Source organism: Galleria mellonella, unplaced genomic scaffold (genome assembly GCF_026898425.1).
Source record: "Galleria mellonella isolate WM207_F2 unplaced genomic scaffold, CSIRO_AGI_GalMel_v1 utg312, whole genome shotgun sequence".
Lineage (NCBI taxonomy): Eukaryota > Metazoa > Arthropoda > Insecta > Lepidoptera > Pyralidae > Galleria > Galleria mellonella.
The window spans coordinates 4520571-5598297 of NW_026442074.1; the positions used below are offsets into that span (position 1 = coordinate 4520571).

Below are 1077727 nucleotides of genomic sequence, written 5' to 3' on the forward strand. Positions count from 1 at the left end.
ATAAATGGGGTCATCGAAGCCTATAGTCGTCTGGAATGGATATAACGCGCGCATTGTCGACTCTTAAGATACCGTAAAACGCAATATACCCAATTAAATCGAGATCCACGCAGTCCTCCCTGGAAACCATTGTGCTAAATTCCAAGTTTATTCATCATGATGAGCTAATTGACCTGCTTTTTCATTGTCACATATCGTCTCTCACTAGTGTCCCATCAGCGTTTACTGTTAACGCAGGCAGGGTTACCATTCCATTATCAGCCGTTAAAAAAGAACAATGGGTCGATTCTGTGCCTCCATTTTCTAAACTTATACTATATTATCTCTATAGTTAAATTTTAAATTTGACATTACAATGAAATTTTTAGATTCCAGATAAATTATCATATTGAAGACTAGGCAGCATGGTCTCCGACCTTAGCCTGTTCCACAACGGAACATACTAAAAAAAAAGATTTTTTTTAAAACAATATGTGTAGTAGATACAAATCTTGTTCTTAGTTTTATAAAATCCGTAAATAATCAAGCGACTGGTACGTATCCATTGCTATTTGTAAGACAAAGACAGAGCTTTTTTTTTATACCACTGAGGTGGCAAACAAGCATACGGCCCACCTAATGGTAAGTGGTTACCGTAGCCTATGAATACCTGCAATATCAGAGGTATTACGCGTACGTTGCCGACCCCGAAGAAACTTCTTTAACCCGCTTTTAAAGAATCCCATGCTGTAGGCTCTTGGGAAAATCTCGGCATGGAACTTATTTCATAACCTGAGTGTTCGTGGGAGGAAACATTTCTAAAACCGCGCTGTATACGACTATTGAGGCTGTAGGACGTGAGGATGAACTCCCTGTCGATGGCGAGCCGTACGATGGTAGAAAGTGGCTGTGGGCATCATATTGAACAATTTCTCTGAGCACAATCTGTTGTACAAGCGGTACAACACGCAGAGTGAGGCAAAATCTCTCCTAAGACTTAAAGGTTTGATAACGCTTGTGAGCCTGAGATCATCGAAAATTCTCATAGCTCATCGTTGCAACTAGTCGAAGGGTTCAAAATGGTATTTAGGTGCTACCGTCCATAAGTAACAGCAATACTCCATGTGGGGTCGAGAGCTAATCTGTTTTCTCTATTTTACAAACTGTAATAATTGCGTGCCTGTATAACATAATTAAGTTCATCTAAAATAAAATAGAAACCCAAATTACCTCTCAATGTCACAAATTATTATTGTGGAGTCTTTTTGATCTACTACCAACGAAATCTTAGAACGAAACTAAGAACAAGGAATTACATGTTCTTAGGAACGAAATAGGTAGTTCTTGTTCTGACTTTAAAAAACTTAATCAGTCAAAGTCAAATAAATGTCAGTCAATGTTTGAATGACATTTTGATATATTTTTGTAAGCCAAGTTCTATTTCAAATCGTATAGACTATGTTTAAAGCGTGTTCTTTTTGGTTATGTTTAATATCATACATGTGGATTATTACATATTTTTCTATATAGATAACTACAATGGTAGGAGAAATGGAATTACAAAAACCACAAAAGGATCTTAAAGTTACCGCTTCTGTTTTAGATTCTTTTGACTTACTTAAAGCAACAAAAGATGAAGAAAAGCTGAATGGTGGTGTAAAAATTATATCACAGCTTCAAAATAGTGAGGTTAGATCTTGCTATATCATATAATAATTATCTAGAAGAAAAAAAGAAGTGTACATAGTGTAAAAGCGCCTCTAAGGCTACTCACTAATTTTTCGCATTTGGGACTAATCCCAGTTTCATTAGAAAAAGCTTAATATTTTAAGTTATTTTTTTTTCTGAACTATATTGTTTAATGTAACTGTGTACTAGTTGTACACAGTTACATCAAACAATATAGATGTTGACTTTCTTTTAATAATTAATAATGATTAAATAACTCTTTGAATGCTAGCTTGTACTTACAATTATTTACATGTATAGTTATAAATTTTTTAACGGTAACTAATAAAAAAAATATGAACATATTTTATTATTTCAGAATGAAAAAGATATTCAGTATGTAATGAAGCGTTTGGTAAGAAGTTTGGGAGCAAATGTAGCCGAAATGAGGATTGGTCATTTTGCAACTTTAGCAGTAATCCTTAACCAATTCAATAATATAACAATATCACAGCTACTTGATCTTGTAAAGAAGGAACTTCATGCTAATAGTTCATCTAAAAGTGTAAGTAACTGGATAAGTGTTGTTACATAAATAAATTAAGTTTATTAAATATTATTATGTATAGTATAACCTACTTCCAAAGATAGGACTTTGTATGCTTATTTTTTAAATACAAACATTAAGTCTGTAGTAAAAACCTATATAAGGCATACTCATAAATACCAATACTGTGGGGGGGGGGGGGGGTGATTATTATTATTGTACCTGTAACTATTTATAATAATAAAAGTTTAATTAACCAGATTAATGCAGCAATATATAGAGATCTTTAATTAACTTGAAGGCTTCAGTTTGACTGTTTTTGTACATATTTTATGCAACAAATGAGCAAAATTTTAGTTCCATATCAAAAAGATATAAAGGAATCCTTTTGGTTTGACTTTGTTCATCTGTACATCTGTCACAGTGCTAAATCTCGGCAACTACCAATGCTATTATTTGAAATTAAAAATGGTTTTGGTCCAGATATTTTATAAAAGACCTAAGTCACATAATATTTTCCTGTGCTAGAATCAATTTTAAAATTTTAAGTGCCCCTATTCTGTAATGGCACTTAAAATATGGACCTACTAGTCCTAATGGGGTATCATATGACAGGGCTTCATTTGTACATCTAGAACCTATTTATTTTTATGCAGTATAGTTTAGTTCAAATAGTTAACTATATGTTAGTATGTAAAATGAGACAAAACCATTCTCTCCTTTATTTTTGAAGTTTGTTAAGTGAAAAATCAGAATTTATCTTTTATTATTATTTGCTTTTATCTGAAATACAATTTATAAAGGTATATGTGATTATTACAGGAAATGTAAAGTAATGTTTCTAACTAGCATTGTTTTTAAGATAATATTAAATTACATCTAAAACCAAAGTTAGTTATGCTGTCAAATTTTTAATCACAATTATGGCCTGACTACAAATGTCAATCCGCCTGCCAAGTGTAGCAACTACTGGCAAAACCCCCACGAGGTGGAGGCTTATGTTCAGCAATGGACAGTTGAACGCTGATATGATGATGGTGATAGCTTAAAATAAGACATTCAAATTGTAGTAGGAATAATAAATAGGCCTGTTTTGTATGAAAAATGCAATAAAGGTCATTTTACCTTATATTTATGTACAACAATTCCATGTATGAGCTTTAGTTGAGCACTTGGTTTTATTATTATTTGAAAATGTTAGCTTAGTCTCTTTTTAACCTATGGTACTATATCTAGGTACAGCACTTATATGGGAGCCACAGAAAATTAGCTTTTCAATTTTTTAAATATATTAAGCTTAAGACTTAAAGTAGTTCCTATGTGTTGATATTATCATTCTTGATATATTTACAGGAAGTTGGCAATGTAGCTCTTGGACAAATCCTATTATGTGGAACAGTATTCCGCTCTGGTCTGATGCTCAAATCTTCTGATGAAGAACAGAAAGAAGTGTTACAGTTACTCTTGGGTGCCAGCAAGAAGAAATCCTATCTTAGCACTGTAGCTTATTTTATCCTCCTTGATTTTGTGAATGGGGTAAGAACAATATTTTAAATTTACAAAACTATTATATATTTCTTTTTCTATTGATTTATGATAACAAACAATCATTAATCAAACTTATTATTGGTTTAATCTACATAGATTAAACCAGCCCTTAACTGTTTATTGCTGAACATAGTCCTCCCTGTAAGGGGGGTTTTTGCAGTAGTTACTTCACTTGGCAGGTAGTTTAGAGACCACAGTTAGGTTTTATTGACGTTTAAAAAAAGATGCTGCTGCCCATTCCTTTACCATTAAGTTATATTTGTCGCATTTTACAACTCCTACAGGAAAGGAAGGGGTGGTCTATTCTATGCTAGGACCACATGGTGTACTTTGACAATAATAATGATAAACGTAAAGAAATATTTCTCTGTTATAATTTGATGCCAGGGCTCTTTTGTGTCAAATCCTTATGTGATATAATAGTCATGAGTTTATCTAATTTATTGGTACATACTATAATGGAATAAACAATGTTGCAACATAATCTAATAACCTTCAAGAGAAGAGTGCATTCCTTAAAAGGCTGACAGGGCGGTGGTAGTCACTTACTATTAGGTGAGCCGCATGCGGGTTTGCCCCATGTTGTAAAAAATCTATGTGTTTTTATCGTACTGCTTAGTACTACAAATATTATTATTATAAGTATTTTAATAGGTTCAACCAATAACTATTTTCATAGTAGAGATAACTGTTTTTAAAGAGAAAGAGGGTTTATTAATATAATAATTTTATTTGTTTAAGTTAAATGAAGAGCAGTTCTCATTAATTACTTGGACTAACATCAAGCAAGAATTTAAAAAAGGTCTGCAGGAACATAGCCTTGACTCACTGTATTTCTTAATGGTAGTAAATAATAGGTTTCCAAATAAAGTAAAAATGAAGAAACTGCTTGGAGTGTCAGAACTTCTCTGTGAAGAGAACATTCATGTTATATGTGAGAAGCTCATGGTAAGTTCCTGTATTTTTTCTTATTTGATTTTTGTAATTTTAGTTAGCAAACATTTTCTAAAGAAAATCCCTTGCTTTATTTCTAAATAATAAAACTGTAAATTGATTACATACTGTAGACCTCTCACACTGCCTCCAATTATGATTATTATTGTACTTCAAATTAAGAAATAAATTTAAATTATCTACTTTTTAATAATATTCTTTATATATATATACAGTTAAAAATATATATTTTTTACAGTCTGGACTTGACTTCAACTCAGTAAGTCATCCGATTTATAAGGAAATCGGTTTGCACATTGCAAAGTCGCCACATCTTCAAGTTTTCTGGTCCTCAGGCATAGACAGTCAGTTGGTGAAGCATAATCGGAACAGGGAATTAGCTGCACTCAATATACTAGTTACCATTCTTGACAATATAGATGACAATGTCGATGCAATACCAGAACTAATCAGTAAAAACTTTTTCAAATTATTTATGGATTGGTTCAAAGGTCTGCAAACAGCAAGTAAAATAAGAAGCAAGAGAGATGATGAAGATGATCACAAAATTATGATAAAAAAGCAGAAAGAACTACTGAACACTCTAGCCAAATCATTAAAATCTGATAAAGTTACAAATAATATAAGGCTTGAAACTTTAAAGAAATTGCTATTCAGTCCTGGAGAGATTAATTTCACAGAAATAACTGGAACAACTGTGGTAAAATCAATAATAGCAGATTTAGACAAGGACAGTGTAAAGAAAATGGCAAAAATGTTAAAAGGAGTGTTATTAAATACATCAAAGAAATTTGTGAAAGAAGATATTGAGAGAAACTGGTATAACTATGAGAGAGTAAAAGCAGCAGAATTGTTATCCTTCTTGGTTACTCAGGAAGCGGTAAAAGAAGACACAGAATTTAAATTGACATACATGAAACTTCTAATGTGTTTCGGATTTTTCAGAATTGGAGGTGATGAAAATGTGGCAGTTGGAACTGAATTATCAGGTAAGGATAACAGATATTTAGAATATATTTCTGAAATTTAATAATAAATTTATCTGATTAATATTTTTGTAATTTTGACCTTAAAATAAATCATTATAAAACAGGAATGGTAAAATTGATATAGTGTATTGTTATATTATTAGCATTGAGTGGTATTGAATTTAATATTGTATTATTTTTTACAGGATCCATTAAAACATGCTTTTACCGATGTTTCACATCGCGCTTTTCAAATGTTGATACTTTGGTCGTCGTTTTATCAGCTCTCTCAAATTTCGTATGCAGTATTTTGAAGAAAGAGCAAATCCGTACTAAACTTGAGAAACAGTTTCCATCAGAGAGTATGGAGTGCTGGGAAATGCTTATAGGGGTATGTCAAAGTATTGAACAAAATGGTTCCAGCTTAAAAGTTGATAAAGTGTTTCTTATTTTGTTTTACCAACTTGGTTTATTCCTATTTTCTGAACCAACCCATGTTAAAGTGGCCAGAAGTTCCATAAAAGAACTGAAAAGCTGTTATGAGCATTACAGAAAAGGTAAAAAAAAGAAACCTAAAACTTTAAAAGAAGGAGATCTGTCAGATGAACCAGAATGGATAGAAGTCTTGGTAGAAGTATTGCTTTCTATCTTGTCAGTTGATTCTAGTGTCTTAAGGTCTGTAGTACAATGTGTATTTAGACTTCTATGGGAGTTTTTAACTCCTTCAGCAATTGGCCAAATAGTTTCTGTATTAGACCCAGAAAGTGAGACTGATCTATTAACACAAGATAGTGATTCTGAAGATAATGAATCAGATAATGATTCAAATGAAGATCAAAATGATAACAGTGATGATAACCCTAAAGAGAACGGCAAAGAAAGTGATGAGAGTGATTTAGAAGAAGAAGAAGAAGAAGAGGAAATGAAAACTCCTGAGCAATTGAGATTGGCTGTACAAAAAGCATTAGGCACTGTTGCAGCAGAAAGTGATGCAGAAAGTATAGATGCCGATATGATTAATGAGGAAGATGGCAGGAAACTTGATGAAGCACTCGCAGAAGCTTTTAGACAATTTCAACATGGTAAAGGTAGAAAAACTAAAAAAGATCGAAAAGATAAGAAGGCACTTTCTGACTTCCGGATTAGAGTTCTTGATCTTATAGATATTTACTTGGAAAAAGATCCAGCAATGGATATCTGTCTAGGTATGATCGGTCCATTAATGCGATGTCTAGAATTTTGTATACAAGATAATCAATTTAGTGAACTTGAAAACAGGGTAAGAAAAACTATAAGAATACTAACAAAAATTAAAAAATTCGCATCAACAGATGATGTTACACTTGATGTTCTATGTGATTATCTTAAAAGTACAATTGACAAAGGTGATAGATCTCATTTTCTATTCCAAGCTGTTGGTGATGTTATTACCTATTTCTCAACATTCATAATTCATTGCTCCCAGAAGATTAACTTTGAAAAATCAAAATTAATGAAAAAAACAAAGGGTTCTACTTCACCTCTTATAGAAATACTTACAGAAGCTCTTCAAAATTATTTCCAGAATAGAAACTGTTTATTACCTATAATTTTCTTTCACAATATTCTTCAGTCAGAGTGGGATGGTAATTATGAACTTGTCAGCACAATAATAGACAATGTCTTTAACTGTAATGTGAGGCAATTTCGTCGGAACGAAGGATTAGAGCTAATTGCAGGCTTTTATCGCACTTTAAAAAGAAATAAACCAGCATCAGATAATACGTTAAGTATGCTGACTATCTTGGAGACAAAATTTGAGAACAGATTAAAAACCACTCTGCAGGAAGAAACAGAATTCCAAGTTAAGGGTAATTTCTTTGTAATATTAAGAAAGTTAATAAATACAATGAAAATGTTCCATGAAAGTTGTCATATTAAATCCACTATAGATTTAAAATCATTGTTAGATATTGTAACGTTATGTAAAGCATCTATTAAAAATGTAGACAAAATGCAAGTACAAGAATCACAAGTTGAACAAAAGAAAGATGTTCATAAGACAAAGAAAAATAAGAAGAAACGCAAACCTGGACAAATTAATGGTTACAATGAACCTCAGATTAAAAAAATAAGAAAAAGTTAGCTAGACTGTATTTTGCCTAAACATAAACTTTATTCATATAAATAGTATCATTGTTTTGATTTTTAATTCCTTTGTTAATTAAATTTATGCTAAGAAAAAGTAAAAAATATATACTTCTTACCTAAAATCTTTGTCTAAGCATCATTTTATTTGTTGTCTTTGTCATAATTAAGCTTTGGTCGATTTTAAAATCGAAACGAAAAGTTGATTACCACTTTTCTACAACCGGTTTCAAAAAGGAGGTTCTCAATTTGGTTTGGTTATATATTTTTTTTAAGTGTGTGTTACCTAAACTGATTTGAAAAATTCTTTATTTGAAAGGATGTGCTTACATAGAAATTTTATCAAAATCGATTTAATAGTTTTTAAATGAAAAAAAATTTTTTTGGAACAATTTATGGGTGGACACGAAATGACAAATTTGCTTGCGCTGTCGTTACTCACTAGCGAAATATCAGTGAGATCACAATAATTTTCAGGTGGAAGCGTGTGGCGCTCCACCTGATAGGGTCAGTTTTTTTTATTGTTTGCATGTTTGTTACTCTTTAACGACTGAACGGATTTGAATGAGATTTAGTACACAAATGGAGCAAATGCTGAATTAAAACGGTATTTTTAATAGAAAATACGCGAACACCGGTGTGTGAATAGGTAGTAAGAATATTAATTGAGAGCTACGCAAAAATAGAGATTGGATAAATAACTTTTCTCAACTTATAAACTATAGAACTGGGGTTGGGATTCGGGGGAGTATGCGATAATGAACAGATGATTGCTGTTTACTAAAAAAAAATTATGAGGTAGCGCAATTGCTTTCTAATCGTTAAATAAATGTTCATTTCTACGACAAATAGGACCATTTGCTCTTCAGTAACTAAAGTAATAGAAATTTATTTTAGTTTTTAATTGCTTCACAGAGGCAGCACTATAGTTCCTTCAATAATCTTTTATTTTTAATTATTTAAGTATTAAAAAAAATCAAATATACTCAAAAATTCAATTCGATAGTAATCGTTTGTATCGTGTTGAGTGTATTATTGTTGTTTTTTTTTTAATGGCAACTCGTCGATCGTTGATTCCTTTTAATTAAAAAAAATGCCACTGTTGAGTTTAGTTCTTACTTTAAATATACTTATTAATTAATATTACTCAATACAAAACATCCAAAGCTCTTTTAAAAAATTACAAAGCTTTCAGCTTTGCTTAAAATTTATTGTTAAATAAAAAAAAAAATATTAATAAACGAAAATCGATGTGTTTTCATCTTTATTAGTAAGTATTGGCAACACTACTCGCCGGAAATAAGAAGCAGTAACTCATATGTTTCACAACCTTCTCAAAACTCATCCAGCCATCTTTTGTGAAAAATTATTTTCTTCGTGTCGTCAGGGTAAATTTCACAATTGTAATTAATGTCAGAGCCACAGTCTTCGCTTTTATTAAAAAAGCAACTAGCAGGTAAGTGTACCTTTGCTATAAAAATCATTTGTGCGAGTCACTCTTAGCGTCAAATGACTTGTCGTGGTATCATTGACCTCAGCAGGTCGAAATAAAGGAATCTTTGTGATTTTTAATTAAATTTTATATTACAAAGTCATAATTTCTATGGCTTGTACATATATTTAGATAGATACCGCGTTAAACGCTCCCTAAAAAATAAAATCGATAGTTGTCGCAGTGACAGATATATTCTGAGCCAAAGTCAAAGAGTAAATTATTCGATGTATATTTACGGTTCTTAGTTGGCAATGATTCACGATACTTTTTTTATATGTGTAAAAGTGGCTAGGAAGCAGGTGTTTTGTTGTCGTTCCGGTTTTCAGCTTCAGCTTATTACCAAGTTATGATGTATTGTTTACAGAATTAAACAAGAATCCAGTGGAAGGATTTTCTGCTGGATTAATTGACGACAATGATATTTACAGATGGGAAGTTCTCATTATCGGACCTCCAGACACATTATAGTGAGTAACAAGTATTGTTCACAATGGATTCTAAATTATGAAATAAATAATACATGATTACAATCTCTATCCTCTTGACACTTGATCTTTTGTAGCACTACAAATCTGCAAGTCAAAGTTGATTATCCATCTGATAAATATGTGGTTAATTTCATTATAATACCTGCATTGGATTGGTCTATTGTGTCTATATTTAGTGTTTTTATTTTCAAACTTATACTATGATTTTCTTTTAACTCCTAGTTTGTTTAATAAAAAAGCTTAATTTATGAATGCAACTATCTTACACTAACTTGTGTTAATTTACTTTGTAATAACTTTCTTATATTGTGGTAATATATGTTAAAATTCTGTTATAATGTTTATCTTAAATTAAATGCTTATTACTTTACAGTGAAGGTGGATTTTTCAAAGCTCACTTACATTTTCCAAAAGAGTACCCTTTGAGGCCACCACGGATGAAATTTGTCACTGAAATATGGCACCCAAACAGTAAGTAAAGTGTAAATTTAGTACTCAGTTGTTAATATAAATATGATAAATATGATTAGATTTTACTTGGAATAGTGTTTGCATTGTGCATATTACAATTACCCATGTCCATATTTATATTTTTTTATTCATCACATATTAAGTAAACAATTTTGCCATATATTGTTCTTACAAGTCCTTTAAAAATAAGACAAAATAATATTAGTCCATAATACACAAACAATACATTTTTTTTTATCTGGAACATTGTTTTTACTTTGTGTGAACAAATGTAAAAACAGCAGTATTTAATTACATTTAAATGGTTTTTAAATATAAAGTGTTCATGTTTGTTTATTAGCAGATCTCTTTTTAAATAATTATAAACATTAAGAAATGTTCAGTTGTTTTCAAAATTGACAGATATTTAGATGCCATCATTTATTATAAATGCTGTTAATATTTCATGTTTACTACACATTCAATGTATACTACATTGAATAACAAATTTATAATTATTACTGAACTATTTTATCTATTCTAAATATAACAAAAATTTGTAAAACAAAACAATTGGATAAGAATAGGAGGCACTAATATAAAGGGCATAAACAAAACTAATTGCCCTGATGAATTATTATATCACTTACCTCAAGGTCCTCTTGAATTTTCTATTTTAACATTAAAACTATTACTTTTACAAGTATATGTATTGTTTATATCAGTTATTTATGACAGCTTTCACCTGATAGTTCATGTGTGGATTTTAGAGGTAGAAATACAGACCAGAAAAATATATACCAGATTTTAATATGAAACCTTCAGGGACACAACTGACAACTGCAATTTGACACCTCATATCAAGTTTTCTTAAATATCTCCCATGTAAATAAATTTAAATAAAAAATAAATTTAAATATGTATATAATTAAAAAAACAAAAATATTGATGATTAAAATTTACAATGGGGTAGGTAGAGACATTTGTCTGTCATTTTGCCAAGGACTTAAGAATACCTACCAATAAACAACCTACCACCGTTACTCAAATTTGCTTTGTTATTGGTGTTTTCCATCGCTAGAATGTTAATTGGAAATATAAATAGAAGTACAGGACAAATGCAGACAGCACTGGTCAAATGAGTGAACACAAAATCTTTATTGTCTTTAAGTTGAGACACTTGTACTTATAGTTAGGAGAAACTGGAATTAAAGCGATCATTTATGTAAACTATGATAATTTGACTGCATTGTCGTGACGTTTTGACTAGATTACACTGGTTGCGGACACGGCTAGACTGATATATATAAATATATAGTGTCTAGTCCATAAATGCATTGAACAAAGACAATATCAGTGTTGTGTGCAGAAACCCTAAGTATAGTGGTACAATTTCTGTGATGTGGGACAATGAGTGGGTATAAAGAAAAAGCTTCTGTCTCAGAAGTGGAGACAGTGTTACATCAGTTTGCTCGTGACCACAGCCAATGTAACCTGGTCAAATAAAACGTCAAGACAATTCAAATAAGTTATCATAGTTTACCTAAATGGTCGCGTTAATTACCATCTCTTATAAACCATAAAACATGCAGTGCGAAAGTAAGAGTTAATAGTGTTGTATTTTTTTTAATTTAGTGTATAATTAACTTTTTAATTAAATATGATTGCAGTTGAGAAGAATGGTGATGTTTGCATATCTATCCTTCATGAACCTGGAGATGACAAATGGGGTTATGAAAAGGCTTGTGAACGGTGGTTACCAGTGCACACAGTGGAGACAATTCTTATCAGTGTTATCTCCATGCTTGCAGACCCCAATGACGAGAGCCCCGCAAATGTAGATGCAGCGGTGAGTCATATCGATGTATTTTATACTTTTTCTCTTACATTCCATTTTCTTAAGACATTTGAGGGTGTAAAAAATTGTATTTACAACCAATTATTAAAAATTACAAGATTTAAGCAATGGGCCCATCCTCACATTCATTTTATCTACTGTTGCCATTATCTATATTATACACTAAGTCTCTTGCCTGGTAGGCAGAAAAAACATTACATTCCTACAATGTAATAAATTCAATGATACTATAATTATCATAGTGTGTAACTCAACACTTGAATGGATTTGAATGAAATCTACCATAACATAATTAAATATGTAGGGCACTTTACATATTATTATATAGCCAGGTTAAGCTCTAAGATGCAGGTAATATAAACTGTCATTATTTCTCAGTAACTTATTATAATGTAGTAATTAGCTATTGCTATACTAGTAATCTTTAAAAAGCAATATCACTAGAACAAAATTGAATACTCAACCAGATCATTTATCAATTAAAAAATATTTAGAACGTCAAAATATTTGATTACAAGTTGAACCCTAACATAGATCAAATATTTAAAGATCGATAAATTTCAGTAAAAGTGAAAATATTTACATTTTCTTAAAATTAATATAATAAATTGTAAGCGCGTCTTATTTTATAAGCTTCCCTTTGTAGATTGTATATCTGTATAATTTTAGACAATATTCATGTAATTATCTCAGCTTAAATAATTTTTGACCATTAGATAAATATGCAATATATACTCTATTTTATTAGAAAATAAAAGTATCTGTGACCAATTGGGCCTATGTATTTGTAGTAAAAAGAAAACAATAATAATTCGTCGTTAATTTTAAATGTATTTATGTAGTTTACTTATTACTTTTACTATGTATAACGTACTATTTAAGTTTAAATCATTGCATTCATAAAATATTGTCTCATATATATATATATTTTTTGTTGTTTGCATCCACAGAAAGAATGGAGAGAGCGATATTCGGATTTCAAAAAGAAAGTTGCCAGATGTGTTAGGAAAAGTCAAGAGGATTGCTTTTAGGAGTGAAAGGGGTTTAAAAATCACAGAAAAGGGCCGCGTGATACAACATTAACAAACACTATGCCACAGAGTTGAACCGCGCCCGCCTGGCGCTATACGACACTTGTAGTTGTGTGCTCATTATATTTCTTTTTACAGAAAGAATGGAGGGAATCATATTCGGAGTTTAAAAGGAAAGTAGCACAGTGTGTGAGAAAGAGCCAAGAGGATTGTTCCTAAGTAATAGTGCCCTTTTTCATTGATTTAATTGGATAGTGAGTGTTTTTGTGATTCAGTTAAAACGTTGTTGAGAGCAGGCCCCAGCGTGATTCCTAGTGCGGGCTACACCACCTGGCCCAGAGACAATATTGAAATTGATTTAAAATAAATACTTATTGTAATTAAATGGTATCGCTGCCGTATTTTATAAATAATAAAAATAGAATTCAAGGTCTTTTTCATCTTTTTTAAGACACGTTAGCTAGCTATTGTTATAATAATAAAATGTGTATGGTAATTTTTTATAGAAAAACAAATCTGCATTTTTTTTTTCTCTTTACTTTCTCTTATTATTATTAATATTTGATCTCTGTATGATATAAAACCAAACCTGAAATAATTTAAAAGCAATTATTATAATATTTATTATTGTCTCATTTATATTAAAAATGTATTATTACATGCAATTCACAATCACTTTAACTATATAAAAATTGTAAAAGGCATTTGAAATGTACTTGCATGTAAATTGTTAGTTACCGAAACGAGCGATGAATACACATTGGTTGCTTCTTCATGCCACAGTTTTAATTCTAGTGCTAATTTTAGTAGTAAATTTATTACATAATTATAATTTTTACTGAATAAAACCAATTTTGTAAAGGTAAGATTGTATTGACTCCACCTATCCTGCAAATTTAGTATGAATCTGGTAATTTGTTTAAATAAATATAACTAAAAAAATACCAGTTTTATTAGAAAAATGTTACCACATCTAGACCGGACCGCCATACGTTACGCAAAGTGAAATTAACAAGATGGGTAATATAATTATGCCCATATAGTATTTGTATTAAAAATGTATCATAATTGTTTATAGAATCGAACAAGAAATGAATAACAATTTATTATGTTATTTTTGCTCATTTAAATATTTTGAATTTAATTGTAATTGAATATTTTTGATTATAGCATAAAATATGAATACTACTGTTTTGATTGCAATTCTGTTTTATTTTGAAGTATTATTTTACTATCAACGCGACCTAAATTATTGTTACAAGTCCAGCGTAATTTAGTAATGAATGTTAAACCCCACACTCATACATACATCATCGAACACTGATATTGTGACGTGTATAATATTTTTTAACAATGTATGTATATTTTTTGCTATAAAATTATAATGCAGTGATGATTTGCTATTTCATTTGGTTTCCTTAAATTCCTTATAAAGCCTTCTATGAACTTGTGTTATAGTAACAATGTACTGGTCAGTAATTAAACATTCAATACAATTTAATATAGTCTTTGTATTATTAATATTATAATGGATCTTGTGTACAAGTGCTATTTAGCTAGAGCATTACTATAGATAACTATACCTTAGCTTATTAGGACACATTGTAAGCCCAGTATCAACAAATTTCACTTCTGAAATACTAAGCTTCGTTTATAGAAATAGTAAGTGAAACACAGATGGCTATTCTCTCAATGCATTTTCACCAAACATACATACAACATGAATGCATTTATATTTTGCAAAATAGATTTCATATAAATGATAGGATTTATTATACGTATTTTAAAATAGTAAACAATATTTTTTATTGCAATAACTATATTAGTAAATATATATCTAAAAACATTATGCTTTTGCTATTGATTATGCATTGATGTTTAACAATTTTGTCTGTCTATATATTTGAAAGATTTGCCGACTCAACCAATATTGTGCTACTTGTGGATCTGTTCTCACTACTTGTATAAGTAATTCGTTAATTTATACCTGACTTTATAGTCTCTGCTGGTTGTCACTACTCATATTTATCCTAACATTAAAATGGACGTATAAAATTCTATAACGGACCTGCATGAATAATTTCGGTATATTAGTGCCAAGATTGTTTACTAAATGTAAAAATAAATATATAATGACCCGTTGTCTAGTTTTCTGTAATTGATAGAGGATTAAAGATTGTCCCATACACTTAACCAATATGCAGTCCAAATATAAGTAAATACCTTATAAGAAATATTTAATTGTTCATATGTCTTGGATTGGATCCTGTATCCAAGAATACTATACCTGTTTTTTATACCCGATTTATTTAAAAAACAAACTATTATGTTGTAGTTAGGTATTGCATTTTTTGCATTGATATTTTAGTAAAAAAGGTATTTAATTTAAAAATAACGAGTTCATGACAAGTATCAATATCATTTATAGATAAATTATTTATCTACTTTATGAACTAAAATCATGGAAAATTCATGACATTTATTTTGAACACATCAACAATAATTATATTAGAATTAAATAAATATAGTTACAAAATTTAATTATTCACTATCAGAGTCCTCTGCTAAAATCACACCTCTTATGGCCCTTGGATCAAAAGTGCTTTCAAAGCATCTTCTAAATACTGATTTTATCATTGCTTTTGCAGTAGGTGATGCAGGAATGTGATCAGAGTCAATATCATTATTTATCTTGCTACTATTTACATTATTTGTTTCTTCGTTTACTCCATTTATTGCACCATCACCATTGAATAAGGCACTTGGAGGGGGTATTTCATCTGGTATATCAATAAAGTTGAATAAATGAGAATCTTCATCTAAACATTTTGATATATCATTGTCTATGTGAACTTTTTTCCTAGCTGAATCTTGAAAACTGGATTCTTTTCTTTTCCTATCTATAGTAGTGTTTTGCGTGGCAGTTGCTTGTGTCGCATTATCAGCTTTTGACGTCGCCAAGACAAAATGTGCTTCAAATGTCGACCCATTGTGTACAATAAATACTGCTGGCCGGCCCGTTGTCTCAAAATGTAATTGTATAGGCAAGCTCAAAGCTTCAGCAAAGGATAAAAGTGCTCTAAATTCTTTTAATGTGAAAGTTATAGTGGTTTCAGTTCCTATTGTGTAACTGGTAAATTCTAGGGGCTTCAAATTAATTTGAGTCCTGATGACTTTCAGTGAATCTGCACTACATTCAGTGTAGTTTCGAAGTATAAATGATTGTGTTGATGCCTCTAATGTAACTTGATCATCTGAACTTTGAAAATTAGTCAGTGCTTCTGACAGTAACCTTTGTGATGATGTTATCCTAGATAAATAAAATTATAAAAGGCATTAAAAAATATAAAACTGAAATATTCATGCAGAATAAGAATGTATTCAATTCAAAAGTAGCTAATAATTTTATTACACAAAAACTTGTAAAATTTATTATGACATACATAACAAGAGATATACAATTTTTTAAGCACCATAATCCAAATATTCTAAATTAAAAATAAATAAATACTTAAATTGAAAATTCTTTTGCAAAATTACATTTACTTCATTATTGACTGTAAACTTTACAAATGAACAAATATACTATCTTTACAATTATTATCTTAGCATGTTGGTCCTACAAGTTGATATACAAGGATATTTTTATTCAAAATCTACAGAGGACAAAATTTATCATATTTAGGGTATTGCTACAGCTACAGATAAATACATATTTTGCAATGCAATTTGGGTATTTTAGTTTAAACAAACATTATAATGTGAATTTGTTCATCTGCACTGATTCCAAAATTTACTATAATAATGTAACAGACAGTACACTGACCTGTTAGGAACTGAATCTTTAGTGTAAACTGCCTGCATAGCCTTACAGTCCAGTATAGAGACATAGTGGGTTTTTACTATTCCATGTTTACATTTCAATTGAAAGATCAACTTGCATGCTTCTGGGTCAAGTTTTATTTCCAAATTTTCCACTTGTTTATCCATATGAGTTGGTGATTTAAATGTGTTAAGTGCAGACTTCATAGAGATTTTGCATTTTAACCCTTCATTATCCTCGGTTGAGTAGTAATTATAATTGAAATATGAAAAGAAGTTCTTATTGAATTTAACCATTGCATAGGCTGATTCAGCAGCATTCAGAGTTCTTAAAAGCATACATTCCGGTAAAGACTCTAGATACAATTCATCTCCAAATCGCGCCAAAGCATGTACAGTCCTCCCTAAAACTGTAAAATATTATTAAGCAGGTTGTAAATTTTTGTAAGATGAACCGCCATCGCTATTGGTAAATCCTAGTAATACTTTGTTAGTATCAATGAAAAATGACAGATCAGGATAAAATCAAGTCATTGATCTAAAATAATGAATTATTTTAACTACAACAATAAGAGGGTCGTAAAGTTGATCGGATCAACGGTGCATAAAATTACCAAAACAAAAATAATTACCTTTTACATTGGATCCTGGAACATAGCATTTCATTATGAATTAATAACAATATTCTTTTAATAATATTAAGTTTCCATAATGTTTCTCACACATTAAAATGTTAATAATTTCACACACGCGAGTTAAGTATAACCGTGAATAAAAAAATATATTTTGTTATTGTTATTTTTTTTCATTACAATGAATGACAGTGTAGACTGCTGATATTGACGTCTGACATATCAAATCTAACAATAGGGTAGTGACTAACTAGGATGATTAACTGATTTTCTATTAATCGTACTCACCTTAATAAAGCATAGTCGATTAGAACCCCATATGGTTAGTTTGTAACAAATTTCTTACTATAGTTAAACGGGCCTAATTTCATCATTGTAGTTTCATCTTCTATTGGTGCTTTATCATTTTATACCATTAGCATAAGCAGGTGCACCATTTCATATTCATTCACAAAGAAGTGGTTTGTTTCTATCAATTAAAGCCGATTAACTAAGTGTATCTTTTTCAAATAAAATCGTTACATACCTATCATTAATAGTATCTTTGTCATCGATTAATTAATTATAATGAGTATTATCGATTACATAATGAAGAAGTATATCATATAAAACAGAAACAACTATAATTACAACATTACCAACCTGTTAGTGCCTTACATAAAATATTATAATTTTGATCTGTTGTTTTTTATTTTATTACACAACTATTAATTACTTATTTCATAATTTGATTACTAAATTAGTAATATACAAATTTTTGGTATTCGAATGATTTTTACTAATTATTAACAATTAGTTCTATTTTATATACCATACTACCATAGTTCATTCCCTGTATCCATTACTACAACAATAGGTCAACAATAGGCGATAATAACCTGAGTAACAATAAAAAAAATGAAATAAAAATAAACAGCGGTCAACTATATTCCTTTGTTATTAACTACTACATGAATATACATTATTATAAAATTATATAAAATAAATAACTATCGAAAGTGTTCGTACTAACTCGTACATCAACAACTACTAAGAAATTAAATTAGTAATCGAACAACATTAGTAGTCGAATTATTTAAAAAATATTCGATTAATACAAATAATGTGCTCAATCGAATAATTAGTAGTCGAATTAATAAAGTCTCACATCGCTACAATCTGTCTTCGTTGTATACTTTTTGTACTCTGTGAAGTCACAGTTATTCAATAGGACGTCTTTACTTTCTATAAATTTTTAACAATAATCAAGAGAAATTTCGTAAAAATGTTCTATAAAAATATCTGCTAATAATTTGAAAATATTATAAAATCTCTCTTTAAATATATAATTGTACATAATATTGTTATTTGCCTAAGATATTAATTTTTTGTCGTCTATCAGTGGAATAACTGAATAAAATGGACTTGAGCGGTAAGTTTTTAGTATTGTAATGTACTGCAAACTTTCCCTTGTTGTCACGTATGTGTTGATATTGGGTAATTATTCTGGCAATATTAGGATAAATAGTATTAAATCTAAATAAAATAATTACTGTGATACTATATTTACCAAAGATTTCGGTGTTCTTAGATATTTATCACTATAATAAATCAAATATTTTCAGTTTTTTAGTTTCATGCGAGCATTTGATGAAGCAAACGTCTATAGTAACTTCTGTGTGTATTTTTGTGTATGCTTGTGGGTTTTAAATATTTATCTATTTACAAGTACAAAGTAGCTGTGTAGGGGTCTCGGCATAGAAAGGCCACCCTTGCTTTCTCGTGGGTGTCGTAAAAGGCGACTAAGGGAGCTTATGGTGGACGGATGGACAGCTCCTTAAAATATCACCAAAAGCCAAACTGTGGTTGTCAACTTGTCTGCCAAGCGTGGCAATTACTGGCAAAACCGCCGAGGGTTATGGGGGCGGCCATGTTCAGCAGTGGATAGTTAACGCCTGAGACAACAAGTAGAAAATGTTGAAATTTCATGTTTGTATGTTTCTTATATGTGATAAAGCAGCGGCGGCTTTACCCATTGTAAGACTCCGGGCGGTAGGTCTTTGCGAGACCCTTTGTTCTTCGTGAAAACTGTGATGTAAAACTAGGTCTGGTTGATCGATTTAGGTATCTATCATATTTGATAAGAAATGTTAAAGTTATACAAATGAATAAAATTTTAGTTTCAATTTAATGGAAAATTTCCACATATTCAACTATGTCCTATTTTACATTCTTTTTTATTTTAATTTTTTTATATCTATACATTAGTGTTTAAATTTGTTCATTCGCGATTAAAATGTCTAAATCGGAAAGTTTGTACAAAATGCCATTCACTGATTGTTTAAAATTTTGCTTGGGTTGTTACGCGAGGCCCCTGCAAGAGCGAGGCCCCGGGCGATTGCCCTGTAGTGCTATTCTCTAAGCAAACAGCCTAGACATCAGCCTTGACGCAGCGATGAAATATTGAAATGGTATTCACTAATTCTTAAGACGCGACACTAGCGCCCAAAGACGAGCTCAAAGACGAGCGGCATAAACGGGAACTACTCAAGGCTGTGCGATTTGACATTTTGCCATAGTATTTGGTATTCACTAACAAAAATCAGCCTCGCCTTCGCCGACAGCCTAGCCTACAGCCTCGATTTCTTATGTCAAACTCAAAAGCTTTGTTTTCTACGCTGTTTGCATAGTATTCATCTAATATATTTATTTGTTTCTTGAATTCTGTGATTATTAATTGTATTGAAATTATCAATTTGTGTTTAAAAACGATTGCTGCCCGTTTATGTGTAATGACCCATTTGTTGAAAGAAGCTAAAATAGAAAATGATTGTAAGAAATGCCGACAATCAACAACTTTATGTGATGTGGATTATATTCATCATTACCGACTTTCTGAAGAATTAATCAATATGTTAGAAAAAGAATTGTCACCATGTATGCCTGTTCCAGAGAGTTGTTAAAGCTAAAGGTTTGTAACTTAAATTTTATTAATTGATGGTATTAGGTACATAAATAAATTTAAAGCAGGAAAAAGAATACTTTGCAGTGATTGTGTGCGCTTGTTTATTTTATTGAGACAAGCTTAATTGTGTCAGCAGATGTTTGTGTAGGGAACAACTAGCTAGTTAATAATGGTGTGTAACAAGTAATCTAGTATGCATAATAATACTTCTGGTGTTACAAATATTCATGGATCATGGTAACCGTTTCCCATTAGGTGATCCATAAGCTTAGTGGCCTCTGGTTTTGTATAAAAATAACTATGTCTAATATGTTAGAAAGAAACCAACTTAGTTAAACATGTAGTAAATTATTAATTCATGTCAATTAATTTTTGTTAAATTAGACCACTAAATTTAGCATTCAGGTTGAAACTATTATAAAAAATTGTTTCAAAATCATAGTTTTAAAAAACATGACACACATAAATTCAGGATTGCCTATGTGGCTAATTAAAAATAATTAACATTACTTGTTTTTTTTCAGGTGATTTTGAAACTCATTTAGTAGCATGACACAAACCCTTGGACAGCCACAATAATAGTAGTGTATTGCTGTATTGTTTGTGATATGCTGATAATATGATGCAGTTACATCATCTATACAAAATGAAGAAGCACAAAAGAAAATTTTGTAGTCTGAAAATAAGCTAGCTATACTTTTTGTACTTATATCTTAAAACTATTTTCAAATACTGTTTTATTGTTACATTTTTGTCTACCTGTGAATTAAAATTAATATTATATTATGTTGTAAATGTATATTTTAATTTAAAATTATTATAATTAATTCATATTATAACTAGTATGGAGTAAGAAATTAAAAAAAATATTCATTAAAAATTATTTATTTGAAATTGAAACAAGTTTATAATTATAAAATTTTATTGTAATTGTGTTTTTATTTGAAAATTATATAAGATGAAACTTATATTTCAAAATTACTAATGACTATTAAATGACATAATTTAATCTTATATTTTCAATAATGAACTTGATTTAACTAATAATTCCAATAACTCTTGTTATGTTTGGCAGTGTATATTTTTAGAAATGTATTATTGTAAAATCTATTAGTATTTTAAAAACCAAAATTGAGGTTTCTCCCCTTCTTCACAATGGATGGTAGAATCATAAAGAATTACCATTTATAATATTTTAAATTTAATTTAGTCATATCTCATTCATTAGCTATAAGATATGAACTAATGTTGTCTGATTCTCTATCAAAATTTGTTCTGTCTCTACTCGGTGCTCTTCAGTGGCAACAAATCTTTGTGAGACTACTCTCTTTCTAGTTGAGGCTGCTATTGTGAAGGAGATAAGTGTCATCGGGATACTGTCAGTCAAATGACGGCGTGGACCTAAAAATAACAATAAGACCAATTAGACACATAATTCTAAAATTATAAATTAGTTATTTATTTAAGATACTCCACAAAAATATAATTAATCCTTTTTTCTGTTCGTGTATGTCCTGTCACAAGCCATGTCTGATTCTTTATATAATCCATCAGCATCTCCGACTACTTTGCGAAGGGACCTCATTTCATGGCATGTTACGAGATATGCATTTATTTTAGTTACTAAAAATATAACCTTAAAAACAATACAAGTAAATAAAAAGCACATTTTACTTACGTATTTGATAGATACATCCAAACTTATAAAACGTTGGTAAAGTTACGTTAATTTTATTAATTATTTTTAAAAGAGAATAAACAAATACAAAAAGTGCGCCTCTGGAATGTTAAGTACAAGGAATATAATACTCTCTACGTACCTACGTATAAGTGTTATTTGTTTATTTTACGGCAATGGAAGCAAGGGTATTCAAACAAATCTTAACTTTAAAAAACAAAATCAAATGTTTGATGTATAAATTTATGTTTATTTTATATAATATTTATTTAAATAACATTCTAAACTGAATAAAACATTCCATTTGTCAATAAAATATTATATTTCTACAGTTATCGGTTTCATTTTACGGTTTTTGTTGCAAGCCCTATCTCGTCCGTGCGCACAGCCTCGAGTTATCACAGCCTACAGTTCGTCGATGAGGTTTGACACGTTAGTGAATACCAATTACCGCAGCGCTGTAGCCACGGTCGTTCGCAAGGCTGATCAGCCTAGAGCTCGTCGGCGGGCGCAGCGTTGCGGTAGATTTTTAGTGAATAGCATTGCTGTTCGCCATCCCCTAAGGCCGCCGCTGTGATAAAGGAGTGGTGATCTTGCCTGCGTTATCGATGTTTGCTAACGGAACACTAGTAAATGATGATAGATGAGGATGAAAGGTAGTATTGTTGGCCCATTTTGGGACAAATTCATCAAAAATTAACCACGATAGTATCGAAACGCGTAGAAGTCGATCTGACAGTATATATTGCTAGTAATAGGGCTATTAAATTCCATTACTAACATTAACTCCCCTCACCCTGGGGATGTTTGTAGTTATCCTCAAATAGGGTTGTCATATTTTTTATTTTATCAAAAATGATCCGTTATCATATTGAAAAAGCAGAAAGAGTTTCATAAGTGGCGACCTCGTATAGACAATTATATTGTAAGATACCTACTACCAGTAGAAATGATGACTACACATGTCCATCGAAAGACTATATAATCATCATTATGTATGTAGGTATATATGATAATCACCAACCTGGGACCTTCATCTTATAATAGAGACCGCATAGGGGTTGACCTGGCAGGACTTTTTTTCAATGGGTAAAAAGGAATGGTATTCCACCGTTGTACGAGGGGGACGGAATTTTTCAGGTAGACTTTTAGACGGACCTCCCTGGAAACCATTGTGTTTAATTCCAGTTAAAATAAGTCACGAGGGGCTAATTGATCTATTTTCATCTTTACTATAGGACTCACCACGCTAATATATACCGATAGCGCAGGCGGGATTATCCATTCCATTTTCATGGATAAAAAATCCCGCCTGCTCTCTCAGTATACGCTGGCATAGCATTAGTGAAAGACTATATGGTAAGGATGCACGGTGAGGATGAAAACAGTACAGTTGGCATACCGTGACGAATTCGACAAAAATGGAAACCACTATAGCTTTCAGAAGGAACGCGCGGAGTTCGTTTTAATAGGATTTTTTTATGCAACTTAGAATGGCAAGCAAGCTGACGGCCCACATGATGGAAAGTAGTAACCTCCCTATGCGTTGCTATTCCTGAGGACTAGGGTATTATACCTCTGTACCCTGTAAATTCACTATCATATCCTGCCCCTCAAACACAGCCATGCAAATACAACTGCTTCAGCCATTTATTTTTTATATAATATATACCAACAATATGTAGGGAAACCTGTTGTACCTACGACAGTTTGATTGAAGATCTTGCTGTAAAAGAACAGAGTCCTTTGGTACTGATAGGGATCTATATAATTTAAGATCATCATTGCTAATAATGTGTTCTTAGACTCCATTACGTTAGTAATGGAGTCTAAGAACACATTATTTTAATACATTACTAATGTATTAAAATAAATAAATGGGATTTAACAATCCCTTTTCTCGGACATTAGGGGACGGCTCAATTAGACAGCGTAAACAAATTGTTTTAAGCTACAAACTAAAAATTTTATCTAAGCCTTAATTTTGATAAAGAATAAAAAAATAATCGACGTAGTTTTATTATAATTTTTATTTTTAGTAAATGTAACAGCTGTGAGCTCATATTGAGTATGCTCCTTTCTTATATAACTTGATCTATGTAACTTCCAGATTTTATGAAATACCTTTTAAAGTTTTGGTCATTTTTTAAGAATTCGAAATTCTCTATCGTCGAATTAGAGACGTGCCATGCTGTTATCAATACACAGGATAGATTTTTCTCAGTACAATATTCCAATGGTAGTAGAGATTCCGTATAGTAACTTCTCTGGGGGTAATAAGTGTACTCCGCCATAACACGTAAACCGCATTCTTTTGTGTTGTCTGCAAGCGATCTTATAATTCCTGGTAAAAATAAATATATTATATAGAGGTATGGCGTATTTTGAATACTTATACATATTCCTATGCTAATATTATAAAGCGGAAGTCAATATGTTTGTTGTCTTGTGGTGCCTTAATGTCTAAATAACTAATTATTATGAAAGTTATCCTGAATAATTTATTTTGGGATGGAAAAGGACATAAGTTATTTTTTATCGCAGTTACGAGAGTGAAATAACGGGCACGTTGTTTTGCATAAATGAGATCCAATTTAGATCCAAAATTGGCTCAAACCCGAGTGTTCCGAGTGGAAGGTACTCCCAAACGTTCGTTACTCTATCATTATCATCATGTCAGCTGTTATTTGTTCTTTGTTGAACATAGGCCTCCCCCATAGACCGTCATAAGGATGGGGGCGGTTTATCATTGGGAAGATTTTGCCAGTAGTTGCCATACTTGGCAGGTGGGTTGGTAAGCGCTGTTTAGTTTTTGACAATGTTTTAAGAAGAACGCTGCTGTTCATCCTTCGACCATTAAGTTCTCTTAGTCGCCACTTCCGATATTCCAGAGAAAAGAAGCGGTGGCCCATTCTATGTCGGTACTACACGGTAATTTGTTCGTTTTTTGGTTCCTCATAATATAAGCATCGAGCAACAATCTATTGATATGCCTAAAGATGCCTCGTTTAGAGGTGAAACATCCATTGCAACATGTGCGTGGACGGAATAACGGTCGGAGATTGATGACTAGTATGGGAGATCGTAGAACTTCTGCTAATAATAATATTAGTCAATCTTTAAATGTTGGCAATCGCATGCTACTAATTGTAGCGAAATTAATCTACTAACCAGTGTTATGAACTTTTGCAAAATAATATCTAGTTGAGTAAAGTAGCATCAATGTTATATAAATAATCCCATCTTTAAAAAGCGGTATAATTTAAATAAATTTCAATTTATTAGGAAATTCATCGTCATCAATGTACTTATTAAAATTAAAAAAATATTAATAAATAAAAATATATTTAATAGCGATATTGGCGTGCGTTGCATAAACCGTCAGAGTTACACGAAAATAATGTTTGGTGGAATCGTTTGTCTTACACAAAGTTCTAAAAAAGTCTGTGATTGCATATATCTTCTATTTTTTATGGAAGCCAATAAATATAATTAAAATTGTGACATTAAAATTTGAATACTGTATTTACGAGACATATTAATGGTAGGTATTATAAATTAATCTTTATCCAAATAAGTACTTTTATCGCTTTTGTTATGTAAAGTAAATAATCTTTGTCTTTTATATTAAGTAATTTGAGTAAATTTTAATGACTGTTTGTACCAAAATAAAATAAATAGTTTAAAAGTTATGACGATGAGAATATCTTTGCTTTTTGTCAAAATTTATGCGAACGAAATTACGTATATGAACATAAAGTAGTAGATAAATAAAATAAATATTTATTTATTTTTTCGTTATCTATTTAGTTAAAATAAAAAAAAAAAAAAAAACTAAATAGGTTTTTTTAAATAAAATTTGTTTAAATAACGTTTTTATCAACAAGGCGAAGAGCAATTACATTACACATTAAATATTTCGCAATCATTAGCAGACAGATCGAGTTTACTCAGTACATATCTCAGTAAAACTCTGTTGTACATTAAGATAATGATATTCATTTAATGATGGTATTCGAATGGTAACCCCGCCTGCGCTAGCGCGTATACATTAGCGGGACACCAGTGAAGGATGATAAGTGAGATTGAAAAGGCAAAGTCAGTAGTTAGCCCATTGTGATGAATATACCTGGATTTCAACACGATTGTTTACGTGGAGGTCAATCTGACAGTGTATATTGCTAAGAATGGAACTGGTAGTCCGCATTACTAACAATTGTTCATAAACGTGGATTCTCATACATATTTTGGTATGCATTCGTATCACTTTCTTTATGCAACTAAAAATGGCAAATAAGGCCACCTGATGAAAAGTAGTAACCGCCGCCTATAGACATAACAGAGTACATACTGTGTCGCCCATAATACCCTAATACGTTGCCCTTCCTGAGGATTAAGGTGTTATTCCTCTGCACCCTGTAACTTGTCATTTTGATCTTCGCCTTGAGGTTAGAAAGAATGGAACCGTTTTTAATACAATAAAAATACAATACTTGTTGTGACACGTGTTTCGTTATATGCGTAGACTAAATAACGGTTAGTGATTGATGATTAATATGAAAGGTAGTAGAACTTCTATAAATAATAATAATAATCAATCCTCAAATGTTCGCATACTAATGATAACGTAATTAAACAAAATAATGCAAATTTACTAACTTTTTTCTAAATAATTATGTTTATATCAGATATATTACGTAATATTTGCAATAATATTGTAAAAGTGAAGTAACATGCTGCAATTTATTATAATATGTAAAAAAAAAAACATTACCTAAATACAGTGATGCAATGTAAAAAGTAGTTGTAAATGAAAAAGTGAGTGTTCGTTGGTTTGTTACTTCTTGGCGTCATAACCAAGTATTATGAAATTTTGTATTCACGTAATATTCTGGATGAAAAGTGACATAAGTTACTATTTATACTGATTAAGCAACATATCTCGATCGCGAGGCTAAAACCACGGGTAAAAGCTTGTTACTTATAATTTTGATTTTAAAAAATATAATTAACGTTTGTCGGAACGACATGTTATGTATTTAGAACGTACATTAGGACTGATTAGATAGTCTACTTTTCAAAATGGCGCCCTTTTAAAATGATATAAACTTTGTTTAATTTTTTTATTAAAATCCTTAATTTGTAATCAATGAGCATCTAAATTGCCGTGTGGTTCCTTTCCCGTGGGTATCGTTAGAGGCGACTAAGGGAACTTAATTACCGAGAAATGGGCAGTAGCGTCCTTCATAAAACATCACCAAAGCTTAACTGCCATTGCCAACTCCAGGTGAGTTGGCAACGTGTATAAGCATAGACAAATCAAGTAAATAAAATCAATAATATTAGTAATTCTGAAACAGCTGATAATGTCAAACGTTATAAATTATTCACTCACAATATCTTAAGCTACGTATTTTACTTTTGTTTTTTCAAACAGATACGAAAATTTCACGGAACACAGAATAAATATACATATTTTTTACTAGCTGTATTTTGCAACTTTGTAAATATAAATCGGTATATATGTACAGTGTCTTGTGTTCTAATTTAGGAATATAATATATACATAACTGAATATCTGATATAAACATGTTTAATGCAAATAAAAGAATCTGGTGGTCTACCATGAAATGAAATTCCGGATTTTCGGGCTCAATTTCGTGTTTTTGTTCGTACCGAAATCGAGCCAGTAAATGGAGCTTAACATTTCATTCATCATAAATCCTATCCTAATAGTCGAGAGGAACGATATTTTAACATTTTTAATAATTTAAAACGGCATGTTATTATGTAATTTTAACATCAAATTTCTATTTCGTTCGTCCCCGAAATTTCGGAAATCATTTCATGGTAGGCCTACTGAATATGAATAAATCTATTCGTGAACCAGATGTAAATCGAATCTATTTAGTATTTTTCAATGAAAGAGTAACATATATCCATCCATCCTCATGAACTTGCGCATTTATGATTTTAGTGAGATTTTATATTCGGGGATCATTATACCTACATATACCAGAGGGAGAGTTTGTACAAAAGTCGTTTGCTTGGGTACCTCTGTCCCATTCCTGTTTCTACCGTGAAGCACTTGTGTTTGCATGGCTGTGTTTCGGTTTGAAGAGTGGGATATGGCAGTGAATTTACAGGGTACAGAGAAATAACACTTGAGTCCTCAGGAATGAGGGGTATCATGGCTGAAACAGTATACTCCGTTATGCCCATGGTACTGCTCATGTCTATAGGCGACGGTTACCACTTTCCATTAGGTGGATCGTCAGTTTGTTTGCCACTCTAAGTTGCATAAAAAAAAGACACATGGCATAAAATAGCAATATCTAACTTGTAAAATAAATTTTTATTTATTAATAGGGTCTGTAGATATCGTTTATTGTTATGACGTGAATAAATAATATGCTATGTGTTTTCAGAGGAAACGGGTAATTTGTCTTTGTGATAAAACATAGATATATCTATTTCCATACGTTGATCATCAAGTGAATCATATTAAATGTTTATTCATTCATTTATCAACACACAGAAATTAAAAATGTATTAAATATTAAAAAAAAATGATATTTTATCGCGAGATTTCATTGTCTCTAGATAATTTATTTTATTCATTTTATGGATCCTATATTTTTTCGTATAAATGTTGGTATCATGGCGAAATTTGTGTCTGTAAAGTTATGAAAATAAATAGGTCCTATATCCTCGTAATATGTGATACCTATTGTAATATAAATTATAAACATATATGTAGATATCAAAATTATAAGATTCCGTTTTGGTTATGTGGCTACAAAAGTAGTAAACATTTTTTTTTTTATATGAAAAAGAATAATATAAAAACATAAATAAGTATATAAAAAAGGCTGACTGGCCAAGCTGCCAGCAATAGGGACATAGGTTACATCCTAACTTAACACATAGGATACTTTGTATATATATATATATTGAAGAACGCGGACAAAGCCGCCCGAAACAGCAAGTAAGATATAAAAAATATATAAGTGGCCTTACCGTTTCTACAAGTGGCGTTTACAATCTGTTTCGGTACACTAAGGTATCGCTCCATAGTGTTATTAAAACTTGGCTTAAGACATAAATAGTCTTCTTCATAATATTCCAGTCTTCGGCGTTGGGGAACAGTTTCGTATTTAATGATAGAATGGAACACGCACGGATCTGGCCTCGTTGGTACCTAGGTAACAGTTTATATGCGGAAGTGTAACAAATAGGTCCCCGCGTGAATCAGGTCGCCTGAGTTACTGAGTCTCGGAGGTCACGGTCGGCAACTGTACCTACGTTTGTACTAATGAAAGAAAACTGGTATACAAAATAATTAATAACTTAAATTATTTTATTATGTCAAATTATTCGTTTTTACTCATATTGCGAATTGCGAGGTATTTCTAGGGATTGAAATGCTAAGAGAGATGTCTGCTCTGTGGAAATTTACCAGAAAACTTTGTGATATAAAAATATATCTTATAAATCGAGTGCATCATTCCGTTTAATGTAATGATTTCTAAGTCCATCAGGCGACAAATTGTCCAATCTTGCATCGGTCATTGCACCCTAAAACGGGTATACTTAATTGAATTTAAGATGTGTGCTACCACAATACTGATAACATTTTACACTGCATATCTAAGTATATAGTAAAATGTGACTCACTTCTTGTCCAATGCATCTCGGGGCAGAATAAATCTCATTGAAAGTATTTGTATTTGTAGATTCTGGATTGACAGGGGGTTGAATAATACCATTACAAAGTGCCCAATAACCATCTCTAATGATGTATGTACGAAATACTCGGCCTAATGTGGACACTGTTACTGATGTGACTCCTGACCTGAAATATTATTATTATAGATAATATACTTGTTTATCAAAAGTTGTCAAATAAAGTATTAGATAAAAGAAAACAAATGTAAATGAACATTTTAAAATGCCTTGAACAGCGAAACCGGTCACGTACTAATAGTAATAACAATTTGTGGATGAATATAAATTGTTTTATAATAATGTCAATATGTTTAAAATACCTGCTTAATATTTATGGAACTCTAAAAGACAATAAAATCTCATACCTACTCATATCGCACTGTATATGCATTGCATTTACTTAATTCCTTTCAAATTTACTCATTAGGTTTGTTCTATGGCATGGTACTGTCGATTCCCGTTACCACCATAAATATTGGTGAAATCGGTTTTCAAACGAAAAAGTCAACCGCTCTCAAAATTTATAACATGTATACACATATATATACGATAGTTTAATGAGAACGCGGTGTGAGACCGGCACCGTTACATACTTGTATTTATTCTGTCGCTGTCATGAACAAATGACTTTTGACTACAAGCTATAAGTTAGAAGGTCTTTTGATGTTACTTAGAATGGCAAATAAGCAGACATTTCATTTGAAAGAATATGGCAACCGTCGTCTATACACAAATAGTATCATAGACTTTACAGAAAACGCTGTGATGTGCATGGTATCCCTCATACGTTACCATTCCTGAGCATAATCCTCATGTTATGTCATCCATTTCTTGTAATTTCACTGCTATATACCACTGTTTGAACCGAAACATAACTATGTAAGTTTCATGGCAGATTGACGAGCTGACTTATTACGTATGCACTCACTACGTATACTATACTTACGCACAAGCAGACTACTTTTATATATAGCCTCCTACTGGTTTTTCTAATTTGCAGTTTGGGCATCGATCGGTTAATACTAGGCTTCGAGCAGCGATCTAATAATTTGCCTGAAGATGTCTTGTTTAGAGGTGAAACCACATGTCGCAAAACTTGCAAGAACAAAATGGCAGTCGGAAAATGATGGCTAATATGGAAGGTTGTGGAACTTGTAGTAGTAATAACGGTGGTCATTCTTCGAGTGTTGGCTTGACAGTCACACAAATACTAATGATAACGGAATTAAACAAAATAATTCTAATCAAATAACAATCAATAATGTGGACTTCCGCAAGACAACACCTGGTTCAGTAAAATGTGTTCTAGTCTTTGCGAAGATTGTATATAATAAAGCTTTTAACCTACCTGCCGTTAACGATAGCCTCCTTGAGCACTTTTTCTCTAGCCGTTAATGCATTAATTTGTAATTTTAATGTATCAGCTAAAATTTTAGCGTTTTGTAATGTGTCTTCTAATTTCATTTTTAAATAGGTCGTGCTAATTTGGCTTTTTGATCTGTACAGAATGTCGTTTTTCATAATTTGGTTTAAATATTGCTCTGTGAAATCTTGAACCGGTATCATTCGTAAATTCTCATTGTTCAGAACTTCTAGATCAAATTCATTATTTTTTCCTGCCGGGTTGTCATTGCTAAAGTAAAAAAAAAATATGAATAAAAATTACTACACCATGTACCTTTGCCTGCGAACATAATAGTTAAAATTGTTAATTTAAAATACATTTGTTGTAACAAATGAAGTGACACTTTCACTTCATCTTATTCTTATTATAGAAATACAGTTGATTCAGTATTATTAAAAGATTTTTATGACTTCTGGACGTCTTCTGGACGATGTTTCGAAGCTTGTAAAATCAGAAACATAAATACGTAAACACGAACTTTAGTCTTAGAAAACAAACAGCCCGCCGCTGATTTTTAAGACTTTTTAATAAAAATTGGTTAAAATGAAAGATTAGCGAAAATATAATATAATGCACTCGGATTGCTTACTCTCAGTTAGCCGCAACCTAGGGTTGCCAGATATTTTCAGAAACTTTTAGTGTCAGTGCTATAGATCTAAAATTTAAAAAACCATTTCATAAGATACTTACAATTGTTCTTGAACATGAGACATCCATTCGGAGACCTTAAAAATTAGATTATGTATTAAATAGATTAATAACCTCTTATAAAATCGTTATATACTATAATCAGTAACAACTTTAACAAACAAATAATACCATCTTTTAATCTCATTCATACAAAAAAAAGCGAGAAAAACATCATCTCACCTAGTCGCAAATGACGCTGTGAGTTGATAACAAAATTATATAAATGTTTGTAGAAAACATTTTTTAAATATATTGACGTCGTATCGCAGTTTGTCACTTTCTCAGTATAGTACTACCTACTTAGAACAGAAATTACCAGCAAGGCTTCCAAAATGTTTACAAATATAGTAAGATTAATGAAGTCAGACATAGCGTAGCCTTTTATTTCGGTATTGTTCCATGATTGAAAAAAATCTAATTCTTTTATTTTTTTATATTTCTATAGGAATGGCAAATAGGTTACGTTGGGCTTAATAGGAAGTGGTAACCACGAACAATACCATGGATTCTATGATATCCATGACACGCTTCATACATGACCACTTCTAAGGTTTCTATAATTATTATTATATTTAATAAAGTGAACGATTTAGTTTATTTTATAGCACTATTCTGGAACTGTTAGTCGGATTTTAAACATTCTTTTTTCATTCAATAACTCATGACCATCGATGAAGACGCGGGTTACAGCTAGTTAGCTAGGTATAAACATACTTTTGAGAGCTTTACTTTATAGAAACGAAGACAGCGATAGGGGAAAATATATAATGTATCAAAAATACACATACAAATGATTAATAAAATAAATAGTAATAAATTCACTACATTACTTGTGAGGATTAGGAACGTAATTAGTAAGACAGTGATCTATCGATATATATAATATTAATATGTATTTTTACCTGACTTCATAAAGAAGGTTCTTGATTCGGTTGATTTTTTTTTTGTTTGTTATCTCATAATTCCGTCAGTTATAAACCGAGTTGGAAAATTATATTTTTATCTAAAATAATATAATATACATCCTTATAGATTGGCCCCATCAAAATTTTACTAAATCGGTTCAGTAGAAATTGAAGTCGATTTTATTTGTGGAACAAAATCTTATTGTGTTAGCCGCAAGGCATTGCTTGCGCCCGTTATATTTCGATCTCGTAAAAATTTAAGGAAGTCCTTTCTTAATGCTCAGCTACGTTAGAGTAGTAGTAGAGTACTAGTTGTAGAGAACTATTGTGCAAAAATTCGTAATAAAACGTTTAAGCCTGTGTGTTGTCTATTAGTTAATCAGTAGTTTTATCCCAGGTTTTATTAAATAATTAGGTATTAGTACTGAAGGAAAAGAGATTGTTAGTAATGGGGTTCTAAGGCCCCTATTGCTACCAATATAACTAACAAATCGACCGCCACACAGCCCTGGAAACAATAATTATTAAATTCGTCACGATGTGTAATTGCTATTATTAGAAATATCTATTTAATTTTCTTAAAAACTATATATATTTAACACGAGCGTTTTTATTAGACAATGCGCCAAATAGCTACTGTCTTTTTCTTTTATACCCTATATAGATTACTTTAGGGATAAGATCGCATTTTGTACTTCATGTGTTTATTATTCTCTAAATGCTGTAACAAAAAGTAAATAAAAATAAATATACACAAGAAATACTCCTATGATAAGTAAAACAACAACAGTATTTCCACGACAAAAAAGAACCAGTAGGTACTATTTTTATACAGCTTGACTAGTTTTTATCGTTTGTTTTACATCACAAATGTTGAGTGGAGTAGACAATCAATATTATTTTGTAAAGATCAAATTATGATAATTATTGGGGATTAAGAGTACATCGTGAATATTAAATGACATGTTTTTATAGTTAGTAACTCGTTGTTGATATTCTCTTATATATTATTATTACTACTTATATACATATATTGATGGATGATTATGCTACTTTTTCAGTGGACGATGTGATATCGGGCTTATTCCAAAAAGAATCCATGGAGCAGCCTTCAGACAGGAGGAAGCTTGAAGAACAAGATATGGAGCTACCTAAATGGTTCGACGAGAAGAAATTCAATAAGTGAGTACTTATATATAGTGTTTCATGAAACCTGGAGTCTTATATTTTTATCCTAGTTTAAAGCCGCGAATTTGCCCGCGTGTCCAGGTTATGAATGAATGAATGAGTATACTTTATTTGCATTATATATATGGAGGAAATAGGGGGAGAAGTGATTGTTAGTAACGCGGATTATCAGTTCCATTGCTAATAATATACCCTAACAGGTCGACCTCCCCGTGGTCTCCCCTGGAAACCATCATGCTGAATTCCAAGTGTATTCATCACGATGGGCTAACTGACCTGCCTTTTCATCCTCACCTATCGTCTATTACTGGTGCCCCACCAGCGTATACCGTTAGCACAGGCGGGCTTACCATTCCATTATCATCCATTAAAAAAAAAAAAAAAAAAATATATATATAAAAAATATATATATATATATATATATATATATATATATCAAACTCGACAACGTTATGTTCACTGACCGGAATAAAAAATATCAAAATATCAAATTTCATAACGGTAGAAACAACTTTAACGAACAAACAAACAGACTCACTTTCACTAGTAGATATTTAAATAAAATGCAATTTCACATGACCATATATATTTGTGTATATAAGTGTAAGACATGAGAGTGTCAGAGGTTAATATGTTTTTAAAACAAGTACGCGATGAGGTTGTAACAGATATAAATTATAATTAGCATTTTAATAACTACTTAGCAATAAAATTACACAATTATTTAGGTATTCACGGTTATTTATCAATTGTTTTTCTATAGGTCAGGATATTTTCTTTTAATGGATGATAATAGAATGATAACCTCGTCAGCACTTATCGGTATATTGACGAGGACTGACGAGGCACAGTGAGAGATGATTTATGAGGATGAAACAAGCCACTTGGCCTAAAGTGACTGTTAGACTTTAAATGAGTATATTTGGTAGTTTTTTTTTATATTCATATATACCTTTGGTGAGAGATATGCAGCAGCGTCCCTCTTAAAACACCTCTAAAGCCGGACTGCGGTTGCCAATCCGCCTGCCAAGCGTGGCAACTCCTGGCAAAAGTCCCTAATGGAGAAGGGAGGCTTATGTTCAGCAGTGGACAGTTAAAGGCTGATATGATGATGTACGACCTTTTTTAAAATCGAATAATATTTACCTTTTGTTTTTACTTTCACTTGTGTCACTGCTGTGATCTGAAATACTCGTCCACTGAAACCTCTCTTTTTATTACTGTGACGAATTCATAAAAACTCCTTGGAAACTATAGTGGTTATTTCTTGATGAATTCGTCACGATGATGGGCAAACTGACCTACTTTGATACTCACCGAACATTCTTCACTGGTGCTCCGCTAGCGATTACCGATAGAAAAACCTAAAATTATAAACCTATCCTGGTCGCGGAAACGAAATCGCGGTATTATTTGTTATAATATGTAGTTTAATAAATAATATGTATTTGACGTTTTTGTGCATTATAGGTATTTGTATTTATTTTATGCACGTAAAATTATTAATTCTCTCTTGCGCCACCTATCCACTTCTATCTTTTCTCTTTTAACCAAGATAGTCTGTAAGAGATTACCCTAGCGATAAGACCATCTTTACCTTTATATATATAACCTTCTGTACCTTTATATATATAAAGGTTACAAAAGTGTATATTTTAATCTGTACTTAATACTACTGTATTTCATTTAATTTGTTTATATGTCATTGTTTATTTTTATGTTTCTGGTGCAATAAAGAGTTAAATAAATAAATAAACGCTAGTATGTAAATAAAGGTGTAGATGACTACATTTTTTATTTTCTGATTAGGGGACGCCGTTTCTTTTGGGACTTCAGCTTCAGTCTGGCTACTTCGATGATGTTTGGTCTGATCGCTGTGATCTCGGTGCCGTCTATACTGAAAATTCTGGTCAGCACACGCCGTTCCAATTCTGTGTTTACCGCATACCGGCGGTATTTATCCACACTACTGCACGTTACAAGTTGGTTTGAAAATGAGCTAAAACCTGGCAGTATGTAAGTTAAGTCACATATTTTTTTTAATCAGGGTTGCCAGATATGGTTTTTGATTTCTACGCAAATGTCAAACCTTTTTTCATTCAATTGTATAAAATTTTTTTCACATTTACTTAATCGCAAACTTGTATCGATTTTAAGTATTATAAATTTTTCCAAAGCGAACGAAACGAAAAAAACCCTTTCGTACATTCCTACGTGTTTCACTTCTCTTTTTCTTTTATCCAATCCTCTGTTTTGTTACCTTCAATGATATATGTTATTGTATTTATATACAAATGAATGGTTTACAAATACCAAAACTGTCAAAAAAAATCTTAGATTTCAACGAATATTAAAAAAAAAATCGAATTGGCCTACTAGTTATAAGTAAAGAGTAAACACTGTTCACGCTACAAAAAGCGACTAATTATGTTTCCTGTTTCTAGTTCATGGAAGTCTCTACATGCGGTTAGAAAGCGTCATTTTAACGCAGGTCTTGCATCCAAAACGAAAGGCCTCGGCGTAGTGTCCCAAAGAGATATGGCCTTAACGTTGTTCGGATTTATAGGCTACTCTATATTGATGCCAGAAAAATTTGGCGTGATGCAGTTACGGCCTGATGATTGGGAATCGTATAATCATCTGTGGAGCGTTATAGGTCATATGATTGGCCTAGAAGATAGGCAAGTATGTTGTGCTTTAATACCAAAATCAACAGATTTTTTCACTTTACTTTTTTTTGTTGAAATACCTGTTTATTAAAAATAGGTTTAGGTGCGGAAGGAGGGTATTTTTTAATGGATGACAATGGAGTGGTAACCTTGCCTGCGCTAACTGTATACGCTGGCGAAGCACCAGTGAGGGATGATAGGTGAGAATGAAAACGCAGTTCAGTTAGCCCCTCGTGATGAATACACTAGGAATTTAGCGCAATGGTTCCTAAGGGGGACCACGTGGAAGTCGATCTGGCAGAAGCAGGGTTAGGCGTCATATGTAAGTTAAAAATTTGGAGATTTGATAACAGATTAGTCAATTTGAAGATCAGTAAATACGATTATTATAATTTTGTGGCGATGTAGTAGCTATACGTAAATGGGCGTTCTGATTCTGGTGATATAGAGTATTCTATAGTAATATAGTATAGATTGAATATAATTAGTGTAACAATTATAATGAAAAAAGAAAAATTCGCAAATGACAATATTATATAATATCATTTGCAGTACATAGGTATCAAATATAAATCAACCTGAAATTTAGTTGAATTCATTTATGGTGGTGGATTTAAAATAGAATCGATGGTTATATCGCGTTAGGATACAAAAACATCATTTATTCGGTATTTCAGATACAATATATGCCGTAAAACACCAGAAGAAACTCGCCAAATATGCCAAATATTATTGGATAGAGTATACACTCCATCCATGGAGAACGTGCCGGAGCACTTCGAACACGCAGCCCGGGTACTTCTGGACGGGCTGTCGAGCGTCAACCCGACCGTGGAAATAGACGCCACCCTGTTCTGGTGTCGACGTTTGTCCAATGTACCTGGCTATGTATACACTGAGGAGGAACGTGTCAAGATACAAGAGAAATTACGGAAACATTTAAAGGGCAAGAATCCTGATACAGGTATTTATTTTTATTCTTTTTATAAACACTTTGTGTTGTGTATATTTTTAATGAATTTATATTACAACGAATTGACATGAGTAGATACAAAAAGTGACAAAATTTTATTGCAAATGTATATGTTATTATGATGAAATTATTTTAATGTTTTGTTTAATAAGTTTCAATATTTGCACGCCTACAGTATGACAGAATAAGATTGAACTATTTTTCTTGCAAAGTAACACCTATAAAAATGTACCTTATCCAGCAAATAAATGATTTCAATTTCACTAATAAGGAAATTCCACAATATATCGGTAAAATAAAAGCTTTCTTCACATTTCACATATTTGCACGAAGCGGTGAGCGTTACTACCTATTCTTGGTGTGAACTGCTACAGAGTGTTTTTCATGTATTGTAATGTAATGGTAACTCCGCCTGCGCTATCGTTATACGCTAGCGAGGTTGCAGTGAGGGACGACAGGTTTTTTTTTTGGAATAGATAGTAATAAAATGATAACCCCACTTGCGTTTTCGATGTACGCTGGCGAGGCACCAGTGAAGGATGATAGGTGAGAATGAACGCAGGTCAATTGGCCTATCGTGACGAATTCCATATGAATTAACCACGACGTTTTCCAGGGGGAACCGCGTGGTAGTAGAATTGAAATATATTCAAGTTTCATCTTAGGTCTTTACGTCATTTTCTACCACGTTAGTTAAGTCCAAGCGCAAATCAATCTGTGTGATAAACAAAGTTAGATCTGCACCCATCGTTGTATTCCATCGACGCTATTTTACTCATTTTAAAATATGTAGGTATATTGAAATGAGTAAAATAGCGCCGAATAAACTATAAAATACCTTTTAGGTGTCGATTCGAGACTTCTAATTGAAAAGCCACTTCTGGACGACCTCCCAGATCGACCACCGCGTCTGCTGTATCTTCACGATTATGACACATTAGACCAGGTCCCCGCCTACAGAACACTGAGCCTTAAAGGCAAGTTCAAGCTAGCTCTCGGCTACATCGGTAATAATTTCTACAGTACGTTCATAGGCCGAGCTTATTTCAACTGGAATCATTGGTTCAGTTTGTATCTCATGAAATATTTTCCTTACATTGCATTCTTTCGGTTTGGCATCAAAAAGTCGATAGTTAATATTTTTGAAGAGGATCCCATTGATGATACTGAGCCGAAGCCTAATGCGGAATATAATAAACCACGGGACCCTCTACCGTGGTATAGAGATTGGTTATCTTTATTGTGGTAACGTTAATTTTTTTAAATGTTGTTATTTTATTAGTATTAAGTTGACAGTTCAATTAATGTACATAAAATTTACATTAATTATTGACATATCATAATTATATTTGTAACGGATAAATTCAGCTTTCCTTGGAAGAACTGAATTTATATTCAAAGAAATGTTAAAAAATATATGTATTTTCATATATTGATTGATCCACGTGCCTTACACAGTTAAGTGTACAGTTTCATAAATACTAAGAATTGTTATAAAATTTAAATAATCCGTTATACTTTTGGCGCAAAGAAAAGAAATAAATAAAAAAAGAATATGTAATCTCTACTCTTTTTAAGTACTTGTTTATGATCTTTCGACAAATTTAGATAATAAAAATATGTAGCTGTTAGCTAATATAACTATAATTTAAACATGAAACGATAATAATTTTGAATTAATTATTTATATAATGAATAATAAGTTAATTATCCATAACATGTCGTTAAATAAACTAATAACACTAGAACTAAATAACATGTCGAGCTCAAAAATAATATAATGTTAACGAAATCTCTATTAGGTATTTAGTCTGTGGTTATTACAACTTTGTATAACACTTTTGATTTAGGAAGGTTTATAATTGCAAATTTATTTGTATTTAAGTTTTGTAGCAATTTGACAACCTTTGATACTGCAATGTATGGGGTGATAAAATTTTATTTAGTTACTAAGTGTAGATTAAATATAAAATCAATGTAACATTGATGGACGTATTTGAGTAAAGCCACTTTGGTGGCGTAAGTATATATATAATGTTTGTTTCAATAGAACAATAAAATTGTAACATAAATTTTATTGAGGTTGAAATCATAATTTTTTTTATTTGTACAACTATTGGACAAACGGCTGTTTTATGGCCAGATCAATTATGGCTTTGTTTACATTTTAATTAAGTTTTGTCGTAACAGTCTATTTTTTATTTATTTTAATAAATTTATATTGTATATTATAATTATGATGAATGAGGACAATAAATTTTACTTTTTATAATAGATCTATAGTTTTTATACACTATGTTAATTAATGAAATCCATTCGTTAATACTATTTCTTCTAGAAAAAAAAGAAAAATCTGAGACCCTATTTAATGAATACCTCTTTTTATACAACATAAAAGGTAAGCATCAATATAATACAATTTTATGTTAAAAACGAGAAAGTAGTTGTAACAGCACGTGTTGCAATATGATTCCAAAATTAAATTAACATTGTCCATATATTGAATATCTCCATGTGGTTTTGAATTTTTTTTTATGCAACTTAGAATGTCAAACAAGCTAACGGCCCACCTGATGGAAAGTGGTAACCGTCGCCTATAGACATGAGCAGTACCATGGACATAACAGAATATACTGTTTCGCCCATGACCCCTATGCGTTACCATTCCTGAGGACTCAGGTGTTATTCCTCTGTACCCAGTAAATTCACGCCATATCCCACCCTTCAAACCGAAACACAGTCATGCAAACACAACTGCTTCACGGTTGAAACACGAATGGGGCAGAGGTACCCAAGCAATCGACTTTTGTACAAAGTCTCCCTCTGGTAAATATGATTTAAAAATAAGTTGATATAAACAGACTAAGGTTAGCGTCACATCACATTACCCGTATCTTCGGTCGCCGAAAATACGCAGCGGCACGCTAGTACACTAAGTTGCATACAATATATCATAATAATGTATTATGCGGGATGCTAGCACCCGATGTTTTTTTTTACAACACAGGGGGCAAACGAGCATGCTACTCTTCTAATGGCAAGTGACTCGCCGCCCATGATCACCCACAACACCAACGGCATTGCAGGTGTGCTGCCGGCCTTTGTTTGTTTAGTGGTTAAATATCTCTACATGGTAACAAAATACCAAACGTATGTTTTAAACACCTTGCCTTACCTTTTTGCAAACATGTATTAAATCGATTTTGAAATTATTTAAAAGTAAGTCGACATAGTGTTAAATATTTATTATGTTAATAAGTCTTGGTTTTCCTTCCCTTACAAATACATAAATATCTCCATATAACCATGCAAATACAATGTGTGTCAACTCAGTATGCTGCGACTAGAGGAATAAAGAACTCAGAATAAATTCCGAAACGAAAACCCTTGACCAGGATAGCCTAATATTTCTTACAGAGAAGTGACATATCCTTCGGTTACTAATTGAATCAATAAATTATTAATACTATAAATGTGAAAGTTTGTAAAGATTTTGGATGTTTGTTACTTAATCACACTTAAATGATGGTATGGTACACGGATAGGTTATAAAGCCTAACTTTACACTTAGGACTTTATATACTGGCTCACGTGTGCATAGTCGCAGAAAACAGCTAGTGGGTTTTAAAAATAGAAAAGTACACATTTTATATTAATTAAATTTATTTCAAATAATTTTATTGAAAAAAATCTTGAGCTTTTAATCTGGTTCGCTTCGCAACATTTATTTGTAATAGGTTATCTGTCAAGTTGTTCTCTATGGTATTCGTGTTCTCTTGGCCCTCGGAAACGGGTGGTCGCTGTGGAGTCTTCTTATTTTTCGGGGTTGCCACTAGGAGGCTGCGAGGTGTCCGTGCGAGTTTAGGTGTCGCGTGGGAGATGCCCATGTCGTGTGGTGTCAACTTTAGTCGAGGGGACAAAAGATGTTTTGCTGCTAGTTTTCTGGCAGCCGGCGACATACTAGCAAAACGTTCAGTATTTGTTCTGAAACTGTAAAAAAATATTCTAAGTTAAATGTTATATACATACATGCCCACTTCATAATATTTATTAATACAACCAAGGTACTTTAACAAAATTAGTAAGGAACTAGTACTCAACAACAGACGTAACATATACTTGAATCAAAAGATACAGAAGCACTGCTTGATTAAAAATGTCTCCAATAATAGTTCATCAGTTTTGAAGATATCATGTAATTTACACACAAACAACTACAGTTGAACCACCTCCATCTATTTCAGATTGATTGCATTTTGTATACTTAATAAATTGTTTAGGAGAAGAATATGAATATTCTAGAATGGTTACAGTTTTACGCGAAACATTACTATCATAATGAATAATAACCAGGAAGTGTGTAACTTTTTAATATGAGTACTAACACTATGATAATATATGATGAGAACCAGGCTCATGTTATCTCACTTTGAACAAAAACCATTTGTTTCATACAAATTAATTTTCATTCATTGTATTTGAAGATTTTTACTCAGGCTTTTTATTTATCGATATTTTAGACAGACATTTATTAATATATGAATATTTTATATACTCTAAACGGTTGCATAAATTTATTTCCCAGTTTCTTCAATATAAGAGCAGTGTTGTCTCTTTAAATAATGTACTGATTAGATAACAATGAGAATCTAATGTGGATGGCAATGACATTTATTCTATCGTTTCCTATAACATAATCGCGTACTGATAGATTGGAAATGTAATTATAAAAATGAGACCAGAAAATAGTATCACTAGGGCGTGTGCACACTTAACTCTAACCTTTACTTAAATGTAAAAATAATCCAGAATTTGTTTAGTTCATATTCCGCCAAATTCTTTTCGAGTTTATATTGTGTAAATGAATGAGCTTCTTATCCATGTGGGTGTAACATATTTGTGAGTAAATGGAGCACGGCCGCGGTACGTACCTGGGCGTGTGCGGCGCGGGCGTGCGCACGCGCGGCGTGGCGGGGCGGCGGCGGCGCGCCGCCTGCTCGGCCAGCTGCAGCGCCAGCCGCTCGCGCGACCCGCCCTCCAGCATGCGGTACGCTGCGCCTGCGCCCACGCTGCAAACAACCATTACGCAATTAAACCTAGGAACGGAACTATGTTAGCTCACTCGACAGACGTCGTTCTGTTAAAATTGACAGCTAAAAATAGTTTATATGGGAAAAAGAAATATATTTCTATTTATATATATTATCACTTGGGATATGGCAGTGAATTTACAGGGTACAAAGGAATAACACCCGAGTTCTCAGGAATGGCAACGCGTGGGGGGTATCATGGATAAAACAGTACACTCTGTTCTGTCCATGGTACTTGTTCATGTCTATAAGCGACGGTTACCACTTTTCATCATGTGGACCGTCAGCTTGTTTGTCGTTCTAAATTGCATAAAAAAAAAATCCAGAGCGATTGTCCTGCCTGTAAATGAAATCTATTTTATCGCGAAAATGGGAATAATTTTTTTCAAATAAAAACTACCCAAAATACGAGCTAAATACATAACACCTTCTCATTACCTGGTGGGAGAATGTAAGTTTTAATTTCTTTTTCAGCTCGCTTACTTATTTTCTATTCTTAAATATGTTGAAATGTCGAGAGAGAGTGGATCCAGCGTCAAGACAAGTTCATTATGACGAATAATGGTTAGCCAAAAAGATGTGCTTTAGGGTAGCATGCTTTAATACATTTTCATAAGTTTTGATACATGATTGAGATTTCTGGACTTTTTTCTTATATATACATTCAGAATTGAAATCTTATTTTTTTATTTATATAATAAACAGCTTGAAATAATGTAAATGATGGCAAACTAAGGAAATAAATGACTTACGCAGGTAACGGCGTGTCTCCGCCGTCAAGTCTGAAGGGCGTACCCTCTATCTCTCCCCAGGTCATGAGTGGCGACTGGTCAGGCCCCTCGCCCGGCCGCGGAGATGGCGTCGCCACGTACGAGTACTCCCCACTTGACTTTTCCGATGATATACTCACTCCGTCTACGCCTATCTTGCCCGTCACTATTGTACCCTGTGATAAAAAAAAAATATATATATAATGTAACATATTGTACATATAACGTTTTGGGTTATTTTTTTTGCTTCGTGCTTTGGCTGTGGAAATGTAACTGAAAAATTTCCCATTTACAATATGTGTACCAATTACCTTTGGGTGGGCCACATACTTCTTTCATCATCATATCAGCGTTCAACTATCCACTGCCGAACATAAGCTAACCCCTAGAGGGGTTTTGCCAGTAGTTGCCATGTTTGACAGGCAGATTGGCAATCGCAGTTAGGCTTTGGACATATTTTAAGAGAGATGCTGCTGCTCATCCCTCGCCCTCCCTTATACTTCTTTTTTTCCTTCGCATACTTCTTAACCACCATGTAAAAAAAATATCAAAAAAATACGAAATTTTGCTTAAAGAGAATTTTGATTCAAAGAATGTTATTATGTATTGGTGTAACATAGATATGTATGCCTAGTATCATAATAAAATACATATTAAAATTGTTTCCAAAATATAATAAGAATTCCAAAATATTTCATTAAGTGTATTTTGGCACACTGTGATAATATGTATGTTAGTGTACCACATCCATACCTGGCTCTTGGCAATAGCAGTGATAGCCTCCTTGTTCTTGGCGTGGTCGAAGGGTTCAGCGCGGAGCCTCGTGTTCTGATGTATCAGCTCAGGTTTGGCGGGAGGCTGCTGCCCTTCAGCACCGTCTGGCACATACATTATGTAATTCTTCGCCTTGTAACGCCATGTGTCCAACTATCGAATATCATTAATATTTACTATATGTGTTTGTAATGTTCTTCAAAAAAAGACCTCAAGATGTATTAAGCAATATGAGTAGGTATGTATTTCCCAAGAACAATCCCATGTAATGCAACAACTCGAAAATAAGCATTATACCAACAAGTAATACTCATCATATATATTTTTAAATATATTAATGAAAACATGAATTAATAAAATAGTTTAAAACGTGTACAGCCCTCAGTTGTGCATTGACTGAGGCTACACAAAACTTAGTGTTTCAGTTTGAAGGGTTGAATACATTACAGAGTATGGAGGCATATTATAATAGTCTTCAGGAATGGCAAAACCTGAGAGGTACCATATGGTTGCCTTCTACTTGTTTTGTATTCTAATTTGCAAGAAAAATATTTCTCCATATATGACAGAAGTATTGACAGTAATCTATGCATAAAATTATGCCATAAGATAATTCGGATTTCTGGTAAAAAATAAAATAAACTAAAATAAAATGTATGTACCAACCTCTTTAGGTCTGTTTGTCTGATCCGCCTGTTGTTCTATTGAGGGTAGCGCTAGTGCGGCGTCTGCAAGTGCAGCTGATGTCTCTTCAGATTCAAACTGAGATGCTAATTTCTTAGCTTTCTTTTTATTTTCTAATGCTATCACACGCTCATAGCTCACATTGTCTTCACTTGTGTATGATGATAAAAAGGAATCTGTAAGTTAGATTTTTAATTAAGTAAAGCATACCTCCTTACACGCACCAGACTATTTTGAAATTATTATTTTAAAGTTTGACTATATTGAAATATAACTAAATGAATAAAATGAACATAAGTTTTAAAAATAACAAAGTAAATTGTTATACAGTATAATTTAACATAATTTAAGATGAATATTAAGCAAAAGCAATTGTCACATCTATTTTAATTTATATTAAATTACAATTACAATTACATACCTAATGTATGGTTGTCCGTAATATCCTTTACTTTTTCTTTATTATTAGATTCCTGCTCAGATGCTGTGCTATTTTCTCGTACTGTTGCTGTTGATGGTGAGTATGGTCGATCCAAGCCAGGTGTATCAAATGTAGCTGGAGAATTATCTACAAAAATAAAATTTATTGATATTTAATTAATCTTTCAATCATTTGAGTTAATACTTATCTTAATACAGCTAATATGTTATATCAATTCATGAAGATTCGTGGGTAAAGGGAGTGGAATACCAGTGCAATTCAGTGCAATGCAATGCAATGTCACAACAAAACCAATATATATATATATATATATATTTAGGTTTGTTGTATATCAATAATTCTGTGCCAATGTGTTTCTAGAACCACCCTCACTTATACAACTTTTTATGGAAAAGCTATTATTATGTACAGTACTAATATATAGTCCATTGTCTCTTGCAATACTTGGTTCACATTTAAAAAAGTCATAATTAATTTGTGCTGCTTCTCATATGATCTATATTGTTATAAGAATATTTTCTTTCTTACCATGAAATGTTTATTTATTTGTTAGAATAATAATCAAAATTTTATTTAATTAAAAAAGGTTAGCCTATGATACATTATAGGTATGACCCTATTTTATACTAAACCTGTTTCTAAGAACAACAAACAAACAGGATCAATTTGGGATTTATAACATATTTAAAAATTCATAGAATAAATTACAGAAACATACAAACTAAATACACTAGTGTTTGATTCAAATACTGTGTAAAGAGTAATAAGAAGCATTTACTATAAAATGTGCAAAATTTCACTAAAAAAATTTGTTGAAAAATTATTAATTACATTGAAACAAATATAGTGTGACTAAAATTTAGTTTTTATACTCACAAGGTTCTGTAGGAAGTCTATTACCACTATATTTTCTAGTTATTTCTCGTAATCTTGCATAATCTTTATTTTCTGTAGCTTCTAAAAATTCATTTTGTGCTTTTAACTTTTCTAAGTCAGGGAAGAAATCTCTTTGTATAATCTTTGACATTCTCTGAAATAAAATAATTTTATTAAATTATTCTTATCCTATAGCATATATAAATATTGCATTTGAATAATTTCTGTGATTGTTAGTTTGAGTGTTAGAACGGCCAGAGACAGAAATTAATGCGATCTAGGTGGGTAAAAATGATTGTTAGTAATGGGCTCTAATAGCCCCATTACTAGCAATATACCTTCTCAGGTCGTCCTCCACGCGGTTCCCCCTACAAACCATCATGTTTAATTCTTGTCGAATTCATCTTGGTGGGCCAACTGATCTGCATTCATTCTCACCTATCATCTTCCATTGGTGCCTCGTCAGTGTATACAAATAGCGCGAGCGGGGTTACCATTTCATTTTCACCCATTAAAAAAAAACACGATCTAGGCAAACTATAATAATGTACCTGAATTACCATCGTTTACTTAAATGATCGCGTTAATTTCCATCTCTTATAAAACATTACGCGAGTTAAGTAATTATTATCTTCAAGACAACATTAAAATTAACTCGACAATTATGTGATATGTAGAAAAAGAAGATATATTACCTCCACGTAAAGATCTTCATCCAAAACATGAGTCTTTTTCGTGTTTTTCTTTTTGGGAACTTTTGGAATTTTGAACACTGTGCTTTCTGCCTTCAGTAATTTCATATTTTGCAATGCAGCTTCTCCAGGTCTTTGAGGTTCATTTTGCTCTGCCATTATTTACATTAAATTAATTTGACTAAGAAACAATAACAAATAAAATATTTTCTAATGAAGTATCTATAACTTATAGAAGAAATAACGACTGATGACAAAACAAATACGTCAATCAAGACAGTAATTATGAATGACAGTTTATCATAACAATTTAATTTATTCTTGGCATAGATTAAGAACAGTTCTAGTATTGCCCACTTTAAATAGTCTGTGTCGTTTATTATTCTATGTTTGTACCGCTGTCATCTTAAATGTCCGTGGTATTTTCATGATATTTTCATTGCGGTATCGCTTGTTTTTCCATTATTTATACTATTTTTAACTTTCACATTTAATAACTTTTACGTCTATTTTATTAATCTTTTTGTCAGATTATGTAATCAAAAACTCTTTTATTCAGTTACAATGGTAATGATATGTTTTTTCTCGTTATAAAATTTCGTTGTCTGTCAAAATGGGTTTAGACTTCGATGTTTTAGAATTTTGTAAAAAACTTCGTCAACATAGACCCCCACCGTACAAATGTCCATTGGAGAAGTGCGATAAAGTATACAAGAGTTTGTGCGGGCTTCAATATCATTTAGTAAACTATGATCATGACAATCCATCACCGGCGACGCCTGCCGTTGCTAGTAGCCGGAAGAAGGGCGGGAGGACCAGAGCACCGGTGTCAACTGGCGACATAGCCCTACAGAGCCCTCCTAAAGAGGCTTTAACTTTTGCGGAAGCGCAGAAAGTAGTGCAGTTTGAAATAGATGGCAAAATCAGTAGGATACCCATAGATCAGCCTTTACCGATTATGTCTCTAGAAGAGTGGGAGAAAAAAAATGCTGAATTAGAGAAACCAATTCCATTTGTTGAACCACCAGCAGAGCCTCATGTGAAATTACCTGAAGCCAGTTTTAAGGTAGTTTATTATTTTTTCATTAAGTATTTATTTGTCATTATATTTATTTATAAATAAATAAGTAAAAAATACTCTGTTGACAATCATTTTATAGTAATATGTAATATTACTAATTTTCTTCAACGAAATCAAAGTAGAAAAAGTAGATATTAATAAATGGGCATATTGCTCTATTTGATTACTACATTATTTTCAAATTTGTTCAACTTAGTTCCGATCCTGAGGTAGAGTGAGAGAAGTGGTGGAGAAAAGTGGCTCTAAGTGGATCATGAGGGGTACAAAAAAGCCAATTGTGAAAAACAGTTTCCAACACAATATAAAATTTTATGATGCCTTTTGAGAGGTGTAAGAGCTGTTTAATATTTGCAATAAATGTTATTTTTTTAATTTAGGAATTATTATTTATTTAACGTAAAACTGAAATAGAATTAATGTGAAGTGAAAGTGTTGACCAAAAGTGTATGAAAGACAATCTTACTCTACTATGATCAAAAGTTAATGCTGGTGATGATTCAGCTGTTTTGCCTGCTGCGTTGCCTTTCTAAGTTGCATAAAAAAAGCATATATAATATAATGAGCATAAAACTTTATTTTTAATAGTATATAAAATCTTTATCAGCTGATACCAGACTACAATGAGAGAGTATGTGATGCACCACCTCGTCCTAATGCTTACATTCGCTTCATTGAGAAATCAGCTGAAGAGCTTGATGGTGAGGTGGAATATGATGTGGACGAAGAGGACACAGCATGGCTGGCAATCATCAACAAGACTCGGGTCAAGCAGGGTTTGCCACCTGTTTCTGTGGACACATTGGAGTTACTTATGGATAGATTGGAGAAGGAATCTTATTTTCAAGTATGTAAACTGCTTTTTTAGAATCTGTAAATGAATAGAAATTAAAATATTTTTAAACATTTGTTAATATTAAATTGATTGATGCTATAATTATTCATACTCAAATAAAGAAAAATCCAAAAGGTGGATTTTTCTATACAGCAAGAAAGAAGTTTAGCCAACTTATATGTAGACAATTTTTTTTTTCTAATATGTGTGACAGAGTAGTCACATTTAAAATTTTGTAATTGAAATTGCAAAAGATACTATTTGAAGTTCAATGTTATAATTTCTTGAAAAAAAAAAACTTCAGTATCTAAAATGGATTACATTATTTGTGTTCTACTGTAATTTATTTTGTAATTTTTTATGTTTGATAACTTAAAAATAATCTTTATTCAAAATTGTTTGCAAATAGTGTAATCTTTGTAAATTGAAAGTGAACATGTGAATTGCAGTGAGTGAAATTTAAATTTCTTTTAAATTATTTTTTAAAATTGGGTACATTATTTTTTGTTCCTTTTTTATTTTGCAGGCAACACAGAGTGGACAACAAACAGCCGCCACTGTAGATGAAGATGCTGTATGCTGTATATGTATGGATGGGGAGTGCCAAAACACCAATGTTATATTGTTCTGTGACATGTGCAACCTTGCTGTGCATCAGGATTGCTATGGAGTTAGTAACAACTCATTAATATTATGAGACTTAGTACAAAAGTCGTTTGCTTGGGTACCTCTGTCCCATTCGTGTTTCTACCATGAAGTAGTTATGGCTTTGTTTCGGTTTGAAGGGTGGAATATGGCAGTGAATTTACAGGGTACAGAGGATTAACACCTGAGTTCCCAGGAATGGCAATGCATGGGGAGTATCATGGGCGAAACAGTATACTGTTATGTCCATAGTACTGCTCATGTTTATAGGCGACGGTTACCACTTTCCATCAGGTAGGTTGTCAGCTTGTTTGCCATAGAATGGCAAACAACTTGCATAAAAAAACATTATTATACAGTTCACAATTTAAAGATAATTATTAATTAATTAATCTCTAATTTCACGGATGTTTATCTGATTAAATATTGGTTACTCTATAATAATAATATTCTATTTGTCCAATTTTGTATTCATCCAGTAGGCAGATACCTGTTGTATTTTTGTATATAATGCACAAAAATTTTTGTGTATATAATAATTCTTATCTTTTAGGTGCCCTATATCCCAGAAGGCCAGTGGTTGTGCCGGCGTTGTCTTCAATCACCATCACGTCCTGTCAACTGTGTGCTTTGTCCGAATACAGGAGGTAACCCAACTTATATCATTAAGGATATTATTCATAAATGTATAATTATCAACAGTATTGAATTTTATCAAATTAATCTATTATGATACATTTAAATTGTAACCTAAAAAGCTGTAAATTTTATTATGTTGTTACTTTTGTGAGAGAAATAAATATATATTTTACTTTATCTTTTATCCTACTTACTAATCTCATTTTTTTAGGTGCATTTAAGCAGACAGATCAAGGAACATGGGCTCACGTGGTGTGTGCGCTTTGGATTCCAGAAGTGCGATTTGCTAACACTGTATTTTTGGAACCAATAGGTAAATAAGTTTCTACATTATTTCACGGCCACATTTCACTCATATATTGTTATAACGACACATATGTATGTATAATTATATTTTATATGTAAGTGTGTCGAATGAGCAGTGTACAAATTTCTATCATGTTTTATTAACACTGTGTATATTATTCAAAATACAGTATAGTGTTCCCCCATTTGATGGAATGTGCACAGCAATTAATGAGTGTAAGGATAATTATTAATTGATGATTATTCCTATTTGGAAAAAGATAACCTAAATTTCGCATACAAAAGTATTTTTTACATTTAGGCTAGTGCTTGAGCATGAACAATGGTTTGTTCACATAGTCATATGATTTCTATTTCATATGTCGATGTGAGTTCAATGTGATACGATGAGATGTCTATCCTTTATAAATGTTTGCAATCACTAGAAAATATTAGAATTATTTTACATATTTTGATATTTGACATTTGATATTTATTTATTTATTTAACAAAGTATGTTTGTATTAGCACAGAATTTATCATTTAATATTTCAATGTCCTCAGATTCGATAGAAATGATTCCGCCGGCGAGATGGAAGCTGCAGTGTATGGTGTGCAAGCAGCGCGGCGCCGGTGCCTGCATTCAGTGCCATAAAAGCAATTGCTACTCCGCCTTCCACGTTACGTGCGCGCAGCAGGCTGGGTGAGATCTTTGATCTACATACTCCTGCAATATATTTTTTAAGTACATTGCAATTTATAAGACCTTTAAGTAAAGATTGTCCTAACTCATTTAACAACTGGCAACACAATGTTTAGAATGAAATTTTGTAAATAGGTTATTTTATGATATAGGTATTTAACAAGAAATTATTTCTTACAATAACTAAGGAAGTGGAAGAAAACAGGCACACTTGTGACTAGTAACTCACTAAAAGAAAATTATTTTAAATTGTAATTTGCTAACAGAAGTATTTAAGCATATTGATTTCCAATGGAAAATAATTATGAAGAACAATATTTCATATATTTCTTAAGAATCTAAGAGTAGGTTACTCAATTAATTTTATTTTTTTTATAATATGTGCAGGCTCTATATGAAAATGGAAGCAGCAGGCGCAGGCCGCGATCCCAGCCAGCCGGTGCAGGTTGCTAAGATGGCATACTGTGATTCCCACACGCCGGCCCATGTTTTACAAGTATGTAGAATTATTACAATATAATTCTGTAATTATATCATTTGTATGCTTTGTGATTTCTTTCCGAATAAAGGAAATTACTACAAAGATTGGTTAGTCGATTAGGATTATTTTGTTTAATTTCGCTACCATTATATGTGCAACTGCGAACATTTGAAGATTATATGGATTATCACAAAATAACATTCAGTTCAGTAAAATGAATTTAAAATTATTTAAACAAAAGATTATTACCTTTTTGTTTATTTATTTCTACCTATTTTTGTTCTTTAAACAGACATGTGAAGATTATTTATCAAATAAAAAAAAATAATATATTGGACTATCCTAATACATATATTGTTACATTTTTAATGTAATGTTTTAAAATAACATATTGTTTTAAGGAAAGGAGAGCCCAGGAATCAGAAGGGGATACAAAATCACCAAATTTGCAAGCCATACGGCAAAAGGGAAGAGAGAAGATCATACAGGTAACAGTATTGGAATGAGTTTAATTCTTTTAAAGGGTTATTGAATCTAGATTTAATAATTACCGCCAAATTAGAGTATTATCATGTAGGTGTGTGAGTTGTTTATCTATCTCACTCTAACATACATATTATGTTTTTTTCTTTTACTTCATTTAAATATGATATAAATTTATTTAAGATTTTAAGAGTCAATGAATTTGTGTTCTTATTTAAAATTGTGTATTATTATAATAGGAAGCTTAGCACTACGTTAGGGCGATTTTCGGTTGTGTATCTGTGGTAATGAAAAGCCAATATATCAAATTGTATACAGTTGGCTAATTTCAGTCATACTGCGCCTGAAGATCAGTAATTTAGTAGACAGAAAATCTGCAACATTAAATTGCATATATTTTTATGTGGTGCGCCATACTCGACCTAAAGTTTAACTTGACAGCTATTCATGCGACCAAAGATGTCGTTGAACAAGACTGTGTTTGGTCCTCAAATCTCTGATCACTGAAGATGCAAAGGTATTAACACTATGCTGACGGGAACTTCGGTCATGGTTAAAATCTTTGGAATAAAACTAAAATTGTGATAAAAACTTAAATACAAAGATAAGTAATTTTTTGGTCATTAACGCTTTATAATCCAAACGGTCTTGCCTGTCGTGGTAGGAGGACATACCTACACGCTAGTGCAACCGGTCAGCAGTATTAATAATGTGGTGGTAGCTTAAATGTGTAATACCTGTACCTGAGAGCAGGCGCGGCGCGTGCTGGCGCGCGCGCGGTCGTGGGCGCCGGTGGTGCTGGTGCCGACGCTGGCGGCCGAGCGCGTGGGCGACGTGGCGGCGCTGGCGCCCGGCCCGGCCGCCGCGCGCGCGCACCTCGTCAAGCGCCTGCTGCCCTACTGGACGCTCAAGCGGCACGCGCGCAACGGCGTGCCGCTGCTGCGCCGCCTGCAGAGCCTCACCACGCACCACGGTACGCCCGCACCACCGCACCAGCACTAGCGCCGCCCGCCGCCCGCCGCCCGCCGCCCGCCGCCCGCTGCCTACTGGACGCTGCTACCTGACACTTGACCTGACACTGGTGAAGTGATGAGTTCTGCATCACAGGACAATTTGTATGAAATACCGCTATAAGCACCGTGAAACTCTTCTTCATTTATGAGAACTTGATGTCCTTTCCTCTTGTTTTGATTTATTGATTTTTCTTTTGATATTCTATTTCACATACTTATCACCGTTTCATTATATACTCTTTCAGGTAGCAGAGGTATACAAGATGGTACAGTGAATGTTCGAGAACTATGCAATCAGCTTAAGTATTGGCAGAGAATTCGTCAAGATTTAGAAAGGGCCAGGTCAGTGCTAGGCATTTTATTAAGTGTTTTTTTTTTATTTTATTTTATTAAAGTTTTCTAAAATTTTCTAAAATAAATATATATTACTTGTTGATCATTTTCGAAAGATTTTTAAAATTACTTGAGTAATTTTTGAGGTTATTCATTGTAAAGAAACAATCTTATTTTGTTTTTTTATAATATTTATATAGATAATATATTTCCTTTTTTAAATAATTTAAAATGGCCGCAATTTTAATTTATATATGTATATTAATATATATTACTGCCAAGCGTTACAATTATTGGTAAAACCCCAAGGGAAAGCTTATGTTTAACAGTAGACAGTTAAATGCTGGTATAATGATTATGATGATGACTTAAAAAATAACGCATTTTGTTTTAATTTAAACAAATGTGTCAAAATTGAGTTAGCTAAATGTTGATCTGTTTTTGACACTGGAAGCTTTGAGTACTCGTATTATAAGGTGCGACGGGCGTATGGTTTGCGAGCAGACTGCTGTGCGAGCTGGTGCGGAAGCGCGAGCGGCTGAAAGCGGAGTACACGCGCGTGTGGGAGCGCTGCGTGCTGCAGTCGCTGCGGCCCGAGCGCGCCGCGCTGCACAAGCTGCTGCGCCTGCTGCGTCAGCGCGACGCCAGCGACATCTTCACCGAGCCCGTCGACCTGCACGAGGTATGCGCGCGTTAACAAGAACCATGCACTTTGCAACAGTGAACTACTGATGCCTGAAGAAAGAAGACACCACGCCGGCATACACAGACCAACAGTGTATGCCGGCTGCTAATCCAGCGACCCCGAGGTTGTCGCCTCCGGAGTAGAAGCCGGGGTAATGGGGTACGCCCCGAGGCCCCTACCTCGCCCGCCCACACATCATCTGGCGGGCAAAGAGAAGCCCCTGTTGTTGTTTGCCGCGCGCGCCTTCTTAACTGATCTCGATTTTTTTCATGTGGAAGGGTGACAATCGAGTTTACGACTCACCTGATGATAAGTGATAACCACAGCTCATAGACACTAATGACACCGTGGGAAGTCGTCTATGCGTTTTGTTTTCTGTGATAATGGAGTGGTAACCTCGTCTGTGCTTTAGGTAAACGCTGATAGGGCACCAGTGGTGGATGATAAATGAGGATGGAAGCAGATCAGTAAGTCCATTGTAATAAATTCCAAAAAAATATAAGCAAAATGTTATCCAGGGGAACTGCGGGGTGGTGCCTTGATAAGGTATATTACTAGCAATGGAGCTATAAAATCCCTATAACTAACAATCCCTTTTCCTCCGCTGAAGGCAGATTTGAGGCCGTTGCTGGTTCCATTCATCTAAATTAATTTAATAATTTCTTTTAATTTTTTTAGCTATCAAAAATAATCTCGTCTGAGGAGATACCAGCATTTATCTATTTCAACTATAGAAAAACAGTATACTCTGTTATGCTATAGGCGACGGTTACCACTTTCCATCAAGTGGACCGTCAGCCTGTTTAAAGTTACATTCTAAGTTGTATAAAAAAAAAACCATTAGGTATCTTCTTAATTCTCAGTGTAGCAATTATGAAATTCATAATAGTTTGCTTTTAAAAATCTGGTAAGTCATTAATTTACTTGCTATTCTGTGAATTAATTTACTTGCTATTTTGTGAAAAAATTACAATAAAAATTTACAAATTTTTATTATAATTTTTTCAGGTACCAGACTATAGCACAATAGTGAAACACCCCATGGATCTAAGCACGATGAGTAAGAAGTTAGACCGAGGGTTGTACAAAACTATTGATGACGTAGAAGCCGACTTCCAGCTGATGATCGACAACTGTCTTACATATAATAATAAGGATACTGTGTTTTACAAGTGAGTATACTTATAATATTTTACTTGAAACAATTTATGTTAAATAGTTAAAACAGTTTATGTTTCTCTATGTTCGGTTGTAAATAATGAGTGATGCTCTAATATTAGTTTGTGTTTAACATTATTATTTTGTATATATATAATTTTGCATTTTTATACAATAATATAACATTTCTCGTTGCTTTAAATAGTCCTGTGTATATTACAGGTTGTAATATTAATTAAATTATGAGAATTTAAATGTAAAGTTCATAGCAAAAGCAAAAAGTATTTAACTCTTTGGTTTTGCTCCCAAAAGAGAGTACACTAGAAAATTTAGCAAAAATAAAAATGTATTGTATAATACTTGTATTTTTTTATGCAACTTAGAATGGCGAACAAGCAGACGGCCCACTTAATGGTAACCTTTGCCTATATACATGTACAGTATAAAATACTATATAAATTTCTAACAGAGCTGGAGTAAAAATGCGGGAGCAATGTCTGCCTATATTCCGACAAGCACGGCGCGACGTCCGCGAGGCGGGCATGGACGCGTTAGCGGGCCTCGGCGACGCGGACTGCAGCCCCGAGCGTAGCCCCAGCCGCAGCCGCAGTCGCAGCCGTAGCCGCAGTCACAGCCGCAGCCGCAGCTGGAGTCGTAATCGCAGCCGCAGTCGCAAGCGGAGCCCCAGCAGAAAACGGAGCTATAGTCGCAAACGCAGTCCCAGTCGCAAACGGAGCCCTAGCCGTAAACGGAGCCCTAGCCGCAACCGTAGCCGAAGTCGTAACCATAGTGGGCGTACCAGTCGCGCTGCCAGTCGTGTCAGCCGCGTCAGCCGCCGCACCAGCACCGACAGCGAAGGAACTGCAGGTCAGTGGACTGATTTATCTTTGAAAAATTATTAATGCTAAATCCTGTAATTTATTAGATGTGGATATCAACTTTGTTTTATTATAATTAGTGACTGTATACTATAACTATCTATCTAATATATCTATATAGGAGGGAAAGGGATTGTTAGCAATAAAGTTTAACAGCCCCATTGCTAGCAATATGCTCTATCAGGTCAACCTCCACGTGGTTCCCCCTGGAAACCATCGTGGTTAATTCTTGTTGAATTCGTCACGATGGACTAACTGACCTGCTTCATCCTCACCTATCATCCTTCACTGGTGCCCCGCCGGTGTATACCGATAGCGCGGGTGGGGTTACCATTCCATTATCACCATTATATATATATATATATATATATATATATATATATATATATATATATATATATATATATATATATATATATATATATATATATATATATATATATATATATATATATATATATATATATATATATATATATATATAGATATTGATTACAGTTGTTTTTCGTTACTGGAATGTAGAAAACTAAGGAAACAAATTACTTTACATGAGCACAAACATTAGTTGATGTATATAAGATTATTTTCTTATTTTTGTTAAGAATTTAATATTTATTTAATTTTTGGAATTGCATGGCACCTTTTTATATAATTCAATAATTAAATTACACATTTGATATAAAAGTAATGTAAAAATATTTGTTTATTTTTACTTTATTATACAAATAAATGTCGTAAGCTTGGGGGGTGGGATGCTTATGTTCAGCAGTGGACATTTAAAGGCTGATATGATGATGACGATACACAAAAATAACATTGTAATAATTTATTTAAAATATAAATTTTACCAGAGGAAGACTTTGTACAAAAGTCGATTGCTTGGGTACCTCTGTCCCATTCGTGTTTCAACCGTGAAGCAGTTGTGTTTGCATGGCTGTGTTTCGGTTTGAAGGGTGGGATATGGTGTGAATTTACTGGATACAGAGGAATAACACCTGAGTCCTCAGGAATGGCAACGTTCGGGGGGTATCATGGGTGAAACAGTATACTCTGTTATGTCCATGGTCCTGCTCATGTCTATAGGCGACGATTACCCCTTTCCATCAGGTGGACCGTCAGCTTGTTTGCCATTCTAAGTTGTATAAAAAAAAATGTACAACAGACGAGCTTAACTCTGTAATAAAATTATGAAGAAAAAAATTGCGACGTGCGAGCGGAGAAGTAAATGTGTTTATTTCTTGTTGCGTGTGCAGACACTCGTGATGATTCAACGGCGCGCAGCGAACGCAGGCGTTCGAGCGTGGGCAGCCCTTCCGATGCTGATAACGATACGGTACTTTCTCATACTGCCTTCTAAGTTAAGATTCCTTTAAAATGATGTATAATACTGCATTCTTACTACGTTATAAAATATATATAAATTAATAGCCTCATTTACGTTACCATTATAGACGTTGTTTATATATATATATATGTATATAAAACAATTTTTTAATGTTTCTCTACAATTTACCCGATTTAAAATTATGTTTTATACTCGATGTGGAAAATCATTATATTATTGTAACAATAACAATTTGTTAATAATATAGAGTATATTATATTTTAATAATATTTGGAGGAGTTTCCGTCTGTTTGTTCTGCTGATTTAGTTAAAAGTTCGCCAATTATACACATTTTTTATAGCACAGAAAAACAAATAGCAATGAATTGACTGTCATGAATTCAAAATTTTTAAATGAAAAGTTAAAAAAATAATATGTGGCACTAAGCGGCTCGATCGAGCAGTTTTAATGTAACAGTATTTATATGTATATGTATGTATAAGTAGTGTTTTAAATTAACAGTAATGTTTACATACTCGATTCGAAGTGGAATCACTACTTTTTTGTGTTGATGTTGTAGCGCGACAATTCCCCTGTCGTGAAGAAGACTACGAAGGGCAACGTGAACTGTAATTGGTGGCGTGGGCGGGGCCGGGGGCGGCGCGGGCGCGGGCGGCGCGGCGCGCGCGGCGGCGCACGTGGCGCACGCGCACCGCACGCCGCCGCGCGCACGCCGCCCCGCGGCAATGGTGACAAACTTTGTGTTTACACACTCACACTCACACTCGCACACTTACACTCACACACACTCACACACACACACACTCACACACTCACACACACACACACACACTCACACTCACACACACACACACACACTCACACACACACACTCTCACTCTCACACACTCACACACACACACACACTCACACTCACTCACTCACACACACTCACTCACACACACACACTCACACTCACACACTTACACTCACACTTTAGCTTACTAAGGGGTGATAATGTCGCAATTATTTGTAATTTTTCAAAAACAATTAGTATTACTAAATTATTTATTATATTTTCATGTCAGGGGTGTTCTTCTCTAGAAATCTGTCCGATTCTAGAATAAGAGCGTACAGGTATGCAACCCCGGCCTCCCGAGCCGCTGCAGTGTCCCCCAAGAAAGGGGGGCTTTCGTTTCCCACATAGTCCCTCATTTACCAATTTCCTTTACACATTTCCAATGTTCCCTTCCTGTTTTCCTCAATCCTTTCCTCCATACCGCAGGTGGCGGAAACCACCAACAAATGCATCTTTTTGTAATATGGATAAAACCATATTACGCCGATCCCAAATAATAATTGGGATAAGATAGGACGATGATGATTTTCATGTCACTAAAAATTTCGGTTTTAATGGCACAAAAGTATTTGGAAATTCTGAAGCAAAATATAAATTTAGTGTAAAGCGATAAATATATATATAACACACTTTATAGATAACTTTTAAGTTTGCTAATCTTGCAGTTTTTAAGTAACCAATCAAAAATATTGAGAGATGTTTAATTATTTTTGAAAATTGACATATAATTGTAACCGAAGTGTTAGAACATTTCGGTTAGCTAAAGGTATGATCGCTTTTAAGGAACATAAAGCATCATTAATATTTTAGTTCGCTATTTGATCATTTCCAAATGTTCAAACAAATATTGAAGATTCTTTGATTGTTTTTGAAAACCAATTTAATTCCAATACTGCCACACCTCGGCGGCTTTGCGTCGGCCTAGTGCCGGATCTTCCATCTAATATAACCGAGAGTAGCAATTAGTATGTTATTACAAGTATTAACATTTCGTCGCCGAATATTGGCTTCATGTAACGCTAGCCTTACGTTATTATGTTCTTGTGTTCTTTTCATCGAAATGTTAATAAAAATCTCTTGAAATAAAATAAGGCACAGATATATTCAAAATATGTCTAAAACTTTGTTAACAGAAAGTGCGACATCAGGCTCCGAAACAACGGGCACAGAAGCTGTGGTGGACCGTCAGCGTAGTACAGACATAAAGCGGAAGAGTATAGAGCGAACACACAGACTGGCCACGCCGGAACATTCTCCCACGAAGCTCACAGACACGGCCGCTGGTGAGTTACGTTCATTTTCTTTATTTGGACTTCAAAAAGGAGGATTTTTATCTATTTATCTTTGTTATTTCATATTCAGTTTTTTTTTTTTTTTACAATTGGTATAGTTTATTTTCAATTTGATCATATCAGCTTTAAACTGTCCACTACAAGACATAAGCTTCCATCATAGATTTCCTTTGTAATTGAGATATTATTTGGTTTATTTTCACATTGGTTCAATATTAATTTTGTCAAAAAAAAAAAACTACTTATATTGTAAGTAGTTGTTTTTTTTTTTGCAAGCCATCAAAGATATTAAATTACACATTTAGATTTTTTTTTTATTGAAATTGCGATCTTTTCTACAGTTCATCTATTTTATGTATCACTGGTTGCATCTCACTGTTTCACCCAAAATCGCTTAAAATATGATAAAAACTATCTTAGATATGATTTATCTCTTTGTTCACGAAATTTTAATGTAGATATGTTTAGTTTTTTAAAAGTGATTGCTTAACAAACATCTAAATATCTTTTCAAAGTTTCACACTCATAATATTTGTATTATGTTATCAAAATAACAAAATAATAGTTCCAGGTCTAGGTCTGATGGGTGGACTAAGAAAACCAACGCTACTAGTGTCTCCTCCGACAATCACAACGCCGCCCAAGAGTTTCGGCTCTGATGGTAATTTATTAAATATTCATTATATTTCTTAACAAAAATGTTATAAAATCAGATCAGATCAGAGAATCTTGAATTAGTATTTTAATGAACAGAAAATAAAAGTACGTGTACTACTGACTTAAAACTTTTAATTTGCAACTCGAAATTTATTATATTATTAAAGTGATTCATTAAAGGAATCTTGAGCCCATTGTATGAACCACAGTTTTGTTTTTACTAGCTTTTTACCTGTGACCGGGATAAAAAGCAACCTATAGCCTTCTCTATTCCATATATGTGTGTATACCAAATTTCATAGTAACTGCTTAATAATAATGATAAATATTTTTTTATTAAACTTAATTTAAAGGTTAAGCCGTACAGGTGCTATAATGTATAATAAATATAACAAATAAACTCACTTGCACGTTTATAATATTAGTAAAGATTTTTCATATAGACGCACTTGTAATAAAAATTAGAAACTGAAAGAGGATAAATATGTACATAAAGTTGTTGCTATTTCCAACAATTAACAACTTGTATAATTTTCCAAAGCGTCATTACCTACGCTATCAGCAAGCCTGTCTCGCCCCGGGCTGGAACCGTCGCCGAAGAAAAAAGGCCGGGGCCGACCCAGGAAACCTAAAGAGAAGTCCGCCTCCTCACCCGACCTTTTTAGGTTTGTATATATATTAAGTGTCAACAAATGCTCAACTTTTTAACTGTTTTACTCAGGTTTATCCAATAAAGATATAAAAATAATAATATTTAAAGATTAATTTAATATTCATAATATTTAAAGATTTGAATAACAATTTATTTAGAAATAGATTATATATTTGGCTCAAGAAACACAATTTTTATGATATAAAAGATTTCCTTGGCAAAAGTTTTTTTATGCAGCTCAGAATGGCAAACAAGCTGACGGCTTATTATTAAAGGTTTGTCATATTTAATAACATCCGTGTCGGATTTATTCGAAAGAGTTTTTAATGTTTGTATATTTGTTTTTTCTTTTGCTTAAATTGCAAAAATTCTAATATTATATTGTATCAAGTTATTATAATGTAGTTAGGTAAAGAATTGAACAATTAAATATTGTTAAACAATTTTATAATGTTCTAAATGATTTGCCGTTTTACAGCTCATTTTCAGTACCGGATTTAGGAGGGATGGCGGAGTACACTGAGCCTCCGTGATTTAATATTAAAAAAAAAAACACTTAAGAGGTTGCCAATGATTTTGATTTCACCTAGTATAAAATTCGATGAGCTATTTACGTTTTTAAGAGTGGTGGTGACAGTATGGTATGTTGCAGGGGAGCGGGCGCGGCGCCGGTGGCGGCGTCGTTCCTGCAGTACCGCGGGCCGCCCGGCGAGGTGGGCTCCGACAGCGACCTAGCGCTCTCCAGGTAACATTAATTTATCACAGCGTAACAATAACCAGCGGTCTAACGCCTTAGGGGAATTTATTATTATTGAAAGACGGGCTTTTTCAAGCAGAAAAACCTGTGACACTGCAACCTTTCCAGTGTTACTGAGAGTAGCAAACTGTATGCAATATAATATTATGCATTTTTATATATAATATGTATATATTTATGAGGAAAAGTATTTTAGTATCTGTATCAGTTTTCTAGTACCCATAGTAGAAGTTCTCTTTAGTTAGGTATGATTAGCTAGATATTATTTGCTTTCGACCACTTTCTCAGATCGTCGTCCAGTAGCTCGACGTGGTCGCAGTCGTGCTCGTCGTGCACGCACTACGACGATAATGGCTCCGACCATTCCTGCTCGCTCACCACTACCGACGGGTCAGTGTACATACGTATTAAATATTTATATGTAACTTATAAAACTTAAGAATTAAAAAAAAGCTATAGCTAGTTTTTTTGTCCATTTTTGTAAGCTGAAATTGTATTGAGAATTGCCCGATAGGATCAATAAAATAGGGGTAGAATGTTTATGAGACTTGAATAAATTTATTTTATTGTTAGCTATTATTTAGAATGGATAGGTGTGAGGGTAGGGGGGGGGGGTAGCCTACTTCTTCAAAGATATTTCATGGAAATCAAGTCAAAGTTGATTCGACTGTGCAATTTACACAATGGAAGTAGCGGGTGAATATTGACGTGTTTCGAGTTCGAAGACAGGGGTCTTTTTTTTAGTGGGTGGTAATGTAATGATGACCCCACTCGCACTATCGGTATACGCTGGCGGAGCACCAGTGAAGGGTGATAGATGAGAATGAAAACAGGCCAGTTAGCCCATCATGATGAATTCATCAGGAATTAACCATGATAGTTTCCACAGGGAACAGCGAGGAGGTCGACCTGGTTGGGTATATTGTTAGCAATGGGATTCTCAGTCTCCATTACTAACGATCCCCTTCCCCCCGGAGACAGGGGTCAGGCTGTAATAATTGACATTAACTGATCCAATAAAACCTGCACAGCTATATATATATAATCAATATGGCGTTGTTCACAACAGGTCAAGTTACAACGAAACATTAGATTCGAACGTGGAGGGCAGCGGGCCGGAGCGGCGGCGGCGGTCACGGCGCGGCGTACACACCGACCATTCGGACACCGAACCCACCACTCCTGTCAAGGTATGCCATAGATAACCGAATAACTATTATATTCAAACTAGACAGACATTGTTTTACTCTCTGCTTGGCCCATTTTTTTTCTTACCGGATTAATATGCTACCTTTCAAGTTTATTTTTCATGGATGACAATGAAATGATAACGGTATACGCTGGTAGGGCACCAGGGAGGGATAATAGGTGAGATGAAAAGGTCAGTTAGCTCATCGTGGTGAATACACCAGGAATTCAGCACTATAGATTCCAGGGGGGACCACGTGGAGGTCGATCTGACACAGTATATTGCTAGCAATGAGAGTGGTAGTCCGCATTACTAGTATATTATTAGTGTAGTCCGTAGTACTAATTTTTCACGTAGTGGTTCGATTTATGAATGTACTCGAAGGCCCCCGATGAAAATAAGTGCTGTAACCTATTAACTGCCGCACAATGCTGAACGGGGACCTTTTTAAACAATAGGTTGCATTTGTCGAATATCTGTATGATGTATAGAGATAACTATTTGCCTACTATTTTGTTCAATAAACGTTATTATAATTATTTACTATTTAGCAAAAAAATCACATATAGAAAATTTCATCTAAATCTGTTGATTGGTTTCACAGATTAATGTAAACGAACATAGTGACACGGGCTTCTTATACCTTAAGATATACTTTAATAGTTCGCAATATAACTCTATTTTTTTGTTTATATATTGTGAACTGCGTTTAGCATAGACTTTTTAATAATATTTACTACATAAATGGAGTTTTACTAGCAGCTAACTTTTTTAAAAGTTTAAAATACCCACCATGCCCAATATATATTCGAAAATATATCCTCCTCCTTTGGTAATTTAGTAAAATAACTTTATATATAGTATATTACAAATTCTCTATACTTTATATTATATACACGACAGGGGCGTGGCACTAGGTCTTCCACTTCCAAAACTCCGGTAAAGAGCTCTCAGCCAGATATGCAGCTCGAGCCACTACAGTTAGTCTGGGCAAAATGCAGGTTAGTATTAATGGCATCTAGTCGATACGAGTAAATTCAGTATAAATAACATTATTTATAAATAACAGTAACTAAAACCGTCTTTCAAAAAAAGCGTTCACGCTCACTTTTTATCTTTATCCGAGCAATAAGTGCTTTATTATATTCCCAAATTCGTGTATAATATAGTATATATCATATATGTGTAAGTATATTTGTTATTTATATATATTTATTCGTTTATATATGTAATTTTAGTATGTATGTATATCAATAATTAGTAGTACCGCATTCGAGTATTCTGACACTTCCCTATGGTTGACTGGGAGAGAATGCTTTTAGCATTAAGACCGCCATGTACACATATTTGTACTAATGAATAAATAAATAAATATGTATAATTTGTATTTTTACCTTGGCCATCTTTTTGTCAGAATAGTAGTGTATAAAACTAAATAATGCTTAAGAGTAAGATTTTCTATAATAATGTATTATTGTAAATTTGTTTAATTCTTTATTATACAGAGGTTATCCTTGGTACCCGGCGCTCATAATCGACCCGAAGATTCCAAGAGGATTCATTTACAACGGCGTTCCACTACCCGTGCCACCACAAGATGTGCTCAACCTAAAGAAAAATCACTCGCACGAGCCAGTGCTTTACCTGGTACTGTTTTTCGACGTAAAACGAACGTGGCAATGGCTTCCGCCCGCTAAATTAGAGCCATTAGGAATAGATAAAAGCGTGGATCAGGCGAAATTGGTGGAATCTCGCAAACCTACCGATAGAAAGGCAGTGAAGAAAGCGTACGGTGACGCGATGCAGTTCAGAAAACAAGTTGACGGAGATGACAAATGACAAAGGTTCAGATATAGATCTCGGAGGCCGCCCAGGAACAGAACGTTCACGTTTGGTAGCTTCTCTCTGATGCACATAAGGACACCTGAGGATACAACTGATTCTAGTGATTAAATATACATAAGGCCTCGCATTCATAGGCGTAGAATGGGGAAGGGAAAGGGCCTTCGCATCCCATAATCGTCTGGTGATTAGAACGAATCCACGAATCAAGCCAAGCTTCACAAAGACAAGTCTGAGTTTCATGAATTATTATTATTAGAATTACATGTGCGCCTTTTTTTTAAGTCCAAACTGGAAAATAATCTTAACTTGCATTTATATTAATTTATGTTAACAGATCATAAAATATATGCCATTATGGTTAACCTTTACCACTGTTGAAAGTGAATTTGATTTGTAAATCCTACACTGCAAAATTATTACGTATGTTTATCTTACCATGTTCGAAATCAGTCTTTCTTTAAACTTAAAGAGTTCTAAAAAGAGATTTTGGAATCTCGTATTGATCTGCATCGGAATTTTTCATTAAGTGTAAATAAGGTTTGCAATAATGCTTACCTATACCCTGTTTTTATACATGAGTAGTAGTAGTGAACATACAAAAATAATAATTATTAGTACCAAAACATAGTTGTTCTTTTTCACTCCTTTCTAATTAGATAAAGACGACATTAGTTTCAACAGAATTAATGTTATAGAATTGTTTAGAATATATAAGTAATATTGTAATAAAAAATTTATGAAATAATATTGGATATTCTTCAAAATTAATAAAACTGGGGTGTCCTAGCATAGGAGTTGTAACATGGTCATTATATATGATTACTAACTTTTACCCGCGACTTCGTTCGCATGACCTGGATAAAAAGTAGCATATATCCTTCTCCATCCCATACAGTATGTGTATACCAGATTTTATAGCCGTTAAAGCATTATTAGGTAACAAACAAATAAACTCTTTTTCATATTAATATAATACTAGTAGAATTCATTCAATGTATTAGGTATAGTGATAAAAAGAATGCATAAAGAAATCTCTATAATTACATCACTGGTATTTTATATTTAACATAGTAATAATTGTTTTTGTTATAACTATGTTTTAATATAAAAATATAAATTCCAAATTTGGATTTTTGATGTTCTTTTTTTGTATGTTTAGTTATTTTTATAATGTGCATCTATTATATGTTTTATATGATTAATGTAACATCAAAAGTCATATTAAAATTATCGGCCAGTGTATATAAAAAATTTGTACATGGCATTCTCACATACCATGCCTTGTAGTCGATATTTTTAGAATCTGTTAGTAAAATCTAATCTCAAATTCCATAAATATTTAACAATAAAATTTAGCAATAAAGTTTTATATCATGTTTTAACTATTTTTGTTATTGATGCAGCAATGCGTGCGTTTTTGTTTAAATCTCACGAACTGCAGTGCATGGAATGTCATATGCAACACAGTCTGTGGTTTGATTACCACCACTTTCCATAAGCTGCCGTGTCAAATTGCTAGCATTTCATAGACGCTGACAGAAATGGTCGTAAAAAGAACAACCGATTGCTATTGAAAATAGAGAAAATAAAAGTACCATATGTTCACAGCTTTAGGTTCATACTAAGGTACATACATCCAATTTCCGCCAGATCTAATCCAGACTTATTTCTTGGTTTCCAGTGTATTACAAATTGAGCTATGGAAAATCTTAATGTTAATACTTACAAAATTGTTAATAATCTTTTATAGATGATAAAAATACACAATATGTGGAAAAGTAATATGGATTCCAGCTAGTTTTATTACAGTATTCTATCACATAGATGTGTAAAATACATATATTAAGAATTCTATACTCAATTGAAAATGATATGTGGTAATTTAGGGAAATGGTTATAAGAGGAAATGTTTAAAAGGAGATCGCATAAGCTATGTTTTGTGAAAACCAATTTGTGTCCCATCAAAGATATGTAGATACCATAGATGTCTTTCATGATCTTTGACATTATTAGTAGATTTACATTAAACAAATAAGAATAATCGTGTGAATTAGCTTTATATAGATTGTCATTCAACATCATTTAATTATGGGACAAGTTATAATAATATATCTGAATTACTTTAAATATTAAGGGTATCTCTATAATCATATGATAATGTAACCATACTTAGTTATTTCAGTCCTAAATTGTTGTTGTTTTACATTTATGTTAGTGTTTGCTACATGCTTTTTTTTTTTTAAATATACAAATGAAATTACTTGTTTTCTTTTATTTATATTACTCTTTACTAGGCAAATAAAAACATTATTTATGATTAAACAAGCAAATATAAGCATATAATTGCAATGTAATCATAATTTTCAACTTACTAGAACTTAAATCTAAACAGTGTTTTGCAAAAGGGAATTACATTTATTTGATTGCATCATTTTTTCATCAATAATGTTTATCCCAAGGGTAGACATTGCCAGGTGTTGGTCTTATATTTGCGGCAGCTTTGGGTGCACTGAAAAATTAAAATATGTTTTAATAAAGCAAATATGCACATGACTATAATCTTCAGATTACAGATTTTAATCGTAAATAGAGAAAGCAAAAAAGTAGAAGAGTATTTACAGTATACACCTATAAGAAACTGGGTGCTGTAGGCATCACACTAAGCCATACATTTTTATTTTGTTTACATCTATTTTCTATAAATTTATTTTAAAATCCTAATGGATTATAAATATTGGAGGAATTTTATATATTTGTGCAAATTGTGTGTGAATTGTATAACTGAGCATTAAGAGGGTCCCTCATTTCCTTACAAAAATGTCAATGAATGCATGCTAAATGTTTAATGCTCCTAAAATGTTAGGGTTGCCATACCACAGGGTCTGTAGACTATCAGATACAGCACTGAAGATTGAGATTAGTAGAGAATTTACAGTGTATGAGAGCATAACAACATGGTTCTTAAAATTGGCAGCACCTAAAGGGTGTTGTGGGCATCACAATGTATTCTAAGTTGTTCATGTTTATATGCTATGGTTACCACTTCCCAACAGACGGGCCTCAAAGTACATAAAATTATATTTGTTCTATAAGAAATAGATTTACTCCGGGAATGCAAACAAACAAGGACAAGTATAACTGAAGCTGTTATGTGATGATACTGTATAATGTAAATCTGCAATATCAAAAAGCATTTAATTTTACATGAGAAATATTCAAAGACTACATACCCTTTGTCAGAGCTAGCCTCCAGGAACTGTTTAGTAACATCAATTGGTGGCGCTACTTCTCTGCGAGCATCCCTTGTGTAGTAGTAATTATGAGCATGTCTAAACAATAAATAATTAATAAATTACAAATCAATACATTCAATGTTTTGTATGGGTTGTGATTTAGCCAAATTTTCATCAGATAATTAATATCCTAAGGTGTTTATAAGTTGGTTTAGTAATAGTAATAAATTAATGTTTCAACATTATAATGATAAAATTATTATAATATTGGCTAATGTAAATAATCTCCTTACTTATGTGTAGGGCCATCGGGAATTTGTGGTGGTGGTTGTGTCCGCGCCGCGACAAATTGTTCAAAACGTATCGCCAGAGTATGTTTTCTCTAATAAAAAAATAAAAATATTTTAAATAAATTTACAATAAGCGTATAAATAATAATAATTTAGGTTACATAATGATCTAAATAAACATTCAACTTACTCCCAATAGGAAATCTCTAAATATTTGCAGGACCGGTGAAATATCACGAATGGGTACGTTTTTACCCATTTTATTTAATTTGTTGTTTAATCAAAAGTTTAAAAATAATGAACAAATTTTATGAATAAATATTGTAATGGATCATCTGGTTTTGACTTTTATTTTAATGTTATTGTCAATGTCATAATGACAAATATGTGGCTTGATCCATTTTGGCCATAGATAAAAGTAAACTACTCAAAAAATATAATAAAGAAAATAAAGAAATGCATGTGAATGTATAGAATGTAGATATTGCATGTTGATCTAATGAAAGGTCAGATATTCAACTGGTATATATAACTTTATATATTGCAATTTACTTTTATGTTGGTCCATTTTAATTATTGTTAAATTGAGACAATTTTTTTTGTGAGACATTAAATTTTGGACACTTGTGGTTAAAGTAGTCGTATCAGATAAATCATATTATTTACAATTATCCCATAAGAAACTAACTATCTAGGTCTTTACTGGAATCAGAATCATAGTACCTATAATAAATTTTCTATCTAACCCGTACTATACGGGGGGAAATGGATTGTTAGTAATGGAGTTTGACAGCCCCATTGCTAGCAATATGCCTTATTAGGTCGACCTCCACGTGGTTCCCCCTGGAAACCATCGTGAACAATTCTTGTTGAATTCGTCACGATGGGCTAACTGACCTACTTCATCTCCTCACCTATCATCCTTCACTGGTACCTACCATTCCATTATCATACATTAAAAAAAAACCCGTACTATACAAAAATTTGAATCAAATTTTTGTAAAGTAGTTATGTATTCAAACACTTTTTTTATTTTTTATTCTCTGATTAGAGGAATGCTGTAAGTTTTTTTTCAAACCATAATTTTTTGACAATAATATATTTTGGCAATCATTTAAACTTTCAAATTGATGTGACTCTTATTATTAAATAATAATATTAAATTAATTGTAAAACAAAATTATGTCGAAAATATTGTTTAGTACTGGTAGACGTTCTTACGAATATTTTATGAAACTAGCTGTACGTATTTTTTAATGTAATAAGGAAAAGCAAGCTGACAGTCTGCCTGATTGAGTGATGAAAAGTGTTAATCGTCGTTTATTGACATAAGTAGCACCTTGAGTATCACTGAATATACTATGACACCCGTGTTACCTTTCATTCGCTATTCTTGAGGAATAAGATGTTATGCCTCCGTGCGTTATAATTTTACTGTCATAACTGGGTGGGTTAGTTTCAAACCATAAAAACTATGCAAGCATATTTTTTTTTAATGGAATAGTGACTGTCGCGTACCGTTGGCACCTTTGAATTTACTATTCCACCCATTACAAAAAATCAATGTCTACAACATTAACATGTGTTTGTCCAAGTACAAAAATAAGACCCGTCCGTAGTACTAATTATTATTGGCTTGTTAAGTGATTATGTAAATTAGTAGGTATAATTTTGCTTTATCTATTTATTATATTTTCTATACATTTTATAAGTTTTTATTATTTTCAGTATAAGCCAATGCGGAAATTTAGACCACCGAGACTTCAGTACTCTGATAAAAAGTAATCTTAATTAATTTCTTAATATTTAATTATATTTAAATTTATACCCAATTAGTACTAAAATTAAATTCATTAATCAAATATACAAGCTGAAAACGAAATCATTAGCCTTCTTAGAATTGAAATTGAGTGTCCACCACACGATGCGTGTGGAGTTATTACCCATGCTCATAGACATGTCTGAGACTACATAGGTGATCAATCCTGATGAGGATCTTGAGGAACTACTCGATTTATTTAATTGATTTTGTGATAAATAAAAAACCTTGTCCTGGTAGAAGAATATTTTTAATGAGAATAAACTTTTTCTGTTATCTTTGGTCATCATGGCAATGCATGCGTTTCTCAGTTGCCAGTATTATTATCTACTTTTATATTATATTGGGATATTTAACAATAGGTAATGTGTTGTAATAAAGAGTCAGTCCCCATCCTATCCCTGAAAAATAACTTTGCATATGTTAATGAATTAATCAATGTGGTTCCGGCATTGATTAGGCTATCTTTCCCTTCCCGTGGGTGTCGTAAGAGGCGACTAAGAGAACTTAATGGTAGAGGGATGGTCAATGTCCCTTTTAAAACATCACTAAAAGTCTAACTCCAGTTGCTAACCTGCCTACTAAGCGTGACAACTACTTGCAAAACTTCCCTTATTGGAAAGACTTATGTTCAGCAGTGGACAGTTAATGGCTGGTACGATGATGATGCTAATGAAATTTAAAAACGACGAGAATATTGAACCGACTGAACGAACTAACAGATGGACACGTCGCGTTACTATGGAAGGCTCAGAGTGTAAGGGACTGGTTGGCAAAAACTGAAACTGAATTCAGACTATAATTCTAAACTGAAAACCAGTGGAAATTCTTTCCGGAAAATTTCAAATTTTTATAATTTTTTTTTATTTAAAATCACCTCATTTATGATATTATGTCATAATATAAAGAAATAATAATATTTTATAGTGAAAAACTAAGAAATACCAAAAAACAGCAATGTAATATTCGTATTTAAAATATTAGAAATTTCAAATACATTGTGTGGCGTCAAAACTAAGAATCGTGAATTATATTTTTTATTAATTATATTACTTTATCAGAGAGATTTTGTACAAAAGTCGATTGCTTGGGTACCTCTGTCCCATTCGTGTTTCAACCGTGAAGCAGTTGTGTTTGCATGGCTGTGTTTCAATTTGAAGGGTGGGATATGGCGTGAATTTACAGGGTACAGAGGAATAACACCTGAGTCCTCACGAATGGCAACGCATGGGGGGTATCATGGGCAAAACAGTATACTCTGTTATGTCCATGGTACTGCTCATGTCTATAGGCGACGGTTACCACTTTCCATTAGGTGGGCCGTCAGCTTATATGCCATTCTAAGTTGTATAACAAAAAATATATAACTGTGGTGCATTTCTGGTGGGAAAACAATCTGCTATCAGATTAAGACCATTCATCTGTATCAGATGTTTTCATTTTAGCCAACGTATTCTTTCCGGGGGGAAGGAATTGTTAGTAATGGGGAGGTTAGTCCCCATTGCTAAACATCAGGTCGACCTCCACGCGATTTGTCCTGGAAACCATCGTGACTAATTTATCGTTGAATTGGTCACGATGGGCTAACTGGCCTGCTTTTTCATCTTCACCATTTATCTCTAACTGGTGCCCCGTCAGTGTATACTGATAGCGCAGGCAGTGTTGCTATTTCATTATCAGCCATTAAAAAAAATCTGTTCCACTCTGTATAAATTCTGTTGATATATTACAACCTACTTACAACTATGAACACCATGCCACATAACTGATTTGCAAGTTACGTAACTGTAATATCAATGTGTTTATTATTAATCCAGTTATCCTGACCGGGACGTTTTATATACATTTCGACGACTTTCCAAACCTGCGGATAGAATCGTATCTGAAACGCCAACACTTGCAGGCGATCCAACGACTACTTCGACGCCTGGCCAAGGAATCCGGTAAAGAATACTGATAGTTTTATTATTCGTGGTAGAAAATAATCTTTAATTTAAAAATTTTAAGGTCACACGCTTACAAGGAGTACTCTAGAGGAATGAGGGGTGGGGGAGCGGGGGTGGGGGTTTGTGAAGGAAGTATCCAGAGACCGATTTGTTAAAATTAAATCTGGCACAGACAAGTCAATGAAAAAATTCTATTTTATTACTAATATAAAAAATATTATTTTAAATGATAGAAATCAGTATTATGTTTATGATTTTTAAGACACAGATCCTATCTAGATCATAATATTAAATAATTGTAACTCTTGGTAGAACTTTTATTTTTACAGAGAGGACGTCATTGAAAAGTGGAACTAAAGGTCCAAACAAGATGTTTACAAGGATTGGTTAAGAAATTCTGTTACCTATTAATTTATTGTTAAAAATTAATAAAAAGAATAAGTCACACATAGTTATTTTGTATAATTGAAATAAAAAACATGTTTTTAAAAACAGTGTATAGGTTTGTCCGGAAAGTACGTATAAAAGTTTTTTAAAAATTTTATTTTACAATTATTCAGGTAAATCAATTTTATCCCCTTCAGACTCCCCCTGTGACATAATGCACGTGTGCCAACGCCGTTTCCACTGTGAGAAGGCTCCTTGAAAGTCCTCTGGTTGTAAGTTTCTCAGCTGCCCCGTCGTAGCTTTTTTTATCTCATTTATGTCCCCCAAATGCCGCCCCCGAAGTACCAATTTGGTTTTTGGGAACAAGAAGAAGTCACACGGGGCCAAATCCGGCGAATAGGGGGGTGTTCGGTCACCGTAATGGATTTTTTACTCAAAAACTCACGGACAACAAGAGAGGTGTGGGCAGGGGCATTGTCGTGGTGAAGAATCCAACGCCCCTCTCGCGCCAATTCTGGACGAACTCGTGCCACACGAGCTTTGATTGAGCACATCGACGTAGAATTTTCCATCAACTTGGAGGGAATTCTTGATGGACAATCCCCCGAACATCGAACTCTTTCTCGGCCCTCTCTGAAAACTTGTGGACGGTTGGTTCCTTCACAGCATCATCCCCATAAACTGTTCTGAGATCGGCAAAAATTTCACGGCCATTCTTGCAGAGTTTAGAGAAACTTTTACGACGCGCTGCTCTTCAACGGAAGCGGGCTCCATGCCGACGGGGTTTCGTTAAGAGGTAACTTCACAGATGGCGTGACAAGCCAGTTCGCACCGCACGGCGGTCAGACCAGAACTGAAGCATTGTTAGAGACATAAGGAAGGGGTCCTGCGCTTACCTGGCCTCACCACTCCTCTTTCTCGCATTCCAGAACACTTTTATACGAACTTTCCGGACAGACCTCGTATTATAAATAGTAAAACTTAAAAATATTCACACTATTATCGACATTGCTTATATATTAACTAGATTCAATATAATTATTTACAATTATTACCACATTAAAAGTCAACAAATACTAATTAAGTGTACTTTCAGTACATAATAAAAAAAAAAGTATGACAATTGCACCATTTTTTCATTCAATACCATCACTTTTAATATATATATCACAAAAATATGTAGAATTAATAATAGATATTTAAGTATATAAAATTCATTAATATTCTATTGTAACACATTTGGTTTTGAGGTATTCATTGAGCGCTTCTTGACCTGAAAAAAAAAACCAGTTTATATTATATGTTGAATTTCCATAGCAAGAGACTTGATTTTTTTGTTTGTAATGTATATACTTCTATTCTCTTTTATTTTAATTAAATAAAATAATAGAGAATAGAAGAGGCAAAATGCTGGACCACCTTATACGATGATGATTTTTTTAAGACCATAGTAGAAGGAAAAATAGAGGGCAAAAGAGGAAGTGGAAGACCGAGGAATAACTATATGGGACAGATAAAGGAAACACTGAGTGTCATGTCGTATAGGGAGATCAAGAGGTTAGTTGCACCGATAAGAGGAAACTCTTAAATGAAAAGAAGAATGTATATACTTTATATATGTAATTGTAGTATGTATATCAATAATTACTAGTACTATATTCGAGTATTCTGACACTTTCCTAAAGTTGACTGGGAAATAATACTTTTAGCATTAAGATGTACACATGTAAATACTTAAAAGATACTTGACCAATTTTAAAAGTTCTTTTACTTGTGGAAAACTATATTATCTGTGAGTAACATGGGCTATATTTTATTTTCAAGGAAACATATAAAGCCGGGGCTGGCCATTGGTAGGTTGTAAAGGTAAGGTTGTAAATGTGTGTTTACCTAAGTCTTTCCCAAAGCCAGATTGCTTGAAGCCGCCGAAAGGTGCAGCGACGTCTGTCTTATTATATGTATTAATGAACACGGTGCCGGCGTCGATTCGCTCTGACAGTTGTAATGCTCGCGAGATATCTCGTGTGAATACGCCGCTCGCAAGTCCGTACTCTGTATTGTTAGCGCGTCTCACCACATCGTCCAGGTTTCTATGGAATAAACATATAGAATGTAACTAAGCACATAGTAATGGCACATAATCACATCAGTCTATTGGTCCTTACATGCTAGAATACTTTATGTTAGGAGAAAGCAGGCAATAAAACCCAGACCCGAGTCAATTTAGAGAAGTTTCCTAAATTGGTTCAACCGAGAATTAAACCCGAGTCCTCGTTGTGTAAAGTAGTATGCTTAGCGCTGCACCACAGAGATCGACAAATTTAATTTGTTTAAGTGTATAAAACACATATTCCCTTAGTAAAAATCAGACCTCTCATAAACCACTTCAGCTATTCTGTCTCTTTCTTTTGTGCTAAATTCTCAATTTGAAAGAAAGCTACAAAACAGGTTATAGTTTTCATAAGTAATTCCATTAAAAGACAGAAAAGAATAGATAAAACACTATGTATGCTTTAACAGGTTTATAATGTAATAATGTGATTAAAATGATAAACAAGCTGAAAGTTTATTTGTTATTGATAAGAAAGTGGTAACTGTCGCCTATAGATTAGGATTGTGGATATTACAGAAATCCTGTGGTATCCATGTTATTTTATGAAATATACAAAATATAAAAGAATCCCTTCGAGAAGGTTTATACTAACTTGCTACTGAATTTGCTGATGATCATAATGGGGCCGAATGATTCTTCTTTGGCGATGTACATGTCATCGGTGACGTCAGTGAAGATAGTTGGCATGAAGAAATAGCCCTTCCTATCGACACGTTTGCCGCCGTACACCAGCTTAGCGCCTTCCTTCACACCACACTCGCAATACTGTACAGAATTGTTATAATATTAAAATTATAACGTGTAGTGTTGTCAAGGCTGTGAAAACATTTATTATTATAAGTGTGAAAGTGAGTTTGTTTGTTATTTCTTAGCGCTTTAACAGCTTAACTAATTTGGTATAGAGTACCGTTATTATTTATTTATTTCTTATTGCATTCCATAATATAATTAGTAGGTAACATTTCAATTATGGACTCTGTTGGGCACAGCAAGTAGGAGAGAGGAGGACAACACTTTTTTTACTTTAGAAATAGTCTAAGGATCTGTTACAATATTATCCAGTCATTGAAATTGTATCACGATAGGTACGTATTTTCTTATTATTTTATTTATTATTGTTATTATTTAAGTATTGGTGTGTATCTATTCATATCGTAATTGTTATTAGAATTATATAGTTATTTAATATATTCTGTAGTTTATAATTATTTATATTCATATTGTAAAATTAATTAATAAATAGTTTAATAATAAAATATTATTACGAACAATAGAATTTTTAGGTGAAAATGTGGCCCTGTTTGTATGTGGCTTTTACTGCAATGGCAACAGTTGACGTCATTAGACATTATGTACGTTAGCACTCTTATAGATGCCTTTGATTATATTACTAGATATAGTAAAGACGTCCAGTCTAACATTGGTAACCATCATCTATATATATAATGATTTATTTTTTACAAAGGTACCAAAATATGTGCCTTAATGAATGTAAAATATAACGTACCTCAATCAACTTATCCATGTGCGCCTTATGATTCTGCGGTCCGTGCGAGGTGCCGCGGTGCAGCGGGTCGCCGATGCTGATCTTCTTCGTCTCCTCAACCACACGGCGGAGGAATTCATCGTGGATGCGTTCTTCGACGAATAACCGGCCCGCCGCTATGCAGTTTTCACCTTTATTGAAGAACACTGAGCCCATACCCTGGAGATCGAAAAAATTTCGTATGTTAACTATTATTTTACCGCGGCTTTGCTACAGACATTATTATTAGTATAAACAAAAAGTGATTAAATTGTTTATACTTTAGTCTATTCGGCAACCATTGTGGTCTCCCTACTACCACGTACCGGGTTCATTTTATTGGGATAAAGACTTTCCTATATCTAAAGTTAGAACATATTAAACACATTTAAAAAAATCATTAAAATCAGTTGAGTGGTTTCAAAGATTGTGAACGAATACTGTGACAAGAAATTTTTAAATATGAATACGGCAGCTTCGCTTGTGCGGATTTCGTTATCGATAAGTTCCTGGGAGTATCGGGAAATCCTTTCTGTTAATTTATAAAAAAATCTTATAGTATGTACGACACCGGGGGTGTCCTGTAAACTTAAATCGTGTCTACACTACGGATCAATAGATAATGTAATAAAAAAATATATCCACAAAACTAGTTTCAATTAATAGTCTAGATATACTTATTCATTATATATATATATATATATATATATATATATATATATATATATATATATATATATATATATATATATATATATATATATATATTTTAAAGTTATTATTATTAAAATTTTTAGGTTTAAAGGGATTTCTTTATTTCTAGTACATTCTCTACCAGTCAAACTGAAACTAAAAAAATGAATGTTAAATTTTGAAACAAAAAAAAGTTGATTAATTGAATAAGTAGGTCTTACATTTCTGACAGCTTTGTCGAGATCACAGTCTTCAAATATGATGAGAGGCGACTTCCCGCCGAGCTCCAATGATACCTTCTTCATGTTCGACGCAGCGCATGACTTCATTATCGTTTGACCTGTGAATGTACCCTGTGAGTTATTGTTTAACAAATTCCATGCAGTGGCAGTCACTTGGCACACACAGACATAAATGAGGTCAAACATTCGAAATACCTCCTTCTACTGTGTATTAAGTATTTTTTGAGTTTGCTACTGTCACTAACAAAACTACAAATAATTCATCTTTATAATATTAATTTAGATAATAATTAAAAAATACTACTATAGTGCAAACTTTGCTTAACATAGGTCTAGATGGCGCTGTGTAATGTTGAAAAAGTATTTATTTATCTAATAACCAAAATATTTACTTGACGTTACCTATGGGCGTGCTGCCGGTGAAGCCGAGCTTCCTGATGGCGGGGTGGTCTGCGAGCGCCTGCCCGGCGCCGGGTCCGCTGCCCGGCAGGATGTTCACCACGCCCGCCGGGATGCCCGCCCGCGCTGCCAGCTCCGCGAACTTCAACGCCGTCAGTGGACATACCTGCCCATTGGGTAAATATATATTAATTCCAGAAGCAGTCTATGTTATTTGAAAAAGAAGGAAGCATTTATTCATAGAATCATACGATCGACACGGTTCGTATGGCTATCTTTGTCTTATTTGTGCATCTACCGTCAAGTAATTGTGCTTCGTTATGAAGCGTGGTACGTTATGTTGGTGCTGGCGGTAGTTTGTCGTTGAAAAAAATTTGAGTAGCTAGTAGGGACTAAAGTTTTCATTAGGGAGGAAGGGATTGTTAGTAATGGGGAAGTTAGTCCCCATTGCTATCAATATATTCTATCAGGTCGTCCTCCACGCGGTTCCCCTTGAAAACTATCGTGACTAATTTGTCGTTGAATTCATCACGATGGGTAAACTGACCTGCCTTTTCATGCTCATCAATCATCCCTCACTGGTGTCCAGGCCAGTGTATACCGATAGCGCAGGCGGGTTACCATTTCATTACATAAAAAAACGTTTCCATTATTAGCAATATAACCCTGTCAAGTTAATCGACACGAGATCACATCTAGAAACGATTGTAATCCAGTATTTTATTAATAAATAAAGTCGATAACGTCGATTGGTGACACAGATCACACCGCGGTTCAAAAGGGATGTAAGAGAACTAGTGGCGACTAAGGCCGGACAAAGCTGAACGAGGTGCCCAGTTTAAGAAGTTGATGTAATTCTACAAGTTTTTTTTTATTTAGTTTATATTTATGTATGTTTTATGTTTATTTAGTTAAAATCTACTGAATATGGATATGGATGTGGAAAATGGTGGCGGTGGAGAGCTCCAGGGCCAGAGACCTGGGACGGGACATCCCTAGTAGGGATGTCCCGTCCCTCTGGTCCCTACCACCCCTCCCATCAGTCCTCATTAAAAAAAGTTCCATAGATCAGAGTAGTTGCTGGACGCCATCACCAACGGTAAATTTGCTCTTATTTGAGCCTTCAGTGAGGGTGCCAGATTTGCTAAGTGCGGTCCGGATTAAAATACAGGCGGGGTTACCATTATGTTTGCTTCATCGAAAAAAGTATTATTTACTGCACGGAGATGAGTACGGATTATTAACTTATTTGGAACCTATGAATATTAAGATAAATATTCAAGAATTACGAATACTTACAGCAGCTGGTTTCATGACGACCGTGTTGCCGGCCGCCAGGCATGCCGCCATTTTCCATGACAGCATCATCAGGGGGTAATTCCAAGGAGTTATCAGCGCACAAACACCGATTGGCTCTCTTTTTGTCAATGTCAAGTTTCTGTTGGGTCTAGCATGGTTCACGGGTATTGTACTGCCTTGGATCTTGTCGCACCAGCCCGCAAAGTACCTCCATGTTTCTATAGACATTCCTATGTGGGTTTTGAGGGCTAATGTGTAGACTGCGCCAGAGTCTATTGATTCTATGGTCGCTAGTTCTTCTTTGTGTTGTTCCATTAGGTCTGCTAATCTGCGGAAAGAATTTAAGTCATATTATATACGATATATATTCATTATATAACTATCAAATAGAATTTATTACACTTGATAATTCAGAATGAATTAAATATATTATAAGTATTTAAAACTAACAATGCTTTAATGCTTTGTTAGGATTAATGTAATAGGCAATGGTCTGTCCACCGCTTGGTCAAAGCTCATTTTAGTAAATTTATTTTGAAAAGAAATCTTTATCGAGAATAACAACATCTAATTATTTTACATAAACCTAGCAACAAAAATAAAATAACACTAAATTAGGAAAAAATATTTGTTTTCTTTTGTACTCACTTGAATAATAACTGGCCTCTTTCCCGGGCACTGATCTTAGACCACTCTCCTTCTTCAAACGCTTTCTTAGCGGCCAGCACCGCTCTATCAACATCAGCCGCAGACGCACACTGCACTTTACAGATTTCACTTTCGTCACTAGGATTCACGATGGTCAGTGTTTTCCCACTATCAGCATTAACAAACTCCCCATTTATAAACAACTGCGTTGGAAATTTAACTTTCATTTTGTTAACCTCTAATTCTACACCTTCGTATACTATTTCTTTTTTATTTGAACCGCCTCTAGCTTTTGTGATGGCCACTGTGTAAAAATCACCAAATGTTGTGTTCATGTATATATCCTCATTTTGGAGTTCTATGTTTGCTAAATCTTTGATTTCTTCAACTAATCTGACTACGTCCATGGAGCCGGCGCCAGATTCGAAGAAATCCGTGTCCTCGTCAATGTCTATCCGTAAGATCGCCTTCCAGATATCTCGGGCGCTCTCGACGAATTGTTTCTCATCCACTGTCAATTCTAATGTTACTTTGTTATCGTTCGCCTTAAAGAAGTTTTGGGCGTTTATCATTTTACCATTCACTTTTAGTCTTTGAACGTTTAGCTGAAACAAGAGTTAGGTCTTTTATGTTATGATGTACATGATATATTTTTTTAGATATATGGATTTTGGTTTTGGTTCTTAAAAACTGCAAGATAGATTGAAATGTTCGTAATTTAACAGCTTTTTTACACCATATTAATTAATATTATTATACCTATATACTTAATATTACTTTATATAGTTTCGTTTTATATGCGACTCCGTTACCTCCCATTCCCATAATAATTTTCACTGGACATTATAATCTATTCAATGATGAAACTAGTATGAACATATTGTTGCACGTGTGATGTCGTGTTTTTTCCTTTTAGCTAAATTTTAAAATAATCTTTTTTAGCAGTTGCTTATATTGCAAATAAAACTATGTTCAAATTTTAGCTACTAAGACAGTATGACTGTAGACAGTAAAACTGCGTTTATAAGTCAATCAGCTGCGTATGCGCGTCGAGAACAAACAATTTTACAGTATAGATTTTTCAGAAATAGTGCAGCTTCTTATTAGAGAACTAGTCGAACTGGTTTAGATTCTTTATAGAGCTTATTTCTTACATAAAAACATTTTGTTATTCTTTATAACATTCTTATATATCTGTACCTTTACACCATCATTGGCAGTGATCAACAAGCCCGCTTCGTGTATGACCGCCGGCTTGTTTAAATTTGGAATCAACAGTTTATCCCCCTCTGCTTCGTATTCTCCTTCCCAGAGACTGGAGCCGAAGAATTTAATTTCCACAGTTGGCTCGCTGCCTTCAACCAAGCCGTCTCTAGTCTGCGGGTGAATGAAGGTGGTGGCGCCAGGTGATGAATCGAGACCTCGGATGAAGTTGTGTAGTGCGAGGCCACCTTTCGACCAGTCGATCTGTTTCGATGTATGATAAAATTTTCACAGATTAATTTTGAATAATCTACGAAAAAAAAATCTTTTATCTGGATATTGTTTACAAAGCGAAATTTAGTCAAAAACTAAGCAGACAAATTCGACATTTTCAAAACATGATGATTTTTTTGGTATTGTTAATATATATGCCTTATGGTAATCACATAGGTGACACGTAAGAACGTGTCTTCCTTATTATAAAAAAAAAAAATAAGGAATATTTATTACCTGATGTGTCTCTGGTTTGAACAGCGCGGCGTCGTATGTAGCTCCTTCTTCGGTCTGTTGGATTCTGGGGGCTGTACCGTTTGCTACCATATTGACAGATTCTGCCAACGCCTTTATACCTGAATACGAGAAACAATTGAAAACTACCGGATCACTTTCGTTAAAAATTGATAGAAGACAGAAGTTCAAGGATGGAGTTATGGCACTTTTAACTGTCTATAGAGGGCAGCAGTGTCGAAAGAAAAAGTTTCTGATCTAAGCTGGTCTAAGTTACCACTCAATCTTCAAAATTTAAGAATTGTCATAAATTTACTATATTAGTAATTAATCTTCGAGTGTTGGCAATCACATACATATTAATGGTAGCGGAATTAAACAAAATAGTTCTAATCAAATAACCAATGATATGGACTTCTGCAAGATAACATATAGTTTAGTAAAATATTTGAAATATATAGGTAATGAAAGGCCTTTATATAGTGTTTTTTTTGAAGGAGTGTTTTACCAGTGATACAAAATGTTTTTGCTCGAGAAAAGTCGAGTCGAAAACTGACAAAAAAATCTGAGCCTTTTAAAGTAAATCTCCGGTGACTAGCTGATAAAAAACAACGTAAGCTTTGTGTAAATTTGGAACGAGTTTATGACCTGCACAGGCGAGATATTTTCTTAGCTTTTAAAATTTTACTTTAGTTTTGCCCAGTCTTCCCAGACTTTAAAATTTTTCCAAGTCAATTATTTGGATAAACTTACTGTATTAGCCGTTAACCGTCCACTGCTGAACATAGGCCTCCCCCTAATGAGAGGTTTTGCCAGTAGTTGCCACACTTGGCAGGCGGGTTGGCAACCGCAGTTAGGCTTTATTGGTGTTTTAAGAGGGACGCTGCTGCCCATGCCCCAACCATAAAATTCCCTTAGTCACCTGTTAGGGTATCCACGAGAAAGGCAGGAGTGGCTCATTATATGCCGGGATCACAAGGCAGGGTTAACTTCAGCTCAGCGAGTTGTCTGCGTAATTCTAAATAAAAATGAATATTCCTCACCTTCGGGATATAAATATTTGTTGTATATGGTGTCGACGGTGTCATCAATAGTCACAGGGAATGTTTTCTGCAACAAAATAGGGCCTGTGTCGAGCCCATCGTCCGCCCAGAATATGGAGAGGCCGCAAGTCGTGTCGCCTTCAATTAGTGTCCTGGGTATAAAAAAAAATTAAATTAATTATTTTTCTTTAGGTGAACCAGTTGTTAATGGCTATTCCATTCATAACGGGTTAACGATTTATCGTTCGTAATCATCATTATTTCAGTTGTTGTTCACTCCTGAACAGAGGGTTTTTATTTTTTTTTGTATGTACTTATTTTTTGTCAGACTCTCATCTACATATCAGTAATAAAAAGCCATTTGGCCTTTTTGATATCGAATTTGGAGATATGACATGACGATTAATTTATTAAAGTTGAGAGGCGGAGGGAGCATAATGCCAACTTTGAAAGTTAAAACTAAAATGAACAAAAAAAAAACAATAGTAGCTCCTGTTGTTGTTTGGACTTAAAGAGTATTTTTCATTTCCAGTAAATACTAGAGCTTGTATATATTTGTATGTATTTTGAAAAGTTTAAAAAGCAATAATTAATTTGTGTTTGGAAATTATTATTATGATAAGTAATGTTATAAACCGAGCTTTTCATTTCATCATTGCTTAGTCATTACTAATGATGGTGTGGCGTATTCCTGACTATCATAAAACGCCTTTTATATTTTTCTATCATCTTTTATTTTACAATTCTGTCAGTAGTGTTTATGTTTTTTCTACCCATGAAGATGAGATGTGATAAAAAAGAACTACATTATCCAGCATTTTAAATATTATTTACCCGTTTCTCTTAAAAGTAATTATCTTATAGGGAAAATTGTTGTTTCAGAAATACTACTCGTATTATTGCTAATTGGCGTATTATCTTGGCCACACATTTTTTGTGACAACTAAAATTAGTATTGGCTTATTCAATAAATTATGTCACTAAGTATTACTAAAGCTGAGGAGTTCCCATTTCATATTGCTTAGCTATCATTAAAATTGTGAAAATGTATGTATGATAATTTGTTCAGAATTAAAGCTCCGTAATTTCGACACACTAATTAAGATATGTGCATACACGTAATGATATCGTATTGTTATGAAATATTTATATTTACATATTTTTTCTAAGACAAAACATTGTCTCTTACGATACACATTATTTGATATCATGTTTTAGGTGTGATTATAATTTATTATGTTAAAAAAAAATAAGTTCAAGGCTTATTTCTGGGACAAATTTGTTAATATAAATGTATATATAATTTAATATTTAAATATAAAACCAAAAGTAAACAAACTAGTGCAATTAAAAAAAAATATAGCAAATTTAGTCTTCCCTTAACAACAACATAGGTATTTAAAATTGCGTAGCAACATTGGCTAAAAAAAGTTAATATTTTGTTTAAATTCTATAAGTACCTATAATATAACAAAGTAATTTAAGTATTTTGATTGTTAATCTCAGTTTAGCCCAGTTTCATAAGTCCTGATTTAGCTCTGTGCATGAGATATAGGCATGATGTAGACAACCCCATGCCCCATGATAACTCGAATACTATTGATAAAACAAAAATACGTAATTAGTATATCCAAACTGGAAAAAATAAGTATATCTTAAGAACTGGGTACTCGGGGCACAGAACGATAACTCCTAAACCATTGATAAAGCAAAAACCCATTATTACACGACCTCTCTATAGAAAACATATGATATGTAAGCACCCCATGATAACTTGCACTGATAAAGCGCGACGACATTATCTATGCCCGATGACCATAATATCACATAGAAACATCATGACCACAATGGTAATGATGTTATGAAATTGATATGAGTGAATTTATCAGTCAAGTTATATAATATTTTGAGCTTTTGAAATAGGTAGTTGTCAATTGTAATTGTTTATTTTCATTTGATCTAATCATTGATCAAAAACAGGATTCAGAGTACTACGACATAGCGCGAGTTCTATTGGGGAAAGGAAATAGGTGTAAGACTAGTTTTATATAATATATATATATATATATATATATATATATATATATATATATATATATATATATATATATATATATATATATATATATAAATAATAATAGTTTTTTACATTATACAAATAATTGTCATATTTTCACTATGTTTCTTAAGGAACGTCATTTTGTACATTTACGAAAGCAATTATCTTAAGTTATATACTTGTTGTTTGGTTCATTATAACATATTTATTATAGCGAGAACCAGATAATTGGTTTGTTTATTATTATTAATTAATTATACACCTATTAAAATGGATAGAGAGTGGCACGTATTAGAAAATGTACATAAGGGAAATTTTAATGTCACGTTTAGTGAACTTTACTAACGTGATGGCTTCATGTGTTTTTGTTATCATTAATTAAACATAAATCTTTAATCATTAAATATATATACAGTCATCCCGGGTGACTGTAAATATAATTAATGATTTGGCTCATTATTATGTCTACCTGACCAAGATGCTATAAGCATAAACATTTTGATATAGCAGTGTTAAACAAGATACTCAATAAGAAAACATTAATAAATAAGAAATTTGATGATGTTTCAGATATTTATATATAATATGTGAAAGTTTGCTGTTTTTTGTCATTTCATTACGCTAAACGGTTGAATGGATTTGAATGAAATTTGGTTCATAGACACTATCACATATAACACACATAATATTTTTGTTTCAACTTATGTGAGTTAAGCGACTTACAGATAGTTTAAATCAGTACTAGTTACGTGCAATTATCTATTTATACAAAAGTTTAGGATGTATTGTATATATACATGTACTGTACTTATATACAAATTTTATGGATAAATATTTTTAAATGACATTTACACCTGTATGAATGCTTTAACTGTTATAAATGTTACTTACACGGCAAAGACATTGTCTTTCGTATAATCGTGAGTTGAAACAAGCATCGCAATACGAGTAGCTTCATTAGTCAATTGTTACGTGGTTTTGAAGAAGTAAACAGAGAAATAAATAGACGTGTATAGATTATTTTATACTATTAATATACGCACAACGGCTCAAATGAGAGGCTAAGCGCGGAAAATAGAGTCCTATTTACATTACATTTACATTACTATTAATATAAAAAATGCAAGAGTTTGTAACGATGGATAGACGGATATTTATTACTCTTTCACGCATAAACTATTGAACGTATTTGAATTAAATTTCGTACTCGGGTAGGGTTAATTACAACTTAGCATATAGGATGCTTTATGTACTAATTCATGAAGGTGAAGCCGCGAGATACAGCTAGCACTATCAAAAGATAATAATATGGACCAATAAGTTGTACTTACCAGTTAATTGAAGATGCTCCTCTGTGCCTTGGTAGTATACTGGGGTGATAACATATACTCTCGTACTTGGGGTGTGTGATGACTTCCATTGGAATGAATTGTGTACAGAATGGTAGAACATTGATGTCGGCATTTACCTGTTGAGGGAATAATACATTTCTTTCTATCATATACATATATTTTGATTTGTTTAATGCTTTGATATGGACTTGTATTATCTTGAAACATGACTGCTTAATCGAATTTGTGTAACAATGGAATGTTTCGATTGAAAACTCTTTAACATCCGTAAATTTTCTAATAATCTATTTTAGTATGTAATGTTTTAGTAGTGTGTTACGTATTTTTTTCGGCAATTGGCGTATTTAAAATTAAATTTTTTTGTTTTATGAAAATGATTTATTCGTAGATGACCCTATTTGATTTTTGTAAATATTGATGTCAGTTTTTATTTAAATGTAAAAAAAAAAAATTGAATAATATATCGGACACTGTTTCAATCGTAAAACTTAAAAATTCAGTAGTTTGTAATTCGTAATTTTGAATTAACTCTTGAAATTTCCATTATATCTTATCTTTACTGAATCACCCGGTAATTATCATTGCATTTATTTTAAGCTACAGTTAAAATTAACACGTGCAGTATTAACGTGTGTATTTATCAAGCGACATATAAAGGGGGCGATATAAAAACAAATAATATAATAATATTAATTTAGTATATATCTGTCACGCCTATCTGCCATTAGAGCAGGTGTATTATTTATTTCATTTGCCTGTAAAATATTATACAGTTTGATTACTTTGCACAAAATAAGCTAAGACTTTGATGTTTAGAAAAAACACACTTTTATATTTGTAATTCTTTTTTTTTCCAGTCTTATGTCCATTATTACGATGTTATTTATTTATCAATAGAAAATCATTTTAATAATTTATAAGAAGGTGGAAACCGGATAATTAGAGTAAATTACCAATAAAGATAAAACATTCGATATAGAAGGTCATGAGAGCATTAGGAGCTTGCACTCGAAATGACAGATTGCACACGCTTCATATTCGTGCCTCACTATAGTGGATATTAATCCAATAATAAATTATTGATGTATGTATGAAGTGTATAAACAGTTCTTGTTTATAATGAAAGTAGATTTTGCTTATTAAAAAAGCGCCTTTGATGATGGCAAAATTAATATTTACTAGTGACCTAACTAAATTTTAATATTTTTAATTAAACTTAATAAGATTTACTGTTGAATGACAATATAATATGACGAGAAATAATTATTTAATATTTGAATTTAGAACGCGGGATGGTAGACATAATCGTACAAGATTTTGCTGTGTAAAGAAAAGAGACAACTTGAATCATCAAAAAATAAAAAGGTACTATCACGGGAGAAAACTCCAGCGATTACAAAATAAATTATCGAAATCGATTTAGATTTCATTGGATTGGGCTAGCAATCATGGGATTGGGACAGTATGTTGAACCGTTAATTAAATCAAATTTATTTATTTCTGCAATTCATTCTGTGGAAATAGTTTTCAGTAGATGCGATCGAATTTGTTCTTAAAGGTTAAACTGTGTCTACTTGACCAATGTTATATATTGTATACATTTTACGAACAAAAAGAGTAAAAAATAATTGGGTTAATAACTTTGATGTATTATTTATATTTAGGGACTAAAACTATATGAAATAGAAATTCTCAATCACTGTCTTGTGTCATGCATAAATACTTTAAATGGAATAAGCAATGTCATAATTGTTTGATCATCATAAATATATAGTCATTGAGGCAAACTATAGTGAAGTAACCGGATGTAGATTGACTTTATTATTACATTTATGATAATCAAAGTGAAGTAAATGGTAGGTTTACTAAATTAGGATGACATAATAAATTTTGTCTGTCTTTTATATTCTTGTTTACATGTTTCCAAATTTTTTACCAGACTGCTTGATGTTGTTTGGAAGCTTAGGTGCTTATATTATGTATATAATAATTGATAGGAAAATAAAATTAGACACAAACAAATTAATAATTAAAGAAAAATATGTAAGTAGTATTATTATTATTAGATGATGTAAGAAATAATGGATACTCCATACATACAAGTCAGTTGAAGTATTTAGAAGTTATGGCAGAATAAAATAACACTGTATGTGACATGAACTTTGAAAGCATTATACACTATTTTGAGCAATTTTATAAAAAAAAAATTGTGTAGCTTGTTACATACAGAAATTAGATTTAAAAATCACATAAACATATCTTAAACAGAATTTTATCAAATAGTATTATGATAGCATTTGTCAGAAATAATATTTCTTTATTTATTATTCCTGCAAATTTTCATTTTTTTCAAATTTAGAAAATTATGCCCAGATCTTTCAGATTTAAAGTGTAACATGTAGCTCAAATATTTATGTATTTGTATCAATTGTATGACAGATTGGATGATGTTAGATAATAATAGGTACTTGCTTATTTCTTCTAATTTTATGCAAATCTGTGTAGTGACTTCTCACATTTTGAATTAAATATTTTTTTTTTATATCCAATTACAATTAATTTATTGCAAATATTAGCAATAAAGATATGCCTAAAATGAATGGATGATTTATAAATGGACAGCCTGAACAATTGGAGGTGACTTAAATATTTGAATTTGAAAATTAAACTACTAAACTGCTTTTAAGTAAATTTCTTTTGGTCCAAACTGAAAGTATCCCTTCAGAAAAAAGAACCTACCCAATCAGTTTATAAGTGATGGAGTTGTGACATAATAAACATAAAAAATACAATAGAAAAAGTATAACAGAAATGTAAGATAAGGTTTTATGAGGATGAACCCGCAATAGTTGAATATATAATTATCAATATGTAATAAATTTACTCACAGATTTGTATTGTTCTAAAACTTCTGGTATAACTTTCCCCTTGATGCGCCAGGTTTTGTATTTGTAAACTGGTTTTCCATTCTGTGCCGCAATAGTAGCTGTTGATAAACATTTCACTTACAAAATTGTTAAAAACTAATATGAATTTAAGTTTTTTTTTATTGAGCTAGTAGGGATTTTTTTATTTTTTATGGTTTTGTTACCATAATAATAAAAATAACAGTTGAATATGTAATATACACTTGAAATTGTTTTTTTTTTATTTTCAACAGGCTTTTTAGCTACATTATAAAGCAGCATAAGTTTATATTAAATATAAAATATTATGTATTAATATTTTTATGCATTTTTAGAATTAAGGGTACCTACCGACCAATACCACAAATGGCTTCTTTGGGCAAATCTTTTGCCCAAAGTATCAAAAATTACAATGTTGACAGATTATAAAAAAATAAATATATTTATAATAGATTTATTTAAAATTACAAAGTATCTTACCAAGGGGATCCTCCCTATTGCCTTTGTCTAAAACAGTAAATACACCAACGACTTCATGTCCATCTCTTTGTAAAAGCTTGAACACTTCAGCTGCAAATGTACTTTGGCCAATAATAGCCACACGAAGAGATTTCTTTGGAGCCTGCAATGTTGTTAAATTGGTTTTGTCAATTTAAAATAATATTTATAAAATATAAAGAAATTAAATGTACAAATATTTTCTTTAATAATGTATAAATATAATAAACAAAACCAATATTATTGGTAAAATATTGAAATATCTTAATAGAAATAGAATAATGAGTGTGTTTTAAATAGGTAATATTTAAAACAGCTGTTTAATATCGGATTACAGAATTTTAGAGAAAAACTTTTAAAAGAAAGATTACCTCGTCCGTTAATGATACCGGAGGCATTTTATAAGTGAGTAAATATTATTTATATGTAATAAATATCAGCAGTGTTGGAGTAACCCCGCTGATTATTAGAACACGATTCGACTAACTCGGGATACCTCGATACAGTGCTATATATTGAAGATTCCGTCACCATCACCCTTGACATCGCTTATCTGCATTTAGTACTGTTTATTATAACAAAAGCATTGTTTTTATAAGGTAAGGAATCCCGCTAAAACTTTACATGTTAATTTGTACAATTTGATTTCAAAACATACAAGTCAACAGACCAGCTGACAACTGACATTGACAGGAGGATTAAAAGGTAAAACGAAAATATAACCTAATCAACACCTTTAAAAAATTCGACAATTTTGAAAAAAATGTTACTAGATTCTTTGTAAATCATTTTTTTCAATAAACAAGACTAAAATAACTAAATAAATATTATTCAAATATTTATATCCATCAGTTACTACTTGTATAACCATTAAATGATTTCGAAAAGTGAATTATCGAAAGCGAATACGAATTATGACTTAATAAGGGACTCTAAATAGATTTCTAATATTTTATCCAATGAAAAATTTGCGCGGGATTTTGCACGATACGTAAAAAATTTATTCGACGTTGTGATTGGTTGATCAATATATTTTTTTTTTAAAGATACACAAATTAGTACATATTATTTCTACAAGTATGTTTTATTATTTGTGTTCTTTATCTATATATAATTCTTACTACTATAGGTATACATATAATTTAAGTCGTTTAAATTGTTTGTATCTAATAAAACAAAATTATTTTGTATAATGTACGGGAAAGGGAGATTCTATTGAGTGATATTACGAGCTTATTTTGTATTCATACCGTATGAAGTGCAGTTACGCCTTTACTTAGGTAAATGTACAATAATATAAAAATAATAATGTAAAAAGCATAGAGCAATTTTATATGAAAGTTAATTATTAACTTAATTTTTATCAAGCTCATAATTCACCTTATGAAAAGTGGTAATTATCGCTGATAGACATAAATAGCTTCATGAATATTTCTTGATGGTATCCATTATTGTATTGTTTTGCCTGAGGAGGGAGGTGGTGATATATGGTGGTGTAATTTCACTGCCATAAATCACCTTTTTGAAACATAACTATGCAAACATAACTCTTTAACGGCAGAAACACGAGTTTGATAGTAGTAGAAAAGAGAGTTTCGTGTATCCCTCTGGTAAATCTACAGTTTCAGATTGAGGTTGTGTTGCAGTTTACAGAGTTTATATTATTCTGTTATACGTAACTTTATTTAATGTTTGTATCGCCGAGAAGACACGTAATAAAATTTTGGCGAATATTTTTACATTAAATGCCTAGATAAATGATATTAGTAGAGATGGGCAATCCACCTGGGTGGGTTTAAAGTCTAGTGGGTAAAAACCGGGTGTTTTGGGTTTATTGGGTTTAAACCCCATAAACACCCAAATTTTTGGGTGTTTATGATTTTGTACTTCATCATCGTCATCTCAGCCGCAAGACGTCCACTATACTGGACATAGACAATATTATTATGCAGCCTACAGAATAAAAAACTTTTAATTTGATTTTGAGTTTATTAAGAAAGAGATGAAAGTAAAATGTAAAACTACAGTCAATCACTGTCAGATTCAGAGTTATTACAAGCGATGAATTGTATAGGTTCGATAGGCTCTATTTCGTCTAAACTGTTATGTTCATTTACTTGCTCAATGAAAGCTTCTAAGGTATTTTCTTCATTAAACTGAATGTCCTCGCATTCAGCTTTATGTTTAAGATTCCAGTTATAACAAATGAATGAAATTTTTTCAGTTCTTTCAGTTGTAAGTCGATTTCTTTTGTTATTATGTATGTAGCCTTGGATACTAAAGGAACGCTCAGTGGCTGCCGAAGTACAGGGAGCTGATAGAATACGAATCGCTACTTTGCTTAACTCAGTGGAACCACAAATACCTTTCCACCATATTAGGAGCTCAATGCTATCTAATGAGCTCCATACAAATCCTCTGGCCCAAAAGTTTTCTTTAGCTTTATAACACGCCAAATCTGCCATTACATTTGACAAACTTAAGTGTTGGCTTAAATTGTAGATAAACTCCATACCCTTAAGTTCTTCCTCTTGAGTAAGTTCGACTCCTAGAGTCCTGGGGTCTAGAATATATGCTGCAAAATGTATTGGCCTCATTGCCATATTGCATCTTGAAGATACTGATGTTAGAATCTGCTGTTTGCTTTCTTCGCTCAATGTCGAAATCTCATTTAATGCAAAACGTATCTTAGCTTGTACATCTCTAAATGTAATGTATGTGCGATGCAAACGATTCTGGTCGCTCTCTAAGTAAAATATGCTTTCAGTGACTGGTTCCAAAATACTTATACATTCCCCTGTCTTCGTCCAGAAATCATCACTTAGAATTAAATCTTTAATATCTCTTGAAATTACCACATCTTCTCTAACTGTTAATATTTGCAAAGCTATCTTATTTGCTTTCAAACTTTTTAACGAAGTAACATGACTTCCCCATCTTGTAGCACAAGGCAATTTTAGTGTTTGTGTAGAATCTTCACCCTGCCTTGATTTTATCAACAAGGAACTTAATCGTTGACTCCTTTTAACAGTTTTTATTATATTTATGGCTTGCATAATAAACACAGTTACTTCTTGTATCTTTACAATATCTTGGCACAACAAGTTAAGGATATGTGCACAGCAACCGAGAGGAACAACATGTGGATATTTGAGTTTTGTTAATTCGAATGCCTTTTGTATATTTCTAGCGTTATCGCCAATAAGTACAAGAAACTTATTTGCTCCATACACTTTCATTACTTTTTCAACTTCTTGGCTAAGGTATTCACTAGTGTGAGGATTACTTTCTGTATTCAAACTTTTAACGTATGCAGGTTGAGGTTTTGATATAAGAAAGTTTATTATTCCTTCATTTCTTAAATTAGACCAGCCATCGCACTGAAGGTGTAAGTAACTACAAGCATTTAGTTCCTCATTTAACTCAAAACGCATTTCTCTATATATTTTATCTAAGTATTTTGTCGCTAAAGCTTTACGTGAAGGTATTTTAAATTTTGGTTGCAATTTTTCGAAAAATTGTATCCATAAAGGATGTTGCACCATCGATAATGGCGTCCCTGTTACAAATATAGCTCTCGCTAATTCTGTTTTTATATGATCATCGGTGTCTTGAAACTCAGCATTTATTGTAGTGTTAGCAGACGACGAGGGGCTTATAAAAGAATCATTTGTCTCTATCTCTGACAGTCCAGACATTTTGGTTTTGGACGAGCTATCTTTTATAAGTTTCATAGAGTCTTTTAATGTTTCTGGAGATTTTGGACAAGTGATAAGATGTTGAAGCATTTTGGCAGCATTACTGAATTTGTAGACCTTATTACAAAGCTTGCAAGAAACAGACTTGTTTGGTAAAGTACGGTAGTGCTCCCATATGCGTAAATCTTTAGGTCTCCCCATTGAACCTAAAAAAATGAACGATGATTAGTTGGTCTGACGAAAATTCAACAATAGAGTGCCTATTTTTTTACAATGATTATTTCTTGTTATTTACAATAAATTTATTAAAAAAATAATAAAATAAATACAAAAAACCTTTGTAAAATTACATCTCCTCGGAGGATTAAACGCAGACGCTAGTTTATTATCGTATTGTTCTGTATTTTTCTCAGCAACTTCTTTAATTCGATTAGGTACTTACGCATATTATGTTAAAAATAAATATCTAGTACACATCTTAGGCTATCCACCATTATTATCCAATGACGACTCTCAGCTAACTATGCACTATCATCCAAAATAAACGTGTATGGAAAATTTTATCCCAGTCGGTTGAGGATTGAGGATAATTGCATCAACATACGAACATACCTACATACTTTTATTTACATAACGCAAGCTAAATAAAAGCTTGTAATAATACATCTAATTTTAAGTTAAAATTGTTAAGTGATCATGATATAATTGTATCATTCAAAAATCCACTTACCTTTAATTATTTCTTGTTAAGTATAAATATTATTTCAAATCTGCTCCCTTAATATGCACTTTTTTACTGCTTTTCCTACCTAACACGTTACCAGGAAGTCACGTTACCAGAGTCAGAGTAATAGTGAACACGTTTGACAGTGATTGTCGTCGCCTCATATTCAGCGTCGACGAATAGGGGAATCCCCAGTCATAATGTATTGCATGCGTGGCGGTCTTACTTCAAATCCATAAACAAAGAGATAATTACAGAACTCGATACTAGATGGCGCTGTTTTTGTTTGAAGAAAGTTTGCGGGCTAAAATACATAGAATTTCATCAATGACTTCCACAAAGAACAACATTTCTGTTTTTTCTAAGTCCGTATCTCTTCCGTATATTTCATAAGATATAAGCTTGGGCTACATTGTTATGCAACGTGATTTTGTCGCTGTCTTGCTAGCAGGGTTGACAGATATACGATTTAAATCGTACTCATACTATTATTTGTCTATTTTTTAATGTACGATCGTAAAGATTATGATCGTAATTCGCACAAAAACATACGACTTTTTGGTTACCTGGCAACATTTTTATTATGAAACGAACATGCTCACATCATCAGTCACATGCAACAATTTATTGGGGATTTCCCCTTCACATCTGGCAGTCCTGCTTGCTAGAATATAGGTAAGTCAGCCACAGTTACTGACGATCGATATTTAAAGGGTATTGTTTTTGTGCTAAATATTTCATAAAAACGTTATTTAATACTTTGTGGATTATTAATTTAGTTGATAATCACTGGAAGTAAAATGGATGCTAATTTGAGAGATCAAGATCTTCGTATAAAACAGTTAATAAAAGAAAATCTACGTAAGTACTCTTTTTATACCTAGGTAGGTAAGGTATAATAAACACAAAAGGTACTTAGATCGCGTGTGTTCGAAGCATTTATTCTAATAAATTTAATTTAAAATTGTAGAAAGAAAAAAATGTCTGCCAAGCCGTAGCCGAAGCCGATCTCCAAATATATTTGGCGATAGTGAGACCCAGTGTCCAGATGATTTACCCAGCGTCGTCGCAACAAAGAAAAAAACGAGGATAAAGTAAAAGAAAATTTACTGAAAGAAGAAACAAACTGTTCTAAATGCTTAATTTATGGAGAAGAGGATAAAAGAAATGAGTATTTCGGACTGTTAGTGGCTCAAGAATTTAAATATATACGGCCATGTGTGCGAACGAGGTGTTATGAAGAAATTTTAAAGTATCTACGGGAAGCAAAAGGCCAACATGTTGATCAACTGCAACATGAAAACACTGAAAATTAATTACTTTCATTTTATTATATATAGATTTTTAAAATTTCCTGAAATATTATTAGTTAACGTTTTATTTAATATTGTAGAATTGATCAATACAATTTATAAAAATAATTTATTGGTATTACTTACATATTTTCAAAAAAATACGTAAAAACCTATTTTTTTGGGTGATTATGGGAGTTTATGGGTGTTTATTGGGTTTTTACCAAAGCACCGGGTTTAAACCCGGTGCTTTGCCCATCTGTAGATATTAGTAGCGAAAGTAGCTGACCTGGAAAATGTTTTATCCTTCGCTGTTACAAAGCGGATTTATTTTTCATTGTTGTGATAAAAGCTACTTCATTAAAATCTGAGACAAAAGTGAACGAATACTGTGACATGGGATATTTGCTTAAGTACGTTATAATAAGTCTATGGATATTTGTATGTTATATTGTATATTACCTATCTACTTAGATAGTACTCGATATGATGTATAAAAAATATTTGTTACATCTTTAATATAAAAACCTATTTACCGATATAATGAATTAAGTGTAATATGTATACAGTGACGTAAGTTGTGTTTATAATTTTCTTTTTTGTGTGGTATAAAACATTATATTTCAATCGAAAAACAAAATAAAAAAACATATCCTAAACTCATGTGGTTTGAAAATTGGCCATTAAACGATAATATTAAACGACGATGATATCTTTTATGTTTTGTCATTACTGAAGATTAAGGTGTTATTCCCGTGTACCCTCATCCTTCAAACTGAAAGACAACTGTTTTTGACAGAATTACCCAAGCAGATGAGTTTTAAACAAATTCCCCCTTGTTCATCTTCTTTATACTTGTTCCCGTTTTTCACCTGCTCTCTATGCTTTTCCACCGTTTCCACCTTAAGTTCTAATAGAAATACCTACTTAATTATTTTCTATGAATGTTTATTAATAGTAGAGGAAATAATCAATTTAATCATATTATTCAACGTAATCTGCCTTGTACGAATGTCTAATCATAAGAGGTCAGGTCAACAAGAACTGGTTCGAGTCAGTTCATAAGATAGTGTAACATCAATACTGTATATTAGATTGTTTGTGTTTTTGAAGTCCTACGTTATGAAAATACGAATGGATATTTAATACTACGATTGTGGTATATTAGAGTCATTAATATTCATAAATTATGTCTGTTATAGATATACCTATATTATTTATATATTTACATACATATATGTCATTGACCTAAAATTATTTATTTATTTACACTTTATTGCACCAAGTAAAAAGAGAAATAACGAATACAGTAAATATTAATGAGAAGTAATAAAATTAAACATTCTTTAGCGCTAAAATTAGGGTTTTTTAGGATAATTTTTTTGGTAATTTATGGAGGAGACATCTTCAGCAGTGGACTAATAACAACTGAAACAAAGAATAATATGAAGAACTCTCGTGCCTGTTAGAGATTATATATATTTGTTTTTTTACTATTTAAGTCAAAATATAATGATCTCTCAGCACTTCTTAAAGTTTAACTGGTAGAGAACACCTAAAGCATATTAATTTGGTCGTTTGTACAATATTTTATAATAAATCAGTAAGTAAAAAATGGAGGTATTAGATTAAAATTATTTAACAGAGGAGCCTGGTCCCTTAAAGAAGCACATATTATGTACAAGTGTACACATGTATTTGTGCAGAAAACTGCGCTCGTACACTGAGCGGAGCACGACCCTTCTTTAAATACATCCATGTAGCTATTCAGGTGGTCATAATAAGCTTCTACCACCAAGATGGTCTGTGGAGTACAGACCAAATATGTTATTTCTAGTTTTTATATCATTATTTAGTTAAATTCAAAATTGACACAACTTACTTTTGTTTCCTTTTGGCTCTTCTTCACGGTCGACTAGGACCAAAAAAAACTATTTTTAAGCTTTCTTGAGTTTTATATATATAATTTCCATTCCTGGTTTCCTTTATCGCTCACAGGATCTATAATTATCATTAATGTAGCTGAGTACCTGTTTGTAATTATCGACAAAATGAAATATTGTGTAGGTATCCTTATTTATAAAAAAAAAAAACTTTCTTTTTATAATATAAATATGCGGCGTTAACGTCAATAATTAATACTGAAGAATGAAACCGGATAAATCTGGTTTTAAGGGGGGAGACTCATGTAAAATTTTCAAAAAATCGATTTTTTTTTTTTCGATATTCTGAAAGTATACTATGTTGAGCGTGTACTGACGAGCCGGAAAAAAAAAATCTCGAATATTTACAAAGTTATAGCTAATACAGTGGAGCGGGCCGAAGTACGTATTGTCAAGTAACGAGCCAGGTAGTCGGGGCGCTTGAAAAGGACCCTTCTATTATAATATGGAAATATTTCTTTTGTTCAACTATCGAGAATCCTTTTTAGTAAATATATATATATATACTTTTACATTTCTGCACACGTGTAACATTAGTACACGAATAATCGTTAGTCGAGAAATATATTTAGTTTAGCTGGAGATTTCTTCGTGTTCAGTCGATTTTGAAAAGCAAAAATGCCGAATTATAAAAAAGGTACACGTGGGAATATTGCAAGAAATAACACCCGGAAACGAAAGTTTCAGGGCAATCAATTCACTAATAATGAAGGTGAAAAATTTAAGCCAGTGTAAGCCATGATCACAGTGCCAGTGGCAAAAAACTCCATGCCCGTGATAGTGAAGATATAATAACAAATCCTTTACACGGGTACAGGATAATTGAATTTTTTACAGTGTTTACAGCTTTGTCTGAAATTGTGAAGTGCTCGGTGTGTAATCAGAAGATAAAATTCAATGAGTGTAGTTCCAGAGGTCTTGGTTTTAAAATTGTTGTCACATGTCCATGTGGTAATAAAACAATAAATTCAGGTCCTTTCATTAACAACGGATTTGAAATAAACCGGAGAATAGTGTTTATCATGAGACTTTTGGGTGTTGGAAGAGAAGGGATAAATTTATTTTGTAACCTGATGGACCTATGCACTGGTTTGAGTAAAAGTTGTTACGCTAACATTGTGGAACACATTTATAATACAGTGAAATTATCATTTGAATTTCTATCGCAGAAGGCAGTGAAAGAAGAGATGGAAAAAAATGTCGAGCAAGGAAGAGAAAAAAATATTTTAAAAGTATCTGGAGATGGTACTTGGAAAAAACGTGGTTTCAAATCAAATTACGGTGTTGCAACGCTCATAGGATATTATTCAGGGAAAGTTATTGATTTGAAAACAAAAAGTAGTTACTGTCAAGGCTGTATTTACTGGAAGAACAAGACTCATACAGAAGAATTCCGTAAGTGGATTGAATATCACGAGGATGAGTGTCAAAAAAATCACGAAGGTTCGTCAGGAAAGATGGAAGTCGATGCCATGAAAGAAATGTTCTCGACTTCAGAAGAAAAATTCGGAGTAAAATATGGTAACTACATTGGTGACGGAGATTCTAAGACATTCAAGGCTATTCTAGATTTAGAACCTTACGGTAATGAGTTACCAGTAGTGAAGAGTGAATGTATTGGTCATGTAGAAAAAAGAATGGGTTCTCGACTTAGAAATGTAAGAAAAGAAAAGAAACTTTCGGGGAGAGGAAAACTAACTGATAAAGTGGTAAAAAAATTAACAAAATATTATGGTTTAAGTATTCAGAGAAATGTTAACAGTGTTGAAAATATGAAAAAAGCCATAATGGCTACTTATGATCATATTTTTTCCACTACAGAAAATCCCCAACATGATAACTGCCCTGTAGGCGTTGATAGCTGGTGCAAATGGCAGAAGGCTATTGCTCAAAATCGAGATCCTCGAAAGGAAAATTTAGCTCCATTACTTGGTGAAGATTTAAAACAGCATCTTTTACCAATATATCAAGATTTGTCCAAAGATGATTTACTTGAGCGATGCCTTGGTGGTCATACGCAGAACGCGAACGAAAGTTTTAACGCTACAGTTTGGCGATTATCCCCAAAACACCTGCATTCCGGACTAAAAGTAGTCGAAATTTCAGCTTACATTGCTGCAGGGATATTTAATGAAGGTTATACTTCCGTATTAAGAATAATGAACCTTTTGAATCTGAATATTGGCACTTATGCTAAGATATATAACCCGACAGAATCGTAAAAGCCTTTCAGAGACCAAAGATGCTCGTTCAGCTCGCAGACAACATCAAATAGATGAAAATCAACTTTTTGAGGAGGAAGAAGGACTGTTATATGGACCTGGAATTGCAAATTAGTCGGTAAGTAATTAATAATTCAGTAAAACTACTCATTTTCCTGTACTGAAACTTTAAACGCGATTATCTCGAAACTACTTTTTGAAAAACTGTTCGTGTTGTAGCTCAAAAAATTATTGACCGATTTGTTTGAAATTTGGTGAGGCTTTTCTCTACATTACTATCGGAAGGATAAACCTAAAACTTCAGGTATTTCTGATTGATTACTTATTTTTTTTGGGGTCAAAAGGGTCAAAAAAATAGCCCAAAAAACTTTTTTTTAAGGCTGATTTTATATTGGATTTTATCCTTTTCTTTTTAATTTTATAGGTTTATCCTTTCCGTTTATATGTCCTGAAAAAAAATAATTTTTTTTTTTGTGTTTCAGATCAATGGTTGATGAGTGACAAATGAAGCAGTTTACCTCGCGTCAGAGGCAGCCTACAAGACATCATGCTGAGCCGCCATTTTGAATTAAAAAAAAAAAAAAATTCTTTTTTTGTAGTCTTAAAATGTTTAATAAAGTTGTGTTAAAAGTTCTAAACAATTAAATTATTTTTTCACTGTAAAAAAAAATATTAAAAAATGACCGATTTCGAGGCATTTACATGAGTCTCCCCCCTTAAATGACACACGAGTTCATACGACTGAATTATCGTGCCACTCTTGGCCCGCGATATCTGTTAATATTTGTTTGTGTCGATTTTGAACTAGTTACGAACATATAAATAACTGAATATGTAGTCGATTTCGTAAGCGTATAAGTAATTTAGTGTTTAAAATTTGATTTTTTAGGTTTTTCTTAAATAGCAACGTATATTATGAATAATACGTGACAATGATAACTTTTGATGGTAGTTCCTTGATGATAAATAAATAGAAATAATAATAATATATAACTACTTTCTTCACTAGCTGATAAATATCTTTGTAATTTTCTGCATTCTGAGTTTCTAATATAGAAAGTCAGTTCATTCAGTTGCTTGAATGTATTCTAAACATATCTATAGTGAGTGTATTGTTAATTCGTGTAAAAAGACACTGCCGAATGTTTCAGTGTTCGAATAGCAAATAGTAAAGAGCATACTGTATAAACTTTATACGAAGCGAGTGATTGTCGCATTCGCGGATCATCAACAATAGCAATATGTGATGTCATAATGTCTGAATGTACATACATCATTGTTGTCTTCAACAATGTGTAATATAGAATGACAGTCGGTATTTTGGTCGATTCCAGTTCGTTTAATATAACGTGAATAAAACGAAATTCAGTGTGCCGGTATTTTCTGGTGGTTTTCTGTGATGGCTGGTTTTTGGTCAATTTTCGTGATAATATCAGTAATGTTTGAGGTAGTTCTGTCGTATAATTTGACTTTATCTTTACCTTTTTAGTGCACATGCGGTCAAAATATTTGCACCTTCAATTTCAATGCGAACCTTCTCCGATAGTTGTGGTGTATTCTATTATGGCAATTTAATATAGTAAAATAATTTGTATATATTTAACAGTTTAATTAATATGCTTAAAAAAAAGAGCTAGCTGATCTGATCAAGTGCACAACTATGTGTAACTAAATCATTAAAAAATGGTAAGTATAACTACCTTATGCATAGAGCTTTATTACTATCTGTGTATACAGTTTTAATAATTTAGTAATTTAGATTATATAAATCTAGATAGAGCAACTGAATGGGGTCAATGGTCAATTAAGTGTTGGCTGATGAGTCGTCTTTTTCATATTGAATGTATATAGATCTTCAATTTCCAAAGTTTCCACAGGTAAGTGATATAACTCAAATGACTTTTATTATGATAAATTCACTAATTATAAAATTCATAATCCAATTATAAATTTAATACATTTTAGTGCCATTTTAAAAGCAGGCTATTTTGTATTAAGCATTTTTTGAGAGGCACTGTATCTAGATGTTATGGGTCTATTTATAATAATCAAACAATTAATATGTTTAATTCTATGGAAAATAAATATTTAATAATAAATCTGACAATAATGCACTTATGTTTCTAAAAAAGAAAAGTATATAATATTTAATAATGTAACAATTTACAGAGTCGAGATTTTAATGTAGGTACGAGTGTGTCACAATATCGCATTTTAAATGAGTTGTAATTAAGTTATCTAGTTTTTTAACCTCCGATTAATTTGAAGTCCTGTCCTGATAAGTTGTTCGCTTTAAATTTATAATTAACATCAATGTCCCGTTAAAGTTTTGTTATCTATAATTTTTTGCCATATACTAACAAATACAGCAGATCCATCTATCAAGTTAGTATTGTGTTGTATAATCTTTATTGTACATAATTTACATTGGACACATTAAAAGATTTATTTTACAATGCTTATCTCATAAAGGCATTTCTTACAGTCAATCTTTGAGAATCAAAAAAAAAGAATTAAGTTAGTGTGGGCAATGAAGCTTTTAAATTTGATTTGCCATTTTCGATATATGTTTTTTGGAAATAAAGGGGATTTTCAATTTTACAGTACTAGTTTCATTAGAAGAGTATTCCGATTCTATCCCCTTATTTACTTTATTTTTAAAGAAAATATTGGCGTCCATTTGACCAACCACATGCCGACATTGGTCGTTCTGTAGTAATTTTAAAGTTGTGATCATCGAGTCGAGTCGAGGACATCACTGTTACCTAGCATAATCTAAAGAACCCCTTATAATATTTATTAAGTATAAAACCTTCAATTCTACGTTTTTTAGTTTTAAGAATGTGCTTATTTTTAGGTTATTAATATTTATGCAAACGTGGAAGTAGCTCATACAGACGAATTACCACTTACAAAATCTCTAGGTTACGTTATGAGAGGAAACTTGCAGAAGACATTACAAGATGCTCGTCTTAATCAGGAATTAACAGATCTATATCAGGAGATGATAAGAGTCAGTGAGGAGTCGCACAAGCCTTCGGAGATTGAAGATAACAGATTGAGAAGAGTAATAGAGGATGAACAATTAGATTCATTGAAAGATGGTTAGTGCATTCCAATGTTGGATTCAACTACGCGAAGAAATGTATTACTGTATCTCTACATACTTATAATATTAAAATATTTGTAATTCTTTTTATGATTTAAATTGTACATAATTTTTTTCTTATGTTTGTGATTGCTCTAACACAACATTGGCTATTGTTTACTATAAAGTTTTTAAGTATCCAATTTAGGTTTAAAGCCGTGAGTTTATTAATAATGTAGATAAGTAACAAAACAAATATTATTTTTATATTGTAATAAATAATAAATGGGCTAAATTTGAGAGTCATAGAAATCGTCTAATTCTAAAACTAGGGTACAATCCAGAACACAAGGTAATTTAGAAGTCGTTTTCTGACCTGATCAGGAATACAAACCAGAATATCTCATATTGAGTATATAATGAGGTATTCATTTATACAAAGCAATATGACTAAATAAAAAAAACATTTCTTTATGAAATCAAAGAGTAAATAACAGTATTTACCGTTAACATAATTAACAACCATGTACTATATAACCTTATAATTATCACCCTAATGATCCTATTGACGATTTCGAAATGTGCCTACTCGAAATTAAGTAGCAAATTACATTTTGAAATTATTTATTTTATAGCGATGACCAGGCGCCGTAGAAGTCGGTCTTCGTTGGGAACGGTTGCACTTCAAAGGCGAGTACGATCACAGGCTACTCGGCGCGACAAATTGAATAGCCAAAGCTTAAGAAGTCATGTCGAACATACGAGATTATCAGTCAGCGATCAATCTGAGTCTATCGGTGAATAATGAATTCAGATTTTTGTAATGTACTTTAATATCTAGTCTTTTTATACTTTACTTTTGAAAGATGTATTTACACTTAATAAATCATGTTCTATGAAATTTCTGGTGCTTGAGATCAATATACCCCCTGTATTGTCGGTCGAGTTTCGGCAAAAAACGAGTTTTGATTTCGGCGACCTATATATATATATATATATATATATATATATATATATATTTAATATAGGGTATTTGAAAATTCCAATACTAATGGTATTGTACATAGCAGGGTTTACTTTAGGGAAAATTTTAGGGATTATTTTTAGGGAAAATTATAATGTAAAAATATAAGGTTTGTGCGCATTTTTTTAAAGGCAGTATGAGATGCGTGATAATGATATATATAGATATATAAATATAAAAAATCCTCACTTATCGTAACAATCTATTAAAAAGCAAAGATTCATGTCACAAGAAATCTAATGATCCAAGCTAATAAAAAATCTCTTTCTCCTGACGAAGGGATTACACCAACATCTACAAATCCAATTCATGTGAAATTGGGTGTATTGTTACTTCGATGGTATTTCTATGACATGGTAACTTGATTCAGAATCAAATAATTTACAGGAACTTTTAGCAAATACAGTGTATTTGAACACACTGTATTTGTATGTGTACAGACAGATAATGATTGGGGCTTTTAGGTACTTTTTATAGGTTTTTTGTGTTGGAATTTTTTTAATTTTTAATTAATTTAACTTATTTACAATTTATTGTTGAATTTCATGTACGTAGGGAAGTTACTATATTGTTTCTATTAACATTGTGATCTTTCAGAATAGTGATAGCAGATTTTTGTTTCACCATCGTGAATTGCAAACATTTTAATGACATCTTGTTAAAATAAAAATAGAATGGTTTGAACAACAATAATATTATGTCTAGTAACGTATCAAATGTTTATAACATACTTATCTTTATATCATTATTGCTTTTATTACGTTACGTATAAGGTATTTATTTAGTCAATGATATAATAGTATGTCCACGTGCATTAGTATATAAAGTATCTTATACATTAAGTCAGGATATTTCCAAATTTTATTTAATTTACTAAATTTTAAATTCGTTCAGCAGTTTAAGCGTAATTGAGTAACAAACATACAAATATTTTTACAAATTTTCACATTTATAATACATATTAGTAAGATTCAATATCAAATTTGATATTAAAAATAGACTTTATTTAAAAAGAGTCAATAGATATTCTCATTATTTTATGAGCACTTTAAAAACTTAGTATGGCTTCGCAGGCCCCCTCTGAAATGAAATTAATAATTTATATTCCAAAAACACTTTTAGATGATTAACTCTACGAATTACACAATAGTCATGCAAGCCTGTATCTTGTAATTCAGAAATGTGATTCAGCCATGGTGGTATTTTTTTTTTTTTTTACAACACAGGGGGCAAACGAGCATGCGGCTCACCTGATGGTAAGTGACTACCGTCGCCCATGGTCACCCACAACACCTACGGCATCGCAGGTGTGCTGCCGGCCTTTTAAAAAGGAATATGCTCTTTTCTTGAAGGTTATGTTGTCGTATCGGTTCGGAAATACTGCTGCTGGAAGTTGATTCCAAAGAGTTGTTGTGCGTGGGAGAAAGTGCCTTGAAAAACGCACGGTGGAGGACCGCCACTCGTCCAGTATATTAAGTAGGCATACTAAAAGTAATTATCATAAAAATAAATAAATCTGGTTTTAATTTTTTGTTCTTATGGTAATACTTAGATAATGATGAAATAAAATTTTGCCGAAGATGGAACTAATATTATTTTGTAATGTGCAATAGAAGTACAGTTGGTATTAACAGTAGGATATTAAGTAAATGTTTTGGAGAAGAATCAGGTATAGGTGGTGAGGCATCTTGTTTGTCAGTAGCGAATACTCTTCCCCAAACAGCGAATGCATACAATTGGGCATTAGTTCTTTTTAATGTTAAACTATATACAGTAACGTCGCCTTGGGTATCTTCATTGAATGTGAAATCTTTGACCTCTAGAGGCATTATAGATACATCCAAAGATATGGGGAAGAATGCAGAATCACGTGCTTGTAGATTTTGATCGAGTACTGGTGTGGGCACCGTCGCAATAATGGTCAGTTCCTCAAAGATAGCTGTGGAGTTCTCGGTATATTCAGGAAATCTGAAATGATGTTAATAGCATTTAGTTTCATATATGCAATAGAGATAGACGATACAAACACTTACTATAATATATATGGTAATTAATATACCATACGCTTTTGTTCTATAAAAAGCACCGACTTTAAACAAAATCAATTATTTTGATTTAAAAACTAAACTATTAAACTGATTTTGGTAACATATCTGTGGGACCAATCCTTTTAGAGAAAAAATAATTTCCTAATAATTATATTTGTTTTTATCAATGACGAAGTTATGAAGTAACAAACATAATATAATAATACAACTAAACTGAGAACCTCTTCTATTAAAGTTGGTTAAAAATTAATTACTACCACCAAACTAGCCTTTATGATACAAAAGTCAATTATTGGTAACGAACTGCTTTTGTACTAAATTATTTATAAAATAATTATAAGCCAATAATTAAAGGCATTTTTATCAACCTTTTAAATTTTTCTGATCATTTTCTATGCTATGGCATATTTGAGTATCGTAAGCTCAAGTTACTCTTTCTTCCTGCCATTCTTTTTTACACAGATTATAGCATGGGGTTTCCAAAAAGGGCATACGCTTAGTTGGCATCATTGTAGTGTAAAAAAGTAGGGATTCCAAATCAATATTTAATGTAGGCAATTAGGTTCTTTTTAGTATTATTTTAGAATAAAAATTTACATGCTAAGTAAGTACTTTTCACACAGTTCTGACATTTAATTATGCATGTCTCTATTATATTTGTATTTACATTTAATACTGTATAAAATACGATGATGTGAATAGAAAAGTTTGATTGTTAAGGAGTAGACATAAATAGACAAATCAACAACACCACAACAACAACAGGAAACATCAAACTACGTGAGATTACAGTCAAGGGTATGTATAATTGTTTTTAAATATTATAAGTTAGAAAAAAAATTGTTTATATTACTTGACCACGTTTATGTCAATTAAATTTATAAAATAAATAAAATGTTTATTTTATCCGTTATTTTTTTCTATTTAGATATAAATTTTTTTTAGATTCCGAAGCTAATATGAAATATAAGAGTGTATAATATATAAAATAAAATAGTTTTAAAGGATTGTTCTACCAGTGTACTGAATATTTTTCTCGTAGAAGTGTCTTCCATACTAACGCTAAAACTCGGCGTGGCAGCACAGACGTTCCATATTTATGAGACGTTCAAAAGTTTTCTTTGTTTTTCAATCCACGTGTTTTTAGAAAGAAAAAAATATAGTTTCATTGACAGAATACTTCTTTAGGTGTATTCAAATTTAATTTTATGTATTACTAGCTTTGGACTTGATCGGAATATAAAATTAACTTTCTCCATCTGATATAGTACGAGAATACCAAATTTCATGACGTTAAATCGCTATGAGCAATATTAGTAAGAATTTATATCTTTTTAACCTACCTAATTCCACAAGTATCTTTGGTATCCCCAGTGCAAGCTATCACAGAGCATATCCTGGTGCCGCCAGTCGTTATCCCGGAGAAGGTGCGGACTCCATCGAATGCTGTGGCTCTGTACTTGTAGTGCTGAAATTTTTTTATATGTATTCGATATACTGGGTGAAATCGAAATTATTAGTATTCATTGAAGGAGGTGTTTTACCACTGAAATTCAACATATTTCCAAAAGAAAAATAGGTTGAAAAACGGCAAGAAATGTAGCCTTCCAAATTTATTAAGTTGATAACGGCACGGGTTAAGTTTTTTTTAATGTCGGCTCACCTGATGAAAAGTGGTAACTCTCGCTTATAGACATAAACAGTACCATGGGCATAACTGTTTCAAGATAGAAACGCGAATGGGGCAGAGGTACTCAAGCAGACGATTTTTGTACAAAGTCCTCCTCTGGTAAGTTAGCGAGGAGGATTCAAAATTATTTGCTACTTTTTGATCATGTTTGGGTTATTTTCATTGACGAAATATACTCTATTATAAGGATGCTTGGTAATGATTTCAGTTTTACCTTGTGTAATGATTAATAGAACGCCAAAATTCAGTGATACTCGTACGAGAATATTCATGAAACTAAAAAAATTAAATATGATAATAATTTTTGTGATTTAGGCATTATGTCTATAATTCAACAGGTGCATAATTCATGGTATATATCTATATATATCTTTGATAATATTACTAGGAAATAATATGGTAACATTTATGTATTTACATATACGACTATTTGGCAAACAAACCTTATCTCCCTCTCTCTGATTGAGAGTGACGATGAATTTGCAACTGACTTCTTTGTTCACAAGTGTAAATTCGTGGCTGCCTGGAGTCAGCTCTCTGGTGTTGTGTGCAGGTAAAGAGGGGTCGGTGAGAAGGAATAGCGAATCGTGATCAGCAGGGTTGTCATAGATGGGACCTGGCGGTGTTGTCGTTACCTGTTCAAACAATGAATATTTCTCAAGCTGGTGTGTATTCATATAACTAAAACGTGTGGAATTATAGGCAGTTATTACTATGTAGTAGTTATTATGTATCGATAGCGCAGATGGGATTACCATATCATTATAATTTATTAAACAATATAAATATTTTTTCATAAACATAGATAAAAGCAATTACAAATTGTTATAGAATGGTATGAATGACAGTTATCATTTTGATAGTTTTTACGACTAAAAAATGTGCTGAGTGTAATAATATGTTTCAATCCAATAATCATAACTGATATTTGCTTATATTTTGTTCTTTTGTTGTAGTTATTTTGTCCTAGTACTAATTCGTAAGATCTCGAAACGTAAAATTTAGGCAACTAAAACAAGAAACTAAGCGTAGCATTCAAGAGATATTTACATGTCCAGGTATTTTGGGGACCCTTGCTATCAGCAGTCGAGAGGTTGGCTTTCCGGGCATGGTGCTCACTAGAGCTCCAGCCTTCCCGGAGAAGATTCCAGATCCTGTGGAATCGTAAATGTTAATAAAAATATTAATTGATTTTTAAAAAAGTTTCATACTATAAAAATCATAATTTTACAATTGTAACTTCCGATGAAGTTATTGATAATCTTCGAAATGTCTAGTCGGCATATTAATGTTGTGGCAGCACGAATATTCAGGTAAAACAAGAAGTGCAACGAAAGATACTGAAAATAAAAAGTATATAATAATTATACGCGTATTAAAATAATGTAAATAAGTTTTTAAGTGTTTAAAAAATACAATACATTTATGTATTGTATTTATACAATAAATGAAAATACAAAAATAATAAAGATGTTACTATTACTAACCCGCGCTTCCTACTCGAACGTTATTAGCACCACTGGCAAGGAAGTTGACGTTCATACTATACGCGTACGCCTCTTGAATTTGCACAGCTGTAAAATGGAAAATATAAATGACAAACGAAATAAATATAAAATGATGAGTGATAAATAAATGCTGCATTAAGAATCTTTTCAGGAGAAAATTTGTATGGCGACATTAATTTTATAATTAAACAAAGGTAAAAAAGAAAAGCAAGTTTGAAATAGTGATGTTACCATTCTATTTGGAAGTTTGTTTTCATGTTTTTATTTTAAATTTAGTAAAATATAATTTGTATTTTTTTAATATTTTCAAGAGTAGAATTTAGATTTAAGATTAGATAATATAATAACTTGCCTGTTAAATACGGCAACTCAGAATACCACATAGTGGTAAATATGACGTCGGTAAGATTATATTTTTCGACAACTTGTATGGCAGGTATTTGAAACTGGATATCGAAGCATATATAATGTCCGAACCTCACGCCAAAATCTGTGTCAAATATTCCCAAATCTGGTGCTAAGGCTGGAGTACGGCTATTTTCACCGAATAAATTAATTTTACGATATCTGTAAACAAGTAACAGAGATTTTTATACAAATCGCACTAAATGGCCGACTATCCCATGAAGAATAAGTCACTTAATTACTAAGTTCTTTTTTTTTTTATTTGAGCTTTCTTCCAAATAAATGAAATTTGGTCATAATATTTTAAGTTTATAGGATAAAAAATGCTTGAAGGATGTGGTAGGGACATATTAACCACGGGAATCAAGTATATTTTATAATGTAGATAATTTTGGAGTCTACGAGTGTAGGCGGTACGGTTATCACTATCCATCAGATAGACTGTCAACTTGTTTACCGTTTCAAATTGCATAAAAAAAACAAATCTAAAAATGATTCCGTACCTGTCAATCACAGTTCCATTTCTATCAAACACGACGTTTGTGTTGAATAGGTAGACTTTCTTCTCTGGACATAGTTCTTCTGTTGTCGCGGTGCAGTTCAAAATCTCTTGCACATTGATTACCACATATATACTGTTCACTCTTGACGCATTTGAAATTGACACTAGAATCTGTAAAAATAGGGAGGAAAGGGATTGTTAGTAATGGAGACTGAGAATCCTATTGCTAGCAATATATCCAACCAGGTCGACCTCCTTGCGGTTCTCCCTGGAAACTATCATGGTTAATTATTAGACATGATAAAATAAATAATTTGGCAATAGCTGGAAAGGTATCAGCTACAATATTTGCAATGGTAATCATTTTAGATATTTCAAAGATAATGTCGTTTCATAAATCAGAATTCCTCGTGATTGTTATTATCAATTTTATCAATATACTAACTTTCTGTCCGCTACTTCGTACACGTGGATTTCAGAAATAAAAAAAAAACAAATTAAATAAACACTTCTAGATGGGGTATCGAGATAAAACGTTCACCAGATTTGCAATGAGACCTTATCGAATAACAATGTGGGAACCCCATTCAAATTGGTGTAGTACATTTTGTGTGATACCGGAATAAACATACAGACAGACAAACCTTCTGAAAATTATTGTTTTAAAATCTATTGGTTCTATTAAGATCCCTCATTTTATTTTTCATTAAATATCTTCCATAAGGGTGGGGTTTCGAAGGGTGGGATATGGCGTGAATTTACTGGGTACAGAGGAATAACACCCGAGTCCTTAGGAATAGCAACGCATGGGGGGTATCATGGGCGAAACAGTATACTCTGTTATGTCCATGGTACTGCTCATGTCTATAGGCGACGGTTACCACTTTCCATTAGGTGGGCCGTCAGCTTGTTTGCCATTCTAAGTTGTATAAAAAAAATATATTTCTTTAGTTTATTTGTGTAGTACTTACATTATCGTATAATTCTGGATTCAGAGCTGGTATTGGATACTGTTTCAGGAGGTCGTATGTCGGAATAGTGACAGCTTCGTTGTTTCTGGTGAGCGTCAGTTCCGGGAACACTATGATATCTGCATTCTGTTGGTGTTACGTTTATATATATTGGAAAATTAAATATGTAAAAATATAAATAAAAGATTAAATACGATATATGCAAAGAAAGTGAACAAGTAACTGCAATAAAAGATCGAATGATGTGTTCGGAGATTTTTTCATTAACAATATTCTTTCGTTATTGATACATACAAACTGAGTTTAAACAATACATATGAGATAAGTTGTTTTTGTAAAATTTGACATTCATTTTGTAATAAGATAAAAAAAAATATTTGACTTACTTGATCTGCCGCTTCCTCGATGTATCTTATGTAGTCTGCCAAAGAGTTGCCCGAGCTATTCGGCCCTTGATATTCCAACACCGCAGCTACGTAGCTGTCACTCTCAGATTCTGGTGCCTGGAATACATATGTTTAAAATTATTTATGCACTTATTAACGACTCCATACTAGCACAAGATTAAGATAAAAGCGCAAATTATAGGGATATAAACTATTTTATCCCTGAAGTTGGAACAAATAATACACATTTACAAAATATATTTCAAGTTGGTTGAGTGGTTTCGGGAATTAGTGGCTAGGGGGTAAGACAGACATATGTAGTGCTTTTTTAAATAGTAAAATTTAAAAGAATGTAAATACCAGTAGGATTACAGTGTGATACATAATATTGTAAATTAAATATTTATATATTTTGTATTGTACCGCCACAAAGAAAAAAGGAGTGTAACTAAAAAAAAGAAAAACGCTCATGTAAACTATATAGGGTAAAAAGTTCAAACAAGATTTTCAAATTTCTAATAAAGATTTTTGTTTGTATTCAGAGATTGAAAATGGTTGTAAAAAAGTTTTAAATAAAATGCTAGTGTAATTTCCTGTTTTAGTCTATTTATAAAAGAATAATTATGATCTATTAAAAGGAAATGTTTCCTAAAGTAAAAATATAGAATATATACATATATATATGTATAATAGAATTATCTTAATTATTCTGGCATATCAAAATAAAACATATATCAGATTTTAAGTTAAGCCTTCGGGAACACAACTGTGAAAACTGCAAGCAATTTTAGTGCTGAATTTTTTGCGTGACACCAGAACAAACATACAGATAGACAGACGGATAACTTTTCTAAATACTATTGTTTGAACATCTATTTGTCTTTTTAAGACTTCTTATATAAATTTTTCTTAAATATTTCCTATGTATAGATGTCGTTTAGTTACAATTTTAATATACTAATGAGATAAAATGAGGTAGTTGGTGATATCTCGAAATATACAATTTAGTCAAGTAAAAGAAGGAATAAAGCATAATATCTAGGAGATATATGAAATATCTCTCACGTACAGACATTGTCTAGTAACAATTTTATTATATTAGTAAGATTACTAATAAATGTGTTAACCTATAATAACAATTGATGTATTAATCTATTGTAGAAATGTTAGAAATATTGTGGTGGAAAATGGCAATAGTGACAGAGGAGGTAGTGACGAGATTAAGTCAATCACAGGCTATTCTTTTAATGTTTAAGTTTTTAATTAACTTTTTAAAAAGGCGTTTGTCAATTCGGTTGCATTTTTTTATTACCTAACTTTATCAGTTATAAACCGAATTCGAAAATTCTTTCTTTATATGAAATGATATACTTACAGATTTGTTTCATAGACATTTTATCAAAATCTGTTCAGTACTTTAGATTTTAAATCAAAATAAGTCATTTTGCCACAACTGAAGTCGATTTTTTCTAAATACAAGCAGTCGGTGGTTTTAAGCTCAACAGAAGCTGAATATTTTATATTGTTTTAAGTCATGAAACAACAAAGCTTAAATGAACACTAAGTAATTTTGGATTAAATTTGGGGCCTATAGAGATATCAAGAGTAAATTAGTCCTATATTAAAATGGTTCATATGGTTACTGGAAGTACTAGGGTAAACTCCTTAGATTTATAATGAGCATAAAGATTGCTAATAAATATTTTTTTTGTTAATAAAATATGTTCCAGTAACCAAGTAGTTGCCAAATCATTGAATGGAATTAATTTTTAATCGCTCAGAAATAATATCTTTATATGTCTATGTTCTCATTTTGTTTTCGTAATTATGCTATATGCGGCAGGTATAATAAAGCAATGTTAATATGCAATTTAATGAGGTATTATGTCATATGGGCAGTATGTTAGTAAGGATGGCAATAAAACATCTGGGTTTATATAAAATATTTTTATTGAGGAAGGATGGAGTGGGTGTTAAGTACAATAATTTCCATATTTATTTTTTAATTTCCTTGTTTTTGAATGCAGTGTAATCGTAGACATGTCGTGTACTGTCTACGACCTTTGTATAATTAGTCACATTATTTAAGCCCTATTTGTATAAAAACATAACGAAACAAAAAGTAGAGTCAATTTATCCTTCTTTGTAAAGTTAGTTATAAATAGTCTACATATTCCCTATCCCTAGTACACCATAATATAAACATAATTTAAAAATATGGTTATAAATACCCGGCCTATCCATATAAAATATTACCTAGTCCCCATTTTTTTAATACTTTAAAAAATGACAAAGATAACCCTGAATTGTGTGAACAGTTTTATTATGTCATTAATACTTATGTGGGATATTGATGCATAATGGAATGAGTAATGGTTAAATGAATTATGCATAGATTGGAACGCAAGCTATTAGAATACTACAAGTGAACGGTTTCCTTAGCGGTAACGGTGATTTATTAATTTTTATTAGTAAAATAAATAAATAGTTTGTTAGTAGAAATTATTTACTTCTTATTTTTCGGAACTATATTACACTAACCTGATCTGGCTCTAATGGTGGTGTTTGTACCTCACCATCTGTGGCAAATACTCTTCCCCAAACAGCAAAACTGTACAATTGAGCATTACTATTTTTCAAAGTGAGCGTGTAAACTGTTATATTTTCGTATACATCTTCGTTGTATGAAAATTCATTGGCTTTTAATGGCATGATAGATACATCCAACGATAAAGGGAAGAAAGCCGAGTCATGGGTTTGTAATTGTTGGTCGATGACGGGAGTAGGCACTGTTGCAATTATGGTGAGTTCTTCGAAGACAGCAGTTGTGTTCTCATTGTATACACGGAATCTGTGAAGTCATACAGTAAACTATTTTAATAGCTGTAATAAAACAATTGAACAAATTGAAATTGTCAGATACAATTGCATATATTGAGATGGTGTAGCGCTTTTTCAGCCTAGAATGTACTTATATCTATAGAAAAAAAGAAACTATAATTTTATCTATAATTACAGTGTAAGTAATAGTGCTACCATGTAGTCCCAAAGTATCATTTAACAGTTTAGATATCATCATCTTCCTTATTATTATTTCACAGCAGAACACTATCCATGCTTTCCTAAAAGACTGACATAAGGTTCTGAGTGATATGTATCAATTGTTTCTGTAATGTATTTGACGAATTAACATATAGGTAGGTAGATATAAATTATAGTCGGTCCCCTCAAATCAGTACCAAATGAATCAATGTTTTCTTTTCGTTACCGTACAAGAAAGATGACGCTGAACGTCAAGAGATAGAATGAAAAAATTTATCGATAGATTCGTTTATGCTTGATTAAGAGACTGTATATTCGTATCACATTTGAATTAAAAGCAAAGAGGAAATCCAACTTTCTGTTAATCTCGGCAATGACTTCAAAGAACTTTTGTGAAGCATTCACAAAAGTTCTTTGAAGACATTGCCGAGATAGGGTACCTAGAAGGTTTGCCACATTGCCACCCTGGATGGCTATAAGAGATACGTTGATCAAAATATAAACCAACCTTCTGATCGCCAGAGGTTTCAGCTGGATCGCTATTAGCTGATGCGATACCTCTTTTATTTTATTACATTATTTTGAAATTATCCAAAATAAACAGACATAAATTAGTAATTACCTAGTTCCGCAAGTATCAATGGTGTCCCCAGTGCAAGCGATTACAGAGCACACCCTATTGCCGCCTGTTGCTACACCATCGAAAGTGCGAACACCATCAAATGCAGATGCCCTGTACTTGTATTGCTAAAAAATAAAGTACAATAAATTATTATAGTAAATGTAATTGAGTATTTGTTGAAGAAAAATAATGTATCTCTGGGGCATAGATTAAGAATACTGTCCTTCTCTGGCAGAAGTCAATGTCTAGTATTCAAGCCGCTATTGATAAGTTTCGTGGTGAAGCGGTAAGTACACTGCTTTGGGCAATGAGCCAACCTGTTTACCATCAAACGGCTCGTTTGATGGTAAACAGGGTTACCGTACCCTATGGATACCTGTAACACCACAGATGTCACGAGCGCGTTGTCGTCCCTTAAGAAAAATTTATACGCTTTTTTTTTAAAAAAAAAACCCATGACTACAGTCTCTAGGGAAAGCCTTGGCAAGATTATTCTATAATCTGAGTATTCGCGGGAGGAAGATCCTCTGAAACGTGTGAGAATGGATTCCCTGTTGATGGCAAGTGTGTGTGATGGCAAATGTGACGATGGAGTCAGTGTTTTAAAACGTTATATAGATGGTAAAATGCAGTGCGAACCTGCGTTCCATATCTCTGATTGAGCCTGACGGAGAATGTGCAGCTGACTTCATTGTTTGTTAGTGTAAATTGTTGGAAACCTTCTGTCAGTTCCCTGGTGACGTGCGAGCGGATTGAACGATCGGTTTTCAGATATAGCGAGTCTTGCTCTGTAGGGTTGTTGTAGATCGGACCCGGATACTGTTCTGTAACTTGAACCTGCCACAACCATTTATTGTGACTTATATAAAGTGAATTCGACAATCTTTAGTATCATTTTAAATAGGATATTCTCAATTAAACAATTTTTTAATTCTGTACCAATTTTAATAATTCGTTTAAATAATTTTACTATCGTGTTGGCTCGATATTATATTGTTGTGATTAAAGGTAGTTTTTTTACTATTTTAAACGGAAATAAAATTAGCATGGAACGTAAAGTCTTATTGATTTCAGAATTTATCACAGAAAAATTCGGAAGCAGTTTTATTAGTTAATTAAATTTTCATAACTTCTCACTATTACCTCGTCTTATAATCTATTATTTATTAATTTACCTGTCCTGGTATCTTTGGGACTCTTGCGACCAGTACCCTCCTTGTAGACACTCCGGGCATGGTACTGACTAGAGCACCCGCCTTACCGGAGTAAATACCCGATCCTTAAAAGTAATAAATAATGTTTCAATGATTTTATAAATATAATATCTGAATTAGTATTCCCATACAAATCTTACGCATAAAAGTATCCCAAATTTAAATTTAAAATCAAATATCCATTCAGAATTTATCTTGAAAAAAGTTTAAAGTTTTTGTTCTTTTGGGCGCTGTACAATACATTTTTCTCTGTGTATTATTATACTATTGTGTATTACTCTCATCGTAGTCCACGGTTTCGTAATATAATATGTAAAAGTCTTTGAAGGTAATGATTAAAGAGTAGAGTACGGGAAGAGAATAATTGGCAATAAACAGATTTTGTGACCTCACAGTTAGTTTAGTACACGCAAAGTTTTCGCATAAATTGAGTTTAGTGTCTGACCGAACTTTAGGTTTCGACCAGTGATGGTCAAATTTATGAAATTTCGAATTCGTTAAAAAAATTTAAAAACTTTTACTTAGGCGAAATTAAGACTATATTTAAAAAGGTTTTTTCTGTCCCAATGTAATTTTTTTTGGGATTCCTCCTGTTTAAGATTATTTAAAACATTTATTATTATTTTATCTATTATCTTTATAGAAACTCATAATTTAAGATTCTTCTTTATTTTGTGAATATTAATAAATAGTTCCATTAATAAAAAAAAACGTATTAACAAATTAAAATTAGCAGAAAATTTTAAATTGTCCAAAAAAATAAAGTTTCAAAATAAATTTAAGATTTCAGTGGAAATCTAGTTTCTTTCAAACACTAATTGAGTCACTTGTGTTGTCTATTTCTATTTAAACCTGAACTTGATATTCACAACGACAGTCACTCTGTGCTCATGGCTAAATTAAAATGTTGATGTACCTCGACATTGCATTATATTTATTTATACTTTAAATTAATTTAATTACAATTTCCATTATTTATAATGTGTTATTATTCATATTGTTAATATCTTTACTTATTTAATGACATTTAATAATTTAATTCTATTTTAATGTTTATCAAATTCAAGGCATGCTCTGGTTGCCTATAAATGTAAGAACAGTTAGATATAATCTACCAGTGTATTGTATTGAAATGATTTGCTGTGTCTTAGTTGGTAATACTATAAATAAATAAATAAATATGTTTATGGTAGTGAAAATACGTACCAGCGCTTCCAACGCGCGGATTATTTGCTCCACTGGCCAAGAAGTTGATGTTCATGCTGTATGCGTATGCCGATTGGATCTCCACAGCTAAATATATAAAAAATAAAAATAGTTTAATTCAAGTTAAAAAAAATATATTTATAAAGAAAGGTCCGTCCTACTATTTACAAACGCCAAAGTTTGTGTTTAAATGTTTGTTACCCAATCACGTTTAAATGGCTACGCAGATTTTAATGAAATTTAAAAAATGAAACAGTTCGTCTTTATACCAAACATTCAAATCCTTCCCTAAATTAATCCAGGATATGGTATGCATATCCTGGATTAATTAATACGACATTTCTTACTAATGTGAACAAAACTGCTAATTAATTATGAAACCCGAAAAATAATATGATTACCAGTTAAGTAAGGCATCTCAGAAAACCACATGGTAGTGAAAATGACGTCAGTAATATTATTTTTCTCGATGACCTGGATGGCGGGCACTTGGAACATCAGATCGAAGCATATATGATGGCCGAATGTCACACCGAAATCTGTTTTAAACACGCCCAAGTCTGGATTCAGTGCTGGTGTTCGGGACGCTTCACCAAATAAATTGATTTTGCGGTATCTGAAATGGCATAGGTAGAAATGTATAATTGAAGGACATTAGATTGTTAGTTTTTTTATACTACTATAGTGACAAACAAGGATACGGCCTGTCAGATGGTCAACGGAGGTTCTGTAGCTTATGGACGCTTGTAACACTAGAAGTGTCACGGACGCATTGCTGACCATTGTTATTAATTGTTAGTATGATACAAAAATTCTCATCTCCCCTCTTAAGGAGAGGAGATGGCAACTAACCCCCGGCAGAAGCACAGTCGGCCGGGGTTCAGGGCCCCAGGGAGAGAAACCGGCGTACAATGCGGGCAGTATCTAAGAGCACCGCTTTCTGCATCTTTCTCAGGAGTGAGCCGCTTTGGAATCCCAACCGTCTGAGATGTTGTTCCAGACTGGTTGGGATAAGATTTATTAATATGATTATTATTATATTCAAAATAAAATGGCAAATAAGCTAATGGCCCAACTGATGGAAACTGGTAAGCATCGTCTATAAATATGAATAGCATTGTAGATTTTGCATGCTATTATTTCACCCTTTCATTATTTCCTTTTATTTATTTGCCAACAATAGTCAAATCTATATTGGATTTCTAATTCAATTAATTCATCGTGAATTCGTCACGATGAACCAGCTGATCTGACTTCGTCTTCAGTGGTATCCCGCCAGCGAGAATCAATAGCGCAAGCAGGGTTGTCATTTTATTTACATACCATACCATATTAGCCTTTAATTATCCACTATTGAACATAGGCTTCTCTATATTGGAGGGTTTTGTTAGTAGTTGCTACGCTTGGCAATAGAAATTTTTATTTTTAATATAGTTTTAGATATTTGTGCCACAGAATCAAACCAAGTCTTTAATAACGTGTATAATGCTGACCTGTCGATTACAGCGCCATCTCGATTGAAAACGACGTTAGTATTGAAGAAGTATACTTTTGCCTCTGGACACAACTCTTCTGTAACTGTTCTGCAGTCCATGCGTTCTTGGACATTAATTACTACATATACACTGTTCACTCTTGACGCATTTGAGATTTGTACTAGAAACTAAAACATTTAATCATTATGCAGTGGACGTTCTGTATTCGTATATAGATATATATATATTTTTAGGGACAATAAATTGTTTATATTCTTAATTTTTACATGTTTAAGTAAATATAAGCATTGTGGAAAAGTATAATAATAATTATACATACATACAAAAATATGTTTATCCCTAAAAAAATATATCCAAATTTCACCATGTAAGTAAGTACTTACATGGTGAAATTTGGATATATTTTTTTAGGGATAAACATATTTTTTTACCAATTTATTTCTATATGATGTGGTTAGATTGAAACATAAAATTAATTTCATGATATTAGTATCATGAAAAATTTCTATAGGTACTCGTATATGTATCTGGCTCATTTGTTAACATTGATTGAATTGTATATATTTTTTTTAATGTAATGGTAACCCCGCCTGCGCTAACGGTATACGCTGGTGGGCACCAGTGATAGATGACAGGTAAGGATGAAAAGGCAGGTCTTTATTTGTAATGCATGACCAAAGTGACACTTCGTACTAATAGTGATTTATTGTATATGTAATTGAAAATTAAATATATGATGTACCTGTATAAAATAGAAAATGGATAAATTCAATAATTAATATTTGCATGCCATTTGATGTGGCGAAACATAATGGACATCTTATAAACTTCACAAATGCAACACCTTTTCTACAATGTTTCTAGCAAATAAATTTCATTTCATTTCATTTCATTTCATTTCATTTCATTTCATTTCAGGTCAGTTAGCCCATCGTGATGAATACACTTGGAATTCAGCACGATGGTTTCCAGAGGAGACTACGGGGAGGTTGACCTGTTAGGGTATATTATTAGCAATGGAACTGATAATCTGCATTACTAACAATCCCTTCTCCCCCTGAATTGTATATTAATTTTGAGTATTATAGAAATATTACATTTCTGTCAAAATAAATGAAAAAAAAAGCGTTAAGAAAAAGAAGTGTTAATTTCGAATACGGTAGTTTTATATGAAATAGTTTCTGTTGATTAATGAAACCGAAGCAATGAAACTAATTTTATACGGGTAATTTTATAAAACCAATATCATGAAAGCTTAGACACAAGTCATAATTTCACCGATACTGTATATTTTGTGACATTACTTGCATATATCCTAGTTTATTGATCTTGGTTTCTATAAAGTAACATATTTATTTCATCACATTCGAAACTAAACCCGCAAAATTAGCTTTTTATTTTAATTTGTTACTCACCTCATCATAAAGTTCTGGATTCAGAGCCGGTATAGGATATTCAAGCAGAGTGTCTTTTATCGGAACAGTACTATATGATCCTCTTGTTAATGTCATTTCAGGAAATACTACTATATCAGCATTCTGGAATAATTGTAAATTACAATGAAAAAAATAATCTACGAAAAATAGTTGATAAAAAAATGCCGAGATATTACATTTTTTTTTTAAGTATTAAATTATCACTAATATTACAGATGTGAAGTGAAAATGAGTTTTATGTTTGCTATCTCCTGTTACTTAAGGCTCATCATCATCATCATCATCTTCTTCTTACCATTATCCTAATTATATAAATTTTGAGGCTGGCGTCATATGATTTTATACGTATTGCCCAAGGTTTTCGTTTTTAGTTTTATAAGGGAGGGTTTAGGCCAGTAGTCTGGTGGTAATATCTGATGGTTATATAATCTTATGTTAAATTAACGTATTATTTAATATATATATATATATATATATATATATATATATATATATATATATATATATATATATATATATATATATATATATATATTGTCGTATCACGGTATTTATATCAAACTCCTCCGAAACGGCTTTACCGATTTTTATAAAATTTTGTGTGCATATTGGGTAGGTCTAAGAATCGGCCAACATCTATTTTTTATACCCCTCAATGATACGGGTGACCCTCCCCAAAAAATTTTTTTTTTTTTTTTGACAAATTTTTCCATTTTTATTTTATTATGATTTAGCATTGAAAAATACATACAAATTCCAATTTTCACGCTTTTACGATCAACCCCTGTTTTTTAATCGCGATTTTATATATCGCAATAGGGTTGTATGATGGTAATCGAATATAATAATTATAGTACGATAAATTTTCATGTATAGTTCTAGAAATAATGTATATGGTAAAACAACGTTTGCCGAGTCAGCTAGTATATATATATATATATATATATATATATATATATATATATATATATATATATATATATATATTATATACCTTTGATTATTTTGGTTCTATATTTATCTTCTTTTGAAAAAGTAGCCTTTGAGGTTAAATATATAAGTACCTGTTCCGCAGCTTGCTCGATAAAGTCCACATAATCACGGAGGGCTGAGCTTGAGGTCAAAGATGGCTGATATTCCACCACAGCTGCCACATAGCTGTCGTCTTCTGGGAAGGATCTCTATAACAAAATATGTATAATCATATACTCCAAATTAATATCTATCTATCCATTTATATACAAAGATGAAATATTTGACTTTTTTGTATGTTAGTTTGTAATGGATAAACCCAAAAAGTACTTAACTGATTTTAATAAAAATTTCATCTATAAAAAGCTACATTATTAGCGAGCAGGCGGATTATGTATAACTTTTAACGTAGGCTATACTCGTATATTATTTTCGGTCTATTCATGCGAAATGGAGTAGGCCAGAAGTATAAAGAGCAAAGATTTTATTTTTTATTTATAACGCAATAATTTAAAAATGCTTAATTGATTTTAAAAATTCTTACATTTGTAAAAAGTTGCATTAACAGTTAATAATATACGTTGTATTTTATTAAAAAAATAGAGATCTTTTACCTATTTACCAAAACTATTTGCCTCCTTTCGCTGCTAAACTAATAATACGATAATACTATTTTTTAAACTTTTAAATTAGGTGAATATCCAATATTTTTATGTAGGAAAATTTAATTGAAATTAAATAGAAGTTAATTAAGCTCTACACCATCTAATTTTTAAAATTAAGGTCAAAATTTAATTCACAATAATATGCACTACATCTATAATATTTAACTCTACATCTATGGACAGAATCCTATAATAAATAATAGCAATAATAAATAAATAGAAAAAAAAGAAAGTAATTTTATTTCATTTACCCGTGCAATATACTCGATTCATTAGTATATTTTATTCATTATAATTTAAACATTAGACAAATGTAAACAGATAAAATACGAATCAAAATAATTTTAATTATAAATTATAATATTGTCTTAACAATAAGATTACTTATTTTCATTAATATTTCATGAATTATTGCTTTAAATGTGCTAATAATAATTGCCATCCAGTTTCTAATTAAGTAGAGCTATTATGACTATGGCAGACAACAATATATTTAGTTATATTTTTTACTGACATCTAATATTTGTTATTGAGTGAACATTACTAGAAACTCAGTATTGCCAGATTACGTATTTTTTCGCAGTTTAGGGTAAAAATTTGTGTCTTGGAGAAATTTTGTTTTATTTTTTTGCCCGTGTAGTGGTTACTTGATAAAACGTAGTGAAAATAAACAGAACTTTATGTTCGCGTAAAATCGAAAGAAATAGTATCAATTTGGAGAATAAATATAAAAAAAATTGGGAAAAATAAAAAATAGCAACACTGTGGCTAATTGTATAATTATTACGTACCTGTAATGATAGTTTTAATATACAAGTCAATAATATAAATATAACTCGCGACATTGTTTGACAATTTGCACCTGTCTGCCGCACTATCGTAAGTGGATCTCTGTACATTGCCTTCGGTATTTATATAGCAGTATAACAGAGATAACAAACACTTACCTATGTATATATACATAGCTAAAGTCATATTATGAAAATAAAAGATTTGTTTGTTTGTAATTAATAAATAAAAAAAAAAATACTTAATCGATTATAAAAATTCTTTCACCTTTATAAAGTTACATTATCAGTTGCTATATTTAATTAAAAAAATATATTTTCTAAATTATATTTCTACCTATTTTCTCTTGCGAAGCCGTGGCGGGTCGTTGATTAATAGATATCTTAGATGGGGCACAAAGTTGTACGCGCGGATTATTTTAAGAACAAAAAAAATCCACATATGCTTGCTGCAGACACATTTTGTTCGACTAAAATTCGATTAAATTTGTGAAACGATCTTTCGTATAAAAGTTGGTTATGATAAAACACCTAAAATTGCATACTATTGACGAAATTTTTTTAAACAAGATAATAAAACATTATAAATATAAATAATTATTAAAAGTATTTCATTATATAAAGGCATTGTTACAGTTTTATATGAAACAAAATGTAACTATGACTTAAAAACAAATACTGGATATTAAATATACATTCTGTATCAAAAAAGTACAAAGGAACCCTTATGGTGTGACTTCGTCTGTTCGTCCATCCGTCCGTCCGTTCATCTGTCACAACGTTATATCTCAGTGACAAATAACGATGTAGTCGATATGAAATTTGGAATAGTTTTACTCATTATTAGCTCACATATATTGCAATAGAAATAATTTAAAAAATATTTTTATTTTGCTTGCTATGGGGTTCAAAAATAGGTACTCAAAATTTTAAAATAGACCTACTAGTTCTAGTGGGTTATCATATAAAATGGCTTCAATTGTTTATTTAAAAATTGATTTTTATTTATTTTACGATACGTAGTTTTTGACTTATGATTGAAAATATGAGAAAAGAACCATTTTCCAACTTAAAATCTGAGATAATTGCAATTTATAAAGGAAAATATTACAGGAAAAATAAAACGATGTTTTTAACTAATATTGTTTTTGAGAAATTATTAAAAAAAACTCCAAAAACAAAGTTATGCGGTCCAGTTTTTAAACAAAATTATGCTCAAAATATGAAATTACGATTTTTAATATCAATAATAATAATTTTTGGAAGTAATTTCAGGTATGAATTGCAACAAAGGTATTTTATCTTATACCTATATATGTATAGAGCCTAAAAAAGGGTGAGCACAAAAGGTCATGGACAGGTCGCAGTGTCACAGGTTTTTCTGTCTGAAAAAGCCTGTCTTTCAATAATAATAATGTACAGAACCCTCAGTGAGTTCAACTTGTACCTGACAGGTTTTTTTTATTATGAACCATAAGTTAAATAATACCTACATATCTTTTTAATGTTTCCGGCGTCCTATATTTGTTATACAACATATTTTTTTTGTAAACAAGCTGACGATCCTCCTGATCCACTACTTTCCATTAAGAAAGCTATCATGCATGGATATACTCCGTGACCGAGGTGTGACAGAATGGTGCTGTTGATGAACGCCTTCTTAGGCGTTGCTATTCTTGTGAACTATGGTGTCTCTATACTCTGTAATTTCCCTGCCATTTCAATCCCATCAAACTGTACCAGATATGCATGAATAGCCGTTTTACGACAGAAACACGAGTGGGACAGAGGTACCAAAGCAGACGAAATTTGTATAAAATCTCCCCCTAACAATACTTGCCAGTAAAGTTCCTGTAAAGCAACAATACCAATACAGCAATATTTATAGCATTAAACATGTTCAATGCGATATTATTTGTGATACGCGATATTTTTCGTTTTAGGTATACCTTAATTTTTTTTCTTAATATCTTTATCCGTTATCTCTTTTCCATATTGAGATTGACAGCGATTTATTCTTTATTTCTCATTTAGTTTAATCGCTTTAAGAAAAATAAAAGATTTCATTTCGATCGATTTCAAAATGCAGATGATTGTAATTTCGATTGCAGTTTTTGTTTGTTAAAAATATTATATTATAATAAATAATATATATCGAAAAAAAGATATAGAATAATTAGATAAACATACAGTGCCAGAAAGTCCTTTTTTGTGTGTGATTTTAATAGATAAATTTAAATAGATCTTTATTTATATACTAGAAAGAGTTTACATCCGTTGGTACTAAAATATATAATTCTTTTCTACGTGTGTATGTTACTGAAATCTACCTAAATCGCTGTATCGAATTAGATATTTTTTGTGTGTATTTGAGTGGATGGTTTAATTAATTGGATTAATGGATTGAATAATTGGATACGGTAGGTGGCGCTGTATTAGTATTTACGATAATGGCTGTCGGGTCCATTAGTTTATTAATATAAGAAATATTAGCTCAACGTCTTTTTCCTGCGCTTAGCATACTTTGAATGAATGAATGAATGAATATTTATTTGCAAGAAACATGGTAAGTATACAGGTGTTAAAATAAAAATAACTCCACACATTTCGCCACAATTAGGCATGCAAAATTTAAAATACTTATATATTAAATGAACAGTGTCAACAATTCTTATAAAAACAAAATGTCAAATACAATTTCATGTCAATTAATATACTTAATTTCATTTAATATTAATACGTATTAGAGATTAGTATCAACAATATTATTATAATATAAATACTCATTCCACTTTTAATTTCATAAATTCATTAGAAACAATGGTCAATAATAAGCCATTTTTGTAATTGGGATTTAAAGTTGGCGGGTGACAAGCTCTGATACGTAATTTAAGTGGCTGTTCTCTATTTTGTATATCTACAGATAAGATATCTAATGTTACATCTCGCCATATGACTATATCATTATATTTAAAAGTCATATCAATTTGTACACACTGATAATGGTTATTGTATAGAGATTATCACTTAATCCCTATTTTTGTTCCTGTACTTTTTCTCAATTATCTCCAAATGTATTGAAAAAAATTTGCTACAATTTTTACAGATGACATTTGAAAAAACCGTCTTTGCAGTAGGGAAGCAAATCTTAATGAAATGCATGATCTGAAGCCCGATAACCCTAATGCCAAAGGCATAAGGTTTGTATTTGACTGATTTTTATATTTAATCAGTAAACCAGATAATGACGACCACAGACTTTGAGCATACACGTAGCGTAAGCAAAATAATTGAATTTTAATAAATATTGTAACAAAAAATATTACTTTTATAAGAATTGTATTTGTCATGTAATGCCCATGCAATGTTCATGCCTATATAAAAAGGATGTCCTGGGAGGGCAGATTGTTAATAGTAGGGATTAACGGCTTCATTGTTAACAATATCAGGACTTCTAGACAAGTGGCAAGCGACTATTACTTAAGTCTTTATTGCACCAGAAATATAAAAATATACAATGACAATTGAACAATTCAAGTGAAATACAGTAACATAAAATACAATTTAAATATACACATAAAGGTACAAAAGGCGGTCTTACCGCTATGGCAATCTCTTACAGACAACCTTTGGTTAAAGGAGAACAGATAGTAGATTCATCGATGGAATCGACATCGCTAGCGAGTCCATGAGCTGGAATAAGACATCCGACATTTCTATTTCATTCTATCTTACGGACTCGCTAGCGATGTCTATTTCATCGATGAATTCGCTTGCCACTTCTCTAGAGGGCCTGATGAATATCTGAGTGGTTAACTCTTGGATATCATCGTCGTGAATTTGTCACAATGAGCTAACTATTGATTTAGCAGAGACAAGAAAACACGTAGGGATGATTCAGCCATTTTATTTTGAGAGAAAGTGATCATAGAGAATAGGATACAGGTGAATAGACAACATAGACAATGTAGTTCGGAAACCATGCATATTTTTTTAACACTAACTGATCTAACTTTATCTCCATTTGTCATCACCTGCTGGTGCACCGTCAACATATACTGATAGCAGAGGTGAGATTATCATTCTAGGAATTGCTAAATCATATAAAAATAAAAATACTCATACATATTAGATTATTGTATGCGAACTATACAATCACGTGTAACTATGTGTAGTCACAACAAATGTGTATGATAGGTATGTCAGTTATATATATCTAATCTTGCTTCAATTATTATAACTTTAATCATTTCATCAAAGAAGGTAATTGCATAAATATCCAATAATACATTCATATCTCTACTAATCCCCTTGTTCCCAGAGATTTTCTTCAAAATCTTAAATTCTATACATTTATGTCTCTCGATCTTAACACCGATAAGCATTTGGGAAATTTGTCTATTCAGACATATAAATATTTTTTTTCTACTGTAATGTTTCTTTTTATCGTGACGTAAATAATTTATTTATTATTGACCTATGAATTTATTTTGATTTCCTACAAATTTATCGCAGTCGCCTCTTCGTTATATACAATGATTATATATTTAATAGGGGCATTGAGAATATCAATATGGATTAAGTATAAAAAAAAAATAAAGTAAATATGCCGAGCATATTTGAATCCGGAAGGTGTAGGCTTACTACCGTTTCTCGGACTTATTTGTTGTTTCCAATCATTGGAGAGTTAGTTGGTAAAAAACATCACAAAGAATACTTATTAAAAAAACAAATTTTAGGCATTCCACAGAAATTTCTTGGCTAGCGGTTGCACACTCATGTAATGATTTTTAATATTTTTTTTTCCATGTTTCTCTTATTAATATTTTCTTTTTTTTTTCGCTTTATCCTTACCACTCAGTTAAAATTATATCAAATTATACTCTGAACTATTTACATTATTTTTATTATACACACACTGCACAGACAATCACCAAAAATATTGCTCTTTTTATTTTATATTTATTTTAATTATTATTTTCACGTACCCTCAAATGGGTTAAAGCTGAAAATCAGTGTTTTGTTCCTTGAACAATGTAACACGCTGAGCTTCGACCTTTTTGTATTGCTGCAGATCACACATAATAACACAATTTTATAAATCTTATGTTGTTTTATGTATTACCTATTCTTATGTACATGTTGTGTGTGATTAGTAACAAACAAATAAACGATATATCTATCTATCTATCTAATTTGAAATGACTCTCAAAGTTTTTATTTTTCACGATGATGCGATCTGTTGCATCGGAATTAGCAACTTTGTCCTCGATTTCGATGTAAATTGGACTTTGATTCAGATCGATCTATCGAGATTATTCTAAATTAAATCGTCACAAACGTTACATTATTGAGAAAGATGTTGGAGAATATCATAGGAAAATATAATCGAATTAACATCTTATTATTTTTGCATTTAATTTACATTGTTTGTTATTACAAATTTTAACCCGCCTTATATATTTATTAATTATATCAAGATAAAAATAAACATATTTTTTTTATTTATGCAAACTTAATTATAAGTATTTTTGAATAGTTATTGTATGATTCCACCGCTCATGTAATTTCAGCTGAGAAAGACGGCTAAAAAACTCAACTGTTGCTTTATTCAAATAAAAAATTAGATTTCATAATTTTGAATATATATAAATGTAGATTGTTATTATTTTTGAAAGATCGTTTTTTCAGACAGAAAAGCCTGCCACACTGCGACCTTTGTTCTTTTCTTTTCTAATTCCTATCTGTGGTAGGAATTTTAAGATGTTTTTTGTAGCGTTATTTTTTATCTCCTCAGGATATAAAGTATGTTTTCTAAAGGAGTTATATCGTTTATGTATGAGTGGGCTACGATCACAAATTAAGTGTTGCGGCGTTTCTTTATCATTGTGAAAAAATCTGCGAACGTTTTTTGGGCATAAGCCTAGTTGGGACATATGCTTATTTAGTTTGCAGTGTCCAGTGAGAGCCCTTGTTTTTTACTCAAAAGAAAATATAGACTATTAAACAGCACAAAAGATATTGAAGTTATTAGTCAAGTTCATTATTGTAAAAAGGAATGTATGAAGTGGCAATGTCCTCCTCCATTCCTTACTCCATTTCAAATAGTACGTGTATTCCAAATTTCGTGACGCATAATTAAGCGCCAAGAGGTAACAAAGAGACAAACAAACTTTTCCCGTTTATAATATTAATAAGTATAATAATTTGTGTCTGAACATCCCATTCCTAAGATACAAGGCGTCCCGCGCAGTCGGGCGGTTCATCCTGCTAAGCGCCTCTCCGCAGATCGCAGTGATGCGCGGTTATTCTAAGCGCCTATCAATTTATTAAATATAATATCGAAGTTGTAGAATATTGTTAATTAAGTGATGTAGGCGCTAGTATTGTACATTGACACTTGGTAACAGCCGTGACCGCGAGACATATGTATATACACATAAAGTACAAATGCGACTTTGTCCATAAGTTTTTTTCGTCCGCGATTTTGCAAGGTCCAAAAGAGATATAAAAAGATTCAAAATGGACCCACTACATTGCAAGTGGAATATTTTTTTTTTATACAACTTAGAATGGCAAACAAGCTGACGGCCCACCTGATGGAAAGTTGTAACCGTCGCCTATAGACATGAGCAGTACCATGGACATAATAGAGTATACTGTTTCGTCCATGATACCCCCCATGCGTAGTCATTCCTGAGGACTCAGATGTTATTCCTCTGTAGCCTGTAAATTCACGCCATATCCCACCCTTCAAACCGAAACACAGCCATGCAAACACAACTGCTTCATAGTAGAAACACGAATGGGACAGAGGTACCCAAGCAATCGACTTTTGTACAAAGTCTCTTTCTGGTGAACTGACCGACTGATTGACCCATATACATGACGTACAACCGAAATTGCTGTATCTAAAATCTTGATATTTTACAGATCGCTTCTTTACATACAAGGTAGTTAAATGACAAGAAAGGAATTTAAAAAAATTAAATTTTAAATATTTTTAATATTAAGGGTTGACTCTTAAGAGGGCAAAACGGGGGTTGAAAGATTGTATGGAACTTACATACGTGAAAGTTTAGATTTAGGTTCATGGTTCAAAACAAAATTTCTGAAAAATCGCATACCACACGCAATCGAAGTCACGGGCAAAAACTAGCAGTTTATAACAAAGTGGCAACGAAGTTCGTACTCTCGTTTTATAAAAAATATCAATAGAGTACGTGTGTACCAAACTTTATAGCGATTAGATAAAACAACAAAAACAATAAATAAATAAATAAATATACTTTATATATTATATGTATTATACTAATAGGGATAAATAACGATGCAGAAAAAAATTTAATAGATATATTACATATACAGTTATTCCTTCCACTACGGGATCTCCCCGCTCCCATATGTAACATAATAAGATATGTATAAGGATAGTCTTTCTACATTTCCATTGTCTTCTGTATTTATTAATTTTAATTTAAGATTTTGTGCCACAAAAAAGAAAACAGCTTTTATCATAACAACCCGATCGTGATAAGTATCTACATAACCTCTGAACGATATCTGTACACTTTTAGAAAGATGTATAGGCACAGACTTGACATTGGAGTTACGGAGTTATAAATACGTAGCTAAAAATACGAACTTTTATTTTGTAAGTCAATAAATGCCTTTACGGGAAAGAAATCTCGTATCGTATTAAAATATGGAGACGAGCAAACGTATTTGTGTCTCATAAATATGTAGAACTGGTTGAAGTTGCTTTAGTGTGTGGCTGCGTGCAACTCAGGAATTATCAGTTGGAAATTCTGTGAAAACAAATATGACGCGCTCGTTATTTATATTGGTATTTGTTTGTATAGTGAACATATCATTACAGGTATGAAGGTTTTAACTTTATTTTTTGTAAGCATGCTTTTACCTGATAGTTACCTGATACCTGATACTGCAGACATTAACACCACAGGAAAGTCGCTAATGCGTTGTTAAAATTAAAAAAAAAATATAATTTATTTTTTAGAATATATTATAGTAAATATAACATATTATATTATTATTATAACATGTTTATTCCTATATACATATTTAGTATACTATACAGTAAATATAAATAAATGTAGGTCAGTTAGCTCATCGTGATGGATACACCTAGAATTCAGCGTGAATGGATTTATCAGGAATTAACCATGATAGTTTCCAGAGGGAACCGCGAGGAGGTCGATCTGGTTGGGTATATTGCTAGCATTGGGATTCTCAGTCTCCATTACTAACAATCGTATGTACATATTAGTATCTATGTCGTAGTACGTCTCCTGCCCTTTTTTTTTCTCAATGTCCTTTACTCAAAGGTTGTCTGGAAGAGATTGCTTAGTGATAATGGACGTCTTTTGTATAACTATTCATTAAAATTTACTGTATTTATTATTTTTATAAGTGGTGCAAAAAAGTGTAAAATAAATAAATAAAATAGTCATTACCCGCGACTTCGCCTCCGTAAATATGTTTATCTACTAAGAAATCCTATTTATTTACAATAAATGCCTAAATTGTATACCAAAATTTATTCTATTAAATTTACTTAGTTAAGGCTGTGTCTTGTTTGTTAATCAGCTAGTGTTAAAGAATTTAATGTGAACGGAAGTGCCAAAAACCTCGATCGTTATATCAAGGTTCGCTTTGAAATATTTCCTTATTAATTTGCAATATTCAGTAAATAATACAATCACGACGATAGTCAAGATAAGGTAGCCAGAGACATTTTATCAACTATGCTGTTATTCTTATGTTTCTACTATTAATTATGAGTTAATTTTTCTGAGATATTAGACCTTTCTACTCTGTAATTTTACAGTCATATTCTACCCTTCAAACTAAATGAAACAGTCATGCAAGCACAGTTGTTTGGCGGCAAAAATACCAGTGGGAGAAAAACGATTTTTGTACAGTCTAGTAAATCTGTCTGAAATAAACAAACTATGAATTACTTTGAACTAACTATCCTGTGATAAGGATTACTGACACGTGACAACGTAACATCTAAACACAGTATAAAAAACCAGTGGTTTAACGCCTTTGAAATGTGCCTGTATGTGAACAGTAACATGACAATTCGGGACGCATTGTACTGTCTAGAAAAAATAAATGAATTGAAGTGTCCACAAGATGTTTAACAGGAAATAAATCTTTAAACAGTGGTAGTAGTAGTATTATTAGGTATTCTGTGATCTGTGTGGCAGATAATTATATTACAAAGGATGTCAGCTGTTACCAAAGCCAAACAAACGATTCACAACAAGCGCGCATTACGCCGTGAGCGGTCGCGTTCTCTGGTTCATACATACGATTTATTTAGCTATTTCGTTATCTTAATACAATAAACACTACTTCAAACAATACCGTGATGTTTGTGCACTGAAATATTTATTCTAGATTCAACTGTGATTATAAATTACATAATAATGAGAAATTCATTGTTGTTAACGATTTTTTGTTGGTTCGTCGTACAAGAATCGATACAAGTATGTATTTATTTGCATTATTCAATTTGTTATTGTTTGTTTTGTATCAATTCATTGTTAAAAAATAAATCTCAACAGATGTCTCTAGTTTGTTGATTGTATTATCTTTATAGAAATGCAATAATGCATTGTTAAAAAAAAATACTTACTCAAATACTATTTTAAGCATTCATAGGTAATGTAATGTTTTTGACGTTTTATAAGATCAGGGAACGGTTAGTCATGTATTTAAGTGAGAAAAGATGCAGTTTACACATTCAGCATGCAGATACCTTTTTGGATGGGTGACTGTTTAGTCACGTGTTAATTATAGTAATAGGAATGAGCAGTCCCATTGCTAACAACATATTTTCTCAGATCGACGTCCTCATGATCCCCTTTGGAAACCATTGTGATTAATTCCTGGTGAATTCGTCACGATGGGCGAATTGGTTTGACTACATCCTTATCTGTCATCATTTACTGATATCACGCGAGGATATACTACCAGCACAAGCGGGATTATCATTCTATTTTCACTCATAAACAAATAGTGCTGAAACGATTTTGATAAATCAACATAATTTTGTCTTGTGTTGTTATCTATATTATTTGCGTGGCTTTGTTTCCGTTTAAAGAGTGGGATACGAGAATATCTTTACAGGGTACGGGGGTGCAAGGGTAAGAATGGGGGAATTGTATTATCATTTCCATCCTTGTCTATGGAAACAGTGGTTCTATTGCCAGCAATATATATTCAGGTCGATCTTCAAATGGTTATTAATCACTCGCGAATCCATCGTAACGTGCTAATTGACTTTATTTTCACTCATACTGACATTATCATCTACCTGGTTACTTTTCCATCCCTTTAAAAAGAGTATATAAGGGTTACTATGGGTAAATGTTAATGGGGTATTACAGTGTGTTCTGTGAAAATCTTGATTCTATTGCTCCATAGATGATGGCTACTACTGTTGATAAGATGGGGAGTCGGTTTGTTTGCTATTCATTTTAAGGATAAAAGAATAAAAAATCGTCATTTTTTTTAACTTATTTACAGAAATCGAGTCCAGAAGACGACAGCTATGTGGCGGCGGTGGTAGAGTTCAAGCTCACCAGTGATTCTTCTGTGGCCTTGAAAGAATACGTTCAGTATATAAAGAATGCAGCTGAACAAGTATGTATAGTCTACTGCTCTCTTATTAAAAAAATATACGAAATTTAGGAATCGATTTTTCTGAATTGGCTCATGTTTGTGAGAACTGGATTGTGCCCGCAAATATTTGTTGCCACGTTCATTAAAACACAAGCTATTCAAAGGTAGAGTTTGATGATTGAAGAAACGTACTCGAGCGTATCGCTCAACCTCATCGTTCAAATACAACTGACCCGCCGTACCTTGACTAGGCTCGAAATACAGTGGCTTAAGTTAAAATGGAGGAATTACTCTTTGGTTCGAGCCGCTTAGGCATCCATGAGCACACGCCGTAATTCTTCAGCACGAATGGACCTTCTATCTCTCTTCTCTGCGAACTTGAAATGTATGGACTGGATTGTAACTTATGGACTCGTCTCTGCACTCTTTCGGTGAAGCTGTAAAGACCAACTTGAAAAAAAATTGTTGCCATTATTGTACTCTAAAAAAGTAGGTTATAATTAGAAACCAAATTCCTATAATTAGAAATATATATTTCAAATTCGTGAAGAAGTATAACAAAAATAACAAAATACAAGTACTATATACAGTCTATAGAATTATAGACAACTTGTTTCTGTTACTATAGAGGTATATGGTATATTGGTTTTCAGAATGCAGATATCATAGTGTTTCCTGAAATGACGCTAGTTAGAAAGTTGGAAGTCGTGAAAGTACCATTCCATGGACTATTGCGAGAGTATCCCATACCAGCTCTACATCCCGAGTTGTATGATGAGGCAAGTAGATACATAAAACATATTTATAATAAATGCATACTCATTTTTTTATTGATTTTAATTTTAATATAACGAAACCGTTCAATAGAATTTTGGATTTCGTATACGTATATTTATTTCAAATTTAAAAATAAAATAGTATAAATCCAGATAAGAAAAGAACCCAGTGGATAGTGTACAGATAGAGGACAAAAGAACATTTGCCGCGTAACTTAGTACTAAGGGACTAGTACCATGCCATATTTGAATTGCGGCTAAAATTTATATAATAGAGACACGACAAATGTTAGACACGTCTCTCATATTTACTGTATGGATCCTATAATTTTCATTAATTTTTTGTCAACTTAAGTTTATTTAAATAAAATTTATGTCAATGCCATTCACTTCACTTCAATACTCCTATAACTTTACTATAATTCTACCGTTGGGTTCAAAATGTACTTAAAATAGTAATATTTGTTTGTTTATTTGTTGCATTTTAAAACAATATTTATGGAAGAAAGTAATGTCTCTAAATATTTTTAATATGGATTTCAGCCTATTGTAGCTATATCGAAAGCAGCCAGGGACAATAAGATATACGTAGTGATCAACGTACAAGAAGAAATGGATTGCAATAATGCGCCTGGAGAGTTTTGTCCCAAGAAAAAACTTTACATATTCAATACTAACGTGGTATTCGATCGCAATGGTGCTGTTATTGACAGGTGAGATGCTTATCCACTACGAAAGTTGGAAGAAAGGATTTTTTAATGGACGGTAATGAAACGGTAACCCTGCCTACGCTATCGGTACATTTTAGCGGGGTACCAGTATATGATGACAGCTGAGAATGAATATTTAAAAAAAAAATTAATAATATATCTTTTTACATTTTCTTTGACGAAATCCGCAAAGTCTCTAATATTTTCTATACGTTAGTGTAAAATCTAAACCAGTGTCATTTATTGTAACTTGTCGAGTTGTAACCTGTCAATAACAGACATGGTAATAAGGAAATATTTTTTTTTATAGATACCGCAAAATCAATTTATTTGGCGAGTGGACGCGTTACCCGGCCTTGAAGCCTGAACTGGGCCTATTTGATACAGACTTTGGAGTACGCTTCGGTCACTTCATTTGTTTTGACCTCATGTTCCAAGTTCCGGCTGTTCAAATTGTAGAAAAGAATAATATTACAAATGTAATTTTATCCACTATGTGGTTCTCCGAGATGCCTTATTTAACAGGTTAGTGATTACAATAAGGCATTCTATCATTCGCGTATTAAGGATTCCTTCCAGGATAGCCCCTTAAAAGAAGCGTATATGTACTCTCAGACCTGTCTATAATAAACGATCTCTATGTACTTATGAACTTGATTCAACGTTTGGACTTTGGACTTCAAACCCACATTTGTACTTTAGACATTGACATGCGGGCAATGTACGATGACAAGAGACCAGAGTCTAGTCAATATTCTTAATCAAAATGTTTATTTAAAAATGCTTATAAGTCTATTTTTTTTAAGAGTATAATTAATTACCTATTCTCAAATTATGGTGCAATTAGTGCACCATCGTTTTACCGTGTATCAAGTATAACGCAATAATTCATTGTATAATATTTAAAATAAAAGATGACATGTATAGTATATTTTATTACTCATTAATGCAAAAAGAACTTTCTGCGAATAATTTATATGGGAGAAAATACTTTACATATATTATACATATGTAACACAGTAAGTCAACATGTCACATGGTGTTTGTAATACAATTTCAATAATTGAAACTTGTTTTGTAGAATACAGCAATCCCTTAAGGAAAATCCAGGTAATATTTTGTACACATGGCTCCAATTTAGATTTGTAACTTAGTTTAATAACATACCTGTTACATTGTATACTATATACTTAGTTTATTTTTAGCTCTGTTTAGGCAAGTTTATTAACCTTTACTGGTGAATATTCTAATTACCTAGAATGTAGTAAGGAAGTAGGTGTAATGTTGGCGCGTGTTAGCGTTGCGCTGGTGAGACGCGGGTTTTGGCACTGCATTTGTGTAAATAAAAAGTAGTACATTTTGTATACAATGCATAGCAATTCAAAATACGTACATTGTTACATTATATTATTATATTTTTATGCGTCGTCATTTATATGTCTCTAATAATTTATATGTCAATATATAGTAGAAGGCAAGTCAGAAAAAAAATGCCAAAGTACCTGTACGTATTTATGGCTTGGCTTTACAAATATTGGACGATAATTTGTAATTTTGATTTAAATTATATTAATAAAAAAAATTAATAAACGTAAATATGATTTGTCTTGACAAAAACCATGTGTAATGCTCAAAGATAATAATGAAGCTTAAAGGCTATAAAAGTTTGTCTCTAAAAATGTTTTTAATCATACTTTCTTTTTTTTATCTTTTTTTTGGTACCTATAAAAGAGTATTGACATTGCTAATCCATAACTACCAATATATTTGTTATTTTTATATAGCATGTACGTAAATTTTAAATTGCAGATAAGCTTATCAGTATTATTTGTTATTGTATCACTTATTTATTGGTCACCTTTGTAAGTTTATTGAACTGTCTGTGCTGTTAATAATATCATTATTTCACAAATACGAAAAATATAAATTTCCAGCATAAACAAAATATAACATTCTTTATAAGAATCTTCCTAAGACTTCAATGTATACTTAAAAAATCCGAAATAGTCAAGCTATTTTGAAATTTTGCGCCCAGCAACACATTTAGTTATTAATTTTTAGGTATGTTCGTCACATAATGGTTCAGTTGAAATTATCCTAACTGTCCTAAATAGGCATCATTCTTTTGAGTTTTATTATTATTTTTAATTTTATAAACATGCAAGAAATTCCAAGAAAAGGAATTACGCCTTCTAAAACTAAACTTTAAAATTACAGCTGTGCAGATTCAAGAGTCGTACGCTTACAGTATGAATGTGAACTTCCTCGCAAGTGGAGCCAATAATATAGCCGTTGGTACTGCTGGTAAGTTATCTTTAAGAAGTACAAAGTTTTTGCCTACTATTTGGTACACGTGAATTTCTAAAGTAGAAAAAATAATGGAATGAACCACTCCCAGGTGACGTATCAAGATAAAACATATACTAAATTTTAAGTTAGACTTTCATAATTATGAAAACAACATCTAATTTGGTATTTGTGTGACGCCGGAGTAAATAGTCATAATTTTTAAAAAATGTTATTTTAATAAGTGCAATATATATTTTTTATTGCACTTGTAAGTTACATATAAAATAATCGATTACATATAAAGAAATCTATTGGTCTTATTAAGAGCATTCATATAAACTTTTCTCAAATATCTCCCGTGTCTAATTACAATTTTATTATACTTGTAAGATAGAACCTACATCTTCGTCCATCACTAATTTTTCCACAACACATCCTGTTCATTATAATATAATTATTTATTTTATATTATTATTCGATATTATTGTCTATTGTATTTTTGTTTAATTCTGCATAACGTATAATTTAAGACTGAGGCTCGTATAAAAAAAAAAAAAACTGATTTCAATTGTTACCACAATTATTATGATTTCAAAACTGAATTACGTAACCAATTTTGATAAAATGTGTATGGGACCAATTTATTGGTATATATAACTCTTCACATAAAAAAAGAATTTTTCAAGTCGATTTATAACTGATGGAGTTAAGAGGTACACCAGAGGGAGACTTTGTACAAAAGTCGATTCCTTGGGTACTTCTGTCCTACTCGTGTTTCTACAGTAAAGCAGTTGTGTTTGCATGGCTGTGTTTCAGTTTGAAGGGTGGGATATAGCGTGAATTTACAGGGTACAGAGGAATAACACCTGAGTCCTCAGAAATAGCAACGCATGGGGGTATCATGGGCGAAACAGTATACTCTATTATGTCCATGGTACTGCTCATGTCTATAGGCGACGGTTACCACTTTCCATCAGGTGGGCCGTCAGCTTGTTTGCCATTCTAAGTTGTATAAAACGTGAAAAATATAAAAATATTCTTTTTGAAATCGATTAAAAATGGCAAAGCATTTGGAGTAATAGTACAATTATTTAGTAATAATACAATTAGTGTAATTTGGGTGATCTCATGAGCTGAGACAAACGTTTCTTTGTTCTATTTAGACATTAGTTTTTCTCGACTTGTTATAGTGTCAAATCAATATTATAATATAGGTATCGAGATCTATAATATAAGTAATTAACTAATTTTCCTCACCTGTATATTCCAGGATCGGGTATATACTCCGGGAGAGCAGGTGCGTTAATCAGTGTAATGCCAGGAGTGCCGACTACACGGCTACTCGTTGCCAGAGTACCCAAAGTGCCAGGAAAGGTAATTAATTATCCTTTATTGTAATTGATTAAAATATATAGGGGTAATGCTATTCTGTAAAATCAAACTTGATTTTAATTATTTATTTGCGAGTGATTTAAATTTGGTATTCTGTTAACAATTAAGTTTTCAAAACTAATTTCACTTCACTCATCTTTCTAAAGGTTACAAATATAAAGAATTAGGCAAAAAGAAGTGCGAATCTTTACATCTTAGTATAGACAATGTAGAAAGAAGACTGAATTCTGAAAATAGAAATGGCATTGTGGGGATATAGATAGTAATATATAATTGTTCATGATTATTCTTTATACAGAACATTCGTTTATACTTAATATATTTTTGATAAAGATAGCGGATATTTCTCTCTATTTTTTATTAAACACAAGCGGCAAACGAGCATGCGGCTGACATGATGGCAAGTGACTATCGCCGTCCATGATCACCCACAACACTAAAGGCATTGCAGGGGGAGACTTTGTACAAAAGTCGATTGCTTGGGTACCTCTGTCCCATTCGTGTTTCAACCGTGAAACAGTTGTGTTTGCATGGCTGTGTTTCAGGTTGAAGGGTGGGATGTGGCGTGAATTTACTGGGTACAGAGGAATAACACCTGAGTCTTTAGGAATGGCAACGCATGGAGGGTATCATGGGCGAAACAATATACTCTGTTATGTCCATGGTACTGCTCATGTGTATAGGCGACGGTTACCACTTTCCATCAGGTGGGCCGTCAGCTTGTTTGCCATTGTAAATTGTATAAAAAAAGGTGTGCTGCCGATATTTTAAAAAGAAATATGCTAAGTTTGGGATTCTATATTCTTAACATGAACATAATATATAGTATCACAGTGTAAATAACTGTAATATGCCGCTATACAATAACGGAAACTATTTTCTTCCTTCTCAACAGATATCAGGTAAATATCCTGGTCCGATCTTCGACAACCCCGCCGAAACCGATTCTTTGTTACTGATCAAGGACCCGTCATTACTTAAACGTGTATCGAAGATTATGACTCCAGGTTTCCAAGAGATCAATCTCGTAGATAAAGAAGTGAGCTGCAAAATTACAGCAAGAATCAGTCAAAGAAAAGGAGAAACTGTAAGTTAAAGCTAATTTCGTCTTAATTTAAAAATATAGTTATGAAGTAAAGTTCTTTCTCTAAATCTGTTTTTCTAGACGTGCGAGTGGGTATATAATAGGTAGACCTTTTTAAGACAAAGTTGGAGCACTTGTAAATTTCTATAAAAAGTTCACGTTACTGGAGTTGATGTTAAAACAAAATTTTCTATTACTAAAATTTTAAATTAGTATTACATCAAAATAATTATTCTAAGAACTAGTATAAACTATTTTTTTTAATGGAATAACATCATGTTGCAGTTATTGCGTGACTTTTTAGATGACACTAAATAATTAAATATTAATTTAACTATGTATACCAAGTTTCTACATGATTCGACTATCAATTTGACCTGTATATTAGTAAATTTAAATATAGAATGACAATTTAGTCACTCGAGGCTGCTTTATTAATGGAAATAGTAATTAATAGCATTCAATTGTATTTTTTAATCTAATTATATCTAATATATAAAATTCTCGTGTCGCGGTGTTTGTTACCAAACTCCTCCGAAACGGCTTTACCGATTTTTATGAAATTTTGTGTGCATATTGGGTAGGTCTGAGAATCGGCCCACATCTATTTTTCATACCCCTCAATGATAGGGGTGGGTCACCCCTAAATTTTTTTTATTTTTTTGGCAATTTTTTTTTTATTTTTATTTTATTATGATTTAGCATTGAAAAATACATACAACTTTAAATTTTCACTCTTTTACGATCAACCCCTGTTGTTTCATCGCAATTTTTCTATGCCACAATAGGTTTGCAAGATGACAATCGAATATAATAATTGTAGTAATGTATTTTCATGTATAGTTCTAGAAATAATGTATATGGTAAAACAACGTTTACCAAGTCAGCTAGTGTTACTATAAAAATTTAATTTAAAAGAAGTTTTAAGTGAACCTGTTTAGTAATATTAATTTGATAACACAAAAATATATATTTACCATATTGTATTATCGAATGAAAATAATAAATAACATTACAATTTCTCTTATAGGCACATTATTACCGTGCGTTTATACAAGACAGAAGTAACACCTACGCGAAACGAAAGATCGGCGTAGCGGCCTGTGCGGTCGTCGCCTGCAAGGACAACGATATAAATAGCTGCCCATATAGGTTAGTGAGGCTAATATTAAAGTTATTATTATACTATATAACAGATCTAATTACGGCTAAAAAGGGCTGATTGCAGATAGAAAAAAAAAATATACTATTACTTATTAAGGCTTACACAGAAGTGGAACAAAATGTAACTTCGTGTAAGATATTTTTGTTATTATGACGGAAAAAAAAACATATGCTGAGGTTTGACCATTTTTTTTTGCAAAACTCAAAAATACAGGAAGAATTTAAATATGTGGCCGTGTGGTCCTGGCATAGAATAGGCCACCCTTTCCTTTTCCGTGGATGTCGTAAAGCAAACTAAGACTAAGGAAGGGCGAGGGATGGGCAGCAGCGTCCCTCTTAAAACATCTCTATAGCCTGACTGCTGTTGCCAATCCGTTTGTCAAGCGTAGTAACTACTGGAAAAACCCCTCAAGGGCTTATATTCAGCAGTGGACAGTTAAAGGCTGATATAATGATGATGATATAAAAAAGTCTCCATACTGAAATTATGTCGTTGATTGTTCCTCGTCTATGCAAACATTTAAAGTACAAAAAAGCCTCATCACCTTCTATATTTTATTTTCTTGTTTAATGTTACTTCAAATGGTAAACAAGCTGACGGTCTTCTTGATGGAAAATAGAAATCATCGTTATAAATACGAGTATGAACAGCCTGCACGGCAAAGTTACTAAGGTCATCATTTATAACCTTAAAGGTGAGTCATTATCATAAAGCATTAGTTACCACCAAAGCTATTGCTTTTATAGATAAATAAAGGCAGCGAAACAAATGGAAAAATTAACAATAAGGTCTAAGTCTTCGGGCTACTTTAAGTGCGATTTTTCTTTTCTCTTTACATTTCATTTATCAAATGTGACATATCCATAGGGAGTATTTATATAGTTTATGTAGAGAGGAACAGCAGGTTCTATTTGTTCCTCACATGCGTTATGCGATGGTAATTTATACTTTGTTTTGATGGAAATAAGTGCCCTTTTAAACTGTCCTGCACTTCTGTCGGCTCCATTACTCTGTACTAATATTATTATATTTTTTTATTTTTTTTTCAGGTTTACGAAAGACGAAATGAATGTTGAATTTGAAGAGTTACGCATAGAGATGACCACGTACCGGCATCATTACAACAAATCTTTGAACTGCGACGACGTAGTTTACTTTCCAATTTCTCTACGCAACAACAAATTTCCACTCAGCCCTGTAAACTTTACGTTTGTCGATTCGTCTCAAAAGGGATGGGAACAAAATAATTTCGGAAGAGGACGTATCACCTATGAATTGAAATCGAGACAAAATGAACTGATTTCCTTCGGTATATGGGGAAGAATTTATAATAAAGACGTAAATGCGATAAGAGATATTAGTGATGAAGATCGGAAAAAATATATCGAAATTGAGAATACCATATACAATGCACCAAATATAATTTAAAAAATGTTTACAGAGCACGTTACATACGGTGAAGATGCTGATTACAGCATATTTAATATCTTGAGATGAACTATTAAGTTCATCTCAAGATATTAAATATCGTTCGTTACACATATAATTAAATGAGCCAATATATATGGCAAAAGAAAATATTATATTTTCATTGTATTGTATCTAAAATATTAAGTAATAGATAATATCGTGACATACAAAAGATGCGCATAAAGGCAGGCGCAATACTAGCATTTCATGTACAGTGAACGCTCTATATAAGCAACATCTCTATAAGCAACATTCTTTATATTTTTTTTATTCTGTTCAGCTTAGTTAGTAAAAGAAATAAGTAAAAATATTTTTCAGACGGTAAAGTATTTATTCCTTTTTCTTCTATAAGCAACTTTTTCCAATACGAAGTTTTTTTTTATTGAAATTGGTTACTTAAAAAAATTTGTTGTTTATATATAGAGCGTTCACTGTATTAACGTATCTTACTCATGTTGAAATGATAGTATTTTTTTAATTAAAAATATTATAACGAAATATAGAATCTTCACCGTATATGACGTCGTTAAGGGAGTAGCTTAGAACTTACTTTTTAGTAAATGGCTATTTTGGCTGTACATTATGGTAATCGATTGTACGATTTAGTAATGATTCGTAATTAATTAATGAGAATTTAAATTATAACGGTACTTAGTGAACAGTAGCTAATTTATAGGCGTTTTTAGGCATCGCACAACCACTCTTTGGAATCAACTTCCAGCAGCAGTATTTCCGAACCGATACGACAACATAACCTTCAAGAAAAGAGCATATTCCTTTTTAAAAGGCCGGCAGCACACCTGCAATGCCGTAGGTGTTGTGGGTGACCAGTAGTCACTTACCATCAGGTTATAAAAAAAAAAAAAAAAAGGCATTAGTTTTTTTTTTAATGGGTGATAATGGTATGGTAACCACGTCTGCGCTATCGGTATACGCTGGTGGAGTATTAGTGAGGGATGACAGATGAAGATGAAAGTAGGTCAGTTAGCCCATCCTGACGAATTAAACTAGAATTAGTCACTATGGTTTCCAGGGGGAACCACGTGGAGGTCGACCTGACAGGGTATATTGCTAGTAAAGGGCTATTTGACCCCATTACTAACAATCCCTTTCCCCCCAATATAGGCATTAGTTATAACTTAATTTTTTTATGATACTACCTACTGTGATGTTAACACATAATACTCAGTCTTTTTGCCATTTGCCAGGTTGTTTATATAATTGGCTTTTACATAGACGCTATAATAAAGCAAATTATTAGCATTTAGTTATATGTATATATTATTATTTTCTATACATTTATAGATTCATACGTACTGATTTAAATTGAAGACTGATGTTGATTATAAATGTGTACCTAAGTATGCAAGCTAAATACCTAATTTGAATACTAAAGACATACTTATATAATAAGAATTTTTAATTATACATACAATGGCAAACAAACTGATGGTTTGATGGTAAGTGATAAGCGTCGCCTATAGATATGAACAGCAATATGGATATCACAGTACATACATTATAATTATATGAAATTGAAATGTGTTACAACTCCATTTCTACGTCAAACGGATCAGCCAATTGCGGCTCTTGTAAATCGCGTGATATTACTTCAGTGCAAGCCATTGACCCTTATTGTCCTATTCACCTCAGTTCATAAAATTTTGTAACGCATTATTATTCGAATAAACGCATTAAGAGGAAACGCATCATTTTTCTACCTACTCGTATGACTAAATTACCCCAAAAACTAGTCAAAACGCAACAATATAGGCTAGTACTAAATGTATATAAAATTTTAAATTGTCTGTAACCTACATGTTGTGTATTTGTATTATAGTATATATAAATTTGTTTATAAATACATATTTTTTTATATATTTTATAATATAAGCTAAATATGTCGATATATATATTAACATTTGCATTTATTATGTTTTTATTTTTGAATCTTGTAATATCCATGGTATCCCTAATGCGTTGCCATTTCTGAGGATTTTGATGTTATGCCCTTGTACCCTAACATATAGTAGGAACTATTAGGTAAAAAATAGAAATGGTATCAGTTTATTTTTATATATTGTTTTAAAAATGTTTTTGTTAATAAACTAAGAATGTAGGTAGGTGCATATGTGTACTATAAAAAAGTGAAGAACAAATATTTAGGATTGCAACTCAGACCACGATACAAATTGTTCAAATTTCGATTTTAGCGGTTTGTGTTGACGAGTGATCTCTACAATTTATAATGATCACTTTAATGTGATAATAGCTATCTTGTACAGAATCGAACAAATATTAAATAAAAACTATTTTTTATTGTATATGTATTTTATTTATATTAAAAAAAATCCTTAAAATAGGTTAACTACTTATTTGGCGAGATTAGGCGAGTTCATAGCAAATTTTTAATCATAACTTTATTTTAACCTTTTCATTGTAAATACAACCAATATTTATTATACTGATCTAAGGTGCTGTTGATCTCCGGTTTATAATTTACAAATTTTTCTCTTCAATGCTCCAAAGCACATTCATATTTATATTTCAAAAAGAATTTAGTTCAATCAGAACAGGTATAAATATATATCGAATTCCAAAGATGGCATGCCAATACCAAAAACTCCACTTTAAAGCTGAAAAAAAAAGATATCTACATTGTATTATTATTATAATTAAGTATTAGTGATATATATATTTTATTCTATTTATTGTTCATTATCAGTACAACTTTTCAATACGAAGCGGCGTTTCATTTCTTACTAACAGTTCATAATAGATAATACTACAATTAATCTATCACATTATGTAATATTGACGAGGTCACATCTAAAGCAGTCAACACACGGAGAATTTTTTTTAACAATTGTTACACTAAATAGGCAATTTTGTGAGTCTTATAATGTAATATCTAAATTATGAATTTACAATTACATTTTTACTTTTTAAAAAGTGGCCATTAAATATAACACGCGACGGACAAAAATGGAAAAACTACTTCCGTTTTCCCAACATTTCCCTTCACTGCTCTGCTCCTATTGATCGTAGCGTGATGAAAAGTATACTATAACCTGCCCAGGAGTATAAAAAATGAAGAAGTACCAAGTTTCGTTAAAATCCGTCGAGTAGTTTTTGTTTCTATAACGAACATACAGACAGACAAAAATTTTACTGATTACATTTTTGGCATTAGTATCAATTACTAATCACCCCCTGATAGTTATTTTGGAAATATATTTCATGTACAGAATTGACCTCTCTACAGATTTATTATATAGTATAGATTTACACCACAAAATTTTGCTAGTTTTAGTTCAAGATAAAAAGTTACTTATGCCTTCATCTCGTATAGTAAGTACTAGTATATTAAATTTATAGTGATTGGTTAAGCCATTAAAATGCCAAGGGTAAAACAATCAAACAAACAAACTCACTTTCGCATTTATAATATTACTAGTTTTTACTCACGACTTCATCCGCTTGATTAGGGCATGTTTACTGACTAAGGAAAAAGGATAAAAACCTTAGCCTATATCCTTCTCTATCCTATATAGTACATGTATACGAAATTTCATAGTGATCGGTTAAGCATTTACGGCACTATTTATAAGGTAACAAAACAACATAAACACATACGATAATAAAGATATACGCAGATTTTACATACGATAAAATAAGCCATAAAGAAGCATTTTTAGTTACTTTGTCTATATTGTATCCCAAATTACGTGATATAATTTTCATAAATATAAGCTATATACAAAAACGTAAATACAACAGTCTCAAATTAATCTGTAGTAAACTAAGTAATGAATACAATGACTTGTTTATAATATATTTACTTATATTCTTCCCTTATATATATATATATATATATATATATATATATATATATATATATATATATATATAATATCTTGCCCCTCAGATAACACAAACAAGTTGAACATACAGCTTTGACCCAGTAACATATGTATTATGACAGTATATTGTGACTTGAATTATTAAGCAACAGCACATCTTATCGGATGTTGAACAATTGAAGGAACGTCATCTAGTGTATTATCAATTAAATTAAACTAATATTGTAATTAGGTCGTTAATATAATAAAAAAGTAATTTTATATATAAAATGGTGCAAATAAAAAGGGTGCTGGTTATTTACACAGGAGGAACTTTTGGAATGTTGAAGAATGAAAAAGGAGGTAATTAATTATACACTTTATATTTTATATAACCATAAGATCTAATGTTGATTAGTTAATGTACATATGATTTGGTATCTTTAGCTGGTTAAGAGAGAACATTTTTATCCTATTTTTACTCTATAGCTAAGAGTTATCTTTAGAGTAGTTTGAAGTGAATTTGAAAATATTTCACGTTTTATATTGAAACAAATACAGCTATGAACAAAAATAATTGAAATAGTTTCTTCAGATTAGCAGAAATAAGTGAACTGAGGTATTTAAAAATCCAATAATTACATTAAGTTATGTTTTTATATATAAGAATAATCTAAATCAGATAAAATAATTGTTTATGACAGTACTGGTACCCCAGAAGAATATAGAACAAGTGATTAGGAAGTTGCCTCAGTTGCACGACGCGGATTATTGGTCGGATTACCTGTCCTCTACAGACAAGAAGGATTACCTTGTTTTACCTGGTAAGTTTATTAATGAGAATAAATTATAATTATATTTATATATATTTAATAATTTTTTTTTCCAAAATGAAATAGACAATAGAGTATAGAGTGTCAAATACAAATAGAGAATAGAGTGAGTATATTCTATTCAAACTGTGATTAGTATATGTATAATTTTTAATAATTTAGTTATTATCATAAAAACTGAGCTGATTTTATCTTCATCGTTTCGTCTTTCACTGGTGTCCTTCCTTTGAATATCGTTAGCATAGGTGAGTGTTCCTTTTTTTTTATAACACGGGGCAAACGAGCTTGCGGCTCACCTGATGGTAAGTGACTACCGCCGCCCATGATCACTTATAACACCAACAGCATTGCAGGTGTGCTGCCGGCCTTTTAAAAAGGAATATGCTCTTTTCTTGAAGGTTATGATGTCGTATCGGTCCGGAAATACTGCTGCTGGAAGTTGATTTCAAAGAGTGGATGACTTTATTTTTAACCATTAAAAAACCGTTCACTACAGTGTTTCATAATAATTGTATAAAAAGGAGGAAGTGCTCTTTTTTCAGTCAGCCTTTTAAATTCAACTTGAATGATAAGCTAAAGGTCCGCCTGATGGAAAGTGATAACCATCATCTATAGATATGAACAGCACCAAGTTCATTACAGAATACTAATGCGTTGCTATTTCTGAGGACTATGGTGTTATACCTTTATAACCTGTAATTTCATAGCCATATTCCTTTACAATCTATTACTACGAAACAGCTATTCAAGCTCTTGATTCATGGTAAAAACGAGTGATATAGAGGGACCCAATATAATGATAAAATATTGATATTAAGAATAATATGAGTCGTTGTTAACTTTAAGTTTTAAGTTTATAGTTCAAATAATATTTACATTGTAGATGGCAAGGATACCGAATTGAAGGTATTATACAAAATATATGAATATGAGGAACTCAAAGACTCTTCGGACTTCGTTATCGATGATTGGCTCAAAATGGCTCGGGACATAAAGGTAAAAAAGAATACTATACATGTTTATATTCTTAGGAAAAACCTATTTGCCTATAAGTCGATCTAATTTTATTATAATAAGCGGGTGTATTATTTATGAGAGTTATAGAGTCATGTTAATATTCTTACTACACTGTATCCGATGGTTTTGGGGACACTGTGCCACAAATAATGATGATGATAAAAATGATTTATACCTACATAATATTTGTCGATTGTCGTAAATATCGTAAATTTAACTTAAAGAATGCAGTCGATGTATGTCAGTGTTTGGTAATTTAAGTGATGCCTAGACATTAATAATTTAAGATTTTGTTTAATTATTTTTCTAATTGTGTACCACAAAAAAAAAACAACTAACTTCAATATAAACTATTGACTACTTATTGAATGGATTTTGATAAATTTTCAATGGAATCAAAGTATATTATTTAAGATAAAAAGGAATTTTTCAAATCTGTGTATAAATGACGAAGTTATGAGTTGACAAACAATAAAAATACAATCTAATTAAGTATATCTTTCTTTATTGAAGTCGGTTGAAAAGATGAGTCTTTACATAAGAAATTAATTTTATTAACGATTGACTAAATGTTTCAAATTGTCATTAATTTCATTTAGTGAGCTTTTTTGTATAAATTTCTATAAAACTTGGCTATAATTTCATTTAGATCTATTGGTACAGACTGTACCTTTTTTAGGTCAGCAACGCGTACGTCCCTCTGGTATTACAGGCGTTTATAGACTACGGTAACCGCTTATCATCAGGTGGGCCGTAAGTTTGTTTACCACCTTGTTTACCAGTGGTATAAAGAAACCTATCTATCGGTTACAGAAGTACTATCATGACTACGATGGATTTGTAGTCCTCCACGGTACTGACACCACGGCGTACGGTGCTTCGTTACTCTCGTTCATACTGGAGTCTGTTGGAAAGACAGTTGTACTCACAGGTGCTCAGGTATGTTTATTTTATATGTACTCGAATGATAATATATGATATTACTACTTTTAAATACAATATTATGACTTGGGACTGTACCTATGCTTAAGGTTACCTTATGGTAAGCTGCCATCGCTTTAAACGTTTTGAACACCAGAGGTATCACTTTCAGTTCATTTATTTTTATTTTTTATTATACAAATTATACAATGTTCATTAATAACTTATTTAATTAATAGATACCAATCTTCCAACCTCGTAGCGATGGGAACAACAACTTCCTGTGTGCTGTATTGATTGCGGCCACCCAATACATACCTGAGGTTACGGTCTTCTTTGGTTCCAAGTTGTTTAGAGGTAACAGGTCAGTAAATATAATTTATTATATCATACATACATACATATCTGTCACGACTGTCTCCCATTAGGGTAGGCAGAAACAATGGAACGCCAAATGCTTCGATTCAAACAAACCTCTTTCGCTTCTTTAATATTCATCAATCTTTTCATACACGCTCGCCGGTTACGGGTACTTTTAACTTGGCTTTTTTTCAGCATGTCGCCTATTTGGTCAACATACGTCCGTCTAGGGCGGCCCCTACCGACATATTATATGAACTATTTTAAATATTTTACTTAACCAGGTGTTATCTTGTGGAATTCTATATCACTAGGTATTTGATTTGAATTGTGTTTAATTCCGCTACCATTAGTATATAATAGTACGGTTCGATCCGAGCAACTATCTAATAATTTGCCTAAAGATACCTCGTTTAGAGATAAAACACGTGTAGCAAAATATGCGCAAACAAAATGGCAGTCGGATATGTTTGTGGAACTTAGTAATAGTGGCGGTCAATCTTCGAATGACAGACAATCTTCGTTGACAGTCACACACATACTAATGGTAGCGGAATTAAACAAAATAGTTTAAATCAAATAACCATTGCTTATAGACATGAACAGTACTATGGATATCAGTTCATATCTCGTGACGTCCATGGTATCAGCATCAGGCGTGGCCATTTCTGAGGACTAAGAAAGAGAAATGCTAAACCATATTATTTTCTAGATATATGCCTTGGAAAATACCTATCCAGTAAATGTGCCCAAACTCGTGAGTTAAATTGAAAATGCAAAGTTACTCGTATTTAGAATGCAAAATTTATTTTCTTTTATATTAATAATTTTAAAAGGTTTAAAAACTAGTGGTAAACTGTTCCATAATAGATACTTACGGTATATAAAATTGATTTTTAATTACATTTTTTTCAGGGTAAAAAAAGTATCAAATACTCGTATTTACGCGTTCGACTCTCCGAACTTCCCTCCTCTATTGGAAGCCAAAACCACTTTGGATGTGGATCTCAAGATGCTAATTCACTCTCAAGGTTCGGTCCCCAATGAGTGCAGACTACATGACCGGCTGTCAACGAAGGTGTACTTGCTTAAAGTGGTACCAACGATTACTCCTGAACTTATTAGGGCGGTTTTCTCTGAAATGGACGGTAAGTCTGGTGTTTTAAGGGCAAGGGTTAGGCTTGAAGATATCCTATAAGATTTAGATACTTACAAGAAGGAAGAAAATAATTAAATTGGTTTCCACAAAAAAAAAAACCGAAGGAATGATTTTGATAAAATTTCTACGAGACTCATTTATAAATATATCCGTTCCTACAAAAAAAAAAAAAAGTTTTTATAAATTGATTAAGTGACAGAGTTGTGAGGTAACAAACATTAAAAAAAAAATTAATCACTTCTTCTTTAAATCGTTCCTCATACATTCTCTGACATAACGATTCTTTAGCTCGCAATATTTAGCTAATAATATTCTAATTTTATTTTCTTTTATTTAGATTTATTTTTGTAATTTCAGGTGTAGTATTAGAAACCTATGGCAATGGTAACATGCCAATCAAACGTAAGGACGTATACAAGGAAATAGAGCGCGCGGTGAAGAATGGAGTGTTGGTGGTCAACGTGACTCAATGCATCAACGGCACTGTATTAGGGAAGGCTATTTATGAGACTGGACTGGTAAGGATTTTAATATATTTTTATATATTCACCAGAGGGAGACTTTGTACAAAAGTCGTTTGCTTGGGTACATTTGTCCCATTCGTGTTTCAACCGTGAAGCAGTTGTGTTTGCATGGCTGTGTTTCGGTTTGAAGGGTGGGATATGGCGTGAATTTACAGGGTACAGAGGTATAACACCCGAGTCCTCAGGAATGGCAACGCATGGGGGTATCATGGGCGAAACAGTACACTCTGTTATGTCCATGGTACTGCTCATGTCTATAGGCGACGGTTACCACTTTCCATCAGGTGGGCCGTCAGGTTGTTTGCCATTCTAAGTTGTATAAAAAAAAATTGACTTTACCTTGGATTTATTAAGGGATGGGTAAACATATAAGTAAACTAAGTTATCTATCTCCAGGTTTGTAAACGAATAGGTGGAGATATAGGTAAATATATAGATAGATACTCTTTATTGTTTCCTCCATAAGATTACAATAGGTATTAGTTATATTTATTATGATTTTTTATACAAACTTTAAATATTAACCTTAATTCGTTTTAGATAATTGTTACAGATGAAGTGGTAGGGATGGGAAATACCGGTACCGCTCCGAATTTTATATATTATTTATTGAGCTAATATACATATATGTGTATTGTAACTATGATATATAGATATTGCTGTATATTACTTAACCCTGTAAAGTGGTTTTCAAATTATATTACCCACTTATACGTTAATGTTATTATGTTTTACCTGTCACGAAAATTGTAAAAGACATAGACGGTCTTCACATTATCTTTTTATATATCAGTCTTATAGCATCAAAAAAAATATATTTCAATGTAACAACTACTGGTTTCACTTACGTGTAATTTGGTAGAGAAACCTTGCGTCTTAGCCGCTTAAGACTAAGGGTCCTTAATGACCCCGAAACTAGTCAAGCTTTCTCGACCAAATTACACGTAAGTTAAACAGGCAGTGATTAAATTAAAATATAATGTGTACTTTCGAATTTTTTAACAATAAACAAGTCATTGATTGTAAAAAAAAACCCAAAAGTTATTGTCTTATCTTTCTTTATTATATTAGAAATATTATAAAAGTAATTCATTACTTTTAAACACCACGTTCGTTCGTCTTCTACGTTAAAATATATTAATCTTATTTTTATTGAATTAAATAAATTTGTCAGTTGCTGGTCGAGTGCGGGGTAGTTCCAGCATTCGATATGACCTCAGAGGCGGCTTTCGCGAAGCTTTCATATGTATTGACTAAAACAGAGCTTAGCTATCAACAAAAGGTTGAGGTGAGTCATTTCTAAGAAAATTATTAATAATCTTGCATTTATATCCAGAAAGTCTTAATTAATTTAATTTAATGATAAAAATATTTATTAATAATTAATTTTTCAACATTTTAATGACAACATTTCATTAAAAAGTTTCGAAAATTTACGAGATATCACATAGTAGACAGATATCAGTATCATACCATTTCGGTTATTGTGTGGTCCAGGCATAGAATTCCGCCATCCCTTCCTTTCCCGTGAGTGTCGTAAGATGTAAGGGAACCATGTAAAGGGTCGAGGGATGAGTAGCAGCGTCCTTCTTAAAACATCTCTAAGGTCTAACTGCGGGTACCCGCAGTTAGTCCTTAGATTTTTGACTTTTTTGCCAGCGTGGCAACTACTGGCAAAACCCCCAATAAAGGAAGGCCTATGTTTAGTAGCAGACAGTTAACTGTTGATATGGTATGGTATAGGGCAGTGATTCTCAACCACTGTGCCGCGACACTTTTGTGTGCCGCCAAATTTTAAAAGTATGCCGCCAAATTTTGCAAATATTTAAAATTTTTGTCATAAACTATTTATGCAGTGTGTTGTAGTAAGTAAATAATTTTTATCTTTTTCTTTGTATGCCGCCAAATTTTGAAATCGTTAAATATGTGAGCGTGTGTTATTATATGTAAAAAAAAAGGTTGAGAATCACTGGTATAGGGTATTGATTGTTTGCCCACAAAGATAATTTGGTGCTCCTAATAAAATTAAATAACTAAAACCCTCTATCACTGTTTGATTGTGTGTAACTTATCGAATGATAAAAATTAAGTTATAATGAGTGAGATAGATGGATATTTATCAACAATTTTTTTTACTTTATTTCAGTTAATGAAGACAAATATACGAGGAGAATTGTACAACCCGTTGCATTAACTATGAGCTTTTTTAATAATTAACAATTATTAAAAAAGCTTGTGATTATAATTTAATTAATAAATAAATAGACATCAATAGAAAATATTTTTTTTTATTTCAATACACACACTATATCAATGTTGACAGTAAGAAAAATTATAACAAAACATATTCTAAAAGAAAATATATTACTTTCTGTTGCTTAATTACATTTTATTACAAATAAGAAACGAAAAGAAAAATCCAACAAAATCATATTCATTATTGAATAGTAACAAATGGTTTAATAATTTTTGGCAAATTCTCCAATTATAAATAAACACACATCACACAAAGTTCAATCGAATCCACAAATGTAATATACCTAATTCAGTTACCAATACAAAAAACGCAATGTCAACACTTGACTAATGTCTCTGACTACCTCTCTTGTGATTATAGCCGTGAGCATATATTTTTTATTATAAATAAACGATTTTTCTAAAGGAGACACTTGCAGTGACGATTGAACTACACATCAATAAGACCAATCCACAAATAAATATATTCCAAAAAAGGCAGTGCCTTGAAAGATCACGTTGTCATACTAACATGACAATTCTAAAATAGTATAAAATCTATCTTACACAATCTAATATATGAATTGTGTCATTGTATATTATTACAATGAAAAATAGATATAATATTTATTTCATAATTTTAAGTGATTGTTTAAATAAATATCAAAATTCTAGTTACTTTGAGACTTTTTACTAAGAATTTTGTTCAAAAAAAAACATAACTTGAATTATCAGATATTGAGATCTGGGTAAGCCAATTACACGCCTCCCTTTTCGGTTTAATTAAATTCTAAGCTCAATTAAATTTAGTCTACATGCTCAATAATACCACAGGGTGTTTTCTTTGGAAATCTTTAGTCTAATTTTTTTTTTTTTTATAAATGGTAATACAATACACTGATAATACAATTTTTGTTAGTGTCTGTTTTGAGGCGCAACTTTATCGAATTTTTTCTCAAAGTATTTGGGTGTTATTACCGAGATTATTTTCAAAAATATTCATGCAAAGTATACGAAGAGTATAAGCAATACGTCTGAACTCCTAACTCGCAGTATCATAATGGTAACTTAAATCGGTGCTCCATTGCTCTTTTATAAGAAAAAAAACAAGGAAACATAAATACTAGGTATGTGAATTTTCGACTGTTCTGTTTGATCGAAAAAATATGGCAACATTGGTTTGACCCATCATAGAATGTAAATATACTATTAAGAACAATTCAAGTTGATGGGGTTTTTCCTAATGAGTTTAGCATGCTGCTACCTTCTTGCTTGTGGCTGCTGCGAGGTTGGATTCTTCTGGAACAATGGAGTATGTTAATTATCTTGCAAATAATTAAGAAAGTGGAATGACAGTTTGATGATATGGGAAAATATGAGAGGTACGATGGGCGCCATATTATATTTTGTGATGTCCATGGTGTTATTTATGTCTATAAAGTAACAGCTAGGTATCTTGCTTGTTCTTCCTGGCTGAAATTGCATTCCGAATGGTAATAAAAAAATAAATGCTTACATTTAAGTTTATTCGAATAAAAATATTGTACAAAAGTTGTTTGCTTGAGTACCTCTGTCTTATTCGTGTTTCTACCGTGAAGTTGTTGTATTTGCATGGCTGTGTTTCGGTTTGAAGGCAGTGAATTTTTAGGGTATACAGGCATAATACCTTAGTCCTTAGGAATGGCAACGCATGGGGAGTATCATGGGCGAAACAGTATACTGTGTTATGTCCATAGTACTGCTCATGTCTATAGGCGACGATTACCACTTTCCATCAGGTGGGCCGTCAGCTTGTTTGTGGTTATACTGTCAGAAGTTGTTACCGGAGTACTTGGATAGTCTGGTTCGATCTGTATATTCTTATGTTTATTGGTCATGTGAGTAGTAAGTACGCCGTGTGTGCCCCGGCATAGAACGGGCCACCCTTCCTTTACCGTGGGAGTCGTAAGAGGATTTAACTAAGGGAGGGCGAGGGATGGGCAGCAGCGTTTCTCTTAAAACGCCTCTGGAAGCCTGACTGTCGTTGTCAATCCGCCTACCAAGCGTGGCAACTACTGGCAAAACTCCCCTTATGTTCAGCAGTGAACAGTTAATGGTTGAAATAATAACAAGTAGTAAGTTTACCTGCAGTACCGTTAGGATGTAGCCGCTTCAGGACCTGGTTGATATCAAGCCCGGTGAGCGTCTTGATGGCGGGCGGCAGGCCGCCGGCGAGCCGCGCCACCTCCCCGGTGGCGCCACTGTCGCCAACTAGGACGATCTCGTCGGTGCGAGCCAACGGCGCCGACACTTCTGCTGCGATCTGTGGACAATTGATAATTTAATAGAAATGTTAGTATTCATGGCTATGTCGGTTTGATCGTTTGGGTGTTTTCTAAATGAAATTGTTACAAAAAACCCATAACCACGAGCTTTGCTTAATTTAGGACTAGATGCTACTGTGTTATGTCTAATGGCATTTATTATTTTATACTTATTATTAATTGTGAGTATACTTCGACGATGGAAATGACATAGTGATATTAAATGATAAGTAATATTAATGTTATTATACACTAATAAAAAAATTAAGAGATAAAAAAAACTCGATTTTTTTGAGTTTAGAACCAAAAACTAGACACTTAGAGCTACAATTTTCTTTTTTTTTTATATGTCTACGATGATTTTCTCCAAATTTCCAGCCTATTGGAAATGACCTAAAATTTGAATTTTCTTTGACCCCTTAATTTTTTCCATTAGTGTAGTTATAAAGATTGTTAAATAAAATTAAAAAGTAAATATGCTCACATCTATAATTCCAATAATAAAATGTCTCTGACTTTTTGGTTTAGTCAGATCAGAGGCACTTGAATAGAGATTAATTATAGCCTGTTTTAATGTAATGGAAATGTAAACGAATGAGTAATGGATTTAACCAAATTGCAGTCTGCTTACGTTTAATAATAGTATAAATTTAAAAACGATTAATTGCTTAAATGTTTTCATACATAAATCTCTCTCGTTAGAGTATGCAGAAACAATGAAACGAATGCTTGAATATTTCCATTACTTAAGAATTTCATTTACTGAGTGTTTCTATGGGAATTTCGATAAAACTGAAACATACCATATGATGTATGCTAATGTAGGTTAATTTATTGATGATACTGAATAGGTTAATACCCTTTTTTTTTTGGAGGGGGGGGGGGAGGGATTGTTAGCAATGGAGACTGAGAATCCCATTACTAGCAATATACCCAACCAAGTCGACCTCCTCGCGGTTCCCCCTGGAAACTATCATGATTAATTCCTGATGAATTCATCATGGTGTGCTAACTGGCCTGTTTTCATTCTCATCTATCATCCTTTACTGGTGCTCCGCCGGTGTATCCCGTTAGCGCAGGCGGGGTTACCATACCATTTTCAGCCATCAAAATAAAAAATACCCTTTTTTTATAGGAAGCGATTTAAGTTTGGAGTCTAGCAGTGAAATATTGGGTTGCAGTAATACATTACCTTAGGCAGAGCTTCCAGCACTAGCGCCATGATAGCGGCGTCGCCGTACTGTTTGTAAACCTTCGCTTTGGCGAGCATTCTCTCAGCATCAGCTTTGCCAACGTCGCCGATAGCGGTTGCCTCCGCTAAGCCGACTACCTTGATGCGCTCCGCGTCGGCTTTCGCAGCTTCTACTGTTTGGGTGCTGTAATGTTAATACAGATTAGATTAGTCATTTTAATAGACGAATTTATACTACAAAAAAGCCATAAGAGTCGAAATATCTACTTCTTTTAGTGTTTATTTTCTTTTCGTGAAACTAGGGCGTGGGACGTAAAAGTAAGGTTGTTATTTAAGCAGGAGAGGCAAATTTACCGTTTTCCCTCAGCAATGGTCTGCAGTCGATAAGCTTCGGCCTCAGCTGGCAGTCGTACTGTTGATATCAACTCCTCCTCACGGCGTAAGATCTCTTGCTGTTCCACCTGATGATAAAAGTACTTTTATGGTGACGACGAAATGGAGTAATTTATTCTATATTCATAATAAGTCCGTTACGACCCCATAACGTCTACCTATATACCCAGACAGAGAATATTGAGTAAAATAAAGCAATTATTATTGTAATTGCGATTAGGACTTCCTTATCAAAAGTATTTTTATTTATTTTAATACACAATTAAAGCCAACAACTATTAATACACTATGACTCACAAAACTTTCATAACTTCACCATTTCTTCAGTATTTCATATGATATTTTTTAATATTTTTAAACTGTTGAAAACTGTTAAATAATGTTCATAAACACTGAATAATACAATATTTCTGCGAATAAAGTGGAGAGATACATTATGGAGGTGTTTCTATATTACTTATATCTTTTTAAGTACCTCAATTTGTTTACGACGTTCCACAACCTCTATTTGTATTTCTTCGTTTCTTATTTTCTGTTTTATCTTGGCTGCTTGTAGTTCGTACGCTAGAGCGGCTTCTGCTTTCTGCAAATAAAAAATATAAACAATTGAACATCACAATTAAAAAAAAAATAGTATGTCGCTATAAAAAAACCAGAAATATTAGATAAATATGAGTATAGTAAGTCAACTCAGATAAAAATATGTCTGCTAATTTTTTAAATCCATAATAGGTATTTAAAATTACTATTATGAGATAGGTACATAAATTTTTGATCTGGGACCTTAATTCTTGCCCATCAGGGGGCTTATATTTATTTATTATTGTTATCATTTCAAGCGTTAATAGTCAATTACTCTAGGCCTTCGCCATTATCACAATAATAATGATTCATTTCGTATACCCAGCCTACGGTATCTCGCGGTGAGGGCGTAATGTTATAGCATTAATACGGTTTCACGGGACAAATCGTATTATTATATCCGTAAAGTGCACTGGTAAAGAATAATGATCTATTTAATCCTGTTAACATTAACACTAGAGCTTGAAGGTCTTTACAAAATCATTCTGAGGGAGCTGTCAGTGGACTGCTCTTCAAAATACAAATTTTCACACAAGATACTTTTTTATTTTATACAACTTAGAATGGCAAACAAGCTGACGGCCCACCTGATGGAAAGTGGTAACCGTCGCCTATAGACATGAGCAGTACCATGGACATAACAGAGTACACTGTTTCGCCCATGATACCCCCATGCTTTGCCACTCCTGAGGACTCAGATGTTATTCCTCTGTACCCTGTAAATTCACGCCATATCCCACTCTTCAAATCGAAACACAGCCATGCAAACACAACTGTTTCACGGTAGAAACACGAATGGGACAGAGGTACCCAAGCAATCGACTTTTGTACAAAGTCTCCCTCTGGTTATGGCTGCTTTGGAAGAGCCGATTGCAGATAACAAGAGACAAAAAAATCTTGTTAAGTCTTTTTTAATAATTTTATTATATTTTATTTTATACCAATTTATATTAATGATAGTTCTCTCAGAAGATATTTTTCACTTTTTGGTATCGTGATCCAAAAATAAAAAAATCATTTTTTAAGATGGCGAACCAAAAATTAATATCAGCATTTGTACTCACAGCAGTGTTGACTTCTTGATCGAACTGAGCCTTTTGTAGTTTGAACAGTCTCGTATTGTCCTCAATCTTAGTGTCCATCGCGTATTTAACATCCATTGCACTTTTCTCACACTCCGCTTCCTGAAAATAAATAAACCAGTATTTTATGAGTAGGTGAGTAGACATTTTGCTCCTACAGCGTGCTAGTGCTTGTATTTAAAAATTGTACTCTTAGATTGTTTAAAATTATACTCAGCGCTGTTGTTTTATAATTATTGATTGACATTGAAAACTCTTCACATTACGTGATGATCATAAAATGAGTTTCTTATTAAGTTAGATTTTGTTTATTATAGTTAGAACCACAAACATGATAATGTCCCACCTTATGAAAAGTGATTATCCTTGCCTATAGACATTAATTAATAGCACCATGGACCTAACTGTGATGCCTTGGCACCTCTCATATATTGCCTTTCCTATGAACGTGGATGTAATACTTTCGTATCCTGTAATTTCACTACTATATGCCACTGCCCATCCCAATAGCCAAAGTACAGCTATGCAAGTATATACTATAATACAGGACGAGGTGATAGATTCAATTATTTTTAATAATTATTATTATTGCATTTAAAATGTAATATGATATATATTCGCAGATAAATCTGTGATCATGTATGATATGAGTATAATATGTCGTCCAGAATAAAGGTAGTTTTCCATAATAGTATAACTAGGAAAGGTCATCAGTGCCCGATATCTTTTAATATCGTCATTAATAACTTTATCTAAGTTCTATAATTGCGAAATTTAATTACATACAATTATAGGAAGAACTATTTCGTAATTTTTTTTTCATAGGATAAGCAGATTAAATATTTAACGAACTATAAAGCCTTAGTATAAAGTTTTACTATTTTTCACCTTTTTACTAATTGTACATGGACAATATCGTGGTCATCAAAAATTTAATCATTAAATTAGATACTATCTCAACTCCTATATACTGAAACTATGAGAGCAACGATGAAAAGACTAATGATATATATATACACTCTACTAGCCATAGTATTCTTCGAACTGAAGCGAAATAACACGTGTTTGTTTTTTAACAGAAGAGAAATAGGTAAGAGGGTCGTATCTATTCCAGCGGTGCAAAAAGTTTGTCACCTATATATACTTAGAGATGTTTTATATGTATTTGTAAAGTACGTGAAAGCTGCAGCTTTTGGATGTCGATAAGAGATTTTCTACCATTGATCCTACTTTGACAAACTAGTACAAGTATTTTCCTTATTTATATGAGTAAATATATAAATATTTGGTTATGATTTAAAAAAACGCAAAACTATTTTGAACAACTGAAAATCTCATCTACATTATTGTTACTGCCATCGGATGGTAATTTTTCATGTAAACATTCTATCTAAACATATGAATTCAGATGGTGTAGTTCGTTTCAAATCGAAGTCTTATATAGTAGAGGCACATATATTGAGTCTTTCCGTAATAGAATTCCAAAGGGAATTTGGAAAATTGGAAGCGAATATAATATTCTAGTTGATACGAGAACTCCGGTAAAGGTAGAGAAATAAGGTGAGTGAGATAGGTTTTATAATAAAAAGGCACCTTCTAAGGTCTTTAAAGGCTTGCTGCCCATAAGTAAATCTTGACAATTCTAACAATTCGAAAAATGTTATACTTTTGAGTCCGTTTATTCATTCGATATAATTCCTGGTTGTTTTTATCTTACACATTTAGATAGCAAAACATGTAATTGTTGAACTCTGGTATGAATTCTAGGTGACATTTATGTCGAATAGTTTAAATAATCGATAATAATAGCATCCTAAGAAATATTTTCGAAAGGGTGGTAATAAAAAGGCTTGCTGCATTCGATAATAATTTTATAAGAGAGTAAACATGATAAAGCTTAGTAGTAATACAGTCTGCTACTAGTATTATCAATCTTTATCTATTTTTTTAGTATTACTAGCATTAAGTCTCAGAGCTTTCCGAAGCTCATCGCCATCTGGGGCATGTAAAGCCGTTATCCGTTAGGTCACGCCAAAGGTGACTACGACGGGTCTCCTTGCTCTCCGAAAAGGGCTCAGGTAGGCCGACATCAGAGACTTTCATGGCCTATAAAATCTTAATGCCACCGGACGCTACCCTTATATAATTAGTTAAAGAATAGTGTCAAGTACATGCTCTGTGAGGAGGGAGATTTTTATTAATGAAATCCTAATTACTAGCAATACATCTTATCAAATGTTCTCCACGCAATTTCCCTGGAAACCATTGTGGTTAATTCCTGGTTAATTCGTTATAGAGGGTCCACAGACCTGACTTCATCCTCACCTATCATCTTTAACTGGTGTCCCGTTAGTATATACTAATAACGCAGGTGGAGTTAAAATTCAACCAACATCCATTAAAAAGAAAATACTCACTCTGATTCCTGCGTCCCTGTTAGCTTGCGCGACTCCGATGTCTGCGTCCCGTTTTACCACCGCCGTCTGCGCCTTCCCCAAGCTAGCTAAATACTGGACGTCATCGTACACGTCTTTGATCGTGAACGACAGGATCTCGATGCCCATTCGGCCGACGTCCGGTGCCGCCACCTCGCGGACTAGTCCAGCGAATTGATCTCTGTCCTTGTACACCTCTTCTACTGTAAGAGTTCCTGTTGACAATGAAATATATACATTAAATAGAGTCTTGTCTGTAATTAATTAATTGGGGCCTGACATCGCAGTTTATCCTCGGTGTGCATATTCTATTATCGTAGATGGACATTTAAAACAATAGGCAACATTTTTTTATTTGCGCAAGCTCTAAAGAGCATTTAGAATAAAGTTTGACAAAATTTAAACAAATGTTGAAAATTTGAATATTATAGAGTAGTTTCAAAACTTTTGAGGAAAATTTATATAATTTTTTTTATTAACGTTCTATTTCGTTATGAAAGTGCTTTTTAAATAATCAATAATATTTAAATAAATACGTATTTTCGAAAATGCACAGGTGACTTCGATAAGTGCTCTTAATATGACAGCACATGCCGCTTGTTATAGGCATGGAGATTTTTAAGAACAAATAAAATATATGAGTACCTAATCGGTTGAAAGAACAAAAAATACATAAATGCAGTGCAATATTGCATATACTTAGAGTTTTCGGAAATGACATAAAATATTACAGTCTCCGATAACTATAGTGATTCCCAGAATGATTGTTCGAGAAAACGATGTGATCAGAAGGCTATGATAACTTTTTATAATGAAAGATATTTAAGTATTTTGATATACAAAACTTAATATTTTTTTCCGAATGGGCATATAAATCGCATTATTGTATTCATATTAAATCGTATAACTATATTCTATATAATACCATATATTTTTTAACACCATCATCATATTATCTTGCAAACTGGAAAAATGACGACCGGAAATAAATTTGTTCAATGTCGGATATAGTAGATTTGACGGAAATTTCCAATGTTGTAAAGGCAAATAAATTAGTTCCCTTCAATGTCACAACACAACTTTCCCGTAACGCTTTGTTGAATTTGTAATCTAAGTAAGCATTTAAAACGTCCGAGTTTATAGGTACAAGGAAGGATAAAATATCTATACAAATAAACGAGGTTTCTGATCACTGATTCATTGTTGACAATATCTACATGTATTCTCATTGTTGTAAAAGATAAAATATACTCATTCATTCATTTATGATTATATTGTTTTAGTACCGTTAAAAATTTAAGAATAAAAAAGTTGATAAATTATTATACAAACAGAGGGAGACCTTATACAAAAATTGTTTACATCGATAAGGGCGAGATATGGCAGTAACGACTGAGTATAATGGTAAGAAATGAAGGGTATCATGGGCGTTATAGTGTATTTCTGTACTGGATATATCCTTGATACTGTTCATGTTTACCAACTTCCATAGAAACATTTAAATTGCATAAAAATAATAATAAGCAATTGGACTTACTTTTTTACGTTCAGGTACGTCAAACTGATGGTCAGCCCAATTGGTAGCAGTATTAAACGTAACATCTCCATATTGTCAGTTTTCAATAACGGCTTTTACTATATAATACTACACTATCACTACATTATATAAACACTTTATTATTATGTAGTAATATATGGAAGACTCGTTTAAAAAATTAATATTGCTGATTTAAAACAACTGAAAGTGTTATTTGTGAGTTATTAAACTAGTTTTTACTTGCGACTTCATATGTGTGACCGGGATATATTGATTTACAATAATAAAAAGTAGCCTATGTTCTTCTCCATCTCATAGTCTGTGTTAACCAAATTTCATGAAGATGAGTCGAGGCATTATAACGCCAAGAGGAATGAAACTAACAACTTGCTACCAAATTTATAATACTGGTAAGGATTCCAAATATATTATTAACGTAAAACTTTTGTATACTTTATTCTATGTTTGAGATCAGTAATTTAATTAAAGGCGGAAAAATTAGGCTAAAAAGAGTAGGAAAATAAGGTCTTCATTTTGATTTAGATAAGATAGAATTTTCATGTACATTTTTTAAATTCAATAGTTTATTATAATTTATAATATAACATATATATATATATATATATATATATATATATATATATATATATATATATATACGATAAGTCAATATACAATATATTGCAATAACGCTCTGCATGGTATATGTATGTATGCCATTCGCTCGATAATCAACTTCGTATTGCAGATTAATACGATGCAAGCACGTGTTCAGTATGCGGCACGAATAAAAATTACTGAGATACATTAAAAAATATTATATGATAATTTACACAACAAACATTAGAAAAAAAAACAATTCACCATTTAATTTAATTTAATTTGTATTATAAAATCATCTGTTAGCTTTTCCTTTGGAGTTCCGCTGGTGTTTGAATTATTTTGTTGGATATAATTTAGTTTAGCTCAATTTCTATAAATAAATCTACGAGGAATAGTTTGCTAACACAGTAATAGGCATATTTAGTTAACAATTCAAAATAATTGCTTTAACTAAGTAAATGAAACATTTCGAAACATTTCTTCAAATTTTAAAATGTAATACAATTTAAGACACATTATTTATTAAATTAATTTCAAACTATATAATTTGAGCTTCAATTAATCAAATTAAATTTAATATTTTCGATAATTAATATAAATTCCATCACAGTCTGTCACGCGTCACGTCGCAATTGCCGCGACTCCGGCACTATACTGCAGATATTATTTGCAGCACCTATTTATTAAAAAAATCATATCGCAACGCTTTAAGAACGATAATCGAGTGTGCAAAGAATTTATTTACATAGCAAATGATAATAATATAAATATGATAACGATACTGCACGGTTGGTGAACTTGATCAAACGTTGGTTGTCAAATGCAAGATTTTATACGAAAATGGTTTTATCAGATACTTCGTTATTTTCAAAATAGCGTCGACGACCGTTAAATGCTTTAAAGTTATTTTGAGCTGTCTTTTCATAAGCAAAAGTGGTTGTTTAGATTAACTAACTAGATTAACTTATAAAATTCGATATATATATGTAGACTTTACTCAATTCCCGGGAAGAATGTTAAAAACGAGGTTTAGTGGTTTCAGTTCTAACAAGTAATAATATATCCTGCCAAATTAACCTCCATATAGTCTCTCCCTTCATCATGTTTAATTCTTTGTGAAGTCGTTACTATAACAGACTTTATTTCATCATCACAAATCATCTTCCACTTTTACTCAGCTAGTGTCGTCCAATAAACCACGTCAGAGACTTTCGTGTACAACGGAGACGATTTACAAACTCTCGACACCCGAGGGCACCACTCTCACATTGAGTATAAGGAGAAGTGATTGTTAGTATTGAGAACTAGTAATTCTATTGTTATCAATACACCCTACCAGGTAGATCTCCACGCGGTTCCCCCTTGAAACCATCGTGCTTGATTATTATTGAATTCGTTACGATGGGCTGACCTGCTTCTATCCTTATCTACTACCCTACTCTATTGTCTCGCCAGCGTATATTGATAGCGCAGGTGGGTTTACCATTCCATTACCGTAAAAAAATCCTTACACGAGTAGTAAGAGTGGTAGTGTAAACCAATAGCGTAGGCAGGTTGGCTGTTTTATTTCATTTACTAAGAAAACACCACTTTCTATGGGTACACAAATTCAAAGCAGGAGAGTCAAAGAGAGTTGGAGCAGTCAAAACTGCCCTTGACATCTAATTGGTTAATTTCAATCGTTCACTTTGTTGTTCCTTTATTGTCTATGCCTTGACACACTTTCATAATTGATCGTATATTGCAACATGCTCTCTTAAAACTATTATATGTATTAGACAATATATGTCCTACCATAGGCAGAGACTAAAGTCGCCGCTTGCCCGATTTATATATTATATATCGATGTATGCTTATTGTGAAACATTTTTTTTTTTAATTCAATAAAACTTTTCGTTGTAATTTACATTTAAGCATTTATTTATAGATTAAAGAAAGTCTTGTTTTTCGAAACTGTTGCTTTTCGTTCTTATGAAGATTTTTAAAAACCCAGTCTTAAATAGATTGCTTGTTCATGGAATCCGTGCAAAATTTAAAATAATACATAAGCATAATATTCGTTGCAGCTCATAGTACACTGATGAAAAACGTTGACTTCTTTTAACATTATTTCAAACTTAGTTCTGTAAGAAGTGTAACTTTAGTGTAACTGCGACTTTTAAATGTAAGTAATAGTGATTGCACAGCTCCCAGGCAAACCACATCGGTTTATTGACGTTAAGTTGAGCTTTAAAACGATTGTAGTATAAGGTTAAAGGTAACTTCGTCTGCGCTGCTGGACACCAGTGAGGGATAGTAGGTGAGAATGAAAAGACAGATCAGTTAGTCACAAGGAATTCAGTACGATGGTTTGAAAAGAGGATCATGGGGAGGTCGACTTGATATGGTATATTGCTAGTAATGGGACCTCTCTTTATTGGGGGGTTCTGCTAGTAGTTGCCACGTTTGGCAGGCGGGTTGGTAACCGCAGTTAGGCCCTAGATATTTTAAGAGAAGCACTGCTGCTCATCTCTATTAGGTTCCCTAAGTCGCTTCTTACGACACCCACGAGAAAGAAGGGGGGCAGTTATTCTATGCCTAGTCCACAAGGCACGTGATCGATATGTGGAATTTGAACAATCTAAAACATTTTTTGTAATATATCCAATGTCTGTGTTTTTGCTTAGATTTTCATGGCCACGACAAATATTGATAACACGAGTAGTTTTTTTTATTCCGTAAAAAAGTTATTTGATCGCTCCGTTATCGGTATCGTAGACAATTTTTATTTCTGCAATATTCTGCTGCTTCCGGTGTTTATGAATAATAAAATATGATAAAATCGCAAATTGGCAATAAGTCATTAATTTTAGAATATACGCTAATTACTTTCAATATAAAATTTGTAATTACTTATAGTAATTTTAAAATAAATTTGCCTTCATAGGTAAATTTGAATACGTATTTTATTTTGCGTTTAAGATATTTAGGGAGTAAAGCTCGATGTTTTTATCAATTTCTATTTTTGAAAATGCTTAGAGGAGTAGAAGTCATGTAATTACAATGTTATATATACTATCAATATTAATAAAGTACCAATGTAAACATGTACCAGCTAGTCGCACGTGTGTACTTTTTTCTGTGATGCCACAGCATAGTGATTATATTTTTACTTATTGATGATCTTTATGAACGTTATAATTATAAAATGATAACCACACAGCTCATTAATTTGGCTTCGTGATGTACTTGTAGTTATAGTTAAGGTGGTTCGTGAACTTTACAAGGGTCAAACGAAAATTCGGGAAGTCATTTATCTTAGAGTTTACTCTGACATTTCGTGTATAGGTGAATATTACAGGTATCTATCTTTAGATACGCAACCCATTCTTGGCTTTATTACGCTATAACACGATTTCTTAGGTAATAACAATTTTAGTGTTCAGAGCTTGCGTTGTCCTCACTAATATAATTTATCAGTGAAAGGATATTTGATTATAAGGTAATAATCTTATGGTGCCTTGACAGTGCCATTAATCGTCATAAAAGTTGGTATATCACAGATAAATCGCCCTCCAAAGAAGAAGCAAACACAGGCAGTAATATAGTACTTAAATACAAGTATTTAAGTATTTATAATTACTACAAGAAGACTAAGAATACTATATGTGGAGTACCTACTAGGGGTGAGTAATATATAGCAATATACATATATTTCAGTTACAATTTCTGTATACTGGTCTAATAAAGTTTTTTTTTATACAACTTAGAATGTAAATAAGCTGACGGCCCACCTGATGGAAAGTAGTAACCGTCGCCTATAGACTTGAGCAGTACCATGGACATAACAGAGTAAACTGTTTCGCCTATGATACCCCCCCATGCATTGCCATTCCTGAGGACTCAGGTGTTATGTACCCAGTAAATTCACGTCATATCCCACCCTTCAAACCGAAACACAGCCATGCAAACACAACTGCTTCACGGTTGAAACACGAATGGGACAGAGGTACCCAAGCAATCGACTTTTGTACAAAGTCTTCCTCTGGTTTAAAAAGTATATTATGATAAAAGTCTATTACTCAAAAAATAATACTGGATAAGAAACTTTTAACATATTCGAAAATAAATATTCGATCGAAATGGGTGATGACCTATTTTCCGTCATCGATGTCCAGAGGAATCCAATATATAGATATCGGATCGGTATCCATATTAATCATACCTAGCACCTATACAGGTTATGAATATGATCTGTGGGGTACATATTTACCGTCTTATAATTTAAATGGCTAGTAGTTATGTTTGAATTGCGATCCAAGACGACTCGCCTACGAACAGATGTCAAGTTTAATGGGATGAAATGACTGACCTAATGACGACACATTCGTATGCGGAAACTGATTGGAACTCGTTAACTCGAGCGTTATGTCACTTTACTTCGCATCAATGTTTTTGATACGCCTACATGCAAAGTCAAGTTCACAGATGTAAATTATATAATGGTAATAATAATGTAAGTCCATGACTGAATTTTTCCCTTTGTATAACTTTTTAACGTTACGGCAAAGAACATATTTTTTATCTGTTAATTTTCTTCCTGACTTAAATTTTTTTACTATTCTTCTCATTTCAACTATTATTTTTGTAAAGGTTATAAAGATAATAAAAACATATTGTATCTTAAATTCAGAATATGATATCTTTTTGTACATATTTTGGATTAAAACATAATTAAAATCTGTTTGTTTAATTCATCAATCTAAACATGATTAACAAACGACATATTTAAATATATTTTCAAACTTCCATATTTACAACATTTATAAAGTTTATTAGTAAGGCAAATTATAAAAAAAAGTCACGTAATTAATAAACGTCCGCTTGTTTATTAATTTATTACAACGACATTAATCTTAGTCGCATGAAATATTTGATTATTGAAATATAGAGGAAAACATTTTTTTCAGAGACAACGCAGGTGTTTTTCATTTTTCTTCCATTAAACATGATCCTCTAATTAATAATGGTATATATAAATTTGAATTTATATATACCATTTTATATATGACAAGAATTTTTATTATATAAAAAGATACCTACTTAATTTTTATTCGCGAAGGCTTGTCTCGTGAAAATGTAGTATATGTTATTTTCAATCCCAATTACTACATGTGCACCAAATTTTGTTACGATTAATTAAGTTTGGTACGATTAATTATTTATAATATTAATTTTAGTAATGATAGAATGTAAATTTTTAAGTAATGTTAAATATAAATGAAACTAAAATACTGTGTGCCTGAAATCCTAGAAAATATTGAGTTAAATAATTAATTGAGAAAATTTATACCGTCGCTCTAATCTTTTTGTAGTAGGTATGTAATATATTTGGGAATTACATGAACCTATCAGATGCCTCGCTATAATATCCCGAAGGATTAGATTTCCACACAAGTTTCAAAAAAGAATCTCATTTTTTTCTTAATATTCCTACGAACAACGAAATTTTATAGTCGGTATTTTACGAGTACTATCATATAGTATCATAAGATTAATTATTTTTTTACATTCCTTATATTTATTTATTTATTCATAGTAAAACCAGGACTACACTAGAGCAAAATGTGATTGTTTATGTGATGCGAATAACTATTAACAAATAATCTTAAATAAAACAATTAAGTAAAAAGTAAAAGATCCCACTAATATACGAAACCTCACACTTTGCCAACAATAACGTAAACAGTACGATGTAATACGTGGAACAATCTCATTCATAAAATAAGATGTGAATATATGTATAAAGCGGCAACTTTGAGTCCGCGGTATTACCAGCGAGACCCGCCGCCCGCGACGGTCGCGACGGGACTGAGTTCTGCGAGATATCATTCCGGTAATTTTATTACATTCATTAACTACTGAAAGAACGTTCTTTCTGTAAAGTTAATGATGAGAGAGAGACTTTATACAAAAGTCGTTTGCTTGGGTACTTTAGTCCCACTAGTGTTTCTATCGTTGAGCAGCTGCGCTCGAATGACGGTTTCAGTTTTAGGGGTGGGAGATAGATCGCAGTGTAATTACAGCGTACGGAGACATAATACCCTAATAATCGGGAATGAGGACACTTGAGGGGTATCATAAGTTTGTCATAACAAATCGTTATTATTTTTTTTATGACAAACTAGTTAAAGGGGCCTGAGGGGAGAAGGGATTGTTAGTAATAGAGATTAGCAATCCCATTGCTAGCAATATACCCTACTAGGTCGATCTCCACGCGGTTTCCCTTGAAAACTATCGTGTTTGTGTGACCTGTTTCATAATCATCTATCATTGCTCACTGGTATTCGCGTCAGTGTATACCGATAGAGCAGGCTAACCATTCCATTATTATCTTAAAAAAAATTATCATCCTAAAAAAAAAGTTAAACGTGCTACAACGGCTTAATCAATCTCTATGATATTTAATATATACGTACTGTATTGGATAGGAAAGGAAACTACTATTTATCTAAATCAGCGGACATATCCCAGTGACATGGATGACGTCAGAGATATAATTAAATATAAGTTAATATATTTGTGCCCGTCATAATATAATTTGGTTTAGGTTTATTGGGAGAGAATGCTCGTAAATAGCAGTAAGAAATCTACCAGTTTAGAAAAAGGAGAAGGTTATCAATTAGGTAATATTTATTATTTTTGTATATATCTCCGTTAGTCATAAACAGATTGAGAAAAATATTTTTTTTTTATTCGAAAGGAATATCAGTAATTAAGTTTTTACATGAAAAGGTTTTGTCACGATTGAAGTCGGTTTATTTTAAAATAAAATTTTAAATTATTGTAAATGTAATCAATAAAATATTAAAAATACATTTCTTTAGGTACTCAAAACTTATATATTTATTATGTACTTACCTACAAGAAAATGTATCAACGACTGTATACAGTTTTTCTTTTTACACGAAGTTCTATTTAATTAAAAGTGTTTTCTTTTGGGAAGCTAAACGTGTTTTTAAAGAGAAGACATTTAAAAACTACTTTCAGGGAAATAAAATTGTTGAAACACTGAATGTAAGAGCAGGTGCCCAGTTTATAGAACACAGTCTTGCATGCAACGTTGTATGGTATTAGAGATGCAACACTGTTGAAAAATTTGCGAGACGATATTTTATTGACATTGATAGGATAGGATTGAAGGCTATGTTTTATTGGTAATAAAATATAGCCTTGTAAATTACCGTTGGCTAAGGCTAAGGCAAAATCTTAATGGTCTCCCTAATAGAAAATAGTAAGTATATTCATTTACAGACGTGAACAATAAATAGGACGTTACCGTAAAAAAATAGCAACTTCATCTTGACAAAATTTTTTTTAAAAATAACCATCAAAATCGAAAAATTTTTAATTCAAAATTTTATTTTATTGTTTATAGATTTGTGATAAAAAAGTGTGAAGTTTAAATTAAAAAAAAACACACACACACACACACACACACAGTATATATAGTAGGTTTCCATCTTACTTATTACTATACTTATATAATGAATTTGTTGTCAATTTTAGACATAGTACATTTATACACTCTGTAATTGGATAAAAAAATATAATATATAGTGATAAACTGTAATGAACTAAAACAAGTATATTAAAACTGTCAATAAACGCATCGTAAAAATATACTACATGTATTATTTTATATGTAATAAATATACGATAACATAAGAAATGGATATTGATTTTATTATGAAACCAATACGCCACCCTTGTGATTTTCCACGCATTTTACGGGACTATGATTTTATGGGTTCATATCGTAAGCCGATTAAAACTGAAATATATCTGATTGATAAGATTTAAATGTAGAAATTGAATACTATACTAAAAAATAGTTTACTATTACTTAAAACAGTATTAGTAAACAATTAACAAAGTAAAAGTTAAAATGTTATATGTACTTTTTTATTTGACCGAGTTTTGATGGACATGTTACATTTTATGACAATTAGTTGAGCCGTTAAGAGGTAACAAATGAACGTATTAATTTTATTCTCTTAGATTTGACAAACTCATGAGAAATCTGATAGTTAAATTTACAGTTGCCATATTTTCGAGTCTCACCATACGTGTATTATAAAGCATTCCTACAATTGTCACAAATATAATAACATTATCAAAAAATAGTTAATAATAAAATAAGTAATCTAATATTCCTAAGAACATATTATAATTGTACTAGTACATATTATAATACGCGTTTTATTGAATTGTATTTGTTCAATACGTGTACTTCTATTATCAATTAATTTAACATTCATTAGACAGATACGTACAAAGTTTGAGTAGACTTCGTTAAGCAAATAAATTAGAAAAGCTTTATAGTTGAGAACAACGGAATGAATGAAATATCGGAAAGTTACTCAATGTGTTACATGGTAGATACTTAATTTACAAGGAAAGGTATCATATAGTAGTAGGTGTATTATGTTAGTCGACCTACTTATTGGAAAACTGTGATTCCGCCATACCCTTCGAAGCTAGCGAGGAAAATAGCCCACTATTATAAAAGAACAGTGTAAACCACCGTTCCACTTTCATTCGGCCCGTTTCACTCATTCTAAAAGACTTTGTGACATTAGATTGTGTGGAATGGAACGTCTCTTTTTGTGTCACTGCATGGCACTATTATGATTCCAAAATGGTGGACAAATTAAAAAAAAAATTGTGACTATTACTCCAAATATTATAGGTTTGCTGTTATTTGTCATTGTGCAGAGCCAAAAAAAAAAAAAAAAACGAAAATATGTAAAAAAAAGTCACACTAATCTCCGGAACCGTTCAACGGATTGGAATGGCTTTTTGAAATTGCGCACCGTATGGGCGGTATTGAAAAAAGAAAAAAAGACTATTAAAAAATGTTGTAATTTAAATTTACTTGAATAAAAATATTTCTTTTTCTTTGAAAAAAACTTTATAAATATGAATTGTTTTTTATAACTATACCTCTCAAGGTAGGATAATATTTATCCCGTAAAGAAAATAAATAAAATTATGCGTTACAGCATTTGTAATAAAACAAAATGAATAGATAAATAATATTATTAAGTTATATGCAAGACATTATGCCGGGCTCATCAAGAGTATTTGCACATCTGATGGGAAAATCTTGTTCGCCCAAATGTCAAGTCGGAGACACCCTAAAAGATATGCATCGATTGCATTGTTAGAGTGTATAGTAAACTCAGAGATAATTTAAGCGCCATTTTTAATTATCCACAATACATATTGTTATTGATGAAAAATGTCCCAATCACACAAGTATTTAAAGAATTTAATATACATACATACACACTCAAACATATATATATATATATATATATATATATATATATATATATCCACAAAAAAAGAAACTTCAATTGTGAACCAACCAACATAGATAATGGAATCGCATATATTATATATATCAATATAAATTTTGTTTCACAATAAGTAGTTTTTAGCTTCGCAAAGAAAATTAGCAGCTTTAATAGTCACAAAATTAAAATAGGACCAACACGGGGACACAGTGTTGGTATTATTTTAATTTTGTGAACCTATTATTCGATTGCGTTATATGGTAGCAAAATAGTCAGTCGAATTAAGAACCTTATCGATTTTGAAGTCGCTTAAAAAAGTTAATACGCTATGTCACGTCTCTCACGAACCGGGAACGTATTTCGTGTATGTTAAACGATCCGTCGAGAATTGAAGAGCCTAATTGATATCCTAGGTTTAGATTTGTTAACATGTTATAACTTCGTAGGTAATATTTCGTAGACATTGAAAATATTTTTATTTAAATACGAAATCCCGTGTCTAACTTTTTTTATCTATATATATACATAATATATGTATATTATATTTATTTATTTCTCTCACAAAATGACAACATAACTAAATGTATGTTATGTTTCACAACAAGTAAATTTTTGCTGCATACAATAAAAGGAACTTAACGAGTCTAACTTGGAAATAAGCATCATTTATTGCAAAATCGGTTCAGAATTGGTGACGTAATGGCTAATATATAAAAATAATTCAGAAAAGCCCTCAGAGAAGTCGAAAGGATTAACCAAATGAAGCTTGTGGATTTCACTGCGGATCCTTAAACAAGGACTGAGGGTATTGGCAAGGATAAAACTATATCAGAGCCTACAGAGTCATTTAAGAAGATTTGTTAAATACTCGTAATATGCTTACTACGTTTATCTCGAACAGTATATTTTATAAATTGTTTTAGTACATGTCTATTTCAACTTACAGACATGAAAATAAAGTTACATTTTAAATGTCACCAACATTTTATATAGGTATCCCTAGAGGTTCATTCAATAATTAAAAGTGACAATACAGAATTTGCTGAATTACAGAATTTAATTAACACTTTTAAATTCCCAATGAACTCAAAGTATTTACCAGAGGGAGACTTTGTATAAAAGTCGTTGCTTGGGTACCTCTGTCCCATTCGTGTTTCTATCGTGAAACAGTCGTGTTTGCATTGCTATGTCTCGGTTTGAAGGGTATATAATATGGTACAGAGTACAGAGGTATAACACCTTAGTCCTAAGGAATGGTAACGCGTGGGGAATGTCATGAGCAAAACAATATATTCTGTTATGTCCATGGTACTGTACATGTCTATAGGCGACCGTTATCACTTTCCATCAGGTGAACCGTCTTGTTTGCCATTCATAGTTACATAAAAAAAAAAAACATTTTTCTAATCTAAGTTGGGAATAAAGGAAAGTACATGTCTGCGCTCTAGCAAAACATGAATCGATACCAAAACTAAAGTAAAGGATTTAATCACCATCTGGATTCGGCAGCTGTTCTAACACTGTTACGGCAAGTTTGTATCCACACTGGAATTTCAAATTGTTTTAAAATATTCGGAATTCCAGAATATAGAAAGTGCTCTATCAGTGAAACTGAATATTTTTCACAAATAAATATGGTATCGAAAAAGGACAAAAAAATTATAGATTCCCATAATAATTCGGCAGCAAGGACCGTTGTCTTTGAACGGGAGGGTAAATTCATTTTAATTATTTTTGATAATTAATGCCAATGACTCCGATTTCATATTACACGTAGTACACAACTGTCAGGAATAATCGTAAAAAACAATATTCCATTACTACTGTATATAGTACTAATAAAAGATTATATCATAAAAAATAACAGTGTTCGTGTTAAAATAATGCGCAATTTCTGTACTTGTCTAACTACGTACATATCTATAAATGGTGCAGAAGCTATCAAAGGATCTACCATCAAACGGCCTTCACAAATTCGCCCAACGTGTTCGTGACCGGTTTTTTATGTACAAACAAGACTCAATACTAGTTCTAAAACGATTGTAATATCTGAAAATACAAAGATGATATTGTAAGTCAATTATAACTGTTTAAATGCGTAAATAACAACAGTATGTGACGTAAATATCTATTAGCATAGGAATATATAACATGGTCTTGTCTTCGTTTATGTTATTAACATACAGTAGTAAGCACGAGTCACACTCAAAGCTAAACTAAGCGAATTTGACTTTGTTAAGCTTAATTCACAACGCGTACATCTAAAAATGCTGGCTAAGCAAATTTATGCAAACAAATTCTATTTTCAATAACTTATCCATATTAACTATATCCTACATGTGTACATTCATTCTAGAGTCCATTTTCCATATTTTGAGTTGACCCGCCCGTATCTAATAGCAAGAACGAATCGATTTGTCATTTACGCGACCCAGAATTACCAAAAAAAAAAAAATTATCCGGATAAAAAGGAAACCTAAAAACTAAGGATAAACGATATATGTAGTACTGAATACTAGAGAGAACCTTGACAACGGTCATCTACCTTCACCTATATGCAAAGTGACTGGTTAGCTTAGCTGGTATTATCGGGTTACTTAGCTAATATAATTATTTCACTTAGTTCTTTAGTTTATAGTTTAAATTGAGGTAGGAAAAGATGCCACAACTACAATTGTTGAATAATTTTTAATTCTATATTAATTAAATTATGTCACTATCTTTGATGCGACACTTCTTGCTTGTATTTTTCGCGTGCTATAAATGTATACGGTGTATTTTGTTTTGCTATTTTTTATTATTATTAAATTTTTAGAATATATTGTATAAAGTTTATCGTGTGTTTAATTAAATTGAGATTTGATTAGTATAGCTCTCAGTGTGACTGGTGCTTAAAGGTCGCGGACGCGGCCCTCAGTCAAGTTCAGGGCTTGTTTGATAAATTACACACCCACTCGGCGTCTGGCTTTAAGTTTTTGCTCGCGCAGCCATGTTGAATAATGTACGGTCTTTTGGTTAATCAAAATATTCTTACGAGTAGATCTATAACGAAATGGCGTATCTCCAATTTTTTAGATAATCAAAATCTAAATCAACATGGAATTTAAAATGCTTTCATGCACTTTTTATGTAAATGTCGCTTCTTTTTTTTTAAATATGTCGTTTATTTGTATTTGTCATTAATAGTATTATATTTTCTAACTTTCGTACATCCTTATAAGAGATTGAACATTTGAACACACAAATAAATACTAGAATGCATATTTAGAACACAATAACTAATTAATTCAGCGGTGCAAAGGTTTTAAAAAGAGGATACTCTTACTGAACGCCAACTAAACTGTAGTCGCACAAAACTACCACCACATTCAAGGCCTGTCAAAACATAACTTGAATTGTTAATTAACTAGATTCCCGACCAAAATTCTAGAAACAGCTGAGCGAATAACACCTCACTTACAGAACGAGTTATTATTATTTTTAAGTTTAAAATTGGGTTTATGATTTATTATTTAGATGGAAATCATTACTTTTTTACATGGAAACTTATAAGGCCATTAAGTATGTAATATTTAAACGAAGTCACAATATTTTTTTTTTTGATGGATGAAAATGGTATGGAACCCCGCCTGCGCTAACGGGATATGCTGGCGGAGCACCAGTGAAGGATGATAGATGAGAATGAAAACAGGCCAGTTAGCCCATCATGATGAATTCATTAGGAATTAACCATAATAGTTTCCAGGGGGAACCGCGAGGAGGTCGACCTGGTGGGGTATATTACTAGCAATGGGATTCTCAGTATCCATTACTAACAATTCCTTTCCCCCCTAACAATATTTGGAGTTAGTGAAGTATTATTTAGTGATATCACATTTTATAGTTAATGAAGCTTTATGCACATAGTAGTTGGCCGAAGCGGCACAATAATAAAACATAACTATTTCTTAAACAAACGAACGGACAGCGCGTGTTTACGTTTACATGGAGTACCTTGACGAGTTCTGAATAAATAAAAGGTAAGCTGAAATGGTGGTATTGTTTAAATAATAGTCGGTAGGTATACGAGCTAAGATCGATTATACCGTAGGAAATAAAAACTTTACAGTTTCGCTAATATTGAACCGATTTTAAGAATTCTTTTTGCGATTGATAAGGCTTACTTTTATGATGATTTGATATTAATTTTGTCACACCGTAATTTATTGTCCCTTTTTTATTATTTACCGTTACAACAATATGTATGTCAATATCACTTATATTCATACATATATATATACATACATACATACATACTTACAGTGAGTGTAGAAAGTATTCGTACACCTAGGGTTGTAATAAAAAAAATACGAATTTGATAGACTTTCTTTTATTTATCTAATTTAAATCAATACTATTAAATATTTTAACATTCCCGCACTTTATTTATGAAAATTTTTGTTTTTTAATAAAAAAAATTATACAACATAAAAATATTTTTACGTTAACTAAGCAAATAATGACAAACAAAAAGTATTCGTACACTTATAAAATTTGTAAGTAAATGAATATTAAAAAAATATTAATACTTTGTTGGACCACCGTTAGCATTGATGATAGCTTGGAGTCTCTGCGGCATCGAATCAACTAGTTTGAAAATATAAGAAGACGGTATCAATGCCCATTCTTCGCGAAGCGCAATTTTTAGTGTTTCTTTACTCGAAATTGGTCGATTTCGAATTTTATTATCGAGATAATCCCACACATGCTCTATAATATTAATATCAGGTTATTGAGGAGGAATCTCTAGGTATTTTGGAGTGTTAAACAGGATCCATGCTTTAATATTCCATGCTTTATGTTTAGGGTCATTATCTTGTAAAAATATCCAATTATTGTTAAAACCCATTTGAGCTGCACTAAAGAGAAGATTCTCTTTTAAAATATTAATATACGTTTTGTGATCCCTAATTCCATCAATAAATGCAAGTTTTCCCACCCCAAAAGCACTCATGCAACCCCATACAAATACTGACCCACCACCGTGTTTTACCGTTGGACATAAATTTTCTTTCTTATATTCCATATTAGGTTTTCTCCATACCATATGATGTCCATTCGATTTGAAAATATTATATTTCGATTCATCTGAGTAAATAACAGTTTGCCAAAAATGATTTTTTTCATTAATATATTTTTTTGCGAATTCTAATCTTTTTTTTTCTATTAATATCATTTACCCAATACTTTTTACGCGCAGTTCTTCCATGATAATCGTTACTACGTAATACGTTCCGAACGGTACTGACAGAAATATGGCAATCATTGATATTATTAATTTCTTGTAACACTCGAGGGGCACTAATTTTTGGATTTTTTTTTACACAATTTAAAATTTTCCGATCCAATCGAGGCGTGATTTTTGATGGACGCCCCACCTCTGGGTTTGTTTTTTAGTGTTTTAGTAATAGAAAACCGATCAATTACAGTCTGTACGGTTGAACGTGGTCTATTGACAAATTTTGCAATTTCACATAATGATTTGCATTGATTATGCAAATTAATAATTATTTTTCTCTCCTTTTCACTCGTTTCTTTTGCTTTACGACCCATTTTTGTAACTAAACACGTCTATACTTGTCACGAGTGCAACTAAAACGTCTAATATCTATACCTACGTATTAAAAATGACCTTGGCATTGTAGGCATATGAAAAATTCGATTGAATAAATGATTTATACAGAATTTCATTTAAAAAAGAATGAATGTACGAATACTTTTTGTTTGTCATTATTTGCTTAGTTAACGTAAAAATATTTTTAAGTTGTATAATTTTTTTTTTTAAAAAACAAAAATTATCATAAACAAAGTGCGGGAATGTTAAACTATTTAACAGTATTGATTTAAATTAAATAAATAGAGGAAAGTCTATTAAATTCGTATTTTTTTTATTATAACCTTAGGTGTACGAATACTTTTTACACTCACTGTATATATATACATTTTACAATTCATTAATGTTAGATTACTGGATATTGGTCTCTTCTCTTAAGAAAATTATAGTATATCATTACCACGCTAACAAAGTGGTTTGGCATAGCATTTAACTTCGGGTTATCCATCTCTTACACTGGCGTTTATGCAATATTCCATTAGTGGCCTGTTACGTCATTCTGGGAATGACAAGGAGTGGTGCTATTTGTATTCTCACGTCACAAAATTGTATATCCAAATTTATCTAATTACAAAGCATACTCAAGGGTATCAGAGTCCCCTTAGCGTGAGTTCTCGATATGTTTAACATTGACCTTTGTTTGTATAGCAATAAAACTGTAATTAGGTTTAATGGTTGGTGATTTAGATAGAGCAAATATTTCAAACGAAAGAAACTATTACGAATTGCAAACATTCGAAACTATTATAATAATTATAATGGTATCAACTACAATATGTAGACTTTGTTCACAAAAAATAGTGACTCTAACTCGACAACATTTCGATTAATAATTATTATTAATTATTATTATGTTACATAGATTTTTTTATTTATTTATTAAGACTGGCTGGTAAGCAATCAACTTAAAAAGTTACAAATAACAAAAGACAATATAATACAAACAATAGGTACAATATTTACATACGTAGAATGTTTCATAGATAGTTAATTTAAAAGATAATTAAATTTAGAACACGGATCAGTGTGTTTATAAGTAGATAATGCTTTCTAATACTGGGTTATTTTTTAAATGAATTCCAATACATTATGTAGATATTGGAATTGTGTTTCGCACTCACAATTGCAATACTAACGATATGTTGGGAACATATTGCATTACCATTAAAGGAATTACGACGTCACTGGTTTAATATTGTAATTGGTTTATTCGATACGCTTGTCGCGATATTGTCAAATGCATATTAGTGCAACTTGGCAGTGTAAACGCGATCCCAATTTTAACTTAATTCATAATATTTCAAGTAGTTCAAGACTTTACACTGAAGTCGGTATTAAGTTTAGATTCAAGAGTATACATGCCGGAATTTGCTCTGGAAATGTAAACTAGCGTCATGAAATGTAAAAACATTCAATATAGGCTCACACGAGAGCAAACTCTGTTGATGATAAAAGGATATACATACTGAATTTTAAACCTTTGGAAAAATTGGAAAAAAAGACAATGACAAATGACTTTACAATGACACGACATACACGAGGCATAGTTTGTTGAAACAACCAGAATTTAATGAAAAAGTAATCAAGTTTTATTGACGTCATAACAATAATACTTATTATGTGAAAATTGCAATAAATGCAAATATTCAATTAATTTATAGATTCAATATTTGTTCTATAATACTATTGAGCATTAGCAGTCTTATGATTGAGTCAATTATTCGTTTCTTTACATTTTCGGTAAATTCTATTGAAATTGTCCATATAATGCTACAACAATATCAGAAATTCCAAAGAGAATGGTTCACTTTCCAAAAGCAATTTGAAAATAATAACATCACATTCTTCCGTACCCTTTTAAGAGTAATAATAGAACCTACAATGGGTTCCATATAAATAACGGGACCCGAGGGAAGTAAACACCATGTTCTCATTTCGAATTACAATAGAGTTTACAGATGTATTATACAACATCTAGCTGTTTCATGCGGCTTTGTCCATGTGGATAGATATTTAAAATATCATGTATTATGATTTTAATTAAAGAACAATATCTATTGTAGCAATTGATTTATTTTATAAGGATTACATTATAAGGAAACAACATTGGAAGAGAATGAGCCGACTGCAGCTATTACATACGCGGTACAAATAGTTTTTGGTGGGAACACGCTTTTTTTAAACCATAGACTAATAATTTATATGGCTATATGTGTTAAGTAAGGATATAACCTACTCTTGTGTCAAACATTCAAATCCGTTCAGTCGTTTAAGGGTTATCAAGAAACAGACGTAGAAACATATTTATAAACTTGCACATTTATAATATGCAATAATAAAACGATTAAATTAAGTAAAGAATGTGTATAAATAATATATGTTATAATATTAACTGAATACAACTCTATAAAAATTCATAATTCACGTTTTGTTTCATAAAAAGTTCTTTAATTAACTGGTTGTAACAAATAAGTGTAAAAAGTTAATTTCACGTTTAAAAATATCAACACAAGCGTTTGTTACGCTTTATACATAAAAATATAAAGCGTAACAAATATCAACTTACCTTTTAACAACGACATATGTAGCACCAACTGTTAAGCCCAGATTAAATGCGCTCATCCAAAACAAAGACATGGCTACAGCCTTTAAACTTCGCGGTTGAGACACGGGAAAGAACGGGCACTGAACTGCATGCACTAAGAAAGCAACGCATTCACCCCGTTAAACCGCACTAAAAATATTACAGACCTCTTTAAAAGCTTAATTTTCAAAAATAGAACACTGATTAATTTTCAAAAAATGAGCGCACGAATTCAGAATAAAAATAAAAGTCACTTTTTTTAACAATTAAAAAAAACACTGGCTGTATCACTTAATCGAATTAAGAATAATAATCGTAAAAAATAACTAATCAACGTAGTCAGCTGACTATTCGAATCGGTGCAACACAACGAGTACGGATGATCGTAAACGAATGACGAGGTCTTGCGGTCCTTTACAATATAGAGGTCCCCCTCCCCGCCCCACTAGAATGTTAAACGTTTAAAGTATTTACCGCGTATAATGATGTAATTATATTGCAATAAATATTTAAATTTTCCCTAAATTTTTATCTAAATACCTAATTAAATTTAATACTTTGCCTATTAGTCAATGGAAAATGTACATTCATTTTCTAGTCTAGACAATAATACTACGAAAGCAATTTTAAAATTAATCATTAATATATACATTTATGTTTATAGCTATGTATAACAGACGAGTCACGTGAAATTCTAATCGTTCAAAAATTGAGATTTTAATTTACACAGAAAGTTATTCTAATATGACAAAATTGATATGGGGCAAATATGGTATGGATGTAAGTTTTTGTATGTAATTGCGAAAGAAATATCAAATGCGATTATGTCTGTATACCATGAAAGTTTATATTCAATACATTGAAGCCAACGTAACAGAAATTTGATATTTTTTTTATACCACTGAGGTGGCAAACAAACATACGACCCAGCTGATGGTAAGCGGTTACCGTAACCTATGAGCGCCTGCAATACGACGCGCACATTGTCGACCCTGAAGAAACCTCTTTACTCCCCTTTTGAAGAACCCCATGCTGTACTCTTTTGGAAAAGCCTCTATAGGGAGCTCATTCTATAACCTGAGCGTTCGTGGAAGAAGACATCTCTAAATCCGCATTGTATGCGACTATTTAGGATCTAGGATATGAGGTTGAACTTCCTGTCGACGGCGAGCTGTACGATGGTAGAATGTGGACGTGGGCATCATATTGAATAGTTCCTCTGAGCACAATCTGTTGTACAAGTGGTAGTACATGCAGAGTAAAGCAAAATCTCTTATAAAATTTAAAGGTTCGATACCGTTTGTAAGTCTGGGATCATCGACAATTCTCATAGCTCGTTGTTGCACTGAGTCGAACGGTTCAAGCTGGTATCTAGGTGCTTCGTCCATAAATGGCAACAATACCCGATGTGGAGCCGGATTTGCGAGCATTATTCGTTGATCCGGCGTAATGTGTTGCTTCGCTCTATTAAACACACCGAGTTTTTTGGACGCCAGCTTTACTTTATCTTCAAGATGGCGGAACTGTACGTCACTAGAGATGTCGACACTAAGGATCCCAATGCTTGCAATTTTTTTTTGCAATTTAGAATGGCTAATAATTTAATAGCTTTATAATAGCGTGAGTAGAAAATACTTGTAAATATACTTCATTTTTGTTATATGTTAATTTTTATTCACATTTTTTACGTAGGGATGGGTTTAATATAGCAATGTCTATATATTTTAGTTACAACATATATTGGTCCAAATTATATACTAGTCCAAAAACGAATAAGTTAAAAATCTGTTATCCAAAAAATAATATTGGATAACAAACTTTTAACACATTCCAAAATAAATATCCGACTGATATGGGCGATATCAAAATGTGTGATGACCTTTTTCAATCAATGTTCAGAGAAACCCAATATATATAATAGATATCGAAATCCATATTACATCATGCCTAATCAGCAGATTGTCTGTTCGTTAGTCGTTTGTTTACATTTTCATTATTTATCAATTCTAATGAAATAAACTGTAGATACAAACAATAAACATGCAAAAAAACAATTACCTTTCTGCAGTTTGTTGAAAATACATGTCGCACCCACGTCAAATACCAATTAATGTAATAGGTAATTTTATTGACAGCCATGTTCCAAATATTCCCATTTAATTATCGCAACATTTCAAAATAAATTGGATTACGCCCACTGTGTTTTGACGAAATGTGTATAAAAATGTATTTATATTCTACATATTCTTTTTGCCATAATTAGAACGCGCTGGCACCTATTTTACCAGTATAATTTTATATTTGTAATATAACATTTATATAGAATATTAACCGTGTCATGTGGTTTCGATATAGGCCCTTTTTTACCCCGTAGTCGTAAAAAGCGACTAAGAGAACTTAATGGTCGAGGAATGGGCAGTAGCGTCCCTCTTAAAACATCACAAAAGCCTAACTGCGGTTGCCAACCTTCCCGCTAAATGTGGTCACTACTGGCGTAACCTCCTAATATCCAAGCTTATGCAATGCAATGGGCAGTTAACTAGCTAATATGGCAAATATAATATTTACATAGAAGCTATTTAGTAATAAGGTTGTCCATTGTTGCCTCTTTATCTTGCTTTTATATAATTAAGTATTTATTTTGTTTGTGTGCATATTGTTAATCTCTATAATCTGTATTATTCTTTGAAGAGAACAATAAAAAGTTTTCATTCATTCTTTCATTATCATGCATCGTGCGAAATCCTGTGTGACTTCGATTATAATAACTATTAACGTACTACTCGTACTATTATAAATGCGAAATTTTGGTTGAATGTTTGTATGGTTTGTATGGTATGTTTTTCATGTAAACACTATTGAACCTCTTTGAATGAAATTTGGTACATGGACAGATTATATCCTAACTTAGAAGATATTATACTTTACATACTGATTCACGCGGTTGAAGCCGCGTGATACAGGTAGTAATGTAAAATCAAAGCTCTGTGATATATATTTTTTTTAATTGAATATCAATACAATTCTTATCAAATAAGATTGTAATGCCGTTTGCTATATTTTTTTTTTAAATGATTGGTATCTATTATCATCCATTTAAAAAAAGAAACTATTGGTATATAAATAATTAACTACAATAGAGTAATAATATTTCTTTTAACCAATAAACATTTAGTACTTATATCAAACTTAAAGAATATCAAGGAAAAAAAAACTATACCATCAATGCGTGTTACCGAATTTTACAAATTTTAACGTCACACATTTTAATACAATAAACAGAATTATAATTAATATAAATAAACGATTACGCACATTTTGTTATCGCCATATTATGAAATTCGAATACGTGGGGTATAAAAGATTTATATTTACATCTTACTAGACGACCCCGTGAACTTGGTATCATTATTTCATAAAAGTAATCCAAAGTGACGATTCCCATATAAAATTACCTACTTTAAATTTTCGATTTCTCAGCTAAACTTCAGGGTTTTTTAATTTTTTTTTTCTTTTAAACTACCAATAGATCAGGCCATTTTTTTACTTCTAGTGAGACCATCAGGTGGGCTGTCCAGCTTGTTTGCCATTCTAAGTTGTATAAAAAAAAATAACGAACAGCAATTGGAAGTAGTTATGCAGAACAGCCACATTTCCTAGAATGTCCATAAGAGATGGCTGTTTTCCGTATAACCAGCTCCAATTATTTTTATATATGTATAAGTATATATGTAGATAAAATATAGGTTTTCACGCTAGGTTTCCTTTGAGGTAGGAAGGAAAAATCGAAAGTATACTTATATACCACATTGGTTTCATGCATTTTCACAATGTATGATTTATTTTTATACCAGTTAACCTATATTTTCATAATATAAATTAAATGGTAAAATCATGTCCACTTTTGATATGGCCTGTTTTCAACTTAGATCAAATTACCCTATTAATTTTATGGTCTGACCGGTTTCTTTGCTCTATGCCATTTTCAAATCATTTATTCTTCTTTTGATTGTTAAAGGCATACAAATAAAATGTCTAAAATTGTATCTGACATTCGAACAAAGTCATGATCAATTGCAAGGTCATTTTGATCTCTGAAGCTCTTATTATTATCATTATTATTTCTGATCTGCTTAAACTTTGAAAAGAGAATCTTATCTAGACAATAAAAGTGAGTCAACAGACCCATTATGAGATTGACAGAGCAGCTAGTGTCATACCAATGATTTGTCTTTACATTTCTAGTTTCTATGTTATTACAACTTTTTTAATTACATAAATTACTAATTCTACCAACATAAATTAAAACTTCTACAAACGTAATAATAGTCTATGAAACGTAAGCTCATTCGTAATTAATCATAATAAATATAATAGTAATATGTAACTACTCAATTGTCTATGTATTCGTATGTGAATATACTGTATGTCGTCAACACAGGAAGGATAAGATGTGCCTGGAAAACAATAATCGTTTACCTCATTCCTATTAAACAAATAAGTTGGAATTAAAGCCTTCAAAGTTCTTCGTATCCGTTACGGATCTCTTAAATTTACTGATACATATACTCGTATGTGTGACGGGGGGGGGGGGGGGGGGAGATTGATAGTAATGCGGATTATCAGTCTCTCTACTAGCAATATACCCTGCCAGGTTAACCTTCATGTGGTCCCTCTGGATAACACGTGCTGAAGTTTGGGTTTGTTCATCACGATGAGCTAAATGACCTATTTTTTCATTCTCTATCATCCCTTACTGGTGCCAGCGTATAGTATAGCTTTAGTGTAGATGGGGTTACCATTACATTATCATACATTAAAAAAAATATACTTGTATATAAATGTCAAAGTTAGTAAGTGATGGTTTTTGTTTGTTTTATATAATTATAAATATATATAATATATATGTATTATAATTATAAATAGACAAAGACGTGGGAAACAGCTAGTATTATATTAAAATCGCGTGTCACGATTTGCGTTTACGCTACCCGCTCAACTGATTTTAATGAAGTTTTGTAAACGAGTATTGTTTATTTCAATTTGAGAAATACATAGAACAGATTTTATCCAGATAAAAAATATAGTTCCAGTAGATGGCGGTAGGGGTAGAACATCGTTAGCCGGTTTAATTAGTAATGTAAAAAGTGAGTAAGTCTGGTCTGTATATATTTTTTTTATGCAACTTAGAATAGCAAACAAGCTGACGGTGCACCTGATGGAAAGTGATAACCGTCCCCTATAGACATGAGCAGTACCATGGACATAACAGAGTATACTGTTTCGCCTATGATACCCCCATGCGTTTCCATTCCTGAGGACTCAGGTTTTATTCCTTTGTACCCAGTAAATTCACGCCATATCCCACCCCTCAAACCGAAACACAGCCATGCAAACACAACTGCTTCACGGTTGAAACAGGAATGAGACAGAGGTACCCAAGCAATCGACTTTTGTACAAAGTCTCCCTCTGGTAAAATTTTCTCATGTCTAAAATATTACTCCACGAAATTAATTAGTAATCAACATTATTAGAAATGAAGGTAGAACGGTCGTTGCTGTTTCCATGAAGGAAAAAAACAGTGTTTACTTGCTTGGATATAGGTCGCCGATTGCATATCTAACAAGGCATGTTTTAATGTAAGACATCGCGTCATAGCCGCGAACTATAGTGCGTAAATGTAGCATGTGACTATGACGGATACGGATTGATATTTTAGTTTTGCCTTTTACAATATTGTACACAAGGAGAGAGACTTGTAAGTCATCTACGTGGGTGGGTACCTGTGTCCCATTTGTATTTTTTGTTGTTAATCATCTGTACTTGTACGATAATGTTTTGTCTTAAAAATTGGGCTATGGCGGAATTATAAGGTACGTAAGGTAGGTAACGTTTAGTCCTTAGGATTGGCAATGCAAGAGAAGTGTCATGGGCATATCAGTATATTTTATAATGCCCATTCTGCATTGTTGTTATTCCTGTTTGTTTCGGGTACCACTTTTCATCAGATCTTCAGTTTATTTGCTACTAAAAAAAATTAAGAAGGCTCTAAGAATAACCAATAAAAGTCGGTCGTTTCTTTTGTTTTACGCGCGGTAATTGTATGACAGAAGACAAACGGCAACTCACATTTAAAGCAGATTAAGATATTAACCACAGACGGCGCGAATTGGCAACAATTTAATAAAGACAAATTGTGGATAATTGCAAATGGAAATAATAACTTAATTTTTTCTTTTTGTTTTACGAAGACTTTAAGCGCTCTATAAAGTATAAAACGATTTTTAAATGATTAAATTGAACATGAATTTAAAAATTCAGATGTTTAGGCTGAGATTCAAAATTGGGATTTCCAGATCTTAGTCAAGTTTTATCCGACTGAACTGTCACTTGTATTTATATTTAGATCGTGTCTCACAAAAAAGCCGACTTCAATTGTAGAAAACTAGTTATTTTAAAACTAAAATGCTGAATCGGATCTGGTAAAATTTCTATGAGACCAATCTGGGAGTATATCCTTTCAGATAAAAAAAATTAAAATCTGTTTATAACTGACGGAGTTATGAGGTAGCAAACATAAAAAACATACAACCGAATTGAGAACCTCCTTATTTTTAAAATCGGTTGAAAAATTATAGATAATTAATCATTACAATAGTCAATTTAATTGCAAACATTAGTGCAACCTTTTCAATCAAATAAATAAACCTTCGCTGACACAGATTAGCTCCAATGTTTGACTAGATTTTGATCTTGTCTTAAAATATTTTCTTAAAAACCTTAACCTCTTTTCTTAAAATGTTTGTTATTTGTTGTTTTTGTTTTGCGAAGCAGAATTGCGTACATTCTATTTGCATTGAAATATTATAAGGAATCTAAAGTTTTTTTTTGTTATATAATACTACTTAATTTTTTATAAAATTAGTGTAGTGCCCTAACACGGGAATAGAGGGGGAAAGGGATTGTTAGTCATGGGGTCTAATAGCCCCATTACTACCAATATACTCTCACAGGTTGACCTCCACGCAGTTCCCCCTGGAAACCATCATGTTTAATTCTTGTCCAAACCATCATGGTGGGCCAACTAACCTGCATTCATTCTCACCCATCATCTTCCATTGGTGCCTCGTTGGTGTATATCAATAGCGCGGGCGGGGTTACTAATCCATTTTCACCCATTAAAAAAAATACACGGGAATAGATCCTGGCGAACTGCAGATTATTATTTATATTTTGCTTTGAAGAAAAGAGGTCATAACAATAAGACTCTATAACAATCTATAATGTTCATGGAGCTATTTACGTCTAATAGTGACGATCACCAATTTACAATAATTATTACAATTTTTTGCATGTAATGTAATACAAAAATCATAGACTATTTTAATAATTTCATCATTTTTAAACCTTTTTTAAAATTTTTAACCGACTTCAAAAAAGAAGGACGTTATATGTCTTTCATTGTATATTTTATTCTAATTCTCTTGCCTATTGTTAATTTTGTTCTCAGCCAAAGAGAGCTTAACAGTAAACTTGACAAAATATCTATCAAAATAAATTAAGTAAATACATTTGGTTAATTAATAGATAAAAATATATTAATATAATTGTCTAACTTTTTAAAAATAGGAGCACAGTTTAATTTTGTTATTAACAGATTAACTCATATCAGTTACACGAACACAAACGAACGAAGGCGACTGTCACTGTTCTTCTAAATGTTAATGACCTACAACTCTCATTTAAAAATATAGGTGCATTATGCTAACCGTACGTGTAAATGTTTTGTATTAAAAGTTCCAATTGTGTAAATATACCGAATCAAGTAGTCAACGTAGTTTAGTTTTATTTATGTATAATGCGTTATTTTCTTAACAATTACGTTTTTGCTCCGGGACAGGCTGTGTGGTGGCCCGTGCCTACGTGCGAGTCTGCACGTCGTCGGTGACTGGTGATAGGTAGCGTCAACAAAAATTATTATATACCTAAATATAAAAAAATAAATGATAATTATACACTTATATCACTATTTATATAATCTAATGACAATTATATAAAAGTAGGTATCTACTTTATAATGATATAAGTCTATATTTATTCTACTTTATATTGATAAATTGAGAAAGTGTTTGCAGATTTTGTCACAATGAGGAAGAAACGCTGCAGCACTTAATTTGTGGCTGTAGTCTACTATTTTATATCCTGAGGAGCTAAAAAACATCGCTACAAAAACATCTTATAATTCCAATCGTTGATAGGAATTAACAGCGAATTTTAAAAAAGGGGCGAGCACAATATATAATGAAAAGATCGCAGTGTCACAAGTTTTTCTGCCTGAAAAAGCCCGTTTCTCAATAATAATAATACTATTTCGTTCCACTAAAATTTCGATTAAATGTTATAGACATAAACGGGTTAAAATTAGATATGGACTAAATTATTGAGTAAATTTCAAATTACAGCCTTACATTTTTGAATAACCACAAGAAATATAACAATTTTGTTTTCTATATAATTTCCGACAGCGTTTACCGAAAATATTTCTAGAAAACTGTATAATATTTTGTGCGTAAACAATCACAGCCAATTAATGGATTTTTTTTTACATCTTACATAGCTTCTAATATACCATTGAGTTCATAAGTAAGCACAGTTTGTTTTATGGGAAATTAGTAAGTCATAATTATTGAATGATAAATGCAGATCGTAAATAATTTAATTAAAGATCATAATCATGACTTTAGGATAGTTTTTTTTTTTAGATGATACGCAAAGAAAGCTAAGGATTTTTTTTTAAATATTTTTTATTACGAAAAACGGATGATTATGAATTTTTATGCTAGCCATACTGTGAAAGCGAACTGCACAATGTGCCTGAATGTCAATACGTTGAATTCGAACCACTTTGGGGTTTAGTAGCATCCGTCTGACTCATACAACCCGAAGAGATGTTTGGTAAAAACCATGCGATTGTTATCTGAAATGAGTTATTCAAATAATTTTTTTTATATGATTGTATCTTTTATCGGACATTTGGCTGGATATTTCGCCAATTGTAAACTTTTTTTATTCTTTATTCTGTTATATTTTTTTATATTTTATTATATTAGTTTATTATATATATTCTTCGGATTTCTATATATATATATATATATATATATATATATATATATATATATATATATATATATATATATATGTAAATTGATATATCCCTATATAATAGGTATATATATATATATATATATATATATATATATATATATATATATATATATAATATAGGTATAACCTAATATCTATGTTATAAGTGAAGTGAGTGTACAAAAACATATAAATAAGTAAATTTGTCTAACACCCAATGGTAATAGTATAATATTATATTATCTGTGTAAGTAAATTTGAACAGTGCTATGAAATGTAGTATATATTATTTATAGTGTTAATTCTACTAATTTGGCTTACTAATTAATTACTAATAAATGTACTAATTTCATTACTGAAGTCGGTTCATCAGTTTCAAAAAAAAAAATTCAAAAAAAAAAATTCTAAATACGAAACGAATATGGACCTTATTAATGATTACTATTACAATACCTACTTAGTGGTTACAACCTTGTTTGAACTATATTGAAGGCCTAATAATATCTAGTTCTCATTGAAATGCCTCACTCACTTCCTGTTGCAATTATTGGCATTATAATCACTTTTGTACGTAACTATCCGGGAGAGAATATATTTTTATTCAACTTTTATAAAAGCACTTTAGTTTACATGGTCGTCCTTCAACCGCAGCGAAACTCAATAGGTAAGCACACAAGGACTACATGATTAGAACTATCACCACTCTCATTATGCGGCTTCGCATAGACTTTCAAGCATTTATTTACATAAGCATTTGACCGTATTTGGTGCCATGTGGTCTCGGCATAGAATGGGCCACCCCTTCCTTTCCCGTAGGTGTCGTAAGATACGACTAAGGGAAATTATTAGTTGAGGGATGGGCAGCAGCGTCACTCTTAAAACATCACCAAACCTTAACTGTGATTGCCAAACTGCCTGCCAAGCATAGCAAATATTGGCAAAATTTGGGGGTACAAAATACACACATCAAAAAAGTCTAAACAACACATACAAATTTCAATTTTACAATGTGTTTTTGCATTAAATCCTTAGTATGTTCTATTTTTAAATCATAAAATTGATACAGAATACTAAATTTTAATAAGCAAAGAAAACGCTATAAAATTCGAACAAATGCATTCGCTTTTGAATTTGTGAAAAAAAAACAAATGATACTCGATTTTTTTTACAACCAGCCAGTATGTCCTCTAGATCAAAAAAGTTTACATAAGTATTACCTACTTGGTAAGAAATGATATAATAATTTGAAATAATATGTTTTGCTTAGACTTTTTTGATGGGTTTTATAATGCCATTTATATGCCTTCACCAGTCATCCTGAGTTTTCTTTCTTTTGCTTTCTTTTTAAGTAAAATCAAGCAAAGTACTGGTTACTTTGCTTGATTTTAATTTGAGTAATGGAACCGCAGTGTAATGTTTTCATAGTTCATATATGTTTATGTATGAGAGTTTGTTATTTTAGCATAACATTTCAATTTTATAACAGAGTTCAATGTACAGGGTATCGTCGAGATATAATATGTCTTCACACATTTTACTTCAATGTACTGTTGTAGTAAATAAGTCAAAATATTTCAGTTTTACTTATTTTATATCCTTTAGCATTTCAAATAGCAGATGATTGTATTATAGAAGGAAAAAATATAGAGAGTTTGAAGGAAATGAATTTCCTGCTAGTGGTCATGTTAATTTTAAAAATAACATATATTAACACAGTAGTACAGCATATTTTTAATAAAAAAAATAGATATCGGAATTTTAACAGTACACAGTGTGTAATATATATATATTTATAAGTAATTTGTTTTGCAGTTTTCATATTACATACATACATACATATCTGTCACGCCTGTCTCCCATTAGGGTAGGCAGAAACAATGGAACGCCAAATGCTTCGGTTCAAACAAACCTCTTTCGCTTCTTCCACATTCATCAATCTTGTCATACACGCTCGCCGGTTACGGGTACTTTTAATTTGGCCCTTCTTCAGCACGTCGCCTATTATATATGTTTTCATATTATCATTGTTAAGAGCGTCAACTGAACTAATTAGAAATCTGGAATTTTAACAGTTATCCTACATTGAACCAAATGTAAAAAGGACCAAATGTTGGAGTGGACTATAATAATTACGGGTAGTTGATGGTACAAGTCAAACTCTTCATTAACACACTTATTATTTTTATTATAGTTTGAACGAAACAGTATACGACATGTTCATTCATTGAATCAATGAATCAATACAATTGGCAACTATTGGCAAAAATCCCATTGCGGGAGTTTTGCCAATAGTTGCCAGATTTGGCAGGCGAGTTGGCAACCACAGTTAGGCTTTTAGAGACGTTTTAAGAGGGATGTTGCTGCCCATCTCTCGGTCTCCCTTAGTCGCCTCTCACGACACTTAAGGAAAGGAAGGGGTCGCCTATTCTATGCCGGGACCTCACACGTTGAACTTATAATAATATTTCTAATATTACTACATTACAATTTTCTGTAGCAAAGTCTATTCAAATCAGTAGCACAGGTGTGTGAAAGAATAACATGTTACGAAAGGTCCTCAAGGCTGTAGGAAGTGGGTCAGTAATACAAAAGGCTAGAGGGCGGAATGGCCTACTTCCAAGATCTTGGCCACTTGACCAATACACAAAAGAGGGCCTCTCCATAGCAGTAATATAATGAAAAGGCCTATATACACAATTAGATACTGAAAATGACACTGCACAATTTCGCACTCATTTCTAAACATCTAGACTAGCCGTGTACAGTCTTACCAGAAAAAAGTCAAGCTTGAGATGGACTGAGTAAATACATACTTAAATACATTTTACTTCAAAAAGGCGTGTAACATCTGTTTATATTTAAAAGAAAAAGTCTCTTATTAAAAATAACAGATGTTTAAAGTAATATTTTCTATTATAATAATCAATAGTATTGGGCAATAAACATTATTACATAGGCTATACAATATTTAATCAATTAAACAATGTTTTGTGAAACTATGTTTAGATAGTGATTAAATTTTTTTCTATCGACTTTAAAAAAGGGGTCGATTCTCAATTCGGTGATATTTTTTTTATATTTCTTACCTCATAACACCGTCAGTTATAAATCGATTGGGAAATTGATTTTATAACTGAAAGGATATACTTTCATATTGGTTCCATAGAAATTTTATCAAAATCGGTATAGTAGTCTAGTTTTAAAACAGAAAAAAAACTGGATTTTTAAATCAAGATAATTGATTTTGCCACGATCAAAGTCGGTTTTTTTATGAAACACAAATTTTTGTACTGCCGTATCACAACAAACACAATACGTCATCATCATATCAGCCGTTATTTATTTATTACCGCACATAGGCCTTCCAGCAAGGAACGTAAATAAACACAATATATATCTAATAGAAAATAGGTGTAAAGAAGTATAAAATATAAATACTTTTTAAATGACTTCTATAAACGCGAGGTTCTGCTGCTTTTTTATATCTTATGCAATATCTTTATCAATTTTAAATTGAGTTTGCTAATTATTCTTGTAATCAACGATCGAATAACTCTTATTTTAGTTTTAAACTAATTTTGTGATCATGGAATGAATAAGTAAAATGAAATAAGTATAATTTAGTAAGGAGTAAAAGGACGCAAGATATAAGCTATAAGTCGGATTGTTGTACTTAAACCAGTGTATGTCACTACAAGTAGACTTATTGCTAATTCATTTTAATTAGCCATTATTGCAGTTTAGTTGCAATCTCATTTTGGTCTTACATTATTTTGATTTTATTTTATTTTATTTTATACTATTTTCTTTTTTAAAACTTTTAATGTGTCATATATAAAATAAAAAAAAGCATTTAAATCAATTTCACAATTCCAAAACACTTTGGAATGTTGAAATATTTCTAGTTATTTCATTTGTGAAATTAGATAAATGACTTTGAGTTATCTAAATTTTAAATTTGTGAGCAGATTTCTTAGTTTGCTCTTTTACTAATTCAGCAAAGTCTCTTATCAGAAATGTCGCATAACTTGTAAAATAATTTCTTAGTTTTCTTCTTTATATGCGTTCAGAACAATCAGAACTATTTTTTCTGTTATATAAAATGTTATTTTCAAGATAATCTTGGATTAATCGTTGAAAGATACGTCTACCACTAAAGCGGTCTCTATAAAATTTTCCTTGAACGTACAATCAGTCTGTATTTCTACATCTACTAATATTGTTTAATTACGGTAATTGAAGAAATATATATCATCATAATTTCGGCTATTATCCGTTCATTGCTAGACATAGGATTCCCCCATAGACTGTCATAAGGAACGGTCCTGAGCCACCTGTAACCACTGACTGTCTGCAATGCATTTGGGGTCGTCACTTCATCTAGTGGAGGGGGTCGTCCTACACTGCGTTTGCCCGTACGGGGACGCCACTCAAAAATCTTTCTTTCTCATTGGTTGTCGGTTGTTTGAGCTATGTGACCAGCCTACTTGCCACTTCAGCTTGCTTATCCTTCAAGCTATGTCGTTTACTTCGTTCTTTTGCGGATATCCTCGTTTCGGAATCTATCAGGCAAAGAGACTCCGAGCATAACCCTCTCTATGGCCTGCTGAGTAATTTAAAGCTTTTGCATACGGACAATAGTGTAGGACCATGTTTCGGTTCCATAAGTCATCATTGGCAACATATCAATGCGAAAGAAAAACCAAGGACCTTTTTCTTCAAACTCCGAGGTATTTTGGATGAAAAGATATGGCGTAGTTTTCCGAACACTGCCTAGCCGATTTTTCTGTGTAGTTACCGGCAAAATATTCCGATCGCTGAAATGTTCTTCATAAACGATGTAGACTGAAGGCGATTTTTTAACTAAATTCTTCACAATTTATCAATTCATTTCCGTTTCAATTGTCTTTTTCATAATTAAATTTATATTACTACGTTAAATGGAATCAAGATTATGAGCAGACAAAGATTATACAGCATATTCTTTCTTAAATTCATAATATTTACCTTTCAGCGTCATTGGGTAGTTAAAAAATATATTCTCGATTTTGTTACATTTTTACACATCCGTAAACGGAACAATATGAGACATTTTGTGACATTTGATTATAATAATAATAAACTAAATGGAAATGTATGTGTAAGCTAAAACTAAAGATCGCAGTATGATACTCGGGATTGTTTTCCATCGAACTACGCTTTGCGGTTAACGTTTGTTAACGACATACTTTGCGGATTGCTTTCGTGATATGTATTTACAAATACTTTTTCGTGTCAACAATCAATTTGTGTGGTATTGTGCCGAAGAAACAATTTATTGAAGCAATAAATTTAAGCGAGGGAAACTATGTATAAAAGCCGTCTTTTCCATTCATGTTTCTGAAGAGAACAGCGAAGAGCTTCGATTCAGATTGGAAGGAAGGCTGAGTCCTCAGAAATGGTATGAGTTTCGCGAGGATAGCATCATACTTCGTGATGTATTTTGCACTGTTCATGTTTATAGGGGAAAGTTACTACTTTTGGTGGAAAAAAACACGAATGAGTCACAAATAATCGATATCACTGCTATTACATTAACATGAAAAAGGATAATATCATACAAGATAATCATATGAGAATACGCGGCTATGACGCGTAACACTCTAGCAGTATCACCAAATAAAGTACAATTAACTAATAGTGTTATTATGTTTTAGTGTAGATTATTTTACCTGGTTTGTACGGTTGCATGTTTTTTGCATATCCAGGACCTTTTTAGGCGAGTTTTCTAATGTGGTCGCACTTTCTTCGTCTTTATCAGTGTCTATTAGCAGTTTTGTTCTCGCTCACTCATATCTCCCTTTTAGTTTTTTGTTTGTTTCATTTATACAAACCATTGATTCTTAATTTCCTCAGTCAATTTGATATTAAATTTGTTAAAGTTAAAATAGCGATTTTTATTTATTTATTACTACGCGAAATCTTCAGTTATTATACTTAAGACTAAGTACTTATACCTACTACTAGATGGAACTTTTTTATTTACGTATCTACTTTTAAAATCTTCATCATTGTATACGTATAACGTAATGCGTATAAAAAATAACTGAAATCGCAATAAGCGGGTGAGATATAGAAGAGGTTGTTCTTTCATTATTCTTGCCTGCTTGGAGCAGAAAATATTGTCATTTTTTGTAACGGGTATATATTGTAGAGGATCGAGAGCTAAACAATTTTTTTCACTTCATTGGCTTTTTGTTGTTAAACTGCAAGACGTTAGAAAACATAAAGTAAAAATAAATATGTATTAATTTGTATCATTTGTGTTAATTTCATTTTAAGCCGTACGTCAAGCTTTATCGAGTTTTCCAAATTTTTCATAATATTTTGGGGGCGTTCATTAATTACGTAATCTTAAAATAGCGAGGCAGGATAACGGAGGTGAAGGTGACAGGCAAAATATATTTTTAAGGTAAAGAAAATATTCGGCGACTTTTTGTTCTTTTTTTTTATATCACTGAAATGGGGAAATGAAGCAACATTACCATAAATAAATTAATTATAAAGTAGATTTCTCACCGAAAATTTTCATATAAATTGCAGCGAAATGGGACAAGTTAAAAGTACTTACTCGTAACCGGCGAGTTTGAATGAATGCTCAATGTGGAAGCGAAAGAGGCCCATTTAAATCGGAGCATTTGGTGTTCCATTGTTTTTCTCCATCCCAGAAGTAAACTTGCGTAACGTAGGTATATGTACCTCTATACGTCATCTATCTCTATACGTGTCTGGGGTTTCCGCGGTAGGTGTATATAGGAATATTTAAGTGCCTAATCTAAGATTCGAGCAAAGGTTCGTTTGAGAGTACATATGACCCCTTTTTAAGGGTCATATGTACTCACACACACAGTCCCTCCCTGGAATATAATTTTAAATATGCTAATGGTGCGCGTAAATGGTACCAAGTAAAGATACCATAGATAAAACAAGATTACAGTTGTGTACTATTTGGATATGTTAATAGAGTAAGCTGCGTCGCGATCACAGCCGGAAGAGAATCGTGCCGATGCCGATACCATGGCACACTTCCGATTCCGAGTTAAGCAATTCGGAACTATGTATTGATTGATAATAATTATAGATGCCTATAAAAGAAAGGTGGTAACCGCGACAGACATTAATTAAATTTCCGTATCGTATGTAGGTTGTAGGTAGTAATCAAAGATTACTTCGCCCATGGTACTTACACCTATCTAACTATGAAAGTAATTGATTTATGGAGATGGTCTAAAAAGCATAAGAAAGCTTTGTTAGAGAAAATCTTTTAGGTCAATTTTATAGCACACATACAGTACGGTACTGTAAGTTCAGTATATTTTATTTATTTATAGGTATCTAATATATATATTATTATATATAGGTACTACGTTCACTATTGCGTATCTACATCCTTGCAAAAGAATTTAGGAACATGATGTATCATTTGGCTGACCGTTTTTTGGTACTTTTTGACACTAAGTGCTCCATTTAAACGTATATGATTTAAAACACCACATAAAAATATTATTTATTACAATGATGTGTTACAGTTAATATTTAATCATCAATCATTCATGCTTGCTTGAACCACCAGCATCCATCAACTCCCTTCAATATTTTAATGTCATTGCTCCATCTAATATAATCTAGCATTAAAATTGATACTTTCACATTTATTTTCTATTGAATTTTGCCGTTAAACAAATAAACAAGGAAATATTATCACAGTATAAAAACTTATAATAATTATAAATTACGTACCTCGCCATCTATATATAAAAAAGAGAAAATAATAAAGGTTAGCATAACGACGAAAAAATATAACTATTACTCACTAGATGTCTCTGATGACATTGGTTGTTTAACTACTTAACGACAGAAGGCGTATAATACTTGAAAGGTAATCATCGAGTCAAATTGAGATGTAACGTGGCAAAAAAGTAAGGTCATTCAAGGACATCGCTCTTTTATAATTTTAAATAATAAATTTAAAAGTTAATTAAGAAACAAGTAATAAATCTTGTGTTTTGATATATCTTAAAATTCTATAATTCAATATGTCTATCTATAATGTTGTTTTTTGGTTGGATTAACAATGAACCTTAATAATAAAACAATTTCGTGAAATTTTTGAGTAGCTATCAGACAATATAGTTTAGACTTACCAAGTATAGCTCTCAAGTGTCCCTCTAGAGTTTGCAGTATCGTCATCTTGACTTCTTTAACAGTTTTACCGAGAAATTGTTCGCAGGCGGTGGTCAGCAGCTCGTCTTCATTCATGATCTTACACTGGGCCACTCCGGTGACGGTCAGAGGCACACCTTGGGCAGTTTCGACGTTTTCGCACATTGGGTTCAATGTCATAACCTGTAATAAGATGTTACAAATAAAATAAACAATCTGCTTGCGCATACATATGATACAGAGCCATCAAGTCCCAAATTAAGCAGAACTTATATTACGATTTATAGAAATGCCCTGTATTTTTTTTAAATGACAACGGCTAAGGAAAATATTTTTATGGAGTAAAAATGCAATAGTAATTCCGTCAGTGCTATCGGTATACTACGGCGGCCTACCAATGAATGATGATAGGCGAGGATGAAGTCGGGTCAGTTCAGGGCTATCATGACAAATTAATCAGGAATTAACCACGATGCTTTCTAAAGTGGACTGCGTGGTGATCGATTGGATAGATTATTAAGAGTCCAACATTCCACTGTTGGAAATGAGGTTTCATCAAGCCCACTATTAGAACACTGCTTAGGCAGTTTCGTAAAAGATTTCATTAAGAGAGTAGGTACTCTTGTTGTGGTAAGGGGTACATTTTCATTTAGTCGCCAAAAAAGTCTTAAGAACGACACCTCGCGGATAAAATAGAATGATAATACATTATACACTTTTACTCCATCACCACACGCACCTGGAAACATTCATAATTACATATAACAATTTAAGTGAAATACTTGGAACACGTTTCTAATTCTGAACCTGTTTTTTCTTTCTGTTTTAGGTGAGCTGTTAGTTTACCAATCTATCTTAAATAACAAACTATATCCAATAAAAATCTAAGAAATTGGCAGTTGTTACCTCGAGGGAAATCTTTTGAACGTCAGTGACAAGCCACCAGGCCCATGCCCAGCCACCAACAATTGTTCGCTTCTGCATTGAGCCGCAGCATCCACCTGCAAGAAAATAAATTATTAATTATGTACATTATATTTATTTGGAAAGTAGTCTCATGCCACTTCTACCCTATTTGTGAATATATCATAAAAAAAACTGGTCTTTAGCTGCGGGGGGCAGGGGGGTGTTATGGATGATAATGTAACCCTACCTGCGCTATCGGTATACGTTGGCAGGGCACCAGTGAGAGGTGATAGATGAGAAAGGAAGCAGCTCAGTTAGCCCATCGTGACGAATTCTATTAGAATTAACCACGATGGTTTCCAAAGGGAATCGCGTGGAGGTCGACCTGATAGGGTGGGTCAGTTATACCTCATTACTAACAATCCCTTTCCCTCCAGTATTTACTATTTATTTTATGGGTGATAATGGAATGGTAACTTCGCCTACGCTTTCGGGATACGTTGGAGGGATGACGGGATGACAGGTGAGGATGAAAAGGCAGGTCAGTATGCCCATCGTGACGAATTCCACAAGAATTAACCACGACGGTTTCCAGGAGGAACCGCGTGAAGGTCGACCTGATAGGGTGTATTGCTAGCAATGGGTAAATTAGACCCTATTACTAAGAATCCCTTTTCCCCCAGTATTTACACGTTGTGACGTCTATTGTAAGAGGTCAGTACTTAGTAACAGAAACAAGTAGGTAACAAGTACTTAACACACGAAGCAATGACCTCAGGGAGAACCAGTTTAAGCTCCACCAACTTGTTTACTAACCACAGAGACTTAGTTTAGAGGTGACAAATGCACTATAACAGAATTTAATTATAATCATACCACTTATCTAAATGTTATTTTGCTAATGAAATGTCCTGGCTTTACTGTTTAACATCACATTTTAACTAATTTTTCAACTCATGCAGTGGATGAGCATAAGTGGATGCCACTTACCTACCTATTTAAGAAAAAAAAAATGCACTCCGGGAGTGTCGATAAAAGAGAAAACTTGAACAAGTATCGGTTGCGGTAATGGTATTAGTGTCGCGAGTTCAATGGGTTTTTCTCATCTCAAAAAAAAATGCCCAACGCACCTAAAGAAGTTTTCAGTTCAAAAATTATTTTCAATTTATTTCAACTTTTTTTTATAAATGTGTTTCGATAACTTTGTATAAAAAACGCTCTATAAACTCATCTATGTGGTACTGAATAATGTACGGAGTAACTTTTACTTTCAGTTAGAATTAGAATCTAGTCAACGGAAAGGTACTGATGTATTAGGAGTACAAATAAGTTTCCGCCGTTTTATTGTGGATGGCGCGGCACGGAGTTTCGGTTAGCTTTCGCAGATGATAACCGGCTAAAAAAATAGTTTCGACATTCAAGACCAACATAACCTATTAATATTATTGATTTGATATTGGTAAAATATAATTTTTATAACTTGAAAATGTCAAAATTTGAGCCAAATAAGCGTCATTTGCGGGAAATATTAATTTACTTCTTTAATTTAAAGAAATCTGCTGCTAAGGCGCATCAATTGCTCGTAGAAGCATATGGTGAGGGTGCTTTGAGTGAGAGAACGTGTCGAGAGTGGTTTCAAAAGTTTAAAAACGGTGATTTCGACGTAGAAGACAAAGATCGCAGTGGAAGGCCAAAAATTTACGAGGATGCAGAATTGGAGGAATTATTGGAGGAGGATTCATCTCAAACACAAAAAGAACTTGCTCTAACATTAGAAGTCACTCAGCAAGCAGTCTCACATCGTTTAAAATCATTAGGAATGATTCATAAACAAGGAAATTGGGTTCCGTACGAATTAAAGCCGAGAGATATTGAACGCCGATTATGCTTAAGTGAAATGCTGCTAGCTAGACATAAAAAAAAGGGTTTTTTACATCGTATCGTAACTGGTGATGAGAAGTGGATACATTATGACAATCCAAAAAGAAAAAAATCATGGGGATTACCTGGCCACGCGTCAACATCAACAGCAAAACCGAATATTCACGGAAAAAAACTTATGCTGTGTATTTGGTGGGATCAGCTAGGTGTAGTGTATTATGAGTTGCTTAATCCGAGCGAAACAATTACTGGAGCCCTCTATCGAACACAATTGATGAGATTGAGCCGAGCTCTGAAAGAAAAACGCCCTCAATACTATTCTAGACACGAAAAAATTATTCTTCTGCATGACAATGCTCGTCCACATGTTGCGGCTCCCGTAAAAAAGTACTTGGAAACACTTGATTGGGAAGTGTTACCCCACCCGCCGTATTCACCAGACATTGCACCGTCCGATTATCACCTGTTTCGGTCCATGGCACATGCTCTGACGACGCAGCGGTTTACATCTTATGAGGATACCAAAAATTGGGTTGATTCGTGGATAGCCTCAAAAGACAAAGTTCTTCAGACGTGGAATTCGAATGCTGCCTGAGAGATGGGAAAAAGTGGTTGCAAGTGATGGGCAATATTTTATATAAATCTATATTACCGTTCTTCTATAATAAATATTTAATTTGTGTTAAAAAACGGCGGAAACTTATTTGTACTCCTAATATTAAAAAGGTTTACTCTACATAACATTGCGTAAAGACGAAGAAATAAAAACTCTAACGATAAATGGTAAAAAATTCTATTGTCTATTGTTTTTACAAAAAAAACATTTACAAAATTATAATTTATTTTGTTCACTCTCATAATCACCATCTTCCTGCCATTTATCCTTATTATTTGGAGTCGGCGTAATATGATTTTATAAATTACAAATTATTTAATGTCTAAATTTTATATCTTAGTTTGATAATATATCAATACATCATATAAGACTGACATATTTTAAAGTGGGGAACGAATAAGGTAAAATATTATATACATACAAAGTGACGTCAATGCTCATACATTTCTTTTGAACATCGTTTTTTCGTTTCTTTCTTTCTCGTACAGTACACGACAGTAAAAAAAAAAAAAAAAATTAAACACGTACATACCACAAATAATTAAGACGATATCTACAACTATTGAACCGAATTTGTTAAGATTTCTATGGCCATTATTCAGATTGGTCATCCGTAAGTATAATATTTCAGAAAAACAAAATAATTTTCCAAATTGGTATATAAGTGATGGAGTTCGAGGAAACATAAAAAACAAGCAAATTGAAAATCTGTTTTTTAAGTTAGTTGAAAACCAGTTCAGAATTGACGATGTAATAGCGTAACATAGACAAAAAAAAATACCTGCGGATTCAGATCTTCTTTTGGAAATAAAAAGATAATTTCTTTATTTATAAATATAAGTAAATAAATTAGAAGTGCAATCGACGATAATCGTCTTAATGCGATTCCGTCTACTGTCACGATCACACTTTCGCCAAAACAAATATAAGACATTTTTGTAGAATCTAGCATTTGATTACCGAAAAAGCCGTTCGGGGTGGATTAACTTGTTAGACAGCTTGATAACACTAATTGTTGTTAAAAAGATAAATAATATTGACAATTACTTTAGGATTCCGCACTTTAAGGATTCTCATTTAGTATAGGTATTGATATTAGGAATGTATTAAATTCTGGTATTAAAAAATATTTAAATAATTTTAAAATAAAAACGCTATTAAGGATTAGATTGTCTATTAATGTAACTTTTTGTGTACGTATGTTTAGAGATATATACCTAATTGTGAACAGATTTCGGAAATTAAAGATTACCATTTTATCACTAAAGAGGTTGTTTATTTTGCTGAGCAAAATATAAAATTCTTAATAAAATACATATAATACAAAATTTCAGCTATCCGTTTTGATATGAAGAGAATGACGTCTGTAACAGACAGTGTATGTGGTGGTTGGGGACGGATTGTTAGTAATGGGGACTAGCGGCCCCATTACTAAAAATATTCCCTTTCGATTCTCCGGGTAATCATCAACTAATCTAGTAACAAAAACGGACAGTGTACATAATAAAGTTATTAAAGCTGTGTAGTATATATGTATTAAGTACAACTTCTAAGCTAATCTATATTATAAATACTATCGAGAATAGAATATATGACTTCATTTATATATGGCTTTGGGCTTAAGCTTAAGATCGTATGTTCCTGACATAGAATAGGTCATCCGTTCCTTACCTGTGGGTGTTGTCAGAGGCGACTAAAGGAGGACGAGGGATGGGAAGTAGCGTCTCTCTTAAAACATCTCTAAAGCCTAACTGCGGTTGCCAATCCCTGTCAATCGTGGCGACTACCGGCAAAATCTTAAAAGGGAGAGGCCTATGTTCAGCAGTAAGCAGTTAAAGGCTGACATGGTGATATATGCTTTACCACTTACTAATATGGTATTATATTATTTGACTACTACGGTACTACGGAACCCATTACTTATGCTATACCATTAGATCAACGAGCCGTAAAAATAGCAACTTAAGTGACATAACCAAATGTAATAGAACACTTTCACTGAAAAAAAAGTGTTACGCCATTAAAACAGGATCAGTAGGAAAGAATTGTGCTTTCTTAAATGTCGTTTTCATGCTTTACTAATAATGACAATTATTTGTGTTCATCTATTTTTTTATACAGCTATGATGGCAAACAAGCATACGGCCCGTCTGATGGTAAACGGGGTTACTGCAGCCTATGGACCGCTGTAACATCAGGGATGTCACGCACGCGTTGCCGACCCTAAGAAACCTTAATACGTCCTTTTTTAAAGTACCCCATGCTGTAGTCTCTAGGGAATACCTGGCTAAGATGATCATTCCACAACGTGAGTGTTCGTAGGGGAAGTTCCTATGAAACCGCACTGCGCGGAACCATTCTGGTTCAACTGTGTGAAGATGGATTCCCTGCCGATAGTGGGTGGGACGATGGTGAAAGGTGGCTGTACGCATCATATTGAAGAGTTTTTTAGAACACAATCCGCTATACAATCGGTAGAAGAAGCAAAGTGAAGCAAAGCCAAGCAAAGTCTCGCCTTAAATTAATCTCATCTAATCATCAACACTATTATAAATATTCCAGTTTTTTTCTATGGGAATCGTAATGGCAAGCAAGTTGAAGATGCACCTTGAAGAAAGTCAGTAGTTGTCATCAAAAGATATGTATAGTTCCATGGATATCCCAAAATATATTATGATGTCTATGGTATTTCCTATTCGTTTCCATTCCTCATGACTAACATCTCACGCCTGCGTATAATTGTAATTTTATTGCTATAATCCACCTTTTAACCCGAAATATACACATACAAGCACAACTACTTAGCAACAGACACCAGAGTGGGACAGAGAATCACAAGCAAACGACTTTTTAGATATTAAAACGTTCGTCCAATATTAAGAATTGAAAACTAAATTATGTTTACGACTAATAAATGTATTCGTTAAAGTCATAAGGAAAGTATAAGCAGTTAATGACTCACAAGGAACAAGAAAGTGGAACAGATGCATTATAATGTCTATCCACCTATAAGAATATTAATAATCATAAACCAAGCATACTCGTATATAGAGCTTCGGTATAAGAATCCTGTGATTGTTATAATCTTCTATACAGGCATTTGTTCATGTTTTTATAATTAATAAATAAATAAAATAATTCTTAATCATTATCCTTATCATTAAGTAACATTGTAATCTTGGATTTTGTCCGTAAAAATTATATTAAATGTATGAAATATCCAAACCTTTATCACTACATATGTCTGACGTCAATATTTGATTAAAATGATAGAATTGATCGTTAAAAACAGTTTTTTTTTTAGAAAACGAAAAATGTAAAAATGTTTTGTTTTCTCAAGCATTTTTTTTTATATTTCTCTCCATAATAACCATATTCAGACTTCAACGAATATTTAAAAAGAATAATTACCCAAATTAGCCCAACCGTTCTCGAGTCTTGGACGTAGCAACACATTTAATGATTCCCTTTTATTTCTATTAATAATTCCAAAATATTGAAAAGTATGTATTTACAAATGAAGAGATAATATCAATTTTGTAATAAACAACGAATTTTCAAAAACAAATTATCGGATGACCGTTAAGCGTAGACTAAAAAGATGACAACTCATCACGAATATAAAAACGTCATATGCAAATCATCACAATGTCGACAGGGAATCGGAGAAACGAACAATAGTGAGATCTCGTGAAATAGCTGGTGAAAGTTAGTATTTTTTGGTAGTAGGGCAGCATGTAGGATCAAGGAATCACATGTAACACTATCTTAAATGTAAGGGATCAATGTCAAGGTTTACAGTGGATAGAAAAGTACAAATGTACACAGTATGTTTATATACAATATCAATAAAAAGGTTTGAATACTGAATTTTATTAGACATTGAAGTATAATGTTCTGTAGAGTTTATCATCTTTAGAACAAAATATTGTACTAACTCTATATATATATATATATATATATATATTTAATACTATATATAAAATATATATATATATATATATATATATATATATATATATATATATATATACTTTTGTCCTGCCGTAGATATTTTGTCGCAATATATCCCCATTATCTTATCCCATATATCCAAATTTACTAAAAACTAAGCAGTAATTTCTAGTAAAATAAAAAGTTAAAGAATAACTTTTAGATGACGAATTCAGTGTACTCAGTAAAATAAAGTTATGAAACAAACATGAATTAGATGATTTCATGATTGCATTTTAGGATTTTTGAATCGCAAATTAAGTATTTCATTAATTGACTTCATCTCTTGCTTTTGATTGGCTGTAAAATTAGAGTATTAGTAACAAGGGTACTTTCGTATCAATATAGGAATACCGTATCGTAATTTAAGCAAAAATAAGTTCGTAGATTATATAAATATAATTTTTTTTAACGTCTTTCAGAACCTTAACAAAAAAATTATATGGAACCAACACAGCAGCAAATCTTGTCATTAACAAAAGGAATTATCTAAATAAAAAATACAGATGAATTGAGAAACTCTTCCTTTTCGGCTATGCTTAAAAGTTAATACCTAAACAGCGATGAACGTGATGCAAGTCATGAAAATTATAATTACACAATTTTTTATATAAGTAATTCAAAATATTATGTGACAGGATTTTCTAATTGTGATATCCTCACTAGTCATGTGCAAAATCAGGCTGACTCGATTACCGGGTACTCGGGTACTCTATGTATGGATTTCTGATATACTATACAGAAATCGAATACTTGCGATATTCGAATACTAGGTACATGTTTATCATAATTTTTTTTTTGTTTTATAGTTTTATTAATTTTTCCCTTAATTATATTAAGGCAAAATTATTAAATAGCTGAACATTTATTATTTTTATTATGAAAGTATTTAAAAAAATATTCGAGTCTGGTACAGTACTGAAATACCCAAAAGCACTAAAGTACTTGTTCGAGTTCTCAAACTCGAGTGATTATTCGATTAGAGTACCAAGAGACTCGAATATCAAAAAAAGGCCAACTCGACACATCACTAATCCTCACCAAGTTGGAACTAATATTGGTACTCCCACCATTTCACCAGACAGTCTACGTGACGAGTTTGGGTTCGTTACTCGATGAAAGTGGCCGTCGCGAGCTAGTATTCACTTGTGATACAACTATACTGTATCGAAACTTTAAGTGAGATAAACAAGCGAAGGGTGTAAATACTTTAGAACGAACAGCGAAAGTGATTCAGATGGTATTCTATATAAGTGAAATCGAAAACATTCCAATTATATTATGTGTCTGCTTTTGTACGGTTTTGGCGAAAATATAAATTAGAAAAGGTGAGTGTAGTACTAACCGGTATTTCTACACAATATACGAATATTTCATGAACATGTGTGTTTTGTTAGAAAATATGTTTTCTAATATTATCACTTAATTATTAGTTATTGCGAAGAAATACAGAAAAACAGTTATTTATAACATATCAATATGTACATACACCATCATATATTTAAACAATATTTGGTCCCCTGTTTTAAATTAAATTTTTTCTATTGTAATAGTAATTTAATGATAAAAAAATTACATGAAAGACTTTCTTATTTAATTTGTAAGCATAATATTTCTCCCGATTCAGATAGATTATAAGTATTAGTAGTACCTTGAGATTGGGATCAATTTTGCGTAAGAGTGAAGCGAAGTCGCGATTTACTCACTTGTATACTAATTAATTGATGGAAACGGTTGTTTATATTAGGAGTAGATAATTCGGAATTTAGATTAGAAAAGATTAAGACAGAAACGAAAATTGTGGAAATACATTCCACGTATCAAAGGTATCATGGGATATTGCTCTGTATTTTGTAAATTTTAATGATGCTGTTTTGTTTATAGACAAAGTTTTTTATTAATTGTATTCTTCATCAGATGGGTCACCAGCTTGTTGGACCTTCCAAGACGCAAAAATAACGATAAATATCTTCTGCTATACAGAAGTCAATTACAGGAGTCTTAAAAGAATACAACACATGTCCTTAATATGTGTCTTATAATAGCTGTAAGCAGGAACATAGTAGAGTTATGTATGCCTTGCTTGGAAGTAGCAAAGGCATAGTTAAAGAACATGTCTTTCGATATATTGGTAAACAACCATAATATTTATTCTGTCTATTGGCAAACGGTAAACTTTATGCTCGATTGCAAATTGTAAAATATGCAGCTATTACGTAGCAGGATTGCTTTCCGATCGCTAGATGGGCTAGATGCCCTTCTAGCAAATAGTAGTAGCGATCAAATCGCAATAGACAAAACTTCATTTCCTTAATCGTTCTGAAGAAGCAACACCAACGTAATTGCTGTTCGCTCGCAAATCGCTTATAGGTAATTCAAGACATGTCATAAATAAAAATCAATAGCAATTATCGAACCATTTTTGCAAAATTATTGCAGGATATACAATCAGGAAACCGTTATCATAATTTATCGATGCCTGCAACACCAAGAGTGTCAATGATTCACAATTTTGAAAACGAAAAGCTTTTATTATAACACAATAAATTTAAACTTTCATAGTAATGTTTACTTGTCATCATTAACTTAATCAGAATTCCATTAGTACACCATTTTAATTACGTTATGACTGTATTACGCAATATGTTGTTTTCACCGGAACTTTGTTGGAAGCTGGTACAGTTGCGTAGATCTATCTACAATACGTATGAATGCCAGTGACGGATTACTTAGATGCATGTGCTCATTTAAAGTGAATCTGCTTAAAAAGTACTAAGTACTTATCAATCTTTCAGAACACTTTTAGCAAGCCTACAATTCAAAATCTATAAAAGTATAGTTTAAGATAACAATTAGTTTCTTTAAAAAAATAATTTACAGAAGTTACACTTAAATAGTACTACTACTGCTCAGTTTCACTTTCTGGTATCAAAAGTTTCCAGATCCTATCGACTTTCTGACTTGAACTTGAAAGACTTTCTACAAGTGATATTTGAAGTGCTGTCTAAAGCACGAAGAAGGTGATAATCATAGAAAAATTCTATGCTGCTTTTCTATTCTAATAATAATTCTATGCTGTTTTTCTGCTATTTCAGTGAAGACATTAATGATATATTAAAAACTATTATCTCGTTGAAAACTTTCGCATTTATAATATTAATAAGATTATAGAAAACAATTAGAGTGTTTCTGAATACAGAATTATGACATTATAACATTTCATCTCATTGTCAAATAATTTAAAGGGATAAAGTAATTGAAACACGAAGACGAATAATGTTTGAGATTTAACAACTAAAATGCGTTAAAATGTATATAAATGTCATAGTTACGCTAATTGAGCGTCACACGCGTTTCATTTTCGGCGCGCTTCTAATCCATATATCTACCTTTTTCTTTAATTATAATAATATTGGATTATATTATTATTATGCTCTTAAGAGTCTCTCCTGTATGCCCTATATTTATGGACTGTAATTTAGTTACAAAAACCACAAATAACGTATAGCCAATAGTCTGTTAGTAATCCGTCCCTGTACGCATTTGGTCATGGATGAACGCACCACGTAAATAGACTTTCTACAAAATCTAAATAACTGTGAAAACATTAAAATATCGAAGCTATTTATAAATATATTAAATGTGGAATTCGTGTTTATAGTTACGTATTAGGTATAACAGTATTTCTGACTCATTGTTATCTGTATTATAGATAAAATAAAAAAAACTATGATCATATTAAAAAAAGAATTAATAAATAAAGAGTTAATAATAAAAAAGCTTTTTGTTTTTATTAAAAAACAAAAAGCTTGGAAATATGAAAAATAAAATGCTCGAACAATTTATTCTACAAATTGTTCGGATTTTGTTTTACATACCACTTAGCTTCTTCAAGCTAAGTATAATATGAACATAAAATAAGATTAAAAATAAATCACTGACTGACTCAAATGTACACGTATAATCGATTGTTGATTAGTTATTAAAATATATAAAAGAGCGTTAAGGTGATAATGGCGATAAAAAAACGTACGTAACTATAATATCAACGTAAAGAAAAAAAAAAAAAAAAACATAAAAGATATGTATTATTGAAACCCGTAAGGAAAAGTTTAACAAGACAGTCGTGTCTCCAAAAGTGTGCCACAAAAACAGGCGACCGTTAATACATACAAAGCGACAGTGCGCGTGCGACGGTACGCGTACAACCGTACGTCATGTTATACAGGCGAGCAATCCGCACGCAAACACCGACATTTTAACGGTACATTACACCAGGTACATTCCTATTCCTGGTGATAACTAGATCAATGGATTACTGTTTTTATTAATATTAATTTTATAAAATAAGTCGGGACTGATTTTTCTGATTGCCAAACAATTCTTTGCAAGTCTGCTATGACAGTGGAATTATTCGAAACGGAAGCATGAGAAGGAGTCAAAATGTTATATTCTTATTCCTTAGAAATAATAATGCATGTATAGGTGTCATATTGTAATGAACATACATACATATATCTAATGTATACTATAGATGTAAAAACCATGTTGTCACGTGTGATCCCGGCATAGAAATAGGTCATCTTTTTTACCGTGGTTGTTATAAGAGGCTATTAGTCGTAAGTGAACTTAATGGTCGAGGAGAAACCAGCAGTGTCCTTTTTAAAACATCACTAAAAGCCTAGCTGCTGTTGCCAACCTGCTTGCCAAGCGTGGCCATTACTGGTAAAACCCCACTTTATGGGGGGCCTATCTTCAGCAGTTAACGTCTGATACAATAAGATAAGACGATAGTAAAAACAGACTATCCTTTCCTAATAGAAAGATAATCGTACCCTGTAGTGGGACATTAAGGGGTTAGTATTGTTGGATGGAATTTAGAAAGACAAATAAAACTATGGTTCCTCTGATGAAAAGTAGTAACGGTCACATATAAACATAAATAGCATTAAAAGTATCACAGAATTCAATGTGAGGGCTGTGATGTTTTTGACTAGTGCGTTGTTTTGTTATTAATATATTGGTTACACAAAGCTTCCAATCCATCCAAAATAGATGAATTACAGAAGATTGAAGGAAACAAAAAAATAAAAACGTTGTGATGATCTATTGGTTACAGGTGGCAATATGAGCTCGATTGTGAACGTGGCGGCTGATGTGATATCTGGTTCAGCGATCGCAGCCGCAGGTACGCAGGTAATTACACGGTCAATGGCGATTGTTATAACAATTGACATTTTCTTTATGTTTAAAATAAACCAGCTTGAATGAAAACTCTTAGTTTGAGACTGTGTTTCACAAAAAAACCTTTAACTGTGGCAAAATCAGTTACTTTAATTCAAAAAAGAAATTCCTCAACCTATTAAAAGATGCTAGATTTTAATAAAGAAGGAAATACTTAATTTTTGTATACATCAAAATCTGTACTTAATTTTAAAAGTTTTCTAAAATTGAAGAGTTTTTTTATGGGTAAAGATTTTTGATTTTTATTAATGGAAAAGGGAGAGGTCGATAATTTCGTGTGTATTATTGTGGATATATTACGCGATTGTGTCGCTAATTTTGAATCGAATTTCAAAATATTTCTGGAATCGATAGGCTTCGTCCTCTACCAATTCTCATATTAATTTTGTAATGATTGTAGATTTATTATTTTATTTTTTAATCTTTTAATGAGAAAGCATCACAACGACCAGTTTTGAGATAAATTGAAATAGTTTGTTTGCTGAAGAATTGAATAAAAGATGATGCTTTCATGCTTGCTTAAACAGATATTTATTACAAAAGACAAATATTGCATAGTGTCCGAAAAGAAAAATCCTGCATCCGGGAGTCAGGAACTCTTTGACTTATTCTTAGCTCTCGAAGCTCTCTAGCTTCGAAGATCTTAGCAAGTCAGTATATAATTTAGTACTTTTATAACTATCATTTATACCTATAATAAATACATAAATATTTCATATTTTATTTCAGGTAGCATGGTTCATCCCTATGTTGTTGGCTGCTATAGCGTACTACCAATACGACCAGACTGATCCAGAAGGTCGACCAGCAGATGTGTCCGATACAGAGATGTTGCCAGAGTATGACTTCGTCATAGTGGGAGCAGGTTCTGCTGGTCAGTGAGTACATGGTCTCGTTGAAGTTATATACTATTTAGCGGCCCGCCACATCTTCGCACGTTTTCTTTTAACAAGAAATACACTATATGTTACTCGCTGATAATGTATCTATCTACTAGTTAAAGATATTTTAAGACCGATTAAATAGTTTTGATTTATCCATTACAAAAAAAAAAATCAAATTTATCTCTTTGTAATATTATTTCTGATATACATAATACGAGTATAATCCTAACTAAAATCCTTATGGTAGAATCATAAAAAATGAGTATTCAAAAATGCTTGTAATTAAATTTACTTAAATAAAATCTTTATATTATTATTGTATTACTAATATTTTTTTATGAAATATTGAATGGGAAACAAGTTGATGGTACACTTGATAAAATCTGATATCCGTCGTTTATAAACATGAATAATACTCCTCATGCGGTGCTATTCCTGAGGGGGAACTGTAAAAATGTAAAAAAAAAACGCACGTATGTAGCTAGATATATCTGCGAAATTTCATCCGCATTCTAGGGTGGGCACCAGACAAAGTAGCAATTGCATACTGTATTCTAGTGATACATAGAAGATATTTTGATTTTATATATTTTATTATTCCAGGTGCCGTGGTGGCGAATCGTTTGTCAGAAATCGGGAATTGGAGAGTGTTATTGCTGGAAGCGGGTGGAGATGAGACGGAAATATCTGACGTACCTCTCTTAGCTGGATATCTGCAGCTCAGTAAGCTGGACTGGAAATATAAAACTGAGCCGTCGGGAACAACTTGTTTAGGTAAATTTACATAATATTTTTAGTAGAATTAGACGTAATGAAAACCACATAATGTTAAATATTAAAAATATATACAATACTAGCTGAAAATTCGAACGCTGTTTTGCTTCCTACTGCCATCTACTGGGTTAATTTTTCTTATAGGCATGAAATCTCTCTTTTTTTTTTTAATTGAAGCAATCAATACCTATTTACAAAATTTCACCAAATTTTATAATAATGTGATTTAATATAAAAAGAAACATAGAAGTGATCATTGTGAACTTATAAATTGAACGAGCTTTAAAATCACGCACTGCGTGGCACGCAGACACTTATGAATTGTTAAAATTAAGCAGGAATCTGTTTCTTAAATTGCATTATATTTAAAAGTTTAAAAGTCATGCGTAAATATTAGAATATCGAATACAATCATTCATTCATGAATACATATTCAATCAAATTACTTTTCTGCTACCGCTTGATAGATGGCGTACGCAACACCTTACAGTGATTATACTTTGATTGACTGTGATTAATAAATTTTATAAATAGTCGATTAATTTTTTTCGCGAAAGTTATTCATGATAAAATAATATACTAATTCAAACTCTTTTTCTTAATTCCAGCAATGGAAGGAGGTCGTTGCAATTGGCCTCGTGGGAAAGTCCTCGGTGGCAGTTCAGTTTTGAACTACATGTTATACTTGAGAGGAAATAGAAAAGATTATGATATTTGGGAGTCCATGGGCAACAAGGGTTGGGGTTATCAAGATGTATTATATTATTTTAAAAAATCTGAAGATAACAAAAACCCATACTTAGCACAAACCCCGTATCACAGTACTGGAGGCTATTTAACAGTCGCTGAAGCTCCTTATCATACTCCATTGGTGTCTAGTTTTATCGAAGCAGGTTTAGAAATGGGATATATGAATAGAGATATTAATGGAGAAAACCATACTGGATTTATGGTTGCTCAAGGCACTCTTCGTCGCGGAGGCAGATGTTCTACGTCAAAAGCATTTCTTAGACCAGCCAAGGACCGTAAAAACCTTCACATTGCTATGCACAGTCACGTAACAAAAGTACTAATAGATCCCAGAACGAAAATTGCTTTTGGAGTAGAATTTGTACGTAATAAAATGATCTATCGAATCAGGACGCGGAAAGAAGTTATATTATCGGCCGGAACCATTAATTCAGCTCAATTACTTATGCTGTCAGGTATTGGTCCAGCAGAAGAATTAACAAAACATCATATACCAATAATACAAAATTTGAGAGTTGGCAAGAACTTACAAGATCATATTGGATTAGGAGGATTAGCTTTCATGGTTAACAAAAAAATTTCAATTGTAGAACACAGACTTCACACAGTGAGCACTTTGATGGAATATGCGGTATTAGGCGAAGGTCCTTTAACCATTATGGGAGGAGTTGAAGGTTTAGCGTTTGTTAATACTAAATACGTTAATGCATCTGATGATTTCCCAGACATAGAATTCCACTTTATCTCTGGCTCTACAAATTCTGATGGAGGTGAACAGTTACGAAAAGTGCATGGATTGTCCGATCAGTTTTACGACGCCGTATTTCGACCAATAAATAACATGGATGTCTGGAGCATCATACCAATGTTGTTGCGCCCAAGAAGTAAAGGCTACATACAGTTACGTAGCGCAAATCCCTATGACTATCCCTATATATATCCGAATTATTTAACAGATGAAATGGATGTTAAAACATTGATTGAAGGCGTCAAAATTGCTGTAGCCGTATCCCGAACCAAAGCATTCCAGAGGTATGGTTCTGTACTGAACAAGCATGTGTTTCCAGCATGTGCGACAATACAAAAGTATACTGATGCGTTTTGGGAGTGTATGATCCGGCAGTATACTTGTACGATATACCATCCAGTGGGGACAGCTAAAATGGGACCGTATTGGGACCCAGAGGCTGTCGTAGATCCCGAATTGAGGGTTTACGGTGTGAAAGGCTTAAGAGTCATTGATGGCAGCATTATGCCTACATTAGTAAGTGGTAACACGAATGCTCCGATAATCATGATTGGAGAAAAGGGGAGTGATATGATCAAGGAGTTCTGGTTGAAAAGAAGAAGATCTAGATATTACCTGTGACGTTAATGTACAAAGTATTCCGTTGAATGTTCATATCAGTATTATATTGTAAATAGTTAATTTATTCATGTTAGTTGGTATATTTATTTATTTAATAGTGATAGTGTAAATAAAGACGACATTTGTTAATGCCGGACTCGCAATATTACTAACATTTGAAATTCAATACTGAAGAGGAGTAATTTTTTGTGGAAGAAAATGAAAAAAATGCTGTGATTATATTCGTGATTAGGCTCAATTTTGTACAAATTGATTGTTTTTTTTTTTTTTTATTTCACGCCATATATGTTGGATTAGTAAGGTAGCAAATGCATATGTGGCCCTCCTTAAAAAAATCTATTACTAACTTTGTGGCCGGCAACACTTGGTTAATTAGTAATCGGCTATAAATTTTCTATATATACTCCGTACTAATTCTGAGCTACTCCACTTTGACTAATTTCTATCATATATTTATTTAGCCGAAGTCTATAATTGGGAAGCTTACAAATGAAAAATATCGCTAACGCCCCACCTCACTTAACAATTGATAGCAATTCATTGTAATTGTATTAAAGAAATAAATAGTTTAATTAAAACCTTTTTTTATTCATAGCCGCTACAGATAAAATTCTAAAAATTACATTTTAAAGAATTTATCATAAAGAAACTCTAGGTTTAGTTGTCTCGTCACAAATCTTATATCTCTGTTGTTTCCACGGGAATTGGTAGAAAATTTATCGTAAGTATTATAGAAAAAAAACAAAGATTATCTATTAGTGAAATTATTTATATATTTTATGAATAATTCAGTAGTACGCAGTACTCAAACATACGAACATATATTACTATTACTACTAATTTGCCTGAAATATGTATGTAATATGTAATTAAGTATATAACAATTAAAATATTTTATACTGGGCAAAGAGGCAGCCAGTTCATTGAATAGTTTCGATCGTTCTTCGTAGGTACATAATAGAAAATATAGCGCAGCCAATACTACTTTTCTTGAGATTTCTTGAATAATGTATTCAAGAGTAACCGAAAAACAAAAACATTGTTTCGATTATTATTATACTTCTTTATTAAAGAATGTAATAGTTTTCGTCATACAATGGCAAGTCAATATTTACATTACAGTTTTTAATTTTTAGTTTCTTCATAATACAAATAGATACAGATAATAGAAAATAGTATAATTTATCTTGGCTGTGTTTCGGTTTGAAGGATTGGATATGGCGTGAATTTACAAGGTACAGAGGAATAACACCTGAGTCCTCAGGAATGGCAACGCATAAAGGCCCTAGGTGGTGCTTGCAACCCCACAACAGTTGTATAAAAAAAATACTGGGATTATATTTACTATATGTAATAAGTATCTTGGTCCTTTGGAATGGTTCTGCATGATGAGTACCATGGGTGTCACAGTGTAAACAGTGATGGCCATACTTTTATTCTGTGCTATCTATAAGTGATAATTACCGCCTAATTAGTTCATAATCTAAGGCAGCAACACAATACACTTCTAAATTGTTTTATTTAAAAAAAAATTCATCGCAAATTTGATATTAAGGTCATCGACACAATGATATTACATGCATAGGTACCTGTGGTAAATTGTCGACTCAGTATTTATATTACATAGAGTAATGTAGGTATAGAGGAGTATTGAATAATACATAATATATTATTAATAACAATCTTGTGATTTTTATTATAAAAATTCAGTAATGATTATAATTCTAAATTATCTTCTGATATTATTGTGGTAAAATGTAACACATTTTGATACATATTGTTACATAGCAGACTACGAGCTTGTCTAATTAACGCTATCAAAAATTCGACCTGAAAAATATGGAAGCAAAGTGAGAGTAAATCTAAAGATTACAAAAGAAATTATCAAAATCAGCTCGAGTGATTAAAAATTACAGATCAATTAAAAGTGAAATTTCCTTGTCTTTAAAGACTTAAAAATGTTGTCGGATCATTTTTCTGTTAAATATTTTGGAGTTATTATGTTAGTAGAGAATATGAGTGTTATTAATTAATTTCTTTGCATTACACAGCACATTAATGTGTAATTATATTAAAATTGTAATATAGTTAGGAACATTTTTGTTTCTTGGACGTAACACAATTTGGATATCAACTTTTCGATACTCGTATTGATTGGGCGATACGATTGGGCGACTATCAATTTAAAAGTTTTTTATTCTTATACACCTGTTTCAAATATTTCCACACTCGTCTCACTTCTTAATTTTTCCCACAGGCCAGTTTATGTAAGATTGTGTCATATTAATATGTTGAGATACATCACAATGGAAGTACTCTGTGTACTGCATAATACAATACGACATAACTCGATTGGGTGCACAATAACTTGCTCAACCAATTTGCTGATTTAGACGTCATTCAATTAATTTATATATCAATCTTAACATTCATCGTCCGGTTTTATACTGAAAACATGTCGACATACGGGCAAATGTCAATTAGGCCGATTTTATCTAATACCAGAATTATGTTCGGGTTGTTACCAGGTCTCGGAGCTATGATTGTACTCCGAATGGCCATACATATATACAGACCGGACATAGAAGATGCAGAGCATCGTGTGAGAGATCATCCATTCGAACATCTTTACGACTGTTACGATTTCATTATAGTTGGAGGTGGTTCAGCGGGTGCAGTGTTGGCTAACAGACTTACAGAAAATCCCGAATGGACCGTCCTATTATTAGAAGCCGGACAAGATGAGAACGTGCTCTCCGAGTTGCCCGTTTTATTTCCCGTGTTACAAACATCCTCGATAGACTGGCAGTTTGTTACTGAACCTGGTGATGAATATTGTTTAAGCATGGTGGATAAGAGATGCAAGTGGCCCCGCGGAAAAGTGTTAGGTGGTTCTAGTGTATTAAACGCTATGTTGTATATTAGAGGTAATAGACGTGACTACGACAATTGGGCCAGCATGGGTAATACTGGTTGGTCTTTCAGTGATGTGTTACCTTATTTTTTAAAGTCTGAAGATATGCGTATACCAGAGTACCAGGACAGCCCATTCCATTCTACTGGAGGTCCCTTAACGATCGAATATTTCAAATACGAGCAACCAATTACTCGAAAGATTTTAGAAGCTGGTCAGCAGCTTGGATATAATATTTTGGATGTAAATGGAGCATATCAGACCGGATTCACCCGCTCACATGCAACTGTTCGCGATGGTCTTCGATGTAGTACAGCGAAAGCATTTTTAAGACCTGCAGGAAAGAGGCTTAATTTACACGTTAGCATGCACTCATTGGTGGAAAAAGTTTTAATAGACGAACATAAAAAGGCGTATGGAGTGCAATTTACCAAACATGGTCAGCATCGTATTGTGAAAGCTAGCAAAGAAGTTATATTGTCTGCTGGAGCTATACAGTCACCACAACTTCTAATGCTCTCAGGAATAGGAGACGCCAGACATTTGAAAGAAAATGGTATTTATCCAATTGTCGACCTACCTGGAGTAGGTAAAAATCTCCAAGATCATGTTGCAATGGGTGGGCACTCTTTTCTTTTTGATAATCCTTATGATAACGGAACGGACTACTGCTTTAATTTAATTAATGCCTACATGTTAAATACTTTGATAGATTTCGCAGTCCATAAGAAAGGCTATTTATACAGCATGATGGAAGCTGAAGCTATGGCATTTGTAAACACAAAGTTCCAAGATGCCACTGAAGATTATCCAGATATTCAACTTTTCATTGCTCCAACAGCAGATAATATGGATGGGGGATGGTTTGGAAAAAGAGCTAATGGTCTAACAGATGAGACTTATGCTGAATTGTATGAAGACATTTTGTACGACTCGTCGTTTTCTATAGTTCCTTTGCTTTTGAGGCCTAGAAGTCGTGGTTTCTTAAAACTTAGAGATGCAAATCCATATTCGCCGCCTCTAATATATCCGAACTATTATTCAGATCCACAAGACATGAAAGTAATGGTGAGTTTTTCTGTTCATTTTATTTTAACCTAAATAAATTTCTTTCATTGAAATTAATTCCCAAAGAGGGTTGACGTCAGGCAGGCGGCCGGTCGTAAAACTAAAAGTCAAATCTTTTTGTAATATGGATAAAAACATATTACGCCGACCCCAAATAATAATTGTGATAAGGGTAGGAAGATGATGATTTTATCGAAATTAATACGAATTCATTCTATAATAAGTAAGGGCCGAAAAATATGTACATCGAGATTTTTTAAGTAAATTAGAATAAGAAGAGGTTTTTTCAAGAGACTACAGCATGGGGTTTTTCAAAAGGGGGATAAAGAGGTTTTTTCATAGTCGGCAACGCGTGCGTAATACTCCTATTATTGCAGGCGTTCATAGGCTACGGTAACCGCTTACCATCAGGTGGGCCGTATGCTTGTTTGCCACCTCAGTGGTATAAAAAAAGAGAGCCCAAAGTAAGCATCGAAACCGAAATAAGTTGTTTTTAGATTTAGGTTTGTCCGTTAGTCATGACAATAACGTTTAACGAATTTCAACGAAATTTTAAAATCGAGTAAGTATTATAAAAACATACCTATATTTATTATCATAAGTAGAGCAAATTATGATATCACATGAGTCACATATAACGTAACAGTGTATATTCATCTACACTAATATGATAAAGTTAAAGGGCTTGTTTGAACACGCCTATCTCTGAAACTACAAGTTAGATTTGAAATTCTCTTCACATTTGATAGCTCATTTTTTACACTATTCAACATCACGATACAACCACAGACGAAGCAGCGTGACATAGCTATTTAGTTAAAATTAAAATAAATTAATATTATAATATAGTATATTTAGTTAATACAAGACAATGTATTTAATTTCACCTACCATGTTAATAAAGTTATTTATTTATTTATTTGTAAAAAGACAGACTTATTATTATTTATTTATTATGGGGAATTTTAAATTGCATTATTATAGGTAGAAGGTGCACGTATAGTCCAAGCAATAGTTGAACAACCAGCTCTTCGGAAACTTAACGCGCGACCAAATCCAAACAGAAACCCAGGATGTGCAGACTTCGATCTAATGTCCCAGGAGCATTTGGAATGTCAGGCGAGGCATCACACGCTCACTATATATCATCCAGTCGGTACTTGTGCTATGGGACCAGTGAACATACCAGAGAGTGTCGTCGACCCACGACTGAGGGTAAGAAACTATTTATATATATTAGTTTAGGTAATAAAGTTGAAAAAGCAAAAATTGGCTAAAAACGTATACGTGTCGTGCATTTTTGATTGATTATATTATTTTTTCTATTCGTGTTTTACGATAATTTTGATATTTGTAAATTAATTTTGATGATTATAGTTTAAAACTTTCATGACCGTTTCATCTTAATTTGCTAAAATTAAATATATGCACATCTACAATTATGTTTAGGTATTTTCACATAAATATATAAGCAAGTGTTAGTTTTGTTTTTCAAAATAATATTAACTATAGGCTTTTTAAATAATATAAATACAAGAATTGGTGGAAAAACATATTTAATTTAACCTAAAGTTCTGAACATATATGTTCTATCCATCCTATAAGTATCCTAAATCCTAAATCCTATAAAGACCTAATCCTTATCCTTTTCAAATTCGCTTGAGATAGGTATTTTTAATATTATTGCCGGTTCCCCGTTTTGTTTGTTTTGGCAAAATACCCTAATACTTAATTGACATTCACCTTAAACCTAAAAAAAAAGCCCACTGATTGAAATAAAAATTATAATAAATATGATTTTAATTCCATATAAATTCAGACTGTCACATATATACATTTACATAACACGCACACTAATGTAACAACTTTCTTGTGTTTTCTGTCTGTCTGTCAGTACTTTAGGTTCAAGTTATACTACGTCTATGCTTTATATACCGTTTTATACTAGTAAAACCTCAGGATTCAGCTATTCTGGGAAATCAGGCAATTAATTATAATATTTTTTTTTTATCTTACAGGTTTATGGAATAAGTAATCTGAGAGTGGTAGATGGGAGCATCATGCCAACGATTGTAAGTGGTAATACGAATGCTCCTATCATTATGATAGCCGAAAAAGCTTCAGACATGATCAAAGAAGATTGGAGTGATGTTGCAGATTATGGAAATAGTTGTCCACCCATTTATAACGGCAGACAGCACCAGGAAAACAAGGAGAGCGATGAACCAAGCAAAATAAATCTAAATCATATAGATTTAGACGTATTCAGTGAGACATCAAACATTTTTCCGCATTTACCAACAGATAAATTTGAAGTTAAAGCAACAAAATTAAAAAAAGGCAACATTGATAGCAAACCACATTTAATATCTCGCGAATATGAAGCTAAATATAAAGAAATTATCCCGATACACAAATCGAAAGATCTAAAACCACCTTATGGTCCTGAATTTCAACAAAATCATATCAATCCCAACTTCCTCCCTGGAAATATACCGTATTATCTTACACCATACCCTTATTGGAATATCCCTCAATATTCGGACAGATACAATTGGTTGCCTCAAGGAAATTATGGGCAATATCCTAAGCAAAACCCATATCAATTTAATGTTATGAATCGCTCAAGACCCAACTTGAAACAGAAGAAAAGACCCTACACACTTCCTGCAAATCATAAATTAACACCAGTTCAAAATTATCCTTACAGAGTAGATCAAACTCCACTGTTTTATGAAACTGAAAATATTTCAACGCCAAAAGGCCAGAAATGTAAAGCTTGGTTATACTACAATGGAATAAAATATGAAATTGTATTATGAATTGTATAATTAATGTAAATTATTGCTAAATTGTTATTATTTATGTAACTGTTAATTAAATACTTGTAAATCGGATATTATATTTCCTTTCCTGCATAAAAAAAAATATATGAATCCATGATATACATCCCAAATAGAGTGTGTAAGTAATATTTTAATCTCACTAATGTATAAGTACAGAATACTTAATACATAAAGTACTTATGTAGTTAAACCATTCTTTAGAAACGAGGTAGGAGATTAATGCATCAACAGTATATGAGTAGATATTTACGAGAATTTGTTCAGAAAAAAAAAATATTGATTATGTTGATTTTGGAAAAATATTTAGCCTCACTGGTAGAATTTACCTTAAAAGGATAATAATGGTATGGGTTACTCTCTGTATAACATATATAATCTGGGTCAGAAGTTATTTATAAAAGTGGAGTACAAAAATCTGAAGTTCAATGTACGTAGGATGACTTGGACGCATTCGATCGGTACAGTGAATAATTCTGAGTTCTCGAGGTTACGGAAGAGCGTTAACAATATAGGCAGCTAGTATTTAATACTCCCTATGATTTGCATATTGCATCACAGGGTCGACCTTGTTGTCAATACAGAGATAGGCATGGCATTACGAAATATTTGTCAGTGTTTGTCATTGTACTAAAAGAGATGTCAAAAAAGTTTAACAAAGTGTGACATAATGTGGAAATTAGTAAATTATGCTAAATGTACGAACTAGCGATCGAATCCGACTCTGGCCGAGTACATATATATAAAACTTTTTTTACTTGATGTAATATATAATAATTATAATATAACGCCAAATATCGTACTCTTCGTATTTCTAAAAATTTTAAATTTGATTGGTAGATAATATCATATAATGTTTTTTTTTTACAACACATGGGGCAAACGAGCATGCGGCTCACCTGATGGTAAGTGACTACCGCTGCCCATGGTCACCCGCAACACCAACGGCATTGCAGGTGTGGTGCCGGCCTTTTTTTAAAAAGGAATATGCTCTTTTCTTGAAGGTTATGTTGTCGTATTTCGGAAATACTGCTTTTGCTGGAAGTTGATTCCAAAGAGTGGTTGTGCTGGGAGAAAGTGCCTTGAAATTATAAAAAACGCACGGTGGAGGACCACCACTCGTCCAGATGTTTCATCTCTTACGTGATAATTATCTAGTTGTATTAAAAAATTTAATGAATGAATTACAATATCTATTATAATAATTTAATAGTGGGCCATAAAAACCGACTTTAATTGTGACAAAACTAAACCTTTAGATAAAAAAGGAATTTCCCAATTTGTTTACAACTGACGTATTTATGAGGTAACAAACATAAAAAAAAAACAACCGAGTTTGAGAATCTTCTTTTATTTGAAATCGGTTGAAAAAAAAGTTTTTCATTGCTTCTAATTAATATAAGCTCGGTTATGTGATAAATCAACTGTTTTCAATTCATATAATTCACATACAAAGCATAATATTTTAATATTCCTTTTGTTTATGAATAAGCGAAAGGCTATTAATTTGTTTTTATAGCTGTCTACAAGAAACGTAATACCTAGTAAAAAATAAAAAGTTTGTAAATACAACTGTAAACAATTTGAAACATTAATTTACATAAATAAAATGGAAATTATAAAAGACACTAGCAATCGTGTGTTGACTAGAGTTTGTGTTTAGAGATTAAGGATCACGGAAGGTATGTAGGTGCCAGTGTAATAATATTATACTAGTTAGATTATATTATTATAATATTGTTTTAATAAGATAATTACTATAATTATATTCTATTATAGTTATTGTAATTATACAACTTTCTTTCTTTTACAATCGATTGATTATTAAAGATCGAGTCCCATAGAAAAGAAAAAGATTTCAATTGTGACAAAACCAGTAATTTTGATCTATAAACTAAACACATTTTGATATTTTTTTTATCTACTGTAAGTACATCCTTTCAGATAAAAAAGAATATTCGAAATCGGTTTAGAACTGAAGGAGTTTTCTTTCTCTCTTCGTCCTCTTCATTACTGAAGGTCGTGTCCTTGAAAGGTGTCTGTTGCTTCTCTTATGATGTTATTCCATTTTGCACGGCCTTCAGCTTCTCGCAGAGCAGCTGCAATTGACAGTCCCGTAACGGTGGTTACTTGGTCCGACCATCGATTAGGCGATCGATGGAGGATCTGAAGGAGTTATGAAATAACAAACAAAAAGAATTGCACTGAATTAAGAATCTCCTTTTCGAAGTCGGTTGAAAATGATGTTAAACTTTTTCACGTATAAGTGCAATAGTAATGTAGGTATCCATTACCGTAAAACTACTAGTGCAATAAATGATACAGTGCACCTTAGCTCTCAGGATTGATGCTCCCATGCGTAAACGCTTCCGTGGGTATTGCTCGTATAGTGTGATATGTGATGTGCATGGCGTTATACTTGTTATAGGTGAAAGTAAGCATTTTCTATCAACTGTAGGGCCCAGACGTAATGTAGCAATAATAACCTCTTGCCATTAAGAGGTTCCAACCGGGCCTTATACACGGGAATTGAGTTTTCAAAAATCTTTAGAAGTAACTTTAATTGACTTACTTAAAAAAATCTTCTAACAAACATGTTTTAATTGTTTGCGCATTTTGTCATTTGCACTGTGTTAATTAACAAAATACATTCCTTAAAACTAATGTTAGTATTCATTAATATGACAGTAGAAAAATTTTATTCTTCTAAAAAAAATTTTATTGCTAATTTACACTACAAAAATAATTATTATTGTAATTATACAACTTTCTTTCTTTTACAATCGATTGATTATTAAAGATCGAGTCCCATAGAAAAGAAAAAGATTTCAATTGTGACAAAACCAGTAATTTTGATCTATAAACTATTTGAATTTACTGGGTACAGAGGAATAACACCTGAGTCCTCAGGAATGGCAACGCATGGGGGGTATCATGGGCGAAACAGTATACTCTATTATGTCCATGGTACTGCTCATGTCAGAATATAGGCGACGGTTACTACTTTCCATCAGGTGGGCCGTCAGCTTGTTTGCCATTCAAAGTTCTATAAAAAAAAAAAAAAAAAAAAAAAAAAAAAATATTTTCGAAAAAAAAAAGAACACTGTGTGTGTACTAAAATATTATCTTTATTCTTTATCATCTTTATTAGAGCAAGTATTAAAATCCATATTCGTAATTTCCACTTAAAAAATAGAAAAGGCAAAGTGGGGTCGATTCGGAGGCACCATTTCTTTCAACCTATCTCTTAACGTAATATTTTATTTGATAATTTCGAGAAATTTCTGTTTCGTGGACCTATGGGATAAATTAAATTTATAATAATTTTGAACCTTAAATCTATTAGAAATTATGATTCATATTGGTCCTTAGAATAAAGATTTCGTTGTAATATTAAATCGAAATTTTAAACATAGGTTTTACTCTCTCTTATTACTCTAATGGCAACTTAGATTTGACCCTGGTGTCTTATTTCTGTGTAAGCGTGTATTAAATACAAATATAAATGTCTCTATTGTGGGACATAGGTCAGGTTAAGGCATTACATCAATGAAATAGTATCTCCATGTCCTGTTACATCAGCATACAATATGTTATATGAAACAATTATAAATCAACTACATGCATTATTTAACAATAGACCGAACATAACATTACAAAATTATATAGTAAAACAAAACAAATTAAAATGAGACAATATTTTCGACTAATGGTTAATTTATTTATGTTTATCATTAATATATTAATTTGAATTATAGTAATATTTATTAATTATCATATTATGAAGGATCTTTTTTAATTTAAAAAACACTTGTTTTAGTTAAATCTCGTATATGTTTAGGCAATTTATTATAAATTAATGAAGCTTTCGAAATATACTATCTTTCATAAGTTTTGTTTTATATGGCACTACATATAATTGGTCAGTACGCCGCGCCCTAATACGAAATTAAAATTTTTCAATGTTAGTTTTTACAAAATTGGCACACTTATAAATATACGAACAAGGAACTGTTAATAATTTTAATTGTTTAAAATATGGCATGCATGTGTCTCGCATTCGCAAATTACAAATGATTCTTATGCAATGTTTTTGATATTAAAAAAAATATATATTTATCAGTAGAGTTTCCCCAAAACATACCTCAATAAAGAGCCTACACGTGTATGAGACTTTATTAAAAATGAAATAAATAAGGCAACACTTATTTCAGACATAGAAACGTTACAGAGTACAATTTGAGTATTGCATTACTCGTATTGTCAGATGACTTACTAGTGACCCCTGCTTACACTTGTCGCGTATGCCAGAAGTTGACTGTTGCACAAATATTGTAGAGATACAGGCTTTCAAAATAACCCTAAAATGTTTATTACCTCAAGTAATATACATATATCTATATGTGTGATAATACCTAAGAATACAAATGGCGAATTTAACACAATTTTCTACTATTCTACTAATGGAAAACAGACTAACAGCTGACAATGAAAGTTACTTATTGTGTGTTACCATAGAACTGCTATGAGGGGGTATGCATTATGAAATAGCAACAGAATGACGTCATTGAGTAAACGAATAAATAAAAATATATTTCCTTATTGGCGACGTATAACAGAATAATGGTAAACATAGCTATTTATCTATTCTGAACGGGCAATGTGAACATAATGCTTAATTATTATTTATTTTTTGCATTAAAAAAAATTAAAATGATGCTAAATACAGAAAACTCGATTTGTATCAATCTATAGTTAAAATTTATAGAGAAACTATGAGTTTTAAAATTAAACAATTGATTAGACATCATCAATCAAACATCAACTCAATAATTGTAATATTAATTCATACTTTCTTGTGAAATGTTATTGCAGATTATTTTAATTGTGATAAACAAATAAAAAACAATGTAGTTTGTTTTTAATATATAAATTACATATCTACTCGTATATTGAAAAATTCACTATATATTTCATGCTTTATCTTAAAATACAAATTTCAATCGAATATCCAATTTTATTCGAATAATAGCGTATAATATCGTTTGACTTTCGATTGTCAAATTATTGGCGTCATCCAAAAATAAAAGCACACGCAAAGCAAGGCAAAAAATATTCCCAATCTTCCTCACACTTTCGTGTTTTGCTCATTGTAACTATTACTGTCATTGCGTCTCATTGTATCACTGCAGATACTATCCTTCACCTATGTAAGTTACTTAATACAATACACAGAAAACAAGGATAAAAGATATGCAGATCAAGAATCTTGAATCAATCGTCTGATTACATTAGATCATGATTACTGATCAGAGATAAAATACTTTATATACAATGTAAGTAAAAGGATGGCCTTTTGCCTTTCATTTTAGTTACTTCAGCCTGACTAAAATTCTATCTATGTTTTCAGTACCTACCAATAACTAAAGAATAATATAGTATAGGTACTAGTATAGCACTATATTATCTGTGGTATGCATGAATTGTTTCGCCACGTCGTTTCGCAAACGCCGAACATCGGAAAACGGCGCGGTCCATGCTCGTTTGCACGTAGATCCGTCTGAGCAAATTTTGCTTATCGGTATTTTAATAAATTTCACATCCTATGATTCATATTTCCTTTTCTACAACTGGTAAATAATACAAATGTTACAACTGTTTATTTAAATTATTTTTGTAGGTACATTAGTTCTATACAGGATGAATCGAAATTATTTACTTCCTTTAAAAAAAAGCATCTTACTAGTTGAAGTAAAAATTTTGAACATAAAAAAATTACAAAACATTTTAGCTTCAAATACACAATAGTACAGCATCTTTTTGTCGTTTTTCGGCCAAATATTTTTATGGAAGAACATATTATCTAGGCTAGTTACAAAACTAATACCTGTTTAGTGAGATTTATACAAGAATTTATAAAAGTCATGTACATTACTATAATATAATACTGTTTGTCACTGATCATTACCTCATCGCCGCTTACCACACCCTAGACACTTCATACAAAAACGGCGGGATACTACTACATGAACAGATGATGTGCGTACACTTACAACAAACACATATGTATTATGCACATACACATTTTGCAAGTTTACTTTTGATCTATGACTTGAGTTCGTTGCATTCTTTTTTCAAACCGAACCGTTGAATCATGTGAAGAAAGTAAGATCAGCTTTAGAGAGGGACAGGAAATGCCCATACTATACAGATTTGTAGCAATTTACGAGGGAAAATCACACATAATTTTTTTACTTATTATGATTCTTAAATAGTATATTTAATTTAATTATTCAATTTTCATATATTAATACATTTGAATAGTTATATTGTTTATTTTAATAGTCTATTATTATTTATCAATTTGTCTATAAATGTTGATAAATTTTCTTAAAACTTTTTTATTTCAATTTCTGGTGACTCTCTGATCTACCATGTCCTACCTACGACTATTCTAGTTGTAGGGATGTAACTACTTTGAAATAAACAAAAATACAATTATTATGTTGTTAAAGAGTTGAAATACAAAAGAGTACAATAGACCTCTATGTTCACAGCAAAGCATTTCTTACCATAGTCTTCTTTTATGTAGTTATTTGTTGCGTATAGTAAATTTAAAATTGTTATCTATAATCGGAAACTCTTTATTTACTGCAATCAAAACATTTGAATAGTAAACTTTATGTCCCTGTAACATAATGGTATAGTTGAGCAATGAGGTCGGAGATAAGAATTAGACATTTGGGAACTGCAAATTGTTATAGAAATATTACTAAAGCATAACAATGATATTATAATAATTTTGCTATTAATGTTAGCTCTTTTTTTACACTGTATTGGAGTATAATTTTATATTTTAATAATATTACCACAGTATAATGAACTATCCTTACACCATGATATTACTATAATAACGAAAGTTTGTGTCCCACAACAAAAAACCGACTTCTATTGACTAAACCAGTTATTTTGATTTAAAAACTGAAATATTGATCCGACTTTGGTAAAATTCCCATGACACCAATTTGTAAATATATCCTTTCAGATAACAAAAGAATTTCCCAAATCGAAATCGAGAACTTTATTCTTTTTGGAGTCGGTTGATAAATAATATATTTCGTTCAAATAATTCATTCCTAACAATTTTTATTACAAAAAAAAGTTAAATTTATCGGTGATATAGCTATAAACTAACCTTCGCATTTAAAATTTGTATAATAATTACCGTAAACAAGTTTTTTTTTTTAATTATTTATATAATAAAATTTATTATGTAAACTTTTTAAATTATTATTTAAAAATTATTTATTTTAAAGATTGATTTTATCAATAAAGCCTTTTATTAATTCTATATATGTGATATTGTTATTTTTAACTAAAGGTAATATACATATATAGTGCAAATGAAGTAGATTTCTGTTTATCTATCATGTTTTCTCTTTCATAACATAACAACTACTATCTCATTTTATCGTTTTAAAACTTTAAAGTAAATTATCCTTAAAGAATAAATAGTACATTGCGAATTAACATTGACCGCTCTCTAAACTCCGATCGTGGAAACTCTGTACAACTCCTGCGCAGTCTTAAACTCGCCGTGAGCGCGCGCGCAAGTTTTGAATTTCCACGTGGTGTGCCGGTGGATACAGTGATTTATGGGTGTGCATCAGGTGGGTTGATCGATATTTTCGATAAGTAATATGTGAGAGTGGATGTATAATTAAAATAGTTAATTTAATTGTCTATATAAGTAACCCAGTGCAGAATTGACGCCATTATCATCTTTAATGTTGCAATTACAAATTATAGAGACCTAAATGTAAGTACTAAATTAAAATGCTAATTGTATTACAAATATTTTACTAATCGTAAATAGTTTTTGGCTTCTATCATGGTAAAATAATATCAAGAGAAAAAAAAGAGAGAATAAACAATTGATAGACATGAAATAGATACAAAAAATAAATTAGATGAATTGATAATCTCCTCCCTTTGGATGTCGCTTATAAATGTTATCATGTGAATAACTCGATTTGTCGTAAGAATTTCCCAGCCTCAATACCATAGATTGTACCATTGTACTAGGTACAATAGATAATATTATCAATTTAAGATTTAGTTTAAAAAATACCTTGATCTTAATAAAATTAGAATAATTAGACCACAATCTGGATAAGGCTGACAAGCATGAGAGAAACTCTGTCAACTGCAAAAAAAAATATGGAATAATTTCCATAATACTTTTTGCAGTGATGTGCATATACAGAAAAAATAAAACAGTACAAAAAAACTTTACCACGATGTTTTTTTTTAAGCAGCAAGTTAACGGCCCACTTAATGAAAAGTGGTAACAAACGCTTATAGACATGAACAGTAGTGGTAATTCTGTTTTCCTACATGAAATGAAAAGAGAAAACATTGGAGTGTCTACAAGTTATACAAAAAAGCGAAAATATTTTGAATATTTATTATTATCATCATTATTATACATTATTAATAGGCAAGTTAATCATAAGATTGATTTGTAATTAGCAATAATGAGCATATTTTGCTAAGTATATTTTGTAATAGTACAAAGCAATTTAACAGCATAATATGGAATTTATGTTTGTGGCATTACTCGTAGGTAATCCATTATTTCTTGTTCCTGTGGGAATCCTGAATAACCTTTTTCTCGTTCATATACACTAATATAGGAACTGTCGCTAAGGAATCTTATCTCTCTTGCTGCTTTATCATGATCATCTAAATAATAAAGACCATTCTAAATCACTTTATGCAAAGGGTTAAACCGTATCTCATATTTCGCATAGTCGATTCTGGTAAACTATATTTAAATTTGTACTAGTGTCTATCTGACACGGAGACGGAACAAGGAGATTTAGATCAGTACCAAAATAAAAATTTATTTATTTGTATTCAATCAGTTGAGCTCCTGTGACAAATTCAGGAAGAATTGACTACGATATTTTCCAGGGGGAACCATGTGGACGTTGACCTAATATTGATATTGCAAGAAGTGGATCTGTTAGATCCCATTACTAATCTCTTTCCCCCTAATGTCTTCTTAATCAGGCATATATAATTTGCAGAAGGAACTTCCAGAACCATTTATGACGTTTTTGTGTGCCAAGTTCTAGGTAATTTAAGTCAAGACCGGTTGTCAAGCCTATTTCTCAACCGATTGCTTTTCCATGCGATTTTAGCGCGGTCGGATCTATTTATTATTATGTATATAGCTGTGTAAATATATGTTGTTAGAATCTAGTCTATGTAGATTTCAAGGCGAATCTAACTACAGCCTTAATAAAAATCCAACGAATCGTTGAGACTACAACTTCTGTCCAAGATTCGGACATACATACAAGTACATTCGCTATAACCACATACTTATTTTAACAAATAGATGAACAAAAAAAAATGTATGTAAATAAAATGTAATTATGTATTATCAAAACCCTTTTATTATTTATTTTTCTTATACCTTTTGAGGTACGCAACCCTGAAATGTTGGATGCTTCGTGATTACCATAACGAGTTTTGTCAGTATTGCAACACCATTTTCCCCTTACGAAGGAAACTTGAAGCCGTTCCTTATTAACACTTTACTTTTAAATTGCCCTATGAAGATTTATCAGCAGAATTATTTAATTTCGGTATTTTTAATCCTGTAGTTTGTAATCGATAAATAAGAATTAGGAGATTCCTAATCGAATTATGTATTTTATAAGTTACAAGATTTATAAAATAGAAAGGACTTACTCCCTCGTGTATTATACTATATACTTAGTTTATCAAGATGAGTGTTTTTTCTTGCGATCACTATTTCATATATAGAATAAACTAGAAAGGAATGGTGTTCATACAGTTTAGTTAATATTTTCAGCTTTTTATTATAACATAAAAATGAAAATGATTTGATGCTTATTAGATTGTTGTCCTTTGGCAAGAAATATCGAGAAAGGAATTTTATGCCATTTAACTGTTAAATCAAGGTTCGTATAACATAATATAGTTATTTTTTATGTATTACTTTTTTTAAATATTAATTGGCAGCTAGGAATAGTTTGTACAGGAAAAAGAGAAACGGGATTTTTACATTTTCTCAAGCAATCTTTCTCTTCTTAAGAACCTTTTTCGCACTTCACGAAATATTTAAAAATTATTTGAATTGGTGTAGTTGTTCTCGAATTAAAGCAAGTTTTGCAATTACCATTGGAAAATTATTTAAGTATATAGATTGATTTTGTCGTAAATAATATTGAATCTGTGCACAATCGTATTTATATGATTATAAACTGAAATATCTCAGCTCAAATACGATTTAGCTACATGCTCACATTAAGATTGTTAATTTTTCAAAATATACTAATACCAGAACGCTAAAATCAAATATTCTCGAAAACGACGCCTACTTTACCCATATTCCTGTGAATACTTATATAATCTATTTCAATAAAATAAAACGAAAATAAAAACAATATTTTATCGAAATTATCACATAAATACTTTCTAAATGAAATAAGTAACAAGTAGAAATATACAATCAATATTTTTTTTTATTTATACTATGTACTACTTATTAGACATTAGTAGACTGACAGTCTACTAATAATAAAATAGTCAACAACAATCTATGACATCTATACGGACGGACCAATTATTTATTTATATACATTTTAAGTTCTAATACCGAAAGAGTTATATCTTATATTCTTCACATATTAATTTTGTTACAATTTTGACGTTTTTATTGTTTATTTAAATAGTATTTAAATGCACATCAATGGCATAATTACATAGTTAAAGAGTTTACACGTTTATAGATACGAAATGAGTACCTATTTTCCGCGTTGTGATTTTTGTCAAGTGCGATTGCAACACAAGTTCAGGAGTTCCATACGTCGCAACCGACGGTCAGCATTTTGCACAATATTTACATTGATACTAGTACATCGCAATAAAATCGACTGTGTGCTAATTAAAAAATAAATATTTGTTTAAACATATTTCTCTGATGACATCATGACTGATGAGTAGTATTGTAAAACTTTTTTTTTATGATGATGCTGTCGATTGTTTGCATGATATTTTAAGCGACAATCCATGGCCCCTGATGGATTGTCGCTTATATATCATATATCATGGACGAAATAGTTACTACTGTACTATACTCTGTTATGTCCATGGTACTGCTCATGTCTATAGGCGACGATTACCACTTTCCATCTGGTGGGCTGTCAGCTTGTTTGCCATTCTAAGTTGCATAAAAAATAAAGAAATGACTTCAAAGGTTCACAAATTTGGATTTATTTTTATGGACCACAATCCCAATTTTTAATATAGTTAATTACAAACTACCTTTTGTCCGCTATTTTGTAGGCGTGGAATTTGAAGGTGGAAATAGACCAATTCTAGATGACGTATTAAGACAAAATGCAACGGATTTTAAGTTTTGACCTCCAACAATACAACTGTTAAAAAAACATTCAGTTTGATGCTGTATTTTTTTTACTGATGCCGTAACAAACAGGCAAAAATTCTAAAATTACTGATGTCGTTTCTATTGCATTTATAATAAACTTTTATATAAATTTTCTTCATAAATGCTGTAGTATAGTCCTACAGAGATCTTAGTTAATTATATATATATATATATATATAAATATAAAATCTTGTGAGGATGTTTGATGACTATGAAACAACCATAAAAAAGAATCTAATGTTATTCTCTACAAATCCTTCTTCGCTTTAAACGACTTGCTATGCGCTTAAATGCATCCATGATGCAGTGAAAGTCAGTCGGTAGGTAGATACTTTATGACGAAATACCATATACAATATTATGAATGAAGTCAGTAACGTACTATATGCGTGCACCTACATATATCTTCTAATATACGAGTATACTATATGTATATATATCCTATCTTTAAACGACGTTAAATAAAAACTACTTTTCGTAGTAATATTTATGTCTATACATTTATACATAAAATAAAACTGGTCGAATGTTTGCACATAGAAAAAAAAAACGCTAAACACCTAGTCAGAGGGATGTTAGAAGTCAAATTGAACGCATTCAGATTTTTCCAAATTTTTTGTTCCTTGTTTGTCTGTTTGTACGGGCTAATCTCCGAAATTGTTGGACCGATTTAAATGGTTATTTTTTCTAATTCCATTTATTCGGGATCGTAGTAATATATTGAGACGTGGTTTATTGATTACATAGTATATAACCCGCAATGGCTACTAGTGCCCTTTACTAACAATCCCTTCTCCCCATCTGGAGGGGATATTAGCGCCAGACTTCGTATTACCTAGATGCATTATGTAATTGCATTGTAATAACATTCAATAGTGTTTTAGAGTTCATTCGACTAAGGACATTTATGGCATCTTCATACTAATTGAGTATTCAGGTACTTGGGCAGTCGTTCTTTATATATGTATATATTTAAGAAAAATATATTTTTTCTCGTCTATATAAAAGTAAAAAAAAAATTGAAAAATTGCAAGTTGGAATCGATATTGCCAAAATATAGGTATTCTATATGACCTATCTTCGTCAACTTCATTGATATCCTAGTACTGGATTCTCTCACCTTAAAAGAAGTATAATATAAATTGCTAACTAACATTGGTCAGGCTGATTGGTATACCAAACCTACAGGATTTTATATCGATTTGTACTTCTCATAGACTGGCATGTTATTTTTTTAGTCGTTTCTTATGACCTTGTGTGGATATTTAAGATTGTATTCCATAATAAAAAAAGCTAGTTCAATTGTGACAAAACTAGTTATTTTCATTTAAAATCTAACCAAATGAACCGATTTTGATAACATTTCTATGGGAGCAATATGTAAGCATATCCTTTCAAATAAAAAAAAACCGAATCGGTTTATAACTGACGGAGTTAAGAGGTAGCAAACGAAACAAAATACAACCGAATAGAGCACTCCTTTCTTTTTAAAGTCGTTTGGTAAGAATAATGAAATAATATATGTTATACAGAAATTATATCTCTTCAAAGTTATCATATCCTAAGTTGTTTTAGACTCATTGCATGTATATTCCTCTCCTTGAATTGGAAATAGCCAAAATTCATACTTACCATAATGTTTTATATTACAGAATCGTAAATAATTTTCTACAAAGACAATTCTGTTGTATAAAACAGTTTGTAGTAGCTACGGAACCATGCCATAAACGTGACTAATTACTTGCTCGAAACTGGTTTTTAATTGCATTTACTTTACTAATGTTGCTTTTAGTTACACTCAATGCAAGTTGGTTCGCATAGATTCTTCGACCTTTGTAGCGGTCGTCCATCCTTCACAATCCCACGCCTTATTGCTGGTCACGAGTCTCTTATAAGCATTTGGTGACCATACCTCTTGATATGGGGTTTAATTTCGAGTTTTCTTCTTATGTACTTATATTTAAAGTTGTATTCTTCGAATTGAATTTTATGATAATTCATATAGATAAAAAAGTGGTGATGTATTATTGTATTCTTACTTTGTCACCATACAGACATATCGTAGTAAATGGGAGAAAAGGAAATGTTAGTAATGGGGTCTAATTGACCCATTGCTAGCAATATACCCTATCAGGTTGTCTTCCACAAGGTTCCCTCTGGAAACCATCGTGGTTATTTGTTGTTAAATTCGTCATGTTGGGCCAACTGACCTGGTTTTATCCTCACCTATAATCTCTCGCTGGTGCCAGTGTGGGAGCTAGTGGTAATACTATTCCATTATCATCCATTTAATAAAAAAAAAACATAGTTAATGTATACTGCTATCTCAGATTATATAGACAGAGCGTCTCCATACAAGTGCTTCGCCAAAAACATACCAACTATTTTCCATGTGTAAATCGGATTACCATAATGTATCATTTATTGCTCAGTACATGGGAAAAATTATATTGTAAGGTTAAATTGAAAAATAAAAATGATACAAAATTCATACTAATATATATTTTTTAATGGATGATAATGCAATTGTAATCCCGTCTGCGCTAACGGTATGCGCTGGCGAGGCACCAGTGAGGAATGACAGGTGAGAATGAAAAGGCAGGTCAGTTAGCAAATCGTGACGAATATACCTAGAATTCAATACGATAGTTTCCAGGGAAGACCACGTGGAGGTCGACCTACCAGAAGACATTTGCAGTAATAAAACTAGTAGTACGTATTACTAACAATCCATATGAAAGAACAAGATAAACAATGAAAAGCCAGAGTAGATCGCTGGTAACTGTAGCAAAATCGAATAACTCCATGTCATATGATCGCGTTCTTTATAACAATGACACAGTAAGTCATGAGAACTTATGAAGTGTTAATAGAGTAAATAGACTGAACGGAATGTGCAATGATCTTATTCACACAATACATACAAGAATCAATAGAATTATACTGTGGAACAATTTTTTTTATATTATGGAAACAGATTGCATTGAAGTAACAACAATGTAATGTTAATAATTAGAGAAATATTCTCAAAATATCTTCATTGTGTTATACATAGTATATTATATCCTTACTTATATTACAAATAAGAAAGTGAGTTTGTTTGTTTGTATATACTTACTATATGGAGGGGGGAAAAATCGCTACTAAAAATATCTTAAAATTCCTATCACAAACAAACGGCAATTAGCAGCGAACTTTAAAAAAGGATGACCACAATAGATCACAGAGGTCGTAGTGTGACAGGTTTTTCTGCCTGAAAAACTCTATTTCTCAATAGTAATAATAAATAGCTATTATCACACCAAGATATGCATAAATGAACCATGTACCAACTTTGACAATACATTTCCCCTCTGCCTTTCGTAATAGCACATCCATAACCACCACAGTCACACCACGTCAGTTATGTGGCCTCAATTTATGTTTATGTGCTCATTGACCTTATTAAGTGAGGCATCACGTAACATCCCACGACCTTGCACCCGTGTAATGTCACATTTCTCATTGTTATCGTAACCGGATTTTAATAAACAGGTTGAAAACAAAATCAACATTTTTTGTCAGTGGTAATATTACCAATATTACCAATTTTCAATAATGGCTATATAGCCATTATTGAAAATAAAACATGAATCGAAAAAGATTAAAAAAGTTTAGAGCCTCTCATACTACTTATACTGCAATAAATTGTGTTGTGACTATTTTGTGTTACTGTAGCATACTCATAAAAAAATTATGTTATTTCATTTATATATTTTCTTTTCGTTTATATGTAATGTTTTATTTTTTGTTTGCATATGTATCTATATCTGTTATTATTTGTGTGCTGTAAGTAATGCATATAAATTATATACATATCTATCGACTTGAGAGCAAGACACACCGTGAATAAAAAAAAATCAATTATTTCAATCATTAACAGCAAAACTAATTATAGATCAACACGGGACTTAATTTCGTTGATTTCAAAAAGAATTTGTACAGAATTTGCGAAGTCATAGCGATAATATGTACAAAATAATGTATATTGTAACTATATATAAAAAATATACAAAACACATCTAATAATTGCTTTTATATTTTTAATAATGTATATTTTTTGCGAATTAAAAGTGTAATTACTGAAAAAGAAAGACGTTCTCAATTCTATTGTTTGTACTTGTTACCTCATAACTCTGTTATTTCTAAATCGATTTGGAAAATCGCTTACAGTTTGATCAAAAAGAAATTTTATCAAAATTGGTTCAATACTTTAATTTTTAAATTTTTAAACTGGTTTTGTCACAACTAAAGACGTTACTTTTGTGGGACACAATCTTTAATTATTAAGTTAATACATTATTTGTATTAATCCTTACTAATATAGATAAATAGATAGATAATTAATGGGAAAGCGAGTTTGCTCATTTTTTATCTCTTAGCGTCTTAACGGCTTAACTAATAACTATGAAATTTGGTATACACGTGCTAAATGGGATTTTTATCTCGGTCAATAATCCTATCTCAATCACGCGAACGTAGTCGAGGGTTTTTCCCCGCTAGTGATATCTTAAAGAATCATTCGATCCTCCTACAGACTTTTTTGAGCGTAAAATCAATAGGCACGTAACTAGGTAAAGTTTTTCGCAATGTCTCTAAACCTCTTCGGCTCTAAGGTCGAAATTCACAAGTGAACAATGTGCGTTACCATGTGACAAGGAGTGTTACATAATCGTTACGTGACTGTCATTATGGTACATATAGGTACTCAATATTGCACAGAGTGTGAAAGGTGTCGTCTTTCATACTCTATATACTCATTCATTGCAACTTTATATACTCATATGTCCTTCAAATTGTACAGGCAGTTATATAAAATGTATTGCTGTATATATAGAATAACATTTTATGTACAAAAATCATTACATAGATAAAGATTACACCCCACAAAAAAGAATTACTTCAACTACGACAAAACCTAAAAATTAAACTACTAAATTGATTTTGATAAAATTTCTACGGGATTCTGTAAGTAAATCCTTTCAGATAAAAAAGAATTTTCCAAATCGGTTTAGAACTGGCAGAGTTATGAGGCATAAACAAAAAAAAAAGAAAAAATTACAACCGCATTAAGAACCTCCTTTTTTTGAAGTCGGTTGATCAATAAAAAAAAACTTCATTATTGAGAGTTGTTTTTCTTCTTTTTCTCATATTAAGTGAAAATAATTTATGATATTAAGTATGAATAGTTACTGCTCCTTAGAACTATACTTAAAAGTCGCTACACAATACATTTTTAAAAATGTTTTACTATTTAAGAGAAACATACAGAACATATAAGATATATTATAAATAATTATGATAAATAAATATAAGTTTATACTTTAAAATATCCTCTTCTTCTTTAAAGGGATTAAAGATGTAAAAAGATATTATTTTTGTAATCCAGAAAACTGTAGAAGTATCTGGATTCTATGAAGAAATATTGACATTACATATTTATGCAAATGTGATTCGACTTGTCAGGAAATGTTTTAGTCTAATCCTGGAAAAGAAAAAAAAATCCTAAAGTATTTTCCTTTACGATTTGAAATAAACGTTCCCAGAAATTCTATATAAATAAATTTTACATTAGTTGTACTATTAGCACACTTACCAAAAAATACAAATAGATAAAAGATGTACTTACTTACGACATAAGAAACTATTGCTAACAAAAGTCCATAGTTTTTATTTTTTATTTTTTGATGGATATAAGTTCGTCTTTTTTTTATGTCAAATGATAAGTGCTCTTAGGCAACGCTGCTTTTTTTTATTCTTCTGATATCAATATTAACACTAGGTATTGAAATTCAATATTTAAGAGACGGCAATATGATTTCGTAAATTTTTGTATATACATTACATAATTTTTTTTTTTAAATTAGATATTACAAGATAAAAAAAAAAAAATAGATAAAACACTTTCAGTTATTTAGTCAGAGTGCATTTTTAGTTATTACCAAGTTCTTATTTTTCAACTTGGTGTGTTTTAAGATGTACAAATAAAGTTTTAGTAATAAAAATATATTCATAAAATTTCTATTTAACCACTTCAGAAAGATAATCAAACCGTTCACAGTTTAATCATAATATTTGTAATCAAACTAAAGAATTTATTTATATACATAATTAGATATTAATTACTGTCTGCACGAATGAATATTAAAAAAAAAAATAAAGTATTAATAGATCACGAATATATTCGAAGTTTATATGTAATGAACTATAATAATAGTGAAATTACGAGGTTTGTTCGGAAAGTACGTATAAAAGTTTTTTAAAAATTTTATTTTACAATTATTCAGGTAAATCAATTTTATCCCCTTCAAAGTACTCCCCCTGTGACATAATGCACTTGTGCCAACGCCGTTTCCACTGTGAGAGGCTCTGAAAGTCCTCTGGTTGTCATAGGACATGTAATGAACTATAATAACACAAAGTGCAACCTTACAAATCAGCGGTAAGATCTGGTTTCATACGCATGAATGCGCTAGACCGATGTAGGTTATCTACACTCTCAATATACATATATGTTAGGGCAAAATCAAAGAATTCTTTTAAGAAAAAAAAAAAGCATTCTTTTAAGAGTATTTTACCAGTAAAACAACACTTTTTCTAAAGAAACATACGAAAAAACTAATAGTTTCGAGTCTTATCTATACTACCTTAACAGTTAGAGGGAGAAGGGATTGTTAGTAATGGGGATTAGTAGCCCCATTGCTAGCAATATACAACATTAGGTCGACCTCGTTGTGGTTCCCGCTGGAAACCATCATGATTGATTTATTGTTAGATTCGTCACGGTGGGCTAACTGACCTACTTCATCCTCACCTATCATCCCTCGCTGGTGCCCCGCCAGTGTAAACCGATAGCGCAGGCGGAGTTACAATTTCATTCTCATACATTAAAAAACAATTGGACGAGCTTTGTTAGTATAGATGTAATGTCAAGTGTTCATTACTATCAATACATATATAAGGTGTAATCAAAGGCATTAGCACCCTTTTAAGAGAATATTCTAAAAAGTATATAGTATAACTAAAGAATTTTCTTAAAGAAACATGTGGGTAGACGAATAATTTAGATGTAGATTTTGAGTCTCATCTGTGAGTATACGAGTACTAACTAAATAACCTAATAGTTAGCGCGCTGAATTAGTATAGATGTAATGTCAGAATATTCATTCATGCTTTTTTTTAAACTCATTTCTGCATCAACTGATTTTAATGAAATTTTGTATATTATTTGCATCAATTTGAGATATAGTATAGTTTTCTCCTAATAGATGAACTGTACCCGGTAGGCGGCGAAGCAATGTTCGCCAGGTCAGTTAGTATAAAATAAATTATATAAATGTTAATGACCTATTAATGAACGATTAATTTAATAAACATTACATTTTGTAAATAATTACCCAATAAAATTATTTGAAGAACCGGCCAACGTGTTAGGAATGCACTTAATGGGGTTCCATGACCGATTCATACAAGAATGCCTTGAACTCTCTATTACGTTTTTAGTTTGTTTTTGCAATTTCTGTAATTTTATACTTTTTATTTTCATTACGATATTCTTTATTGCACTCAGAAATAGAGTAGCAATCATAAATATTAGAAATGTTGTTATCATATTTTAAAGTGCAGACAGAATATGTATTTCATGAAGAATTCAGAGATGTGATCGTATTTGCACAAACTAAAGTTTAATCGCAAAATTTTGTAAGGTTACTGAGTAGCTCCTTGATCATATCTAAAAAACAGACGTCGGCGTAATTCAAAATAGAAAGCCGAATTGTATTTTTTTTTTTTTAATTTATTATATTTTTTCTTCACCATAAATGCTAGAAGTATTTAATTTTGCATTTTCATAACAGTAATTTTAAATTAATTTTAGAATACATTTTATTTATTTATTTATGTAAACTTTAATGACGAATAAGGTGTGTTATAAAAGGTGGACTTAATACAATAGGCATTTGCTACCACCTTACTTTTAGGATGTAAAGATACTCGATTTTATCTTTTTATTTATAGTACTTACGTTTCACGGTAAATAGATTAGTATCACATCATCAAATTCAGGACACTTTGATGATATAATGTCGTAAAATAAAAGAACAATTTTTTTTTTACTATACTTAATATAGATATATAGAATAGTGTACATTATGCAAAAATGTAGAAAAGTTCTTAAATATTATAATCCATAACAATTATTTTATATAGGAAATTGTATTTAATTTTCTAAGGGCTATAACAATCTCGCTTTAATCGGCCTTGCCGCGCTATCGTGTTGGCTTACCCGGAAGATCTTCCGGACTACGGTATTTGCTCATAAGTTTCCAGCGGTTGTATTAACATTATACTTAGACACGATTAGAATTGTATAGAAGGGGCGACCTTCATTATTAAACTAATAAATTTAAGTATACACGTCAATATATCAATTAATATAGTAAGTACTTCGTCTAACGAACCTGTTTTATAGACAAATATATTTATATTATAATGACCTTACATGCACTACCTAAATTAGCTTGGTAATTGCTGGTTTGGATAGAAAAAACACAGTTGATCTTAGTGTACATTTGTCTTATATTAAATACTATCGACCCGTCCCGGCTTCGCATCGGGTCGGGTGGTCATTTTTACATTTCAAAAAGTGGCCATTAAGGCTGCACACGCGACGGAAGCTTAAAAATGGAGTAACTTCTCCCGTTTTCCTAACATTTCCCTTCACTGCTGTGCTCCTATTGATCGTAGCGTGATGAAAAGTATACTATAACCTGTCCAAGAGTATGAAAAATAATTGTACCAAATTTCGTTAAAATCCGTCGAGTAGTTTTTATTTGTATAACGAACATACAGACAGACAAAAATTTTACTAATTGCACTTTTGGCATCAGTATGGATCACTAATCACCCTTGATAGTTATTTTGGAAATATATTTCATGTACAGAATTGACCTCTCCACAGATTTATTATAAGTATAGATTTCGTCCAAAAAAATAATATTAACGGTCAAATTAATTTTATTAAAACTATTCTTCATTATAATTTTAATAGTACTTCTATTAATCCGATAGAAATCGTTAGATTCGTCTTCTTTCACTTTATAGTATAGTATTAAATATACTAGGTGAAATGTGGGCAATAATAGTCGACAAATCATCACCATATCAGCTTTTAAATATCTACTGCTGAACAGAAACCTCTCCTTCGGGGTTTTGCCAGTAGTTGCCACACTTGGCAGGTGGATTGGCAATCGCAGTTAGGCTTTAGAGATGTTTTAAGAGTGACGCTGCTGCTTATCTCTCGCCCTCCCTTAGTCGCCTTTTACGACATCCACGGGAAAGGAAGGGGTGGCTATTCTATACTGGGACCAAACGATTATTAATAAACCATACTACATTAATAAATGTAAATTTTGCCCAACATACTAAGAAATATTTAATTATTTTAATTTCTAATAACAGTATTTACATTATCTATTTTCAGGTACAAATGAGGCGGAACTAATACAAACATGGGTGTGGGCACAGTGGCTTCAGTGGCCGCGAAGTCAGCTCTGGCGTTTGCCGGCGTCAGTACCCTGAGTTTCATACCCATTATGTTGGCAACCCTCGCTTACTTCAACTACAATCTCATAGACCCCGAGAACAGGCCTTTCAATCAACAGAATCTTCGAGAAACGTACGATTTTGTAATTGTAGGCGGAGGGTCTGCAGGGTCAGTGGTGGCCAATCGACTGTCCGAAGTTCAAGGCTGGAACGTGCTTTTGTTAGAAGCTGGTGGACATGAGAATGAAATAAGTGACGTTCCTCTACTGTCATTGTATTTACACAAGAGTAAGATGGATTGGAAATACAGGTATGATATTGTTTTGTGCTTCATTATTTTCGTTTCTATTCTGGCAAAATAACATTTTAGTCTACTGTTACCATAATATTCAGACGGTTAGTATGAAATTTTCTTTCGGACTTTTTTCTTTTGCTCCGATATATTATGTTTTGTTTTTAGTCACATTTAGATCTTAATATACGAATAAAAAGAAGTTATGACATAGGTATATTCATCTTTTTGATCCTATAAGACTGACATTGAAATCTATTAGTTTTTCTGATACAATAAATTTGCAAATAAAATTTAGACATTGAATATATGACTAATACGAACGATATCAAGAACATTCTGAATAAGGAAATTGAGTGAGGATTTAGAAATATGAAACTAGTTATTATACTACGTATTATTCATATTGCCTTGACTTTTTCTACTTTTTTGAGGTTAGTGCAGTGTTTTCTTCTTCGATCACACACACACAAATCCCTGTCAACTGTCATTTATTCCTTACCTTACGTCAATCCACTTCTATACTTAATACTTTCCATGGTTTTCATTTCTGCATATTACAGTAGATATTATTATAGAAAATATATTAAAATTTCAGGACAGAACCACAGGACACGGCATGCCAAGCTATGATAGACAAACGTTGCGCCTGGACCAAAGGCAAGGTTCTTGGAGGATCGTCAGTTCTTAATACTATGTTGTATATACGAGGAAATAAACGTGACTTTGACCAATGGGAGTCCTTCGGAAATCCAGGATGGGGATACGAAGATGTACTACCATATTTCAAGAAATCAATGGATCAACGTAATCCATATTTAGCAAGAGATACAAGGCATCATTCTACAGGTAATGAAAATAATATTAATTTACTACTTAAGAGGTGGATTATGATATGTTATATGGAGTATGAGGTGGATAATGGCGACAAACATTTTTAAAACATGCTTAGAAATATTAGAACTTTCTGTTTAACTATCTGTACGAATATGTATGTCACAGACTTGTAGTTAACTATTGTAACATTTATTTCGATGATCATTAAGTAAAAATGACACCTATAACGATTACTCTAAATACGGAATACAAATAAAACAAAGACTTAATACAAAAGGTTGCAATAATAATAAAACTATAAATTGGTGAATTATTACTTTCAGGTGGTTATCTGACTGTACAAGATTCTCCTTACAACACACCGATTGGCGCAGCTTTTCTTCAAGCCGGTGAAGAGATGGGTTACGACATCGTGGATGTTAATGGAGCACAACAGACGGGCTATGCTTGGTACCAGTTAACTGTACGTCGAGGAACACGTTGCTCCACAGCAAAAGCTTTCCTTCGTCCAGTACGACTTCGTCAGAATCTTCATATTGCCCTTTTTTCACATGTTACAAAAGTACTGATAGATAAGGAAACCAAAAGGGCATATGGCGTGGAATTCTTTAGAGATGGTAAAATGCAAGTCGTTTATGCCAAAAAAGAAGTAATTCTTTCTGCTGGATCTATTGCGTCACCTCAGCTTCTCTTACTTTCGGGAATTGGACCTGAAAGTCATCTTCGAGAAGTTGGTATCGACGTTATACATGACTCTCCCGGTGTTGGAAAAAACTTACAGGATCATATAGCGGTTGGCGGTCTAGCTTTTAAGATTGACTACCCAATTAGTTTAGTTATGAACAGACTGGTAAATATAAATTCTGCGCTTCGCTATGCGGTTACAGAAGATGGCCCTTTGACTTCAAGTATTGGTTTAGAAGTAGTTGCCTTTATAAATACCAAATACGCAAATGCATCAGACGATTGGCCAGACATTGAATTTATGATGACTTCATGTTCAACATCTTCAGATGGTGGTACGCAAGTAAAAAAAGCCCATAGCCTCACTGATGAATTTTACAATGAAGTATTTGCTGAAATTAATAATAAAGATGTTTTCGGTATATTTCCTATGATGCTTCGTCCAAAGAGTCGAGGTTTCATTAAGTTGCGATCTAAAAATCCTTTTGATTATCCACTAATGTACCACAATTATTTAACGCATCCGGATGATGTTGGTGTTCTGAGAGAAGGTGTCAAAGCTGCAGTAGCTGTCGGAGAGACGCAAGCAATGAAGCGTCTTGGAGCTAGATTTCATTACAAACCTGTTCCAAATTGTAAGCATCTTCCTCTCTATACTGACGAGTATTGGGACTGTCTCATTCGACAATATACTATGACGATTTATCATGTTTCTTGTACAGCTAAAATGGGACCATCTACTGATCCTATGGCAGTAGTGGATCCTCAGTTACGAGTCTATGGCGTTGAAGGACTTCGAGTAATAGATGCTAGTATTATGCCAACTATTACTAATGGGAATATTAATGCTCCAACTATTATGATTGGTGAAAAGGGTTCTGATCTAATTAAAGAAACATGGTTACAAAAAAGAAGTCGTAGGTCAAAAAGATGCTCAAGGTTCGAACGAATAGGTGTTCAAAGTAAACGAAAATACCCTCTTTGCAACACAGAAAGATGACGTAGAAGGGTCTAGAAAACTAGACAATATGAAAGGAATTTAAGCCATATACTTTAGTAAATGCACTAGAGGGTGTTAGTATACATGTGATATTATGTATCTTCATTAGATATTACATGACGACTTATGTTATCAGTTCTAGTCTTGGATACACGATTAAGTAGGAATGAAAAATTGCTAATAATACAGTAATAGTTAAGTAGTCAATAAAATTATTGTATAAAAAAATAACACGTATAATGGTGTAAGAAATCTTTATAGGGTTGAATAATATTGTCCTTCAAAAATTGTACTTGAATTTAGGCAATAATTCAATTCAAAGTTGAAATTTATGTCAAAAAGTCTTACTTCATTTTCAGAAATATTAATAATTTTAGAGATTGACAAAACCTAATATAATGTACATTAGGTTTACGAGTATTTGTAATATCACTGTGAAATTTAAGAATGACATGGTAGTTATATACCAAATGAGTTACTTGCAGTGTCTTATGTCAACGATTCCATATAAATATATATAAGGTATAAGAACTTTTACACTAGGTTTAGACTATTGCTGTAAGTTTTTTTTTTATAATATCTAAGAAATTTCTTGTAGAAGAAACTGCTAATTGTCTTTCAGTATAAAATATTTTTATTTCATTATGATTTTATTATATTGCTACTATACTATATGGGGTAATGTCCAAGAACTTTATGAAGTGGAGTTGTGTACCAAAGTATTTCTTTTCCAAATATTGTTAAGATAAACATTCCTGGGCATGTTACTAACGCCGCCATTTTTAAGGATAAGGGTTTTATGTAATAGTATTTAAATTTTTATCATAAACTGAAATATTTCTTTAATTTCGCTTTGATACCTAGTTAAATCATACTTAAATCAAGTGTAACTTGCTGACTGAATTGGTCTCTTAATCCTAATAAAATTAAAAAAATTAATACGTAACGTGTATTTAAATATTATATATTTAAATGTAAATAATACATAATAGGATACAATATATAATTTATTAATTATTACGTGGTTATTTGAAATGGGTAATTATATTTTTTATAATAATACTACAGATTGTTTCTGTTATATTTTTTAATAAAACATTTTTCAAAATTCTGGAATATTGTGAATTGAACTTTAAATTTTTACAGTTAAACTATGTTTAACTGATTAGGTGTCGGAGGTCTACCTTTGAAACACAGATAATCCATGATTTAGTGATAAACTTCGTTTTGTACTTATTGTTTTTGTTCCATGGTTTATTTCCAGTGCTAATTCTGATATCATCTTTGGTCCGCATTTTGTAATAAAATAGGTTATGTCAAATAATGTCTCAATATACCAATAAATACATGAACGTCTAAAAGTTTATGTGTTTACAACATATGAAGGTTTCTTATCATTGATGGTCAAAGTACATTTTTAGTAATAGAGGTCTAAGACCAGTGACTATAATGTCATGGCCGTTTTAATCAAATCCCTACTAACTAAACTTGTCATCATAGATAGAGATTTAAACAGATTTCATTAATTATTATAATTTACGTAATTGCATGTAATTTACATATATACATTTTATCCTTAATTAGTATAAATCAAGCATTATATACCGAAATGTTGGAAAAACATTTAGAGAAATACCATAAACAACGTTACAAAATGTGTTTATGAAAGGGTTTAGTACGGGAGGAGGTATTGTATCAATAACTAGTAACATAAAAGAAAAATGAGCTTTAAATTAGAATAAGGTCAAAAATATCTTATTATAATTTTTATTATTAAATTCAGCCAGTTCTGCGTTGTGTCCTTACATGTTCGTTGGGTGATTGTTCCGTAACACAGGATTCTTGTGAATTAGACGATTGGTGTGATGATAGCGTTGCGCTTATAAAATGAATAAAATAATTAAATTTGATAAAAGCACGTGCTAAAACTGTTTAATAAGAATTGTAGTAATAAGAAAAAAAGTATATAACTAAAACTTTTTTTTAATAAATAAATACCACTAATGACGGCTATGGCTATAACATAGCGCCATCTAGTTAAACAAAATTTAAACTATACATAAAGAAACTTTTATTAATAGATACATACATATTATACATAGATAATATCCGAAATAATAAAAAAACAGATATATATACTCATGAATACAAAATGTTAGTATTGTGTGGAGAACCCGCGACCGTCGAGATATAAAACGGCGAGTTAAACCGCTACACAATCAAGGTCGACCAAGTTTAGTGGTAATATGCTTAGTTGAATTATAATGTATTTACATATATCTGTGTCTATAATATTTGTAACAGTTGCAGAATGTAGACATTAATGTCATATGAATAGATTAAATAACATCAATCAATTCTATTACTCAGCTTTTTTGATATCTTTTTTTAAAGTCAAACTGGTGGTTTTAAAACGTAGAAAAAAAAATACCAATCCTAAACTATGTTTTACACGTAATTCTGCACAAGGGTTCTTTGTGACGTAGACTATGTAAAAGGTAACGAATTTCAAAAAGTTTCCCGAAATTTTCATAGGAACGAGAATTTATTTTTAAATTTGGGTGTGTACGTGTGTAAAGTCGCGGGCAACAATTAGCTGAAAAGTTTATTCATTTTTTCCTTGATATATTTATTACAGACTGACTAAATAATTACGGCCTCATTTTTTTCTAATTAAAAATTATCATTTAAAAATAACAGGAAACTAATTCAATAACGCAATTAAATTAATATTAAATTTAGAGGAGTATACTCCCGCGAACAGGGGGGAGAGGGATTGTTAACAATGGAGTTTGACTGCCCCATTGCTAGCAATATGTCCTATAAGGTCGACCTCCACGTGGCTCCTCCTGGAAACCATTGTGAACAATTCGTCACGACGGGCTAACTGACCTGCTTCATTCTCACTTATCATCCTTCACTGGTACCCCGCCGGTGTATACCGTTAGCACGGGTGGGGTTACCATTCCATTATCACCCATTAAAAAAAAACTCTCGCGAACATCAGACTGTTGAATGAACTCTATGCTGAAGTTTTACCTAGAAACTACAGTACGGGGTTCATTAAAATGGGCCTATTAAGGTTTCTTCAAGGTCGGCAACGCCCACGTGATACCCCTGATGTTGTAAGTGTTCATAGACTAAAGTAACCGTTTACCATGAGATGGGCTGTATGTATAATCTAAGGCCGTTTGCTAGTTTGCCATCTTTATGGTATTAAAAATAAGTATATATTTATTATAAACAACGTTAATTCAATAAAAGAAATATCAAGATTGATTAGTCAATTATAAAATATATTAAAATATTATACTTACTTTTATAGTGCTTTCAGATCAACAGTATAAACCAAGAATTAACACACATCCACAATTATCCATAGTTTTCTTTACTGCAGAAAGACCGCAAAATTTTGGCATGAATTACATACAAGTTCAAATATGTTTTTCAATAATTTTACGTTTTATTTACAAGTAACGTCATCTACTGGGATCAATGATATACTTAAAGTAACTTAAGTGTTTACCTGTTAAATTTTTTTGCTTAAATATTTATAATACAAACAGATAGATGGCGCTAATAAGCATTTTTTAAGGAAATCGTTTATAACTTTGTAATTTTATTCAAATAACAACACTTTAAAATTAATCATAGAATCATAATGTCATTATTATGGTGATTTAGATAAAACATATACCAGATTTTAAGTTAGAACTACATGAACACAATTGTGAAAAGTGCAACTAATTTGATGCAGTTGTTTTGCGTAATACTAGTAAACAAACAAACAGACGGACAAAAATTAAAAAAAAAAACATTATTTTGACCCTTTATATACATTTTTCGGTACATTTGCTACAATACATTGTATTGTTATATTGCTATTCTCCCATTAGTTGGTGATGTTTCTGTTGATTAAGTTAGTCTATGTACTTAAGACTTATAGAAGTACTTACCACAGAAGTAACCGACTTATAATTATTATAGTTTTTATAAATACGCCTGAGGATGAATATTACGAAACAGATCACGTATATAAATAACAAGAACATTTTCAATAACGATAGTGGAACAAATAATTTAAATATTACATAATTGACATGATATTCATTTTGTCACGCACAATTAAAGTAGTTATTTTATGCAGTAAAATATTGCATTAGTATTTGTCACATATTAACAATACTAATTGATACTAACTGACATAATACTAATTGACAGAATTGAGTTCAGTTTAAATATTAGCTGTATTACTATGGCATTGCTTGCTTGAAAAGCTTAGGATATAATCTACCCGTATACCAAATTTTATACAAACCTGTTCAATCGTATAAGCGTGATTGAGTAACATCCAAACATATTAACGAATTTTCACATTTATAATATTAGAATTATTATGCTAAACGCATAAACGTATTACTACGCTTATTCATATAAATGATATATTTAATAGAAACAAGTTATTACCTTCATGATTTTATTTTTATGTTTACTAATATTATATTATAAATGTGAAAATGAGTTTGTTATCTCTTAATGGTGGGAGGAAATTACTGTAATGGTATCTACCAACCCCATTCCTTGCCAGGAATATCTTCTTGTTGAATTCATAATTTTGACTAACCTTTGAATATCTTTACCTGTCATAGTTTACTAATGCCCGCGAGAGTATACCGATAGTGTAGACAGAGTTTGATAATGAAATGGTAACCCTACCCGCACTAACGGTATACGCTGGCGAGGCATCAATGAGGGATGATAGGCGAGTGTGAAAAGGAAGGTCAGTTAGCCCTTCGTGATGAATACAACTGGAATTCAGCACGATGATTTTCAGGGGGACCACTTGGAGGTCGACCTGACAGGGTATATTCTTAGCAACAGTAGTTCGCATTACTAACAATCCCTTCTCCCCCCGCGCAGGCAGGGTTACCACTTAATTAAAAAAAAACAGAGGGAGACTTTGTACAAAAGTCGTTTGCTTGGGCACCTCTGTCCCATTCGGGTTTCAACCGTGAAGCAGTTGTGTTTGCATGGCTGTGTTTCGGTTTGAAGGGTGGAATATGGCGTGAATTTACAGGGTACAGAGGAATAACACCTGAGTCCTCAGGAATGGCAACGCATTGGGGGTATCAAAGGGCGAAACAGTATACTCTGTTATGTCCATGGTACTGCTCATGTCTATAGGCGACGGTTACCATTTTCCATCAGTTGGGCCGTCAGCTTGTTTGCCATTCTAAATTGTATAAAAAAAAACCTCTCGACGTTTTAAATTCATGAAATTGGAGGGAATAGATAGTAATGGGAATCAGCAGCCCCACTGCTAGCAAAATATCTTGTCAGGCCGATCTGCATGCTCTGGAAAGCATTGTGGTCAATTATTGCTGATTTCGTCACTATGGGCTAATGAGCCTGACTCCATTCTCACCTATCGTCTCTCACTGGTATTCTACCAGTGTATACTGGTAATTACCATACTATTATAATCCTTTAAGTCTTTTTTATTTGGTACTATTTGAGATGAACAAAGATATAGGTAATGTGTTATCCACGTGTAAAGTGTAGTAGTACCATATTTATAGACTACGTACGCATGAGTTGTGCTTACATGATGCTATTACCTAACTGTCGACGATGCGTCGCGATCGCACTGCCAAGAACAATGAGTGGACGCTTTCTGCTTACTCCACAGTTTATCAGTACGCAGGCTCGCGTTGTAAACCGGTTATGCAATATGTATGTGCACTTCTTCAGGTGAATGCGAAAACTGCGAACTTGGGACAATGGGCCCGATTCTGATGCACCAATTCTCTTAATATTATATTTTAAGTTGATAGTTTCGCTAAATTACAGTTTTATTACTCATTATAAATCATAGTCATAATTTTAACTAAATCTACTAAAAATTTAGTTCACAATGATCTTTAGAATAAAAATTTCAATGTGACAACAAAATAAAATTTTAATTTTAGAGATATATTTAGAGAAATGATGCCTAAGAATCTACTCCAATATTAAGTTTAGTCAATAGTATAAAGAGGAATAGAGAAAAAAGAAAAAATAGAGAAGATAGATTAAGTGTGTATACACAAATGTGCAAATGATTTGCGCGGTTATGTGGTTAGAGTACAGTTATCGATCTCAAATCTTTCATTATGCGTAATTCCTGTACTACTCAAACAAGGAGTCTTTGGGTTTATGTACGTGAGTTTCTTTATTCCACCATAACTTCAAAATGCCTAAAAATATTTGGAAATATTGGAGTGTCGTTCAAATTCTTATATCATCTCGATTGTCTAGCTGTAATTTTTGGAAACTATTTTGTTCTTTGGCAGAACAATAATGTTTTATGTTTTAACAATAAGAAAGAAGTTTAGTATTCTTTTCCATAACATATCCACATGCCTGGGTTGAAATTAATACATCGAAAAAATACACGATACTTCCTGTTCTCTAATGTTAAATAAATAGACACTTATCTATTATATTTATTTAAACATATAATTCTATGATTTTATGAAAAGGCAATACTTGATAATAATTTAATGAAAGAGAGAAAAAGAGATTAAATTAAATATCCATATTTCTATAATTTTTAATCTCAAACGGTTTAAACTGTTAAATTTTGTTGATCATTTTTCTATTACAACATATATATAAAAAACACTAATAAAGTATTTAATACCAACAAACAATAAAATATTAAAAATGTTTTTTGTTCATTTCCGGTTAATAATTACACAAAAAGGGAAATAATTACAAAATAAAGATTTTTAGTAAGAAATACTGTTTTTAATGCGTTGATCGTTAAATAGTCATTATGTTAATAAGTACCTAATAATAACGGATTCAAAGTTATTTAAAGTATTTAAACACAAGTTATGGTTAGAATGATACAATTTATGAAACCCACCCCGGATTAGCATGAGCCCGAATAATTATTTGTACAAAAAATTATTTATGATTTATCGTACAAACAAACGCCAAAAAGAATCCAGTATGTCTTTTAGAAGTAAGCAGAAAAACAGACAGGGATTTTGATTGGTAGCATTTAAAGATAACATAAATATACATACATTTATTTACACAAATATTATTTACCTTCAGAAAAAATAAGAATATATGACAATAAATAAAATAAAGTACAAAAAATAAACAAATATATTAAACACTACATCGGTATATATTTACAATTTTGTCCAACGTTTCCAGTTACAGTGGTCTTACATTAATTGGGATCGGAAGCAACGATGCGGAAATATAAACTTTACTAACAATGCAATTGTCAGCTTTCAACAAAAGTGATCTCGACCTAAGGTCAATCTCGGAAGTAACCGTTCAAATAGTTAAATAGACAAGTAGGTTGCACCCAGTAATGAGATACTTAATTCCGCTGTACCACATTGTTATGCAACAAAATATGTTTTATTAGGAGTCCAGTGCCGTTATGTAAAGACAAGCTTTTTGTCGAAAGCTCAATTAACTTCTACTTATGCATGTAATACAGATAAAAACAGTTTATTATAAAAATAGTAAGTGTCATATAACTACATCAATCGTCTGGTCTTCACACTAGAATACCCTGTACTATGAGAAACCAGGTAACGAACACAACTGGGAACATAACCCACAACAGCCCGACCCGAGCCAATCCAGAATAGTTTGTTCTCTAAATTTGTTTGCATGGCTGTGTTTCGGTTTGAAGGGTGGGATATGGCGTAAACACCTGAGTCTTTAAGAATGGCACCGCATGGGGGTATCATGGGCGAAACAGTATACTCTGTTATGCCCATGGTACTTCTCATGTCTATAGGCGACGGTTACCACTTTCTATTAGGTGGGCCGTCAGCTTGTTTGCCATTCTAAGTTGTATAAAAAAAAATCACGGACGTCGTCAAGTTATTATTTTTCATTGTTGTCAAATTTTCATCGTGGTTAATTTCAGGAGAATTTAATTTCGTCACGATTAATTCAGTTTTATCCTTATCTATTATCTCTCACTGGTACACCGCCAGCATAAACGAATACGACGAATACGGAATAATGTATAAGTATTATTCTGTATTCGTCATATCCGTATAATACAATTACATTTTCATTTACTAAAAATTTTGATACAAGACTAAAAGAAATAAATAACATATATTCTAAGAATATATAGATTTCAGTATGCGCCCATTACTCACAAAAAGTTAGCAAGTAACTCGATTGCCAAGTCTCATTTGAATATATTTGAAACGAATGTTTTCAAATTGTGTATGCAATGATTGATAGATTTTTCGAATTATAACTGACATTGTCAAATGGTACTTAATCGCAAAACGGTTTGTTTCAATTTATTTTAAAAGAAAATTACATTTTATTATTATTATTATTTCAGCCGTTGAATGTAGGCTTTCCCCATGAGGGGGGTTGTACCAGAAGTTGTCAAGCTAAATGTAGTTAGCAACCCGCTTGGCAAGCGGGTTGCTAACTACATTTAGGCTTTGATATAGTTTTAAGAGGAACGCTACTGCCCATCCCTCGCCGTCCTTTAATCGCCTCTTACGACACAAAGGAATGGGTGGCTCATTTTATACCAGGATCACACGTATATTTAACATCAAAGCTAAGAGCCAGGTAAATTGTTAAACAGTTCCATCTCTGTCTACCTCGTAAGGAACTTGATATCCAAATGATATGAGCGATTCAGGAAGTAACATTATATAAGAAGAGAGCGATTCTTCTAGTTTACTACCAAGTAGAACTTGGTATGCAACTGGAGTGCATTGCGGATGTAGATGCAAGCTTTGTATTCCAAGTTGGACTATGAGTATTACAAAATAAGTAGGTACACAGTAAGCAGAAACTACGATATTATATTATCATGACATAGGTAGGTGATGCAAGTATAATTATTTAAATTAAAACTTATGTTATGCAACTTAAAATAGCAAAAAACAATTTAATCAATTGAAAAAGCATCATCAAAATGGTATTACGGTTTTTTTAAGCAAAAAAAAAAAAATAAACAATTAAGGAATTTGATTGAAATTGTCGCTTTTAGAGATAAATATCATATTTGTAAAACAGAATATGTACACCAGAGAAAAAATTATAATGCGCATAAATAAATCCTTTGTGTGTGTGTGCCATTCCTGAGGACTATAGTGATATAACTCTGTACCTTGTAACTTCACTGCCAGTAAATCATAGTATGTCGGTATCCAAGTATAATACAAAGTCTATTAAACTCCATGATGATATAAGTCTTTAAGCACTAAACCTTCCGAAGATATTTCCTGTAATGTTACCTTCTTGATTAGAGAGAAGAGTGGACCGAAAAACGATGTAGTGACAAAAATCGAAAAGGTAGTGTGGTATTGGTTTAGCCATTTGGAAAGAACGGATGAAAGAAGAATTACGAAAGAGATTTATCGAGCAAGAATTAATGAAGATGTCGATATGAAAAGATTGATGAATTGCTTGCTTGGGAATTTTTTAAAATCCTTTTTTAGCGGTAACTACATTAATTTAATATTTTAGCTTTCGCGTTGCATGATATATAGTTTATAAAGACGTTTATCGCTTTAACTCCATTGTCTTATAAACCATATTATATTATTTCAACTTTGACCGCACGAAAGCATTTGACAGTTTATGGCCGTCATATTTATTGTATATTATTGATTTCATTTTGGACATACATACATAGGTACGTCAACATTTCTTCTCTCATTCTTTCATTTCTGTTAAAAGTGTTTATTTAATTACAATGGGAAGTTGTTAAAACGTAAAAATCACACTTCAATGTTCAACAACATTATAAAAATTACGTTTCGCTAATATGTTCCGATTTTTAGAATACGACGCGTTATGGCGCGGATATGTGCGCTAGCCGTTGCTTTAAAAACCGTAGAATAAATAAAACAAAGTGTGCGAACAATGAGCTAGTCATAATAAACTTGCATGTAATAAGCACAAACATAACACGGTATAACAGTTGTTTAACTTCTTGTTATTCGGTACAGTTAGCAAAACATAATGTTCGTAAAAAATAAGCACATACCAGTACATTCATAAATAAATAAGTGCTATATAATCAAACCATTCGCCTAGTATTTAAGCTTAACTCTGTGATATAAGATACCAGATAAAAAATCTTAATAGCACAACGACAAATCAAAACGAAAATTTATACTATAATTGTAGCGAACAAGTGAACAGCCCGTTTGATGGTAAACGGTCACCGAAACCAGAGACTATATTATTATATTTATAGTCTCTGATTATATTTATTATAATATTTGCCATAACTAGCTGTTATGGATGATGACAACATCAGGGACGTAACGTTGCAGACGTTGAATTTTTTTAAGAACCCCATATTACAGATTCGCCATACTGTAAATTACGGAATACTCGTATACGCACATAACGGTCTAAAGACTTGTCTAATAGGAAGTCAATTTAAAAAGTCCTTATTGAGGTATTAGTAGATAATAGAGAATCTGTCTCTACAGATTTTTCAATACAACTTAAAATTGCAAACAAGCTGACGGCCCACCTGATGGAAAGTGGTAACAATCGCCTATAGACATGAGCAGTACCATGGACATAATAGAGTATACTGTTTCGCCCATGAAACCCCCCATGCGTTGCTATTCCTGAGGACTCAGGTGTTAATCCTCTGTACCCTGTCAATTCACAGCCATATCCCACCCTTCCAACCGAAACACAGCCATGCAAACACAACTACTTCACGGTTAACGTTTTCGCTTTATTTATAAAAAAATCAAACGTCCAATAAAAACTAGCTATTGAAATTTTAGCTATTGAAGTTCTTTTTTCATTTTCAACCGACTTCATAAAGGACGTTCTTTATTCGGTTATATTTTTTATGTTTTTACCTCATAACTCCATCAGTTGTAAACCGACATTAAATACTTTTTTTTATTAGAAAGGTTATATTTCTGGATTGGTTCCCTAGAAATTTTATTAAAATCGGTTCAGTAATTTAGTTTTTAAAGCAAAATAACTAGTTTCACCACAATTGAAGACTTTTTTGTGGAAAGCAATTGTTAAATTCTCTGTTCGTAAAAAGGTGACAAAATACACCAATAGGTAGTTATAATAAAATAGGTTTGGTAAAAGATTTTAGTTTTTATGAAGTATTAGGTTTCACTTCAACAAGCTCTTCATTCTACGAATCATCATCATTATATACCATCGTCGGATAACATGAAATTTATAATATGTTCAGGAAGTAATGGACCTCGTCCGTATATAAAATAAATTTTCCCCATCCGTCAGTTACTGTAATCACCTTAGATACACTTATAATAGGCAATAATATAGTAGACAGTTACGTTGCTTGGATAATAGCGATTTTTCCTCTCTTGGCATATGGCTGCGGACAAATATAAATATATAGCCAAAGTATTCGTTGCTGTTTGTATGAGAAAAACAAGACGCAACGCGTTGCCTTCTCGTTCTATCTTTAGCATGTGGTATCCAAAATATATATATATCGATATATTAATTTGCCACTTGCTGACTTTGTAGAATTTTTGATATATTATTTGGTTTGATATTATTTATGTTTATCAACGTATTTGTAATAAAGTATAGGGATAAAATAAAGTCAATATAATAGTTTTGCGATGCGGTATTGATTACTTTAGCAGCGTAGCGGTTTCCTAACTCCGATGATTGCGAATTCGCATAATACAAACATTTGTATTCAACAGTATATCTGTTTATGTTTGGACGTTTTCTAAGTGTTATAAATATGTAATTACAAAAAAAAAATAGAGTAAATGTATAAGTTAGGCAGTAACTATAGTACGTACGTATGATATAGTTACATACAAACTCTACTTAGTTTGGGACTAGATGGCGCAGTTCCGATACGTCCACAGTTGTTTAATAAAAAAAATCAAGTTTTTCAACAGGATCGCTGAAACGCTTTTCCGCTGTACCCAAAACTAAGGCCTAAGGTCGCATCGCCGGTCTCGGTGAATTTGTATGGAACTAGTAAACGGCCATACTTTTACTTTCACTTGGCGTTAGATCTGCGTAGACGCCTAGGCTAATGTGTTCTACATAAATGTAATATGTATTGTGTGTTATTATACATATGAAATTAAGAATCTACTGTAACTATTTATCGCAGGAGAGAAAGGATAGGTAATGAAGCCTAACTGTCTCATTGCTAACAATATACCCACCCTGTCAGGTTAACGTCCACACAGTTCCCCCTGGAAACCATCATGGTTAATTCTTGTACAGTTCGTGACGACGCTCGCTGACCTATCTTCATTATTCAATTAAAAAATACCACTAGACGTCTTGAAATCATGAAATTGGGACAAAGGGATTGTAAGTAATGGGGACTAGCAGCCCCACTGCTAGCAATATACCCTGTGAAGTCGACCTACTCGTGGTTCTCTCTGGAAAACATCGTAGCCAATTTCTTGTGACTTCGTCATTATATAAGGCCAACGAGTCTGACTTCATTCTCACCTATCATCCCTCACTGGTGCCTCGTACAACGTATACAGATAGCGCAAGCGGGATTATCATCCCATTCTCACCTATTAAAAAATATGTATTGTGTGTTTATACATATGAAATTAACAATGTAGCCTAATTTTTTAACATATGGCTTCACCTTCCCATTGGTGCCGGTTTTATTCCCGAACAATAGAAACTTTTATATGGTTCAATATGAATATAACTAACCGTTATCTTTACACTATTAAGTTGACTAATAGTGTCACTGGATGTACAGTACCTGAAAAAAAAAAACAAAATTCAATAAGACTTATTTGACATAATTGTACTGTGTAAAACCGTTTTATATTACTATAAATATTGTTACTCAATCACACCTCCCTCCAACTTATGTATCCACAGTTTGCTGTCGTTTTTTTCGTTTTAAAGGGTGAAATATGAGAATTTCAGGTGAAATTTTCAGGAATGAATTTTCAGGGATATTGTATCTCTGAAAATTCATTCCTGAAAATGTGGGCACCACATTGTATTCTGTAGCGTTCATATTTGAAATGAAATGAATATTTATTTGCCAAAAACACTTTTATATAGATGATTAACTCTACAAATTACACACTAGGCATGCAAGCCTGTATTGTGTAATTCAGAAATGTGATTTAGCCATGGCGGTATATTAAGTGCTCGGCTGATGAGTGATTCATGACTGATGATTACCACTTTCCACCAGGTAGATCATCAGGTTTTCATGCTAAAAAATTTTCAGTTCATCATATGTTATAATTATAGCAGCCGTTAATCAATGCTGAATATTTGCCACCCATTTCAGAGTTTTGGCAGTAGTTGCCACGCTCGGTAGGCGGGTTGGCAACCACAGTCGGGCTTTGATGATGCTTTAAGAGAAATGCTGCTGCCCATCTCTAGACCATTAAATTACCTTAGTCGTCTCTTACGACACCCACGTGACAGGAAGGGGTAGCCCATTCTGTCGGTTTTCTAATAATCATTTCTATTACGGGAATTGTAGAAAGTTGGAAATGATTTTGATCAGTGCCTACAGCTCGTATATAAAACAGATTTGTATCTCCGATGCAGTTGCGTGTGTATGCATGAGCCCATGTCGTCACGCCTGTAAAATTTATTGTATATCGAAACAAATACTTATTTGCCGTGATAGAATATAATTTAAACTCTTATATTGTCGAGTTAAAACGCAAATTGCGTTGACACTGTGTCGCCATTTTGTATCGAAATTTGGTCTTCATGTTACATTCAAAATGATGGCTGCAATTTTGTGGATTCCACAATAGAAAATTGTACTTATAAAAAAACATCGTATACTCGATAAGATCCGCGACTTGAAGTATTTTTACACGACTGTGCAAAGAAGGAATATGATGGTTTCAGGGTCCAAACTTGTGACATTTCGTTTCACAATCCTTACTAACAAGGAAGAAAGGGGATTCTTAGTAATAAGGTCTAATGGCCTTGTTGTTAGCAATCCAACCTATCAGGTCTATCTCCACGCAGTGTTCCCTGGTAACCATTATGGTTAAATCTAATTTTGTCACGTTGGGCTTACTGACCGGCTTTCATCATCACCTATCATCTCCCACTAGTGTCTCGCCAGTGTATACCGATAGCTCAGGCAATGTTAGTGTGTGATGGTGTTGAAAAGATATCCATTAGTTGCAAAAGTCAAAACACAATATTACATACAGCTACAAACTACATATTATATATATATACGAATGCACGTTATAGCCTTTCTTCACATAAGACATTTTGTCATCGATAATAAATAATATGTTTTGCAACGGAATAAGTTACATTTCGTTTGCTCAATTGTAAATATGAATAATAGCTGAAAAGTATCTTCTATTTTTTTTTTAATAATTAAATTTTACTCGAATTGTAACAGATCCAAAAAATAAAGGTTACAATAAATAATTTTAATAAAATAGTATAAAAGACGAATAGTAATAGAAAAAAAATCTCTAATTTTTAATTAATTAAAAGGTTTGGTACTTCTTTAAAGCAAAAATTTCTTGTCTTAGAAGAAATTGCCAGTAGTATCTTAGCACTTATGCAGTAGAGATGAGTAATATACCACCATAACCACTTTTTGGAATCAACTTCCAGTAGCAGTATTTCCGAACCGATACGACAACATAACCTTCAAGAAAAGAGCATATTCCTTTTTAAAATTCCGGCTGCACACTTGCAATGCCTTTGATGTTGTGGGTGATCATGGACGGCGGTAGTCACTTACCATCAGGTAAGCCGAATGCTCGTTTGCCCCGTGTTGTAAAAAAGTATACAGTAATATCTATACATTGTACTTACTATATTATTGTATATTGGCCCAATAAATGTTAAATATCGGTTGTTCAGTACATAATATTAAAATGAAGCACCTTGATTAGCTCGAAATGGGTCATCCGATTGATATAGACGATACTGAAAAGGACGATGACCTTTTTATCGTTTTCAATTTTCAGAGGATCTCAATATATAGGTATCGGAGCGGTGTTGATATTTCCATGTCTGCTACGCAGACGATGCATATTGTACGCGACATTTGAATGAGATTCAATAATAATACGTTCTATTTCAAATAGTACGTACTCGTATATGCCAAATTTTGTAAAGATCTCAAAAAGAAACAAAGTTAAATAAATGTCCGCAATTCTTACGACATATTATAAACGAGAACGCGTGTTTGTTACATCTTGTGGTTCATCTCTCCGGTACGGAGAAGGATATAAGTTACAACTTATTTCGGACAGTGAACACAGTGGCGTAACTATACCATTTGGGGCCAATGGCAAATTCTTTTTATGGGGCCCTATTTTCAAGTAAAATAAAATACTCAGGTTCAAGGTAAAAAAAATTCTGAGATTGCGGCCTCTTGAGCCGGGGCCCTTTTGGGTCGAGGGCCCGTGGCATTTTGCCAGCCCTGCCATCCTATTGTTACGCTACTGAGTGAACATATAAAGAAGTCGCGGATAAAAGCTAGTCTGGTGTAATTGCTTAAACTAAATAAGCACTTGAGAACACTCAAATTCTTAGTCTTATGAGAAGTCGTACAACAAAAATGGCTATAAAGACAAACCCGAAACAATTTAAAATATTTTATTTTCTAAATTGGCACCAATCGAAAACAGAATTGGAATATCATTTACGCAAAGCAGTCTGCAAATCAATGCCAATCTGCTTTCAATTTTATGCAGGGATTTGTCACTATTACCGTTAAACGGTTCAATTTCTAATGCAGGATGAATTGCTTCCTTGACAATAATCAATGATCGAGTAAGTTGTATATAAACGGATCATTCAATAAGGTTTCTAAAGTAAAAAGATCACTTCTCGGGTCAGGAAATGGCTGGTGACATAATACAGGAGTATTAATGAATGAATACATTTTTTTTAATAGGTGATAATGAATTAGTAACTCCGCCTGCGCTATCGGTGTACGCTGGCGAAGCACCAAGAAGGGATGATAGATGATGATGAAAGCAGGTCAATTAGCTCATCGTGACGAATTCCAAAAAAAATAACCATGATGGTTTCCAGGGGAACCGCGTGTAGGTCGACCTGACAGGGTGTATTGCCAGCAATGTGTCAGTTAAATTCACAATCTCTTTCTGCCTCAAATGAATGCATTTAGGTGTATATGGTATCGTTATAATCCTCATATCCTGAATGTCACGGACCATATTTTTGTAGAAATTTTTATTTGTGGAGCAAAAAGTATCTGTTTATTTATATTTTTATTGTTTCCATTCTGTCATGCACTATCCAAAGAGAAGGAGACTATTATGTGAGAGTTACACATGCACGCAGTGCTCGTGGCGCACGCGCAGCCGTCACACGTCGGGCGTAGATTTTCGCTGTGAAACAATCGATCATGTGGATTTATTAGTTTAAAAACAGGGATAAATATTTGGATATACGGATATATATCATATATTTAGGTAAGTAAAGTCAAATAATTATTTTATATACATATAAGAAAATATTAATATTAAGTAAACAAACAGATTTTGCTCCGCAATAAACAGCAAGATCAATTTTGACATTTGAAAATTTATAGGAAACTAATACGAAATCATGTCGATCTTAAATAGATTTATTCAAATTGATTAAGAATTGACGAAAATATCACATAAATAACAAAAAAATACAGGCGAATTGAGGAGTCGTTTAATTAAATTACATTTATATAAAATTAAATAATTATATATTGAAAATAATACAATTTTACATATGCCAATATAAAAAATATATAATTTATATGAAAACTGATTACATAAATAAGTTTTCGACTGCGCTGTAAGAACTTTTTTAACCAACTTCAAAAAAGAAGGTTCTCAATTCGGTTGTATTTTTATGTTTGTTACCTCATAACTTCGTCAGTTCTAAACCGATTTGAGAAATTCTTTTTTTATCTGAGAGTATAAACACAGATTGATCCCACAGAAATTCTATAAAAATTGGTTCAGTAGTTGAATTTTTAGATCAAAGCAACTGGTTTTGTAACAATTGAAGTCGGTTTTATTTTGTAGGGCGCAATCTTTATTTATTCTGGTCATGTAGGTCATCCTCCAGAATTTTGTTTATTTAATGTTTCAAAGAAACATTTCTATATTTAGTTAGATTAAATAAATGAATTAATTTGGTTATATAAATTGGTATAACCCAGGTCGACAATACGTCTAGAAACCAACCTGCAATCAACATTAGGATGCTATTTTCATAGCGCTAAATAAAGATTAACGATTATTGCTTTTGTAATGTAGAATTTATTTAATAGATGAAAATAGAATGGACTACTAGATTCATTACTCCTCATTTATATCTTCTCCTCCTGGTAAAGCTTATCTTATATTTGCTAATAAGGTCAGATTACAATCTGAATTTTTTTGGGGGAAGAACTAATGGCGTATTTCTAGCAATGAAATATAGAGAATAGGATCAGAACGACCTGCATGTTCCCCTTGACAACCATTGTCGTGAATTCATTACGATGAGTTATTACTGATTTACTTTCATCCTCACCCTGACTTGTGCCTCGCCAGCGTATGCCGATAGCGCGGACGGAATTGTTTTACTATTTTCATCTATTTCAAGTATATTTCTTATTAGCATGTGTCCTGTACTGAGGTTTATCCTTTTTCTGTTTTGTTGTAAATGAATTTATCTTATCCTTCAGCTTGGTGATTCTCATGTTTAAAAAACAAAACCTATCGCCACTTCGCGTTACAGCAGTTACGTAAAGCTGTTTTACTGAATGGGACGTCCTGGCTTGATCAAGGTATTGGTTTATAAAGAAGACGACCTTAATTGCTATATTTAGGTCGTCTTAATAACTTTAAAAAATAATAAAGCACCACTTGGTGCTTTAAAACTTTAAAAAAGGGCGAGCATAAAAGATCATGGAAAGAAAGCAGAGTCACAGGTTTTTCTGTTTATAAAAAAAAGACCGTTTTTCAATAATAATAAGGTGGCGCTCACCACCTTAATATGTATAGTAGTAATAGTAAAAAATATGTATATTTAAATATTTCTATCAGTGTATTTCATAGGTACATATAGTATACAAGCTTTACTTAGTTCGAAACAAAATGCAATCTATTTTTTATGAAACATGTAATAGGAAACAAGTTGAGAGCCCACATGGTGGATATGGTAATCGTCACCTTTAAACATGAACAGCACCATGGATATCAAAACATACACTGTTATGAACATGACACTCTTCATGTGTTGCTATGGCTAAGGACAAAAGTATTATATAGTTACAGTATTTGTACAACAGTTACCTAATAAAAAGTTTATATAAATAAAAATTAATTGTTTGTTAACAAGGTTAAATTAATTAGTCTATGTAATATTTAAAATTACACAATTTATTATGTGCTGACAGTAATTTTATTTATAATTAAGTTAGATCTAATGATCTAACTTAATTCCGGGCATAAAAGTGATTAATTAATTTATTGAGTACAAATACTATAATTGTTGTACGATATTTCGAAATTATGTATGTTTTTGTTTAATATTGTTGCAACTCAATTTATCTAAAAAGTTCCAAAAAGAACAGGGAACTTATTAGAAACTTTTATAAATTTGTCAATTTTATCACATGAGTACAAAATGACCTGTCTATGATTTTAGTTTTGTATGGCAGCTAAATTTAATCTGTAAAACCGTCTGCTTTTAGGCGCTTATTAAGTCCATAGGAATGCAAAATTAAAAAAAATATCCCAACATTTAATATTTTGTTTCTAAAATGCTTTTAAATTTGAAAAAGGACGCGAGATAAAATTGTAATTCTAATTAAACGAAACCCCAATGTTAAAAATTTTGTATTTGGACAATGTAACAATATTATTTCTACAGTGAATTAAATGAGTACCTTTTAATACTTCCACTAATAGGTACCTTTTAGTACCATTTCCGTAATCAAAAGTAAAAAAACTGGAATTCTGATAACTCGTCTTTCTTTCTGTCACAAGCATTTATCTTAGAAAGCATTCGACGGATTTAAAAATTTGAATTCGTTACGTAATATGTTGACCCACATATACCTTAATGTTATGTTTCAAATTTACTCGTTGACATACAATAACTAGTATAATCATACAAAGACTAAAATACATATCATTATCAGACAGTTTTTTTTCTTTTAATAAGTGAAAATGGAATTTACCATTCCATTATGCGTTATTGGTAAACGTTGGCGAGGCATCAGTGAGGGATGCTAGGTAAGGATGGAAACAGACTAGTACAGGAGTCTTATAGAGATTCTAATAATTTAGATATCATGTGTATTATCTCCATGTAATGTTTTTTTACAGTATAATAAAAAAATAATTGTAATCTATTTCAATACAAAATAATGAAAATATAAACAAACGAATAACTGACTTGACCATAAACAAGTAGAAATCATTTGAGACTGATCCTGTGATAATTTCAACGAAATTTAGTTAGATACATTTTTAGTAACTTTTGAATTAAATTTTTACAAATTCCAAATTTCGCTTAAACATACTGGGAGCTTTGATGCTGGCTGGCCCGAAACTTAAATGACTTGGTTGATTATCTTATTTTAGTAGTGATAAAAGCATTAAAAATATTTCAGTGGTTGCATATTAATTATATATTTACGTATATATTAGGTTGAATTCTTATTTCAGATTAACTTAGATCCTAATTTTGAGAGTTAGTCAACGCGGTATCTGAAGGGAATCTCTAAATTTTTACACATATAACCTACATAGGTCACATAATTACGGAACATACTTGCAATATTTTACATTTTTATTTCTGTTAAGTGTTGATCAGATCAAGTCATTTTGATTTTTAAATTATATCAATTATATTATGTTTTATAAAGAAGGACTGAATTTCATTAATAATTTAATTTAGGATGTAGTACACAACGAAAACTTATGGCTTAGACAGCGTAGAATCTTTATCTATATAAGAGTATGAGTGATTTTAGTTGTACGGTCTTAGACTATTAAACATCTTTAGAAGAAACTTTAAAAAAAATAATTAATAACAATTACATAGAATTTGAAATTCGAAATGAAAAGGCCTTCTTTTTAATTACGTATTTGGAAAATACAATACAGTTTGCAATTTGCGTTCGCAAATTAGATGAAGTACTATTCTAATATCTCTGACCGAAAATTACTCAATATTTTCGGACAATCTTAATTTTTATCATGTTTTGTATTACCTAAATCAATTAGCGATTGTACAATAACATATAATCAGATAACATAATTGGCGTCTAAATAAAAATTAATAATCTGCATAACAATTGAATTTGTAACTAAACTATTTTGGTATATTTATTTAAATTAATATGTAATTGGAACAGTTTCCTTTGAGATTCAATCTAGATAATGTACGCATGCGTAACAACCGTGTTATTCGAACCACGTATAAAAATATATACAACCAAACAACAGTAAAGATTAAATAACACCATGTAATTTACGTATGAACAAAAGGGCGTAAATCCGAAACGAAGCAAAACGTTGTAATTCGAAGTTCATGCGCCTTACATAATACAAGTGTGAACACACAGACGCGCGACGTGCTTCACTCGATGGGTACTGAAATTTCACTTTCTATGGAAACTAAAATCGAATATTGGACGACCGAGCCAAGGTGTATGGAGTTTTAGAGTTCTTAAGGGACAAGACGAATTACGTAATTGATAATCTCTTTGAAGAAACAAATCATTACTTCACATGATTGAGTTACATCGACACGATTTTTTTTTCTAAATACTGGTCGAAAATAATCAGATTTGTAATATTTTGTTTCCCATACAAATAGGCCTTATTTTTGAATCCGTTATATATTTAAATTATAATGTACATATGCGACACAGATATGGGATGTCAATAGATTTTGAAAGTACTCCACTATTTATCTATACCCTATAATATACCATCTGGAATTTTTGTTACTTTTCTAAACTATTTCTCTCAATTTTATTCCTTTTTGTATTTGATAGATATTGTTAATTTCATATTAATTTTGTAATGAAAGATTAGTCTTTTTTAAAGAATAAAATCTTAATTATAAATAAAAAAAAAACCGTAGAATGTAAACTATAACTCACTTTTGGATTTAACTTCCTTCTCTGTCTGCGCACAATGGAACAACCCCTGTGTACTTGTATATTCAAATATAGAACAGAATTGCTTTGCACGAGCCACGATCCCTTTAAATCTCTATCGTCATTTCGGCTCTTATTGTGTAGCATTGTCGTAGGCAATAAGACCTTGCGTAAATTAAGTCTGATGTTCGATTCTTGGTCAGAGCAATCCAGGAAACAAATTTGGATTGGAGTTAAATTTTTTTTCAGAGAAGTGGCAAACAAACGTATGGTAAATGGTTACTGTACGCCTACAGATTGGTTCGAACTGGGCTATTGAGATATGCTCCCAAATATTCGTTGTTTGATTTATTTTAGGCTATACTAGCTTGAGGACTAGATTAGTGCATATGGCATTTTATCATCATCATCTTATCAGCCGTTAACTGTCTACTGCTAAACATAAGTCTCCCCTATGGGATGGGTTTTGTTAGTAGTTACCACGCTTAGCAGACAGATTGGTAACCGCAGTTAGGCTTTGGAGATGTTTTAATATGGCATTTATTATTCTATAATATTATAACTGTGAAAGTTCGTACGTTAGTTATTTAATCACGCTTATATGACTGAACGGATTTGAATAAAATTAAGTACACAGATTATAAGCGTGATTAACAGAATGGGTACTTTATATATGTACTAAATCACGCGGGAAAAGTCACGGGATATGGCTAGTTTATTTTATGCAACTTAGAATGGCAAACAAGCTGACGGCCCACCTGATGGAAAGTGGTAACCATCGCATATAGACATGAGCAGTACCATAGACATAACAGAGTTTACTGTTTCCCACATGATACCCCACATGCGTTGCCATTCCTGAGGACTCAGGTGTTACTCCTCTGTACCCTGTAAATTATTATATAATTTGTATCAGAAATTTAATAATTAACCGTGACCTGAATTAAGTTATGTATATGCATCAGATATTTTATGTGACAAGACGATATAAAATTTGATGACGGAGCGTGACAATCTACTTCCTGGTAAAAACGTTGCGATGTCAATTCGATACATCCGTTTTACCTTAATAATTAATTTGTCACATCGTATAAGGATAACGTTAAATGATAATATTTGACTAGGACTATACAGGGTAAAATCCAAATTGCTAAAATCCCTTTTAATTAATAGATTTATATTTTGACACACGAAATTTCTGTCCTAATATATTCAACAGCAAAGTTTGTATTTTTTTTACCAAAATCTATTTATTTAAATTTCATATACCAAGAAACAAATCGCGAAAATTAAAAACTTTCTTACCAATCTCTTTTAGTCAATAATAGGGTAAGCAAAGGAGTGTGCTGGCTATTATTTATACTATTATTTATTTAAAAATAGTAAAAAATAAATTATGTATAATTTACCCTTTTGAAGGCAAACCAATAAATTAAGTTGTGACCACTTTGTGTCATGCGGCACATACACGATTTCAGTTTGCGTTGTTCTTTTGTATTTTTTTTTATGTGTTTACTTTTTATTTACTAGCTGTATCCTGCAGTTTCACCCGGATATGCAAGTACATAAAGTATCCTAGTTTCTAAGTCAGAATTCGATTCCAAATTTAAATCAAATCTCTTCAATAGTTTTTTCATCAAAAAGTAACGAACATTCATCCATTCTTACAAACTCTGGCATTTAATAAATTAATAGGAATAATTTATCTAAAAAAAAGTGAAGCTACAAGACATACATAAACATATTATTGTGGTAGGTTACGTAGTACAGCGTAAAACTTGTCATATCACCTCAGTATTTGGTTTGAACAAACAAGTGATTGTACTGTCTCGTACTGACTCAATCTGTCTCTGTCTCGTCTGTACGTGGGTAGGCTGTGGTCTGTATTTGGCTTAAAAAAGACTTCATACGAGTACATACGTGGGAACCCTATAAACACGAAAGAAAATACGCTGGCGGGGCACCAATGAGAGATGATAGGTGAGAATTAAAAGGCCAGTTAGTTAGCCTATCGTGATGAATACACCAGGAATTGAGCACGATAGTATCCAGGGGGAACCACGTGGAGGTCGACCTGATAGGGTATATTGCTAGCAATGGACTGGTAGTCCGTATTACTAACAATCCCTCCTCCCCAGTTCGTTCAGGTTAGCGTGACACAGGATGTTTGAAATCTTAATAGATAATTACCAGGGAATACTTATGGGAACGGAGAGGCAATGGGTTCATGGGAACTGCTGATCGTGTTGTGTGTTAAAACGTAAGTCGGCAACTATTTGTCAATATTCGGTTAATTATTTAATATATACTTATGGTAACACTGTATTTTGCATAACTGCTGTCATTTTTCGCATAATCTTGTTATTTATTATGCAAGGTTATTTTAAAGAGATGGCATGTAGGTTATTTTGATTGTAAAAACAGATTCCATTGTTTCTGATTACCTCAATGGGAAAAGAGCGTGACGTATGTGTTTATGTATATAAAAGAGTGCTTTATGGTGTTTTTAAATCTGAGAATAATAAATAAAGTGATGGTTCATTTGACAATAAATGTATATTATCATCTATAGGGATAATAGATACACGAGAATGGGAAGAGATTGTCAGTAATGAAGGTCTAACAGCCCTATTGCTAGCAATATAACCTGTTAGGTCGACCCCACGCCTGGAAACTACCTTGGTTAATTCTTGTGAAATTTACTACGATGAGTTTACTGACCTGTTTTCATACTCATCTATTATTCTTCACCGATACCCACTCATATGGTATATCGATATTACTAACTAAAAACTTAAGTTTCCGAAAAAGGCGAGAATAAAACTTGATGTAAGGTTTTAACTGACCCTTCCAACCTTCACAGTAAATGAGACGTTGCCCGACCCTCTGCCCTAGTTTTAATTTTAAGCTTAATTATATTAACTGACTAAAAACTTTTCTATCACTCATATTGGAGCAAACAATAGGTACAAATTTACAAAATTTGTTTATGATCGGTTGAGCGATTTCAGGAATTAACGAGAATGAAAACCGTGACACAGGATTATTATATATTAAGCTTATATATTAAGGTATTTGCTTTTTGCCTGCTGCTTTATACCCGTCGATTTAAAATTACATATACCAATTCACATATACCTATTTTTATTTGCGAATATAACTGTGAAAATCGCATACAATTTTGTGCAGTAGTCTTTGCGTGATACCGGAACAAACATACACGCGGACAGACAGGCAAAATTTCTAAAAATTATTGTTTTGGCATTGTTATGTTGTGGCTGTATTAAGTTCTATGTCATGTCAATTTTTCTCAATTACTTCTTTATGTCCGAACATCGTCTAATTACATTTTTATTGTATTAGTAAAATTATTTAATACCTTATATAGAGATTGAAGATATTTGAGTAGAGACTGCAGATCAAAGAGGGCAATATTGGAAACACACGTTAATTAGAACAGGTCAACATATTTACCTACTTTATCGAGAATATAAGACATATATTAAATAATAGTACTACGAAATATGCAATACAAGATTTTGTATATAAGTAGTAATATATAAAAACTTAAGACAGATTAATTATTAAATAATACGATATAAATCTGTTTATGAATATGTTTTAAAATTTAAATTAACTTGAATTATACTAAATTAGCTTGCTGTCCATAAATAATGCATATTTCATAATAAACAGACGAATTAATATTCATACTGTCATTAAATAAGAGACGAAATGTGACAAATAGATGTGCAATTCGATCAATATTCATTGTTATTTTGTTTCTTTTTTTACTAACTTTACTACAGAAGGTAAGTAGGCATTTTTTATTTCTATATTATGAACAAAATAATAGATCTTTCTATGCCTATCTAATGTTAGATTAAAAAGAAAGAGGACTTCATTTATTGTTACCTCATATAATATTTATATATTACAAAATATGTTTTTAGCAACTTGGTCAGTCCATCCTTTATATATATATTTTGACATAAGTAGATATGTTTTCTCGATTCTTATCGGTCAGTTCAAATGTACAGTTTAAACGATATGGGTACATTTTTTATTGTTCTCCAGTCACAAAACAATCATCATCATCATATTTAACCTTTAACTGTCCCCTGTTGAACAAAAGCCTCCCCCTTGGGGGGTATTGCCAGTAGTTGCCAAGCTTGGCAGGTGGATTGGCAACCGCAGTTAGGTAATAAAGATGTTTTAATATGGATGCTGTTGCCCATCTTTCGCCCTCCCTTAGATTTATAATACATGATTCACGAACATTGAGACAACATGATCCATGAATACGATGAACCGAAAATAGAATGCATTATGCCAGCTCACTAAGTGCTTTTTGCAGCTACGTTTGAAATGAAATGAAATGAAATGAAATTTATTTGCTAGAAACATTGAAGGAATCGAAGTTACAGGAATAGGACAAAAACACGTTATGGAAAACACCATCCCGTGGGATACGTGGGGTACGTGGGGTACCATGGTACAGTACGGTTCACGGGGGTGAAAGGGATTGATAGTAATGAGGTCTAATAATCCTATTGCTAGAAATATACCTTTTCAGGTCGACCTCCACGCGGTTCCCCTGGAAACCATCATGATTAATTTTTGTCGAATTCATCATGGTGGGCCAACTGACCTGCATTCATTCTCACCTATCATCATCCACTGGTGCCCCGTCGGTGTATACCAATAGCGCGGGTGGGGTTACACTCCATTTTTATCCATAAAAAAGTACGTTTCATGTTTTATACTATTTTTCAAACAAAAAAGCTATTTGTATTTGTAACTCGAAACTAATGGCGTGTTTATCATACATTTATTTGGTTTTGTTTCATCAATTAATTATTAGAACAATTATAAGGAACAATGGGTTCTTAAAGTAAAAGAGGATAAACTTTATAAAAAGAACAATCTCGTACACATTATTTATTGTAATACTAAAAAAATCTAAAGTCACTTTCAATTGTTTGCCTTTCACTAGAACGTTAATATCATAACGAAATTAATTAGTCTGCTGTTTTATCTCGGGTCTAATAAAATAAACGTAATTTACAGCGATGACCATAGCATCTGTATTTATCCACCAACTTCGAAATATGTAAAATATGTGTCCCGCAAAAAAAAAATAGCGACTTCGTTTGTGACAAAACCAGTCATCTTGATCTATTCGTAAGAAATAAACCACTAAATCGATTTTGATAAAATTTCTATGGGACCAATCTGTAAGTATGTTCTTTCTATTTTAATGTTTCTTAAACACAAAGCATGCTGTGGTTGTCTCTAAATGTAAGGACAGTTAGACCTAATCTACTAGTAATGACTAGTGGTATTGTATTGAAATGCTTCGCTGTATATTATGTTGGTGATTTGTAGGATAAATAAATAATAAAAAGAAATTACCAAATTTGTTTATAACTGACAAAATTTAGTAGTTTTATAATCAAAATTTATATTGTCACGATTGAAGTCGGTTTTTTTTTGGAACACGATCTTAAATTATAATTGATGAGATGCTAAGTTGCAACAACTACATGCAACTTTCCTAGGCAGCTATATGCTACAGATTTATACGAAATCTGCACATATTACGGACTTTAGATAAATATAAATTACCCGTATGCCAATGAAAGGAGTCTGGTGGTCTACCATGAAATGAAATTCCGAATTTTCGGGCTCAATTTCGTGTTTTTGTTCGTACCGAAATCGACTCAATAAGTAAATGTAAGTCAAATAAGTGGAACGTAATAAATCCTATTCTAATAGTCCAGAGGAATGATGATGATGATATTGTAACATTTTTAATCATTTTAAATGACATGTATAATGTAATTTTAACACCAAATTTCTGTTTCGTTCGTCCCCGAAATTTTGGTAAATATTTCATTGTAGGCCCTCTGATTTGTTAGGATAGGTTATGTTTCTATTACAGGAATTTAGAATTATAAAAAAATACATGAAATTTCATACTTAAATACATAGCGCATTTTTAATCCTATTAATGTTATAAATTCGAAAGTTTATGACGAAGGATTTTTACTACTCTTTTACGCAAAAAGTATTCAACGGATATGAATGAAATTTGGTACAAGTATAGATTATAGTTATCCTAACTTAGCACATAATACTTTATATTCATGTGTGTGAAGCCGCAAAATACGGTCTCTTAAATATAAAACAAATAAAGCATAATTCACAGAAATGGATAATATATATATCAATATTAATATATTTTACTTACAATATTGGTCCAATAACGAATATGTTATGTTATCCAAAAAATTATATTAGAGAGATTAATTATATTACAGATTTTTAATATCTTTGGAAACAGATATCCGACCGATACGAGCGATACTGAAATGAGTGATGACCTTTTTTGCCATCAATAGATCCCAATGTACAGATATCGGATCGGTATCCATATTATCCGTACCTAATACTTCATGCTGGGGAGAAAGGGATTGTTAGTAGTGGAGACTGAGAATCCCATTGCTAGCAATATACCCAACCAGGTCGACCTCCTCGCGGTTCCCCCTGGAAACTATCATGGTTAATTCCTGATGAATTTATCATGATGGACTAACCGGCCTGTTTTCATTCTCATCTATCACCCTTCACTGGTGCTCCGTCAGCGTATCCCTTTAGCGCAGGCAGGGTTACCATACTATTTTCACCCAACAGAAAAATACTTCATGCTCCATTTGGGGTGGATGGGGTTATATTATTATATGTAATATAAAACATGTTGTACATAGTTAAAGGGCCGGGTAAACGCCACCACAACACAGAGAAGCATAACAATAACATTATCTAAACACAGATTAAATAGCACAATTGTAATTGCGAATACGCAAGCAGATTTTGAAATACGCATTCATTATTGTTTACGAGTATTTCGTAATAATATAATTATATTTTCTATTTATAATGAACGGTATATATGTAGGTGTGTATTACGAAAATTGACGTATCATTCTCGGTAAGCAGGTCACACTTTATTGTGAAGACCGATAAGGTCGAATACTTTGACAATTATGTCACAGACATAGATAGAATAACAATTAAAAAAAAAAATAAAAAATATATAAAACCTTTTGCCACGAACCTTTTATACTACCGTGTTAAAATGAGCCTGCATAAGTGTGGCATTAGTAAGCACAGAAAAGATTTAGGATAGTATCTGCTAGCTACTCCTTTGCTAGCAACATACCCTGTTAGGTCGACCTCCACACGGTTGCCTCTAAAAATCATCGTGGTTAATTCCACATGAATTCATTACGATGGGCTGACTGACCTTTCTTTATTCTCACCTATCATCTTTTACATGTGCCAACGTGTACTGATAGTTCAGAAGGTGTTACCATTCTGTTTAAGCTATTAGAAAAATAACACAATTTCAATGTTAATAAACTAAATGAAACATAATGATAGTTTAAAGGCCTAGGTGCAATGGACAATCCTCAACATACAACAAAAATTTAATTAATAGATTTTGTCCCACTAAACAAAAAAACATCAACTTCAATCATAAGACCACATATTTTGATTTAAAACCCGATTTTAATGAAATTTCTATGGGACTAATGAGAGATTATATCGTTTCAAAATTCAAAGAATTTTCAAAATTGGTTTATAAACGACGTAAAATGAGGTAACACACAACAAACAATATAATTGAACTTAGAACCTCTTTTTTGAAGTCATTTAAAAATAAAAGGAACTTTTGCAAATGAAAAAGACATTCAAAAGTAGCAATATAGTGCTTACCTAAATTTATTTTTGAATTTAATATTTTTCATTACATTCTACTTCTATTTTATTCTATTTTATATTAATAGACATTATAAACTCCATTGGATACAGAAAGCAAGAAAAAAAAGAGCAGGTATAATATAATATACCGTGTATGATTGATAATGATGATCAGTAATGACATACGGCACCCAATATGGTTATTATACAAAATTTCATAATTAATTACATTATGTATATTTAAGAATCACATAATATATTCGACCTGTAGATTAAGCATGCAACCACATTCATTAATAGGTACATAAATTTAAATTAAAATGCATGAATTCTTTGACTGAAAAACTATGAATGTGAACATATTTTTTTATCCAGAACTAGATTTAATGTAATTGTAATATTAACACGATTAGAAACTACCACTAAATCTCATTCGTGTATAAAAAAAGATATTAAATATTTTATCTATGCTTTGACTTTAGAATTATAATTGTTGCTTAAATATTCGTATTAGAAAACTGAATTTTCCATTCTGAATATACGAGGATATACATCTTTGGCGCAATCTATAGCCTTAATAGTTTGATGGATATTATAAGTGAGGTGTCAATAGATTCGTCTTAATTGTGGAAGTACATGTATGGCAAGCACCACCGGACAGAAACTTAATTTACAGTAGAATTTTGTGTGTGTATACGTGACACTTGTTAATAAACATTGACAGATTCCGTGAATATTATATAAAACAGTAACTATAATTATGTCATATGTTAATCCAGTGTATTAAATATGTTAAATATTCAAATCCCTTTAAGAGTGATTGAGTAACAAACGAACACAAGTTATGTATGTAGTGATAGAACAGGAATATTATACAAAGTCATCACATTTCATCCCCGGAATGTAGTAAGAATTTAATAGAAAACCTCATATCTGTGAAAGATAAGGAAAACTCGAAATAAGATCCTTCCGACAGTCTTGCTAGTTTAGCCATTTAACACGCCGCTTTACCTTCCGATAGATGCGACTTTTTTATGCAACCTGGAATAGCAAATAAACTGACGGTCAATCTGATCAAAATTGGTAACCATCGTTTATAAACATAAACAGTACCATGGACATAACATACTTCGATCACCGAACAAAACAAATATTTGTGTTTGTGATTATATATCTGTTTGTATTGGTTTGGATATTTTTTTTTTGCTTGTTAATATACAATAGTTATATAGTAACCATTATACAAGCTGTTAAATGTGTTCAGTAACATTTATTTATTTATCCAAGCTATATAACTAACGTGGCCATTGTAAAATAATATTCTCCTGTAATGGGGAGAAGCCTATGTTTTGTATTGAGACGTTTTTGGATTATTATGGTTTGTCCATAATAAACATCTAAACAACTTCAAAAACTTTCACGTTTACAATATAAGAAGGATCTAAACTAACTACGCATAAATCTAACTTTCCTGGAACAAAGTTTATTGTAGTCCACATTATCGGTTCGTGATCTAGATAACCAAGTCGTTCCACTGCAAATGAGATCCAGTTAAAAATGAAAGTTACCATCTAGCGATGGTAGTTACCGGTGTCGATATAATTAAACAATAATTTTGAATATTGCGCAATACCATTTTTTTAAATTCCGAACCAGTTTTAATAAATCTATAGCTCAATGATTAATATTTACGGCTATGAAGAATGTGGGTTAAAATCTGCCTCGTCGTACGACGTTCCGGTTACATACGTGTATATAATTATATTTTATGTTATGGGCAATTTAATGAACACAAAATATTCATGGGTAATATCGGTTCCGCTCCGATATCTATATATCGGTTTCCTCTGAAGTAGGGTGTGTAATATATAGTGATATATTTGAATGTATATCGGTTACCATATCTATGTATTGATCTAATAACGTATAAATATACTAAATATCGTATATTTAATATTAATTAACAAAATAAAGAACTCGATGGAAATTAATATAAATATCCCATCGGTATAAGGTATGGGCTAATTGAAAAAAAATATCAGGTACACTGACGGACTTATCCATTAAAGGTACTGTCTTCCAGACAGCTTTGAAAATCCAAAAGGAGAAATAACCTTGCTTTTTCTTTGCTTCTGCTTGGTATCCATACCGTAGATAGATACCGTATAATACTTATATATTAATACCATAGACAAAGTAATAATATTTATTCTGAAGCAGGTTTAATAAATCTTATATTATTAATTTCAATTAAAAAAAAAATTTAATGAAATGTAATATTATTGTAGTAAATGGTAAATTAAGATTTTTAATTAGTAGCTAAGTTATATATTTAAAATAATTTTATTTACCGAATTCACATGTGGTAACTCTTACACTTTTGTTGACGATGATATAAGCAATAAAATATTACCATAGATTGATTTAACAATTTAAAAAATGCAATAAAATCACGTCAATGTGCCATTAATGGTACTTTATGTAACATATCGATATGTGTTAGAAGAGATCATCGATCCCCTACCGATTTCTCGATTACGCGTTCACGTATTCGATGAACGAGACTAATTCAATAGGAGCTCCACTAGTGCAACAATTTCATTATGAATTTAATTACATACTATTATAAGTCAATTTCAATAGAACTCAATGAAAATGTAAACCAACGAGTAACTAATTCGACCATAAGAATGTCTGCTTCTTCTTTAATCTTTCGTTTTCTTTATTTGATGTCCAATATTGATTTATTTTATCACTATTTTATTTTATTAACATATTTATTAATTATTTAATTATATAATCGATTTTTTTATTTATGTAGTATAAATAAATAAAGTGTTGTAGCATTGTAGCTTTTTTCTTTCTTTTATCAATGCAAAGCTTATGACAGTCGTTTTATCTAATCATTTTCTTTTTGTTGTACATTTAACTCTTATTTCAAAAAAAAGCAACAGATGTGCGAACTGAGTGGTAGTTTCATAAAAAAAATATTATTAAAAAATGCTTATTATTTAATAACTTTACTTGAATAAAAATTATTTTAAATAATTTATTGATTAATTCTTTCCACTTGTTATCGATTTTGTTTAAACAACACTTTTGTAATAACTTTAACAAAACATTAACTTTTTCTTTCTTAAACAGACAGAATATTAAAACACTATGGTGACGACGATAAAGCCCTTAACTGTCCACTGCTTAACAACCCCTTTGGGGGGAATTTGCCAATAGTTGCTACGCTCAACAAGCGGGTTGGCAACAGCAGTTTGGGCTTTGGTGACGTCAAGAGGTACGCTGTCACTCATCCCTCGACCATTCCCTTAGCAGCTTCTTACAACACGCACAAGAACGGAAGAGATGGCCTATTCTATGCCGGAATCACACAGTCAGACTATACTTACGAGTATTAGCCTTGTTATCTTGTAAGATTTTATCTTTTTATATACAAATATTTTTTTTTTTTTTTTTTTTTTTTTTTTTTTTTTTTTTTTTATAGAACATTAGAATGGCAAACAAGCTGACGGCCCACCTGATGGAAAGTGGTAACCGCCGCCCATAGACACGAGCAGTACCATGGACATAACAGAGTATACTGTTTCGCCCATGATACCCCCCATGCGTTGCCATTCCTGAGGACTCAGATGTTATTCCTCTGTACCCAGTAAATTCACGCCATATCCCACCCTTCAAACCGAAACACAGCCATGCAAACACAACTGCTTCACGGTTGAAACACGAATGGGACAGAGGTACCCAAGCAATCGACTTTTGTACAAAGTCTCCCTCTGGTAAAGATTACAGATTTTATCTTACTTTATATACAAATATTTGTACAAACTGTGAACATGAAATAAAAATAAATATGCTTCCGATTCTAATCCCTAATGCGGAAGTCAAAGGTGTTAGTCCACTGGTATCGTTGTGATGAACGTAACACTCAATATAACCACAGTTTGTAGAGCATACTACAATTTAAAATAGCATATGCAAGCCATTTGGATTAAAACATGAAGCTGAAAAACAAGTAGTCTGATTACCTGATAAGTTAGCAATTAGCAGTTACTGTCCGATCATTGTGATCGATTATTAACATTAAAAATAATAATATTACGTAACACAATTGCTTTTAAATCACTAGATAGGTTAAATGCACTTTTATTATGAGAAAAACGCCACTAGCGATCATGGAGACCATGTAAATCATGTAGAACAGATGTAAATGGTTTATTATAGTAATTTTAGTTCCTGCATCGCTCTGCAGAGACGACACCAACATTTATAGTTGTCGGCTCACTAATCGCATTTACGTAATACAAAACAAGTCAAAAATAAAGACTGACATCAATTATCGAGCAATTATTAATTAAGTATCGTCAACTGATTACAAAATACAGAATTCATCATCATATCAGGCATTTCCTGTCCTTTGCTGAACATAGGCCTCCTTCATAACCAAGCTATAAGGAACGGTCTTGAGCCACCTGCATCCATTGCCTTCCTGTAATGCATTTGAGGTCGTTACTCCATCTAGTGAAGGGTTGTCCTACACTGTATTTGCTCGTACGGAGTCGCCATTCAAGAACCTTTCTTCTCTATCAGTTGGCTGTTCTTTTAGCTCATTACCATTTCAGGTTGTTTATTCTTCGGGTTATGTCAGTAATTTTGGTTCTTTTGGGAATATGCTATTTTTTTGTTTCTGTCAAGTGAAGGCACTCCGAACATGGCTCTCTATATAGCTCGCTAAATAATTTGTAGCTATTACATATTGCCCATATGTATCGTGTTTCATTTCCTTAGTTCATCAACACTCACAACACGCACTGGTTAAAGACCTTCGTCTTCAAATTTTGAGGTACTTTGGATGAGATGTTTCATGCATAATTTTCCGAACGTTGCCCAGTCGAGTTACTGCCCAAAGATACAAAATTAGGGGGCCCAAATGAAGAAAGATAAATAACACTTTTATTCTATTTACTCCTGCTGATAAGTCAAGGCAGGTGGAGATAATTTCTTTTATATAGATAGATAGATAGATACTCTCTATTGTTTCCTCCAAAAGATTACAATAGTAAACTTATTATAAATATAAATAATTACAAGAAATAATCACTAAAATATACACTAGAGACCCGCACCGACTTCCAAAAATAATATTAGTTAAGATTAGATTGAATGGCAAAGTTGACGCTCCACCTGATGGAAAGTATCATCTGTAGAGTTGAACAGCATCATGGGTATTAAAGTAAATAAATTTTTTTGATGTTCAGAAGATTATCATGCTTTTTTTTTCTATACTGGCACGACACATTGACCATAGCCACCTGATGGTAAGTGATTGTAAAATTTTTCTATGTGGTCCACAGGCCTAACGTAAGATTGCATCTAACTCGAGGCCCACACTACGCCGGCTTATATAAACACTTTTTCACGCCTCTTTTGAAAGAACCCAAGTTATACTTAGCAGGAAACACTGCTCCCGGAAGGGAATTATATAACTAGCCGTAATAAAGTAGATAATTCGACAAGTTAACAAAAAATGCTGCCAAACTTTTTTCTTTAGTAAGGACTAAGTAAAGAAAGAAAATACATAAGGAAAAATACACTACTTGGGGAAACGTTGGTAAAGGACAAGTGGTAATATTGATGCTGGAAATTTCAGGCATTTGGTAGTATCGTGAGTGATGCGCATTAAAATTAATTTGTTTATTAAAACTCCATTTACTAAAACAACAAATAAGGTAATTTAAATTACACAGAGACATGGCGGCCATGGCGCACGAGAAAAAATGTCTTGGTATAATGGTGTTGTCATAATTACATCGACACAATGAAATTTGAAATTTCAAGATTTTTAACATTTGTTACTTTAATGATTTATCAATATATTATAGTGACAGATAGATATATAATTACAGGCATTACCTACATTTGAGAAATATGGTAAATATTTTAATTCAATCCTTCATATGTAATTCGAGCTCAAAAGGATTTATATCCAAAACTAAAAAAAAAATAATTAATTAAAATATTATCTCTGACAAGTGGAATCTGAAATAGTACTTTATCAGTGATAATATTCATACTATGATACTTCCACAGGTTTTATTTTATTATACAGAACTAGTGTCGTCGTATTAAGGAATTTCAAATGTATCTATTTGAGTTTCAAACATGGTACCTATTAGGTACCATGTTTGAAACTCATCGTGTATTTATAGATATAAATTATTATGCAACGAAGAGAATTTTGCATCTCAGCAGCAGTATTTCCGAATCGATATAACATCGTAACCTTTAAGAAAAGAGCATCATTCCTTTTTAAAAAGCCGGCAGCACACCTGAAATGCTTCTGGTGTCGCGAGTGCACATGGACGGCGGTAGTTACTTACCATCAGGTGAACCGCATGCTCACTTGCTCCCTTTGTTATAAAAATAAAAAAAAAAATGGCAGGTTCAGTCGTCATAAAATGAATATGTGATTATCGACAGTAAACTATCGATTGTGAAAATAATGTTCTATGTTAGTGCAGAAATGACGAGCATAGGTAAATATCGCGTAACATACAACATAGGTTGAATTCAAGAGAATAGAGTACCTCTTTTGAATTTTTTTAAATATATACTTATTATTTTGGACGTTGTTTATAATACTCCACTTTCCATCTCGTGTAGACGTGACCTAATGCCTAAGATCAAGTAACTGAGATCGTCAGCTTGACACTCTTAGCAGGCAGTGAAAAATGAATGTTTCTTAATTAGTTCTTCTGTGGCATATTAATTCAGTAATATCAATAAGAAAATTGTGTGCTTATATAACTCAATATGCATTTAAATACGGGCCTACAAAATACTTTTTTGGTTTAATTACTGGGTTTCTTTACATTTTTACGCAACGAATGTTGATTTACAACAATCTGTTGAAGCCTCTTTTTATACTTTGTACGAATAACCACAAAGATTACATAGGTTATATGAAGGGGTGGTAATGTTAGCCATATCTCTATAAGTTTGTTAAAATATCTATATATTGATCCAGTAAAGAATATTTTAAATGCCTGTTATCCAATATGAAATCGAAATTAATACAGATATCAGCGGGTCTACCATGAAATGAAATTCCGAAATTTTGGACTCAATTTCGTGTTTTTGTTTATACCAAAATCGGACCAATAAATGATGTTTAACATTTCGTTCGTCATACATCCTATCATAAAAGTCCAAAGGAACAATATTTTAACATTTTTAATATTTCCAAACGGCATGTGTTATGTAATTTTAACATCAAATTTCTGTTTCGTTTGGCTCCGAAATTTCGGAAAACAATCATGGTAGGCCCTCAGATATCTACCGGTACGGGCGGAGAGAAAGGAATTGTTTTTTAATGGATGATAATGGAATGGTAACCCCGCCTGCACTATTGGGGCACCAGTGAGGGATGATAGGTGAGGATGAAGTAGGTCAGTTAGCCCACCGTGACGAATCTAACAATAAATCAATCATGATGGTTTCCAGCGGGAACCACGAGGAGGTCGACCTGATATAGTATATTGCTAGCAATTGGGATACTAATCCCCATTACTAACAATCCCTTCTTCCCCCGAGAGGAATTGTTAATAAAGGGAACGTTAATTCCCATTGCTAGCAATATATCCTGTCAACTTCCACGCGTTTCTTTCTGGAAACCATTGTAATTAATTGTTGTTGAATACGTTACAATGGGCTAACAGACCTCACCTATTACCACATATCATCGCAGATGGCGTTATCACTCCATTATAATCCTCTAAGACTGATACTTTAATGATTTCCGCTATTCATGTTCTATCCAACATATAGATATGTATTATTAATTTTTACATAAAATCAGAGAATTAGGTAATAAATATCAATTTCGTTAACCACCTTCAAAAAAGTAGACTCCTCTGTCCCGCTGTATATTTTTCACGAATTAGGTTGGGGTAAAACAAGCGGGTCAAAGTTTCCCATGCGGAAGTCTTATACAATTTCTCTGACAATTTCGTATCTTCAGAGTTTATTTATTTATTTTATTTATTTAACACTTTATTGCACCAACATATCATGATTTGTTAAAACAATTTTCAATACGTATAGTGTAGTACAAAAGGCGGTCTTATTGCTAAGCAATCTCTTCCAGACAACCTTTGGGTAGAAAGGATTAAAGCATAAGTAGGTAGGTGGCGCGTTAAAAAAGATAGATTTGTAAAAAATAATATTTGTGACAGCATAGTCATATACATATACATACATAAATAAACACATACAACCAAACATATACATATATATACATACACATAAATATATATACATACATATACATATATACGCATAAATACATACAAATATACCATATTAATACACATATATATAACACACATAAAACTGGAAATACGTAGGACTAAGTGATTATAAGGATAGGTAGTGGGCTTTAACTAAGTTTTTAAAAATGGGCAACGATTGAGCGCACCGTATAGAGGTAGGGAGTGAGTTCCACAAACGAACTGCTTGCACGGAAAAGGATTTGGAGTAGAAAGAGGAAGAATGGGTAGGAATTATGAGTTGGAGGTTGTCAGTACTACGTAAAGAATAAGAATTAGAATTGCTATCTCCAAGAAACATAAAACGTTCTTTTAAATAATGAGGTGTAACTGGATTAAAGAGAATTGAGTAAAGAAGGGAAAGGATGTGCCAGTTACGACGAAGACGGATAGAGAGCCACTTGAGCCGTGTACGATATTGGGATACATGGTCATATTTGCGAAGTCCAAATATGAACCGTATACATAAATTTTGAAGACGCTCAAGTTTATTTAACTGCTCTTCAGTGACATTTGAATAACAGGAATCGGCGTAGTCAAGGATGGGGAGGAGCAATGTATGAGCAAGCGCAATTTTGGTATCCATAGGAAGAACCTTACGCAACCTGTAAAGGGATCCAGTTGCCGCAAACATCCTCCTGCTAATCTCAGCAATCTGAGGTGACCAGGATAAAGTACGTAAAGTAAGTAAAGTAATGTGATATCGAATGCAAATCATTGATAATTTACAGTTGATCAGACACTTATAATTATTCAATAATAATATCTTGTAATTAAATACAAAACTAATTATAATGTGTTAATTCCAACAATAATACAAATGTTTATTTTTTTAATTCTGTAGATGATACATACAGCGCCATCTAGTGAGACATGTTAATAATATTCATCTTACGACTTAATTATAATGCTTCTACTCGCCGATAGATGGACAAAACGGTACGGACGTAATGAATTAAAGTTCGATTAACATTATTAAAGCTTAGATTATAATTATATGCAAATAATAAACAATTTCTTTTTTCTTTAGTTTTTTATCATTTCCTTATGGCAGTTACAAATACATTTTTTTCATAATATAGAAAACTCTACCAGATTATATTGTTTTTTTTTTCAGAGTGACCGGTGCTAATGTTTTAAGATTTATATTACGAGTAGGTACCTAGTTACGATTGCGTTCTCTTTTACGTATATAACTATATTTTCCAATTAAAATGTAAGTTCGTTTTATAAATGTATATATATTTTTTTTTACGGAGAAAGACAGAATATGCTAAAATATAGAACGGCGAAGCATAAGTGAAGAATGAAATGATGCGGACATAATCAAGTCAGTTGGCTCATACTGGCAAATTCAAAATGAATTAATCTCAAAGGTTTCCAGAGTCAAGCGAATATAGGCCGTTTTATAGAGAATATTGCTAGCAATGTAGGTGTTAACGTCCAGAATACGTAATTAGAAAATTCCATTATACAATTGGCCAGGTGTGTCAATTACGGCCATTAGATATTTACATGCCAACTGATCCGAGCTCTTGCATAAAACTAAGGTCTAATGAAGTGTCAATAAATATATACTTTGCTTGTGAGAAAAAATGTTTTAAATGATTACACTGGTATAACTAATTTCCGTTTGTCTGCTAATGATGAATACGAGATGAGAAGCAAAAATCATTTATTAAAGTTTAAGTTTTTGTAATACTTGACACTCTCTAAATTTAATAATTCTAATATCATTGAACTTCATAATGTTACAAATATTATATTTTAGTAGTCTATTCTTCATTACTAATTGATAAATGTGAAAAAATATTTATACTTTATAGCAAAATCCCTTAAAAATGTGTGAACCTATCAATATTTGTTACATTTATAGTGAAGTGATATTTGTTATTTATTGCTTTGTCAAAAAATCTTTTTGGCAATGACAAAAAATTTATATTTATTTTTTCTTAATGATACTTTGAATGACAAAGAAGCTGACAGTCCACCTGATGGTAAGTAATAACCGTCGCTTATAGACTGAGCCATTGACATCATATGCAGTGTAATTGAGTAACAAACATTCAGACATCTAAATAACCACATTACATCAAAGCATTAAAAACTTTCACATTTAAAATATTAAGTACAATATCGTCACAGATTATACTGTGACGCCCACGGTGTAATGATGTGGGTTATGCCCCTTATCTCAAAGAGTGCATTCAGACCGAAATAATTACACGCGCGTTGTTGCTATACAACGGCCTAGCCATTCTACTCATTACTTATTCTACCATTTATTAACTAGTTTTTACCCGCGCCTTCGTCCGTGTAACCGGGATATGTTTATTTTAAACGACTTAAAAAAATGAGAATGTTCTCAATTGGGTTGACTTCTTTTATGGATTAAAAAAAAATTATAGGGGACCAATCTGTAAGTATATCTTTTTAGATAAAAAAAAAAATTAAATTGGTTTAGAATACACAGAATTATGAGGCAACAAACATAACAAAATACTACCGAATTTAGAATCTCCTTTTTGAAGTTGATTGAAATGTACATTTATCATTCAGTAGTATGTGGAAGAAATTGTAAGGTAAAACTAAAAAGTAAAACAATACAAAATTTTCACGAATATATTTAAAAGAACTAGATAAATAATGCATAATGACTCATAATGTTGCTTATCTTTACCAATTATTTTGATTAATATCTAAATATAGGTTTAAAATATATTTTTGTTTATTACTAAAAATAGCCAATATTTTAATTAATACATGTACTATTAAAATTTTAGTTAAGAAAACGAATAAATAACTGTAAACAAAACAAACATCTGTAGGTACTTTATACCTTATATTTAAATTAAAACTAATTTTACTCCAAATACTTGCAACACTGAAAAAAAAACGGCGCGTTTTCTGTTGATTTAAAAAATATTTAGTCAGCCAAACATCAATTTACCTGACTAATTAGTTGGCCCGTTTTTTGTTACTGGATGCCCTATCTAATAATCTAAGGTTACATGCATGAACCTTATCTCTTCACACAATACGTCTTTACGAAGTTAAACTTTCAATCTCTTATCTTCTATAACTGCTATTTTACGAGTAAAACATTAATTTTATTATTTCTTAAGGATACAACAAATTTTGAATACTCCAGCTGCTCCTTTCACTTTCGCGCCAAAACTTTAAAACAGATTACCACTTAACACTGCAGGGTCAATTTCAGAAAAAATATACAGATCGCGATGCAAAATGTTGCACTCGAATTTCTCTACCACCTTTCTCTTTCAAGCTTGCAGCTAGACGATATGTAGTAAAAGAGACGGATGAGCACGGATTTAGTAGATGGTTCGAGAAAGGCTATATTAGTGGCCAGTGACTATTGAGCCGAAGAGAGTTAGGTATTGTAGTGCAGTAATCATGATTAAATCATTGAACGTACAATACGTTACATAAATAAATATTATACTAACCTGTATTTCCTGCATACATTGGCATAAATATAAAATAATAATAAATAAGTATAAATATATTTTTAATTATTCTAACCATTTGTTAATATTGACTGAACTTATAAATGTTCTTTAATAAAATATCTTTGTTATAAACACCTGTTAGTTGCCCTTTATAAAGAAAATTTTTCTATAAGTCTATTATCAACTTCTCGTCAGATGGCGCACCTTTTATTCTAAACCTTTATTATCTATATTCCCTAAAACAGGTGAATAAAATTTAAGTGCATATAAAAGCAATTATTATGAATGAGCACATGCCGGTATCAATGTCTGCCGCGCCTCACTCGCTCAGCGCCGAAGCGCGTCGTCGGACGCATTCGATGAAAGTCCATCACCGGAGCATTCATAGCTTTCTATCACAATTTCAATACCTACTAGACACAATTATAAGTAATAAACTGAATTCCCGCCGAAAAAACTGTCAAATCATAGAAATTGTGGCAGTCATCGAAATTTAAAAATCGAATTCGAAAAAATTAAGTTCGAAGTGAAAGATTTTTAGTGCAACGAAAGTGAATAATTTGATAGTGTTGGAATTGGCAATATCCGATAGTTGGTGAAAGAAATACGTGTATTGTTCCTGTTTGTCCTGAGAAATTTAATTTTAATCAAAATGGATTTAAGGTATGGTTTAGTAGTAAATTATATATACTTATTATACTAAACATTCTTATGAACTAACGAAATGTACTAATGTATGCAATTTAATATATCTATAAAAATCTTAATTACTTTTCTCTAAATAATTGTTACTATTAATAACCACTTAATATTGGGCATACTCAATAGGTTTACTTATGATTTGCAGAATTGCTTTTCTGCTGTCATTTTGTAATACTAAACAATAATGACTGTTAGAAGAACTTTAAATAATTACAATATTATTTTATCAATGTTATAAATACAATATTGGTTTTAATTTTCTTCATACACATGTAAAGGCGTTATGATGCTATTGAATGTAAACAGTAAAGAATTTTTAAGATTAGAAGATCTTAAAAATTCGTGATGGTTTTATTTAAATTTTAGAACGTGCGAAACAGGAGAGAAAAGAACAATGAGAAAATACTTTTATCGGAAGCAGGAATTAACTCGTTCTAGTAACTCCGACAAAATGAAGAAAGGATCATTAATGTAATTTAGAAACTAACAAAAACTGCAGACTACAAATGAAATATGTCTACAAATTAAAAAAACAATATACAATAATAATATACATCTTACAATAGGAATAGATTATATAGTTGGAAGAGATTTTGTATTCACCACATTACCTAATGTTTTGTTCATAACATGTATTCATAACAAACTATAAACAAACCTATTACATCCGTATAACAGTAAGGCCCAAAATAATAACAGTACAAGTAACTAGGGGTTACATGAGTAGATCATCTACAGAATAGAAAGCTGATTTCTCGATCCTGGATAACGAGCGTGTAACCTTCCTATATACACCACTTACCGGTCAAGCTGGATTCCACTTTCGTCTCTCACAACTACTATATACCTTTCTGTCTTCCAAAAAGAAGCTTGATTCCTTTGCTTGTTTTACTTTTTTTTTACAGTATTTGAATCACGTACATCATTATTTGAATTTGCTACAGAGTTACAGCAATTTACTGAAGAAAACAGTCGGATTACCGTTAATTTTATTTATACATATTTTGGTAGAATCTATATCTTTACAACGAAAATATTACTGTATTTATATATAGATATTTATTTTCTACTATTTGCTCATTATATTTTTTAAACTTTTGCTTACGGTTGACTAGTAGATAAAGCTTGACTGGTGATGAAGTTCAATAAATAAATATTAATATTCGATACCACAAATGTTATTATATAACATATCCTGGTTGCATATAATATAGATTCGAATTGTAATAGAAGGTAGCAAGGTACTTGCCGGTTACATTTCTTTCATCCTTTCACATGATTATTCAAAAACTTTCCCACGCATAAGCTAGTTTTGAACTTGATATTTAAGCATGCAAGTTTTAAGACAAATAAAACTCTGAGAACACTTCAGAGATTCAGGCCTTATATTTGGGGCCTAAATCTCTAAGAGTAGTGAATCGTTTCTAAATATATCACACACTATATTTACAATATACACTATCCTTCTTATTCATGAAACGTTAAACCTCTCATAAACTTATTTTAGCTATTAAACTGTTTTGTCTATTTATTTTACACTAAATTCCCGATTTAAGAGAAAGTGGCAAAACAGTGTAATAGTTAAAATAGACTTGTTTTAGGTTTTTTTACTTGTTTTAGGAAAAATGGAAATACCTATGTAATCACGAATTATATGACATCACGGTCACATAGGTGGTTACTAGTTACTTAGGTAGATTAATATTATACATGTTACAAATTTATTTTAACATATATGAGTTTCTTTATATTAATATGTTGCGATTTAAATATATGTAGTTTAGCAATGACTGACAGTCTGCGAAGTCGTTCAATAATTTACGCGGTTAAAGTTGCGGATATCGTATGGTAATTGTATAATTTAGCTATCAATTAAACGTGTTAGATAATTAGAAGAGATATTTATAACAATGCCGGTGACCTAAAATACTGAAATTATCCACACGAGTGTTAAGAAAAACTTATGGATCCTATCTATCTAGAGATTTGCGCACGCAATCTTACGAGTACATTTAATTGTTACAATGTATGACGTCACGGTATATACTATCGGACATTACTCCTTTTGATTACTCATCAAGGTCACACAGGGTAGAAGACGCCATCATGCAATGAATGATCTTTATTTGGCATGGGAGATGATAGAAAGAGAATCCATAAGTAATATTATACATATTAGTCAAATGAAATGAACTAAATTTGAGGTTATAATGAAGCATTTAAGAGAAATTCTTAATTATATTGAATTTGATTCAACCATAGTGTATTATCAATTATATATTCCAGGTGAAATTTAAATTATTGACACCTTACTAAGGAAGTGTACTATTAGTAAAACTAATCTTTTCCCAAAGATATTTGCCAACTGAACGTGTGATAGATAATACCGTCATAGTCGTAGAATACTGACGGATCTATATATGTAATATTTGTCAGATCCGTCAGTATTCTACGACTATGACGATATGAGTGGCTCAATTTTTTACTTTTTATCGATTTCTCTATGAAAAATAATATCATTGGTAGAACACTATATTACAAGTATAATAATGATTCCGATTTCACCCTGTATACATAATGTAGTAAACGATGGTTGCATCAAATTAAATATCTCTCCGGATTTCTCTTTACTACTTTATTTCAACATCCTGGGCAGTTTTTTTAATTTGGTTATTATGTATAAGATTGTATATATACCGCGGGCTATCTTACTCTTCAGACCGAAACACAACAATCCACGCTTTGGTGATTTACGACATAAATAACTAAGGCCATGGTATCTAACCAGGAGGAACGCATAAAACTTTAACATCGGATTAGTACGAGTTTAAAAAAAATACAGTTTTATGCATATTGTAATACGATATATATCATATAACCTTCCAAGTTTAATAGAACATCTCGTGCTAAGGATGAAATAGTAATGGACAAGAATGACTTGTGTAAAAAAAGTTTTTTTAACTCTCCCGATGACCAGTAAATCGTCTTCATTATTATTTCTACCTCCCTAAATCTGGTTATTTAATTAGAATTATTCGTTCGACATCCAAACTGCCAAGGACTAATTTGGGTGCTGAACGGTTAACACTAAGCTCCTAACAGCGATCTAATAATTTACCTGAAGATGTCTTGTTTAGAGGTGAAGCACATGTCGCAAAACGTGCGTGAACAAAATAGCAGTCGTGGATAGATGGCTAATATGGATGGTTGTGGAACTTCTGGTAGTAAAAGTGGTGATTAGTCTTCAGGTGTTGGTCACACATATCAATGGTAGCGGGATCAAACAAAATAATTCTATTCAAATAACCGGTGATATGGACTTCCGCAAGACAACATTTAGTTCAGTTAAATATTCACTTAATTCTGTCACCAAATAATTAAACTATGAATATATATATATATATAATATAATATAATAGATATGGTAGTGAAATTATTATTTAAACAATTTACTTCTCAAATGGCGATGCATAGAAAGTAAAATAGATTCAGGTTTTTACAATAACCATTGTGATGTTTATGTTCTAATATTTACATCAGGTTGACTATCAGGTCATTATCAGCTTGTTTGGTATTTCAAGTAGTAAAAGAATCCGAAGCTTTAAATGTTCAATATATCTTTAATGCGTTAGGCATGTTAAAACAATTGAAAACACCTAACATTGTGACACACTGGCCGTTTGGCGCCGATTTCTAATGGCTCTATTACAGAAATTGCTGTCCCATTTGGCCAGGATAAAGAATTTCTTAGACTATTTACTTACAATTGAAAGTATTTGACACCAATAAGAGGAAACATTCAAGTTATAGTTATATCTATAAATTATATATACTATATTTTAGCAATAAGTTTAATTCATTGCAATGCAATTAACTGCGATATAAATCTTTCATAGCATATGGGTTGGCAAATCGCAAACGACATTTCTAGTGTTTGATTTTCTCTTTTGGAGGTAAAACTTTTAAGTAAAATGCAAATAGCAAAGTAGTTGCTAAGTTCAATAAATAATATATCAGTAGTATGCAAATGTTCTTTTATTTCTAATAAAGAAATAATAGAAATTGATTTATAATTTAAGTTATGTAATCTATTAAATATTCATTTAAAAACCATATACAATTAAGATATTTTTTTATTTTTTAATTATAAACTAAAACTTTGCGTAGTTGGGGATTGTTTCCATTAATTATATATAAATTCAATTATTATTAAAATTGTTATTACCTTTTATACCTTTATCAATATATATTACTATTTTCTGTTCACATGAAGTAACGTAATATATATTTCTACAAATGACAGTTTCCTTCAGATTCCACTAATGTTTTTGACCTCTGATGTACTTTACTGCTCCGCTGGGCATGACAAATGATAAAGGAAATGGTAAATAAAATATACAATTGCGGATACCTTTCGCCAAGAAGCTTAGTCAATATCTGAAAATGATTCTGGAACCTTTCATATTAAATCAATTTCGGGACCGCGCAGTATGTACGAAATATTAAAAAATACATACATATATAGGCTTTATTGTGTTGTAAAAACTTTCGATATCGACAATTTACAGAATTTAATTTGTATATTGTATGTGCCGTGTGGTTCCGGCACAGAATAGGCCATGTTTCTTCTCGTGCATGTCGTAATAGTCACTGAGGGAGGGCGAGGAATGGACAGCAGCATCTCTTTTAAAACACTTCTGAAGCCTAACTGCAATTGCCAATTCGCCTGCCAAGCATGGTAACTACTGGCAAAACCCTCCAAGGGGGAAGCTTATGTTCAGCAGTGGACAGTTATGGCTGATATGATGACGATGACGCATTTGTGTACCAATCAAATATAACAATATAATCAAAATGTAATTGTCTCGATCAAGCGCCACCAAAGCGAGCCAGTATAAACGTCTTTTGCTCTAATTTAACTACATAAAAATAAAACATGTATACTTTCCCCTATTTCACATTTCTAATATGCATTTGATACTACATAATGCAATAAGACTTCTTTAATAATGGATATCTCTTAATTTTTATTTCTTTAAGTATAGGAAGCATAAAAAACAAATTTCACAATTAAACATTACCTACATTACCTACATCATCGAATGGCAAAGCACCGAGAACTATTTCGCCCTTACATGTCGGTCTTTCAATGCTTCACTATAGTGAATGGCCATTATTTGAGTTTGACTTTGATTATAGACATTTTCGTCTCTTAAAATCAAGTGAGATTGTAGTTTAAAATGCTCAAATATATATATATATATATACTTAAATATGTTCGATTTACACATAGCATTCGGAGATAAGGTCATCAGCACCATTGATTTCATTAATAACCAGATCTGAATGAACCAATGCTCTTAATTTCTTAATTTAACCCATTACAGAAAATAAAATAAAAAAAATGTTAAGTTACTATTCTGACTTTCTTAAGTATAGAATAACATTTGTTAAGTTGATAAAGTAATATATTTTGCACACAATGCGACTTGCGACGACAAAAAAGCCCATTGTAATGTCAAACGGAATATCATCATTAGATGCACCAATCACTTGTGAGGAAGAGTTCAAGATGTTACAACTTTATATATATTCAAGACTAATTGCAAAAGACTGAGTACAATAGAGTTCAATATTTCGCATAATTATGTCACTGATGCCAAATTAGGACGTTGTCGCTGCAACCCTTGTGCAATGTCAATAAATATAATATAGAAATGGAGAGTGCCCATAATTTGACTGTTACGCCACGGCCACGCGTTCAGCAAACGTCTAACCATTGAACAAACAAACCAGCCAGCAATATAGCTTTCTCTAGAGCTGTAGACAACTTCTTGTTCTGAGGGACAACTGCGAATCTATCACTTACGTCAATCTGCGACGTACTGTTTTCTGCACATTATGTCATTCTATTATCAACTCTATCGTGTTAATGATAAAGTATTAAATGTTGTTAGTGAATTCTCCGGTGGTCAGTACGATCACCGGTGCACGTAGGCTATGGGTAACGATGTCGGTGTCCCACTTATGGACGCCCCAAATAAATATTGTAATGAAATCGATGTGGAATTAATGAGTGTATTATTAGTCCGAGCATGGGATATGACGTGACTGGGCGCACGTAAAACGCATTATTGCAAATGAATTCATTGGAGAATTTTATATAATTGTAAATGTGCAGTCTTGCTTCGTTGGTGTGGAAATAATATTTATTTAGTAGGTACTTCTAACGTACAATAGTTTCTCTTTTTTTTTTGTAATTTTATAAAATTTTAGCAAAGTAATGAAGAAAGTTCAGTCGTCGTCAAGTATAGCAGCTTCTGCGATACTTATATAAGAACAGGTCACCCAAACCCGTTACCATGAATAATTCGTGGCACCATCGTGGCCGTGAATAGAAATAATTCAACAACAAATTACGGTATAGTGACACAGATATATTAAGTAGAATTCATATTGTTCATATTTTATTTCCAGATTATTTTAATTTTGAGCAAATAAATTTGATATGTGTGCACAACGCAACTTGTTGATTTCTTCTTTAATCATATTAAAGTTTTTTTTTTCGTAGATGTTATTTTTTGTTTGTTCACCTTTTTGCTTTATATATGTTTATTTGTAATTAATTTACCTTCCTAAAGACATTGTGTTTCCATACCAACTTACTGTACTTTCGCCCACAATATGGATGAACGAATTTGTAAAAAGACGAAAAAATATGAGTGGTGGGATAAAACAAAAAAAAAAAATTAATAAGTATGTTCACTTCTATAACCGGTGATGGAATAATCAAAACTATCATAAGCAGTTGCCGACTGTCCTTACGTGACTTTACTAAAAAAAAAAAAAAGTTCAAAAAAGTTTTAAGTAAATTTCATATTAATTTTGCCAGGATTGATGATGTCGTATTTTTTTGCGGAGTAAAATCTTTAAAATATTTGTCTCGAGTCAATCTTATTGTATCATTCTATGATCATTGTATTTTCATGCCCGACACGCTTTATTCTGCTACCGGTTGTTGCAAAATTTGCGTTACGTCTGTACAAAGTTAAATAATAATCAAGTCATTAGTTATTCTTCATGCGTTTGCTTCTGTATTATGTTGAAAATCTTTATAGATTTTTGTCTTATATTTAATTTTGCGAGTTACCTTTATGAGCCTTATAATAAAAATCATAAATATATATATAAACCATATTTAGAAAAGCTTTCATATAACAATTCAAAGATATGAATATTATGATTTTTATTCATAATGTTTTTAAAATGTATTTACAGACCAGTAGGTAACCTGATTTTTAGATCCCTCTCTTTTTCTTCTTAGTCCTAGCTTTAATCTCGTCTATAGCCAATACTGGCTTTTCAGCTGTTTATACTTCACTTTACTTAGGTATATCAAGAAAAGTAACTCAAAGATATCATCAAATTGACGAGAATTGAAGAATTACTTTCATGAGTAATACAGAAAATAGAAAAACTATTTTTCAAAACATCTTTTGTATACAGTTTTCTATTATTCCTAGTCTTAATGATAAATTGATGGTAAAATGAAGTAACGACAACATATTATGAGGAAACCGTCAGTGTCTTCACAATAAGTACGTTGAGCAAGTCTGTGTTAAGTGTTTGTTTAGTAAAGATTTTAGGTAACTCTTAGTCTGGATAATATAAAATTTTGCAATACAAGAAAACATAATAATACAGAGTTTCGTATTTATCCTAAGTTAAACATCAATCGATTATTCTAAAATTGAAACTCCTATAATTAGAAAGCCATCAAATAGATTAATGTTCTATCAGTAAAATTGAAAATATTAAAATAAATTGTAAAAAAAATTCCATAGCAACAACACCACGCATCCAGCTGTCAAGTTAAAAATTTTCAGCCAGCGATAATCGCAAAAAAATTTTAATCGATTTTCTGCCTAAATCATCATCATTTTCCTACCCTTATCCCGATTAATATTTGCGGGCGGCGTAATATGTTTTTATCCTCATTACAAAAAGCTTTGGCTTTTAGTTTTACGACCGGCCGCCTGATTTTCTGTCTAAATATTATACTTTTATTTCACTGATAGTATGCTCCCTTAAAACAAAGATAAAGATATAGATTTCACCCTATATGTAATTACAACATATCGTAGCGGTAATACGGCTTCGTGCTAGTAATGGTACCTAAATGCATCGTTAACCAAGGTTTCCAGATATGTAATATTATTTAGTTGACATATTTGGAGGTGGGCAACGAAAAGTTGCTTTTATGAAGGTTAACCCATTCACTTTGTATTTCCAATGAAAATCAATAGTTATTATATTGTTTTCAATGCAATCCAGATCAATATAAAATTCATTATTTTGTATTTTTTGTTAACTATACTGATCTTTTATTACAATTAAAGGATGGTTATTTAGGACGCGTGATTTAAATACTGTACTCCATGCGCTATTGTATTTATGTTTATAGCACATAAATATAACAAAGAATATAAATAAGTAAAATTTTTTGTTGTATTCAACTCGAGTCAGATGATGCTATTAAGCGTTTAAGGTGCACCCATTAGCCAATCTTAGGAGTATCTATGCATTGACAAAGACTTTTAACCGATAACAGTAAACAAGAGTTACCTAATGGAACTGTTATAATTTACTGCCAATTTTACTGTCATACTCACAACATTAACACTTATTTCAAAAATATTTAGACACTGGCTTTTTTAAGTTGAGAGAAAAACAACTGTGACTTCGGTAGTTACCAAACACTTCTGCTTCTAACGTAAAAGCATCAGCAAATGTCTAAATATTTAATATGTGTGCAAACACTGCTCAATTGCGTGTTTTAAGTCGTTGGATAGCTCGTCAAATATTGCTTAATTTAACCTTCGTATTTTCTATACCAAGTTTTATAAATGTCAGATGTCATAGGTGTCATCACAGTGAGGAATGCTTTAAGAGAATTGACCTCTTGAAATCTCATTGGAAATTAATCAAAGAATTTCAATTGCTTTCTCAAATTAATTACTAGTAGATTATTTAAACTTCAAATAAGGTTGTTCTACTCTATGGTTATTGATAGTTTGATCTTATTTACTCTGGTAGTACTATTAAGATAGTTTTTGGTCAATTTATCAGATACCTTATTCTATGAGTGTTTTGGCAATGAACAATTTGAAAACAATCTCTTATATATTCGTACCTATATTTTTTATAATCCTCGTATGCGGCTCACATTCCCTTTAGACGATCGTTAATGCGTCTTTGACTCAATATTGAGTAATCTAAATATTGAAACATTCAAATACTTTTACATTAATAATATTGTTGAGGTTAATACTGGAAAACTAAATTCCCTCTTTTAAAATATTAAATAATAAAAACTATATTTTATACTATACTGTAATGTACAATGTGCATACATTTAATAAATGCCGTTATTTGCCAAGACGGCATAAATATTTATGTATCATACATATGTAGAACCACGATTATTTCACAGTTAATTACGTTTACGGAACTTTAGAAAAATCCAACCAGAAAAAATATATTAAAGCAGAATAGTACTATAAGTATTAAGATTAAGACCCAGGTTATTTATTTTTATAATAGTCCATACATTTTTTTTTCAAATTTGACTAATAATTAATTTTGACTTAGAGAAACAGTACGTATACAGAAATGAGGATATTTTCCTCATTTCTGTATACGTACTGTTTATTATATTAAAAAGTAAGAACCTAAAACACATACAGTTTATCTGAAAATTCATAAACGAAAGTGTAGTTAATTAAGAGAAATTAATTCAAACATTAGGCAGTGAATAGATGAAATCATATAAACAATTGAAAGAAGCTTCTATAAACATGTGCATAGGGTTGTCTTTACTATTTGATACAAAGAATAATGAACAGGTAAAATTAAATTTTAATATCATACAAGATAAAGGCGTCATGCTCTGATAAATTTGGAACAATTTTCTAACTGTGGTCACAATTATTATGTATTGTGTCACATATTACTTACTAATACTACAGTCTAAACAATTCTCTTGTTCTTGCACTGTGTTAATACTATGTCATTATATTATGAATAATAATGAAAACATGTTGTTGTCTTGCAGTTGAACCTCTCCATAATATTTTATGAGAAATTATTCCAATCAGTTTAAATACTTTTAATTTTTAATAGTAATTGTCTTAATTTTTTTTCATGTTACATGAAAAAAAAATTTAAAATTCTGAACATTGTTGTATCATATCATTATAGTATATTTATGTTAGCAGAATAATAACTCTAATGAATTGTCTCGAACAAAATCTATAAGCGTAGATATAACATATCTGTCTCTTTTATACTATATTATTTTAGTTTTATATTTTTCAACAATCTAAATTGAATATCATGGACTAAATGAAAATCGTAAGTTTCGAAAACCGATATGGCTTTAGTGATGAATACTTATATAAATATTTATATTTACCAAATACACTGCTGTAAAAAGGCATAAAGAAAAGTGTTTTAAAAGCAATCACGGCGTTGGAGCGAATTAAAAACAAATATTAGCTTTAAAAATTTCATGTCTTAAAGTTTTGCGAATTGGATTTTAAATCTTAGATAACAGTTTTGAAAACTTAATTCAATTTCCGCAAATTTAAAGCATAAAAATATAGAGTACGAGTATCGCTTACAAAAATAAGTGAAGTAGCAAATGTCTGCGCATTGTTTAATGCACAATAGAACATAGCTTCTTATCCACGCTTATTTGTGAGGGTATTTGTAGAACGAATTTTACTGCAAACTATTTTACGGTTGGTTCCATACTAATAGTTAATGAGTAAATTACATGGCGCTTTGTTATTGTAAACACAGATAATAAGCTGAACAGTTACATATTGTAACGGGTTTGTTTAAAGTAGATGAAAGAAACGTAATCTTTAAATAAATTGACTTAAACTGTTTAGTGAATACGATACTGTTAAAGAAAATGCATCAATAACTGATACAAGATATACAAGTTTTTTTTTTTATATTTTTTTATTTATGTTGTCATTATTTTTCTACAGAAATACAGGATTTAAGGGTAAATAGTAACTCATGTTTGAAAATAAATATAGAAATTTTAACATTTAATATAATAATACTTAATAAGTATTTCAATATTTCATAAAATTATATTTGTATTACATTTTTTGGTTAAGATTTGAGGTTTACTTTTTGAATAAATTGAAGACAGTGTGGTAATTATTTTCTTGCTAAAAATAGAAACTATTGTTTTTATCATCATATCATCTGTGATTTTTATTGTTATTTTAATTGTCAATTTTAATGTTTTATAATATTTTAAGTTAGTGTATACGCGGACACAGTCATTAGTTGTTTGTGATGAACCTAAAGCGAAACAATTAACTTTCTACTATACAATAAAGATTACCTTTGCATTTATAGATACCTGATGTTATTTTTTTTTTTCAATTAAAAAGTGATAAGTATCAAAGAACCCAATATGGTATGTTTTCGATTCCATACTAGATTTGCTAGGTACATTGTTTTCTCTTATTGAATTGTAACTATTGATAGTCACGAACTTGCTTTCATTTTATGTAACAAAATGTGAAATACTTTAGCAGTTTTTTTTTTTTATTTTATCCTGGTATACAATTTATTTCTTAATTGAACGTTACTACATAGATTTAAAACTATAGTATAAAAGGCGGACTTAACACCACTATGACCTTATTTACCAGTCAACTGTAGACAAAAATATCAGAAAATATAATTAAGTAACTGCAAATAGCTTTTAGTTAACTAATGGTTAACTTTAAATAATAAATCATATCTGCGAATATCAGATAATATAATAAAAAATGAAAAAGATGATGGAATAATAGTCGTGAATATTAGCTTATAAGTCTTTACAGAGTTCTTGTTTAAAGTGGTTTAAATAAAAAAAGAACGTTGATAGATAGATACCCTTTATCGTACTTCTTATCATGTTTGAATAGAGATCTAATGCAAATAGGTAATAAAATATTCCAGTGCAGAATTTTTAATGAAACATTTTTTTCAATTTATCAGCAATTATGTTATTAAAGCTCCAACAAAAGATTTTACAATACAATTAACAATTGAGTTACTTATATGAATAGTAGTTATTGTATGTTTATATATATATATATATATATATATATATATATATATATATATATATATATATATATATATATATATATATATATATATATATATATTATTATTTACAGTATTATTTATGCACCTTATATGTTATGATTTATATAGAAATCTATAAGGACTTCCTCCTTTCGGGTTCTCAAAGTTTACTAGAAGAAATTTCTTTGAAGGATAAGTCCACCTGTGTACATTTTGGTATAACCTAATATCTATTTTATAAGTGAATGTACAAAAGCACATAAATAAATAAATATGTTCCTCACAATAAAAAGTAAGAATTATAGATTGTTGTAAATAATGGTTTTCTTTCATTTGTATCCATTGACTCTTTACAATGTTTCTTAAGTTGTAGGCATTAAATATGTATAAGTTAAAATATTACTTTTGAAGAAAGTTCATCAACTTTATGCCATTTTATATATTATAAAAGTGACAGTGTCTAACCGCTTGAATAATCTGTTGTTGTCATGGTGATTAACACGACTAGTACATGACCCTGCATCTGAGAGTGAAACTTACCGGCTTTGTAAACAATTGTTTATCACGATATTCATTGGATTGTCACAACCGCAAACTTATTTTCAATTCGAAACATAAAGCGTCGTGTAAATTGAAACAGGTGTATACAAAGTAAATTGCTCGTATCGAATTAGAGAGCCATTCAATTAGGGTACCTAGTAAGTTTAAATTACAAGTGAAAGTTTATGGTTTGCCGGAAACATGTATGTTGTGTTGGATAGCAAAAATGGGAACTATATTTAATAGACATATATTTTATTAACAAGATTTTAAAGTTGCTTATTATCCACAACTGATTGTATGTAGAAATATATAATCAAATATAGATATTTTTAAATTTCAATCAGATTGCATTTCCAAATATTCAAGATTGAGATAGGAAATTCAACTGGGTCAAACAGTATATTTATAATCAGTTGCTTCTAACAGCTGTTATTATCTTTAACGGTATCAAGGACAAGGTTAACGACCACGCAGGTGTTTACTTTCGTTATCAATAGATGTCGCTCTGTAGTTTTAAAACGCGCTATATTTTTCTTCTAGCTATAATGTATAACGAATACTGAATTTATGTCTCGATGCCATCAGGAGGGTCTTAACTGACTCGACTGAACAGCGAGTGATGATTCTGGATATGAATCTCTGTGATTCCATTCCGCTCGCTCGTAAGTCAACTATCGCAGACTTGCGAGTCGAATAACTGACGCTGTTTTGGCCGTATAAAACAAAATACAACTTTAAACATTGAAATAAAAATTAACAGAACATACATAGATAATAATTTTAAGCTTTATATGAAAAAAAAAATAGCTTTTATTGCCCATTCTAACTTTTTAATTATCGATTCTTTAATAATTCCAAATACAGTATTCCCAGTTAAACAAAAGTACTGAATCTGATATAAATATTTATATATTATATATTTGGGGCCCTTTCATTACTAATTGACTTAGACCTACTAGAAATCCACTACCGTTTTAATAATTAATTTAATTATTTACTGTCTGAATACTAAGTAGTACACAATAAATATCATACTGTTGTTTTACTACTGCACGAAAAAAATTATGTACAGAATGGTATAAATGTTAATAACGTAATTCACATACATTTCTATGTTGCTGCCTCTTTTGCAGTTATTTATTCGTATGTCAGTCATTCCAAAATTACTAATATATTACATCTGTCTCGAGTGAATTGTGTTGTGTTAAGGATGAACAATACAACCCTTGGGTCTCCGTATGTACTTATATTTTGAGCATACCAAATTAAAACAAATCGTTGACTCGATCTTACCTGTAAAAAAAAAAAGAACTGTTAATACAATACATTAATATACAAATTTATGTGTCATTACAGGAAACAAATCCCGATAGATCGTTGCCGCTCGCTGCACCATGGGTCAAGAACAGTCATACGCTGGACATAGCATCGCGCAAGTGAGGAGATACAAGGACAAATACGACCCACAATATAGAAACCCCGTCGATTACAGATCAAGCGATTTCGACGATACAGAATATAAACGACACAAAATCAGAAGGAGTGCCGATAGCTACAAAAGCGACAACTCGTCAATTGAAAGCAGCGGTTACAGGAGTGGATCCAGTGCCTACGAATGCCACTCCGAAAGATCCTCAAAAAGCGATTACTACTGCATGTCATTATACAAAAACGATCATTACAAGGAGGCGAGTAAAGAATTATATAAACCCGTTAAGATAACCAAGGAGAAACGTTACAAACTGCAGCTTTTCGATGTTGAGAAAGAGGAATTGAAAACTGCACGACTCAAAAATTACTTGAGTGAGGCTGAAACACACTCGAACACGTCGACACAAAAGAAAGGCGGAATAAGGAATTACACGCCTAAAATTCTGTCTGAAGAAGAGCAAAGGAAAAAGGTTGATAAGTGGATATAAGAGAGTTAAGACTCGTAGTTTAAGTTGTAAATATTAGGATAGTAGTAGTAGATGAGTTGTGAGGGCAAAAATGGAGGCGGCAGGAGCGCTGGCGAGTTTGGCACCGTCCCCCATCACTGTACTGGGTCTGATACCACTCCTAGCACTAGGAATCACGTATTTCAGATACCAGCAATTCGACCCGGAATCTTATATATCAGACGTCAACTCCGTAAGTACTGAGTATTATTACTATTAGTATTACGAGTATGTTAATACTTCAACGAAATTATTGACAGGAGTAAGCCTAATATAAGATCTATATCATTAACATCTATTTAAAATAGTGTTCCACATAGAAAACCCAACTGAATAAAAAAACCCAACATTTTCTCCATGAAGATGTTTGTTTGTATGTAGATCGAAATACGACAAAATATTTCAAGATTTCATTACTAACTTGACGGCTAAACACACCCCGTAAATAGATGAGATAGAGATTTTTTTTTGTTGTTTTTCAATCCATGCTTCAGAGGCAAAAATGTTTAACTTCATTGATAGAACACTCAAATAATCCATTTGAATCGAAATCAGTTATTTCACTTTCACATTTCGTGATTTTTTTTCAAAGTATTTTCATATTAATACTATTTTAATATTGCGGCTATATATTTTTATTGTTTTAGTACTTTTCATGTTTTTCTTTTTCAGCGGTTCTAAGTTGAATAGAAAAAAAAATTAGACACATTTCTGTAGGATAGATTAATGAAAATTCCTAACTTATGAACTTGATTGCAACTGGTCTTATTTTATTTATGTCAGTATTTTAAAAAGTTCCAAATTTCATAGTATAGTATGTGATATCACCAACTCTGTATCAATTTTGATGATTCTTATAAGTTTTGCTTCCATATATTAATTTGGATACTAATATACAGTGATTGTAAAAAGTATTCGTACATCTAGGTTGTTATAAAAAAATAGAAAATTAATACTTTTTTTATTTATTCAATTTAAATTATTTGTTGTTTTATATTAACTTTGCAAAGAAAAAAAAAACAACGAGCAAAAATTACTCGTACATTCATTTTAATTGCAGTTAAATTGTATGTATGGTTTTTTTATTCATAAGTATCGAATTTTTAAAATCGCAAGGTACTTCTTATTGCATTGTAAACCATTGTAGTTGCCCTACAGATATGTTTAGACACGTTTAGTAACGAAAATGGGCTGTAAAAGAAAAGAAAATTAATTATAGTTTACATAGTCAATGTATATCATTAAGTGAAATTGCAAAACCTGTCGATAGAACGTGTTCAACTGTTCATAATGTAATTGACCGGTTCGATGTTAATACTGTAAAAAATTCAGAAGTGAGCGTCCGACAAAAATGACTCCTCAGTTGGAACGAACAATTTTAATTAATGTGGTGTGGACCCGGCATAGAATAGGCCACCCCTTTCTTTCTTGTGGATGTCGTAAGAGGCGACTAAGAGAGGGCGAGGAATAGGCAACAACGTCCCTAAAATATCACTAAAGCCTAACTGCGATTGTCATTCTGCCTGCCAAGTATGGCAACTACTGGCACAACCCTCCATGTCTTATATTCAGCAGTGGCCAATCAGTGTCTGATATGTATATTTAAATTAACACTGCTTGAAACCTTTTTTTTATACAACTTAGAATGGCAAACAAGCTGACGGCCTACCTGATGGAAAGTGATAACCGTCGCCTATAGACATGAGCAGTACCATGGATGTAACAGAGTATACTGTTTCACTCACGATACCTTCCATGCGTTGCCATTCCTGAGGACTCAGGTGCTATTCCTCTGTACTCTGTTAATTCCCTGCCATATCCCACTTCAAACTGAAACGCAGTCATGCAAATAACTGCTTCACGGTTGAAACAGGAATGGGACAGAGGTACCCAAGAAAATGACTTTTGTACTAAGTCTCCATCTCCCTCTCCTTATAACCCGTTGCGTTATAACAATTATCCTGGTAGATCTGCGCGTAAAAAGTGCTAGATGAATGATATAAATAACTAATAAATAGGAAAAAAAAGATTACAGTTATTAGAGTCAAACATATATTAATGAAAATAATATTTTTCACAGATGAATCAATATATAATATTATATGATAATATTTTTAAATCGTATGAACATTATATGGTGTAGAGTAATAAGTAATAATAACCTTTAACTATTTAATAGTATATATTTAAAATAAATAAATAAAACAAGAAAATCAATTTTCTAAATTTTTTATAACAACCTTAGGCAGGATTAGGAATTATTTATACACCTATTTAAATACTTTTCACACTCACTGAAATATTTTTCTTTTTTTTTCAGGTGATGCCGATTTACGATTTTATAGTAGTCGGAGGCGGCTCGGCAGGTGCAGTGGTCGCGTCACGCCTGTCCGAGATCAGTAACTGGACAGTCCTGCTCCTGGAGGCCGGCCAGGATGAAACTGAAATCTCCGACATACCGGCACTAGCCGGCTACACGCAGCTTTCAGACATAGATTGGAAATTTCAAACGACTCCTTCTAACAACCGCTCTTACTGCCTAGCAATGAACGGGGATCGTTGCAACTGGCCTCGAGGGAAGGTACTTGGTGGCAGCAGCGTCCTCAACGCAATGGTCTACGTTAGAGGAAACCGTAACGATTATGATCTGTGGGAGGCCCTCGGAAATCCCGGCTGGTCTTATGACCAAGTACTGCCCTATTTTTTGAAGTCTGAAGACAACAGAAATCCGTATTTAGTAAACACGCCGTATCATTCTGCCGGTGGACTTCTCACAGTCCAAGAAGCGCCATGGAGAACACCTCTATCTGTTACGTTTATAAAAGCTGGCATGGAACTTGGCTACGAGAATCGAGATATAAACGGGGCAAAGCAAACCGGTTTCATGTTGACCCAAGCGACAATGCGCCGTGGTAGCCGATGCAGTACAGCCAAAGCTTTCCTGCGTCCCGTAAGACAACGGGATAACTTACATATCGCTCTCGGTGCTCAAGTGACGCGCATACTGATCAATCCGGTTAAAAAACAGGCTTACGGGGTCGAATTTGTGCGTAACGGTCAAAAACATAAAGTAAGAATAAAAAGGGAAGTGATTATGTCGGCTGGAGCCTTGGCCACACCTAAACTAATGATGCTAAGCGGCGTCGGTCCTGCCGACCATTTAAAGGAACACGGCATTCCGGTTATAGCGAATCTAAAAGTGGGTCACAATTTACAAGATCATGTTGGACTCGGCGGTTTAACTTTCGTAGTAAACAAACCGGTGACATTTAAAAAGGACCGCTTCCAAACGTTCTCTGTAGCTATGAACTACATTCTATACGAGAAAGGACCGATGACGACGCAAGGTGTTGAAGGCTTAGCATTTGTAAACACGAAATACGCGCCGTCATCAGGCAATTGGCCCGACATACAATTTCATTTCGCTCCGAGTTCTGTAAATTCAGACGGCGGAGAGCAGATTCGACGAATTCTGAATTTGCGTGATAGAGTATATAATACGGTGTATAAACCTATTGAAAACGCTGAGACATGGACGATACTCCCGTTGTTGCTGCGCCCTAAAAGTTCGGGTTGGGTTAAACTGAAAAGTCGAAATCCATTCCATCCTGCGTCTATAGAGCCCAACTATTTCGCTTATAAAGAGGATATCAAGGTATTGATAGAAGGTATCAGAATAGCTATGGCTATATCTAACACGACAGCCTTTCAGCGGTACGGGTCGAGGCCTCATAACATTCCTCTTCCGGGCTGTCAACATCATGTGATGTTTAGTGATGAATACTGGGAGTGCAGTTTGAAACACTTCACGTTTACTATTTACCATCCGACGGGGACATGTAAGATGGGCCCCAAGCATGACCAAGAAGCCGTTGTGGACCCGAGGTTGCGCGTCCACGGGGTAGCAAACCTCAGGGTAGTGGACGCTAGTATTATGCCCACAATTATAAGCGGGAATCCAAATGCGCCAGTTATTATGATCGCTGAAAAGGCTTCGGATATGATCAAGGAGGACTGGCTCGTGTTATGACAGTGTTGTGTTATATTATTTATTGTATGTGAACTTGAAATATTAAACAAGCTGTTGACATTACAAAATAATCGTAGTGTAATGTTGTACTAGTTTTATTAAGTCTGTATATAGAATATGAACAAATGATCATTGTAAGTAACGAGTCTTAGGTACATGTAATAATTACTACCTATTATTAAGATAAGTACTTAATAAAAGCGATTAATTAATTAAACTGCTTGTGTTTCATTAACTTTCAATTGTTAATTGCATTATTAGATATTATGATAATACGAGTAAATCAGTACTGGATAATTAATAAGATAATATTTAGAAGTTAAAGTTTTTAAAAAAGAGGTTTTCATATTTCCTATATATTTACTGAACCAATTTTACAAATTCCTATTGCAAATGTTTATTACTTATTACTCCGATACTAGCGCCGTATTTATTTTATACGCTTCTGTCATGATTTTAATTTTACGAATACTAATAATAAATGTCTTAATAAAAAGAATTATATTTATTTTGCCTACATACATTGAGTAGTCTTAAGTAAATAGTTTGTTCATACAGCATTGTAGAGATTGAATAAATATTTTAAATAAAAAAAAAAACACATTAAACCTGCGTAATTTGGATAGTTTTTGATATATGTAATTTTACTTCTACTCTTACACTTGCCAAAAAACATCTGATTATACATTTGAAGAAAATTTGTTTATACTTAAACATGAATAATTTTAAATTAAATCTTACTAAACCGTAGACACAGTATAAGGTAGATAGGTGCTCGAGTTTAGATTTAGACATCACGTAGCGCCATCTAGTCCTGCAATAACCATAGCTCGTATTACGAATACTAGACAACTGGTAGAGATACTTGTGAATACAAATGTTTGTATTGTGTTGGAATCAAACACGGAACTTACAGAAAGTGAGGCAGTATGTTAAATCACCACATCAAGGGCATTATATAGAGAAATTATGTTCTACTAGCTTTTACCCGCGTCTACGTCCGCGTAGTCGGGATATGTTTACTTATCGGAATAAAAAGCAGTCTATATATCTATATCTATATATATCCTTTCTATCCCATATAGTACGTGTATACTGAATTTTATAGTGATTGGTTAAAACAAAGGTGCTATATGGCAATAAACCTGCAAATAAACTGACATATTTATTATATATCATCATCATCTTTCTACCCTTATCCTAACTGTTATTTGGGGTCGGCGTAATGTTTTTATCCATATTACAAAAATATTTGGCTTTTTGTAATATACAGCCCTCTTTGGGAATGCATTTGTTGGTGGTTTCCTCCATCTATGGAATGGAGGAAAGGATTAAGGAAAAAAGGAAGGGAACGTTAAAAATGCGTAAAGGAAATTAATTATTATATAGAGGCCGCTCCAATGAGGGATGACAAGTGAGACTAAGCAGGTCAGTTATATGAATACATCTGGAATTCAGCACGATAGTTTCCAGGGGGAACCGCGTTAAGGTCGACCTGACAGGGACGACATGCTACTCGTAGCATGGGACCGGTAGTCCACAATTTCTAATTTATTTTTTTATGGATGATAATAAAGCGGTAACCTCACCCGCGCTATCGGTATACACCGGCGGGGCACCAGTGAAGGATGATAGATGAGGATGAAGCAGGTCAGTTAGTCGATCGTGACGAATTTAACAAGAATTGTTCACAATGATTTCCAGAGGGTACCACGTAGAGGTCGACCTGATAGGGCATATTGCTAGCAATGAGGCTGTCAAACTCCATTGCTAACAACCCCTTTCCCTCCAATATATTTATTGTATTTCATTCATCCAAATATATATATTGTATTCACCAGACATCACAACACTTTGCTTACTTTTAAAATCAGCGCCATCTATTATCTAGCAGATGAAATACAAATATGCACACAGATAGTCGCAAAAGTACAAGTCCCTAGCAGATAGCAAAGTTTAAGTTACATTATTACTACAATTATTCACAAGATGGCGTATTATCTATTTATAACAACTGAAGAATATAATATTTTTCTGATTATTTTAATATATATTTAACATGGTAACCCCACTTTCCTCCACCTACGTTATTTATAAAAGCTGATAGACAAGAATGAATCAGATCCATTCACTGGTATCTAATCATTGAGTGTACCAAACTTTATCCATAGAAGGGAAGGAATTATTAGTACTGCAGACTACCAATGCCCATTGTTAACAATATACCCTATATATATAATATATAAATAATTTAGGAGGTTAGTTCCCATTACTACCAACATACCTTATCAGGTCGACTTCCACGCAGTTCCCCCTGGAAATCATCGTGACTAATTAATCGTTGAATTCGTCACGATGGGCTAATCGACCTGCCTTTTTATTCTCACTATTCATCCCTCAGTGGTACCTCGCCAGTGTATATCGATAGCGCAGAGGAGGGTTACCATTCCATTATCATCCAATAAAAATATATATATACCCGGGTTGACCTCACCGTGGTCCCTCTGGGTACTAAATTCCGGGTGTATTCATGACGAGCTAAATGGTCAAGATGGTTCTTAGCTACAATTTATGAAATTCTGTTCTATGTATATTAATAGGATTTTAGAAAACTAGGGCTATGAAAGGGAGCCAAACAAAAGGGAACAATAGAAAGAAGTGTCAATTTTGAATTTGATAGATAATAATATAAAAACTATAAATAAAAACTAAAAAAAGCCACATATATATGTGACCTGTACTCCACAGGAACGTATTCGTATCAACGAAATGAACCCACTTTATCGGGCATCTCAGAAAAGTTTCGTGAAACAAAAATTCAAGAATGATAAAGTACTTGAGCCTCTCATAACAGCGTTAATTTAGTTAAGGTTCTTTACTCTGGTTTGAATATACTTAAAATTTATTGTCGTTTTTTAATTTTCAAGCGACTTTAAGAAAAAGACGGAGACTTAATTCGGTGGTATTTTTTATATTTAAAGAAAGGGACTTCAAATTGGTCCCACAGAAATTTAATAAAACAATTGATTTTTCCACGATTGAAGTAAATTTTTTGTGGAACACAATCTTATTGATATATGAAACTGCCCTAAAATGTCCTATCGCATGAATAGAATCTTAGTATCACGTACTCCTACAGATTTTGATTACACCCAGCATAAAATATATTTTCAGTACACTTCAGGAAGCAACCAAATGTTGTAATCGCTCCAGTAACCACAGTTACGTAATAAACACTATAATTATGGCATAATAAATCTAAATAACATATAATATAAAAAGTGTTTAAAATTAAGTTATTTTTATTACAAAAAAAAAAAATTAATGTAACCAGTGATAGGTATCCAAAATGGCCGGAAGCAAGACATTCAGAGATCTCCTTATCTAAATACCTACTTAGGAGAGTAGAGTCCAATTTATAATGGATGTATGATACGCACTAGTAATTAAAGAGAGAGGCCTGTTTAGAATTTAGGTATGAAGTTTTTTAAATACTAGTCATATTTTTACTTTCATTTTGAAATTATAATAAACAACATTTTAAATTAAACATAAACTTCATGTAAAATTTACCATCCGTCCATGTATTCACTTTCATTGAATTGTTTTAATTTGTGTATTAATAAAGAATATTTAAAATACAAGAATTTTATTCTTATAATTTTTTTCACGTTTGGTTTGCAACATTTCCGGATATAGAAAAACGAATTTTTGAACAATTTATTTAAAAATATCATTAATACGTTCCCTTCTGTGCACGAGTGTTGATTTAGTTTAATCCTACATACATGTGTATAAAAAGACGGAGGTTTACTCGTACAAATCTCTGGTAGTGTTTGTATGAATGTTGACCGATATTATAATAATAATGTTTGAGCTTTAAACTTGAATGAATGAATAACTATACTTTATTTGCATTATACAACATATGGAAGCAAGACAATAAATGTAACAATACAGTTATATTAGTGCAGTAAAGAGATCTTATTGTTGAATTTGGTATATTTTGTCTTGATTTACAAAATCCACGCGTACCAATTGCGGATAGAAACTGTAGTAACTAAAGATTCTTTAAGTTTTTTTCAGGGTCGGCAACGCGTGCGTAATACCTCTAGTGTTACAGGCGTTCATAGGCTACTGTAACCGCCTACCATCAGGTGGGCCGTGCTTATTTGCCATATCAGTGGTATAAAAAAAACGTTTTAGTCAACAAACTACAATCTTCGTTTGAACTGGTATGAGTTAATTTTTCAAGTAGTTGTAAAGTTACATCTAATATCGTTGTTATGCAGCGGACATGCAACAGACCGGTTTGAGATGCAACTACTGTTACACAACACTGTAATTTTCAAACATTGTATAATTAGATTGTTCAATATGCATAATACATGTGTATCTAAAAACATATATATATATATATATATATATATATATATATATATATATATATATATATATATATATATATGCTCAAGACTATAATCCCTAACAACTACAAAAGGTGAACTTAATGCTATAGGCATTCTCTACTTGTCAACATTTAGGATGTGCAGAGATACTCAATGGTTGTTTTTAATAATATAATAATTGACTTGTTTATTTTACTGTAATATGGTATTTTTATTTTATTTATATTCATTTACACTTTATTGCACCAAGTAAAAAAAATTACAAATATAGAAAATATTAATGAGCAGTGATACAAAAGGCGGTAAATTATATACATACAAACATACGAGGTTTGTCCGGAAAGTACGTATAAAAGTTTTTTAAAAATTTTATTTTACAATTATTCAGGTAAATCAATTTTATCCCCTTCAAAGTACTCCCCCTGTGACATAATGCACTTGTGCCAACGCCGTTTCCACTGTGAGAAGGCTCCTTGAAAGTCCTCTGGTTGTAGGTTTCTCAGCTGCCCCGTCGTAGCTTTTTTTATCTCATTTATGTCCCCCAAATGCCGCCCCCGAAGTACCAATTTGGTTTTTGGGAACAAGAAGAAGTCACACGGGGCCAAATCCGGCGAATAGGGGGTGTTCGGTCACCGTAATGGAATTTTTACTCAAAAACTCACGGACAACAAGAGAGGTGTGGGCAGGGGCATTGTCGTGGTGAAGAATCCAACGCCCCTCTCGCGCCAATTCTGGACGAACTCGTGCCACACGAGCTTTGAGGCGTCTGAGCACATCGACGTAGAATTTTCCATCAACTGTCTGGCCTGGAGGGACGAATTCTTGATGGACAATCCCCCGAACATCGAAAAAAACAATCAACATTGTCTTGACATTTGAGTGGGATTTTCTTGATTTTTTTGTTCGTGGTTCCCCGGATGTCTTCCACTCTTTGCTTTGGGATTTTACTGTTCTGAGATCGGCAAAAATTTCACGGCCATTCTTGCCGAGTTTCGAGAGAAACTTGATTACGACGCGCTGCTCTTCAACGGAAGCGGGCTCCATGCCGACGGGGTTTCGTTAAGAGGTAACTTCACAGATGGCGTGACAAGCCAGTTCGCACCGCACGGCGGTCAGACCAGAACTGAAGCATTGTTAGGGACATAAGGAAGGGGTCCTGCGCTTACCTGGCCTCCCCACTCCTCTTTCTCGCATTCCAGAACACTTTTATACGAACTTTCCGGACAGACCTCGTATATTCATAAATATATTTATAAATATATTATATTATATTCATAAATATACATGTATATGATGAACTATTATCTACCTACCCGATATTCGATTATATACGATCTTTAAGACAGAATAGTATAGCATTAGGCCATGACACTCTCTAAATAAATTTCTGTAATTACATAAACAGGCGTAGTAATCAAAATAACTACCTACGCACATATAATTCATTAAAATTCAATCACGCAATGATAATTGAAGACAATCAAATGAGAGAGGAAATATCATATATCAAAATTTATTGTTAGCATTGTAGACTAATGACTTCACACGGTTTTTTTTAATGGATGAAAATTAAATAGTGACTCCGCCTTCGCTATCGCTTTACGTTGGCCGGGCATCAGTGAGGGATGATAGGTGAGGATGAAAACAGATCATTTGACCCAACAAAATGAGTTCAACAATAATAGCATATAGTTTCCAGGGGTTATCACTTGGAAATCGAACTATGAGGGTAGTAAAGGGGGCTATAAATCCCCATGTTTTTAATGGGTGGAAATGAAATGGTATCTCCGCCTGTACTATCGATATACGCTAACGGGGCAACAGTGAGAGGGAATAGGTGAACATGAAAGCAAGTCATTTAGTCCATCGTGAAGAATTCCACGAGAATTAACCACGATGGTTACCAGGAGGAATTCTGTGGAGGTCAACCTGATAGGACACATTGCTAGCAATGGAGCTGTTAGACCTCATTACTAATAATCCTTACCACACTATTAATCCCATTACTATTGCCCTGTTGACCTCTTCGCGATTCCCCCTGGAAAACATCGTGCTAAATTCCAAGTGTATTTATGATGGTAAGCTAACTGAACTGCCTTTTCATCCTTATCTATCATCTTTCACTCGTGAGCGTTCATCATTAACGCAGGTGGGATTACCAATCCATTAATATCCATTAAAAAAAAATGTAACAACACGAATACAATATTTCTGTCAATAAAATTACCCGATTGCAATATTTTTTTCATAAATTGATCTGTTTGATTATATTTTAGTTATACAAATATTCTTATTTGCTGAATGCGACACATGACAGAGCAATAAAGAAAATTGTTCAAAATCACAAAACACAGTCGCAACGAGAACCTCTTTTGGATTCAATTAAAAAGTAAAGTGGACAACGTATAGTCAAGTGAGTGTAATTTGGTAATGCGTAATTAAAATTCAGTGCGTTTTCGGTCCGTGCCGCGGCCGCGAGGCGAGAGCACAAGAGTGCGTCAACCCAGTATAGACTGTGGTACAGTGCCAACCATCACGTAGGCACTGGTTATGCAACGAATTATTCGCAGATTTCCGCAAATACTCTGTGGTACCATTACCGTAAGCCTGTTAAGTTATTAACTATGTCTGTAGTTGAAACGGTCTGACGGTAAAATTAATTTACCCGATGACCTCTGTAATACAGTGGATAATCATTGTTTTGCATGATTTTAAAATAAATCCGGTCACGAAAGTATTGGATTCGTACTAATTGGGTCCCGTATTTTCTAGGGTTCAGTTTGATTCCTTATATTTTTGAGATGACAAAATTTATTCATTCATTTAATTAACTTTATTGACCAAAAGAAACTATGGTACAAAACGCGGACTTAAACCTAGTAGCAGTCTCTACCAGTCAATTAAAAACCAAACTAATCAATTATTTATATCTTTGCAAAGAGATACGAAAAACACTAATAACATAGCAAAATACTTTATAATAACTAATAAACACAAACTAAAACAAATTAAATATGCATAATTGGAGCTAGTTACACATAACAGCCACATTACCTGGAAAATTCATAAAAGATAGAAGTTTTCCATTCTAAAGTATGATTTTTATATAATTTTATATTTTTTGTGATGTTTCCACTAATATTGCAGAAAACATTATTATAAATTTGTCATGTGATCTTGGCATAGAATAGGCCATCCCTACCTTTTCCGTACCTTTTTTGTTCTTTGTCGTAAGAGGCCACTAAAGGAACTTAAAGGAATAGGGATGGGCAGCAGCGTAAAACATCTCCAAAAACCTAACTGCAGTCGCCAACTCGCCTACATCTATTGGCAAAACCCTTATGGGGAAGGCCTATGTTCAGTAGTGGACAGTTAATGGCTGATATGCTGATGACATATGACATTTCTCATGCGCCGCCATTTTGGTGAAAACTTAAATCACTAGTATAGTATTATATTATACTATAAATGCTTATAATAAAACAAATTGCGGCATTCAAAAGAAACAATACATAATTTTAAAGTATGATTCCTATAAAATTACAATCCAATATACAAACAGTATGTTAGCAAATTTCCGGGAACGTGATTTCTCGTGTTGCGGGCGGGCATACACTAAAGGATTTCTCACTGTATTGTGTTACCGCATTGCATAATGTTGAATTCGCTTCACGGAACCCCATTTCCCATGGGTCGCTTACACTTTCCATTTTACTTGAATAGAGGATGGGTAGTGACTAACTGACTCCATAAAGGAGACTCTCAGTTTTACTGATTCTTTGTGTGTATGTTATGTTAATGGCGAGATCTCCAGGTCACATTTCTAAAGGAATTCTAATTATAAATACGACCAGGACATCATGCCATTTCCATTATATATTGTAATTTTATTATTCGTAACTTAATAATAATGACATAGCGTTTACTGAGTTTATCAATTACAAATTATAACATTTCCCAGCATAGAAAGGAAGGGGTGGCCTACCCCTTCCTTTCCCGTGAGTGTCGTAAGAGGCGACTAAGGGAGGGCGAGGGATGGGCAGCAGCGTCCCTCTTAAAACATCTCCAAAGCCTAACTGCGGTTACAACCCGCATGCCAAGCGCGGCAATACTACTGTGAAAAGTCACCTAAGGGGAGGCTTGTGTTCAGCAGTAGACAGTTAAAAGCTGATATCATGACGATAAAGTTGTAAGTGTCGAATAGCAGGTACTCACTATTGGATAGAAAGAAGATATTTGTTACTTTTACCCAAAAGCGAGACAACATGGGGTAATATCTAAATTAATATTATAATGAGGAAGATTTATCTCTTTTTTTTTGTATCGGACAAACTCAAAAAATACCTAATTTAATTTAAAGTCTTTTACCTACGAGCAACATTACAAGCGAGTAACATACATTGTTTTAAATAGGAAAATCCAGTCTCTAATAATAGTTGCTATGGGTAATTTTCGACTTTATGATCAGCAGATTTGTTTACAAAATTCAATAAATCTAATCTATATCAATAAAAATCATGCGGAATGTACGTAAGCACATCGCTTCAAAACAGTTGCACCTATTTGGCATTTTTTTGGTTGTTAGTTATTGCTAGGACAAGGTTTGTATAAGTGAAAAATTGAAATAGAAAATTTCTATATAAAAAATTGAGTATGAGATATATAGTGCTTTATATAATTTTTTATATCCTTACTAATATTGTAAAGTGAAAGTGAGTTTATTTGTTTGTTACCTTATAGCACCTTTGCGGCTTAACCAATCATTGTCTTTTTTTTCTTTTCTCAATGTCCTCTACCCAAAAGTTGTGTGGAAGAGATTGCTTAGCAATAAGGCCGCCTTTTGTACCATTAAAATTGTCTCACTAAAATTAACTGTATTTACTATTTTATAAATGGTGCAATAAAGTGTAAAATAAACAAATCAATAATATGAAATTTTATATACTCGTATATATAGTGTTTGGGAGTGAGCATAAGTTACTTTTATCCCGGTTACGCAGTACTATATGGAATGGAAAAAAATATAGGCTACTTTTTACCTCGGCCAGTAAACATATCTTCATCACGTGGAAAAAGTCGCGGATAAAAACTAGTACATAATAAATCAAATTAATTAGGATTTATATTTCCTATAGTAATCCATAAAATTATATATAAAACGGTCTTGTCTGAGTGAATTTAAGATCTTTGTCCACAAAAAAGAAATAATAACACAATAATTGTGACAAAACTAGTAGTAGTAGAAGACTAAAGTGAAAGAAAACATTCTTAAGTGAAAAAAAAAAAGAATTTTATTATCGAAATTTGCCGACAATTTTGTTGAGATATCTTATAATACACACAAACAATATCATATCAAAAATGAGCATCGAAAGATGCAAAAATGAGCATCTTTCGAAGTCGTATATAAGAATTGCTTTTTCTTCTTCTAACAATGGAGTTATATTTTTTTTTGGTAACTTTAATTGACATTTAATTTTAACAAACCTAAAATGACTGATTAAATTGAACATAGTAATTAAATTAATCTATTCTTCTGAGTTTTGCTATATCATTCGAATCAATTTGTTTTTAATTGTCGATAAGCGCTCAAGTGTCAAACTATGTCAAACTGCATTATTATTTATTCTTCAACAATGAGATCTTGAATGACATGATGCAACCTTTAACCCAAACTACTGTCAACAAGTTCACTTACTGTTCAAAATAAATTATCGTATGACGCAATATTCAATTAATTACAATTTCACAGTTCCTATTCAATATTTACACAAATAAGTACTAAACAATCTGACGAACCGCCTGATGGAAAGTGGTAACAGTACCCTATTATAGACGTGAATAACGCAATAGACGATAATAACAGTAAACGTGGTAATATTTTGTGTTATACTGGAAAAATACAAGCCAATACAAATGAGTACACTTATACTCTTCCACATATTTCAACAAACGACAATGGTACTGCACGTTTACAAAAGACATAAAGACAAATTCATCTTTGTATCTTCTATTTGTTTGAATTTTTACACAATTATTATTTATTTCGTACTTTTTCTATGTAATCCAAAAATTTTTTTATGATGCCATTTTCTAACTTATAAATAATATTCAACATGATTGTTATGAATAAGAATTTGGAATATCAAATTCACAAATTCTTACAGGTATCAGCAGTTTTTTTTTTATTTTTAACGGATGAAAATGGGATGGTGTACCCACCTATGATAACGGTATACAATATCAGGGCACCAGTGAAGGTTGAAACAATGATTGTAGTGAGTACTCCAGGAATTAACTATAAGAGTTTTTAGATCGCAGGCGCAGGGACCGCAGGGAGTTAAATCTGGCAGGATATATTTTTAGAAATAGAGACTAGCTGCCTCTTAATAACAATCCTTTCCCCAGTCACCAGCATTAGTATACTATATATACTTAGTCATAGTTTTTGCTACCTAAGTAAGGTTCTATTACACATATATACTACGTTTCTTCAATGAAATGGTTTGGAAAAAAAAATTGTTAACAGTCTTCAAAAGTTCACGTAGAACATTGTTTGTAAACAGACCTAAAAAAATTAGCACGTTTTATTTTGACAGTATTTTTGGGTCTCTTTCACGATATCTTCTTCAATTGTGAAAAAATTTTGATAGTACTTTTCAAATCGAGTTTTCAGTCCATAATTCATATCGTTTGATAGTTACAATTATTTTTAATTCTTTTTTCTTTAATCGTTTTGATAGTATAAAATTACTGATGACAAATCTGGTTGAGCGCACAGCTATTGCTAGCACTAAAGAAATACCTCATGACAATAATTTTAACAAACTGTGAAGGGGTCCCTCTTTGTGAACGCAGACTGACGTAAGCAGACCTATTAACGCAAGTCGACGCACGATTCACGACCACTTTCGATTTCTGGATAAAAACCAGTTGCATTCCTTTCGAGTTAACCTTGACATCCAAATGACTTCCTTAATTTCTTTTTGTATTTATCTTATCGTCCTTAATTTTTGTTCCAAACTAGACGTTTCTTGTGATAACTATGTATTTAGTATACCAACAAAATATTCTAGGAATCTTCACAAATAGAGGTGGCTAGTCACAGACTACGGTAACCACTTACCATCAGGTTGGCCGTACGCTTGTTTGCCACTTCATTAGTATAAAAAAAAAATATTAAAAAAAGAAAAATTCAGTCTTTTTTATAATCAAGAAATTTATAAGAGGCGCTTGGAAATACAAAGTACAAGATATCAGGCCTTCATACGCTTTCTGTTTTTACACAATGGTTAGCTGGTAGAGAATGCCATATAGCATTAAGTTCTCCACTTGTACAATAAAGAATAAATAAATAATTATACCAGTGCAAGGAAAGAAAAACTCGAAACAAAATTCTGACCATCGCCAGCTAAACGGCGTGGTAATAGTAGATTAATATTCTTATGAGGAACAAGCCGAGACCAGAGTGGGACATTAATGGGTTGTAAATGTGATGACGCAAGACTTCTAGAAACGTTTAGAAAAAACTTTATGGAAGCTTACGTAAAAAGTTTTCATTGCATTACAGGCTGTTTATAATAATTATATTGATACACAGAATGCGTGATAGGACTCATGTGCGTGCCTGACGTGCTCTAAAAATTTTAGTTCGTTCATAACGCGTTAGAGTGCTGGACACGTACTAGGAAGAGCGTCAGGTCCGTCATAGTAGCCGGTTGTTTCTAAATCTTTCACAATCGGAGGATTTAGGACGATTCGATGTTTCGATTTAGTAATCGATATTATTACGTATATTTTCGTCATCGTGTGACTCATTCCCACATTAAATATACTATAGAGCTGTTATATAAAAATGGGGTGGGTATTTACTATCAGGACCATTACAGAATAGGTGCCAATTTTTTTTTTAATTGAATTATATGAATATAGTATGAAAAAAAAACAAAGCAGGACGTTTGATTGTGATCATTTTAGCCGTTAACTATCCACTGCTGAACATTAGCCTTCCCTATAAGAGGAGTTTTGTCAGTAGTTGCCACGCTTGGCAGACGGGTTGGCAACCGTAATTAGGCTTTTAGAGTCGTTTTTAAGAAGGGCACTGCTGTCCACCTCTCTACCATTAAATTCCTTTAATTACCTCTTAAGACACCTACGGAAAAGGCAAGGGTGGCCTATTGTATGCTGGGACCATACGGCATGGTTTGATTGTGATGTCGTCATACATTTAACGAATGTAAGTGAAAATACAACTAAAACCATTACCAAATACATTCATCTAAGTCATTAAAATATCATGTGTTCATTATGTTAATGAACATGATATATTTGACTTGAATATTAGTAAACATTATCATTATTGTTCAATACTATAATAGATACCTATATAATTATTTAAGTCAAAGACATCAAAGCAAATATTATATTTACCACATAACGAGAAATTTATAAGATGTTTAAATAGGTAACGGAAATAAGAAGAAGTGAATTAGCCACATTGTCAAAACACATTACAACAAAGATCAGTAGCAAAAATTACATCGTTCAGTTCGTTACATATAACAAATATTATTTGAGTAAAATCTCTTAACAGAGATTGTACAAGATACTAAAATATAAGAGTACACAAAACAGCAGAAATTCGTGAAGAAGGTGATCTATATAAAATTAAGTATTCAGAAGGATCTCATAGAAATCTATCGCATTTTTTAAATGTAATCATATACAAAATAACTCAACTTTTTCCCGAGCTAATTTCTTGAAACTGTAACGACTTAAAAATCGTAGTAGCAACCCAAAACTTTCATTGCGAACCAAGTAAATCACGTATCGACGAAGGCCGTTGAAACCGACCCACAGATCTACATAACGTAGGTACCTCGTAACACACATAATTTGTGTAATCCCGCGCAACAGTGCAGCGTGGAGGAAACGGCGCGCGCGCAGTTCACGGCGCGAAGTCGCGACGCGCAGGCCGCGAGCCGAACGGAACGAACTACATTTTTCGCGTGTTTTATTACGTCACGAGGATTCATCGTTAGACGAAAGTAATTAACAAGTCGTGATACATTAAAGAAAATATCAAAAATTAAATTATAAATCAGTGATATTAAAATATTCAGTGTTTTCATCTCAGCCTTTGTTATTGTTTTCTTATAAAAAATCGGTTTTCGTAAATGTAACGTAGTAACGTTTTAAAATAGTACATTTTCAGTATAATTTAGTTACATATTTACATACACAACATAAGTGGTTTGTTTATCGTCGATACTCGCATTAAAATAAGTTATTTAAATTGTGAAAAAGCTATTAAATTCAGTGTTTAACGCTGCTTATAATATCAATTAGTTAGATACTAATATAATTATTAAATCTGTTATAATTTACTCAAATATACAAAAACTTTCAAGTCTGTGATCCCACATGAGGTAGATAAACGTACTTTTGTAATGCTATCAATTACATGATGCAGGCATTGACTTTATTGCCATAGGAGAATTATGAAACACACATGTATGAATATTTATTGTAGAATAGAATCTCTCTATATTAGATTATGTATGGGTACCACATAAAGGATCAGCTTCCTTATTTTCTAAACAAAGGAACTTAACGTTTTTTTTATGTACTCGTCTGTAGTACATAAATATCTTTGGCGCACCGTGAAATCTAAACTGCTTCTTGAGCTGTAAAACAAAAGAAGGGTGTCAGTTTAAAAATGATAAACCGTCAACAACTTAAAAAAATTAACAGCAGGATTTCAATGTGCTTGTCTGTTCGAAAATGTCTGTCCTCTGCTACTTTTCCCTTACATTGTCACTCTACCATATCCTTTAGTACTAAGTCCTTCCCTATGTTCGGTCAGCTTATGAATTTTTGACCAAGGAAGGACAGCTGTAGTGCACTTGACCCTATAATACGTTGCTCTGGGCTGATTGTCTAGGTAGTAAAGGCTTTCTTTTGGTGTTATTATACCATCTCAGCCTAACTCTCTTGTATTATTTCAACTATGTCGAGAATTGATTGATGATTCTCCATCATCATGTCAGCCTTTAACTGTCTACTGCTGAACATAAGCCTCCCCCTTAAGGGTTTTTGCCAGTAGTTGCCACGCTTGGCAGGATAATTGGCAACCGCAGTCAGGCTTTAGAGATGTTTTAAGATAGACGCTGCTGCCCATTCCTCACCCTGATTGATCGATTCATAATTACTTCAACAAAATCTTTGATTCTTAGAGTACTATTTATAGCAGACTTTATAGCACGTAATTCTTCTACAATATAGAAATATTATTGAAATGTGAAAATTATATTCCAACAATTATTAACTGAAAAATTTAGAAGCTTCTATATTATTCTATAATTCTGCTCAGATTTATGTCAGCAATCTTGAATGTCATCGACATTACCTCGAGTTACAACTAATGATGCAACGAATACTACTTTTATGAATTTAATTATTGCACTATGAGTTGTATATGAAATTTGCTCCTACTATAGCTGTATTACCTATACTATACGTGCATTTGATATTAGTCATATGGTGAAACCTAATTATATATATTTAAATATTAATTCTGTCATCTTCATTGTACACACATGTACGCTTTACTGTTTCGCTGTACTGCTGGCACGTACTAGATATCACGGGATAACATTTTATTTAGTTTTCTTTTTATTGTTTTGTTCTCTCAGTTGCCTTTTGTTTACGAATACTATCAAATGATTCCAATAACATGACTGAAAGTAAATGTCCATATTTCAAGAAGTTAAAAATCCCGGATGTTTTTACTTACTTGAAAGTCAGATATTTTATTTTTATTTTTTCTATATTATAAAAGTGGCTAACAATAATATAGAATTGATGGTAAAACATAATTCTAATTATAAACCATGTTGTATTCATAAAAATTAGACAAAATCCTGGACATAAGACACAACTTCAAAAATTTTATTTGAATATTTCAAAAATAAAATTGAATATAATCTCACCGCAGTGTTGATAGAAAATAAAAGAAGAACATATTTTACGTTCTTATTTTTTCTTTATGTACGGTTTTGTTTATATACATTTAAATATAGAAAGAAAAACTGGCAACAAACTCTATACTTAAAATCTATACCTTTTTATTTTAGTGTTTTTTTTTTAGACATTCTAAACTAATACACTAAATAAATTTAAAATCCTATGCAATAGTAAGTAGGTAGGTTATAAAACCTTGCTTAACTTAGCATAACTGAAGTAGAATATCCAGTCGTTATGCAATACATAGGCACAACTCACACCTTACTCTCTTGTGTATATAACGGAATGCGATGATTGTTTAGTTTGTTGGTACATGTAAATATTGAGTATATTTACATGAATTAAATCTGAGATGGGATATTCAGAGTTAAGTCAGAGTTTCTGGTTAAATATAACACAAAATTGTTTAATTCTAAGAAAAAAAAATATCAACTGTTGTCATAATTTGAGTACAACAATTTTGAAAATATCTTTACAATTATCACTACCGAAATTTTTAATAAAATTAAAAAATTAAACACGAAATGTAATAGGTTAATAGTAATATACGTTATAGGTGTAATAGGTTAAATGACATTTGATATTGCTTTACAAAAACTTAAGTGCAATATAATTATTACTATCTTCAGCTAACTTCAAAATGTCAAAAATTTTAGGGTTGTGTCTAATTCGAAATTATACTAATGAATACAAATCAGAACTATTCGACAATAATAAATAAAATATTTCAATTCAATCAAATTCCTGGGATAATTATTAATTTAAACCATCACTGTTCAAGTAATGTATATGGATGACATTTTTGAACGTTTCTTTTATGTTTTTCTTTTTTGTAGTTATACGTAAGGAGATATGTTTCGACAATTATAATTAATAATTATTAATAGTTGATTATATAATATTAATTAAAACCTTTCGTTTTGCAGACGTAAAATTTAAATTATACTATTAACAACATACGTATACATACACCCTCAATGTCAGTCTCTCTCAGTCTTACAATTGTTTAATGAACAAATATTTTAATATCTACTATTACATACAATAAAATGTAGGGTAGTATTTTCAAAAAGCGACAACCCTACTAATACTGTTTAATCATCGCCTTCAATTAGTCTTAGTTAGATAACGACTTAACGTTTAGTGCTTAACTGACGCAAGTTAAACATTGCTATAGAAAGCAATGATTGCATTGAACTTGTGTCAAATAAACAACTATTGATCTTTCACAATATAATTTAAGAATGTAATAATCATCATCTTGACAAAAAAATATTTACGTTTCATGAAAGGTGATGATATCTATGTGCCCAAACCAGAGTGATCTGATGCCCATTCCAAAATACAAGCGGAGCTTTCAGCTACAGGCAAAAACACGTATAAGAGTATATTTCCTTCTTTCTTCAGGGGCCAGTTTTTCGAGCAGGTGAATAATAGTAGCGACAGAACACGCCACATCTCATGTACTTTTGTTTTTACGTCAATTTATAAGATACTAGTCTCCATATCCAATTCCTAATAGGAAAACCACACAAATTGAATTAGAACAAAAATTTCAAACCTTACATAGTAGTAACTTCACACCAAGACGCGCTAGATATTATGAGAATCCTAAGAGATTGTAGTTTGTGTCATTGTTCGACCCCTTTGGGTCAAATGTTTAGTTTCGTGGTTAAAACACTCTTAAGGTTATTAACTATTTAAATTTCAACGTATAACCTCATAAGTTATTTACAGTAGGCACATTTTTACCTTGTGTATAATCTTCTTACCACGTCATGTGTAACAAAACAAACCATATTATGTCATTTTGTTTCAATATTTTTTTTTTTATTTGGGACGATCTCTATTTGTAAGCACGGTATGAACCTCAAGATGCAATCATGTATTTTCCAATAATGTGTGCTTATTATTATCATCGTATTGCGTTCTAATATTCTAATGTTTAATGAAGTTGCGTGAATTTTAGTAAAAGTACGTAGCAGGATAATCTGCGGTAATTCTACAGATTGCACCTCTGTCCCATTTGTGTTTCTACCGCGAAGTAATTGTGTTTGTATGGTTGTGTTTCGGTTTGAAAGGTGCGTTATGGCAATGAATTTACAGGGTATAGAGGAATAACACCCGAGTCCTTAGGAATAGCAATGCATGGGGGGTGTCATGGGCGAAATAGTATACTCTGTTATGTCCATAGTACTGCTCATATCTATAGGCGACAGTTACCACTTTCCATCAGGTGTGCCTTGTCAGCTTGTTTGCCATTCAAGGTTGCATAAAAACAAATTCAAATCTCAGGTACTTCGAAGCAAAATTTAGCCATAAGCCTGGGTGTACTTTTGTCCACAAACAAACAAATTGCATGGGGCTGATCCATCTATCATATCACAAATCATGTGGGATCAGACTGAGACAAATCCTTCTAGTTTTAGTGTTTTAGGTATCTTCAACACAAAATTTTATAAAAACTACAATAAAAAAAGTAAAATGTACAAAATTTTATACTGAAAAACCGTAATATATATTTGTTACAATACACAAACAGATCTGTACACATGCATTAATAGATATGTTCAACTATATTTAATGAGTACGGTGCATTTCTTTTTAGAACTGTCGACATATAAATATAATGTTTCCTATATTTTAGCATTGTCATTAACCTCTGAAGCAGATTAAAAAACCAGTATCATAAATTGAAATTAGGTAATTTATATGCTAACGTTCACTAATGTTACAATTTATTTCAATAACTTGTTTCTTTTACATAAAGACGAGTAATATATTATTATTATTATTCTGATTAAAATACTTGTATATTATTTTTAAACTAAAAAAATAGTTCAACTATTAGTTAATATCTAACATAAAAATTTTAATAAAGAAAATAATGATTGGTTAGTATCAACCAAGTACAAAAATAGAAAATAGCCTTTAAATATCAAGATCTTCAAAAACAGCTCTAATTAAAAATTAATAAGTATTATTATGTCGTTAAACCCAGGTCAAAGATCCAAAGGGTCAAAGTTATTGTTGTTATTTATTATAATAAAACTAATAGATGATAAATTAATTAAAAATTTGTCAATTACGGTGGTTATAGCCTTGATTTTAAAGAAGTAGATACTCGTATTATAGCGCTCGGTTAAAAAGTTTCCGATGGGAAAAAAATAAAATCCATTACAAACAATAAAATAGCATAATAAAATTATGCTTACATTTTATTAGTAGATGTTTACTCTTCACAGATAGAAGGAATTATTAATATAAATAAAACAAAAAAAAAAATTAAAAATGTGTATATAATTTTGGATTACGTATCCGTGTCTATGGATGGATGCAAAATTAATTTTTTCTTAACACAATATAATTAAAATTTTTACACTGTCTTCTCGCCTATTGTCTTAATTAAAAAAAAAGATCTAATAAATCTATTTTGTTTTTATTAGACGTCAAACGCCTCAAGGTTAGAGGGCATCGACAGCGAGACTCGTGAGAACACATAACAATGATAATAATCAGAACACTTTAACAGTGCAAGACTTTCGAACTTTGGCTACAATTCTAGTGACAATTGTGTATTTTTTAAAAAGTGATCAAGTGATTCACCCAGGCGACTTGACTGTTGTATTACGCAGTAAGTGTTGTAAGCGAAGGCCGTAAAGCCTTCAGGAAGTTTGTGTTTGGAAGTGAAAACACCTATAATCGTCAGCAATGAACGTAAGTATGTTTATTATATTAGTTAATCATAAATTGTCGTTATTTATTTATGTTATAATAAATAAACACAAAATATGCAAACACCTCTAACATAAAAAATATACTAAGGAAAAAATAATACAGTTGTTACGGTCATTGTAAAAATGCAGCGTGGTTATAAAATAACAATAAAGAAAACTACAAATATAGCATTACAGAAAGATACCTTTGCCATTTAGATTTAAAATTAATATTAAAAACCAATAAGATGAGCCTATCTGTATATAATCGCCTTATTTATGTAAACCTGCATCACTTCCAACAAAAATCGTTTGAATGGAAAATATGAAATCTATGCAACCAGTTCATTTGGAAATTTTACACTACACGAATAAAGTAGCTAAGTATTTTTCGTACCTACAGAAATCGATATTTTGAAATATAGTTGTACAAGACTATGAATATTCATTTATTTTATTGTTATTATTTCAGGTTGTAACATAGATTCATTTTTGTCAATAAAGTGCAATGCCGATTCTTAAATAACGTCAGTTACTCTGTGATACTATTTTAGTACTATTATACCTACTTATAGTGTGGTGATACAATCATTGATTAATTATTCGGAACTCTAATTAGACACTTCTATTTTGGATAGACACTTGCTCAAACGTGTTTGAAACAATTGCCGTTCAATGATATACGAGCAGATCACTAACCCTCCTTAATAAAGACACATTACGCCATTAATTATAGCTATTATTAGTAATAACTGCCCACGGTGTCATAATGTTTGTTGGCAAATGGGTGCCAAGGCCGTGAACATAATTCGATTTGTTGAAATCAAAATAATTCTATAGCCATCATTATGAAATGTATCTGTCAATAGTTATTTAACCTATGGTGCCTATTATCCTTTGGCTTACTATAAGTACTGTCAAAATATCATCAAAATTATCTAAGTACCCTATTATCCATGCATCAGTTTTTTTTTAACTTATTTTTTATAATAATGGTACAAAAAAATTACTTTCCGTATACACATTTACATGGCCATTACAGAACAGATTATAATGTCCATTACTTATATTTGATTACAGTTTTATCCTAATATGTAATATTATACTATAAATGTTTATAAAATATTCATAATTCAGAGATAGACTTTGCCCAGTGATATATCTATAACTTAGATTACGAATATATTGAATGTAAAAAAAACGGGTAATTTTTGCTGACACGTTTTTTTTTCACAATATTGCACTTTTTTTCAGTGTTGCAAGTAATTACATTAATAATTTTCATATTAGGGTTTTTATAAATTAGAATTGGGACAAATATATGTATTGTTTACAATTTTTTTTTATTTAAAAATCAAAGCATATTTTGTGTCAATACTCAAATATAAATCAAAATATCAATTAAGATAAACATCATTACAAATCATTATGAACTACTTAACTGCTTCTTCTTTTAAATATAACAATTTTGTATCGATTTTATTTTTCAATTTAACTTTACAATATAATTTCTCCCATATACTTAGTAATAAATATGCATTATGGTAACCCTATTTACAGACACATGAATAAAAATTTTATCTGTTTTTAGCGAAACATTTGTATGCAGACAGACACTCTATCTATAGAATCTAAGACAGATTTACCACTATTACCGCAAAATTTATGAGTTTGAAACACGCTAACATAAAAAGTTTTATGTGTTAATTGTAAACTTCAAACTAAGTCATCGATGATAACGTTGTCGCGTTGAAATCTAATATACTTGGTGAAATTGAGCCGTTACGTTCACCACAACAGCATCATTCGACAAATGTCTGTGACTACTCAATTAGAGATAACATTTGATTATATTGTTTTATTTATATATTATATATAAGTAATTAACCGACTTAAAAAAGAGAGGTTTTAAGTTGGTTGTATTTTTTATTTGTTACCTCAAAACTTCGTCACTTATATAGATTTGTTTTTTTTTTATTAGAAGAAATATACTTTGAGATTAATTCCATAGAAACTCTTATCAAAATTCAGTAGTTTGATATTCAAGTTAAAATAACTGGTTTTGACAGGATTAAAATCGTCTTTTTTTTTGTAGAGCAAAAGCTACTGGTTTCTTAATCATAATGCAATACAAGAACATTTACTTTATTACAAAGTATTATGGAAAAAACCGTGGACTTAACACAAGTGATTAAATACAATAACATGTTGATAATCAACTTTTATGACTTCATTTAGAAAGTGCTCCGATCACAGTACCGATACTATGATAGATAAACAAAATACGCAAACAAGTTACTCTAATTGCTGTACGAAAAGGCCTAAGTCCGTTGGCGCCAAAGTCGATTATGCAAAGTCTAGAGTCGCGATACGATCGATTGCATCAGAGTATGTAAAATTTTTGTTGCGTTTTTGGAGCGATCCAATCGATGTACAGAACTAGATGAGGCAGTGAAAATAGTTTATAATTTATTAAAGTAATTTTTTTTAAAAAACTACAATTTAAAATACGTATTAATTTTTTTATATGTGCGACTTCATCTGCTTCGACAAATTATAAATAATTCCATGGGAACGTATTATCAATACATATTATTCTATGACTAAATGTAACTGAGTGAAAAATAATGACTTGCATGTATAAATTTACAATAATAACTTGAACTTTAATGTGGCTTTAGTAATATAACTTGTAATTAATAGTTGATTATTAATAATATATGTAAAAATGTTGCATGTTAAGCTGGCTGAATGTTAAGGTAACACAAAATGTATAATATTACCTAAACTTACCACATTCATCGCAATAAATTTCATTTCATTTCATAAATTAGTGTGCCAAATTTTCTGCAAATACTTTCAGCTCTGGATTAACAAACATCCATAAATATGATCATCAATATAATTACTGAGATTGTAAGCAAATGAAAAATTGCTTACAATCTTTTTATTGAACATACTTCAAAAAAATAAATAAGTGAGTGTATTAATGTACTTCTAACGCACCGCACAATATTACGTACATAATTATAAAGGCTAATTCCTGAAAATATTACCGACTGATGTCATTCTAAATAACAATAGATAATAACATAATGAAACATAGGATTCCCGCGAGATTTAGTAATCACAATGTAAAATCTAAAATTACAGTACTTTACGTATTAGGAGCATGGTCGAAACAGCAATTTGACTGTCCTATCATATTTTGTATAAAACATTCAATGCCAAATAACATAATCTCATCTAATTTAAAAGGTACCTTCTATTTATACTTCTATACCATTTCTCGTGTGAGTTTCTGAAAATTTCGTCCTGCCATGCGTTACTATAAGAGAACTACATTTTTTTTTGTCCAGACGCTGCAGTATCGGCTATACTTTAATCAGTCAGTCAGTTTCTGCATTTGTATGGATTATTATTAATAAAATGTGCTGCTTTTATACTTTGACTAACAAAAAAAGACACTATTGTGACAAAAAAAAAAGACAGCCAGTTTTACAACATCGTGTTGTTTCCTCAGCCTTTTACCACAACTGTTCTGAGTATGTTGACAGAGGACGTCTGCTAATGAAGTATCTTATTGTAAAAAAAAAAAAACCTCTAAAAAAGCGATTTCCTTATTGGACATTTTCGTCAGCATTCCAAAGTACAAAGGTTTCTAAAACTCATTTCTATTCAAAAGAAAATATACATTAATACAGAAATTTGACCGTTTGACCTAGAAGCGAGACGTGTTGAAATGAACCGAAACTTTAGACGCTTCTAGTAAATCATTTGTCGCAATATTTGGCTGTATGCAAAACCGGCACGGCACAGCTGTTATACGCAGTGAGAAAATCGGCCAATGCCCGAGGCCATGGGCTGTGGCCTCACGTATGCATCTCAAAAACACTGTTGGTAAACATGGTGGTGCAACTTGGCAGTTTGCAACTTTTTAATATCATCTAACGAAGCGTCCTCCATTTAAAGAAATGATGTTATTGGGCACATTATTAAATTTATTGTTCATCATAATATTTAGGATACATTGTAATAAACGGAAAAAGAAGGATAACATGAAATAAAAGCAAGTAGTTCGAGCAATGCAATTGTAATAGATACCTACTTACAAGTACCTTATTATTTGTTTGTCTGTATAAGCTTTACTGTACTTTCATATAAAATTATTACTTATTCATTTTTATACTAGTAATAAATTAAATTCTGTTCTACAAGCTCTTTACTGTGGAATAGCTGGACTGATTAAATAACTTTTTTTAATATTCAATTAAAGATTTAATAAAAAACATAAAATTTATGTTCCGATTTAAATAATCTCAATCGAGTCAGATAGTAATAAAATAATGCTATCACGTAATCTGTTTGATTTTCAAATGTAGTGTAATTTATTTTTTATAGCCAGTGTTTTACATTGTTACAGTAGAGATTAACAATATTTCGCTATTATCGATATATTTTGATATCGGTACGAATATCTTTAAAATATCGCAATATAGAGGAAAAATCGAAATATAGAAAATATCCCAAATATGGGGCATAGCGAAATAATAGGTGAAAAAACCTTAGTAGTACCAGTGAATAGGTAATTAATTAATTCGTTAATGGCGATTGGAATATACGACGTTTTGACAGCAAATTATAGTCTATTGACTATAAATATCGACATACTTTATGATAATATCAGATTATTAACATTAAGGCAACGATTTCAATACCAATATCGATATTTTGGTAAAATAGCTCATCTTTATTTTACAGTAGGGTAAGATATAATAACAATGAATAACTTTATAAAATACAATTTGAGAATAATTAGTGTGTAGTATGAGAATTTATAAATTGACATTCGTTTCTCTCAGCGTACTCCATAAAGAGATTGTATAGATATTACGTTTTTTAAGAAAACCAAATTTTATATACAAGTAAGCGTGGATTTTGGAAGTAGGTAACCATAACCACTTCTACATAAACCATACAGTGAGGTAATTTTAGATATTGTTTATACTTGGAATATATATATATCTGATATCTCTAATATATAGTATCTGATTTTTGTAATATTGTAATAGCGATAACGCCTACCGTTGCATATTTATCTTACATTTGTGTAATTAAGTTTTGTTAATATTCTTTTTGTTTGTGCACATATTGTTAATCTTTATAACTAGTATAATATGTAATTGTTAAACTCAATAAACGCTATTATTAAACGCTATTTTTTATATTTTTATAGTTACTTTTTATATTATGGTTTATTTACCTGTTCTTTGTTTAGCCAGGGGCTGAGTGTGGGGGCTAGAATACCGTAATACAGGGTAAACTAGTACGAATTCTGTCCACTCTCAATGGCAAACTATGTATTTTCTATTTTGTAAAATGTAAAAATGAAGTGTCATTGTGATAGAATTAAAGATTTATTATTTTATTTATTATTAAAAATATACAAAAAGTAAGTAATATACAATTTATACTCTAACATAATAATTATACGTTGCACTTTACATTGCAATAAAATGAAACTAAAACATTTCATTATGTAAGTAAATTAAATCACAGTGAAATTAAAATATCCGAAATTCAGGTTTTATAATTGACTTGATAGGTACTAAAATATAATGTAATATTAATTTAATTTTCACTTACATAACTTTTTGTTTTTAGTGTTTTACAGAATTAAATTACATAAGTAAAATACTCTTATATTCTTTGACGTTTGTGTATGTTTGTCTCCGGAATTATCTACTGACGTAGATGATTTAAATTTATATATAAGTAATCGAACAACGGGTATTTAGTGAACTTACTATGTTTTGAACGCAGATAATATAATACTATGTTTGAGTAACCAACAAGCGCTTCTTTATAACTTAGGAATCAAACAAGCATGCGGCTCATCTAATGATAAGTGATTATCGCCCTCCATAGGCATCCGCAACATCAGAGAAATAGCAGGTGTATTGTCGGCCTTTTAAGAAGGAATATGCTTTTTTCTTGAATATTTTAATATTCTATCTGTTCAGAGATACTGCTGTTGCGAGTTAATTCCATACTGTCATTATGCGTAGAAAAAAAATTCTACAAAAACGCACGGCGGACAGGACAGCTATTAATTCAGATGGTGATGAAACTTTAGCTTGTAACGGATTGTACGGTGAAAAACGTCAACAGCGAGTGTTAATCTGAACAATTTCTCTGAACACTTTCTATGATATATGCGATAAAAGAAACAAAGAAATGTAACGTCTCTACGCAATGTCTGGGAATCGGATTGATCGAAAAATTGTTGTGTTTAAACAAGTATAAAAATAAATTTCATAAATAATATAATTGAAATTTTAAGTTGTAATCAATTGCTAAAACATCATCTCATCATCATTTCTTATACAGAGATATGGTTTTCTAGGGTTGGTTCCATACCGACATTGTCGCGATTTATGATGCTATTTTTTATTCTGATATTTTTTGCTTCTAATCTAAATATCTAGGATACTCAAATTCATAGTTCACTGATAAACTCGAAATTTAACATCTAAATCTGAGCACCAATGTTCAGATTTCCGGGTCGTACAATATGTTGACAATAACAACCAAGTAAATCATATGTTAAAATACGAAAAAACAAGCTATATTCTACTGTACGAATTAGAGTAACAGTATCCTATATTTTAATGTAAAATATTATCTATTTCTGTAAAAAAAATCATTTAATCCCGTCAAACTATTATAGAGTGTATAACAAATAAACAAACATCTTTATAATAATAGTACAAATATAAAAATATCAATTATAAAATCATTCATTACTTTATATTACAATAATTAAATTATTTACGGTTAGTAAAAGTAAATATTTTTTTTAATTAAAATGTTATTGCATTTTTAATATAGGTAACAACTATATTATTTAATACTTATAATTAATTAACTCATAATTATAATGTGGTAACGTTTTATTTCAGTTACTTGCGCACATTATGTCTTTAAATTAAGAACAAAAATGTACCACATTACAATCTTTTACTGCCTTCCGTTTTATAATGTTGTCCTCTTAATTTTTTTATATTCACCGAGAGAGACAAGTAAAGTGACAACCCATTTGATGGGTAGTGGTAATAGTTTCTTGTAGTTGTTTACATCATGAATATTACATATAACTATTACATGCATACACCGCTCAACACACCTCTCACGTATTCCTCTGACCAAATCAATTTCTAGAGAACTACAAGTAAAAATCATGTTTTATACATACTAATTACTACAAAAGTTGGTAGATATAAACATTCTATAAGGGAGAAAAGGGAGTAATGGGAATGTAAGAGTCTTATTGTTAACAATATATCCTATTAGCTCAACTTCCACGTGGTTCACTCTCAAAACCATCGTGGTTATTTTTTGTGGAATTCGTCATAATGAGCTAATGGAAGTGCTTTTGTATTTCTCACAGGAGTCCCGACAGCGTATACCGATAGCGCAAGCGGGGTTACCATTCCATTATAACTCATAAAAAATCGCTCTTCACGAAGTATGTTTAAGTTCGTTGTTGTTTTTCTGGCTGAAACCTTACAACTCACACAATAAAGAAAAACATTCGATAATCTTTATAAATTTTTGAATTAAATCGAGCATAAACAACCCCATACACGACGAGTTATCTGCCATATTCAGATGGTTGAGCATAGACAATATCAGTGGTAGTTTATGAAACTTTTACTTTTTAATTTTCGCCTCGGAAGTAGATCATTTTGTAATATAATATTTATATTAGTTTTATCAAAAGTATGATTTATGTAAGATGTCAAACAGGTTATATCCATAATTCTCAAAAAGAATAAGAAAACGATTTTTTTTTTTAAAATAAGCCCGTCTACTGTCGTGCTGTGTGCACGATAAAATATAAATATCTGTTTATTTTATTTGAATAACCAATTAGTTCCGTCTTTTTACACGTTTGTCGGCTTCAGATGAAAAATAAATACATCCATTATTACAATCGGTACATGCTACATTGAACTCAATACTTTTGTTCTTTGTTAAGTCTGTTTTCGTTTGATACTTGCATAACTTGTTATAAATCATTATAATGAAAATGTACTCGAGAAATTTGCTTATCGTATTACTAGTTTATGCCCGCGATTTCATCTACGTGATCAGGATATATGGGTTTATGGGGATAAAAATAACTCATGTTCTTCTTCATCCTTCGCAGTATTTCCGAATCGATACGACATCATAACCTTCAAGAAGAGCATATTCCTTTTTAAAAATCCGGCAGCACACCTTCAATGCCTTTGATGTTGTGGGTGATGATCACCGGTCACCGGTAATCACTTACCATCTGATCAGCAGCATGCACATTTGCCCCCTAGGTTATAAAAAAAAATCCTAAAAACTACTTGTATACCAAATTACATAGCGATTAGATTAAGCCATTAAAGTATTAAAATGAGGTACAAATATATTGGTAGAAAGGGTTTATTTATCTTTTTTTTTAATATTACACATTCATTTTTTTTTTATCAGAAGGGTCCCGCGATTGATCGCAACCTTACCTGGTCGAAAGCAATGATGTCTAAGATAAAGCTCGTGGGCCCACGAACAGCCTATTCACATAAATATTATACCATTTTAGATGAGTAATACGTGATGAATATGTATTTTACATTATATTTGTCGGCTAATAAACATTAAATTTAATTTTAAAACTGTTTTGGCAGTAATTTAAAAAGAGATTATAATGGTAATATATTACCTTATTACTGCTGGAATATTTAATAGAGATACACTTGTGTTAAATAACTAATCTAATAAAATTTCGTAATGCAGTATTATTTTAAATACGAGTATTCTTTATTATTGCGCTTGTAAGAAAAAAAAAAGATATACATGGGATAGGTTTATGGAGAGCGGTATTGTTGTCAAGGGTAGACCTATATCTTTGATCTTTTAGTTTTATATTAAAAAATTATGTTGTTTATTATAAATATTGACCCATTTTTTAAATTTAATTATTAACTGTATTGTGGTGCATAAAACGGAATCAGCAAGTAAAGGATTATGTAATAAATAAAAACGAGTCTAATTACGTAAAAATTAACAAGGAATGAGATTAAATAAACTAAGCATATTTGCGATTGAGGCAAGCTCTATTTATTTATCGGTTCAAATATCGATGTAAAACATCCCAGATGAATCTAATTTTTAAAGAAGAGTTATTTATCTAAGATGAGAACTTATTAGACATCAAGCGTAGATCAACTATAGTAGCTGTCATTCTTTATCTACGGTATCACGCATTCATAGATTAAAAATAGTACTTACCTGTTTACGGACGAAGTAAATTGTTATCAGATGCTATATCTATCGATTGTAATACCATATCAGAGTGATGGAAGTACATGTCATACCACCACACCACCATAGTAATATCACATACTACACACATACATACTTAATAATTCTACGTAATTGATATTGGCCGTTATTAATATGAACTCTCAATCAAGAGTTATTTATCTAAATTTGCTACTTCGATGTTGATAATATAACTTAGTACTTGATAATCTAAACTTTTTTCTATAGTTTAGTATAATGTATTACGTAATCGAAGGTTGCCTGTAAGAGATTGCTTAAGAGCGTTTTTCAGACTTTATATACGATATGATATGATATAATATTATAGTTATATGTTAATCTTTAACCAGTGCAATAATGAGTTAAATAATAATGGAAGTAAGATCTGTGATGCATGTCTACTGAGATGTATTTCCGAGTCACATTCCCACGACGGGACGATATATAATTTCTTCCGGGTTTTGATGCAATAATACATTATAAGGAAATATATAATATGTAATTTATTAAAATCATAGTTAAGAAACAGAATGCAAAGTGCACTTAGGTCGTGCAGCTAGAGTAAAAAAAAGAAGAACTTGCACCGCAGAAATAGAAATGTCTTCATTTCATGTCTTACATGGACGGCACGGCAACTTGAATTAGAATTTGTCGGAATAATTCATTTTGTTTTGCTTTTTGACGCGAGGTTATAACGTCGACCAGTACGTGCAGAGTAGTGAAAAACTTTTTGTTTTTATGTTGTGTAGATTAAAGGTTGAAGTATTTAGAGATTATACTTAAATAGGAAATTTCAGAGGGGCAGTTCGCAATCCATATCACTTACTATTCTTATTTTATTTCTTATTTTAAAACGAATAATTTTTACCGATGGACGATGACATCTTTTATAAATATGTTACATTTAAAATATTACAATTTAGAACATGGAATCATGTCTGTAAGTAAATGCCATTCCATAACAAGCAGAATCTTGCTTGGAAAGAAAAACGTACTTAGGATATAATCAATATGTGGTACCATTTTACATGAGAGTAAACCGTCAATTGTTCAGAAAGTATCAAAATTGGTTCATTCTTTTTTTTAACATAAGGGGCAAAAAATTACCATCATCCATGAGCATCCGCAACATCAGAGAAATTGCAGGTGTTTTACCAGCCTTCTATAAAGTACTCTTTTCTGGAATGTCGTATTTGTTTCAAAATACTGCTACTGGGAGTTGGTTTCATAGTTTGGTTGCACGTGAAAGAAAGTGTATACTTAAAGGCACGGCGGAGGACCGCCACTCATATGGTCGGGATTTTTAGCTTGTACCGGATTGTGCTTACGAAGATATCGCGTAACATATACACAAAAAAAAGGAAAAGGAGAAGTCCCTTAAAAGTTGTCCAAATTAAAATCAATTTATTTTAGCAAATAAGAAGTCATTTAAGAACAATAACATTTTATTCAGCGTTACAGATTGATAGATTTAAAACTAATCGTCAAATTGATTCCGTTAATAGAAATCCAACGATATTGAATGCTAAATCATTTATAAGTAATGAATTAGTGTTTAGCCACGAAATCTTGGAACGGGCCAAGTAAACGTCCTTTAACTATGGGAAAGCGAAACCGACGTTGGATGACATAATACCCTCGTAATATCTAAAAGAGGAAATGTAGGGAACTTATATTATTTGCGGTTTCCATTAACACTGTCTATAGGACATTTATAGACTTAAAAAATGAATAGGTAGAGTCTCAATTTGACTGAATTCTTTTTTGTGTTTATGACACATGATATCTTTGTCAATTATAAATTTATTCAGATGCTTTTTTAAACGTATAGGCGTCACCCCGTGTTGATTCCGTAGTAATAATACTGATTTTATCAAAATGGAAGTCGAATTTTTTAAACAATATTTTAATATAAAATACGAGTCTTTATGTCAACATGTTATTTTTTTAAATACATAATTATTTCTACCGTTATTTTATCAGACGAGTACGTAAGCTTTGTTTGATAATTGGTGAGTGAGCTATGTAATAGTACGTTTAATATTTAACTGGTATTATGCATATTACACGTATTACGTAGTTTACACGGTCCAAAGACCATTAACAACACTGTCCATCAGCTGATGCGCGTACGTTGGTGTTTGAATGATTAAAAAATTGCTTATATTAAAAATGTAAACAATTAGTTTTTAATTGAACACCTCTTAAGTTTTATTTGAATCGTTTAGAAAACTTGCTAATAGGTGATGTAATAAATAACTTGTGTGAATGTTTTTTCAGAATGAGGTAAGTAGGTAAGTTACTACAAGTCTAGACGCCATGACTTGTCTTTACTTTGAAAGCTTAAGCTAATATAAAAAAAAACATTTGGATAAATATTCTACAGAATATTTACAAATGAGTTCTTAATATTATCCTTTACGGCAGTTTGATGGTTAAAAAATTATTAGGTATCATCATTAATATTTTAAATAGTTAGATATATAATTGGAAAGTAATAAAAGATATTAAAAATGACCGCATTTAACCAAATTTTGCAGCTATTTCTAATCATTCAGTAACTCAGTTTGAAATATTTCTGAATGAATTGTATGGAGAAGTATTCAAATGTACACCCGGGACGCTCAAACTTGAACTTTTGGCGATCTACCTCAATATTTTTATTATAGACTACGATCGATCGACTCTAGAGGTTGCAAGTATGTGTGATGCAGGATTGTCACCTAGGTAGGGTGTATCTTGGCACAGATATTAGTTTTCAGCACTTTGCATTACATAATGCATATTTTAAGTCAAGTTGAATCAAAGGTGCTTAAACGGTCGATCGCGATCGACATATGAGCACTTCTGATATACATCATTTGTATCACACAGCAATCATCAAGTAATTTCAAAATTATTATTAATTTTATTATAATTTTCTTTGATTTCTGACACAAAATTAATTTCGAATTTAATATTTACACCAAAAATATATAAGTATACCTATAATATTGGGATATCAATTTTATTTGACATTCTAGAAATGATATTTAAAGATTTCAAAATAATATATAATGTCAAACATATGAATATTACTTTATTGTGACGTTTTGTTTATAAATTCATATTTGTACATTAGAAGATTTAATGAAACGAAACATTTTAACAATATATCTGGAATGTTCACACTCTCCTTTTCTTTTTCATTTTTTTTGTGGATTTTAGATTTACATTTAATTTAATTTAGCAGTTTCATGACACTAAAATTATGTATTATCTATGTAACTGTTTACTTGAAATAAATAAAAAACATGTATATAAATCTAGGTGTATTGAATATGTCATTTTCTTATATCTAGAGCGTCATTAGCCTCTTCGATCTAAATATTCACTACAAACTACTGTAATCGCATATAGACGAGAGCACAAGCTTTTATAAGTCCTTATGGGTTGCATATCTTGTTTTTAGTTGCAACATTGCACGGCCGGCGCCGTCGCACCGGTAGCAGTGTCTCGGCCGAGGCTGGGGTTTCTAGGTCACTGATGTCATCCACTGTCGATTTCGTTCATTTTACGTTCCATTGCGCTTGCGCAGCTACAGCTTTAACAGTTATTGTTGTTTGGTCAAATCTTATGTAGTAATCTGTTCAATCTACTTTTATAAATTAACTTAACTGATTGATAAATTATCGCATAGCTCATGTCAAGGTACCGGATGTAAAATCGGTATTTCGCGTCATTAAGTGACCACTGTTATGTGAGTTAGTATTATTATGAGATATCAGAGTAAATAGTGACAGAGATGTATTTACGATTACTTTAACTGTAAACAGTTAAGTGTCAAAAATTTTATTTTTTTGTTTTACATTCATATTTTAATGGCTGCTTCTGCACAGATGTATTCCCGGATATATAACCGATATTGAATATAAACAGTCGACAGTATCAACCGTTTATATTCAATAATAATAATAATTTTTATTTCGGCCCTTTTCGGTCCATTAAATATTATTATGTATTCAATACATTGTAAAAAAATATTAATCAATAATGTTGTTATTTAAACAGGTCAGTTATCTGTGAGTATTAAAAAACCATTTAAAACACAAAAAGAGCGACGAGATTAAAGCCATGATGCTAAATACATGAAGTGTGCCGCGGACAGCGACCACACGAGTCCTTTTAAGCAGGCAAGATTGCAAAAGCATGATTATATAACACGTTGCATCACTGAATGCACTACCGGCTGCATTCTCGTTGCGGTTACCTTTAAGAGGCTAATGTCGCATGCGGTGATGATACTTCGACACAATGCCATATTTTTTCGTTCTAATTTTAAATTTAACATTGTGTTGGAAACCTATATAACAAGAATAATTTGCGTGAAATCTATACAACCAGAGAACAAAATTTGTAAATTTTAGACTCTTTAAAGTAGCTAAGTCTTTTATAATGGATATTCATGTCGATATTTTGGACAGAAGCATATTATAAATAGTTGTATAAAACTATAATTATTCATTCTATTTATTGTGTTCACTCTCTTAAGTGGTTGCATAGATTTATTTTCCCGTTTCTTCAATATAATAGTAGTGCAGATTCTTAAATAATGTTATAATTAGTTACTCTGTGGTATTGTGGTATAGGTGTTGTCTGAGAAAAAAATAGTATTCGGAACTTTCAAATATGAGATGGAATTATGGATGTGAATTAAAATATTATATATATCAAAAGATGGATAGAAATTGAAATGTCAGTAAATCATTATCTCTTCATTCCAGACAGGTTCAAAATATGGATTGTTAATCGATCAAACTAGTTATTTAAATAATTAATAAAAGCAAAATAAATAGAAATAATAAAAATAAAAGTAATTTCGTAACATTTGGTTTAAACTTCACGTGCTTTCTGTACTCATGCGGTTTAAATAAACTAATAAAAGTTGCAAAACAATGTCGTAATGTTAAGTTACCATAATAAATAACGTAGTATGGCGTTTTAATAAATTAAAGTATGGTGTTAGTGGTTAGCAGACAAGAACTATAATAGTGACGGTACGTCACAAAACACCGACGTAATTTTTGCTTTAAATATACAAAGCATTTAGATCTTTTACATAACACAGTAATATAGGGACAGAGGTACCAATATTGTAATATTATAATACATTGGATACTAATGTTATATGAAAACGGCACATCATAAAAATCTTTGAATTACATCAAATATTCATATAAAGGTTGACTGAAAGAGATCGCAATTTGTAATTTTTGTTTCTGTTACTACATTATTTTGAAGGAATTAATAAAGAATATTTATCTACTATACATAAAAAAATACAGGTACGTAAATATAATCACAGAACGATATAGCACGTAATACCGTAGGGCTCGGTGCATGCGCACGCGCACCGCATTGACGTAACGTACATTATGCACGTTACGTCACTAGAACAAGTGTTTACATGACCAATTGACCGCTATTTTGTAGTCATATGGATTTTTTGCTGTAAAAATCTTTTTACAATAAAATAAGGTTTGATTAAAAAACAATCCTTATTGTTCGCGACATTATTTGTATATATCGTAATTTATAGTTGTTAAGTCCTAGTTAATCGTTTTGTATTCTGTTATTTTATATAGATTTGCATAGATTTAAGATAGTGTAAGTTAAATAAAGTATTTCTTTGTGTGTTGTCATTATTACCTACGAATAGAAATAGAAATTGTAACAATAAATAGAATTAAGAAATTGTAAATTGCAATAAATAAACGCTATAGAGTACCGATCTGAAGAGACACGCGTCTCGTTCTTTCTCGCCCCGTCCCGCTCGCGCAGATTCGCTAACGCGAGTTGGAAACGCTATCATGCGAGCGGGCGGGTATAAAGATAGGCCGCCTCTCGTCGAGCGGCATTCGCTTCCGGGCAGCGACGCACTACACTCGAGAAGAAATAGGACAAGAAGAAAAAATACTCTCTTCAGACGGTACCGGAGGCTTCAGAATAGTAATCCCTGTGTTTCACTCCAGCCTGAACCAACGCCCCTACAGTCCACGCTCACCGAACGGCAGTCCACACCGTTCATCGTGGTCCTTCGAGAAGCCGGATTGCTGGAGGAACACCGTTGGTACATCGAGAAGCCGGATCGCTGGAGGAAGACCATTCTGAAGCCGGATCGCTGAAATGCCGACTACGAGAAACATGAAGTCGTCGCAGCAGAAAATCGCCGTCACCGAAGCCACAACGTCCGCCGCCACGTCGACTACGGCCGCCGGAACGCTGTCCGTCGCTGCCACGCCGTCCGTTGCTGCCACCACGTCGTCTGCGGCTGTCAGAATGCCTTCTGTCGCTGCCACGTCGTCTACCGCCGCCACCACATCGACTACGAACACGTCCGGCGATACGACGACCACAGGAGCCACGGAGACTACCGAAGCCACAGGAACGACAGAGGAGACAGCAAGGAAGAAGGAACCGAAGCACGGCACGGCACGCACGGTTCGCACCACGGCCTCGCAGAAGAAGAAGGCTCTGGCCAAGGCACGGGAGGAGCTACTTCGAAAGGAGGTGGAATTGGCTGCTGCACGTGTCGCCGCCCTGGAAGCCGAATCAGAGGACGACGAGGAAATAGAAGACGACGACGCTACCGTCAGAAGAGAACGAACGTCGGATTGGGTTCATCGAAGCACGCTAGCACTCACGATGGAGCCGCATGTACCAGAGATAGAAGAAGTCACCGGCAAGCGTCAGGGGTTCGTCCCATCGAGACCCGTTGAAGAGGATTCGAGAGCGCCGCCGCCACAGCCGAGCAGCGACGCACTTCACCGGGACCACGCACGCCACGTTGACCCACATGCCGCCATGCCTACGATAGCAGCAGCGATGCAGTCGATGAAGAAGGAAGAACCGGTGCTGAAAGTGGGCATCGATTGTAATGAGTTTGCGATCGCCATGCAGATGGCCGCTCGCAACATACTGCCCTCCACAGCGTCAAGAGTCACCGAGTTGCCAGTCTTCAATGGATCGTCGAGCGAGTGGTTACCATGGAAGATGGCCTATGAAGAGAGCGCAAGTCAACTCACAGAACAAGAGAACCTAGCAAGACTGCGCAGAAGTTTGAAGGGGGCCGCAAAGGACGCGGCACGCTCCCTATTCGTCGGGTCTACGACCGCAGAAGAAGTAATGAAGATGTTAGCCGCGAGGTTCGGCCGCCCTGGAGCACTCGTCACAGCCGAACTGAACAAACTCCGCGCGCTACCACGACTCTCGGACAACGCGAGAGACGTCTGCCTCTTCGCAAGCAAGGTGCAGAACGTCGTCGCCACGATACGAGCGCTGAACAAGAGTCACTACCTCTACAATGAAGAAATAGTGAGAAACGTCACAGAGAAGATGCCGTCGGTACTACGCTTCAAGTACTACGATTTCGCCAACGACCAACCGGAGGGACAACCGGACCTCATAACACTCTCTCAGTTCCTGCAAAGGACCGCCGCACGATGTGGAAACTTCGCCCCCGCCGAGGAGATACCGTCCGAAGACCGGCGGGAGTCCGCTCCTAGGAAGACGGCGAAGACATGCACGACGCAGGAGAAACCCGCTACACCACCGTGCCCGATGTGTCGACGAGAGGGACACGCTCCATCGGACTGCAAGACGATGAAGGAAGCAGACACATCGGCGAGATGGGAGCTAGCGAAGACTCATAGGCTGTGTTTCCGTTGCCTCAAAGTGAGAAGATTTCGCCACGCCTGCAAGAGCAAGAGATGTGGAGTAGATGAGTGCACGCAGACTCATCACCCTCTGCTGCACACCACGCGACAACAGCCGGAGAATGAAGTAACGACACACGTCGTCGAGGACAAGTCCGCCGCAGTCACCGCATCGGCAAGGGAAAACGACAAGATCGCGTTCCTGAAGATCCTGCCGATACGAGTCACCGGTCCCACGGGAACGTGCGACACCTACGCGCTACTGGACGACGGGTCGACTTGCACCATCATCGAGACGGCGGTGGCGGAGCGAATCGGTGCTACGGGTCCCCCCGCACCATTCTACATGGAAGGTGTGGCCGGGGCACGGATCAACGCAGCTCAATCGACGCGTGTTCACTTCAAGATCCGCGGGCGGAATTCACAAGAATACACAGTGGGGGCACGGACGATGGACAGACTGCAGTTATCACCGCAGTCGGTACCGCGCAGCGTCATCAAGGGCTGTCCACATCTGCGGGACATAGAGAGGGAATTGGTCTACGAAGAGGGCAAACCGACGGTACTGCTGGGGCAAGACAACTGGCACCTACTGCTGGCCCACGAAGTCAGAAGAGGATCCGACACGCAGCCGGTCGCATCACTCACCGACCTGGGATGGGTACTGCACGGTACGAGTCGCGGCAGGACAAGACAGCAGGTGCACAGAATCAGCCACATAGTGACGACACATGAAGAGGAACAATCGATGGAAGAAATGATGAAGAAACATTTCGCGCTCGAATCGCTGGGAATCGCACCGAAGAGGTCTTACAATGAAGAGGAACGTCGCGCCCTACGCATTTTAGAGGAGAAAACTCGTCCGTTACCGGCGGGAGGATACGAGACGGGGTTATTATGGAAGAAGGACGACCCTGTGCCGCCGGACAACTACGAATCGGCAATGCGACGTCTCCAACTGGTCGAAAGGAAACTCGACAAGAATGAAGAAATCAAGAAGAGATATGAACAGCAAATGGACACACTACTCAAGAACGGGTATGCTGAAGTCGCCCCGCCACGGAGTTCCCAACGGGTGTGGTACCTGCCACACTTCGCCGTCATCAACCCGCAGAAACCGGGGAAACTGCGGATCGTGCACGACGCAGCAGCCAAGACGAAGGGCATCAGTTTGAACGACATGCTGCTGCCGGGCCCCGACTTACTTCAATCGCTACCGGGGGTCCTCATGCGGTTCCGGCAACGACGGGTGGCAGTCACGGCGGACATAAAGGACATGTTCATGCGGGTCACCATACGGGAAGAAGATAGGGACATGCAACGGTTCCTGTGGCGAGGAGATCGACGAGAGGGTCCACCTGTGGAATATAGGATGAAGAGTGTCATATTCGGCGCAACATCGTCACCGTGTACAGCGATCTACGTCAAGAACAAGAACGCAGAACAGTACAAGGAAGAGTTCCCGGAGGCAGCAACGGCGGTGGTCATGAACCACTACGTCGACGACTACCTCGCCAGCTTCGACACGGAAGAGCAAGCCGTACGCGTCTCAAGACAGGTCGCACAGATCCACGGTCGAGCCAACTACTATCTCCAACGGTGGGCGTCGAACTCGCATCAAGTGCGCGCCGCGTTCTCCGACACCGGCGGGGACAGCGTGGTACAATTCGACGCGGAGAAGATACTGGGGATGGTATGGCGACCTTCTGAAGACACCTTAGGCTTCAACTTCAACGGACACAAGCTTCCGCCACAGATAGCCAGCGGGGAACAGACGCCGACGAAGAGGGAAGCGCTACGAGCGATCATGTCACTGTTCGATCCACTGGGCCTCGCCACTCCCATCACCATACAGGCGAAGAAGATATTGCAGGAGACGTGGCGTACCGGTATCGACTGGGACACCGAGCTGCAACCACGGGAAGCGGACGCCTGGCGGAGCTGGATGGACCACGTGCGACGGCTGTCCGCGCTGGAGGTGCCGCGGTGCTACCCGGAGGTAGCCACGGCCGATACAGCGGAGCTGCATACATTCGTCGACGCCAGCTCGGACGCGTACGCCTGTGCCGTGTACTGGCGGGCCGTAAGCGCGACCGGCGAGGTCCACGTGTCGCTGATCGCGGCAAAGGGACGAGTGGCCCCACTCAGCAAGGTGACCACGATACCGCGACTGGAGCTGCAAGCGGCCGTCCTCGGGTGTCGCCTATCGCGCACGGCAGTCGAAGAACACGACCTGAAGCCCGCTCGCCGAGTATACTGGTCGGACTCACGCACCGTGCTCGCATGGCTACGCACCGGTCCTCGCGCATACAAGCCGTTCGTCGCGCATAGAGTCGCCGAGATTGTCGAAGAAACGAAGGCGAACGAGTGGAGATGGATACCGACGCGGCACAACGTAGCAGACGACGCCACACGCGACCCACCGACGGACTTCGGCTCGCAGCATAGATGGTTCCGTGGGCCGGACTTCCTGTACCTCCCCGAAGAGCAGTGGCCGCGTGAAGATAGTACGAGCGACGATAGTCAAGCGGAAACGGGAGAAGAACGCGTACACAAGCTACAGAACGCGACGCAGTTGTCTATAGCATTACCCGATCCGTCACGTTTTTCTAATTGGTTGAAACTTGTTCGCAGTTCAGCACGGGTGTTGCAGTTCATCGACCTCCTGCGACCGACCAGTCAACGCTGCACCGCCATCCGAAAGAGAAACAAGAAGAAAGAGAGCGCCGACCCCACTTGGACCCGCACGAAGAAAGTCGATAGAGAGAAGACGAAGATGAAAATCAAGAACAGCAATAGTCCATCTGTGTGTTTCATCCCCATAGACACACACTACCTAGATCGCGCGCGACGGCTATGGATTCGCGCGATACAACAAGAGGCGTTCGGCGACGAAATCGCAGTATTGAAACAAGGGAAACAGCTGCCGTCATCCAGTCGACTCATACAGCTGTCAGTCGTCATAGACAACGACGACATTCTGCGACTTCGATCGAGAATAGCAGCCGCCGCCGATCTGTCAGCCGAGCAACGAGAACCCTCCATCGTCGACGGAAACCACGCCTGGGTGCGCCTATACATCGCATGGGTGCATCGGAAACTTCACCACGGCGGCTTCGAGATCACCACGAACGAGGTGCGACAACACTTGTGGGTGTTGCGCCTACGACACGCCGTCCGCAGTGAACTGAAGAGGTGTCAGCTGTGCCGCCTACGAAGAGCAAGACCGGCGCAGCCATCAACGGGCAACCATCCACAGAGCAGGCTGGCGCATCATCAGCGACCGTTCACGTTCACCGGCCTAGACTACTTCGGGCCTATGACCGTGACAGTGGGCCGCACTCACCAGAAACGATACGGAGTGCTCTTCACCTGCCTAACGACGCGCGCAGTCCACCTAGAAATCGCCGGCAGCCTCAGCACGGACTCCGCCATAATGGCCCTGCGGCGCTTCATAAGCCGCAGAGGGTGTCCCACTGAGCTATGGTCCGACCAAGGCACCAACCTCAGAGGTGCTGACGTCGAACTGAAGAAAGCAGCCGAGGAAACCATCCAAGAAGAGTCATCAGTCCATTTCATCCGGTGGCGCTACATTCCCCCGAGCGCACCCTTCATGGGAGGTGCGTGGGAACGGTTGGTGCGTAGCGTGAAGACCGCACTAGCCGCTACGTTGAACGAGCGGGCCCCCAAGGAAGAGGTTCTCCACACTCTGCTGGTCGAGGTCGAGCACACCCTCAATAGTCGACCGCTAACCCACGTGTCAACATCGGCAGACGACGACAGCGCCCTAACCCCCAATCACTTCATATTGGGCGGTCCATCGCGCGTCCCACTGCCAGGCAGCTTCACCGAGAGCGACGCGGCGGGACACAAGGAGTGGCGTGCCAGCCAGAGGCTAGCTGATTGCTTCTGGAACCGGTGGGTGAAGGAGTACCTACCCGAGTTGCAACACCGGCGGGAGCCCCGAGCTACACACGGAGCCATCAAAATGGACGACCTGGTCCTGATAGCTGATGGGACCTTGCCTCGCAACACGTGGCCGCGAGGCGTGGTGGTGGCGACCTACCCTGGACCAGACGGCGAGGTTCGAGCAGTCGACGTGCGGACGAACAAGGGCATCCTACGGCGACCCACTAAGAAGCTGATCATACTGCCCACATCGACATCGAGCGACGCGAACACGAGTTAACTCCAGCTACGAGAGCTGCGGCGGGAGATTATGTTCGCGACATTATTTGTATATATCGTAATTTATAGTTGTTAAGTCCTAGTTAATCGTTTTGTATTCTGTTATTTTATATAGATTTGCATAGATTTAAGATAGTGTAAGTTAAATAAAGTATTTCTTTGTGTGTTGTCATTATTACCTACGAATAGAAATAGAAATTGTAACAATAAATAGAATTAAGAAATTGTAAATTGCAATAAATAAACGCTATAGAGTACCGATCTGAAGAGACACGCGTCTCGTTCTTTCTCGCCCCGTCCCGCTCGCGCAGATTCGCTAACGCGAGTTGGAAACGCTATCATGCGAGCGGGCGGGTATAAAGATAGGCCGCCTCTCGTCGAGCGGCATTCGCTTCCGGGCAGCGACGCACTACACTCGAGAAGAAATAGGACAAGAAGAAAAAATACTCTCTTCAGACGGTACCGGAGGCTTCAGAATAGTAATCCCTGTGTTTCACTCCAGCCTGAACCAACGCCCCTACAGTCCACGCTCACCGAACGGCAGTCCACACCGTTCACTTATCATTTTAATAACACTATATATTTTTTTTAAGTTTCCTTTAAAGTATGATAATTATTGTGATATAATGGATAATTATATAGAACAAATAATCGGAGTGAGTATTTTGTCGAAAATGCTCGACTAGTATCAGGACCATCTGGGAGGTCTGAAGCGAACGCGATCTAATTCGAATATTCTCGAAAGGAAACCATATAACTCGATTCGGTTATTTTTAAAATTAATGTGTACTTACGAAATTTTAACAATACTAGATATTACAATAATCCCCATAATTGTAAGCAACAAATCCAGTTAATATGGGAATACACTCATCCATCACAAAAAGTTAGTAACGAAGAGTCCTATACTGCAACTAGTCGTGTAATAGCGCACAAAAACAAACAGATTTTTTATTTAAATTGCAACAACACACACACACACTCCTTCAGAACAAGAATTCTAATCACACTTAATAAATATTTTTCATTTAAAATTATTGAATAAATACAAATTTTTATTATATTTTTACATAACAATGTGACAATCAAACGTACAGTCCAGCTGATGATAACTAGCTATCGCATTCCAAATAGAAACAGAATGTGCCTATTAATTCCCGCCACATCTCATCTTTTAAAGCAAAACAGCAAAAAAGCAAGCTGTGTTCCGTTAAAATATAGATTTCCATATAGAAGTTCAATCTGGTAAACATATAGTACATAACATGACTGTGGAAATACGAATTATTATAGAGGATTCCTTGTTATTAACTGATGATAGATCTACATCGTATGGCAATATCAATATAATATTGTAGTTATAAAACCTATATATTATCCCTATAAGGAATACATTACATATTGGTTATCCAAAACGTAATATCGAAACAAAGCATTCCATTGAAATAAATATAGATATTCGACTGGTATGGATGACATCAAAATAGATAATGACCTTTTTTCCACTATCAATGGCCAGAGTAGGGGTGCTCAAACTTGAACTGGTAGCGATCTAACTCAATATTGTTAAATTACGATCGGTCGATTTTGAGAAGTTGCAAGTGTGTGTGATGCAGAATTGTCGTCTAGGTATCATTATACACTCCTCGCAAAAATTAAGGGAACATAAAAATTTTTGAAATTTTTGGGTGATTTTCAACAGGCTGTATTTCAGTGAAAAATAATCGTACAGGAAATTTAAAAAAAGGGTTTTGAAGCTTGAAAACTCTAGTTTTCAGATTTGATTGAAATTTTGGAAAAAATAAGGGAACAAGGTTTTTGTCCCTTAAACTCACCCTAATCCATTCAAAAATCAATAATTTCATTTGTTTTTCACTTTTAACTAAATTTTTTGTTTTTTTAAAAATTCATTATCAAAAAAAAAATCGAAAAAAATCAAGAAAATTTTATGCAGATAAAGAAACTCGGCGCCCGCTTGCTGTGCGACCAGTAGTTCCAGAGATATTAGCATTTGAATGGAAAAGGATGCTTTTGCATTCAAAGTTCGATATCTCGGAGACAAATGGTCGTAATTGAGCCATCCAAAGCGCTTTTTGAAGCTGAATAAACACGCTAAGAGACCTACACAATGGAGTAGCTCGAAAAAATTTTTCCATGCCCATAGAGTGAAAAACGAAACCTAGAAAATTTAGAAAAAAAATATTTTCAGCTTTGTTTAAGAATTGCATGGAAACCGGAGCTCAAAAAATTTTTTCACCAAAAAATCTGAAAACTAGAGTTTTCAAGCTTCAAAACCCTTTTTTTAAATTTCCTGTACGATTATTTTTCACTGGAATACAGCCTGTTGAAAATCACCCAAAAATTTCAAAAATTTTTATGTTCCCTTAATTTTTGCGAGGAGTGTATTATATTACATAGGTATTAATTTTTCGCACAATATGCATTTTTTATTTAAAGTCGACAAGTTGATCGCGATCGACCGTTTGAGCATCCCTGATCCAGAGAAATGACTGGGTTTCTTTATACAGTGAACGCTCTATATAAGCAACCTCTCTATAAGCAAAATTTTTTATATTTTATTTATTCTACACAGCTTAGTAAAAGAAATAAGTAAAAATATTTTCCAGGCGATAAGTATTTTTATACTCCTTTTTTCCCTATAAGAAACTTTTTTATTGAATTTGGTTCAAATTAGTTGCTTATGTAGAGCGTTCACTGTATATTAATATCTTCCACATCGCAGTACATCATTATACCACTAAATAATTTAAATTGCACGTGGGTTTATAATATTATTAAGCTTACAACTGCATCTGTTTTACATATAACAAAGAATGCGTTGCGCAACGACGCGAAACAAAGTAAGAGGTGTTAACATAATTTATTTAATGTGACAGCAAAACAAAATGAGGTAATTTGTTATGTCAAATTATATAGCAATGAGAGTACTGTCGCATTTGTACTATTGACGCTGGGTGTAATGCCTCATTTAGATTAGCAGTGAATAATTCGTCAAAATAACTAAACGAAAATACTTCGTCGCGCACGAATGGCTCACGTAACTCTGGTTGCATTGTAAAATAAATGAACAAATGAATTTTGCTCCTAGAAAAAAACTACTTTGATCCCGACAAAACACAGCGGTGAACACAACGATGAGATGTTTCATCGACACAATAGATTGGAAATATTTTAATTAAAATGCGTAATCATGTATATGAGTATACAAGTAGATTTTTACTTTGCAGCAAACAGGATTTGAAAAATTTTGAAAATCGGATCTGGTTTTTCGACGTAATCGAGTAACATAGATATACAAATAATTTTTAAGAATTAAGAATCTTGCTTTTTTTTTAAGCACTTAACATATTAAACAAATAAATATCTAAGTTTCATGTTTCATATATCACATACGTATAAAATTTCAGGTATATTTTTACTTAAGTTCACTTGATGAACGAGTGAGAGTTGTAAACATTTAAATTTATGTCAAACACCGGGTGAAGGCCGAACCGAAAATGCTTTCACTGTTACGCAAAATGCCGGCGCAGGCGCAATGCATCAGTGACATATTTAATGACGTCACAGCTTGACCTTGAGCTGATAGTAATTTGTTGTGGGTCAATATCAATATATTATAATAAATCGATTTCATTACATTCTTGTTTTTATATAATACTCCCATGATTGCTGATGGTACTCGTGTCGACATTCAGTGAGACGACACGATTGCACATAAGAATAAAAATAACGTGACTCACTGTGAATAATTCTAAAATAATTTGTAAATTGTTATATAATTAAACATTAGAGTATTTGAAAAAAATATTTAAAGGTTAAAAACCATGTACCTATATGGAATTAAGAATGGTTGACTATGCAGACGATCCAGTACCATTAGTTCCCTCTAAAACGAATCTGCAAGCAAATCCTAGTCACCATAATAAAAAATGTATAAGCAAAGGCTTACATTTCAATGTGAAGATAAGGAAAAGATGATGTTGATGAAGATGAAGTTCGAGATTTGGCCTTCACCCGATACGATGGCCTAAAGAAGTTACAACTACTGTTACATAAGATTTGTTTATTAAATAAACATTTCTATTACTAGGTGGCTATGGTTAGATTTGAATGCGCAATCCTACGAGTATAATATAACGCAATTCAGTTTTAAATTTAGCAACAAATTAAAAATGAAATGATACACAAAATATTGTAACAAACTAAAATACTAGAGTTACATTAGTAAATCAGCTTATCTACATGTACGAAATATCTGAATTATTATAAAGTATTACTAATACTTACTTATTTTTCGTTTTAATTAGTATCTATCCATGTACAATATTTTTAAACCACATTATAATAATAAATTCTATGAAGTTTTTAAATTACATAATTAGTAACAACACGAAAAGGAAAATAAAAAACCTTACAAACATTATCCACGACATGGATCTCTTTTATATTTCTTTTTCTTTTTTTAAAATATCACTTTATTTCTATGGCTCATTGTTTGTCATGCCTTTCCATAATACATTGCTACTGTCCACTGTTTATTTTCCTATCTTCACATCGACCCTCACAAACAATACACACTCTCTTAGTTAATGTATTTTACTAGCAACTACAATAATGTTAGCATCATTTGTCAATTGTCTATCTATAGAAAGGTCAAGGCGAGGTGCAACAATTTTGTTGTGTAGGTCAAGCAAATTTTCTTTATTTCATGTTCATTGCCCATGATAATCATGGCTGTGAAAATATTGTGAAATAATTGACATTCAAGAGTAAATTATGGAACTTTATTTTGTTAAACTAGTAGTAGCTGATATGCTTTATTTAGTTGTTATTCATTTATATGAATAGATTTTTGTCTTTATTTTTGTTGATGCGCTAGAATTAAGCATTGGGCAATTCGCATCTTTTTATTTATCTATAATTTCAATCATTTTACATTTCTTTTATTTTTTGGTGCTATCATCTTTCACATAGTCTATTCGTCTTTTTTTAGGTCTTCCTCGACCCTTTTCAGAACCTATATTCATAACTAATATTTCCTTTACAATATTCTATTTATCTTTGTACCTTACTTTTTCATACAAAGACGAAACGTAACGTTAAATTAAAACCATCTTCTTTTTTGTTAAAAGTTAAAACACAATATTATGAGCACTTTATACATAACATTATTGTGGGTTACTTAAAACAGGTCACTGATCGACTAATGTTGTTTAAAGTAACTTAAGGAACATTAATGGGATAGTAACCCTTATTAAAGAGAACTGCCTATCTTTAGTACGGAGTGAATAACGACTGTGAGTGGTTTTAAAAAATAGTTATTGATCGAACTAATACCAACGATGGGAGAATTAAAGAAAATACTAAGAATTTTTTACAACAAATCGACTTGTCAAACGGACTGCATTCATCGACATATTAATTTTAAAAGTTTATCTAAATTGCTTGTATTACATGGAAATGACTTCCACTAATATTCGTAAAAATTATATATTCACTTACTTGAAATATGTACCCGGATATCCGGGTATAGAATTAGAAACAATATGCATGATATATTACTTGCACTAAATTTAAAATCATTGTTTGTGAGAGTACTACGACAACTATCAAGAACGTAATAGAAAATGTAATTGAGATACAACCACTAAATAATGACATCACTGCATTCCGTTCCTAGAGAGGCGTTTCATGAAGTAATTATAATGAGTTATATAAAATTATAATAAATATATTAGGTATTTTTTTGTTTTTTTTAAGAAACATTTTGTAAAAGTAACGAAGCATGTAACAAACTTAAATTATAATCGACTTCTAAGAACGATTTTATTTGAAATAACCACATCTCTACTAATATCATAAATTTGAAAGTGTGATTGTTACCTCTCTCTCTCTCTGTCTTAGCTCATCTATTTGTCACGAAATTTGGCATTTATGTACTACTTGGGATGGATTAATTCTAGTAAAGCAATGTATCACACCATGGGCATTGCAGGGTATTCTGCGATGTCCACGGTGCTATTCATGGCTATATGCCACGGTTATCATTTTTCATCAAATATTTATATATAAAATATAAATGGATTGTTCTATAAAAAATCAACTTCAATTGTGACAGCACCAGTTAATTTTGTTTTAAAAAGTAAACTGATAAAACCGATTTTGATAAAAATTCTATTCTTTTTATATTCATTTTACAGTAATTTGTAAGTATATCGCAAGACAGACAAAAAATATTTTTTCAAATCGGTTTACAATTGACTAAATTATGAAGCAACAAACATAAAAAAAATACAACGGAATTGAGAACCTTTCGAAGTCGGCTGAAAAAATACTATTTTTATTTATTAAAGGTGTTTTTGCTATTTTCACTTTCTAATTTGTTTTCTCATAACACAAACAAATCCTTCGATTCTAGTTGAATCTATCGCATGCAGTTATCAAACAATGGTTCAGCGCAAACTAATAATTTGCATTCGTATTTGAACATCCATACTTAGAAATTAAATTTCACAAATTACTATTAGAACAAAGCGATAAAAAATCTGGTGCAATATTTATTTAAACTCCCGTGTGAGCAAGATCATACAGTTCGAACTGTCTATATAATGATGTCAAGAACTAAACAAGAACAGCTATTAAAATATCAACAAATATTTATTTGAATATAATTATTATATAAGTCACAATAAATCGATTTAGAATAGATTTCATGCCTATGGTATGAGCCGATGCAACAACGACGGCTATATCTAATTTGAAACGAATTGAATTGTCAAAACGATTGAACTATTGAAATAAATCGTCATGTTTTATTATAATATATTGTTCAATAACTCTGTCATTTTTATATATCTACAGCACTCAATGGAAGATACAAACAGGAATTATTTATCATAAATATCAAAAGTTTAAATGGTTGTGATCGTTATCATATTCCAACGCATTTTCCACTTTAAAAATTAAGTATTTATTTATGTTACAGTTATTTTTCAAAGGTCATAGTTAATTTCATGCTTTATGAAATATGAATTGCCCTTATATAATGTAACTGACACACAAATAGAATACATTGCTATGATGAGTTATTCTATGAGTATATCTCAAAGAGATGACGAGTATTTCTATTTGCACACTTACTACTTTTACTTACTATACTTATAGAACAACAATATTATTAAATAAAAATAAATCATTCGCAGTTTGAACACCGAGCGGTTAAGACTAGGCTCATAGCAACGTTATATAGGCTGAAGCAGAATTTGCTAAAGTTCAGTAAAATAATATTATTTGCAAAGTACCAATACAGACTTCATTATAACAAGTCAACAAACAAGTTATAATATCAAATCGTTTAGATTTCTTGAATGCTATGCGACGATGCTACGAAATATACAAAAAATCACGTTCACAAACACTGTCAATTATTATCGACATCAAACTGTTACTACATCTGGTAATTTCATAATGGAACAATGGAGGCTGGTTCCATTAGCAAAAGTTAACAGATGATATCGTGTTGTAACTTCTAACACTGGTACTTGTTAGCACAAAATGACTCTGACGATAATATGACAGTGAAACTATTTTGAAAGGCTTTAATGTAATATTACCTATCTCAAAATTGTAAAGTGGTAATTTAAAAAATCTGTATAATATTTATTTTAAAGGGGTAGAATATTTTCCATTTTTAAAGACCTTTACTACTACGATATCTAACATAATATAAGGGCAATAATTGTTAGCTCCACTAAAGAGCTAAGGTTTGGAATTCGAATCTCCATCGATCTTTTATGAAATAGATTTTTCTAAATTAATTCTGATTTTATTATATCAAATTATTGCTTAGAAGAACTAATTACCACAAATATATCAAGCAATTCGACTGGAATGTCTACAACATTATCAGTATCATGTGTATGTCAACTGAAATTAATCTGTTTACAAACATTTACAAAAACAAGTTTTAGTAGCTTTTATGCTTCATCAGACTTTTGGCTTTACACAGCGTTTTTATGAATATTAGTCAAACAAGCCCAAACCCCAACATATTTATTATGGATAGTTGATTAGAATTATTTTGTTTAATTCCATTACCATTAGTATGTATAGTATGTATGCGACTGCCAACACTAAAATAATAATAAACTAATATGGACTTCCGCAAAATAACACCTAGTTCAGTAAAATATCATGTTTAGTTCACGAGTTCCTAAAGTCAGCTTCCGTTATCATCATCAGACCAGCTCGATGGTACCGTAATATTGTATTGTCATAACTTACACAAGTATGCTGAAGCATACTTGGGATGCTAACAAGCGGTAAAAATTTCATCATATCAGTCTTTAACTGTCCACTGCTGAACATAAGCCTCCCCTTTGGGAGATTTTGCCAGTAGTTGACAGTGCTTGACAGGCGGATTGACAACCGCAGTTAGGCTTTGGAGATGTTTTAAGAAGGACGTTGCTGCCCATCCCTCCTCTTCCCTTAGTCGACTCTCACGACATATACGGGTAAGGAATGGCCTATTCTATGCCGAGATCACTCGGTTAAAAATATACCTATTGCAAATTTTATACGGAAAGACATACTAAAGCAAGTCAAATAAAGGCTTCTTCTAGGAGCTCTGATAACTTTATCGACAGTTAGAACACAACGTATTACAAAGTAACATTATTTGGTTTTGGTACTTCTATTCATACCACTGTTGTTATGGTGAACGTAACATTCAACTTGTCCACAATATGTCGACCAATCTATTGTGCTAAAAGAAAAACACGTCGATATATCTCGAATTAATTGGATTTGTACATACGCCATAATTGAACGGTGTAATAGTAAATTTAAAAATGTGGTCAACCACCCGAATTGACCAGAAACTTAAATTCGACATAGTTTTTTAATGACAACACAAAATACTTAATGGAACGATCAACACCATAAGTCGATTAACACATCTAAATTTCTAAAAGCCCTATTGCATGCATAAGCAGTTGCATAAATTCAGATAATTCTGGCCTTTTACGATGCCCATCCAATTCTGAGCAACTTATGCAATGGCGTTTTAACGATTGAAACTAACTAATCAGGAGAGTTTGTACAAAGTCATCTATGCGTATATGGTTACCTCTTTACTACTCGTGTGTCAAGCAGCACTTATGTTTGCAAAGTCGTATTTGTGGTTAAATAGTTGAGATATGGCAATAAAATTACAGAGTATAGAGTTGTTAATTTTTAGGAAAGAACGGTAACATATGTGTCACAATATAATCTGTGAAATCCGCAGTACTGATTTTGTCTACAGATGATAGTAGCTACTTCTAACCAAAGGAGTTGGCTAATTCAAATAACATAACAAATATATAAGTATATCTTAATATTATCTCTCTTGGTCCAGATACGTATTTATTTTTTTCAAGCCTACAAAGTTTCCGATGAGTGTTGATTTCTCCTTCACAACAATGTTTTGATATAGAAGGGTTTGTTATTCATTTTTTTCCATACTGACGTATTATCTGATTAAATCCGATCCGATAAGAAAAAATCATTATTTTTCGGATGTAAATGAATTTCGGTTGCAAATAATTACGTTAGGTAATACAGTTTCGTTTTGAACGAAATATAGTCAAAACATACGACATGGTCTGATTCGTGCATCATAATAAACGTATTGTTACGGTAACTTAATAGGCTTCGAAGAGGCACATGAACAATAGGAGATGGTGTTTATTTGTGTTCAGGTGGAATTTAAAGATAAATCTTGATCTTTCTTTTGTTTTTAGGATTTTATAGCGAAAATCAATTTGTGTCTACTTTATTGACTGCGAAAAAGTAAAATACTTTTACATGCTTCGTGCGATTCCAGAATTAGTATTTTGTAAGCAGTATTGAAAATACAACAAACGAATCAAGTTTCCATTACCGTATTATCTACAAGAGATGACATGGTAAATTAAAATAATCCAATCATCATATTTTACAATCTATGTAACCGTACGTAAGTCAAACAGATTAAGTCAACGTTTTTTGTTTCTATACTTAAAGAGTAAAAACTAAAATATTCGTCTAAAACTATCAAATGTAGTTGTTTTTTGCTTTTTAGAAAATACCTATTTTATGTATATGTTCCAAATGAAGTGGTTAAGCAGATTCCCTAAAGTATTTGTTTAGGTCCAAAACAAAAATGCACAATTTTATATATTAAATATAGAAAAATGATTAAAAACTGCTTACGATTTCTGCAATTAAGAATCAAGAAAAAAAAATATAGCAGACATTATAAGACCAACGTTGTTAGAATCCCAGTATCTTGTACGGAACACTTTTAATCCAAATACGACTTACATTTGTCTATTTTACATTTTTTTATATTGTCATAACTCCAATATAAACGTTGGTCATGATGACAGAGAAGTAAGAAATCATATTGAGCGGGTAATAGCAATCATCCTGACATTATTTATTATATGGTAGTATTTGGAGTGATTTAGATAAATACAAGCAATAGGTACCTAGTTATTTTTCTTTATAAGTTTCACTCTTATATAGCTATAGTTACATAGTCACGGCCCGATTCTCTATCTACGATACGATACTCCAATAACAATATATACACTCATGACTATAATCCCTAATGGGGTAGTTAGAGGAATTTGTCGACAGTTGCTATTGTAGTAAAAATATTGACATGTTGATGTTCACATTTTGCCGAGCATATTGGATTACAAGCCTTTTTACTAGAGGGAAACTTTGTACAAATGTCGTTAGCTTGGGCACTTCTGTCCTATTCGAGTTTCTACCGTGGAGCAATTGTGTTTGCATGGCTGTGTTTCGGTTTGAAGAGTGGGATATGTCAATGAATTTACAGGGTATAGAGGAATAACATCTTAGTCCTCAGAAATGGCAACGCATGGGGGTATCATGGGCGAAACTGTATACTCAATTATGCCCATGGTACTGCTCATGTCTATAGGCGACGATTACCACTTTCCATCCAGGTTTGTTGTTTTCCATCATTGGAGTCAGAAATTTAAATTGACAAAATGTTTTTGAGCGTCAGCCAATAATTAATATTTCATCAAATATTTATATAACGAGAATCTATACTCCCGTATGGTCCCGGCTTAGAGTAGGCCACCCCTTCCTTTCCCGTGAGTGTCGTAAGAGGCGACTAATATAGGACGAGGGGATGGGTAGCAACGTCCCACTTAAAACATCTCGAAAGCCTAACTGTTATTGCAAATCCGCCTGCCATGCGTGGCATTACGTTCAGCAGTAGACAGTTAAAGGCTGATAAGATGAGGATGAAAGAGACTAATATTCGCAACAAAAGTATAAAAAAAAATTCTATCTTAGGGTTTTTTCCTATTATCAATAGCAATAATGATTACAGTTGCATGGGAGTCATTCTATGTCGTATACATCTTGTGTCATCATCATCATCATCATCAGGTATTGACTGTCCATTGCCGAAAATAAGCTTCCCATATTAGGGGGTTTTGTCAGTAGTAACCATGCTTGGTAGGCGGGTTGGCAACCGTCGTTATGTTTCAATGATATTTTAAGAGAGACCTACTGCCCGTCCGATGTCAATCAGTCCCTTAGTCGCTTCTTACATTGAGAGAGGGCATTGTGTGTACTAAAAATTAAATAAAAATAAATCGATTCAATTAAAGTAACTATTACTAGTATTTTATAGAATACCGTGTGGACAAATAATACACGATTTAATCAGAATAAAAGCAGCCTGTTACCGAACTTTAATACTAACTCATTATTGATTACTTTCACGAGATCGCTTTAGGAACCGCAGCGTACTCTAGAAATTAGATCATATCTTCCGCACAACTAGGAAATTGTTATAGCGGTCTCATTCTAGCTTGTAATAAATTACATGAACCTGTCTCATTCCCTCTGTATTTGTTACATCGACTGGTGTTACATAAAACCATTGATCCTTTCTCTAAAAATTTCAAAATATAACTTTAGCTCAATAGGGCTGGTTTAATTCAATCTAATTGTACACTTGTAAACTATATCCTGAAAATTTGACCTATAAATCTCCAAGAACTGTAATAAAATAATAAACTCTTTGTGTGCGATAATAAAAATAATAAATAAAACATCCGGATTGGCTGAATAGGATATTGCAAACACAGCAAATAAAGTGTACCCAAAATACAACGATAATATTATTAACATTATCGTTGGATTTTGAGTAACATTGGATACGAAAACTAATAATTATCTCTTTACTATGAAGATTCAATAAATGGTCATGAACCATCGCTTTTCTAGGAAAAAGCAGTATATGATTTAATTTTATCTATTTATTTATTTATTTTGTAATATACAGATGTCCTCTTCACATAATGTCATTTAAAAATATATATAAAGTATAGCTTCAGGTAGTGTTCATATTTTTCACTACATTTTTCTCTGAGAAAATCGTCAATAGAATTATATATAGATGACCTACCATTTGTAAAGATAAAATTTTTAATACTATGGTTCTAGACTCTTCTTTTGACAATTTATGAAGAAGACCCACATTCAGCAGATTTATGATAATAACATAATGATAAAGACGGTATATACATATGCACATATTACTATATAATTACTTATTCACAGTCAATACTAATAATACGATACATAACTCACAATTTTCTCAAACATTTAATGCGGCCAATTACTATAAATTGAAAAATGTTATGATTGATCTAATGTCTATATTATTAATATCTAATATTTATTAACTAGCGATCCCGGTTTCACGCGGGTACACATTACATCACGTCACATTAGAAACCTCTAAATTTATCAGTGTTTCTCTATAATATAACCTTCCTCTTGAAACACTCTATCTATTAAACAAAACCGCTTCAAAATCCGTTGCGTAGTTTTAAAGATGTGAGCACACATAGGTACGGACAGACAGCGACAGCGACTTTGTTTTATACTATGTAGTGATTAACTGCATTGTGATTGTTAATAATGTGTACTAGAAGAGATCAATAACCTATATCAAGAGAAATAATTACCACTAATAGAGACCTATTATTTTTATTTAAAAATGCACTTACTGTTTACGAATTATTATTGCCTTATTTTTCATTTTACTCATACAGCATTTACCTGAAACAGAAAAAATAATAGTAAAGATAAGCTCATAAATATACCCTTATAAGAAGTGCAACTATTTTACCATAGCACACCTCATGAACTGTTGTTTCTGAATACATTAAACGCAGCCCCTCTATTATTTTTATTAAATTATATGAATTAAAGTAAATGACAAATGTACATATGTAAATGTATTTTTAAACATAATTATATATTATTTTTTTAATTATGAACCAGTATTTTTTTATTGTTATTGTATAAATTTAAAACAGCTGAAAGAAAATGACGATGAATGTAGATACAACATCAATTTGTATCTGATCTTCGACATGCTAATTACTACTCAGCATTGCTAGAAACTTTTGATATCATAATAATATTTATGTGTCAAACAAACAATTCAATATGAAACTTAGGGGGAAAAGGGATTGTTAGTAATGGAGACTGAGAATCCCGTTGCTAGCAATATACCCAACCAGGTCGACCTCCTCGCGGTTCTCCCTGGAAACTATCATGGTTAATTCCTGATGAATTCATCATGATGGGCTAACTGGCCTGTTTTCATTCTCATCTATCACCCCGCACTGGTGCTCCGCCAGCGTATCCCGTTAGCGCAGGCGGGGTTACCATACCATTTTCACCCATCAAAAAAAAAAAATATGAAACTTATGTATTTCTTTTTTCTTAATTCCAGATTCGAGAAACGCGAAACCACTTCTTGACTAGCGAGTGCCATGTTGCTTAACATGTCGCCGCTGCGGCAAATACCACCAAACACAAATAAACCAAAACGAAGAAGCAAACCCCCAGACAAATACAAAAATATAAACGGATAATCATAAATATCCTAGTCTTTATTATAATATAAAAAAAACCAAAGCTTATTTTACACTGTGATACTGACGACACATCGTACCTTAAAAGTTATCTATGATAGATTCGAAATTTAAAAATGGGAGTCCATGTGCTTCTAGCTTCTACAGCGCTGAAAACAATCAGTGTGACTGGGCTGTGGTTAATACCGCTACTTCTAGGAGCACTTACTTACCACAACTACAATTCTTATGACCCAGAAGCGAAGGTTTTAGACAAAGAGCCCAAAAGAGAATATGATTTTATAGTTGTTGGCGGAGGTTCAGCTGGCGCTGTTGTAGCCAACCGGCTAACTGAAGTGATGAATTGGAACGTTCTGTTATTGGAAAGTGGTAAGTAATTTAAAAAAAAAATATATTATCCTATAATGTTTATAATTATCTCATCATAATATTTGAACAACCTTATTACTCTTCATTCTGTTTAATCACGAAACAACTAAATTGGTTAAATCGAATTTTCTTTTAAATGTTGTCTATTATATACACATATATTTAGATCAACTTTTTATTAACAAATATTTACAGTCTTCAATACCTTTAAAATGAAATGTTACTTATATTTAAGATCCAAAGTAAACTACTATAAAATATCGTGTAAATTAATAGATTAAATTAAATTCTCGATAATTTTCAATATGTATCATCAAAAGAATTGATTGTGTATTTTTTAATTACGAGTATATAAATTTTAGACCAGAGGGAGACTTTGTACAAAAGTCGATTGCTTGGGTACCTCTGTCCCATTCGTGTTTCAACCGTGAAGCAGTTGTGTTTGTATGGCTGTGTTTCGGTTTGAAGAGTGGGATATGGCGTGAACTTACTGGGTACAGAGGAATAACACTTGAGTCCTCAGGAATGGCAACGCATGGGCGAAACAGTATACTCTGTTATGTCCATGGTACTGCTCATGTCTATAGGGGACGGTTATCACTTTCCATCAGGTGGGCCGTGAGCTTGTTTGCCATTCTAAGTTGTATAAAAAAAAAATTGTCCGAAATTTGACTGCAGAAAGAAAAAGGTCATTGTAAAAGTCCAAGAACAACTAATCTCGAACTGTTTTGACAAACTGCGTGGCACAGCACTTTGCTTTGTGTAATGAAATCCCGGATTCGGTTTCCAGCCGAGTCAATTTCGATAACAAATTTGTTGAAATTGGTTGCCTGTCTTTCTAACTTGGCTTGAATACCTAGCGATTGTTCTGATTGTATAGACACTTATAAACTATTCCATCATCATCATTTCAGCCATTATTCGTCCACTGCTAGATATAAGCCTCCCCCATAGACTGCCATAAAGAACGGTTCTGAGCCACCTGTATCCACTGACTCCCTGCAATGCATTGCAGATCGTCACTCCATTTAGTGAGGGGTCGTCCTACACCGCCTTTACCTGTACTGGGTCGCAAATCAAGAACCTTTCTTCTCTATCGGTTATCGGTTCACTGAGCTATGTGACCAGCCCATTGGCACTTCAGCTTGCTTATCCTAAACTATTTAAATTTTATTTATATAAACTGTTTGTTTGTGGATATTCCAGGTCCAGATGAGAACGAAATCACCGACGTCCCTTCATTAGCTGGTTATCTCCAGCTAACGAAGTTAGACTGGCAATACAAGACGGAGCCTACATCGTATGCTTGCTTGGGGTTCAAAAAGCGCAGATGCAGTTGGCCACGTGGCAAGGTAAAAATTAATGTAATTACTAGCCGATGTATAAGTTTTTAAATATAATGAAATAATTGCTACAATAAGTCTGGTTTAATGATTCTATGTACCTGCTACATTTACAATCACGAATTAATTTTAGTCGATGCTAAAATTTGTGTGCCAATATATAATATTAATAAAATATATTTTCATCCAACAAGAAAATATAAAATTATATCTTTAAAACAGTTTTACTATTCCATCATTTTTCAATTCTATACTATAATATAATTTTTAAACTAAGAAGTATTGACATTACATAATGTTATAAATTATTAATGCATAAAAAATAAATAGAAAAATTTCTGCATTTCAGGTCCTTGGCGGGTCCAGTGTCTTGAATTACATGATTTATGTTCGTGGAAACAAATATGATTTCGATCAGTGGGAGTCCTTTGGAAACCCAGGATGGAGTTACCGAGATGTTTTAAAATATTTCATTAAATCCGAAGACAACAGAAATCCATACTTAGCTAAAAGTAAATACCACGGTAGAGGAGGATACTTAACTGTCCAAGAGGCACCTTGGAGAACTCCTCTGGTGGCTGCTTTCGTTGAAGCGGGTGTAGAAATTGGTTATGAAAATAGAGATATAAACGGAGCTGTTCAAACAGGATTTATGATAGCCCAGGGTACTATAAGACGCGGTTCAAGATGTAGCACAGCAAAAGCTTTTCTAAGACCTATTCGTACGAGAAGAAACCTCGATGTATCGCTAAATACACAAGTGACAAGAATCTTAATAAACCCTGTAACAATGAAGGCCTACGGAGTGGAATATATAAAAAGAGGAATGAAGAGAGTCGTTTATGCGAAGAAAGAAGTAATTTTGTCGGCTGGAGCTATTAATAGTCCGCAATTATTAATGTTGTCAGGAATAGGGCCTAAAGACCATTTGAGAAATGTCGGAATAAGAGTGCTAAAAGATTTACCTGTTGGTGAAAATCTGCAAGACCACGTTGGTGTTGGTGGGTTAACGTTTCTAGTCGATAAACCTGTGGCCATTGTTCAAAATCGCTTCCAAGCATTCCCCGTAACCATGAATTATGTGATAAATGAACGAGGACCTATGACTGTTCTTGGAGGTTTAGAGGGAGTAGCTTTTGTAAATACTAAATACGCAAATAGCACTGGTTTGTGGCCTGATGTTCAATTTCATATGGCACCTGCGTCATTTTCTTCTGACAACGGACAAATCGTTAGAAAGATTCTTGGCCTTACTGATGAAGTTTACGATACTGTTTACAAGCCCATCGCAAATAAAGATGCCTGGACTATAATGCCGCTTTTACTGCGTCCAAATACTCGAGGTTACGTCAGATTGAAAAGTTCAAACCCATTTCATTATCCGATTATGAATCCACGTTACCATGAAAATGCTTTAGATGTAGCTAGATTAGTAGAAGGAATAAAAATAGCATTAAAAGTAGCCAATGCTTCTCCATTTAAGCAATTCGGTTCTAGGTTATATATGAAACCACTGCCGAACTGCAAGCAATTTAAGTTCATGTCTGATGAGTATATAGAGTGTCAAGTGAGAACTATATCAATGACGATATATCATCAATGTGGAACAGCAAAGATGGGACCTGAATGGGATAAAGAGGCTGTTGTTGATCCTAGGTTAAGGGTATATGGTGTAGAAGGATTAAGAGTAATCGATGCTAGTATTATGCCTACCATAGTTAGTGGAAATACTAATGCAGCTGTTATCATGATCGGAGAAAAAGGAGCCGATTTGATAAAAGAGGACTGGTTGAGTGGGAAACATCGGTGACGAAAATTTAAAACACATTTTATGTTACCAGTAATGATAATATTTTAAGTACTCCTATTTTGCCAAATGTATTACTGCTTGTAATCATAAACATTAAAATATTTTATAATTTATTGCTGTATATTGCTATGACGTAGCCCTTAAAGAAGTATATTTACTTTGTAGTTTCGATAATCGTTATTCACAAATTATTCTTTGAACTTTATAAGTGTTCATTTCTGATATTATGAATAATAATTTAGTAGTGTAGAACGTATAATACATCAATATTTATCAAGATATCAAGAAATTATAAATAATAAAATAAACTCTATAGTAGCAGCTCAAACTATAACTATTTTATGACATATAGTCAAATATGTACAAAATTGAAACAAATATCATTTAAAAAATGTCAATTCATTCTATATCAAATGAATAATCTTTAATTGCAAAATTATGAACCTGTAATGCAAACCGAAACATTAAGTACATGTTTTGAAAATTTGTCTTCTAAAAATGTTAGTTATATCTACTTATACTTCTGAGCCATGTTTCAACACTGGCATTATACTTGTAACGGTAAAACATGGACGACATATATTTGTAGAATATGTATAAAATATTCAAAATAAATGTATGTAGATCACATAGTAATAAAATACCAATGTAAATTGTGTAAATATGTAAATTACATTTAGAAGTGAATTAAAAATTATGTTGTCAAATCAACAAGTAACAGGTTAAATGATAATGTAAGATTACGATACCAAGTAAGTCTTAAAAGCCTTCATAACGTTAGCTTACCAAAGCGTGGTAACATCGTATTTTTTAAAAACAATTTAAATAATTTCAATGTATCTGATCAATCATTTACGTGCTTTGCTAGCGAACTAAAACATTAATCATACTATAATATACTTATTAAGCGGTTACTTATTAATTGAACATTGATGGCAAAAAATTATGTGAAAAATTTCCATGCAAAATTTAAAATGGATACGATGTTTATGGTGGTAAATTTAAATTCGACGTATTCTATGAGAAATAAGTATACTAGATGTAGACATGTAAAATAGTTCTTTTAAATTGTACTTTTGTGTAGGGACATTTTTTTTTAGAATTACTGAAACAGAACGCGATTTAAAGTGCAATCAAATTTAAAGCGTATCTTTATTACAAAGTGTTCTAGTTATACCATTTTTTCACAAAATTAATTCTAAAGTAGCAGTGATAGATAATTATGTGATAGTGAAATTGTAGTAGAAGTAAACACAAATACTAATATTGTGTTTGTTTGTTTAACCGACAGTTTTTAATGGCATGATAATGGAAATGTCGGTCCGCTAACGCTACCAGTATTGGCTAGCAGGGTACCAGTGGAATAATGGAAGCTAATAAATTAATTCTCCAAGAATTAACCACTATGGTATCCACAAACCACGTATATAATAAGATATATTGTTAGCTATATATAGATTGTTAGCAATTGCCTTTTAGATCCCATTCCCTCCCCCCCCCCTAATCGACAGTTGAATTGTCGCCTGCGTCACGAGAACGATAGTTTAAAAGGAAATAACTTAATTTAGCAATACGAATATTTTATATAAGACAGTTGGCTCATTAAGTATTTACAATTAATTATTAATATAATTACTTTTAAATTAAGTTCCTAATCGTGGTAATAATGTTCAACACCTACATTGAAATAGACGTTATATTCAATTACTGATAATACCTGTAGTTTCATGTTTTAGGTAAAAGCCAATAATCTTTAAGATTTTTTTACATTTAATATACTGGTGAATTTGTATGCATATCTTGGTGATGTTACAATGAAGTACTTGTATGAGCTCGATTTCCACAGTTAGCAACTTATGTAACTCGAGTTCCATCTGTGCGTCGTATCTTACAGATGTGCAATCTACATTTTTGTATATTTTGACTGCATAATATTCGGATTTTTGTACTTAATAATTATTAAATTACGTTGTATTGGGCAACTGATATTATCGTACGTTTGTCTTAATATTTCGGTCATTGGCGTAGTATGTTTTTTTACTCCATCATCTTCCAGTCCTAATTCTTCCATTATTCAGCCATTTAAAATACAGATATATACGTTAAGCGATTGTTAAAATTTTTCTATCACTATTGCTACTTAAAATTTATTTGTATAATATACAGTCCTTATTATGTCACCTTGTCATCTTACATTGGGGTTTCGGATGCTTGTAGTCGTCGCTCATTCCATGTCTTTATCATTCCATATTCAAATCGTAATTTATTGTATAGTTCTAAAGGCATTCAAGGCTCAAAGCATATCTCCAAGACCCATAATTGCCAAACAAGAGTGGAAAATATCCTGTTCTCAAAATTTAAAGAGTTTAACGGTTGAGATTCATAATGCAATGTAGATATTTTAAATTTACTAAACAAATAAACTTTACAATGATATATTAGTTTAGTTAATTTATAAATTTGAGATAATACCACAAGAGTGAACTCAAATAAAAATATATCGAATGAATTATTTAAAATTTGAAATGGTATCAGACTAAGAAATCCTAAGACCAATAAGAGTTGCTGATAATCAGCAGCATAATTATTAGTTGAGGGATTTGAATTAGAACGGAATGTAAAATGAAAACAAGGGTAGTATGGCTTTCTCGTGAAATGTTTCTTTATTAGGGTCATTAGGTGATTCTCTAAATGTATCAAAAAGCTTTTAGTGAGCAAGCAAGTTACTAGACACCAATCTATCACTAAGTAAGTCTAACAAATTTCGTTGGACCTTAAACTGTTACTTTTTATTAACTTTTGTGAAGATAAAATGAATAGTTGATTTATTATCACACTGCACTGTTTCTTCATAAACTATACTGTCACTAACTTGTTCAGGGATGCATGAGAGTATACTTACCAGTCAATGATTGTAAACTTTAAATCCAAAACGTTAAAGAAAAAAGTTACATTTGCATATAGATTCCATTATGTATCGTTAGTTGCTACTTAACTAGTACCTTGGCTATTGTCATAGTGCCATATTATACTTTAATATATTGTTCATTATTTATATTTCTTTTTACTTTGTTACTATTGCAATTGTATATTATGTTATATATCATGTAATAATTAGTTATAAATATAATAAACTGTTGTTTGTGTATATTTAGCTGTGCAGTTTGAGTAAGCAATTTGTTTTATCGTATATTTACAGGATAACCAGACAGAATTGTCATTTATTCTCACAATAAATTTATACATTCAGAAAAAAATAGAAAATAGCATTAAAAACACAAATGTAAAGACATTCGAGAAATCGTGTGAATAGCAATCAAAAGTTTGTATTTTTACCTTATAAAAGAAATCACAAAATAATAATAAATAAACATGTTTATACCAAAAATATTTACATTACATACAATTCTTTATAAGAAATGTAATATTATTAATAATTATATTCTTATGGGTTACGTTCCAAATTGTTTGTTGGTAATGAAAGAATATCCGATCTCCCGTAGGACCATTTAGAAGGATTCAGAACCGTATCTTAGGAAAAATAAGCTCCTAACTGTACCTAACTCGACCAGCAAGCAATTATTGTGATTGTATAGTACTTAAGATGTAAAGTCTTGTATAAACAAATTAATAAAGTTAAACTGTTACACGAGTATTTTTTATTCTGATTATTTTTAAAAGAATCAGATATAATAAAGAACTCTGTGAGAGGAACTCCATCAATTTCGAAACGATTAAGAATAATTTCGAAATTAAAGAAGCTAGAAATAAGAAGCTATGTTAGCTAATAACAGCAATAGAAAACAAAAAGTTTGAAGCAAAATTGTAGTCCATTAAATATTACTTTTTATTATTTACAATAAAATACAAACAAAATTTCACAAGTAAAACATCACGAAATTATGAAAGAGACAGCCACATTACAATTCTTAATGACTACAGTCTCTCAAACTTAACAAAACAAATTGTAACTTCTGAAATCAGACTAATTTTCGTCGAGTATGAATTACTAGAACTAAATAATATGTAAAAGAAAAAAAAATATATCTATTCATTTTTTTTAATGCAACTTAGAATGACAAACAATGGTAAACGGTCCACCTGACGGAAAGTGGTAACCGCCGCCTATAGATATGAGCAGTACCATAGACATAACAGAGTATATTGTTTCGCCCATGATACTTCCTATGCGTTGCTATTCCTGACGACTCAGGTGTTATTCCTCTGTACCCTGTAAATTCACTGCCATACCCAACTCTTCAAACCAAAACACAGCTATGCAAATACAACTGCTTTACAGCAGAAATACGAATGGGACAGAGGTACCCAAGCAAAAGAATTTTGTACAACATTTCCCTCTGACATATATTGAGAAATCAACTGTATTATATAACAGGATATTGTATGACAGGATAGTTACAAACTCTATGGTTTGCGGCGACACAGAAATTAAAATATATAAGAGGCGACTAAGGGAACTTATAGTCGAGGGATGGGCAGCAGCGTCCCTCTTGAAACATCCTCAAAGGCCTAACTGCAGTTGCCAACCCGCCTGCCAAGCGTGGCAACTACTGACAAAACCCCTCCAATTGTAAACACCACAAGAAATGTATAATAATAGTAACAAAAATAAACAAAACAGCAATATATTAATTTTATTAGTAATCAACCATTATTTGAAAAACTATATTGATCTTTTTTTATAATACTTGTAATGGAAAATCTGATGTTCACTATCAGTGATAATGATCTCCTATAGACATTACTAATACCATGAACACCCCAAAACATATTGGGATATCTACGATGAAAAGCCGTTCCTGAGTATTAGATATATCTTGTATTTCAAAGCAAAATTCCAGAACGCAAACAGAAACACGAAAGGGGTAGATGTATCCATGCAGGTAGGTAACATTGAGGACATTATTATATATATATATGGAACAACAATCAGTCTGATTGATGAACATGGTAACTTTATCTATAAGATATTCTAAATGACACTAAAAACTCTATTCTTGATATTTTTCCTAAATCACATTTTACCTTCCAAACCGCAATAAAACAAAAAGTGGTAAACGTACTTTCTAATACCTATAAAATACTCAACACAAACATAACTAACAATAACAAAAATCCCTTCCCACTCTTGTTGTATTAATTACATCTATTTTTCTTAAGTAAACTTATGTCTATAGATATAAAAACAGTAGTAGCAAAAAAAACTAAAATTTAAAATTGTACTTATTGCTTTACTTTTGTAAAGCCAAGTCGATGAACGACGAAATAATTCGTAGATATCTATATTACACTGAATATATTAATCTAAACCTCGGATTCGTATCACATTTAGTTTTCGCTTCACAAGATTTTTGTTCCACAAAAAATGACTTAATACGGAACTAACACAGGAGTAAACGATATTAATAGCAAAAAGAATTACCGAAAATTGGTTCAAATATGGCAACGTTATTTTGTATAACGAAATGAAAAAGCAAATTGGGAACTCTTTGAAACCTTTTTTAAAACTTGCTTAAAATGGGTACGCCAATGTGCACACAGATTTAAGCATCTCAGTCATACTGCATCTCCAGTGAAGGTTATACATGACGGAAAATACCAACAAACAGCTCTGGCGTGATATATTTATCATGAACTAGCTTTTTGCTCGCTATTTTGTACGCGTGGTAATCAAAAGTAGGAAGACCAATGAAATAGACCACTCTTAGATAGCGTATGAAAGTAAAATAAACACCAGTTTTAAGTTAGATCTTCAGGAACACAGTTATGAAAACCGCATCCAATTTGTGTAGTAATTTTTGCGTTATGATGGAACAAACTTAAACAAACAGATACATAGACGTATAAAACTTCTAAAAATTATAATTTTGGTTCCTAATGCTCTTAAGTCCCCTCATATTAATTTTTCTTAAACATCTCCCATGTACAAACATCGTCTAGTTACAATTTTATTACATTACTAAGATAATATCTGCAATATATACAACCCGTTTTGCATCCAACGATCTCCCACTACCGTGGCCGTGAACGTGTTGTGCCGATGGAATGAATAATGCAGACGTTGTTAAACATGTATTGAGTATGTGAGTTTGATAGCAATTCGTCTCTATTACACCGATTTTATGGGACCCGCCTTATGCATCACTTTGTATACGTCAAGGCCCCAATATACAATGATACATAAGGGGCCTTGCCCTGTCATTTATGCCACGTTAGGCCACGAAAACATTATGCATAAAATGGATATTGCTTCATTTTTTGTATGCCTAGATTGATTGTCGACTGTTAACTGTTATTCAAAAAAATTTCATTTGAAAACTGTCATGAACTTGCGCACATGTATGCATCTATGCTGTAAGCCAGAGGGAGACTTTGTACAAAAGTCGATTGCATGGGTACCTCTGTCCCATTCGTGTTTCAACTGTGAAGCAGTTGTGTTTGCATGGCTGTGTTTCGGTTTGAAGGGTGGGATATGGCGTGAATTTGCTGGGTACAGAGGAATAACACCTGAGTCCTCAGGAATGGCAACGCATAGGGGGCATCATGGGGGAAACGGTATACTCTGTTATGTCCATGGTACTGCTCATGTCTATAGGCGACGGTTACCACTTTCCATCAGGTGGGCCGTCAGCTTGTTTGCCATTCTAAGATGTATAAAAAAAAAAAAAGTTGAATTGGGTCAGAATCTGACTATGGTAACAAGTCATTATATATACCTTTATGCCCAGCATCGAATCTAATTATCACACAAACACAACAAAAATTATATCTTATGAATCGACAGTCAACTTTTTATCATCCATCACTCGCTTTTAACAGGGTTCTCATCCTCAAATCCTAAAAACTAATTAGTTTTTAGGATGCAAGGGGACCAAATATTCGTTTAAAACACAGTTTCAGAGGAGTTTTCTCTCACAAATGCTGGAATTGTGACATGAACTCCTGTAATGTAAATAGGACTCTATTTGCCATGCTCTCATTTAGGCCGTTATGCGTATGAGTCGTGGCTAGTACAGCCAACCTAGCTCCGCCCAGACACACAGAAACTTCCTGGGATCTTAACAGGCCTCACCGAGCAACCTCAACGTTCCGAGGATTTCTAAACGTTGATGGGCCAGAGCTTCACATCCCAGGATCACGTGAGTAGCCGTTTCTTCGGCGTCGAAACAGTCTCGACATAGAGGGCTGTCTGTGGCTCTTATTGTGTATAAATGTTTGTTTAATGGACAATGGGCCATTATTGTCCCTATTATTATTTTGAGGTTTTTCCTATCTAGATATAATAAACGTTTTGATAGTTAGTTAGTTAGTTTTATAGTATAGAACCAAAGATGGATACAGGCTACTGATTGCAGACATGAACTCCTTGGTGAGGTTTTTTTTTTTTTTATTTTGTTTGCAGTTCTTCAAAAATGGCATATTAACATATCTTCAGGTTAAGCAGTATGTATGTAACACCTTAAGTGTTTGTAATTATTTACCATGAGACTAGCTGTATACTTGTTTGCCACTTTTGTGGTATAAAATAAAAATCTATAGAAAGTTGTAATACAAACGATGTATGTAAAGTGTATAAAGACACTTTACCTACATTATTACTTGCACATTTGACAAAATACTTACGTAACATATAATATCTATGACCCATAACTATAAATTGTTTCTGAATTCCGCGAAAGAATCCGGAAAATGTTTTATTTATTACGTCATAATTAAAATCGTAAAATACGTCAATAGTTACATCTATTATTGTTTATTTATTTACAAACATGAATACTTATGTATGTATCTTGTAACCGCAAAGAATATTCCTGGACTTTTTCCATTCATAGTTTGAAATTAATAATACGAATACGCGTCATAACGATTTTACGTCACTAATCCATGATCAACAACTATGGCCTGAATATCAAATTAAAGAGGCAAGACTAGAATATTAACGGTTGCGTTCTTGTAATATAACGATGCAATTTGTTAATTACTTATGGAAATTAACAGTATAGAGAAAGACTTTGTACAAAAGTCATTTGCTTGGGAACCTCTGTCACATTCGTGTTTCTACCGTGAAGCAGTTGTGTTTGCATGACTGTGTTTCAGTTTGAATTTGTTCATATGGCTGTGAATATACAGGGTACCGAAGAATAACATCCGAGTCCTCAGGAATGGCAACGTATGGGGGTATCATGGGCGAAACAGTATACTCTGTTATATCCATGGTACCGCTCATGTCTATAGGCGACGGTTACCACTTTCCATCAGGTGGGCCGTCAACTTGTTTGCCATTCTAAATTGCATAAAAAAATAGTATGAATAATGTCGTTTTCCTGCTAATAATACAAAGAGAAAGTTTGTCACGATAGGCTGAACGAATTTGAATAAATTTTAATATAAACCATATACAACACAAAAGATAATTTAATCATAATATACACGGACGAAGCCGCGGGATATAACTAGTTTTAAATAATGTTGTAGATCTAAAGTTTTAGCGTAATAAAAGGCAATAAATTTTATATTATGTTGATTAATGGAAAATGACGAAAAGTAACATATTAATACCTTTTTATATTATACATAAATAAAATATATAAATAACTTTTCAGAATATCCGTGTTTATTACAAAGTTAATTAGAAAAAGAAATCACTTTATAATAAATACGGATATTCTAAAAAGTAAGTTCATTAGAAGAAACAAATCATTTAACAATTGACGCACTTCTCTGGAATTTTTTATTATTACTTTTGGCCGAAATGTTTTTTTCCTTCAATAGTCGGTTTTATTAAGAAGATAAAATTTTAAAAGTGACGTTGCTATACAATGAAAAACATTTTAAAATTTAATAAATTTATGTTAAACCTTGTTTACTAATTTTAAAAAATAATACAGCTTGGTTATTAGTCATTTTTATATGGGATTTACTGCGCTGCGTCAGATTTACCACAAAAAGACTGACGTAAAGATTCCAATGTTAACCTTCATAATACCGGACCTTCGAATTAAATGTTAACTTATTATCGCCAAAACCCTTTAACCTTTTTTAGTGTAAAAGGTTATATGTTTTCATTTCTTAATTCAATGTTCCTTTATCACAGCCTCTGCAATCAGTAACAGTAAGTAGATATCTTCATTATAACAACTCATTAACGCCCTCTGCTGGGGAAAGATTAGAATCCTCATACGGCATTTTTTCAATTTGTAAAAATGAAATAAGGACCACGTATGTGCTATTGGTATTTCGATGTACACTGGCGGGGCACCAGTGAGGGACGATAGGTGAGAATGAATCAGGTAAACTCAACAAATATTAACCACGATTGTTTCAAAGGACCACATGGAGGTAGACTTGAGGATATATTGGTAACAACGGAGCAGTCGGATCTTATTTTTAATTCTTTTCCACAAACTCAAACAGGATATTAGCCTACTACCTATTATTACGCTAACTAGCGTTTATTTAGAGTTATTGTTCCCATGCACTAGTATATTGTGTTTGAGGGAAGAATTTGTTAATGGAAGTTGGAAGTTACATCTACCTCCACGAGATCTCCTCCTGGAAACCATTATGTTAATTCTTGATAAATTAATTACGATGAGTCGACAGATCTGCTTTTGTCCTCACTGATCATCCTTCACTTGTGACCCAGAACCAAATATCGTTCCATTATCATCCGGGTAATTTGCAAGTACGATTTCTGTTTTCGATAAACCTTTTTAGTTTCAAGTTTTAAAAAAAATCATGTTGCCCGAATGCATTTTATAAAGTGCTTCCTTCTATATTTTGGAGACATCGGGTTTTCTGGAATGTCGAAATTGAAAGCACCGTTGAACTGGATCACTAAAGTTTAGCAGGAGAAACATTTGTTGAAAATCACTTATCCATAAATAAATGTTGTGTTTTGATCTCTTATACTACTTTTCATCTTTATGGTGGTAAAGTAATGACAGATACATTACATTATTTCATCATCACATGTAAACCTAATTCATTTACCCACACGGGGTCGCCACTAATAAAACTTTCCTCAATGTCGGTTTTTTGAGCTATGTGACCAGCCCATTGCCAGTTCAGCTTGCTTATACTTCGGGCTATGTCGGTCACTTTGGTTTTACAACATATCAGGCGACGCGGATAAAGTTGTGGGTAATAAATAAATAACCAAAGTCAGTTAAATTTAACAAAACCATGTAATGTCATATTTTCACGATCTAAGTTAATGCCAAATTGAAATATCCGAACCAAACTATTTATACATACCGTTTAATAACTTGCCTATTAATTTTAATCTTTTTTATATTATACATTACCGTTTTCTGTTTTTAATGACCCGATGACATTTTGACATGCACTGCCCATCAAAATGGTATTTATGAATGTAGTTAAGAATCAGGTTCAGTGCAAGCCGAGTAGTTTCATAATTCGACTCGCGTCAATTGTGATCCAAACTTTGTATCGTCAAGGAAGATTTTTACTTTTGTGTGGAGACATGCGGTGCAATTTTTATATATTAATAAGGTGAATAATTGATAATAAGTGCTATACTTATGGTTTTTTAAATTACGGAATAATAAAAATCATCTATCAACTAAAAAATAAATTAAAAAAAATATAATTACGATAATCTTATGCAACGTGACAGTAATAGTGATTGGAACGTATAAAAGTTCATGATATTATATTTTATCTATTACTAAAATGAATATTGATAATCAGTGCTATACTTAAATCTTTTTTAATTATGAAATGATCACAATTATGTATATTATCATAAAAATTAATTAATAAAAAATAACTGTTAGTACAAAAATTATATAACATGAGAGTAAGTAATAATAATTGAAATGTACGATAAAAGTTCGCAGTACTGATTTTATATTTTTGTAAAGTGAATATTGATATTAAGTGCTATGTTTACGGTTTTTAAATTATAAATAGATGAATTTTATGAATAACATAAAAATCAATTGATAAAGTTAGTGTGGTTACGATAATCATTCATTATAACAATAAGTAATAGTGATTTGAACGTATGAGGGTTCTTAGTACAATACTATATAATAAAATATTTATAATAATTGTTATGTTCGGTTCTAAAAATAGAATAATCAAATTATCTATCACTTAAAAATCTACTCCTTAAAATGCACTTTTCATAAAATTTTTACGGTGAGTATCCTCAATCAACGTGACAGTATGTACTCATAGGATGCACGTCATAGAACGTATAAAAATTTGCAGTACTAATTTTATATATTAGTAAGGTGAATAGTGATAATAAGTGCTGCACTTACAGTTTTTTAATTACAAAATAATTATAATTATCTAAATAAAAAAAAATACTGTTTAAAAAATCTAATTTGTAGTTACTTTTCTTACAACGTGACAGTAAGTTATGGGCTAAGTTAAGCAAACGATTTTAAAATGATTATCTATCTTTTAAAAAACACTTAATTAAAAAGAAAAGTAATTTTAATAATTAAAATATTTGTAGATGGTACTATAAACATACAACGTGACAGTAATCACGTTGTATGATTATACTAGTCAGTAATTAAAACGTTTATTGATTTGTTTTATTATATAGCAATAATAAAAGATATAACAGTTATATTATCTGGATCACCGAATACCTGTATTTTTATACTATGGGGAAATAGTGTTATCACTGAAATATTAAAAATATGCAACGATGCATTTGATAATACTGTGTGGTATTTGAATGGCAAAAGTATATAAAAATAATAATTACATAACATCATTGAATAAATATAAATAACTGTACTAAATGTGTGACAGTCTAAGATGCGTGACAAATAATACTATCAACTACTACAGGAATATACAAAAGAAAAGAAAATTTGGCTTTTGATGGCAAAAAAAAAGGATTTGCAAAACTACAAAGCAAAATATGAAGTAAGTGCAAGTTTTTAGTCATAGATTTTTATGCAACGTATTCTATGGTTATGCGTGGTATACGTACAGTTCGTGGGCAGAATACATTTTAAATAATGAATCAAAAAATCCTTCTATTGTTTTAGAAAATTGACAGACAATTGCGACGCTGCCATACTTCGTTATGAGCGCTCTTAAAATGTCGTTTATTGACTCATATATATTTGGGAAAAATATTCAGTTCCTTTGACAGAATAAAAGGATGCTAAATACTTCGACTTCACCCTGTACGATGAATCTGAGGATATAAGTAGAGCTCTATTAATTTCTTTGCTTAGAGCCTCAAAAATTGGTCAACTTTTTGTCAGCTAATTGTCAAATTGGCTGATTAGTTTTTTTTAATTAGTGTTCTATATACTTACACATTAAAAGTATCTTGATGTATTAATTAATGAATAAAATGAGTGTCTACGCATTAAATAGATGCATGCAATTATAAAACAAAATAAATATAGAAATCATAAAGGAATCCACTCATAAATATTCAACATGCAAAATTGTATGAAAAAGTTGACCCGCTTTTCTCGAAGCATTTGTATGGAGACACTCTATACAATCTAAGCTTCTTTGATATCAGTAGATATTAATCGTGCATAGACTAAAGATAATACCTGTAATGTATTGTTTACTTCATTTATATAACTTTATTGACCATAAGAAAATGTGGCAAAAGGCGGACTTAATGCTAGTAGCATCGGTCAGTCAATCAAAGTAAATCAATCAACCAATGTAAATGCAAATGAAATCATTTGCAATGATTTTTATGTTATTTTAGAATAAAAGTTACTTAATTTAGATAAAAAAAAAATATAGCCGGACCATACAGGTTTGTTTGTGGTTTGGTTGACGTCTTTAGGCATTTCCATCGCAGAGATTCTTAAAAAAAAACTTGAATTTATATTTAATATGATAATGCTTTTTATCTATACAATACTTTTTATATATACAAATTTATTTTGAGTACAGTTTACGCTCAAAAGCTCACTGTTATCTTGTTATTAAATAGGTTTTTGACGTTGATTGCAAAACCAAGTAAACGGTATAGAAATCCCCTAGCCCCTACCAGTAATTTTCCATTATTTTTTTATTATTACACGACTACGTAAACACGAATAATTTATTGCTTTAATCACTTCTAAATATTTTAAAAAGTAAAGAATCTAAAATAAAATTTCTCATTTAAAAATAAGTGCACACGATATTAAATACTACTGAAAAATTGCTGGCAAATATTCTATTACTCGTAAAGGTGTTAGGTGTTGTGGTTAAGGTGTCTCTTATCACGCAAATCTTATGCTTGTTTCAAACTGAAATATGATCATGCAAACATAACTATTTAGTGATACGTGTGATGCAAAGGTACCAATGCAGAGAGGTATTTTGTCTAACAACTGCCTCTGGTAAATTAGACACCATTATCGACTGTAACTTTCATAGTAGGATAACACATATCGATCGATTATTTTTATATTGTATTGACATATCTCACCTCGACATATACAAAAATCTGAGAATAGGCCTCTTTTGACACGTTACATGTTACAGTCCAATGCCAATCTCATTAACTAGTTCACAAGTATCGGAACTGTATCATCCGAGCTTTACGAGTCTATTGATTATTCTTTGCCCCTCTCTTAGTAACCACTCTGATTCTGCCTTAATCCACCATCTATCGTCTCTCCTAGACAGTTAAATTAATTTATATAATATATAAACTAATTAATACATTGTTATCTTCCTCAGCATGACATACGTGATCTTAAGTTCACACGTCATGGCTCAACGCGGTTCCATCTTCGAAGCTGTGTCTGGATTCATTAGAGATAGCCAGAGAGTCTTGAATGGGGAATTGCCCGATTCTGAGGAAATACTACCAGACTATGACTTCATAATCATCGGAGCTGGCACAGCTGGATGCGTACTGGCTAACAGACTCACAGAGGTGGAAGATTTTAAGGTAAAAATATAGTTTATGTGATCACATAGTAAACATATAGTATGTTACTCCAGAGTATCTTATAACATAATTAAAAAGATAAAACAATACATCAAATCTAATGCAATAAAAGGAACACTTGAAATAAAAACCGACCGAAAAATAAATTGTATATAACTAACGCAGCAGGCCAATGTGGTAATAGGAAGCTTTATTCGCCTGTACTCTTCTCACACGATATTTATAGGACATAACACCTAAGATTTTCCTAAAAGACTACAAAATGGAGATTGTTAAAAATTTCCTTGAGAGTCATACTTGGCACTTCTAGTCGTCAAACCACTGTGGTAACAACTTACCATATACAAGTATACCAATTTACCCCTTAATTATCCTAAATCTTCCCCCTACCAGTCTATTCTTGTCTGAACAGATCACATTTACAGATACATCTCGGAATTTTCGGCAAAGCAACCAGTTTTTTCTGAATACCAAACTCTGACGTAATACGCAATTCATATGGAGAGACAAAACCGGTGCCAAGTCGGTCGTAATTATTGCTGAAATCTACACGATTATTTGCAATGAAACATTATAGCTATAATCATTATACTATCCTATACATCAGGGGTTCCTAAATTATTAGATAACGGAACGTCCACCAAATACCTTTTATTTTATGGAACTCCATATCAAATCAAAAACACTGTAATCTAAATGAAAACAAAAACTTTATATAAAGCATTGTTACACTTCATAGTTTCCTTTAATTGTGAATGTGAAAAATTTAATTGTTTTACTGTATAAATAATTTAGCGGAACCCTGGCGACTTTTTTACGCAACCCCTATAGTCACGTAGTATTTCTATTTAAAGCCTACATTTCTGACTCAAGAATTATAAAGCCGTAACGTATTATATATATTGAAATATTCGAAAGTTTGAAGACAAAGGTCTTTCACAAGTGCGTGTTGCCAGTGATGACCTACGGAACCGTAACGTGGTCGTACATGGTTGCCATTATGCAAAAGCTTTAAGTTAGATAGAATCCAAAATAAGAATATCCACAGAAGAACCAAAGTGATCGACAGAGCCCGAAGTTTAAGCAAACTAAAATGGCAATGGGGTACTTACAATTACATATGTAGCTCGAAGAACCGACAACTGATAGGGAAGATGGGGTCTTGAGTGGCAAACTTGTACAAGCAAATGCAGTGTAGGACAACCTCAAGTGCTTCGCAGGGGATTCAGAACCATTTCTTGTGGCAGTCTATGGGGGAGGCCTATATTCAGAAGTGAACAGATAATGGTTGATACATGATTACAATACTATATTAGAAAAAGATGAGAGTACAGAATTTTTTAGCATAAAATTATAACTAACATTTTTAACTTGTTTGATATTATATGTATAAAAGGGCTTTTATTGCAGGTGCTTCTTATAGAAGCAGGCGGTAGTGAACAGATGTTCATGGACATCCCAGTTCTCACCACCATGCTGCAATTCACGGATGCCAATTGGAACTACCGTACAGAGCCACAAGTGAGTAACAAACAAAGATGTGTATTACGTAGACATCACAAATGCTTTATTTTATATGCTAATTATTACAAGTTCAAAAAAAGCTATTTTATTTCTATGCTAGAATTTATTTTATTTTAATACAAAATGCCACAAAATGGCAAATTATCTTTTTCTTTCCTCTTTACAAACTTTTCGTACGGGCTACAGCTTGGTATTCTAGTCAATACTAGGTATGGAGGATTAACCCTCAAGAATGGGGTAGGAGAAGTAGAGTGGGTAGTTTAAGCAGTGATTAACGCAGGAGACGACAATTAATGCGATCATTTAGGTAAATTTTGGTAGATTACCTGGACTACCTCCACATTTTGACCAGTAGTAATAGTCACCATATAAAGTAAAAGTCCTAAAGTTATCACCCATGGTGATGATATACACTTAGTAATTTTTCTTTAGATTATTCGTCTTTAACAGTGTATTTTTTTATTTACACTACACTTTTTATATAAGAATTATAGAATTAAAATACATGGAAATTTACTCCTTAACACTTGATCAACCGCAACTGACGACACATAGGTAATTGCAATGCAAATAAGCGATAAGTCACCTAACAAACGATTAACCCATCATTAGTATTATTATCTTAACCTTAGATCTAGTTTTGCAATATCATCAACTAACTGCAACACTAACGTAGGTAGTTTCTTGTTGCGTACATCACTAGGTATCATCGTGTAATCAGTACAATGGGCACGTTAATAATTGATAAGGAAAATTACGTGATACGCAGTCAAGGTAGCTGCTGCTAGAATTATTGACGCTGAGCGTAGAGATGTCATATCATTTTCCGGTGTATTCATTGGTTAATTAATCTAGGTATAAAGTGTTAGAAAGGTCGTGTTGTGTCATAAAATGTCGTATCCGCGTTTATTTAATATCATTACAAGTGGAAAACTGTGTACAAAATTAGTCTGCACCACTTTACAATTCATGGTTCTGCCATCAAGCAGCTGTGTTTGGCCACGCAATGCTATGTTCCAGTTTCAAGGGTGGGACATGGCAGTAAAGATATAAGGTACGGAAACAATCCTTAAGAATGGCAATTGACTGCTCAACGGTGTCATTAACCAGTATCCGGACTTGGATATATTGACATGTAATCTTGTCGTGTTTTGCAGAATGTCGATAAATTATTTAGAAAGTTTCTAATACTTCAATTTTATTATATTTCATATACTCGTATTGTAATTGCTAAGGGAGCAAGTTGGGAAACTGTCAAGCTCCCTTAGTTGGTAAATATAATAAATAAATATTCTATTAAATACGAAGTGATTATTGACGTAATCAAATTGAGATTATATTAAAATGAATGAATGAATGAACAGTTTATTTTCTCTTCACAAAAGATAGTACAAATTAACAACTTGAGGTTCAATTAAATATGGAAGACCAATTTTGTAAGGCCTGCAGTAGGTTTTGAAGAACCTGTATTATAGGTTACCAGTGCCCCATCTCCATGGACTACACAAATACAAGACAACCAATTAGTGTTATAATACACAGATAACAATAAAGAGATATAGAGAGAGCATAGGGAGTGAGTGGGAGAGTGAATGTATGTATGTATAAAGGTACTTGTGTGACAACTGTTCTGTAGGCCCGAATGAGTGGGTAGTATGTAGGTAGCGTATGTAATTTATATTTAATTGACGTGAAAAATTAGACAAAGTAACATTCATTTCAAGCCTACTCGTGCAATTCCAATTTGATCATTTACATCGAAACTAACCCCAGTATTATTAAAATTTAAAAATAGTTTAAATCAGTTATTAGATCAGACATATCAGCTATATTCCACATTTATTATTCACACCGTAGCACACACCGTAGAAGGTAACACTAACTAGGGTCATCGACAAAACTATTTTGTATTCGATCAGCATTTATAAACAAGTCATTATTTATCACAGCCATCCTCAATCAAACAAGAGGTTTGGATGGGAATGTTTATTGTAAGATAACAATATTGTATTGTCTATCTGTAATCATAAGTACCAAAACTATTTATAGAAATGTTAAAAACAGTTGAAAATAAAAATTATTCAAGACAACCATACTCGTATTTATAGCGGTGAGAGACATATGAATACATGATTTTGTTCTCGTGTAAAAACCATTCTTTTTGCACTGTATTTAAAAAAAAATAGCGACCTTTCCTACGATGCATTGTACATACAAAAAGTAAAAACCGTATCAATATGTATCGGGTGGTTTAGGAGTAGTGGAGAGAAAAACAAACAGATGCGGTCAATGATTTTGTTTTCTAAGATTACCATTATATTTATTCAATTTTCAATCGAAAAATCTGCCTAAAAATATATGAAATTAAATGAAAAAATAAAATAAAATTATTGAAAAGGAATGGACAACTATATGTATAAATTGTATCGTTAAAACTCGGGCGCTACGTGATAAGATACATGATTCACTTGAATGAATAGCAAAGCGACATGCTCCTCACGGAGTCGCCTTGGTGGGTACAGCGACAATGTAAATGTAGCTCAATGTAATGTTTAAATGCCAAATTTAAAATCTTAAAACCAAATCTTTACCTAACCGTGACTTTAGGAGTCAGTAGTTTTTTTTTTTTTTTTTTATTATAAATATAGATATACAAAATTATTCTTGATTTCTCCCGGTTTCTGCTACGCGAATTCATTATTTCCCATGCCAGTATAAATGTTAGACTTTTTCTGAATAGACAATACAATCTAAATTTCCATTTTTCCATTAATTTCATTATAAATAATAAGCAACAAAACATTAATTCTCTACCAATAGCCGTACAGGAATAATTTTAAAATTGATTATAAAACATAAAATAAGATTCTTAAACATATAAATGAAAGAATGTAAAATCAAGTTCACGACTAACACTATATCATGTAGCACTATATAAGTAATAAACGCATTGTAAAGTTGGAATAAAACGATAAATACATCTAAAATAATCCTCCTACTTAATATATATAGATACAGTTGACGATGACGTTACTTGAAAAGAATTGAGTCAATATAAAATGTATTCACCTATATACGTGAAAAGTATTTACATAGAACCTGACCAAGTCAATATAAAATGTACTCATCTATGCCCGTAAAAAGTATTTACGCTAAATGTCAAAAAATCTGACCAAATTAGCGTTCAACTATAAATATATGAGAAGAATAGCGACATAAACATATAAATTTACACTTCAATATGTAGGCTGAATTTTTAATTACCTATAAAATATAAATGAATTGAACACACGCAGTTTGATATATGATAATGATAATGTAAACCAGTGACAATAATAAAATTAAAACAACACACCTCTGTGTGTGTGTGTACATATTTGTCAAAGTTTACTAGTGGGTAGTGGTTGTAATGCTTTAAAGAATAACAAAAAGGCACACTAGAATGTTATGAATAAAGTTATTCTTGTAGAGGATGTAAGATTGATTCAGATATTTACGTTTCTAGGAGTCCGGTTGCATTGGTATGCGAGCTGGACGCTGCGCATGGCCTCGAGGAAGAGTTGTTGGTGGTTCCTCTGTCCTGCATTCGATGATGCACACAAGAGGAAACTGGCGCGATTACGATCGGTGGGCCGGTAATGGTAATCCAGGTAAATGATACTTAATCATAATGGAGTTATTGTAAAGGTCAGAAGCTTTTCAGTGAGTGTGACCTCAAAACTACATTCCAGTAACTTTTGTTGGATGTGATTTTTCCTTGTATGTATGGGAGGCTAATTGTGCCAGTAAACTGTCGGTGTTAAAACCATACGTGATGGGACAAAGAAAGTATAACAATTAATAATTCATTGAGATATGGTTAAAATATATAAGAAAAAATCGGAATCAATTGACGAAACTAAAAATCGCGTCACTCGATAAACAACACGATATGCTATTATCAAAATTCGAACCGTATTATTAATAATTTAAAAAGTATGTCAATTAAATAAGCCTTATAATAAAAAATAACTACATTGAAATTGGTTCATCTGTTTAGACACTACGACAGTGTGTCGCAGTGCATATGCACAAAAAAAAATTAAAATTTCTCGTTTAAATAATTAAGCGGCTGTTTATGCGGTTAACAAAATGTATATAAGTTGACTAAAATCTTTTTACTGTGCCATTCAATTTTTCTTTCTTAAAGTGCCTTTTATTACAATTTTTCCCAGGTTGGGACTACAAATCAGTGCTGCGATACTTCAAAAAATCAGAAAATATGCAAATACCAAAACTGGCCAAGAACAAAAAATTCCACTCTACTAGTGGCGAAATGACACTACAGTATCCAAGTTGGCGTACTCCACTTTCAAAAGCATTCTTACAAGCTGGAATTGAGACAGGGGGGAAGGTCATCGACTACAACGCAGAAAACCAAATAGGATACTCAATTATACAGTTCACGATGAATAATGGTACGAGAATGAGCGCTAACCGAGCCTTCTTATATCCCATAAGAGACCGTAAAAACCTTCATATTGCTAAGAACGCATTAGTTACCCGCATTTTAATAGATCCTTGGACAAAAAGGGCATACGGTGTTAAATTTAATAAAGATGGTAAAAAGTATGTCATTTCGGCACGGCGTGAAGTAATATTATCAGCAGGTGCAATTAATTCACCTCAAATATTAATGATTAGTGGTATTGGGCCAAAAGAACATTTAACAGAAAACAATATAACAACCATTGTTGATCTTCCTGTTGGCTACAACTTACAAGATCATTGGGCTCTTGGTGGACTCACATTTACAATTAATAGTACTGACTCCATTAGATCTGAAAGAGTTGCTACACTAGAAAATATAATTGAATACTTCAGTTATCATACCGGACCGTTATCGGCTCCAAGTGGTACAGAAGCAATAGCCTTCTTCGATACAAAAAACCCACATAGTGACGATGGCTACCCTGATTTAGAATTGCTTTTTGTCGCAGGATCTTTAGTTTCACAGCCTACTTATAAAGAAGCGTTTTCTATTGACAATAATGTATATGACAAAGTTTATGGGCCAATAAAAAATAAAGATACGTGGATGGTTTTTCCAATGCTCTTATTACCGGAATCTAAAGGCCGCATTAAATTAAAAAATAAAAACCCTCACCACAAACCACTGATATACGCAAATTATTTTTCTGACGAAGGGCACGATCAGAAGGTGATATTAAAAGGAATTAGAAAAGCAATTGAATTGTCAAAGACGAAAGCTTTTCAAAAATACAATAGTAAATTACATGATATTCCATTACCGAATTGTGCGCGTCATGGGTTTAATTCAGATAAATATTGGTACTGTGCTATGAAAACCATTACGAATACTATTTATCATCATTGTTGTACAAATAAAATGGGACCAAACAAAGATCCAGAAGCAGTGGTAGATCCTCGACTAAGAGTATATGGCATTCAAGGACTCCGAGTAGTCGATGCCAGTATCATGCCTCATGTTCCTGCAGCTCATACGAATGCACCAACAATGATGATTAGTGAAAAAGCTGCTGATATGATTAAAGAAGACTGGGGGATTCCAATATATTAATAATATTATATTTGACAATATTTGATATTCCCAGTATGACTAAGAGAAAATTATTTTAAATTATAACATAACATTGAAATTGTATATAACTTTATTCTCATTTATATATATGTTTAAGGGGTATGGTACACTGTCAAGTACATAAGATCGTTAAATCGGATCATATATATTATATAATTATGGAATAGAAAAATGATCTCAATAGAATATTATAGAACTACAGAAAGAGAGATGTTTTATTTATTTTTACTAATATTAAAAGTTCTTCAATAATTTCATATATTGATATAATATTGTTCTATATAATGATTCTATGTATGTATTTGATAATGTATCATGCCCTGTAAAATCAACAATAACTAGTATTAGTATAAGTAGTAAAAATCAAAAAAACAATATATAGTATGTATTGAAAAATTGGTAAATTAGAAGTATCAACAAAGCATTTGAACTGAAATTTTTGTACAGCAATTGTTTGTATTGTTGTGTTTATTCATAGTCATAGTATAAGTAATATAGTACTCGATAATACTCAGATAATTCACCTATTTACCCTACAATGCAAATCGCTGACGTTATTGGTTCGTTCACAATACGTAATTATATTTTTCTGTGTAATTTATTCCACTTTATCACGATAAGTCAGAAGGTAAAATATAATTAAGTTTGAAATAATAACTGTGTTTTGATTTAATATAAATCTAAAGTTATATACGGATAAAATCTCAAGCATCAAAGTTGCATTTCTCTGCTGTTTGTTCTTATTTTACTGGCTAGGTTAAGGATACTTTTTTCCTTTTTCATTACTCAAACAATGTCTACATTTCTTTCTACTGTACTATCCTCTCAATATTAATTATATCTAAACATAGATAATTTCAAACAACGTTTAAACAATTTTTAAAGTTATATCACCTACAGAAAGCTACTTCAGTAAGTAATATGGACTGTACTTTATTGAAAAAAAAAAATGCGAAACCGAAGTGGGTTTCTAGTAGATATTTCATAGCTTGTGTTTAGTTGATTACTTATGATTATCATGTGCATTTAGTATTTTGAGGGATAAACAAATAGGTATATACTAAAACAAAATAATAACGGGAAAGCAACAATAAAAGTTATGGTAGGCACTTCAACACGGAATTCGTTCTCTAGAAATTATGAGTTGTTGCAATAACCATATATTTTGTTACACAAACTAATTCATTTACTTCTTTACTGATTATTGCACCAAAAAAAAAATATAAGGATTATTAGATGTGGCAACATAATTTTTTTAATAACTTACAATGGTAAACAAGCCCATATGTTGGTAAATAGTAACCATAGACTAGCCTACACTTAATAGTATTTACCATTGAAATCACAGAATGCACTGTGATACCCATGGTATCTCTCATGCGTTGTCATTTCTAAGGACTATGGTCTTATGCCTCCGTAAATTGTAAATTTACTGCCATAATCCATCCTTTAAACCAAACCACAGCCATGCTATCGCAGCTGTTTTACAGGAGAAATCAAATTGGGACAGAAGTACCCAAGTAAATAATACATTCACCATCTGGTAAACTACAAACATTGTTAGTAATGGGGTCTAGCTGGCATATTGCTAGTAATACTCTCTATCAGGTCGACCTCCACGCGGTTCCCCTTGGATACCATTGTGATTAATTCGATATGATGAGCTAACAGACCTGCTTTCATCGTCACCTATGATCCCGCACTGGTACCCCGCCAGCGTATACCGATAGCGCTGGCGGGGGTAACCATTTCATTATCACTCATTAAAAAAAACTACAAACATAATAGTTCAGTATTTATTTAGATCAATTTCAAATAAATGTATTCGAATTACGCCATATTTTAGGATTGCAAAACACCTGTATATTCCTTTATGACTAACCATATGCGTTTCTCTTTTGAATGTTCAGCATACATATAATAACGTACTATTTTATAGAATTGATATCTTGAGTGAAAACTATTCACAAAATATCAGGCGTTTTAGCGTGATTTTAATACATGAATTTTAATGGCTTTTAAATTAAATTTATTAACTATATATTATATAAATTCTACAATACATCGAATGGATAAGAAGAAACAATAAAGACGTAGGTACAAGTGTTAAAAATCCTGTCCTGTCCTGTTTCATCATCATATCAGCTTTTAATTGTCCACTGCTGAACATAAGCCGGGGAGGCTAATGTTTTGCCAGTAGTTGCCATGCTTGCCAGGCGGATTAGCAACCGCATTTAGGCTTTGAAGATGTTTTAATAGGGACGCTGCTTTGCCCATCCCTCGCCTTCCCTTAGTCGCCTATTACGACGCCCACGGGAAAGAAAGGGATGGCCTATTCTACGCCGGGACCACACGGAGAGCTGTCCTGTCCTGTTTTTTTCTTTCAAAATGAACCTCTTTCACAATAATATATAAAAAAAATCAAGATCAGGTGGGAGTTGGTCTTACACGCCAGAGGTTCCATGCATAGGAAATAAGATAAAATAGCCTTTATTGCATTTCTTACACGAAATAGACACCTAATTATTATTATTATTTTTACTGCACTTTGTAATTTCCTATTTTGAGCCATAATTTTGGTTAAAAACCGAACCGTTTTGGTTTTTTTTTATATTGTCTTATAAACTGTGCCTGTTTCTTTAAATAGTATACATAATGGTTAGCTGGTAGAGAATGTCATATGGCATCAAGCTCGACATTTGTACAAAGTTTTATTGTACAATAAAGAATAAATAAATAAATAATTCCACCAATCACCTGGTCCTCACACTAAGACACCGTGTAATGAGAATCCAGGCAATGAATTTCTGGGATCACAACCCAGAACACACAGGCTCGAGTCAATTCAGAAAAACAGAAGAACGTCGTTTTTTTCCACTTTAGCCCATCTAATGCATCTTCCTCAGACAAAACATTGGCATCTTCGTCCACTTTACTCAATCACTCAATTGCCAAAATATTCGAATACAAACATAGGTCAATAGAGCAACATCACTATGCATCTTACTAATAAAGTGTGAAAGTTTGTTTGTATGTTTGTTATTGCATCACGAATACGCTTAAACGACTGAACAGATTTTAATGCAATTTGGTAAATGAGTGTTATTTCCTGTTTTAATATCGAATCCTAAATGACTAACACGAGTAAAGCTGTCGGATACATTTGGTAAAATATGTTAAAATTTTCGAATTTCAGGTGCACGAACTACTTAAGTAGACACAAATTATTATCAATTACAGTGAAAAATTCGCATGATGTTTAACTAGAAACGGATGAAGACTATGAAAAGTTATTAAAATTAACCTTGGAGACGGTTCAAGAGTTGAATAAAAACCGGCCAAGTCCGATCCTGATAGAACTATGGTTCCGAATAGAAATAATAATGCACCATAACAATTATAGATTATAGTCATGAAGAATGTGCATGTCTTACAAAAAACGATAACGCTATCATTGCATGTATGAGCAATTTTTCATTTACTGAGTATATTTAATAAATGTAATTAAATGTAGGTAAGAGTAATGACTTAACAATAGGTTTTAATTAAAAATGTAATAAAATAAGGCTTAATTTCCAAAAATAATGAGTATAATTTTCATAGATAATTCCTAAATTCATATCTAAAATGAGAATTATTAAAAAATATTTCCTTTTTCATAAGATATTTTCATAGTCAAATGTTATACATGGATAGTTGATTAATTTCACACACGATATATTGTTTATACTTATTAAATTGCTTATTTCTATTACGTTTGTAAATGAGAATTATAATTTGATAATTTAGCGTAACCATTTTTTTATGATAGAAACAATGGGATAGATACTGAAGTGACACTTCTCTAAACCTATCTGTGAAAATGAAATTTCAATTTGATTTCACAGCGAAATCTTTTTTGTAAAGACCAATATGAACTACCTTTTCTAATAGATTTAAGTAAAAAAAATATTATAATTTTAGTTCATGGTGGTACATAAAATAGTTATCATCATCATTAACACCATATTATCACCAAAGTCGATTGCTTGGGTACCTCTGTCCCATTCGTGTTTCAACCGTGAAGCAGTTGTGTTTGCATGGCTGTGTTTCGGTTTGAAGGGTGGGATATGGCGTGAATTTACGGGGTACAGAGGAATAACACCTGAGTCCTTAGGAATGGCAACGCATAGGGGGTATCATGGGCGAAACAGTACACTCTGTTATGTCCATGGTACTGCTCATGTCTATAGGCGACGGTTACCACTTTCCATCAGGTGGGCCGTCAGCTTGTTTGCCATTCTAAGTTGCATAAAAAAAAATATCAGCTGTTATTTGTCTACTGCTGAACATAGGCCTCGCCCCTTAGTCTGTCATAAGGAACGGGGCCGTTCCTTATGGCAGTTTACCATAAAACAGTAATTTCGCAAAATTATCAAAATAAAATCTCATAACCTAATATTTTAATTGCATGGGGTGCCATTTCGAGAATTATGGTGTTATGTCTCTGTACCCTTTCATTACCATATTCCATTCTTCATACCGAATCATAGTCATGCAAGCACAACTGCTTCGCGTAGAACAGAGATACCTACTCATGCTGACGACTTTTATATAAGATCTCCCTTTGGTACCTATTACTAAAATATTAATAAAATATGAAAATCCACTAAAACATCCTCATAACACTAGCTTTTACCTCCGACTTCGTCCGCGTAACCGTAACATGTTTACTGACCGAGATAAAAATAGCCTTAATAATCCTTTTTTCACACCATATAGCACGTGTATACTAAATTTTATAGTTATTATACAAGCCATTACATCTCTATAAGGTAACAAATAATTTTAATTTCACATTTATAATATTTTAAGGGTTTTGGGATAAATCAATCCCGTTAAGTATTATGAATACAACATTTATACAAGGTCTAAGTCAATTTTATTATAAATGTTGATAAAATTATATATTTTTTTTTAATTTACTGAATCAAAATTTTAATTATAAAGATGAAAAATGCTATAAAGAATCAAATCCAATATAATCTCGTTGTATGTATATTTATGTATTTGTCTGTATATGTAAGAACAACTAACCCTCATATCGTATGGAAATGGAAGTAATGCTCGAACATTAGTCACTCTAGTCACAGCTCTAGTTCATACACTTAGTAAAGGTCACGGTGAATGCCGTTCAGAAAATTTCCTACAGTAAATAAAACTGTGTGCGTGAACCCAAGTTTATACAGTGATGATAAAGGAGCGCGCAGTCCTGCGCGCGTTACACTAACCCAAGTGATGTGCCTTATAACGATTATCTATCGATAATCATTACGATATATCGAATAACCATATCGATTGTGAATGTGAAATATTTTTTACCTTTTCTTTTTTAATTTCATTTCATTAAATGTGTTTAAATTGTGATCTACTTATCTGTTAATAAAGTCGTAAGTATCTCATAATTAAATAATGATTATATACAGTATTATTTTATTATACAGTTAAAAATACAAAATTGTTTTTACTAATACTGAATCGAATATTATAATAGGTTTTATTTATTATACCATATTGAGTATAATATGATATAGTAACTTATTTAAAAGGAATCTATATCAGTTGCGTATTTCAAGATGTAATATAGATTCATATTATTTGTAACATCAAATCCCTTTTGAATTATTCTAATTCAGTATTACTCGAACAATAAATAAAAAATTATAAGTAATTTTCCTTTAACATTTTAAGACTTTTTCTATAACCTGAACAAAAAGGCTGAAATTTAAAAACTAACTAATTTATACGGACAACTCTTAAGCAAAAAATAAATAAATAAATAAAAAGCTAAATTATTAATTAATATGCGCGTCTTTTCTACAACAATATATGTATATTTTTTAAATGCTTTGCTTAACACATAAGATCTATGAAATGATGGTATAAGGCAGGGGGAAGCACAAAAGATCCGTATGGGACGACGTGCAACAGCTTAGCAGACCCCATATGCGAAAATAAGATAAGATACATCGTGTTTAAAAATAACCAGATAAATCGAATAAAACAAACATTTTTTTAAAACAGTGAGTAATATTTTACTTTGACCTATTTAATTTAATGATCATCAAAAATAAGACTATAATCATATCCATTAACATTAACTTATCCTTATGTATTAATTCATTTTTAAGTGCAGTATCGATTAGAACAAATCACCAGCACGCGAGTTCTAAATAAATGCAGTTTCGATCTTCAAAGAATTATTAAAAAAAAAAAACTTAAAAAGGTAGACAGTGAAAACAAAGACGACGACGAAGCGTTGACCTTAACATGTTACATCATCATATCAGCTTTTAACTATTTACTGCTGAACATAAGCCTTCCCTATAAGGGAAGTATTGCCAGTAGTTGCCACGCTTGGCAAGCAGGTTAGTTAGGCTTTTAATAATGTTTTAAAAGAGACGCTGCTGCCCATGCCTCGACTATTAAGTTCCCTTAGTCACCTCTTACGATACCCACGGGAAAGGAATAAGTGGCCCATTCTATGCCGGGACCACAAGGCAAAAAATAATATCATATAATTTATTAAAAAAAAAACAGTTATTTTACTAGTTACAGTTATTTAAACTAAATTACTGAACCTATTTTGATAAAAATTCTAATGAACCGATCTGTAAGTATATCCTTTCAAATAACTAACGGAGGTATGACGTATAAAACATTAAAAATACAACCGAAATCAAAACCCCCTTTGTGATGTTGGTTGATAATATATACTCGTAATAATGCTTAGCTAATACTTTGGCGTTTACTGTAGTAAATTTTGTATTCAAATTTATACTGTAACATTATACGGTTATGTCAAGGCTCTCTCAGGTCAAAGTGAAAATCAAATACATACTTTTGTGCAAATTTAATACTCAAGTGCATTTTTCTCTACAAACAATAATAATAATTACTTCGTAGACACTTATTAAATTGAATATATCTGAGTTTAGAATACTGTATCGCAATCTTTTTGCTTCTATGTGAAGCATAAAAGTCATAAACATAAAACGTCAACTTCAATAAAATGTTCCCATGTAATCATAACAATTCGTGGACTGAAAAAGGATAATATTCAAAATTTACATCCATACGACAAAATAGCTTTTCTTTATAATTACTAATCTTTGTAATTGTAACAATAATTGTAATAATAATTGTAACAGAATCTACAATTTTATTTATTCACTAGTTTTCTACCCGCTACTTCGTAGGTGTGGAATTCAAATGTAAGAAACCCAATGAAATAGAATAATTCTTTTTTAGGCTCTTTCAATAATAATAATAATAAATAGGCAAATTTCTCTTTTTCTTAAAGTGTAAGAAACTTGAAGACCTTTGATAAGTAAGAAACGTACAGAACATGTCAAAAGATACGATTATCTAAATATTTTCATTACAAAAGACTGAATTCGAACTAAATATGTTTTTTTATAAAAAAAGCACTAAAAATAATAAGACACTTAGCCTAAGTCATTCAATATGTTTTCTCTCTTATTTTCTTTTTTTATATATTTTCAATTCGACTTATGACCTTATACACTATTAGATAACGAGTACTTTATTATGTCAGAAACTATAATTAATTAAAGGATAAAAATTGTAAGACATTTTTACATCAAATGGTTTCTCTTCAATACTACATCAAATAGTCGAAAGCCAATTCGGCTATTTTCACATGATAAACGCAATAAACGTTGAACTGTTTAATTAGATACAATTCAGTTATTTCTAAAACTATAGAATATCCACAACTGAAAATTCCATATGAGGAAAGAGGGAGACTTTGTACAAAAGTCGATTGCTTGGGTACCTTTGTTCTATTCGTGTTTCTACCGTGAAGCAGTTGTGTTTGCATGGCTGTGTTTCGGTTTGAAGGGTGGGATATGGCGTGAATTTACTGGGTACAGAGGAATAACACCTGAGTCTTCAGAAATGGCAACGCATGGAGGGTATCATGGGTGAAACAGTATACTCTGTAATGTCCATGGTAATGCTCATGTCTATAGGCGACGGTTACCACTTTCCATCAGGTGGGCCGTCAGCTTGTTTGCCATTCTAAGTTGTATAAAAAAATTTTATGAAACCAGATATTAACTTTTTCAATTAGAACATAATAATAGGTCCAGATTTGAAAAAAATAAAATACTGTTTTTGGCTCCTCTGAAAAGCAGTAGTAAAATTATTACTGCTTTTTTGAAATTGTGTTAAAAAAAAACAACCGACTTCAATTGTAGCAAAATTAATTTTTAAATCAAAACCATTTATAAACTAAAGTATTGAACCGATTTTGAGAAAATTTCTATGGAACCAATTTGTAAGCACATCCTTTTAGATTTTTTCAAATCGGTTTATAACTGACAGTTAAGAGGTAACAAACAAAAAAATATATACAACCGAATTGAAAAGCCTCTTTCTTTCTGAAGTAGGTTGCAAAAAATAAATCTTTCATCATTTCCCTATCCTTATCTGAATAATTATTTGGGATCTGTGTAATATGTTTCCTCTTCCATTCTTCAAAATTGGAATACGTCATTTTATCCATCACAAATAATGATTGTTTGAGCATTTAAAATTAATAATAATCAAAAATATGATTAATGGATTAAATGTTTCTTTTTTTTTTTGTTTAAATTACGTTTTACTGACTTGCATTTAAAATTCGAATATTACTTTTATGACATCCAGGTTCGACCACTTCAAACAAAAAAAGCAGTTATATGAAATCTTAGATTAGGGGAGATGGGGGCATGACGGGGTACTTAAGGTTTAAAATCCAATAAAATTAAGTGTGTTAATCTTTTCTATGTTTCTTTTATTTTAATAATATTAAATGCTAATTAGTCTTTAATAATTTGTACTTATTGGTAAAACTTGTTTAATAATTAAATGAAAAAATGCAAAAAGTTATACGTTGATTTGATAAGTTTTTTTTTTCTTTTTGATCACTTTATTTTTCTTAAATACGTCTTTTCTTTGCGTTTTCTTTAATTGGTTTATTGTTTTTCTTTTTTCTTTAGTATCATCCACCAGCTTCTTATTTTTAATGTTCTCTTCTAATTCTAGTTTGTAGGGTCGATAAGGTAATAATAGCGGTTTGCCCCCCACTTTCTCGGTACTCTTATATTTCTTCTGGTTGGCGGAAAAAGCATAATTTGTTGAGGACTAGGGACAGTAAAATTTGATTCCTGTGGCGTACATGGTATATAAGTCGAGTATCTCTATTCTGGCGATATGTCAGCTGTATTAAGAATTGGTGTTGTCATAGAGTAGCGCGAGTGGTTTCGGTCAGATGGGGTATGGGGTACCCCATACCTCGTCTTGCCCTTTCGCGCCTAACGAATTTTAACAAATTATTAAAAAAAAAATAATGCCGTAATATGAAAACAAACAAGTCCTTATCTGTTGGCGTGATTGTTAACGCATATGAATAACTATACATGCGTATATTAAGCTGGTGACATTTAGCAACAAACACGTATCAGACAAAAAACAAAAATTACAAGGAAAATGATAAAAACCAGTTTTTTTTTTTTAATGATATAATAGCAGCGTCACTAGCTGGTCACTGCGCAAACTGATTGGCATCATGGCGGTGCATCATCACATGCTAGCGAGATTCTAATTGATCAGTTGTAACGACGTATAAAGCCGCTACCCCGTCTTCCAGCCACTCCGACTTGCCCCCCTTTCCCCTATATAAATAGAGCATCATGTGTCAAATACTCATTTAATTAGACAATTCGCTGAGTAAATTTGACACATTTTTTTAAATCGTAACAAATCCACTTTTTTAGTGTTACATTAGATTAAAATTTCCCAGATATGGTCGCTTTTTTTTTTATTTAAAGTGATAACTTTTTTCTGTGATTGAACCGTATTCATTAAAATATCAGCCATTTTCAATTACTTAAAAACATGTCTATACTAAGATAAATGAAAGTAATTAACAAACAGCTTATTATGCACTGTTTATCTTGTTTTTTCAAATATATTCGTAAGAATTTTGTATCGTTTATATATTTCAATTTAATCTTAAAATTTCTCCCATGTACTGAGTAATATAAATACACATTATAGTAACCTCACATATGCACTAATGGATAGAATAGTAGACATGTTTTTGGCAAAGCATTTATATGGAAAACTATCCAATATATATACAACCACTACATTGTGTTTGAAATTTTTACGCTATAAAGTAACTAAACTAAGAGACACATTATGAGTTGTACAACACTTGAATATTCATTTATTTTCTTGTGTGATACTTCTAGGAGTTTGAATAGTTTTATTTTACACTTTTGTCAATATAAGAACAGTGACAACTCTTAAATAATGTAAAATTTTTTTAATTTGTAATGATATCCTAAATAGGCATAGATAATATAGTATCCAACTGTGGTTTCAACATAAATAAGTAAATAATAATATATGTGAGTTGCAGTATCCAGAAAATTCCCTATGTTTATTACAAAAACTTATATGATAAAGCAATATTTACATAATATTATTTCACTATCATAGTAATAGATTATATACATATAATAGATTCTTTACATTTTTGCGTAATGATGTAGGTAATAAAAAGCGTAATCGCCGACATGTCAGTCACATTATTATATCTTCAATTGTCGTCGCATGTAAGTAATTGTTTGTTATTAAATACGTATATTTTTAATTTTGAGACTCGGATTTTTATCTAGCCACATGTGGTGATGTAGTTCCATCTCATTCACGCCTTATAAATACAATATGTGTACAGACAAAACTTACTACTGTAATATGGAAACGACTATACAGTTAAGTAAGTATAACAATTAAGTATTAAAATCATAATTTTAGATTTTTAAAATTTCATTTTAAATAAATGTCATTTTCACCAACATACAAGTAAACTATTTATTAATTAAGATTGTGTCCCACAAAAATAAACTTTATTTAAAAACTAAAACTACTGAAACTCTTTTGATAAAATTTCGGTGGAACTAATTTATATTATATCCTTTCAAATAAAAAAAAAATCAAATCGGTTTATAACTGCCGGGAGTTATGAGGTAACATACATAAAAAATAAAACCGAATTGAGAACCTTCGTCTTTTTTTTTAATTGAAAATTAAAATATTTTTTACAATTAGTAAGTTTCTTTTAGAGATCTCGATAAACTTATTGGCCTAACTTTATTTTCAATTAATTTGTTAATATTGGTAATTATTTTTTATTTGAAAAAAGTATACTCCTATGTTGATCCTATACTCATATTGTCAAGATTAAAATCGTTTATAATTAGCATTTTTACAGGTACCATATTTCAAAATTCCGAAGTTAACGTACTAGTCATGAATGAACAATACAAAAACTTTAAGTCCAAATAAACACGGGACAATTATAGTCCATTAAACCTCTAAAAGCCTTACAAAAACTGTATATTAGATTTCTTTAGTGCTGCTACAGCTAATGACTAATGAAGCAAAGAACTGCAATTGTGCATTAGCACAGTATACATTTCATGTAGATAATTAATTTACAGATGACACTAAGAGTAATATAAACAAAAAAAAGAACTTGTGACCTTAAAAAGTATCGCGAAAACGGTTACAAGGTTCAATTTAATATGAATTAAGTGACAGTAAACACAAGTAAATATGTCAAAACGATTTTAGATTTAATATTCCTATTATTTTCTTGTTCAGAAAGTGTACACTTTCTCTCACCAAATTTGGCAAGAAAGTCATTACTTAATTTTAAAACAGCGAGAAGCAAAATTATTTGGATATCAATTACAACAGAAATCTATGTTTTTTTAAAAAACATTATTAACATTTTATTTTCTTAATTTCTAAATTCCCGTAAAAGGAACGCAACCTGTAGCTATAGTCGTCAGTCAACAGGTCAAAACGTATTTTGAATTAAAAAAGTATCATTAAAAATTAGAATTTTCCTAATAAAAAAAAAACAGTAAGTACGTGTTCGATATTTGTAAATAATTTGTTGTGTGTTATAATTGAATTTAAATAAATATGTGCGCTCATATCCTTTGAGCCATAACCTTAATCGATTAATTTCTTCTTTTAATTAATAATGTTATATCCTTCTGTTATCACGCTAAGACTTTTAGGTAGAGAAAACCGAATGCCTTCTATTATAATAGGACTATCCTCTATTCTTACGTATATTTTATACACCAAATATATTATAAATAATGTATATGAATATTTATGATAGGAGAGAAAACTATTAAAACGGAGGCCCCGTACAGGAAAACGTGCTGTAGGTCGACGTCCCTCTAAATGTACGGACAATCTCCGCAAGTCAGCGGAAAGACAATACATGGATAAAAAGCAAAGGACCGCATTGGTTAGAAGGCATTGAGGGAAGCTTATATTAGCAGTGGATTAGAATAAGCCAATTATGAATATGATTATGATTATGCTCAAAATCTTCAATATGAATATAATACTCAGTAACAAAATATAAATTATAAAATAATGCCCATACATTATAATTTGTAACGAAATTATACATAGCTCTGTACATACTGTATGTAATGTGTTTTTAACCAAAACTGGAAATATTATATGGTAGTAAATTTTTTTAATGGATGACAATGGAACTGTTATTCCTGTCCGCGTTATCGATATACGCCAGTGAGGTTGCCAGTGAGGGATGATAGGTAAAACAGGTCAATTAGCCTATCGTGATGAATACGCCTGGAATTCAGCACAATGGTTTCCAGGGGGGACCACGTGGAAGTTGATCTGACAGGGCATATTGCTAGCAATGAGACTAGTAACTACTAACAGTCCTTTTCCCCCATATGGTAGTGTATTATTCCTTTGATAATATTCGTATTAAAAATAAACGTAGGTCTGATTTACGAACATCCTATTATTATTTAATCTGTAGACTACGAAATAAAAGGAAAATCCCAACGACTTGTAAGAACCACAAACGAAGGCTTTATGATTAATTAAAATGCACGCAATTTCGTTGAATAAACTATATGATCTGTTCTGTTTTAACCAGCAACAATAATCTTGTATTTATTTTTGGTCCTTTTATCCAAAGCATCCCTCACGCTTCATTTTATTATTTGTTTCAGATGAGGCCTCAGTTTCGGGCATTGAACTTAGTGGCTTTATGGGTGTTGATCACCATCTTACCACAAACAAGCACACAAACCTTCGACCCTGTATCGTCTTTCCTAAACTTTCTGAATGAAGGTAGCCGGAATTTCGACAATGAACCGCCTGATCAAGCCAATCTTTTCTCAGAGTACGACTTTATAGTCGTTGGAGCAGGAACAGCAGGATGTGTCATTGCGAATAGACTAACGGAAATATCCAAATGGAAAGTATTACTTATTGAAGCTGGAGTTAATGAAAATTTTGTCATGGATATTCCTCTTGTAGCTAACTATCTACAATTCACACCCGCAAATTGGAGATATAAAACTAAACCTTCAAATAAGTACTGTGCTGGTTTTGAGAACCAACAATGTAACTGGCCACGTGGAAAAGTTGTTGGTGGCTCTAGCGTGTTAAATTACATGATTTACACAAGAGGAATGCAAGCTGATTACGACAGGTGGAAGAAGATGGGCAATGAAGGTTGGGGATGGGATGACGTATTGCCTTACTTCAAAAAAATTGAAAATTTTGGTATAAAAAAATTTGATAATGAAGCATATCACGGATACGACGGATATCTCAGTATAGAACATGCACCTTATCGTACAACAAAAGCCAAGGCATGGGTAAAAGCAGCCCAGCAGTTTGGATTTAAATACGGCGATCATAATGGGCCAAATCCTTCAGGCGTATCTTATTTGCAACTATCAATGAAAAATGGAACTAGGCATAGCTCAAGCAGAGCTTATTTACATCCAATTCGCAAAAGAAATAATCTTTATCTCAGCAAAGGTAGTATGGTCACTAAACTTCTCTTTGATGACACTAAAACAAAAATAATAGGTGTAGAATTAGAAAAACACAACATAAAACATAAAATATTGGCAAATAAAGAAGTAATCGTAACAGCTGGAGCAATTAATTCGCCACAGCTTTTAATGTTATCTGGAATTGGACCTAAAGATCATTTAGAATCATTAAATATACCAATCGTCCAAGATTTGCCCGTTGGATACAATTTAATGGATCATATTGCCGCAGGAGGATTACAATTTACAGTGAATCCGCAAAATACATCAGTGAGTACTGAATTCATACTTAATCATTTAGAATTAGTATTTAAATGGATGCGAACCCATAAAGGACCGATGTCAATACCTGGGGGATGTGAGGCGTTAGTTTTTATGGATTTAAATGATAAATTTAATCCTTTAGGTTGGCCAGATCTAGAATTGCTATTTATTGCTGGAGGTTTGAACTCTGATCCAATGCTGCCACGTAATTTTGGATTCGACGAACAAATTTTTACAGATACATATGGTCCATTACAGAATGCAGAAACATTTATGGTGTTCCCAATGTTAATGCGTCCAAAATCTAAAGGAAGGATCTTATTGGAAAGTAGGAATCCTAAAGTACACCCGACAATAATTCCGAATTATTTCGAATATAAAGAAGATCTACAAAAAATTGTGGAAGGAATCAAAGTGGCCATAAATATAACAAGACAACCTGCATTAAGAAAACTCGGTACAAAGTTGTATGACGTGCCTATTGAAGAGTGTCTTAAATATGGACCGTTCGGAAGTGATGAATATTTTGAATGCCAGGCTCAGATGTTTACTTTTACTATTTACCACCAGAGTGGTACGTGTAAAATGGGAGATAAGAACGATCCATCAGCTGTTGTAAACGAAAGATTAAAAGTTCATGGTATAAAGAATCTAAGAGTAATCGATGCTAGTATCATGCCAGAAATAGTATCGAGCCATACAAACGCCCCAGTATTCATGATTGCTGAAAAAGGTTCAGATATGATAAAACAGGATTGGGGAATCTTACAATAGACTTATTTAGGAACTAATGCCATTGAATCTGTGATGTTAAATAGGTAATTAAAACAATCTTATTATTTATTTAGTAAATATAGGAATTTACAAATGTTAAATAGATGTACATAAAATGAGGTAAAGATACTTGTATTAGCTAAACATGAAAATAAAAGAGCACAGATGTTATATTATCGTAAAGCAAAATGAATAAGATTCCGACGGAACTAGTTATTTCTAGAGAATACGAAAACTGTAACAAATTTCGAAATCGAAGTTCTTTAATATGATTATTACACTCACTTTTACAGCTGTATACTGCGACTAGGCTCGCTGAAGTAGGATATACAATATTCTGTTTGTTAACCTAGACCACGGTTTTATTTTTTGTAATTGGTTCACCTTTTTAACGTTATTCATGAATAATAAACATACAAACTTTTTTACGAACATTCAAAATAATAAAAGTAAATATAACATAGTAGAACAATAATCAAATTATTACAATTTATTAATTTATGTCTATATGTATAACGGGAACATACAAACATACTATGTTTATCAAACAAGCTGACGGCCCACCTGATGGAAAGTGGTAACCGTCGCCTATAGACATGAGCATAACCATGGACATAACAGAGTATACTGTTTCGCCCATGATACCCCATGCGTTGCCATTCCTGAGGACTCAGGTGTTATTCCTCTGTACCTTGTAAATTCACACCATACCCCACCCTTTAAACTGAAACACAGGCACGTAAACACAACTGCTTCACGGTAGAAACACGAATAGAACAGAGGTACCCAAGCAATCGACTTTTGTACAAAGTCTCGCTCTGGATCTCATTTCCGACGATTGTTTCAACATCCAGAAATCTTCTTCAGAGTAAGCACAGTGCTTTACGTCGCAGCGTCTTGATTCAGTTTAGAAACAAACGAATACATTGATCACTTACCTTTTGCATGGCATTTATGACAAACAGTTTGATTCCACATTATATTGAATTTGTATGTTTGTTACTTAATCACCCAGCTACTGGTATTGATCATTTTAAATAATCCAAATATAGAAACAAGGTAATAACCCTTAAATTTATTATTTGTTTTCTGAAAACGATGAAATTAATATTTCTAAATTTAAAATTCCGAAAATCGATGTTAAGATGATATCACGGACAATGCTGTCCAACTGGACTGTCACCACTGACATAATTTAAATAATTAGACCTTAATGCAAATAGGCTACTTCCTAAAATAACATAAAGTTTCGCCGTGTGGTCCTGGCATAGAATAGGCCACCACATCCTTTCTTGCGGGTGTCGTAAAAGCCGATTAAGAGAGGGTGAAAGATGGACATCAGTGACCCTCTTAAAACATCTCTATCTGCGGTTGCTAATTCGCCTGCCAAAGCGGAGGAAGGGTTATGTTCTGCAGTGAACAGTTAAAAGCTAATATGATGATGGTAATACGATGAACACAAAAATATAATCTGATCAATTTATGTATGGTTCAGATAAGGGCATAATTTCGACGCTACGAGCAGGCTCTTAATCTACGGACTGATATTCGTATTACGCAATTTTTTATTGTATAATCAGAATAAAATATCATGACGTCTATAAGAATTACATAGATGAGAATAGTGATAATAATTTTGACTGATAATTATTTATACATCTCAGTAGGTATCAGGTATTATATTTATATAGCGTAAAATTTAAACAAAAGAACATTTCTTCAAATTATTTTGTAATTTTTTAACCCATCTTGGGTGTAAAATGGAAAAAAAATTGGAGCAAATATTTTATTGAAAATTTCCTATTATATTGGTTTGGGCTATAGCTACCGAAAGGAAATATTTATGATTTGTATAAAGTTATCATTTTTATTATTACTTTGGAATCTATAAATGCAAGAAAATATGAAAACATTAAATTATCCCTCTCGTTTTTTTTTTTTTATATAAATCACGACTCTTAACGAAATAAAAAAAAATAACATGCGAGTAAAAAATAATTTTCACTAAATATTTTTCTCCTTTCGTCCTTAGATGGACGAAAAATCAAGAAAAATATTTATATTTTACACATATTTCTCTTGATTTTTCTTTATTCACTTGTCCTTCAGTTCTATTTGGCATATTAGAACCAAGTATTTTGGTTTAACTCATACGAAACTCACGAGGCAATGTAACCTTCGCTTTATATAATCTAATACCAGTTTTTTTAAGCAATTTAGTTCAAACAAAAAACTAACGTGATGCAGCGTTGCAATTTAAAACGGCATAACTTAACAAAATCAAATTCCCTAGCACTACTATCACCCCTAACGACATCGGCGCAACTAAATTCGCATGTATTAAGGATTTCTTACATAGAGACGAGGTAAATCTAACAACTAATCAATCTGCTACGTACTCTTAAGCCCCACGTTAATACTTAAAGGTTAATCTTTTTAGACCTGAGACAGGCCTCGTCATAAATTTCAGGTACACATGATGTGCAAAATTGCGCCTTACACAAAAGGATGTACTAGAGGCTCAAATTTTTCGTCGTCATCATGTTTATTTAGGAAAACATTCAAACACCCAGTGTGTAATCTAATAAGGAATTTGCCTTGTATAATTTGATAGACATTGAGACTGCTATTACCATCGAGCTCATACTAAATAAAATAATAATTAATAATTTAATATTGTAATATCCTACTTTTGTCCTACTGTATTTCAATCAAATGAATTTTCTGTCGTTGTACATTTTTATATGTTGAGTGTAATAAAGAGTTAATAAATAAATAATACTAGAGAGGAGAGCATTAATAATACATGTCCATGTAAAACTCAAAATTTTGGTTTAGTATCATACCATTTATTGTTATGATATTACTACTAACATGTTTTGTTATAAACGTCATTAGATATTAAGAAATAAGTGCATAATTTGGTTAACTGCACTTTATTTTCTGTGCTTTTTTAGTCTCCGCTTGTGTATCATGGTTTTTTAGAATTCCGTAACAAAATGATACAAAGGATCTTTTACAATATTTTGTATAACAATAATATATAAGCTATACATTAGCTAAATTAAATATTACAAATATTTTTTTCTATCTCAATGTGGTTTCATTTCCATCCATATATATCAACTATAACTATTTATTATCCATGATGTCTTTTCTTCGTCCTACAACCTCCCAGGTTGTAAACCTTGAAACGTAACGTGAAAAAGCACTTACTAAACCGACATAGTGCAGCAAACCGTTGAGAGTAAGAATATTCTTTTTTCGGTTAATCGCAGTCTTTATGTTTACTCAGGATCGTGTTATATATCGTGCTATAATAAATAACAAAGAATAAACTAATTTTACCCTCGACTTCGTCAGCGTGATTTGGATAATCATATCGATTAACCGCGATAAAAAATAACATACTCATAACTATATTTTTCCCTATTCCAAATATATGTATGTGTATAACAAATTTCGTGAGCATTAGTAAAATGGTTAATGCACCAAGAGGTATCAAACTCATTCTAACATTAATAAGAAAAGTTTTACCTACTGCAAGTATGACTTCGTCCATGATAGTACAAAACTTATGAAAACAACTTGTCATTTTAGAATGACTACCTGTCATTTTACAACGACAGTACAAAGAGTGCCTCTTGTATAAAACTTGTCTGCATGCTATTTCGTTGTTGTCTGCTCTATGCTATTTCTGCCGCTAAGAATTTGTGTTTGCATATTGGTGTTTTAGATTGCATAATGAGATATAACTGAAATCATGTTTAGAAATGGCAACACATGAAAGATAGCATGGGCCGGTAGTTTTTTCGCCATTCTAAATTGTATAAAAAAATGCTTACTATTATTTGTAATTACTTGTAATAAAATGACAATTCATAGATTAAGGCTGCGACAGTTTTTATGATGCAAGATCGTCGTCGCAATTTTCAAGAAAGAAATTGAAAAATTCCTAAACTCCTAAAACTTACGTGGCACAAATATAAAATAACCTCATACCGTTTATCTATTTATTTCAGCACATAGACGATATAAACATGAACACAATAATAAATACACTTTTAAAATTATTTTTTTAGGACCAAAATAACGCGAATTGAAATAAAACTTGTTCTAAAAGGTCCTATATGAAGTTAGTGGTAAAGGGTTATACCTAGCCGAAACTGAATGATGGCATTCATCAAATTAAACCTCCAAAGTACGAATTTAAAATCACGAAATAATATAAAAATTTCCATCGCGTGGTCATGATCAATCGATAAGCGATTTAGAAGAAGGTTGAAAAATGTTTTCATATTTTGACTACTCTTTTTTGGACAAATGATTAATTTCAATAACACAGTCATTGAGTTTCGACTTCGAGTATATATATTTTACGACTAACCTTGTAAAAGAAAGAAAATTAAAAGCTCAAGTGCCTACTGGAATTTGAAGAGCAATAAACAGATATAAAATACGTTGCTAGTATTACATATTGTATACATTACACGATATATTCCCCAACAGAAAACAATCAGTATGATTAGAGAGAAGTGTGGACTGAAAGAGGATATAGGAGGGAATTTAGAGAGGAGGGATGAAAGCATTGCATAAAATAAACAACCGGCTAGAATAAAAATGTTTCAACTATTGGTAGATCAGGGCAATTACACCTGTAACTTTACGACTTTTTGAGATCTATTGTGTTAGACATAATTACATCTAATTAAATAGACATATATTGTTTATAGAAAACACCCATACAGTCATACTCATAAATAAAAATGTTTATATTGTGCGCCTGCAATAATTGTGAGTCCATATGTTATAAAACATCAGGTGAGCATTTAGCGCATTTGCTAATAAAGAAAAATATATTATGAATTTTTTTCAGCCTTAAACGTCGTGAAGCACTTTCGAACAAACATTTGAAAATCAAATGTGATGTTTTTTTTTTTTCTGCAATTTGGAGTAAAATTTTATCCCTTGGTGAAATTTTGAAGAAATGGAATAGAGAAATTTTTATTGAAAAATGAAATCGCTGTGGAGAATAATGGATAATTTGAGTTTTATAATTTGTAAATGATATAAAATAATCACAATATAATATAAAATCAGTCAATGAACCACGAAATAATAAAAACGCGACCTTCAACAGGCTCTAAACAAGACAAAACTTTCTCAGATTTGTGAAGTTCAACTAGAACCCAAAGTTCGTTACACCACCATGTCTTTTTATACTTTTATATGAATGTAATGCATACCAATATTATAAACGTGAAAGTATTTGTTTGTTACTTGCATCTTGGCGTATTAAAGGGCTTGACAAATTAACCTTAACTAATTAAATCCGTTTTATGTTGTTTCCTTTTTTTCTTTGAGCAATAATGTATTTTTAACAGACTTCAAAAAGAATGAGATTCTCAATTCAGTTGTATTTGGTTTGTCCTTTACATAACTCCGTCAAAATTAATTTACCAATAATATATACTAGTCAATAAACCAATTTGGAAAGTTCATTTCTATCTGAAAGGATATCCTTACAGATTAGCCCCATAGAATTTTTATTCAAAATAAATTAAGTAGTTTAGTTTTTAAATAAAAAAAAAAAGAACTGGTTTTGCCACAATTGAAGTCAGTTTTTTTTTTTTTTTGTGGAACACAATTTAATTATATTACTTTCACATTTCTTATCGTACATCTAATTCTTCTTTATCACAATATTTTTTTTATAATATACTTGGTATACGAGTATACTAATTATCTATGTTTAGTTCTATGTTAACAATATTGTAGTTGTATTATTTTATGTTATTTTTCTTTGAGTAATAATAATAATAATAATAAACTTTTTTAACAAATACAAGGTTGCACAGTTACATGTTTTTTGCCCTAGTTTACAAATTAGGATAACCTGTGCCTTGTAAGCTAGTTCCTTCCAACACACAAGAACTAATACTTTGTATTTGTAGATGCAGAATTAACAATATTAAAATAAGTAATAGTTTGTGTCTTCAATCGACTTTAAAAAGAAGGAGGTTCTAATTTCTGTTGTATTTTTTATGTTCATTATCTCATAATCAATCAAAAAGGGTCAATCAACATATCCCATTCACGTGAACAAAGTCGCGAGTAAAAGATGGCAGGTACAAAATAATATTGATCAAGATATGTCTACACTGGTCTGGTCCTTGCGTATTATTCTCCACAGCCTCATTTCTGGTTGTACAGGCTACTTAAAAAATTACGAGATCAGTCTTACAAAATTTGTTAAATATGTTATTTGGGAGAATGGTTTCGTACAAGGCCTTTGGGGTACCTTTCACTAGGGCCCAGTGTAAATACTAGGAAATAATTACAAAAACTCTTTTTTAATTAAAATATTAGCAAAATTTTATGAATATCATATTTTTATAGTCACATTCTTCTCATTAGAGATTAAAGTTAGATAAGAGTAAGTGTCCACATGTCATCTATTGTTAAGTAAAGTTATTAACATAACATTAAAAAAAAACATTGTTTTCGGTTCATTATCATGTGTATTTTTATTACCACAAATATGGTACCGTAAGCTACAGTGACTACCATCAGACGGGCTGTTTGTTCGTTTGCCACCTTTGTAATATAAAAAAAATTCATAACTTAAGTATCTAGGAAAAATCTTTTTTTACCATAGCTTGAGCGTTCACAAGAGAAAACTTTGAAACCGTTTTACATATAAGCGATCTTATAAACTGTAGCATGAATTTAGCGATAATCCAAAAGTACATACATTTATAATAAACATTTAATGTACAGTTTCGAAATTATATTACATGTTATAAGTATGCTCTCTCTTTCTCTGTCTACCCCGTAACAAATTTAGTGTAAAGATTAATAGGTAATGAATCACTGAAATTATTTAGGGGTTTTTAATGAGTTGACTCATGGCTATCATTAGTCATTAAAACTCTAGTTCACCTCCATCGTTGATTTCGTGGTACTACCACCATGGCCAAGGCCTACGACGTTGTACTCGTATTTAGTCATCGATGAAATTATTTTAATGAAAAATATATATAGCGTCTAAATATTAAAACAAGTAGTTTATTTTATATTTAAATCAGTGTATGTTTCGGACTTTTACAACTTAGAATGACAGACATGTCTACAGCCTACCGAATGAAAAGTAGTAACCGACGCCTTCAAACTTAAACAGAACCATAGACATCATATTTTAGAATACACAGAGACACTCAAGATATCCAACAAGTTGTGTCATACCTAAGGACTAATATCCGGATCATATCTGCTCGAAGAAAAGCAGTAGGCGTTTGCGAGCAACAAATAATAACTGGACATTACATTAGTAAGTCCAACGAAATACAGATTTCAATATATAAATTAGTAATGTATAATTTAAGATTATGTTCCACAAAAAAATCGAATTCAATTGTAGTAAACCTAATTTGATTTAAAATTTAATTTGATTTAAAAAATAAACTACCCAGGTGCAACAATACCTGGAAAGATTATGTTCCACAAAAAAATCGAATTCAATTGTAGTAAATCCAATTTGATTTAAAATTTAATTTGATTTAAAAAATAAACTACCCAGGTGCAACAATACCTGGATATAACATAAATTAGAAAAAGAAACCTCAAAATTGTTGTTACATGTTTCATGTAAATACGCTTTAAACTTTCAGCTCTGTAATTGCAATATTATACGTATACAACCATCAAAATATACATAAATTGGTAGAAAAAATATCTAAATAAAGTTTTGAATATCCATGAACAGAAATTAAAATTATAATAAATACAGGATTTTTTTTATTTTCACGAATTCAATTTTCGCTAATACATATTATAAACAAGCTTTGGCTCGCAACTTCGTAAGCTTGGATTTTGGAAATAGATAATTCCTTAATTAGGTTTTAAACGTGAGCTTTAAAAAAACAACTAAAAAACTGCATTTAATTTGGCGCTGGTATGATGCAAAAAAAAAAACAGACAAACAATAACTGTAAAAATATTGTTTTGGCTTCTATCACTGTTATTAAGGCCCCTCTAATCAATTTATCTTAAATATCTTCCATAGAATGTCTAATTACTTTTTAATTATATTAGTAAAATAAGATGTGAAATTGAGTTTGTTAATTTGTTTATTACCTCAGCACATTACCAGCTCACCCAGTCGGCTTCAAATTTGGTATACATGTAATATGTGGGAGAATAAAGGGCATAGACTATGGTAAGCTAGTCCTTACACATTTTGTAAATTAACAGCCAAAAAACTAGCAAATACATATAAGTACCTGAGGGAGACTTTGTACAAAAGTCGATTGCTTGGGTACCTCTGTCCCATTCGTGTTTCAACCGTAAAGCAGTTGTATTTGCATGGCTGTGTTTCGGTTTGAAGGGTGGGATATGGCGTGAATTTACTGGGTACGGAGGAATAACATCCGAGTCCTCAGGAATGGCAACGCATGGGGGGTATCATGGGCGAAACAGTATACTTTGTTATGTCCATGATACTGCTCATGTCTATAGGTGATGGTTACCACTTTCCATCAGGTGGGCCGTCAGCTTGTTTGCCATTCTAAGTTATATAAAAAAATAAAAAATAAAAAAAAAACTCTAACACTACACTAAAACAAACTGGTATACTAGTTAGTAATATTTGATACTAGCTATCCGTAAATAGAGTTTTCAAAAGTAATATATATTCTATGTTACTCGCTGATGATTTAATTTTCCAAAGGTGAAATACTTTTTAAAATCAATTTAGTAGTTTTAAAGTTTATCCATTACAAACAAAAAAATCTAATCTTTTCTCTTTATAATATTAGTATAAATAGAGTTTGATGCTTTATTACAGTTCTATTAGTCATTTTATTTACTTCACTATAATAATTACTCTCGCGGCATTGCTCGCGTGAATTATTCAAAGTATCTTGTGTGAATTTGGTATATAGCCTATACGTGTACCAAATTTCATTCAAATCTGTTGAGTAGTTTTTACATGAAAGTGTAACAAAAATCCATCAATCCCTACAAACTTTAGCATTTATAGTAATAGTAGAATTCTTATAGTGAAGTCTCGTGGGCTGTTAAAACTCGTAGTTGTGTCACATTCGTTTATTAGTTACGTTACCTTGTTATTGGTTAAACATAGAATAAGATTATTTACGACCCCAGTATGTAATATAAACAAATTATGAATAACTACTACAACAATTATTATATTGACTGCTTATCATAAAATAATTTTCTGTAAATATAAAATTACTGGCTATTATGATACTGTCATATTGACCACAATCTTCGCGTAGCACCGTTATACGATAGTTGGCATCGGACATGTGATTTTTTATCTTATATTCATAACAGTACAGTTTCTAATCGATTGACACATATGATTGACCATTTCAACACCGTGTATCGCGGAATTATAAGCGTAGGGCCAAGTCGCGTGCGATTTCCAGTTCAAACGCGACCAGCTCAAGCTGCAGATATCGTAAAATAATTAAATATCCTCTAATAATAATAAATATAAATTGTAATAGTGCGTAGTTTGTTTAAATTATACTATTGAAGTGTATCACTTTTAACATGAAATTAAGATGAAGCACGCGAGTTCGATTTAAATCTTAGGATAATTTAAATTTAGTGGTCGTAGAAAATGCAGAAAATTTAAAATAGAAATACATGAAATTGTCACAGAGTGCATACCTATAACCGTACATAAAAATAACTGTGGTACCTGATTGAAAAAAAAATAGCAAAAATGTTAAAGGGTGCATCAGTATTATACACCTTACTACTTATAACAATTATTTTTGGCCAAAAAGTTAATAAAAATGGAAAAATCAAACGACCCAACCAATCATTTCCTCAGACACCATTGATGACTATGTTAGCTCAAACAATAGCACCTAATTTTGTTCAACAAGATCCAACAGACCTTTTCGATATTTTAAGGGACAAATATCCACTGCCTAATGGTAAGTTAATATTTATTTCCAATAATTATGTTTATGATTATCTATAATAATCATATAAATGTGAGATTTGTGGACTAGATAAATAAGTGCAAATAAAATAAAAAACCTAAACCTAACACTATTTATTGATAGCAAACTTCTTCCGCTACTATTTTAAAAATACTATCTGTAAAACCGTCTTTGTTAACGTTCTAAACATTTTACGATTTTTATTATTTATATTTTATATAGGAACTCCCAAACCAAATTTTACCTAAGTCCAAATATAATTTTTTTTTCCACTAATGTGGCAAACATGTATACAACTCGTCTGATAGTAATTTCTCGTCGGTTATTGTAGCCTATGGACACCTGCAAAACTAAGGGTGTCTCGTGCGCGTTGCTGACCCAGAGGAAATCTTAATATACAATTTACGGGTATATTAAGGTTCAAGATAACCTAGAAAGGTTATCTTGAAACTTCTCAATCGGTAATAATCATCTCTTAAGCAGTTCGTACTACTCTAACATGTACTCTTGTAATGTACTTTGTAACACGTCGCCATTACTCTCTTGCCATTGCTGCATAGATCTCTCTGAGTGCTCTCATAAAGTGATGGAATGTCTAATTTGTTTATTTCATGGGTGTTTTGCCATGGTGTCTACTGGTGTCGATTTTTTTTCTACGCTATGAGATAATACAATCATTTCCACATAAGGATACACAACCGAAAACGTACTATTTAAGTACTATATAATTTAATAGCTCCTTGTTGCTAAAAACTAATTGGAACTACTTTGAATAAAAATTACTTACAAAGTATAATATAGATACTACTATGGAGATAGTTAATTTTAAGCTTTCGCGTTGTTTACACATATTTTAAATACACAATCGGAACTTAACGCGAAGTTTAAAGAAGCAGGTATGTAAGTACTATTTTCGTGTAAAGGCTTTTACATCGCGTTAAATCCCAATTGTATTTAAAATATGCTATGGAGATATTTAGAAATCTTTTCACAAATGAATTTAAATGAAGAGCAAAATGTATGTAAATATTGTAACTGACGCAGACAAATGAAAAAGGAAAAAAATATCCAAAAAACACGTAACCAAAAAATACATACATAAATACAAAACTTAAGATTCGGCACATACCTACTCGTAAAAGACAATTAGTCAAAGGCACGTAGTAGATATCTCATAGATTAAAAATAATACCTGCTAATAACTACCTATATATTTGAAATACGTTAATAGGACAATCAAGGACACCAGGTACCGTCCTCATAGACTTAATATAAAGTATTTTCATAATCTAAATCTATCCTCAAATTTTGAGTCTATGTATAGTCAAGATAAATATCTTGATTATGCATAGAGTGCATGCTACGCTCCAGTAAAAAAACACAAGAGGTATGTTCATCGACTTAGGACAGTACCTGTTTACGGGTATGATAAAAAGAAAAATCATAGATCAAAATATAGCCGTGATTAAAATTAGTACCTGAGGCATTAATCAATGCTTGATCACGTAAAAAGAAAGACAATTGTCATGATAGCATGTGAGCGAGAGAGTGAGAGAGCGAATTCTGTAAACTAATTATGTAAGAGGTTAAAGCCCTTTATTTGTTTCAAATATATGAAGTATAAATAAATTCATAAGTGTTCTTAAATTATTACATTAAATAAAGATTAAATTAAGGTTAAAAACTAATTTCGTATGAAATCATTTTTGTGTAATATTCTCTAATCACTATACTCGTAAATAATCAATTGTTCTTAAAATGTTCGAGGTCTTCTGAATTAATTGTATACCTACCTCAATGTTAAACATAATATTACTTAATAAGCTAAACGAAATATGTGAATATGAAATTAAACATTTAAAAAACAAAATACCTTAAAACAAATAATTGTTAGTTCATAGATATTATGCAATTTTATTAAAAAAAAAAATTCAATGGGCATGACTGTATAACTCATTTACCTCTTCCGATACGCAAAACAAATAAAAAAATAATAAAATATGTATTTCCCACCAAAAATCAGACCCGCCTCACTTCGAACAAAATCACGTTTATATGAAATCTATGCAACCAGTACAATGAATTTGATATGTTTTTAGTACTATAAAGTAGGATTTTTTTTTTATTAAATTGTGATATCTATAGACATCGCTATTTTAGAGATATATATAAATAGTTGTACAATACTATGAAGAATCATTTATTTTATTGTGTTGATATTTCTAGATGGTTGCAGTTTAATTTTTTAGTGAAGTCAATATAAGGGCAGCGGCAACTCTTTTTTATAACAGTAAACATTTATTACTTATTCTATACGTGCTGTAGATTTTATTTTTACACTCTAAGAATTCCGTTATCAGTTCAGAATTCTAAAATAAAATAGGCAAGTAAAGTAAGCATCTATCACTAGTTATTTTATCTTAATGATACAATTTTGCAAATATATGTGCAATTTTAACTGTACATTGCATAATTATAACAAGTGTTACCATTCCTTATTAATCTAAGATATTAATATAAAATTGCAGTGCAATTGCATATTGCATCTTAGTAAGCATAAAACAAAAAATACCTTACGAAATTCCTGCACTCATAAAACCAGATGTGTGCTATGTCATGACCGGATTTCGATATGACCGTAGTAGTGGCACCGGTAGGGTAACAGCTCTATCTTGAATTTTGTGATAGATAATTTAAATTACTTACTATGAACCAAATATGCGGCAAGTATATTTGGTTCATAGTATATGTATCAATTCATACTCGTCTTTTATGTAACTCTACTTGATGTTCATGTAAATTTACATAAAATACAATTTCAAGATTAAACGAATACCATACCTTACCGTTGTTTCAACATTTGATATAGTAAAAAAATAATAAGCACTAATAATATTTCAAGATCCAAGACATGTATCCATACAACTGTATTTGCGCGCCTGATCGTACGAGAGATACTAATCACTAATCTCAGGCACGTAAGGGTTGAATTGTGTCCATTTGAGCAGTATACATAACTACAGGTACGTAAATAAATATAGGACCAACCCGAGTGTAAACCCTATTGACTGCAAAAACGTCTAGGACGTTAATTAACAACATAGTTGTGCAACATAGCCATAAAACATTCATACAGATGAATTGAAATCTTTACGAAATCGTTTAAAAATTTTTATCAATCATTCCAGGTCTTCAGTCACCATTCTCCGAGTACGACTATGTAATTGTTGGAGCCGGTTCAGCAGGCTCAGTGCTTGCCGCTCGCCTTACAGAAGATCCCAATGTGACTGTACTATTATTAGAAGCTGGCAGACCGGAGTCCTTAATCACTGATGTGCCGAGCATAGCGCCATACTTCCAAAGGACAGAATACACTTGGCCGTATTATATGGAAAAACAACCTGATGTTTGTTTAGGTATGTACATACTTTTACTTGCGTCTTCGTCTGCGTATATATATATATAATATATTCATTAAGGACAAAAAAATAGTAATCATGATAAGTAATATATTGATATAGGTAATATACATGAGTAATATTAATGTAGTGTACCTTTTTATCTAAAAAACCAAATCCTTACTATTGTTATAAATGTGAAAGTGAGTTTGTTTGTTTAGATTAAGCGAATGAATCCTCCTTCATCTCTCCTCTTCTCCTCTGATTATTATCATCTTAAATTTTTTTACAATCATAATAAAAAAAAACATAAAGCGCAATACTCCCGCGCAAAAGGACAAGTAGATGCAATCTTTAATGTGGACAACATAATAAACTATAATAAATATCGAAGATAACAATAGTAGACCTATAGCTTTCTAGATTAATATTTAAAATTATAAATAAATATCCATTAACTCGAAACATCATAATGAACTTATTAATATATTTTTGAAGGTAACCAATGAATAAACTGAAACGGCGAAAATATTGCGTAACGTAACGTTATTATACAGGAACATCATACAGGTTATTGAGAAATTTATTTTGAAAGTAGTTTAAAATCTCGAAATTAAAGTCTACGCTTGAAATAAACCGACTGGTAACAATAATTAGAGCAATATTAATATCCTTCTTTTATATATTGTTATTATGATTATTTACAGGTATGATTAACAACAGATGTTACTGGCCACGCGGAAGAGCCGTTGGCGGAACTAGTGTTATCAATTATATGATTTATACTAGAGGACGACCGGAGGAATGGGACCGCATTGCAGCCGATGGCAACTATGGATGGTACGTTACTTGATAATCATTATCATAGTAGAATAATTGTCCAACTCTGAGTTGGCAAAATACATCATTTAAATTAATTCATGAAATGGTTACGTTAGTAACGGTACGATAATTTTGTTGTTTGCCCCTTCATTTTAATTCAATATTAATTACTAGCAATACTAGCATTTCCAAACCTTTGTCCACGTGAGGCCACACACAGGATATATCGTTTGATTCAGATAAAAAATAGAAAGACAAAGTCTTTCTTCATGCCAAATACTAGAATATACTCGTAGAAACAAGTACATGGAACTTGACAGTTACTCGAAGATGATTCCTAGATTGTTTTTTTTTGTCATGTACTTCCTACATAGTATAGGCAACCTCTTCTATGATTATATGATATTATGACTAGGAGAAGTTAATGGACAACAGTAACCTCTTTAAAAGATGACAGAGAGCCTAATTGCGGTTGCTAATCACATCCCACGCGTAGCAATTACTGGAAAAACTTACCCAATGGCGGACATCAGGAAAAAATGCTTTCTAGTCCCCGGCAGCTCGGTAATACCTAACCAGGAGCTATCCTTGTTAGGCATTACCATAACTGCTAAGTCATGGTAATGATGTAGCAGAGGACACGAAGAATTTCCGAAACAGATTTGTCTACCAACAAAAGTAAATAAACCTGGCAAAGTATAACGCACAAACTTTGAGAACCAATATGATAGATAAGCAGTTTAATAGGCAGATCTCCAATTGCATACAGCGTGTCATACTCCAATTAAATATGCATGCATTTCATATTTATTTCATATTCATACATTGAATAGGCAAATGAGATGTGAAGTGAGGATGAAAAGGCAGGTCAGTTAGCCCATCGTTACGTATTTCACTAGAATTAACCACGACGGTTTCTAGGGGAAACCGCGTGGAGATCGACCTGATAGAGTGTCTTGCTAGCAATGAGTCAATTAGATTCATTACTAACAATCCCTTCCCCCCTCCTCCAGCATTTGCCAGTTGGCTATTGAACGAAGTTAATTGACAAAGTTAAAGACCGACAACGGTGATATAATTTCCGCCATATCTGAAATTTAAAGTAAGACTGAGAAGGTTTATAGACAGCTGTACACATCATTGATATCGCATACCAATGCGAATAATGACCAAAGCGCTAAAGTCATCCGACACTATACCGACGATTTCCTAGATGTCTGTTTGAACGAAATTGAAATGGCTTTTAAACAACTTAAAAATGACAAAGCGCCGGTAGAAAACTAATACTTGTGTCATTCAGAAGCTTTTAATTTTGCTATCCAAAATAGTATTATGCCCGAGATGTGGAGTAAAGGTGCGGTGTTCCTGTCAATACCCTATTGAACAACTAAAGACCGATGTTCCTTATGAACTGCATCTGTGTATTGTTTTCAAGAATCCTGACCAATCTGAACGATGGTAATGATCTTATAAAAAGAAACAGCGCAATGGACATCACAGAACTCACACCCGTGTGTAGCTCATAAAAGAGTTCTTCCTTAGATTATTTATTTATTGTGTTTATATATTTGTGTATGAAGATTAATAAAAACTTCTATATAGTCCGCGGTCATCGTCATACTAATTTTAGAGGGACTTGTTTTAGTGACGTTTATTGATACTTTGCTTTGTTTTACTGACGTTTATTGATCTTCCGCAACTAATAGTTTCTTAAATACTTATAATATGATTATCTGTGGCATATTAGTTACGAGTCTATAAATACATTGATATTGGTCGGATTAGAGTTAACGTTCTTTATGTTCATGTAAAATCAGCTTTTATTTCTCGAAACTCTTAAACCTATACCAGTTTGTTAAGGCTTTCTTAGTGTTTAGATTAATCGTCTATACTCCAGAGGGTGAGTGGAGCTTTCAGCTCTACTAAAGAACATGTATAATTATGCCTTAAATATATTTTTAAGGGGCTAGGAAAATAATCTTAAATACAAACGGGTAGACAAAAAGAACGGAGTGCCAAACAAAAGCCTTTATAAACCTTACATATTAATAGAGGTATTTGGCATAATGAAGACCTTTGTTTCAACATACGGCTTTATTTTCCGATGATTGAGGGTTCGATGCCCGCATAATAAAAACATTAGAATTCATTAATATGACTGTTTAATTTAGCCTGGGCATTGTCTAAGTATTCTACCTACAAGTATCTATATATATTCCCAAAATGTAAAAACGTAAATACATTGTAAAAAAATAAAGCAAAATGTATTAATTAATGAAGTATGACTTATTACCATTACTTATTTATCTTAGCTTCTTTGTTTATCTACGTTTTAACACAAACTCTATTTAAATCCAGGTCATATGCAGATGTACTTAACTACTACATGAAGAGTGAAAAAAACAACATGCGAGGCTACGAAAATTCTCCATATAGAGGCAAATCAGGAGAATTAAATGTGGAATTCGTATCGTTCAGGTAAACTTTCTAGACTCTATGATGATTAAACAACGGAAATAATTTATGCTAATAATCCTATAATCAGTGTAATAAAATAATAAAATATACAACATAATGTTTGTTTACGCATGACAATTTTTTTGTTGTTTCTCATACCGTCAAGTTGTTATAGTCAAATTAAAAGTTAATAGAGAAACGTTGTCATTATAATAGAACAAATTATTTCTTTATCACGAAAGATTTCAAAACTGCATAATTTTAATTTTGATACGAATCGAACACTTTACACTGAAAAATATTTGAATTTAGAACGCATAATCATGTATTTACAAGTACAGCTAGTTCCGCAACAAGCAATTTTTTGCTCTGCAAAGAACAACAATTATTATAATAAATTTTTTAATTTAAATAAATTATTATTTATCAGGACGCCGCTTATTGATGCCTTTTTGGAAGCTGGAAGGATTTTGGGTCATCCAACCATAGACTACAATAGTCCAGAGCAGCTCGGATTTGGTTATTTACAAGCAACGGTTACAGCAGGCAAACGCATGAGTGCGGCCAAAGCCTTCCTACACCCGAACAAAAGACGATTAAACCTACATATACTACCTATGAGCACAGCAACTAAAGTACTTATCGATCCTCAAACTAAAATTGCTAACGGGGTGGAATATGTTAGAAACAGATTAAGGTTCGAGGTGAAAGCAAGAAGAGAAGTGATATTGTCAGCGGGGCCAATAGCTTCTCCTCAATTACTCATGTTATCAGGTGTTGGTCCGAAGAAGCATCTACAGCGTCATGGAATCCCAGTTATAGAAAATTTGCCTGTTGGTTTTACATTGTATGATCATATAACTTTCCCCGGTTTAGTATTTACGCTTAATGAAACAAATTTAAGCATAATCGAAAGTAAAGAAGCAACTTTGGATAATATTATCCAATGGCTTCAGTTTGGGGATGGTCCTGTGGCAACTACCGGGGCAGCAGAAGGCATTGGATATATCAAAACTCCTGTTTCCAATGATCCAGATAACGTTCCAGATATGGAGCTGATAAGTATAGGCGGTTCACTAGTATCTGACGGGGGACCACTAGGTAGTAAAGCAACAAGACGGGGTATGATGATTAACGAACAAGTCTTCGATGGGGCGTATGGATCAGTAGATAATACAAACACTTGGACCGCATTTCCGATGTTACTGCATCCAAAATCTGTGGGACGTTTGGAGTTGAAGAACAATAATCCGTTTAGTCATCCGCGAATGTATGGTAATTATTTATCGGAATCAAGTGACGTAGCAACATTTATAGCAGCGATACGTCACATTCAGGCTTTGGCGGCGACGGAACCGTTTCAAAAATATGGGGCCCGTATACATAGAGCACAATATCCAGCATGCCGTAATACCACGTTTGATTCTGACGAGTATTGGGAATGCGCAGTACGCACGTTTACTGCTACATTGCACCATCAAATCGCGACGTGTCGGATGGGTCCCGATAATGACCCATTGGCAGTAGTTGATCCAGAATTGCGCGTCTACGGTATTGGCCGATTACGAGTGGTCGACTCGAGCATAATACCCCGTACGGTCTCGGCACATACGAATGCTCCAGCAATTATGATTGGGGAAAAAGCAGCTGACATGATAAAACGGACTTGGAGTTAGAACAGACTTATATATTTTAATTGTAATTAGTTAATACCAATAAATTATAAAAGTACTAGTAATATACATACAAAAGTAAATATGAAAAATAAAACTTTTATATCAATGAAATACCAAAACGCCTTTACATTATATGACGTTTTAACGACGACCTATTTGCGGTGAGGTAACTTTTAAAAAAAGCTGGCATTCTAAAATCTAAGCTCCAAGATTACACTAGGATGTGAAAACATTGATTAACGTAATTCAATCAAGTTGGGATTTTGAAGAATGCCACAAGTCGGATGAGGAAAAATAACATCAGCTCGAAGCTATGGAAATAAAAAATTAAAAATCATTTTGATTACTATTACATATAACGCAACTTTACGATCAATCTTTAACTGTTTTTCTAACAATTATTATCGATTCAAAGATGAGTTTCGGCCCCAGTTATACTAACAACCTATTTCCTTCTCAGCGCCAAGTTAGAAGCATGCAACATCAATAATATAAAGTAGACGTGGCTAGTATTTATAATTTGGTTTGTCGGAAAAATTCAATAGCACAACACCATACAAGTATTGTTATGAAGGATTTGAAATTACGTGCTAACGCAACACTACTATTCCGCTTTGAGCCTAGGGTACAAATTGGTTTGAACTGTATGAATTTTAGTTATATAGGTATCTATACATAGCAATGCATACATTGTTGTCTTTTAAATTAAAATTTAAAGATAGATTAAACCTGAAAATATAAACCTGTTGTGGATAAAATGTTACCGTTATAGTAGTAACAAGCATAGTAAATAGCAAGTAATAGCAGCTTACTACAAGCTTGCATTTTGTTATGCAAAGTTGTATAAAAAATATTTGACCACAAGGAAACGGTGTATCTCACAGGAAGTGGTAGCCATTGCTTCCAGGCAAATATCATGGAAACCAGTAGTTATTTCAATAAAATATAATGTGTACTTATGTAACTTTTAACAATAAAAATTCCATGGACTTTACGGAATATCTATTAAGTGGATATGCCACCTTATTTTGTACAATTTCAGGGGCATTGGTGAATTGAAATCCAGTGACATAATTAACATACAGTATATTCTGTTATGTTCAACAAGGAGTTATTCATCTTTATTAGCTTAATTATATTATAAATTATTAAGCATCATAGAGAAATTGTCACTTTATTAATCTCTTCAAAAGATTACAATCAAAAATAAAATAAATTAACAAGATAAGGTCACATCAGAATAAAAAAAACTATTGGGGGGCAACAAACTTGTCTTCATATCAATCTTAATCTTATTATTCATTTTGTATACAACTGCAAGCAATTTAAATTTTATCAAGGATCAAAGACATGCATTTTATGAAACCAGAAAGGTTAACAACCGCATATATTTTAAGATGAGAATATATAGTCGAGAATAAAAAAGTGATTTAGAGATTCCATAATTAAAAATATGTATTATATATATGTATATGTTTCAGACAGAAACAACATATAGTAAACAGAAATGTGACATTTCATTTTCTTTCTTTCTTTTTTTTTTTGTTATATATTTAAATGACGCGTCACTGTTTAACTCCTTAATATAAAAATATTTCAAAATATACAAGATGAAATCGAAATAATAACTAACATTAAGAGAGTGTTGACCATTTCAACATTTTTACAAAAAAAGAAATCAGTCATTAAATAGATGAAAAAATATAATCCTCAGGAACAAACTTGACACATGTTACATAGCACCTATTTCAAATACATTATAATGTTTCTTGTTGCTTCAGGCTTTAGAAATAATTAATTACTCCGGACGAGTGCACCGCCACTGCATCGCCGCCCTATAGTGAATACAATACAGTGTTGGAAATAATTTATAGTTCCGTTTTCATATAGTTCGGAGTGTATAAAAAATGTTTCGTAACAGTTACAGTTTTATCGAATAGTGATATGAATCGTTTCGTACATAAACCTTACATAGTACTTACTAGGTCTAGCGTTATGTTTTTAATTCTGTTTTAATGTTCGAAATTGTATATTATTGTTTATAGTATATAATTGAATTATGTTAATATATCATGTTATTGATGTTATATGTATTGAATAATAAGTAATAATCGTGTTAAATAGTTTTAAGTTTAATAAATAATTTTATTATTCCTTCTTTTACTATAGGAAATAGTATGGAAAAATATGTAAGTGAAAAAATAGAATAGTATAAAGTAACTTATAATAGTTTGAAATAGATTTAAATTGCATTTCACCTACCTCTCCCCTCAAACTCAACCGACCCTCCATCGAGAGACGTCGAAATGCGACGGACTAAGCCGAGTTCCAAGCCGTTGCATGAACATGCATGACAAAGTATGGACAGCAAATACTTTATTAGTTTGTTTGTTACATATGTTATGTTAGGCCCTAGAGAACTTAAATATTGTGGCGAACTGTAGTTTTAGATGATTATAATTTTCCGATACTAATTATAATACGAGATAATAACAGAAGGTATAGAAATCGTGTAAATATAATTATGTAGCAATTTATAGCAAGCCGACGTCGGTGCCGATCTGATGAGAAATGGCCGCCGCTTGCAACGTTACATGCATGTGGCAGCCAGTTCACACAAATTTTATTATTAATGCTATATGCAATTTAATTTTTTAAGTGTTACCATTTTTTTACACCTCATATCATATATAATCATTTACCTTAACTATACAACAAACCATAATATTCCACAAAATTTTCTCAATCGATGAAAATTCCCATGTGGTGAACAAAGAAAAAGGAAATAAATTAATTGCTCGCGAATAAAAATTTGTTAACTCAGGAAAAAAAATTGTATGCATATAGACATTATATGACAAATGCTGCATAACCCAAGAGAACATATAATTTGGTTGCGTCATTTACAAGTATAACCTGTCCTGTTTATAACATCTGTCACATGTAAATGAAGCTTCGGGCAAGTCAATCAATACGAAATTATGATGTATTTTCTTTTATAATACCGATTTTTTTTAGTATTGGCAAAGGGCTGTTATTGCCTATTATGCCACTAACACAAAACGAAATGGGGTATTAAATAGCGAAAAAGAGTGTTGGTATTAGTAATAGTTATAAATTGGGGTTATTATGAAAAATAAAGGAAGCTAAGAAGTTATGGAACAAAGAGTAAAGGTGAGCTTTTTTTATTTTATTGGGTGAAAATGGAATGCTAACCCCGCCTGCGCTATAGGTATACGCTGGCGGAGCACCAGTGATGGATGATAAGTGAGAATGAAATGCCTTTTCATTCAGTTAGCCCATTGTGATGGATACACCTGGCATTCAGCACGATGGTTTCCAGGAGGGACCACGGGGAGGTCGACCTGAGAGGGTATATTGCTAGCAATGGGACTGGTAGTCCCCATTACTAACAACCCCTCCCCCCCCCCCCGTCAAGGTGTGCTAACAGGGATAAAATGTAAGTAGAAAATAATTAATGAAAGAAGAGATTTATTGAGAAATGATCATATAAGAAACAGAAAAAGAAAATATAATTAAAATCGCCCACATCTCTACCACATTTACAGTTATCTTTATATGAGTGCGTCCCTTTACAATAAAGGCGCCTACAGACATACTTTTAAAATTTTGACTAGGGCTATTGTTGCACATTATGTCACAAACAAATAGAAATCGAGGTAGGAAATTAAAAAGGAACTGGAAGAATTTTAATATTAATGAACACGGAGTTATAGTTTGATGTTATTATGAAAAATAATGGAAGCTAAAAAATTATACATCAAAGGTTCACGATTAACAGTCATAAAACAAATATGTATTAATTCATTAATAGGATCGACTCGTTAGACAATATATACAATGTATTAAGACGATAGGTATAACATGCTATAGCTGTACAGCAAGTAAAGTTTATATAAAATTTTAATTATTATTTATAAAAATTATTCAATTTTTATTTATTATATATCAAAATAAAATCGACATGCATGTGTATATTAATTCGAATAATTAAAAAAATATTTTACAAAAACCCATACTAATTATGAATCAAAAGATATAATTCCGATAAAAAAGAATTGTAAAAATAGATTTAGAATTTATTAAGATATTACAAAATATATTAAAACAAACAAAATTTAAGAACCTCTTCTTTTTTAAATTGTTTATCAATTAGTTTATTTAAAGTTTGTTTAAAAATAAAAAATTGATAACAATTGTTTAAATAAAAAGTATGTGTGATGGACAAGTCTTTTTAAATAACTTCCGTTAGTGTTTAGGCGCCTTAATTTAACTGTAGTTCAAGATACGGACGGGTATCCTCAACTGAGACCATTGCATACCTGACATATCGTTCATATAGAGATCACGCGTTATTTTAAAAAAATTTCAGTAGTTACATTTTCCAGTGGTTATAAGAATACAGATAGTGACAATGTTTTTCAAAGTGATATCAATTATTTTCTTGTTAACGATGTCAAGTTACGCTAAAAACAAATATGAAACAACAAACAATAATCTGTTTTCGGATCCAAAAATGAATCGTTTTAGAAACGGGCGACTGTTTTTCCCATATCAACATTCTATCGCAGATTCTATATTAGAAGCATTTGGCAGAAAAGGCATAAATACGGCTGACTACTTCGAATTTTTGAGGGATTCATATGATTTGCCTGACGGTAAGATTTTTATCTCTAATAAATTTATCTGTGTATTCTACCTATACTATTTTTTTATGCAACTTGAGATGACAATCAAGCTGATGACTCACCTGATATACTTGAAGAATCATGGACATTACAGAATATATTGTAACGTAGCTGGTTCACTTATGATCATGTATCCACTAATTTCAATACTATACTCGATTCTTCAAAGTATGTGAAACATATTGTAATATCGAGCATCCATTAAAAATAACAATATAAGAAAATAACAACCATAAACAAATTGTCATAATTAATTACAAATCATAATATACCTACTAAAAGCAGTTAGTATTAAAAGCGTTCATGCTTTTTTTTTTATTTATTAAGACTGGCTGGAAAACAATCAGCCTAAAAATTACAAAGAACAAAAGACAATTGAATATGAAAAATAAATACAATATTTAGGTGCATACATAGTTCTTACTTATAATGCTAAAGACAGTTATCAATATACACGGTGCCAACTAAAACAATGACTTAAAGAGAGAAACTATGAGTCTATATCAGATGGAGAGAGATATAAAGATACAATATACTTAAAGAGATATTTAAAAAAAAAATTAGATGGGATATCTTGAAAAGAGATAAAGCTAAATTAATATTTATTTTTATTTGTCTGCCTTTTGCCCCGCTGATTCGTACGCGTGGATTGCGGAAGTAGGAAAATTAATAAAATAGACCGTGTCTATCAAGACAAAATATATACCTACCTGACTCAAAGGCTAATTAAGTTCGACTTTTAAGAATCTATGCCGCATCCGCAACTGCATCCAATTTGGTGCGTGATACCGGAAGAAACATAAGATAATAGACATAATTATAAAAAAAAAATTTTGGCTTTTATTGATCTTTTTAACTTTAAAAACTGCCTAGCTTATGAGAAATAGCATTAACGTGATCTTATTAAGACTTTCAATATCGAGTTTCCTCAAATATATCTCGTATGTGCAGACATTATTTAGTTATAAATTATTATAATAGTAATATAAGATAAATTTTTACATTCCACTCCATTCGTGTAACCGGAATAATTTGATTAGCCGGAATAAAATTAGTCTATATTTTTCTCAATCCCGAATAGTAAATGTATATCAAATTTCATGGTAATTGGTTAAGCCATTAAGGAGTTAAGGGATAACAAACGAATATACTCACTTTCATATTTCTAATATTACGGTATGAACATGCTAGTATTAAATTTTCCTCAAGTTGTTATAAATGTTATATACAATTACTTTACTACTTAAAAAAATTATATATATATATATATATATATATATATATATATATATATATATATATATATAATATACATACCTTTTTGATCATTACCAATATCAACCGCAGGCTCAATATCTGCGAGTGTTGACCCCACATTCAGTAAAAAGATACCGTTACTTTTGAAACATGTTATTGTAAAAAAACCACTATACATATAAAATACTTGTAAGATTGTATAACTGGTATAACATAATATATTCTGTAGTATATATCCATATAACAAGAAATAGGATAAAATGTTAAGGATAATTTAATTGGTATACATATACAAATTACGAGTAAACCATGCAAATATAGCTTATTAATTTTTATTAAACACGTGATGGTATAGTGATTTAACACATTGCCATATCTACTGGCAATTGCGAGTTCAACATCCTCACAATATAACATTTATATTCATGATCATGAGTACCCATGTCTATTTGGATTTGACTGCTGGTCTTTTTTCTCTATTATGTATTTTAAAAATCTATATACAAGTAAGTAGGTATAAATATATCAGATATTTAGTGAAAGCTGATAAACTTGTTTCATTTTGGGATGCAATCTGGGAATTTCAAGATTTCATTCCTGTTTGGATACTACGGAGGGCACGTAAATTCCGTTGTCCTGATAAGCCATGTCAGAGACCTTCGTTTATACTGACGATAATACAACGAAAATATCAAATGTTATGCACTGTCATAAAGAAATATACGTGGGGAATCATTTCAAATTTCAGGTTTGACATCACCCCTGCCAGAGTACGACTTCATAATAGTTGGCGCGGGTTCAGCTGGCAGTGTTTTAGCTTCTAGACTCAGTGAGAACAAAAACATTACAGTTCTTCTGTTGGAGGCGGGCAAACCTGAGACGCTCCTAACCGACGTACCAGCACTAGCACCCTATTTTCAAGCGACAGATTATACATGGCAATATTATATGGAACCGCAACATGGTGTATGTATGGGTAAGTCTAAACAAAATCTAAACCGACTTCATCTTGGCATACGAGGGTGTAATATAATGTCACTGGAGTAAATTCTCACTAATTAGTTTAACTTACTTATACAGTCAAATTTTTAACCACAATTGGAACCCAAAATAAGAAATTATAAATTGTAGTATTAATAATAACTAGGTAACTATTTCGTATAAAAAATGCAGCAAAGATTATTTTATCTCAAATTTATATACTAGCGTACGAGTTGCGGTTTTATCCTAATTCATGAGAGCACAGTCACAATATGCTACTACGCAGATAAAATTAAAAAAATTCAATATGATTAACATAGACTTTTTACAGGTATGACAAACGAGCGGTGCTTCTGGCCACGTGGAAAAGCCGTAGGTGGTACTAGCGTCATAAACTACATGATTTATACACGAGGTAGACCTCAAGAATGGGATCGAATAGCTGCCGATGGAAACTATGGATGGTAAGCAAATATTGTTCTAGCAGCAGGGTACAGTAGAAGTCTTTAGGCTATGGTATGAGTAAGACGCACTTTGTGAATTAAATAGATGTAAACATTCGTATAAGCTGTTTCACGAGCATTGTTAAAATTTAATTCTCTTAAATGAAAAGGTCCATGCCCCGTAGTTTGTAGTAAGGCGTTAATATTTAGTATAAAGTGGTCGTGTAAAAATAGATACTAATTTGTGAGTAATTAGTCACTTACACAAAGTATAGAATATTATAGAAAGAAGAAAAAGTAGGACGCATTATGGTTATTTTGCTTAAAATAGAATATTATAGAAAGAAGAAAAAGTAGGACGCATTATGGTTATTTTGCTTAAAATTAGAGATGCTAGTCATAGAAGAATCTTTGTAAGTTTATATTCCTGTACATCAAGATAATTCTTGGTGGATAATACGTCTATAAACGTTTACCACTATGTCGCTATGTTGTATAAAAGAGTATAATATAAAATTCAAACTGTAACCTCGAACACAGCGTAAGGTTATAGCTTGATATCAAAGTAATGTAACAATATGATGTGTCATAACCGCCATAAACTGGCTGTGTGAGTAACATAATAAATATGACTACCAATAACTCGATTACAAATTCAAGTCATCTAACTCAATTGATGATAAGTCAGCACAATGTCAAATTAATGACGCTAACAAAAATATATAAAAAAAATATATAATCTTTCCAGGTCGTACAACGACGTGCTACATTATTATAAGAAATCAGAAAAAGCTGATCTCGATGGATACGAAATGAACCACAGCAGAAATAGGAATGGCGTTCTACCAGTACAATTTGTCCCAAAAAGGTATCTTTGAACACAACAAATACTTCTTAAATATTTTTATCCTTATTTTTTTAATATACCCTTGCATTTATTTCAAACCGACTTAAAAAAGAAGGAGGCTCTTAATTCGGTTGTATTTTTTTTATGATTGTTACCTTATAACCCCGTCAGTTGTAAACCACTTTGGAAAGTTCTGTTTTTATCTGAAAGGATATACTTACAGACTGATCCGATAGAAATTCTATCAAAATTAGTTCAGTACTTTAAAATAAGTGGTTTGAATTAACTACATTTGAATTTGGTTTTTGTTTTGTAGAAGACAATTATATTTTTACATATGTATGTCTGTATTATTTAAATCAAATTAAATAAAACAATAAATTAATTTCTATTCAGTCTTCATTTATCACAGTATTCACTGCAATTAACAAATATTTTCTGGCCCAACCAAGAACTTTTACTCCAAAATAGTATAATGTGATTTTATATTTAAAAAATGTTCCACTTTTTCAGAACGAAATTAATTAAAGCATTTCTTGAAGCTGGCGCAATTCTTGGGCATCCAACAATAGATTACAATTCACCAGACCAACTGGGATTTGGTTATGTACAAGTAACTACAGAAGGGGGTCATCGCGCTAGTGCTGCAAAGGTTTTCCTGCACAAACAAAAGAAAAGACGTAACCTACACATTCTACCCGAGACTATAGTGACAAAAGTATTAATAGACCCATATAATAAAACAGCTTACGGAGTTGAATTTTCAAGAAATGGGCGTTTATATACAGTAAGCGCACGCAAAGAAGTAATATTATCTGCAGGACCTATCGCCTCACCACAGCTTCTTATGCTTTCTGGTGTGGGGCCTAAGGATCACTTAAATTCGAAAGATATACACGTTATTGAAGATCTCCCAGTAGGGAAAACTCTTTATGATCATATATGCTTTCCCGGGACTATATTTACACTTAATGTTACAAATGTGAGTATTCACGAAAGTACAGCTATAACTTTAACTTCTATTTTTTCTTGGCTGCGAAATGGCGATAATGAACTATCTACTCCTGGCGCAGTAGAAGGTATCGGGTACATCAAAACACCTATCTCCAATGATCCAGAACCAATTCCTGATATAGAACTAATATCAATAGGAGGGTCTCTCGTTGCTGATGGTGGTCCGAGTGGAAGTAAAGCTGTAAGAAGAGGCATGAGAATAAGAAAACAAGTTTTCGACCAAGCGTTCGGGTCCATAGACGATACAGATACTTGGAGCGCATTTCCAATGTTACTGCACCCAAAATCAGTAGGGTATATAGAGCTAAAGGATAAAAATCCATTTAATTATCCTAAAATGGTTGGAAATTATTTAACTGATCCGACTGATATAGCTACATTTGTGGCTGCAATTCGATATATACAAAAAATAGCAGCAACTGAACCATTTCAAAAATTTGGAGCGCGTATATACCCAGCTGACTATTTGCCGTGCCGTTCATTCGAGTTTGATTCAGATGCATATTGGGAGTGTGCAATACGAATGCTAACTGCTACGCTACATCATCAAATCGCGACATGTCGGATGGGTCCCGCCGGGGACCCTCAGGCTGTAGTCGATCCGGAATTACGAGTATACGGTATCGGTCGATTACGAGTGGTTGATTCCAGTATCATACCTCGTACTGTCTCAATACACACTAATGCACCGGCTATGATGATTGGAGAAAAAGCAGCAGATATGATAAAGGCTACTTGGAGTATTTAAAATTGTCTTGCTTATTTCCAACTTAAATTTTTCCCCCTTACTAATCAGTAACGTACTGATGTTACATACATAAACAGTTTTGTTCTAATTGTTATATTATCACATTATGGTAAAATAATGATAAAATTATTACCAAATAATTTTATCATTTTTATTGTTAAACCTTATAATGGGAAAAAATTGTATTAAATATATAAAAATATAGTTGAGTACAAATTGTATTTTTAACTGACTTCAAAAAAGGAAGAGGAATATATTTTTTTTTATATATGCCCACCGATTACTCCGACAATTATGGAACAATTTTATTAACAATTTTGAATCATAACTTATAATTTAAATAGTTACCAATTAGGAAATTTAGTTATAACTAGTATAAAACCTTTGGTAACCTCTTTAGTATTGGGACTGCGTCAAACTCGTTGGGCGAATTCTGTATTTTTATGGCCATAATTTTTTTATAATATAATCAGAAAGTTATCCTTACTAATATAATAAATGTGAAAGCGACTTTGTTTGTTTGTTACTTTATGGCGCTTTAACGGCAATTATTATCAATTTGGTGTTAACATATTATATAGGACAGAGAAGGACATATCCCTGACTCGCGGGTGGGTAAAAGTTAATATCTACATATATATATGGTATAAGTATTTGGACAATATACCCAATATAAAACAATATTGGGTATAATGTCCAAATACTGCCTAATATATCTTCTATCTATACTTATAATAAATCTGTAGAGAAGTCAATTCTGTACATGAAATATATTTCCAAAATAACTATCAGGGGGTGATTAGTGATCGATACTGATGCCAAAAATGCAATCAGTAAAATTTTTGTTCGTCTGTATGTTCGTTGTAGAAACAAAAACTACTCGACGGATTTTAACGAAACTTGGTATAATTATTCTTCATACTCCTGGGCAGGTTATAGAATATCGCGTTACGATCAATAGCAGAGTAGTGAAGGGAAATGTTGGGAAAATGAGAGAAGTTACTCAATCTTGAAGCTTCCGTCGCGTGTGCAGCCTTAATGGCCACTTTTTAAAATGTAAAAATGTCCACCCGTGCGACGCCGGGACGGGCAGCTAGTTACTAATAAAACATTAGCAGTAAATCTTGCGTTGTATATACATACATAATAATGTTTCTATATTAATGTTCAACCCTCTTCATTCTTTTTAAGATTTTCGTTAATTTAAAAAAACTTTTTTATTATATCTCCTGTACACGAATATTCTGTGGTATAATAGTTTCATTTATTTAGAATTAATATATCATTTACTTATTGGCATATTGTGATGTTTCGGACATTCAATTTCGCTTTCTGTACATTTTGCTACGAACAATCTAACAGGCGCGCGTCATGGCTTGTTCACTTGCAAATTATTGAACCGCAATTCAGATTTTCATTGTAAAGTCTAGCTCTTTCTTTCCTCTTTAATTTATTTTTCTTTTCCTTCATTTCCATTCATCCATCCATTCATTTCCTATATTACTCCTAGCTCTTGGTAGTTTTACCTAACTCCACTTCGGAAAGCTTCAAGACTGAAATAACGCCATTTAAATGAAGACAAAAAAAATTAAACCATAGTATACATAAGGTATCACGTGCAAGAACTCCGAAAATTATTTTATACAATTTTTACACCTTGGTTATTATTACTATGACTATGTAGGTAATTTAACTATAAACAAATTAGCTTTTATCCGCGACTTTGTCCGCGTTACCTGGATATGTTGATTAGCCGATATAAATAGTAACCCGTTCTCCGTTTCAAATAGCACGTGTACGTAAAATTTGTAGATGATGCCGTTAAGGCGCTAAGAGTTAACAAATAAACATATACCTAGACTAGACAAATAAAATTCAAACTAATACTTCTACATACGCATTTTTTTTTTATTTGCCGTGTCATCCCGGAAAAAAAAAGGAAAGATTGATCCATTCTGTGGAATGAATCACTCTTTCCTTTCCCTTGCGTGTTGTAAGAGGTGATTAAAGTGACTTAATGGACAAGGGATTGAAGACGCGAAGACGCGACGCAAGGAAACATGACCAAAAATTAACTGCGATTGCCAACCCGCATAAAAAACGCGGCAATTATTGCGTCGCCTATAGAGATTCCTCTATTCACTCAATTGAGAAGACTATTTCTTTTTTACAAGATATAAGAGAATAAAAGTACAGGGTGGCCCAAAAGTCCTTAGAAAAGTAAAATTTGAATTAAACGAAAACGGCGCGCGTGAGCGGTGCAGGGGAAGCGGGGGCAGTAACTTCGGTTTCTGGGAATTTAGTCGCGATGGAGCGTTTCACCGGTGCGGACCGTGCGTTTTGTGTGCGCGAGTTTTATCAAAACAACAATTCGGCAACCGTTGCGAGGCGTAAATTTCGAGAACACAAAGGTTTACACAACTTTGATGACACCCCAGCTCTCCAAACGATTAAGAATTGGGTTGCTAAGTTCGAGGAGACCGGTTCGACGTTAGATATGAAAAAGAAATAGTTCTTAATTCGAATATAGTTCTTCTATTGTTTTGCAGTTGTCTAAAATTTGTATCGAATATACGTTGATACGGAAATAATTCTTTATTGTATTATTTCGTAAAATCACAGGTTATGGGCTAGTTTTTGCGTTTCTGCGCGTAAAATAAATAAAATATAGTAAGAAATAAAAAAAATATATTAAAAGTAAAAAGTAAAAGTAAAAAGAAAAATTTCAATCTGAAAATGGCCGTCGCAACAGCAGAAGAAATTCAACGAGTCACTATTTTAGATGATGTAACATTATTTCAGTTATGGAAATTCGAATTAAGGATTCTGCTGGAAGCGAAAGGATTGATACAATATATAGACAACGTAAATATAAAACTAGAAAGCGAACAATCGAATAAAGATGCTTTGACTAAGCACATCATCCTTCAAACAGTATCAAAAAAATATAAAACACAACTATTTGATTGTACGACTGCTTATGAAATGTATAAAGTACTAAGCGATTTATTCGAAGGATCGGAAGAACGAAAAAAGATGAGTTTGTTACAAGATTTCTATAATTATAAATTTGAAAATGATATGACAATGGATGAAAATTTCTCAAGGTTTGAAAATTTGGTTCATAGATTAAAACAACTAAAAATGCCCTTTGATGATGCGTTAGTAGAATCCAAAATATTAAACATATTTTCGAATATTGACTCATACCAACCGTTTATAACTGCGTGGGAAAGTACTCCTAAAGAAGAAAGAACATTAAAGAATTTAAGATTGAGATTAGTAAAAGAAGAAGAAAGGAAGAAGGAGAGTGTGCAATCAGTGGCCTTAGTTGCTGGAAATAAAGGTAGAATGCTGAAAAAAGAAGGTAATAATAGACAGACAATAACCTCGCATTCTTCTAATAGGTGTTTTAAATGTAATAAGTTCGGTCATATAGCAAAATTTTGTAGAAATTCTTTATACTGTAAAATTTGTAAGAAAACTAACCACAAAGAGAAAGATTGTTTTTTTAGAAAAAATAAGTACGATAATAATGTTGCTTTTTTAGCCTCTAGCCGTAATACAATTAAAATGTCAGAAAGTTTTGTTCTCGACTCTGGTTGTACTGTACATATGGTCAATGACAAAACTTTACTTTCTAATATCAAACCTAAGACTATTGATGTTGGTATAGCTAAGAAAGATGTTAGTATGAAGTCACAATACGAGGTTTGTCCGGAAAGTACGTATAAAAGTTTTTTAAAAATTTTATTTTACAATTATTCAGGTAAATCAATTTTATCCCCTTCAAAGTACTCCCCCTGTGACATAATGCACTTGTGCCAACGCCGTTTCCACTGTGAGAAGGCTCCTTGAAAGTCCTCTGGTTGTAGGTTTCTCAGCTGCCCCGTCGTAGCTTTTTTTATCTCATTTATGTCCCCCAAATGCCGCCCCCGAAGTACCAATTTGGTTTTTGGGAACAAGAAGAAGTCACACGGGGCCAAATCCGGCGAATAGGGGGGGTGTTCGGTCACCGTAATGGAATTTTTACTCAAAAACTCACGGACAACAAGAGAGGTGTGGGCAGGGGCATTGTCGTGGTGAAGAATCCAACGCCCCTCTCGCGCCAATTCTGGACGAACTCGTGCCACACGAGCTTTGAGGCGTCTGAGCACATCGACGTAGAATTTTCCATCAACTGTCTGGCCTGCCGGCCAGTCCATCAACTGTCTGGCCTGGAGGGACGAATTCTTGATGGACAATCCCCCGAACATCGAAAAAAACAATCAACATTGTCTTGACATTTGAGCGGGATTTTCTTGATTTTTTTGTTCGTGGTTCCCCGGATGTCTTCCACTCTTTGCTTTCACGGCCATTCTTGCCGAGTTTCGAGAGAAACTTGATTACGACGCGCTGCTCTTCAACGGAAGCGGGCTCCATGCCGACGGGGTTTCGTTAAGAGGTAACTTCACAGATGGCGTGACAAGCCAGTTCGCACCGCACGGCGGTCAGACCAGAACTGAAGCATTGTTAGGGACATAAGGAAGAGGTCCTGCGCTTACCTGGCCTCCCCACTCCTCTTTCTCGCATTCCAGAACACTTTTATACGAACTTTCCGGACAGACCTCGTATGTAGGTGATTTTATTGGAACTAAATGTGATGTAACAAACGTATTATGTGTGCCGGATCTTTCGCGTAATTTATTATCTGTTCCAGAGATTGTTAGGAATGGTGGTTCCGTTCTATTTAATAAACATGGTGTAGAGATTCGCAGCAATGGTAAAGTAATAACTGGTAAGAAAGAAGACTCAGGTTTATTTGTAGTTAAATTAGAAAAAGAAGTAAAAATGGAAGAACAAGTATATTTATTAAAGGAAAATGATAATTCTGCAGAAAATTGGCATAGAAAATTAGGACATCCAGGTGAGAATATTTTAAAAATTTTACCTAATGTAGCGGATGGTGTAAAAATAGAAAACGAAGGTATGAAGGCAAGTTGTGAAGTATGTATAAAAGCTAAACAAACTAGACTGCCTTTCAATACCGTAAGAACTAGAGCCAGCAGAAAACTAGAAATATTACATACAGATGTTTGTGGTCCTTTTGAGATGGAAACATGGAATGGTAATAGATATTTCTTAACTGTTTTGGATGACTATAGCCATTACACTAAGGTTTTTCTACTAAAATTTAAAAGTGAGGTTCCTACTTGTTTAAAGAATTTTATTGCAGAAGCAGAACGTGAAACCAACTTGAAAGTTGTTACAGTTCGTTGTGACAATGGTGGTGAGTACACTTCAAAGAATTTTAGAATGTATTGTAAGGAAAAAGGAATAAAACTAGATTACTCAATACCATATTGTCCTCAATTAAATGGTAAAGCCGAACGTTTAAATAGAACCTTAAATGAAAAAATCCGTTCATTGCTGTTTATGGCTGAAATGGAAAAAGAAATGTGGGGTGAAGCTCTTTATTGTAGCGTATACTTACTCAATAGACTACTAAGTGAGTCTATAAATAATAAAACTCCTTTCGAACTATGGAATGGAAAGCTACCAAATCTTTCGAATATTCGTGAATTTGGGTGTGATGCCTTCGCTAAAAAATTGCCATCAACTAAAAAATTGGAAACCAGAGCAATAAAATATAGGATGATCGGATATACAAATAACGGATACAGACTTTGGGACGAGGTTAATAGAAAAGTTATAGTTGCGAGAGATATCACATTCGTAAAAAGAAATAGTAAAAATATAAACACCGAAATAACTACAAAACCAGAATCTATTAATGTGAAAGTCTATTCAAATAACCAAGATAATCAAATTAAAGAAGTAATACCACAAGAAGAAAAAGAGGCAGAGAAAATAATTTTAGAAGAAACAGGACAAAGAGAGGCTGAAGAAACAATAATAACATCAAAAAGAACTAAAAAATTACCAGAAAAATATAAGGATTATGTTTTGCTTACTTACGAAGAAGCATTGAAAAGTTCTGAAAAAGAACAATGGGAAAAGGCTATAGAAAGTGAACTGAATTCTTTACAAGAAAATAATGTTTGGAAAATAGTAGATAAAACTGAGACGAAAGGACATAAAATACTTTCTAATAAATGGGTGTTCAGAATTAAAGAAAACGGAAAACATAAAGCCAGACTAGTAGTTAGAGGAAATGAACAACAAGAGGTAGATTATGATGATATATTTAGTCCAGTTGCATCTCAAAATGCTATTAAAACTTTGTTTGCTATAGCCGCAGCCAAGAACTACAAATTAATGACGTTCGATGTAAAAACAGCGTTTCTTAATGGAAATTTAAGGGAAGACGAGCAAGTTTTCATGAAAATTCCTAAGGGAGTACAATATGATTCAAAAAAAAATAAAGTTTGTAAGTTATTGAAGTCATTATACGGACTTAGACAGTCTCCTAAAAGATGGTATGAAAAGTTCAATGAAAAAATAAAAGAATTAGGATTTGACCAATTAAAAAATGAGCCATGTATATATAAAAACCAAGATGCGTCAATTTTATTAGCTATTTATGTTGATGATGGAGTAGTAATTGGTAAAACAGAAGAATTAACGCAATTGCTACGTAAATTGAATAAGAAATTTGAGATTACGTCTTATAATGAACCCTCTTTGTATTTAGGTATGGAGTTAAAAGTAAATGAAGTAGGTTGGCATTTGACTCAAACTGAATATACAAAAGCACTTTTAAAAAAGTTTAATATGGATAAATGTAAACCAGTTCCCACACCCGTAGGAGAGGGTGAAATAGAGTCAGATGGAGAAATAGAGTACTATGGAGAAGAAAAATCAAATTATCCTTATAGAGAAGCCGTAGGAAGTCTCTTGTATTTATCGACCAGAACTCGGCCAGATATAGCATTTGCTGTTAGTAAAGCTAGTAGGTGTATGGAGAATCCTGAAAAGAAGGATATAATTGCCATAAAAAGAATTTTTAGATATCTTTCTGGTACTTTAGAAGAAGGTTTGTGCTACAAATTCGGTTCAGATCTAAAACTTACCGCTTTCTGTGATTCAGATTATGCGAGCGATCTTAAAACAAGGCGTAGTACAACGGGCTATGTTTTAATGATGTCAGGTGGTCCTATTTCATGGTGCTCCAGAAGACAGCCAATTGTATCGTTGTCTTCTACAGAAGCAGAATTTATATCTGCAGCTGAATGTTGTAAGGAGGCTATGTTTATAAAATCTCTTCTTAAAGATCTGAATATTGATATAAAACTTTCATTTCATATTGACAATCAGAGCGCTATTGCATTAATTAAAAATGGTGTGTTTAATAAGAGGTCCAAGCACATAGACGTTCGTTATCATTATATACACGAGTTGTATCAAAATAATGAATTTAGCATTACCTATTGTCCAACAGAAATACAAATTGCAGATATATTTACAAAAGCATTGAATAAAATAAAATTTAACAAACATAAAAGTTTTTTGATCTCAAGTATTTGCTAAGTTTGTTATTTAATATTATTTTTTGTCATTATAGTAATGTAACTTCTTATATATAATAATACTTGTATTAAGTTGTGCTAATTCGTAAAAAGTTAAACTGTCATGTGAAAAGTGTGAGATTTATTGTAATAGTAAAATGTATGTTTATCTGTTATAATTTTCACGTAAACGTAAAAATTAGGAGGGTGAAAAAGAAATAGTTCTTAATTCGAATATAGTTCTTCTATTGTTTTGCAGTTGTCTAAAATTTGTATCGAATATACGTTGATACGGAAATAATTCTTTATTGTATTATTTCGTAAAATCACAAGATAAACCGCGGTTGGGGCGCCCAAGGACATCACGTACGGAACAAAACATCGACACAGTGGCACAATCTATTCGTGAAGAAAATCCTACACAGTCAACTCGTAAGCGTTCCAGTGCATTAAACGTATCCAGGACATCGTTACAACGGATTTTGAAGAAAGATTTATTTATGCACCCTTACAAAATTCAGTTGGTGCAAGAATTAAAAGAAACTGATGCTATTCAGAGAGTGAATTATGCTAATGAAATGTTTAATCGGTTTACTTCGTAATACGCAATAACATAATGTTCTCTGATGAGGCACACTTCCACATTAACGGACATGTTAGTAAACAAAATTGCCGCTATTGGAGCCCGATTAATCCAAAACTTAAGCACCAGAAGCTTTTACATAGCCCTAAAGTTACAGTTTGGGCCGCTATGTCAGCCCATGGCATCATAGGGCCTTACTTTTTTGAGGACGGCAGAGGGCGTGCTGTTACTGTTACTTCGTAGCGATATGTGGCCATGATCGAGGAGTTTTTCACACAAAAATTGCAAAACTTTCCAGGCTTTAATGCCCGAACATGGTTTCAACAGGATGGAGCAACTTCCCACACCTCCAATAGTGCTATGCCCGTTATCCATCAACTTTTTCCAAACAAAGTTATCTCTAAGAGAGCAGACATTTCCTGGCCACCACGTAGCCCGGATCTGACTCCAATGGATTTTTTTTTGTGGGGCTACCTTAAGGCTAAAGTGTACGACTCTAACCCGCGGTCAATTAATGACCTAAAAGAAAACATCCGCAGAGAAATGGCAAGCATTTCAGCAGTGACGTGCCGCGCAGTCATCGACAATTTCAGAAGGCGTTTGCAAGAGTGCCGTGACTGTAACGGATTACATTTGGACGACGTTATTTACAAAAAATAATTCCTGTTTTTCTAGCTATATTTACAAATAAAAATATTATTCATAGTGTAATTAGTTTTATTTTAATTAATTGTTTTTCATAACTAAGGACTTATGGGCCACCCTGTACCAACCAGCAACCTATAATTTATAATTTCAGATATAAAAAACATTTCAAATCGGTTTCAAAAACAAAGGAAATAACAATTTTTATGTTTTTGTAGTAACGCTTTATGGGTTCCGTATCATTCTTACGGAAAGTACGCAACTCCAAAACGTTAATGATGTAATTAATTAATACAAGTCATATAAATCAATGAGATGGCAAGATTACCTAGTAATACATTAAAAAAGAAATGTGACATAAGATGTATTGATTTACAACTCAGCTGACCTGTTGCTATAGCTACTGGCCATTGATATATACAAAAAAAAAGAAGATATACGATCAGACACAAAAAAAACGGGACTAAAAATAGACAAAGACGTAGTAAAACATACTTTTCATACCATTCAGGGACGTTGATAATCAAACATCTCAAATATTTTCATCAACATTATCATCTCAACTATTATCTGCCCATAAGGAACGGTCCTGAGCTGCTTGCATCAAAATATTTTACTTTTGAAAAAACAATGTCTAGGTTCTTATTAATTTATACTAAAGATTCAACTTCGCTCATGTTTTGTCCCATACTAACTATTTATTGCCTTAATTTTAAATTCAGTTTTAAGTGTAACTTTTATGTGAATCTTTGATTTTTTGTACCTACGTTAGCTCTGTTGACAAATAGAATATGGATAGACAGGCAGGGACATTGCCTTTATTAAAAGTAAACCACACCACGGCCACATCTGGTATTGTTTTATAACTAATACTGTAGTCTGTGATGGTCACTAAACATTAGACGAAATAACTCTATTTCCAATACTAGCTACATCACGCTCCTTTGTCAGAGTGATATAGATAAAAAAAAAACAAAGCAACGTAGTACACATTGCTTTGTTTTTCGCCAATTAATTTATTTGTCTCGGTGTATTTTTAATGAATAAAAATTAAATAGCGCTCCCGTCCACGCTATGGGTATACACTGGTAAGGCACCAGTGAGGGATGTTAGATGAGGATGAAAAGTTAGGTCAGTTGACCCACGGTGACGAATTCAATATTAACCACGATAAATTTTAAGGAAAACCGCGTGGAGGTCAACCTGATAAGGTATATTGCTAACAAAGGGGCAGTTAGACCCCATTACTAATAAACCTCTAACCCCTTCCCCCTTCCTATCCTGGTGTTTTAGGTTGTATTATGGCTTCAAGGATTCATTCTAAGTATACAACGTATATTTCGTAAACTGAGGACCAGCGACTGGTGTTATTGATTGCTGCAGACATTGATATAAATAGAACCAACTGCATTTCAGCAGCGGTTATACTTAGATTCTGATTGTATATAGGAAACATGAAATTTATAGCGGGCAAAAGTTTAAAGTCTAGTAAAAACAGCATTACAATATTTTCGAAATGATTTCGTTTGGAAATATGTTTTCTATTAATAAACAGCAAATAGTGGCATGCTAGTTTTATTATAAATCTAGGTAATTGTGTTGCCTATCAAAAACTATGTCTGGATTATTATCATGAGTTACTAGTCATTAGCCATGACTTCGTCCGTGTGACCAAGATAAAAAGTAACTTATGCTCAATCCTAAATACTATGTGAACGAGTGTACCACATTTCATAACATTGGTTAAACCGTAAAAGTGCAAAATGTAACAAACACAATTTTGAATTTATTAATAAGGATAATATGTACTTATTGCATGTTTTTTTTTTATTACTAGACGTATCCAGTAATAAAAAAAAAAGATTTTAGACAATCCAAAACTATACAGTAGTGTAATTTTGGATTGTCTAAAATCTTCACCATTATCTATGTGTCCTACAACTAAATATAAAGATTATGACGGGATATTATTCAGAGGATAAAATCAAATTCCTTTACATCCATCCACATCCACAACGGTGAATTAAATCAACAAAACTTGAGAAGTCAAAAATTTTCAATTTTAAATGATCTCATAGCTAACAATTAACTAAAACTTGGAATTTACGAGAGGCTTTAAATTTTTTATCATTGGTGCGGAAGAGTTCCTGTAAAAAGAGTGGCAACAAAATTTTGAGTGGGATTTGCCACTTCCAGACAAAATATGAAAACCTTATGTGACACTGTATATTTTGTTATGTCCATGGTACTGTTCACGTCTTTGACGGTTACCAACTATCCATCAGGTGAGCCGTTCAGCTTGTTTTCCATTCTAAATTGCTAAAACAAAACAATTGGTATTTACTTTTTACTGATTTGTTACGAATGAATCCTATTCATGTAAAACGTAATTTGCTTATATTTGGTGCAGATTATATTCGACATGTTTTTTTGAAAATATTAAGTTTTACTGGTAGAAGCTCCATTAAAAGGGCCCAAGTACGTTCGTTTTCGATCCTGTATATTGCATGTATTAATTATCAATATTATGCAGATATTACATTAGAGATACATCTATTACGTAAATTATGTACACGTTATATATAAAGGTCACAGTGTATTCTAGCAGTTTTTCTGCGGTTAATAAAACCGTGAGCTTGGACGAACTGGATGCAGTGGTATTGAAGAAGCACGCATGTGCTGCGCCCATCGTGTGTTACATAGATTTTCAATTAATTCAAGATTACAGCTGCAACTTAGTACCTACTTTGGTATTACAAATTTAAGCCGTAAGTAATTAAATGAATAAGTAATTACAAAATATATAAATAAGGTACTGAGTAAGTACAATACTAACTTTAATGATACCAATAAATTAATCATATTTAACTCTTTTAGAGAAGGAGGTTCTCCATTTGTCTGCATTTTTTTTATGTTGGTTACTTCATAACTCCGTCAATTATAAACCGATCTTCCAGATTCTTTTTTAACGTTAAGATTTTCACTTTCAGATTAGTTCCATATTAATTTTATCAAAATCTGTTCAATAGTTTAGTTTTAAATCAAAATAGCTAATTTATCTTGCCACGATTGAATTAGATTTTTTTTTTGTGGAACACAATCTTACACGATGTCACTAATTCCATTATCCACAATCTTCTCCTTTCCTTGTATAGGGGGATTATCCTCTGGTGTCAAGAGTTTCTAGACCGCCTTCGTTTTCATGTGTATTTGTAATAAATTAAATCGTTAAGATATTTTCTAAAGTATAAATATAAATCGATTCGAGTGCCTTGGATGATTGATGATACGACGATATTAACGGATAAGCTCGTCAATTACTAATCTAACTCGTTCATCAGGGATCTAGTGTTTCCATATTATTCTTAAGCCACCTCGAATAGAAAGAGGTTTTCTCAATTCACCTGAATCGTTTTGTTTGTACGTTACGAGATTGCATCGTTAACTCGGATCGTCACGATAGGCTAACTGATCTGCTTCATCCTCACCTAACATCCTTCACTGGAGCCTTGCCGGTGAATAGCGCGGGTGGGGTTACCATTCCATTATCACCTATTAAAAAAAATTGCATATTTACAATTGATAAGGTTTGTTCTTAATTTTGTGACGATATTTGAGACTACGCCCGTGACTATCGGATTACATTGCCAATTCTGAACAGATTTTCAAAATTATTTACCTCCACAAAGCAAACACTGCTTGTTCAGAAACGAAATTTGTATACAAACACATGACTTGGCAGGAGGAAAAGGTATTGAATTTAACAGCTTCAAACTGATAGGATATATTGCTAGCAATACTAGGCGCGGTTCCCCCTGGAAACCATCGTATTTAATTCTTGTGAAATTCATTTTCACTCTCACCTATCATCTCTCACTGGTACCTCACCAGCATACCTGGCACAGGCGAAGTTACCATTCTATTTTCATCCATCAAAAAAAAACACGATTTGGTATTGTATCTTTGAGATATCTCGTGGTTCAAAGCCCGTGTATTTTGCTATGATTAGTCAGTTTTTTCGCGAAACAATATTTACTTATTCTATCATGCTGCTAATTACTTAATACGAGGTTTGTCCGGAAAGTACGTATAAAAGTTTTTTAAAAATTTTATTTTACAATTATTCAGGTAAATCAATTTTATCCCCTTCAAAGTACTCCCCCTGTGACATAATGCACTTGTGCCAACGCCGTTTCCACTGTGAGAAGGCTCCTTGAAAGTCCTCTGGTTGTAGGTTTCTCAGCTGCCCCGTCGTAGCTTTTTTTATCTCATTTATGTCCCCCAAATGCCGCCCCCGAAGTACCAATTTGGTTTTTGGGAACAAGAAGAAGTCACACGGGGCCAAATCCGGCGAATAGGGGGGGTGTTCGGTCACCGTAATGGAATTTTTACTCAAAAACTCACGGACAACAAGAGAGGTGTGGGCAGGGGCATTGTCGTGGTGAAGAATCCAACGCCCCTCTCGCGCCAATTCTGGACGAACTCGTGCCACACGAACTTTGAGGCGTCTGAGCACATCGACGTAGAATTTTCCATCAACTGTCTGGCCTGGAGGGACGAATTCTTGATGGACAATCCCCCGAACATCGAAAAAAACAATCAACATTGTCTCGGCCCTCTCTGAATCTTTTTAGCCACTTGTGGACGGTTGGTTCCTTCACAGCATCATCCCCATAAACTGTTCTGAGATCGGCAAAAATTTCACGGCCATTCTTGCCGAGTTTCGAGAGAAACTTGATTACGACGCGCTGCTCTTCAACGGAAGCGGGCTCCATGCCGACGGGGTTTCGTTAAGAGGTAACTTCACAGATGGCGTGACAAGCCAGTTCGCACCGCACGGCGGTCAGACCAGAACTGAAGCATTGTTAGGGACATAAGGAAGGGGTCCTGCGCTTACCTGGCCTCCCCACTCCTCTTTCTCGCATTCCAGAACACTTTTATACGAACTTTCCGGACAGACCTCGTAGTTACACATTTAAAAAAAATTGTTTATATTTCTATGTAAAATATATCATACTTATTTATCAAATACATATTTTATTTTTCTATTCCAGATGAGAACTCCATACCGTGGATCTACATTGACAACTATATGGATATTTTTTATTGCCTTAACGCCAACTATTATCCAATCCATTGAGCCAATATTATCTTTCATGAATTTCATTCAAGAAGGTACTATAAATCACGAAAACGAACCACCTGATCAACAAGTACCTCTCTCAGAATACGACTTTATAGTCGTAGGAGCTGGTACAGCAGGTTGTGTTCTTGCAAATAGATTAACGGAGATTCACGATTGGAAAGTGTTACTTGTAGAAGCTGGAGAAAATGAAAACTACCTTATGGATGTTCCTCTTTTTGCCCAGTATCTGCAAAATACGCCCGCGAACTGGAGATACAAAACTAAACCCTCCGATAGGTACTGTACCGGTTTTAAAAACAAACAATGTAATATGCCGCGTGGAAAAGTAGTCGGAGGATCCAGCGTATTAAATTACATGATTTATACCAGAGGAATGCGAGAAGACTACGATAGTTGGGAGGCAATGGGCAATGAAGGTTGGGGATGGGATGAAGTATTGCCTTACTTCAAAAAGATCGAGAATTTCGGTATACCGAAATTTGATAATGAAAAATATCACGGTTACAAAGGATATCTTAATGTAGAACATTCTACTTTTCGTACGCCAAAGGCCAGAATGTGGGTAAAAGCAGCCCAGCAATTAGGCTTCAAATACGGTGATCATAATGGACCCAGTCCATCCGGAGTATCTTATTTACAATTATCAATGAAAAATGGAACTCGACATAGTTCTAGCAGAGCTTATTTACATCCAATAAACAAAAGAAATAATCTACACTTAAGCAAAAGTAGCTTAGTTACTAAACTCTTTTTTGACGAGACTAACACCAAAGTAATAGGTATAGAAATAGAAAAATTTGGTTTAAGATACAAAATATTAGCAAAAAAAGAGGTAATTATATCTGCGGGAACTATTAACTCTCCGCAACTTCTGATGTTATCTGGAATAGGACCTAGAGACCATTTAGAGTCATTAGGAATACCAGTAGTCAAAGATTTACATGTGGGATATAATTTAATGGATCACATAGCTGCTGGGGGATTACAATTTACTGTACAGCCGCAAAATATATCAATAAGTACAGGGCATATCCTTAGACATCCAGAGCTTATATTCGAATGGATGAAATCACACAAGGGTCCACTGGCACTACCTGGAGGCTGTGAAGCGCTAATTTTTTTGAATTTGCAAGACAAATTCAATCCTCTGGCTTGGCCTGATTTAGAATTATTATTTATTACTACGGGGTTAAACGCAGATCCAGTATTACCAATTAATTTTGGATACGAAGAACAATTTTATGCTGAAACATATGGCGGGCTAGGTAATACAGAATCATTTTTAGTTTTCCCAATGTTAATGCGTCCAAAATCCAAAGGAAGGATCTTGTTAAAAAGTAGAAACCCTAAGGTACATCCAACGATTAACCCGAATTACTTTGAATATTCTGAAGATCTGCAAAAAATTGTAGAGGGAATTAAAGTGGCTATCGAGATATCGAAACAACCTGCCTTAAGAAAAATTGGTGCAAAACTTTACAGTACGCCTATTAAAAAATGCCTGAAGTATGGGCCATTCGGCAGTGATGAATATTTCGGTTGCCAAACTCGAACGTCTACTTATAACATTTACCATCAAAGTGGTACATGTAAGATGGGAAATAAAGATGACCCAACGGCAGTTGTAGATGCAAGACTTCGAGTTCATGGTATAGAGCATCTAAGAGTGATCGATGCAAGTATCATGCCAGAAGTAGTATCGAGTCATACAAACGCCCCAGTGTACATGATTGCTGAAAAAGGCGCAGATATGATAAAACAGGACTGGGGAGTATTGTAATAATAATATCTACTGTGTGTATTGTGGAAAAAGTACATGGATAGTAAATGAGTCATCATAAATTGAACATATAACAGAATAGAACAAAATAAAAGCGCCTTGTAAATGTAAATGGGCTTATATAAAATCACATTCGTTCAGAAGTATATTAATAACTTTAACGACACATTAAAGTCAACAGAATATACTTTTACTAGTAATACTTAATTTTTTGTTTTATATTATTGTCCTGCGATTTTTTTGCCATTTATAGGTATGTATATAGTTTCTAGAAAGTTTCATACGGTTTCAATGTTATAATTGTATGAAAAACCCGCGCGGTAACCATTCATATAGTTGCACACTGATATATAAGGAATTTTCTACATATATCAAAACTGTTGTGTCTATTGAGACATCAACACTAGGTAATATTACATAATGTACATGTATAAAACTTGATATTTCTAAACGATTTTTTAATAATACGGTATGGACTCTACATGCAATAACATAGTACCGAGAATGACCCGAACCAGCATTATAAAGCGGATCCCGCTTTTACATAGCAGGAAAGCTGCCATTGTTAAATTCGAAAAAGACTAGATGAGTACTAGAAAGCAACGATATTTTTTTTTATCTAAAATGATCAATTTTTTTTTGTTTTATTATAATTATCATTGTGTATATAAAGTGAGAGGCATTCGGAATGTCATTATTTAATCCCCAACAAAATCAAAACCACTTTAAAATAACTTTTAAGCATAGGTATTTAATTTAAATAAATTATATTAGACTATCTATTCTTCAATGTTTATAATAAAATAATATTACTACATCTTAATTGGTTTATTAACAACTAGCTTTATTGTCATGGTGTTGAATAACCTAATAAACTTCCTCATGAAATGAGTTATCAAATGCAAAAAGAATTATTCTAATCCAACTGGTATCCCAGAGATAAATCCCAGAGATTAGCGCGTTAAAAAAAATCTGCTTTATACATTGCAGTTAAATGAAACTAGACATTTAATGTCAAATTGCAATAAGCTTTAACGGGAAAAAGAAAATAAAGAACAAATTGTTTTTATGTATTTATTAATAGTTTCTTTGTTTTAAATTATTATAAAAAAATGTTAGCTTTAATGTTTAAGGGATAGTGATTACTTGCTTTGTGTTTTTTCTTAACAATGGCATAATATTCGAATATTATACTTATAATTATAAAATAAATTCAATAGGTACATTACAATTATTTTTATTTGTTATGATGTGATGAATTAATTGTTTGTAAGAGACTACTACTAAAAAGAGATATGTAGTAATTTTACCAAGTTACTACAATTTCTATATAAACTGATAATAATTACTGCAGACTTATAAGTGAAATATATTGAACTTCTGATGTAAGTTTCAAGGATATAGGATGCAATTCTGGATAAAGATGGTTGTAAACAGCCACAATTAGCAGTACTTGGATTCATCGGGAGGCCTAGGACAGGAACTAACAGGAACTGGGGTTGTTTTTGTTAGGCATAAATAATTTTCTGTAAACAGGAAAATATTTTACATTAAGTTCCCTGAAGTCACACACACACACACACATACACATAAAAAAATCTGATTTCAATAAATATACATAGCTGTTAGTATATTTCTACCCACTTATTTATAATAAACAATAAGAATAAAAACTATAGACTCAGATCTTATGGACATGTAGATAATAAGTTATGACAAAACATTAATGCCCTGTGTATTAAAAGTCTTGAGAATCATGTATGTAAATATATCAAATTTAATTCCCCATGTTACTTTCCCAACCCATGTATCAACTGAGATGTTACAAATACTTACTATATGTGAAGAGTGTAATAATAAACATGTCATCCAGTTTTACTCAGGTTATTAAAGACAGGAAATATACGAGAATATAAAACAAAATTAAAGTAATATTGTAATGTTCAGGTTCTCAATATTCCGACTAAAAATAAGCATAATAATAATGTAATAAAAATATACTTAAATAACATAATGTGTAATTAATAAAGTATAATAAAAAGAGTTGCCTCAACCAAAATTATATATTTTTTATACTATAAAGGTGGCAAATAAGCATAAAGCCCATCTGATGGTAAACAGACACTTTAGCCTATGGACATCTGTAACACTAAGGGTGTTATGTGCAAATTACCAACCCTAAAGAAACCTTAATATACTCTTTATGAAGAATCCCATACTGTAATCTATATGGAAAACCTCGGCAAGAAGTTCATTCCACAGCCTAAGCATTCACAGGAGAAAATTATTTAAATATTAATAAAAAAATTACTTTTATTTCTTCAAAACAAGTAAAAGCCAAAAATTACCATTCTAAATTGCCTGAAAAAACTTTAATTTTAAAAAGGTGTACTACTAACACTTAAATATCACTAGACAAAAATCTAGCAAACTCTCAAATGCAGTATCTAAAATCCAAAATCAGTTCTAAAATATATCTATATTCACCTCTTCATTTCTAATTAAATTGTAAAGGAATGAATACCCTTCCTGCTTGTGTTTCCAGATAAATAAAAGCTAGGACTCTTCAACTTAATGGTGAATAAGTATCTTCTGGATAAGCACACTTCATACTTAATTGTACCATCACTTACCATTAGGTGAGGTAAAATTAAGTGCAAACTTGTAATAAAATAAGTGTCTTTAAATATACTATAAATAAGATCATAAACCTAAAAAGCACCTATGTATACTTCTTAAAAAAGTGCAATGTTACTACAACAGTAACAGAAGAGAGTACAGTGGTTTTAAATTCTGTAGATATGAATCACTGTTATCATATCAGTAGATAATAACAAATTTGTCATAACTATAGATTTAATTTTATACTGAATGTAGTTATAAAAATTACACATATAGCCATGACAAATACTCTTATGAATATAATTGCATCAGTTATAATCAGTCAAGATTAGTCAACATCACCAGGTTAAACATTAATATTTGACCTTGACACACGTTAGTATAATGGGATGAGTTGGACTTAATATTGCAATACAAAATGTAACTTTTTAGGATATTCATGTACTTTGTATATAAATTATACTTATTCAGATGCATAATCGAGAAAAGAAAAAACTATTTCTATTCTAAGATAATGATATCAATTTAAATAATTCAAGTGTTTGATTTAAAATGGTAAAATAAAATACTGCACGTTGATAATATCTATTATACTTAGTATATTATTGGACGTTTAGCTTACAATAATCATACCTACAAATTATAATTATGATGAAAAAGCAGGAAAACTGCAACTATAAAGTTTAAATATAATATTTTACCTGACACAATTAGCGCCTCATTAGGACCGACGGTATGAATATTACCCATGTTTTTTCAGTTTTTAAAACAAAGACACTGGACACTATTTGTTTAATAAAACAGTTAAATTTATCATAAATCAATAACAAAAACAAAATTCACACAGCGCGCCTCTGTTTAATAAACATAATATACTGTTTTTTTTTTTTTTTTTATTATTCGTGACCAAACCTATGAAACCATGTTAATACCTTTGTAAACGGTCTCATTCTTTTTAACGCTTTAAAATCTATTGATACTTATAAAACACAAATGGAGCTTTTCTTTTAATATGTGAAAATAAAACAGTGACCTCGCCTGTGCTATCAATATACACTGATGGAGCACTAATGAGACATGATAGGTAAGAATAAAGCGGATTATAGTCCATCGTAACAAATTCAACAATTATTAAATACGATAGCTTTTAGGGGAAACTGCATGGAAGTTAACCTAATAGTTTGTTAGCAACTGGAGCAATTAAGCCCATTACTGAAAATTCCTCCGATACCAATTGAGCTAGATACTATTTTTTAAATATAAAAATGTCTTATTGCTATCTCTATTACATACATACATACATATCTGTCACACCTGTCTCCCATTAGGGTAGGCAGAAACAATGGAACACCAAATGCTTCGATTCAAACAAACCTCTTTTGCTTCTTCCACATTCATCAATCTTTTCATACACACTCGCCGGTTACGGGTACTTTTAATTTGGCCCTTTGCTATCTCTATTATATTTTTGAATCATCACTTATCTTTATTACCGGAATAAAGTATTAGATTCATTGATTCATTAATAATAATATGTATTAGCATTGTTCAGTGGATAAATTTCACAATCAATATCAAAGTCGAAATGCTACATTTAAGAATATTATTTTAGTACTTGACCATCTATGGCAGATATTACTTCATGTAAAATTTGATATTTGACCATAGTATTTGACAACACTGCTGTACGATGCCAATTGCCAATGCTGTCAATGCTAAGCCTTTGCTTTAAAAAAAAAGTTACTTTTAATTTGTAATGGCGGATGTATAGGTTGTGATTGTTTTTCCAAAGAATTTATTTTCCTGATACTGTTAGTTAAAAAAATTGCACTTATTATTTGTAAGTGCTGGCCTATTTTATTTCTTTTTCGAATTAGATTTAAATAACAATTTTATATAACTCTTATAAGATTTTGTTACCCACTTTTTTACAGTTTTGTTTAATGTTTCACAGATTTATCGTCTTTGCATTAGTTTAGTTTTCAAAAATGTCAGACACAAGTGACTTAGACCGCCAGATAGAACAGCTGAAGAGATGCGAAATAATAATGGAAGCCGAGGTTAAGGCGCTCTGTGCGAAAGCTCGTGAAATTTTAGTTGAAGAAAGTAATGTACAACGGGTTGACTCTCCTGTGACGGTATATTTTTTAGTATTTGTAGGTTATTAAATACCTAGTAAAAACATTGTTTCCATAAAAAGTCTGTAATAGTCATTTAATGGTTTAAATGACTATTTCTATGACGACTTCCTAAGGCTACACTGCCATATAAATGGATCCATTACCTTTTGTGTTTTTCTGTGCAATTTTTGTTTGTTCTTGAATGATAATTCTTTATAAGAAATACAGTTGGGTAAATCTTCATGAGATATAACAATAACTCTGAATATATGGTCTGGTATATCTGAAGATACAGTGTAACCTGGTCGAAACATAGAGGTAATTTGAGTAAATGATTGTAGTTTACTTAAATGATCATATTCATTCCTATCTTCTTTAAACCATAATATTATGTATCTATTAGTATTTTTAAGGCTTGTTAAGAATGCCTGCATACTATAGTAGGTTTTGTTCACCAAATAATAAAAAAAAAATACATTTATTTTGTTGATCCAAAATATATTTAAGCATCTACAAGAATGTAGGAATGTGGGAAATATTTGTCAATTTTATAAACTATTATATGTAGTATAACATAGTTACTTATAAAAGAATTGTTGAAAAATTTTGTATATACTGTTTATTTTGCCTCATTTTTATGTTAATCATGTAATATTTATACTCAACAGTCATTGAAAATTCCAATTATAATTACAAATTTTGAACTAAGTACTCTGTCTTTAGTGGTAGGTTTATATGCAATGACTTTTATAACTAACATTTTAGTTTACTAACAGAATTTCTGAAATAATTACTCAGAAACATTGAAAATTGTTGTTTTTAATATTTACCATTTTAATAAGCTAAAGAAATAAAAGAATAGAATACTTAATATAATTTTCTTCTTGTTGTAATATGTATATAATCTTATTTCATTCTATACATATTACAACTATCAATCTTACTATCTGTTATCATAGTACATATCTAATAAATAATATAAATGATTGCTTAATAATAAATAAATATTGGATAAACCTATGTTCAACAGGGGATGGTGATTCTTTTTTATTAATAAAATATTGATTCACATATTCAAATGTTGTTAATAAAGGAAGAATTTTGGAGATCCCTCTCGCATATATAATACTGATACACTGGTAACCTCCCCCCCCCCCCCCCATTTTGCAAGTGTTCATGGCATTTGTAACAGACTATTACCATGTTTACTTCCCTGGAAAAAAATTGTAGAATATTAATTCAATTTTTAATTTTTAGGTATGTGGAGACATACATGGCCAATTCTATGATCTGAAAGAGTTATTCAAAGTAGGTGGTGATGTTCCTGAGACAAATTATTTATTTATGGGCGACTTTGTAGACAGAGGATTCTATTCTGTAGAAACATTTTTATTACTACTAGCATTGAAGGTAATTATTTTAAAGTTCTTTTTTCTTCATAAATAATTACTGCAAAACAAAGGTGTTATAAGATTTTGGGAAAAGACTATTTTGCAGAACCTTTCATCATTGGCTTCTTCTTTATTTAAGTAAACCTTATTCATAGCAAAAAATAATTAGTAACACTGGTTCGAAATTGGCGAGAATATTGCATAACATACAAAAAAAAAAATATTAAGGATTTTCTCTTAAGTATTTTTCTTGTCAAAATTTTTAGTTTCATTTAGCCTATACAAGATGTGTATTATTCCAGTCTTCTTTGTTGCAATAAGTTTCTTGCTGTCGTAATTTTATTTATTGGATGTATATGTTATTACTTGGGCTATTTAAACTAACAAGTTCACAGGTACAACTAAATAATGATTGCAGTGAACATGGGAAGGACATAGTATATTTTCTAGTTTACTATACATATAAATTGTAATAATAAATAACTCTGATTCCCTAGGTTCGCTACCCAGACCGGATCACATTAATTCGCGGCAATCATGAGTCTCGACAGATCACACAAGTGTACGGTTTTTATGATGAGTGCCTCAGGAAATATGGTTCAATCACTGTTTGGAGGTAAATAATTGTATTGTTGATTGTGATGCAGATTTTCATGAATTTTTGACCTAATGAAGAAATATAACTTTTTAATCAAATCATAATATATTTTTTCACATGGGCCTAATTTCTACCACCACTTTAGTGTTGTTTCCATTGAGAAGTTTCCAATTACAATATAAAATTATAAGGATATAATCATTAATGTCTATTTGATCTTAATTTACACTTGACACATTTCCTCTAGCCATTCTGAAAGAATAGGTTGTTGTAGGATGCATAGAGACTATGCGTTCATCAACATTTATACAACAATTATGTGTATGTCATATTCACACAACAAAATAATTTTAATTTTAAATGATACTTCAGAAAGGAGGAGTATATTAAATCAACTTTATTTTATTTTTTTTATTTATTACTCGCCACACCTTCTCATGAGTGTACTAAATTTTTACTTTCTGTACGATTTTTCAAACAAACCTTATCTTTACGATACAAATACAACAAAAAAATGTTAACCAAATAGATGCAGTGGTTCTGATGTGATGTTCTTACATATAGTCAGCAATTGATTTTCATTTATATATTATTACTGAATTTACCATAACAACTTCTCCAATTGTGAACTCATATTTATTAATTTTTTTTTTTTGTTTGAACATAAACATAATGTTATTAGATTCATTATATGGTATTATTCTTTATCACTAATTACTTTTTAAATATGCAACTTCTAAGTTTATCTCTTCTGTTTATTAATATTATTAAAAATATTATTTCAATAGGTATTGTACAGAGATATTCGACTATTTGTCCCTGTCCGCGATCATCGATGGGCGGATATTCTGCGTGCACGGTGGCCTCAGCCCATCCATACAAACGCTCGATCAGATCCGCACGATCGACCGAAAGCAGGAAGTGCCTCATGATGGACCAATGTGTGATTTGCTGTGGAGTGATCCCGAAGGTATTACCACTTTTTTTGTTACCCCTATGTATATGAATATTTATGTCTACAGGCAACAGTTACCAGTTTCTGTCATGTGCGCTGATAGCTTATTTTCCTTTCCAAGTCGCATAAAACTTTATCAAATAGACAGAAATATTTATCCTGTAGGAAGAATATCTATTGATAAGTCAAATTATTGGTATGTTATATCACTTTGATTGCGACTGAAGTTCCAAATAGTAGATACGTAATCGCAGAACTATCAGTTTATGTAATTTTCAAAATATTTCAATCGAAAATTTTTGGCAATTGAATTACGTAATTGGTTTGCTATTCCGTAAAAGATAGCCCACGAGATGTGCTGTTAGACAAACGAAATTATTATACTATTTTCTTTTTAACTTTTCTATACAAAGTAATTGTCACTGATTTGGCTTTAGTATCCAGAATACTGTCATGCATATTCAAATTGAGGAAACTAGTAATAACATGCTATTGCAGTATGGAGTCACCCATCTATTATATCATACATTACTTTGCTTATCTCATTCTCTGATGTGTTTGAAAATTTATTTTTATGCATCTGAAATGAAAACACTGAATCTAGAAAACCCTATTTTAGAAACCAAACACAGTACATAAATTGGTTATCGTATTCAAACTTTTGAGAGAGAAAATGAAATAAAAAAAAACTGAAAACTAATTTTATTATCTTTCTATTTGTAGGCATGAGCATGCTATATTGCGAATTGTATATTCTTACCTTTTTTTAAATATGTGGTAGTCTGTAATTTCACAAAAACAGTTTTTCTTATTGGTATAGTTTCATTATTCTGCTAAAATTAATTTTGCCAATTTTTTAATTTGATGCCTGCTAATATGTGGCTCCAATGATTTTTGTATTGAATGATAATAAATGGTAATCCCATCTGTACTATTTGTTTACATAGACGTAAAAACAGAAAGCGTGTAGGTGGGGTGTAGTATAGCCACTATGGGATGACATACATGAGAATTAAGTCAGGTTAGAATGAATGGTTTCTAAAGAGACTGCGTAGTGGCGTTCGGGCAGAATATAGCAACGGTGATCTCTTGTCTGCTGGTTAGAAAGGTGCTTCCATTTGATTACTTAGACTGGTGCTTACAATATTTTTAATTCGACTTTTCAGATACACAAGGATGGGGTGTATCGCCCCGCGGCGCGGGCTACCTATTCGGCTCAGATGTAGTGGCACAGTTTAACGTGTCGAACGACATCGACATGATATGTCGAGCGCACCAACTAGTAATGGAGGGATACAAATGGCACTTCAACGAGACTGTCCTTACTGTGTGGTCCGCGCCCAACTATTGTTACAGGTTAGTATAGGATAATTATTATTCTATATGCCTATATTCAGAACATCTTTAAAGCCTAACTGCGGTTGCTAATCCGCCAGCCAAGCGTGGCAACTACTGGCAAAACCTCCTAAGGGGGAGGCTTATGTTCAGCAGTGGACAGTTAAAGGCTGATATTATGATGAGATATTTAAAAAAAATGATGAGTGATTTTAAATAGAGCAATAGAAATAAAAACAATATTGTCTTGTATTTTTTGTTCGTCTGTCTACATATTTTTTTGTTCTCGCACCACATACAAAATACTGCATCAAATTGCATGCTGTTTTTATAGCTATGTTCTTTCAGGAACCGATTTGTTTTATCCCAGTACTTCGTTTATTTCAGTCTATTTCACATTGCTTTTTTTTTCCAAAATCCATGTGAAAAATCGCGGAATTGCAGGATAAAGCTGGTAAATTCTTTAAAAAAGAACGTTCATCAATATACTTGTGCCCCAGTCACGCAGACGAAGTCGTGGATAAAATATAGTTATTTATATTTGTGTTATTTTATTTATCTATTTGAAAAAGGCACACCAATAATATATGCATTATACATAATTTAAATAACATTTTCTTGTGTACGTTGCTAGTATGCATACCTGTAACAACATTGACTATAGATTATATGCACATAAATGTCACAATATTATTAATTAAATTTACAATTATATATATATATAAAATTCAATTATAATTTTAAATTTTATATTTACTCCTATGTATATTATTACAAACAGATGCGGCAATGTAGCAGCAATATTAGAACTAAATGAAAATCTTCAACGCGATTTCACGATATTCGAAGCGGCCCCGCAGGAGTCCCGCGGTGTGCCCTCCAAGAAGCCGCAGGCCGATTACTTTTTATAATGTTCCATTTAATAGACTATATTAAGAACCAATCGACAAGCATCTAGTATTACGTTTTCTATGTAGTGACAAAACATTTCAATGTGGAAATATTTTTATGTGATCCTAAGACTGGTAAGTGTAATGTGTTGGAATTTAATTTTTACATAAACATTTGGTGTGTGTTGCTTCACCATGTAAGGTTTCGTTTGCGGGGATGCGAAGTTACGTATGGCAGTTAGTGGGATTTTTTTATTGGGTGATAATGGAATAGTAAACTGCTTGTGCCATCGGTATACACTGGCTGGTCAACAATAAGGGATGATAGGTGAGGATGATAAGGTAGGTCAGCTAGCCCGTGGGGGTCGTTTCTAGGGGGAACTGCGATAAAGTCGAAAGGGTATATTGCTCGCAGTGAGGCTACTAGTTCCCAGTACTAACAATCCAGGGGGAAGGAATTATTAGTAAAACGGACTACCACTCCCATTACTAGCATTATACCCTGTCAGGTCAACCTCCACATGGGCCTCCCTGGAAATTATCGTGCTGAATTCCTGGTGTATTCATCACGATGGTCTAACTAACCTGCCTTTTCATCACTGGGTTTACCGTTACCGCAGGCGGAGTTACCATTTCATTGTCATCCATTAAAAAAATACTAATAAATCTCCCCTATAATTATTTTTCCAAGTGCCAAAATTTTTGTTACCAATTTTTTTGTATTCTACTTAATGTAATAAATGCGAAAGTTTGTTACTCTTTCACATAAAAACTACTAAACGTGTTTGAATGAAATTTGGAACACGCGTAGATTATATACTAACTTAGCAGAACACTTTATGTACTGATTTACACGGGCGGAGCTACAAGATACAGTTAGTATAATAATAAGTGTCAATCACACCAATTGCTACTATGACTATTTACTTATTTTTATTCGGGATATTTTTTTGCATAACTTTTATAAGGGTACGTGAATCTGAAGGTTTTTTCGTATATCGTCTAACTTGTGCCCGCACGATACGCCTTGCGAAATACCGCATCTCTGCTAACGAGATCTAAGTAAAGAGGTTGCAAATAGTGTTCAGATATATATTCACTTTATATATATATATCGTCATAGTCGTAGAATACTGACGGATCTATATATGTAATATTTGTCAGATCCGTCAGTATTTTACAACTATGACGATATATATATATATATATAGTCTTTAGAACGTGTAAAACTGGTTTAATACGAAAAAAAATTAAATGTGTATCCTTAATTCTAAACCATATTTATTTCGATCTAGTCTAGGTCAAATAAACAATTGTTCTTTATGCAGTATATATAGCTATGACCACTGTCATTAAAATTTCTATTTGAACATCATCTGATTATAACACCGGTAGGGCTTCAACTAGGCCACTCATTGTATTAATTAAAAAAATATATGAATTAGATAGCTATTCCAATCAGCTCGATTTTGCCGTACTGAATTCCGGCTCTCTCCCCCTCTCCCATTTGATATGTCTGTAAATGGGTCGGAATCCATATAAAGTGGGTATATGATAATTATATACCCACTTTATATGGGTAATATATATACCCACTGTATATAATATACTTTAACACAGATTGTGTTAAGCGACATACTTATCAAAATATGTAATATTGGTTTAGAAGATGATAGAATCGTAAATCGAAGTGTATTTCAGAAACACTGTAGAACAGTCAGACATTGACAATCTTTGTGCCAACTTATATTCAATATTAAGAGGCTCATTCGAATAAGAATTGCAACTTGTCGGACTTCATAACTTTTCACTAATTGTAAACTTCGAATTCATGTTTAAATTATTGCACTTTTCTATAAATGCATTATTTATTATTGCATTTATCACTAGATAGGTTATAGCGACGTTTTGGTTTGTATTCGGAAGCGCCTCTTAACTATTATTTAAACTACAGTCAATTGTCAGTATTGTGTTGAGTTTTAAACGTCATTAGCCACAAATATAGTTAAAAAACTATATATTGTAATATTTATAAAAAAAAAATTGAAAATGTATGATTGTAAGTGCATTGTATGTAACAGGTGAAGTCACATCGATAAGTTTTAGAATGATTTGAATTCATAGATATTGTAAAAGAGACGAGAGATTACAATAAATTTCGTTTAAGAACGTTCCTACATACTTCTAGCGATGTCTTATATTATTTGTCAATATTCAAAAATTATTTTTAAACTTCTAAATTAAAAGAAAATTCTTTACAGAAGTATTATGATAATCATAAAGTACAATTCTTATTAAACTATCACTGAAATTTTGTATTTTGATAGTAAAGAAGTGTTTAGAATTTTCGAAATCAAAATATGAAGTAGTAACAAAATTTTGTGTTGTAAGTATTTGCCATAAGAGTACTTTTCAACAGTCTTCAAAAAGAAGGAGATTCTCAAATCGGTTATATATTTTTTTGTTTGTTACCTCATAACTCTGTCAATTGTACACCGATTTGGAAAATTCGTTTCTGTGTGAAAGCATATACTTACAGATTCGTCCCAAAGAAATTTTATCAAAATCGGTTCAGTAGTTTAGTTTTTAAATCAAAAGAACTGCTTTTATCACAATTGAAATCGGTTTTTTTGTGGGATACAATCTTTAATTATTACATAATCATTTAGAACTGCTAAATTTTTTTTTTGTATACTGTGGTATTAAAGACAATGCCAAACTGGTAGGTATGAGTGCATTTAATACCATGTTTGCATAATACTGTTTTATCACAACGGACTTATGTAACAACGTGCAAGTTTTATAGTCACTGCTGATCATCACATAAAAATATGCTAATATGTGTGTCAGTTATTTAGACTTTTGTTTACGAAAACGGTACAACGATTAAGCGAAAATATATAACATACCGCTTTAAAAAGCAAAATAAAAAAAAAAATTAGGATGAAAAGTTGTAATAGTATTTATTGTACATTTCTTCACATAAGATGCATTTTAACCTTTTTAGAATTGTCTTAAGCGAGTTTTATTATAATCTGGACTGTAAAGCGATTCTAAATCACTGATATTATTATTCAAATAATTTATTTGCCCGAAATATGGGTAATTGGACTGTTAAAGTACTGTATATAATATATACTAATAAAACGTGATATGATTAAATAAAAAACTGGAATCCGTGAATAATTTTTGTTTAAATAACAGAATGACCAATTGTTGAGTGTCAAGCCACCTGATGAAAAGGGACAGCCCTTACATACAACCCTGAGTCATTATATCACGACTTTAGAGGACTAAGTTGTTATACATAAGATTTCTCGTTAGTAATATAGTAAAAAAAATATCCAAAAGGATTATATTAAATATATCCATTCATAAATATGCTTGGGTCTGACCGAATTTCTGATTGTTTTGTGAACATATAAATCGATGGTTAGTTTTTATTTGTACAACATATTGTAATGCAACCAAAAAGTTAGGGTACATTATAACTCGTCAGCTTTGTACACGGCACACCTATGAAACAACAAAAGCATAGTAGCAGTAAGCAGGCGCTGCGCGCTCGCTATCTCTTCCCCTTTAACACAATCCACATAATTTTTACGGGCGTACGCCGCGCTCTGCATTAAGGAGTACCGTGCATGAACTTGACAGGTTATACTCGTATAACATAAGAGATTTAAATATAGACATTTTCTCCTTACGTATGAATTAGCATTACACTGTATCAATAAGTTCTCACTGTACGTTTTAGATAAGATGATGTTGTTAAATCAACTTACTAAAATATAATTTGAACATGTGATGAACAATGAATAGAGTAGGAACGTTGCATTAGTTAAGTATTATGTAATCATAGATTCAAAATAATTCAGAATATGTTAATAAACACCCGACGAATAAATAATAATATTATATTAATTGTGTGAAATCTCCCACAGTATGTTTCGCCTCCTAAGAGGAGGAAATCTATTCGTACTACATCTAATAGGCGGCTTAGTATAGGCTTTTTCTATTGCTTTGTCAGTGATAATATTGTATTTTAATCCCAAAAGGATTGAGATCTAATATTATGATTATTTAATGGTAGGTGTTTCTTTAATAAATTTGTACAATGTAACTTGAACACTGCCGTTAATGTAATCCACTTTGAAAGCACAACGCACTGAATTCAGTAAATGTAATATTTTGTATTTATAGTCTGTGTTCTAAGTATGCTATGCATCATTTTGTCATAAAAAAGCAAAAAATAAAGTAGCTAGACGTAAACTTGTCAATTAATTTTTTTTTACATTAAAATTTACATTTCAGTCTTTTCCGCTGATTTCTTTAATTCTTCTTAGAAGAGCTTATTTTTCTGTAATAAAACGATGCATAGAATACCTTAAAGGTTATAAGATTGGAAAGTAAAATTGTTGTATAATATAATAAATAGAAATAAAGCCTCTTGAATACATTAATTGTCATCTGCATAGGCCTAATTTTAGCAGTGCCCGAGTTGAAAGAAAATGCAATGAAATTGTATTTTTGGTTCTATTGTCACCTAGGAAAAACTAATATTTTTTTTCTTGACATGTCAATTATTATATTGTATTTTTCTTTATATTTATCGTGGTAAAAATAAATTTAAATACAATTTCACCCTAATAATAGGATACACCCATATAACCCCATACTTATGCCGTAACTTGTTGACGTTTATGATGAAAATACATACCACTTCTGTGCAAACAGGCTATTTTTTTGTTTAAATTTAATTATTATACGTAAATAACTATTGTATGGATAATACAGTATGGGAGTGTTTATAGATTACTAATACTTGCAACAGGTCTGACCAGAAACACTAGCAAATAATTGTAATAATTATAAAATTATAGGAATAAATACAGTCAGCATCAGATATCAGGCGTTCAAAATACAATAAAAACAGTTAAGTGTCTTGTCAATAATGTGTACAAAATAAATTATCATTTTAGGTATCAAAAGGTATATGTAAAGGCATGTGATTTCATATTCTTTCTAAAAAATCTATATTTCTATTCGTAATTAATATCTAGCATTTAATTAATGATTTATTTTATTTTGCGAATTAAGCTGTGGCTATATACAAGAAACAATCTAATGTTGTATATTTTGTAATAGGCAAAATGCATAGCATTCCAAGCAAAACGAAATGCAAAATTTTGTAAAAAAATGTGACAATCTGTAATATTTATCTAAAAAATGAGAAGGCATATTTGTAATATATGAATATATATATATATATATATATATATATATATATATATATATATATATATATATATATATATATATATATATATTATTCCAGAAAACATATATATATTTATATAATAAAATATCTTAGAAAATATTGTTCAGAATAATTGTTGTTAGATTGCATTCTTTCATAGAAAATACTGCGATAATACATGTTTCATTAATTCTACTAGTATCACCTGTATAATTGCTATACTAAAATATTGTATTTTTATACAACTTAATAAGGCAAACAAATTTCTTGTTTCAAATTCTTGAATTTACAAAGTATTTAAATATCAAATGTCTGTGATTGAATCTGATTCTGACTGTACTACTAAACCCAATTCAATATTACCTTCATAGCTGTCACATGTTGAAAATTGGGACTCCTATTTATTTCTTATTTAATTTTATTACAATAAAATGAATCTTCTTTTTTTATACAAATAAAATGAAATGCCATTGTCACAATATTGTATTAATTATTTACATTTAAATCACAAACTCAACAAATATTTTTTTATAACATGTAGCTTACCTAAAAAGTGACTACTATTGCCCATGAGCACTTACAACATTGGAAAAATTGAAGACGTACTATGAAACTAAAATAAAATGTGCTGTTGTAAAATGTGCAGGTTACAATGTTGTATTGGTTTTCAGTGTAACATTGAATCATCCCAGTATCAAATTTAATTTGAAATATTTTCCATTGCCACATCTCAAACTTGTGTACATATATTTAGTAATGAATTTGTTTGTTTTACACTGAAAACAAAATAATAAATATGCCCAAGACTAACCCCACACTATATCTCATCAGAATGACCAAAAGAATTTAGCCCTTACTGAGAATAAAATTTTTGATAGGCTTGTACTTCAATGAGCATAGTTTAATGTCATAAAGGTCATACCTAGTGCTTAATACTACGACACTATAAAATTGTACTACACAACTCTGGCAATAAATCTCCACATTTTGTTGCTATTTTAATATCTGCAATATTGTCAGCTCTCGTAGGACCTATATTTAATATGGCAACACATTTATTTTCCTCTTTTGCTTGCAAAATTATTCTATAACTTGAATATACTGTTAGACTTGAGCCCAGAACAAAGACAGCTTCACTTGAAGAGACTTCATTCCTTACAACCTCCACTCGAAGTTTTGGAACATTATCTCCAAAAAATACTATGTCTGGTTTTAATGGGCCTTCGCATTTGGGGCACAAGGGCGATCTGAATCTACTCTCTTGTTCCTGTAAAAATATGAAACCCAATTTAAATATTCAAATGTATTTAATAAGTCTTGTTTGCTATTAAAAAGAAATTATTTGTTCAGAGATTAGCTTAATAAACATATTATTATTAGATATAATAAAAAATATGTGCAATTATAATAATTACCCCATTAAGTAGTCAGAGAAATTTGACAATTGTTACTCAAGTTGTATACTAAAATATGTATCTATGAAATAAATGAGAAATCAGTCTCAAAAAAAGAGTTGAAAATTGATAATCACCTTGGTGAGATCAACATCCCCATCTGGTCGAATCATACCAAAATTATTTTCCATGTCCAGATTATCTCTCAACAATTTCTCTTGAAGCTCGGTCCTACTGACTTCATATGGACAGTTTAAACACTTCACAATGTAACCTGTTCCATGGAGTTCAATAACATTTTTGGATCCAGCTTTATGGTGCAACCTATCAACATTTTGGGTAACTATTGATGTCACTTTTCCTGCCTAGTGGGGAAAAAACAATATAGTATTCAATATATCAATGATAAAAAAAAACAAACTGTATATTAATTGTCTACTTGGGTACCTCTGTTTATTTCTGTCACTAACTAGTTGTTTAATATATTTCAATTTATAAAGTGGGATATGATGGTGACATTAAAAGATATAGAGACATACTAATATAGTCCTCAGGATACATGACTGCTTAAAATGCAAAAATGATTGTATGTTTATTTTGGAAAAAGTTAGAAATACTAATACTAAACTGTGCTTACATTACACTATAATGAATGCATGGATAATTTAAAATTTAATTTTACAAAAATAACAAAAACAAAGCCAGTTACTTTGATTCAAAAACTAAACTATGATTTTGATAAAATTTCTGTGAGACCAATCTGAAAGTTGATCCTTTCTGATAAAAAAGAATTTTTCAAATCAGATTATAAATGGCAAAGTTATGAAGTACTTAATAAACATACTAAAATAGAACCAAATTAAAAACTTCATTTTTTGAAGTCAATTGAAAATAAAACACCTTTTGAATAAAAAAATCTGTTATTCACACTGAAATTGATTACAGCTTAAAAATAATAATAATAGTAATAATAAGTTTAAAAATAAATAAGATTGATATGTAAAAATAATTTACCATTCCTGAATTGAAGTGTGAAATTTAATTAAAGAAGCATTCTGAAAGCTGAAGCATTCTAAAAAGCATTCAGTGAATATGAGGATGGTTATGAATATGTATCTTTTCATTTGTTATAAATGCAGGACATGTTTCTAGAGCAACTAATGGTAGTCGTGAAAATAATGACAAGGCTATTCATCATTCCTGCTATAAATGAGTTTTATAAAAAATGGATAGCAAAATTTGTAATATTGTATGAAAAATTGTTTTGTTATCAGCTATCAAATGTAACTATGCTGTTAGGACACCAACAGACCGTTTTAGCTACATGCCTTTTCTAATTCATTTATAGAGTAATGTACAGCATTAGGTTGTATATTGCTAAACCTTGGCCATCCAATAAAGTTCCTTGCCCAGTACCTCTGTCGAACTTTGGGGTACTTCACAAAATCCTGATACTGAATAGGCTTGTGATTACTGCGAGCATATAAACCTACTTCTTCTGATCTGTAGTCCGGTATGCCTGGATTAAAGAAAAAACTAATAGATGGAGGTCAATGAAGAGCTTTATTTATTGTTACTTCTATGTGATTAAAATCAAATGGAATTTACCTGACTCTGTGGATATTCCAGCACCAGTTAGAATAAGTATTTTATTATATTTAGTAAGAAATTCCTTGAGAGTTTCAAAATCCTTGAGATCGGGCGGCCTGTGTTTAGGAACGTATACAATGGATCTAGATAATGCTCTCAAATTAACAGTCATAGATAAACCACTTTGTAACATTTTTGTTTGTAGAAATGTAAAATTTATGCTTTTATTAAAGATAAGTTAGGTAAAAAAGTGATGGCTTTTAAAATTTTATTTGATGACTGGTATAAATAATTACAAAATTTAGATATTGATATAATCATCTGACATCTGTTCACAGATTAGAGAAACTAGAATCTGTTCCTCACAGATTAGAAACATGGTTATATAATAAGAACTAAGAACAAGGAATTACATAGAAGGAATGATAGAACAAAAACTTGTAAATTATATAGTTGCCTCCTTTCTTCTTATGCAAATATAATTGGAAAAAGAGGACGAAAGATTCATCAGTTGCTATTTTTGTCAATTCGTAGCTAAGAACAAGGAATGTCTTATTCTTAGATTCATAGCAGGCTAGCGTATAGAAAATGTTATAGATGTGTGTGTTGTGTGTTGTGTGTTGTGTGTTGTGTGTTGTGTGTTGTGTGTTGTGTGTTGTGTGTTGTGTGTTGTGTGGATGTGCGCACTAGCTGTATCCCGTAACTTCGCCGGCGTTAATCAGTAAGTTCATAAAGTATCCTATGCGCTAAATTAATATACAACCTACCCATATAACAAATTTTATTTAAACCGTTTAGTATGTTTTCTTAAAAGAATAATTTTAATCATTCATCCATGCTTACAAACTGTTATATTTATAATATTAATTGGATTTTGGTTCACAAAAGACGAAACACCTACTTCGAGCGTCAAAACCAGATATTTCGATTTAAAAATTAAATTATTAAACCGATTTTAAAATTTCTTTGGAACCAATCCGAAAGAACCTAATTATATCCTTTCAGATAAAGAATAACTATTATACATATTGGTTTACAAATGACGTATTTCTAGGGTAACAAATAGATAAAACCAAATAGGAAATCACGTCTCATTTAAACGTCGGTTGAATATATTTACAAACAGTATAGGTAATATGTTTTTAATTTTATCTTTTTTAACTTTATCAATTTTATCTTTTTTAAGCTTTTAATTCGGATCTGTTTACAAATTTTAATCGACATCTACTATTCATTGCTGAGCCGTTTCTTTGTAATCGCTCGTGAAATTAACCACAGTTACACCAAATAATTAGATAATAATGTTCGAAAAAAAAAACATTCATTGTAGCCTAAAATTACTAATAATTTATTTCGATGTAGCCTAAATAGCAACTGAATCCCAATCTTAATTTTCATTATCATTCAGATCATAAAAAGCGAAAGTTGCCTAATTTGATAACACAGTCAAATAACTGGTACTTTAATGATATTAGTTTTTCGATTACGATTAATAATTACATTGAAATCAAAATAATAATTGAACTTCCAATTCGTTTGTTTGAATACATGCATCGAAACCGATGTTATTTTATCAAAGAACATTCAGGAACATTCTTTTGCAGAACATTTAAAGCTACAATTTAAAAAACGAATCTGTCAAAAGGTATTTGTTATTGTGTATGTCTTTCGACTTGACCCGATACTGATTTATTCGTATTTGAGTGTAATTTTTCACTTTCTGCAGTATTTTCAGTGAACTGTACTTGAACAAAAATAAAAATGGATGTTTATGGATATCCTCCATACCAATATTCACAATCAGAGGAACTAACTAAACAGATGTTTGCTCAACAAGCGATGGGAACTTCATTGCCGTACAGTCGTGACATTTCAGGACCACACGTAATGCCAGTACCATCTGGCATTCCTTGGAACATGCAGGGATTACCCTGGGGTATGCAATCACCGCCTCACCTCGTACAGTTCACAGCACAAACTCCAAATGTGGAGACCAAAATAACATCAGTAATTCATTGCAAACGGAAGAACTTGGATGTTGAACCGACTATGTAAGTATTGGAAATGATATATTGCTATATATCTCTACGCTTATTCTTTTCTATCATTCGTCATTTGCCTCAGGCATTATATATATATATATATATATATATATATATATATATATATATATATATGTATGTATGTATGTATAAATTTATTGATAGATGCAATTAAACAACTATTGCTTGTTTGTTTGCATGCTTGTTCTGCTATGTTTGACACTTTAGTTATTCATATTGTGTCTAAACTATTACATGACTCTTTTTCTCAATTCCCTTACTTTTCGACTTGCCATGAAATTTGGAATACATGTACTATTTGCAATGGAGGAGAACAAACTATTGCTTACATGTATTTTAAATTTGGAATATACATTATTGTACCATAACTAAAGTAATAAAAATCTTTGACAACTTTTTTATAATCATGATATTTAATCATTGCAGACCAGCTAAACAATTAATAACAGAGGAAAAAATGGCAGCACATCTCAATAGTTTGCACATATCATCTGAATACACTTCGCACAGTCTTGCTTATGAGGATTTTATGGATGTGAATATGGAAATGCCCTCTACATCCACATCAACATCAATATCGGATAAACTAAAGGACAAATTTACTATAGTTTTATCAGAAGAGGTAAAGAAAATTAAAGATCAACCTCTACTACCACCTGCCCTTATTGAGAGGTTAGTAAAAAAAATTAAATGAAATCTAATTATAGTAGTAGTGAAAAGTGTAGTCACATAATTTGTAAGGCTTTGAGAAAGGCCTATGCCTGGTAGTGAATAGATACAGACTGAAATAATGATGATAATGAAATAAAATTTAATAGACAGATTTTTAACATGAATGCTGTAGAGATGAGAGCTTTGAGAAGTATGTATGGAATTACGTTAAAAGATAAAGTAAGAAACAGTGTGATTAGAGAGAAGTGTGGACTGAAAGACGATGTAGTGACATGAATCAAAAAAGGAATGTTGCATTGGTTTGGTCATTTGGATAGGATAGACGAAAGAAGAATTACGAAAGAGATTTTTCGAGCAAGAATGAATGAGGTAGGGGCCGCTCTAGACGGACTTATGTTGGCCAAATAGGTGATGTGCTGAAGAAGGGCCAAATTAAAAGTACCCGTAACTGGTAAGTGTGTATAAAAAGATTAATCAACGTGAATGTGGAGAAGGGAAAGAGGTTTGTTTGAATCAAAGCATTTGACCTTCCATTATTTCTGCCTATCCTAATGGGAGACAGGCATGACAGATATGTATATATGTATCTTAAACATATTATGTTATTATATATACTACTGAATGAAACATGGTTTTAATTTAATTCAGTATCAAAATTCTACATGGTTTTTTATTTAATGGATGATGATGGAATAGTAACCCTGCACTAACAGTATATACTGGAGGGGCAGCAGTGAGAGATAATAGGTGAGAATGAAAAGGCAGGTCAGTTAGAACATTGTGATGAATGCATCTGGAATTCAACACAATGGTTTCCAGGGAAAACCACATGGAGGTTGACTGGATAGGGTATATTGCTAGGAATGAGACTGGTAGTCTGTATTATTAATAATCCTTTCACCCCCGGTTCTACACAGTTGCCTGTATACAAAAGTTTCCAGTAAGCTATAGAGAAATTTATATAGCCCAAAGGATAAGCAAACTGAAGTGGCAATGGGTTGATCACATAGTTCGAAGAACAGACATCTGATGGGGAAGAAAGGTTCCTGAGTGATAACCCCATAGAGGCTCACTCCTGGAAATCATTATGTTGAATTCCTCACCTCACCTATCATTATTTACTGGTGTCCAACCAGTGTATACAGATAGTGCAGGCATTACCATTCTACAATCATCCATTAAAAAAACCCATAGAGGCAAATGAAATGAAGGGTGTCCTTCCACTAGATGTAGTGATAACCTCAAATGCTCAAATGCTGAATTTGAAAGAAATTTTCCCAGAAGAAACAATAATAAGAAAGTATGTTTTTATAAGAACTACTTTTTTTTTCTGTACAAATTCTTCCAGTCCTGTTCATATTATAAATGTGAAAGTCTGTAATGATAAATAGATAGATGGATGTATGGATGAATGCTTGTTACTCTTTCACCCTAAAACTACTGATTGGATTTGAATAAAATTTGGTACAAAGGTAGGATATAACCCAAACTTAGCATATAGCATATTTTATACACTATATCCTGTGGTCAAGCCCACAGGATATATCTAGTATTAAAATTTTAAATTAGAAAGAAATTAAATTTATTATTGATCCATTTTTAATTGTTACTTATATGAATTTTTCTTTGATTTACAGATTAGAAAAACCTCAGATGTCCCTAGTAGTGTGGAAACCCCGGGAAAATATATTGGAAAAGTTAAAAGATGTAACTGAGCAAAAGACTGATTCAGAGGAGGAGCAGCCTAAGAAGAGGAATGGTTTGTTAGTTGCTGAACACAGTGGTATGGATATAGAGATGTGATGGATTTTTTTATAATATTTCATATATAAGCTCTCGAGTCATTATGCATGTTTTTTTTTATGAACTTTACAAATATAGTTTAGGTGTGATAGAAATAATTGAACTACTTTGTATAAAACCTGCTAAAATATTATCAATTTCTTTAAATATATTCAAATTATGCATATATTTATATATGAGTATGTTAAATTTCCATATTATCTTTTGCCTATAGATTGGAATAGCAAAATTACATCACAGGATATACTATTACGCATGTAGTATCCATCATGTGTTGTGTGTTGTTATTTCTAAGGACTAAGGTATGGTTTCTTATCCTATAATTACACTGCCATTGTTCAAGCTTTCCAACTAAAATTTTTTTGCATGGCTATGCAAAACAGCTGGATTTTAGCAAAAAGTTTTTGCTGAAATAAGTGAGATAAAATTAGAAAAGCTAACAGTGTACTTTTGTGTGTATTCTAAATTCGAAAGTATTGTAAATAATAATTACTAGAACAAATTACTGTACTATAATATCAGATTTGTGTTAATTTTTTTTAAGCAGGCTGTACCCATACCATTCGAATATTATTCTATGTGTTATCTTTAATTTGTGAATTTTATTTTTAGGATTGACAAATTGAATAATACTTATATTCAATTCTTCATATAATTAATAACAGAGTTCGAAAATTAAAATATGAATAGAAACTTTATATAACGATTTTTAATTTAATACATTTAATTTGTAAGAATTGATTTTAGTAACAATGCAAACCATTATCTAATACTAACATAAATTTTATAATAAAGCCTAGACATATACTATTCTATTTCGTTTTGAGATCAGACTTACTTAATCTAGCCTTTTCTTTGATCTAAGATGTTTAAGTAAATGCCCTTGATTCAAACAGTGCATTACGAGAGTGTAACGATGCGTGTGAGAGAAATTGATTCATACCTCGCTTTACCAGCTAGTGAGTATAGGGTGTAATATACCTAGAGCTCAGTAGCTGGCAAGGCAGATATGTGTACCATGTGCACTGCAGAATATTTGAAAAATATATGACAGTTTTACCTACTGTTAATTTTGTCTTTGAACCCTGTGATGATAAGTGTATATTTAAAATAAGTTTAATATAATATAGTTTTGTAAGCTCAAATTGTACAAAAATTATAAATTATGAATAAAGTTTTGTTGAAATACGTGATGTATGTGTTTTCTTAATATGATTCAAAATTTAATAATAAATACCGTTGGATATATCACACGTTATTTAGCCCTAAATAAAAATTAAAGTTTTTTTTTGTACATAAAATATGTACTTAAAAAATGTATAAGTAAAGTTTTTTTTTACTTTTTGTCATTAATATTACTTACAAAAGTGGTTATCTCAGTACCTCTCAGTCACTACTAGTCAGTCAGACAAGGGCCAAAAGAATTTATTAATAAATAAATATTTCTATTAGGGCATACATGCAAGAACAACATATCGGACATTACTAACTTGTTTTATCTCTTATCGTATTTACATGACGGTATTTTTAAGGGTGGTTATTAAATGGCCTTTGGATATAAATCATATACAAGTTTAATGCCGTGTGGTCTCGGCATAAAATAGGCCACTTCTTCCGTTCTCGTGCGTGTAAGAGGCGACTGAGGAAACTTAATTGTCGATAGATGGGCAGCAGAGTCCCTCTTAAAACGTTACTAAAATCTAACTGCTGTTGCCAATTCACAAAATCCATTTTGAACAAGGCCTATGTTCGGCAGTAGACAGTAGATGGCAATAGTAAATCTAATTGGTTTTGGTATGATACGAATGTAATGATGATTTTTTAAGAATATTTAATGGATTATAGAAAAAAAAAAATAACAATATTAAAAACAATTTTTATTACATATAGATCACAATATCAAAGGCTATGAGTTATTTCACTTATAATAATACTTATTCAATACGCCTAAAATACTGATTATACAATCCACATAAGAAATTGGTTCTAAATTCTTGTTAAACATTTGCTATCATTCGTTTATTGTTGCACAATATTAAAATTTTTCAAAATAACCGCTCTAATGGACAAAATTAATATGGGTCAAGTACGAGAGTATAAAACGGTTTATCTAAACAGAATTTTAAAAAATTAAGTGAATATATAAAGATTTATTATTTAAAATACTTATTATTTTTAATAAGACAGACTTTCTTTGCTTAAGACTTGAACATATGTTAAAGACGATATTGTAGTAAGTCGTCTAAAAGTGGATTAAAAATCTATCTCTTGTAAGTTCAGCATTTTTGTGATAAGATACGTTTTGTAATTAGGTAGAGTTTAAACTTTAGAAAACTAACTTTTCTTTTCTATGGAATTGAGAATATTTTTTTTTAATTTTAACCAAATTAGTAAATATGCAATTTTATTTTATTTTTTATAAATAAATAGACATATAATAGTTACTACTACTTACTTTTTTTAGCGGAGGACAATTTTATCAATCGGTGCCCATTGGTAAAAAGATTTTCTGTGTGGTAACAGAGTAAGAATACAATGGGGTCGATTCTGACGCGCTATTTCTTTAATAGTAGTAATAGGTTATTACTAAAATTAAAATTTTTGTTTATTGTTACAGCGAAATCTTTATTTTTAGCACCAATCTTAGATTATAAAGGCTATTATTATGGACTAAATTGTTAATAAATTTAAGTCAAAATTATTAAAAATATAGTTTACATTAGTCCGTAAAATAAAGTTATATTCACGAATGTATAAAATTAAAATAATTAGGTTGAGAGATAGGTTTAGAGACATGACGTTGCAGAATCAATCACATCAATTAGCGCGCGAAAATAGAGTTTGTATACTGACGCTTAAGGCTGACGCTTATTTGAGAGGGGGATAAGTTCAAATCGCAGTGGGCATGTTCATACTTTCTTGCACACCTCTATATTGGCATTAACTAGTCTTACTAGTATAGTTATATATTATCTATGGTTATACATACATATATAGCTGTATCTCTTGGATTTTCAAGAATCTAATAAAGAATTATTATTGTGGAAGATTCTTTGGTGGATTGGAAATTATTTTAAGTAGGTACTTAACTAAAGAGTCAGTCAATTCTGTGATGCTTTGTCACATTCACCACCAGTCTTTTTGATCCATTTTGGATAAAGAAAAAAATAAGCGGCATTGAATGAATTTGAATTGATTGCCGACTCTGGAATTCACACGCTTGGCATGTACAATTAAAAATATGTGGCTTTATTACTTGGCTTAGTTTATGTATTTATTTAATTTAAATATGTATGAGTTTAATAATTGCCGTAAATCGGTGGCTTGCAACTCAAACCAGGTGTCTAAAATCAAATCTAAGTTACACTTAATCCTAATGAAATGAACTAATAAAATTATAACTATTAATATCAAACTATATACATAAATAAAAATAATCCTAAGTAATTATATTATTAACTATTATATTTATTTATAAATTTATATTTATTATATTTTTGCACTTTTTTTTTAAATTACTTACATTTAATTAAATATCTATTTACAATTTATACAGCACCATGTTCTTACATTATCTTAACATTTTTATATTAATCGTTATCAATCAGCATATATTGTAACAAGTTATAACAATAATATACAATATTTCCATATTTTATTAAACCTTAGTACTTAATATATATGTAATTTCATCGTTGATTATGGCAAGTAAACTATATTTATAAATGGATCGACATCAGAAATGTAAAACATTCTATTTTAAAAAACACAGTGGGTGGCCAGGTTTTTTGATGGACGATAGTGGAATGGTAACCCTGTCCGCGCTGTCGGGACACCACTGAGTGACGATAGGTGAGTATGAAAAGTCTTGCACATACCTATTAATGTTGTTAATAAATAAATTCTTTTTTTTAAATAAATTTTCATATGTGGATATTTAATTAAAAAAAGTTAAATATCCCTAATTTATTAACTATTTTTTAAACTAAATTATTTTTTATTATTTAGCTGCCAGCATCAAATTTATCGATAGCTTTATAATTTAATTATGTTACAAAATAACTTCAAAAGTTTTATGCCGTGATATTATTTAAAAGAAATAATTAAAAAGAAAGGAAGAACTGATAGATTTTTGAAATACTAAAAGACAGGAAAATGCTCATTCATATTTAGGCTTATCACGCATTGCTGACTGGAAGCCTAATTTGCCATATGAAACTAGTGCCAGCTATGAAATTCAGTTTTACGGTAAGTTGTCATAAAATTAATTTTCATCAATAGTGTCACGTGTAAACCTTCATAATTTTAAAAAATTAAAAACTGTTTTGTATCAGTGTAATTTTTTAATAGAATTACGTAGTGATGTACCTACTTGCTACAAGCTGGTGTCGAGTGGGTAGGAAGTATATGAATTAAATGTAATAAGGAGCGATCCTATGGATATGTCACTTCCTTACGCCAAAACGATCATAAATATTTTCTAGAGAAAAAATCAGGAGTCCAATATGGTTGCTGTATTGATTTATAATAGCTTTAAAGATATTTGTAATTTATCTAATTTACAGTTTTCTATAGCTGTGTGGTCCCGGCATAAAATAGACCAACCCTTCCTATATTGTAGGTGTCGTAAGAGCCGACTAAGGCAGGGCAAGGGACGGACTGAACGTCCTTCTTAAAACATATCTAAGGTCTGAATGCGATTGCCAATCTTTCGGAATTGCCAATTCTTCTGCCAAGTGTGGCAATTACTGGCAAAACCCTCCAAGGGGGAGGTTGGTTGTTCAACAGTGGTCAGTTAAAGGCCGATATGATGATGATGACAGTTTTCTATAAGAATTCAAAGATTATAAATCCATAATTTGATAACATAAAATTTGGCAACAAGCTTCTTCTAACAGTTATTCTGTTTGATAATTTGCACCTTATGAAATTCAAAGTGCAGGATTTATTGTTCGAAATTCTCAAAATATGTTGAACTTATTGTGTAACATCTAAGAATATTTTTTAGTTGACAACAAGTAATGGATTTGAAGAGTGGATTATATTCAGATCGTATTCAGGTATTTGTATCTATTCTATTTTTATGTTTTTAGAGTCAGTCTTAACCTATTTGGAGCTTCTGGGCGATTTTTTGTATCCCCTGATTACTAAAATAAACCCGATCCTTTACTGGCGTGCCCCAGGGCTAATTTTTAACGAAGGCTGAGATTCAATCTCACCTGAGTATAAAAAATTTATTCACTCCAACAGTATCACTTTTCTTATTAGGTCCGCTCGTTTGGCGTACTTTTTTAAATTCCGTACGCTCCTTTAGTCTCGACGATCTTAATCGTGCCATTCACGAGGCCGATACTGCATGTTTTATTATCTAATTGGCAATTTTAGGTACAATTTGCAAATTGTTGATTCAAATACTAGGATTCAAATGCATTGCACACTTTTCAAAATTTGTAGCTGTATTTAAATCCTTCTTAAATTTTATAGTTACCTATTAAATAAACTGTAACAGCCTCGAAAGCAGAAAGAACTATATTTAAGCCCGTTTTCACGTTCACCAGATGCTAATTTCTTAAATTGTACCGGATTCAAAGAACATTGTTAATTATACTTGACAAATAAAATAAATATTCCAGTAAATTGCACGACTGCAAAAATTTCCAGGAGAGTCGGATTTATATTGTATTTGAGGTTTTCAAAACATGTTGACCTTAACGGTAGCTGTGTCCAAATCCCTCTTCATGTTTTCCAGCTGCTCGATGTCTTGCACGGAGGTCTCACACTTCTGTACTACAAGTGAGTGGTAGAAGTGTATCGCAAACGCTACGAACACTATTAACACTGTAAAATAAAAGAAAAAATATAGCATTAACATAATTATTATTTGGGGATATATAAAAAGAGCCTACCTTAGTGGGGAATGGGATTGTTAGAATTGGGGTCTAACAGACCCATTGCTAACAATACACCCTATCAAGTCGTCCTCCACGCGGTTCCCTCTGGAAACCATCGTGGTTAATTCTAGCGGAATTCGTCACGATGGGCTAACTGATCTGCTTTTATCATCACCTATCATCCCTCACTGGTGCCCCGCCAGCGTATACTGATAGCGCAAGCGGGATTACCATTCCATTATTACTCATTAAAAAAAAAAATAAGGGCCTACCATGAAATATTCGGGACCGAAAGAAACACAAATTTGATGTTAAACATTCATGATACATAACGTCTAAAAATATAATAAAACAAAATGAGAGATTTAATATTAAAGGAGTACCTTATAGTTACCTAATATTGTATATTTTTTTTATTGTTAGGTAAAGGAGAAGACGATTTACCTAATGGGAAGCGACTACCGATGTGCATGAACATTTGCAGCACAAGGAGAGTAGCTTTTTTATATGCAACTTAGAATGGCAAACAAGCTGACGACCTACCTGATGGAAAGTGGTAACCGTCGCCTATAGACATGAGCAGTATCATGGACATAACAGGGTATACTGTTTCGCCTATAATACCCCCATGCGTTGCCATTCCTTAGGATTCAGGTGTTATTCCTCTGTACTCCGTAAATTTACTGCCATATCCCACCCTTCTAAACGAAACACAGCTATGATAACACAACTGCTTCACGGTAGAAACACGAATGGGACAGAGGTGCCCAAGCAAATGACTTTTGTATAAAGTCTTAATTTGTTAAGGCTTATGTTTTGTTAGCCTTTTAAATGATTGTAGGCACGTTTTGTTTTGTTATTGTATTGAGATTAGTGTTCGATTCCATTCATGTTTTCTATCATATTAGAGTTATTTGGTTAATTGGTGAATTATTTTTAACACTTTCTTGTACAAGAATGTAAAAGCAAATCATTACCTAACTATCTATATAACTCTACCTAACATATGTATTTTTATATGTATGTATTTATAACCAGAAATATACCTGGTATGACAATGACAGTAGCTGCAGTGGCTGCTGCAAATGAGTAGTCCCAAAACTTCACCCAACAGAGTATCGCTATTTCTACTAGGAAAAGGAATAGACCTGCAATCAAACAATAATATATATCTATAATAGATATTTATAGAATATTAGGATTATTGGCGTAAAATCAGTACATATTCGAGAAATTTCGAATAATCATTGAATTTTGTATTTGTACTCATGTTTATAAGTACACTTTAATATGCAAATTGAATTCGAAATAATAAAAACGTATTATAGAATATTTTATTAGTGACAGTAAATATTTTTCCCAAACATACAGGGTTAGTTGTAGTTTAAAAATTCGTCTAAATTGGATTGACAAAGAGCATGACTCGGACAGTTTTTAAACCCATGTCTTGTTAGAAAAAAAAATACATTCATATAGGTACATAGCAATGGGGCTGGTAATTTATTTTGTTAACAATCATTTATGAACTTAGGTATAAATAAATAAAACAAATTGAAAATTACTTTGTACAAAAAATGGATTTGATAAAATTAACTATTGAGTTTCTTGCAAGTTTTTTCAGCACTCGTAACAATAAACTTACCTAAAACAGTACTAAACGCCCACGCCAGCTCTATAAACCCTCTCATTCTCTCATGGGGTGAATCCCTCAGCGCCACCCCTGGCCCACCGGGCGACTCCATCTTGCTCACAGCGTCTATATTAGGTAGGAGGTACGTGGAGATCATAAGGGCGAATATATGGACTGCTACCAGTACAGTGGTACATACGGCAAACATCACGAACAACCACTCAGGAACGTTCGTGGGTTCGTTAATTTGCAATTCAACCATTGCCACCATAGCGAAACCTGGAAATAAACGTACGTGAAAATTAATATAATTAATTTCATAAATGCTATTGATTAATTTAATATAACAATTAATATAACGAAATGAAATGAAATTTATTTGCCAGAAACATTGTAGATAAGATGTTGCATTTTTCAACTTTACAAGATTTCGCTACATCAAATGACATGCATGAATATTAGTCACTGAATTTCTTGAACATATATTTATTTAATTTTTTAACTACTTATTACATTGTATAATTTTAACAAAAACATAAAAAAAAACCTGCTGGTATCAAGTATACACTTTGGATTATGCATTATAAGTAGTCAACAAAACTACTATAAAATAAATAAAAGTGATAGAAGAGTTATGTACAATTAAAAATAATTATAAAATAAAATTATATTTTACCTAAGTTTCAACACTACATTAATGTCATAACAAGACAAAACATAACGACAAAACTTAAGCAGCGTTATGGTGCTTAATTTTTATTTTAAATTCATTATAAATTAATTATGTATATATTTTTTAAATTAATTATAAATTAAATAATGTGCCAATTTGTATAGACGTCGTCAAGTAAATTACAAGATGGTGGTAGGTAAAACTACATATTAATTTAAAACTACATCGAATGAATACAGATATATAAATTGGGATTATATTTTTGTAAGTAAAAGTGAAAATAAATGTAGAGTTGGTATGTTGGTAACATAATTCGATTGATAACGAGCTCTTAAGATATCTAAAGGCCGATTAGACTAAAAGAATAAGAGCTAAGTAAGAACTCATAATCTAGGTCAAATCTAATCAAACCTGTGTCTACTTCTTTGTGCAATCATTAAAAGTGACTAATTAGCATACGATAAAAGACAATCTTAACAACAAATCACGAAATTTGACAGAAGAGGGACAGGCGATCATAATGTTTGAAGTATTAGTTTTTGTTATGGAATATGTTAGGACTAAAATTATGTAACTGGTGATTCCCGACGCCATGCCGTGAAACGAAATATATATATAAAAAAAAACTTTATATACCTGATAGTAACTCCGATGTGGTGGCAGTCGCCTTGAGTTTCGCTCTAGACATGTGTAATCTTCTCCACGATAAACCATCTGAGAGGCCTGTGCCTGTCGCTGGCGTCTCCTCGTTCCATCCTGGTGAGGTCGGCATCGTCAACGCTACCTCGCTCATACTCTGCAATTGAATTTTTTGTTTAATTAATAGATTGGCAGCTACCGGGCATTGACATTTTATTTGTTACAATTCACACAGGCAATTCTTTGTACTTCGATTTATACATTTTAAATTTAATTTTTATTTTAAATATCGAATACTGTAGTCACAGTATGCTAAGACAACCTAATGCTATGCCTAACAAGTAATATATGGCACAATGCACATAATTCCAGCAAATGGGAAGAATGTGGAAGGATAGGTTATGAAATTCAGTGCAAAAATATAAGTTTATACCGAGTAAGGTCTAAACTGATCATCATGATTGGATACTCGCAGATCAAAAATTTTGAGTTTGGCAAGTATCGTGAGAGCACGGTGATGGTGTTAAATGTATGAAACAAGAGATGAGTGTAAAGAATAAAAGCCTCTTGTATTCTAATTCAATCCCTAAATAAAGTGTAAAAATAGACTCAAGTAGATATAATACTAATATCTACATCTCGATTCTACTTAAGCATTGAGTATACTTATAAGTAACAGAGTCTTTAAGTTCAATTTAGGTCATCACTAGAAAATAATGGAAAATATTCATTTAAAAATGACATTTATTTATGTTTATTTATTTATTTCTCAATAAATAAATAATAAACTATAAATCAATTGCCGAATGTGTATACATATTACTTGAGAACAGCTGCACTTGTTTGGCTATTTTTTTTTTGTTGTGTTTATAACGATTAGTAAATATAATGTTTGTAAAATGGTACGAAAAAATAAAAAGTTGGGTAAAAAAGGGACGACTAAATTTTATTTATTAATTTATATTTATGCAAACTAGAGCAACCAGAAAACTGAAGAATTTTAATTCTAAAGTTGTCGGTAACCTCGCCTTATTACACGTTGGACATACTTAAATTAAATTCTGGGATATAAAAGTTAAATTGAGTCCACAAAATGTTTTGAATTGGACTGTTGTAATAATATTATAGTCGCGGCCACGATACAGTTTTTATATTACTATCTTAAGTAGGCAGTGATTATAGTATTAACCAGTTTTACATATTAAATATAAAAAAAGGTTATCTGGAAGAGATTGCTTAGTGGCCGCGTTTTCTATCACTTCTCATTAATATTTACTAAATTTATTATTTTTTTACTTGGTGCAATAAAATGTAAAATAAATAAATATAATAATTATAACTGAAGTCTGCTTTACAATTCAATAAACTTACTTTTATTGACTGGTTACATTGACAAGGGCTAAGATATCCAGGACTTAGCAACACGGCCGTAGTGGATTTATTGGAGACCATTCCGTTAGGTGTGGCACAGCCGTTCGGACTTCCTCCGTTCTTCGGAACGTAGTCAAGACTGTGTGTTGGCGTTATCGAAATTGTAGGACTGTCCGTTGCATTTACTTTAAATCTGACAACAAAAAAAATCTTTTATACAATTCGGAGTGACTCGGAGTGACTCGGAGTGTCTCGAAACCCGACGACCCAGCTAATGAAAAATAGTAACGACCTAAAGATATGTCCAGCACTACGGTATTAAACAATGCACAGTGAAATTCACGATACCGTGTTCAGAGGACTGAGGTGCTATGCCTGCATACCCAGTAATTAGTATGTAAATCTTTACATAACTTATTGTTCATAATAATTTCTTTCATAAGACATAATTATAACAGTATTATTGTTTATTTTTACAAGTAATAAAATCGATTATTAGGAGTGACACAAGAATGAAATCATGCACGCAACTATATTTAAAATAAAATTCAGTAACGCGTTAGACTCGGGCTCGCTCCTAACTCGGGGCTCAAACACTTCGAATTTTCTTAATTACACAATATTTATATGTTTAGTTTATATGAAATAAGAGAATCAAACCTTAAAACGTTACATTTTTATGTTCAAATTACTTCTTAAAATATATTCTTTTTATAGATTAATTCGCAGTTAATGTTATTATAAGATAATAGATTATTATAATATTAGATTTTAACTTTATAAACCAAATATTTATTAAACATTGATGATAGATAGAAAACACTCACTTTAGATGCAATTTTTTTTTGTAATTTAAGTAAGAAAACACCTACTTGGATGAGGGTATAACAATTTCACAGTTAGTTAAACTACCCTTAGTTAAATAATAAATTGTGAATACACGTATTCTGTCAAAAAAGTTGCTAACGAGGCATTTGTAATTTATGTTATAAAGTTTTGACTGGTTTAACATGATATAAAGTTTTGTTATGAAGCTCTCATAGATAGTTGGTATTATTATTTTGTTCGTAGTGGCGTAACAATTATGTTATTGGTACATAGGTTTGTTTTTGTAGATGATTATAAAATGGTACTCTCACTTGCGCTATCGGTATTCGTTGACGGGGTTGCAGTTTTTTTCTAATGGGTGATAATGGTATGGTAACCCCGTCTGCGCTATCGGTATACAATGGCGGGGCACCAGTGAGAGATGACTAATGATATAGGATGAAAGCAAGTCAGTTAGCCCATCCTGACGAATTCTACTAGAATTAGCCACGATGATTTCCAGGGGGAACCATGCGTGGAGGTCGACCTGACAGGGTATATTGCTAGTAATGGGGCTATTTGACCCTATTACTAACAATACCTTTCCCCCCAACGGGGCTGTAGTGACAGATGATAGGTAGGGATGAAAGCATGTCAGTTAGTCCATCGTGACAAATTCCACAAAAATGAACCACGATAGTTTTCAGGGGAACCACGTGAAGGTAGACCTGATAAGGTATATTGCTAGCAATGGGGCTTTTATTTCCCAATTCTAACAATTCTCTTGCCCCCACCCACATTCTGGTAGTACCTACTAATGTTATCCATACTACTATCTTGGTCACTAACAGAAGTTGATTAACGTAAAATAAGATTTCTAAATGCCCTAATTTTTGTACTTATATTAACTTTAGATCTACGATATTTATCCAATTTTCGTGCTAAGCTTGTTGAGCAAGTAATATACGCAGCGGAGTTTATGGGTTTTGGAAGTCTATATATATATAAGTTTTCATCAACTTTTGATACTGACTGTACCATAGAAAAATATTATTCTTTTTTTACCTACCGTAATCTAAAACAGCGATTCCTAAAGTGAGTTTCGCGGAACTTATGAGTTCCGTAAAAAAAATCATCGAAAATCGGTTCCGCGAAATTAAGAAAGAAACAAGAAAAGAATAAAGTGTTTCTAATAAATATTGAATAAAGAATAAAGATTAAAGTGACTTTTAAAATATATAAGTTTACAAACGCCTGGTCTAAAGATTAGCCATAGTTCTCGTTTTTACCTATGCTGGATATAGGTAGGTACTTATTTGTCATACTGTTAAGATGGTCAATAACACTATACCAACCAATTAGATAGCTAAATAAAACATGGTGTTACTCAGAAAATGGATGTTATTATAGACACAAAATTATTAACTTGGAAATTACGTTTGAACGTAAATGTTACAAACATTTAGCACTTCTGTATACCACAAAGATGGCTTTGTATTTTTAGAGGACTTATAAGAGTATATGCTAACTAGTTATGTCTGCGAATTTGTCTGCATGAACGGGACTTAATAATTGATTGTTATAAGAAGTAGTCCATGTATATAACTACCTACTTATTTGCGCAAATGAAGTTGTGGATTCGATTTCCGGCCAACATAGAAAATTGATTTTAGTATGAGAGTTCTGAGTTGTGTCCTCGGATATTTCGACATTATTAATATAAAAAAAAAAAATAACAAGAGCAGAGAAGAGGCCCGCGAAGAGCGAAGAAAGAAGACACCACGCCGGCATACACAGACCATCAGTGTATGCCGGCTGAAGAACCCAGCGACCCGGAGGTTGTTGCCTCCGGAGTTGAAGCCTGGGTAGAGCGGTTTACCCAGAGGCCCCTACCTCGCCCGCCCACACAATATAGGGCGGGTAAAGAGATGACTATGATGATGATGATGGATATTTCGTTGGTTGGTTACTATCCTATCTTGAGGACCAAGGGATTGGTGTGTTTGTGTGGCACTTACTATTATTACTATTGTAACTCTATCGAACAAAAATTATACTTTTGTCTTTTATAATAACTATGTTAACTCGTGTTGAATTCGTCTTGTAGTATTGGGGATTTACCCAGTTGGAGTTTTTTTTAAATTAGACTGTGAGTATAAAATATATTTGTAAATAACTTTGAAATAGTGAATTTAATATTTAACATTTTTATACTGTCCTTTTCATGGTTTAACTGTTTAGTTCCGGGGGGAAAGGGATTGTTAGTAATGGAGACTAAGAATCCCATTGCTGGCAATATACCCAACAAGGTCGACCTCCTCGCGGTTCCCCCTGAGAACCATGATGGTTAATTCTTGATGAATTCATCATGATGGGCTAACTGGCCTGTTTTCTTTCTCATCACCTTCACTGGTGCTCCGCCAGTTTATCCCTTTAGCTCAGGTGGGGTAACCATTCCATTTTCACCCATTAAAAAAAACCGTTCAGTTCCTTGAATAATTTAATATCGACAGTGCCCTTCTTGAAGCTAAATATTTCGTGTACCTATGCCAAATTGTATGAAAATTCTTGAAGCCTTTTTTATTTTTATCAAAAAATGACAAACTCACTTTTACATTATATAATAATATATAATTATTTATGAACTGTATATTATCTATTTTTATTAATAGCAAAATTAAAATAAACTAATTGAGTTATTATTCGACAATAGATTTTCCCAGAATTATACTAACAAAAACCCGACGCTGAGTTTCATTTAGCACCTACACAACGAACAATATTGGATTATGATTGAGTAGGCACTAGGTAACTTCATTACATATTATTAGTAGATAATGAAGATTATATATTTGACCAATGTTATTATGTTACGTAAAATTATGAACTCCTACGAATAATAATATTGTCACGAAAACAAATATAAGTACATGAAATATTATGACTATTTTAGGGCTTGAAGATTTTGAAAAATTCTTTGGATATCTACAATATTTTTTCACATACACATTAATTTAATTTTGCATGGCTGTATTTCGGTTTGAAGGGTGGGGTATGGCAGTGAATTTACAGGGTACAGAGGAATAACACCTGAGCCCTCAGGAATGGCAACGCATGAGGGGTATCATGGGTGAAACAGTATACATTGTAATGTTTTTTTTACCTCTTGTATGTAAATGTTTTTCTATACTTTTTTTATGTTGTTATTACTTGTAATTTAAGTACATGTAAGTGTTGTGGGTTATTGAAATAAATTTTCTAAATTTTCATTCATTCATAATGTCTGTCTGTAATGGTACTGCTCATGTCTATAGGCGACGGTTACCACTTTCCATCAGGTAAGCCGTTAGCATGTTTGGCATTATAATTTGAATAAAAAAAATTTAAATATAAATATTAATAGGTATATACAGAAGAAACCGTAATCATTAATATCTTTTTAAGAGAGTGTTCTACTAGTGAATTTAAGCGTATTTTTTTTCCAAAAAAAGATGTATTGAAAATTTGTAGTAGAAATAATAAGTAGTAGTAGAAAATTGTAGTAGTAGGGGAGACTTATATTTTTTGTTATTTATCGAGCCACGTTTTAAGAAACCATAATATTTTTCACTAAGGTGAAAAATATTATGGTTTCATTTGAAAATGAAACCATAATATTTTGACATGATGACAGGTGAGAATGAAAAGGCAGGGCATCAGCCTATCATGATATATATAACTGGAATTCAGCACGATTGTTTCCAGGCGGGATCATTTAAAGCTCGACCTGACAAGGTATATTGATAGCAATGGGACTGGTAGTCCGCATTACTAATAATCATTTCCTGACTCGTCTATTTGTTCGTCCACAGTACATGAGGCGAAAAATCGCCATTTTAAAATTTTTATGTCTTGAAATTTTTGTTCTAGTATGGTTAGTTTCTTAGTTTCACGTATGACTAACAGCTTGAGATGGCTAATATCCGATATCTATATATTGTGTTCTTCTGGACATTGATGACCATCCATCGTGATACCGGTCGATATTAATTACGAGCGGGTTCTTTTTTTTGATACTTGAAAACCGATAGTTAATATATCTGTTATTGGGTCAATATATAGAATAGATATGGTAACTACAATACATAGATACTGCTATATATTATCCATCCTTACTAAGAGCTTCGATTTTAAAGGATAGGTAGATGTGGTTTCTACATATAATAAAAAAAATATTCATGAATCAATAACTCACTTTGGTGGCGGGTCGCTGTCATAGTAAGGTGGCTTCCCGAACAGGGCGAATGAATCGCTCAGCCCCAAACTCTTCGGTCGGTGCTCGTGCTTCTGTCTGTAGGCTCTGTGGGACCGATCGTACAGGTGGTCTGACGTGTGGTACCTTTGTAACGAACGCTGTTTGGGCTTGCCACTTGGCGGCGTTTGGGTGCATTGGTCGCGACTCAATGCTTCCTCCACGCTAGTAACAAAACTAGCCTCTGATATCTGGAATGTTAAGATATTTGTATAAGACTCCCGTGATGTCCCTTGCCTGAATTAGGATGAAAATTATTTCTATGATGTGGTTCATCTTGGTACTAAATTTCATACAAATCAATGGAATAGATAACGCTGAAATGACTCGTTCAATTGTTTAAGCGTTATCTATTTGGTAACAAACATCAAAATATCTTAACAAATTTTCACATCTGTGCTTAGAATGTGTCATTTAACACTTGTGTTATGAGTTCATGTCTCTACTATACGTGTTCGACCTACGTAAAAATAATAAAAATGAAAAAAAAATTCACGACTATAATTTATGATGACACAGTCATGGGCATTTGCCATTGCAGTGATCGTAATATTCAATATGCCTACATTTCCACAAGTATTTTAAATTTAAATATGCCTACAGCTATCTCTCGGATTACTTTGGTTTATGGAATGGATCAAAAAACTAGAAAAAAATTTTGAATCCCCCATACAAACTTAAGATATTTAAGACTGAAGAAGAACTGTGAGAAAAAGTAACCGTATAATTGTATAACCGTCTTCAGGGTTCCATCTATCTTTATACCAAATTTTATCATAATCGATCCAGTGGTTTAGACGTGAAAGTGTAACACACAAACTCATTTTCGCATTTATATTATATTATTATATTAGTTAAGAATTACTTCTTAAGGTGACCTGGCCCTTTAAAAAGATACATGTGTATTTCTTAGCTTATATGTCTTTGCTTATAACTGAAAGCTTCGCTCATATATCAAGGTGGATGCCAGACAATTCTGGGGTGTGTATGACCCATTCGATTGAAATGGTGGTAATGAAAAAAGACGTTAAAGAAAATTATTTTAGTTTTATCCCGTAGTGTCTATTCTGCATTTAAATCAATACATTGTTGATAATGTCCGATAAAGCGCCACTTTGTGGATGTATTTATAACATAACAGTGAGCTCAAACGAGCCGTGACACTACACCGACAACTGTGGGAAACGGCTAGAAAACTGTCATTTCACTGATTGCAAGTTGTTTAGCGGCGATTATGGCGTGACATTGACATTAGCAATGATATTACGACGTGTCATCACGTCAACGCTTGGAGGTGTCTATTTTATAGCTATACTAGTTTTTAACCATGACTTTGTACGTCGAATTAATTGTTTATGTGAATTCGTAATGTAAATTATACCGGCATTTGATCTTGAAAGAGGGCCGGCATAGCCCGTAGGATAAGCAGATTAAGTATCAATGCAAATGAAGTGGCAATGGGCTTTTTTTATGGGTGAGAATGGAATGGTAACCCTGGCTGCAATAACGGGATACGCTGGCGGCTGGGAGCACCAGTGAAGGTTGATCGATGAGAATGAAAACAGGCCAGTTAGCCTATCATGATGAATTCATCAGGAAATAACCATGATAGTTTCCATGGGGAACCGCGAGGAGGTCGACCTGGTTGGGTATAAGTGGCAATGGGCTAGTCATAACTCGAAGAACCAACAATCGATGGGGAAAACAGTTTATGAGTTTCGACTCCGTACAAGCAAATACAGATGGCGAGACAACTTCAAATGCATTACAGGGAGTCAGTGGATGTCGGTGGTACAGGACCGTTCATTTAGTTTGTTATATCTTAACGTCACGCCTTTACGGCTTAAGTAGACGACCCAGATGGGTCGCCTGCTTGTATGTAAAGTGTTTACTGTAGCCTTTGGACGCCCGTAATAGCAGGGAAAAAAATTTTTTTTACCCTTTTGTTGAAGAATATAGGAAGAGCTGTAGTGTCTTAAGAAACATTGACGGGGAGCTCATTTCATAACCTGAGCATTTGTGGGAGGAAACATCTCTGAAACCGCGCTGTATGCGACCATTCTGGCTTTTACGTATGAGGATGAACTTCTTGTTGATGGCGAGTTAGATGGTATACGATGGAAGAATGTGGCCATGGGCATCATATTGAACAATTCCTCTAAGCATAGTCCGTCGTATTTTTTTCATACTTAGGAATAGCAACGCAAGACAGACTCCATGGATGTCAAAGTGTAGTGTAGTATCGACAGTCCGCTTTCATTTTAAAAATGCGCAAAAGAAATTTTACGACAAATACCGGTAATAAACATTATGAATTTCCATAAGCGATGAATCTATGTATAATATTGTAAGTCGTAAATTAATATTGATTATTCATACTATGACTCAGTACGTCTATAGTTATATCTTTTCAAAAGTGCAAAATAACATACGTCGTGACAGACAATACGAATACGTTATTACCAATAAGTCAATACTAATAAAAACCATGTCAAACGCAGTTATTGTCGGTAATTACATGTCGGTACATAACTTATGTAAATAAAGTTGTTATTTAGAATGATAAATATCTTCTACTTCATCTACTATAAATACTAACACAAAATGTACTCTGTGATATTAACATTACAATAACAGAAGGAGTTGTAACGCATGTGGATGCTGAAAATGAAGTATATTTACTTTATTTATTTATTAGACATAATATTCAGCGCTATCTAGTAAAAAATAAACAAAGCTTGTTCTATCTATAGATATATTTAAATATTTTTTTAAATACATGCTTAATCATATATATATATATATATATATATATATATAGCAATAGGAATACTCATGAATATAAATGTGTGTATTATTCGGGGATCGAACCAGCAACCATAGGAAGGTGAGGTCAAGGTCTTTATGATCGTTAAAAGTAAGCTTTAAAACAGTTAAACTGTAGCACAGATAATACATTAGTATATTTATGTTTATGTACTATTATTTATATTATGTATGTATGTTTCATGTTATGTATTAGAAGGGAAAAAATGTTAGGACACTTGATACATCATGACGAACTTATGAACGTTCTAATAGAAGATAAGATAAAAGGAAGGAGGAGAAGAGGGACAAGGCATAGTTACATCAAGCAGATCAAGGAAATAGTTGGTGTAAATATATATATAATAGTTGGTGATAAGGCCGCCTTTTGTATATGCACATTCTGTATAAATACTCCTTGTATACATCTCTACTGTGCGCAATAAAGAGTTTATTATTAATTTTTTGTTTTAATTATTATTACTATCTGCATTAACTAGAGATAGTATTAGAACTTAATATTATTACGTTATAATATGTGTTGTGAAAAAATATGTAGTGACATTTTGCTCTGTATAAAGCGAATTTAGTCGTGAGCACATGAAATAAAACAATAAATGATAAAATATTTCTTGATACTTATATCTAGTAGTAATAGTTATTGTACCAGAGGGAGACTTTGTATAAAAGTCGTTTGCTTGGGCACCTCTGTCTCATTCGTGTTTCTATAGTAAAGCATTTGTGTTTGCATAACTGTGTTTCGGTTTGCAAGGTATGATATGGCAGTACATTTACAGAGTACAGAGGAATAACACATAGGTCCTCCGGAATGGCAACGCATGGAGGGTATCATGGGCGAAACAGTATACTCTGTTATGTCCATGGTACTGCTCATGTCTATAGGCGACGGTTACCACTTTCCATCAGGTGGACCGTCAGCTTGTTTGCCATTCTAAGTTGCATAAAAAAGTAGTGGTAACATTATTACCAGTACTACTACGATTAGCATATTTAAGATTATTTTCCAGTGTGGATCTGTACGAAATCACGTTTATATGCGTTTTGCTTAGCAACAAGTAGTTTCTGCAATGTAAAAAAAGTGGCTGATTTAATAATTACAAAATTAAATTGGGACTAACATGGAAGTAAATCTTATTGATCAGTACTGGCGTTATAATCGCGTAACAACCTGGCAAAAAATCAGACCAACTAGTCTTTTGGGAATTCTTTTTTAGGAAATAAAGGAATTTTGGTTCATATACAGATGTAAAATTCAAGCTATGCCTATATATTATAGATACATATATGAAACTTAATGAAATGTAAAAGTATGTTAAATAACGTAATCCATTACATAAAATTAGTCCTAGTGTTCATTTTTAAAAAAATCTCAATTTTTTCTAGAATAAATTTAATATTACTAAAAATAAATAAAAAATTAAATTAAAATTTTCGAAAAAATAACAACCTGTATCTGTACCAAGGGCACTACATAATAATAGGTATGTACATATTTTGTACTGTGTACTGCCGTTGATACAGATATAGGTTGTTCCTTTTTTAAAGAAATGGGTTACGTTAATTAACATACTGTAACAAATGTAATTTTAAAAAACATACACATAAAATTAATTTGGGACGACCTACAAAGTAAGTGACCATCTCGAAATAATTCTTAAATATGTATCAAATAAAACTGGCTTAGTATGAGTGTGTGGACTCACACACTAAGGGTTCCTTAATAAAACAATAACAGTTTAACATCATAACTTAAGTTTGTTACAGGTTTTTTGGTAATTTCTGAAGTATTAATACTAATAGAAACAATCTCTCTTTCACATTACCTTTATAAGCACATTTTTTTTTTGTTTTGGTCATTTGACCCATGTTTCTTTGTAAAAAATATTCAGTTTCACAATGTTAGAATCTTAATAAGTGACTACGTTATACCAAGTCTATAGTTAGAAGTATCCCTTAAGTGGATATTAATGATTTAGATTTCATTTGAATAGTAATTTAAGGTTTTCACAGTTACATGTTACGTCTTATTCTTAACAACAATAATTTTTATTGTTTTAGGTATATTCTTTTGTCTCAACATTATCTACAGATAGCAGACAATATGATGGAATTATTTACTTAAATATTATTTAAAATGGAAAAAAGGTGTCCACAGATTTAAAATATGAATAGTTAAAATATTTAATTATTCATATCCTGTATATTATTATATCCTTTATATTCATTTATGTAGACATATTTTTATATTTATTATTACATTTCAGAGATAGTGGCCCACTAGTATTAATTAAGGTACCAATCCGCTTTTCGACGAACGAATTAAACCAATAATAATACACACAGTTTTTTAAGATTATGTTCTACAAATAATTTGATATTTTGTTCCATAAATAAACCTTAATAATAAACTGACTTCAATAGTGACAAAATTAGTATGTGACCAACATGAGAGTAAATCCTAGCGACTGCAAATTTCGTTCAGGATTGGCAGTATCGCTTACAATTTTGAACATAACATACATAGAAATACAACAGGATAACTTTCGTCTTTTTATTGTATCAATGAATACTTTATTTTTCTTCCTTATCTTTATATTTCTTTAATTTAATTCATTTTCCCACGTTTATCACATCTTTAGATGGACATTTGACAGCAAGGTATGTTTATCACGAGTTCAATCACCGATCGCTTCGGTATGAAGTGACTTCTATCGCTCTGTAGTAATATAGAGTAATAGATCTTTAATTATTTTTGTTACTATCATATTATATTTAGTAATTATGATGTTGATATTAAGATTTAGTATCACAAAATGAACCATAGAGAATTGCAGATATTTAAATTTTACAATGAACTAATTCATTGGTAGGTATATGCAATAGGTATGATAATATAGGTATGAAATTTAGGCAGTGAATCAATAATTAGGCGAATTAAATCGCGTGTTCATTTAAAAAAAAATCGCAATCTTTTTTGCTAGAATAAATTTTAATATTACTAAAATTAAATAAAAAAATCCCGAAAAAGAACAACCTGTATCTGGACTAGTAGTATAACAACTCTTAAAAATATATAGTACCTACCTTACAATATATTTACATAAAATAACATAACACATCATACATTAAGTACATACGAGTACATGGTTATTATAGCAAAGGTACCTAATAGCAATGAAGTTATACCGTTAGTTATTATGCCGTTATCCAATCTATATAATATATAAGAAGATCTTGCTTCGTAACAAGCAGTTTGTGGTTCGCAAAGAAAAAAACGTAACTCCATCTAAATATATAAGGGAGTAAATCGTTTGCAATGATAATTGTGATCATCATCGGTTCACAATGGTCGACGTAATCGAAAGCTAAGCGTCACAAAAAATCAAACAAATTGCGAACCTCCTTCTTTCTTTTGCAAATGCTTAAAAAACAGCATAGTTGAAAATTACAAATCAAAAATTTTGCATCGAGTTTTATTTATAGATTATTCTTATAATTTTTAATAAAATATTGGTATGCATTTTTGTTTGAAGTTGTTCACTTCAAAATTTGATAACAAATAAAAAATTATACATAAAATAATATTGTAAGTCAATATGAATACGTTTGTAACTATTTATCTACAACAATTTTCAATTTTTCATATATATATATATATAAAAATAGTTTAACTTTTTATATATATATATATATATATATATATATATATATATATATATAAGCAATGTAAAATAAAATTTTCAATTATTTTATGGCAAGCATAAAATAATTGAAAATTTTATTCCACAAAAACACAAACTTCAATTGTGGCAAAACAATTATTTTGTTTAAAAACTAAATTACTGATTGATTTTAATAAAAATTCTATGCAACTAATCTGATAGTAGATCGTTTCAAATAAAAAAATCCAAATCGGTTTTTAAATAACTGAGTTCTAAGATAACGATCTTAAAAAAAAACAACAAATGCAAACAAATCTCATAGAGTTGGATTACTCTTCTAAAAAGAACTACATCAGACCTAATATCGGTACGCTGCACACTGGTCAGTCAGCTAGGTAAAAGATTTTATATTAAAATTTTCCTTTTATTGCATAGGTGCTAAATTTCCGTAGTCGGCACTTTACGACGGCGTAGGAACGAAAAGGAATGAAATAATGAATAAGAGACTTGGAATTAGTTATTTTATTGGAACTTTTTAATTAAGTCCAAAAATTCTTCATCTTATTTAACATATTACATAGAAACAAAAACGTTAATAAGTGAATGAGTATACTTTATTTGCATTATACAGTATAGGAAATAAGCAAGACAATTAACCAATATAACGATATAATTGTATAAGTACAGTAAGGCGGTCTTATTGCTGAGAGCAATCTTTTCAAGACAACCTTAAGAAAAACATATATATAACAATATAAATAACCATTCTTGTTGTTTGTATTAATGTGATGTACGGGAATCGAACACATAACCATTGGAAGGTGAGACGGCGTGTTAAACAAAACTGATGCACATATATGAGTACAGGGTTCAAAGTAAATTGAAATCATTGGCATTCTTTTAAAATAGCTTTTTAATATTTCTGAAGAAACAGGAGTCTGAGAACAAATAATTATAGAGACATAATAAAATAATTACTAAGAAGGAGTTTCCCGAAATTCTCATGAAAAAGGATAATGATCATAACTTGTCCTAAAAAGTGAAGGCGTTATAAATAATTATACAAAACATTAATGTTTCATGGAAAATTTAGTTAGGATCATCGAATTGTCATACCATAGCTACATATTTATTTATACACCTTTATCATCTAACCACCAACTGTGAAGATCATTAAGAACATCTAATTCGTTTTCAACTAATCTCAAAATGGAGGAGAGTTTAATTTCTACTATATTTATAATGATTTCAATGGTTTCATCAAAATCATGCTATGTAATTGTCATGATTGAATTTGATTATTTTTATGGAACAAAATGTTAAATTATGAAGTTTCCCATAAGATTTATAAATCTGCGTTATAGAACAATAGAGTTCTATACTTCAGAATGATTGTTTGAGTTTGTTTGTATGTTTGTTGGATTTTCACACCTAAAGTAGGCTGTAAGAATGATGACCAAATGTGTGATGTCATCAAAAGTTTCAAAGACTAGTCGGGGTATCATTTGATTATTTTGATTGCATTAGTCGAGTTTATATATATAAAACAAATTATTCGTAATCACACATTTTCTATTCACACTAATTTTCATATTCACTCAACCGATAAATAAAATTTTATAAATGTGTATTGTTTGCTACAATTTCAGAGATAGAATAATTTTTATTCCAATAAGAAGAAATGAATCCCGTAGGGGTGCAAGAAAATTGGACGGCTTAGCCAGTATTATGGCCAATATCTATTTTAAAATAACCGAAATACTGACAAAACTATTTTGTAAATATTTAAAAAATACCTCTTTCATTTTAAATATACACCTGATCACAATCCATGATGAATATATACACAGAGAAATGTTACATAGTTTAACACTTAATAAATTCACTAGCACAAGACAACACTGACAATTTTAATTAATAAACTTGTACATAATAAAATTCTTTGCCTTATTTTCATAAAGAAAAAAGTTACGTGCGGAAGACAAAAATTCTGACACTATTGACAAGTTCCCACTACAGTTGGAAAATGAATACTGACACCGAAACCGAATGTACGGCGTTTTAAATAATCATAACTTTGATGCTGAACAGTAAGCTATCCAGTGTAGGGACGCATCAACACGCGACGGCTAATAAATACAGTATACTTAACAAGTAAATTTTGCTCGAAACTATTTAAATAGTGAACACATATTTGAATTTAGAAGACGGAATCGTTAGATATACTAATATCGTTTGTTTCAGTAGATCTAATTAAAATGTGAATAAGGTAATTGATCCGACCAAAAGATAGTCTGCTGATGTCTAATATAATAAAAAAATTAATAATTAATTGATATTTTTGACTTGTCACTAATATAATTTTGAGAGTGCTTTTGCAAATTTTAATAAAACTTGGTTATATTTTTCTTATTACTTTACACCAAGCAGTTTTTAGTTTCGCAAAGACAAACGGCAGTTTCAATCGCCACAAAATCGTATGGGGCCAACACAGGACCAAACATTTGCAAAAACAATTGTAAAAATGGGTTAACAATTGGCAACATATTCGTGTAATATTAGTGTTTATAATTATAAATAAAATAATACAGATCAGATGAATTGAAAAGAAAAAACCTACTTATTTTGAAAGTCGTTTAAAAAGTTACGCCCGTGGGCCATAAAAATGTAAGTACATGGATACCAAACTTTATTCAAATCTGTTTAACAGACATCCAAACATTTTTATAATCTTTCACAATTTTATGGCAAATATTAGTAGCAGGATAAGATTCTGTGTTTTCCTTTCTTTACTACGTTTTGGTAAATTTTATTTCGCAATTTGGGGAAATCGTAATGATCGGAAAATCAGCATGATTATATAAATAACTTGTGCGAATAACATTTCATTTCATTAACATTTCCTTAAAAATAATAGAAATTATTTGGCAGTTATTGGGATGTTCATATTTTTTTTATTGTATACAAACATAATGTTAAGAATAATTAATTTTAAACGTAATGTACAAAGGCGAACTTATCTTTAATAAGAGATTTCTTTTAGCAAACCTTTTCAAGTAAATTGAATTGTAAAATAAAAATAGATAGTTATACGTATTATGTACATTACATAAACATATTCGTAAGATAAGTATATACAAAAAATAATACAACCTACATATTCATTACACAAAATACATAAACCCTGTAAATATATAAATATTTACAGGGTTTGTACAACCCGCCATAAACTAAAATTTCATCCCAACCATTTGGACGAGTGGCGGTCCTCCACCGTGCGTTTTTCAAGGCACTTTCTCCCACGCACAACCACTCTTTGGAATCAACTTTCAGCAGCAGTATTTCCGAACCGATACGGCAACATAACCTTCAAGAAAAGAGCATATTCCTTTTTAAAAGGCCGGCAGCACACCTGCAATGTCGTAGGTGTTGTGGGTGACCATGGGCGGCGGTAGTCACTTACCATCAGGTGAGCCGCATGCTCGTTTGCCCCCTGTGTTGTAAAAAAAAAAAAAATATTGGTAGAAATAATACATAAAAAAATACTAACAAAAGTAATGCTCCCTAAGTTGACGTTTAAAGATGCCTATACTTGGCGATTCCCTTATTGCGAATGGCAGACTATTCCATAATCGAATGGTTATAAATGTGAAGGAATTTCCAAAAGTCTGAGTATGATGTGGTGGAGTTTTTAGAAGTAATCGTGTCTATGGGCGAAGTGGTTTGTCTCTTGAATATAAATATTCATAATGCTCGCGGAGATAACAAGGAATAGAGGGATAATGTAAGATATTGTAAAGAAGCGTTAGTATATGGACATTCAATCGTATCCTTTTTATAGCCCTTTGTATTATGTTATTGTCTTGATTTTATTTCCAAGTAACCACGAAGAGGAATTTTGTGGTTACAGAACAATACTTGTGTTAGGTGGAAAGTACATCATGACTAGACTAGCTAAGTATATCCTCATACGAGTGCTCTTTATCATCTCTTATAAGCTATCTATAATATTTATATTTTTGCTCAGCCCTTTATAGGGCAGACTGATAACGGTTTTTATGCTTATATAAATATTTACAACTTTGTCTATTGGAATACGTATATAAATTAATTACCTTATGTATTTATTAATATTAGATACCTTCTAATTAAAACCCGTTTTGCCCAGATTTTTGGATAGCGTTTATTATAGACAATTAAAAAAGTTACCATTTCTATTGAGTGATCAGAAGAAAAAATAATTTTTTTCTCGTCATAAATAGTACGTGTATTATCAAATTGTATAATGTTTGGTTAAAGAGACCAAAAAAATATCACTTTCACGTTTATAATCATTATCTCAGCCATTATCCGTGCACTGTTGGACATAGGCCTCCCCCATAGCTGGGGGGGGGGGGGGACGTGTAAACTTTTAATATTTATAAGGATTCCATTAAATTATGGAAATGCAGTATTGGGTTACATTCCGCTCGTCATGACCACTGTGTAAAATAATATGGCAGTTCTATATTACTTACCCATGTTTTTTTTTGAGGAAAACGTTTACTTTCTTTGTGTGTGTATTCTTTCGAAATTCAATAGTCATAGTTTTTTATTATATATAATAGATATACTTATTGTATAGGTTTCGGAAGCAAAATAAATTTATTTACCTTTTGTATAATAAAAGTAGCTGGTATAGCCCCATTGAATTAATTCCAAATGTGTTTAGAATTTTTAATAGTAAGCACAAGGTAAACCCTTCTTGAGTCACTACAATGCATTTTCTTATACCTTTTACAAATGATAATCATCCAACAGCACAGAAGGAAAAATTTTAATATAAAATTTACCTATCTATTTTTATCTATATTTATCTATCTGTTATTAAAATCGTAGTGAATTAATAAGGTAAAAAAATTTAAGACATATCTTTACCCAAGAAGACATACAATCTATAAGGTATTTATTTTGAATATTAAAACACACTAATTAAACTGGCAACCCACGTTGATTACATACGGGTGCAAAATTTCCGTAAAAAATCATCTAAATAACAGTGAACCCCTAACAAAATCGGATACGCGATTTTTAAAAAGTAAGCGAAGAAATGGACGAGGATTTATACTATTTAAATTTAAGATACACAAATGTATTTCTAACAAAACCTTGTGATAATAGGCTGATATTACGCATAAAACAACGTAACTGTCATTAACAAACCTAAATTAATTACAACTCTGACTGAATTTACGGATTACTTGATTGAACGGGTTTTCCGAAATGAATTGATTTGTTGAAGTCAAAAAGTATTAATTTTCTCGCATATTCTTAAAGGAAAATATTTTTATATACATATAATAATTTCCCTATAATGATAACATCATATCAGTGGGGCAATACCTACGTATATGGTTTTCCAGTAGTACAAGCTTAGTTCTATTCGTGACTTGTGTTTGTTCAAGATAATAAGTCCTTCATTATGGTAAGACTGGTAAGATGCCTATAACTCTTCATAATTATTAATATTGTATGATAGTGCTTTGATGACATCATGACATTAGTTGTATAGTGAATTAAGGAAATAATTATTATATAATATTTAGTAATTTTCACCTCCCAATGATTAAAAGTTTGATCCTCACACAATACATGCTAACATTGTTATTAACTTATTGTTGTTACTGTATGTTTTAATGCAATATATATATATATATATATATATATATATATATATATATATATATATATATATATATATATATATATATATATATATATATATACATTAATAAATTTACAATAACATAACATTTTAATAAACTAGCATTGGCAAACAAATTGAGGGTCGACTTGATGGAAAGTGGTAACCGTTGCCTAGGAGAGGAAGGTTTTGGTTAATATTGCGGACTACCAGTCCCATTGCTAGCAATATTCCCTATTAGATCGACCTTCACGTGGTCCGCTCCGGAAACCATCGTGCCAAATTTCAGGTGTAATCATCACAATGGACTAACTGCTATGCCTTTTTATTCTCACCTTCATCCCTCGTTGGTGTCCCCCTAGCATATATCGTTAGCACAGGCGGGGTTACCAATCCATTGGATAGGCAACGGTTTTTGTACTAATGAGTACTAGCCACGCCTACCATGAACACCGATACGAAATTTTAAATTATTCCAACAAATGTTATGTATACATACGAATATTCTCGTCGTTTATTAGTATATTTGATCATAATTGAAAATACGGTTATTTTTTTCTTTGGAAAGTAAAAAAAATAAAAATGCTATGAATTATTTTGCAAGAAGTAGATGAATCATAAATAACGCATAGTATACTGATTGTGACTACCACAATAAAGATCATCATAAGGTTGCAACGACAATGAGAATGCTAATAACTAAAAAGATTAATAATAACTGAAAAGAGTAATTCAGTGTATTAATTTTATTAATTTTGCGGAAACACTTGAGTCAACATTGATGCTTGATTCAAACTAACGTCGACGTCTGCCAAAACAGTGTTGGAGGTCTTCATACTTATTGTAATTTATTATGGCTTTTGATAAGGTATTTATTAGCGGATCGGAATGTTCATTGATCCCAGAATAACGGAAGGATAATGAATGCGCAATTTGACTTTGAAACTTTCAATCGGTCATTGACGGAAGGAGAAATTTTTTTTAAAAGAAAACTTAAATGCTCTTATATTGGAGCTTAATATGCGTTGCTTAAGGATACATCAATAAAGGATATGTTAGTAACAGGGCCCAGAGATTGTTATTTTCCCTTTTAAGCTGACCTCCACCCGGGGAGATGGAAGAGATTATTAGTAATGGGGACCTGCAACTCTATAGTTAGCAATATACCCTACCAAGTCGACTTCTACGCGGCTACTCCGGGAAATCATCGTTAATTATTGTTCAATTCATCACGATGGACCAGCTGACTTGCTTTCATCCTCACTTATGTTTCTTCACTGGTATTCAAGCTAGCGTATATTGATAGCACTGGCGGGGTTAATGTTCCATTATAATCCACAAAAAAGGAGTCACCATGCAGTTCTTCCGTAAACCATCGTAGTTAACCTCATACTATAGTCACGGTGAGCCAACTGACGTGATGTCATGCTCACCTGTCATCCATTACTATCTTTTCCTGATAAGGGTATAACTTTCACGCACAACGGCCCAAATGAGAGGCTAAGTGCGGAAAACAGAGTCTTTCTTACAAGGGTATAACTTTACAGGAGATACAGGAAGTATCCTAATTTTGAATTTATTCCAAATATGATAAACCTAAAAATACTTGGTTTTAATATCAATTCTCAATAGTTATTTTGATGTAATTGCAGGTAGCTCAGGACCGTTCTTTATGGTAGTCTATGGGGGTGCTCTATGTTCAGGAGTGGACAAATAATGACTGAGATGATAATGTTTATTGTTTTTCTATGTATCATACAAATAGTTGATCGGTGAGTTAGAAAAAAAATTTGCTACTGTTTTATAAAGCCAGTTAGGGTTTTTGGTGGTCAGCCATTTTTATAATAAATTTATAACTTCACGTAAATTATAATACATATTACATGCCGAATCAACGATTAGCTAAAGGTATTTTTATTCAGGACATGAAAATGGAATGGAAATCGCAAATTGCAATGAACACGGCTAGTCATTAAATATTTTCCACTATTAATCACCTAGATAGATTATTGTTATATTCTCAAAATATTTACTGAACAAATTGTTAGACTTCTAATAAATAAATAAGGCGACACCGTAGTATGTTAAATCGAGTTATTTATAAGTCTGCGTAAATTGATTACTTAAGTGTTACTTGCAGTTTATATAAATATTATCATTACTAATATTATAAACATGAAAGTGAGTTTATTTGTTTATTATCTGACTTATTGAAAATTCATTGTCCGCCGGTGCACAAAATCCATTTACAGTGAAAATGAGTTTGATTGTTTCTTTATTAATATCTCTCTCTCTCTCTCTCTCTCTCTCTCTCTCTCTCTATATATATATATATATATATATATATATATATATATATATATATATAGTATTTGATATGGAGAAATGCATAAACTATTTTACATATATTCCGGTTAATTAACACATCCCGAATACGCGTATGAAGTCGCGGGTAAATATTAGTATCTTATAATTATTAATTTATATTAATGTTACTTAAATATAGGTAAAGTTTATTGTTTTGTTTGTATACAGAAGAAGTAGGTATTATATACTAGTTTTTAGACGAAGAGTTAATTCTTATACGTAACTGCTGCAAAAGTATTCCAATTAAATATGTAGAAGATACTAAAATTAATTTTGCAAAACACAGTTGCTTTGAACTTATTTACAGATAAATATATATTATAATTTAAATACAGACACTACTTACCTATTTCACGTCCAGAATATAACAGACTAATTTACATTACCTATCTAGAATCACATTACATTTAACACTTGTAAAAATATTTCAGTGATTTAACACAATAAACACAAATTTCTTTATCAGACAATTTCTTATCAGCACGAAGAATGTGTATAAACGTATGTTTGTAACGCAGTTTTTCTCCAACTGGAAGGCTGTTACAAAACTAAGGTTAATTAAACGTGCGTAAATAATGTTTTGTATAAGCAATAGGTTTAACATTTTCAGGGTTGTAGCTGTTTGAAATTTTATTTTTTACTTGTATCTTTATAATCTTTATAATTTGAGATTTTGTTCCAAAAAAAAAAACACCTTCAATTGTGACAAATCAATTCAATGTATTCATAAATAACAATTGCGTTGAATATGATAATGATAGTTTTTAAAAATTCCAGTTATTTCAATTTTAAAACTTAATTATCGAATCGATTTTGATATTTCTGTTTTTTTTTCCAAACCGGTTTATAACTGACGGAATTATGAAGTAATAAACATAAACGAAAAAACCAACGGCATTGAGAATTTTTGAAGTCGGTTGACAAATAGTATTATATAAAACAAATTCACTGTCCGCATTTGTCTGTATCTCTAATACTTCTAAATGACGCAACGGATTTTGACACGGGTTTCACTACTCGTATCACTTGGATATTTTTTCACTTACTTAATTAAACTTTTCTAAAGTAAATAATTGCACCCTAAACCCACAAAGTTTTTGATAATTCTTTTTTAATCTATGTAGTTTCCTTGAGTATTTCATTTTATACAAATTTCTGCACGATTGAACACATAAAAAAATTGTACAAACAAAAACAGGATCGGAATGTTTAAGTCAACGATATTTTAACTGTCTAGGTATTTATAATTCCGACACTATTTATGTACTAAGAATAAGGATTAGTCTGTTATCATTGGTAGGTTATATTCGTACTTGTACTATCTAGCCACGGGCCCGTGAGAAAAACAAGTTCTAAACAATTTTGATTTCATATACATCATATATCGTTCATTGAATAGCGTCATACGAGTACTATCATACTGCGACACCATCATACTAAATTTATATTCTCTAATTTTCAATAGACTTAAATAAGAAGTAGGTTCTCAATTCGATTGTATTTGTTTTAATAGTAAAACACGTGGATTATTATTTAAACATTTCTATTTATGACAAATGTGCATTGTGTTAATCGATCGTGCATGGGCTTTTAACGACCATGCAATTTTAGACATAGTTCATTTAAATAAATACACATAAAGTTAACAGAGATTTAAAAGAACTAACTAAATTAACTGTTGATAACATAAAGTAACTGTTGAGTTTCTTGCGGGCTCTTCTCAACAGATAATAACTTTCAGAACCCTACAGTAGATTAAAAAAAAGACCATTTAAAAGTGCTTATAAACAAGTCTTTGAATAAAGATGTTTAAAGATATTTAAAATTATGATAAATTGTAAGATATTTGACAATTTATTACATAATTGCAAATTGATATAGAAATAATATTAAAATATGAAATTCATATTTCAATAATTATTGAATGATAAAAACATTTCGTTGTGGACGTGATTTGAAGTCGCATCTTATATTTTTTCATACAGGTAAGAGTAGTGGTCCCGGTATGGCGTAGAAGGTATAGATTTAAATCCCCACCGTTACAAAATTTTTCAATCATCAATAATTTTATTGGTACTATATGTTTTTCATATTTTAATAATATTCTTTACGGTTTAGGTTTTTTAATTTGGAAATTGTGATTGGTGTGAATATACGTATAAGATTATTTATCATTGTATTAGGGTATTTTTAATTAGTACACGTTAGAGAACGATAGTAATAGTAATAGACTTCATCATCGTCTCAGCTATTATCTGTTCACCACTGAATATATAGCTTCCTAATAGGCTGCCATAATTCATCTAATGAGAGGTCGTCCTACACTGCGTTTGCCCGTACTGGGTCGCTGCTCAAGGACCTTTCTTTCCCATCGGTTGTCGGTTCTTCGAGTTATGCGATCAGTGCATTGTCATTTCAGCTTGCTTATTCTTCGGGCTATTTTGGTGACTTTGGTTTTTTTTTACGGATATGCTCATTTCGGATTCTGTTATGTAAAGAATCTCAGAGCATAGCCCTTTCCATAGCTCGCTGAGTAATTTGAAGCTTTTGCATACAGGTAACTGGATTGGACCATGTTTCAATTCCATAAGTCATCACTTTTATAGAATTCGTATGTTATTTTATATAGAATAATTTGTTGGAATTATAAAAAAATAAAATAATTGCCTGTAATTTTAGTATTTCATTAAAAAATGAGCAAGTTACAAATGTTATGTTTTTCACTTTAATATTGTAACTCAAGCCAGAGCTGCGTTTAGTCCTAGCAACTTCCATGTTATTCTTTCGTGGACAACGATATTGGTTAAACATTTGCAAACACTCTAATTATATGATACCATTAGTATTAAGATAATATTGTATTGCAGATTGTTGTTCCAATAAATAAATAAATATATGAAACTCATGTTTGTAAATAAATAATCTTCGATTTTCAAATAATAGTTACTCACCTAAGTAGTGGCAACCCTTTGTACATTTGAGAGCAGCTGTACTATTCTGTACAATCCGCACTTAATTTCGCTGCTCACTTCACTTTCACGTCACCTACATTTTCACATCATCTAATTTTTATATTGTTATTATTTGTAAGCTTTGGGAACGGGGATTGAAGGGAAATTAATTTTGAAAACTAACATGAATTCCTAAGAATGGTACCACGCTTACACCAGTTCACTACACCGCCACCTACCAAATGATTCTGTCTCTAGAATAACTATTTAAAAAAAAAAACAATATTTTTATTCGTCTGCACAAGCAACTGCAAGAAACGAATACAAATGTAATTATTGATACTAGTGCAGAACATTTAAATTTCAAATATTAATATTTCAAATATTCTATAGTCTTCTTTCAGCTTCTCAAAGACAGTCAATCATTAAATCGTTTTAATGTGCTTATTGTAAAGTATATACAGTAAAGATTTTTATAATACAATACATAGGTAAAAAAAAAAAACAGTAGATACAGAAACAGCCAGGTGTTAATATTAGAATTGTAAAAAGATTTAACACTTATTGATCTTACTTGTTTACAGAGTACAAATGTAAATCACTCGTAGATCCGCAAGTGAATATCGAGTTGGACTTTACAGAATAGCACCACACAATTAGATGGCACGCTTAGTAAATGCTTGTGTCAATATTTATTATGCACGTACAATCACCGATAGTTTTGTCTTAATGTGTACCTAATAGATATTATATACGGTTCTGGTATGCCAGTTTATTATATTGCATTTTAATTACTTTAGATATAATATACGTATTCATATGACCTACTTATGACAAAACGGTATCTAATTAAAGTTGCATTTAGATGTTAATAATTAGGTTATTTGTTGTTTTTTAATTCTTTTCTTTCCCGTTTTGTGAATATACTTATATATATATATATATATATATATATATATATATATATATATATATATATATATATATATATATATATAATATTATATAATATCCCTCTCCAGAGGGAGATTTTGTACAAAAGTCGATTGCTTGGGTACCTCTTCCCATTCGTGTTTCAACCGTGAAGCAGTTATGTTTGCATGGCTGTGTTTCGGTTTGAAGGGTGAATTTACTGGGTACAGAGGAATAACACCTGAGTCCTCAGGAATGGCAACGCATGGGGGTATCATGGGCGAAACAGTATACTCTGTTATGTCCATGGTACTGCCCGGCGACGGTTACCACTTTCCATCAGGTGAACCGTCAGCTTGTTTGCCATTCTAAGTTGTATAAAAAAATATACTTTATGAAAGATCTTGAGTCACAGTATCCAGTAATTTCACTAGGTATTATAATTATATATGACTCCACAAACAAAGGAAAATATTCTTAGTTGATCCTTGTTTTGGTACTTTACTTGTTGACGCTCAAGTCAACTTTTCTACTAAATGAGTAATAAATCAATTTTTTTATTAGCCCACAGTTATTATCGCGTAACTGATAACAATAGGAAGCAGATAGCACCTTGAAATTATACAAATCTTATTACTGGCCTAATGGTTTCTGGTTGTATTTTATGGGTTGAAAATGGAATGATAATAGTGTCTAGGCTAAAGGACATATTGACGGCATATCAGTTAATAATGATAGGTGAGAATAAAATCAGGACAGTTGACCCATCGTGACGAATACACTATGAATTAACCACAATGGTTTCGAGATCGACCTGTGCGATATTTTCAATCGACTTTAAAAAGAAGGAGCTGTTGCGGTTGTATTTTTTTTTTTTTTTTTTTTATACAACTTAGAATGGCAAACAAGCTGACGGCCCACCTGATGGAAAGTGGTAACCGTCGCTTATAGACATGAGCAGTATCATGGACATAACAGAGTATATTGTTTCGCCCATGATACCCCCCATGCGTTGCCATTCCTGAGGACTCAGGTGTTATTCCTCCGTACCCAGTAAATTCACGCCACATCCCACCCTTCAAACCGAAACACAGCCATGCAAACACAACTGCTTCACGGTTGAAACACGAATGGGACAGAGGTACCCAAGCAATCGACTTTTGTACAAAGTCTCCCTCTTAAAGTCTTTGTTAGGGTACCTCATAACTCGTTCAGTTGAATTCAAAATAATTTGTTTTTTTTTTTAAATATACTTACAGATTGGTCCCATAGAAATTTTATTAAAATCGGTTCAATAGTTTAATTTTTAGATCGTAACTGGTTTTCGCACACTTGAAATTATTTTTTTTGTAGGACACAATCTTTAATTATTAGCAATGAGGCTGATAGATCATTATTTATCACTGTGAGTACTGGTTTATTCGTTGATGCCAACACGATGTCAATATATTTAATTATTGGATGATATGGACAGACAATGTTATATATTCTGCGTCATAATATGAATCATAGTATATTTTATTTAAGCTTTATTTAATTAGATATACAGCTAATATATTCTATAGTAAAACATAATATTTGTAAACCAGTATAAGTGCACGATAAATACTGAAAAAAGTACTCGTATTTAAAGTAAATTACTAGTTATCCTATAAGTAAAGTTGTATATAAAATGTTTTTTTTTTTAATTACACATCTGACTAGGCGTATCTTTACTTAAAAAGACGTGCGCTCGCTACCTAAATCTTTCTTATCGTTTATTAATTATAGGTTAGTAGAATAATATTCTTGACTCGAGTCTACGTAGACGTAGACAAGTGAATGATTCAAATGTTAGTTTATGGCAAATATTTGGACAATCTGATTTAATTTCATAATTAATTTAAAGTAGATATCGCGTTGAAAATAAGGTACATGACCTAAACATATAGGTATATCTTAGATTATATAGATAGAATGTCTCCATACAAATGCTTCGAGAAAAGCGGGTCAACTTTTTCATACAATTTTGCGTGATAAATAGTCATGAGCGATTCCTTTATAATTTCTATATTTATTTTGTCTTAGTATGTATGTATATCAATAATTAGTAGTACCGCATTCGAGTATTTTTAATGGTTGACTGGGAGAGAACTCATTTTATGTACACATATTTAATAATGAATAAATAAATAAATAAATAAATACTGTACCTTTTTATTGTGCAAAAAATGTGCAGAATTTTATTTTTATTATTTAATTTTATTTAATAATTAAATATAGATACGCCAATACACGTTACGTGTGTAAGTATATAGAACATTAATAAAAAACGAGTCAGCTAATTTGATAATTAGCTGATAAAAAGTTGACCCGTTTTTGAGACTTAATGCTCTATTTATATAATCTAAGAGGAATATATAGATTTTGTTTCGTAACAAGCTTTAATCATTATAAAACTAATGTGGAGAAAGATCAAAGGAATACAGGAGTAACTAAGTATATTCTATTCCAATTCTATCTCCGATTGAAAAGGGAATTATTAAAATGGATTCAGAGTTAGTAAAGTAATTGGATATATATGTAGCTATAGAAAATACAGACGAATTATTATACAAACTTAAGTTGTATAATTTTTTTATTCAATCGTAATATCTAAACATTAGATAATTAGGTATAAATATATTTAACTAACCTTCCATAAGAACCGTTGTTTTTTTAATCTCCTCTTAAGCGTTGACATTATTATTTATTTTCTAAAACACTAGTCACATTTGCTCAAATTATAGAAAAAGTCACAATGAAATTTCACATTGTTAGAGAGATAAACAACAAAAATTAAGCTAATTTACCTTATAATTAAAAGTTAACTTAAGGCCGTTGGGTAACTAAGTATAATGCCTACCTACCCAGTTATTTCATTTGAAACTTCTGACTAACTCGATTGGATGTTTTCCAATTGCATACCCAAGGAGAATAAGTCGTCGCTATTGCTATTATTAAATGTGTATCTAAATTGCATCTGTGTAATCTTATCTGGCAGTCTGCTTCAATAAAATATATTTATATATATATATAAATATCTTCATAGCAGTAATCGCAAACGAGGTAGTCAAAGGCTATGTGGAACATTCGACATGCGTACGTTTCTCCAAGCAATTAGTGTATAGATAGGTATGAATCCTAAAATGTAGTGCCGAGCCGACGTTATTACGGTTAGTTTATTAACAGTGTTTTCCATCGACAGAATATAAATTGATACCCAATTGTTTTGACATTATCAGATTCGGATTTATTACTTTTGGGGTTTATAAATAGGGCCTAGTATACATGCTAAAGAATATGATAGCTCATAGAGCACATCTGAATAATACCAAATTATATATACTAACTAGTCGTATCCTACGGCTTCGCTTGTGTGAATCAGAATAGTAAATATCAATATATATATATAGAAGGATAACCAAACTGAAGTGGCAATGGGCTGGTCACATAGCTCGAAGAACCGACAACCGATGGGGAAGAAAGGTTCTTGAGTGGCGACCACGTACGGGTAAACACAGTGTAGGACGACCCCCATCCCCCCACTAGATAGAGTGACGACCTGAAATGCGTTACAGGTAGCATAGTATTATATTATCTGTGCAGGTAGTCAGTGGATGCAGGTGGTTCAGGACCGTTCTTTATGGCAGTCTATAGGGGAGGCTTATGTCCAGAAGTGGACGAATAATGGTTGAAATAATGAAGATATAAGACTTATAGTATATTCAGTTTAAGATCTTAATTATTTCATCACGTTACGTTGTTTCAAAACGTTAAACTAGTTAAGTGTTAATTAGCTAAATAGTTAGGTACTCACGTTGTCCGGTACTTCTAACATCATTCCCTCTTCGAATTTCAAGAGAATCATCAAACATATAATTTAGATGGTTTATCTGTAAATAAAAAAAAAAAAAAATTGTTGGGTCATAATAAATAATATCATTATTCGTAAAATTAACAAGCAAATATTATTAAGAACTTAGAGTCAATACTAGACGATAGACGGTTATAAATTTCATTACAATCAGTGTGACCAATTCCATGTAAAACGTTAATACATATATATACAAAGATATAAACAAAAAAATATTTTTCAGTGAAACATTGTATATATTTTTTTTTAATGATTGATAATGGAATGGTAACCGCGCTCGTGCTATCTGTATATACCGGTGGGGCACCAATGAAGGATGATAGGTAAGCACAGTTAGTTCATCGTGACAAATTCAACAAGAATTGTTCAGGATGGTTTCTATGGGAAATCACGTGGAGGTCGACTTAATAATTGCTAGCAATTGGGCTATCGGACTCCATTGTTAATAATCTCTTTTCTCCTGTATATATTATTTACCTATATATAGCGTATTTGCTCGCGTAAATTTCTAAATAAAGTATTCTATATCCTCAGTTAAGACAATAACCTATGCTCGAACTAAATTTCATTCAAACTCGTTCGGTAGTTTTTGCGTGAAAAAGTAATAAACAATAATAAACATGCATCTTCACAAACTTTTGCATTTATAATTGTAGTAGGATATAGCCATAAACTGTAATATGAAAAATATTTTAATTTCGTTATTATTTCAATTCAATTATAATTACTTATATAATGCCACCAACAAATAATAAATAAAAAATAATTAGTATGTACCACAGATATACTTAATGTTTATGATATATGTTTACGATAACTATATAAAGGAGTATGGATAACGACCTTCAAAAGATGTCAAAAGTACTAAGTCTGCATCATTTCGAACAAAAAAATCATTTGTATGGAAACAATGCATTTGGTCAATTGAATTAAAAAAAAAACAAAATTTAAATTACCTAGAGAAACATTACTTACAAACGTATTATAAATAGGTATTATGAATATTATTTTAGTGTATTGGTACTTCTATGGTGCACAGATTTATTGTCAGTTTTAGAAGTAGCGCTAATTCTTATAGAAATAATGTTTAATCTGTGGTAAGAATAAATTCTTGTTCTATGTTACCACTTTATTTTAAGATAATGGAAGTCAAACTGACAGATGTCACACGGTCATGTTGATATTGTTTTGTTTTCGATCATTCAATTGTTTATTTACATTAATATACCGAATTTAAATTTTTCATTATAACCAATATAGTAAAAAAAAAAAAAGAACTGTAAAAGTAACTATAATACGCTAATGACAGTATACAACAAGAGTTTATTGTAAATAAATTTAGAGATTCTTTAATATTGGTAAGTCTTTTAATCTTAGTAGTTTTATAAATATAAATATATATATGAAAAGTAGATTAAATATATGAAAAAAGAATAACAGGAAAGCTAAGGCTTGGGTCTGGGTAGTGCTCCTAGTATATGTTAGGTGAGATATTAGTTAGTGTACTTTGAACTGAAAATGGATTGTTGTTTGTAATGTTGATGGGCCAATTAAACTGATTTCATAAAGGGATTGTCAGTAATGTGGATTACCCTGTCAGGCTGACCTCCTGGAAACCATTATGCTGAATTCTAGGTGTATTCATCATAATACATGCCTTTTCATTTTTACTTATCAACCTTCACTGTAGCCCCATTGCTAACAATATGCCCTATTAGGTCGACCTCCACGTGGTTCCCCCTGGAAACCATCGTGAACAATTCTTGTTGAATTCGTCATGATGGGCTAACAGACCTGCTTTATCCTCACCTATCATCCTTCACTGGTGCCCCGCAGGTGTATACTGTTAGCACGGGTGGGGTAACCATTCCATTATGACACATTAAAAAAAAACATTTACTGTAGCCTCACCCATGTATATCATTAGTGTAGGCAGGTTTCCATTTTATTATTTAAAAAATTTAAAAAAATCCATTTAAAAAAGACCTGACTTCATACTTATCTATCAGTCATGGTTGGGGGGAAGGGATTGTTAGTAATGCAGACTACTAGTCCCATTGCTAGCAACATACCCTAGAAGGTCCACCTCCACGTATTTCCCCCTGGAAATCACCGTGCTGAATTCCTAGTGTATTCATTATTATGGGCTAACTGACTTGACTTTTCATCTTACCTATTGCCATGGTTCCCAACCGGCATATATCAATAGAGCAGATGGAGTTACCATCCATTTTAATAAAAAAAAGTATTTTATTGCTGTTGCTTATTTAAGCACATTTAACTGGGGGAAAGGCTTTGTTAGTAATATAGATCAAATTGCCCCATTGTTAGCAATGTGCCCTATCAGGTAAACCTCCATGTAATTTTTCCTGAAAACCTTTGTGGTTAACATTCCATTTTCACTCATTAAAAAAAAAGGTACATTTAACCTAAATATAACTAGGTATTATTTTATTAGTTTTTATTTTCATTACAGATAAAAAAATTCATTAGACAATGAAAACTTTTATACTCAAGAACTCAACTCTTCAATTCAAAGTTCCGTTAAAGTAAAGAACATCTTCTGAGTTGGACTGCCAAAGAAATTTTGGATGCTTTGAGTAAGTATAAAACAAACTGAAGATATTTATATTATGAATAAAAGGATTGTATGATTATTTATAAGAGTTTTAGTAGTACAGATTCAACCTCAAAATATAAATTTACATGCTACTTTTTGTCTATATAGTGAACACATGTTTTTCTTTATGTGAGCTTAAAAAAATCTATTTTTGTAATTTAGAGAAAATACAGCAAATATTTATACATTGAAAAGTTTTTTCAAACAACAAAAAAGATTATCTTTTCTTCAACTTTGATTTGATTTCAATGGTTGCATGTTCAATATTTACTCAATACAAATATTAATTTGGTCTGGGTGATTTGTGATGATGGGTGATTTTATGTATATGTATATATACAAAGATACATATAAACTTATAAAAAATAAAGTTCTTATGTATTTTTATCATTTGTCTAATACCAATGGTACAAGTTCTGCTTAGTATGGAATAATCAATATTAAAAATATGATACCCTTATATATATATATATATATATATATATATATATATATATATATATATATATATATATATATATATATTATGATTATCAATCATAGATATCAGTAGAGTAAATGAATGAATCGACTAATCATGTTTCTTTTGTATGCATCTAAACAGTAAGCCTCCTGTAAAATCTGGTAATAAATATGTTTTATTTTGATACGCCATTTAGAACTACTTTTAAAAACACATGCATAAAAAAATGCGAACAAAACAGTGGCAAATTTATTAGCTGCTACAATGTAGCCTAGGCTGGCAAATTTGAGAACAAATGTTTTACTGACTAAAAAATTGTAATTCATATGATTGCAAACTAGGATACCAAATTGTAGAGGTCGGTAGAAGCGGCAAAATTGAAATAGCATACTAGTGGCAAACGTGTCAATCTGCCACTAAATCAAAAGTTAGTATAAAATATTTCAATATAAAAATAATATAAAATAAAATTTCAATATAAAAATAAAACCCTATCAAAGAGTTCGTATCCTCCAATCACCAATACTGATTTTGTCCTAATTGTTTGTTTTTTAGAACAAAATTTAAATTATAATAATTAAGTAGAAATATACGACGGTAATGACGGCACTGACCGACCACTTCGCCTTTAATGAACAGTTACTAGTTAACACTAATAAGTACTAAGTAGGGCCGTTGAAAGTGGCCCTGCGCTACTTTCTAATGTCTTCGCGACAAGAATATATTTACACGATATTTTTATGAGACACTTATATATCTGTCACAATAATAAAAACATTATTTTTTTACGCAACTGTTCATAAAAGGTTAGTTGTGGAACATACACTCCTCGCAAAAATTAAGGGAACATAAAATTTTTTGAAATTTTTGGGTGATTTTCAACAGGCTGTATTTCAGTGAAAAATAATCGTACAGGAAATTTAAAAAAAGGGTTTTGAAGCTTGAAAACTCTAGTTTTCAGATTTTTTGATGAAAAAATTTTTTGAGCTCCGGTTTCCATGCAATTCTTAAACAAAGCTGAAAATATTTTTTTTCTAAATTTTCTAGGTTTTGTTTTTCACTCTATGGGCATGGAAAATTTTTTTCGAGCTACTCCATTGTATAGGTCTCTTAGTGTGTTTATCAGCTTCAAAAATCGCTTTGGATGGCTCAATTACGACCATTTGTCTCCGAGATATCGAACTTTGAATACAAAAGCATCCTTTTCCATTCAACTGCTAATATCTCTGGAACTACTGGTCGCACAGCAAGCGGGCGCCGAGTTTCTTTATCTGCATAAAATTTCCAATTAAGCACAGTCAAGAGTTAGTGAAGAAAAAATTTTTTTCCACCTCTAACATTGAATTGAAAAAAGTGGAAAAAAGTGACTTTTTCTCCTTTTTTGGTTACTTGGCTGTATCTTCGCTAATATGGGCGGGAAAGCTAAGGTTTGAGGAAAATTTTACAGTCTATTGTTCCTTAAAGAATCCCCTAAATCCCTGGAGCGATCGGTTCAACGGTTTTTCCCGGACCAATTGATTGAAATTTTGGAAAAAATAAGGGAACAAGGTTTTTGTCCCTTAAATTAAAAAAAAATCAATAATTTCATTTGTTTTTCACTTTTTATTCAATTTTTTGTTTTTTAAAAATTCATTATCAAAAAAAAAAAATCTAAAAAAATCAAGAAAATTTTATGCAGATAAAGAAACTCGGCGCCCGCTTGCTGTGCGACCAGTAGTTCCAGAGATATTAGCAGTTGAATGGAAAAGGATGCTTTTGCATTCAAAGTTCGATATCTCGGAGACAAATGGTCGTAATTGAGCCATCCAAAGCGATTTTTGAAGCTGAATAAACACGCTAAGAGACCTATACAATGGAGTAGCTCGAAAAAAATTTTCCATGCCCATAGAGTGAAAAACAAAACCTAGAAAATTTAGAAAAAAAATATTTTCAGCTTTGTTTAAGAATTGCATGGAAACCGGAGCTCAAAAAATTTTTTCATCAAAAAATCTGAAAACTAGAGTTTTCAAGCTTCAAAACCCTTTTTTTAAATTTCCTGTACGATTATTTTTCACTGAAATACAGCCTGTTGAAAATCACCCAAAAATTTCAATAATTTTTATGTTCCCTTAATTTTTGCGAGGAGTGTATGATAAATTAATGTCAGTTAATATTATGAAGAGGAAAGATTTTATTTTTTGTTTGTAATGGATTAACTCAAAAAGTACTCAACTACTTTTATAAAGTCTTTCATCTATAGAAAGCTAAGTAATCAGTAAGTACCAGAGACTGTCTTTCATTAAAAAAAAAAAAACCGTACAAACTCGGACCGCGTCGCTAGTAATGTACACATAATCGTATGTTGATGTATCGTATGTCGAATCGTATGTTAATCTAGATCTGATGTTTTTTTTAATCAAATTACATTGCATAAAATATACAAATGAATGAATAGAATATTTTATAATAATAGTTGTTTTTAGAACGGTGGATTTTTGAAAAAATAATACATTATATATTTGGTTGTCTAAAAAACTTTGTGTGACAATTTAAATTTCCGACCCACTCTCCGATCACAGCTCCGATTATGGAATGGACTGTTGTTATATGTTGACAGGGCACCTTGAGAGATGATCATAGGTGAGCAGAAAAGCAGGTCTGTTAACCCATGTCTCACTAGTACACCGCTAGTATACATATACCAATCGCGAAGGTGGGATTACTATTTCAACTTTATCCATTAAAAAAACGCTCGTCAAATGCCTTTGACTATCTTATTATGGATGATATCCGTGAGCATATTTTTTATTTATTTAACTAATGTCTAGTCTAGACATATTTTCCAGTCTATTATCATCATCAAATTGTTACATAGAACTGCTGAACGATAATTAAATATAGCCATTGATCATACATAGTTATGTGAACGGGTTGCTATTTGCCGTCAATATTTATTGTGTAAAAACATAATTACGGCGATGGAGGACAATTGCGTATATTTAATTACATATTGTTTCATCCAATTAGTTTTTGCTCTAGAATTGTTATGAATAGTCAATATTATTCAAAGATACAGCTATAACGTAGTGATTACATGCTGTGTGGATGCAGCGGATATGTGCTTGTCACTAAGCGTATATCTGCAGGTCTACCATGAAATGAAATTCTGAAATTTCGGACTCAATTTCGTGTTTTGTTTATACCAAAATCGCATCAATAAATGGAATTTAACATTTAGTTTATCATACATCCTATCATTAAAGTCCAAAGGAACAATATTTTAACATTTTTAATATTTCCAAACGGCATGTATTATGTAATTTTAACATCAAATTTGTGTTTCGTTTGGCTCCGAAATTTCGGAAAACACTTCATGGTAGGCCCTCTGGATTCTAGACATAGTTATTTATTATTTAGATATTTTTTTATGCAACGTGAAATGACAGATACGGATGGTCCTCCTTATGAGAAGTGGTAGCTGTTGCCTATAGACATAAACAGTACCATAGACACTGTGACGTCAATGGTACTGGTATTTCTGATTTACATAACAGTTTCGCGTTTTAAATTCACATATTTTTAATCTAAATTGTCTCCATCCGGGTTTCGCACATATTACCGTTTGATAACGTATTTTATTCGATTTAAAATAAATAGTGGGATTACCAGTTAATATTAATTTTATCATGATTCGAAATTTATTTTTAAGATGTTCCCATAAAAATTTTGTTAAAATTGCAAATTGGAATTTTGTTTTGTATAAAAATATGGTGTGTATTCGAATTGAACGGTACTTTACCAATCTCAGTTTTTGTGCCTCACACGGTCGTGCCGTCTGTCAAGGCTTTTTTTTGTGACCAACATCATTACATCTTCTGATGAGCACATCAGAAGAACAAAAACATCTGTACTTTGGAATTTGCACCTTGTAGGAATTATTTTAGTACTTACGATGACAAAAACTATAGTCAAAGAGCGAAGTGCACAAAGAGAAATATCCCGTCTGATGAGCGGGCACATTTTTTATTAGGCAACATCATCGTTGTCTATAAATTCCTATAACTATAGTTTGAAAACCGGTTTAACTAATAACGCACAGCTATAAAATATAGTATGAACAGATACAAAGTTCAATTTTTTGCATAATGTTATGTTTGGGAAATACCGAGTACGACTGAAGTCCGTAATTTATATTGTATTAAAAAATTGTGTTCAATTAGTAATTTAAATAAAATATGGTATTTTTTTTTTTGTTAATTGTTATGTTTGAGACAATAAAAATTTGGTCGAAGTCCGTCTTTTTTGTTGCATCTATTACGAGTAAAATTATAAGAATATGATTATTTATTTTTATGGTAAAATCCTATGCAATATATGTAATGATTAAAATTTTACACTCTTTATTATGCGTAACTAACAGATAAACATATCCAGATATGTTACCATATTTAAAAGAATCAATCGGTTTATCCAGTTCCAAGATATCAGAAGCGTTTTATAGCTTGGGGTCCGGGCCCCTTCAGTGTTCATCAGGGAAGGGGGCCAATTGCTTACGTACTACGTATGTAGTTTACATTGTATGAACTTATTCATATAGTTCTGTGTTAGACGCATCCGCGCGTCAGTACTCTTGGAACTGTGTAAATGGTGCATTATTCACAGTAGTAGTTTTATTGGTAGCCCTTTATTTATTCTTTTCTATTTGCGCTTTCGTGTGTGATATTAAGAAACATTAGGATCCAATGTTGATAACCAGTTTGCAATAAACCTTGGTTTAGCCTTCGACAGTGAGAGAATACAAACGCATAGTTAACTAGTACACAACAACACTCAAGTTAAAGAAGTCAAACACTAAACCAAAGACTTATTTATCCTATTGATTATAATTAAATTAACAGAGAAAATACAAATTAACAAATAAAGTTAAAGACTTCAACTAATGTAGCTAGAATTACAAAAGAAAACAATTTTTAAAATTGAAAAAGAATAACCACTTGCCAGTGCATAAAACAACAAGTGAATGTAAATTGGATGCGGTTTTCAGATTTGTATTCCTGAATGTCTAAGTTAAAATCTGGTATATGCTTTATACGCCATCTAGAAGTAGTCTTTTTCATTCGTTTTCCTACTTCGGAAATGCACGCTTACAAAGTAGCGAGCAATAAACTAGTATACAATAAACTGAGATACTTCTGCTATTGTATGTGGCTTAAAAATACGAGTCGAAGCTCTTCGTATATCTTTTACAAATAAGAATACAGTGGACCATTTTTGCCATTTTGTCAAACGTAAAAAACATTGTCATAAAACAATCGGTACGTTGACCCGATCAGCCATATATAATTTATTACTTTTCCACCATAATCTTTGATGTTAAACGTTGTTTTTTCTTGGTGTTATATTTCTTTAAATATTCATTTGATGTTTATCGTAAATTCCAAACCAATAGTTAATTAATATTTTAGCAGGTACCTACTGTTGATATTATAAATGTGAAAGTTTGTAAAGTAGTTTGATACGGTTGAACGGATTTCAATGGAATTTAGTAAACAGACGGCTCATATTTTGGATCGACATATACTATATGTAATTATATTATTATAAGGTAATTAGCAGGTATTATATAGCAGATATTATAAATCGAATTAGTATTAGTACAGCTACTTGTCTGTCTATTTTAATGATGTAATCAAGAGACTTAAAAAAAAAGCAAGTTTTTAATTCGGTAGTTTTTTTTTTTATGTTTGGAACCTTATAACTCTGTCAGATATAAAAAAATTTAAATTCTTTTATCTGAAAGGTTTCAGATAAAAGATTTTTTTTTTCTTTCAGATTGGTCCTATACAAATTGTATCAAAACGGTTCAATGGAGTTTTGAAATCAAAATAACTGGATATTTCAAATCAAAATAATTGATTTTGCCACGATTGAAGTCAGTTTTTTTGTGAAATGAATCTTAAATTATATTTATTGATTATACACTTATCCTCGATTGTATTTAGACTACTACTACTATTTCCTTAGTCATGTGAGACTAGTGTCTACCCTCTGGTGTCAAGAGTTTTTAGACCGTCTTCATAAAGCCTCTGACATGATTTATATGACCTAACGTGCCCTCAGAAGAAAGTAGTAAGTGATAATAATTTTTAAAATATGAATTTGATTCATTTAATCGAAACCCAGCCAAAAACTTGAGTGTTTTTGGTTGAGTTTCAATCTTGGGAACTTCGGTCTGCAGTCGAACGTTGTCCATCTGGGCTGTCACTACTCGTCATGTATGTGTGTACAAATCGTGGTTTATATTTATATACCCAATAGAGATATACCCAAACGAATTAGTTACAGTGATTTCAAATAAAAAAATTCGTGAATAGAAAAAAGTCAACTGAACACCCATTATATTTTATCAGGATACAGCATCAAGCTTCGGTAGTGTGCCCTTCACGGATCATAATTGATATATGAATATTGATGAGTCGTAAGGTGTAAACAACAAAGTTGAAAGTTGAATAAAATATTGAAATATAATGTGGTTGCACAAATCATGCTCGTGTATAATCGTCTCGTGTTCACATTCGTGATACACGTGTATAGCAATAAATAATAGTTGTTATTATATAGTCACCTGAAAATGTTATTACAAGTTTTATACCTATATTGAAGTTAATACAAGTTACAGGGTGGCGTTACTAGAAAGAAAAATAAGTAAATAAGTATACTAAATTGACAGCTGGACGTGCTGCGTAAGTAAGAAAGGCTTACTTTTTTTAAGGACAAACGATGAATTTATTACCGTTCTCACCGAAGTGTGTCAACGTCGAAGTTGTTTGTTAATGTTTGATAAACAATTGTTGAACAATGATAAAGGAGCATGAAATTAGGTCAATTTGTCTATTGTGATGAATTTTCCAGGAATTTAACACGATGATTTCGAAGAGGAACCGCACGGAGGTTGACTTGACAGGATTTATTGCTAGCAACAGAATTTTTCATCATTATTATAATACAATACTTTTTTTGCCCTTATTAGGATTCTATTAGGAAGGTAGGCTAGAGATATAGAGGATTAGAGTGCCTTTGATGAGAAGTGATATATGAACAGACATATAGACGAACACGGTGCAACTAAAAGTATTTCTTTTTATTTATTAAACATGGAACATATAAGTAATGATATTAAATTGATAATATCATTACTTAAATCGTCCGACTTCATGGCGAATTCTCACGGAAATTGCTTTTTGTGATACCTAATTTTAGCACAAATTGTGTGGCGATATTTATACTGATAAATCTGAATTATGTTTTATGTATAAGATTTCTTATTTCATGTTTATATGAAACTCTGATTCGCGTGCGCTAAATCTTTTATTTTTTGTTCCTTTTGGAATTTCGGGAAATACTAAATCTTAATTTTAAGTGTGATTTCATCATAAAAAGAAGTTTGATCATTATATTTTAAATTATGGAAGTATACAAGTGTTATTGTAAGAATATCAATGTATGTTTAAAGTTTCACCAAGTGCCCACAGTCACTTATATTCAAAGTTTCTCACCCCAGCAATTTAGGCTATTTGTACATTTGTACAAATCCACATATTCGTAATAATTACAGAAAACTTTCTAATCCTGAATTTATTCTAAATACGATAAAAGCAAACAGTAAAATAAATGGTTTATATATATGCGTATTTTGAGAATTGATTAATAACAATTTTACTGATGTTTTAATTATTTATGAAGTATAGAAAAGGATGTATGTTGTATAGATAAGATATGTATCTATGTTAGAAAAATATCCTACAACTATCTTATAAATGTCAGTTAGGAGGTATTGTAGCTTAACCGTCGATACGTCTTTTAAAAATTTTACGTAGCGTTATAAAAATACATTGTGATTTTTCCAAGTTAGAAGCATTAACAAGTGGCGTATGTGGGATGTAGTGTTTATTAACTTTAATTGCTATTTGAGCACAACTTGGAGTATTTGTTTAATAAATTACACTTCAATAGAGGTTTCAGGGTTGTGTGTAATGAAAGAGACGTACATTGCTGAATACAAGATGTAATATGTTTTTAATTGAAAGAGAGATAGAGAGAGAGAGCTAGCATAAATCTCGAAGATATTTTTATTTAAAACATAAATCTCGAAGATAATTTTATTTAAATGATTATTTTAATTATAATTTTGGTCCTTGAATTTTATTATTATCACATTATTTTACAGTTACAACGCCTTCGTATCGTGTATTTTTTTGTTCCGCTATTTGGTGATGTATTTCACCATTTATAACATCAAAATCCAAAATAAGTCTTGTGGACAGACTACTTAGTTTAAAAATATATATTACAAAATGCTATTTATTGAAAAGTTCTAAAAAGCAAAAAATAGGCAATCGAGACAAATTTCTTCGGGTCTCGAATTCTTATACTTATTTATTGCGTTAAATAAAAAAAAAAACACCTTTTTATCAAAATATGTATTTGTTTAATAATCATTCTCGACAATTGCATTCTTTATTTACTAAAGAGGATTTATATTTGTAGTAAGTACATTACAGGAAATTAAATATATATAGAAAGATGTTCTTCGATTTATTTATGATATGTTTTTAATGTTTATAACTTGCATTAATTATTAATTACTATGAATCACAGGTCGACTTAGACCGAAAAGAAACTCTAATAAATTTTATGATAACAGTAGATAGAAGTTTTGTTTGTAGTAGCCTGCGGTAACCTACTTACTGCAAGAGTGTCAATCTTAATTTATCTGATAAAAGATTCCATAAAAATAAAACGGAGTCTACTTACTAGATATAGTTTTTATAAATGACTGCAACTAGTCCAATGGCCGCGACTTTAAAAGTCCTATCACTATGTTAAACGTGACCTACGCTTTTTATCGTGTCTCTTCTCAAGATGTTATCTTAATTTTTTACGTTGAAGTAAGTATAGTTAGTTGTACATCGACAAGTATAACTGTTGTTGTTAAGCGTTTATGAATTATTTTACCACCATTTGGATAGTACGTTTCATTGTTAATTGCCACTTCCGTAACGTAAATATATAAATTATATATATATATATATATATATATATATATATATATAAATTTTCTGAACTTTATTTAAACTGTTTTTTACAGTTATTATATATATACGTCGATTTTCAGCCACTGACCATAAAATGATTTAAACCTGACGTCTTGTTCGAGTCACAGACGTTACTTTGGTAATAGTAAAAAGTTCATCTGGGTAAAAGTTAGTAACAGTAAGAAATTGTTAACTACTTCGTGTACATGCTTTTTGCACCTTGAATTCTCAAAACGGGATTCAAATCTCCCTAATTATCCGAGGTTGGAGCAAGGTATGGTGTTTTCCCCTTTAAAATATATCTCGCTGAGGTTTCAGGCTTCAAAGTTTTTTTTTTATTCTAGTGACACGTTGAGTTCTTGTTCCGTCATCACACAGACAAATTAATTTAGCGTCGAATATTATCATATTCTATGTTTTATCTTAAAAAAATCTTTTGTCTATTAAACCTTGGACCTAATTACCGACATTGATGCTTGATTCCTGACCCCGGCATCATCTGAACAAGATGTTCTACAAACACCTGGTCGATGTAAAAAACCAGTCAAACGTCTTCATCTTAATTTGTACATATATAGGTACATAGTACATACATTGATCATTGAGACTTTGTATTCAAATGATTGTAGGTGTTAACGGACTATAGTTTTTTAACATGTTTTTTACTATACTTCGGTATGGAAGTAAGGAACAAAACTTAGACAATGACAATAATGTTGTAAAATTTAACAACAATTCGAATCTACTCGTGACTACAGCTTGTATAATCTGGTCGAAACGTCGTGTTGAGGTAAATTATCATAGTTTACCGAAATGATCGTATTGATTTCCAACTCTTGTAAAAACATAAAATATGCAGCGCGAAAGTCTATAAGTTAATAAAAATCCAAATGTACAATATATGAAGTAATATTGAAGTAAATATCGTTGGATTCTTTTTAAGGTAGTGCTCTATTATTGAAATTATATATTTTTCACAAGGTGAACCTATAAGGATTACGTTTTCATTGTATGGATCTCTAAAAAGCGACAATAAATCACATTCGATTCATATTACTTTAGGAAAATGTTCTGTTCTGTTCAATTTTACTACTTAAACGCTTGCTTAAAAAAGATATCAATAGTTCAAATTTCACTCTGAATATGACGCAATTTATACGAAACTAAATCGTGGGAAAATGGATAGATCAAATATAGAAATCGATATAAGCACTTTGTCTAACCGGACTTAATGATCGACGACAATTAATGGACAAAGCGGAAATAATTTGTGAACGGATACGCCATTAATTATTACCAAGCTACGAACGAATCGTAACTACTTAATAACTATGTTTTGTCTACTAAATGTTTTAGCTATATTTAGATATTGCTAAATCACTACCAACTAATTCTTTTATTGTCTAATATTGAACATAGATCTCTTATCCATGCCTCTATATGCCTGTGTCTAAGAAATATTTTTAACCGGTCAGCATCCATAATTTTTTTCGATCACATTTGAGGGAAGCTTCTAAAATGAGGGAGTTTAATTATTTCTGCTACAGTATTTCTTATGTTGATACCGAACAAAATTTTGCAGCGAAAAAAACCTGGTATTTTTAATAATGACAATTAACATTAGTCTAACGCATTGAATCGATTACACACACAAAAAAAAATATTTAGCTAAGATATTGCGTAATATTATAAACAAGAAGACAAATGGGGTTTTTATAACTCAGCTGGTATTTATTTCAGCATAATGCTTTCATAATATAGAAAATGCGACGACCTAAACATTAGAGCACCATAGCGAAGTTTTACTGTGCACACTTTGCCTACACACCGTAACTATACTAGTAGTAAGCTAGTAGTAATCAAAAGAGGTCAGGAATTCATAATTATGATCATCTTTTTAAAAATAGCAGTGAACATTCGACACATTTTAGAAACTTCATTTCTCAAAAAGATGGAATTATTTTTAAAAAGATGAAAATTAAGTGAGTCACGAATTTACTAGGAATTAACAACGATGGTTTCAATAGGGGACCGCGTGGATGTCGACTTCACTGAATATAATACCTGGCAATGACGACTAATCTTCCTATTACTAACTGTAGTGATACGCAAGCAAGTTGGTTGAACACTGATTTATTCATTGAATGAATAAATGGAACAAATTGTTACCGGCCAGTATTTACAATTTTATTAGTGGCTACTATTTGAACGCAATAAATATACTAAAACTAAAAATCCCATCTCCCCTAAAGATCAAATGTTGCTAACTGCCGGTAGGTAAAGATAATTAGCTATTGGATAATCTTATTAAAGTTTATAGTTTTCTACAAGGATCTATAAATCTTGAGATAAATTATACCGGAAATATATGAGGCCATTGATAAAAATCAGAATTGTTTAAAAACATTGAAAATTGTATTGTAACTTAACACAAACTACGTACAGATTTGTAATGAACGAGTACGCAGTCGACAAAGAATTTTGTTTTTATTCACGAAGGAAAAATAATACAAACAATTTTCTTTTGTTTCATTGTTTAATCTATTCTTTTTATTGTTTACCATCGACTCCAAAGATTTCAATTTGACTGTATTTTTTTTTTCTTAAAATTGTTAATATCACCTTCCTTCCGATAGTTAAAACTGGGTCTTGTTTTCATAAATTCTGTTCTCTTTTTAAAATGAATAAAAGGCATAAGCTGTGGTATTTTTTGTATATTCAACATCGATATTTGTGGAAATCGCGGCAGCGCCATTTTTTGGAGTGGAAGTGCCAACATATAGTATAAATATAACAAAGACTGTGTAGTGCAGGTAATTTGCTCTACAATTCTAATGAAAATCGCGTTTATATCAAAAAGTTAAAAACGGTGTTTTATTTTTTATGGTAATTAATTATAAATTATATTTTGTAAGTATTAAACGTAATCTTGTTGCTGACTGCAAACTGGTTTCAAACGTGTTCAATCAAATGATATAATCACGGTGACGTCACCCACGACGTCTTACCGATGGTATTTGGTCTCTATTCATACATATTTGAATTTTATGTATCTAAGTGCGTGCATACCCTGGATTTTTTTAATATTTTTAATCGGCGTGATTCATGAATATTACTACTACGTAAACAGATGAGGTATGTAAACGCCTGTGTTTGTGTGTGTGTGTGAGTGGGAAGTGGGGAGGGGGGGGGGGCAATAATTTTTGTGTATGTATGTGTAGGTATGTAGCGACCATGGTGCGTTTTTAAAACCTTTTAAAAAGCAAAAATTAATCGTTATCAATTTAGATTTATTCTTTTTTGTGCCTCTGTTACACGATATCTTCGTCAGTTCTGCAATTGTTAGAGTTTAATCCCGTGTTGTTTTTTGTATTCATTATGTCACGATTAAAACATTTGTTTTTTTTTTATATAGGAAAATCTTGAATTATATAGTAAAATGTTTAGATTTATTAAATTACTGATACACTTTCATAGTCAGTGATAACTTATACAATAAAATTCATGTAAACGTAACGAAAAATAATGTAAATACTTATTTACAGTTGGTTATGGTAAGTTTAGGAATAATGTAGTCGGGTACTCTACTACTCTCCGTTTCCGCCATGTATTTATGAGTATATGACTCTATAATAAAATATAGAATAATACATTAAAGTCATTCAATATAATGATAGTGTAATAAACCCCTTAGGCCATTCCTTGATTGTTGACCTTTGTAAACATGATTCTGACATTTTTAAAGATAGACTACAAAGTGTATCCTTACTAATATTATAAATGTGAAAGTGAGTTTGTTCGTTTGTTTATTAACTTTTTGTTATGAGCTTAGGTATATGATGGAGAAAGACGTAGGTTACTTTTTATTCCGGTCATTGTACATATCCTAAATACGCGAATGAAGTCGCGGATAAAATACAGCAAATGCATAAATGTTTTTACGCCGAATTACTTCATTCGGAGAAACGGAAAATAGATTAATTTGTGTACAGAACGTCATGCCCTTCCAATTACGAAACGCTAATATGTGCATGTTCTTTATTTACATTTTATTAAGCAATGGAAGCAATCAGCTGTCCGATTTCAAACACAGAGTACCTAGGTATGTCTGCGTAGGTAGAGAACTAAATGTTTTTTGTAGTTTCTTTTATTTTCCTTTTTAATAATTAATCATTAAGATTATCATTGACTTGTTTGCCATTCTAAGTCGCATAAAAATATTAAGATAATTTTACAGTCGATATTTATAAAAATAATTTCCAATTATTAATTTAAATTGTTAAATGAAGAAAATAAAGTAAATAGTAATTTTAGAGAACAATAGAAATTATGTTTGTCTAAAATAGTCTTCTTTTCAAAATCTATAAACTATTTTGTTCTACTGAGAATCCGCTTGAAACTCAACAGTGATTTATTTCAAATCATTTTCTCTTGAAGTTGTAAAATTTGAGTTGTTTGACTCTCCATCGACAGTGGACAATTATTTGTTGTGTTATATAAGCTGTACTAATGATTTCTTGTGTATTATGAAATTTTTGTGCGGTCACATTTGTTTATCAGTGCAGCTGTATAGCATTTGACGCGACACAATATATATGTCAAAAGTTATTCTATAGAGACAATGCTCTGAGTATTGATATTTACTCTGGATTTTAGTAATATTGATATTTTAAGCTTTACTATTCCTATATTTCCTATAAAGAAATATATTATCCGACTTGGTACTCGATATCCACTCAACAAAGTTGCATTACGTACTTAATTGGAGCTGGTTATGTAGAAGACAGCTACATTACCTGCGATGTCTATAAGAGATGGCTGTTTTCTCTATAACTAGTTCCAATTGTTTTATACTAACCTAAGTACAGCCCATCAATATTTTACGCACACTACTACAAGAATATAAGGTGCATTGTATATGATTCATTGTTATGCATAGCAACAAGAAAGAGACGCATAGATACATAGACAAATGATGTATGGTTTGTTGTGACACTCCACTCTGATGCTACCTATATAATTTATACACAGAAACGGAACTATTAAATAATTTGATTTCTTTAATTGGTATGTATCAGTGCGTAATTATGTTTGTTCGCGGATTGACGGATTTGGATACTTATTTTTAAACATGACTACAAATGACCAACATAGAATACTAACATAAAATTTAAATAAATAACAATAAATCTTTATATGCAAAAATAGAGCAGTTGCAATTAATTGGAACAGGCTATTCTCTAGTAGAAACACTCATTCTCATGTATGACGTTTGTGCGCAAACATATTGGAAGCCAATCTGGCACTCTATGATGTTACATTGTAATAATTATATTTTATTTATTAAGAGTTTTCAACCTCTATCCTATGCCTAAATTATCTTGTGCCAATTTAGTTATTATTAAAGAATACATTTCATCCAAACTCATCCAGATTGAGTAATAGATTGAGCTGATAATGTCAAGAATTGAAAATGGTGAATAAGATAAGTTAATTAGTTTTCATTAGCTTCATGCTTAACATTTTAAAATTTAATTGCACAGCTGTTGAAATGGGTAATATTTTTGCTTATTTCCATCACAATAACATGTTTTTTGTTATTTACTCGTATTTTTCAACATTTCAACTTCTTTTTCAATATTTGTAAACAGTATGTTTTTAACGTGTATATAAATTAAAAATTACTGTAATAGTCGTCATCGTGTTCTTGTCCCAAGTCTATATTGGGGTGGGCGTTTATTCTGTTCATCTCTATTTCTGTATCTAAGTATTCACTCCCTTTCTGGACATAATCATAATTCAAACAAACTGTACAGGTCATACAGTCTGTCAAACCTTCGTATACACATGTATGTACTATGTATATCCGGGTAGGTATATGTATACTCAAAAAAACATTACTTTTCTTTCTTCAATTATCGGGTAAAATATAAAGAGTGTTTGAAGTAACAAGTATTCAATTATCAATTTTTGCATGCTATGACACAGTGAATGGTGGTTATTTGTAGTACTTTATGGAGATTAGCCTAGAGAAAGATTAGACCTTTACACGAATCTACTGGACCTTTGTTAATTTTCAGGGAATTAGTCATAATAGGCTAAAGAATTTGACTACATCCTCACCTATCGTCTCCCATCGGTACCTTGTTAATGTATACCAATAACACAAAAGGGATTACTATTTTAATCAATTAAAAAAATCTTAATCTACGACTGAATATTGTCTAAGCAACTTTGTATCCTTAGTTATTGATTACATTTTAGATAGAGTAAATTAAAATAATAATTATACTGAGTCATTCATTAGCTTACTTACCATTCACTGCACAGCTGTGACACAAGCGCATCATTTAGTAGTGATTTCCATAATCTATAAAGTCACCAATATTCCTTGACCTTCCAGAAAGGCCATGCCAGTTCAACCACTAACGCACACTTCCGTAATATCTTATAAATACTGCAAGCAACTCAATATTCTTCGATACTTGTAAGTATTCGCGGTATCCGAATGCCGGTTTGAAGAAAGTGTTTTGTAAACAGTGCTCTTTTCAAAACTCCCTCGTTTCGAATCGGATTCGTTATCGATCGAATGATCAGCTCGGTTTGTTTTCTTTTTTTTTCGCGTTTATTACCGCCGTTATCACGCGGAGCGGCGACGCGCGTGCTGCCGGCGCGGTGCAGCAATTTGCAATAAACTAAACGTACGAGTATATACTGGAATCGAATGATCGGATGGCGCGGATATTAATATTGGAAGAAAAGCAACTATGACATGTCGTTTAAAGTTATGATAGAAAATATCAAACCGGAAAATAGATCGTTAACAATGGACCATTGTTGACACATTCTAGCCATGATATATTCATTTCACATTGTTAAGATGTCAAGTGTTTAATGTAGGCTTATAAAGATGCCGCTTCCCACAACATGATAATGTCTGAATTACATCGATTACAAGTCAAATTACAAAGTTAATTTTAGATACACACTCTATAGTGCACTGAAAAAAATACATAGAGTCGAACAGAGAAATTTTCTTTTTTGAAGTCGGTTAATATAAATTGAAACCTAAATGTATAGAAAATTATTTTAAGAAATTCATTTTAATATGTTTATTTTGGTATGTGCGTCGAGAATAGGGTTAATGATTTCTTTGCCATCTTACATATATTTAATGCAATATTTTATGAAAAAATATGAAAATAAGTAATCCTATTTTTAAGGCAGTATTTCACACGATATATCTGACGACTAAGGAATTTATAATGAAATTATATCGACTCTTATTTATTTATTTATAGACAAACAGTCTTATGTCTAAATTCACACTAATTATTATTAAGAGTCTATTAGTAAACTTTAGTGTAAATAAAATTATACTAATGAATTATTTGTGTAATTAAAGTAATTAAATGTAAACTTTGAGTATATGCCTGAAATAAAAGATTTTATTTATTTATTAGTAGATAAAAAATGAACTAGGAAGTACTTTGGACAAAAAAAATGTGATGGATTTCTTTTTGAAGTCCATAAAGTTATAAAAAATTACCATTTATTTATTTATTTATGTTACACTCTATTTATTTTACACTGCTACAACAGACGTCTTCCAAAAGCTATATAATATCTAGGAACAGTTTGTTTGGGGAAAAAAGGGCTTTTATATTATTTAGGTCAATTTTTCCCTACATAAAGACATCCTTTGGACTTCAATGAATATAAAAACAAATGCCGAATCTGCCCATCCGTTATTGAGTTTTATGCTTAGCAATATTTATTTTCCTCTGTATATATAGATCTCGATATATATATTTATACTTGAGAATTTAATACTTGAGGAATGGGCAGCAGCGTCCCTTTTATAACATCGCCAAAGCCTAACTGCGGTTCTCAATTGCCTGCCAAGCGTGGCAACTACTAGTTAAATTCCCCAAGGGGAGGTCTAAGTTCAGCTGTGGACAGTTAATGGCTGATATGATATGGTAAAATTATATTATAGGTACTTTTTAACTTACTGCCAAAAATAACGAAATATTATTTTTCGCGCATGTTACACGATATCTTTGTCAATTCCTAATAGAGACGAATTAAGAACCTCTTATTTTTGAATAATTTTGATATCTACACAAGTGTCTGATATATATTAAATGTACATGAATATGTAAATGATTAATATGAAATTACACGCCTGATATTATATAATTATATGATATGAATGGAAATTTTTAATGATATCATTAAAATTTCCATTGAAACTTGATAAAGTCACGGTTGGTTTTGAAAGTCTGTCATATTGGGATAATAAGTACATTATAACACATTTTTCTCTCTTGATCTACCTTGTAAAATTTCAACAAAATTAGTTTAGCCGTTTTTCAATAATGCTATCTAAATATTTTTACAGTATTTCACATTTATAATGTTTTTAATTAATTATATTTTACGATACTGGCAAAGCAAAGAGGGCAGTGGTGGTGAACATATTTTAAGTCCGCTGTTTTACTATCTTTTGTTATTTTAATTGTTCGAAAAACAATTCTAATAATAAGCTTTTTTATTAAAAACGTAACTCTTCCTAAAATCAATAATACATAATGAAGAAAAATCTATAACAGATATCGATTACATGTCTAACTGTGAATATAAATACAACTGTACGGATTTCATAATTGTACTATAATAAAATTCATACACATTTGAAACCGTGGAAGGTAGCGGGTCGCAAGATAAGTGGCCCAGGTCGCGTCATGAAAAAGATCGAAAAATTTTGGTCTATGCAAAACATTTATTAGAAAAAGAGCAGACATAAATTTCTGCCTACACAATTATAAAATCGCCTCCTTTTACTGTCGTGATCAAGATAAAAGAGGGGGTTCCTTTATATTTGTTAAACAAGATTTATTATATAATAAATTATGATTGCGGAGGAAATTTCTATACCTCGTGATTTTGAATGCAGCGGAATTAAATTGAAAAGTCTGAAATTGATCCTTATTTGTATTTACAGAACACCGACATCGAATATAACCGTATTTTTAAATAACGTTGAATTTTTATTAAACAAATTATGTAAAAAAGCTAATAAAATTATTTTATGCGAGCATTGGAATATTGATATGATAAAATCAAATAAAATTTTGGACAAATACTTCTTATTTAACAAAATTATAATATAAATATAAATACACCAACAAAGAATGGCAAACAAATATTGTTGGAGCCAAGGGATGAACTGAAAACCTAGCTCTGTCGGACCATAATACAGGACAACTATTATATTTTCATAACAAAATAGGAGACTAAATACTAGGTATGAATATAAAAGGGATTATAATATTGAAAACATCAACAAATTAATTGACTTTATAAATAGCCTCTCATTTTCGGACGTATTAGATAAACAAGAGGTCAATGATGCATTTAATGAATTCCACGATATTTTTATATTATTATGTGACTTGTGCTCTCGAACAATAAAAGTAAAGAATAGTAATAAAAAGAAACTGTCACCGTGGATCACGAGAAGTTTAAGGAAAAGTTGTTACAAAAAGCGTAAACATTATTATCAAAACATAGAAATAAAACAATATAACAAGAGAAACAATCAACAAATATATCAAAAATACACTACAATATAACATAAATGTATAAGTCAAGCACTAAAAATAATAACAATAGGTATTTAAATCAATCAGAAAACAAATGTAAAGCTTCCTAGACAATTATTGTACTGCTCATGTCTATAGGCGACGGTTACCACTTTCCATCAGGTGGGCCGTCAGCTTGTTTGCCATTCTAAGTTGTATAAAAAAAAAATATACAAAAAAATATATAAACAATATCACATAAACATGACATTCATAAAATTAAATACTATGGTAAGATTATAGACAATTTAAATGATATTGCTAATACTTTAAATATTTTTTTATTAACATAACAAAAAATAATACTAACTTCAACAATAATTATTATGATTTTAAATTAAATAAGTCAAGAGTGTTCAGTACCATAGTTTTAATGCCAGTAACAAAAAACGAAAGTAGTCGTATAACCTTAACCCTAAATAATATTAATTAAACTAGATACGAGAATATTAAGTCTAAAATTCCAGTTTTATTTGGTCCCAGCTTTGGTCTCAATATAATTTATAAGAATATGTAGAATATATATAGGAGTAGAAATTTCCACTTCTTTTTTAGATATCACGTTAGACAAACACTTAAATTGGAAGAAACACGTATAATGTACCTATGTAAAAAAATTAATAAGTTTTTATTTGCATTGTATAAATTGTACGAAATTGCAACCCTACTGACTGCTCTCAGTGCACATCATGGATTTGTTTCATCGCCACAGTTATGGTTTGATTATTTGGGGGAACTCACCTGATATAGAAAGAGTTCTCAAGGCGCAAAAAAAAATCTATAAGGGCTATTAGCTATGTAGGGTAGGGTGCTGGAAATCTTGTAGGCCATTATTTAAAAAAATAAGTATCCTTCTCCTGCCTTGTATGTATATATTTGTTATATGTGCCTTTATTAAGCAACACCAAGAATTATTTAATACATGCGGTTAACTCAAGGAAGGTATTAGATCACACAGAAAAAATAAACTTGTGATACTAAAAAGCAATTTCACCTAGTACCAAAAGAATGCTTCATTTATGGCTCTAAAAATATATAATAAACTTCCTTCAGATCTTTTAGACCTACCCTTGAAAATATTTAAAAACAGCTTCTTGTAGATAGGGTGCTTTACAATATGGGAGAATATTATGCCTTCACTTCACTTCAAACATAGTTAACATAATTATGTATAATATTGCTTTGAAACTGACATGGATTGTAATTTGCTATTGGTATGACATAAAGAATGTAATTATTGATTTTATTTGACGTTATTAGAAATGTATCTACACTTTATTGGTTTGATTTAGATTTATTTTTTTCTTTAATCACCAACATTAGTTTTGTATTTTTATTTAATTAATATATTAAATTTGCACGCCTACAATTTTAAGGCAATTAAACAGATGTCAAAAAGTTCTGTCACATGACCTTTCAAATGTCTGTTTAAAGCAAATAAATAATATCATTGTATATTTGTATGTCTGTTAGTGCTTTGAGTTCATATTTTGTTAATGCGAATTTTATGTTCTTTGCTTCTGTCCATTTTTCTTAAGAGATCTCTTTTGTTTTTTCAACATTTATCAAACTAATAAAAGTTCGTTTTTTAAAGAAGATTAATTTTCACTAGATTCGTTTTGAGTACGTCATCTATATTTACTAGGAAGCCTCTAGTAGATTATTATCAGTGCTAGTATAGTATTATATTATCTGTGATATCGGTGTGATTGTTCCTTATTGTGTCGTTGAACTTATAGCGGACCATTGTTACAGTGATCAATCATCGTTGTGTGTGTACACTCATTTGCCAACGTTAGTCACACATACAGTCCGAGCGTGTAAGTTGAACAGTCCTTATATGTCCTGCAAGCCTTCAGGTGTTTTTTGGATTCCGTACTAAAAAGATACAAAGGAACTTTTATAGTTCGACTTTCCGTCCGTTTATTCTAACTAACAATACAATACAAATAATTTTACATTAGGCCACAGATATTGCAATGAAAATAATTGAAAAACTATTTTTATTTTCTTTGAATAGTATGAATGAGTATACTTTATTTGCATTCTACAATATAGGGAATAATTAAGACAATTAATAAATGTAACGGTACAGTTGTGTAAGTACAGTAAGGCGGTATTATTGCTGAAAGCAATCTTTTCAAGACAACCTTAGGGTAATGGACTAGTTGTTAAACAAGTAGGTATGATAAGATTTTATAATTAAGAAAGTTAATCAAAATTTTAGAATTGGTTTACTAATTTAAGTGTAATAATATATATTTTTATCTTGCGTAGTTTTTTACTTATGATCGAAAATCTGAAAAAAGAAATCCACCCACTCCTCCCCTCATTCATTGCCGATGTTAGTTCAGTGAGAAATCTGAAGTAATAAATTTTGAATTAATGTGAACATTGTTGTATGGTTCCGGCATAGAATATGCCACCTCTTTTTTCCCGTGGGTGTCCTAAGAAGCGGCTAAGGGAGGGCCTAACTGCGGTTGCCAACCCGCTTGCAAAGCGTGGCAACTACTGGCAACAAAATGGAGATCTATGTTCAGCAGTGAACAGTTAACGGTTCAAATGGTAGGGTAATGTCATCTCTGTGTTCGTTTAGAATGTTGTGGTCACATGTCGTGCTATAATAAAAAAAAAAACACAGTTTATAAATATACATTATTGTGAATATTAGAGGAAAAATAAAGTTTCTTAGTAGTTCTCACAGTTTTTGAGAAATCATGAAAAACCTCGCATATAAAAAAAAAAACTAGGTTTAGTTTTTAACAACAATTATGGCCTAAAATAAGAAATTACGATATATAATATTAATGATAATAACTATTAGGTGTCTATTTCATATAAAAAATGCAACAAATGTAATTTTATCTAATATTTATATACTAATGTTTATGTACAGAACCCTTGAGTTGTGAATTCAACTCGCATCTGACCGATTTTATTTAAAGCTTTTTGCCTGCTACTTCATACGCGTGGATTTCGGAAATAGGAATATGTAGATGGTGTATTAAAATTAAACGTACGTCAGGTTTTAAATTAGATTTTCAGGAACATAACTGAAAACCGTATCTAATTTGGTGTGATAGTATTTACATGATGTCAGAACACACATATAGACGAAATTTCTAAAAATTATTGCTTTGGCATATTTTGGTCTTATTAAGAGCCCTCATGTTATTTTTTCCTAAATATCACCCATGTACAAACATTGTCTAATTAAAATTTTATTATATTAGTAATATTCATATCTTACTAATATATTTTTTTTTTATATTACTAAAATATAAATCTTACTCATATAAATGAATTTTTCTTGAATAATAAGTAATGTATTCTTTAATTTTTTTACACATTTGTAAATAATAAATCACTGTAAGAAATAAATCACTTGTTGCAAACAAAGATATATGTCTATCTACATTTCAGTTCTTATATTTTCCTCATTGTAAAAACCCGACTCATTAATTTTATCTGTATGAAAAGAACCAAAATAAGAAGAATAAAAAACCCTAAGCAGCGTTTGATATTTCTTTTTTCAACTTTGCATTGTGTTTGAATCGACTTTTCAATTTGTTATTATAAGAAGAATTATGGTAAGTCATGATTCAAGAGTTCAATGGATAATTACGGTTCCCCTCACATTGCAATGGTTAACCGCGACTATCTCCTAAAATACGAAATAAACAATTACAAGAGATAACAGAAAACATCCAAATTCTAAATTTATCTATACTGTAATATTATAAAGAGGAAAGATTTGATTGTTTGTTTGAAATAGATAAACTCAGAAATTTCTTAAGTGATTTTAAAAATTCTTTTACGTATAAATAGTTACATTATCAGCATGTTACATAGGCTATATTGTTTTTTATGTACCCGTACGAAGCCAGCGTGAATAATTTCTAAACACGGAAAACGTAAAATATTTTTTATCCCAGCCAATATATTAAAATTTAATATTAAAACCATTTGTTTTAATATTAAGTTTTAATATATTGGCTGAGGTAAAAAATATCTTTCTATGTATTGTAACATAGAAAAGAAGATAGGTGAGTTACAACGAATATCGATAACTATATTTTAAAAGTCAATAGGTTATCCATCTATTATGAATTTGTTTAAAATTTATCTAAATTTTATTGTTTTTGTTATTATATAAGTGTGTCAAATAGACAATATTAATAACAAGTAAAAAAGTAATTATTTACGCGTTTTTTTGTATATTGAATATTTTTTTGAGATTAATTATCAGTTCTATTGATAGAACACTAAAATAATGTTATTTTGACTTCGGCCTCTATATAGTATAATAATATTCTAAGGGACGGAAAATATGTTGAGTTTTATTACTCGAAAGTCAACCAGAAATAAGGCTAAATAATCGATGGAACACAGACCTGTCATTGACATCTGTATCTCTGTTAGTTACGTTATCATGAGAAAATGGAAACATGAGGATAATATGACCCCTTTATTTATCCATCAAGTCGTTTAGGCAGTAGCTTGCAAAAATTTGTGATGTAATGTTATACGTATACATCAATTTTATAATATATTATGTATGTCACTGTAAAAGTTCGTACATTCGTAAATCTTAGGTTTAACTAGTAAACCTTAGGATTTACCAGCATGAGTTAGTAAATTAAGAATTTTATTTAAGAAAAAAAAAATCTGATCTTCAACAACTTAAAAAACTAAGCTCTTTTTCTGACCATTAGTACGAGCACTACGCACTAAATAGATTTAAATATGTCCAAAATGTTCTATGACCATAGTTACCTCAGAGACAATACTTAAATACAGTACATAAGTACTTAAATGTCAAAATAGACATATTTCAGACAGTTTTCGGAATTGATGTGCATGCATAAGACGAGTTATAAACTAGATCAAGAGATTTGTATAAAAATAAAAGCTTCGAACGTTCGGTTTTCTTTGCCTATCTGGCAAGGGTCTCAGCGTGAAGATATATACTTGAAATATATTACCCTGCAACCCTCTTAAATCGACTAAAATAAATTTTTGCAGTAATAAAAAAGAACATACATATGTGTGTTATATAATAACTTTACATGCTCGTACTACGATTTTTTTTTTGTTTTTATTACTTTTTTTATAATTCCTGATATTGCTTATTTACATTTCATTAATAATATTTTTAGATGTTCAGACGTTTAGAGGGAATGAACAGGAAATATCATATAATATTATCGAATACAATTCCTTTGAAATTTGATTACTGTTTCTAAGAAATTCAAATTGAATTACAGCATGGTGAACAATTTTCGCTATTGACAGACAATCAAATAGACAGCAATAAGTAGACGATATAAAAAACCTATTAGTAACATGTCATGCCTGCTATTAGAGTCACGCACCTGTTGCCAACCTATGTAGGAAATATAAATAATAATAAATGCCACAGAATGTATTATACAGCGCCATCTAGTTACAAACTAGGTAAAGCATGAATTTTTTTGATGGTTGATAATGGAATTTACTATTCCAAAGCCTGAACTATGGAAATTTAAGTATTGATAGACAAATATATATACCAATAGATTCTTATGGAAAACAAATGTTTGTCTTGGATGGAGATCAAATCCGCGGCCATAGGAAGGTGAGGTGGAGTGTAAAAACATGTTACGAAGGTTGTCGAAAATCAGAGGCTTAAAAAATGTCTATATTTATTTATATTTCTTTATTTACTTTTCTGGCACATTATTATACAAGTGATATCATATTCTTCAGCATATTTTTTATTGAATTTTCTATCTATCAAATTAAACATTTTTCTAAAAAAAAGAACATGTATCGAAAAATTTAAAAGAAATTTAAATTTAAAGATTAAAAAATTAAAGAGAATCCTAATCAGATTTTTTTTTATAATAATAATGATGGCCATTAATGCCTCTCTTTCCGTGAGTAGGAAAGTAGATAACATTATATCTGAGACATCAGTTCAGGGTACAATAGAGTTGATATACTTGAAGAAGGTAGAAGTCCTTAAGATTTCAAAAAAAGCTGTCAAAATTCTATGCTCTACTTTTGTGTTTATCGATCCATAATTATTTGGTAAAATATTCAGTCTCATTGGTAGAACAACAACATCAGGAACACTCCTTTAAAAGGACGCTAAAAATTATAATTTGTTATTTTTTTTTATTATTATTTGTTTTTACGTTTATATTGTGTTTGATGCTGTGCACTATGGTATAAAAATAATGACACTATTTTCATTATTAAACTCAAATGAATTTGATAAATATGTAATTTTTTTTTTTAAATAACGCACCTATAATCTAACCCTCTTATTAATAAAAACTAAAACCTTCTATAAACCTATTTTAACTATCACACTGTTTTGTCACTTTCCAATAAATTGGAAATTTTGCATAAAAGAAAGGGACAAAACAGTTCAATAGCTAAAATAGGTTTATGAGAAGTTCAATTTTTTTTATGAATAAGGGGGTAAGAATATACCTGAAGGTCGAAATGCAGAGCGAATGTATTAACTGTTTGTCGTTTTATAACACATTATAACTGCAGACAATTAAAAAAGTTTATTTTGTTTTCAGAATTCAATATGGAAGAACATGAGTGTGTCAGCAAATATTTTCAAGACCGAAATCTACAGTCAAAAAGTCCTAACACAATTCTACTCTCGCCATCAAACTGTCTCGATTTATCATCGAATATAAGTCAAAGTACCATAGATTCTGATGATTTTTTAAGCCTATCACAATTAGATATAGAAGAACAGGAGCCTTTACATGTTCGTCCATTTTTTAATATAACGCCTAGACAAATGCCACTATCACCGCATTACCTATTCGAAGAAGAGTTTGCCTCGAATCCTTGGGCGATGTTAGTAGCGACGATCTTCTTAACCAAAACATCAGGAAAAACCGCGAGGCCGTACATGAAATCCTTTTTTGAGGAATACCCGACACCATATCATGTATTAGATGAAAATCCGACGACCTTAGAAAGATTTTTTGAGAATTTAGGACTGAGGAAAAGAAGTCAAATGATTTGGAAGTTGAGCTATCAATTCGTATCTTCAAATTGGCGTCGTGCCAGCGACTTGTGTGGTGTTGGGAAGTATGGAGAAGATGCGTATAGGATATTTTGTTTGGGTCATACAGATTTGGACCCTGAGGATAGGTATTTGAAATTGTATTTAAATTGGTTAAAAGACTGCACGGAATTTCCAGAAGTACATAGTATATCAGACAGCGAATTAGTGATTGAAGATCCGGTTTTAAAATATTATAGATTAACGTTGCGGGATTGACCTCATACTATTAGTGTTATTCGTATGAAGGTGTCTCCCTCTGGTGTGAAGAATTAGGCAACCTCCAATATACACAAAGGCCTTTAACGTGACGTACTGAACGAGACGGCTTTAATCGCTTTATAATTATTGTAATTAATTAATATCGAAATTATGTGCAATTGTAACACAATAAAATATTGTATTAGTTTGTAATGTATATTCATTTTATGCTGGAGTTGGTTGATATTTTGTCATAAAAATTAAATAAAATAATATTTTTTAAAAGGAATGCTTTTTATTGAGGCACCATAAACAGCAAAAAAAAAATGCATATGTATTCATAATATTACTGAAGTAGTTGTTTGGTGCTAATAGGTAATTTAAATTTATATATTTAAATTACCTATTAGCATCAAACAACTACTTAAAATTTTTTTAACAGAGTAATAGAGATAAAATTCATTTGGAACCACTACGAGAATAAAACCTGTTAACAATATTAATAATCGGTATAAATTTAGGCGAAATCAAAACGTAACAAAAATAACACAATACAGTAAATATCATCGAATTGAGATAACTTTCATTTCTTAGTAGTTTTAAAAAAGGTCATGTATAAATGGACTAGTTAATGAAACATCGGCGCCTACATAAAATCAACGAGCAAAAGATCACGAAAGGATATTTGGAATTCACTGTGGGAAAGGACAGGTAAATTGACAAAACCCTGAGGCCAATTTTAGAAATTAGTTTAAGAATGAGCTTTTAGGTATACGTATCCGTTCAATATTACATTCTCTTTGTATATACCACTGAGCCTAGATATATATATATATATATATATATATATGATATATATATATATATATATATATATATATATATATATATATATATATATATATATATATATATATATATATATAGCGTATAGACTACTAATCTATTTCAAATCTACGTATTTTTAGAAAAATAAATTGTGACGTACTTGATAATCTTCTTGTCTTTAGCAATAGTTTTACCAAACAATATTTTTGTATCGCGACATAACTATTATTGTAAATACTATTCATTATAATATCTCGTACTAAATCATTCTTTCTTCACTCCTGAATATATATAAATATAAGCATACCTACAAACGTATTGTTATAACCCGCCAACCAACCCACCTGCCAAGCGTGGCAACTAAGGGGGGGGGGGGGGCTCTATATTCAACAGTGGTCAGTACGGCTCACTTAAACAACATATTGTTATTACAGATTTGTAAACTTCTGAGTTTGTTGTTGGGGGCTCTATATTCAACAGTGGTCAGTACGGCTCACTTATACAACATATTGTTAATACAGATTTGTAAACTCCTGAGTTTGTTGTTATATTCAGGGTTCCTTACCAAAAAGCTACAAAGAATTCATGACAATGTTACCGTTCATCCGTCAAAATCGCTTGTTACAGCGCCATATTTTAGCAACTGCTAATGTTATTGATTTGAATTTGGAATAATTTTGTCATTCTAAGTAGTATAAAAAAAAGACGTTGGCTCCTTCATATTGCAGTGGAAGTAATTAAAAAAAAATATATTTTCTTTCCAAAAGAGGTGGTTAGTTTTTTAAAATGGGCCTGCTAGTCTTAGTGGGGTATTATGGAAGTGGCTGTACTGCACAGCATTATATTAATGTTTATGATTTATGACTGAAAATGCGAAAAAAAGCTTTTCTCTTCCTATACTTCTGAAGTTTTTGAACCGAAAAAATCAAATGATTACAATTTATAAAGGTCGTGGAACCAATAAATCAACACATAAGCGAGTTTAATCGCTTTGAAGTACTTTTTCATAGGGTTTGGTTGTAACTAAGAGTAAGGTCTGTTTATTTATTTATTTTTTTGTATTAACTAATATACTTGAGAATTTACTAAAGTCAATTAAAACTTAATTGGTTCCCGTGGTTTACAAAAATAAATTATTTCTAAAAAAAGTGCGATTTTGCCCTTCTACAATCTAATCTAATCCTTATATATTGTGTTCCTGTAAACATTGTTGTCAGGAAAAAATGGTTATCATCCATTTCGATATCGCTCATACCAGTTAGATTTCGAAATTATATATTGGATAGCTGATAGAATACGGCCTCACGACACGACCGCCCTTAAAACGCTGGTTGGACATTGTAGTCCAGGATATGGAAGCCAATAGTCTCTGCTGAGGGGTGTTGGAGATCGTTCATAGTGGAAGAAATTGAGTCTGAAGGCAAACCCTGGCAAAAGCTGGGATTAACAACGCCAGATATAAGAAGAGGGAGTATATTGAATAACTGATATTTAATATGTTTGTATTTGGACCAATATATAGATATTGTAACTGCAATATTTTGAATTGCTATATAATTTTCCTACCGATTATTGAACTAACATTATAATCAGGGAACTGAGAAATCAGGGAAATTGACAGGAATACAACATTTTTGAAAAATTCGTGAATTATCACAATTTGATTTAAAAACAATTACATTTATTATGTAGGTACATATATTTGCTTTTTTTTAAATAATTTCGGAACAGACAATTAAAGTAATAATAAAAATTTAAATACAATATAGTTCAGTTAGTTTGGGTACCTAATACCTTTTACTGAAGTGTTCCTTTAATTTCTATAGTTAAAAACACGTACAATCTATTATTTGAATATGAGGTTAAGTTTTGAGTGTGCCCCAGCAGTAAGTAGGCCTCCATATTGAAAAAATTTTGCTGCGAGACGTAGAAATAGTTACTTATTGTAAACACCTTTAGGGTCTTATTGTAATTTTTTTTATGTAAAGTGAGCAAAGAAAGCATTGTTGCTTACGGAAACAATAATTTGAGGGGGTCTGCTCTGCTCCTATTGATCGTAGCGTGAAGAAAAGTATACTATAACCTGTCCAGGTGTATGAAGAATAATTGTACCAAGTTTCGTTAAAATCCGTCGAGTAATTTTTGTTTCTATAACGAACATACAGACAAACAGACAGACAAACAAAAATTTTACTGATTGCATTTTTGGCGTCAGTATCGATCACTAATCACCCCCTGATAGTTATTTTGGAAATATATTTCATGTACAGAATTGACCTCTCTACAGATTTATTATAAGTATAGATTACTGGCAAACTAAAATCATGTTTCTAGATACCACAGTTTTTAAGGAATTATCAAAAATCTTTCAGGAACAGAATTATGGGGTTCGATTTTTACCCTTATTTTTTACAGTTATGGTCCAAAATAAGACATTTCGAATTGTCACAAAGTAATAGAAATTATTTTTGGGTAACTATTATATAAAAAAAAAACAGTAAATATATTTGTGTATAAAACATCTGTATGGTCAAATAAATTATTCTTTAGAAAATACTAGAACCTAAGACTAGAACCAATTAATCTACAGATTATGTGCAGAACCCTTAGCGTGACTTACATTTAACCGGTTTTTTAATTATTTTTATGCCATGTATTTTTTTGACATATAATCGAAAGTGTAACAAAATACCCCTTCTTATTTTCAAATCCTGTAAACTGAAAAATCTGAAGTAATAATAATAATGTAATAGTTAGTTTATTCATTTCCACAAATTACAATGACTATTTACTTTATATTTATAAGGATTATTTACTTTATACAAAATAAAAGTATCGTAATTTGTGGGAGATGTGGAGCCTAAACTAAGTCGTAACTTGTTTCTTAGACACCAGGTATAAAAGTTTATATAGGTATAAAAGATTATATAATAATAGTTTATAAAAGTATGTGTAAATAGATATTTATTAAAGAAAGGAAGATGAATATGTATTAAAAAAAGATCACATAACTGAGATCCAAAACATGTTTAGTTACGCGGTTCAGTTTTTAAAGATAATAAAAACTCAAAATAATTAATTTCGAATTGCAGTATTATTAATAATAACTATTTGATGATAAAAATGATCTCGTAAATAATTTTGATTATAAAGTCATTTTACCTCATAAATGTAGTATAACATACTTCATAATCTAAGTTTTATCTTATATCTAAGTATGGAACCCTTGGCTTAAGAATTCAGTTTGCATTAGACAGAGTTTATTTATACTTGGGTAGTGTTTGGTATATTCAGTTGAAAATCTTCTTTTTTCAAATTATCTAAAAATAAAATAGCTACAAAAACAATTAACATAAAAATCTTTTTATTTTTACCTAGCAATTTTGTATCTATATACTTATAAACAATAAAAATGTAAAAGTGTACAGCGGAATACTCTTGAAATGACATTGAAGGGACACGGCAATTGGTTAATACTAATCGGACACGGATGAAATAAGACATTAACATACATATAATTATAATATTGTACATGTATTTACATGGCACATGCATTAAAATTTTTTTATATTACCTACCTAAGTAGACCAATAGAGGCAACAAAAAAGAACAATGTAATAATACTGATAATATTTACTAAGAACTAGAAGATAACAGCAATAATCATATGCCCCTTTAACACGTCACCATATTTCTCATTAATATGGATAAAAATCTGTTACTTTTGTTTGATTTTTCTTTTTACTTAAATTATAATAAGAGTGTTACTGCATTGTGTAAAGTTAGTACTTACCTAGACAATAAACATACCTAACCTATAAATCCTAGCTATCCTAATTAATTTTAACCATTCAAATGATGAATACCAACCCCGAATAAAAGGACAAGTGTAAAAAATACCTAATGATTCACATCTATAATACTTTTTGGCATACCTAAGTTATTACTAAACATGAGCCTTTATCTTTCGGAATTACTCATTTGAAAATAAGACAGATTTATCAATTAAGATATTAAGCTTTTTTATAAATATTTTATGTACCTAAATTATCTATTAAATACATGAAGTGTAAAGAAATAGGGTACAAACATTCTAAGCTTTTTCCTTATAAACTTTTTTTTTGTTAATGTTTCAGTTTTATATAATTACTATCTATGTGCTTAGTTTTCTTCGGCTTGTTATTGTTATTATGTTCCCTTAAGTTATTTACTTATAGTTTATATAGTTTTTTTACACCGAAAAACAATCATGTGAAATCATTCCTTTGTAGTTAACATATTGAGTAAAAATAGGTGAAATATATTTTAACGGAATAACAGTACATAAAATGGACAAATTACAATAAAGGAATTTGTATTACTTTATTGTGTATTAATATTTACGCACAACTCCGTACAAATACGTTTTTCTGTAGGGCATATGTAGGTACTTGATTTGTCTATATATAGATGAGAAACTCTACTACCAGTAAATTTTAATTAAACACAGTAGACATTTCATATAATAATTAATTTCTTCTAAAATAATCTTACATTTGAAACGCGATAATGATGAAGAGAGTGTTATTGTTATACGTAAGTACTTTATCCAATTTCATCAATCAGCAAATCAGACCATGTTTTCATTTTGCCTGCTGTTGTTACTGCTGATTTGACAGTTTCCTTTGTTTGACATTTACACGTGGTATAATATACCACAGTTAATCGCCTTTAACAAACAATGTTTTTTAATTCAACATTGAAATTTAAGGTTTCAGTGGTATTGGAAAAATAATTATATGTTGCCGTATTAAACTAAATAACACATAATTTTTAGAACCATGGAATTATATTTTCGATGTTTTAAATGTTCCCGCTAAGCGCTTTGATAAATAAACCAATAGGGCACTTTACGTTGTGCCAACATAAAATGTTAACACGGAGTGATTGCTTACTGTAACGTTGGCAGCAGTGTCTACTGTTGCAAATGGTGGATTGCGTTACTTTTTCTCGTGCTCTGTGTAAAATATTTACGTAAAATAGTGTTAATTTCGTGGTGCAGTGTTTCTGACTAACGTAAACATGTCGGAAACACTGCCGAATAACAAAAAACAAGTGGCAAGGCAGCTGGTGAGTGTTTATTGTTAAATTTTTACGTATTTAGTCCCGGGTGACGCCATGGTGGCTTTATCTGGGATCACGTAAACATGAAATGGTGCATCGCTGCATCGTGTATCGATTTACGAAAGTTACCATAATATGATGAAAATATATTTTGAGACGAGGTGGTTAGTAGTGATGATCATCATTGAGGGTCATCGGACTTTGTTTTTCTGCGATCACGCTGTTCGCGACCGAGTTTAAAACGCGGCGGTCGTATGCATTCGCGCATGCGAGAAGGTGTTAAAATCTATAATAGTTCCTGAGATCGTAGCATTGCGATATATCGAAAATGATATTAGCCGGAGAGATGCGCGCCGTAGCGAAGTCGGTGGACATATTGGGCTGGTAGGGACGAAGGCGTATCCCTCCCGCGGCCGGCGATGAAGACAGGCTGCTGCGAGCGTGCGCCGTGTGACCACACGTCGAGCGCGCTCCTAATCTACTTTATTACTCTACTAATCTTCCGTCCCACCGAACAATTACACGATGTCGAGACCGAAACGTCTAAATACACTGTTACATATTGATTATAAATCAACACAGATGCCTAATTTTGCCAAAGAGCTCTTTGTTTCAATTTACAAAACGAACTGTCTTCGTAACGAAAGTTTTGTAACACAGGCATAAAGTTACTTATTTATTTGCTTGTATTTCTTTGGCCTTGACTTACGTTTAAAAACTGCCTACTTAATGATACTGCTTAAAGCATTCTACATGTATGAACACGATACTCGTATTTCGTATTATTACACCACAAAATAGAACAGGAAAAGATAAATCTTTTAGTAAAATACCTAGTCATTAACTGAAAAAGTAATGAAAGTGAAAGCATGGTGGACATTCTTTTATTTCTTAGTGAATCTAAGAATAACAAAATGAGAATTATATTTGGATACAAACAATCTGATCATGATAAACATTTTAGGCATATATAAGATAGTATTCAATTTGGTTAAAGATTAGATATTTTTTTTCTAATGTGTTCAAAATGTTACATACATTTTTTTCTTTTTAATTTTTTTTTAATCAAAGGAGTTTAGGAATTTACTGATACAGTTATACTTAATGGTAGTTTACTTGTCAACAAAATTATAGTTATTCAATATTTTAATAATTAATATTAATGTATGATCTTTTATTTAGTTAATGAAATAAATTATGAATTAATAAGAAAATGCCCATTTCTTTTTAATTCTTTTTTTTTATATTTTTATATAATAATACACCCAATAATGTAAACCTTTATTTAAATATTTATTATACTAGATAAATAAAAGTATATAACATATAATCTTTGTGATACACAGCGTGAACGCAAACAGCGGAAACTCTACTCTGATGAATGGGCTCTTGGAGACGATGAAGCAGAAGGTGGTCGTGGATTCTCCCTTGCAGATAAACTGGAGAGTCCCAGGTTTGAGCATCCTGGCTCCGTCCTTGAAATGCATGGTTCTGAAATCACAGTGTCATATCTACAGAAAAATGGATTCACCACTCCTTTGTTATTTAAAGAGAAAACAGGATTAGGTTTGAGGTATGTATTATTTTTGTTATATTCTGTATTAAATAGATTTGTATGTAATATTTATATAACATGCTATTTTATTATTTATAGTGTTATGATATGGTGTGAAATACATAATAAGGAAATAAAGGAAATGTACAATTAAACATTTAAATATTATGTGGTTATCAGTTCACTTATAAAAATGAACTGATGATGATGAACTGTAAAGTTGTGGTATAAGTTGTGTGAGGTATTTACCACAAGTCATTTGACTTACCTACTAAATATATATTTATTTAGGTACATACCTATCACTGAAGGTTTTCAGTATATTTTTTTAATAATCAAATATAACAGTGCAGTCCCAGTTGGGGAAGTTAGAAGATTTTAGTCCATTTAATGGACTGTTATACCGAGCGTATTTGGTCAAGCGCGCCTAATGACGATTGTAAATTGTTACCACTAACATTGTAAACAAACACAACCCCCTTGATGCTAAGCATTTACATATACGCATATATTATTATTTGATCTAACTTCATTAACTATTGTTATTTATCGGTATTTCGCCTGCATGTGCCAATAGCACGAGCCGCGGTAGCCATTCAATTTTCATTTCAACATATTTCGCCGTATGGTCCCAGCATAGAATGGGCTACCTCTTCCTTAAAATCGTCGTAAATGGCGACTAAGGGATCTTAATGATCGAGGGATGGGCAGCAACGTCCCTCTTTAAACATCGCCAAAGCCTAATTGCGGTTGCTAATCCTGGCAACTACTGGCAAAACCGTCCAATAAGGCGAGGGTCAAATTCAGCAGTGGATAGTTTATAGCTGATAAGATGATGATGAATGATATTTTGCTTCATTTAAAAATAATGACTGCCCTTCCTTGACTCGGGATAATATGAGGATTACAACGATACATTCAAATCTGTTCAGATATATGGCGGAATAAAGAAACTCACAACTCTAAAAAAAAAGGGGGTAAAAGGAAGACTAACAGTCGCATTACTAATAAAGTCTAACATCGCCATTGCTACCAATATAGATAGATAGATAGATAATTTATTTGCATTACTTACTTACAGCACACAAATTACAACATATATATACAAAAAAAAGCGAGATAACATAAATGATAAAAAAAAAATACATAAAGCTACCTATCAGGTCGGCTTCCACGCGGTTCCACCTAGAAACCATTGTAATTAATTCTCGTCAAATTCATCACGATGGGTTAACTGATCTTCATCTATCATCTCTTTATACGCTAATATACGTATATACGCATACTGATAATGCAGACAGAATTACTATTTCATCGCCATTTAAAAAATAAATCTCTTAAAATATTGCACTATTATTTTTGGACAGTCGTGTAAAAAAAAACTAGTTTCATATAAAACCAATTATTTTTGCATTTCAAATTCAAATCATCTTTCTTCAAATAGACTTTTTTATAAGAACTTTTAAATTGTCATTTTTTATGAATGCAGATTTCGAAAAATTGTTATCTGTTGAGAAGAGCCCGCAAGAAACTCAATATTAAAATCTATTAACTTTATTTATTCTCTATACCATATTTTATTTATTATAATAGTTTAAAAATATTCATGTTTAAACAATGATATTTTTAATTAGTATGGGGAGTAGTACGATTGTAAGGGCAAGTTGAGTGCTGTTTACTATTTACGGAGAATATATATATTCAATCAATTTATATAAAAGCGTACTAATAAATCTTTTCCACGTAACACATATGTATTCAATGCCATAAACCTTAAGTACCTACTTACTATAAATTAAATCATAGATCTAGGTAAGAGACAGACATTGCAAGTTTTCAACTTATATGAACTAAACTACATGCGATTTGTTATTATAAAAGGTATTTATTTGTAATAAATATCATCTGTAATTCTGCTTTGATCAATTCTCTAAAGTTTGTGTATTATTTAAGGCTATTAATAATTTGCGTTTAAAATTGTGGCATCTAATCAAATTAATGTCTATGAACCATATCTATGTAGCGATATGAACACTAGATACAAATTTAAACTTGCTGTTCCGAAGTATCATTTAGAAAAAAAGGTATTTTATGGGAATAAGCATTAAATGTTATAATAAGGAGGATATTTTGAATCTACCTTTTAATAAGCTTAAAACTGTTATTAAAAAACATTTATCGAACTAAGCCTATTATACATTAAACGATTACTTGAATGACAAATGGATATGGTGCTAGTCGATCATGCGCGGTCTTTTTAACGACCATGTAATTTTAGACATAGTACATTTAAATAAATACACATAATGTTACTAGAGATTTAAAAGGGTAAGTGTTGAGTTACCTACAGGTGTTTCTCAACATATACCAACTTTCCGAATCCTGCATTCATGAAAAAATTATGATTTAAAAGTGCTTGTAAACAAACAATTTTATTTGAATAAAGAGAATTTGATTTTTTTTTTAACTTTCATCGATTCTATCGATCTATGTTATTTATTATTATTTATTGATAATTATTATGTATTTCTTTTCTCAACTTATCGTTGGTTTTAAGGTTACGAGGATGGGGTTATTGCCAATTATTGATTGTAGTAATTATAGGACAAATTTATATAAAATAATGTATTATGATTTACTGGTAAAACAATTACAAAATTTTATTGGATGCAAAGATTCTTTGTTTGTTGTTTTAATCTTTAAATTTAGATTTCTGAATATACATTCATACATTGGTGTTGTGTTTAAGCTTGAGCTTTTTGTAAAATACACATGATAAATATGAAAAATAAATTTATAATGTATATTTATATATTATAAATTTATTTTATATACACTATTCTAATCAGGAATTCAAATCTATTCTTCTAGTGTTGCACGCGTCTATAGGCTACAATAACCATTTTCCATCAGACGGGCTGTATGTCTGTTCGCCACCTTCGTGGTATAAAAAATCCTATTTTTATCATTATTGCTATCAAGGTTAATGTAGCATTTCTCTGATGACTAACATATAATTACGAGTATATCAGTATAAAGCGTCTGTCTTTTATTTACTTTTGTATGTCTAATTGTTTACCCATTGATAAATAAATATAGATATTTTTAAGTTTCTCAGGCAATCGTTCGTTCATTGAAGTGGCTGTTTTTACGGAGCAAAATTCACTCGTTTTTAGCCATTCATAAAAACCTTAATCGTCTAAAAAAAAAGTTTTAGCTATTTGAACTATTTAGTCTTACAAAAAAAAAATAATTTTAAACACTGCTTATCTAAACAGTGTTCAACATTGTGATGATTGTTTAGTCATTGTAACAATGTTTATTTGTAATTTTATGGGGGAGTTTGTAAATTACTGTAATAAAATAGTATCTTTAATTTTTAATATAACCGACTTTCTTTTGTTTACTCATAATCAGAATTTCATCAGAGCTGCCGATAAACTGCAAAGTAGTTTCGCGGCAATAAGAATATGTATCGTCTATGCAACTGTTTACTTGAAAGAAATAAATAAATAAGTCACGCTTTTGTAGTAAAACATCTAAATATGTATTTAATACCTGTCGATTGTTTTCAAGTTTTTTTTTTTGTTGTGAGACGGGTAGTGTATTTCTTTAAAATGTTAATACGTAAGAAACCTTGTAATAAATTTTAGTTTTTTTTTTATAAGGCTATGATTTTAATAGTATATAACTATCATCGTGGGGGGGGGGGGAGGGATTGTTAGTAATGGAGACTTAGAATTCCATTGCTAGCAATATACCCAACCAGGTGGGCTTACTGGCTTGTTTTCATTCTCATCAATCACCTTTCACTGGTGCTCCGCTAGCGTATCCCGTTAGCGCAGGCGGGGTTACCATTCCATTTTCACCCATAAAAAAAAAAAACTATTATCATTAGGGGGAAAGGAATTGTTAGGAATGAGGATGTAACATTTTCATTGCTAGCAATATACTCTATCAGGTCGACCTCCACGCGGTTGCTCCTGGAAACCATCGTATTTAATTCTTGTGGATTTCGACACGATGGGCTAACTGACCTGCTTTCGTCTTCACTTATCATCTCTCACTGGTACCCTGCCAGCGTATACCGTTAGCGCCGACGGGGTTATCAACCTATTATCGCACATTAAAAACTATCATCATGATCATCACACCGGCCTTTAACTGTCCACTGCTAAACATAAGTCTCCTTCTAGGCGGGTTTTGCCAATAGATGCCATGCTTGGCAGGCGAATTGGCAATCACAGTTAGGTTTTAAAGATGTTTTAAGAGGGACGCTATGTTCATACAATTAATATCCTACGAATGGGCACACGTCTCCTCCTAAGAGAACGATATTTAATTATAAATACTACACACTCTTGACTTTAAATATATAGTCTGAAATCATAATCAATCTGTATATAAAAGCCGATCCGTCCGAAGTGCAACTTTTTTTATGCAATTTTGAATAGCAAACAAGCTGACGGCCCACCTGATGGAAAGTAGTGACCGCCGCCTATAGACATGAACAGTACCGTGGATATAACAGAGTTTACTGTCTCGCCTATGGTACCCCCTATGATTTGCCATTTCTGAGGACTTAAGGTGTTAAGCCTCAAGGTATAAAATACTAATATTACTTATTTTCAAATTGTATTGTGAATCAATGTATTTTGTCATTTGATACATAAAATCGTCATTAAAATTTCATTCGTGCAAATCATTAGCACCCATGTAATGGATGGAGTGTTCTACGAATGTGGAAATGTAAAATCGTGGGTCATAAAATGACAAATATTTTTCAACAAAAATTTACTACTTTATACAAGTACTAAGTATTAAATCTAAGGTATAACACACTTACGTAGGGGGGAAAGGGATTGTTAGTAATGGAGACTGAGAATCCCATTGCTAGCAATATACCCAACCAGGTCGACCTCCTTGCGGTTTCCCCTGGAAACTATCATGGTTAATTCCTGATGAATTCATCATGATGGGCTAACTGGCCTGTTTTCATTCTCATCTATCACCCTTCACTGGTGGAGTATTTTTTCAACCTACTTAAAAAAAAGGGAAGTTCTCAATTCGGATTTTTTTTTTAATGAAATGATTTATTTTTATTTTTGTCACTACATACTTTGTTAATTTTAAACCAATTTGGAAAATTATTTTTTTATCTGAAAGGATATATTTACTTTAGATTATTAGATATACTTATCTTTTATCATATAGAAATTATATCAAACTCGGTTCAGTTGTTTACCACAATTGAAGTCGGTTTTCTTTTGTGGATCACAATCTTATTCAAAACATGCTAATGAATTCGAAATCATTCTGTATAGGCTTTTATTTCTACTTTTAGCGGAGTATTGAGTTTTGTTTCTTTACTAGTGTCTTGCAGTATCCAGTCCTGAAACAAGTGACAAGCGAATCTATCGATAAAATCGTTTTCGCTAGCAAGTCCATGAGATGTATCCATTCATGTGATGTGTGATAATTAAAAAAAATTTTAATGGATGATAATGAGGGGGGGGGGGAAGGGATCGTAAGTAATGCGGGCTACCAGTCCCATTGCTAGCATACCCTGTCAGGTCGACCTCCACGCGGTTCCCCCTGGAAACCATCGTGCTGAGTTCCATGTGTATTCATCACGATGGGTTGACTGACCTGCCTTATTTCATTATTCACCTATCACCCCTCTGGTGCCCCGCCAGATTCTCAGTCTCCATTACTAACAATCCCTTTCCCCCCTATTTAAGGGTATTTATCACTAATGAATGAACCATGAGATTGACTTGATCATTGATATTAATTTCTATAACTGGGTAACGTATAATAAGTGGGAGAAGGAATTATTAGTATTGCAAATTACCAGTCGCATAGCTACCAATGTTCTCAGGCAGTTTGACCTCCACGTGGTCCCCTCTGGAAACTATCATGCTGAATTTCAAGTGTATACATCATGTTGGAGTAACTGACTTTGCATTTTCATCCTCACCTATCGTCCCTCACTGGTGCCCCGCCAGTGTATACTATTAGTGCAGGTGGGGTTGCCATTCCATTATCATCCATAAACAACGCATGATAAGTTACTGTAAACCACATAAATGCTACGTCGAGATACCTATTACATAGAACTATCGCATTACGTGTATATTAATCATAATGTGAAAAAATATAATATCGAACAACTTATGTTTATGTTACCCTAGTAAATGTTGCTTACAATGCGAAACGATATCACTTCTAAGTTGGTAGGTATTTCGTCTATCGAACATAGTCTTACATGATGTTACTTATATTTGTTGTTATTGTTATAAATCTAAATCTTAGATTATATAGATAGAGCGTCGAGCCTCAAAAACGGCTCAACTTTTTGTCAGCTAATTGTCAAATTAGCTGACTTGTTATTTTTTATCATTGTTCTATATAATTACGCATAAAATGAATCTTGACTCATTATTTAATAAATAAAATTAGTGTTTACGTATTAAAAAGTTGCATAAATTATAAGACAAAATAAATATAGAAGTTATAAAGGAGTTATTCTTAACTATTTATCATGCAAAATTGTATTTTTTATGTAACTTACAATGACAAACAAGCTGACGGCTTACCTGATGGAAAGTGGTAACCGTCGCTTATAGACATGAGCAGTACCATGGACATAACAGAATATACTGTTTCGCCCATGATACCTCATCACATTTGTGAATTTTACCTCCCCGGCGTTGTCATTCCTGACCTTCAAATCGAAACACAGTCATGCAAACACAACTGCTTCACGGTAGAAACACGAATCATTCCTATGAAGACATTCTATCTATACAATCTAAGATCTATATGTATGTTGTTACGTAATACAATCCTACTAATACAGTAGGACCTCGATAACTGGAATTTCGATGTAAATGCAATAAATCGATTTATTAACGTTTTAAAATAACAAGCATTTCGAGATTTTGATCACTAAAATGTCGACTTACATTGGTAGTAATGAAATTTTGCATACATATAGTATTTGAAACATAAAATGACATAGATTACTTTTTGTCCCAGTCACGCGGATGAAGTCGGGGGTGAAGCCAGCTATTAAAATAATGTTTATTATAATTTTAATATAATAAGCAACCTGTGTCGTATGGGGCGACTAAGGGAACTTACGGTGGAGGGATGGGCAGCAGCGTCCCTCTTAAAATATCCCTAAAAGCCTGACTGCAGTTTGGCAACTACAGCAATTCGCCTGCCAAGCGTGGTTATTATTGGCAAAACTCCCCTTATGGGGAAGGCTTATGTTCCTGTAACAGCAGTGGACAGTTAATGACTGAAAATAATAAGGAAGCTGAGGTAGCAATAGGCTGGTCACATAGGTCGAAGAACTGACAACCCATTGGGAAGAAAGGTTCTTGAGTGGCGATTCCGTGCGGCCAAATGCAGTTTAGGAAAATTCCCCATTGCATGGAGTGACATCCCCAAATGCATTAAAAGGAGTCAGTTGATGCAAGTAGCTCAGGATCGTTTCTTATGGCAGTATATGGGGGAGGTCTATGTTTAGCAGTAAACAGATAACGGTCGATATGCTGATGACGATAACTTGAATTGGAATTATTCAACGAAGTCATCATCTTGTTGTTGTGGTGCTGTAATGCATTTCCCGCTTTCAGAGTGCCAACGAGCAACTTCACAGTGAACGATGTGCGCATGTGCGTCGGCTCGAGGCGTCTGCTCGACGTCATGGATGTCAACACACAGAAAAATATCGAGATGACCATGAAGGTACTACCTTGATTACTGATTGTTCTCGGTATTAGTAGAAAAGTTTTAAATCGATTAACCACCAATATCTCATAATTGATATTTATAAAATAATTTTGTTATGTAAATAATGACTTTTTTTTACAATTCAAATATTTTTTTTCTATGTTATATAATATATCTATGGGAAATAATTTTTACTTTAAAACTTTTATATTTTGGTTTCTTCATATTTGGTATTAATACGGGTTTAATATGTTTTCTGTATCTTCGGTCAAATTGTCTATATCGTGCTGGTTAGGAGATGTACGCGGTCAACCATCAAAATGCCGTTTCCAAGGTTATTCATTTATTTACACTTTATTGCACCAGTTATAAAAATAACAATTATAGCAAATGATTAATGCGAAGCGATACAAAAGGTTTTTTTTTTTACAATATTACAGTGCATTGCCTTTGCGATATGAAGGAAAAAAATCGCGTCACAACCCTGTTACGTGAGATTTAGAACGATTCAAATTGAAAGTGAATTCAATAATTTTTTTTTTTTTTAATAAGTAAAACCTAGCTCAGGTTATAACACGTTGTCGCCGCGCGGCTTTATGCAGTTAACTTGCTATCGTGTGTAAAGAAACTTTTGAACTCGCTTGCGCATTGCCGCGTCGCCTTGCGCTACATCGCGTGTTAGTCACCTTAAATATAAGTAATTAATTTTAATCATCAAGCATATCAATCAATATGTCTTTTAACTAATGATGTAATAAAAAAAACTGTTGTTTTTTATGTAAATGAAATACGTTCTTTTACTATTTACGGTAGATCTTTACTGATATTACAAATATGAAAGTGAGTTTGTTTGTTACCTTATAGTACTTTAACGGTTTTTTTTATTCCAGTCACGGACGAAGTCGCGGGTATAAGCTAGTATATAATAACTAAAGACAGTATCAAATTGAAAAATATGTCAAAATAGTAAAGAATAAAATAAAAAAGGAACAATATATATATCTAAAATAAAAAGAAAAGATGTGTCGTGATGTAATGTTAATAGAACATAATTGTTATAAGTCATTTGAGTTTCGATTGAAATATTTTTTTTCTTCGTTAGGACTGGCAACGTTATTATGATGATCCGAATAAGGAGAGGCTTCTGAACGTAATATCGTTAGAGTTCTCGCACACGCGCCTCGAGAACTATGTGCAGGCGCCCCGTATAGTCCGGCAGGTCGACTGGGTTGAGACAGTATGGCCGCGGCACTTAAAGGATCAACAGGTTGGCTATTTATTTAATTCATTAATTATCTCTATCATGTATTACTATTAATGTGACGGAATCGCGTTCTGGCGCCAAGAGTTTCTGAAGCAGAAGTGATGGAGATCTCAACTCCACTGTAGCTTATTATGCTTTATTTTTTGATAATGATTTGAAATGATGTAATTATACCATCAGTGATGACCAATATTATAATTTCCTATAAAAAAAAAAAAAACTATTAAATACAATAGACAATAGGAATTTTTCAATGTGCTTGGTGATCATTGGAGAATGTAATACCAAGATTTTGTTCAGTTTTTTTTTTTTTGATAAATAAAGTTTTAGTGGCACTTGCGTGTTCTATCATGGTCAAGTAGAGACTATTTGATATTATTTTCAATATTATTTTTCTAGACTGAATCGACCAATGCTCTGGACGACATGATGTACCCTAAGGTACAGAAATATTGCCTGATGTCTGTTAAAGGATGCTACACAGACTTCCACATTGACTTCGGTGGTACCTCTGTATGGTACCATATTTTGAGAGGTAAGTGTCTATTATGATGTAGTATTATATAGCCCCACATTCGGATCATGTATGGTCTCTCTAATCATGATTATATTCGTAAAAAAAAGAGATATCGAATGAGTCATTAGCTTGTTTGCCATTAATAAAAATAAATTAATAATAATAATTATAACCTATATAGATATTAATAATCTATATAAAAACTAGCAATTATTTGTAAAAGTAATTAAATATAATCTAACGTCTAAATTGACATTGATGCACATGTATTAGCTGCCTATCGATTAAATTTTGCTATACCCAAACAGGTTTCATGTACTTACACCTCATAAGAACATTGTGACAACTTTATATTATGTAGATCAGTGATTCTCAACCACTGTGCCGCGGCACTTTTGTGTGCCGCCAAATTTTAAAAGTGTGCCGCCAAATTTTGAAATCGTTAAATATGTGCCGCAACAAAAAAAAAAAAGTTGAGAATCACTGATGTAGATGAATGCATTAAATAATACTAACAAATACTGTAGATGTTTTGCCACCTGCAAGGGCTATTTCTTTCTATCTTAACAACTGTCTTATCTCACAAGTTGGAGCAAATAATATTGGATTATTTACAAAATTTCATTAAAATCGGTTGAGCAGTTTCGCAGATTAGCGTGAACGAACATCGTGACACGGGATTTTTGTATATTAAGATATTTTTGTTTCAGGAGCAAAAGTATTCTGGCTTATTCCGCCCACTGAAAAGAATCTGCAGTTGTATGAAAAGTGGGTGTTGTCTGGTAAACAATCGGACGTCTTCTTCGGGGATACGGTTGAAAAATGTATTAGAGTTCATGTGAGTATATTTAATGTTTACAAGATTTAACTTTTTAATGTTTACAAGTTTACTTGAAATATATAAAACTGTAATTCCAAATACGATAATCATAGGCACTAATCGACTGGTGACTAAGGCACTGTTGTACTGAACTTGGTATTTTTATGAGATGGAAATGGAATGGTAACTCCGATATTGGTTATCGCCATCATAATGGCGGGTTACCAGTGAGGGATGAAATCAGAGGGCCTACCATGAAATGTTTACCGAAATTTCGGAGCCGAACGAAATACAAATTTGATGTTAAAATTACATAATACTTATCGTTTAAAAACATTAAAAATATTATTTCTTTGGATTTTTATGGAAGGCCATATGATGAACGAAATGTTATGCTCCATTTTCTGGGCCGATTTAGGTATGAACAAAAACACGAAATGGAGTCCGTAATTTCGGAATTTCATTTCATGGGAGGCCCCCAGATTAGTTTGTCCATCATGATTTATTTACTAGGAATGAATTATGGTTTTCAATGGTGGACCGCGTGCTGGTCGACCAAATAGGGCACCTATAATTACAAGCAAATGGAGCCAGTAATCTCTGTCACTAACCCCTTGGTTAAAAGTATGTTAAAAGTCGGCGTTATGATGAACTTACCATTTAACAGAATAGGATGCAAGGCTACCGCCATCTATCGGGCTAGTTTAATGGTGTTTACTATCATATCGCTGCAGCGTTCGTCGTGTTGTCTTTGATTAAAGTTTCGTTTGAGAGAGATGTGATCATACTGATTGGAGAAGTATAATTAATTATTAGAGATGTGTCCCGGCTTCGCACGGCTAGATAGGAAGAAATATAAATTAGTAAATTATAAAAAAATATCAGTCTATATTAGTCGATAATAATATAGCTTTAATAAGCGAATGAATATTTAGAACGAGTTAAATATTTTTGAGTTTTTCTGTTACAATCAAAGATATTAAATGTTTCTTATTTATAATTTTAGATGACGTGATTTTATTATTTTTATAACAATATTGCAGTTGCAAGCCGGCTATACATTTTTCATCCCGACCGGCTGGATCCACGCTGTGTACACTCCTAGCGACTCCCTCGTTTTTGGTGGCAACTTTTTGCACCAGTTTGGGATCGAGAAACAGTTGAAAATAGCCCAAGTGGAAGATGTCACTAAGGTACAAATTTATTTAAATCATATTAATATCCCTTAGTCGTCTAATACGACACCCACGGAAAAAGAAGAGGTGGCTCATTCTAATGCCATGTGAAATGAATTTTATGCGAAATTTGCCAAACGAAATGGTTGAAAAACTACAAATTTGATTTCGCTTTTACTGTATATGTAAAAAACATAAATACTTACCACCATAAATTACCATATGCTTGTAAAAAAAATCTAAAATTGTCTATTATCAAACATTGCAGGTCCCTCAAAAGTTCCGCTACCCGTTCTTCACGGAAATGCTATGGTATGTGCTGGACCGATATGTTAGCGCGTTGCTGGGCCGCTCACACTTGACCCTCGAGGGGCAAGCTGCGCCGCTCAATTCTCCGCTGGCCGCCCCGCTCGCCGCTCCTGCCGAACATGTCCATCTCACACAGAATGAACTCCACGGACTTAAGGTCAGTTAGTCACCTAAGTATTTGTATTGTTATTTATTTTATGGTACTGGATTGGTATATGAGCGCGTTATTGCATCGCTCATTCTTGAGGTACGATATAACAAATCAAAATTAAACGAAAGTATTTGTAAAATTGAAGAACGTAATTTGAAAGAGTTTTTGTGATATTGTGTTTATGAATCTAATGCATACTACTACTAGTAAAATGATACTAGTACGCGTGCCGTTATTTTTTTTTTATACAACTTAGAATAACAAACAAGCTGACGGCCCACCTGATGGAAAGGGGTAACCGTCGTCTATAGACATGATCAGTACCATGGACATAACAGTACACACACATACTGTTTCGCCTATGATACCCCCCTTGCGTTGCCATTCCTGAGGACTCAGGTGTTATTCCTCTGTACCCTGTAAATTCACGCCATATCTCACCCTTCAAACCGAAACACAGCCATGCAAACACAACTGCTTCACGGTAGAAGCTTCTTGCTTACTGATTGCAAAGTATATGCTGACGCTACATTTCTACGTTATTTACTTGAACACACCCTGAGTGTTGTACTAAATAAGCTAATTTTGAGTGCAAACTATTCTCCACACACTGGAGGGCCAGTATTATCTAGTAATTAACATGGTGGATGCATGTTTTTCAGGCGATAGTAATGTACCTGCATCAGTTGCCGGCTGCGCGCAAGTCTGTACCAGAACTTTTGTCGGATCCGATCGCTCTTGTGCGTGATGTACGCACACTGGTCGAACAGCATCGTCACGACAAACAACACCTTGCGGTCACTGGTGTGCCTGTACTCAAAGGTTATTTGAACATCTTTATAGCATATCCTTATTTTAAGCATCCTTGTTCTACTGGCTATTGGTCTCTACTATTGGGTTTACATATAAAGGGTGTCTCTAATATAAACTGTATTTCGACGTTGTACCTCTATTCAAATATCACCTCATCTGAAGGGTGAACCAGAAAGTAACCACGATGGTTATCAGGGGGAACGACGTGGAGGTCGAACTGACAGTGTATATTCTTGGCGAAGAATCTTTTAATTACTAACAGAGTCTTCCATTTCTGAATACAATATTGTATCACTATTTAAAGAAATATTAAAAAAGAACGGGCCTAAGACTTGAACCCTGAGGTACACCAGTTACAAAGCTAAAAGTAAATTATTTTACTGCAATTGTCTAATATCTATTTTATAGATTGTAACTATTTTATTATTTTGTCATTACTCAATCTAATAGTATTATTCCGTTGTAGGTCCTGAGGAGACGCCAGGGTCGGAGAGGCGGCAGTCGAGCGGACGTGGAGGTCGCGGTGGTGCTGGCCGTGGTGGTCCGGCCCGGCCTCGACCCGAACACGCAAATAATGCACCCCGTCGCAGGCGCACCAGGTATATATGTTGTCTCTTACCAAACACTACCTGGGATTGAATGGGTCAACACTAATCAGTATAGATAGATCTTAAGAAGTTTCTCAAAACAACAAATTATAATAATATTATTATAATTATATTATATTAGTATTATTATAATTATATATATTATATTATTTAATAATTAATTTTACAATAGAGTTTGAAACAAAGTATTTTGAATAATGTATACTTGTATACTAATATTATTAAGAGGAAAAAAGATTTGTTTGTTTGTAATTGATAAATATAAAAGGTATATAGCCGATTTTTTAAATTTTGATACCTCTAGAATTCTGAATTATTGGTGAGTAATAGGTTATATATTTTTTCGAAATTTTTTTCTACTTATGTGAAGCCCTACTGGATCGCTAGTATTATATAATAATAAAAAAAACTACTATATTAAATTAAACTGGTTTCATGCGGGGTTCCATTTAGCAGGTTACTATCTGAAAAAAAAAAAATTTATAGTCGTAAAATGTGGTTAATTTTTGTCCAGAATCCCAAAATAGCTAGATATAATCCTGCTCTTATATCGGCTTGGGGGATTTGCTGCAGAAAAATCACCTATACATACCGTAAATTTCATATACTACAATGAAAAATATATTGACATTACAGATGCAAGAAATGCGAGGCATGCCAACGTACAGACTGTGGCGAGTGCGTGTTCTGCCACGACATGGTCAAGTTTGGTGGACTCGGTCGAGCAAAACAGACGTGCGTCATGCGACAGTGCTTGCAGGTACCTACAGAGTTCTATTTACGGCTCAGTTATATATCTACTTACATTACATCCTTTAAGAAGAGATGTAGGTTTTTTTTAATTAATGATAAAGGAAAGTTAACTCTACTTGCGCTGTTAGTTTAAAGGAGTACTAGTGGGGAATAAAGATAAATTTGTCGGGAATTATACACGGTGGTTTCCAGGGGGACAGCGGGGAGGTTCAACCGTAGTATTGATAGTAATAAGAGTGCTAGCGCCTCCTTGTTCTTCGAGCGTTAAGATGAGGGAGAGGGCTACTTCAGGGACGATGATAATTATATTTTAAGTGTAGGTATATTATTGTATTGTGGTTGAGGCAAAATAATTTAATTTTTTTTTGGTAGAGATCACTAAATTGCTAGAGAATAACAAGACCGATTTGGACTACTTTGGACAGGACATCTGTCTATTTAATAAGATTAATATTGCTATGCCCCTACTTGCTGTGCTCTACAGGCTCCATGATAGATCTGTTTCTGTTTACCAACTGTTACTAACTTAATGTAATAAATAAATATTTGTATATTCACAGCCCATGTTGCCGGTAACAGCGTCATGTGCAGTTTGCCACCTGGACGGGTGGATGCAGACGCCGGTCGCGCCGCAGGCAAAGGGTAACTCTGGTAACTAACTCATAAACATCATATGTGACTGATAATACTAACCACGCTCATGTATTGCTCCCGAATATAGAATAGTATTAGACTGTGCGTATATTTATGTTATGGGTTTAATATATTATTTAGTAAAAGACGTTATAAGCCTTTTCACCATTATTAATATTTGAATTTTTTGCACTAAAGCAATAACTGCGTAGTTTGTACCGACGGTGGAAAAATATAATGGTATTTTATTCTAAATATCTTAAGGAACATTCACTTTCTCATGCAATGCATATTGTTAAGCTGTCTGTAAAAATTTGGATTTTGATGGCAAAAATGTATTTGATCACTGAAAAATTGGATTTTAATTTGATGGCAAAAATATATTTGAAAAGTTCCAAAGCTAAATATGAAATAGATGCAAAGTTTTAAGTAGTCAATTTATGCCCTATATTCTATAATTTACATTTTAGTTCGCTATTTGAGTACTTTTTAAATAATCAGTTAGAAACATTGAAAATTGTTCAATTGTTTTTGAAAAATGATTCATAATTTGCAATCTTAGCACACATTGGTAAGCAAAAGTTATGAACACTCTTAATATTTATTTTCATAGACAGTTATTATATATGCGCACAGTTAGAAATCGTATCTAATTAACCACAGTAACAACTGCTTTAGCATCATGTCACAGGATATTTTATTTGCTATGCATCCTACACTTCTAATAAAAAGAAGAAAAAAAAAACAGACTATATGAGAACCTCCTTATTCTGGTAATCGCTTAAAAATTATATATTTAATTTTTTTTTCATACTGATCAACTTCTTCAACATAATTGTCATCTCATATTCATACTGATCAACAATTTTATTATGTATGTTTATGTATAATGGTATAATATTTGTTGTTTTTCTGCTTTTTTCTTTTGTTTTATTTGTTTGTGTGACGCTTTATACTTTGATAAATACGTGAATTTGATTGTAATAGTATCAAATTCGGTACCATTCCTGAAAAGAAATTAAATAGTCTTGAAACCAGTGGAACATGAGGAAGTAATACATTTTTCTCGCATTTATTGCGTATTCTAAATTGTGTCCACTTAATATTTTTGTATATTATATTTGTTAGTTCATTTGGGTTTATATAACGAATACCAGTAAATATATATTCTTTTTTAAAAGGTTATTTCTTAAAATGCACGTTTTGTGTTGAATCTGGGAAACTCCAAAGCATAATTATACGGGTAACTAGTTAGTAGTTGAGAGCGTGGATCATAGTTAGTAGAATAAAAAACACTGATTAATTTTACAATTGGTTTATTTGTATATATCTAATAAAACACAGAGTATTCCTTTTGTTTGGTGTATGAATACCATCGTCACAATACTTTTCTATACCATGACATTAGATGGTGTTAATTGTTAAATTAAAACACATTTTATACATAAAATATATTTTGTTGCAAGAAACAATTAAAACAACATCGATCGTAAAGAGGAAAAGTTACAATGTAGTGAAATTACAATGTTTCAACAAACATATATTCGGTAATAAAGATTATTCATTACAAAATATTTCCAAGTACATATTTGGGTGTTACTGTTAATATTTGTAATTGAGTGTTATTGAGTCTAGTTATTGACCCATTTTAAGAACAATTTCTAATGAAGCAAGTTTGCTTTGGATTTGCCTTAAGAAATTATATTGTTATTTAGGACGTAACGGTCCATCGTCGTTGCGCGAGTGCTCGGTGTGCTACAGCATCGTGCACCCGGGCTGCGTGCCCCCCGGCGGACAGCTCAACGAGGACCTGCCCAACTCCTGGGAGTGCCCTACCTGCACCACCATGGGACTTAACCATGATTATAAGGTACACACATATATAAAATGTATTCATGAATTTTATTCCTAACAAGATAGAGATAATCTTATTACATTAACATCATATCAGCTGTTACCTATTTGCTACTGAACATAGTGTTAATAGTTGCTATTATTGACAGGCGGGTTACCAACCGCAGTTAGACTTTGGTGATGTTTTGAGAGGAACACTTATGTTATTTAATTGAGCGAAAATGGCGTAGTAATCCTCTTGCATTATCAGTATATGTTAATGAGTGATCTAACATAAGGATGTCATTGTCATCGTGGTGAATTAACTATTGAGATTATCAGGGGGTACTGCGTGGAGGTCGACTTGACAGGATATATTGCTAGCAATGAGAACCGTATGATATTTATGTTGTTTTAAATTATTGTTCTTGATGTGAAGAATGTCGTTATGTTAAATATTTTGCCATAACAATAAAATACTGCATATGAAAAAATACATAAATGTAATATGATTTCAGCCTCGTCATTTCCGCGCGCGTCAAAAGTCTTCTGATCTCAGACGTGTGAGTGTCGGCTCAGATGTCAGCCAACTCAGTCAGCATCACGGCAATTTGCAGGTAAACATCAGATTGGTAACTTAATATTCCAAAGCGACGTTCATTGCATACGCTGCTTTGTACGGATCATATTACGATTTAGTTCTTAGAACATGTTGATAAACTCGTGCTAGTCCGTTAATACTACGTCAGCAATATATTTATTATTAAACACAGTAGAATATACAGAATGGATCTTATTATGATGTGAATAAAGAGCAAATTAAGAAAATTACTTAGCTTTTTCAATCACTTTTACAATGTATTTGATCTGTAATTCTGTGTATTGAAATACACATTTTATTTTATGAGGATTGTTTGTGATAATGAGATCACACCGTCCTGTTACGAGAAACCATAAAATCACTCATAGAATAGGCATGATGACAGTATTAAATAATCAATAAATAGTTTTAGCAAGTAAAAGTATGTTTAAAACAAATCTAAAAACTGAGTTTTTATAAAAATATTAAGATTAGTAAGTTTTTTAATAAAATAAATATATAAAATTCTGTAATCGGCCATGTTAAATAAAACACGGATCAGAGTGAATAACGTAATGTTTTAGTACATATCAATCTATCCGTCACCGTGTCCTTGCACTTTTTTGTGATTACGTTTCGATTGATTTCTGGATTATATATTTACCAGAGGGAGAGTTTGTACAAAAGTCGATTGCTTGAGTACCTCTGTCCCATTCGTGTTTCATCCGTGAAGCAGTTGTGTTTGCAAGGCTGTGTTTCGGTTTGAAGGGTGGGATATGGCGTGAATTTACTGGGTACAGAGGAATAACACCTGAGTCCTCAGGAATGGCAACGCATGGGGGGCATCATGGGCGAAACAGTATACTCTGTTATGTCCATGGTACTGTTCATGTCTATAGGCGACGGTTACCACTTTCCATCAGGTGGACTGTCAGCTTGTTTGCCATTTTAAATTGTATAAAAAAAAATAGTTTGAGATTAATTTTAACTTATGAAATAAATATTATCTTGTTGAATTTCTTGATTGCATAATGCAGTTTACCAAGACGTGACATCATAACGAAAGCTTAAAATGACTCCACGATCTTTTTTTTTTCCAAATAGATGAAAGAAATTCATTAATAATTTGCTTTAATTTTTATTTAATTCTTAGTTTATTGTTTATTGCTGAAATAGAATTTATTTTTTTATCTTTTATTTTGGAAATAGACGTAAGACATTATAAAAGGTGATTTCAAAATCTGCCATCATGCCTATTGCAATGTGATAACGTTTAGTAAATATTAAAAAAAAAAAAGTTTCTCATTTGCGCCCAGCCAGTTGCACGTCAGGATTATATTAGGAGTACAAATAAGTTTCCGCCGTTTTATTGTGGATGGCGCGGCACGGAGTTTCGGTTAGCTTTCGCAGATGATAACCGGCTTAAAAAATAGTTTCGACATTCAAGACCAACATAACCTATTAATATTATTGATTTGATATTGGTAAAATATAATTTTTATAACTTGAAAATGTCAAAATTTGAGCCAAATAAGCGTCATTTGCGGGAAATATTAATTTACTTCTTTAATTTAAAGAAATCTGCTGCTAAGGCGCATCAATTGCTCGTAGAAGCATATGGTGAGGGTGCTTTGAGTGAGAGAACGTGTCGAGAGTGGTTTCAAAAGTTTAAAAACGGTGATTTCGACGTAGAAGACAAAGATCGCAGTGGAAGGCCAAAAATTTACGAGGATGCAGAATTGGAGGAATTATTGGAGGAGGATTCATCTCAAACACAAAAAGAACTTGCTCTAACATTAGAAGTCACTCAGCAAGCAGTCTCACATCGTTTAAAATCATTAGGAATGATTCATAAACAAGGAAATTGGGTTCCGTACGAATTAAAGCCGAGAGATATTGAACGCCGATTATGCTTAAGTGAAATGCTGCTAGCTAGACATAAAAAAAGGGTTTTTTACATCGTATCGTAACTGGTGATGAGAAGTGGATACATTATGACAATCCAAAAAGAAAAAATCATGGGGATTACCTGGCCACGCGTCAACATCAACAGCAAAACCGAATATTCACGGAAAAAAACTTATGCTGTGTATTTGGTGGGATCAGCTAGGTGTAGTGTATTATGAGTTGCTTAATCCGAGCGAAACAATTACTGGAGCCCTCTATCGAACACAATTGATGAGATTGAGCCGAGCTCTGAAAGAAAAACGCCCTCAATACTATTCTAGACACGAAAAAATTATTCTTCTGCATGACAATGCTCGTCCACATGTTGCGGCTCCCGTAAAAAAGTACTTGGAAACACTTGATTGGGAAGTGTTACCCCACCCGCCGTATTCACCAGACATTGCACCGTCCGATTATCACCTGTTTCGGTCCATGGCACATGCTCTGACGACGCAGCGGTTTACATCTTATGAGGATACCAAAAATTGGGTTGATTCGTGGATAGCCTCAAAAGACAAGGAGTTCTTCAGACGTGGAATTCGAATGCTGCCTGAGAGATGGGAAAAAGTGGTTGCAAGTGATGGGCAATATTTTATATAAATCTATATTACCGTTCTTCTATAATAAATATTTAATTTGTGTTAAAAAACGGCGGAAACTTATTTGTACTCCTAATAAGCTGAAGATATAAATTGTTATTATTATTTCTTATTCAGAATAAACTACCTCCACCACCACCGCCTTTGACCGTTAAGTCGGAAGCGGGATCAGACAGCGAGGGAAAGAATGAGGTGCCACATATCAAAACTGAAGATGGTGAGTAAATTTTTGTAAATTTGTAATTTTTTTATAATACCAGCTGTTTCTCGCGGTTTTGTCCTATGTTTTAAGTTAGTGTTTAACCTACTTGTAAAAATGAAATTGTAAATTGGACTATTTTCCGCGTTTAGCCTCTCATTGTTTATCGTACTTGTGTTGCAATTTAGTTAATTTCCATTTAAGCATGATTGGGTAACAAATATACAAATATTTTTGTAAACTATGTCATTTATAATATTAGTAGGATTTATTTTTTCTTTATTTTTAACTTCCATTAACACTAGCGAAGATATTGCATATATCATAAAATAAAAAGTAATGCCCCCTTTTATTGAAGTGATTTATCTATTAATATCCTGTAATTGCAGATATAAAACGTGAAGACTCAGGTTCCGGGGGCGAAGGCGCGGAGGGCGGTGAAGGCGGAGCGTGGGAGCCGGCCGCTAAGAAGCGGCGGCCCTCCGACGAAGACGACGCACCCAAGAAGCAGGCCCTCAGGACTCACCATGCTCTGCAACTTACACATCACACTGCTAAGGTGACCATTATTTCCATTTATTAATTCCATATCCTACTAAGGCGTCCCTTTGTTGCTGACGTACTGTTAGCTTTTGTAGTTATATATTTGAAGGCATAAGACTTTTTAATGAATCTTAGTTTAAATGAAACGCAAACAAAAATATAATATTGTATTATATTCCGCTGCTGACTTCTGCAGGCTTTTTAAGGAAATTTTGTTAAAGAAAATTTAATGAAAGGTAAGCAAAATATAACACAATGTACCCGGATTGCATGCTCCCAATTAGCTGCAACCTAGGGTTGCCAGGTGAAAATATGTATGATAATGTTATCAAATTTCTCATCATGATTTTTGATAACTTTTACACCAAACGAAAGTTATTTTTTTTATCTATATATTAACATAGGCTTAATTAAAAAATAATAATAACTGCAAGTAAGGGTTGCCACTTGACGACACTTAGTTGCGGCAATTTTTTTCTATGGTCAAGGAATAACTTATGTTCTACTGTTGCAGATATTAAAGAAGCCGCTGTACCCGGTGCGGCCGGCGCCGCCGGTGGGTGCGGCGGTGACCAACACTGGGTCGCCTTGGCTCGACCGCGAGGCCATGCTGCGTGTCTTCGCCAAACTGCTACCCGCCGAGCTGGCCACGTGTGCGCTCGTCTGCAAAGCCTGGGCTGAGTACTCCGTTAGTACACATTCTTTTATATGCTTATTTCTTATTATTATTGAAAGACGGGGTTTTTCAAGCAGAATAACCTGTGACACTGCGATCTTTCCATGGTCTTTGTGCGCGCTCTTTTTTAAAGTTCGCTACTAATTCCTATCGATAATAGGAATTTAAAGATGTTTTTTATAGCGATATTTTTTATCTCCTCAGGATATAGAGGAGGATAGGATCTCCAAAGGAGATATATCGTTTATGTATGAGTGGGATACAGTCACATATTAAGTGCTGCGGCGGTTCTTTATAAGCCTATTTGTTCATTTACATTCAAAGGCATGATTATAGATGTTGGCAATTATTTGTTTCTTGATTCCTTAAACATAAAGTCCTTTCATGGCGGTAGTCAACGAGAACGGAATATTAATTAAGGTGACCTTGATTATATAACACTGTCTCACGTTCTGGTTGCGAATTTGATTCCTGCACAATACATTTTTATTTATGAGTATATCTGTTTGTATTGTTCTGTTTTCTGTATATATAATATATATGCATTTATAAAGTATGTATTTATGTATGTCAGTTGTCTAGTACCCATAGAAGACAAGACCTGTTTAGGTTGGGACTAGATGACGTTGCACAGTATGCATAGTATTTATTTTTAAAATTATTATTTGCTAAAATTTTCTATAAGGAAAAAATAAACTTATGTGGAAAATGTATCACACAAATTTTAAAATATTCACATAAATGCTTTGAACTATTTATAGCTTCCGTCTAATTAGCATGCATTATGAGCATGTGGGGGTCATATTGCAGATGCAAGAACTCGGTTGGGTACTCTTTATTCAGTACTGTTACTAAAAGTCTAAAACAGTGTAATTATCTTAAAACTTCATTTACAAATTGAAGCATCATGAAAACTTACAAATTCGTGATAAACCATGTTGTAATGATAATAATTGAATATGTAATATCGATTGTGCAGATGGACCCGTCGCTGTGGCGCAGCATGTCGTTCGTGCAGGTCCGCGTGTCGGCCGCGCAGCTAGCCGGCATCGCGCGCCGCCAGCCGCTGTCGCTCGGCCTCGAGTGGTGCCACCTGGCACGCAGGCAGCTCGCATGGTTAGTACCACCACTATCACCGCCGCCGCCAGCACTACCACACACTGCTCACTGAGTTTGTTTGTTACATTTTAGCATTTTAATGGCTCAATTAATCACTACGAAATTTGGTATATATGTATTTGCATGCATGGAGAAGATTATAGGCTATACTTTTTATCCCAGTCCGTGAAAATATCGCGTTCACGTGGATGCAGTCGCGGGTACGAGCTAGTTAGATATCTCAAATTTTTAAATACTTGTCAAACACATTTCAAACTAGCATGCCACATGCACCTTCTAGCGTATGCGTGCAGCTAGCTTGGAGTGGCGCAAGTTAAGAACATCATTTGGAATGTAGACGCGTCTTTGTACATTTTAATACGCGCTCTTGCTTATAAATTTTACAAAATTACGAAATTAAATTTAATATATCATAAAACGCTATCATATTGGCTCGGTTCCTGTACTAAGCTTCGCTGTATAATCTGTGTTGCTTCAGTATAGCCAAAACCTTTTGAATAGATAAAAGTATGGAAATATATGTCCTGTAATCGTTTTGTCCAGGTTACTGGCCCGTCTGCCAGCGTTGCGGTCATTGTCGTTGGCGGGATCACCGGCGGAAGCTGCATTGGCTCTACGATCATCAAGTTGCCCGCCACTAACATCGCTGGATCTGTCGTTCGCGCGGTGTCTGGATGACGCTAAGTTACGTGGCATCCTCGCGCCGCCAGAGAACTCGCGGCCCGGTGGTGGCGCTCGCACCGGCGCAGAACCGTCGCGGCTTGCTGCACTCACTGTGTTACGGCTTCCCGGCACTGATATCACGGACGTCGCCATGAGATACGTGGTGCAGGTGAGACCAAGCATTTCCATATGCACACTATAATATATGGTTTATGATGACAAAATCCAACCATAATCAAGAGGTAAATCATTGTAGATTATGACTACTCATGGGACTTCAAGAGATGGTTACAAGCAATGTAACTCACCAAGTCAGTTCCTATTAACTATTATGATTAATTCCTAGTTATATTGTCACAATGGACCAATTGATCTGATTTTATCTTTATGTATCATCCCTCACTGATACCTCTCAAGCATATATCAATATCATTCTATTATATAAAAGAAACTCATAAGATTTTTATGTGTATGTTATACGATATCGTGCCAAATTGATTATCTTTTTAATTTCTGTAAATCCTATCTGGTCATTGACAGCCAGCAGCGTTAGTCGCGTTTCTTGAAATTGTCTCTTATTTATAATAATATATAATAATTTGGCCACAACAGAACATCAGTGTTTTGCTCTTTTAAGGGCAAAGCAATAAACTGAGTTGTGGCCATTTTGTGTTACTATGGCACACGCATGAAGGAAGGGAAAGAAAGGAGATTGTTAGTTTATATATTTTGTTTTTTTTTTATTTGTGCTTTTTTATTTTCATTCTTTTATCTCTTTTACTGTGTATTATGTGTATATTTTTTATTATTGTAATTTGTGTGCTGTAAGTAATGTAAATAAATTATCTATCTATCTATCATAATAACTGTTTGTATGTTGTGGCGGCAGGCGCTGCCGAAGCTGTGCGAGCTGGACGCGTCGTCGTGCGCGCGGCTGACGGACGCGGGCGCGGCGCAGCTGGCGCACCACGCGCTGCAGCGCCTGTCGCTGGCCGGCTGCCGCCTGCTCACCGAGGCCGCGCTCGACCACCTCGCGCGCTGCCCCAACCTCGTCAGGTAACCACCACTTCACTTTGCCTAGAGACAATATCACTACCAATGACGTTAATCTGAGCTGCGATTATTGCTACTTGAAAACTACCACTTGCAACACAGGGGGGGGGGGAGGGTCCCAATGCTAACAGTATACCTTGTCAAGTCGACTCACGTACGTTACGACCACGTACTCGCCCTTGGAAATCATCGTGCTGGATTCCAAATGTATTCATCACAATGGGCTAACTGACCTGCTCTTTCATCTCCCCTATTATCCCACACTGATACCCCGTCAGCGTATATCGATAGCGCAGGCGGGGTTTCCATTCCATTATTATCCATTGAAAAGAGAACACTTTAGTATACGACACATAATGCTGCAGCAGGACCTTTAGGTGGTATGTTATTGCCTGCTCACCAAAGTTACACTTATTTCCGCCATTTTTATACTCTGCAACGCATGTCGTTGACCATAGACTTGATACACTAGGTTATCCATTATTACCTTCCCTATAATTTATATCATATTTTTTATTCTCACATAGACTCGATCTCCGACACGTGCCTCTCGTCTCCACGCAAGCTGTGATCAAATTCGCTGCGAAATCGAAGCACAATCTCCACGTAAAGGATGTGAAGCTAGTGGAGTTGCGGAAGACCTGATCCGAGGAGCCGACCTCACTGGCGGACACCGCCTGAACCTCTAGTGTAGTCCTCGTACCGATGGCAATGGAATGACAGCCTTATGTTCAACGCTTTGAGAGTTATTCTCTATTATTACAACCTATCCAGGTGAACTTATGAAACTATGAAAGTATCAAAACTTTACCACAGGTGTTCTCCCCTTAGAGTATAGGGTTTTTAATTGGGAGATTTCCTTATAATATTTGCTTGACCTTTGTTTTCCTAATCATTGTCATTTTGGGGTCAGGAAAATAAAAAAAAAGTAGTGCACGTCATATTGCTTTAGTTCAGAGTTTTTGTTTCATTTAGAATGCTAAATTCAATCTGAATTGTGAGTTTTATTCATTTTTGACTTATAAGGTATCTCTCGATTGTTTTGTTTTTTTTTTGGTTCCACATTTGTTGGTTTAATATAGAAATGAAGCTGGGGAAATTGTTTCATAATATTGTCAATGCGACCTGTGAATTATATTACAGTATTGTATATCAAGCTTAATAAGTTTGTTTTGTTTAGAATTCAACAAAGCATAATATGATACATAACCTGAATTCGAATAATTTTGCTTACATTTAGTGTTAACGTTTTATGCCATTTCACTATTAGGTGCCAATATTTAATTTAGTTTAAACATTCATTACCTTAATCTTCAAATTGTTGGCTACACTGAGTAAGTATTACACATAACATATCAAAGCGCTTCGTTCCTGACCTATCGGCACGAGTTATTAATGTAGATATTGAAACAAAGACTTGAATAAGCCTATGCTATTAAAGTGATACGATTTCTAATGTTTAGTAAATTAGAAGAATTCTGGAAAGAGTAAATGTTAGAATATAATTGTCATTTGATATAACCAAAAATTTCAAGCCATCCAAAAACGAGGAATAGTATTTACTTTTTGTTTTTACTTTTTTCTTTGACTGTACTTTCGTGTTATTAGTTCCAAGGGATTTTGGTATAAAACTATAAGGCCTATTTCACAGGTTACTTATGTATGAATGATACACAATACAAGTATTGGCTCACGAATTAAGTAATGATTATTGCACCTCGTTATTAATTTCACACGTGGTATATTTGTTAATGTAATCATGCTCCTTGCCCTCCCTTTTATAACATTCCTTTGATAACATTTCATTATTTGACGCATTTCTAAAAGTGTTTTTTTCTACTTATACCTTTATTTGCTTACAAGATGATGTAGAAAAATGTGTAACAATATTAAATTAAAACTGTTTTAACTGTTGGAGAAATTGTCAAATAGAATTGAGTGCTACTGCTATAAACTTAAAGAATATTATTTTTTATATCATTAATCTGTATGTCGATTATTCAAATTAGATCATTTATCTACCTACATTAAAATTACTCTATATTACTGGTTGTATGGTAAGTTGGCGTTTTTTTTTTCGCGTATACCTGTGGAATAGGTGCTCATTCGTTTCATTTACAGGGATGACGACACCAGTCACTTTTATTAAGTTCGTCTATATACAATTCAGTGCCAACATAAAATTGTAAACAGCACATTATTAATGCACAACTAAATATCTAATGATGAGTATATGAGAGTTATCGATATTAATTTTATTGCATGCTGTTGCATTGGTATTATATTTTATTGTTAATTATATGGTACTTCCTTATTTACCAGACGCATTGTTAGACTATGAGAGGCTTAAATTCTGAGTCTTGGAATGTTTATATGTTGGTAAAAGTGATACAAATTTTAATTGCAGTTTGTGTAAGATTTTTTAATCGTTAAACTGTATCTCTGAAGTACCAGTACATACTTTTTATAATTTTCACATTCGATCTAGTATTTTCCGAGTCGTCTCTCCTGTTGGTAGCCATTGTCTCTTTTACTTAGTACTGAATATATTTTTCTTAAGGATTTATACCCGCTTCCTAATATAGCACGGTTATACTACTAAGGAATTCGTTTACTGATTTTTTTGTATTTATATTCAATTTATCAAGAACAAACTGCTATTGAAATGACGTAGTTCACTTTTAGCAACTGGTAACCTTTTTTATCTAAGTTTTTTTTGTTGTATATTTATCTCTTAAATCAGATCAAAAAGAAATGTTTTAGTTCATGACAATTTAAATGGCTTAGGTTGTATTTTGTTTAGTTCTAGTCGCTTATTAGTTTTAAGTTATTGTTATTATGAATAACTGACTGCGCCGAGTTCTGTAAATAGTTGTGTTAATTTGAAATAGAGAGGGATAATAATTAGGGCTAATCCCTCTGTATTATTTATTTGAAATGTTTAATTAATTCGAAGTTATTTTGATTTAATTAAATAGTTTAAATCATTAATTTTCTATACTATTAGAGAAATATTGACTTAGTAGCATTGACTACATTATTATTCAACATGATTTTGTATTATTCACTGGTTTACTTTATACTATCTCGTTATATTTCCATAAAAATCCGAAACATTCAATTCATGATAGATCAAAAATAATTTGCTCTACTAGACGAGGTATATTTCTATTTGCGATGTCGCAAATTTAAAATCTAAATTGTAAGTTTATTATTGCTGGGCACGATCCAAATTCTAAATTTTCTTTTTTTTTTTTTTTTTAAATATGTCGGTCTTTAGTACAATACCGCGTAGGACCGAAAGGTGTCTGAGATTTTTATATACTGTGTGTTGATTTGTTTATTTAGACTGTCCTATATAATTTTGCTCCCTAAGTCTTATTCCTTTATTTTTTTAGTAACTTAGTTTGATGTAGGATTTTCTTAAATAATCTGAAAAGCTTTTAGTCTACTGTATGTTTACTTTTACATACAAACTTCATATGAGTCGTTATATATACGTTTATATTTATATAAAAACGATATCCAGTAGAAATGTACTTTATTTAAGGAGAGGAAAAGAAGGAATACTTTGAATATTGAAAATAAAAACTTTTATTATACTTTTATTGGAAGCCAGATATGTTCTTAACTGAATTGATTTAGTTTTGTTTCATGTATGATTATACAAATGTTAACTTGCTAAGTAGTTCAACGCACAGGATAGGAACATAGGTGTATTCCAAGAGTTCTTGCATTATAGTGCACTTCAGGAAGCCTTTTGATTAGAAAGCTGAGTATTCTATTTGTATAAATCAGCAAAATTGTGTTGTTTATAGAATTTATTCCTATAGCACGTCGATATTAAATTCAATGTCATCAAATTTTTGGTTGAATTTTCTTTATAAGAACTATGTCTAAAAATAGAATTTGAATTGATTGGTTTAGCTATTGTTATGTTATGAACAACCAGAAATTAAAATATTCTAGAACAGCGATTTTACGGTAATATAAAATTTTAATTTCAGTTTTAGACATAGACAATGTTGCTTTAGAATTGACCCTAGTGTATACACATTCTGGGGTCTTAGAAACATTTATTGCTATCAACCAAAAATATTATTTTGTAATTATTGTATTAAATTCTTTAATACAATTTGAGGCAAATACTAGCATCAGATAGTATCTCAAATATGTAAGTTATTAATAAAATGATTCAGTTATTCCTCCTGGAATACACTAATCTATATGAACAACGTTGTCATATATACTTTTGATAGTTTTTAAGCAAACCGACTCTGGTCAGTATGTGGGGTCGGGGGGCCGCCTATAGTATTAGTTTAATAATCTAGAAAAGTAAAACGATGTGTATACTTATCAAATTTCACATCCAGTCATAGTTACCCATCCAATCAATTGAAGAAATCATTTTTATTTAAAAACTGTAAAATTTGATGAGTATACGATTTTTATTGTTGCAGACTGTACATAATACAATAAGTCGTTATCGGGTAACATTTTTACTTAGAACAATAAGCTCTTATAATTCTAATTGAGCTAGTGTCTAAGAATTGTGTGCCTCAGTGTATAGACAATTTAGGTATAAATAAAAATCGTTACTGTATGCTCCATGTATGTTATAGTATATTTGACAGGTTGATATTTTTTCGTGGCTAATATTTTTGTATGGCAATCTAAAGCTTTGTATAACTAGAAAATCAATTAGACAAATTGGTATTTAGCAAATAAACTACCATTACTACCAAATTGCAACTTGACAAATATACATTTTCATCATGGAACGAGTATAAAATATATTGAATGATAATATCATTATTCACATCAAAATAATTATCAGAATTAGTAAATAATGTGTGACTAATGATTTTATAAACTTATTATTATTATATAAGATAATAGATATTATCTAGTTTTCTAAGGGGCCTTTATGCGAGAGTTTTAATGGATTTGGAAGTTTTTTTTAAGTGAAGCTCGCATGATGGCAACACTGTCGTTGGCTGAGTCGGTGATACTAATGCCAATGGCTAGGTTTACAAAAAATAGCGATATTACGAGAATTTGACGCGTTTACAATTATTGTAACATTGTATCATTGGTTACCATAAGCAATTAGAGTATTTCATTGAAATAAATAAATATTTACAATGAAGTTTTTGTTTCATTTTTATGTTTAGTAAATATAATCATGCTCGTGTTATAAATGCACAGATATTAAAGAGAAATATATTTAATTTCGTTATCTTTCATTTGTGTACTTCTATAATAATTTAAGATTGTGTTCCACTAAAAACAATCGACTTTTGAAAACTAAACTGCTGAACTGTTTTTGATATAATTTATATGTTTCCAATCTGTAAGTATATCCTTTCAGGTAGATAAAAAAAGAAATTTCCAAATTGCTTTATACCCGATAAATGTATAAAGTAAAGAATATAAAAAAACCGAATTGAGAAGTTCCTTTCTTTTGAAGTCGGTTAAAAAAAGTGGATTGCATTAATTAAAATTATTGGTCCTTCAATAGCTATAATGAAAGTAACCAAGACAAATATGAAAATTCCTTTAGTATGCTATGCAACCGCCGTAATAATATATAAAAATACATCGCCGTGTAGGTCTCGGCGTAGAATGGGCCATCCCTTCCTTACGGGCCATTCCTTCCTTTCACGTGGCTGTCGTAAGGAGGGACGAGCTTAATAGTTGAGGGTTAGGCAGCAGCGTCCCTCTTAATATATCACCAAAGGCCTAACTGCGCGTACCAAGCGTGGCAACAACAACGTAGATAGCTGCAGAAATTGGCAAACAGATTTACTATACGATTAATATAAAACAGGCGGGGATTTTTGAATGGGTGAAAATGGCATGGTAACCCCGTCTGTGCTATCAGTATACATTGGCGAAGCACTCGTGGGAAATGATATGTAAGAGCAGGCCAGTTGGCTCATCGTGATGTATTCAACAAGAATAAACCACGATGGTTTCACAGCGTACCGCGTGGAGGTCGCCCTGATAGAGAATGTTGCTAGTGATGGGGCTGTTAAATCTGCATTACTAACCCGCTGCATGTAGGTAGGGAATTAGACAGAGGCATTTGTGCAGGTTTTATATAGTTGTACCAAAGATAACATAATACTGTCGCACTTGTTTGTTCCTGCGAACAATTCAACAGTTTCGTGGATAAAACTGGGTTCCGATATTAGGAGGTTCCACAAGTGGAACAAATTCCTGGTATTTCGCCGATTTATTTAGTTTGTTAAAGGTATTCTATTTTTGCTTTGTGTGTTACCTCATAATTCCGTCATTTATAGATCAATTCGGAAAGTTTTTTTTTCTAAAAAGTTACATCAAAATCGATGCAGTAGTTTAGTTTTTAAATCAAAATGTTTTTGATTCTATTGCAGTCGGTTTTGTTCTTGTGGAACCAAATCTTATAATCTTCACGCCTTTACTGCATATTACCTATGCCTAGATGATTTCTAAGGATGCTTAATTATACTAATAAAAAATCTAAGTCCATATTATACATAGATATACGAAATGCGTATAATACTATAATTATATATTGAATATAATAATAATCAACAAACTCTACTCTTAATTGAGAACTTTCTCTTTTTTTGAAGTCGGTTGGTAATAAAACAATAACAGATTTGCGACAAGAGATAAGATACTATTTAAAGTTGTGAGTATAACGAATCAATAAGGACAGGCTATAGGATACTTAACTGTATTTCTGCAAAAAAGGAAACTAGGTGACTAAGTTGATACACATATTGTAGAACTCAATTAATCAATATTGAAAAAATTGGAAATGATGTTCGTATGTTATATGGAAATATACGAATATATATATTTAACCTGATATTCTCAATAATTTAAGATTGTGTCTACAAAAAAAACCGACTTTAATTGTGACAAAATAAGTTATTTTGATCAAAAACTAAATTACCGAACCGATTTTGATAAAACTATGGGATCAATCTGTAAGTATATCTTTATAGATAAAAAGAAATTCCAAATCGGTTTATAATTGATGGAGTTATGAGGTAACAAACATAAAAAAAAAACAGAATTGAAAACCTCCTTCTTTTTAAAATCGGTTAAAAATAATATACGATTTTGTACTATAAAAAGACTAGCAAATTGTAACAATATGAACTTAATGTACTTTAACCGTTGATCACTAAAATAATCGTAATATGTCAGTGAGAGATTATTGGTGAAGGTGAAAGCAGATCAGTTAGCCCATCGTGAGGAATTTTACAAGAATTATTCACGATGGTGTAAAGAAAGAACCACATGGAGGTCGACCTGATAGGCTATATTGCTAGCAATGGGGCTGTTAGCCCCTGTTACTAACAAATCCTTTCCTCTAAGATCAGCTCTTTAAATAATTTTCCCAAATGTACTTAAGGACGATATGATGTTGCCAGTCACATTACATTCATCTTTTTAAGTACTAAGTAGGTGTTACGGCAAGCTATGTACACCCATAAATGTACTCTTTGTATACTTTAAAATAATAAGCAAACAGGTACATTTTTTTTCTATTTCAACACGCATTCTTCCCGCTTATGATACACGAGGCGTTGAGATTAGTACCAAATCCAATTACATTTTTCAAATTTCCTATTTTTCCCTCGCTGCGAGTTCAAAGCTCACAGAAAATTATTTTCTACGCCCCACGAAATGAAAAATAAACGTGGCGCCGTTCAGGAAAAGCGTTAACGAAAAAGAACCTAAACGACTGTGTGCGACGGAGACAGAAGACACTGTTCTACAAAAGAACGAAAGGGATGAAAATAACTTGCCACCACCTCGGGGGATTTGTCAAATAGTGCTTGGTGTTTGCTTTTTTTTTTTCTTAGAAAAAAGGCTGTGACTTCAATTGCAAATGAATTTTGCCGTTTGTGCGAAAACTGCCGCAAGCATAAGTACATATTTTACTTATTATAATAAGTATAGGATTTTTTAAATATTTAATACTAGACCACAGCCTGAAAAGCAATGGTATTTACATATAAAGTTATTATTAAAAAGTCATAGGCAACTAAATTCTTAACATGTACGTTTCTTAAGCTTTTATCTGAACGTAAAATTATTTTTTTATTACTGTCTAGCCAATCACCCTGAAAGTGCTGTGTAAATTGCTGCACACACAATAGATAAAAAATATCTACATATCTAATTAGTGATTACACTACGTGTTAAACTAGATCCTCTCAAAATTGTACGCTTACCGTTGTCTTGCGTTTTCTGATATTTTTAACTTTAGGTACTACATTATTAATAACTTACTACACTCATAAAAGGTAACTTATAAATTTATCAAGTTTTTTCTAAGCACTACAACCCTAGCTACTACGAAGAGATGTTATTGTCCACTTTGAGAGTCAATTTGATAGTGTCCGACCAGCCTAAAATTATTCTAAGACGACAGATGGTCATATAATTTGCCACAATTTACGACAAATTGGCAGCAATAGAATATAGATGAGAAATCAAATAGGCCATTAGACATTATTTTTATGACATTAAGGTCGGATCTTATATTAGGTTTGAATAATATTGGGGGTGATTTCCAACAAGTGCTACGGTGGACCTTACGACTGTGCTTTCAAATTGGAGTCCCTAGAAATGCTGATACCCCCGAAATATAGAAGAAATCATTTTATAAAATACTTTCTAGGGACATCTACTTTTCTACTTTTTATTACTAAATTAAAAAAGTTCACCGAAATTAGATAGAAATCACACTTGTTGAAAATCACCCATGATCTGATTGTACTATTTTTTTACATTAGGTGTATCCCGTGGCTTTGCTTAAATAATTCGTGTTTCAACCGTGAAGCAGTTGTGTTTGCATGGCTATGTTTCGGTTTGAAGGGTGGGATATGGCGTGAATTTACTGGGTACAGAGGAATAACATCTGAGTCCTCAGGAATGGCAACATATGGGGGGTATCATGGGCGAAACAGTATACTCTGTTATGTCCATGGTACTGCTCATGTCTATAAGCGACGGTTACCACTTTCCATCAGGTGGGCCGTCAGCTTGTTTGCCATTCTAAGTTGTATAAAAAAAAAATTAAGATAGTATTTTAGTATCAATCCAGGTCTAGCTGTAAAATTTCATACAAATCAGATCCGTGTCATATTTAATGGAGTATCAATCTACCTATTATTAACCTATGGTGTCTCATTGCTAGACGAAGGTCTCCCCGATGTAAAAGTTTATTATTCTTTCCATAGCTGGGAATATGGACGATAATTTACCACCCTGGGGGGAAAGGGATTGTTAGTAATGGAGACTGAGAATCCTATTGCTAGCAATATACCCAACCAGGTCGACTTCCTCGCGGTTCTCTTTGGATGAAATCCCTTGAACCGAGACCAGGGTGGTAGGTTTTTTTTTGATGGGTGAAAATGGTATGGTAACCCCGTCTGCACTAACGGGATACGCTGGCGGAGCACCAGTGAAGGGTGATGGATGAGAATGAAAACAGGCCAGTTAGCCCATCATGATGTATTCATCAGGAATTAACCATGATAGTTTCCAGGGGGAACCGCGAGGAGGTCGACTTGGTTGGGTATATTGCTATACTTGGGGATTCTCAGTCTCCATTACTAACAATCCCTGTCCCTCTTAAGATTGGTATTGTGTTCGTGACATTCCTATTGCTACAGGCACCCATAGGTTACAATGGCTGTTTACCATTAGACTGACTGTATATTATTAACCATAGGCGTTATGTGTGTTTTGGGATGTCTGTAGTGCTGTTCAGGTTTCAGTGGCGATTTCCAATTCAATACAAAATAAATCCTATCTTAAAAATTCGGCACTTTTCATCAGGTGGACTACTAGCTTGTTTGCTATTTTAAGTTGTTTAAAATTTCATCATTATCATCATCATTTTAGCCATTATCCGTTTACTGCTGGTCATAGCATGTCAGGTCAGTCCATAATAATAAAAAATCTGTTCAATTTCGACTAATTGCTCAATCTAGAAATAGGAATTTTGCACCGGAATCTGTTATTATTAAAACAGAAACGGCATAGCGTGTCCTGTGCGGACAAAGCCGCTGCTTACGACTACTCCGAAATATAATAAAAACAAGTGTATTAGTTTTTTAGGAAGGCAAATTGTATTATTTTCTTTGGCTTCAAGATTTCAGCTAATTTAGTGACTAGACTGGAGGGTAGATATCGATCGGAGCTGCCAGCGCACGCGATGCTACCGCTAACCACTGATTCTCGCGTCCCGTGACGACTGACGTGCGTCTAGCAACTGCTAACCTAACCATTGCAGTACAATCGTCTATAAAATTGCTGATCCAATTTCAAAAAGTATATTCCTAATTGACCATAGACTAGACTGTATTTTTACCTAATTTTTAATTAAAGAGAGTAATGTTTTTTCAGAGGTATGTATGCGTGTGGTCCTCTGTAATTTTTAAACTGCTACTTTGCGCAATTTTTCCTGTAATAAAAATTAATTATATAACTACTATTTTCCTGTAATCGAGTCGCGTTATGTTCCAAAAATACAATTAAGTATTATACTCTCACACTTTGTGCATAGATAGACCGAAATCATAACTATCACTTGTTTATTTGCATAGATTCCTAATTTCTTAATCTTAATTTAATCTTAATTTAATTTAAGATGATATGTGAAATGGATGAATGTAATCGCCATATATTACATTCATCCATTTCACATATCATCTTTCTTACAATAAAATTGTCGGTTTCGGGTGCTGTAAATTACAATATTCATAATAAGATTGTGTTCCAAAAAAAACCGATTTCAATTGTATTAAAAATAGTTATTTTGATATAAAAACTAAACTACTACTAAACCAATATTGATAAAATCTCAATGGGACCAATCTGTAAGCATATCTTTTCAGATAAAAAAGTATTTTCCAAATCGGTTTATAAATGACGGAGTTATGAGGAACGAACATAAAAAAAAACAACCGAATCGAGAGCTACATTCTTTTTGAAATCGGTTGAAAATGTGGAAGTGTACAATTAATAAAATGAACATATTTAGTGCGCGACTGTATTATAAGGTTGAGGTTGCAGTGAGTGGCGTGCACGCGAGCAGCCCGACCGACCGCGCTGCATCGCGGCCGACACTCCGACACCCGTCGCCGGCCGCGCTCCGCACGCACCCGGCTAATCACGTCATATGCGCCTGCAGAACGTGCGGTTTCATATGTTGTTTGCAAAGCTAATGCATGATAGTCTAGGCCATAGACTATTATCAGGCATAGAGGTTAGAGGGAGTGAGGGGGGCTGTCTAGCAGCGCTTGGGGTGGAGGTCTCGGTCACAAGTATCATCGTCACTCAAAATCCTAGTAACGCGGACGTAATTGCGAGTAAAAACTAGTGTTTATATAAAATCGATTTCTATAAGTCGTTTATGGAATTAGGTATATTATATAAAAACAAAACTAAAGTGACAAAAAGAGACACAAAAGCATGTAAAACTAAAAAAAGATATCCCACTTTATTATGATTTGAAAATAATGACAATTTTATTATTATTTTGCCTATTAAGTAGACATAAATGAATGATTAATTTTAAAGTTTTCAATATTTAAGAGGTAGACGTCTACTCAATTATTATAACGCGATATTGTGGTATATAAAATTAATTAAATCTACTATTCAAATATATGCATAAAAGATATTTTTTTGAGGCTGAACTGGTAACCCCGTCAGTGCTATTAAAACACTTTCAACATTGGTCAATAAATTTAGCATTACCTACGTAATACGTGCACAAAACATGGAATAATTTTATTCCATCTATTATACCTATTTCATCATTAATCTTAGCCATTGTCTGTCCACTGCTGAATAGAGGCCGCCCCCATAGACTGCCATAAGGAACGGTTGCGAATCACCTGCATCCATTGATTTCTTGCAATGCGTTTGAGCTCGTCACTCCATCTAGTAGGGGGGTTTTCCTATACTGCTTTTGCCTATACAGTGTTGCCATTAATACACAATTGTACCTATACCTATAGGTAAATTATTATAAAATTGAATAATTTATATTTTTTATACAAAAACAGCAGAGGTATTTTCTTGTACAGTATTGTCATACCTACATGTAGAACAATTAGTCCATTACCCTGAGGTTGTCTTGAAAAGATTGCTCTCAGCAATAAGACCGCCTTACTGTACTTATGCAATTGTATCGTTGTGTTTGTTATTTGTTTTGCTTATTTCCTATATTGTATAATGCAAATAAATTATACTTATTCTTTCATTCGTTTAGAATCAACCGATGCTATGACTGTATAATTTCCATATAGGTAACAGGCTTCTTTATGTAATTACTATTAATGTGGTCCAACATACTTATGTTTATTGGAGTATTAAAGATTATTTTCCAGGGACGTTTGACTTCTTAAAAATAGCACATACGTACTGTCAGTAAAGTGCATAATTTATTTGCTTTACTTGCATCTTGCACCAGACAAGGCTGAGCATGATCTACCTATGTCTCCTTTAAATTGTATTGAATTGAAGAAGATTGTAATGGACCATTACGGTCATAGTAGGTACTTAGCGAAATAAACTCTCATACCTGACACGCAGAGAGAACAGAGTAATCGCAGCGACCTCTATTCATAAAAAAAACTAATCCTAATAAACTCCATCGCGCTATGAATGCGTGAATGCAAGTGAAATATGAGGAAGTGTAGTGAATGGGAGGTGAGCAGCGCTGTGTTCGGCACATGTGTCGCGGCTCGCGACCTCCGATGATAGATGTAGCGGCAGCATTATGTTGTTCCCCGTACAACCAATTTATGTGCGATCTCAATTTGTAATATTTTAAAATATATAACCCTACAAATGTTGGCAAAATATAAATTTAAATAAATTAATAAAATAAAACTAGTGATGTTTTTGTATTTGGTCTTGTATAGAGACCTTACAAAATCGCATGGGTCTGGTATAGAAACCTGAGTCGTAGAATTACATTATCCTTGACATTACATCTTATCATAGAGTTATTATTTAGAAATATATATGAAAGAAAGCAATCACTTTTCGATTGATTTTTTGTGTGTATATTATGAGACATTTTCGCCAATTCTGAACAGATTTTGATATATTTTTTTTAAATTGAATTAATTTATTCTTATGTATTGTACACACTATATAGCTTAATAACAAATATTTTTATTCAAAACCGTTTTACGTTTAAACTTTTTTATTATTTAATTTAAACAATTGTAAGAATAAATCGAAATTTGATTGAGACCCTCTCTTATTCAACAAATGAAAAGTGTTGTACCCTATTACATCGTGTGTATAATACGAGCGGGTGTTAGTGGCTGTGCGCCTTGTATTCCCTGAAGTTATTATGGCCAGTGAGCCGGGTAACGAACCCGCTACCCCACCGCCGCTTCGCCGCACTTCGCACAGCGCGACTAAGCACACTGGGCCACTGTAAATAATACATTACTCCCTGTTACCATAAGAAGGGGTGATAGTGACAAAATTTATCGTTCATTTATGTTATAAATTGGATATAATTGGATAAATATTCTAAAATTAATAAATTATAATAGAATAAAATAGAATAGGCCACCCCTTCTTTTCTCGCTGGTGTCGTAAGAGACGACTAAGGGAAGGCGAGGGATGGGCAGCAGCGTCCCTCTTAAGACATCTTCAAAATTTAACTGCGGTTGCTAATCCGCCTACCAAGCGTGGCAACTACTGGCAATACCTCCTAAGGGGGAGGCTTATGTTTAACAGTTACCAAGGACAGTTAAAGGTGAATATGATGATGATGATGAAATAAATCTTAAAATATTATATTACTAACTTTTAACCGCAACTTTGTCCGCGTGACCGGGATATGTTCATTAACCGGGACGAAAAGTAGCCTTTGCCCTTCTTCATCTCAAATATTATGTATATAATGTATTACAGGAAACAAACAAAATCAATTATATGTTTGTTATATTACTATTAACTATATGCATTGCAGGGAGTCAATGGATGCAGGTGGTTCGGGACTGTTCCTTATAGCTGCCTATGGGGAGGCTTATGTCCAGCAGTGGATGGATAATGGCTGAAATGATGATGATATTAATTGGTAAGAATTCTTACCGTGTTGTATCCCGGCCCAGAGGATTGATAGACGCGGATTCGAATCCTAACGGATCGACCTGTTAGTAGATAAAATTTTCAAAAAAGAAGATGTTCCAAATTGTATTTTTTTGTGTGTTCAGTCATATTCGATTTTAAGAATTATTTTTAACTTGATAGTATTAGAACCTTAAAATCTGCTAAAAAATTATTTCTTTTCAAAAGGTATAAAAAAATATCTCTTATGTACTTATAAAATCGTTATACTTATAAAATTACTAAGAATAGAAAGCTGTTTGGAACATAGTTTTACTTTATAACGTAAGCATTCGCTGCGAAAGGATTTTTGAAAATTTCAACTTAAAAGGGAAATAACACACGTGAAAAGTCGCGGACAACAGCTAGTACAGGGGTTGGCAACCTTATGAGTCGGAAAAGTAAAAAATTACAATTTACAAAATTTCAAAGTTTTTAAAGACCCACAAAATTTTTTCTTGCCAACAATAAATAGTACTTGCATAAGTAAAATTTAGCGCCTAATTCTCGGTAATCGATTCAGAAAGCTTTTTAATTTTTTTTTTATAAAGTTAATATTATTTGCATATGGAACTAAAGAGTCGCAGTCTCGCTCCAAAAAAGTCGCAAGTTGCTGACCCCTGAGCAACTTGCAATCTTATAAGAATAAAAATCACGAATATCAATAAGTGCTTTATATTATTCCCAAATTCGTGAATAATATTGTATATATCATATATGTGTAAGTATATTTGTTATTCATATATATTTATTCGTTTATATATGTAATTTTAGTATGTATGTATATCAATAATTAGTAGTACCGCATTCGAGTATTCTGACACTTCCCTATGGTTGACTGGGAGAGAATGCTTTTAGCATTAAGTCCGCCATGTACACATATTTGTACTAATGAATAAATAAATAAATAAATAAATAAATATCATTACTGGTATTATTATTAGGCGTAGATTGTCATCGTTTGTACCGACCCAGCCGACCCTTAATTTGGTTATGATTAACAACCCCTAAGGTGTATTCCCAGAGCGCGACACTTCTCTAGTTGGTGTGTTTAATTCTGCTATAACTAATATTGTAGAGAATCGTGATAGTGGAATAATCCTGTGTAAACGAGGCCGGAGATGGGTTTAATTATATATTGTTTACCTTATTATACCTACAGTTTATATTTCTTATCTATATATCAGTTTTTAATGGATGATAATGGAATAGTAACTCCGCCTGCGCTATCGGTATACACTGGCGGGGCACTAGTGAGGGATGATAGGTGAGAATTGGCCCATTGTGATGAGTTCCACAACATTAACCGAGATGGTTTCCAGGGGGAACCGCGTGGAAGTCGACCTGATAGGGTGATTGTTAGTAATGCGGTCTATCAGTCTCACTGCTAACAATACTCCATGACAGGTCGATCTTCACGTAGTTCCCTCTGAAAACCATCGTGCTGAATTCCAGATGTGTGCATCACGATGTGCTAACTGGCCTGTCTTTTCATTCTCACCTATCATCCCTCACTGGTGCCCCGCCAGCGTAACTATTAGCGCAAGAGGGGGAGGGGGGAGAATTACCATTTTATTATCATAAAAAAAAATTATTCTATAACATGTTCTTTGCAGCCTAGAGTAGGTATTTACTTATCTGGATATTGCTCGGTCACCTATCAAATAAGTAATATGCTTACTTTTTTTTTATACAACTTAGAATGGCAAACAAGCTGACGGCCCACCTGATGAAAAGTGGTAACCGTCACCTTTATACTTACTTCACCCTTATATATTTATTGGGCGACAAAAACGAATGAGTATCTGTAACTGAATGCTGTTTGTCTTTATAAAACGTTTGATTAGATCGAAATCGCTAACCATTGTCACCACACTTCAACACGAAATGTGGGGGCATGTGTACACATATAAAATGTCCCCGGATCGTTGTAATCGTATGTACATAATGAAATGAGTGCAATATGCGTCCTCGTCCCGAGAGACGACGCATTCATTGTGGATGCGTCCCGAATTTAATAATTATGGAGGTGGTATTTTTTAATCCATCCATTAAAGCTTATAAAGAGAAAATCCACTTGACGTCGTCCTGGTTATAGTGAAAAGAGGCTATTTTTGAATAGATTAATATTTCTGTTTAAAATTGAATAAATTTATAAAAAAAAAAAAATACTGCACACTTGTTAACACAATTAGTATGAAACCAACATATATGTTTAAAGTTTTACTATATAAACGTTAATCTATAATGTTTTTTTTTATAAATTTATTAAATAAGTACTATATGGGTATAAGTATATAAATAAATAAATAGAAAAGTGCATGGGTAACTTTTATCCTGGTCAATGAATGTATTTGTTAAATAACCGGCAGCACACCTGCAATGCTTCTGGTGTTGCGGGTGATCATGAGCGTCGGTAATCACTTACCATCAGATGAATCGCACGCTCGTTTATAAAAAAATCCTTTGTGTTATAAAAAAATCCTGGTCGAACGAAGTTGCGGGTAAAAATTAGTATAAAAATAAAAAACGTTTGTCCTTCTACATTATATTTGTAGCTGCAGGACCGTGTCCAGGTCTCCAGAGGCCGCGTCCCAGAGCGCCGCGGCGCTGATTTATTTGCTCTGCGCTGCCGGCAAATTGATAGGCACAAGTGTGTTTACATTCTCGCTGCTGTCGCTTTTGTTTACTGTTCATCTGTTTTTTTTAAACCCGATACTTTAATTTTTAACCGATTCCAAATTGAGGAAACCCTCAGTGTACAGTTAATTATATTTTTGTAATGGCTACGCGACGTATGACAATAAAAAAAAAAAAAAAAAACTAAAATCTATGGGTTTGAAGAATAACACCTTGATATTTTAGTAAGATTTAGCCTTGCATTTCACAGTAATCCAGGCCGAGTTTTACCTCAGCTCTAAATTTTTTTACCTCTTTCATACGTTATTAAGACGGACAAGACGCCATCTGTCGTATTATAAACTTAATTATTTCTCTGAATATTTCTAATTTACTTACAAGGAAAATAGCAGAGTATGCTTTTTTTACAATGTATTCAAATATAAGTATATTTTCAAGGACTATTTCACAACAATTTGTTAAAATTGAAGCTCACTTCTGTTTCCATTTTATTTGACAAAACGATTTATATGTCTAACTTCACGCCAAGTCACTTGTAAGGTAGGCAGAGATAAGTAATAGCCAAAAGCCTCTATTGCTACGTATATCTCTTGTTCTATGCACTTTTATTATGAAAGTGCATGTTTTAAGCAATAAAAATGCTATTTAACGTGAAGAAATGAAAAGTCTGAATACTCATATCTCCTTAAAAGATCGGTAAATAAAAAATGCATCGTGGGATATGCAAATAGAAGCGCTAGTAGTTCGCATTTATAATTTAAATCCAACCTAACTTAGCGAATTTCCACCCTAAACCCGCACACAATTGACGTTTCGCCCACGAACGTTCGCTTTTGTGCGCGCGACGTGAATGTGCGACCTAATCTCAATCACGTGTCGGCCACGCGCCCGTCTCTTGCACACGACAAGCTGAAAATACCAACGTTTACTAAAGCTTTTTTTACAAAGAAGCCGTAGAACGAAACGCAACCTTAAATTAAAAATAATAAACTTCAATTCGCATCTGTCACATTTTGGCGGTTATTCCCAAAACAAAATGGCCGTCCGCCAAAAGGGTGTTCTTTATCTTAACTGATTGGATAATCTGTACTCAAATGTTATAGTATATCGTATCGGAAACAGAAATATATGCCCCAATATCCTGATTAAGTTTTCTGGTCCGGGGCGGGCCGACGTGCAAAATTACAGTGATTTTTTGACGCCAATATCAGGTTTCCATTGTATACACAATGGAATTATGCAATTTTTGGTCAAATCCGCCAAAAACGTTGGGATTTAATTATTAGCTTTGTTCTCTATTTGTGGGGTTGCTTTGTATTCATAACAAAAGAGGAAAAATGGTAAAACAGATTTGCTATTAAGTTTGTAGATAGATTGACATTTAGTTCTTCCTATAAGCATATTATTAAACACGTTTATAATAACTTAGGTTTTTGAAAATTGTAAGTAGATAGTTCATATTATATCAGACTATAATGTAAACCTTTCACCTTTAAGTAGATCTTAGTATGCTTTAATATGCTTAACAATTACATACTTACTCTTTCTCCTTTCAATTATTAAGATGTAACTGAGTAATAAGCACACAAACAAATACTAATTTATACAGAGTTTCACTTAAAGGATATTAGTAAGATTAAGTAATATCTCTACAAATAAAAATGAGCTAGTTAGTAAGTATAAACAATATATCGTGTGTGAAATTAATCAACTATCCATGTATAACATTCGATTATGAAAATGTCTTACGAAAAAAGTAATATATTTTAAAGTGTTTTGAGTACTGTATTGTAAAATGTTTTATATACATTATTTACATTGGACATATAAAAAGATTCAATATGCAATAGCCGACTTATCCCATAGAGGGATCTCTTACAGTCAATCTTTGAGTTTTTCTGACTAGTAAAATTATTTACATTAAAATAAGTAAAGATAAATACTCATATATTATATCTAGATGACGCACTTAAACATTATAATAAGATAGGTAGATATTTTATATATATTTAGCGCAGTAGTAACAAAAAAAACTTTGTGATAAAACCAAGGCAAATTGATTTGTAGCAAGAAATGTAAAACATCCAGTGGGCTTTACATAAAGGGAGCGAATAAAAAAATCTTTAAAAACAATCCTGACCCGGTTGGACGGGGCGCAATTTTCGCAAATATTAAACAGTTTGACCCTTGCATATAGATGAGGTATTTCTCGCTTGGCGACCGCTAGGGACGTCACCTGATCACGTATTCATGGGGGCGATCACTGATGCCAACAGTGTCACGGAGCTCAGAAACAAAAGTTCTTAATACAAAAATTAATATTTTTTTTTTATTTCTTGTGTTACGGCCATGAATGAATGAATGAATTAATGAAGGCAAATGGAATGCAGAATGAGCCCCAATTACATGGAAGAACGATCTCTAGTGTGTTACAGGAAGTCAGTGAATGCAAATAATTTAAGATCATCCCTTTGGCTGTTTATGAGTGAAACCTATCTTTACATCGGACTCTGTGCTTAGCTTAGGAACTACGATCTATATGAACTTAGCTACACATGTTATACACAAGATACATACATCTGTATCATTGTTCACTATATTATATGTAGTACACATGTTTGCTTCACTTGTGTGGGTGCTTGGTATAAATAATCATATACTCTTTGGCTTATTTATCTATGGCAAGCATTGTCAAATTCTATATATTGCGTCTATTGGTGTAAATCTATAAGCGACTTCATTGTTATTATCTTGCAGTTATCTTTTTATGTAAATAAGTCTTGGTTTTTTTCTTTTACAAATAAATAAATAAATATGGAATAACATCATCATGCATACTACATATATATTCACTATTTAAGAGTGTTATATCATAGATTTTTTTTATTTTTTTTTTTTTGGATAGAATAAGTTCATAATTGTAATCAGTAATGTAATGTATATCTATAAAAATGGTATAACGTTTACTTATAACTTAGTGTTAAATAATGTTTACAATGTAAGGTTGGCAAACTGCGTATTGATAAATTTTTGTATTGTTTTCTTTTTAATAGTTCATTTCTGTTAGCAAACTGTTATTGTAACTTATAATAAATAAATAGCTTACCGGAATGTGAATACACCGTACTTACTTATCAATATTAAAAACGATATTTGAACAATTTGTAATACTTCTAATTAATTATTTAAAATAGTTTTGTGTCATTTCGATTCGACGTTGTATGATAAAATATGTTATCATAGACTAGGACTCCCCGAGTGAAGCTGAGGCGAGTCTAAAGTAACGTTATGAAATTGTGTAAAGCCGTATCGTGCTACATAAATTATAGATAAACTAGTGTCCCGCCCCGGTTGCGTATGGATGTAATTTATTACAAGATGTTTATCTGCTTATACAAGAGTGTATCAGAATGTAGATTGTAAAAAAAATCTAAATGATAGTGAAATTCGTATCAAAATCCGTTGCAAGATTTAAGTGTAAGCAATGAAACATTCAATTGCTAGCAATCCCTTTGTTTTATACTTTGTCTTTAGGTTACGGTTACCACTTTCCATCAGGTAGTGGGCCGTCAGCTTGTTTGCTTGTCTAAGTTGCATAAAACAATCTTATTTTCCTTAACTCATACACACTTAATTTTACTTCTCCATGTTTTGTTGCTTCTTACATCTTCCCAGCACTTCCCCAAACGATATTAGGATAATCTAAGTATGATTGGAGCGGGGACCGGCTCTGTTTGCACAAGTACTAGGCACATTATGAATATCACGTTGTTGCAAGTATAAGTTTAGGAGCACGTACCGCTTATGCTAGTTTAACTTGCTACCTATTGCTATCTCTTTTTAGTGATTGGGAAAATAAGCGAGATAGAATAAATTTTTACAAAGAAATATTGACAGCAGTTATCCGTAGCGAGTTCATGTTTATTCAGGATTTGAGTAGCAAATGATCTTTTAATATCATTAAATATTTATTTCTGATGTGTAGGCAGTCCGTATATAAATTTTATCTATTAATAATTTAATATATAAATATTTATAATGTATTATGTATATTTAATATTATGTAAATCAATAAACTAGTGTAGGCATTTTGTACTGATGCTATCGGCATTTTGTGATGGTTTTTTTTTTAAATTATAATGATAGGTATACTAATCCTCATTACTAATAATCTCCTTCATTCATTATAAGCTTGGCTGTTAGAATGTTGCCATTCTAAATTGCATAAAAAATACAAAAAATATTTTAATTGCTCAAGAGCACTATAGAAATTATTGGACGTATGTACCACCGCTGTGCAAGAGCTCTCAACTATATTTTGGCCGGGAGCAACGTTTTACCCCGCTGAGTGAAGTGTGTTAAGCATTTTGCACGTTTGCGAAGTGCCTGTGCCAATAGGTGGGTAAAATATGTACTCTATAATAGTTATTTTTAAGAGATAAAGGAACTCCAAAATCAGTTTGATTTATTACGCTATAGATATAGTTTGTTTAAGTACAACTGTCAGTATTTTTCGTTTACATTATAAACACTAGGTATATTGTATCGCTTCCCTTAGTCCGCACAATACATATTAATAAACATAGTTCAGTGCAAATTTAGTGTGATTTTTCATACCATATTATCATCACTGGCCGTGTGGTCCCGGCATAGAATACGCCACCTCTTCCTATCCCGTGACGACACGTTAGAGCAAACCAAGGGAGGGCCAGGGATGGGCAGCAGCGTTCCGCTTAAAACATCTTTAAAACATGACTGCGGTTGACAATTTGACAAGTAGACAAAAAAAATTAATAATTTTTTTACTTATTTAATTATATTCAAAGTTATTATTATACATTTATATATATTAATATTTTATTACTTTCTAGAAATTAATAATGTTACTAACATATTGATGTCAGTGGGGACCACTCGAATCGCTCGCGGGGACGATGCGCCCAGCTGATGTAGTATGTTACAACTTACTTTTTATACTCTTGAAAAGCACTCCACAATAATGTTAAGTGATGTTACCATCAATTGAGAGGAACAGACATGTGGTGTTGAAAAAGGATAAAAAAGAATTGTGGGAGTTTTATTTTTAATTTTTTTAAAGGGTTTCGTAGATTTTAGGTTTTGTTAACTTTTTTGCTTTTTTATCTTTTCAAGTTATCTAGCTGTATCTTATCCAAAAAGGAATAATGTACGTAAATACAGATTATATTATTCTATCATCAAATGTAAGATTAAGAATTAATTATTAATTAATATAAGAATTTTATAATAACAAATATTAGTTCAAATTTTTTTTACTACAAAATCACATAATTAGCTAGATATGTCTATATAGACATCTAGATTAAGTATCTTGTGTCAAATACGTTCTAAGAGTGGTCAAAAAACTACTGGCCTACTAAATAACTCCAATTTTATGCGTTACATTTAAAATTGATTATGACTATATATTTATAGAGACGTGTTCTATCTAGATATGATATATTCAGTACTCTTTATAATAAAGTTAATGGAGTAGATAAACCCGTAAATACTATTCTCTATCTACGGAAAGCTATAAGAAAATGTTTGCCCTATATTGACCATTTGGCCTTTGTTGCGACTGCACACAGGCGCCTATTACAACCGCAGTATTATTAAAATTACCATAATATAGATTAGCGTTTGTACCATTAGGGTAAGAGGCCTAATTACAGTACAAAACATGGCCCTTGAACACTTCCACCCTTCGTGCGGTGCGCATTCTACGCCTAGTTAGTAACAGAATTGTCAAAGATTATGTCGCAGTAACATGAAGTGTTTTGTTTTGTACCTACGCCGAGAAAATGTTAGAATGCACATTATTCATTTATAGTTCATTTTTTTTTAATGTGCTATGCTTGTTAATGTTTGATATAATATGTTTGTGTGTGTTTTTCTTAAAATCTACCCACGTGCACGAAAGGACACTTGGCTATTATATTAATATTTAAGTCTGAATATTAACGTAATGTGGCAAAAATGCGAAATAATTGTATTTATTGATTTCATAATTGAATGAAATCTGCTAAACAGAATAAACTACATCGAAGATTCTTAGATTAACTCTTAGCGCATTAACAGTTCAATCAATTGTTAAGAAATTAAGCACACATAAAATTATTGGTATGTAGAAGAAATTAGACTACTTGTTATCTCGGCCAAGTGGACAAAATCGTGTAAATAGCTAATTGCAGTTTAAATTTGTATTCTAAACGTGGTAATGAGAATGAAATTGGTACATGCAATATAATGATGATTAACGACATTGTTGTCTCTTAGAGGAGAATGTCTTATTGGTATAATGTATTTAACCCACTGCGTTTCATCTTCTTGAAATGAATAGTGTAACAAAACAAATCGGCAACAAGGGGGGGCGTGGTGGCTCCCCGCAGAGCGCGTCTGTCGCCGTATTGCCAACAACAGAAAAAAATTATAATACCTTGGCATTGTACGCATTGTGCTGGCAACCCCGATGACAGCTCGCTGTTGGACACATGTTTGAGGCATTTTAGGGCAATTCCTCAGTAATGGGCGGTGTTTTAATGTTCTCTTTAGATTTATAGCGTAGGGCGCCCACCCACGATAGTTTAGTGTTAACTACGATATTACAAATGTAATGAAGTGCTGCACAAATGTTCGTTTAATGTTAATCTTTGGTTTCTACAGCCTTTATTATTGTACTTATAAAATAAATTTACAACGATTTAAATTTAATAACACTATTTTATATATTGGGAATTTTACTTTTATTCGGGCTAACTGTGATTTCTCTCTAAAATTCAATATCATTATTGTTTATTAGAGAGAGTAACGTTTTAGAATCTGGGGGTTTATTATGAGCGTTTAAAGTTTTACAGATTAAATTAAGCCGTCATGCAAATTGATATTAAATTATAGACAAAATTGTCCAGTTTGTAACCTAATCTGAACCGATCAGGACACAACTACAAATATGTACTTAAAGAAATAGGTAAATACCATGCGAACAAACTCACGAATTATACGACATCATTAGATTGAAGCATTCTGTAATCTTCTATCTATTATAAATAAAAATGCAATCATTTTTTAATTTTTTACATGAATGTAGGATAATCTATACTTATAATAAATCTGTAGAGAGGTCAATTCTGTACATGAAATATATTTCCAAACTAACTATCAGGGGGTGATTAGTGATCGATACTGATGCCAAAAATGCAATCAGTAAAATTTTTGTCTGTCTGTGTGTCTGTCTGTCTGTATGTTCGATATAGAAACTAAAACTATTAGACGGATTTTAACGAAACTTGGTACAATTATTCTTCATACTCCTGGGCAGGTTATAGTATACTTTTCATCACGCTACGATCAATAGGAGCAGAGCAGTGAAGGGGAATGTTAAAAATTCATCCGTGCGACGTCGGGACGGGCCGCTAGTATTTAATATTACGAATAAAATGGAAATTATATTTCTAAATTTAAAAATATCGATGTATACAACCCCTCCTGATTGGTGGAGAGATAACGGTCGCGTCTGGGGAGGTTATTGTTACAAAATCTGCCAGTATCGAGATAACGGCCGAAGGGTGCGGACGTCTGCAACGCGCATAGATAAGCCGTAATGCGACGTATCAAATAGCAAGGGTGCTTACTTGACTTAATGGTATAATAAATGGAGGGAAAGGGTCTGTAGCATACCATTAAATGTTTTAGTCACTCACTTTATAAAATTTAAAGGAAATCAGTTGAAATAACCACCACTAGGTGGACTTTATAAGACTGAAAACTTTTATTAATCTATTTTATTTTAAAAACTCAGGTTATGGAATGAGCTTCCTGCTGAGGTTTTTTTAACAGACTACAGCATGGGGTTCTTCAAAAGGGGGACTAAAGAGCTTTCTACAGGGTCGGCAATGCGCGCGTAATACCCCTGGTAACGCAGGCGTTCATAGGCTACGGTAACTGCTTACCATCAAGTGGGTCGTATGCTTATTTGCCACCTCAGTGGTATAAAAAAAAAATGTTAATTTTATAATTTTACGCATCGCGCTCTTCAAGCTACGACTCGCAGTGCGAGGCGAGACACTGTGATGTAAACGTCATACTCGTCTTAAAGAAAACTTCCGGGAAGTCGAAAAATTGTCAAAAACTATAAACAGTTACATAAAATCCTTGTTACACACACATAACGATATTGTTAATCTTACACAAATATTTAGTTAACTAAGTTATTATGTCTCCGTACCGTATAATTTCACTTTCCACTCTTCAATTTGGTATATAATTAAAAACTATTTTTCGGGCTTTAATTTCTCTCGTGTCATCGCCCAACCTAACAGTTTATAAGTTCAAATTTTCCTCCATAGTATCTATCAATATATAACCGTGTATTATAAATAGTGTTTAGAAAAGGTTTCTAGCTCATTTGCATGTCTCTGTCTATGTGTCAATCATGTAACGTATACTAAAATAAAACAATGATTGATTGATTGATGATCGACGGGATGCGTTCATTGAGAGAACGACCGGTTTCTTGATTTGAACCTGTGACCTCTTGTGATGGAAGGTGATGAAGTTTCGGTACATCGTACGGGAATATGTTTATGTGCAATATGATATAAGTCATCTTGGCAACAATTTGATTTTGTAAGCTATTGATAGCGTGGGTGACTACACGTTGACCTCAGCATCGTAGTGGCATGGGTAGTGGGTAGGGCAAATGATTTCGGTTACCACTTTCCATCAGGTATATAAAATATAAGATCGTGGATACGATTTCCCTTCACTATCTGAATAAAAAATTTTATGAGAATTAATCTTGGATTCTCTTAGTAAGCATATTCATATTATTCGTAAAATTATTGCTTTGTTCAGTAGTTATACAAAAAAAAAAGGTTTTAAAAATTTTGAAAGTGTTCTGTAAATTATAGTTCTACTAATAATATAGATTAAAAATAGTGTTACAGATATTATTTTTACTCTTCGACTTATAAGCATCAAGAACAGCTAACTTTTTTTGTTCCTGTTTGAATCAATTTGTATAACAGACTATACTCGTACGTTGACTTACACGATACATCAGTGTGCGCGTGATTAAAGATACCATAGTTTATTCGAATCACAGCAATAGCACGGGTAAAGTATGTTTTAAACATATGCAGCTTTAGAACGGTTTTTGGCATTTAACGTGTTATTTAGAGGATTGCATACGATGTAATATTTCCTAGATGTTCCGTGGTTCTCTGAATTCTTTAGATTAGTAGTATTAAATGCAAAATTTAAAATTAGAATTTTAAATGCAATATTTTTATTTCAAAATGATACAAGATGAACTAGCTGCGGTCTAACGATCTTTACCTGCTACTACTCGTATATGTCAAATTGAAAAACAATATCTACCTTATCACGGTCAGGTTCTCGTCACTTTGAACAAAAAATGTTTTTACATGTAATCTATGCAACCAATTTATTATATATAGGATTAGAAAATTTAAAATTAGTAAATAAGTAGTAGTAGTTAAACTTTTTATGTATATAATTTTTTAAATTGTTAACTTTTTCATATTATCAGAAGGAGTAATAAAACACATAATCTGCATTTTATTATGTTGATACTTTTTGATTATACCTATAGATTCATCTTCCAATTTTATCAATATACGAGCAGTGCTGAATCAAAACTCTATATTTGCTTTTCAATCAAAACACTATATCTGCTTTTAATCAAACTATAAGAATATAAATTATCTGTAGAAATTTTAAAATTAATTGTTTCTTAATCTTAACCTATCCAATTCAAAAGTATTTACAATGTTGCTATAAAAATTAGGGGTCAATAGCTAACCATAATCAAATCTGACGCATCCCTCGCCATACGGAACCCCAAAGGCATTTCACATGTGAGCACACCCCGGAGGGCAGTTAGCGCATGCGTGAACATTCGCAACAACTGTTCTGATACTGATATGTTTTGTAGAGCGGATTACATTTTGTACAACTGGCCGGTATGTGTGATAAATAAACAGTAATAAAATAAAAAATAAAATAAACCATTGTAAAAGTATAAGACTAGCGGGTACTGATATGCTCCCTTTAAAATTTTGATAGACATCGCCTACCCCGGTTTTACGGTATTAATGAAGAGAATCAGAATAAATCTTCCTGTTTTTAATCCAAAAATTTTTAAACGTTTTTTTTTCATACAAACCTTGTCCTTTATTTTATTTTTTTGTTTTAAGGTCTGGAGAATGCTTTATGTAGTCCCATACGTCTTGTGAGAGGTGAATGGATACTGTGGGAATCCCCCTGTAAGGTGGGGGTGTACCCACCAAAAATCAGACGATATACCCTCGAGGAGCCATATGTCAGAGACATGGGTTCGCTTTCGCACTCACCACATCTCCGACGGCATACAAACCTTGTCCTGACAATTAGAAAAAAAAGGCTTACTCAAGGTATACATTAGTATCATCTTTTTCTTCTACGCGGTCAAGGATGCTGGTATAACAACAGTTCAGTTTCAATTCAATAATACATCCAATATTATTGAATAAAATGTAATTATGATTATTAAACAATGGGTAAATACTTAACAAAACTTATTAATAAAACAGATTTCTAATAAAGGACTATTACCTACTATTACTACTATACTATTCACCAGATGAAGACTGTACAAAAGTCGTTTGCTTGGGTACCTCTGTCCCATTCGTGTTTCAACCGTGAAGCAGTTGTGTTTGCATGGCTGTGTTTCAGTTTGAAGGGTGGGATATGGCGTGAATTTACTGGGTACAGAGGAATAACACCTGGGACCTTACGACTGTGCTTTCAAATTGGAGTCCCTAGAAATGCTGATACCCCCGAAATATAGAAGAAATCATTTTATAAAATACTTTCTAGGGACATCTACTTTTCTACTTCAAATTAAAAAAGTTCACCGAAATTAGATAGAAATCACACTTGTTGAAAATCACCCATGATCTGATTGTACTATTTTTTTACATTAGGTGTATCCCGTGGCTTTGCTTAAATAATTCGTGTTTCAACCGTGAAGCAGTTGTGTTTGCATGGCTATGTTTCGGTTTGAAGGGTGGGATATGGCGTGAATTTACAGGGTACAGAGGAATAACACCTGAGTCCTCAGGAATGGCAATGCATGGGGGTATCATGGGCGAAACAGTATACTCTGTTATGTCCATGGTACTGCTCATGTCTGTAGGCGACGGTTACCACTTTCCATCAGATGGGCCGTCAGCTTGTTTGCCATTCTAAGTTGTATAAAAAAAAATATTTTTTATGACCATATTATTATTTTATTATATAAAAGAGCCGTGTGGTTTCGACATAGAACAGATGGTCTATTCTATGTCGAAACCCTTCCTTTCCCGTGAATGTCGTAAGTGGTGACTAAGAGAGGGCGAGACAGCAACGTTCCTCTTAAAACATCACTAAAGCTTAACTGCGGTCGCCAATTAATCTGCCAAGCGTGGCCTTTAACTGTCCACTGCAGAACCTACCTACCTGCCTACTAAGGGGGAGGTTTATGTTCAGCATTGGTCAGTTAAACTAATATATAGTATATATATAATATATAGTTATATTATATATAAAATAATATATAGTTAAAATAATATGATGATGTGAAAGAGCGACAAATATCATTTCACTTACCATCAGTTGAATTGCATGGTTCACCTAACGTTAAGTGATCACCGCAGCCTATGGACACCAACGATCAAGGGAGTCGCCAATACGTTGACCGAAATTTATTAGATAATTTGTAGTTCAGTTACATATTTTACTTATTTTATGTAGTTTTAAAGGCTTAAAAATAAATGAATTCTTTTATTTCCTTCATAACATATAAATACCAATAGTTTCCAACTCAGAACAGTAAATATTTAGAAACGCTAAAATCCAACAATCCATTCAGCATTACATTTATATTTTAATAAAAGTTTGAAAACATAAAATTTATCAAATTGTCACTTCACTAACCTTCCTTAATAAAACCAAAACAGATCAATCATTCAACAATTTTAATTCGTCGCACAAAGAACACAATACAAATAACGACAAAAAAAAAAACCATTACAAATACAATTTTGCCTTCGAGTTGTGTCTATTTAGTTGGGGGTTAAGAAGCCATACATTGTGACACACAATGGGTATTCTAACACTGACATTTCCAATGGCGGGTCCATTTACCCCGCAAACGAAGGGTTAGCTCTATGAAATATGGTCTCCATTACTTCGACGTGAAGAACTGTAGAGGAACCTTATGGTAATAGATAGATTTACTTTGAAATATGGAAAAAAATGTCTTGGTAATGATGACATATGTATTTATATAGCAATTTCTAGTAATATTTTAAACGTGAATGTTTCATATGTTTGAATGTTACTACTTGAACAGATTTTAATGAATAGACTCTATATAATAGACGAATAGACTCTAATTATTTCGGATTAACACATACCCACGCAATCATAGTCATACCAGAGGGAAACTTTGTACAGAAGTCGTTTGCTTGGGTACCTCTGTCCCATTCGTGTTTCAACCATGAAGCAGTTGTGTTTGCATGGCTGTGTTTCGGTTTGAAGGGTGGGATATGGCGTGAATTTACAGGGTACAGAGGAATAACACCTGAGTCCTCAGGAATGGCAACGCATGGGGGGTATCATGGGTGAATCAGTATACTCTGTTATGGCCATGGTACTGCTCATGTCTATAGGCGACGGTTACCACTTTCCATCAGGTGGGCCGTCAGCTTGTTTGTCATTCTAAGTCGTATAAAAAAAAATTATATTGCAGAGTGAATTTGTTTCTTAGCTTCTAAACGGCTTAACCCATCGCTATGAAATTTGGTTTATACGTACGAGTACTAAATAGAATGGAGAATGATATAGGCTACTTTTATTTCGGTCTGTGTACGTACGTACGTACACATGCACGTGGATGAAGTCGTGGGTTACAACTAGTCGTAAATGAGACAATTTAAAAGAGGTCACAACCTAGTCTATTTAAATGGTTCTTATTCTATCGTATTTAGGTAAAACCACTACTAGACCTTGAATACTTTATTATTTTAAAGGGATTTTGAAAATGAGGCGGTTCTTTTGACTAGATATATTTTTTGTTTGTATCTTGATTATTTCGTCTATTAATTCTACTATTATAGGGCTTACTTCCACATTGGTGATTGATTAAATGTTGGTTCTGGAGATGTTTGGTGAAGGATTTATTAATTAACATTTTTTTTTAAATTGGTGTATATATAGTGTTTAGGTAAATTAAATTCCTTTGAGAATACATTTGTATTGTCATCTGTTTTAGATTAATTTACGATCAAACGATTAAAAACATACGGGACGATATTGCTCACTTGTTACATGTTACGTATTATCGTGTCCTCATTGGAAAGTTATAAAATATTTTGATGACATTTTGGCATATACATATAATAACTATTTTTATTAGAACTATAGAATTTTTTGATAGAAAAGGAAGTAAGAGCCGTATGTAAAGATTAATTGATTCAGTTTACTCTGCAATAAAGTGGTGTGAATGAAGATGGAATATTTTGTGTATTATCACCGGTAAATTGATAATTCATCTATAGCAAATATTATATAACGACGGTCGTCACAGCTATAAAGATAGATACTTACACATTTCTGTAACTTTACAAATGTATAGATATATTCTGTTCTATATAAGTTATTTATTTATTACTTCATTAGTAAATGTATGTGTACAAGGCGGACTAAATGCTGAAAGCATTACATCCAAGTCAACTTTAGGGAAGTGTTAGAATGCTCGAATGAGATATAAAGTATAATTATAAATGCAGTGGTAGATTATATTTTATTTACATTATATAACTTTTCTCGTTGTATAATATGTTTGTTTTTCTTTCTTTTCTCAATGTTCTCTACCCAAAGGTTGTCTGGAAGACATTGCTTAGCGATAAGGCCGCCTTTTGTATCATTTCTTATTACAGTTAAATGTATTTACTATTTTATAAATGGTACAATAAAGTATAAATAAATATGTTCCACAAAAACGTTGTGTCTTCGATCGTGCTAACGTTAATTTGAGATTTACAAGGGAGAAAAAGATTCTGAATTATCGAAATAGTAATTTTTGAAGTAGCTTACAAATAATAAAGACGTTGCATAATTTATACATTATACATTATAATTTATACAGAGAGATTTTAAATTATTTTTTATTCAACTTAAAATGGCAAACAAGCTTATGGGCCACCTGTTAGATAGTGGTAATTGTCATTTATTTATTTATTAAGCACAGTAATATAGTATAAACGCAGCGGCGAAGTTCGTGACGCTAAGTCGTGTGTTTTCAAAGGCGGGGTTTATGTTTTCGCCCCCTGGCACCAGTTGCACTGTTGGCCGACACTGGCGACTTTATAAATGTTCGTTTGATAGTTGCACAGATGCGCCGGCTGGATGATGGACGATTGGATTAACACAGATACAACCAGATAGAGGGGTCCTCTCTCCTTCTGTCGAGTGCTCGTTGAGTATTCATAAAAAAAAATATCCTCATACAGAAAAATAAAATTGAAAATATGTAACTCTCGATCATCTGGCGGTTTAAATATGTTGTTCCCCGTTTAATTGGAATTACTTCTTCTAATTGTAATTTTTTATAAATGTGTATCTTATAACTTAAATCTGTCTATATATTTTTAAATTAAAACATTTTTAAATAAATGAAATAACAACTATATTTTTTTATACGGTAACGTTGATATTATCAAAATATTACTTGAACTCTTCCATTAATTGTTATAATTAATACCTGATCGGTTACCGGTTAAGAAAATTCTTCAATCGATTGTAAATAGAAAATAAATATAAATAACTCTAAAACTCTAAAATACCTTAAACGGGGAAATTGGTCAGATATTAGTTCTAATAATTTATTTTATTTAATAATAAACATTATGTGTACAAAGTTATGTAAAAGTGTCGATATTTTCATCTATTAATATATTATTTTGTGTATCAATTACTTATTTTCTTTTTCTCAAGCCATTGAGAAAAAAAAAAATAAGCCAAGTCGGTCGCCATTTTTACGTCCATTTCTACCAGCATCATGTAGGTATAAGATGGTTGTAACGCGAAAATAATTACTTTTCTACAAGTATTCAGAGCACACACAGTTATATATAGTTACGTTTTTACGAAATAAATAAATAAAAAAAAAATCATTTATTATTCACCTGTATATAAAATATTAAAATCGTTCAAAGTAGTTTAACGATAATTGGTTAAAAATATTAAAATTTCCAAAAACAAATAATAAAGGTCGAAGTTTATGAATATGTATGTCTTAATGTTTGTCTTTATACCGCTAAGCAGATTTGAAAGAAATTTGGTACACATATAGACCATATCATGGATTAATACATACATATTCTTTATTTACGTGGGTAAATTTATGTTAACGAATATTATTATATTTTTTCACTAATGTTACGTTATTAACTTATGAAACTACAGTAAATATTAATTTCTGTAGGAAAAAGACATTGTATTAGGAAATGCTCGCAGAAATATGTCTAGATGGTTGGCCATAGTTAAATGCAATGACCGTAGTGTTTTACTTCTAAAGTTTATTGTTGTTTTATTCTTCGTATTTCATTTGTTACCGTACGTTCGTCCGTAGTCATAAAGTTTACGAGTACATTATAGCATTCGAATTAAAAAGAAAAATAAAAATAACATAGAGTAGGTACCTACTTATGTGGTAGGTACTCTGTGTTACATGCAGTTTTTCCCGCCAATTACACAATTAATTTATCAGTCAATTAATTAACTTTTTTTTCAAGATAAAAGCATTTCGTCTATGGTCTATATTTAAGCTTTCAGGTAGTTTACTTACGCTAAAGAAAACACTATTTTCTCTAAATATTTTATCTTGTTATAATATACCTATTATGTAGAGGTACATATATAGGTACATAGAGGCTGATGAAACATTAATTCAATGGTGGAGTGTCAAAGCGTGATCATGATTTGACGCGGATTCTAAGACTGTATGTCTCAATCCATTTTTTGCGGCAATTTAAGTCAACTTCTGAATCAGTTTAGGTCAGCTGAATTAATAACACTCACAAGTATAATGGTACAAATACGAGACTAAATACTGATATGCACGGATAAACTAACTGAGATAAAAGTATTCTGATATTAATCTAGAACATTTTATAGCTCTATATATAAAATTTAATTTAATTTTGTTCAGCGGATTGATGAATTTTAAAGCTGAGAATTTTTGTTCAATCCTTGTCCTTGAAATTTATTCCAAGCGTCCTTCAAGATGGAATAATTCAAAATGTTTCGTTTTAATTCAATCATACATTTTTAAAGGCGCTTCAAATCGTTTTTTTTTTCTGCGATGATACAATTTGTCACCCACTAAAGGCACGGGGGTTCGAATTAAATGGTTCCTTTGTCAACTGACACTTGTTGGGGTTCGTCCACACAACTTGAATGTTTAATTGCTTGTTTACAATGACAAATGTTCACTTTTAGATATTGTGGATAGATTTATGTTATCGTCTTTAATTTTGAAAATGGGGTCCCATTATAAGTGTATGCACTATTTTTAACTCGCAATTTCGTCCGCGTGGCCCGGATATGTTGGTTGAATAGGACAAAAGTAGCCTGTCTTACTTTGTCCTAAATATGTTGTTATATTAATACCAAATTTCATGATGATTAATTTATTTGTTAAAGTGCCAAAAGATAACGGTCAAACAAACTTACTGTCACAATAACATTGTTTGTGGGGAAAAGTAAAAACAGTAATAATATAAATAAATTTTAATAAATTGGTATGCAGTCTTTGGGTCTATGTAGAGACTTTATGAGACTCTTAGTATCTAAAAAGGTAATATAATATGTCTATGTCAACAAATTACTTATCTAAATTAAAAAAATAATATAAAAAGACAGTTTTATAATTTACCATACTAAGTTACGAAATAAGAGAAGAGCAAAATTTATGCTACTGTATGGAGACAATTTGTATGCTCAGATTATTTGCAATACTCTTTCCAGAAGAAAAAAAGTATGACCTATGGTTAGGACTACGGTCACTATATGGACATACGATCACTTTTTCAATGAATCATGGAGATTGGCGTTGTCTTACAACTTTGGTATGGGAGCTTCCAAAGCAGGTTGATTTTATTTTACGAAATAAAATTAAACAGCAACGTTATATTCTGTAACATGTCTTTTATTTTTTAAGCAAAAATAAAACAAGACGAGCATTACTCAGTATTTAAAGATCCATGTCCTCGCACCAAAAAGGATCAGTTCCCAAGCTAAAGGGATTTACGTAATTCGACGTGACGGGTTTGACACGTAAAAAAATATCAGAAATAAAAAAACATAGGTTGACACGAACGCGCTACAAGATCGTTAAAGCTGGCCAGCGATAAAGATCTGTGACACCTTTGGTATAAAAAAAAATTAAAATAAAAAAGACATGCACCTGGGCTCTGGCTACTGTATTCAAATTAGTTTTTTTTTCTGAATTGAAGTTAGAAAAACAACCCTTAAACTGTGTGCGGTCGATGTTTTAAGGGATGTCAATGGGTTTCTGTTTTTGTCCAGTTTTTATATAAGCATTTATTATTGTAGGGTGAATGACACTAAGGTAGTGTGGGGTCAATTTTATTTATATGACTTAAAATGGCAAACAAGATAACGGCCCACCCGATGGAAAGTGGTAACCATCGCTTATAGACATGAATAATATCATGGATATAAGAGTTTTAAGACATAGGTACCTATGACTGAAAGAAGAAAACATATTGCGCTAATTCAAAATAATAGGGCAAAGATAAGCCAATGATGATGAAACAGTTTTAGATATTATACTTTTTAGTTATAAAGAAATAATCGGATTTGTGGCTTGTATGGAACATAAAAAACATTTATGGAAGTTTTTTCAAATTTTCCTAGCTTATTGACTTGAAAAGAACAATCGTTTCAATGGTGTGAAAAGTTGTGGTAATGCACTGTTGAAGTAATAAAAAAGCATAAGAGCACACAACCTTCATATACAATATTGTGTTTTACTTGTAATACACTTTAAGTTGATATTTGGAGTAAAATATGTTGAATGATGGATGACTCGCCCAACCCATTATTGTTGTTGGATCGATCCCGGTAGCAACATTGTATTCAAATGGTCAAAATTTAAATACAAAAACGCGATTATGTGACGACGGCCATATAAGCCGATAGGATGCGCCCGGAGAAGATTGGCATCTTTGTAGAAACGCACTGGACAGAATGTACGCTGCGTTTTATGTTGTGTGTGTTGAAATTAAATGATCAATATCGAGAATTGAATTAACTTAGACTTACGTTATAGACACTGATGTATTTAACCTTTTGCTACAATGATTTGTAATAGTCTTACATTATTTTTGGATCTGCGTCAGGACGATTTTGATAATAATAATATTATAATATATTAAAATTGTTATACATATATTTGTACAGTTAGTTAATTGTCCCTTATATATTCTTAATATTTCCATAAAATATATTTAAGGGTGTACCATATGTAGCATATATTTGTTTTATAAAATTAGTATTGTTGTACTGCTAATGCGCTTAAAGTTCGCTTCGTGAGTTTGTACATTAAAATTAATTAATGCAATAAAAGTAATAAGTAGTTAGTAGCAATTAATATTTTACATGACAATAATTACGTAATGATCGTCTACAGGTGAATACTTTCCAATGGATGGGTTGTCAGCTTATTTGTTTTTTAAAGTTGATTAAGTAATACTAATATCTACTGGTAAAAATAATGTCAACCGTCGAATGTTACGATTCTCCGCGCCAGTGCGTGTGCGTGTGCTCTGATTCCCTTAGCTATTGCCTTTGGGAAGGTCCACAATCTGTTTTGTTGAATCAACATATCACTGCACTAATTTCATATGATATACCATTGTTCGTGTTTCCGGTTTACAAAAATGATGGTTTCATTCATGGGACTTGAAGTAGCGTGTTTACTTTTTAAAATTACAATCTCTTACTGTAGTCAAATAGGAAATAGCTACTTTCGCAAATTTTTTTTTTTAATTACACAAAATATCTAAACACAGGTCATATACTACTATAAAAAATGGTCTTAATGTACTTGTATGCAGTAATATAAAAGTTTGTAAACTCGTTCCTTTGTTTGTTATAGACTCTAATGAAATTTATAAATATTAATGAATGTTTTAGTATACAGATTTAAATGTAGGGTATTTTACAATGATTCAACTGCGGCCCACACAGATAGACTTCATAATCACTTACCATCAAATGCCTATGAAGTAAATGTGTCGAGTCAGTATAAAAAAAACTGGGCAAATCAGCAAGTTATTGCTAGTAACTTTGTTCCTGTTTATAATTAATTGTATTTGGAAAAGAATTAATCTTCAATAGAAGTTAACGTTCTGATGTTTGTAAGTTTAATCCGCACACTACACAATCAGTATTTCAAAGTATGATTGTTTGTATGAATTTGAATGCTCCTATGAGCATTTATGTTTCCTATACATATGTTTATAAAACAAAGTATTTAAGTAGGTAAGTATTATTGTCAATATACACATATAATAAAAAACCTGTTTAATTTAGAACTAGGTGTTTCTGTGAAATGAGTCACGTCTCATTTATTTATTTTCTATAGAGTAGATACCTATTAGATATGTTTTTATTATTTTGCTTTGCTAATTCATAGGTAACAGATTAATCTCTTTATTCATAAAAATTAAAACCTTCTACAAACCTATTGTAACTATTATGGTACACTGTTTTGTCACATTCTTTCAAATTGGGAATTTAGTGTAAAAAAAGAGACAAAAAAGTTCAATAACTAAAATAGGTTTTTTTTTTTTTATACAACTTAGAATGGCAAACAAGCTGACGGCCCACCTGATGGAAAGTGGTAACCGTCGCCTATAGACATGAGCAGTACCATGGACATAACAGAGTATACTGTTTCGCCCATGATACTTCCCGTGCGTTGCCATTCCTGAGGACTTACGTGTTATTCCTCTGTACCCTGTAAATTCACGCCATATCCCATCCTTAAAACCGAAACACAGCCATGCAAACACAGCTGCTTCACGGTTGAAACACGAATGGGACAGAGGTACCCAAGCAATCGACTTTTGTACAAAGTCTCCCTCTGGTAAAGTCTAGGTTTATGAGAGGTTTAAAGTTTTTATAAATAAGAGGGTAAGCACATAAATAATATCATACTAACGAACGCAGATTTTATTTATAAGTAATGTCCATAGTAAATTTTATCATCGTGAGAAGACAGAGTTAAGTGACAATCCGATAGGTGATGTGACAAACATCATGACAGCATGGGGATTTCTATAATAAATCCACTAAGAGATCAATACGTACCAATAAATGTTTCAAATCGTCGGTCCGCGCCTGTTTCGTCATTGAATATGATTTTAAATACAGAACTGTCAAATCTCTGTACATTGTTATTATTCTTTTACTATAGGTATATTAAATGGCAATGAAATTACTACATCAGCCCTTAGAAATGACAACGCATGTAGGGTACTGTGTAATCTGTGATATACAAGGCACCATCAGCTTAGTTGCCGTTCTAACCAACATGAAAAAACTAGTCTATACGGGTGACTTTCTCCATATTAAATGTTTGATAACATATCACTTTAGTTCATATGATAACTTTTCAATAATTTGAACAGTTATCGTTTTGAACAATTACGGTCATTTAAAGCAAACTATGCAATGTCCCTCAGAGGCTAATTGGTAAAAGGTATTAAATACTAACTAATACTATCTGTGTACGGTTATCTTTATGTCACGTCTCATATGTCAGTTGGATTAGGCGTGCGCGCAGGTAGTCTGAATGAATTGTCACTGTCGACTTGCGCTGACACTTCGCTCAGGGCTGACACCACCGTTGCAAGTGTCATGTTTTATATTAATAAGAAGAAAAATAAAAATATGATTAATTGATAATACTCATTTTTTATTTACATCACGTCACATATGGTCGTCCTACAGCTTCCTTTATGAACTTTACAATAAAAGTAATTGTATAAAGACGATATATATTTGAAATCGTTTAAAAATAAAACTATAAATGAATATAATAAAATCATGTATTAATGCATATTTTTATCTATTATAAATGTAAAAATGAAAGAAGAAATGTTCTTGAGTGGCGACCCCGTACGGGCAAACGCAGTGTAGGACGACTCCCACTAGGTGGAGTGACGACCTCAAATGCATTGTAGGGAGTCAGTGGATGCAGGTGGCTCAGGACCGTTCCTTTTGGTAGTATATGAGGGAGGCTATGCTATGTCCAGCAGTGGACGTATAATGGCTGAAATGATGATGATGAAATGTAAAAATCCATTATTTGAGTGTCATATGTGTGACTGAGTGTCTGAGGGCTCAGACATCACATGTCTTAAGTGTCTACAGTCCGAGTGTTTAAAGTCTGCGTGTTTGAAGTGCTGGTGAGGGGTTTTTTTTTATGGGTGAAAATGGTATGGGAACCCCGCCTGAGCTAACGGGATACGCTGGCGGAGTACCAGTGAAGAGTGATTGATGAGAATGAAAGCAGGTCAGTTAGCCCATCATGATGAATTCTTCAGGAAAAAACCATGATAGTTTCCAAGGGGAACCGCGAGGAGGTCGACCTGGTTGGATATATTGCTAGCAATGGGATTCTAAGTCTCTATTACTAACAATTCCTTTCCCCCGCTGGTGAGGGGTAATGCCAGCCAACAGATAAAAATCATGTTCAAAAGAAAGGCAGGTAAAACTTTCTTAAGTATCGGCAACTCTTTAATGCATTTGTCAGGATCAATGTCTGACGTCTGATGTCTGACGTTTGAGTGTCCACTGTCTTGACTGAGGTGCGTAATCTATACCAGCCAATAAACAAAAGTTATGTTATAAAAAAGGCAGGTAAAGCTTAAAGGCAGTATCGGCAAAAGTTGTTTAGTATTCTACGGTAGTGTCGTGATCATATTTAAGTGACGGCAAAATCGTACGATATCGTGACATTCCACGGAAAAGTATAAAAACGCCCTATACATTTGGGGTTTTCTCGAACCCATCTGATTCCAAAATCAGTATTTAGTTAAATAATTACGAGGTTGTAATTAGTGTGAGCTGCTAACCCTAACAGCCGGTATAATCCTCGTCAGCATCAATGCGTGCAACACGGGTAGCGCGTGAGAACGGCCTCCATGACGAATGCGCGCGCGCATATCGCAGCTTTAATGCTTCCCAAGGTCGCTAGATGATCAGGTTTTTTTTATCTATTTGATATATAATCAAATATACTACTGTATACCTGAGTGTCATAAATATGGCCTGAAGATTCGTAATTATCAAAGTACGCTAGATGTTATGTATATTTATTTGATACTGGCTGTATCCTCGGTTTCACTTGAGTGAATCAATAATATATAAAGTATTCTATATGTTAAGTATTTAAGTAGAAGATATCCTTTTCGTGTGTCAAATTTCATTCAATTCCGTTTACTAGTTATCGCGTAAAGGTAAATATCCATTCATACATCCTCACAAACTTTTACATTTATAATAGTAATAGGATAATTATTCTATCAAATATATACAAAACCAAAAGTAGTTTTTGTTCTGTAGAACAATATGCTTTGAAAAGGATAAAAATTAAATAGTATCAATAACGAAATTAGGTAAATTTGCTCATCGTGACGAATTCACCAAGAAATAGAAGAATAAAGTTTGTTTATCTTTTCTTAAATTTAATATACACGTAAATTAATTCAAATTCTCTTTCTTAAATTAAAAAAAAAAATTAAGATAGAGAATGGCATAGACTACTACTTTTTATTTCATCCAATCAACATATCCCAGTTTCGCAGACAAAGTGGTGGGTAAAGATTAGTATAGATTATAAAACAAAATATGGTGCAGTTCTGATGTAAACCACGCGTGAAACTGCACGTTAGTTGAACCCAGGATTTTCTCAGACGTGCAACTGACGTCGTCTGCCAATCAAAGCGGCTTCGGGCTGATCCCCTTAGGATTAAGGAAAAATAAACCAACAACCCCTCATGTCCCGCGCAAGCGTTCACGCTTCACCGCTTGCTTGATGTTACTACACATTTATATTTTCAGACAATAATATTTAATTTATTATATTATCAACTCTATTTCGTATGCTGCAATGATTAATTTAGATTTGTCGACAGTGAAGGATAAATTGCGAAACAAGAAGATCGGCATTTGACGCTTGAGGTTTCGCGTTGTAATGTAATTGTTATATAAAAGTATTGTTTGTTTTGGAAAGTTTTGCCTCGCTGAGTCGGGCAGGTGGGAATTGTTAAAGTTACTGAGGCAAATTGTACAATATAAGTATTACGGCTAAGTAATTATCGAGAGATAGAAAAAAGTACCATACTATATGCGACACCATATACAATTACAAGTATGCATATTACGATGATATTCTTTTTTTAAAACGGGTAAAGTTTATTTCCTTTTTGTCACAACTGAAGAATAATTTTTTCTGGGATCTTAAATATTTGTAGACAATGTTAGTGTAGCGGTTTAAATTAGTTCAGTGGCCGTGGGTTCAATTCGACATTAAAGTCGATTCTGAGGCGCCGTTTTTTGAATATCTCCAAAAAATAAAAAAGATTATTCAGTTGTGTCAACAAAAAAATAAACTTGTCATTTCAAAAAGTTAATGTTTGCAACTAGGACAAAATTATAATAATTTGTATGATATGAAAGAGTTTAAGACATGTTAAATTAGAAAATTTATTGACATCTTAAAATAGGGGGTTTAAAGTAAAAAGGCAGAAAAACTATAAAAATAAACAGTCTCAAAACTTAATAATGTAAATGAGAAATGTAATGTTAAAGATTTCCTAACTAAATCTAGATTCTTATTGCATGTGTTATCTACATTAATTATTTTAAATATCAATTGATTTTAGTATTATCTATGTATTATATATTGTAGTAAAAATATTATATTTACTTAATATTCATATATAAAATATAAAAGAAGTATACGACTTTACTATACAAATAACTTCGCGTGAACAGACAGGTATAAACTACTAAAACAGACGTAATGTTAACCACAAAAATAAATTCACTTTCTTCGCCTGATTTTGCGGTTTCTTTGAGCGCGCCAAACAAATCCGCGTTCAGTGTACAATTTACCAGAAAGGATTCTCTATTGAAAGTAAAATTTTGAAATTCTAACAATGGGTGCTTTCAAAAATGTCAGCTATCCAACTTGTAAAGGACCACACTGTCGAATTATTCGTAGATCAACTTAAGTACGATTACGTTACCTTTTCACGAAAACGCCTTTTATTCAATGTATACAATAACAATGAGGCGTCGAAATCCATACCTTTGTAAATCCGCAACAAAAAAAAACAATCCCGCCCGAAAGTTGCCAGACTGCAAAATAAAAAATAGTAAGGACGTATCTAAAAATAGATTATGACAAGCCCGTATTTTGTTTGTAAACAACGATACGCCGTTAACAATGGTGCGCGGTAATATGACACCTTTGCCTGATTGGATGTGTTAAATGTGGATATTGATATCTGATTTTTGCATTATGACAACACTAGGGTGGGATTGGCGGCAAAATTGGCAAATTGTTGACGTTTCGTCACTTAGAAAGGTACCTATACGAATTCGATTCAGCTGCTTCCTTTCTGAAAAAAAAGTATTGTAATATAAAGAACGGTAGGTAACTGTTGGCATAGAAAATAAATGTGTATAGGTAAATGTACATTTTTTAGAGGTCTTTTTTATATACATATGCGTGAGATATATAATATATATGTGTAATATTAGTATAATATAAACGTGAAGTTGTACCTATACAACTTGAAATGACATACAGATTATTTATCAGGTCGACCTCCACACGGTTTTCACTGGAAACCATGTTGGTGAGAATGAAAATTCAGGTCAGTTAGCCCATCGTGATGAATACACCTGGAATTTAGCACGATGGTTTCCAGGCGGAGCCACGTGGAGGTCGACCTGACATGATATACTGCTAGCAATGTGACTGGTAGTCTACATTATTAACGATCCCTTCCTTCCCCGCAGACGAATTTTATTATTACCCATTAAAAAAGGTAGACTTCTTTTTAATTAAAATAATGTAATGTACCTAGCAGCAGACCACGGTAAGTAGTATGGGTTTACACTACTTTGGTAAGGTAGCTCGATATTTCAAATAGGTGAACAAAAATAATGTAAAAATGCCTACAGTACTTCATTCTTAATAAAGTGTAACCTGTGAAAGAAATAACTTTATTTCGCCATACATTGATCGCTCTAGCAACTGACTAGTTCAATGCCGTTTATTTAATTCTCCAATGTATATTGCACATTGCAAAACTAACAAACGAAGCCAAGGCTATGAAGTTTCCTTTGTCCAATAAAACTTTCAATTCTTATTTATTACTTTTCAATTTAATAATAATTTATGTCTTTTTTTTTGCAACATTATAGAAAAGTCTATAAAGTTGCGAAAAAAAAAAACATAAATTAGACTAATTTATGTATATGCAGGAAACCGATGTACCTATATGCAGGATGAAGTTGCAATTGTCGGCATAGTTTGAAAGAGAGTTTTACCACCGCAAAGGAACATTATGACCAATACAATAAGGGTCAATACAATGAGTTTCCTAACTAATTTGGTGGTGTGACTATTAAGTTAGTATGGGAAACTTATTTTTTTTTTACGTTTTAAAATTTTTAATTTAAGAATTTTTTTCTGTTCTATTTTATGTCATGGGTAGATTCTTACTTTCACGTACCGCTAATAATTTCGATTTTTTCCCTTTATATCAGATAGGTTACTGAAGTGAATAAGGCAAGAGTTATATGTAAGATTTTGACATGTGCTTTCTGCCACCAAATGGTTTGATAAAAAAAATAGATAAAACAAAATAAACAATATAATAAATTTTATTGTACTCTTTCTAAATCGCCCAAATTTATAACTTATTTTTCGTGTCTATATAAATACACACATTTTTATATTTCGACGATGTCGCTGGTTATTCAAAAACATTGTTCTTGTGCTCCTGTTGGCGTAAACAATTTAACTTTCCGCGATTTAACGCCGAAACAACTTCGTAGATTGAAAAGTGTTTTGTTTTGGAAGCTTGTCACAATGTCGAATTACAAGAAACGGGTTAATACCTTAGATCTATAATCTAAATTTAGATCATATACCAAGGTGAAGTGTGCAGTATTATAAACGAATCAAAAATCAGTTGGCCAAAAATAACTTAAAAATATATTTTAGCTTTTTCTTCTTCTTTAAATATGTATACTATGTATTGATACATATCAGTACGTATATGCACAGATAATATAATACTATACTTGTAGTACATGTGTATATATATTTTTATAAATAAAATAATGTGCGCCATTTTTCAGTGTTGCAAGTAATTTTTGGATTTATTCCACTTTGAATTGAGAATTATTTTATTTTTATATGTATAAATTTTAAATATAAATTAATATATTAATTTATATATAAAATTTAAATTCTACTTTCCATGCTTCTGACAACGAATACATTATTTCAATTCTATTCTCAAAATTAATATTATACTTTGTCGGTCCCATTCGTTCAAAAATAAACATGATAATTTTATATTGTTATTATTTTTTAACTTTACAATGCATATTTTTCCCACTCACTAAGTAACAACTGTAAACACCAGAGGGAGAGTTTATACAAAAGTCGTTTGCTTCGGCATTTTTATCCCTTTCGTGTTTCTGCAGAGAAGTAGTTGTGTTTGCATGATTGTGTTTCAGCTTGAAGGGTGGGATACGGCAGTGAATTTACAGGGTACAGAAGAATGGCAACGCATGGAGTCTCTGTTATGTCCATGGTACTGCTTATATCTATAGGCGACGGTTACCAGTTTCCATCAGGTGGGCCGTCAGCTTGTTTGACACTCTAAGTTGCATAAAAAACATTCTGGTATCCCTATTCACGCACACAAGAAAAATAAAGTGGGACTGTTTTTGGCAGACTGTTTGTATTATGATACTTTATCCAATGGTATATGATCTAAGATTAATAAATACTGCCAATTTGTTTTTGTTCTCAGCTCAATCGACCACACACGAAGTCTATACACAATACAATAGTTGACCGGCGTCCATCCATGCGGAAAGTTTTGAAAGTACTCACAATTTCTTCACACCACGCAATCTGTGGCCATTCGCTTACCTGTAAAGTTCCAAGAATGCAATATCTAACTATCAGTTTATAGTTTCACATCCGGTATACCTTTGTCGGAATATGAAAATAAACGTGATTTTCCTTCAGATACGCCTTATCACTTAATAGAAATCAATTGATATATGTATGTTGGTATGAAAATATTGCTTTTTTTGTAGGCATTTAAATGTAGTCGAACTAAACAAGTAAATTGTAGTTTTTTTTTTCTTTATAGCGTCAAATTTTATGGTTTTAATGAACGTTCTAAAAGAGTATTCTTTTGACCATCATGTGGCTTGATATAGATATTTCGATCTTTCCTTCTCTGGCATTGTTGTATTTTACTTTATTGACATTTATAATATTTCGTTATAATATGGTTTGTTATCTGTTAGTTAGTTAGTTGTTATCTGTTATAATCATATAATATCCATCTCCAATGGATATAACAAAGACAGAAAAAAATTGTTCCGTTATAAAGCAACATCGATTTGACAAAATTAACATGAAAACATCAAGGGAATTAAAAAATAATCTTTGTAATGAACATAAAATTGATGGTCTCATAACGTACCTACCAGTAAGAAAAGATACAGTGCAATTGGGAACTTTGTCCTTTTTACATAAATCGGTTGAAAATTATCATAATAATACCTGATAATCTTACTATATTAAAAATATATACAGTGGAACATAGAGCCTCCTCCTTTTTTGAAGTCGGTTAAAATAATGTACTGATAAATATAATGGAGTCACAGTATATTCAGTGACACTGTTAAGAACATGTCCCACTTTGTGTCAATAGGATAAAATCACGAACAGAAGGTACTAAATTAATGAAACAAACATTTCCCTAATTAGTGCTTTGATCAAGGAAATGCCAGTTTGTAATTACGAAATTTCCCTATAATAACAGTAACAAGAGAATTCTAAAAAGCCCTGACGTATAATTGAGCTATCAACGATACGTCGCGACATGTCGGGATGCCGACTAATTAATGAGAAGCCTTAATTAATAATTAATATTCGCATCCGAGCTGACATGACCAGTAGGCTGGTAACGTTTTAATGATATGCCCATTAGGTATAGGAAGCCTATAATGATAAACATAACCATATTATATACTTAATATAAGGACATTCATATGGAAAAAAAAATATAAAATGTTGAAGATTATTGAAGTTGTACAAAAGTCGGTTGTTTGGGTACCTCTGTCCCATTCGTGTTTCTACCGTGAAGCGGTTGTGTTTGCATGGCTGTGTTTCGGTTTGAAGGGTGGGATATGGCGTAAATTTACAGGGTACAGAGGAATAACACCTGAGTCCTCAGGAATGGCAACGCATGGGCGAAAAAGTATACTCTGTTATGTCCATGGTACTGCTCATGTTTATAGGCGACGGTTACCACTTTCTATCAGGTGCTACTGTTTTTTTTTTATTGGATGAAAATGTAATGGTAACCCTGCCTGAGGTAACAGTGTACACTGGCGGGGCATCAGCGAAGGATAACAGGTGAGAATGAAAAGACAGGTCAGTTAGTCCATCGTGATGAATACACCAAGAATTCAGCACGATGCTTTCCAAGGGGGGACCACGTGGAGGTCAACTAGACAGAGTATATTGGTAGTAATGGCGCTATTTCACCTCATTACTAACCATCTCTTTCCACCCTAGTAAGCAGGTTTTTTTTATTTTTTTTTAATGGGTCATAATGGCTGGTTTTGTTATATATTTTCAATAGTGGACTATGAAGCTAATATCATCATCAACATCTACTTTTATCACCATCGTGTACTTTTTTGATGACTATCATCATCATCAAAAAAGTATACCTAACAATAATTTTAGGCATTCTAAGTATAAATTTTAAAATTTAGATGTTATGTTTAGTATGTTTGGATTTGGTTTTGAGGCCTCCGTACTACAATCAAGCATTCGACTGAGATATTACCGCTCGCGATACAAACTAATAAACTATATTATCGTTATAATCCCGAAAAGCAAGTGAGAGTTATTTTCATGATGCACGGATGTGAAACTGCCGAAAATCAGTTGCAAACTCATTAGAAGAGTTACTTAGTAAGCAAATATTGTTGGTAGCATGCAAAATTCCGCGTCTGCCCACTCTCGGGGACTAATGATCGGCGTGCAGATAGCAGCGTCCCGCCTTCCCTGTTCGTCCCGCGATACTGTAGGGTTGTCACTAGAAAATTAAATAAAACCATCTCTATATATAAGAAAATTAAATTTACATTCTTTATTATGTTTTATAAATCCTATGTTGGATGTAAATAATTGTAACTGACCACTTTACTGTACTTTTTGAATTAGGTACTACACCAGTTGCTAGGTTATTTTAAAATAGAAAATATATTTTGTTTCTACGTTCTATTTTCCTATACTGCACTAAATTGCTTGTGATTTATTATTATTAACTTTTTTTTTATTTTTAATCATATATAACAAATTTGTTTTTGTTGATATAAATAATCAAGGGAAAATCGTTTCAAAAAGATATCATTGTAATTTTATAAATAATATTTAGAATATAGTTTACATAAAATATTTGAAAGTTAAAAGAGAAAATATAATTATAATCAATAATATGTATGTATGTGTATATATATAGTATGTATGTATCAATAACATTTATGTATATCAGTAATAAGTAGTACCGCATTCGAGTATTCTGACACTTCCCTATGGTTGACTAGGATAGAATGCTTTTAGCATTAAGTCCGCCATGAACACATATTTGTACTAATGAATAAATAAATGAACAAAAAAAAAAATAAAAATATTATAACAAAACAAAATATGATTGCCTATTTGTACTTTGATGGCTTTTATGGGTAAATTAAAAATTTGACAAGGTCTTACGACTGTTCTATTCTACTACTCACAATGTCGACACTAATAACACGAACAACATTATCTATCATTACTTTAATAATAAGACGACTGCATATGTGTTTGAAATTTAATTTATTGCAACAATAACATTTATTTATTTATTTATTTATTCATTAGTACAAATATGTGTACATGGCGGACTTAATGCTAAAAGCATTCTCTCCCAGTCAACCATAGGGAAGTGTCAGAATACTCGAATGCGGTACTACTAATTATTGATATACATACGTACTAAAATTACAAATATAAACGAATAAATATATATAAATAACAAATATACTTACACATATATGACATATACTATATTATACACGGAATTGAGAATAATATAAAGTACCTACCTATTATCTACCTGTGCTGCGAGAAAGAAATTTATTTTGTTAAAATATTCAGTTTTTATTTAGGAAAAATTTAGAAACAGTTGCTCATTTTACTAAGCCTATTAAGTCATTGCTTAAATGACTTAATAGGCTTAGTAAAATACAGACTGTTGGAAAGTCCGTTTTAGGGTATATTTATTATATATCATATGTAGAATCATAAGTAATTAAAAGAAAAAGTTACATTATGAGTTTATGGTAAAATATATTTTTTACAACATTTTTGTATTAGATTACATAAGTGAGATGAAACCATAGTCATTTTATGTTCCTTAGGATTAGGTATAGTTTAACATTTTGTTCCACAAATAAAAAAACACAGATTTTATATAATATATAGATAAACCAAACTACAGTTATAATTACCAAAAAGTATAATTACCAGTCGAGATATTTTTTTTTTCGAATTGGTTTATAAAACTTAAGTAACAAATATAAAAATAAAACCTAAGTGAGAACCTTCTCTTTATTGAAGTCGGTTGAAAATTAAATGTATAATGAAATTAGTACTGAGAAATATTTGACGCTAATAAAGAAAGTCATATATTACTATTATGTTTACTGGTAGAGTTTCTAAAAATAACAATAAACAGTAAACGATAGTAACAAAATGTGAAAAAAAGAGATAAAAATTGTTAGATAAGAATGTATAAGATATCAAAGGACAATAAGCATTTATATAGGAGTACCTCATGAGGAAAAAAATCTATCATAATAAAAACGTTGCTCGCTGTATTTTTTTTTTTTTTTATAAAAATCCTAGTTCCGTTTCACTGCCGTATATGGAATTCCAAACAGTTTGCATTTTTGTTGAGCAAATCGCGTGGGAATACAAGTTGTGGAACAACGAGATGTTATTCTCAGTTGACAACCCTACACCCCGGCGTCTAGTTCTGTAATGAAGCAATTTAAATGCATGAGGCAGGGCGCGAGAGGCGTTTGGAGGGGGGAATATCGACCAATACATAAGGCCATAAACGCCTAACTGTTAATTTTGATACTAAACTTTATCTCCTTGCGATTAGTATTAAATTTGACTGTGAATTATTGTTAGATAGGTTTTTGCTTGCTATTATTGGCTGGTAGGTATGGATGATAGTGGTTGCGCGGGGTAAGTACGGTATATCTCTGCAGGTAGAGGATTATGGAGGGTGCGGACTACAGGCGAAAATGTTTTCCTAACTTATTCGGATAGTGAAAGGAAAAGTCGGGTAGAAAGTGATATCAGTTTGGGCATCCATTTAACTAAGATGTGGTCCGCTGTCTGGTAACTGTTAGATTTCTAACATCAATATGATCAAGTAAAATCTATTTACTTGATGTTTAAATTCAGAATTTACGATTGCATTACAACTATCTTATGAAATAGCGAGTTAATTTAAAAATGAACACTTTTTCAAACAGTTCTATATTGAAAAATAATCTCAAAAATTATTTCTTTAAAAAATAGTACGTTTTAAATATTTAAAATTAATTGTTTTTTTTTATACAACTTAGAATGGCAAGCAAGCTGACGGTCTACCTGTTGGAAAGTGGTAACCGTCACCTATAGACATGAGCAGTACCATGGACATAACAGAGTATACTGTTTCGCCTATGATACTCCCCATGCGTTGCCATTCTTGAGGACTCAGAGTTTGAACTTCTGTATAGAGACTAACACATTAATGACTGGTAGTGTACTTACCATCTAATATTAAAGAAGATTTTTTTAATCTTATCCTTGAAGATATGAGAAGTTAATTTAAGTTTAAGTTTTATTTATTATTATATATTATATTGGTGTGCAAAATATTATAAACTAGGTATGCGACTTGATTTCTCACGGATACATAGAATTTTCGGAAATCATATGCCTACATTACTTACTGATAACGTGGCTTTCTATAGATGTGAAACAATTTTTAGAATAGATTGAGTAATTGTTGAGTTAGGTCCTTTGCATAAACACTGCTACATTCATTTTTTTATATGTTTTTCTTTTTATTCTAATTTCAAAGTAAAATAGTAATGTTATTATATAATTGTGTAATCTTCACTATTATGTTGTTTTGTCATATGTAAAATGTATAATTTATATCATTTTTCTTCAAGAGAGATCGTATCTAATTAATGATATTATTTAAGTAAAAAGTTTGTTTAGTGTATGTGTAAATAAAATAAATAAATAAATAGTTTTTTTTAGTTTATCCATTACAAACAAACAAATAAATCGTTTCCCTTTATAATGTTAGTATTGTGAATTTATTTTTTGAAAGTAATCGAATAAAATGTTCGTAGATTCGTTGTGAACGTTATTTCAGGAAATCTTTTTCATTGAATATGATGATAGGGTTGAATAATAATTAAAATTTTAAATGTATTTAATGGATACTTCTGTCTTACTATGTGGTCTCTCGGTCCTACACCCGGTCCTATACTTGTTTTTATTAATGAATATTTTTACACGCAGTGTGTTCAAACATTCATTAATAAAAATAAATTATTTGAACGAGTAGTGTAACTTCAAACTTCATATATGTACACGTATAAGTAAATATAGTATAAAGTCAAAACAGTAAGTCGCTTTCCGATCCATTAATATTGGAAGGGGTATAATTTATATCCATTCTTTGAAAGAACCCTCAATCCGCCGTCACTCCAGTTCGATCACTGCTCACAAACCAGTTTAGGGTTGTCACTTTTCGACAAAAAATATTATGTTCATATTTTAATTTCAATTGTGAGTATTATCTATTGGATATTAATTTATAGATATTACATTAATTATTTATCTATATATTACATTAATTAATTCATAATAGCATATAAACATTTTTTTATGTGCTATGAATTCAGAATAAACTATTTAGATAATATAAGAACCTGGCTATTTTTGTGTAACAAAATTTATTGTAAAATTATGTAAGGTATATATATATATATATATATATATATATATATATATATATAATGACATACTTGTAGCTGATATAATTTCTTTTAATACTAAAATATACATTTAACAAATGTAGACTCAACCGCAGTTAGTATAGCAACGAATAAAAGATAATTTAAATATATAAGTTATTTTTTTTTTGTTTAATATTATATTAAATTACACTATTGCAATATGTTGTAAGACAATCTTTCTATTTTATCATACACGTCTCTATTGTAGCATAAGACCTCAACATATTATCTTTTTTATCACAATTTCATTATTTATAAACCGATTTAGATTTTTTGTCTGAAAGGATTTACTCTCACATTGGCTCTACGAAACCTTCAAACAAGATCCATCATACTCGTTGTCGAAATTATGTCGTAAGATGCCACTAAAAGAAACATTAATGATAATGCATCAGTCTAGAAGAAGAACTTAGTACAAGCCGCTTGCGGAGTATCGTTATAATTTTATGATAATCATAATCATGGTTTATATATTAATTGCCAACCCTACAGCGGAGTGGATATGATGACGCGCGCTCGCGGCGTTTTCTGCCCCTGACAGCTTGTGTTCTGTCTGCATCTCACCTGAGCACCCAACAGCGCGGTTTTCTGTTTTTGAACAAACCAAATTGGCCATGTTTAGAAGTCTTAAAAATGTATAATTACGTCATGATTAATACATTAGTGTTAACACTATTATTTCTGCTTTTATTATGAAAATTTACAATACATTCGCGACAGGGTCTAATTTGGGAAGTACTTCATAATGGAAAGTCGTAACTTTCAAATATAGAATCCCTTATAAGTATGTATTTACCTATCCACAGCACGCAGCAGTTACGAGGACGACAAAGTATCTCATCAAAGAATCAATAGGTAAATAATTAAGGTCAAAGAATCAATAGGTAAAATTTCTATGGGATTAATGTCTGTAAGTATATATATATATATATATATATATATATATATATATATATATATATATCCTTTCAGATAAACAATAATTTTTCAAATTGGTGTACGTTGAAGTTCTGAGGTACTTACCAAACATAAAAAATACAACCGAATTGAGATTTTTATGACCTGTATTTTAAATCTAAAAGAGAATAGTGCATTCTAAATCTGAAAGAATATACTTACAGATTGATCCCATAGACATTTTATCAAAAATGGGTTCAGTAAATTTACTTTTTAAATCAAAAGAACTGGTTTCGCCATAATTGAAGTCGATTTTTTTATATGAAACACAATCTTAAATTATTTCTCTTTACGCCGATAGCTACCTAATAATTATGTATGTACATACAGTAGATATTTAAATTTTGTAGCATGTTATCGAATACTCGTATCAGTTGTAATGAACATGACGTGCTAAATGTAAAACATTAATCAGACAGCTGTATATAATTAATTATGGGCATTAATAAAGAGCATAATATTTACTTACATAGAATTAGTATTATTTTTAACAGGTAGCAATTTTGCTATACCTAGTTTTTTTTATTATTTTATTTGTTTCACTGTTTTCTTACTTATATTTCTGGCGCACACTTGTGTTTATTTGCTGTTACAAACATGAGATGCGATTTGATACAGCAGAAGTATGTCGTTTAATGATATGTGTTTCGCGTAAAGTGTAGGTATAATAAATTACTTATATAATATATAGATGCAATATATATATATATATATATATATATATATATATATATATATATATATATACACATATATAAAAAACTATACATATAAATTTGAAGATAAAGTGGTGAGTCGCAATAAACTATAATAATTAGGTGCCATTTAATTTCTTAAGGTTTAGTTAGATCGGATACTAAATTACTAATAGCTTTGTAATCAATGATTTGATAGTATTTCCTACTGGCTTTAAAAAGATGAAGGATTTCAATTCGATTATATTTTTTTTATGTATATGACAATCCATTAGATATAAATACGGATTAGATATAGATAAAAAATACGGATATATTATGAAATTATACCAGGTACCAGCGGTGTTCTGCTTTAGTGATCTATCCGTTTTTAGAGAGCATGCGAGTATACGACCCCGACCTTTTAAGCTCCGGCAGTTTCTGACCAGTATTTTCTCCGCAACTGCAGCGTCCCTCTTTCCCTTTTCCCTATAAATCTTTCATTCCTTTTTTGCTAACATCCTTTACTGATTTCTTTTTTTCTCAATCCTTTCCTTCATACTGTTGATGGCGGATACCCCCAATAAATGCATTCCCGAGGAGGGTTAACGTCAGGCAGGCAGCCAGTCGTAAAATCAAAGGCCAAAACTATGTATAATATAAATAAAAACATATAATGCAGATCCCAAATAATTGGGTTGAGGGCATATTATGATGATGATGGCTTAATATGGAATGGTAATCCCACCTGCACTATCGAACTAGTTTACATTACTAGTAAACCCCTCTCGGGGGAATGGATTGTTGTTCATGGGAACAAGCAAGTCCGTTGCTACTAATGTCTTCAGTTAGGTCGACCACGATACAGTTTATCCTAGAATAGATCATAGATTCGTTACGATGGATCAAGTAACTTGTCTATATTATAATCTGTTGTTATTATTCCTCACTGGTACCCTGTTAACGTAAGCCCAAAACACAGGTGGGGTAACTATTGAAAATTAGTAACAAGATAAATATACTTATCGGGAACAATAATAAAAAGCCTATCTATGGGTATAAAATTCTATCTGTGGATAGTTAGTAAGGATTAAAAGTTAAAAACGAATAAGAACAACAAAAAGTAGACATCACGTTCTGATCAAATTTAGAACACGATTTGAAAATTAAAAATGGAACACAAAATATATTTCTCTAATTATTATTTTTTTATTCCACTGCCGTTGACCGCTGCAGTGTTGGGCGGCGCACTCATTACGTTCAGCCTCGCTTTCTGTCACTGAACATAACGGCCGGTAATAATATTCCGCCTACCAATTCCACCTATTCGGAAGATACGCATCGGTGGCGGGCTCGGTGAACGCCCACACCACAACAAATGAGCCTAAGTCTGTGAACTTGACGACTTTTTGCAGCGACACTGTAGATCGCTGTGCGGCGACATATTTTTAGAGTAAATTAGTTGTATTTTACAAATTTGCCGATTTGAAAATTGGAATGTATGTATGTACAATAGTATAAAGAAATAAAATAATAATTTGTTTATCTAATATTGTTACGTAAATTCTGTTAAAAGAAGGAGAGAGATTTTTTAATGTATGAAAATCATCAGTTAAATCCGCCTAAGCTGTAGGTGTACGCTGGCGAGCAAGGTAACATTGAAAGGTCATAGATGAGGCATCATAGCGAATTTACAAGGAATTAACTATGTCATATGGATATATGACTGTTATGAAGTTTTCTATTACAACTATTTACTTAAATAATAAAAAAAGTCAAGACATTTATTGTGATGGGGAATCAAATATAATTTTTAATATTATATTTTTTAAAGTTAGTAGTGAACGACGAGTTAAGCATAATAGGCAAGCGATTGTATTGCAACAATTAATTGCCGTATGAGCGAAAACTGATAAGGCACGCAAAGCTTCGACCAACAGAATTTCATTTTCAAAATAAATGCTGGCGATATAAAAATAACCATTATACAAATGAAGGTTGATCCGTCATAGCAATGGAAATAAAACAGTACCAAAATATTATTTATTCTGTTTGTGAATATACCATTTAGGTATTTTATTTATGGGTTTTTATAAAAGAATATATTTATTTATGTACATAATAAGATTTAAGAAAATATTAAAGTCGTATCTTCGTGGATAAGGGAACAAGTTTTTGTTATTTAATATTCTACTAATATAATTATCTCTAATTAAGTATAAATATACATACATTCAAATATATTGTGCATCTATTCACACTAAGCAATCCCTTCATCTTGCCAACTAATTAAAAAAAAAAAGATTCTCAATTCTAATATAATTTTTTAAATGGTTTTTTTTTGTAGGACATATATTAAATATGTTCGTTGTATTTTAAATAATCCATAGAGTTTGTTACTGATATCAGTATTCTGTTACGAGTATAATGTTGATCAACAAAAGAAGGCCCAACTCTACATCACCGTGGGAGTAAAACTGACAGAAAAACTAAACACACGATGGAAAAGTAAACGGTTCTCATTGTGTGGTACTTTATAACAGAAAGATAAAGACAAATGTAGTTTATTTGAACTCAAAGATCATGAAGTACGTACAGTTGTTCTTTGTAATTTTTCATTTAAAATTATCTATCAGTTTGGAAGTTAAGCCACCTGCTCTTAGACGATTGGACGAGAGATGTATGAAGTTAGCGCAACGGCCTTATTTCGATTCGGATATGGTAGTGGGTAAACCATGGCGGATATATTATACGTATAATATGAAGTTGGAAAATAAGTGTTTGGATATGGTTTTTAAGAATGCTACACCGAGGGTAAGTTATGTTGTTAAATATATATATATATATATATATATATATATATATATATATATATATATATATATATATATATATATATATATATATGTTCCATTAAATAGACCAGTCGCCTTTTAAGACACCTACGGAAAAAGGATGGTCCATTCTATCTATTATGTCGGGATCACACGACACCACTGTGTATGGTACGAATAGTGTAAATACAGTGTTACTCTGTGATGTTCACAGCATGTTTATATGTAATGGTGACCGCTTTCCATCATGTTAGCTTGTTGGTCAATCCAAGTTACATAGGTAAGTCCAGTCCAAGAAATGTGAATAGTTGATTTAGATTTCATATATAAAATGAATGTCAGTATGAAAAGACGACACCAGACATTTCTAGAAAAAATTAAGAAGCAAATGCTCTCCTTTTAGGAGGAGGATATCTTGATACTATGCTACTATTTCTACGCTAGTTCAGAAATGTGGTATAATTCGTGTTTCAACCGTGAAGCAGTTGTATTTGCATGGCTGTGTTTCGGTTTAAAGGGTGGAATATGGCAGTGAATTTACAGAGTACAGAGGAATAATACCTGAGTCCTCAGGAATGGCAATACATGGGGGGTATAATGGGCGAAACACTATACTCTGTTATGTCCATGGAACTGCTCATGTCTATAGGCGACATTTACCACTTTCCATTAGGTGGGCCGTCAGCTTGTTTGCCATTCTAAGTTGTACAAAAAAAACCCACTTTGAATTTTCTTTCTCTTGCTCTGATCACTGATATAGGACACATTATTCATAAGCCACCTCTTACGATAATTTGCTATTCATATAACAAATTTTGTTTTATAGATCGTTCAACGAATTTGGAATGACATGTACGATTATATGGAACAGCAGCCCGTGTGGGATGCGGCGGTACTGCTCGGAACCATGGGTGCTGCGCGCCATGAATTACTGTTATGCGCAGACCAGGGGGCAGCTGGCAGCTTCTCCGGTGTACCAAACGTTATACGTGATGGCAGTAAGATATCATTTAACACTTCTATTTCTTATCTTTATTTTAACATATAGGGTTACATTGCATCTATAGCACTTTGATCAGTTGAGATCTTGCTTGGGAAATTGTTTTTCCTGCATTACCCTGGTATTTGTAATTTCACTGTATGTTTCAAAATTCCAATGTTCATACCAAAGGACAGCATATTTACCCCATTTTATTTATTTATTTATCTGGTGCCCATTCCAGAATGCGAATGGAGTTAATGACTATGCGCAAAGACATATTTGTGAGTAAATTATATGCCTTTTTTAATTGCCTCTTCCTTACAAATAATCTTAAATATCAGCATCAATGCGTATATTTGCTAACGAATCACAGTCATACATGAAGTGTTCTATAGATTTCTCACTACAACTTTTGAATAGTGTAATCGAATTTTAAGATAGACTCATCTTGTATAGTACATCGCCTCGTATACCTTGGAATAAATTGGAGTGATACATTGTATTTTTTTGCCTTGTGGTCCCAGCATAGAATAAGCCACTTCTTTATTTCCTGTGGGTGTTATAAGAGGCGACTAAAGGAACTGAATGGTAGAGGGATGGGCAGCAGCGTCCCTCTTAAAACATCGCTAAAAGCTTAGCTGCGGTTACCAACCCGCCTGCCAAGCGTGGGAACTACTGGCAAAACTCCCCTTATGGGGACTGCTTATGTTAAGCAGTGGACAGCTGAAATGATGATGATGATTGTATTCTTACTACGTGAATTATTTTTATAAAGCATCCATATATAATATTTTGCTTCCGTGATGTGTTTTTACCTTAAAATAGGTTTTTATTCTTCTAGACTTAACACCAATGAAAAGCAGTGTGTCACTGCTCAAGTTCTATATGAAACTGCTCAACGAAGGCAAGTTCCTGGTAATGATCGACTGCCATATGGGAGTCGGGTCCATCTCGGCCAGAGCTGATCGTCCGCCTTACCGCTCAGAGATCCTAGCTGCCGCAGCACAGCTCAACATTGGAGACGGGTACCCCGCTTGTACTGGTGACAAGAACGATGACGAACAGTTTCTTATTAAGTGATGTTGATTATATTAATGTTTGTTATAAAATAATTTTGAACTGTAATAAATATTTCAATAATTAATGATGATTGTGTGATTGAACGTTATAGTTACGATATCATATTTTTTTTTACGGATATTGAAGCCATAAACCAATTGACGGTTTCATGGCTTGCCATTTCTGAGTGAGGACTAAGGTATTATGCTTCCCTACACTGTAATCTCACTGCCATACCCAACCATTCCGCCTTCCCCAAAACTGAACCAAAAAGCAAAAACTTTTTCATTATATAAATAAATAAATTTATGTAATTTAAATTTTATTATCCATTAAGACATAAAAGCTTGTGACAATGGTTGGAAGTACGACAAAAATTCTGGATTCTTCGAGCTTTCAAATATTAGTTCTTAATTTTTTTATATAGAAAAGTGGCAAATGAATCTAAGTATTATTAAGTAATGCAAATAGTTAATAAATAAGATATAGTTTCATTTGTTTGCAACTTACAATAATTTTAATCAGTACTTAACAGTTATCTACAACCCAAGTGATCGAGGGGAAAGGGATTGTTAATAACGGAATCTAACTGACTCATTGCCAGCAATACACTCTATCAGGTCGACCTCCACGCGGTTCTCCAGGAAACCATCGTGGTTAATTCTAGCGGAATTCGTCACGATGGGCTTACTGATCTGCTTTTATCATCACCTATCATCCTTCACTGGTGCCCCGCCAGCGTATACCGATAGCGCAGGCGGGGTTACCATTCCATTATCACCCATTAAAAAAAAACCCAAGTGATCAACATGTATGTTTTAAGAAACATTTTATTTGTTATGCAAACATATGAGTATTTTGTCATCAGTCTGTAATTATAAACAAATAAAAAGTGTAGAGTAAGTTTTTCTTTCTCATGTAAATAAAAACATAATATTTCCATTTATAAGTCTACAGGTATAGTTCGTGTTTCATTTATTAAGACGATATACATATAAGGCAATACATTATTCTGTATTATATAAATAAAACAAAAAAATTGCACCTAGCAGCAGAATTCTTATTAACTATAGAGTTAAAATATATACGTAAGGATTGATTATTAACAACGTAATACAGTTAAGAACGATTTTTGTTTTATTTAACAAAACATATTCGCTTTTAAATTATATCTAAAACTAGTTTAAGAAAATAATAATTATAAAATTTTAATTTATCAAAAGTGACTTTAGTGTTTTACTTGTACATTAGTATTAGTACTTATAAATTTATAATAAAACAAAAAAAAATGTTATTCTTCACATTACTATTGTTCTTGTTACCAAATATAATACAAATCTTAAAAAGTGACAATTTTAAAGAGGTTAATAATATTATTATCGACAATTGGACATCGTGTGAAGAATTTTTAAACAACACCGTCTTTAACCCACAATCAGTCGTGGATATAGATTGGAAGATATTTTACTTCTGGCACTATGATTTTGAGGAGAGCTATCATATTAAATTCGGTATACCGACGCCTGGGGTTTGTATCTATTTACTTTCTATTTTGATGACAATAAAATCTCCACAAATAATGTCAAAGTCAAGATTTTTTTTCTTTTTTTTTTATACAACTTAGAATGGCAATCAAGCTAACGGTCCACCTGATGAAAAGTGGTAACCGTCGCTTATAGACATGAGCAGTACCATGGACATAACAGACTATACTGTTTCGCACATGATATGTTCCCCCCATGCGTTGCCATTCCTGAGGACTCAGGTGTTATTCCTCTGTACCCTGTAAATTCACGCCATATCCCACCTTTCAAACCGAAACACAGCCATGCAAACACAGCTGCTTGACGGTTGAAACACGAATGGGTCAGAAGTACCCAAGCAATCGACTTTTGTACAAAGTCTCCCTCTAGTGTCCAAGTTCCTCCATACAGTCCCTTTGAAAAGCACCGTCTGAATTCGACCTGATAAGCTGTTCTAATATAACTGCTGTTATCATTATAAAAGATTTTGTACGTTTCTTTTACATAAAACCTGTACGGTTTTATGTAACAATAATTGGATCTTGAATTTAGTCGACAATGACTTCACTGAATTCACAATGAATATGCTTTTAAAAACATTTACCTATCTTATTAATATAATAAAATGATAATTAGATAATGTCTGTACATGGGGGATATTTAAGAAAAATTGATATAAGGTCTCAATGAAGCTAATAGGTGTTAAAACAGTAATTTTTAAAATTTTGTTTGTTTGTTTAAAAGTATATTTTTGTATCACACAAAAACTTCTGCACCAAATTGTATGGATTTTCACAGTTGTGTTCCTGAAGGTCTAACATTAAATACTATGAAATAATACGTTATTTATAAGTGTGCATACGGCTCGTCTGATGGTAGCCTATAGACGCCTGTAACACCAGGGATGTGACGTGCACGTTGTCACCTCTTAAGAAACCTTAAAAACTTCCTTTTTGAAGAGCCCATGCTGTAGTAACTTTAAAGTATTAAAAACCTAAAATTTAAAAATTCCAGTTAATAAAACGATTTAGTGTGGAACTAGACGAGGAGTTGAACCCTCCGGTGAATTGGACCGATGCAGATTTGTTTATGGAGACTTCTATAGACTTCAGTGGATTGTTTATTAAGACCAATATATCGGGTCTGTATAGGCTTATATCGTCGATTTCTTTTCAATGTAAGTACTTATTAAGTTCACTCATACTTTAGATGGAAAGTGTCTACTTTTTGCTTCAAAAGCTAAATATAGGTTAGAGAAGCTAAGTTATATGAAAATCCATTATTAACTGGTTAACACGAGGAGAGAATATTATATGAAGGGGGGGGGGGGGGGGAAGGGATTGTTAGCAATGGAGTTTGATAGCCCCATTGTTAGCAATATTCCCTATTAGGTCGACGTCCACGTGGTTCCCCCTGGAAACCATCTTGAACAATTCTTGTCGAATTCGTCACGATGGGCTAACTGACCTACTTCATCCTCACCTATCATCCTTCACTGGTGCCCCGCCGGTGTATACCGATAGCGCGGGTGGGGTGACCATTCCATTATCATTCATTAAAATATTAAAATATATATATATATATATATATATATATATATATATATATATATATATATATATATATATATATATATATATATATATATATATATATATATTGTATGACAATTTGTAAATCACCTTGTTATTTCTTATTGAATTTCTTTAAAAGGAAAGTAGCAGAACGAGTAAAGCGTAAACGTAAAGAAGGTACGCAAAATGAAATGAAGTGAAAAAGAAAATAAAAACATTTAAACACAAATACAAACATTCAACTTTATATTATATTTATATTTTTAATTAACTTAATTTAAATCAAGTTAATCAAAAACATTTATTAATTCCTTTGACACGTAATATAATTTGGATGCGATAATTAAGTAAAAAGTGTGCGTTCCCAATTTGCGTGGTTATTTTTTTATACCACTGAGGTGGCAAATAAGCATACAGCCAACCTGATTGTAAGAGATTACCGTTGCCTATAAACGCCTGCAATACCAGAGGCATTACGCGCGCGTTGCTGACCCTGAAGAAACTTCTTTATTCCTTTTTTGAAGAACTCCATGATGTGGTCTTTTGGAAAAATCTCGACATTCCATAACCTGAGCGTTCATGGGAGAAAACATCTCTGAAACTAAGGCTCTAAGATATGGAGGTGAATTCGTTGTCGATAGTGAGCTGTCCGATGGTAGAAAGTAGCTGTGGGTATCATATTGAACAATTTCTCTGAGCACAGTCCGTTGTACAAGTTGTTTGCAGCCTTTACCTACAACTCCAGGTATCAATTTATTGTATATTTACAAATAAATTTAAGCGAAAGTTTATTTTTAGATAGTAATACACCGTACCTGACTTTTGGATTGAAAGTCGTTGAACCAGGATACTTGGGACTAATGAATTGCAAACATCGGCTGGGTTATGCATTAGCACCAATGGAGTTTATGCCGTCTTCTATAGAAGTAAGGTTCAATTTTTACATTTATACATTTTTTATTTTTTTAAGATAAAAGTAGTCTATGTAATCCATCCATGTAAGGAGTCCATCCCATATAGTTCGTATTTGGACAGTATAGGTATACTGTAGGTACAGTGCGAGCATTATAGTAGATGCACCATACTACTATTACTATAAAGTATGGTTTTATTTGCTTAACGGATGTGTATGTTTTACGCTGTGGATAACTATAATCGGCTAGCATATAGTAAATGTAATGTAATATGTATTGAATTTTGTAAAAAGCTGTTGGTATCCCAAATAAAATAAAATAAAAAAAAAAATAAGTATATCAAATTTCATAGTGGTCAGCCATTAAAGCGGTTATAGGTAGCAAACAATAGAACAAACAAACTCACATTAATGTTTATAATATTAACATTTTTTCCCGTTACTTCGTATACGTAGATTTCAAAACGATGAAACATCAATGAAATAGATAATTTCTAAATAGCGTATCAAGGTAAAACATACGGTAGACTTTAAGTCAAAGCTTTAAAAACATAACTGTAGAAATCATATCCAATTTGGTGCAGTAGTTCTTGTGTGATACCGGAACAAAGATACAGTCAGACAGACGCAGTATTTGTAAAAAAATATTGATTTGCTCTTTTCCCCGCTATTTTGTATTTCAGATTTCAGAAGCAGGGAAGTCAATGAATTATATCATTTCTAGATAACGTATCAAGATAAAGCGTACTCGACATTAGATTTTAAGACCTTCAGAGACACAATTGTAGAAAGCGCATCCAATTTGGTGTAGCAATTTTTGCGTGACGCTGGAACAAAAATATAGACAGACAAAATTTCTAAATTTATTGTTTCAGCATCTTTTAGTATTATTATTTGTTCTTAAATATCTCCTATGTACAGACATTATCTACTTTATTATATTAGTAAGATTAGTGAGGATGATTAATGATTATTGACTGCTTTGTTTACAGTTAGAACGAGCTGCGTCGAAAATTGGATTTTGGAGCCCGTTTGGAAGGTCGTACCTGATAACCGATAACACAACAACATCTCCAATTTCACTTATCGAGAGCTTGGATGACGCAGACGACGATGCCCAAATTGATGTAGATAGACAAATAAATAATTTACAGATAATTTAGATATAGAAATAATGAGTAAAAATAAGTTACTGAATAAAGAATTTACTTAAAACATTGTGTTCTTTGTCTTTGCGTGTTCTTTAAAGTTACGTATATGAGTAAAAAAAATACAGCCATAAAAATAGATAGATCAACATTATGTAATATTATTTAGTTCAACAAGATATATTTTAGTGATTAATTTACAAAAATAATTATATAAGGTATTGATCTTACATAATTATTTAGTAACATGTTACTATAGAAGAAAATATCTCTTTATATATATATCTTAGAACCATTGTCCTTAAAGGAAGCAAAGTAACACATAGTGATAAAGTAAATAGTCATAGACTTAAAAGAAAAAATCCTAAAAATTATTGTACATAAATCACATCTCTTTTATCAATATATACTAATATTATAATAATATTCTATAAAAAATCTGTAGAATACTTTATAAATTTACAACTTTACAAAGATTATGGATTCAGTTCCAGGTTTAATCAACATTGTCTATACATTCAGGAAGTATTATAACCGACACTGACCGCATCACATGTCAATACGTATGTTTATATCAGACGCTGCAAACCTTTTAAAATTTTTCTACAAAAAGGAACGAAATGTTTATTATTGCAATATATTTACGTGTAGAACCTGCATAATACTGTCATAATACATAATACCTACATAATAATACATAATTAAAAAATTAGACAATTAACATAAATAATCTCGGAAAGAAATCTCAGTAATTTTAAGCTCTTTATATCACTGATTCACATAATATTTAACTTTTTTTAATAATTTTGTTTTTTTTTTTTTCTAGTTATAGAGATTGGCACGAAACCCTTGCCTAATCGCTTATATACGTTTTATTAAAACCAGAAAAAATCTTTTTGTCTACCTATGGAGATATAAAATACTTATCCAAAATTTCTCATTTCTTATCACTAAGTAGTTAGTAGGTAATGAAAATTTTTTTTTAAAGAAAATAGCTTAGACATAGGAAAAAAGTAATTTAAGTAATGTTTACTCAAAATTTCATGCATTAATATTATATATTTTGTATACTTCATACAAAAATTATGTTTATACAAATACCTAAATAATTATAAAGTTTAAATAATACGTGCAAGGTTTTAACCTACAACACACGCCATCTACGAAAAACATTTTGTAATATAGTTCATAATTTACAAAAATGTTCACAACCGCTGAGTATACAGGCATTATATTAAAACGAAGGAACCTGGTACAGTGATATTACACAGAAAATGAAATTGTTATTGGTATCACTCATTGTTGCTTTCATAGAAGCAAGAAAGGAAAGAGCAGAACATTTATATTCAGCTCCTGTTCCAGAAATACCTATTAATATAAAACAATCTAATATACCTGTACTTTTTGATCACATATATAAAGAGGGATTCGAAGATCCCATGACGAATCTTAAGCAACCACTTGACGTCCTTGAACTCACTCTGCAAACACCGAAAACAAGAGACGAAAAGCAAAAGTATTTACAGATTATATCACCAAAAAATATTATACCATTGAAGAAAGAACCTGTGCATTTTTTAAGTCCCAAAGATGAATTTATTTATCATCGTATATCTAAAAAACATCGTGAGTATGACAAGAAATTGGATGAAACAGTCAGAAATAAGTCACATATAGACGATACGCCAAAATTCTTTAACTTTGAATATTTACAAACAAAAAATATGAACTCTCAACCCAAAAAACCATCTGTTAACAAGCTAGTGGAGAAACCAGTTTCAAGTCATTTAGCAGAACATGACTATAGTAGATCAAAAATGGGATATTTTTTAAGAGACAAATTTGATATGCGGTATAAAGGTGACAGATTGAACTGGACGACTTGCGATCAGTTTGGTTATGACATTCACTTTCATCCCAAAGATATCGTCGACTTAGATTGGGTGCCGTTTTTTACATGGTCATCGAAACCTTATGTGCTTGCTGTTGCACATAAATTCTCTTATCCTACAGCAAAGGTAACGTATTAAAATGTTTAAATCTGTTACGCTTCTCCATAAAGTTAAATTTTTTTTTGGGAATCATCTGTTACAAATCTGTGCATATACTACTTGTTTTACAATTTCTATAGAATGTTAATAATATATGTGTAATTTATTATACTATACTAAGTAAAACCCGTAACTTTACTAACGTGAATCAGTATATAAAATATCCTATGTGCTAAATCAGGATATTACCTAATTTTATTAAAATCCTTTCAGTTGTTTTTGCGTGAAAGAGTAACAAACATTCATCCATCTATTGTTACACAAACTTTCACATTTATTCTATTTAATAGGATAAACAACATTTATAACTACTGTTACTGAACGTCGACTTTTACAGATTGTGAAAGTATTTAAAAATCAATATGGACCATATTTGGACAAAAGTATAAATTGGAATGAACCCAAATTATTATTGAAAGAAAATAGAGATATTTTGCTGGTATCTCTAAACCGAAAGGGAACGTTTTATGCAATACCCAGTCAGGGATTATCTAGTGGTGAGTTGTTATTATTAATAAGAATGGTAGTTATTGTAATTTTTATTTCATTTCTTACTTTGGTAATGGGAATTCTAGTCTTCTAGTTCTAGAAGCCTGAATAAAGATCAAACGAATGCATGGATAGTTATGATTTGTTTAGTACTCGTATGAAAAAGAGCAAGGACATCTGAAATCGTTATTTCATTCTATATCATGGCCTCGGTAGCGATAAACATTCTACCGATGTATTAATTTATCTTTTATTTGGCAGCACACCTGCAATGCCGCTGGTGTTGTGGGTGATCATGGGCGGCGGTAGTCACTTACCATCAGGTGAGCCGCATGCTCGTTTGCCCCCTGTGTTGTAAAAAAAAAAAAAAAAAATCTCTTGACTTAGAGAGGTCTATGCGATAGGAGTGGCGTCAAATCCAATGTTTGACAAGGTGCTTAATGATAAAGTAGATGACAAGAGTGACAAGACCACATACAAACTCATAACCCGCGCGATTCAATATTTTTTCAAATGTTTTATTAAACTAGGTGTTATTTTGTGAAATCTTATTAAATTCCGCTACCATTAGTATGTGTGTGACTGCCAACATTCGAAGAATTTCCACGATCCTCCAAATTAAAGCACTTTCTTCCACGCACAACCACTTTTTAATTTAAATATGTAATGTGTTATTGATACTAAAATATAGCATTTTTTTACAAACAACAATATCCTTGTAGAGCAATATGGATTAATTTTATTATCATAAAATTATATCTAGATTCATTTTTGAAGTCGATTGAAAACATTGAAATATTTCAGGTAAACGAAAAAATCTGCCAGTAATAAAAATCCAGTTAAAGATTGTAGATCCATACTTAGTAATGATGTATTGTGATGACCACTACACTACCATCATGGCTATATCAGGAGATGAACCACTCAATGACTTCGAAAAGAAAACAGAAGCTGCCAAGTTAAATATCTCTGGTATAGGGTATCCAGTCTCAAGAGATATCAAAGCTGAAGCACAGAAATTTGCTATGGAAAAAGAACAGAAGCTAATGGAGGAAAACATGAGATATATAAGACCTAAAGAAGGTGTTTCTTTGCCGAAAGAAAGATTTTTTAAATAATTGATAATTAGAAGACTTTATGTAGGACTGTCTTAAGGATGATTCCAATCGTTAATCTAGTAGAAACTAGATTAACGATTGAAATCATAAGACAGTGGACAATCCCTGGCACCATTTAATAGAATACAGTCTAAGAACGAAATTTTATGTTCTATTAGGTAGATTGAAAATATGTTTATGGTGTCTGTAGATATACGACTACATTATAATGCTAATGAAACGTAGTTATATAATTGTAAGCTATAACGTCACGGTAGAGTATTCATTTGTCTGATGGACAAATGAATACTCTACATTACACATGGACTTTTTTATTTATTTACTAATAAAATCTTTTAACTTTGTTCGCATGAAATCAGAGAGAGATAAAATTTTGAGTATTATATTTGTGTATTATCTTATTGGATATTTTAAACTCAAACCACTTTTTATTCTGAATAGTTTGGTAAATAAACTGCTACGAGAACAATCCATTATTATCATTCTTTGATGCAATGGAACTGTGTCTAATTCCAAACCAATCATGTTTTGAAAACAATAACAAACAGAGATTCATATTTCCAAATAAAAAGTGTTATTGACTGAGAATTAAAGACAGTTCAATCAGCAGTTGACGTGATTAACAAGGGATTTGTCAAAATTAGTTGAAATTATAAGTAACATTGAAATTAAAAGTGTTTATTTACAATTATGTTATAATGTGTTACTAGTACGTTATTATTGATTACCAAAGGAGAAAAAATAATTAATATTATTACACCCCAAGTATTGCAGACGATTGTGGACTATGGTAACCATTTACTATGAGAATATTTAGAAATACCACTTTTGTTACTTAATAATTTAATTAATATACACTTAATTAAAAAAAAATGCCAGTCAATGGAGATTCGGATTAATTCAGTGCTCTCAGAAATTATCTTGGTTCTCTTTATTCTAATTGTAATACTACAAAACGTTATCGGTTCGCACCAAAATAGTTAATCTTTATCGAGTACTAAAATATAATTTTCAGATAATAAGAAACTTTTTTGAAAATGGAAACGTCTAGAATTTTACTACTTGTAATTGCCATAACATCTATTTTATCTTGTACTTTGTCCGAAATTGCTTTAAAGCCATATTTAGAAGATGCAGAAACAACAACATGTGATCAGTTCAGTCGATACGCCAGATTCAATCCTTATTCTGTACTAAACGAGACATGGATTATCTTTTATTATTGGGGTCCACATATCGATATCACTACTTACAGATTTTCCGTTCCCACATCAGAAGTAAGTATGGTTGTTACCTCATACTGCTAAAAAAGAACATATTTTGTTTTTGTCATGGACTGGACTTGATGTGGCACCTTTTGCCATACTATAAATATTATATATATTATACGAAAAGTTATTTTTTTTATTTATAATTCTAAAAGTATATTCCATCAGTTGAATTTAATTTTTGTTGCTAATAAGTCAAATATAAAAAAATGATGTTAAATATTGATAGGGTTTGAAAATCTATCGAAATTTATAAAGAAATAAAACATGATTCTTATTGTCTATGAATTAATGAAAGAGTATAGTTTATTTGCATTATAAACAAGATAATTGCCAACTCGTCTGCCAAGCGTGGCAACTACTGGCAAAACTCCCCTTATGGGGAAAGCTTATGTCTAGCAGTAGACAGTTAATGACTAAAATAATAATAAAGAAAGACAATGAATGTAACGATACAGTTGTATAAGTACAGAAAGGTGGTCTTATTGCTGAAAGGAATTTTTTCAAGACAACCTTAGGGTAACGGACTAATTGTTGTTCAAGTAGGTATGATAATATTGTATAATTAGGCTAGTTTGGAATAACAGCGCAAAACATCAAGAAAAATAATAATTTATAATTGCCTATTATCATAGTCATTTTTTTCATTATCGCCCATTAGAACGCAATTTCAGCCAAGAAGAACGGTAGTATGTATCTAATATACAAATATATATAATTATAGGCACAAGAAAAATAAATTAACATAAAATAAATAATTTATAAATACATAAATAAATAATGCCCATTTATCAGATATAGAACCAGAGAGATAGAGAAAAGGTAAACTTTTACTTGTCGAAAAAATAAAGATTTTTTTACAGTTCATAAAAAATATATTTATTACGAAAAGATTCTACATTTTCATAGTTGAGACAAATTACATATATTTATTTATTACTTTCAGCAAAGGGAGAAGATAGACCGTAGATTGAAGAACTATTCATCTCACTCACTGAATTGGACAGCACCTCATGTTTTAATGAAAAACCATATGAACGAAACCAAGATATTAATTCAAAGAGGGGATCGAGGACAGTACTGGGTTTATCCGTATTTAAGAAGTAAAAATATTTATTTCATTATGTCTTTTGAAGCTTGCCTGGAAGAGACGAAATCTCTTCCAGATTTTTCCAAACTTTTTAGAATGGTAAACATTTTGACGGCCCATCAGATGGGAAGTGGTAATTGCTGCCTATTATGGTTCCACCACAGATAATATAATTTTTATGTCACCCATCAAACTGAAACATGTATAAATAGCTATGTACAAACACGAGCGTTTTGGTGCGTTAAGACCTTTTTTCATTTTCAAATAATTTATTTTTATCTATTGAGTCTTATTTATATGTCATAAATAAATAAAATAAATAAATAAATGGCCGTATGGTCCCGGGATAGAACAGGCCATCCCTTTTCCGTGGGTGTCGTAAGAGACGACTAAGTAGGGCGAGGGATGAGCAGCAGTTTTCCTTTTAAAACGTCTCTAAAGCCTAACTGCGGTTATCAATCCATATACCAAGCGTGGTAACTACAGGCAAAACCACCAGAGGGGGAGGCTTATGTACAGTAGTGGACAGTTAAGGGCTGATATGATGATTACGATGATGATGATCATGATGATTATAGTAAGAGGCAGTTAGGAGAAAATACACCAAAAACCAAATTTCTCTAAATGTCTCTAAAATTAAAATTTCAATTTGATATTACATGAAAATCTAAATTCTAAGAATCGATATGAATTAAATTTCTAAAATATTTAAATCAAACCTATTATAATTTTTTTTTATTCAACTTAGAATGGTAAATAAGCAGACGGCCCACTTGATAGTAAGTGGTAACCGTTGCCTATAAACATGAACATTACCATAGACATAACAGAGTATACTGTGTCACCCATGATACTCTTCATACTCTTCATGTGTTGCATGAAATTACTATCAAATTAAAATATAAAGTTAGGAGATGGAAATGGCATCTTAGATTCGACCGGATTCGGAGACATCATTTGTTTAAATTTATCTCATAATATTGCTTTTTTTTAATACAACTTAGAATGGCAAACAAGCTGACGGCCCACCTGATGGAAAGTGGTAACCGTCGCCTATGAACATGAGCAGTACTATGGACATAACAGAGTATACTGTTTCGCCTATGATACCCCCCATGCGTTGCCCCCAATGCTTTGTCATTCCTGAGGACTCAGGTGTTATTCCTCTGTACCCAGTAAATTCACACCATATCCCACCCTTCAAACCGAAACACAGCCATGCAAACACAACTGTTTCACGGTAGAAACACGACACGATGCTCTTGCCATTGCTTCTGTGCTTGGCACTGAAACGTCGATAATATAGAACAAATGAATGAATGAAAACCCCTTAAAAAAAATTGCTCACTTCAAAGATTGATACAGATTATAAAGATTAATAATATGTACATATAATATTTATTTTATAATAATAATAATGACTTTAATAACATAATTTACAGCAGTAAAGAAAAATTTTACTGTAGAACCAACTGATATGAGGTTCAAACAAACTGGGGACAATAAATACATCGGTTTTATGTATTGTATGGTATGTGTTAATTTGTCTTTTCGTCTTAAAAGATGTAGACTGAATTGTGGCTTCCATCTAAGTTGAATATGTGCAATGGCGGGCTACTAGTGGAAGATGTAATGAATAAGGATGATGTTTTTTTTTAATGGATGATAATGGATTGGTAACCCCACCTGTGCTATCGGTATACACTGGCGAGGCACCAGTGAGTGATGATAGATGAGAATGAAAGCAGGTCAGTTAGCCCATCGTAACGAATTCCACTAGAATTAACCACGATGGTTTCCAGGGGGAACCGCGTGGAGGTCGACCTGATAGGGTATTAGACCCATTACTAACAATCCCTTCCCCTTAAGGATGATGTTAGGTCAATTGAGCCATCATGATAAAATTTCAAAAATAGCACGGCATTATTGCTAACGTATTACGAAATTTGTGGGTAGTGTCCTTGTAACTTACCTTTTTATTATTAATTTCATACTGTTGTACTATTTTGTCTGTCAGACTGTTTAAGTATATAAACAAATTCATTAATATTGCTAGTTACTTCCCACGGCTGTGCTTGCATGCATCAGTTATAAAGTATCCTGTGTCAAGATAGGATTTCATTCAAATCCGCTCAGACGTTTAATAATTATTGAATAATAAACGTAGAAATACCTTTATAAACTTTCACATTTATAATGTTAGTAGAAAATGCATTCTAAATGTTTACAGAAACAGAGCGCCTACATAATGTCCAGATTGTATGATATACCCTCACAGAAGAAGCTACAAGATGCCGCTAGCCGCCTCGGGTATCGTGGTCGTGGCGGCAAATCCTATCTGTATCAGGGACACCAATGGATGCCTATACCTGAGGCAGACGAAAATGAATTCTACTATAATAGATTTAGAGTTCTAGAGGGGGATTCAGGAAGTTCTTTAAAGAGTCTATGAATATAAACATACGTAGCAAAGAATAATGCCACTCCATCATTTTATAGCAACAGAATTTTCTGCATATACTCATGTATAATAAAAAAAGAAGATTTGAGCAAAACTGGTTTTTAAAATCTGCATAAAAAAATATTTACTTTTAACATTTTTTAATAGTTTTTATTTTCAACTTTATATCTATACTAGCTGACTCGGTACTACAATTATTATATTCGATTGTCATCTTGCGACTTTATTGCGGCATATAAACATTGCAATTAAACAACAGGGGTTGATCGTAAAAGCATGAAAATTTGAATTTGTATGTATTTTTCAATGCTAAATCATAATAAAATAAAAATAAAAAAAATTGTCAAAACAATTTAAAAAAAATTTAGGGATCACTCTTATCATTAAGGGGTATGAAAAATAGATGTTAGCCGATTCTCAGTACTACCCGATATGCACACAAAATTTCATAAAAGTCGGTAAAGCCGTTTCGGAGGAGTTTGGTAACAAACACCGCGACGCGAGAATTTTATATATTAGATAATATAATACAGAGGAAAAATTTGAATGTAATGGATAAAATTATAAAACTACTTAACTTATTTTAAAAATTCTGTCACTTATAGAAAGATTAAATATCAACAAGTAACATAGAGTGCATATTATGTTCGAGAATTCTATCTACTCGTATGAAACCGGCTGGATCGCTAGTATATTATATTCCGAAACAAATAAACTTTCTTCTTTCAATAACTTATTAAACTCTCATATTACGGTGTTATAAATTTCTTTAATACTACCTAAAGACCGCTTATAGCTTACTAATTGTTCTTAGGCCCCCGGGCGTACTGAAACAATGTTATTAAATATTTATACTCATAATAGGCCCCTTATTTGAGAGAATCACTTGAATAAACTTTTAACAATGGAATAATTATTATTTAACACCGGTATAATTTGCTTCCTTTCTTTATAAGAGTTTGTTACACTGTTAAAATTAAAATAAAGGTTATATAAAAAATTATCGCAGTATACTTGTATAAATTGCGTTTCACAAAAAAAAGAAAGACTTCAGCTGTGGCAATACCAGTTATATTTATTTACATATTAAACAGTAGTTTCAAACTAAACCGATTTTGATAATTTTTTTATGAGGTTAATCTGTTAGCCGTGTGGTCCTAGCATAGATTAGACCACTCCTTAATTTCCCGTAGGTGTCGTGAGAAGCAATTAGGGAAACTTAATGGTTGAGAGATAGGCAGCAACGTCCCTCTAAAAATATCACCAACTGCGATTGTCAAATGTGGCAACTACTGGCAAAATTCCCCAAAGAGGAGGCTTATATTCAGTAGTAGCTGGTTAACGTGTAATTTGGAATATGAATCAGTAAATGTTCTTTCAGATGAAAAAGAATTTCAAAAGTACAATCGAACCTCTTGAGAACCTCTTTCTTTTTAAAGTCGGTTTAAAATTTAATTTTTACGTAGCTATCTTCTTTGAGTATTTCTTCATTTGCAATATTACTAACTTTTTAAGTAAAGAGGTACTTTACTTTATCTGTGTGACCTGAATATATTGATTGACCTAAATAAAAAGTGGCCTATATCTGTCTCCAATCCAAATGACGTTTATATCAAATTTTATGACAATTGAGCCGCTGAGGTGCCAAGAACCTCATGACGGTGAAGAGATGCCCATTCTTAATGATAGAATAAACAATCAAACATACTTTTTCTAAGCTGAATTAATTAAATTTAGTTGAAACCAAGTTACGTACTATCGTGACAGCTGGACATACCATATTATGTTTATATCATAGGCTGAAGATTTTTTATCGGGACAATCATTATCATATCAGCCGTTAATCGTCCACTGCTAAACATTAGCTTCCTCAATTTGGGGTGTTTTACTAGTACTTGCCATGTTTGACAGGCGGGTTGGCAACTACAATCTCTTTTAATGATGTTTTAAGAGGGACGCTGCTGCCCATCCCTCGACCATAAGTTTCCTTAGTCGCCTTTTCGACACACAGTGGGAAGGAAAGGGGTGGCCCATTGTATGCCGGGAGCAAACGGCAACGAGACAATGTTCAGTTTTATTGATGGAACTGTACCTTAAATTATTTAGATATCATACTATTTACAAGATTCAAAATATCAATATATTCGTACACCAATTATAAATTTACGATGATGTACAAAATTTACAATATGCTGTTTGCATATTGTAAGTCGACGGCGCGTACTCGCGTCGTTTACACTGTAAAACGTAAAATAAGGTACAGTCGGACCTTCGGAAAGCGATTAAGCATTCGAAGTGGGGATATTTAGTGAAGTTTACTATGACGTTTACTATCTGGAACATATGTTCTCAAACTTATTTTTTTGTTACACGGTTTTTTATATCTATAACGATGCACGGTTTTTTTATAACGATGTACGGTTAAAATACTGTTAATAAAAATACTAACTAACCTTTATAATAGAATTTTTTCTAACTTACCATTCTTCATTTCTATGTTACATACAGAAATATTTTTTACTTGAATATATCGAGAAGTATCCATTAGTTTCCAATTTGGTTTCATTTTGTTATAAATAAGTTTAGAATCAGAATATGTTCTATCTCTTTCTAAAATTTTATCCATGTTAAGATTATTACGTTAACCTTGGTTACACTACACTGGACTTTGGTAAAGTTGTGTGTATTACATACCTGATAAAATGTAAATAACGCTATGAAATTTACAATTAAGTTACAAAAATATAAGTCTTAGTGTAACAAAGTAGTGAACGCTAACGAGAAAAGCTTAAGAGAAAAGCGATCTTACAAAGGGAGAAGCTATGTACGTCTTAGTACATTTTACTGAGTTATATATTAAAAAAGTGCATTATCAGCGAATGAATAAATAACTGATAGTACATCAGTTATTTATTCATCAGGCTATTTCTCTGCGCAATTGTCTTATTGATCAATAACAAAACATTGATATTTTTAATGAAAATTAAAAATATCAATGTTATAATATTATTATAAATATAATATTTAATAAATGTTGCTCAAAAATGTTAAGTTTCTAACACAAACCTGTGGCTCATTGCACGTTTTGGAAAACTGTACGTGAAGTAAGCAATTTACTCTCAAATTTATTATTAAAAAAAAAATTGTTCAAATCGGATCAGTAGTTATTGATAAACCTACGTCATATGTTTAATTAAAAATACGGTAGTCGTTAGTACTAGATCATTTTAAAAGCTGAAGCACGCATTTTGAGAAGCGCTGGTCTAGACTGTTTTAATGGCTAGGAAGCGGCGTGTAGTAAAGCGAACTCCGATATTATACGTATACGTTCGCCTGTCCGTCGGGAGAATAAATTATATAATTTATGGAATATTTTTTTGTGGTGGCAACCTTCGCTTGTCTGAGTCACCTACTACGGGTTCAAGAACAAAACCGTTTCGAATTTATTCGATTATAAGTTCTTCTCTAAATTTTGTTATATGAGTAAATAGAATTTAGAAATCTATAAATATAAATTTTATAAAAAAAAATAAATATGCTGATTTGTATTTCCAGATTAGAGAATCTGGAAATACGATCTACTAATCTAATCTAATCCCTAACTCCTGATCGAATATATTCTTATCTGTTTAATACCCACAGTTTTGCTTTATTCTCTGTTTTTACTAATATTATAATTTGCTAGCAATATAATCTGCCAGTCGACCTCCATATTGTCTTCTCTGGAAACCATCATGCTAAAGTTCAGGTGTGTTCGTCACTATGATAACTAACCTGCTTTTTCATTCTCATCTATCATCCCTCACTATGCGGGGCATATACTATTAGCGCAGGCGGGATTACCATTCCGTTATTATTCATTAAAAAAAATATAAAAAATGTGAAAATGGGTATTTTTACGTTATTTCATAGCGCTATAACCCCTTAATCATTTACTATGAAAATTGCTACATACATACTATATGAACATAGACTACTTTTTGTCTCGTTTAATGAGCATATTCCAAATTCAAATTCAAATTCAAATTCAAAAATCATTTATTCATGTAGGACATTTTAGCCGCTTATGAACGTCAAATTTTTACATTATAATTTTATATTTACCCTACCGTCCAGTTCGGTATATAGATCCAATTGAGAAGAACTGGCAAGAAACTCAATTGAATTACTTTTTTTTTTAAAGCCAGTTTATTTACAATGTATATTTATATAGGTGTCTATGTCTAACATTAAATGAAAATTCAGTGCATGAACAACTATTGCCATGCACACTCGTCATTCAAGTAATCGTTTAGTGAGTAATAGGCTTTGCTCAGTAAATATGATTTAACAGATGTTTTGAATTTATTTAAGGGTAATTCCAACATATCCTTTGGTATCTTATTGTAAATTTTTATACCTATTCCCATAAAAGACCTATTAACTTTTTCTAAACGATACTTGGGGACAGCAAGTTTGTCTTTAAATCTAGTATTAATATTATGAATATTGCTGTTTTTTGGAAATAAGTCAAGATTTTTATGAACATATAGAATATTTGAATATATAAATTGAGAAGCAACGGTGAGAATATTTGCCTCTTTGAATTTCTCTCTTAATGAGTCACGACTCTTCATACAGTAGATCGCTCGAACGGCACGTTTTTGTAATATGAATATATTCTTAATATCTGCCGCTTTTCCCCATAGTAATATTCCATAAGAGAGTAAACTATGAAAATAACTAAAATAGACTAATCTAGCAGTATCAGTATCAGTGTACTGTCTAACTTTACGCACGGCAAAAGCTGCTGAACTTAGTTTCGCTGCAAGGCTTTGAATTTGTGCACCCCATTGTGTTTTATTATCTAGTGTGATTCCTAGAAAGACAGTAGATTCTATAAATTCGAGAGATTCGTCATTTAATTTAATATTGCAATTAGTATTAAAACTTTTAGATAGAGAGAAATTAACACATTTTGTTTTTTTAGCGTTTAATATAAGATTGTTAGTTGTAAACCAGTGCAGGAGACGCCGCAAAGCACTATTTACATCGTCATAATTATTAGTCATTCTATTAACTTTAAAAATCAATGAAGTATCGTCTGCAAACAATACTATGCCGCATCTATCCTGCATATTCCAATCATGCGGATGAAGTTGCGGGTAAAAGTATAAATATATAGCGACCAATATAGTAACTAATCTCGACAGAATGCTAAGACAACTAAAATAATAAATAAATAAATATTCTAACATATATAATACAATCCCTGATAGAGTAGTCATAGACAATAATAAATATCTCTGACTACCATAACTTCTACAACATGAAAAAAGTCAAAGGTAACATAATGTTGTTTTTATCTTTTAAAAACATGTTTTTTTTTTGAGACCATATTATTTATTAAATATATTGTTTTTAAATAGATATTTTAGCTATTTCTTTTTAAACTGTTGTTTTTATATTATCTTATCCTATATCGTTAGTTTGCTTTTCATAACAAATTATTGAAAAAAGAATTCGTCTAATATCGACAAAATATGATACGATGGTAGGGCATTAAGTTTATGGTGTGAAAGCAAGGAAATTTCTCATACAGTTATTAGTTTTGTTTAAGTAATTAATGATCACGTTTTTATCTAAGAGAATAACCGCGAATAAAAAATGTGTTATTGGATTTCAAAACAAAATTTCTCTTTTAGTCTTGAGGACATTAGTCTTTGGTAGATAATTCATCATCATTTCAGGCGTTGTCAAAACATAATTATTTGCATGTTGAAGATTTTTTTTTTTACATTACAAACAAATTGACGGATCACTTAATGGATAGTGGTAACCGTTGCCTATAGGTTTAAACAGCATTTAATAAAATCCACTGTTAGCCCACGTTTCTCATGCATTGCTATTTCTAAGAAGTTATGCCTCCCATAATATTACTGGGGGAAAGGGATTATTAGTAATAGAGTCTAATAACTCCATTGCTAGCAATTTACCTTATCAGGCTGACCTTCATGCAGTTCCCTATGGAAGCCAATGTGGTTATTTCTTGAAGAATTCGTCACGATGGGCTTAACCTGAATTCATCGGGGGGAAGGAATTGTTAACAATAGAGTTTGACAGTCCCATTGCTAGCAATATGCCCTATTAGGTCGGCCTCCACGTAACCCCCTGGAAACCATCGTGGTTAAGTCTAGTGGAATTCATCTTCGTCACCTATCATCCATCACCGGTGTTCCGCCAGCGTATACTGGTAGCGCAGGCGGGGTTACCATTCCGTTATCATCCAATTAAAAAAAAAACGTGAATTCATCCTCACATATCATCTCTAACTGGTAACCCACCAGTGTAAATAACTAAAATAGCTGGTAAGTTTAACTGTTTAGATGAGACAAAGACATATCCATATGTAGTCGACTTCAACACTGTTCCAGAAATGAAAAAAAAAGGAGTAGATTCTCAATTAGGTTGTATTTTTTATGTTTGTTACCTTAGAACTCCGTCAGTTATAAACCGATTTGAAAAATTCTTTATTTTTTTTATTTAAAAGAATATACTTACAGATTGATCCCAAAGAAATGTTATTAATATCAGTTTAGTAGTTTAGTTTTAAATCAAAATATGGCAGAGAAGCTGGGTAACTTACTTAAAGATATGCTCAACACCATGGGCTTACGTGCATGGCACAGTAGTTGCTCATAATACGGAACATCACTGTTATTATTAGAAATTTCCATTCCCATTCTTTATCTTTATCGTGTTTCTGCTGTGAAACAGTTCTGTTTGCATGGCTGTCTTTAGGCTTGAAGGATGGGATATGGCAGTGAAATTAAAGGGTACAAAGGCTTAACACCTTAGTCCGGGGGAAAGGGATTGTTAGTAATGGAGACTGAGAATCCCATTGCTAGCAATATACCCAACCAGGTCGACCTCCTCGCGGTTCCCCCTGGAAACAATCATGGTTAATTTCTGATGAATGTATCATGGGCTAATTGGCCTGTTTTCATTCTCATCTATCATCCTTCACTGGCCAGCGTATCCCGTTAGCGCAGGCGGAGTTATCATACCATTTTCACCTATAAAAAAAACACATTAATTCTCGGAAATGGCAACGCATAAGAGGTATCATAGAGGGCACAGTACTCTCTGTTATGTTCATGGTACTGTTCATATGTGTCTATAGGCGACGGTTACTATTTTCCATCAAGGAAGGATATTTATACATTCATATTAAAATCATAGACAATCTTCATACTTGTCTAAAAATCTACGTATATTTAAAATGAGTTCCGAATTATCGGATGATTGGTTAACAAAGGGTTCCTATTCGGCGGTGCTTATTAATGATAATTATCGAGGGTCCAGAAGCTATCCATCTTCACGTGGTACTGACGAGCGTGGATGATTAATGGGTGTACCTTGTCATTTGACCTGAAGCTAACATTTGTATGTGCACCTATATAGCTGTGTATCCTCCCACGAGATTTTATTTTATTATTTATACAGTAAGTATCTATCCATTCATTTATTATGTGCTTCTTTGTTCTTTCTAGAAAGTTTGTATTTAATTTTTAATGCTGAATTAATTTAAAAAAAATGTCGTAGTAAATAAATATTATTATATCTCTGTGTATTTCGAGTGAAATTTACAAGGTTAAGCTAGCAAAAAATATTTCTTCTTATGCAATTCGAAATGGCAAATAAGCTGATGGCCTACATAATAGAATGCAGTAACTCTCACTTATAAATATAAATATAATAGTATGTTGGACAAACACACTGTGACGTCCAGACTGAAGGTCCTTTAAAGGAAAAAAATATTAAACAAATAATAAGTAATGCAACTAGTTTAACTGTATAACAGTTTTCTTTATGGAAATTTTAATGGCGTTTGATTGAACTGTCAAAGCACTAGGAAATAACAAACAAACTTACATTTATATTGTGCTAGTAAGGAAGTAAGAATATTCTGTAGGTAATATTTACTTGTGAGTCTTGCGTGACTATTGCTACCTAAGTACCAACTAAACAACTAGTTACCTACTATTTTTCTGTGCCATTAGATTTATCCTACAACCACTTACAAAGGAATTTTTAAGAAACAAGGCTACTGTGCTTCTTAGATCGAGCATTTCATAAAGAATCATTAAAATTGGTTCACAATTAACGAAAATGAAAAAAGAAAACAAAAATACAATCAAATTTAGAGCTTCCCTTTTTCTGAAGACTTAAACCTACATCACAAGCGAAATCGTAATCTTACTTTAAAATAAACTTTAATAATTGGTACATAAATCATAATCTAACTAGAAAAACCACGTAAGTAACATTTCAACGGGCAAACGAAAACTCAGGACCATCGGTTACAAAGCGGCGCTTTACAAACTAATTATTAACAGAAAAACCACAAAAAAAACCTCCACGAAATTAGTTCCCGATGACAGTCAAAAAATATATGTATATTTTTAGGGGATACTTATAAAAAATGTAGTCCGTAGCGCCATGCTCGACGCGCGGGGTCTTTGCGCCCAGCGGGGCACCTACGTCGACTTTCGGTACTAAATTTCCTTCTGGCATATTTATTCATATCAACCGATGCCGAGATTATTTTCTACTAGAGTTTTATGGTAATCGCGGTTCCATAATGACTAATGAATTACGCCGGGCTGGACTAACGTGACAATTGTGGTCGGTCCTAACAAAGTTACGATTTTGTAGGTGACAAGTTTTTTCCCATTTTATATCTTGTTAACATGGTGTTCTTCGAATATTTTAGATAGATAAGCATCTATCTGCGCCGTTTAGTATTATTAGGTGATTGAAGTGTCAATTTCATAAAAACGTGTGACCTTTGAATGGATGAAGATAACTTTTCATTATGTATTTTTCCCCTGTTAATTTTGTTTATTTATTTATACGCTTTTGTTTATTCCCCATAGTATAAATGGACGGTCTGCACCATTCTGGTATCATTTGGTAGGGAATTCCAGAGTCTAGCAGCTTGCAATGTAAAGGATTTGTTTTTATTTTCTAGTGTGTGTTTTTTATATAAACCGTTAGGAGTAATAGTGCTGTTGAAGGATACAAAGGTACAGTCCGATGGTAACCGGTTACTATAGCGAATGAATTTTTACAACCAGAGAAGCCACCTGCGTGTTGCCAACCCTGAAGAAATTTTAATATACATCCTTTTCAAAGAACCCTTGTTACTAAAGTCAGTAGAGAAAATTTAAGTAAAATTTAAAAGTTTAGTATTAAAGATTTTTGAATACATAATATATTTATGAAAGTTACGAGTGCCGAAGAAGCTGACAGAAAGCGGATAGAATTCATCTGATAGAAAGTGGTAACTGTCGCCCATAGACATGAATAGTCATGGAAATCATGGGGTAGACTATGATACACATGGGAACAAATATTCATATAAATACGATGTTCATCTTAGCGCGAAATCAAGATATGACAAACGACTTTTAATATTAACTGTACCTATTTGTATAGTTATTAAAACTAAATGATTTGACAAACTAAATTGTAGTTTCCGATCAAACAAATCTGTGATTCTGTTTACAAAACTTCTAATTGCATGGGGACTGAATTCTACATCCAATAATTGCAATATTCACGGGAAAGCTTCACTAACAACAGCCACGCGCTGGATACGCCCAACAAATACATTTACACAATTTTACACACCCAAATAAAATCTTATTTATCTATTTTATGCTTATAAATTTCTCTGACTGCCTCCCTAATTTCTATTATTAATAACGCAAGAAATGTAAACCTTATCGTTATCGAATTAGAGTCGAATCCAACCGTTCGGTGGAAGTGGTTACTGCTAACACTACAGGCGTATCTAAAGAGGTCGCGTGGCAATTCTATGGGAAGCATTTCTTTGCTATTGCAATACGAAATTGGTTAACTGGTTTTTGATTAGTTTAGTGAATAGTATTTTTTTTGTATGTTAATAAAAGTCTACCCAATACAGTTATGATAGACGACGACTGGACGTTTGTATTTGCAAAACTTTTCTTAAAATATTTATGAAACTGTAAAAAAGTGAAGTAAATTTTGCATTTTTATTTTGTATGTAAGTAGGAATAGATAATGTTTTTTTGTCCATAGCAAAATTTACATGGCTGAACATAGGCCTCCCCCATAGCCCGACAGGTAGGTTGGCAACTATAGATAAACTTTTGTTGATAGTAAGTAATATTGCTTACTATTTGTTTTATTAGATTGATTTCTTCGCATTCTCTTTTGAAACCCACGACTTTTCTAGCAATAAAAATGGGCAAGTAGGCCAATCGTGTTGGTGAACACGTCCTGATGTGCCATCTTATCCGATTTCATTCTCACCTATCGTATATTCGAGTTAATCTTATTCTATAAGTTATGAACTCTTTCATATATCGAGGAAATATTTTAGCAGTAGGTAAATTAAATAAAAAAAAATGATGGTTCCAATAAATAAAAAGTTGTTATTAAAAAAAAATTGGTTTAATATTACTCGACGCTGAATTCGAATGAACTTTCAGCTACTTGTAGATACAATTATGTCCCTTTTCAACAAACACAGGGCAAATTAACTTGGGTCGAAGCCAAGAATCAAAAGTGTAGGTAGATTTTCCTACCAAAACAATAGCTTATAAGAATGAAACGAACCCTTCGAACCATTAAGTTGTGCCGGCCCATCGCGCAAACTTGCATCGTTGTAGTTCAAGACACAAGCAGAAGTCGATTATTAATTTTCATTATCATCATCATATCAGCTTTTAACTGTCCACTGCTGAACATAAGCCTCTCCCTAGGGGGTTTGCCAGTATTTGCCATGTTTGGGAGGCGGATTGGCAACCGCAGTTAGGCTTTAGAGATGTTTTAAAAGGGACGCTGCTGCCGATCCCTAGCCCTCCCTTAGTCGCCTTTTATGACACCTACAGGAAAGAAAAGTGTGGCCTATTCTATGCCAGGACTACACGAGATAATTTTTTATTAAATATATATTAATTAGATTAACTATATTAAAAAAATAACTATTATCCTGTAACCTTGCCCACATAAATCAGAATGAAAAAAATTCTAAATGTTAATTTAGGCTGTGATCAAAATCACTATGTACCAATTTTCGCGTGACGTTGATTTATAAACACAGAAATATAATAATAATAATTTTCACTAACTTCCACATTCAATAAATATGTTTTTTTTTATTATTAAATTTTATTGTATTGTATTATATATTGTAATTTTATTGTAAAATCTTTGTAGTACATAATTTACATTGGACATATTAAAAGATTTAGTATATAATAATTATTTAATACATAATTTGATTTTGTTGATGCAATGTAATTATTATTTCAAGTTGATGTTAGTGTTTTATATTTAGATTGTTGAGTATAATATTTCTAACTGAATGACTTGGGGGAGACATAAATAGTTGCTTAATTCTGTAAATTTATTGTCTTTGGTATTACTGGTATGGTATTATTATTGGTATATATTGTATGGAACCTAGATTGACTTGGATTTGGGAGTGTGAATACAATATTTACTAGCCTACTTAGTATCCCATGACAAATTAAAAAAATATATTGTCTTCAAATTTAGGTTAAGGAAAATGCCAACATAGGATTATTTCTTAAAACGCTCTCAACATATAAATTAGACCATCAGGTTTTATACGTACGTCGAATACCGTCTCAGTTTAGTTGTACGAAATTTAAATTTTTGCTATTCATTGCGGGTTACGAACCGTTTTTCTGACACTCGCGCCTTTCACGTGGGGTCCGGCCCTTTTGATAGGGTCGCCGTGTACAGTTGCCAACAGAAATTGTTTATGATATGTTGTCTTGAAGTGTTTCATGTAAATGTTGTCAGTAATCATTTATTATAATGATGTTTCTGTGAAACATATTTCCTGAATATAAAAACATCGCACTTTAAAAGCTCAGGTATTGAATGCTTTTTGTATTTTAAAATAAAAGACCTTAAAAAAATACAACCGTTCTGAGAATCTCCTTCTTTTTGAAGTCAGGTGAAAATATGAAATGTTTATTGTATATAGGATTTTGTTTATATTATGAAGTTATATTAAGATATTTTTAAAACAGGTTTAATTTTTCTTATTCAGCAAAATATTTGCTTAAAATTAATTAATACTTTTTTTTATTTATTAAACACAAGAAATTGGAATAAACAGGAGTAGATTGAACCCTGTACTAGGCGAACCTGTGTCGCGAGAGGCCATTAAGGGATTACTAAGACACAATGTTTTACAAATTTAGATCAGTGAGCCTAATCATATAATACTAGATAGATAGATAGATAGAGACTCTTTATTGTTTCCTCCAAAAGATTACAATAGTAAACTTACTCTTATTTGTGAATAGATGTTAATAAAAGTTTTTAGGCCGCTTTCATTATAGACGAAGGCCTCTGAAGTGATTGACTATTTTGTTCAAGTTAATTTTATATAATTTATTACTAGTTTTTACCCGTGACTTTGTCTACATTATCGAAATTAAAAGTAGCGTTTTTTTTCTCCATTCCAAATAGGTGTATGTAAATTTTATGACGATTATGGGTAAAAGTCCAAGAGGTACCAAACAAATAAACTAACGTTTTTATTTATAATATTAATTTGGATTTACATAATCAGTTTTCTACCTGCTTGTACATACAGTCCTGCAAGCAGTGCACATCTCTGACATTCCTGGCGAGTCCTAACAAATTGAGTTCAGCGCGAACAAACGCCCAGGGCAATGCGAACCCCATGTTATGATTGTAATAATAATAATTAGTCAAGCCGAATGTTGTCAAGCGTCAAATGAAAGAATTGAAGAGAGGTAATGTTGATTCTTTTTCGTTTTAATCTTTTATTTTAGTACAGTATCATTCCGATTACTGGAATGAGTGGCGGTCCATCACAGTGCTTTTCTAGGCACTTTCGTCCACATACGACCATCCTATGTGTTACGGAGCAGTGAACTGTGATGAAATAGTAAATGATATAGATACGGAATTAACGACGACCAAGCAAGCAAGGAGCAAACATTGTCAAATACAAAATTAAATTACAAATAAGAAAATTCTAAAAGTGAATGTGTATAAAAAAGTATATAATAAAATGTAAAGAGTTTACATCGGCCGATCGCCAACACCATGGTACCAACTTCAAACAGTAGAGGAAGAGATGTATATGTAGTTGTTAAAAGTGGACATGACTGATTGCCACCTCAGTGGTATAAAAAAAAGGAATAGCGGGTTCCTATTGCCAATTGTATAATACTCTGTCACGTCGATCTCTACACAGTTATCTTTGGAAGCCATCGTAGTTAATTCCTGGCACATTCGTCACTCTACGTCAACTGACCTTATTTCATCGTCACATCATTAGCATGCCTTATAGCTATTTTGTCAGCAAAGGAATGAATTAGGCGGCGTGGCCGTTTTTATTCCCATTCATGCTATTCAATAGATCTGCATCAGATATGTATACAGATCTTTAATAGTATAATACAAAAGCGATGTTTGCGTCTGACTGTTTCTGCGTTAACTTTTAATCCATGCTATTTTTTGTGATACAGGTTTTATTGTTCTTAGATATTTTTTACCACAGGGAGACTTTGTACAAAATTCGTTTACTTGGGCATCTTTGTCCCATTCGTATTTCTATTGTGATGCAGTTGTGTTTGCATGGCTATGTTTCGGTTTGAAGAGTGGGATATGGCAGTCATGAATGGCAACTCATGGGGGATATTATGGGCAAAACAGTATACTCTGTTATGTTCTTAGTACTGCTCATGCCTATAAGCGTCGGTTATCACTTCCCATCAGGTGGGCCGTCAGCTTGTTTGTCATTCTAAGTTGCATAAAAAAATATGTAAGGTTTGTGTCTACAATTTGTCTGTCCCGAGCCGAAGCATTTCACTAGTATATATATAAATAAGCATTAAACTTATAAAGTACTCTTACGCAAATGTTCATGAAAACACAAAGAATATGGGAACAAAAAGCGCATTATTTAGCACTTATATTCAGATCAATCTAGCTAAGTGACGTTAGGCAAGTGTTGCGCGTAAGGCGATTTGCGCCACGCGCCAACCACGCGACAAGCGCGGGCAAAAACGAGGCGCAGTGAATCGATTGCAAGCCATAGGTCATGGCAGGGTAATAAAACATATAGCGTAGTAAATAAAGTATAATTTAAGATTTTTAAGTCACTTTAAGAAGTAGGAAGTATTCAATCCGTTTGAATATTTCGTATGTTATGCGATTATTTTACCAATTCCAAAAGAATTTTGGGAATTATTTTTGCAATCTCCCTTATAACCTTGCATTTTGTGCCAAACATATTTTCTAAAATGGGTTATAAAGAATAAATACATAAAAAGTCTCATATTAATGTTGTGACGAATTAAAGTTGTCTTTTTTTCAGAATTTACTTATTTAGCTTCCTTAGCTTAAAATTACTTATTTATCTATTTGTAGACATACCATTGTTGTATCAGCCGTTACTGTTCACTGCTGAACATAGCCTCCCCTGTAAGAGAGGTTTCGTCAGTCCTTGTCATGCTTGTCACGCACGTTAGCAACCACAGTTTGGCTTTTGACGACGTTTTAAAAGAAGACGCTGCTGCTCATCTCTCCACCATAAGCTCCCTTAGTCGCCTCTTACTACACTTACGGGAAAAGAGGGGGTGGCCTATTTTACACTGAGATCTATATAACATGGTCTAGACATAATATTACGCGATTTAAAAGAAAATATATAATATGACTGAAATCACGAGAACGCAAAGAATGTTACAACAAAATCGCGACAGGCAATTTGGATCACGCACCAATCACGTAAAAAGTGCAGGCAGAAAGACGACGCAATAAATCGATTGGTAGGCATAAGTTATAACTGCGCATAATAATAACAAATATAAAATGGAATTTAAAGTCATTTAAGGTTTAGTTCCATAAAAATAAACAGCAATTTCAATCTTCAATCAAGTGGTCACCACTCTTTATCAAAATCGGTTCAAAATTGGTAAAGATATTTTTTTTTATAAATTGAAATGCAAAACAATCTGACAGACCCCTTAATGAAAAATGGAACCAGCTTGGTACAAAGATGGACGGTCCATCTATGTATCTTGGATTAAAATATAGGATATTTTTATCCTGATATACGGTGACAAAGTCGCGGCAATGTGTGCCGCGTGGTCCCCGCATAGAATAGGTCACCCCTTCCTTTTTCGTGGGTGTCGAAAGAGGCGACTAAGGGAAGACGAGGGATGGGCAACAGCATCTCTCTTAAAACATCACTAAAATCCTAACTGCGGTTGCCGACTTGCCTGCTAAGCATGGCAACTACTAGCAAAACTCCCTTTATAGGAAAGGCTTATATATATTCAGCAGTGGGCAGTTAACGGCTGATATGATAAAAGCCGCGGGAAATAACTAATAATAAATATTGTGCATTATACTGAATTATAATTATTTAAATTTTCTCGAGAAAGCACTTTAGAGCAATTGACTTCGTATAATGAATAAATATTGTATATAATCTAAAACACCTATTACGTACAAGTGTACCTACGTAATTTCTAGAAACGTCTCTGAATTTATAAAGTATCTGTTAATGAAACTATTTGTAAGCAGAGAAATTCTCAGTAACCACCCTTCAGCGTAATGACATATTGTAGAATGTTAACTGGCTGAGGGGGAATAATAAATACTGATATTAATATTGATAAAAGGCTCATAATGTGAGAAAACCGCCGTACCTAATGCATCTTTGAATTTAATATTTGTTTATAGTATAAGTCTAGGTTAGGTACTTGTATTGATTAGCCGGGATTCTTTAATGAATGATAATGAAATGCTAATCCTGCCTGCGCTATCGGTATATACTAGCGGGATACCAGTGAAGAATATTAAGGTTAGGATTAAAGCAGGTCAGTTCCAATCCATTCATTAAGAATCATCATGATTGGATTGGGAAACTGCGTGGAAGAGGTTGACCTGGGTAGGTATATTATTAGCAATGGAGTGCTACTTCTCGTTACTAATCATTTTCCCCTCCCCCTCCTCCCGAAATAAAAAGTAGCCGATGTCTTTTTCCATCCCCATATAGAAGTACATACACTAAATTTTATCGTTGATTGATTGAGCCATTAAGGTATCAATGTGTAATAAACAATCTAACAACCAAATTTATTTAAGGGTGAAATATAAATGAGACAACTAATTTTCTTTTATACAACTTAGAATGGCAAACAAGCTGACGGCTCACCTGATGGAAATTGGTAACCGTCGCCTATAGACATGAGCAGTACCATGGACATAACAGAGTATACTGTTTCGCCCATTATACCCCCCATGCGTTGCCATTCCTGAGGACTCAGGTGTTATTCCTCTGTACCCTGTAAATTCACGCCATATCCCACCCTTCAAACCGAAACACAGCCATGCAAACACACACTGGCGGGGCACCAGTGAGAGATGATAGATGAGGATGAAAGCACATTAGTTAGTTCATAATGGCATGACAATGAATTACACGAGAATTAACCACGATGGTTTCCAGGGGGAACCGCATGCAGGTCGACATAATAAGGTACGTTGCTAGTGATAACGCTTTTAGAGCGTATTACTAAAAGTCCCTTTCACCCCACTATTTCATATTAAGTACATCTAATAAAATTCCAATAAAGGAAAAGGAATAATGACTGCCAATAAAGGATTAAATTAATAAATAGGTAAGCAAAATAATTGTCGCAAAACTACCACTCTATCTGTTTTTTTTATTTTTTTTTTGAAAGAGGTACGTATCAGCCTATTGTTTCTTGTGTTTTTTTAAACTTAACTTTACATCTGGAGATATAGTTACAGTTCATTATTATCTGTGACCTTATATGGTCATATACCAAAAGTGACTCATATTACAAGAAGGAAACAACACCAAGATTTAATAATGATGTTAAAAACTATACAATTTTATTTGTGTACTTGAATCCGTGAATGTCGTCCCATGTCATATCTGACAGTTCTTGGCGTTAATTTTATATTTTTTCATTAGAGGTTGTAGGTAAAAAACGTGATCTGTGTATATTATGATTTTTTTACTTTTTGTTAGCTAAATGAGTCTTTTGTTTTACTAACCATTAGGATTACAACGTCATAAACTAACCCAAACCCGCTTTTTTTTTTTTTTTACTTTGTTGCAGGACAGAGTAATTATTGCATGAGTTTTAAGAATTTTTTTAAATAATGGAACGGATTGTTTATTTATTTATTTACTCTTTATTGTACCACTTAGAGAATAATAAATTCCACTTATAAAGTATAAAAGTCGGTCTTATCGCTAAAGCAATCCCTTCCAGATAACCTTTGTGGAGGAGACAAGAAAAAAGGCGATAAAAAAGAAAAAAAAGGCTCCTGTTAATAAAACATAACCAAATATGTACACCTTGCATCTAACTACTTATAATAGTATATGTTACATAAATAAATATTTAAAATACATAACATAAAGGGGCATAACAACATTTGCTGGGTCAGCTAGTAGGCAAGTATATATATTTTAGAGCCCCTCGCGTCCTTCAACGTAACATCATATCAGCATTTGTGTCGGACGATTAAATTATTCAGACGGAAGCGCACGGACACGTGTTCAGATTGTTTTTATAGCTAGATATTTATTGCACTGTGCAATAGATATTTCAGATTATTTTATATTAATTTCTAGTCACTAAAACAATTCGTAGATCACGTTCTAAATATTCAAGAAATTTTAGCAAAGATTATTACAATTATTGTAGTTTATTACTATGGATTACAATGTAAAAAAATTACTGTCAAATAATAGTAATTGAACAAAATATATTATATATTATATTATAATATATGAATTATTTATTGATATGTTTTTGTACATTTATTTTTAATATAGATATCAGGTTGTAATGAAAATAGTACAGAAATGAAATTATCAAGGGGATTTTTTCAAGTCACCCGTGAAAATATGTTCACTATCATAGCGTCATAGTCGTAGAATACTGACGGATCTGACAAAGATTACATATACATATATATATATATATATATATATATATATATATATATATATATATATATATATATATATATATCCGTCAGTATTCTACGACTATGACGAAATCAGCCGTCAGTAGTTGCCACGCTTGACAGGCAGATTGGCAGCCGCAGTTAGGCTTTTGGTGATGTTTAAGAGAGACGTTGCTGACGCATCCTTCAACCATTAAGTTCCCTAGTTAGTCGCCTCTAACGACACTCACGGGAAAATAAGAGGTTACCCTTTTATGCCAGGACTACACAACAAAACATTTTACTATTTTTTATTTAAGTATCGTCTATCCATTTTTATCTATTTTTAGTAAACCGTTGTTTGGTAAGAATACACTTCAGTGCTAAGTCTGTTATATGTATCTATAGATATATGTATTAAAGAATATACATATAATGAGGTAAAGAATGAAAAATAATATGTGTATAGATCGCTCCTCCTCAGAGTTATCCTTGCAATTTCCATGTGTATTTATAGTTTCCAGGGGGGACTGCGGAGAGGTCGACCTGACGGAGTATATTACTAATGATGGGAACTAGTATTACCATTTATAACAATTTCTCTTCCTCAACCCAAGTGACGATGTATCCCCGAAGAATTATTAAACTGTAGTGGTAACGTGGACAAATGAATGAATAAAAAACTATTATTCCTTCAAAGAATGATACAAATTACATAATTTAACAATATGTACTTACACAAAAGAATCTTAATTTGCTCGTTATATAGTTTGAAGACGCAATACCGAAGTGTGAACTAAGGAGGAAGAAAAGTTTTCTAGTATAGATAAACGCAGAGACAGGGCCATGACCAACTAGGTAGCTGGAGAGACGACTTTAGATATAGTACCTACACGGAGTTTTCTAATAAGATAAAATGGTTTGTAAGGCAAACTGATTTCTAAGCTAAACCCCTTTTTCTCCCTAGTACAATGGACTTGGTTGGCTCTTATTTATATGTTTTTCCTTATGGCAGCTTATGAGAGAGGGCTATATGCAGCAATGAAAATGGAATGGCTGAAATAATGAGTTTTTTTGATGATTATGTTTCACTATTACAACCACATCATAATTATGAAGTTTCCCCTTAAAATGTTATTCAGGCAATACGTTCATTTTAATAATAATACACCTACTGTATATTGTATGTAGTAATGCACGATGGGTCACAATGATGGTAAGATACATAATAGGTCGTTACGTCCTATGGGCATTTGTGCTCGGTGAATGGCAAGTAGCAATCATATCCAAGTAACACTATGCCGGTGATTAGTCTCTACGGTAGTATATACAATTATTCAGTCTCTGGACTTTCCGTCTGATCACAAACCACTGTTATAGATGCTTTAGGCTCACCGCATACTGTAATCGTTGCAGGTGGTTGCGAGCGATTGTTCGACATTATTTTCTAGTGCTACAGTGATTCTAAGTATGTTTTTTGTTTTTATAGCACAAAAGTGACAAACAAGCATAAAGCCCGTCTGATGGTAAACGGTCACAAACTCAATTTCATATTTATTTATTAATTTATAGGAACACCAATAGCATTTTGCATTATAACATATGTAACAATAACATGTATTAAATTAGTAAGTATTAACACTAATAATAAATGGTATATTATATGTAAATAGATGATAATGTAATAGTAACCGTGCTTGCGTTAACGGTATAATCTGGCGAGGCATCAGTGAGATAGATAGGTGAGGATAAAATGGCAGGTCAGTTAGTCCATCGTGATAAATTCACTCTGAACTAAGCACGATGGTTTCAAGGGAAAACCACGAGCAGATCGTCCTGACAGTATTGCTAGCAATAAAGCTACTAATTCCCGTTACTAATAATCCCTTCTCCCTTCAAAATAAAAGGTATTAAATATAAATTGACGATGTTTCTCAATTTAACTACCTAAATAGTGCATGGTTTTCGAAACTATCAAAAATGTACGTAAAAAACCTCTTTTCAACCGACTTTAAAAAGAAAGAGATTCTATTGAGAATCTTTTTGAATCGGTTGTATTTGTTTTTATGTTTGTTACCTCATAACTCCGTCGGTTCTAAACCGATTTGGAAAATTCTTTTTTAATCTGAAAGAATGCACTTACAAATTGGTTCCATGGAAATTTTATCAAAATCACTTCAGAACTTTAGTTTTTAAATGAAAATAACTGATTTTATCAAAATTGAAATTTTTATCGTGAGACACAATATTGAAATATATTGCTTTCATATGTAATAATAATGTTTGAGTTTAAAAAAGCGTGTCGCAAACTAGTTGCTTTCATGTATGTTAGTATGTGGTCATCCTTATTTTGAAACTTCGCGTACCATGTACTATGGCGTCTATATAAATGAGTATAGCTTGTAAATATCCATCGTAGACCGCACTATCCGTCACGTAGAACTGCGCGTAATCTGCGAACACTGTAATTTGTTATATTGGCCGCCGCTCGCTCCGGCGGTAGCTTGATTAAAAATTGGATAAAATTGGCTATGGATAGCGATATAGCGATGCAGTTTCTCGGTTAGGTACTAGCCACTGTGGGAAAGATCGTGGACGTCGTGAGTAGAATAGAAATGCAACTCAATTTGTAAAATACTTATCTTATTTCTGATTAGATTGTTTTTTTTTTTTTTATAACGCAGGGGAGTAAAAGAACATACGGCTTATCTGATGGTGACTGTTACCGCTCATGAGCACCCGCAATGTCAAAAAAATTGCTCATGCCTTATAGGTCTTTTAATAAAAATAGGCTTTTAAAAAATATCTTAATATCATATCCATCGATAATAATTTAAGATTTTGTTTCGAAAAAAATTCCGACTTCAATTGTGGCAAAACCGCTTAATAAGATTTAAAAACTAAACGACTGAACCGGTTCTGGTAAAATTTCTATGAGGCAATTCTGAAAGTATGTAATTTTAAATAAAAAAGAATGTTTGATAGATTACGTTCATAAATGACAAAGTTATTACGTATATATATAACAAACATAAATATAATCAAACAAAACTGTAATTCAATGGAGAACCTCCTACTTTTTTGAAGTCGGTTAGAAAGAGGATAACGTTTTCTTTCATGCATAAGTATGTACATATATACATACATATAAGATAATCGAAACATATATAAATAGTAGTTTCTTGCAAATTTTTCTTAGCTGAATTTTTTGTCTTGTAGAAGATTTAATAATTTACATGTTTAAAAAATATCCTATACAATATATAATATAATAAATAAAATCATTATTTGTTATAAAAAAAGCACTTACCATTTTTATACTAGTTCGTTATTGATGTAATCTTGCGTGTAGTAATCACTTTTCCACACTACGCCCTGATGCAATGTCGCGTAAAATACGTGTCGAATGCAACAGTACCACGTGCAGAAATGGACAAATTATGTCTGCTTACATATTAGTAATGTCCTGTACATACTCACTATAGTTTGTTATAATTATGTTCACTTACACAATAGCAGAGGAAGACTTTGTACAAAAGTCGTTTGCTTGAGTACCTCTGTCCCATTCGTGTTTCTACCGTGAAGCAGTTGTGTTTGCATGGCTGTGTTTCGGTTTGAAGAGTGGGATATGGCAGTGAATTTACAGGGTACAGAGGAATAACACCAGAGTTTTCAGGAATGACAAAGCATGGGGGGTATCATGGGCGAAATAGTATACTCTGTTATGTTCATGGTACTGCTTATGTCTATAGGCGATGGTTACCACTTTCCATTAGGTGGGCCGTCAGCTTGTTTGCCATTCTAAGTTGTATAAAGAATACTTGATTAGTAAACTGGTAACAGATAGTGTATCTAATGTTTAGAGTTTGAAAAGTAAATGTATTTTTGAAAATGCATAATTTAAGAGCATTTCATACAGAAGCTAATTGAAGTGTAAATCTCGTAAATATTTGTAAAATAAAAAAAAAAACACATTTTTGTACGCGATTTTATGCGCGTAGATTTTGGAAGTATGTAAGTGTATATTTTATCTTTACACACATAAAATATACATGTCTTTATTGATAACTAAAACTGTTGCATCTATTTTGCTTTGCTTTTGACATTTTCCATTTTGGTATATATTTATGAAAATTAATATTACCATCATCATTTCAGCTATTATGCGTCCACTGCTAAACATGGTATGAGAAACTGTTGAGTCACCTGCATCTACTGACTTCTTGCAATGCATTTGAGGTCGTCGCTTTATCTAGCAGGGATCATCATACACTGCGTTTGCCCATACGGGGTCGCCACACAAAAACCTTTCTTCCCCATCGGTTGTTGGTTCTTCGAGCTATGTGACAACCCAATTGCTACTTCAGCTTGCTTATCCTTAAAATAAATAAATAATAATATAATTAAAATAAATTCTCCAGAAAGGGAACAATACTGAGATAACAGCAAATAGAAATGAATAGATGAGAAAAACATATTGCATCGACTTCGAATAGATATGGAACAAGTGTGTAGGGAAATGTTAATGATGAATTAAAATAATATACAAATAATGACATTTGTTCTTTGATTACCTATAAGTCTCAAAATAATGTCTCATTTGTGTTTTTTTTGCCAGGCACAAAATTCTTTTTTGTCTCTTTCGTTTCTTACATGGTTGTGTGTTGATATAACAACGAATTTAATATAAATAATAATTTAAAGGGTAAGGAGGTATAATTTTTTAGTCCTGGAAAACAAGGTTAAGGTTTGGTTATGGTTTCTTTTGGATTGGACGGGCTTGTTGCCAACTTTATAGTATAAAAAAAATAATAATGCATAAAAAAAGTCTATGGGTATCACAGTATGCGTGTGCGTGCATGTGCATGTGTATGCGTGTTCTTGTTTGTCCGTGTGTGTGTGTGTGTTTTTATGTAATTTAGAATGGCAAACAAGCTGATGGCCTACCTGATGGAAAGTGGTAACCGTCGCCTATAGAAATGAGCAGTATCATGGACATAACAGTGTATACTGTTTCGCCTATGATACCCCCCATGCGTTGCCATTCCTGAGGACTCAGATGTTATTCCTCTGTACCCTGTAAATTCACTGCCATATCCCGCCCTTCAAACAGAAACACAGCCATGCAAACACAACTGTTTCACGGTAGAAACACGAATGAGAAAAAGGTGCCCAAGCAAAAGACTTATGTACAAAGTCTTCCTCTGGTGTGATGTGTTCACATTAGTAAACGCAGAGTATGACTTTCCGTGAGGCATCAACATTCGATATTAAATAACTTATGGACCATTATTCTTATTATTGTTATGATAGTATATAATTTATATTATGTATTAAAAATACATAATATAAGTTTCAGTAGTAATTAATCATTAATTAAAATTTGACGTGAACATTCACACCAACAAGAAACTGCTTGTGCAATTTATTTTTTGCAACTAACATCATGCAAATATCTATTTCTATTGCTTCTATCTTTTAATATTAAAAAAAGTATAACTAAAAAGTATTAATGCTTATTATGAGCTATAAAATACAAGCATTAATTTTATTTTGAGAAAAAAAGCGACCGGCTATTTTCTCTACGCGGATGGGCTGCGGCGTGGTCGGACCATCGGATGCGTGTGCGCCGCCTACCTCGCTTCCTACAAACTTCCTGTTGATGTTAATCGCTCAAATTGCTCATATTATGTTATTACAACCTGCGCGGTCAGGCCTCATTGGTTTTTTCGATCATTTCGATTATTCGCTCAATAAAATTGGCCATGGCAAAGGTGATATTGTGGTGGCGTAGAATTTAGATAATTCATAAAGATAAACAACGCCATTGTTTTTTTTTATGCAATTGTTTAAGTTTCTAGTTACTTTTTTCCATCGTATATTATAATAATATGCATTGGGAAATAAATGAGAAATTATCTACTAAATACACATCTACTTAGCAGCTGTCTTGTATTACATGAAGCATGTTTTATAATAATTTCATACACAGGCAAAGCACATGTTACTATTACACAGTTCTTTCCGTTACATGGTTCATAGATTTAGAAGGATTCTTCTGGGCATTAACCAGTTAAATTGATCTTAAAAATCTTATTAATAGTTCATCTTTATACAAGTGGCAACACTGGTAACGCCATATGTACATATTGGACCACTGCATGGGGTCTGTTCAACCCTCTGCACCGTGGGGTTTGATAATAGCACCCTGTGGTTCTTTAAATTTGTCAAAATGTTGCAAAATTGAGTACCTACACTCCACTTTTGTATGTTAACAGCAGTAACATTTTAAGCCAAATTCAATACTTTAACAATAAAAAAATTTGTTACCTGAAAGTGAAGTCATAACATTGTAAAAGAATTATCAAAATCAGTTAAGAATTGGCGAGATATATATTTAAAAAAGACGAATGAATTTAGAAACCGTGCCCTTTTTGAAATAGTAAATAAATCGATTGCAAAAAATTTATAGCTCGGCAATACGAAGTATTGAATGAGTACTGATTAGTATACTTGAAATATTTTACCTCGCATAACAGACAAAAACCCTAGCCCATCGATAGACATATTTTCGTTCCCGCATGTATAAATAAAAATAAAACAAGACCTTGTATGTAGCCGTATTGTTCTGTTTCATGTATACGACAGTTTTTTTTTGTTTTTATACGGTATCTATTGATAGAATTGTTTGCCACTTATCTTGGAAAGGTAAGTAGTTGTTACTTCACTAGCCACGAAGAAGTGGAATAAATTTATATAGGTAACGTTTTTTGTCACTACATTCATTTTTATATAATTAAAGATTTTGTTTAAAATCTAAAATTTCAATGGGATCAACTCGGATAAAAAAGAAAAATAAGAATTGTCCAAATATGTTTATAAACGAAAGAGTTATGAGGTAACAAACAAAAAATACATTCGAATTGAGAACCGCCTCCTTTTTTGAAGTCGGTTAAAAATTATTGAGTGATTTCACGAAAACCGTGTAGGTATGTAGGTAGGTAGGTTGGTTATCTCATACGCAACCACTACATCGAGCACGGAATTATGCGGTGTTTCGATATATTTTTTCCTACATTGTGTTACACATCGACACCTAATTTAGTCGGAGGCGAATAAAAAGTGAGCCACGACCGCAAGCTACCCACAACATTTGTTTCGCGCCACAGATATTTCCCAAGCTTAGGGTTGCCTGTTTTATCCTTATTTTACACTTACCTTATTAAAAAATATTTTCAACGTTCAATTTAAGGCAGAATAAAAAAAACTCTCATGTATGAACATGAGAGTTTTTTTTATTCTGCCTTAAATTCTTAGGCCCGTATATATTTGTATGTCTATAATCATCATCATCATCATATCAGCTTTTAACTGTCCACTGCTGAACATAAGTCTCCCCCTTGGGGGTTTCACCAATAGTTGCCATGCTTGGCATGCGGATTGGCAACCGCAGTCAGACTTTAGAAGTGTTTTAAGAGGGACGCTGCTGCCCATCCCTCGCTCTCTCTTAGTCATCTCTTACGACACCCACGGGAAAGGAAGGGGTGGCCTATTCTATACCGGGACCACATGGCCTTGCATGTTTATGGTAATTTTAAATCGTACAAATACATTGTTTCTACCTAAGATTATAAAAATAATCTTTATACAAATGTTTTGAAAGGGACAGGTCAACCTTTTTTATACATATGTGCGCGTTAGGTTTACCCGATTAGAAATATATTACTCTAGATTAAGGTAAATAGGTGAAGTTTATAACTTGAAATATTAGTATATATTAAGTCCTTTATAATATTTAACTTTATTGATATTTTTAATTATATTATATTATTAATAAAGTAATGTAAATAAAAATAGTATTAAGGACGTAATATTTACATGCCCATATATGGCGAAACGTGTATTTATGCTTTTTATATGTAACACCTCGTATTGCATGTTTCAAATGAACTATAAACAAATAAATACCACAGCCGGGGTGGGAAAGGGATTGTTTGTAATGGGGTCAAACAGCCCCATTACTAGCAATATACCCTGTCAGGTCGATCTCCACGTGGTTCCCCCTGGAAACCATCGTGGCTAATTCTAGTTGAATTCGTCAGGATGGGCTAACTGACCTGCTTTCTCCCTCTTTAGTCATCTATCACTGGTGCCCCGCCAGTGTATATCGATAGCGCAGACGGGGTTACCATAGCATTATCACCCATTAAAAAAAATACCACAGCCAAGGGAAGTGAGGGCAGGAGAGGGGGAGCAGCGTCCCTCTTAAAACATCTCCAAAAGCTAAAACTAATAGCAAAACTCCCCTTATGGGGAAGGATTATGTTCAGCAGTGGACAGTTAATGGATGAAATAACAATCATAAGCGAAGTCGTGGGCATGAGCTAGTTGCAAATAAAGAGAGAAAACAATGCAATAGCAGCAGTGACAACCCTACCGCAGTCTGTTGTACAGTGGTCGGTATCTACAGAAATAAGCCGTTAACGTGAGATACAAATGAATATTAGAAAATGAAATGTTTCATATTTTACCCTTATATATCTTTTGTATTTGTATGACATATTTTATATGACAAAGACGTTTGTGTTATGAAGAAAACTACGATAGTAATAATATACTTATTTAAATCGTAACCACAGGAAATATTATTATGTAAATATTTAAATTAAGTGGGTAACTTTGATAGCAATTGTCCTAACAAGTAGATTTTATTTAAGAAAAAAAAATAAACATTTACCTAATTGTGACTAAAAATTAGTTATTTTAATTTAAATGCTTAACTACCGAACTAATTTTGATAAACTTTCTTAGGGATCAGTCTGGACGTATACCTTTCAAATAAATAAGAGGATTATAAAAACCCAAATGGACTTATAAATTATGGTGTTCTATGATAAGGTACATTAAAAAATTCAACGAAATTCAGACCTTTTATTTTGAGACGGTTAAAACATTAAGGAACTATTGTATAGTCCGTTTGATAAGCCAATCAAGTTTTGTTGAAATTTATCACAGAAACAAACATTCTATTAATTAATCGATTTCTTTAATTTATCAAATAATCAGTTTCAAAATTTATAAATTTTTGTGTTTGATTGAATGAATATTTCTTCAAACATTCATAAAAGTCGTATTCTTTTAGCCAATTATATAATCTCTTACCAAATAAACTAATGTTTAGATCTTTATATTCATTTGGAATTTTGTTATGTACGTGAACATATATAGTAAAGCAGTTTTTCGACTGTATATTTAATGATAGAATGAATATTTATGAATGAATAAATGAATATTTATTTGCAAGAAATATGGTAAATTTAGTGTGTAGGTATATACTGAATGTTTAAATATTCAATCTCTATTGTTGGGGTGCACAAAAGTTTGAAAATATAATATTGATTATTATAATAAATGTAAATAAATAAAAAACAAAATTGTGAATTTACCATTCCAAATTTATAACCTGGTATAAGGGTTTTTTTTCTGAACCAATTGTCATGTGCAGAAATAATATTTTAGTATTTATTAATTATTTAGATAGACTTTTGTTTTTTATAAACTGTAAGAGATTTTGCATGCTTACTTATATTGTAATGTTGAATGTTTCGACAAACCGCTGGCGGGGTACGTGGGGCACGGCGGGTGCTCGCTCAACCCTGAAATGAGTTTGGGGCGACGCATGGCCTCACTGCTACCGAGTTTGAGGAATACATGGGGCATGTTTCTTAAAAGAAAAAAAAAAATACTCAAAACTATAATTCCTAATGAGGTAGTCAAACGATTGTCAACTATTTATTGGCAATGGGGGGTGAGGAAGAGATTGTTAGTGATGGGGAGCTAATAGATTATATAATATATTAGCTCCCATACAAATATCTGAACATCCAAATATATTTACAAACATTCATATTTATAATATTAATAGGATTAGATTAAAAGTGTTTGCCATGAGCTCTTAAATGAATATACATTATACTTCACGAATTATGAACCAGAAATCGAGTTAATTATAAAATAAATTATAAATAAAATAAATAAAAAAAAGGTTCTTTGTTCACATGCTATAATGTATAGATCACTAAAACCATAGTAGAATATAACTTATTGTTTCAACAAAATTCGATAGTGACAATGTTGCAATTACATCTACTATCTAATTTGACTATTAGATCAGACGTCTAGTCCAAAATTCTAACTTGATACATTTCTTTTATATTTAACGAAAACAGTCAAAATGTCAGCTACCATCAGTGCCATGCTATAAATAATAATAATAATTGATTTGCTTGAAACGTGGTTTATGCAAATGATCTTAAATAATAAAAATACTACACATTTTACATTACTATTTAAAATAAATGGTCACATTTTTAAAATTTTTCAACTTTATATGCCGGAAAAGGCAAACGCAGTAAATTCATAAAATTTCTCGTTGTACATTAGCTTTTTTACTGCTATTTCGTACGCGTGGTTTTTAGAAGCAGGAAAATTAACTTCTAGATAATGTATCAAGATGAAACTTACACCAAATTTTAAGTTAGCCTTTTAGAAATACAACTGTGAACACCAAATCCAATTTGGTGCAACAGTATTTGCGTGATGCCAAAACAAACATACATACAGATAGCTTGATTTTTTGGTCTTGTCAAGGCCCTTTATATAATTTTTTCTCAAATATTTCTCATGTACAAACATTGTCTAGTTACAATTTTATCATATTAGTAAAATAAAAAGTAATATTTCTTAATATTTTATATAATTTTACATTTAAAATACAGCTTACAGTTGCACCCCACGTTCAACTCAAGCCCCGGGGACGTAAACAGCCCTGTTTAAATTAGGATAGGCTTTGACGTGTCTTTAGAGGGATCCATATATATATCTTCTGTAACTAGGTGTAGGTGGCGTGACAAACAACGAACATCCACCTGACATTGTAATTCTAGTCTCAGATTTGAATAGGTATTCAGTGTGGATAAAACTAAATAAGTCGTATATTCGATACGTACTCCTTTGAATCATATTGCAGAATAACATCTCAATATTTATACACACATACATACATACTATATATCTATATTATATCTACTAGTTTTCCTCATTTTTTTTAATATATTATTGTTTACAATAACTAGAGGCACTTTGCTGTTTTTTTTTTGTTTTCAAGCATATCTTGAAAGTGTTCTAAATATTAGGTAACCGCGTTCTTATTCCCGAAGATGCAGGTCTGACCTAGTTTAGTGGCTGATGGTAAATTAGACTATATAAGTTCTACTATATATAATACTCTTGTCCTGTTCTTAATCTCTGTTATTTATTTTTGATAATAAACGTACATTATTTTATATTTTTTACGCCTCTTTCGAAATAGAATTAGTATTTAAATGTATTTTTTTTTATACAACTTAGAATGGTAAATAAGTTGACGGATTACCTGATTGAATAGTAATCATAGACAATAAGCAAGAACAGCACCATAGATATCACATATTATACTTTTCTGATCTTCGTTTTATCAGATATCTTGTCTATTTAAAAATTTTCTTAATCACGTAGCAGTTTTGAGAAGAGATTTTTTGTAATGGAAACGTTAGTAGTATTTTTTATGCAACTTAGAATAGCAAACAAGCTAACGGCTCATCTGATGAAAAGTCGCTTATAGATATGAGCAGTACCATGGACATAACAGAGTATATGGTACTGTTTTGCCCATGATACCCCCCAATGCATTGCCATTTCCGAGGACTAAGTATTATGCCTCTGAACCTTATAAACTTACTGCCATATTTCATTCTTCTTAAATGGAAACGCAACCACACGTTGAAACACGAATGGGACAGAGGTACCCAACCAAACAACTTTTGTACAAAGTTTGCCTCTGGTCTCATTGCTGCCTATTAACAACTTTATTGGTAAAAACAAAGCGTGGATCAATGTGATATAATGGGACAATTTTCAAAGGGTCTCTTTTTCATTAACATAATTATCACAAACTGCAGAAATATTTATTAAAAAAAAAAGAGTTATATCCTTTTTTTTTTATTATTCGATTAGAATTATTTTGTTTATTTTCGCTACGAATAGTATACGTGCAATACCAATATCATTTTTTTTATTTTTTTTCACCAAAATTAATCGAAAAATCAATCACAGGACTAGCGCAATTCATGCGCCACTTTAACTTAAATAAATTTAATGTAGGTCTTATTCAATCTATGTTAGCTGAACTTAAACCAGAAATTTTTGAACATCTCTGTAAATTATTGATGCCCATTAATTCTTCTCTTTCCGCGTCTAGGGAAAGTAGATAAAGTTTTGTTTGAGAAATCAGTTCAGGGTACAATAGGACTGATATACCTGAAGAAGGTAAAGGCCCTTAAAATAATATTAAAAAAAAACCTATTTCAGTAAAAGAATGTTTTTTTTTTATTAAATTATTGATTACATGAAAATCCATACAAGATAGTTGTCGTCGCACATTAAAAAAATTGTGTACCAACTATTAAGCAGGGAGATGAAAAAACGGCCCGTTATACACGAGACGTGTGATTATTCACTATTAAGTATAAAACATAACAATTTATAAGATTGCCCAAATGGTACGGACCCCTATGATTATAGAAAACGTGGAGAATGGTGGACATTGTATGGTAAGCACTATAAATGGTTTTGTTTTGCGATTTAGTGTTTTAACAAACATTTTCATATGTCACTTGTCACTAAAATTATTGTATGCTACGCCAGTCTCTTTGCGTGATAGAATCCGAAACGAGGATATCCGCAGAAGAACCAAAATAACCAATATAGCCCGAAGGATAAGCAAGCTGAAGCGGCAATGGGCTGGTCACATAGCTCGAAGAACTGACAATCAATTAGGAAGAAACGTTCTTGAGTGGTGATCACGTACGGGTAAACGCAGTAGAGGACGACTCCCTACTAGACGGAGTGACGACCTGAAATGCATTGCAGGGAGACACTGGATGCAGATGGCTCTGAACCGTTCTTTATGGCAGTCTATGGGGGAGGCTTATGTCTAGCAGTGGACAGATAATGGCTGAAATGATGATGATGATGACGCCATGTCTTAGCCAGATTCGATTTTCAAGACTTTTTAATTCACGGTCTTCACTCTTTCTCGTGTTGGTTTTGTACTAATTTACTCACGACTGAAATGTTTTTTTTTGTAGAACAAAATCTTTCCTATTATTTACATTCTTATTAAAAATTATAGTAATTACGTTGATCACAATTACGCTTTAATAACTGTATGGGTTTGAATTAAATTTGGTACATTAACGAAACCATATGTTTATACTTGCTGTGTGGTCTCGGCACAAAATGGGCCACATCTTTCTTTCTTGTAAGTGTCGTAAGAAGCAACTAAGGGAACTTAATAGTCGAGGGATGGGCAGCAGTGTCCCTTTTAAAATATCATCAAAGCCTAACTACGGTTGTCAAATCGCCTGCCAAGCTTGGCACCTACTGGTAAACCCCTCTTAATGGGGGAGCAGTATTAGACAGTTAACGGCTGATGTAATATTATTAATAATTAATATACTATTTATTCTTATTAAGATAGGTAAAACTGCGGGTTATAGTTGCCTGTTACAATTACGTTTTAGTTACAGCCAAAGGGAGACTGTACAATAGCCGTTTGCGTGGGTACTTCACTTGCGCTTCTGCTGCCAAGCAACTGCACTTGTATACTGGTAACTATGTATCGTTTTGAAGGGTATGATATTACACTTAAATTACAGAGCAAAGAGGTATAGTATTTTAGTCAACAGGAGTTACGTGTCAATTATGTGGGCGACAAAGGAAACCAGGCATGGAAATTGGAAAAATATGTATATTGATAGAAGGAACTTAGAAGACTAGGGCCAAGAAGGGAAACTTATAAAGAAACAATAGAGTTTCGTGCCACTTTCGAATTTGGTAAATAATAATATAAGAATTATAAATAATGTATGTGGAATGTACTTCATAAGGGCTTTGGAATATTCTATAGTATCCATGGTGTATAGGCGATGGTAACCTATCTATTTCCATCAGGTGGATACTAAAGAAAGGAGACCGTGTTTTAAAAATAAGGATAATTTGCTTATAACTACAAACTTTTTAAAATATATGCAAAAAGTATACGTGGATTCTGTGTTGGCAATGGTTTAACAAGTTTAGTAGTGGTACCCAATCATAATCGCAAACAATTGTTTCCCTAAACCGTCTAATGTGTTTAAAAAAAAACTACCGCCCTTAAAGTATCGACTATCGGTTTTTATCGATTACCGATTATTTTAATCGGCCGACCAGGTACGGGTGTCCGTCTGTAATAGTCGTAATCGGCCGCTAATCGGCCCACAATTTACGAAATTGTCGATCCATGTCGGCGACTGAGTCGATGATCGCTCGATAGATTAGTGATGTGATCAATAATATCGAGTAAATAAATTTAAAGTAAAGAACTAAATAGATTAATTGTTAAGATAATCATTTGATGAAGTGTAAAATTGCAAGGAAAATTAATCCATATTATAACGATAAGTTATATTTCATTTTACAAAGTATTTTATGCTTGTGCATCAAAAAGGTACATTTTTTTATTTCCTCTCTTTCTTTTTTATTAAAATTATCATAGGCAATATATGTACATTTCATAAAAATGCTTATTTAAATCTAGAGATATAGGGTGTTTTAATAAAAATAACTTTTGGTTGTTCACCTTTAAAAAATGTTAATATTTATTTTTATTAAAAACTTATATTAATATTGTTTGTACTTTTCATGTGTAAATACATAATTTTTCAATGTGTACTTACACTTTCAGGTGTTTTTATTATTGTTATTTTGTTACCTTACCATATCTTACCTTAACAAAATATAACATCCCACTATATTGTAAGAAAAATAATGTTCATCTTAATATTAAACAATTTAAATAATTAAAAAAGAAGGCATATTTGTTAAATTTAATTATTTTTTTAAAAAAGTACCTCAGCAAAAGAAATTATTTTATAAACAAAAATATTCACCGCCACATGTTCCCGATACTCATCGATATCGTCTACCACATTGTTTGTTACAAATTATATGAAAAAAGATGTAAAATTGGCAGCGAACCGTCGGCTAACCTCTGTATTGATCACAATAATCGATCGTGTGCCGCGTAATTGCGTCGGATCGAACCCGCGACCCATTATGTCATTATAGTCGTCCGACCGAAACAATAGAATATTGCGTCAAACAACTTGCAACTTTAAAACAAGCGCTGTAAAGATTTTAATCGTAAAGCTGTCATTTCATCTCTACGTCATTTCAATTCTATACTTAAAAAATAGATCTACTATTGTAGAAATTATTTTCAGCCTTAATAAAACTTATTAAAGTTCAATATAAGGAAAAAGTGTAGTTTTATTAGAAAATGTTCCAATTTTAATATTGGCAGCGCTCGTCCGGTCGGCGCCTGCGCGTACGGTAACATGTCAGGTGACAGATGACAGTAGTTTACAACGGACCTGAAAAAAAAACGTCGCTGAACTCGACTGTATTTTTTGTGTGTACATTAAGCGACATCTTTATTATATTTTATGTCTTTTGTAATCGATAGTGCATTCATTAGTAGTATCATATTTCTTCATTGTATTTTTGCTAAGTTTACTACTATAATCTTTTGAAGGGAAAAATAAATCTATTTTTTTACCGAATAAAATTTGTCTTTCCTAAATCGAGTGGACTATACTATTATTATTGTTAAAGATTCCAGTCTCATCTTATTATGCATGGCTTTTATATATAAGTCTCTTATTATGTAATTTCCACACCAGGTGAATTGTTGCTATCGTCGTAAAACACCAAAAAACAAAGTAATAATAAAATAAAATAAAAAATTATGTGACAACGCCATACATTTTTATGGGGTATGAATTTGTCGGTGACGGTTTCGAAGCCGAGTGATGTGGTTTTGGACCGCAGACAACGAATAACCATACAAGCATGAAAGCTCTTTTTAAACGCCCGCCCGTGTGGTTACGCTTAGTAATGGGATCTAAGTGCCCCATTACTAGCGATTGTTTATTAATTAAATTTATATACTCTGTTCAACCTAAAAATCATCGTGGTTAATAATTCGTCATGAGGGACTAACTGACCTGCATCATCCTAATCTAACAATCCGGGGGGATAGTGATTGTTAGTAATGGAGACTGAGAATCCCATTGCTAGCAATATACCCAACCAGATCGATCTCCTCGCGGTTCCCCCTGGAAACTATCATGGTTAATTCCTGATGAATTCATCATGATGGGTTAACTGGTCTGTTTTCATTCTCATCTATCACCCTTCACCACCGGGATACCGTTATCTCGTTAGCACAGGTGGGGTTACCATTCCATTTTCAACTATTAAAAAAAACCTAACAACCCGGAAGGAAAGGGATTGTTAGAAATGAGGTCTAACTGACCCATTGCTAGCAATACACTCTATCAGGTCGACCTCCACGTGGTTCCCCCTGGAAGCCATCATGATTAACTCAAGTGGAATGCGTCATGATGGGTTAACTGACCTGCTTTCATGGTCATCTATCATCTCTCACTGGTGCCCCGCTAGCGTATACCGATAGCGCGGGCGGGGTTACTATTACATTATCACCCACTAAAAAAACCTAGCATCCCTTAAGGCTTTGTCAGTAATGCGAACTATAAATCCCATTGCTAACAATATACCCCGTCAAGTTCACTTCCACGTGGTCCCCCCTGGAAACCATCGAGTTGAAATCCAGGTGTATCTCTTGCCAGATGACTTGCCTTTTGACCTGACTTTGTTCTTGTCTTACACCTACGACTAGTCCTTACCAGTGTTAATGTTTAAAAAAAAAACCTACTGTAATAGTAGTTGCTCCCTATTTTATTTTCAAACTCTTCCAAACATTGTCACAAAGAAATTGCATTAACAATAAGTTTTTCTTGCTAGATTGAGAATTTTTCTCCCAATTTTGGGCAAACATGTTCTGTACCCATAATTTGGGAAAAATGGGATTCCTGGAGCAATGTTAGGAGAAAAGTGAAATGAGCTTAGAGAATTTTGGTTAATGTTTCTTTGATAGGTTTTTATAAAATTTACTAATAAAGGTTTTGTTACCTTCAAGAGAGTCATGATTACCTTATACTACATTCATAAAGTGGATAAGAGAAGTAAAATGTAGGAATAATGGTTTGTTTTCTTTTCTTTATTGATGGGGTACGCTCTGTGGCTACATGACAAAACAGTGAAAATTGACATAAGTTTGAGATTGAGTAAAAGTAAAAAAAGCTGTATCGATTTCGAGAAAAATAATTGACAGTTGGGTAAAAATTAAAAACCATTGACAGAAAGTTCAACCCTATACCTCAGAGCGTAAATAGCCACGTACAGCGGGGATTCAAAGATATTTTCTCCTACAAACGCTCAGGTTATGAAATAAGCACTCTGTTGAGCTTTCTTCGAGAGATAATAGCATGGGGTTCTTAAAAAAAGGGGTAAAGAGGTTTCTTCAGAGTCGGCAACGCGCGCATAATACCTCTGTTATTGAAGGCGTTTATAGGCTACGGTAGGTACCGTGTTTGCCACCTCAGTGGTATAAAAAAATTGTACCTGACAACCCTGCCGCTTTTTGTAGTTCCATGTGCTTTTAATTTCTATTTTTTATTAATGTTGTTTCTTACTGTTGGTGCAATAATCTTAATAAATAAATAAACTAAAATATCGAGTATTGTACTTAACCTGAACCTGAAAACAAAACAATTGTCAAAAACGACAAACATAGTAAGTTTACAGAAATAGTAGTTACCTTGTGTTTAAAATTATCATTATAAAGTACTTATTAAACTACTAAGATTTACTAATCAAGTTAGTTTATCAAATGATCGCGTTGATTCCTGTCTCTTATTTATATTTTATAAACCTTGCAACACGAAAGTCAAAATAAAGGTTTAAGTTTTATTAAGTTTATGATTTTTATATCTTTAACAAATATTAATATAACAAAAAATTATTGTCAATATGGTTTATTTTAGTATACGGCATTGTTAAGTGAGGTAAAACGGTTTACCAATGTACTTCTTTGTAGCTGCCCATACACCCAAAGTTAAGGTTACACGAAAAAAAATACTCCTCGATTATTAATCCCAGCTAAAACTAATCAAGCCTATATAAAAATGAACAAACAAAAGTTCCAAGGACTCAAAAAAACAAATGAATGGAGGCGGTGCGCTCCCTCAACGCATAAATCATCTGCCGGGAACCGAACCTGCGATCGCGGTCAAGATTTTAATAAACATGAGCGAGGCTATCTCGGGAATATTCATTCATGAATGTTTTTTTTATTGTTTTAATTACGAATAGGTCGTGTGAAGGGGTTTTGTTTTGAAACTGTATTTGTCGAAGTAATCTTGAGCTTATGGGGCAGGTGAAATAAACAAACATTTAAATAATTAATAGAAAAATACCAGTCAGTCATAGGACGGCATGTTAGAAGCGAAAACTTCTTAACTTTACAAATTTGTGGACTTTTTGGGTGTTAATAAATATTTTTTTCAAGTATTTTTTTATTAAAATAAATGAATATATATATTACTATTACAGTATCTGAGCGTGATGGTAACTCGAGTTCACTGCTTTTTCTCCATCTTGACATTTTTAGAACTTCTTTAGGCACGTTTAAAAAACGCTATCCATTGTTGTTTATAGTCAAACGTGCCGAGAAATTCATACAAATTTTATAAATGTCTAGAGATGTTTTTTCTAATGGGTGAGAATGGAATGATAACCCCTCCCGCGCTATCAATATACGCTGGCGGGGCACCATAGATGATAGGTGAGAATGAAATCAGGTCAGTTGGCCCATCGTGTAGAATTCAATAAGAATTAATCACGATGGTTTCCAGGGGAATCCGCGTGGAGGTCGACCTGATAGGGTATATTGGTAACAACGAAATTAGAAATCATTACTAAAAATCACTTTTTCCCCTGTCTAAACATGTTGTCTTATTATTGGTCATATGGTTCCGGCATAGAATAGGCCATCCCTCCCTTTCCTGTGGGTGGCGAACTGGTGGGAACTCACCATTCCATTATCATCCATTGAAAAAAAACTGGTGGGAACTTAATGATAGAGGAATGTACAGCAGCATCCCACTGAAAAGTTCACCAAAGTCTAACTGCGGTTGCCAACCCGCCTGCCAAGCGTGGCGACTACTGGCAAAACTCCCCTTATGGTGAAGGCTTATGTTCAGCAGTGGACAGTTAACGGCTGAATGTTGTCTTACTTACAGTAATTAAACGGAACTAAGTTTGCTTACGTCTTAGCCTTTATTTTTTAATTGAAACTCGGAACTGTTATTAACGAACTAAACAATGCTCTATTATTATATTAATAAAAAATTGATTTTTTTTATTCAATTAAGTTTCTACTACTATTGCTGATATCAGCAAACTAGTTTAGTCGAGTAATTATACGTCAGTTTACATATTTATTAAGATTTATTGAAACATAATTTGAAAGAGTCTTTTCTCCTATTCAAACATTTAATTTTGGATTTGTGCAAAACAAGACAAAACAAATATAATACTTAATATAACTTTTCTCCATCGAACTATAGGTAGGTTTAGTATGTAGGAATATCAACAATGATTGGAAACATCTACCAAGGGACGCTATCTGATAACTTTTTTCTTTCAGTAAAGTTTAAGCCGAAATATTTGTAGGGATTATTGTCATATATATACCTAACTTACAATAGATATATATGGCGTCGATCGATCTGTACATTCGCTGAAAGATAACGGTGTAATTGAAACGTAATTAAATATTATTTCCTACGAAAAAAACCGACTTCAATTGTGACAAATCGAGTTATTTTGATGTAAAAACTAAATTACAGAACTGGTTTTCATAAAATTTCTATGTGACTACAGTGGAAGTATATCCTTTCAGATAAAAGAAGAAATTCCCAAATCGGTTTAGAACTAACGCAGTTATTAGGTAATAAACCTATTAAAAAATAAAACCGAATTAAATGCTTCCTTCTTTTTGAAGTTGGTTGAAAGACACACACATTTGTTCGTATACAGAGGTTACTTGTTAACATTACATAGTAGTTACAACCCTCTTTGTATGAAATATCTGTGGTACCTTAACCATAAAAATAATACTCTTATGCCATAACCGTATAATGATAAATAAATTTAATAAATGGATGAAACATGTAGGCAGGTAGGTTCATACATTTCATCATCACTATCATTTCACACGATCATACAAACGAGACCGATTTAAAATTATCCTTCATTTTTATATATCGCATAGTGTGATACCGAAAGCACCTGCTTCTTTTTTACGGAAAACATTTATTTACAAGTCCACTCACGGTCAAATTAATTACTACCTCTCGTCATCACTTATGACTGACGTTGAAGGCAGTTTAATGGACAATTAATTATTCAATAAACTTTATATTTTCAATTACTAATTAAGTTGACAGGGTATTAAGTATAGAAATAAATGTAAATCAACATAACACATTTCTCGGTGAATGAATTTAAAATTAAACAGCAATCTTTTTTACACACTTTAGGGAAGAGACTTTAAAACGTACGTCGTACGTTCGTACGTCTCTGAGTTTGTTAGAGATTATCTCAAGATTCTTAATTTAAATTTTATATTTCATATATTAGGTAACTACTGAATACAGAAGTTAAAAATCATGACTTATTAAATACATAAAATTAATTTATGTAAGTATTTATGAATTTATGAGATGTAACAATTTATGTTAGTACCTACTATGTAGTAGAATGTATGGAATATTGTATACACTTAATAGACGGTATTAAAAAATAAGAAAAATGTCTATGGAACGAGTATTATGGTGGGCGGCGCACGCACAGCAGTGCCCTTAATTACGGGGTACCGAGCGCGCCTGCGCGGCTTCTTGCTCTATCTTATCTATGGTCAGACGGGAAGATAATAATTAAAGCTCTATGTACTTACATGGTGTGAAATCTATGAGTTATCTATCTTAATCTAGGGTTAGATACAAAAAGATGAAGTATGAAATCATTGTATCACTAATTCCCACGGTGTAGAACATAGATAAAATGGGGAAAAAACAAGTTTGTAAAATATAGGATGTACCTATATAATTTTCAACCGATTTAAAAAAAAGAAGGTTCTGAATTCGGTTGTATTTTTTATGTTTATTACCTCATAACTCTTTTAATTTTCAACCGATTTGTTTTTTTTTTTTATTATTTAAAAGGATAGAATAGAAGAAGAAAGAATAATAGAACTCATAGATTAATTCCATAGAAATTTTATCAAAATCGGTTCAGTAGTTTAGTTTCAAGTCACAAAAAAATGTTTTGTCACAATTTAAGTCGGTTTATTCTTTATTTACATATTGAGAATATGTTACATGCTTCCAGCTTTTAAACATAATTTAAACCATTCTAAACTGATATAATAAAAAAGAAAGATTTGGTGTTTTGTTTGTAATGAATAATAGAGTTTATCTCTAAAAATAATTAAATGATTTTAAAAATTCTTGCACTATATATATAAAAAACTAATATATTTACAGTGTGTAAAATGGCCTGTCTCTTATTTAAAACAAAACCATGGAAAGTTGCAGCGGGGCGTAAATAATAAATAAAAGAATAAATACGTACCAATAGATATACTGATGTTACAAAGTGCCATCTAATCCAAACTAAGCATAAGGTTAAATCGTTTGTTCTAGAAAACATTTATATTGTACGGGAATCGAACCCACAACCTGTGTTTGACAAAATATTGGTATGGACACATTTCATATTTATAACGTTAATATATAAAAGTGAAGAGACGAGATCGAGAGGATGTAATGGCTCTTTTCAATGTGCTAAGTTTTCAAGCTTTCGTACTTTAGCTTATCGAAGTCTGCCAACGTCGCAGTTATCTACCAATTAAAAAAAAATCTACTTTGAATGGCAAGCAAGCTGACGGCCCACCTGATGGAAAGTGGTAACAATCGCCTATAGACATGAGCAGTATCATGGACATAACAGAGTATACTGTTTCGTCCATGATACCCCCCATGCGTTGCCATTCCTGAGAACTAATTAAATAATTAAAGATACTCTAATCGATTATTTACAAAGTATTTTGCTATCAAACTAAACCATCCATCATAGAATACGTTGTATGTATCTAAATTTACATTCACAAAATCTTTACATCTGGGTACTTTATATTTTGCTTTATAATTTTTTATATTCTGTTTCGTCAATGAAATTCAAACTTTCAGTCACAGCGTAATAAAAACGTTATTGTATTATTATAATAGTTGCTATACTTAGTCTAAGTACTAATACATAATCTAAGTAACTTAGATTATGTAGATAGAGCATCAAGCCTTAAAAACGAATCAATATTTTGTCAGCTAATTGGCAAATTAAGTGACTCGTTTCTTATTAGTGTTCTATATATTTACGCACAAAATGAATCTTGACGTATTTTTTATTAAATAGAATAAGTGTTTACGTAATAAAAAAATATGTAGAAATTATAAAACAAAAAAAAAAATACTGAAGTTGCTAAAGGAATCACTCATAACTATTTATCCCGCAAAATTGTATGAAAAAGTTAATCATCCGTTTTTCTCGAAGCATTTCTATGGAGTTACTCTATCTATACAGTCTAAGTTGGTATGATTAGCATATTTTTAGTTTGCCAGCAACATGCTTGCTCTTAATAATAAGTATTCCTGCATTTCGTGTTCTGAACGGGTGTACGGTCGCCCTTAACCTATAATCGCGATCCACCATCAGGTTCTGGGCGTACCAGCAGCTCCCCAACTCATAATTACAGTGGGCGGCGCGCTTCCTGGCCCCTGACATATGGACCTGGACGCTGGACGGGATAGTACTTCTCTTTTTTGCTCAAGAATTACAGTGACTACATAATGTTTTTTTTATTTCATCTTTAACATTTAGTCCCGGATAATATAATGTTTATTTTATTCAATTACTAACGGATTTTATTTACCATTAATAGGTATAACAAACTGTTTAAGATTAGATAGATAGAGTGTCTCTATACAATTGGTTCGAGGAAAGCAGGACAATTTTTCATACAATTTTGCGTGATAAATGGTTATCAATGATTCCTTTATAACTTCTATATTAATTTTTTTTCTTATAATTTACTAGCGACCCGCCCCGGCTTCGCACGGGTGCGCATTACGTCACATCACATTAGAAATCTTCAAAATTATCATTGTTTCTCTACAATATTATGCATGTATTATACATATAAACCTTCCTTTTGAATCACTCTATCTATTAAGAAAAAAATCGTTTCAAAATCTGTTGCATAGTTTTTTTAGATTTAAGCATACAAAGGACGGATAGACAGCGACAGCGACTTTGTTTTATACATAGTATAAAACAAAGTCGCTGTCGCTGTCTATGATAGTGATGCATCTGTCTAGTGATGCATCTTTTTAATTTTACGAATTTTTAACGAACCGAGAACGAAACGAAAACAGATTTTATTTATTAAACAATTAAATATAGATATGTCGTATACATAAGAACATATAGAACGTTAATAAAAAAAAAACGAGTTAATTTGACATCTAAGCAAACTGTTTATAGAATTTTATTTTTTTACAAAAGTTAAACGTCGCTAACTTTTATTTGCGAATTTTAAAGATAGTGAAACCCAATAGAAATTGATTTTAGTGATTATCGAGAATTTTGTTGACTATGGTTCAACCATAGATTAGTATGATATCATAAAATATACTTGGATCCTATATTAATTATAATCACATTATTATATTTTTAAAGCATTCCCAAAATACAAGCTTAGATTTTTTTTTGTTCTGTTATAGTTTTTATCTATATTAGTTGGTAATTCAGATTTCCAGCAAATAAATAGATAATAAGTAGAATAGTAACACATGTATTAGGAATACATAGTGGTTTCCTACATATTTAAAAGTAGAAAAATGACTATAAGCGTAATACTATCACAAAAGAAAATAGGTATCGGATTTGCAAAATTTTTTTCTAAAAAAACTTCGTTTCGTACTTGATCGCTTTTAAATTGCCTCTTACTTTGTTCTACATTGCGTTGATTGCATATATTGGTTTAAATACATTATTTCTACGTTTAGTAACTATTTAAATTAAGATTACTAATCATAGATAACGAAAAAGTATCTAACTCTCTATTCTAATATCTAGACGGTAGCCAATGTGTAACAAAACGAATACGTAACAAAAACTCTAGTCTATTGAAAACGTAGATTAAAATGTGATTAAATTTTATTCGACATTCAAACAAAAAAAAAAAGAACTAAACGAAAGCGTAGTGATGTGATGACCAAGCGTTTCTTATTGGGCGGGGATTGTGGGAAACACAGATAAAAAATAAAATTAGACGTGTAAGCCAACGAAGACCAATAGGTAGGTGGAAATAGATTTGTTGTATGTAATGAAACGTAATACTTATATATAGTAAAAGGCTATCTTTGTATTTTATATTTAGATTTACATCTGATACGTATTAGTTCGTTTTAGTTGACAAAAAAGTGGTCGATCATTTTTGGAAGTTGGCATACTATTCTGATGTGGCCACATTTCAATGAGGGCGTTCTTAAATTATTATTTATTAAATGTGGTCGTTCTTAAATTTTGATAGAATTCTGGAGTTATCTATGTAGATACCTATAGTAATATACCTATAATAGTATACCTAGAGTAATATATTATATATTTATTAATATACATATTTATTTATTCTATTAATATCAAAATATAAGCTACAAATCTTCTGATAAATTTTAACTTACATGTAAATTTATATTTTGACATATTACTAGTATCGTTTTATGTTAAGTATGTAAGCTTTGTACTTGCTTTAATCATATCATTTAATTAACCTGAGTCCTCAGGAATGGCAACATATGGGGGGGTATCATGGGCGAAACAGTATATATATGGTATATTCTTTATTGCACTTAAACAATATATGCGACGATTAGTTTGACAACTTGTTAGCAAGGGAGGACTACTCTGTTATGTCCATGGTACTGCTCATGACTATAGGCGACGGTTATCACTTTCCATCAGGTGGGCCGTCAGCTTGTTTGCCATCCTAAGTTGCGTAAAAAAACCAAATTGATTATCTATATTGTGTTAAAACTATTGCAATGAAGATACCATTTTCATTTACGTAATACAATTCCGTTTACATACATGAATACAAATGACGATGTTATACTAAAAAATATATATAAATTACTACAAAATCAGCTTAAGACAAAATTACACCTTCTGTAAGGGTGTGGTCACACTGCCGGCGGCAACTAAGATACTCTGCTCTTAACTGGTAGCTCGCACGCCTTAGCTCCAGGCTCTATCAAATTTTGTTTTCATTCAATCGTTTTGCACTTAGTTTATTACTATATCATATATATGTAAAAAATAAATATTTTTATTATTAAAATATCAAGATAGATAGATAGATAACCTTTATTACCAGTATTAAGAAAATTAAAAATTAAAACAACAAAAAGAAAAAAAAAACAATTAATGTTGCTGGTAATAGGAGCCGCCTCAGCTGTGGCTATATATGTACAGCTCCAGCGAGATGTACCTATATAGCGCTGATTTTCAGGCGGCCCCTTAACTTCTTTACCTTAAGCATGCGTGCGGGTCGTCAATACCTATAATATAAGATATAAGATAGAGTATTTCCCTACAAATGATTCATAAAGAGACATTTTAATCGAAATAATCTACTTTCTAATTACATAAATTCGTTATATTTGTTACTTGTCTTACTTATTTCCTATATTGTATAATGCAAATAAACTACTCATTCATTCATTCAGAAATCTTAGAATAGATTTAGCATTTAATTTGTGTGTTACACTTATAACTAATAACCTAATACTTATTTTTAATTTTTACACTACACAATTACTCGTACCAATGGTAGAATAACACTATATTAGTACTCGTAAGTACAAGAATTTCTGTTTCTCAGAAACCGTAATGGGGGAGAACGGTACATAGAATCAATGTCACCATTTAGGGACATTTATGGACATAGGGCGTGAATTTACTGGGTACAGAGGAATAACACCTGAGTCCTTAGGAATGGCAACGCATGGGCGGTATTATGGGCAAAACAGTATACTCTGTTATGTCCATGGTACTGCTCATGTCTATAGGCGACGGTTACCACTTTCCATCAGGTGGGCCGTCAGCTTGTTTGCCATTCTAAGTTGTATAAAAAAAAATTGTCTGGATATATATGGTCAATATAAAAAATAGTCACATATATTAAACCCTTAGATTATATAGATAAAGTGTCTCCATACAAATTATTCGAAAAAAGCGGGTCAACTTTTTCATACAATTTTACGTAATAAATAATTATAAACCTTTCCTTTATAATCTCTATTTATAATTTTTGCATCTTTTCAATCTGTAAAAACTTATTTTATTTATTAAATAATTCAATATAGATACGTCAAGATACATTATGTGCCTAAGTAAGTAAATTTGACAATTAGCTGACAATAAGTCGACCCGTTTTTGAGACTCGATGCTCTATCTATATAATCTAAGATTAAACCTCTATTTTTAAATTAATGTCATATTATACTCGTAAATAATTGTACAATATTAGTAATATTCATTTATTTAATTGTGTTTTTACATTTCTACATTTATAGATTCATTTTTCAATTCCGTTATTATAAAGGCAATGCCGACTTAAATTACTCAGTTATTACTCGTTCTTACTTCTATGGTGACGCGCTCCAGCATTCATCTCACCCCACAGATTTAATACATTTAAAAAAAAAGAAACTAAAAAAATCCCTCGTTATTTTTCATGCAAAGGCGTAAACGTATACAGCCTAAAGGGAAACTTGGCCCGACATTAAATGGAAGCACTCCACCACACCGTCACCGCCCAGCACCGCTAGCTATGCTACCTTTCGAAAATCCCTATAATTATTCTCCGTCCTAGTTTGTTTTTATGAAAAAAGAAAAATGGCACTGAATAACATAATCCTATTAATATTAATAATGCGAAAATTTGTAACGATAGATGGACACTTAGATGGATTTTTGTTTCTATTTCACCCAAAATCTATTGAATCAATTTGAATGATATTTGGTTCACAGGTAGGTTATATCCTAACTTAGCACATACTTTTTGTATTTTTTTTTATTTATTTATGGTATATGTATTTATGTAATATTTTATTATATATTTTAATATTTTATTTAACTGTATATTAATCTAGATATATAATTAGAGATAAGTAATTAAAAAAAATATATATATATATATATATATATATATATATATATATATATAATAAATACATAATAAATGGTAATAATTAATGGTACCTACAAGCGACAGTCAAATCAGTCAGTCACCTAATTAAATATCATAACGAGACACTGAAAAAATATACTGATATAACACCTGCAGTGCCGTTGGTGTTGTGAGTGATTATAAGCGGCGGTAGTCACTTGCCATCAGGCGAGCCGCATGCTCGTTTGCTCCCAGTGTTGTTAAAAAATGTACACGACTGACTCAAGACGAGGTCAGTCAGAGGAATTTAGTTGACTATTATTGTTTTATAGATACTTATAGCGTAATATTATAGTAATAATGTCTTTAGCGTATTATTATATTATATTAGTTTATTCCGATTTATTATATTACTAAAATTATACTATTAGTACAAGACGAAGAAGTTCTTTATCTGAACATGCTAGACTCTGGAACCAATCGGATTTGATTAATATACTTTTGCATTTGATAGCTCATTTCTTAAGAAAGATTATGGTCTATTCAAGGCGAAGGTGTAAGATATAGTTATGTTATATAAATATTCAGATATATAAGTCTATTTATATATCTAGTATATCAATACATCATTTACGATTTCGTTCCATTACTTCATTCTTTACAAAATTAGAATGTAATCACCATGGAATCAAGACCCTATACATATAAAAAATAATCATCACAATCGAATTTAAATTAATCAAAATATCACACATTGTACATCTAAAAATACCACTGAATTAAGATTCTTCAAGTCAATTAACAATAATAATACTGAGTGACTTTGTAAACCTAGACATTGTAAGTAAAATATTAGGATAAAAAAGTAAGTACATAATTTTATATACAAATGGATTCTAAATACCATTTTTTTTTTATATAAAAACTGATATACCATTGTCAATATTATTCTAGATAGAATTATACCTATATAAAGGTTCCCACAGAGCGTCCCACAGATAAAAATATTAAAGGTATCGTCATCATTTACATATCTTGTTTACGGGTCCGTCTGTACATGTTAATGACATACGGACAAATATATTCGCCGACGTTCACCACGTTCCACAGCATTGTTTCGTTATAAAAACCATTATATTTATACCTTGAAAATCGTCCATTTTTCAAATTTCCAGAGATCACAGTTAAATGGTTGTATTTTATTATTTATCCCTTTTTCATTATAAATCCCAGTCATGTTTAGTTTTTATTTTGTTATAATTTCGCGAAGACGCCGCGGGCGAAGCGGCTATATGAATATTAAGATTTTTTGCGTCACTCGTTTGCCTGTTTCCATTGTTATATGCCTTCGATTTTAAACCTAAATATAATTATTTTTAATTTACTTATAATATTCATATAAAATACTTCGCTTCGAATGTGTTGAGAAGATTTTACTTTATATAACGTCAGCTTGTTTGCCATTCTAGGCAAACAAGCTGACGGCTCACCTGATAGAAAGTGGTAACCATCGTCTATAGACATGAGCAGTACCATGGCCATAACAGAGTATACTGATTCGCCCATGATACCCTCCATGCGTTGCCATTCCTGAGGCCTCAGGTGTTATTCCTCTGTACCCTGTAAATTCACGCCATATCCCACCCTTCAAACCGAAACACAGCCATGCAAACACAACTGCTTCACGGTAGAAACACGAATGAGACAGAGGTGTCCAAGCAATCGACTTTTGTACAAAGTCTCCCTCTGGTGATTATTTTTTCACATTTTCTTTATTATTTTATTTATTTAATGGCATAGAAAAAAATATAATGTATGTATTCTTTACCGCACTTAAAAACAAGATACAGCCATTATGATCGTTATAATAGGTTGAGTTTGACTTTAAAACCGAATGTCGGAATTACAGTGCGTTCGGTTTTTATCTTTTATATTTTATTTTATGTTTATATGTTACATAGCAATTTAAAAAAAAATCTAATATATAGATATAAAAAAGAGGTTTACACCAGTGTCGACGACGCTGTAAATTCAGATTACTTCTTACGCAGCAATCTCCGATCTATTTCCGATATTACTGATCCGAATTGAAAATCCTTTTTGTGTTAGGAAGGTATATTATCCCTGAGTGCTATAAACTACTTTTCAATTTGGTAAATATATATTTTCAATAAATAATCTTAATAAATGTAACTGAGGTCGGTCAAAATTGTATAACACGGTGTGCGCTACCTAAACGGTTTGAAATAAAAGAATACTTACTAGTACTTATTACTTACTACTATACTTTACAAAAAAGTCATATTTAATATTTTAGCCAGTTTAATATCTCCGCCAAAAAAATGGTTTTTATGTTAAAAGTAAAAGAGTCGTTCATTTTAAAATCATAGAAAATTTTTGTGCAGTACTTTCACACATGTTAAAATACCAGCTTTACTAAAATGTGTTAAACACTAAAAGTTACACAAACAAATATTACACCCGTGCAAAGCCGAGGCGGGTCGCTAGTTGCGTATACAATGGAAACGTGCACATAATAACGGTCTTGGTTCCATTTGACTGACGGATGGCTGAAATTTATGGCGTCCAGTGGACGTCTTATAGTAATTACAATATGAAACATAATAGGTGCGCGCATTAGTGCTCGTTTGAGCTCTTCTTTATTGAGCACAGATATGGGAACCGGTACATATCTCAAATTAACTCTCCAACAATTTTTAAAATCACTAATCAATTTTCAACGTTCTCATCGGACGGTAGCGGTCGAATTATTTTTATTGATCTGCTTTTAGAAATGTTTATAACCAAACACCGTTTACCGTTCGGAAAAATCATTTCGTTTAGCGTATCGTTTTTTATGTGTGTGTTGTAGGTTATTTTACTAATACATAATAAAATTATCCTTATTATTATTATAAATGTGAAAATTAGTTTGTTTGCTTGTTACTTTTTAACAACTTTACAAATCGCTATGATATTTGATTTACAGATTTTATATAATATGAGATAGAGAAGTATATAAACTACTTTTTATCACGGTCAATATATATACCGGTCACACAGACGATCGCTAGTAGAAGTTAGTTATTAATAACATAATAAAACTAGATAATGACTGTACATGGGAGATGATGATGATATTTCCGTTAACTGTCCACCGCTGAACACGACTTTACCTAGAGGCGTTTTGCCAGTAATTGCCACACTTGACAAGCAAGTTGGCAACCACAGTTGGGTTTTGTGACTTTTCAAGAAGGATGCTGCTACCTATCTCTCGCCCATTAAGTTCTCTTAGTCGCCTCTTACGACACTCACGGGAAAGGAAATGGTGGCTTATTCTATGGCAGGAACACACGGCCATATTACATATTTAAGAAAAATTAAAATGTGGGGTCTTAACAAGATCAATAGATGTTAAAACAAAAATCTGTCAGCATATTTGTTCCGGCTTCACATAAAATCTACTGCATCAAATTGGATGCAATTTTCACAGTTATATTCCTGAAGATCTAACATAAAAATTTTATCTTTATACACCATCTAGAAGTAGTCCTTTTTATTGGTTTTACTATTTTTAAAATCCACGCGTACATGCGGAAAAAAAAGTTGATCATTAATAAATATTTTTTAGTTCGAGAGTCAAAGGTTTCAGGAACAACAATATGCATGTATTGAGGACGCACTTAGATTTAAGGAAAACTGTGTATCATAGATTAAGAATACATTATTGCATCACTCCTTTGCATGTGATAGCGAGACGATTGACCACGAAGAATTGAATAGGGGACTTGCGGTCCCATTGGTTAAACTGTGTATAATAATAAATAATTAAGTGTTATATTGTGACCTTTTAACTAAGCTTTCAACTTCGAGTTTCCCGAAAAGCCAATGTCCCAGAAATATAAAAGGTATCGTTTTATAAAATACATTCTGGGGACATAAAATTTTCTAAAGACTCGAAACTAAAAAAGTTCGCTGACATTAGACAGAAATCTCACTTGCTGAAAGTCACTTGTCTACCCAATCAGCGTATAACAATAACGCCGTCAAAGTTCTTATTATAATTTCAACCATAAAAAAAAAAACTATATGTTGTTTTCACCTTTGAAGCGTCTATAGTAATGGAAAAATTCGATGGGAACTCATAGAAATAAGAGATTCGAAACAGATCTTTTTATACAATAATAAACCCAAGACAATGACAGATTAGTTTGAATGCAAATTTCTGACCGTAGGCGTGGCCGCGCCGAAATTCTGACTACGGGTTCGCAAAAAAATATTGTTAAAAAAGAACATTCCGAAGTCACCGCGTCTCTATAATAATTTGGTACTCTGTACAAACAATACCTAACTGTTTACTTCATAGTTTTTATTGGAGACTTGGATTATTTTTTTCTGGTTTAGATTTGTTTTCATAGCACATGAAAAGCTTTATTTTAAATTAGTAAACATCGTAAATAATGTCTTTTTTTGCATGAAATAGGGTTAATATTTAATTTATTTTCATAGTAGTATCTCAAATGAAAAGTGTTTTGTGAATAATGTGCCTTAAAATTATATAAATTCGCTTATAAAAAAAAGACTATAAAGGTACGCTTAAAAGATGTACTAATTTTTCCAAAGTTCTATTTAATATTTAAGTACGTTCTAATGTAGGCAAATATTTATAGTCCAAAATAAGAAATTATGAATTGTAGTACCAATAATAAAAACTATTAACTGTCCATTTTGCATGATAAATGCAATAAAGGTATTTTATATCATATGTATGTGTGAATTCAACTCGCACTTGACCGGTTTTCTTATTTATAATGAATATTATTAGAGTAATCATCACAAAGAATACAATTGTAATAAAATAAAGTTTATTAATTCTTATATTAGATACTTACTACTAAGCCTTTGGTTTCAAAAAACAAGAATCAGTGGCGAGCGAAGTCATTAAAATCTTTTTCTCTAGAAATATATTAATCACATCGCGCCACGCCCCCTGGCGGCTAAACACCAAATAATTTCTGCTACAACATATAAAAGGGTCCAGAAAAAATAATAATTAATTTTACTCTCTGGCATTTTTCGGGACGGCCTCGTGGGATGGACGCATTTATTTTTTTATTAAATATATTTTTCGGACAGATGAAACTAGGTGTACAACTTATGAAATATTGCAACGATTAAAATTATTTGATTTTATAATATTTTGTTTGGGGGTCTTCATTTATATATTTATCTTCGTCCGGCGAACATTAAATTTGGAAACGGGTTTTATACGAGTGAATACAGATATCATGCCATGTGTTTTCAAAATTATCTTTGAGGAAGAAAATGGGAAATAAACATCTAACTGGTTTACTTTTGAGGGGTACGTAGTAAGTATATATTTCTGTTATAAAATGAACGCTATAAGAACACGAAGTGAAAATAGAAAATTGTCGAAGTTTTGCCGTGGTAAACAAAGGCTGACATTTGGAATCATCATTAATTGAAGAACAATTTCCAGTTTGGGTAGCGCTAGCGACCAAAGATCACACGCGGACGCCCAATGGGGTGCGCTCGCGCACGCAAATGTCAAACGAACACGTGCGTATAATGACATAGAGTTGTTACAACACCTCTTAGAATAAAAATTTCCATTTTTAACCGGCTTCAAAAAGAAGGGTGTTGTTAATTCGTATTTTTTATGCTTGTTACCTCATAACTCCGTCAATTGTAAACCGATTAGGAAAGTTCTTTTTTTATCTCAAAGGATATACTTACAAATTAGTCCCATAGAAATTTTATCAAAATCGGTTCAGTAGTTAAATTTTTAGACCAAAATAACTGATTTTGTCACAATTGAACTCGATTGTTTTTTGTGGGTCACAGAATCACAGATACAGTCTTTAATTATTATTTATTTACTTTAATTGACACGGCGAACTTTATAGTTAGTTTATTTTATACATTGGTAGTTATCTCTGCAAACATTACTTTGTTAGTTACCGAAATAAAAACTAGCTCTCAAGTTAAAACCAAAATACACATTTACAAACTTTCATTAATAGAGCAGTTTCAGATACTAGCATTAACGAACATTACGACACAGAAATTTTTATATAATTAAAACTATACCCTAATTGAGTAATTTAGAAATCGTGTATATATATTTTATTGATAATAATGAAATATACTGAAATATACCAGTGTAAATAATAACATTTACTTGAAGTTATTAGATAAGTATTTTAAAAATCACGTAAAATAATTGGCACCTTACATTTTCTTCTGAAAATAATAAAATATATTTTGTTTATTTATTACTTGGATATTTGCATTTTATTATCACGTACATTATAATATGTAGATTCACAGTCAAAATGTGATATTAATTAATTTATTATCCTTTCCTGGCTGCTTTTGTTATTTTTTTAAATTAACTATAATGAAAATTATGTGCACCTCATTAAATTAAATCATAACTGTCAACGTTTTCATCAAAAACCGTTATTAACAACAATATATCACCAAATAACTGTTATCAGATATCGTACATCGTTCGCGGTGGTATTGCGTGCTCTATACACATTAGCGCGTTACTTTCCCTCTCAAGCCAATAACAATTGCACTAATTAATGGACAGTTACGTGCTATTTTGTGTTATTTGTTATTTAGTACAGGGTTGCAGCCCATTTCTGTTACTACACGGTCACTTTTATAATCCATTGTTGCTATAGGTACCTATAGTTGCTCATAATAAATAAAAATACTTTAGAAAATGCCATCATATTTTATTGCTGTCTATCAATAAGGAAACGACACGGGAATAAACTATAAAGTTTAATTTCCTTTACTAATTGTTTGATGATTTAAGCAATGGTTATTATTTCTTCATTTCATTCAAAATCCAGTAGTAATCACACGATTACCCGTTCTAAATTCAAATATGTATTTTAAATTTAATACGTATAATAAAAATCTTATCGTTCGATAGTACGGTAATTTTAAAATAGGAACCGTGAGACATTAATTTTTTTGATATCGCTTATATTATATTGATATTAATAATCTTTGAAATTGACTCTGCAGGACTGTTGCATGTATATATTCACACATAATGTAATATCACATATAGTATTGACTGAATCACGAACTTTTCCACTCCATTGCAGACAGAATAACCTCGAAACAAATAACACCTGATAACAGCGCCTTAGCTGACCAAACATCCAATATTAGAACGGATAACCGCATGGCACCCCCGTCATAAAGGAAAATTGGAATTTCGGCAGGGCATAGGAACACGTGGCGTTTCCCACGGCCGAATTAACAGCGCGTTCAGTGATGCTCCCGATGTAATTGGAAGTAGTGACGTGCCGATTCCACTTTTTTTTTGCTATTCGAGTATTTTGGTATTACTTAAAAAACTCGAATCCTAACCCGTGTCTTAAGATTTATACAAGTGCCTATGTGTATTCGGATACTTAATCAAACTATTGACTTTTCAATAAATTTCTGAAGCCTGTTTTAGTGAAGATAATAAATAATCCATTATTTGTGAAGTGAGATTTTGAGGGAACTTCATTATATAGACTATATGATATTATTCAAAATACTATAATCCTTACTAATATTATAAGAATGAAAGTGAGTTTATCTATTACCTCTTAGCGTGTCAACAGCTTAATCAATAATTATAAAATTTGGTACACATTTTTTACTATATAAGATGAAGGATATAGGCTATTTTTTATACTGGTTAGTAAACATATTCCGATCATATGGACGAAGTCACGGATAAAGCTACTAACAAATAAATAATAGTTATTACAGGTTCAGTCATTTAATAAATTTCACTTTGGTATTTAAGGAAAAAATCAATGTAATGATGAAACAAAAACAAAAACTTACTATAAATATGCAATTAGAATTCGAGTCCAATGAGTACTCGAAACCTATAATCGAATATCAATATTATTGTTTCCGAGACATTTCTTTGAAGAACAAAATATCAAATTCCAAACAATATGTATAAAAAAATATAAGGCTATAAAAGCTGCTAATATATCAGTAACTGTCGTTTATTAGAATTTTGTATATTGAGTACTCGAGTAGCCGAGTAACTAGTAGGTATTTGAGTCAGTACTCGAAACAATCGGATTTGGCGCATCACTTATTGGAAGCATTGTTTGATCGGGGTTCCTTGTAATGGTTACAATATGAAATTCGCGAGGTTAGGTACCTATTGCCGATAGATCGACCGCTTGTTTGCTGAATATGGAGAAATTAAAATGAACAAATATTGACTTTTGATTTCGTTTCCGTATTTTCATTAATTCATAAGTATCTATCTATATGTGTTTTATGCTAATTTCAAGATTACTTATATTACTAGATTAATTCATTAAATTGTATTTATTTATTAATTATATATAAATTTATTAAATAAAATAGACTGTTATTAAACTGATATAAAAATAAACAAGAAATTATAACTCTATCACGTTTGATTTACCTGTTAATAAACCATTCTTAATATTGTAAATTGGATAAGTGGAGTTTAAATAACTTTTATTATAAATTCGTTGAAAAATGTTTCTATGGAAATCGATCAGTCACGCGAAGGAAGTCGCGGGTAAATACAAGTATAGTAAGTCCATGGTACTGCTCATATCTATAGACGACGATTTTTATCAGGTGGCCCGTCAGCTTGTTCATTCTAAGTTGTATAAAAAAAGTATATTCTTTAAACCCAAATATAATTAGATTTTGCTCTGTGGTCCCGGCATAGAATAAGCTACCCCTTCCTTTGCCGCAAATGTCGTCAAAGGCGACTAAGGCAGCAGCGTATTTTTCAAACATCACCAAAGCCTAACTGCGGCTGCTAACTCCGTCTACCAAGTGTAATCCCCCAACAGGAGGTTTATATTTAGTAGTGGACTGTTAATGACTGACATGCTGATAATAATTGGATTTCGATCGATACACGGTAAGTTAAAACTGTTAGCATTATTTTGAACTGTTCTATTAGCGAAACTGAAGATTTTTATAAAAGGAAAATGGGGCGACAAACAACAAAAAATTTCGAGGCTCTATATTAATATGGTACATTCAGATATCTAATATGGGGTACTAATTTTTTTATTTTTATTTGTGATTCACGAAATTTCAATCCTAATATATTTTATAGCATGGACAAATTCATGATTTGACGTACGACTGTGGTTCTCCCCTGTCTATAGCCAGTAGATTCAGCAGTTTTAACGCTCCGGGCATATTAATATTATTTGCCGCAATTGTTAGCGGTCTGCCACCCTTAATTTCGCCGCTCTAAACATTCTCGTAGCTTGCTAAGCGAGACTGAGTAACAGACATTTAATACATACTTATGATACTGATTTTGTCTCGTGTTTTTAGTCATGATGGAAACGTATCCTATGTTAATTTAGAATAAGGTCTATCTTATTTTTTTTTTTACAACACAGGGGCAAACGAGCATGCGGCTCACCTGCTGGTAAGTGACTACCGCCGCCCATGGTCACCCACAACACCTACGGCATTGCAGGTGTGCTGCCGGCCTTTTAAAAAGGAAAATGCTCTGTTCTTGAAGGTTATGTTATCTATGTAAGAGCTTGCATTTCAATCCATGAAGCCATTAAAATGTAATTAAGTAACAATCTCGAATATTCACATTTATTATTAGGTACTAGTAGGAGAGCTAATGCAAATTTTGACTTCAAACTTTCAAGTGACGTCTACTTTCATATTAAAGAAGAAAGTGTGTATGTATGTCACTCTACCCATCATAAGTACCTACCACCACCATTACTTGACAATTCAGAGATGGGTGATATCCGATATCTATATATTGAGTTATTCTGGACATTGATAACCAACCATTGCGGTATCGTCAATACCAGTCCGATATCTATATTCATTACGAGCGGGATCTTCTTTTCGATATTATATATATCTGTTATTGGACCAATATATGTATAGATAGATATTGCACCTACGATATGTGGATATTACCTACTTTTACATCATGGATCTCTTCCTAGAAAAGAAAGATATTAGATGTTAGACAGGCCGTCTGTTATTGGGTTTTACTTCACTATTGGCGTATACGTTTTTATTATATTTAAATTTCTTGTAAGCTAGATAGATATTTCAAAATCATTATTATATAATATGCATTTATCTCTTATTTCATAAAGAATTTTTTTTTTCAACTTAGAATGGCAAACTAGCTGACGGCCCACCTGATGGAAAGTGGTAACCGTCGCCTATAGACATGAGCAGTATCATGGACATAACAAAGTATACTGTGTCGCCCATGATACCCCCCATGCGTTGCCTTTCCTGACGACTCAGGTGTTATTCCTTTGTACCCTGTAAATTCACGCCATATCCCACCCTTCAAACCGAAACACAGCCATGCAAACACAACTGCTTCACGGTAGAAACATGAATGGGACAGAGGTGCCAAAGCAATCGACTTTTGTACAAAGTCTCCCTCATATATCCCTCAATATTATTAAAATAAAAAGCATTTATTTTTTGAATAGATTTTATTCTTACAGACAATTCCATTATACTTTTATTTATACCCTAAATACAGATAGATAACAGTATGTACGGATATTAACACTTACACTAATGTACATACTAAGTATCTTGATTTACAGTTTTCACATCATCTTCCAAGTCACGAAGTAAAATAAATGAAATATTAAATATTAATGAATATTAAATCATTATAGTAGAGATATTTAATACTGGCAACACAAAATTTTAAGTAAAAAAATCTTTTATATTAATTACTATTTTTTTTTAAATAATCACTGCAAAAGCTGCCAGTTTGAGATTCTTTATGGTTTACATTGAAGTTTTAGATCCTTTTTAACTATTACGCGTGACTTTCATTTAAAGTTTCATTACTGTATATTTACATAATACCTATTTACACACATTTTTAATACATTTCGTGACTTAGAACACGATAAATACTGTAAGTATATTGTAATGTACGGAAACTCATTCGTCATTTAAAAATATCTTGAGAGTAAAAATTTATTTACAATGCGTTTATTTAAATGAATTTTAGCACACTCAAATCATAGCTTCTGTGGTACTTAAGCAAAAATAAAGAGGTATGTAAATAATATAATATTCAATTACGTTAAATTGAGAAAGTTTAAAAACCTTATTAAAAATAAGGAATGGTTGACAAAAAAAAATTAAAATAAATTTGAGATATTTGACGATTTTATACTTACACGTAGAGTATCAATTAAATACATTATCAATATCGTACAGATTTACTCATAATACTTTGTATTTACATTACTTAATATTTACATCATGTCTGTCCGTTAATTGTCTATATAATGATTGTACTTAATTTAATTAAATGTCAATAGAAATATACATTTATTAATATACAAAAACAAAATGCGCTGAATTGCCATATATTTTAAAATAGGAACCAAAATTATTTGCTTACAATAAACTTTCTTGTAGCTAGCCAGTTATAGGCCTACGTTAAATAAATACTTTTAATAACTCAATAAATTATAATTATTAATTATAAAACTTTTTCTGTACACTTACACTATGTATTCACAGTATCGCTATGTATTCACAATTATAGACTTTCGTGTTAACATAAATAAGGGGGATAAAGGATTGGACTAATTCTAAGAATAGCACAATAACAAAACTTTATATTAGATAATGTATAAATTAATAAAATCGAAAAAAAATAAATGTCGATAACTAGTTATTTTGCTGCTCTTTCGCTGCGTATCGTGTTGGAAAGTATTTAATTCGCTAATTCATAATTCTATTCGGTGTAACTTAACTTCATTTGTCAAATGTATCAGCATTTGTTACATACATTAAGCAGTATAAAAACATAAATGACAAATAAAACAATGTAAAATGTTATATTCTCATCGTTAACATTCTCAGAACTATTTCAGACAAAAATCAAACCATTACAAATATTTTTAACCAAAAAATCTTTTAACTATATTAAAAAGGTAGTTTCAATTTTTTTTCATAAAATTAGGTTTTCTGGAATAATAATATCAAAAGAACTTAATACGTTAGTTGATATAATATGCGTCTTGTTTACAGCAAATGAAAAAAATGCATGACAAGTACATTTTAAACTATTAAATACAAATTTATTAATATCATAAATATAGTTTCTTATCTTGTCCATCGTAAACGAGAATTCATCGTACTTCATCGGAAAATAATACTACGTTTACTACAACAATAAAAAAAAAAACGGTAAAAAAACTAACAAGTTCCATGAGTAAGTACATTTTACTGGAACTAAACTATTAGTAATGGACAACCAGAAGCCCATCACCTGATGTATACGTAGAAGATTGTGTTTACCTCAACGACCTTGTCGATAGCGAATCAATGAAATGAGGATACGATTTTAGAACCCATTAGAAAATCCATTTGAATTTAATTAGAGAGAAACAATTGGAAGGAAGCCTTCGAAATTGTAACGGTTTGCTTTATCTGAAAATATCCTGGAGATTTTAAAAACTTTACCTGAATGGTTAAAATATATTTAATTTTGTATAAACCAGACTAGGGCATTGTCGATAAAAGCTCAACGCCAAATGTCTATTAAATTTAGTTGGATATACGAAATGAAATATAACATGACTCATGTAAAATCGCTGATTTAACCCTTTTATTTTTGTCGACTAAAAGATTATGGATACGTAGAATTATGCACTGAAAACTATAAAATTTACCCGGAGAACTAAAATCACAATAACACTGCGTCTTATAAACTTCACAGTTTTATATAACACTGTTCAATAAGTCCACTTTGTAGCCCGTCGAGCCGCATCAGTCGTGGAAGTCTCGCGGCTCTGGCTTCAGCTACCAGACCAGTCCCTCGGGATGGAGAGGTGGTGGGGCGTCGCCAAAGGTGAACTCAGGCGACGAAGGCCGAGGGAGAACGAGGTGATCCGGAGGCGGGAACTGTTCGGGGAACTCGCCGCCTGGCAGCGTCTCCATTCCGCCTGCGAACCGACCTGCTCCAGTTACTATTATGGTTGGTGCAGTATGATTATGATTAAGTTAAACAACCTAAAAGACTACATTCTGTATGTTACAGTAGTATTCTTGCCTCCAAGATATTAAGTATTATATTAAGTATTGTAATTGCAAGACAAGCATTGCCAGATTGGGTATTTCTTCGCAATTTGAAATAAAAAATCTATAAGTTTGCGAAATTTTGAAGAAAAATAAAATGGACGCAGAGAAATTTGGATAAGTTTTTCGACACATTTTTAGTCATAGGCTACGGTAACCGCTTACCATCAGGTGGGTCGTATGCTTGTTTGTCACTTCAATGGTATAAAAAAAGGTGTAAACAATATAATAGGATATATACTCATACAATATACTAATAAAGGTATCAACAAGAAGTGAGAAACGACACAATTTCACACTATTTTCATTGCGGTGAATGAAAGTAGAGTTAATCTTGTCATTTGAAAAAAAAAAACTTTAAAGTTTGGTAAAAACAGAAATTGTATCTAGCAACATTGTACAAAACTGTATTCCTATTTCAAGGTTGAGATATGGTAATTAAATTATAGTGTATTCTGTGATGTCCATGTTACTATTTATGTCTGGTGACGGCTATCACTATACTTCAGGTTAGTCATCAAATTATTCACCTATCCAAGTTATAGAAAAAAATGCACTTAGGTATGCTAAGGTACCTATTTCTTTACTTACTGATAAAATCTTTGATAATGATATCTGATAGGTAGACCAATATTTTTTTATTATAAATTTTAATTGCACTATCTGACACTTACATGATAATCTAACAGTCAGATCAGTGTCTGTTAGTTATTCACGAGCTTAGTCGTAATCAGGGATTTCTGTAAAACAAAAGTATACGATATCTGTCAGATATGGTTTCAGAAACTTTATCAGCATATGCGTAGGTAAATAAATATATTAAATAATATACAATGATTATTATAAATAAGTAAATAAAGAAATATTATAATAGTGCTTGAAAAGTTTATTATTAGTTGATATCTTGCGAAAAGAGATCGAAAAACGTCGTCTAATACAATTGACATCACAGAATACTGTAACATTCATAGTACTTCTCAAGCGAAGCGGACCTCTTGCCAACGGATCCAATGTTCTTAATTAGTTTTATATTATTTAATTAGTTTTATATTATTTAATTAGTTTTATATTATTTAATTAGTTTTATATTATTTAAATAGTTTTATATTATATAATCAGTTTTATATTATTTAATTAGTTTTATATTTATTTATCTATTATTATATATAGCAAACCATTTAGAATAAATAATGAGTAGTTACACATGGAAAAGTCTACCAACCTGGCTGATTAAACGGCATCGTCGGCGGGGGATGAAAGAAAGGCGCATCATGGTGGAACGGCGGGCCATAACCAAACTCGAACTTGCCATCTGCTGTCGCGAAATACGGAAACCCCGGCGGACCCTCTTCTAGGCCTCCTGGAGACAAGTTCATGGGGAACCCTCTCATTTTACGCGAAGACCCAAAGAAGGGGCCTCTGCCCATTGACGTGAGTTGCTTTAAGCGACGCTCTTTCGATCGCTTGTTCTGGAACCAGACCTGTGAAAGAAATTTTTCTATTAACAATTTTTTTTTTGCTAAAAATTATAAACAACTTTTAAAAAGTGTTTCAGTCAATCTTCGATATTAAGTAGATAATATATGAACATATTAAAAAATTGAGAATCTCCATCCTCTTTGAAGTTGGCCAAAAAATGCATAACAACAATAATAAATAAGTAACATGTTAAAGGAAAGGAATTACATGCCGTGTGGTCCCGGCATAGAATGGACAACTAGTATTTCCTTTCGAAGTCGAAATTCAGTTTACAATAAGAGTGACTTATATTACCTACGCACAATTTTATAAAATATCTCTTTTAAGAATTACATTCGTAAATTTTCGTAACCGCAAATAAAACAGCGTCTCTAAAAAAGCATATAAAAGTCGTACGACTTTGTCGGTCGCTCACAAACTATATTACACGTTTTTTGTTCCAAGACCGCATCGGCGATTTTGTGGTCGCAACGACTATATTTGTTTACGGCCAATGAACATTATCCAAGTCATTTTCATACGTAATTTTCTTTTGTCATAAATAAAAGTATACACCATAATATTCTAAACAATAGGTACCTATTATTGTAACCTTGGTTTTTACGCTAAAGTCATTAAATTAGTTTCGTAATCTAGTTAACAGGCAATCTGGACTTTTATAGGAATATTCATAAGTATATTGGCTGCCACCCATGCAAATCTGATTTGCTGAAAATTGCTCTAGGTTTTTATTGTACCTAGGCAATCCATGGCACTGGTCCGATAATAATGTACAATGATGCGCATATAGTCGTTGAGTGTTCACGGTGCGTTACCGCGAATAAAGTGGTATTTCATACAAATCGTAACGTTTGAAATACCCAATAAAATAAATATTGTATACCTATATATTAAAATATATATATAGTAGGTAATATAAGTTAGATATTTATAAATAAAATAACGCATTAATGAGTGTAAATAATGAAATAAAATAAATAAGTAAAACTAAGAGAAGGATGCATAACTGCATAGAAACCAAGGAAAATAATTTTATTATCTGTACCAGAGTAGTTTCATACTAAAAGTATTTAATATTTAAAAAAAAATAGTGTAACTGCACAATTTTTTTTAACCTTATTGTCAAATATATAATAAAATGCAGTTATAGATAGAAGTAGTACAGAGGTGAACTTATGCGATATTTTTTAAAGAAATTTCTTCCATTCACCCGAAAGGAGAAATAAATAGCAAGATATGTACAAAGAAAACTACTAGGTACTGCCTTTTTTAATTCGAATATTAAAATATCTTATAAATGTATAAATATCTTTTAAATATTTAATACAAATAATTTAATTTAAAAAAATATTCGAATATAATGTCATGCCGTCTTTTTATTAAGATAGTTATAAGCACTACTAAGAACAGCAAATTGACTCACCGTATGAAATATAACCCAATTTCGTATGAAATAACCCCTAACTCTTATATGAGGCGATTCATCCTTTCTGGACGTTATGAATTGCCACGTAAGCGGTGCCGTGGTCGCGTGCCTCCCGCGCGTCTAATCCGAGCGTGAGTAAGTGTTCACGATCGCAGTTTAGTCTCGTGTGCGCCGATCATTATATTCGATATGGGTTAGGTGGGTGTGTTAACTCAAATCTATGGCATGCTCTTAAAAAACTGTGCACTGACAATGACCTACTGATATTGTGCAATTGTTGTTCTATTAGGGTAATTAAGCGAAAAACCGATTGCTGTCTGTAAAAAAATTTGCAATAAAATTAATTAAGCAATAGAGTTGATAAACGAATAATATTTTATGTTAGTTTTAAATAGGTACCTACATATCGTATTTCTTGTCGTGTTACCTAACATCTTAGGGTCACATATATCTATCTACATGACATTCTAACAAAATTAATAGGTTTCATTATTTGTTATTGACAAAATACCATTATAGGGTTATTCAAATATTTTTAATTAACATGCAAATTTTGTATGTCACCTAAGGTCACATTTTCAATCTTGTGAAAAATTATATTAAACCTAACATGTTCAGTAGCCTCAAAATCTGCAAGCTGAAGTGACAGTGGGCTGATCACATTTATCGAGTGAAAGATTTCTGGGGAGCAAACTGTTGTAGTGGAGACCGTGTACAGGAAAATGCCCCGTGGGTCGATTCACCTTCAAATGGACTGACGATCTTCGCAAGATAGTGGGGTGAGAACGGATACAAAAGCAGAGGGCGTTATATTTTATGGTTTGAAATAATGGAATAATATCTATAGCAAAACTATTCATTACTTTCAGCTTTACAAAAATGACCGCTAAATGTATCTAAGTTTAATATTTCCGCCAAAAAGATGGTTTTTATGTTAAAACTAAAATAAATTTTACAAGCCGTTCATTTTAAAATCTTACAGAATATTAGTACAGTATTTTCACATACGCCAAAATACCAGCGTTACGTGTTGAATAGTTTAAAAGTTACACAAACAAATATTGCACTCGTAAGTAGTAGTTTTTTTTTTGATGGGTGAAAATGGTTTGGTAACCCCGCCTGCGCTAACGGGATACGCTGGCGGAGCACCAGTGAAGGGTGATAAATGAGAATGAAAAAGGGTCAGTTAGCCCATCATGATGAATTCATCAGGAATTAACCATGATAGTTTCCAGGGGGAACCGCGAGGAGGTCGACCTGGTTGGGTATATTGCCAGCAATGGGATTCTCAGTCTCCATTACTAACAATCCCTTTCCCCCTTAAGTAGTAGGTTATAATCGTGAAATTGTAATGTACGGAATCATAATGCTATAGTCTTTAGAAATAGTAACATAATGTGAATACCACGGGCGTTTTAGCACATTTTGATGACATGATACTAGTTGGCCCTCTGTTTAACATTCCTTGTTGCATACTACCTACTACCTACTACCAGCTAATGAGTATAATTTCAGCAAATCAAAATCTCAAATTATACAAGTTCACAGTTAAAGTCAACATGAGCTACACAAATATGAGTAGAAAGAGAAACATTAGTAATGTGTAAATAATCTAAAAATAGCGTGTAATTAAAACTAATAGAGTAGTAAATAATGTTAAATTTTTCCGTCGGCTGACCAAGGACAGTCCCATCCGGCATATCATTGTTTCCATTAAAATATCTATTGGTCAAGCATTACATCTTATTTATATAACAAGTAACAGTCCACGAAGAGTATTTACAAGTAATTAAATACTATTTTTACATGAATTACATTTTCTATGGGTTACTGTAGCTTCAAGGGTATTAGAATGTTTTAAATATTATTAAAAACAATTATGTAGAAGCTAATATTTATTTACTATTTACGTATTACAAATTGGTGATGTTTTCGAATCTTATTGTATTTATTTCATTAAATATCGAGTTTTAATTATCTATTCTTATAAAAAACTACAATTTCTGATGTTGGTAATACAATTAAATTAAATTAAATTTGTAATTACGATTAAATTTGTTTCATTCAACATTTTACAATAGATATTTTTATTATACTACACTAATATTTATAAATGTCAATGTCAGGCTCACGCTAACGTCATGGCCGCTCATGACTAAGGGTCCGGGCGGTCTTGAAACTAGTCGAACTTTCTCAACTAAAATACACATACATATGTTAATTTCATTTGTTATTACATTAAAATATAATATGTACTTATAAAACTTTCAGTATAAAATGCAAAAATCAGTTTCTTATTACCTCTTGGCGTCTTAACAACTCAATTAATTGTCATAAAATTTTATATACCCGTAATATTTGGAGTGAAAAACATAGGTATATTTTATGACATTTCATTAAAATATTTTGATTATTCGTATGAACATATCTACAGGCAAAAATTAATAGTTACAAGAAACATTAAATGAATTAACTATATATTTATCATCTCTCAAATACGAGTACAATCAACAAATTTTGAAATCAATGAGTTTGCATACTTTTGTTTTCAAAAATATAGATACTTTATTGGAAAAAGTTAAAAAAAATCTGAAAACAAAAGCGTCATTGTAGCCCGAGCACGCTAGCCCGCTGCGCGCGGCACTTTGATCGCGCCGCCTTGCGCCCACGCATGCATTTGCACAGAAAACCCATTTACAACCTGTAACAAACTGATCCAATTCTAGAGTCGTGATTTTGATTAATGGACAGTTTTAATCGAATGGTCCTTTGTCGTGTTCTCTCATATCGTCTGTCGGACTGTCGCAATGTATCCCAGTTTAGACTTTAGATACACTTTGTAAAGGGATAGGCTAATAAAGTTGAAAAGATAATTTCGTTGAAATGTATGTAATAAAACATACGACTACATATGTCTGATTATTACATTAAATCAGCCATGAGTTAGTGTAATAGAATAATACTGTAACTGAGACATTAAATACGTAGAACTATCATACTTATTTATCTAATATAACTGCATAACATATATATATATATATATATATATATATATATATATATATATATATATATATATATATATATATATATATATATATATATATATATATATATATATATATATATTTTAATCATAATAAAAATGCTATTCCAGAGTATTATTACGGTCGTTCACACTTTCACAATTAAACTTCTCATAAATGTGAATGATGAAGACTAATCTCATTTTCGGTATGAACATGTTTTAAAAAACTTACAAGAATATTTGCTTCAAGACTAGTATATAGACTACACATATACATACTAGTAGATACTATACAGATATACATATCCAGGTTTTATTTAACACAGTGCCTGTTTCCATTTCTATGAGTAAGTTAGTGCAATAAAATTATTTATTACATTAGGGTGTGAAAGCTCATTAGTCACCCGTATTCTAAACTCCGCGTGTAAATGACATTAGTTCAGTGGTTTTAACGTAATGGAAAGACAACCGACAAGTTTTTTTTATACCTATATAGTTACATTGTTAGTATATTTATTTGAGGAAACAATGGTATAAGACAATACATATTGTATATCTGCTTACTGTAACTTAACTGTAAAAATATCAATGCAACGTTGATGAACATCTGAGTCTTAGAAAGAGAAGTCAGCTCAAGAAAGGAGTAGTTAGTTATCATACAATTTTTACTTATATCATAAACTAGCAGTCCGCCTCATCATCGCACTAGAATTAGAAAAATAAAATAGTATAGAACCCATTCTACTCACTGATGATATAGGTTTCTATAGGTTGATATAGGTATTTATTATTATTTATTATTATTAATATTTATTTATTATTATTCCACATATTTCCACAAAAGAAACGACTTGAATTGCAGCATAACCAGTCATTATGATTTAAAAACTAACCTACTGAACTGATTTTGATAAAATCTCTATAGGACCAATCTTTAAGTATATCCTTTTAGATAAAATAATGATTTTCCAAATTAGTTTACGACTGGCAAAGTTATGAAGTTACAAAAAAAAAATACAACTGAATTGAGAACCTTCTTCTTTTTGAAGTCGGTTGACAAAGTCTTTCCTTTTTGTATTGTTAACCTAGACATGAAAGTTTGTTTATTTCAATACTTGACATTTTCGCGACTTGGCCAAGTCACATAAAATTTGGTATATCGACACATAACATTTGAAATGATGAAGAATATAGACTACTTTCATCATCGTTCATAACTATGGCAATAGGTTATCATCAGAAAACCTCTATTGTTGCCATCCCTGTATAGAAAAATTATAATCCATTAATAATAAAGGGTCAAGTTAACTATTTCAATAACTGTTATTTTGAACTCTTGACATTTAAGTAAACAATAAGTAATAACAACAATACACTACCTAGACAGTAGTGTAACCTTGAAACAAAACTTACAGCACCCAACTCTAGCTTACTACACACATTATAAACGTTTTGACCACCAAATTGACGTGTTCCGTTACTTAATGTTTAGATATTACTTTTATTACTTAATAGCAGGTATTATGGAAGTAAAAAAAAATTTAAACTGGACTTCGGTAAATGTTTCTTAGTTATTTAAGACAGATTGACGTTATTGAAGTATGACGTTGACAAAAACTCGAATAAGTATATTTAATAGCAATTATTATGGTTTATAATAAACATTAGTTTAATTACTGGCATTGAAATTAAAGAAAAACTCAGTACTGATCCAATAAACTGACATAGTCTTTAATCAACACTACGATGTCTCGTCAGTGTTGTCTTGAAGATTCTTATTACATGACTAATGAAAACAAGTTTTTTTTATACAACTTAGAACGGCAAAAAAGCTGACGGCCCACCTGATGGAAAGTGGTAACCGTCGCCTATAGACATGAGCAGTACCATTGACATAACAGAGTATACTGTTTCGCCTATGACACCCCCCATGCGTTGCCATTCCTGAAGACTCAGGTGTTATTCCTCTGTACCCAGTAAATTCACGCCATATCTAACCCTTCAAACCGAAACACAGCCATGCAAACACAGCTGCTTCACGGCTGAATCACGAATGGGACAGAGGTACCCAAGCAATCGACTTTTGTACAAAGTCTGCCTCTACTAAAACAAAGTAAATCTATCTTTATGTGACACTAAACAACCGAGTAAATGAGAAGTAAATAAGAGATAAAACTATGGATACATGACAAGGTAAAATGACGACTTGGATGATTTAAATTTAATTTTACAGTATACAGCGAGTCGGGAAAGACAATAACCTCATTACTCTTACAAATACGAAACATCATTTCTATAAACAACTAAACGCACGTATACGGTGCGGCTTCCAAGACGAGCCAGAGAGCAGGGTGACGACGCTACACACGCCGCACAGGACAGTCCCGCGCCACGGGACGCCAGCCGAACATGCCGCGTGGTGTTAAACACTATATTTCATACGTCCACCGCTGTGAGGGGCCATTCTCTCACCGTAACACTGACGCCTAAGAAAATCGTAAAATCACAGTATTAACTACCTATAGTCAGACGTACATGGATACTAAAGGCCCTAACTATCGTTTTGATTGCGTTTACACAACTACAGTATATTCGCGACTCGATTTAACTTACAGCAAAAATACATGCTGTGGTCGTAGGTATAAATCGCGACGGTGGGCGCCTTGCAGCTAGATCACATTGTTTTATTACAGTTACTAAACCAAACGTTATTAATAATTAACGGGGAGGTTTAATGTTAACTGCGGACAGTTTTACGAGTAGCTTTTTATGTCATGAAACATGAGCATTCAGCGTCTAAAGTTAAAGCTCATGTGTTAGATATCTGTCGGCAATATTCCTTTAAGTCCATTGTTCTAAGTTCACATGAAGCGGAATCGCCCAGCCGGCCGAGGATAAAGCGATGATTAATAAGAGATGCCGTAGACATTGTTCTGTGTATTCTCAATATAAATAACGCCCGATCGACTACCTGCGGTACGGGGGACGGCGCCCCCCAGCGCTAATGAGCCGACATTACGACCTGGATGTGAAAATTATAACTAAGCTCTAATACATACATTCATTCATACATAACTATAATAACTGACTTGATCATACTCGTATTTAAAAATCGTATTTTTTCTATCTAAAACATCGAAATAAAACATCTATATTACTGCGTCGTGTCACTGGCTCGCTATAATAAATATATCACTTTTATAAATCGAATTATTATAATTTAATGCTGTGTTGTAATAAAGTGTAAATTAAACAAAATATAGAGAGTGTATTTAATATTAACAATCGATGAACTCAAAATATGGTCCGACTAATTATTGCAACATCTAGACTTACGGATACCTAGAATCGACATTATAATCTGGCAACTAAGGTGAACTAGTAATTTGGGCTTGGAGCGTTGAGAGCGACTCGACGGGCGGTCGACTCCCTACCGGGAGCCACACAATATCTGTACCTATAATACCTACGTAACGAACAGTTGTGCTGACCGTATTTTTTGTTTCCATTTTTCGTTCCGCCATAAACTTTATTGTGTCATGCGCCATATGGGACGTGGCCGCGAATTTTGGGCACCCTCGCGGTTAGCACTCTTGTTGAATATTGATGACCATTATCAATTTATCATAATTTTCTTCCTTTCCGTAATGATAATATTATAATTTTGTGTTTAAAGTTATTACAAATCGCAGGAGCAACACAATGGATAATTTAATAAGCCATTTTGTCGCTGGCATATCACGTATATCAGGAGCGAGCGACAGAAGAAAAATAAAATGCAATTCAAATTTCAAAAAAGGAACAAGAAGTTGGCGACACTGAAGACGCGACCACACTGCGCGGCGCAGCTCATGCGCCATCTACAGCCAATTGGCGTGGCGCGCGGAAAATAAATTGTTCCCTCTCAAAACTGTAGGTACTGGACATATTGCTTGTTTTGATGTTAATGAAAATAAATCTGTAAAATTATATAATGTGTAAGTATTAAGAACCCAAATTACATGATAAATTTATAAACATATCTACATTATGTATGTAACATATTTATAAACATCTTTCCTTATTAAAACAAAATAAATTTATTGGATAGCTAATTATTAAGTGAAAGCAGTATTTATTTTCATATTAAAATTAATTGATTTTAAATATTTTTTTAATAAAGAAATTTTACCCTTTGATTAGGAAGACAACAATTTAAGAAATGTCAGATCTATTCCATGTAAAGTTCCTAGTGAATATAAAAAATACCTACTATTAATTTTCAAAAACAAAATCCAATTGCCTAAGCATTACAAATTGATTGTTTGTAAAGATGTTTATTGTTCAATCACTCTTAAATAGTAAAATACAATGTATTTAAATAAAATTTGGTAGGTACACCCGATTGAACATATCCTAGATTAATGAATATACTAGATATGTTTTATTTAAATTCATGGGGACAAAACTGTGGAATGTAGCTAGTATATGAATTAATATTTCACCGAAAAATCCACAGACATGTCTCGGCGTGTTCCAAAAAGTATTAGACTTAATAGTTAATGAATTAACCCACTTAAACGTTTACACGGTTAATAAAAGCGAAAAATCTTCGTTTTCGAATTCTATTATTACAAAATCGTGATTGAGGTCGATTGGGCCTAAGATACCTAAATTGAAACTGATGAACTTGACTGATACAAAAAAAGGATGTAATTTTGTTAAAAAAAGTCTATAAATTATGATACATATCTATTACATCTGCTACAAATCATGTAAGTATTTGCACAAATATCAATAATGCAGTAATGCTTACACCTACTTAATTAGCTATTAGTATATCTTGCGGCTTTTCTTACGTAAATTAGTTGATTTAAATTTTTTTGTCCAATATGGAAGTTTGTAAAAATTCTGGTAGTAATAATAGTGGTCAATCTTCAAGTATTAGCACAGTCGCATACATATTAATGGTAGTTACACCTAGTAACCCCTAGTTCAGTAAAATATTTACATAAAATGAAAGGTGAGATATGGCAATAAAATGATAAGCTACAAAGGCATAATATCTTAGTCATCAGGAATGACAACGAATGAAGAGTATCAATTGCGAAACAGTATTTATGGTATACCTACTTTGTTATATCTATATACTGTTCAAAGCTATAGGCGGTCAGCGTGTTTGCCATTCTAAGTAACATAAAAAATGGGGCAAAAAAGTCATTTAAAAAGGGTAGGATTTATTTGGGTCAAGTTTCAATCAAATACGTTTAAGTATGATAGACTATTATAAATAAGACAAGTTTTTATGTTGATAATATTTTGATTAATAATATGCACTACCTACTACAGTAGAGTATGCTTCGGTATTTTACAGGTAATTAGGTATATTACATTAATTAATTTAGAAAACAAATTGAATGTGGCTTGGCCTAAGCTCCTCTAGGAATTATTAAGACGTATATGAAATATGGGATGGTATTACCTTCGCTGATCTGTTTGTTATTAAATACCAATATGAAATAACTATAATAGAGATTTGAAAAAAAAAGATTCGCCCCTTTATTTAATTAGCCCCTTTAAATAATAAATGATTTTTTAATTTAGTTAAGGGTAACCTATATGAACACTACACTACTTACGTAAAAAAAAATCAACTGTCAATCTTTCCCGCCAACTCGTTCCTCTCTACAGATTTATCTAAATTTAAAAAGTTAAAAAGTCTGTTCTCAATGTTCATTCTGCTAAATTTACCGTGCATTCTGTTTCGGTGATTCCAATTTGTGACTTGTCTTATTTTAGTTAATTAGATATTCACCACGATGATGTGGGTATATTTAAAGCTATTTCTGTTCATGGTTAATAAATTTTCTTTAAAATAAAATAAAATATCAAAATAGAATATTATTTAGATATTTTAAAAATACTCAAAATTTATGTTTTCAACTCTCTTAATTATATTTCTTAGAAAACTATTAATACAACTATAGACCGCCTTCTTGTTTTATATTATTGGTATTATATTAATCACCTGTAGATAAACACACGCATATCTTTTATCTTTCAACAAGCATTGTTTTCAAGAACTAAAAAAATGTATAAAACATGACCCATTTAATTCAATAACAAGATTACTTTAATTTTCGATAAGTAAGCACTATGAAAGTTACTATCCAATAGCGAACCAGAATTCGTAAATCGAACTGTTATCAGTAGGCTGATAACAAACAACGGAACGATTGGTTACGCGTTTCAAAATGGCGGCCCTTATCCTTGTGTTTTGTTGCATTGTGTTTTTAACGACCTGAGATAAGTTATCGTTGTTGCATATGGTTATATTAAAACGGTAAATGTTATTTACATAATGTAACACTGTTTGCATTGTTGTATATGAGTAGAGATGCCTATAAAAATAAAAGCACAATTTATCTGTTTCCTTTGTAATTTCAATTTTGTTATAATAGATTTTTGAGTGTATTAAATTAAATATTAAATTTTCATTAGGTTAATTTATTATTTGATTCTTTATTTTTATTAAAAATTGGGTTGGCTATGTACCTATATTGTCTATTATATATATAATAGTAGGAATATAATAGGTGCATCTGAGGCAGTGTGTGTAAATATTTAAATAGGTATTTGTTTTTTTTTTTATTCACTAAATTGAAAACACTATACAATTTTAGTCAAACCTTACTTAAAAATTTATGAATGTGTAAGTTTGTAAGTTAAGTTAGTCACGTGTTTTAGAATCTTGAACAGAGCCGCGAATTAAAACTAGTACCTATAATACGCGTATGAAAATAATCCTATTTGTCACTTAACAAGTGTGCGAATTGTATGAAAAATGACGGAGAGATAATTTGAAAATTACGAAATACGTAATAAATATGACAACGACCAATGTTTCACACGTATGTCGCGAGTAAAACATAGGAATCAGTTAATCTTATCATTTATCTACTCGTAGGACGTACACTAATATTTTATAATTGTTTATTTTAACTTTTTAATTAAAAAGATAGAGATAGATTCTGCGTGTGAATGGTTTAAAAAAAAATATTATAACTTTTTTATTTCAATCAAAAAGTACATTATTTGAATGAATCTATACTAATTAATCTACTTACATTTATCACAAAAAAATAATATAATTGCATAGTTTAAGTCTATACGCCATTGCTTCCGCTTCTTGAGCAGACCAAAGAAACGGCACAAGAAAACCAGTGTCGCCATCTCTTGTTTTTACATAACTTACGCAATTAAATTGGCAAAAAATTCGACAGTTATAATAAAGAGATACTTGACTGGTGTTATTTTAAAAGATACTAGTTTGAAAAATCCTTCCGATAGCTTCATTCGACGTAAAAAAAAACTCAAGTGTAAATGCAAAAGGGAGGGCATAACCCTTAAAATTTACTGTAGTGTGGTAATCTTCTCTTGCTTTGTTATGCCTTGCAAGAGACCTATATTGAGGAAGCGGTTCACCTTAGGGGAAAGATATGAGCTAGGTACTGCTATTAACCACAGGAGTCCGAGTAGTGAAGACGTACTATATGTAAGATAGTTCATCTTCAGTAAAAGAGATCAATTGGAGAGTTCATAGTGCATCTTCTTGGAAATGCAAGAGAACAACTGTAAGTTCGTCCTTACGGAAAGACTAGGGGTCTGTTTGCGTACAATGCCGCTGAAGTTGCGGTCGAATATAAAAGCGAGCCCGAGGCGGGGTCCACCATAGTCAGTGGCAAGAAAGTAGAAAACCATGGAGAATATTATCTGGTAGAAGTCCAGCGATACCCACTTGTCTCCTTTGGGATCAGTAGGTCTCTATGATGGATTTTCCCAATTTAAAAAAAAAGCAAATACAACGAGAGTGTCATCTTACGGATAAATCGAGGTACCAAGTCACGGATAGCAGTGACAGTAGGAAGAGCTAGAGGTCATGGTGCAATGACGTCATGACGCGGAATCGGCCTCGAGCACTTGACCGTGACGTGACGCATCACAACACTGAGGGACTTATAGACGATGGTGTTCAGTGTTCATGAAACATTATTTAGTAGAAATACTAAAAATAATATAATGGAAAAAATATTTCAAAGCGGACGAGATTTTAAGCCGTAGCTTCTATGCCTAGGTTAGTGCTCCCATCAGCTGAACTACTGTTTCACTAGATGCTCGAAATCAACAATTACTAGGCCTGGCGCCTATGTGGATTAGTGAATAATCAAAAATAATCATTTATATTATATTTAGCTATTTCCCGCAACCAATTATCTGCTCAAACCTGTAGGTGTATATTGTTCCCATGGCTTCTAAAAATCTTTTCCAACTACTCACTTTTGATATATAAGGAGCGTCTGTAGAGTAAAAGTTTTAATTCATCGTGACCTAAGTTTGGACGATTCGTGCTAAGACCCATAAAAAATATTACAACAACAAATAAAACGCAATAAATCTGGGGAAAGGTGCAAAAAATTACAAAATAGTTGTGTCTACATATTTTTTTCCCGCGCAAAAACCAACATCAATATAACAAATTAACGTTGATATTGTCACGACGAGATTGAACCGTGAAACAGACTGTTACGTGCGGAGAGCCTGAGAAATGTGCAAAGTGCATAAAAACGGTCAACGAACTTTGCAGGCGTATTATTCAATTGTACCATCAAATACTTTGAGCGGATGGCAACGTAATCGGCTGAACTAGAACCGTAACTAGAAGAAGCTGTTTCAAATACAATTATAATGTATAATTGTAATTATATGTTTTAATACATATACCTATTTAAATAATGCTTCAGTAATAATCTTTGTTCATATCTATATATATATATAATAAAATTGTAGAAAGATGTCTGTACATGAATGATATTTATAAAAAAAATTGATATGTGAAATCTTAAAAAGCCAAAACAATATTTTTTTTAAAATGTTGTCTGTATGTTTGTTCTGGCATCACCCAAAAACTATTACACTAAATTAAATGCGGTTTTCACAGTTATATTTGAAGATCTAACCTAAAATTTATTATACATTTTATTTTCAACTAGAAGTGATGTATTTAATTGATTTTCCTTCTTCTGAAATCCACGCACACGAAGTATCGTGCAAAAAGCAATTTTTTAACCCTTGGCATTTTAATAGTCTGATTGAATATAAAAAAGCACATACATATATCAATAAATATATCTCTTCACGTGGACGAAGTCGCAAATAAAAACTAATAATCGTACCTATAACACATTGGTAAAAAAAAATGTGCGTTGTCTTTCCTGAGGACTAAGTCTGAACAAATGAAGAAAATGTAAACAACAAAATGTCCTTTGTCTTTATGTTTGAATTTTCTTAACTATAAATAATATTGAAGTCTATAACAAACAATTACATCGCACTGCGGCCCGGTTCATAACAGATTAGTCAAAATATTTCAAAATGCAAATGCAAACCAGGTCGCTAAACCAATGGCCAGTGCAAAATTAATTTGCTATAAAGCCGGCTACTCTAGGAAACTAGTGGTAGAAACATAATAAATCACTATTCTGGTCAGCCATGATCGATGGCAGCGTGTGCGCACACTAAGTTTATGTTTTATGAATGTAGGGTTGCGTACAACTCTTGCAAGACAACACGTTAAAATTAAAGGTTAACTATGTTGATAGAAATTTAAGCATTCGAGGGAAATATTTCTTTTAGCTGCATTTATAAAATAGACTAGTAATAAAGTCGACTAGTACTATCAGGATAATTTTAGATACTATTATAGATTTTTACAACAATAGAATCAAGTTGTAGGTAATAGTTATTTTTCTATTTCTAACGTATCCAAAAAACATTTTTTTAATGTATTTATTTCTTATCCGATTGCGAAATACTAAGACGTACGCGTATGTGTGTGTGTCATCTTGTAATATAATATTTTGTACTACGTACTGAAACCATTTTTATTAGGCTACAAGTATTTAGTCCTTAGTCTAGAGGTTCTTTTTTAATGTAGGGCCATCCCGCTTACTCATTACTCGCCATTTTGATTCTTGTTTGCGATAAACTACCTATCTACTTATGGAATATTTGGTAACCCTATACATGTACCGATTAAGATGTACTCCTCACTGTTTCTTTTATATACAACCTACTACTGGTCGTAATAAACCATAGATCACGGGTCAATTATAAATCACCGGTGCGATAAAGTCATTAAATACAAGTTCATTACCGACAGAAATCGACACTCTTTACTAGTATTATAAAATGTGAAAGGATGTTTGTCTGAATGGTTATTATATTTTCAAAGCAAACTATTAAATCAAGTTCTATAGAAACTGATTGGTGAAAACGTTATACTCGATACCGTCGTGAAAAATATGTTTATTAAATTGCAGATATCACAAAATACATTTACGAAAATATTACAGGTAACGATATGTCTATAGACAAGTCTAATCAAGTCAAGAAGGATTTAGACAGACAAAAACAGTTTATTCAGAGTCACAGATAGTGTCTTAATAATTTCAATATTGTTTATAATTCGAATACATTAAAATAAACCAAATGTGACAGAAACAGCTCTAAAGTTATCAAATCTGTATTATACATTTGTATCTTTAAAAAAAAGCATTAAATATACTATTTCCTTTCTCTCAATACGCATCAAATAATTATGTTGTCGCCTTTATCAATTTATTTATTATTTAAGTAATTCATTAACCATGAATTTGAACTACTGATAAATCTTCTGTAGTATCTATTATTGTTATCGTCCAATGCAAAAAGCATGTGGGCACCGTAAAAACTTTTTGTGCAAATTTCGGGGATCTAATGAATCTTTCTTTTACAATGGAAAGAGATTGTATAATTATATATTATAAATAATATTGGAAGTATTTGGTTTTTTGAAGACTTACTTACATTATATGAAATTCGACTAAAAGCTCCCTACCGCGGTTTTCGCAAAAGACTACAGCATGGGGTTCTTCAAAAGGGGGGTAAAGAAGTTTCCTCAAGGTCGGCAACGCACGCGTAATACCCCTGGTATTGCAGACGTGCATAAGCTTCGGTAACCACTTACCATCAGGTGGGCCGTATGCTTGTTCGCCAGCTCAGTGTTATAAAAAAATTACAAATTTCATCAATGTCTACCTTCAGGAAAGAGATTGAAAATTTAATAAATGCCACAGAAGAAAAAAATTGCATGTAATCAACAAGTTATAACGGCAGATGGATATAACTAATCTGAAATACAAACGGAACAGTATCGAGTTGTTTAATGTAATGTACTTATAGATATATGATGACAGCGGCGATATTTATATTAATTTATTGTTTGCGTGCGAAATTATACTTGCCCAAAATAATACAACTACTGAAGTGTACCCAATGATACATCACTTGGTTAACAAGTAAATTTATAACACGCAAGAATCTTAATTAATTTGCAATATCTAAAAAAAACCTATAGTTTTGTTGTTTCCTCCACAGATGATCTGCATCCTCCATAGACAAAATATATTTTATCAACTTATATTTATAAATTGACTTTTTTTTTTATAAGTATATAGCAATTCATACGGCTGCTTTATAACATTTCAATAATACGTCAAAGGTAAAATTTAATGTTTCACCTTAGGTAAGACAACAGCCGAACTGAATGATGGCCAGCCTAGGGCGATCGGACATTAAGCCCTACGCAATATTAATGTGCCACATTCTCACCCGGGGCAATAAAATAAATGATGTCATTTTTTGTCCGCGCGGGGTGCTTTTGTCCCGGTGTGCTCGCCGCGTCGGCAACTTTGCTTCCCTTTATCCTCAGCCGCACACTGTCCGCGGGACGTCTCATAGACAAAACATTTTTAAGCGCCGCACTTGAGTTTTTTTTCTTAAATATTCGCAAACTAATACACCTATGCATTGTATAACGCGGCTTTTTGTCATAATTAATAATTTATTGCTTTCGTCAAAGGCCTTTGTGAAAGCGCACCTGCTGGCGAACTAGCAAGGTGCTTCTGTCCGTCCTATAATAAATCATATAATATCGATCTTTATATTTCTTTACGTAAATATAGTATGGGGCTTGTTACTGTCAAATATGTCGAACCAGTTAACTAACTTAAGAAACGAATAAATACAAGGCAGAAATGAAACGTGATCCTACTAGCCAATTTATACTTGTACATAGTGTTATAAAGTGAACATTTTAATAAAAATGTAACCTTAAATAACCGGCATAGAAAAGGCCACCCTTTTCTTTCCTGTGGGTGTCGTAAGAGGTGACTAAGGGAGCTTATGGTGGTGGAATAAGCAGCAGCGTCCCTTTTAAAACATTACCACCCAAACTGCAGTTGCCAACCTGTCTGCCAAGCGAGGCAACTGCTGGCGAAACCCCCCTTATGGGGGAGGCTCTGTTTAGCAGTGCACAGTTCATTAGCCATTACAATACAATACAAATAACCCTAAATATTTTTTTATATATTTCTGTAAGTTATTGATGCTTTTCTTTCCGTAAGTAGGCAAAGTATATAATCAATAATAAAAGTGTTAAATCTTATCTGAGAAATTAGTTCAGGGTGCGATAGGGTTGATATACTTAAAGAAGTTAAAAACCCTTAAAAAATTTAATAATAAAAATATACACTTATGTATGATCATGTAGCAAGCCCTTTAGACATACATACAATGTCTTCACAACCATGTGATAATTTCATTTCTCTTTTTGCGGAATTCATTAAATTCTACAAAACATTACAGTATTCTAAATAAAGCCACTGTTGTTGATGTTAAATTCCTTTAAAAAAAACAGCGGCAAACAGGTTATTTTCCGGTGCAATCGACCATAACACCGCAGCCGCAAGATGGAGGCAAGACATTTCATGGGGTTTAATGCACAATAAGCACACTAAACGTCATCTTTTGATGCAAATCCCGCTACGCGCCGTACGCTCAACATTTTTACGAGAATTGACAAGAAACGCGCTTGTAAAACATCTATTTTACTGTTCGCCCGTGCATATGCCTCGCCGTTGTTTTAATAATAACGATTAAAATTACGAATTTATTGCAATAAACTGGCCGTTTTTAGATAAAGTGTGGATTCAACGGGGAACGATCCGTAAGTATTGCTGGTGATAATCGTTATTGGATACATTTCACGTGCGATGACACTGGCCCCTGCGGCCGTACTGACAGTGTTGGCGATTTACAGATCTTTTCCCTTTTTGAAATTATAATAACTTTGAAATAAAATAAATGCCATGTTGTGCTTACGCAAGACTTTGCGGATACTGTTTTCTGTCACAATTAAGGGACGAATTAAAATTTAAGTTATTGATATGTTAAATATTTAAATTATCACTAAAAAAATCACATTTTTCTGAACATTTTTATGAAAGTTCTACTTTGTAGATAATAATACCATACCATTCCATATCAGCTGTTAACAGTCCACTGCTGAACATAGGTCTCCCCCTTAGAAGGTATCACTAGTAGTAACTACGCTTGCCTGGTGGATTAGCAACCGTAGTTAGGCTTTGGTAGTGTATTAAGAGAGACGTTGCTCTCCAATTCTCACCCATTAAATTCCCTTAGTCTTACGACACACACACAAAAGGAAGGGGTGGCCAATTCTATTGTGACACCACACGGCTAATAATAATAATACACCTATCAATAATACTTCCGATCGTATTTGACGAACTCAATCACTCAAATAACAATTCTTCGTCTTAACCTCTATATCTATATCTAGAGCTATTATAGGACCTTTAAAGAGACGGTACAGTCCATCGTAAAACATCGGGTGTATTCGACAGAATTCGGTTATAAAGCTGCGGTCACACAGGCTTTTACGCGTTTGTCTCGTAACTCGTGCAAGTTATAGTATTTGGGGCAGTTCAAAGTGGCCGACGGACATTAAAAGATGAGATATGGGCGTGCGACCGCCCGACATACGGCTCATTTAACTCTGATTTCCTCACTGACGTTTCCATGGATTTGGTTGCGAGTTCGTTTTTTAATTGACAGGTTTATTTTATAGCTACAGCCATAATGGAAGCTAAGAAAAATAAGCTTACGATATTATTGTGGGATTTACAAGTATTATTAATATGAATAATGCTTGTAATGTCACCAATAACTGACCTACAACGCACGCCAACTAATGACCATAGACAAGAGGAAACATTAAGGTGCCTCCACACCACATGACAGGCACATTAATCAGCGCACGTCACCTTGGTGCCCAGTGGTGACATAATGTGCTCGCTACAACGGTGACAAACAGTTTTTATTGCAGCGCTATCAATCAAGTGGCGACATTAGCTTCCGTATGGGAATTACTTTCTCGATAACCTATCAGTTATGATAAACTATTGATACTTGCTTGTAGATAAATATAAATACTTACGGCTTTATTTATAAAATAAGTAATGATACTATATTAGCATTTAAAAGATTAAAAGTGAAAACAAGACAGCAGTCAGGCGGTCTTCTCAGTATTGAAAAGGTTAAGAGAGAGATACGAGATAGTAAAACTAATCAGGCAGTCATCTGATGTCATCTGAGTAGTATTGTGCTCCGGTAACTACAAACCCTTAACTGTTCTAGAATAAAAATTTAAGATTGTTTATAAAATAAAAATTAAAAACAATACAATAGTGAAAATGCCCTAAAAATATGGTTACTTTTAAATGAAATACAATATTGATTAGCAAAATTATCATATTATACATACAAATAATACAATTAAGAATTCCTCCTTTACATGAAAAAGATTACATGAGAAGTGTATTTCTGTATATAATCTAATACAGATACAAAACGTGTGGTTATAGTTTTAACATAAATAAAAGAAATATCATAGATTAACTTAAAGCAAAATTTCTTCTAAGTAGGTACTCCACTACTAATCTATTCCAAATTTAAAAATTAAATCAATTTTTCTGATCAGCTTCAATTTAACCTCTGAAAGCGAGTGAAAAAGCAATTACGTAGTTCTTTAGAGGATATTTAATTTCGTCATTGACACAAATAAAAACATATATAAACTAACGAGAATAATAAATATCGAACCATAGAAAATAAAGTTAACAATATGGTGATTAGTATTTTTTACGTGTTTTTGAAGTCATTTAAAACATTCAAATTAATATGAATGCGTAGTAGTGGATGCATGAAGTTGTTAATACAAAGTACATGTGATAATACGGATGGCCTTGGTGATTAATTAATAATGATGAATGATCTTGTTCTCAAATTATAAATGCTAATTCGAGACACGCACGGTGCATATTCTTCGAGTAATAGGGTAATTTGTAACGCCTAACGTCTCGATGACAAAGCGTTGCTAAGCAAATTGCTACTATTGGCTTGTAATTTAACCCCTTTTTAACACAGACTGTTTATCAGCACGTGCGACTCCCACATCATTGTTAATTGACTGTCATTTTAGTTACAGATTTTATATAATAAAAATACTTGCATGTTACATTTAACAAATGTCAAAAATCAGAAGTAAACCACGCAGACAGGATTTACAGACTTTAATACAACTACAATATACAGCGACGCATTTTATGAAAAACATCGATAATAATAATCAATGGTAATCCGATTGTTGTCGAAGCAATAACAACTGCCCAAGCTGTCATTCGTTCGGCTGACGTCTTAAAACTATTAATTTTCGGCTCTGGCTTCCAAATTCACATTTTCGTTCCAAAGCCCCATTAAGACGTTTACGAACACTAAGACTATCCTCAAATTATTACATGTTATATAAATTGTCTTATGATGAAAGTCGATAGATAACACACAGGAAGACTAAAAATTATACTGTTATATAATTTTTTTTTAATAATAGCAACCCTAAAAATCCAATGCCAAAAGAAAGAAAAAAATATTTATTTATCTTAATTTTAACACATATATTTTTTATTTGTTTTAATTCCACTGAACGTAAAAGGTATCTGATATGAAAATTAAACTCACTAATTTTTTATTTCTCACTAAAAAAATAATACAAAACGATCAATGTTATGTTAATAAAATAAATGAAAGTTCATTGACAGTCTTGGTAAGACACTAACTACGCGAGCTGTCAAAATAAAATATGAGCCAATAAGGACGCGTCGCGCGGCGACAGGGATGTCACGCTAAAGAAATTACGATATATGAACTTATTAAAATATTCTATTTTTTTCTGTCGTTTCGCGGTCGGGTGACATCGTGTTAAGGTGAAGGGACCGCTGCACGATTTGTTATTTTCGTATCTATGTATATTTTCCGTCCTGCATTCTTCAGGTTTGTTTCTTAAATTACTTACTTAAATTTCATGTCAGTAATACTTGTTATGTTGACATTTCACTCTTATGCTATTCTTTTTGCTTTGTATGTATATATTATATAAAAATAAACACAATAACACTTTTGTAGCTAAAGTCTGATTTTCAATCCTCCATAAAAGACAAGTATTTGAAATTAGCTATCCACAAAGTGCTTATCTTCATAGACAAGTAGATAGACTTGGCAAGATTTAGAAACGCCAATTTTAATTATTATATTATTTAATTATTTTATTCTTTAAGTACCTAGGTAAATTTCATTTAAATATTATAAAATTAGATCTTTGGGTCTTTGGTATTCGAAAATAAGATGATTGATGTAGATAGATAGCTAAACTTAAAAATTTATATACCTGCTGTCTGGTATTAATCAATTATGCGCATAATTGTACGTAACGGCAAATGTATTATTATTGTTATACTAGCTTAAATCTTTTCTTTTTTAACTCAAATTATTCACTTATGCTTACAATTTTGATAAATTTTCTTCCATATAAACCTTGTTAGAATTACGAACACATAAAAAAAAAGAAGTGCAGTTGTTCTTATGTGATGCGTTTACATTCGGCGGGGGGAAGGAATTGTTAGTTACGCGGACTACCAGTTCTATTGCTAACAATATACCCTGTTAGGTCGACCTCCCCGTAGTTCCCAATGGAGACAGTCATGCTGAATCCTATATGTATTCATCACGATGGGTGAACTGACTTGTCTTTTCATTCTCATCTATCATCCCTCACTGGTGAACCGCCAGCATATACCGTTAGCGCAGGCGGAATTACTATTCTATTATCATCCATTAAAAAAATACCATTCAGCAATTGATTTATATTTATACCTGTAAGATAGTGTTTATAACAATTTTGAAAAAAGAATAGTTTTATTTTGTCATCGTAAATAACAATCAGTGATGGAATTTATACGATCGTGTAAAACACGTGAATGAACGACATCGCGCAACGATTTCCATATGGTTAATTTACGGCATGTAAGGAAATTATCAATGCGTGTTTAAATGCCTATCAATTTCTAACTTTGGAATGTTAAAAGGGACCGCTACGCGGCTTCCTAAAGCGGCGAATCGTTCACACGAACCGGTGTTAACTAGTTAAATCCCGAATATTTGGACAAAAAGTCATTTTACAGTTATTCCGGGCCACATGTGGTGGCACAAACATTTGACACGCGCGATCTGGCGGGACTTGACAAATATCCACAAAAACATGTTGTTTATGAACCCACTTAGCATACTTGACATTGTTTTTCAACAAGAAAAAATATTGTTACTCGTCAATAAATATCAGTGTAAACATGAAATGAAAATATTTAACATTTACAAGGCCTTTATACAACTTTAGTATAGTCTTTAATATAAATTATTATAAAGAAGATATATTTGTTTCTTAAAACTTTATTTGTAATGGATAAACTAAAAAATCTACTTAAACCATTTTAAAAATTCTCTAACCTATAGAAAGTTACATTATCAGCGAGTTAACATAGGCTGAATTTAGTTTTAAAAAAAACCATACGAAGCCGGAGCGAACCACAAATTTTTTATAAGAAGACATCTGTGTGAAGGGTTAAAATTCCTTTCTCCTATCTAGATGGAGTGATGCCTATTTTTTTGTACAGTATAAAACTTACTAGAAACAAAAATTACAAGGAATTCAAGGAAAGGAAAATTCGTAATAGAATTGGAAAATATCATCCTTTAATGGAATAAAAACCATGCCCAGTAATGCATTATGATACGCGATATAGTGTTTATGGTGTTGATGGAGTAACTTATTAGTCGATATAGGTATATAGATAATTGATAAGAAATAACAAAAATAAACTTTTACAACTGAATTAAACAAAACGCTGCAGTTTTATTGGCTAATTCGCTAGAACTCATTTAGAACCTCTATTTATCTATCCATCTAGAACCATTACCAATTATATGCTATACTTAACTAGTTGCTTCTAAATACAGTAAAAACTGACAAATTTCCTAATTAATTCATTACTTCACCACAGAAATATAGTGCCTACTACGTTTACAAACACTCCGGTAGTCAAAGGTAAAAACGGTCGACGTTTTTCGTTCGGAAACCGGGTGCAACAAAAACTGAAACAAAGAGGAAGGTGAGCAAAAAGCGTGACGGACAAACTGACGAATCTCTTAACAGACATCTGTTGCTGAGGCGGTGTGGAGAATTGCGTGATTCCATGTGTTAGATTGGGGTAAAATTTTTGGAACACGATCAGCAATTTGAAAAAAAACGGAACACGATACAGGAAAACATCCATGAATTGATTTTTTTATTTTATTATTATAATAAACTAGACCGTGTCTTTACATAACAGACAAAATTTTCACATTTTTGTCTGTCTGCCTATCTATATGTTTGTTCCGACATGACACAAAAACTATTACCAAATTGAATGTGATTTTTACAGTTGTGTTCCTAAAAACACAACTTAAAATGCGGTGTATACTACTTCCAACCTCTACGCGTTTCGTACGCAGGTGAAAGCTAGTAAATAAATAATTGAATAAAATATTTTAGCATTGTATTTGTACTTATGACTAAATATTTTCTAAAGCTGCTTTCGTTAATTAGGATATTTGTCACGTCGCCACTCGTTTCTGAACGGATGCGCGCGCGATATTCAATTTGCAAACGTTTCGGCGTCCGCCATGATGGAGTATCGGCCATTTGTAACGGTTACTGAAGGTTATGCGTGTGATGAATAGAGGTTTTGTTGAAATCAATTTTATGGTAAAATTATAAGCGTGGTAGTAAATGTGGACGCATAATTTTTATTCATAAAAGATTTTGGCGTTACGCTATTTAGTTATGATTATTTCAATTAATAATGAACCACTTATCTTTTTGTTTTTATCATGTCTACATTTTTTCATAATCTTATTTAAATTACATAATATTAATGCAAAAAATCTTTAACATAATACAAAAATAGATACCCTCATACCTTACAGCCTAAATGGTCGCGTACAACGCGGTTTCAGAGATGTTTTCTCCCACGAACACTCAGGTTATGGAATGAGCTCTCTGCCGAGGTTTTCCCAAGAGTCTACAGCATGGGGTTCTTCAAAAGGGGGGTAAGGAGGTTTCTTCAGGGTCGGCAACGCGCACGTAATACCTCTGGTATTGCAGACGTTCATAGGCTAAGGTAACCGCTTACCATCAGGTGGGCCGTAAGCTTGTTTGCCACCTCAGTAGTATAGAAAAAAAAAGATAAAGAAAAAAATGGATGAACGTAATAGTATAATTACATAGTTTTATAGATTATTTATAGAAATTTATCCGTCTAAATTTGTCAATAGGTATATCTATATTTCATAGTTAACGGAGGAAATGTTTTTAATAAAAATAAAAAGAAGACGGGAAAGAATTTAAAGGAAAAATGGAATAATTGAAACAGTTGATATTTTATCAAACAACATTCCTAGAACATTTAAACTATGACCTAAAATTATTTATATTTAAACTCTATGTTCACCTCATTAGTGCTCAGTCAGGGATACAGAAAATTACTTAGGTATAAACCTATATATTAAAGTTCCAGATTAACCTGACACGATGTTATGTGAACAAATTAAGATAAATTGTATTTTATAAACTATGTTTTTTTTTATTTTATGTCTTATTACCTTTGAATTTTTACCATTGAATTTAAGATTGTTTTTATCTAATTTCGTGTTACTCATTGGCTAATATAAAATAACTCAATTTCTTGGAATTGAAGGCGCGCGAAAAGCGCGATGTCACGCTTTCCTAGTTTCTGAATGTGGGTCTAGACCGCTACCTAAACAGATTGAATGGTTTGAAAGTGGATTTGGATTACAATTCAGTTAACCACATTATGATTACTTGGTTTCCAGTCTACATCTAGATATAACACATCTCTAAGGCTCACTCACTAAGGCCTTTAAGTAATAATAAAATTATTTAAAAGAGCAACACGCAAGTTTCTTCCTCGTTCTTCTTGTGATGAGACAGCTTTCCGAACGAGCGGTAGATTAAAAAAAATGTAATGACTATTCAAAAGTGCTTCAATATAAGTTTATTTGAATAAATGATTTTCTATTCTATTCTATTCTATTCTTTGCCATCTTGGACTCTACTATGCTTCGCGTAATAAGGACATTTCGAGTGTTACAATCATAACGGAAACAGTCAAGTGGGCGAGTTCTAAACTGTAAACATTTAGCTTTTACGTTGATTCGCAAAGAGAGCACGAAAGCGGTAAAATAATGTCTCTGACTACCTCATTAGGGACTATAGTCGCATGCATATTTTTCACTCATACTGAAAGTCCGTAAGACCTCTGTGAGGAATCCACAGAATAAAAGACTATAATATTATATCAAGTATTGTCTATCACATAATACAAAAATATATGTATATAATTATAAAGTAAATAAACTATATGAGCAAATATTATGCTGTTAATAAATCTCTTACTATTTTGAAGTAGTAAATTGATTTGTATATTCCAGATATTATAATAATCCGGATTTTCATCTTGTGGATAAAGAAATATTTTATCGTTACCTTCATTTGACATAAAAGTTCAGCCACCATCAGCCGATTAAAATGTATTCATAAAATTGGACATTGTCATGACAATAAATTTAATTCCACACCTTTTACATATAACTTCACGCGCCTCTAATTGGACGTACTTATTAAAAAAAAAATGTCGCTCACGACATCCACTTACAAAGCATATAAGTTCTAAAAGTCGTCGTTGTATACGCAACAAACGTAGGTATTACAAAATTGTTAACGCTTTTTTCCTTTTATTTAAGCAGACACAGGCCACCTACTTTTAAAGTGAAATATCGTACGTAAAATTCGATGACATATTATTGCCATCAAAGTATATAATAAGGTGTTATGCCATTCATGCCGTCTGTCACGTTTCATCGATTCTCATGCATTACTCTTTCGATCAGCAACACCTCATGTATCAGTACGTAGACTTACTACAGAAATAAAGTCTAATGAAGAAGAAGATCATAAAAAAATAAGTCTTAGAAAATCAAACAATTATATAAAATCATAAATAACCAATAAACAGTCATAAATCTTACCTGTATAACTCTCATGGGCAGCCCTGTCTCCTTCGCCAGCTGTTCCCGTATATGCCTCGTGGGTTTCGGAGTCTGCGAGAATGCCGATTTCAATATCTCCAACTGCTTAGCTTTTATCGTAGTTCTTGGTCCCCTTCTTTTTGAGCCGCCGTTACCGTCGTCCGGTGATTTGTTCTCTGCTTGTGAATCTCTCGTCTCGGGGTCCCCGTCCAGTGAACCCTGCGTGTGGAAGAGGAACAACTGAATGCGACAATGTGAACGCTTCCTTGAGGAAGGACATGATATGGTCTAAATTTCAGTTTAAACAACCAGGATGACAATAAAATAAACAACTATTATTTGCAACTTTTTAACCCTTATGACGTACCTAAAGTTAATAGTCACAATACTCAGTAATTTCATTGCATGCTGAGGATACAAAGTTAAGATGAGGCTGAAGAAATCGCACCTTTGTTCTATCTTCCGCAAGATAATTAAAGGCAGCGATTATCTTATGAAACTGAAGGTACCTATATTTTTAACTGTTTATTCGATTGGTGGCAAGGAAACATATTTCCCATTGAACATAAACAGTTACTGTAGTCTATGAAGACATCCAACTTCAAAAATGTTATGTTTGTATTGAGAAACCTTATTAGTAAGAATTTCCCTTCTCTGAAGAGTCACAATCCTTACTTCTCTTACTAATGTTATAAATGAAAAAGTAAGTTTATTTGTTTGTTATCATAGATCACTTTAATAGCTTAATTAATCAACATGAAATTTGGTATGGATCTAGTAGACTCGTAGGCTACTTTTTATTCCAGTCACTCAACATATCCCGGACGCGTGGATGAAGTCGCGGGTATAATCTAATAATCTTGCTTGTAGCTAGATATAAAACCTCAGCAGGAAACTCATTTTACAAACTCAACTTTCGCGAGACGAAACTCCTGTGAAACCACATTGTAGGTATGAAAGAAAGAAAGAAATATTTATTTACTGCTGAATTTCACACATAATAACAAAAAAGATTAAACAGTAAACAAAAAGAAAAAAAAGCACTAAAATAGCGTCACTTAGCTATATGCCACGTTCTTTCGAAAAAGACGCTGATTTTCCGTGGCACCAATTTACATAATTTTAGAACGACACCATTAAAGATCATCTACTCCTATCATCACTCACTAGTATCCTGGTGCCAGTGGTTTGCACTATCGATATATATTTATATCAATATATGTATATATAATATCGATAGAGCAAATGAAATTACCGTTCTAATTTCATCCCATTAAAAAAAAAACTTTTCATTAGTTGGGCCGTTAGCTTGTTTGCCATTTCGAATTGCATAAAAAATTTACAATGCATACCAACCTGATCTTCCGAGTCTTCGTGTGGTTTGGTGTCGCCATTATGTGAGAGGTCTGAATGTAGGGCAGGATGCGACGCGTGCGCAGGACTGCTCGAGTTGTTCGCTGCTCTCGACTCATCTTCTTCCTCCTCGTCTGAGCCTGACCCCAGTAACGAGTCAGCTGTAAAAGAAGAAAAAATTGATGAATATACCTTACGCTCATTGACTAATGTATTTTTGTACCTGCTGAATAATAACTGAGGAACATTTATTATTTGTAGAGTTCGGTAGGTAATATCCGATATCTAGATAGAGTTCTTGTAGATATTGATGATCATTCATTGCAATATCGCCCATACCGATATATATACCGATATATTGCATTCCATAATATAATTAGTAGATAACATTTCAACTTCAATTATGGGCCCTGTTGGGCACAGCAAGTACGAGATAACAGATATATTCATTACGAGCGTGTTTTTCTTTATATTATATATTATATTGGATAACCGTTATCTAATATATCTGTTTTTGCTAGACATTACCCACTCTTATTATTTAGTATGATTATTGATACCTAAAATCCATTTAATCTAAAACAAAAATTTATACAAAAACCAAAACATACTTGTGTCTATATTTAGGTACCTATTATATGTTTCATAAATACTTCCCAAAATTATAATTACAAAAGATTATAACCAAAATCCCCAATCCAAAAATAAATAAAATATAATAAAAGAAACGGCCATGTGGTCCCAGCATAGAATAGGCCACCCCTTCCTTTCCCGTAGGTGTTGTAAGAGCCGACTAAGGGAGGGCGAGGGATAGGCAGCAGCGTCCATTTTAAAACATCTCTAAAGCCTGACTGCGGTTGTTAATCCGTTTACTAAACATGGCAACTGCTCGCATTCCCGCGATGTCGAGATTTATCGGTAATCAGTATGCGTTTATATAGGTATAAACATTATATTGTATCAGAGTATACGAGCATATAAGAAAGACATTTCATTTCATTGTATTATACACCAATAACCCTTTAAAATAGACTAAAAATTGACTTATCAAAAAGCAATCGTCGACCCCTACGTCAGTTTAACGAAATAAAAATGTAATTTCGGGGCGCGTCCCCAAAGAAACGGGAAAAGAAAGAATTAGCCACAAAAACAATTACTTATGGTACGGGGCGATAGTACAATCGCGTTACCATAGTCTCTCGAAACAATGTCGAATCTACAAATAAGTAGTCGATATAAAATTGTTATAACGCATTCTGTGGTAGATATAATGATCAAAATAATGGAGAATAGATTTCGAATAATATATTATTAGGACTGTATTCATTATCTTTATGAGAAACAGAGAGAGAGAAAGAAATGTTCTTATTCCTATAACATTAATCGTATTCTTCACTTTTGCAAATAAATCTTGATGAAAGTTATTATGTGCAATGCAAATGTATTAAATAATTAATCTCATTAAAAAGTTTATTTCTATTACTAGCTATTGCTCATGGTTTTCACGCGTGATGTCGTGTTTCTTCTTTAAGTTGTATTTTCAAAAATTCTTTCTTAGCGAGTGTTTGTGTTATATAATTTAAGATTAATTCCACAAAAAGAGACCAACTTCAGTAATGACGAAACTAGTTATTTCGGTTTAAAACAAAACTACTGAACCGATTTTAATAAAGAAATCTATGAAACCAATTTGAAAGTATATTCTTTCAGAACAAAAAATAATTATCTATATCAGTTTAGAAATGATGGAGTAACGAAGCAACAAACATAAAACAACCGAATTGCAAACCTCCTCCTTTTTTGAAGTTGGTTGAAAATAAACCTATGTTCCAAATTTCAACTTTTTAGACTTAGTAGTTTTGGATATGTTTTGATAGTCAGGACAAATGATTTTATAAGTATAGATAACCTATTAGAATCTAGATAATATGGATAAGTACTAAATCATCATCATTTTCCTACCCTTATCCCAATCATTTGGGGTCGGCGTAATATGATTTTATCCATATTACAAAAAGATTTGGTTTTTAGTACTAAATGCAACTATATAATATAGATTTCTGCATAATTTTTGCAAACACTTCCATTCACTAAAGAACCTTTATGAATGCTTTCAAGTACTCAACCTTTTTAGTAAAAACAAGTAACAGAATACTCTTGAGCGTTCACTAAACCCATCAATAGAGTGTCCATTGTGAATGTAAACAGAAAAGTAATCCGTAAGATTTTGAGCTCAACAATTTATTGTATTGTAATAGTGTATACATAATAGCATTGTTTAAAACAAAATTACATTTCTTTAGAAGTGGATATTAAAAGCTCAGTTACAAAAACTTTTAAGCCCACTTTGTTGTTACTTAAACTCGTACTTTAGATAATTTTTTCATAATTTTTTAAGACTATTACTTTCCCTAGAGATTACAGCATGGAGTTCTTCAAAAAGGGCGTTTTAAGGTTTCTTAAAGGTCGGCAATGCGTGCATGACATCCCTGATATTACAGGCGTCCATAAGCTACGGTAACCGCGTGTACCATAAGACTAATAATATGCTTGTTTGCCAACATAATAGTATAAAAAAAGTTTTTTTTACATTCGACCACAAACAAGTCTATATTTAAGAATTTCAACATCCTCAATACTCGCTCGAAGCTATTTATATAAATAGTATGTCTATAACTAATTCAAATAAACTTAAAACTACAATCTCTATTACCACTTCTATTGAAAAGAGTGCTCAACAGTAGGATATTAATATTGTTGATAAATCTTTATTTGAGTTTTATTTCTAAATAACTAAACAATGATCTAAATAGCTCAACCAGTTATCACAAATTGATTACAGTTACAGATAAGAACATGGCCTAGTTTTAATCCCAATCAATCAATCTGTCATTTTAAGTCAGGAATAAAAGCTAGTAATAACAAAAAAATTCAAGTCAGAAACAATTTCTTCTATGTTACTTTTCTACAGCAACTCACTCAACTACATCGAAGATCGTAACGAACAAGTAGTAGGGGTGAAAAAATCGTTTATGCTCGGCAAACAGGGGACGGCAGTTATAAAATATTTGCTGTCGGGGAGCCGAGGCGATCGAGAACTCTTCACAGTTGTTTGGATGCGTCGATGATGTGTACAAATAAGCAAATACTTATATCACTTTTCATTGTCCAAACACTGCCGGTAGTAGGTACTCGTATTATATCAATAGATGTCATTGAAATATGCACTCAGTTACAACCATAGGATGATGTGGATCAACGAGGTTGATCAACATTGATCACCCTTTCTGAAGAATTAATTTTTATTATTCAAACACTATCACTATTACTGCTATTATATCAATAGACGTTATTTGTGCATACACTCATTTGTAATCTAAGGATGATGTAGATCAACACGGTTGAACAACATTGATCAACTTTTTGTAATGAACTAAGGATATAATATGCTCGTAACGGGATGGATTCAGATCCATCCATCCAACTCTGTTCACCATCAGACGGGTCATATATTTGTTTGTCACCAAATTAATATATAAAAGAAAGCTTGATCACTCTGATCTTATAACGTTTATCTTTAACAAACTTCATAAAGAAAGAAGTTCACAATTGGACTTCATTTTTTTTGTGTTCGTTAATTATACAGTATCATCTTTAACTTTGAACTGTTTTAATTACTCTTTATGTTTAATTAAAATAAAAGGAGTTTACTATGTGTTGATCCCATATTATTTTTTTAAGTAAGAACTTAAATTAAAGTAAGTTAAAGCCCTGACGTAAAATTTACAGAATGACACTGTTCTAAATTCAAATATTATCACATTAGGTTTACAAAACATCTCGTCATTCATCATTTTGTTTTATTCATTTTAAATGATTTTTCATATCAATATTTATTTCATTGCGATTGAAGTGAATGTGACTAAAATACAATTTTAGAAGATTATCCTAATTTTATAAATGTGGAATTTTGTTTGTCTCTTAGCGCCTTAAGGGCCTAACTAATTAATATGATATTTAGTATACAGGTCATCATCATATCAGCCTTTAACTGTCTACTGCTGAACATAAGCCTCCCCCCTGGGAGGTTTTGCCAGTAGTTGCATTAGTAGGCGGATTGGCAACCGCAATCAGGCTTTAGAGATATTTAAGAGGGACGCTGCTGCCCATCTCTCGCCCTCCCTTTACCCTCTTACGACACCCACGGGAAAGGAATAGGTGGCCTATTATATGCCGGGACCACACGGCAAACAGGTATACAGGGATTATAATGGAATTATGGAGGAAATAGGCTACTTTTGATCCTGCTCAGTGAACCTATCACAGTCACGCAGACGAAGTCGCGGGTAAAAACTAGTTATTTACAAGATTTTGTTTTTGTGTTGCCACCATATTTTACATTATTTATATACTATATATGTAGTACCTACATATGTACCTACAAACGTATGCAATGTTACACGTAGATATAATATAGTAAATAAAAAACAAAAATATAGTATAAGAACACACGTAGAAAATTGCCCTTCATAATAGAAGCCAAATGATGATATTGCATTTAAGGCATTTGACTCATATTAATTGTGTAGAGTTTTTCCGGCGTACTGACTTGCTGTTCCTGAGTGCAAGTCACGACGGGGGAAACTGCTTGTTTAAGGGTATATGCACCAATTACATGTTACTAATATTTTAATGATTTTATTTAATATTACTTTTCTAATAACGTACCAAGATAAATATATACCAAATTTTAAGTCAGACATCCAAAAACATAGTTGTGGAAACCAACATAAGGACAGACAGACAAAATTCTTTAAAATTATTTTTGGGCTTCTGTTTATCTTATTAAGATCCCTTATTTTGTACATTTTTTCTTGAATATTTCCTATATACAGACATTGTCTAATTACAATGTTATAATATTAATAAAATCTTTACGCATCAACAAATAAGATGTAAATACGAAATATTAACAATTTTTTTTGCAATTTATATAGGAAAAGTGGTCACGTGATTAATATGACGGAGATTTTGACTAAATAGTAATTTTTGGAGCAAAATATTATCTTATTATTGGCACTTGGTTTTAGTTACAATATTACTGTTTCAAGTTGGATATATAATATCTTTACGACTTACTCCGTATACCAATAGATAAAGATAGAAGTCAAGTAAAAGGCATCCGTTGATAGTATCTATTATATACAAACCTGTCAAACTGTTTTGTAAATAAATAAATACCTTAAGTTTTTAATTAATAGACTATAAGGTATAGCGGCCAAATGATGGCTTACCCTTAAAGCTTATATTTTTTTATACAACCAGCTGTGTATGAGATTACATTATTTTTGCCCACTCTACCGTGCAAATTAGTAAGTAAACAACTTTCATAGTAATTACATAAAGTAACATACGTGTCTAATTAGTTTTCCCTGATACAGATACTATCACATACAATTGCAGTTTTGTGCCATTAAATTTTTAAGCTAAACTCACCTGTCCTGTTACCTTGTTTACCGAATTATTATTATTTTCTTTTTTCATTAATTTACTCTAAAATCTATTTACGTAAATATGTAACGTAATATCTTAACTCTGTATACAGTAAACATTGTCTGTATTATTTTATTAATTCTAAAAAGAACATTTACACTCTTAAGTAATGGTAAATATTTCTGAACAATTGTAATTAATTAAAAGATCAGCTACTGGCAATCATCGATTGATAGTAAATAAAATTCATTCATTCATTCATTCATTCATACTCCCCTAACGCCTTCTGATATTTTTACCTTACCTGTCATTTTAAAGAAAGAATAATAATTTGTTACAATACAATAAATAAATATTAATGATTACATTTTTACATTTATTAAACGGAAATTGGTGTAATAAATACAACTCTTTTAGCCTTGTTTTGATTGTGCAAAATTGAATAAAAATAACATACTAAGTATATGTATGTGCTAATCTAACAAACACTAAAAAAAAAAAATTGAGCAAATTTTATTCACGTCTGTCAATTTTTAAATATGATTGAATAACATCCGAATACCTTCACAATCTTTCACAGTTACAACACTAGCAAGATTGCAAATTAAAGTTTTTTGTTAGTAAAAGGTGTTAAGAAAACGATGACGTCATTGTTAGGTAAAATATCGAAGACAAAACAAGTTCCCAAGCCCTCGAGATACGATCGCAACTCGTCTGGAGTGAACTCAAACACTCGTGGTAAAACATCCGCGCTCGAGTACTCTCTCGCCCCAATGTTTTACTACAACACTTGAGAGCTTTGCAACACGGGCCCAGTTTTGGTACATTTACCTTAGTTTTTAATTGACGGAGGAAAAAGCGGTAAACATTCGATTTATTTGAGGTAGGTTCAATCTATTTATAGTTGCCTATTTATAACTACTTTTTACTTTAAAAAACAGTTCTCCAAACGGAATAAATTTAGTACACCGATGAAGAATTAGGAGTATCGTAGAATAGATAGATAATATTTTAATCACAATATGGAGTCGTATAACTACAAGTAAATTAACATGGGACGAACAAGATAATAAACGCTATCTTACGATTGTAAAAATATTTATGAAAATATGGTACCTACATATAGAATTGACGAAGTGACGGTGTATAAAAAATAAACACAAATTTAAATGAAGTATTAAGGAAGCTCAGGACCATTCTTTATGGCAGTCTATGGGGGAGGCCTATGTCCAGCAGTGGACGGATAATGGCTGAAACGATAATGATTAAGGAGATTATATCTTTTTAAAATATTTCCAAACTCTACTAACATGAAAACAATAAAGGTAGCACTAGAACTTTACTGTACCTACTATAATTTAAGATTATGTCCGACTTCAAGTTTGGCAAAAGGAATTTTGATTTATAAACTAAACTACTAAATCGAATTTGATAAAATTTCTATGGAACCAATTTAAAAATCACTAATATAAAGGTTCTGCGACAGACTAAGCAACAGTGCTAGTTATTGCCCATCATAAAAAAACGGAGTACTTCGTATCTTCGCCATGTACTTATTAGACACGACAGATATACGTGATTTTTTAACTTTTATACATGATTATGATTGGCAAAATTGCTGGCAAGAGAAGGCTCGGTCGTAGAAATAAGTCTTGAATCCGCAGATTGAAAATTGTGAATGAGTGGGGGTATTATATGGTAAGTGCAGCCGAATTATTCCATCTTGCAAGAGATAAGGATTGTTTCCGTGAGCGAGCCAACGTTTACTAGTTAGATAGGCACTATAAGAAGAAGAATCTGAAAGTATATACTTTTAAATAAAAAAAATTTCCAAATCAATTTATAACTGATGGAGTTAAGTAGAAAGAAGTAACAAACATATAAAAAAATACAACCGAATTGAGAAATTCGGTTGTATCCCCTTCCATAAGGGGAATTTTGCCAGTAGTTGCCACGCTTGATAGGCGAGTTGGCAACCGCAGTTAGACTTTTACAGATGTATTAAGAGGGACGCTGCTGCCCATCCCTTCATCATAATCTCCCTTAGTCGTCTCTTATGACACCCACGGAAAAAGAAGGGATGGTCCATTCTATGCCGGGAGCTACACAGCACGGCACCTAATCTTATTAATATAATAAAATTGTAAATGGACGATGTCTGTACATGGCAGATATTCAAGCTAAATAACTATATAAAACAGCAATTGCCATAAAATAACTCTTAAAAAATTTTGTGATGTCGGCACAAACATATATATGTTTGTGCCGGCATCACGAAAAACCACTGCACCAAATTGGATGCGGTTTTCACAGCTGTGTTCCTAAAGGTCTAACTCAAAAACTGGTATATTTTATATCTTCATATACCATCTAAAAGTAATCTATTTTATTGTTTTCCCTATTTCTAAAATCCACGCGTACAAAATAATGAGTTAAAAGCTAGCAAGATATAACTAGGGACCTCCGTACTTACCTACATCTTTTTAAAGATTGTAAGTAAACGCCCCAATTCTAAAATCAATTTTAAATCCTCCCCCAAATAAACGGCTTCCTTTGTCCTGGCACAACGTCCCTAATCGAATTTTGGCGGGAAAACGACCTTTTATTGTCGTTAAATTTCAAACGTGGAACAGCTCTCCCTTTGAAGTGGAAAATACTAAATTATTGGGGCTTCTTAATTTAAAATTGAAATAGATTGATATAAACGTATCGATTGATTTGCTGTGTAAACTATTTACTGATTGTAAATCAAATAGATTTAAATTTCGATCCTCTTTGACAATATTATCGTATCTATCTAAAGCCTACATTACATTATGAAACTAATTTCAAGTATCAAGCAATAAATCATATTCGTAAATATAGGTAATCATAATGTAAATCACGCATGAAACTAGTATTGAAAGTTTCTTTAGTGAAATCTAAAATATCGCTAAATGGCCTCTTCAACACTGGTTTCTCGTCACATTTACACGATGAAATTAGATGTATAATAGTAGTTCCATTGAAAACTACGTAGATTTCATTTTGTCAAACTCAATGAAACAGTCGTAAGACCAGTTTTATGCCAAATATATTTTTAGCTATAAACTAGCTGAACAAAAAGGAAAGAAATACGTTTTTCAAGTAGAGAATTTAAAATATTGTTTCCATTTACTGTTGATGGAAAACACCGTGAACAAACCACATTAATGCGAGTAACGGCGGTAAATTTAGCGAGATTTTTAATTCTTTTTTTTATTTATATTTAATTGTAAACACTAATAATACATACAGAAATATGACAGTGGAAAGCAAATGTACAAAAGCGAACTAAACTCTGCAACAGTTCTCTTCTAGCAAACTCAAAGAGAAAAGGAGCGTCAATGTCAGCGGATAGACCAGTGTACTTTTTTATACCACGAAGGTGGCAAATAAGCGGCCCGGCTGATGATAAACGGTTACTGTAGCCTATGGATGCCCGCTACACTAGGGGTGGTACTTCTAATACTAATAGTGACAATTTACAAAGAAAAAAAAACTTATATTATACCTATTTTAATGAGCTTAGAGAAATATTGGCGTGTTTTACTAATATGTTTACTTTAATAGATTGCTTCTGACTATCTCATAAGAGGTTATAGTCGTGAATATATTATTATACACATCACAATATTAATTTTGTAGATGTAATTATTATTAAATAAAAAAAAATCAAATGCCCACCCAATAGTTCATTTACAAAACACGCAAGATTAAAAAACAAAAGAAAATATAAAACTTGTATAAAAAAAAACAAACACGCATTTAGCGAATATCTTCTTGTTTTAATTAAAAAAAAATAGAATAATGTATACTACAACAGCACTCCCACCTAAATCATGTTAATCAACAATTATACCAATTAACAATTCAATCAACGCAACTCAAGAATTAAACTGCCACGAAAACAACTGAAAATCTTATCTTCAAATCTGTAACAACACATTAGGGCTGTTAATAACAAAAATCACAGATAATTTTGTATAACGGACGTATTAAAGTTACTTATAGCGTGTTTATGGCGACCGTTAATTCGATACCACCATCTCAAATGTAAAATAAGAATCCGCATGATAACAATCTAAGAACATAAAAGATATGGGAACTCTTTGTGGTGGTAGCCGGCGACCGGCGCGGCGTATAGTTATGTACGCCCATGTACCGCGTGCCTTACTCACACACACGCGTAACGCGGCACACATGAAAGGGTGTGTTGTACGCACCCGCGGAAAGCGAAGCACCGATAGGTGGACACGACGGCGACGGCCACGCCCTCTTTTATCGACGTTGCGCAGGGAGTGTGCGTGCGAAACGTATACATGTAAAATTACCTAAGTATAGACAAGATTTTAAAATGACATTTCCATCGCTTTATGGTAAATGTAGAGACATATCGACTATGAGTAAGCTCGCGTATGTTTGAAAGGTTTTTAGTGTTTCTTATTGAAATGGGTGAACTTAAGTGTTCATCTATGCATGTAGTGTTTGTCTGTTTGTGGCACAGTCTGTATATTTTAAAACCAAAGAAAAAAAAAGACACCTATAGGTACTTGGATTTTGCATTACTGAAAATCATTATAAGCCGATATAGTCAATAATTTGGACTGTTATTTAAATTGTACATAGCTAAGTATGGATATAATCTGTTTTAAAAAGATGTAGGTAAATGTCTCTTTGTCTATGGATAAATTATACTTATATAATACATATTTTATATATACTTTATGTGTTTTCAGACTGTTTATTAAAATCTAATTCTGTCTACCAGATTTTAAGTCGATCACATAGGAGTGTCTCGTCTGTATAGATGACATCGTCACCAATTTCTGCAGTATCTATATAAAGACAATCTTTTTCATTTAAAGACTAAAAAACCTTTACTAATTTGTTTACCTCATTATTCAAAATTACTGGCATTGGTTGGTACCTACGCTATGAAAACCATGGTATCATAATATCATAGTATGAGTTATCAGCGTCTTTAGCTCATTAATGAAAAAAGATATTTCACTTTAAAAGAGAATGCAGTTTTTCTGCATAATCATACCCGACAATAACAATTAGGTGTATACTAGAATAATTATTTAAGTAATAAACCAACTTAAAAGTATGCTAAATTAAAGCAATATTTATATCTGAAAAAACATCCCCAATTACTATTTAGAAATAGCGGCAAATTAAAAACTAAATAGATATTAAAACATAGATTATCCTGTTTAAAAAGATAAGTAACTTACTAGATGGAAATAAAAAAAAATATTATGTACTTTTTGTCATTTCTCTATCTAAAAACTGCATCTGTAACTGCTACATACCTACCTACCTACCACTTTTTTTTTATGGGTGAAAATGGTATGGTAACCCCGCCTGCGCTAACGGTATACGCTGGCGGAGCACCAGTGAAGGGTGATCGATGAGAATGAAAACAGGCCAGTTAGCCCATCATGATGAATTCATCAGGAAATAACCGTGATAGTTTCCAGGGAGAACCGCGAGGAGATCGACCTGGTTGGGTATATTGCTAGCAATAGGATTCTCAGTCTCCATTACTAACAATCCCTTTCCCCCCTACCTACCCAGTTTTAATCTAACTTTTGTATCCATCTTGATTAACTGTAAAATTTGCAACGGATTGACTGACTACAAACACTGCACACTTAGGTACAAGTAACTCCAAATCTCATTACCGTTGATAATAACCCTGTCAAATGCAGATGTAACAACATACGTATTCTCCAGATGGATAGGTGTACCCACTGAAATTCCCAAGTTATAATCCAATATACGTTGAACTCGGACTATAGTGAATTTCCCCGTTTGCAGCGCTTTTGTTAAAGAGCAAGTAGAGATGGGGCGGGCCAAGTTAAGCTGGTGACGTGTTGACCTAACCGCCGGTTGCGACAAAGCGGTCGTGAGCGTGACTTCCCCAGGTAGCGGTGGGAGGGTAGTCAAAGAACACAATTAAAAAGCTACGATAGCATGAGTCGGAGTTTCGCCGCGTTTTGATTCGCGGCGCCTCCGTGGCGGACGTACACCGGGATGACTAATGATATTTTTGTTTTTTTTTTTTATATATATAGGTATACATATTTTTTATCGAAGTTCTAAATTGCTTTCGTATATAATGGGAAATTAAAATTTCTTCTCTCAATACAACAATTGCAAATTAAACTGAAATAATCAAATTACTAGCTTTTATTTAGCTCCATCTCCTCGTGATCAAATTTTATGTACTCATTCTTGGTGTTCAATTGAAATAATGAGTAATATAATAGTTTACTACCATAAATAAACTGCTACAGTGGAGCAAAAGTTTGTGTAGCTCTGATAAGTTTCCTCTAAAAACCGCAAGTGAATTCGGCACTTTTATCGTAGCATTTAATATTATAGTGATGAGATATTGATCGGTTTTTACTATTGATTAGGAATTTCATCATCATAAGATCTATAAATCAACGTAAATCTTATAAATAGGCAGACTTGACTTCTAAAAAAAATTATACGAGAAAGTTATCTGTTTTATAAAGAATAAAATATATATTGAATTTAGCTTTAATCTTTTTTTTTAACTCTATTCGTATGGTTTTTATTCAATAACACTAAAAGTTAAATAGCTCTAGAGGTCAAAATAAGCGACCTGGCCAACATAAACATTCTTAATTTCATACACCCAATAAACAAAGAAAAAGCAATAAATAACAGTTACAACATTCGAAAAAGCAATATGTCAAAGTCTATAACCGCCATTAGCGCCGCCATATTTGATCTAACACAATGGATGCGCGTACGCAGCTCAGGCACAGCATTTGGACAAATTAGGCGCCCATCCATCCGATGGCTGTGAAAAATTGGTGTTAAATTATTTTTTTATGCAGCCGGGATTTGAACTTGTAACGAGTCTTGATTTGTATATTTGACGAGTAATATTTCAATTTACTTGTTTGTTTATGGTGGCTGAGCACTCACTGTTGTATCTCATCTAATAGTCAATCTACTTTCAAATTTTGGTAACAAATAAAAATGAATAATGTACCTACATTTTATTAAATATGCCTATATATCTATTTATTAACACATATCTAAAAACCCTCTAAACACTTAACCATAATATAAGTAAATACAATACTACTACATTTAAGTTTATTTGAAAGTTGTATAATAGCTAAGATTCTCTAAAGTATCACTTTCAGTGCCAACGAAAATGACTTAGCGAAACATCGAAATAATTACAACTTACAGAAACCAAACATTGTAAGACGTAGTCGAACGAGCGAGCGAGCGAAGATAATTCACTTTGATACATTACACAGTTGTAGAGATTTGTAAAGAGAAACTGTAAAATAAAAATGGTAATGGATACAGTACATTAGTATCCCAGTCTTGACGTATGGTGTACATCAATTATGAGGAGCATCATAGTGACGAGCGCATATGAACTCATTCGTTACTCGTTCTAGAACGCATTAGTGTAAACCGCTAGTTGAAGATGAGTTCCCTGCTACCACAACAGTGGGTAACGTATTTTTATATACATAGCATATTTAGTAAACAAACTTAGCATGTAAAAACATTAGTGAAATAGGAAATTCATGTACGAGGGATTATTTAATAAGTGAGGAAATTTTCAAGTGAACGGGATTTCATCTAACATCATTATGTCGCACTTGATACTGGTCTATACATAAAACAACCATCTCTTATGAAAATCTCAGGTAATGTGGCTGTTTTATGCATAACTAATTCCCATTTATATCTTTGAAACATCTATGTAGCTATTTGAAATTCTAAACATACAAATGTGGTGAGGCTATGGCGATAACAACCATTCTGTTTTTTTCGAAATATTTTGTGAAGTTACACAGTTACTTTCTTATACTATTACTTATATTAATAGGTGCCTATTTAAATCTATATTCGTATAATATTATTTCTATATTTAAAACTTATGTTCATTTGATGAAGTCGAAACAATTATGGGAAACGACAAAACATTCCAGAGGAAGACTTTGTACAAAAGTCGATTGCTTGGGTACCTCTGTCCTATTCGTGTTTCTACCGTGAAGCAGTTGTGTTTGCATGGCTCTGTTTCGGTTTGAAGGGTGGGATATGGCGTGAATTTACAGGGTACTGAGGAATAACATCTTAGTCCTCAGGAATGGCAACGCATGGGGGGTATCATGGGCGAAACAGTATACTCTGTTATGTTCATGGTACTGGTCATGTCTATTGGCGACGGTTACCACTTTCCATCAGGTGGGCCGTCAGCTTATTTGCCATTCTAAGTCGTATAAAAAAAAATGTGAATTCGTTAATTCCCCGTGACTTATTTATATAGACATTATATTATATAATATTATATACCTGTCTATTACAAATATCCTGTCAAACTGTAATCGTGTTTCGGAACACAAGTTGAATTTGAGTCAATTAGCCGCCGGTCGCTTGTATTACCTTTAAAGTTAGCCCTGAGATTCAGAAGCTCTAAAATTTCTAAAAGAATAATTTATCTGTGGCAATCTCAAAAATTGCCGTGTGGTCTCAGCATAGAATGATACTTCTTTTCCCGTGGGTGTCGTAAGAGGCGACTAAGGGAACCTAATGGTCGAGGAATGGGCGGTGTCTCCCTTACAACATCACTAAAAAACCAAACTGGGAAGTGAAAACTTCAAAGCGAATTTGCCAATTCGCTTGTGAAGCATTCCAACTTTGAGAACTAATAAAACACCCTTATGGGGAAGGCCTATATTCAGCAATGAACAATAAGCGGCTGATATGGTGATAGTGATGATGAATCGCAAAAAATTCAAGATGGTGCATCATGGACGTCACAGTGTATTCTGTTTCATCTGCAATGATATATTCAAATTTAGAAACACACTGTCATATCTGTCTGTTTACTGTACATATGTGTATTTACTGTATGGATAATCTGGTAGTATTGTTTTATTGTGACCCTATTCCCTTTGGCCGCAACAGAATATCAGTGCTTTGCTCTTTTGAGGGCGAAGCAATAAACTGAGCTGTGACCATTTTGAATTGTTATGGCACACGCACAAACGAAAAATTGTATTTAGCTTTATGTATTTTGTATATCAATATATGTTGTAATTTGTGTGTTGTAAGTAATGCAAATAAATTATCTATCTATCTGTCTATCTATCCACTGAAACTTCCAAAAGGATAGTTATTCATACCAACTACAAAAAAATCTTCATAGCGCATCTTGGATGTCACAGTGCATTCTATTTAATCTGTGGTACTGCATTCTTTTATATCTATAAGATGAAATCTAAATCAGAGTGCTTTTAGAACACTCTATGTATTTCTTCCGGTGATTCTCAAATATCCGTAGATTGGATCAAAGAAATCTCCCATACTAACTTGACAGCCGGATACACTGTGTTAGGGTAGGCTCATTTGCTATTTTATGACCCGTCTTTATTAAGGAAAAGTGTTCAATTTCGTTGGTAGACAGTCCCTTAAATGGATACTAACAATTTCTATATCCCGCAACGATTACATTCAAAGAAACCATTAGCATTTGAATCTCTGTGTGTCTCGTGAAAACTAGTATTAAAGTTATAAACAGATTAAAACTAGTTTATTTAATCTATCTATTTATTTAAACTTTAATGTACAGTAAAATTCTATGTACATTTGGTGGACTTAACATCGGACGGTGTTCTAATCTAATAGAAATTCAGTTATTGAATTGTTTTAATAGCGTCATAACAGAAATCCTCACACGAATCAATAATGAAACATAAAATATTTATTTATTGCAAATAATTACCTATGGCCACAATACATCTTGGTGCTGTCTGTACAGTCGTAAACAAAAATAAATGCACACGGGAACGAGCGTGCGAGAGGCTGGGAGCTACGTGACCGCAGATCGTGACCCTCCGAGATTGCGCTTGTAGGCTCATAGGGCTCGTACAGACTTGTGCGGTGGCTATGTTATTATTTACACGACTGTACCACAGTGTAAGGAATAACCAGTGTTTCAACGCCTTTGACATGTCCCGAATACACGACAATACGAGACATCGCTCTGTCTAGAAGTGTCCGTTAGATGACTGACTGAAAAGAGTTCTTTAAACTGTGACTAACACTGCACAATATGTGTATGTGTGCGTGTGTGTGTGTACTTGTTTGTTTATAATGATTAGGTGCATATATAAAATTTCAAATAGATGTCGCAGTGGTACTTTGCTTATTAATTTTTGTTACACTTAAATTCTGTATTTCGAGATAAACTCCAGTATACTAAGTTCCTTTATGAAATTTAAATTGAAAAAGGTTTAGATGTCTGATACAAACGATATTACAGATAGTGTTTTTGAATTAGGTTTTATGCTGTTGCTAGTTTAAATAAAGGTAGAAAAAGACATGCGTTATCTATATTTGTCTTATTTGTTGTCGTTGTTCATATTTGTCTGTGACTTTGTGCTTCAATGAGTGCTAAATCATAAAATATGTACTATGCTAGGTGCTAGAAAAGGATAATTTTGTGTTTCTGTTATCTATCATATTGGATTGCGTAAAATATTCATCATATTTTAATATATTTATGTTTTATCAGACGTTTAATGAATAAAAAAAAAGAATTAATTATCTATCATCACACCTAGTTTTTTTTGAGGTAGGCAGAAAGATACGGGCGTCGAGTCCTGATACTTACATATCTACATTTTATTCTTTATCGACATCCATAATTTGTCTCATGCATGCAAACACCTCGCCCCCTAACCTCAGAAAGAACATGATTTATCTATCACCTATGGTCTACCTAGGTCTCCTCTATTACTTGCATCCACAATTGGATTGCATGTGTAACATTTCATCTTACATTCAAACCAAAAAACACATCCATTTTCATTTAACTCCATAAAAACAAACAGCAAATTAAATCGTGTAAATTGAAGTTAAACGTCACAAAATCAGTACACTCATTCATACTCATACATTAAAAAAATATTAGCATATTGAGAACCTCAGAGAGCTTCATTTTTAAAATCACTTAAAAAACGAAATTTACATAATAAATTTAATTTATAATATCTACACGACTTCATATCATATTACTGACACAAAACACGAGCATTAAAAATTGGTAGGTACATTGACGTGCAGTTATCGGCGCGCGCGCATAACACGCGTGTAGATCCGTGGCCAATCCGTAAATGACAAATTACGAGATAAATCGCAATTTTTTTAAATATTTATGATATTTGTCATACTGTGATGACATTATTCAGTTGTCTACTTTCCGAATATTTTTTTTTAATATTATTTATTCAAACTACTGAATTATGCTAAATTAAATATATGCTAAATTTTAAAGTTTTAGTACGAAAATTCTAAAAGAATACTTATATTCGAAATTAACTTTACTAGACTTCATGTCGGGTCAGAAGTTACTTTTGAAGCAGATGTTGTGTGAGGATCAAGACATAAAAAGCATGGCTAGACTAGACAAGTTTCCAAAAAGTGATACCTAATAAGAGAATAAAATATTTGATAACCATAATGGATTTTCTGTATTTGGCATAGTTAAACTAATTACGCAAATTATTGAAATATAAATTATACCTAATATAGTATATATAATATGCCAATAGTTATATCAACATCTTGTTAAGAATTTAAGGAAACAAAAAATAAATCTATGCAATCTGAAACACTAGGTTTTCTTTGCATGTTCCTTAAGGGCGCGATATGTGGCGTAAAACATAGATCAGAATCGAAACTAATCAAATTGATTTATTTCAATATACCTATTCCATTTACTGAATAAATAGGGCATTTAGGTACACATTATATTATTATTATTATTTGTGAAATATAAATTGAAGGAAATTTTATAACAGTTTTATATATGTAACTTCCTATTTCAACGGATGACTAGAAATTTATTAACTACGCCTACTTCATACAAGAGAAACATTTCTTGAGAAGTTGAACGCTCAAGTTTTTACGATGGCCTCATATTACTCATCCATAACAAAAGACGTCACCGTAAACTCCGCTCTCTGTCAATGTATATAAAAGCCAAATACATACAACATCAACAGCACCTACTGAACAGTAGACTACATTACACAAAGCCATTCACCACTGAATGCGGTATAATTAAAAGGGCCGAGCCAAACACGATCAATCTCAACTCCATCTCCCCACATAAAGTCAAAATAATAGATGGCCACTCTAATGTCACTTTTTCTCAACGGCCGATGTATACACGACAGAATTGACAGGTCATCAGCGACGGCGCAGGCGCACAGTGACGAAGCTCTTTCTCTTTAGCCGCAACAAAAGAAATCATACTTACAAACTATCAAGCAAAAGTAATCCTTAATCGGTAGCATTCAGAGACGATAACCCATTGAAATAAATACCCGCATAAGACCTTTGTCATTGAGTGGAAGCGCCTCCCGTTCGGTTCTTTTTTCAAAAGATAATCTTCGGCGGCCGAGGCGTGAAGGCCGAGTGCCACACAACATGGCGTCGACAGGTTTCTTCCCGCTTTTTTACTTCTTTGTTCCTTTCCTTTATTATCTATGGATGTTTCGATCCCGCCGTTCGATTTTTGAATAGTCTTTTTTGTTTTTATTTTGCATTATTAATATTGCTGCGGCTTTTTTTGCTGTTGTTTCTATTTATTTACATACACAAAAAGTTCTACAAGTGGCTGTCTATCGAGATCTTGAGCTGGAAAAGGCAGTGATGTAGCAGTTTTATAGATATAAAAATTGTTCTTGGAACACTCTTATAGGTAATATACTAAAATAAAGTTAATCAAAAAATATAATAGCTTTAGTTAGGTATATACATATACAGAGTCAAGCGAATAGAATTCCTGTTTCGGAGAAAATTATAATTTAGTGCGGTTGTAAATTTTGAAACAATAAAACGGAGGTCAAAATCGGTAGCCTGAGAACGTTTGACGGATATCACGTTCACTATAAATAAAATTAAGTTTGTAGCAGTTCGTACTGTACTGCTACAAACTTTATTTAATATAACTTTATTGTACACGCGTAACTTCGGACAAAAAAAAATTGACTGAAATCTATGCAACCAGTTCATTATTATTAAATTTGAAAATTTTACACTATAAAGTCTTTATGATATCTATAAATATTTTGGGCAAAGGCACATTATAAATAGTTGTGTAACATTATAAATATTCATTTATTTTATTGTATTGATTGTAGGTGGTTGCATAGACTCGCTTTCCAGTTTCGTCAATATGAGTATGGCATTACCGATTCTTATATAACGTAGTGCGATGTAATGAGATTTATTCTAAAGTTGCATTTGAAATAATTTAAATTTCTTAATGAAACGCTTTCTATGCTGTAAAATGTACGCTCCAGTGGTGTTTGTCATTTGACCAGAACTAGTGTAAACACAGAACCACCGTAAAGAACCTGTAGCAATCGATTCTTCAGCAATTAAGTCCGCTTCACTCTTGACTTCGCTTACAGACTATAAAACTAAGAATTTCGCATTCCATTGTTTGCATTTACACTTTTAACCCTATTCTCAATGTTTCTGAATTCGATTTCCATTGTTTGTATACAATACTTAAGATGTTTACATTACAAGCAGTCCAATTAGTTCTTGTAGTCCGAGTTTATAACAAATTCAGAGTAACGTCAATAACTTTAAGGTTGTTTTTGCGTTGTCCGCAGATAACCGAGGAAGCGAAGTGAAATGAGGCGTCGCGGGTTCGATTCCCGATTCAGACTATTAAAGAGTTAAGGTCAACTTGAATAATTCTACGGTCGGCTTGTTAGCATATGTTTTGTGTATGAATGGATCGTTTTGACTGAACAAGCGTTGGATTGAGTGTCGGATGTCATTCACGTTTGTATGGTGTAATATTCGCGGAAATTAATATTTATGACTATTTTTAACAAATCAGGTCATTGGCCTCATGAACATGAATCTGTTATAGAAGAAAATTAAGTATTGTGTTAATCTTTTATTAATTAATTAGGCCTGTAATAAATATGCGATAACAAAATGTCAGAGCAAAAGCTATAGTAATGCAGATTACAATTATAATATGAAAGATGCTTTTAGTAGATCTTATTAGATTATGTTATCTATTATTACAGAATTCAATTGGCCGTTGTCATTAGAATCACCGTAACTGAATTAAAAAAAAAAAGTTGCTTATATAAAATAAAAAGTATAAGACCAAAAAAGGCTGAGTGACTGTATTCCTTCGCTTTTGCTGATAAAAGTGAGACCGTGATAATACATTATTATTTAAAAAAAAATATGAATTCTACAAAACAAAATATTATTTGATGTGGAATTTTATTTGAAAAGTAAAAAAATAATACAGATAATAGCAACCATACACGTTCATTACACCTATGGCAATAATGGGAGTCCAATCAATAGGGTTGTATTGGTTCTTTAACGCTGAGGTCATAGGGGGTCCAATTAAACGATGCCTCCCCGTAGGGAAAGAGTTCGCCGTGACCAATACAGACCATAGACTACAATTCGACCGGAGAATCAGTCAAGGATCAAGTGCTTTTTTATTTTTTCCCCCCGAAGTAAATATGTCAATTAATCAAGTAAGTTATTAGATAAGAGTAACAACAACGATAACAAGATATGGATTTGAGCTGATTCCACAGTTACAGAGCTTTATTTAGTACCTACGAAGTAATTTGGACTGAGAATTACAATACAAAAATTACAACACAATAAAAAATGTAGTACAAAAAACTGTTACAAGTAGAATTAATATTTTCAACTGATTTTAAAAAAAGATTTAAGTACTCAATTTGGTTGTATTTTTTAATGAGGGAGACATTGTAAAAAAGTCGATTGCTTGGTTACCTCTGTCCCATTCGTGTTTCTACCGTGAAGCAGTTGTGTTTGCATGGCTCTGTTTCGGTTTGAAGGGTGGGATATGGCGTGAATTTACAGGGTACAGAGGAATAACATCTGAGTCCTCGGAAATGGTAACGCATGGGGGATATCATGGGCGAAACAGTATACTCTGTTATGTCCATACTGCTCATGTCTCTAGGCGACGGTTACCACTTTCCATCACGTGGGTCGTTAGCTTGTTTGCCATTCTAAGTTGTATAAAAAAAAGAAAAAACCTCATAACTCCGTCATTTATAAAATTATTTAACTAAAAGGATATAGTTACAGATCGATCCCATAGAAGTTTTATCAAAATCAGAACAATTGAGGTCAGTTTTTTTTTTTATAAAACACAATTTTAATTTTGAAACTTTATTTAAAATTAATTGTTGAAATATTTATTTTTTATTGCAATATTAATAAAAGGCACACAATCACACCAATCTCTTGGTTCTCATACAAGAATATCTTGTGTTATGAGGAGCCATGCAACGAACATCTGAGACCCGAGACGTTTCTTAAATCGGTCCGACCGCAATTCAAACCTAGGGCTTCATTTACGCAAAACAATATGCCTACCACTATACCACGGAGGTTAAATTGATGAAAATACCGAATACGAATCGAAATATAAAGCCAAGTTCATTGCGCCGATTCAAATTCTTCTTACAAATAAAACAAGACGTAAGTTCTGAAACTGTCATCGTGAAGACTGGCGAGGCAACCCCTGTATACGAAGGGGAGACGGAACGACTGTGGGGGTAGATAAGGAAATAATATTTCCTTTCTTTGCCTGCTGGCTCCGGCCTGATGTCTTTTATTAGACTTTGGTGTTATTTATGTCTTTATGTATACCTACTTATTCTCTTGTATCTCATATTCCATATATGTATCGCCCATTTAAATTAATAATATTTAAAAAGTAATGATCAATCTATAAATATGAAATATGAGATATGAAATAGTTAAAATATTAAAACACTTATTAGACATGTGTTATAATACTGGCATGCCAGGTGCTCTACATAAAAATTGGTCCTTCGAACCGGACAGTATGTTTATTTTTCTATATATTACAAAGTCGTAATTATATTAACTAATTTAAAAATATATGAAAAAAAATATAAAATATCCATAAATTCATATAATATTTGTACATCTTTATTCAAAATAAATTATAACAATGTAATCTTTGTGTAGGATAAAGTATAAATAAAAAAATATATTTTTAAATAATGTAGCGTAGCTACAAACAAATCTATTATCTGGACATATTAGTTTGTACATACTTATTACTTACATATAAATTATTCTCTGTAATCATTCAAAAATTATGTAAACTACTTATAGTCGATACTGTATACCAAAATTATGGTCCAAGGTTCGCGGTCACTCAAAACGGTGCACGCTTTTCAATAAAAGTATTGTTACGCCATTCGTTTTGGACGCATATCTAATAAATCGATGAAGGTCATCTGTTTTCGAAATTTAAATTACAGAGGTCGAAAATAATTGCTTCTTATTTAAAATGTATATCATGCCCTAACTTTAGGGTTGTTACAAATGGGTTACTGAACTTTATGCAATAATATCGTGTAAGAAAAGCCTTCTACAAACACTGACCACAGTGGCCACCTGTCAATTTCACGCCATTTACCTGCGCACAATACTCGCGTGTGAAAGAAAAAATAATTATTTGAAAATAGAACATTGTTTCTTCGAATAAGCAGTAGGTATGTAGATGTACGAATTGGATTTTATTAATATTAATAATAAAAATACTTGTAATAATATATTACATTCAAACATATTTTTTTCTAACCCTTTGAATATAAAACAAGAATCATTAAGAACAAATATGTCACATTTAATATAGGTACATAAAAAAATAAGTCGAATTAAGGACCTTCCTGGAGGAAAATTAATAATTTAAAACCGTTATACAAGAATAATAAAAAACAACCTAGCGTTATAAATATTACCAATAATAAACACGACCGCTATTATCCACTACATGACCTCAGTGGTTTGACAACTAATAATTACTAATAAACCCTCGAAAAATTCAAACCGACCAAATTACGCTAAACGCCGGATTTAACCCTCGAAAAGTCACCGACAATTACAGTTAATAAATAATAATTTAAATAATAAGCGTGTACAAAAAGTGCCGAGATCGCCAGTCAAGTTAGACCCGTGAGTAGCGGCCACTTGGCTTATTTCGACGGGACATTGGTCGAGGATAAGAGCTCAAGTGGATGTGGTTATGTTTGAAAACGCCACGCACGTCCCATAATGGCGAGCGGCAACAATCGGCGCGGCACTAGCGATTATAACGATTACTGTCGATAACTTGTATCGACACCGGCTATTTGGTTAGTCGCTCGATTATCGATAATTTGCCCTCGGGGTACGCTCCTGACGCTGTAAATCGTTGACCGATTAGTTTTTTTTACTGTCTTTATTTGTAGGTACGTGATCGGTTCAGTTTTGTCAGTGTTCGCAGCTGTTCACTAGCATTTACATTTTAAAAAGGCAAAAGCCAAAAAGATTTATTCATACTTTGTTACCACTTACATACATAAATTTTTTACCTTATCATTTAGTTTCGAAAGAAGATTGAGCCAAAAAAATGGACAAGAAACTCGGGCGTTTTCTTTTGTTTCTTTACAAATAAATCTATAAACTCATTGACGGATTCAATTATTCTTAATCACAAATTTTAAAAAGTCTACAACGCCAAGCGATTTAATAACTAAAACAATTAATTCGTAAATGATTCCTCAATTTTAGCAGTAAAATAATATAGCATAGTTTTCAATCTAAAATTTATAGGCAAAAAAATGGAAAAAATAAAAATAATCATTCTTGATTTCATACACCACAGGGACGCTAACTTCAATAATATCTAATAAACAGCTAAAACTGGAAGAACGAGCCGTTAAGACGCATCTCCACATGTTTTACTACCTATAATTCTATTCCACGAGTCCATATAAAATAGAAACCCGGGACTCGCGAGCTTTCAAAAACGCTACATTAAAACATCATAAAACTCAAACATAAACGTTTACTGCGGCCATTTTACGAGCACGCTACCTATCGATCGTTTTAACGATAAATAAAAATTAATGGACACAGGAATCGCATAGCAGTGGCTGGGTTAGGTGAGACGCGATATCTAGCGAAATCCGAGTCCGAACAAAAACCGGAAACGAAAAAAAAGACGGAACAATACTGATGCATGCACTTACGCGTTTGTAATCAATATTAAAAAATAAAATCGAATTCTAATTGGATTTCCACTCATTACTGAGCAAAAAATAAAAGGACTGCATTCGTGCCAAAATTAATATGATATAAATATGGTAAATTTGCTATATATGTCTAATACGACTTATAACACACAATAATAAAAAAAAATTAAAAATAGAATTACTCGAAGCTCTTTATCGTATAAAAAAATAAATTTAATGATTATATAAGCCATATGATTTTTAGCATTGAGATAAACATATAAATTCAACTGATATTATTTTATGTATAATAATAACTACGCTCTATGTTCGCCAATTCTGGTTTGATTTTTATGGTTATTTTTTAAAGATTTACTCCCGTGTTCATCGCATAAAAAAAAATTATTAAGCTAACAAACAAAGTGTGTACAAAAATAATCTTTGACATAGTCAAAAGTCTTTATTCGCATAGGTAACCACAAAGACTATAAAATAGCAGTGCTAACGCAGTGCTGCCTTCGTAAAATTTTAAATAGAAAGATCTAATACTTCACGAACATGTACTAACTATTTAGATATTATTAGATTAGTCACAATTATGATATTGCTGGCAGATGTGATATTTACCAATGAATGGGTAACCATACGAGTAATGTTACATTGAGTATAAAAATAACAGGGCAAAGACCTCTGTCACTGAAATCAAGTTATCACTAAATGAAACCGTCACCACATAATTGGTATAATCATCAGCTTAAATAAACAATTATCATAAAATGATTAATCATAGGTTGTCAAATGTCACCACGCTTTGAAATATAGACTGCAGATTCAAAATCTAGAATAGATATTCCAACAAATATATATTTTTTTATGATACACATGATTATAAATAGTAGGTGGTAAGAGATGATTTATATATAAAAACTGCTTCGTAAAAAACTTCAGTCGTGTGAACACACTGATAAACATTGAGATGTTTTGTTTTACTAAGTGACATGGTACTATAACAAACGTTAACTGAACATAGGTCTGTCCTGCTGGGGGGTTTTGCTAGTAAAGAGGGACGCTGCTGTCATCGACTTAATAGTCGAGGAATGGGCAGCAGCGTCCCTGCTATTGTCTCTTACAGAGAAGGAAGAGATGGCCCATTCTACACCAGGACCACACAGCATGGTGCCAGTGAGTGATAAATAGGTATCTAATGATGAGGTCAATTCTGCCGATCATAGTGAATTTACAAGAAATTAATAATGATGGTTTCCAGAGAGACCGCGTGAAAGTCGATCTGACAGAGTATAGTTATTGCCAACAATGTGCCCACTTGTTTCCATTACTAATACTTCCCACCTTTGTCACTTTACCTATTTTTTTAATAGATGATAATGGACTAGTAAACGCGCCTGCACTATCGGGGCTCCAGTTAGAGATGATAAATTATGAAGCAGGACAGTTAGCCCATCGTGATGAATTCGACAATAAATCAATAAACATGGTTTCCAGGGAGAACTGCGTGGAGTTTGTCATAATGGGGCTGTTAGATCCTATTACTAACAATTCTTTCTTCTCCCTAGGAGAGTCACGTCACTCCATGTAGTACTCCTAGTGGAAGTTCATCTGAGTACTGGCTGTTTGATGTGTACACTGACTTTATTTGTATTTACTAGACTATCACATATTGTGGGCTAATGTGAAGAAAAGGTAGGAAAAGGATTATTAGTAGGGGGTAACAGCCCCATTGCTAGCAGTAGGTATAACCTATTATGACAACATCCGCTTTGAAATCATCGTGGTTAATTCTTGTGAAATTAGTCGGAGCTACTTTCATCCGCTTATATTATCTCTCATTGGTACCTCGCCAGCGTATACAGATACATAGTACAGACGGAGTTTCATCCATTAATAAATGTAAGGATAACCCCCTAAAAACAAATATATGTGTGTATAAATATACATTATTTGGTAATTAGCGACTCGCCTGGACTTCACATGGTTTTTTTTTTTTAAATTATTTACTCGGTAAGAATTTTGAAGTACTTTTGACTTTTTCCATCCAAAAAAACAAATCTTTCTTCTTTATAATGTTAGTATAGCTAATAATTTAGATAACATTTCGATCAGTCATTTTTAAAATCGAAATAAAAACGTAATTTAATTTCTGCGTCTTTATTATCTATAGAATTTTCATAGTAAAAATAATATTCGACTTGAAGTACGAGTACCTATCCTGTCAGTCTTATTAACTCGATCGAGCCGTCGGATGCAGAATCGCGAGTAATGGCCGCCCCTCACCCCGGCTACCGGCGGGCTGGGGGACCAAACGAAATGGAATTCTATCCGTCTCTCCCATTCCACGCCGTTCGCCGCTTCTCTACGTGATTGTACATACCTATATACTGTCTATGCTAACAACTTTCCCTGTGCGCACAATTTAGCTCGTACCACCCACCAATAAGGTCCAAATTGTTCGCGCTAATCCCTCGACAGTTTTGTTTACGTCTGAAAATTTTCCCGTTCGCTTTTTTCGGCGCTCAGTTGACTTTCGTGTCGCTTGAAGTTCTTGAATACTTTTACTGAAATCGCAGTTTTTCTTTTTGTCGATGCCGCGTGAACGGATTCGAAATGTTGTTAGTTTGATAACAATTGAAATTTGTTTGTAATAGTTGCTAATAATAATGGTAGAAATTGGCGTCCAAATATTGATTTTTAAATCCACAATTTAGACAAGTACCTACCTACATTTTGTTCAACAAAAAAGCGAATATATCAAACGTTGCTGACGTACTGGCAACTTTCTCAGTTTTATATTTTTTATATTCATACTGTATAAAATTCTATATTAATAAAAAAAAAACAAAAACAAAAAATACGCGGCAATAAAAACAAATACTGACAAAACAAATTGAAATGTTTCGTAGACACATTAGATTCAATAAACTTAGATTAGGTATGTTTTTTCAGTTAGGCTTCTTTTGGAAATCGTTTAAAAATACCTTCTACAATACCAAGAAATCCTTGATACTACATTAAGAAATATCGATAGCTGCCTGTAAAATCATAACGGCATTTCAAATTTATTACCTCCGCATACTCTAAGATGAAAATGTTTGTCTTTAATGAAGATATTGTAATAAATCTAGTCTATTCGTCGATATACAAACAACTTAAGATGCGCAATCGGAGAATAAAAAACGACACTGAAAATAGAATACATTCAAACCAACTAAAGTTTGCGCTAATTTCTAATCCTCGAGTGATCTTTGTAACCAAACACCAAATTTTTTTTAATAAAACCATGATTTCATATTTATAAGATACGCAATTTTATATTTATGGCAAATAATGAACTCCACGTATTCTACTCAGTGACAACAGCTTATTAATTTTAATTCTAATTCAAAACACTTTTGGATGTAACTTTTATAGAGGATGTCCTCAGATTTTTTTTACATTTATGGGTCTATTAATCTCAATAAGTCTTATTAAGTCAGCTATTTCCAAACCGCTTGCTAAGCGTAGCAACTACTGGCAGAACCCCCCAATAGAGGAATACCTACGTTCAGCAGTGGACAGTTAAACAGCTGATATGATGATGATGATGATGAAATCAGCTATCAAATAACGAGTACGTTGTAGAGTATTTTTAAAAATCGTTTAGAAATAAAACATCCAAATGTTTAACCATAGCAAAGGGAGGCGGTAGAGCGTGCCCGTTTTAAACAACAATATAGCTATTCTAATTCCATCATTCGGTCAAACAGCCGCGAGCGTGGATCTTGTTGTTTGTACAATGGGGCTGCAACCCCATAAAGATAGGAAAAAATATATAAGCAGTTATGTTATTATTGAAACATTAATGTCGATTTATTTTTCCGTTTCGACATTGGATAAAGTCTATCTTGTGAGACTGTTTTTTGGTCAACAATTATTTGATCATCTATAAGAACTAGTCAATTATCGATAATACACATACATACATACATATACATTACGCCTGTCTCCTTTTAGGATGAGCAGAAACAATGGAACACCAAATTCTCCGATCCAAACATATCTACCTTTGTCATTTCATCCACATTCACCAATCTTATGGTACATGTATTAATTTCATAAACAATTAGTTTATATTGCTTTTGGTAATTATTTTAAAGAATATCATATATTAATTGATATTTTTTTTATTATATTTATTAATTATCAATATAATCTGATATATTATCTATTTTTTTTAATCTTTTTTTATACAACTTATAAACAAACAAGCTGACGGCCCACCTGATGGAAAGTGGTAACCGTCGCCTATAGACATGAGCAATACAATGGACATAACAGAGTATACTGTTTCGCCCATGATACCCCCCATGCGTTGCCACTCCTGAGGACTCAGGTGTTATTCTTCTGTACCCAGTAAATTCACGCCATATCCCACCCTTCAAACTGAAACACAGCCATGCAAACAACTGCTTTACGGTTGAAACACGAATGGGACAGAGATACCCAAGCAAACGACTTTTGTACAAAGTCTCCCTCTGGTGAGTGAGAATTTAGTATATATAGAATCTAGTGAACTCTTTATCATCTGTCAATGCGAAGTTTAATAAAAAAAAATACATCTATTGTACTTTGAATCGGTTATTGTTTATATGTTATCCTAAAGACATACAAAGAGACGAACAACATGATACGCCAATAATTTCAGCTGTATAAAATTATCACTTTGCCCTTACTTCGTTAAAAAAAAATTAAAACCATTTCAAAACCAACCCTGCGTTTGGCGCGTGTCTTTGATTGATAAGCGTTATCGCGCGGCACACGCCGAGGGTTGGCGACCCTCAGCTGCGCGGGACTAATTCCAGCTAGCAAAGACCTGCGAATGAGGACGAAATAGATTTCAAGGCGTTATCTGTGCCATATCCCCTGGAGAAAACTCTGACATAAAATCGAGTCGAATCCTAACGAATAATATTAATCCATTATTCGTAACAATTCGATTACTAGAAACAAAGATATCATGTTTGTTTACTCAATCCTACTTCTTAAACATTTCAATTCGTTGATATATAAGTATCTTCTGGGTAAGCACACTTCATGTTAAATCTTATTAATGTATTATACATATCCATATATCTTATATATAAAATTCTCGTGTCACGGTGTTTGTTACCAAAATCCTCCGAAACGGCTTTACCGATATTTATGAAATTTTGTGTGCATATTGGGTAGGTCTGAGAATCGGCCAACATCTATTTTTCATACCCGTCAATAATAAGGGTGACCCACCCCAAAATATATTTTTTTATTTTTTTGACAATTTTCTTTATTTTTATTTTATTATAATTTAGCATTGAAATATACATACAACTTTAAATTTTCATCGTATTACGATCAACCCCTTTTAATTGCAATTTTTATATTTCGCAATAAATGGTAAAACAACGTTTACGGGGTCAGATATATATATATATTAATAAATTTAAAACTATTATTAAAGAAAACATTGAACAAAGCCTAAACGATTACTTGAATAACAAAAGTGCATGGATCAGGCTTCATAATGACCATGTACCTAATTTAAATAAATACACATAATGTTAACAAGATTTAAAACATTAACTGTTTAGTTTCTTGCTGGTTCTTCTTTGTGGATAACAACATTCTGAACCTTGCAGTATATTCATAAAATGACGATTTAAAACTGCTTGTAAACAAGTCTATTTGAATATAGATGATTTTAATTTTAATTTATCGTTAAAAAATAAACGTATGTAACAATCGGAACTATAGTTATTACCACAGTATATTATATAGTATAATAATACACTTACAAACTTAAAAAGAATCATAATAAGATGATATAAAAGTTTTTCGCAATTTCGAATTAACCGTATCAATAACCACATAAGCTTCTTAACCCCCGCATGTTGGGGTTCGATTCCCGGTCTAATCTACCCGTGCATGGGGTTTAGCTCAGCTAGTGGAAACAATTCCTTGTTTGCCATATCTATATCCTTTCGCTCACTGCGCTTTAGGGGTGAATGAAATAGATATGTTATCTTTTTCTCCCTTTGTATAACCGAATTGACTGAAGGCTTTTTTTTAAACAAAAATATACGTTAATATACATTATAGATACTTTGTGTATATATTATTTTATTAATAGATATTTTCGTAAATTGAGGAAAATTTTATTTTGTATAGTTTATGATACTGTTTTATTATTATTATTATATAATTATTACAAATTACTCGTAACTAGAGAATCTGAATTTCTAGTATTACTTGTAGTACCTTAATATTATGGAATCGTCATACATATACCTATATCTAACTACTATTGTATATTTAGAATAGGGTACTATGGGATTTTGATATGGTCATGTTATGCACCAAAATCGTCTATTTGGGTACCTCCGTCCCACTTATATTTCTATCATAAAGCAACTGTGTTTGCATGTATTTGTATGTGGTAATGAAATTACAAAGCACACATCGTCATCATCATTTCAGGCATTATGTGTCCACTGCTGGACATAGGCTTCCCCCATAGACTACCATAAGGAACGATCCTGAGCCATCTGCATCCACTGACTCTCTGCAATACATTTGAGATCGTCACTCCATCTAATGGGGAGTCCTTCTACACTGCGTTTGTAGCCACTCAAGAACCTTTCTTGCCCATCGGTTGTCGATTCTTCGAGCTATGTAATTAGAACAGTTGACACTTCAGCTTACTTACAGTATTAATGCATAACATTAAATAACACATTAGATGTAAAAAATTACAGAGCTAGAGAAGTCACATGGGTTTTCCAATGTATTCCGTAATGTTCATGGTGCTATTCATGTCTATAGGCGACGGTTATCACTTTCCATCAGGTGGGCCGTCAGATCGTTTGTAAATTTAAATTTCATAAAAAAATATATATTAATTTTAATACATTTACTTGCCTCATTTTTAACTCATTATATCACAAAATAAAACTTGTGAGAATTTAAATATTTATTTAAATACATAATAAACTGTCACATAAAATTAAGTTTTAACATTTTTATGTAATAGGTAAATATATTTTATGGCACTCTCCACAAATAAATGTTGCTCTACTTTCTAAATTCCGTCTAATCCACAAGACCGAACTTTTTGATGCTTTTTTAATTTAAAAGAACTTTTAAAAGATATTTTTCATTATAAATTAATTATCACTAAACTAATAATTATTTATTGGTTTTATTTCTATTAGAGAGATACTGTACAAAAATTGTCTGCTTGGGTACCACTGTGCCCGTTACTATTTCTGCCGCTAAGCAACTACTTACTTACTAAACTTATCTACTAATAATTGCCAGTGCAACAAAATAAAAAATCTCTCTTCATAAAAAAAATGCTCTTTCCAAAGAAAATTAGAATTTTACTTTCATGAGTTGACAAAATAATTCAGTTGCAACAATTAGACCAGAGTAGTCCTTAACCAAACAGAACATACTCTGCTAAAGGTTTACGTTTTAAAACTCAATTACTCGATACATGCCGCTCGATCGCGCCCGCAAGTTCGCAATTTATTCAACAGCATTATTCTAGTGTAATGATGTTCAAACACAATTACATTGCGTAAACACAGACGATGCCGCGGGCGTGCACATGTTGCGGCTATTGTGGAACAAACATTGGTACCCTAGCCCTATAGTAAACAAGTAGTGGATTTTTGAATTTAGAACATTGCAAAGTACGAGTTATATCTACCATATTTACTGGATTTTTAGTGCCAACTAGAAAAGAGGTGATAGCCCAGTTGAAGAACGTTTGCCTACAGTCTGAAGTTCTCAAGATCGAATCCTCTACCCTTAAATGTATCTTTTAAAATCATGCTTGAATCATTTAAAAAAAAAAAAATCTCTTGCTTCGTACTTCAGTGGACATGTAGAGTCAAGTCATATCAGAAGCTGTTATCAACTAAAATGACATAAATACTCTTGAGCCAGAAGGAAGACATCCTCACAAGCAGTTATAGTGCCCATTACCGAACAAAGGAGGCAAACTTTCTAGAATTATGTTTTTTTTATAGTACTTTGGTAGCAAACAAGCATTATGTATCCAAGTCTGGATCTTCGGCGATAAAATGATGATTCATATGCAGTTTGATGGTTTGAAAAATAAGTGGAATGGTGTTGTTAGCTTTGTCTTAGTTTTAGCAATGCTTATCTTGCACTAACCTTTATACCTTAAAGAAAAACAGTATTTTTTTTTTATGGTGACACATTCAGTTATTTACATTTTGAATGTTTTCATTAAATTTTAATAAAAAATTATTATAAAAATATCTACGTTGAATAAATCGTTTCTGTTAAACTTTATCTTTTCATCTAAGTAATAATAAAAAAAAAAAACATTTAGATACAGACTGATTAAATGTAAATAAAATACGTTACTTTCTCTGTACCAACTTGACGTGCAATGCTAAAAACAAATTAAAAACACATGTATACTACGTTTACATCTCTTGTTAAGCTCTTTATCACTTTAATAATATTTAAATTCGTATGATACAGTAGCACCAAACGAATACATTAACATTGAGTACACATTTCAACCTACTAAAACCAGAAATACCGGAACTCAATACTATATCGATGTCTAAAAATTTGCGACCCGGTTTTGTTCATAAGGCCTTAATCGTCAAAATATAACGCAAACAGCTTTAGACCTTCTTCTAATTTTTAATGAAGGGCGTGATTGATATCTATCCTCCCCAATCAAAATATTTGTACTATCGCTATGTATTTAAATTTCCTCTTCCTCACGATTCCCGCATCTCAACTACAATGCGTCAGTTTTTTCTACAACTCACGTCAAGGTGTTGCCTTCGACAAAGCGGTAAAAAAAATGTAAAAAAAGATGTCTATGGCACTACCGCGTGGAGACGTGGCTAATGTGTAATGCGGTTGGCTTTTTGTACGACGCCTGCTTTTTTATTTCTTTTTTCACTTGGATTCGGTTACGGTTCGTATTGATCGAAAATCCGATTTCAAAATGGGTGCTCCGAGAGTTTTATTGTTGCCTCGATACGTTCTTAAACAATAAAAAACGCATTTTAAACTCAGAATGCAATTCTCACATGTCACGTTCAGAAATTGAAGGGGACGTAGTCGTGTTTTAGAAAAGTAATTATTCTATATCGATTGGGTTCGAGTTGAGGTGAGGACAATAAAAGACCTGATTTATTTTTTCATATGGCAACAAAGCAATCGATTATGTACGTGATAGCGTATATCGACATTTGATTGGACTTACGTAAATGAAGTGCGGTTCGCGGACAAGAATATTGCAATTACAATGTAATCTATTTGTTGACTTTATTTTGGCAACATTGACCCACAATGTCGCCACACTGATAATATTGCTTTCTAATTGTTATACAGCACTTTCACGCAAATTAATATGAAGTTATACAAATGCAAAAAGAGAATAATAAAAATTTAATTCGTAAAAGATGTGATTATTTGATACTACTACCATCTAGGGGATTTTTCCGTAAACATGACAGTCTAGTTAAAAAAGAAATCTACGTTCTTCGTGACTTCATACAGTGGAGAGGTCATGTTGTAATCCCATGATTCTGATAAACAGTTCATCATCTTTTGACTTTTCTACTACTAGATTATAAAATATAGTTGAAATGTATTCAGTCATTTTCTCATGATGACCTAACCAATAGACAGACAGACATTAATTATACAAATTGCTGACTTCAGTACAGTTATTAACCTAATTTTAACTTCCCTATTTTTTTTTTTTTTTATACAACTTATAATGGCAAACAAGCTGACGGCCCACCTGATGGAAAGTGGTAACCGCCGCCTATAGACATGAGCAGCACCATAAACATAACAGAGCACACCGTTTCGCTCATGATACCCCCCCTGCGTTGCCATTCCTGAGGACTCAGATGTTATTCCTCTGTACCCTGTAAATTCACGCCATATCCCACCCTTCAAACCGAAACACAGCTATGCAAACACAACTGCTTCACGGTTGAAACACGAATGGGACAGAGGTACCCATGCAATCGACTTTTGTACAAAGTCTCCCTCTGGTGAATTTAATATTAATGAATAAAGCTCGATACTGTTTATTTTCTATTCTTATGATTCTATTTATTGTCATTATATAGACAGGTAAACACAAAAAGAAACCTTATAAGTATCCATATGAAAGTCAAATTTAAACAAAATTTTTAACATAACTCTCACATCTTTTACTATCGCAACAAGCTTAGTGTATTCTAGATTACTATATACAAATAGATTCTTTAAACCTTCCTTTCTTCTGACTACACATTTTTATATCAACTATCAACACGTTCGAGCGTCGTTCGACAAGTTTGACATCGATTATTATCGTATTGTCACGTTTTTATAGTAAGTCACAAAAACTGTACTAGTAGTACTCGCACTATCACATTTCTACACCAACCGTAGTGACCGTCGACTACAGATAAAAAACGTTTATTATCATATTTACAAAGCTTTCGGATCAATATATGCGCCACTATATTATTTCTCGCTACTTTCTACGCGTGGATTTCAGAAATAGGTAAATCATTGTACCTGATTTTAAGTTGGGTATTCAGAAATACAACTATGAAAACTGCATCCAATTTACGGTAGTTGGAGGGAAAGGGATTATTAGTAATGGAGACTGAGAATCCCATTGCTAGCAATATACCCAACCAGGTAGACCTCCTCGCGGTTCCCCCTGGAAACTATCATGATTAATTCTTGATGAAATCATCATGATGGGCTAACTGGCCTGTTTTCATTCTCACTTATCACCCTTTACTGGTGCCCCGTCAGCGTATCCCGTTAGCCCGTAAAAAAAAATTACGGTAGTTTTTACGTAATGCCGGAGCAAACATACAAACAGATAAAATCTCTAAAGATTATTATTTTGTTTTCTATCATTCTTAACAAATCCTCAGATATATATGAACATTTTGTTTTAAATATCTCCCATGTATATATTTCTTCTAATTGCAAATTTATGTTAATTAAGATAGTACGATATTAACACCACGCACATTCTTAATATTGAATTGGCTCCCTTTTTTACTTTTATGTTTTTGATGCGATATAATATAACCTTAAATCAGGTGTGGTTGCATAGATTTCTAACAAAAAAAAGTTTTTTTAAGAAATCTATGTAACCAGTTAGTATTTCACCTAATATTTATCTAAATAAATATTTAAAGATGAAACAAAATATGGCATAACACTTACAATGCTGCGTCGTCGGTGCCTTCCCCGCGAGGTAATCCTCCTTACATATAAATTTGTTATCATCCAACACATATAACTCTTCGCCAGTGGAGAGCTGCTTCCTGCAGACCAGGCAGGTGAAGCAGTTGAGGTGGAAGACCTTCTCCCGCGCTTTCCGCACGAGGTCAGATGGTGAGATCCCGTGACCGCAACCACTGCATTTCGTTCCATATCGCCTGTAAAAAAAAATCTATTTAACCATTTTTAACCATGGTACGTAATAAGTTTAGAGAACAACAAAAAAAGTTCCAAACACAGCAACAACACACATAAACATACCGTACATACATAGACCGATATTACCGCATTACCCAATAATTGGAAACTTATGTTGACGGACGTTAAAGTCCGTCATTTGCGAAATATATGCAAATGATATAGTGGTGCTAACTAGCATCGTACCCAAATTTCATTTCGGTGCACTGGTATTGGTTTTTAATTTTAATATAATATCATTATTTCAATTCGTATTATTTTGCGCTTCATTGAGATTACTGATTTAATAAAAAGGTAATAAGACGATGTCTGTACATGAATCTCCTATGAAATAAAAAATATATGAAGGCTCTTAATACCAATAGAAGCCAAAGTAATTAATTTTAGAAATTTTGTGTGTCTGTCTATATGTTGGTTTCAGCGTCATGCAAAAACTACTAAACTGAATTGGATACTGTTTCACATAGTTGTCTTTCTGAAAGTTTCATTTAAAATCTGGTATATGTTTTATTTTGATACGTCATCTAAAAGTGTTATATTTCATTAGTTTTTCTACTTCTGAAATACACAAGTACAAAGTGTCGAGCAAAAACCAATAGAAATATAAACTTAATCACCAGTGTGTTTAAACTGTCACCTTAGATTGTATCGCTCGATTCGGAATGTTGTTATCTGTAACTAAGTATAACAAGGAAAATAAGTCAGAGGAATTGGCTTCATTACTCGTGATGTCTCAATGTAGGGTATTGGAAGGTTATTACGTAACAATCTTTCTATTATTTTTATACATCGAAATCTTTAACATTATTCATTTAATTTTATTGTATTATTTACCATACAAATACTGTAACCAAGTAATATTAATAGTGAATGTTTGTTGACGGTACAATTGCACTGTGGGTTACATACTGTTTCAAAAAGTGGACTTTCTCAAGTCACCTGTATATATATATATATATATATATATATATATATATATATATATATATATATATATATATTAAGTGATTCTTCAACAATTCTTAACGGATTTTTATAATGTTTTTTACAATAAATAGATTTCACTCCTATATTAGTCCTATATTAATTTTGTTACGATTGAAGTAGCAATTTTTTTCTTTAATTATATCCTAGTGTCATATTTATTAGTATATTGCATGAGAACATAACATAAAATAAACTGAGATTTAAAATAATATCATGAATATTAATATATCATAACAAGTATTTTTAATCGCAAACAATACTATGAGCTAACTATACGTTTTAGTTTATGCATGTAACTTATTAATTAATTACAATTTATTTTTCTTATTGCTAACAACGGATTCTGGTATGCAGTATAATCAATTCCGCAGTTCATCGTTCCATAATAATATGGAATAGTAATTTACTTTACCTTACGCTTTCGACGGAATTAAAATTTATGATTAATATGTAAGTACGAAACTAATTTACGATGCGTAGGTTCCGTATATATCTATTTTTTAAATAAGACTATGCTCACAACATTAGTTGTGTATAGGTCATCAAACTCATTGATTTAGTTAAAGGAATAAAAACTAAATATTCTGAATTTATCTCCTAAATTGTTTCTTATATTCAAAAGTGGTCAAATCGATATTTATCTATCAATATACATGCTTTCGTTAGCTAACGAATGCGAAAAAATTAGACGCTGAATATTTCTGTCTCATTCTATTTACAAAATACATTAATTGATCATTCACCTAGGAGGGTTTTACATAATTTCCATGCATTGTGGAAACAGATAAACTTGAAGTTATTTTATTGTTGACATAAACTATAAAATGTTGTCGACATCGTCCACTGTACATCTAAAATCAGATATACACTGCTAAATTTTAAAATTACTGGACACATTCATTGACCAGAATAAAATGTAGCCTGGAGTCTATGTTCTTCTTCATCCCAAATACTACGTGATTGCAACATTTCATAAAAACTGATTGAGCGGTCAAAAAGTACTAAACAAATAAACTGACTTTCACATTTACAATATTAATAAGAATAAGTTTATCCACATGTATTTAAATATAGCAGATAACAAAAAATACTTCGTAAAATCCCATTCGCTTTCGTTCTACAAAAAATCGAAAATATTATTGAGATCCCTAAAAATCGAGTTGTAAGTTACGAAAGCTCATGATATCGACCATACAGGTTCAATATTGACCACACATTAGGCCCAACGAATCGATATGGGAATGTTATGCAAATTACACATATAAATATAAATACAACGAAAGGTCGATTGTACACATGTTGAAAAACCGATCGAATAGTAGTTAATGATGTTAATCACCCGATATTGTTCTGAGATTGCTGTGATCTTTGCGATGTTTTAGATATTTTTTTTTTTTTTATTTTAATTACCGGCTGTTCAGTGGGTCAGATAGTCAAGCAATCAGTCGGCAAGCTACTAGAAAATCACAACGATCACTTTAGCTAATAATAATATAAGAATCTATCACCGAGTTATATGTAGGAAATATTGACAGCTAATTCGGTGGTCTCTGTTAATGATATGATTTATTTATTTATTTATTTCTTATTGCATTCCATAATATAATTAGTACATAATATTTCAATTATGGACCCTGTTGGGCACAGCAAGTAGGTTTTTTGATTTAGTTTTATTGATTGATTAGAACATTTTTTTTCTTCACATAAGTAATATTGTAGGTATTGCGAATTGAAGATCTCATTTCACAGCTGTGAATCCAAAGAAAGCTAATTCTAAAGTTAACTTGACATTAATTATACCTAAATATATGTGATTGTAATAACTAATATATCATTTAAATTAAATTTATTTAATCTTTTTTTATAAATATATAATATAATTATAACATAACGTAAAGATCAAAGTGTGTACTCGTATACTTCATCCGAATAATAGTTTCAAAAGAAGTTTAAAACTGTTTAAGTATATGTGCTTTATGACAAAGTTCATAATACATATATTGTTATTATCAAATCTAAAATAATTTTGTTAAATACAATGACTTCGTCGAAGTAGACTTTAAACCTATAAACTTGTGTAAAAATAATTTTTATACTTATAGCTACTTAGCAATTTTGATTTTTAAATTATGTAATTTATTCTTGCTCTTAAATACTCAATTGTAGTTTAGTTTATCCATTGTAATTTGTACTCTAATATTGATATTATTAGATAAATTTTGTTTTTTTTTTTTTGGATAAATAAATCCTTTTCTGGAATAGTATCACTAGATTTAGTATAACGTATTTAATCTATAAGTGAAATAATCTGTCGATTTAAACGGCATATTTGCTGTTCATATGTAAATTAAACATGTGTTATCATAAATTACATATATCTCAATGCATTAACCTAATTTTTCATATCTTAATTTATTCATATTATGAGGTTCATTCACATGATAAATTCGCTACTGTTGACTCCATTGGTGTTTACAAATGACACATTATAATTTTATACTAATGGAATAATCAGTGTAACTGGTGTTTATCAGGATTATAATCCACTTAATAAATGTAGGTGATCCTAATATCATAAACATAGTATGGATTGTCCATATCATTAATTAGTCTTTATCGATATATTTTGCATTTAATTAAATGAACTAGATTGACTACCGTCTCTGGCTGTTCTGTTTATAAAAAAATTACTTGTACCAGTTTTCGTTTATTTAAAATTATTTATTGTACATAATATTAAAAAAAAAAAAATTTACATTACATTGACAAGTGTTCGATGTACAAAAAAATATTTGTACCAGCAGTTATTTATTTAAAATTAATATATTGAAAAAAACATATACATAACTTCTCCCAAATAGGAATATCATCCTGTATTGCAAGTATTTGAAATAGGTTTCAACTTTGTAGATATATATGTATTATACTTGTACTGAAACGTTACATTTTAGTTAGAATTTTCAAAACATCTCAAAATGTGGACGACGCACAAACAACAATTCTGGTGTTGTTAATTAGTTGCCATTGTTATAATAAATACTAATCAAATAAGAAAGCTGATTGGAAATTAAATCTAAATTTATAAACACAAAAAACTAATACCACATATCCTATGCATTGCATGGCATCTAACTCGTATTTAGGTAGAAACATAAAACTATAACTACACAGTTCTCTCTAGACAAGATCTAATATCCCCAATGCTAGGAATATACATTATTTGATGAACCTCCATACAATTTCCTCTAGAAACCATAGTCATGATGTGCCAATAGACCTGCTTATATGCTCACCTATCATTTCTCGCTGGTGTCCCGCCAACGTTACAGATAGCGCAAACTACTCGTGTTTTTTTTTTATACAACTTAGAATGGTAAACAAGCTGACGGCCCACCTGATGGAAAGTGGTAATCGTCGCCTATAGACATGAGCAGTACCATAGACATAACAGAGTATACTGTTTCGCCCATGATACCCCCATGCGTTGCCATTCCTTAGGATTCAGGTGTTATTCCTCTGTACCCAGTAAATTCATGCCATATCCCACCCTTCAAACCAAACACAGCCATGCAAACACAACTGCTTCACGGTTTAAACACGAATGGGACAGAGGTACAGAAGCAATCGACTTTTGTACACAGTCTCTCTCTGGTAAGAGAAAAAAAAATTAAAAAAAGACCCCATAAGGTGGGTGTAGATATTATTCTATCAATAGATTCAAGTCTCACTTGTCTAAAAAGAATGGTTCGTCACATAAAATGCTTACTATCAATTATAGATAATAGTATTTATAGAAACAGATGAGTAATAATCGACCTCAATAAAATATGATATCAAATCAACAGGTCATGCAAATAAATGAATATTTGTTATTATATAAAGAAGTATATCTCTTTGTTCAACCATTACTTTTAGCAACAATACTATATGTACACAGTATCTATATGTATTACTTACATTGTGTATTACGGCCAAATTTTAGAACATATTTTCTGTGTGTGTGCAACACACAATGGAAACTTATTTTAAAATGGTAAAAATAACTTTGTTTGTCTGTATACTTTTTACATCTTAGAGCTTTAATTACTCAACCAGTTATCATATTTGATAAGTCGACCACATTAAGTATGAATACGTAGTGTTTGGGATGAAGAAATACAATAGATGTAGTACAACGTACTGACATACTGAAAGACTGGCAATGCAATCATAAAAACGAGACAAATAAAATAAATTTTCAAATCGGTTTATAACTATGAAAATTTTTATATGAAAAAAATGAAAATGAAGTGAGATTTAATTAGATATATTTTTCTACCAAATTTCTCTTGTACAAAATAATTCTGATAGTTCTACAATATTACATGTAAACAAATAAATGTTAGATATATAAATACGTGAAAAATGTGGAATTTCGGGTTCTTTTCTCTAAATTATATTACATCAAAAAATTATTATCACTTAAAACTATCCATTTCAAAACGTAAAAATAATTAGAACTTGTTTTAGTTCAGATTCGCGCCAAATCAGCTTCGAGCTTCTATTGTATAAGTGAAGGTCGTACTGGTCTATCTTGCTCTAACATGTATATTATATTATATTTTATCTCTTTTACATTGTAATTTATATACTTTATAATCTAAGAGAAAGACAGGCAACTTTGTCTGTCGACATATCCCGGTCATGCAAACTTAGTTGTAGTAGTACACAAGTATTACAGTAACTTTTATATAATCTATATTAAGTATATGATTACGTATAGATATAGACAATACAGACAAATAATTTATCCACCTAGCAGAAACCTGATCCAAATAACTGGTTCTTGGCTGATCATGGACATCTTTATTACACCTACGTCCTGCAAACGCAATAAGTCTGTTCATATATTTGGGCATTCGTAATCTTTATATACGAGTAAATCATACAGAAGCGTATATCGAGTTGATTTAGACCTAAATATTTCTATGGATTCTAAAAAGCAGATACAAATCTGGCTTAGCCGATTTTGATGAAATTTTATATGTATATCCGGTAGGTCTCAGAATAGGTCGTTATCTATTTTATATAAGTGGCAATGGTAGCCAATCCCAAAAAAAATTTCCCTAGAAATTATTTATATAACAAAACAACGTTTACCGGGTCAGCTAGTATATGTATATATTTCAAATTTTTTAATGCAAAAAGGTACTCATAATATTTTTAAGTACCTTTTAGCATTCAAATGACATCAAATATTTATTTATTACAAGTTATTTCATATGATCGCATCTTCGTAAATAGGTAGTGTAATTTAAAACTTTTCAATTTTTTCTAGTCACCGTGTTATTCAGTCAGTGAAAAAGACCGTTTTCTGTGAATTTAACCGACGTGTTTCATTTTTATTATTTTATCATCACATTGAATTATTACCAGATCCATTTGCATAAACGATGGAGGTCGCATGAATAAAACATAAACATGGTTAGGCTGTACGAAGTTGGCACTGAGCCACGTTGATTTGAATGTTGCCGCCAATCAAAAGAAAATTAATATTGGCGGGAGAAAAGTTGAAATCTACTTATTATCACTTATATGTTTTATTAATACATGGAATATTGAAGTAATATAATTTTAAGTAAGACAGATCACACAAAACAGTTAATTTAAAAAAATAGCATTTAAAGCACTAATTACTAAGTATAAGTAAATAAATACACTAATGTGAAGCCCACAGAACAAAAAAAAATATGTATTTGATATTTATGTGTGTCATACGCAAATATAGATAAAAAAATTAATACAAAGGATTTATTGACTAGTAATTTCACTGTCTTCCCTAATTTTAGTACAGGAATAAATTACTGAATCAGAAAAACTGTTTATCAGTAGAAATAAATGAGACAGAGAGAGCGCCCATGCAGATAACTTTGTAGAAAATCTCCCTCTAGTAAAACACAGCAGTACAAACATATCCTTTCAATACAGAACCCTAAATATATCTAAAAGGTTTTTCATTTATAAATTACTTGCTGAATATTTTATGTCTCGGACGAAGTTGAGTTTGCAACCCTGAGGGCAGGCACTTTACGCCTCTCAAATTAAATATTTTAAGATAACCTAAATGATAAAGTATTATGAATATCTATACATATCGTGAATTAAGAAATTTATTCTAATACCAAAAATATAGAAATATTAATTATACAATGTGGGGAGACCACATAAGATGAAGTAATTACTTCAAAATAGTTGCCAGAATTCAATGGAAGTAGGTATAGTTGGATCATATTTTGTGTAAAAAATTTTAATAAATCCATATTCAGCAGTGGATGAAAGATGGTTATAATGATGATGATTGTGACATTAGACACTAAATAAGTTATAAAACATTTAATACCCATGCAGAAAGATGCTAAGATTATAAAGACTACTTGTTTACCTTAAAAGATAACTTAATAAACCAAACATTAATATTCTATAATTCAAATTGTAAAGAAAACCCTTCAGTCATAGGAAATTTTAAGGAAATTAGAGTTGTACCTAATAAACGCAACAACGAGGGGACATCGTCGGTCGGAAATGGCGTCACTCACGAAATGTCATCGAGTGAGTTCATCGAATTACCGAACTGACAAATAAAAGCAGGTAGTCTATATCATTTTTAGCTAATAGGGGATTCCGTATAATATTGATAATTTATTAAAAAAAAAAAGAACCAGGAATAATAAATTTTACAAAAATGGATTTTTTCACATACGAACTATCCAAACATCTCTCTGTATAAACATGATTGGATGAACAATATTATTATTAAAATATGATAATCATTTTTCAATAACTATTTTAAAGATAAAATAATTATAAAGTTATTTTATTTTTATAATAGATATTTACTTCCACTACTTATGAATTTTGGCGAAAAGGCATTGTTTTCCCAAGCTTTTTCGGAGACGGCCACTTGACACTGCGCATCACACATCGCCGACACAAGTGTGAAAATAAAATATATAATTTTCGAATGTTCTAAAATATATGTGATTTTAAAGTATATATATATATATATATATATATATATATATATATATATATATATATATATGCTTTTGTAGATTCACTAATAGATATTAGGTTATAACAAAAATGTACACATACGCACTTATCCTTTGAAGGGATATCTTTTAGTCAACCCTGAGAACCCAAAAGGAGAGAGTGTTTATAGAGTTTCTACATAAAGTCTATGTTTATAATAAAACTTATGCCTGAAATAAATAAATAACATCTAATATCTACAACGGAACATCACAATACAGATTTATATCAAAATGTCCCAACCGAAGCTACTGTAAAATTCTAAATCCCTAAATTGGCTTAATTCGGAAGATCGTCAATACGCAAATAATTGCTGTGCTATAAATAGACATTTATTATCTACTTCGAATTACATTAACAAGGATTATAATTGAAAATTTTTATTTAATTTGACAATAATCAAACATAAATATCTTTGGTCTATAGATAATAAAAATAAACATTTAACATTTTCCTACAGTCTTAAAAAGAAGTCAAGAGAATAAGTAACTAGCGCGTTAATAGGAAATGAGTCACTGATGTGTGTGTGGACACAATAAAAGATGTATAATTTGTTTCAATAGATTGTAACGAATATGTAAACAAACCAAAAATCGAACCAGACATAAAACAATCTACTGATAACAGATAGACAGCAATAAATAAATAATATTAACTATTTATATTTACTTATGTGTGTTCCATAAAAAAAAACTATTTCATTTGCCTAATCTATTTGTAAGTAAATTTTTTTAGATAAAAATCTGTTTGCAACTGATAGATTTATAAGGTAACAAATATAAAATATTATAACCAAATTGAGAACTTCCTTCTTTTTGAAGTCAATTGTAAATCAATCAATAGATTGCTTCTTCATTTAATTACTTCATTCATTTAATTTAGGAAGTGTCTCAGTGATAAAGTTATGAAAACTTAACAACTTTTTTTTTAACTAACTTTCTTCATCCGTACGAAAAATCTTTAGACAATAAAAAAATTTAATATAATAAAAATTATTTTAAATAAAAAAATAAATACAAATCTAAAAATGAAACAAATACATCTCATAAACTGTGGACATCGTGTTAATTTCATTGTTACGGATTCCTAAACCGTACTAAATTAAACCATCAAGCCAGCGGAAGTCTTAAGTGAACCGTTTTCCGCAGATACCTGACCTGCGACAAAATTACATTTTTTTTTTAGTTTATTCTTTTTTCAAACTTGGCACCATGTGATTTAACTGTCCGCTATTATGATGTGTGTTTAGGTGGAAGATCTATGAAAAATTATACTTAATTACTATTATTATGTCTTAGCTATTGTATTGTGTGGTCTAGAGCAAGTTTTTTATACGTCTGCATATGGCCAACTGGTATTAGTTCATAATATCGATCACTCTGTCCCTCCATATGTCATATGGAACTACAGTTACCATCATAATATTCTTTTCTAAAGCATTGTATTTATCGCCGTGCCAGTCCCGGCATAGAATCGGCCAAGGCTTCCTTTCCCGTGGGTTTCGTAAAAGGCGACTAAGAGAACTTAAAATCGAGTAAAGGGGAGCAGCGTCTATCTTAAAACATTTCTACAGCCTAAATGCAGTTGCCAACCCGCCTGTCAAGGCAAATACTGGCAAAACTCCCCTTATGGGGGAAGCTAGGTTCAGCAATGGATAGTTAAAGACTGGTATGATGATGATAAGTTACTTTTATACCACTCAGTGAATATATCCTAGTCACGCGGCCGAAGCCGCTGGTAAAAGCTAGTATGTGTATAAGCACAAGTACTAGACTCCAGTAACTATTTTATTTTAGTCACGATGACAGTTCTTTTAATTACATACAACCGACACGTCGTCAGTCACCACGCCCTCGTCACCCGCCTCAGATGTCAACGCGTCAAAACGGGTTATTCGTCCTACTCCTATGACGTCTCATATGTAAGTACAAAAACATAAACTCACTGCTCCGCCGACGTAGTATCTTACAACTAAATCAAAATATTAAAACAATTTTCTGCAAGCAATGCTACATCTTACTGAAAGATCAAAAATGGGAGGATCGATGGTCAGAATTTGTCGTCAAAACTATTAAAATTAAAAGGCAAATTTCTGAATCATAATTATATCCGTCTTTTTTTTTTTTGGTCTTTATCCTAGCCATTTGTTTTATCTGTAGTTAGTTTTGTTTGTGGAACGTCTTAGCGGCCAGTGAGATAACCGGTCAAAGATGTCGCAACACTTACTTTTTACTAATATATTATAATAAAATTTTAACTAGACAAGGGAGATATTTAATAAAAAATTATATGAGAGGTCTTAGTAAGACCAATATATGGCATAACAACAATTTTTAAACATTTTGACTGTATATTTGTTCCGGCAGCACGCAGAAATTACTATACCAAATTGGATGCAATGTCTATAGTTGTATATTCTGAAGGTCTAGCTTAAAAATTGGTGTATATTTTATCATGATATCTACGCCATTTAGACGTGGTTTGTTTCATTGATTTTCTAACTTCTGAAATCCACACACAAAATGTAACCCGAAGATGGCGCTTGTTAGCGTCACAATAATATTTCTACGCAAACAACAAACACTAGCCGGTCTTATTTATTTATGGTTTTAATCATTCCCTCTCATTTAAATTATTTGATAAAACAGTAAAATGCCTAGTGTGCTGTCGCCGTGTCCGGAATATTGTTTCAGTTATTTTATGAGCGTATAACGTAACTTTAAAAAAAAAATTATTGTCTGCAAAGAGCATATTCGAAATTTGAAAATCATTTTCAACTTTATTGATAAAGTACAAATTATATTTTAACTGTAAGAAAAATTAAAAAGGCTAACATATATTTTTATCGACAATGCTCTACCGGTTTTCCTTACAGGTGTAAAACATTGTGTACTTTTTCTACTATATGTAGTAATTTTTTTTTGCATGCCTAATTATAGCGAAATATGAGGACTTATACTTATTGTAACATCTATACACTTACCATGTTCCATGTAAATACATAAATAAATAAAAATAAATTTATACTCACTGATTTTAGTAGGAAAATTTAAAAAAAAAATCATATTTCGAATATTTATATATTAATTGTTATCAAATTGTATAAATACTATTACTGGGCCTTTTATACTATTATTTTATTTATATTATTGATATACTATACCTACTCACTACGAGAACCCTACATATCATCTTCTTATCTATTTCCTCCACATACAAAGATCGACCATTTTTATTTGAAATATAAAATAGCTAGTACAACAATATAATAAATTAGTCAAATATGCACTGAAGGGTAAAGGTAATGGGGAAACACGATAGCTTTACTATGTTAGAAAGAAATTAGAGTTTTGCATTTATCGTCATTTTAAAAACTATGCCACATTTATTTATTTATTTATTTATATACATATTTTTGGTGAATTTAACAGTTTCTACCAATGCACTCACTAAAAATTAAAAAATCAAACATTATAACAATACAATATTGAAATAATTGTAAAATCTAATTATGTTATATAAAATAAATATTAAAAATCCGAATATCTGATGCACATAGAAATCTAAATATGAATATTTTAGTTTCGAAGAATTACGAAAAATAAATTAATATACTTTTATGTCTATAAACAAAATAATAATAAAGTTGACGGAATGAAATGTTATGAAATAATTAAAGGCACCAATTACAATAAAGGTAACAATAAATGTAAATATGTACTAAAATAAAATTCGTCATTTTTATATATTCTGCAAGCTTCTATATTCAACATCATATAATGAGGGAAAAATAAAATAAACGATATATGTGATATAATAATATAAATATAAATGTGCATGTATAATGTGTAATCATCGGCAATACGAGTAATCAGTCAACATTGACTGGTTAACAATGTTATTTAATTATTCTTGTCAATTTGTAATTACCTGACGTCATTCGTATTTACCAAGGGGTCTATCATGAAAAGAAATTCTGAATTTTTGGACTCAATTTCGTGTGTTCATACCGAAATTGGTCCAATGAATGGAGCTTTACAAAATGTAATTTTGTTCATCAATAATCATAACATAAAAGTCCAAGGAATGATATTATAATATTTTTAATGGTATATAATATTTAATTTAACATCAAAGTGTTTCGATCAGCCTCGAAATTTGTAAAACATTTCATGGTAGACCCTCAGAATACAAAGAGTTTGATTTTAGTTTAGAATGTAACTTTTTTAGTTAACAAATCTCAATGTTGCTTATTTAGTTAGCTATATGAACATTTATACTTTATTAAAAAACAATAAAGGAAAGCTTATGTCTTAATTATGCCTTTTATACAAATTTTCTCTTAGATGTTCGTATCAATCATAAATTCCCAATGTCCATAAACACTTTGCGTACATCAATAACTCAAAAATATTAGCACTGAAATTGAATGAAATATAGTCCTCTGTCCCATTCGTGTTTCAACCGTGAAGCAGTTGTGATTGCATGGCTGTGTTTTGGTTTGAAGGATGGGATATGACGTGAATTTACAGGATACAGAGGAATAACACCTGAGTCCTCAGGAATGGCAACGCATGGGGGGTATCATGGACGAAACAGTATACTCTGTTATGTCCATGGTACTGCTCATGTCTATAGGCGACGGTTACCACTTTCCATCAGGTAGGCCGTCAGCTTGTTTGTCATTCTAAGTTGTACAAAAAAAAAGCTCAAAATTAGTTGAATATGTACAATATATACATATATAATATTTTCATCATGTTTAGATATTGATCATACCCTTTTCTAATATACATTATAAGCAGTATCCTTGTCTTTTTATGTGCATTAGTATAAACAGAAAATAGTCCAAGTCAATAAGGATTATAATCCAACCATTTACTAAGATCCAAACATGTTTCCAAACTTTAACAATTTATATTAAGTATAATTTCGTCTGAATTATGTACAACTGTCACTCGAATTTCTATAGCGAAGCAACTGTGGTTGCATGACTGTGTTTCGGTTTGATGGGTAGATATGGTAGTGAAAATACAAAGTACGAAGCCATAGACATATTTGTTTTTTTCTATGACAGCAACATGACACCTTATTCTTCACGAATTACAACATATAAATGTTGTTTGTCACTCCATTTTGAATTAAAAATATCCATACCCACAACTAAAGAACTTTCCACATGTAAATTTGTTAATACAAAAGCACTTGTCCATGTGGAGCGTGCAACATTGGACAATCAGCTTATTTGGATTAAAGAAAAATTTAAAAAAAAGTTCTTGCAAAATAGTTTCTTATCTCTAGAATACGATAATGGTACGTATCCGCGAGCAGCGCGCGACCATCAGTACAATAATATTGGTAAGCGATCAGCTTCGTTGCCAGTCCAAGTTGGATTAAAAGAACATCCTTACACTCACCTAAAGAAATCGTTCCTACAGAAGAGTTTGTTATCCCTAGAATAGCACTTGTCGGCGAGCGGCGCGCGACAGTCCGCGCAGCGCACGCACGCCGCATGCCACGCGCGCTCCAGCACGTGCAGCAGGAATTTGTCTAGTATAGGCTTCTCGCAGCCGGCGCAGGCCATCGCGCCGCCTGCCTCGCCCCGTCCTGTAAACACAATCAGTATACAACACTGCCTGGTGACGCCGTTCATAGGAACACATGGTGAGAATCTGCCCTCTTTAGAGGACGTTGGTGTTAGTAAGGAGATTAGCAGACCTATTGATACATACAATGCCAGGTAGACCGAACAGTCCTATATGATAACTATCGTAGATAATTCCTAACAATATCATCACAAAGGATAAATTGACCCTACATCAGTCATATCTATGATTTCTTGCTAATTCCTCGTCTACCTTATTGCAATACACCGGCGGGGTTACCATTCTATTTTACCTAAACAAGTAATAAACAATTCTATTAATATACTAATACGTTATCTTTCTTTCTTTATTTATAGGTAATGAAACAAGACAGCGATATAAACATCTTATAAGCGACGTATTACACATTCCATCAGATGGGCCATTAGCTTGTTTTCCATTGCAATAAATGATATATCTACTTATTTATATATATATTTTTTATTTTCTTTTTATATTCCAGCAGTGGATAGCTAACGGCTAAAATAATATTCATAAAATAATCGTTTATAAAACAAATATAACAATTTACATTTCGTTCTAAGCATACAAGAACAATCTCACAGAATAAGTACCACATACAAACAGATTTCAAAAGATGTTAAAACATTTTGCACCGAATGAAATCAAATGTGTCCAAACGTAAAGTTTATAAGTGCCAAATTTACTAGACAGACATTAAACTCAGGTATTTTCGCGTAGATGCAAAGACCCGCTTGCAATTCATAAATATTTTTAAAAGTACACTTAAACAGCATCTTCTATTTATGAACATATTAATTTAACATTTAAATATCTATATGTGCAGATTTATTATATAATATGTATATGTGTGTGTATGTATGTTTAAGTATATGCATAGATGTAAGTATATATTTATGTCTATGTATGTGTGTATTTATACGATTAAATATAATGTAATTAATTATGTATAAATTTAAGTTTGTCCAATTTCTTTGTTTGAAAATTTTGACAATATTGTACACCGCATTACCTGCTGATACTGACGCTTCTTTCTACTTTGGGTTTGCTGGAAGAGAATTCTTTTAGATTTAAGCTCGCCTCTGTACATTTGATTACTTCTGTCATATTTTTATGTATAATTAGTGTGTACAATAAAGTATTAAAGTTTATAGGCCGTACTTCTCTTAGGTGTTTGTGCCAAATTATATAACGATTTTGTTTAAAATAAGTGTCAAAAGAGTGTTTTAAACTTCAAATTCCAGTAGGTTCTCAATTCGACTATATTATCTATATTGCACCATATTTCCACGTAAACCGATATTGTTAATTTTTTCAATAAAATTTTTACTGCTAAGTAGTACCTACATCTTTATTGCTAACGTTTCGACGTGGATTACACCACGTCGTGGTCACGACAGGACTGAAGTGAGCGACGTCTTCGCCTGGCAGCCCGCGCAGTCTCTTCAGATACCCGCATACTGTTAATATTATTATCTATATCCATCCTATTATAATCCTATTACAACCCTTCAAAGAATGATACAGATTATAAAAATTTTCAATAAATAATGGTTGTCGTAAGAGGCGATTAAGGGAACTTTATGGTCGAGGGATGAGCAGCAACGTCTTTCTTATAACATCACCAAAGGTAACCAACGCGTCTGCCAAGCTTATTACATCTACTGGTAAAACCCCCTTTATAAAGAAGCCCTATTTCGACAGTGGATATTTAACGGCTGATATGGTGATAATGAAGTATACAAAAAATAATACAAAAATCAAGATAAAGAAGCAACAATGAGTAACCTTATCTCTAAATAGCGATCTCTTCCAGGCAATCTTATTTATATATATATATATATATATATTCCCAATTTTTTTCTTTATAAGAATCTACTTAAGACCAACAAATATCTATTAGAAAAATAAGAATACGTTTTGTACTTAGTAACATATTTAGCTATTTATTTTTATTTATATAGAAGATTCGTAAAGATATGTAATACACCTACATATATAAGATATTTCTTCTCCTTTCGAAGTCTTTTAATAAGAGACTATTTGAACTTTTTACATAGGTATTACACATATGCACTCCGCTTAATCATAAACTCGGTAGCAACATACAAGTAGAACATAATAGGACTGGGTTTACGATCGATAAAGCTTAGCTTGTATAAAGTTTTATTAGGTACGTTATATTACTAGCCGCTATATAACTCTAGATATGAAGGCAACGTACGTAAATGTTGTCAAATACCGCGTTTTTACCGAAGATATATACATAAATCGTTTATTGTAAACTATATTGATGATATGCGTATGACAAAGATGTTGGAATCTAATTATTACTCTATTTTATTGGTGGTTTCTCAAGGCAGTGTTTTGGGTCCGCTGCCATACCGCTTCTATATAGAAATAATTAGCCTGATAGATGGATAGATAGATACTCTTTATTGTTTTCTCCAAAAGATTACAATAGTAAACTTATTATACATACAAACAATTACAAGAAATAATCACAATGCCTGCATATATGATAATCAGCCTGATGTAACTTAATAGCAAAGTATTTTGTTAGCTGACCTTTTCTCATTCCTGGCGATAAGTTAATATATTTGTATAGTAATTTTAAACAATTTAAATGATAGAACATTAAACACATGTCATCAGATTTTGCGACATTCATTTTGGTGGAGTTAAGAATAAAGTAAGATTATTAATGCTATAAATCTATCAATATAATTCTTTTTTAGACCGTGATCTATGATTATCTAAAGAATTATGCTCTATCTAGGTTTTAAAATATATTTGTATAATTAATAAATCCAAAGGAAAAGTGAAACAAGAAATATATATACCTATTCAAGAGTGTAAAATATATTGACGAATTACCATCAAACTATCTACTTAATTCGAAATAGATTATTTATTTTTCTCTGTAGCAAATGACGATCATTTGCAAAAATATTATAGTTTTGTTTTTTAATTGAAATTTACATAATATATATATGAAGGTCGACCTTAGCTCACACTTCTTAGTTTTATTTGTGTATCATTAAACAGTTAGTCGATACGCACACATGTTCAGAAAAATAATTGTCAACTGAAACCCTATAACAAATCCTGCTACTTTCGGTCGACACGGCCGTTTTGAGACATTGACATTTATTGCCTTAATTTATGAAGGTCGCCATGGCGGTTTCAGTTAATATTCCATACTCAAATCGAGCCCAACTACACATTTCTGTCTTGAGTTTACATATTGCTTCTAACTACTACCACGGTTGAAGAAATTGCATCAGTGCATGTGATTTTATCCTGATGTTTACAACGTCATTCCAACTACCATAACAGTTTGAATTAGAACATAAGAAAAGTAGTGTCTTAAGCAAATAATTCTTTGTAAGCTGCGGCTTTGCCCGCATTAATCAAGATCCTTAAACAAATTACAGATTATGGAATACCAAACTTTATTCAAAACTGTTCGGCCATTTAAGCATAACAAACATCCAAACATGTTGTAAACTTTCAGATTTATCTACACGAATGTCGTGTCATATAAAAGTTAAAATTCCATTAAGAAGGAACGTTCAAAATAAAATTTCTATAAATACTGGCTAAATTACCTCATTTTCATTCTAAGCTGATACGGTGGCCATGCCCTTCGAGTATCCTAGCTTTTGAAAACCAAAAGAATTAATCAGACGCTTAGACAATTTTCTTTAAGAAATTTTACGTTATATAATATGAGTTTAAAGTCTCAAGTTTGTATGGAATGATGAATGATATTATATTTGCAGTTAATTTAATAATTCATTAATAATCAGAAGTAATAATAGTTGATTTAACAGATAATTTAATTTGATAAACCTAAAAATACAATTTGTCAAGACTTTATGAACAAGAACAAAATTAACTCAAATTGTGTAGTTTTTCTACGCGTTTTAAACTTAAAAGCAAACTACCCAGAGCTTGCCATTATTATCTGTCTTATTTCACGTGTATTTCAAAGGTCTACATTTTGTGATTTGACATTCAGTTTTCGGAAATAGTCTAGACAATTCAATTTAATTGTAAATTAAGGTATTGTATGTAAAAGAGTAGATACGTTTTCCACTCAAGTTCAGTGTTACACGTTATCCTGTTCAGTTGGTTGCTGAATTGGCTTCAGATTCGTGGGCTGATTTTTCATAACGAACGAAGAATATTTTAACTTAAATATCTGGCGTTTTATTATTTATACATATATTCTTATACTTCTAATTATTTTTTTAAACAAAATAATCTAATAATTTGTTAATATCCTGTATTTTACGTTTGGACATGTTTAATAGATATTTGGGATATAACATCTTTAATATTCTATTCAATTTGACAAAGCATAAATCAATCAAATCTATTACATTATTAAAAAAATATATTAAAATAATATTTTATATCTATTTATGCACCACAATATTGAAGTAACAGCTAGCTTCCAATTTACATCAATCCTTGTACTGAAATAAAGGAAACTGTCACGTGTTCCGTCGGAAAATTTTGATATATCAAAAGGATCCCTAAGAACTAAGAACACTATCAAATGTCCTTATACCTATTAATAATTACATTACCCACGTGTTATTACTTAAGAAAGGTATATATGGTGGTAGTGAAATCACAAAAAAGGCTACAACATTTTTTAATATAAAATAGGTAGGTATATGGGATATTTCATACTAATATGGTATTCAATATATTGATTTTCCATTAAATTTCTAAATACTTAATTTACGTAAATAACCGCTGATGCAAAAAGTATTGATTTATAACTTTTACTTAAGTTAAACACACATGTTATGTTGACATCTCTCTGTCATCATTGTAATGATCAATCTTTAAAACTTTAAATGTATTTTTTATTAAAAAAAACCTCCTTTAATTTTATTTGTTCCTAGCTATTTAATGACAGCAGGATTTTAATTTACAATTTTGTACTAGCACTAGGAATTTCTTAAAGAAATTACATCAATTGTCTTTCAATTACGTTAAAACCGCTGAACCAATTTACGGACGGCATCTATAATACGGGTAACGCTATAAACTTGCACCCTTATTAACTAACCGCGATCACTCAGAGCTGTTGGTTTTTTAACATTGTTGACAATACTATTGGGTACCTACTATAGGTACTTACTGTTTCAAATAATTATATTTCAATTTAAAACTAATGAAACGCGCCGTATATAGGCACTCTCTCTCTCTCTCTCTCTCTATATATATATATATATATATATATATATATATATATATATATATATATATATATATATATATATATATATATATATATATATATATATATATATCTGTATGTTTAATAGACTGATTTAAAATATGGAATACCAACTTTTACCCGCAAATTCGTCCACATGATAAAGATATGTTCACCGACCGGAATAAAAAGCCTATATCTTTCTCTATACCAAATAGTACGCATATATAAAATTTCATTGTGATTGGTTAATGCCGTTAAGGTGCTAAGAGGTAACAAACAAACAAGCAAACTTCACTTTGAATCTTATATTTCTTCGGAAAAAGTGTTAAGTTTCCTTAATAGAGCACTTCCTTCTTAAATAAATACTTACTTAAATAAAAACTTAGATTACATTATGTATGAGACCTTAGATTTAAATAAATATTTAGTCTTACTTAAGATATATTAAAACATCTATATCTATATACGTATATTTATTTGTAGGATTAAATCTTAGATTATAAAATATAAAACATAATTTTATATATTCGTATGTTAGAACAAGATAGACAATACACTTCTTTACACAATACAAGCCCGAAGTATATTTTGCGGGAGTATGAACAAAACAAGTTCAAATTAATTTTATATTTTGAAGTTGAATTAATTTTAAGTGAATATAATTGCTTAAAATTAAGTATGCTATACCTAGACATAACATAAATTAGATAAATGAACTGCTAAATTGTACATGTTTCAAGTAATTACACTATAAATACTTATCACTTTAAATGCAATATTATAGAACCATCAGAATTATTCTGTACAAGAATTGGTAGAAAAAGATATCTAATTTAATCCAAATAAAATTCTTAATATTTACGAAAAGAAATAATAATTATAATAAATATGTACATGAATTTTTGCAACTTCAATTCCATATAAATTCAGATCTGTCACACGCACACGTTTACAAAACACGCATCCTAGTTTATTATCTTGTCTCGTTTTTGTGATTGCTTTGCCAGTATGTCAGTCAGTACGTAGCATGTACTGCGTGTATGGTTTAAACAAACAAAAGCATCTTTGATAAACAAATCCGCTTTGTTCGAAATAAAAAAAAAATACAAAACATTTACAATAACTCATCTTTCCAATGAGGATTTTTATTCATGCCGTAAAAGGATATTTACACTATGAGTTTTTGTTACAGAACAATAGAAGTCATTGACAGGTAATAAGTACTTGGTTATTTTTAAGTATTTAGTAAAAAGGTTCGTTATAAATCTGTTGGTACGATTTTTAGATTTATTTATTCACAATTTATTCGTAATTGGAAACTTGGCAACTCATTAACTAAAATAAATTCTCAATCACACAATAATTATTGGAATATGATAAGTATATTAATTTTATAATAGTAATAATTTGCCAATATCAACCAATCAAATTAAATTTTAACTATGACTTCTAGATTGCCGTGTGGTCCCGGCATAGGATGGGCCACCCCTTCCTTTCCCATGGGTGCCGTAAGAGGCGATTAAGGGAACTTAAAGGTCGAGCGATGGGTAGCAGTGTCCCTCTTAAAACATCACCTAAGCCTAACTACGGTTGCCAATCCGCCTGCCAAGCATGGCAACTACTGGTAAAGTCCCCCATAGGGAAAGCCTATATTCAGCAGCGGAGAGTTAACGGCTGACATGACATGATGATCTAGATATAAATAAATTTATTTTTTTCGGAATGAAAGAAAACTTATTTAATTTTTGTGTAATATTTTGTTTGTAATTTACTAAATACCGATTTTAATTATGATAAAATTTGTTTAAACTAATACTGAAAAAAACCCACTCCAATAAAAATAAAATTGCCTATAAATCTCAAAATAAGTGCACAACACAATGTCTTTTTAAAAAATAAATAAAAATAAACAAACAAGTCTGATTCCCATTCTTAAAGTAGGGAAACCGTCGTAGATAGATCTACGATGATTTACTTTAAGAATGAGAACTTCGGTATGTGATCAACTGAAATTTTATGACAATTTAATTAAATACAAATTTACATCATTGTTATAATATTTATATAATAATATCTAAGTCAACTGTAAAACAATAGAAATAACCTATTAAGCTTAACTTCAGAAACAATGGAATAGTAATTATTTTTTTTTCTATCACAAAAAACACCGAATAAAAATCTTTAAAACTGGTTTTGATTTTTGCAAATAAAGCTCTTTCATACGTTACCCCAACTGAACTCGCAGCCCCAAGTAGGTACCCCATTTCAAGTGGGTACCCTTTTGTGAATTCGCTTACAAGGAGTTTTTTTTTTCTAAATGATTTTGAACTGATAGAATTAGTAGATATTGAAATATTATAGCACTATGTGAAGATATATATGCAATCGCTACATAAAAATCCTCTTTTACTTTTTTAGTACGGAACCTAACCACATACATATCGCCTAAGCTCGTCGTCGTTTGATATATGTGAAAAATTGTCTAGTAAAAAACTATAACACCAACATAGAAATATATCTTTTCAATTATTAAAAATAATCTATAAAATTGATGCACGATTAGTTATTAGACATAAAAATGCAATAGAATAGGGAACCGACTTCTTTTTAAAAACGATTAAAAATCAATATTAATTTTGTTATATCCAATATATACCTACTCAGGACCGTTCTTTATGGTAGTTTATGGAGGAGGCCTATGTTCATCATTGGACGAATAATGGCAGAGATGATGATGATGATAATAATAAAATTAAAATAGATTTTTATTGTGGCTATTTGTGGTTCTATCAATAAAGGTAGAATGTGGTAACAATATTATCCAACTTGACACTGGCTCCTTTATTCTGTTTCCAATCTCAAAGAATGTACATTGTAAGTTAATATAGATTTACCAACTAATTTCTAAATACATTTACGGTTCACTACTTATAGATTTAATTTAGTTTGAAAAGAAATGTACTAAATAAAATTACAAGTGCTTATTTTCTGCATTTTACCAACCATAAAACGAAATCGTTCTACCGCAGCCAAGAAATAGATCGAAACCTCTCATTGTCTTTAGAAACAGAATTGTTTCACATTTATCTAGGATCTCCTGTCTGTCAATATAGGTACAGAGAAATTATTAAAAGTAAAAGCTAGATTGTACTACATGCAATATCTCCAAATCTTGGATTTACAACTTTAGCCGAACGCAGCTATAAAGAATTAAAAATATAATATTGATCAAATCCTAGCTCTACATTTGAGAACTTTTAAAATATAATGTAAATAAAATATAATCATAAATATAGTATACAGGAAATCCTAGGTTCAGAAATTACACGTTCTAAATTGTTGAAAGTTTATAAGGAGATAAAAAGTAATCTTATCCATATAGTACGTAATTTGGTATAAATTTCATAGTATTTGGTTAAGCCGTTAAGGCGCTGCGGGGTAACAAACAATTTCTCTTTCACATTTAGGTATAATATTAGTAAAGGCAATATATTCAATCAACATTAAAAAGCTTCTTAATAGGACTCTATTTTTTTATATATATATATTTTAATATCTTTAAAACAAATAATTATGTAACGATTTTTAAAATTCTTTATCAATTACGTATTAATCCCATTCTTACTTCTCCAAGACAGAAATCAAAATGAATGAAATGAGAATAATTTATGTAAGTCATATTTTACTAAACTGCCTCACGAAAAATACAGTTTTAATATAAGCTACTGATTCTATACAATTTTCATAATGGAATGTTTACCTACATGTTATGCATACGTAACCGTAATTTTATTTATTTATTTATTAATACATATATATGTGTACATTGCGAATTAAATCCTAAAAGCATTCTCTCCCAGTCAACCATAGGGAAGTGTCAAAATACTCGAATACAGTACTAATAATTATTTATATACATACATTGTATACTAAAATTACATATATAAACGAATAAATAATAAATAACAAATGTATTTACACATATATAAAATATAATTTCATATTTAAGTATTATTTTAAAACATTAGATCGTTTTCCAATATATTTTGTTTATGCAAAATATGTAGAAATAGAGTTTTTGGTACTCGCAGTGTGTACCGGATAGGACCGGAACATTTAACTAGGTATCTAATGCATAGGTACTGGGGGGAAAGGGATTGTTAGTAATGGAGACTGAGAATCCCATTGCTAGCAATATACCTAACCAGGTCGACCTCCTCGCGGTTCCCCTTAGAAATTATCATGGTTAATTCCTGACAAATTCATCATGATGGGCTAACTGGCCTGTTTTCATTCTCATCTATCATCCTTCACTGGTGCACCGCCAGCGTATCCCGTTAGCGCAGGCGGAGTTTTCATCCATCAAAAAAAAATGCATAGGTACTGATCTATACCCATAATTGCTATGCTACACAGATTATAAAATTTAATACGCAGTATAATTAATGCTGACTATAGACAATTATTGTGCAACATATGTAATTCTAATGAAAAATAAATATAGCATTTTTTTCTACAATTTGTCAATCAGTAACAAACAACTCTATTATATGCACTTTGGATATTGTTAACTGATGTTACACTGTTGTCTGAAATATTAAAAAATAAATAGGTAGGTACTTACTTAAGAAAATCAATCAGCGTCTTAAAAAGAGCTAGAATAATTGTGGTAAATTAAAATTTTAAAGGTTTTTTTTTTATATTTTTGACTATTTTGTGTTACTATGGCACACGCACGAAAGAGAAAAGAAATATGTTACTTCTTTGATATATATTTTCCTTTTCCTATTTATTATATATTTTCCTTTTTTTGTATATGTATTCTTTAATCTCTTTTTGATCTAGGTCTGTTATAATTTGTGTGCTGTATGTAATGCAAATAAATTTATATAACTATATATCTAAGCGTGTAATACCTAAGTTTATATCTGCTTGCCTATAGATACGATGCTATAATAAATGTATCTTTGATATATGTATCTACAGGCAGGCAAGTTTTTTGCAAGGTAAGTAAAGATGGACGCTTTCGAAACACCAAACGAATATTCGAATAAAACAGAATTATAATACAATTATAGATTTATTTAACAACAGTACAACTAATAATACTCAATAATAATAACTTTGAAAGTGGTCAATTTGATTTGTTCGCTACAATTTCACAAGCAAACTGTAACGAGTTATACAGAAAACAACGACCTGGGATGCCCATAAGAAATGGCTATTTAAGTACTATATAACTAGCTCGACTACTTACCTATTGTATAAAAATCAGCTAAAAAAAAACTAGTTAAAAATAATATTACAACAAAATACATAAGTCTCGCTATTTTAAGTAGGTAGGTTAGGTAACTTTTATTTTAGAAGAAAATTAATTCTATACCTACGTATTTAAATACTTAACTGTCATGTATTTTTATATCTATATAAGTTATTATGTTTATACATATCTACCTACCTAAAGTGTTATACCTATTACATTATAGTACAGGTAATAATTTTTTTTTGATTCGCTATGAAATAGTCACGTAGTACCTACCTAGGTAGGATACACGGTAGTATGTATCTGTCCCATTTGGGACAAAGGAAATATTAGTGAACTATGAAAAAAAAATGTTTTCATTCTAGAATTTTTCATTCTGAATTTGTAACAAGATAAATACTTTTTATTGCTTTCTTTAAAATTATATCCTATTAAATAATAGATATCCCATGGCGGTGTGTAATGTCCAAAGGTATTTATTATTAATTATTAACGTGCATATAGATATAATTTTCCATTTTCATGTATAAATATTGTTAATCCCTTATTTATCTATTCTTGAATTACCTATGATAGAATGTATGTGTAATAAATAATGCTTTTTTAATAATTTTACATTTTTTTAACAAAGAAGTGGGACAAAATTGACATTTAAGAACACTCGAAAATCACAGCGGGAACCTTGTAAATGGCGTAATATTTAAGAATATTTTTATATATAGTTGTGTTTAAATATAATAACAAACAAAACAATAAAATAACCTCCATAGGTCGGCATCGTCAAGCACATTCACAGTTCAATCCAACCATAGACAAACTTAAAAGTTTTTTTTTAGGTTATGATCACAGGACACTAACTTTTACCAATGTGGTGTTGGTGGAAGGGGGCATGGGCCCCCCGTCCTGAGGCAAGGAAACCCGCCACTTCGGCACCTCTACACGGCACTGCACTTGACACAACGCGACGTTTTCGCGCGCCGTCACGAATATCGCTCTAACACGCGCGACTACTGAACGCGTACTGACGAAAAAGCTGTAGTTTTGAGATGAAGGCCCGAGAAGGAACGAGAGAGCCGTATAAAATAAAAGCAAGTTGAAACGAGATAGAAAGGGTAGCGTTCGAAACAGGCGTGGTCCAAGTATGTAGCCACTAGCGTTAAGGGGGTGGCGCCTGCGATGTAATTTTTTTCCATAGGTTTTTTTTCGTGCGTGTTTCTGTGCGGTAGTGGGATTTCATTTTGTGGGACACGTGCGGCGTTCGCAGTAAATTTAAATTGGCTTGCCGGTAGATCGGGTGGTAGCTGAACATAATTATAGAGCCTGGATTTTTCGGTTGCGTCTCTAGGCGAGCTGGGTGTCTTATTTTATGATTTTGGTTTGGTGCTGTGCTCGAGGATGTTTTGACTGGGGGCGTGAGCGAGTTATGTTTATGTAGACAGTTGCCCGCCTTCGAAACGTACGTTCTTTGCCTCCGTATCATTTCTTCATTTTGATTTAGATCTGTTTTTCTAAACATCTACATAAAAAGGTCTTTCTAAATGGCTGCATAATTTTTAGGAGCTGATAAAATCCCTACATCTATACATATACATTTAGTTAATGTATATATTCAAAAATATCAAGTGTCAGTGCTCGAATTCATTATTATTTTAAAGCTTTGTTTTCCACATTTACAAATAGATATTTTTTAAGGCCACTTAGATACCTATTTACCAATAATAGGTACTGAATATGGGTAATAATGGGTACACTGCCTCCTTTAAATGCCAGATATTAATATTTTACATTCAAATAACTTTTACTAAAAAATACCTAAGATTCAGAATTGAAATAATATTTTCATAAATTAATACCTATTACTTTATTCTACACATGTATGTAGGTAGTCTATTTCTAGGTGGGCACCTACCTAGTACCTAGATTAGATACTAGTAATAGCTACATAAGTAAATAATGTAACATAGATATTAGTCCTTCAAATTAAAGATAGACACAAATACTATCGATTATTATATACGATTTATTAACATAATTTTGTCCTACTGTAACTGGGACAAATTATGGGACAACTACCTGTAATACCTACACTCTGTTACATGGTATCTGGGTAAGATACACCCAAATAGATTGTATAAGGGGGAAAGGGATTGTTAGTAATACGGATAAATAGCCCCATTGCTACCTATATACCCAGACAAGTTGACCTCGCGGTTTCCCCTGGAAACCATCGTGCTTCCAACTGCTAACTGACCTGCCTATTTATCCTCACCAATCATCCTTTACTTGTGCCCCGCCAGCATACGAATAATTGTTACCCTTTAATTAATTAATACCTAGTATCGATACCGTAAAGGTAACAGTCCCATTTGCATCCTTCAGAAAAAATGGAAGGTGTATATATAGATAGTATGTATATAGAGCAATTTAATAATTCGTTTATTAGTTATACCATAGAAAAAGCTTCTTATTTAGGTACATGTGTGTATGGTTTGTGACAAAATTTGGTGTGATAAATGAAACAAATTAAAATTGTTCATCTGATGGAAAATGGTGAGAATGTAAACCTTACCTATTGACAATACCTAGACATTTACAATGCTATGAATATCAAGAAATACTCTTTTAAGTGCACCTGTGGCTCTATCATCCCTCATGCCTTTCCTTTATAATGGAGTCACCATCATATACCCTATTAAATACGCCTATGGCCCAATCAACCCCCATACCTTTCCCAAAGACTCTTAGACAATGTACATTGACTTAATTTTCATACTTTCATAGCCAGTAATTTCACTATATATATTTAAAAATAGTAACCAGTATGATTGAAAATTAATTTTTTTTAATATTGACAGATAATTGCCACATTGCCACACTTCGGTAAGCAAAAGTTAAGAACGCTCTTAAACCTTCTTCAGTACATACCTAACTGTCAGAATACTGGGGGGAAAGGGATTGTTAGTAATGGAGACTGAGAATCCTATTGCTAGCAATATACCCAACCAGGTCGACCTCCTCGCGGTTTCCTCTGGAAACTATCATGGTTAATTCCTGATGAATTCATTATGATGGGCTAACTAACCTGTTTTCATTCTCATCGATCACCCTTCACTGGTGCTCCGCCAGCATATCCCGTTAGCGCAGGCGGGGTTAACATATCATTTTCACCCATCAAAAAAAAACTGTCAGAATACTTTATCACGTAATTACGAGTAGAACATCTCGGGGAGAAGAGGTTGTTAGTACCTAATGCGGACTACCAATCCCGTTGATAACAATACATCCTGTGTTACCCCTAGAACCGTCGTGCTGTTTTCCAGATGAATTCAATACGATTGGCTAACTGGCTGACTTTACATTCTCACTAATCATCCATTAAAAAAAATACAATATCTCAAAATTAAATTGTAGATATATTCGTATTTACGTCAAAATACAATGAAGCTGGCACAATCAAATTGGATTAAAATCTATAAAAAAATAACAAAGAGAAAAAAGTTGACTCCTACGCGATCTCTAGAAGCCATCATTGTCAATTCCTGCTGGTCACTATGAGCCGACTGTCTTAATTTCATCTTTACCTATTATCACTCATATGCTAGCAGGATATCAATCCTGCTAGCATATGCCAACAGCGCAGGCGGAATAACCATCCCATTTTCGTCCCATAAATCTACGCAATTCCCCTTAGAAACCATCATGATTGAATTATAGTTGAATTCGTCACGATAGACAAACTGACCTGCTTCATCATCATCTATTATCCTTCACTGGTACCTCACTAGTGTATACCCATAACGCAGGTGGAATTAGGTACTGTTCCATTGTCATCCATTAAAAAAAAACACAGTCATAGATAAGTAGATACAGGACATATTAAGTACCTACCTCAATCTTTAACCATATTTTTATTAAGATTTTTTTTATTTAAGTTTCCTTGTCGGGACAACTAATTCCTGTATTCTCTTCCATCCAACTCTATTCCAGGCAATATCTTTGACCTCCTTATACGATGCATACTTATATTGAAATGTTACAAGAACTATATTATGTCTGTCTCTAATAGGCATATTTTTTCTACTATTTTTACTTCTTTTCTACTATTTATACTTCTTTTCTACTATTTTTACTTCTTTTCTACTATTGATAGATCAAAACCCTTTCCGCACTAAACCCTTTAGAAGATAGCACCGATACCTACTGCCTAAATAGCGGGGGGAAAGGGATTGTTAGTAATGGGATTTAACAGTCCCATTGCTAGCATATCAGGTCGACCTCTACGCGGTTCCCCCTGAAAACTATAGTGGTTAATTCTTGTTCAATTGGTCACTATGAGCCAACTGACCTGTCTTCATCCTCACCTGTCACCCTTCACTGGTACCCCGCTAGCGTATACCAATAGCGCAAGCGGCGTGAATTTACTGGGTACAGAGGAATAACACCCGAGTCCTCAGGAATGGCAACGCATGGAGGGTATCATGGGTGAAACAGTATACTCTGTTATGTCTATGGTACTGCTCATGTCTATAGGCGACGGTTACCACTTTCTAACAGCTGGGCAGTCAGCTCGTATGCCATTCTAAGTTGTATAAAAAAAAAAGTTTATGAGGATGTGTAACAAACTCAATAATGCTTAAACGGCTAAACAGTTTGAATGAAATTTGGCAAACGAGTAGATTGTATCCTAAATTAACACATAGGATAATTACGAGTGCGAAGGTGGAAACGGGTGGGCCGTGTCCACCAGAATTGTCTGGTGCCTATCACAGGGTTCGATCAAACTTCATAAATATATCTAAAAGTCCGGTCCCTTCTGGTAAAATAATATTAAATACATCAATGACTGTTACTAAAAGAGAACTCAACGAAAAAGTGGTCAAATTTGTTAAAATTAAACGTAATTAATACAACTTTATACTTGACTACCTTTTTGCCCGCTACCTCGTGCGTGTGAAATTTAGAAATAGGAAAACTAATGAAATACTATTTTAGACGGCGTATCAAGATAAAACATACACCAGATTGTGAAAACCGTATCCAATTTGTTGTAGTAGTTTTTGCGATGCCACAACAAACATACAGACAGACAAATTGACTAAAAATTAATGTTTTGACATTTATTTGTCTTATTAAGATCCACTGTATATTTTTTCTTAAATATCTGTCATTTATAAACATGGTCTATATACTATTTTATTATATTAGTAAAATAAGATTAGGTACATTTTTCTGTACGAATTTATTGGCACTGCCCTCTATCGTACTTAAAGATATGTAATGTATTCGAAGTAGCGCCATCTAGATTAAAATGGGTTGAAATTGTTTATTCTCAATTAATTCTTAGGCTTTGTAATAGAGGGCCTGAGGAAGTACAATATAATTATTTTTTTGTTATAATGCAGGTAAAACAATAATGTTGAAGATTATATGTAATTATTTCTAGTAAAAAGATAATTTTTAATACATGATAACTTCATAGATTATGTATAGTACCTACTACGAATAATTCTTAACTTACAATCACGGTACAGCAGATTATTATTATTATATCAACCGTTAACTGTTCACGGTTTTTTTTTATGGTTGAATATGGTATTGTAACCCCGTCTGCGCTAACGGGATATGCTGGCGGAACACCAGTGAAAGGTGATAGATGAGAATGAAAACAGGCCAGTTAGCCCATCATGATGAATTCATCAGGAATTAACCATGATAGTTTCCAGGGAGAACCGCGAGGAGGTCGACCTGGCTGGGTATATTGCTAGCAATGGAATTCTCAGTCTCCATTACTGACAATCCCTTTCCCCCCACTGTTCACTGTTGAACATAAGGACCTCCCCCATAAGGGAGGTTTTGCCAGTAATTGCCGCGCCTGGCAGACGAGTTGATACAACAGATAATATCGTAAAAATCTTGTTTTTATTCTAAAAGCTACGGATATTTATGCGTACAATATAAAAAAAATAGGTAAAAAGTACGCAAAATTTTAAACAACTGAATTAATTAAATAATTTAGTCTGAACTACCTATTTTATAGAGCTATATAAATAAAAATCAATTGCTGCATATTTTTTTATGGATGATAATGGAACGATAATCAATTTGGCTTTTTAATTTTTGTTGTATTTATAATTTAAAAAGGTCTGTATGAAAGAAAATGTTAGAAAAATACTACAAAAATATAAAAAAAAGATAGGGTTTAAATATATAAACATAAGTTACTCAATTAAATAAGAAATAGTTAGGAAATAGTTGACATTTAATTTTATTATATGGTCGTACTGTAAAGGGAGAATTGGTTTCATTTTCTTCAGCACAACCATGCGAAGACAGCGTGAGTTGCTTGTATTTAATAAAATAAAAATAACTTAGTAAATTTTGCGCCATCTCTTAATAATAGCATTGAACTGTGTATTTTTTACCAATATATGAAAATGATATAGTAACCTCGCCTGCGTTATCTGTATACACTGGCGGGGTACCAGTGAATAATGACAGATAAGGATGAAACCAGGTCAGGACCATCATGATGAAATTATCAGAAATTAATCACGATGGTTTCTAGAGGGGACCATGTGGAGGTTGACCTGTTACCTAGCAATGGGACCGTTAATCCCCATTACTAACGATACATGCAGGCGCTCATAGGTTATAATAACTGCTTACCATCAGGTGGGCCGTATACTTAAAAAGTCTATTTAAAAACCTTTTTAAATCTGTTTGTGCGAGAATATAAGTGGATTGTATATACAAGTTTTTTAAAAGATCCGAGAATGCGAAATTTTTTTTTTTTTACAACACGGGGCAAACGAGCATGCGGCTCACCTGATGGTAAGTGACTACCGCCGCCCATGGTCACCCACAACACCTACGGCATTGCAGGTGTGCTGCCGGCACCTTGTTTTAAAAGTACTACTAAACTACCTAGATTCAAACTTAGTTCAAATGACTTACCCTTTGATTAGCGAAAATTCCTTTTACTACATACTCAGATCACTCAGTTCCTTATAGCATGCTAAAGTTCCCTGAGATTACCTCGTAAATGTTATAAGAACTAAAGGTCTTGAATCTTGAATCCTCCTATAGACGTTTCAATCTTGAAAATGTCTTTTTAACGACACGAGAAATCATCTTTTGCGTAATTTATTAAATAAAACAAAATATTAAATTCTAAAATTAATGTCTCACAATTGTGAAATTAAATCTCTTACTTATTAAATATTTTTAAGGGCGACAACGACAAAACTGTTCTGTTTCTGTTTTTAAGAGCAGACACCAACCAACTTTTTTTTATCTTTCTACCTCCAATAAAACTTATTAATTGCCACATGCAAGAATAAAATTTTCTTATGAATTATAGAGAATGTTGCCATGCAATTATTACATCTAAAGTGAACACTGTTTAATATTAAATAAAACCAAACATTAATCAAAATACTTACAGTTTTATTCAACACACTTAGCCTTACAATCTATATATGTGTATAATAACTCTCAATACTATCACTGTTTGTTCTGCGATTTTTCTACAAAAGTTCAGTAGGCCTCTTATAAAAATAAGGTTATACCAACTTAATGATACGATTATCAGGCGCTCTCTAAACCCATCTCTTAACCGAATATTTTCATTATTTTTTTTTACAACACAGGGGACAAACGAGCATGCGGCTCACCTGATGGTAAGTGACTACCGCCGCCCATGGTCACCCACAACACCTACGGCATTGCAGGTGTGCTGCCGGCCTTTTAAAAAGGAATATGCTCTTTTCTTGAAGGTTATGTTGTCGTATCGGTTCGAAAATACTGTTGCTGGAAGTTGATTCCAAAGAATGGTTGTGCGTGGAAGAAAGTGCCTTGAAAAACGCACGGTGGAGGACCGCTACTCGTCCAAATGGTTGGGATGAAATTTTAGTTTATGGTGGGTTGTACGGTGGTGAAAATCAGCAGCAGGTATCAATCTGAACAATTCATCAGAGCACTCCCCATGATAAATTCGGTAGAAGATGCACAGAGATGCAACATCTCTACGCAGTTTCAGTGGGTCGAGCCGGACAGTAAGACGCCGATCGTCAACAATTCGAGCTGCCCGACTTTGAATACGGTCTAACGGAAGGAGTTGGTACTGTGGCGTTCCTGCCCACAGGTGAGAACAGTATTCCATATGTGGCCTCACTTGAGCTTTATACAGTTTCAGGCGGTTTTCTGGCGTGAAATACCGTCTCACCCTATTGAGCACCCCCAACTTTTTGGAAGCTATCTTAGCTTTTTCCTCCAGATGACCGCAAAACTGGACGTCGCTAGATATATCGACGCCAAGAATCCCCAGACTCGACTTATTATCAGATAATTTCGCAAAATTACGGTTTTAGGGACCATCGTAAACTAAAAACCAAATAATTTTAACCATAAGTTGTGTGTTCCACAAAAAAAACGCAACTTCAACTCAATATCAGTTATTCTGATTTAAAAATTAAATTACTAAACCGATTTTGATTAAATTTCTTTGGAACCAATCTATAAGAATATCCTTTTACATAAAAAAAATGAAATCGCTTTATAACTGACGGAGCTATGAGGTGACAAACATAAAGGAAATACAACCAAATTGGAAACTTCCTACTTTTTTAAGTCACTTTAAAATCTGTTAGAAAGTTAGTTCATATTGATCCTTAAACTAAAGATTTCGTTGGTTGATCAATTGGAAATTTTAATTTAGAGATAGGTTTAGAGAAATGACCTCTATTGCATATTCTTAAACTACATCCAAGTGCAATAAAGACATCTTCACTTATTCTCACCGTTTGATCAGTCTTTCGTTACTTTCATATCATATTTATAAAATCCACAAAATAATGCACACAGTTGATTTAATCTATAATACTTTATATAAAATTATATATGGCATTAAATTGCTCTAACTACTTCATTTGAGATTACACTCGTGAGTATATGTATGTGTTTTTTTTAATATCAATTCAAACTAACAATGTAAGTCTAATATGAAAGCGATACATTTCAATAGAAAGATGTTAAAAAAATTTTTTTTTCAATGGTATTTCACAGAACAGTACTATAAAATCATTTACCTGAGAGTACAATATATTTTATTGCCTACAATTTTATTGAAAAAAGTAGTTTTCGTCTTGAAACCATTTGTTAAAAAAAAAATAGGTCCTGTCACTACGTGAAGTTATTGCACGTAATTATTGCGTCCAAGATTTCAAGGAAAAATCACAAAAACCTCATACAATATAATACTTATTATTTACGGAACTCCTTAAATTCAGGAGGGCATCGTCTAATGGATAATTTTAGTTTGCGAGAACATTTTTAAAACTAAATACTGTTATTATTTCATTCTTGTCTAGTATAAAACTATTAACATCTATCACAGACATTAAATCAAACAATTAAACCTATGTTACGTGCCTTAACCTTCATACAGAAGTTTACCAACAACGACTTTCAAAATAACTGAATGACATTCAATATTTCTGTTTGACTGTACAGAAAGTGCTCTTCAAGTCGATTATAACGTTAATCATACGATAAGCTGCAATATAAATCCGAATGTACCACAAAATAACTTGTTATATCCATCTACAGCATATTTAACTCTAATTTCGTTCATCATCATCATCACCATATCGGCCAGTCCACTGCTGAACATAAGCCTCCGTCTTGAGAGATTTTGCCAGTAGTTGCCGCCAATTCCATTCGCTGACAATTAATTCTACTTCAAAACATACTCATTAATTCAGTTTATTTTGTTGAAACACCCATCAAATCCTTTTCGAGCTTATATTGTATACGTGAACATCCCTGTTTGTCTATGTCGCTCTAATATAAATGTTTACACTGCCTATCTGGACATTTTTAATCTAGAACTACTACAGAGTACGGAGGTTACGTCCAAGCCTGCTTATGCCCGCGGCGCTGCATGCGCGCAATCTCTGCGCACACGTCTCGCTCGCGGGCGCACGCGGCTCGTAGTTGCTGCTCGCGCGCGTGACGTTCCTCCAGCTGCTGCTGCTGTACGCGCAATCCGTTTAGCTGCGACTGCAACGCTGTCACCGTCGAGTATGCACTGTTTTTTAGCTGAAAAGATAATTAGAATTCACTATAAATATAACTACTTATGGGGTAACCTATACCAATAGCGCAGCCCGGGTAACCATTCCATTTTTATCCATTAAAAAGAAACTTGTAATAACAGGAAGAAAAGGATTTTTTAACAAAGTAGTATGTCATCAAGTCTACCGCCTCGCATGGTCTCCCATGGAAACCATCGTGAATTAATTCATCGCGATGGGCCAACTGGCATGACTTCTTCCTCACCCATTGGCATATTTAAGATTATTTTCCAGAAGAATGATGTAAAGTTTGTAACGATTAAACTCGACGTGTGTTTTCCAAAGCAAAATGTATTTTCTGATATTAGAAACCACTAGAATATCTAGGTATCATTACAAAAATGTAACTGACTACTGACCTGTGTCTCCCTTTCTTTAGCCTGAACCTCTTGGTGGAAAGAGTCCATTTGCTCCAATATTTTCTCACGCTCTAAAACATTGGCCTTCTGCCGCTGTCTGTTCGCTTCAATTTTCTCTTCGACCTGTCTCCGAAGAGTTGATAGCACTTCCTCCATGAGTATTGCACGGGCTTGACGTTCTTTGGCCCAGAGCTGAAGAAAAATAAATTGTTATTCATAAGACGCTTTTATTATTTACCAGAATACAAATTTATATGATTTTAACCTCAGAACCAAATGTATGTAATTATATAGAGACTATATACTAATGACTTAGTATTACATATTCTAAGTTTGTAATTTATATAAATCTATTAATTTATTAATATAGAAATGTCAACGATCAAATAAAAAGAATATTACTACTACTACTAATACTCATATGAGGGTGTCGCCCTCTAGTGTCAAGAGTTTTTAAATTACCTTTTTTCATTGTACAGAAAGACCTCTGAAGCGCTATACATTTATTTATGACTAGTTTTTACCAGTGACTTCGTACGTGTGTCTGATATATGTTTACTAACTGGGATAAAAGGTAGCCTATATGCTTCGTCATCCCATATAGTACGTATATATAAAATTTCATAGTGATTAGTTAAAACGCTATAAGATAATAAATAAATAAACTCATTTCACATTTATAATATTAGTAAGGATTACTACTGAAGTAGTTTACAAAATGTCAGCTTTACATGTTTTCGAAAGCACTAAAGTGACAGTTGAAACGCAAAATTTTGACTAAGCTTCTTTGGAATCTTAGTAAGCTGTCACCAGTGATATAAAAATGAAACATAAACCAATTTCAATATACTTACTTTATCTTGTTTCTCGTTGATCTGCCTAGCTTCACCGTCATACATCGCTTCTATGTTCTTTTGTCTCTGTCTCTCCCTCTCTCTGTACTCTTCTAACTCAGAGAGGGCCGCGTCGAGCACTCGCTTGTGATTAGCACATTTGTCTTGTTCATTTTCGTAGTCCTAAAATATGTAGAAAAGTGTTTAAATAAATAATAATTTTAATTGTTGCACTTTACTCGTGTTGTACAATAAATTCCATAATTAAAATAATTATTAACCGTACGTAGTAATTATAGAATGTATTCACAATTATTTCAAACATTTAATGTATACTGCCTTGGATGCAAAAAATATTTGACGCTAAATCCTCAAAATATTTTTCTCAAACATGCTTGGAAATGTAAGCATTATTTTGACAATCTTCTTTGAGATAAATCAAAATTGCCGTACTGGCCAGATATATGCGGGCAGCGGCCGGCAAAAGTTGTATGAAAATCCATATCTGTCGTGTTTTGCGACCAGATAAATTACTATGTAAACTCATATCTGTCCTATAATTTAAAAATAGAATGACCTTTTCCTTTGAAACATGGCTACCAAGGAGGTAATTAATAAAAGGTTTTATTTAAATTTCGAACTGACTTGCAAATAGTAAGCTGTTGAAAAAAAAAGAAACATTATGGCGCGTGAAAAATTACTATTGTTCGTTATTCGTCATTGAACTTAAAAAGTAAAATCATGTTTTTGATTTCCGCGCATTGTTTGAGAAAAATACTATACAAGCCTTGGCCACAACTAGGCATTGATGGATTCACGTGTGTGTGCCTCGGCCCACATTTGCACGTTCGTCCATCAATGCCTCAGTTGCTGGCCGCTGCAGTAATGTACTATAACTGAAATTAAAATTTTAATCATACGGGATGTCAGTGAAAAGATCGTAATGAAATCATTTTCTGTTCGACTTTGAAAGATTTCCAAACTGTAAATACCAAGAATTAATAAATAATAAATTAGGCGATCAATTAGCGCCATCTACAAACCTACGAACAGCTAGCCTGGTTCATAGGCGAAAGAAACAAATGTTTCTACTGACAAATATATGGCTATATTTAAAGTATGAACAGTGAAATATGGTAGCGTTATTACTGGATAGAGAGGCATCACATTAGACCTCAGGACTACCACCACATATAGTGGCAGTTCTTTATAATGTCTATAGTGCTCTTCGTGTCTAGGCAATAGTTATGACTTTCCATCAAGTTAGTTAATTTGACTATTCTCTATCATAAAAAAAGAAAGAGTTTTTACCTTTAAAACGGCCTTCTTCATTTTGTCCAACATTTCCAAATCTAACTCAATTTCCTTCAGAACGGAGAGGACTTTTCTCTTTAACTTATATTTATGGAGACCCATATTAATGATAGTCGCTTCTCTCTCCGCCCTCAATCTCGCCAGTTCTCTCTCTCGTTCGCTCGATATGAACTTCAGCTCGTCAAGTACAAGTTTCTCTTTTTCTTCCATTATTCGCAATTTTTTTACAGCTGTTTCTTTTTCGCTTAATTCTGCAATTTGTCCTTCAAGGCTTTCACGGAGTTCCTAATGTAAAAAAATTGTAATTTAGTGTTCTATTAGGTATACTATTATATGTTTTTTAATATCACAAAGATGGCAAACAAGCATCTGATGGTTTACTAGTTTTGACCCGCAACTCTGTCTGGGTGATCGGGAGAGAAAGTATTCTATATGGATTTATAATAGATCTATATACCTAGATTTATAAAAAAAATAGACCTGAATATATCAGAGCTAAATATCTAAGTAGAGGCTTGTAGTTAATATAGATATGTACAGACTACTGACAGTAACTTCAAATTTTTTATATCAAACCTTCATTTTTAACTCTTTCTCTTTTAGCCTCTCTTCTTCGACTTGTATCTGTCGTCGAAGCGCCTCGTCGCGTTCCTGCAAAATTTTTCGTGCTTCCTCCTCTTCTTTCTTCTTCTGCATTTCTTTTTCTACTATTTGTTCCATCCTGAGAAGTAAACAAAATGTATCATTGTATTCAAGATTATGTAAAATAAACAAGTATTTTGTTATTTTATTTCAAGTTAAAAATGTTGCTTTTAAGACAGATAGGAAACATTAGCAAACATTACCACAGAGGATGTAATCACTACATTATTTAGCCTAATTCAAATAAATAAACCTATTTTAGTCACGGAAGTTGTAGTATTTCGTCTCTTAATGTTCCGATATGGTAGACCATATTGCTTAGAAAATTTTCAATAAAACATAAGATTTCATTTTAAACCCCCTCCCCTAACACTTAACCCTACTATTTTATTGCTAATGGAAGTGCTTTTAACTTTTATGGCTATATTCTGAAATATAGCTATGAAAAACTGAAATAAGTATACTTCTATTTTCCCCCTAGGGAAAAATATTTTCTGCAATATCTATAAATTACAATCAATGACATTTCGCATACCTCCTCTCCTTCATTGAATTCAATTAACAGACATACTCCTGTTTTAACTATATGCAAAGACATGTTTAATAGTACATAAAGTGCTTTTTTAATGGGCCATAAAATCTTCTTCTTCATCTTAAATACGCCAATGCCTATATATTTTATTATTGTTATTATATTAGTCGGTATTTGTCCACTGCTGAACATAAGCCTCCGCATATTGGGGAATTTTAACAGTAGTTGCCACACTTGGCGGGTGGGTTGGCAACCGCAGTTAAGCCTTTAGTGATGTTTTAAAACGGACGCTGCTGCCCATACCTCGCCCTTCTTAGTCACCTCTTACAACACCTTCGAGAAAGAAAGAAATGGCTCATTCTATGCCCGAACTGCTTGGCAAATGCCTATATAGACCAGTGTCACTCTCTCCTGTTATATGTGTACTTTTAAGTTTGTGTATGTATTTGTTTATGTATATACATATATATGTATATATCTTTGTATATATTTGTTTATATATAATAGTACTAATATAATATTGCGCCACCTACCCTTTTTCTTTCTTTTCTCAATGTTCTCTACCCAAAGGTTGTCTGGAAGAGATTGCTTAGCGATAAGGCCGTCTTTTGTATCATTTCTTATTACAGTTAAATGTGTTTACTATTTTATAAATGGTGCAATAAAGTGTACATAAATAAATATAGATGTTACAATACACAATTATACTTTACCTTGCAAGTAATAACAATATATAATACTTACCAAGCTGACTTCAATTTTCCATTAGCAATATACGAGCTGGCCGCTCGGAGTTCCGGTTGCCGCAAGCGCCACGCATGGTGAAGCTTCAGTTCCGCTTCTTGTCTTCGAAGCTGTTCCTCCTTCTCTATAATACCCTGGTTTATTTCTTGCAGCGTAGACGTCGGCACTTTGTTCAAATATGACCTGGAATTTTATTTTAATTCAGTTATATCTAAGCATCTTCAAATGAAAGAAGGAATTTCGTCTGTCGAAGATTATTGTATCACTATTAAAGTAATCATATTTTTTATATTTTTTATTTTCCAGTATCGTTAAATTGATTGCAAGGAAAAATCTACCATAAATAACCTTTGAAAATGCCTTAAGGACCCAGGTATTTATTTCATCACCTTTTTTTAAAAAGAGTACAAGAGTACAAGAGTTTTTTTAATAATATCAATATTAAAAATGCTGTTTTTTTTTAAAACAAAATCCTACCTTGACATCCCTCGAGCCCCTCCCCCAAGGCTAGCACTAAATATAAAGAAATAAAATCCCTAACCAAGCTGGCTGGCAGCAGTCCAATACCATGGAATTTTTGTGAGGGTAAAAGGAATTAATAATAATGGGGACTAAAATCTCCATTACTAACAATAGAACAGATCGACCCCCACGGGTTACCACTGAAAACTATCACAATTCCAAGTGAATTCGTGACGAATTCACGATGGTATAACTAACTTGCCTTTTTATTCTCACCTTTCACTTATGCCCTGTCAACATATACCGTTAGCACGGGCAGAGGTTGCCATTCCATTATCCCCCATTGAAGAAGTCTTTGTCCAGCAGTATGTATACATTAAAACGGTATATGCATACATTAAGCCAATTGTGTGATGACAGTAAACACCAAATATATTAGGGGGATGGGGTTGTTCACACACACACACAGTTCCCCCTGAAAACTATCGTGGTTAATTCTTATGGAATTCATAACAATGGGCCAACTGACCTATTTCATTGTCACCAGTCATCCCTCACTGGTGCCCCACCAGTATATACGAATACCGCAAGCGGGGTTACTATTCCATTATAACCCATTAAAACAAACACCATATTATATGCATATCTAGCAAATGGATGGACATCAATTTTGTGCTTTGTGTTTTTAAATATCTCAAAACAAGGACAAGAACAAAAGCAGCACAAATTCTCCACTGCTTTTAGTAAATAAATATTTAAACTAAGACTGAAATAAATACATACCCATTTTTGTAATATTTAGGCTGTGATGCTAATGTCTTCAGTTCCTGCTGGTACTGCATATTCTCTTGAAATAACATTAACTCTAGTTTTTTTCGACGTTCCTCTAAATGTCTGTAAATGACGGGAAAAAATATCTGTTATAAACATTTATTTCAAAAGTTATAAATTATATTAATAATAATTTTTAAAACATGCAACATTTAATGTTTTCGACACAATATAAATGACATCAAAATGAATTAAAAGAAAGTAAAAATATATTTATTGTTAGCGGTAGATTAAAAAAAATGTAATGACTATTCAAAAGTGCTTCAATGTAAGTTTATTTGAATAAATGATTTTCTATTCTATTCTATTCTGTTATGATCGTGTTCTGTATGAGACAAAACAAAATTGTACAGAAAGACCGACAGAAAGACTTGAAAATGGATTTTTATATTTTTCCACAGTGCTTTTTAGAAAATGGCATTATATTTCTATTCTACTTACGCAGCTCGAATTTTTCTTTGACTGAGCATTTCAGCCTCTTTGTTGGCTTTCTCATAGTATCCTTCTGTGGTCCATTGTTCATGATGGCGAGATTTGTTTGTATTAGCTTCAAAATAATTGGCCACCTGATGAAACATAATATATTCTATATCACATAAATATAAGCAGAATTAGATTTTATTTATTAAAAACTCAAGATCTAATCTTAATTATATATTATCTACATATAGTTGTTGAAGTTTTAAATTCACATAAGTAATTTTTTTTCACCTGAACTAAAATCTTGATTTTAATGTAAATTTCTCCATATTAAGTCTTATTTTTACAATTTAATACAACATAAATATTTCATTAAATTTTATTGCTCTTCTCTAAAATTGACTGTCAAAGTTAAAACTTCAATAACAATAATCATCATCATCATCATATCAGTCATTATCGGTCCACTACTGAACATAAGTTTCCCCCATAGACTGCCATAAGGTATGGTCCTGAGCCATTTCAGGTTGTCACTCTATCTAGTAGGGATCGTCCTACACTGCATTTGACCATACAGAGTCGCCACTCAAGAACCCTTCTTTCCCATCTGTTGTCAATTCATCAAGTTATGTGATCAGCCCGTTGCCATTTCAGCTTGCTTATCCTTTGGTTATTTTGTGGATATCTTCATTTCGGATTCTATCATGTAAAAAAACTCCAAGCAATAGACCTCTCCATAGCTTGCTGAGTAATTTAAATGTTTTGCATATGGGCAACTGTGTAGGACCATGTTTCAGTTTCACAGATCATCACTGGTAACATACACTGATTAGAGATCTTTGTTTTCAAACTTTAAGGTATTTTGAATTTTTAATAACACACATTCGAAAATGTTGTCATTCAAACAAAAACTCACAATAATCATTTACAATAATTCAGTTACAAGCTTTTTAATAAAAAAAATAATTGTACAATGTCTATCCAATCATAACTTGAGAATAATTAGGTTGAAGTAGTTATTTTTTTATTTTTTATTCTTAGATGAATTTTATAGGTAAAAAAAATAATTAAGATATGACATCTGTGAGGTATAATAATCATTAATTAGTAATTAATTATTAATATACATTACCTTTTTTAATTCCTCTGCACGACGAAGTTCGTTGTCTCGACGCTGAGCAGCAAGGGCTTGAAGTTGCCATTGAGGGCGGGAGCGAGACATTATTTACACCAAAGAGTATTGCTAATTATGTATCTATTAAATAAATTCAAACATAAATAGAGTATATATTTTTTACTAAATTTAATAGACTTATGTGCAAAGTGAAGAGTATGTCTAGATGTTATACAATTCACAATGTTCATACAAAATTAATAAAATCTTTCTTCTTATTTCCAAACTGACTCACTAAGCAACCACACAGCACATTTCAGACCTTAAATACTACAATATGACTCACTTTGTGAGATCAATAAGTCTTTTGGTTCAACGTACAAAGACTATGTAGTAAAGATTGAGCCAATTTAGTTACATTGCAAGCCGAGTAGGCGTTTGATATCGTCCGTAATTGAAACATGTGAGGTCAAGCATTAGATTCAGTCCATACTCGGTAACAATTTACTTCCTATTTAGACCATGATCACGCGATTTCAAATGAAACGTGCAAATGCCCGATATGAACGAAACGAATACCTACATTGCGACAAATCAAAACAAAATACGTCAAAACGGTAACGTGACAGTGACAGTTGCTAAGCAACGGCGCTACAGACGCTATAAACATCATAGTGCGTTTTGTTTCATCATATAAAAAAATTTCTACTTTTTTGTTTTTGACCTTTTTAATAGTTAAATAATTTTTTTTTTACTTTGCTCAGAGCAATTAAATACTACATAATTATTGTATAGAAATTTATTATTGTAATATATCCATAAGACAATGATACAGCGATGGTGTTTTGTCTTATAGTGTTAATAAATCCACCTTAGGTGAATTATGTCATGCTGTAAGCATAAATACACATACTCAGGGGGAAAAAAGGATTGTTAGTAATGGAGACTAAGAATTCTATTGCTAGTAATATACCTAACCAGGTCGACCTCCTCGCGGTTCTCCTTGGAAACTATCATGGTTAATTCCTGATGAATTCATCATGATGGACTAACTGACCTGTTTTCATTCTCATCTATCACCCTTCACTGGTGCTCCGCCAGCGTATCCCGTTAGCGCAGGTGAGGTTACCATACCATTTTCACCCAACAAAAAAAAAAATACACATACTCATATTTTTTTTAATGGTGATGATGGAATGGTAGACTCTCCTGCACTATCGGTATACACTGCGAGGCAACAGTGAGTATGAAAAGTTGAGGATAAAAAGACAAGTCAGTTAGCTCATCGTGATGAATATACTCGGAATTCAGCACGATGGTTTCCAGGGTTTCCACGTGGAAATCAACTTGGTTGGGTATATTGCTAGCAATGGAGCTCTTAGTCTCCATTATTAACAATTCCTCCCCCCACATTTTCCCACATACTCATGTTATATAATATTATAATGCAAATTTTTTTATTCAAAATATGGGGAAAATGCTTGTTCGTAATATGGACTACCAGTCCCATTGCTAGTAATATACCCTATCAGGTTGACCTCCAAGTGGTCCCGCTTGGAAACCATCGCGATGAATACACCTGGAATTCAGCACGATGGTTTCCAAGCGGGCTAACTGACCTGCGTTTTCATTCTCACTTATCCTTTACTGGTGCCCTGCCATCGTATACTGTTAGCGCAGGCGGGGCTACCATTTCATTAACATCTATTTAAAAAAACCACTTTCCATCAGGTAAACCGTCTGCTCGTTTACCTCCCTAACAATAAAAAAGAATCCACATTTTCTAAATATTATCAAACAGTTACCTAAATAGGTATACTCGTATAAGAAATTTTTACCGGTACAAAAAAATTACTTACGTAATTACTTCTTGTTTTAATTTTAATATCGAATAGAAAACTGGATTATTTTAGAAATAACGCATGATGGGTGCTATGGAAGTCACAATGTATTCTGTGATGTGTGTTCGTATATTTTATAAAAAAACAGTTACCACTGCACATAAGTTGAAACATCAACTTTACAATTAAAATTTTTATTAAAATAGCTTTTACAAAAAAAAAATTGTCAAGTAAAAGATAAAAAAAGTAACTATGCCCCTCCATATTATAATTTAGTAATCCGTTCACCATCACTGGTGTCTAACGCATAGATAGAGCATTGAATATTTTTGTTTCTCTATTAAGGTGTGTTGTTATGAAATCCATTCTTTTGTTTTATAAAACATTTTGACCCAGAAATGTGGTCACGCGCAATACAAAGCGATCAATCCATTCGGGTCCGTAAATCACCGGGTCAGTAAAACGTGACGTATAATAGTTATTATCCAACAACATAACTTTCATATCGGAAAACTCTTATGCTTTAAATATACTTAATTACAAAGAATATTGCCGCTATCACGCACATAGTGTATCTCTCAAGAAGATTTACGAGTAACTACTAAATACGAATAAGTTAGGTATAAGCATTAAAAGGCGAAACTAATATTTTAAAACACGTAATTTGGAATTTGTAGATGAAGGGTGATGGTCTAATTTCCCACGAGGACCATTCGGCTTGGGAAATGTTCTACTTGTATTAGTTTTAATAATTAAGTAGAGGAACGTTGGTAAACCAATAAGACGGTGGACTGATGATATATTAGAATATACAGGAAAAGACTGGTTTATGATAGGCAGAAACAGAGAGTTGTGGAGAAAGATGGAGGAGGCCTTCACCCAAAGAGGGGTCCATATCCAAAAATCGAAGAAAGAATTACACTAACAATTAGTTATTAAGAAAAAATATAAATAGATTAGATACTAACAATACTGTAAATATTTTAGGAATATGGAAATAAATAAAAGGTTTTAAAAAAAAATTTGGAATTTAATTCATAGTAGTAGAGTATGAAGGAGACTTTTGCCGAGTGAGACATCATGAATTAAAAAAATAATAGATAGTAGACCAGAAATTATGCAAAAGTGAATGGATGCGAGTACCTCGGGAGAATAATAATCGATTCGTGAACGAGACGTTACCTATTATGATCAACAGACTATGTTTTATTTGAAGGAAGAGCCAAGAGTTTCTGAAATCAGCGTGCATACACGGGACGAGTTATCAAAATGTAGGAAGGAAAAGATGTATGTTAGGACTGAGGCCTTTGACGCTTAGTTCTTACTGCCTGTCCCGTAATAGATTTGGTGTGAAGTTAGATAGATAAGCAAGATATTAAAAGGATTTAAAAATGAAGGTTTACGCAATTTAGTGACAGCTACGTCAGCTACCGAAACCTGGACTCTCCATTCAAATGTTACCCGATAGAGATCTTTTTTAACGATAATGCCGCCTGTTGTGCTCTTATTTATGCCTTTTCTATATGAGTGCTAGCTATATGCCGTGGGTTCGCCACGGATATAATCTACCCGTTACCCAACAGTTACCTCTTTCAATCAGGTGGGTCGCCAGCTTGTTTGCCATTCTATACTCGTATTCTAAACAAAAAAAAATATCATGTACCTATACAAGCGGCTTGGTATAGGTTCAAGTTTTTTTTTAGTATTTTACTGCTCTTGTTCTGATATATTGCGCTTTGTTTCCAGAATTTCTTGTTACAATATCTTATAGAAGAAAATGACTAGTAACATATTGTACTATTACCCTATCACTGTACAGAAATGATATCGAACTATGAGTAGATATAATATTAAACTCTCAGATTATACAGATAGAGTTTCTCTATACAAATGCTTCAAGAAAAGCGGGTTAACTTTTACATACAATTTTGCGTCATAAATAGTTATTAATGTTTCCTTAATAACTTCTATATTTATTTTGTTTTACAATTTTTGCAACTTTTTAATGTGTAAAAACTCATTGTATTTATTAAGTAATTAAATATAGATAAGTCAAAATACATTATGTGCGTAAGTATATAGAACACTGATAAAAAACGAGTCTGCTAATTTAACAATTAGCTGACAAAAATTTGACCCGGATTTGATACTCCATGCTCTATCAATATAATCTAAGACTAAACTATATACCAAATATTAACAACATATATAATGTAAAGCGTTTATACAATATTTTATAAATGTCGTGATATATTTAAAAGTGTCTTTGTTTGTGTATATGTATCGACATCCTTTTTTTTTCATGGATTTAGATGGAATGGGACACCTGTCTCGACTAACAGTGTACAATGGCGTATGAAGACAAAATCAAGTCAGTTGGGCGATCGTGACGAACTCATTAAGATAGCAAAATATACCAAATACAATAATTTCATTAAGTTATATGTATTTGTTTTATTTACCACTAAGTTATTATTAGTAGTTAACTTAATGATAGGCGGATGGGCTGCTGCCTGTCCCTATTAAAACATCACTAAAAGCCTGACTGCGATTGCCAACTCGCCTGCCAAGCGTGGCAACTATTGGCAAAACTCACCTTCTGGGAGAGGCTTATGTTCAACAGTGGACAGTTAAAAACTGATATGATAATAATGATTTGTTTTATTTGCATAAACAATAGGAATAAGCGGAATCAATACTTAATCAATACTTACATTTAACAAATAAGTGTTTAAAATTAATTAAGTGCAGACAAATAGAATATTAGTCTGAAATCTTTACATATATTAATAATTTACGATACATTAAATATTTTCAAAAATATTATCAATGGCATAAAACATATGCAATTTCGAATAGAAAACGTTTTTATCTATTTTTTAAATTATTCTATATTTAATATTATTTTATAGATATATTATATAAACTTTACTAGTCATAAATATTAGAAAATTGTCTTTGAATTTAAGGTACAGCACCGATAGCAACCTGAAACTACGTATTCCAGTCTAAATTTTTTATTCTAATTTCTTCTATTTTTTCTATGTTTTGTAGTTTATAAATATGAAAGAAATGAAAAAGAGTTCTTAATGTAGTTAATAACGTAGAAATGTTGCAAGTACCTAGATGTACTTTACGTATATCTGATAGATAGATAATTTATTTGCATTACTTACAGCACAAAAATAACAACAGACATACACAGTAAAAAGAGGTAAAAGAATGCATATTTAAAAAGCTAAATATATAAAACAAGTAACAATTTTCTTCTTTTATGCATGTGCCACAGAAACATAAAATGGTCACAACTCAGTTTATTGTTTTGCCCTCAAAAAAGCATAACATTGATATTCTGTTGTGTTTTTGATCTCCTGTAGATTCAAAAGAAGCCTAGGATAGGCTCAAAAAAGTCTAGTTGAACTCCAATTAAATTATTATTTGAAGTTTCTACATGAAATGTACCATCATTAGAAATAGTTCATAAGATTGATAAAAAATCAATGATGGCAGAAGTTCTGAAAATGTTAACTTTAATGCTTCACGTCACATGGACTTTACGTCAATGAGAATTGAGCCTTAATTTTCATACACACTGAGTTCCTCGCGAGTACTTACTATTCTAATCCCTTGAATATAGATAGATTGTTATTTACTCTTTATTGTTTCCTCTAAAAGATTACAGTAGTAGACTTATTATAAATATAAATAATTATAAGAAATAATCACTATGAGAAAACAATGGGCGACCTTATCGCTAAAAGCGATCTCTTCCAGGCAACCTTTGGATGGAGAGGAGTAATTATAAACAATTTGGTGGGAAGCACGATGAAAAATTCTGTTACTTCTAAATATGGAGATGTACATACATATAATAATATAAATATTAAAAATAATAAATTCCTTTACGCTGGCGGATATCAGTGAAAAATGATAAATGAGGATGAAGTCGGCTTTGCTTGACCTACTGATGAATTCATCAAAAATTTAACCAAGATTGTTTCCAAGGGGTCGACCTTAGAAACAATCTTGATTTAATTGTTTGGTTGTCGCCCTCCAAACAATTTATTTATATTTATATTTCATATTGTTTGGTTCAATTGTCCGGGAGCGATAATAAATTTTGTTTTCGTACTGCAAAAAATAAAGGTAATTTTAGTTCGTGAAGGCTTAAGCGTGAACGTACTATCTAGTAATGGTTTCATTTGCCACTTGTCTGCAGGCATTGGTAAGCTCGACCGCGAAGCTCTTATTTTCATTGAGGGACCGAGCTTGCGGCCTTCAAGGTGATAGCGGGTCACATTCCGGCATGGAGTGCAATGAGTATATGCTCTGTCTTCTTCTATTAAAATGGCGGTTGTTAAGTGTTGCCAGATAAGGAAGAAATATTCCAATATGGTAGTAATTATAAAAAATATCAGTGTGGTGATAATTAGGTTCTATATAGTTTTACTGTTTATTGGTTAATTAATGTGTAATATATAATAAAAATTAAACATTTCATTATTACAAAAATCAAAGGGAATAATTTAGAAGTTTTACTTTCACAAATATTATATCTTTCTATTTTTTATATCTACTTAATACATATTACACATGTCATTACTTAATTAAATTTTAGGTAGTATTTGTATATTTTTTACTAAATAAATTTACTTATAAATAGTTCTCTTACTACGTTTTTAAAAATTGTAACCGAATATGATATTGTATTTTTTTTTGTAATATATTCCAATTGATATAAATTAAATTTAAATGAAGATATCAGATTTGCTACAAAAATTTATTACAGGATTATAACAAAATGAATATATGCCCATTAATTAACCCTCTTAATTGAAAAACAATTATTAAAATCTGTTCACAATTGACTAAGACAACATTTGAAATATGCGGAAATAATACAAGCGAAAATTAAAAATCTTCTTTTCGAAGTATAAAACATTTAGTAACATTAATTTCATTGAAGTACTGGTAGCACTGAAAACCAGCAGTCAGTCCGTCAGAGGCTGCGCGTGCGCATGCCAACGTCGATTTTACCGCCGTCGCTAGCGTCTTAAAAAAAAATACCCAAATATACTAAATAATAATAATAAATCGAGTCAAATTTATGTATGGCAAAGTTTTTGAGTAATTTCGAGTGTTAAAAATGTTCTAAACTATAGTGAAGCTAGGAAAATCTCGAAAATGCTACCTGTGTATATGTAAAGTGGTTTACGATTGATATTTTTTGTTTGTCCGCCTGTGTGTAGGTAATAGCCGTGTTCGAACCAAGAAATGGGTTTATAATTGGTCTAAATCAAAGACCGCAATGGTAAGTCGAAGCTGCACATAAACAAGCTTTTACACTACAAATATGTTTATGTGTGCGTGATTGTACAACACATACACGCGCTTAGTGTCTACAACGAGACATGCTTTCAAATTTCGCGAATATTTTTTTTACGATTTCAAACATAATATGTGTTTTATATTTATTGTTGTTATCTTCTTAATTATATTAATCGCAGGTTCGGTCGGTTGGTGGGTTGGCGTCAGTTTCTAACTAGAGTCAACGGTCTAGAAAGTTGTTTTGATGCGTTGCGTTGACTTGACTAAGTATATTATCGATGTAATCTATGATATTGCAACTAATATAGAAATTTATAGCAATTTAAATGATGATTTCGTAACATGTTCATAAACAATTACATATATTTTGTGTAAATACTTAAAATACGTAATTTACCGTCGATATTGTAATTAATTTTAACTTATTTTATTAAAAATAATACAGCAAAAAAAATTATGATACACACAATTTTTACTGTGAAAAATGAATAACACTGACAAATAATACTAAATATGTTATAACTGCGGAATACACATGCCCGCGTGTTCCACAGTTACAACTATTTACTTCTCGGTGTAAAAGACATCAACGCGTATTGTAGATCATTGAAATAACCTAATATACAATATGGGGGGAAAGGGATTGTTAGTAATGGAATTTGACAGCCTCATTACTAGCAATATTATTTGTACAAAAATATTATTTGTACAAAAGTCGATTGCTTGGGTACCTCTGTCCCATTCGTGTTTCAACCGTGAATCAGTTGTGTTTGCATGGCTGTGTTTCGGTTTGAAGGGTGGGATATGGCGTGAATTTACTGGGTACAGAGGAATAACATCTGAGTCCTTAGGAATGTTAACTCATGGGGGGGTATCATGGGCGAAACAGTATACTCTGTTATGTCCATGGTACTGCTCATGTCTATAGGCGACGGTTACCACATTCCATCAGGTGGGCCGTCAGCTTGTTTGCCATTCTAAGTTGTATAAAGAAAAAAAAAACCTCCACGTGGTTCCCCCTGGAAACCATCGTAAACAATTCTTGTCTCGTCACGATGGGCTTACTGACCTGCTTCATCCTCACCTATCATCCCTCACTGGTGCCCCGCCGGTGTATACCGATAGCGCGGGTGGCGTTACCATACTATTATCACCCATAAAAAAAATATACAATATGTACATTACGCAACGTAAGGAATTATATATTAAGGAAGAAACACCATAGTTCCCGTATGAGGAATACATACTCAACGACACGTCCTGTGATTTTACGTTATGTTGTTATTCTTGTTAACAGACAAATAATTAGATAAATTACTAAATAACCTAAATATAAATTTCGTTTTCTTCAGTCGTACATGTTTGACAGTATGCTCGTAATTTTCATGATTATGCTTAATTGTAAATAAGACTCTTCTTCACGACTGAGGTCTTTGCAATGTGTCTTCATCTATTTCTGCTCACAGCCGAGTAAGATCATACCACAATGAATTGTTATGTGGCCATTTTAATAAAATCAATCTATCTCGTTTGTGATCTACATCGAGAACGTTTACCGTGTACTGTATCTTGGACAATTAAACGCTTCATACACTTCATTTCGGATGATATGAAGAAGGTAACGAATTATACAATAGATTTAAAGTTAGATCTTCAGTAGCCTAACTGTGAAAATCGCATCCAATTTGGTATAGCAGTTTTTGCGTGATACCGGAATAGACAGATGGACTGATAAAAAACTATAATCCACTAACTTTGTTAGGAAACTATTAGTGTTTGATTGTATTCCTTTTGTATTGATAGGATATAAAAGAGCTTTTAAAAAGCCGAAGCACACCTATAATACTTCTGGTGATACTGATGCTCATGGACAGCGGTAGTCACTTACCATTAGGTGAGCTGCATACTCATTTGCCCCCTGTCTTATAAAAAAAAATACACGGGAATTTCTCGCCTTTAAAATGTACATTGAAAAATTATAACTAATTAAGTACCTAAAAAAATCATCATAAAATTCTTTAAATTGTTTCCAAGGTTAATTAAATTAATACAGCTGGCAATTTTTTAATACTATACAAAAGTTACAATGTAACATGACACAACTTGAACATAAACGATTCCGAATATTCGTATTTTAACGATATCGCATGCAAGTTATCACAGCTATTCGATTAAACTGGAAAATTGGTTTCATTGTTTTGAATGTAACCCTCGTCGGACTGTGCGCGCGGTCACCGAGCACCCTTTATATGGACTTGTAAATTGCATACTTGTATTTTGGTCGACTTCGTGTTATTTGTGAGCTATGCGGAAACGTCGAAACTATATAATTATGGTAATAACCGATTTTAATGATACTTCACGACCGATTTTGTAAAAGAGGAGATTTTCCTAACTGTAATTTTTATGAGTTACATCATCATCATCATATCAGACGTCAACTGTCCACTAGTGAACATAAGCCTCCTCAGTAGTTGCCACACTTGGCAAGTGGATTGGTAAACGCAATTAGGCATTTGGTGATGTCTTGAGAGGGACGATGCTGCCCATCTCTCGACCATTAAATTCTCTTAATCGCCTCTTACGACACCCACGGGAAAAGATGGGGTGGTCCATTCTATACCGGGACCGCATGATAATTTTTATAAGTATACTCTGCTATATTTTCACATTGTAATGAAAATTGACTTGCATTTTGGTCTCATACTATTCAGTGCTTTAACATTTCGCTTCGTCTTCCTGTAATTTTGGATTTGATCTTCCAATTTCAATGATACTTTGTAACCAATTTCGAGAAAGAGGGGATTTAACTGACTGTAATTTTTATGAGTATATTACGCTTTATTTTCACCGATTATAAACCGATTTTGGTTATTCTTTTCTAATGGAAGCTGATTTACTTGGTTTCGTACTACTTAGTGGTTTAAGATCTCGCCTTCTCGCTATGATTATGAGACCAATATCCATTTTTACAGGAATTATTTATTATATTACTAGAAACATTTGTACCCATGACTAGTGTTTTGCCCGCTACTTCGCACGTGTGGATTTCAGAAACAGAAATTGTAATGAAATGAACTAATCTTAAATGATATAACCAAATAAAACATACACCAGATAGCCTATCATGAAATGTTTTCTGAAATTTCGGAGCCGAACGACACATAGATTTGATGTTTAAATTACATAATACATACGTTTAAAATTATCAAAATATTATTTCTATGGACCTTTATGATAGGATTTATCACAAGCGAAATGTTAAACTCTACTAGGCCGATTTCGGTATGAACAAAAACACAAAATTAAGTCAGAAAATTTGGAATTTCATTTCATGGTAGACCCTCAGTTCTCAAGTTTCTCATCGCATTAGACCTTTTGCATCTAATGAAGTGGAGTAGTTTTTGCGTGATACCGAAACAAACATACTGAGAGCCAGATAAACAAAGTATGTAAAAAATATTTGTTGTTTTATGTTCTATTGGTCTTAAGTTACCAAACATAAAAACACTTCAATATCATAGTAACAGTTACTTATCATGTATAAGAATTTACAAAAAACTACCAAATTCGCTTACTGATCTGTTAATGTTAAAAAATGTTTCTATGCACTGAATTATATAGAGTTATTGGATTTATATGTAGAAGCATAAAAACAAACAAAATAGAATACACATTAATAGCACTCTTCCTCTCACTTTAAACATACACACACTCACACTGTTCACCTTCTCTCACAACACACACTGAACGTTACAGATTTAAAAATTTAATTAACTGCAATCTTCTAGTTAAACAATTTTTTTTTTCTATATTTATCATCATGTTTATTGTGTTTGTAGCTTAATATTGTTAGTTCTGCATCTACAAATACAAAGTATTAGTGCTTGTGTGTTGGAAGGAACTGGCTTACAAGGCACAGGTTACCCTAATTTGTAAGCTAGGGCAAAAAACATGTAACTGTGTAACCCTGTATTTGTTCATAAAGTTTATTATTATTATTATTATTATTACTGAAAGATTATTTTTCCAGTAAAATGGACGACAATATAATTCAATTTTGAATGTAAAACCTGTAAATGTATGACTAACGTAAAGGAGTGAAAAATAATGACTTAAGTAATGTAACTTGTAATTAATAGTAATTGTTAATAATACATATAAAAATGTTGCATGCCAAGCTGTCTGAATATTAAGGTAACACAAAATGTATAATATTACCTAAACTTACCACATTCATCGCAATAAATTTCATTTCATTTCATTATTAAGATCCCGGTGCTAAACAGGGCCGGATTGCAAGTCTTAGACAATTTTCAAATGTGTTAATAGAAATCAAAGATTTTGTTATAATACCTCCTTTGTTAGGTACAGAAGGTAGGAAACAACAAAAACATTTTAAACTGATGTACTTACAGATAGTTTTTACGTTGTAAGAATTGAAATTCATTCACAATAGATTACATATTGTTGCTTATCAATTGTGCTGTTCAAAAAAATCTCACGAATCACGCTCGTCATTGTTACCGATTTGTCCGTTGTTTTACTTTTTTGTTTCTTTTTTCTAACCTTAACAAATTATGTGAATGTATTACACGAGAGACTTTTAAATTAACATGTAATTGGATGAACTCCACTCAGTGCAATGTTTCTTACACTAGCTTTATCCTATAACTGTCTGCGTATATTTGTATGTACTGATACACATAGCTTCACCTGTGTGTACATACAGTATTCTATGTACTAAAGTTAGGACATAACCTACTCGTGTACCAAATTTAATTTAAATCCATCTAGTAGTTTTCGCGTGAAAGAGTAAAAAACATCTATGTATCATCCACCGTTTCAAACTTTTGCATTTATTTTACTAGCTGTATCCTGTGGCTTCACCCACGTAAATTAGTATATAAAGTATCTGAAGAATAAAAGGAATATTCGTTCCCAAAAAACCGGCAATACACCTGCAATTTCTCTGATATTGTGGGTGCCTATGGGCAGTGGTGATCATTCACCATCAGTTGAGTCGCATGCTCATCAGGGGGGACATCCTATGATATAAAAAGATAGTTTTTACCCGCGACTTCGTCCGCATGACCGGAATATGTTTACTAATCGGGATAACAGTAGTTCATATCCTTCTCCATCCCATATAATACGTGTATACTAAATTCTAAAGTGATTGGTTAAGCCGTTAAAGCGCTAGGAGGTAGCAAACAAACAGACAAACAAATTCATTTTCATATTTATAATATTAGTAACGAAGTAAGGATTATAACGAGAAAAGATTTGTTTGTTTGGTTATAATGGATAAACTAAAAAACAACTAAAATGATTTTAAAAATTATTTCACCTAAGAATAGAAAGATTATCAGTTACAAAGGTTATAAATATTATTTTCAAAAATGCTTTCTATCCATTCGAAACTGGACCGATTCGTTATGTTTAATAATAAAAAAATACTTTTCTGAATACGGTCACAGAGGAAAGTAAATATCATTAAATATCCATTTATTGTATAAGAAGGTAAACTGTCATTAAATATAATCACTTGCACTGTTCATATATTTCTTTTGATCCTGCTTCGAAAATTAGCCTCTATTCATTTTACCAAAAATATATGTGTATATGTAAATAATTGTAGATACAGATTTTCTTTACACCACAAAGGTGGCAAACAAACATACAACCCGTCTGATAGTAAACAGTCACTGTAGTCTATGGACGCCTGTGACACTAGGGGTTATCAACACTAAAGAAACTAATATATGAATAATATGTATATATATATATATATATATATATATATATATATATATATATATTATAGAAACTATTAAATTAAAAAAATATGAAAATTAGTACAGAAATGAAGTACGCAAGTAAATGAAATATCACGTAACATACATACAAAATAAATAAATAAATAATAATTTTTATTAAAGTAAACTTCATTATAAGCATTTTTGAATAGTCATTTTCTTTCTCTACCGCCCTGTTCGGGATGCAATTTCAGCTGAGAAGAACGGACAAGAAACAAAGCTGTTTCTTTTTTCAAATAAAAGTTTAATTTATAAAAAAAGTCCGGTAAATTAAGAACCTATTATTTTTAAAAATAATATAGATTCAAAACATGCTGTACTCGGCAATTTTATTTATCCTATTATTTAGTTCGTAGTATGTATAATGCCAGCAAAAAATAACACCTCTATCTATTCACGTCATCTTTGATTTATAATATTTCACTAAGTTAGCCTTGTCAACTTTATCAAAATTATTATATTAAAAAAAAAATCAAATCGTCCCTCTCTTGTGATAATTTCATTCGGTGTCATTATGTTAAGCAGTTACAACCTCATGTCGGTAGCAGGCAGCATGTATTTTGTCTTTTGCTTTGTGGTCGTGGCGCGTGCCCCCCGAGGCGGTCACTTACCGCTCACGCGACTACCGCAACTGTACCTAAGGGTTCCGAAGAGTTACCGGCTACTTGATTAGTATTATTTTGTTTAATTCGGCTACTATTAGTACTCGTGCCACTACTGATGTAACATTTGATGATAAGTACTTTTTTTGTCAGATAAAAATTAGTTGATACTTTCCCTGCGTGTCTTAATGATATACTTGGCGGGGTACCAGTGCATGATGATGGATGAGGGTGAACTCAGATCAGTTGGCCCATTTGTTATTTATTCTGTATTGCACAATAAAGTTTGTACAAATGGTGAACTTAATGATTATTGCCACGAATGCACCTGAAATTTGCACATTGGTTTCCAAGGAGAACCGCGTGGAACTCGACCTGGTAAAGTATATTTCTAACAATAGGACTATTAGCCCCCATTACTAACAATCCTTTCTCTTCGCTCATTTAGAGGTGAAACACATATCGCTGGACTTGTGATATTACTATTATTTTTACCGAATTATCCATTATTTAAATTTATATTAAAGTAATAAATGCAAATAGGTAATTAGACATCTAGCAAAGAATTTCAAACAGCATCAATATTAAGTTTTTAAGACGTAATTATTACTACAAAAACTATAAGAGTCTGTCCAAATAAATCCAAGAAACGTGACACACAATGTATATTTAAAATAACATTACATACATGTATGAGTATACTTTATGTTTCAAATTACGTATGATTGGTCTGCTCACGCCACTTCACGTGTATATAATGATGGCCGATACGAGTTAGAATTTGAATTTTTTGACCACCTGGCTACTGTTTACGTTGAAATAGCTCCAAGGCAAAGGTGCCTTTGTCGGATGGATACAGAAAAAAAAAATCATTCTATAGTTTTCTTTCAGCTTCTCAAAGATTGACTGTAAGAGATCCCTCTATGGGATAAGTCCGCCGTTGTATATTAAATCTTTTAATGTGTCCATTGTAAATTATGTACAAAAAATATTTTACAATACAATACAGTACCCTCGATAATTTTTCGAGTAAGAAAAATATGTATGATATAATAAAAAGAATTATTATTGTTATTACTAATAATTAATATTTATATAATTCCGCTACTGCTTTACCGATTTTTTCAGTTGTAAAACATTTTTTCAATTATAATGTTGGGCCTAGTCTATACTTATTTATCTTAGTCAGGGTCAAATAGTAGATTTTACAAAAGTATGTAAAATGAAATAATAATAAAAATGTCAGAGTTTTTTATTTGTAACAAACTCACAAATTATTTAATTTTTAAACGTTTAAATTTGATTTCATTTTAAATTTTTATATTATATTGAATAGATATTTTGCTACACTGTTTTTTACCTACATAAATGTAATAAATATAAATTTAAAAAAAGAAATAGGTATATACCTATTTCTTTCTAGTAGTCTAGTATCCACAGTACGAAGTTTTAGACTGTATAGGATTTTACAATATGTTTATATATTACATTATTTATTTTATTTATCTTTAAATTTTATGTTTTATTTATCTAGAATCATCATCATCATTTCAGCCATTATCCGGTCCTCTGCTGGACATAGACTGCTATAAGGAACAGTCCAGAGCCATCTACATCCACTGTCTCCCTGCAATGCATTTGAGATCGTAACTCCATCTAGTGGGAGGTCATCCCACACAGCTAGAAGTACTTATTCTAAATTGAAATATGTCATCAGCAACGGAATTTTAGTAGCAGTGATTACAAAACATCATCATAAAAAAATATATACGACTCAAATTATTTCCGATCTATTTGCTGGTTTATTATATTGTAGTTATAAAAGATTACATGGCTTGCTCTTGTAACGACAAACCGAACTGTTTCGTAAGAAATGTCGTTCTTTCCGGTACTAACGGTAATACTATGGTAATATAATCCACAAAGCTGAGATCATAACCTATTAATTAAAATACGATATACGATCGACATTGTTAATGCAAATAATCTGTGATCATTTTTAATTTATTAAAATAAACTTCTTTTTAATACATCTCTACTGGTAAAGGAATTGTGTCAAGTGTATAACTTGGTACTTCATATGCTTTTGCTTCCAACATTTAGTATAATAAAAGTACCTTCTATTTATTTATTGTATTTATTTATACTTTTGCACACATTAGAAAATACACAGGGCGGACTCAATGCCTGATGGCATTAAGTCCGCCCTGTATACCTATCCTACCAGTCAGTCGCCACGCCAAATATTATGTGAAAAATTATATGTGAATCTAGGATATATTATAATGTTTATACTTTTTTCGTGTTTCAACCGTGAAGCAGTTGTGTTTGCATAGCTGTGTTTCGGTTTGAAGGATAGGATATGGCGTGAATTTACAGTGTACACAGGAATAACACCTGAGTCCTCAGGAATGGCACCGCATGGGGGGTATCATGGGCGAAACAGTATACTCTGTTATGTCCATGGTACTGCTCATGTCTATAGGCGACGGTTACCACTTTACATCAGGTGGGCCGTCAGCTTTTTTGCCATTCTAAGTTGTATAAAAAAAATACTGGTCTAATATTACAGTGAATCGCGAAATTACTTTTATCATCATACCAGCCGTTAACTGCCCACTCCTGAACATAAGCCCCTTAAGGAGAGCTTTGCCAGTAGTTGCCATACTTATATGTGTGAATGAATTTTACATATAATTAAATAAAAAAACTGCTATTGTTCCACAGTATATTTATTTTATTTATTTAAACTTTAATGCACAGTGAAACTATATACACATGGTGGACTTAACACTGAACGGTATTCTCTACAAGTCAATTATTGGACAAACCGAAAAATAAGTAGGCGGTGCGTTATTGAATTGATGAAATATAAAAAATAATACTTAATCATCATCATCATCATTTTCCTACCCTTATTATTATTAAGGTTCGGCGAAATATGTTTATATCCATATTACAAAAAGATTTGGCTTTTAGTTTTACGATCGGCCGCCTATCTGACATCAACTCTCTTTGAGAATGCATTTGTTGGTGGTTTCCTCCACTTACGATATGGACGAAAGAATTAAGGAAAAAGGAAAGAAACATTAGAAATGCATAAAGAAAATTGGTAAATGAGAGGAATAAGGGACTTATGAGAGAAAGGAAGGGGGGGGAGGAAACTGCAGTTGAGGAAAGGACTGTGACACTGCAGCGGCTTGAGAGGTCGGGATCGCATACCCGTATATCCTTATTCTAGAATCGGACAGGTTTCTAGAGATGGACACCCCTGACGCTTACGTAAAAAGTAATACTTAATATCTTCATATATTATAAACATATAATTAGACTAATATAAACATACACATAATATGTTAAATAAAAAAAAAAATAAACATATACATACGTTAGAAGAGCAAATAAAACAATCTATGATTCAAACAGAGTTACCAACAAGGTTAAGTGTGAAAAAAAATTATACATGTATATTCACCGAAATATGGTCTAAGAGTATCCTTAGTCGTACCTACTAAATCATAGCAAATAAACCCATTCGTAGAGCTACACCCGTAAACTAAAATCGATGCAATAGTAGGACTTTTACGAGCTAGTTTTATGTACCCGTAATCATCGCTATAGCAATATTTCTGAGCATTACATAACTTGAAGTGTACATTGTTGCTTTATGCATTCACAATGACAAATATATGCGATTTTCTCACAATAAATTTATCTACAAATATTTATCATTATTTATATTTATTAAAGTATTCATATTTATTATTCTAACTACATCTGTTAGAGCGCCAAAACTCTGTGGTATATACTACCTCGAGTAATAGATTGCAAGTCTTGAGTTTGAATCTGATCAGTCTCAAAAACTTTGCAGTCTTTTGTGGTCATTCTAACTTTCTGGTAATATAAGAACTAATTTTAAACGTTAATTACACACATTACTACTACTACTACTACAAAACATGGTTCTATCGTGATCACTACGTAGTGCAATCCACGTCGAAACGACAGCAATAAAGAAACAGCGGGCCTACCATGAAATGTTTTCCGAATTTTCGGGGCTGACCGTAACACAAATTTGTTATTAAAATTACATGCATACCGATTAAAATCTTACAAAATATTAAAATATCATTCCTTTGTGGTAGGATTTATGATTCACGAAATGTTAAGTTTCATTTACTGCACCGATTTCGGTATGAACAAAAACACGAAATTGAATCCGAAACTTCGGAATTACATTTCCTGGTAGACCCCCAGGTATGTAGGTACTATTTATACCCAAAATATTTTTCATCGCGTTAAGTCCCAATAGTGTATTTTAAATAGAAAACAGCGATAGAAACCAAATTAATCCAAGTACTGCAGTATTACTTCCTCTATTTCTTTTCTAATAGGTATGGCGATATAAAAATATATTGAGTGACACGTTTATCATAATAACAATAATTGAAAATGTCTCCATTACGAATTATAACCCTAAACATATTTTTCTAAATGCTGTTTATCTTGCAGATAGAGTTGGTAGTAATTGCAGATATTTGCAGGTACAAATATTTTATATTCATGTCGTACGTCTGTTTTCATTAGTCTGATCACCTTAAATCCACTGTAGAGACTCTGTTTAGTTTGAGACTAGGGAGCGCTGTATCATATGTTCTAGGCATATCATTAATATTCAATCCTTTTTATTTCAATTTATCAGCACCAAGTTTGACGACCACTCACGGATAAGTGCCATCAGATTACTTCGACCACCAACAAACGATATCCTCTTTACCATGTCACACAAATTTCATCTTTAATATTACGAGTTTATAATTCTATATTCAATGTAGAGGCACGGATCATCAAACGGACTACTTTTCTCAAAATTACGCATTAAAGCAATAATTATAAACCAACCAACCAATATCGAGGTTTACACTATATCTTACTTCTCGCAGGAGATTGAAGTTTATAATGAATAAACGTGTTTCTGTCGCCAGATAACTGTGCTTGCATGACTGTGTTTTAGTATGAACACACGGAGGGAAAAGCACCTTAATCCTTAGGAATTAACAAATAACGTAGGCTAATTATCACAGTATATTCTGTAACGTCCATGTTACTTATAAAAGGATATATTGGATTTTTGAATAATCGACTTGTTTTTAATAAATTTAAAAGATTCATTAAACATATTATTAAACAAATCCTATTTATTACTCTCTAAACGATCACTTACTAGAATTATTTAGAAGACAAACGTGCTTGGCCTTAGTCGATTATGCACGGGCTTTTAAATATTCAACGACCGTGTTATTTTAGACATAATACATTTACATTAACAGAGATCTGAAAAGATAACTAACTGTTGAGTTTATTGTATAGTTTCTTCTCAACAGCTAACTTAGAAACTACAGTAGAATTACGATTTAAATGAGCTTTTATATAAGCCTACTTGCAGTTTATTTTAACTATACACATCTCTAAGCAACGATTACTAACTTTCTATTATATGAGCTGTCATTTTTAGCTATTCCCAATTATATATATAAAAAAGTGCTTATTTCTAAAGAACATTTTGTTTTTCCAGGTTCATGTGAGAAGAGGATAGCAAGAACAAAATGTCACAAAGAGATTTCTCTGAGGTTTGTTGTATATCTTTAATATTATATTTGCGATATAAGTCGTTATAAATATACATATTAAATTAATTTATAGTAAATATTTTATCTGGTCCTGTGGTTCTGACATACAATAGGCCAACCCTTACCACATGGAAAAAGGAAAGAGTTAATTATTAAGTAATGAATAGTTGGTATTTATTTATTATTAGACAATATGATATCGAAATTATCCTTAACATCCTTTAATGGAGTATTTTCAAATGAATTTAAAATGACATAGAGTCCCCCATAATAACATCTGGGCAAAAGCAAAAAGATTATTAACTTTTGGACCATGTTTCGTTAGAAAAAAGTGTTTCCGCTTTATTATTATTTATAGTCAAATAAGGTTTTATGAAGAACTTGTAATCCTACCAGACTTCGCATGGGTAGACAGAATTTTCGAAATTAATACATAGTTTGTGTTACTCGCTGATAATATAGATTTTTATACATGGAAAAATGAAATTTGGTTGATTACTCTTTAAGTTTATCCATTACAAATTAACAATCAAGTCTTTTCTTTTTATATTATTAGTATAAATATGACAACTACTTACGTAGAGAAACTTGAAGTAAATATAATTCACGGATTTATATTAATCCAATTATAACTCCAAAAGCAATTACAGCTAGAAACGCATAATAGTTTATAGCGATGCATTCCATTTCTCCGCCCTTCTAAGACGAAACAAGAAATTCTCAAACCTCATTTTAGGACAGCTGAACCATCACAACACAATATTAAGACGTAGAAAGTGGATTTCCAGTTAGGATTAGGTACTTGTAGAATGCCAGAGATGGAAGCAAGCTAGTATGGTATGCACATGAAAGTAACCACTTAGCTGGCAATTTATCCACTTATCATATCCCTGTATGCATATACCTACATATTATCTGTTTCCCGCGGATCTGCCTGCTTGATCACGTAATAGTAGAAATTTCTGAAATAATTCCTAAAAAAATAACAATATATATAAATATATATTTAGGCTATATTTGACTGGTTATTTAATTCGAACTATTTTGTTTAATAACGCTACTATTAGTATGTGTATGACTATGAACACTCGAAGATTGACCACCACTATTACTACCAGAAGTTTCGTAAACCTTCCATATTGTTATTATTCAAATACGCAGTGATATGGACTTCCGCAGGATAACACCGAGTTCAGTAAAATATAAGCTATTTTTATAATCACTTTCAGGGGGTCTACCATGAAATGAAAATCTGAATTTTCGGACTCAATTTTGTGTTTTTGTTCGTATCAAAATCGACCCTATAAATAGAGCTTAACATTTCATTTGTCATAAATCCTACCATAAAAGTCCAAAGGAACGATACTTTAGCATTTTTAATATTTTTAAACGGTATGTATCAAGTAATTTTAACATAAAATTTTTGTTTCGTTCGGATCCGAAATTTCGGAAAACATTTCATGGTAGGTCCACTAGATTTTTTGCCTAAAATCTTCGAAAATGAGAGAGGATTTCAATTAATTCAATGGTGTTTTAGTAAATGATAGACAATTATGAATAAATTTTAAGGAATTAAATTAACAAGAAAAGGGTTTATTGATGTCCCATACTGATTTTATGTTGAAACATTAAACTAGAACACTTATTAAACATATGTTTATAAAAACTGGTAACAGGACAAAACAACATGTACAGATGGTCGTATGTACTCATACTGTTATTACATATTTTCCTGATAAATATTAAAATATCATATCTCATTATTGATATTATATATATATTACAAAAACATAAAATTATCGTAAGTGTATGGATATATAAAAAATCTATTAGGTTGAATAAAAGGTGGTAATACGAAGGAGCAATAAACTGGAAATATAGACATCTCTCAATGTCTATGTAATATTTATTGAATACCTTTTACAGCGTCATAAATTATAATTTTATGAAAAGCCTAACACCAGTTGGTACATAAAGATATTTTTGCATTAAGCGAATAAATTGAACACAGAAAATTTTCAAGGAATGGAAATAAACTTAATAAAGTTCATGAAAAATAAATACTTTTCTTTTGTAATTATAATCGGCATCAGATCGTGTGCATTCAATGTTGTTCGTTTGTAAACTTATCACTTGAGAACAGCAGAACTGATTTGTTTAATTGTTTTTTATTGTTATTTATTTTGTAATACTCCAATTAAACTTTAAAAAAAAAAACCTTTAACTGGATGAAATAATATAATTTTGGATAGTTTAAACTTTAAGAAAGAAACAAAAAGAAATTGGACAGGACAACGTCTATAGAATCAGCTTAACTAGTCTATTATAGTAAAATAATCTTATATAAATGTATATCTACTTCTTACAAACTTAAAGGGAAGGAAAAGAGATAGACAGAAATCACAGGTGAAAAGCTTATATATACAGCAATGTAGATTTTATTATGACGTAAAAGTTTAATCTTTTACGTTTCTTAAATCAGTTTGTATCCCATCTTATTAGAGAAACATGGAACTTTCAACATGAATAACAATTAGTAACCTCATTTTTTTATTTTCACAAAAAAGAATATTAGTATTAGAATATTAGTATTTATTTATCACAAACTGCAGTAATTGTCATCATTAATGATTACAATTAAGAACATATTTTTTATATAAAAGTACAAGTAAAACCGGTAGTATTACCTGTACTGCATACAAGTTGTCATTTTCATAAGCCATTTCATAATAATATCGATTGTACTCGTACATTACCATTTACTGTTGTTCAGGCATATGCATTGGACGTGTGAACGTAGAAGTTCTGCGTGACTTGCTTATTTGTGGGGTATGGTACAAGAGTAGATCAGAAGCGATTTGACGCTTCCTGTACTATAAGAGTTCCTATCAAACGTATACAATAAAATGAAAACTAAGTTCTTTTTAAGAAATCTGCATTAAATTATGTCTTTTGTAGATATTGAAAGAGTATAGAAATTTTTGTAACTTTTTTTTTAGATTCAAATGTAGTAGTTGGTAGTAAAAGTAGTAGTAAATTTATAAAATATAATTATCATGTTATTATTATTATTCATTAACAAACTGGTGTAAATTTTAATAAAAAAATATATGTATATTTAGTATAATATTATATTATGTGTATATTTCTATGATATCATACGTACCTGCGTTAAATACTTTGGCCCACGCATATTTAAGATTACTCCTTTTACTATTCATAATGACGTCAAACACTTAATAAACCTGTTTTAGTTATGTAAAATTTGTTGTTTTTATCTTTCTAACTAAATTCTTAATTTGGAATAAAGTAACATAATTATAATTTATGATATTGTTGAAATAGATTCATTGAAAAATTACGTTTTTATCAGTAACACAGTAGGTCGATAAAAATAAAATTTAATTATGAAGCAGCAAGTTTACATTTGCACCTCGGACAATGACTTGGTGAGTTACACATAAGGTCTGATACAAATGAATGTAATTCAAATGCTGTTAGGTGTACTCGTAAATGTGACGGATAGAGGAGGCGGATACCGGTACCACTGCATTTTAACATTTACTTCTAACCTACGAAGTAAAAAGAGGGAACGGTTATAAACCTTCAAATAAGACGTTTCTATATGGTATAATTAGATTAAGATACAGATCTTAGAAAATTGAGGTGCCAACCCTAGTGAGTCAGTGAGGACTTCTCTTCATAATATGTATATAAATATAATCGCTATTCTCCTTTGCCTCCTTAATTTTTTTAGTAAAATTTTAACCATTTATGCATAAATAATCTTTTTGGAAGGAATATAATGTAATACGATTAGATTAAATCTATATTATAAAATTAATTATAAAACAGTTGTAAATAAATGTTAAAACTCAATTATAAACATGAGTTTGTGTAACATAATCATTATTTAAGTAATATTAAATACATTCAATCAGTAAAAGAAAATATTATTACTGTACTATGAAAATATTGAATACTTACATTTAAAACTCCTTTTAAATATAAATTTTTAAACTAAATACAAAGAAATGGGTAGCAGCGTCCCTGTTAAGACAGCATTAAAGCCTAACTGTGGTTGCTATTTAACCTGCCAAACGTAGCAACTACTAGAAAAAACCCTTCTTTTGAGAGAGGCCTATCTTCAGCAGTGGAAAGTAAACAGCTGATATGATGAAGAAGATGATAACTATTCTTTTTATGGCCAGTTGCCTTAAATTTTAACACTTCAAACAAACAAAAACTCTTGCCTAGGGCCGAATAATATTTACCACTCTTACTTTTTTACACATCAAAATTCAGATCAACTCTACCGTTACAGGCAAAAAATGTTTGCCATGTAGGGCCGAAATAATATTTAACCATCCTGTTTAATGGCCAGTCGCCCTTAATTTTGCCACTTCAGACTACAAAATATTTCCTATATAAGTCCAAAATAATATTTACCGCCCTAATTTTGGTTTTCTCACTTATTACCACTAATTATTTGTCTCAGATATGACTCTAGTAAAAGTAAATGAAATAAAATGTTAATATCATTTGTACATATTAATTTTGAGAGCGAACTTTCTGCAATAAAAAGTAGGCCGGATATATAAACATTAAAATTGCTTAATCCTCCAAAAAATACTTACCTCATAAATACTTTTATTTGCCGTGAAAACTATGTCAATTACCCAGTATCATTTAATTAAGACGTTAATTAAATAATTTCTTTAATAAAATATTATATAAAGAGAAATATTATATTTATATCGGTGTTCTATAGCGGATGTACAATTTATTCAAAAGCAAATTAGCGACTAACCGGAGCTGAGTAATTAATAATACGCTTATTTTTTTTTCTTATTTCTATATCATTTCCATTTGCTGTTAACGTGTTTAGCACAAAATTAATTGATCCAATATATATTAAGTAATTATTTAACTGCTTGATTCATTATGTAGATTTTTTCAATTATAACTATATACCTACAGAGTTACTACAAGAAGACAATTATCAAGTTTCTTATGATAAAACTCATGACAATTAAATTAACCCTACACATTTTACAATATAAATAATAGAAAATATTTTAAACATATAAATCCTATATACATACATAAAAAGTTGAATCTGCTATAAAGAAATAATATAATATATGAAAATGTGTTTGTTTATTTGTTTGTTATCTTTTTGAACTTTAACCTTTCAACTAATCATGAAATTTGACCTCTGTGTTACATGTGATGAAAAATTATACGAGTATAAAACTGCTTTTTATCCCACGGGGAACAAATAACTAATTCTTTTCAAGGACTAAGGTCTCAAATGAAAAACTTATCAATTCATAACAAAACAATGATGGGTTCTATCATAGAGGGCTTACCTACTATGTACCAACCATAAATAATAATAAAAATAAACAATGATTGTGCTCTCGAGCGCTTACCAAATAAATTCTATTGACAATAGTAACTTCGCTTCGTAGCTCTACGTGTCGGCGTCTGTTTTGTACCATGCAAATTGCTGTTGTAAAAGCGAATTATTGCCGCAGTACTAGCGACCTTAATCTTTGAACAATTAATTTCAAATTACAACGACGCGTGAATATGATTTAATAACATATAAGGAGTTGTCGTTCTAATACGTAGACATTTTTGCCATTGAATTTATTGCTGTGAATGCTGTAGTTTATTTAACAATGTCCGAGCCATAGTTCATAATTTAAAATAAAACCGGCCAAGAATGCTGCTGGTCCTTGACGACATGCGTTGTGCTTTCATTAACAGGGATTTGTTAAAGTTAATATCCAAATAATTTTATAATGTTATACTGCTTCGAATTAATTCATATTAAAAATTGGCTTTTTTTTATACAACTTAGAATGGCAAACAAACTGACGGCTCAACTGATGGAAAGTGGTAACCGTCGCCTATAGACATAACATAACAGAGTATACTGACAGTACCATGGACATAACAGAGTATACTGTTTCGCCCATGACACCCCCCATGCGTTGCCATTCCTGAGGACTCAGGTGTTATTCCTCTGTACCCAGTAAATTCACGCCATATCCCACCCTTTAAACCGAAACACAACCATGCAAACACAACTGCTTCACGATTAAAACACGAATGGGACACAGGTACCCAAGTAATCAACTTTTGTACAAAGTCTCCCGCTGCACACACAAACATTACTTCTGCGAACAAAATTTCCCTTTATATTTTTTTCATTTGAGCATGTGTTTGTATTCGACGAAAAACAATCCATAACATACATTTAGCCTGGTCATAATAAAACACTAAAATTACATACTACATGCTTCGCGCGAAAGTGAGAAGTGATTTGATTCGATATCGAAAAAATACTTTTTAAGATTACCAATTGCATTTTAATGACCTTATAAGTAAAAATCATCATCATATCAGCCTTAAACTGTCCACTGCTGAACATAAGCCTCTCCCTTGGGGGATTTTACCAATAGTTGCCATGCTTGGCAAGCAAATTGGGAACCGCAGTTAGGCTTTGGTGATGTTTAAAGAGAAATACTGCTGCCTATCCCTCGCCCTCCCTTAGTCAGCTGTTACTACACCCACAGGTAAGGAAAAGGTAGCCTATTTTATACCAGAACCATACAACAGAACGAGTCATAATAATGACTTGGCATGAGTGTAAATATTGTAGAATAATAAATTATACCTAAGTTTTTTATTTGGATATATAATATTTAGAAAGAAGAAAAAAAACATTTATTGCCAACAACAAAAAAATTACATAAATTAACAATTAAAAAAAAAATTACATTTGTTATTGCCAACGTGGTTACCACTCAGCATGTGCTGCAGCAATTTAATTGCTACAGCGCTTATATTCTGTGGTGCCCATGCGTGACACGAACGACGACAGCAAATATATATATATATATATACACCTATCCCCCGATTTACACGGTAGATACGTTCCTGAGAAAAACGTGTAAATCGAAAAGTTGCAGAAAGTGCACAATTTTGCTATTTAACAGTTGTGATTTTTTTCAATATTTTTAGGTGTACACAGAAATAAAAATAAAATGCATTGACAGGTTAAAATATGTAATATATTACGGAAACACTGTTTTTTTATTTAATTACAATACATTAAACGATCCAAAACGATCCAAAGCGATCCAAAATTTCGATTTTAGTTTCTAAAGAAATAACTTTTCTTTTAACTTCTTTCGACATTATAAGCCTATAATTTTTTTTTTTAATTTATGTTAATTTATAAAAATCTTAATTATGCACTCACTTGTAATTTACGAATATGAAAAATTAAATCTTTCTGACACTGTGAAACTTTCACTCAAATACAATTTTCCGTAGATAAAACTTTAATTTTATGCGAAGAAATACAGACACAGTGTGCATGTGCAGCAAGTCAGCATATAAGCTCTAGATTCCCCGTGAGATGTGTACACAGCGCACGTGTTCAAACACAGTAGCATTTAGTAGAGTGCGATAAAAACAAAAAAAAAAAAACTTATTTGGAAAACCGTGTAAAAGCGAAAACGTGTAATACAAGTACCGTGTAAATCGGGGGATAGGTGTATATACATATATATATATATATATATATATATATATATATATATACACACACACACACACACACACACACACACACACACACATACATACATACATATACATATACACACTTAACAGACAAGATATTTAGTAATTAATTAAATATTTATCTACATACCAACAAATCATAAAAAGTAAAATAGCGGAAATTTTACCTATTAGCTAAATAGATAAACGTTTCAAGATAATTGCATACAAAATCTTCGCCTATTATGACATATTACTGTTAGCACGCAACGAAATAACTAAGAAATTATACATTCATATATTCACAAAAAGCGAATTGTAAGCACGTTTGAATTGATTATTCGTCATATATTAGTTTACGTCGTACACTACAATGCTTTAGATTGTATATTTTCATTATTTTACACTCTTTTTTTACCTTTTATTGTAGATAGACACACAAAATACTACCTACTTCTCTTACACTATATATTACGACTCATTATTTTTATTTATGGTGTAATGGACGAAATATAAAATTTATTTTTTAACTTTAAAACTTCTTCATTCAAGATGTCGCTGCATCTTTTTTTCTGCTAAGCATAATTTTTTATCTTATAATATCAGAGCCAATTATAATAATTTATTATTTAATTAAGTTTCATATATAGTTATACACGTTATATATAGTTATAGGTATTTATTATATGCGTATAACTACATGTAGTACCAAATTAAAAGTAATATTTCTTGCCTTTATTAACGTAAAATTATATAGCGCAATAAATGTGGTTGCTAATAAAATCCAAATTCTACGACTTGATTCAAACTAACGGATAAAGTAAAACCAACTTCAAGAGCAAAGCAATGAATAATGAATTAAAATAATAAACATCTGTTATACTTAATTAGTTAAACTATCGCATCAACTTCTATAGATGTTGGAATTGTTCTGAGTATGCTTACTCAAACTTGTCAAATCACAGTTAAAAAATTGAATCTGTCTTGGTGAATCTACGAGTATCTTGGATGTCTCTTTTTTCTTGGTATCCCATACTATAGGTTTACTATTGTGTTTGAATATCTCTAAAAGAAGCAGGACAAAAATACAGTGTTATAAAAATAACTAATATTAACCTAGAGCTCTATAAATTAAATATACTAAATCTGTATTTTAATAATATAATCTGTATCGAAAAAAAAAAACATATTATTTCCCTAATTTTAATTAAATTCACTTACGGATACTTTAATTCTGAACCGAAATTGAACCGAACTGAAATTAAGAAGTCTATACCTATTACTTGTCCCTGAACTACTGCATGTGTGTGTATTAGCATGTCACCGAGTTCGAGAGGCGCCTGCGCCACATTCTTCCAACTACGTAGGTAATCACACATAGTTAAGATCACTCCATGGGGGCTTATAACCCACACCGTGCGACTTTTATGAGTGCTTTAACGGTTTTCTTATACTCATCACGCAGTTCACTCTTTGTTGCGTTTTAATAGATTTATTAGCTATTTTCTTGTTAACCCCGAGATCAACGTTGGTAAAATAATTTACAGCTGTATGAATGTTACATGCACATTATTATAATTATATATATAATATCCTTCATTTACCCGAGTTTACAAGGGTTAAAGTGACTTTTAAATCATTGATATTTGTGGTTACTTTCTTGCGGTCCACGACTTTGTATAACTAAATTAGAAGAACAAATAGGTTAAAATTAATGATAATTAGAAATTTGCAATGATTTCTAATCAATTTGCATTGACTAACAATGATTCAGTTAATAATTTATTTTGTCCACGTAGTCAGAAAAAAATATCGATAAAATATCGGTTTAACTAATTTTTTAGGAAACTGTAACTAGACCATATCTGTATATGAGAGGTATTTCAGAAAAAAAATATATAAGAGGTCTTCATAAGAACCAATACATGTTTAAACAATAATGTTTAAAAATTTTATCTGTCTGTATGTTTGTTCCGACATTATACAAAATCTATTGGACTAAATAAAATTTCACAGATGTATTCCTAAAGGTCTAACTTAAATATTGATGCATGTTTTATTGTGATATATCATCTATAAATGGTTATTTTCATTGTTTTTTCTACTTCAGAAATCCACGCGTAGAAAGTAGCGGGCAAAAAGTTAGTTTATAATATAATATAATTTATTTATTTATTTAATTTTAATAGGAAAACATACAATATCTAAAACACATAAATAATAAATACAGCAATAATATACAATATATCAGTGAAGTTTCCACAATAAACTAACACATCAAATAAACGAGAGCAGATGATTAATATAAAAAAAAGTACTTGAGATTATAAAAAAAAGGAAAAACAATATGTAGTTCATGATGAATTATGAAGTACATAATACAAAATTTTAGTTAATAATCTATCGTCATAAAACATTTATTTAAATCATCACACAATCAACGTCCGCATTCCCGCCCGATCATCCTAATATAACAAAACAAGCTGTTTACTGTCTATCTACAATATTTACTATCCGTGTCCACTATATAAAAATAACTGCTTTCCATCCGTTCAACGCTCATTAGCATATTAGTTTGGGGAAAAATATTAATTAATTGGCCATATTAAATTTCGCGTTTTGTAAGCATTCCATTTCAAATTGTATCAGCCACTTAAATTAATCAATCAAATGTAACATTAACACTTTCTTTTTAATTGCAATAGTCACTTATACGAGTGTAATAGAATAACATTTTAATAAATTATTTTTTATACTTAACTAACGAGCTCCCGGACTTCGCACGAGCGCAAATTGTAAACACAAATTTTACATAAAAAAATATATTTAAAATTGGATTTTTGCTCGCTACTCCGCACGAATGGATTTCAGAAATAGGAAAACTAATTAAATGGGCCATTTCTAGTTGGCATATTAAGATAAAACATATACCTGATTTTAAGCCAGACCTTCAGGAATATAACTATGAAAACCGCAACTAATTTAGTATAGTAATTTTTACATGATGCTAGAACAGACATATAGATAGACAAACAAAATTTCTAAAACTTGTTATCGGGACATCTATTGCTCTTATAAATTTTTCTCAAATGTAAAGACATCGTCTAGTTACAATATTATCATATTAGTAAGAATACAATGAAGTTAACACATCCGTGTTAGTCCTATAATTTGTCACGATTTAATATCGAGCCAAATTCTGTGAAACGAAATCTTTTGTTGACAGATTTATGCCATGTACTCGTATATGCCATTCGTAATCGTTCTCACCACAAATATAATTTAATACCAAATGATTAAATGTTATTTAATCGTGTGTAATAAAATTTATTTCTAATTTTATGTGCCTAAGTCTATAAACTATTATAATAAAATTTATTACTTTAAACACCTTTCATTTTTTATAAGACACACTTTTTTGTTTAATTATAAATAGATGTTAGACACGCTTTTATAGTAAGACGTTTAAATATGTATTCAATACCTATCTACTTAACTTTTTGTGGTAAGACAGTATATTATATACACCGTCTTACCACAATTAAAGTTAAAATCAGATATACATGAGAGTATATTATCAATCATAAAGCCATAGTTTTAAGCTGCACTTACAAGTTAATATTACTTGAAACGGTAAAGAAATTATTTCCAAACCATTAAAGATGAATGAGCAGCTGCCGCGCCTCGTACCTGCTGCATCCCTCCTTAATAACAGAAACTGAACGATGCGGTCGACAATGCGCGGTGAGTGCGGTCACACCGCCAGTCGACACTGCCAAAGGAATGGGTTCGATTCTCATTCCTTCCGGGCAGGAACAAGATTTTTATTTATCATTATAAGTTGAAATAATAACAGAAAATAACGAGTTCAAAATAATGACGAGGTTTTTCCCTAGAATTACACAATATGGGATTCTTCAAAATAATATATTTTTTCTCGTATTGGGTCTGCTGGAAGAAATCTCTTTCAGAGATAAGCTCGCCTTTGTGCACTATTATGTTTGTTTTTTTCTATTTCAATAACCTTTTGTTTACAATAAAGAAAATAATATTTTTTTAAGAGTCAACATCCAAAGCGCTCGTGACACCTCTAGGTGTGGCAGGTATCTACAAACTGGGGCTTTACTCTTTGGGCCACGGTAACTGTTTACCATCAACATGTTCATATGTTTATTTACCACGGCGTATCCCGTAGCTTCATCCACATGAATCAAGTATATAACGCATTTATGTGCTTAATTGAGATATAACCCGCATTTCATTCAAATCCGTTCAATTTTGCGTGTGTCAATTGTGAATTGTGTCAAAGAATAATTAACATCCATCCAACCATCGAATTTTCACATTTATTATATTAACAATAATATTAATAAGATACTACCGATTTACTGCAGGTATAAATATTGCAGCTGAAATAGAAACCTAGTTCTATTTGAAGTTACGTAAGATAGTAATTGAATTTTAGTAATCTTATCAAAAGATACACTTTACTATTAGTAAGTATAGTAAATGAGCTAATAAATGACTTTATATTTTGCTAACACTTGCGCATTAAGAATCAAACAAAACAGGTAACGAGCCTTTAATTCGTTAACTATACTCCGTATACAATACCACAGTGAATATCATAGATCTATACAAGTATAGATGAAGTATTATTAAAGGCTATTTACCATATTTTAATAGATTGCACAATGGATTGATTTTAAGAAAATAATAATATGTGACTCTAAATATCTCATTGAATACCTAAAACAAGACAACTTTATATAATTAACAACGAAAAAAAAATCGGAAATTACAGAGTATAGAGGCAAAACATCGTAGTCCTAAAGAAAGGCAGGCATGGCAAAGTTATAATTTTTCTTTCGGTGGGCCATCAGTTTGTTTGCCATTTTAAGTATAAAAAAAAAAACATTTCACATAATAGACAAATTAAAATTATATCGCATAGACCAGATGACCTTCAATTCACGTATATTCAATGTAATTTCTAATATAATAGATTTCAAACAAATTGCGACAAAAATTGGCCTACAGTTCTTCACTAAAAACTGGTAAAATATTTATCATTTTCACTACGCTAAAACGATTTCGATTCAATTAATTTCGATTTGTAGATATATATATAGTAATGGATCTATTAGAATATTATAATTATTCTATTAAAAGTGTTAATTTAAGTGGGCACGTCGACATTACGTGGTGAGATACGAAGCCCGATATAATTTCGCCGTCGACTAATTTCAGGATAACATCGCAGTCTGTCGGTGCATCCCTGCCACATTCTTGCACGTCTAATAACTAATTAAGTCTACCCTGCCCACCCTTCAGAGCGAGTGCTGGGACGTACTCAGGGCATCATAAAATTTCTAAAATATTTTTTTTATACTAAAATATAGTTCCTTTCAGCTATCCCAGTAGTAATAACAAATAAAGAATAATTCAAGCTTTTTTTATTTGTGTAATATAATAAAATAAAGTTGCATTTTTTAGTACTATCTCAATATTAATAATAAAGACATATTTATAAGAATTAAAACTATTTTTCTTGGATAAATCAAAGTTATTTAAAGTAAAAGATACTTTTTACTTTTTGAAAATAAGAACAAATTTTCTTTATTATAATTAATATTATTATTGTTTTAATATTAGTTACTCAATCAGAACACAATAATATACAGAAAATATTTGTCCAAATAACATGAAAAAAGCCGCATATAATATCTAGTATCGTTACATTCATTAAAATCATAAACTCTATTAACATGAAGATATATATTTTATGACATGTTTGAATGATTTAAATGATTCCACTTCAATTATTACTATGGTCGTAAAGTTTTAAAAAACGTAGCATCAAACCGTATAATAACAGGCGTGAGACAAATTACCTTCAGTAAGTTTATGAACACGCTAAACCAATAAAAATGATTCGAAGATCAAAAAATATTGTTGAAATTATGTTGATACCATTGAAGATATTTAGTAGGCTAACTATACTAACCAATATTACGTGAGCCCTGGTTGCAATAAAAATAACAATTTTCATTAATTTTATGGCAATACATAAACCAACAGATAAAACAACTTTGGATATAAAGTCACCGGATACATTATGTAAATTAAATTAAATAGCAATATATATTTGTTATTGCTTTTATAATTTGGAGCTAAATGTTCAAATATTGTTAGAGAATTAAAAGTATTTTTTTTTTGTATAATTATATTTTATTTATTACTTTTTTTTCTTTTGATGGCAACAATTATTGAATGATCACTATAGAATTAATTCTAATTAATTGATTAGACTGCCTATAGTCATAAAAATTTAAAACATACCACAAACTCGAATTTGTTAGCCATAACCATAATTTATTAATTAAAAAATGGGCTATATAGTCTCATATACACGTATTTATTTTATTCATTATTTATTTTAATCCAATTTAATCGTTTATATAAAAAATAGTCAAAACTGGAATTCGATTTACTGTACAAACCCTGATTACACTAGTTTTTTTTTTAGCAAAAAATGCATTAGAGTCTGTTTAATTATTTGACAGCCATATATCTTATAGTATACAGGATATGCAGATAAAGTATTAAAAGTATTTATTAAAAGATACGCTTCTATTACCTGACTCTCAAATTCTTGGGATCCCAGAACACTTTTAACTTTAATATAATTAACATAAAATAACTCCTAATACGGCACTGTACAAAATCGCAGATAATCTGTTCATCACGGTTGTTAAATGTAACTTCTACTTGAGTGGATTACAGCGGCCCGGTTCAGAAAATGGCAAAATATTGTAAGTATATAATCTTCTTACTTTTATTTACATCCATAGTTAGCTCGAGAGCTAACAAAGAGGCTTTACATGACTTTTATAGTCATAGCACTAATTAGTAAATAAATAGGATGCCATATCTCAATACTCGTGGTTATAAAAAAAAGCCATGTCATAATGTCATTTATATTTGTAAGTATATATATATATATATATATATATATATATATATATATATATATATATATACATACATACATATATACTTTTTATCCCCATATTTAATTGAATACAATAATGTTTGCCCAATGAATTTTTGTTATGGATGATAATGAAATGGTAGTCCCACCCGCGCTATCGGTATACATTGGCCCCAGTGAGGGATGATAGGTGAGGATGAAATCAGGCCAGTTGGCCCATCACGACCAATTTGACAATAATTAATCACGAGGTTTCTAGGGGGAGCCGCGTGGAGGTAGACCTGAAAGGATATATTGTTAGCAATGGAGATTAAAGTCCATATTACTAATAATCCTACTTAGTAGTTTTTGCATGAAAAAGTAACAAACATCTATCCATTCTTAGAAACTTTCACATTTATATTATTAATAGGACTCGAGCCGTGGGCCTATTTTTTATTTTTATTTAAACGTCAGAGTAACTTCACTATCGCAAATTCTATATCCGTTTGAAGCTTCTTAATCGTTACTGTATAACACTATGAAATAATAATAAATATAAATAAAATATAAGCATGTACACATAAATTATTACATACGACTGTACCTGCGCAAACTTTAAGCTTATATTAATTACTTTCGCTTTACACCGCGATCTCTTCCACCCAGCCGAGAGCCAAGCCAACGCACTGACCAGCTATAAAATATAAGATGTCAACTCCGCCCACAGCGATTCCCAAGCTAACGAAATAAAAAAAGATAGGTCATCTGCAATAATGTTTTGCGTAATAACACACTAAATATAATTATAATTGCTAAATAAAAAAAAAAGACAAAATGTAAAGAAGAAGGATTTGAGTTTACTGCCATTTCTCAAATTGGAATCTCAGAAACTTAGATAATATAGATAGAGCATCAAGTCTCCAAAACGGGTCAACTTTTTATCAGCTAATTGTCAAATCTGCTGACTCGTTTTTTTTTTTTTATTTATGTTCTATATACTTACACAAACAGTATATCTTGGCGTATTATTTAATAAATAAAATGAGTATTTACGCATTAAAAAGATACAAAAATTATAAGACAAAATTAATATAGAAATTATAAAGGAATCACTAGTAACTATTTATCACACAAAATTGTATGAAAAAGTTAACTCGCTTTTCTCGAAGCATTTGTATGAAGACATTCTATCTATATAATTTAAGCTTAGGCTCTAGCAGTAGAATCATAAAAATGATGATTTAAAAGATTTTGTAAACAAGTCTATTAGAATAAAGCTGATTTTAATTTTATTCTAACTAATATAATTTATTAGCGATTTAGTAATTCAGACAGTTAGCCTTAACTAAACAAAGTAATAAGAAGTCAGTTAAATAGAGAAAACAATAGGAAATTATTATTTTGACAGCAAAAACAATATGGCGTACGCGACGATGATTGCGCGCGAAATCGATCGTCACGAGTGCATTCCACTCGCGAGTACGCGTGCCGGAACAAAAACCTTTATAAAAGTTATCTACGGAAAATTATTAAAATACGCTTTTCTTAGCAGTTCAGAATCATTCTACACATACCAAAGATTCTATCTCATCCAGGTACACACACTACGTAAGTTTAAACCAAAGTGTAATAATATAGGTGGTAATTGCTTAGGTAATAAGCTTAATAGTAATGTGATTTCAATAATTATTGTAGATATGCCAAATATCGTTGTAATTTTAAAAAGGTATAAATATAATTTATATTTATATAAATATATTTAAAAATGTAATATGATAAGTAAATTATATTAATAAAAAAGTCTTTATTTCAAGTAACTGTATATTAACCAAGGCATATATTGTTCGGAATCATAATAATATATACTATAACTTAAATGTATAATATTTAAAAATATTATACATCTAATGATTAACTTATGGGATGTTTTCACTTTTTATTATATTTTTTATTGTTAACCTACTAGCTGCCCGTCCCGTCTTTACACGAAAATACTAATGAAGAAAATGAGATTTAATGTTCCCTTTATTGTACGATCTTCACTTTTTATATGGATACTTTTTAATCCAAATTTTTCACTTTCTGCTCAATTTTTCAAACATTTCATACAAACTTTGTCCTGTCAATTACTAAAACAAAACAGTTTTTAACTAAATAGATACAGCCATTCTGAACTGATAATACATTCGCCAATTGATTTTTATTAAATTGATCTATGTATATAATCATCATTTCAACCGTTAACTTTCCACTGCTGAACATAAGCCTTCTCCATAAGGGGAGTGACGCCAGGAGTTGCCACGCTTCGCAATCGGGTTAGAAAACGTAGTTAGGCTTTTAGAAATGTTTTCAGAGGGACGCTGCTGTCCAACCCTCCACTAATAAGTTCCTTTAGTCTTTAATAAATGTCATTAAATTTCCTTAATCATTAGTATTATAATATATTATAATAATTACAAGATTATTTACAAAATATCATTATCTTTAGATTTAATATATTTGACGCAATATACAGAAATATATATTTTATTGTTTAATTATATCCAGGATAAACAGGAAGATGAATAAAGGAGCGTGGTTCCCCAATGGCAAACAATGAGCATTGCGGTAAAGTAGCTCTGTGTAGCTATTGTTAGCAGGAATAGTAATTGATACACGTTTCAAACATATTATAAGCTTGCAAACATGAATATTTTATTGAGGAAACACTCATCAGACAAATGTCTAAAGAATATATACCTATAAACTTTTATTTAGTTTGTATCTGTATGTCATATATATTTTGGCATGAAGAACATTTTAAAGCATGAAGAGATATTGGATATAGACTTTAGAGATTCATTCATGTTCTTCATAGTCTTAAAAAGTTTTTATTTTTATCATTTACATTTATCAATAAATTTATTAAAAAATATTAAATAAAAATCCTACTTAATTTGACTAAAAACAGGGTGAAGGGTCACTCACGAAATGTTATTTGTTGAAGAATGCCTGGAATCCAGCGCTTTCGTGTGCGATTTCGTAATAATAACCCATTGAAACAGAGTACACAGGCAATTCCAAACCGGCCCAAGCAAAACGAGTCTTCCCATGTCGGCAGGATTACACAAATAAGTATGGGAGTCGTGATAGGACCCACGCCTTCAGGGCAAAGAACAGATGCGCGGAAGTCAAAGTTGCATGCGAAGATTTTTTGATGCATAATGAACTATCCCCTGGAGCATTAAAGATAAATTTTATAACGTTCTCGTAAAGATAATAATAAAAAATTAAAACAGAACAAACAATAAAAACAATCAAACACACTGCCATTAATACTAAATTAATTCACAACCCAAAACAAATTGTTTACAAGCGGAACGCACGTCCGAGATTGATTCCCATAAAATTCGTGCACGTGTGTAAAAACAACTTGGACTAAACCATCAGAAATTACCCAAATCCGGTCCTAAATTATTGTGTGATTTGTCTCGGCACCCACACACTTTAATTGTTTTATTCTTTTCAGGTAAAAAGTCGTAATTATCCAAAGCTCTTCACAATAACATAACAGGCGGGAAAGAATAGAAAAAAAAAAAACAAAGCTATTTTTTCTTTAACCTATCAATCCATACCTGAGCAGGTTTGAGGCCCGAGTGCCGACATTTTTTATATAAATCTTCGCTTTAAAGCTGAGTCCTGTCAATATATAGATTATTCTCGCCAAAATACACTTTTTGACATTTTAATTTACTGTTTCACGCATACAAAATTATAAATAATATGTTGAGATGTCTTAGTTACAATATTTTAACAGCATATAATACAATTCGACATTATAGTGACGAATTTAAATAGACGCCAATTCCTGGTTTTTATTGAGAGAAAAATGTCTCCAACTTTAAAAACCAGGTATAACCATACTTTTCTATTTACTTAGTAATAATAAGAAGTCTTTATTTATTTATATATATACATATATAAGGCATTTATTTACCAGAGGGAGACTTTGTACAAAAGTCGATTGCTTGGGTACCTCTGTCCCATTTGTGTTTCTACCGTGAAGCAGTTGTGTTTGCATGGTTGTGTTTCGGTTTGAAGGGTGGGATATGGCGTGTATTAACAGGGTACAGAGAAATAACACCTGAGTCCTCAAGAATGGCAACGCATGGGGGGTATCATGGGCGAAACAGTACACTCTGTTATGTCCATAGTACTGCTCATGTCTATAGGCGACGGTTACCACTTTCTATCAGGTGGGCCGTTGTTGAACTTGAACTTGTTTACCATTCTAAGTTGTATAAAAAAAAAAGGCAAAATAATGCACATAATTAACATGCACACCAAATTAATTTGAATCCTAAAGGTCTTTTGACGACAACAAATGCAATATATAGACACAAATATAGCCAAAATCTAGTCATGAATTACTGAAAACAACTTTTAATTAATACTTTAACACGTAAGTATTATGAAGCTAGCCCCGGTCTGTGGCTTGTGACTGCGCATAATGTAGGTACAGTGTCATAAAATGAGACAGGATTCTACGTGCCTTGAATTCCAATACATAAAGTAGATACTACATTTATCCATTTTTTTAGATTTAGTCAACTATTTATTGAAGTACGGATATAATATGATTAAACATTTAAAATATATTTTTTCGTTCTGTCCACTTGCGCTGCTACGTATAGCTAAGTATAATTTACGCTAAAGAAAGGACCAGTGAGGAATAACAATATAGGATTAAAATCAGCTCAGTTGACCTTTTATGACAATAGTAAATCACTAGAGTTTCTTGAAAGACTGCGTGGTGCTCGACATAGCACTATACATACACGATATCTTCGCAAATGCTAATTTCATTTTATTTGCCGTTAGGGCTTAGTTAATCCAATGATTATGTTTTTTTAATAAAAAATAATTAAATTAAATTTACCGTGGTAAAAGATCAACGATACGTTGCAAAAAATGGTTTGATTCAGATTTTTCGGAACCCTAATTATTACTTGCATATATATAAACATAATTACGAGTATGCACCGCAACTTGTCGATTAATTGACAGATAATATACACTGTATTTAAACTACGAAGACCAATTCAGATAATAAATTTCGGGTGCACATACAGGTATGAAGTTCACAAAGTTATTGGGCGGTCCGGGCCTTTTCTTTTTAATAAGTAACATTTCAAGATAAATGAAAGGCCCGTTTAAAGAAAAAATAATTACCCAATATGTCGGACGGACGGTGATCAGGCGCCTCTTTAAACGAAATTTTAATAAAGCGCATAAAGAGCGATTACGTCCATCATTTTTCAAGATGGCCGAGACAATCGGGCGTCATTACGCGCAACGGACGCCGGTGCCGAAATGCAGAACTAATAATGTCGATGAAAGGATCAGATGATGATTATAAACAGCCACCGTGTCGTATGCGATGATGGACGGTACCGTTTTGTTTTTGATTCCGACGAGCATTCCAAACTTAACATCAGTAGCAGGTTTTTAACGTACACAAGAAGAAATTTTTACTACACAAATACAGAGACTTTCCATGACCAAATTATATCAAACCAAAATAAAATAATGAAAAAAAAAACAATTGCAAAAAGTATTATGAAAATCGATTTCAAAGCCAATAAGTCCTGAACCTGACCTGAATGAACCTTAATTCATCACATAAAATGCAGACAGGTAATTAAGAATGTTTGTAAAACACATAAGAAGTTTCCAAACTAAATATGTATAACACTAGGTTCTCTGTTGTTTATTAGTCATAACTTTTCGAACTTCACAGTTCATTCTTCATAAATTCTACAGGAAAATTTAGGACGTATTCTTTTCATGTGAATACTATCTTCTGCGACAATATTTTTTATGAATTTTAATGAATTTTGAGTTTATATTCATATATATTAATTATGATTAGGATGCTTATTACTTGTTTATAATAAAATTATGTTTTTTTTATCAAAAATAATCATTATTAGCAGGCAAGTTGACATTCTACTGATAACCGCAAATATAAATACCACGTGGAAAGTCGCAAAATCGAAATACACTACATCACATTATCTTCTTTTATTCGTTGACACTTCTGAGGATATACTGTATTTATATAAATGTATATTAAACAAATTAAATTATAACATATTACGACATGCCCATACAGCTGTAAGCAGAAGATGTAAAAACCGGGTCGTCAAAGATACGCCTAATAAAGGTCCGCGAACTCCGTGCCTTATTGTACTTATTGGCTTACGAAAATTAAACGATGTTAACTTCGTAAGAGAATGAGCAATCATCGACGTTGAGTTTTTATTATCTCGTATAACCAAAGAATTTATATAGGGCCTTTAAACTCTGCCCATCTTTGCTTTATTAACATGTCTTTGAATATTTGCTAAGTATTCGCGCGGACAACGTACTATTACTTACATACATAACTGTTTCCATTACACGCAATTTTATGTAAGTGTATATATTCATCAATCATTTCACTAACCATAAAACTCTGTGTCGAGTAAATCTGTCGTACTGTAGGAACTATACAAATTGTCTGTTTTAAAATGGAACATGTTAAAAACAATGGCCCTTTCAGATGAGCACCTAGTTTAATATTCATATTTGTGTTAAAAACCGTCAACAAAGAAACAAAGCGTGTTCCGTGCCATAGGTAAAAGGGCGCATTCAACACTCACCTTTATTTAGAACAAAAATCAAAATAACTAAAATTTTGATTTATTTATGTCGTGTGTTACATTGCGCGTTCGAAAAATTAAACTGAATTATGATATAATAGTCACGCAACAATGTACATCACGCGTGATGGAGAATTGTATGGCTGATTGTTTCATGGTTAAGTCAGAGAATGCGGTCCGTGAGAAAAAAAATACTCTCGCTTCCGATGCGCTCGGCTAGATAAACGCAGGTGGTGGCGTTGTGGACGAGACTCACGCCGAGCCGTTCGTTTCAAATTTAGAATGCATTACTTTTAGGGGTCCGTAACTCTTTAATAGCTGACTCATGCCGTAACCGAAATCCAAAATAAGTTTTTGAATAACAAATAAATTATTAATTAAAAAAGATTTAAAAGGACCTCCACACTAATCGCAATGTTTGATCTCGCGTCAAATTTTATGGTAGTGGTGGTGGTCTTAAGGCGATTATTCACTGCAACGAATATTTTTTTAAATTATGTCAAGTACCTGATTGCGATTCTTAGCAAGAACTTAATGTAAAAGGGCGGCAAAACGCAAGCAACTCTTCTCGTGTTTGAGGTGTTTTTGGACAACGGTAGCTACTTCCCATCAAGCGGACCAACTATCCAATTGCCTTCCTAACAATAAAAAAACTGTCTCTTCCTGTTTTTTTTTTTTTATCAAAAGAATTGACATTTAATTCACGACATTCGATGTCGCTGTGTTTTATTCTAACTTTTATACTAGGTCCAGCAATTGGTATGATGGACTAAGTTTTAACTTTTTCTTTGTTAAGAAAAGAATGGAAAATACTAAATAAAAAAAAAGTCCATAATTTAGATATAGATAAAGAATAATCGTTCCACCGAATTATTCTGGTATTACCCCGGTTATTAGTAATCATTTCAAATATTATTGATTCTTCTTCATTCATTAATAAAGCACGGTACTTGATTACAGTATGTAAATTTATACTCATGTGTGTGAATTCAAATTCTGAATACTGCTTTAACGTTCAATGAATTTATATAGTCACATATTAACATTATATTTGTCACATATGGAAATCATGTGTGTGTGTTAGGTAGAGAAAAACTTCAAAATCATCAAACCGCATTATCAATGATTATCAAAATCAAAATAGGAACCACAGCTGTTTACGAATAACGTGCGCTTTACTATTTTAAGAAAAGAGATTTGGAATTCACAGTCAGTAGCTGGTTGTCATTTGTCTTTTTTTTATTATCGACGATTCCTCAACGCAGTTGTAAAGGAAACAAACATTTTAATTCGTAAATATGCGTGCCATGTATGCTAATGGGGTAGTTAAGGAATTTCATAGAAATATTTAATTGTTGGAACATGGGACATTCTTTGTTAGCTTTTTTGTTAATATTTCAACTTATAAACACCATATTAAGTCGTTATACTGACGCGTTTTAGTTATATATCTAATTAAATATGTATGTCACGTTGAATTTTATAGTTACTATATGTAAATTTGATACTTACTGAACCTACTTAAACTTCATATATAGTAATTATTTACTCACATATACCCGCGACTTCGTCCAAGTGTCCGGGACATACCAATTGATCGGCATAAATAGTAACCAATATCCTTATTCATCTTATGTCATAAAATATGCCTGTTCTTATGACAATTGAGCCGTAAACAAATAAAATCACTTCCACATATAATATTAGTAAGGTAAAATAAAAAAAATTCTGAAAATAATAATAAATGTATGTATTATCATAAATATACAGTCAATATAGCGTCATAATACAAATAAAAACTTAATCGTCGCGCTAATTAACTATTCCTAAACCAAAAAAAAAAAATTCTTATTCGTATCTTTCCATATTCATCATCATCATATTCATATCCTTATTTCAATTATATAAATTTTGGGGTCGGTGTAATATTTTTTTATCTCTTTCTATCCATATCACTCAAAGTTTTAGTATCTTTCTATATTATCAGAAAGATTTACAATAACTAGAACAAAAACCAACTTTAATGTGAACTTAAATACTAAACGGGTATTTATCGTACTTAATTACCTGTATATATAAAATATACTATTTATAGTACTTACCTATTAGAAAGTTTGTTTCAATGGAAAGTTTACCACATCGATGCACTTAGCTTATGAGACTTTTAAATATTGTTCCACATTCCAATGAACGCATTACTGATACTGAGTACCTACTTATACTCAATTCGGATTCGTAAAATGTTTAGCTTAAGATCATATTTCTAGACAAGCTTCTTTATAATAAGATACCTATAAAATAGAGCATCGAGTGTTAAAAAAGACGCACCAAAAACAATTAGCTACCTTTTTTTAAAAAAGCAAATATTTTTTAGCAAAAAGCGCGCCATTTTTCGACATTGTCATATTCATGTAATGAATCGGGAAATATTTGCAATATGTAATATACTTAAATTGTAATATGTATTGAACACAATGTATAATAGAAATTCACTTAAAATAAAAAAGCTAGTAAAAGTTATGCTGTTTGTTTGTGTGTTTGTAAACGTATATTTGGCATAGTATTTATAAAGACATGCTTTTTCTGAATATTACTGATCTAAGTACGAAAAGAAAACATTAATTAATGAAATAATAATTAATATTTGTTAACAGGTTGAGCCCACTGGCTCAGCGTCCTTGGGAGCGGCATCCCGAGCACTGTTCGTGGAAAAAGTGAGAGCATCCAACGCTGCCTGTCAAGCCGGGGACTTCGCCACGGCTGTCGCGCTCTACACTGATGCTTTGACTTTAGATCCCGCTAACCACATACTGTACAGCAATAGGTACGTATACCAGTTGGATACATACTTATACATATACTTACTAGGGGTGGGTACTATATTGCAATATTGGCCCAATAACGAATATGTTAAAAGTCTGTTATCCTTAAAATAATATTGGATAACAGACTTTTAACATATTCGAAAATAGATATCCAACCAATATGGACGATATTGAAACGGGTGACCTTCTTTCCGCCACCAATGTCCAGAGAAACCCAGTATATACATATCCGACCAGCATCCAAATTATCCATGCCTAATACTTACATAGTGTAAATCAAGTTATTTTACACAACTAATTCAGAATATCATAATATGACTAATACATCTAGGTACCTACTTATTTTATTCGTAAAATCTAAAACATAAAAAGTTGACGACCTCCGTAGCGCAATGATGGGCGTTGTTTTGCGTTAATAATATCTCGGGTTCGATTCCCGATCAGAGTAATTTAGGAAACGGACTTTTCTGAATTGGCTCAGATCTGGATGTTCTGAGTTGTACCCTCGAATATTCATTTCCTGGTTTTTCATAACACAAGATATCCTAGTTCGAATACCAGGCCATTTATATCTACACCTGTTAGTACTTTTTAAAACATAGTCAAGTATGAATAACAAACATCCATCCATGTGAGCATCCAAATTAATTATCTTTATAAACCTTCATATTTAAGATGCCAATAATAATACACAAAATATTTGAATAATGTTGAATGTTATCTAAATATTTTTTATCTAACACACATTCAATATCTTGTTTAATTTTCTATTTTTGTTCTTTTTTCAAATTTTATTTCCGTGTACAATAAAACTTTTAAACAAACAAACACAAAGCTTTAGAAATCACTACGATCCTCTACAGCGCAGATAGAAACGAATACTCGATACAATTATTTACAAGCTTTTATCCGCGACTTCGTTCGCGTAATCGTAATATGTTGATTGTCTGGAATAATGATGCTAACGAAGAATATAAGAATAAAGCTCCATTTCAAATACACATGTATCATGACGATTATTTAAGAGGTAACAAACAAACTCGCATTCACATTTATAATTAGTAAAGATGACAGTAAGGATGATAGTTGCCATGTGGTCCCAGCATAGAATAGGCCACCGCTTTATTTCCTGTGGGTGTCATAAGAGGCGACTAAGAGAGAGCGAGGGATGAGCAGCAACGTTCCTCTCAAAACATCTCCAAAGCTTTACTGCGGTTGCCAATCCGCCTGCCAAATCTGGCATCTACTGACAAAACCACTAAAGGAGGAGGCTTATGTTCAGCAGTGGACAGTCAAAGGCTGATATGATGAAGGATGACAAACATGATTAATTCTTGTAAAATATTTTATATGTTTTTGTTTCTGCAATGTTATTTTATATGTCCTGAATCATCACGTCAGATCCGCAGCAAGATTGAAGCAGGGTCAGTTCGCAGCCGCGTTACAGGATGCGACACGTGCGAAGGAACTCTGTCCCAATTGGCCAAAAGCTTATTATCGACAAGGTAACACGCTTATTGGTACTAAATATAATTTTATCGACCATTTTTAAAACCGCATATTTGTAAAAATCTCTATATCGTGCGACGTAACTACTATGTGATATGTTTCGACAAATACATTTGACTACCTCATAAGTAATTACAGCATTATACATTTTTTATTATATTATTATCCATGTACGTTCAGTAATGTTGATCATTAATCTATATAAGGTTATACTTATTTCTAAACTTTGAACTCAGATATTCGTAGTCTGGTGTTTCACCGTACAAGGTCTTAATTTGATTCAAAAACGTTAAGAATAATTTCGTATAACCCGCCGAGTTGTATTGACATCTTGTACTAAAGTCGTAATATTAATAGACTAGTACCGTTTCATTGGCAGGTTATACGAAAAATACGTAGGTATTATACGCGTAAAGTCATGTGATCAATATCGTCTAGAATATATTATAGTTCAAAAAAATCTTCATTTAATCTAATGGTTTTGTTATGTTTATTACATACCTACTTCACTTTCACTGCACCCAGCCTTATTATTATAGGCTATTCGTGTAATGATTGCATTATAAACCAATGTGCAAGTTGTGTTCTTGCTTTAAAGTATTATGTTTTAATAATATAATCATTAACTATTGTCCCCATTTCAAGGTCACTACATTCTGAAATTATATATAATAGCTACTACTCTAGATATATTAGGGAATGACAGAAGATTCTTTTTTATTGCATCATTACCTTTTATCTTACCGAATGTAATATATATTAACTATCTATACTAATACCTAATATTATAAAAAGGAAAGATCTCTGGAGTTACTCTTGAAATAATTTCCAATACATTTATATTGGAATTGAGACGTTTCGCACTCTCAAATTGCAACACCAGCGATATAATGATTCCATAATGTTCTGATAGATGCATATTAGGGTAACTTGCAAACAAATGCAAACTATTGTAAAACAATCCCAATTATAACTTAATTCCTAACAGTAGTTCATGAGTGTAGTACCAAATTGTCATTGGTATTATATTGGATTGATATTGATATTACATTGAAGAGTAGACCTGCTAATTGTTTGTTTGTTTGTAATGGATGAATTAAAAAACTACTCAATCGATTTTAAAAATTCTTTCACGTATAGAAAACTACATTAGCAGCGGGTAAACTCTGTAAAGCAATTGTCGTGTAGATAGAAAAATATAGTATTAATATACTTCTATTTTTGATATAGGCGTAGCTCTTCAATGTCTGGGACGGCACGGAGAAGCATTGGCGGCTTTCAGCTCAGGACTGGGAGTGGAGCCGTCTTCGAGGCAGCTGCTGGCTGCGCTCGTTGAGGCTTCACTGAAATCACCTCTACGGACAACCCTTGAACCTACCTTCAGACAACTTGAAGCTATGAAATTAGATCAGTCGCCTTTTGTACTTATATCGGTAAGTAAACCTTATATAAACGTACACAGTATTTAAGGTATCATTTATGAATTAAGTGACTATAAAATAGATGTCTGGCAAATCTTATTTATAGGGAGGAAAGGGTCAATAAAAATGTTAATTCGACTTATATTCTTATCAATATTCCTTTAATTTTTTTATGTAACTTAGAATGGCAAACAAGCTGACGGCCCACCTGATAGAAAGTAGTAACTGGTAGTCTATTTATAGTTTATTTCCTTTAAATAAATAAACAAATAAAATATTTTGTGCATTAATACATATATCAAATAAATTTAACTATTTAAAATCTCGCGTAAGAAGTCCCTCTATATATTACCAAATCTGTTCACAGTGAGAACAGAATCTAAATTATCTACATTCTCTAATATATATGTATGACATAAAAAAGCAATAAAAATATATAATAGTTAATAGTATACAAACCTATGTACAGTTACCTACCAATAACTTGAGCAGGGTACTCAAGCGAGTAGTTTTATACAATCGTCGAATATTTCAAGCAGTCCGTAGTTATTTTACCAAAAGGGCAGTATAAATAGGCACTAAATTCGAATAAAATATTATGTGAATCGCGCGACTGTCGATGCATCGAATTCAAACTTATTTATACTGTCGACACAACACCGGGCATCCCGTTGAAACGGCATCTGATACCCAGACGATGTACCGACCGAAAATAATACCAGCCATTAACGTATCTCCGGAAACTTGGCTCGCTGTTGTCGATTGTCACTCACATTGCTCTTTTAAATATACCGTGACAAGAAAGAAAAAACTGTGTTCCCGCCGAATATGATTATCTTAAAACCCGCAATATGTATATACAATACAATACAGCATTTAGTTATTCAATAAATATGAATTTGCTAATATAATACCAAACAAAGGGGACCTGAGCGTTTACCAATTTTCTTTCTTTTTCTGTGTACGAGTAAGTATTATATGTTAATCTATATAAATAAAAATCAATTACCGAATATATTTAATCGCATCAGTTTATTTTATAACGGCTACATCTGTTTGGCTATTTCATTTTTTATTATGTTTATAATTGTCACAATAAGATTTGTATAAAAGAAAATGTTTGAAAAATCGTACGGTAAAAGAAAAACTTGCGTTAAAAAAGTTTGGTCCCATTTCTTCTTCATTAGCATACCAGTAAAAGCCAGGGCGTATAGCTAGTTTTCAATAAAGCTCTTATGATAACTTGAATGACATATACTAGATTTAACTACTGCTATTTAGACATTCCGTCAATAGCTTCGTTTTATATAGTCGTAGCACTGTCTAAGACCGCCGCCCTTCATCCTGTCAGTTTGTAAGAGCTATCCAACGAATAGACGGGAGAGCATTATGTAAAATTGTCGAAGGACAAAAAGAACAAGCGCCCGGTGCAAGCTGGCGACATTAAGCACCCCATACACTGGGAGCGGATTTGCATACATTCCTGGGCAGTCTGGAGACATCTGAACATTTTTCGGCGCATTTAACCGAGCGGACAATGGGGTGGAGTGATCAGAGAGCCATAAATACGGTCTCCTTGAATTTACATACAATCTGTGCGACAGTTGATCGGCAGAGGGAACATGAATGGTCGAAATGGCGTCGTAGTTTACCGCAAACTCCAGTTTGCAATTTGTTTACATGATTGATATTTTTTATAGTATATATTTTACAACAAAAACATCAAATATGTGTATTACTTTTGTTGTTGGGTCCGAAACATTTGTTTAAAGATTACTATCTTAACATATGAGTATTGGCCACAAAATAACTTGCGTAAACCTGTAAAAACATACTTAAAACAATTTAAAAAAAAAACAAATGCAATGTGGGTGTTCCACAGACATCTAAAATGTTATTGCTTCATACGGAGATAAGTTCAAATCGTTTGGTCGGCGGTTTACTGCAACGGTCATTATGACAAAAGTAATGGGTTCTTATAAATTCGAACCGCTTTTTGCATTGGCGGATGATACTCAAAATTGCATTTTTATGCATTAGCTTAACATTATTTTGAGGTCAAATGACATCAAATGTGAATCCTTAATGTCAAAGACCATATTAAATGATGTAGATGAACTTCGTTGCATGCTACAGTGTGCTAATGTGTGGTTAAATATATGGTTGTGTACTCATTTATTTTCGTAGCGTAGGTAGGTACTTACTTTATCGTGCTTCTACAACTGTCTGAGCAGGTACAAAGTGCCAATTATTATAATTTGCTTTTCACTGTGTACTTTGCATGCGTAAGTCAGACAATGTTGTTAAACAGCATTACTATGTTAGGCTGTAATAAAATAACAAGCACTAGAACCAAACAAATAAGAACACTAAAGATGCTTCTTATATACTACATTTTTAGACTCGTCTGAAAATAAACTGTTACCATATCCTATGGAAGACTGCAACACAAGTGTTTATACGTGCGCATTGTAAGCCCTAAAGAAACCTTTTCAGACTGTTTTTGAATAGCCCCTTGCTATAGTCTCTAGTTAATGTCTCGAAACTTTCCACAACTTAAGCGTTCACATAGAAAGTTCCACTAAAACCACGCTGTACGTGACGAGTCTAAGTTCTAAATTGATATTCTACAACAGATCTTTTATTCAATGTTTATTTAAGTATATAGTGGAGAAATAAACCTCTACCCTTCATACGCTTTCTGTTATTACCTAATGGTTAGCTAGTAAAGAATACCATATGGCATTAAGCTCGCCATTTGTACAGAGTATTATAATGCAATAAAAGATAAATCAATAAATATATTTAGCTCTTCTTTTTTGTAATAAAGTAAACTTCTTTCCTATTTTTATCACTGAATAATATTAATTCTACGTCATGATATACAAAGTAACAACCCATAATCTTCTTCCTTACAGTTATAATTCCCTTATAATCATTCAACATTGTTGCCATCTTTTGAGTAAGAATATCGCAGATAATAAAAATGTCAAGACGTATATATATAATTATATATTTTGATATTATTTGAAATCGAAGCCAGGTCATGAAAAAGTATGTTCAGTTTCACCAGTAGAATACAAAATAATTATTATTTTGTTACTTATTTGATGCTACATATTTATTATAATATCAATAGAAAGGATCTCAGATTAAGTACCTATTTTCAGGTAGTGGGACAAGAATTGCTTGCAGCCGGCCAATACCAGGCAGCGGTGACGGTTCTTGAGGCGGCGCTCAGAATCGGATCCTGTTCACTCAAATTACGGTGAGATATACTTACTTGCTCCCTAATTATATAGAGTAACCATAAAACATCTCAATTGCGGTATCCGACGTGTTCGAAAATATAATTTTTACTCAACTGTAAAGAGATGTAATATTTTATCCTCTCATATCCAACGCAGCTGGATAGATTTCAATCATTAGAATTGAAAAAGTCAAAATCATCAAAGATAGTTAATACAAAAAAGTTCGCGTGATTAACCTAAAACATTTTTTGACATATTTCCTGACCCAGATTACAGTTTTGTAATAGTAGTATAAATATTACATGAATAGACTCAATATAAGAATTTTAAACATAAAGATATAGTTCGAGATATATCCGGAAGTTTAGACCACTTAAATAGAGACAAAAAATCTTGTGTTTATCTAAGACATGATCTAAATATACCCATACATCTCTACATAATTTCACATTAACAATATTAAGCAAGATTTATTATTAACTATTTAAATCCAAATGCAATTAGACAATCTCTACTTGCATTTGACTTACCTACACATGTACATTAGTAACCACACATATTGTACTTAAGTAATAAAACAATATGTACTATCACAAAACAATAAATACTTCAATAAATACCTACAATTACATATACGCAGTCAACTCGTGAATGACAGTCCCTAATTAATAATTTCATAGCTTGAACTCAACATCTCTTAATAGGAAGAAGACAAATGACCGCGAATACTTGTTCATTAATGCTGTAACATTATTATTTTAATCGCCAATCGTATATAACCAGTTGACAGTGGATAATTTTCTCGTATGATGACCGTATATACAGAGTACAGTCGCGCTACACAACATTTAAAAATTTCAATTATGGCAAGAAAATCATACACAAACGTCATGCGTATCTCCTATTAGAGTAAACAGAAAAGAATGACGAATGCTCCTATAACAGATTTCTTTCATTTTCCTTCTTTCCATTCATAAATGTACTCAAATTCTATACAAATGTATATTCTAATTTACAACCAATTAATTGGTTTAGTTTAATATACAAGTTCGCTGACCTACAAACTTTTTAAAAAGAGAAATAGGAAGAAGTTTTCTAAAGTTATAAGATATATTTGCCAATTAGAAACCTTTTCATTAATAATAAAATTTCAATTAACCTTTTTCTAAACAAAAAGGTTTACAAAAATTTCTTTTTATGTTTAAAATATATTTATGTTTAAAATATAATAAATTTATGTTTAAAAATTCCTTTTTCTAAACAAAAAGGTTTACAAAAATTTCTTTTTATGTTTATCGTATTGGTCTCAAACCAATTTTGTTAAGAAGAAGTTTGTTGTTCAGCTCCTTACTGATAGCTGGTTTTGTTATAGATAAATTTGGTAGGGACTTATATATAGAAGAATAAAATTTATTAAAAATGCCATGATATTTTTAATAAATTTTATTGTACATATATAAACGTGCATGGATTGTAAAAAGACAAAAAAAAAAACACCATTACTGATGAAACAAAAGAAAAACAAAAAAAAAGTATATTACAGTCATGAAATAGTTTCTTTATGTTTTTGTTCGTATTAACAATCTGTTTTATTTGTGAAATTAATTTATTCTATGTATTTAAATGGCGATTATACAGTATTTAATTGAATTATATTGTATAATACATGAAAAATATTTTTTGACTTTACAGATTTTTTTAATCGTCTAAACATATAAGTCTACAGTCGAAAATCGACGAAAAAAAATTGTAAATCCAAAACATACAAAATATATAACTGAATACATGCGTTTAGTATTAGCCGATTCAAATAGTTTCTTCATATTAAATTAAACAATCCTATTAATAAGTTGAAATTATTAATAATGTTTATCAAATAATAATACCTACCGCAAATTAAATACATAACTATTCCACCCCCTTACCAAATATATTTTCTTCGAGTCTGTACTCAAAGGGAATGGTTATCTTTGTCGGAATTTCGACATTTTGATTTATAATGTTCGGCTGTCGAGGAAATAAAGACTTCATAAATTTCTCGCAATATAGAAACATTTCAGTATAGTTACTCGACCCAACGATTAATATATTGGCTCTAATTGACAGTTATCGACCTACAGGTAAGTGCTTCATTATAAACTTAGGTAGATTTGTCACGTATAGATATCATATATGTGTATATTTTTGAAAGTTATTATCGTGAATACATTTGTCACCTTGTACAAATTGTTGTAATATCACCATGACATATGTCGGATACAACCGATACTAAGTTTTTTTTTCATACTACAAAGGTGGCAAACAAGCATACAGCCCGTCTGATGGTAAACGATCACTGTAGCGTATGGACGCCTGTAATAATATGGGTGTCACGTGCGCGTTGCCGACCTTCAAGAAACCTTAATATACCGTTTTCGAAGAAATCCATACTGTAGTCTCCAGGAAAATCCTCAGCGGGGTTTTATTCTACGACCTGAGCGTTTGTGAGAGAAAATTTCTCTGAAACCGCACTGTACGTGACCATTTAGGCTCAAGCGTGTGAGGATGAATTCGCTGCCGATGGCTAGCGGTGCAATGGTAAAAGGTGGTTGTAGGTATCATTTCAGACAATTCCTCAGAACACAATCTGTTATATAAGCGGTAGAACACACAAAGGGAAACAAACTCTCAACTTAGTTCTTAACTGTTGCTAAAATAATAATACAGTATCCATTCTTTATACATTTTCATTTTGTACCTATGATTTCTATATTTCAATATTAAACAATTTTTTTAAATATTTTCTAATCTATATAAGGAAGTGTTTATAAATGTTTAAAATATACATTGTTATATATCTTTCTATATCATATATTCTCGTCAAATCTTGATTACTTTACTTGGATTGTCACCATACCTAAATGATATTCGAAAAGCAACAGTGAGATTTATTCCCTAAAGTTATCTCTAAAATTACAGTTTTAATTTGATAATTTAGCAAAGCTATTATATTATGAGACATGGAGAATTATAAAGCAATTCTAACAGGGAGAAAGGGATCGTTAGCAATCGGTTTTAACTGCCCCATTGCTAGCAATATACCCTAACAGGTCGTCCTCCACGTGGTTCCCCCAGGAAACTATTGTGGTTAATTCTAGTGGAATTATCACGATGGGCTAACTGACCTGCCTTTTCATCCTCACCAGTCATCCCTCACTAGTGCCCTGCCAGTGTATACCGATAGCGCAGGCAGGGTAAACATTCCATAATCATCTATTAAAAAAAGCAATTCTATTACCATTCTACTAAAAATTAAGTTTATACTGGTCCTTAAAATAAATATTTAGTTGTAATGTAAATTTGAAATTTTAATTTTTAACACAGAGATAGAAAATGGTACTTTTGAATTGACTCCGATATTATAAATTAAAGAAATCTTATCTATGCTGATGTTCCCTAGCTTTGTCCCCTTTTATGACTATTCACAAAAGTATATTGCTAAACTTTATAACTAACTGATCATATTAAATTGCATCTTCGCTTCTATGCAACCTGATACGTGAGGAGTACTAGGAACTAACACGACTTTTCGCATTCGAAGTTTCATTTAACTATCTATCAAGCACGTGTATTTATTAGCTAATATATGATCTTTATCACAGAAATATATAATTATTACGTTTCTAATAGATACCTATAAGTGACATTGAAAGTGTTCTTAAAATGTCGTGTGTTACCTTTGCATTAACGGTTCAATTATGAAATTTTGTATATGTATTGAAATAGGCTACTTTTATCCCGATCCATCGATATATCTCGGTCAGGTAAATGAAGTTATGGGTTAAAATTAATTTTAAAATGTAAAGAGAGTTAGATAATGGGAATTATTTTAACGGCCTAAAATAATGTAGCACTTATAAATGAGTTACATTAAAAAATAGTATTTACTGTTTTCAAATTTGAATGCGTCAAGCAGACATTGATTGAATAAACAACATTAGAGTAGATTACGATAACATTAACAGAGTATTAATCCCAAAATTGTCAACTCAACAAGCCCTCAGCAGGAACCGAACGCAGGGCGTAAAACCCACACCTCGACGAGATTTTATCTCGAAGTTGATGGATTGAATCGACATCGATACGGTCCTATTCTGTCTTCAGATAAAATTTAATGATATAAATAGAAGTCGATTCTTAACAATGTTCATACCGAGGTGTAAATCGGTCTATTTTTAAAAACTTATTTAACAAATACTCTGTTAACGAACTAAAATGATACCCATAGAACATTTTGCACATAAATTCTTTAAACTACTACATATTTTGCTTTTAAAGTTTTCAGATTTTTGTTATCAAAATTGGTGTTAGCTTGATAAAAAAAAAATTCAGGATTAAAGCTTTAATTCCTTATAAGAGCACAGTTACGATAATCATTCAGAAACATTTAAAATTGTTCAATTATATTTTTAAAATAACATATTTAACAATTTAGATGTTAACATACTTCAACATAAATGCTCTTAATAACTTCTGTTGTTCCTTTTCTTTAGTCTTTATCCCATTTTGCTTACTATTAAAAAATGTGAAAATGAGTTTGTTTGTCTTAGCGCTTAGTCTCAATTATGCATGAAAAAAGTGTATTCCCGATCAAACAGATGAAGGTTCGGACACCACTGTTAAGTTACATATGATTTAGATTAACACAAATTAACAAATAATCCTAAATGCATCTCATTAAGACGAACACCACATGCACTTATCCTAATCTTAAGCAATAAAACAAAAAAAAAATCAGATCCCATTATGTCAACATTATCGCAAATATACTTTAAGATTTTGCTCCACTAAAGACGTCTTCAATCGTGACAAAATGTGTTATGGGACTGTTAATATCGTTATGGTTGAAACCTGCAAAAAAATTTATCAAAATAGGTTGAAACAAAAATATTCGAATAGGAAATTCTTATTTAAGTCACTTAACAAAATTAATTTAAAACAATTTATATAATATACATTTATGTGATTTATATAATATACAGTTATAGATATACTGAAACCGTATTAAAATTAAATTAAAACTCTATTAAAGAAACATAAAAATTTCCACCACAAGCTTCACCATTCTGGAATGCGTTGCCCGAAGGTATCTGAGAGCTTCCAAAAATATACCCTTAAAATTTATGTAAAAAAAGTCCATGCTCACCTTAAGAACTCATTACGACCGTAATAGCTAGCAACAATAAAAGATGATGCTTTTATATTTTATATACTTATTAAATTGTATATATAATATTCTTTTATATAGATTATTTATTGTATACTTATACATTATTAACTGTATTATTATCTTTACCTATCCCAATAATGAAGTGCCGCATTCATGATTCACTGTTCATCCCAAAAGTCGACTTGTAGAGAATGCTACTAACGTTAAGTCCGCCTTTTGTACCATATTTTCTTTTGGTCGATAAAGTTATTCAAATAAATAAATAAATGTATGTAAATATTTCAAAACTCAGAGCCACAAATTACTTCATACATATAATTATCTGCAACTTGGTGAAGATATTAATTAACAACTAACTTTATTAACAACAAGATATTAATATCATTTTCCATCCCAAATATGTTGGTATATATTTATTTGTTAATGAGTCAAGAGGTAACAAAAAACACTTTCACAATTGTAACTTAATAAAAACTAAAAATAATAGGTATTACAAAGTGATTATAATAAATAAAAGAGAGTCCGAATATATATACGAATATGTATAGAAGATGAACTTTGAGAACCTCTTAAAATATCTCTAAAATCAAGATTAGATTACGTTGACTAATGATTCCAGTTCGAAACCTATTTATTTTTTCAGCTTCGTCTTATACGTAAATTTTAAGGATCTTCGATAAATATATTGCTCGCCATTATAATCTCAAATGGGGTAGTCAGAACAAAATATGGACATTTAATATATCCGTATTTCGTCGAGCAATTAATCCTATCACTATCTCTTGGATAGTTTATATATATTTACTTATAAATTCTTGACATCGAAACTTTGTTTTTGTAGTAGATAGATAATAAACATGTAGAATATTCGAAGTACTGTTCCAATTTTTATGAATAAATACAAACAAAATGCAAAATTCTTCTTCTGAATTCGACTGTATAAAAATATACTTTCCATATTAACCACATAGGAATTTTGTCAACATTTACACGCATTCTTTTTCTTCCATATTATAATTTATTACTCTTGTCGTATCCAAAAGTAAAGTTTACTGATAAAAGAGCTGTCGTCGATTTGTATAGTTACTCGAACGCCGACAGTGTAAGTGTTCGGAATACGTCACCATTCACTGGGTAAAGTGCGAAGTGTGATGTCAAATGACATCAGCCAAAGTGATTCATTAGGCCTGCCACAAATTAAAATATTTATCTCGGCTCGCCTTAATCGGTTTCACACGAACTATTTACCTGCACTCTGGTTCAGAACCGGATACTGCCAAGAGGGCGATGTTTGGTTTTTATGGTATATTTTAATTTAGTGATATTTTTATCTTGATAAAAATGATAGCGAGATCTTGTGGAAAAAAAATTATTTAGGCATTTTGTTGTCAAGTTCCAGAGGAGTCGTCAAATGAGTTTCGCTATAACATACCTAATTACGCGTGAAATGTTAAGTCAAAGTTTTAAGCATGGTACATCCTTTTAATATATGTTTTTCCTCTGTTCAAAGTTACATATCTAAATATATATTATACACTGAGATATTCTGTATGCTCTATATCTAAATAATAAAGAATGACTTGCTGTTTTGCAGACGCAACTCCAATAGAGAACATTGTTTTTACCAATTTTACAATATATTAAAATAGAACTATTGTAACGATTGTGCCCAAATAAATTAACACAAAAAGTAGCCTATGTTTTTATCTAGATTTTTACGTTCCATATTTTATTCAAATTCGAAAGACTGTTTGTTTATTACAAACATCTTTACAAAGTTATCTATATTTGTAATATTAATATGATAGTAGGATAGTATTAGCAGGATTAATTTCTTTATGCATTATAATTATATGTTGCCTAGAGAACATGACGAGTAATGTCATCTCTCACAGTAGGGAATGTTGCAAATCCCCTGAGAAAAGTAACAGTTCCGTATACGTAAAACGTCACTAAAGTCTACAAGTAATGGACGATCATACTTATTATTTAAATTACAAATACACATGTCGCGTGTGGTATTTGTATATTTGAAATTTCTAAAAACACTGAAAAATATTTTAATTATTTCTAATCTTTAAATGTCAGAACTCCGAAAGGAAGAAGTCGTACTTCTAGCTTTAAATATAACAAAACTCCACATACAATCTTTCACTCCCTATTTCACCTCTTTAAAGTCTCTAAAAGGCTATAAACATAAATAATTTTGTTTTGAACCACGAGCCTAAATCTATTAGATTTTCACGTGTCTAACTTCTAAATTATATTTCGACTTCCTGGCACATTTTATGATTACTTTCATTATTTTCATTTACAAAAAAAAAACCAAGCGCCTAATTGTAACATCAAAATTATAGTTTAATAAATATAAATATCAGAATATTTACAATACTTTCACATTTGTATTTTTATACTTTCAAAATAGAAAAGTGAAGTATATTGAATATAATTAAAAGTGTAAACATCTAAAGCAGCTATCTCTTCGTAGGGGGTCAGTGTTCAGCGCATTATCATCAGCTCACTGGGCGCTGAGTCAACTCGACGCTGCCATAAACTACATGCAACAAGACCTAGCAGTGGCCAAGTCATTAGGCGACACGGCTGGAGAATGTCGCGCCCACGGGAACCTTGGAGCGGCTTACTTCAGCCAGGGCTCTTATAAAGACGCCCTCACGGCACATCGGTATCAACTTGTCCTCGCTATGAAATGCAAGGTAAGAACATCATAATAATGACATAGGATTTGAAAAAATCATAATACATAATAGCATTTCTAATTATAAACAGATATCTCTGAGAAAAATGCCTCAAAAACAGATTGCTAGAATTGCCAAACACGATGAATTCATTATTTCCCATTATATATTTTTCGAAACCTATATTAAAGAGAATTTAGATGAATTCGTACTAAACAAATCGCGTGGCAATATAGCAACAAACTAACAGGACGATTACGGAAATACTTACCCTAATTACAAAAATTATTGTTAAAATATGATCTCCGTATTTCAAATTTGGCAATTTTCCTAATAAAGTATCCCTCCCCTTTTTCCACTTGAATCACGTCACAAACATGTATTGCGCCATTTTCGTATCGCGATATGCATTATAGTGGAAATGATTGTCGTGGCAAAAATATTTTTTTATAATATCAAATCATGTATAAAACTTGCTATAAATGCTCTACATATATTCTTTATAAATGACGAACATTTGATGAAAACGAAAATTATTACAATATTGAGAAATAATACATTACTTGTCTTGTTATCTTGTGTCTTGTGGTCTTGTTGCGTATTGTTTCCTTTAACTTAAGTCACATAAAATGTCGGTCACCTAGACATACTCGTACTTATAACTACCGTATTGTTTGCACTCCCACATATTGTTGTAAAAGGTTACAAAAGATCACAAGGCAGAATTCTCAATAAGATTTTTAAAACTCCTAAGCTATATACTTAGATATAACAAAATATCTGATTGTCTTTGGTAGTCATATTTCTAATTCACAGCACCATAACTATTATAACTTAAATCTGACTTTCTTTTGAAATTTTTTGCTTTTATTATGGTTACAAATAAGTGTCCAATATATTTAATTACAACTTGCTCTTTTTCCGTTATTTCAGAAGCCTTATAAATAATTTAGCAATACGAATTAAGTATATTTAATTTAGTATAATTTTAATAACCTTTTACGATTTAATACGGCTGACAGGTAACATTAAAAAAGTTCAACATCATATAAAGTTCTTATTTTTTTAACAATTATTACATTGGATTGAATTTTTTTATTTATTATAATTCATTCTCTACGGAACCCATTTTGTTTTTTTAATGGGTACTTTATCTTGCGGTTTAAGAGCGATTTTGTATCTTGCCTCATCACTGTGCGAGTCCCTTATTATTTTATTCTCGGCAAGAGTCTAAGACACTCTGATTATAGAAATGAGCTTCAGACATCTAGAAAATTATAAGCTTTATTTGACGCATGTAATAGAGTTAAGTTATAGGTATTGGTTTGTTTCGTTTATTCATTTTGGAGTAATCCTTTGAAATTTCCGTCGCGTTTGATTATTTTTAATGAGTTTTTCAGTTCTATGTTATTTATTTTAATTCAACCCTGCAAATGCAAATACAAGAACATGATTAATTTTTGTATACTTCTGTACAATTCGATTAAACCGCATCAAAATGAACTATTATTCGATTTAAAAGGATTATGACTGGAAAGTTTTTGAAAACTTAAATAAACTATAAAACATGTTCTCAATTTATCTGCATTTCTTTGAATTCTATATTTAATCACGTGTAATCATTGAAACTGTTATTAATTGTTTTTTAAAAATCTAATTTCCGTTTGTTACAAAAAGGATTGTGTAGGAAATTATATAATTTAATCAAGACTGAAGTAAATCTTAAATTATTTACGTAAATTAAAAAAAGTACAATGTATTTATTAGTATTAATGTTTTACAACTACAAAAACACATGCAAAATTTAAGACAAGTTGTTGGCAACTCATTGCTATAGTGAGTAAAGGCACAATGGATATTTATATATTATGCAGTAGTAAAGAAAAAATCAAAAGAGTTTACTCTTTTGATTTTTTCTTTTATAAATAATGGAACCAATGTTCGCAGCTTCACACTTGACTGTAGCTATAAAAATAATTTTGCACGGTTTCCCGTAGTTGTTGTTTGTAATTATTGCTGACTTAAAAGTTTCAAATCGACACGTTTGTATATAATAATAATATTCATAATTATATTATTGTCGTTCCAATGTCCTTACATATGAGATTGTCATTTTTTATTTAAAAAATTTAATCAACAATACACAACTTTTAACTAATTCAAAAATAAATCAAATCCATAGGGTTTATAAAAATTTCATGTTAACTTTTTATTTTCCTATTATTTCGCTGATATAAACAAATAAAATAATACTTAAAAATATATCAAATGTAAATCTTACATTAGGGGGTAGGGTGTCTCACTATATCTCGTAAAAAAGGAAATTGGGTCCAAATTAAAAAATAAAATATTTTACATCTCCTTATTATTAGGTATGGATTGGGTAAATGTGTTATATACTAATACATAACACTAAATAAAAGTACTAGCTATTTGATAGATAATACCTAAAATACATACATAGATATTATGATGTGAATACCTTTAATAGGCATTAATATTAAATTGTATTTAATGTTTGTTATATGTGTTATAATGCAATATGCTGTTGGTGTTCCTTTAAATAAATAAATAAATAAATTATGGCTTTGATGTTTCCAATGGGTGATAAACTAATAAACTCACTTACACATTTATAATATTAGAAAGTATGGCAAATATAAATAGATTATAAGTATATTGTATTACTAATTAGCACTGCTACCTAGACATAAAGCACTGCCTATACATTTCAATTCAAGCTTTAAAGAGGAAGATATTCCAACAGCCGGGCTGTATACAAATTACAATTGTTATTTATTATTTATTGTTCAAAAATTATTTTCGTATACAATCAAATCCTAATTGAAATCGTTCGTTATCGTTTCAAGTCACTGCTCACCAAGTTTTGTTGCATATATGCATACTTGGTCATGCAAAAGCGAAACATTCATTAGCATAGATGTAAATTTGTACGGGGAGTCACTCGTAAACATATTACTAAGTTATATTACTAAGTGTTATGAGAAGAACAACGCTACTATGAAATCTCTCTACAAATTTCGAATTACTTTATGATTTTATAACATTTATATTCCTTAACTGTAAACTCATACATACCTTCACGCCTATCCTTAGTTCCACTCGTATTTAATTTAGCATTTAGTTACTAAATAATCATTTATTACGTAATACAACTTTTAATTGTCTTAAATTATTTTAACTATATCTTATGAGTGCCTTATATATATTATAAAATAAATTTCTTTATACTCTGTTCTCTCTTAAGGTATATAAATCGAATAATTTTATATTTATAAATTTATTCACATAAAGACCAGATTGAATCATGTGTTAAAGATAGTTGCAGGTCGAATACTAGGACATAAAGACAGTAGATATGTCAAAAATAAGTTCAACATTAAGATATCCATATCTATGATACTTCTTTCCATAGACAATTACAAGATTCCACTATGTTACGTATGCATAAGAAAATAAAATAACATAACCTACCTACACCGACGCTGCGTTGTGAACAAGCGATGATATCGTAGTACGGTATGCATTACGTTTAAAGAAACATTGTGAATAATAAAGTTCGCTTTTTATAGAGGCCTTTGATCGTCGCCGGTGCACCCGCGCACTTAGTAATGACAATTTGCGGTAAATACATAAACATTGCGTAGACTTTTATCGTAATTACCAGCTAAATGATAATTTGCTACATTAGCAAAAATGAAATTAAATTCTGTCGTTTCCTGAGCTATTTCCATTAATGTAATATCGGTTAAGTATGAAATGAGTTGATGTTTCCGTACGTATTATAAATGTAAATAGCTGAGTAGTGATTATAAAAGTATAATTAGGTAATACGGAAAAATCACCAACTATCATGCGAATCATTTGTCGTATACTATTGAACCTACTGTTTTCCTTAATTTACTGCAAACAAAAACTGCAGACTTAACGCAATTCACTTTCCTTTTTCGACTTTTAGATTTTTTCTATTCATAGCCAGAATCAAACTAGGTTTCTTATGTCTGTATATTTAGGACCAAAAATTTACAAAAATTACATATAGCTGTCACATCTATTTAAATAATATCTGTGTTATTAATGCATATACATTTACCTAATATACAGTATGTTTATAGAAACATACCTATATGTAATTTAAAACGAGTAATCACGAGACCGACCTGCAAAACAATCCCAGTAACAAATAGTCGTAAAAAATATTTACTTTATGCGTTCCAGCCGAACAGCCTCCAACAAAAAACAGCCGCTGATTTAAAATAACCGCGAAATGTTCGCAACGTTGGAATTTGTTTACGAGTAATCTGGGGCCCTTTGAGAATGTTCGCTAAAAAATTAAGCCTACTCGACACGATACACAATAATACGCACGAAGACATAACGACGATTGTGTGTAATTCATTTTATCGTCATGCCCTTTACCTTAATACCTCATCTAAAATAATCGAAAAATGCCATAAAATTTTATTAGACAGTGCTAAATTTTATGTAGATATTGTATATAATAGGGTGAAATTATTGTCAATGATATTCTTTTAAAGCAGTATTGTGCCAGTCATTCTGAACATTTTTCCTATAGAAATGTCCCGAAAAGGAAAAAAAACTTTTCAATTTATGTTTCTTTAGAATCTCTAACTTGTTTGTAATTGTTTTTAACTTATATATTTCTATAAAAAAAGTCTTATTAATAGAAAAAAAGATGCTCATCAGATTATTATTTCACAAGTTGAAATAATTATAAATGTCATACAAAAATATAACCGATTAGTACATATGCAATACTTATTATATAAAAAGTTATTACACGATTCTATTACAATCTTATAAATCTCTACTTACATAACTAACAATTTCATACATTTGTAAATCCGATATAAACTGGGAATATAAATTACAGATAATATAAAGCAAATCGCTGATCTTGCTTGCCTTCGCTCGGGCGGATTCAAATACGCGTTCAGCCGAGAATAATTTGACAGTAACATGTGAGGTATCCTAGGCAAGCTTCATTAGCGAATGTCTAGAGTAACTGTCCGCTCATCTAGGCAGGTGCTGTCTCTGTGACTGTACGAGATTCTCAACATTCGCAATATGACAGAACTACGTCCTACTCGAATTGTATCATTTACATATAAGTATTTGTGCAATTAAAGCAATTTTCACTGTAACTACATGATATTATACAGTGAAAAGTACATCCTTAGGTCTTTATATAAGTATGGACATCCACATTTCGTTGACAAATGGCTTATTAAACTTAATGCCCACACTATATGATGTCGACCGTCAATTTATAAGCATATGATTTTATAAATTTCCAAATATCCTCTAAGACCTAAATTTTTTTTTTTATTCATGGTAATAATAAAGTAAATAGTACTCATAGATACCGGGTTCTGAACGTGCGTAATCGCGAGTTGTCCTTTTTTATAAATCATTCTAATGGATAATAGCCGCATATAATTTTGGAGCACAAAATGAGAAGAATAGATAAAATGTTAAAATATCTCAATTTATAAAATATGTATTCACATACCGCATCTATGTGGCATGTACGAAGTTCTGTACACAAAATATATCTAAGCTTTTGCACGATACGTATTGGAGAACGAACGAGTGAGTATGTAAATCACTACGTTATCGTATCGAGTTGCACATACTTAATTAGCTAGATTGGCGCAGCGCGTCCATCCTTACTCGATGATTCGAGTATCGCACTATTAAACTATCGATATCAATACTTTCCCAAATATATTTTATGTTTTATTATTTTCTAAATTTTTAAAATAGTTACAAATGTCTTTCCTTGATTATATACCTGTAAATATTTAAGTAAAAAGATTTTCTTGTATTGTATTATACTGCAAAATCTTTATTCTACATAATTTACATTGGACACATTAAAATATTTAATTTACAATGGTGGACTTGTCCCATAGAGGGATATTTTAGAGTCAAACTTGAAGATATGAGATTTCCATTCATATTAATTTATAAAATGCTCTATAGACAATTTTTTTTATTTACCTGAATAAAGTAAATATAAGAATCTTTATTTATTTATATATTGTATTTTTATTTTTTTATAGCTACTGCTCGTCCCCAAATTGGTCTACATTTTATTTATCTAAATTCCCTACTATTAAAGCGCAAAAGGCAACCTACATTATAGCATGTTAAGACTTTATTTATTTATTTTGTGATTGAAAATAAGTAGAAAAATATGAAGGCCAGTAATACGCCATATATGTAAAAAGGAATTAGTTTAGCTAGAAAGAAAAGGAAAAAAACAAAATAGACTGTCGAATCCATCTATAAATTATTCTTAATTACAACTAATTTACGTACTGTATAAGCTGTAAAGGTATGTATTATTAAAATTTTATATCAAGTCGAAACATTAAATTTTTCATCGATAAATTAGTGTGACATCCTTTAGTTGAGACAAAGCCCCATTGGCGGTCCGTCCTCGAACATTTTTTCTTCTCTCCTTCACTTCCTTGGTGAAAAGGATACAATGCATTCTAAGCTGTTTTTATTCAATTGTTTTATTGCTAGCTTTGTTATAAAGTAAGCCCATATAACTTACTGATGGTAATTTAATTGAGATACAGAAATTTTGCTTTACTTAAGGTGTATAGTAGATATATAGTAGGTATGCAGATATTATATATTCACAATTTATGTAGACGTATATTTATGACTATCTAGTATAGTATTTTGATGCTTAAAATAACACTTGCCCAGAAGACTACGTTATTACTAGTAATTAAGTACTAACATAATTTTAAGTATACATACTAATAAAAATAGATATAAATTGTCTACAAAAAATTCAAAACTTAACAATATACTTGTACTAACTTGACATAATATTTTTTCCATACAGGACACACAAGCGGCAGCGGCGGCATTAACATCATTAGGGCACGTGTACACAGCTATAGGTGATTATCCTAACGCATTGGCGAGCCATAAGCAATGTGTCCAACTCGTCAAACAGATGGGCGACAGATTACAGGAGGCCAGGGAGATAGGGAACGTCGGTGCTGTGTATTTGGCAATGGGAGAATTCGACTCGGCTGTCGACTGTCACACACAACATTTAAGACTTGCAAGAAGGTTAGGAGATCAGGTAATGTTTGTTTTTTTTTTTTACTTTTGTGTTATTATTATATAAGAAAATATTCTAACTATAAAATCTAATCTTAAAAATATTATATTTGCTAATATTATAAATAGGAAAATTTTATTTTTTTATTTTTATTTGTAATGGTAAATACAAATATTTAACAGAAGTTAAAAAAAAATAACTTGTAAAAGTCATACAAATATTTGACAGAAATGAAAAAAAAACTTGTAAAAGTCTTCATTATCATCGAGTAACATGAGCTATATTTTATTTTGAAAATATTAAAAATTCCTATACTATCTACATGGAGTCTATATATGTATCTGTATTATCCCCCTTAAAAGGAAGACCTACATAGATAGCAGTGAACTGTTAATGACTGATTTCATAATATTATTTTTATCTACCCGTACGAATCCTGGCCAGGTCGCTAGTCTAAAATAATATTTGAATTAGTAAACATACTTTGCTAAATTGACTCGAATTATGGGTTTTCTGGGTCCTGGATCCTGGCGTTCGTTACCTGTTCCTCATAACACAGATTTTCTAGCTTGAGGACCAAGCGGTTGGTGTGACAGTATGTCACTTATTTTTATTATAAAAAAATTGTATATGTCCATAGGTAGAAGAAGCAAGAGCTTACTCAAACCTTGGTTCCTCATATCACTATCGACGAAATTTTTCTCAAGCAATAGCTTACCATGAGAATGTGTTGAGGATTGCTCAAAGTTTGGGAGACAGAGCGATCGAAGCTAGAGCTTACGCTGGACTAGGACACGCAGCCAGGTAAGCTTTCTTACTTAAAGAACAATACAGAAATAATTGCGATATTTTAAATATTTCTAAAATTCATATTTTACGACGACAGGTTTAAAAAGATGCCTGTGATTATTTTTATTTCACTCTGTATACTTATTAACATAAAATAATCAGAGATTTCTTTGCACGAATGACTATTATAGAATACCTACATATCATACAAAGTAACATGCGATCTCTGCGAACAGGTGCGCCGGTGACTACGCGCAAGCAAAGAAGTGGCACGAACGACAGCTCGACGTCGCTTTGGCGGCGAGAGATAAGGTTATATATATTAATTGAATTATGCCATATTATTATCTATATTTATCTTTTTAATATATAGGCAACGGAACCTCGCTAACTATAATTTAAATTTGCATATTTCAGGTTGGAGAAGGTAGGGCTTGTTCAAATCTGGGCATCGTGTATCAATTACTTGGTGAACATGATGCTGCACTTAAGTTGCATCAAGCTCATCTTTCTATAGCCAGGCAATTACAGGTAAGCATTACTCACGAATAACTGTCTTTAATTACATTACTTATAACTATAGATGACAAAAAAGGTGAACTGTATTAACTAATAGATTTTTATGTTAAATAATACATAATAGTACATACATAAAGAGGTATTGTGAAATAATAGTTTACTTCTTTAACTTATCATGACACTCCAAAAATTATGAATTCGAACTATTTTTATATTTACCAGTGCCGTATCGATATTTTCTAACCTATTCTTACAACTTTATACATCTAAATATATTATTTTTAATACGCTCATATTATTCTAGGATAAAGCTGGCATGGGTCGCGCTTATGGCAATATTGGGAACGCATATTCCGCAGCAGGATTTTACGAGCAAGCAATCAAATACCACAAGCAGGAACTGACAATATCTAAAGAAGTGCATGACAGAAGTTCGGAAGCGTCTACTCACGGAAATTTGGCTGTTGCCTATCAAGCGTTGGGAGCTCATGATATGGCGTTGTTCCATTATAGAGCGCATTTGGGTTAGTTCAAATCCTTATTTATTTATATTAAAATAAATTTAGTAAACACTTGCTTTTTAACTTTTGGTGTAGACAAATATCAAAACATACCATTTTCTTCTCCTATCCAGATATATTTCTAGAAATTTCTCTATATTCATACATGCATTAAGTTACCGCTTCTAACCCACCTCTAATCACTTCTCCCATAAATATCCCCTAATATAGTCACCTATCATTCAACCTTACAACATTACGAATTTTCCTTTCTCGTCTAATTCTAGTCGGTGTAACATTTTATAAACCTAATTTTTCTTTAAAAGTTCTTTTTAGATTTCTCTACCAAAAACATACGTACGAATCCTATGGTGCGACTTTGTCCGACCATCCGTCTGTGACAGCGTTATATCTCAGCAATTACTAATATTGTCGATTTTAAATTAGGAATTATTTTACATATCATTGGCATGCACATACTGCTATAGAATTAATTAAAAATTTTATTTTAAATTTTATTGTTTTGCTTGAGAGCCCGAAATGAGTACTCAAAATTTCAAAATTGACCTATCAATCCATGCGATGTTTAATATGAAAGAGCTTCATTTGTACATATTAAAACTGATCTTTATTTATTTTTATACTACGTAATTTTTTTCTGATGAGAAATGCAATAAAATTCATTTTATGTCATATTTATATATTTAAGTACGAAACCCTCAGCGTATAAGGTTAACTCGCACCTGACCAGATTGTTTATTTCATAATGCTATGTATAATTGGATCTAATATTGCAGGTATTGCCCGAGAACTAAAAGACGCAGCAGGTGAAGCTTGTGCCTTATTGAACCTCGGAAATTGTTTGTCTTCACGCGGGGAGTTCGCTCAGGCCGTGCCTTACTACGAGCAACACTTAATGTTGTCACAAGAGCTAGGCGATGTTACTGCGGAAGCTAAGGCGTGCCATTTCTTAGGATATGCTCATTATTGTTTGGGCAATTATAGAGAGGCTGTTAGGTAAGATCAAAGTTTCAATACCAATTACATAATTGAACTTTCTTCATTTTGTAATAAATAAATAGGGAAGAACACTATCTATCCAATAAATTAAAAGAGCCGTCTTAATATTTGACGTCAGTAATTTTTTTTTTGTTATATGTAGGGACATTATTATTTATACTATGTTTAAATTTGTCTTTAACTTAACCTTAGTTCTTACGATTAACACGATAAGGAAAGTTCCATAAACGGCACTGTAATGTATTGTATTTTTTTTAATGGATGATAATGGTAATGGTAACCCCACCCGCGCTATCGGTATACACAGGCGAGGCACCAGTGAAGGATGATAGGTGAGGATGAAGTAGGTCAGTTAGCCCATCGTGACGAATTCAACAAGAATTGTTCACGATGGTTTCCAGGAGGAACCACGTGGAGGTCGACCTAATAAGGCATATTGCTAGCAATGGGGCTGTCAAACTCCATTGCTAACAATCCCTTTCCTCCCAATGTATTGTATTGTAAAATCTTTATTGTACATACATTTTTTTTTTATATAACTATGAATGGCAAACAAGCTGACGGGCCACCTGATGTAAAATGGTAATCGTCGCCTATAAACATGAACAGTACCATAGACATAACAGAATATACTGTTTCGCCCTTTGATACCCCCCATGCGTTGCCATTCCTGAGGACTCAGGTGTTATTCCTCTGTACCCTGTAAGTTCACGCCATATCCCACCCTTCAAACCGAAACACAGCCACGCAAACAAAACTGCTTCACGGTTGAAACACGAATGGGACAGAGGTACTCAAGCAATCGACTTTTTTACAAAGTCTCCCTCTGGTCTGGTGATGGTCTTCTTTATATTTATAAGCCACTACTTTCTATCAAGTAGACTTATTTACCTACTATTCTCAGTACTTATAAAATAACTCAATTACATCTCCAATGGATATAATAAAATGTAATCTTCCACAGGTATTATGACCAAGACCTGTCTCTGGCCAAAGATCTTCAAGACAAGATGAACATGGGTAGAGCGTACTGTAACCTTGGACTTGCACATCTCGCGTTAGGGAACCTTGAAACGGCGCTAGAATGCCAAAAGTACTTCCTCGCCATAGCACATATGACGCAACACTTGCAAGGGAAATTTAGAGCATTAGGGAATATAGGTGACGTCCTGATCAAAATGGGAGATGTCGAAGAGGCCGTCAAAATGTACCAGCGACAGCTCGGCTTTGCTAGACAGGTTTGGTTTTGCTTTGATTAAAATACTAATTAATTTTGAAGTTACAAGTGAAATTGTTTTTCGTAAAGAAACATGACTCGAAAGACAACAAAAAATCTACCAACAACACGGAAGGTTCACGTGTTTTTTGTTATTTTTCAACCCATGTTTTTTTCTAAAATTACTTTCACTAACAACATATTTCATATTCCTTTACTATCCAATGTACGAGTAACAATTTTCGTTATAAAATAGCAACTCAATATTTATATTACAATTTTTAAAATTAAATGCCATACAATGTCAAGTTACAATATTGGGATAATTAATTTTATAAGTAAAATTAATTATCCCAATATTGTATTAGTAATTGATAATACAAAATAATATACTATCGTCTCTTCAAAGAGAAGTAATTTTTTTTTAATAAATTATATAATATTTACACTAAAAATTAGTAAAACAGATTACAATAAAAAAAAATGTCACCATTTAATATTAGCATTTAGGGATCCAGTCACGTTCTAAAAAGGATGTTGTTAAAACAAATGTCTTTAAATTTGTATATTGGCAATTGCGTTATTGTATTAGATAATTTATTGTGGGTACATTTTTGTATAATAAATAACTTGTTTTTTTATTTTTTGTGAGTCGTATATTCCTTTTAAAGAATGCTAATAATAAAATTAATAGTTTCAATTGTAATCTGTATTTTTGGATTTTTTTTATGTTAGTACATAAATAAAAAAATATTATTAATATTATAGGCCCGAGACAGATCTTTAGAAGCAGCCGCATGTGGTGCCTTAGGTCTAGCTAGGAGACTCCAAAGAAGACTTGATGCTGCTTTGGGTCATCATACACAGGTCAGTTTTATTCATACATGCTATAATTTATATTATTTTATACTAATAATAATAATTCTAAAATTTACCGCATTGCATTAGAATATTTTTTTTTATTTCTTGTTATTTCTATTGTTGGGAATTTTATACTGCCGTGTAATTTAAAAAAAAATATGGATCCATATAAACTTAATCGTCTTTTAATGTAAAATTTAGTATTTAAATTTAAATAAATTTCACCTCTCCACATATAAGAAATTCTACATCATATACCTTCAACGATGTGTATTGAATGAGAAGACTATAAAAATGTTGGTACCTTTTAAAATTAATGTTAAATATATTTTATAGGAACTGACTCTCCGACAAGAGGCAGGAGACGCGGCAGGTGAGGCGAGAGCACACTCTCACCTCGGCGCTGTCCATATGGCCTTAGGGCATTACTCACATGCGGCCAGATGTTACAGGGTATGTATTATAAATAATATTAAATGTATATTATTTGTATCAGCTTCATTCATGTATTTAGATACGATAGAAGCATGTTTGCGATCAATTATTCAATCGACCTTTTCAAAGATCAAACTTTCGTTTTCAAATGAATTTCTTTTGTCTATCGTAACTGTTATATTTTTCCTATCATTCGATAATGAATATCATCCTACCATACTTAATACATCTTGTACATTCGACTATATTCCTCCATCAAACGAAAACTTAATTCGTTAATAAGTACGTTAAGGGGGTGTAGCGGGTTGCACGGGAAAATCCGATCTAAAACTAGTTAAGTAAAACATATTCTCAACGTCATCTATTCCTAAACTAAATAGAGTTTGTACTATGAGTACTACTACGACAGTTTATTTGTTACTACATAGGTATATGTTATACGTGGTAAACATCCAGAATAAAAATGTTTGTATTATGTCGAAATCGATACCACTAACATTAAAATGTCTTAAATCGATGCACCACCAAATTCGTCAAACAAATTATTGTAAAATTGTTGTCATAAAAATAATTGTAATGAAACGAAATTAAATTATTTACATTTAAACAGTTAACTACGTTATGGTAAACACCGTTAATTCAACATGACCCACTATAATTTCAATAAGATTAAATTACGTAGTTAGTTTTCAGTATAAATAAAATCTCATAAATATACTAATCTAAAATTTAAAATAAAATTTCTCTTTCAACAGGAACAATTAGAAAGAGCTCAAGAATTACAAGACTGCGTATTAGAAGCGCAGGCGTATGGCAATTTAGGTATTGCTAAACTCAACATGGGGCATTATGAAGACGCCATAGGTTACTTAGAACAGGTAAGCAATTACCATTTCAACTGTTAATTATTCACTTTTGAACATGAACTCTCCTTTACAGAACGTTGCTTTGTATACATAAGATCCCGGGTTCAATTCTTAGTCAGACCAATTTAGTAAACTAACTTTTTTTTTTTTAATATAGGTCTAGGTATTCTGCACTATGCCCCCACATTATTCGTTCCCTTATTCCTCATAACATGGAATATCATAGTTTGAGTACCAGACAATTGCCGTTATTGTATGTAAAAAGAAAAAATATAAGTCCAACTTATATGTCTACTTACTCTTTATTATAGGTATTCACGAAAAAAAGTCTCCGAAGTATCAGATAGATTTTCATGGCAATTTTTTAAACAATTATTAATATTATTATTTTATAGCAACTAGCAATACTGGAACGTGTAAATAGTCCCACGTGTCAACTAGAAAAAGCTCGAGCGCTCGGTTCGCTGGGCGACTGTTACGATGCACTCGGCGACCCTGAGGAAGCAGCCAAGTACCACGAGCAACACCTGGCTGCTGCACTTAAACTCGACAATGCTAGAGAACAAGAAAGAGCATACCGTGGTCTTGGACTTAGTCACAAGTTAGTATATTTTTTAACCACTAGATATAAGCTTATTTTATTAGAAGATGCCCATACCTCGTAGTAATAGCTAAATATATAGATAGTTACTCTTTATTGTTTCCTCCAAGAGATTACAATAGTAATCTTATTATAGATACAAACAATGGACGACCTTATCGCAAAAGCGATCCCTAGGCAACCTTAGGATATGTATATTAATTATATGTATGTATATTAATAAGTTATTATAAAAATATGTGCATTTTAACATAGAATTATTCCATTCTCGTTCTAATAATTTTCAGTTATAACAACATATTATACAATGTATTGTTATAAATCAGCTAGAATAATAAGATTAGAGTCAAAATGCACTAAATATAGAACCAAGACAATTAAAAAATCTATATTCTCAATTAACTCATTGGAAATAATTGGAATCATAGATGTAATATCTATTCAAATAATTTTCTAATGCAGATAAACCTCTAGATCTAAATTTTCAAAGGTGCTAAAAGCGCCAAATATTTTTTTATACATCTCTGATTACAGAAGAACGCTATCATTTTTATAACACTTACCTTATTTCACTTTCCACAAAGGTCCATCGGTAACCTTCAGCAAGCGCTAGTATGTCTGGAGAAGCGACTAGTCGTATCCCACGAGCTCGGAGTCCCAGAAGCGAAGGCGCAGGCGTACGGCGAACTGGGCGCTCTGCACATCGCGCTCAACAATCTTGACCAGGCAGTTTCCTGTCTCGAACATCAGAAGAATATTGCCAAGTAAGAAATTAAACTAAGACTTTGTCGTTGCATGATTCATTGATGATGTTGTTGATTGATATTTCGAATAGATAAAACCAGATATGATTACGAGCTGACTAAAGAACGATGTCTTTTTTTGGGTGATAAGTGAATGATGGTAGGTGAGGATGAAATCAGATCAGTTGACCCATCCTGAAGAATTCAACAAGAATTAACTACGTTGGTTTCCAGTAGGAACCGTGGGGAGGTCAACCTAATAAAGTATATTGCTAACAATGGCTGTTTAACCTCATTACTGACAATCCCTTTTCCCCCGATATGGGAATGTTACTCTTTCACTTCCTAAGCTAATTGTTATACACTACATTAATTTTAATTTAGAAAAACTGAGAAATATATTGTCCAAGTCCAAGTTATCTAGAAGATTTTGAATCTGTCTTCCTTAAAAATGTTGTTTTTTAATTACCGTAACTTCTCGTGCTTCAATATCAGACGTCATGTATACCTACTATATCTGCAGGGAGCTGAACAACCAGATAATGGAAGCGGAAGCATGCCACTCTCTTGGTGCTGCGCAACACGCGCGTGGAGACCACGCGGCTGCCGTCCGACATCACCGCGCTGAACTTGAACTTGCTCATAGACTTGGTCTCGCACATTTGCAGGTAATAATAATACATCATCATTTAAACACACACTTGTATACTTTATTATCATCTCAATTTGTACCTTATAAACTAATGAAGATAGACCTCTCCCAATGCCATCCGCCGTGAGCATTGTTCTGCTTTCAGTACCTATCAAACTATCTCCAGCTATCTCGAAATCAACCCATTCCTAGTTCAGTTGATATACTTTGAGAATTATATTAAGCATTTTCTCTGTCTCCAAATTGTCAATATATGGAAATTCCGTTTTCAAATTGCCGTTATATGGAAATTCTGAACTTCAATGACGAACCGTGCAACACCAGCTAATGTGCAGTTATGATCAAATCTTAGATTTATGTAGCTATAACATTGAAATAATTGGGTACATAAACAATACTTTGATTTTGAATGTTCTAAGTACATGGACCCCACAGATTATTATGTGGTATCCTTGGTGCTATACATGTTATTCGATATTCGATAACGGTTATCACTTTCTATCAGGTAAGTCGTCAGCTTGCTTGCCAATCCAAGTTGTAAAAAAATGAACTATGATTACAGGCGCGTGCAAGCGGTGGACTAGGTGCAGCTCACGCGTCGATGGGCGCTCACGCTGAAGCGGCTCGCTGGCACGAGTCCAGGCTGCGACACGCTACCGCTGCAGGTAATTTAACACCCACTTTAAATTTCGATCGCTCTCTGTATTATTCCATATATAGTAAAGTACTAATAACGCCTTAATTTTTATAGTAGTAATAAAAATTCAATTTTTTGTCATATTTGTACATACGTTTCTTTGGGAAAATGTTCAGTTTCACTATTACAAAGCTCTGTCAAAAATGCTAACAACTTTAATTACCCTCTGTATATTAATAGCTAATAATAATAATAATGGAAAACCTAAAATAAACTATATAGTAGTTTAAATACTATGCCCTTTAGTAGACTCATTTCCAATAGTGGACCGTTAAGGAAATGACCTGTACAAATGATGGATCGATTTTAGCAACGGACAAAATGTTCAACGTCTACGAAGGCCTTAATCTAAACAAATTATGAACGGATGCGGTATTCGTGTGTCAGGTGATAGCCGTGGACGGGCGCAGGCGCTGGCAGACTTGGGACGGGCGCACCTGGCGATGGGCGCGTGCGGCAGCGCCGTCTCCTACTTGCGGCAGGCGCTCGCTGCCACCGAGGGTCTCGCCGATGCCGATGAAGAGGTCGGTTCGCATTATTGTTATAGCATATCAACCTAAACGTAAAAAAAACATTGTCTAGGCAAAAGAAAATAAAAAAAAGCAGGATTAGAATTATTAAAGAAAAAATAAAAGCGCAAAATAGGAGCATTTATGTATAATATTTGATACTGGCTACTTATTATAGCGGTTACCTACTTATTTTCTATAAACTTTGTATATGGAACATTCATTGTAAGTTCATAAACATTAGAATTCTTTGCTTGAAAAATACTTTTTTCAAAAGAATTTGGCGGGAATTTTCACAATATGAAGATCAATATACAGTCTCTCTGATTTGTGATCGACTCTTGACTAAAATCCATAAAACCGGTAATACATAGCAGAAGAATAGAAAAATACATAGAAAATTTTCTTGCAATGTATACCAACAATGATATCACTTTTTATATAGCTTTCATAGATTATTATGCAATTTTAAAACCCTCTTAACTCTAAATATATGTACAATATAACATATTTAAATATAAATATCTATATAATTTTAAATATAATCTTCGATAACAACAGGCGAGAGTTCGTCATAGACTTGGTTTCGCACTGTGGGCATCAGGCGAACTCGAGGAGGCCAAGGAACAGCTACAAGCAGCTCTCACGGTACTGGAATCGAGTGCTGAGAAACACCGAGACAGGAAAATCGCAGCTCTGTACACATCCTCGCAGCACGCGTTGCAACGAGTTCTTGTTGGTATGCACTAACCTGTTACTTACTGTTAATTATATATTATTTAATACTGGTAATTACTATTTCTTACCTTAATATCAACTTATAAGAAACATAATATTACATGGTCACATATTTAACATTCATACGTACACACACATAAACACTTCCATTTTGGACTTTAAAACCTTTACATCTGTATTCTACTCGTATGCGTCACTTTCCCCCTAAAAAAGTGGAGAGACAACTACTACAACCTTCTAAGAATACCTGTCATTACAATTTTTCAAATCGTAATCGGTTACCACAATATAGGTTATACATATCTCACAAATTAATATCTACGAAAAAACTTCCTACAGATATCGTAAAAGGATATCGTAAAAGAACTCATATGGCATTTAAATATAACTGCATGATATTGTTTATGAGTTATCAAACATAGTGAATTACATAAGCAAGGTCGAAATCCATCACATTATATAATCCTATACGTGTATACAATGCATCAAAAATCTGACTGTTGAAATTGACACTTACAGAGCTGGGTCGTCACCCCGAGGCGCTAGTGGTGGCGGAGCGCGGTCGCTGTCGCGGCTTCGATTCCGTCGCCGAAAAACATTCTGGAGCCCTCAACCAGGCTTATCTGGAACTCCACGCGGCACAGAGGTGACACGCCTATATAACGTTTAATTAGTTTGACTGTTTAGTTAAAGTGGAGTTACTTTAAAATTCTTCACTAAGCAAGTTTTGAACCTGTTTTACACTCCATAAGTATTTTGCACTAGGGGCATTCAACGAATTTTGCATGCAAGTTAATATAAGAAGATCCAGAAGCGCGCGTTCGCAACTGTTATTCATTTCTATTATAATAAAAAATGTCTTAATTTATTCTTATACTACAGTTCTTTTTTCAACCACTTCCACAATTCGTCTCATGCCAGTTCTTCTCACTCAGATCACTTTTTCTGCTCTTAACGTTACATTTTATTCGTAACAGAAGTTCATCAGAAGAAACGAACAAAGAACGCACCGAACCATGGAGTCCATCTACGGTTGAGCAAGTACTAGAGGTGGTGAATAGGCAGAAGGCGCCAGTACTGTACTACAGTCTTGCAGCGGGCAGGCTGTATGCTTGGCTTCTTCAGCCACATAAAGGTGAATATATCTCTCATGTTGAGAACTTGCGTGAATAGTACGTACTGCTTTGCGTTACCAAGCAAGGACTAAATGACATATAGACCGAATTGAGCCATAAATCTAATCTTTATTACTCCACTATCGCCATTGTAATATAGGCTACAATATACATTCCAAAAAAGGACAAAAATCTTCGTGAGAACCAAATAAGTAAATTTATTTGGGTTATTTTTCGGTCACTGTGCTACCTAGTGGATATAATATTTCTAATCACCTTCAAAAATCTTTGCACTTCCCAAAAGTTGATTGATAGAGAATGTCAGTAGCATTAAGCCCTCAAAAATATATATCTTTATTTCCAGGCATACTCCGATTCCACCAAGTATCCTTATTTGAAGAAGCAGAAGATAGCGATAACAGTTTACCGGACATCAGTCCTGATGATCTTCAACCCAACAACGGTAAGATTCCCAAAACTTATAGTAAAATTTTATTTCAAAATTCAATGCTAAGTTATTATTTTTCGAGTTGCATTTAAAATTTTTACTTTTAATTCATGAATTCAAAGAAACATATTCAGAACGCACGAACGCTTCATCACACAACTGCGACAAATTTAACAAGCTATTCTCATGAAAATATAAACAAATCTTTTTCTAGTAATCAAATCCATCTATTACCTAATATATAAAATGCATGCCGATTTATTTTAATCTAAAACTTTACAATAATTTTAAAATAGGTGGTTTAGGCAAGCTGGAGCGGTGTATAAGCGAATGGTCGAATTGGCTGAAGACGGCGGCTGAGCGCAGAAGTGAAGACGATCAGTGGGACCCCGAGGAGAGGCCCTCTACCGGACTTGCAAGAATGGTTAGTATTCTTATAAGATAATGTTTTATTTGCTACATATTGTGTAGTATCAATAATAGCGTCACATTACATTGTACAAAAGTCTGCGTGAATTCCTCAATCCCACACGTGTTTTTGCTTCTAAGCAACTAAGATTATCTGACTGTGACTTAAAGAATATGACAATAAAATTAATGAATATGCACTATATTATAATACAATACCTTGCTCCTCAGGAATTATATGTCCGAGTTACCATGGGCCCTACTGTATTTTATAATGTACATTTTATGTAGTGCAAGTTCATATCTATAGACGATGGTAACTATTTTGCATCAGGTGGCCTTAATTGTAATTTCCAATATATAAAAAACGGTAACACTCGAAGGGCAGTACAAGTATTACAGTGCATTCTTTGACGTCCATGATGCTATTTATATCTATAGGCAGCCACGGTCACTGCTTTCCATCAGATGGATCGTCAGTTTGTATATCATTCTAAAAATAAAAAAATATATAACAATAAAGAAATTTAATTTTTGTGTGAACAGGTGACTCGTAACCACCTACTGAACTCATCAAACTACTCTCTGAGTTCATTGTTCAGCGTAGGCTCCGTCGGTGGGTCTGTTGCTGGTTCTGTCGCCAGCCTCCAAGGTTCTACCAGGTATTAAGACTTACATTATATTATTTCCATCATTTCGATTTTGATAATTATTAATACTCCCGTGTTATTGATTTTGTAATTATTTAATTTGCCATTTTTCTTTATCAAAATAAAAAAAAAATAATTAAAATTGCCAGATCCAGTGTGCACGGGCCTCGCAAGAAGCAACCGTCATGGCAGGGCCCGCCGTGCCTCACCTCTCTGTATCAAATGTTGATAGCTCCTTTCGAAGATTTGTTACCAACTTCTTGCAACAACAATCATGGTAATAAAAACATTCTTTACTAAATTGCAATGTTATTATCTGGTTATTGTACGGACATAAGTTTAATATATTGAAATATTATATTTTATAGCATATTTTTTTAATGTACAATAAAGGAATTACAGCCCCACCTGTACTAACGTTGTACGCTGTAACAATCCCCCCCCCCCTTCTTCTGTTACATACTAACTGTAACAAAATATACATATTATAATCATTCTCCAAAAAAAATGTAAGTAAGAAAAAACTTATTTATTTTAATACTGCAAACAATTAATTAACGTTCACAGTATCTAACTACTCAAACTATTGCCATTGCTTATGGCAGTCTGTGGCTTATATGAAACTGTGGACAATGAACGGCTGAAAAGATGATGTACATGTGATAACTCCTGTAAGTAATTAATTCGTTGTCCTTGCAGCGTCACACGGTCGGCGCGGGTGCGGCGGTCGGCGCGAGCTAGTGCTCGTGATAGAGGGCGCGCTGTACGCGTGTCCGTGGGGCGCACTGCGGGGTGTTAGCGGCGGCGGGGTAGGGGGCGGTGGCGGGGGCGCGGGCGGCGCGGACGAGCCGCTGTGCGAGCGGTACGCGCTGCTGGCTGCGCCCGCGCTGCGACATCACCGCCACCAGCGACATCTGCGCGCGCGCCCGCATCACGAACACGGTATGTGCTACTGGACTTTTGACGCACTACAACCCATATTACTACACTACTAAATAGATAACAGGGTACGGAGGATTAATACCTGTGTACTCAGGAATGGCAACGCATGGGGGGTATCATGGTCAAAACAGTATACTCTGTTATGTCCATGGCACTGTTCATGTCTATAGGTGACGGTTACCACTTTCCATCAGGTGGGCCGTTAGCGTATTTGCCATTCTAAATTGTATAAAAAAATACACAAATTATGTTATAATGATCACTTAGTTCATGTACTGTGGATTTAACAGTCAAGTTAGTATGGGTGATTCAACATTGTATTTTTTCAACCTGTTTCTTTGAAAAAATGTTTAGATTTATTTATATAAATTGGTGGTGATAATTTAGATTTTATTCAGTATGTGACATAAAAGAATATTTACATTAATATAACAAATAAAGCATTGTGTTATTTTACTTATCCTTCCATTTAATATCCATATCGGGAGTGTTCAGAACCTAAGTTGCGTGCAAAATTCCAGCATGATCGAAAGTTGTCGATCGTCTGGTTTTCTCCCACAGAAAAACAAAAATTAATAAATAGGCCAACTGGTGTTATCATTTCATGTATTTGTGTAAAATACATAAAATGATAACACCAGTTGTCCTACCATAATAAATTCGCTAGAAACCACGATGGTTTTCATAGGGAAGCACATGCAAATAAATCTGATCTGGTGTTCACAGGTGAGGGTGGCGAGAGCGGTGGCGCGGAGACGGGCATGCGGTGCCTGGTGGTGGGCGGGGCGCGCGTGGGCGGCGCGCGCTGGCCGCCGGCCGCCGCGCAGCTCAAGGAGGCCGAGCTCGTCGCGGACATGCTGCGCGTCACGCCGCTCACCGACTACCAGGTGCGCACGCACACGCCACATGCGACACACGCCACGCGATCAGATAGTACACGACTAGACACTACACACTACACGCCACACACAACACCACACCGCACACTACACGCCACCCACAGCATAGTATATATGTCACAGACTATGTGCTACACACCGCGTATTTCACCCGGTTCGCGTTTGCGGAACATTCGTCACACGCTTGAAAGTGCGCCGTCTCCTTGTTCCCCCGTTCGATCCACCGACCCACCATCCCTTGACGTGGGCCGAAGTGTGGCGGCCCGAGCCGAGGTTCGAACCACTTAGGCGCCCTCGGGCGTACGCCGCAGTCCATTAGAAAGAGCTGACACCTCTGTCGCTCCCCTCTCGCGAGCTTGGAGTGCCATCTGCACTCGCCCCTGCTTACACGCGTTCGGTGAAGTTGTAAAGGCCATCTGCGGCCAACAACAATTACAGTTAGAAAATAAAAAGCTACACACCGCACACTACACACCACGTGTTACACACCACACACTACATGCCACACATTATACCCTATACAAACAGATACGAATGATCAGACTTAGGAGAGAGCACGTACGAGCGGTACCCAAGAACATGAAGGTTCGACCTTCATGTTCTTGGGTGCCGCTGCGGAGTCATAGGAGCCACGCAACAGTAAACAATTAATCAAATTCGACATTGACACTTTTACTAAATAGCAGAACTGTTCTCCCAAGATAAACTAACACTTAGCACACCAGGTGACCTATTTTTGTCATCGGAAGCACTCTCAACACTTTATTCAAGGACACCAGATAAGCTAAGGTCATATTTGGTGATAACCATCACCTATAGATACGTACAGTACCTTTATATTATACTATGATGCTTATGGAATCCCTCATATCGTCATTCCAGAGAATTTTTAACCCTATGACGTCACTGCTATATTTCACTCTTCAAACCAAAATACAGCCATGTAAACATTTAGTATATTAATCAAAAGGTATCTAAAATGCCCAATTACGTATTGCTCTTACACTTTAAATGTATTTTGCTAACCTACTTATTTCTTTTAGGCGTCGAAAGAGGCTGTCCTCGCTCAGTTGCCGCAAGCTGAGTGCGTACATTTCGCCACTCACATCTGCTGGAAGACGCCCGCGATCGTACTTAGTCCTGGTGAAGTGGTATGCGCATACCTATATAAAATTTATTACTTTAGATTTAATGTAGAGAGCACTATTATATTTGGTCTTAAACTAAATTTTAAACTAAATTAAAAAAAAAGTATGACAGTTTAAATTTTTGTCAAATTCTCCGATAATAGAAAACCTATTATCAAGTCCGAGAGACAGCAACTGAATTCAAAGTGACTCTCCCAGTGTCACTATACAGGTAGTTTAACAGAATGTTGCTCATATATATTCAACTCTTACGTTTATTATAACGTCAATTCTATGATAATAATAGTATTGTATGCCCGATATATGGGTAGGCTATGTTTTCCTTTAAGACGTTAATAACATCTTACAAAAAATTATAACCTACAGCTCATAATAAACATTTATTCTATTCTATTCTATTAATAGTCAATAATTTCATAACTACGTTATCTAGTGTTATAGTCAATGATCATAATTTAGTTACTTTAGTGATACATAAAGTAACTCTGCCTTGTATTATTTAATTTTACGTGATCTTTTTCCACTCAGGTTGATTCGCAAGCGAAACGCCTTTTAAACACAAGCGTTGGGAACAGCGTCGCTGACACATCCATTGAACATGAGGATGAAAGTATGTATTTTAATACTTGATACTCTTTATATTGTAGTATATATGTATTTAAATACCCATTTCATTAATGTCTTCTTAATCAATAGACGCAGAATTATCAGCCAGTAATGAAGAGTTGCCGCCTTCTTCAGAGTACATGCTAACTGCATCCGAAATCATGAGTTTGAAGCTTACCGCTAGACTTGTAAGTATTAATTGTACCTTAAATTGTTTTAACTATCCGCCATTAAGTCCGTATCCGAATTATTTTATCCTTAAAACCCTCTTATTTATGACACATAAACCACTTTTTCCATATATTTTAAAGTGCTTACATGCCCTACCAGAATAAGACTAAAGTAAAAGCTCGTTTGCTTTAACTAAGTAGTAATTACATCATTATTTCAGCCATTATCTGCCCACTGCTAAATATAAACCTTCTCTATAGACTGCCAGAAGGAATGGTCCTAAATAACCCGCATCCGCTGACTCCCTGTACTGCATTTGAGGTCGTCACTTCATCTAGTGGCGGGGACATCCTACACTGCGTTTTCCCATATGGAGTCGCCACTCAAGAACCTTTCTTCCCCATTGGTTGTCGGTTCTTCGAGCTATGTGACCAGCCCATTACCACTTCAGTTTGCTTATCCTTCGGACTATATCTGTTACTTTGGTTCTTTTGCGGATATCGTTATTTCGATATTATAATCATAAATCCGATATCCTCTCCATAGCCCGTTGAGTAATTTGAAGCTTTTGCATATGGGCAATCGTGCAGGATCATGTTTCGATTCCATAAGTCATCACTGACAACACGTACTGGTTAAAGACCGTAATTTTTAGTAATTACATAGTTTCCATTAATATATAAACTTAGTATAAAAAATGTATATATAAAATAAACCCGTTTGTTTCCACGAGGTGGTGATATCTTGCGCCCCGTCGAGCGGTGCGTTGCAATCGAGCGAGGACGAGGAGACGAGTGTAGTGTGTGGCGCGGAAGCGGGGGCGGGTGTGTCGCAGTTGTGCCGCGCGCTGCTGGCAGCGGGCGCTCATGCGGTGCTACTCACTTTGTGGCCCGCCCCTCAAGACACAGCCACCAAGATACTGTACCGAGCGCTGTACTCTGCACTCTTACAGGGCAGCAGGCTTGCCAAGTTAGTGGCATTTAATTTAATAATAATAATTAAGATTAAAAATTTAACAGATTACTCTTTGAATTAATGAAATCGGACATTCCATTCCAAAGATATTACGGATTTTGTTCTGTATTTCAATCCCTTGTTTGCGATACCGCCGGCTACGGGACGTGGCAGCGGGCTATGCGGCGCAGATCTATGAGATAGGTACCCACGCAGCTCATTCGTGCGGTCGGCTTCCTACGCACCGGATGCTACCGACATTGAATGTTTTGATTTTATAAATGACACTAGACAATTTTTTTTATACAACTAAGAATGGCAAACAAGCTGACGACCCACCTGATAGAAAGTGGTAAGCGTCGCCTATAGACATGAGCAGCACCATGGAGATAACAGAGTATACTGTTTCGCCATGATACCCCCATGCGTTGCCATTCCTGAGGACTCAGCTGTTATTCCTCTGTACCCTGTAAATTCACGCCATATCCCACCCTTCAAACCGAAACATAGCCATGCAAACACAACTACTTTACGGTAGAAACACAAATGGGACAAAGGTATCCAAGCAATCGACTTTTGTACAAATGACAATAGCCCCCCACCTCCTTTAAAGGCGCCAGTTAATAAGATTTAGTCACTAAATTGTGAAACCAATTGCAGGGCGCTGGGCGACGCGATGCAGACGGTGCGGCACACGAAGCACTTCGCGCACCCGGCGCACTGGTCGGGGCTGCTGCTGCTGGGCGCCAACGTGCGCCTCAGCAACAAGGTCGCGCTCATGGGGCAGGCGCTCTGCGAGCTGCTCGCCGCGCCCGACAAGTGCCGGTCTGTATCGCGCATTACTCTTTACACGACAATAAAGTTTTTTTTTACGGGTGAAAATGGAATGGTAACCCCGCCTGCGCGAACAAAATACGCTGGCGTAGCACCAGTGAAGGGTGATCGACGAGAATGAAAACAGGCCAGTTAGCCCATCATGATGAATTCATCAGGAATTAACTATGATAGTTTCCAGGAGGAACCACTAGGAGATCGACCTGGTTGAGTATATTGCTAGCAATGGGATTCATGTGAGAATAGATAACGACCATTCTAAGCCCAGAACCTCAAGACAAAACCCTAGAATATCATTGATTCAATAAACTAAAATGACTCCCATTTCTTTACTACACATCCATCATTACGCCCAACTGAATACTTGTTTATTATTTAATTGCAGTGACGCTCTACGCGTGTGCCTACATTTAGTAGAGAAATCACTGCAGAGGATCGTAAGAGGACAGAAAAATGCAATGTACACGACCCAGAAGAGTATAGAGAACAAAGCAAATAACGCCACGGGCTGGAAAGAACTACTCATGAGCGTTGGATTCAGGTCAGATTGTAAATAAATTATTCTGCTTACATTAAAATGTATGCTACCTGTTCAGTTCAAACTCATCCTAATAAAGAGTATTTGTTACTCTATTCAAATTAATACTCTATTTACACTGAGTATAGAGCAGTACTTACTTTAATCCGATCAAATTTGTCCTAACTCTGTAGTTTATTTTTATGGGTGAAAATAGAATGGTAACCCCGCCTGCGCTAACGGGATACAGCGCTAGCGGAGCACCAGTGAAGGGTGATTGATGAGAATGAAAACAGGCCAGTTAGCCCATCATGATGAATTCATCAGGAATTAACCATGATAGTCTCCAGGGGGAACCGCGAGGAGGTCGACCTGGTTGGGTATATTGCTAACAATGGAATTCTAAGTCTCCATTACATCCCTTTCCCCCCAACTCTATAGTAAGGTACTGTTATTCAATATAACAATATTTACACTCATCATATCATTATCATATCAATCTCATATAAAACTCTCTACTGCTAAGTAAGCCTCTCCCTTGAGGGTTTTATTTATTTTTTATTAAGATAACTGTTGCCACACTAGGCAGACTGATTAGCAATTAATATTTGTCGTAAGTCAATACTTTATGTGGTTGCTAAGATGACCGGCAAATAATATTTCACATTAGGTGGGTAAACTGTTAATCATAATTGTAAGTAAATAATATGATGCTACCCACATTTAACAATGTTGCACCAAAAGTAAATTGAACATTGCAAATGAGTGTATTTATGTTTTAGATTGTACCGTCTTATGTTAAGTCAAAGGAAGTTTTTAACTAACCACTGAGATACAGGCTCAGCCTAGTTCGGTGGCTAGTAGGAGTGAATTGTTATTAAATAAAGAATTATAAATATAAAAAAAAATAAAAACTACAGTCAGGCCTTAAAGATGTTTTAAGAGGGACGCTGCTGCCCATGCCTGCGTTCTCTTAGTCGCCTCTTACGACACCCACGAGAAAGGAAGGGCTAGCCTATTTTATGCCGGGGCCACGCGGCCAATATTTACGTTCACTATAAAATATTTCTTACTCCAATAGAGTAATTCAACTTTCTATTTATTCTTTGTGTAGATATTTTCCAAGGTAAACAAATTTCTATATTTAATTCTAAAATATAACAACAGATTCGAACCTGCTGCTAATGGGATTCCTTCAAGCGTATTCTTCCCACAAAGTGATCCAGAGGAAAGATTAACTCAATGTTCCGCTAGTCTCCAAGCCTTACTCGGTAAGTTAAAATAACTTTATATTGTATTATATTGTAAAATCTTTATTATACATAATTTATTGGATACATTACAAGATTTATTATACAATGGCGGACTTATCCCACTAAAGGATCTCTTACAGTCAACCTTATGCAAGCTTAAAATTTTACGTAGGCGTGAATGAAGTGATTAGGAATTTTATTGTGTAAAATCATTTTATGTATGTAAAACTTTCCTTATACAAGAAAAGAATTCCAAAAATGTTTATACTTTATCAAACTTTTCTGGATGTAAGGATATTTAAATATGTTTATCAACAAAATACAGGATTTCAGAATATCAAATACAGGGTTGACATTTTTAAATATGCCAACCCAAAATTCCAATACAGTATTCTAGAATCCATAATTATTATAATTTGTTAATTAAGATCTAATAGTAATAAAAACATCACGAACACATTTGTAGAAGAACATTATAGAATTGACTTACAACACATTTGTAAATACTTATACTTACTTCCAGGGTTGACACCAACAACGCTACAAGCACTTTCAAAACTGATTTCGAACGGTGACGTGGCCGATGACATCATCGGCGTCATCCGCTCCGTCATTTCACAATTCTCCGTCAAGAACTCTGAAAACGACACCATCGAAGTTGCTGTTAACGTTAGGTTAGTTGATCTACTAATTTCATTAACTTTCTGACTCTTACATATTATATGTACACTTTATTTAAAACTCTTAGCTAAAATTTCCCATAAATAAAATTTTTGTAAACACTATCTTGTTACTTATTTCTCTAAAAAATCTTTTCTAAAAAGATAATGTATTAATAAATAAATTACATCAAACGTGATATTGTAACAATATTCACCTACTATAAACTACTAACTATACTACTATAAACTAACTAAAATCAATAATTTTAAAATTATTTTTCCCCTGGTTTTACTTGATTATGAAGTTTAAATATGACTACATCATATGTCTTACAACTATGAATATATCTTGTTGACATTAGGTTGTGGCGAGTGAATGGTTGCCACGAACTTTTAGCATCACTGGGCTTCGATCTGGCGGAAGTTGGACAGGACGAGGTGACGCTACGTACTGGAAAGTCTGCCAACAGGAGACACATACAGTTTGTGCTACAGGCTCTACTTGCTCTATTTGGTACGTATAATTTTACACAATTAGCCTCTACCTACATCATCTAATGGACAGTTATAATGACGTCGAAAATTACAACTATTTAATATTGTTTTCTCTTACATACATAAAATTATTAGAATAGATAGATATAAACAAATTGGAATAATTTCAGCTATTAGAAATGTATCATTCTCGTTTTATATGTCAATCATAGTTCCTGCAAGTTTTTGGATAACACGAGTATTTGTATATATAGACGACAGTCAAAAATATTATACTTATTTATCTTTCTGTCCACATCAAACAGATACCCAGGAAGCACCACGTAGCCTCAGCTTAGAATCCAGTTCGAGTATCGAATCACTAGCTTCTCTTGATGATGGCGATCTTGAGCCACATTCTGATGGAGAACCTCCACCAAGGCAACATCGGCGTAAGTACTCTCCTCAATACTGTTCCACTCTGTTCTGTTTTTTAGTAAAAGAAACTAATAAATATATGTTATTTTTATACAGAAGACAGTGTATCTTCGGTGCCACCTCCGCCGCTCCCATTGGGATCATGTGGCGGTGCCTTTACGATGTACGTCAGAGGCTCAGCATCTACAACGGCAGAAGTAGGCCGCGGTGAACCAGACGGCAGAACCGCTCCCCCTCCCGCACCACCACCTCCCAGATATAGGGGAGAAAGTGATGCCGCTTTCACACCTTCCCCACCTGCAGCACCACCCCCAGCTACCGCGCCACCTAGAGACGTGTCTCTAGCATTAGCACATCAGACTAAAATACGAACATTGTACACTCGACGACCACCGTCTGATGATTCTGATTGGGAGAGTTCAGGTCACGATACCGTGTTACGAAGACGCCCCGAGCATGCCCACCCGAGGTATCTAGATGCATTCTATGATCTTGCCTCGAGTCAAACTAGAAGAACAGAAGAGGAGAAGAACGATCAGGTTTTAAACCAGCCCTCAACATCGAAACGCGTGCAGAGACCAAAAATGGGCACAAGTAGTCGAGATTCGATGGCCCAAGTGCGCCACATGAGCGGGGAGCTCACTCCGACGATATCGGAAGTATACCATGAGAGGAACATCGGTTTAGGTCTTGCTCCTCCGCTAGCCGAGTTACTTCTAGCAGAAGACTCGAAGACAGAAATGAGAGCAGCTAGCTCAAGTGAGAACCTTCTTCTACAAAACTTAGAGAAGTTGGGTCTCCTGGGAGACACGACCGAAACTGAAGAAAGGTGGTGTCCAACCAACTCTTCACGGCCGTGGTTGTCAGCGCCTCCCCTGGAGACGGGCGTACAGGGGTCAGATCTCACGACGGCAGAAATTATCGAGAGACAGACTAAATTTAAGAAAGACACCGAGCCAAAGAGGAAAGAGGAGAACGCATACGAGCTAAAGCCTAAAGATGAAGTACCAGGTCCGAGCGGGATAGAGAAGCCTTCGGTTTCGCCGTTCTCGGAGTTGTCCCGTAGAGACGAGGGTGATGGAAGAAGCATTGCGGACTCACACTCGTCATATAAAGCACTAGTGTTAAGTCCGAGAGCGCCGTATCTCCCTGAAGAAGGCGAGGCGTCACTGAGTGCGCCCATGGAGGGCGGGAAAACGCATCCGCGGCCGCGCCGGCCGCCCGTACCGAGGACTCGCCCCGCTTACACCACACTCGATTTTCCACCGAATAAGTAAAATGTAGATATTAGGATAACTTTCATATTCATAGAATCTACTTGATATAAGCATGCTACTAGTGCAGTTCGTACCAATATTATAAAAAATGTGTAGACGTATTTGATTTTTTTAATCAAATACGCTTAAACGGCTCAACGAATTTGAATGCTTGGTACATCCCTAAATAGATCATGTCTTGTATTGCCCTTACCCAATTTTTATGAGTAAAGCCGCGGATTATAACTAGTATTAAGTAATAGTTTTAATTTGAGCTTAATAAATTCTGGCTATGATTGTATACTACCTACAATTCTACAGTTTTTACATTGTTACAATTTGTTAACTAATTATCTAATTAATTTAATGTATATTAGTACATGAATATAAATATTTTATACAGTCTCGTGTTAATATTACATAGACTTTAATTAATTATGTGCTATTTATTTGTGATTATAAAAACTTAAGTATACTATTACGTATTATAGATTCCTACATGTTTATTTTGTAATTTGGATTCTTGCCATTGTGTATAATTTTAATCTTTTTCATCATGTAAAAATCTTAAATTAAATACTTTAAAATACATGCTCTTTTACTAATCTTCTATTGTTAAAGATAAAATCATTTTGACATAATTTATCCATATATCTCTACTGAGACAAAATTTCCTTTTAGGACTACATGAAGACCAGTAACATTAAAACAAATAAATAATTAGAATAATATATCTACATATACATAATATATATAAAATAAGTAAATACTTTTCATTAAAAGAATCTTAGAATGCTTTCACAATTGGTGAACATCGGCGAAATTATAACAGTCACAGAGCATCTTAGATTGGCAAACGAGGTGATTACTCGCCTGATAGAAAGTATTTATATCATATATAAATCTTATACAAATCAAGCCGGATTGAGAGCCCTACTTAAAATGATACTATTACTAAAAAAAACTACCGATTTATTATGCAAATATATATAACTGTACAGTAATCGATAGGTACATAATTTATTTACATTATTTACAACACAACAGCAACAGACGAAATATATAAAAAGACATAAAAGAATACATATACAAAATAAGTAAAAATACATAAAAGAAAATAACGTATTTTTCCTTTCATGCTTGTGCACAAGTTTTACAAAATGATCACAACTCAGTTTGTTGCTTTGTCCTCAAAAGAACAAAACACTGATATTCTGATAAATATATGTAAAAATATTGCTTTATATCGTTACCTTTTTGTAAATAAATTATTAAGTATATACCTAGACAAAAATAAAAATATAATAATCTATTTTAATGCAATAGTAGCGAAATTAGGAATTGAACGTATGTACATGCATTCATCATCATTTCAGCCGTTATCCGTTCACTGCTGGACATATGCCTCTCCTATAGACTGCCATATGGAACGGTCCTGAGACACTTGTTGGATACATGCGTTGCTATTCCTGAGGACTCAGGTGTTATTCCTCTGTACCCTATAAATTCACTACCATATCCCACCCTTTAAACCGGAACGCAGCCATACAAACACGACTGCTTCACGGTAAAAATACGAATGGAACAGAAGTGCCCAAGCAAATGACTTTTGTAGAGAGGAAAGGGATTATTAGTGATGGGGTCTGACCCATTGCTAGCAATACACCCATCAGGTTAACCTCCACGCGGTTCCCCCTGGAAACCATCGTGGTTAGTTCTAGTGAAATTCATCACGATGGGCTAACTGACCTGCTTTCGTCGTCACCTATCATCCCTCCCTGGTATCTTGCCAGTGTATACCAATAGCGCAGACGGGGTTGTCATTCCATTATCACCCATTAAAAAAAAAACGACTTTTGTACAAAGTCTCCCCCTTGTATTCCTCGTAAGTATATTTCAATATCAGTATGTATAAAAAAAAGTAAATAAAGTATAAGTCACGGTCAATGCTATCACTATCTTTACACTTGTATGTATTATTAGAGCTTACTTAATTACATATAAAGTAACTATTACGAACCATTTCCGTTTCATTACGTATCAAATCAAGAACAATATAAGCCACGTATACACTACTGTAATACGTATCTTTATGATATTAATCACATTAGATCCACAATTAGATACGTTTCAAGGCTAGATCAAAATATTTATATAGGACTCGGCAACAAAGCAAGTGTCCTCGGGTTTGTTTTGTAAACCTTATCAAAAATGGGGGAAAGGGATTCTTAGTAATGGAGACTAAGAATCCTATTGCTAGCAATATACCCAACCAGGTCGACCTCCTCGCGGTTCCCCCTGGAAACTATCATGGTTAATTCCTGATGAATTCATCATGATGGGCTAACTGGCCTGTTTTCATTCTCATCAATTACCCTTCACTGGTGCTACGCTAGCGTATCTCGTAAGCGCAGGCGGGGTTACCATTCCATTTTCACCCATAAAAAAAAACGAAAAAAATAACCTTATCAAATTTGAAGTCCTTCTTTTATAAATAACTCAGTGTATACATTCAATTAAGCGCTAGACATCTAATCAGTTTCCGTGACAGCTGACATGGAAACCAACATTGGCTTCCACAAGCCAATAGCGAACAAAAAACCAGGGGGAGACTTTATATAACGTCTGTGTGAATACTTCTGTTCCACCACCCAACAGCTAGGCTTACATGGCTATATTTCTATATTAAAATGTGTTACTGTAATGTTATTAGTATATGTGACATTACAGGGTATGCGGATAAGGGATATCCATAATACCACTAAAGCCCACATGCCTTATTATATCTTCATATTGCGGTTCAAGTCTATAGGCGACCCCTGTTGGTCTTTTCATCATCATCATCATTTCATCCGATAGATTATTTGCCTTTCGAAATCACATATTTTTTTACAATAAAAAGTATTTATTATTATGTTATTTTCAACATATATTTACAATCAACAATCTTATTTGCCAACAATAGGTATCTACATGTCGCGTGCCACAAAGATTGATGATTGTATCTATTAATTAAATACTCATACAACACCTGCAACTTCAACCTTGGATTTCATATCTATTTACACATCAGGAATAATATCAAGTATCATTCATAAAGCTTTTAAAGTTTATACCTATCATTTTATTAATTCAAATTATTAAATTCGGAAATTCGAAATTCGAAAGAGAATTTCAACCGCAGATACTATCATAATCCATGTTCTGTAAAAAAAGATAAATTTATTTACAACAAATATAAAAATGCCTAAAAATACTTTCATTTTTAAACCAACGGATACTGTGTGTACGCAGCCGTAAACAAGTCTCTAATGTTGTGACGCGGATATGACTGGATACATTAACTATTTAAAATACCTACCAACATTATTTCCACCATTACAAATCTAGACTAAACATTATATTTACAACGAATAATATTTTAACGTTGTTTATTTCACACAATTTTACATATTAGTACATATTCATTATATATAACATAGAGACATGTTACTTTTTCCCTATTAGTCCTGGTCACAAGAAAATTCTTTATTAAAATATAAATCGAATCATTCAATTGTATTTTTCCTATTAAAGCCTAAATGTAGGTTTCTAAATTGACACAGCAACAAGAAATAAATACACACCGCATGAACGACGCTGCACTATTTCTTTGTTTTAGGTATATTCTTTGTAACGTATATTTAGTAAACAAAGGAGGAAAATGAAATGATTAAATGATGACAGATGAATATGAAATTGGATCAGAAGAAATGGAGAACCGTGTTTGTTGTGCAACGACAAGTATCCAACGGTTTCTCAAAAACGTTCAATTATATCTAATTCATAGTATTTACGGTTGTAATCATTGAGACATAAAAAGAAACTGAAAAATAAATTATGAATTATTCCATAATAATCGTGAACTACATAAAACCATAGTGAAAACATTGAGCGAGCTGAAGTTACCGCGTTAATGACCTTGACACTATGGTTTCAAAATAATAATTTTATTAATGTGTTGCGCAAAATTGCTATTGTTTCTTACAAACAATCTTGTTATCGTTGTAATTTATTTATTATTAACGCTCTAGTGAATTAATAGGGAAAGTAGACTATAAACCAACAGGGTTTTTTGTTAAAAAAAATTTATCTATTTTTTTTTACAAACAAATACTTCAATGTTGTTCAAATTAATATGTGATGTGTAAACTGTTATGAATCACCTAAGATATTATCTGACATAAACTCAAAAAAATAATTAATTGAATTAGGAACTTAGTCCTTTTTTTTCAAAATAAAACTTTATCCAATCTCTATATTATGATAATTTCAAGCACTTATTGTCCACTGCTGAATATATATATTTTTTTTTAATGGGTAAAAATGGCATGGTAATCTCGCCTGGGCTATCGGTATATACCGGCGGGATATCAGTGAGAGGTAAGGAAGAGGTGAGGATGAAAAGGCACGTCAATTAGCCCATCGTGACGAATTATAATTAATAATAAATTAGTCACGATAGTTTTCAAGGAGAACCGTGTGAAGGTCGACCTGATAGAGTATATTGATAGCAACCTTCCCATTACTAACAATCCCTTCCCCCTACTACTGTATATTAGTCTCCCTCATAAATTAGAGTCTGGAATACAAAACGATGCTCCAGCCGTCATATTTCTGCAACACATGAAAATTTTCCACCGAAGATACTTTCTTTCCCAGCAGTTGTCATTTCTCTAAATTATGTGATCATCCACTGTCACTTCAGCAATGATATTCTTCTGATTATATCTATCAGTCATTCTGACTGCATAATGGGATTAAATAGATGGTAATCTCTAGTCACATTTGACTAAAACGCTGTAACTATATTTAAATCCTTATAATTACCATGTTACAAACCTAAGACTGCTTACACAATACATCCAAATAAATAGCGTTCAAAAACGAATCATATTGTTCATACATAAGTTAATATCATAAATACTAAATATTTACTTAACACGCATTTAAAACTTTAAAACATGATACATTATTTATTACTTAAGGCTCTAATTTAGGTATATAGATACTTTTCAAAACTGCACCAAAAATTTGTAAATTTTTGCGATCAAATCATGTTCACGTCATCGCAAAAATTTCTTAATTTTAAATAGATTTTGACAAAAAATTATAAATATTTAGAACATACAATGTCACAGACAGGCAAAGCTTTATTGAAAAAACACCTTACGTTTACCTAAAAAATATGTAAATGCACGTATATGATATTTTGAATAAATAAATAAAAAAACAATTAAAACTACATATTTGCATTGCAATGCAAAAATCTAAATATTACGTAAATAAAAAATTACATTATATTTTTTATAAATATTACATAATATATGTATTTCAGGTAGCGAAATTAAAGCACTTTACGCTCCAATTTTTTGCCAGTGTGCAATAGCGCCTACATTCCCAAATATTATAATCGTGCTACTACTTCGGCACGACATTGTCTTTAAGACTATTGTATTCAAATGCTTTTTGTGTATTTCCTAGTTCGGCGGTAGCACTACAAGGGTTATGATTTTTATGTAGATAATACAAATAAATCATCAATTACGCAACATTATGCTAATATCTATCTCGGCGTATGAAATACTATTTACATAGAATAATGCGTTTATACTGTAAGTAAGTATATAATTAACACATTTAAATAAGTAAAAAGTACACTTTATTTTCAACTAAGATTTTCTAGAATAATTATGAACTTATCTAATACTTGTTAAATATATATGATAAAAAGCCTATTGTATGAATTTAGCTGTAAATGTACGTGTGTTATAGGTGACTCTAATCAAGTGTTTATCTATCTATCTATCTATGTCATTCTTCCTCCCAAATAGTACGCGTATAATAAATGTCATCAAAAATTGTTAAGCTGCTGATGTGCCAAGTTTACCTCTTGGCACTCGACCAAAATCCTTTCACATTTACAATATTATTAAGTATTAATTAATTATAATATTAATGAATTTCAATTTAGATATTTTAAAATAATGTAAGATTATTTTTGATTTATTTGTTAATTTATTCAAAAGAAATTACAATTAAATAATTAAAAACTAATGAACAATATTTAAGATCTTAACTCAATTACTTTAAAAGTATCTAAAATAGTTGGGTATAAACCCGATTCAATTTATTCTAAACTTAAAAAAATATTGTTACCTAGCAACACTTAATTATAAATATCTGCTTCATTCAATACCATTGGAATGCAATTATAAACGAAAATAAATAATGTCGTTCACTTTTAAAGATCTTATCTGGGCATAAACCTGTAGTCATTTACAAGGACTCGTTACTTTCTGCGATATACCATAGATAATTTAATAATACCAACTTGATAGAGTATGCATTACGTGGATGTCCATATTAAATGTACTAAACTGAATTAGTGATAGTATAACATGAAACTTTAGATTAAATAACAAACCAAATAATTTTTTAGGAAGCAAATCCAAATATATTTAACTTATTTATTTATTTAACTGTTTCTTGCACCAGAAACATAATATGACAGTCAAACAGTTCAAGTGAAATACAGTACAAAAGCCAATCTTATCGCTAGGGCAATCTCTTATAGACAACGTTTGATTAAAGGAGAACAGATAGAAAAAGAGCTTGCCTAATTATTTACTTACTTGACAGCGCTGTTTGTATGAACACTTCAAAATCTTTTTTTAATGTTTCATTAATACTATTATTAGGCTCAACATAATATACCCATTACGACACAACCTATATTCATTACTACATTATTTTCATGCGTTTTATAACTTGTATAATAAAAAATCTTGCTGTCTGTTCAAAAACAAAAACGAATAATCATTTTAAAAGACCTCATACTCGTAAAAGCTTCGAAATATTTCATTATATTGTATTTTAGTTTCAATGTTCACATTCCCTTCACTGCTCTATATTATGTCCTTTATAAATTACACATATTTACCTCTATGCATCTACATACGAGAATTATTCCATATTTTCTTCAGCAAAATTTTACTTTTCAACTAAAGTGATTCAAATACATCTCTTAGTTCTCCCAATCGTGTATGTTCCTTATTTTTTTTAATAACTTTCTATCTAAATAAGTTATGAAAAATAATGAAATCAGGGGGTCTACCATGAAATGAAATTCCGAATTTTCGGGCTCAATTTCGTGTTTTTGTTCGTACCTAAATTGACCCAATAAATGGAGCTCTGTTTGACTATTAGGATCATTTAGATTAGAAAATTTGGACTATTAGGATAGAATCATAAATGCTATCCTAATAGTCCAAAGGAACGATATTTTAATATTTTTAAACGGCATGTATTATGTAATTTTAACATCAAATTTCTATTTCGTTCGTCCCCGAAATTTTGGAAAATACGAGTATTTCATGGTAGGCCCTCTGGTCCGTTAGTACGTCGTAACGAGTGTCAAAGAATATTGCTGGCAATAGTAAATTAGTATCAATAAATTCCCCATTACACCATAAATTTCTCAATCTTTTTTTTCACATATTATTTATGATTACCATGTTTAAAATATTTTCAAATATATTATGGGAATATTTCTTTCTAACTGTTGCATGTTGTACCTATGTTATAATACTATACGTAAGTACATGCGAATCTACAATTTTAATTGTTTTTAAAATATCAAAGTTATTATTATTTTCCTCAAAATGATGACTCAAGTAATCATATACTAATACATGCCTACTAACAACACAATAAACTTGTAACAAAGTAAGTATGAGTTATATTATTATTACTAAAAAGATTACATACCTAACAGTATTGTTTCCTTGTAATCAGTCACAGCCTGCGTTACATATTATATTGATACACATATACATATTGATATACGTGTAAACCTATAAAATAAATACACTCACGAATCGAATTCAATCTAATGTGCCAATGAGCGTGCATACTGCAGTCACTCAGATTTATTTAGTTTGTTAACAATTTTTCATCCAGAAAGTTCCACAAAAACTTAGACTCGCAAATTATTAACATATTTACCTATATCAAATTATAGTTACATAACATAAGTAATATCCGAATCGACAATAAAAAATAATTGAAACGGAAGCCCTAAAACAAATAATGCATAAAGTGACATCTTAATCAAATTCGTCGTGGCCTTGCCATATCTAAAACTACCATAATTATTAATTATATACGTATCTGTTGAGTAGCCATAAATTATCGATGCTATATAATGTATCAATAAATCTATTAACCTTCGTGGCCAGCGGCGACTTACAAACGGGAGCAACGCAAATCATTTCAATTTCAATAAACATTAATAAGTAGTTATTAATCAAAACTGCCGAAATTAAAACAGACATAATGAACTAATACAAATATGTTCTGTATTGATCGCTAGTATGTTAACTAACCACACGCTTCAATCATGGCTGACTTCTACCAGACATGATCGATTCAACGTTGAGTCTGAGAGCAGTTTATTTTCATTCTTATCAACGGCATCCAAGTAAATTAATGCTTTAAACATGTACATTATTATTTATGAATAAATAAATAAGCCAACTCTTGGGTCAGCAGATAAGTCGACTAGACGCTTTAATATTTTTTTAAATTACTTGTGTTCTTTAAGATTCCATAAACTTGGAATAAAAGAACATTCGAAGCCAATGGCCTTTTATCTATATATACCAGTATATAGTATATATACTATATAGTATTCACAACCCACATACCTATTATATATTTTATTTTCCTTTACAATGTTATAAAAAATATCCATATTACATTTTTTTTTATGCCTGAAAATGGAATGGTAGCTCCGCCTGCGCTAACGGGATACGCTGGCGGAGCACCAGTGAAGGGTGATAGATGAGAATGAAAACACGTCAGCCCATCATGATGAATTCATCAGGAATTAAACATGATAGTTTCCAGGGGGAACCACGAGGAGGTCGACCTGGTTGGGTATATTGCTAGCAATGGGATTCTCAGTCTCCATTACTAACAATCCCTTCCCCCCATCCATATTACATTACGATAAGTACCTACTATTACTAACCTACGTAACGATATAACAGTATTAAACCTTAATCATTATTACGAATACATAAGCAGAGACCACAAAATGTGTCATGTACATCTATTTGTCACTATTTCTTTTTTGCAATTGATTACAATAAATCATACGTTGTTGACGGCTAAATTATAATTTTATTGCTCTACTATGTACATTAGTACTAGTACTAAAACTTTAATATTAAATATTTAGACACACTTATTGCATCTAATCATTTTTGACCTTTAAAATAATTTGCATTTCTTGTAAAGAAATACAAGTAGGTAGGTATATAGTTTCATTGTAGGAACGTTATTCATTAATAATATTAATATTATAATTGGTGTTCTATTTAATACAGTTATGTTCCTTCGTTTCATTATTAGTTCACTGTATAAATGCAAGAAGCTAAATTTTACAAATTATTACTATTAAACTTGCATAAAGAGAAGGATTTATCAGACATGTTAATCTTTTACTGGATTAATTTCGTTGTGACTCATAAACCAGCATTCAGTTTAAATATGGATTTAACATGTCTACTTATCGTGCGCTTACTCATAAATATGTGCATAATATAAATCGAAAATTGTCTGCAACAGCGACAAGTTGGTTGTAAAAAATTCAACTAAAGTTTTGATCCATTTTTTAACTTTCAAAGAATTTGAGTCTCTCGATGTCGTCGCCTGTATTTCCTTTCACGTTTGTTACATTTCAGAAGGTGGTTGGCATTCCACGGCGTCAGACATAGCAAGTTCAAGTGCCACGTACGACTGCCTATCACACTGTCATGTAACATTTCATGACATGAGCGTTGAGCAGTGCATGTCAGGGCAAAAGGCGGCACAGTTGTTCACGCCTTCAAAAGAATTAAAAGTTCAACTAAATATTTAATCTACAAAGACACACTCATTTTTTTTTTCTTAAATGTCACGTCTTATTACAATTTTATTTATGTTTTTAAGATATCCATCGATTCAATATTTTAAACAACAAACACAAGTTTAAAGATTTTACAGTACATTATTAACAGTAAATTTTTATATATTACTCAAATACGTACGTATTTAAATAAAAAAAAAAAAAGAAATACCACGAATTCGTCCGCACTTAGGTAATTTTATTTTTCCTTCCCGTAAAGATTTCCAAAAATTCTTTGAGGTCGATCTACCGAATTTTCAATTTCTATAATTATAAGGTAATTAAAAAAATTTAATATCAAGTGGTATTTCTATTTAGTTCAGTTACTTTGAATCTAGATTATAAATTCGTCTTATCCTATACAATTCGCAGCAAATATATATAAATATAAAATAATAATTACTATTCCTTTTTAAAAAGCAGGCAGTACACCTGGGATTCCTCCGGAGTTGCGAGTGCTAATAGGCAGCGGTAGTTACTTGCCGTCAGATAAGCTGCATGCACATTTACCCGCTGTTATCAAAAAAAGATATTATTTTAATCTACGGATGGAACTACTATATGTAGATAGTTTTTTTCTTAACAACAAGCATTTATCAACACAACTTTTGAACTAAATAACTCCCATGTCCACTTTTCATCTGATCGCATGACTTGGCAATCTATCCGTATGACCCGGCGACCTTGCGGACGGTCGCGCGTGCCGCTTGCCATTCGCGACAGCAGGGCGCAGCACCCAACTGCGATCGTGTACACCTCATTCAATATGACAATCGAAGGAGGTTTGCGTCATACGAGTAAGTATCCCTACGTTTATGTTAAATTTGTGATCTGATATATTGAACTTTAAGTTTTATTTGCTTCTTTATCGTTTTAATTCATCTAGTGCCGTAATAACCTTATTTTGATATAAAGCAATGTATGCTTTATATCAAGACAAAAGATGAATTGTGGTTTAAATAAAGAATATTCTAAAAGCTAACACCCAAACCTACATTACTTATTTTACTTAATAAAATTGTAGACGATTCGTGTAAAATATATAGGGGGTCTTAATAAGACCAATAGAAGTCAAAACAATAATTTTTAGAAATTTTGTCTGTCTATGTGTCTGTTGTCTGTCTGTATGTTTGTTCCGACATCGTGCAAAAACTATTGGGCGAAATTAATGAAGCGGTTCACATTTATGTTCCTAAATGTCTAATTTAAAATCTGGTATATATTTAATCCTGATACGTTGTCTAAAAGTGATTCTTAAATCACTGCATTTAAAGTAGCGGTAGTTCTTCAATAAAAGTCTAATAAAGTCTAAAATAAGTTATACCTTCAACCTAGTGTAGGCTAGGTGTGCCTACCTTATTAAAGTTTTATACTTGTGGAGACTATCTTTGAACTACACTAATACTATATGAAAGTGTCGCCCTCTAGTGTCTAAATTTTGTGGGCTGGCTCCGTTATACATAAAGGCCTAAACGACAACTTTACGTACTCTCTAAAACACGAAACAAGTAGCAATCATTTATTCATCGTGAAAAACTCTCTTTCGATGACCCGCTCCGCTCCGCTAATTAAAAATTAATTTTATATACAATATACTCCTAATACAGTTCTTAAGATAGAAAGTTCTATAGATAGTTCGTACGTGCCTGTGTTTTTATATCTCATAAAAATACTGCTGGTGTCCATCTATTAGAGTCAGCAAGCATTATCGTCGACCGCTGAGCCGATCTGCCGCAAGCTACCAAACATCAGGTACATGCTGCACACTTTCATTCCTATGATCCTTCGTATATTATATTATAAAATTTACCGCGAACCAACCTAATTGCTCCATAACCAATCATTTATGGTAACAAAACAAACATGAATTATAAAATATAGATTTACGCTGAGTTTTATTCTTGGAAGATTGGGATTGAAACTAAGATGCACCACAGTATTTCAAATATAGTAACTGAATTTAAATGCAATTTAACACACAAATATGTTCTACATTAATATACCTACTTTTTACTTCTTATTCTTAGCACGAGTAAATCCGGTAATCACTTCTCTAGTCATTATACCTTAACAAAATCCACATACGTACATTTTCAACCGACATCACAAAAATGGATGTTGAGAACATCCATTTAGTTGTAATTTTTTTATGTTTGTTACCTCATAACTCCGTCAATTGTAAACGAAATTCTTTTTCTATCTAAAAGTATACAGATTAGTCTTATAGCAATTTTAATAAAACTACAAATAAAGTCAGTTTTTTTTTTATGGAACACGATCTTTTTCCCGTCACATTTACAATTTTATGTCCGGAAAATGACATCATCTCATAATAATCATGTAACTTACATGGAATGGAGACCATATACAATCTTGACTTGTTTTTTAATCATGGTAGGTACTTACATTATTAAATGAGCTTTCATATTGTGCTTGCAATTTATATAAACTGCTAAACAAGTCAGCACCTACACTTGAAAATCAATTCACTTATAGGTAGTTATTACCTTTATTCTATATAACAATACTATTCAATAGTATTTATAGTCACATTTATATCCTAGCTCTATAAATTGCTTATATTCACAGTTTTTTGCACGCATTTGTGAATCATTGAATTCTTCCCTCTCTCCCATAATTTCCAGCGTAAACCGCGGGGAGGTCGACCTAAATCAGGAATCTATTACTAGTAAGAAAACCACTAGACTCTGTTGCTAACAATTTCAAGAACCAAAAAAATAAAAATAAATCACTAGAACAAAAGAATAGAGTAAAATAATTTAAAACAAAATTAGATGCTAACTTCTTTTAATTTTTTTTAGATGTATGGTTTATTTTTATAAATTAAAACGACATAAAATATTAAATGGGTGAAATATATTTTGAAATCCAATAATATTATAAACACAATATAAAAATATCTTTAGTAGTCATTATCCTCTGAACCAAAAATACCATAGATATACTTATTTGGATAGCAAATATTGTTCATTCTCGTATAAGCTTTCGGACATCCGTAATGTATGTAACGACGTTTTCTCAGCAATGTCTTTTCTTGATTGACCAATGCAGCCTCCTTGGATTTATCTTCAATCCCTGAACAATGTGCCGCGATGATAATAATTGACAAAATCAAAAGAACTTTGCATGACACCATTGTGAATTTGAAATAATATTTCTATTATACAATAATCCACAGGCAATGTAAAACGTGCACGATAATCTTTGTTATACTGTTTTATTCCTTTCATTTATTCCTTTATATTGTGACATGATTACTCATGAATCTATTTTTACCTCGTTTTGTGTTAATTAGCTAATAATTTACGTAGTAAATGTTATACCTATTTGGCTATGCATGACATATATAGGCATCAGTTATGTCCATAACTTCCCCGTGGATTTCAGTCAGAGTTTGTTTAAAAAATGGTAGATATTAATTTATTGAAATGGTAATGTTACAATAATGGTATACAAAGGCTTTTTTGATATATGGTAAAGACAAAATTAGATATCAGTGAGATAATACAATTATAAGTTGTAACAATGATTATCATTTCTTATTACAGTTAAATGTATTTACTTTTTTATAAATGATGCAATAAAGTGTAAATAAATAAATAAATAAATATTATTTTAGTTATATTATTGATGATATCAGATATTACCGATCACTGTTATACTGAATATAGGCCGCCCCCAAAGCTTTTGAAAGTAGTTGCCACGTTTGACAGATGGATTGGCAATCGCAGTTAGACTTTGGTAATGTTTCAAAAGAGACATTGCTGCTTATCCCTCAACCATTAAGTTCCCTTAATCGTCTCTTACGACACCCACAGGAAAGGGATGGCCCATTCTATGCCGGGACCACGCAACAGTTCTGTTATAAGTATAGTATTTTCTTTTCTATTATATAGGAAACAAATTAGCATTTTTTTTTTACAACACAGGAGGCAAACGAGCACGCGGCTCACCTGATGGTAAGTGACTACCGCCGCCCATGTTCACCCACAACACCTACGGCATTGCAGGTGTGCTGCCGGCCTTTTAAAAAGGAATATACTCTTTTCTTGAAGGTTATGTTGTCGTATTGGTTCGGAAATACTGCTGCTGGAAGTTGATTCCGAAGAGTGGTTATGCATACATGCAACATACCTGATGGTTAGTGACTACAGCTGCACATGAACACCCACAACACCATAGTAACTGCAGGTATTAAGGTATTGCTTAGAGCTGCCGGTCTTTAAAAAAGAAATTATAGTTTCTGTAGTTCTTCTTCATCTTTATCACCTTTTTTCTCATTAGATATTAACTAAAAGACCTTGTAGATTTTATCCACCTTCTATGGTTTAAAATACCTGTAATATCCGAAGTTAATTCTTAATTCTTATGACTTATATACATACGTACCCATAAGTCACAATCACACATAAGTATTTAATGTTCATAATTAAAAAAATATAAGAGGCACATAATGTGACAGATAGGTTCATCTGCGACATTTTATGTGTATTTTATGATACTTAATTTACTGGGAAAATATATAACAAAATACCACAACATGATAAAAAGGTTGCAAGTTTATCAACATTATGTATGGATGAATACACCTCGACAGTCATCACAAGAAATTTAAGACGAGTACACTATTACTTGTTTACTAGTAATTTATAACATATAAAAGTATACTGTATCATTAAGTTTGGTCGATACAATTCCAAAAATAATTAAAAATATGCGCATTAAAGTAATGTTGATTTTAATTTTTTTATCAATTTACGTTGTTGGTATTGAAGCAGATGAATCGAGAAACCCTAATATTTCAAACGATGAGAAAATTAGTTCCAGTGAATATTACTGTCCTCCTGGTTTCAGCAAACTACAGGATCACATAAGAATCTGTTTGCCCGATGAGTTTGCGATAAAAAAAATAAGTGTTGTGTGAATATCTATAAAAGTGTTTCCAAAGTTATGATTTATTTTACAGTGTGCATAAAAATGAAATGTATTACAAAAATCTGTATGTTTTTACTAAAAAATAAAAATAAAAGAATCTATCTATAAAATATACCGGATATTTATAAATTGTTGAAAGTACCTTTGTGTAATAATATCTCTTTGTTTTTTTTAATGGATGGATATAAAATGGTCGAAGCTCACCAGTGAAGAGTGATAGGTAAGAATGAAAACAGGCCAGTTAGCCCATCATGATGAATTCATCAAGAATTAACAATGATAGTTTCCTGAAAAAAACGCGAGGAGGTCGACCTGGTTGGGTATATTGCTAGCAATGGGATTCTCAGTCTTCATTACTTCATTACCAGTGAGGGATGCTATCATCCCGTTAGCATAAAGATGGTTTCAGGGGAAAACGGGTGAAGGTCGACCTGTTAGGGTATATTGCTAGATATAGGTCTGTTGAATCTCACTACTAACGATCCCTGTCCCCCCCCCCTCCCTACACACATTGTTATTTACAGTAGAATATTGGTGCATAAACAACAAAACCATAGACTTGTTTTGCTTACGTATAATTATTAAATGTATGAATTTGTGACTTTTATAATGATTATTTAGACTTGAAACAGTCGTACATATATTTTGCAATAAAAATATATTATTATACTTTTTGCAAGGTAATTGTGTGTTTTATATTGCCTAATGAATGGAATCTGGATCTTTATGAGAAGATTGTAGCTAGATAAATAGATAAAATACAACTGGTCTAAAAACAAAATAAAAAGAGAATATTATTTCATAATTTAAAAAAAAAAGTTCATAACATGAAAGCATCTTTGCTTAAATAAAACAGATCACTAAGAACTTTGTTATTTGACCTAGACAATCATATTTGTGATGTGTTTGATTACGCTAATTACTAATAATAAGAATCATACATTTATACAAATTTTCAAATCCTCAAAATATCTTGTGAGAATAAACGACGACCATCCTAGAGCCCAGAACACCAAGACTCAAACAATTAATAGTCCTCAGGAATAGCAACGCATTGGGGGTATTATGGGCGAAACAGTATACTCTGTTATGTCCATGCTACTGCTAATGTTTATAGGCGACGGTTACAACTTTCCATCAGGTGGGCCGTCAGCTTGTTTGCCATTCTAAGTTATATAAAAAAAATGTTCTGTCAACGTTAAATGTTACTACTTAATACTACTACTTTTTGCACAATATTATATATATTATTTATTTATTCTTTGTTGCACAATAAAACTTTGTACAAATGGCGATCATAATGCCATGTGGCATTCCCTACCAGCTAACTATAATTAAAAAGTCTTCTTTTAAAAATATCTTTATTAGAGGAATTTTATTCCAAAGGCAGATAGCGGTGACAGTAGAAATAAACATAAATCCGGAATGATGTGATGGGGTTACGATAAGGAGTTTGTGAGATGACCGAAGATTATGTCTCATACAATACCTATTCTTATAGTGATACCTAAACTATATGCAGATATGAAATGCTTATTTTTGTATTTTTAAAAGATAATTTTAGACAAATGAATATTTACTATCTTTGTCTTTTATCGTAAAAGAAATGTAATAAAAAGCCAAGAAGACGAAAGGCAAGATGAACTTTTTTTGATGGGTGAAAATAGTATGGTAACCCCGCCTGCGCTAACGGGATACGCTGGCGAAGCACCAGTGAAGGGTGATAGATGAGAATGAAAACAGGCTAGTTAGCCCATCATGATGAATTCATCAGGAATTAATCATAATAGTTTCCAGGAAGAACCGCGAGGAGGTCGACCTGGTTGGTTATATTGCTAGCAATGGGATTTTTAGTCTTCATTACTAACAATCCCTTTCCCCCCGACAAGACGTACTTAGGTACCAGATGAAGCCGACACTGACCTGTCATGATTAGATGAACCATGTGAAGGGTGGAATATGGCAGTGAATTTACAAGGTACAGAGGAATAACGTCTGAGTCCTCAGGAATGGCAACGCATGGGGGGTATCATGGCGTTCATAGTACTGCTCATGTCTATAGGCGACGGTTACCGCTTTCCATTGGAAGGACCATCAGCTTGTTTGCCATTCTAAGTTGTATAACAAAAAATGTATTTACTGCCTTAGAGGAGTCAAGTCTCCAAAACTGGATGAAAATCTGTAGAGCCGAGATGTGAAAGCGGATAGAACAAAAGATTAGTGTAAGCTATTGGCAACAAATAACAAATCAAGTTTATTAGCAATTCTAACAATTACCAAAAGAGCCGGAAATTACAAATGACCCAAAGTTTTATACAAATATTATACATACATACATATATATATATATATATATATATATATATATATATATATATATATATATATATATATATATATATATATACATATATATGGTACACATAAATTTAAATCCTGTTCTAACTATTTTTGTACAAAGTCATTTACTAAGTACGCAATTTACAACTAGAAAAAATAAATTATAATAAACAACGATAATGATATAACCAGTGGGCCACGCGGCCCTCTGTTAATTAGAAATAGTCAAATATCCTCAAACATACCATCCATATGAGGCAGTCCTGAGGTTAACCTCAAACCGATATGGATCATAAACAATTTGTTATACTAACTAGGTAGGTAGGTTTATATTATATACATAGGTGACATAAGTAACGTTTAGTTATCCCTGACATTTAACATGTGCACGTTTAGTTACTATTTTTAAGTGTAACCGCTTGTATTATAAAATGTAGATCATAATATGCACCGTATGATTAACATATACATATAGTATATATGTATGTATAGGGTGAAAATAGTATAGTAACCCCGCCTGCGCTAACGGGATACGCTGGCGGAGCATCAGTGAAGAGTGATAGATGAGAATGAAAACAGGCTAGTTAGTGACATGTAAATCATCTTTACAAATAAGGATACTTGCACTACTTATTTTACTGACCTAGGTGTTATTTTGCGGAAGTCTATATCACTAGTTAGTTGAATAAATATATATATATATATATATATATATATATATATATATATATATAGCGAAATTAAACAAAATAATTCTAATACACTAACTTGTTCTACTTTCACAAATTATCTACAGTACAAATATGAAGATAAATTTCAAACTAACAAGTGCCATCAATAGGATATGTAAATCGTCAGCTTCTTTGTTCTCTTCATCATTTCCTACTTAACAAAGTGGTTTCCCAAAGACTGCCGCAAGGAACGATCTAACGGTATTTCATTTAGTAACTGTGTTAACGCTAACTATGCCTTTTAATTCGAAATGTTTGTTTATTCTGCAACTGGATACAGAATAATATTCCCTGGCAAAAACATCCACTTAAGTTAATAGGAAAGTTACTCTTTTTATTCATATTTCACATAATATATGCGTAAATCTTGCTTTTAAACCATCAGCTATAACTAAAGCGTAAGTTATATTTTAATTTAAATTCTTTTCCTTCCTACCAGAATTGAAATATATTCAATTCGTAAACCTATTTGAAACATACTTGCTCATTTATTAATAAGGCAAATAAGTCTGTGATAAGATAGAATACATTTTGCACTCTGATCAACTTTGTTAGTAATAAAAACAGGGATCGCATTTCTATATACTTACTTACTTCAAACAGGTACCTATTTAAATTTTAAAACATACACTACATATTGGATTTGAACCAGCGACTCTCGCATGGAAACTATAAATACAACTATTAGCTGTTAACAAAAACTATACCCATGTACCTAAATAATAATAATTATATAGATGCATCAAGCATGTTCTTCTCTAGAAATCTGTCCGATTCTAGAATAATGATAATATAGAATAATGATCGTAGAACTGCTAGTGTCCCTTATTTCTCTCATTTACCAATTTCCAACAAATGTATGAAACCACCAACAAATGAAGTTAGAAGTTGAAGAGAGTTAACGTCAGTAGGCGGCCAGTCATAAAACTATAAGCCAAATCTTTTTACAATATGGATAAAACCATATTACACCGACCCCAAAAAAAAATAAGATAAGGGTAGAAAGATGACGAAAATATGTATATATATATATATATATATATATATATATATATATATATATATATATATATTCTTTATAGCACTTCTAAAAAAGAGATACAGCGATTAATTTAACAACTTATTAGCAAGGGCGAGCACTCTGAAAAAAAACTTAGTGTAAATACAAAATTAATAGAATAATAATAAAAAAACATACATAAATTATAAATAAAATATGACCGAGTATAGGTATAAAAACATATATATAATAATATAATGTATATACATACACAATACATATATATGCAAATGCATAGTATTAAGTATTATTATTATTATTTTTATTTTTATTAACGTTAACAAGTTAAATAGCACTGATAGTTACCAAAATGTACCATAAACACCAAATAAAAATATTAAGTTGGCGCGTAGCGGAAGCGTGAACTATGCGAGTGGAAAAATGCAAGGTCGGCATCGGTATGACACTTACATTGGCAAATGCAGAATTTACTGTATGCATTGAAATATGTAGTACTGTCGACACGGACGCTACTCTCTGACAGTACAGTATTGTGAGACTCTTTTACATATTGCGATTTTCACACAAAAATTTAACTAACTTACAGACAGACGAGATTCTCAAGTTGTCGGTTTATCTTTTATTTTCATTTTTTTTTTCTATGTTATGTAATATCTGAACAATAAAGATATTTTAATAACTCTTTTTGCAATTAATTAAAGTGTAAATTTTTGACATTTCAAGCTGCTATTTTTTTTATGAGGTTTTCAAAACTTACTTATTATGAGGCAAAATCTATTTATAAACTTACGATTTCATATTCAAAGTTCCAATAATATTTTGATTGTAATATCTCTGTGTTTATCGATATATTTTGTTACTGTTACAGATAAAAATGTGTATTACGTTGTGTTACAACATTAAAAAAAAAATCTTCATCTACATAACGCCAGTTACATAAATGTAAGAATATCAGAAATAGTAAATGGACTACGAGTATGACATTCAATCAGAGACCTACCTACAGAACCCTAAAAATGAAATTAAAGTAAGCAACTATGACCGATAATAAATAATAACTAGTTTTATTGTATATCTGTCAGCAGTGACATGAATAAATCACTAGAAATCCTTCAAGAACCAGCTATTTGTTTAGGAGATCGCGTATCGCGAGCAATTAATATTAATATGCACTTATTTATTATGAATAAATCCTATCTCGCATGTGATAAAAAATACTAATTACAATAAAAAAATTAGAAAATGATATTATTATCATACGAAACCTGAATATTATACATTCTAGAAAATTAGACGTTTTTAATTTTTTTTCCATTACATTAGTGCTTAAATGAATTAATTAAAATGAAGAGATTTTTTATAATATATAGATAGATAAGCAGACGGTCGGGTTGATGGAAAATGATAACCGTCACTCCTGAGGACTATGATATTATGGAAGCATTTAGAAGTAAATACAACCATCCCAACATAGCAACCTCATAGCAGAATGATACGGGTGAAACAGATATACCCAAATAAATTTTATACAAATAAATAGTCTCCCTATAGTAAAATTTTAGAGATATATAAAATAATTGATTTTTAATTTCTTTAAATAATGATCCGAAAACTTATTTATAGTCTCGTGACAACTATATAACCTTAACAGATCCACCCAATTATTAACTGTTCGAAGGTTCCTTTTCGAACCAAACAAAATTATTTTGCACAACATACATTTATAGTGATAAAGTGAAGTAAAAAAATAATTACAGGACATAAAATTAAAGGGAATTGTTCTTAATTTGGATGTAACGTGTCGCATCGCGCCGCAGTCTCAGCTGGATGGCATATAATGGGTCCAGTTATTACATTATTTCCAACTGATCATTCAAGAAGCCTCAAATCCTTGAACTGTTATTTTAATTACAGATATCTTTATATTATACGGATAAGGTTATACAAATACGAGGAGCGATAATAAATTACAGATTTTACCAAACTTTGTTCATATTGTACTAAGCGTTCCAGACTTCATCCGTGACTTAATTATCTAAGGCAAAAATAACATGTGTGCGTATTTTTATAACTATAGTAAGCCGTTAGATGTCAATAGTCAATATAATATACATACACATAAACAAACAATTTCACTTTTATAATATTAATATGTTTAGAAAATAAATGTTATAGAAGTATTATATTCATAAATAAAAACATGTAACTGTGCAACCCTGAATTTGTTAATAAAGTTTATTATTATTATTATTATAAAATATCTATAATGTGTAATATATTAAATAAATATATAAGGACCTTAGATTATAATTAGGACTAAAATTACGTATCAGTTGCGGTCCTGTCGTAGTTCTTTGCGACTTTGAATAAAAAAGAAGGTAACTGTGCATTATAATAGAACAATTCACTCATTTTTAATTAAAAACTCTTGATTATTAAGTTTTACCCATCTGCATTTAAAAGGTTTGATGGATTTTGATAATTAATAGAGTACTTTAATTATGGGAATGCTATATGATGATAATATACAGAAGCCATAAGCCGCCAAAACCTTGTACTTTAACAGAAGTGTCGACATTTTGTGACTTTGTCATATCCACTTGTTTAAACAATAATTTACCTTATTTGCATATTTAAATTAATTTTGGCGAAAAATTGATAAAACTAGTTTTCGTTTAATATGCCGTTTAAGTAGGTACTGGTAGACAGCGAAATTAAAAATCGCACTGAAAATAGTCTATAATAATAATCTCTACCGATTACGAGCATTAATTATAATAACATACCTTGAACAAATGTCTTTTATCTTGGTCTCAGTCAGATCGTTAGTTTTAGTGATCCTATATTAATGGAATAAACCTACAATAATCTTTTTTTTTTTATCTACCAGTATAAATTTCAGATAACAAATTATAATATAATAAAATAAAAATATATAAAAATTATAATAAAATATAAATTTATTATATAATTAGAAAAAGAGTACTATCACAAATACATTGTGATACTCGTGCTACTGGTACTCCTTATGCACTACTATTCCTAAGAACTAAGATATCATATCTGTATCCTATATTTTTAATGCCATATCCTGCTTTTCAAACTGAGACACAGCCATGGAAAACGACATATAATTTTTTGCCATTTTGTGGATATACTTCTTTCGTATATATCACGAAGAGAATCTCCAAAATAAAGAATAAATAAACTTTGAGCATCCTCATATGGTTTGCAATACACATAAAGAGCAACATAAATCAGGAATATCCATCTGCTGTCTAGTCAATGCATGGCTTAATTAACTTTACTGAAAGTGACGAGAAAATATTGATGTGAATACAGATAATATTGATTTATGTTTTCATAATAATATAAATATTGAATCATATTTCATTTTAATATAAATTATGACAAAAATATGTAATTTAAAAAGCACTCATATATAACCCTAAATGGTCATCATCAGTAATATTTGACAGTCGGAATTATTTCGACCTTTATCTTATTCGAGAGGAAATAATGTTTATTAACTATAGAAAAGACAGTCAATTGTCCATCTACAGTTGTGATAATTCATAAAATAATTATATTATTATTCAGAGTTTTATATTTAGAATTATTCACATTATTATAATCAATTTAGTTGACTACTGTTGATTTCTAATCTTATGTAATAAACTTAGAACCTACGTGTACGAGAGGTTTACTCCATATGATCCCAGAAGTTTTTTTTCTACTACTGTATATGTAGTTATAGAAAAAGATATTCTGGGATCAATTGTTATAATGTTGAGACCTTAACGTGCAAAGGATTTATTGAGAAAAAATTATAATTCTTTGCATATTGCATTACTACACGATTCTGGCTTCTGAATCTCTGCTTATCTGCATCAGATTGCTTAAGAACTTTCCAAGGCTAGGTATCCCGTGTTCTAGACATGACTGGCTTAAAATGTAATCGATTTTAACCGACTTCAAAAAGGAATTCAAAAACGAAAGATCTTATTAATGAACTAATAAAATTCACGTCACTGTTTATTTGATTTAAATTCTTTTGTTTAATTCCACTACTATTAGTATGTGTTTGACTGCCAACACTCGAAGTCTGACTACCCCTATTACTACCAGAAGTTCCATAAACTTCTATATTAGCCATCAATCTCGGACTGTCATTTTGTTTACACACGTTTTGCTACATATATTTCATTTCTAAACAGGGAAATTATTAGATCGCTACTCAGAGCATAGTGTTAACCATTCGACACCTGCGAAAGTTTAGGTGCCGAACGAAGTTAGGATGGGTTATACACATACTAATGGTAACGGAATTAAAATTATTCTAATCAAATAACAAACATTTTGTTCAACAAAAAACGCGCTAGTCTTTAGAACTACCAGCTAGAATCGAAATGGAATAGGAAATATTTTTATTTTTGCATTTGATAGTTCATTTCTTAATGAAAATTATAGACTGTTCATCACGATACATCTACAGGCGAAGTCGTGAGGTACAGTTATTATATTTTACAGTATCTTCACCAAATGTAAACAACTTTAATAATTCTATATTAATCGAGTGAATTCCCGTGCCAATTTTATGTCTTTTTTTATTTGTATTTTATTTATTTTTCTCTTAAATTATTACGTACATATCCATCTTAAATTATTTGGCTATAAAATTACAATAAGTCATCTTGAAGCCACTCGAATCTTACAAATTGAATAACAAAGACAAAAAAATGGGCCAAGACGCACCCCGAGGCTTCCATTTTGTCGTAAGATAAATTAAAATCCTATTAACCTTTGTTTGAAATCTTATATTTATTTCTTAATTAATGCATTTCGTGTTATTGTCATAAAAGTACAAGATATTATTATTTTTATATTGTAAATAATAGATCGTTGCATTTTAATTACTTCTTACATGTGGCAGTTTTTATTATAGAAATAATAATTCGATTATATTCAATTGCTACTATTTAGACTAAACTAACATGAAATTGCTGCGAAATACATGAAAAAACATCAATAAATCCAGCAATTTAGTATCTAATGATGTAATTTACGTAAAGCACAGATAATATAAAATGTTATAATATAAAGTATTCTGATAGGATAATAATTCTAAAATGTATAAAACAAATTCTAGACGATTTTCAGTATTGTAAAAATTGTGGTATTACGTGCAGGATAGAATTAAAAGAGATCATTTCAAATAGTCTGTGCCTATACAGTAACTTATGCTTTTTCTTTTTTTTCTGTCGACATATACAACATTAAATGAAAATTATAGCATTAAAATCCTATTGAAATAATAAACAAACAATAATACTTAATAAAGTTTTTTTTTTTTATATTTCTGCGGTTTTGACGATTCAAATATAGCGATATGTTACACAATATATGAATTGCAAAATTTTCTTATTCCATTTAGAATATAAAGGTACTTGACAGAGAGATATACAGATACACTATTCACCTTACTAATAAAAACTAAAACCTTCTACAAATATATTTAACTGTTACATAATTTTCTCACTTTCTTTCAAATTGGGAATTTAACTCAAAAGAAAGAGACAAAACAATTCAATAGTCAAAATAGGTTTTTGAGAAGTTTGACATTTTCATGAATAAGAGGTAAGTAACTATTGATACTCCGTGTAGTCCCGGCATGGAACAGGCCACCCCTTCCTTTCCCGTGGGTGTCATAAGAGGTGACTAAAGAAGGGCGAGGGATGGGCAGCAGCGTCTTACTTATAACATCTCTAAAATCCTAATTGCGGTTGCCAACTCGCCTGCCAAGCGAGGCAACTACTGGCAAAATTCCCCTTATGGGGAAGGCTTATGTTCAGCAGTGGACAGACAACGACTGAAGTAATAATAATAATAAAAACTACTGATACTGCCAGTACAGAACCCTAAAATGAGGTGGTCAGTCCAATACGCCGTAGAACGAGTCACCGATTATCATTTCTCATACATACAAGGACCAAGTTGAGCTGTTTATTGATGACATGTCAATTTGGGAGACAAGATTATTTAAATTGACTTAACACGTTGTGTGGTACATCTTTTAAGAAAGATATTACTTAAAAGGCAATCCATAATTGAAAAGTGACGAATCCAACATACTTTATGCTAGTACATTGTAATTACCTACTCGTTGATATATTTGTATGTAATGTTTTTAGGCTTGTATTATTTGTATTACATAGTCGTCAGTAGATATATATATATATATATATATATATATATATATATATATATATATATATATATATATAATATACACATATATATCGTCATCTTTCTACCCTTATCTTAATTTTTTTTGGGGTCGGTGTAATATGGTTTTATCCATATTGTAAAAAGATTTGGCTTATAGCTTTACGACCGGCCGCCTACTGACGTCAACCCTCTTTGGGAATGCATTTGTTGGTGGTTTCATACATTTGTTGGAAATATTTTTTTTTTATTTCGTCGATACACTGCCTATGTCTCTCAACTAACACGGACGAAGTGTCTACATACATGCACAATTGGAACTTAATGAACTCACTGTCTGTGTTTCCGACAATTATATCGACTTCGTCCGGAAGTCTGTTTCAGGGGGCGTATAGCGCTTTCCGTAAAAGCGTCTTTGTTATTTGTGAGTACATAATACATACATAATAAAATATCGTTTATTTATTGCAGCTCGTTAACACTAACAAGATTTCCTAATTATTTTAGTACTCTGCAATAACACTGTACAGAACTAGTTCGATATAGAGTTTTAATTAATTCTTAATATTTAATGACGCCTAATCTGTAACCTATAAGAAGGTCAACTAATAACTGAATTAATATAATCTACTAAGTATATCCTGCAATTTTTTCCATTGAATTAGAATAAAATATCGTATGAGTTTATGATATCTGTATACTAGATTTTAATTTAAACCATCGTTTAAGCGCAATTTAGGAACAAAATCTAAACATCTAAACTTAGTAAAATATTGGTAGGACATATTTTTAGTTCAATATGTTCTACTAATGTTATAAATGCGTTAGAGATAATTGTCTAATCGTATCAACTATTAACTGTCCACTGCTTAACATAGGCCTCCCCCATAAGAAGGGACTTTGTCAGTAATAACCACGCTTGGTAACCGCAGTTAGGCTTTGATGACGTTTTAAGAGGTGATATGGTATATCGTCTTTCTTTATAACAAAGCTAGCAATAAAACAATTGAATAAAGCAGCTTAGAATGCATTGTACCCTTGTCACCAAGAAAATGAAGGACAGAAAAGTCGAATCAGTTTCAATTTATCTAATGTTACATCTCTAGTAATAATATAAATATGAAAAATTAAATTTATTTGTAACCAGCAATCCAGCCTGGGTTCTCACGTGTAGACAAAAATTTTAAAAATAATATATATAATTATGTTTTGGCTGATAATATAGCTTTCCATAGGCAGACGAATTTTTAAAATCTTTTTTTTTATAACACAGGGGGCAAACGAGTATGCAGCTCACCTGATACACACTGAACACCAGAAGCATTGCAGGTATGCTGCTGGCTTTTTAAAAAGGAATATGCGCTTTTCTTGAAAGTTATATCGTATCGTTTCGGAAATACTGCTGCTGGAAGTTGCTTCGTAAGAGTGGTTGTGCATGGAAAAAAGTGCCTTGAATAAGGCACGGTGGAAGATGGCCACTCATCCAGATGGTTGGGACTAAAGTAATTAAGTAGTAAATCAGTTCATAATGAGTAAACTCCTATGAGTTTATTCATTACAAACAAATAAAGAATCAAATTTTTCCTCTTAATGATATTATTGGATGTACCATATATGAATAAATAAAAAAAAAACTTAATCGCTTTAAACATAACTCAAAAAATTTTAGCAGCGACTGTATTTTATTTACAAAAATAATTCCTACAATAATTATAACCCATGCAAGGTTGAGCCAGGCAGCTAGTATATTATAAATATCCTTCACCAAAAAAAAATCTGTTTCTAAACGTATTTCGTGGCATTTTTTTAGAGTACCTACGTGACGAGGAAAAAAATAAACATGTAACAGTAACTGGTTGCCGAGAATATGAATGAGTCTCATTGAAACAGTTTATCCTAAAATAAAAGGCTACAATACCAAACTGTAAGGAAATATAAATATACAAGCTATCACAGCAATCGTTGTTTTGCTATATATTTTTTTTTTTTTTTGGATAAGGACACGCTAATCATCTAGCGGTATGAAATATATTTGCGACCTAATCTCCTATACATACATACATATCTGTCACATCTATTCACATATCTACCAAATACATAAAAATCGGTCTTTTTCGGAATCACAAACACTAAGACATGCTTTTTTTATATGTATAATTTGCTACAAACTGTAATATATTAAAGTAAAACTTAAAAAGGCATGAACGAGTTCAATTATTACGACAAAAATGTAACTCATTAGAGTTAGCTATTAAGCTAACTAAATATTATTAGATTTCTAGCAGTTTATTGTCCATTGCCAAAATTATATCCCCTATATGTATATATTGCCACATAAACGATCAAAAAATTACACTTCAAAATAAGTATATACAAATTTTGCGTGGTACCTTTTATACTACTTAGACGAATATAAGTACAAATAATTAAATAAGCGATAAAACCGTCTTTTATACCTTTATGTAGGTATACATTTTAATCTGCAATTTATGTTACTGTATTTCACTTAAATTATTTAATTGCCATTGTATATTTTTATGTTTCTGGTGCAATAAAGAGGTGCATTAAATAAATAAACAATAATTTGAACGGTTCATCGGCTCCTTACTACTAAAGTAACGTGTAAATTTACACGCACAGCACCAACAGAATTAAAAAAGGCCTACCGATGTCGCGATGCTACTAGAACCTTTCTAAAGAATTTTACCGTGAAAAAATAAAACCAATAATGTTACTTAGCTGCATTTGTTCTTGAGACTTTCTTACCATTCATAATTTCGTAACAAAAAGTTTTCACATTTTCAATATCTCTTTTAACTAAATGTATTATAATTATATGATATTCTAAAATACGATAATCTGGTAATTGTCGGTTCTTAATCTATTAAAGTAATTAAGTCTATTAACATTAAATTGATGATTATCACTGATCAAAAGGACTACATAAAAATCCCACGCATAAATTAAATATAAGTTCCAACTTCAATTATATATTAAATAAGAATATATTACGAAATAGTTTAAATAACTACATCAGACTTATCATAATGTCAACGGATTTCCTCAAATTGATTTCTTGTTGCAATAATTATCAATATCAAGTTTAAAACATTTGATGGACTCAACTCTGACGATTTATTTGTTGAATAATTTTTCATTTATTTATTTATATATTAACCACAAGAAATCTACAACATGAGTACATTGGACCCCGCACTAGGTGAACCTGTATCGCGGGAGTCCATTAGGGGATTCCAAGACATAATGTTTTACAAATATAGATCAGAGAGCCAATTTTACAAAACAAACATAATATAAACATCGTTAACTAATATAAAAGTGCTTCATGAAAACATGCGCATAAAACAACCATAGAATAACCATAGCTTATATAGATTGTAAGTACAACAATGTCCATGATAAACATACCTACTCTATACGACACCCTTACTGAGGCCTAAAGACTGAAACATCGTACCTCCGTAATCAGTCATTTTAATATCACTTTTCAAACAGAAACATATGTAGATTGTTACGGGGTAGAGGACCTACTTTTATTTTTATACAACTTAGAATGGCAAACAAGCTGACGGCCCACCTTATGGAAAGTGGTAACCGTCGCCTATAGACATGAGCAGTACCATGGACATAAGAGAGTATACTGTTTCGCCCATGATACTCCCCATGCATTGCCATTCCTGAGGACTCATGTGTTATTCCTCTGTACCCAGTAAATTCACGCCATATCCCACCCTTCAAACTGAAACACAGCCATGCAAACACAACTGCTTCACGGTTAAAACACGAATGGGACAGAGGTACCCAAGCAATCGACTTTTGTACAAAGTCTCCCTCTGGTACCTACTGCTGTTGCTGTGAATAAGACAGAAATTCATCTTGACAACATCCAAATTTCATTCCTAAATTGAGAAAGTGAGCCGATATTTTTTTAAATCTCTATGCAAAATATATTTTATTTATACACATATCATAATATTCAGATAAGAATCACGTTCCTGTAGTGGTGGGTAATATATTATATAGCATATCTATATATTTTAGTTACAACATCTATATACTGGTCCAATAACGAATATTTTAAAAATCTATTATTTAAAAAATAATATTAGATAACTGACTTTTCATTAACATATTCGAAAAAAAAATAGATTTCCAACCAATATAGGCGATATAGATGACTTTTTTCCCGCCATTAATGTCTAGAAGAATCCAATATATAGATATCGGATTGATATCGATATAAGTACGTTCTTGTTCAATATTACCGAGTCTAACATCCAATTTGATGTAACCGGTCCTAAAAAGTTTAAGATTGATTGATTGAAATTTTTAATTTAATTTCTTACTTTAAAAGTAGAATTACAAATCGAGTTCGAGATCAAAACGCAATGAAATAACTTGATATCCTGTCATTTCAAGCTTGATTTTTTAAAGAATCTCGATTTACCTTGGATACTATTTATTTAATGCTTATCTCCTCTGGCTAATAATATATATTTCATTGGGGCAACAAAAGAGAATTTAGATTTTTTATTAGGTACATATCTTAATATAAAAATGTAAAAACTTAATGCTATAAAGAATTTCGACAGGTGGCTAATATAGGTGTGCCCACACTGTTACAATTCCGAGTTACAATAGATTCGTGACTTCGAATTCTGAATCTGTCTAATAATCAAAATAAAACTATAAGTGACTTATACTTTCCGAACTCTTGTGCCTATTTCGATTTCGTAATTTATATATTACATTACAAACCATAATTTACATGAAATGTATTTCATCTGAACGCGGACCCGCCTTTAGGAATACCATTATAGTGGCTTAGCAAATTACATAACTGTAACGAAGTTTAGAATAAAGAGATCCATTCTCAATATTTTATTATATTATAATGACTCTATTGTGTGGAGTTAAGATATATAAAGCTTAAAACGTTTTACAGTTTTACGGTGTACATATCTATACATATATTAATATACACAAATTAAAGTTTACAGCTGAGAGCAGTATTTTGTTTATTATTATAATTTTGCCGAATGTATTATTTAATTAAATAAATGTTTGCAGAGATTCTTATCATATTTTCAATCACCGCATGTACCTAATTTACATCATTATGTATATCATTTCAATACCATTTGCACAACGTGATTTATTAGTACATACATTTACACATATTAAAGCACTAACCACAATACAAATCACATTCGCACATTTAATTAACAATTAACATATCAATAATTAAATGGCCTAATATTTTATACGCTACTAATCTAAAATGCAAACAAATGGTATCTACCACAAATTTAATGTTATCATTGACACGACGTAAAATTAACACCCAGCATTGATTTACGATACAATTAACACGTACTGTTGAACATGTGCGTTAGATTAGATATCAATTAATTAGTTAATAAGCACCATAAATCAAAACGAAAAAATAAAGGCATGAGCGCGGGAACAAAGCTAAACTTTACACGTGCAAATTCTAATATGAGACGCACGTACGTCACATACTGCCATACCGATCGCCATTGAAGTGTATATGATATTCGGCTATTATCAATGGCATGTCCCAATACTTTCACCACTGCGGCGCCGCGCCACACCAAACACCCCCTCTGCGCACGCGTCGACGTATAAAAGCCCGCTCCCGCCCTCATTTCGCACAGACGCAAGTTGCACTTCAATATAGCGATTCCTGGAAGATACTAAATCTTCCATCAGCGCTATAAATACGATCTAAAAAAAATCTTTTTTTCATTCTTTCTATTTCTTTCATTACTGTGCTAACCTCTTTTCAAAATGAAATTTATGGTAAGTACTTTTTTCTATCAAAGTTTTCTATCAGGAATGCAACCGTAACAGTGGCAAATATATTTAGTAATGTAATAAAAATAAAAAATAAAGATCTCTATTTAAAAAAAAAAAGAAAACTGGTGATAATAGCAGTTAAAAAATCTTAAGTTAAAAGCAAAAAAGATATGATATAATAGTACTTACACGCTATTTTTACGGTTTCATTCAATTAATAAACTCGTGTGTATCGGTTTCCTATTACTATAATCTAATTTATTGTTCTTCTATCTGATATTGGGAGGCGGTTGCGAACACTTTGTTTTCAAATACCTCGCCTTGCCCAACATGCTAAATGTAGAACGCTACGGGACACCTGACCTCTGTAGCACTACAAGTCTACAGTCAATTGCATAGCAATAAGTCTTTTCTAATAACTAAAGTCAATGTAAACATAATACAATAATAGATAACGATCAATGAATGATATCTTAGATCAGATAGAAGACCTATAAATCAAAGTCTTTGTTATTACTATTAACTTAAAGATATCAACAATATTTTTAAGTTTGTTATGTTTTTAAAATACCTAAATTAAAAATGTAAGAAAAAGTAATAAAAGTTGAATTAAACCTATATAGGTAAATAAACTACAAGACAAGAATGATGTAATATAAATATACTAATAAAGTAATAATTAATCTATTTTTTTGCGTGCAAAGCAAGATAAAGTTAATGAAGTCAACAATCTTTGTATAGATACAAAAAACATCAGCTTATGTATCTTAATGAAAACAAATTAAAATCTGAGAGAAAAATTATTAATAGATAAATTAATAAAACAAATTATTAATAAATTAAATGAATAAACTATTTAATAATAATAAATGTCGCGAACGACCGCCTTAAGTTGCCTTTTAATGATAGGTTGTTACATTTAATAAGTACGCCTATACCTATTGCTTAACAAAATTTGTTACACAACCCTGTGATGGTAGTTCAATACAATTATAACACCTTCCTGTGGAACTGTATTTCAGCCAAAGGAAATATGACAGAATTATGCTTATGACATAGAAATATACGAACGGAAATGATGAAATTATAAACATTTACCTCTTTGTCGAATTTCGTTACAAATTCTTAGACGAATTAATAAGTGTACTCAGAATTCGTAAGTTACTATATTTTTTTTTAAATTATCGTGATTACATACATCAGCATATAATCAAGAAGTGTGTGTATAATATATTATTCACAAATCCTGACTCTTGATTGACATAACCAGACGACTTAACGTAAAAAATTAATTGTTAGGAATCTGCAGTTAATGCATCTAAAGTTCATCCTTTCTCGAAATCCTACTTTGAAGACAATATGACTAATATGTAGTGTATATAAATAGCAACAAATTATACTTTATAATAGTTAACGTGAATGCACAACCTGTCACAGTTCTATTGATAGTTAACTGGCGTGTGAACAACTGGGGCTCTGTTGAAAACAAAAGTTGGCCAGGCGTGTGTCGTGACGGGCACTCGTGCGCCCGCCCAACCGCGGCTTTGTTAACAAACAGTCATACTCCACTATACCTAACTAGGAGAATTTTTATTCTCTTAGAAAAAATATTTATGCTTCTAACTATAACCAGAGTAGTTATTTTGTGTTTCATTTTATTTTCTTTATGCAGCATTAAGAAAATAAAGATGCCAAACTTATCCTCCTTTTTATATATTATTACGTCACATGGACACATGTAAAATTTCATGCTATCTGTTAAGTTAAACCTTCAAATTCTGAGCTAGCATTTTACGAGTAAGATTATAAGGTAAACGCTGAGATCATCGCGCAGTAATGTTATTTAAAGCAAAACGTTTAGGGCAGTCTCTTACGTAACCTTTACTATATAATTTTAATATTAATCCATATTATTACAAAACATAATTAAAGATTGTATTCCACGAAAAACCGACTTCAATTGTGACATAACCAGTTAATTTGATTTAATAATTAAACTACAGATTCGATTTTGATAAAATATCTATAAGATCAATCTGTAACCACATCCTTTCAGATTAAAGAAAAACAATTTCCTAAATCAGTTTAAAATAAAACTAAACTGAAATAAATAAAACTAACGGAGTTATGAGGTATCAAACATATAAAATAACGGAATTAAAAGCCTCATTCTAATTTCTAGAATGTAATTCTAAAATGTGATTACAAAGAGAGTCAAAATACATTTGCTAATTGCCCAGGAGACCATCAAGATATGCTCATACCTACTTACGTTTTCTTTCCTCATTTGATTCAAACTGGCGTAAATTATACAAAAGAACAAGAACTCGAAAAGAGTGAAGAACGAAGCGAAAAAATAAAGTTCATTAGCTACAGAACGAATATATTTGGCATATTTAGCAAAAAAAATCATGACATACTTTTTCAAAATAACGGTATAGTAAACAAGAACTAAAATCAATAAAATGTAATAAATAAAAAGAATTATGTAAATTATACACCAGAAAAAAAATCTAAATGAACAAACAGACCTTTTTCATAATATTTAATAGAAATGCTATTAATTCCTTTTTTCTACTTTACAATAAAAGATAATACTATCTTATAACGAATATTTAACTTAGGGTAAAAAAAATTATGTTACATAGCCAGATAAACAAATGTGATGAAATTATGTATAGGGATTTTGCTTTAGCCTTTCTTTAGATCTAACAATCACTCCGAGAGTCTGCTGATTATTATAAATAGGAAATACTATCAAATTTTAGCAGTATATAAACACTAAGTAGAGCTACAATAGAATTCTCACTCTCCTGGAGAAATGACTGAACTGGACTGTGTGACTGGAGATACACAAATAAAATAAAATAGTGTCAAAAAACTAGAGAATACAATTATAATGAAATTATTATATTATTTAATTGCAAAAATAAAATAGTCAAAAATAACAGATACATTCATATATACACAAAAATACAAGCAAATTGGGACCCTTCTCCATTTTGAAGTCGGTTGAAATCATAAAATTTCCCACTAGTCTGGACTCTCGGTCATTGCCACTTAACATTTTAATTTCACGCTCTATTTCCTAAATTCCTTGCATAGTTGTTAATTATACAAATTTGCATTGCCTCAGCCTTGCTACACTCGCTACGGAAATCCGCCAACTCGGTTTATCATAACCTACTACGACGCATACCTAATGTACACTTTAATTATTATACTTAAAGTGATTAAAGCATTCGAGTTTAAACACTATTGCAACATTTCTGAAAGACACGACAGAGATTTATTTAGATTTGTTTTTACAGGTTTTTACATTTATGAGATCTTTTTTACTGATTATTGTATAGTTTACACCAAATGTAATATATCTTATCTATCTTACTTACTAAAGTACTTACTTACAAAAGTGTTAAGATATCACGTGTTGTCTTATTATAACTTTTTTATTGACTAAAATCCTAGAAAAAGAAACATAATTTACTTGGGGTATTTATTTATAAGAGTTTCATTTACATTTTTTTTTGTATTGTAATGTATGATCACGTATTTACTAAAATAACTTGCACTTGTCTCATTATATAATATATTCTCTCTACTGCCTATTTACATAATCAAAACAATTTCTCATTAATATGTCTTTCTCATAAAAAAATTATTTCGCTATTATTGTAATTACCGTGTACTTCTTTTATAACATAGATACCTTTTGTAATTATCGTGTACTTCTTTTATAACATATATTAAATATATAATATAATAATTTATTTTCTACCATCTACCATTTTAATTAATTGTTAATAACAATAATTAAAATATATAAAATATTTTTTGGTTAATATAAAAATAAGTACAAACACAAAATACAAATGTACAAACATAACTCTAAATTAGACACAAACAATTCATACTTCTTCATGTTAATTACTTATACAAATGTCCTTTTAAAACATAATATAAAAATTACCTTGTCTCATATATAAAAGATTTCAACGCGCTTTAGATTTACATATGTAATGGTATACCTGTTTGTTTTGAGTTGTATTCATATACTAATGTACAATTATATATTTCTAGTTTTTTTCTATCTGTGCCATAAGCGACCAATCATAGATAGTGTATAAAAATAATATTCTATAGTACATAAGCCATGTCCCTTAACAGTTACGCCTTGAAAATATTCATTAATAGCTTTTACAAGGTTTATTTAAATTCCTTTTATTGTAAAGTAGTATAATAACTTTTTTTCTTCTTTTGGCTTCGTCTAATAATAACATCGTTTTAGATACACAAAAAAGTGACATGACTGGGCAGTATTATTTAGGTCGTTGTTATTAAACGTATTGTTTTAATGAATTCGTGAGTTGCATGTTAATGACCTCTCAAAACCGGAACGCAATAGAGCATTTCAATTGAACGATTTTAAATTGGATTAGACAATTTACACTTTTTTTTTGCAATAGCAATAAAATAAGTATTCGTACTAAAGTACTAAACAGAGACGCACTTAGGATAAACTTTTTTGATTCGCATTCTTTATTTGTATTTTCTTTTAGAAAAGTGTTAAATTGATTTAAAGAAAATCTGTTTGCTTATATTTCTAAATATCATTTATTTAAGAAATATTATGTTTTTATTTTTTGGACATTCAGTAGAATATTGAAATAATAGGCATTATACTACTTACCTCTTAAGAATACCAATAAATGAAATAAGTTTACAAAAGACATCGTAGTATTTATGATAATCTATATACATGATTGGATTGGATGTTAACTATTTAATGTTATAAATGTAATTGAAAGATTATAATTCTTATATAATACTTTCAGAATAGATATATCGCAGTTCAGACGATGTTTTTAGTCTCATTCATACATAATACAAGTACAAAAATCTTAATAATATTTAAGGACGCGTTGGGTATCCCTAAATCCCTCCCTGGCGTTCCATCAGCCGTTATGCGAATTAGAGCACGAACGGAACCCGACCGTCGGTCGACCACAAACCGCCCGCGCTGCGTCGTGTCAATGTCACTGAAAGTTGACCGGCGCGGCGCGGCGCACTACGCGCTCCACTGCTGTCAGACCACGATTGTCCTTAGCCCTTTGTTGTTTGCATTGATTTAATATCGCACTAATATAACTTTTCAATATCATATTTTAGTTACTTATGTTGTATTGTTACACATTAAAATAAATAACGTTTATAAAAAGTTAATAGCTCTCTTATGGGAATGGGCATTAAATATTATAGTAAGATACAGAAGGATATTTTGGATCTACCTTTCAATAAATTAAAAACTATTAAAAAACACTTATGAACAAAGCCTATTATACAGTAAATGATTACTTGAATGACAAATGTCATGGTATTTAATCGATTATGCACGGACTTTTTAATACCAGTAATTTTAGACATTATGTACCTATTTAAATAAATAACGTAATGTTAAAATTTAATTAAAAATATTTATTAAAAAATATTTAAAACAGTTATTAAGGATTCCTTTCAGAAGATAACAACCCTGCATTTATAAAAAAAACTATCTTTGTAGTAGTTAAGTGCTTGTAAACAAGTCTGTTTGAATGAAAACAAGACTTTGAATTAAATTTCGTAAATCTTTTTATCTATATACATATATTTATATTTGTTAAAGTTGATCAATTCGTTTACACACTCTCTCTCTCTCTCTCTGTCATTCCTTATGGCAATGTATGAGGAAGGCCTCTGTCCAGCAGTGGACGAATAATGGCTGAACTGATGATAATGATGAACTCGTTTTGATTATACATCAAACTATTCAATCATCGGATGATTAAAAACATTTACATCCCAATTTTCGATAATAAACTAAATTAGCTGTAAAAAATCGTCATTATTGATTATATATACGCTACATAAATAGTATTAAATTTATAGATTATAAAATTCTTCTCTATCAACTCAAGTTCTACTCCTTTTATATGTGTACACGTCGCGTCTACTTTTACATTTTATTCTCAGTAATAATAATATTTCAAAGACTTCAACTGACATTTTGCGCATGCAGTTGAAATCGATATACAATTATCTGTATCTTGTTACCAATCACTGACTATACAAATACACAAACATCGCCCACGCCCGTGCACTGTGAATTGTCATCGGGTCTGGCGTTATACTTTACCACTTGTTACCTACTCCATATACGATCGCAATGTCAGTAGTCCGGGTTTTGTTTACTTTTCACATATACTTGATTCACTCTTACTACCAAAAATGGCAATGCTAAGGCTTTAAACATACATACATATATATCTATTACGCCTGTCTTCCATTAGGGTAGGCAGAAACAATAGAACGCCAAATGTTTCGATTCAAACAAGCCTCTTTTGCTTCCTTCAGAAAACTTTAAACATCTAGAAGGTAAAATAATAAAAATCCTCTTTTATGTTAAATAACATTTAAACAATAGGCATGCCCTGTGTGCGTGCAGTTATTGATTACCTCATCTCACTTTGATGATCCTTAATTAATATCGGGTTCAGTTAAAAGGGGCGCACCTATCAAGCGAAGTCCACGGGTGTCGCTTGTCGCACCGCTCACTAACGCTTTTTGTCTGCATTCCATCGCGCACCAATTTAGAAGGGCATGCCCACGCAACGACCTACGGCACTTGAAAGCGATATCCTAATTATAATTAAACTTGCGATTCGACCCGGCTTCGAAAGATAAATAGACTTTTCGAGTGGGAGGAAGGGATTGTTAGTAATGGTGATCTAACAACGCAATTACTAGCAATATACTCTATCAAATTAATCTTCTTATGTCCAGAGAGAACCCTGGATACCATACTGTTTAATTTTTATGAAATTCGTCATCATGGGCTAACTGACCTGCTTTATCTTCACTTATCATCCCTCACTGGTGCCCCGCCTGCACCATCGATATACGTTGTTATCATTCATAATCGCATATTAAAAAAATTGGAACTTTCAATGATAACATGTTACTCGTTGATACATTATCAACTAACTACAAGTGAAAAACTATCCACAAGTGATTTTTTTTTAAATTAATTAAGTAGTTTCTAAGTTTATCCATTACAAACAAACAATAAAATCTTTCCACTTTATAATATTAGTATAAACAACTACCACTACTTATGAATTTCGGCTACTATGATAATTTACTAAGATTATAAATATAAAATCACAAATGCGAAATATTAACAAGTATAAGGAGTTTTTTCGCGGACATTATTTGAGACATACTAAACACGTTGAAATTAATGTCTATCTTTACATTTATTACACACATTACGATAAAATTGTTAAAAATTCCAGCTAATTTTATAACTGAAAGATGTCAGTCCAAATTAAAAACTATTGTAATATATATTACATCAGAATTAATCGAGCAAGTCGTGAAATATAATACAACGAAGAGGTAAAGGATGTGTAAATTAAATTAAATAAGTCTACTATATTTTTACAACTAAAATTAATTTCATGTGGAAAAAGTTACTGGAAGGTAGTACTGTACCTAATATAAGAATTATTTAATTTTAATATCACAAATAGGCACCTAAAGTAGAATAGAATGAACTTCCAAATAGGAAAATCGAGGAGATTTTCCTATTTTGAAGTTCCTATATTCAACTGATGAACGCCTACAATTAATAGACATAGACAACAATGGCTACACTTCACTGCGCTGGATATGTCAACTTACTAAGAAAGATGAAATGGGCTTTGAGCTCGAGGAAATATGGCTTATATTTAAAAAATGGATAGAAGCTATATAAATGCAGTTAAATATAGAGTAAGGTTTCTTCGTCCAGTTTTTGACATGTGACAAAATATATAGTATAGCGATACAAGTTTTCCTATCCAGCGTAGTGAGATGCGCCTGAGTTACTGAGTTGACGCAAAAAAATCGTTGAGTTACCTATGTCTAAAAATTATGATGATGAGCGGATCTAGTCTTTTGAAGTTTTGAAATAATACCTGTAAATAATGATATTCTATTAACATTTCAAATAAAATTATAGAATCTGAAAGTAACACTAGTAACAGAAATTGCAAAAGAATAATTAGAAGGAAAAATGTTTATTATGAATCCTTGTAATAAATTGCATCAGCCATAAATGATAATGACAACGACAACCACTTTCAGAAGGAAGGCCATTTTAAAATGTAAAGTAATAAAATTTCCAATAACATTTAAATATGGAATTATTCGAGATATTTGATAATTATTATAAATGAAACATTAAATTACTAATAAAATATGAATACAATTAATTGACAGAATGATTTTGTGTTCTATTCTATTCTATGTTCAGATTTTAAATTCAATAAAAACTTGACATTAAAGAAAAGCTACTCTTATGAAACGTGTTTTTTTTCGACTTATTTTTAATTATATGTAGTTACATGTGTGTTTATTACGAATATTTTTAAACTAATAGATTTTTTGTACGTATTTTATCACTTTTTTTTTTCTAACAAAAATTACTATCACCATAACATTAAGAGAAAAAAATGAAAACTGCAAATGTGTTTGACAAGCGAGGGTAACCAGTCTCAGAATGTGACGGTGGGCAGGTCCGGAAGACAGGCTTCCTGGTTCTTGACCTTCGGGTGGCCTTCAGACCTTGGCGCCGCTCACTCAATGCAACCTACTTTATTATTTGGGTGAATATCTATTTGTGACTGAAAACAAAAATGGGAATATATGATTAATTTAACTAATGTTCTTAATATACTTAAACAATTAAATAAATTATCTATTTTAAATTATTTTGAATTAATTTTTAGTACTCAATATAATAGGTAAAAGTTAATTTTAATTTGTCAGGAGTTTCAAAAATCAATTTAATAATAGAAAATTATTTTATTTTTTAATGAATTAAATTATATCAACATTATTCTACAAACCTTTCCCCACTATACAATAAAAATGAAAATATAATGAATGATAACTTTATTGTAAGAATGAAGTCGTAATTAATAATTATTACATTAAAAAAAACATCACATTTTCACAGAATAAACGGGCATGACTTCGACAATTTCAACATAGTTAAGATAAGAGACGTATGTCAAGGGCAAATATTTTCACGAAAAGTGCAACCATTGCACGCGATCTAATCTAAATTACTTTTGTAACTTTGCACAATTCAAAGCGACTAACGCACATAGATATATAAACATCTATCTATTATATTTTATTTTGATGTTTGGGCTTTTACAGGCTGTTCAAATTTATGATACAAAAATTTAAACATTAACACCAATATGAAGCTTTATATAATATGTTTAATGTTCGAAAAAAAAATTTTGCATCATAAACAAAAAAGTTTTATTCTTTTTTTTTCGCTTAATTTCTATTAATTTCTATACAACATATACTTAATTAATAAGTGAGATGATTTTTAATGTCATAAAATCTTCGATATTTCTCACAAGCATAACGCTGAGTACAAATCAACACAGAAATCCTTTAGATATTTTCATAAACCAATCTCAATTAGGAAACGTTCATATCGCATTTATATCAAGTCACGACGGTTTAATAATGACCCTAAATTAATTCTAAGTACTAAGTAATAAAATGTCATATTAAATATATCAACAATTCGATGATGTTGTGTGAGCGAGCCGCGACGTGGAAGGGCCACAGAGGAAGGTGATCTGCATAGCCTGTAAACTGGACCAGAGCCCTGACATCGTTACGTGACTCCGAGACGTCAGCCCGCCCGCAAATTCCTCGCCTATGCACTCATCTCATTGAATTTCCATCAACAATATTGTACATTAGATCATTTGTGGAATAAGTTTGCTGGCCAGTAACTTTTTCATTAGGAATACCTATAGATAATTCTCATTTAAAGTAATTGATCATATTTTTATGAATTAGCCTTTTAGTACATGAGATTAAAGAAAACATAATCATTCTGTTTTACTTGAAACTATTAGCAATAAAAAAGATACAGCCTTTAAAGTATTAATATGGCTTGATCAAATTATTACGATATTGAATCCTATTGTTTTTGTCGGTACAATTCTTTTATTTTCCTACTAATCTCTATCATTCGTCAAACCTAAGCTAATTCTTCTTTTACTCATGTCAACTTTCACACATTTTTGCTTCGAGTATTAATAAACAAAAATAAGTAACGTAGATACATGGTCACGTGTATACTTCACTGGATAAATAAATAATGGATCGTATCCACGTAAAGACTAGAGAATGTTAGACAATAATAAGTATCATTCATTGATCGTAAAATAAACCAGCACCAATTAAATAATATTTATGGTGATAACTGATAAGCCTACGAGCCCATTAATCTAGAGTAATCTAGATAATCTAATAAACTTACCTATGTTTAATGTCACTTAACTGCATTTAAGCCTTTTCTAAGGTTAACCTTGTATCTATTTTTGTCCAAAGCATTTGAATGCTTTTGTATGACAAAGTCGCACAGTAATTATAACTTGTTCATTTATGTGGGTTTTGGTCGACATTTAGGTTTATTATTGCATCATAATTCAATTAACACTATGCCGGTAGGCTTCTAAGACAAATCATTAATACATTACAGTCTTATCTAACCAATTCTACCATTCAAATTATATTATTATTCCTTCAGTAAAGTTATGATGACATTCATAATTTAAATAGGTACATCACATGAAAAATTACTAATTGCATAAGTTGCAATTCACTTGCTTAACGATTATCAATCTTAACATGTTGAAAATAAGAGAAAATATTTGTATATGAATTAAAATTTCAATGGAACATTCAAAGTGACATAAATTAGTACAAATGAAACTATAAAATTAGTTTGTAAATAACAATAACATTTTAGTACTACATTGATCTGGAAACATAACTATTTTAACTGTGACTATTGCTCTATTTATTATTACTATTATTTAGACAATTGTTTAGTTTAATTCTTTTTCAGCAGTATTATGTTGTAAATAGATACGTTTTGAATTTACGCTTTTGTTTAACCTGTAATTAATCCAATATGCAACAAAATATGCATCTATATTGTAATATCTAACTGTATAATAGGCATACCTACATAGTAATGCCTAAAACTTTTTAATTAAAGGTAAAATATGATTCTGTAGATATATACATAGAACACGGTCATCAAGCTTAAAAACAGATTCAAAATATTACAATCTATAACTGTCTTTTCGTAATTTTTTTCTTTTCGGACGTATTGTTTTTAATGGGTCGCAACGAAAATTAATTTAACGCAAACATTACACAACAGCATTTTTCAATTATACTGTCATCAGTTAATGTCACTTCAATATATAATCGTATTGTATGTATATATTTTTTAACCCTGACCTTAATCTTACCTGACCTCGTATAATTTATTCGCCAAATTAATATAGAATGACCAATAATTAATAAAATTATGTATTATATTTACAATTCTTTTTTAAATATATTAGATTATTGTGTTTATACGATACAACTTCTTCCAAGTATATTATTTGCTAGGTTCTATTGTGTCATTGCATGAATTATATGTCTACTAGTTCATATTTTAACGTAGTCAACTCAATACTAAGTCTCGCCCACGAAATCTATAGAATTTAAACGCACAATCATTTTGTTACAAAGAGAAATCTGAATATTATTTGTCTTTTGTTAACTAGAGCTTGTTTACTTTTGAATTTTATCATTTTTCAATATTCATTTACTCTAACTTGTTACATTTTTATACATTACAGTCAAAACGAATAATAATATAATATAAAAAACATATGTACAATATACTTACTCGCCTTTTAATTAAATACTTAGTACTCGTATCTAAAACATGTACTCTATGAATTCTCGAATACTCAAAATTTTACGAAACATTACCGCTTCTCTTGCATCATAGATCAATTTTATCGTCAGTCAATGTAGCAGGTATAAGCAACGACTGTCATGTTTGTCATGTTGTCATTTTCATAAAAGCTAAATAAAATTAACAACCAGTGGACACCTGTGACTGACCAGAACGGGGTCGACTTATCAGCACAACTAGAATTATATAAATATTGTATCGACTTGTTCAACAGTTAATGAAAGGGCTATAACAAGCAACGCTGTTTGCAATTACTCGCGTACAGCATTGGTACCTACAACAGCAATAACTCGGAATATTATCTGGTTAATAAAGGATATGCTAAAGTTTAATACAACAGGTTCTATAACTCAAGATCAGATAATGCGGGCAATGTCCGATTACGATTCATTTACTTTAACTTATTAGAACATGTTTTATCGGTAATACGTTGTAGTACTCTTAGATATACATATTTGTGATTACAATTAGTTAAAACTAATTTTATGTTTTATTGCTCACAGATTGTCACAGCTTGCTTGGCGTTGGCCTGTGGAGCACATGCCTCTGGCTGGGCTGGCCCCCCCGCCAACATTGCTCTGTCCCAAGATGGACGTAACATCCTCGACACACCCGAAGTAGCACAGGCCCGTGCGTCCCACCTCGCTGCCCTTCAGCAAGCAGCACAGAACAACCCTAATCCCAACGACGATGGCTCCTACGATCCTCGCTGGGACAACGAAGAGTACTGGCAGCGTGCTGAGCAACCCAAATGGAACGCCGCTCCCGCTCAATCTTGGAATGCTGCCCCCGCTCAATCTTGGAACGCTGCTCCTCAGTGGAACGCTGCCCCCGCCGCCCCCGCATGGAATGCCGCTGGTCAAGCCCCCGCTCCCGTTGCCGAAACCCCTGAAGTAGCGCAAGCTCGCGCCGCTCACCTCGCCGCACTCTCTGCTGCCAAATCTGTCGCCCCCGCCCAGCAACAATGGAGCGCACCCGCTCAACAACAATGGAATGCTCCTTCTCCCCAACAGTGGAATGCACCTGCTCCTCAGTGGAATGGAGCTCCTTCCTGGCAAGGTCAGCAAGCTCACCAACCCGCCAACATCAGGCTAGCAAATGACGGTTCCGGCATCTTAGACACTCCCGAGGTAGCGGCGGCGCGCGCTGCCCATTTAGCGGCTCACCAACAGGCGGCGCAATCCGCTCCCCCTGCGCACGCTCCTCAGCAGCACTGGTGAAGCTCTTCTTCTCTTCTCCGTCCGGCTGGACGCAGCGCTAGCCCGTAGCTCGCGGTTATAAGAACCACGTGTGTGCCATTACGCCCTAGGTCTGCGTCGAGGCGTCTATTCCTTCCTCCGATCTCTTCTTTTAGGAACTTTTCAAAGTGCAAGTGCGTCAGCCTATTCTATCCTTGTGGCTTTTTGTTACTTTTATAAGGAAATTATATTAAACGAACATTTTGTACATAATAATTGTATGTATGCGTAATAAACGAAGTATATAGAAAGGAAAATACTTCAGTTGTTTAAATTGCTCACCTGATATTATGCATAAATTGTAATAACCAAGGCCAGCTAGTAAAATGCACCTAAACAAGATGGATAGGATTGATAATATAAAATTGCAAGCCAGTGTTTGCATCGAACTTGTTGACGTAACTTGATTATACCACTTTAAAGAATAAATAGTGTTAGGTATCAATAGTATCAAAGAAAATTATATAGAGAATGGTTTGATAGTATATTTTGATACTTTATAATATCATAAAAAGCAATACTTAAATTATTTTTTAATTACTGACGATTTAATTGACAATTGGTAAACAGATAGACCATGCCCCAGGTTCACACTTTTCATCCTAATTCGCTTGGGTAATACCGAGGTCTATAACCATTACTACGTCTGTAAAGTTCTTCATCACTCAGTCACGCTTAAATGGCTGGACTATTAGAGATAAAACTTGATACACAGATAATCCACATCTTGTTACTCCTAATTTAACAAATACAACACTTTTAACCATTAATTCTTGTGAGCAAAGCTGCAAAATGTATTTAGACAAAATCAAAATATTTAATAAAGGTTAAAAATATGTCTTAAAAGAAGTAGTAAAGATTGTATATCCTCTTTAAATTTGTGTTACCGTCAAAATATAATGTATGTATGTGTACAATATACGTATCTATATAAAATTATGTATGTATATGTTTAGTACCAATTTGATATATATGGGTAATAAAAAAAACAGTAATTAAAATCTTCACCCAATTAACAATTGTTGTACACGACCGTGATTTTATCGATATAATCACGTATTTCACTTGGCAGTCTCGTAACTATAGCGTGACGAACATAGAATGATAGCAACTGATCTCCAAATAGATAGACTACAAGTAAAGTTACATTCCGTGCAAATTTTAACAGAAACGTGAAATAAATTTGAGTGGTCTATTTACGGCAAAGTAGTGTACTTGGGACACATGAACATGGGGCCTATCTTTCCAATCCCTAAACCTACCTTTATGGGATTAAAATTTTAAATGGATAGTTTAGCAAAAGCATGATAAATTAATCGTTTCAATATACAGAACTAAAATTTTAATTTCAGATATAGATATTTAATGAAATAGAAAAAAATATTATAATACTATCAATATATTTTTAAAGAACCCAAAACATAATCAGAGCACTACATTCCTTATTAACTATAGACATTTGTTACCAAACGTACTGAAATATTTATAAAAATGTTGTAAAAACTAATATTATAAAACGTCTAGAAAACCCAATATTACAAAAAAATATTTCATTTTTTGTTTATAGTATAAAAACTTAAAACATACCTAACTGATTTTAAAAACAAATTTCCAGCGAGTAACAAGGCAAAAAGTACGAGTGAAGCCAAGGAGATAATCTATGTACGGGAGTGTGAATAATTTTTGTACCATACCATTTGTGTAATATGTATGCATTTGTGTCTACATTAGAGCATCAGATTCAGATTTAATGTGGATACATATTTTATATTTCCTAATGTATATACTCCTCGGTAAAAAAAAATCCTTCCAAATATTATTATTGTGAAAGTAATTCTTTTTTTATAACACAGGGGGCAAACGAGCATGCGGCTCACCTGATGGTAAGCGCATACCGCCGTCCATGAGCACTACAACACCAGAGGCATTGCAGATGTGCTGCGTGTGTATACGATATCGTATCGGTTCGGAAATATTGCTACTGGAAGTTGATTTCAATGCGTAGTTGTGCGTAGAAGAAAGTCCATTGAAAAACGTACGGTGGAGGACCGCCACTCATCCAGATAGTTGGGATGGAACTTTAGTTTATGGCGAGTTGTACGGTAGTGAAAATCAGCAGCAGATATCAATCCAAACAATTCCTAAGAACATTCACCATGATATATTCGATTTGTTTGTTTCTTGCCTTTTTACGCCTTAAAAACTAATCGTTCTAAAACTAAAATTTGGTACACATGTAGTGTTTGGAATGAGAAGGACATATGCTAATTTTTATTCTTGTCCACCAACATATTCCCAATACGAGGACGTAATTAAATACTAATAAAAAAGAAATTATATAATACTAGCTGTAGTAGATATTTTATAAGTAGCTAGTACTAAAAAAGACATCGCTTCTCGGCCTTTTGGCTAAGATCAAAGTGTAGTACTAAAAAAGACAAAATCAACTTAGCCATAATGCTTTACGTAAATAACGTAATTTCAGTGGTCATTTAAATTATCATAAATATTTGTAGCAAATATATATAAATACTGATAAATACCTTATTCCTTGCGCGTATTTTTTTACTATAGGTATTATTATATTAAAAAAAAAAGCTATGCGGAATGTTACATTTAGTACCTAGTCTAGTCTCTGTCTAGTACCTATAAGGTACAATTACATTGGGAAAATTAAAAGTATCTATTACTCCAAATTTACGATCCGACTTCAATTCGTAATTATATAGACAAAGATTGTAGAGGAACGATGAGTAAGGCAACAAGAAAATATATAATTTTGCCATCAAAAGACAGCAGTTCAGGTGGCAGGGTCAATTTATCACGATAGACGCAATCAAACGATTAAACCGCAATCAATGAGAAATTAGGTTAGTACTAAGTAAATTTCATCGAGCAACAAATTGCTATTTGCCACATTTACAACTGAACTGTTCGAGGAACAATTGTGACACGCGTATGAAAGTTAGTGGTAATAATACAACCGGACTATTGTCTTGGCCTAGATATATGCCCCTAGAAACATTTTCACACGTCTCACTTCTGGACACGGTTATCATTCCCTGACAGATTATCAGTTTTCGGAGTCGATATGCGTTCGGGAAAATCACCACCGGAAACGTTCAGAAAGGTATATAAGAGACACACCTGTTTAACCGCTATTGTTTGAGTACTAAATAATAATCTTCACAAATTTCCACATTCTTGATATTAGCACGAATATATTATTATGTATATTTTATAAGTTTGATGAATATAATTTCGCAGCAAAATTATTGGACTACTAAAACTACACAAGAACCAATACCGTGGTATGTTTGGGATACTCAATCACCTACAAGCAAGGAAAAATATGAGGTAAATACATTATAAAGATTTTAACAAGATTTACTTAATAAACTGAACACTTGACCAATTAAATAGATATTAAAGCTGAATTATTTTACCTACAAAAGAGTATTTATAAAAGGATTATTAAGGATCATTAAGAAAAATCATTTTACAGAAGAAAGCTTCACGTTGGCTGATACCAAAATCTAAAATCAAATCATTTAACAAAAACTTTAGGGACTACCTACTGACATCAACTTTACATGGCCTGCGATATATTGGAGAGAGGAAATTAACATGGTTTGAAAGGTAAAGCGATCTTTTTTTTGTTACCTATTACGACTACATAATTCTAAATATTATTACTTACTAACTCGTTTACATATCTATCTATGTAAATATACAGAAGATGCTTATTATATAAGAACTTAAAAATATATCCTGATTGCTACAGATTCTTTTGGCTGGCCGCATTCGGTTCGTCTCTTGTATGTGCCGCATTCTTCATTCTAAATGTGTATGCGAAATGGAGCATGTCCCCAATGATTGTTAGCATCAATCCGCAGAATATGCCGCTGAAGGACCTGCCCTTTCCGGCTATCACGATATGTAACGTTAACCAGGCAAAGAAGACAGTTGCAGAAGAATACTTGAAGACAGGGTAACAATGAATTCTTATCACATCAATTTCGATATTTCAGTTTGTTGAGAGAATGGATCTTTGGAGTAGTGGAATCTATTGCCTCCATTCCTAACAAATTACCTTGCCAAGTCGATGCTATGCGGTCTCCACTGAAAATCATAATATGGTTAATTCCTTTGCGACCTGTCTACTGCTACTTATAATGACTGGGTCGCTACAAGCGGCAGTAAATGGATCGTATTTTTATTTGCCACAATTTTATAATAGAATAGAAAAAAATATATGAATCCTTCTTTTGAATTCGTACACACTTATGTGTGCTACTTTCTAGATAGTTTTAACTTTCTATAATTACCTATTCTGTGATCTAGTCTTTTATCTTCCATACCTTAATACAAATAAAGTCAAAAGTTCTTTAGAAATCGAAATATATAAATATTTCCGGCTATACCTATCCACCCATACAGTATATAACTACAAGATATTATTATAGATTAATTTTTCTTAGCAATTCTGTGGACAAAAAAATATTGGTAAGTCTCTGCACGACCCAAAATGACGCCGACATATTCGAGGACAACATAGCTGAAAGCGCTACTTGGGACTACACACGATCCTTTCTCATAAACGTAAGTACATATTTACTAACGTCAGTGCTTGGTTCGCATTGTCGAGACTTACCTTTTGATTGACTGAATACAAAATGGCTTTATGTTTTGTAGTGTTAGAAAAAATTACAGGTGGCAACACTTTTTCATATTGTACCTATGGTTAATTGTTCTGTAACATTGTTCAGAAATAATTCTTATCGTCTAGCTAACCCAACAAACGGAATTTCATCCCTTAGCACCACTAACCACTCACATTGCAGCAAATAACACATATTAATATAATTTCATTAAAATCTGTTATACAGCTTCAAAGATTAGCATAAACGAATATTGTGACATAGGATCGTATCCTATTATTTAATTAAAATTTATAAAAATGAACAATATGTTAAATGAAACTGATCAGCAGGTCTACTCTTGAATTTAATATTAACTAGCGACCCGCCCCGACTTGGCATGGGTACAATGCCGCACCGCTACGTCCCTGCATTTTAAATCTGCAATATTTTCGGAAATAATCATTTAAATAACATGCTGTAAAGGGCCATATTGATCTATATTAAATAGACAATGTAAATAAGGTACTTAATTGAGTAAAAATTAATAGTGTATTGCTTAAAATCACTTCATAAATAAGCCATTTTTCCCCATAAAATGTAAAAGATAAAAAATAGTTTTTGTGGTTATCCTTAAGAAATAGACAAATACCATCGTGGATTTTTTTGTTGCCCTTTTTAAGGTGTACAATACTGTAGTACATTATTTTGATTTATCTCGTGGGGTTCAGCCACCGTTTGCAATGTAAGCGCAAAAAATGTGTTTATTTACAACATCACATTAGAAACCTCTACATTTATTAGTGTTTCTCTGCAATATTATGCATATATTATACATATAAACCTTCCTCTTGAATTACTTTATCTATTAAAAAACCGCTTAAAAATTCGTTGTGTAGTTTTAAAGATTTAAGCATACATAGAGACGGACAGACAGCGACAGCGACTTTGTTTTATACTATATAGTGATAATGATATCAATCCAATCTATCACCAATGATAATTTTATTATGTTCTCATGAAACAACAGTTAGAAATTAGGTAATTTGATTTGGTATCAGTTTTCAATAGTTTGCACAGTCAAGTTACAATATGGAAACCATTATGTTGCTAATATTGCAATTCGAGAGTGCGAAGCTCTCAATTTCAATATCGATTTATTGAAATTTATTTCAAGAGCAACCCCACAGGTCTTTTAGTTCCTAAATTCTATTCGCAACACATTCAACCTATAATCACAGGTAACTCAACCATGTAGCGAGATGTTAATATTATGTGAATGGAACTCCCATATAAGAAGCTGTCGTGATTTGTTCAACGCACAGCTAACCGACGAAGGTCTGTGCTGCACATTCAACGTTGTGCATCGAAACATGATGTTCCGGAATCCGTAAGTTTTTTTTTTCTTTTATTATTTTCACGCCGTGTCCTCGAAGAGAAACACAGAGCAAACCGAGTAACGAGGACTTTAATTACACACATTTGTTACTTCATCCACTTTTATAACTCGTCTCATGTAAACTCATGGATCCTCATTCAAATACGAATAATCAAGACAGACTCTTCCGTTTTCTAACACATCTCTTTTTTAACACTTTTAAAATATTTTTTAACAATAAATTTATGTTTATGTGCAGAGCCTCCCTAAATGACTTGAATTTGACATTTCCACTGCCAGCTGTTGACTGGACACCGGAAGGTGGTTACCCAAAAAATTCTCCTCCAGATGGTTTTCCTTGGAGACCACAAGGTGAATAATATTCATGTTTTTATATACCATTAGTAAAGTTTCAATTATGTATAAGTATTCCCTGTCACAAACTAAGTCGATTACGTCATGTACAAAATATAACAGAACGATACAATGATAATATTGTACATAAAATATATTATATTTATAATAATTATAGAGCTAATATTTTCAAATTAAAATATAATCATGTGATTATAACCTCCAGAGGGAGATCTCGAATGTAGTCTACAAGTTAATAAAGCAGAAAAATTACAGGATGCACATATAGCTACTTACCATGCAGATCACAGTGGAAGTATTTATTATGTAGGTATTATGGTATATGGCTATTAACGTTTACAGGCAATTATTATAACTTTTCATCAGGTGGCATCATGTTTATTCTTTATTCTTTATTGTACACTAAACATACTGTTAATTATAATTCATTATAAACATAATGTACAAAGGCGAGCTTATCTCTAATAAGGGATTTCTTCCAGCAAATACTTTTTACTGTTTACTGTCAAAATCCTAGAAAAACTATTTTCATAGTGACTATTTACATAATACAGTGAAAATTTTAATCGTATTTAAAAAGAAGTAAATCTTGATTTCATTAACAATACCTTGTAATCTGTTAGGATAACAAATCACCTTAAATTACCTAATCATAATAATACTTCATTAATACCTATACAAGGTGATGTCGCAGTCGTTAGGCAACATAAAACACAGACTCATGTTGTAGTATATATTAGCAGTATTCCAAGTAACCCGTGTACCAAATTTCATTCAAATCTATTCAGTAGATTTTGCGTAAAAGAGTATCAAATATCTATTCATCCATCGTTACACTCTTTCGCATTTATTATATTAATAGGTTTATGACAGATTTTGTGAATAAACAATAGAAAAAGAACGTAACTTATTTACCTTACCAAAATATCTTTGTAATTAATGTTGGTAACCCTGAAATAAATGAAATAATATAAATAAAAAGATTAAAAATTTTAAATCTCCTACACTATCTTAACAACTGGACGCACCAACCGTGTTAGTGTGGCTAGCTCAAATGTCTTTACCATAGTCCAATGTTCCATTAGAAAAAATCATTCGATTTCTCTAATAAAACACTCCCTTAAAATGAGGCTAATTAACGATTTTATTTTATTTGTGTAAATGGCAGAAATCTTTCGATTTGTTAGATAGTGAAATTTCCTGTTCCACTTATAGGAATTGGCACTCACCATGGCCTGTCATTGATATTAGATGCAAACATAGATGAATACTACTGCTCATCCACGAAAAGCACTGGTTTCAAGGTATGTAAGGGTACGATAAATTATTATACCTATAGTATGATTTAATAGAACTTTATAAACAGGTAATCGACTTTAATTAAAAACACTTTCTAAATGAAATTAGTAACAAATTCAAACATTAAATCAATTAATAAATTTTTTTAATGGATGCTAATAGAATGGTAACACCGCCTGGGTTACGCTGTCAGGCACCAATGAGCCATGATAGGCGAGAATGATAGGCAAGACAGTGAATTGTGATAAGTACATCTTGAATTCAGCACGATGGTTTATAAAGGTGAACACGAGGAGGTCGACCGGATAGAGTATATAGTAAATGGTCCTAATTGCTAACAATCTCTTCCTAACCCCCCCCCCCATCCCACCTGTTTTTTATTTATACTAGTATTAAATATCAGCGTCTAACTTATGGTCGAGACAATTTATTCACTTGTTTTGGTTTTGATTGAGCTCTATTGAAATAGATTATAATTTATATTTGTCATAGTAATGACAATTAATTAGTAAATAAGGCAGTAGCCTTATTTACTAATTAATCTAAAAATCTAATAGATTTAATGAACATGTTTGTAAAAAAACAAATTATAAAACTATACAGGTATATTACACCTAGACAGAGGAAATATTTTTATTACACAGCGATATAAAGATTTTCTCACACGCGATAGCCATCCCAGCATTATATACCCACCTACTTTTGTAGATTCTTCTACATAATCCAACGGAAACTCCAAAGCTGGCAAATCTAGGAGAAATATACGGAAGTGGCACAGAAGTCAGAGTAAGCATTCAGCCAAGGATCCACGATGCCCACCCTACGCTACAGTCCATTGACATACAAAAAAGGTTGTGCCTGTTTTCCAAGGAAAAAGAATTAATTTTTTATAGGTAAGTAAGTTGTTTACCTATATAAGTCTCTAGACAGCGTAATAGTAGAAATGAGATGTCCATAGAATTCATTTATAATGAAATTGAATGAAAAAAATGTACGAAAGTTAAAAGTAACAGACAAACTTGGCTCCGAAGAGGACATCCTACTTATGGTGGAAGTATATTGAAATGTATGGTAAGATTCAAAATTACATAGTTATAGCATCTAAGCTAAAATTTACAGAACCTACACTCTAAAGAACTGCGAAATGGAATGCGAAGCTAATGCGATGATAAACCAATGCCAGTGTGTTTATTATTATATGCCAAGTAAGTCTTAATTTTACATCTTAATTTAAAACAGATATAATTACATATTTAATGACATAATAACTAATGTGGTTGTACTTCAGAAAATAAAACTACAAGAGTATGCGGGAAAGCGGATGCCAAATGCTACGCTAATATGTCACGCGCTGCCAGTGTACGAAGTAAGTACTTTCACACATCTGGTATTGCGCGCGTACATCAGGCGAACCGTATGCTTGATTTTATCTATTGCAGATTTTCAAATATGTAAGCAATTTCACCATCACAAAATTACCTGCTACCCATACCAGGATACGAGCAGAGCTTTTAATTATGAAACAGAAGAAGACATGTCTGAGAGTACATAATGTACCTTTTTTAAATCCAAACCCTCCCCCCCCCCCACTCCTAAAAAAAAAAGGATGCATGCCCAGCAGATCAATATTGTAATGACGATGATTACTTAAATTATTAATAGATGTTATATTTTCTATTAGAGGGAGATCATTAGTAATAATCTAATAATAAAATAAAATATGAGAACCAGTGACTTGGTAACAATCCCGTCCTTGTCTCTACAAAACTAGCTATAAGCTAAGAAATAATAATCTTTATTTACTACTGTAATGTCAATAATTAGTAACTCTTAACAATGGGCAAACTGATCTGACTCACCTATCATTTCTCATTAGTATCTCGCTAGCGTAAACTAAAGTAAAAGTAAGCAGTTTTTTTCACTGTTGAAGGGTCCTTAATTGATCACGATCTTACCTAATCAAAAGTGATGATGTCGTCTATGATGGAACTCGCGGGCCCTTCGAATTATTTATGTCGTAGACATACCATTTATATACACGAAGAGCTTTACGTCTTTCTCCATCATGCGTACGGCCAAGGAATGGGACTCTCTCCCTACTTGTTTTTCCATCTAAATATAATCTACATCAATTTAAGGCAAATGTAAACAGCTTTCCGTAGGCCCGCGAGCCATATCTTATACCACATCATCGCTTTCCATCAGGTGAGACTGTGGTCAATCGCGGGACCCATACAAAAGTCGATTGCTTGGGTACCTCTGTCCCATTCGTGTTTCAACCGTGAAGCAGTTGTGTTTGCATGGCTGTGTTTCGGATTGAAGGGTGGGATATGGCGTGAATTTACTGGGTACAGAGGAATAACACCCGAGTCCTCAGGAATGGCAACGCATGAGGGGTATCATGAGCGAAACAGTATACTCTGTTATGTCCATGGTACTGCTCATGTCTATAGGCGACGGTTACCACTTTCCATCAGGTGAGCCGTCAACTTGTATGCCATTCTAAGTTGTATAAAAAAAATATTTGGTTAAATTGGTCAAGATTATATGTGATAAGAAAAACATAAGCAGGTTGTTAAATTTTATTCATAGTTTTGTACACATTTCTTTTTCTTAAATGTAACAGCCTTAACAAAATATCCTTGTAACTAATTCAAAATAAATAAATATTTACCTTGCTATATATTATCTAAATTAAAGCTAAAGAGTGCATGGATTGCCTCCCAGCATGTACAGAGATAGCGTATTTAGAGCAAATGAGTACAGCGCCGTTGAATAAGAGATTAGTAACACAACTAGCAAAGACATTTAAGAGGACACCGGAATACTTTGCGTAAGTATATCTTTAAATATCATTCACTGTGTTAGGTTGACTGCAAAGACTTTTAATTGAGATTTATAAGTCGAAAAAGCATACCACAAAGCTACGAAGCTATCACAATAATGTTGCCATAAACATAAAGACTAATGTTTCTTGATAATAATCTTCTTGTCTTCCTTAAATCAACAAATCCAACTAGATAAAAATTATTCGTTGATATATAACTAATCTACTTCCTATGCCACTGCGTTAGGTTGACTGGAAGAAATCTCTTTTAGAGATAAGTTCGCCTTTGCTAACATTGTTATTAACTTATTGTTGTTACTGTATGTTTTAGTGCAATAAAGAATATATATATATATATATATATATATATATATATATATATATATATATATATATATATATATATATAATATAATATATAATATAATGATATACATATATGTTACTTTGTTGCAGAGAAAACATGTTGGTTGTACATTTTTATTTTGACGACGACACATTCACGAGACTGACTAAAGGCGAAATATTCGGACTCACAGAATTCCTGTGTAAGTTATTTTAAAAAATATATCCCCGGAATAAATAAATTTAAAAGTTATCACACGCGTGTATCAATAGGTATATAAAAGTATCCTGTTCTAAGTTACAATATAACCTACCAGTATACCAAATATTATTCAAATCCGTTCAATAGCTTTTACATGAAAAAGTAACAAACAATCACCCATCCCATAATAATTTATGGGATGAGTTACTTACAGTTACACTTACAGTTATTGTATTTGGTTATACAAATAAATTTAAATTTATTAAGTCTCATATAAATAAAATTGTGGAACAATCTTGATAGTCTTGGTTATATTACAATAGTTCATAGAAATCTATTGTATTTATTTATCCGAAATGTATAGAGGTAGTTTGTTATATGTAGTATATACATATTTTTTTTTTGTTTCTATCTATCTGGCCTAACCAGTCTATTCTTAAATATCCTCGACGTTCCAGCGAACACCGGAGGTCTGCTGGGCCTGTGTATGGGCTTCAGCGTGATGAGCGCAGTGGAATTACTCTATTACTTGACACTACGGGCGATATGCATGGGCAAACGGCAGAGGCGCGCGAAACATCCTTTTACTACTTAAATTTACTATATATGTATTAAAATTATCATCATAACTTCTATAACTTTACCAAAAGAGCGACCAGAAAATGATTGCCTCCATAATATTACATACAAACAACGGCAAATAATATAAAAAAAACTTTTGGCGTGCCCACCTCCGAACGAAGCTTCACAAGGATACAACCAAATGCGTATATGCGCTTTTTTCAAAATACCAGGCCCCCGTAGAAAATAGTCTTAAATACACCAATGTCAATGGTTTTGTTCGAGTTATTTACCGCGAACTGTACTTTACACAGCGTTTACAAATCATAGACTTAGTATAACTTAGTACGTAAAACTAAAATATACATATATAAATAACTTTTATGATATTTAGGCAATTAATCACGAATGAAATGTAACCTTATTAGTAGTATCGCTGTTCGATTGCGTGTATTTTTATTTTAATAAATACTTTTTTTTAATTTGCTTCGAATCTTTCATTGTGTATCGTTAAAACAGTAATAACTTTTTTCCTGTGGACTTCTATTACAAATACCGATTATGTCAGGTTTTAATTGAAACCTGCGACCTAGAAAAATAGCAAACGAATATCCAAACACCCGGTGTACAGTTATATGCAATTCATACACTAATAAAAACGTATCTACCGAAGGATTCGTCTGCCACTTATCTGCCGGTGGCAGAACCGTGGTGTACTTATAATTATTTTCCTTGGAGGTGTTTATTTCTCTTGTAAAAGGTGCATATATACTCTCAGAAATGTATTTGGGCATTACTGAAGACTCCACGCCGCATTCTGATCCACCAGACAAATTTGGAATGGGCACGACCTTCTCGCCTCCTACTTATATACATATGCCCTTGAAGATGTATATAGTAAAACTTCTTGACTCGATTCAAAGACGAGCTATGAGAATAATCGAGGATACTAAACACTAATGCGGCATGGATCCCTTAAGTCTAAGGCGAGACTTCGTCTCCCTTTGTGTGTTTTACCGCTTGTATAATGGATTGTGTTCTGAGAAACTGTTTGAAATGATACCCGCAGTTACCTTTTATCTTCGCACCGCTTGTTATCGGCAGGGAATTCATCCTTACATACTTGAACCTAAATGGTCACGTACAGTGCGGTTTCAAAGGAATTTTCTCCCGAGAACATTTAGGCTGTGGAATAAGCACCTTGCCGAGGTTTTCCCTAGAGACTGCAGTATGGGGTTCTTCAAAAAGAGACAATAAGGTTTCTTCAGGGTCGACAACGTGCACGTGATACCCCCGCAGGCGTCCATAGGCTACAGTGACCGTTTACCATCCGACAGGCTGTATATTAGTTTGCCAGATTCGTAGTATAAAGAAAAAACTCATTATATGAATTAAATGTATATTAAACATAATAAATAGAAAAATTTCAATTAATATTCACACATCATTATTTTTATCTAGTCTATCTTACAATTTATTTCAGTCTTTCTAAAGACAACTAAGATAATATTCTTTACTGAAAGATAGAAACAACAGGGCTATTAAATAATAAATCTAGTAACATAAAAATTACACTTTACTTCATACTATACACAAAATAATGATCTTTTATTTTATCAATTCATAATTACTTACTCCTTTCTATTCTTTCAGTTTCAAATAGAACATAAAGACATATTTACATCAAATCTGATTTTTTAATGGATGACTTTGAAATCTCACCTGCCATACACTATCGGTAAACTCTGACAGGGCAATAATAGTAAGGGATGATTGATGAGGATGAAAACGGATCAATTAGCTCATCATGACAAATTCATTAAATAATCATAATGGTTTCCAGGGGAGCCACATAGAGATCAGCCTAAGAGACTACTCACACTTATTCAGTTTATTCAGCTCTATGTTGAACGCGGCGGAACAGCTCTTTGCAGGGATGTTTTGCGACTCCTTGTCGACAAGTTGCGACCTGTATTTTTTCTGCATTGATTTGATTTATTATTGCGTAATCATTATATACGCAAGGATTAAAGAGTGCAGACGTATTTTATAGTAATTACAATTATTTTATTTTTACGAAATGCAGCATATTCAACGTCGTATGCAATAGCTTATCGTTTCAGCGGAGATAGTACGCTATGACGGCTTTTCTCATTCTTACGACGCTTTACGCGGCTGATAGAAGCAGAGCTGTTAAGTGTGACCAAAATCGTTCAGCGAAACGCGAATGGAGCTGAATAAGTGTGAGTAACCCCTAACAGGGCATTTAACAATAGTGCTCCTAATCCCTGTGACTAATAATCCTTAATACCAGTAACACACTGAATTAAAATATACAACAATAATATTCAAAACAACACTGTCACTAGGACAATACTGTATCGATTCAAAATTTTATATATTGGCAGTACCAGATCAACATCAACTTGTCTCATGTTTTACAAAATATTGACTTTATGATTGGTGCCGCGAGGGTAACTGAGCGGGTGGCGCGGGAGGCGCTGGGGGCGCAGGCGCGTCCGGCGGCTGCAGCGTGCGCGTACGCCGTCGCGTGTAATGCTGCCATAGTAAGATTGCCTGGTCGTCCATGAACTTGCATACCTAAAATTAAATATTATATATTTATTAAGTTAATAAATATTGACATGGCAAATAATTACAAATTTTGCATAGGTAATATACCCGTCAGGTTATAAAATATAATTAAAAATTTGAGGAAGTAATACAAATGTGTACTAAGTTATAAAAAATAATTGTAAATTGTTTTCCATGGAATATTTGAATATTACTAATGCTACAAATATTAAATTATTCATTTAAAAACTATATATGAAAATATATTTTTATTTTTGTTACAACAAAATTCTAGCATGTAACTTTTATTGTAATACCTACATGTCATAATTAATGTGTGTAAATAATATTTATAATCACTTATTAAAATTAGGATGGAAAGGGGAATATTCAGATCTTATTTTGCATATGGGGTCAGTTAAGCCCTTGCACATCGACCCATCGGGATCTTTTGTGCTTCCCCCTATCTTATTCCATCATTTCATAGGTCCTATATGATCCTATAATCCTATCCTATCCTACCTTAACAATATCCCACGGTATAAGATATTTGTAGTCGCTTGGTTCTGGATAATATTCAGATAATATTACATAAATAATAAAACAAACAAACCTGTGCTGAAACACATTCTCTTCTAAAAGCTTCGTGCTGTAACAACTCTAGAAAATGTAAACACATAGGATACTTAAGATACCGTGCGTACTCTGGTTCACGCCAGTACTGTAAGTAGCGTATATAGTTCACAAAAGTCTGTTCCTTTAGATAACCACGTTGTGCTAGAACTGAAAATACATAAAATTGAAATTATTCAGTTAGTAAAAAAATATTGTTCAAAACTGTTTTTTTTTTTTTTTTACAACACAGGGGGCAAATGAGCATGCGGCTCACCTGATGGTAAGTGACTACCGCCGCCCATGGTCACCCACAACACCTACGGCATTGCAGGTGTGCTGCCAGCCTTTTAAAAAGGAATATGCTCTTTTCTTGAAGGTTATGTTGTCGTATCGGTTCGGATAACTGTTTATTTATAATCACTTTTTATTTACATTTATAAAATATAAATATTTTTTATGAATTGTGTCTTTTACAAAATATGTATTCAAAACGAGTAAAACTTTAAGATTAACATAAGACACTCTATGTAAAATTATTAGACACAAAGTTGCTTACTCACAATGTATGTAATTGGGATTGGCCAAGCATTGTACAAATTCAAGCTCAACTTGAAATCTTATTCTATTCTGATCCTCAGTTTCAGGCATTACTGTGAATGGAAACAAAAGATATTCATATCATATACCTCTAGCACACTACACCATCAACATTTAACATGTCGTTATTAGTAATAGGGATTAGTAGACCCAATGGCTAGCAATATACCCTGTCTGATCAACTTCTTCATGGTTCCCCTTGAAAACCATCATTATTGATTTATTGTTAGATTTGTCACATTGGGCTAACTGAACTGCTTTATCTACATCTATCATCTCTCCTTCCTCCATCCCTACCAGTGTATACCGATAGCACTGGCAGGGTTACCATTTCATTATCAACCATTAAGAAAAAAACATTCAACATGTTCAAATGTCTTTTATCAATGTCTGCATAAACAACAAGTAGATAAATAAACAACTTTTAATTTGGTACATTATCAAACACAACCTTAATTTCATTGATAGGTGGGATTTACAATATTAGGAGACTTGTATTAGTACCATACAGAAGGTCCTAATACAAGACCTTTTTTTAATAGCTGCAAATGGAATTATAACACTGCCTATGCTATCTATATACACTGGTGATGCAACAGTGAGGGAAGAGAGATGAAGATGAAAACTGATCAGTTAGCCCATCATGACAAATTCACCTAGAATTAACCATGATGACTTCCAGACTAGACAGGCTACAGTGCTAGCAAAGGGTCGCTAATCCCCATTATTAACAATCCTTTCCCTCTACACCGACGTAGGTTCCTTAAAGATATTATTGTTTGTAAATTTAAATTTTAGAACATGTACTTTAATCACAATTAGTTATAACTTCATAAATTTCTTAATATATGGAATAGTTCAAAAAAACTATGTAGTTTATTTGTTTGTTTTTTGTTTAAAAAGAATTAATTAATAGTAAAGTGAACAAAACAATCACACGGATAATAAACACAACAATTGAATAAGTACCTGTTATACCTTTTCCTGCCATCATCATGAAAACACTAAGTTGTTTTAGCCACAAAATTATTTCAGTGAATTACACAAATATATACATATATATTGATATTCGCTTAGTACAAATACTTTTTTCTTAAGCAATAATAATAATAATAAATGATAATAGAAAAAGAAGACGGGAAAAGATAAAAATGCATATAATAATAACGGTGTATTGACAATTACTGACAGCAACTGTCAACTATTCCGTACTGTTAACTGTCAAATCCAAAATTTGACACTTGTAAATATTTCATTGACATTATGTTTCAGTTATTGAGTATTAGATATATAATTAGAGATAAGTAATTAAAAATAATATATATATATATATATATATATATATATAAAGATAAGAAATTACTTTGAGATCACTGCCATCTGGTAGGGTGCTTAGGATACTTGCTGCATTTTCACGCTGAATAGCGATGGAAATGCATTGACCAAAGTATAGTATAGTATTATATTATCTGTGGTATAGGCCAGCCTTCTGGTCACCAGAAGGCTGGCCTGGCTGTTTTAGTTTGAATTTGAAATCAAGACAAAATCTACCTAGGTGAGTAATCTTAAAATAATGACTTCTGAATCTATCTGTATATATATATAAAAACAACAATGAATGCATGCATGACTCCGTAAACTCAAACATTTACATTATAACTAAATAATGCAACGAAGTTCTCTTTATAATCTGTAATTTTGATAATTTTTATTTAATCTGTGCAATCAGTCAATATCAGACTGTCAGTCACTTAAGTTTCAGACAAAGATAAACGACCCTATTTTATTCCTTGTCTCAGTCATTCTTCATTACGATTATTCATTGTCACAAAAGTGTTATTTACCATTTCTAAACAGTAATTTTTTCCTAGTTATTCTTTGTTTCCAGATTGAGGATAAGACTGTTTTGTACTCTTACGGTAAACGTTCAACTTTTACGTATATAATATGGCTGGACACAAATACATTAACCCTAATAATTTATTCGAGGACGATGTTGACGACGAAACTTTCGTTAATAGCTATTCAAGAAATAGAATACCTCCTCCCCAACCCAAGCCAACAACACCCTACGGCAGTCACATAGCAGAATTAGAACGACAACGACAAGCTATGATACAGCGTCAACAGGAAATAGAACAACGTACTCTCGATTCATCCTCCCGAAGTATTGGCCTACTACGTGAATCAGAACAAATTGGAATTGCAACAGCTGAAGAATTAACACGACAACGCGAACAATTGCAGAACACCAATAGAAAACTTGACAAAATCAATGCTGACTTGAATGACAGTCAAAGACATCTCAATGGTATAAAATCAGTTTTCTATGGACTCAAAAACTATATCTCTGGGAAGACTGATAAAACCCCTCCACGAAGTCAAATGTCGCCAGATTCAAGCAGCGTCCAGGGTGGCCCTAGTGGCAGTCATCTAACTGACACTGTTGACAAACTTCAACCAGTTGGTGATACTCGCTTTGACACACATCCATCAGTACGGTTACGAGGTTTGGACCAGCAAAGTGATCAACCAGTTCCAAATAGTCGACGTGTAAATGAAATGCTTGATGCAAATTTAGATGAGATGGTCCATGCTATATCAAGACTCAAGGGACTGGGAACTGCTTTAGGAGAGGAGATTGAAAATCAAAATAAACTCATAGATACAATACATGACAAGGTTGAAGGGACAGACATTAAAATTGGTAAACAAAACAAACAAATGAACAAAATACTTGGTAAATAGTTAATTAGTACATTGACTAGTAAAAATTTCCATTATTATCTTATTTAAATACATATATTTTTGTTAAAATTTAATCACTATTGTTTACTCTTTAAACAACTTTGTATAAACACTGGAATGGACCGCATTTGTGGCCTCTATAAGAATTTTCTAAATAATAAGCAAACATAGAATATCTGTGCTATTATTATTAAGACAGTTTCCTTCAAAATTAGTTTCTATCCGCTATATAAACAGAAATTCCAAAATATGTTTTATGCAAGTCTGTAGTTATATAAGTAGTATTAAATGTTACTATTAAATTTTATTTTAAATTTAAAAGATTAAAGTTATGTTCTTAGTTAAACATCAAAAGTTAAAAAAAAAACTTTAATCTGATCAGAAATATCTAAAAAAATAAAAATTATTATTATTATCTGTTAATGAATACATTTTTTATTGTTATTAATTTTATGTTTTTAAACAACAGATTTTGAATTATTCATAATGTACTCATATTAATGAACCTTATCTATAATATAAATACATGAGTGTAATAAGCTTATCATGTAATTTGAATGCCTACTCAATTGATACCACAAAGTTGCAAATGAAAGATGTTATAAGCATACATGTATAAAATCTTACTTAAACACTGTTCAAACTAATGAATGAGAGTGGAATGGTAGCCTATTAAGCATTAATGAGGGATGATAAGAATGAAGTCATGTTAATTGGCCTATCATAACAAACTGACTAGGAATTAACATGTGAAATAATGCCTGACAGGATATATTGTTAGTAGTCCACCAACACCCCCCCTCCCCCCCTCATGGCAGTAGGTCTTCTCAAATAACTAATAAACTCAAAATTATGCATTAAACACAAAACATGTGTGAAGAATTCAGTTAGATCAATATTAAGCAGTGGACAATGCTTAGGCTGATGTAATACATATGCATGCTATATATTTTTATTTTATTCCATAAAAGTAAGATATACGTCTAGGAGTAATTATAAAGTATTAGGCAAATATATATAAGGAAAATAAACTTCATTTTTAATTTTGTTTGCTTTGTGTTTCATTTTATCTGCTTAGAATATATGTCATATGCCTATATCAGTCCATAATGAAATAATACACAGCTCTTATTTTTCTTAATGTCTTGTGTAAGTTTTAAATCTGCACCAATAACTGATTATCTATCTATAATACAATAAACCTGTGATAAAAAAAAAAAAAACAAACCCAATTATTCCAAGAAGTATCAGTATATTCACCAAAACGGCCTTTAGCTATCCTTAATCAATGATCTATCTGATACAAACTTCTGTCTACTTCATACGAATTAGGAATTACAGTAATGGTTTTTCTAGTTTAATACAATATTTTTTTGAGAACTGCAAGGAATTTTATAAAATTAATAAAACCAAACTGGAGATAACGGTATAATTTATAGGTTGCTTATATATGTTATGACTAAATTGACAACCCAGTAAGAAAATTATGAAATTTTAAGTAGGTAACGGAACACACAAAATCAATCAATTAAAAAGTTAATTATGCTAAATTCCTATATGCAGAGACATAAACAATTACAAACACAGATTAAAGTACAAATCTGTGCTTTAATTATACCAAATTATAAGTACCAATTACTTATAATTAATCCCTGCACTCACAGTACAGTTGAGAATATTCTGCTCCGAGATGAAAAAATCAGTTCTATGCTTCCCACCTATTACAAATTGCACAACCCTTGTTTACTGTAATAAGCCATGACATACTTTTATTATGTATAATTTATGTAAATAATATAATGCCTGATACAATATCTAAAAATTTATTTAATTCTTACTTAACATGGTGGGATTGTGACTATAAACATTCTTAAAAAAAAGTTTAACTTAACATCTAAAGAAATCACATTAAATAGAAATAACAAACACATTAATCAAAGAAAACATCATCTACTACTGTCTCCAATATCATATCATCAGTATCTACATCATGTCCCTTGCTGTGCTTCTGTAATAATCTCTTATTGGCAAAGTTCTTCCCACATCTGCTACAATTTAGCTCCTTATTGCTATGTGATTCTCTGTGTATCTTCAGGCCTGATGTAGTAGCAAAACCTTTAAAACATATATTACATTTATGAGGTCTCTCAGTGGTATGTGTATGTGCAATATGCACCAGCAAAGAATGCTTAGTTGAAAATCTCCTTTCACAGCCACTCTGTTGACACAAAAATGGCTTTGGTCTCTCTTGACCAGTATGAATCAAACTATGTGCCCTTAAATATGATGCTCTTGTATATGTTTTTGGACAATTAGGGCAAGCAAACTGTTTTTCTCCATTATGGCTTTTTATATGCATCATTAAAGTTGACTTTGCTGTAAAACTCTTTCCACATGTGACACATACAAAAAGTTTACGGTTGCTAGAATGTGCCACACGAAAATGTTCTTTCAATGATTGACGTGATTTGTAAGTCTTATTACAAAATCCACATTTAAATTGGGCAACATCCTTATGAGAAATGGAATGCTGTTGTAGACCACTGGAAGTATGAAACCTCTTGCCACATTTGGAACACAAATATTTGCGAATATCACTATGCTTAGTCATATGATAACGCAAACCATATATTCTGGTGAATGACTTGGAACATATATTACAAATATATCTTTTATCCCCTTCCTTTCTTGGAGGGTGTTCTGTTGCTGTAATTTCTGTTACTGGAGGCAAAGGAGTCAATTCCTTGTTAGTACTTATTGTGGGCTCAAAATCTAATGTTGGATGATTACTGAAGAGTGGTGCATCATATTCATGATCCTGGTATACCACATTAATATCAATAGAATCAATATCAGACCTTTGTAAATTTGTAGGTGATTGGATGCTAAATAACTGTGTCAGAGTTGTATTAGCTTTTAAACAGTTAAGCTTAAAATTATAAGCATGTAAAGCTGTCAAAACACATGAAGCACACATTCCTTGTGGCCAATTTTCTTCATCATTATTCTGAAAAGATATTAATTAACATAATTTTTGTAAATCTAAATTTTTATTCTAAATTCTAAAAATGCTAAATTTTGTATCTTATTATATGTGGATATACCGTCATAGTCGTTGAATACTGACGGATCTTTATATGTAATATTTGTCAGATCTGTCAGTATTCTATGACTATGATGATACAATGGATTCCATCATCATTATCATATCAGCTGTCTCCCTATTGAAGGGGTTTTACTAGAAGTCGCCACACTTGGCATGCGAGTTGGCAATCGCAACTAGGCTTTGATGTTCTTTTAAGAGGGGTCCTGTTGCCCATACCTTTTCTATCAAAATTCTATTAGTCGCCTCTTACGACACCTACAGGAAAGGAAGTGGCCCATTTTATACCAGTACCACATTAATTCCACAATTAAAACAAAATATTACAGAAGATAATATCAGTGTGTTTAAAGATGCTTGGGATTCCAAGGAACGCGTCAAAATTTAAATACTTGAATTACAGTAAGTAGTTGTATAGTGTTTATGTAAATTTTACAATTTCAGTCTTACCTCTAGGCAATTAAGAAATACCAGAATATCAATCAATTTTATCTTATTCATATCGTGTTCAATTAAATCTTGTATATTCATGAACATGTTTGTGTCTGAATCCACTAATTCTCCAAGACAAGTTCGACAGATATTTTTCGTTATAGGCAATATTAAGTTATTAAACTCCATCTATAAATTTCTGTGTTTTTTTATTGCAAAGAACATAATAATATAATTAAAGAATTGTAAAATAAGTGAAACATAGATGAAAGAAAAATCGTATATAAAGCAGTAAATGTAATAAGAATCAGAGAACTCAATCTATCTGACTGATGACTGCATTGATAGAAATTTGATTGAAGTAAGCAGAAACTGATTCATTCAATGTCAATCATTGAATGAATTAGTTTCCGCTTTTTTTGGTAGTCACTCAGTACTTTACTGGAGAATTTCGGCTGCTGAACCTCCTGCCCGAGTGGCTCGATAAGTGGCGCACCACCGTCAATCTGGGAAAGACGGTGGCGCTCGCCACTCGTTGCAGGACACGATACCCGCCGCCTCTCTACCTCCGTGGTTTACCCATAGCATGGGAGCGCACAGTGCGCTACCTAGGGGTCGAGATAGACCGGTCGTTGCATATGACCGCGCAAGTTACACGCGCGGTCAGACAGGCAAAGGCCGCGCGCGCACAGATGCTAATAGATACGTCAAAAATGACGTAATAGCCCGAGATCTCGCGGTCCCTAGCGTGGACGAATTTGTCCGCCGGCTGGCATGCGCTATGTTCAGCCGAGCGGATAATAGCGTCCACCCATACCTTAGGGACCTTGCCCCATTACATGCGCGTCCACCGGACGCTACGCGCGCATTACCGCGAGATCTCCTAGCTGGCCCCACGCAGGGCGACGGTTAAACCGGCCCTGCACAGTCCACGACGTGAATTTACACTTATTACATTTTCCCACAAAATGTTCCATTAGCCGGCGCTATTTACAATAGCGCCAACTCGGCCCACCGGGCTTAAATAAAGTGACGCGTAAGCGTCAGGCTCTACTGGGGCCGATCCATCATCACGAACAGGACAGTTCTCGCGAACAAACCTGATATCGTGGTGATGGCCCGATCCGGGCACTCTCGAGGGTGTTTTTGATAGATGTCACCATACCGCATGACGAGAACCTCATGAAAGCCGAAACCGAGAAAAGATAAAATATCTCGACCTCGTTCACGAGGTAACCGAAATGTGGGGGGTGACGTCCACCAAAATCATTCCAATCATTTTGTCGGTGAACGGTCTTATCCCAACCAGTCTGGAACAACATCTCAGACGGTTGGAATTTCGAGGCGGCTCACTCCCGGAAAAGATGCAGAAAGCGGTGCTTTTAGTTCTGCCCGCATTGTACGCCGGTTTCTCTCCCTGGGGCCCTGAACCCGAGCCGACTATGCTTCTGCCGGGGGTTAGTTGCCATCTCCTCTCCTTAAGAGGGGAGATGTGAATTTTGTAAAAGTTTTTTTTATAGGTGAAAACGGAATAATAACCCCGCCTGCGCTAATGGGATACGTTGGCGGAGCACCAGTGAAAGGTGATAGATGAGAATAAAAGCAGGCCAGTCAGCCCATCATGATGAATTCATCAGGAATTAACCATGATAGTTTCCAGGGAGAACCGCGTGGAGGTCGACCTAATTGGGTAATTTACTAGGAATGTGATTCTCAGTTTCCATTACTAACAATCTCTTTCCCCCCTCACAATACCAGTTGTACATCTATAACATTCTAATATATTCATTTTTGAAGGTTAAATAAGTTAATATATTGTGAAGAACTGGTGTCTGAAGTAGAATAAACCTGTGTTACAGATCACCAGTGTTCTCACCCCATGGTGTTGGCACTATTATACAATTTGCTCTGGTTATGAATATTACAACATTAATTACATTATAAGGTTATACAACCGACGTATCCTACACACACTTACACAATGTACATTATTTTAATAATATTTTCCTAAATTGTAATGTAAATAAATAAATTTAATACGTAACCTTTAATAAGTTTTCCGTGTCATGTGATTAATCAATGAAATAACAGATAACACGATCTAATTAAGAATTCGCTTTTCAAAGATTTCTTCTTATGAAACGACTTACTATAATTTTGGTTTATTTTAAATAAATACTAGGTGTGTCTCGTTTTAGCTTATGACAAAATTGTACAAAAGACAAAGACAAGAATTGTTGTTTCATTTTTATTGGCTGTTCTGTTATTTCAAGCTATGTTAGTGACCGGCTATCGAATACTGAAAATGTTGATTGTTGATAGCGGTTGAATAACTTGAGTATGGTGATTTATAAATGATATTTTTTAACAAATATAATGACATCGTAAATACAACTGTTATCGTCGAATACTTGTGATTTATATCTGTTATGATAAATACGCCTCACTCTTAATATGAATATAAATAGAGAAGAATGGAAGAGAAAACTTGATAATGCCGATCACAAATAACAATTTGGATAAGAGTAGAAAGATGATGACATATATGATAATTACAGTTTCATAGGCGATCATCTAAATAATTTTTAAAATAATGACACATGACTGACATTTGACATAGTGTAGGATTAGATTAAAAAAAGCTTTCTTTTCGTTGTCGTGTCGTGGGTGAGATTACGTTCACGTTTTTCAATAACATCAATTACAATATTTTCATGAAGATAATAACAAATTCATTCATTGTTAAATATATTTTGAAAGAAAATTATACCTACGAAAGGTAATCTATAATATTTTTTATTAGTGACTTAACACTAACCTAACTTTACCTTACCAAGCAACGTATTAATCATTTCTTTAAGAATCTATTTGAAAAACAGTTTAATATTAACTAAGCACTAAAAAATATTTATTTTTAAAGATAAATAGACTGTCATCATGAGTCGATTCTTCGCTACCGGTACTGACTCCGAATCCGAGAGCTGCACTGATGAGGAGCCGATCGTCCGCACTCAAGCACCTGTCTATACGGTTAGAAATAACACATAAAACTTCTATTTAACGAAAAACTCCTTAAAATGTAGAAATTGCCAATTTATTTTATATTCAGTTTATATTGTTATTCTTGTATTGTAACACTATAGCATTGCAACTACTCTCAATAGCGAAACAATACATCATTATTTAGAACCCGATAAACATTAGTTTCACTGACTTTCAAACACAATTACTGTCACAGAGTTGTAAATTATATTTTATTCTTTTAAGAATAATTATTTTTATTTAATGAAGATAATCCCACTATATTAAGATATGAATAAAATACAATGAAAGATACAATTAAAATACTGACATAATAAAAAATGACAATCAAAGATAACTGATTATAATTTTGTTATGTAATTATTTTTTACTTAATTTAATCAAAATTAAAATGTATTTATTCATAAAATTATATTTGTTTTTACTCTATGTTTAACAAAAACTTATATTTTATTATAATTTACTTATAATTAAACTTATAAAATACCCAATCCCTTCAATTTCGCTATATAGAGTTTTCACTGTATTAGACTTCTTAAAGTGAAAGATATGTCAACATTACCAGTGCTTAATATATTTTAATATTGAATTAATTTGGTTCATTCCATCAAAAATTTTATTAAGTACTTTTGTATAAAAATCTTCAATTACTAAATAAATTAAACTGCCTTTAAAGCTAGCCACTTATCTAATTTTCAGACATAAACAAGGTTTCTGAATTACTATTAAAAAATTTCCTTATAGCAAATTATAATGTTAATAAATTAACCAGTAAATGAATCTACCACTATAAACATTGCAATTACTTTGTTTTACTTTTGAAGTATCTAAATACTTTATTCCTATAAAACTTCAGAACTTCAAAACACACTTTTGAAACTTGATCTTAAAAATTGACAAATAATCCAAACCAGAAATGATTAAATTTTCAAGGGAATTCTTATTTTGCATATATTTTTTGTATGTTATAAAATATCTTGCTGGAAAGGCTAAAGTCAAGATTTATGTTTTTTTTTGTGGAACATAGATGCCAATAATAAACATTATTATTGGCATTGTATTTAGCTGTGTAGACACAGAACAACCAGAAGAAAAGCTCTTTTCATGTATGGACAAATGTGTAAATTGTTACAAGAGTGCTAAATAAATAAAAAAGATATATTTTTCATCATAATCCAAATGTAACCTATTTTATGAATCATCAAGTCAAAAAATGAAGAATTTTAATAACTACCCTTTTTATAAAAGCCATTAATACAGCTTGATCACATACCTACTATAGCAAATGTTTATACTCAATCATGCAGTATTCATTGCATTATGTTTGTTATTCAGTCACACTTAAATAGCTGAACAGATTTTAATGAAATTTAGTTATATTCCAACTTAATACATAAGATAATTTATATACTGATTCATAAGGCAAAACCATTGAAGATAGCTAGTGTCTTATAAGAATTTTTTTTAAATTGTTTTAAAAAGTTAATTAAAAAAAACTGTTGTAAAAACTTTATAATCTAGCAGTTTTCACATCACCTCATTTTCTGATAATCGGGCATTTGATCATAGCACAATAAAAATAATTGTAGTTATAAGTATGACTGTATAAGTCTGGGTATTTTCTACATATATTTATAAAAAATTAAATTTGGCTAATTTAAGTCCATTTGAGCTAAATTGGACCCAAATTAGTCAAACTCAACAAAGTTAGTTTAATCAAGTTTAGTCAAATTTAGAGGTTAGAGATCAAATAATAGAATTTAGTTTTATTTTATAATGTCAGTATAATCTTAAAATACTTAATATTCAAATAAAAAACTTCAACAGGTTCCACATAGTACATTAGTCTTGTAATAAATATATTGTAATATAATCAAAATTAAAAATAATATTATATAATTACCTAGTGAATTTATTAATAATTAAAAAAGATATTTATATTTTTTTTATTATCATTATTGCACACTGTACAGTGCATTAGACAATTTAGCTTAAACCACGTGTGTTGTGCAACCTTCCATTTTAGGCACTAAGAGAGCCAACATAAACTGGATTATTCCAATGCAACTTAGTAATGGCCAAAATGTGACAAATTAGTAATGGCCTAAGCATCACTTGCTTGTAGTAGTGCTCTTGTCGCAGCATATTTCCTAATATCTTATCCTCTGGGTATTCTATTTTGTGATATAGAAGAATACAAAAATACACTATACAAATGTGCACTATACAAAAATATCAAACACTATCTTGATACCAAGCACTTCCAGTTTTCAGTTTCACCCATCACACCTATAATATAAGCATTGTTTTGTCCTGCTTGAGTTTGATTTCCTTGGATAATAGTCCTATCAGATTGCCTGGTGTGTCTTTTAAGGTAGAGGATCTTAAATACTTCAAACAATTTTTTTAAAGTAAGATTTATTTCTAGTATTAAAATCTGTAGTCCTATAATACTGTAACAAAAAATATTTATAACTAAATTCCATAAAATCAATGTGTATTTTATGGTATAATTATGGAAATTAAAATAAACATTAAAATAGACTCAATTCTACAAAATTATCAGGGCACAAGAAACTGAAATTGAAAACTGATTTTATTCCGTAATTCAAGTTCTAATCCTTGACTTGATTTTTTTTATTTTTAAGCTGTTGCCCTACTAACAATAATGATGAAAAAAATATTCACATATTATTTAGTATGTAAATAAATTAATATTTTCCTACAGTTCAGTGATGATGAAGAAGAAACTAAACGTGTTGTGCGTTCCATGAAAGAAAAGCGGTATGAAGAATTGGAAGGTATTATTCACTCTTTACGCAACCACCGCAAAATCAAGGACTTCACTTCAGCCTTAGCTTCGTTTGAAGAACTGCAAAGAGCTTATACTCGGGCTGCACCAGTGGTACAAAAAGAAGAGAATGGAATTGCTCCCCGCTTTTTTATTAGGGCACTTGTAGAATTAGATGATTGGGTTGTGGGAGCTTGGGCTGACCGTGATGGGCGGAAGGCCTTGTCTAAAGGCAATAGTAAAGCTCTTACCTCCTTGAGACAAAAGCTAAGGAAATATACCAAGGACTTTGAATCTGAAATTACTAAATTCCGAGAAGATCCGGATCTGCCTGATGATGATGAGGAGCGTAAAGGTAAATTTAAATAGTACTTTCCTGTACTGCAGCATTTTCTATTACATATATATACATTATAGATTATAATAAAAATATTAATACTATTACTAATTACTTAATATTTAGTTACTAATAGTATATAATATTTTTTACAAAAATATGAATTTTTAAATTACTTAAAAATAAGTTGATGTGATAGTATTTCTAGTAAACAATTCAAATTCAAAAGATGCTTTTTTAATTATAAAGCACTATTATACCTACTTGTACAACAATTAGTCCATTACCTTAAGGTTGTCTTGAAAAGATTGCTCTCAGCAATAAGACCGCCTTACTGTACTTATACAATTGTATCGTTATGTTTGTAAATTGTCTTGTTTATTTCCTATATTGTACAATGCAAATAAAGTATACTCATACTCAAATCCCATTAGATTGGTTGTTGCAAGAGAAAATTTTAACCTTTCATTTAGATATGCCAAATTTAAAATATATATATATATATATATATATATATATATATATATATATATATATATATATATATCTACTAGCTGTTTCCCATAGCGTTTTGTACAATACATTAGTGAAAACCGCATTCAAATCCGTTGAACTGTTTTTGAAATTAGCGTGCATAAAAATACAGTCATCATTGTTTTGGGTTCTATTGCATTTATAAAGCCGCCCTATAATAGTTTTATATATATCTTCCATGTACAGACAGCGACTAGTTACGATTTTATTATATGTATTGATTGCAAAATAAATTTTATATCAATAGAAAAACTAAAACACATCGTTTTTTCACGTTTATTCAGTTTCTATTGATTTCTCATTGCTTTATTATATATACTATAATTGTCATGTAGCATAAAATAGTGGCAGATTATTCCATCAAACTACATGGGTGCTACTTATAGAGACTACTCTACTCCAGACACTATAACCAACTGATGTATTTTTAGTAAGATTTATTTTACATGTTTAATATTTTGATTTTATGCTATTAATAGTTTGTATTCACACAAAATTATACTTGAAAAATTCATAAGCTATTCTTTGAAAATAACACTTGAGTATCTTGCTCATTTTTCTTAGCTGATAATATTTTCAATATAGGAAGAATATAAAAATAATAATTCAAAAGTGCTTGAACCATTCACTATTTCAGATACTTCATCTTCTGATGAGTCTGATGATGATGAAGACAAAGTTAAGGAAAAGGTTAAAGCTCGTCGATCACCTGAAATACCACGACGAGCTCCACCACAAGACGATGAATCTTCAGATTCTATGGATTGGGGTTCAAGCTCTTCAGAATCGAGCTCTAGTTCTGACTATGAAGAACGTGGCGCAGCTACCATCCGTGAACGTTTTCTCAAAAGAAATACAGAAAGAGATGAGGATGAGGAACGTGATAAACGAAGAGCCAAACGGCGTGAAGAGAGACAAGGTAGAGCTGGGAAAACTAGTAAGAAAGATCAAGCTGATGATGGTGGTGAATGGGAGACTGTTAGAAAGGGTGCCGCAACATCTGACAAACCCAAAATGTTTGCTAAGGTAAGCTAACAATACAGTGGATAAATTTGAGCGTAATTAATTAACATGCCTTTTTTATGCAACTGAAAATGATAAACAAGCTAATGACTCACCACTATTGGTGGTGGATTTTCTATAAAAAACAATCAACTTTGGTAGCTGCCAGACATCTTTGTAAGTAAAGATGTTTAGTTATTTAATCCTAAATTTACACATTTATTAGAATTTCATCATCATATCAGCTGTTAACTGCCCACTGCTGAACATAAGCTCCTATGGGAGAGGGTAGGGGTTGTTTTTATATATGTTGGGGGGAGTTATATTTACACAATTATGAAAATTTTATATTATCATTCTTTATGTATTTTAGGATAGCGATATTGATGCTGCTCTCGTAGTAAAGAAACTAGGCGAAATTAGCGCAGCTCGTGGTCGAAAACGTACTGATCGTCGTGCACAACTGGAATTGTTACACGAGCTACGGACTGTTGCTCAACAACATAATCTAGGTGATGCCCTTCAATTGAAACTCCGCGCTGCCACAGTAGCCGCGCTGTTCGACTACAACCCTAAAGTTTCCGATGCTATGAAACCAGAATACTGGTCAAGGCTTGTAGAAAATGTTGATCAGATGGTCACTATCCTTTCGAGTCATGAGGATATGCAGCTCAGTGAGGCGATCACTGAAGAAAACGAACAACTTGTCACTGCGCCTTATCGCGTTAGGGGTTGTTTGTTAACGGCTTTGGAGCGTCTTGATGACGAATTTACGAAGTTATTAAAAGAGTGTGATCCCCATTCTAATGAATATGTAGAGAGACTTAAAGATGAAGTTCGCGTTTCTACTCTTATTGACAGAGTTTGTCAAGTGGTAGAACGAGATGGAACACCCCAAGAAATATGCCGTGCTTACTTACGCAAAATCGATCACTTGTATTATAAGTTCGATCAACGTTCTGTAAAAAAAGATTTGCCTCCAGGAGAAGAAACTACTATTAAAAAAATGGAACGTCTTTGCAAATATATCTATGCTCATGATGAAACTGATAGATTGAGGACTCGTGCTATACTGTCTCATATTTATCATCATGCTTTACATGACAATTGGTTCCAAGCTCGCGATCTCCTTCTTATGTCGCATCTTCAAGAAACTGTACAACATTCTGATCCAAGTACTCAGATATTGTATAATCGTACCATGGCGAATTTAGGTCTTTGCGCATTCCGCCGTGGGAATGTGAAGGAAGCTCATGGATGTCTCGCAGAGTTAATGATGACAGGAAAGCCCAAAGAATTACTTGCACAAGGGTTACTACCGCAGCGTCAACATGAACGGTCCAAGGAACAGGAAAAGATTGAGAAACAACGTCAAATGCCCTTCCATATGCACATAAACTTGGAGTTACTTGAATGTGTGTACTTGGTGTCTGCGATGCTAATTGAAATCCCATATATGGCGGCTCACGAGTTTGATGCTCGACGTCGTATGATTAGTAAGACATTCTACCAAAATTTACGTGCTAGTGAAAGACAGGCACTGGTAGGTCCGCCGGAGTCTATGCGCGAACACGCTGTGGCAGCAGCTAGAGCAATGCGTCGTGGCGACTGGCGAGCATGCCTAAACTTTATTGTTAACGAAAAAATGAACGCCAAGGTAAACTTTACATTACCGTTTTATACATGGCACATGTTTGTATTTAATTTTAACTACATTTAAAACATTTTTTATGAATACAGGTATGGGACCTCATGGTTGGTGCGGACAATGTTCGCGCAATGCTCGGTCGGCTGATACGTGAGGAGTCGTTACGCACTTATTTGTTCACGTATGCACACGTGTACGCTTCTCTATCGCTCCGATCACTCGCCGATATGTTCGAATTGCCTCGTCAACGTGTACACTCGCTCGTGTCCAAAATGATCATCAATGAGGAGCTTCTGGCTTCACTGGATGATCCGAGCGAATGCGCGATACTACACCGATCTGAACCAACTAGAATGCAAGCACTGGCACTGCAACTTGCTGATAAGGTAATTTTTTTAATGTCAATATTAAAAAAACTACCATTACTATCTAATTTATATCTTTATAATTTCAGATATGTAACTTTATTTTCTTAATTATAATATTTCATTTGCTCTAAATTAATGAAAGCATGGAATACTTCATATTAAATGGTAGTATAATTTTAGTTCTCTTAAATTATTATAAAACTATGTACTTTTTTACTAGGTTGGCAATTTAGTGGATTCAAACGAGCGGATATTTGAGAAGCAGGGCTCGTTCTTCCAACGTGGAGGCGCTGGTCGCGGCGAGGGTCGACAGCGCGAGCGGCCGCGGGAAGGCTGGAACCGGCGCACGCGCAACCGCCGCCGCGACGACGAGCGCGGACATGACGATTAAACACAACGTTGCAATTCACAGCGCAAATTAATTTAACAGGAATACAGTTCATGTAATACTTTTGCATACCTACCTACATAAAATCAATAACAAGTATCAATATATACTTATGTAGTAATCCAATGTTTTCGTTTATTATTTAATAATTCAACAGTCTTTTTTTATCACATAGACACAAGTGTAAAAATATTACCTATTCAATATTGTAATATTTGTTATTTTCATTAACTCGGTATAATAAACAAAATTTTATCACATTTTTTATAGTTTTCATTACTAAGACCTCGATATTATATAAAATTTTACAATTGTGTAATGAAGTAGAGCACCATAATAAACATTGACCTATTATAAAAATAAATTTATTTTTACGATTCAAGTCCGATAAAAAATTATTTGGTTTGAGATATAATTTAAGGTTTGAGACTTTGTTTATAGACAGACAATTTTTTTTTTTTTTTCAAAATCCAAGACTGCAATTTGGTACACTACTTATATTATGGAATGAAACCAAAAGCCGAAATGACCAAAGCCTGGACCGGGTTTGATATATCTGGCACTCGTGGGAAAAAGTTGAGTGAAGGTGAGTTTGTTTGTTACTTTTAGCAGCTTCACCAATCACTATCAAATTTGATATACATGTATTATATGGAATAGAGAAGGATATAAGATATAAGCTACTTATTCTAATCACACGGACGTAGTCACAAGTAAAAGCTAATCTGTATATAAAGTATCCTATATATTAAATTGGACATAACCTATCCGTGTACTAAATTTCATTCGATTTCGTTCAGCAGTGTAAGCGTGATCTAAATATTCAAAAAATATTTTCGGATACTTTTTAATAAGTTTCTTTCTTTATCTTAGTAACATTTAATTTTTTTTTAGTTTTCTTTTGTGGTGTTCACCCCGATATTAGGGTATTTTGCCAAGAACAAAACAGGGAAACGACAGTAGTAATAAAAATACCCAACACACGAATTTAGAAAGGATAAGGATTAGGTATAAGATATGAAGGATATACTTGTACATATGAGAAGATACTTATAAATATATAGGAAAAGCAATTGATGCAACTATAAATGTATTCATATAATATAACTAAATATTAATATTGTTATCATATATATATGATGATAGTATTTTATAGATAATAGGATCATTGGAAGAAAGTAGAGTAAGAATAGAAGTTGGGAATGGAACACGGATGGATCGGAGATGATTAAAAAGGAAGGTATGGTCAAATTTAGAACATGAGAAAAATATATGACTCAAGTCCGCCACTTCAGCAGCGCAATTACATGACGAACTTTGTACATAAACCAAGCTTGTATAAATGAGAAGGTGTGCATACGTGACCTAGACGCATACGAGTTAAAATAGTAGTTGCGGTCTTTCCAAGCTTTAATTTATAAAACCATGGTTTAAAAGGAATATCGAGTTGTATATGGCGATAAAATTTTCCTTTTATTGTACTGGTTTTTTTCCAATATTCCTTCCAGGCATACCTTAAATATATTTTTTAAAGACAAGCTAGGTCACTACAGTAATTATGATACGGATACATATCACCACAACTCACAGCCTCTCCTGCAATAAGGTCAGCTTTGTCATTGCTGCTAATACCACTTTGTCCTGGTAACCAGGCAAAAGAAACGGAATACCTTCTCAACATGCAAAAATAAAAACTTTGTCTTGTTTGTCACAAATAATGGGATAAACTGGTTTTGATTTAAACGGATATTTGGCTAGAGCTTGCAAAGAGCTCATAGATTCGGTGAAAACTATTGTCTTTTGTAATTTCATTACAAGTATATATTCAACAGCTTTTAAAATACCATAACATTCCCCGGTAAAAACTAAAGATTCCGGTGGAAGTTTAATTTTGTGAACGATATTAAATTGTGAATGAAACACACCCACACCTACACAACCACTATTGTCTGGTTTTGATGCATCAGTAAAGATGTAGTGCCATTCACTCCATTCAATGTCAGTTATAAACATAAATTTGGTATTCAATTCTGAATCATTTTTTGATAATCCAAAATCATATTTAATATTAGGAGATAAAACTAAAGATTGATATGAACATTTATAAATGGGAAAATAGGAAGATGTAAAAGTGGGGGATTCTATGGATTTATATTTCTGATAACTTTTTATTAAACATAGAGGTTTTTTATGGTTCCAATAAGATGAAGACGAAATAAAGATATGTAGTTGAGATAACTTTTAAATAAGCGGATGATCAGATAATTGTAAACAACGAAAAAAGAAGCGATCAGATAGATATTGTCTTCTTAAAACTAAAGGTGGATCACCGACTTCGAACTGTAAAGCAATGATTGGACTTGATTTCATTACTCCAGAGATAATCCTCAAGGCCTTTGATTGAATTAAATCCAATTTCTTAAAAGCATATGAACTTCCTAGAGCTAACAAAAAAGTTCCATAATCAATGACATTCCTTATAAGACCATTATAAGCAAGTTTTAGTGAAACGGGATGTGCTCCCCACCACATTCCAGCAAGGCACCTAAGAATGTTGAAGTTACACTCACATTTCGTGGAAATATAATTACAGTAGGACAGACTACGTTAATTTATTATTTAGCACGATACCTAAAAATTTTATTTTAAGTCTTTATAGGAATGTATGAGTTATCATAAAGCACCTTAATTTGTTGCGGTGATCTCATTCTTGTAAACAAAACTACACTACTCTTGGTTACGGAAAGATTAAGACCATTTGCATCTAATCACGTTTTTAACAAATCTAATGAATCAGATAATTTGGCAGAAGCAGATTATAGAATCAGATTATAGACTTCGCAATAAAATATAATAAAAGATCATCAGCATATTGTAAAATTTTGATGGATTTATCAAGGAATGATTCTAAATCGTATGCATATACACATACGATGAATAAAATTGGACTGAGAGCAGACCCTTGAGGAAGGCCTTTCCATACTGTTCTAGATAATTTGGTATCTTCATCTAGATCCATATGTATTGTTCTTTCTGATAAAATATTAATTATGAAATTAGAAAGCATTACCGGTACATTTAGAGCTTGTAATTTAGTTTTTAAAATAGAAATTATTACATTATCATAGGCAGAATTTATATCTAAAAAGGCTGAGAGGATTGACAAATTTTGTGAGAAAACTATATGAATATCTGAAATAAGAATGCTCACATTATCTAAAGTGCTCTTACCTTTCCTAAAACCAAACTGGTTAGGGGATAGTAAGTTATTACTTTCTAAAAACCATTCTAGACAGTTCTTCACTAAATGTTCAGCTAGCTTTAGTAAGACAGAGGAAAGTGCAACAGGACGGTATGAAAATGGGTCAGAAGGTGGTTTATGAGGCTTTAAAAATTGTATAATAATCTGAGACTTCCATGAAGTAGGTATATTTCCCGAAATAATTACAGAATTATTTATATTTAAAAAGTAAATTAATGTAGCATCGCTAGCATTTTTAAAAAAGGAATACGGTATACCGTCTAGGTAGAAAAGAAAGAATGAGGGGAAAGTGATCGCTTCCGAAGCACTATTTTTAACAGGAAATAATAAATCAGCAACCTCCTTCATATTAATTATCAAGTCATTACAACATTGATGTTCATTTCCATGATAAACAATAGGTAACTCCGATATTTTATTATCTAAATATTGTTTGTAAATATTCCAGTCTACATTTGATAAATTATATTTAAGTCGAGGACCACTCTTTCGACTTGAGGGAATGGAAATTGGAAAAGAAAGAATGAGGGGAAAGTGATCGCTTCCGAAGGTAGAGGAATGAGGATACCACGACAGTGAAGAAGCTAAATCAGAAGAGCATATTGAAATATCAGGAGCACTAAACCCTTCATTCGGTGCAGTTCTACGTGTCGGTACATCTGAGTTAATAATACATAAGTTGTAAGTGTCAATTATCGTCAGGAGTTTTCCACCATAAAAATTAGAAGTACAACGGCCCCACGATTGGTGCTGAGCATTAAAATCGCTCATTATAAGAAAAGGTTTAGGTAAAATTGAAAATAATTGTTCTAGTTGTGAATATATTTGTCATGTAGGATCAGGAATATATAAAGTAACAAAACAGATACCATTTATAACTATAGCAGCTGCATTAATACCGCTATATACAGGAAGCGAAAAAGAAGAAAAATTAAGGGAGTTTTTGACCAATATGGCGACACCGCCATATCCGTCAGCTCTATCATCACTAAGACTTGTAAAGCTTGAAATCCTAAAAGGATATCCTGGCCTTAACCAAGTCTCTTGGAGAGCTATTATAAAAGGATTATATTTATTAATCAAATAAAATAAGTCTGATTTCTTGTTTGTTATGCTACAACAGTTCCATTGTATTATTTGTACTTTGTAATCCATTGTGAGAAGTTAATAATTGAGAAAATACATTGTAAATGGCATCGTTGGACGGTGGTCAAGTTTTTTGTATCAATTTCGATTGCGATAACACTTTAATAAGCATGAGAATAATATCAATGATGGATTGATTATTTTCAATATTGTTTGATGATAATGCACAACCATTAGAGGGAGCAGGAATATTATATTCCTTAACTATGGCTTCATGAGCAGAACGATCATATCCTTGTTGTGCTTTTTGAGGAGAGCGTGGTTTAAGTGTAACTGTTTTTTTATATGATGATTGAATATGTGGTAATGATGATTTTTTTTAAGGAAAGAAGATTGAAAATGAGATTTATTGGACGGAGGTGATGATGTTAATACATCTGAATATAGTTTAGAAGTTGGAGGATGAAATTTTAATGCTTCAGCATAAGAAACACAACTGTGGGCCATTGTTCCTTTAATGGCTTTCTGACGTGCATATTCAGGACATTTCTTACTAACTGCTCAATGAGAACCATTACACAAGATACAAGAAACATTTTCCTCATCTACTTCACATTTATCACCTGTATGATTTTGCCTGTATTTATAACACTAAGGATTTGAACGACACTGCATCTTGACATGTCCGAACCTACAGCAGTTATAGCATTGGATAGTGGGGTAAATGTACAAATCTACAGTTAATGATGTGTAAAACATAAATACTCTTTTTGGTAATATTTGTCCATCAAAAGTAATAACAATGGTTTCAGTATTAATAAAACTTGGTTATCCTTCATTAATGGTCTTTTTCTTTATTCTTCTGGTTTTTAGAATTCTCCCACAACCTATAGGTACTGATATATTTTGGATTACTTCCTCTTCTGTCCATTCTTTAGGAATACCCCTCACAATTCCCATACGGGTTACATGGAAAGAAGGTATAAATGCCTTAAAATTATGCGTCTCTAAGATACTATTATTTAAAAATGCATTTGCATTTTCAAAATTTGAGAAAGAAAGCGGTAAACGGTTTCTTCCTATTCTTTTGAGGCTACCATTCGCTATATTATTTATCTTATTAGTGTGTAAAAAGCGACCAAATGCAATAGGATTTAATGTAGTGTTGTCATTAGGATGTGTTTAATTTTTTTGTACATGAACGACATAAGGTGCTATATCCTCAGCATTGTACAAAGTTCTATTTAAAGTACTGGGTGGAGAAGCAGGTTTAACAGACTCGGTATTATTTACAACTGGTATTGATACTTGAGTTTGATTCTCATCCTCAATACATTGACAATCACTATCTTTAATTTTAGATTCAAGACCCTTGGTGTGCCTCCTTCGTTTTTTATTGCAATGTTTGCAAATGCGACGTTCGCCACGTACTCACTTACGTTTAGAACTTGCAACGCTAGAACCATCTGTGTCACCCAATATATCAAAACTAATATTAAATGGGATAGTTATATTTGCAGACACCTGGGGGGTTGTCTATAGGTGGATCCATAATGTCTAGTTAATATAGGTAATTTACTTATCAATATTTACAGCAACAAACACTATTACTACAAAATATATAATTATATATACAATCTAATACACAATATACAAATAAGACTAATCCTTATATAATTAAAAATAAAATTAATTTAAAGAAGATCAAAAACACTCCCGCTATTTTAAACGTTTCCCGCGCTTTTCCCGACCAAACTAATTTACGGTGAAGGTGTTCGACGTTTTATTATTGCATGTTAATAAATGTAAACTTAATTTGCTTTGAGCTTTTTATAAATAAATAAGACACACAATTAACTAATTAAAACTGTAATATTATCAGTGAAAATATGATCAAGATAGTATTAATTATCAGTACTGTTGTAATTTATTATTGACATAAAAAAATGGACTGTACATTTGGAGTAATATAACGCAGTAATCGGATTTTCTTAATGGTCGTCAATTTAGTTACACTTATAATAGACATTTTTCACTCGATTTATAATATTGTCGATTGTGCAGCATAATTATGTTTGTAGTGAGGACCTATATATAATATAATTCATAATAAAAGTTATTAATCAGTATCTCGTTAAAGTTTTAACATAAAATTAATACAATGGCTGCAACCAGACGACTACAGAAGGTGAAACTGTATTTCACTTTTGTGTTCTTAAAAAACTTACGTCCATTATAATTTTTAGAAAGATTCTGAAATTTACAATTGTCCAAAATATAATACCACTTTTAGTTTATTTCAATTGTTGTTTTATATGCAATGAGTGCAGTAGTTGTGTATTCCAATTTCGTTGGCCTAGTTACAGTTACAAATTATATTTCTATTTTATTCAAAATCCATACTTATAAGAATCTATTGTCATGAACATTAAGTAAATAACTCAAAGACAAATATCATGAATCAAGCAAAATAATTATTATTTTCACACACTTTAGTGTGACTCATGCATGTACCTACGAAATTTTTATTATCGCTACCTTCTTATAAATATCTCCATTTAATACCTGAATTTTATTACCATATTACTAAAACCCAAATCTTTTTGTAATATGGATAAAACCATATTACGCCGACCCCAAATGATTGGGATAAGGGTAGGAAGATGATGAATACCTGAATTTTAATGTATTTCTATTCTATATGTAAATTATGCTATAAGTATTTTAAAGTATGTAATTTATCTATAAATATAAGGATATTTATATATTATATATATTTTCTCATTGAATTATTTATTTAACATAATATTATCTTACAGGAATTAAATGATATTAGACAGTCAGGATTAAAATCATTTAGAGACATTCAGGTTGATGAGTCCAATATCCTCACGTGGCAGGGTCTTATTGTCCCAGTAAGTATAATAACATGTCTATAATTTCTGCTTGTTTTTTTTACAGAAAGTTTGGAGGAAATAATCCATACTATGATATAAAATTATTATTTACAACTCTTAGCTACCAATATTTACAAAACTTGTATTAAAAGTTAAAATATGTATATAAATGCACATGAAATAATATAATGGTTATACATTAGGGTGTCCTTTATATGGGTGAAAACAAATTTCATATAAATCAAATACAAAATTTTATCTTTATATGTCAACTATAACCCGTGCTGACAGAGCCTTGAATATTTTAAAAATAATTGTCTTTAACTATCTTTAACACTTATCGTTGTGTATGTGTAATAAAATGAAATAAAATGTTTAATAATAACAATCGAAGAGAAAGTTAAAAAATAGTATTTATTAATCAAATGAACATAACAAATCATCAAGGATATTTTCTTTTAAGGGTCTCTTTTACAGTCTGGATACAGATTTCTATGCTCTTGTACACAGTGCAGCAAAAAATGTTTTTGTTCTTCCTTTGTAGTGACTAAACCATGGAAATCTTGCATAAGTTTTACATAGTTCATACAAATAATCAGACATATCTTCTTTCGATGGAATGTATCTTTTTACAGAATCATATGAACTATCTCTTTGTAAGTTTGCTACAATATTCGTCTTAGTTTGTTCATCTACTTCATCATCAAAGAGTGATAAAACAGCCATTTCTTCTGACAAATACCAAAGATGTTGACTAAACATGCTCAGGGAAGCTTTGGAGATCTCTATTAATAGTTTCATATTCCTTAAGACTTTTTAAAAAGCGCAAATCTTGATTTGGGGCCTTGATTGCCAGACTACATCCAAGCCCTGGTTTTACATATATAACTGCAATGAATAAACAAATATCTTAAAGGGCTCTTTTATCTTTGGTGCTAATTTTGAATTGAGATTGCAACAAACATATTTTCCAAGAGTAAATGGCTGTAGCCATCCACCTGGCTTGATGCATTGCTCCAGGAGGTCTTATTTTAATATTTTTCTCATTATCTCCTCCTAAGAAAACAATAGATTATTGAATTAGTTCCCGATAATCATCACATACAATGGATTTTTGCAGTTCTTGATTATAAAATATCAACAATTCCTCAATCCTCAACCTCAAAAAAATGGCAGTGGAATTCCACTGCCATTTTTTTTAACATAAAAACAATACATTAATCACAAGAGTTACTGTGAACAAATGGCAAATACGACGGGTGCGCGCCGCTAGTTCGGCGTTACTTATATGAACAAGTCGGCATGGGTTATCGTTCTCCAAATGAGATAAAAATGTATTTTCGAGTGTTTTAGGAACATATGAACAAAACTAAGACCTATGCATTAAAAAATAAAAACTTTGAAAAATAAAGGACACCCTATTATACATATTGAAAGATAACATACTACTAAATTAATTTTACCTTTAGATTTAATTGTTAAAAATAAGGTTTTAAATGAAAGAGTCACATCATTTCTTTATCATATTTTATTATATTCTGTTCACTGTGATATTGTCAAATACTACAATATGTGCTGAGTGAAAGTCCCATTTGGTATTCACTGTAGGTAGTACATATAACGTTAACTTGTTGATATTTTTTCTATTTTGTATTCCTTTGTGAAATACCAAATAAATGTTTTCTGTTTGCATAAATAACCAATTTTAAAAGACTTATAGCAAATTGTTATAAAGCAATTTCTTTATATTAATTCATTATTAAACCAGATTCAACAAAATATATGAACACTATAAAAGCAAAATAATGAAGTGACATCAAAGTTTTATTGTGGTTGTTGTAAATGAAACTTGTTCCAGATTTGACATATTGGATCACTTTAAAATAATCATTCAGAAATATGAATAATTATTTTAAAAAATTTACATAGTCAGAATTGATATTTCAGTTAGCTAGTATACACATTTAGTAAAAGTACCCAATTCTATTAATTTCTTCATTTCCATACCTTCCATGTAACAAATATACAAAATAGGAATTTATATTTCTTGTATTAAAAAATGTATTTTTACCCATGCAGGATAATCCACCTTATAACAAAGGTGCATTTCGTATTGAAATCAACTTTCCAGCAGAGTATCCATTTAAACCTCCAAAAATTAGTTTCAAAACTAAAATCTACCATCCAAATATTGATGAAAAAGGTCAAGTATGCCTGCCCATCATAAGTGCTGAGAATTGGAAACCTGCCACCAAGACTGATCAAGGTATTTTTTTATTTTATCTTAGACATTTTCAAAATATACATAAATGCATTTATATAAAACTCATTGCAAGATATATTTTGCTATTTAATATCACTATAAAAGTTCTAGCTCAGTATAATAATGTGCTGCTTTACAGGTAACTTTTAACAAATGTTGATCAATATATCAATATAGTCATAATGACATTGATTTGGACTAAGAATAATGTATACTTAATCTGTTATATATATATATATATATATATATATATATATATATATATATATATATATATATATACATGTGGGACACTCAGAAAGTTTTGCAACATTAAAAAAAAATTTCTATAGGTAAATATATGAGGTCTGATAAAAAAAATAACCGTTATTTTCAAATTTTGTGAGTTACGTATGTTCGACTTTCGGATTTTTTTTTTGTTATGTTGGTACACATGTCTGTTATATATGTTGGCAATATCAGCCATTTTGGATTGTTTTCAAAGTACTCTCCACCAGCCTCTATACAAAGTTTCATGCGTCTGAACCAGTTCTCGAAACATTTTTTACGGTCCGTTCACACCAGACACCTCGTTTATAACCTGCTCGAACGCTGAGAGCGCATCATCCGGTGACGAAAATTGTATCCCTTTGAGTTGATTCTTTTTAGGAATAAGAAGTCACATGGTGCTAGGTCAGGGCTGTAAGGAGAGTGACCCAGGAGTTTGACTGGTGTGCTGTCTAGGAAGTCCCTCGTTTTGATTGCGATGTAGGCGGGCGCATTAACATAGTGGAGCAGTAGCCCGCGGAGCCCTGTGTTTGGTCGCTTGTTGCTCACAACAGAGAAAACTTCTGCCAAGCATTTGGTAGTATACCATTCGGCGTTAATGCTTCTTTGGTTTCGTAAAGGAATTGACACCAACTAGCCAGTCAAATTAAAGCTCGCGATCAAAATCTTCCCCCCGCTTCTACACTCGCGAGCAACCAAATCGACTTAACCCTTGACGGCGCACATATGGGTTGATTTTACTAAAACGACAAATGTCAATTATAAAAATGATATGGCATTCGAAAGCTTAAGATGTCAGCTTTAATTTGAGCCCCTCTAGCCCTTATTACAGCCTGCAGTCTGTTTTTCATTGATCTTATCAATTTTTTGACATATTCTTGAGGAATGCCGTCCCACTCCTCTAACAATGCTGTCTTTAGCTCGTCTACGCTTAAAGCAACTGGATTCTTATGGGACGAGCTTAAAAGAAGAGCTTTTAAGCTAGTCCCATAAGTGCTCGATGGGATTCATATCCAGGCTGAGCGCATGCCAGTCCATCGTGCGCAATTCGACCTCTTTAAGAAACTGCCGAGCGACTCGTGCCGTGTGACAGCGGGCATTGTCGTGCATTGACACGAAGTCTTTGCCGACAAACCCTGCGTAGGGCACAACATGATCGAGTAGGATGTTGGTGATGTACCGATCAGCTGTTAGCCCGCCTCCTCGGCCGCCCCCAGGCACGAAAACAGCTCAGTTTTTCCCTCTAAGGAAATACCAGCCCACATCATGCAGGAACCGCCGCCATACGCCACTGTTTCAACATAACAGCATTGGGAAAATCGTTCCCCCGGACGCCTGTAAACTCGGCCTCTCCTGTCACTGCCATGTAGACACATTCTGGACTCATCAGTAAACAGTACCGACCGTCAATGCGCAACGCTCCAATTGAGATGCTCTCGAACAAATTGAAGGTGCACTTGTCGGTGGCCTGCAGTAAATTTGAGGCCCGTCGCAGGCCTTTTTAGCGTCAAGTTGGCTTCCTTCAAGCGTCTGTATACTCGGATACAGCAAACTGGTTTAAGTGGAACTAGGCAGCGACTACTCGCTGGCTTAACCCTTGTTGCAACAAGGCAACAACTTGAGCGGCTTCTTCTGGTGTGGTATTCACGAAAACAAGGAATACAATTTATTAAGATGTATACCGGTCAACTTGTGATAAACGACTGATAAGGTAAACCGGGTGTGGGCGGGTTTTATATCGGGGGCAGGTAGCGCAACTCGTGGAAACCTTATGAAGAAAATTTTCCCTGACGCCCAATTAAAATGCGTAATTAAATCAGCGCTCAAGTTTTTTTAGGGTATTGATGTTAAATGAGAGCATAATTCTTCAGCTTTTGAATGACATATCATTTTTATAATGACATTTGTCGGTTTAGTAAAATCAATGCATATGTGCGCCGTCAAGGGTTAAGTCGATTTAATTGCTCGCGAGTGTAGGTCGCTTTATTTTGGTAGGCGTAAAAAAATGTGAAGGGAAGTTTTAAATTTAAAACGTATCTATTTTTACTTATAAGTACCTAATCATATTTTTAAATAAATTATAACTGGCCAGTCTCACATACATAAAAACTCTTTCTCGCAGACTTTCTGAGTGACCTGGTATATATAAAATGTGCCAAGTATTTAGTAAATAAATATAACATTTTTTTATCAAAACAATTATGCATAAAATGTTAATATTTTTATTTTTCTATTAATTATGTTTGCTTGTTTGTAGTAATTAATGGTTTAGTAAAACTAGGATGTGTACTAAAATCTGTAGGGTCTTACAATAAAATAGATTTGTGTAATTTGCTACATTGCTTAATCTATAACTTTCCTTATTGATATAAATATCATACATGTATTAATATAAAACAGAAATTATGATTGTTAAAATATCTTATTATTAATTTCAGTAATTCAAGCATTAGTGGCTCTTGTCAATGATCCAGAACCTGAACATCCTTTGCGCGCAGATCTTGCTGAGGAATTCCTCAAGGATCGAAAGAAATTCACAAAGAATGCAGAGGAGTTTACTAAGAAAAACAGTGAAAAACGGCCTACAGATTAAATAGTACTACTTATTTGAAAAAAATCTTTGTATGCTCTGGATTTACAACAACAGTTCACAATATTATAAAAATTGCTTATTACATATAAATGTTTTTTGTTATACCTAATATGGTGTTGCACTCTGAACAAATGCTAATTTAAATATTCTGCATTTATTTTTCAATATAGATAAAAAAGTTAACTGTTTAATTTCCTGACTAGGAAATGAAACAGATACTTTTCATACTTGGCTAACTTTTAAACTGTTACTGTACTTTTAATCATTATACTTTATCACTGATAAAAGTTATTAATTTTCAATCACCCTTTGCTTGCAATAATATTATATTACTTGTACAATAATAAATAGCTGCATGATTTAATGAGATAGTACTAGATCTGTATACGGATCTTTAATTCTTTACGTCTTTTATTAATTTGGGATAGGCAGAGATGGATGGATGTATTAGATGTATTAAATAAAATGTGAAATGCTGTGTTTTGAAGTTTTTCAGCTGGGTTATTGCTTATTAGGTTGTTAATTACTATTATGTATATAATACTACTTACTACCTTCAGTGAGATAGTAAAGAATATTTAGAATTAAATATTATCTGCCTTAAAAGATATAAACTTGAGCATACATTTTACATATTATTTGAGTATTATAGAATGTTGCTTTGTCTACTAGTCTTGTCACTGAGGAATTTGACCCTAACAATAATTTTTCTGTAATTGAATTTTAACAGTATTTAATGATTAAGAAATAGGACTGAACAATTTTCTATCGAGATCTCTATTATTTTTACATATGAAATTTATCAGTGAAAATTCTGTATAATTCATTAATTGTAACAATACAGTTTCAATTATGGAGTAATTACTATTAGGGTGGGCAAAAAAATTTCCTAATAAATAGACTATACATGAAGTTGTTTGAATCTAAGAAAAAAATATAGCAATGTAAGTAAACAAAAAAAAATATGCCACTGAAGATGTTCGTGTACCTATACAATGTAAGACCACAGGTGAGGAACAATTCCTAATGTCTTTTTGGTCGTGAAAATAGAACACAAAATTGTATTTGTACTCACATGATTCTGTGATGAGCATCTCTGTAGCTTTGACCTCTGTTAAGAAAACTGTCTGCGAAAGCTATTAATTTTTCCGTATGCAATATGCATAATTTAAACGGCTTAATTTCACGAAAATAAATTAACAAGTCTTTCTAGAAAATAATAAATGGATAACTTTAACTGTCTATTTATGCCCAAGTTTCCTATTTCATTTTCCACTATAAATTAATGTATTTTGTAACATACTGTGTTTTGATAGTTCAGTGAGAGAATTTTAAATATATTTTTTTTCAACTTATCTGAGTACTTATTTTTATACACTAGTTGTCAAAATTAATTTCAATATGCATTGTATATTATAATGCATCTAAACGGATTTTTAATAAGGTTTTTTTTAAAAATGTCTCACAGGGATTATTCTGTGCCCACAATCTATTATGACAGAATCTGTACTAACAAGAAAAGCAAACATTATTACTCATATGAAACTACGACTATTGAACAGAACATTTATCAAAGTCTAAAGCAGATATAAGTAAATAATTTTCATATGAATTAAATTAATATAGGACTTTAATCACAATTTCATGAACGAATAAGAATTTATTTATTTTCAAAAAATAAAAATCATTCAATATTTCATTTTCCTTTACTGTTATTCAACAAAATCATACACATCATTATAATTTAAACGTTTTGCTTCATTTCCTTTATTAAACATTTTTGACTCAGTATCATTACTGTTTGATGAAGCAGATTTGGAAATTATTCTATGTTTTATATTGGCATCTTGTAATTTGCCATGCATAGAGACATCTGTATGGTTATTACCAGTTTTTGTTTCTAGTCTTGGTTTCTCTGTTCTATTGTTTTCTAAGTATTTTTTTAAATTATCTGTAAGTGAATAAAATCTATGTATATAGTAAATACTAAAATTGGTAAACATATACCTACATATATTCAAAAGTAATTCGTCTTATAAATATAAATTACTCAACAAGATTAACATCAGAATTGTACAAACATTGTAGAAGTAAAAATTAAATACCAATATGCAACGAGTTTTGTGCGACTTTTAGTACTCCTTTAGTCGATTCTTACGACACCCACGGGAAAGGATAGGGTGGCCTATTGTATGCCGGAACCACACGGCCATTTATTAAGAATATATTGTTACTTATCTAAGAGATCCCTTAATTCGTGATTAGCCACTATAGATAAATGGCAAAGGAACTTATCATGCATATGTGAAAAAAAAAACGGATGTTACTGTCTCGTTCTTTCTTATTCACTTAGTGGTGATACCGTTTCGGTCAAAAAATTCATTTGCCACTTATCTGGAGTGGCAGTGGTGGTTTCTAGTATACCTTTTATAGTATCGATGCAGGCGTCTAAATAAGTCACTTGGTTAAGATCCCTAGCTAGTGTTGGTTCTATATGCAACATATAATCCGGTCCATATCTTATCCAATTGTTGTGTTCTGGAATATTATCATCTAATTCTACTCCAGCAACAAGAGCAGTGATGGACGACCATAGACGTGCAGTGTTAGCGTGGTTGTACCCTCCTTATATGGAAATAAAAAAAAAATATGTAGATTAAAATTCAAGAATAAATCTTTTTTTAACTAAATCATATAGGTATAATGAGGAGGACAAATTTTAATAAGAGATACTTATTTCTCATTTGTAGATATTTGATTCTATTTGCATATTAGAGGTAAATCTATGCCTAAACTTAAAATTTCAATTTATTAGCACTTCTTTTTTGCATAATAAAATTTTGTACAAGTGGCGAGATTAATGCCTTACGGCATTCTCTACCAGCTAACTATTAGACAAAAAAATATATAATATGAACTAATTTTCTAATGTATTTAAGTTAGTTTATGGTGGTTCATAAAACATTACATGCAATGTAACTTTGGATACTTCACTCTCACTTGTGTTTCTACTGCCAAGTAGCTATGTTTGTATGGATGCTCGGTTTTAAAGCAATTAAATTACTACTATAATGTAAATTACTCAAAATGCATGTAAGATACCATGGTCCTGTTCATATTTACATACAATGCTTACTAATGGTGGGCTGCCAGCTCCTATATCTTTCCAATTTGCATAAAAAAAATATACCTATTATGTTACGATGAATCTATCTTACTAATTTATTGTAGATTACACAATATCTAGACTTAAATGTGTAAAAATTTTATTGTGTTAAAATACTATAGGATCAAATAAACCATTTTCTTTAAAACAACCTCCGCCTAAAAGCAACGTAGGTTTTCTTTTGTCGAGCACCATTTTGACGCATGTGCAGTAGGCGCGTGCTGTAAGCGCAGCCCCACCGTTCGGGTCGCGTGCCAACGCATCCGCACCACACTGTACCACTATCGAGTCTGGAGCAAACTGAGAATATACTGCCGGAAACACCCTACAACAAATATAATAGATTTGTCACAACTGTTGAATGAGCGCTTTATTTACCTCTTATATAACAGTTCTCTAATAAAAAAAATGGAATTCTAGATTTTTAAATGAATAAAAATGGGATGATAAGCCCGCTTGGACTAGCAGAGTACCAATAATATATGAGAACGAAACCAAGTTAATTGGCCTATCGTCATGACCTAACCAAGATGGTTTTCCAGAGAGATCGTGTGAAGGTCGACCTGATATGGAAAATTGCTGGCAATTTGGCTGACAATCCTCATTACTAACAATCCCTTTCCCTAATAATTAGGATTTAATTCAAATCTATGTAAAAGGTGAATTAATTTTTCAATAATTGCCAATTGACCCTTATTAGTAGGGAGTTAGGAGAGCAGCCGCCTAGGGTATAAATACATAGCAAAATATTGGTTTAAACAATATTTTCCATTATCAAAAAATTGCATAGACTGTCAAAAGTTTTTAGTAAAATAAAATTGGTTTGTAATAAAATTAACTAAAAGATAAAGAAATAAAATACAAACGCCTGGAAGACATATTCCAAAGTGTCATCAGAATAACATGCATGGAGTGGAAAGTTGCATGTGTATCCCTTGCCAGCTAATGTGCCTATATCTTCAAGGCTACCAGTGCCAGGATAAAATCCAGGCTCATACTTATGAAATGATAGTGTAAACACTGATTTACTTAAGTTGTATGCATCCTGCACGCCATTACCTATGAATAAAAAAGTAGATTATAAAAATATAAAATTATTAGCTAATGAAAATAAAAACTCTCACCAAATTGCTGATATTCTCCGAAATAATTTTTGTTGGGTGTAAAACTTTACATTACATTGTGCATGACTGTAACATTTGTTGCAGGTAGATTTATTTGAAATTTATAATTAATATAAAATACAACTAAATTTAATTTCTATGGTTTGATTAAATTATTTAAAGGAACTTAAAGGATTCAACTGTGGATATCTATAGATTGAGGCCACCATAATTTCACGCCATGCTGTTTCATGAATAAATTTTCATTTAAACGAAGGCTAGTGTACATATACATTTATTTGGAAAACTTCCTTCTTTATAAAAAAAGTTTTATAATTAAAAAATATGTATATAAATTGTGACATACCATGGTGTATATCCAAATCAATGTATAATATTTTAGAAAATTTTAATTTCAATGTTTCAATAGCTAATACAATATCATTGACATAGCAAAATCCTTCAGCACCAAACCTGCATAAAAATTATCAGATCAATATTGCGATTTTAAATCATTGGGGCAGAAATGCAAAACTCTTAACAAAAGATAAAACTTAATACATTTTTTTGTAATTCATCAATATTAAAAATTTTTTTGTACAGTTCTAAAATTTAATTATGTAGAATGCATAATTTTAAGTTAAATATTGTAGAAAATAGTCATGTGTATTTAAAATAGAATTTTTGCTTTTTTTGTCTTACTACCTAATAGCAGCATCAGAAATGTAAAATTTCTTTTGAAGCCAGCTTATTCGGGTGGCTGGAAGTCGTCGAGTTTGCATTTAAGATGATTGGTCAGGACTTTCGAAAACAGTATAACGTATTTGCCTAATTGTAAGTAATATTGATATTATTTATGTGTGCAATATTGCCTATAGTATGTAACTACTTTAAATATAATTTGGTTTTATAAATAATAAACAATTTTTTTTTGATAAGACTTACTTGGAAATAATAGAAAGGACTAGAAATTAAGAGAAAAATAATCTTTATTATATTAAGTGGATAAGTCAATGCTAATTATTATGGATAAACATAAAGAGTCATGAAAATTTATAATTATTTTGGATCAGCAAATAAAACAAAAAATGTAGAGGTTTCCTTTGCCTAATTTGTTCTCTTAGTCACCACTTATATTAATATGAAAAGGAGTACTAAAACATTGTAACCTCTCTTTCATCATACAGAGAAGATATCAGGAAAATATTCTTTTTCTTTTTATTATTCTTCTTTTACCTCTGTGCATGATGCCAACCACCACACCAGTTAATGGCAACATTTGTAATGCCTAGCAATAAACACTTTGCTGCTGTTATAGAACCACCTGCTAAGTTGGACACCAAATCAAACATGTTAGATACTGGTGGACAGTCATAACCTGTAAAAATAAAACTAATTTTAATATTTTGAAGAAGGCATATATATATGCATGTCCTCTACCCATAGGTTCCCTAGAGAAGATTGCTTAGGGATAAAGCCAGCTTTAGTATGACTTCATATTAAAATAACTGTATTTATTATTTTATAAATGGTACAATAAAGTGTATAATAAATAAATACATTTATGTAATAATACAGGCTACTTTTTCTTGCGTAAAACAGAGGGTGGGGTGAGGGAGAGAAAATTTTTGTATGAAACTTATTGCATCATCTGATTTGCTACAAACTCTGCAGAATTATTGTTTATAATTCATAATTAAAGTATACATGTTTCTTTTTTCAAACTATTCTGTAAAGGGGGTAGGTTTCTTTTAACTATTTTATCTCTACCTATACCAACAACCAGAATTGTTGAACAAAATCAACACAAGCAAAACCCTGTAAAATCTAGTATTTAATAATACCAAAATTGTTTCAACACATTTTTTACAGAGAAAAACTAAGTGACTTGATATAATTCTAGTTATTTTATAGGGTTATAGTTATGTTACATTTTATTAGTTTTCTCTACAAATTTATCTACACGACCAAAAGTAACCTTTGCCCAGTATGCTAAAGTTTTACAATGATGCAATTGAAGTACCAAGTAGGTTCCCAAAATCACACGGCAGTAGATAGAACAAGCCGTTAAAAAATTCTGTACAATTAAATAAAGATCAGAAATTACCAATGCCATATTCTTCATCTTGTGGGGTTGATATATAATCATCATCTACAACAGAAAAACTCTTCAAATGGTCCAGATATAATTCTGAATGGAATTTTCTAAGATCATCATATGTAGCTGGTGAAGACTTCACTATTTTGATATTTTTGTGGAGGTTGTAAGCCACCAAAAGATCGTGTATTAAAGAAGCCTGTAAATTGTTATTCTTTTAAAATAATAATTCTTTTCTTTTTTTAAATTATAGAATTTATATAACGCATGTAAATGTAATAACTGAAGTCAGTAAAGTAAAAAGAAGTTCGCAAATCCAGAAAGACTGAAGATAATATTTGTGATAATAATATTTAAGACATTTAAATATTTACAAACCCGCCCATAAACAGCGGGTAATCGATCACATTGTTCAATTAAAACTTCATTCCATATGTAACAACATTTTATGAAATTCATAATTACACAAACAGGTGTTAATGAATACAATAACAAACTAAAATTTAAAAATCATCAATTTTCTAGATTGCATTTTTTTTAATTAAAACCATAGATTACAGAGACTATGTATAAAGATCGAAATCCATCCATTCAAAACAATCGATGGAGTTAGTTGAGATTTTATGAAAGATTTCGGAATAGAGTGAGGAGAAAGTTCATATTGGTCCTTTTAATAAAGATTTTGCTATGATTTTAAACTAATTAAGAGAAACAGGTTGATAATAAAAATGCTTAATATTGTAGTTCTCTTTTATCACGTCTTCATCGGTAGGAAAACATAAAGACTAATGATAGAATTGTAAAAACAAAAGAACAATAGAAAATCAATATAAAAATATAAAAGGCGTATTATGATAGCCAGTAATAGGCCACAATAATTTTATTTTAATTTTAAACATGGATATTATACTTATTTTATATACCCTTACAGAAACGGCCCTAAGAATTAACTCCGATGTTACTACTGTAATATTTGCTGCTATAGCTCTTTTATCTATGCTAAGAATTGAGTCAAATTCATTGGTTGATATTTAAATTTTACCACCAATGGCAATGATAGAAGAAATAAAAAAAAAAGTAAAGCGTCCATTTTATGTCATTATCAATCACTCATGACATTTCTGGATATTTAAGTATATTTTTGCTGTTTTTTAACTTTTTACTTTGTAATCAATGCATTAGCCAGTCATTTTATTCTTTTCTAAGGTATCTAAAGAACAAAACATGTTGGGTTCCTGACAACAACGCAACGAATCACATGATATTTGCTGCGATCCTAATATGACAAGGTCTATTACCAAACATTGGTAATTTGAGCCTGGCTTTGTGTCTTATTTTGTTTTTTCGATGGTGTTCTCCTGTAATCTTAATCTAGTGAATAACAAGTTCAAGTTGAAATGGTTCGAGGTTAGTATAATCTACATTTATAGTGTCGTAACTGTTGATTAACACGATTCTTTGTTTGCGACTTCGCGGTATCTTTTGTGAATATTTTCAATATTAATATGAGCCTAAAGACCGCGTTGCATATGTTTGCTTATGATTGCTCATCAATAATTAGAAAATACTCAGTTATGCTATTCTATTTTTCCAAAGAAATTAAAACTATTTGTTTGATATTTTAATACCTAAAATTTATATTGACTGGTATTGGTATCTGTTATTACTATATAAAATAATATATATTTTAAATCTTTTTCTTATATATATATGTAATATTTACAGATTAATTGTTCATGGTTTAAAATACCCAATAATAATATTTTTATGCTAATGAAGTAAGAAACAGTAAGTCAATTTAGAATAAATATAAATAATTCATACCATATTCATTATCTTCCTACCCTTATCCCAATCATTTGGGGTCGGCGTAATGTGATTTTATCCATATTACAAAAAGATTGGTTTTTTAGTTTTACGATCGGCCAATTGCCTGACGTCAACCCTCTTTGGGAATAATTCATACCATAATATAATGTGTTATCTCCCAGAATGATCTATATTTTTTGCTAGTCTAGCAAGTGTAAAGTTTTTTTTTATCAATATAATTCAATATTATGGTAAAATCTGGTTTCAGCCAATAGCTTCATGGCAGGCCAAGAGGGTGTGAAGACTCCACACCGCATTGAACTGTGTGAGGAAGAGCCTGCCAGACCTACGCGCAACTATAGAAAGCGCAGGTAACTGAGGCTATATATATATATATATATACTGTATGAAACAATTTATATGTAAATATTTGTTAATCTGTAATAGATGATATATATATATATATATGAATCAAAATTATAAGATGTAGTAGATCATTTTACATAATATACTTACAATATTACTTCATTTTTAAAAGTTTACTGTATATTATTCAATTTATTATATATTTATTTATAATTAAATATCTATGCTTTATTATTTTATATGCTAATTAGATTAAGCAATTTAGTATGTAAATAAAAACTGTATACAAAGCTTGTTTATGAAGTTTTGATGAAACTTTTCTTGAGAAATATATGAGGCAATATAATATTTTTTTAAATTATTTATATGAATCATAATAATCATTATAGTATGGAAAGTAGAAAAAATTAGTCATATTTCTTTTCATGAGCCTAGGTGAAACTTAGGAATGCTTTCACTGAATTTCAAGGCACAAACATTAAACACCCTACTTATTATTCTCTTATGTCCAACCCACTATAAAATTGTTTTAAACTTTAATAAAGAACATTAATAGGTTTTTGCTATAGGCTAAATTGTATTGCATATTCTAACATAATTGTTTGTTTTGTTGGTAAGATAAAGTGGCATATTTTATCAGTATTATAATTTATTTTTAGGATAATAAATGTAACAACTCCAAAGACTGAAAACGTTAAAATAAAGCAAGAGACATTGAAGAAGGTTGAATTGAAATCAAAGCCGTTAAAAACTAGTAACGGTATTACAAATATGACAAACGGACACACGGCGAGATCCCGGGCGGCGCGTGCTGCCGCCCGCACTGCTGAAAGTCATAAACTGACTGAATATTTTAAAGAAGAGCTCAAAAGTCCTAAAGAGGAGCCTCCTCATTCCCCCCCACCCATTGAAAAGACTGTTAAAGCAGAATCTAATGTTGCAAATGGAAACAATAATCACAAGTTGACAGAATACTTTCCAGTTAGGCGTAGCGTAAGGAAAACTTCCAAATGTGTTATGGCTGAAAAAATGAGGGATCTAGAGAGGGCTGTGAGAGAACAGAGAGAGGATGGTTTACAAGTAAGTGAACACTATTGTTTTATTTAACATTATGGAGATTCAAAATATAAAGAATAAAAAAGCATAATAAATTTAATGTTATATTGCATTATAAGAATAGATGATAAACATAATTAAAACATAGATATTAGTAAATTAAGTTATTGTTCATCAATTTGTTACCATAATCATGTGAAGGACTTAATAGAAAAAAAGTATGCATAATTTATTAATGGAGATTCTTAAATATCAAAGAGCAATGAACCTTATAAATGAACAGGTGGCGTACTTCGATGGAAAGGGACGCGGCGTGATCGCGACGCGACCGTTCGGGCGTGGACAATTTGTGGTAGAGTACGCGGGCGAGCTGGTCGGCGTTGCGGAAGCCCGCGAGCGTGAGCACATGTATGCCCAAGACCCAAACGCCGGCTGCTATATGTATTACTTTAGGCATGGAGATCAGCAGTATTGGTGAGTTTACTTCTGGTAGTTTTATAACATTGACATTATGACATTACATAATTATGTCTATTTTTTTATCTTTAAGGTATAAACGTGATAATTCAAATATAATTAGCAGTGTGTATATTTCTTTTACTGAGTATAAATTTCATAGATGTTTTTATTAAATGTCAAAATTAAAAATGGAGCTCATAAAATTAAAAGAGAAAGAAAAAGAATTTTGTAATTAGTACAACATAATATACATATCCCATGTCCCGTATTTAGATTTTAAATTACCTTTGTCAACGTTCATTCACATTCTTTCATACATCATTAGCTGTGAAGGGATACTATTCCACATAAATATTAATATGTTTATGTAAAATAATTCTCGTTCTTTACTTCAAAGTACAAAGTACTCTGATGAACAAACAATAGACAAAAGATGTGTTAAAAAATATATAACAAGAATTTCCAAATTTTTATTATTTTCTTTTTTCTTTTCAGTATCGATGCAACAGCGGAATCCGGGCGACTGGGGCGTCTCGTCAATCACTCACGTAATGGAAACCTCCTAACAAAAGCAGTCTGGGTGGATGGACCCCGACTCGTGTTACTGGCTGCGCATGACATCATCCCCGGCGAAGAGCTCACCTATGATTATGGTGATCGCTCTAAAGAATCACTACAACATCACCCATGGCTCGCGCTCTGACCTGGGTTAATATTGCTATTTACTCTTTCAATTAATAATTAAAAATATTTAAAAATAAAGCCTCTTAATAAAGCCTTTCTGTGTTGTAAAAATATGGAAATATATGGATGACTATGTCCAAGGATAATCTAAATTTGGATTATAGCAGTATCACTGTCTAAACTATCAGTGATATTTACGAAAATCTTTAATTCAGGAGTAAACATGATTTCCAATTTGATCTTTGCCAATAATTTTCGAAACAGTTATGTTATGTCCATGGTACTGCTCATGTCTATAGGCGACGGTTACCACTTTCCATCAGGTGGGCCGTCAGCTTGTTTGCCATTTTAAGTTGTATAAAAAAAAAGCAATGAAATATCTCGTTTCTATTATTGCATTCATCGAAAAGGAGAAAGGGGAGTTAAACATCTAAGCACTAGACACATCAAGAAATTATTCTACGAATGTATATTAAAAAGTAATTTTATAAATGTCATGGTCTCGCGTATTATATACAGAGGAAAAGGGAAGGAGTTTTTTTTTTAAATGGATGATAGTAGAATGGTAATCCCGTCTGCGTTATCGGTATACACTGACGGAGCACCAGTAAGTGATGATAGGTAAGGATGAAGCAGGTCAGTTGGCTTATTGTGACAAATTCAACAATATATCAATAAAAGTGGTTTCCAGAGGGAACCATGTCGATATTGACCTAAAAAATGCTAACTATGGGTTTGCTAATCCCCATTATTAACAATAACTTTTCCATAAGGGAAATCTAGACATGTAGTATGTATGTGTACTAGAGTGGATTTAATTCTCGTGAGTATTTTAATATTTATGAGAAACTAAGGGAGACAACATGTAATAAGTTATTACTTTTATGTATTGTTTCAGGTACGCTTACAAACATCTCAATCAGACTTATAATAATTATTTATTAATTTAGTTTTAGTTACTATGAAGTTTGTTATAAATGATTTTTGTTTGAGGTTGGACATTTATTGTGTACTGTTAAGTAGTGAGACATGTGGCCTAACACTATATAGGTATGATATGTAAACAGGGTGGATGGTTCATTAAATGAAAATACTGCCTTATGCCACTTATAATGGGTGAGAGTTGTTGGACGAAATAAATAAATAAGGTAATAAAAGCAATTAACATTCTAGTTTTTACCTCATTACAACCTAATAAGGTAAAAACTAGAATGTTTACCTCATTAGAATAATGAGGTAAACGTCTAGTACAGTCACATACTATATTAAGCGCTTTTTTTATTTTCCATATATATATATGGAAAATAAAAAATGGAAATAATTTAATATTTTTGCTTGTGGCTGTACTTATATCGTTCACCAAAGCGGTTTCTGATTGAAATAATACGACATATAAGTCTTTATTTTGTGGTCTTTCTTGATGAGTCCATTCTGGCAAGTATTATAACGAATTTTAATACTATCTTGGTGAGTCATATATCTAAAAATTGGTATACGAATGTGAAAAGAAAAAGTTTTAATTTGATTTTTATAATGAGCCTTTAAAAACACTGTTTATTGGTAATAAACTTATGTACATTGTTGCTGTTAAATCACTATTAATAATCATAAATATCATTATAAATATCAGATTATTACTGGTTGAGACCAAAGCGAGGAGATGAAGCAATTGTTTTTAAAACAATGTTAGTTTTAATACAATTTAATGTGAAAAGACAAAATATTTTATCAGAATATTCTGAGAAATAAGATATATAAATATGCTTGATGTAATCATAATACAAAGCACAATAAAAGGCCGTTAAATAAACTTAAAGGCTAAGTCAAAGACGCTGATCACATGGTACAAAGAATGTACAACCATAAAGAAGTACGACCATCTATTCGACTAATATATTGATGATCTTGGTGCACCCAAAAACGATTGAAACATCTCATTTGTCTCTATATAGGGGTATGAAAATATTCTTATAGTATTAATGGGACATCTTATTGACATTGAAAAGTGAACAAAAACTATAACAATAGTCCATTGACAAATCCTAGTAAGGATATTAACTCGAATAGTTTGTATTTATTATTTAAGTATATATTTTAGGTAATTTTGAAAGACGCGAGGTTGTAACATTTGCTCATCGTGTTAACAACATAATATTTATGTATTTTATTTTGTATCTTTAAGCCTGATTGTAATTTTTAATATTACAAGAAAAATAATATTGTGTTAATGAAAACTATGATAATTATACTCGTGCCGTAATGACGTAGATATATCAAAATGACTAAAAACTGCCCACCGAAGTTAGATCAAATCGGACACTATATATTAATATTTATCATTCATATAAAATATCATTTATTTATTCATAATATGCAAAATGCAGGGCAACACTTTTTATTTAAAAAAAATCCTTTACAGTATCAATCTTATACACATATATATGTCACACCTGTCTCCCATCGAGGCAGAAACAAGGGATTGCCAAAAATATTATATATTTCGTGTGTAGCTCTATAGATTTTCTAAAAATAAATAAGGTATTTTAAAATACATTACATTAATAATGGTGGGCATAAATACTACAAACTTTCTAAAATAATTATAATGGTTAATACGTCCAAAAATATTTTTTATGGATGATATGTATTGGATTGTTGGAGCCCTAGCATATGTATTGAATATTCATTTCATTTGAGTCCACAGAGACTTGTATTAGTGGCTATAAGCGTATGTGTGATAGACTGCATCCCAGGAAATACTGTTAGAACAATGTAGTGTGTTTACGACCTAATAATAACAATGATAATTCATTATTAAAGACAAATAATTCAATTATGTATTGTGCATAACGTAAATGTATGCCTTACAATATATTATACATTAACTTTGGACAATCTTAGAATATTTTTCACATAAATTTGAAACTCGAGAATTTTGCATCCACTTATTTTGCTAATGAGATTTTTTTTACATCAAAATACGAAATTCCAATTTAAGATTCATCTAATATAAGAGCACTAAATAAATAATATAATTATTCAGAAATAAAAAAAAATAATTTTTGAAAATTGACAAATAATGCAAACAATCCTATATTTTGCTATGATGAATCCTATAAAGTGTGTGGGCAAACAAAGGATATCTCCGGGAACTTAGGCGCGTGAGTTTGTACAATGTATGAAAACGTATAGGTGTTCCATTTTGATGTACTTCAAAACTTGGCTCTCATCTGTACTGGCCCGTAATGATTAGGTCGAGTACATACTACAAATGAAAATTTGATACATTTCAAAGTAGAGTGAATTTTAATTGTTAAGAACGTTTTTGTATATTAGTATAATATATACTAGTGTAAGCTAATGCAGCTGGTGGGATTAGCAGTGTTCACCAAAAGAGTAATTATTAATTATAATTGACGTTATAAATTAATATAATATTTATGAAGGCGTCAGTCATGGTTTATATTATGTAAATAATGTTGCGTTTACGTAATAAATTTATAAATACATCCACAGATCCACAGAGAAGACAAGTAAACAACTAGTTAATGCATAATTTTGATAGGAGAATTTATTATTATTACTCATAGATATGGCAAGTTCAAAATTTAATTAAGAAATAAGTTCTAATTGTGTAATGTTTCAGTAAATAAATAATGTAACTGCATGGCTGATGACCCTCTAGTGCGTAACATTAATGTTATAATTGTACCGATCGTGCACTTGATTTTTAAATTTTTACTTAATGTAGTTTAATGTAGCTGGATTCAATGGTTTTCTATTAAATGCGTTGGAGAATACAATGATTTATCCGTATTGGATGGCATCTCTGTCGTTTTCTCACATATTTTTTAATAATGAAATGTGAAAGTAACATAATGAAATTTTTAATTTATATACATTTATCTAGCGATATGCATCAATTGTTATACATTGTACATGTTCTGATTAGTTTGATTTTTTCTGATTTAATTGATTAGGTAATGTATTATGAGCCCTATTTCATAACTTTAGCTTGGCTACACTTAGTTAATGTCACAATTATTTGTCAATTTTCATTAATCACCAAGATTGATTATTTAAAAAGTGATCTGATAGGGAACTATTACGTTAATCATAGAATACATTTCATATAAATGTACCACTAATAATTTGCGCCTACTTCATATTTTGTTTCGGAATTTTTCAAATACTTTTTTTTTACCATTAAAACCAAATATTTAATAATAACAGCTTAATTATATTATTACATGATTAAAGTTTTAATTCGCTGGCAGAGAACTTTTTAAGTAATTAATATACTGATTATTAATAATAAAAATATATACAAATATTGAAAACTGACAGATAATTGCTACGTTACCATACTTTGTCATGAACATTCTTAAGAAAGCCTGGTACTCAATATAACTACGGTAATCATATATGAGTCGTGTCCAAAGCTTTTTTGCCACCATAGTAGTATGAAATCAATTTAAATAATTTCACTATTTTAATTATAATCTATTTCTTCGATACTTACCTATGCCACTTTATAGAATCCAGCAACATTATTTCGCTAAATATGTAGTATTGCTTATGTAGTTCCTATTCCTGTAATATTAATGTATTTTAATATAAAATTCTTCGTGATTTCCTAACCTAATTAAATCTATAATAGTTATTTCCATTGTTGTATGTTTTGTTTCATCACTAAAATCTAATTCAATTACATGGCATATATCTATATCGTGTTTATTGCGTGTACATAAGTACAAATATCTAACCCAAATCTCCAACATTAATTTAACTTGAATAGATTTAATATATTCATATCAAAGATATACAAAAAACCCAAGATCCATAATCCCATACAAAATTAACATTCAGAAGTGCTACCAATAAAAATGAATAAGTTATTGTAAGGATAAAATATTGCTGGAGTCGAATACTCACTGAAAATATAATCTAGACGTGTCTAAATGTTGTTTTTTCATAATTTGGAACAATGTTTCGTTAATATCAAATGACTTATGAAATGTGCACAATTTGGTTGAATGCGCTATATCTTCAATGTCGTTCTTTAATCGTTTAATTATGTCATGGGTTTTTTGTACGTCAAGATACATATGCTATAAGTTTGCATTTTGTTTCGAAATAATAATAATTAGTATTGATTTTACTTTTGTTTATTATTTTAATGACGTTATATTAAAATAATAATATAGAATAATTTAATTGACGGGTTTGGGTAAATGACATACTGAATTTGGCGTGTTTCAATTTGAAAAACTTTCTCATTTATTGTAAATTATTTTTTCGTAATAAAGACTTCTTAATAGAAACAACAATACTAAGTAGATATTCGATCAAAGCGATTAATTAAACTTTGTTTAATCTAAGTTTCAACTTTATCCCGAATAATGCCTACTTGTTATGAGTGACTTTAAAGAGGAAGAGATTCTCAATTCTCCTGTATTAACTTGTTTATGTACCTATTTAATATTCAGTCATAGGATTTTCTAGTTATAACAATTAAAATCTTATTTAATAAATATTTTTTGAGGCTTCATCTACTTGGTATTGTTAATTGAAGATAGAAATTAGATGTATTTCTATCGTCAGTTCTTATTGTGGTAAAAATGACATTATCCTTTGGATGACAGCATTAGAGTAATAATAATAATTAAAAAGAAATGTAAGGGTCACGCGAACCAATATCATTGATTATTTACGTGTTTAGTTATTAGTAAGCCTTTATTCACACGAGTGTTATTTTACTCCGAGTACCACGAATTTCACTGGACGCAAACATTTCAAAATTTTTACAGCATGGTTATTTTCTATAGACTTTTGTACCATTGTAAATTATTTGGCATATTCGCGTAAATATTTTTTACGTGAATGAATTCATCATCATCATTTCGGCCTTTAACCGTCCACTGTTGAACAAAAGCTTTTCCTTATGGGGAGTTTTGCCAATAGTTACCAAGCTTGGCAGGCGGGTTGCCAACCGAAGTTAGGCTTTTAGAGATGTTTTAAGAAGGACACTGCTGCCTATCCCTCAATCATTATGTTCCCTTAGTCGCCTTTTACGACACCCACAGGAAAGGAAGAAACCTTCATGGTAAAATTTGCAATGCTAGTTTTCTCTTATAGAGCACTAGATTTTGTCCGTTACTTTGTACACGTGACTTTCAGAAATAGGGAAAAGTAAACAAATAGACTAGTTATATTACTGTATAAAAATATCAAAAACTACATCAAATTTGGTGCGGTAGTTTTTGCGTTATACCGGAACAAACACAGACTTTCTAATAAAAAATATTGTTTTGACATTTATTATCCTTTTTAAGATCTGTATCAGTTTTTTTTAATATCATCTCCCATGTACAGTCATAGTTTACTTACAATTATATTAGTTAAATAAGTTCGCATAAATATTTTAATATTGTGTCTAATTCTTTATAAGTAGGTACTCGTGACGTGATTAAAAAGACCGTGTGAATGAGGGCTTACAAGTGATAATTATTATTTTAGAGTAAGATAGTTAACTTTATTTGAGATTGTAAACCGTTTTGAGTCGATTGACCAAAGCGAGCACATTAACTACATATATATAACACAGTTTTATGAATACGATCTGTATTAATATATTAAACTTTCCATGAAATAATATTGAATGAAATTTTGCTAGAGAATTTATTAGAAAGATTATTTATTTTAGTTCTGTTAAACTTTAGTGTACGTTTTTTTTTATTTGATATTGTACTAGAAAATTTAGTTTTTTTAATATGTAGTCCAGAACAATATTTTTGTAAAATTACCATACAGTATGTCTTTATACTTCATACATTATTGTAAAATAACAATGTGCCGCAGTCGATCGTAAATATTTGTAATACAGTATTTTAATGGCTATTTTCCTACATAGCGGTGTTATGAGACTTAATAATTTATTTCCAAATGGCGGGCTGCCACGCACTGCCCTCAATAATAAATAATCAGTAGAATAAAAATTGAGTGAAATATAATCAATGAACTTTGAACATTTGTTTGAATATTTACATGATTCCGTTGTAGGGGGGAAAGGGATTGTTAGTAACGGGGTCTAACTGATACATTTCCATTCCATTTGAAATATTTGAATTCTTTACGATGGGCCAACTAACCTACTTTCATCCTCACCTATCATCCCTCACTGGTGCCCCGTCAGCGTATACTGATAGCGCAGGGTTACAATTCATTTTCACCCATTAAAAAAACATTCCATTCTCATTATACGTCGAAATGGATTTGTCGTATTCATCGTTATATTAATAGAAAATCGATGACGTCATACAGACACAATTTAATTTTTAGTTTAACTGTCCCGCGGTTTTGCTCACCTGAATGACGTTAAATATGAAAATTTGATCTAAATTTATTCCGCCGTCCAAATATAATCAATCTCAATACTAGCTGTTGCCACATAAATTTAAATAAAAATGCCCTATTTGTTAATTTATGTCAATTATGATCTACTTATGTATCAAATTCCATTTAATCTCTCAATAATAAGATTAGTAGGTTGTGCAATAGCAAATAAAGTTTAAATATATTTTATTCATTCTTTAATAAAATAAAAAAAAAAAAAACTAATAAAGAATATTAAATATTTATTAAGTTATTACATTAAATAATTAGTAAGCATTTTCAAATACAGTACGAAGTATAAGGAGGGAGGTAAGATGATGACATTTGCGCAATCATGAACATCTACGCAATAGTAACATTATGATGCATTTTGAAATAGTATAGCTGGGCTTGAGATTCCAACTCTTTCAATGAGCGCACTACTGGAGCCATTTGAGATACATGATCCTGAAAAAAAAAAAAAACAATTTTGGTAATACCTTGCATTTCATTCTCAAATAGAAATAAATATTTTCCCCTTATTCATAAAAACTAAAACCTAGGAAAGTTTTATTATTATTATTTATAAGCTTTTGTACATTCACTTTAGATATTACCTACTTTAACTATTACACTGTTTTGTCACTTTCAAATTAGGAATTTAGCACAAAAGCAAGAGACAAAACAGTTCAATTGCTAAAATAGATTTATGATTTCCTTTTTAGGTTCTGTTTTGCCTATGATAGATTTATCTCTCATGGATCGTTTGACGTTTTTATGAATAAGAAAATTATTGTTTAATACAAATATTTAAGATTTTCAAGGAATTTGGTGGTGCTTTGTCCGTTCCTCTGTCACAGCAATATATATCAGCTAATATACTAAGCTATTAAAATTAGCCAAAAATTGTTGTTAAATCATATTTTGCCAGTATTAACACATACCTGATATCCAGTTCCGACTTGTTTCCTCTTCTGTCCATAAACAACTTTTCCATCAAATTCATTACAGGGGACTTTTAAGTCACTTTCTACTTGTTGAATAGTGATATTCAAGTGATCCTCAATGTCCGCTAAATACTGTTGAAATATTAAAAACACTATAGTGGCGAAGATAAATAGCATTAAAATACTATAGAGAATTAATTGGATAAGATATACCTATGGAAACCCACTGATACTATTTATAAAATTGAACATTTATCCGAAACGAAAACAGTGGTGTCAAAATAGTTATATAATCTATTTTAATAGGAAAGGCTGTCAGCTTGTCGGCCGCTTGAAGTCGCATTAAAAAAAAACCTTAGTAGAAAAAATAATAAAGTAATAAAAGAGGGTTGTTGTACTTTCATAATTAATATAAATATACCAATTGCATTGAGTGAGAGTTAATGATTTTTTTTATTTTAGTAGTTGAAGTGTGTGATAATTTTAATTAAACTTTGTATTTTTACCTATTAAAAAAGTCTATTTTAATAGACTTACTAAAGTAATGCGACAGCGTTTTGCATGTTTCAAAAATAGATTTAAGCTTAGATTTTTTTTTTGTTATAAATTTACCTGTGGCTCATTGTACCACATACAGCAGCCTTTGGGCCTATCGTCAATCAAATTAGTGTTCCAGCAGTTGCGGCCTCGCGATGAACACCATTCACCGTGGTACCATACCTGTAAGTATAAAAATAATAATGAAAAATATGAACCAGCTATTAAAATACACTGTTTACACTGCACTCACGAATGTCTGTACATGGAAGATATTAAAGAAAAAATATATGAGGGATCTTAATAAGGTTAGTAAAAGTCAAAACGATAATTTTAGAAATTTTATTTGTCTGTATGTTTGTACCGGCATCACACTAAATTACTACACCAAATTAGATGCAGTTTTCACAGATGTGTTTCTGAAAGTCTAACTTAAAATCTTTATCATGAAGAAGTTTCTTTCATTGATGTTCCTTCTTCAGAAATTACCGCGTTCGAAATAGCGGGCAAAAGTATAATTAAAAATAATGAGTGCATATTATACTTAATTGATACCATAAACGTGGTTACCATTGCATTATGGTCCATTAAGAAGAAACTTATTATAGAATACATTTACCTTCTCTGGTACTGTGGACACTAGACTGATGGCGAGACCCATACGTTCAGCACGACCGACACGACCGATTCTGTGCACGTAATTCGATTTCTCATCAGGCAGAGTTACATTGATCACTGTAAAGAGGGGAAAAATATTGTCAAGCATTACATATCAGGTAATATTTTTTTATGATTTATATCAAAACCATTTCCTGTAACATTATGTAGTCGGCAATGTGCGCGTGACATCCCTGGTGTTACAAATATCCATAGGTACTATAGGAGCTATGGTAATCCCATTTACTATCAGATGGGCAGTATACTTTTTTGCCATCATTGCAGTATAAAAAAAGTTAAATGTTTTTACCAGAAACTTCGTGCATATGATTGGGATATATTCACTGACTGAGATTCTTTAGTAGGCTATATTTTTCTCCATCTGATATATATCTAATTTTATAGTAATTAGTTAAGCCGTTAATGCTTCAAGAGGTAACAACTAACTCACTTTAAGATTTACATATAATATTACCAAGGATATCAAAGAACTTACTAAAAGGCAATCCAGATATATCGATGCCCCTAGCAGCAACGTCTGTGCAGATAAGGAACTTCACTTGACCCTGCTTGAATTTTTCGAGGTTCGCCTTCCGTTCGGCCGGCTTACGGTCACCGTGCAGACACACGCAGGTAAACTCGTTGCCGTACGATTTTAAGTAACGCTCCATGTTGTCACAGTCCAATTTTGTCCGGCAGAATATAATCGCTCTGTGAACATTATTGTTAAATATTAATTTGAAAAATTAGCGTTGAATCAAGTCATGTCTCCAACATGACTTGTATTCACATCTTAGCTGTACGTACTAGTTTCAAATGCACACAGGGGATAGCCAACAGCTTAGATTATAAAATATATAGCACGATATACTAAGTCTACATAATGGTTAATAACGTCTGAAACTACGCAACCGAGTAAAAAAAGATTAAAGTTTCATATTGAAATTTAAAAATGCATTACTATACACTAAAATATCAGCATAGGAAATCTTATCTGCTATTAAGGTTTACTAGCCCGTTTCAGCTTCTTGTTTCGACTAGGCTAATATTTACTATAATGTTATTTAACAATTTTTTTCAATATATTATTAGTTTTACTTTATTATCTATATTATTATATACATAATTTACAAACAAACGCGACGGTTTTAGTTGTATGTGTCCTCGCTTACAATGTCCTTAAGTAGTAACTCAAAATCAGTGATATGCTCCTTGAGCAGGCATACTGAGTTATTGTCTTTTTGCATAAGTGTAATGTATATATGCTCGTATATGTTACCTGTATGTACATTATTGTGACTTATATTTAAATGTATTTTCTTGTGTATTTTTTTTTCATATACATTGTTTATATATATATATATATATATAAACAATGTATATATGTGCGTATATATATACAATTACATATAGATATTGTTAAAATTTAACATAAGTTTACAAATATTTTTATAGTCTTTTTATAATCATTATATTTGAATTATTTTGTAAGTTACCTGTCCATTTTGTGTTCCTTAATGGCACGGAGGCAATACTCTCCCTTCAATATTTTCACAGCTTCTGACAATGTTTCTGGCGTCGTGTTTCCACTGCGAATGTTGTCATTGGCGTGCACGCTGTCGGTTTGCACGTGCCTGTGTATATGAAGAAAAAAACATATGTAATTGAACTGAACAATTATATTACAGGATTTCTATCTCTTAAAACCTGCACATTCTAGCTAGACATTTTGTCAATTGTCAAAAATTACCTTTATGAAACCGTATCTTTATGAAATGTGCATTGCATCACGCAGTTTAAGTGGTTCTGTAATAGTCGGAATAAAATTTATATCGGCAATTAATTCCAGTGAAAATTTTGTCCGCAGACTAAATGTCACTCGATTACACAGGTCATTAAATTAAAATTTTAAATTAATTACGACAAATTTATTACTTCTTTATTTAAACTTTAATATAATGTGTGAATATATGTACATTTGACATACTTAACACCGGATGGGGTTCAACCGATGGTTGACTGGTAGAGAACCCCAATTGATAGGCGGAACATTGAAGAATTAAAGAAATATAAACTAATACTTAATATATTCATACATTACAAACATATAATTAATTACTATGAGCAATATATATTGTGTATGCTATTAAAAAGATTGCTATTAGTAACAATTTTAATAGAAAAAATTACTTTCGCAATGTCTCCCAAAGGCGATCCTTCTGGGGATCGATCAACGCGACGACATGATGTACTGTCTCAGGAACAGCATCTTCGCCCTTCAGATCCACCCACGTGGGGAAATGCATTAGTTTCTCCTATAAAATCAATACAATTTGCAATCAATGAAAGAATACAAAATACTAGTAGTACTTTCAATACACTTAAAAAGAAGATTTGGTTGTATTTTTTTGTTTGCTTCCTCATAACTCCATCAGTTCTAAACCAATTTGGAAAATTCTTTTTCATATGAAAGGATATACTTACAAATTGGTCCCATAGAAATTTAATCAAAATCCCACACATTTGTCACGATTGAAGTCCATTTTTTGTCTAACAAAAAAAAAAAAAACTCCTCGACATAGTAAGTAATAAAATAATTATTAAGTTTATTAAAGCCGCATTTTATTATTTGCATTAAAGACTTAATTATAAATTGAAATCATAAAATTTATAGACATTTTTTGTTTGGTCATGAGGCATTATTAGGCTTATCTAATGACTATTATTGATTGAGGCCAAACATAAAATTTTCACAACTCTCCAAAAAATATGTAAGATAACATACCGCCATTTTTTTCACTTCAAAGGCGTGAAGAGTCGCGGAACAGACTACCATCTGTAGTCGGCGGCCGTCGGACGTTATCTTTGGAATTTGGCGGTGGAGTCGTTCAATCAGCTCGCCGTAGCCCGCTTTTAGCAGGCCGTCAGCTTCATCCAGTACAAAAAATCGACAGTGTGTCAATGCTAAATAACCTGAAAAATATGATTTATTAATAAATTTCCCATTTCCTTAGCTTGTCATCTGGCCGAGATTGTTATTGCACTTAACAAAGTAAAATAAAATTTATTTGCAACCATTTCAAACTATGAGAGAGAAATTACAGTGTTTTCTAAATTGTGGTGGAATGCAAAATATCCATTAAGCATTTCCTTTGTCTTATTATTAATTATTTATAATAATTAATAAATAAATTATAACTTATTTATTAATTAGCTGAATATTGACAATGAACCCTTTTATCTATTTTTTACCTAATTGCATTACTATGTGACTAAATGGTATAGTGTGAGAGTCAACTCTTTCTTAGTATGATAAGTATGTGTCTATTCTATTAGAAAATATTTGTATATCATGTTAAACAATTTTTTAAAACAAAATCCATAATGAAAAAAGATTTCACAAGCCCATATTCACCTGATTGCAAAAATCTCTGATTTTCTTGTTCTAGTGCCAAGCACTCCTTATAGCCCTAAATCAATACAGGATAAGGGTTGAACATGCAAAAAGAAATCTATAAATACTTAAGTAAATATGCAAAATTTTATAGTACCTCCTTGGATAAGATCTTCAAGACGGCCTGGTGTCCCCACTACGATGTCCACTCCTGCATTAAGTTGGTTGATTTGGTCTTTGACATTAATCCCACCCACTACAAGAAGTTCTCGTACTCTAGGGTTCTCTAAGTATTTCCTAAATTTTGTTATTTGTGTGCATGTTTGTTCTGCTAATTCACGAGATGGCTGAAATAAATAGCATTATTGTAACTATTTATATAGGAGTGGTACTCTTTCTGTTTTCATCCTGGATACATTAAATAATTAATGTAACCTTAAACGTAAATCTGACAGATATGATGAAAAATAATATTAAATATTTAAAAATATTTCTAGTCCAATGAATATACATAGTTTTACTACAAAAATAATTCAAATCTATAATTATAGGCAATATAGAATAATTCTTTCTAATTTATAGTTATATACAGAGCTTCTTGATAAATGTGTATATTGATCCTAAACCTATTCCTAACAAAACAATAGCAACATAACTCAATATAGAAAATAACATCATTTGACTGTAATTTTATCTTCATGCTTTGTAATTCTTGTAATAAAATTCAATGTTAAAAAATTAAATAGTTACCTCAATTATAATGGCTTGTGGTGCATTATTAACAGGTTTGCTCTCTGCAATAGCAGTAGCTGACACTACATTGTTCTTCACAAATTCTTTGGGTGCTTGATTGACTGCCACATAATCCTTTGGTGGTGAAAACTACAAATAGCAAAAATTGTTATTTAAGAAAAATATTGCTGTTAATAATATACATACATACATATCTGTTATATAATAATATAACATTGTAGATAATACTACAAAAAATTATAAAGAGAAAGGCCCTGAAAATAAGAGTCAATTGGTCCTGAGTACAGTTTATGTTACTGCAACAGTGCTAGTATTTTGTTTACATAACATTACTTTAGACTAATTGTAATATTTTTAAAGATTAATTAATAATATTCAATGATTACAACAAAAATAAAACATACTTTAAAAGGCATAGCACCAAAATTAAAACTCATCTCAGCATTTTTGAGTACAACTGCAGGGAAGTAACAGTCTGATTTTCGTGATTGATCAAGTTTGAATGCTACTCCTAGATCTTCTCCATTCTTAGTGTATCTGATTTCACCTTGATTCAAATTTAATAGACAACCTGAAAATTATGAGGTAATGGTTATATTTGAATTTCTATTTATGATTAAAACATAAATGGTGTTCCTACAATTCATTTAAAAGATTGCCTATAAAGGGTGGAAAGGATAGGTTGGCCAAAACAAACAGCTAATTCAGATGAATGGTTGGGATCAGATGGCAGATTATTTTCCCACTGGAAATGCACTACAGCCATATAATTACGGATTCTTAGATTTGACATCATATCAATCTATTTAAAATTTTACTATCCAGATGACGCTGGATACATAGATATTGAATGGTCAGTGACACTTCTCTGTAGGTAGTTTTTGCTCGCTGTGTTGACCTTATCACACTTATTACATGCGTCGCGGTATATTATTATTTCTTTATATTATGACATAAAATAATAAATTACATTATTTTAAATGAAAATAAAAAAAAAAAAACAAGAAAAAGGTTTGATTTTTTGGATAGTTTCGACTGGTTTTCAACTCAGAATAATAGTCTGAATTCACTGTTTCAATTTTTGCCAACCTGTCCCATAAACCCTGTATCAAACTTTGGCTAAGTGATTAAATATTGTATAGTTGTTGTTATAATATTTATTTGAAATCTAACCATTATGGAGCAAGGGATTGTTAGTAATGTAGGTTTTAGTTCCCATTGCTATCAATCATCAGGTCAACCTCCATGCGGTTTCCCCTGGAAACCATTGTGACTAATTTATTGTTGAATTTGTCATGATAGGCTAACTGACCTGACTTTTCATTCTCACCATTCATCCCTCACTGGTGCCCTGCTATTGTATACTGATAGTGCAGGCGGGATTACAGTTCCATTATTATCCATTAATAAAAAAATTTAACCATTATTATATCAAAATGTATTAATTTATACACTTTTAATTTTAATAATACAAACTTTCTTCTATATAGACATAAAAAAATGAAAGACATGTTTTTGTCATAAAACACTTAAATAAGTGTTTAAGACTAGAAATATAGCAGAAAGTACATACCAATCACATCATTCTTGCCATAAGCAGAGCCATAGTCATCAAACTGTTTTGCATTGGACTTCTTGCCAGTGCCACCAAAACCAAAGCCCAACCTATCAGTGCCAAGATCTAGTCTTGCCTAAAACACAAACATTTATCAAGTTTGTTTTATATAATATCCTTTACTAAGCTAAGGCTTGAAGGAATCAAACTATGACCACAATAAAGATAATCTTTACATTTTTTCATTAATAAGTTCTAAAATTATTTTGTAGTCTTTATAAAGTAAAACTTCTAGAGGAATATGTTCAGTAGACATCACTATATCAATATTATCAACTTATTATCTTCATTCATAAATATATTATTTTTATTTAATAATAAAAATAATATATTTATGTGTCATTTACACAGGATATTATTGAGCAGACTTATAATAGGTACATATTATACATTCTGTATAATGTATAAAAATACAGAATGTATAATTCTGTAAATCCAACAAGCGAGAAAATATTGCTTAATAAATTATTATATTAAAAGAATATATTATAGTCTCTAATAAAAAAAAAGGTAAACCATACTGCTTGTGTGGACCAGCCGACTCGACACAATCCTTCATCAGTAACAGTAGCTTCATAATAATAACTTCCTTTTGTATGTACACCTTTCGTAGCTCTACACCCGTGCCAACCCTGCTGGTCACGAGATTGGCACCTTGTCCCATCAGGGGTGACTGCCAAAGCATCAGTCCGGTCAAAAAATGACATAGTCCATTCAGAAGAAGTTTGCGCTATTACTCTACCAGTCTTCCCTTCCTGTATATCCTTCAATGTCTCCCAAACGATCTGTAATATCGGTAAACAGAAAGCACCAGTCTTTCCGCTGCCGGTTTCAGCTGCCATAAGAACATCTCCGCCACCTAAAATGAGTGGGATAGCTTCGGCTTGAACGTCAGTCGGCAAATTCCAATCCATTTCTTCAATAGCTTTCCCCAACTCGGGTAGCACACCGAATTCCTCAAAGGCTGTCATTGTAAAGGATAAACTAGAAGAATTAAAAAGCAAAACCTAAAACCTTTTCGTTTCGCAGAACTTGGCAAAACTTAAAGCCACAGATTAGATTTGATTGTAATAAAACACAGAGCAAGTTCGAATAATTTAAATATAAAATAACATAATCGATTCGTGGCTAAACGTGGTGTAAATCGATCCAATTTCGAAGTTGGCATTTAGGTCAAAATAAAAAATCGCAACTAGCAACCCCGGCACAGATTCCCTTTAAAACCCGTATATAGAAAAAGCGCGGGAAACGTTTAAAAAAGCGGGAGTGTTTTTTGATCTTCTTTAAATTAATTTTATTTTTATTTATATAAGGATTAGTCTTTTTTATATATTGTGTATTAGATTGTATATTTAATTGTATATTTTGTAGTAATAGTGTTTGTTGCTGTAAATATTGGTAAGTAAATTACCTATATTAACATTATGGATCCACCTATAGACCCTGGGGGGACAACCCCCCAGGTGTCTGCAAATATAACTATTCCATTCAATAATAGTTTTGATATATTGGGTGAATCTAGTATGGACACAGATGGTTCTAGCGTTGCAAGTTCTAAACGTAAGCGAGTACGTGGTGAACGTCGCATTTGCAAACATTGCAATAAAAAACGAAGGAGGCACACCAAGGGTCTTGAATCTAAAATTAAAGATAGTGATTGTCAATGTATTGAAGATGAGAATCAAACTCAAGTATCAATACCAGTTGTAAACAATACCGAGTCTGTTAAACCTGCTTCTCCACCCAGTACTTTAAGCAGAACTTTGTACAATGCCGAGGATATAGCACCTTATGTCGTTCATGTACAAAAAAATGAAACACATCCTAATGATAACACTACATTACATCCTATTGCATTTGGTCGCTTTTTACACACTAATAAGATAAATAATATAGTGAATGGTAGCCTCAAAAGAATAGGAAGAAACCGTTTATCGCTTTCTTTCTCAAATTTTGAAAATGCAAATGCATTTTTAAATAATAGTCACTTAGAAACACATAATTTTAAGGCATTTATACCTTCTTTCCATGTAACCCGTATGGGAATTGTGAGGGGTATTCCTAAAGATTGGACAGAAGAGGAAGTAATCCAAAATATATCAGTACCGATAGGTTGTGGGAAAATTCTAAAAACCAGAAGAATAAAGAAAAAGACAATTAATGAAGGACAACCAAGTTTTATTAATACTGAAACCATTGTTATTACTTTTGATGGACAAATATTGCCAAAAAGAGTATTTATGTTTTACACATCATTAACTGTAGATTTGTACATTTACCCTACTATCCAATGCTATAACTGCTGTAGGTTCGGACATGTCAAGATGCAGTGTCGTTCAAATCCTCGGTGTTATAAATGCAGGCAAAATCATACAGGTGATAAATGTGAAGTAGATGAGGAAAATGTTTCTTGTATCTTGTGTAATAGTTCTCATTCAGCAATTAGTAAAAAATGTCCTGAATATGCACGTCAGAAAGCCATTAAAGAAACAATGGCCCATAGTTGTGTTTCTTATGCTGAAGCATCAAAATTTCATCCTCCAACTTCTAAACTATATTCAGATGTATTAACATCATCATCTCCTTCCAATAAATCTCATTTTCAATCTTCTTTCCTTAAAGAGAAATCATCATTACCACATATACAATCATCATATAAAAAAACAGTTACACTTAAACCACGCTCTCCTCAAAAAATACAACAAGGATATGATCGTTCTGCCCATGAAGCCATAGTTAAGGAATATAATATTCCTGCTCCCTCTAATGGTTGTGCATTATCATCAAATAATATTGACAATAATCAATCCATCATTGATATTATTCTCATGCTTATTAAAGTGTTATCGCAATCAAAAATGATACAAACAACTTTATCACCGTCCAACGATGCCATTTACAATGTATTTTCTCAATTATTAACTTCTCACAATGGATTACAAAGTCCAAATAATTCAGTGGAACTGTCGTAGCATAACAAATAAGAAATCAGACTTATTTTATTTGATTAATAAATATAATCCTTTTATAATAGCTCTACAAGAGACTTGGTTAAAGCCAGGATATCCTTTTAAGATTTCAGGCTTTACAAGTCTCCGTGATGATAGAGCTGACGGATATGGCGGTGTTGCCATATTGGTCAAAAACTCCCTTCTTTTTTCTTCTTTTTCGCTTCCTGTATATAGCGGCATTAATGCAGCTGCTATAATTATAAATGGTATCTGTTTTGTTACTTTATATATTCCTGATCCTACATGCCAAATATATTCACAACTAGAACAATTATTTTCAATTTTACCTAAACCTTTTCTCGTAATGGGCGATTTTAATGCTCAGCACCAATCGTGGGGCAGTTCTACTTCTAATTTTTATGGTGGAAAACTCCTGACGATAATTGACACTTACAACTTATGTATTATTAACTCAGATGTACCGACACGTAGAACTGCACCGAATGAAGGGTTTAGTGCTCCTGATATTTCAATATGCTCTTCTGATTTAGCTTCTTCACTGTCGTGGTATCCTCATTCCTCTACCTTCGGAAGCGATCACTTTCCCCTCATTCTTTCTTTTCCAATTTCCATTCCCTCAAGTCGAAAGAGTGGTCCTCGACTTAAATATAATTTATCAAATGTAGACTGGAATATTTACAAACAATATTTAGATAATAAAATATCGGAGTTACCTATTGTTTATCATGGAAATGAACATCAATGTTGTAATGACTTGATAATTAATATGAAGGAGGTTGCTGATTTATTATTTCCTGTTAAAAATAGTGCTTCAGGGAAAATACCCTCCCCACCTTGGTGGGACAAAGATTGTACGGAAGCAATTAAAAATCGTAAAGAGGCTGAAAAAAATTATAATAATTACATGACATCAGAAAATTTTGAAATTTACACCGCAGTTTCACGTTCTACTCGAAAACTACTGAAAAAAAAGAAATTGGAAGGTTGGAGAAGATTTTGTTCTTCTATCTGTCCAGAAGTTAATTCATCAGTCGTTTGGAATAATATTAAAAGATTCAGATCTGCCTTTAGTGATCATACATCACGTTCTGCACTCGATTTAACTTTAGCGAATAAATTTTTAGATCGCCTTGCTCCTAGTTATGTGCCGGAATGCCTTTACAATATTTCTCTATCCGTCTCTGACGAATTATCCGAACTTGAGTCTCCTTTTACTCTTGTAGAACTTAAAGGTGTTCTAGCTTGTATTAAAGACTCTGCACCGGAAGAAGACGGTATACCGTATTCCTTTTTTAAAAATGCTAGCGATGCGACATTAATTTACTTTTTAAATATAATTAATTCCGTAATTATTTCGGGAAATATACCTACTTCATGGAAGTCTCAGATTATTATACCATTTCTAAAGCCTCATAAACCACCTTCTGAACCATCTTCATACCGTCCTGTTGCACTTTCCTCTGTCTTACTAAAGCTAGCTGAACATTTAGTGAAAAACCGTCTAGAATGGTTTTTAGAAAGTAATAACTTACTATCCCTGAACCAGTTTGGTTTTAGGAAAGGTAAGAGCACCTTAGATAATGTGAGCATTCTTATTTCAGATATTCATATAGCTTTCTCACAAAATTTGTCAATCCTCTCAGCCTTTTTAGATATAAATTCTGCCTATGATAATGTAATAATTTCTATTTTAAAAACTAAATTACAAGCTCTAAATGTACCGGTAATGCTTTCTAATTTCATTATTAATATTTTATCAGAAAGAACAATATATATGAATTTAGATGAAGATACCAAATTATCTAGAACAGTATGGAAAGGCCTTCCACAAGGATCTGTTCTCAGTCCAATCTTATTTAACATATACACATACGATCTAGAATTATTCCTTGATAAATCCGTCAAAATTTTACAATATGCTGATGATCTTTTATTATATTTTATTGCGAAGTCCATAGAATCTGCTTCTGCCAAATTATCTGATTCATTAGATTTGTTAAAAACGTGGTTAGATGCAAATGGTCTTAATCTTTCTGTAACCAAGAGTAGTGTAGTTTTGTTTTCAAGAATGAGATCACCGCAACAAATTAAGGTGCTTTATGATAACTCATACATTCCTATAAAGACTGAAATTAAATTTTTAGGTATCGTGCTAGATAATAAATTAACAGGTCTGTCCCACTGTAATTATATTTCTACGAAATGTGAGCGTAACCTCAACATTCTTAGGTGCCTTGCTGGAGTTTGGTGGGGAGCACATCCCGTTTCACTAAAACTTGCTTATAATGGTCTTATAAGGAGTGTCATTGATTATGGAACTTTTTTGTTAGCTCCAGGAAGTTCATTTGCTTTTAAGAAATTGGATTTAATTCAATCAAAGGCCTTGAGGATTATCTCTGGAGCAATGAAATCAAGTCCAATCAATGCTTTACAGCTCGAAGTCGGTGATCCACCTTTGGTTTTAAGAAGACAATATCTATCTGATCGCTTCTTTTTTCGTTGTTTACAATTATCTGATCATCCGCTTATTCAAAAGTTATCTCAACTACATATCTTTATTTCGTCTTCATCTTATTGGAAACATAAAAAACCTCCATGTTTAATACAAAGTTATGAAAAATATAAATCCATAGAATCTCCCACTTTTACATCGTCCTGTTTTCCCATTTATAAATGCTCATATCAATCTTTAGTTTTATCTCCTAATATTAAATATGATTTTGGGTTATTAAAAAATGATTCAGAATTGAATGCCAAATTTATGTTTATAACTGACATTGAATGGAATGAATGGCACTACATCTTTACTGATGCATCAAAACCAGACAATAGCGGTTGTGTAGGTGTGGGTGTGTTTCATTCACAATTTAATATCGTTCAAAAAATTAAACTTCCACCGGAGTCTTCAGTTTTTACCGGGGAATGTTATGGTATTTTAAAAGCTGTAGAATATATACTTTTAATGAAATTACATAAGGCAATAGTTTTCACTGACTCTATGAGCTCTTTGCAAGCTCTAGCCAAATATCCGTTTAAATCAAAACCAGTTTATCCCATTATTTGTGACATAAGACAAAGTCTTTATCTTTGCATGTTGAGAGGTTATTCCGTTTCTTTTGCCTGGTTACCAGGACACAGTGGTATTAGCGGCAATGACAAAGCTGACCTTATTGCAAGAGAGGCTGTAACTTGTGGTGATATGTATCCGTATCATAATTACTGTAGTGACCTAGCTTGTCTCCCAAAAATATATTTAAGGTATGCCTGGAAGGAATATTGGGAAAAAACAAGTACAATAAAAGGAAGATTTTATCGCCTTATACAACCCGATATTCCTTTCAAACCATGGTTTTGTAAATTAAAGCTTGGAAAGACCGCAACAACTATTATAACTCGTATGCGTCTAGGTCACGTATGCACACCTTCTCATTTATACAAGCTTGGTATTGTACAAAGTTCGTCGTGTAATTGCGGTGCTGAAGTGGCGGACTTGAATCATATATTCTTCTCATGTTCCAAATTTGACCACACCTCCCTTTTTAATCATCTCCGATCCATCCGTGTTCCATTCCCAACTTCTATTCTTACTCTACTTTCTTCCAATGATCCTATTATCTATAAAATACTATCTTCATATATATATGATAACAATATTAAGATTTAGTTATATTACATGAATACATTTATAGTTGCATCAATTGCTTTTCCTATATATTTATAAGTATATTCTCATATGTACAAGTATATCTTTCATATCCTATAAATATCCTAGACCTAATCCTTATCCTTTCTAAATTCGTTTGTGTTAGGTATTTTTATTACTATTATCGTTTCCCCGTTTTGTTCTTGGCAAAATACCCTAATATCGGGGTGAACGCCACAAAAAAAAAAAAAAAAAAAAAAAAAAAAAAAACCCGTATATAGACGGTAGCAACGCACGAATTCAAATTATTTTGTTATTAGATTAATGAGTAATTACTAATTATATAAATAAATTACTAAATTAGTAATATACTAGTTTCTGTAATCGTATAAATTAATTCATTAGTAACAAAGTCCTTTCTCTGAATCTGCTTACTACTAAGTTCATTCCTCACTCTGTATTCATTACTGCTACATTATCATCTTGGTAAAAGCTGACGACGATTTTATTAAATTTAAATCGGCAACACTCTTTTCTATTAAAAACCAACGATCGGGTCGTCTTGGCTATATTCGTGTCGATTTGTACATCAACGACTACTAATGAATGATATTAATAGTCGGATGAATACAATTAGTAATCAAATGAAATCATTATTTCTTTATTATTAAAAAAATATTTAGATAATCAGATTTATACATTTGAATTTAAAACAAAGAAGCATGAAAGTAAGATAAATGCTGTACAGATGAGAGCTTTGAGAAGTATGTGTGGTATTACTTTAAAAGATAGAGTAAGAAACAGTGTGATTAGAGAGAAGTGTGGACTGAAAGTCGATGTAGTGACCAAAATCGAAAAAGGAATGTTGCGTTGGTTTGGTCATTTGGAGAGGATGGATGAAAGAAGAATTACGAAAGAGATTTATCGAGCAAGAATGAATGGAGATGTCGGTAGGGGCCGCTCTAGACGGACGTATGTCGACCAAATAGGCGACGTGCTGAAGAAGGGCCAAATTAAAAGTACCCGTAACCGACGAGCGTGTATGACAAGATTGATGAATGTGGAAGAAGCGAAAGAGGTTTGTTTGAATCGAAGCATTTGGCGTTCCATTGTTTCTGCCTACCCTAATGGGAGACAGGCGTGACAGATATGTATGTATGTATGTACATTTGAATAATTAGTAGTCAGATTAGTAATGTCACGCATCACTAGTAGACGGTAAGGTGCCATTTTAATCTGTGGCTGTCAAATTTTTTTGTCGTTCGATATAATTTAATTAAAAATGTTATAAAATTACTTATTTTTTATCATAATCCGTAATAAATTATGTATTTTTTTTTAATTATTAAAATCTACCTACCGATATATAGTAGATCCATAAATTAATGATTTTGAATTGATTATATAAACTTACGAATTATGGAACAGTTATTGCAAAACACAGAAGACAAAGTTCCTGTAAAATTTTCTTCAATAGGAAAGACACTAATATATGTCACAGGCGGTTTAGGAATCGGCGTTAGTGTTATTTGTATACCATTTGTTTCACCGGCACTGAGGAAAGTTTGTTTGCCATATGTACCTGCTACCACTGAACAATTAGCTGGAGTTACAAAGGCTTTGTCCGGCCGTTGTGGAAGATTGTTAGATGTGGGTTCTGGCGACGGTAGAATCGTATTTACAGCTGCTACGTTAGGTTTTAAAGCTGATGGTGTAGAACTAAATCCTTGGCTGGTTTATTACTCTAGAATAGTAGCACTATTTAATACTCGGTACCATAATACCAAATTTTACAGATGCAATTTGTGGACTTTTGATTTAAATCCATATGAAAACATTGTAATTTTTGGAGTAGAACAAATGATGAAAGATTTTGAGAAGAAAGTTTTAGAAGAGACAAGTAATGGTACTGTAATAATTGCATGTAGATTTCCTTTACCTAATATGAAACCAATTGAAACAATTGGTCATGGTATAGATACTGTGTGGAAATATGTAGTTAAAAAATAATTTGAGTTAGGTATATTTTTTATAAACTTAATAAATTATTTACAATTATATAGTTTCTGTTATTCAAAACCGTCCACTTCTTTTCCTGCCTGTGTATTTGGTATCTGGTTTAGTTTCCTTCCCCTGTTTCCGTCTTCTCTCCTTTTTCTCTAAAAGCCAAGCCCTTGTATTTTTTAGTGGTTTGCCTCGTGCATTTTTTGTTGCTTCTCTTCTGGCATATTTTATTTCTAAATTGTCGTTCATGTCTTCTGTACCTAGAAAAATTAAGTAATGATTGTATATTCCTTACCAAGATTTATAATAATGTTATATAAACAAAGTAGGTACCTAGAGCTTTGGGCAATGGTGCTGATCCACCAGTCATAAGTACCAAGAAGAATTTCTTGGCTTTTGCAGAATTAGGATAATCAATGACTACACCTCCATAGAAACCTGCTTTCATTGCCTGTGTAGTGAGTAATTCTATCTGGCTTTCATTCTCTGGATAGAATTGAAATACAGCTCTGGCAGACCTAGACTAAATTGTTAATAAAATATTAATACACTAATTTAAATGTATAACATTAATTAAATTTATTAAATATTTAGCACAACTTACCAATGCAGCATATAAAGTACTAAAGAATGTATACAGTCTCTTAACAGGTTTGTGAGACTTTTTGTCTGCATTGAACAACCATTGTAAAGCGGATACAGAGACTGCACCATCAAAACAGCCTGCTCTAAATGGCACCCCTTCACCCATGTCTGCAAGAATTAAATCACCTTCTGTTTCTCGTTCTAGTGCTACATCTGGAATTGATAGAGAAACAATTATGTTTATAAATAAAATACAGAAACCTTTTTAAAAAAGACTCATGTAATATTAAATACTATAAACTGTTATAAAAAATATTAATTTACTTCAGTTTAGAGTATTCAGTAATAATCTATCAATTGTAGATGTTTTTGAGCAAATAGTGCCTAGTTTTTTTTAATGACAGTTTTTCTATTTATTAACTCTACACAATTCCCATTTACTTTAGGTAATTCATATATAAAAATGATGTGTTGCATTATAAATATAATTTTGCATACATAAATATAAATCTTTTCAGTCATTAAAATACAATTATACTTAAACAGATAAACAGAGATATAAGAATTATACACAAATAGCTATATTTCATATTAACTTAAAGGCTCAATCCTGATTGATACAAACTGTGGATTAGCAACTAATGCATAACATTTAAAAGTAGTAAAATAATTACCAAGCATAGCTGGTGATATATCCATACCAATCCACATGTGACCATTTTCCTCAAGCACTGTTCCTGACAGACCTGACCCACAACCAATATCTAAAAGTAAACAAGGAGCATCTTCTGGCAGCAAAAGTAATTCAACACATCTTTCAGTCATTTGCCCTTGGATATCTATTATTCTTGAGCTAAAAATAGAAAAAAAAAATATAATATTCTTGAGCTAAAAATAGAAAAAAAAAAATATAATATTCTTGAGCTAAAATATTCACTAATACGACAATTTTATTAGTGGATTTAATTTTTTTTCATTATTACACTCTATAGGTTGTAGTTGTTGACTAGATTATAGTTCAGAAAAAGAATAAAAACTTACTTTTGTGTGTATTTTCTAGCTTCAGCTTCATTATAAAACTGAAAATAAAAAGATAATTATACCAAATGAACAAGTTAAAAGTTGAATTTTTTATACTGTAATCTTCAAAATTACCAGTTCAGGCGGTGCTAAATGTTCAGGTCTTTTGGACATTATTAATGATGAATTTGTAGATATTTATCCAGTTCTATGAGTTCACGAGTTATAACCTTAAAAGTTAAATAATAAACAAACGAGATAAAATGACAAGACTGTCTCCATAGATTAGGGAGAGATAACCTCCACAATAGCCTCTCTAATCTATGGTTGGTACCTAACTTATTTTTTATTTTATTTAAGAGAAGCAATACTCATATATTGACGAAACTAGAAAATAAATTTATACACCCATCAAGAAATATCGACATAGAAAATAATTCATATTTTGACAGAACCATTATAATCACCAATGTCACATAATTTTTTAGATGGGCAATCGCAGACGGGTAGGTGTTTATTTTATTTCAAAACTTCAAATGTCACATATTTATTCATAATCTCATGGCGGGAATTTTTTCACTTTACCTTTTATTATTTAAGTGCTTTGTTATTTACATATATAAGTAAATAAATGTATTTGATTAGATTTTGTTTAAAATTTTAAAAATTTGTTGTAAATCATGTCGAAGGCTTTAAGTTTAAAAAAGGTTTGTATTTGATGTTTATTTTACTCCCTATCTACTACCTATTTTAACCTTACATATCTCGTATTTATTTCTTTTTCAGCCAAACAAAGCAAGTCAGTCAAAGAAACAAAAACCTATAACGCAATATTTTAAAAACAATTCACATTTAGAAAAATATTCTGATGATTCAACACAAAGTTGTAAATATAATGGAGAGGTGGATGTGCAATCGGCTAAAAGAAAAGCTTCTTCACCTATATTTCAGTCGACAGCAGATCTTGGAAAAATAACCGATGATCCTTATCTAATTAATAATACAAATAAACAAAACTCGCACAATGGCTTAATATTTATGTCTAGTTGTACAAATAAAAAACTTAAAATAGAAACATCTCCTGAAAAGCACAAGGATATGCTTAGAAATTCACCTAAAAAAGAAAATAAATTGCAATTGTCTTCAGATGAGAAAATGGACAATACATTGGTATCTAGTAAAACTGAAGATAAATTATGTGAAAAAGCTAAACAGGATCGATCCCCTCTTACTCCCATTAAATTTGAGAATAACATTATTTGTAATAGCAATGTTATATCTAAATCATGTACAGAGGATGGTAAAAATTATGAAAACTCTTTGAATAAAGCTAGTACTTATGAAGACTCAGTATTTATTAGTACAACAGATGTTGAATCTCCAAAGATAAAACCAAGAACACCAAGGAAAAGCCCTATTATAGGATCTACAGGTTTGTTTTAGGGCATGTCTATTACTATAATTAACCTTTATTTAGATATTCTTAATTGTATTTTAAATAGAAGTAAAATTTTTTTTATTGTCAATTAATTGTGATACTGTATATTTTTTAATTTCGGGTTAGATATGTTGTTTAATTATGTGGTAAATTATTAGCTCTAGCTTTGTGAAAGATCTTAATAATCTAAAAAAAAAGATTTAAATGCTGATATGATTTATTTGAAATTACAGCTCAATATTCACCTGGAGTTGAAAAACTACTCATTACTGAGACAGTTTCTGCGAAAAAATTGTCACCCTCAAAATGTGGATCTACTGTTCGAATATTGAATTTCAATGACCATGACATTCAAGACGTATTTGGTGATGAATGGAAGATTATCGATAATGATGAGGTTTGTTCAAGATTGTTATGTAATCCTTATAGAGTACCATTTAATTTCAAACAGTATTTGTTGCTGCAACTATTACATGTATTAGGTTTTTTTTGTTCAACTCTTCCTTCCAGAATAGTTTCTTATCCTTACAATATATGTTTCTTAACTTACTTTGATTATTTTATTAAATGGATGTTTTATTTTTACATGTATTTTAAATTAATTATGTAATAGATCTGTGCAGATGAATTAGATTTGAGTACAATGCAGCATTGTGAGGTAGTGAGTTTGAAACATCACCCTGATCGTTTGGAGATAAGACTAAAGGATGCCACTAATAAAAGAGCTACTTGTTTTATTGAAGGCAGTTGGTAAGTGATCATCAGACTTTCAGTTAGATTTTGATGAATTTATTGGAATTAGATACTAAGGACTATTGAAGTATGTATGTAGAAAACTTTGATAAAGACCAATTTTTACAACAATATTGAATATAACTAAAATAACAATAGTTTAATTTAGGATTAATGCCAATCTTTTAGCATCTACAAACCAATTGGTTTGTAGACATTTCTGAGCATGAAATAACTAGGTATATTTATGGAGTGCGGTGGGATGGGTGTGCCTACCCTAGAGTTGACTGGTACTCACACCAGGTTATGAGCAGAGCTTTTGACTAAGCATATAGTTTAAAGGTACATTTGCGTCTTTTTAAGAGGTCAAACCTTTTGGAAAATAATCTTAAATAAGGGTACTTGAACTGATAACCAACGACGAAAAAAGGTTCTTGAGTAGTAACCCTATATGGGTAAATGCAGTGTAGAACTACCCCCACTAGATGGAATGACGATCTCAAATGCACTGCAGGGAGTCTATGGATGCAGGTGGATGGATAACAGTTTTTTTTTATGGGTGAAAATGGAATGGTAACCCCGCCTGCACTAATGGGATATAATGGCGGAGCACCAGTGAAGGGTGATTGATGAGAATGAAAACAGGCCAGCCCATCACGACGAATTCACAAGGAATTAATCATGATAGTTTCCAAGGAGAACCGTGAGGAGGTCGACCTGGCTGGGTATATAGCTTGGAATGGGATTTTTCATCTCCATTACTAACAATCCCTTTCCCCTGACAGATAACAGCTGATGTGATTATGGTGATGATGGGTATTTGGTGGAAAGATAATAATTCTTCAGTTATTAACAGTATTCATATATTTCACCAGGTTAGATACTCCATTGTGCCTTGGAGAAATCGTCAGTATTATAGCTACAAGAAACTTAACAAATGAGTTTCATATAAATAACACATCTGGATTGCTGGTGCTGCGGCCTGACCACTTAATATCTAGCACTAATGTTGTAGCTGGGGTGTTCTGTAAACGAAAAGCTATACTTCAAGAACGTTGGAGGGGTATTGATTCTGCGAACACTGCTGTTAGTATTCAAAATATTATTTTTAAAAATAAATATAAATAGACTACAATAACTATTCCCTTGTTTCTATATACTATTTTAGTTTTTATTCCCGTATGGGATCAGTTAAACCATTGCATGTCAACCCTTATAATATAAATTCTGTGTTATTCTAGACTTATATGCATACTTGCCAATGAATTACATTTGCACATCAGGTGTTGCATGTTTTATCTTTGCTTACTCCTTCAGGGTATAGTTAACACTTGATACAAGTGTAAAATGGTTCAGAACCTATCATTTTTTATTCTGATTCCCTTCTCGTCAACAATGAAAAGACGGAATGTCATTTCATTGCCTTTAATTACTATTATATATCCAGGGACCCACACCAAACTAACCTTATTATGCCTATCCAAATAATTTAGGTTTTGAATCGTATTTAAGGGTAATCCTAAATTCATTCTTATATCTATGTAATTAGTTTCGTTATTGGTGTTTACCATCAACAGAGAGCCAAATCCTTTTTTTTTTATTTTGATACAGTATGACATAGTTATAGCTATAAGCTTAAGGATTTTAATTTTTATATGATAGATTTTATCAATTTTGATAGCCATTTAATATACAAAAAATCCATGCCCTATATTATTTACCCACAATTGCCTTGTTACCCAATACCTCAAGAACTTAGAGGAAGGGGCAATTTCTAGTGAATTTCGTACGAAGTAGAAAGGTTATAGATAGAAAAAAATCAGAATGGTAATTTTTTATGTTTATTTCAGATGACGATTGGTATATTAATACATGAGCTGGTTCAAACTGCATTTACGCAACAAATAACTGATGTCAAAATACTGCAATTACAAGCCAGCAGGATTATAAAGGAATCCATACAAAGGCTCTATGATGCTTGTTTGAGTGAGGAAGAGGCTCTTTCTAATATGCAAATATACCTAACTCCATTGGCCGAGTTTATGCAGACATATGTTGGAAGGAACTCGGTTTTTTCTACACCACAGGTATCATTAAAGTCCTATCATTTTTCAAAAATTCATTCCCATAAATGTGTACTTGTAAGATATAGAACCTGTATACTTGATATATATCTATATATATATTGTAAATAACAATTATATTGGCAGATATTATATAAATATGTATAATTAATAAAACTGTCTCCATAAGTATAGATTGTCCACGATACCACAGTATGCTCCTGCAAAATCCAAATGTGTGAATTAAAATTATTTATAAGGTTTCAACCAAAGAATATAATATTCCTCTGGCTATACTGCTGTAGATGTTTCCTCACAAACACATACAGAGCACCACATCTGTATATAGTCACACACATTGAAATAAAAATTTGGAGGGACATGCCCTGCTAGCCTTTACAATCAATAGTCAATATACTACTTACAATATAATACTTATGTCAACTGTCAATACACTAGGATACAGTGCTGCTGCCCCCTAAAGTATGTAGCACTTTGTAAATTGTATTGAATGATTGTTTGATGAGGAATTGTTAGTTTTAAAGTGTATTATAATTTTTATTTCGCTTTTAGTTCTAATGTAAATGTAGCAAAAAGAATAGAATAGAAACATTTATTGCCAGTAAACATACAATTACAATATAAAATATAAATAACATATACAAAAAGTGTCCCATACTAGGCAAAAGGAACCGGCTCAGCTGATGCTGTGAGTGTCCTAGCGCAATGTGAACAGCTGCACAGTGCTGGTTTTCAGCCAGTCCCTCTCTTAACAAAACATAACCAAAGTGCAGGGTACTACTGTAAATTGCTTCTTACAAGAATTATTTCTCAAATATACTAATTAAATAAAAAGGAAAGAAGTTTTTATTATAAAAGAGATGTATGTGGTTTATATCTATCAATCTTTATGCCATGTTCTGTGCTGGGTCGGTAAACAACCTAGTGCCAAAGGTCCCTTACTTCATTCACATTCATAACTAGTTTCATGCATACACATTGTTTCCGGAGACACTTGAATTTTTCCTCACGGGATTTAATTTTCAGCATTTACAAAAAGACAAGTGGAATGGTCACATTGATAAGGTGCTGGATATAGAAGAGAATTTGTGCTGCCCAGAGTTAGGTTTGAAGGGGAAAATAGATGCTACATTGCAAGTTACAATACATGATCGAAAAGGTATGTCTGTATATTGTGGTATAATAATTATTCAATATTATGTTGTACATATATACATTATTGAATAATAATTATATTATTCAACAATGATCAGAGCGGTACTGCAGATGACTTTTGTCCGTCGACCATATTTGATGAATTTTTAATGTAATTTAAAATATATGTAGGTGCAAAACGGGAAATAGTGCCCCTTGAGCTAAAGAGTGGAAAGGCGTCTGTGTCAGCGGAACACCGCGGCCAGTTGGTGTTGTACGGTATGATGTTGAGCTTGCAGCAGCGCGAAGATCCCACGCGAGCATTGCAGAGGGGACTACTGCTGTATCTCAAGTAATTCACCGTTATGTTTGTACATTATGTATTCACACATCCATTAATATTATGTTTTCATATTTTATAATGTTCGAAACACTTATACATTCATATCGCAGAATACGGAATCCTCAAAAAATAAAAACAGAAGAGAAGATCCTTGCTTATGTTCTACTTTTACCATACAAAAAAAAAAAACTGTTTAAAATATATTTGTAGTATGTTTTGAGCCTTTTATTATGGAGGTTCTAATTTTTTCGTTTTTATCTATATTACTTTAAGGGAAATTCATAAAATACTACCTTAATTATTTCCATTTCACTTTGTATATATTTTTAAATTTAAACGATTCCATCAAATTCAAAAAATACAAATAGAAATTGTATTCGTGAATTCCTGATATAATCCTGATAATCATAGGGATCGGGTAGAGCTCCGTGAAGTGAGTTGCGGATACCCGGAACGTCGTGATTTGGTGATGTTGCGAAACCAACTTGTGGAAAACCTCGCTGCTTCTCCCCATGATGTAGATCCTGGTATGTTTCACTGACCTATTCTTTAATACTTTTATTTAAAACAAACAAATTGTACTAAGTATACATTATACTTGTTGACATTTGGAAGCACATTGCAAAAAGATGTCTTAGTTCATAACTTTATTTTTAAAATGGATAATAATAGAATCATAACCTTGCTTAAATCATAAACCGTACTCCCACTGATGGCGAGGCACCATTGATAGATGATAGGTGAGGATGAAGCAGGATAGTTGGCCTATAGTGATGAATTCATAAACAAACAATCAAGATGGTTTCCAGAGAGAATCGCCCAATTGCTAGGGCTATTAGATTCCCATCACGTCAGGTTTAGGGGGGAAAGGGGTTGTTAGTAATGGAGTCTTATAGTCCCATTACTAGCTGTATATCCTGTCAGGTCAACTTATTGACCTCCACGCAGTTAATCGTGGAAACGTGGTTAGTTCTTCTTCAAGTAAAATTAAAGCTAACTGATATGCTTTCATTTGCATCTGTCATCTCTCATTGGTCCCCCGTTAGTGTAATCTGTCAGCGCAGGCAGGGTTACTATTCCATTGTCATCCATAAAAATCTTCATCCATTAAAAAAATTGCCTTATTGCTAGTAATATACTCTATATTGCTAGCAATAGGATTGTTAGATCCTCGCTAATAATAATCCCTTTCACCCATGTCCATAAAGTTGAATTTCGTATGTTATGGTTTGTGGCGTGGTATATTGGGTAGTGGGTTAATTGAGACATATTTTACGATTAACAGGAATTTTGGCATTATTAATAATAATAATACATTGCTGCTTGCTTTTTAATTTGTATTTGTAATTCACGTAGTGATAGGGTGGCAACTAAATTATCAGGCAGCTTGGTGAACAATGTACTGTTACAGAGCAGTTAACGGATATAGAAGAGGCATCACTCCTTCTGCAACAGAAGTTGCCAGATCCCATCCATCATGAGGGAGCCTGTAGCAAGTGTCCATATCTCACCATCTGTTCATTACACTTGTGGTTAGTAAATTTTGATATTACTAGATGTTCAAAATAAGTAATAAATATTATTTGTACTATTTCTTTAAATATAATAGACATAAAAATATAATAGACTTTTTTCTTGTTTGTGGGCTATAGTGGTTCTAGATGAATATTGGCTATTTTTACTGATTTATGGTACTTAGTTAGCTTAGTTCAAAACAATCGTAATTAAATGTTTTATAGTATTAAAATATTTGGAATTTATATATAATTACATATTAATTTTATGCAGAGGAAGTTGCAGATAATCTGGTAAGTCCTAATTCGTTTTGACGCATAGATGTTTATACATTATATTTAGTATTTATGTAAAATTCATAATTGTTTAAGGCACACCAACGGACCGTCGGTATCAGACAAACATCCTCTATCCAAACTGCACGAACAGGCTCTAGGGCATCTGACGGCGGAACACATAAAATACTTTCTCCATTGGACGGCTTTACTCAAAATGGAGGAAAAATTACAAATGACCACTTCTCCTCTACATACGCTTTGGACGGACAGCCCAGAAAATCGGTAAGTCTTACCACACATTCCATTTTGGTAGTATTGAGAGTCTTAACTCATTGAAAAATACCTTCAATTTCAAATTTTCACGCTTTTACAATCAACTCCTGTTTTTTAATCGCGATTTTTATAATCCGCAATAGGGTTGCAAGATGGCGATCGAATATAATAATTGTAGTACGATAAATTTTCATGTATAGTTGTCGAAATAATGTATATGGTAAAACAACGTTTGCTGAGTCACCTAGTAATATTATAAATGCAAAAGTTTGTAAAAATTGCTATCAATTTTGCATCTAAATGAATAGATGTTTGTTATTCATTCCGCAAAAACTACTGCACGAGTTTGAAGGAAATTTAGAACATGAGTAGGTTAATTTATAACTTAGCACTTAGGATACTTTATGTACTGATTCATTCAGAAAAAGTCGCAGAAAATAGCTAGTTTAAAATAAAATTGCAAATGTTAACAAGTATTTAAAAATGTATTTTTATTGTCTTTAAATCCGAGTGATTATTACAGGTACTCAACCTACCATAGATTGGGTACTTGTCACGTTGAGTTTCAATTAATAATTATATTCGTAAGCATATATTTTGTTGCTAACAATAATAAAGCACTTTAATTACAGAGCGAAACGGGGAACATGTGCACCAAATTTACAATTAAAATCTGTAAAAGCATTTGAAGACAGATTTTTACATATCTTCGAAAGAAACATTATAATAAAAGGTAAAACGTTCGTCCTTGTACATTTAATTATGATTTATAAAAAGTTATGAAACAGACAATTTTCTTGTTCATAAATTGTAGTTATTCAACTGCCGAAGTTTCCGCTTTACAGAAGGCCGCAGCTAAGTAACGCTAGGTATTTTATTGCGTTGTATGGATGAGAAAGTAAACAGAAATTAGTTATTACAGGTGAAAATAAAGAAGAAAAGCATGTAAAAGGACCACAAGAAGGTGATTTCTCAATAGTGAGCATTGAAAATCGGCCATGGATAGCCGCTGGCGCTGTTACAATTTCAAATGAGACGGAAATGCAAATCCTTTTAGAAAGGTACCTTAAACCTATACATATATTTAAAAAATTGTGTTTTAAGAAAACTAGAATTGTGTTCATGGAAAATCTAGTACTTGAATGCCTTCTGAAAATTGCATAATTATTTTATCAATTATTTCAGGGACTTAAGTCGACGTCTAAATAAAACAACACTATTTCATATAGATACTTACGAATCATACGCAAGTGTGGTGAACAATCTTAGCAATTTAGGAGTATTAATGGATAATGACGATCGCGCGCAAAGATTAAGAAAGTAAGTGCTTTGTCAGCTTTGTAGGTAATCTATATGAGTACGTACAAGTCTTGCAATACTGCAGTTTTTAATATAAGAAGATTATAAAAATGTAGATTTAAATAAATGGGCGGTCGATTCATAAACAAATGACTGTTCAAAAATGCTTATTATTTTATTATTTGCATTAGCGAATCTAATTTCCACCTAAATTAAATAGTTTTATTTAAATAAAGTAAAAAAAGAAAATTCGGTACCGTACATAGTAAGTACCATATCGTATGGTATTAAAGACTATTTTGACGCAAACGATTATTATTGGTAGCCCCGCTTACATATCCAAGTTAGATATATCTAAATTACCTTCAGTGGAGTGTAATGGTGTTTGTGTCCCTTTTAGTGAATCTGTCAAGAATCTTGGTATTTACTTTGATTCCACTCTATCTTGGAGGTACCAAGTGACCGAGGTTAGCAGGAAGATGTTCGCTGCTTCTGCGTCGCTTCGAAGACTTAGAAACTTTCTACCTACAGCCACTAAAATTTCCCTAGCTCAATCCCTCCTACTCCCTATCCTTGACTATGCAGATGTCGCTTATCCAGATCTAAATATTGATATGCTAAATAAATTAGAACGACTTCAAAACCTCTGCATACGATTTGTTTTTGGTCTGCGCAAATTTGATCATGTATCGCACTATCGCTCTCAGCTTAAGTGGCTTCCCATACGCCGGCGAAGAGATTTACATACCCTCTCTTTGTTACATAATATTCTTTTTAACCCTGGTGCACCTGCCTATCTTAAAGAACGTTTTAAATTCATCTCCTCTACCCATACTTTAACATTACGTTCTTCCGAAAACCTTTCCCTTATGACACCTGCTCATTCCACTAAATTTTATCACAATTCCTTCACTGTTTCTAGCATTAGGTTATGGAATTCATTGCCTGTTGTTATTAGAAGTACAAAATCCATTGATTCTTTCAAACGACAAGTGAAAGATTATCTTTTCTCTATCTGATTTTTCTTCATTTAAAAAATTGGCATTCTTTATTTATGTATTTATATAATTATTTATTTTATGATAGTTTGTTTTCCTTGTGCCTATAATTATTAATATGTATCTTAGCATTGGGTACATATTTGACATATATGCATGGGATTATATAATTTTGTTTGATTGATAGGTATATGTATGTGTGTATGTATATATGTATGTGTATGTATATGTATGCGTGTGTATGTGTATGTATATATTTGTATGTGTATATGTATGTGTATATGTATGTATATATGTATATAATTTTTATATATTTTTAATTTGCAAAAGATGCTTTTTTTTAATTATAAAGCACTATTATACCTACTTGTACAACAATTAGTCCATTACCTTAAGGTTGTCTTGAAAAGATTGCTCTCAGCAATAAGACCGCCTTACTGTACTTATACAATCGTATCGTTATGTTTGTAAATTGTCTTGTTTATTTCCTATATTGTATAATGCAAATAAAGTATACTCATTCATTCATTCAAAGACTATTTTGCCATTATTGTAAGTTACCAAACAAATTGCTGATACTATAAAGCTGCTAGCTTTTAAGCTAGAAAACTTTCTAAAGTTAGAATCAGACTGTATAGCTGAGTATTCTAACGAGTTGTGCATATTCGATTTTATCTTAGATACGGTCCCTTTTGTCATATATTCAACTGTGCATTATTGGTAATATTTTCATTATTTATAGGTTAATAATAGACAAAGAGGAGCCACAGTTCGAAAAGAAGTTGCCACGTGAGGTAGGCCGGCTGGGCACTAAACTGATGCGCTCACTCAACATACAGCAACAACGGGCCGTGCTCAAAGCACTTGCAGCCACGGATTATGCACTACTTCAGGGATTACCTGGAACTGGTAAACGATGTCGTACTTATTTTAATTATTAAATACTGATTAAAGTCAGTCTTTCTAGACTGATTTTAGATTTAATTGCTAATTTTGTTTTATTTATCATAATTATATAATTAATTTGATTGTATGAATTCAGTTGCTAATTTACGTGTGTCTTAAATGATTCAAAGTCTTTATCTATTTAATTCATATATATATATTAATGATATAGACATGAGCAACACTATTTTCATAGTAGAAATTAATTTTATATAAAATGCGTATTCATTTTATTTTAATACACACTACAAACATATACTAAAGGGGGGAAGGGATTGTTAGTAATGGTGACTAAGAGCTCCATTTGCTAGCAATATACCCACCCAGGTCGACCTCCCCGTGGTCCCCCCTGGAAACCATTGTGATGAATTCCAAGTGTGTTTGTCATGATGTGTGAACTGACCTGCCTTTTTTTCATTCTCACCTATCATCCTTCACTGGTGCCCCGCCAGCATATACCGTTAGCGTAGACGGTGTTACCATTCCATTATCATCCATTAAAAAAAAAAACAATAAATATAAAATGTGACATTTTCCCATTCGCCTTACTGGAACAATAACTTCCAATATTCTTGTAAATGGTTGTCACAGTATTACGGATTATAAATTTAAATATTTTTTAAATTATTCCTTATACTTTTTAGGTAAGACTCAAACAATAAGCGTTCTGATACAAATGTTGGTGGCATTAAAGCAGCGCGTTCTAGTCACTGCGCATACACATTCTGCTGTTGATACAGTTTTAAACAGGTTCGTATGTGCCTTTACACAAAATCTTGCATGATACATTAATGAAATTTTTTTTACATAAAAGCAATCTTATTAAAATATGAAAATTAATATATATATATATATATATATATATATATATATATATATATATATATATATATATATATATTACTGTTATATATTACGGTACTGTTTATTGTTTCCTGCAAAAGATTAAATAGTAAACTTATTATAGATACAAACAATTACAAGATACGAATACCCATTTGTTATAGACCGGTAGAAATTGAGAGTATTTTCCATTAAAAATGGACCGTCAATTTAAACATTATTCCAACATAAGTCCTTTAAAAAATAGGTTGCCAGAACAAATGAAAGTGATGAGGCTGGGCCCGGAGGCGCGAGTGGCGGCGCAGCAAGTCTCGCGCTGCGAACACCGCCTCGCCGCGCACTGTCGCACTCCGAAACAACTAGAGGAATTGTACAATTCTATGGTAAGTTGCTAATTGAAAAATATTTAGTTGAAACTTTATAATAGACAATTTGATGAAAGTTGTCAGTTAAATAATATATAATTGTAATTAATCTATCTACCCTGTGTAGGACTTGGTGCGTCTGGTATCTTGTTTTTCTGAGAGAAAAGTTAAAATAATGTTTACCCAACTATCCAAAAAATCTGTATAAAGATTTTGTTCACAATGTATGTCAACATAACTTATAAATGGTTGAATAGATTTGAATGTATCGTTAGAAAGTCTTTATTATTCCGAAGTGACACTGGCTATAAATGTTCTGAAAATATTTTTTCAAAATATATTTGTTATTCAGTATTGTTTGAACATTAATTTATGATTCGACTGTGTGTTAATGTTATAAGAAATATTTGCCTTAAATAATATCAAACACTAGTGATTCGCTACGGCTGCACATGTATGTTTTTTTTTGTTTTTGATAATAAAATGCAGGACATGTTGCTAGTTGATAATATAGCTAATGTAGTGTTTTAGCTTTATTGTTTTATACAATTAAAAATTTAAATAAAAAATCAATCCTCTTTATAATATTAGCGTAGATAACTAAGCGTTAAAGTGCCTTATATCTGTAATTTTTACTTACAATTTATTGTTTACATCTGCAAAATTTTAAGTTAGTTACATAATGTACTTGCGTGAGTACGTCTTCCATATGTAATGAGGGTATTTCATGAGATACTTTCTGTGTGATATAACAATGCCTCGGTGAAGGTTAAGATAACGATATCTTGACTGATTATCGTCATATCTAATTGATATGTTGATTTCAACAGCTTTACAGTGGACGTCACTATTTTTAAACTATGTTTATTTATAATTTAAAAAATTAAAATTAAGAGTCTACTCAATTATTAATCTTCTAATATGTATAAATTTTAATCTTTTAGTTTAAAATGTTTATTATTTAACACAGGAAGTGGTAGGCGTGACCTGTTTAGGGGCAGCGCATGCTATGCTCTCGCGCACCACGTTCGACGTGTGTATTGTGGATGAGGCTACACAGGTATTAGGAAGATTATGTATATTGCTAATATTAGATTAATGACAGTATAGGGGGCCAGGTTGTTGTACGTCCTAAATTATGGTTGAACGCAATGATGTTGTCATGACCATGAATAGGTTACTCGTGAATATGTTTGGGAGTTATACAGTTGTAAGGCGACGTTATATTCCATATCCATGTACCGTTACCTGTAATCTTTAAAATTAGCAACGCCAGTCATGCGAAAACTTATAATTTTATTATGAGAGCTCATCATTATGACCAAATGACTAAACACGTGGACTATAGAGAGGATACCACAGACATGTACAGTTGTATCTCGACATACGAGTTTAATTCGTTCCGTAACCTTGCTCGTATGTCAAATTGCTCGTATCTCAAAGCAATTTTCCCCATTGAAAAAAATTTAAATGCCATTAATTCATTCTAGCTCCCAAAAAAACCACTTCAGTTGTTTTTGTCAATTGTTTTTTAAATAAGAAAAATGTATTTACAAGAATAAACATTTATTTGTAACTTGCACATCTTGCTCATGTTTTTCTGTGATATCACAATTTAATTCAATAGATATCATCTTCTTCATCGGACCTATGGTTATAAAAATAAATGTGATAATGTTTTGTAAATGTACAAAAAGCAAAAAACGCGAACCGAACTTATCAAAAATGTTTCGAAAACGAGGGAAACAAGTACACAGATTGAGGTCTAGTCTAAGGTGGGAGAGACTGTTAGACGTTGCACATAACACAAACATGCGCCTCGCATGTTGGGGTTGTGTCCAGCGGTGCGATTCCTCGTATCTCAAATCTTGGTCTCATCTCAAATCAAAATATCGTTCGCTCGGCGATTCGTATCTCAACACTCGTATATCGAGGTACCACTGTATTCGAATCCCATCAGCTTGAATAGTCAGAAACTAAATCATTGAATCTATTATTTAAGATTCTTATCTAATACTTCAAATAATGTCCAGGTCGTCCAGTGTACGGTTTTGCGGCCTCTATTTGCAGCGAAGCGCTTCGTATTGGTTGGGGACCCAGAACAGTTGCCGCCAGTTGTGAGGAGTCGTGCCGCTAGGTTAGTCATCGATATACTCCATTATGTATTTTATTGTTTACGTATTAAAGCTCAAAACTAATTCAAGATAAATATTTTGGATAGAATCAGTCAATCATTATATAATTCGTTTTGTATCTAAGAACAACAAGACTATTTTTTTAAGGTGCCTATTTTAATCCATAAGTATCTTTAAGAATTAAAATATATGAATCGTAATATGGTATTACTTATTTAGTCTAGTTTAAAGGCATTTTGCTTTTTCTTAGAGGTATCTCGCGTTTAATTGAGCGTTTAGTATAATTTTGTTAATGGATCATACAAAATATAATAAACAGGCACATTTTTATTGACGGGTGAAAAGCGGTTAATTTAACGTTCTCTTGTAATAGAATAGATATTACAGAAAAATTATTATACTTAACTAATATGACGTAATTTTTTGTAGGCGCCTTGGTATGGAAGAAAGTTTGTTTCATAGACTGATGAAAGAAGAAGTAACGTCGACTCTTCAACTTCAGTATCGAATGAATGAAGCCATTGTGAATATTGCCAATAAAGTTGCATATAATGATAGGCTTAAGTGTGCTAACGAGAGAATAGCACAAGCCAATCTGTCTATTGACGTACAGGTAATTAGTGTTAAATATATTAAAAAGATACATTTTATTTAGCTCTCTGAAACCACTATTATCTACGTAAAGGCTTTCTAAAAAAGATTGCTTAGTAAACTATGTAAACTCTTTTAAAGTTTTCTTCGATCGAAACAAACATACTTGTTTCCATACATGTTATATATTTGTACATCACAAGTACGATTATGTCCTAAACAATGTCATGTCAACTAAATAATGAATGTAAGTTAATTCTGCTTCCTGTTATTCCACAATAATATACATTTGTAAAAATATTGAAATGTATGAATAAAAAATAAAGTAAAAATATTGATCCCTAAAACTGCTATAAAATTTATTTTCAATTTGATACAGATAACTTTTTAAATTATTAGAAATAGCAATACCTCGTGGATAGTGGTAACTGAAGAGTTGATTCGTGTATTTTGTATGAAGATTCCCGACTACTTATGTATTTTTTTATTGATAGAAAATATCAGTAATGCCCGAGTGGGTAGTTGAAGCGTGTAGCACACGTGCGGAGCGCGCCGTTGTGTTTCTCGACCTGCCGCCCCCTGCGGCCGCCGTACCCACCGACACGCCCTGCCTCAACAGGGATGAGGCGTGTGTGGTGCTCGCTCTCGTCAACGCCATGATAGAGGTGATTAATTAATAATTTCATTAAGCGGTTAAACTGGTTAAAGCTGGCACGTACCACATGTGCACACGCTGCGCTTGTGTAATATCTGTAAATAACCGCACGACATTCCTTCATATCTTATCATGAAATGTCTCCCTCTCTATGTGACTCGCGACTAAGCTATTTTATTTGTATTAATATTATAATATTATAAAATATAAGTATTGTATTTTTTCAATTCCTCGATTTAATGTACTCCTTTGAGTCTAGTGGTATTAATATAACGACCTGTTAATATTCCCTAGTAGTACAAATGTTACTGGACATATCTAGTTGCACTACTGGACAGCAATCTGTCCATAGAAAGAAATACTATTATATAGCTAAATGGATATCATTGATATTTAGCAAACATATGTATATGAATGAATGAATGGCTTATTTTCTCTTCACAAAAGGTAGTATAAAGTGACAACTTGAGGTACAATTAGATATGTAAGACCAATTTTGTGAGAGACTGGTGCTTGCAGTAGGTTTAATATATGTAGTTAAAGTATTAGATTTTTAAAAGTCATTAAGAAAACTCAATTTGTACCAGGGTGGCGTACAACCAGCAGATATAGGCGTTATAGCGCCATATCGCGAACAAGTAGCACTACTGCGGCGTTCACTAACTCGTTATACAGTGGAAGCGAGCACGGTTGACCAGTTTCAAGGGAGAGACAAGGATGTCATCATATACTCGTGCACAAGACGCGACATGCGTCAAGACGACAGTAAGATCAAGGTAATTAAAATCAGCATTTGAATTCTAGTTCCTTGGTTTTTTTATTGGTTATATAAATTTACGAGAGAAAAAATAAAGAGTATCTGTCTATATGTATATGCTGAATTATTCGACTGTCATACACAAACATATGATAAATATTTGGAGTTAGTTATGCAGAAATAGCCACATCTTTTTAGTATTTTGACAGATAAAAAATACGTCAAGTAATGAGTAAAATGAATAATTAATTACATAAACTTTATTACATATAAGCAAGATAAAAAAGGAACACTGGACGGCCTTATTGCTAAATAGCGATCTCTTCTAGGCAACTTTCTGGAATGTTCTTCATCAGCCCTTGATATCACTTTAAATTGGTAAAATGTTTATAACAGATAGAAACTTAAGATTATATCAATAAAATATTTTGAAATTGCTATACTATATCTTATGATTCAGTTTGTTCTAATAACAATGTCGAATAGGTAAATAATGTATTATTACATATATTGATAACAGGAAAATGAAATACTAAACGACCGCCGGCGATTAGCAGTAAGCGTGACCCGCGCGAAATACAAGCTCATGGTGGTGGGCAATGCACGAGCTCTCCGCCGTTACGCACCGCTTCGACAACTGATTGAAGCGTGTGCGAAAATACCACTCGCTGAAGATACCCTCGCTGCTGTAGTTCATAAATACGAGACGCATGTATCATAATTTGATTGACCTATGCGATATATACATAAAATGTTATTAATCCTTAATTACTAATATTAAAAATGTGAAAGTTTCTTTCCTCCTTGAAAATATTGGACTCCATTATGCCTTTGGCACTTGCGCCTTTGTAAATATAGATAGATATACTTTATATTGTCGGATGCTACTAAGGATCTTTTGCACCTCCGAGTAAAGTGTAAATTGGAGTTTTGGAAGCCCCCTCCACCCTTCTCTCTCTCTCTCTCCAACATATTTCGGTAGCAACTACCCCCGTTTCTTTTGACCTTTTGGGTTTCTTTAAAAACGGTATATTAAGGTTTCTTCAGGGTCGGCAGCGCGCAAGTGATACCCATAGTATTGCAGGCGTCTATAGGCTACAGTGACCGTTTACCATCAGAGAGACCGTATGATTGTTTGTCACCTTTGTGGTATAAAAAAAACTGAATTAACCCACAAGCGCTTCAAACTTTTTCAGGTTAAAAATACGGGTGTTTTTTGTGTTGCAGACACCCACAGGCTATAGTAATTTTTTTTTTTTCATAAAGCGGGCTCTGTGCTTAATTACTACATTACAAAAGTATCTTAAAGTACGCACAACGACCCAAATGAGAGGCTAAGCGCGGAAAACAGAGTCTTTCTCACATTTCTCAAGTATCTTAACGAACTTGATATTATAAATATTGTATTACTTCTAATGAACAATCGTACCAATATATTAAATTTGTAACTAGATCAAATCTGTGCATGGAAGATATTTTAAAAATTGATATGAGGGGTGATAAGAAGCCATAACAATTATTTTTAGTAATTTTGTCTGTCTGTACATTTGTTCCGGCATTACGTAAAAACTACTGTACTAAATTGAATGCAGTTTTCTCAATTATGTTACTGCAGATCTAACTTAAAATCTGGCCTGTTTTATTTTGATACTAGAACACATATATGTAGAAGTAGTAGTACCTATACTTTAATAGTTTTCCTACTTCTGATATTTACGCGTACGAAGTAGCGCAAAAAGGTAATAAATAAACTCGATTATTAAATATTTTTATGATGTATGTTACTTGACGCAATAATGTCTGTGCACAATTTGTAATTTTTTATAATTGAATAAATATTTAATGTTATTTGCCTATTAGTATTGTGAATAATGGATGTCTGCCTCTTTCATGTAGGTTAAGTAGATAATTTATTATGAATCATGAATGTTTGTATATTAAAAGCATGTGTTTACTACTACTATAATGATGTGATTTGTGATTGATAAGTATGTTGTAATAAATGAAATGTTATTACATAGATTTTATTTTTATTTCTACTAACAGATCGGTTAAAATAAAAATATATTAATATTATCATAATATCTCTAACTATAATATAATAGGCAATTTTTTGTTATATGAGTTTGATCGCTTTCAAACTAACTTTGTTTCTACTACAATAAGTGGTTGTTTTCTCTATCTAACCCTCTACGCTTTAGTACAATGGAAGAATTTTATTTCTTGTCAACTTGCGCTTATGTCAACATTTTAAAATGTCACTCATTGGATATCGTTAACCCGCGAAAAATATTTAATTAGATGATAGAATAGATTAAAAAATTAGTTTTCATTAGCGCCGTGATATCAGTTTATTGTTATTTTTATACTGTAGTGTTCTATCAAAGTGATGTAATAAAAGTTTCACGCAAGCAAGTTATACTTCTCTCTCACTTAGTTACTACTAGCATATTAATACAGTTGTCGGTGCGTAACAACGTGATTACTTACTATATTTTTTTTCTGTTTTGTGAAATTAATACAACAGCATAGTTATAAACCATAATTAAATTTTTAATAAATATATCAGAATTCACAGTTTGTTCAAATTCAGTGACAAAATATTTTCTATTTACAAGGTATAATTTAATGTTTTTTCTTATTTAATTTAAAATTATAGGCGTACAGCCAAAAAGTAAAATAAGTATACCAGAGGAACTTATCATGTATATATAAGTTGCTGTTTAAATAAAATACATTAGTTTTATATTTTTTTAGGGGGAAAATGGTGAAGGCGGTAGCAGTGATTACTGTGAGTGATACTTGTTTCAAAAACAATTCACATGACACCTCTGGGCCTTGTCTCGCTCAACTTGCCAACGAAGTTTTTCCTGAAGCAAATTTGCATACAATTATTATTCCTGATGAGAAAGAAATTATTGAACGAGAATTGAAATATTTTAGTGATTCAAATATAGACTTAATTTTAACTACCGGAGGTACGGGTCTGAGTTCCAGAGATGTAACACCAGAGGCTACAAAAGCAGTGATTTATCGGGATATACCAGCAATATCAGTCGCATTAACATTAGAAAGTTTAAAAAAGACTCCTATGGCCATGTTATCACGATCTGTTGCTGGTATAAGAGATAAGACACTAATAATTAATTTCCCAGGAAGCAAGAAAGCTGTTATAGAATGCTTTGAAGTAATCCGACCAGTGTTATCTCATGCAATTTCTTTAATAAAAAATGAGCATGTAGAAGTGAAATCAACACATGATTCTATGCAATCTGGTCACATTTGCCCTCACCATAGTAGCGTGGATGTTTCAAAAGTCGCATTTAGACCAAGAGAGTCACCATTTCCAATGGTAGAGATGTCTGAGGCATGGAAGATAATAGATAGTGTAATGGCACAATGGACCGAACGTTTGGAAATTGTTTCTATAGAAGACGGTCTAGGGAGAGTTGTAGCACAGCCCCTGCATGCAAAAGAACCAATGCCACCATTCCCAGCTTCTGTTAAAGATGGTAAAATTTTATACTACCTTATATATTTCATTATTGTAATAATTTATATAAATACAAATAATAATATGAGCTTAAGGAATTAGAGATGGTAATTAATATAATAATTTTATTCTTCATATAAATTATCACTAATTCTTTTTATTATTGGATTATTATGTATATATTTATATTGATGTATGAGAATTAAAACTCAATAAGATAGTCATTTTATCACAATTGAATTAGCTGTTTTATGCAGAGTTAATTCTAAAATAGTTATCATTATAAATCTATGATTGTATTGGTAAAATACTGAACTAATGAGAATAAAATTTCATAAAAATATCAATACTTGAGGGTATTAGGATTTGTAATGTTATCAAAATGTTCGAACAAACTTATAGAATATTATAAATGTAATATTTGTGAAGGTATTTGCATGTTGTTTGTTAGTCATTCCTGTTGAATGTACTACACAGATCGACCACATTCTAGAGACTTAGGATATTTTTTATTTTAATCTTCATAGATGAAGTATATTGTTAGTGTGTTATATAGTGTAGACATATATAACAATTCTTATGAAATTATTGCAATGTAATTATGTAACTGCTGCATATTGTTGTTTACATCAATAACATGATTACATTGCACATATTATTGTCACTGCACATGTAACTTTTTGTGTTTGCCTGTTATATAAATTTTTATACAACAACTGTGTCAAAATTATAAAAAAAGTCATTGTATTTACTTTATATGTTTAATAGATATATATTAGGCTTATTTTAATGTGATATTGATAAAATGTACCTAAATGTTTACTAGACCTTCAACAACTTAAAGAATAATATTAAGACTGTCAATTATATGTGAGTAGTTCAGTTTGTTTGAATCGAAGCATTTGGCGTTCCATTGTTTCTGCCTACCCTAATGGGAGACAGGCGTAACAGATTTGTATGTATGTAGTACAGTGTGTTTTTTATTTAAAACTTAATTTTTGAGTTTTTTTTACAGGTTTTCAATAGACTAATTTACCAATTGTATAACCTGTTATAGGTTATGCTTGTATCAGTCTGGATGGTGCAGGTGTGAGGAAGGTTCGCTCTGCGCTGACGGCGGGCGACGCACCCACTGAGCCTCTGCTACCAGGTGAATGTGCCAGGATTAACACGGGTGCTGCATTGCCCGCTGGCGCCGACTGTGTCGTGCAGGTTACAAATTGTTATGATTGTTACAACTAACTTAAACATAACACAGCATTTTGAAGTATTGTTAATTACCTATTTTTAAGATTTTATTCCATACTAATCCCGACGACAAATTTGATAAAAATTGCATAAGCCATTCTGTAATAAAACCTTTTTTTATATTTATATTGTGAATATGGATTCATATAAAATATATCCTAAGTATCGCTGAGTCCTTCGTTTCTTTTAGCGCCATCTGTCGTGAGTTGCCAAGTGCAACACACGCTATTTCCTACACACCATCTAGCGGGCATAGAGAAGACCTAATTGATTGATTTTTCCTATTTTCTAAACGTTTCTGCAGGTAGAAGATACGAAATTGGTGTCGGCTTCTGATGATGGCGAGACTGAGTTCGAAGTGGAAATTATGGTAGCGCCAAAACCTGAACAAGATGTCCGGCCTGTTGGCTACGACATACCAATGGGCGCGGTACTAACTAATAGAGGTAAACTTTTATTCATGTTGAAACTAGTATGCTTTATGATAGTTTTTTTTTTCATGATACAAGTCTAGCCATATGTTGTATTATTCTAGGAGACGTTCTTGATGCTGCGTTAATTGGACTGTTAGCGGGTGCAGGATATCAGAATGTGACTGTTAAAGCGCATCCGAAGGTTCGTATATTATTTGTTTCATACGATCCCCTCACACATATTTCGTTGATGATGATTTTAATTAATAAATTTAAGATTTTGTTCCGAACAGGACAGCTTTAATACGTTATGAAAATAAATAAATATGTATAAAAGGCCGGCAGCACACCTGCAATGCCGCTGGTGTTGTGGGTGATCATGGGCGGCGGTAGTCACTTACCATCAGGTGAGCCGCATGCTCGTTTGCCCCCTGTGTTGTAAAAAAAAAAAAAAAAATGTAAATCCTATAATTTTAAAAAGAATTATTATCACAGTTGTGTTACAATTGGTGAAGATATTCCGTAACATAAACACAAAAAGTATAGCCGAATTGAGAAATTTTCTTTTTTAATTAAAAATATCAGTTAAACTGCTTCATTGACAATGTTAATATCAACAGTGTTAAATGCTTACTATTATAACTAGGTGGCACTACTATCAACTGGAAACGAGCTGCAAGAGCCATCGGAGGGTAAACTTCGACCTGCGCATATACGAGACTCCAATAGGACAATGCTGAGAATGCTGCTTAGGTAGGATTGCCAGACTAAATATCCAATCGAAAAGTTCTGTATATTTTTTTTTAATGGTTGAAAATGGAGTGGTATACACTGACGAGGCACTAGTGGAGGATGATAGGTGAGAATGAATGCAGGTCAGTTGGCCCACCGTGATGTATTCGACAAGAATTAACCATGATGGTTTCCAGAGGGAACCGCGTGGAGGTCGACCTGAGAGATTATATTACTAGTTACTAACAATCCTTTTCCTCCCACAATGTTCTGTATAAGTTATATAGTACAGCCCTTAACTGTCTACTGCTTAATATAGTCCTTCCTTTGGGGGTTTTGCCAGTAGTTGCCGTGCTTGACAGGCGGGTTGGCAACTGCAGTTTGATGTTTTAAAAGAGACGCTGCTGCCCATCCCTTGACCACTAAATTCCTTTAGTCGTCTTACCACAACCACCGGAAAGGAAGAGATGGCCCATTTTATGTCGAGACCGTACGGTCATAAAAAATTGCCTACGACTAATCGTATGATATATTTGAAATATAAACTTACGTTTGATATTAGATAAAATTTAATAAATTAATATGAACAATATATTGTAGAAGCGCATAATCTCGCCTAACCAATATATATATAATAAAGACAAGAACTGGGAACTTTAACACATGCCTATTTTATTAGGGAGCATGGATACGAGAGCATAGATTGTGGCATTGCTCGCGACTCACCCACGCACTTGGCTTCGGCGTTGGCGACCGCCATGCAACGAGCCGACGTGATCGTGTGCACCGGCGGCGTCTCTATGGGCGAACGAGATTTACTCAAGCCAGTATTACTTAAGGTTAGCAAATCCAATCCTATTTATATTGTAATAAGTGTAAGAATGGATGCATGTTTGTTATTCTTTCACGCAAATACTATTGAACGGAATTGAATGAAATTTGGTATATAGGTAGGTTTATATCCTAACTTAGCACATAGGATACTTTATATACCTATTTACGCGGGAGAAGCCGCGGGGTACAACTAGTCTAAAATAAACTATTTCATCATCATATCAACAGTTAATTGTCCACTGCTGCACATAGGCCTATTCCTATTGGGAGGTTTTGCCAATAGTTGTCGTGCTTGGCAGGCGGGTTGGCAACCGTAGTCAGGCTTTAAGTGATGTTTTAAAAGGGTTGTTGCTGCCCATTCCTCGACTATTAAATTCCCATAGTTGTATAGACACTTATGGGAAAGGAAGGGTTATTTGAGTAGATTTAAAAGAGTTTTTTCTCTTTAAATTGTTATTTTATAGTTATATGCTAAGATCTAACGTCCACACATAAGCATCGAAGACTCAGGAGTTGGAAAAGTGAGTAACAAGTCCATAGCGATCAAATATAATAAAACCGCTTATTAAATTGCCAATAATTGTGTTGGTCATATTTCCACAACGATTGATCTTCTTACCCTTATCCCAATAATTTGGGGTCGGCGTAATATGATTTTGTCCATATTACAAAAAGACTTGGTTTTTAGTTTTACGACCGGCTACCTGCCTGACGTCAACCCTCTTTGATGATATTATTACCACAATGATTGATGATATTATTATTAATTCTAAGTCCACAATATAACATTATAGAATGTAAATGACCAAGTATAAAATATATGTTGTGCTTAATTTTGTTATATAAATATTTTAGGACTTCAACGCGACATTGCATTTCGGACGCGTACGAATGAAGCCGGGCAAACCGAGTACATTTGCTACATGTCTGTTTGAAGGGAAGACAAAATATATATTTGCTTTACCAGGTAAATGTTTTGTAGAAAATTTGTTGCATTTTTCTGTACATTCCTGTATTTTGACAGTTACTTTTAAAGTACAATACATATATAAATTTCAAACATCATGTATGAAACAAGTAATCAAAGATTGTTTTTTTTTTATAATCTACAATGTTGCAAATATCATGTCTCCCCAGAATTGTATGGTTTTTCCCCCGGGATGCGAGTGAAAATTTCATGTGTATACAAGTCAAAGAATATATATCCGCTTTTTTAAAGGACTAGAATAGAATTCAGAAAATAAAATTATTAATAATATTAATACGATATTATTATTATATTAGGAGAATATTAAGAGGAATGATTTTATTTTTTGTTTGTAATGGATAAACTCAAAAAACACTTAGATAATTTAATAATATAGATTAACAGATTTTGAAAATTCTTTCACCTGTAGAAGCAATATAGGCTGTATTTTATTTAAAACAAAGCCACACACAGCCAATACGCTAATGACCACAATTGTGTCCTTTCGTAGGCAACCCCGTGTCTGCATACGTGTGCTGCCTGCTGTTCGTAGTGCGCGCATTGCGTGTGAGTTGCGGGCGTGTTGCGGAATGGCCGCGGGTCAGCGTGCGGCTCGAGGAGGCCGTGACACTCGACCCACGGCCCGAGTATGCTCGCGCTGCGCTGCAGACTCGCTGCCGGGATCGAGGGGACCTACCCACCGCCGCGCTTCTCGGGAACCAGGTGTCACCTCGTTCATTCTTCTGCTTAGTATCTTCTACGCAGCGAAAGTTACCAATCCATATAAAACTGCGCTAGCCAATCAATGTTACGACGTCAAATAGGCCTATTATTCTAGTTAGGAATATATTTAATTATATATATATATTATTTTGTCATAATGGTATAATATATATGTTGACTATTTTAAGCCCACTCACACTTATTTTTAACCGACTTCACGTGATATTTGTGATATCTCTACCAATTCTGATTTCGATAATTCTTTATACACATAATAGTGTTTTCCTTTAAATATTTTGTTCTCTACTTACTTCAATTATTTATAATTATCGTCTTGTATAACAGTGCAGTAGCCGGTTGCTGAGTGCATGTGGTGCGGGCGCGCTTCTGGAGCTGCCGGCAGGTGGCGCGGGCCGCATACTGCCGCCCGGCGCTGTCGTCAGCGCGCTTCTCACTGGCAGGCTTGATCTCACTGTTATCCATTCGGAATCGTAATATATATCATCTCATACGAATATATATCTCTATAATACGAGGTGATAGGGATCTGAATACATAAACATCCTAGTAATATACTAGATCAAACACATAGAGGCCTTACATGCAAAGGTTAAAAGTTTTCAGTTAGTGATCAATGTGGAAAATGTTAATATTGTATATTTCGTTTATTGTGAATCTCACCAAGTACCAGTTATGCTAGTAGCTGTGCTCGCGGCTTCGTCCGCATTCTCTTTCATTTTCTTTCCCAGCTATAAATATTTGAACTATAGAAATTTCTTTTTGGATGTCTTTACACACACTTTCACTTTTATAAAAAAGATATAGTATTGTTATTAATAATAGAATGGTAGCTACTTTCGAGATTGGCCACTATGAGTACTTTTGTCGTTAAAAAATAATGCGTGCTTTATTGTTTCGAACTGAAAAAATATAGCCAACAACATTTCTAAAAAAGGAAACAATATTCACAGATTTTTTCATTCATGTTTGTATGTAATGTTGCACTTTTAGAATAAGTAATTAAAATAGAGCCAAGGAATTGAGAGTAGTCGTATAATTTTCTAGAAAAATATTGTTAAAAGTGCACCTTGTACTATTTTTTAAATGCTTTTTGTTGGGAATCACAAGTACTTGTTTAGATAGGGGACTTTGCATGCAGAGGACACAAATTGTTTATTGCCTCAGATGGGCCTTTTATTGCCTTTTATTGCCTCCTATGCACAACTTCGTATGAATATTCTGGTTCAAAAGACCATATCGTCATACACAGTATACTGACAGATCTGACAAATATTACATATAAAGATCCGTCAGTATTCTACGACTATGACGATATGATGCTGAATTCCTTGTTTAAAATGCAATAAAGATGATTGTTATAATATTTATTGTTTGTTATGTTTCTTAATTATTAATTATAGTCAAAATTTATGATTCAGATGTTAGTTAGTTAGTTATGCATTTGAATGTAATAAATCACTATTTAAAGTAATTGGGGATTCAGCAAAATGTTTACAGCTGAACCTTGCAGTTGAATTAAAATACCGAGATTCATTGTAAATAAAATTACCTAAGATAGTGATCATCATTGTTAAAATCTCAATAAAATTATTATATTGTTAATTCCGAATTTTTATTACACCTGTCTTTTTAATAGGTGATAGTGGAATAGTAACACTAGCTGCGCCGATAGTAGAGAATAATAGGTGAGGTTGAATATAGATGCGTTTTTATTATATTAGTAACAAGTAATAGAATAATATAAGGTTTTTAGGGGGTCCGTATGCAATTTAACGACAAATTCACACTCCTTATACTTACCTATCTAGGATTGGTAAAATATACAATATGCAACAAACATTACTACAGTATTATTTGCATAATAATTAGGCTTTCTAAAATGCAGTGCCTTATAAATCCTAGCTTCATTTAAAAAATTCTGGTAAACCAACTAGCTACCTATTTGCTTAATGAGAACATTTTTAAAGTAATAATTTTCAAATTATTTAATTTTTTACTTTGCTGACTAATTCTATTTATCAAAAATACTACTAACAGTTTAAAGTGAAGCAATTAGATATTTCTCAATGGTCAGGTTCAGATTTATGTTTGGTCTAGTAAGGTGAAAGGAATTTAGAAAAATTGTATTAAATATCCAATAATTGAATCAGCTTATGACTTATAACCTACCATTGTGTATTAAAAATGATTCAAATATCAGTGCTTTTTTTTATGACAACATAGAAATATACCTACTTTAGTCTGTAATACTGTTCAATATATTAGATCGGGATAATTAAATAAGACACATTATTATACAAACATTATTAATTTATTTCTCTTCATGTTGAAGTAATTTACTGAAACAACTACTTACATACACCAGTCATTCATCTATTACACACATCAGATCAGAAGTACCTTACTACTTACTCTTTTTTACAAGCTATAAATATGTAATGCACGCCAAGATTGATGTAAAAATAAAATTTTAATGTCTATACTCGTACGATTGTGATGAACAAAACATGCACAGAATTACAAAATAAAAGAACATAATTTAAACAATAGATTATATATAAGAGTGAAATAATGTAGGTTTAATATTTATACAGATGGTTTGAAATGTGTCAAATTGTACATTTATAGTAAAATAAAATGAACACAAGTACATGGGTAGAAGTATTTCTTCATGAACGATAAATGATGATATCAGTTCTTTTAAGTTTTAAAACAATACTTCATTAAACAAAAAATAAAAACAAAATTCCTTTGCCTACGCATCTTACTGTAGAGGCAAAATTTTATAACTTTCTTGGTACTTATAGTACAGTTCATACAAAATATGAGTAGTGATGAAATGTTACACAACTCTTTGTACTTCGAAGAACCTTTTTAAGTAGTAGACTTGTCCTAGGGTCATGAGAAGGAGTACCGATGCCTCAAAAATAGACCATAAAACTACTCTGGAGTTTGTATTTTCATTTATTGAACGATGAATTCTGTCACGCACCTGCAGGAAATATTAAATATTTGTATCTTTCAATTTATATTTGTTAGGAAAAATATATTCTTTCTATTTAATTAATCATGTACATATAATGTATATTAGAGTTCAATAAGTTGATAATATTGTTACTAAATGAGATATTTTGTAATGTGGAATTTGGAAAATAAGGATTTTACTAAATATTAGAAAAATATAGTTTAGTTTTGTTTTTATAGGCTACATTAGTGTTGTTTATTTTAGTACTGTAAATACCTGCATGTATTCTTGTTCATGTTTAACAGTTTTCAATGTTGTGGCCAGCTCTTTGATCATGTCCTCTAACTTATTGTGATTGACATCATCTTCTTTTTCACCAGTCTTATGGGGTGTATCACCTACTTCCAAGTTGAACATTACCACCTAAAACAATAAAGCCTCACTGATATCATTTTTAATTATTACTAATATATAAAGTATTGTAATAATTTATATCCAATTGTAGGTAAATATAGTTGACATATTGGGTTATAAAACCTAATTTGATAATAATAGGCCATAATTGTTTATATTTTTTATCATATGTCTATTATACAAAATAAGAAGAAATAGCAATTTTTTTAATAATAAATTCATATTTCATTGGATAGATATTTTTACAATTTGCTATAGTATTATATGATTTTACCCTCACAAAATAAAAGAACAAAATGTATGCAATAAGTTTTAATTTACTGCTATGACATATTGAGTTCACAAGAGTTATCATCATATCAGCCATTATCTGTCCACTGCTGAAGATAGGCTTTCCCTATACATTGGCATAAGGAATAGTCTTGAGCCACCAACATCCTACAATGCATTTGAGGCCATCACTCCATGTAATCGGGATTCATAAGAGTACTTTCATAAAAAATATTATTTTCATACTTTTATGACAGAAAATAATAATAATAAATAAACTATTTGCAATATATTTGTAACAAATAATTATTTTTCTTAAGATATCAAATAAGTTACAAACTTTTGGTGTCATTGTGGACATTTTGTTGCTGAAGCAGTAAGTGTATCTTCCAGAAGTAGGTGCTGAGAATGTGTACATGCCAGATGACTCTCGCTCACCACGATAGATCACTGTGCCATCTGGACCAGTGATAGTAACATCTATGTCTAAGAATCCACCTTCTGCTATTTCAAATGTCAAACCTGAAAGAGGTAAAGAAATAGAATACACCCATTTAAAGAAACTATAATATTTTTGTACATAAATGGAAAAATTAATGTCAACACAATTCATATAATTCTTATTAATGTTATTTGAAAAGGTTAGGTAAACATTAAAGTACCAATATTATTGTAATATTTGTGGAATATGTTCAATATGACTTTAGTTTACTTATAAACTTACCCATCTTAGTATCTGCTTCAACATTTTCAAAAAAACATTCTTCGGCGTGTGCATCAACAGTGATAGTATAACAGCTAGCAGTATTTAATGAAATAAATGCAAGGATTGAAACTAGCCATAAATTTCTCCACGTGGACTTCATTCTGCTTATGAATAACTAAGATTTTATCTAAACTTATTTATATATAATATTTTAAATTGAAACATAAAATATTGAAGAAATTTCAGATTCGGCCACGTAATGACATTTCAATGACAATTTGACAATGACATCTAGTACCTTTTACTTTTATGACATATGACATTGATATAACAGAGTACTATTGGTTACTGTAGGCATATAACTTTATTCGAATTTTAATGAAAAAATAACCTTTCGTTAATTTTAGATATGAACATAATTGATTGTACGTTGAAATGCTATTTGTATTTATAAAAAACTATTAATTTTACTAATCAATTCAAAATTCTTTATAATTAATTAAGTCAAAATGTCCATGAGCTGTATAAGCCTTTAAAATATTAAATCTATGATACCTAGTTAACGCATAGTTTAGTAAAAAATTATTTTAGATAAATATTTTTTTATTAATCGACCACTGACTTTGCAAACAGTTTGCAATAGGCTAATTTTTTTATGAAGACATTGCTTGACATAGTGCGATATCGATGTTAGCTTGGAGCTAGTATCGATATCCCACATATAGTAAGAGCGTACTGAAAGGTGTGAGCAATTTTTTTTATTTAATTAGCATGAGAATACATTAAATAAAACTATGGATTTTTTAGTATCACTTAAACCTTTTGGATTTGTGTGTGATACTTTACATTTCGTTCTTAAATCGTCATAGTCGTAGAATGCTGACGGATTTGACAAATATTAGATATATAGATCCGTGAGTATTCTACGACTATGACGAAATGTAATTTTTTTTTATAGAACTTAGAATGACAAACAAGCTGACGGCCCACTTGATGGAATGTGGTAACCGTCGCCTTTAGACATGAGCAGTACCATGGACATAACAGAGTATACTATTTCGCCCATGATATCCCCCATGCGTTGTCATTCCTGAGGATTCAGGTGTTATTCCTCTGTACCCTGTAAATTTACGCCATATCCCACCCTTCAATCCGAAACACAGCTACGCAAGCAAGCACAACTACGTCACGGTAGAAACACGAATGGGACAGAGGTACTCAAGCAATCAACTTTTGTACAAAGTCTCCCTCTGGTATTCTGCTGTTTTAGCAAAGTTAGACAGTAAATAAGCTTTCAGTTTAAACTTTATGTTTTTAACAGTGATATTGCTTCGCAAGTCGATAGATAAAATTATACCCTGGCTTATACAAATTCGATTTACGCAACTATTACAGTATCTAACTCGTACAGTATCTACCAGTATTTTTGACAATTAGCAATTATTTTAAATACGCTATTGTTAGGTGTTAGTAGTCTACCTCCACGTGGTGTCCCCCTGGAAACCATTGTGCTGAAAGCCAGGCCCTGTAGACAAATGACAGGCGGGTTCGTCAATGGAGTCTATATCATTAACGGGTTTCTGAGGTAGAACGAGATAGCAATGTCGGATGTCTCATTCCAACTCACGGACCCGTTGGCGATGTCGATGCTGTCGACGAATTCGCTTATTACTGGTCTAGAGGGCAAGGTGTATTTTCATTACGATGGGCTACCTAACCTGTCTTTTTATCCTCACCTATCATCACTCATTAGTACTTCGCCAGTGTATACAGATAGCGAAGTCTATCGGGAATAATATATCTTATAATCTATAATATACTATCGGGACTTAACGCAATAAAAATTTTTTGCAGGTAAATAGTACCCATATACCTGTAAAAATTTTTCTTCGTCTTAAATACCGATAGTGTATTTAAAATATAAAAACAACACGAAAGTTTAAAACTAAAAATTAGTAACTAATCACGAAGTTAATTACTAATTGTTAAAAATACATACATCAATCTATTGATGGAGATATTTTATACAACAGCGTTAATTCCTGATGGGGTAGGTGATTAAAAAAAATATACGTATGAAATTATGTACGAGTGTATGAGTATTTATTTAATTATCCATATAGAAGAAAGATTAGGTGGGGCCATTGACCTTTCCTAAGCTAATATCTTGCCAGGTAACGGTTACCACATTTTATTCAAGCTAACAGCGGGTTATTTCCATGTGCGATATAAAAATTATAAATTGGTTCTATACAAAAGAAATATTTCCAATCGCAATTAGTATTACCAACCAATACGGGAAGAACTTTATCGTTTGCAAATGGAGTCATCATAATTAGTTCAGATATGAGTATCTTCCTTTGTAAAATCATAAGATTAATTCCTCAAAAATCTTCCACATGATCTTTAACGTCTCATTGTTGGACACAAGTGTCACGATTGAAAATATAAATATTGAAATCGATTAGCGAAAAATACAGGTAAATTTATAGTATATATAATAAATATATATATTAAGACCCAAACCGGGGGCCAGCGAGATAACTTTTAAGCGTCAACAAATATTAGGGTCGATTCTGACGCGCAATTTTCTAAACATACCTCTAAAATTAAAATTTTTATATTATCATATATATGATATCTCATAGTAAAATTTTTAAGAACTAAAATTAATTAAATTTCTAACAGATTTAAGTGAAAATTATTATAAGCTTCGTTTCTAATGCTGCATTAAATAGTACTTTCGTGTACTATTATATTAAAATATTAATCTTAAAGACAGGTTTAGAGAATGGCGCCTTAGAATCGACTACATTGTTCTATCCAAATACTCCTTTATTAAAAAGAAGTAGCCAAATCAGTCTTTTCATTAATGCGTTTACTAGTCAAAACTATGAAAACCGCAAGCCAATTTGGTACAGTGATTTTTATATAATGTTGGAACAAATATATAGATAAATAGACAGACAACAAAAATGCTACAATTATTTTGGCTTCTATAAGTTTTATTGACCCTTCATATAAATTTTTGTAAAGTCTTTTTTTTTAGGAACTTAGAATGGCAAACAAGCTGACGGCCCACCTGACGTAAAGTGGTAACAGTTGCCTATAGATATGAGCAGTACCATGGACAGAATAGAGTATACTGTTTCGCCCATAATACCCTCCATGCGTTGCCATTACTGAAGATTCAAGTGTTATTCCTCTGTACATGTATTATTTATCTGTCCAGATATGATTTCTGTATTTAGTGAGAAAGTTTTTAAATATTAAGGAATAAGTTAGGGATGCGTTTAAAGTCAGTTATCAATAAAATCAGGTCAATTAGTTCATCGTGACGAATTCACCAGGAATTAACCACAGTGACCTCCAAAGCAAGCCGCTCGGAGTTCGATTTAACAGTACATGTTACTATATTGTCAGCAATGGGGTTATAACTCCCCATTATAGATTTCCTTTTGTTCCATATCATGACTTGATAATTTTTATTTGTTAGTGCATCACATGATGTGTTAGCATCTCTATGTAGATTGTGATCACATGTGCTAATCATATCAAACAAAGGAAAGGTAGATTTTTTTGTTTGAGACAACATCTTTAGAATGTGGTTGAACTATGTATATTCAGCATCCTCAATTTGAAAACCGAGTGTTTGCCAGTAGAGTTAATAATCATAATATTTTAATGTGCTGTGCCTTATCAAGTTATCAAATGTGCATAGACCCTTATAGTTTTTTTTAGAATGACGCTCATCTTTAATCGGCACAAGCTTAAAATAGAATGGAGTTGCGGTAAAAAAAAACTAGTTTGTTTTTGTTCCAGTGTATATTTTTAATAATTTTAATAATAATACAATAAAGCTATGATAGCATTTGAAGTTTATATGGAAATTTCCTATTGAAACTGTTGTGTTTGATGTTTAACAACTGTTTCAATTGTGGTTGATGGTTGCGTATTCGATTCACACGGTGAAAATGGTATGGTAACCCCGCCTGCACTAACGGGATACGCTGGCGGAGCACCAGTGAAGGGTGATAGATGAGAATGAAAACAGGCCAGTTAGCCCATCATGATAAATTCATTAGGAATTAAGCATGACAGTTTCCAGGGGAACCGCGAGGAGGTCGACCTGGTTGGGTTTATTGCTAGCAATGGGATTCTCAGTCCTCATTACTAACATTCCCTTTCCCCCCTACATTTTGTATTCATGAGTAAAGTAGGTATATCTCCTCATAATTGTTTGAGCTTATTACTAGTAATAAATATTTTATTAATGGGATGACAATGAAATTATAACCCTACTTGCGCAATCGCTATATATAGGCCTATTTAAAAGAGGGCGATAGGGGGAGGCGAAGGTTTAGCACTCACTCCAGAATTATGCGGAAAGACATGCTTGAGAGTAGATATAGCCATTTTAAGGAAATACTTTAATATCAGTATACGCTGGCGTCTCATCACAGAGGAATCTATCACTCCGTTTCATTCATTTCCATTCATATCATTTCAATCTTGAGGATCAAGTAAAAATAATCATGATGGCCAAGGAATTAACCACGATGGTCTTCGAAGGCGAACTACGTAGATGACTACTTTTCTCCTATAAAATTCCACTACATGTAAAATGTAGGTATACAAAATAATACAGTGGAATTAAATAAGTAAAATAACATATATCCTTACTAGAATTATAAACGGGAAAGTGTGTTTGTTTGTATGTCACCTTTTAGCGCTTTAAATATTCAACCAATCATCAGGAAATTTGAAATACACGTACTATTTCAATAGTACTTAATGAAAATAAAAACATACGAATAATTGACGAACTATAAGCAGTCCGTTGATGTCGAATACAAATAAAAACTTGACTATTTTATTGAATGTTTCTGTGACGAGTTATGACAAAAAGCTTATTTTTCAATCGATTTCAAAAAGGAGGTTTAGTTCGGTTGTATTTTTCTTTATGTTTATTACTTCATAACTTCGACAATTCTAAACCGATTTGGAAAATTCTTTTTTATCTGAAAGAATATACTTACAGATTGAGCTCATATAAATTTTATCGAAATCGGTGCAGTAGTTTAATCTAACTGCTTAATTGTCCACTCCTGAGTATAGGTCTTCTCCATAAGAGAACTTTTGCCAGTAGTTGCCACGCGTGGCAGGCGAGTTTGCAACCGCAGTTAGGATTTTGGTGATTTTTTAAGAGGAACGCTGCTGCCATTCCTCGACCTTTAAATTCCCTTAGTCATCTCTTACAACACCCACGGGAAAGGAACGGCTGGCCCATTCTATGCCGGGACCACATGGTAGTAGTTTAATATTTAGACCAAAATATCCGGTTTTGTCACAATTGAAATGTTTTTTTTAACATAATATAAAACACACAGGCGAAGTAGCGGGATAACGCTATTATACATGTTCTCCAATCTTGTACAGTCTTAGTAGTTTTTTTTTAAATTAAAAATGTTTATCTTGTTGTGTTGATCCTAAATTATTACCGTCCGTAAAACTTTTTATTTAAATTAATATTGATCGGTTTTTGTGGAAAAGAAATCTTAAATTACATTAAGTATTTATTCAGTTCACGCAGGAAAAATCATGGACATTCACTAATAATGGGACAAATATTTTATTTATTAAGGTCAAATTGCACATTGAGTTTAGACTACTTCCTAAATATTTGTCGCTTGGATACGCACTTCAAGGATTATAGTGGAATATTTATGTAGCTCTGCGTCAGATCATTATCGTCATCTGCTTTGAGAAATATAATATATGACTATTGTTTTAACGTTTGTGTAAACAGAAACCGTATTATTTTTATGACTTTAGTTGAACAAACCTGGAATTTAGATGTGGCAATTGTAGTTAAAGTATCTACTTTGCGTGCTACCTGATATTTTGCCGACGCTCATGTAACAAGTAAACTTTTTAAAAATTACAACTTCTAATTATATGAAGTAGTTGTGTTTGCATGGCTGTGTTTCGGTTTGAAGGGTGGGATATGGCAATAAATTTACAGGGTATAGAGGAATAACACCTGAGTCCTCAGGAATGGCAACGCATGGGGGGGAACATTAGCGAAACAGTATATTCTGTCATGTCCATTATGTTCATGGTACTGCTCATGTCTATAGGCGACGATTACCACTACTCATCATGTGGGCCATCAGCTAGTTTGCCATTCTAAGTTGCATTAAAAAAAAATCAAATTACATAGATAGACAATAAATTGGTAAACTATGATATTTATATATTCAAGACTATGTTCCAAAAAAAATCGTGTATAAGTTTGTATGTAAGCAACATATGAGAAAATGTTATAGATTGCAAGAAGGTTCATCAAAGTGTTGCAGTATCGGTATAGATACTCGTATAGGAAACACAAAATTAAATGAGAACCATTTTAAAATAACTCAAAAACTAAATCCGTACTTTTAATCTTTATATACTTACTTTATATACTTTATAGTAAAATTTCATGAAAAGGTCAGAAACCGTTGTCTTTGCTCTTCTTGAAATCTCCTGTTTCACATTTCTGCCCACTTCACTGGCTTTTTCTCTGTTTCGCCGTTTAGGCTATCTAGCACTGGAATGCTTTATCCTTTAACATTAGGTCTATCCAAAGCAAATTAGCATTCAAGCATAAACTACATTCTTTATATATATATATATATATATATATATATATATATATATATACACACACACATATATAAATATATGTGTGTATAATGTTGATAATATGTAAGTATATGTATGTTATTTTAAATTACAGTTTTATTTTAATATTGTATTTGTTTTTCTATTTATGCGCTCATCATATTGCATCGTCAATTATATTTTTGTTATTCCTGTCTTTAGTCGTCTGGTAGATAATGTCATGTGGTGTTAAGTCTGCTATTTGCACTATCTAGGTGTATTAAAGTTTAATAAATATAATAAATTATAACTTACTATATAGACGTTGAAAATATCATATTATAGTTCATTTTCAACCCCTTATGAATCCACATAAGGGATGGGAAATATAACATTAATAAGTTCACAACTCATTAATAGAATCTGTATATTGTGTTATACTTTAGTAGAAATATATGTAAATCTTTATTGTATTCCATAGCTATTTTAATAGCGGCCATGTGCTTCTATGGAGTAAAAAAGCATATTAATTGAGGGTTGAAATATTATAGTATTACAGTAAATACATAACAATTAAATTATTCTTGTTGTGTGGAAGTGTATGTACAGTAAGGCTTTTTTTCTTTTTTTTTTTTACAACACAGGGGGGAAACGAGCATGCGGCTCACCTGATGGTAAATGACTACCGCTGCCCATGGTCACCCACAACACCGACGGCATTGCAGGTGTGCTGCCGGTCTTTTAAAAAGGCTACGATGTTTGTCAGAGTACAGAACCAGGGTACGAAACCCATCATTATACAAGATATAAGTCAGAGTGACGTCATATCCCCGAAACTCTTCACAACTATATTAGAAGATATTTTCAAAGTTTCATTTTTTTCTAAAATGGGTTTGTCCGGACATTACTAGTTGTGCCCACAATTATTCGTTGTTTGTTTTTTTATAACCCAAAGTATCATAGATCCTGAGAACCAGGCTATTGGTGACATTCATTTATTACTTAAAGACAAAACATGAGAACGGCGTGGTACAGTGGTATACTGTCAAGTTATATTTTAATATGCTTAGCGAAATGTGATCATGTCTTAGGTTACGTTCACCTAAATGTCAATAATTTATAAATGTACCTAATAATTGTATAGTCATATTAAACACATATATTTATTTTTATATGTAGTCGCCTTTAGCATTCTTTTAACCGTCACCTTTAGCCGTTGCCAATAGATTGATATTTAGGTGTTACATACAACGCACACGTCTTTTATTTCTTTTTTGTTTTTAAATTACCTAATTAATTTAAAATTGTTGTAGAGGAAAATATTAAATGTGACGTCATCATAATAATAAACAAAAAATGATATACGTAAATGAAGACCGCCGTGTCGTTGGCATAGCACGTGTAAAGCGATGCGGTACTGAGATTTAAAACAAGATATTTTATAAGACAAAAAACAAGTTTAGTTGTTATTACTCATTTAAATGTATATGTAAGTGATACTAAAAATAAAACTTAATATAAAACATAAACCTGTATGGCTACAAATTACCACTTTAATTTAGATACATATGTTAGCCATATTTTGCGCACCTTGTTAATTTGTTTATTTAGCTTCATGTACGTACTCCACCAGTGAACTATAGGGCAAACAGAGACGGCGGGGGGCGGTACTTTAATATAAAAGGGAAATTATATGAAAACGTAATAACTAATCTAGAATATTTATCCGAATAGTACGTAAACTGCCAATGATTTTTTTATTGATATAATTAGAAATATTGATATCCGTATTGGTTTATTTTTTTAACTATATGTACACATTAAAAAAAATATGACTAACATAGCGTTTATTATTGAAGCAATTAAAAACATGGATTAATTTCTTTCATTTATTTAAACTAAATTAATTTAAATATACACTTCACATGGGTAGCATACATTATCCATAAGTAATATTGCTTTCTTAAATTACAACATATATCACAATTACAACAAAAGTAATCATATACATTAGGTATTTGCTACTATTACTACTTATTCTATCTTTCACGAATACTATAAAGTATTCTAAAAAATTTCGATCGTTGAAAAATAATTATTCCTCACTATAAACGTTACAAATCTCGTCGATTTATTGTAGCTAGTTGTCAATATATATGTATAACGAGAAATTTTATAAAATTCTTTCATAAAAGGCTTTCATTTGGAAGTCTTCTTCAGAGGGCGTGCGGTGCGTTTGCGTTACTGTTATATATATATATATATATATATATATATATATATATATATATATATATATATATATACCGTAGATACCGTACAAACAACAAGATTAATCTCGAAGGAGCTGTAAGTTTAATTCATGAACTGTTATATATGTACTAATTACACAATCAAAGACTGGCTGTATATCATAAGTAACTCCATGAGTGGACTCCATTTTGCAAGGTTGAGGTGCTCCTAAAATTTAAAAGCAATTTCAGTAGACCGATTTAATAGACCGATTTCAGTAGAACTGAGTATCAGTGGAAGGCCCTTAATTTTGAAAATAATTCAGAAATCGAATATTTTATATTCTTTATAGGTAAATTTAGATATTTTGTTTTACTACCTATTTAGCCTAAGATTCCGCCGCTGACTTTACAGGTATAATATCTGCAGGAAGTTAGTGGTGGGTCTTAGGGTATATATGGAACACACCTTCCGAAAAATGGTAATTGACAGATATTTTTTTATAAAGTCTATGATTTCTACTAGTGAGCAGTCATCTTTATTTTCCATTTTAAGTTACATATAAAATATACACACACATTATTGACCAAACAAAACTTTCCGCTATTTTTTGCTACATAAACGTAATAACTAATAATAATTAGTTGCGATCGCTCGATTCGTGATCATTCAATTTGATAATTGCGATTTTCACATTAGAGCCGCTTTACCGCTTATGTAAAATTACCAGTTTGATCGACCTTTAGCCTTATTTGATAGGTAAATACTTTGAACTTAAAAAAAAATTGGAATAAGGAAAGCCCAGAAATCACGCTCCTGGTTCATATAAATATTATTGCTTATTAAAGTATGTTAATTATTCCTAACAATGTTCACCTAATACTTATATATATATATATATATATAAGTGCGTCGACTCGCGTTCTTCCTGAATTCTAGGCTGCGACATGTATAACACACGCTGTGAGAAATGATAACGATCAACAACAGAGCAGCAAGCTTCTGGATAATTTATCATAGAAATTTCTAGTAAAATTATTGAGTGGGTAATTAGTCAATTTCAAGTTTCCTGAATGCGCCAACTGTTCCATATATGTCGGTGTCAAGCAACGGCGCTGTGGTAGTATTAATTATGTTCAGGTTACGAAGGTAGTCTCTCAGCTCATCGACACGATGTCGCCATTTTTTCGTCAGTGCATCTATGGATTCCTCTTCACCACCCCACTCAACTGGTAGGACTCTGGCTGGTATATGCTCTAATAACTCCTCTTCACGAGAATGAATGTAGTACTGTAACAAAATTATATTGCTGATGCTTTGGAAAATTTTATAAACATGCACTTCGTACCGCGTCGTCATGATATTCTCTCAAATTTTGTAATGTCTTTTAGAATTGCATTCAGATTAGGTATAAATAAAAATAGCATGTACCATATGCACCTATTAATGACAAGATAAAAATTTCATTTCAAAATTTGCACTGCAATTATTATAACCAACTTTAAAATAAGATAAATTTATCTATCTAAATATTATACCTATATTTGTTATGAATTTATTCAAACGTAAATTAAAATAGGTATATCACTGGGAGAAAGAAAGAGCTTTATTTGCAGTTCACACAGGTATTTAAATAAATAAATAAATAAAAATAACAGTATCGTTATAAACAAAAGATAGGCAATTTGGTGCGAGAGAAATGAAGCGGTCTTGTTGCTGAAAGTAATGCTTTCAAAGCGTCATCAAGATAAGAGAAGAGTTAAATCATTAAAGCTACTTCAACTAGAAACGCTATTATTTAAAGTTAAAGAGGATCGTTTTTAGAAACAGATACTCATACCTAAGCATGCGAACATGAAGTAATAACTTACTCGTCTTCGAATTTTTTCATTGACACAGCTACGCATGAGATGCAGTGAAGAGGCGAAGAGAGATGGTGCTCCTACAACATGGATCCTCTTCAATCTTTGAGGGTAAGCCGCCTGCGCTAGATGGATACTACGGCGTACCACGTTTGCTGCTGCCATCACGCGAGCCGCGAGCGAAGCACGGATATGGGATACCTAGTCAAAAAATAATGTTACTGTGTTGGTAAAGTTTGGTTAACTTTATAATACAGGTGATATCTAAGTCATTTGCAGTATATAAGATTAAGATCTATCCTATGCTTTAAAATATATTAAGAATTCCATTTATCAAAAATTCGAAAATCAAAAATATTTTGATGTTCTTATACTAATTTGTCAGCCGGATACGCCGTACTTATGTAGTTTGGGAGACTAAATTTTTTTTGTCATTTTTCGGTCCCTGTTTTTGTGTGTGTTTAGTTTTATTACATTATAAATTTAATGAGTATTTTTTGCGTGTCTACATGTTTCAATGAGAGTTTATAAAATTTATTTGATTCAATTATAGCAAAAAAATAAATATCCTCCATTAATCTAATACTAATTAATCAATTGCTAAACTGATGACGAACTTAATTACGTATTTATTACGCAAAAGGTAAAATCCCTATGAAAATATAAACATTAAGCTTTATTAGAACATCAATATTTTTTGTAGCTTCAAAAAGTGTGAACGTATTGACGATAAAGGCCCAAGGTCCAATATTACATTTTTTTTATACAACTTAGAATGGTAAACAAGCTGACGGCCCACATGATGGAAAGTGGTAACCGTCGCCTATAGACATGAGCAGTACCATGGATATAACAGTGTATACTGTTTCACCCATGATACCCCCCATGCGTTGCCATTCCTGAGGACTCTGGTGTTATTCCTCTGTACCCTGTAAATTCACGCCATATCCCACCCTTTAAACCGAAACACAGCCATGCAAACACAACTGCTTAAGGATACCTTTTATTAATTTTACGAGAAAATATACATATTCAGAGGTAGACAGACATTTGCTGAAATGAGGAAGAAAATGCAACTTCCTTTGTATTGTATATGTTCAGAAGCGATGATAGTCATTTCCCATCAAATGGATCGTCAACTCGTTTGCCTCTTGCAATAAAAAAAATATTAAATAAAATATTATTTATACCTCATACGGTTCTAACATACCTCCCAAATGAAAACATCGCCGGCAATTAATGTTTCATCATGGATGCGCGCGTCACTCACGAGCAGAATAGCTCGTACCATATTTGTGATGTCTCCCGCAGATTCTGGGTACCCCGGTCTGATACGTAGAATCGTTACCCGGTACCCTTCGTCGGTCACTTTTGGCAGTGGCACTACGTCTCTGTTCAAGACATGGATGTGTCAATACAATTGCCATGGGAAAATGTACCTATAGGTAGATTAAAATGAGCAAATTACTCGTCTATCATGCCACTGTACAAAGCTCTTTGTTAAAAGATTCCCATGACAGGTATAGCTAAGTATATACAACCATTTTGACATTAATGTTTGTGTTTTCAAAACAACTACCTATTAGCAGCTGTTGTTTATTTCCATAGCTATGTATGTAAGTATCTTTTTTAAGTTAATATGCATATGGTTTTTTTTAATGGGTGATAATGGAATGGTAACCCAGCCTGCGCTATCGGTATACGCTGGCGGGGCACAAATGATGAATGATAGGTGACAATGAAAGCAGGTCAGTTAGCCCATCGTGATCAATTCCACTAGAATTAACCACGATGGTTTCCAGGGGAACCGCGTGGAGGTCAACCTGACAGGGTGTATTACTAGCATAAGGTAATTTGGACCCCATTACCAACAATCCCTTTCCCCCCTGCATATGGTATTAGCGTCTCACTCTATTATCCCTAGTTACAATATGATTATTTTTTTTAATTATTATGGTTCACTTTATTAGATACCCATAGATTAAATTCATAAAATGTTATTAAAGGAACCAACGTTTAAAGTAATTGAAAGATTAGAAATTTTCCAAAGAATTAGTAGATATGACGTCTAATGAGAGCTTATTTTTTAAATTTACAATTAGGACAAAGGATTAAATCTAAGACTTTTTCAAAAAATTATAAGTAATTATTGGATTTAAAATTTTACTCACATGAGTTTACAGGTTTCTTTGAGCGGTGGTTCATTAAGAGATCTGTATTCGTAGAGATCTCGATGCCTGGAGCGAGCTAGAAAATACGTTTCCAGTTTAGTCCTCGCTCTATCCATATCCATGCGGCAACCCCGCACGAACACTTCCAGGAGTTTCAAATCTGCGAAGAAAATTAACAAAATAAATTGTTTATCTATGATGATGATTTAATATGCTTAAGTAAAACATACCACCAGATTTGAGTAACTAGTCATTTTGGTGTCCAATAGGTCATGACGTTTTTGTAATTTAATTATCTTCCATGATATGTATGAATACGTCATTGTATTTTTTGAGAGATGAACAATCATGCCCTGTAGATTACATTATTATAAAATAATTTATGTAATCTACAGTCTCATCGTAATCGTAATACGTAAATAAACATGTATAATGGGTAAGTACATAAACATTAATGCGTCATTATAAACAGTTTCGTGTAATCGCCTCACACGGAAATCGTATAAAACAACCTTCTTATTTATACAAAAAAATATATATATACTTACATTTGTAGTTGTTATAGTTATTATTTTATTGTCTTTGGGAAAATTGGTTGTTACATAAGTATATTACCATAGAACTGCGATGAGCGTATTCATTATAAAAAAGTAATAGAATGACGTATTTTACTATTATTATTCATTTAACTCTTTATTGTATCAGAAACATAAAAATATACATAATAAATGACAATTGAACAATTCAAGTGAAATACAGTAACAAATTACAGATTAAAATATATACATAAAGGTACAGAAGACGGTCTTATCGCTAGGGCAATCTCTTACAGATAATATGTAATTGAAAAATTGAACCAATAAAAAATGTATCTCCTTATTCGCAACAATTGAATAATATTGACAGCTATTGAACAGGTAATGTAAATATAATCTATCTAAGTATAGAAAAACTCGATTTTTATCAATCCGTGATTAAAATTTATAGGAATGCATTCTTGTGGATCAGTTTTCAGAACCAAAATACAACATTATAATTTGTTTTAATGTACGAATATATACTGAAAAATGTAATGAACATTTTCAATACTATTATGTAAAATACAAATAATTTTTAATCCATATAAATTAATTTTAATCGAATATTCACTTGCGTGTTATACGCAACTGTCATTTGACTTTTGATAGGCAACTAACTGGAGTAATATAAAAATCAAAACGTATGCAAAGCAAGACAAAAAATATTTCCGATCCTACTTATGGTTCTGTGTTTTGCTTATAATGGCATCTCATTTTAACTATTACTGTCATGTGTGTCATATCTATTCGGATCATAGGTACTATTCTTAATATATGGTATATTTACATATATTTAGAGTAATACCAGGTATATTTAGAATTAAATTAGTATGTATTTTATAAGTAACTATTCATATAATTTTAATTCGAGCACATAATTAAAAAAAAAATATGCCCATCTTTTATAAAGGGCCTTATATCTATGTACCATATATAGATACTGTAAAAATTCGTAGAGCATATTTTAACTTAGTAGCGAAACTTGATTACCCTGAAAATGACCTTTGAATGCAAAGTCTATCAACATTCTATAGAATTTACTATACTTAGCCATTACAGCTAAGATGGTAAAAGTAAAATACTTGTTTTACATACTGAGGCTACATCTTTGGGCTACGTCGCTCATAAGACTAAGAATCTATCTAAGATTATATTAGAACAGCCTTTTCGTGAATTAAACATTTAAAAATTGACAAAAAATTATGAGTCTTATACTAATTTAACTTTCGACTCGTGTTTCTTTGATGAAAATGTTCACTTTTATTGGTGGAACACTGCCTTAAAAGGACGCTAACGATTTCGATTTCGCCCTGTATAATTGTTCTAAGTTAGTAGGAATAGTGCAAAGTAGGACGGAAAAATTATAAAAAATTTATATTTTGTTACGTCTACCTATGTGATCACTTTTGTACTTTATAAAACTTTTAAACGGAATTATTATATATAGATCTCTATATTTTATAAATAATTATTAATTGATTTTTATAGATCTAACTTAATATTTAAAAATCCTATGTTACGATGTTAATTTATGCTAATTTTCAAAACCGTTTAACAGATTTGCATAACATTTGTAAATGTATATTATTTGCGACAATTTGAGAAATAGGATAGTTTTTATACCGATAAGAAAACAAGGATCCGGTATAATTGTGTATAGCTAACATTTCAATGTATTTTTTCGTCTAATTAGATACATAAAATGAGATTTCGTTGAATAAACCCTGTAAATTAATTTTATGAATTTGTTTTATTTCTATTATATTACAACAAAAACAACAAGTATTATGAGTATATTACGAATTTTTCCATTTAATCAAACTAAATAATTATACAACAGAAACTCCTTAGGCGCGATGTAATCTGTGTAAATAAATTAGGTAAATTATGATGTCACAAACTCAACCTCGACCCTTGGACATGTGATATAATAAATTAATAGGTAATAAATAGTAGGTAAAGAAGAAACTAACTAATTGGTCAACTAACTGATCACTACCAACTACATAGGAAAAACGGTTCCGTCTAATACTACCTTGATTAAAGTGAAAACAAGTCATTGAAGTTAAGAAAGATCAGTATACTGAAATTTATCCAAAATTTGTACTTTCAAATGATTGTTTAGTTGATAAACACAAAAGAATCCTCCCTGTATTTTGCCAAGTCTTAATATAGAGTAGCTAGCTAGCTAGAGGAGCTAGTTCACAATAAATTAATATGCAAAATATTGTAAACATGTTTTCGTATTTATAATAAATGCATAGCATTTGCACCATTCATGAATGAGAATACGAATGGTTACAATTACTGAGTTCTACGATACCTACCGATAGTATTGCTTAATTTCTAACAAACAGCAAAAAAATTTTGTAAAAAAATTTAAAAACTTATTAAAGAATATAATATATGTTAAAAAATGCGGTAGCTTTTTGGTCTGGTTTCGGTCAGAAAATAATCATAATTCGAAAATGAAATTAGATTTCGAAAAAATAATAAAACTCCTAGAAATATAACTGTGGGATATATTTAAGGAACATATGGAAGGTACGTATCACTGATGAGTTATTCAGAAGTGTAAGCGGGTGAGCGTTTATTTTTTTTAAGAAATTTAAAAATATAAAATTTATTAGAAAAATAAAATATAAATAATACACTATGAAAAAAAAAATTCTACACATGTGATGCTCATTGTTCTAAAAATAATGTTTCTTCAACACGTAAACTACAATTGTGTCTTAGCTCGTAAAAATTGTAATAGTTTTAGAGTTAGATTAATATTTTTTCTATTCTACCTACTTTGTATTATTTTTAAATTTATTTCACTTCATTTGGTAGGTTTACTTTTAATATACCCAAAGATCGAGTCAGATAAGAGATTTGTGGATTTTTAAGATAATTTTCATTAACCGCTGAATCAATGGATCAATAATCTGTATTCTTTTGAAATTAATAAATAGCTCCCTAACTGATACCTATCTAATAAATATTTTTGCGGCTTTAGATTTTCAAAAAATAAATTAAATTAGAAATTTTTAAATCCGATTATACCTACTTCGTTACGTCAACCGATCCATTGACTGGCCACGTAATTATAATACTAAAATTACTAATGAGCTTGTCTGTTTATAAGTTTATAAATAGATAACCTCATTAGTGCAAAATAATCTATTAAAAAATATACAATTAATAGGTTATTGTACCCTTGTAATACGTCTATCCGGGTTTCTGCGATTTTCCAAGTTTAAAATGTATTCTACATTAACTCTACATTTTGCTACACAAAATAGAAAGTGGCATTCATCAATATAATTTTGCACAATTCTTTAAATTTTTTTTTTATTATAAATAACGAAATGAATTTAGTCAGAGCAATCATATGACTGCTTATAAATCAATTTTACTTCTCAGAAGGCGGCTTTTTTGCTGTGCAAAAGTAAAGGGCAGCTTTAATTGTCACAAAATTGATATGGGACTAACATACGACTAAATCCAATCGAATACAAAGATACAATCTTTGTAATCGATTGGATTTAAGTAAAAATATTATAAGACCAACACAGGACTAAATGTAATTGGTTACGTACAAAGATAATTGTTTCAGATTTAACTACTTAATCAAGTAATATAATTGCAAATACCATTAGAAGAATTGAGAAGTTCCTTTTTTGGAAGGTGCTTGAAAATATGTCATTATTTTATGGCGACAACTTGACAGTGAAAACTATTAAGAATCTAAATGTAGTATGAGCAGCGAATACAAAAAGTCGTTTTGGAATAATTACTAAATCAATCACGTGACTGCGCGGTTGGATAGGAAATGTCCAAAAATATATCGTTCCGTTACACGTATTATCGCTGATTATTTTTTAAGCTTTTGATTTTATTTTTTGTAGGAGGCTTTACATTTGGATGTAGTTTTTTTTTAATGTAACCTAGAAATGATTGTATATAATTATCATTTTATTGTATAAATGATCTTGATAAATAATAAACCTATCAATCACAAGAACGACCCCTAACCAAATTGAGCTTGATTAAATACAATTTGCACTGTATGGTTTAATAATTAGCGAAGGGAATTCTCAGCGTGTGAGTATGAATCGACCATGATCGCTTTTATAGTATGTACTCGTACGTACTTACTCACTAACATTGCTCTACAAGGTCACGTTACATACGCAATTTCTTCTTTGAATTAATAACATGCACTGTATGTAAATAAATTGCAGTCTTTAAACAATGTTACGTATAAGTACGTGGTAACAGATTCGTTATCTGTCTTTAAAGTTGTACGTACATATTTCGTTGTTTTTTAGTAGGTACCTATTGAGTGCATTTATTACTGTGCTGGCTTTATGATGATATCTAAATGCTTTCTGATTTTCGGGATCAAACCAGTGACCAATTTATGGCATACTTATTGTAGTAAAAGATTGAAAATAGAAAATTATACTGTTTTAGCATGGCGTGAAAGATTTACAGTAGATATAATATTTATTAGGGGTTTCCGTTTCAAAGTTTCTATTTATTTATATAATGAGAAGTATATATGTTTGACAAAATATTGAACTAAAAATTAAAAAAAATAAACATCTAATAAAAACAACGAGTGCATTTTCAAAACACGGAAAGAAAATACATAACAATAATATTTTATTTCCCATGTTACAGTACATTAACCGATCCGATGACTGACCACGTTATAAATAAAGATCCTTGTTAAAGGAAGGAATTAAACAAATTCACTAAAAATGTAGGTATATAAGTACTTAATTATCTACGACCTTGTATATCTATATCCGTGCATGTTTTCAACGGAACGAATTTAAAAAATCTGGAGATTTTCAATTTGACTGAATTTATTGCATTACATTATTATTTCAGCCCTTAACTGTCCACTGTTGAACATAAGCCTTCCCTATAAGGGGACTTTTGCTATTAATTGCCACGCTTGGCGGGCGGGTTGGCAACCGCAGTTAGGCTTTTACAGATGTTTTAAAAGGGACGCTGCTGCCCATCCCTCGCTCTCCCTTAGTCACCTTTCACGACACCCACGGGACAGGAAGGGGTGGCCCTATTTTTTACATCTGTATAATTTTCATTAATTTTGATAAGATTTTTTTACATTTAGGTTTAAAGTTGATGACTTTGGCGGTATCACATTATCGTATCTTCCGATGGTTGTGTTCAATCGCAGTTCAATAATTTTATATTTATGAGTCGAGTTGCCTCTTTGTATTGATTTAGTTGTATATATGTAATATGTACCAAAGTAAGAAATAAGTTAAAAAAGTTTTTTTTTATGCAACTTAGAATGGCAAACAAACTGACGGCCAACCTGATGGAAAGTGATAACCGTCGCCTATAGACATGAGCAGTACCATGGACATAACAGAGTATACTGTTTCGCCCATGATACCCCCCCATGCGTTGCCATTCCTGAGGACTCAGATGTTATTCCTCTGTACCCTGTAAATTCACATTAAAGTTTACAAACAAAATAAAGAATTTAAGTATTTCTAAGAATTTTAGTTGAGACTAGATAGTGAAGAGTTTAATATATTCTGTATATATAATAAACATAGTATAATGCACTAAGGTATAGACAGATGTATTTATTATTTAAAAAAAAAAATACTATAAGCACAGATAATATAGTATAATATTATACTAGTACTATAAACGACTTTGTAAACCGTATGGTGGATAAATGTCAAGTTTTACATAGATAGAGACATGACTGTTTTTTGTCCTTATGTATAGACATGTACCTGGCCGGTACATATTAATTTTAAATGCAGATAAAATTACGAGTAAAACTCTATAAGTTTTTCTCTTAGTTACATATTTTTATTATTCATCAATCTTTTTTACGCATGAGTAAGGCACGTGCATGATGTCTAGTTAAGTGTCTATCTTTGTATCTTGCAAACGAGTTTAATAAATGGCATAGGTAGTGCGATTGCGTCACAGGGACCAAATTTTAATTTGTTAAAAGTTTAATATAATTAAGAATATAAATCATTGCCTTGCAAATACAAAATAGCTGCGATTGTATTCAGGAAGTCCATTCCAAGAACGGTTGAATATTTGAATGAAAGATTAGGCAGGTTTTTCTAATAATAGAATCGTGAGATGAACTTGTTTCTAAATGGCGCGCTTTTTTTAAAGTGAGAATCCTCGTGAGTATTTTAAGATAATGAACGGGTTTTGAAATGATTTATTATAGAAAAAACTTATACTAACAAAATAACTAAAAAAATTCCGAACATTAATATAACACACAGGCATCTCATCACTTTGTCAAATAATTTAAAAGTAATCGAATAATAAAAACAACTGAATAAATAATCTGTCTGAGTGTTTCTTACTTGCGCTCAAACGATATAATGGTACTAACAGCTAATGAATTAGCTTCGATATTTTTATTATAAACTAGCTATAATACGCATTTTCACCCGTACATAAAGTATTCCATATGCTACAGGTGTACCAAATTTCATTAAAAATTCGTTTAGTCGTTTTTGCATAAAACAGTAACAAACATCCATCCATCATTACAAACTTTAGCATTTGTAATAGGATTAATAGAATATCATTAGTATATTTATGGGATTTTCACTCACTGAATCTCTAAGATGTTCAGTCTGTACATCGTAGCAAAGATAATATAATAAGAGCACATACCAGAGGGAGACTTTGTACAAAAGTCGTTTGCTTGGGCACTTCTGTTCCATTAGTGTTTCTACCGTGAAGCAGTTGTGTTTACATGGCTGTGTTTCGGTTTGAAGGGTGGGATATGGCAGTGAATTTACAGGGTACAGAGAAATAACACCTTAGTCCTCAGGAATGGCAACACATGGAAGATATCATGGGCGAAACAGTATACTCTGTTATATCTATGGTAGTACTCATGTTTATAGGCGACGGTTACCACTTTCCATTAGGTGGGCCGTCAGCTTGTTTGCCATTCTAAGTTGCATAAAAAAAACATTCAAAATAAGTTAATTTGAAAATATTCTTTCACCTTATATTTGTCATATTGGCATAAAAATTGCAGGGGTCCATGACCAGTTTAGTCAGCAGACCTCATATATTGTCTCAAGAGGATATAATATATCAGTGACCAAAGATCTCTATGTATTTTGCATAATTATAATTAAATATTCCCCACCTGTGGCACAAAACCTTACGAGTGTGAATTATTTACAGAATAGAACATTGGTTTTGCCAGAAATAAATTAGAAATTAATGGTTATTATACCTACTATCAGTTTATAAGATATCGAAATATTTTAAATTCTCCATTAAATACCATTATTTAGTAGGTTGGTAGTTTATTCGTGTTGAAGCAGTAAAGTAATAAATTAAAGCATCTATCTGGTATTTTTTGTGAAATAATAGTAAATAATATGTAAAATAATTAGCATATGTATATTGTGGTACATTTTACTAACACTGTATGTATTATATGTAGCCATTATGTACGAGTATAAAAGTTAGTATAAGAGTTGTGCGTGCATACCTATTTAGGTATTTTTTTGTATTCTTATGGCCACAGACTAGGCCAGGTGATCATAAATTATTTATTTGAAATTATCTTCTTCTTTTTCCTACCCTTTTCCCAATTATTATATGGGGTCGGCGTAATATTTTTTTTAACCATATTACAAAAATATTTGGCTTAGTTTTTTGACCGGCCGCTTGCCTGACGTCAACTCTCTTTGAGAATTTATCTATTTGGGATTATATATGTTATTTGGGATTACATATATGTGTATAAACTCGAATAGGTTTTACGGAAACGCGATGTTAGACTAGGTTATTAATTCTAGAACATAGGTACCGTTGATTATATGAAACCGGTTGGTTACCAACCCGCTAGGTTCTATTAATTTACCACGTCCATAGGCGTATATTTTTCGTAAGTAGCACGACCACATTGAACTGGATTTCTACTAATTCGATTTATATGTCCAACGACCTCCTGGACTTTGGCTTTCCATTTGGCTTTATTGCTTATTGCTATATGAATATAATATTTTGAAATATATAGTTACGAAGAAGGTGAGTAGGTAGGCGGTAGACCATAGGTTCTATTACGAAAGACATAAATAAGATTCTTGTGGTTTCTGTACCAGTTTTCATGATTCTTATTGTAATCAATATGTTTTACTCTCGTATATATATATATATTTCACCGTACCCAGTAAATTCACGCCACCCCCCTCCCGCCGCCCACCCTTCAAACCGAAACACAGCTATGCAAACACAACTGCTTCGCATATATGATTTCCATTTTTTATTAAATAAAATCTTAAGTTATATACTTAATATCTAAATATTTTCACAACTTAGAATAGCAAACAAGCTGTCGTCTCATCTGATTTAAAGTGTAACCGTCACTTATATACATTAATAGTGTCATGGAAATAATAGAGTATACTGTGCCACCGATAATATTCTTTATACATTGCCATTTCTGAAAACTAAGATGTTATGCCTCTGTACTCCGTAACTTCATTGCCATAAACCACGCTTCAAACTGAAATGTAGCCATGTAAATACAACTTCATCACGGCAGAAACACGAATGGGACAGAGGTACTCAAGCAGACTATAGGGAAATTTTTGTACAAAGTCTCCCTCTGGTAATAATATATCTTGGGAGAAAGTGATTGCTAGTAGTGGGTCCTAACAGCCCCTTTGCTAGCAATATATCCTATTAGATCGACCTCTACGTGGTTTCTCCTAGAAACCATCGTAGTTAATTCTTATGGACTTCATCATGATGGACTAACTGACCTGCTTTCATCCTCGCCTATCATCTCTCACTGGTGCACCATCAGTGTATACCGATAACGCAGGCGGGGTTACCATTCCATTATCACCCATTAAAAATATATCTAATAACGATATTGAAGAACGCCAAGGACCTCGAACGATTTTCTAACTACCTATACCACGTTAATAATTTAATTTCGTGCCCTCCAGCAACATAGTTAATTCGAGTTTGAAGGTAAAGGCCAATATCTGTAACTCAATAACTGGATCGGCAAGAATTTACTCTATTTTTAAGGTCATTGTTATGTTCAATATATCTTTTTTTTTATACGATTTAGAATGGCAAGCAAGCTGACGGCCCACCTGATGGAAAGTGGTAACCGTCGCCTATAGACATGAGCAGTACAATGGACATAACAGAGTATACTGTTTCACCCATGATGCCCCCCCCTCCCCCATGCGTTGCCATTCCTAAGAACTCAGGTGTTATTCCTCTGTACCCTGTAAATTCACGATGATGTCCTTATTAAACAAAGATTTTTCACAGGTCTTTAGTTTCTAAGCGATACGAGGTAGGGACTTGAAATTCCTTTATAATAGGAGTATAATCTTGACTGTGTCTAAATACTTACACGATTACAAAAGTTTATTCTAAATAGACTAATAATGGGAAACAGGCGTAACAGATATGTATGGACTAATCAAAATTAGAACAATAGATACGAGTATAAAGAAATCAACTAATATTTAATTTAAATAGGTAAGTACACATATTATTCTCAACAAGTGAATAAAGTTTGCGAAAACTTCATTGATCAGAATATATAAGTAGGAACATAATGAAGTTGTTTGTGTTGTAAGGGTTAGCGTTATATTGCTCAAATGCGCGACGTGAACGGAATTTAAATTGATGACAAATATTGAGAGAGAGAGAATTACAAAACATTTATAATTATTTCAAAGTATTCTGTACAGTTGCAAAGGAGAAAGTGACCTATATTTTTTAAATGGATGATAATGGAATGGTAAGTGTGTCTGCGTTATCGAATGTTAACGGGGTAACAGTGAGGTATGATAGATGAGAATAAAATTAGGCTAATTGGTTCATCGTGACGAATTCATCAAGAATTAACCACAATAATTTTCAAAACAGCGTTGACACTGACTGAGAATATGTGACATAATGTTAGGTAAAGTGGAAAGTTCAAGCAATTTTTTGACAATTTGCTCGGCCATTGTAAATTTTCCATTCGGCCCTACTGAATTACATTCGAAACAATTTAATAGGCCACTTGAACCTTTGAGTTGATTTACATAACTTGAATTACCCAATATTGGATCGAAGTTTCTAAATTCGGTCGACATTGAGAATCATTTGAATTAATTATTGTCTTTTCAAAATAATGCATCGGTTGAATGATAACGCAAGTCTACAATTGAAGACAGTACAGTAGTTTGGAAAATAAGAATTCAATATATTCTGTCCTTCCTGCATCAAATGAAAATACTTCCTAAAATATTTTAAACTTTAAAATAAGGTTGTTGGCAGAAAATTGTGTAATTTTCCTTTTTTTTATACAACTTAGCATGATAGCAAACAAGCTGACAGCCTACCTGATGGAAAGTGGTAAAGTTGCCAGTCCTGAAGACTCAGGTTATTCCTCTGTATCCAGTAAATTCACGCTATATCCCACCCTTCAAACCGAAACACATCTTACGTATACCTAGTACATACACACTTCCTGTGTGTACACTAGTATACGTACTGCCTTAAAAAATAATATTAGAGTTTGTATATCTATTCGGTCCTACGTAACACTTTTAACAACACCTTAGTCCTTAAAAGTGGCATTTAACGCATGGACACATTATATTGTGCCATCCATGGTCCTGTTTAAGTCTGTAGTTGGCGGTCACTAACTTTCTATTAGGCAGGCTGTCACTTGTTCATCGATCAATCACTTATTATTTTAAAAATCTACGTATTTAAAATATAAATATATTATATCTAATTTTTTTTAGGATAATATTTCCATGGTTTTCTTGCCTTGATTTGATTAATAGAAGATTTTTATACGAGAAGAATAAATATTATTAATAAAAACGCTATATTGGATTTTAGTGTTTTGGTTGAACATGTATATTTGTACAAAACTCAACCGATAGTGAACTAGTATACAGTCTGCATATACCTACAATTATGTTAAAAAATCACTTATTTTTAGATAATCGTGGAAAAGATCATTAGTATAACTTAACACTTTTGACCAAATCTTATTTCCAAACACCGCCAGTTCAAGTTTTCCATAAAATAGTTTCTAAATCAGTTAGTAAACAAATTGTTATTTATTATAGATATTATACATACGTAATGCGTCATCGTGTTGTCCATATATAAATAAGTAGTACCTAAATACCTACCTACGTGATTTTTGCTATTAAGTTAGTTGCCGCAATGTCATTCGACTCGGTGAGTACGACGACTCAATGCTTTCTAGGTCACTCGACAGATTGCTGCGTAATGTGCAACACTTGATTAGAACAATTTTATTATATTATTATACTATAATTCAAATCAATGATTATAAAATAGTTTCGTATACAGAAATAATAAAATATTAGTCCAATTTTTTCCAACGGAAGATAAATAGAATGGTTACTTCGCTTGGGCTTGATTGAACCGACAGGATATATTGTATGTAATGTAGCCGCTAGTTTCCGTAACAACAATCCTTTATTTTACTTTTCCCAGATGTAGATAGTAATAATGAAACTTAAAATTCTAAGTCATTAGGTTAGGTAATATTCTTTTCTTTAATAATTATATATGGGACAATCTGAATCGCTCGAAATGTACCTTATTACATTTCGTCAAACAATTGAAATTGTATTCAGTAAGTGCAGCAGGGTAGCAGTGTCTTATGATTTAGAAGAATATTAATGTACTTTAATATTCACAAAATATCTGGTAATTGGGTAAAGATCCCGCTGCTGACTTTTGCAGATTTAACTTTTTTAAATAAAAGTTTCAATAAAAAGTTATTGAAACTTTTATTATCTATAACTCAATAACAGTATGCCAACGAAATGATGACAAATTCAGTAGTTTTTGCGTGAAAAGTAACAAATATTTGTTTATTTACATATCTTTAGAAAGTTCCGCGTTTATACTGTAATATAGGATTTATATATTCGTATTTTAAAGTTTGTATTTCATAGATAGAAACTTTACTTTTAGTTTATGAATTTAATGTAGCATTTGCTGCTAAAAATAATAGGGAAGGAACATTAGATACCGAACAATAATCTGTTAAGGAAATTAATATCGATCGTGTTCAAGGCAAACTGCATAAACACACAGTACGTTATTTGGCAATTAGCGGCGCAATCCGGAAGTGTAATAATTTTTGTTTAAAAAAAAATTATTAATATTATTTATTTATATATTCAAATAAAGATAAAAAATATCATCACAAATCGATTTGACATTTTAAAATGTTAAAATTTCGAATTAATGTTTCAATTTAGGTATTATTAATTGCATTTTACATCTAAATAAACTACAAGTTCACGTTTAATTACTGTGATTAATTAAAGTTAATATATCAATATTAATTTTCCATAGATTGAATTAAAACATAATAATAAAATGGGATGGTAAAGTACAGTTAAAAATAAATACAAATTCAGCTTCCAATACTTCCTAATAATCCATAGAAACAGTTCATAATATTTCAAATTTAAATACTCGTATTAAAAGTTTCTAATTGAAATATTGTTTTCCTCATAAGGGGTGCATAATTTTACTGTTGTTTTTAAGCCTTCAAAAAGGAAGAGTTATTTTTATAAGTCAAATGAATTTATTGTGCATATATTACGCGACATCTTGATCAATTGTAAACCGATTGCTTTAATTAAAAGGTTCGACTCCCCGTGTTGGTGCAGAAAGTGGAATTCTCTATATCTATTTATCATCACGTAAAGTCCTTGTATACATCTCTACTGTGCGCAATAAAGAGTTTATTATTATTATTAAAGTCCCTTGTGGGGTACACCTGTAAATTTTTGACGTGTTATCCTAAATAATTCTAAAAATTATTTTTAAACCCGGTTTATATTCAGCGCGGTTTGTCTCAACGCAATAGGCATAATTATTTGGGTTTACAAGTACTGAATTGTGCAATGAGACTAGTGCCTTGGTGTGGGATTTCTTCAAAATACGATTAGTTGCTCAATTAGGAGCGTGCCTCTCTGTTTTACAAACCGCAGCAGAAGTTCTTGCAATGAGTTAAATTGTTATGCCTTATTTACTTGCAGATTACATCTGTAGCGTAAGGAAATAAGAATACACGCGTAAGGCATGTTTGATTTTTGAACGTTTTGCAGTTCAAAACGTTCAAGCTTCAAAAATAGAACAGATTTTATTTATTTCACACTGCTTACCTGATAACCAAGAAATATATAATAAAATAATTTTAATTCCTATTTTATTTATTTACGTTTGTATAATGTTTAAATTATAATTAATTTACACATAATTAATCGAATGTGAACTATATCCAATGTTTACACCTGAAATAAAAAGATTTTATTTATTTATGTTTGACTCTATGTATTTAATAATCAAAAATGAATATTAAATTAAAATATTTAATTATTTCATTTAATCTACATATCAGCTATTAACTGTGCACTACTGGACATAGAACTCTCTCATAAAGGGGGATTTTGGCAGTACAAAGTTGCCACGCTTAGCAAGCAGGTTAGCAACTGCAGTTAAGCTTTAGTGATGTTTTATGAAGGACGCTGTTGCCCATTCCTCGAATATTAAGTTCCTTTGTCTCTTACGAGACCCTTGGGAGAGGAATGGTTGGCCCATTCTATGCCAGTATCACACAGCAAAACACACATTTGTAACACAATTAAAATACATAACTAACTAATTACAAAAAAAAAATTGAATCCAAAATCTAAATTCGAAATTTTTAATTCATGTAGTTAAATTTTTGAGTATAGAATTACATATTCAATTTACAAAATAAGAACATAAAAAATACAGATAATGTAATTGTAGAGATCCTCATATAAAAGAGTTTAACGAGTGCAGCCCTTATATACGTATGCACTCGTTAGCAAATATAATATTTGTTTAAATTCTTATTGCTTAACTAAAAATATATATATATATATATATATATATATATATATATATATATATATATATATATATATATATATATATCTATGTTGTTTAATATTTCACCATTTGTTACGATCATTGATGTTTGATGGAATTTTGAGTTTATAATCATTGTAAAAACACGTGTTATTTCACAACATCATTTTTATATTAGTCTTGCTTTCTAGCATCCTCAACGGTTTGATTTTTAGAGATTTTTTGAATTCTTTTTAATAAAATTATGGAATAGTACCAGTTTTGTTTTTTGGAAGTTAAAATTCATTTGTGTAAATAGCTCTATATAAGTATGCCGAATTGCATGTTTACTTATATCCAATGTTCCTGGAGGTAAATGATACACAACAGAAGAACGCGAATGATCTTATAACGATTCCGTTTTTTGCTATAGACCCACAAAATAGGTGGAAAAAATGTTCTAATTAAAATATTTAAAGAATTTAATTAATATTTATTACTTCATAACCCTCCATAGAACCGGTTTTTGGAACACATGTTAGATGGTGCATGAATAAAGAATATAATGTCAAAAGATCGTTCCACCCGGATCAATTTTACAATAATTAACAAAAATAAAAGATTAAACTATATAACTGCTATCATTATCTCTAATGCATATATTCATAGCTATTACTGAATAATTATGATGACTTCAACTTTAGATTTACGTAAATACCAATTAATGGCTGCCATGGGATAATGGCGGGTTTAGTTAGTCCTGCTATACTCACTAACATGTTTTTATAAGCGATTTCAAAAAAGGATGCGTGGTTGAAATTTCTCGATTCGACTATATTCTTTTGTGTATACTTGATATTTGTTACAATTTGTAATAGATAGAGTTAAATCCTTTATTGATTTTAGCACATTATTGAACTGTTTTTTTATTGAATAAAATGTTAAATTATTGTGAAATGTTTCTATTTATTAAAATATTAATATGTATATGTACCTGGACACTAATTGTAAGGTGGATTCTCAAACTTTTAAATGTTTACATACAATACAAATAAACAAAGCTAAAAATAGATGACCAAAACACGTGTCATGTTATAAGTATATAAGTAGTATATAAATGTATTATATAAGTACATATATTAATATAGTTATAACACTTGATTTCCTTGATCGACAAATTGTACTTTGCGAAACGAGATGCTCTTGTTTTGTAAGTATAAATCAGTTGTGTACCTAAATGCGTATTTAGATAAGTATATATACAACCTATAAAGTACCTACTACATAATAAATATTTATACCTTTTTTATTTGTACTAAATGTAATAAAGAGGAAAGATTTGTTTGTTTTGGTAGTAACAGATAAACTTAAAAACTACTCAACTGATTTTATAAACTCTTTCACTTTCAGAAAACTACCTTATTAGCGAGTAACACAAGCTATATAATATGTTCAAAAATTCTAATTATTAATGCAAAGCTGGGCCGGATCGCTAGTGTAATGATAAAAATAAATTATTGTTCACATTCATGTAAAGATATGCAATCATTCAAATATGCCATTAACTGTATGCAAATTACTATACCTACATATATAGCTAAGACTTATTTAGCTGAATCTTATGTTTTAACTCATTTAAACCTTGGTAATTATTATCTACTTTATATGTCACGAAGCAAAAAGCTCTAAATATTCTAACTTTATTAAGCATATGTTTAAACCGGAATAATATTCGAAATTACCCATTCAAATCAAATTTATTACATCTATTACAGATAGAAAAAAGAATAAAGAAAGAATAAACTTGTTATGATCAAATATTTAGACAGATTGGCTGTGCTTGGTAAAACCATAATTCCTTTAAAAACTTGTTCCGGTATTCTAAAAAGACGTATAAAACGTAGCATTTTTTATACTACTTAGAATGGCAAACAAGCTGACGGCCCACCTGATGGAAAGTGGTAACCGTCGCCTATAGACATAAGCAGAACCATGGACATAACAGTATACTGTTTCGCCCATGATACCCCCCATGCGTTGCCATTTCTGAGGACTCACATGTTATTCCTCTGTACCCTGCAAATTCACGTCATATCCCACCCTTCAAACCAAAACACAACCATGCAAACACAACTGCTTCACGGTTGAAACACGAATGGGACAGAGGTACCCAAGCATACGACTATTGTACAAAGTCTTCCTCTGGTATATAGCATAATATTAATGTAATCGTTTTTACCTACCTACCATAGCTTTGCTCGAGTAAGTTAAGGATTGTGTTGATTCAAATGTCATTAAAATTTGTTTAGCCGGTGAGACGTGATTTGGATATCGACAACTACAACAAATATCATGTTATCTACAAATATCATTCAAATATTTAATATTCAAATATAATATCAATAAGATAATTAAACTTAAAACCCCAACCTACCTTCTACGTATATTTCTAATACCTACACACACGCCTCGACCTTAACGTATTTATTTCCGTATGAAATAATTTTTGTATACGTTTCAATATTTTATTTTATCTTTACTTACTGTTATATATCTAAAATGTTAATACTGTTATATTATAAAGAGGAAATATTTAATTATTTTGTATGTCTATTTGTAACGGATAAACTCAAAAACTACTCAACCGATTTTAAAACTTCTTTATCTGTGGATAACTATACTATCATCGAGTAATTAAGGCATATATATTATTTCCAAAAAAAAGAAAACTAAACAGCCTACGAAATTTCCAATAATGCAACTCTAATAAGTATGAAAAATTTGTCTATTAAAGTTAATATAAAATACTAATTATTCATTCTATTTATTTACTCGTACGGAGCCGAGGCGGATCGCTAGTTTTTAATATTGGTAATAATAAATATATTTATTAATTTATGTCTCTCTTTACCTAATAAATATGTACCTAAAGATAATGTCAATGGACTTGAAACTGTGATGAATATTGAAATGCAAAAATACATATCCATATTAACATACATATTATTCAATTACAAATTCCAAATCTATTCGAGTTTGAATTTTTTTATTAAATATTTTTTTAATTATTAACTTATCAAAAATGTATTACCCATTTCTCTTTTATAGAAGGGTTGATGAATTTAAATAAGTACCTACTTGCAACAAAATGTCCAAGTACATGAACATAATTAAAAAGTCTATTCTCTATTAAAATCTCCAATTAGATAATATTCTGAAATTCAAATAGTTTGGTCTAAATATAATAATAGTAATATCAGTAACAATAGTATAAGTATTAATCGTAGCTCGAAGAAAAACAATTTTATTATATTATATTCTATTGCATTTTAATCTTTGATAATTGAGGCCACGTTATAGTTTTACAGAGACGTTACTAGACAGCATGTGTATTATATTTTTAAGTAGGCCTGTAATTTTCCATAACTGTAAGTAATTTATTATGCCATGTTATAAGGATTATTACAGAAGTAGTAATTAATAAATTCTCTTACCTACGAATTCAGGATCAGGCATGTACGGTGAAGCTGCCAACATGCTACGAAGGTCTCTCACACATCTCTCCAGGTCACCAGGTCCTTCACCAAGTTCCTGTTTCAAAACCTCCTCTTGTTTTAAAGAGGGTCCTTGGAGGAACGCCATCGCTGCACTTCACAATAATCGAATTGTTTCAAATTTTTAATTCGTGCTTAATTAGAATACCGTGTTTGTGCAGAAGTAACTACAAAACTGCGAGCGAATCGTTTTCAAGTTCTTATATAAACATGCGACGTATGGAAAAGGTAAGGACAATAAAGCCCCTTGCACATTAAAAGCGGAAAAACTACGCGCGATGCCGCTATGTGTGGAATCGACTGTATCGCAACATCGCGCCGCTCCGTGCAGCGTTTTTCATTTACGGAAATTTAATCAACTTTAAAAAGAAAGAGATTCCCAATCTGCTGGTTGCATTTTTTTTTTATTTTTGTTACCTTCTTACTCCGTTAGTTGTAAACCGATTTAGAACATTTCTTTCTATCTGAAAAGATATACTTACAAACTAGTCTCATAGCAATTTCATTCAAATCTGTTCAGTGGTTTATAAATTAAAATAACTGGTTTTGCCACAATTTGTGGAACACTATCTTTATTATATGCAATTTTTATAGTTGTGAGAACTAATCACAGTATGATGTCGAATAATATCGACATTACGAATTATAATTAAGAACATATAATTTTTTTACAATATAAAAGACAAAATATACACAGGCTGGGTCGTCAATGCGGTTCCGGTCATATCTGAACATACTTTAAAATACATACCCATACCCATCCCATACCCATCCCTTTCCTATTCCTAAAATCCTTTCCCCAACCCCGTCCCCCTATCCTACAACACGCAACCATGGCAGTGGAATTAAAAAAAAATAACATACCCCAGGGAGGTACCAGTAACCATGTTGCTGGAGAATCCTCTCTCGAGCAACCACGCTCGGGCTGCCCTGCGTATTCTGGGGGGGGCAAAATTCCGCTCTTTGGAACCAAGGGCAAACGGAGCAAGATTTCTACGGCATCCCCTTCGCTCAATGTGAGCTTCTGCAATATTAGGGGATTACATTCTAACCTAAACGCTGTCCACCACCACCTAGAAACGGCGCGGCCGGCATTGCTCTTTCTAACGGAGACACAGATATCCTCTCCAAACGAAACTTCATACCTGACGTACCCGGGCTATAAACTTGAACATTGTTTTGTTTCGCGTGCCGGTGTATGCGCGTATGTCAGAGAGGATATCTGCTGTCGCCGCCTTGGAACTCTTGAAGGTACGGACCTGTCCATTTTATGGCTACGCGTAGACTGCAATGACCATCCTCGCGTCTATGCATGCCTATACAGGTCCCACAGCGGTAACATCGAAACCGACCAACTCATTGAGCACGTCCAAATGGCTACAGATTCCCTGCTCGAACAGATTCCTTCCGCTGAAGTCGTGATTCTTGGCGATTTTAATGCCCACCATACCGAATGGCTTGGTTCACGTACAACCGACTATGCGGGAAGATCTGTTCATGACTTTGCTTTGGCTTATGGTCTGACGCAGCTTGTTTCCTCGCCTACGCGAATACCTGATGTGTTGGACCATTCACCTTCACTGTTGGACCTTCTGCTGACCACCCACCCAGACAACTATGTGATTTCCGTCGAAGCTCCGCTTGGATCGTCGGATCACAGTCTGGTGCGGAGCGAGGTGCCTCTCATGAGTCCGATTCCACCACGTTCCACGGGTAGACGTCGTGTTTGGCACTACAGGTCAGCAGACTGGGATGAGATGCGGATTTTTTTCGCATCTTACCCATGGAGGCAGGTTTGCTTCACACTGGATGATCCCGACGCCATTGCCAATTCCATTGCTGATGTGGTGCTTCAGGGAATGGAATTATTTATTCCTAACTCTGTGGTGCCCGTCGGCGGGAAATCCCAGCCCTGGTATGGAGCCTCTTGTAGAACAGCATCTCGTCTGAAACAGGAGTGCTTCCTAACCTGGGCTAAAGGTGTGGCGTCGCGAGATCCTAACACCAGTGCTCTTAAAAAGAAGTATAACTCTGCCTCTAGGTCTTTCAAAAGAGTTATAGCCACAGCGAAGTCAGAGCATATTAGTAGAATTGGCAAGAGATTGGCTAGTTTGCCCTCTGGAACTCGAGCTTTCTGGTCTCTTGCCAAAGCTGCACAAGGGAATTTCTGTAAGTCATCTTTTCCACCATTGCGCAGGGAGGATGACTCGTTGGCCCAGAACGCTAAGGAAAAGGCCGATCTTCTTGGATCCATCTTTGCGTTAAACTCGACATTGGATGACGGGGAGAAATCACCACCGACCATCACGTGTTGTAGGAGCTCTATGCCTGACATTAAATTCACGCATAGCTCAGTGCGTAGAGCACTTTTCTCCCTCGAAATCCATAAGTCGAGTGGGCCCGATGGTATTCCTCCAATTGTGCTTAGGACGTGCGCTCCAGAGTTGGCTCCGGTTCTTACGCGTCTTTTTCGGCTTAGCTACTCATCGGGCATAGTCCCAAAGTTTTGGAAGACTGCTCTGGTGCATCCGATCCCTAAAAAGGGAGATCGCTCAGATCCAGCTAACTATAGGCCCATAGCTATCACTTCCTTATTCTCGAAGGTTATGGAATCCATCATTAACCGTCAACTGCTCCGGTACCTAGAAGAACACCAGCTGATCTGTGATCGCCAGTACGGCTTTCGACAGGGACGTTCGGCCGGTGATCTTTTAGCTTACTTAACACACCGATGGGCAGTGGCTATCGAGAGTAAGGGAGAGGCCTTAGCAGTTAGTCTGGATATCGCGAAGGCCTTTGATCGGGTGTGGCATAGAGCGCTGCTTTCAAAGCTACCTTCATTTGGGTTGCCTGCGAGACTGTGCATTTGGGTCGCCAGTTTTCTCAAGGAACGTAGCATTAAGGTCGTAGTCGACGGAGCATGCTCTGATTTAAAACCTTTGAATGCTGGTGTCCCGCAAGGCTGTGTACTATCTCCGACTCTGTTTCTTCTGCATATCAATGATATGTTACAGATAAGTAATATTCATTGCTATGCAGACGACAGTACAGGAGATACATTATATACCGGTCATGCAAGGATCTCGCGGGCACATACCGATGAGTGCCGGAATAGACTTGTGTCTGAAATCGAAACTTCACTCCATCAAGTTTCGATCTGGGGTGAACAAAATCTTGTCCAATTTAACCCCAAAAAGACACAAGTCTGCGCGTTTACCGCAAAAAAGACGCCGTTTGTCGTATCTCCTCACTTTCAGGGCACTTCCCTTGATAAAAAGTCGAGTCTAGGAATTCTGGGCGTTGATATATCTTGCGACGTCCAGTTTTGCGGTCATCTGGAGGAGAAGGCTAAGATAGCTTCCAAGAAGTTAGGAGTGCTCAATAGGGTGAGACGATATTTCATGCCAGAACACCGCCTGAAATTATATAAAGCCCAAGTCAGACCGCATATGGAATACTGTTCTCACCTGTGGGCAGGAGCGCCACAGTACCAACTCCTTCCGTTAGACCGCATTCAAAGTCGGGCGGCTCGAATTATCGATAGTCAACGCCTTACTGTCCGACTTGATCCACTGAAGCTGCGCAGAGATGTTGCATCTCTGTGCATCTTCTACCGAATTTATCATGGGGAGTGTTCTGAGGAATTGTTCGGATTGATACCTGCTGCTGATTTTCACCACCGTACAACCCGCCACAAACTAAAGTTTCATCCCAATCATCTGGACGAGTGGCGGTCTTCCACCGTGCGTTTTTCAAGGCACTTTCTTCCACGCACAACCATTCTTTGGAATCAACTTCCAGCAGCAGTATTTCCGAACCGATACGACAACATAACCTTCAAGAAAAGAGTATATTCCTTTTTAAAAGGCCGGCAGCACACCTGCAATGCCGCTGGTGTTGTGGGTGATCATGGGCGGCGGTAGTCACTTACCATCAGGTGAGCCGCATGCTCGTTTGCCCCCTGTGTTGTAATAAAAAAAAAAAAAAAAAAAAGAACAGAAATGTATATAATGTTTTGGCATATATGTAAACTTATGAATATGGTTGCTAACAACCTATACCCAACAAATGACGGTCTTAATCCACGAACTTAAATAAATAAATTTATTAATAGATGTGAAGTCGCCCTAATGCGAGAATTGTACAAACGATTCTTGTGTAGACTAAACCAGGTGTGTTTCCTAATATTAATTTAAAAATAATTATAATGATAAAAGCAGAATGATTCTACTCCCTACATTTTTTAATTTCTGGTGCAAAAAGTATCATATGCTTATAATTTAGCTAATACTTATTTTAACTATCAAAATTCTGATAGTAACGATAAACTTCTTGTCACCTACAACGCCATCTATTAACAATATTTCGAAATAGCGACTTCCATAAAAATTATTTATTTTAAATTATACATTTTTCAGTTGAAGTTTTTTTTTTCTTTCAAACCACCCATTAAGTACAACAAATAAAATAAAAAAAAAAAAAAAATCGGTTAAGTTGTTTTTGATTTCAGGCTCTATAAAATGTACTATAGCTCAATACACGGATTTTGGTCATTGGGTGATGTAAACAGTTAGTTTTTATTGACGTACCTAAATAAATTAAGTGGACCGATAGCTTATCTGCCATTTAAAGCGGCGTTAAAAATATTCAGGATAATAATAACATAAATTATTTCCAAAATATTGAATTTTCAGACATAGATTGTGAAATTATATGATCACCAATAAATACACTATGTGTGACCATGGTGAATATGTTAGTTTTATAATGAAGTGATATAATAATTAATAACATGTAAGATTGTTTTAAAATAATGGAGGTCTTTTGTCTCACTTTCATTCGAAATGAAGGATTTATAAAATAAGAAATAATTCATTATTTTATAGCTTTTAGTCTAATGCCTACTTAGTTTGCAAAGTTCGTACGTCGGCTGCAAACATTTTTTTTTATTGAAGAATGAAATGTCTTGGAATTTTTTTTAATATTATTCAATAATATTCATCTCTGTCATTCATTAAATCCAAAATATTTTAAATATAAGCGACAGATAAAAGCCGCAAGTGTCTCAACATACAAAAATTTAATGTCCCGCTGTTACGAAAAGTACATAAATACCTTAATGTTAAAAAGCTATCATTTTGTCAACTCTTTAAACTTAAAAGTATAAATGTATGGTAAAAACAACATACGTTTTATACAGGAATTTAAATTTAACCGGTGCACCTTATTAAGGGTTTTTGACCCTATCGGCGCGTAAAGTACCTATATACAGTGGTAGCATTTGTTTAAAACATCTATGATTAAAACTTAAATAGGTACTTAATACAGTTAAAAAGTACTATGGCTATTATAGTATATTGTGTGCTTATCCATGCAGCATATCCATGATGCTATATCCATATGCTACCAGAGGGAGACTTTGTACAAAAGTCGATTGCTTCGGCACCTCTGTCCCTATCGTGTTTCTGCCGTGAAGTAGTTGTGTTTGCATGGCTGTGTTTCGGTTTGAAGGGTGGGATATAGCGTGAATTTACAGGGTACAGAGGAATAACACCTGAGTCCTCAGGAATGGCAACGCATGGGGAGTATCATGGGTATCATACTGTTCCAGTATACTATGTTTGGTACTGCTCATATCTATAGGCGACGGTTACCACTTTCCATCAGGTGGGCCATCAGCTTGTTTGCCATTCTAAGTTGTATAAAAAAAAATTACATTTATAGGCGACAGTAACTTAGAACCAAATATGAGCTATTAGTTTATCTTAGGCGTGTTAGAGAAAAGACCTTAAGGACTGTGCCCATCGCAGAATTGCCTGATGCCTCTGCAAAATGCGAGTAAAACTTTGCTAAAGTCATATCACAATATGTATGTCCATTTTTAAAGACCTCTCTTCAAAAATTATCATAAATAAATATGCCAATGTAGGCCAAAATGCAATATACTTGCGCAAAGTGTTTTTTACTGGATGATAATGGAATGACAAACCTGCCTGCGCTAACGATATATGGTGGCGGGGCACCAGTAAGGGATGATATAGTTAGTAGGTGAGAATGAAAAAGCAGGTCAGTTAGCCTATCGTGATGAATACATCTGGAATTCAACACAATGGTTTCCTGAGGGGAATCATGTGGAGGTCGAACTGACAGGGTATATTGCTAACAATGGGTCTGGTAAACCGCATTACTAACATTCCCTCCCCCCATTCCCATGGATACCTGTTTGTACCGTGTTATCAATGTTACATGCATATATTACAGTCTAAGGCATATTGTGGTAATTACTTTCCATCAAGTAGGTTGTCAACAATGTGGCTCAACCTTTTATATTTCTAGTCATATTGGAACATTTAAAGTACTCTTATTAGTTACTGGACATATAGTTCGTGCTACGAAGGGCACTTAAAACCGAGGCCATGTGAATAAACTTAGAATATTACAGGTTTATAATTACTTCAAAGGTCTTTGTGTTTCACAAACGTGACCTAAAAACTTTTGGCAACTGACAACGCCACTAAGTAGTGTTATTGTACCATCAAGTAGTGCATTTATTGATTTATTAATCCAGAAAATTCCATTGTTTAGATGTATAGTAATAGGATCGAAATATTTTTTTATTTAAAATTAACTACTTACCGTGGTATTACCAGCCTCAACCCATTTTCTCTCTTTTCCAATAATGGAAAATTGTTTTATTAGTGAATGCGTAAGGTTGTTGCAAAAGAATTTGGTACCTACATATATTTAGAACTTAATGTTTTTCATCATAAATTAATTAAGTATGATATATGTTCGTATTTTTTTTAAATCTTGTCATTTTCTTCTGTCATATATTGCTTAAACTTCAGTTTTGTTAAGTTTTATTAATGGAATACCATCAATAATGAAGTAATAACTTAGGTATAATTTTATGAATGTAAACATTAGCTAAGAGATCGTAAATGATGATGATGATGATATTGGTATGCTGATAATTTTATGCATTTATAATATGTATACAGTATTAAATTATAAGTGTAACTAAAAACTTGGCCGTATTGTCCCGGGATAGAATAGGCCACCCCTTCCTTTTTCGTGGGTATCGTAAGAGGCGACTTAGGGAGGGCGAGGGATGGACAGCGTCCCTCTTAAAATATTTCTAAAGCCTAACTGCGGTTGCCAATCCGCCTACCAAGCGTGGCAACTGCTAAAAAAACCCCCCAAGGTGGAGGCTTATATTCAGCAGTGGACAGTTAAGGGCGGATATGATGATAACTAAAACATTTATTAAGAATTTATGTATGGATATAAATGTACTTATCTACGTATGTTTATTTATTTATTTATTCTTTATTGCACAATAAAATTTTGTACAAATGGCGAGCTTAATGCCATATGGCATTCTCTACCAGCTAACCATTGGGTAAAAACAGAAAGCGTATGAAGAGCAGATGTGGTGAAAAATATGTGACAATTATACATAGTAACACATTAGGGCAATACACAATATAAATATAACATACACATAATAAATGCACATATAATACATAAACATTACTTTTAATATATATGGATAAACTTAGCCTTACACATT

General features: G+C 32.2%; 54 protein-coding genes and 3 long non-coding RNA genes across 89 annotated transcripts; 36 read left to right on the forward strand and 21 right to left on the reverse strand.

Moving 5' to 3' along the window:
- Nucleotides 1-1407: 1407 nt before the first annotated feature.
- Nucleotides 1408-7916, forward strand: LOC113515073 (uncharacterized). The gene is made up of 6 exons (XM_026899210.3): nt 1408-1668; nt 2027-2212; nt 3548-3730; nt 4484-4690; nt 4935-5685; nt 5871-7916. Exons 1-6 carry the CDS (start codon nt 1519-1521, stop codon nt 7787-7789), a joined length of 3396 nt encoding a protein of 1131 aa, XP_026755011.2. The 5' UTR covers nt 1408-1518; the 3' UTR covers nt 7790-7916.
- Nucleotides 7917-9064: 1148 nt separating this feature from the next.
- LOC113515008 (ubiquitin-conjugating enzyme E2 G1) lies at nt 9065-14509 on the forward strand. Its single transcript, XM_026899123.3, has 5 exons — nt 9065-9247; nt 9651-9753; nt 10148-10245; nt 11895-12073; nt 13252-14509. The coding sequence occupies exons 1-5, from the start codon at nt 9202-9204 to the stop codon at nt 13330-13332; spliced, it is 507 nt and encodes a 168-aa protein (XP_026754924.2). The 5' UTR covers nt 9065-9201; the 3' UTR covers nt 13333-14509.
- Nucleotides 14510-14986: 477 nt separating this feature from the next.
- LOC113515063 (cell cycle checkpoint control protein RAD9A) lies at nt 14987-17791 on the reverse strand. The gene is made up of 3 exons (XM_026899201.3): nt 17568-17791; nt 16940-17345; nt 14987-16423 (listed from the first exon to the last, which is right to left on the reverse strand). Exons 1-3 carry the CDS (start codon nt 17599-17601, stop codon nt 15655-15657), a joined length of 1209 nt encoding a protein of 402 aa, XP_026755002.2. The 5' UTR covers nt 17602-17791; the 3' UTR covers nt 14987-15654.
- Nucleotides 17792-18747: 956 nt separating this feature from the next.
- Nucleotides 18748-40021, forward strand: LOC113513629 (uncharacterized). Of its 2 annotated transcripts, XM_052895796.1 has the most exons (7): nt 18748-18978; nt 30918-31059; nt 33979-34099; nt 35915-36121; nt 36550-36786; nt 37452-37738; nt 38593-40021. In XM_052895796.1, exons 2-7 carry the CDS (start codon nt 31002-31004, stop codon nt 38994-38996), a joined length of 1314 nt encoding a protein of 437 aa, XP_052751756.1. In that variant the 5' UTR covers nt 18748-18978; nt 30918-31001; the 3' UTR covers nt 38997-40021. The 2 variants fall into 2 exon arrangements, with proteins under 2 accessions (XP_052751756.1, XP_052751758.1); XM_052895798.1 differs by lacking the exon at nt 30918-31059.
- Nucleotides 21381-22831, reverse strand: LOC128200909 (uncharacterized). The gene is made up of 2 exons (XR_008252956.1): nt 22190-22831; nt 21381-21912 (listed from the first exon to the last, which is right to left on the reverse strand). It is a non-coding gene; the product is annotated as an uncharacterized LOC128200909 (long non-coding RNA).
- LOC128200908 (uncharacterized) lies at nt 23752-32408 on the reverse strand. Its single transcript, XM_052895799.1, has 6 exons — nt 32193-32408; nt 32013-32047; nt 31266-31550; nt 29867-30044; nt 29210-29390; nt 23752-24533 (listed from the first exon to the last, which is right to left on the reverse strand). Exons 2-6 carry the CDS (start codon nt 32033-32035, stop codon nt 24271-24273), a joined length of 930 nt encoding a protein of 309 aa, XP_052751759.1. The 5' UTR covers nt 32036-32047; nt 32193-32408; the 3' UTR covers nt 23752-24270.
- Nucleotides 40022-41392: 1371 nt separating the features above from the next.
- Nucleotides 41393-47325, reverse strand: LOC113515053 (splicing factor ESS-2 homolog). The gene is made up of 8 exons (XM_026899187.3): nt 47079-47325; nt 46384-46537; nt 45487-45633; nt 45048-45241; nt 44361-44534; nt 43590-43783; nt 42679-42816; nt 41393-41737 (listed from the first exon to the last, which is right to left on the reverse strand). The coding sequence occupies exons 1-8, from the start codon at nt 47232-47234 to the stop codon at nt 41425-41427; spliced, it is 1470 nt and encodes a 489-aa protein (XP_026754988.2). The 5' UTR covers nt 47235-47325; the 3' UTR covers nt 41393-41424.
- A 161-nt stretch (nt 47326-47486) lies between these two features.
- Nucleotides 47487-67127, forward strand: LOC113515225 (bromodomain-containing protein homolog). Of its 2 annotated transcripts, none has more exons than XM_052895936.1 (23): nt 47487-48141; nt 48761-49000; nt 49515-49658; nt 50187-50280; nt 50484-50585; nt 51122-51260; nt 51648-51756; nt 52143-52229; nt 52978-53197; nt 53483-53579; nt 54075-54252; nt 55264-55427; nt 55883-56280; nt 57545-57624; nt 58197-58365; nt 59609-59758; nt 60333-60428; nt 60966-61089; nt 61729-61821; nt 62122-62223; nt 62903-63023; nt 63926-64023; nt 64528-67127. In XM_052895936.1, the coding sequence occupies exons 1-23, from the start codon at nt 47689-47691 to the stop codon at nt 64859-64861; spliced, it is 3792 nt and encodes a 1263-aa protein (XP_052751896.1). In that variant the 5' UTR covers nt 47487-47688; the 3' UTR covers nt 64862-67127. The 2 variants fall into 2 exon arrangements, with proteins under 2 accessions (XP_052751896.1, XP_052751897.1); XM_052895937.1 differs by having other exon boundaries at nt 60339-60428.
- A 1-nt stretch (nt 67128) lies between these two features.
- Nucleotides 67129-68760, reverse strand: LOC113515032 (NADH dehydrogenase [ubiquinone] 1 alpha subcomplex subunit 7-like). Its single transcript, XM_026899160.3, has 4 exons — nt 68581-68760; nt 68394-68482; nt 68098-68196; nt 67129-67376 (listed from the first exon to the last, which is right to left on the reverse strand). The coding sequence occupies exons 1-4, from the start codon at nt 68647-68649 to the stop codon at nt 67307-67309; spliced, it is 327 nt and encodes a 108-aa protein (XP_026754961.1). The 5' UTR covers nt 68650-68760; the 3' UTR covers nt 67129-67306.
- Nucleotides 68761-69714: 954 nt separating this feature from the next.
- LOC116412863 (uncharacterized) lies at nt 69715-72706 on the forward strand. Of its 3 annotated transcripts, none has more exons than XR_008252979.1 (4): nt 69715-69841; nt 70119-70171; nt 72027-72152; nt 72485-72706. It is a non-coding gene; the product is annotated as an uncharacterized LOC116412863 (long non-coding RNA). The 3 variants fall into 3 exon arrangements; XR_008252978.1 differs by lacking the exon at nt 69715-69841 and adding an exon at nt 69848-70049; XR_008252980.1 differs by lacking the exons at nt 69715-69841; nt 70119-70171 and adding an exon at nt 69848-70049.
- Nucleotides 72707-73300: 594 nt separating this feature from the next.
- Nucleotides 73301-89559, reverse strand: LOC113522149 (cytosolic 10-formyltetrahydrofolate dehydrogenase). The gene is made up of 15 exons (XM_052896142.1): nt 89401-89559; nt 89012-89153; nt 88514-88611; nt 85605-85741; nt 82215-82366; nt 81175-81293; nt 80662-80928; nt 79462-80066; nt 78814-79141; nt 77518-77680; nt 77095-77213; nt 76163-76360; nt 75248-75420; nt 74433-74632; nt 73301-73815 (listed from the first exon to the last, which is right to left on the reverse strand). Exons 1-15 carry the CDS (start codon nt 89425-89427, stop codon nt 73760-73762), a joined length of 2784 nt encoding a protein of 927 aa, XP_052752102.1. The 5' UTR covers nt 89428-89559; the 3' UTR covers nt 73301-73759.
- Nucleotides 89560-90998: 1439 nt separating this feature from the next.
- LOC128200948 (uncharacterized) lies at nt 90999-94126 on the reverse strand. Its single transcript, XM_052896144.1, has 2 exons — nt 93458-94126; nt 90999-92933 (listed from the first exon to the last, which is right to left on the reverse strand). Exon 2 carries the CDS (start codon nt 92926-92928, stop codon nt 91057-91059), a length of 1872 nt encoding a protein of 623 aa, XP_052752104.1. The 5' UTR covers nt 92929-92933; nt 93458-94126; the 3' UTR covers nt 90999-91056.
- Nucleotides 94127-99674: 5548 nt separating this feature from the next.
- LOC113513214 (uncharacterized) lies at nt 99675-102897 on the forward strand. Of its 6 annotated transcripts, none has more exons than XM_031908552.2 (5): nt 99675-99754; nt 100398-100594; nt 100683-100785; nt 101766-102012; nt 102632-102897. In XM_031908552.2, the coding sequence occupies exons 3-5, from the start codon at nt 100750-100752 to the stop codon at nt 102799-102801; spliced, it is 453 nt and encodes a 150-aa protein (XP_031764412.2). In that variant the 5' UTR covers nt 99675-99754; nt 100398-100594; nt 100683-100749; the 3' UTR covers nt 102802-102897. The 6 variants fall into 6 exon arrangements, with proteins under 6 accessions (XP_031764412.2, XP_031764411.2, XP_026752999.2 ...); XM_031908551.2 differs by having other exon boundaries at nt 99703-99766; XM_026897198.3 differs by having other exon boundaries at nt 99709-100011.
- LOC113515229 (uncharacterized) lies at nt 100969-122081 on the reverse strand. The gene is made up of 19 exons (XM_026899389.3): nt 121975-122081; nt 120611-120727; nt 119526-119648; nt 118108-118277; nt 117016-117230; nt 116615-116701; nt 115370-115473; nt 114834-115031; nt 114195-114319; nt 113072-113381; nt 110531-110647; nt 110145-110270; nt 109175-109344; nt 108619-108833; nt 108246-108332; nt 107809-107912; nt 107202-107393; nt 106412-106536; nt 100969-104988 (listed from the first exon to the last, which is right to left on the reverse strand). The coding sequence occupies exons 1-19, from the start codon at nt 122026-122028 to the stop codon at nt 104613-104615; spliced, it is 3015 nt and encodes a 1004-aa protein (XP_026755190.2). The 5' UTR covers nt 122029-122081; the 3' UTR covers nt 100969-104612.
- A 7614-nt stretch (nt 122082-129695) lies between these two features.
- On the forward strand, nt 129696-142064 carry LOC113515228 (vanin-like protein 2). Of its 2 annotated transcripts, none has more exons than XM_052896150.1 (10): nt 129696-129850; nt 132532-132648; nt 133281-133406; nt 133947-134116; nt 134424-134638; nt 136331-136417; nt 137673-137776; nt 138690-138881; nt 139909-140030; nt 141093-142064. In XM_052896150.1, the coding sequence occupies exons 1-10, from the start codon at nt 129794-129796 to the stop codon at nt 141469-141471; spliced, it is 1569 nt and encodes a 522-aa protein (XP_052752110.1). In that variant the 5' UTR covers nt 129696-129793; the 3' UTR covers nt 141472-142064. The 2 variants fall into 2 exon arrangements, with proteins under 2 accessions (XP_052752110.1, XP_052752109.1); XM_052896149.1 differs by lacking the exon at nt 129696-129850 and adding an exon at nt 131263-131489.
- Nucleotides 142065-145438: 3374 nt separating this feature from the next.
- Nucleotides 145439-152470, forward strand: LOC113515227 (L-asparaginase-like). Its single transcript, XM_052896157.1, has 9 exons — nt 145439-145718; nt 146060-146179; nt 147072-147184; nt 148019-148144; nt 148366-148490; nt 149402-149634; nt 150003-150163; nt 151344-151457; nt 152316-152470. The coding sequence occupies exons 1-9, from the start codon at nt 145646-145648 to the stop codon at nt 152361-152363; spliced, it is 1113 nt and encodes a 370-aa protein (XP_052752117.1). The 5' UTR covers nt 145439-145645; the 3' UTR covers nt 152364-152470.
- Nucleotides 152442-446046, reverse strand: LOC113515226 (flotillin-2). Of its 6 annotated transcripts, none has more exons than XM_052896153.1 (10): nt 445870-446046; nt 198363-198457; nt 197438-197639; nt 160374-160606; nt 157939-158058; nt 156768-156875; nt 156254-156360; nt 155900-156083; nt 154529-154706; nt 152442-153703 (listed from the first exon to the last, which is right to left on the reverse strand). In XM_052896153.1, exons 1-10 carry the CDS (start codon nt 445916-445918, stop codon nt 153654-153656), a joined length of 1326 nt encoding a protein of 441 aa, XP_052752113.1. In that variant the 5' UTR covers nt 445919-446046; the 3' UTR covers nt 152442-153653. The 6 variants fall into 6 exon arrangements, with proteins under 6 accessions (XP_052752113.1, XP_052752112.1, XP_052752111.1 ...); XM_052896152.1 differs by lacking the exon at nt 445870-446046 and adding an exon at nt 378335-378422 and having other exon boundaries at nt 152442-153700; XM_052896151.1 differs by lacking the exon at nt 445870-446046 and adding an exon at nt 378335-378422.
- On the forward strand, nt 205962-214396 carry LOC113514952 (glucose dehydrogenase [FAD, quinone]). Its single transcript, XM_026899050.3, has 5 exons — nt 205962-206180; nt 209972-210048; nt 210826-210970; nt 211584-211754; nt 212363-214396. Exons 2-5 carry the CDS (start codon nt 209980-209982, stop codon nt 213871-213873), a joined length of 1896 nt encoding a protein of 631 aa, XP_026754851.2. The 5' UTR covers nt 205962-206180; nt 209972-209979; the 3' UTR covers nt 213874-214396.
- On the forward strand, nt 216329-220814 carry LOC128200947 (glucose dehydrogenase [FAD, quinone]-like). Its single transcript, XM_052896143.1, has 3 exons — nt 216329-217855; nt 218840-219070; nt 219874-220814. Exons 1-3 carry the CDS (start codon nt 216329-216331, stop codon nt 220675-220677), a joined length of 2562 nt encoding a protein of 853 aa, XP_052752103.1. The 3' UTR covers nt 220678-220814.
- On the forward strand, nt 228263-244651 carry LOC113514948 (glucose dehydrogenase [FAD, quinone]). 2 transcript variants are annotated; one of them, XM_026899045.3, is made up of 4 exons: nt 228263-228368; nt 241704-242075; nt 242656-242906; nt 243218-244651. In XM_026899045.3, the coding sequence occupies exons 2-4, from the start codon at nt 241732-241734 to the stop codon at nt 244576-244578; spliced, it is 1956 nt and encodes a 651-aa protein (XP_026754846.2). In that variant the 5' UTR covers nt 228263-228368; nt 241704-241731; the 3' UTR covers nt 244579-244651. The 2 variants fall into 2 exon arrangements, with proteins under 2 accessions (XP_026754846.2, XP_026754847.2); XM_026899046.3 differs by having other exon boundaries at nt 228296-228517.
- On the forward strand, nt 260922-300613 carry LOC113514955 (uncharacterized). Of its 2 annotated transcripts, none has more exons than XM_052896158.1 (2): nt 260922-261044; nt 300051-300613. In XM_052896158.1, exon 2 carries the CDS (start codon nt 300089-300091, stop codon nt 300611-300613), a length of 525 nt encoding a protein of 174 aa, XP_052752118.1. In that variant the 5' UTR covers nt 260922-261044; nt 300051-300088. The 2 variants fall into 2 exon arrangements, with proteins under 2 accessions (XP_052752118.1, XP_026754853.1); XM_026899052.3 differs by lacking the exon at nt 260922-261044 and adding an exon at nt 285618-285950.
- LOC113514951 (glucose dehydrogenase [FAD, quinone]) lies at nt 300684-304878 on the forward strand. The gene is made up of 2 exons (XM_026899049.3): nt 300684-300824; nt 302952-304878. The coding sequence occupies exons 1-2, from the start codon at nt 300684-300686 to the stop codon at nt 304659-304661; spliced, it is 1851 nt and encodes a 616-aa protein (XP_026754850.1). The 3' UTR covers nt 304662-304878.
- On the forward strand, nt 318003-362682 carry LOC113514947 (glucose dehydrogenase [FAD, quinone]). The gene is made up of 5 exons (XM_026899044.3): nt 318003-318117; nt 323542-323812; nt 358891-359401; nt 360608-360753; nt 361094-362682. The coding sequence occupies exons 3-5, from the start codon at nt 359149-359151 to the stop codon at nt 362552-362554; spliced, it is 1860 nt and encodes a 619-aa protein (XP_026754845.2). The 5' UTR covers nt 318003-318117; nt 323542-323812; nt 358891-359148; the 3' UTR covers nt 362555-362682.
- On the forward strand, nt 373000-383908 carry LOC128200950 (glucose dehydrogenase [FAD, quinone]-like). 2 transcript variants are annotated; one of them, XM_052896146.1, is made up of 5 exons: nt 373000-373090; nt 376271-376484; nt 377895-378005; nt 381514-381658; nt 382223-383908. In XM_052896146.1, exons 1-5 carry the CDS (start codon nt 373062-373064, stop codon nt 383587-383589), a joined length of 1866 nt encoding a protein of 621 aa, XP_052752106.1. In that variant the 5' UTR covers nt 373000-373061; the 3' UTR covers nt 383590-383908. The 2 variants fall into 2 exon arrangements, with proteins under 2 accessions (XP_052752106.1, XP_052752108.1); XM_052896148.1 differs by lacking the exons at nt 373000-373090; nt 376271-376484; nt 377895-378005 and adding an exon at nt 378923-379062 and having other exon boundaries at nt 382223-383907.
- LOC113514950 (glucose dehydrogenase [FAD, quinone]-like) lies at nt 388893-399035 on the forward strand. The gene is made up of 2 exons (XM_026899048.3): nt 388893-389039; nt 396738-399035. Exon 2 carries the CDS (start codon nt 396738-396740, stop codon nt 398610-398612), a length of 1875 nt encoding a protein of 624 aa, XP_026754849.1. The 5' UTR covers nt 388893-389039; the 3' UTR covers nt 398613-399035.
- LOC113514953 (glucose dehydrogenase [FAD, quinone]-like) lies at nt 408048-418797 on the forward strand. Its single transcript, XM_026899051.3, has 5 exons — nt 408048-408583; nt 411781-412008; nt 412698-412830; nt 415171-415290; nt 415700-418797. The coding sequence occupies exons 1-5, from the start codon at nt 408367-408369 to the stop codon at nt 416943-416945; spliced, it is 1944 nt and encodes a 647-aa protein (XP_026754852.3). The 5' UTR covers nt 408048-408366; the 3' UTR covers nt 416946-418797.
- On the forward strand, nt 421301-427148 carry LOC113514949 (glucose dehydrogenase [FAD, quinone]-like). The gene is made up of 5 exons (XM_026899047.3): nt 421301-421624; nt 423660-423887; nt 424224-424356; nt 425084-425203; nt 425696-427148. The coding sequence occupies exons 1-5, from the start codon at nt 421381-421383 to the stop codon at nt 426942-426944; spliced, it is 1974 nt and encodes a 657-aa protein (XP_026754848.2). The 5' UTR covers nt 421301-421380; the 3' UTR covers nt 426945-427148.
- Nucleotides 438237-442580, forward strand: LOC128200949 (glucose dehydrogenase [FAD, quinone]-like). The gene is made up of 2 exons (XM_052896145.1): nt 438237-438388; nt 440675-442580. The coding sequence occupies exon 2, from the start codon at nt 440675-440677 to the stop codon at nt 442544-442546; it is 1872 nt and encodes a 623-aa protein (XP_052752105.1). The 5' UTR covers nt 438237-438388; the 3' UTR covers nt 442547-442580.
- On the reverse strand, nt 443772-445396 carry LOC128200951 (uncharacterized). The gene is made up of 3 exons (XR_008252981.1): nt 445180-445396; nt 444383-444509; nt 443772-444072 (listed from the first exon to the last, which is right to left on the reverse strand). It is a non-coding gene; the product is annotated as an uncharacterized LOC128200951 (long non-coding RNA).
- An 811-nt stretch (nt 446047-446857) lies between the features above and the next one.
- LOC113515036 (serine/threonine-protein phosphatase 4 catalytic subunit) lies at nt 446858-453870 on the forward strand. Its single transcript, XM_026899165.3, has 7 exons — nt 446858-447008; nt 447123-447306; nt 448546-448698; nt 449177-449295; nt 450066-450247; nt 451399-451588; nt 452349-453870. The coding sequence occupies exons 2-7, from the start codon at nt 447157-447159 to the stop codon at nt 452476-452478; spliced, it is 924 nt and encodes a 307-aa protein (XP_026754966.1). The 5' UTR covers nt 446858-447008; nt 447123-447156; the 3' UTR covers nt 452479-453870.
- A 4312-nt stretch (nt 453871-458182) lies between these two features.
- On the reverse strand, nt 458183-461048 carry LOC113514989 (NAD-dependent protein deacylase Sirt4-like). 2 transcript variants are annotated; one of them, XM_026899100.3, is made up of 4 exons: nt 460717-461048; nt 460525-460627; nt 459246-459432; nt 458183-458981 (listed from the first exon to the last, which is right to left on the reverse strand). In XM_026899100.3, the coding sequence occupies exons 1-4, from the start codon at nt 460889-460891 to the stop codon at nt 458658-458660; spliced, it is 789 nt and encodes a 262-aa protein (XP_026754901.2). In that variant the 5' UTR covers nt 460892-461048; the 3' UTR covers nt 458183-458657. The 2 variants fall into 2 exon arrangements, with proteins under 2 accessions (XP_026754901.2, XP_026754900.2); XM_026899099.3 differs by having other exon boundaries at nt 460492-460627.
- A 350-nt stretch (nt 461049-461398) lies between these two features.
- Nucleotides 461399-466429, forward strand: LOC113515148 (uncharacterized). Of its 3 annotated transcripts, none has more exons than XM_052895825.1 (4): nt 461399-461419; nt 462425-462749; nt 463188-463433; nt 465071-466429. In XM_052895825.1, exons 2-4 carry the CDS (start codon nt 462460-462462, stop codon nt 465234-465236), a joined length of 702 nt encoding a protein of 233 aa, XP_052751785.1. In that variant the 5' UTR covers nt 461399-461419; nt 462425-462459; the 3' UTR covers nt 465237-466429. The 3 variants fall into 3 exon arrangements, with proteins under 3 accessions (XP_052751785.1, XP_052751784.1, XP_026755110.1); XM_052895824.1 differs by lacking the exon at nt 461399-461419 and adding an exon at nt 462217-462343; XM_026899309.3 differs by lacking the exon at nt 461399-461419 and having other exon boundaries at nt 462350-462749.
- A 667-nt stretch (nt 466430-467096) lies between these two features.
- LOC113515146 (calcium release-activated calcium channel protein 1-like) lies at nt 467097-521686 on the reverse strand. 5 transcript variants are annotated; one of them, XM_026899303.3, is made up of 8 exons: nt 521308-521686; nt 502778-502853; nt 480482-480729; nt 475441-475633; nt 474067-474226; nt 472770-473036; nt 472174-472275; nt 467097-471074 (listed from the first exon to the last, which is right to left on the reverse strand). In XM_026899303.3, exons 2-8 carry the CDS (start codon nt 502826-502828, stop codon nt 470929-470931), a joined length of 1167 nt encoding a protein of 388 aa, XP_026755104.2. In that variant the 5' UTR covers nt 502829-502853; nt 521308-521686; the 3' UTR covers nt 467097-470928. The 5 variants fall into 5 exon arrangements, with proteins under 5 accessions (XP_026755104.2, XP_052751780.1, XP_052751779.1 ...); XM_052895820.1 differs by lacking the exon at nt 502778-502853; XM_052895819.1 differs by lacking the exons at nt 502778-502853; nt 521308-521686 and adding an exon at nt 501614-501828.
- On the forward strand, nt 504001-532179 carry LOC113515147 (methyl-CpG-binding domain protein 4-like). 4 transcript variants are annotated; one of them, XM_026899307.3, is made up of 4 exons: nt 504001-504192; nt 505311-505434; nt 526394-526458; nt 531214-532179. In XM_026899307.3, exon 4 carries the CDS (start codon nt 531222-531224, stop codon nt 531930-531932), a length of 711 nt encoding a protein of 236 aa, XP_026755108.2. In that variant the 5' UTR covers nt 504001-504192; nt 505311-505434; nt 526394-526458; nt 531214-531221; the 3' UTR covers nt 531933-532179. The 4 variants fall into 4 exon arrangements, with proteins under 4 accessions (XP_026755108.2, XP_026755107.2, XP_031764309.2 ...); XM_026899306.3 differs by lacking the exon at nt 526394-526458; XM_031908449.2 differs by lacking the exons at nt 504001-504192; nt 505311-505434; nt 526394-526458 and adding an exon at nt 528102-528228.
- Nucleotides 532180-537695: 5516 nt separating this feature from the next.
- LOC113515080 (jmjC domain-containing histone demethylation protein 1) lies at nt 537696-567264 on the forward strand. Of its 2 annotated transcripts, none has more exons than XM_026899216.3 (21): nt 537696-537851; nt 539192-539418; nt 547047-547158; nt 548246-548410; nt 548807-548942; nt 549635-549762; nt 550788-550937; nt 551188-551385; nt 552042-552201; nt 552659-552791; nt 553437-553560; nt 554114-554204; nt 555902-556056; nt 556538-556636; nt 559263-559362; nt 559734-559903; nt 560402-560575; nt 561543-561679; nt 562226-562514; nt 563235-563401; nt 563926-567264. In XM_026899216.3, the coding sequence occupies exons 1-21, from the start codon at nt 537804-537806 to the stop codon at nt 564041-564043; spliced, it is 3081 nt and encodes a 1026-aa protein (XP_026755017.1). In that variant the 5' UTR covers nt 537696-537803; the 3' UTR covers nt 564044-567264. The 2 variants fall into 2 exon arrangements, with proteins under 2 accessions (XP_026755017.1, XP_026755018.1); XM_026899217.3 differs by having other exon boundaries at nt 554114-554195.
- Nucleotides 567265-617753: 50489 nt separating this feature from the next.
- Nucleotides 617754-620413, forward strand: LOC113516549 (uncharacterized). The gene is made up of 3 exons (XM_031908702.2): nt 617754-618219; nt 619066-619237; nt 620063-620413. The coding sequence occupies exons 1-3, from the start codon at nt 617989-617991 to the stop codon at nt 620299-620301; spliced, it is 642 nt and encodes a 213-aa protein (XP_031764562.2). The 5' UTR covers nt 617754-617988; the 3' UTR covers nt 620302-620413.
- A 1155-nt stretch (nt 620414-621568) lies between these two features.
- LOC128200924 (uncharacterized) lies at nt 621569-625453 on the forward strand. The gene is made up of 4 exons (XM_052895889.1): nt 621569-621808; nt 622818-622980; nt 624176-624303; nt 625283-625453. The coding sequence occupies exons 1-4, from the start codon at nt 621569-621571 to the stop codon at nt 625451-625453; spliced, it is 702 nt and encodes a 233-aa protein (XP_052751849.1).
- A 1259-nt stretch (nt 625454-626712) lies between these two features.
- LOC113521972 (uncharacterized) lies at nt 626713-629368 on the forward strand. The gene is made up of 3 exons (XM_031908699.2): nt 626713-627456; nt 627827-627986; nt 628783-629368. The coding sequence occupies exons 1-3, from the start codon at nt 626713-626715 to the stop codon at nt 629094-629096; spliced, it is 1218 nt and encodes a 405-aa protein (XP_031764559.2). The 3' UTR covers nt 629097-629368.
- Nucleotides 629369-689870: 60502 nt separating this feature from the next.
- On the reverse strand, nt 689871-781596 carry LOC113522697 (LIM/homeobox protein Lhx1). Its single transcript, XM_052896076.1, has 7 exons — nt 781321-781596; nt 769844-770033; nt 756114-756328; nt 721192-721349; nt 719836-720054; nt 693705-693963; nt 689871-692361 (listed from the first exon to the last, which is right to left on the reverse strand). Exons 1-7 carry the CDS (start codon nt 781346-781348, stop codon nt 692207-692209), a joined length of 1224 nt encoding a protein of 407 aa, XP_052752036.1. The 5' UTR covers nt 781349-781596; the 3' UTR covers nt 689871-692206.
- A 6387-nt stretch (nt 781597-787983) lies between these two features.
- LOC113514741 (trichoplein keratin filament-binding protein) lies at nt 787984-798519 on the reverse strand. The gene is made up of 9 exons (XM_052896050.1): nt 797961-798519; nt 796850-796974; nt 796361-796471; nt 795116-795298; nt 793774-793918; nt 793195-793482; nt 791905-792066; nt 791051-791242; nt 787984-790656 (listed from the first exon to the last, which is right to left on the reverse strand). Exons 1-9 carry the CDS (start codon nt 798048-798050, stop codon nt 790465-790467), a joined length of 1488 nt encoding a protein of 495 aa, XP_052752010.1. The 5' UTR covers nt 798051-798519; the 3' UTR covers nt 787984-790464.
- A 6254-nt stretch (nt 798520-804773) lies between these two features.
- On the forward strand, nt 804774-885927 carry LOC113515213 (tetratricopeptide repeat protein 28). Its single transcript, XM_052895995.1, has 42 exons — nt 804774-805094; nt 817108-817162; nt 841057-841226; nt 842629-842732; nt 843967-844169; nt 847328-847425; nt 855106-855331; nt 862221-862466; nt 863086-863249; nt 863471-863546; nt 863652-863765; nt 864058-864277; nt 865051-865270; nt 866238-866511; nt 867258-867356; nt 867687-867803; nt 868541-868663; nt 869047-869252; nt 869837-870016; nt 870519-870663; nt 871210-871312; nt 871732-871868; nt 872415-872592; nt 873111-873237; nt 873569-873726; nt 874071-874169; nt 874451-874578; nt 875109-875224; nt 875362-875489; nt 875912-876154; nt 876881-877041; nt 878097-878204; nt 878730-878811; nt 878898-878995; nt 879712-879947; nt 880593-880757; nt 881152-881307; nt 882451-882554; nt 883060-883210; nt 883561-883712; nt 883999-884124; nt 884207-885927. The coding sequence occupies exons 2-42, from the start codon at nt 817139-817141 to the stop codon at nt 885385-885387; spliced, it is 7146 nt and encodes a 2381-aa protein (XP_052751955.1). The 5' UTR covers nt 804774-805094; nt 817108-817138; the 3' UTR covers nt 885388-885927.
- A 30384-nt stretch (nt 885928-916311) lies between these two features.
- On the forward strand, nt 916312-929846 carry LOC113515102 (pupal cuticle protein-like). The gene is made up of 2 exons (XM_026899249.3): nt 916312-916474; nt 928853-929846. The coding sequence occupies exons 1-2, from the start codon at nt 916463-916465 to the stop codon at nt 929567-929569; spliced, it is 729 nt and encodes a 242-aa protein (XP_026755050.1). The 5' UTR covers nt 916312-916462; the 3' UTR covers nt 929570-929846.
- A 2832-nt stretch (nt 929847-932678) lies between these two features.
- On the forward strand, nt 932679-941645 carry LOC113515211 (pickpocket protein 28-like). Its single transcript, XM_026899371.3, has 14 exons — nt 932679-932717; nt 932855-932944; nt 933093-933226; nt 933372-933578; nt 934069-934189; nt 935469-935617; nt 935865-935977; nt 937196-937284; nt 937988-938172; nt 938399-938484; nt 938568-938645; nt 939980-940112; nt 940563-940654; nt 941112-941645. The coding sequence occupies exons 1-14, from the start codon at nt 932679-932681 to the stop codon at nt 941246-941248; spliced, it is 1653 nt and encodes a 550-aa protein (XP_026755172.2). The 3' UTR covers nt 941249-941645.
- A 1554-nt stretch (nt 941646-943199) lies between these two features.
- LOC113515044 (mediator of RNA polymerase II transcription subunit 31) lies at nt 943200-946197 on the reverse strand. 2 transcript variants are annotated; one of them, XM_026899177.3, is made up of 4 exons: nt 945979-946197; nt 944964-945053; nt 944402-944571; nt 943200-943815 (listed from the first exon to the last, which is right to left on the reverse strand). In XM_026899177.3, the coding sequence occupies exons 1-4, from the start codon at nt 945995-945997 to the stop codon at nt 943669-943671; spliced, it is 426 nt and encodes a 141-aa protein (XP_026754978.1). In that variant the 5' UTR covers nt 945998-946197; the 3' UTR covers nt 943200-943668. The 2 variants fall into 2 exon arrangements, with proteins under 2 accessions (XP_026754978.1, XP_026754977.1); XM_026899176.3 differs by having other exon boundaries at nt 945970-946196.
- A 555-nt stretch (nt 946198-946752) lies between these two features.
- Nucleotides 946753-948796, forward strand: LOC113515103 (synaptosomal-associated protein 29). Its single transcript, XM_026899250.3, has one exon. The coding sequence runs from the start codon at nt 946948-946950 to the stop codon at nt 947746-947748; it is 801 nt and encodes a 266-aa protein (XP_026755051.1). The 5' UTR covers nt 946753-946947; the 3' UTR covers nt 947749-948796.
- Nucleotides 948797-949557: 761 nt separating this feature from the next.
- LOC113515021 (zinc finger protein 502-like) lies at nt 949558-951611 on the reverse strand. Its single transcript, XM_026899143.3, has 2 exons — nt 951302-951611; nt 949558-950755 (listed from the first exon to the last, which is right to left on the reverse strand). Exons 1-2 carry the CDS (start codon nt 951470-951472, stop codon nt 949679-949681), a joined length of 1248 nt encoding a protein of 415 aa, XP_026754944.2. The 5' UTR covers nt 951473-951611; the 3' UTR covers nt 949558-949678.
- A 2290-nt stretch (nt 951612-953901) lies between these two features.
- On the forward strand, nt 953902-961653 carry LOC113515007 (eukaryotic translation initiation factor 3 subunit C). Its single transcript, XM_026899121.3, has 7 exons — nt 953902-954062; nt 954204-954313; nt 957054-957471; nt 958625-959013; nt 959363-960646; nt 960730-961023; nt 961226-961653. Exons 2-7 carry the CDS (start codon nt 954221-954223, stop codon nt 961394-961396), a joined length of 2649 nt encoding a protein of 882 aa, XP_026754922.2. The 5' UTR covers nt 953902-954062; nt 954204-954220; the 3' UTR covers nt 961397-961653.
- A 6068-nt stretch (nt 961654-967721) lies between these two features.
- LOC113515135 (ubiquitin-conjugating enzyme E2 L3) lies at nt 967722-975116 on the forward strand. Its single transcript, XM_026899286.3, has 4 exons — nt 967722-967929; nt 968561-968656; nt 970718-970904; nt 973607-975116. Exons 1-4 carry the CDS (start codon nt 967903-967905, stop codon nt 973759-973761), a joined length of 465 nt encoding a protein of 154 aa, XP_026755087.1. The 5' UTR covers nt 967722-967902; the 3' UTR covers nt 973762-975116.
- A 332-nt stretch (nt 975117-975448) lies between these two features.
- LOC113515134 (histone deacetylase 8-like) lies at nt 975449-980668 on the reverse strand. Its single transcript, XM_026899285.3, has 8 exons — nt 980507-980668; nt 980138-980327; nt 979267-979408; nt 978398-978504; nt 977794-977986; nt 977080-977252; nt 976186-976386; nt 975449-975712 (listed from the first exon to the last, which is right to left on the reverse strand). The coding sequence occupies exons 1-8, from the start codon at nt 980585-980587 to the stop codon at nt 975474-975476; spliced, it is 1326 nt and encodes a 441-aa protein (XP_026755086.2). The 5' UTR covers nt 980588-980668; the 3' UTR covers nt 975449-975473.
- Nucleotides 980669-981204: 536 nt separating this feature from the next.
- LOC113515025 (histone-lysine N-methyltransferase PR-Set7) lies at nt 981205-991530 on the forward strand. The gene is made up of 6 exons (XM_026899149.3): nt 981205-981535; nt 982206-982308; nt 982963-983383; nt 983643-983833; nt 984314-984526; nt 985401-991530. Exons 1-5 carry the CDS (start codon nt 981526-981528, stop codon nt 984519-984521), a joined length of 933 nt encoding a protein of 310 aa, XP_026754950.1. The 5' UTR covers nt 981205-981525; the 3' UTR covers nt 984522-984526; nt 985401-991530.
- Nucleotides 991531-992122: 592 nt separating this feature from the next.
- On the reverse strand, nt 992123-1000904 carry LOC113514966 (ATP-dependent RNA helicase Ddx1). The gene is made up of 13 exons (XM_026899066.3): nt 1000301-1000904; nt 999738-999855; nt 998569-998735; nt 998162-998293; nt 997569-997758; nt 996803-996990; nt 996208-996332; nt 995514-995651; nt 994514-994728; nt 993980-994095; nt 993436-993543; nt 992821-992955; nt 992123-992344 (listed from the first exon to the last, which is right to left on the reverse strand). Exons 1-13 carry the CDS (start codon nt 1000748-1000750, stop codon nt 992240-992242), a joined length of 2187 nt encoding a protein of 728 aa, XP_026754867.1. The 5' UTR covers nt 1000751-1000904; the 3' UTR covers nt 992123-992239.
- A 6700-nt stretch (nt 1000905-1007604) lies between these two features.
- On the forward strand, nt 1007605-1008452 carry LOC113514996 (ATP synthase subunit C lysine N-methyltransferase). The gene has a single exon (XM_026899106.3). The coding sequence runs from the start codon at nt 1007814-1007816 to the stop codon at nt 1008402-1008404; it is 591 nt and encodes a 196-aa protein (XP_026754907.2). The 5' UTR covers nt 1007605-1007813; the 3' UTR covers nt 1008405-1008452.
- Nucleotides 1008405-1010411, reverse strand: LOC113514995 (probable 18S rRNA (guanine-N(7))-methyltransferase). The gene is made up of 6 exons (XM_052895959.1): nt 1010139-1010411; nt 1010025-1010062; nt 1009658-1009836; nt 1009003-1009196; nt 1008728-1008921; nt 1008405-1008654 (listed from the first exon to the last, which is right to left on the reverse strand). Exons 1-6 carry the CDS (start codon nt 1010175-1010177, stop codon nt 1008468-1008470), a joined length of 831 nt encoding a protein of 276 aa, XP_052751919.1. The 5' UTR covers nt 1010178-1010411; the 3' UTR covers nt 1008405-1008467.
- Nucleotides 1010412-1010551: 140 nt separating this feature from the next.
- On the forward strand, nt 1010552-1027182 carry LOC113515210 (DNA replication ATP-dependent helicase/nuclease DNA2). Of its 2 annotated transcripts, none has more exons than XM_052895958.1 (23): nt 1010552-1010710; nt 1010790-1011435; nt 1011675-1011838; nt 1012055-1012191; nt 1013049-1013259; nt 1014024-1014260; nt 1015284-1015416; nt 1015584-1015743; nt 1016146-1016261; nt 1017146-1017266; nt 1017621-1017809; nt 1018433-1018533; nt 1018714-1018861; nt 1018986-1019120; nt 1020840-1021006; nt 1021687-1021792; nt 1022133-1022268; nt 1023221-1023310; nt 1024284-1024387; nt 1024815-1024998; nt 1025471-1025641; nt 1026219-1026407; nt 1026909-1027182. In XM_052895958.1, exons 1-23 carry the CDS (start codon nt 1010684-1010686, stop codon nt 1027107-1027109), a joined length of 3873 nt encoding a protein of 1290 aa, XP_052751918.1. In that variant the 5' UTR covers nt 1010552-1010683; the 3' UTR covers nt 1027110-1027182. The 2 variants fall into 2 exon arrangements, with proteins under 2 accessions (XP_052751918.1, XP_031764324.2); XM_031908464.2 differs by having other exon boundaries at nt 1018723-1018861.
- Nucleotides 1027183-1028631: 1449 nt separating this feature from the next.
- On the forward strand, nt 1028632-1036421 carry LOC113514972 (gephyrin). Of its 2 annotated transcripts, none has more exons than XM_026899074.3 (10): nt 1028632-1029006; nt 1029146-1029900; nt 1030939-1031093; nt 1031434-1031575; nt 1031665-1031744; nt 1032189-1032295; nt 1032954-1033113; nt 1033964-1034075; nt 1034587-1034798; nt 1035144-1036421. In XM_026899074.3, exons 2-10 carry the CDS (start codon nt 1029153-1029155, stop codon nt 1035291-1035293), a joined length of 1866 nt encoding a protein of 621 aa, XP_026754875.2. In that variant the 5' UTR covers nt 1028632-1029006; nt 1029146-1029152; the 3' UTR covers nt 1035294-1036421. The 2 variants fall into 2 exon arrangements, with proteins under 2 accessions (XP_026754875.2, XP_026754876.2); XM_026899075.3 differs by having other exon boundaries at nt 1028632-1028854.
- Nucleotides 1036422-1037108: 687 nt separating this feature from the next.
- On the reverse strand, nt 1037109-1039452 carry LOC113514984 (transmembrane emp24 domain-containing protein 2). Its single transcript, XM_026899090.3, has 4 exons — nt 1039193-1039452; nt 1038809-1038990; nt 1038061-1038207; nt 1037109-1037811 (listed from the first exon to the last, which is right to left on the reverse strand). The coding sequence occupies exons 1-4, from the start codon at nt 1039332-1039334 to the stop codon at nt 1037662-1037664; spliced, it is 621 nt and encodes a 206-aa protein (XP_026754891.1). The 5' UTR covers nt 1039335-1039452; the 3' UTR covers nt 1037109-1037661.
- Nucleotides 1039453-1048130: 8678 nt separating this feature from the next.
- Nucleotides 1048131-1070345, reverse strand: LOC113514983 (uncharacterized). The gene is made up of 5 exons (XM_026899089.3): nt 1070095-1070345; nt 1052085-1052244; nt 1051124-1051304; nt 1049923-1050114; nt 1048131-1049341 (listed from the first exon to the last, which is right to left on the reverse strand). The coding sequence occupies exons 1-5, from the start codon at nt 1070240-1070242 to the stop codon at nt 1049102-1049104; spliced, it is 921 nt and encodes a 306-aa protein (XP_026754890.1). The 5' UTR covers nt 1070243-1070345; the 3' UTR covers nt 1048131-1049101.
- Nucleotides 1070346-1077727: the final 7382 nt, after the last annotated feature.

Bases quoted from the DNA above. Each gene is read 5' to 3' on its own strand.
- LOC113515073 (XM_026899210.3), top strand. From the start codon at position 1,519: ATGGTAGGAGAAATGGAATTACAAAAACCACAAAAGGATCTTAAAGTT. The intron at 3,731-4,483 runs GTAAGAACAATA...TATTTGTTTAAG, and splicing joins TCCTTGATTTTGTGAATGGG to TTAAATGAAGAGCAGTTCTC. The intron at 4,691-4,934 runs GTAAGTTCCTGT...TATTTTTTACAG, and splicing joins TTATATGTGAGAAGCTCATG to TCTGGACTTGACTTCAACTC.
- LOC113515008 (XM_026899123.3), top strand. From the start codon at position 9,202: ATGTCAGAGCCACAGTCTTCGCTTTTATTAAAAAAGCAACTAGCAG. The intron at 10,246-11,894 runs GTAAGTAAAGTG...ATATGATTGCAG, and splicing joins TGAAATATGGCACCCAAACA to TTGAGAAGAATGGTGATGTT. The intron at 12,074-13,251 runs GTGAGTCATATC...TTCTTTTTACAG, and splicing joins CCGCAAATGTAGATGCAGCG to AAAGAATGGAGGGAATCATA.
- LOC113515063 (XM_026899201.3), bottom strand. From the start codon at position 17,601: ATGAAATGCTATGTTCCAGGATCCAATGTAAAAG. The intron at 17,346-17,567 runs GTAATTATTTTT...AATATTTTACAG, and splicing joins TCCAGGATCCAATGTAAAAG to TTTTAGGGAGGACTGTACAT. The intron at 16,424-16,939 runs GTCAGTGTACTG...TTATTTATCTAG, and splicing joins AAAGATTCAGTTCCTAACAG to GATAACATCATCACAAAGGT.
- LOC113513629 (XM_052895796.1), top strand. From the start codon at position 31,002: ATGTCGCAAAACTTGCAAGAACAAAATGGCAGTCGGAAAATGATGGCT. The intron at 36,122-36,549 runs GTAAGTTAAGTC...TCCTGTTTCTAG, and splicing joins GAGCTAAAACCTGGCAGTAT to TTCATGGAAGTCTCTACATG. The intron at 36,787-37,451 runs GCAAGTATGTTG...TCGGTATTTCAG, and splicing joins ATGATTGGCCTAGAAGATAG to ATACAATATATGCCGTAAAA.
- LOC128200908 (XM_052895799.1), bottom strand. From the start codon at position 32,035: ATGTCTCATGTTCAAGAACAATT. The intron at 31,551-32,012 runs GTAAGTATCTTA...TTTTTACTTTAG, and splicing joins TCTCATGTTCAAGAACAATT to CAATGACAACCCGGCAGGAA. The intron at 30,045-31,265 runs GTAGGTTAAAAG...ATAATATTTCAG, and splicing joins GAGGCTATCGTTAACGGCAG to GTCAGGAGTCACATCAGTAA.
- LOC113515053 (XM_026899187.3), bottom strand. From the start codon at position 47,234: ATGGCAGAGCAAAATGAACCTCAAAGACCTGGAGAAGCTGCATTGCAA. The intron at 46,538-47,078 runs GTAATATATCTT...ATTTTATTTCAG, and splicing joins ATGAAGATCTTTACGTGGAG to AGAATGTCAAAGATTATACA. The intron at 41,738-42,678 runs GTACGTACCGCG...ATTTTTTTACAG, and splicing joins CCCGCGCCGCACACGCCCAG to TTTCAGAACAAATACTGAAC.
- LOC113515225 (XM_052895936.1), top strand. From the start codon at position 47,689: ATGGGTTTAGACTTCGATGTTTTAGAATTTTGTAAAAAACTTCGTCAA. The intron at 50,586-51,121 runs GTAAATAAGTTT...CAATGTCCTCAG, and splicing joins TGTATTTTTGGAACCAATAG to ATTCGATAGAAATGATTCCG. The intron at 58,366-59,608 runs GTGACAAACTTT...CTTTGTTAACAG, and splicing joins CACGCCGCCCCGCGGCAATG to AAAGTGCGACATCAGGCTCC.
- LOC113515032 (XM_026899160.3), bottom strand. From the start codon at position 68,649: ATGGGTAAAAACGTACCCATTCGTGATATTTCACCGGTCCTGCAAATA. The intron at 68,483-68,580 runs GTAAGTTGAATG...TTTTTTTATTAG, and splicing joins TTAGAGATTTCCTATTGGGA to AGAAAACATACTCTGGCGAT. The intron at 67,377-68,097 runs GTATGTAGTCTT...TTAATTTTTCAG, and splicing joins GAGGCTAGCTCTGACAAAGG to TGCACCCAAAGCTGCCGCAA.
- LOC113522149 (XM_052896142.1), bottom strand. From the start codon at position 89,427: ATGCCTCCGGTATCATTAACGGACGAG. The intron at 79,142-79,461 runs GTGAGTACAAAA...TTCTTTCCGCAG, and splicing joins AGAGGCCAGTTATTATTCAA to ATTAGCAGACCTAATGGAAC. The intron at 74,633-75,247 runs GTTAGTATAAAC...TTTATTCCATAG, and splicing joins ATCAGCAAATTCAGTAGCAA to AAACCTGGACGATGTGGTGA.
- LOC128200948 (XM_052896144.1), bottom strand. From the start codon at position 92,928: ATGGGGAGACCTAAAGATTTACGCATATGGGAGCACTACCGTACTTTA.
- LOC113513214 (XM_031908552.2), top strand. From the start codon at position 100,750: ATGTATATAGATCTTCAATTTCCAAAGTTTCCACAG. The intron at 100,786-101,765 runs GTAAGTGATATA...GCTTATTTTTAG, and splicing joins AATTTCCAAAGTTTCCACAG to GTTATTAATATTTATGCAAA. The intron at 102,013-102,631 runs GTTAGTGCATTC...TTTATTTTATAG, and splicing joins ATTAGATTCATTGAAAGATG to CGATGACCAGGCGCCGTAGA.
- LOC113515229 (XM_026899389.3), bottom strand. From the start codon at position 122,028: ATGTCGCGAGTTATATTTATATTATTGACTTGTATATTAAAACTATCA. The intron at 108,834-109,174 runs GTACGGAATCAT...ACTTGTTTACAG, and splicing joins AATGGAACTGTGATTGACAG to ATATCGTAAAATTAATTTAT. The intron at 108,333-108,618 runs GCAAGTTATTAT...TCCATTTTACAG, and splicing joins TGAGTTGCCGTATTTAACAG to CTGTGCAAATTCAAGAGGCG.
- LOC113515228 (XM_052896149.1), top strand. From the start codon at position 131,430: ATGAGAAATTCATTGTTGTTAACGATTTTTTGTTGGTTCGTCGTACAA. The intron at 134,117-134,423 runs GTGAGATGCTTA...TTTTTTTTATAG, and splicing joins AATGGTGCTGTTATTGACAG to ATACCGCAAAATCAATTTAT. The intron at 134,639-136,330 runs GTTAGTGATTAC...TTAAAATTACAG, and splicing joins CGAGATGCCTTATTTAACAG to CTGTGCAGATTCAAGAGTCG.
- LOC113515227 (XM_052896157.1), top strand. From the start codon at position 145,646: ATGGTGCAAATAAAAAGGGTGCTGGTTATTTACACAGGAGGAACTTTT. The intron at 149,635-150,002 runs GTAAGTCTGGTG...TTGTAATTTCAG, and splicing joins GGTTTTCTCTGAAATGGACG to GTGTAGTATTAGAAACCTAT. The intron at 151,458-152,315 runs GTGAGTCATTTC...ACTTTATTTCAG, and splicing joins GCTATCAACAAAAGGTTGAG to TTAATGAAGACAAATATACG.
- LOC113514952 (XM_026899050.3), top strand. From the start codon at position 209,980: ATGAGCTCGATTGTGAACGTGGCGGCTGATGTGATATCTGGTTCAGCG. The intron at 210,971-211,583 runs GTCAGTGAGTAC...TTATTATTCCAG, and splicing joins AGTGGGAGCAGGTTCTGCTG to GTGCCGTGGTGGCGAATCGT. The intron at 211,755-212,362 runs GTAAATTTACAT...TCTTAATTCCAG, and splicing joins GTCGGGAACAACTTGTTTAG to CAATGGAAGGAGGTCGTTGC.
- LOC128200947 (XM_052896143.1), top strand. From the start codon at position 216,329: ATGTCGACATACGGGCAAATGTCAATTAGGCCGATTTTATCTAATACC. The intron at 217,856-218,839 runs GTGAGTTTTTCT...GCATTATTATAG, and splicing joins CACAAGACATGAAAGTAATG to GTAGAAGGTGCACGTATAGT. The intron at 219,071-219,873 runs GTAAGAAACTAT...TTTATCTTACAG, and splicing joins TCGTCGACCCACGACTGAGG to GTTTATGGAATAAGTAATCT.
- LOC113514948 (XM_026899045.3), top strand. From the start codon at position 241,732: ATGGGTGTGGGCACAGTGGCTTCAGTGGCCGCGAAGTCAGCTCTGGCG. The intron at 242,076-242,655 runs GTATGATATTGT...TTAAAATTTCAG, and splicing joins AAGATGGATTGGAAATACAG to GACAGAACCACAGGACACGG. The intron at 242,907-243,217 runs GTAATGAAAATA...TATTACTTTCAG, and splicing joins TACAAGGCATCATTCTACAG to GTGGTTATCTGACTGTACAA.
- LOC113514955 (XM_052896158.1), top strand. From the start codon at position 300,089: ATGGGTCAAGAACAGTCATACGCTGGACATAGCATCGCGCAAGTGAGG.
- LOC113514951 (XM_026899049.3), top strand. From the start codon at position 300,684: ATGGAGGCGGCAGGAGCGCTGGCGAGTTTGGCACCGTCCCCCATCACT. The intron at 300,825-302,951 runs GTAAGTACTGAG...TTTTTTTTTCAG, and splicing joins ATATATCAGACGTCAACTCC to GTGATGCCGATTTACGATTT.
- LOC113514947 (XM_026899044.3), top strand. From the start codon at position 359,149: ATGGGAGTCCATGTGCTTCTAGCTTCTACAGCGCTGAAAACAATCAGT. The intron at 359,402-360,607 runs GTAAGTAATTTA...TGGATATTCCAG, and splicing joins CGTTCTGTTATTGGAAAGTG to GTCCAGATGAGAACGAAATC. The intron at 360,754-361,093 runs GTAAAAATTAAT...TCTGCATTTCAG, and splicing joins GCAGTTGGCCACGTGGCAAG to GTCCTTGGCGGGTCCAGTGT.
- LOC128200950 (XM_052896146.1), top strand. From the start codon at position 373,062: ATGCGGTGCAATTTTTATATATTAATAAG. The intron at 376,485-377,894 runs GTAAAAATATAG...CTTTTATTGCAG, and splicing joins CAGAGGTGGAAGATTTTAAG to GTGCTTCTTATAGAAGCAGG. The intron at 381,659-382,222 runs GTAAATGATACT...AATTTTTCCCAG, and splicing joins GGCCGGTAATGGTAATCCAG to GTTGGGACTACAAATCAGTG.
- LOC113515226 (XM_052896151.1), bottom strand. From the start codon at position 378,407: ATGGGTGATAACTTTAGGACTTTTACTTTATATGGTGACTATTACTAC. The intron at 198,458-378,334 runs GTAATCTACCAA...ATTTTCTTGCAG, and splicing joins AAAATGTGGAGGTAGTCCAG to GTGGATGCTGCGGCTCAATG. The intron at 154,707-155,899 runs GTAATGTATTAC...AATTGTCCACAG, and splicing joins TGCTGGAAGCTCTGCCTAAG to ATCGCAGCAGAAGTGTCGGC.
- LOC113514950 (XM_026899048.3), top strand. From the start codon at position 396,738: ATGAGGCCTCAGTTTCGGGCATTGAACTTAGTGGCTTTATGGGTGTTG.
- LOC113514953 (XM_026899051.3), top strand. From the start codon at position 408,367: ATGTTAAAGGGTGCATCAGTATTATACACCTTACTACTTATAACAATT. The intron at 408,584-411,780 runs GTAAGTTAATAT...CAATCATTCCAG, and splicing joins CAAATATCCACTGCCTAATG to GTCTTCAGTCACCATTCTCC. The intron at 412,831-415,170 runs GTACGTTACTTG...ATTTAAATCCAG, and splicing joins GCCGATGGCAACTATGGATG to GTCATATGCAGATGTACTTA.
- LOC113514949 (XM_026899047.3), top strand. From the start codon at position 421,381: ATGTTTTTCAAAGTGATATCAATTATTTTCTTGTTAACGATGTCAAGT. The intron at 423,888-424,223 runs GTAAGTCTAAAC...GACTTTTTACAG, and splicing joins GCAACATGGTGTATGTATGG to GTATGACAAACGAGCGGTGC. The intron at 424,357-425,083 runs GTAAGCAAATAT...TAATCTTTCCAG, and splicing joins GCCGATGGAAACTATGGATG to GTCGTACAACGACGTGCTAC.
- LOC128200949 (XM_052896145.1), top strand. From the start codon at position 440,675: ATGAGAACTCCATACCGTGGATCTACATTGACAACTATATGGATATTT.
- LOC113515036 (XM_026899165.3), top strand. From the start codon at position 447,157: ATGTCAGACACAAGTGACTTAGACCGCCAGATAGAACAGCTGAAGAGA. The intron at 447,307-448,545 runs GTATATTTTTTA...TTTAATTTTTAG, and splicing joins GGGTTGACTCTCCTGTGACG to GTATGTGGAGACATACATGG. The intron at 450,248-451,398 runs GTATTACCACTT...TCGACTTTTCAG, and splicing joins GCTGTGGAGTGATCCCGAAG to ATACACAAGGATGGGGTGTA.
- LOC113514989 (XM_026899099.3), bottom strand. From the start codon at position 460,891: ATGTTACAAAGTGGTTTATCTATGACTGTTAATTTGAGAGCATTATCT. The intron at 459,433-460,491 runs GTTTAGCAATAT...AAATGTTGATAG, and splicing joins AACTTTATTGGATGGCCAAG to GTTGCACCATAAAGCTGGAT. The intron at 458,982-459,245 runs GTGATTATCAAT...ATATTTTTACAG, and splicing joins GGGATGTTGATCTCACCAAG to GAACAAGAGAGTAGATTCAG.
- LOC113515148 (XM_052895825.1), top strand. From the start codon at position 462,460: ATGGATGTTTATGGATATCCTCCATACCAATATTCACAATCAGAGGAA. The intron at 462,750-463,187 runs GTAAGTATTGGA...TAATCATTGCAG, and splicing joins TTGGATGTTGAACCGACTAT to ACCAGCTAAACAATTAATAA. The intron at 463,434-465,070 runs GTTAGTAAAAAA...TTTGATTTACAG, and splicing joins CCACCTGCCCTTATTGAGAG to ATTAGAAAAACCTCAGATGT.
- LOC113515146 (XM_026899303.3), bottom strand. From the start codon at position 502,828: ATGATTCTCTTGAAATTCGAAGAGGGAATGATGTTAGAAGTACCGGAC. The intron at 474,227-475,440 runs GTAAGTTTATTG...ATTCAATTGCAG, and splicing joins AATGTAACCAGTCAATAAAA to AGTATGAGCGAGGTAGCGTT. The intron at 473,037-474,066 runs GTATATAAAGTT...GTTTATTTCCAG, and splicing joins CACATCGGAGTTACTATCAG to GTTTCGCTATGGTGGCAATG.
- LOC113515147 (XM_026899307.3), top strand. From the start codon at position 531,222: ATGGAAGAACATGAGTGTGTCAGCAAATATTTTCAAGACCGAAATCTA.
- LOC113515080 (XM_026899216.3), top strand. From the start codon at position 537,804: ATGTCGGAAACACTGCCGAATAACAAAAAACAAGTGGCAAGGCAGCTG. The intron at 556,637-559,262 runs GTAAACATCAGA...TTTCTTATTCAG, and splicing joins AGCATCACGGCAATTTGCAG to AATAAACTACCTCCACCACC. The intron at 561,680-562,225 runs GTTAGTACCACC...CGTTTTGTCCAG, and splicing joins GCACGCAGGCAGCTCGCATG to GTTACTGGCCCGTCTGCCAG.
- LOC113516549 (XM_031908702.2), top strand. From the start codon at position 617,989: ATGAAGTACGTACAGTTGTTCTTTGTAATTTTTCATTTAAAATTATCT. The intron at 618,220-619,065 runs GTAAGTTATGTT...TTTGTTTTATAG, and splicing joins TTAAGAATGCTACACCGAGG to ATCGTTCAACGAATTTGGAA. The intron at 619,238-620,062 runs GTAAGATATCAT...TTATTCTTCTAG, and splicing joins AAACGTTATACGTGATGGCA to ACTTAACACCAATGAAAAGC.
- LOC128200924 (XM_052895889.1), top strand. From the start codon at position 621,569: ATGTTATTCTTCACATTACTATTGTTCTTGTTACCAAATATAATACAA. The intron at 621,809-622,817 runs GTTTGTATCTAT...TAAAAATTCCAG, and splicing joins TCGGTATACCGACGCCTGGG to TTAATAAAACGATTTAGTGT. The intron at 624,304-625,282 runs GTAAGGTTCAAT...CTTTGTTTACAG, and splicing joins TTATGCCGTCTTCTATAGAA to TTAGAACGAGCTGCGTCGAA.
- LOC113521972 (XM_031908699.2), top strand. From the start codon at position 626,713: ATGAAATTGTTATTGGTATCACTCATTGTTGCTTTCATAGAAGCAAGA. The intron at 627,457-627,826 runs GTAACGTATTAA...CGACTTTTACAG, and splicing joins TCTCTTATCCTACAGCAAAG to ATTGTGAAAGTATTTAAAAA. The intron at 627,987-628,782 runs GTGAGTTGTTAT...GAAATATTTCAG, and splicing joins CAGTCAGGGATTATCTAGTG to GTAAACGAAAAAATCTGCCA.
- LOC113522697 (XM_052896076.1), bottom strand. From the start codon at position 781,348: ATGTGCTTGACGATGCCGACCTATGGAG. The intron at 756,329-769,843 runs GTGAGTGTAAGG...TTTTTTTTACAG, and splicing joins TGTAGGAACGATTTCTTTAG to GCGATATGGAACGAAATGCA. The intron at 692,362-693,704 runs GTTGGTAGACTT...TAACTGGAGCAG, and splicing joins GATGCCGTTTAATCAGCCAG to GTCGGTTCGCAGGCGGAATG.
- LOC113514741 (XM_052896050.1), bottom strand. From the start codon at position 798,050: ATGTCTCGCTCCCGCCCTCAATGGCAACTTCAAGCCCTTGCTGCTCAG. The intron at 796,472-796,849 runs GTAAGTAGAATA...CGTCATTTACAG, and splicing joins CAAAGAAAAATTCGAGCTGC to ACATTTAGAGGAACGTCGAA. The intron at 792,067-793,194 runs GTAAAAACTCTT...TACATATTTTAG, and splicing joins TGAAGAAGGCCGTTTTAAAG to GACTACGAAAATGAACAAGA.
- LOC113515213 (XM_052895995.1), top strand. From the start codon at position 817,139: ATGTCACAAAGAGATTTCTCTGAG. The intron at 844,170-847,327 runs GTAAGTAAACCT...ACCTATTTTCAG, and splicing joins CGCCTTTTGTACTTATATCG to GTAGTGGGACAAGAATTGCT. The intron at 867,357-867,686 runs GTCAGTTTTATT...TATATTTTATAG, and splicing joins CTTTGGGTCATCATACACAG to GAACTGACTCTCCGACAAGA.
- LOC113515211 (XM_026899371.3), top strand. From the start codon at position 932,679: ATGCGTTCGGGAAAATCACCACCGGAAACGTTCAGAAAG. The intron at 937,285-937,987 runs GTATGTAAGGGT...CTACTTTTGTAG, and splicing joins CGAAAAGCACTGGTTTCAAG to ATTCTTCTACATAATCCAAC. The intron at 940,655-941,111 runs GTAAGTTATTTT...TCGACGTTCCAG, and splicing joins CGGACTCACAGAATTCCTGT to CGAACACCGGAGGTCTGCTG.
- LOC113515044 (XM_026899176.3), bottom strand. From the start codon at position 945,997: ATGATGATGGCAGGAAAAGGTATAACAG. The intron at 944,572-944,963 runs GTGAGTAAGCAA...ATGTATTTTCAG, and splicing joins CAATCCCAATTACATACATT to TTCTAGCACAACGTGGTTAT. The intron at 943,816-944,401 runs GTTTGTTTGTTT...ATTTAATTTTAG, and splicing joins GAGAATGTGTTTCAGCACAG to GTATGCAAGTTCATGGACGA.
- LOC113515103 (XM_026899250.3), top strand. From the start codon at position 946,948: ATGGCTGGACACAAATACATTAACCCTAATAATTTATTCGAGGACGAT.
- LOC113515021 (XM_026899143.3), bottom strand. From the start codon at position 951,472: ATGGAGTTTAATAACTTAATATTGCCTATAACGAAAAATATCTGTCGA. The intron at 950,756-951,301 runs GTAAGACTGAAA...ATATCTTTTCAG, and splicing joins TATTTCTTAATTGCCTAGAG to AATAATGATGAAGAAAATTG.
- LOC113515007 (XM_026899121.3), top strand. From the start codon at position 954,221: ATGAGTCGATTCTTCGCTACCGGTACTGACTCCGAATCCGAGAGCTGC. The intron at 957,472-958,624 runs GTAAATTTAAAT...TCACTATTTCAG, and splicing joins TGATGATGAGGAGCGTAAAG to ATACTTCATCTTCTGATGAG. The intron at 960,647-960,729 runs GTAAACTTTACA...TTATGAATACAG, and splicing joins ACGAAAAAATGAACGCCAAG to GTATGGGACCTCATGGTTGG.
- LOC113515135 (XM_026899286.3), top strand. From the start codon at position 967,903: ATGGCTGCAACCAGACGACTACAGAAG. The intron at 967,930-968,560 runs GTGAAACTGTAT...ATTATCTTACAG, and splicing joins CAACCAGACGACTACAGAAG to GAATTAAATGATATTAGACA. The intron at 968,657-970,717 runs GTAAGTATAATA...TTACCCATGCAG, and splicing joins GGCAGGGTCTTATTGTCCCA to GATAATCCACCTTATAACAA.
- LOC113515134 (XM_026899285.3), bottom strand. From the start codon at position 980,587: ATGAATTTCATAAAATGTTGTTACATATGGAATGAAGTTTTAATTGAA. The intron at 980,328-980,506 runs GTTTGTAAATAT...AACAATTTACAG, and splicing joins TACCCGCTGTTTATGGGCGG to GCTTCTTTAATACACGATCT. The intron at 975,713-976,185 runs GTATACTAGAAA...ATTCACTTACAG, and splicing joins CTGCATCGATACTATAAAAG to ATAATTTAAAAAAATACTTA.
- LOC113515025 (XM_026899149.3), top strand. The intron at 982,309-982,962 runs GTAACTGAGGCT...ATTTATTTTTAG, and splicing joins CGCAACTATAGAAAGCGCAG to GATAATAAATGTAACAACTC. The intron at 983,384-983,642 runs GTAAGTGAACAC...ATAAATGAACAG, and splicing joins AGAGAGAGGATGGTTTACAA to GTGGCGTACTTCGATGGAAA.
- LOC113514966 (XM_026899066.3), bottom strand. From the start codon at position 1,000,750: ATGACAGCCTTTGAGGAATTCGGTGTGCTACCCGAGTTGGGGAAAGCT. The intron at 993,544-993,979 runs GTAAATGTATTC...TTATACTTACAG, and splicing joins TGTCCACAGTACCAGAGAAG to GTATGGTACCACGGTGAATG. The intron at 992,956-993,435 runs GTAAATTTATAA...ATATTTCAACAG, and splicing joins TGTGGTACAATGAGCCACAG to TATTTAGCGGACATTGAGGA.
- LOC113514996 (XM_026899106.3), top strand. From the start codon at position 1,007,814: ATGGAACAGTTATTGCAAAACACAGAAGACAAAGTTCCTGTAAAATTT.
- LOC113514995 (XM_052895959.1), bottom strand. From the start codon at position 1,010,177: ATGTCCAAAAGACCTGAACATTTAGCACCGCCTGAACTG. The intron at 1,009,197-1,009,657 runs GTAATTATTTTA...TATCAATTCCAG, and splicing joins TATATCACCAGCTATGCTTG to ATGTAGCACTAGAACGAGAA. The intron at 1,008,922-1,009,002 runs GTAAGTTGTGCT...TTAACAATTTAG, and splicing joins GTACTTTATATGCTGCATTG to TCTAGGTCTGCCAGAGCTGT.
- LOC113515210 (XM_052895958.1), top strand. From the start codon at position 1,010,684: ATGTCGAAGGCTTTAAGTTTAAAAAAG. The intron at 1,019,121-1,020,839 runs GTAAGTGCTTTG...CATTATTTATAG, and splicing joins CGCGCGCAAAGATTAAGAAA to GTTAATAATAGACAAAGAGG. The intron at 1,024,388-1,024,814 runs GTTAGTCATCGA...AATTTTTTGTAG, and splicing joins GTGAGGAGTCGTGCCGCTAG to GCGCCTTGGTATGGAAGAAA.
- LOC113514972 (XM_026899074.3), top strand. From the start codon at position 1,029,153: ATGGTGAAGGCGGTAGCAGTGATTACTGTGAGTGATACTTGTTTCAAA. The intron at 1,031,094-1,031,433 runs GTTACAAATTGT...ACGTTTCTGCAG, and splicing joins GCGCCGACTGTGTCGTGCAG to GTAGAAGATACGAAATTGGT. The intron at 1,032,296-1,032,953 runs GTAGGATTGCCA...CTATTTTATTAG, and splicing joins ATGCTGAGAATGCTGCTTAG to GGAGCATGGATACGAGAGCA.
- LOC113514984 (XM_026899090.3), bottom strand. From the start codon at position 1,039,334: ATGAAGTCCACGTGGAGAAATTTATGGCTAGTTTCAATCCTTGCATTT. The intron at 1,038,991-1,039,192 runs GTAAGTTTATAA...TACCTCTTTCAG, and splicing joins TGAAGCAGATACTAAGATGG to GTTTGACATTTGAAATAGCA. The intron at 1,038,208-1,038,808 runs GTTTGTAACTTA...TTATTGTTTTAG, and splicing joins TGTCCACAATGACACCAAAA to GTGGTAATGTTCAACTTGGA.
- LOC113514983 (XM_026899089.3), bottom strand. From the start codon at position 1,070,242: ATGGCGTTCCTCCAAGGACCCTCTTTAAAACAAGAGGAGGTTTTGAAA. The intron at 1,052,245-1,070,094 runs GTAAGAGAATTT...TTTTCTTCGCAG, and splicing joins GCCTGATCCTGAATTCGTAG to ATTTGAAACTCCTGGAAGTG. The intron at 1,050,115-1,051,123 runs GTATGTTAGAAC...TTTTTTGACTAG, and splicing joins GCGATGTTTTCATTTGGGAG to GTATCCCATATCCGTGCTTC.